The sequence below is a fragment of the Caretta caretta genome, chromosome 2 (assembly GCF_965140235.1).
Source record: "Caretta caretta isolate rCarCar2 chromosome 2, rCarCar1.hap1, whole genome shotgun sequence".
Lineage (NCBI taxonomy): Eukaryota > Metazoa > Chordata > Testudines > Cheloniidae > Caretta > Caretta caretta.
Window position 1 is genome coordinate 234,392,402 of NC_134207.1, and position 1,153,433 is coordinate 235,545,834.

Here is a 1,153,433-nt window from a genome sequence, read left to right on the forward strand (position 1 = left end):
TCACAGGCTTCCATTAATTTTTCTTTATTGCTTGTGACCTGTCCCTAACTTTTACTAAAAATATCCATGACAAAATCTTATCCTTAGCCATGGCTAATGGCTGGGCCACTATTGAAATAGAAGACAAAGCTTTTGCTAGAGCCATGTCCCTCTGTGACACCAGTCAAACATTTGCAAGTCAACAAATATCCTGGCCAATCAAAATGTCAGTAAATTTAATAGGAGATATTAACCTCCTTTCCTAAATTAAAGGGCCCGTTTTGGCCTCTTGAAAAATTTCTGTTGAGAAGGATGATTTTAACAACTCAAGTAATTAACAAAAATCTGTCTCCAGCCCTGATTTTCATCCGAATAAACATTTTACTTTGTTTGTAGCAAAGTGGAAATAAATCAGGATTGGGACCATGAGAAAGAAGTGTCATTCTGGGACACAACACAAAGTCACACATACACAAATCTTCTATTCATTTTTACTGTAAGGAATTTTGTTTTAGATTTAGATGTGGAAAATATATGTTCAATATGGAATACAGCCACATATGGTGAGAAATTAGACTGTACTGATAGGAGCTGGGATGTGATCCACAACTCTAACTGATTCGAGTAGTCAAAGTAGTACACTGAAGTCCATGGCTGCACATGTTCGTATGGGTTGCAGTGGTGCTGTTTGACTGTAAATTGTGAAATGTTGCTCCATGCTTACAAGTTCTTATGCTAGTGGAAAGGCCCATTAAAGTCAATGGTGTTCTCTGTGGGTAGTTCAAGGTTTTTCAGCTGTGGGATTGTGGCTCAGAGCCAGCTCTGGATTAGTTAACATTGTAATAATGCATTGGCATGGGAAATGCAGTCTTGGTAGCTGCTTATCACTGGATGCGGAACATTTGCACTTTGGATAGGCTGGCTTTTGGTGATGAATGTGATGTCTTTTGAAAGGTAATATGGCAATTGAATCCTCTGGTTTTTCCCTAGAGCAGGTGCAGAGAATGTACAATTTACTCCCAGCAGCAGTGCAAACAGGCCCACATGGGCCCACTGATATCTTTCACCCAGATCTGGAGAAACATTCAGGATAACTGATGTGTGTTTTATCTTTGTGTGACCAGGGAACAGCTGCTATACAAATGATAGAGTTAACACTTTTCAAGTAGTCTCTAATTCAGGGGTGGGCAAACTTTTTGGGCTGAGGGCCACATCTGGGTAGGAAAATTGTATGCAGGGCTGGGGCAGGGGGTTGGGGTGCGGGAGGGAGGGAGTGCAGGGTGTGGGAGGGGGTGTGGTGTGCAGGAACGGGCTCAGGGCAAGGGATTGGGGCAGAGGAGGGGTGCGGGGTTTATGAGGGGGCTCAGGGCAGGGAGTTGGGGTGCAGGAGAGGTGCAAGGGTTCAGGCAGGGAGTTGGCGGGCGGGGTGCAGGAGGGGTTCGGGCTCCAGGGTGGCAGCGGCATGCACGGGGCCAGGGCAGGCTTCCTGCCTGCCTGCCTGCCCTGGCCCCACTCTACGCTGCTCTGGGAAGCAGCTGGCACCACGTCCCTGTGCTGCCCCTGGGGGCAGGGGGGGCACAGGGCTCTACACGCTGCCCTTGCCACACCTCCAGGTACCTCCCCCAGAGCTCCCATTGGCCACGGTTCCCTGTTCCCGGCCAATGGGAGCTGGGGGCGGGGGCGGTGCCTGGAGGCAAGGGCAACGCACAGAGCCCTCTGCCCACCCTCCTCCCGAGGCCCCAGGGACATGGTGCCAGCTGCTTCTGAGAGCGGCACGGGCCTGTGGCACCACGGGGGGCAATCCCGCGGGCCAGATCCAAAGCCCTGAGGGGCCAGATCTGGCCCGCAGGCCATAGTTTGCCCACCCCTGCTCTAATCATAGGAGTAATAACATACTATGGCAATGACTGAAGTGTGACAATATGGCACTCTCCCAAGTTGTGTATTCACTTGCATCTCTTTATATTGCTGGTTATTGATACATCTAAAGAAGTCTCAGGCTTAAGATATTCCAGTTAATTTTATGTTCTTTTCCTTTTATTGCTCTAGTCCCTGTTCCCTCTACCCCGAAGAGATCTTTCTGAGTCTCTCTCAGACAGTAGCATATGTTTCAGCATGAGTGAATTCATCTAATCACAGTTCTCCACTCAGTCAGTACAGCAGGCATTCCATGTACCATACAAACACACTTGCACCGTTTTTATTTTTCTGATTTGTGACTCTAGCTCTTGACACTTCCAGGATTTCGTCTCTTCTTGCTGTTTTTATTGATGATGTAAGCTGAGTCAGGATGAGCTCCACCCTGACATCCGGTGGTGAGTTGTGGCAAGTTGTGGAAAAGAACTTCAGGGGCTGATCTCATTGGCATAGGCACACCCACCCCGCCTAGCATGAGCCCATAGCTGCCCAAATGGTTACTTTGGCTGCTGTGGGATCCCCAGTTTCTCTGTTATTGTGGCAGGAAGAATTAATTGTTATTATCCTGATTATGTGAATCAAGGACCATGGAACTGTACTTGGCCTTTTGTTATGATGGAGGGACTTGCCATCAACTAAGTAGCACTCGCTAGGCAAGGGACATGGGTTCTAAAACACAGTGAATTGAGAGAGGTTGGGGATAGGTATTACTATGTGGTGGTGGTGGTGGTGGTATGGACCTTTGGTGAGGGCCTTATATGCTAATTGCACCTCCTTCTTCCTCCACTGTAGAATGTCAGAGCTAATTTTGATTCCATTAGGAGTTTAGTTACAGGCTGCTGAGCTGAATTCACTTTAGGCCAATGGTGCACCAGCACTGAGGCTCCCCTATTACAAGCTGAACTCACAAAAGAGCTGGAAATCACTGAGTGCTGTGTTAGGTAGTGGGGGAGCCTGAAGATATATTGCAGAGCAGTTTGTGGGATGGCTGGAGCAGCTCATGCGTGGGGGCTGGTAGAGCAGAGCAATTTGTGGGACGGCTGGTAGAGTGGAGCGGAGCCCCATTGAGAGCTGGAGCAATCGGCTTTGGACCACATAAGGTGCCCCTTAACCCTCCCATTTCCACCCAAGTTGGGAGGTAAAACACTGCAGATAAATTTTCGAACTCTGGGGCTGCACTGACCAGGGACAGAGACTTTGGGTTGTTGGATTTTTGGAACTTTGTGTGACTTTTGGGTTGCTGGACTCAAGAACCAAAGGGAAAGGACATGGCCCAATTTGCTTGGGATGGGTTTTGCTCATGGGTTGTGGTATGAATCCTTTTGGTGGTGTTTCCCCAACATAATGCCACATTGTTTCTCTCTGTTATTAAAAGGCTTTTGCTACACTCAGAGTCCGTGCTTGCGAGAGGGGAAGTATTGCCTCTTAGAGGCGCCCAGCAGGGTGGTATATAGTTGTCCCAGGTCACTGGGTGGGGGCTTGAGCCAGTTTTGCATTGTATTATTGGAATGGAACCCCTAGATACTGAACCTGGCCCTTGTTGCTGCTAGCTCGGATGGGCAGAAGGGTTACAATACAAATACTCCAGGCATTATCAGCTCCCTCTGTTCCACTTTCTACACCCCTTGGATGGAGGTTAGGGAGCAGCTGCAAGGGAAGAGAGCCAAGGGATGCATGTCTCACACAGTAGCTGTGCTCCTAGTTGCGGGGGGAGGTGATCAGGAAGCACTGCAAAGGGTCTGTTTTATGCACAATTGCCTATAACCAACAAAAATTGAAGTAGTTTCTCCCTTTGGGCTCTGTGGCATCTACAAGCTGTGTGCCCAGAACTCCCTCGTCTTGTGGAGTGAATAAGGAGGCAACTTAGGGAGATGAACCAAATGGATTTCCCAGCATACTTTGATCCCTCCTATCACAGATTTTTCTGCAGGAAGATTATGCCCTGCCTGAGTAAGGAGTGTGTGGTGTTTGAATGGTGACGTGAACTCTCTCAGACTTGAAGGTCTTTCAAGTCGTACCATGTGTTATTGGACCATTAATTTTCCTAGGATTGCCCCTTAGATCCTGATTTGACCTACTGGTATAACCTCAGTGTTACTTAACTTGCCCATCTCAGCATACCCATGCCTTAGATGGGTACTTCTAGTAGTGCTGGGTATGAACTTTCTAGGATGGGTAGATAAATCTTTACCTTGACAAATAAAAGAAAAAAATTAGGGGGAATAAATGGTCCCCATAGAGGATCTTTGATCTCTCAAAGTCCCTGTTCATTCATACTCACTGTTAGTACATTTCTGAATAAGGGTTTGTCTCTCTAGAACAGGGGTTCTCAAACTTCATTGCACCACGACCCCCTTCTGACAGCAAAAATTATTCTATTAAAATTATTCCCAGGAGGGGGAACAGAAGCCTGAGCCCACCCAAGTCCTGCTGCTTCGGGGGGAGAGGCAAAGGGCTTCAGCTCCAGGCAGGGGGCCTGTAACCTGAGCCCTGCCATCCAGGGCTTCAGTTTTGGTCACAGGCAGTAGAGCTTGGGCTTGGGCTTCAGCCCTGGGCCCCAGCAAGTCTAAGCCAGCCCTGGAGACCCCATTAAAATGGGGTTGCGACCCAGTTTGAGAAGCGCTGCTCTATAGAACATGTTATGGTGTTTGACACCATTGCAATGAATTGAGTTGGCTGACACCATCCTGACTGGACAGCATAGACCAGGACAAATCACATTCAGCATTATATCTGCTAACTTGACTCTTCACAACTGTGTTCAGACATGATAATAGTTTCTAATGGAGCCAAGCCCTCTGAGAAAGAAGGCAGAATGTAAAGGCTGTTCCGATGGTCTCTTTTTTATAATTCCCTCAAGTAGACAAGGGGTGTGTGTGTTCTCCCCGTGTGCAGACCCTAAATGTCTTTTCTCACCAACTAAGGGCTAGGTCCCATGATGAAGTCTGTTGCAAGCAGGTTCTTGAATCTATGACAACTTCCTACATTCTGCAGCATTTTGCTGCAGTGGAGTGGAAATTTGGTGGCAACCTCATTTAAATGTAAAGAAGGAAGGATTTTATTTAAATGTGAATATTCACAGTCAATACAGTAGGCCCTGTGTTATTTCTTTTGCTATCAGTACAAGTTATCTTATGTTGAGACATATTTTTATTTTTCAATATGCCACTGATTTTTCTTTATTGACCATGCTATCTGCATTGTAGAAGTTTCTAGCAGGGTCATGAAGTCTGGCAGCTGGGTAGGGGACAGTTGGGGATTTTGACACCTGTGGGAGGCAGTTTGGGGATAGTGGGGGTAAAACATTGGCTGAATGTTTCTGATAAAATGTTCAGCAGAGAAACAGAGCTGGTAATAGTAAACAGAGCTGACATTTAAAATGGTCACCTTTCATCCTTAACAGCCCATGGAGGTTAATGGGCAGCTCGATCATAGAATATCAGGGTTGGACAGGACCTCATCTAGTCCAACCCTCTGCTCAAAGCAGGACCAATCCCCAATTTTTGCCCCAGATCCCTAAATGGCCCCCTCAAGGATTGAGCTCACAACCCTGGGTTTAGCAGGCTAATGCTCAAACCACTGAGCTATCCCTCCCCCCACATTCTACACCCCAGGGAGGTGGGGGGTCAGTTCACAGCTTCAGAGCTATTTTTCAGGCTGTCTGCAGTTTGTGAAAAAACACTGCACTCCTTTTACTTGGCTTATGATTTCAAGGGTATCTTCATAATCATGAGGACTTGTCAAGGTTCCTCCCCCACTCTGAACTCTAGGGTACAGATGTGGGGACCTGCATGAAAAACCTCCTAAGCTTATCTTTACCAGCTTAGGTCAAAACTTCCCCAAGGTACAAAATATTCCCCCCGTTGTCCTTGGACTGGCCGCTACCACCACCAAACTAATACTGGTTACTGGGGAAGAGCTGTTTGGACGCGTCTTTCCCCCCAAAATACTTCCCAAAACCTTGCACCCCACTTCCTGGGCAAGGTTTGGTAAAAAGCCTCACCAATTTGCCTAGGTGACTACAGACCCAGACCCTTGGATCTTAAGAACAATGAACAATCCTCCCAACACTTGCACACACCCCTTTCCTGGGAAATGTTGGATAAAAAGCCTCACCAATTTGCATAGGTGACCACAGACCCAAACCCTTGGATCTGAGAACAATGAAAAAGCATTCAGTTTTTTACAAGAAGACTTTTAATAAAAAATAGAAGTAAATAGAAATAAAGAAATCCCCCCTGTAAAATCAGGATGGTAGATATCTTACAGGGTAATTAGATTCAAAAACATAGAGAACCCCTCTAGGCAAAACCTTAAGTTACAAAAAAGATACACAGACAGAAATAGTTATTCTATTCAGCACAATTCTTTTCTCAGCCATTTAAAGAAATCATAATCTAACACATACCTAGCTAGATTACTTACTAAAAGTTCTAAGACTCCATTCCTGTTCTGTCCCTGGCAAGAGCAGCATACAGACAGACACAGACCCTTTGTTTCTCTCCCTCCTCCCAGCTTTTGAAAGTATCTTGTCTCCTCATTGGTCATTTTGGTCAGGTGCCAGCGAGGTTACCTTTAGCTTCTTAACCCTTTACAGGTGAGAGGAGCTTTCCCCTGGCCAGGAGGGATTTCAAAGGGGTTTACCCTTCCCTTTATATTTATGACAGGACTGGAAACAGTTTCTTTATTGAAAGATTTGATACTGGAGCACAGTTGTGCTGCAAGAAGGGGGATTCTGTGGCAAATTCCACAGCTGCAGCACTGGAGATGACATAAGGCCCTGCAAGCAATGGATTAGAAACAGGTAACAGGCATTTCACATTCAGTAACAGCTGTCACAAAAGAGTAGGGAACCAGACCAAAGTGACAGCCGCTGCTGAAGGTGAAATGTCACTGGTTTCTAGCCATGGGTAGTGGCAAAAAGGCAGTCTCAGACATAGTGTATGTACCCGTTAGAATTGCCCCTGAAAATGTGGGCAGTGAGACCTGATGTAATGTTTTTTGACAACTCGATTGAACTAGTAAAAAGATTCAATATTTTTCATTTTTTAAAAAAATCATTGTTAATCCCTCACTGCCAGGTGCTGAGATATCTTGGCATGAAATGCCACGCAGCTCCCCCATGCATTTCACCTAATGCAGCATGAAGTAAGTGTCACTGACACAAGCAATATGACAAACCTGAGCAAACCAAAACGTCAGAGGGAATGGAAAAGGGACAGGGTGCTGAAAACCACCGTTCCAAGACAACAGTTTTCAAGGAAGGATTTAAAAAATAAAAGTGATAACCATTAAGTTTTGCACGTAGCTGGACTATGTCACTAGATAATCTTACTGCCTCACTTGTCCACCCGCTCACTTTCCCTCCTATTGTGTATTTTGTTCTTTTGTTGCATGTTGTCTCCAGGGCCTCGGGTACTACTACTACCACTAATTATTATTATTAATAATAATATTAATAACGACATACTTTTATATAATGCTTTTCATCTTTAGATCTCGAAGTACTTTACGAAGGAGGTCAGGATCATCATCCCCATTGTACAGATGGCGAAACTGTTACCAGGTGACCTGCACTTTTAACCCCTCCTGGTCTTTTGATGTGCACCCTTTTCTAGGCCTCAGGTCTCAGGCTGTCCTTTCTCTTTCTGGGTGGAACCATGTGATTCTCCCACTCTCAGACCAAGCCCTGGGCTGCAGTCCCCTGTGATCACCTGTGGTTACTTAAGCAGGTCTGACTTAGGTGCAGCCCCTGCAATTCTAGGCAAAGACCATGGTAATAAGTGACCCAATAGCCTCCTTAAAGCAATGTATTATTTATTTAGAACAAAAGCATTACAGAGAGAACGTATTTTAAAAACAATAAAACAGACTGTACACGTATGTAGCTTTTCCCTAACATTTACCATTCCCTGGATCTGTGAAGGCCCAATTTATTTAGTCTCCCCTGGCAGAGTCTCTCACTCTCTCTGTCAGTCTGTCTCCCTAGAGAGCTTCTCACAGGTGAGCCCCATGCTCGCTCTGAGAAGCTCTTTTTAACTCTTTAGTGTACTTTTGATCTCCAGGCTCTTACCTTTAGCAAACCCAAGCTTGTATGTTTCTTGGAGACAGGATCCTTGAAGCTAACAGAAAAGGAGTACTTGTGGCACCTTAGAGACTAACCAATTTATTTGAGCATGAGCTTTCGTGAGCTACAGCTCACTTCATCTGATGAAGTGAGCTGTAGCTCACGAAAGCTCATGCTCAAATAAATTGGTTAGTCTCTAAGGTGCCACAAGTACTCCTTTTCTTTTTGCGAATACAGACTAACACGGCTGTTCCTCTGAAACTTGAAGCTAACAGTTTGTCCCATTGCCTTTCAACTGTGTGCTGGAGTGTCCTTATCTAGATCTATTGTGTTGCTTTTCTGTTTGTTTTTCCCACAACCCCCCACTAATTTAGATCAGATTTACCTCACTGACCTGGTCACATACAATATTCATAAAATAATTATACATCAGTATCCATAGATAAATACATAGCAATCCCACATCTTGGTTACTTGCAAAAGTTGCACTAATATAGTTATTAAACTGAGAGCACTGTACCAGCGTTGTGTGTTCACACTCCTATGGTTGCATCGGTTTAAACTGCTTCCCAGTTGAAGCCATGTTGTGTCCACACAGCCCAGTGCTGTATCAACTGAAGCAAGTTGCACTGTGGCTATGTATCCCAGAGTGCCTAGTGCTGCTTCTAGGCTCATGGCATTCTGGGCAGTTTTCATGGCTGATTATTGGATACCACCTAGAGCCTGGAGGAATTGTGGGAGTAGGGATCAAACTCCCATGTCCTCACCCCACAGAATGCCTGAATTCATTTTATGTCCTTTTGCCCATGCCATTTGAAAACTGCCTTCTGCCAGTACTGTCAGCATGGAGGAATTCCAGGAGACTGCTGCAATCTTGTCTATAACTGAGATTACTAGGATGACTGTATGGTTGAGATTGGAAGAGAGCGGGATGCTTCTGGTCCAGATGACCCTCGAACAGTAAAGTGCAGAAAATTAAAAGGCCAGTCACCTCTGAAGTGACAGATGCAGTGTGGGATAGGAGTGGGAGGACCAGCTGAACTGGTTTAGTTCAACTGGAAGGGGAACATGTCCACACTGTCAGTAAACTGATTTAACTGTGTCTGAGCTGTAGTTAATCCTAAAGTGTACTGCCTTGTGTCCACACACACATTGATTGAAGAGAAGAAATATATCAAAATAAAACAATACGTGTGTGGACACAAGGCAGTACTCACCAGTATGTCTTTGCCAGTAAAAAGCATAGACAAGGCCATATAATACTGTAAGCTTTTTGAGGCTGTGTCTCAAGGGGTTTCTCCACTCTGGGAAAAGGTGAAGGCTTCTACAATGGGTTTAAGTCACAGATTTCTAACTAACACATTTGAAGTGCCAATTAGCACATAATGTGGACAAAGACATGTAGTGCAGTGTAGACACAAACATTTAAACACGTCAGCTAGCCATGGTTTGCCCTAAGGACTTTAGGATTAACCACAATCAGCAAACATATTTTGCCATGACCAGTTAACTTGTTTTTAAATGTCTTTATCTACACTAGATGCTGTTGTGTTTAGACGTGTGTTAAATAAAACAATGTGCTCCCTCTCTACCGTTGCCCTTCTGCACTCTACCCCCTCTTTGCTATACTTTCTTCATTGCCCAAATATGCTGGGCTTCTTTATTTCACCTTCACCTTTATTAAACATAAGCAGCAGAGGATTTTTTTAAAATATGACAAGTCAACTTTAATAACTGTAGCTGAGCATAACCCCAGATATAAGTTTTAGGCTTTAATGACAATGTTTACTTTTACTTTATTATTGCTATATTTGCAAATCTGTAAAGCTTCCCCTTGGTTATGGACTTTTTTTCTTCTGTGAGCAGATGTCCCATGGGTTTTGTTGGTAACATTAAAACCACACTACTCAGTGCTGAAGCCTGCAATCAGCTAAGTGGGTCAGGTATGCACATCTCCAAAATATAAGAATACTGAAAAAGAAACCCTTCCGTAAGTGCAGAATTTGGAGTGGGGAACATATTGGTCCATTGTTAGTGCTAGTTGCTGAGAGCCCAAATAAATTGGCTTAGAAGCATTTCATCAGTTATTTGCTTTTAAATCAGTTAGCTGGGATGGTAGTGGTGTTTTTATAAGTGTTCAAAGAACAGCTGTGGATTCCTGGATCTTCTCAGACATCCTACTTGCATCCTACTTGCACTGTTACATTGCCAGAGATTAGGTTTCAACACATAATGGTAACATCTCATTCACCATAGACTGCCCTGGATTCTGCAGTATGTTCACACTGCAATCAAACACCATGACTGGCCATTGTCAGCTGACTTGGGTTCACAGGGCTTGAGCTGAGGAGATATAAAATTGCAGTGTAGACAGTCAGGTTCGGCCTGGAGCCCAAAGCCCTGGACCACAAGGGATGGGAGGGTCCCAGAGCTTGAGCTCCAGCATGAGCCCGAATGCCTATACTGCAGTTTTACAGCCCCACAGCCCAAGCCCTGCAAGGCTGAGTCAGGTGACATGGGCCAGCTCTGGGTGTTTTAGTGTAAAGTAAACATACCCTGAGGGTACATCTACACTGCGGGGGGCAGAAATCCAGCAGCGATTCTCAGAGCCGTGGGCTTGTGGGGCTTGTGCTATGGGACTAAAATTAGCAGTGTAGACGTTCCTGTTTGGGCTGTCACCTGAAACCTGGCAAGGACGGTGAGTCTTGGAGCCCAGGCTCTGGGCTGAGTGGAAATGCCTACACTGCTATTTTAGCCCACTACCGTGAGCCCTAGTCAGTTGACCCGGGATCTGAGACTCACTGTCAGGGGTTTTTTGTTGCAGTGAACACATACTCTAAGTTACCACCAGTAGGCATGTGCAAAGCTGCCTACGTCCTGATGCCTCCTCACAGCTAACAGAGCCACTAAGCATCTATGTGCATCTTTAAGGACCTAAATATCTGTAAAAATCTGGCCCTTAGTGCCTTTGTTGCCTTTTCCAGAGGCTGATCTGTCCCCGATTTTGTTTCAAGTATTATCTGTCTGCTAAACTTGATACATTAGCATGGCAATAGTTGTGTGGCTACTTCAAACCTGACCACAAATTGAATATGAGGTAGCAATTCTCAGCCCTGTGTGCAGGTAAAGTACAAATAACACTAAATGCAGCCTAGTCAAAGCTGAAATATTGTGAGGAGAAATTTCCAGTAATAGCTGCTTTGTTGGTGAAGCTGATCCCTTCAGAGCCAAATTTCAAAGTCATAAAATTGCAGTGATTTGCTCAGAGAATGCTCGAAGCTTGCTGCTTTTGTTACATACATAAAACATCACAAATCTGGGGCAGTTTATTATCAGTTTAGAACTTTTACTGTTCCCAAGTTGTGAGCAGACTCTGTCTGTGTCTATTCTGATGTCTGATACGACAATGTTATTGAACTTACCGAAGAACATAAGAATGGCCATACTGGGTCAAACCAATGGTCCATCTAGTCTAGTAGCCTGTCTTCCAACAGTGGCTGATACCAGATACTTCAGAGGAAATGAACAGAACAGGGCAATTATCGAGTGATTCATCCCCTGTCATCCAGTCCCAGCTTCTGGCAGTCAGAGGCTTAGGGACACTCAGAGCATGGGGATACGTCACTGACCACCTTGGCCAATAGCCATTGATAGACCTATCCTCCATGAACTTATCTAATTCATTTTTGAACCCAGTTATATATTTGGCCTTCACAACATCCCCTGGCAATGAATTCCACAAGTTGACTGTACGCTGTGTGAATAAGTACTTCCTTATGTTTGTTTTAAACCTGCTGCCTACTAATTTCATTGGGTGACCCCTAGTTCATGTGTTATGTAAAGGGATAAATAACACTTCCTTATTAACCATTCATGATTTTATAGACCTCTATCATATCTCCTCTCAGTCATCTCTTTTCCAAACCGAACAGTCCCAGTCTTTTTAATCCCTCCTCTTATGGAAACTCTTCCATACCCCTCATCATTTTTGTTGCCCTTCTCTGTACTTTTTCCAATTCTAATATATCGTTTTTGAAATGGGCAACCAGAACTGCACACAGTATTCAAGGTGTGGGCATACCATGGATTTAAATAGTGGCATTATGATATTTTCTGTTTTATTATCTATCCCTTTCCTAACGGTTCCTAATATTCTTTTAGCTTTTTTTTTCTTGACTGCTGGTGCACATTGAGCAGGTGTTTTCCAAGAACTATCCACAATGACTCCAAGATCTCTTTCTTGAGTGGTAACAACTAATTTACACCCCATAATTTTTTATGTATAATTGGAATTGTGTTTTCCAATGTGCATTACTTTGCTTTTATCAACATTGAATTGTGTCTGCCGTTTTGTTGCTTAGTCACCCAATTTTGTGAGGTACTTTTGTAATTCTTTGCAGTCTACTTTGTACTTAACTATCTTGAGTAGTTTTGTATCATCTGCAAACTTTCCCACCTCACTGTTTACCCCTTATTCCAGATCATTTATTAATATGTTGAACAGCACAGGTCCCCATACATATCCTTGGGGATCTTGCTATTTACCTCTCTCTGTTATGAAAACTGATAATTTATTCCTAACCTTTGTTTCCTATCTTTTACCCACTTACTGATCCATGAGAGGGCTGTCCCTCTTAGCGCATGACTGCCTACTTTTCTTGAGAGCCTCTGTTAAGGAACCTTGTCAAAGGCTTTCTGAAAGTCCAAGTACACTATATCCACTGAATCACCCTTGTCCACATGTTTGTTGACCTCCCCTTAAAGCATTCTAATAGATTGGTGAGGTATGATTTCCCTTTACAAAAGCCGTGTTCACTCTTCCCCAACAAATCTTGTTCATATATGTGTGTGATAATTTTGTTCTTTAGTATAGTTTCAACTATTTTACCTGGTACTGAAGTTAGGCTTACCAGCCTGTAATTCCCAGGATCGCCTCTGGAGTCTTTTTACAAAATCCGCATCACATTAGCTATCCACCAGTCATCTGTTACAGAGGCTGATTTAAGTGATAGGTTACATGCCACAGTTAGTAACTTAACACTGGGTAGGCTGGACCATGCCTTTGTTTTACACTATTGATACATCTATACTGCAAAAAACAAACAAAAAAACAACTATGGCAGCAAGCCTCAGAGCCCAGGTCACTTGACTCAGGCACATGGGACTTGTGCTATGGGGCTAAAAATAGCAGTGTAGATGTTTGGACTTGGGCTGGAGCCTGGGCTCTGAAACTGGTGACGTGGGTGGGCTCAGAGCTGGGCTCCCCCCGGAGCCCAAATGTCTATATTGTTATTTTTAGCTCCATAGTACAAGCTTAAGTCAGGTGACCTAGGCTCTGAGACTCGTTGCTGTGGGTCTTTTTTTGCAGTTCAGACGTAACAACTCTTTTTCTGATGTGCCATAATGAACAACGTAGCAATATATGTTGGCATTTTTCTCTCCAGCAGCTGTTCTATTAATAACTGTATGGCTTTGAAGAATAAGTTCTGTGCTAATGGCATTCCACTGTTTTAAGCCCTGATCCTGCAAACACTTTCTGCCCTTCCTTTATACAGCAAACATTTATGAAACCAATGCTGATATGCAAACTCTTCTTTGAAAAGGCTTCAAAAGTGAAACCTACACATATGACTTGACCCTGCAACCCTTCATATGAGGAGTCCCTACATGCATAACTAACCCCACAGTGTTCAGAGGGAGTGCTTGCATGGAGCTAGATTGAAAGTTTACGCACAGCCCTGCACTTCCCCAGGACTGTGTCTGGAAAGGAACTGTAACTCAGAAACACACTTCTGGAGCTCCAGATTACCTGGGATGAGGGTGAAGAGTCTGCTGTATTAGATGCAGCATACTCCCCCCATCATATTAGCCAGTTCTTTTGTCTGGGGTAGGGTGATGCAGTGCTCAGAGCCATGGCTCTGTCTTTGCCTCACTTCTCCTGGAGTCCACCCTGCCTACTTGATTGTGGGGTATCAGGCATGCAACCCCTACTTTTCCCTACACTGTGCCCATCCTCAAGCTCCAAGTCAGTCCTGTGTGACCCAAGAAGGGGACTTCATATCCCCTTATTCCCCTGTACAGCAGCATAGACTGCAATCACAGCTCATGATGAGCAAGGGTGAGCTTTGAAAAATCAAGCCCTTAAAGTACCACACACTATCAATGTATGGTATTTGAGTGGGGAAGTGCCCTGTCCTTTATGGCATCAGGGAACCAAACATTCTGAGGTGTTTATAGTCCATCTGGTTTTCATAATGGTAACTAGATCTGAGGAAATGTAACAAAAAATATCTACAAATATTTATTAGAACCTTAACATGAATTCTCTTTGGTTGCATTTACTCTTCTATTTGTTTGTATGAACTTTACAGGCAGGAATGTTCACAGACTCATCATGGATATTAGAGAATATTTGTGGAAGGCAAATTTCAAATTTGTAATCATAAGAATTTGCACCCAAAACCTGAGTCTAACGGTAACATTCATCCAGTCATGGAACAGAAACCATGTGACCTTTCTGCCCAGTTAAAACAGCTGACATTTTGAATATAGAATGCTGATACTCTCAAGAAATTGCTTGTGAGTGACCTAAGCACCAAGAATTATAGTGAAAGCTGAAACCACTACTCCAGGAACCAACAAAAACCAGATTTGCCTGTGGACAATTTGTAAACAGAAAAAGAGAAATTAAATAAATAAATGATTCATTAGGAATCATTCATTATTTCCCCAGCTTTAATAGTTACCATCCAACTATCTAACTTACCAAGTATCCTATTCAAAACGCCTGAATTCTTACTCAGGCAAAACCCCCATTAAATTCAATATGCAAAATCCTGCCCAAGTCCACACGAGAGCTTCATAGTGTGACTGCTGTGCAAGAGAGGAAAAAAGGATTTTTTGAGTATGTGTGGGGAATCTGCAGGATGCTGGGGTACAGACTCCAGCAACATGGGGGCTCCCCCATGGCCCAGTCTAAGGGGGCAGACCCAGAAGATCTGTCACTACTGCAGACCCAGAGGAGGATTCTTGTCTCCAGTGCTGGTGGTGAGAAGACTGAGGCTGTAAGGAATTTGGAATGCTGAATCAAGCCCTTAAGTGTTACTTTTTACTCTTGTAGCTTAACCTCTTCAGCTGTATCAGCTTTTTAATAAGGGAATCCCCCATGGATAGTAAGGACAAACAATTAGATTAAATATTCATATAAATCTTAATGCACTCACAGCTATTAAAATATCAAATGCAAATCAGAAGCGGAAATCATTACTAAAACATTATAACTGCTGTTTGATCAAGTATTGCCAGTACCAAGTGATTTAAAATTACCCTTTCAAATGTCACTGTGGGCTTGAGCAATAAATGCCCCTCTCAACTTTCTACCCACCTCCCAAATCAGAACATACCAGTGCAAACCAAATACCAGAGTAACATTAATGGATAGCTTTGAACACGGATAATAAATCAGCAGCAATATGCATGTGCCTGTTTTAGTGGGATGGGGCTTTTTTTTTTTTTTTATTGTGGGAGGAGGCCCAGAGGTTTGGAGGGTTTGAGAACAGCAGGATTTTTGTCCTGCCTGCCTGGAAATGCTCCACAAAAATGCCATCCTCCATCTCTTGGACCCATTGTACAGAGAAAGGGAATATTACATCAGTCATATGGCAGTATATGTGATTAGCAATTAACTAGTTATACATATAGAAACAAAGAGCAGCAGTGGCAGGACTGCCCGGGGCGGCACAAAAGGGGCAGTTGGCCCCAGGCCTCCTATTTGTGAAAGCCCCCAAATTGAGTGGCATTGCTACCTGGCGTACGGGTCTGCAGTGCCACTCAGATTTGGCCTGCAGGTGCATCTGGACCAAACCTGAGAGGCACAGTGATCCCATGCGCCAGATCCCAATGTCCAGAGCAGGGAACCAGGCCCACTAGCATGGGACAAGAGCTGCCCCTCTGGAGTGAGTGTGGGGTAGGCTCACTCAGCAGCCTCCCCTCAGTGGTAATTTTTTTGTAAGAGCCGGAGGCCTCAGGTTCAGATTTTGTCCCAGGCCCCTCAAACCTCTGTGCACCCCTAAGCAGTAGAGCCAGCTATGTGGAGCCCTGCTTCTGAGGAATTCCTGCCAGCCAGAAAAGAGAGGTTCTATAATCATGGAAATCAATCTATCAATGGGAGAACAATTTTCCTCTGACTGGTGTGTGAAACATGACATATACCAGCTCCTAAATCATTTATATTTTACTTGTTTATGGTGCAATTGTGAATTAGCTCTTTCTGCATTTGTAATTAGAGGCTGGAACAGATGGCCATGGCTCAGTTCAGGGTGATAAAGCCATTAAAATAACTTACAGGAAGCTATGGCTTCCACCACTGCTGCTGAGGGATTGATCATTCAAACACGTTGTTCAGGGGTTGTGTTTTGGTGGTAGGAGGCCTTTCAAAACGGCTCACTGCCATAGCGTACAAGGAACAGACTTATACAGTGTGCGAGAGGAGTTGCACAGACATTTTGGAAACTCATTACCTATCATCAGCGTTGTTTATCTGACCTACATTGAGTAATGTGTGTGGTAGTGTTTTATCACAATGGGACAAACTCTGGCCTCAGATCCTGGTGCAGGGCAGCACTACTCACGTTAATGCACAGATCTGACAATCTGTCCCAATGTCTTTTTTTAAAATGGTGGTTAGGCTGAGATTGGTTTGTGCTGTTTATGATTAGCAAAAAGGGCTATTAAGCCACTAGTCATCTATTTTTTTCACTAATCTTTTTCTTAAATAAAGACAGAGCAAAACCAAAACAAAACAGAGTACCTCCTTCACTTGAATGGATGTCTTTGGCTAAGCCAAACCGACCTATTGCACAAGTTAACCTCAAAACATTTGGTGGGTCAGTTTCTGTTTGTTTCTGAACTGCCTAAAGCTCCTGATGCTACAGAGCTAGAATTGGTAATCTGGTGAGAATAGGCTTTGTTGGGATTTCTGCCAGGCCCTTTGTCATGATGTTTCAGCACTTTTACTTCTCATCCCAGCTAAAACCCAGGACAAAGATGCATAAAAATGATTTCAACAGCCGGCTGAAGCCACTTCCAGCAGTGGCATTCAATGAGTGAATGTGGCCATGTATCATTTTTATACCAGACCATTGTTACCTGTCATCATACAGCCAATTATCAGGTGATCGCGTTATCTTGACACTGTTCCAGGGTCTGGAATCCAAATAGAGCTGAGTTCTATGGGTGGCAAGGGAAGGTTTCTAGCTGAAGATGACATGGAGGTCCTAAGGAGGTCTTGCATATGGATACCATGGATTTCTGAGAGAGCAGTGGAGCTCCATGCCAGAGTCAGATACATCCAGCAAAGTGTGTATATTTGTGCCCCTTTCCTCAGGCACCTGGGACAAACCAAAATTGCAGTTACATATGACAGGCCCAATTCTGCAAGCGAACTCCCCACATGGAGGACTTACAGAAATGGGATGCCTCATATTTTAGTCACAGGTATTTTTAGTAAAAGTCATGAACAGGTCATGGGCAGTAAACAAAAATTCACAGCCTGTGACCTGTCTATGACTTGTATTATACCCCTGACTAAATCTTGGCAGGGGGACAGCCCAGGGGCACCACAGGTGCTGGGGAGGGGCAGCCTGGGACCCCTTCTGGTGCTGGGGGGGGGGGGCGGCAGCACCCGGCCCAGGACCCCCGTTGGCACTGGGGGGGCAGGTTCCCTACCTGGCTCCACGCCTCCCCAGAAGTGGCAACATCCCCCTCCCTCAGCTCCTAGGTGGAGGCACAGTCAGGCATCTCTGCATGCTGCCTCTGCCCTGAGCGCCAGCTCCGCAGCTCCCATTGTCCAGGAATCACAGTGAATGGGAGCACTGGGGGCGGTGTCTGCAGGTGGAAGCAGTGTGCAGAGCTGCCTGGCCATGCCTCCACCTAGGAGCTGAGGGAGGGGGATGTCGCCACTTCTGGGGAGGCCCCCTGAGGTAAGCACCTCCCAAAGCGCTCATCCCCTCCCGTGCCCCAACCCCCAGCCCTGAGCACCGTCCCTCACCCAAACTCCTGCTGCTGCTGCAGGAGGGGGGCGCAGAGGCCCAAAACCACCCCAGCAGCGGCTGGTGTGGCTGGCCCGGGGACTGCCCGAGCTGCTCAGGTGGCCCCCGGACCAGCCATACTGGCTGCTGCAGAAATCACAGAGATCCCAGAAAGTGCTGGAATCCATGATAAACTCGCAGTCTTAAACATGTGGAATAATATGACAAAAACATCACCAGAAACAAGGGTGCTGGAATAATTTTTATAATTGGGGTGCTGATCATGGAAACCATGTATTTGATGTTTGCTATTTCTACTTCAGCACCTCTAGTTCCAGCACCACTGACCAGAAAAATAATATATAATATCACATACACATGATTGTATAGAGAGAATTTCAAAATATTTAATGTCTGCTAACAATAAAAAGCTTTATCAACCAGCTGCCTAAACAGCAGTTTTTAAAGGGTTAATTTTGTTTCTGCATGTCACATCTGCTTGGCTGACTGCTCAGTATCTGCCAGCGTAGGCATTATGTGATGCTCTGCTTGTCTCCAGAGCTGTCATTCAAGACAGAAGCTGAGCTGAGAAATGGTTAGAGCAGGAACAAATATTAGCAAAATAATCTGGACCGTGACCATATCCCTCCTACTCTCTACCTCATCCACCTACACACATGCTGCTGCCACAACACAGACACTGCAGGGCCAGCCGATGAGCTGCTTTCCCAACCCCCTATTTAATAAGACGTTGTGCTTTTGCTGAATGACCCTTCTCTGAATGCAGATTGTACGACTCCCATGCGCTGAAGTCTGATGTCACTTCCACCACAATGTAGTTGGACTGTAATCCTGGGAGAATTTACTTTACAATTAAGATAATGTAGTGAGGGGAGACTCCCTTCAGCTTCAGGAAAAGTAAGAGGAAAATTAAGTAACAACCTGATAGGCTTTTATGACAGTCTGCAGGGAGAAATGCAGTCCTGCTCGCTGCCTAGCTTGGTGTGGGCTGTACCTGGGGGAGGCACTATTGCAAAGCAGACAGGGACAATGATGCTGTTTTAGAGCACTGAAGAGCTAAGCGATTTTGTTTTCAAGCTGAGGAAGGCAGGTCACTATGAACTTCACTGGGCTTTGGATCAGGCCCTTCTTGAAAAATTATGGCCAATAGAACAAACAGATTTGATTCGCCACTGTCTTGCACCTTTTTGATTGTTTGCACACGTGCAAAGAGAGTCCAAAATGGGTGTAAAATGCTTCCATTTTGCTTTGGTTGCATTTCACACCTACTTGGCTCTGGTGTGAATGACTATGTACATGCAGGGCACTGGAGTACTGAGTATGGAGTGTGGAAAATGGCTGTTGAGGTGAAATGGACTTGGCAGTATTACCAATGTGTGTATTTTAATCAAACAATGGTTTGGCAGCAAACGTTCTGTCAAATAAAGAGAATTACCAGCTCAGGACTGAGGGGGCCTAGCTTTTTCTCATTCAGTATAGCCATCTGCTGCTCACATGCTGGACTGGACTCCTCCTCTAGAGCATGGTGCATACAGTAAAGTGGTTGATCCACCCTGTTTAATTTCTCTCTGCCTGTAAATTGTGGCATTTCTGAATAGCTGAAATGCAACAAAGACATTGGGCTGTAGAGAGGCTACTGGCAGTTCATTTTTTATTGAATTTGTGATTTAAAAACACACCAGTTAAATCAATGTAGATTACTTTAAAATGCATGTCTCAGAACTAATCACCTTTTTTTTAATCCTTTCTTATTTCCAGGATCCTTCAGGGGGTATTCCACTAATTAGTTATACAACCTTGGGGACACCTCTTGCTTGAGTATGAGGCCAATACCACAATGGAAATGCCTAATTTACATGATAGGGTTAGGGGCTGGGAGCAAAGACCAGGGGAGGGGAGGAGTGAGGTTGTGCTGGGTTCTGTACTGTCAGCTCTGTGCCATGCACCAGAACAGAGGAATATCAGATTAGCTATCCTAGTTCCAGTGCAGGTCAGTGGCTGGCTAGCTGCTTACAACCCCTTACCAGATTGCTGCTAAATTATAGTTACAGTGCATACCTGCCCTTACACAGGCATACAATAGGAGGGTGGAAAGATCCTCCTTCACCTTTCACCTCCTTACAAGGACTGGGCACAGTTTCAGTCCTTATTCTCAATTGCAAGCACTGCTCCCAGCTAGTGCCCACAGATGGTGCTAGCATTTCCAAAGGGGATTAAAGCCATATTGCCCAGCAGTGTGGACCTCCCACTGGAGGAATTCTTTTTCCTGGAGAGTCCAAGGCACAATGTCTCCAGGAGCTCCTGCTGGGGTAACATGGCTCCACCCCACCATATCTTACTATACACTAAATGAGCCCTTAATTAACAGTGTGGTACCATAGAGTGCTGCAAATCATCACATGCAATCATTAACCAGTCTTAGTGCTGGCCCTCTTTCAGTGCAGGGTTACATGAATTTTGTAATCTAATCTTGAAACCAATTAATTGGTCTGATAATGTGGTGTGTTGAATGCCCTCAATTTCCACTGGATTTATCACCCCGCAGGATGAGGATCAGTTTGGTGTAAAGGTTATTTGTGTCAAGAAGGCTGGACATATAGCAGTAGTTTATGTACAGAATTAATCTTTTCATTGTAAGATGTAGAATTGGTAAGGCCAAATGCTATTTTACTAACAAATCTTCCTAATGACCGCTCTTATTAAACATATTTATCTCTGGTTTATTTATTATTCAATGCAATAAAAATAGTTATTTCCATTACATTCAGTAACAATAAACAAGTACCAAATCAGAAACAGAGTGCTGAAATGTTGACAAAAGTAATCTAGTATGGTTTAATGACTCATTTATAGGACCGTCTTTTTAAAACAAGAGGCCCAAACTGTACAAGCCAAAATACATGCACTATGGTGTAGATATATTTATCTGCAGTTGTGAATGCAAATCAAACAAATGTGTGTGCAAATAGCCAGTTAGGTGTCCAAATAGCTCTTTGCATATGCAGTTGTACAACCAGTACTCACAACTGTGCATGCAAAATTAGGAGCACCACAATATACACGTTTTTGCATGCAGATACTGGGCATGCCTTATTTAAAAAGTGATCCATAAAGTCTGCAAATAAATGATTTGACAAGGAATTTTTCCTTGACCAAATAAACATATTTTGTATATTTTTATGGCTAGAGTGATTATTCAATTTTAAATTGATCTTTTTTTTGTCTCTTAATAAGAAGTGATTAAAATCTGTCAGACTTGTCTTTTTATGGTCTATTCTGTGCACTGCTAATTTTAGTGCAATTCTTAATGGAATGCAGATCAGACTTTTATGTTTTCATATTGAGATGGAGGATAGTTAGGAGATTTGTCAGGCCACAACGGCCTTCTCTATCCTTGGCCCTCCTCACTGATATGTACATGAGATGAGAGGTCATTCACTGGCAAACCCTTCACCCCATTACAACTAGCCTTTAAAATCTTTGGGTTGGTTACCACAAAATGCTGGCTCTTTCATCTACTAGTTTGGAAACCAGAGTATCTTAATAAGGCTTCTTATTTTTTAACACACTCGTCAGACCTTGCAGATCCAATTCCAATATCACTGTCCCTCTGAAGCCAATGGGAGCTGAGCTCATGTATCTGAGGACAGAACTGAGCCTGATTTTATAGGGACAGTCCTGATTTTTGGGTCTTTTTCTTATATAGGCTCCTATTACCCCCCACCCCCTGTCCCAATTTTTCACATTTGCTGTCTGGTCACCCTAGCCTGATATGAGTGTAGCAGTAATCCTCCTGCTCCACACAGAACCTTCAGCTGTTTTAATTTGTCAAGCATTTAAGTGATAGGACTAGCTGAGAATCCCCTTTTTACTACTCTAAGGCTAATGCATATATGCACTGTATGGATGATTAAGTCTATTTCAATTTTTGCACAAAAAATTCAGCTTCAGTCTTCAGCACAAATCTTGTTATAAGAATTTGACAAACTGGGCCTCTTTGGGGCAGGCTGCCAGTCTTAGCTCAATAAAATCATCCCCATTAGAGAAAAATCATATGATCTTTGTTGGTCTGAATATCGGTCACGACTGTAATTTGTTTTTATTTTACACTTTGATCTAATAATAGTGTCATCTGTTGTTTGAAATTACAATGGCCCACAACTCCATGGAAATTGAATATTGTTCTAATACATATGTTGCTAAGGATTTCTCCTTTTTGGGGAGAACACTTCTCAGATCAAGGGGAAAGAGAGCCTTGTGACTTGAGAAACAAGTGTGAACAGCCACAATCAGGGGCTTGAACTGGAATTGAAAGCAGAGGTGCAGGTGGCTTTGAGAATCCAGGTCTTAGAGAGCAAGGCCTCTTGCACCCGAAGCAAAATACAATGTCAAAGCACAAGGTCACACTCTGTTCTAATTACAGCAGCATAAATCTACAGCATCAATCTATTACACCAGTTTAAACAGAAGCAGATTTTGAATCACAGCCTGTATAGATGATAGAGAAAGGATTATGGATATGCTGTGCTCTACCACATTTCTTACCTACACCCAAGGAAGCACGGGATGGCTGGGAACAAGACACGGCTTCAAGAATCCTTCCCATAACTAATTTAAATTTTAAGGCAATTGACAACCAAAGAAAATATTGGTTACAAGTGCATGCTACTTGTATTGGACACATATGCATACTCTCAATTTGTGTCCACAGGACTGTATAGCTAGAGTGGATGGAACGCATATGACAGAACTGACATTAGGCATATGATCGTACCCAGGAGATTAGTGACCACTGTAAAAATCAGAGGCTACTAAAAATCCTGCTTAGCCAAGTGTGTTTGATGTAGCTGTATGTTTATTAAAACTCACTTTGCAATCAAGAAACAGGAGTTTGTTTCTTAAAGGAAAATATCATACTGAGGAAAATAAAGAAATAGCTTTTACATTGTATAGGTGGCCAAATTACATACTAAGCAGGTGTCCCAGAATTACTTTCAGCCCAAGTACATGTGGTTTTATGGATGATTTTTCTGTAGCAATAATACTACCTAGCACTCATGTAACGTTTTTATCTGTGGCTATTAAAGCACTTGACCCAAAAGCTTAAGGATCATTATCCCCATTTTACAGATCGGGAAACTGAAACGGAAAGAAGTTAAATGATTTGCCCAAGGCCTAAGTCAGAATGACACTCAGTGGGGCAGATTCACCAGAGGGTCCACAGCAGCCTATTCTAGGAGAAGGGGGTGCAATAGTAAAAAGCATCCGCAGTCCCTTCTCTTCAAGAGGTCCCAGAGGAGACCAGTACTCCTTGACACCAAAGGCTACAGTGATTTATCCCAGCTGAGGCTCTGGACCCAGATACTTGGAGGCACCATTTGTTAGTACACTGGCCTTTCACCTCTTTCATAACTTGTTTCAAATCCAGCTCAGGTGGCTAGTTACAATGAGTCTCACCTCAAAATGATCTCTACTGGATGTTTTCTTCACAAAACCATGGAATGACTGGCAGTTGCTACTTAGAAATAGCTCATAACTGCAACAGCAGGAGATGAGGTGTTTCAGGCCAAGAATGAAGCAGCATTTGGCATAGCAATATGAGGAAGCTTTCCATTTAAAAAAAAAACACACATGAATCTGTAGAACAGTTAATGATTTTTGACCCATCCACCCATCCATGTAAATCACTGTAAACTTGAATTGCAAGAAGCACCGTAGCATGGGTGAATACAAATATATAATCTCCTGCCACTTTTAATGCCACTTTTTGTGGTCTCTCTTTGGAATATTGTCTTAGATGCTTGAAAATATAATTTCTTTCATTACTGATTTTGTCCATTTCCATTTGACAAACATGGATTCCTTCTAGCCACTCAGCCCTTTTTTCTAATGAAACAGAAGATAATTTGGTTCTGTTTGGCTTAGCACATGCCAGATGATGTCAGCAAGGGCATACACAGCTCTGGGGATGAGGTTTGTTAGTTAATTTCATTTGCACAGCCAGAAGAGAAACCACTAAACATTTAGCTTAGTGTCCACTTGGAAAACTTGTCTGTAGGTCATACAAACACAGCAACCATCTTTTCTCAAATTCTTCAATAGTTATTTATTGTACAAAGGAAAAACACACCAACAATTACAATGAAATAAAAGGAAATACAAAGATATGTGCCAAGTTTATAATGTCCTCAATATTTTACATTTGTTCACGCTGTATGTTGTAAGAAAACTGAGAGTGAGCCAAAGCACAGAGGATGGAGAAAGAAAGCAAAGGAAATGAGAGAAGGTTGGCTTATAGGTCATAGTATATCAGACATTTGAACCATGCAATCTGGAAACTGTCATAATACAACAATAACATCAGTTTATGGCCCTGATCCTGCATTAAGCTCTATGTGCCATGTGGTGTCTCACTGAAGCTCTGCTTAGATTCAGAGGTCCACTGACAGAATTCAATGCAAAAATCAGAACTTGTATCGCCAGCACTGTTCCCAGTACACACATATTCTTTCATTATCTGTCAGGCAAACATTCTGAAAAGAAAGACGAAGTATCATCCTATTTGTGAGGTTCTTCTTTTCGATACCGTAGGATTTTTTAACACTAGCTGGACTATTTCAGTTCTAGAGGACAACAGACAATAGCCTCACCTGGAAGGGTGCCTCAGACAGATGTTCTATGAGCAGTAGATTGGAAGGACATTCTGGAGTTTTGGCATGCAGTAGAGAAGACTGATTTTGATGAGGTTTTAAAAAACTCCTCTGAGATCATTCTGAAAATCAGCTTATTAAAAATAACTGTTTCTAAACAATGCCTCTTCCTTTGTTCTGTATAACACACTAAGGATATAGCTGGCCATGCAATCTTTAGCACATCGGAAACTCCAATTAGAGAATGCTGTAGTGTCTATCCTCAGCAACACAAGCTACCACAAGCATATCAAACCTGTCCTCTGTTTGCTTCACTGGCTTCCCATAGCATTTCAAATCAAGTTAAAGGTCATGGTCTTTATCTTCAAGGCACCCCAGGACCTGAGCCCAGGCTATCTAAGACTGCCTAAAGCTCCAGGATGAAGACTGGTCAATGATTTTGCTCCTTTGGCACAAGGAACTCTCTATGATAAAGGTAAACTTGACTGTGCAGGAGACAGAACATTTTATGGACCAGTCCGAGAATGTGGAAAGGACTCTCCCAGGAACCAGGGACCATCACAAACCTCACCACCTTTCACTCCAAGTGAAAGGTGCATTTCTTTGACCTTGCCTTCTGTAACATAAAAAAAAAAAATCCAAACCCTATCAAATAGGACATTCCATTGTACATGCTTCTCCCCCGGGGGAGTGGAAGAGAGAACTACATGTAACAGATGTGTTAATGTACTAGTAGAAGGCACTCAGGGATTTGCTTCAGCTGTGCCACTATAGTGCTTCAGCATAGACACTATACATGCTGATTTGAGGGGTTGTGTAGATAATCCACCTCCCTGTGAGGCAGTAGCTAAATTAACAGAAGAATTCTTCCATCGACCTAGTGTTGTCTACACTGAAGGTTAGGTCAGTTTATCTAGTTCACTGAGAGGCCAAAACTGAGAGACACTGAGGTCTGCATTAGTGGGTCTGGGTGAGGCCAATGCCCAAAGCCCCATCCACCTTGGAAGCAGGTTTAACATAACACAGACAATTAATCAGGAGAAGAATGGCCTGGGCTGAATTGTGCCTCCCGTTCCCCCCCAGGTGGCCCCAGCAATTTCACTGAAGCTGCGTGGGAAGAAAGGGCAGACTGTGGCCTGCACATATTGTTCTAAAGAGGGACCCTCAAGCCAAAGTCCAAGAGTAGAAGCAGTACCTGCCTGTCCAGCCTCTGTGCCTCATCACTGCAACCTGGGTCTCAGAGGTGTGCTAAAGTGGCCATGCTGCACTGAACAGACTTTCTGATTTGGGCCTACAGCCTGAGCTGTGTTCACACTGGAAAATGACAAAGCTTAGACCCAAGTCAAAGTAGGACTCAGGCTCTGACTCACCCCCCTAGCAGGGCCCTTATCCCCAGATCCTGAGTGCTTACTCGTCTGAGTCAGACTGATTTGCCTGTGGATGGAAAGAGGACTTGGGCTCAAACCTGAGTGAGCTCCTGGGATTGGGGTGCAGCCAGCTACCACAGCACTAAGACACCCCCAGCTGGCCCCTATCCGCTGACTCCCTGCCCGGCTCTAATTTTATCCTGTAGACGCTTCCCGTGGTGGTTGGGCTCTAGGACCCTCCCCGGGTCTCTGGGCGGCTGCAGGTATCTAGTGCCGTGGAGCCAGGCAGACCCAGCGCTGTCCCCAGCGCGCTCCGTGCAGGAGGCTCCGCGGAGCTGCCCTGGGGTGGGCACCGCCCTTTGCGCGGCTGCTGGCCGGGCTGGCGGGCGCGCTCCGAGGCCAGCCCGGGCTGAGTGGCGGCTCGCCGGCTCCCGGACCGTTTGTCTGCGCTCGCTCGGCCCCTTTGCACGATGGCCCGGCTGCTCCGAGGGCTCCCCCCGCTGGTGCTGGGGACCCCGGGAGCGGCCGGCGGGCCGGGGCTGCTCACACGGACAGAGGTAGCTGCTGCGGAGCTCGGGGGAAGGCCTGGCGGGGCTCAGGCTGCTCTCGGGGCCGGGCCCGCTCCTCCTGGCTCTCTGCCCCTGCCCTGCCGGCTCCCCCGGGCACAGGCTTCCGTGCAGCTGAGCGCCCGGGCGAGCCCCCCTTAGCTGTGCCCGGGACGGGGCCGCCCGCTCCCTGCCCAGGACGCTGCACCCGCCGGCGCCTGCCCTGAGCGCGGGGGCTGTTCGGTGGTGGCGCCACGTTCCGCCTGCCGGGGGGCTGCTGCTGGGCGCCGCCTTCCCGCCCGCGCGCGGGCCGCCGCGTGCGCTAGGGGGTGCTCAGCGTCCCGTGCCTGGGAGCGGGTCCAGGGGCTTGGCTGAGGGCAAAGGAGTTTCCCCGCTGGAAACTTCTGCTGTCTCCTGTGCCCAGCTGGGCGGGGCTCCAGGGAACTGCTCGAAGCGTTGGAGCCTGGGAGGTGGAACTTCGGCTGGAGCTGACCGCGTGGGCCCCGCCGGCGCTCAGCACCCAGAGCGCCTGGTCAGGCGGTGTCTGGAGGCAGCAGGGAAAATACATGCTCCAGCTTAAGGAACCACAGAAACCTTTCCCGCCGTTCTGCTGCCCGCCCATGTGTCCCTTTAGGCTCTGGGCAGGGCACTCCTGGCCTGTGTTGATCCTGGCCTGCAGGAGATCATTTAGCTCACTGAGTGCCAACAAGGGTGCCATGCGAAATGGTGTTTGTGCTGAACACTCATCTGCCCTGTATCCCATTCCTCGGAGCCTCCTATCTCAAGTCTTTTGAATGACTCTAAAGGCTTTTTTGATGGGTGAATTGCTTGCTAGATCAGGAATCGCTCGGTAAAAGTTAATAGACAATCAATTAAACCTGTGGAGCATGCAATTATGACTATGGCAATGGTCTGTTTTTTCTCATCCCTTATCTGCCCCTGTGTACACTCCTCTTCACCTTAGCTTAGCTTATTGCTGAATTAGTTGGAGAGACATAGTTATCAGGGATGTTCTGAGGTCACTGTTGAACACATAACATCCCTCCCCAAACAATTCATTGCTATCTCATAATATTCTTCATTACTATGGGGCCTCATTGTGATAGGCATTGTACAAATACAGACTAGCAGACAGTCCCTGCCCCAAGGAGTTTACAATCTATCTATCCCACCCCCCTGACCCACTAGAAAGTGAAGAGGGGAAGGGTGACATTTCTGAGATTGCTGCTCCACTAGTCTGTGAATTTTTCAGATCCTAGTTAGTAGTTGTTTAAAATAAAACACAGATTATACACCTGGTACCAAATAGGCTAATATTTGCAATTCTATAACTATAACAGCTTCACTTTGTGAGCAGCTGTGTTAATAACCTATTACTCCCTACCACCAGCATGCGTAGGAGTACTGGTAGTTCAGGCTTTTGTGACTTGGTACTCTGGGCTCCCTGTCCATATCATAGAATCATAGAATATCAGGGTTGGAAGGGACCCCTGAAGGTCATCTAGTCCAACCCCCTGCTCGAAGCAGGACCAATTCCCAGTTAAATCATCCCAGCCAGGGCTTTGTCAAGCCTGACCTTAAAAACCTCTAAGGAAGGAGATTCTACCACCTCCCTAGGTAACGCATTCCAGTGTTTCACCACCCTCTTAGTGAAAAAGTTTTTCCTAATATCCAATCTAAACCTCCCCCACTGCAACTTGAGACCATTACTCCTCGTTCTGTCATCTGCTACCATTGAGAACAGTCTAGAGCCATCCTCTTTGGAACCCCCTTTCAGGTAGTTGAAAGCAGCTATCAAATCCCCCCTCATTCTTCTCTTCTGCAGGCTAAACAATCCCAGCTCCCTCAGCGTCTCCTCATAAGTCATGTGTTCTAGACCCCTAATCATTTTTGTTGCCCTTCGCTGGACTCTCTCCAATTTATCCACATCCTTCTTGTAGTGTGGGGCCCAAAACTGGACACAGTACTCCAGATGAGGCCTCACCAATGTCGAATAGAGGGGAACGATCACGTCCCTCGATCTGCTCGCTATGCCCCTACTTATACATCCCAAAATGCCATTGGCCTTCTTGGCAACAAGGGCACACTGCTGACTCATATCCAGCTTCTCGTCCACTGTCACCCCTAGGTCCTTTTCCGCAGAACTGCTGCCTAGCCATTCGGTCCCTAGTCTGTAGCGGTGCATTGGATTCTTCCATCCTAAGTGCAGGACCCTGCACTTATCCTTATTGAACCTCATCAGATTTCTTTTGGCCCAATCCTCCAATTTGTCTAGGTCCTTCTGTATCCTATCTCTCCCCTCCAGCGTATCTACCACTCCTCCCAGTTTAGTATCATCCGCAAATTTGCTGAGAGTGCAATCCACACCATCCTCCAGATCATTTATGAAGATATTGAACAAAACCGGCCCCAGGACCGACCCTTGGGGCACTCCACTTGATACCGGCTGCCAACTAGACATGGAGCCATTGATCACTACCCGTTGAGCCCGACAATCTAGCCAGCTTTCTACCCACCTTATAGTGCATTCATCCAGCCCATACTTCCTTAACTTGCTGACAAGAATACTGTGGGAGACCGTGTCAAAAGCTTTGCTAAAGTCAAGAAACATATCAATGATGAACCCATGCTCTGATTTCTGCTATCCCTCTCCCATTCATTTGTGTGTGTTCTAGCCTATGGATGAGCTCGGGTAGCCACTCCATACATTGTGTGGGATATTTCACCACCATTGCTGACAATGTATCTGTGAGTTCCTCTAGTTCAGTGGTTCTCAACCTATTTACCATTGTGGGCTGCATATATAGCTTTCTATGTGTTATGTTGGCTGCACCCACAGGGCTGGAGCACCCACAGTGAAAAATTAGTGAGTGCTCTGCACCCACTGACAGCCAAGCTCCCGGCCTCACCACCTCCTCCTCCCCAAGCACGCCGCGTCCCCGCTCCTCTGCCTACCTCCTAGCGTTTCCCCCGGCCGTCGCCAAACAGCTGTTTGGTGGTGTGCTGGGAGGGAGAGGGAGGAGCTGGGGAAGAGGCGCAGCCGGAGCAGGGATTTGGGGAAGGGGTTGGAATAGGGACAGGGAGGGGGCAGAGACTTTGGGGAAGGGGTTGGAATGGGGGCTTGGCAGGGCTGGGAAGAGGCGGGGCAGGGCTGCATGGAAGGGGTGGAGTGGGGGCGGGCCCGGGGGCAGAGCGGGAGGTCAAGGACCCAGGGGAAAGCGGGGAAGTCGGTGCCTATGGGCCATGTACGCTGATTGGGCCACAAGTGGCCCACGGTTTGAGAACCATTACTCTAGTCTTTGATGGTCTGTAAATGAGGATAACATCTCTGTTAGCTTTGGCTCTGACTTCTAAGGGTCAAATTATGCCAAACCCTGCATGAACAAATTATGCCAAACCCTGCACCTGGGTGAAGAAGGTGCACCAGCAGAGCAGTGACTAAGGGGCCTCTGTGCTGATCCCAGCCTGAATGGAGGGCCAAGCTTGGGGAGTTCCAGGACAGGGGCTGTGTTACACAGCTCCAGTATCTTTAACGTAAGTGGTGTGTAGGGACTGCAGTCACGGTTCCAGCCCATAGCATAGAGAGCAGGTGTGGAATTTTGCACTGCAACAGCATGCCCTGCTCCTCTGTTGGGTGTGGCAATATTCAGCTCCCAGCCCCACCTTCCTCACCTATATATTACCCACATAAACCTCAAGTTCAGTTGTTTGTGGGCAAAGTGAATTTTCAGCCTGATGTTGAAGTGGACAGTGGCCAACAGATTGTGTTTCAAGATGAGAAAAGCACATATTTTAAATTATATACTCTTTTCTTTTTCCAGTTAAAGATGTGGGGTCTCTGACTAGATATGATGAAACAGCTGTCACCACTGATTGGCAAAAGAAATTGACTCCGAAACAGTTCTATATCATGAGAGAAAAAGGAACTGAAGTGGTAAGCACGAGGTCTGATGCCTGTCAAGGAGACGGTACTGGAAATATATCTCATTTTGTTCACGTTTCTGGGCTTAATCCATCCTTTAGCTATTGGGGGTTGGGGAGAAACTTTCTCTGGGGGCTCTTTATCCCCATCTATTGCAGGATTTCTTTCCTCTGAGGCCTCTGGTGCTGGCCTAGATGGGCAACTGGTCTGATCCAATGTGGCAGTTCCTGTGTGCTTGTAAGCTGGTGTGCAGACTTAGCCCTTTCTTTAGGGATTGTTTGAGTTCCAAAAACAAAGCTCAAAACCAAAACAAATAAACTCAAATTACCGGGGAATAATTGCTGGGCCCTTTCCAGCTCCAACCAGAATACACCTTTCCCCTGCGGTTGCCTCCTTTGCACCAGCTTCCTCTTTCCTTTTATAACCCCACCCACAACAGCCATGTAATAGGCTGGAACTGAGTAACCCTTTACATGCCAGACCATGTTCATACCTTGTCACCCTGCTATATTTCATTCTCTAACTGAAAGGCCATATGGTTTAGTTCTATGTCACTAACTTGCCATGTGCCCTTGGACCAAATCATGTAACCTGCGTCTGTTTCCTTAGTTGTAAAATAAGGATAACAATTCTCTACCTCCCAGAGGGGCTATGAGGATTAGTTAGTTGTAGAGTACTTTGAAGTTGTTGAACTCTATATAAGTGACTTGATCTGTGAGGTGCTGCACACTTCATGAGCTTAGAAGGTCGTGACACTGGCTCCACTACCTGGATGATTTACACATTTGATGTTAGACTGTATTCTGGAAGCTTTTGAAGGCAGGGGCAATCTTCACTGTTAATCCAAAGGCATATTCCCCTCGATTTTGTGTGCGTGTTTGTTGTTTGTTCCTCAAAGGCCTCCTGTGAAGCCGTCTGTTTTTTCCCCCTGTTTCAAATCTGACCCTCTACATGTTTGTTCCAGATGTTGAACCTTGAAAGTAGTATGTTAATACTACGTTGGTTTTTAGCCATTTACCGGAATCTATCTGAATAACAGAGATCCAGGAATGTACCATCGTGTATACTGCAATGCCCCATTGTTCAGGTAAGATCTTCAAAATTCCAGCATATATGGCTGTCCTAAGAGCTTCTTAGTATGACAGGCAGTGCAATATATTCTTAACGGGGGGAAAAAATCATAGCCCAGACTATCGAAAAATCCTTTGATGCTAGCATACGAAAAACTGCATGAGATTTCCAAGATGCTGGCAGGGACATGGGTATATATTGGGCCCTGTTCTTAAACACATGAAGATCCCTAATGTCACCTATTATTTACTTGTTTGCTAACAGTGGGCCTGGTACATTACAAGGAAGTAAGAAAACATGATGACCTTCTAAGATGCTTGTGGTGTAATTCAAAACAAACTGGACACACACAGCACCTGGCCCACTGGGGAGAGTTGGAGTTGATGTAACAGGTTGCAGCACATGCAGGGTCGAGCAAAAGCAGTCTGGGCCCAGCCCCTAGGCATATCATAATGCTGTGTGGTCCTTCCCCATCACTTGGAATGGTTGAAACAGAAGGACCTCCTCACTTCATAGAGGCAGGTGCAGTGGCATGGGGCCCATTTCTTCCCCTCCTAGAGGCAGAAGCAGGATCCCTCCTCCTCTTAAGAATGCAGAAAGGGTTCCCTCTGGAGAGAGCAGACACCTCCCACCCACCTCTGTACTTTTCCCGGGGTGTATCTGCTTGAGTGACAGAGCTAGGGCTTCTGCACTCTTCCTCTGCTGCACAGAGGCCTCTGTTGGTTGATATGGGCTGAGCCCTAAAGCAGCAGGTCTTGGAGCTAATACTCCATTGAGATTAATGGAGCAGATCACACCTCTGAGCTATTGTTTTAGGATGTCTGAAGATTCAGGAAGACATGACTTCATTGATTACACTTGTGTCACGTTTTCAACCAGGAGGGCTAGAAACCTACTTTTTTTTTTTAAAAAAAACGGAGGGTCTGATATAGTCACATGACTCCAGAAGCTGGGACCTAGGCATGTCCTATTCTGTTTGTCCTCATCCAGCTCTGAGCATCGGTCATTTTGAAAGGCTTTGCAGAAGTGTGTTTTAAGGAGGGATTTAAATGAAGAGTGAGAAATTATTGGGATAAAACTACAAGGAAAGAAAAATAAATGGGGATCAGTCACTTCTCTGAATAATGGGAGAAGACTGGGACTTGACGCATGGAATTTTATGTTGGAAGAGTTTTAACTTTAGAAAAGATTAATTAGGGCCTTCAATGCAGCCATTGAAGATTCCATCCTACCACAAACACTCATGGATATTTTAATTTCTTTCATATTAAATCCCAAAAAAAGTGACTGGATGATCCTTGTTTTTTAATTTTATTTGTAAGACTGTCAGAGTTATGGATAAACAAATAGAATATATTCTCCCAGAGTGAGCCAAGCTGGTGTTGCTATTGACAACTATTCTAGCTTTGACATGTCTTCACAGGTTTACAGACAAATTGCAGTTCTGATTCTAGATGCTGGAAAGGCATTCAGTAAAGTGAACTGAGAATGTACATTACAGCTGGGAAGAAAGGCAGGTATTATTATTAAAGCCAAACTCTTATATTGCACTTTTCATCAGTAGATCTCACAGCATTTCATAAAGGTTACTATCTTTATCACCATATCCCAGTTGGGGAAACTGAGGCACAGAGCAAGGAAGTGACTTGCCCAGGGTCACGCAGCAGGAAAATAGAAAAGCCAGAAATAGAAACCAGGTCTTCTGAATCCCCACCCAGTGCTATATCCACTAAGCAACACTACCACTGACTTTAGAGCTAGGCAGGGCTGTTGTGCCCAGGCATAGTTGCTTCTGAGTCTGTGTAGAAGAGGTTCAGGGATGGACAACAAGAATGATTAGAGGCATAGAAAAACATTTGTATGAAGAGAGAGTGAAAAGATTGGATCTGCTTACCTTTGAAAGGAGACAATGATAATGTATGGTAGAGAGAAGGTAGAGGCATATTCACCCTGTCCCATACTAGAAAAACAAAGGGACAATCAGTGAAATTGAAAGGTGGCAGATTTAAAGGAAAAGGAAATGGAAATATTAGTTTGCGCCATTAGCCTGGGGAATTCATTGCCCTAGAAGATATTGAGGCCAAGACCTTATCAGGATTCAAAAAGGAATTGGACATTTACATGGATGACAAAAATATCCAGAGTTATAATAGTAAAACACACCCAAGAGTTTGGGGAGGAATATAAATCCTCATGTTCCATGGCATAAGCTAACCTCTAACTCATGGAAGTAAAGAAGAAACTCTCCTTGGGGGCAGGTTATTTCATAACTGCCCACTGCAGGGTTTTGCACCATCTTTTGAAGCAGCAGTTGCTGACCACTCTTGGAGACAGAACACTGCACCAAATAGGCCACTGGTTTGATCCAGCATGATGGTTCCCCCTTATCTCAGATGTTTATTGTCCACAGAGGCACTCACCAAGGATTTCCATCGTCCCTCCTACTTTCAGGTTAGCCAAAGCGTCTTGACAGCTGCAGAATTACCAGGGGCACTAAGGGCTTGATCCTGAAAGGAAAAGTGGTCATTAGACTGCTTAGCCCTGAGAAGTACTTACTGGCCTGCTGAGTAGTCCTTCTCCAGACCCTGTTCTTCTGGAGGCAGTGCATCACCTTTACTCTGCCGTAGAGCAGTAGTCTTGGTTTTCTATTAAAATTGTTACTGTACACCTACTTTTATATAGTGAGGATGGTTGCTGCCAACCCACTGTGTCTGAGCACCATAATATCTGCCCCCAGGCCTCCCTCCTTTCCCCCTTATCAGATCTTCAGGGGCACAAGTGCCTAGGAAATGTGGCATGGGAATCTGTCTACTATTCTCTGCATACCCTTGACATTACTGGCCTGTGAGGGGCAGATTTTCTAAGATAATTAGGTGCCTTTAAGAAGCAGACAGGCATCTAGTTGGATGTTCAAAGGCACTTAAGCAGGTTAGGTGCCGAACTCCTGCTAAGCAAATGGCAGTTAGGTGTCTAACCTACTCCCACTACATGGAATTTTCAAATACCTTTGAAAATCTGGCCCTGAGTGTCTATGCTTTTCCTCTCCATACTCCCCTTATCAGCACTACACACTCGGCAAGATCATCAACATCTAAGTTTGTCAATAGGGTGTCTAGGAATGTTATATACAGATGGCTCTACTGTCTGTAACTGAGCCAGAAAAGATGGTTCCTCATATTTTGGACCTAGGTAATTGCCTTGTATATTTCCAACTAAGAGTTACATTGGGATAAGGCTGAAATCATACCAATTTCTATAAATGTTTTAAAACATACATTTCAGACTAGAACTTCAGTGGGAACCTGAGGAACTGCTATAAAATAAAACAATGTAAAGGCCATAGTAAAAATGAAGCAGGACCCAGCAATAAATGGTGATAAAACTAGATCGTGGTAATTGGGAATGGACTAAATTCACCTTTGGGTGAGCATGGAAATATATTAATACCAATGAATTAATACCAATGAATACCACTGCTTAAACTTTTGTAGCTTTTTAGATCATTGCCCATAAACACTTTTAAAAATCAATGTTCAGAAACTAGTAAGATGTTGCAAAACTCTGTGGAGACAAGGTAAAAAGCCTGCAATAGGCTAGAAAAGTGATACCTTCCAGCAGATCCGGGAGATTTTAAATTCCCAAATTGCAAAAACAATTGCTGTTCCTTTACATTAAAGCATCCTTTATATTGAATGTTAAATAAAGAAGGATGCATGAAGATGGGTCAGTATTGAAGAGAATTGTGTCAGTTGCTTTCATTTGTACTAAACTTCTAGTCTTATTGCAATAAAAAAAAACACACACAGACACACACACACCAATCTTGTAACACACTGCTCTAGAAAAGCATGGCTAGAGTTGTCAAATAAATTGGACTTTGATCCATTGCTACAGGGGAAAAAAAAAAAATCACATTCTGCAACAGCCTATCCTTTAAGATTGGAAACAGGAAAATTCATAGAAAAGGAAAATTTCCATGATTCAATTTTTTAAGAAGGATCTACACAATGCTAATAGAAAAACTAGTATTTGAAAAGAGAATCATTCATCCTAGTTTAGCTGAGCTGTACACACAAAGAACTTCACAATAAAAAAATCCGTATTTTTTTAAAATGCATCGGAGTCTTAGCCAAGGATAAACAAAAAGTTCTCTCTCCATATGGTAGCAGAGAGTAATAAGTATATAGATATATCTACTCAGTGGAAAAGGTTCAGAATACATGGAACAAAGACCTCAACCGTCATAGATAGCGAATTATGGAGTTTAAATGAAACCTCAAATCTTCAGTAACCACACAGCTGAGACTTCTACTGCAAAAAGCATTTTTAGAATTATCAGGACTCCATCGAGGTGGCTAAAGTAGAAATCAAAGCAAATGACATGTGCTGGAGATATAGTATGGTGAAGGCTAATCTAATGCATATGTTTTGGGAAAGTCCAGTTATCCATAAATTCTGCGATTAAGTACTTCAAAGGACAAATATGATCTTGAACAGGGGTATTTTTGTGGCTACTTAAATGTTTCTGTTAGAGGATATAAGTGATATACCTACTAGTAAACCACACAGGGACAATTTCTGTTTGAAAGCTGGTTTAATAGCTCAGAAGACTGATCCTTTGAAAATGGAAAACCTCTCCAGTAAGGTTTAAACATTGTAAAACTGGTGTAGAAGACTAAATGAACTAGCAAATTTAGGGACAGATCCAAAACCGATTGAGGTTGTAGTGGAAAAATTTCCATTGACTTCACTAGGTTTCAGATAGGGCCCTTACAGAGTATCATTCATTTAAATGAACAGAAGGATAAATGTAAGGAAATGTGGTTGTTTCTTGACAATTTATCAATATTCTGTTGTAATTTTCATGTACTATGTGTGGAGTGATGGCAGGGAGTTAGTGTATGAACATGTAGAGCTTATTCTTGTGTTCTGGAAATAAAACTATTAAAACAGACAAAAAGAAGCAGAAGTAGATTAAGTTTTAACCAGATGACGGTATTGGCTCAGGCCATGCCTTAGGAAGCTGCATGTGGCTCTTCCCCTGCCCATATGTGTTGGGGCAAAGCTGTCCCAGATGCTGCAGAGAGCCTTGCATAGCTGGAGTGGGGAAGGGACATTATGTGGTCCCCAGTCCTGCACCAACCCATATGGGGAATCTGCAAGCTCTGTTAACTTTCCTGCCATGAGCCTCTGTAGTACTGTCCAATACCCCCATGAGGTGAGGGGGCATGTCATCAGCAGATGACAGCTGGAGGAGCCCCTGGAGAACTGGTTCAGTTGAAGCCATGCAGTACAGTGAAGATGGACCAGGTCTCTCTGTATGATAATCTGTCCTGGCTTCTAGCAGACCCCTGAGATCCCTAGGTGTTGGGGGCCAAACTCTGTACATCTTTTGCAAACCTGTAGCTGAGCATTTTCAATAATACTTTGTGCCTTTGCATAATAGATGGAACAGTAGCCCTTAGAAGAGTGATCCTCCAGTCATTCCTTCACTACATTCTCTCATACTTGCAAAGATTATATTGCTTGTAAAATATTTACAAATTATGTGCCAGATGTACATTGCTACTTTTGACTTGAATTAAAGTGAACATTGGCCATTTTAGAAACATTAAATGTTATGCTCAAATAAATTGGTTAGTCTCTAAGGTGCCACTAGTACTCCTTTTCTTTTTAGATATTAATATGTCTTTCTGAAAGGCACAGAAATAAGATTGTCAGTGTTTCATCATGCCCCACCATAACATGCGTATTTATCTTAATTAAATGTTTCACTTTAGAGCATTTGTGATACAGGACTCTCTTCTGCTACTGGAAACTCTTCAATGGTGGCACCACTAGGTGCCACTGTAAGCACTGATTTTTGGGGAGCATTGAGAAAGCTGGCCCTGGAATAAGGGAATGAAAACCTGAGTGGAGACCTTCAGGATTTGTTCTTCAGTATATTTAGCATAGTAGTGCAATCAGTCTTGATTTGTTGCAATGATTTACAAATCTTTTATCCATAGAAATGAACAATTCTGAATTACTGTCATTAATAAATCCTACTTTATAATAGATTTTAAGATGAATGTGGAACTAGTTCTGTATTGGTAATAATCCCATAGATTAACTGTAGTGTTCTCTCTTTTTAAATGTCTGCTTAGAGAATTAAAATGGATGTAAAAAGGAACCCTTAAGGCAAATAACCTGAAATTGTTTCATTCTTGAATACCATTTATTTTTCATGCCATGCTGTTCTGTGATTTTACATCAATCTTCAGGTTTTGTATTGATTAGCTATATTGATTTGCATTATCTTTGACTTTATTTTTCCTCCCAACAGAATTTTGAATTGTACCTTCTGAGCAAAGGTTGGCTCAAGGATTCCCCACCCCCAGTCTCTTATCTTTTTCAGCATATTTTTTTCCAGTTCCTGTTTAACCACAAGTAGTAGTTGTCTCTAATGCTAATTGTCACCTCTTGGGGGCAATAGATCATTGTATTCTAGAAAGCTCCATTGACTTGTGTAGAGTTGATCTGCTGGACTTTTTTTAGTAACAGCTTGTCGCTTTTGCTGAGGTATGAACCTTGTCTGGAAGGTTAAACTAATGAGACTCCAAAACTTATTGTAATTTTCAACTTTGATTTTTTAAAAATAATGTATTTGGAAGCATAAAGTTTTGAACTGTGGCCTTTGGAGCTCTATGGAAAGTGCCTAGTGTGGTTAGCTATTTGGAAAGCCATTTTCAAACACTGTAGAAGGCTGGACCACCACTGATGAGACAGAAGCTTGTACTCTAGAAAGAACAAGAAATCTAATAGGTGAAAAGGTTCTGGAACAGTGATGTGCAGTGAAAAAGATGCTTACTGAGCCAAATGCTATTTAAAAAACCCAAACACAAAAAAAAAAACCAAAGGTGAAGGAGACAAGTATCAGGGGGTAGCTGTGTTAGTCTGTATCCACAAAAAACAACAAGGAGTCTGGTGGCACCTTAAAAACGAACAGATTTATTTGGGCATAAGCTTTCGTGGGTAAAAAACCACTTCTTCAGATGCATGGAGTGAAAATTACAGATGCATGTATTAACATACAAAAGCCAGTAGGAGAACACTTCAATCTTCCTGGACATTCTATAACAGATTTAAAAGTAGTTATACTTGAACAAAAAAACTTCAGAAATGGACTTCAAAGAGAAACAGCAGAACTAAAATTCATTTGCAAATTTAACACCATTAATTTGGGCTTGAATAGGGACTGGGCGTGGCTGGCTCATCACAAAAGCAGCTTTGCCTCTCCTGGAATTGACACCTCCTCATCTATTATTGGGAATGGACTACATCCACCCGGATCGAATTGGCCCTGTCAACGCTGGTTCTCCACTTGTGAGGTAACTCCCTTCTCTTCATGTGTCATTATATAATGCCTACATCTGTAATTTTCACTCCATGCATCTGAAGAAGTGGTTTTTTACCCACGAAAGCTTATGCCCAAATAAATCTGTTAGTCTTTAAGGTGCCAAAGGTGAAGGAGAGAGTAGAAGGAAAAGCCAATTTTTCCTATTGAAAACAAAAAAGGTCTGATTAACATCTATATTCTTGATTAATAACAAGATCTGCTGTCCTCAGTAGGACAGAGAAGAAATACAATTCTGGCACTGGATGGCCTTCATTTTCAGAAGCTTTTGGTGCATGTGGTACAGATGAATGCAATGCCAATATCCTGAGGCGTCCAGATACCTCATTGGGATCAACCAGCACAGAAGTCATTTGCAAACAGGTACATTTATCTTGAAGGTGGTACGGAAGGACTTTATGGTGTTTTCTTCTTCCCTCATCTTTCTTTCATTGTCTGCATAGTTTGCCATAGAATAATATCTAGAGATTGGTCCCTTTTCGCCTTGGAATCTATCACTGTGATCATCTAGTCTGACCTCCTTCATAACACAGGCCATAGAACTTCACCAGTGTAATTCTTAGAGAATATCTTTAGGAAAACACCCAGTCTTGGATTTAAAAATTGTCAGTGGTGGAGAATCGACTATAAACCTTAGTAAATTGTTCCAATGGTTAGTAACCCTTACTGTCAAAAATGTACACTTTATTTACAGTCTGAATTGTCTAGCTTCAACTACCAGCCACTGGATTATTATACCTTTCTGTACTAGATTGAAGAACCCATTATTAAATATATGTTCCCCATAAAATACTTATAGACTGTATTCAAGTCATCCCTTAGCAGCCTTTGTTAAACTAAATAGATTGAGCTCTTTGAGTCTTTCACTATAAGGAATGTTTTCTAACCCTTTAATCATTCTTGTGGCTCTCTGAACTCTCTCCAATTTATCAATCTCCTTCTTAAATTGTGGGCACCAGAACTGGACAACGTATTCTAGCAATGAGTGCATCAGTGCCAAATACAGAGGTAAAATAACCTCTCTACTCCTACTCAAAATTCCCCCGTTTGTGCATTCCAGGATCAAATTAGTTCTCTTGGTCACAACATCACATTGGGAGCTCATGTTTAGCCGATTATCCGCCTCGACCCCCAAGGGTAAAACTTTCAAAATGTCTAAGTGACTTTGGCGTCTAAGCCCCATTGAAAGTAAATGGGACTTAAATTTCTAAGTCACTCAGGTGCTTTTGAAAATGTTATTTGGTGTGTGAATTTATATAAAGTCTTTGTGGATATGTTTTGTTTGCATCCATGCAGTTAGCAAATTAGTCTGTCCGGAAGTATTATGATACCACTGAAAAATTTTATTTCTCATCCCTTGGGATTCAGATATGTGAGTCAAGATCAAAGCAGTATCAGCTATAAAAATCCATTTTTGTTTGAGGGAACAATCTGGCAGATAAGATGAGCATCTTTTTAAGTACACTCAGGTTGGAATTTAGGAACAAAATCTATTACCAATTCACTAGAGATTATTTCATGTGACCAACTGTTACAAACATGTCTGTGGTGTTTGGCCACACTTTGTAGGACCTGATGCCTCAGAGTGTACCAGAGGAGTGAAGATAGGATTGACAAAGTATTCCATAGAGGTTAGCAAGAATTTTGTGTGCATAAGACCTGCAGAACCAGGTCATATCTTGCCTGCAGCAGGGCCAGGTTCTGTAGTGAGTACATCTTATTGTGTATTACTGCTAACCTGGAAAGACTGGGATCTCTTAGAACAACTCATAACCTCACATTCCTTTGGATGTCTTTACAGCTTGTGAACTTGCTGTTAGCTTTGTGCTGATCCCACTCCTCATGCTGTGAGTGTAGAAAATCTTTTCTTAAAGAAATGTCTGAGTAGCCTGTAGGGTTTTTTTCCCCCTGAGTTGTCACTCTTAACTAAGTTGTGGAATAGTACTGCACTGCAGAACATGGAGTCCTGTCTGATATTCTACCTTGAAGAGATTTGTGTTCACTTAACTAATCATTGTTTTTCTGTTGCAGTGTGATGTTGGTCATGTGTTTGATGATGGTCCCAGACCTTCTGGACAAAAGGTTCTGTATCAACAGTGTTTCGTTAACGTAAGAACGGCCTTACTGGGTCAGACCAAAGGTCCATCCAGCCCAGTATCCTGTCTGCTGACAGTGGCCAATGCCAGGTGCCCCAGAGGGAGTGAACCTAACAGATAATGATCAAGTGATCGCTCTCCTGCCATCCATCTCCACCCTCTGACAAACAGAGGCTGGGGACACCATTCCTTAACCATCCTGGCTAATAGCCATTAATGGATTTAACCTCCATTAATTTATTTAGTTCTCTTTTAAACCCTGTTATAGTCCTAGCCTTCACAACTTCCTCAGGCAAGGAGTTCCACAGGTTGACTGTATGCTGTGTGAAGAACTTCCTTTTATTTGTTTTAAACCTCCTGCCCATTAATTTCATTTGGTGGCCCCTAGTTCTTATATTATGGGAACAAGTAAATAACTTTTCCTTACTCACTTACTCCACACCACTCATGATTTTATATACCTCTATCATATCCCCCCTTAGTCTCCTCTTTTCCAAGATGAAAAGTCCTAGCCTTTTTAATCTCTCCTCATATGGGACCTGTTCCAAACCCCTAATCATTTTAGTTGCACTTCTCTGAACCTTTTCTAATGCCAGTATACCTTTTTTGAGATGAGGAGACCACATCTGTATTCAGTATTCAAGATGTGGGCTTACCATGGATTTATATAAGGGCAACAAGATATTCTCAGTCTTATTCTCTATCCCTTTAAACCAAGCTTAGACTAGTAAGAGAAGGATCTTTTGTAGCTTTCACAATACTTCACTTTAGTACCAAACATGAATTCACTACCAGATCCTTTGTGCTGCTGGAGTTTTGCTTTTTTGCTGTTGAGAAAATGTTGGTAAAAATATATTTATTGTAATTTCTAGCCTAATATTTGTGTTCATTTGAATTTGGTTTTAAGAATGTGTACAATGTATTAGTTTTGACTATAATGTTTAAGTTTCTATGAAATAATGCAAAATGTTTATGGAATTGAACATTGATGTGTTCCTCGATCTTGTAGATGTTGAAATAAAATGTTCCTCAGAATGATTGCCTTGTACTTAACTTAAACTTCTACATTAACTTTGAAAAGTAAATCCAAGTCATAGTGGCCTGTAAGTTTCAGTGTTAAAATGTTTGCTTTTATGTTGGGCTCATCAAGTACTGATTAAAAAGCAAATAATGCACATCTGCAAATTCGTATTTTTCCAGGTCTGAGAGACATTTCATTGAAGCAGCGACTTGTGAGAGCAACTGACCTCAGAAATTCAAAGCTCTGCAGTGGGGCAATGTAAGTCCAAAGTATTAACACTTTCTCCCAGCCCCAGTCTGAGACAACAGAATCAAAGGGGGCTTTGAATTGCTGCAATTCCCACCGAGATTCAATTCTGACAAATTTATTCTTCTTCCAGAACTGAATTGGGTTGGGATTGCAAGTGGAGACCTCACAAGGGTATGCTCCCCATTTTAGCTTGAATGAGGTGTGAGGGTCGTTAATCTTACCACTATCACCCCAGCAGTATTTAGGGATAAGTAAAGTATTTAAAGACCACTGATTTTGTCTCTTACTTCTCCCACCTTCCAAATGAGATCTTAGCTTGTTTAGCTAAAGGATGTCATATCCTGGATGCCATCAGAAAGTAACTCTAGACTTTGAGACTCTTATTACAAGGTTAGCAGATCTACTCACTTGGTGCATTGCCTTGCATGACCAGTATGTATGATAACCCTTGTGTTCCCCGATTTCTTCCAGCAGACCAGACCTACCCCCAAGGAAGCTAGATTTCACCACTTCTTGAGATCCATTTCCAGAAACCTATTTTCAGAGCATGGTTACCTTAGCCCTCGGCTCTTCCAGCAACGCGAGAGGAAGGCCTTTTCACACTACAGCGAACAGTGCAGAAGTAAACATAATTCAAAAATGGGATGAAATTATTTTTTGGAATTTCATTTAGATTGTCGTCGTTTCAGTGAAGAAGCCTTCCGATTGGGAAGACCTGTAACTAGACAGCCAGGGCACACTTTGTTCTTGCCCAATAGCTTCTTTGTGCTGGCTGTGCTACGTCAAAACAAAGGAGCCGTACCGTAGGTTCAAATTCCTTAAACTCCCAGTGAATCTCAGCCGGCACAGGGAACCTGTTTTGTAGGCACCAGTCTGTCTCTGTACTCTTCAGCCCTCACCCCTGCCCTTAGGAGCCCCCAGCACTGAGAGGGCAGGAGGATGGCTGGCTGGGACAGCCTCTAAATCGGGAAGACACAAGCCACTTCCATTGTGTCCCTGACACGAGTGGTACTATTGGCACAGAGTGGAACTCAGCTCCTAGACGCCAGTTATGTTTGTAAATGTAAGGGGACTGTTGCCCCCTTACTAACACTCAGTGCGGGTGTTTTAGTTGCTAGCTCCAAGTACTAAAAAGGGGGAAGGGTCGATGGGGAATCAGGACCCTGAGACTGACAGCCCTCAGGAACAATGGGGAGAGGCCAATGCTCCAGGTCAGCCTGAATGACAGGGCGGGCAGGCCAATCAGGGAGTCAGGAGGCCAGGGAGGTCCCATCCTCCGTGTGAGCTGGATTTGCCTGGGTCAGACAGAGTGGGGCCGAGCTGAGGAGAAAGCAGGGGCCCAAGCTAAGCTGGGGAGCAGAGCTGCGCCAGATCCAGAGGGACCAGAAAAGCAGCCCAGAGAGAGCAGACCCTGTCCTGGGAGAGAGCTGCAGCAACCAGAGCCAGAGGGGCCAGAAAAGCAGCCCAGAGACAGAAGACCCTGTCCTGGGAGCAGAGCTGCAGCCCCAAAGCCAGAGGTACAGACCAGTAGAGCAGACTTGCCCTGGGAGAGAGCTGCAGCAACCAGAGCCAGAGGGGCCAGAAAAGCAGCCCACGAAGTAGGTCAGCGCTGGGAGAAGTCACAGAAGCAGCCTGCAGAACAGACCTGTCCTGGGAGCAGAGCTGCAGCAACCAGAGGCAGAAGGGCCAAAGAAGCAGCCCAGGGAGCTGGAGGCAGAGCAGCAGCAGTGCAGAGACAGAGTGGTGGAGCTGGGGCTGGAGCAGTCCGGAGCTGGGTGCGGTGAGCAGTGGGGAGACCCTGGGCAGCAGGCCCAGCACAGGGAGACACCTCAGCCAAGAGCCTCTGCAGGCCAGGCTTGGATCATAACCCTGACAGGGCGGGGGTGACACTGGGAAGAAGGGTCCTACCACTTAGAGCCTGAGAGCATGTGGCCACCACCAGAGCAAGTGTCCAACCTACAGCACAGCCAGGGCCTGAGAAGAAGGCCTGGGACTTACAAGGAACAGACTGTGAACTGCCCTGACATTCCAGAGACACTGTTTGTGATGTTCCCTGTCACAGAGCGGGTTGATGTGTTTCCTTTAACCTTTTCCATTTTTCCTTATTCTTTTTAAAATTAATTGTTGATTAAATAACTTGCATTTGCTTTACATTGTATGTAATGGTTAGTGGGTCAAGGAAGTGCCCAGTGCAGAGAGAGTACCCCAGAGTGGGGACACCCTAGCCCCTGTCCTAGGTGACCACAGCAGGGTTGGGGGTTGAGTCCCCCAGGAATCCTGGGCCCAGCCTTGTTGGGGTTACGAGGACTCTGCCAGACAGGAGAGCGGAAGGGGAGCCCTCAAGGGCAGGGAGGCCACTGGGTAAAGGAAGTGGAAGTGAGGAAGTGAGAGCCTTTCGCTCGCCCACTTCACCAGGGTAGTAAAGAAGCCAGGTAAGTTCCCCACAATAGCAGGACTATTCCCCCGCTTACATAAGGAAATGATGCACTGAAGCAGGGATAAACAAGCTAGGTGTTTTACACAAACATCACCACTTTTTCATTCTACCATGACTTTAAACACTGTTAACAGAGGAAATCTTCTTAAGTGGACTTAGTTGGAAGTAAAAAGAAAAGGAGTACTTGTGGCACCTTAGAGACTAACCAATTTATTTGAGCATGAGCTTTCGTGAGCTACAGCTCACTTCATCAGATGCATACCGTGGAAACTGCAGCAGACTTTATATATACACAGAGAATATGAAACAATACCTCCTCCCACCCCACTGTCCTGCTGGTAATAGCTTATCTAAAGTGATCAACAAGTGGGCCATTTCTAGCACAAATCCAGGTTCTCTCACCCTCCACCCCCACACACAAATTCACTCTCCTGCTGGTGCTAGCCCATCCAAAGTGACAACTCTTTACATAATCAAGTCGGGCTATTTCCTGCATAAATCCAGGTTTTCTCACATCCCCTCCACCCCCATACACACACAAACTCACTCTCCTGCTGGTAATAGCTCATCTAAACTGACCACTCTCCTGGTGAGAAAACCTGGATTTGTGCTGGAAATGGCCCACCTGTTGATCACTTTAGATAAGCTATTACCAGCAGGACAGTGGGGTGGGAGGAGGTATTGTTTCATATTCTCTGTGTATATAAAGTCTGCTGCAGTTTCCACGGTATGCATCTGATGAAGTGAGCTGTAGCTCACGAAAGCTCATGCTCAAATAAATTGGTTAGTCTCTAAGGTGCCACAAGTACTCCTTTTCTTTTTGCGAATACAGACTAACACGGCTGTTCCTCTGAAACCTGTGTTAGTTGGAAGTGGTTTTTTAAACTCCAAACCTCAACCATATTTAAAACCATTCAAGGAAACATGGTTCAGATGCAAGAGCAGCTCACTTCCTCCTTCAAACAATGCCCTTGTGCCTGTGCCATTAGCAGACATGGGCAAACTGTTTCACTCTAGATACTCCCTGATGCAAAAATAGCATCAGAACTAAGCCTTGTCCACTCACTGTAAGGATCTACAGAGGCATTTGACTTGCTATCTTTTTACACATTTCAGAGATTTGATGACAATGGGCGCAAAGGCTTCTGTGCAAAAAATATTTTCAGTCATTTGTTTGTCAAACACATGTCTGTATAAGTTTGTACATACCTTTGTGCGGTTCCTAAGCACTTACATAAAAGGAAAGAATCATAGCTGTGCTGCACAGAGCTTTCCTACCTTCAGATTGTCACTCATCTATAACCTCTATAATGCTAATCTAGCTGGCTTTATACTGTTCCCTGCTGAGAGTTACTAGGCAACATCTCATTCAGTACTACCTGTAACAGGTGCTTCTGTTTTCCCTTTCTTGGCTGCCTAAGTAATAGGGGTGTGCTAATTTATTTAGAGCTTTGCTGTCTGGTATAATTCTAAAGACTTGAAACATTTTAGTAAAATTTCAGTTCATGTAATAAGCAGTGCTGCATTCATCTGGAGCTGTGCACGGAGTTTCATTTGTCATCTAAATCTTTTGAAGCATAGAATTCCTTATAACTGTTATAGTGATCACGGACATAGGGTAACTCACCCCTACATCATCTGTCAGCTCTAGAATCAGCCTTTCTGAAAAATGACTAGTGACAACACACAGAACACACATAATTCTTCCAGCTAAACTAAAATAGAGCTCTGCACAAAGGACAGCAGAGCCATAAAACTGCATGAGGAGTCAGCGATGCTACTACTGAGCTCCTGGCTTGCTGTCCTCGGAGCAAAGAGCCAAATTATGTCAGACTTGCTTATTAACAGGACTAATGTGTCATTTGTGTCATATACTGTTGTCCACTTCCTGCCCACCTACTCTGGCCAGGGAATGTTGCAGTGTTGCTTATTCCTGTACACCCAGACTTGAAGTCCAGGTACTCTGCACAGGGATGGAAAGGAATCTCATGCCTCCTTACGCACCTATGTGAACATATAAGCCAAGAGACTACTAAGACCTCAAATATGCTTTCATTGGTTTTCTTCTTGGGATCTACTGCTCCACTATCAAAGGGTCTGTTAGGGCCCAGTTCAGCACTGCTCATTCAGGGAGAGTTTTGTCTGAACAAGTGACTAGAGATTATCAAAGGAAACTGTGGTTAGCCGGCCATGTTTAGTATGTATAGACAGACAGCACAGTGTGACTCTGTATGTACATGATCAGATATTTCACTTGCAAAGTCCCCAAATTAAAATGCTCACAACACCCACCAATCCAGCTCAAAGTAGAGTGGAATGTGGCCTGTACTGTGATAGTTCTGTCAGATCCACCTGCAGACTTGCACCAAAATAACTAGCTTGGTTTTAATTCACACCTGGAGTTCTTTTGGTGCAAGTCTGTTTGTGTGCACTCAGTGTGGCGTACAAGTGTTTTATTTCAATGTAGCTTCAACACAGACCAGCAAAAATTGAAACAGGACACTGGGTTTCCTGCTGCTCAGCACCATAATATTGCAGAATATTCCACATCAAAGTGACACTCTGAATCCAAGATAAGAGTGTCAACACACAAAAAGAACGAGGAGGACTTGTGGCTCAAATAAATTGGTTAGTCTCTAAGGTGCCACAAGTCCTCCTCGTTCTTTTTGCTGATACAGACTAACACGGCTGCCACTCTGAAATCTGTCAACACACGAACTTGCACTGAAATAACGTGTGGATTACAACCAATTTAATTAGTTTGGTGCAAATTTTTGCATAGACCAGCCCTTAGTGAATTGGCAAGTTGGTGACTAGGCCAAACAGTGAGGGCTGCCTGCGCAGAGATGGAGTGTTTCTTCTGTAATCGTAGGTGGTGTTGTATCCAACCAGAGGCTTGACTGAGGTGAGAAACAGCTGGTGACCACCCACATGTGCTGCAGAATGACCTGAGGGGAAAACTCAAATAAGGATCAGGTTAGCTTGCGAGGCTCTTGTTTATAAAAAAAGAAAAAGTATTTACAAAGCTGTCATAGGCTGCACAGAATCAGAGAAATATAGGGCTGGAAGGGACCTTGCTTGCATGTCCAGACCCCTGCACTGAGGCAGGATCAAGTAAATCTAGACCATTTCTGCAACATGTTCATCCAACCTGTTCTTAAAAACCTTCAGCAATGGGGATTCCGCAACACCCCTTGGAAGCCTATTCACTGTCCTTATTGTTGCAACGTTTTTCCTACTTGCTAACCTAAATCGCCCTTGCTGCAGATTAAGCCCATTACTGTTTGTTCTACCATCAGCGGACATGGAGAACAAGCTAACTGCTTCCAGTCTTCTTTATAACAGCCCTTACTGTAGTTGAACACCCCCAGTCTTCTTTTCTCAAAACTAAACAGGCACAGTTTGTTTAACCTTTCCTTAGAGGGCAGGGTTGCTAAACCTTTTATCATTTTTGTTTTCCTCCAGACTCGCTCCAATTTAGCCACATTGTTCCTAAAGTGTAGCTCTCTCCCCCCTCGTCTTAGACACAGTACTCCAGCTGAGGCCTCACCAGTGCCGAGTTAACCAGGCCTATTACCTCCCACGTCTTATGTATGACGCGCCTTTTAATACATCCCCCAGAATATTAGTCTTTTTCACAACTGCATCAAATTGTTGACGCATTCAATTTGTGATCCACTATATCCCCTGCCGATTCTTTTAATCAGCACTATCATTTAGCCCATTATTCCCTATTCTGTAGTTGTGTATTTGCTTTTTCCTTCCTTAATGACGTACTTTGCACTTTACTGAAGTTCATTTGGTTGATGTCAGACCTATTCTCAAATTTGTCAAGGTTCGTTTGAATCCTAATCCTGTCCTCCAAAGTGCTTACATTCCCACCCAGCTTGGTGTCATCTGCAAATTTTATAAGCATCGTCTCCACTCCATTATCCAAGTCATTAATGAAAATATTGATTAACACCAGATCAAGGACTGACTGCTGCAAGATACCCCTCCACTAGGTACATCCTCCCAGTTTGACAGTGAACCATTGGTAACTCTGTTAGTATGGTCTTTCAATCAATTGTGCAGCCACCTTATAGTAATTTCATCAGACCATATTTCCCTGTTTTGCTTCAATGAATGTCATATGGGACCATGTTTTATTTTAAAAAAAACCTTACTAAAAATCAAGATATATCAAGTCTACTTCCCTGCCCTCCACTCTCCCCCCACTTCACTAGGCCTGTAACCCTGTCAAAGAAGGAAATTAAGTTGGTTTTTGGCATGATTTGTTCTGGCTGGCTCGTCTTTATAATCTTATCTTCTAGGTGCTTACAAACTGATTGTTTAATCATTTGTTCCGATATCTTTCCAGGTATCAAAAAGTTAGGGTGACTGGTTTATAATATCCTGGGTCCTCTTTGTTTTACCCTCTTTAAAGCTAGGTACTACATTTGGCCTTCTCCAGTCCGCTGGACCTCACCTGTCCTCCATGACTTCTTGGTGATAATTGCTAATAGTTCTCAGATTGCTTCAACTAGCTCCTTAAGTACCCTAGGAAGAATTTCATCAGGTCTGGCTGACTTGAATACAACTGATTTGTCTAAATATTTTTAGCCTGTTCTTTCCCTCTGTTGGCTTGTGTTCCTTCCCCCTTGATGTTAATATTAACTGTGTTGAGTATCTGGTCACCATTAACCTTTTTTAGTGATGATTGAAGCATAACAGGCATTTAACGCCTCAGGTGTCATCAATTATTAGCTCTCCTTCCCCACTAAGTAGAGGCCCTACACTTTCCTACAACTTTCTCTTGCTCCTAATGTCTACATATGAGTGTACCATATGATAGTACATTTGATTGTCTCGCCTTCTTATGCGGCTCATCTTGTTGGAGTGTGAGCCCTTTGGGACAAGAGCCATGTCTACCTCTGTTTGTGCAAGTGTCAAGCACAATTGGTCCCTGAGCCTAACCAGCTCTCTGGAGCTACTGTGATGTAAATAATGGTAATAAATAGCATGCTATGAAATCTGGAGATGGGAGGTTCAAAGGTTTCTTACTCTTTGTTTTGGCCACATCATCTCCCTTTGTATCCTTCCACTGGCTCTTCCTCCACTGCATCAAATACATTTACGTGTATTCATTTTTAAGAGCTTTGGCCCCACCCTTTGTGTATAATCTCATAGCCTTTAAAGGCCAGAAGGGCCATCATAATCACATGGTCTGACTTCTTGCACATACCAGGCCACAGAACCTCACCTACCCACTCCTGTAGTAGGCCCAAAACCTCTGGCTGAGTTACTGAAGTCCTCAAATCTTAATTTAAAGACTTTGTTACTGAGAATTCACTCTAGTTCAAACCAGCAGGTGACCCATGCTGCAGAGGAAGGCAAAAAATCTCAGGGTCTCTGCCAATCTGATCTGGTAGAAAATTCCTTCCTTACCCCAAATATGGTGATCAGTTAGACCCTGAGCATGTGGGCAAGGCCCAGCAGCCAGACACCTGGGAACAGGTGTAGTAACTCAGAGCCCTGCCCAGCTAGGGTCGGCCATTGGAACTATTTAGTAATAGGAGTCACAGATTGGCTACAATGGAATATGGCCTATCTCATCACTCCACAAACATATCAAGCACAGTCTTAAAACAAGTTAGGTTTTGAAGGCTGTTCCAGAACTTAACTCCTCCGATAGTTAGAAACCTTCATCTACTTTCAAGCCTAAACGTATTGATGGTCAGTTTATATTCATTTGTTCTTGTGCCACCATTGGCCCTTAAATTAAATAACTCCTCTCCCACTGTTTATGTCTGATATATTTATAGAGAGGAATCCTATCTCCCCTCATCCTTTCTTTGGTTAGGCTAACCTAGCCAAGCTACTTAAATCTCCTCTTGTAAGGTAGGTTCTCCATTCCTCTGATCATCCTAGTAGCCCTTCTCTTCATCTGTTGCAGTTTGAATTAATCTTTCTTAAGCATGGGAGACCAGAATTGCACACAGTAGTCCAGATGTGGTCTCACCAGTGTCTTGTATAATGGTACTAACACTTCCCTTTCTCTACAGGAAATACCTTGTCTGATACTGGCATTAGCCTTTCCAGGGCCGGCTCCAGGTTTTTTGCCGCCCCAAGCAAAAAATGTTCCACCCCAAGCTCCGAGCACAACTTCCCAAGCAAAAAAAAAAAAAAAAAAAGGGGGTGGCTGGAATGCCGCCCCTGGAATTATGCCACCCCAAGCATGTGCTTGCTTTGCTGGTGCCTAGAGCCAGTCCTGAGCCTTTCTCATGGCCGCATAATGTTGGTAGCTAATACTCATCTTGTGATTGACCAGTATACCCAGGCCTTTTTCCTCCTCTGACGCTTCCAACGGATACATTCCCAGCTTATAGCAAAAAATTTTCCTGTTAGTACTGAAAAGCATGACTTTGTACTATTGAATTTCATCCCATATCTATTACACCAGTTTTTAAGATCATCCAAATCTTCTTGTATGATAGTTTGGTCCTCCTCCATATTGGCAACACCTCCCAACTCTGTGTCGTCTGCAAATTTTATTAGCACAAGCCTACTTGTGCCAAGGTCAGGAATGAAAATCTTAACTAAGATTGGTCTCAGGACCAGTCCTTGAGGAACTCTACTAGTGATCTCCCTCCATCTTTCAGTATGACCCGTTGTAGTTTCCCCTTTAACCAGTTCCTTACCCACCTATCGCTTATATACTATCAAGACATTGGCCTGTGCTCCACCAGCAATGCAATCCATCAGCCCAGTTTTTCCTCAAACGTCTTTGTGCTTTCTCCTCTGCTGCCTAGCATAGAAACAGACATGGCTAGGGCAGAAGCAAGCCAGAGCTGGAGCAGGAGCAAGGAAATGCTCCCAGCCAAATAAATGTTGAGCAGACTAGAAACTGCTTCCCTTAGGAACCTATATATCTGCCTTGGGATCACCTGGGTGTATCCTCCCCTGTGGACTGGCTGAACCCTGGTTGAATGGTGTGGGGGGCCTGTCACAAGACCTGCAGGTAATTGCTTCTGGTGACTTATTACACTCTCCAGCTCAGGAATGACTCATCAGGCTTCAGCAGGCTCGGGCTCAGCAGTGTCACATTATGCATGGGACAATCTCCCCTTAAAAATCTGCAAAACCACTTCACTATCCTCTTTCTTCAGGTCTCTGCTTAAATCTTATATCTGTCACGATGCCTACACAGCACTCCACAATGGCTAGGCAGCTGGCATGCTCTGACTGCTGCTTGTTACATCAATCGTAGTCACCTTGTGCTCCCCCACATCTGTTAGGTGCATCCATGTGGTGTCTCATCATAGACTTAGACCCTGTAAACTCATAGACTCATAGACATTAAGGTCAGAAGGGACCATTATGATCATCTAGTCTGACCTCCTGCAAAATACAGACCACAGAATCTCACCCACCCACTCCTGCAATAAACCTCTCACCTATGTCTGAGCTATTGAAGTCCTCAAATCATGGTTTAAAGACTTCAAGGTGCAGAGAATTCTCCAGCAAGTGACCCATGCCCCATGCTGCAGAGGAAGGCAAAAAAACCCAGGGCCTCTTCCAATCTGCCCTGGAGGAAAATTCCTTCCCGACCCCAAATATGATGATCAGCTAAACCCTGAGCATGTGGGCAAGATTCACCAGCCAGATACCCAGGAAAGAATTCTCTGTAGTAACTCAGATCCCACCGCATCACAGGCCATTCGGCCTATTTACCATGAATAGTTAAAGACCAATTAATTGCCAAAATCATGTTATCCCATCATACCATCTCCTCCATAAACTTATCGAGCTTAACCTTGAAGCCAGATAGGTCTTTTGCCCCCACTGCTTCCCTTGGAAGGCTGTTCCAGAACTTCACTCCTCTGATGGTTAGAAACCTTCATCTAATTTCAGGTCTAAACCTCCTGATGGCCAGTTTATATCCATTTGTTCTTGTGTCCACATTAGTACTGAACTTAAATAATTCCTCTCCCTCCCTGGTATTTATCCCTCTGATATATTTATAGAGAGCAAACATATCTCCCCTCAGCCTTCTTTTGGTTAGGCTAAACAAGCCAAGCTCCTTGAGTCTCCTTTCATAAGACAGGTTTTCCATTCCTCGGCTCATCCTAGTAGCCCTTCTCTGTACCTGTTCCAGTTTGAATTCATCCTTCTTAAACATGGGAGACCAGAACTGCACACAGTATTCCAGATGAGGTCTCACCAGTGCCTTATATAATGGTACTAACACCGCCTTATCTCTACTGGAAATACCTCGCCTGATGCATCCCAAGATCGCATTAGTTTTTTTCACAGCCATATCATGCATGACCTTACGCTTCTCATTATTAAATTTCATCCTATTACTATTACTCCAGTTTACAAGGTCATCCAGATCTTCCTGTATGATAACCCAGTCCTTCTCTGAATTGGCAATATCTCCCAGCTTCGTGTCATCCGCAGACTTTATTAGCGCACTCCCACTTTTTGTGCTGAGGTCAGTAATAAAAAGATTAAATAGGATTGGTCCCAAAACCGATCCCTGAGGAACTCCACTGGTAACCTCCCTCCAGGCTGACAGTTCACCTTTCAGTATGACCCGCTGTAGTCTCCCCTTTAACTAATTCCTTATCCACCTTTCAATTTTCATATTGATCCCCATCCTTTCCAATTTAACTAATAATTCCCATGTGGCACCATATCAAATACCTTACTGAAATGTAGGTAAATTAGATCCACTGCGTTTCCTTTGTCTAAAAAAATCTGTTACTTTCTCAAAGAAGGAGATCAGGTTGGTTTGGCATGATCTACCTTTTGTAAAACCATGTTATATTTTGTCCCATTTACCATTGACCTCAATGTCCTTAACTACTTTCTCCTTCAAATTTTTTTCCAAGACCTTGCACACTACAGATGTCGAACTAACAGGCCTGTAGTTACCCAGATCACTTTTTTTCCCTTTCTTAAAAATAGGAACTATGTTAGCAATTCTCCAGTCATATGGTACAACCCCTGAGTTTACAGATTCATTAAAAATTCTTGCTAATGGGCTTGCAATTTCATGTGCCAATTCCTTTAATGTTCTCGGATGAAGATTATCTGGGCTTCCCGATTTAGTCCCATTAAACTGTTGAAGTTTTGCTTCTACCTCGGATAAGGTAATCCATATCCTCATTTCCATTTGTCATGCTACCATTATCCCTAAGCTCCTCATTAGCCTCATTAAAGACTGAGGCAAAGTATTTGTTTATATATTGGGCCATGCCTAGATTATCCTTAACCTCCACTCCATTCTCAGTGTTTAGCGGTCCCACTTCTTTCTTTGTTTTCTTCTTATTTATATGGCTATAGAAGCTTTTACTATTGGTTTTAATTCCCTTTGCAAGGTCCAACTCTACTTGACGTTTAGCCTTTCTCCCTTTATCCCTCCATGTTCTGGCCTCAATAAGGTAGCTTTCCTTGTTAATCCCTCCCATCTTCCACTCCCTGTATGTTTTCTGCTTTTTCTTAATCACCTCTCCGAGATGCTTGCTCATCCAGCTTGGTCTACAACTCCTGCCTATGAATTCCCTTTCTTGGGATGCAGGCTTCTCATAGCTTCTGCAGCTTTGATTTAAAGTAATCCCAGGCCTCCTCTGCCTTTAGATCCATAAGTGCTTCAGTCCAATCTGCTTCCCTAACTAATTTCCTTAATTTTTGAAAGTCAGCCCTTTTGAAATAAAAAACCCTAGTTGCAGATTTATTTTTGTTTATCCTTCCATTCAGTTTGAACTGAATTAGCTCATGATCACTCGAGCCAAGGTTGCCCCCTACAACCATTTCCCTTGATACGTTCCAGCGAGAATCTAACGGTATCATTTGTTCCCACATGAAGGACGATCAGTGGATTCTTTCCCGCTCCCTTTAGGATCCTCTTCAACCTCGGGTCCACATCCCATATCTTAGCACCAGGCAGACAGCATACCCTTCTATTCTCTGGATCAGCTCTGGTTACAGGCCTGTCCATTCTTCTCAGTAAAGAGTCCCCGATCACATAGACCTGCCTTTTCCTGGGGATGGTGCGATTCTGTCGTCTATCCCCTGTTCCGTCTGGCTGCAAGTCCTTTCCATTCTTATTCTCCCTTGTAATTCTCTTTAACCCATCCTGTATCCTCCTGGGGCTCATATTTGGTGTTGTCTCCATTGACTCTTCCCCTTTTCCTATAGGACTAGCTGCTCTTCTCTTCTTCCTTGCCCTTCCACCTTCAGTGACCACCTGCTGTGCCCCTTCTTCATTTTCCAACTCTGCATACCTGTTCTTGAGCTCTATTTCTCCTTCACTAGCCCATCTTTTCCTCTGCCTGGTTCTTTTAGTCACATGCTTCCACTGTCCATTTTCTTCACCCAGCAGTCTCCCCTCAGAGTTCTTCGGTCCTGCTTCCATCTGCAAGTCTGAGCTTTTCCCTTCAGCCATCTCGTGTCTTTGCTCCATAATCTGCTCAAACCCCCTTCTGAACTCAACCAGACTTTGCACCTGCATCTCCAAACCTTGGATCTTTTCTTCCATCAGCTCTATCAGGCAGCACTTCATGCAGACGAAACTCTTTCCAGGTACCCGCTCCAGGATCATGTACATATCGCAGCTTCCACACCCAGTCATCTTCATTGTGTCTTCCACTACATGGGTCATTACCACTGCTGCCTCTGTATCTGTCATAGCCTTCCCACCTAGATCCTGTTAGTCTGGGAAACAAACTACACCAAAACACCACCACCCACAGCACAAACAAACCCCAAACGAGCACCGCAATACAAACTCCTCCAACAGAGCTCCAGCTCAAACTCCCCTCTTTACAGCTCTGTTTGCTGGCTCCTGTGCCGCTGCAGCTGTCCGTGCCGCTGCCTGACTGGCTGGCTACCTTTATACGACCCCTACTTACACACAGGCATAACTCCTTGCACATGAATGGCCCTATTGATCTCAGTGGGACCACTTGTGTATACAGTTAAGCATGTGTGTATGTTTTTGCGGGGAAAGGCCCTTTGATTGTAAGCGCCTTGGGGCAGGGAGCATCTTTTTACTATCTGTGTGTACAGGGCCCAGTAGGACTCGGATCCTGATTGAAGCCTCTAATTGAATACATAATAATTAATAATAATAATTAATAAATGGAAGGTGCTATTGAAGTGCAATGTGTTATGTATTACAGTGTGGGGGTTGTCACAGAACCTGCACCTGCTTTGTTCCTGAGTATCAGATAAAGGGCAGCTGCACAGCTGAACTGGAAACACTCCGCCATTTTACCAGAACTTGATGTTGCTCCATTTGCCTGTGAAGATAAAATACTTCTAAAACTACTTTTTCATAAGTTATTTGTTTGTAACAATAGTGCATTGTTTTTCTCTCCCCAAATTTTGAAATAAAGTGATTTTATTCTATTTTTTTTCCTACTTCAATACTACTTAAATATTTTAGCATACTAAATGTAACACCTCAAAGCACTTTTAAATCTTAACTAATTAATCTTTACAGCACCCCTGCAGGGCAGGTAGGTGTTACCCATTTTACTGAAGGGAAAATTGAGGCAGAGAAGTTAACTGGCTTGTTCAAGGCCACAAGTGAAGCCAGTAGCAGAGTCAGGATTGGAACTCAGGCATGCCTGGCTCCAGGTTTGTGCTCAGACCCTGCCTCTCCCTCTTACACCTGATTTGTACTTATTTATTATGAGTTCAAATGACAAGAAGAAAAAGTAAAATTAGAACACATTTACTTTAGTAGCTACAATATTCAAACAAAGTTAAGCAAACTCGGCCAAATGTTTGTGCACATAGAATAATACTTACTTGTCCTGTTCTTTGGCGCAAAGGAGGTACAGGCTTGGTTGTGAAATAGGCAGCTACATGGGGGTCCCTCAGAGCATTATAGGGAGGAATTCTACAGCCCAAATTTGGCAGCAAACATCACTTTCCTTGGCACAACCCTCCGTACAGGACACTCCAGTACAGCACATTGCCAAAACGGAGAACATTAGTGACATTTGAACATGCCCAGGGATTTTTTTAGGCAGTGCAGCCGCAAATGGGATTGAAACAGAAAAGTGCAGAGCGAGGCTTGCCAATACGGACCTTTATTTTGGATTTTTCTATGCATCTAGGAATATTATTTTCTCTTTTGCAGTCTGGGACTGTGAGGTCTGGTAAAGACCAAGGTGTGAGTCATCCCGCAGCAATCCCAGCTCTTGGCCCCAGCCAGGAGGACCCAAAGGTAGGCTTTGCCATGCCAGAGCTGATCCAGAGCATACTTAGGCCAGGATTCAGCTCTGGAGGTGACTGTATGTGACACAGTACCAGATGGTAAAAACAGCCCACTTTTGCTCATGGCAGTTTGTGGACTATGCTGGGAGTGCTCAGTTTGTGCCCCTAAGCACGTTTACATTTGCCTGTCATCAAACTTCAGTATCAGCCGTGGGCCTCCCCTGCAGGACCTGAGAGTCCTGCCACCAATCTGCAGGCTGGCCCTTAGTCTGTGCACTTCGATAACTTATTTCTGGGGGGCCAGAGTTGCAGGAATCCTTAGGTGGCAATCGAGCCGGAGCAACTTTCTGTTTCCTGGATTCTGGCTGCAGTTGTTGCCAATGGAAGGTCATCTAACCGCAACTGAGAAGGGAATCCTTTTATTTGTACCTGGTATTGTTTTGAAATGGCACAAGTCTGGGGCACTGAAGTGTTTTAGAAACGTGTTCCTGTGATTGTGCCACCTCTTACTTTACACAAATGATGAGCTAGAACAATGACTATGGGCCTAATGAACTCGGGCTCCGATCACCACACGGAGGCAGGAACTTGCCCAAGGTGTCACAGCAAGTCTGGGACATGAGACATTTATAGTTAAAGAAGGGTCTCTCAAACCACGAGCTGCCTTCTATTTTCCATCTCCTCTCTCCTCTTTTGCCATCCCCTCAGAGCTTCCCCTCCCTCGCTCTGTGCCAAATGTATTCATTCCTCACTCTCATCCACTCGGAGACCTTTATCTCGCCCCTTGGTCCTCTGAGCTCCGCCATCTCCAATACCCAAGGTGTGGTGCAGGGGAGGTGGGCATCCATGCAGCTACTCCCCTCAGTCTAAAGAAAAAGAGGACTTGTGGCACCTTGGAGACTAACAAATTTATTAGAGCATAAGCTTTCGTGAGCTACAGCTCATGTCATCAGATGCATACTGTGGAAAATATAGTGGGGAGATTTTATATACACAGAGAACATGAAACAATGGGTGTTACCATACACACTGTAACAAGAGTGATCAGGAAAGGAGAGCTATTACCAGTAGGAGAGCGGGGGGGGGGGGGGGGGACCTTTTGTAGTGATAATCAAGGTGGGCCATTTCCAGCACTTTACAAGAACAGTAGGAGGGGAAATAAACATGGGGAAATAGTTTTACTTTGCGTAATGACCCATTCACTCCCAGTCTTTATTCAAGCCTAAGTTAATTGTATCCAGTTTGCAAATTAATTCCAATTCAGCAGTGTCTCTTTGGGAGTCTGTTTTTGAAGTTTTTTTGTTGAAGAATTGCCACTTTTAAGTCTGTAATCGAGTGACCAAAGAGATTGAAGTGTTCTCCAACTGGTTTATGAATGTTATAATTCTTGACGTCTGATTTGTGTCCATTTATTCTTTTACGTAGAGACTGTCCAGTTTGGCCAATGTACATGGCAGAGGGGCATTGCTGGCACATGATGGCATATATTACATTGGTAGATGAGCAGGTGAACAAGCCTCTGATAGTGTGGCTGCTGTGATTAGGCCCTATGATGGTGGGTGCCCCTGAATAGATATGTGAACACAGTTGGCAACGGGCTTTGTTGCAAGGATAGGTTCCTGGGTTAGTGTTTTTGTTGTGTGGCTGCTGGTGAGTATTTGCTTCAGGTTGGGGGGCTGTCTGTAAGCAAGGACTGGCCTGTCTCCCAAGGTCTGGGAGAGTGATGGGTCGTCCTTCAGGATAGGTTGTAGATCCTTGATGATGCGATGGAGAGGTTTTAGTTGGGGGCTGAAGGTGATGGCTAGTGGCGTTCTGTTATTTTCTTTGTTGGGCCTGTCCTGTAGTAGGTGACTTCTGGGTACTCTTCTGGCTCTGTCAATCTGTTTCTTCACTTCAGCAGGTGGGTATTGTAGTTGTAAGAATGCTTGATAGAGATCTTGTAGGTGTTTGTCTCTGTCTGAGGGGTTGGAGCAAATTCAGTTGTATCGTAGAGCTTGGCTGTAGACAGTGGATCGTGTGGTGTGGTCTGGATGAAAGCTGGAGGCACGTAGGTAAGTATAGCGGTCAGTAGGTTTCCGGTATAGGGTGGTGTTTATGTGACCATCGCTTATTAGCACCATAGTGTCCAGGAAGTGGATCTCTTGTGTGGACTGGTCCAGGCTGAGGTTGATGGTGGGATGGAAATTGTTGAAATCATGGTGGAATTCCTTAAGGGCTTCTTTGGGTGCTGGAAACGGCCCACCTTGATTATCACTACAAAAAGTTCTCTCCCCTCCCCTGCTCTCCTGCTGGTAATAGCTCTCCTTTCCTGATCACTCTGGTTACAGTCTGTATGGTAACATCCATTGTTTCATGTTCTCTGTGTATATAAAATCTCCCCACTATATTTTCCACTGTATGCATCCAATGAAGTGAGCGTAGCTCACGAAAGCTTATGCTCTAATAAATTTGTTAGTCTCTAACTTTGTTAGTGCCACAAGTCCTCCTTTCCTTTTTACAGATACAGATTAACACGGCTGCTACTCTGAATCCCCTCAGTCTGGGTCAGTAGCTGCTGCATGTAGTGGGAGTGCAGCTGGGTTGCCTAGAGGGCTCATCACCTGCAGCAGTGCTGGACCTCAGATTCCACATGAATCTGACTTTGTGTCAGGAGCTCCAGGCTTCGTGAAGGGCAGGGTGGCAGCATGACAGAGGGTTGATCTCTGAGGTGCAGCTATGCTCACCTAGCTGGCTGTCAGTTTTACCAATTCCTTCAGGCACCCAGTCTGCTGGGCTTTACAAAACAAGGACAAACACTGTTTACTGTAAAACTGAGAGGCGTAGCCCCTGAAAACAGGAATATTCCCGGTTTTCAGGGACACATGGGTGTCCCATCTCTCACTAGAAACAGCCTGTGCTGGTCACTCCCATTAACCTAGTGTGAAGTGTAGGTAAGAGTCAGTACATCTTTCTTTCTCTGGAAGACGGGGACAGGAATCACTACTACGTTGGTGGGGCTGGGAGGGGAGACTGGGTGGGGATCGCAAAACATTTTGTCTGCATGGCAGAAAATAGACCCAAGCAAGTCCTGAGGTGAGGGACAGAATCAGAGAGGGAAATGGGAGACAGAACTTTCTCTCCAGAAGGGGACTTGGAATGAAGCATTCAGTATTGGGAAGTTATTGTGCAGCCAGGAGCTGGCACATGGAAAACATCTAGGAAGATGGGATACAGGGATCAGAATGAGCCAGGGGAGTACAGGAGTTGAGGTCTATTTACACTGATGTGACAGAGACTCTTGGGGACATTTATGACACTAGAGTGTCAAGGTTCCTCCCCCACTCTGAACTCTAGGGTACAGATGTGGGGACCTGCATGAAAAACCTCCTAAGCTTATCTTTACCAGCTTAGGTCAAAACTTCCCCAAGGTACAAAATATTCCACCCTTTGTCCTTGGATTGGCCGCTACCACCACCAAACTAATACTGGTTACTGGGGAAGAGCTGTTTGGACGTGTCTTTCCCCCCAAAATACTTCCCAAAACCTTGCACCCCACTTCCTGGGCAAGGTTTGGTAAAAAGCCTCACCAATTTGCCTAGGTGACTACAGACCCAGACCCTTGGATCTTAAGAACAATGAACAATCCTCCCAACACTTGCACCCCCCCTTTCCTGGGAAATGTTGGATAAAAAGCCTCACCAATTTGCATAGGTGACCACAGACCCAAACCCTTGGATCTGAGAACAATGAAAAAGCATCTTGTCTCCTCATTGGTCATTTTGGTCAGGTGCCAGCGAGGTTACTTTTAGCTTCTTAACCCTTTACAGGTGAGAGGAGCTTTCCCCTGGCCAGGAGGGATTTCAAAGGGGTTTACCCTTCCCTTTATATTTATGACAAGAGCTGTAGCTGGAGCATATATTTTCCTGGAGTACTGAGGGAACAGGCCCTTTACTAAACTAATTTAAGCTAGAGGCAGGTGTTTGTGCTTGGGAAGATTACGGACTTGACCAGGCTATCTATGACATTCTCTGTTAATCAGTACACCAGGTGCAGAGTGAACCCTTACACATCCATGCCCCAGCAATGACCCTCATCCCAATCCAGAAGAATTTCATTCCATGTTTTTGGCTTTACATAATATCTTAGTCCTGGGCCTCTCCTGAATGCATTCATGCTTGGGGTCCATTATGAGCAAAGGTCATTCAACCCTTTTCACATACGATATGTCTAGCAGAGTGTGCATGAGTTTACGTGGGCCCCAAAGAAGGAGAATGGGGCCTTCATGACACTTCACTTTGGCAATATTCCAAAGAGTCTCTGACTATGGCTTTGCTCGGTAGGACCCTAACAAGGGGATTTTCCAAAAATTGATCACATGTAACTTTCTATGACCTTGGATCCCTTGCCTTATTTTAATGAATGAGCCTCTATTAAGAGCAGGGGGTAAATGTTTTCCCTTTGTTCCTCTTTCAGTTTACAAATTTGTCTTCTTCCATAGCTGTCTGTTAAAAGATTGGTTCTGCCCCTGCTTTCACCTTTGCAGTTTTATTGCTAAGACATAAAACTGAGATCCTGACCACTTGGTGTTAAAGATCCAGGGCTCTTTTTGTGAGGGTGGGCAGGCCAGTTTCCAGATTCCAAACTACTGCCCTGTCTTGCTGTTTCAGTTCGATATGACGTTCTTTGTTTTGCACCCTAAACTGTTGTGTGCTGTTGCTGCACACTGTCAAAAAGCTTCAGCGTTCTGCTGAGTAGTGTGTGAAAGGGACAGCATCTGTTCCTACCTCAGAAGCATGGTTGTGAGGCTTAAGTAGTTGATGTTTGTAAAGTGTTCGATGTTCCTGGATGAAAGGTGCTGTAGAAATGAATGTATTATTATTTCCCGTTGTTGCTCCCTATACTCTGCTCCTCTATTAAAGCTGGATCTCCTTCCTGACATGGTTTCTTTGTTGCAAGGTTTCACCTTCATGCTCTGCAGCTTATGGTCAATTGGGTCTAATATAGCTGAAAAGTATGGGCCAATAAGGATTATGGCCTAACACTCCTTCTTGGCTCTCGCTATTTTAAGACACACCGTGTTCAAGTAAGAGTCGAGCTCCCTGGTGGGCTTTCTTAGAGCACAAAACTCATCAAGGTCAAAGTGTTCACCGCATCGCTGAAGCTCATAATAAGGTGCAATGTTTTATGGTTAATGTCTGGGAAACTTCTAGTGAGAGTCTGTTGTATTTTTTAAATGACTTTGGGCCTGATCTTGTTTCCATTGCTTCAATGGAAACTTTGCCCGAGCAACTGGGGGTCGTGGGAGGAAGGGTAGGAAATCCTCATCTTTGGATCCACAAGAAAAAAAAATATTTAAAAATTTGTTTTGTTCATTGGCACTTTTCTTTAGAACACAGTAAGCAATATACCTCTAATAAATGGCAAACTCTAGGCAATTGGTGTTCATTCAATGTATTCTCTTTTTCCTCGACTAGTAGTAAGGACCAATTTCCAATAACAAATATAACATGCAGTAGATTGTTTTAGGGAGACTTTGATACTGTGAAAAGATAACCCAGTCCTTTCCCTGTAGTTTTTAATAGTTATCTTGGGCCAATTTTTTAAAGTGGGACTTCTGTTTTGCAGGTGCAATCCAGTATTTAGTTGTCTAAATGCTAGCATTTACTAATGATGCAATTTTGTTCTTTCGCTTAATTTTGTCCCCCAAATGAGAGGTCCTTTGTTTATTGAGAGAAAAAAGACAAGTATTGAAAAAAAATCAAAGAAAACACAGTACAAAACAAGGAAAAAAGCAGTGTTCATATTTACCATGTTGTTTGGTTTCAAACTGGACACTGATTATTTAAGGTAATCTGAAAATGCCCTTTTAAAAATCTTATTTAACATTTCAGAATAATCTGGCAATTAATTCATCCCATAAGACAAGACAGAACATAAGACCGCTCTGCCTCTAGGCTTTCAGACCTCCAGTGATATTTATAATGCAGAAGCAGTAGCTTCTCCCTACGGAACGTTGTAATCAGTTTTCTGTTATAAGCCTGGATCTTATTCCTTTCAAAAACCCACAGTAAAGGTCCTTTCCCCACCTAATGTCATACATAGAGCCTGCTCCTCACAGGTGCAGATCATCTGCAATTCTCTGCAGCTTCAGAGAAAGTTGCAGGTACTCAACATGGGCCAGCTCCAACACTCATTGGAGTAAATGAAAGCAGTTCCTTCGACCTCAGTGGGACCGGAGCGAGCCCCACCTCTCAGGAACAGGCCAATAGACAATGCTAGTCCCTTAAACAAACTTTAGTCTCTCCTGTGTCCCTTATACAAATGTTATGGCCTTTCTTCAACCAGGTTTTATCCAACCGTATTCCCTTTGAGGCACCTGTTGCCAAGCCCCTCATTGCTAGACCCCGTTAACCTGACACCATTTCTCTTCATACCTTTTCTGATGAACTATGATGCGGGAAAAAAATACAGCCACCCAAAAGAACTTGAGACCTGACCCTGCTAACCTGTGTGAGTAGCATTCATCCATGCGTATTATGCCACTGACTGCAGTAGGACTAGTCATGTGAGTAAGGGGTTGGAGGATTGGGCCTTGAAATAGGAACTGGATGAAAATGAAACAAAAAGAAAATGAATGCAAACCACTTGACAGCAGAAGGTCATCAGGAAGCCAAGATGGAAACAGGTGGCCCAGACCAAAGAAAGATCAGGCCTGTTTTTTTTAAATGCAGATGAAGTCTCCAGGCTAAAGAATTCTCATAAACTTCAGGGCAAAATTATTCAAAAAAGCAGGACAAAAATTTGTAGTAGGAAATTGAAAATAAAATTGGTACAGCCCTACTTACAGTCACTGGGATGAAATCCTAGTATCTCGTGTCCTTAAAGATAGTCCTTATGCATTCATTTGCTAACAATTGAACTTCAGGGTGGAGATTAGAGCAATAGCAGGTGACAGTGTAATTGCTATCAATCTTATATCTGAATCCTCATTTGTCATCTAAACTCACTACAGCTGGCTCTCAACTCTGATTATCTTCATTGCTATTAACTACAGATTCAAAGGAGGTATGGATTTTAGGTCTCTCATTTGCATGCTACCCAAATCCAAAGCAGCCCGTGTGATTTGGAATATGGCAGCAGAGTATACGGGTGCCAGGTTCAGAAGACTAGAGCATGAGGTGAACTATGTAGGATACAGAACTAAGTACCCTTTTCATTCTATTCACAGGAAATCATTCACTGTGCAACTTAGTATTCATTATCTTATCTAGCTAGCTGGTACGAACTTGATTCATCAAGCTAAGAATGACTGAAGGGAGGAATAATACAGACTAAGGAAAATCCATCATCAGGTCTGGTATGGAGCCAGAAAGCAGCAAAAAACTGAGAAGGCAGCCAGGCATTGGAAAACACCAAGCTGGCTTTATTTTTCCATCAGCAAGAATAATAAAGCAAATGAAAACTAATTTCAGAGTCCATTTCAGTGATATTAGTAATAGTGCCTGTTTCAGGGAGTTTTTTATCACAGTGATAAGAGATGCTTTTTTATTATACCCTTGAGACCAGCTTGAAGAACCGAAGTTATTTCTTTCTCAGTATTTCCAGGAGAGGCCTTCAGAGCTAACCCAAACCTGTTTTCTTCCAAACCTGTTTTCTTCATTGGCTTCTGAAGATAGGATTGCTGAGAAAGGAAAACCACGGCTATTCTGTAACTAGGAATATATTCTGAGTCTGTTTAAATGTACTGCACCTTTGAGTGGAAGGGGATTCCCTGTCTTTCTGCTGAGGGAGATGAGTATGTGGCTTCAGGTGTGTGAACCTGCCACAGGCTGGAATCACAAAGAGGTTCACCTGGCTGCATTCCAGCATTTAAACAGGAAGGTGCCAACCAATCAAGATGACTCCACAGCAGTAGAGAGCACATAGGTACCGAGACAGGCTGTCACAGGTGTGAAGCTATGCAGTGTGGGACAGCAGCAGGAGGAATGCCAGAAGCAGTGATATTCCTGAGATACATTAATGATCTCTTCATACTCTGGACAGATGACCTGAACTCCTTCATCGATTTTCACCACAACTTTAGCAACCACCGTCCCTCAGTCAAACTTTCTCTAGGGCTCTCCCACACCCACATCAAATTCCTGGATACCACGATCAGTTTCAACAATGGACTCCTACAAACAACTATATACAAGGAACCCAGGGATCATGACACCAACCTTTGCAGATCCAGTATCCAGACCAGACACACCAAGAAATCTATTATCTATAGGCAGGCACTGAGATAACACAAAATATGCTCCCAGGAGAAAATCTGGGATACACACCTTAAGACGCTTAAAATCACCTTCATAGAATCATAGAATATCAGGGTTGGAAGGGACCTCAGGAGGTCATCTAGTCCAATCGCCTGCTCAAAGTAGGACCAATCCCCAACTAAATCATCCCAGCCAGGGCTTTGTCAAGCCTGACCTTAAAAACCTCTAAGGAAGGAGATTCCACCACCTCCCTAGGTAACCCATTCCAGTGCTTCACCACCCTCCAAGTGAAAAAGTTTTTCCTAATATCCAACCTAAACCTCCCCCACTGCAACATGAGACCATTGCTCCTTGTTCTGTCATCTGCTACCACTGAGAACAGTCTAGATCCATCCTCTTTGGAACCCTCTCTCAGGTAGTTGAAAGCAGCTATCAAATCCCCCCTCATTTTTCTCTTCTGCAGACTAAATAATCCCAGTTCCCTCAGCCTCGCCTCATAAATCATGTGCTCGAGCCCCCTAATCATTTTTGTTGCCCTTTGCTGGACTCTTTCCAAGTTTTGCACATTCTTCTTATAGTGTGGGGCCTAAAACTGGCCACAGTACTCCAGGTGAGGCCTCACCAACAGGGGTGGCAGGTTTGTAGAAATTTTGGTGGTGCCCAGAACCCGCCCCTGCCAAATTCCACCCACCCAAACTCTGCCCCCCACCTGCCTAAGGCTCTGGGAGGGAGTTTGGGTGGGGGGAGGAGGTCTGAGGTGCAGGTCCTGGGCTGGGGTAGGGGATTGGGGTGCAGGAGGGGTGCAGGGTTCAGGCTCTGGGAGGGAGTTTTGGTGCAAAAGGGATGAGAGGTTGGGCTCTGGGAGGGAGTTTGGGTGGGGGTGCAGGCTCTGGGATGGAGTTTGGGTGCTGGGTGCAGGCTTCGGGCTGAGGCAGGGGGTGATGGTGCAGGCTCTGGGAGCGATTTTGGGGGCAGGAGAGGATGTGTGGGAAGGGGGTGGGGGTGCAGGCTCTGGGACAGAGTTTGGGTACAGGCTCTGGGCTGGGGCAGGGGGTGGTTGTGCAGGAGGGGGTGAGGTCTGCAGGCTCTGGGATGGAGTTTGGGTGCAGGCCCTGGGCTGGGGTGGGGATGCAGGAGAGGGTGAGGGGTGCAGGCTCTGGGAGGGAGTTTGGGGGTTGGAGGGGGTGCAGGCTCTGAGAGGGAGTTTGGGGGCAGGAGGGGGTGCGGAGGTGAGGGCTGTGGGGTGGGGCTGGTGATGCGGGCTAGAGCAGAGGGTTGGGGTGAGAGCTGTGGGGTGGGACTGGGGGGTTCACAATGCAGGAAGGGACTCAGGGCTGGGGCAGAGAGTTAGGGTGCGGGGGGGTGAGGGTGCTGGCTGGAGCTGGGGATGAGGGGTTTGGGGTGTTGGAGAGGCTCAGGACTAGGGCAGAGGGTTGGGGTGCAGGGGGGATGAGGGCTCTGGCTGGGGGTGCAGGCTCTGGGGTGGGGCAGGGCTGGGGATGAGTTTGGGGTGAAGGCAGGCTGCCCGGGAGCTGGGGCCAGAGAGGAGGACTCCCCCTGCCCTCTCCCCACGGGCAGCAGTGAGCTCTGGGGGAGGGGCCTACATCATGCTTACCATAACATGTGGTGTACCTCATCCAGTGCACTGAATACCTCAATAACACCTTTGTGGGTGAAACTTGACAATCATAATGCTCTTGAATGAACACAGAAAAATGATAAAAAACAAAAACACTCTATCATCCATGAATGGACACTTTTCACACAATAATCACTCCATGTCTGACCTCTCAAACGAAATCTACACAACACCTTCAAAAGACGAGTCTGGGAGTTTAAATTCATTACTTCGCTAGACACTAAAATCCATGGACTCAGTAGAGACACTTATGTTTTGTTACAACAATCTGTAACCCACTAACCCTATGTCCTATGACTGCAAAAGTATGAATTGCCTCCTTCATCTTGGATGGTCTCTTCCAACCTGTGTTAACTCCTTATGCTAAACAATCTGTTCCACCTTGTATTTAGCTGTCACCCTCCGAGTATCTTGCCAGACCTGAAAAGCTCTGTGTAGCTCAAAAGCTTGTCTCTTTCATGAACAGAAGTTGGTCCAATAAAAGATATTACCTCACCCCCACTCGTCTCTCTCATATCCTGGGACCAACCCTGCTACAACAACACTGCAAAGAAGCAGAATAGTTCAAATGAAATATAGATGCAGCCACACAAATCTTAGCTTAAAAATACTCATTCCAGAATAAAGTTGTTTCACTTTGACAGCGTGTTGATTAATGCAGGCCAGACAATCCAAAAATGAACTTTTGTGTGTGGATGGCAGGCAACATAGCCCCAAAACTATTACTCAAAAAACTGTCCTGTATAGAGAAGGCTTTAGACCCTGCACCTGCTATCCTTACTCACAAGGACAGTCCCAGTAAAGTCAGAGGGATAATTTGTGTGAGTAGAGACCACAGATCTGAATAAAAGTTACAGGATGAAGCCCTTAAACAGTAAAAGCAAATTAGTTTTCTTTAACATATATCTTGTTAAAAATCAAACTCAGCTCTGTGTAGCAGGTCTGGCTGTATGCGCCCCACCAATCCGAAGATCTCCTTTCATGCATTCCTCTTCCCAAAGGCTTCCACCAGTTGCTGTACCCCAAATTGTTTGCTAATTCAGCAATTAGTTAGTCAGAACTGCCAGAACTTATACACCATATAAGTCACGTCATTCCTTTCGGACAAACTCTTCAAAACAATATTCCCATGGAGATCAACCAAGACTCCCTGCTATTCCAGAATATACATCTAGTACTATGCTGAACAAGGACCAGGCTCTGCTGGGGCTATGTCAGCCCAGTGGTTCCCCCAATGAAGAACCAGGCATACTGGGAAGGCATTGACATGCTATTTAACATTATAGCAGACCAGTGGAATGAAACAGCCTTGTGCAGCCTATATACCATAGCACAAGTGTTGGAAGAAGGAAGAGGTGAGTGGTGTGGTAATTCCAGGGTAACTCACAAGATGGAGCCAAAGAACTTGTTCAGAGTTTGCTTTTTGAGGCCACTTTTGTATGTTCTGTTTCTGTATTTGATAAAGAGGCAAATGACAACAAATCAGTTATAAGCACAGTTTCCCTTTGCTTTTGAAGATGCCATGCTGTCATTCTAGCATGTTGTAGTCTGATAAGAATACAGTGTTCGTATCGCATAGCTAAACCCATCTATGTTCCCTTCCTTACTTTATTTTACATTGTCATTTACAAGCAATATTTTTTTCCAAAAACAAACCAGCAGGGGAGATGTGAGATGAAGGTATTTAAATCAGGGGAGAACACTTAAGAAAGCTGAAATTTTGGATGAAATGTTCCGTCTGCCTCCAATGTATCAGATACGTTTATAAAATTCAATTCTTTCCCCTAGTTAGGTTTTTTCCAGCATGCCTAAAACTATTTTAAACTGAGCGGTCAGTCTCTACAGTTGCACACACATCCCCTCCAGCCATCACAGCTGACCCAACCCAGGCTATATAGACTCTGGACATATTTTAATGTAAGCTATTGCTTCCTTTACTTAGGCTGAAGAGGATCGTCCTCCCCAGACAGTCCCACTGAAGTCATATACTAACTCATGGAGTAAGGTACTATTTGATGTGAGTGAGAGGGACAGAATATGGCCCATAGTGTCCATCAGCCCAAAGTACTTTACAAACTGTGGGGCAAGTCCTGCCCAACTCCTCGCACCTTACACACACACGCTCCTGTTTACATGGACAGCCAAGGCTAAAAAGCAGTGGAATGGTCATGATTGTATTGCAGGGGGGAACATGAAATGGAAAGGTTATACAGGGAGAGTTCACATAGCCCTGTGAGCCAGGGCACCTCTCTCCACAGCCGTGTGAGAGGTCTGGGGGAAGTCAGGTGGGTCTTGAGCTATGCGGAATCAGTGTCCGAAACCCTGCTTGGGGGCCTTATAATGGCCTGCCACTGCTACCGTAGCCTAGACACTGCACTAGCAACAGCAAAGCGACTGTGTGGCTGCTCTGCTCCTTGGTTCCAGGTTGAGGAGAAAGATTTGATTCCCCTGTGTAACACCCAGTGACCTGTGAAAAGAATTTGGCTGTCACTGAATCTAGCAGCCCTGAGGTGCAGCCACCTCTGTGATGGAGGCCAGCCTGAGAAGTTTTGGCTAAGGACACTAAGGCAAAGCTTGTGCTTATGAAAACTGACCCGCTGCTTGTCAGAGGGTGGGGATGGATGGCAGGAGAGAGATCACTTGATCATCACCTGTTAGGTTCACTCCCTCTGGGGCACCTGGCATTGGCCACCGTCGGTAGACAGGATACTGGGCTCGATGGACCTTTGGTCTGACCCAGAAAGGCCATTCTTACGTTCTTATGACATGGAATCTTTAACATCCAAGTGGATCAGAGAGATGGCCTCAGAATTTAAGGTTTCTTCTGATAGATCCCAACATGGTCAATTTATCTCTAGGAGGTCTCAGTTACCACTGCCTAGATTTGAACCTGTGGTCACTGAGTCATCCCTGCTAAGATATAATAATGTGTTTACACAGTTTCTTGCATCCAAAAGTGTTACAAACTTTAATTGCTCCACTGGGACAGTACCAACTGTGCTCAGGCATCGCTTCACCCACTGCTGAAATGCATCCTCCTCTGGACCAAAATACAGTTCTTTAGCAATGCACAGCAACACAACATACCAGTGTCTGGCAGGCGGGAAGATACTGTCAGCACCCTCGTATCTAACCAGGCTACATACTGATATGTTACAAAGTGATTGCTTCATTTGAGGTGTGAACTGGTAATTTGTAATGCTTCAGCCAAGCAATAAGGTGGTGTGGCTGGAACAAATTCATTTTTTAAACAAAATTCTTCTCCACCCCCCAAATGACAATACGCCGCAAACATACTAACCGTGTCACAGACCCTCCAGAAGACAAAGCATGGGCCTTCATAGAATCCTGCACAAGCTGCAAAATCTTGGCTGCAGTTTTGGATTCATTTCCATGAACTGAATTGAATCAAAGGGCTATTTCTAAAGCTCTCCAAGCCTAATTTTACATGGCATGAGCCCATTTGACAATTGCCTAGGAGGTCCCAGTGTGCTTTTCAAATTCAGAGCAAAAAAGAAAAAAAAATCTTTGGGAGTAGCCCCAAGAGTCTGTCCTGGGACAGACCACATTCAATATGGCAACTGTAAGGAGGTGGGGCGGGGTAGTGACAAAGATCCCTTTGGAACCATGATTTCAAAATGCCAGTGTGGTGGCTAACCTCTTGGCCAACATGCTGGATATTGAATTGGGACCACCACAGCTAGAAGTATCTGATCAGCTTCTACAGCTTGAGGTAAACAGTCAAGGCTCTGTAGTTGGGGACTACAACAATTCATATCCCCTGCAGATTGTCAAAGAGGGGGACTGTAACACACGAAGCAGTGGGTTACAACAGCACTGGATGAAGCCAGGGAATACTAGATACAATCAAATTCTTATGAAATTATTTATTGAGCTCATTTTCAACTAACAAACTAGTGGATAGGTTTGGAAAATCTCTCTTATTCTAGTTAAGGTTGCCCAACACTTTCAACTGTAAGACCTTCTTTCAGCTGCTTATAGATTTGCCTAACTGTAATTGTTCAGGATGAAGTTTTCCATAGTAGGCGTCTGTCTGGGCAAGCAGGCAGATGTTCGGTAAGAGATTGGACTGGGATAGGCTGGAATGATGGGCAAGAAGGCTCTGGAGCCACTAGAACACTCTCCCTTCCAGAATTTGGAATGAAGCCCAAGAGTGAGTCCCACCATTCCTCTCCTATCAGAAAATAGCCGTGAAACCGACTGGCAAAAAGCGTCTGTCTCATCCCCTTCTGGCAGCTGGCCCACAAAGAGGACAGTCTATTACTGGTGCCAGTTACTGCCTTAGCTGAAATGGCAGAGGTCTGTGTGATGGAGCTAAAGGTTCCAACCCTGCTGATGAACCCTGTGGAAGTCATTATGACTCCACATGATGGAATTTCTATTTTTTCAGTTTGTTTATTTAAAAACCTAGGGAAGTTACACAGGCCACTTTAATTTTAGTATTCCTTAACTTTGGAGTGCTTAACTTTGCAACCTTAACCTTCTTTTAACATCCTTTTTTGTGTGTAATTGTTGATAAGTTGGATACAAATCATAGCTAAAACATTTAACAGGGTTCAGGATCACACAACTTTCCTAAAGGAAAAACCTAGTGAATGAGTCCACTGTACAACAGACCTCATTGCAAAAAGTGTGAGTATGTTTGTTGGGGGGGAGGGGCTAATGGTTTGGGCAAGGAACTTTGGGACACAAGGTGAGTGCCTTTGGGTTAAAAGAGCCCTAAATGTCAATATTTAGTTCTTGAAGGATGGTAGTTTATTATTGCTTTGATAAGTAAAACAAGATAAAGTGTACACACAGAAACAAAGCAAAATATTTGGCTTTGAGAGTCAGGCTTCCTTCAGCTGTCAAGTTTGGCAGCTTTGTGGCCTGTATCAAAGACCTTCTTTCCCCTCAACAGCTAGGGAGAGGGAGTTGCAGCAACAGCATTGTTTCTGTCTGTACTTTCACATGGCCACTTAGTGACAGGGTGTTCAGCCTATTGCAGTACGATGGAAACAGATGACTTTTATAACACACAGTACAGAATGGTCAGCATGCCTTGCTCTTAAAGTCAACCGAGAAGCTTTCTCTGAAAACAATACGGTGTTTAAAATATTCAAGATTCAAAAATCAGTTGCAGAATATTTGTGCAGCTGTCAAAGGGATACCAAAACCTACATTTTAAAACCAGTTTGAAATAATTTCCTGCTATTTTAACTAGCAAAGATTGGATGAGTTCAAAGTTCTGTTTTCCCTGCAATAGCTGAAGGCATTATACCTAACACAAATCTGGGAAACTGCTGTGGATTAGGTGTTAGCAATGTCACTTACCATTACAAGGAACACTGCACCCTGCAGTTCATGTCTTCACCGGAGGAAAGCTTCCTGGGTCATTGGCACTTTGGCCAAAAATGTTCAACCCTGGGTGCCTAAAGTTAGGCCCTTAAATCCACCTAAATATGGAATTAAATATTTAAAATCCACCTACATATAACAGTGGCCTGACCTTCGAAGGGCCTGAACACCTGCGGCTCCCACTGAGTTTAGAAACTATTCTGAAGAAGAAAGAATGGCCAGAAGTGACAGAAAATAACTAGAAGGCTGTAGGAAACTGTTAGATTTGCATTTTAAAACTACAGTTGCATCTGGAAAATGTAGACCATCTGAGAAGTCAGGATTATCTCTTACAAGATGTAAGTTATGGATCCCCAGGGGTGGAAGGAAGGATTTCATGCCAGTCAAGGTTGATCATTAATTCCAATTGAATTTCACATTACTTGAAGAAAAAGATGCCTGCATTGCCCTTGATGAGAAAAGAAGCAGGGTGTAAACTCTGCAGGGTCTGTTTCCTTGAGGCCTCTGGCTTAATCACTCAAAGATCCACCCTGTAATCTATCCATTCAGGCTGCAATGGAAAATATGTCCTTGACATCACTCTTTACAATTGAGTGAACAGTCTCCTAAATCTGACCAACTGAGAGGGAGGAGAGCAGTCCAAAGCCTAAGGGGAGATCATTATCAGGATGCTTATGCCACACATGTAGCAAGAACACTAGGAAGGAAATTCATAAACCCTGAACTCCCAGTGCAATAAGCATGCTTAAGATGCTGTACTTTGACCTCTGGAGAAGGGCCATGGTACAGAAATGCCTCAGAGACATGGCATTGGGAACTGGATCCTCTGATATCTCTTTACCGGTCCAAACCATCATTCTGGACCTCAACACTGCTGAGCTTTGTGGACAGTTCAGATCCAGCTCTAATTATCATGATTTCTGATTATAATAGGGGTGGAGTAGAACCCGGAATCCAAACTCCCTTGAGCTTTGATGGAATGGCAGACTCTGAGCTGGATCTAGACCTGAATTTTGTGGCTGGACCCGCTTTCTTTAATAGGGCTTAATGAAAATCCTGGATCTGAACCACCGTGATCTTTCCAAATTTTGTGGCTCAGACCCATCTCTACTTATATACCACTTCAAAGCACTGTAGATACGTTAATTAATTAACTCATTAGCTTTTGATAGTGAGAAAGAGCTGGCAGTACCAGAGATTCATCACCCAAAAATATGCCTCCAGATACATTACTGTCAGGTGACAGTTATTTAGTCCTAGACAATTATAAACACATAACTGAAGAGATGCCAAGCATCTGAAATATGGGGAGCCAACATCACCACCGTTCAAAGAAGAAAGGAAAACACAGTGTGTGAAATCCCAGGCAGAGACACTAGGAATGCAGGCTATGAGCTGTAAAGACCTGCAGAGGATTTGGAATGAATTTTGGCACCCTATAAAGGGGACACTGGAGTCACACTCATTCCCCCCAAGACTTCATATACCGACACGGAGGGCCAGCTATAGCTGCCCCAGCCACCCAGCCCTAATGATAGCGTCCTCATTCACAATGAGCCGGTACAGTCCCACCCAGACAACATTAGGGGACAAAAGAACAAAATAAGGGTTAATTTTCGTACGGTACATCATCATGGTGACCAGGAACAGGTGGCATGGGATAATTCTGCTGCCATCCCTGAGGCTTGTGTGATAAAATACTGTAGCTCATTTTGATGCAATTATTATTTCATAACCGCTTGTGGCAAGCTGAACGAGGTGCAGATTAAGGCAAATATAGTGCATGTTACTAGTAGAGGAATTACTCCTGTAAATTCTTGTGTGATACAACTCACAAATTATGGATCAGCTAGAGGAAACCATAACTTACCCATTTCTCCCATCTTCACCAATCATATTCAGTTTTCTGTTTATTTATAATAAATATCAAAGTTCTTGGCTTTTAGATGAGAACGAGCCTTCTCTGTCTAAGCTTACACTCTTCTGTGTGGCATGTCTGCATAACCTTTGAGATGCAGAAGGGAGAAATGGCCACAAGCAGAACTCGGATACCCCACAGGGATCTTGATCTCCTGCAAGGAGTGCAGCTTTCAATTATTTAAAAATCCATCGTGATAATACTGATATTTGTAAATAGGCCAGACACCTTCCATGTGCCCCTTCATGGGCTAGGGTCACGCTACAGGCAGCCTGCCTCAGCTTCCCTTCTCGGACTCTTCAAATAAAAACTTCATCCAAGTAATTTCTTGGTCAAAAATACCCCTTTTGGAGGCTGGGTTTATTAATATAAATAAACCTCAAAATCCCAAACAAAGTCCATCCAAAGCTCAGCCAAAACAAGGGTTTCTCTTCCTCCTTCCAGGCATTCCTGCTGGGGCCTTTCCTGCTTTGCCAGGCCACTCTTAGGCTCTATCTGGCTGGAGTCTAAGGCCTAGCCTACACTAGGAAATTAGGTCAGAGCTGTAAAACATCCACACCCCTGAACCACACAGTTAAACCAACCTAATCCCTGGCGTAAACAGCACTAGGCTGATGGGTGAATTTGCCTTTTGACCTAGCTACTGCCTCTCAGGGAGATGGGGTATGTACTCCAGCTGGAGAACCTCTCTCGTTGGCATAGGTAGTGTCTTCACAGAAGCACAGCGTTTTACATGTAGACAAGCCCTAAGTCCTAACTCCCAGGACGTTCAACTGGAGCCTGCTCACTCCTAGCAGGCTCTGATCCCTAAGCATCCCATCCTTACTGCAGCCTCCCCTGCTCTTTACAGACCAATCACCTGACCTTTCCCGGATGTGGCTCCTTTGTAAGCAGGGTTGGCTCCACCTGCCCTAGGTGGGGACATGGGCTGGGGGGGCTGCTTGGGCCCCCCCACACCGTGGGCAGATGGAGGGTCCGCTGCAGCTCCCCACAGTTGCCACCCAGCACTTATAATGGCCGGGCTGCGGCTCCAAGGCCCCACCGGCTGGCCGGAGCCAGGTCAGAGAGAAATGTGCAGGCAGCTGTGGGGGGCCTGGGTCCTTCCACCTTCCATGGGCAGGGGACTGCTGCTTTTGCCTCCACCTTGGGAATGGGCCCCCAGTTTCCCCACTTTGGGGAGGGCTCTGGCACCTTTGCTCTGGGCTGGGGCTTGGGCTAGTGGGGGCCAGCCTGCAGTCAGGGAGTCCGAGCAGCTGGAGCTGATGCTTGCGCTGCCCGCCCACCTGGCGCTCAGGGGCTGGGAGCACTGGGGTCCGCGCTGCCTGCCCGTCCAGCTCTGGGCTCTGGCTGGGGAAGGGGCCCCGGGCAGAAGGGGCAGGCCAGCTGGAAGCTAGCCTCCCCAAGCCCACCGTTCACCCGCCGCCCATGTTCTCAGGAAAATCTTCCTAACTGTAAGAACAGTTGGACAATGGAACAGACTGCCTAGGGAGGTTATGGAAGCTCCTTCACTGGAGGTTTTCAAAGGAGGCTGGATAGCCATCTGTCTTGGCTGGTTTAGACACAGCAAATCCCGCATCTTGGCAGGGGGAGTAGACTAGATGACCCTTGCGGTCCCTTCTAACCCTATTGTTTTATGATTCTACAGCTACTTTCACTCTTGGGAACTTGTACTGCTTTAACTACTTAAATAGAGCAGTGAGACCTTTGTGTGTAGACAAACCCTAATTGCAACATGTGTATATGCAGCACCGGTTTGTCATCATGTCCCTGATTTATTTAATAGCTGATCACAAATATGGAGGGCTCAGTCCTTCAAGCCCTTACTCACTCTACATGAATAGTACTGTTGAAGCAGAGGGTTGCACTTGCCTGAATATGGGTTTGCAAGATTGGGATCATATTCTTTTATGGCCCAACTCTCCCACCTTACTCATGCTGAGTAGTACCTAGTATTTGCAGTGGAACTACTCACCGCATAAGGGATTACTCAATGTAAAGGTGTCAGAGTTGGGCCCATAATTATTAGGGAATGTAACAGAAGTATGGTAGCAGTTAAAAACAAAAAATTAAAATCAAAGGCACACAAGCCCCTTTCCAGCTGATGCCCTTCTTTTTGTCTGTCCATTTGATGTCTCATTTTTTAAAATGTTCAGCACGTGTTTACATTGTTTCAATTAATGTTGCCTACCTTGTTTTCTGTATTTTTTTCTGCTCTTATCACAATGATCTTTTTCATTTTTTAAAATCCTTCCTAATTTGTGATCAACTGGAACAGGACTGAGTTAATATTTCTGAGGCTCTACCATGGAGTGACCATCCTCCCCAACAGTGCTTTGGGGATATCTTTAAGGAAAGGACTCCTTATTAAAATATGCCATTTACGAAATGGTTTCTTTGTGGTCTTGGCGGCTCAAAAGAGTAGGGGATCTGGCAGAATGGCTTACGTGTATTTAAAGCAATTTCATGCTGCTAGCATTTACTAATGCTAAGTTTAGCATTAATGGTAGGGAGAACTAACTGGAAAGGTACATTTTCAGCCTCTGTTGCTGGAACAACTGTCCTGGTTATACGACCTTAAGATTCAAGGGAAACACCCACTTGCTTCCAAGCCTGTTGGTGTCTGTAGGCACTGACTATGCTGTATAAACGCTGGTACCTTTCCCGAAGCTGGTTACATTTCCCTTGTGCGCCCTCTAAAGAAAGCTCGCTTTCCAAGTTCTTGCTTGTTGCCGCACTTCCTTCCTCTGTACCCTGAGGAAGATGAAGGCAGACGCCGGGGAAAACAGATGGGAAAACAATCGACCTGCCTCTGACGCCGGACAGACATTTTAGAGCTGTTACATTAAAGTCTGTTTTGGAGCGTGTCTCTCGGTCTCTCTATTTTGTAGGGAGCACAGTGGCTGTGTCTTCTTCAGCCGTATTCTAGGGGGTCGGATGCAGCCCCCACAAAAGATTCTCCCAGCCAGGACAGATCAACTCACCCGCCCGGTTCCATTCACGATCTCAAAAGACCAAGAGACGTGCGGTTCGCGCCTCCGTAGCCAGACCGTTTCACACCATTAACGGAGAGGCAAAGAGAGACTCGCACGCAGCACCCTCCAGGCTGGGAGACGCGCGTTTTCCTCGTCCGTTCTGTGCAAAGGCTCTTTGATTAGGCAATTCTCCCCCCACCCCCAATAGCTTGACATCCTGCTACTAAAAAGGACTCCTATGCAAGCAGCCCCCTCTGATCCGCATCTTGCTGTGGTGGCCGGTCCCCAGCTCACTCCTTCACTCCGCTTCCCGCAGGAAGCAAGGAAAGCCCGAGCCATCGTCCTCCTGCCCTCGGCAGTTTTAGCGAGAGAGACAGACCGAGCTTCCCCCACCCCGAGGTGCCCTGCCCTGTCTGTGCAGCTTGTCAGCCCTGTGCAGCTGCGGCTGTCGGCGCCCCGTTACCTCCCTCGCGGCGAGCGGAAGGGCGTAGAGGGCTAGCGACAAATCCCACTGTTTGCCCCCCGCACGCTGTCTCTTGCCACCGCTCCTTGAACTAAGCTATTCCGGTTGATTTAAATGATATTAGCTTTTAGCCCGGGCATTGTTAGACCCATTTAGAAGCCGAGAGCCCAGTAAATTGTTTATGGAAAAGCAGGCAACTTTCTGCTCTGCCAAGCAGGTGTCTGACGTTTTTAGCCCACGATTGGTAAATGTACCAGGAGACCGAAAATCAGCCCCCCCCTCCCCCCCGCGTGCTATTGTGGAAAGCAGCCGCTAACAAAAGCCAAAGTGGCTATTCAACGCGCAGCCTTTCAGCGTGTGGCATTGCTCCGTGGGTTTTCAAGCACGCTGGAACACTCCGCAGATACCTGTTGGAGGTTGAAAACACATGGAAATCGTCGGGGAGCGACCATATAATTTGATTTGCCAGGCACTCTGCGGAGCGATTGCACATCATTTATAATGGTCATTGAGCATTTTGCTTAATTGTGTCTCTTTTTGTAAAGGCGGCCCAGCCCCCTCCTGGCGGCGAGGCGCACAAGTGGTGAGATTCCCATGGACTGCTCCGTCCTGCAGCTTTGCAGGCAGACAAACGCGGGCCTGGGGCTGGTTTGTTCCCAAGCCCTGTGAGCGGGGCGCTAATGGCTCGCGGCTGAGAAAAGGGCCCAGGTACGAGCTCGCTGCTTGAATCCCTTCCATTCACAACCGGCAGCTCTTGCAGGTGCTGCCTTTTGAAACTCCCATTAGGCCGGCGCTGTTCACTTCTGGGGGTGGGTTTTTTTTGTGCATGGAAGAATAGGTCTGATTATTCGGGGGCGGGGGGGGGGGGCACCACGCCGCACCCGGGCTGGCTGGTTTACTGCGGCCACTAACGAGGCGTTTAATGAACTCCGGGTTGCACTATAGTCTGCGCTGCCAGGCGCACCCGAAGCCCGCGGCGCGCAGGTGAGGCCGTGCCCCGGGCGCTCCGAGAGGTGGCGCCCTTCTCCCCGCGAAGCGCAGGACGTGGTCGCGCGGCTGCCCTGGCGTCCGAGCGGCTGGACTGCGGGGCGGGGGCGCGGAGCAGAGGCTCGTGCCCCCCACCGGGGGGGGCTGGGCAGCCCGAGTCAGCTGGGGGTTCTCCGAGCTCTGGCTAGTCTCTGTGCCCGGGGTAGTTTGCAACAGCCCGACACGCTCGTGCATTTCCCTCCAAAGCAGCTCTGCAGCCTGCCCGCCGCCACCCCAGGCCGGCGCTACCAGGGGGCGCGCTAGGCTTGTTCTCTGGGGGCCCGCCCGCCCGTGGGTGGGCGGAAGGGAAGGCGCTGGGCGCAGCCCTGCAACGCGCCCCTCAGCCCCGGCTCGTGCCGCCGCAGAGCCCCGGGCTCACCCCCGCCCAGGCCCCTCGTTTGCAGGGAGGCGGTGGCGCGGCTGGGGTGAGGCCTCCTGCCCTGCGCTTTGCACGCCCGGACCGGCCGCCATCGTGACCACGAGCTCCCGCCCGGGGAACGCTGCTGCAGGGCCTGCCCTGCATACACCAGCGGGGCCCCCCCGGGCCCAATGCGCTGCCCGGCGCGGGCTCGGGGGGCTGCCGGCTGGGGCATCCCTGTGCACCGGGCCACTGACGTGCCTCGGCGCCCGCGGATCGATGGCTCCATCTGTCACGGGGCCGGGGCGAGGCGGCGCGGGCGCCCCCCTCCCGCGAGCACAAGTGTTGGGATTCCCATGCGCGGGGCCCGGTCTGGGGGTGGGGGCTGGCAGGCGCCGTGACCTCCGCGCTCTGCGCCTGAAAGCGCCGGACAAGAGGCTGTTTACGGCGCATTGCCGGCCCCGAGGCCAGGTACCAGCTCCCCGGCTCGCTGCTCTTGTGGCGTTATTTATTGCCCGGGGGGGTTGTGTCCCGATCGCCCCGGCCCTGTCCCAGTAGCGGGGGCATCGCTCGCCCCATTATTTATGGGCTTCACGCGTTGGCCCATAGAGAACGGGACTGGGAGGTGGGGGATCCAGGCTCCCAACCTGCTTCTCCTCTGGCTCACCGCCCTGTCAATCAGGAGCGGCCCCGCTGAAGCCAGGGGCCTGACAAGGTGTAAAACGGGTGTAAAGAAGCGGAGAATGGGCCCCCTGCTTCGCTTGCACCTTATCGCTGGGCTGCAGCCACCTCACGGCTGGAAACTGCCCCCAAATCTCGCCGTTTCCAGCGCGTCTCTGTCCTGAGAGGAGAGTGTAGTCAGAGCACCTGGGCGAGCCCCCGCAGTGACTCCAGATCAGATGTGCTCTGTCCTCGGGTCACAAGGGGACAATTCCAGGCACAAGTCACCGCTGGTCTAAGAGGAGGGGGCTGCAGGAGCTGACCCTGCGGTGCAGCACCTGGCCGGTTTTTTTTTTTTTTTATTTAACCGCCTGCCCTGCAAGAGACACAAATGGAGTCTAAAGACCCAGCCCTGTTCCTCTTGCCCCCCATTTAATAACCATTCTGAAAGCTACCTTGGCTGGCACAGCTTATGATGATGCAGGGGCCGAACAGATTCCAGCTCGTTCTGCCATAGCAGCATAGTCTCTGGAGCATTAGCAACCCGAACCACTTGGTGGGGTCAATAAAGTCAACAGTGCTCTTGGGGGGGGGGGGGGAGAGGTGTAACTTTCCTTTTTGACTTCTATGGTGATCACTTACACCCATAGCCTTCTCTAGCTCATGTAAGCACTGTACTTCTGAGCACCAAGCAGAAGGTTTCTGGGTGCAAAGTGATAGCCACAGAAGTCTAGAACAGAGGTTCTCAACCAGGGGTACCCCTAGGTGTAGGCAGAGGTCTTCAAGGGGTACATCAACTCATCTAGATACTTGCCTAGTTTTACAACAGGCTACATAAAAACATTAGCGAAGTCAGTACAAACTAAAATTTCATACAATGACTTGTTTATACTGCTCTCTCCCATTCCCAGCTTCTGGCAAACAGAGCCTAGGAACACCATCCCTGCCCATCCTGGCTAATAGCCATTGATGGATCTATCCTCCATGAATTTATTTAGTTTCTTTTTTGAAGCCTGTTATAGTCTTGGCCTTCACAACACCCTCTGGCAAAGAGTTCCATAGGTTGACTGTGTTGTGTGAAGAAATGTTTCCTTTTGTTTGTTTTAAACTTGCTGCCTATTAATTTCATTTGGTGACCCCTAGTTCTTGCGTTATGAGAAGGAGTAAATAACACTTCTTTACTTTCTCCGCACAGTCATAATTTTATAGACCTGCATCATATCCCCCTTTAGTCGTCTTTTTTCCAAGCTGAAAAGTCCCAATTTTATTAATCTCTCATCATACGGAAGCCATTTCATACCTTTAATCATTTTTGTTGTCCTTTTCTGAACCTTTTCCAATCGCAATATATCTTTTTTGAGATGGGGCAACCACATCTGCACACAGTGATCAAGATGTGGGCATACCATGGATTTATACAGAGCAATATGATATTTTCTGTCTTATTATCTCTCCCTTTCTTCATGATGCCCAACATTCTGTTTGCTTTTTTGCCTGCCACTGCACACTGAGTGGACGTTTTCAGAGAACTATCCACAATGACTCCAAGATCTCATTCTTGAGTGTTAACAGCTAATTTAGACCCCATCATTTTATACATATAGTTGGGATTATGTTTCCCAATGTGCATTACTTTGCATTTATCAACACTGAATTTAATCTGCCATTTTATTGCCCAGTCACCTAGTTTTGAGAGATCCTTTTGTAGCTCTTCGCAGTCTTTCTGGGACTTAACTGTCTTGAATAGTTTTGTATCGTCTGCAAATTTTACCACCTCACTGTTACCCCCTTTTTCCAGATCATTTATGAATATGTTGAATAGGACTGGTACCAGTACGAACCCATGGGGGAACACCACTGTTTACCTCTTTCTATTCTGAAAACTGACCATTTATTCCTACCCCTTGTTTCCTATCTTTTAACCAGTTACCAGTCCATGAGATGACCTTTCCTCTTATCCCATGACAGCTTAATTTGCTTAAGAGCCTTTCGTGAGGGACCTTGTCAAAGGCTTTCTGAAAATCTAAGTATGCTATATTCACTGCCCCCCTCCTGTCCACATGCTTATTGACCCCCCTCAAAGAATTCTAGTAGATTGGTGAGGCATGTTTTCCCTTTACAAAAACCATGTTGACTCTTCCCCCAACAAATTTGGTTCATCTATGTGTCTGACAATTTTGTTCTTTACTATAGTTTCGACCAGTTTGCCCAGTACTGAAGTCAGGCTTACCGGCCTGTGATGCTGGGATCACCTCTGGAACCCTTTTGTATTTGTATGTCTGATTTTGTAAGCAAGCAGTTTTTAAGCAAGGTGAAGCTTGGGGGTATGCAAGACAAATCAGACTCCTGAAAGGGGTACAGTCATCTGGAAAGGTTCAGAACCACTGGTCTAGAAGAAGCCCCAGCCCTCGCTCTCCCATGTGCAGCACTGTACAGTTATGCACTATGGGTTGCTCTGGGGAAACCCACAGCGTTGCAGTACATTCTTTATCTGAACAGAAAGTGGAAGCACTTGATGTAACCAAGTTACCTAGTTAAAAAATAGATGTTCTTGGATATTTCGTGTTCTAATCATAAGTTTAACTGAAAAGATGCTATCCAGTTTCAAACGAGCGAGGGTGGGGTTTGGAATGGGGGTGTGCTAGCATACTTGCTGTAGACTTTATGGATGCCTCTGCCTATCTGCTAACATAGATATACTGGGCCAAATTCACTACTGTGGGCCAATTTTCAGAAGACCTCAGCTGCCATTTAGGCACCACAATAACTTTTCAAAAGAGTTCAGCACCTCAGTTGTCACAGTGAGAGTTGCTGGGTTCTAAGGTCTTGTGAAAATCTGGACCTTTATTATTCTGTTTTTGCATCAGTGTGGGTGTGACTTTATTGATCTCACACCCTCCAGCGTAAGTAGATGCAACTCCACAAAAGTCAATAGATTTTTAATCATTTCTACAGGTCAAAATGTGTCCCATAGTTCAGGAAAGCTTGGGAACAAATTATTTCTTCGTAGATCTGCACTACAAGTCTCAGAAAATTAGAAAAAGTCTCCATGCTGAGAGTGTCTCTCTTCCAACCTGTCCGTTTCCCCTGTGTGTGATGGTGGACCATCTAGAAGTGCAGTGTTTTACACGAAGTCATGAAGATCTCAGTAGGCTAGCGCCAGCTATAACAGGAGGATCTCAAGATCATTTCATGATCTTAAGTTAGCAACAATTTCAACTGGAATAATGTATGCATAAGAAACTATTTAGGAGATTAATTCCCGAAGTCAATGGAAATTTTGAATGAGACAGGACTGCAGGATCAGCTCCTACGTTTGTATCCAGCAGTAAATTATCTGAGTTCATGAGGTTTTACACACAGCTTTCAACATTCAGGAACTTCACATGGATTTGGGGAGACTTTGGGTCCATAAACCAATGAATGGATATGCATTTTTTTCTGCTGTTTCAGCTATGGATATGATTAATAATTTTAGTATGTATGGATAGTCATTTAATTCCAAGTAACATTCAGTACAAATTATTAATACAAGTTAAAGTATTCTTCATTTTATTTATCTATTTTGGAACACAGCAAAATGGACATTTTACTGCTAAGATATATGACTATAATGTTCTGGGACAATATGAAACGAAGGCAATTATGATGTGCTGTGTGGTGCCTTTAATGCGCAGGCCTACGCTAGGGGGCAGTGTCTAGCCGTACCTCCCCGGGGGACATGCTAGGCCAGCTGCTTTTTGTACCACCCACTAAAAGAGTACAGAGTGCAGTGCAGAGTATACTTCCTCCTGCTTATCTGGCCAGCTCCCCTGGCTAATATTTAAATATTGAGAGGGTGGTATAGCTCTGCTTCTTCCACTATCTGCCACTTTTGGGATAGCTAGCAGTGTACTCCAGCGGGGGCTAGAAGGAAACAGAACTGTTACCTGACTCCTCTTTGTGTGTGTGGGGGGGGGGGGGCGGGGGAGGTACAAGGAAGGGAGGAAAAGCACTTTGGGTTCTCCCCACCTACCTTTTGCACCTGCAAAGGGCCAGGCACAGTCCTGGCTATATGCATTGCAGTTCTGAGTCAACCTGGCAGCTCCCGCAAAAGATTATTCATTGCTTATATAAGGATAACTATGGTGATGTAGTTTATGTCTGGGAAAGAGGTCGTTTTGGAAGCTCATTTTGGATTGGAGAGCTGGAGTAAGTAGCACTGTAAACACAAAAACCCTGGAATCCCTATATGGGGATATAGATAGGCTAGACACTAATTATATTCGGCAGAAGAATGGATATAAAAACCTTGTCCGCAACCAGACCAGCAAACACAGACCCATGAAAATCAAACGGCTGAGGATGGCACACATTCTGCTGACCTTTGAGGACCTTGCTGCCCTTTGACATCGTCCATGTTTCCTTTATTTTTGTGCAGCTCCCGGTTCAGGTTGGAGCACTTTAAAACCAGTGATCCAGGGAATTATTTCCTTTTACACTTTGCAAAGTGAGAGCGGAGTATGGCCTTTGAAGTGTAGGCGAGGCGGGTGTTTGGAGTCATTCCCATGCTGTAGTGATGGGTCTGGTCTGCCCTTTGCCTTGGAAGTCCAGCTAGTTAAGGACGTGTAACTTGTTTATTATAATAGGCTTCTGGCTGATACTTTATAAACAAGTTTGCAGCGGTTAAGTGTGGAGCGAGCCTCAACTCTGACCGGGAAAGCTGTTTCACGCCGCTCTGCTTGGCCTAGGGGATTTCATTCCCCTGGCACAGAGGCACTGCACCTGTTCATGTGTTGAACCCTAACGCTGTGACGCAGTGCCAGGGCAGAGGGGAGCGAGTCCTCCTCAGAGCAGCGCAAAGGGAGGCGAGAGAGGGGAAACTACGACAAGAAAAACAGAAAAGGGGCCTCGGGCGGGGCGGGGATCCGCCCTGCCAGACCCTCTGGAGACATGAGCGGCCGCGCTGCGTGGGGAGGATGGAGGAGTCAGCTCACCAGTCTGTGCCATGGCCAGTGAGGCTGGGCACGTGCGCAGGGCATGTCCCTGTGGCAGAGAGACAGGGATTGCTTCAATATGGTTTGAAGTGGCCATGGGACCCACCCAAAATCTGCACCTGAACCCAGGTTTTGCTCGGGGCCGCTTGGCTCCAGTGGGCTGCACCAAAAGGCGCAGGTGCCACCGAGCCCTGAACTTCTTGGAGGTGATTGAAAACTGGAGCTGAACCGTGCAGCTTGGGCCACCTCTCGTTTTAAACCAGCTCGAGCAGCGCTTCGTGCCGGCCTGGTGCACGAGCGCCGCCTCTCCTCCCAGCAAGCCGGGCGCTTTCAGGCGACCGAGGTTAGCTGTGGGGAGCGGGGCTCTGGGCCACCGCAGAGACGGCACGTCAGAGGCCGCGCTGCGCTCCGCGCTCTGGAGAGGAGCGCGCTCCCCAGCCGCCAGCGGGCTCCGGTTTGGCTGGGGAGCCGGCGGTGCAAGCGGCCGGGCAGGCAGAGATTGTGAAAGACAAGTAAGGCCGGAAAATGGGACAACGAAGCTTAACAGTCAGGTGAGAGGGAGTCAGCACGACAGAGCTCCTCGCGGGGCACACGCGGGGTGCAGTAAACGGGCCCACAGAAGACAGGGAATCTTGTGCCCGGTGGGATCCTTTCTGTCTCTGCACTGACTGACCGCTCCAGTCTGGAGGTCAGCCAGAGAGCGCAGCTCCTCTGGGCTGCTGCCCTCCCCAGTGGCTTTCTGCTCCCTGAGTTCGGCTACCCCCGGCTTCATCGACCATTGGGGAACTTTCTGGGCATGCTCAGTGGAGACTCACCCACCCTCCAAGCCAGTCCTAGGAAGCCAATTGCCAGAGTGGGCAGGATGAAGCCAGGACCTGTAATGAAGCCAGGGCCGGTTCAAAATGCTAATTCAGTTTCCAATGGTAGGAAGGCAGGAGTTTTCCACCTCAGGCCTAGGGTTTTGTGCAGTGCAGCCCAGGGTACCTGTAGAGCTCCCAGGGGCCAATAGCTGAGAGGAGACTTTCTGTTGGCTCAGGCTCTAAAACAGTGTGGTCGATCTTGCCATTGGGCCAATGTTTCTCAACAGTGGGTCCTGGCCTGCAGGGGGATCAGGAAAGGCAATGGGGCATGTAGGGGTTGCTAGGCATTGAACATTTTATTAGTCTAAAGCAAAGAAAATCTAGCTCCCCATTCCCAACACACTCTTATCCTTCATGGTCAGGTATTCTCTGCCAACCTCTCAAGACACACAAAGTTATGTAGGTTTCTCATTGTGATCACTGATACATTTTTCACTCTTATTTCCATAGTGCATGTGGGGGGGGTCACAACATTTTTTGACTGTGGTTAAGGGGTTGCCAACCTGAGAAGGTTGAGAAACACTGCTATAGGTCCTTCATTAGCTCTAGGATAAGGAGGGCTTGTAGTTGCATGTTTGAAATCATGCTATGCAGCAGAAAGCTGAAAATAAAAAACAATACCCTACCGTGCACCCATTGTCTTATAATTTCTTCAGCAATTGCTGATCACAAAACAGTGCTGCCTTGGTAGGCCCCCAGGAATGGATATGGTGACAAGTTGGAATAGTTCTTTGGCCCTCAATAAATGCAGCTCTCAAAGCTCCAAGCCTGTCACCAATCTGGGCCACAGGGGATATCGCCTAATTTAAACACAGTAAATGCTTGTATTTCCATGATGACATTGTTTCAGGATTACTGTAGCCATGGAGCAAATATTAGGCCTCATTTTGTTCTCCATTCAAATCACCTGTTGACTTGGAAGGGACTAGAATTGGGCCCTTACTATGACTAATGCATCAAACCTCCACTTGTTCCTGGATTCTCAGGGGCATGTAGTTTATATACAACATTTTTGGATTTAGAGCAGAATATTTACTTTGCTGAAAGTGGTCACTCCAGGGTGTGGGACTTGCCCGCAGGGGTTCATACTGCCGGGTTTGCAGTCCTTCCTCACAGCTCCCTCTCCAAACAGTTGGAGTGTGGTTTGCCAGTGAATAAGACACTAAACTATAAGATAAAATGCCCAACTAATTCAAATATTGAAACAGCCACGTTTGCAACAGACAGGACTTGCCCAGGGGAATTCCAATGTTTAAGACTGCGGTGTTGCTTGTTCACTGCTTTAAAAAGTTACACTTGCACCATATCTGGAGCAATCTGAGATATGTGCTAGGGTCACGTGTCCCCACCTGTCTAAGATTGCTCCCTAAATCCTAAAGTGGATAGGTTAATTTTATTCATCTTCAAATGTAAATGAAAAATGACGGAATGCTTTGCCTATAAAACATCACTGAATTAGTCCCTTCCCCAGTTATCTTCAGCATAATGACTGGCATCAGTCACACTGTACAAAAAAATCATAATTGCGTCCGCGGCATCATACTTGATTCAAAGACCCCTGGGATCTGATTTGATGTCAAAAAATCTCACGCACTGTTTCAAGCAATCACATCTTCTCATCTTTGATATACAGGAGCTATAGTGACATAATCTAACGGGGGAGTATTTTAAATTCCAGTGTCACGTTTAAATTGAGGGTTCTCCTACAGGATGAGCCTAAGCACACCCGGTACCCCTATCACTTCGACTGCTCTTCGCATTTCGGACATGCCCGGTACTCTACTAATTCCAATATTTCCAAGCCCTGCGGAGCATTCAGTTTCCGAAGTGTCCGCAGTGCCTTTCCCCCTCTCTCATCTCCGCAGCAGTTCTGCTGTCCCGCTGACCGACATACCTTGTGCACACTTACTGCTGCGTCCTGCAAGCCCTGACACTCACTGTGCCCCTATGCCTCCCCACCCCGTTAGCCCCAGTCCCCACGGCTCATTTCCAGCGCTGTCAGACTTTGCCACGCGTCCAGCCCCCCCTTCCCCGCCCAGGTGCAGAACAGCCTGGCACACTGCAGACCGTGAACACTTCCGAGGAATACATGGACGTTTCAGCAGCTAGGTGGCTACGGGGAGACACGAACCTGCCGGAGCGCCGCAGCTCCCACCACAGAAGGAGGAATAGAGAGAGGAGAATGAGGCGAGGGCTTTTCGCCCGCTGATGTAGCCAATCCAAAATGCCAGGCAGAGTAGTGGCGCCTCTCTCCGAGCACCGATAGGCTGAGCATTTCGCTGCTGCCGGGGCCACGGCAATGTCAGAACTTCAATCAAATGCTACAGGCGCCCAAGCGCTAACAAACACGAGGCCATGGTACGATGCTGTTCCAAAGCCTAGCCTAAAACGGGGTATTTGGGAGGAGTCCGGACAGGGCACATAGACTTTGAGTCCCCCCGGAGTCTCTCAGCCATTGGTCAGAATTAGTCTGACCAGACAACATGGTTCCTATTTCAGCCTTTCACATCTCCGTGGCTGAAGTTTTGGTGCTTAGCTGTAGCGCAAATATCTCACCTATAAACTCCTGCGCATTAAGGCGAGAGACTCCAGGAGGACATACCGTGTCAGAGGTTTCTGGGTGAAGTGTCTTTGTCTTTGGGTGGACTTGCTGATTTTCAGGTCTTGAGACCATCCATACTGGGTCCTACCAAAGGTCCATCTAGCCAGTATCCTGACTTCCATAGTGGCCAATGCCAGGAGCCCCAGAGGGAATGAACAGAACAGGTAATCATCAAGTGATCCATCCCCTGTTGCCCATTCACAGCTTCTGGCAAACAGAGCCTAGGGGCACCATCCCTGCCCAGCCTGGCTAATCACCATTGATGGACCTATCCTCCATGAACTTATCTAGTTCTTTTTTGAACTCTGTTATTGTCTTGGCCTTCACAACATCCTCTGGCAAGGAGTTCCACAGATTGACCATGTTTTGTGTGAGGAAGTATTTCCTTTTGCTTGTTTTAAACCTGCTGCCTATTAATTTCATTGGGTGACCCCTAGTTCTTGGTCTTGCTAGATCTTTCTACAAGGACTGACCCTGCATCTGGCCATACTGCAGTGAGTTCAGGACCTGAGCACCTAGAGGTAGCAAAGGTCATGCTAGGTCACTTGTATGTCACCTTGATCTGGGGCCCAGACAGCATTTGCCCCTTCTGACTCCTGTACCTTGTGAAGCTAAGTTTGTAACACCAACCAGGCAAACGGTATTTTACAGATAACAGGGGGAAAAAACGTATTCTAGCAATCAGTAGGGCTCTTCTTGTCAATGGGCCGGTACTTGTTCACTGCCATTGTATTTTCGTTATTCCTGAATGAGGCCACGAAGTACAAGTCTGATTATAATAATTTATTATGTTTACTTTTCAGGAGTTCAAACAACTTTCATAGTTGCACAAGTGAAGGACATCGCACTAAACCTTTGGCTTTCTATCTGATGAACCTTGGAATGACAGGGCACAGTTTCTTATGAATAATTATACCGCCATGAGTCTTTCCATTAGCCAACAGTTGTAAATGGGAAGGCAAGAGATAATTGAATAGTACCTATAAAGCAACTCGGATGAAGGTAAGATTATAAAGCGATCTCCCTTTCATTCAGCTGGTAGAACCAGTAATTAATTATAGTGAGCTAATCAGCACAGAGACTTCCCTTTTCCAAGCAAGGAATTAGGCCTGCATTTGATACTGCTAGGAAATCACTTTGCAGGAGGCTGTCACTGTATCTTATAGCCTCTCATATTCCTTAATCGTGACATCTTTTCTTCGGTCTCTTCCACAGCGGCATCCACCTGGTGATCTTGAAACGGCCAGCAAAGATTATTTGAGAACATTTCATAAATGTATTTATTTAGGGCCAGATGAAACCCTCTAGAATTTCTTCCCACTACCTGGCTGCTGCCAAAGCCAATACACTTGACACGAAAACAAGGTGCAGTAGTGAAAAAATCAGAACCCTCTCTTTATCCCAGAATCATGTCTCTCGGCAATTCATCAGCAATCCGGGCACTAGGAGGTAACATCCCAGGGCCTGGGTGCTCTTGCATATTACAGCGTGATTTCAGAGACTGGGAACAATTGCTGCACCTTTATCTCTCGGGCTCAGTGGCTCTTACTGCACCAGATTTCCAACGATTCAGCAAATTCATTAATATTTCTCAATGGCTTAGGGTTCTAGCTGAGCATGTCTTGTGTGGCGGCGCTGGGGCCTTGTCTACACTGGCGCCTTACAGCGCTGAAACTTGCAGCACTCAGGGGGGTGTTTTTTCACACCCCCTGAGCGAGAAAGTTGCAGCGCTGTAAATTGCCGGTGTAGACAAGCTCTGAGATGTAAAATCACCTCTCCTGCAGTAATTGTGCCGGCAGGCCTGTGCACCTCGCGTTTTATTAGCACTAGGAACATTGAGAAGGCAGAAAAGTGTCTATTTTGTCCTTCTCCGGGCAGAGGCGGAGGGTGAAAGCCTGGCCCCACTGAAGTCAAGGGGCGTTTTGCCCCATTGGGTTTTCATCCTGTTTCCCACCCCTCGCGCACTGTGAACACGAAGACTAACAACATAACACTTAATTAAATGAATGAGGACGAACCCTGCAGTGTCATGCTGGCTGGGATTTGGCACCTCTTTGCCACTCACCCCGTGCAGCTTCCAGCAAGGTCCCAAAGTTTCCTTTATAACGCCAGGAAGCCTGACCACCAGACAGCCGGGCGAGCTCCCTCCCCGGTGTTCCGAGCAGGGGCCCAGCCAGGTCATGAGAACTGGGGGACGCTGCTGTTCTTTGGAGGTTGGCTGGGGAGAGACGCCTCTGCTGATCACGGCGTGACCCTTGGGGCGGCTGGGCGGCTGCCAGAGAAACTGATTGACCGGAGGGCTGTCGCTGATTGATGAAGATCCCGCTGCTTTTAGCTCTTCGATCCTGGCAGTACCGCTGCATTCACTAGGGCCACTGCTTTACAAAGGAGGAAGGGTTTTCTAAATCTAACGGGCCAGGCTGGGTTTAGGGCTCTCTCTTCTCCCCAAGCAGTTAATTCGAGGTCATATTTGTAGGACAAGGTCACATGCAAGTGTGCTGCAGAAGGTGTGCTCCTGTTAACGCTGCTCGCCTACCTCTGCCTTGCAGCTTTCCTTTCGTCCGAGGCAGCCATTCCAGCGTGCATAGGGTTATGTTTTACTCATCGTGGTCTTAATCCTCCTGTCCATGAGCTTCTTCCCTCTTCCCCCGCAAAGAGCCAGGAGGAGGAACAGTTACTATAGGAAACTCCCTTCTAACTGCTATTGTATGAGTATTAATTCTTCTCTGAAAGTACATAATTCCTGCCTACTAGAGCCACTGGGGTAAAGCTAGTCTGAGCTGTTTTTAATATAATATAAAGCTTTATATGTTTTTACATTTCATACGGAATGAAAACAAATCTATGGGCAAAATACGTCTCAAATAGTTTCAAGTTTCAACCTTTATCTGGTGAGAGGAATCCCTCTGAAGGGACTCTTTCTACGTGGATCGAAAAATAGACCCAAATCTTCCCAGTTCCTTCGAGCGGGGCTTCCCCCAGCACTCTACTGCCTGCCCCTCAGCATAACAAATGGGGGTTATTTTCAGCGTCCCACAGGGGCTGTTTCATTCCTGTTCATGTTTCTGAATAAAACCTACCGAACTAAAACGTGGATCTTATTCTTTTCTTTTACACGTCGGCGTGGTTAGTCCAAAAACAGGACTTCCCAAGAAATAGCTCTGACAAAGGCCTTTGTTCACTACTATGAGACACATTTTACTCTTATGTTATCCAAATTTTGTTAAATGCTTTGAAGTCCAGTCATTTATTATTTTTCCTGTCTTGCTTTGCTGATATAGGAAGGATATGTTTCCATTTTTGTTTTGATCTGTGCAAATGCTCAGTAATACATTGGAAAGTGAATTTCGATAAACCTCAACAGACTCTGCTGAGCAAAATATTGCAGTGTTAATCACAGAGATAATCTTTCCCTAATCTGATGTGTAATCCATTTTACCCCAGTGAGAATTTTTAACACTGTAATCAATTAGAGTCAGCTAGAGAATTATTAACAGAACCTCGGCAAAACGAGTGCTTTCTGAGTCAGAGGAGCAGTGGAGTGGGGAGGGGGGAAGTAAAATCCGATATGTTTAAAATCGATACACAGCCAAACGCAAGAAGTTGATGTAATTTATTTTGATGTTAGAGCGTCTTAATTTCAAACGCCAATAAAATAATAAAATAGCACTCGAGGAATCCATCAACCATATGCCTGCTTTTAAAATAACTCTTAAAACGGCTTAAACTCACAGATTTTCTGAATAAATGGTGTTACCACTTAAATACACGGTGGAAAAATATTTAAGTGACTAGACAAAGACAGCAAGTATCAAGGAATGAAATATACCCCTTTGGAAGGCATACTTCGCGTCTGTAGATTTTGCGAATGTGATCTGTGTAAGTTAATGCTCCATTTCAAAAGTGTTTGATAAAGAAATAAAGATACTTAGGGATGGCATCCACCTGCTGTTCAGCACCTTGTGTAGTTAAAAAGTCTCCAGCGAAGCAGATACTGTTCAAAATCTAGAATGACATGGTCACATTCTATAACAGAAGAAATGGAAAGACATTGCTTTAATTAACTTTCCAAGAGCACCCTAAAGAAAGACAGCAGCAAAATGCTTTGTGACAGTCCCAGGGGATGTAAATATCGAAACTCTCAGTCTGAGCAGAGGCTGAGCGCATAGTGCCTTAGGCTTCGTGCTCTCTAGGGCAGGTATAATCACCTTCCTCATCAGAGACTGAAGAATTGTATCTTGCTAAGTGGCGCTCATCAAAGCCATGTTAGGGTCCACGATCTCTAAGACGGGGGGAATCTACAGCGTGGCGACAAACCAGCCTTGCTGTTTCCCTTTCAGGTTGCTGAGTGTTGCGTTATAGGTAAATAGCACAGAGACTGGAAGGGCCACCAAGGGTGTCCTGCCCACAGCCCCGGTGATCTGGGGCAGATAAAATCACCCAGAGCTGCTACTGCATTTCATCACCTCTTCCCCAACTCGGCCTGCATGCGCCCTGAGCAGGGGTGAGGGCAAACACCTGAAGGTGCCATAGCAGCGCCAGGTAGAGCTGGGGCAGCAGCTGGGGCAGCAGCTGGGGCAGCGCCCCGCCACCCCCGAGCCTGGCCCGGGCCCCGCCTCTCCCCTCTTCGCTCAGGAGCTTTCTAGGTGTATGCGCCCTCCCCGCGCCCGAGTCTCTCCCTCGCCGGCTCGCTCTGATTGGCTGGCGCTGTTGGTTAATGGCACGCGCCTGTGGATGTAGTTATAAGAATCCTCGCGTGCCAGCCCTCAGCTCCAGCAAGTCCCCAGCCGCCTCCCCAGAGAGAGGCAGAGGCGCCGGGGCAGGGCAGCGCCCGCAGCCGCAGTTGCAGGGACGGGGGCTGCAGCAGCGGAGGGCGGCTCGCCGGGAGCAGCAGGGGCGAGTGGCTCAGGAGCAGCAGGAGGCTCCTCGCGGCTGGGTCCCCGGGCGGCAGCGGGCTGCAGCCGCCCCAGCGTGCCCGGGCCGGGGCGCAGCATGGAGACTGTGCTGCTGGAGCATTTCCCCGGGGGCCTGGACTCCTTCTCCTCGCCCCCCTACTTCGACGAGGAGGATTTCTTCACGGACCAGTCCTCCCGCGACCCCCTGGAGGCGGACGAGTTCCTGGAGCAGGACGTGGACTTCCTGAGCCACCAGCTCCAGGAGTATTACCGGGACGGGGGGCAGGGCCAGGGGGGCTACTGCTGCGAGGCGGCGGCCGCCGCGGCCAACTTCTCCTCCTCCTCCTCCCCGTCCTCGCCCAGCGTCCCCTACGAGTGCTGCGGGGCAGCGGCCTCCGAGCTGCTGTCCGCGGGGGGCAGGCTCCAGGCGCTGAGCTCCGCCAAGCGGCGCCGGCGGGTGCGCTCCGAGGCCGAGCTGCAGCAGCTGAGGCAGGCGGCCAACGTGCGGGAGCGCCGGAGGATGCAGTCCATCAACGACGCCTTCGAGGGGCTGAGGTCCCACATCCCCACGCTGCCCTACGAGAAGCGGCTCTCCAAGGTGGACACCCTGCGCCTGGCCATTGGCTACATCAACTTCCTGAGCGAGCTGGTGCAGTCGGACCTGCCCCTGCGGAGCGCCAGCAGCGAGAGCCCCAGCCAGCCCAAGAAAGTCATCATCTGCCACAGGGGCACAAGTAAGTGGGCAGCACAGACACAGGCGCCCAGGGCCAAACTGCTCCCTGGCGTAACTCCACTGGCTTCCCTGGAGTTACCCCAGGGCTGGGTTTACACCTCCCCAGACACACACAAAGACAGGCTCTCAGAGGCGCGCACACAGCGCGTTCTCCTTTGAGCCGTTGGTCTGAAGGAATGTGCACCTTGCCTGATGTCACTACTTCTCTCCGAGCGCAAGACTGCAGCTTGGATAGAGAGGGGCACCTTGTAGAGGGTTTGAGACCCTCCACAGAGAGGCTGATCGGTAGAAGAGGGAGGAACCTGGTATTTTCTAAGCATGTCACACGGTCCTGTAATGCTTATACATGTAGCTGGGTTACCTGCATCACTGAAAAGGCCAAGAGCAAAGAGAAGGGGACTGGTTCCCACTGGTATATAGCAAAATATTTATTTTCCTACTGCTCTCTTTTTCCAGGATCACCTTCTCCAAGCGACCCTGATTACGGACTGCCTCCTCTTGCTGGGCACTCTCTGTCATGGACTGATGAAAAGCAACTTAAGGAACAAAACATAATTAGAACAGCTAAAGTGTGGACCCCTGAAGATCCCAGAAAACTAAACAACAAATCTTCTCTAAACAACATAGAAAACGAACCTCCATTTGATTTTGTATCATAAATCGTGAATATTTTGACTGTAAATGCAAACATGACACCAGTGTATATTTGTATGTAAAAACCTATATTTTAAACGTAATTTAAAATTCAAAATCTAATGGCAATCAATGCTTTTATTTATCTATTTATTATCAAGTAGAGTTAATTCGGTGGTATTGTCTATTTGTATGTATAATTTATATAATTTATCCTGATTTTAAAATATGCAATAGTTTTATTCCACCAGCACCTTTCTATAAAACTGTTCGGGAAACACTTCCAGAATATGAAAATAATTTATTACCACATGTGGACTATTTCTATGTTTGTTAATAATAAACCCTGATTAAACATTCTAAGGCAGTTTATTTTGTGGGACTTTGATGCTAAAACTATCAGACAATATAACAGTGAACTCAAAGAATAAAAAGTTGGAAGTTTCAGCTACATCACCGTCAAGTTACCTTGTAGAAGCCAAATAAGAGCTGTGGTGTTTAAAGGGGCACTTCCTAAAAAGAGGGATTTAGAGTTCAGGAATAGTTCCAGGCTGGTTACTTGGTTCAAACAATGGCAGCATTATATTGTATCCGTACCATTGCCCCTGCACCAGGGATGACTAGCGTTCAGCATAAGGAGCGTTTCTGAGGGCTGATCTTACATCGGTGGAAGGCATCATCTTCCTTTTCACTCCACCCTCTTTAGACATGCCCTCCTTAAGTGTTTTAAAGTCATGGCTTTGTCCAGTTCCATTCCCCTCTGCTTTTTTACAATGACACGGATCTGGTTGTGGTTTCCACCACCAAGAACGAGGCTGCTAGTGCAACACCAGCTTCTCACGAATCACTTTAAACTAAACTGAGTTCAGAACTAATCCACCGACAGCCACCTGACAGCATTTCAGATAACTTCTGGGAAACAACCTGGTTAGGCTGCACTTAGCTCAGCACAGCTCCAACGCTGCTGGTCTCAGCAAAATGCATTTGGCACCTCTTCAACAAACAAAGCCCCAAGAAGGAAGAGGACAAGGGAGCAGCCCTATTGCTTTACCGCAGCAGCCTAGCCAAGCTGGGTTGCAAACCAGCGGCATTTCCTAGCCATGTGAGCCCAGTGCCGGTGCTGCGTCCAGGGCACCAGGGCCAGAGAACACAGTGACTCGGCGACACTCCCAGCTCCTATAATCCGGGACTAGGCGGCGCAGGGTGGGGCTCAGGCACTCACAAGGGGACAGGAGTATTGTACGGGGCTGCGCGCGGTCCGCGGACCAGGCTGTCTTCCAGCAAAAGCCTGAGGCCAAGAAGCAGAGGAACACCGGCGCCCCGGCCCCGTGGGTGCGTCATGTGAGCGAGGAGCTGCTCTGTGGCTAGGAATAAATGGCCGGACCTTGCAGCCCTTACGCAGGTAAAGCGCCCCTTGACTTCAAAGCCCGAGCAAGGGCTGCGGGAGCTGAGATCCTTCGCTAGCAGCCCCTTGGCCCCCAGCTGGACTGGGACGAGCCTCGGAGGATGCAACTAGCTCGCCCCTTGGCCACTCCTCCTGGCAGAGGAAAGTAGCCGCGAGCGCCTGGGGCCGGCGCGCAAAGTGTTAATGTGTTGCTGGGGGGCAGGAGGCGGCGGTGTGTGTGTGTGGGGGGGGTGTTGCAGAGCCAGAGCTCGAACCTGGCTGGGGCGGGGGGAGCGTGGGCTGCAGGCCTGGTGCTGCTGCTGGCCAGCGCTGCAGGTGCTGATTTTCCCGTGGTACCCGCCGCTCCTCAGGCTCAGCCACCGACGTCACTGCTCCCGGGAGAGCCCCAGATGCCCACCCCAGCCCTGCAAGCGGAGTCCAGAGCAGACCTGAGCAAACGAGGTGCCCAGGCGGATGGGAACGGCGCTGGCCAGCCAAGGTATAATTATTACTCCTCATATACTGGACTCTTTTTTTAGAGCTCACAAACTGGGAGCAATATGTTGCATGCCTGCTAATTGCATTAACCTAGTTAAGCGCATTTAGTTCCCCTTGTGCTAGCGCGGATGGCATGGACCCCTTCCAACAGCAATTAGAAGAGCAACTTGCCCATACAAACACTACAGAGCTGGGGCTTCAGGGTTTTTTTAATTCTTTTTTTTTTAAAAAAGCTCAAAAATCTGTGTTGGTGTCAGAGTGCAAACCCCCTCCCCCCATTCTGCAACGGGAGGGAGAAGTTTGCACCGATGTAATTGAACTTAACTGTGCTCTTTGAGAGAGAAAAAGAGTCAAACTATAATTCGATTTTGTCCTGTATTAGGACCTCATTAAACACAGAAAGTCGCTTTTGCACAAATGCTTCCATCAGGCATGTAATCTCATTACACTCATTAGAAAGTCAAATGTTAGTCGGACTTCAGTTTAATTATAAGTTATGGAAGTGTTGTACCGTTTTCTTCTGTTGTAGAGACCCCTCCGTTCCGATTGGATTTGGTAATGGGGTACTCCACAATTCAAACACTACCATCATTGTTGTGTGCCACCTTTTCTCTGGCGTGCCACTTTTTTTTTGTGATTCAATGCTTCAACACATCCTTTAGTATGATGCAGATCAAGCGGAAGAGCCGGGCTTCGCCTGTAAAACACCAGGGTCTCTATCTTGTCACTCTCCTGTCTTGACTTGGCAAGTCCCTTTAAACGCAACCTTCAAAGAGACTGACAGCTTCTTTTTACTTACTCATAATCCATTCATTCTAATGCAGCAGTTCTGCAAAAACAGTCCTGCCGCAAAAGGCAGAAGGAAAGGATCATTCCAGGTCTTCCTGTCCAAAAGGCGAGCAGAGCTCCACGGCTGAAACCGACACAGGCGTTGTTGTCTCAGGAGCAAACTCTGAGATTTGCCGTAGCTTTAGGGGTTTTGCTGGTCCGGAATATTGCTTGGCACTGTAAGGACCAGCGTGTGGGCAGGCATGACTGACAGCTATTCAGGCCTCCTCTTAATCAGCCTGCCCCTTTTCTCCCAACCACACTGAAAACGACAATTGTAGCAATAACAATATGTACAAACTAGCCCCTTTCCCCTAGGCATTTACTTTCGCTAAAATAAATGATGCCCCTCTTTAAAACTGATTTCGTCAGTCAAAAGACCCGGTGCCTGATCAAACCTCGGGTCATATTTTAAAAGCTGCTTTGATATTTAGTACTACCTTAAAACCAAACTGCCGAGACTTCCGTGCCAGAGGCTACAGATTGTGTTTGTTTGAGTTAAAAATCTCCCTGTTCCCAAAGTCAGTTCACATCGGCTCTAAAGTGGATGTATCTCACGTCAGTGGTACGAGGGAAGTCATGGCTAATATGCAGCTATGAAAATAATGCAGTGACCTAGCCTCTGGTTTTCCCCTTTGGTGGTTTCTCATTCTCAGTGCAGGCTGCTTAAGGAGGTGACTAATTATAGGCCATACCCCCTCCCATTTCCAACGTGAGAAACACCCACGGCCAGCCCAGAGATCTCTGATTTATGTTAAAAACAAAAAGAAAAGAAATATCACAAAGGCTGCCTGTATTTTTAAAAGAGGCTTCGAGCCATGTAACTTCTCACAGCCTTTCGAGAAGGGGGATCGGTGCTTATTAATGTACATGGCGACAGTGTCCTCTTGAGACCAATAACATTCGTGATGCCCCTTAAAGCCCATTGAAAAGACAATTTAATTGTAAAAAAGACCCCATAAAAACCTGAAAGCATCAATCTCTTTGCCCTAAAATACAGAAAAGGTATGGGAAAGAGAGCAAGCCTCCTCCGGCAAAGCAGTGCGCATAAAGAGGCTCTCACTGGCACTGTGAAATTGTCCCACTGTGATTCCCATGGCCTCTAATCTGCCAATATTCGGATTAACGCCCTATACTGTATGGGGTGTGAAGCCTTTTAAATCCATGAACTCATCCCATTTTCATTAATGTATCTTTCGGTGGCATCGAGTACCAGCTGCGAGGTTGAACAAACACCAGTTGAGTGCTCCCTGGTAAATCTCCCTCTTTCCAAAGCATTCTGCAGCCTGTGGGAATGGTCCGAAATAATTCCACAACAAATCGCATTTCAGAGATCTGGAATCATTGGTCGGCAACGATTCCCACGACGGGCTGTGAGGTCTGGCCAACAGGTGTTCGAATTTGGCTGAGGGAGATAGGGAAACCCAGGGAGGGAAAGCTTTGCTGCCAGCAAGCAGGCTGCTCAGGCGCCTCTTGCTTTACATGGCGTGGAAGCCGCAGACAATCGAAATGATATCTTTATTGCTAGGTTCATGTCCTAGGCTATAACATATCAATCCCTGTCGTGGTTCTCTAGGATGCACCTGGTATTTCAAACTTGTTCTTTTTGTGCTTCTGGGTCCTGGACTGCAGCTGCCTAAAACAAGCAAAGAGAGAGGCCCTTACAATGTCTCCAAGACGTGTTGGCATGGTTTGCTTGTCTTTAATGTACCATTAACTATTGTCTTTACACAATATGGGAACTGTAAAGCATGACATGTGTTATAATAAAACACATTTTCAATGATACACTTGGACTTGAAGCTGGGATGCAAGCAAACAAACAGGCCCAAATCTTGTTTTGTCTCCCTTGCTAAGCCTACTGGCAATTAAACTTAAGACCACTGCTTTCCCCCTGATCAGCCAATTAAATTTTATGTCTCCTAATTTTTCACATAGAAAAAAAGTCTCAGGGCTGGCCCCTAAAGACATTGATTTTCTTGCTATCACCTGGCGTTCAGGCCTTAGTTCCATTTATCAAGAAGGGAAACGTCAGGCGTTACATACAGTGACTCTGTTACCATAAGGCTCTCACCATCCTGGCCTATTGTTTTCCCTTGTTAATAACTCATTACCAGGATTTAACAAATCAACCATTACATATGTTTTGTGTCTCCATATTTTGATCCGTACGATTAAGCAGATGTTACGATTGAAAATTGAAAAGTCCAAGGCTACTCTAGGCTGAAAGAAAGAGGGCAGCCTCAAACAACGAGCTAACAATGAGATTCAGAAGATCTTCAGAAAAACATTTACGACCAATAAACAGACTCCAACCTGCTCCATTTCAACCATTGTGTGCCTTGGGGGAATAATTAAGTTTAATAGGAATGGGTCTGAAGGGTTTTCAATGCCAAGACCACAGGTGCGGGGTGGCATGATGAATGATTTGCCTGATTTTTGCCAAGCTCAAGGGCCCTTCTCTTGGACTTTCAAGCAGACGGAAAATATTGTCATTTCTTTTAATTCACAGCATTACTTTCAAGGCGAACAAAGGGGAGGGGGGATGAATGGCCCAGGCTGTAAATGAAGCGCGCCCGGGCGGAGGTGGCCTCGCTGGAGAGAGGCCTCCATGGCCGAGCGCGCTGCTGCGTTTGTGCGCAAGTGTCTCCCCGTGCCACACAAAGACCTCTCTCCTCCCACCCCCCGCCGCCTCCCACCCCCAGCCCACCCCGAGCCGCAGGCTGGGAGCCCCACGGGGCCTCAGCCCGGCTCCCCAGCGACTTGAGCCAGGCGTCCGAGCGCCCGCTGCCTCCCTGGCAAACTTGGCCAAACTCTCCCCAAACTCTGCAGCCAGCGGCTGTAGAGGGACCCCGGCCGGAGGCGCGCATGCGCCCCGCCTCTCCCCGCTGCTCCCAGATCCCCGGGGAACCGGAGAGGAGCCGGGCGAGGCGGCCCCGGGGAGGAGGCAGCTCCCAGCTCCAGACTGAGCCGGTGCCCGGGTGCCGTCGGTGGCCCCTCGAGCCGGGAACGGGCCGCAGGCGCAGGCTCTCCGACTGGCCTGGCCACTTTGCGCATGGAGGTCTCCAAGAGGGGCCCCGGGAAGGCAGGGCTGAGCCGGGGCGCAGGAGGCGCTGGGGAGGCTCGGGGGCAGCGGCTGGGGCACCCCCGAAGGATCTGCCAGGGCACCGACCATCCCTCCCGGGGTAAGGAGCCCCCCACACGGCTGCCGGGGGGGCAGAGCAGGGTCCCCCTCCCGCGGGGGCGGCGGCGGCAGAGCTCGCTGGAGGCCGTGATGCCAGCGGCACAGCTCCCCGGCCAGAGGCGCTCGGGCTGCTTGGCCAGCGGCGCTGTGAGCCTTGGGGCGCCGGCGTGGCGGGCCTGCCCCCTGCACAGCATCAGCACCGCGGGCCGGCTCCCCAGGGCGGCTGGGCCTTTGCCTTCAGCGCCAACTCATCCCCCTTCCCCGCCAGTGCACCTGCTCCGGGCAACCTGTTGCACGGAGCGGCTTGGAGGGCGAGAGAGAGGCGCGTTCACTGCCAAAGCCTCCCCTGGGGCAGGGCAGGACGTGCCATCGCCAGCCCGGGAGCTGGGAGCACAAAGCGAACAGCCCTTCTCGGGGAGAGCGATTTGTTCCGTCTTCTTTACCTTAGGCGACAGCAGAGCTACAAGAATTAGAGGAACTTCGGCGCTAAGTGCTCCCCCGGCTGGCTCTCCTCGCCTGTATCCCGAGAGCCGGGCTCACTCAGCCATGCCGCCCGCGCACTGCTCCCCCCGCCCCCCCCCCAGAAGAATAAATCCGGAGGGTCCCGTCCTATCGTAAGCAATAACGCGACACCTGTGGTATGTGGTACCCACGCACTCTGGAGCGGAGCAATGCGTGTGTCTCCTGCAGGAGCAGGGGCTGAGCCATGATGTGAACCACAAAACAGCCCCTAAAACGTATCCCAGTGAAATGACTTTGCAGACCTGCAGCTCTAGCCACCCAACCCACACCCCGGTCTACGCGCACAGAACGAGGAGTCCACTTGGAAATGCAACCTGAATTGTTCCGCTCATGAGGTTCCCGTCCCAACTAAAGCGATAGCTTGGGGCTCCCCGGCTAGCCGGGGCGGGAGTCAAACCCGGCCTGAAAAATTAGATGGGCGGCAGGGAGTTTTGCGTTTTAAAATGCTGGCAATGGAAGAGATGGGACAAGTTTGCTCTTGCGGAACTGCTCCCTGCCTCTGTGCAGTGCAAATAAAACTAAAAACGACACGAGCCACTTATACATGAACTGTGGTGGGCTACGGCCCCCGTGCGGTGCCTCAGCTTACAAGGAAATCTCTGGGTTAAACAAGGGGTCCTTCAGTTAACACAACCGTATTAAAGTTTCGTGCAATTCCTAGGAAGTTTCTCAAACATGTAACACGCAGACTGGAAGCCCCTTCGATAGGCGCCCGGTAGGCACCCGCAAGGAGTTGCAAAGCTTCCCCCTTCCCAGCGTTTGCCCTGCTCCCGGTGCTGCCAGCGAGGGCTTGCACTGGGCGGGCAAAGTTTGGGAAAAGAAGCAGCAGAAGCGTTGGCGAGGCGTGGAGCCCGCGCAGGTGTAGGGCGTGTCTAGCAGCCACGCCGTGTGTGCTCCCCAGTGGCGAGGGTCTGACAGGGACAGCTGGCTCCGTGTGCGCTGTGAAAACACCCCCTCGGGTGGACCATACACAACGACACTGACCTTTCTGCAGGGGAACCAGGGATGTGCCTTTGACTGAATTAGCCACAAAGACGCCTTGCTATGACTTTTGTTCCCCCGCCAAAGCAAAGAAATATTGCGTTTAATATGAGAAGGGGTGTGCACAGCTTTTCCGTGCCCCTAAAAGAAATATGACGGTGCTGATTTCCGTGGCTGGCTCCTGGGGCGCTCTCCCCGCAGGCTTGGGGCTGAGGAGGCGCATGCCTGGTTCCAAAGCGCCCGGGCTGTGCAGCCGCGAATTTATCAATCTTTTCACCGGGCAATACTTGGAAATACATCATTGTCACCGGGGTGGGGTGATAGATTATCTAGAGCACAGAGCCCCTTCCCAAGGTCAAGTTGAAGATTCTTGTTTGCTGTTTAACTGGAGTTTGTTAAAACGCCGAACAATGCCTGCCTGTTCCCTTTCCTCTTGAGCGAGTGGGGCATTGGAAAGGGGCTTTTCCTATTGCACAGACCTGTAATCCGCCTGTTTTAGCGAGTTTTTGCAAACAAGGTTTGTTAGTGTAACAAGAAATACCGAAATCAGCAAGGCTGTGAAGAGGGGGAAGGCATTGCATGGTCTGTATGTGGCCTCAGAGAATGTAGCGTTTCGTTGCCCTCTACAAGGTGTGAGCCTGTCTCTGCACAATAACAGCCAAAAATCTGTTTTCCTGGGTCCTGAAGTAAGTTTGGGGAGTTGTACTTCTCCGACAAGGAGAAGCCATCCGCTTTGCTGGTTAGCTCTTTGACGGAAGCTGTTGCCAATCGTCTTATTAGCATTTAACCTGCTGTCGGAGGGGCTCATTGAAATAAACTTGTGAATGTTACGGATAAAAGTTTTATTTCGCATGGAGCAGACGTTTGAGGTCTGCCTTAAACAGTTTCCTCTTCCCTCCCCCCCCCCCCCGATGATTGATATTTTTTATTCAGACAACTTTTATTTACCTTGCAAAAATGTTCGGGACAAATGTGATAAATTACAGATATGCAAATTTCTTTGAATGGTGTTGTAAGTGTGTCTAGCTGGAGCTGAATAACTCCTTGCAAGTCGGTCTGTGCGCACTCAGGACCCCAGGGAGCTGATCAAAGCACCCATTCTCTTTCATCCCCAGTATTCTCCTCCAAACTATTTCGATACAATATGTTTCCATGATGCACTTAATGTGCTAGGGACATAGAACTCATTACAACCTAGCTAGTTCTGCCGACCCCTTTGTTCAGCAGCATAAAGTTAAAAGGGGAGGAGGGGGGCTCTGCCAGTTGCCAGCTTTCTGAAATGCTAAAGCATGCGTCATTTTTCACCAGGTCTCGTCTTGATATACTCAAAAGACAAACTATGAAACCGGCCTCAGCCCTTTCTGGCATTAATTACATTGCTGTCCAGCCGATCTGTTTTTCCTATTATATGCATTTCTCAGCAGGGATTTTTTTTTGCAAGCCTAATGCAGCTGCGTGTTAAACTATGAATGCATTTTTATCAGTATGGAAAGATAAGTGAAAAGACTGCAAAATGTGCAGCTCTGTGTTTAAGGTTTTCCTTGTTCCTACCATATTTTGTGGCAATGGATTTTGGGAGTGTTCTGCAATATTCTAGATCTTAAGTTATTGCTATTGTCTCACATTATGATCAGTTTAAAACATATTGTTACTGATAAGGATCCTTTATTGTTGGAGCCAGTTTTCATATGTCCTGAATTCTGATTTGACCAACAAGTACATTCTTGCATCACATGGAACATTTAAAGTATTCTTAATATCTGGGTATTAAACCCAAATTCAGAGCTATCAGTTTCAACCACGCTGCGAAGTTGTCGCTGTTTGAGGAAATTATTCCAGCAGGATGACAGTAAGAATATAAACCCGATTTCACTTGGTAGGGCATTTGTTTATGGGGTTGATTGGTTGACGGAAATGGCTGGCAGCCAGTTCTGGGAAAGATTCCAGACCTGACTCCGATTAACCCTCTCTGGTGAAACTCTGCTGGAAACCAACTCACCAGCAATTGCCATTAATCTACTTACTAATTAAGCCAATTCATTTCTAAAGGAGAAAAATTCCTTTCTTTGGCCAATGTGATGGGAGGAAATTTGAAAGAAGCGCCAAACTGTGTAACTGTAATTCAGCCAAGGACTGCTAAAACAAGGTGTTGATATATAGCAGAAGATTTAAAACACGTTTCTAGGGCAACAATCCTTTGGAGACGGTGGTATATAGTGTATAGTAGATGAAGCTCGAATAATGGTGGACTGCAGTGTGCCACTATATGGCCATGAGATGGAAATAAGGCTGGGTTTCCCAATTAAACCTTTTAAGTCTTTTACTCATCTACTCAATTATCCACCCAGGGTTAAACATTTCAAGCTCTACAGGACACCGAAAAGGAACATATTTCCTGGGACTTAATGAATAACTAGTTTTGCGAAGTATTATCAAAGTTTTGCCCAGCATAAATGATGAACATCGTAACGTTGTTCCTGTAGGAGAAGTTGAATCAAACGGCAAAACAGATAAACAGAAATGAAAATTGTGTACTGAACGCAGTCAATTATTAATGACACTAGCAAGCATTTCTTAGTTTGCTTTGGGAGTCGTCAAAAGAAATGTATGACGAATAGCTTTTCACAATCGATCAAGCAACACTTTAGGAAATTAGCGCTTTTACATTTATTGGTCAGTATTTTACAACACAATATCAGATATTTATACAAACACCTTAAATACACATCTATGATACACACACAAATATGCTTGAACTATTGGCTGATAACTTGTAATTTCCCAAACTACCAGTTCATGGTAACTATGGAAATGTTTAAATTTGTATAATTTAAGTCTCTTTTGGATAGCGTTGAAAATAGAGATGTCAATGAATAAGAAAAAAAATATGACTCAATAGCCCATAAAACATCAATGCCACTAAACTCACTCATGCTACTGGTCTAGGCAGAATCGAAGGGTCAAATCATGCAGTCTTTCTTCTCTCTGTAAGTTTTATTAAAGTCAGTGGAGCTACTGACGTAATAACAGGCTTCAAGATCGGGCTCCGTTTATGGTTCAAAAGCTAGCAATCAAAGCCTTGTACTTCCAACCGTTCATGCTTGCTCAGCCTAAGGACAAGCTCTAAATCAAACTATCAGTTAAAGCAAGGTACTTAACATTCACGTGGTGTAATTTAAGGGTTTCTAGACAAGGCTGGTGGTATATTTGATTGAAGTTCACTCTTTACTCAAAACTTTGCTCTTAAAGAAAAAGTAGAACTACGAATCAGGCCATGCATGGAACTAATATGGAACCAAGATGGACATTTCATCGGGTACACGTTCATATCCCCATTCTGATAATCACCCAGAACTTCAAGAAAGGAAAGCGTGCAGGTGGGAGAGTTGCGTCTGTAAATTCCTGTCATTAACTTCAAATATACACTACGTTACTTTAGAGAATCAAAGTATTCACAGCTTCCTAAGGAGGCAACACGCAGAAACATTTCCGGGACCAGAGGAAGACCTCTGGGCATTTATTTCCTCACAATCCTGCTCTCTTTCTCTACCACAGAAGGCACTGCTCCTACCGTCAAGTTAACGTGGACGGAGGTGAAGGAAAAGGAGGACCCCCAACAAATTCTTCATCCCCAGAAACTAAAAGAGAAAAGATATAGAAGACATGAACCATCAGGGCACAAATCATGCAGGAAACATGTCAGAACAAAGTTACCCATGCTGAGGCTCAACCTTGCTCGACTTGTTGCATTATTTCAGATCACTTCCTAAACAGAATGAATGTGTTTGAGAGTTTGTTTTGTGCGTTCCCCTGATACACACTAGGTGACACCAGGAGTTTGGGGTTTCCTGTGAACAGCAGTGTAAAGCATATAGCCTGAAAGACAGTGAAAGTGACAGCATAACCGAGCCTTCTGCCTGCACACCCATACAGCCTGCTCTGCCTCCAAGTTATGCTGGACACTTGTACTATCTCATACAGCAACGCAGTTAAATGTGCAATACAGCCACCAGTGCCCCCTATTCACTACAAACCTGAAGCTCAGCTTTAACTTTGCCATTCGTTCTCTCCACTAGTTTTGACTAGTTTGGGTCATCGTTATGATCCAAGTCTCTCTTTGGTTTACCACGTAGTAGTAGCCTTGAGCCCTTAGCAATCTGCCAGCCTTTCTACAATAGCCTATAGAGAGCAGGTGAACTTGTAAAACAAAACAGCTTTTGCTTTTCCTATTGTTTTTCGGATTTAGGTTCATTTTATTCTACATTTAATGCTGATTTGCTCTACTTCTCCCATTTCTAATGAGTACATCATGATTTTCTATTTTTAAAGAGCAGCTACTGTTGGATGGGGGTCAGCACTGGGGGGGGGGGGGGTTATTATGTAGACATTGCTCACTTCTGAATTGTGGGTCTAGAAGGAGAAGTGCTTAGCCATCACGCCGAGCAGTGATTTTCTGGGCCCAGGCGTTGATGCCGGAGGCAGATTTCCATTCGGAGCGATCCAAAGTGGGGATGGGGGTGCGGGGGGTACAGAATACCGTATATCTGGGTCTCCTACTCAGCACTACCGACTAAAGAGCGGGCACTCTCAGTTCAGATGCTAACCTACATGCAAATGTGCTGCAATACAATTTCTGTGCAAAATTGCTATTTGAAATTCAACACTGTTGATCACGTGTAAAGGAAAAGAAACGCCTATGCCATCTCATCAAGTAAGAGCTTATTATGAATTAAAGAAATGCTGCCATTTATCCCATTACGAACGCTTTGTTTTCTGAAAGTTGAAGAAACTCAACGGTCACCCACAGAACCCTGTCTAGGAAACCCAAAAGGTATCAAACGTCCCTTTTCATCTGATGAGAGCAGCACATTTCCAACTCTTTGGGGAAGGGAGTGATTTCTGCCAGACTAACGTCCTCCTGAAAGCCACTGGCTAACACAAAAGGACCTGCTTTCCGCGCTTTCTGCACAACCGCCAACACAACACTCCCGAATAACCCCAGCCGCTCAGCCTTGGCATCACTAGAAGACGCTAGGTACACAGAAGATTCAGGTGTCGATTTTTTCAGAGAAGAGAGGGTGTACGCCTTTTCCGGGAACCACCAGTGCCGCACAGAGACTTTATACCTTCCCTTTGTGCGCTGGAGATCTACTAGATAGAACTTCAGTGTAAACAGAAAGCTACAGACCATACACTCAATATTATACATTTAAAATATGTACATCCCATCTTGTGTTACTTTTGGGAGGTAGATTGTGGTGTGCGCCGGGGGAAGTAGCTAGTTAAATGGAAACGAATTAAGTACGTAATGAATACATCTATGGACAAGCAATCAAAGGGCAACACACCTAACACGAAAAGGAAGAATGTTCTTATGTTGAACTTTACATAAACTCTCTAGTGCAATGACACAACGATAGTATTTTCCAAAGTGAGGAAAATTTATGCATCACCCAAGATCCTCAAACGGTAGTTGTGACAGTGGCTCCAAAACTATAAACAGAATTTGAAAAAGAATCGGGAAAGATCGTCCCCCAAATATTTGATACCAAACCTGAACACAAGACAATAACTAGGACAATATTCATTAATATCACAATCCAATACAGAATTTCTTCATTTTAAGCCTCTTTTAGATAGTAAAAAATAGGATGTAAATATCCTAAAAAGACTAATGACATTTCACAGGTAATGCAATTTAGAAAGAAACACTTCCATGTTTTCTTTTCCAACAATGTGCATTTTTGTAAACTGGTATAAATTGCAATTCAAAAGCACTGATCTCGCCATCCCCAATCATTTTTTATACTGATCAAATGAATGCAGATACTCCCATTTGGGAGGGGCGACATGACATTTCACTTGGCAGTTCTAAACAGGTCACAGACCTTTCACAGACCCTAAGGCAGTGGGAGGGAGCTCTTTACGAAACCGTGTAACCAAATCAAACCAATGGTTACCCCTTTTCAATACCATTGGAAAGGTTTTCACAATGCCATTCACATAGCAGCAGAGAAACTGAAAGGATGGTCATCCAATGGAAATTTCTTTTCCTTTGTTTAAACTTACAGAGCTTAAAAATACTAGAAAACAATTACATTTTGTAGGACAAAAAGGTAAACAGTACTGTACATACATGCAGACTTGTAGGTTATAGGCCTTGGCGTGGCTAGGTGCTTATATGTATATATGCACACATATGAATTTGTATATGTACATTTATTGGAGATGTTGCTTTGTGTGAAGCCATAGGCACAAAGACACAACATGGCTGCCCTGGAGATGACCTATTGCTTTCAAGTTGCTTGAACACATCAGAATTTCTATTGTTAAGGTTGATTAATTGAAACTGATAAGTTACCATGAATAAAGATTGTTTTTCTGTTTAATGTGGTGGGCCTGATTTGGTAAATGCTTCATTCATGTAGCCTTGCAGTGCAGCATATGGGCAAGATTCATTCAGTATCACAAACATACACAATTTATTATGCTTGTATGGTCACAACCAAAAGGTCTTTCTATTTTAATGACAAAGTTTGAATGAAAAATTCTATTTAAAGAGTCACTAACATTAAATGTGATTTTGTAATTTTTTTTTTGTTCTTGGCACCCCATGAATTAAAATAATTTGAAAAGTATAGTTGTTAGATTCAGTAAAACAAATACATGTGCTAACAGCATTTCAGAGATCTTTAAAAGTAAGCAAACAGTTTATCTAAAATGTTTGTAGACCTATATGAAGACAGGACGTTATGGTCTGGTGCCATCTTGTGTCACATACCACTGATAAAGTTATCACTATAATGTTTCAATGAGATACTGTCAATATTGGTCTGAGTTCCACATTCCCATGGTTTATATTGGAAGAGGCACAGGAGACTATTTAGTGAATAAACAAGCCAACTTTCCAACCTTGTCCTTTTCATGAGTAAAATTAGCCGCCACAGTTCCATAAATCTTTCAGCCTCAATGCTGTCAAGAATATGTCATGTCCTACTCACATTTTGCAGTAATTTTATTAGAACATTTACAAATTAAGCTAAGTGTCTAACGTATATTTGCATTATTACAGCAGAAACACATTACATCATAAAATAGAACATCAAACAATCATTTATGGCAAACCTATTGTTTCCCTGCTTTTGTGTGTCCTGATACACAGAATATTTAAAAATATTTCCAAACAGCAATGGCTTTTTTTTTTTTAAACCACACACACACCCTCTCCCCACCCCCCGATATCTGGTATGGTGATCTCCCACTGACTTCAATAGGGCCAGGATTTCATCCATAGGGTGAAAAGAGAAAGAAACCTCCCTCAAGCTCCCTTCTGAGGTACCCTTGGGGAAGAGTCTCCAATAGGAGACGAGTCAGCAAAATCTGCTACTACAACTCCTTTCCTGAAGCCCGGGACGTGTTGGAGCAGGGCAGGGGGAGTGGCCGGAGTGCGATGAGCTTTGGCAATAGCCAGCTGGTCACTACAAGACCCCACCACACCCACCAACTGATGGCGTTTACTGCATCCCCCAGGCTGCTCTATCCTGTGTCTAGGGAGCATGACCAGGGACTTGGAGAACTATAACTGACTTCTTGACAGCCCCATCTCACTGCTGCATCCAGTACTATTTAGATGCAGCAGAGAACTTGGTCCACAGTCTTCAAGCTGAGTCTCTTATGGTTGTGACAATTATTTCTGTACTTGGGCCTAGGGGCTGATCTGGAGTGTGGTGTGCCTTCAATGCTAACTAAAGACAATGGGAACGGAGGATGTTCAGCACCTAGCCTGGTCAAGACTTATAAACACTTATAAAAGACAAACTTGGTGCTCTTCTGTGCACCGTACAGGTAGCAACACAACTCTCAGACAGGAATTGGACATTTTGAGCACAAGGGGCCAAAGTGATCCCTGCTGTTATTCTACTGGAGTGCTATCAGGAATTCCTTTGGCTGTAGATGTGTAACCAAATAGAGTGCCCGCTCCAAGATATATGCAAGTTCATTACATTAGATTGGTGATCTGTAGATGATAAACTTTTGTTATAACTTGTATATCTTTAATACTCAAACCTACGGGGCGCGGTACCCATGACTGAGCCCGTTTTAAAACCACTACCAATCAATTAAAAGCTCCCTTCTGCTCTTGCTATGTCCAAGTTAAACTCAGAGCCTGTCTGAAAAGGAAGACTGTTTTCCTTCTGGGACAAATAGTCCTTAGTCAGAAACAAGACCTAATGCCATTGGTAGGGTAATGCAAAGCAGCTTCTGGCACCTTTTCTGACCACAATAACGTTTCCTCTCAGACACTCTAGATTCCATAGTCATATTGTTCCTTTGTCACATATTTTGTTTAGTTCTTTTAATTAAGTCAAGTATCCTACCCTATAGTACTGGATGATATGGAAAAAAGGTCCCTGCTCAACTCTATGGAAAGGAAATTAAGTTTCTTTTATTTAAGCTAAATCCTATAGATTTATTTTAAATGTTGTCTGTACAGGTTTTATTTTTCAGAAATCTACATCTGTCTAGGTTTCCCAGTGCTGTAGCATCTGTACCACTTTGTCCAGCTGCAGGGTGATACGGATGATATCAAGACATTAGCTGCAAATGTTCTTGGAATCTTTTTTAGTCAATAGTTCCCAGTGAATCATTCTATAATGAAAACATAATTTGTTTTATGGAGACTACATTTCGGGTGACAGTGTGTTCAATATCAAGACCAACATGCAATGCACCTTGGTAAAGGGAGGCAATACAGTGCCATTGATAATCAAAAGACGGAGAATATGGCTCTGCCATTGACTTCCTGTGACCATGGGCAAATCACTAAACCTCTCTGCACATTAGTTTCCTTATCTAGGGAATAGGGGTATTGCTATTTACTTTCTTTTTAAAGGTAGTATGATATCTATGGATGAAATTGTTGAGTTATATAAGGAATACACATGTGGCACTCACTAGGTGTGTCAGTGGCTCTGAAGCTGGGATACAGTTAATACACCAAAGAATATACTAACCTATGAGCTGTAGTCCATGAGAAAATGGAGCTAACTGTAGGGCAATATATTGCTATCTCTGGCCTTGACTAAATTCTGAGGGGTGGGCAGCCTGATTTATGTTTAGGAATGGAGTCAGCACAGACAGAGTTCACGCTGCACATTTGGAACGTCACTGCACAACTCCAAAGTTTATCATGGTGCACTGAAAACTGCCAGAAGAACCAACGGGGAGGGAGGGGGGGTGGCGGGGGGGGGGGGGAGAGAAGGGAGCACAAAATCAGGAAACAAAGGGTATCTCTTTACATGAACTGCTCAAGAATGTGTTTATAAATCAGTAAGAGCCAACTGTTGAAGGTGTTCAGCATCTTCAACTGCCAATGGGTTGAATCCAACACTTGTTTAAGTCAATAGGAGAGCTGCCAATCATTGCAGTAGGTGAAGGATCAAGCCCATCAATTTCAATGGGAGTTCAGAGCACTCAAAAAAAATTTCTCAACATGCTAAAGAAGCTCTTACGATCTGATCCTTTCTGTATATGGGAGGAATGTTGGTACTCAAGCAACAGTCATGCAGCTGCTGAGGCCAATGGGAGTTTTAATCCAGTATTTTTAAAGTTTCCTATAAAAAAACCCACTAAAACTACCTACAGTTTTTGGCAATTATTACAATATTAAAAGGGACATTAACAAGCATAATAAGATAGGTGTAAGGAAAGAGTGCCAGGGTTGGAGTCTGTTTTCAAAGTTCATGTAATTTTCTATGTCCCCCCCCCCCCCCCCCCAGGGAAAACAAAACCAAACCCAAAACAAAAAACAAAGACTTTTTTTTAAAAAAACCCAAAATCAGTTCCAGGAATGCAACATTTACTGGAGACCTTCAACAGCAAACCAGTATATCTGGTTTTAATTCAGCACATAAGGGTTTGATCCTGCTTCTATTAACATTAATGGGAGTTTTCCCACTGACTATAGTAGAAGTCTCTTAATTAGATAAGAAACTTTATTTGGTTTGTGCATCTAAGGCATTATAAATTAGTGAAATATGGATTTTGAATTTATGAAAAAATTCTTTGACAGTGTCCTTTCAAGCACTTTTAGACTGACCTCTTAACCTCCTCTTCCTGGATTGACAGAGTAATTTGAAACAAACAAACAATGTAATCTATCAGAATAATTTGTGTTACCTCTGTGCATCAGATATTTATGTTTGAGCTTTCTCTTACTGACAACCCACGTAAAGAGTCACTGTTACTTTGCATTTTTATCTCTGAGATTCGTGTCTTTTCTACTCATTAAGAATGTGTCTAGAGATTACAAAGTCAATAGTACCCACATACTGGACTGTGAGAAAAGTCTTCTAGAGTACATAAAATCAACTGCAGTGCGTGTCATACAATAGAAGGCTTAGATGTTCTTAGCTACCCAAATTTATCACTGTTACACAGAAACAGAATAAAAATTGTTGCAAATTTTTCATTCTAAAACACATATTACACCTGTTTATACCAATTTAAAAAACATTGGAAGGTACACATTCATCCTTTGACTATACTAACTACTTCTTATATCACAGGCTTATTTATCAATTCCCTTTATACATAATTTCTGTATCTTACAGTATATTTACCAGTTTTGAAACATTTTTTTCCCCCCAATGCATCGGTTTCTTTTGGCTGAAAGCATATTATTGTTCAGAATAAATCAACATCTTACCTTTAGATTAAAATCTTCCATCAAACATCAGTGTTTCAGAAAAGTCAAGATACTGATTTAACTGAAGCGCTAGTTATGAAACCAAATACAATGCAGTGTAAGAGGTCACAATAATGTCACAATTATCTTGATGGATCATCCTCATTCCTCAAAGATGAGAGCTGAGGCTTGGTTTACACTGCCAAGTTTTGGGGGCACAGGTATGTTGGCAAAGAGGGTGTGACCTTTTTTTGAAAAAAAAAAAGGTCACACCCCCTTTGCTGACATAACTATGATGGCCAACCCCTTGTGGATGCAACTAAACCAACAAAAGAGTGCTTTTGCTGGTATAGCTAATGCTTTTCAGAGAGGTGGTTTAGCTATTCTGGGACAACTCTTTTTGCCAACTTATGCTGCATCTCCACTAGGAGGCTTTGCTGGCACAGATATACCGGCAGAAGCCCTGTAGTACAGATAAACCCTAATTTATTCTTTATGGGCCCCGATTAAAACTCATTGAAGTCTATGGAGACTTATTTTTATTTAAATCTTTGGATCAGGCCCTATGGACCTTGGTCATGCTGAGCAGTACTAAAAATGGAACTATTTGCATAAGTAAATAGAACTCAGTGAGAGTAAGATTGCAGAACAGGGCCCCCATTTGAGTACAGACGCTTGGGGATTTAGGATGTTCGTTTGTGAAATATTGTCTTCATTTTTAAAAAATTATAACATTTATAAAATATAATCTTTGTTAAACATTGAAACCTTTACCCTCTTTCTCTGTGTTATATTTCCTGTATGCTCCCAATGTGTTCAGTTATAAAAGGAAAGAGACTGAAGTTAAAACAAAAACAATCATGCCCAATCTACATGAAAGGGCCTTTAGATATGGGCAGTCCCAAATGTACAGTTAGATAAATATTACAAATATATTTTTTGCTAAGATTTGTTTGAACCACCTTTTTAATTTACTTTCTACAAACATTCTTCTCAGTGATTTATCTGAAAGAGTATTTGCAGAAAGTGAAAATTTCAGAAATATTCATGTGAATATAGGCTCACATAACGTTCATGCTGGAAGAGTTAGCACAGTCATCTTGAAATCTCTATGATTTTACTACTAATTCCACTAATCTAGTCAGGAAACAGAAACACCACCCTGTGAATTAGGTGTCCAGTTGTACAATTCAAATAGTCATAGTAATAGTAAACAAGCTATAGGTTGATATATATTTGCACAAAATATCTGAGAAATTCTAAATAATTTACACATGCTTAAAATAAGTATTTACAGATAACCTTCACACTGAAAAAGGGCTAAAATTGTTAATCATCAGTCTTACCTGAATACAATGCTCCCTCTGATCGTTACACTTAAGTCAAATGTATTAGAAGATACTTATTTTTTGGGATTTGTTTGATTTTTGCAAAAAGAAAAAAAGATTTATTCTAAATAAATAAGATAAATGGTACCAAGAGATCTAAGTCTTCTGAACTAAACAAGCCACAGCTCCCTGGAAGATTAACAAAAGGCCACCACTAACTATGAATAATATTGACTGACCATAATTTCTGTTCAGAATTGGCTTTAGAAAATATGTGGTTACAAAACAAAGTAGATTTCTGACTAGGAAAGTGCACTTTGCTGAAAGAATGTGTGAACAGTGCAGAGTGTCCATGGTGCTGAAAGGCTAGAGTTAAATATGGTTTGGAAAGAGGTGGAAAGGGATACAGAACAAGGGCTGGATTGTGCACCATTGGGGTCAATGGAAGCTTTGGCTTTGGGACTTCAATGCAGGATCAGAACACACTTTCACAGATAGAGTAAGGTGAGTTAGGGAACAAACAGGAGTGAATATGTAATTTTATAAGAATGATTCTCTTTCTTCTTGAAGTTCCTTACTCACTGAAAATCAGTTGTTTTAGTGAACCATCCCCTTTAGAACGTTCTGCATATTGTTCTGAAAGTATAATTGGAAAGAAAAAGAAAGGTATTTCATACAATAATGCATAACAAGTTTGTGCGTGCTATTGGAAAGTATCCAATTATCTATGATAAAAGGACAGTTAAGGGCTTGTCCACACAGAGACTTCTTAGTGTGTGGCAAGGTAGAGTGTAAAACTACTGTGTACTAGATTGGCCTGCACTGAGTCACCATGTGGACTGTGCTACCATGCACTAAAAGTTCCATAGCACACTCCAAAACTTTTAGTACACAGTAGCAGGGTTCACATGTGACTTAGTGTGCTGTAGATTTACACCCCAGCTTGTCACCCATTTAGTCTGTGTGGACAAGCCCTAAGCTTTGGACATAGTTGGAGTTTCTCAAAGATGCCTGGGTTTAACACCTTCTTTTATTTTGATGAAGCAATTCATTTTCATAACAGTAACATGAAATGTCAGATAGGATATTTCTAGTTGATAGCTGGCCTTAGGGACATTTAAAGTTAATGTCTTATGCCTGATGCTTTGCAGCTGAAACATGATTTAATTGTTCTGAAATTCTCCACCTGCTGGATTGCTTAATTTCTCATTTGCTATACATGGTGTTATATGGTGCCTTTCAGCAGACTGTAAAGTATATACAAATGGATAACCTCACCCCAAATTTAAATACAGCTACCTCCAGAGTGCAGTGGAACTTAACAGCTATAACAGTTGTGGCAAGGCACCCCTTCTGCCTTGCCGGGCTAAGTGCTCCCTCCTCTGGCAGGGACAGGGCCTGGGGTAAATCAGCCCCCACTCTGGAGCATCTGTCTTCTCTCTTTGGGGTTTGTTTCTCAGAGCCTTTCTGGTAGGCCTCAGGGCAGGCCCGAGGAGTGCTCCTCTGCCAAACAAAGGGGAACAAGTCTATAAAGCACCAAAACAAAAGGGGAATCCCTTTCCCTGGGGCAAGTGTTGTCTTCTCGCTGGCCCCTGGGGCATCAGCTCTTCCCCTACACAGGCACTGGGTTTTGGGCATCTCCCCTATGGGGAGGACCGCAGTCTCTCATGCTGGAAAAAGAAAAGGAGTACTTGTGGCACCTTTAAATTTTAGTCTCTAAGGTGCCACAAGTACTCCTTTTCTTTTTGCGAATACAGACTAACACGGCTGCTACTCTGAAACCTATCTCTCTGCTGCCTCTAGCCTTGAAGCAATTTGTCTTCCCGCCCATCTGTCTCACCAAGAGAGATTTTAACAGGTTTCAGGCAACCCTTAATTGGACTCAGGTGTCCCTAATTGACCTGAAGTAACCCATTGCCAGCTTGTAGGAAAAAGGGCCTTTAGCATTCTAGGGCCAACATACCTGTTTTCCCAGACCCTCTTGCAGCCACCTGGCCTGACTTTGTCACACAGTGCATAGCAACAGAACAAAATAGTGGACAGAAGTGCAAATACTGTATCTAATTGAAAAAAAAAAAGGGGGGGGGGAATTTAGGTAGGCAGGCGGCTACCTGAGCAGGAATTTGTCTAGAGCAGTGGTTCTCAACCAGGAGTATGTGTACCTCTGGTGGGTACACAGAGGTCTTCCAAGGGGTACATCAACTCTTCTAGATATTGCCTAGTTAACAGGCTACATTAAAAGCACTAGTGAAGTCAGTAAAAATTAAAATTTCATCCAGACAATGACTTGTTTATACTGCTCTATATGCTACACACTGAAATGTAAGTAGAATATTTATATTCCAATTGATTATATGGGAAAAATTAGAAAGGAAGCAATTATTCAGTAATAGTGTGCTGGGACACTTGTCTTTTTATGTCTGATTTTGTAAGCAAGTAGTTTAAGTGAGGTGAAACTTGGGGGTACACAAGACAAATCAGACTCCTGAAAGGAGTACAGTAGTCTGGAAAGATTGAGAATCACTGGTCTAGAGCACCAGGGTTAACACCCATATTTATCAATAATCTGATTGTGTTATGCAGGAAGTCAGACTAGATGATAATTGTCCCTTCTGGACTTAATTTATTAAGCTATGAAAGCAAAGCATTACAAAGCTTTGATTTTAAAATCAAAATTACTTTCATATGCAAGTAATGCAAGGCAGTACTTAATTATGTTGCAAATACTACTGTATGCTTAGGTGGATGTCTACTTTGCATGGGCAGAGACAACTGGGGACTTGTGGGTACTTTAGTCCTTCCCCCCCCACCCTACCCCACCAAAAAAAATCAGATATTGCATTAACAAATAAAGGAAAGACTGAATCTTGAACAGGAGCTCAATTGTCTCACATTATCAAGAGGACACAAATTTAGTCATGATAAAAAACTACTCAATAAAGCATTACTTTTTTTAAACAGAAGTAAAAAGAATGCCTTGCATAACTGAAAAAGTTCCAGACAATGATCTTTACCCTAGGCTTCTTGAAATTAATTCTTCTGCAGTTATTGAAAGCTACAAGTCAGTAGTTTTCTCCTTGTATACAGGTAAAATCATACACCAGTTGAGCTATGAGTCTTACACTGTGGATCAAAGCAGTGTTTTAATACTAAGTAGAGCACTGAAACTATTCTTACTTAGAACATTTGTAGCTGGTACCACCAAAATAATTTTTATCAACTTCACCACTTCTGAAAACAGCTAATGTTTGGCTTGGCTGGGTGAACAGATATATTTCTGAACTGACTTCAACAATCCCTCTGGAAGATGAAAGCTTATTTGAAACAGATGAAGCTGAATAATCCAGTCAATCCTGGCTGATTTCAGAACCACATCAAGACATGCTTCAGGGATCTCACATTTCTGTCATATTTGGCCAGGTTGTGAGAACTTCAAGATTTTGAATGATTTTGTAGCCTGTTTGAGTTTTGATTGAATTCTAGACAATGTAAAAAAAAAATCAGTTACTTCAAAGCAGAAGTACTTATAAAATTCCTTTACTGAATTTGGGTAGCTGGGTTCACCTGTCTCTATTTACATTTTCTTGGTAATTTTTCTCTTCCTTGAAAGCTCAGGCATTCTGGACTTTCTCCAAATTAAAACTTTTCTGGGGGATTTGCTCCCAGAATGAATTATCACTTTCTTCTGATCTGATGGACTGAAGTGAATTAGTCATTTTCATATAAGACTGTCCTTCTGTTGCTGAAAAGTCCAACCCTTGCAGAGTTTTGGTCAGATTGTCTACCATGTTTAGGACTTTTTGTCATAGTTCAATACCAAAAAGGAAGTTAAACTGCTCTGTTTGAGCTACTGTGCCACCAATTCAAACTCTTATTTCAGGATCTTTTGTTGCATCCTTCACAACTTCTCAAGTTGTACAAGGTAAGGTAGTTCTTCGAAATTGTAACCAATACTGCTTCTTGGAGAGTCCATCTTGTTGGACAGAGGACACTGATACCTGGTGATGTCCTTAACACTACATATTTAATGTCCTGAACTTATTTGGGTAATTACAAAAAAACCTGCTAAATTAATTTTAAAAACAGTTACAAGAGTATCTTAGAATAGTATTATTTTCAATAGCATCCTGTTATACCAAATTCAAAGCATACCCATTCCAATGAGTAGACATAATTTGTGGTTCCTCATGTTGCCATCTGATTGTTACACCTGATACTAAGAGAGAAGGGATCAAAAGTCCTTATGCAGAGGGGGAGGGGTGACACGAAAAACTTTATTCACCAAACACATTAAAAACTACTGAAAATGTTATAATATTACCATATTTACACAGAGAGAGATGAGTGAAATAAAATGAAACCACCTTAACCATGAATCACTAAAGCATCATCATCACCACTAAGTTCACTCTAATATTGTTAACACATCAAATCAACCAAAAGTTATCCAGGTTACAAGTAATTTATAAAAGGTGTAATTGATCTGCAGCTGGGCCACAATCCGCGTGTGGAACAGCCCTAGCACATCACTGTCTTCTACCCTGGCTATTCAGTTCTAGAGAGATTTTAGAATGGCCAATTTTTGCCCGACTCAGAAAAAAGTTAGCCAGGAATGAAACCTGCTGAATGTGAGCACTGTATCTCGCTCCCAGAACAAAGAGAAGAAAACCATTCCCAGACCGTTGAAAAGCTGCTGAAAAACAAAAACGAGAGGAATCAAATGGGGGCAATGAAGGAAAAAATGAACCACCATGTCTGAGGCTAAACAGAAAGTGCACTGCACAGACACATCAGGACTGATATAGTCACAAAATGTTTGGTTGCTATGATGCTGTGCAGGACCCTCCAATGCAAGTCACCAGAACACTTAGAATGAGGAAGCTTCTACAGCATCCTTCAAGCTGAGGACATAAAGTCACCCAGGGACAGAGCCATCCTCTGGGTTGTATCAGGGAGATCAGAGAGGGTGGCATAATGCCACACATACCACAGAGCTGCTTCGTGATCATGGCTACAAAAACATTTACCAGACCCTTCCAGGACAAGAATCTCATCCACAGAAGAGAAGAAAACCAGTGAGGGGAACAGAGGGTTCCCCCACTTGAAGGACAGTTCCTGCAAAAACTTTCTGCAAATGCTGAGTAGCCCATTTAAGGAGTGCCACATGGAATTCAGCAAGAACCTTATCCAAAAAACACACAGACTGGTTTCTGGTCTGAGCAGCAAAAGCTGCTGCTGATTTCCAGTGTGACAAACAAGGAACAATCAGGTGGGGCAGCTTGTCAGTCCAGCCTGAGTAAAGGCAGAAAACGGGCTCCTGGCAGAAAGACCTTCAGAAAATAAAAATGGGCTGAAAAACAGTGTCTCTTAAGACCACAGGCTAAAAATGCCTGGTCAGGCTGGGCACTGCAGAGAAGTCACCAGGCATTAAAAAGGCCATTACAGAATGGAGGCAAATCTAAACTTTGTAATCAACCAGATGCCAACAAGAAAATGTGAAGGTCAAAGCCCATCCCCCAACATGATGGAGGACAGAGAGGGCAAGGGTCTTCCAGGCCAGCAGGGAGTCAGAGTACAGCAACAGTTGAACAGACTGGATGCAAAAGGCCGCCACCCTCCTGACCAGGCCAATAAGCCCCAGCCACCTTCATCTAATGGCAACAGCAGCAAAGCAGGGTGCAACCAGTGGTAACGGTTTAATCAAAAAAAATTTTTTTTGGTGGATGTGCTGAATCTGGTCCTGGAGGCCCGGAGGAGGATCCAGACACACCAGCTGGTGCTACAACACTGAGGCCACATGTTGCTAGCAATCAAAACCCATCCCTGAAAAGATCATCCAAAAAGGAGCCAGTGCCATCTCTTCTGGCAGCCCTGCACGCTCTCTTCAGTCCCCGTACAGTTCCTTAACTTGTATTGTTCAGATACGAAAAATAGCCCTACCTCCTTAATTCCAGAGGTGCCGCACCGTAATTGTTGAGGCACCAAGGGGCGTGCGGCACCGCAAAGGGCCCAATAAGATCTAATTATTCTTAGCCTAGTTAATTCGGGCAGAGGATACTTGTTCATATAGTTGTAAACAGACACAAAGTGCCCACACTTCACCTTCAGTCATGACAAAAACTGAGATTTCATCAGCATAGGTTGACAGACAACCTGGGAAAGTGTCTGGCTCTCCTGACCCAGGTAAGCCAGTCAAATAGCTTTTTAAACAAGCACAGGAATGGCTCCAGACTCAGGGCATATAACATCCCAGACAAAGGGCACCCCAACGTATGCCCCTGTGGACTGGGTAGCAGCAGCTAATACCCCCATTAATCTTTAAGAAACTAAAAACGTTATGGTACAATAAAGAAATATATGAAGTGCATTGACCCAATCCCAAAAGCTTCTCACACTTCTAAACGATAACTATGATTAACTCTATCAAAGGCCTTCTTCTGACCCATTTAAATAAGCCCCACATCCAGATTAAAAAGTTTACTAACAGTAAAAACACCACAAATTACGAATAAATTATCAAAAATACAGGAGCTAGAAACAGAATGTTTGATCAGGATGAATCAAAGTGCCCAAACGATCCTTCAGCTGGTTGGCTAAGTCCCTGGATAAAATCTTATAACTGAAGCAGAGAAAGAAAATATGTTTACAATTCTGAAAAATCACAGAGATCTCCTTTTTTGTGCAGCAGGGTAATCACTGCACCAACAGCAGCAAAGGGGTGGCTCTTGCTCCTTGATACACTCCAACATCATTAGAAATAAGTCAGGACCAATAAGATGTCAGAAATGTTTCTAGTATCGGGGGTAGCCATGTTAGTCTGTATCCACAAAAACAACAAGGAGTCCGGTGGCACCTGTCAAGGTTCCTTCCCCACTCTGAACTCTAGGTACAGATGTGGGGACCTGCATGAAAACCCCCTAAGCTTATTTTTACCAGCTTAGGTTAAAACTTCCCCAAGGTACAAACTATTTTACCTTTTGCCCTTGGGACTTTATTGCTGCCACCACCAAGTGTCTAACAAATATATAACCGGGAAAGAGCCCGCTTGGAAAACATCTTTCCCCCCAAAATCCTCCCCAAACCCTACACCCCCTTTCCTGGGGAAGGCTTGATAAAAATCCTCACCAATTTGCATAGGTGAACCCAGACCCAAACCCTTGGATCTTAAGAACAATGAAAAAAGCAATCAGGTTCTTAAAAGAAGAATTTTAATTGAAGAAAAAAAGTAAAAGGATCACCTCTGTAAAATCAGGATGGTAAATACCTTACAGGGTAATCAGATTCAAAACACAGAATCCCTCTAGGCAAAACCTTAAGTTACAAAAAGACACAAAAACAGGAATATCCATTCCATTCAGCACAACTTATTTTATCAGCCATTTAAACAAAACAGAATCTAACACATATCTAGCTAGATTACTTACTAAGTTACTTACTTACTAGTTCTGCTGTTTCTCTTTGAAGTCCATTTCTGAAGTTTTTTTGTTCAAGTATAGCTACTTTTAAATCTGTTACAGAATGTCCAGGAAGATTGAAGTGTTCTCCTACTGGCTTTTGTATGTTACCGTTCCTGATGTCCAATTTGTGTCCATTTATTCTTTTACGTAGGGACTGTCTGGTTTGGCCAATGTACATGGCAGAGGGGCATTGCTGGCACATGATGGCATACGTAACATTAGTAGACATGCAGGTAAATGAGCCTCTGATGGTGTGGCTGATGTGGTTGGGGCCTCTGATGGTGTCACTAGAGTAGATATGGGGACAGAGTAGGCAACGAGGTTGCTACAGGGATTGGTTCCTGAGTTAGTGTTTCTGTGGTGTGGTGTGTAGTTGTGGGTGAGTATTGGTTTCAGGTTGTGGGGCTGTCTGTAAGTGAGGACTAGCCTGCCTCCCAAGGTCTGTGAGAGTGAGGGATCATTTTCCAGGATAGGTTGTAGATAGTTGATAATGTGCTAGAGAGGTTTTAGCTGGGGGCTGTATGTGATTGCCCCTGATGTTCTGTTATTTTCCTTGTTGGGCCTGTCCTACAGTAGGTGACTTCTGGGTACCCATCTCACTCTGTCAATCTGTTTCCTCACTTCCCCAGGTGGGTATTGTAGTTTTAAAAATGCTTGATAAAGATTTTGTAGGTGTGTGTCTCAGTCTGAGGGATTGGAGCAAATTTGGTTGTATCTTAGGCCTTGGCAGTAGACAATGGATCATGTGAGGTGTCCTGGATGGAAGCTGAAGGCATGGAGGTAAGTATAGCGGTCATTAGGGTTCCGGTATAGGGTGGTGTTTATGTGACCATCCCTTATTTGCATTGTAGTGTCCAGAAAGTGTCTCTCTTGTGTGGACTGGTCCAGGCTGAGGTTGATGGTGGGGTGGAAATTTTTGAAATCCAGGTGGAATTCTTCAAGGGCCTCCTTCTTGTGGGTCCATATGATGATGATGTCATCCACGTAGTGCAAGTAGAGGAGGGGGGCTAGGGAATGAGAGCTGAGGAAGTGTTGTTCTAAGTCAGCCATCAAAATGTTGGCATACTGTGGGGCCATGCGGGTACCCATAGCAGTGCCACTGACTTGAAGGTATAAGTTGTCCCCAAATCTGAAATGGGGGTGGGTGAGGACAAAGTCACAAAGCTCAGCCACCAGGTGTGCCGTGGCCTCATCTTATAGTCCATCCTCATGTGGAATATTGGTGTAAAGAGCTTCTACATCCATGGTGGCCAGGATGGTGTTTTCAGGAAGATCATCGATGGATTGTAGTTTTTTCAGGAACTTGGTGGTGTCTCGAAGATCACTGGGAGTGCTGGTAGCATAGGATCTGAGGAGAGTCCAAATAGTCAGATAATCCTGTTGTAAGAGTGCTGATGCCTGAGATGATGGGGCATCCAGGTTTATGGAATGTTTGTAGAATTCAGATGGCAGCCCATCAGTACAGGGGGCATTGCCCGTAGAGAGCTGCTGGACTGCAACAGAGCTCCTGTAATGACAGCATGGCATCTAGGCACCACTGCACATCACCAGTTAGACAGGGTAAGCCCTAGTGCAGCTCTGCCATTGCCAGCATATCACAGGATTCAGACAAATACACAGTACTGTCAAAAGGAAAGAGCTGCTTTCCAGATCTCAGCTAGCTCAGTCATCAAATAACCATTTGGCAGCTGGAGACAAGAGACCTGCTGACAGTCTGCAGTCTTCTTCTCCAACCCCACAAAAAACCTTGTGGGAGTATCAAGGCCATGCAGCTGGATACAAAGGGCCTGAACCAGGGCATCCTTCACCTTCTCTTCCAGCAAGCATCTCAGGAGTCAGTACTTCTCAGTTGAGTTTGGTGAGTCTGCACTGGGTTCCCCACATGAAGGTCCAAGATATCTCATGCCAGGGCATACATGGCCTGATGCAAGGACCATGTGGTAGCCTGGGTATACCACTGGCAAAACAGTTTGATCTAGACTTTCATGACACATCACCACTCTCTCAATGACTCATAAAGGGGCTTCTTCTGCCGCCAGCCCTCCCAAAGCACAGTGAATATCTGGGTGAAATTCAAGTCCTGTAACAATTTGGTATTAAAGTGCCAATGGGAAGAACAGACAGGAAGAAGGAGACACACACTGACAGACATAATGATGATCAGACAAGTGAGTGGGAGACATGGAGGACTGAACAAACGTATTCACGCTGGCCTTCATGGTATAAACGCGATCCAATCTAGCCCCTGAGATGTGGCTGGGAGTAGCTTTCAGCCAAAAGTACTGCCTAACAGTGGGTTGGAGAACTTCCAAACATCTACTAGCCCAAACGTCTATAGGAGACTATACAATTCCCTGGATGATTGAGGGTGTAGCTCCTCATGGTTCCTGTCTAAAACAAACATAAAACAGTGAAAATGAAATCCCCTTCCAAGTCAGGTCACAGTCAAACATGGCATGTGCAAGTGTTTGCAAAAAGGAGACACTGTCTTGCTGCAGTGTGGGTGTATACACAGTAAAAAGATTAAAAACAGTGCCAACATGCGTCTCCGCTTTGAGGAGCTGGCCCTGCACAATCTCCTTCACAGAGAGGATCTGTGTCCCCACACCCTGGTAAAAGGAACAGCGACGCCAGCAATGACATTGGAGCCATGGCTCAAGAAAGCTTCCCCTTCTTATTCCTTCAGTTCTCCTGATTATCGGGGTCTGAGCACGTCTCTTGCAAAAGGACATCAGCCCATTTTTGTCTGAGAAATTGAAAGAGTTGTGCCCTTTTATGACCATCCCAGCATCCATTAATATTTGCAGAGCCAAAAGTTGAGCAGCACCACAGAGACTAGAAGGAGAGCGCCAAGGAGCAGAGAAACAACGGAAAGCAGAAGTACTTGAGGAAAAAAAAAAAAAAAAAGAGAGCCAATGGGAGGCATGCTTCCTCAAAATACTCAGCAACTTTTTGAGATGGAAATGTTTCCCATGATCACCCAAGGTATCACTTAACACAAGAGTAGCTGAGTGAACAAGTGCTGTAAGTCAGGAAAACAGGCCTTGACCTCAACTCCCCACTTCCCTTTAGTACTATACAAGAAGTCACTAATCTTCTGCACACTGTAGTCACCCTTCCTATCTAGTGATGGGCTGGGATATCAGGAATCAGTGAGGAGTCAGAGAGAGATCATCATCATCCACTCCACCTCTCTCAGACTCTGCCAGCTTAGGAGAACATTGAACTGCTTTGTGAAAAATGAGAATGTTACACAAGAAGAGAGATTCAGTGGAAGAAGCTGGCATATCTATTTTCCCAACAGTGATAGGCAGCACAGCCCCAGGCTGGGACCTGTTGTCATCACTATAGCATGCAGGATGGGGGCTTGAGGGCTCACCATGCCAGGGGAAGGCAGCACCCCACTGGGAGCTCTAGTCATGGATCCACCACCCACAGCAAAGCAATTCTTCTTAGGGCACACAGCTTCATCCTGAGCCACGGCCAGAAGCTCAGGGGCCTCCAAATTCCTAGCCCTTTTACAAATAGTCCCGCATAAATCTATTTTATTGATCTGTTCTTCACCCGCATCTCTATAATGTGTGACTGCTTGCTCTGTAAGGAGAAGCGCCACAACTTCCAGGCTATCTTCTGTCCAGGCATAAGTGATAGAGTCATAACAGAGGGTTTCTCTGGGAAGTGCTGCTCCTTGAACAATGGCAGACCACATGGGCAGAGGGAATAGTCTGGCCATGCAGATGCAGGCTCTGTCTCCTGCTGGTCCCTTGGTGTCCCAACCCCTCAACACTATCCTGGGGTCCCATATTCTCACCAGGGAATCCAGAGCCAGTTGTACATGAGCAGTAACCCCTCAATTGACCAGGGTCACCACACAAGAAACATTTCAGCTTTTCAGAGATAGCAAACACTATATACTCGACCCCATCTATATGCACCTTTAAAAACAGGTTGAAGAGCTGTTCAGGTTATTTAAGCCTGGGGCTGGAATGACATAACATGTTTCACATTTGGGTTCTTGCAATCCAACAGAATAATCCTAACAGCAGAAACAATGAGAGAGAGATCAGATACTAGGGTCTCATTGTGAATGAAGGGGGAAGGGGCGCATTGGAAAAAAAAAAACTATTTTAGTAGCAGGAATAAATAAGGAAAACACTGGAACAAAAGATTCCTTGACCCAAAATCCCTCCTGTACGAAATGATTCACAAACTGCTGTTGGTCAGGAAAATCACTTCAAATTTTATATTAACAGGGAGTCTGGTGGCACCAGATTTTATATTAACACAGCCAATAGTCTTACCTACACACAGCAAACTCCACAGTGTAGGAGACAGCAGGTACACACTGAACCCCATGCTCGGGGGTCAAGCCACTAAACCCATCTGAAGTTGACCCCCATGGAGAACCCCCCCCTCCAAAGAAAAAAAGGGTGGGAACACAACAGCCCTAAAACAAAGGGACAGCAACAAACAAAAAACACACAAAGACTAACAGAAAACCAGCTAGTGCACATAGCACATACCAAACACAGTCTCACGCTCAGAAACTTCCACAACCCCAAGAGAGATAATCAGTAGTTTTTGTGGAGAAGGAGGGAACAGCTAGCCTGGCTGCAGAAAGAGTGGGAGAAGCACAGACAGGTGAGCCTTACACAGGCCCACAGAATTCCCCTTCACAAGAACAGGAGACCCTGCTTGCTAAGCCACTTCCCAAACAGAGAAGAAAGGAACCAGGGCCTGCTGCAGGACATACCTAAAACCTGGCCTCAGCTACCAAGAGCCAGCTGACAAAGAGACCATCAGCAGCTGAGACCATCAGACAACAGTACCCCCATCTGGGCTGATTAGAACAAACGGAGTTATCAGGAGACTGTTGTTGCTTCAGTAATTAGATAGTGTAACACAATATTCAACTGCTATTTTTTTTTTAACTCCAGCTCCCTCAAATAAAAATAGTTGTCTAGACTTTAAATAGACTTTAAAGCAGGAGCATAGTGTGTTTTATTCAGGTTCATAATTGTTTCTTTGCATCTTCTGCCCAGGGATAAGAATTCATAGATATTAAGGTCAGAAGGGACCATTATGATCATCTAGTCTGACCTCCTGCACAACGTAGGCCACAGAATCTCATCCACCCACTCCTGCGAGAAACCTCTCACCTATGTCTGAGCTATTGAAGTCCTCAAATCGTGGTTTAAAGACTTCAAGGAGCAGAGAATCCTCCAGCAAGTGAGCCGTGCCCCATGCTACAGAGGAAGGCGAAAAACCTCCAGGGCCTCTTCCAATCTGCCCTGGAGGAAAATTCCTTCCCGACCCCAAATATGGCAATCAGCTGAACCCTGAGCATATGGGCAAGATTCACTAGCCAGATACCCAGGAAAGAAAAGAATTGATTCCTTTTGGGATAACCACCTTTGATCTTAAAACTTCAGGATGGTGAATCTACTTTTCCCAAGAGGAATAAAAACAGAACTGATTCAAGGAGTCAGCTCCTGATCGGAGACCTCTAAATGTAGCAGATCCAAGTAATTGTGAATGTGGCATTTATTTATTTATTTAGGAGTCTGGGACTTTTACCCTCTCTTTTTGTGGAAAGACTTATAGATAGCGACACTGAAAATTGTGCCCATGTAGATCAGAAGCCATGAAGAAAGAAGTTAGCTATGTGATTGTTTAGTTCCTAGGCTCAACAAACAGCAGTGTCTGAGTGGAAGTGTCAGGGCTCTGGTTGGCCTGCCATCAGAGTACACTAGTATAGTTGTCTCGGTCAGTGGCTGCCAATACTACTATCATTTTGGTAAATAACATGGGAGCAAAGGTCAAACAGCAAGGTAGATTAAAGGTCCTAATGACAGGATTAGAAACCTATGACAACAATGGGCAAATACATATGGGTATTTTGCAGGTCCTCTGAAGCAATGAAGTTCCCAGAGTTAACTGCCAACGTTACTGACATGGAGGACTCCATTTTGAAATGCTACTTCTATATTCCTGACTTGACAAGCTTCACTTCCAAAACCTGATGTAGGTTTTGCTTGAACTTGTGCGAATAAGAGAAAGAACTGGAGGAGAGTTATGGAAGTGGGATAAACAGCAGAACAATGCCAAATGTAAAAGTTTTAACAGATTTTGCTACTTGTCAATCTAACCAAAGAGACAGAGAATACTTAAATAGCATTCAAGCATCCAGAGTGATGTATCTATACTTACAAAAGGCAGGAATGGTAGCTAGTTTCAATGTTAGTACTATTAGTGGAAAGTATGCATACTAAAGCCTTGATCCAGCAAAACGCTTAAAGCATGTGCTTAACTTTAAGCATGTGGATAATTCATTGAAGTCCAAGAACCACTCACATGCTTAAAGTTAAGCATGTACTTAAGTGCTTTGTTGGATCAGAGCCCATGAGATCTGATTGACAAACTGCATACCAGACAAAATGAATGCTTAATGCTCCGAACTTTTATAAGAGAAGTAGTTAATTGTATTTTGCTTCTTGTCAAACTGCTGCATTGCATTTAAAATATATTTGTAGCACAGTCCATACTCACCAGTATGGCACCTCCTGCTGGTCGTCTTGGGAATTAGCTCTTGTCCAGCCCAGAGCACCCTCTGCAGGCCCCCGGCTCACCTGCCTCAGGCCCCCAGCTCCCTCCCGGACCCCGGTGCCTCTTTTACATCAGAGTGCTGCTGGGGCAGAACCCCCACATGCTGGGTCTCCCCTCCCAGTGGAGCCCCCAACCCTCTAAACCCACCTTGCCTCAGTGGCTACTGCCAGTCATCATCTAGCCTCTGCTCACTGGGGCAGACTGCAGTCTGTAATGACCACTCATCATTGGAAAGGGGTTAGGACCTGCTGTCTTTGCCTATTTCCAGGCTGTATTTCTGAAGCCCCAATACCTCTGTAGGCCTTCAACAAGGCCTGCAGCCTGGGGTTTTACCAGGCTGGAGTGCCTCAGCTCCTCTTGCCCTTCCCTAGCACTGTTCTACTTCAGGTATCTTGCTCCCAGGCAGCTAGCCCTTCCCTCTCCAGGGCTGGAGAGAGATGCCTCCAGCCCTCTTATAAGGGCCAGCTGGGCCCTGATTGAGCTGATCAAGCTTCCCCAATCAGCCTAGCTTGGCTGCTTTTAACTCCTTTTGGGTCCCCAGGGATGTTTTAACCCCTTCAGGGCCAGAGCACACAGTGACCACCCTGCTACAATATTATTTCCTGTTTCATAACAAACAATAATAATTTAATTGAAGTTCTTATAAAGCCCTACTTAGTTTTTATGTAAACATTCTCAGGGCAGCGTGAACGGAATTGAAGGAACAGGATTCCTATCAGTCTGTTTTCCCATAAAATTATGAAGTATATTATTTTTCCTAAAAAATGTCATACTTACCATCTTCATACAAAGAGCACATTTCTGTTCCGGTTGGAATTTTTACAATATTAAGATCTGTTTCTTCCATCTCTGCAGTAGACTGGGAAGGTATCTGGGGCTAGTATGGAACATTTTTTCATTAAGACTGATTAAAAGTTATTGGTTGATTAAATAACAAGAAACTTGTTAAGTTACATTTAAGGTTATTGTGTGAAATTCAAGCAAAGACATAAAAGCATCTGTAAAACCATCAAATACTATAAAAAGTGGAAATCGGAAGTCACATAAACAATTCTGACACCAGCCAGGTCTCACAGTTTCTTTGTATTTCCTTGTTTGTGTAGATCAACCTGCTGTGTCTTGTTTTATACTTAGATTGTAAGCTATTTGGTGTAGGGACCATCTTTTTGTTCTGTGTATGTACAGCACCTAGCACACTGGGGGTCTTGGTCTATGACTACAGTTTCTAGGCTCTATAATAACTACAACATGTTGCAAACAAATACTGAAATATTCTCAATGAGCAGCATTTAAATAACCATAACTCTGTCCTAGTTTTTGTGTTACCATTTTTTGGCCTGATTCAACTTCCACAGAAATAGTGTTAATACTTCTTTTGATTTTTTTAGAAGGGGAATGGTCTCTTACAGACCTTTTTAACATTTGTGACAGGGTCAGGCCAGATGGTTACAAGAGAGTGCTGGAAGGCAGGTATATTAGCCCCAGGATAAGCAGGGAGGAACCCTGCTCAGGCAAGGTATGGACAGCAAGCCCAGGAGCATGGGGGAATTCTGAGGTTGAGAGGAATACCCTGGCCCACTGCTATGTGGAAGCACAGAACCCTCCAAGGCAGAGAAAGAGCTCTGTCACAACTGGTGTCAGTGGTGGGATTGTGTGACTGTGCAGCAGACTAAGCCAAAAAAAGAGAAAAAGGGGATTTTCTTGTCCTCACCACAATGGACAATGTGGTGAGGGCACTAGTACAGGCCACAGTGACCCAGCAGGAGGTCACCTAATCCCAGACGACAGCCCAGCAGGAATCGATGGGGTTGCAGCACAAGACCAACCAATTGTTGACGAATCAGGCTGCCCAGGACTGAGCCCTCCAGTGAGAGTTGATGGACCAGCTGAAAGCCCTGACCACCATAGCCCATGGGCCCAACGGGATGCGAGCCCACAAGGCCACCACTTACCTACCAAAGATGACTGCGGAAGACTATGTGGAAGCGTACCTCCTTACCTTTGAAAGGACTGCATTGTGTAAGGCCTGGCCCAAGGACCAGGCTGACATCCTCACCTCCTTTTCGTGTGGGGAGGCCCAGAAGGCTTACCATGATATGCCTGTAAAAGTGGCGTCTGACTACCCCCAATTGAAAGCGGAGATCCTGGCCCATTCGGGGGTGATGGCAGCGGTGCAGGCCCAGAGGTATTACAAGTGGAGGTACCAACAGACCAAGCCTCCAAGGTCCCAACTATTTGACCTCACCCACCTTGCACGGAAGTGGCTGCAACCCAAGGCCAATAGTCCCGAGGAGATTCTGGTCATAGACCAGTACATGAGGGGACTGCCACCAGACCTTCATGCAAGGGTGGGCCAGAATGACCCCTCCTCCTATGATGAGGTGGTTGCACTAGTGGAGAGATGGATAATGGCCAGGGAACTTTCACGACCACCTAGGGAAGATTCATTCTGAATCAAACGATCGCCCCGATCCCAGGAATTCGGACGACCCAGCACCTGGGAAGGTCTAGGTGGGAGAAGAGGGGAGCAGAGGACCAGCCAGGGGCCATGAAGGGATGGAGTGACCTGGGCAAAGAGGACTGTGGGGCCAGTCCCCCTAGCCCAAAGGACAGGGGGTGACTAGGGCCATGTATAGATGTTATGCATGCAGAGAGTTGGGGCACATAGCAGCCCGGTGTCCCAAAGCTGAGGAGCCCATGCAGTGTAACCTGGGGAACTGGGAAGACCAGCTAATCCACACATCGGCCTTGTATATTTATGTGGCATTACCGCAATCTTTGTGGGGATTGCGGTAATGCCACATAAATATACAAGGCCGATGAAACTGAATGGGATAGAGACCATGGCGCTTGTGGACTCCGGGAGCGCTAACCTCCTCATCTCAGGGAAGCTAGTGAAATGCAGTCAGCTGATGCAGGCCAAATGTACAGGGGTAACATGTGTCCATGGGGCGGTTAGTTATTACCCCACCATCCCGGTAAAGATTGAGATCCAGGGGAACATTACCGGGGTTCCCATACCTTAAACTCCCATACTCTACTCACGGAGAGATTTCCCAGGGTTTGGAAGCTTGCTCCCACCAGAGGGGTTGGAGGAAGGAGAGCATCCTGAAGTTAATGAGTCATCCACAGCAGAATGCCACCCCCTGATTTTCTCTGACATATCTCAGGATCTGTTCCCCATTCCCAGGAGGGTCAGGAATTCCAAACAGGGAGGAAGGGAGGGCAGCTAAGGCATTGGGAACCTGGATTCTGATCCAGGGCCAGAAGGCCGCACTCATAGGCATGCAGACATGGGCAGCGGATATGGAGTCCGCTCCAGCGGGAAAGGGACCCGAGGCTGGTCCCAACCATGACGCCACCAAGATGACAGAGGGGGCAGAGCCAGGCCCCCTGGAGCTCAGGCAGGTTAGTTCTGATAGAGAGAATTTTGGGCTTGACTAGGCAGAAGACCTAAGATATGATATCATCAGGAAGGAGGTGGCTAAGATAGATGGGATATCCATAGACAAAAAGGCCCGGGGACCAGGACCCTACTTCATGATCAAGAAGGATCTCCTGTACCGAGTCATACAGATGCAGGGGCAGGAAGTACATCAGCTCCTGGTGCCATGAAACCATCTGAGGGTGGTGTTAATCCTTGCCCAAAGTCACCTTTTTGGAGGGCACCTAGGGGCAGAGAAGACCCTGACACGATTCCTACGAAGGTTCTTCTGGACAGGAATACACGAAGAAGTCCAGCAGTATTGCGCTTCTTGCCCTGAGTGTCAGCAACACAGTCCCCGCCCCCACTTGAGGGCACCTTTAGTGCCTCTGCCAATCATAGAGGTCCTGTTTGAGCGGAAAGCCATGGACTTGGTGGGCCCCCTGAAGAAGACGACCTGAGGCCACCAGCATGTGCTTGTCATCCTGGATTATGCCACCCAGTACCCGAAAGCCATTCCCCATGGAACACGGCCTCCAAGTCGATAGCAAAGGAGCTAGTGAAGATCTTTGCCCTTGTAGGGGTACCAAAGGAGATACTGGCCGACCAAGGGACCCCTTTCATGTCAAAATTGATGAAGGACCTATGTGCTCTACTCCATGTCTACTACCTGCACACTGATGGTCTCGTGGTAAGGTTCAACATGACCCTCAAGGCCATGATAAGGAAGGTGGTAAGTCAGGATGAAAAAGATTGGGACACACTATTGCCTTATCTCATGTTTGCCATCCAGGAAGTTCCTCAGGCTTCCACTGGGTTTTCCCCCTTCGAGCTATTATACGGACGCCACCCCGTGGCGTATTAGACGTAGCCAGGGAGATCTGGGAGGAAGAACCCAACGCGGCAAGAAACATAACTGAGCATGTGCTACAAATGAGAGACCGGATAGCCTGAGTCACTCCCATCATATGGGAGCACTTGGAGAAAGCACAGGAGGCCCAATGAGACCACTACAACCTCCAAGCAAAGGTTTGACGGTTCCAACCTGGAGACTGGGTGAAGGTATTGGTACCCACGGCAGAGAGTAAGCTTTTGGCCCAGTGGCAAGGGCCCTACCAAGTGGTCAGACCTGTGGGAGAGGTGAACTACAAGGTGTGACAGCTGGGATGCCTAAAACAAGAGTAGGTCTACCATGTCAACCTCCTGAAGTCTTGGCATGCCCGAGAGACATGTGTAGTCACCCAAGACACCTGGCCCCAGGAAAGCAGCCACCCCGAGCAGGTGAGGATATCCCCAGAGTTGACGCCAGATCAAAAGACCGAGGCATCCAAGATGGTCAACTGGAACCAGGATGCATTCTCAATGAGACCAGGCTGGATGACCGAGGCATATCACCACATCCTCACAAACCCCGGGGAAAAGGTGACGATACGGGTCCTAGTGGCCAAAAGGGAGGATGTCAAGGCCAAAGTGAAGAGAATGTTGGAATTAGGAGTCATCGAGGAATCTCACAGTCAGTGGTCCAGCCTGATCATGCTGGTGCCCAAACTCGACGGCACCACAAGGTTCTGCAATGACTTTTGCCAGCTGAAAGAGGTATCCCAGTTTGATGCATACCTTATACCCTGCATAGACGTGTTAGTTGACCGATTGGGCAACGTCAGGTTCCTGACCACCCTGGATTTGACAAAGGGGTATTGGCAGATTCCTCTAGCCCAGGGATCAGCAACCTTTGGCACGTGGCCTGTAGCGTCCACAGGTTCGGCCGATTGCAGCTCCCACTGGCTGCGGTTCGCCGTTCCAGGCCAATGGGGGCTGCGGGAAGTGGCGCGGGCCAAGAATTACCTGGACTACGTGATTATCCATGCCTCAGACTAGGAGACCCACCTGGAAAAGGTAGAAGCGGAGCTGAATACCCTAAGGCGTGCTGGTCTCACAGCCAATCCTGCCCATTGTGCCATAGGGCTAGTGGAGGCTAAATACCTAGGATACATTGTAGGGAGAGGCATGGTAAAGCCCCAACTAAATAAGCTGGAAGCAATCCAAAATTGGCCCCAGCCAAACCAGAAAAAACAAATCTGAGCATTCCTGACTTAGTAGTGGGGTACTACCGGTGATTTATCCCCCACTTCGCCACGAAGGCAAGTTCCCTGAAGGACCTGACAAGGCCCGGGGACCTGACATGGTGAGATGGACCGATGTGGCAGAGGGGGCATTCACAGACCTGCGGACAGCCTACTGCAGCAACTCTGTACTCATAGCCCCAGACTTTAGTAAAGAATTCATTTTACAGATAGAGGCATACAAAGTGGGGTTGTGGGCTGTCCTGTCACAGATGGTCAGAGAAGACAAACACCCAATCCTTTACCTTAGCAGAAAACTCCTTCTGAGGGAACAGAAATATGCAGCAGTAGAGATGGAGTGCCTCACCATTAAGTGGGCCATGGAAACTCTACAATATTACCTGCTAGGCCGGCGATTTGTCCTCATGACCGACCATGCCCCCCTCCAGTGGATGCAACAGAACAAAAAGAAGATGGTTCTTGTCCCTCCAACACACAGCCGGAAGCCGCCATGGCGATGCGGATGGCTTGTCCTGGGTATACTGTCTAGCGCCCCAAGTTGCCCAACCCCATGGTGCTGAGCAGGGGGGAGGGATATGTGACAGGGTCAGGCCAGATGGCTACAGGAGAGCGCTGGAAGGCAGGTATATTAGCCCCTGGATAAGCAGATCCCTTTTCCCTTGGTAACTGAACAGAGGTTGCTCTAGGTTAATTAGGACACCTGGGGCCAATCAAGGGTCTGCCAGAACCTGTTAAAAGCCTCCCCTCCAGCCAGATAGGGGTGTGTGATAGGAGTTGTGGGAGGAAAGCTTGCTACTAGAGAACTGGGTGATGCAGATGCTGACAAACACCAGGGGGGAAAACTCCACAGGTACAGAGGCGAAGGGCAAGGGAAACCCTACCCAATAGGGTGAACAGCCCTTCTGGGCTGTGGAGGTCTGAGGGAAGAGACTGAACTAGGTGTCTGGTTTGTTGCCACCATGCCCGGAGGGGCTACCAGAGACTAAGAGGCTCCCCTCTGCCTCCCCTGTCAGGGAGGAACCCTGCTCAGGCAAGGCATGGACAACAAGCTTAGGGGTGTGGGAAAATTCTGAGGTAGAGGGGAATACCCTGGCCCACCGCTAAGTGGAAGCGCAGAACCCACTGAGGCAGAGAAGGAGCTCTGTCACACATTATAAATAAAAAATTGAGTATTTTGTGTATATTCTTCTATAGTAACAAGTGTGGTGGCTTACTATCACATTAACAGGTTTTTTTTAAAGGTAATAGGGAAAGTTTTATTATCTGGTTTAAGGATTATGTTTCGTCTATTCAGTACCTTACTCTCTAATTACAGTTGTCTAATTAGGGGTATAGTGAACTATTTTTCTCAGTAAGAAAAGACTGCTATTTGACATACCTATATACTAAGTCATTGAATACCTAGTAAGTCATTTAATACCTATTTGCTATTTGAGATACAGTACCTATACACTGTTATTTAAATTTTCGTATACAGTTTTGAGAGAGCTACATGATAAAGGGATAAGGTTCATTAAGAGTTTGTTGCTGTTGCTAATGTCTTGTTAAAAGGGTAGAGCTAAGGTTGTTTAGATGCCTGCCATTGAGAATCATTCTTTTAAAATTTTTGGTCTGTATTAACTGAATGTTAAGATGGAAGACTAGAACTGTTTTTGTAACCTTATTATGTCTTTTCTTGAATTACGCATAGCAATCTTAACAGTAAATTATTTGTTATTCAATTTTCTAATTTTAAAAAAGGACATACAAATTTTATTGTTAAATGTTATTCAATTTAGTGTTGGCCTTAGATATTCTATAGATCTTCTATCATAAATTATTATTCAATATAGACCGTTTGTCTAAGTTCTGAAAAAGTAAAAGTTAATGTAAATTACAACATTCACAACTACATGTTAAAATGTACACATGTATAGTGAATTTTCTGATATATGCAATAAACAATTGTCAGATATAAGTGGTCAAAAGAATCACTAGAATTTTTTTCATTGTGAAAATCACAGATTTTTTGCTGACTCCTTGCTATGTAAAAATTTTACTTTTCAAAATTGTCAGAAAATTCTACTATACACTTGTAGTATTCACAAAAAATTTTTAAACAGTTACATTTAATGAAAAAAGAAGTTACATACCAATGGTGAAAAAGGTAAATATAAAGCACCCCTTCGTTCATTTATTTGGCTTGCACCAGTTTCAATATAGAGAGGAACAGCAAGCTGTAAAACAACAAAAACATGTTAAGCATATTTCAAGAAAACATAACTTAAGACCATGTATGCTCACAAACAACGAAGCTTCAATAATAAAATACTGAAATAGCATGCAATGTTTTTTTCATCTGACTAAATGGGGAGGTTGCATACAGTAATGACACACAAAAGCCAGTTCAAATATTGCTAAAGTAAAAAAACAGCTCTTTTACATGTAGAATCGAATATGTTCACAGCTGGACTTTGTATGTGACCTTATGCAATAAACAATATGTATCAGTACAAAAACACAATATATGTGCAAACTATTATAATTGAATTTTTAATTGCATCAATGTCAAGAAGTTGAACATTTGGTTTGCACTAGGGCTGTTGATTAATCACAGTTAGCTCATGCGATTAACTAAAAAAATTAATTGCGATTAAAAAAATTCATCATGATTAATCACACTGTTAAACAATAGAATCTCAGTTGAAATTTATTAAATATTTTTGGATGTTTTTCTACATTTTAAAATATATTGACTTCAATTACAACACAGAATACAAAGTGTACAGTGCTCATTTTATATTATATTTATTACAAATATTTGCACTGTAAAAACGACAAAAGAAATAGTATTTTTCAATTCACCTTATGTAAGTATTGTAGTGCAATCTCTCTGTCGTGAAAGTGCAATTTACAAATGTAGATTATTTTGTTGTTACGTAACTGCACTCAAAAACAAAATGTAAAACTTTAGAGCCTACGAGCACAGCTGCCAACTTTTGTGTGTTAAATAAGCACCCTGACTTTCACAATAAGCCAGAAATCAAGCTAATCCCATTTAAAAAGAAGGCCAAAACAAGCCAATCCCTAAGAACCCCAACACTCTATGAGACTAGATCCCCCTGGCATGCAGTCTGGGACTGTGGTGGGCCCGCTGTGCACCCCGACTCTCTCCTCCACTTGCCCCTGCTTCCCGGGAACCGATCCAAAAAAAAAATTAAAAAAAAAGCAGCAACAAGCTACAAGCCAAAAAGCAACTCACAAGCCAATTAAGCCAAAAACAAGCCCATTTTCTGTGGGTTCCCCCCCCCCATGAGTTTGGCATGTCTGCCTACAAGTCCTCTCAGTCCTACTTCTTGTTCAGCCAACTGCCAAGACAAACAAGTTTGTTTACATTTATGGGAGAAATTACTGCCTGCTTTTTATTTACAATGTCACCTGAAAGTGAGAACAGATGTTCACTTGGGATTTTTGTACCCAGCATTGCAAGGTATTTACGTGCCAGATATGCTAAACATTTGTATGCCCCTTCATTCTTCAGCCACCATTCCAGAGGACATACTTCCATGCTGATGATGCTCATTAAAAAAATAATGCATTAATTAAATTTGTGACTGAACTCCTTGGGGGGAGGATTGTATGTCTCCTGTTCTGTTTTACCCACATTCTGCCATATATTTCACGGTATAGCAGTCTCAGATGATGATCCAGGACATGTTGTTCATTTTAAGAACACTCTCACTTTAGGTCTGACAAAATGCAAAGAAGGTACCAATATGAGATTTCTAAAGATAGAACCAGCACTCTACCCAAGGTATAAGAATTTGAAGTGCCTTCCAAAATCTGAGAGGGACAAGGAATGGAGCTTGCTTTCAGATGTCTTAAAAGAGCAACACTCCGATGTGGAAACTACATCACCTGAGCCACCAAAAAAGAAAATTAATCTTCTGCTGGTGGCATCTGACTCAGATGATGAAAATGAACATGCATTGGTCAGCACTGTTTTGGATCGTTTTCGAGCGGAACCCATCATCATCATGGACACATCCTCTGGAATGGTGGTTGAAGGATGAAGGGACATAAGAATCTTTAGCACATCTGGCACATAAATATCTTGCAATACTGGTGCCATGCGAATGCTTGTTCTCACTTTCAGTTGACATAAACAAGAAGCAGGCAACATTATCTCCTGAAAATGTAAACAGATTTGTTTGTAATTGGCTGAACATGAAGTAGGACTGAGTGGCTTTAAAGTTTTACACTGTTTTATTTTTGAATGAAGTTTTTTGGTATATAATTCTACATTTGTAAATTCAAATTTCATGATAAAGAGATTGCACTACAGTACTTGTAATGGGGGAATTGAAAAATACGATTTATTTTGTTTTTTACAGTGCAAATATTTGTATTAAAAATAAATCTAATGAACATTTTGTATTCTGTGTTGTAACTGAAATCAATATATTTGAAAATGTAGAAAAAAAATCAAAAAAATATTTAAATAGATGATATTCTATTATTGTTTAACAGTGTGATTAATTGAGATTAATTTTTTTAATCGCTTGACAGCCCTAGTTTTCACAGCAACTGTAACTCATCTACTCTGCATGTTCGCATTAAGGTTCTTATTCAGCAAAGCACTTAATCTTCTAATTCCATCCCCACTCTGCAAAGCATTTTATAACTATCATGGAAAGTGGCTAGGGGTGGGGAGGAGACAGCCAACCTAATTGGTGGCAAGTTCTGGTGACCAATGCAGGTACTCGCTCTTGTTAGGGGGCTTATTCCTTCACCCACTTACTTCCCTGGTCCTTCTCGCATGAACAGAGAGCAACAATACCTGAAGTCCAAAGGTGCAAACAATTCAATGTTTATTGGGGTGAACTTCCAGCAAGCATGATTCCAGTTTCCTTCCTTAGTGTCCCCCTTCCCAGCTCTGACCCCACAGAGCCTTACACCTGTGTCCCTGTTCCCATTTCCCCCTTTAGCAAAACATGATTCCAATTTCCCCACCCTCATTCCCTGTTCCCATTTCCCCCACACACACACCCACCCACTTCCTGATTGACTGCAGACTTATATAGTAAAACTTGAGTTCTGCTTAGCTATACCTTAACCAATCATTTTCCTAAAATTTAACTAACCAATCCTAACATGATTATGTAACCAATTATATCCCACCACCTTAATTTGTTTACACCCAGCAAAATTAATTATACAGCAGACAGAAACAATCACAGAACCAGACAGAGATTATACAGACAAACAATGGGGAAATGGGGACTACAGTGATAGAACAAACACAGAAATTGATAAGTGAGTTCTTGCCAGACAGGATGTTATCAAACTAAATTTCCTTTTACATCTTCAAGGCACTTCCCTTTCTTTGGAGGCGATAGGCATTATCAGGACAGGATTGTATTCTTAACAGCCCAATAAAAATTATTTCACCTTATTTCAATGTGACTAGTTTGGAATGTGAGGATGTGACCGGTCACTTCCCAGCTTATGGCTGCCTCTGCTGCTTAGCCAAAGGCCTTAGCCTAAGAACAGGGCCTCAGACTGTCACAGTAAGAGAAGGACCTTACACTGGCAGACAGTGATTTTGATTCTTTCTTTTATACCTCTAACTAGCCAAGTGATAAGAATACACCTAAATTCTTAGCGTATAGGCCTTTACAGACAGGCCTGTATATCTATATCCTAACAGCTCTATAGGGGGTTTGGTTCCCTGATAAAACAGAATTGGAAGTGGACTTAGGAAAAGGCATCTCCTGAAGAAGCTGGGGAATGGGGTAGGAGCTTCCAACGTCTGATATAACAAGGAGACAACCCCCTTTACACAGCACCTTAGCCCTCATATGAGTTAAGGTCAGTGGGGTCCCAGCAATGGGGTGAGAATCAGGTGTGGAGGGGTGGGGTGGGGTGGTGGGGCTGATGGCAGTCTTCAAACAGGTGGAAATCATTAAGGAAAGAATGATGACTTCACTGTATGACCTATTGCCAGATAGTTCCCATATGAATTAAATAATTACAGTTGTGGCCTAATTATCCACATCCCTTGCATCTTGTCTTTCTCCCTGCATGTCCAGGACAATGCATGTATGCATTAAGGTTCTGATTCAGCAAAGCAATTAAGAATGTGAATAATTCCATCCCTATTCTGTAAAGCACTTAAGTACGTGTTTAGATTTAAGTGTGCGAGTAGTTCCACTAATGGAAATTCTCCCTTGCATGTACAGATATGTAACAGCTATATCATTGCCTGACTGACCTCAGCAGGGTTGATTTTACTATCTTTATGTTTGAACTATAATGTAGGGAAATATACAGACATTTTCTGACTTTATCCATTTCCTTTGAGTTGATAGTGACTATAGAAGTACTTCCCCATCCATTAGGATGGACAGCTGTAGTTAAAATGAGTCTGGCTCCAACAGAGGCATTCCTTGATGTATTCTTTGAATTTATTCACCAACTGAAGGATTTTCAAACTTATAGTGCCAAGTACTGTTGTCTGAGTGTTAAGACTTCTAGTTCTATTGGGAAAGTCCACTGGAGATGAGAGCTATGGCTGATTACAGATCTGACCAAGCTGAATGACCAGGTCATCAGACTCATCCCCTTTACATTGCCAGAGCAGCACAAATTGGACAGAGCATACACACAACTTTTTGTGAAGGAAATAAATGTTTTTCCCTTTGTATACGTTCAGTTGCCAAGCAATAAGTGAATTTTAAACAATAAACCTTCCATTTCTATTTTGCCAAGCACTTTCTCTTAGGTCCTTCTTTGAATAGTGTGCATGTGTGTGTCACATTCCTTAGGGCTACATTGTAAGAACACAGTCTGTCCCAAGTAAGGGACAGCACGTAGTTGCATTGCCTCAGGAGCAGATTAGGGAATAAACTGTGACTCAGAGTCACAATTCAATCCCTCATTCCAGAGAGGAAGCAATTTGTGCCAGGTCTTTCCCTGATGCAGATTATTATTTCCTCTTTGAGCCAGCTCAACTCAGCTGGGTTGGCTAATGTTTTGGGGGAGGAGGGAGAGCAAGAGACAAAACTTGTCTAATTCCCCACTGCTACCCACCGACTCCCCACCTACATGTATGGGAGAGAAATTAGTGGCCCTTTGGAATCACAATGTGACCCACAATGGGAATAGCCCACACATGGGAATAACAATCTTACAGACCCTTACTCTCCAATGGTGGGGTATAATAAACAAGCTGTGATCTTGCTTTCAGTCTCCAGATCAACTCTTGAGTATTTCATAATGATATTGGTTGTGGTACATAAGCCATTGTGGTGATTTGGCATACCCTGCACCCCAGCAAAGGTGATCTCATTTTCATCCACAACATGCACATACAAATTAGGTACACAGAACTGTGTGCATGCAATAAAACCGTATTTGAAAATCTGCTTCAATCATTAGAACATAAGAATGACCATGTTGGGTCAGACCAATGGTCCATCTACCCCAGTATCCTGTCTTCCAACAGTGGATAGTACCAGATGCTTCAGAGGGAATGACCAGGACACGGCAATTATCAAGTGATCCATCCCGTTGTTCAGTCCCACCTTCTGGCAGTCAGACATTTAGGGACACCCAGAGCATAGGACTGCATCCCTGACCATCTTGGCTAATGGTCAGTGATGGACCTATTATCCATGAACTTATCTAATTCTGTTTTGTACTCAGATACACTTTTGGCCTTCACAACATCACCTGGCAATGAGTTCCACTGGTTGTGCGTTGTGTGAAGAAGTACTTCCTTATGCTTGTTTTAGACCTGCTGCCTATTAATTTCATTGGCTGACCAGTAGTTCATGTGTTATGTGGAGGCGTAAATAACGCTCTTATTCACTTTCTCACACCATTCATGATTTTATAGCCCTCTATCATATTCCCCTTACTCATCTCTTTTTTAAGATAATAGTCCCAGTCTTTTTAATCTTTCCTCATATGGATACTGTTCCTTACCCCTAATCATTATTGTTGCCATTCTGTTTTTGTTTCCTGTTCTAAGATATTGTTTTTGAGATGGGGCAACCAGAACTGCATGCAGTATTCAAGGCATGGGCATATCATGGATTTATATAGTGGCATTAGGATATTTTCTGGCTTATCTATTCCTTTCCTAATGGTTCCTAACATTTTGTTAGTTTTTTTGATTGCCACTACACTCTGAGCAGATGTTTTCAGAGATTATCCATGATGACTTCAAGATCTTTATTTTGAGTGGTAACAGCTAATTTAGACCCCATCATTTTGTATGAATAGTTCAGATTCTTTTTTGCAATATGCATTACTTTGCATTTATCAACATTGAATTTCATTTGTCATTTTGTTGCCCAGTTACCCAGTTTTGTGAAATCCCTTCGTAACTCTTCGCAGTCTGCTTTGGACTTAACTATCTTGAGTAATTTTGTATCATCTGCAAACTTTGCCACTTCACTCTTTACCCCTTTTTCCAGATCATTTATGAATATCTTGAACAGCACTGGTCCTAGTACAGATCCCTGAAGGACCTTTCTATTTACTTCTCTCCATTCTGAAAACTGACCATTCATTCCTACCCTTTGTTTCCTGTCTTTTCAGCAGTTATTGATCCATGAGAGGACCTTCCCTCTTATCCTAAGACTGCTTAGTTTGCTTAAGAGCCTTTAGTGAGGGAACTTGTCAAAGGCTTTTTGAAAGTCCAAGTATACTATATTGACTGGATCACCCTTGTCCACATTTGTTGACCCCCTCAAGATATCTGATAGATTGGTGAGACATGATTTCCATTTACAAAAGACTCTTCCCAAACAAATCATGTTAATCAATTTGTCTCATAACTCTGTTCTTTATTATAATTTCAACGAATTTTCCTGATATGGAAGATAGGCTTACTGGGTGCCAGGATCACTCCTGGAGCCTTTAAAAAAACAAAAAAAAAAAACCCAAAAAAACCAACCCCAAAAAAACAAAAAAACCCCCAACAACCCATCATCAGTGTTACGTTAGCTGTCTTCCAGTCATCTGGCACTGATATGTTACATACCACAGTTGGAAGTTCTGCAATTTCATATTTGAGTTTCTTCAAAACTCTTGGGTGAAAGCATTAGGTCCTGGTCACTCACTACTGTGTAAAAATTTATTTATTTGTTCCAAAACCCCCTCTACTAACACCTCAATTTGGGACAATTCCTCAGATTTGTCACTTAAAAAAATGGCTCAGGTGTGGGAATCTCCCTCATACTCTCTCTGTAGTGAATCACTTTTGTATCTTTCTAATTCTTGCTTTTGGATTTGCTTGGCTTCATAATCTAAGACTATTACTAGGCTTTTGCAGCGTTAGAAGGTCCAAATACCTTCCAATAAAAACAAAACATTAAAAAACAATCGCATAGTTGTTTTTACATACCGTTTGATTGAGGGATGCCTGGTTAAATGATGCTGCCTGACGGTACAAAGCATGTCTAAGAAACATCTCATCCTTAATGGCATGCAGGCTGAAAAAAAGGGTGTTAAATTCAAAATGTAAACATATATATGTTATAGTGTAGGATGTCATTGCGGATAATTAGGATTGATGAATTCGTTAAAATATATCTCTATATATCTTGCATTAGAAACTTTCCATTTCCCTTTAGATTACACACGGCGCTGTGAAGAATCCTATGATACTATATGTTAAGGTATTTTAATGTATTTTAATTATGCAAATAAGTACATTTGTGAATATGGTAGCTCTCTTTGGCAAGACTTGAGGACCTTAACATATACAACAAAAAACAAGCAAGCAAAATAAAAGCTATGATTAAGGGCTTGTCTCCATAGAGAATTAGTGTGTGGCAATCCACTGTGTGCATCTACAGTGTATGAACATGCTGTGCAATAGCTTGCTATGGAGACAAGCCCTAAACATCCTGCCCTCCCATAAGATGATCAGAGCCAACACAGAGTACAGAAAATACTTTAAAAAAATGAAAACAGAGAGAGAAAAGAAAAGATAGAGTTAAAAATGGAAAAATGTAAAGAAAAACTTTTGTGCATCTTCTATTTTTTAAAATATGGTACTTCTTTTTAATACAATAGAAGGAATATGAAGACATATCTTACTTAAATGACTATATGACTTATGATGTTTGCTGTACTTGCAGAGAGAACTGAAATAATGGGATGTGACATTCTGCTAACCCCTCTCACATGCTATGACAAATACATCTTTTTACTGACCATCAAAAAAGAATTCTCATGAGTGTTCCTTTTACAAGCCTCAGGCTTAACAATAAAGCAAGCACGCAGAAGAGAATGAGAGCAAAAAGTCAATAAATATTCAGCAATCAGTTGTGCGTATTGCTAGATATATACATTAAATGTATTGATACAATACCATACCCTGTGGAGTTGAAAAATCCGTGAGGAACAGAACATATCCACAGCTTTAAAATATCAGCCATTTATAAATCTATTGTAATTTTATCTCGTAGCCTCTCCCAAGGCTATTTAAGGGCAGTGCCCCCTCTGTCTCTTCCCCACCCCACCTCTTCCTGCCCCCTTTGCCCCATCCCTTGAGCATGCCCCGCCCTCTCCCTCCTCCCGCCCGCAAAGCACCTCCTGCACATGACTGAATAGCTAATCTGCGGTGGGTGGGAGATGCTGGGAGGGTTGGGGAGGAGCTGATCAGTGAGGCTGCTGGTGGGTGGGAGGCACTGGGGGAGAAGGGGAGGAGCTGATCCACAGGGCTGCTGAGCACCCACTATGTTTTTTCCGTGGGTGCTCCAGCCCCAGAGCACCCACAGAGACAACACCTATGTGTAGAAGTGAGGGAGCCTGTCCCCAAATGGAGGAGACATGGTTGGGAAGTTTACAACTGGAATGCTGCCCTTGATAGGAGAGTCAAATTGTCTGCTTGCCTAAAGCTGATGGATGACATGCTGGCTGGTGAACCAGATGGCCTTCTCCTCTGTGATTTGTGTCCCTTCCTAGAGAAGTCTTGCTGTCTAGCAGGATAAGATGCTGAAAGTACCACTGGGAGAGGTATTTCTGCTGCTGTTGCAGACTTCTATAATGGTGCCTCTTTAGTGCTGAGTTATAAGCCCCCAGTGAATTTAAAGTAGTTTGAGTCCTGTGACAGGGTTGGGACTCACCACCGCAGTGCCTCCTGCTGGCACGTCTGGGAATTAGCTCCGTCCTCTGCAGGGCACCCTCTGCTGGTGGTGTCCCATCTGTCTCTCGCCCTGCTGGCGTCTGGACCCACGATGCTCCTCACTCGGCAGCGTCCTCTTCAGGACACTGCCCTCCAGCAGTGCCCACTGCTCTGGTCTAACCCGCTTCCGGGGATTTGGTGTTATCAGCAGTCCACCATCTGCACCTGCCATAGTGGCCGGCTGCAGCCTCTGAGTCTAGCCCCTTCATCGCAGGGGCCAGCCACAGCCGGGATCAGGCCATGCTCCTCTTCAGCCAGGCGTAGTACAAGGGAGAAGGGGGAGACCCAGGCCTACTCGCTACTCTGGGTCCTGAACCAGGGACCCTCTAGTGGCAGCTTCTCTGCCCTCCTTCTCTCCCCTTACCCTGCTATTGTCCTTGGGCCGCTTCCCCTTCAGCCCTATACACTTGCCCGGCCCTTGGTAGCTAGGCCGGCAGCCTGGGGTTTTCCTTGGCCAGAGCTTCCCAGCTCTTTCTACCCTTCCACAGCACTGCTCTGTCCAAGGTGCTACCTTTCAGCTTAAAGAAAAGGAGTACTTGTGGCACCTTAGAGACTAACCAATTTATTTGAGCATAAGCTTTCGTGAGCTACAGCTCACTTCAGCTCACGAAAGCTTATGCTCAAATAAATTGGTTAGTCTCTAAGGTGCCACAAGTACTCCTTTTCTTTTTGCGAATACAGACTAACACGGCTGTTACTCTGAAACCTTTCAGCTTAGGAGCCAGTCCTCCTCCCTTGACCACCAGGGAGAGACTACCCTGCTCTTTGCTAGGCAGCTTTTATATAGGGCCTATGCTGGCCCCGATTGGCTGCCTCTCCCCATGCCCTGATTGGCTCTCCTCAGGCCTTCTCTGATTGGCTGCTGCGGGTCTGCACAGCCTCTCTGGCCTGGTTCAGCCCTTCTTTTCAGGGGGTGGGGCACCACCGCACCACAAGTCCTTAAAATAATGTGATGTCTCAAGAGTTTTTTTCAGAAAACAAAAACTGATCATCAAAAGGTAAGTCCTGTATGCTTTGTTGGACTTCAGGAGCTACACCAGATTTCCGTAACCACAAAGCTCTTCTTATTGTTACAGCTAAGGCCATAATCTTGCAGGAGACATCCACTATGTCCAGTGCTGATTACAGTGATGTCTTTGCCACTAGATGGCCTTCTGCAATGAAAGCCTTAAAACTGTTCCCTGAAGGATTCTGACAACTCATGTGTAAATTTGGGCATAGGCTCCCAATTTACAAAGTCATATTTTGATAACAGCACCTGCTAATTAGCAATGTGAATTTGTAAAGACAAAATTGAATAAATTTTCCTTTCCATTAAATGTAACATTTTAGACTTCTTGTCTTTAGGTGTTTACTTCTATCTCCCCGCATGTAACCGCTCAACTGTCACCATTATGACAAGAGAGGGTTAGGGGCTGAATGTGAGTAGATACACTCATAACCCTGCAGAGGGTTCATACTACCACTTTTCAGTATGCTGTACTATTGACAGTAAGGAAGCTGGTATATACCACAAAACCTTTGTGGGTTCCAAAAGCACTTCATTCCTAGGGAGAGCTTCCCTCCCAGGAGTCAATGACTGGACACTGTCTACCAAAGCTGTAGCCACTAACCTCAGGAGATCTTGATATGACTTAAAGTCCTCAGACACAGGAGAAGATGAATCCAATATACTGGAATCATCTGATGAAGAAGGAAGCCGGTCCAATGGAATTTGCTGTGACTTGCTAATGCAGTAAAGGCTCAGACTGTATCAGCTCAGGAGGACCAATATCAGTATGCATCTCCAGCCTCAGTGGGTTGGGAAATAGGAAGGTTGTGTGACCGTGCTCTGGAATAAGCCCAGAATTCAGACCTTGAAGATCAAGGAACATCCTAAGTGTTCCATGAAGACCACTGGGGGAAATGATATGGCACTGGTGGCTGGTAGGTACTGGGGAACCCTTATCTCTACTGCAAGAATGGTGCTGGTCCTGATACTGATGGTTAAAGCAAATACAAATTTTGTATCCACGCAGGGGTCTGCAGCACACACTCATCTGAATGGAGCGGCTGTCACCCCGCCCTCAGACTCCAGCTTGGCTCTCTGAATCATGCAGCAGTGGGCTGTGATATGTGACAAAAGCCCGCTGGGCATTCTGGGAGTTGTCCCAAGCTTGCTCAGACAGAGGTAAACTACAATTCCCAGAAGGGAGTGTGACTTTTGCACCTGATACCTGGATGGAGAAGGAAAGGCAGAGGATGACTCTGAGCTAGGAGACACGGCACTTCCCACATAGTCCAATGCAAATGGAGGAGGCACCCCTCGTGGAGGCATCACATGTCCCAGCTCATCTGAAGCCCAGTACGGGGGCCACACTGGTATTTACAGATGCATTACAGCCAGTGCTTTGACTACGAGTAGTGCCATTGAGGGAGAACTAACACTTGGTGCTGGAAAAGGCGTTGGTATCGAAGTAGGGGACGGTACTGCCTCTGCAGATCTGGTCCATACCGGGCCTGTAGACACTGAAATTGTCTCTGGTGCCAAAGAAGGAAACAGTACCAACAACAGACCCCTTGGTGCTGATACGGATTCTGGGGCCACAGACAATACCAGCACAGTCGAGGACTCAAAGGCGAGTCTGGAACAGAGAAGCAGAGTAAATCTGCTGCTACTTGAAAAGCTTGTAGGGTCAATATGGTGAGTGCTGAGACTGACTATGTCGGTATCAGATTCAATGGCCACCACACAGACAGTACAGGAGTCAATGGTACAGTGCTGGAATGATCCCATCTTGGTACTGGAGACTGGATAGACAGCCCCACTCTACCTTGAGCACTCGAGGAATCCTGGTGCTGCCCAGTACTCCTCTTAGGTGAGGAAGACTCTTTTCAAGCTTTGGTCAGTCAGTGTTATGAGTCCTCTTTCTCAGGGAAGGAAATCAAGAAGAACAGTTTCTTCCCCTCGGAGAAGAGTCAAAGTCTGGCTGCATAACAGCAACGTGTGGCAGCACCAAAGCCCTCTGAGGAGGCCGGTGATTTGAGGAGGATCCTGACACTGATGTGGGCTTCACAGTTTGCTCTATAAGGTGCTGCTTGAGGCATAATTCTCTAGCCATCTGCATTCTCTTTTTGAAGGATTTACAAATGGAGCACTTTTCCTTAATATGCCCCTATCCCAAGCACAACAAGCACCAAGTATGGGGACCGCTTTTCGGGATAGCTACCCCAAGAGGGACAGTGTTTGAAACCTGGCGAAGGCATAATGCCAGGGAAAATCTTTCTATTAAAATGACTAAACTAATCAACTACTAAGAGTACTGCTAACTCTAATTAGTTAACTATATTAAAAAAAAAAAGAGATGGAAACCTCAGACAACAAAAGCATGAGGTAAGATATCATACAGAATGCTCTGACTCCAGCTGCATGCAGTGGAAAGGAACTGAGGGGGGTCAGAGTGGTGCTGCCCTTAAATAGCCGGGAGAGGGGTTACAAGGGCATGTGCACCTGCTAGACAAAGTTCTCTGGCTCCGGCATGCTGGGCATGCACACACCTGAGTGGAATATATGTCTGCAACCACCTGAAGAACTACTAGCTAATTTCTCAAGGTCCAGTTTAAATGAGGTAAGCTGAACAGCCACAATATTTTTCCATTTTCTTTAAAAAGAAGGAAAATATGCTATAGACGAGCCTACTGATGAAGGGAGGCCTAAAAGAGATGAAAAATGGTAGTTTAAGAGAACAGAACTTCATATAAGGGTAATTACTTCCTCTGCATTCTGTCTTTCTATGTCTGTCTCTTTGATTGCAAGCACTTTGGACCAGGGATGGTCTTGATTTTTTGTTGATTTATGCAGTGCTGAGCACATTTTCAGCTCTTCGCAATTAATAATACAACAACAACAATACAACATCTTGAGAAAGTTATTGACAAATGATAGTAGTCTTAACTCAAAAGGTAAATGCTATTTTTATTTAGATATAAATCTTCCATATCCCTCATTATTTAAGAATCAGTGTGTCACAGGGATGGGAAAGGAATACTAGTTTGTCTGGAATCTTAGGAAAAGAGACTTTTTCAAGCTTTTCAGGCTGAGGTTCTCAAATACGTGCTTGTCAAAGATGGGCATTTGCTTCCTGACCACTGTTCTCTGTTTGATCTGATGCAAGGATTTTCACATGCCAGCTGTAATGTTAACAGGACCTCTCATTACAGAAAACTTTTCACAAGACATTTAGACAAAATGCCCAAGATAATAAGAGCTTTGGCTGATCAAAAAATTTAACTCTAGAAACAGTCATATCAATTAATGCAAATATAACCCCCCCCCACCTTCTGGGTGTGGTGTTCTGTCCCACCTAGTGGTACCGAGACCACATAAGGCTTTGTCTACACTACACAGCTTTTAGCGACATGGCTGTCACCACAACCATGCCGCTAAAAGTCGTGCAGTGTAGCGGCTATTTGTCAGCTCTCCTGCCGTCAAAAAATTTCCACCCCCAAAGAGCAGCTTTTGTGCTGTCGGCAGGAGAGAGCTCCTGTCGACAACACACTGTTCACATTGGAACTTGTTGCAGCAAAACTTTTGTCTTGGGGGGGTTAACAACTCTGAAAGACAAAAGTTCCGTCATTCAATTGCCGGTGGAGGGTGGGGGAAGGGAGGGAGAGAGCTTTTAGCTCAAGCAGTAGAGGCTCATGCATTTAGCTCCATAGGTCCCAGGTTCGATCACATTTACTGACGACCGGGGTCTGTCGGTTTTACAAGTGGGGGCTTGTCCTGGCTTTCAGCTCGGAAGTCTCTGAAGCTCGGGATGCGCTTCCTCAGCTAGGGGAAGTTTGTAACCCACACACCTCCTGGATGTGGTGCATTGTCCCCTCTAGTGGTAGTCCCCTTTAGAGATTAATGAGTCTACTTTACAGCCTTAGCTAACAGCCATATAGCTTTTAGCTTATGCACAAGAGGCTCATGCACAAAGCTCCACAGGTTCCAGATTTGATCCTGTCCGCCAACGACCGGGATCTGTCGACGTTACACAAAGAATCCTAGAAGCAATGCATATGGAAAGGCTCACGGATATGTCTACACTGCAATGTAAGCCCAGGGTTTCAACTCAGGTTCAACCCTAACCTCCCCTATCTGTATGTATACACATTATGCTAAGTCAAGGCTCAGAACCACGATCCCCCAGGGGTGGAGGATCTGAGCCTGAGTCAAGCCAGGACCCACGGTTCAAGTTCTATTACTTTGCAGTGTAGACGCAGCACAACTGGACTCGTACTCTGGAGGTCTTCCAAAAGTATTGCACAATTCAATGGGCTGACTTTCTTTGTCCTCTGGACAATCACATTTGGTGGACAGTCAAGTTTTCCCATACTGTACCACAAACAAAGGGCTAGAGTGGCCACATTTAGGGAGGGTGTTAGGAAATCTGGGATATGGGGGTTTGGACTCAGGCCCCCGTAGTGCAGCGTAGACTCTAGAGCCCCAGGTTGGGACCCAGGGTTCAACAATTCCTGGGGTTACAATGAGTGTAGATGCTCAAGTCCTAGGTTAACAAAAACAGAGTCTGCTAACTGAAGTTCTACTAACCATGGGGTTACATTGCAGTGTAGATATATCCAATTAGACCAAGCACCAGAACCACAATTCAAGGTGGTTAGAATGACTGTTAATTACACTGTAAACTTGGCATCTTTAAGGAGTCCATGGTCTTTCCAGATGTGTTTACGAACTTGCTAAAAAGGTAGCACCTGTTTTGCTAATTTGAGGCGCTTATGTCAATTTCCACAGAGCATTATTAAAGGTAACAATTCCAAACTAGATAACAGGTGGCACCATTGGAAGCTTTTGGTCACAGATTAATTTAGAATTACCAGCTTTTTATTGGCTTTCTTTTTAGAACTGTGGAAATCTTCAGGCAGAATTTCACAGCTGCTAAAATATTTGATTTCCACCATATCAGGAATCAAATCCAGTTAGACGTGGTCCCTCATATCTGACCAGTTCTGGAGTTTGACTGAACAGATAACTGCCATTATTAGCAGAAGGAGAAATGTAAATATTGTCTCATCCATTATGAGGGCATGGTATATCTATAAGAACAGTAATGTTAAATGAGCAAATTAAACAAGACACAAGCAGTGCTAACTTGATCACTTTTTGCTAAGATTTATAAAACCACAAATAGGAACTCTGAATTATGGCAGAGTGAGATGGTTCAAGTTAGCCATAAATTGTGTCTTGTCTCATTTAACTATTTAAATATTTAACCTTTTCTGAATATAAAGTAACTAGTTGTTTGTTTGTTTGTTTTTCTGATGTTTCAAATTACAAGTTTAGATTATTAAAATTACCCAGTAGTTTAATTTGTCTTTTCTTGTATGTGAAATGTTTTGGTTTAGATCTTTTTTTTTTGCACGGTATGTCTTAGGTGATTAGTAATGGGATATAGGGCTAGACTCGCAAAGGAGATAGGCACCTGCCACTTTAGGCAAGTAAATCCCAGAATCAGGCACCACTGATATACACAAATACCTGCTCAGCTGCTGCTGAATCCTGCAGGAACCTAAATTTTTGCAGTAAAAAAGTTTCCCAGTTGCCTATGTTCCTCCCTCTGGGCATACACAGTGCTGCTTCAGTCTAGATATCCAGACAGCTAAGGCCAAGTGTGATGCAAGAACCAGGGGAAGATAGCATTCCTCTGCTCAACTCGCCTGTGGGGCTCAGTCCAGTAGCTAAGCTCTAATCAAGCTTATTGGATTGGGCCCTGCACACAAATGGTTGGGGGTTTGAGGGGAGAAGGACCTCCCACATAACTTTTAGCCCAGTGGTTAGGGCACTCAGCTGGGATGTGGCAGACTCCTGGTTAAGTCCCCCCTTTGCCTGAAGGGGAGAAGGGATTTGTTACTTCTCAGGTGAGTGCCCTAACCACTGGGCCATGGGATATTCTGATATGGGGCTCCCTCAATATCTCCTGTTGAAACTGTTCTACTGTGTATACATATTTAAAGAGTCATTGGGGGGAGAGAGAGACAAACAAACAGACAAACAAACATGAGAATGGCCCTCACCCAGGATGTAGGAGACCCAGGTTCCAACCCCCTAATGATTCTCATTATTTATCCACAGTGGAGCAGATTCACCAGGAGAGATTGAAGGAACTCAGTGGTTAGAGCATTCACCTCAGAGATGGCAGATTCCTGTTCAAATCCCTTCTTCTCAGGCAGAGGAGAGACTGGATCCAGGGGTCTCCCACATCTCCTGTGAGTGCCCTGATTGCTGGGCTAAAAGTTATGACTGAGCTCCTCCGTACCTCCCTCCCTCCCCAGCCCCAGCAGCATCTGACTTCAGGAGAGAGTTCACAGCTGAGAATTCCAAGCAGTAGGCACCAAGCTCCCTGAGATGGGTGTGGCTGAGGGCAAACCCCTCTGCTTAGCATCTCCCATTAGTTAGTTTAGATGGCTCTCCATCTAGCATGCTGGTTTTTGTGAATCCCTCCCTTCCATTGTATGGGCAGCCTGAGTACCTAACTCAGTCTTTGTGACCCACAGTGATATTCTAGGGGCCTAAGTCCCTTTGACAATCTAGCCCATACAGTCATCTGTTCCAAAATCACCAGTCAGATTCTAGCCCCAGGTCAATAGTGGCTGAAAGACAATTCTATCTAATAGCTATTTGATAGCCTATAGGAAATAAATTGTTAGTCTTAGTAGAATTCCTAGCGTACAAGTGTCCACATCACAAAAAACACCATCACAATTGATGCTAACTGGCACCTTTCATGGCAATCTTAGAAGAAAGGCCAAAAGTGTGAGTTTGCCTTGCTGTCCTCTATTTATGTCTGTAAATGAACAGAGGACATCAATCTCCTGTACTCTCAAAGTGGTAACTTTCATGAGCACTAAAGTCACTTAAAAAGGAAAAGTGCTAACAATTAATTTTTAATTAAATTGATGGAAAAAGTTGAAAAAATAGAATAAAAAATATAAATTTAAAAGGGCTTACACGCAATACATTCTAAATATTTGGCAGGCACTTTATCCATGGGGCCACACAGTCTGACCAATATCTATAAAATTGACAGATATTATTTTCGCCACAAGAGGGCTCTCATATTTTACATTTATATGCAGTAGAAACATGAGAATAATAAAAAAAATATAATTTATAAAAATAACTTAAATGCAAACTCAAGCTTGTGTGCTCTTCAGGTAGTCACTACAGCTGGTCGGAAATTTCATAATGAATCTGTTTTTTTCAAAAACTGACAGTTTGTCAAAATTGAAACTATCAGTTTTGACTTAAAAAAATATCAAGAAAAAAGTTCCTAAACTGTCAAAATGAAAAAATCTGGTTTCTGGTTCTAAACAAACTTTTTGTTTTGAAATTTAAGCTAATTAAACCGAATAAAAGTTTTTCAAATAAGTCAAAATCAAAATGAAAAGTTCTGAAATTATTGAAATGAAAGGTTTTAACTACCCTCCCACCCCCACAAAAGAATTGGTTTTCTATTTCACATGTATTTTCAAGATTTCAAATTTTGATCCAGATTCAAGGTGGGAAAAACTTTGAACTCTTGAAAATATTAATGTGATGGGTAAACCATTTCCTGCCATACTCTAGTAGTCAAATTTTCATGGAAAAAAACCCAGTTTATTATGCACAGTGCTTCCATAATATATTGGAAAAAAATCAGGAAAAACAAGAATTTTTCTGTATTCTGGTTACATACCTCTCTGTAAACAGAATATCTGTCAAAATTAATCTATTTTTATGGTGTTACCGTGATTAGATATGTACAAAACCACACATTCACCTCTAACTTTAGCAGGCTCAACTTTTAAAAGCACTTAGTGTTACTATTAAGAGAATACATTACATTTTTCATCAAGTTAGATCTCCTATAGTTTATAATGATGCTCGTACTTTTTTTCTAATATGGTTCATATATTACAGTAATGGGGGGCCATATAAGTAGCTAAGCTCACGAAAGCTTATGCTCAAATAAACTGGTTAGTCTCTAAGGTGCCACAAGTACTCCTTTTCTTTTTGTGAATACAAACTAACACGGCTGTTACTCTGAAACATATAATTGTGACTGCCACTCATTGGAGCAATGAAATGCAATGCAAGAAGTCTTCCCAAACATGTTTAGTCAGGTTTGGTTTTTTGTGCGTCTTTATCTGATGATACTATCAGATGTGCGTACAAGGATAACCACCCACACCTTACGCTAGGCAACTCTGTACACTTCACTACATGGCAGCACCAGAAGGTCCAGTATGGAGGATACTAACATGAGACTTTTGCAGTTGCAGAGGTGGCAGAGTGAAGGGAAGAGAGAAGCTTCGAGAAGACGGGTAGAACAGAGGAGAAGATTGGCTGAGGGAAAGAGATGCAGAAGGACTGGGAAGGAGTAAAAGGATCAAAAGGAAAAGACAAGGAAAAAAGAGGAAGAATATGATCCTTGAAGGAGAGAGAAAAAGTAGTGAAGGATAATGATCTAAGAGGACTGAAGGGAGATGAGAATGAAGGAAGAAAACTGGAAAAGAAGAACAGTAGAGAGGGGAGAGAAAAGAAACAGAAAAAGGAGAAAAGGAGTACTTGTGGCACCTTAGAGACTAACCAATTTATTTGAGCATAAGCTTTCGTGAGCTACAGCTCACTTCATCGGATGCATATTGTGGAAACTGCAGAAGACATTATATACACAGAGACCATGAAACAATACCTCCTCATGGTCTTCTGCAGTTTCCACAGTATGCATCCGATGAAGTGAGCTGTAGCTCAAGAAAGCTTATGCTCAAATAAATTGGTTAGTCTCTAAGGTGCCACAAGTACTCCTTTTCTTTTTGCGAATACAGACTAACACGGCTGTTACTCTGAGAAAAAGGAGAAAAATATGAATAATATAGGGGCCTATTGTAGCATGATATAAAAGGACTTTAACAAAAAAACACTCACCAACCCTCTGTGTAAAGGAGTTTGGATCAGAGGATCAATGTGCTGAAGTGAATGGCATGTGAACATAGGAAGAATTCTTAAAATAGTGTATACTCAAATTTGCTACTGACAAAATAATGATAATCTTTACATGCAATTTTAAAATTACTTCTGTGACATGCATAATGAATTTATTATATAATATTCTGTTTATACGTAATCTTATGAATACTGGAAAGCTGAAAAAATAGTAGTTTCCGTCAGTGAAAAAAACAAACAGCATTAGTTAATATGGGTATGATTACTAGGCACACTCACTTAATTGGGATGAACAGCCACCAGTTTCATGTGATGTATTTAATAGGCTTAAAACAAATCGGAATTCTTGAGTTCATTCTGAGATCCTCTGCCAGATAACAGATAGGTGGTAAACTGGTAAATATCTACTTTTGAACGATTTTTTTCAATTACACCACAGTGACTACACATACACAGCATCTAGTGTATTCATTATGCATATCATAGAGGTATATTTTTCAAAACTGTACATTAAAAGCATGACCCTCAGTTGTGTCATTAAGAGATTTGTGTGTGAATCATTTTGAATTTTTTCTCCATATTATATGCTATTCGCTTTCTTTACACTGGTATCATTTCACTGGGACATTTAAAATTCAGCAGCATTTATTTATACTTAGAATAGAAAATAACATTTTTAATAAAGTAGTGGGGGAACCGGTGGTAAATGTTGGGATTTTAATGGCAACAACTTTAAAGATAGAAAAAAAGATATATTATTACATTTTCAAGGTTCTTTCCACAGTCTTGATAAATGTTAAACTAATCATAAAATTGTGCCTGCCTCTGAAGAGTGTATTAGTACTACAACCAGATCAACAGTATACTATCCAACCAGTGACTCATTTCTTATGATCAGATTCTGCTCATTTCATACTACACCAAGCTAGGGAAATGTTTGAGTCATTGCACTATGTAGTAATATTGTATCTAGAAAATATCTATACCCTTAATATTTCCTTATATAGTTTGCAAAATTATAGACATGATTTATTTCTATGAATATGGTCAATATTATACTACCACTATACCTTTTCTTTAGAATTTGGAATTTCTTTGCCCAGCTTCGGTTAATTTGTTCAACTTCGTTTTTAAGACTGAAATAAAAAAACCCACAAAATGTTAAAATATTTATAGAGTTAAATGAATGTCTTAAAAATTCTGGCCGATACCTTTGTATGTGTTGCTTCTCTTGACCTTCCAATACCTTCAGCTTCTCAATTTCAGCAAGTAATGCTCTTTTTTCTGCTTCCTTCTCAGGTGCAAAATATATTGCAAAAAGTTAAGTAATGTATTATTTATTTTCTATGCTTAATGTACAAAAAAATACAAAGTTTTACTGTTGGTATTGACACTTCTAGTTTTGGCTGTTACGGTATGGAAACTAGGTGTTTAAAGGAATTAATAACCATAGTACAAAACTTTCTAACTCTAGTCATTGTTTCAAAGCCAATCCAGGTCTGGAGTGACTGAGAATCATTACAATTTCACAGCTTTTTGGAGGGCTATCTAATAAAGATGGCAGCACAGACAAGTAAAGCATAACTTTTGTCATGCATATCATATTTGTCTAAGGCCAATCCTACTGATATCAATGGCAAAATTTCTATTGCCTTGAATGGAAGCAGGATCAAGACCTTTGATTATAAATTCTTATGGGCAAGGACCATCCATGCCTTTTGGCAGAGAGCATACAGTCTAGTGATTAGAACATAGAACTGAATTCATGGTTCTCAGCTCTGTTACTGATTCTTTGTGTAACTTGGACCTTAGCCCTTCTGTGCCTCATTTTTTCCATCTGTAGTACAAATATAATCATACTTCTCTCACAGGAGATTAATGAATGTCTGTAAAGTGGTGCAAAATCCTTGAATGAAAGTCACTATAGAAATGAAAATTATTATTTTTACCATAGTAACTAAAAGTTTAACAAGCAATGGTTCTGAATAGTCCATAGACTGGTATCAAAGGACAAGAAATCTACATAAAATATTTACAGAGAACTTGTTGGATTTTAATAATAAAAACAACACCTTGTAACTAGGACTCTTCTTCTGTTGCTGCTTGTGATATCCCTTTTGTGATTCTCTGCTCTCATAAGGCACTGTAATTTCACTTCCACTTTTCACTTTCTCCTTCATTTTTTTTGTATCTTTTTCTTGCAATGATGGAATCTGACAATCAAAGAATCAGTGGTGATTATGTACACTAGGAAAAACAGTTTTACTCTTATGGTCATTTTAATCCATAGGAGTTAAGAAAACAAGTTAGGAAAATGACATTGTAGCATAATAATTACTTCAGCTACTGTACTTCAAATAAGGACAATACCACCGGGTGTTTCAAAATAATAAAATATGCCCAAATTAAGTTACCTCAGTGATTCCACTCTCACACACACTTAGCAAAATTTCATATTTATTAGTATTATATCTGCAAATTAAACATTTTACTAAGTGTAAATCTGGCAAAACAAAGGTGATATTGTTTTAAAAAAATTCTAAGGGCTAAATTCATCCCTGTTATATCTCTATTGAAGTCTACACTAGAGATGAATCTGGTCCACTGACTATATTATCTGTCCTATTTCAACTGAACTTTCAACTTTGCTGAAGCATATTGTATTGAATGCTGGCCCTCTCCACTTAAAGCCAGCCATTTGTTTTTTCAGCTGCTGACACATTCCACTTTCTCTGGAGGACACATGCTGATCTCTATGTGGCCAGTTCACTGATAGGGGAAAACACCAGACAGTTAAAGGATAGTTGGAGGTGAAGATACATTGCCGTATCAGACCTTTTTAAATAAAGACAAGCAGTTTAATCCACATCCTGTGAAAACTGCAAATTAAATTCATTGTAAAGATTAATTATAATATTATAAAAATGACAGCATACCAGTCACAGGTCCTAATTCTCTCCCACATTGATTTTACACTGGTGTAACTCCCTTAATTTCAATGAAGCTGCACTGGGGAAAATGAGAAATCTGTGACAGGAGAATCGGGCTTACCCTAACTTTATACACATTGGGCCAGATCTTGGGACATGCTATAGTGGTGTAAGGCAGTTATAAAGCCATTAGATTTGCTCCCCCTCCCCAGAGGTTTTCTACAGATGAATCCTCATCATTTGGAGTAAAGCCATTGTAAAAGTTCCTACAGCAATTCCCTTCCCAGCCGCTGCACTAGGAAGGCATGGCTGGGAAAAAAAGGGGCATAGCCAGAGAATCTCCATATCCTGATAATCTCCAGTTACCAGAAGGGCACCTTGAGGAACTGGTGGGCATTGTAGAATTCCAGCTCATTATGGCACTCAAAGAACTGAAGCACACCAACAACTATCATGGGGGGAAAGAAAGGCAAAAACATAGATAAAGTTTACATGCAGTACCAAAGAACACGACTTGCTAGGAAATTCTGACCTTATAAATTACTCGAACTTCTCACAGTTCTCTTTTAAAGTGATCTATTCCCTTCTTTCCCATATTTTAATTCATAACCACCTATCTTATGTGGTCATCTATCCCTTCTGGTGTTTTGATGTTATCTCTCCTGATTAGAGCTGGCAGACATGTGGGATTTTCGGTTCAGAGGAAATTTCACTTTTTTGAAATTTAGTTTTGTTCTGAATCAGAATTAATCAAAACAAATTTAAAAATTTCCTGTGACCTGGAAATCCTGAAAAATATCTTTTCGGAAACAATGACACATGGTCTTTCCAATAGGAAGTCTGTTCCCTGCACCTAGGGTGACCAGATAGCAAGGGTAATAGGCACCTATATAAGAAAAAGCCACAAATATCGGGACTGTCCCTATAAAATCAGGACATCTGGTCACCCTACCTGCACCTGCTGAGTAAAACTGATATTATTGTCAGTTTCATGGCTGCTTGCCCAAGAGTTGGAAGCCCTGGACTTCTTGCCCAGGGCAGTCCGCAAAGCAGGGATGCCTGGGAACTACAGATCCTGGGAGCTTATTCCAGGACTTCCAGGGTCCTAGATTCATGGCAGGAAGCATGTAAGTCCTTAGATCCCCAGATTAACTTGGGCTCTCGCACTTCCTGACTCCCTTTTGCAGGGTTGGGAGCTGAGTCCATCTTAAAGTCGGAGCTCCCATGCCTCCCAAGTTCCATGGCATGGAGTCTGGAAGCTCTGGCGTGGCTGCCTGCTACAGAGTTGCAGACCCTGGAAGACTGGGATTTCTGGCCTTTAGGCTGCCTCAGAGCCACAGATCCTGGAAGATCTAGCAGCTTGATGAGCTGGCAGGGTTTCATGAAGGTTCCATCATAACCCAGCCTTTGATTCACCAAAAATTCATCAAACCCAAGATGCTATTGCAAAACATTTTGAGTTCAACAAACTGGCATTTTCCAATGATACTCTGTTTCATCGAAAAATTTATGACCAACTCTACTCCTGACCTTATTTGTCCACTTAAGTCTTTACCTTCAAATCTCTGCATCATAGCCACTCGCCTTTTGGCCAAAGATGATTGCAGTGAACCTCTCTGAAACATGTGAAAACCAATACTAAACTGGTCAGAAGTATGAGTTTTGAATGGTGTGTGAAATCCGTTCCCCTCTCCAAGGATCCCTCTGGATGACTAAAGAATAATGGTAACTCTGGAAGGGTTGGGCCAAAATCCAGCTGGACCAAAAAGGTGATGATTGCATTGTTGGAACTCAAGGGTATAGACTGCTGCTTGGAAAATTCAAACTGTATTTAACAACATTTAACTTTAAATACATCTGACAGAAATAAGAAAGAAATTATGTTGCATTACAGACAAGACTGACAATTATTCTAAGAAGCATTGGCATTTAATGCAACCATTTGCAGTATTATTGCCTTCTCATTTAGTTTCCCAAAAGTCATAAATTTATAATTATTTATTATTGTCAGACACATCCCTCATTCCAAAAAGACTAGCTAAACGTTATGCACACCTTAGTGAGGCTGAAACTAATACAAGTTTCTGCTCCCCTACTGATAGATTCAACTAAACATTGGCTAGCAGTTTGAAAGTTCTAAATGACCATCTTGCCATTATCTTCTTCATTCTACTCAGTTAGTGTGGCCCAAAAGCTCTCAGGTGCCTTCAAGATGTTGTTTTTTGTTTGTTTTTTATTAATGCTCAGAGAAGGATTAGTGATGGCATATCCCTTAACCATAAGTCATTTGAATATTCTTCACTGGGAGCTCTCAACAACCACACTTGGCACACATCTGGTCTTTGGACAGCCTAGGCACATGACCATCTTATGATAACATGATACTTGCTCACAAGTGGGTCAGACCCTTGCTTGAGGGCATTAGGATCCAGGCAATATAGGTTTATATGAACAGCACAAGGGCCATATGTTTTATGGGAAATCCTTTCTCTGTATCAACAGAGAAGTATTGGAAACACATACCTCTATACATTTGTCTATTTATACAAACCTTTATGTAGTTAGAATTGTGAGGCCATATTGCTTCACATGTATAAAACTGTTTTCAGAAATACCAGATTTTATTAAAACATGTTTATTTTGATAGCTGTTTTCCATCTGTGCTCCCTCAGTATTTAGCGGAGAAAGTCATTCATAGCTATCAGTTTAGCATTGTTACAATATCTCAGTACTGTAGGCAACATATGGAGACACTGAACCTTCCTCTAAAGCTTGCTAATAAAGTCTATCTTCTCCTGGAAATCTAAATGCCCACTGACAAGGGTCACAAGATTTAACTCCAATAAGGGAATTTGACTTATCGGGAACAAAAAACAAAAAAAAAATTCCTGCTCTTCCACAACAGGACGGTATAAGAACACTGCATATCAACCTGCTGGTTACTATCACACTCCTGTTTCAGGAAAGAAATTTCATATATTTCAGGTAAATAGTCACAAACCCCACAACCTTTAGCAACTGAAGTGTGACCAAAGGTATTGCAAGGTTCAGTAATTGAAGTTTTACACAGACAGAGAGACAGACAGACATCACTCTTGTTCTACTTATTGCAGCAATAAACCTAGCTTTTAGGTGTTAGATGTAACCTACAAGAAGGTGAGAAGAAGAAAAGACAAGAAAGAGCATGCTGCAACCCGAGTTTTCTTGTAACACAAAAGAAACTATTATTATTAATAACTCTTTGAATTATTGTAGCACTAAGGAACCCTAGTCTTGACCAGCACTCTATTGTGCTAGGTGCTGTACAAACACTGAACAACAAGACAGTCTCTGCCCCAAAGGGCTTACAAAACTTGGATTATTTTCCTCCTAAAAAAGGAAGGCTTTAAACATGACTTGCTCTGTCTACACTAGTTGCAAAGTCCTGTTTAAAACTGTTGGTTAAAAAATATTAGCTTTTAAAACATGACCAGTTTTCAGTCTAGAGAAGCTCTCCAATCCTTTAAAAGATTCAAGGATTCACTTGAACTGCTGCCTGAACAGCCACCAGGGCTAGAAGATAGTTGGCAGTGTCTTCAACTATATCCTGTATGTCAGAGAGCTTTAGAGGAACAGGTCTACTTTTTAACTTACATAGAATAGTACCATAAATACCAGCAATAGTGATCTGGGTTGGAGTCTCCCCATTTTGAGAATTTCAGAAATGACTCCCTTCCCCCCAATAGAGTCTTTTCTCATGACAGCCTTGAAGAATATTATGCTTATTCTGACCAACATTTTTAAACCTGGGTTCCTAAAATTTAGAAACTTAAATGTGGATTTAGGAGCCTAATGCAGTCATGGAGTTTAAGGCCACAAGGGACCATCAGATCATCTAGTCTGACCTTCTGCATATTGCAGGCCACCCACACCACCTAGCACCCACACATTAGCCCAACAACTAAAATTAAACCGAAGTCTGACAGCCCACAGAAGACTAGACTATTATGTGCCACAAACAGAGAATAGAAAGGACTGAGGTACAACAATGTCCAAGGCCCCTACAAATGGCAGGGAAATAATTAAGTGAGATATACCCCAATAATTCTGGCAAAGGACCAACACCTGTCATAATAAAAGTGGCCCGATCTTCAGGCATGTTATGTACCGACAGCTTCAACTGACTTCCAATATGATAGGTATCAAAAATGGCTCTGTGACAAATTCAGGTGAGATCACACATAGAATACCACATTCATTTCTTGTCTCTTTAGGATCAGCAAGATCTGACGAACATGAGGGAATCCAGCAAATAGAAACAAAAAAAAAAGTATGAAGGAGGTAGTGAGGGAAATAATTTATCAGGAAGGATTAAAAGCTAAAAATTACATGACTACAGCGCTATAGGATACTAGTGTACAATACTTGAAGCGTACAAACATGAAGGAGGTCGGGCAACTATTCAGGGCAGTATTAGGGTGTAATTAGGAGTTATGGGATGAAAAGGAAAATGTTGGGTGAATAGAAGGAAATTTTACTGAGAGTGAGAAGCATTAGGCATTGAAATAGTCTCTCAGGGGAATAGGAGGAAGCCCCATTGCTGGAGACATTTATTCTACTCTGTTCAGTTTCTTGTATCACACCCATCACCATATTTCTGAGTATGAGTTCTGTCCTAAATGGACAAAACATTAGAAAATATTCTGTAGGGAATAATCTTGCATTAGCAAGGAAGATGAATGATCTAATAAGTCTTTCCATCTCTGACTTATGCTTCCATAATAATGCTATTCCTTATATTCATTACCAGTCAGTGCAGTACATGATTTTCAGTAAAAGTAATTAGCCTAGAAGGTATCACTGTAACACAGGTATCCTATTATTTTCAGTATCTTCCTCAATAACAAAGCAGATTTTCTTGTGTAAATATAATCCCTCTATATACACACATAAATCTTTAGAAAACCTCTTAAATGAATGCAGGTGTCCAGTGCTCTATCTACAGAACAAATTATTCATCTAAATCGGTGTTACAATATAAACACTGAGCAAAATGTGAGCTAATATTGTGTGTGTTTAACATTAATTGTAGTCTGTTTTCTTTAAATTTATTGAATGTACTATAGTGTATAGCCTACACCCCACCTCAAAAACTAACCAAACAGAAAACCTCAGATACTGCTGCTTACTGTTTTATTCATGAAAGGGCAGACTGCATCTTGAATGCAGTGACCTGGGAGCAGTTAAGAGCCTCTCTTATATATGAGGCCAGTGAGGAGGGGTCAGGGCCATGGACCTGCCTTCTTCTTGGCCTATAGGCTTGTTCAGTGAAGTGCAGAGACGGTAACTGCCCAGCCCTTGTGTGGAGTATATGGGGGTGGAGAATTCATGCATCCTCCCTTCTCTTATACAAAAAGAAAAGGAGTACTTGTGGCACCTTAGAGACTAACCAATTTATTTGAGCATGAACTTTCGTGAGCTACAGCTCACTTCATCGGATCATCCGATGAAGTGAGCTGTAGCTCACGAAAGCTCACGCTCAAATAAATTGGTTAGTCTCTAAGGTGCCACAAGTACTCCTTTTCTTTTTGCGAATACTGACTAACACGGCTGTTACTCTGAAACTTCTCTTATACAGTTACTCAAGGGTCACTTACAATACAGCCCTAAGGGGGGTCAATTTTTAATTCAGTAAATTAAAATTTGGGGTTCTTACTCTGTTCTGAATGATAGCCAGATGAAGGGCTACAGGAATTCATTAATATGGAATCAGCAGGAGTAAAGCCTGAGAACTAATGGAAACATGGTGGAATGACAACTACTATGAATATAACTCTAGAACAGCGGCGGCTCCATCCTCTTCCTGGTGAGGGGGCTGAGGTGGGCTAGTCAGAAAATTGCAGGGATGGGCTGCGGTATACATCTTGTGGGCACACATGCTTTTTTACCCCCAAACGATACGCACTTAAATGTGTGTTTTATCTATGTTATCCTCAAAAGGAGAATAAAAATATATACTGACAGATCGGTTTTAAACTTCATCTATGGTAACACACTGGGGCAACATTTATTCACAGAAAATCAATAGGAAAAAAACCTAAGCCAATAAATAAATAAACAAACTTATAATGCTAATAATAACAATAATAACAATAAATAAATACAGACTTCTGGAAATAAATAAAATAATAACTATAATAATAATACAAGTGTGTGTAACAGAAAGTATGTGTGTTGGGGGGAGTGTGAGGGAGAATGCGTGCGTGTGTGTGTGTTGGGGAGTGTGTGAGGAAGACTGTGCGTGTATGACACAGACTGTGTGTGTGGGAGTGTGTGTGTGTGTTTCGGGGAGTCTGTGAAAGAGAAGTGTGGGTGTTGGGGCAAGTATGTGAGAGAGACTGTGTTTGTGTATGAGAGTGTGTGTGTGTTAGGGGTGTGTATGGGATACAGTGTGTGTGTATGTGAGAGAGAGTGTGCCTGTTGGGGGAATGTGTGTGTGAGACTGTGTGTTGGGAGAATGTGCGTGTGAGGCAGTGTGTGTGTGTATGTGTGACAGAACGTGTGTGTATTGGGGGAGTGTGTGTATAAGACTGTGTGTGTACTGTGCCTGAGTGTGTCAGCGTGACGTCTCTGTAAGCTGAGCACTCAGGAGCCTGAACACTTGATCAGTACAGCAGGAGCTGCAGCTCCCACTCCTGAATCAGAGGCACCAGCATAGACAGGCTCCATGTCCCCCACGCCAGCTGAGACTCACTTGGACACAGCCACCTCAAGCATCAGGCAAGCTCCCCCCGTGCCCTGCCAGCCATGGATCAACTTCCCAAAGTAGGGGAGACTGATTCGGCGGCAGGAGCTGGGTGGCAAGAGAGCAGCAGCTGCTGGCCGGGTGCCCAGATCTGGGAGGGGTGGCTACAGAGGGGCTAAGACAAATTTTGGAGTGGCTACAACCACCGCAAGCCCTGCCCCTGCTCTAGAAATAAAGCAAATAGTAGATGAGGTGGTGGAACAGCATTGTATTTGTCAACAACACACAACCAAGGATAAAAGAAGGCAGAGCAGAAACAAGGAGAGACAAAACACTAAGTATACAACTAGAAAGAACAGATAGAACAAAGGACTCCTTGGTAGAGGCTGCTGCAGCCCACCAAACCTGGGCAAAGAGTAATGAAAATAGGCCTGATGGTACTAGGGGAATGATTGTAATAATGAGCTCTTTCAACTATCTTGACATAGGCTGGATATTCACACACAGTAGGGTCTTAGCAATGATTCCATAGATAATGCTTTTTCAAACACAAAAATGAACAGGAAAATTCAGAACAAACTTAACTTTAGTGAACTATGAGAAAATACTAAATGAACTGAGAGAAAACTACACACTTCAGAGGACCACTGATGACAACAGAATAGTTGACATTATATGGGACTAAAGGGAAACTGAAATGGTCATTTTAAAAGGTTCTAATTTTAACAGGATGAAAGATGAAATCTTAAAGTACAGTTCTATTCACCAATGTCACTTTTCATAAAAGTGAAGATTACGGTGAGCAAGTAGAAAGTCTTGATTTTTTTTAAATATTATTTTTAAACATTTTAGACCCCCCTCGCCACAACTGGCCATCTTTTTTTTTTTTTTTTCCAGCCTGAAGCCCGGCCCCTGCTCAGACAAGCCTGGACGATACTGGAAAAGGTTTGCTGGTATAGCTATACCAATATACTGACAAATCCTCCTAGTGTAGCTACAGCTTACATTGGCAAACGAGTGCTTTTATTGATAGAGCTTAAAGCAGTTCCCCGATAAAGATACGCTGTTCTGGCAGAAGCACTTGTTTGTCAGTATAATTATCAACGGTAGGGCTTCTGGCAATACAGAACTGTCCCACACACAAAAACCCCCCACAATACTACTACACCAGCAAAGCTTCTCATGTAGGCCTGGCCTTAGATTTGTACATCATCATCAGGACACAAGTTCAGCAGAGGCTGGAAGCTTGGTCAGTCTGGGGAATAGAGGGAGAAATGCTCCCATCCCAAAAATATGGTGTAGGAGAGGGGAAAGAAGGGGAGTGTGCTGGAGAGTTTAGCAGGCCTATTACTACGAACCTAGACCTGAGTGATGAGCTTTCTACTGTCACTCACAGTTGTCTGTAGAGCTAAGTGTCCTCCACTGTGATCCCCTCTAGCAGCCTTTCGATCTTCCTCTATGGCCTTATCTACACTGCGGGGGGAGATCGATCTAAGTTACGCAACGTCAGCTACATGAATAACGTAGCTGAAGTCAACGTACTTAGATCTACTTACTGTGGGGTCCACACTATGCTATGTCAAAGGGAGATGCTCTCCCGTCGACTCCCCTTGCACCTCTCATTCAGGTGGAGTACATGAGTTGACAGGAGAGCGATCTGCGGTCTATTTAGAGGGTCTTCACTAGGCCTGCTAAATTGACCACCAATGCATCGATTGCCACACATAGATCCACTGATAAGTGTAGAGAAGCCCTAAGAGGGAGGAGAGAGGAGACAAGGTCAATAAATCCCCATGTCCAGAGCAGGAAATTTACTCACTCCATCCTGGAAAGAGAAGTCCTAGGCAAGAGAACTCACAGATCATACTATACATAAAAAGAAAAGGAGTACTTGTGGCACCTTAGAGACTAACACATTTATTTGAGCATAAGCTTTCGTGAGCTACAGCTCACTTGCATCCGATGAAGTGAGCTGTAGCTCATGAAAGCTTATGCTCAATTAAATTTGTTAGTCTCTAAGGTGCCACAAGTACTCCTTTTCTTTTTGCAGATACAGACTAACACAGCTGCTACTCTGAAACATACTATACGTGATGCTTCTGAACACAGGCCTGCAAAGGGCCAGATACTGCATTCATAGCACATGCAAAATTCCCACTTACTTCAACCCTCAGTGATTTCAGTGGTAGTTTTGAATTCACAAGGAATGCAGTATCAGATTCAAAGTTTTTTTCAAGATGGCAGCAATGATTTTGTGGGAAAGTATAAAAGGATACTCTTAGGCATAGTTGGCCAGACTTCGGATGTGATTTTTGCATTGCTATTGGAAATTAGGTGTTGGATTTTAAACCTATGGCATGGCTGACCATTACCTCCAGTACGTTGGGGCTCATCTCCCATATCAGGATGAGAAACTTCTTTTAATGGTCCACCCCTGGAGATTAATGGAACTAGAAAAGTTCCAGAGAGCTCCGAGGAAAAAATCTTGCTGCTCCAACAGAACATGCTCTTGATGACGTGGTAGGCATTATAATAATCTTTTTCCCTCCACCATTGGTGGGGTGGTCCTTTGGCATCATTCTCACAGGTCACCATGAGTTTACAGATGACAAATGAAGTGAAAGGAAAGATGGCTGGAGCACTTGGGGTGGCTAGGCTGTGGCTGACTGGTTGCAGCATAAAGATTTTTAAATGTCTACTTTGACTCTGTGTGGGGGGGGGAGGGGTGCGGCAAAGAAAAAGTTTCTTCCTCTAACATAGCATCTGTAAAATCTCAGTCAGCAGGTTTGCTTTGGGTGATCGACAGTATGGTACATCCAAACTGTTTTAGCTTCTTAGTAGCTGGTCTGAAGCCCTCCTCCTGAGAGGAAATTGCTTGTTATTTGTGGACGAGATTGATCAGATTAGGGTTGGGGTGTCTGCTTCCATGGTGGCAGAGCAAGTGTTGATGGAGCAAGGGCCTCATCTCCTCTGCTTGACTTTCAGCAACTGATGCTCATTGAAGTTATGGAAGGGTTGAGAGAACTTTGTTCCATAACCTATGTTTTGGATCCATCTCCTTGCTGGCTGGTGAAGGCCAGTGAGGAAGTACTTGATTGTGGAGATTGTCAACACCTCTCTTGGAGAGAGCAGACTGCCTACTGCTTTGAAGGAAGCATTAGTGCAGCATTTGCTCAAGAAGTCATTGCCTGACAATGGCAATCTATTTAATTATTAACCAGTATGAAATCTTTCCTTCTTGAGTAAGATTATGGAGAAGGCTGTCATGAGACAACTCTTATAGCATCTAGATGCCTTTGATCTCCTTGAACATTGTCAGTCTGAGTCTAGACATGGCTTTGTCACAGAGATTGCACTGAATGACAACCTTCTCCTGGCAATGGATGAAAATCAGATGTTCATTATTATCAGTCATCTTCGATACAGTTGACTGTGTGGTGTTGTTGATTAATCTGTGGACTTGGTGGGAGGGAACAGGGCTACTCTTCAGTGGCTTCATTCCTTCCTCTTGGAAAGATCTCAATGGCTAGTTGCTCCTCTTCCCAAAGAGCTCTCAAGCACAGGATCCTACAGAATATCATTCTGTCTCCTCTCCTGTTCAACATGTATATGAGGCAGTTAGGAGGATTAGCAAGGAACCATGGGGTTTGGTGCTTTCAGTATGCTGATGGCACCTTATTGTATGTATCTATCTGATCCCACTTGGACAATATAGGTCAGCACCTCAGCTAATTTCTAAATGAATCTGAATCATGGATGAAAGAGAGCTGGGTGAAGCTTAACTCACACAAGACTGAGGTGATAATGGTGGGTTGGGGGAAAAAGCCAGAGGAGATGGCAAAGGTTATATGACTCCCTTGGATTGAGGGATTATGTTGGCCTTTAGTTAGATGGATTTGCAATTTAGGAGTAATTTTAGACCCCTAGCTGTTGTTTTATGATCATACCACAGCAATAATATAGTCAGCTTTTTGCCATCTGCATCTGGCTAGGAGGCTGATGTCACAGTTAGAGGGCTAGTTGCTAGACCCCTCTGGTCTCTCTGAACACACCAGGTGTTAGGACTCATAACTCTACTTCTCCTGGAGTGGAATCATATGATTCTCCCACTCTTAGAAAGGGCCCTGGGTTTCAAACTGTGGATCCAGTGTGGTTACCTTAGCAGGTCTGACTGATTTTGGCACCTTTGGGAGTTTATGTCCAATGGTATGTACAGTGAGCAGCCAGCCTTCTCAATCCAAACAATTGTTTACACTAAACAGTAGGACCAAAGCAAAAAAGGATTTTAAACACAAACAGTCTATATGCACATCTATCTTATCTTAAGGCTTACCACCCCCCCATGTTGGAAGTCTATGAAAGCCTAACTTTTTCAGACCATCTGGCGTGTGCATGTTCAACCTTTCTTTCTGGATGTGGACCATGTTGTTATTCATGCTTTTGTTACCTCACGATTAAACAATTGCATGATGCACTACATGGGGCTGTGCTTTAATACTATTTGGGACTGAAGCTGGTACAAAATGCAATGGCTTGCTTACTGTGTGAGGCATCATGCTGGGTGCACATGACTCCAGTGCGCCAGGATCTGCCCTGGTTTCCCATTGGGCTTTCTGCATAGAATTTATGGTGTTAGTTACAATCCATAAAATCCTAAAGGGCTTGGGACTAGCCCACCTGAGGGATCAACTTTCTGCCCATGTCATATTGCCACAGTTGTGGTCACTACCTGCATTTGAGCTGGATCCCTCTCATTATAAAAGAAAAGGAGTAGCCAACGGGGCATTCTCTGTAGGCTCCAGGACACTGAATCTTGCTCCCCCTTGGTCTGAAATAGTCCAGATTTGGTGACCTTCCGAGCATGCTGCAAAAAACATCTATTTGATCAGATTTTCTGAGAGGGCTGAGGGTAGGCTTCTCAGAATGAAAAGGTGGAAAGGAGTTTTTGTAAGTGGCAGGTTGGCTGAGTACCTGTTGAAACAATTACTGTAATGCTACTGGGGTTTCATTGTATGATTAACGGTGTATTAGGGCACCAAGAACTTTGAATAGGTGTCTTATTATTATAGAAATCTAAATAATAATTAAAGAAATACTTGAATAAAGGCATTCTGTCACTGCAACTCGCTCCTGACCTGATATACCTCCATGCTTGTAATGTTTTATTTGAGATATACTTAAAGATAGCAAACACCAAACTCAACAATATACTGTATTTTATGTATTAATAGCAACAAATCCTGCTTTGAAGTATTTTATAAACTTCAGTTTGCTGGTAATGTTTCTGTCCTTCCTTTCAGACCTGCCTCAACTTCAGTTTATCTCACCATGTGTGCTGTTCCCACCAAATGCCATGGATTTCCAAATATAAAGTATGATTAATAAGTTACACCAAATAACTGTTGTAAGAAATACAGCTTCGAAAAAGTTAAGGTGATTAATACATCGATTTAGACATTAACTTCTAAGCACTTGCTTGCTATGTGCTATTATTTGAAGTTTTAGGAAGATCAAGAATTACAGCAAACTTTAGTCAAACAAAACCTTTGTCTATCCTAAATTCAGTATGTCTTTAGACATGATGAAACAAAAGATAAATCTTTTGTTCATTAAGAGGTGTCTAGTTTTTTTCTTGCAGATATTAAACAAAGTTCTCTGAAACATTAAGGAAGACCACAAGTGGAAGAATTTTGTTTGGCTGAAACAAAAAGACATTTTTTTCTAAAAAAACAAAACTTTGAATAACAGTATTATTCATTTACAGTCCAAAAGGCCAAACAAGTTAGCATGAGTCTCACTATACAGTCAGACTCACTATACACTCTTTGGTGAAGAGCGGAAATGAGTGAGATGTACAGAAGATGGTTCAAAAACATCAACTTTAAACATAGTTACTTTCAGATTTCTTCTGTTAGATTAGGTTCTTTGTTTCCTCCCTACAGTTAGGTTGAATAGTTCAAATTACTAATCTTAGCAGGTTATGGAGTCATACTTGCCAACCATCCCTATTTAGGAGAGACAGTCAATTTTTAGAAAAATATTAACCATTTTTCACTAAAAAACCCCTCTTAAAATAACATATTAATAGAGCCAGAAGATATGTGTATTTCTTTCTCAGTATGTACCTCTATTTATAACAAGTATGATGTGGGATTTATTATAATGGCCAGCCTGGAAATAGTGAACAAGACTTATGTATGAGATACCATACCTTCCCTCTCTACATTCACCTAGCTATAATTACACAGGAAGGTGTCTACCTCATGGAAAGAGGAAGAAAAACGAAGGGAGCCAGCCAATGATCAGGCCTGAGATCGCAGTTCATTTCATGCAGACTACCAGGGAGTCATCAGAGAGTAACTGCTTTCAGTAACTATGCTGACATGAACCAAATTAAAACTGGTGACCCGAAAGGTGGGTGGTACCATATCCCTATAGTAAATCCCCGAGCCATACAGTCCCTCAGTGAGGACTGGTAATGTGCTGATGATTTAATAGTTTCACAGAAATCTTTGATTACATTTTAGTTTTATTAATAAAGCAGGCTTGAATTTTATTTTTGTAAGGTTGGTTGGGAATCTGGATGCATAAAGTGAATGAGGATTTTTTTCTGGAGAAATGTTGGCATTGGCTCAACAAAAAGAGGGAGAAGGGTATGCTGAATATAACAGCCTGAACATCAAGAAGATTAGATAACAATTTAATTTTCTCACATCACATGCTCATTACACCTTCGTGTAAACAGGTGGAGTCCTCATCTCATTCCAAATAAAAACTACACATGCAAAAGGTTACAAAAAAAAATCATTCTTTGCAAGGACTGCAAAGTTTAAGGGTTCTGGCAGCCATCACATTTACTTGACAATGGGCCAGGTTTTTCAAGGTATTTAGAAACATAAAGATGCAGATAGTGAGATTTTTAATAGACCTAGGTGCCTAATTTTTGGTGTGCTTTTGAAAATCCCACTGCCTGCATGTTTAGGTGCCTAAATATCTTGAAAAATCTGCCCATATATTCTTAGCCTCCCTCCCCCCTCCCCCCCCATAAACACAAAAAACCCTCACATTGGTCAGTATTTTCCTCTTCGGTCAATAAATCCTAATATTCACCTCAAGAGAGTCAACAGTTACTTAATTTTTTAACATATGCTTTGAGTACAGATAGGTCCACTGTAGTAAGATTAGTTAATATATTTTAACTGTTGATTAACAGATTTATCTCAGATTTATAGATTTATTTTACAAGATGGACATTGTTATTGTTTGAAAGTTGGGAACAAATGCTATGCGCAAATTTGAAACTGTCATAGAGCCATAAAATTTAAGGCCAGAGGGGACAATCAGATCATCAAGTCTGACCTCCTGTATATCACAGGTCACCAACACCACTCAGCACTCAAACACTAAACTCAACAATTGAAATTAGATCTGGGTATTACAGCCCACAGGAGACTAAACTACTATGTGCCACAGGCAGAGAATAGGGGAGACAGATGTAATCATTAATGTTGCATATTCCTATTAGTATAAAGAAAATTTGGAGTATACCCATAATAAAAAAGAAATCTCATTATTTAGATTCTTTCAGTTATTTTTAAAGTGCCTATTTACACAGCAATTTACTGCGTGGCAAACCAAGGTATGAATCTACAGCACACCAGTTTGCACACATAGTAATGTCCCATGTGGAAACTGCTCAAGCACACTGAGGGTACATCTACACTGTGATAAAAGACCCACAGCACAGCTGCAGCTGGTCTGAGTCAGCTGACCCAGCCTCTGAGACTTGGTGCTGTAGGTTTTTTATCACAATTTAGACATACCCTAAAAGTCCTGGAATATGGTTTAGCTTACAACTACCTGCCACCCAGTAACCTGCAGCGTAGAAAGGCCCTGTAAGTGTTAGACAGGGTGATAGGCCCAAATTAGGAACATAAGAACATAAGAATGGCCATATTGGGTCAGACCATCTAGTCCAGTATCCTGTCTTCCGACAGTGGCCAATGCCTGGTGCCCGAGAGGAAATGAACAGAACAGGTAATCATCAAGTGATCCATTTCCTGTTGCCCATTCCCAGCTTCGGGCAAACACAAGCTAGGAACACTCTTCTTGCCCATCTTGGCTAATAGCCATTGATGGACCTACCCTCCATGAATTTATCTAGTTCTTTTTTGAATCCTGTTATAGTCTTGGCCTTCACTACATCCTCTGGCAAAGAGTTCCACAGGTTGACTGTGTGTTGTGTGAAAAAATACTTCCTTTTGTTTGTTTTCAACCTGCTGCCTATTAATTTCATTTGGTGACCCCTAGTTCTTGTGTTATGAGGCATAAATAACACTTCCTTATTTACTTTCTCCACACCAGTCATGATTTTATAGACCTCAATCATATCCCCCCTTAGTCACCTCTTTTCCAAGCTGAAAAGTCCCAGTCTTATTAATTTCTCATCATACGGAAGTCATTCCATACCCCTAATAATTTTTGTTGCCCTTTTCTGAACCTTTTCCAATTCCAGTATATCTTTTTTGAGCTGGGGTGACCATATCTGCACACCGTATTCAAGATGATATTCTGTGATTCTATGACACTGTTATTCTATGTGGGCGTACCATGGATTTATATAGAGCAATATGATATTTTCTGTCTTATTATCTATCCCTTTCTTAATGATGCCCAACATTCTGTTTGCTTTTTTGACTGCCGCTGCACACTGAGTAGATGTTTTCAGAGAAGTACCCACAATGACTCCAAGATCTCCTTCTTGCGTGGCAACAGCTAATTTAGATCCCATCATTTTATACATATAGTTGGGATTATGTTTCCCAATGGGCATTACTTTGCATTTATCAACACTGAATTTCATCTGCAATTTTGTTGTCCAGTCATCCAGTTTTGAGAGATCGTTTTGTAGCTCTTCACAGTCTGCCTGGGACTTAACTATCTTGAGTAGTTTTGCATATTGAGTAGTTTTCTGATGTTCTTACGTTCAGATTGCTTTATTAGGGCTGCCACATTTCAGCTGGACAACAACTGAACTATGCTTAGTTGCGAGTTCTTCCTACCAAACCTCACTACCATGACTAAGAATAGTGTGAGTCCATATTCATTACAAAGGGAGAGTGAGTAGAAGAGAGGACTGAGTCAATTAGATATGTTATCTACAGCCATGTGGATGACAAGCAGAAAGTAACAAAGAGAGGAGAGTTAAACAAAATGGTATTAGTTTAGTTATCAGTGAAGTGTAGGGAAAGTAACCACTGGAGGTAGAAAAAGTCTGATAAGGCAAATATATTACAGGTACAGTGTATATGGTGTATTTCATAGTATCATATAATTAACTGAAGTATATGCTCCATCTAGGAAGTAAAATGAACGTACCTTTTTCTGTGGTTCAGTTAACTTCTTTTCCACTTCTGTCTCAGTGTCTTTTTGTTCTTTGAGCTGTTAAAATGAATGACAAAAAAGCTGAGCAAAAGTACAGACACAAACATTTATAAAATGTAATACAGAGAGGATGAGGGAGACATTATTAATTTAATATTGTACTTCTTTGAACAATGACAATTAAAGTTCTGACATTTCCAGAAATATTGCAAAAATATACATCTTTTATAAGTAATTACTAATTCTTTAAAAAATGAAATGCAGCTTTATCCAGGTTCAAAGCAAAATGTATTGGTGCTTTGATCTATTACACTGAAAATTTGTTTTCATAGTTTACTGCCTTTGAATAGGACTATATGGGAGACTTAATTATTGCTCACAATTTTTCTTGGAAAGATATGCTTGATATAAACTCTGACTGGTCAAAAGATTTCAGAACAGCAGCAGCTACTTGACTTACACTGAACAATAGCAAAAAACAATAGTTTTAGTATTGTTGCATGGTATTTCTTATAAAATTGCATGACTAAATAAGAGGAAAACAAATTTATATTTATAAATGATGGAACCAAACTGAATACTGGTATAATTGTCAAATTGGAAGAAAGTAAAGAAGGACATTTAAATTAGTACTTTCCACTTGAAATTATTTCCAGAACTTTGCAACTGATTCAGTTTTGTATACTAGCTTCTTTTCAGTATTAAATCTGTCAGTATTTACCACAGTAGGAAAAGTTAGTTTATACTGTATTTCTCAACTTTTTGTTATTAGTTATAATAAAAAGGCCAAAAGATGTAAAATCCAGAAATTACTATATTTATCTATGTCATAATCTTCATGTAATTATTTTACAATAATTTTAGTAGAGCTTATAGCAGAAATTATTTGAAAGTATAAAAGCTTTAAAGAACTTATGTCCAGTGTTCTGCTGTATCATTCATTTCTCCAGGACTGATCTTTAGTTACTAATCACATTTACATTCAATATTCAAAACATCCCCTCCCAAAAAGACACTATATAATTTGAGGATTTCTGCCTTTCCACACACACATACACACACACACACCCCACCACTTTAATTTCCTCCCTCTCAATCAGTCACATTGTTGACATCTTCTTTCTACCCAAAGAAGACTGGACCAACAGGGCATGTAACTTCTGGCTGATGGGAGGTTCTACCCCTGCGCTTTCACTTTCCCTTTCCCAAAGGATCAACATCTGCTTTTCTGTGTGTTCCCACTCCAAGGAGAAAGAGAGTGGGAGAATGGTAATCAAACTTAATGTCTCCTACTTGGCAGAGTTGAAAACTAGTTTAGCCCAAAGGTGTACATCTCATGCAATTGTCTTTGTACAAGTAAACGCTTCCGCCCTTTCACAATAATAAAATTCCACTTTTGATGTTATGTCATGCTACTGAAATGACCTACAGTATTGTTTATAGGTTTCTGTAAAGGTGTGGGCCATCTGCATGTACCCCCTTACAGCCTGGTTTGCAGATGCACCCCACCTTAAATTTCCCCCAGTTGGGGCAGCAATTTTTTTTGCTTTAACAGCCTGGGTCAAGGAGAAGCCAACACACATTACCAAATACCAAGTCCCCTTTTAATAAGGTTTGAAGACAGGAATAATTCAGGACCATGGTTCAGAGCTCTAGAACTTAGAAAGTCCACAAAAGCGAAAGTTACTCACCTTGCAGTAACTGAGGTTCTTCGAAATGTGCATCCCTGTGGGTTCTCCACTCCAGGTGACGGTGCGTCCTGGTGCCACTGATCGAAGATCTTTGGTAGCAGTGCCTGGTCGGGAGGCACGCACTCAGTTGCTGTCTCACAGCATCATTAGGGTCTGCCTGAGCGCACGCGTCCCGGACCCCCCTCATTTCTTTCTCCAACGTAGAGTTGTCTGATTAGTACTCCAAAGTAGAGGGGAGGAGGGTGGGGAGTGGAGCACCCACAGGGACACACATCTTGAAGAACCTCAGTTACTGCAAGGTGAGTAACTTTCTCTTCTTCGAGTGCTGTCCCTGTGGGTGCTCCACTCCAGGTAAATGTGAAGCAGTACCCACTATGGTTGGTGGGATTTTGGAGTTGCGGCAGGGATAACGGTAGACAGTACCATATGGCCGACTATGGCGTCTACCATGGTATCTCGTGTGATAGCATAATGATTGGCGAATGTGTGGTCAGATGTCCATGTGGCCGCCTTGCATATGTCTGTAATAGGTACGTTGTGAAGGAAGGCAACCGATGTTGACATTGCTCTAGTAGAATGAGTTATGACATTCTCTGGTGGTTGAACACTGGATCTGGTAGCAGGATCTGATGCAGTCCAAGATCCACTTGGAGAGTCTTTGCTTAGAGATAGCATCACCCTTTGATCTCTCGGTAGCAGAAACAAATAGCCTAGGGGATTTACGAAATGGTTTAGTTCTGTCAAGATAGAATGCAAGAGCCTGTCAGATGTTGAGGGTATGTAACACCACTTCCTGTGGAGTCATGTGAGGCTTGGGATAGAATACAGGTAAATGTATTGGCTTGTAAAGGTGGAAGGTAGACTGCACCTTGGGGAGGAATTTGGGGTGGGGTCACATAGTATCCTTGTCTTTGGATAAAATGGTGTAGGGAGGGTAGGCCATCAGGGCATTTATTTCACCAACCCTTCTCGTTGATGTTATGGCAACCAAGAAAGCCACTTTCATGGACATGTGGAGCAGGGATGAGGTACCAGGGGTTGGAAAGGAGGTTTCATGAGACGGTAATGAACTAGGTTTAGATTCCAGTAGGCTACTGGTGAATGAATCTCAAGTTAGAGATTCTGCAGGCCTGTGAGGAAGCATTTCATGGCGGGGTGTGCAAAAAGTGAATAACCATCCAGAGTGTCATGGAAGGTGGTAAGGGCCACAAGGTGTACTCTGATAGAACTGAGCAAAAGCCCGTCCTGTTTTAGTTCGAAAAGGTAGTTTAAGATATCAGGGAGGGTTGCAGTCTGGGGTGTCAGGCATCTGTGGAAGTACCAGATGGAGAAGCATTTCCACTTTTGCAGGTAAGTCTTATAAGTGGAGTCCCTTCTACTGTGCAGGAGGATATATTGGACCTGTTCCGAGCAGGCTGATTTGTGGGATTGAAACCATGAAGGAACCACACCGTCAGATGGAGTTTCCGGAGCTGCGGATGGAGAAGCCGACCGCAGTTCTGGGACAGCAGATCTGACCTGTCAGGGAGAGTCCTTGGAGGATGGATGGACATGAGTAGCAGGTAAAGATACCATGTCTGTCTGGGCCAAGCTGGGGCAATAAGTATGACCCGGGCCCTGTCCTCTGTGATCTTGCGTAGAACCCTGTATATCGGTGGAAAAGCATATGTCAGGGAGATGTTCCAAGGAATGAGGAACGCAACCTCTAGAGATGTATTCCTGAGTCCCGCTCTGGAGCGAAATAGATGGCATTTGCAGTTTTGAGGAGTGACAAATAGGTCTATCGATGGAGTGCCCCAGTGGAAGAAGAGCTGTCGGAGTATTGCGGGATGCAATTCCCATTCGTGTTCTTTGGAGAAGTATCTGTTGAGTGTGTCGGCAATAGTGTTGTGACACCCAGGCAGGTAGAAAGCAGTGATTTCTATGTGATGTTTTATGCACCAATTCCATAATCGGATGGTTTCTGTTCATAGGGAATGCGATCATGCTCCCTCCTGCCTGTTGATATAGAACATACATGCTATATTGTCCATCAGAACTTGAATGGACTTGTTCTTTATGGTGGGAAGAAAGTGAAGCCAAGCGTACTGATGGCTCTGAGTTCTAGAAGATTGATGTGCAGATGCGTCTCTGATAGGGACCAGAGGCCCTGTACCTTGTGGTTGCCTAGGTGCACTCCCCAACCTATCAGGGATGCGTCCTTGCTGAGCCTGAGTACTGGGGAGTGTGGATGGAAGGAAACACCCGCATAGGTTCTCTGGTTTTGTCCACCAATGTAGGGAGGCCAATATGTTCGCTGGCGGAGTCATGTTATGCAGAAACTGTGTCTGCTGGGTTTGTAGTTGGAATTGAGCCAACCCTGAAGGCATCTCATGTGCAGCCTTGCGTATTTGACCATGAAGGTGGTGGCTGCCATATAACCAAGAAGCTGTAGGCAGGTCTGTCCCTGTATTCTAGGGAGAACAGAGATTGTGCGTATGAGATGCGTAATAGTGAGGAATCTGGTGTGTGGAAGTGAGGCTCTGGTTCTAATTGAGTCCAGGTGAGCTCCAATGAACTCTATCTGCTGTGTAGGTATCAGGGTGGATTTTTGGAAATTTATTTGCAAGCTTAGACTGTGGAAGAGGGAGATGGTAAAGTTTGTCGCTTTTAACGTCTCGTTGTAGGAGCTGGCTTTGATAAGGCAGTCATCTAAGTAGGGGAAAGGTATAATCCCATGTTTGCGGAGGTGGGCTACAACTACAGCTAGGATCTTGGAGAATATCCTCGGTGCTGTGGAGAGACTGAATGGAAGTACACTGTATTGAAAGTGATTGTGTATGAGTGTGAATCGCAGGAAGCGTCTGTGTGCTGGATGAATGGATATATGGAAATAGGTGTCTTGTAGGTAGAGGGCTGTGAACCAGTCCCCTTGTTCCAGGGCGGGTATTATTGTGCCTAATGTGACCATCTTGAATTTTTGTACATGTACAAATGTGTTCAGTTGGCATAGGTCCAGTATAGGTCTCCATCCCCCTCCCTTCTTTTGGGTCAGAAAGTAGTGGGAGTAGAACCCTTCTCCCCAATGTTGCGTTGGTACATGTTCCACTGCACCTAGGTGGAGAAGATGAGCCATCTCTACAGGGAGGAGGTGCTTGTGAGAGGGGTCCCTGAAGAGGGACAGGGAAGGGTGGGCGGGGAAGATAGGAAAGGGATGGAGTAACCTGACTGATTTCCAGGACTCAGTGGTCCTGTGTGACCTGTTGCCAGACATGTTGGAAAGCCTGGAGGCGGTGGCCAAATGGGCAAATAGGCAGCAGAGTCAAGGGATGGTCACGCAGACCCCCGAACAGCACTTCCAAATTGTTGTTTGTTTCCCGATGAGTAGGAAGTAGTTGGTTGCGCATGGTTTTGCCTGCGCCTAGGAGGTCTGTTGCGGTTTCTCCCAGTATCATACGGTCTGGACTGGGCTCGGTGATATTATTGTGCCCTGGGTCTCTGATAAGGTTGATACCATTGTCTCCTGGGGAGGGATGGTTATATGCCCAGTGTGCGCAAAGTGGCCCATGAGTCTTTCATAGTGTGAAGGACTTCATCGGTTTTTTTTTGGAAAAGAGTTTGTCTTTGTCAAAGGGAAGATTCTCCACTTTGGTTTGCAGATCTTTGGGGATACCAGATGTAGACAGCCAGGAAAACTGGCGCATCACCACTGCAGTGGCACTGGTTCCCGCTGCTGTGTCCGCCATGCCCATGGAGACTTGTAGTGCCATCCTAGACACCAACTGACCTTCGATGAGGACTGACTTAAAGTCTGTTCTCCTGTCCTCTGGGATATTGGAGGCAAAATCAAAGAGCTTGTTGTAGTTGTCATAGTCATAGCTTGCGAGGAGGGTGGAATAATTTGCAATTCTAAATTGTAGAGTGGAAGAGGTATAAACCTTGCGGACCAGGAGGTCAAGGCATTTGAGGTCCTTGTCTTGTGGAGTGGGCCGGTATTGTGGCTGCTTTGTTCTATGTGTTGCTGCCTCCACCACAAGAGAATTGGTTTGTGGATGGGAAAATAAGAAATCAACGTCCTTCACGGGCATGGGGTATTTAAGTTCAGCTTTCTTTCATGTTCATGGGATGGAGACAGGGGTCTGCCAGAGAGTATCAGCTGGTTCTAGAAGGGCTTCGTTTATGGGTAGTGAAATCTTTGAGGTTGCAGAGGGTTGGAGGAGTTTGAGGAGTCTGTGTTATGTCTCCTGGACTTCCTCCAAAGGGATGTCCTGGCTGAGTGCCACCCTCTTGAAAAGTTCCTGGAATTGCTTAAAGTCGTCCACGTTTTGTGGAGATGGAGGTAGGAGGGCATCCTCCACAGCTGATGGTGAGGCAGGAGCCGGTAAATCCAGGAAGGGTTCATAGCCCACCTCTTAAAGGGGGGTTCAGGAGCTCTAGATATCAGAGCTGGGGATATAGGTGCAGGACGAGCTTGCGATCTGGTAGAAGGGGTGCAAGGAGGAGCGGTGGCAGGAGCCGACTGTGGGTACCACTGAGGCCAGGGTACCGGGTAGGAAAACTGGGGTCCCACCCACTGGGGAACAAAGTAAAGAAACTGAGGCTGGTTCTTATGATGTGCCATGTCTTGAGATATGTATGGTTCCAGTGGAGGGGGAGAATCAGGCGGGGAGAACTCTGCCTGCCGTTGTATGTCGTTCTCACAGGCAGTGAAAGTAGCCAGGTCAGGTGGTGAGAGCTGCTGTTCAAACAGTGAGCACTCCGTGTCTAGGAATGGAGAGTCAAGCTCAGGGGCCACGGAGATATCCTCCTGGTGCAAAAATTGTTGCTGCTCCCTAAGCTAGTGTGCTGCAGTGCATGGAGTGTGAGTGGCAGCCCGGAGTGATTTTTGCTTGGCTTTAGTACAGATGGGCAAACTATGGCCCGTGGGCCACATCCAGCCCACGGGACTGTCCTGCCCGGCCCCTGAGCTCCCGGCCGGGAAGGCTAGCCCCCGGCCCCTCCCCCATTGTTCCCCATCCCCCACAGCCTCAGTGCGCCACCAGCGCTCTGGCCTGCTGCTCCTGCCAGATGGCGCGGGCGGTATGGCTGGCTCCGGCCAGACAGTGGGGCTGCGAGCTCCGGCTGCTCTGAGCAGCATGGTAAGGGGGCTGGTGAGAATGCAGGGGCTGGATAAGGGGCAGGGGGTTCTGGGGGGCAGTCAGGGGACAGGGAATGGGGGGGGTTGGATAGACATGGGAGTCCCAGGGGGTCAGTCAGGGGTCGGGAGTGTGGATAGGGGTCAGGGCAGTCAGGGGACAGGCAGCAAGGGGGGTTGGATAGGGAGTGGGGTCCCAGGGTCGGGGGGTCTTGGGAGGGGGTGGTCAGGGGACAAGGAGCAGCGGGGGGTTGGATGGGTCAGGGGTTCAGAGGGGGGCAGTCAGAGGGTGGGAAGTGGGAGGGGGAAGATAGGTGGAGGGGGCCAGGCCATTTGGGGAGGCACAGCCTTCCCTACCCAGCCCTCCATAGAGTTTCACAACACCAATGTGGCCCTCGGGCCAAAAAGTTTGCCCACCCCTGCTTTAGTAGGAGCCGCGGAATGTTTGTAAGAGCCCCAAAGGGGTTCCAAATCTGCTCCAGGGATGGCGGGCAGGCTCGGTGCCAATGTTCTTGTTGACACCGGGGTGGAACTCCCTGCTGGCACAGGGTCCATCATCGTTGTTGGCGGGGCTGGTGCTGAGGAGAGCTTCCCGCTGCGGTCCTTGGTCCTTGGCTTTGCACCCTGCGTGAGTGCTGCGCTGGTCAGAGGTGCCTGCTCTCAGTGCTGTCAGCACCAAGGGTAAAGGCATTGCGGAAGATCCTTTATCCTTTTGAGTGTCTCTGAGAGGAGACATTAGGGCTTCCTGCCTCTTTGCGTGAGAGCAGGGCTGGTGCAAGGATGTTTTGCACCCTAGGCAAAACTTCCACCTTGCACCCCCCCCCGCCATGAGGCGCCCCCCCGTGGCAGCTCCCTGCCCCCCCCCACTCTGAAGCCCCCCCTCCCCCCCGTGGCAGCTCCCCTTCGCCCTGAGGCGCCCCCCCTGCGGCAGCTCCCCGCAACTCCCTCTCCCCTCGGCCTGGGGAGTCGTGCGGCAACTCCCCCCCCCAGCTCACCTCTGCTCTGCCTCCTCCCCAAGCACGCCGCCGCTTCTCCCGCCTCCCAGGCTTGCAGCACCAATCAGCTGTTTGGCACGCAAGCCTGGGAGGGAGAGAAGCAGAGCGGGGCGGTGCACTCAGAGGAGGAGGCAGAGCAGAGGTGAGCTGGGACGGGGAGCGGTTCCCCTGTGCGCCCAGCCCCCCCCCCCATTACTTGCTGCAGGCGCCCCTCCCCGTGCCCCTCTGCCCCACCTCACCTCCACTCCACTGCCTCCCCGGAGCGCGCTTTTGGCCGCCCCCAACCACTTGGCGCCCTAGGCGACTGCCTAGTTCATCTAGTGATTGCACCAGCCCTGCGTGAGAGGGTGAAGCCGCACTCCCGGTCGGTTCTGACTTGGCAGGGGAGTGCGAGGGAGATGGTTTACTGCCCTTCTCCACAGGTGGCTGCAGAGCTTTCTCCATGAGAAGCCTTTGTAGCCGCAAGTCTCTGTCACAGTGAGCTCTAGTTTTTAAGTTGGTACAATGGAGACACTTCGCAGGGACTTGTGTCTCGCCAAGGCATTTGACGCAGAGTGAGTGCCCATCAGACCGCAGCACAGACTCCTTGCAGGAGCCACATTTCTTAAAGCCTGGAGACCCCGGCATCATGAAAATATAAGCAGCCAGGGACGTCTCAACGAGAAACTAACTTGAGTAAAAAAAATTTTTTTTTAAACTAACAATCTATGCTAAAGGAAAGGGAGAACTGGGAAATGTCTACCTAACTATTTCTATTGTTCTCTACTTATTTCCTACAGTAACCAGGGAAGAGATGAGCACTGCCCCAAGTCCTGTCTTCAGCCAAGGATGGTTGAGTAGGAACTGGGGGAGGGTCGCGCATGCTCAGGCAGACCCTAACAACACCGCAAGTCAGCAGCTGAATGCGTGCGTCCCGACCAGGCATTGCTACCAAAGATCTCCGATCAATGGCGCAGGGACGCACCATCACCTGGAGTGAAGCACCCACAGGGACATCACTCCAAGGAGACCCTGCCCCACCCTAGGGTAGGGCTGTTTAAACAGGAAGCTGAAGCCGAGCAGGAGAGAAGGGAGTAGAAACCATGCAAGCTGTCATGGCTGGTGGTTTCTCTCTGACTCAAGGAGTCTAAACTAACCTGACTCAGAGAGCTGGTTCTTCTACATTACACCCCAGGCTGTCCTTGCATCAGCTGCAGCCTGCCCCTTAAAGGGATAGTGCACTCCTTCACAGTCTCCTATACATTTAATGTTGTTTTGTTGGGTAATATACTGTGAAAAAATATGGCTAAAAAGCCATGTATGTTAATAATATTAGAGGGTTCCACAGGTGCTCAAGACTTGCCAGGATTCCTTCACCACATCTCAGAGGCAACCAGATATCTATTCTCTGTATCTTTACTATCTTTACTAAACAATAGGGTGACCAGACGTCCTGATTTTATAAGGACAATCCCGATATTTGGGGCTTTTTCTTATATAGGCACCTATTACCCCCCCCACCTTCTGTCCCAATTTTTCACACTTTCTATCTGGTCACCCTACTAAAGGACCTGAGTTCAGAACTTTGCACCTAGCCAAACAGAGGTACATTCCATGAGTTTGGTACCAGATGTTCTATAACTCAATGGGGAGTGGAAGAAGAGTAAAGAAAGAGGCTGAGATTAACAGAAAAGCCTGGAGGCTCATATACTGATTTCTTTTGCATCCTTATACTAATACATCTGCAAAAAGGCAGGGTGAGCCTTAGTTTTTGTAATTTCTCCAAGAAGACACCCAAAGAAGCGTTTCCGGGTGAGCGGAGTGCGTTTGGAGTAGTACTATTCTAGAAGTACACTTGGTTAAGGACCAGCATTTATTGGTATTAAAAAGAGAATTCACTTTAAAGCTTGTTTTCCTGAATATATTTTCAAGATTTTCCTCTTCTGCCCTCTCTATATACATACAGTTAGGGCCGTATTATGTCCGGTTTGCATATAGGGATGGAAGGGAGGAAGCTCAAGGAGCTTTTCTCCTCACCCCTTTTGCACCTCTGTGCAGGGACTAGCTGTAACTGCAATCTTTATTTGGTTCTGAAGGATGGAGAGAGGGAAGAGAAGAGGTGGGGCTTTGCCTCCCCACATCTGACCTCAGCTAGCAGAGCTGGCCAGTTGGAGGGAGGCACATGCTGCACCCTCTTAAGGGAAAGCTCACAGCAGATGCAGGCTAGGGAGCTCTAGGAAGTATACTATCTCCTTGCCTGCACTGAAATAATTCTACACTGCCCCTATATCGGGGTGTATCCTAAAGGCATAATATGGCCCTAAATATGTATGTGCAGTATTTCCATTCATGTTGCAGGGTCTTCTGTTTTTTTATATGCATTTTAATGAATAGTTTTTTATGTTAGAAGAACTTACAATGAATTTGAATGATCACCTCCACTTTTGCTGTGCCTTGTCTTAGGTAACAGTAAATTGAAAAAAGAGGCTCAGCCTTTGAAACACATGCTACTATAAAAGAATAGAGAGGTAATGCAGACAATCCTTTAGCGTGGTTCTGTTCTGAGGAGTGTCTCAGTAAAAGTGACATTACGTGACTGCACGTTTATTGTACCTCAGTGATTTCTGTATCTAATGAGCTCAGTTTACAAGTAAAAATGTCTTTTCTAGCTGCCAGCCCAGCAGTCTTCAACCTGGGATCTGAAGGTCATTCTGGATTCTTTCCATCTCACACATCATCTTCAGTGATAAAGGTTCAATGGGGACAAATAAGACCTTAATTATACCTATTCAACTCCAATGCCTTCAAATTATGTCCTTGGTGAAACCTGTGCAAACCCACTGGTTGAGATTTTCAAAGCCAACTAGGAAATCTACACAGACAGATTTCAGAGTAGCAGCCGTGTTAGTCTATATTCACAAAAAGAAAAGGAGTACTTGTGGCACCTTAGAGACTAACAAATTTATTTGAGCATAAGCTTTCGTAGCTCACGAAAGCTTATGCTCAAATAAATTTGTTAGTCTCTAAGGTGCCACAAGTACTAGCTCACGAAAGCTTATGTTCAAATAAATTTGTTAGTCTTTAAGGTGCCACAAGTACTCCTTTTCTTTTTGCACAGACAGACAGGGCTGTCCTTAGGATTGATGGGGCCCAATGCAGTATTATTAAACTGCTGCCCCTATACCCGATGGCAGCCTGGGCTCACATGTGTATTTTAGATAAGGGTGGTCTTTTGAAGGATTTATTTAAAAAACTATATGTCTGAAGATCCAAGCATTTAAGGCTAAAGATGAATATTCAGATTTCAGAGTAACAGCCGTGTTAGTCTGTATTCGCAAAAAGAAAAGGAGTACTTGTGGCACCTTAGAGACTAACCAATTTATTTGAACATAAGCTTTCGTGAGCTACAGCTCACTTCATCGGATGCATACTGTGGAAAGTATAGAAGATCTTTTTATACACACAAAGCATGAAAAAATGGGTGTTTACCGCTACAAAAGGTTTTCTCTCCCCCCACCCCACTCTCCTGCTGGTAATAGCTTATCTAAAGTGATCACTCTCCTTACAATGTGTATGATAATCAACGTGGGCCATTTCCAGCACAAATCCAGGGTTTAACAAGAACGTCTGGGGGGAAGGGGGAGGTAGGAAAAAACAAGGGGAAATAGGTTACCTTGCATAATGACTTAGCCACTCCCAGTCTCTATTCAAGCCTAAGTTAATTGTATCCAATTTGCAAATGAATTCCAATTCAACAGTCTCTCGCTGGAGTCTGATTTTGAAGTTTTTTTGTTGTAATATCGCAACTTTCATGTCTGTAATCGCGTGACCAGAGAGATTGAAGTGTTCTCCAACTGGTTTATGAATGTTTTAATTCTTGACATCTGATTTGTGTCCATTTATTCTTTTACGTAGAGACTGTCCAGTTTGACCAGTGTACATGGCAGAGGGGCATTGCTGGCACATGATGGCATATATCACATTGGTGGATGTGCAGGTGAACGAGCCTTTGATAGTGTGGCTGATGTTATTAGGCCCTGTGAGGTGTCCCCTGAATAGATATGTGGGCACAGTTGGCAAGGATAGGTTGTTGCAAGGATAGGTTCCTGGGTTAGTGGTTCTGTTGTGTGGTATGTGGTTGCTGGTGAGTATTTGCTTCAGGTTGGGGGGCTGTCTGTAGACAAGGACTGGCCTGTCTCCCAAGATTTGTGAGAGTGTTGGGTCATCCTTCAGGATAAGTTGTATAGGCTGCAGCTCACGAAAGCTTATGCTCAAATAAATTGGTTAGTCTCTAAGGTGCCACAAGTACTCCTTTTCTTTTTGCGAATACTCAGATTGTTCATCAAAAAAATGTATGCAAGGATTTTTAGAGATGTGATTTTATAATCTTCAGTAACACACTAATGAAATATTTTTGAAGCAAATTTTAAACTAAGGTCCTGTAGACTAACATGTTCTGAGTAAATATTACAGTAATGCACAACTGTTTTTGTCAGTAAATTCAGAAACTGAGTATATACCTGGGGGGTTGGCAAATGCCTGTTAAATGGCTTCATTACCACTTGAATAGCTCTTTAACAGTTTCAATGTTGAGCTAATAGGCCTATCAGGCTGGAAGGCTTTTTCACTTTTAAGTACTCGATCCCCTCCAGAAGAAGACTCACCAGGCTGCAGCAGCCAGCTGTGGTGGGAGCCTGCAGGAAGGGTCAGAACAGGGATAGGAAGACACTAAGGATGGTGGACACTAAGATGCAGGGATGCCCCAAATTTTCGGGTGCCCTATGCAGCCGTGTATGCTGCATATGGCTAATGACAGCCCTGCAGACAGATGCTTATGATAACACAGATCCTTTTGAAAGGCCAAAGCCTATACATGAATTTCGGGTCTGAACTTTAGGCAACCAAGTTTAAAAATATTAATTGTGTGCACTCAGAATCCCTGACTCCAAGAAAATCATATTTTTCAGGTTAAAAGAAAAAAATGTAAAATGTGTTCTCAAGACTAATGTGTTTGTTAAAAAAAGAGGTCTATAGATCAACTTATTCTTACTTTTCAGCCTTTAAAAACTGGTTTCAAAGAAGGCTTCCTTTATAATCTTGAAATTCTGTTTTTCATCCATTTCTAAAGACTCAATCCGGCAGTACTTACTCAGGCAAAAGTCCCATTGAAGTCAAAGACTGAGTAAGGACTTGCAGGATTTGGCCCTATGTCAAGATAGCCCAACACACACTGTGCTAAGATTAACAAAACAAAGTAAGTAAAAGCAGCGATGACTTGGCACAAAGTTTGACAAGCTGAAAAAAAGCAAATGTTTAAGTAACTGAAGTGGTACTGATTTTCTATTCACAACCTTTTCTCTTCTAAACAGTATCATATTCTTTTCTAGCACATTTATATTGCAAATCAAGCTGTGTTTTATTTTTTATTATAATAAGCCCAGTCAGTATACTGTAACAAAGACATACTAGTGGTGACCAGTATGAAAACCACTGCGAGACCAAGTTAGAAAAAAGGTCAAATGATAAAATAAACAATCAGCCATCTGGAAAGTTCTTGAAACACGTAAAAAGAAAATAAAAGGCAGTATTCTTATGAGACTAATACAGAATACAAAAATATTTAAGATAGGGCTCCCTCTATCATTGTCTATGACATTTTGTAATCAGTAGCAGCAAACCTTTCCACATAATGTTAAATGTTTTCCAAGTTCTTCTGTGCCAAACAATATTTAAGTTCTTTTTTAAAAAATCTTTAAAAATCATTTTATATGTATGTTTCTTCCATTAATAGAGTAAAATTTAGGCTTCTGCTGAACTGATTATCCAAAAACCTCTTTAAAAATCATTTTTCTAAAAAAAAAAATCAAACAGTACATATAAGCTGCATATGATACTTAGAACAAACTGAATATTTAAATAAAATAAAGAATATATATATATATATATATATATGAAAACAACCATTTTTATGAAGTTTGAAACACATGGCAGCTCATAAAAATAATTTAAGCATAAGAATCTTACCATACTTTGATTTAATGACCTCTCCTTTTCAAGTTCCATCTTTATTTTTTCTTGAGCTTCGATTAACTAAAAATAAAAGCATAAAAAGTAATATTGCATTTTAGATTATAGGCAAGTAGAATTCTTCCAAAATCCTTTCTAAATATAGTTTACCAAAGAAAATACAGCATATATATAACCTAATGAATGATAGACAGAAAGGCATCTTGGCACATACCTTGATACCTAGAAACAAACCTGACAGTGCACTCGGAATGCCACATGCACAATGTGCAATTCACACACCAAACATTCACACTTTCATTTTGTGTTGAACACACCCTGAACGTGCATACAAAATACACAAGATCAGATCTCTAAAGAGCTGCAGGTTAAAATGAAGGGCACTCTGAAAAACAGCTTTCTGATACAAATCCTTTGGCCCAAATAAGAACTGCATGAAGTTCTGAACACAGTCAAACTAATGATGCTCCATTGCTTAGGTGGAGGGAGTCTGACTAGAAAATCTGTACAACCTGCAAAGCATAAAGAATGGGTATAGGGAGCCCCTCCCATGGAGGGAAGTATTCAGAATGAGGATTACACTGATCCAACATCAAACCACACACCTCTAACGGGGGTGTTTGGAGAGCATTCACAAGGGCTGATGCAGTCACGATGCAGTGGCAGTTTTGGAGTAGTTCAACTGCTGCTTGGTGGCTTTCTGGGGAGGGCAAAGATGTTCTTTTTTCTTTGACCCTTGAAGTCATCTTCAGTATACATAACCTGTTTACTTAGCCTTTTTAATGGGGGCATGTCAGACACCTATTGTCATTGAGGACTAAATCCGTGCATGTATAAATTTTAAAAAATTAACCCAATTTTAAAGTTATCCGAGTGCAAAAATTCTAGATATCAAGCCAAAAACAATTTTCAGCGGATTGCCCAGTGAAAAAACTTCCCGACAGTGAGATGCATTAGGCTGTGGAACAATCTCCAAAGAAGCGTCAGAAATCCCATGGATTAGGATTTGCAAATTAAACTAGACAAACTGTAGGCTGTAAACTCTTTGGCGCAGGGATTGTTTCATCTATATATAATTTGTATCGAACCTAGCACAATGGGACCCCAATCTTGTTGGAGCCTTTGGGCAGTTCAACAATCTAAATAATACACTAGAAAATGTACTGTAGGGAACAATCCACCCCTGGCTGGTAGATGTACTGGATGGACCAATAGGAGTTTTCCATATCTAATCTTAGGATTCATCTGTAGCTTCCATTTCTAATTTTAGGGTTCATCAAAAGGATCTCAAAGGTTTACAAACATTAAAAAATTTAGCCTTCCAATACCCCTCTGAGATAGGTTGGTATTATCCCCATTTAACAGAGGGGAAAGCAAGGTGTGAGAAGTGACATCTTTAAGTTTGCAAGGAAAGTCTATGGAAGAGGTGGGAATAGAACCCAGATCTCCTGACTTTCATTCCTGTGCCTCAACAAAACAGAATTCTTCCTCTCCCTGGGCAGTGAAAACAACTTGTTAATATGAAGATTTTTTAGCATTTAAAGGGTCATTACTTCCCAGAGATTTCACCACAAAGATGAAAATACCTTAATGAAAAGGGTAAGACCGTGCTAAACTGAAGTTCTTCAAAAAGGGATATAGAACACATTGAAAAATGTTTCATGGAAAGAGTCCACTTTCTACAGTGAGAAGTTCTTTGATTTCTCTTTCATTTTTAGAAAGGGAATAATGCACTGTAGAAAAGAAAACCACTTGGCATGATATCTAGGCATGTTATCTAACTAGATCTCAATGTCTTCCCAACTCTCAAGGAGGTGTTTTTGCTTTTTTAGAACTTCCCTATGCCAAGAAGCATTAATTTGTATTTACTATGTCTTGTTCAACTACTGCCTTGTACTGATAGCACATAAATAATATTGAAGACAAACTAATAACATTATCCAGAAATACAGAAAATACACAGCAAACTACAGGTTATCAAGAATAAGACTTTTCTTGCCCAGAATTAGAGATATTTCCATATTTGATCCTTGTTACTCTTCCTCTAAAAATATACATGTGCCCTTCTTTTTAATGAAAGTACTCCACCCAACTCCAATAAAGTTTGCTGAGGTTCAGAAGTGAGCAAGTGTCTAATTTAAAAGTGTTAAAATACAGCAAAAATAATGCTGACATGACAGAAGGACGACAATCTGAACCACCACCTTCTGCATAGGCAGGAATACCAGCTCATTTGTACTCATCACTGAGTTATACAAACATAAAACAAAACCTGAAACAATTGAAATGATATTGACTATTTTTCAGCTTTCTCATATTATTTGGAATACACTTTGCGAATAACCCAAGCCTGCTGCTTTTCTGCTTAGAGAGACGTCCATCACTGTCAAAACCGTACAGTACCTTTTGAACAGTCTTCTCATCTTTTTCCATTTTTAATTGCATACCTCGAACCTCCTTATCTGAAAACAAATAGGGAGAAAGGTAGAGCATGAAATTACAAGCCTACATCAATGAATTTATATTGTATGCTTCAGGTCAGTCTAAGCCTAGTGGAATGCACAGTGGATGAAAGTCCTAGCAGAACTCTGACCTTCACAACTGCCCTTGACATTCATAGCCTTCTTCCTGCTGTTCAGCCGGCTGGTCAGATAGAGATTAAGAAGTAAGTTCAAGAGCCAAGTGTGGCTGAGTGCCCACAGCTTTTCATTAATACTAGTTCTGGACATCCTTGCTGTTAGTCACAGCCAATACAAAGTGCTTTAGCAGGTGGTTCTTTATTGCCCAAACAAAACTATGAAAAGATGAGAGGCGCCATTAAATCAGATGATAAACAGCAATAAAGAATCCTGTTTATGTCAATTCATCTTTCTGCTATAAAAGGTACTACTATTTCTAATCTATTTGGATGTACAAAAAAGTCAGAAGCCAGATTTTCCACACAAATTCTGTTCTAATGCCATAGATTTTTAGCTTTCCATAAGGGCTTTCTAACACTGACAATATACTAGCGGTAACTTGAAAGTAAGGACTGAACTTATTAATTGTTCTTATAACCTGAATGGTGTGTATGTGTGTTTATATATATACACACATACTCTCAATTACAGAATAAGACAAAATGATTTTTTTAAAAAAAATGTTGTAAAGTAACTGTACTGAAAACAGTGTTGATAACTTGAAAAATAAATTCATTTTTGTGGACTTCTACACAAACATATCATTCATATTTTTCCCAGAAAGTGTATGTTAATACATATGTATAAGCACAGAAACCTATTCTATATACAGTGTCCATTTTACCTCCTCCTCTTAAGGCAACTAAATTAAAACTAACAATATATTTCATCATTTACAAACATAAATATTTACATAACACTTTTCTCAGATTTTAGTAATTTTGTAGACTACAAAATAACAGTGTTATATTTTATGAACTCCAGCAACTCTGTTAACCAACATAAGAAGTCTCAACTTCCATATAAACAAATATTCTTTTATTATGAGTAAAAAAGTAAATAGACATATTCAAAAAAGTTTAGAATAATTAAAAAGCACAAAATAAGCTGATAGAAAGTCCAAGAATAACTTACCACATTTTTGGACCATACTAGATTTGCATTTTGGTTTTAACATTTAATTCATACTCTATTTAAATGTCAACTTGACCTAACATCACATGAAAATTTTACCTAATTTATTATTTTCTTTTTCACTGCGTTTCAGAGATTCTTCAAGATGTGAAATCCTATCAAGTAGTTTAGAAACCTCTCCTCTGAAATCCTCATTTTCTTTTTTGAGTATTTTTTTTTCATTGTCATCATCGCTGCCAAAAATAATCTGAAAGATTGAGAACCCTTGTATTTCTAAGTAAAGAATCAAGGATTTAAATATGCTGCACAAATATAATAATTATACAACACAGCTATCATATACTTTTCTGAATTCTATTACACAGTTATAATCTGAACACAAAAAAGTCAAGAGACTAAATAGGATCTTGCTGGAAGAAAGACTGCAGTACATTATATACAAAGCCATAACACATGGGGACATTTTATTGACAGGAATAATGCATATCATACTGTTTGTGTGCCCTCATCATTCAGGTCAATTTATTATGGAGGCTGTGTCCAGGAAGGCAGCTGGGGCCTATCCACCCACACTTCCCTCTGTGTTTATGAAGTGCCGTTGGTAACTAGGCAGGCAGGAGAGATTGCGGACAGGCAACACCAGGGGGTTGCAAAGTGCATGGCTAAGGAGGGGGGCTTGTTGCCTTTGTGCCATTTCTCAGTGACAGTGCTGCCAGTGTCATGAGGAGCACATCACATGTCAAAGTGGTGAAGTTTGCAGGCTGGGAGCCGCATGGAGTCCATCAGGCCTTCTGATACCAACACAGTTGGTTTTCTACTTGGTGTCGGAGCCACCCAGAGGCAATTCATATTCTGAACATTAACATGGCTTTGCATGCCTGTCACACATAGACCGTGCAGGGGTTTAATGCTATTGAAGACTATGGTTTAAATCTCTATGCAAACAGTGATTACCTTGTAAGAAGGTTCCAGGATAACATACAACAAAAGACTTTAAAGTTATAGTTTTAGTAAAGCAAACTCATTTACATTTTTATTATGCGTGTCCTTTGTTTAAATCTTGCCACATCCATTATGGAAAAGACTTCTTATGCAACTGAAGCTTATTGGGACAGCTACTCTTTTTTTCTTGTCTGTTTCAAAGCTATTGAAAACATTTGAATATATTGTCTTATGGCTGTCCAGATTTTACTGCCACATATTTCTTTTAAAATTACAGAAAAGCTTTCGGAAGCTGGAACAAAACTTTAGAGTAATACCAGGCTATCAGACTGAATTCTGAAAGCCTTAAAAATATTAAAAACAAAGAACAGGTTATTAATTACTTTGCTTACTAAATAAAATTTAAGATATTTGTTTCACATGGCAAAAATAAGCATGTGAAAGTAGGGCCTCCTTTTCCAGGTTACTTAATGATAAAAAGTAAGAATCTGGTACCTAGAACTTGGGAAGTAAAATTCTGAGTTTTTAAGAAAACATGTAAACCTGAACTCAGAAGCAAAATATATTTATGGCAAACTTTCTCTCCTGCACAACTATTTCGAATGTTTTTCTCAAAAAACAAAACAAAACAAAATAACCACCTCTCAGTCCCTTGTGCTCACTCAAACTTTTGGGAATAAACCTTCAAAGTGTTACATAGAGTTCTGGCCACAGGACTCTCAATGATTTTACTGGGCATCAGGTGGATAAAATTCCATAGTGTTTCAAAAATTCAACCTCAAAATTAGTTTGTAGCTCCCCTTTTTTGCTAACTAAGAAGTAGCAATTTCCAGAAAGGTCAAATATTAGTTAATGAAATTATGTTAAGTTTTTATGTTAAGATTTTCAAACTAACAAAACAGCTTTTTAGTTATTCTTATTAGTTAGTTACTAGACTAGGATTAATTTTTACAAGAACTCTTTCCAGAAACTTGGAAATCCTATAGGAAGTCTCTAACAAGCTGCAGAGGGGTTGTTAATAAAACAGCCAATAAAATATTTGAGTGATTATTTATCATTATCCTCTAACATTGTTCAACTCTAAACCATTACAGAACAAACTTACAAATTCAAAAGACCTTTTAAATAACTGTTTCAGAACTTAATAGGCTTAGGCATGAGTTCCTTTGCCCAGGCAGAATTTGAGCATCAACAGCTGAAAGCATGAGGATCACCATCATCATAAATGAAACTAGAAATGTTTGACTTAGTCATGTGAATCAAACTGTAAAATTTTTAAGCGATGTTTTAAAATCAAAATATAGTCTTTTTATCTCTTACTGTTTTAATGCATCAATTCAGGAAAACATAGCAGGCTTATTTTATTCACAGATCAATTTATGGTTTGTGCTTTGCAGGGATAACCTTTAGCTCTAGCTCCACCATCTGTTATAAACAAGAACTGCAAATAATTAACTATTCAGTCTCATGCTGCAATGAGGACACTCATTAGCAAAATGAACAAAGGGACAGTTTTCTGTAGCTACAGTCATCTGTTACACTTTGAGTGGCAGGTTTTGTGGTAGTGTTCTCTCTACCATCTGTCCACAGCAGTAGTTTTGGCTTGCTTAAACCAAAGGGACTTGGACTCAAGGACGTAAGCAAAAAAGGGCTAGAAAGTGGTTGGCAATCATAAGGTTTTAAACTCTCTCACTTTATATATAAAATTACTGATTTGTTACTTTCAATCTACAATTTACCCATTAATAATTTTTAAATATCAAAACTGTTTTTTATTTAGTTTTAATTAATGCAAAAATACACAGTTGCTAAAGGTATGAACTTTTATTAAATTTCCAATAGAAAACTAGGTAAATATGAATACATTATTTTGAAATATGATGAATTTAGGGCCAGATTCTACCTTACTTCATGCTGAATAGTACCTTAGACATAAGAACGGCCATACTAGGTCAGACCAAAGGTCCATCAACCCAGTATCCCATTTTCCAACAACAGCCAACGCCAGATGTGTCAGAGGATATGAACAGAACAGGGCAACTTATTAGTGATACATCCCATCATCTACTCCCAGCTTCTGACAAATAGAGACTTAGCACAGTGAGAGAATGGGGTTGCATCCCTGACCATCTTGGCTAATAGCCATTGACGGACCTAGCATCGTTGAACTTATCTAATTATTTTTTGAACCCAGTTACACTTTTGGACTTCACAACATGCCCTGGCAATGAGGTCCACAGGATGACTTTCTCTACATCATTCATGATTTTATAGACCTCTATCATATCCTCCCTTAGTCTTCTCTTTCCAAGATGAAAAGTCCCAGTCTTTTAAATCTCCCCTCACACAGATGCTGTTTCATACTCTTAATCATTGTTGTTGCCCTGCTCTGTATTTTTTTTCCCATTTCTAATATATCTTATTTTAAATGGAGTGACAAGAACTACACACTGCATTCAAGGCATGGGTATACAATGGATTTATATAGTGGCATTATGATATTTACTGTCTTATTATCTATTCCTTTCCTAATGGCTACTAACATTCTGTTAGCTTTTCTGACTGCCGCTGCACATTGAGCATATGTTTTCAGAGAACTAGCCACAATGATTCCGAGATGTCTTTCTTCAGTGGTGACAACTAAATTATACCTCCTCGTTTTGTATGTATAGTTGGAATGTTTTCCAATGTGCATTACTTTGCATTTAGCAACAATGAATTTCATCTGCCATTTTGTTGCCCAGTCACCCAGTTTTATGAGATCCCTTTGTAACTCTTCACAGTCTGTTTTGGAGTTAACTATCTCGGGTAATTTTGTGTCAACTGCAAATGTTGACACCTCACTGTTTACCCCTTTTTCCAGATCATTTATGAATATGTTGAACAGCCTGGTCACAGTACAGATCCCTGAGGTACACCACTATTTACCATTCTCCATTCTGAAAACGGACCATTTATTTTTACCCTTTGTTTCTTGTCTTTTCAGCAGTTATTGATCCAGGAGAGGACCTTCCCTCTTATCCCATGATTGCTTACTTTGCGTAAGAGTCTTTGATGAGGGACCTTGTCAAAGGCTTTCTGAAAGTCCAAGTATATTATATCCACTGCATCACCCTTGTCCACATTTATCTCCTCAAAGAATTTTAGTTGATTGGTGAGACATGATTTCCCTTTACAAAAGACATGTTGACTCAAAACATCATGTTCATCTATGTGTCTACAGTAAAGAACAGAATTATCAGTTTCAACCAATTTGCCTGGTACTGAAGTTAGTCCTACTGACCCCTAATTTTCAAGATCACCTGTGGAGCCTATTTAAAAAAATCGGTGTCACCAGATTAGCTATCCTCCAGTCATCTGGTACAGAAGTTGATTTAAGTGATAGGTTACATACCACAGTTAGTATTTTTGCAGTTTCATATTTGAGTTTCTCCAGAACACTTGGATGAATACCATCTGGTTCTGGTGACTTATTACTGTTTAATAAATCAATTTGTTTCAAAAAATCTAGTCTGAGTAGTCCCACTGATTTCAGCAATTGTAAGTGTGGAAGAATATAGTCTTTTATATATCCAGGTGCAGGAATCTGTATTTCTCATACTTATGTATCAGGGTGTATTCTAATATACCCTTGAAAAATAAGCAAACAGCACTTTTAGGATTAGTTATAATTATTTTTGTAAACATATCAGAGTTAAAGTTATGTATAATATCAGTAAACCAATTACAGTATAAAATACTAAAGTATTTGTACATAATTTGGTTAAAAGAGTCAAACAGAAGATTTCTCAATTCTTTTGTTGCTATTGTGTGTTTGTCCTGAAAAAAAAATCATTCTTAGATTTTGTCATCCAGATTATTATGCACCTTTTCCTTTTTAAGATATATTTTAAGCACTTGTGTCTGCATTACTTATACCACAAGATGGGGCAATTGTACAATGTATTGTCCAGCCTCTGTGTAGGGACTGCACTAGATAACTGATCAAGGTCCCTTCCAGTCCTACATTTCTATGAAAAGCAAACTTTCATTTACTATACTTTAGTTAGTAGCTATTACAAGAGAAAGATACACTTTTCCATTTATTTGTAAAATAGTTATTCAACCTTATGATGTTCCAGTGGTTTATTTACCATTTCAGCTTTTTTACAGTGAATACATTTACATATTTCATAGATTCATAAAGTTTAAAGCCAGAAAGGATCATCGGATCATCTAGTTTTAGTTTAACCTCCTATATATTGCAGGACATTAAATTTCAGTTACTCCTTTTATTGAACCCAATAACTTATGTTTAACGAAAGCATATCTTCCAGAAAGGAATACAATCTTGATTTGAAGACGTCAGTGTGTGAGAATGCATTACTTTCCTTGATGGTTACTTTTACTATAAAAATGTGTGCCTTAGTTCCAACTGGAATTTGTCTGGTTTCAGTTTCCTGCCACGATTCTTGTTATCCCTCTCTCTGCTAGAGTAAAGAGCCCTTTACTACCTGGCTCTTTGATAAACTAAACACAGTGAGCTCTTTAAAGACATGTCGGCACTACAGCTAAAAACTCGCAGCTGGTCAGTGCCAGCTGACCCAGGCTCGTGGGGCTTAGGCTAAGGGGCCGTTTAATTGCGGTGTACACACTCAGGCTCAGGCTGCAGCCTGAATTCTAGGCCCCTGCAAGGTGGAAGGGTCCCAGAGCTCATCTACATTGCAATTAAACAGCCCCTTAGCCAAAGCCACATGGCATGGGCCAGCCATGGGTGTCTAATTGCAGTGTAGATATACCCTAAGACTATCACTGTAAAGGCATTTACTTCAGCCCTCAGATAATTTTGTGGCTCTTTTCTACACCTCTCCAATTTTTCCAATATCACTTTTAAAATGTGGACACTGGAATGCAGTATACTAGTATTTGTCTCACCAGTACCTTACCCAGAGGCAAAATCATCTCCCTACTCCTACTCACCTGTTTACATTCAAGGATCACATTAGCTCATTTTGCCACAGTTTTGCACTGGGAGCTCACATTGAATTGCTTTCCAGTATGACCCCTTAATTCTCTTCAGAGTCACTGCTTTCCAGGATACGGTCCTCCATTCTGTAGGTATGGCATTTCTTATTCCTAGATGTATAACTTCTTTTTTGTCTGTATTAAAATACTTTTGTTTGAATGTGCCCAGCTTACCAAGTGATCCAAATCACTCTGTATGACCTATCTGTCCTCATTATTTATCACTCTGCCAATCTTTGTGCCATCTATACATTTTATCAGAAGTAATTTTAGATGTACTTCCAGACCATGATGAAAATGTTGAATTGTGTCAGGCTTAGTACCAAACCCCAGTAGAAACACCATGATTTAATGTTGATTTTCCATTGATGACTGATTTTTGAGATTTGTCTGTTCATCAGTTTTTAATCCATTTAACGTGTGCTTTTTTGATATTGTATATGGCCAATTTTATAATCAGAATGTCATGCTGTACATAGTCAAACAAAAGTCTATTACATCTATCTACTCAGTTACTTTTAACAACCAAACTTGTAATCTCCTCAAAGAATAAAATCAGGTTTGCTTGACAAGACCTATTTTCCATAAAACCATGTTGACAGGCACTCATCATATTCCTATCTTTTAATTATTTATTAATTGAATCCCATCTCTACTTTTCCATTATTTTGCCCAGGGCTGATGTCACGCTAACCTGCCTGTAGTTAGCTGGGTGACTGGGTCATCCCACTTGCCCCTTTTGAATATTGGCACAATATTAGCACTTTTCCAGTCTTCTAGGATTTCCCCAGTATTCCAAAATTTATTAGAAATTAACATCAATGGGCTAGAGACCTCCTCAGCCAGCTCTTTTGGGACTTCTGAGTACCAGTTACTTGGGCCTACTGATTTAGACACATCTAACCCTAGCAGATGTTGTTTAAGATCTAACTTGGTTAATATTGGACTGGAAAGAACTTTATCACCCTTTTCTGATACAAGCACATCATCCTGCAGAACAGAAATACTGATTGATTACTTTTGCCTTTTCTGCATCGTTATTAACAGTTTTATCATTTACACCTAGTAACAGGCCAGCTGTCCCACTGCTAGTATTTCTTTTGTTGGAACTATACTTAAAAATACCTTCCTTATTGTCCTTAGCCCTGGTAACCATGGATTTTTCTCTGGTATCTTTCGTTTCCCTTTTCAATTTTCTAGACTTCAAAACATCTAATGTACATTAATAGATATCTATCTATTCTTTTTCCATTTTTTTTTATTTCTAATTGATGCCTTCACCTCACCACTGAACCAGGATCAGCTTTTAGCTATAGTTGTCCTCTTTCTTGGCTGATGAACTGTGGTTTTTTGGCCATCTCATATATTCCTCTTAAAGAACTCTAATTTTCATTTACCCTTTTCTATTTAAATTTTTCCTCCCAGTCAATTTCACTCATGTTTCCTCAGCTTTGGGAAATTAGCCCTTTTGATGCATTAAATATATATAAAACTGGTTGGGACGGTTCTTTGTTTGCCTATATTGAATGCAATCAGGTCATGATTACTGGTCTCATCTTGTAGCTTATCCTGTTCTCTAGTGAGATTTGGTGGTCTGTAACGGACCTCCACCAGTACCTCCTCCTGGGCTTTGTCCGCACATTGATCCATATGCATTCAAGATTCTGTGGTTCTAAGTTATCAATAATTCTAAAACAAACAAGGGGTCTTTAATGGAGTGTTCTCCCCTACCACCATTTTTAACCACTCTATCCTTCTTAAATATAAACCAGTGGTTTTAACATTCCAGTCATGCAATTCATCCCACCAGATTTCAGTAATGCCAATTATATCAAATTTCTTTGCATCAATGAGAATTTTCCAATACCTTTTGCTTGATACTCAGATTCCATTGATACAGAAGCAGTTGAAAAATGTCTTCTCTTAAAATCCTTTGCCACTTCAGTTCAATTTGTTTGTGACACAATGTGTTTGAGTTTGTACCACACTGGCCTTCTTAGCATTCTTCCTTTGCACTGCTAGTTAATGTCATCCTGGATGCCCCAGCTAGTCTCCAAATGAGATTATTAGCCCCCCATTATAGTACAGGCCATCCTGGCTTGCCCCCTGGCTGTCAGGCACGGCACCGCAGGTGAGCCCTGCCTTGATTTCCCCTCACTTGGGATATAAACATGACAAAGCAGGCATTCAGGTACTGAAGAGCACCCTCTTTAAAAAATAAATGAGACTGAAATCTGAAAAATCTGAAAAGGTACAACACTAAACATAAGCAAACCTCCACCCCAGCATCTTAGCTGGGAGACAGGGTCATTATGAGGCTCTCTTTTCCCACCTCAGTCCACTGCTGACCTCTGTCCAGGCCCTTTACCTGCAGGGCTCTCTTGACTCAAGTGTCTGCCCCCTGGAGTCAAGTCCCGTGCCTCTACCTGGGTAGAGTCCTTCCCCAGAGTCAGGGGTCCACAGAGAACTGTCAGCTACAGCTCTTCCCCGGGACAGCACACAGTTCCTGGCAGGCTGTTTGGAGTATCTCCACTGTTTGGAGAATCCTTTTGCTGAGCCTTTCCCCAAGCCTTCCTAAATGCCTGCCTTCTGCAGATCTCCATTTAGGAACTTCTTATCTCTCCGAGCACCACCTAGGCTCCCTGCTCTGGTGGTCCCACAAGGGAGTTCCCTGTCTCCAAGAATGCTCCCTCTAGGCTCCTTGCTTTGGGGAACTCCCCCGAGAACTCCTCTCCTAAGGAGCTTCCTGTCTCTTTGGGAATGCCTTTTCTAACTAGTCTTGGATAACCTTTGCATTAGGGTCCTGGTGCTTGTTTACTACTTAACCATTAAGCAGACAGTTGGGCAGTCAATTACCCCTAGGCAGTCACAGACAGACTGGGCCCTCACTTCTCTTAAAGGTCCAATCACACCGTAACACCCCCTATCTGTGAGAGACAGGCCATCCTGCTCATATAGCTCCCTCTTCCACTGGAAAGTGGTCCACTGTTCCACAAAATGAAAACCATCAGCTTCACACTAGTTGTGCAGCCCATTGTTCACTTCCAATACTTTCTGGCTTTTGCCTTCTGTCGTTGCTTGTGTGACTGGACCTCTGAAAAGATCATTTGGCCTTTTCTCTTCTTTAGCTCTCCTCCAAGATTTCTGAAGTCTTCTGTAATTTGCATAGTACCATATGATGCTGTATCACTGGTTCCAACATGTACCACCACCAGTGAAAACTTGCGGGTACATCTCATATTTTTGCTCTAGGGAGACATCACACTGTCCTATTATCCTTATGCCCTTTGCTGAATTATCTGTCCACTCTTCTTAATATGGAGTCACTTATGACTAAGGCTCAGATTTTATTAGGGATATTTTTAGTAAAAATCATGGACAGGTCACGGGCAGTGAACAAATATTCATGGAAGCCTGTGACCTGTTTGTGATCTTTACTAAAAATATCCCTGACAAAATGGGGAGGGAGGAGGGTCCAGCACCCATAGCAGCTGTGGGTGTTGGGGTCCCCTTGTCCTCCCCCCAGTAGCTGGGAGCTGTGGAGGGTCCACACTGCGGCTGAGCAGTGGTGGGGTCCCCTTGCCACTAGCTGGGGCTAAGCAGGGGGGCCCCCAGCCGGGCAGCTGGGGGGGGCGGAGGGGAAGTCCTGCCAATGCTGGGCTGCTGCGGGAGGATCCCCGCGCCACCTGCTGCAACTGGGCAGCTGCAGGGGCCCCCACCACCCACAGGGACTGGAAGCTCTGGGATCCCCTCACTGCCTGCAGCAGCTGGAGCTGTGGGGTGCCCCCCCGCCGCCCTCAGTGACTGGGAGCTGTGGGGTCCCCCTGCTGCAAAGGGGCTAGGAGGTACTGGGGGCCCGCCACCAGCAGCAGCTGAGAGCTGCGTGGCCTACTAGCTGACAGCTCTAGCCTGGGGCATAAAATGTCACAGAGGTCAGGTAATGCCTGGGAGGGGCAAGAAGGGTCACATGCCCCTTCCCAGACACCTGCAGGGGCATTCAGCAGGGAACCACAGTGGTGAAAGGAGCAGAATGTGAGGCCGCTGCTCCCAGGAGCCAGCGCCCCATGCAGACAGCTCTTCTAGCGCGGCTGTACTGGTACCATCCCCAGTCCCGTCCTCCAGAGGGGCTGTACAGACCTCACCCCAGACAGGAGGTGCAGCTGCGTGGAAGGGCTAGGGGCAGTATAGCTGCACCAGAGGAGCTGCTGGCATGCGGCCACCTAGCGGCCCCATATTCTGCTCCTTTTGTCGCTGCGGTTCCCGGCACAGCAGGAGGACAGAGTCCCCTCCAGGTAACGTGGGATGGGGAGAGCGCAGAGCTCCCGGGCTGGGGGCAGGGTGTGGAGGAATCACGTGGGGGCTTACATGGGGAGGTCACATGTCCCCCTTTAGCTGGTGCCCTCCTTTGTGTCTCTCCCATGAGTCACCCATTCCTATTATGGCTGAAGAACCTCTCTTGGTAGCAGCCTCCTTCAGAATGCAAAGACACCCACCAGGTATGTCCCCTGCAGCTTTCTGTTTCATTTTTCCAGAGACAGGTCCCTTGGTCCCTGACTCACTGGGTATCTCAAACCAATTCAATACTTCTACCCAAGTTGAATGCTTCCCGTTTCTCTTTCCCCTATTTGTGACAAATCACCCATCTGCTTCTTCATCTTCTACTCTCTCTAGTTCCCTTATCAATGAGCCTTCCCTTTGTGGTGTCTGTGGCATCAATTTCAGAATCTGGCTGTTCAAGAAATCTTTATTTTCTAAGATGCTATGCAGTGCTGAAATGTCCACTTCCAGACCATGTTATTTTCTCCTCCTGCACTTCATGCACCAGAAACTTCTTCAGTCTTTAAGCAGAAAGGGAGACATCGTACATCCAAAGCAGGTCATAACTTTTGTTCCCCTGTCGTCCATTCCACTACCTGGTATAGAGCTGGACCTGGGAACCCACTCCCTCCTGCAAACTCCTCTGTTTGATACTCTTGTTTGCCTCCTGAGGAATTCAGTTGGCAACTGACATATACTAAATCCTGCTGCTTCACTCCACTCCCTCAGTGACAGAGAAGGATTAATCACTCAGAGACTACAAAGAAAACATAAACAGGCCTCTCCCATCTGGGCTGTTCGGGGCCCAAAACCCCAGCCACAGGTAATAGTAATGGGGGATTTGATCATTAGAAATATATATAGCTGGGTCTGTGATGACTGGGAGAACAGCATGGTGAATTGCCTGCCAGGTGTGAAAGTTGGAGCTCTCTCAAGAGATCTAGACAGGCTTATGTGCAGTGCTGTGAGGAGCCAGTGGTCGCAGTGCATGTAGATACCAGTGACATAGGGAAAGGTAGGAGAGAGGTCCTGGAGGCCAAATTTAGACTGCTAGGAAGACACTGAAGTCCAGGACCTCCATGGGAACGTTCTCTGAAAAGCTTCCAGTTCCACACAGGGCCAGTTAGACAGGCAAAACTGGAGGGTCTCAATATGTGGATGAGGCAAGGTTGTAGGGAGGAGGGATTTAGGTTTTTTAGGAACTAGGGAACCTTTTGGGAAATGGGGAGCCTATAAAGGAAAGATGGGCTCCACCTAAACCAAAACAGGACCAGATTGCTGGCATGTAAAATTAAAAAGGTTGAGGAGGAGTTTTTAGACTAAAGGCTGGGGGGAAGCCGAGAGGTGCGGAGAACATTCAGTTCAGACAAACATCCTGTAGGGAAGAAGCTATTAACAAGGATTCTCTATATTCCAGTGGTTCCCAAACTTTCACAACCTGTGAACCCCTTTCACTAAAATGTCAAGTCTTGCAAACCCCCTCCTAAAAATGAATAGTTCCAGGGATTTTCTCCTTTACCTGAATATATATTATAAAAGCAGTGATCTTGGAAATATAAAATTTGTTTAGGACATGCTTATTACACACTATTTATTATTAATTATTATTTATCATTACAGTACATTATGAAAACGTCAACACTCTTTGTAGCTTGTATCACTTTGAATAAGCCTGTTATAAGACAAGGCTCCTATGTTTCATCAAGGAGTATCAGATGTGAAACAGCATGAAGGTATTTAAGAAGCCAACTCAAAGAGTTTCTCCTACACAGGCATTCAGGTCTTGAGCAGTCCAGGCAAACAATGTACATTACAACAAAGCTTAAACTTTGTTTAAATTATTTATTTATTATTAATAATTAAAAAACAATACTAGCTGCCTATTTAATTTTAAAAACAGCAAAAAATATCCATCTCCCTTTCCATTTCTTATAAGGAGTCTTGAAGTTTAAATCTCCTCAGTGTGATAGATATGCTTGCTTTGATCTGCTTAGCTCTTGGAAGTCCTGGGGCTCCGGGCTGCTGGCCCTGTGCTGCCCGGAGTCCCTAGGGACAGCTCTGTCCGCCATTAGGGAATTTTTTCCAGAGAACCCCCTGTAACATTTCGCGAACCCCCAGGGATTCATGAACCCCAGTTTGGGAACCACTGCTATATCCTAATAAGGAGGTAAGGATGGAAGTTGATAAAGTAGAGGTAGGAACTGATGAAAAACAGTGAAATGAAAAGAAAAAAAAAGAATCCAATTCAATTACATCACAAAATGGTAGACATCTGAAAAGAGACAAATTTTATAAGTGCTTAGATACAAATGCTAGAAGTCTAAATACTAAGATGAGTGAACTTCAGTGCCTAGTATTAAATGAGGATATTGATATGATAGGCATTACAGAAACTTGGCGGAATGATGATAATCAATGGAACATGGTAATAACAAGGGTAGAAAATATATAGGAATGACAGAGTAGATCATGTTAGTGGAGTAGTGGCACTACATAAGAGCAAAAGCATAGAGTCAAATACAGTAAAAATCTTACATTAATCAAACTGTACCACAGAATCTCTATGCATAGAAATGCCATCCTTGAATAATAAGAATATAGAAGTAGGGCTATACTACAGACCACCTGACCAGGATGGTGACTGTGGAATGCTCAGGGAGATTAAAAAACCTATAAAAATAGAAAACTCAATAATAATGGGGGATTTCAACTATCCCTATATTGACTGGGTACATGTCACCTCTGGAAGGGATGCAGAGATGAAATTTCTAGACACCATAAATGACTAGTTCTTGGAGCAGCCAGTTCTGGATCAAGGGGTGACACAATTCTTGATTTAGTCCTAAGTGGAGCACAGGAGCTGGTCCAAGATGTAAAAATAACTGCACCACTCGGTGGGGGACGCATCAAAGAAGCCGACCACAGTGGAATTTAACTTCAGAAAGTGGAACTAAACAAAAATGAAGAAGCTAGTTAAAGGGAAATTAAAAGGTACAATCACAAAAGTGAAATGCCTACAAGCTACATGGAAACTTTTAAAAAACACCATAATAGAGACCCAAATTAAAAAAAATACAGTAAAGTGATCAAAAAAGCGTCACTATGGTTAAACACAAAGTAAAAGAAGCTGTTAGAAGCAAAAGAGCATCCTTTATAAATTGGAAGTCAAATCCTACTGAGAAAAATAGAAAGGAGCATAAACTCTGGCAAGTTAAGTGTAAAAGTATAATCAGGCAGACCAAAAAAGAATTTGAAGACCAATTAGCCAAACATTCAAAAACTAACAGCAAAAAATGTTTACGTACATCAGAAGCAGTAAGCCTGCAAACAATCTGTGGGGCCACTGGACGATCGAGGTACTAACGGAGCACTCAAGGAAGACAAAATCACTGAAGAGAAGCTAGATGAGTTTTTTGCATCAGTCTTCACTGCAGAGGATGGAGTGAGGTTCCCACACCTGAGACATTCTATTTAGATGACAAATCTGAGGAACTGTCCCAGATTGAGGTGTCAATAGAGGTGGTTTGGGAACAAATTGGTAAACTAAACAGTAATAAGTCACCAGGACATGATGGTATTCACCCAAGAGTTCTGAAGGAACTCAATTATGAAACTGCAGAACTACTAATTGTGGTATGTAATGTATCATTTAAATCAGCTTCTTTACCAGATGATTGGAGGATAGCTAATGTGACACCAATTTTTAAAAAAGGCAATTAGAGGCCAGTAAACCTAACTTTAGTAGCAAACAGACTGATTGAAACTATAGTAAGAACAAAATTATCAGACACATAGATGAACATGTCTTGTTGGGAAGAGTTAACACATCTTTTGTAAAGAGAAATCATGCCCCAATCTATCAGAATTCTTTGGGGAGGTCAGTAAATGTGGACAAGGGTGATCCAGTGAATACAGTGTACTTGGACGTTCAGAAAGCCTTTGATGAGGTCCCTCACCAGAGGCTCTTTAGCTAAGTAAACTGTCATAGTATAAGTAACTGCTGAAAAGACAAGAAACAACTGGTAGAAATAAATGGCCAGTCTTCATAATGGAGAGAAGTAAATAGTGGTGTCCCCCAGGGTTCTGTACTGGTACCAGTAGTCGCAAAAAGAAAAGGAGTACTTGTGGCACCTTAGAGACTAACAAATTTATTTGAGCATAAGCTTTCGTGAGCTACAGCTCACTTCATTGGATGCATTCAATAGTGTCTGATATATTCATAAATGATCTGGAAAAAGCGGTAAAGAGTGAGATGGCAAAATTTGCAGATGATACAAAATTACTCAAGATAGTTAAATCCAAAACAGACTGCAAAGAGTTACAAAAGGATCTCACAAAACTGGGTGAGTGGGCAACAAAATGGCAGATGAAATTCAATGATGATAAATGCAAAATAATGCACATTGGAAAACATAATCCTAACTATACATACAAAACGAGGGGGCCTAAATTAGCTGTTACCACTCAAGAAAGACATACTGGAGTTCTTGTAGATAGTTCTCTGAAAATATCTGCCCAATCTGCAGCAGTAGTCAAAAAAGCTAACAATGTTTGAAACTATTAGGAAAGGGATAGATAAGACAGTAAATATCATAATCCCATTATATAAATCCCTGGTACACTCACACCTTGAATACTGTGTGTAGTTCTCGTTGCCCCATTTCCAGGATAGGCAGTCAAGGTATTCCCTGAGAATGGCTCACTGAGAAGAGTTCATAAACATGCAAAGATCTGTATACAGTCAAATTATAACTCAACAGTTGTGCACAAATGAAAATTACATTTTGAGGATTTGTTCCCAAGGTGGTTCTAATTGCAAAAGTTTAAAAAATCAACATAACTTAAGTAACTACTTCACACTAGATTAACATTATTCTTGGTTACAACCCTAATGTTACTCTCATATAGGATGTGTGTGTAAAAACTATTTTGGGGATACGATGTACATGCCAGTGTGTCTGTGAATTATGAAGCTTCACAGTTTGTAGGTAGCACTTTTGTTTGAATGTCTGATTCTATATGACTATTCCTAGGTGCATCTAAGTCAGTGGTTTTCAAACTTTTTTTTTCTGGCGACCCAGTTGAAGAAAATTGTTGATGCCCGCAACCCAACGGAGCTGGGGATGAGGGGTTTGAGGTGTGGGAGAGGCTCAGGGCTGGGGCAGAGGGTTGGGGTGCAGGGGAGAGGGCTGCAGGGTGGGGCTGGGAATGAATGGGTTCAGGGTGTGGGAGGGGGCAGGGGGTGTAGACTCTGGGGTGGGGCTGGGCATGAGGAGTTTGGGGTGCACGAGGGGGCTCCGGTTTTCGGTGAGGCTCAGCCAGGAGACTGGGGCACTGGCTTACCTTGGGTGGCTCCTGGTCAGCGTCGCAGCAGGGGTGCTAACGCAGTCTTCCAGCCTGTCCTGGCACCGTGAACGGCGCTGAGCTCCAGAAGCAGCCAGCAGCTGGTCCACCTCCAAGGGGGAGGCATGCAAGCAGCTTTCGCCCGCAGGCACACCCCCCCCCAGCTCCGATTGGCCAGTTCCCAGCCAATAGGAGCACAGAGCCGGTGCTCGGGGCAGGGGCAGTGCTTGGAGCCCTGTGGCCCCCGCGCCTAGGATGCAGACCTGCTGCTGGCTGCCTCTGGAGCACAGTGCGGTGTCAGAACAGGTAGGAACTAGCCTGCCTTAGCCAGGCAGCACCGCCGATGGGACTTTCAACGGCCTGGTCGGCAGTGCTGACCAGAGCCGCCATGACTCAGTGCCTTACATTTTGTGATCCAGTACTGGGTCATGACCTGCAGTTTGAAAACCACTGATCTAGGTTTCCCAGAGCCTTGAAGCATACGTCTACACCGTGATAGGAGACACGTGGCACAAATGTCTACACTGCAATTTTATAGCCCTGCAGCTTAGCCTGACCTGAGTCAGCTGACCTGAACTCTGAGCCTCTGTGCCACAGGGTTTTTATTGCAGTGTATACATACCCAAAGAAGTGCATTTAGGAAATGGGACCAGTGGATAAAGTGTGTGGATGCTAAGTGTGGGTGATATATAAATAACATTGCCTTTCTTTCCCTTGCTAGTGCAAGCTGTTCCTCAGTACCTCCTTAGTGCAGCTTATTCTCTACTGCCGACCATATTTTGTAGGTCAAATTTTTAAAATTCTCACATTCCAAACCTGTAAATAATGTGACCTGATCTGCAAGGCTACTACTCTTTCCCCCTTCAAGTCCCTTTTCAAGGCCCACTTCTGCCACAATTCCTGTATGAAATCATCCATCACTGACGGCTAGACAGGAACTTGGGGAAAGTTGATACTGATTTACATATTTGCGTAAAAACAGCACATTGTATACCTGTTAAAAAGCATATACAAATTATATCCAATTGTCTCCCTACTTCCCCTTGTATGTTGCCCGTCTTCTTAAATTGTAAGATCTTTGGAACAGGAACCTTTGCTTTTCCCTAGACCTAGCACAGTGGAGTCCTGATTCTGACTAAGTGTTATTGTAATTGAAAATATGAAACAACAACTTCCACTAATGTACACCCATGGGGTCACTTCCAATAGTCTATTACACCACAGTGTTTGTTTTTCCGAGAAAGTTCATTTTTCAGGGCGTGCCTGTGCACCAATAAGTCTGGAGCAGTGGTCTTTTCTTTTGTAGAATAATGAAGTTTACTCAGTCTTATTTCTTAAATTTCTGATCACTTGATGAGAAACTTAACGTTTAATCATCATTGAGGCAACGACTTCTTTCTTTAAATACTTAATTCATATGAGGCAAGACTCTCTCTTTTGGTAGGTTATTCTCCTTGATGCAGCTTTTATCAGTTTTAAATTAAATCTGGAAAAATCAGGTTAGGGGTATTTTTATTTCCTCCAGCAGTTTCAGTGGCTTGTTCTGACCAGAGACCTCCTTTCAGAAATTATTATTATTATAGGTTTTATATTGCAAATGCACTCAGGGGCCTCACTGATCTAGGGACTGCACAAAAACCAGACAAATATACTGTTTCTTCCCTGAAAATGATTTTCCAGTGAACTAATTTATGGCAGAATGTAATGTTAAGCTATAGGAGAAGCCCAGGTTCTTTGAGGTGTGCTGAACCAAACTTGCAGGCAGAGAGAGATACACAAGTGGCAGTAGGAAAATGAGAAAGATGGTCCCAGAGGGACCTTTTTCAGCCAAATTGAGATAAGAAATATCATAGGAAGAGAGGGACAGCTGAGTAGGAACAAGGGGGAAAAAGGTCAAGCGGATAGAGATTTTATTTAGAGTAGTATTTCTTCCCCCTACTAAGAACCCAGAAGCACCCAGCTGGCTGGTCATCCCCAGTCCAGTTGGAAGCTGTATATTGATGCCAGAACTCTGGCACCTCCCCAAACCCTTCCCTTGTTGTTATGTTGATGCCAAATGTTTGGTCAGTCCTTTTTGGGGCATAGAGAAGCTCACAGAAACACTCCTGAATCCACCCACTAGCCTTATTTACTCAGTTCATTTCTTTGAGGCACTGATATCTGTCTGTGGCAACCAGGAAAGAGCATAAAAGATCAGACATCCCAATAAAATGCATAACTTGCACTTATTTCAGTACATGAAATTTCATATATACACTCACTGGTGAAGGTTCACAGTTGGTTATATTAATAAAACTTGGATATAAAATAATGAACTACACCTAACCAGTATGTGACTAACACCTAACTTCTTTTCTTCAAAAATGGCATTTTTCCTCACAGTGGATTAATTACACAGCATATATGAAGTTTTGAGGTGGTGTTGTGTTCTCCCTTTTCACTGGGCTGTGGTTGAGTATGGTTAATTTGCTAAGGAAATGGACAAGGTTGTACCTCTGGGTGCTGACATGTACGTACATGGCTGTACGCTGTATTTCCAGTTTGTGAACATCATGATTGTTCTTTAGCAGCCGTAACTAGTTTTCACAAAGCATTTTTAGTTTGAAAAGGCTTACACCTGAAAAAGCCCACCAGTGCCTACTGATGGTTATACCCAAAAAATGATTACACCGTTTAAACTTTACTGCAGGAATTAATAAAAACAATTAAAAAGGAAGTGTCTCAAGTGATTTTAGTAGCTGAAGTACTGATGAGTTGATTTTACTGATCTCCATAATCTTAAAGAAAAAACCCAAAGAGACATGCTAAGTATTTATCTGAGTTGGGATTATTTAACAAGTCATAGATACACATAGACAATTTAAACTAAGTAAGAGTGGGTACTAACAGAATATAGCTGGAATTTCCTTACCTGAGGAGTTCATATTTGGAATAAACAGCTAAAAGTAATAATAAGAGCAACTACTGTTAGACAAAAACAACAAGGAGTCCGGTGGCACCTTAAAGACTAACAGATTTATTAGTCTTTATTTATTTATTTATTTATTATTAATCTTTAAGGCGCCACTGGACTCCTTGTTGTTTTTGTGGATACAGATTAATGCGACTACCCCCTGATACTGTTAGACAAGAATTTGAAGGGGGAAAATAGTATGGGGTATAATTGCCAGCGCTGGGCCCGAACCTCAGCAGCTGTAGCTTCAGTGTAGTTGGCGTTACATCAATTTACACCAGCTAAGAATGTGGCCCCCTAAGTGCAAGAAAAGTCCTGAACCGGTTTTCTAGCTAGTTTCCTATACCCTTATAATGAGATTAGAAAATGCTACTACAGTAAGAAAACATGTTCAAAGAATAAATTCATGATTTAAAAAAAAAACAAAAAAAACCTACCGTTTGTGTATCTTCATGTTCTGGATAGTCTTGTAATTCTGCTTCTAATTTTTGAATTTTAGATTCTTTCTCCTGGAGCGTCTTAATCAAAACCTGCCAATTCACTGCTAATGAGGAATCTGCGTCTTCCTGTATGCAATAATTTTTCTGTTACAAAAGAAGATCCCCAGTGAGATATGCTAGTTATATAAATCACACAGCACCTTTTCTTAAAGTTACAGAATTCCAGGATACTTTTCTTGTAACTTAACAACACTATTATTAAACATTAAATTCTGTAATCCTGTTGAATGTGATTACCTTTTCATTAGAATAACATTTAACTGCATGTCAAGTACAGAAACGAAATGGTATTTACAGAATAATCACACAAGAAAATGCATATAAAGTAAAACATACAGAAAAAGAATAGAAAAGATGGATGGGACACTGGCAGATCAGGTGCAAACTCATGCCAAGGCCAATGGGCCTCACTGGACACTGACAAATGCATAGCTGGAAACCAGTCTGGTTTGCCTGTGTGTTAGCATTGTTAAAATAGATATTAGAGTTATAAGAATGTGTTTAGACTTTATGGAATGCTTGTAGGATGCTGCATGTATTAATCATACTTATAATATTTGTATGCCATGTTACAAGGTAGTGTTTAAGTGTTTGCTCTGTAACTGTAAAAATGTTTAAGACTATAAGCCCTGACAGTCAAGGAAGAAATATTTCACGCATGGTAATGCTAGTTTACCAAAAGAGGTGGTATCTCCTCCCCAACAAAAGAAGGCCTATAGACACCAGACAAGCTGTTGTGGGACAGCAGTGGATAAAAGACTCAGTTGATTGCTTTCCCCACACCTCTGAAGAGGGTACATGCATAAGCCCTTGTCCCATCATAGCCTGATTGCTGGGGGAAAGTAATAAAAATCCCTGTTAAAGAAAAATTATTATCCTTATGCTGCTTGAATTCTGAGAGGCGATGATTTCTAAGCATAAGCAAAGGGTCCCCAGTGGTTTAGCATGGGTTAGCCCTAAAGGACATATAAAGCTTGCATATTAAAGCAGCTATCATCATATTTTGGAACATAAGACAGTATCGTGTCTTTAACTTTGTAAATAACATTTCTTCTTCCTAGTTAATAAATCTTGAATTAGTGTTATAGGGTTGGCTACAAGCATTGTCTTTGGTTTGTGATCTGAGGTACAATTGACCTGGGGTATGTGAATAGTCCTCTGGGACTGGGAATAACATGAATATTGTTGTGATTTTTGGCAAAGGGGATCATATATCACAAAGGTAGGTTTGCCTAGGAGGCAAGACAGAACAGAGTACCCAAGGGGACTATTATTCCATATTAAGACTGTTATAGTTCTTTAAGAGTTCACGCTTATTAATTGGTTGGTGAAATCTAATTATAGAACATACAAGAAGTTTGGGGTTTATGCCCTGTTCCTTGACAGTCTGTCCTGAGGCTGGCACTCATGCTCATGAGCCACTCCAGACAGTTTGACAATGGACACAATGAATATACCTTATATATTTTTAATATATCTCTAACATGAAAAATTTACAGTTAATGTGACATTCAGTTTAATTTTGCACTGTCACAATATCATAAGACTGGAAGGGAGCTTGACAGCTGATTTAGTCCAGTCCCCTGCACTCATGGCAGGACTAAGTACTCTCTAGACCAATGGTTTTCAAACTGCGGGTCACGACCCAAATGTAAGGCACTGGGTCACAGCGGCTCTGGTCAGCACCACCAACCAGGCCATTAAAAGTCCCATTGGCAGTGCTGCCCAGCTAAGGTAGGTTAGTCCCTACCTGTTCTGACATTGCGCTGTGCCCTGGAAGCGGCCAGCAGCAGGTCCGGCTCCTAGGTGGGGGAGCATGGGGTTCCACACACTGCCCCCACCCTGAGCACCAGCTCTGCACTCCCATACCGGCCAATGAGAGTCGGAGGCGGGGTGCAGTGCCTGTGGCCGAACACTGCACAGAGCCGTTGTGTGCCTCCGCCTAGGAGCCAGACCTGCTGCTGGCCACTTCCAGGGCACAGTGCAGTCCACGGTGTCAGGACAGGTGTTAGGATATAGATATTCAGGCCTGTCTGTAAAGGCCTATACTCTAAGAATTTAGGTGTATTCTTATCACTTAGCTAGTTATAGAGGTATAAAAGAAAGAATCAAAATCACTGTCTGCCAGTGTAAGGTCCTTCTCTTACTGTGACAGTGTGAGGCCCTGTTCTTAGGCTAAGATCTTTGGCTAAGCAGCAGAGGCAGCCATAAGCTGGGAAGCGACTGGTCACATCCTCACATTCCAACCTAGTCCCATTGAAATAAGGTGCTACTGGGCTGTTAGGAATACAATCCTGTCCTGATAATGCCTATCGCCTCCAGAGAAAGGGAAGTGCCTAGAAGATGTAAAAGGAAACTTAGTTTGATAGCATCCTGTCTGGCAAGAACTCACTTATCAATAGCTGGGATGTGAAATCCTCATTTCTGTGTTTGTTCTATCACTGTAGTCCCCATTTCCCTATTGTTTGTCTGTATAATCTCTGTCTGGTTCTGTGATTGTTTCTGTCTGCTGTATAATTAATTTTGCTGGGTGTAAACAAATTAAGGTGGTGGGATATAATTGGTTACATAATAATGTTACAATATGTTAGGATTGGTTAGTTAAATTTCAGAAAAATGATTGATTAAGGTATAGCTAAGCAGAACTTAAGTTTTACTATATAGTCTGCAGTCAATCAGGAAGTGAGTGGGTGAGTGGATGGGTGGGGGAAATGGGAACAGGGAATGGGGGTGGGGAAATTGGAATCATGTTTGGCTAAGGGCAGGATTGGGAACAGGGACACAGGTGTAAGGCTCTGTGGGGTCAGAGCTGGGAAGGGAGACACTAAGGAAGGAAACTGGAATCATGCTTGCTGGAAGTTCACCCCAATAAACATCAAATTGTTTGCACCTTTGGACTTAGGGTATTGTTGCTCTCTGTTCATGTGAGAAGGACCAGGGAAGTAAGTGGGTGAAGGAATAAGCCCCTTAACAACAGGCAGGAAGCCTGCCTTAGCACCCCTGCTGCGCTACTTACTGGGAGCCACCTGATGTAAGCCTGTGCCCCAACCCCGCCCCCCAATCCTCTGCCCCAGCCCTGAGCCCCCCAAACCCAGAGCGCCCTCCTGCACCCAAAACCCCTCATCCTCAGCCCCACCCCAGAGCCTGCACCTCCAGCCCAGAGCCCTGACCCCCTCCTGCACTCAAACCCCTTGCCCCAACCCAGAGCCCCCTCCCACACCCTGAACCCCTCATTCCCAGGCCCATCCCACAGCCCTCACCCCAACCCTCTGCCCCAGCCCTGAGCCCATCCCACACCCCAAACCCCTCTGCCCCAGCTCTGCTGGGTCGTGGGCATCAACAATTTTCTTCAGCTGGGTCGCCAGAAAAAAAGTTTGAAAACCACTGATCTAGAGCACCCCTGACAGGTGTTTGTCTAACCTACTTTTAAAAATCTCCAATGATGGAGACTCCACAACCTTTCTAGGCAACTTGTTCCACTGCTTAACTACCCTGACAGTTAGGAACTTTTTCCTAATGTCCAATTTAAACCCCTTTGCTGCAATTTAAGCCCATTGCTTCTTGTCCTGTCCTCAGAGGTTAAGGAGAACAATTTTTCTTCCTCTTCCCCTTAACAACCTTTTATGTACTTGAAAACTGTTATGTCCCCTCTCAGTCTTTTCTTTTCCAGACTAAACGTATCCAATCTTTTCAAACTTCCCTCACAGGGCATGTTTTCTGGACCTTTAATCATTTTTGTTACTCACTGCATTAACAAGCCTCTAACTGCCAGAAAGCCCTGAGAGGAAGACGGGGTGGATCACTCCAACTGCCCTATTCCATACTCACTGCCCCTACTGTTTGGATACTGGCTACTGTCCAAGACAGGATAGAGGGATAGATGGACCATTGGTCTGACCCAGTATTGCAGTGCTTATGTTCTTAATTTTTCACATTGAATTTAAGAGGAGGAAAGGGCAAAAAAAGAATCTCAACTAATATGCTTTAATCTGTTCTATAAACTTAAAGCGGAATTTAACAACAACAACAAAATAATAATATTTATTATTAAGGCTGCGTGTTTGTCACGGAATCCGTGACTTCCAGGACCTCTGTGACTTCTGCAGCAGCACGGGGTTGGGGTGCAGGGTGGGGCAGCACTTACCTGGGGAGCTTCCTGGCTCCCACTGACATGTCCCTGCAGCTCCTAGGTGGAGGGGCCGGGGGCTCCACACGCTGCCTGCACCTGCTGCCCCTGCAGCTCCCATTAGTTCCTGGCCAATGGGAGCTTCAGAGCTGGCGCTTGCGGCAGGAGCAGTGCGTGGATCCCCCCGGCTGTCCCTCCCACTAGGAACTACAGGTACACATGGAGCCAGGTAGGTAGCCTGCCAGCTATGCCACACACTCCCCTGGGAGTCCCAGGCTGCCCGCCACCACACGTCCCCTCCACAGCACCAGCGGGGGTCCCGGGCTCAGCGCCACTGTCTCCCACCCCCTGCCTAGCACCAGTGGGGGTCCTGGTCTGAGCGTTGCTGCCCCCCCCCAACACGGGTCCTGGGCCAAGCACTACCGTCCCTCTCCCCCAGCACCAGCAGGGGTCCCGGGACAAGCGCCACCACCTGCCCCCAGCAACAGCGGGGGTCCCAGGCCGAGCGCTGCCACTCACCTCTCCCCCAGCAGCAGCAGGGGTCCTGGGCCACCCCCCAGCACCCAGGCCACCCCCGGACCATCCCCCCCAGAGCACCCACAGCCCCTCCAGCCCAAGTTTTAGTTAGGTGTATATAGTAAAAGTCATGGACAAGTCACGGGCCGTGAATTTTTGTTTACTGCCCGTGACCTGTCCATGACTTTTATTAAAAATACCCGTGACTAAAACACAGCCTTATTCATTATATGTGATTCAGCAGTAGTTCTACAAGCTGTAGAGTCTGAAGTGCTATTATAGGAAAGGTAGTTATTTTTATTTCTTTAAGAAATTTAAAAGTTATTTTTAAAAAGTTTTGTCTTGCTGTATATACTGGATGATTTGTTCTAAAGAGAGATTTTAATGCAATGTATGGGTCAAGTGTAGGGGGTAGTGCCTGAAGTCCAGTAATTTAGAATATATTTTATTTTTTAAATAACAAGTTTGTTTCCAGGTTTTCTTGGGAACATATACTCCTGTTTAATTTCTTTGGGTCCAGAGAAAATAGTTTAAAAAATTAGGCTAATAGCGGCACATCTCCCTCCAGAAGTTGTAGATGAAAGGACAAAGCTCCTTGTAAATGTATGCATTCCTTCTAAGGCCTGTTTCATTTCATCTTGGAATAGAGTTGCAATATCTTTTTGCCACATTTTCTTATCTATAAAATCACGGTTTCTTTTTTCAAAATATTATACCATTGCGTGACAAACTGTACCAAATTTTTTTATGGGATGTAATTGGGATATAATGATAAAGGATTAGAATTATTAAATGGGTGTTTAACAACAACAAATATTCGAGCTGGTTGGGAATTCTACATCTGAATGGTTGTCCAATGGAAAAAGCATTTTCTGTAAAAATGAAATTTTCTACAGGAAAATTTTGATTTTGCCCTAAATTTACAATTTTCCATCAGGAAAACTGAAATATATTTCATTGTCTCAATTTGTCCCAAACTGGAATATTTTTATTTGTGGAAATGAACTAAAATGCTTTATTTCAAGTCACTTCAACTCGGATAAGTATCCTAGCATGTGCACATTTTCATATGGGAGCTGTTGTTCCAGCCCTTATTGCCTCCTATGGGCCAGGCTCCCTAGCCTGATTACATTTTTCATAATGCACCCAGTCATATGACTCCCATGATACAACATGCAGCCCAATCCCAGCCTTGCATAATGGGAGATGTAGTCTTGCCAAGGAGACTGACCCATAGGGCAGGACGGGGGCTGGAACTACAACTCCCTTAAGGCAATGTGCACATCCTAGGGAAATGTAGATTAATATGAAATTACTCAAAATGAAAAATTTTGGGTCATTTCAAACAAACCAAAATAAAACATTTCAATTTTGGAATACTGAAATATTTTGTTTTGATGAAAAATATCAAAACAAAATATTCTGACATTTCCAAAGTGAATATTTTTTAAATTTCTATTCTGCAGATAATTTCAAAATTTTGACTTTGCCCCAATTTGGGACTAATACAAAGTTTGTAATGTTGGAATTTCCTGCAGGAGAAGAAATTCCATTTTCTGACCAGCTCTAATAAATACCTTAGCTTGTACACAATAAAAAGTTCCGTAGTTTGGAATTTTGTTCCTTTATTTAAAAAAAAAATCTAAAATGTAAATATTTTGCTCCTGATTTTAAAAAGCCATTATATTGCAGTATATATTTGATTGCCTATTTTTTCTAGATGGAATTGATTCCTAGTGAAGACTATGGAATATCCAAAAGAGGAAAGAGACAGGATATTTTACACTGGCTGAAATCTTAGCCTTTACTGAAGACAATGGCAAAATTCCCATTAAATGCAATGGGGCACAGATGTCACCCACTGTATTTTACATTTGTTTTATTTCTTCACTGTGTATTTGTATTCCCTGGCATCGGAGGGCATGTACACACCCTCTTAGGTATCTGGTCTGTTTTGCAAAATAAGGACTATGGATGAAATCCTGCTCTCACTGACGTTAACGAGAAAACTCTCCTTGACTTCAATATGGGCAGGAATTCACCACTGATCTGCCAGTTGACAGCATGCAAGGGGATTGCTTGCCCACACAGAGCCCCAGCAGTACTGGGGCCTGAAAGATTTCCCAAACAGAAGTAACCTGTGAATTACTGTTCATTTTTGTTCCAACTTGATTTCAACCTCCAACTATACAGGCGGGAAGGTACTCCTTCTGAGAAAGCCAAAAATATATTTTTGGCTCGGACAAATTAAGCCCTCTTTTGTTTTGTGGAAGTGTCAAATTTCATAAGAACTTCTTTCTGTTGCCACAAAATAAACAAAAAAAAAAATCTTAAAATAGGCAAAAGTTTAATTAAGCTTGTTAAAGACTAGAGGTTGGAATTTCTATGGAAACATTTGTGTGAGGTGTAAAGAATATTCAGATTGGAGAATATTTTATTCCAAAATGTTATATCCTAATTGAGTACCTATGCCCTGTTCCCTACAGAATAGCTTCTTTGTCAACATTAACCATGGCATACTTTTCAATCACTGATAACTTCAGTAATATTCTACCAATTTTTTGTTTTCTAATTGGATTATTGACACGCTCTTCAATGAGGATTATTAAAGATTCAAGCTGCAAAATTCAGCCATTTAAAATTTAAGTATTTGTATGGGAAAAATATTTTTCTTATCCTCAAAAGCATATGAAAAAAAAATGATTCACCTTTGACCAGAGACCAAGGAGGAAAGATATCAATCCAGAAAATAATTTTTTTTCAGAAAATTCTGAGATGTGAAGACAATGATTTATCATCAAAACTGTTCTGCAAACTTCACTATAGAATTTACTACCAAATACTATAATATTTTAATCACAAGTGCTTGATTAATACATTAATCCTGAACTTTCTGTTTCTAATTGTGAACACTGAATCTCACTAAGATAACAATAAGCTTAGATGAAAGTAAATCTGATCAGTTAATCATGAAGAGAAATTATACATCTTCACATCTCACTAATTAAGGGAAAAATGCAAATTAATATGTTTTGCAAACTTGAATGGCAGTAACCAGACTATGTACATTGTACAAATACTAAAGACTTTCAGCTTTGAATTGATTTTAGGTGTGTAATCAAGCAATCAAAGTAACAGAAAGCAACAAAAACAACATGAGTCAGAGATCTGGGAAAATGTCAGCTAGTCAGAAAAATGAAGGCTAAGGGAGGCAAAAAATGCAAAAAGTTTCATACCTGATAACATCCCACAGGTTTGAATTTTGTCTAGAATTGCTCAGAAATGTAATTTCTCTTGCTTTAAAGTTTAAATATAAGAAGAACTAAGAATATAATTACTACAAAATAATGTGTGTGTTTTTCTTTCAAGACACCACCAGCAAATGGAACATGCCCAGACACCAAAACAAAGATTTAAAGGCATGGATGCTCTGGCAATACTCCAAAAATAACCTAGTTGTGCCAATTAAACCTGTTCTGAAGTTGAGTGGGGGGGATTTTTAAAGGAAATCAGTAAGGTAGTGCTAACAACCTGTGAAATTAAAATTATAGGATCACATTTTTGCCATTGTTACTGATAATTCAAATCATAGAACCATAGAATATAAGGGTTGGAAGGGACCCCAGAAGGTCATCTAGTCCAACCCCCTGCTCGAAGCATATTGAAATATTGAAATCAACACTTAAAACTTCTAAATGTACAACTATTTTTAATGCTAACTGTGCAATAAATGTCATTTTATGAAGAATGCTCAATGGTAGCTGTTGGCCAACATTTCGTGGGACACTAACTCATGTTAGCTGTGCATTTGCTCATTTTAATCTCAGTCCTATGGCGAGAACTTCCTCTGTATACTTCATGGCTAACAAAATCTTGTCATGCTTCTTTTCTGATAGCCTGTGTAATACCATTTTAACATGCTGGATTGTCACATGACAACATGAGGGACAATTAAATTATTTCTAGGGTTGTCAATTAATCGCAGTTAACTCATGCGATTAACTCAAAAAATTAATTGTGATTAAAACTGATTGTGATTAATTTTTTTAATCACACTGTTAAATAAAAAATTATTAAATATTGTGGATGTTTTTCTACATTTTCATCTATATTGTATTTGTGTTGGAATTGAAATCAAAGTATATATTTTTATTACAAATATTTGCACTGTAAAAATGATAAACAGAAGAAATATTTTTCAGTTCACCTCATACAAGTACTGTAGTGCAATCTCTTTATCATGAAAGTGCAATTTACAAATGTAGAGGTTTGTTACATAACTGCACTCAAAACCAAAACAATGTAAAACTTCAGGGCCTACAAGTCCACTAAGTCCTACTTCTTGTTCAGCCAATCGCTAAGACAAACAAATTTGTTTACAGCTACAGGAGATAATGCTGCCCTCTTCTTATTTACAACGTCACCAGAAAGCGAGAACAGGCATTTGCACTTTTGTAGCCAGCACTGCAAGGTATTTATGTGCCAGATATGCTAAACATTCATGTGCCCCTACTTGCTTCGGCCACCATTCTAGAGGACGTGCTTCTATGCTGAGGGCGCTCATTAAAAAAAAAGTGTTAATTAAACTTGTGACTGAACTTCTTGGGGGAGAATTGTATGTCCCCTGTTCTGTTTTACCCATATTCTGCCATATATTTCATGTTATAGCAGTGGAATGGTGGTTGAAGCATGAAGGGACATGAATCTTTAGCGTATCTGGCACATAAATATCTTGCGACGCTGGCTACAACAGTGCCATGAGAATATGCCTGTTCTCACTTTCAGGTGACATTGTAAACAAGAAGCAGGCAGCATTATCTCCTGCAAATGTAAACAAACTTGTTTGTCTGAGCGATTGACTGAATAAAAAGTAGGACTGAGTGGACTTTCAGACTCTACAATTTTACATTGTTTTATTTTTGAATGCAGTTTTTTTGTCCATAATTCTACATTTGTAAGTTCAACTTTCATGATAAAAAGATTGCACTACAGTACTTGTATTAGCTGAATTGAAAAATACTTTCTTTTGTTTTTTACAGTGCAAATTCTTGTAATCAAAAATATAAAGTGAGCATTGTACACTTTGTATTGTATAATAATTGAAATTAATATATTTGAAAAATGTAGAAAACATCCAAAATATTTAAATTGTATTATATTATCATTTAATAGTGCAATTAATCACGATTCTTTTTTTTAATTGCTTGACAGCCCTAATTATTACCCAATAGGCGGTAGTTAAATGTAAGTAATTGCTCTTTGACATCAAATTCCAAAGGGAAATCTATGAAGAAAAATACTGATTTGCATTAACTTCTTACAGTGCCACCACTTAAAACACAACTGACCCATGCTTTGTTTCATCAAAGATTCTTGTGGCCATCATCTCTTTGAAACATATTTTCAGAGAGCACAACTGGTGGTACATCATATTAAGGATTTTTTTAAAAGAAATATTTCAGCACAGAGGTAAATATGTTCAAAATACAGATTTCCCTGACAGCAGGATTGTCTGGCTATGTAGACTCCCTCCTCAGGCCCTACGCTACCAGCACTCCCAGCTACCTTCGAGACACCACTGACTTCCTGAGGAAACTACAATCCATCGGTGATCTTCCTGATGACACCATCCTGGCCACTATGGATGTAGAAGCCCTCTACACCAACATTCCTCACAAAGATGGACTACAAGCCGTCAAGAACACTATCCCCGATAATGTCACGGCTAACCTGGTGGCTGAACTTTGTGACTTTGTCCTTACCCATAACTATTTTACATTTGGGGACAATGTATACCTTCAAATCAGCAGCACTGCTATGGGTATCCGCATGGCCCCACAGTATGCCAACATTTTTATGGCTGACTTAGAACAACGCTTCCTCAGCTCTCGTCCCCTAACGCCCCTACTCTACTTGCGCTATATTGATGACATCTTCATCATCTGGACCCATGGAAAAGAAACCCTTGAGGAATTCCACCATGATTTCAACAATTTCCATCCCACCATCAACCTCAGCCTGATCCAGTCCACACAAGAGATCCATTTCCTGGACACAACAGTGCTAATAAACGATGGTCACATAAACACCACCCTATACCGGAAACCTACTGACCGCTATTCCTACCTACATGCCTCCAGCTTTCACCCTGACCACACCACACGATCCATCGTCTACAGCCAAGCTTTGCGATACAACCGCATTTGCTCCAACCCCTCAGACAGAGACCAAACACCTACAAGAGCTCTATCAAGCATTCTTACAACTACAATACCCACCTGCGGAAGTGAAGAAACAGATTGATAGAGCCAGAAGAGTTCCCAGAAGTCTCCTACTACAGGAGAGGCCTAACAAAGAAAATAACAGAACGCCACTAGCCGTCACCTTCAGCCCCCAACTAAAACCCCTCCAATGCATTAGCAAGGATCTACAACCTATCCTGAAGGATGACCCAACACTCTCACAAATCTTGGGAGACAGGCCAGTCCTTGCCTACAGACAGCCCCCTAACCTGAAGCAAATACTCACCAGCAACCACATACCGCACAACAGAACCACTAACCCAGGAACCTATCCTTGCAACAAAGCCCGTTGCCAACTGTGCCCACATATCTGTTCAGGGGACACCATCACAGGGCCTAATAACATCAGCCACACTATCAAAGGCTTGTTCACCTGCACATCCACCAATGTGATATATGCTATCATGTGCCAGCAATGCCCCTCTGCCATGTACATTGGGCAAATTGGACAGTCTCTGCGTAAAAGAATAAATGGACACAAATCAGATGTCAAGAATTATAACATTCAAAAACCAGTCGGAGAACACTTCAATCTCTCTGGTCACTCGATTTCTGATCTCAAAGTGACTATCCTTCAACAAAAGAACTTCGAAAACAGACTCCAAGGAGAGACTGCTGAATTGGAATTAATTTGCAAATTGGATACAATTAACTTAGGCTTGAATAGAGACTCTGAGTGGCTAAGTCATTATGCAAGGTAACCTATTTCCCCTTGTTTATTCCTCCTCCCCTCCCCCACTGTTCCTCAGACATTCTTGTTAAACCCTGGATTTGTGCTGGAAATGGCCCACCTTGATTATCATACACATTGTAAGGAGAGTGATCACTTTAGACAAGCTATTACCAGCAGGAAAGTAGGGTGGGGGGAGAGAAAACCTTTTGTAGTGATAAACACCCTTTTTTTCATGGTTTGTGTGCATAAAAACATCTGTATTTTCCACAGTATGCATCCGATGAAGTGAGCTGTAGCTCACGAAAGCTTATGCGCAAATGAATTGGTTAGTCTCTAAGGTGCCACAAGTACTCCTTTTCTTTTTGCGAATATAGACTAACACAGCTGTTACTCTGAAAGATTTCACACAGAAAACTAAGTATTGCTATGGACACACTCTCTCAGAAGGAACAATTCCCAAAGAATAGCGATGAGTGTATTTCACTAGAGGCTTTTTCAAAATGGAGATTTTTCTTCAAAACTCTATTCATAGTCCATAAAAATATAGTACTTTTAAAGAAGATGCCTCTTTTCAAGCACCTCTAGAAGGAAAGGTTGGAACTGCTTACAACTGCCATGTTGAAATCACCATTAGGGAGGATTTTGTGACTCTTTCAGAAACTTAAAATATTTTGTACTTGACTCTGTAGCAGTTTCATTTTTCAGATGGCACTTCATGTTATTGTCCAGAAATGGTGCAGAAGAGACATGAACGGTCTCTGTCTCTACTCCACCTTAAAATATCCAGGCTGTTGCTAAATTGTGTCACTTCTCTCTCTTCAACAGCTATCTTTTTCCCGCTGCTAAAAATTCCACTAACATAGCTTCCTCCTTCCTGGATCCCTGATTCTCCCCTTGCTTCCCTTTAGGGTATACAACCCATTGATGCAAACATCATCTTCTCCTGCCACTTGGATCATGTCCCAAGTTCATGTCTCCTTTCACATCATATTCAGATGCCTCATTCTCAGCATTCTGGATCTCCACTTCTCTTTATGACTGCTCTCCTTTCCTCCTCTTCACCTTCCTCTGTCCTACTCTGTAAACTCCACTTCCTAAATGACTTTATTTCATTCGCAACTGCACAGTTTTCCATGTCCCTCTATATATGCCTAGAAGAGTCTTCATCCTCTTGTAACTATACATTCTTCCTTCTCCCCTTTAAATATCTCCCAAAATTTGCATTTTCCAGCTTGTTTTCCATTACTGTTTCCTACGATGCTCCCTGTGCTATGCTGTACACTTGCTGCTATCCACTTGCTAGTATACACCTGCACCTGACTATGCTATTTTATGCATAAATATGTACTAATATATAAAATAAACAATTATAGTTAAAAATATTGTCCTGTGTTCTACCCACATCAGAAATAAAGCAATCAAAAAAGAATGTGAAAATACTGACATTGTTTTCTGTAATGATGCAAAATCATATTTAAATTTTTTTTTATCTGCAAATCAAAGTTCAATAACTTCCTGGCAAGAATTATTCTTACTGGTAAAATGACATCTAGAAATTTGTGAAATGAGAATTTGTGTGATCACTTAGATCTTTAACTACAGTCTCTAGAGGGCAGAAGAATGTCATTTAGGTCAATGTCTCCCAACCTTTCCAGATTACTGTACCCCTTTCAGGAGTCTGATTTGTCCCGCATACCCCCAAGTTTCATCTCACTTAAAAACTACTTGCTTACAAAATCAGACATAAAAATACAAAAACGTTACGGTACACTATTACTGAAAAATTGCTTACTTTCTCATTTTTACTATGACAGGTTTCAGAGTAACAGCCGTGTTAGTCTGTATTCGCAAAAAGAAAAGGAATACTTGTGGCACCTTAGAGACTAACCAATTTATTTGAGCATAAGCTTTCGTGAGCTACAGCTCACTTCATCGAATGCATACCATGGAAAGTGTAGAAGATCTTTTTATATACATACAAAGCATGAAAAAATACCTCCTCCCACCCCACTCTCCTGCTGGTAACAGCGTATCTAAAGTGACCACTCTCCTTACAATGTGTATGATAATCAAGGTGGGCCATTTCCAGCACAAATCCAGGGTTTAACAGGAACGTCTGGGGGGGAGGGTGGGAGGAAAAAACAAGGGGAAATAGGTTACCTTGCATAATGACTTAGCCACTCCCAGTCTCTATTCAAGCCTAAGTTAATTGTAACCAATTTGCAAATTAATTCCAATTCAATAGTTTCTCGCTGGAGTCTGGATTTGAGTTTTTTTGTTGTAATATCACAACTTTCATGTCTGTAATCGCGTGACCAGAGAGATTGAAGTGTTCTCCGACTGGTTTATGAATGTTATAATTCTTGACATCTGATTTGTGTCCATTTATTCTTTTACATAGAGACTGTCCAGTTTGACCAATGTACATGGCAGAGGGGCATTGTTGGCATGTGATGGCATATCACATTGGTGGATGTGCAGGTGAACGAGCCTTTGATAGTGTGGCTGATGTTATTAGGCCCTGTGATGGTGTCCCCTGAATAGATATGTGGGCACAGTTGGCAACGGGCTTTGTTGCAAGGATAGGTTTCTGGGTTAGTGGTTCTGTTGTGTGGTATGTGGTTGCTGGTGAGTATTTGCTTCAGGTTAGGGGGCTGTCTGTAGGCAAGGACTGGCCTGTCTCCCAAGATTTGTGAGAGTGTTGGGTCATCCTTCAGGATAGGTTGTAGATCCTTGCTAATGCATTGGAGGGGTTTTAGTTGGGGGCTGAAGGTGACGGCTAGTGGCGTTCTGTTATTTTCTTTGTTAGGCCTCTCCTGTAGTAGGAGACTTCTGGGAACTCTTCTGGCTCTATCAATCTGTTTCTTCACTTCCGCAGGTGGGTATTGTAGTTGTAAGAATGCTTGATAGAGCTCTTGTAGGTGTTTGGTCTCTGTCTGAGGGGTTGGAGCAAATGCGGTTGTATCGCAGAGCTTGGCTGTAGACGATGGATCGTGTGGTGTGGTCAGGGTGAAAGCTGGAGGCATGTAGGTAGGAATAGCGGTCAGTAGGTTTCCGGTATAGGGTGGTGTTTATGTGACCATCGTTTATTAGCACTGTTGTGTCCAGGAAATGGATCTCTTGTGTGGACTGGACCAGGCTGAGGTTGATGGTGGGATGGAAATTGTTGAAATCATGGTGGAATTCCTCAAGGGTTTCTTTTCCATGGGTCCAGATGATGAAGATGTCATCAATATAGCGCAAGTAGAGTAGGGGCGTTAGGGGACGAGAGCTGAGGAAGCGTTGTTCTAAGTCAGCCATAAAAATGTTGGCATACTGTGGGGCCATGCGGATACCCATAGCAGTGCTGCTGATTTGAAGGTATACATTGTCCCCAAATGTAAAATAGTTATGGGTAAGGACAAAGTCACAAAGTTCAGCCACCAGGTTAGCCGTGACATTATCGGGGATAGTGTTCTTGACGGCTTGTAGTCCATCTTTGTGAGGAATGTTGGTGTAGAGGGCTTCTACATCCATAGTGGCCAGGATGGTGTCATCAGGAAGATCACCGATGGATTGTAGTTTCCTCAGGAAGTCAGTGGTGTCTCGAAGGTAGCTGGGAGTGCTGGTAGCGTAGGGCCTGAGGAGGGAGTCTACATAGCCAGACAATCCTGCTGTCAGAGTGCCAATGCCTGAGATGATGGGGCGCCCAGGATTTCCAGGTTTATGGATCTTGGATAGTAAATAGAATATCCCAGGTCGGGGTTCCAGGGGTGTGTCTGTGCGGATTTGATCTTGTGCTTTTTCAGGGATTTTCTTGAGCAAATGCTGTAGTTTCTTTTGGTAACTCTCAGTGGGATCAGAGGGTAATGGCTTGTAGAAAGTGGTGTTGGAGAGCTGCCGAGCAGCCTCTTGTTCATATTCTGACCTATTCATGATGACAACAGCACCTCCTTTGTCAGCCTTGAGGAAAGTATCTATATGAGCTGATGTACCCCCTGGAAGATCTCTGCGTACCTCCAGAGGTACATATATCCCTGCTTAAGAACCACTGATTTAGGTTACTTATGGTCAGTCACCACTTTGTCTGCAATGACAGTTTGAGAGTGGAATTGCAAAATGCACCAAAAGAGACAACATGGGTGAGGTAATACCTTTTATTGGAGCAACTTTGTTGGTGAAAGAGACAAGCTTTCTAACTTTATAGAGTCTTATTCAGGTCTGGGAAAGGTACTCAGAAGATCATAATTAAATACAAGGTGGAATACATTGTTTAGCACAAGTAGTTAACACATATTTGTAAGAAACCATTCAATGTGAAGTGGCCTGTTACACCTCTGCAGTAATAGGACAAAATAAAAGATATTACCTCACTCACCTTGTCTCTGTAATGTTTTGGGACCAACACAGCTACTACACTGCAAAATGCACCAAGAAGCTTTTCTTTTACCTGCTGCACCACATACATAATACAAGTGTGATAATCAGAGAAAATATTGGAACAGAGCTGGTCATATGAGTGGAGTTTTCTTTTCTGATCTGTGGTTACAATTCCAATTTAATAGGCTGTAAAAATGGAAGAATCTGAACTTTCTTTATTGGAAGATGCAATATGTTAAAGATGTGAATAATTTCAATTATTAAGATATATTCATTTTGTGAATTAAAGCTAAAGTTGGTTTTCCAAAGATTCCATCTTTTAAGAGGCTACGCTGATTTTCTCAGACCTCTTTCTTCAATCCTCAGAAGCCTGCAGGATTAAGCTCTAAGCAACTATTTGGACCCAATCCTGTATTACTTGTGTACCCTGAAGTCGATGCAGGCTTTTCAGTAGCAGAGGAACTAATTGTTGTTGCTTAAAGTTATTAAAATATTTTTACAGTATGTTCATTTTTGCTATTTCTATTCAATATATTGTTTTTGGAATGCTTAATCTTAATATGACAAATTCACCAAGCAGCTCTATCATATCCTATTTTTTTCAGCTTTGACAATGCTCCTGTACTCACAATGCTGCAGCCTGTAAATAATGTTATATCACTCTTCAAATCAATGTTATACTGAAAAAATAATTATAGTTAAAACCCACCTCATAATCTACTCTGAGAACAGCAAGTGCATCACATAGCTGCTGTTGGTAGCTTTGTCGAATTTTGACTTCTTTCTGCAATTCAAATTTTTAATGGGTTACTGAAACAATTATAATGGACTTTAAGAAAAACATTAGTTCTTATTGTTTTTCCACTGAACAAAAACCAAAATGTTGTCCAAATCCTCTGTTCTGGAAAAAAAGTTAATGAGCCAGTGCCCCTTTAAAACTTTTCTGTCCCTTTGTTGTTTATATCACTGGTATATAAGGATCTCTCATTTCCACATTTGGCTAAATAATTGTACTGTATACACTTCTATATAAATGGGTTCCATGCTGTTGAAAAGAAACAACGACTACTAAATCTTTCCAAAGGAAATACTCGAAATGCAACCAGTATATTTAAAAATATGCACATATGTACAAGGACTGTAAATCTGAAAATGTTTAAAAAGGGAACTCCATAAATTTCTCAATTTAAAATATGTTTTATTATTTATTGTTCATACTGATATCTTGGAAGCTTAAAACTAAACCCCCTTCCTTTACTGCTGTCTTCCCACTCATAAGCATGCACTGGACAGTTACTGTACGGTTCTCCATGAGCACTAGGACATTGGCAATTAGTTTGGTTGGTTAACAAAAAGAGTGTTAAAGCACTTATTTTGGAAGATAATACATAAAGAACTGCCTGGACTTTATAAACACATAAGAAAAGAGGTAGATTAAATCTTAGACCTATCAACTTTAATGTCCTTTTAATTTAAAGTTCTCACTATTCTAGCATGTTTCTTACTAAAGCTTAAGATGTTTTTGTAAACATTTTTACAAATGTTTATATGTAGATGTTTTCCATATAACTACCCACTACTTTTTAAAATGCAAATCTTTGGAAATCCACATTCATATTAATCAACATATTTGTGGATTAATTTTATTTTATACTATTGCATATCAATAATCTGCCCAAATATAGATGGTAGATGAATGAGAAATTGACATTTTAAATAGGTTACTCTGTACCTGTTTATGAAAAGCTTCAATGTCTCTCAGTCTGTCATTTATCTGTCTACAGAGATTTGAAGCTTGCTCTTGTATTTTTTCCTCATACCGTGCTTGAAGGACATTTTTATAGATCATAAAATCTTGCTGGATGGAGTCAGTGAACTAAAAATGTAAAGACTGATATTACATATACACTATAAAGGACATTTTTTCTATATAATCTTCTCTGCTGATACAAAATAAACTAATCAGAAAGTATTTGTGCTTTAATGATTCTGTTTATGTAAGACATTGGATGAGTGGCAATTTTGTTGACTGAAATACCTTGGCATCCTTCTAAACAGAGGACTACAAAATACTCTATCAGAAAACTTACTGACAAAAACCAAACAACTTAGTTACATAAAGCAAACTGTAATTGTCTCTGTAGGGTGAAACACAAATTATAAACAGTTATGAAAACAAATTATGTATTGTATTCTCAATGTCACCACTGACAATCTCGGTCACATGCTTTATCTTGAATATAATCATTGCATCATATGATCATTACTGTGGGATGTTAAAAAGTGAAGACTGGCATCAACAATACTGCAAGCACCTCATGGTATGGAAGAATCAGATTCATAATAGTGAAGTTATATGTCTGCCACTTTGGGTGGAATTAGGCGTGCTCTGAGAACGCCTACTGGCAAGATAGGTAGGGCAATGCCTACCTTCACCTGTTAGAGGATAGCACTGAGGGTTAGAAATGACAGGTATCTGGGTGCATGTCCTGGAGCAGAAACGTAGGCTCCTGGGACTTTTACAGAAAAAAAAGTTAGGCATTCAGGAATTTTAGGCACCTCCAGAGTCAGAGAGCAGCTGAACAGGGGTTTTAAGGATCTCAGCGGCACTTAAATTTTGGACTTAGGCGCCTAAGTTAGAAATGCAAGTCTTTTTGTGGATCTGGGCCCTAATGATAATCATATATCCTACCTATACTAGTATAACTGCAGATACAACATTATTAACATTTATTTTGTCATAGTGCCTAAAAGTCACAGCCAGGCTGGGTCCTATAGTGGTAGGTAGGCACAACATATTAAACAACAGCTCCTGCCTCAAATTGCTTCCAGTCTAAAAGACAAGCTATAATAAAGGAATGAAACAATGAGAAGGCCACAATAGGTGGTGGGGGAGACAGGGTAACAAATATAATAAGATGTATGCCATTTTTAGCCATTTCATAGCTGTGGTCAAAACTTGCCACTGCTTAGACATATTAGGTTGCAGTTTTCTGCATGCCCTATGGCAGAGATGAGTTTTGAGGAGGGATTTAGAGTATAGGAAGGATAAGACTAAATTGTCAACTGTTTTGAAAGTAAGGACAAGAAATTAGCATTATGGATCCAATGAAAAGGAATTAAAGGGCATGGGGGGGGATGATACAGTCAGAGCAATGAGCCAAGTTGAATGGACTTGAGAGGGCTGAGGTTGTAGACTTAGAGGCCAGAGAGGAGAAGACTGCAGTAGTCAAGGTGCTACATGATCAACGCTTGGAAAAGAATGTTGTCAGTATAGGCAGGAAGAAAAGTCAGATCTTATACATACTGTGCAAGAAGAAGCTGTAAGATGTAGAAGTGGCCTGGATGTGTGTGGGAGGAGTGGTGGAGGTGAAAGCTCACTGTCAATGGTGGGGCAGAGGGATAGAAGTGGGATTAAGGGTAGATACTGAGACTCTGTGGGGGATGGGAGTGGGCAGCGAGTTCCAGGCAGGGAAGGGGGTCCCAGCTGCTCCTTCCTGCTCTCCAGCCCAATCCTAGGCACTGAGGTGGCCACTTCAACCCCTCCAGGTCCCACTCTCACACCGACCCCTTCACACATGCATGTTTTTTACCCCTTCAATATTGCCACTGCAGAAGCACTAGCTCCCACTCCCCCTCCCATTTCTGCCCCCCCTACTGTAAGGATCAAAGGAAAAGGCCTGAGTCAAAGCAAAAGCCAATAAATTAAGGGCTTGAACAACAGGGAATATAGTGGTGTTGTCTTATGTGAAAGAGAAAGGAGTGAGTGGAGAGGGCTCTGGAGGAAAGATCAGGAGCTCAGTTTTGGCCATGTTATGTTTCATTCGATAGCTGGACACACACTAGGAGATGTCAGAAAGACAGGCTAAGAGTTTAGCTTGGATGAAAGGAGATAAATTTGGAGTAGGGAGTTGTATTTGTGAGTCATTAGCATGAAGATGGTAGTCAAAGCCCAGCTGGCAGCTGAGGTCACACAAACAGAGTGAAAGGAAGAGGGGGCCAAGAATGGAGTCCTAAGGGGCTTGAACAGAAAGAAAGAGAGGAAAGGAAAGAAGGAAGTTCCACTAAACGAGACTCTCAAGGAATGTCCAAAATTTGGGAGAATTAAGAGAGAACAGAGTCACAAAAGCCAAGGATGACAGCGAGTAATTAATGTGAACCTCCTTTGAAAATGAGCAAACACTCAGGTATCAAATCATTTGTATTTAATACAGTGTAACAGAACTTCTACGCTCCTTGATAATTGTCCTGTTCATCCCCTGAAGCACCTGGCGCCAGCCACTGTCAAAAGACAGGATAATGGGCTAGATGGATCATTGATCTGACCCAATATGGCCATTCTTATGTTCTTACATTTTAAGCACTGTAAGAAGGCATGATTGTGATAATTCAATTGACTGACTAAAGAACACTACTACTTGATAAGAAAATTTAATATTTTGAATGACGGAAGAACCCAGTGAAGAATCAGGAGAATAAGAGGGTTACAACTAAAGGTTGTGGCAGTGGTATTATAAAGACAGTCACATACTATGCACCTTAGAGTTCATGTAAGATAGAAATTGTTGATTTCAATCAAACATGAACAGACTTGATCAAAATAAGAGCAAAGCACTGTTTAATAATTATATAAAATCATTTTAAAACTTACTGAGCTATTTGGTGCAATAGTCTGCAGCAATAATCACAGCAGGTTAATGCACTATATTATAAATAAGGCTATGTTTTAGTCATGGGAATTTTTAGTGAAAGTCATAAACAGGTCATGGGCAGTAAACAAAAATTCATGGCCCATGACCTGTCTATGACTTTCACTAAAAATACCCCTGACTAAAACTTGGGTGTTCTGGGGGCGGGAGTGCCCCAGGTGCTCTGGGTGGGGGGTGGGCGGCAGTGGGCAGCCTGGGACCCACGCGGCTGTTGGGGGTGAGTGGGGGGAGAGAGGCAGCAGCACATGGCCCGGTCTGCTGCTGGAGGGCCGGGCGGTGGGGCACAGCCCAGGACCCCCACTGCTGCTTGCGGGGAGGAAGGACACAGCAGCCAGAGACCCCCACTGCTGCTGCTGGGGGTGTGTGCACACAATGGCCTGAGACTGACCCAGCAGCCTCAGGGTGGCTGGACCCCAGGCCAGCTGCACCTGCCACTGCACGGAGGTCCCGGAAAGTCATAGAATCCATGACTTCCATGACAGACTCGCAGCCTTAATTATAAAGTATCTCCTTCCCTCAGTTTTCCATTTGTAGCATTTTAAAGGAATGAAAAATGTAAAAAATAAATAGTGATATCTCATACTATTTTGTAATATGGGTTTGTTAGACATGAATTTGTTAGAGATGGGCTTGTTTTAATCCAATAGTAAACGTTTTTATCCAAATCTTTTATTTTTAAGCCTCTCAGTGCTTCTGCCAAAATCAGAGTAGTAAAGTGAAAGAAGACCTTAGTTACAACAAACCTTTCGCTACCCAGTTGATTTGAATATTACATTCCTATTTAATTCATCACATAATTGTTTTATTCATAATCTTTTTAAAGTAAGGGTATTACACAAGCTACTTTCTGGCATATACATACATAGCCAATTCACAGCTAGTATTAATGGAGCTGGGCCTATTTATTCCAGTGCTAAACTTCTCTTCTAGAGTCCTGGGCGTTAATATAAAAGGTTTACCATTTAAGTCTAAAAGTCTTCCCTTATGTTCATTCTCTGCTCACCATGTTTAAACTTTTTCTTTTTTTATATGCTTGATCAATCTTCTCATAGATATAATATGTACTCTGATAAGGGTAAACAAACTGTCTAGACTTTTATTCAGCTATTCCTATTTAATATAAATGTGAGTTATTGGCATATTTTAATGGAGAACTGAGATTTATGTAAGCTTAAATGAAACCACCATAACAGGACCAAAAAAAAGTTAGACTAGGCCCCCACCCCTCAACAACATAAAAGGTAAAGATGACTTTGACAGAAGATCTGTCCTACAACATGGTGAAGAATATCCTGAGACATATCCAAGAAGCTCTCTTACCTGTACTAGGGCTTGTGTAGTAGTAGTCAGCTCCTTTAGTTCTACTATTTCTTTGATATCTGTTTGAGTGGCATGATCTGTGATAAAATAGCCTACTTTTAAGTCATCTGAAATGGAAGGCCTAAAAAAAAACCAAAGTTTTTTTCATTTAAGAAAGATTACTAAATTAAGTAGTCAGTTAAGGCAATTTAACTTTAAGAACTGAAATTCAAAACAGTAGTGATCCTCCAAAGCACATATTTCTTATTGTTTTACTTACCTATCTAAGATAACAATTGGGTATCATTTGGGAGAATGGAGTAAGAAGTGTACTTACAATCTGTTTTCCCTTGTAATGTTTGTTTCATAAAGAAAAGTGTTTTTGATTAGACATCCAGACAAAAACTTCAGAACAAACTTAACGTTATTTTAAACGCTATAGAAAGAGAATGCAGAGAGGAAAGAATGTATTTTAGGACAATTCTTCTATACACAACACTAATAATTTTTCATACAGTTCAGGAGATCATACTTAATTTTAGAGTTGTGTGGGAACTAGATTTTCTGTTTCCGGGAAAATCATTTTTCTATTTTGGGACAAAACAAAAATGTTGAGATTTCCCACAAAACAAAATTCTGAAAAAAAAATTCATTTCAGGTCAAAAGTGTTTTGTTTAGATGTTTTATTCCGATTCTGGCATTTTAAATCTTATTTAGAATATTTAAAAAAACCTCAAACTTGTTTTGAAACAAAATACCTAAATATTCTGTTCTGAAAATGTCAAAATATGTTTCAACATTATTGGGACAACAGGCTAGGACAAATTCTGTTGTCAAGCATCCCGAGAAAGCCAAAAACAGTTTAGCCACGTGAAATGTAATCGCTGCCTTGTTCACAACCTGCCAACCTACACTTCAAAATATTGTTGGATGCACTGACTGATTCCTATGTCCAACCTGAGGATGAACCAACAATTTCCTTGTAAATGTCACTGAACGACATAAGTAGATTATACTTGCCTGCCTCAACTGCTTTGCTAAATCCCTCCCCTGGTGCCATTTAGCCAGTTGAGCCTCAAACTACTCTTCAGGAACAGTGCATGTGGCTAATTATGCTAGAGAAAAAACTAATTATATTCTTGAGGGACAATCAAATTGAACATTCAGGTTAGTCTTGGACAAGTCACTTTAAAGATATTAAGGGGCTGGGGAAGGAAGATTTGCTAGCCTGAGTACAAAGAATCTGTCAGTTAAAACTCTAAGGGAGAGGACCAAGTCTACTCATGTTCATGCAATACCTAACAAAGCGGTTTGGATCGAACTTTTTCTCTCTCCTTCATAAAGGGTAATAGAACAACATTCTTCCAGAAAGTGTTCCAAATGAGATCCTCTTTACAATGCTATGATTACAAATGTCAGCTTGTCAGGCACTTTGACCCACCAACCATAACGTGCCAAGGTCATGGCTAGTACTATTAATATGTTCAACAGACAAACTCTAGGGCTAATCCCAGTTCTGTCCCGGATTCATTATTTGGCCTCTGACAACTCATATCTCTGTCTCATATTCCCCATGGGACTGAGAGTCAAGAATTCTAGTTCTAATCCTGACTTTGACACTGACTACCCCAAGACAAGACACTTAACCCTTCTGGGTCTCATTTTCCACAGTTTAGAAAATGACTACTCATTGTCATCTTAATAATATTCTATGATTAGAAGAAAATGCCAAGTTTTGACTAGTAAGCTCTAGCTAGAAATGTAGCAAGTCCTTTGTCTGATAGACTGTTGAAGAAACTTCTGTTCTTCAACAATTTCCATGAGAGATAATGGAAAACAGAGTTATATGTAGTCAAGTAGTCCACAGGAGTCAGGAACATCCCAGAGGACAGAAGCTGAAAAGCAAAAGCTATGATCAAGAGTCTACCACAAAACTCTGTAGAAGATATCCAGTTTTATGATGTGACAATATTTTTAGTTTTAAATTGATTAGGTTTAGCTACCTATCCCTTAATTGGAAAGGTGCTTAAGATGATCAGTGTAGATTAGAGAAAAGGCTATGTTCAAATTACCTAATTCATAAAGAAAGAGCCTCAGAACAGGTTTGAAAGCATTCAGAGAGAACCATTTTGTGACCCTTAAAACATTTTGTTTACAAGCACAGAACACAATAACCTTGAAGTATTAAAGTGACACAAAAATGAATGATGTGAATAATTGAATTTTATTTGTTTAGCTGATTACCCCTTTTTTGCTTTCTGGCATTTTTCTTATAATTCCAATAAACCTAGATACATAAACAGATTCTCAGTGACATACTCATCCCCTCATCTAGAATTTAGAGTAACAGATTCGTCACTAGTCCTGGTCAATATATAAACAAGGATATAAGCGGCTAAAATATCAGTTTTATATTTGAAAGACTGCACCAAACTCATCAGCAGAATGCCCACTAGCATCTTAATGGGGTTCAGAATCAGGACTAAAGCATGGTGAAAGAGTATCATGCACACTACTCCCACGTGCACCACTACTCAGGTGGCTGGATGCATATTATAGGATTTTTGTCTCCTGTCATAAATATAAAGGGAAGGGTAAACCCCTTTGAAATCCCTCCTGGCCAGGGGAAAGCTCCTCTCACCTGTAAAGGGTTAAGAAGCTAAAGGTAACCTCGCTGGCACCTGACCAAAATGACCAATGAGGAGACAAGATACTTTCAAAAGCTGGGAGGAGGGAGAGAAACAAAGGGTCTGTGTGTCTGTCTATATGTTTTTTTTTCTGCTGGGGATAAACCAGGAATGGAGTCTTAGAACTTTTAGTAAGTAATCTAGCTAGGTATGTGTTAGATTATGATTTCTTTAAATGGCTGAGAAAAGAATTGTGCTGAATAGAATAACTATTTCTGTCTGTGTATCTTTTTTGTAACTTAAGGTTTTGCCTAGAGGGGTTCTCTATGTTTTTGAATCTAATTACCCTGTAAGATATCTACCATCCTGATTTTACAGGGGGGATTTCTTTATTTCTATTTACTTCTATTTTTATTAAAAGTCTTCTTGTAAGAAAACTGAATGCTTTTTCATTGTTCTCAGATCCAAGGGTTTGGGTCTGTGGTCACCTATGCAAATTGGTGAGGCTTTTTATCCAACATTTCCCAGGAAAGGGGGGGTGCAAGTGTTGAGAGGATTGTTCATTGTTCTTAAGATCCAAGGGTCTGGGTCTGTAGTCACCTAGGCAAATTGGTGAGGCTTTTTACCAAACCTTGTCCAGGAAGTGGGGTGCAAGGTTTTGGGAAGTATTTTGGGGGGAAAGACGCGTCCAAACAGCTCTTCCCCAGTAACCAGTATTAGTTTGGTGGTGGTAGCGGCCAATCCAAGGACGACGGGTGGAATATTTTGTACCTTGGGGAAGTTTTGACCTAAGCTGGTAAAGATAAGCTTAGGAGGTTTTCATGCAGGTCCCCACATCTGTACCCTAGAGTTCAGAGTGGGGGAGGAACCTTGACATCTCCTAAAAACAAACTATTATTTTAGCCACTGCTGGAGGCAGATGGAAATACTCAGCTTCCTACTGAATCACTGGGCAACACATCCTATCACACATGTTCTTTAACTGTTGCTGAGTCAGATCCTACTTATCTTTTGACATTTAAAAGGATCATAACATAAGGATGGGGATAGTGGAGGGTTAAAATGTTCATTTTCTTTGAGAAAAAAAAAGATATTGTATTTATCTCACACACAGGTCTTTAGTCATACCAAAATAATGCTACATTGAGGAACATTGCACAACAGATGTCAAGCAATAGTAGGCACAACTCCTTGTAATCTTTAAAATCTTACACAAATATAAATAAAGCATTTTGAAACAGAGTTGTAAGAATAAGGTCATGTACTGCCAAGCACTGATTTAAAAGCTATTTTCGGATTATTAACAGTACATAGGGGCGATTTAATATAATTTAATCTTCCGCCGTCATTTTAGAAGAATAGGTCTATGAGGGTGAATTGGTATTGCTTACAAATAGCTAGTTGGTATTTTTAATTTGAAAGGATTTCTCACAACGACCGAGAGCAGATGTACAATCCTCTGGCTTGAAACTCCCATGAAACAAGTTAGTGCATACCTTGAAGGAGCTCTTCAAAAAGGCCTTTGGAAAAAGGAGCATTACAAAAAACAACCACCACCAAGCAGTTCTTGTGTTATAAAAAAACCTTTAATGCTAATTCTCAGAGTTTCACAACTGTTTTTTAAGCATAGACAGTAAAAATATTGCTAGTGTCAAGGTGCCCTATGTCCTCTACTCAGTTGGAGGGAGTAAGGCTAGGTACAGCAAGGCAGCAGTTCCACCAAACAAGGTACCAGCTCACGCTGTTCCCACCACAATGAAGAGCCAGATGTTCTCCTCCTGTATCCCTGGCATTCGTTGGTCCCCAAGTCCTCTCCACTCACTCACCAGCTCCCCCGCCTCCCTCAGATACCCTGCCCACCTCCTCCCCTCCCAGCTCCCCCGCCTCCCTCAGCTGCCCCGCCACCTCCACCCCTCCCAGCTCCCCCGCCTCCCTCAGCTGCCCCGCCACCTCCTCCCCTCCCAGCTCCCCCGCCTCCCTCAGCTGCCCCGCCACCTCCTCCCCTCCCAGCTCCCCCGCCTCCCTCAGCTGCCCCGCCACCTCCTCCCCTCCCAGCTCCCCCGCCTCCCTCAGCTGCCCCGCCACCTCCTCCCCTCCCAGCTCCCCCGCCTCCCTCAGCTGCCCCGCCACCTCCTCCCCTCCCAGCTCCCCCGCCTCCCTCAGCTGCCCCGCCACCTCCTCCCCTCCCAGCTCCCCCGCCTCCCTCAGCTGCCCCGCCACCTCCACCCCTCCCAGCTCCCCCGCCTCCCTCAGCTGCCTCGCCACCTCCACCCCTCCCAGCTCCCCCGCCTCCCTCAGCTGCCCCGCCACCTCCTCCCCTCCCAGCTCCCCCGCCTCCCTCAGCTGCCTGCCACCTCCTCCCCTCCCAGCTCCCCCGCCTCCCTCAGCTGCCCCGCCACCTCCTCCCCTCCCAGCTCCCCCGCCTCCCTCAGCTGCCCGCCACCTCCTCCCCTCCCAGCTCCCCCGCCTCCCTCAGCTGCCCCGCCACCTCCACCCCTCCCAGCTCCCCCGCCTCCCTCAGCTGCCCCGCCACCTCCACCCCTCCCAGCTCCCCCGCCTCCCTCAGCTGCCCCGCCACCTCCTCCCCTCCCAGCTCCCCCGCCTCCCTCAGCTGCCCCGCCACCTCCTCCCCTCCCAGCTCCCCCGCCTCCCTCAGCTGCCCGCCACCTCCTCCCCTCCCAGCTCCCCCGCCTCCCTCAGCTGCCCCGCCACCTCCACCCCTCCCAGCTCCCCCGCCTCCCTCAGCTGCCCCGCCACCTCCACCCCTCCCAGCTCCCCCGCCTCCCTCAGCTGCCCGCCACCTCCTCCCCTCCCAGCTCCCCCGCCTCCCTCAGCTGCCCCGCCACCTCCACCCCTCCCAGCTCCCCCGCCTCCCTCAGCTGCCCCGCCACCTCCTCCCCTCCCAGCTCCCCCGCCTCCCTCAGCTGCCCGCCACCTCCACCCCTCCCAGCTCCCCCGCCTCCCTCAGCTGCCCCGCCACCTCCACCCCTCCCAGCTCCCCCGCCTCCCTCAGCTGCCCGCCACCTCCTCCCCTCCCAGCTCCCCCGCCTCCCTCAGCTGCCCGCCACCTCCACCCCTCCCAGCTCCCCCGCCTCCCTCAGCTGCCCCGCCACCTCCACCCCTCCCAGCTCCCCCGCCTCCCTCAGCTGCCCCGCCACCTCCTCCCCTCCCAGCTCCCCCGCCTCCCTCAGCTGCCCGCCACCTCCTCCCCTCCCAGCTCCCCCGCCTCCCTCAGCTGCCCCGCCACCTCCTCCCCTCCCAGCTCCCCCGCCTCCCTCAGCTGCCCCTCAGCTCCCCCTTCTACCTCGGCTCCTCCCTCAGCTCCTCCCCCTCCAGGTCTGCGTGTTCACCCCACCGAGGTGCCAGCCCCGCCCCGGGATTCTCTTACCGGCAGTCGGCCTCCAGCTCCTCCAGGCAACAGGGCAGCGCCAGGAGCTCTAGGATGTGCGGAGACAGGCTGAGCTTCCGCCCGACCGAGATGCTGCTCATGGCTGGGCGCGGAGGCTCCGGCCGCGTCTCCGCTAGAGGGTCCGGGAGCGCCGCAAGAAAGGGGTCAAGCGTCCGATACCATGGCAACTAGCGCCCCGCCTCACCTCCCGGACACATTATTAATTGGAGGACAGAGAAGTGACGCCACTTCCGCTGACAAATAGGGGAGAGTGGAGAAGGGGCGTCTGAGGACGTCAGACTCTGAGCTGCGGTGACGCAATCTCTGGAAGCCCCCTTCTAGCTATTAAATTCCCGCACTTCACCTCACAGAGTTACTCCCCCACCCCTCTCCGGGACACTCGCAATAACCCCCACCCCACACGCGTCCACCAGCCCTCCCGTTTAACCTCAGTGACATCAGGCCACGCAGGACACCTGCCAACATATTTCCACACCAACCATATTCCAGCTCCTTCTCCTGCAGTGACACCACTCCCATCTATCTGCCTCCACTTTCCAGTGACCTCTTCATACCTGCCAGCCCTCCCTCCGAGGAGCACTCCACCCATCTAACCTCCCTCTACTAGTGCCAACCCTACAACTAACTACAGCTCTGCCTCTCACCAACTTTGCTACCTATCCTCCTCTCACCCTGTGATCGATACCCACCAGTCTAGGAAGTTCTAGGAAGAGCTGCCGTCTCTCCTTCAAGAGCAGGAGGCCTTGCTGTAATTGGTAATGGGGTGCAGCAACAAAGCATCAAATAAAAAAGAAAAATTTGACATAATTGTGCTTGTGATGTGTGGGTATGTGGTTTTTTTGAGGGGTTTGGTTTTAAATCAGTTTTCTTAATCCTATATTTAGTTTGGTTGCCAACTTCATTAAGGAATTTAGTGTACTAATAAGTATGTAACATAAGTGCTTCGAATATGTGCCAATATGGATTCTGCTGTAGGTGTGCATGTACCTAATGCACACAAGCTCAGAATGTTTTGAATACTAGCGTCTGGCAGAGCTGTGCATAAAGGGTGGCGTGGTCTTGACCCTCCCTCAGTTCCTACTTATCACTTGTGACAGGGAGATGGAATCTGGACTGTCTGACCTGTTCCTGAACTTCAGATCTCTGTTTTGTTGAAGAAACCATCTTTAATTCTTTGCATTAAATACTTTTATTAGACTTTTAGACATTCCCCCTCCCCCAACAAAGAAACCAAGTGGGATGAGACTGTTTGGACCAACTGCTAACTATGGTGAACTTGAACCCCACTGGGTGTAAATCCTGTCCTTCTTTTGATGCCTAAATGCCCTGAATAGATGGACACTGCAGATGCCTGGTCTGTGTCAGGGAGGGTCACATCCCCAACTAGTGTTCCTTCTGCCACTCATTTTCTTCCTGCATCAAAAATCCCAAGATTTGAGGCTCAAGATACATCTCTTGGAGCAATCCATGAACGTAGCATCCGATCTAAGAGCAGAGATACTCTCCCTCCCAGAACCAATAAGACTGTCTTCGTCAAGTGCCCCAACCACTGGGCACTGCACCTCAGTTTGAGCAGGGAGAAGAAGCCAAAAAGGCACCTAGACTATTGGGACCAGAACCAATATCCCTGATGCTGATCATGCCAACCTCGGAACACAGAGAGAAGGGCACTCCCACACCAAGCACAAACACAGCATGGAACAGTCAGTGCAACCATCCTGCAGAGAGGACTCAAAGCTCAGAGAGAAGCCCCTGAAGTCCTCAGCATTGACAAGGGATAGCGCCAAGGCACTAGCAGCAAAAAAGACCCAAGAGATGGTTACACCAGTCCTGACATCAACACCAAGATTTATGCCAGTATCAACCCTAGAACTGGAACACTTCCCAGCATAGGTACCCACTTTCTAACATGCCCGGTGGGTGCTCCCACCAAACTCTGCCCCAGACCCTGCCCCCACTACACCCCTTATCCCAAGGCACCACCCCCACTCTGCCTCTTCCTACACCCACCCCACCACTTCCTGCCTCGTTCCACCCCCCCCCCGAGCACGCCCCACCCTTGCTGCTCCCCCTCCCACCCAGTGCCTCCTGCATGGGGTGGAACAGCTGATCACGGCAGGCGAGAGGCACTGGAGAGGAAGGGAAGGTGCTGATAGGGGGGCTGCCAGTGGGTACTAAGCATCCACCATTTTCTCCATGGGTTCCCCAGCCCTGAAGCACCCATGGACTCGGCGCCTGTGCTTCCCAGTACTGAGATATGTCTTCAGGGAGCCCCCCTTACCTCTTCTCTTGGCACTGTAATACTCGCAGTGGTAGTGCCAGAGCTTAAGTACTAACCTAAGGGCAGACTATTAAAAAAAACCAGGGCACAAACCCCAAATTGGTTGTGAGTTCTTAGATTTCACTAACCAACTGCATCAAGTGCAAACTCCTCAGGTATATTAAAAGCCTTAAACAGAGTCACAGACGAAGTCCCCTTGGATACTCCACTCTGTTTTGCCACCCAGGTGAGTTCATCTCTGTGACAGGTGGCCTTCAAGACCAATATTCACAGCAATGTTCAGGTTACTTTTAGTCGTGAAGGATCAGTCAATTGCTCCTTCGATCTCACACCAAGAGACATTGCTTGTTGCAAATCCTATAATAAACTTTATGAAGATTTACTAAAAGGGAAAGGAAACTAGATAGTTATTTACAGGGTTAAAGCAAGCAACAACAAAAAAGACATGAATGAGTTGCAGTTTTAGGTTTTAATAGGTAATAGAGGCATCTATAATCAACAAGCTCTATTTGTCCTTTAGGGTTAACCCAAACTAAGCAGCAGACGATCTCTTGCTTATACTCAGGAAACACCTTACCTCTCCAGAATCCCAGCAACATAGAAAGCCTTAGTTTCTTTTGTTTGGGGTTTGCATCCCCCTCCTGCCACGTGCTCTCAGATGATGGGAGGAGTCCATTTGCATGACTCCTCTTTCCTGGGGAGTAGGAAAAAACCCAGAGTTTTTAGTCTTTTTGTTGATGATTCCTCAATCCAGATATAGGGAGTTTTCAGCTGTAAGATCCAACCCTAGCCTGTGTGATATCAATGGGACTCCTTTTTCAGGAGCGGCATAACAATTTTTGTAGAAGAGCAGCTCGTCACATGTCCCTCTCCTGTATGGTGAGTCATACAGACCCAGAAGCTCACACTACACCCACTCAAATACTACATTATAGTTGTAATGTAAATACAGATGGAATACAAATATTACAAGAAAGATTAATGCATGCAGCAACTCACAAGCATTCAATAGACTCAAAACAGACATTTTCTTATCATTCTAATACCTGTCCTATCAATATTAATCCACAAGTGATCCAGACAGATTTCAGCTATGTATCTGTCAATGTTCATTTGAGACATGGAGACCTTGGCATGAGCTGGCACCTGCTCTGCCAGCATCACAAGCTCCACCAACATCAGCACCAGAACCACATCCATTACTACCACCTTTTTCAGACAGCTATTTCTTCTCCCCTGCTTTGAGCAGGGAACCATTGCCCGGGACACAAGAAGAGTACTGCAGGGATATTTCAGGGGCTTCTGGTATCAAGCTCCAATAAAGGACTGGCAATGGATGAGCCTCCCATAGTCTGGCCACTACCAACACAACCTGTTGCCATGGCTGTACTGGCCTTAAGGAACCCACCTTCCCACAGATTCTGGGCCACTTCCCATGTCTTGGGAGAAAGGAGGAAATCTCTTTCACTGCCAGCATCACTGGCTAGAGTGCCATCACCAGAACCAAAGGGACCTCCTTGGGAGGTGACAGAGGTAGCTTAGGAGACACCCAGCTATCCTCCCTGCCTAACAAAAAATCCTCCTCCTCCCCATATGAAGCAGTCATAGTGGCCCTGACAATGGTTGTAGGTGACTTCCGAGCTTCCCAGAAGTTGCTCTCAATGTAGCAGACACATGGGACATTGAAACAATGCTGATCCAAGAGGATGCCCATAAATTGTTCAACCTCCTCAGCTCCTCTGCACTCACAAGAATTGTCCTTCCAATCAATGATGACATTCTTGACCCAGCAAAGGGTCTGTGGACTAAGCCAGCCTCACTCCCTACAATTTTGAAACTAGTAGAAAAGCACTATCAGGTCCCACCAAAGGGCTTCAAGCTCTTGTATGTGTACGCAACTCTGGGGTCACTCATTTCTGCAGTCTAAAGAACACCAGTTCTACTAGGGGACTCTGAAAGACAATGACCCCAAGAAGTTGAATACAATAAGCTTTATTGCTCAAAGATAAACAATTAAGTGATGTTAACAAAGTACAAATTCCTGATCTGGGTGAGAGTGACCCCCTTCCTCTCTCAGCTTCTGGTCCTTGCAGCAGCTCAGACCTGGGCTCTAGCCTGAGTCTGAATGTCTGCACTGCAATTTTATAGCCCCACAGCTCAAGCCCAAGTCAGCTGGCACAGGGTAGCCACAGGCGTTTTATTCCAATGTTGGCATACCCCGTGTAGGATAAATATGAATGTAACCCCCAAGGAGATTACCTAGATTCCTGGGGCTCTGTCTGCTGACAGTTTAGGGAAAGGCACACTGTCCCTGGTAGGGAGGGGGAGCTAAGGCAGACTCAGAGTCTGCCTGGCAACCAATAGGGAGTGAGATGCCCTTCACAGGGAGCTCAGGAAAGGGGAGAAGCCATTTTTTGAGACAGTCTGGAGCCAGTCAGGGCAAGGGCAGGACTTTCTGTGTGGGGAGCTCGTGAGTCCCATGCCTGCAGGCAGGGTTCCCCCTGAGAACTGGCCTCTAGGGACCTGAAAGCAAGATCCCTCAGCTGGGCTTTTCCCTCTCCACTGATGGCTCCCAGTTTGTACAGTTTTTCTGGGAAACTTCCCCAGCCAGGGTGCATTAGCCCTCCAGCTCCCTAGGTGAGACCAGTCAGCACATGGTCAGCTCTACTCTGAATGCTAGTCCAGGGTTGCTACCTGCGGTGAGTGTGTCTGGACGCTGTGGTAGGAGACTACAGTTTGGATTTTAGTATAAGTATGTAATCTGCACCTTGAGCCCTGCACCCTTTGTGGTAAGGGGAAATCCTGGGACCAGGAGCAGCCTGACTCCTACCTGAAGAGGATCCCTGCCAGCAGAGATCAGCCCCTCTGCAGTGACTGAGGAGTCCAGAGTCATCTCTGAAGCTGAGGATCATTCATGGAGTTTGTGAGTGCGCCATCTTTTAGTCAGTAAGGGAATTTGTTTTGGGGACCCCCTACTCCCTGAAATGTGTCCTCAAGCCAGGGAGTAAGGGTTTGGGGATTTTATAGCCTGCTGTATATTAAACCTGTGGAGGGACTTACCACCTCCTCCCACTTGTGAGTCCTTTGGGCTGTACTGAACCCAGTCAGCAACACTGCTAAAACACTGCAGAGAAGATATCGTCATCGGTCATCAAGGGCCCCAACAAAGTATGCAAACCAACGGGACACTAATCTTACATTTGCTACATCAGGTTCCATGACTGGAGAAAGTCACAGGTATTATCAGCATGGGCACCAGTGACCCTAAGAATAGTGTTTTACCCTGTTATGTTATATTTGTCTCCTGTTTAATACAGGTTTCAGAGGAACAGCCGTGTTAGTCTGTATTCGCAAAAAGAAAAGGAGTACTTGTGGCACCTTAGAGACTAACCAATTTATTTGAGCATGAGCTTTTGTGAGCTACAGCTCACTTCATCAGATGTTATACCGTGGAAACTGCAGCAGACTTTATATACACACAGAGAATATGAAACAATACCTCCTCCCACCCCACTGTCCTGCTGGTAATAGCTTATCTAAAGTGATCAACAGGTGGGCCATTTCCAGCACAAATCCAGGTTTTCTCACCCCCCACCCCCCCACACAAATTCACTCTCCTGCTGGTGCTAGCCCATCCAAAGTGACAACTCTTTACATAATCAAGTCGGGCTATTTCCTGCATAGATCCAGGTTTTCTCACATCCCCCCCATCCCCATACACACACAAACTCACTCTCCTGCTGGTAATAGCTCATCTAAACTGACCACTCTCCAAGTTTAAATCCAAGTTAAACCAGAACATCTGGGGGGGGGGGTAGGAAAAAACAAGAGGAAACAGGCTACCTTGCATAATGACTTAGCCACTCCCAGTCTCTATTTAAGCCTAAATTAATAGTATCCAATTTGCAAATGAATTCCAATTCAGCAGTTTCTCGCTGGAGTCTGGATTTGAAGTTTTTTTGTTTTAAGATAGCGACCTTCATGTCTGTGATTGCGTGACCAGAGAGATTGAAGTGTTCTCCGACTGGTTTATGAATGTTATAATTCTTGACATCTGATTTGTGTCCATTTATTCTTTTACGTAGAGACTGTCCAGTTTGACCAATGTACATGGCAGAGGGGCATTGCTGGCACACGATGGCATATATCACATTGGTGGATGTGCAGGTGAACGAGCCTCTGATAGTGTGGCTGATGTTATTAGGCCCTGTGATGGTGTCCCCTGAATAGATATGTGGGCACAATTGGCAACGGGCTTTGTTGCAAGGATAAGTTCCTGGGTTAGTGGTTCTGTTGTGTGGTATGTGGTTGTTGGTGAGTATTTGCTTCAGGTTGCGGGGCTGTCTGTAGGCAAGGACTGGCCTGTCTCCCAAGACTTGTGAGAGTGTTGGGTCATCCTTTAGGATAGGTTGTAGATCCTTAATAATGCGTTGGAGGGGTTTTAGTTGGGGGCTGAAGGTGACCGCTAGTGGCGTTCTGTTATTTTCTTTGTTAGGCCTGTCCTGTAGTAGGTAACTTCTGGGAACTCTTCTGGCTCTATCAATCTGTTTCTTTACTTCTGCAGGTGGGTATTGTAGTTGTAAGAAAGCTTGACAGAGATCTTGTAGGTGTTTGTCTCTGTCTGAGGGGTTGGAGCAAATGCGGTTGTATCGCAGAGCTTGGCTGTGGACGATGGATCGTGTGGTGTGGTCAGGGTGAAAGCTGGAGGCATGCAGGTAGGAATAGCGGTCAGTAGGTTTCCGGTATAGGGTGGTGTTTATGTGGCCATTGTTTATTAGCACTGTAGTGTCCAGGAAGTGGATCTCTTGTGTGGACTGGACCAGGCTGAGGTTGGTGGTGGGATGGAAATTGTTGAAATCATGGTGGAATTCCTCAAGGGCTTCTTTTCCATGGGTCCAGATGATGAAGATGTCATCAATATAGCGCAAGTAGAGTAGGGGCTTTAGGGGACGAGAGCTGAGGAAGCGTTGTTCTAAATCAGCCATAAAAATGTTGGCATACTGTGGGGCCATGCGGGTACCCATAGCAGTGCCGCTGATCTGAAGGTATACATTGTCCCCAAATGTGAAATAGTTATGGGTAAGGACAAAGTCACAAAGTTCAGCCACCAGGTTAGCCGTGACATTATCGGGGATAGTGTTCTTGACGGCTTGTAATCCATCTTTGTGTGGAATGTTGGTGTAGAGGGCTTCTACATCCATAGTAGCCAGGATGGTGTTATCAGGAAGATCACCGATGGATTGAAGTTTCCTCAGGAAGTCAGTGGTGTCTCGAAGGTAGCTGGGAGTGCTGGTAGCGTAGGGCCTGAGGAGGGAGTCGACATAGCCAGACAATCCTGCTGTCAGGGTGCCAATGCCTGAGATGATGGGGCGCCCAGGATTTCCAGGTTTATGGATCTTGGGTAGTAGATAGAATATCCCAGGTCGGGGTTCCAGGGGTGTGTCTGTGCGGATTTGATCTTGTGCTTTTTCAGGAAGTTTCTTGAGCAAATGCTGTAGTTGCTTTTGGTAACTCTCAGTGGGATCATAGGGTAATGGCTTGTAGAAACTCGTGTTGGAGAGCTGCCGAGCAGCCTCTTGTTCATATTCCGACCTATTCATGATGACAACAGCACCTCCTTTGTCAGCCTTTTTGATTATGATGTCAGAGTTGTTTCTGAGGCTGTGGATGGCATTGCGTTCCGCATGGCTGAGGTTATGGGGCAAGTGATGCTGCTTTTCCACAATTTCAGCCCGTGCACGTCGGCGGAAGCACTCTATGTAGAAGTCCAGTCTGCTGTTTCGACCTTCAGGAGGAGTCCATCTAGAATCCCTCTTTCTGTAGTGTTGGCAGGGAGACCTCTGTGGATTAGTATGTTGTTCAGAGGTATTTTGGAAATATTCCTTGAGACGGAGACGTCAAAAATAGGATTCTAGGTCACCACAGAACTGTATCATGTTCGTGGGGGTGGAGGGGCAGAAGGAGAGGCCCCGAGATAGAACAGCTGCTTCTGCTGGGCTGAGAGTATAGTTGGATAGGTTAACAATATTGCTAGGTGGGGTGAGGGAACCATTGCTGTGGCCCCTTGTAGCATGTAGTAGTTTAGAAAGTTTAGTGTCCTTTTTCTTTTGTAGAGAAGCAAAGTGTGCGTTGTAAATGGCTTGTCTAGTTTTAGTAAAATCCAGCCACGAGGAAGTTTGTGTGGAAGGTTGGTTCTTTATGAGAGTATCCATTTTTGAGAGCTCATTCTTAATCTTTCCCTGTTTGCTGTAGAAAGGATCTTGATCAGGTGATTCCGCAGTTTCTTTGAGAGCGTGAGGCACAAGCTGTCAGCATAGTCTGTGTGGTATGTAGATTGTAATGGATTTTTTACCTTCAGTCCTTTTGAATACATTGTATGTATTTGTTTTATTTCTTGGGAGTCTCCAACTATCTGGCTAGTAAGTGGGGGTTACTTTGTGGTTAGAATTTTCCTCCCAAGCTGCCCTGGTGACCCTGCCAGGAAGGAGCAAGTGGGGGGGTGGTGGAGGCTCCGCCAAATAAATTCATAGGGAAAAATACAGAGGATAGACGCTGCTGAGTGGGTGGCAGGATGCAGAAGAACCCAGACCTGTCCCATAAAACCTGTAAGCAGACTGGCATTAAAGAAGGTAATCGGGTAGAGAAGGGGCACTACATGAAATTCAGGAATTAGGGTTATCTTAAGTTTGGTTAAGGAAATATGAGTTGTAAAGAAAAGTCCTGACCAGCAAGTAGAGGGAAAGCCTTGAAAATAATGAATTAAAAGGCCAGAAGGCATGAAGTAGGGAGATGTCTGGTTCAAAGAATAACTAATGAAATAACAGAAGGTTTCTAAAAAGAAGGCTTCCGACCAATATGGGTGATTGCAAATGGTTTTAAATAAGACAGAGGATCTGTGTTAAAATGAGCCAATATGGCTCTTCCAACTACACATGTCAGAGTTATCTCAAAATTAGGGCCTATGTGAACCCAGATACAGAAGAAAAAGTGTTGGTCAGCAAGAAAGAGTGGAAGAGATAGTAAGGCAAGACCTTGGGAAGAAAGCAGGCTGTAAGCCCCCCTCGATTTAGTCCATTTGTAAGGACTTGATCAAATGCTTACAACTGTTGTGTTACTGTTTGGACATAGTAAATTGCTTATTATGTAGACTTTTTAGGCATGTTTAGAGTAATAGTATTAATACCTTTTGGCCTTTGAATTTAATAAAGAAATGTATGGTTAATGTTGTGGTAATAACCTGCATAAAATAATAATAATTCCAACACCCTGACAAGCCTCAATTGTGCCCTCTCCTTGTTCACCTGGCTGGGCCTCCTGGTGAAGTATGAAAAATCATCTCTCTCACCCCATCCCTGATGATAAGAGTTCATAAGGGCTATGATAGGTCCCACCACAGGAAAGGCTTACTTACCTCAAGACAGATTCCTCACTCCCCAGTTATGACTGAATACAGTGATTTTATACCTGGCTATACCAGGATGGAATTGCCTTATGTTATTAGCCCATATGTCCATGTGTATATATGTGACCCTGTTTGCCAGACCTTGCCTGATGCTCCTACAACTCTGGCTCAGGTTGGTCTACTTTTCTGCAAAGTATCAGATAAGCAAGACCACTTTAATTCCATTCCATGTACTTGAAACACTGACCTGGTGGCTGCATTACAACAGAAAGGGGGCATTTGTGGCCTCTTCACCATCCAGCGCATTACTCATGGAGGTGTCTGGGATGGGCTTGGTAGCCCACCTGGATCATCTTCAAATACAAGGGACAAGGTCTCTAGAGGAAGTGAAACTATACATAAAGGTCTTAGAGTTCAGAGCCATCAGAGTGAAGTGCATGGAGTTCCTCCAGGTCCTACGACACTCTGTAGTACAGATACTGACAGACAATATGTCTCAATGCACTACATAAACAAGGGGGTGCCGGCTCTTCGCCCCATCCCCAGCCTCTCTACAAGGAAGCGATTATGCTATGGAACTAGTGTTCCCTGCAAGGCATAACCCTGTTAGCCTTACACCTCCGGGAGCTAATAATGACTTGGCAGACTTCCTATCTACCACGAACCAGGAGTGGTCTTTGCTGAAAGACATCACCAACTATGGATCCCATGACCCATGCTTCATTCCCTGCTTTGAGAGTCCTCATTTACCATGGGCTTCAAACTGCAAGGGAACTAAGGGAGGATTGGGGCCCCTCCACCCTTTATGCCCTTGTATGGGAACACAAGGAGGCTCAGAGTGATGCATGGCCCCGACAGACATTGCTGTTTCTAAGCTCATGCACTTGAGGTGCATGTGTACCTATGGTGGGATCCACACTGACTACAAAATCTTGAAAAACCAGTTACTGTAAAGTAAATAACCATTCTTTTCAGGTCTACTAACACTGAGGATAGAGACCTACAGCACTTTGCTTAAGATGCCTTTCATAACATCTCATGCAGTCTCACTTGTGATTACAGGATAGTCTTTATTATTCTAACTACTACATTTGGATTAAATAAGATGATTGTTGTTTAGCACCAAATTACCGACTGCAGTCATAGTAATATGGTCTGTTTAGAACTTGTTTTGCAGTATGGCCTGGGGAAAATTCAGGTCAGGTTTGCTACTGAATTTATGAGAGTAGTCATGCACCGTTTTTATTGGTCAATGTAACAGCGCCAGACTCACCACAGAGGCACCTCCAGCTGGTTGGTTAGGGAATTAGCTCTTTCAGCAGCACACCTTCACTAGTAGTGTCTCAACCTCCATTACTTTCTCGGTCTCCACCATCCTCACTGTCGGAGCCCCATCACATACCTCTGGACACTGCCCTCCAGCTGTGCCTGCTCCGCTGCCTCTCCCCCACTTCCGGGGGATCAGCAGCTTCTGGTTCTATCATGTGGCTCACTGCAGTCCTCAGTCTAGCCCCTTCCTCCAAGGGCAAACCTCAGTCTGGCTTAGCCACTGATCACTGGCAAGTGGGAGGGAAAGGGGGAAGCCCAGGCTCACCCACTACTCTGGGCCCTGAGCCAGGGACCCTCTAGTGGCAGCCACTTACTGCCCTCCTCCAATTCTCCTCTACTGCCTGCTTCCCTGGGCCACTTTCCCATAGCCCCAGCACCTTCTCTGCCCCTTTGTGTCAGGTCCCAGTCTGGCATTTGTTGGCCTGGCTCTAAGAGCCAGTTCTTCTCTTTGCCCTCCAAAGAGAGACTCAGCTCCTCTCTGCCCTGCAGCCTTCTTATAGGGCCCAGCCTGGCCCTGATGGAGGCTTGAAAGCAGCCTCCATTTGATTGGCTCTCAGTAAGTCCTTCCAGGATTGGCTGGGGTTCTGCACAGTGTCTCTGGCTTGCTTTAACCCCTTCTATGCCAGAGTTGGGGCAGCTGCCCCACTACACTCAGGTTATATGGAATTGCACCTTGTTAGATTTTTAGTCTAGTTATTAACTCCTGAAAACAGGGATTTAGATCGGAATTACTAACACATTCTGAATGCTTGTATAAATGGCACAACAAAAAAGCATATCATTGTACACGTTGAGAATTGAAGCTGATTGTATCCTCTCAAAATGAAACATGATTACCTGGTGTGCTTGTTTTGGTGCTTCAAGGGAAATGCAATAAAACTCTTTATTGCAGTACACTGAGAATCATTACATGGAGAACCATTTGGTACCTGACTTGAGGTTGTCACAACTAAGAGCTGTAGTTGTGATTAAGCCAAGTCAGAAAAAGGGCATTATTCTTCCTATCTATACAGGATTGAGATCCTGATCATGAAATCTTTGCACACTTCAATACTCCATAGAAATTTCAGTGTGTTTTGGGTGTATATGGAATGCAGGATTTGTGAAACTTGTGTGTCTTGCACAGACCTAATCACTCTAACTGAACATCCACAAAGTCTTTTACATAGTGGTCCTATTTATGAATAAATTATTCTTCATATTTTATTTCTATTGAAGAAAAAATTTGCAGTAAAATTAAGTCCATGAAATCTGGTATGCACATAGATTTTGGTCTGAGTTAGAGAACACACTTTGAGCCCAGTTCTACAATGTGCTGACACAGTCAGCTTCCTCCAAAGCCAATGGGACTTTGAGGGTCTGGGCACCCACGAGGATGAACTCACTTGTGTGTGCTCCGCAGGTCTTAGTTGCGGTTTTTGATTACTGCTTTCTTTATTCTTCTAAATATACTTCTGTGGTATTAATGGAATACCTGTTTCCTTCTTTGATTAATTTAGGACTTATTCCTATGGGGTTGCACGGAGGACTTCAGTACAGTGGAAAAACCCTTACATTTAGATGTTACTACAGTCCAATCCTGTATGGGATCTAGTTATTTTGGAAAAATGCTATTCCCCCCCACCCCAATATCAAATCAAACTATATTTTCTATAGATTCATCATTCAAAATTACTCTGGATTAATAATCCTTAAGATCATCAATTAAGTAAAAAAAAATACACAGTTTAAGTTTCATAAAACTTTGCCTGGATAAGAATCCAAGTGTGAACTAGGAATATACTTTATTTTATAATCCTTATTCAAGCATTTTGTGCTTATCTAGTTATTTCTTAATCACTTTTAATGCTTCAGTTGTATTATTGAACAAATATGAAGGCTCTAGTTGCCAGAATATTACTTCCAAATTCCCATGGATATTGTTAATCAACAAATTGTTGGCAACACTGCTTCATATTCCATAGATTCCATAGAATATCAGGGTTGGAAGGGACCTCAGGAGATCATCTAGTCCAACCCCCTGCTCAAAGCAGGACCAATCCCCAATTAAATCATCCCAGTCAGGGCTTTGTCAAGCCTGACCTTAAAAACAAGCCCAGTTCCCTCAGCCTCTCCTCATAAGTCACGAGTTCCAGACCCCTAATCATTTTTGTTGCCCTTCAATGGACTCTCTCCAACTTATCCACATCCTTCTTGTGGTGTGGGGCCCAAAACTGGACACAGTACTCCAGATGAGGCCTCACCAATGTCGAATAGAGGGGAACGATCACGTCCCTCGATCTGCTCGCTATGCCCCTACTTATACATCCCAAAATGCCACTGGCTTTCTTGGCAACAAGGGCACACTGTTGACTCATATCCAGCTTCTCGTCCACTGTCGCCCCTAGGTCCTTTTCCGCAGAACTGCTGCCTAGCCATTCGGACCCTGCACTTATCCTTATTGAACCTCATCAGATTTCTTTTGGCCCAATCCTCCAATTTGTCTAGGTCCCTCTGTATCCTATCCCTGCCCTCCAGCGTATCTACCACTCCTCCCAGTTTAGTATCATCCACAAATTTGCTGAGAGTGCAATCCACACCATCCTCCAGATCATTTATGAAGATATTGAACAAAACCGGCCCCAGGACCGACCCCGGTGCACTCCACTTGACACAGGCTGCCAACTAGACATGGAGCCATTGATCATTACTCGCTGAACCCGACAATCTATTGATTGGGCATGAAAGTTTTACATTAGTGTAAATCCAGTGACTTCAGTGTACTTCCTCCCGATTTATGCCACTGTGAGATCAGAATTGGGCCCATTGAGTTTACAGCCTCTTAGTTATATTTCTAAAAAAATTCTGGAAGTATTATCTTTTTTAAAAATCAATGCTCTTATAGTTATTGTTACAAAAAACTAGCATAAATGGACAGAATAAGACCCTGCTACGGTTAAGTTGTCGTCATTCCTTCCACTCCTCCAATGGCTCTTCTGACACTATCTTTAAATAGTGGAGTTAACTACAGTTATGCTCTGACTCTGTAATAACACAGGTCTTTCCTCTGCCGATGGCAACAGTTCAAGTTATAATTGTAAATGGACTGTGTGCCTTCCCTGACCTTTAATGCTTCCAGAGCATAATTTGCTTACTTGGTAACTCTTTGGCCCTATCCACACAGGCAAGCCTAAACTGTGGAATAGCATAGTAGTTGTAATTACTATGCTACTCTGTGCTTATGAATCTGAAACCATGAACTGTAAGGATGTAGCTCTCTGCTGCAACCATCCCTCTGTGTTGTGATAATGCCTTGGTTGTTAGTTGGTGGAGAAAAAGTATGTGGGATTGTGTTACTAAAGATCTAGGACAGAGGTTCTCAAACTGTGGTCTGCAGAGCACCAGTGATCTGTGAGCTGCATTCAGGTAGTCCGTGGATAGTTTCCTCTAAGGTGCGCACCTCAGTGGCTGCACAAAAGAGAATGAAGGGCCACCCATCTAATTAGTGGAGCCATGCCTGCATGGCTCCACTAATTAGGTGCCTGGACCCTGCAGAAGATGCACATGTAAGGTGAGTTGTGGCCTTGGGGAGAATAGGGGGTAGGTGGGAGGGGGCAGTGCGGTGAGAAGAGAGGGTGGGGGGAATTTGGGACATGCTGGGCTGTGGCGGCCAGAGAAAGAGGCAACTTTCCCCAGCTCTAGGGCTGCGGCTGCCAGGGAGAGATGGCCCTCCTCCCCAGCCTCACCTCTCTGGTCAGGGAGAGACCCCCCTGTCCTTCCGAGCCCCAGCTCAGGAGCTGCTGCGGTGGGGGAGAGAGGGAGACCCTGCTCCTTCCCAGCCTCAGCTCATAGGCTGCCATGGCAGGGGAGAGAGGGAGAGACCCTCCTCCTTCCCAGCCCCAGCTTGGGGACTGCCGTGGCGGGGGAGAGATGGCACATCCATCACATGAGAAAGGTAAGACTACGGATATTAATGTGAGTTATGTGCCTTTATTTGTAGAACAAAAATCTTTATTATTTAGCGCTTTTATCCAAAGTGCTTTACAATAGTTAGCAATAGTACAAACAACATTTGGAAAGATCATTAATTGGTCCGCTGCGACCTTCAGCAATTTTCAAGTGGTCCACAAAAAAAGAAAAGTTTGAGAACCACTGATCTAGGATTTCCCAGGATAAAGATGGACAAGACCTTCCCTTGAAGTCATTCTCAAATATATTTCCTGAAAATATTGCAAGACAGTTCAAAGTGCTGTGTTCCCAGTTGTGTATATCACTTGAGAAGCATGCAGACTTGCACCCCTTTTTTTCCCCCTCATGCAGTAACTTTATACTTGCAAATTCTATCAAGATGCTCTAGTAATGGGATTTCATCTCTAACTGTATGTACTGATTTATTGCCTCAGTTACTTCCCTCTTTCCTCACAATCTGCAGGTATTGACCAACAATAATGCTACCTTGAAAGTACCACTTTCAGACAAACATACAGTAAGAGGGAGAGAGACTGGCTACCTTAACTTGGATAATATATTAAATGTAGCTATTTCATATATTTTTACAGTCTGTAAGGAACTTTAAACTATTTCCTGAAACAGACTATTTTCCCCCAATTTATAGGTCTTATAAAGCTTATTTACAGCCACATTTATACTTTGCTTTTAGGGAAAGTAAAATCATCATTATTAATCACTTATGTTATGGTAGTACTTAAAGGGCCCCATTCTTGAGAGAGGCCTAATTATGTTTGACACTGCACAAACACAGAAGTCCACTCATCTTTTTGTGTGCAGCTAAACAAAAAACAAAAAAACTTAGCCTGTTTGATTTATGTGTACTTGCTCACTTATCAAGAATGGGCATCTCTGAATGATGAGCTAACATCTATGTTTATCACCATTCATCAGCATTTGGCCAGGCCATGTGGAAATGAGGTCATAGTGTGGATTACATCTATGATGACTAATGCAGGCATACAGTAAACAGTATTTTTACATGACACTGTAGCAGAATTGAAGCATGTGGTAAAAAGTTCCCTTAAACATTATTCTGACATGCAACTTCTCTTGAACATTAAGATTTTTCCTTAAGATAAATTGTTGCGGTTCAAATACAAGACAGCACAGAGCTTTTAGCAAGCAAGCGAGCTGGTCTGCCAACCGACTTCTGCCTGTCAGCTTTCCACCTTCCCCTTTATTCTTTCTCTCCCCTCGCGCATTACATTCTCCAACAGATAAAAGGAATACACTGGCTTTGTTTAACATTCTTATTTACCAATTTCTATCTACCGCATTCCTTGCTCTCGGGCCTTGAGCCCAGTCCTAGGAGGCTTCCCACGGTTCATGTCATCTGGGCGAGATTCCAAGGTTCATGCCCTTGAGAAGAGCTGTGTGTGCACAGCTCCTATACAACACTCCAGGTGTGCCCTGAATGTTGCCAAGCACATGAACCTTGTATGAATCCTACAATAAATAATAAATGTTTCTGTAAATATTATGTTCAGACCTTTGTGCAATAGAAGTATTAAGTGAATTGGAAAATCATCTTTAGTTCGCTAGGGCCACAACCAGGTTTGTTCTGTTATCACCAACAGCGTACAATTCCATTCCACCCATTGCCTTATTGTAGAATACTTAACCTCATACTTATACCTCATTGACAAGAATCTTTTAAAAGTTTGGGCTAGCGGCATACACTTCCTTACTCTTCTGACAGACATGACATCGATAAAGCCAGAGAGAAGATTAACAGTGGGCTTTTTTTAAAAGGTTGGAAAAATGAAGGGTGGTGTTACAAGTGCCTAGATTTATCCTTTTCCCACCCAGAAGCAATCAGAAGAACCACCATTTAGGAGAAACTGGATATGTACTATGGATTCATTAGCATTCTGGCAGCAATACTCTTATCCTGACTTAGAGTGTTGATTTCTTTTCCTTTTAACTATATAGTATAAATATGAAGAATACTGTGGAGCAAGATATAAACATTAAGCCAAATTGTGTGATTGAGGTATAATGTTGGACAAAAATCAAAAAGAACATATATCATTGCATGCACAGAGACACAGAAGCTTGAACTTCCAGACAGAAACTCCACCTGGACTGCTCATTCAGAACTCTGGGTGTTTGAATGTGACAGCTGGCTCCTGGAGAGGAGGAGGAGTGGGAAAGATCACTCGTTGGCTCCTGAGAAGGATTGTTGGCTGGCTCCTGGGAGGAGAAAGAGCAGGATCACAGAGGGAGCTGGAGAGCTAGACTGTGGTCATGAAGGCAAGCACTGCTGGGCCCTTATAAAGATTAGGCTTTCCCTGTAGGAGTAAGCCGTAGGAAGGTTACTGAGCGTTACTGTTTTGTTTGTTATGTTTACTTGGGTTAAAAAGTTTAGTGGCTTGTCAAACCCAGAAGCTGGAGATTTAGTCAATCAGTGGGTTTTGCAGAGACCCGCAGGGCCCACAAAACAGAGTTAGGAAAAGCAGCCAAGATCATCCAATATTTACAGGCGAGAGTCCTGAGAAGATTAGAAGGGTGAAAAGGCTGAGCCAATGATGCAGTGACACCGGTGTTCAAGGTGTGTGCCCAGAAAGGGGCAGGTCATGACAGAAATTTATTGGAATCTGTCTTATCTCCCTTTAAGTTGTATCCAGAAAATGTTCCATTGAAGCAAATTTCAAACCATATTGCACCCAGTTCTCATTGCATACATCCAGTTTTTATACCCCGCAAGCAGACTGAGGCTTCTGTGGCGAATTACAGTAACAAAGCATACACCCATACTGCATGCATCTGATGAAGTGAGCTGTAGCTCACGAAAGCTTATGCTCAAATAAATTTGTTAGTCTCTAAGGTGCCACAAATACTCCTTTTCTTTTTGTGAATACAGATGAACACGGCTGCTACTCTGAAACCTGTCATTATGACAGGCACTGAATTTAGCTGTATGGAGTGGAAATCTATCAACTTCATGAAAAAACTTGTACAGATACAGACAGACATCTTCCTTTCCAAATGCAAACAGATGGACATCATACCAAAAGGACTGAAGGTAAAAAATCCATTACTATCTACATACCACACAGACTATGCTGACAAATTGTGCCACACTCTCAAAGAAACTGCGGAACCACCTGATCAACATCCTATACAGCAAATAGGGAAAGATTAAGAATGAGGTCTCAAAACTGGATACTCATAAAAAAACAACCTTCCACATAAACTTCCTCGTGGCTGGACTTTACAAAAAGTAAACACACACTTTGCTTCTCTACAAAAGAAAGAGGACACTAAACTATCTAAACTACTACATGCCACAAGGGGCCACCACAGTGGTTCCCTTAACCCACCCAGCAGTATTGTTAATCTATCCAGCTATACTCTTAGCACAGCAGAAGAATCTGTCCTATCTCTGGGCCTCTCCTTCTGCCCCTCCATCCCCACGAACATGATACAGTTCTGTGGTGACCTAGAATCCTATTCAACATCTCCAACTCAAAGAATATTTCCAACACACCTCTGAACAGACTAACCCACAGAGACCTTCCTACCAACACTACAAAAAGAAGGATTCTGGGTCTAAACAGACTGGACTTCTACATAGAGTGTTTCCGCAGACATGCACGGGCTGAAATTGTGGAAAAGCAGCATCACTTGCCCCATAACCTCAGCCGTGAAGAACACAATGCCACCCACAGCCTCAGAAACAACTCTGACATCATAATCCAAAAGGCTGACAAAGGAGGTGCTGTCGTCATCATGACTAGGTCGGAATATGAACAAGAGGCTGCTAGGCAGCTCTCCAACACCACATTTTACAAGCCATTACCCTCTGATCCCACTGAGGGTTACCAAAAGAAACTATACCGTCTGCTCAAGAAACTCCCTGAAAAAGCACAAGAATAAATCTGCACAGACACACCCCTAGAATACCCCTGCTTGGAGTTCTGCTACCCAATCTCCATAAACCTGGAAATCCTGGATGTCCCATCATCTCAGGTATTGGCACCCTGACAGCAGGATTGTCTGGCTATGTAGACTCCCTCCTCAGGCCCTATGCTACCAGCACTCCCAGCTATCTTCGAGACACCACTGACTTCCTGAGGAAATGACAATCCATCAGTGATCTTCCTGAAAACACCATCTGAGCCACTATGGATGTAGAAGCCCTCTACACCAACATTCCACACAAAGATGGACTACAAGCCATCAGGAACAGTATCCCCCATAATGTCACGGCGAACCTGGTGGCTGAACTTTGTGACTTTGTCCTCACTCATAACTATTTCACATTTGGGGACAATGTATACCTTCAAATCAGTGGCACTGCTATGGGTACCCGCATGGCCCCACAGTATGCCAACATTTTTATGGCTGACTTAGAACAACGCTTCCTCAGCTCTCGTCCCCTAACGCCCCTACTCTACTTGCGCTATATTGATGACATCTTCATCATCTGGACCCATGGAAAAGAAACCCTTGAGGAATTCCACCATGATTTCAACAATTTCCATCCCACCATCAACCTCAGCCTGGACCAGTCCACACAAGAGATCCACTTCCTGGACACTACGGTGCTAATAAGCGATGGTCACAAACACCACCCTATACAGGAAACCTACTGACTGCTATACTTATCTACATGCCTCCAGCTTTCATCCAAACCACACCACACGATCCATTATCTACAGCCACACTCTATGATACAACCGCATTTGCTCCAACCCCTCAGACAGAGACAAACACCTACAAGATCTCTATCAAGCATTCTTACAACTACAATACCCACCTGCTGAAGCGAAGAAACAGATTGACAGAGCCAGAAGAGTACCCAGAAGTTACCTACTACAGAACAGGCCCAACAAAGAAAATAACAGAACGCCACTAGCCATCACTTTCAGCCCCAACTAAAACCTCTCCAATGCATCAAGGATCTACAACCTATCCTGAAGGATGACCCATCACTCACAGATCTTGGAAGACAGGCCAGTCCTTGCTTACAGACAACCCCCCAGCCTGAAGCAAATACTCGCCAGCAACCACACAAAACACTAACCCAGGAACCTATCCTTGCAACAAAGCCCATTGCCAACTGTGTCACATATCTATTCAGGGGACACCATCATAGGCCTAATCACATCAGCCACACTATCAAAGGCTCATTCACCTGCACATCTACCAATGTGATATATGCCATCATGTGCCAGCAATGCCCCTCTGCCATGTACATTGGCCAAACTGGACAGTCTCTCCGTAAAAGAATAAATGGACACAAATCAGACGTCAAGAATTATAACATTCAAAAACCAGTTGGAGAACACTTCAATCTCTGGTCACTTGATTACAGACCTAAAAAGTAGCAATTCAACAAAAAAACTTCAAAAACAGGCACCAGTGAGAAACTGCTGAATTGGAATTAATTTGCAAACTGGACACTATTAACTTAGTCTTGAATAAAGACTGGGAGTCGATGTGTCATTACACAAAATAAAACTATTTCCCCATGTTTATTTCTCCTCCCTCCCACCCCCCACTGTTCCTCACATGTTCTTGTCAACTGCTGGAAATGGCCCACCTTGATTATCACTGCAAAAAGTTTTTTCCTCTCCTGCTGGTAATAGCTCACCTTATCCGATTACTCTCATTACAGTGTGTATGGTAACGCCTATTGTTTCATGTTCTCTGTGTATATAAAATCTCCCCACTGCATTTTCCACTGCATGCATCCAATGAAGTGAGCTGTAGCTCATGAAAGCTTACGCTCAATTCGTTAGTCTCTAAGGTGCCACAAGTACTCCTTTTCTTAGTACCAAAGCTGTTACTGAATCCTAACTCACACTGAAGTGAGGAAAGGGAGTGAAGAAGAGATGTCAACAGAAACAGCTGCATTTCCTGGATGTTTGGAATCCCAAATATGGCAAGTACAATATGGAAGATTTAGAAGTCCTCCCCACACAGTCTTTAAAACAGATAAAACCTAGAAGTATTTTAATGAGAGACTGTGATTCCCCACTGTTTGTCTCCAATTTTCAATTATTTGCCAGTTTTCCTACTTGCCAAGTCACATGATGCATTGCTTTTCTTCTGTTCATGCATAAATAATTTCTTTAGGCAGAAACTGCTGTCAAAGTCACAGCAGAAGCTGTATCCACATATTACTACTATCGATACTCTTTTTGCTCTCCCTATTATTTCTCTCTTTCTCCTACCTTTCCCTTTACAGTTGTTTCTTCCCCAGCCCCACAGATGTATGCTTCCCCACTGTGGAACCACTGAGTGGTCCTAATCAATTTAGCTCTGTTCTGCTATTGCCATTGGGGAAAGGCAAAAATTTTCCACAGACATGGAAAAAATGGGATTACCAAATTCTTATGTCCAATTTAAACCTCTGCTGGACCCTACAAGAAATTGCTACATGGTAAATGGAAATCTGCAGGAATCTATAATGTACCACATCTCTTAGCTTCAAGCATATTTACCACTCTGAAGCAGTTAGCCCCTTCCCAAGCAACTGCTGCAGTTTTCCATAGTCCTACCTTATATTCGCTAGCTGTTCCCCGCCCCCATCTGCCTTCTTCTACATATCCCATAAAGAGTGCCACTTATAAAAATTTACAGAGGAAAAAACACCACTGTCATGACATGAATATTTTTCCCACTCTGATATTGCTACTTCCCTTCTAACTTTCCCTTGTTGCCACAAAAGAGCAAGAGGCAAATATATTGTGTCCTCATCTTTAAGGACCTTGACAACTTAGCTCTCACGTTTTCTACACTTTTATGTTAGCACACCCTCTGAGCTCCATCAACATATTTTCATACTCTGTTCCATGTTACTCTTTGTGTGTGAAGCCACTATCCTCTCTTCCTACAAGTCCCTCCTTAAGACCCACTGTGATGCTGGCATGAGTGGCTCTTGACCGTGAGTGCCATCCTTAGGGCAGATAGCCAAAAACCTGGGCAGAACCTCCAGATTGGTTGTATGTTCTATGTAACGGAGCGCCAACTCACCACAGCAGCGCCTCCTGCTGTGTTTAGTTCTGTCCAGTTGTGGAGTGCCCTCTGCAGGTGGTGTCTGACCTGTTGTCTGATCTGCTGTGCTGTCTGGAACCCACGTTGCTCCCTGGCTTGCAGCATCCTCTTCTGGACACAGCCCTCCAGTTCTGCCCCACTCAGTTCTCTCCCCTTCCGGGGTATCAGCAGTCCTCAGGCTGCACCTGCGCTCATAGCCAACTGCAGCCCCAAAGTGTATCTCCTTGCCACAGGGGCAATAGTCTGTATTGGGTCATGCTCCTCCATAGCCAGGTGCAGTGTGAGGGGGATGGGGGGGAACCCAGGCCCACCCACTACTCTGGGTCCCAGCCCAGGGACCCTCTGGTGGCAGCCATGTCCTGCCCTCCTTCTCTCCCCTCTACTGCTCACACTCCCTGCGCCACTTCCCTTCAGTCCTGCACCTTCTTGGCCCTTTCCATCAGGGGCCTCTGCCTGGCAGGTATGAGGCTGGAGCTTTTCCTCTGCTCCCCTGAGCCTGGCCAGCCCTGCTCTATCCAAGGTGCTATCCCTGGGAGCCAGCCCTCCTCCCTTGCTTGTCAAGGAGAGATTCCTGTGTAGTCGGCTCTGCAGCCTTTATATAGGGCCCAGCCTGGTCCTGATTGGCTGCTTCCAAGCCTTCTCTGATTGGCCGGGTTCTGAGCAGCTACTCCAAGGGCTGCTATTAACCCTTTGTCTGCCAAAGTGGGGCAACTGCTCCCCTACATTCTATAATTAGATTTCACCAGGCATTACATAAAGTCTAAACACATTCTTATAACACTAATATCTATTTAAACTATACTAATCCACAGGTAAGATAGACTGGTTTCCAGTTATGCACTTGCCAGTGTTCAATGAGGGCCTGGGCCGTTGGCATGAGTTGGCACCTAGTCTGCCAGCATCACACCTACTTCTGCTGTGATCCATGCCTATAATAAATTGCCAGCTGATAATGGATAAACAGGTGGCCAGCTGGGATAACTGATATCATTATCTTATTTATTAATACTTTAAAAATACCCTGCAAATTATGTCCATAGTTCATCTATGCAATCATGTGTTCATGTTACTTGTGTTCTCCATTCCCTCCATCTGTTTCTTCTATCCTCTTGTTATGTTTGTCTTAATCTAAACTGTAAACTCTTTGAGGCAGGACCTGTTTCTTACTGTGTATCTGTACAATGCTCAGAACCACAGGGCCTTGATCTCATTTGGACCTTGGGATGCAACTATAATACAAATAATAAATGGAAAAAATTGATATCAAACCCATTGTTTTGGTTGTTTTAGACACCATACTTTCCTAAATGTTCTTAAACTTCAGAAACAACTCAGCAAAATTTCTTAGCAGTAGTAAATATAGAGCATACAACTGTCAGAAAAACATTGGCAGATATAACCAGTAAGTTTGTTACGAATTAAATTCTGTCAAGCGGCAGTGTGTATTTCTCCTCTGTAGGAAGGTCTTGAATTTCTTTATATACTCTTCTATGGAATTTTAACTTGTAGTCCCAGGTATGCTGGTTCAACATATTAAGCAGTAATAAATTAAATACTGTGTTTCACAACTGTTGGCATTATCCAGCTAAATCTAAATAGTCTGTCAAATATTCCAAGCATAAATAGCCTTTTATGAAGAATTTTAAGGTAAATAGAAGAACAACAAGTTGGGGCAATACTTGTTCAGATGATCATTTAAACTATTATCTAAGCTCTTTCCCCTCCTTCCTTTCTTCACTTGTCAGTGTTCCAGCTGGCATATTTAATGTGTTGTTTATGTGTCAGTTATATATCCAGTACTTGTTAAAGTTAAAAGTGGCTCATACTCCAGCATCCAGTTTAGCATCAGTGAATGCCAGTGTTGTTCCACAATTGTCTGTATGACTCTGGTTAGCCTTCTGTACTATCTGAAAACTTCCTGGAATGTGCAGGGTAATCACTGATAACAATTATGTCAGTGGAAACTTTAGCTGTGGGAGATGTTTTCTTTTTATTACCACAAACATATCTTTAAGGTATGCTCTACAATAACAAATGGCCATGTGCTCCACTGTGCTGAATGGTGCAGAGGAGAGTGCACTCACGTAAATCCATGGAAAATGGGTGAAGAGAGTTGCTAGGAAGGGAAAAATAGCTGGTTTAACAGTATATCCTGCTCACTCTGTACAACTCTCTAGCCCTTCTGTGGCCACAACATGCATGCTGAGCTCTACATGAATGGGGGATGAGAGAGAGTGCATGGAAAACCTGATTTGGGAAGATTTAGGGAATAGTCAATCCATATGTCCTGGTCTCTCCAGAGCCAATAAGTTACACTGAAAAATAAAACATAGCCTACTCTGTTCCAGGAATTAATAATTCTCAATAATCTACAGCTTGTAATCACCATAGAGAATGCATGTCTGCTGCTAGCGCAGGCCCCAGTCAAAGGCATAATTATGTGGCCATTGCTTTGTGGGTGGTATGAATGGGGGGAACACACTCTTCCTAAGAATCTGTTTTTCACAAGATTTGGCAGTCACACCACCTGGCAATCCCACTCTACCATTTGTTCTTCCTTTAGCAGGGGAGGATATAGTAAAACACAGACTTAGGCCAACGTTTTCAAACATGGGTGCCTAAAGATAGGCACCTAAATAAGTGGTCTGATTTTTCGGAGATGCTGAGCTCCCATAACTCCAATTGTGAGTACTGAAAACTAAGGGTAGGAGCCAGGATTTCACCCCAGGTCACTTATTGTAGCTGACTAACTGTAGGCACCTGTGTTTGGAAAATGTTGATCTTACTAAATTGTCAGCATTTAAATAATAATAACAAAGGTGACATATTTCAAGATGAAACCCCTCCTTCCATTTATTTTATGTAGGAAGAAGAAAATATTGGTACAATATACTAATGCAAAGAGATTGGTAAAAATTCTTTGGTCAGATCACAGTTGCATAACAAATAGATCTACTGTATATTGTGTGTTCTAATTTTGTTAGCGTGTTTACTATGTATATTTTAAAAATAAAAACTACTGTACTGGTAGTAAATTTATAGCATATTATAGAGCTATTAGATGAGGAAAGAGCAAGGGAACAGTAATTTTGCTAACATTACCAACAACTGTTTTAACATTTGTCAAATATATTAAAATGCTCCCTGGCATTTTTATGTTTTGATGATGAATTACATACCTTTTTTCCAGAATGTGTTGTACTCTTATTTATTTAGCTATATGCAAATTGCTGAGTTCTGGGCATAATAATACTTATATTACATAAATACATAATACTAAAATTCACAACACCTGTACATACATAACACACATCTGCCCCTTCATCTCAAATGGCAAACCCCCAAATTTACACCTCATATAGTAACAATCATAAATTAATAATAAGTCTACCATACATCAGCACACCACCTTTCCAAACAATTGGTTGGTTGGGGGACAGAATGGTCTGCTGGCCCCTCTGCCAGCAGGCTGGAGGTTCTCTACAAACTCACACCATCATTCCTGACTGGTCATTAGAATACAACAAATTGATTGACTGTGTCTTTTTTCTGTCCTCAGGACTGAGCTGCCTTTCTCTGTCTAACTCAACCAAACAATTTTTCTCCAGCTGTTCATACTTCATTTTCTCCTATCTCTGTCTTCATTATTCCTTTTCCCAAAAAGAGTCTTGAGACTTTTTTCTCTGTCCTTTTCCTTCTACAGTTCTTGCTTTTACTGCTGTTGGCACTTATGCAATCCGCACTGTTACAGATCACATATATGCTACCACTCTATATGTCACAGTTCAGGGCAACTTCACCTGTGTAACTGCACCAGCCCCCAGTGGTTCAACAAAGGCACATATTGTCAGCTTCCGTCTCCCCAAACTGTTGCCTTTCTGGGTAGAGACCTGTACCTCTCTCCCTTTTGACCAGGTTATTTCCAGACTGTCCAGTTTCCTGCCTTCATTGTGTCATTCTCCGTACAGATTGTTGCCCATGGATGCCTGCTTGCTTTCTCTTTAGAGATGGTTAACAGGTGTAATTGCTATACTTATAAGGTACCACACAGCACTTGCTGTGCAAGTCTACTTTATTCTTAAGATAAAAAGCATTACAGAGAGATATATTAAAAACAAAAAAAGAATCTACACACATGCTAATAAGCTTGCCAGAGTTCACCCAAACATGGATTCTGGCAGGAGCGATCCTTCAGCCCCTCATCCAAGATGATTCCTTATTGTTACAAGTTCATCAGAGTTTAAAATCAGGCTATTTAGACAAATTCCCTTTGTCTGTTGGTCTGCGGATAATCCGGTTTCAGCTAGTATATGCACACTTTTCCAAAGAGGTGGCTTCTCTGGAGATGTTACAACTTGATTGAAATTGCCTAATCATCCCTTGCTTTTCTCCCATTTTACCTTTCCCATGGATCTACATACAATCAGAAGCGGATTAAGACTTTTTGGGCACAAAAAATATTTAGGCTTCCCCCACACATCCCTGCCATGGGGCTCCGCCCCCTGCTCCTCCCCTTCCACCCAAGGCCCTACCTCCTGGCCTGGCTGGAAGCTGGTAAAAGCTAACCAGGGAGCCCTGGCCACCATGGGGAGCCCTGGACTCTCTTCCTTCTCTGAGCAGTGTGCCCTGGGTAGGCAGGGACACAGGCTGAGGCCTGCTTTTGTGCATCCCAGCCCCCCGCCCAGGGTAGGTGGAGGATCTGCGGCTCCCCACAGCTACCCGGGCTCCCTGGACAGCTCTTACTACAGCCTAGGGTGACTATACATCCCATTTTAGCTGGGACAGTCCCTTTTCTAAGCCCTGACCCAGACATCTTTGGCAAAACTGGCCATTTGTCCTATTTGCTAATGCCCAGTTTTGCCAAAAAGGGTCTCGGGGTGGGGGGAAGGATGAGCGGCAGGGCAAGCAGGGGGGCAGAGGGGCTCTGGCCAGCTCTGCGGAGGGGGAGGGGGGAGAGGCTCGTGCAAGCTGTGTGCAGGGGGAGGGGGGCAGAGGGGCTCAGGACAGCTCTGTGTGGGGGGAGCGGGAGGCCACAGGAGCTCAGCCCAGCTCTGTGTGGGAGGATGGGGGGTGCATAGGGGCTCAGGCCAGCTCTGTGCAGGGGGGAGTGAGGAAACGAGTAAGAAGTGATGAAGAAACTCTGAGATGCTTCATACTAATGGAAATGTAGCTATTTATTGCCCTCTGACTGGGAAAATTCTTAATATGTAATCATTAATTTGTCCAGGTCTAAAGAGTCTTAGCTGCTGGTCTCACTAACTATATTTGAAGGGAAGTTCAGAACATTCTGAAATACAAAAGTCATTCTCTAACTTTCAGAGAAGCTGTAATACTCTATGCCCTTGTGGTAGGTTGCTAGCAATGCTCCTGGCTTACTGTGACATCACCATTCATTCTAAAAGTATCAACTTTCTGGGCATGCCAGGTCAAGCAAATCATTTGGACATTAACTAGTGCCTAGTATTCCTTTTATATTTTAAATTCTGAAGTGGTAACTGTGGGAACATATTGGCCTTGTAATTTTTCACTGTAAAAGGTCCCCAGTACTACAGTGAATTCCCCAAACTTGTTGACACGTTAATGTTCTCCAAAATTAAAGATTCTGTGATAAATGGTGACAAGTTTCGGGACAACTGTCTCTCTTAAATACCTAATATTTTTAAAGCATCACAACTTTTAACAATTTTTTTCAGCCTCTCCTCTTATCTTTGTACAAAGTCAGCTAGGAAATGCTGAGTCTAGTGTCAAAGTGTATCCTTTCTTGAAATACCTAATGAAATGCTATGTTGTACTATTCCAGTAGCTATGACCTCAGCTGCAGAGCATGGGAATAAAGGAAACGGTTCCCTGAAACTAAGCCAATTGATAACTAAAGAAAAAGTTGCTGTTTTTGATGAAGTAGTGATAAATTAACTCCGCTAGCTGAATCTTCTTTAATTTTTAGAGTATAAGAAAGCTAAAAGAGGAAAAAGAGGTCACTAGTACGATTTAAATCTTAGTGTTTTAAAGTTTTTAGGGGTTTGTCCCAATCAGATTATTGAAACTCTTCAGGAGGCATTTGATTTGTGGGATGAATTCTGGAGAAAATTTTAGAAATTTATAACAAAGTTATGAAGTATCTGTTCAAGGTAACTGGTGTATACCAGTTCCCAATTTTTATTCAGCAACTGATAAGACTAAATGTTGGTGAAAAAATTGGATCTTAGAGTAAGTAGGTGATACTTGGCAATGTGTCTGTCAGAGCATAATCAGTGGAGTGTACAGACACTGTGTCACTGTATGTGGATGGAGAGGTAGGTATGTGTTTTATAATGCCTAGGCTGAAGTAAATTGGGGCAACTTGATACCAAGACATTACGGGCATAGATAAAGCACCACAAATCATTTTGGGGACCTAAGTTTTCAGATCACATTGTTTCCACTCCTATTATTTGATGACTTCTAGTTTCGTCTTGTAGGGGTCCTCTTTGGAGACAAAGCAGTATGTGTATAGGGAGACGTATAGAACTAATAGTTGGATTTATAACAGCATATACAGATTAACATGTGGAAATCCAATTTTGTGTGTGTATTTTCTACTTAGATTTACCAGAGGGAACTAAAAATGGGTTATACACAGAAGTCTGTCGAAGTTGATGTGTTTGAACTACAGGATTGGGCCTCTGGCGGGATTAAGGGGAAAAAACAAGGGAGGCCAGAAAAAGAAAAAACAGAAAATTATGTTTAAAATAAGGGAATAATTAAAACCGTTTTTAAAGTGGTAATAACATGTTGATCAAAGATGGAGTTTGGAATCTGAGAGACAGAGCAGTACATAATGAAGATGTTTTTTACATATAGAAGTTATGCAGGTACAGGTAAATCAGTACAATTATTGAGTATGTTTACAGTGTTGTGCTTGCACTCCTGCAACCCTGGGCAGTGAAGTGCAGAAAGGTTACTTGACAGGTCAATTCATGGAGCAATGTGGGATACTAGCAGAAAACTACTTGCACTGTCACAGAGCTGCCCTTTTTATTTATTTTATCTTATTTTAAGCATAGCAAATATATGGATTTAACTATGAAAATCTATTGATGGGAGACAGATGTGTGGATGCACGCCTGCTCCCACTGAAATAAGCAGCTATATCACAGTATAATTGTTGTGTGTAGATCAGGTCTAGGTAAAGACACTGACTGAGGCAATGAATGGAGGAATTGAGTTAGAGCTGGAGGTAATGAGGAAGTTATAGAAAGGAAACAAAAGTCAGAGGAATCATGGAACTTGAAATCACCCATGGCAACATTAATGGAATGGAATAAATGGAAGAGTGAGAGCCAGGCAACTGCCAAGAGGAGCCAAAAGGACAATAGATGACAGCCACACACTGGGAACAGGGAGAGAAGAGAGAGATTAAAGCCTTATCTAAACACATTTGTTAAACCAGGACCAACACCTGTGTGGGCTAAAGTTGCCACCTGTCTGGGTTTTACTTGGACAGTCCGTTTTTTGGCTTCTATGTCCAGGTGCCATTTAGGGGTGCCAGGTGCCCGGTTTTTGACCAGAAAGTCCAGTTGAAAAGGGGACCTAGCTACCCTAAACAATGGCATCCAAACCAAAAGTCTGGTTACTGCAGGGCCAGAAGAGGCGCCAGGTCAATAACCTGTGTCAGCCCCTGCTCAGCTGGGGCTATCTCCTACCTGCAGGCAGGCTCCTGGAGAGGATCCAGCGAGCAACAGGAGTAGGCAGGGAAAGGCGTGAGTGACAAGGATGGACCTTGGGGGAAGGGAATGGAGCCTCCTGGAGGGGGTGGAGCCTCTGGGAGGAGGCAGAGCCGAGGGTGGGGTCTTAGGGGCCTAGAAAGGTGGCAACCTTAGTGTGGGCACTCTTATTTCAGGTGGAGAGTGTGGTTTATTTTGGTTTAGCTTAAATAAATCCTTAACATATTTAAAATAAACTGAAATATGCCTGGTTTAAACTGAAATTGTCCACACAGTCTCTTGCACCAGTTTAACGGTATGAGTTTAAAATAACAGTAGGGAGGAGCTAGAAATAGGAGACAGGTCCACAAAAAAGAAGGCAGAAAGGGCAAGTCTAAGGGATAGAGACAGGTTTTTCTTAGAACAGGGAGGTAAAGGGACATGACAGAGGTTTTGGATCAAGGTCAGCTTCTAAGATCTGAAAGGGGAGCTGCAGAGTAGCAGTGGAGATGGGAGAACAGGAAATGGGGAAAGAGGTGCCTATTTTGGCCACGCCTACTTTCCACCCCCCTCTTCCCTTTTTCAAATGTCACTGTGCTTAGCTTTCTCCCCAGATAGATTAACAAACCTGAACTCCATTGATATTTGTGTAGGGTCTTCACCACTCCAACAAGGGCCAAATTATATGCTAGGATTTGAAGAGCCCAGGGGCACATGCGCTCCACCCAAGGCATGGGTGAAAACTTAGGAAAAAATATTCCTTGTCTGCCTTTTCTCCTCGTTCCGTGTGTTTCCCTGAAGCTAGAGAGGCGCTGTCACTTCCAAACCATGCCATTTTGCCGGAATCAGGGGCTTGTTTTTACCACTAACGGGGGAGGAGGGGAATGTACTTTTGACACAGCACACGTGGTGGTTGGCGGTCACTGCTCGCAGGGCGGTGGGGCCCGGCCGAGCCTGGGACTCCTGTGGTGAGACACACACACGCGCACGCACGCACGCGCGCGCGCCCTGGAAAGCCTCCCCCACTGCCAATGCGCAGCCCTGGAGCAGCAGCCGGGCACCCTCACGGCTCCGGGGGGAGGGGGCAAACCTTCCTTTCCGCGGCGGCGGGGCGGCGCTCGGTGACGTCACAGAGGGGACGCCACCAGGCCCCGCCCTCCACATTCCAACGTGCCGGGGGAGTGAGGTAAACAAGGCCCCGCAGCCCCGCCCGGCGCGGCCCAGCAGCTTCCAGAAGGGCCGCGCGCCGGGTAGCGAGGCGGGTCCGCCCACAGCAGTGGCGCAGCAGGAATTGCCGCCCTCCCGCCGCAGTGCGGGAGGGGTGATGCCCCTGTTTATTTTTGCCCGGGCGGCTCATCCTCTCCGGCTGCCCGACCGCGGCCGCTCCCCGCCCTGGCCCCGGCCCCGGCCCCGCCTATAAAAGGCCGCCTGCGGGGGGCTGAGGATGCAGCTTTACAGCTCCGTGATCACCCACTACCCGGCAGCGGGGGGAACGGCGGCAGGCGGGGCGGGCGTTTTCAAAGTCTCCCTGCCGGCCGTGCCCCCCTCTCCGGACGCAGCGGGCCAAAGCCCGGCCGCCGAGAGCCCCGCTAAGGAGAGTCTGGTGCCTGGAGGCAGCGGAGCCGCCATGACTGCCTTCTCCTCCTGCCTAGAGCTGATGCCCGGCGGGCCCGCGGCGGGCCCGGGCGGCAGGCAGGCGGCGGCCCCGCAGTACAGCTCTAGCGCGCAGATCACCGTGAGCCGCAGGAGGCCGCTGGAGAGGATCGTGCCCATCCGCATCGTGCAGCGCCCCGAGCCCCCCGTCGAGCTGGCCCCGGCCTCTCCGCAGAGCCGAGCCTGGCTCGAGGGTATCCTGGAGAGCATGAGACAGGCCGGCGGGGAGGCGGAGGCCGCCGCAGCCCCGCACCGCCCGGAGGAGCCCAGCAACCACAGCCTCCGCCTCAGCGAGCACTGCCAGGCTCTGCAGGCGGCGGCCAGCGTCCAGCCCGGCCCGGCCGCCACCTGCGGCGGCGAGGAGAGCAGCGGCCAGGCCCTGCCCCTGCCCTGCTCCCCGCTAGCGGAGGAGGAGGGCCCCAGCCCGAGGAGGACGCCGGAGCGGAGTGAGAAGCTGGCTCTGTACCTGGCCGAGGTGGAGAAGCAGGACAAATACCTGCGGCACAAGGGCCGATTCCGCTTCCACATCATCCCTGATGGAAACTGCTTGTACCGCGCCGTCTGCAAGGCGGTGTACGGGGACCAGCGGCTGCACAGCGAGCTCCGCGAGCAGACTGTGCACTACATCGCGGACCACCTGCACCATTTCAGCCCCATCATCGAGGGCGATGTGGGCGAGTTTCTCATCGGCGCCGCCCAGGACGGCGCCTGGGCCGGCTACCCTGAGCTCTTGGCCATGGGGCAGATGCTGAACGTAAACATTCATCTCACCACGGGCGGCAGGCCAGAGAGCCCCACCGTCTCCACCATGGCCCACTACCTGGGCCCTGAGGACCCGGCCCGGCCCAGCATCTGGCTGAGCTGGCTCAGCAACGGGCACTACGACGCTGTGCTGGACTGTGTGTGTCCCAACCCGGAGTACGAGGCCTGGTGCAGGCAGACTCAGGTGCAGCGGAGGCGGGACGAAGAGCTTGCCAAATCCATGGCCATGTCACTGTCTAAGATGTACATCGAACAGAACACCTGCTCCTGAGACTGCCTAGTTTAGGGGCTCAGAGCCCTACTCCAGGTCAAGAGAGACAGTTTGCATCGGCCATGGTGATGATGCCTTAATCCTTCATAAAGCGGCGGTGCCGGAGACTGAGGAGCCTCCCTACAATATTAAACTGGGGTGGGGGGAGCGAGAAATCCAAACTTGTATTTGTAATATTCTCTTGCATAAAGTTAGCCCTGGATTGTTTGGAAGCGGTTTCTCCATGTATATTTGTGGGGTTTTTTTTTCCAGTTCTCTATTTTCTAGAAGAATGTATTTTTTGCACATTATTTTTTTAAACTGTTACCTCCATCTCCTACATCTCATGTTGGCATCTGGTTTTCAGCTGTGCAGCCAAAAAAGTTTGTAAGAGGTTTATTTTGTAAATAAGGTTTATGATATAACAGTTGTCTTTGTGTTTTGCTGTGATTTGACCCATACAACTTAAGCAACCTAATGAAATTGGTGTCGGCCAGTTTGAGTAGTAGCTGTACCGACTTCACTTGATCGATGGAAAGTAAATAAACTTTAGCTTAAACCATGGTTTGCATAAAAGTTCAGAAAACTTTTTAAATAGCTACTTCAAAAAGTTTTTGATTGCCTCAAGCACAGAACAAGTCTTATAAGCCAGTTGGAATGTAGCTATTCATGAATGGTACAGGGAGCAATTGTGACTCTTCTGTATTTAATTACTGCTTAGAGTAAATTGGCCTCTGGTTGCTTGGGTGACTCAACCGTTGTTCCATTTATTTTTATTCAATTGTAATAATAGAAATTTAATATAGAATGTTGTGATAAGATAATAGTTTGTAGCTTTGGCAAGAATTGGCTGTATCTCAGTATTTGGGTTTCTGAGGGTTTTTTGTTAAATGCCTTTTCTTTGCCCCTTGGCACTTGCATTGGATCAGCAGGCTGTTATCACAACATTTTACTCCTTTTGATGGTTTTTTTTTTCTTCTAATCAAGAATATAATGCACTGTCCTATGTTATGTAAAAAGTATTTAAACCGAGACTTGTATGGTTTGCTGGGTCAAACATTAAATGTTTCCAACCTGAGAGCTATCTTCTTTAATCTCCTGTTAACTTTAATTTGTTAGACATATTTATTAAGTAATGCAGTTTGTACTTTTTTATTTTGTAATATTTTGTGATTTTTTTTGAATTACTACTGTACTTGTATAATAGGAATATTGTTAGCTAAAATTGAATGAATAAAGTGTATAATTTTATTTGGTTTTTCTTTACATTCTTGTTAAGAGTTGCATAGTGCTGTTTGTTTATGTCTACAGAGGAATATTTTGTCTCCTGCACAGTCACATGTGGTGGGAGGGAACAAAAAATGACTACAAAGATTCTGGTTTGGGGAGGGGAATATAAAAATACTGTATCTGCAGGTTTAATAAAACTTGGTTTTTGCATAAATAGCTTAAGCTTTACAAACTTAAGTAATTGAGGTATGCTACAATATATCTTATTAGCCAGATTTTTTGTATGCTATGCTGATAGTTCAGTGCTTAGCCAATAATGCTAGAAGACCATTCTTAGGCAGACACTTGTCTTTTGATATGCAACACAGTTACTAAGACTAGAATTGAGATATGAAATGGTTCAAGTCAGAACAACAGCTGCAGGATCAGTAGCAAGTAACATTGTGTATGTCTACACTGCAATAAAACACCATCTGCAGTTGGTCCGGGTCAGCTGACTTGGGCTCATAGGGCTATAAAATTGCAGTGTAGACCTTTTGGGTTCTGGAACTCTCCTCTTAACAGCAACTCAGAACCTGGGCTCTGGCCTAAGCCTGAACGGCTACACTACAGTTTTATAGCCTGAGCTCTGTGGAGCCGGAGTCAGCTGAGCCAGGCTAGCCACAGGTGTTTTATTGCAGTGTAGACCATACCCACTGGGTTCTTATTCTCTACTCTACAATTCCATGGCGCTTGTCTTTTACAACTGTGACACTATAGACTAACTTCCTTCTGTCTTTAGTCAGCTGATGAACAAAGATTAGAATTCTACCAGTTGATGCCAGTCCTCTTGTGTTTGATCATAGACTTTAATGAATCTCCTGCAAGGAAATAAAATTCTGAGCTAAGTAAGCTCAAGGCAAAAATGTATGCACACATTATATTTAAAAGAAACAATAAAACATTAAACTGTAAGAATGATTACTAGGAACAACTAGATAAGATGGTAGACTTTAAGAATGCAGACTAACACGGCTGCTACTCTGAAATATTGAGTAGTTCATTACCAGTATCTAAATGATTTTTTAAAATTATGATAAACAGCAGCTGATGGTCACACAAAGAATGATCAGCTATTGGTGTATAGTGAGTTAGAGTGCAATATACTGAATAACATATCTAACAAAGCTACTGGAAGCATTCCATGCCTAAACAATTTATAAAATCCTCAGTTTCCTTTTAGGGCCTTTAAAATCCAGAAGTTGTCAGTTTCAGCTCTGCTGTGATATAGCAATTGCAGCTAACTTGGAAGTCTCTAAAGGAGTAGAGGGGTACGTAAGCTAATAAAGGGGAACTTACTGTGTATTGTGCATTTTTGGAATAATTTCTATTAAAATACAAATTGTATACCACTCAATTTGTGGTATACTAACTGAACAGTACATTATTGATTCCCCTAGGGACCAGTTCCAACCATTCCTTACTGCTGTAGTTCTGATGTCACAACAGAGTGCATGCTGGAGTGTCTAATTTTAGGAGATGTGAAGTTGGGGAGGTTCACTTTCAGACTTGGCTATTTTAAAAACTAGTTTGCAATGACATTTTGCATATATTGCTGAGGTAAACTGAACTTTGATGTTTATATTTGCAATTCATATTAAGTGTGCATCTACTATAAAAGAGGTATTTGAGTTGACTGTGAAGACTGAACCCCCACAAATTAGAGACAAAAACATTTTTACCTCCAGTGTTTCAAATTCAACCTGGACAGTGAGACCTCTACGCTTGGAGTTCTTTGCCACTGTAGCTCTGCCAGTATCCTGCACCAGCAAAGTGCTTCTGGGGACAAAAAAGTGCAGTTTTGCTGATACAGTAGAATCTCAGTTACGGAGGCCTCAGGAATGGAGGTTGTCTGTAACTCTTAAATGTTTGGTTTCAGAGTACCAGCAGGAGAGTGGGTTTGTGTGTGTGTGTTGGGGGGGGGGGGAGGTGAGAGAACCTGGATTTGTGCTGGAAATGGCCCAACTTGATTATCATACACACTGTAAGGAGAGTGATCACTTTAGATAAGCTATTACCAGCAGGAGAGTGGGGTGGGGGGAGGTAGTTTTTCATGTTTTGTGTGTATAAAAAGATCTTCTACACTTTCCACAGTATGCATCCGATGAAGTGAGCTGTAGCTCACGAAAGCTTATGCTCAAATAAATTGGTTAGTCTCTAAGGTGCCACAAGTACTCCTTTTTTCTTAAACGTTTGTAAATCTGAACAAAGTGCAATTCAGGCTCCAGATCCAGCAGCTGATGCTCCAGGCCAGGTTTCAGCAGCTGAGCTCACTACTCAATGCCTACATGAGGCTGGCAGCCCCAGCAACTTGCTGTCAGTGGCTGCTCCTGCATGGGGGCCGGGACGGGGAAGAGGCAGCCCAGAGGTACCTATCTTTAAGATGTAATACAGGCACAGTACAGTATTTGGGTTTTTTTGGTTTTGGTGTCTGCTTCTGCCTTATTGGTTACTTCAGGTTTCACTTGCGGTCAGTCCGTAACTCTGGTGTTCATATCTGTGAGGTTCTGTTGTATAGCTATATCTACACTAGGGGCTTTTACCACCTCATTATGTCAGTCAGGGATCACACCCCTGACAGACACAAGTGTATAATGTTAAAGCTGTCCTGAGTCAACTAATTATCATTCTCATTTCCCTCTCCCACCTTTATGTAACATCCCTAGTAATTTAGGGAGGACAAATGCCTTCGATCGCACCTGTGTTTTTCTGTTGTCTTCAGTTATACCTTCAGTTAACTATTAGTGCAACCCAGTTAATCTGCAGTTAATCCATACTACAGTCTGCATCTCCTGTCTGGAAGTGTGCATGCCACTTGCACCCACAAGCATGACCAGGGAGAGCTGCTGGTGAGCCTCATGCCCATCCCAGTTGACCGGCTGGGGGCATACAGTCATGCTAAAGTTGTTGCCTGGGCCTGGCGCTGGCTCCTGCGACCAGCGGCCCAAAATGCTGCTGCTTTCGCTGCTGTAGTTCCTGGTAGAGCCCTGCAGCTCCACCCATATCCGCTTTAAATCCATGCATATACATTTTGTATCCACGCAGAGCTCCAGCAGTATATTATTTCTTGTTTGTACTTTTCTGTGCCCTGAGCATGTTTAACAATTACAAGTGTTTGTGATTAGTATGTTGGTAATGAGAGCACAAAAGGAGGCATTGGATCAACTTTGGCATTGGGGATCACCAGTGAGTGGCATTTTTAATAGCTACCGAAGTGATTAGTGAGCAAAAGGTGTGTGGGTGTTAGAATATTTAAAAGGACAACAGTTTTGTCAGATGTAATGTAGTCAGAATATTGTATCTCCAAAATATCTTTGAGATGGGACTTAAGTTGTGAACAATTAAAAGAAGAGAAACTTCTCAGTTCCGGCATTTTAGTAATACTTTAATGTGTTTCATAAAATGTAGAGTATATATGTAGTACATGAATGAAAGAGCATAAAAGTGGCTTTTCAGGACCTGGTTCACTTCTAATTTGTAGTCTGTTTTTAAAATAAGCATAGCATATCTGCTGAAAGAAGACCGTATTTACATCACATAGTATACACTGCAAATTCTATGATTCACTACTCCTGGGGAAATTTTGTGCTACTGTAGCACAGCAGAAAAATGCCCCCCACACCCCAGATTTTCTTTGCTTCCTGCAGAAAATGGTTTCTGTGGGGAAGCTGCACCAGCACCCAATCACCCCTCCCTGGCAGCTCAGACCCCTCTGTTTGGTGGGGAGGAGAGGTAAATTACTGGGGGGAGGTGGGTCTCGGCATTAGTCCCAGCTGGCAGGGGGAAGAGAACAGAGACAGAGTTCCCCCTTCCCTGCATGGAACAGCTGGGGCTGGGTCAGATCAAGCCCCAGAAATTTCCCCTGGCTGCAGGAAACTGCATTTTGCAGGGAGCCGAGGGTGAGACTCAGTGGGGGTTGGGCAGACACGAGGAGCCGCTTCCTGTACAGTGATCCCTCCCCCACCTGTGCACCCAGAACCCCCTCCACCCAGCCCCCTCCGCATCAGGAGCCACCTGCACCCAGACCTCCCCCCTCCCCCACCACCAAGCCACCCAAACCCTCACCCCCTGCATCAGGAGCCCCCCGTACCTGGACCCCCACCCCATTGAGCCCCAACCAGCTGTACCCTGACCCCCCCCAAGCCCTTCTCCTCCACCTCACTGAGCTCTCACCACCTTCACCTGGACTCCCCTGCAGAGTCCCATTCCCCCTGCACCCAGAACCCCTCACTGAGCTCCTTTACATCCAGATTCCCCACTGCACCCAAACCCCCTGCAAGCTGCCTGCACCCAGAGTGTGCCACACAGAACCCTGGTACTCTTGAGGGAATTCTGCACCAAACAATTTAACATTCTGCAAAGTTCTGCATATTTTATTTGTCAAAAATAACACAATATAATCACACCATTTTCAGTTATTTGCTGACAAGTATTTTGAAATAAATTACCAAAATAATTGAAAATGGTGTGATTATATTGTGTTATTTTGACAAATAAAATATGCAGAATTTTAAATTATGTGCAGATTTTTTAATTTTTTGGTGCAGAATTCACTCAGGATTATATGATGTACAGCTATGCCAGCTTCCTTATCTTGCATCATCAGTAGGGCTTTGGACCTAAACCTTCAATGTTGCCATATAGCAGGGGTTCTCACACTAGGGGTCGGGACACCTCGGGGGGGTCGCGAGGTTATTACATGGGGCATCACAAGCTGTCAGCTTCCACCACAAACCCTGCTTTGCCTCCAGCATCTATAATGATGTTAAATATATGAAAAAGTGTTTTTAATTTACAAGGGTGGGGGGGGTCACACTCAGAGGTTTGCTATGTGAAAGGGGTTACTAGTACAAAAGTTTGAGAACCACAGCCGTACAGCATGAGCTACATTAGTTGGGAACAAGAGAAGGCTGTTATGCCAGAGTTGGGGATGGGCAACTGGGGCTATATGCTGGATCTGGGGGTGGGAAGTGCAGCTCTCTCTCTCCCACCCATTCCTGGAGGTAAGGGCACTTCTGCATCATGTGGTGATGGGGACATCATGTGCTGCGGCTAAGGCTACTTTGGTGTGGTGTAGGCCCAGCTCATTAAACTGTTTGTGTTCAGTTGTTATTTTAGCATGCTGTCAACTTTCCTGATTAACGCATTTGACAGAAGGGAAATGGTGAATTAACACTTATCTCTCACCAAAAACTTCATATGTGGTGGCGGTGCTTCACTTGAATCAGTTTTGGCTTCTTTGTTTTTCACTTGAGGTTTGTTTTTTCTTCTTTTGCATGAATGAGCCAACCATCCATTGTAATAAGAGCAAAAGCAAAACCGCGATTGTGGCGTACGCTTATAATTAAATGTGCACACTGCATTGTAGCAAACAGATTAATGTACAGATGGCAACGACTTTGTATAATGCTGTGCAATCTTAGAAATCTGTCAAAATGCACAGCGCCAGCTGAGGACCTGGTATGTCTGGAGGAATCCACTTTGCTGGTTATTTATTGCTGTGGGTAAAATGTGCACGGTAAGTTTTTTTCCCTAAAGCTTCTCACACCCTGCCCCCGCCCCCAAACATTCTGTTCCTCCCAGTTTGAGAACCTCTGCTCTAGACCATGGAGCCCACCCTGCTGACTATCAAAGGCATCTTGCAAAGACTGGTAGTGTGAGAGCTGCTTGAAAAAAGTGTGAGGTAACCTAGATACAGGGTTGCTATAAGCTCCTTGTGTAACTTTGAAAAGGTCATTAATTATGAGTACTGGTGGTGTGTTGCTTAAGAAACAGTCAGTTAGGCACAGGTGAGTTGCTTTAGGAACTAAAGCTAACGCAAGTCCAGTGCCGCACAGTGTGCAAGCTTACTCTCTGTGGAAAATATTTCAATACCTTTTCACTCTTATTTTTCTTGTACCTTGAATTTAACACTTCTGACCCGTAATTGCAGAATAGACTCTCTCTCATGACTTACAATAGAGACAGAGTGTATATGATATCTGGGAGAGGGGAGGAGTGTGTGTGCATATATGCATGTATTCCTGAAGATGGATTTTTGTAACAAAATGACCTGTACTTTAATATTGGCTAGCAATAATTTAGGGTGGGATTTTAAAAACTCTGATTTGGGAGCACAAATCCCATTGAAAATACCCTGCTCTAGTGCATAGCTTACCCAGCAGGTTGTGGCAACACAGGGCACAGTAAAGACAAATGTTGAAACAGTTAATTTTTTCCACTTTACTTTTAGGGTAGGAGAAATGTTGTTTACATCAAATTATGTGATGTGCCTGCTTCACTCAATAAAAATAATGTACATGGATTAGATTAAAAAAGTACTATTGTAATTTATGGCTGCTCTAATAAATTAGGAGATTTGAAATGTTTTAAACTTTTCTTCATTTAATGCTTTTAACTTAGGACTACCAGCCAACTTCATCCAAATACGTCATTACTGGCAGCATCTTCTTTCTACATACACAAAGGGTCAGATACTATTCTTGGGCAGGTTTGTTCTTTTTTGCTGCATGTACTTCTCTTCATTTTTCAGCTTTACGCTTAACCAGTAATGTAGGACAGCCAAATGCCTGGGTTCAGATGCCTGCTCTGGATGGGGTTTAGAATTTACTATGCTTTGCCTACTTAGTATGGCCAAGAGTAGCCCTTAACTTTCACTTTTACATAGGAGTGTTTGGAACTAATGCACAATTATCTCTGGAACGCCAACAGATATTACTTTGTATATAAATGTATAAAAAGGATCAAAAAACTTTATAAATGTTGTGTTCTATATAATGATTAAAAGATAACCAATTCATGTGTTTACATGAATTGTTCACCTTTCTTTTAAATTTATACTGCACTGAATTAGGGTACATCCAGGAGGAACTTCCTGTTCCTACATTTTATACCTCAAGCTAGGATTGAAAGAAAAACTCTGTCAAACTGGTCATCCTACCAAATTCCATATAGGACTCTTAATCATTTAAATGTTTGCTAAGTTAAATTAACCATCTCATATAATTTAGAAGTTGACAGAGCTGTTGTGCAGCTTACCATGGGGGGTGAGGGTGGGGTAGAGGCGTTGCCCAAAATAGGGCAATTACAGAAGGAGTTGTTTTGTTTTGGAAAAGAGTTACATCAGTATATGTAACACGAGAACTGCCAATCTGAAGGAATTAGTGAAGTTCTATGTTTATTGTTATAATGCAAGTGATTCTTGCACACTGAATTATTATGAGCCATATTGCTACTTGTAGAGATTGGGTCAGGGTCAAGAGGACTAAGCCTGATAATTTGGTGGAGAATGAAGAAGTCTGCTGATTGCCATCTTACTTCTTTCTCCACTCTGGCTAAAGATCCCTAACAGCAAAAATCACTTGCAGAAATGTTAATTCAGATAATGGATGTTAGGATTTATCCTGGATTTGTACTGGTGTAATGGAAAACAGCATTTGACTCAATTCAGGTAGAGTAAGACCTTCCCCCGCCCCTCCCTTTAACTGTAGGTTCATAACCAACAAAGCACTACAACTGCATCCTTTCAAAACAAGAGGAGACGCTCACTGGGGCAAAGGACTCTTTATGCGTGGCATCTAGCACAACTGAACTTCAATCCTGATTGTGGTTTCAAGACACAACAGTAATACAAATAAGATTAATAATATATATTTAGTTGGTTTGAGACTTCCAGATATCTCTAGGTTACCATTTCTGAGTACATTAGATGAAAAGCAAAAATATATTCAAACTGTTTCTTTCTGGTACTGGTTCTTATAAAGAGTGATTTCTTTGGTACAAACTCATCCCAAGAGTAATCATAATTCCTAATGGTCTTCTGTGACTGCACAATCCCAATTGGCAGAAGGAGTTGTGGCAAGTGTAGTACCTGAAAATACTTCCAATGTATTTTTTTTTGAAGTTGACTAAACTTAAGTTAACTTTGTACTGTAAGCTAAACCCTTTCAGTTGAATCCTATGAGAGCTTCAGAGTGACTACATTAAAGTATGTCTGATTACCACAAATATCATTTCTCTTAGCAGATTGTACCTGGTACTAAGAGATGTAGGTGACTGTGCGGGTCATTACTATTTACAAAAAATTGAATCATAGAATCATAGAATATCGGGGTTGGAAGGGACCTCAGGAGGTCATCTAGTCCAACCCCCTGCTCAAAGCAGGACCAATTCCCAATTAAATCATCCCAGCCAGGGCTTTGTCAAGCCGGACCTTAAAAACTTCTAAGGAAGGAGATTCTACCACCTCCCTAGGTAATGCATTCCAGTGTTTCACCACCCTCCTAGTGAAGAATTTTTTCCTAATATCCAACCTAAACCTCCCCCACTGCAACTTGAGACCATTACTCCTTGTCCTGTCCTCTTCTACCACTGAGAATAGTCTAGAACCATGCTCTCTGGAACCACCTCTCAGGTAGTTGAAAGCAGCTATCAAATCCCCTCTCATTCTTCTCTTCTGCAGACTCTACAATCCCAGTTCCCTCAGCCTCTCCTCATAAGTCATGTGTTCCAGACCCCTAATCATTTTTGTTGCCCTTCGCTGGACTCTCTCCAATTTATCCACATCCTTCTTGTAGCGTGGGGCCCAAAACTGGACACAGTACTCCAGATGAGGCCTCACCAATGTCGAATAGAGGGGAACGATCACGTCCCTTGATCTGCTCACTATGCCCCTACTTATACATCCCAAAATGCCATTGGCCTTCTTGGCAACAAGGGCACACTGCTGACTCATATCCAGCTTCTCGTCCACTGTCACCCCTAGGTCCTTTTCCGCAGAACTGCTGCCTAGCCATTCGGTCCCTAGTCTGTAGCTGTGCATTGGGTTCTTCCGTCCTAAGTGCAGGACCCTGCACTTATCCTTATTGAACCTCATCAGATTTCTTTTGGCCCAATCCTCCAATTTGTCTAGGTCCCTCTGTATCCTATCCCTGCCCTCCAGCATATCAACCACTCCTCCCAGTTTAGTATCATCCGCAAATTTGCTGAGAGTGCAATCCACACCATCCTCCAGATCATTTATGAAGATATTGAACAAAACCGGCCCCAGGACCAACCCCTGGGGCACTCCACTTGACACCGGCTGCCAACTAGACATGGAGCCATTTATCACTACCCGTTGAGCCCGACAATCTAGCCAACTTTCTACCCACCTTATAGTGCATTCATCCAGCCCGTACTTCTTTAACTTGCTGACAAGAATACTGTGGGACACCGTGTCAAAAGCTTTGCTAAAGTCAAGAAACAATACATCCACTGCTTTCCCTTCATCCACAGAACCAGTAATCTCATCATAGAAGGCAATTAGATTAGTCAGGCATGACCTTCCCTTGGTGAATCCATGCTGACTGTTCCTGATCACTTTCCTCTCATGTAAATGCTTCAGGATTGATTCCTTGAGGACCTGCTCCATGATTTTTCCGGGGACTGAGGTGAGGCTGACTGGCCTGTAGTTCCCAGGATCCTCCTTCTTCCCTTTTTTAAAGATTGACACTACATTAGCCTTTTTCCAGTCATCTGGGACTTCCCCCGTTCGCTACGAGTTTTCAAAGATAATGGCCCTGCAATCACAGCCGCCAATTCCTTTAGCACTCTCGGATGCAACTCGTCCGGCCCCATGGATTTGTGCACGTCCAGCTTTTCTAAATAGTCCCTAACCACCTCTTTCTCCACAGAGGGCTGGCCATCTACTCCCCATGTTGTGATGCCCAGCGCAGCAGTCTGGGAGCTGTCCTTGTTAGTGAAGACAGAGGCAAAAAAAGCATTGAGCACATTAGCTTTTTCCACATCCTCTGTCACTAGGTTACCTCCCTCATTCAGTAAGAGGCCCACACTTTCCTTGGCTTTCTTCTTGTTGCCAACATACCTGAAGAAACCCTTCTTGTTACTCTTGACATCTCTTGCTAGCTGCAGCTCCAGGTGCGATTTGGCCCTCCTGATTTCATTCCTACATGCCCGAGCAATATTTTTATACTCTTCCCTGATCTTATGTCCAACCTTCCACTTCTTGTGAGCTTCTTTTTTATGTTTAAGATCCGCTAGGATTTCACCGTTAAGCCAAGCTGGTCGCCTGCCATATTTACTATTCTTTCGACTCATCGGGATGGTTTGTCCCTGTAACCTCAACAGGGATTCCTTGAAATACAGCCAGCTCTCCTGGACTCCTTTCCCCTTCATGTTAGTCCCCCAGGGGATCCTACCCATCCGTTCTCTGAGGGAGTCGAAGTCTGCTTTCCTGAAGTCCAGGGTCCGTATCCTGCTGCTTACCTTTCTTCCCTGTGTCAGGATCCTGAACTCAACCAACTCATGGTCACTGCCTCCCAGATTCCCATCCACTTTTGCTTCCCCCACTAATTCTTCCCTGTTCGTGAGCAGCAGGTCAAGAAAAGCTCCCCCCCCCCCCCCCAGTTGGTTCCTCTAGCACTTGTACCAGGAAATTGTCCCCTATGCTTTCCAAAAACTTCCTGGATTGTCTATGCACCGCTGTATTGCTCTCCCAGCAGATATCAGGAAGATTAAAGTCACCCATGAGAACCAGGGTGTGCGATCTAGTAGCTTCTGCAAGTTGCCGGAAGAAAGCCTCATCCACCTCATCCCCCTGGTCCGGTGGTCTATAGCAGACTCCCACACTACATCACTCTTGTTGCTCACACTTCTAAACTTAATCCAGAGACACTCAGGTTTTTCTGCAGTTTTGTACTGGAGCTCTGAGCAGTCATACTGCTCCCTTACATACAGTGCTACTCCCCCACCTTTTCTGCCCTGCCTGTCCTTCCTGAACAGTTTATAACCATCCATGACAGTACTCCAGTCATGTGAGTTATCCCACCAAGTCTCTGTTATTCCAATCATGTCATAATTCCTTGACATCACCAGGACCTCCAGTTCTCCCTGCTTGTTTCCAAGGCTTTGTGCATTCGTATATAAGCACTTGAGATAACCTGCTGATCGCCCTTCATTCTCAGTATGAGGCAGGAGCCCTCCCCTCCCAGACGTTCCTGCCTGTGCTTCCACCCGGTATCCCGCTTTCCCACTTACCTCAGGGCTTTGGTCTCCTTCCCCCGGTGAACCTAGTTTAAAGCCCTCCTCACTAGTTAGCCAGCCTGCTGGCAAAGATGCTCTTCCCTCTCTTCGTAAGATGGAGCCCGTCTCTGCCCAGCACTCCTCCTTCATGGAAGACCATCCCATGGTCAAAGAATCCAAAGCCTTCTCTCTGACACCACCTGCGTAGCCATTCGTTGACTTCCATGATTTGACGGTCCCTGCCCCAGCCTTTTCCTTCCACGGGGAGGATGGACGAGAACACCACTTGCGCCTCAAACTCCATTATCCTTCTTCCCAGAGCCACGTAGTCCGCAGTGATCCGCTCAAGGTCATTCTTGCCAGTATCATTGGTGCCCACGTGGAGAAGCAGGAAGAGGTAGCGATCCGAGGGCTTGATGAGTCTCGGCAGTCTCTCCGTCACATTGCGAATCTTAGCCCCTGGCAAGCAGCAGACTTCTCGGTTTTCCCGGTCAGGGTGGCAGATAGATGACTCAGTCCCCCGGAGGAGAGAGTCCCCGACCACCACCACCCGCCTCCTTCTCTTGGGAGTGGTGGTCGTGGAACCCCTCATCTCAGGACAGTGCATCTCATGCCTTCCAAGCAGCGGAGTCCCCTTCTGCTTTCTCCCCCCAGACATATCATCTGGTCCACTCTCCGCAAAGGTGCCTGTGGAGAGAACATGAAAGCGGTTAGTTACTTGTGTCCGCGTTGCTGGAACCCGGACATTCCCCCTTCTTCTTCTGGAGGTCACATGTTGCCAAGCTTCTTCACTGGCCTCTTGGCTCCGCTGTGCAACCTGCTCTAAATCTTTAGAGCTTTGTGCCTGTAGAAGCATAGAACTATTGATATAAAATAGGGAAGGTACAGTAAAATAAAGGGTATTAAAAGTTAGGTAACATGAAGATTATAAAAACATTTATAGCTCATGCATAATGTTTTAGCTGACAAATTCCCCTTTGTCTCTTTTTTTTCTCTTATCATATTTTATAATTTGCCTGAAAACAGAACGTTTGAGCGAATCTTTTCCTGTTAATTGTTCCTCAGCTAAAGCCATTTTATTTAAACTTGTTAAATTCCTAGATTAACGGTTGGAATATATACAAAAAAGGAAAATGACAATCAATATATTTGAACACATCCCTATGACTGAATGTTACAATACATTTAATTGGATAATACTTAGACTTTTATCTGGTCATTATCACTAACAAAGTGAATGGCAGAGTCTAAGATCCCTCAGAGGAAATTGTTCAGCACCCCAACTGTTTGTTTTTTTTTAAATACCAAATGGTCTCAGTTTGATCAGCTGCCACAGTGTGAATGGTAGGAGAGTGACTCTTTCATAGGGCCACCAACCCTTAAGTTTTATGCATCAAAACTACACCCTAAATTCTACTTTGAAACTAACTGGCAGCTGGAGCAGTGTGTGGTGCACTGATGTGATGTGCTGTCTGCATGACTTGTTAGTAGTAAGTGGGCATTTGCTTCCTGTATCAGAACATTTCTGACTGATCTTAATCTGCATCCTCACATACTGTATTGCATTCGTCCAGGGGTTCTAAAACTGGGGGTTGTGATCCCTAAGGGGGTCACAAGGTTATTACTTGGGGGGGTGTTACGAGCTGTCAGCCTCCATCCCAAACCCTGCTTCGCCTCCAGCATTTATAATAGTATTTAAATATTTAAAAATGTGGTTTTAATTTATAAGGGGGGGGGTCACACTCATAGGCTTACTGTGTGAAACGGGTCACCAATACAAAAGTTTGAGAGCCACTGCATTAGTCTGATCTTCAGGTGATAAAGATCTGGATGACAGCAGCAAGGTTTGTATCTGAAAGGAGCAGTTTCATCCTCCTTTCCAAGTGTTGATACTAAAATGTGTCTTGGCAACAGCTTTTACCTGAACACCTAGAAGCAGTTATTCTTTTAACTAGACTTCTGGGTTATGAAGCTGAGTAACTAATGGTGGGTGGATGAACACACTACTTCAGTCAAGTGGATTGAGATAATCTCTGCTAATTCTTTTGGTTGCTTCCTCTAACCTTTGGGCATTATCTCCGTCTTCTCTGGACTGAGCTGTAACCAGCCTTGTCACACACTAATCTCATTCAGACACTAGGTTCTGACAGATGAGCTGGACATAAAAACTGGGTATTGTCAATAGACCGAGGTTATTGTACCCCATGCCTCCTTCCTGGTTTTCTTAAGGACATAGTATAAATGTTTAATATGAAGGGTGATAACATGCTATTTGTGAAAGCTCTGAGTCCAGTGGTCCCCAAATTTTTCAGGTTGTGCCTCCCTTACCCCTGTTCATGTCCCCACCCCGAGCCAGGGCCAGGTTGCAGCTCTGGGGAGGGGGAGGCGGACAGGGTAACAGGCAGTGCTGGGAGTGGAACCCTGGCTGCAGGCCGGGAGCCAGGGCCCCAAGTGCAGGGCTAGGAGTGGGATTGGGTGATGCTCCCGCTCTGCGCGTCTTGGGGTTTGGCCTGGGCCCCAGATGTACCCCCTAAATGGTCCTCTGTTCCCCCCAGGAGGGTGCATCCCACCATTTGGGGGCCTCTGCCTTAGAGATATGAACAATTACCCATCATCTTGGGATCTCTCAGACAAAAATGTTCAAAGCTGCTTTGCTAGTCCAGGCTATGGACTGCAGATATGTTGCCATTATCTTATGCTAACCAGCATTTGACAAATCTGAAAATACCATGGATGCTTGAGATCATTAACCAATGCAATTAATGCAGTTTTTTTACCAAACCCAGGCCTGAACTCAGATTTAATGATATCAAGGAAATCTTGAGTATTCCAGACATTTGTTTCTATCTTAAGTACTTATATGTCCCCTGTTACCACAGTATCAGCCCACCTTAATCTTTTTTAATATCTTTTGTGGCAAATTGCCAGTACAATTATGATGGGTCCTGCACTTCCTCTTCTGGGGCCGGGGGGGAGGTTTCAGGGAGGTTCAGGTTGCCCCTGAACTAGTGTATTTACTGTCCCACTAGTAACCCAGAGAAGGGTAGTGGAGAGGGAGGGACCCAGGCCCGCCCTCTACTCCGGGTCCCAGCCCAGGGGCCCTAGGGATAGTGGTAAACCACTTGAACTAGTGCTTCCTTCCCCTGGGCTACTTCCCTCTCCTGCTCTTCAGCTTGTGGGGCTTCCTGTGCATGCATGCGCGCGCGCTCTCCCTCTCCCCCCCGCTGTCTCTTTACCTAGAGTCTTGGTCTTCTAGCCAGCCACAGCACTTCTCCAAACTGCATTCTGCTCCAAGTCCAAACTACTCTACTCCAACTCCTTCCCCTGGCTGATTGAAGCAGGGGTTTTTTATGGGGTGACTAGCTTCAAATGCTCGAATTGGCTTCAGGTGCTTTTAATTAATCTCTACAGGGAATAAGGCTTCTCCTCATCCTGAGACTTACATATCTCTCCTATATTGCTCCCCTGCTGCCTTCTGGCTATGCTGTATCACACTTTTTAATTGATTTTCATAAAGAAACAAACAATGAAAAATACAAAATGGTAAATTACGTACAGCTTGGATATGTTTCCAAATACTGCATACTTCACTGGATCTCCAAGAGAATTAGTAAATTGTAAAAGACCACACAGTACAAAACTAGACAATACTACAGAGATATAATAGTTAGGTGGGGATAACAGTAATACAGTAGGAGAAGACCTATATGAATAGGAAGAGGAGGGAAACCTGGGCAGAGGGAGGGAAAAAGAGGAGGGATTAGGTGAATTGAGGTCTGGCATTTTTTGATCCTTCTCAAGCTTTTTTTATCCAAATGTGTCTAGAATTGGTCTCCAAATTTCTTTGAATTCATATAATTGCTGTCCAGTGGCAGAGCATATTATGTAATATTAAAAAGTCTTCTGTGGATCTCAGGTAGTGCTTGATACAACAAAAGATTTTATATAGGATGCCACAGAGGTTGTACAAGATAAAGGCATCCTCTGCTTGTTGGCATTGTAAGAAAGAAAAAAAAGACCCCTGATGCATATGCTATGAGACTGTCCAACAGTCAGGCAGCTGTGGAAAGAGATGGACACAGGAATTAAAATAGTGCTCTTTTTTAGAAGCCAAATCTCAGCTGAAAATTATATGTAGGTTATTTACCTGCTAAGAGGGGTTTAACTCTGCCACAAAGACTTTTTGGTTTGTTGACAGCATCAATGATCACCAAGTTCATGAGTTGACAAATATGGAAGAGTACACTTATGCCCAGAATACAGTAGAGGTATTTGGGCCTGTCTGAGTTAGCAGTTAAAGAAAGAATACAAACATAAGAAGGCTATACTGGGTCAGACCAAAGGTCCATCTAGCCCAGTATCCTGTCTTCCCACAGTGGCCAATGCCCAGTGCCCCAGAGGGAATGAACAGAACAGGTAATTATCAAGTGATCCATTCCCTGTTGCTCATTCCAGCTTCTGGCAGAGGATAGGGACACCATCCCTTCCCTCTTGGCTAATAGCCATTGATTGACTGATTCTCCATGAATTTATCTTGTTCTTTTTTGAACTCTGTTATAGTCTTGGTCTTTACAACATCCTCTGGCAAAGAGTTCCACAGGTTGACTCTGCACTGTGTGAAGAAATACTTTCTTTTGCTTGTTTTAAACCTGCTGCCTATTAATTTCATTGAGTGACCGTTAGTTCTTGTGTTATGAGGAGTAAATAATGCTTCCTTATTTACTTTCTCCACACCAGTCATGATTTTATAGACCTCTATCATATCCCCCTGGGTTGTCTCTTTTCTAAGATGAAAAGTTCCAGTCTTATTAATCTCTCCTCATACAGAAGCTGTTCCATACCCCTAATCATTTTTGTTGCCCTTTTCTGAACCTTTTCCAGTTCCAATATATCTTTTTTGAGATATGTCAACCACACCTTCACAGAGTATTCAAGATGTGGGTGTACCGTGGATTTATATAGAGGCAATATGATATTTTCTGTCTTATTTTCTATCCCTTTCTTCATGATGCCCAACATTCTGTTTGCTTTTTTAACTGCCGCTGCACATTGAGTGAATGTTTTCAGAGAACTATCCATAATGATTCCAAGATCTTTTTCCTGAGTGGTAACAACTAATTTAGACCCCATCATTTTATATGTATAGTTGGCATTATGTTTTCCAATGTGCATTACTTTGCATTATCAACATGGAATTTCATCTGTCTTTTTGTTGCCCAGTCATCCATAATCTCATAATATTACCTCATAATCTTCAATGTTTTCAGTCTCACAACATGCCAGTGAGGTAGTGGAGGCATTGTTTCCTAGTGCACAGAGCACTGATCTGGTGCTCAGGAGTCCTAGGTTCTGTTCCTGCCTCAGTCACTGGCATGCTGGGTGAACATGGGCAAGTCATTTCACTGCTGTCTGCCTGAGTTTTCCCATCTGAAAATGGGGATAATGATATTTTCTTTCTTTGTAAAGCATTTTGATAACTACTGATGAAAAGTGCTACATAAGAGCAAGGTATTTTGTATTACAATTTCCAGTGCTGCGGGAGGCAGCCTGATATGGCGGAGCAGATAGAGGTCTGGAATGTGGAAGACCTGTGCTCTATTCCAGGCTCTGCCCTCGATCTGCTAGGTGACCTTGGGCAGGACATTTAACCTCTCTATGCCTGTGTTGGGCAGGTAGGCTCATCAGCCATGGCAGGCAGTCCACTTAGGAGAGGGGAAACTCTGATTTCAAACCAGGCGCATCAGATCTGGCGAGCTGTAAAAGTAGTGCCAATTGCACATGTTCTGTGAGTCTACACTGCTAACCCTGCTAACAAGGCAAAGGCAGGACTATTTCCAGTACTCTTTCATCACAATTTCACTTTTCAAAAAGAGGAGTTTTGAAGGGAGATTGATTGGGTCAAGAACTGCACTTTTATTTTAGCAGAGATCTAATATGTTCTTCATTAAAATAAGGGGGAACTCTGTGCTCCTGAAAGGAGGAACCACCACAACTGGTCCCCTCTCCGGACCTCCATATTCCTAGCTTCTGCTGATGGTCCATCCCCTTAACAACCCCAAGGTGTTCATCAAAGGGAACTAGCTGCTGTAGCGACCAGAGTGGTGACTTCGAGAATGGGCTGCAAAAGGTGACTTAATAATATATCCATTCTTAAATTAGAACTGTGCAACCCCATCCTCAAAAATATATATATTGGGTGTCATTGTTTCCAGACCAACCAAGAGAGAATATAGGAGAGGAAATGGCCAGGTGGGGAATAAATAGCAAGAACAGATCAGTTTGTACAGAAAGATTCATTTTCCATGCAAACATCCTTAGTGATAGTGGAGGACAGAGAAATGGAAAAACATATGACATATTATTTACTTGTGTTAACACAATAGTTAAGCTTGAGAAAGCATTTGCATCCAAAATCTCATTCCACGTCCCCTCACCACCAACTGTAATCCTTTCAGGCTGAATTTTTCCACATTTGGTCTTAGCTCTGTTAAGTTTGATGAAAACATAGGTGTGTATGTAACATTTTCTAAACATTATGTCAACATTATGTTACCAAATAATGAAAACAATGCATATATGGAAAAGGTGGAAGTGTAGTTGCTGAAGGAACCTTAACTTTGAGGTCCCTGGCTTTAGTGGGTTTGACATCGCAGTCATAACTGTATTTTCATTTTTTTTTATTAAGTAACTTTAGTCACAGTTCTCCATAAGGCATCATCCCCTTTTTTCACAAGTGAGAATGTTACTGGCCATCTTTGTTTGAGTCAGTCCCCAAACAAGTTTTAGAAACATTACCAATGTGAAAAGTTCTATTTCTGAGTTTTTAATGCATGTGCTTATTATCTTCAACTACACAAAAATGATGCAAATCAAGCACCCAAATCGGACAATTCAAAGGTTAGTTTCTAATGCAGCATTAATTCAGCCTCTGTATATTTTCCGGTAAACATTAACAGGAGTATTACAATTTATATTTAGCAAAGCAATCCTGAATGGAAAGTACTATGTGAGTACCTTGTAGACAAACCACTTTAACTTTTAAAAATGTCTTGATTCTTGAATACCTGATTTCATGTTTCCACATTTAATTAAACTATGAAAGAAAAAACGGGTGTGTTGGGCCTCTGAAAGCAAGGGTTCACTGACAAAGTTTGCAGATCCTGTTGGTTCTGCACAAGGAGCTAGTTTCTTTCAAGGATGCTGAGTGAGCTCTCCCACCATAGTCATTCTCTTGTTGGCCTTCCTGACTGCATCTGTACAGAACAGACTCTCACCCTTAGATGCAGAGCTGAAGTCAATGCATTGATTTCTACACCTATTTTTCAATGGTAAATCCACAGGATCTTGGAAGGGGGCATGTTGCAGATAGCAAATCAAATATTCCAAATCTTGTGATGCCCTGACCACGTGGAAAAGCTGTATGTGTCTACTTCTGCAGTATTTGGGGCTTTATGCCCACCTTTTCCCCCTTCAACCTTACCCATGAAAAGGGAGCATCTGGGCCTTGTGATGAGGTAGGGAAATGACTCCAGTTTTTCTGGGTTGTTGTTTTTCTGAATTATTGGGGTTTTGTGATGGTGAAATAGAAATATTTTTAAATAAGGGTTTTTTTTTTGTTTTAGTTGTTTCTTTGTCTAAATCTTTAGCATAATCTGCAGCTGCAGAAGTTCAGAATACTAGTGGCCATGAGCATGAATACTGCTGAACCAACTATTCCTTTAAAACAAACAAACAAAACCTGTCTGCCAAGTCAACTCTCCTCTATTGTTGAGTGCTCTGTTCTTGTAAGGAGTTTACAAATCCACTACTAGGCTCTTCCTACACTTTCTTGGCTATGCTGCATCAGTATGAAAGAGGAAGAAGACTCTCTGTGGAAAGAAGCAACTAAGATCCCTAGCTGCAGTCTTCTCTGTGCAGGGTAGCACTGGTCTGCACACATAGGGCCCCCTTGATTTTGGGGCTCGGTATGGACACAGGGATTCATCTGCACAGAACAACTTGCCAGATAGGAGCCTAACACATTACTATGGAACCAGCATTGCCCAGTCCTTGCTGTCTTAGGCATGTAGCTAAAAATCTAAGAATATTGAAATGTAGTAATTTTATTAACACGATGTGTGACCTGGTCAGTTTGGTGAAGTTATTGTATATTGGGTTACGGCTTCCTGTATGAATGTATAGTTCTAGCTTCATAGGGACCTGTGGGAAGAGGAAACAGAAAAACAACACAATAGGTATAGATAAGCAACCTTTTAGCAAACATTTGGGGGACAGTTGGGCAATGACATATTTCCAGTGCCCGAGGCTGAAGTCACACAGCTCTGTATATATATGTTCTGCCACTGCCGGGAATTAACAGATCAAAGCACTTATAAACAGTTAAAAAGCCCTTCTCAGGAGAGAAGTGGGAGGTCAATGGCCAGGAGCTGTCCAGGGAGAGAGGTGTATATAATAACTTCGTTCTCCTACAGTATGCTGATGATCTGGCCCTTTTGGCTGACATCAAAGAGGAATTGGTAAATATAGTAGCAGAGTGTTTGAAGGTAAACACAAAGAAAACTGAAGTTACGCAAGTAGAGAAGGTGGAAGAAGAACTGTTTGAAATTTCAGGAGAGAAGCTGAATCAGAAGAACAGATCTGTGTATTTGGGAATACACTTAGTGCTGCTGGAGAGAGAACTGAAAAGAAGAGCCCAGTTTGCATGGATGGCAGTGAACAAGATAGCAGAAGTACTGTGGGACTGGCAATTAAGACACAAACGGAAAGGAAAGGTGTATGCTGTGACAAAGTCAGTCCTGACAGATATAAGAGAGCGGTGGAGGGCAGATATATCAGCCCAAGAACGGTGAAGGCCCTGTTCCCTATGAGCTGAACACCTCCCTATGAGGTGTTCCCTGGAGACACCTGAGGCCAGATAAGGGCTGCCAGTGACCTTTAAAAACCCTTCTTCTGTTGAGAGAGAGGGAGAAGGGGAGAGAGGCTGCAGTAGGGGTAGTGACAGCAGGAAGGAATGGCTGCCATTGGATGGACGGCTCTCCCCTCCCTAAAGGGAAACAAACTAAGTTTCTGCTTGGGGAAGAACTGGCAATTAGGAGGCAGTGTAGTAAGGTAATGCCTTGGAGAAGGGGCAGGGAAAAGTGTTTCTGTTGTGAGTTTGGGTTTTTGCTTTGTTTTGTTTTGCTTAAGGGAATTTCTTGGGCTTACCCTGAGGCCCACCATTTAAATAGGAAAAAATTAAACCAGACTGAAAAGAAAAATCCTCTGGAGTCAGTCTAATTTACTCCAGGCCCTTAGGGAGAAACACTGAGGCTAATGAGGCAAAGAAGGTACCCTGCCACAATGCTGAGTGTGTTTGCTTATACTATGGCTTAGAAATGGTGGGTCATACAGAGATGGAAGAAAAGAAGATACAGGAAGTAGAAAATAATATACTAAACAGAATGGCTGGCAAGTGGAGGGTAGACAGAGTGTACATGGAAGAAATTAGAGGGAAGATAAACTTGGTAGTCTCAATGATAGTTAGGCAGCAGAGCATATGTTTGAAGTGGGCTAGACGTGATAAGAATGGGAGAACAACAACCAGCAAAGAAAGCATGGCAGGAAGAGGACAGCAAAAAAGGATGTGGAAGACAGAGGATTGATGGACAGACTCTGTCAAGAGAAGTTTGTAGAGAAAAAGACTACAACTCCAAGATCTATGAACCCATGCCATGGACTAGAAGGAGTGGTAAAGAATTGTAGACACCTCCAACCCCGTGTAAATGGGAAAAGGAGTCAAGATGTGAATTGAAGTGATCTTTGTCTTCCTAAGCAATGTTTAAATGAATGACCTTTAACAAAAATGTCTTTGGAAACAGAGAGGGGAAAGTGAATTACACTGAGTGCCTCCTGACTTTCAGTTCTGTCATGCAAATACATACTTATGTATCTGTACTGAAATACTCCAGGCTGTATTGTTCTATTGATTTTTAACTGGAACACTCCACTAGGGATGGTCCTCTATTAATAGATGGCACAATATATTAATAAATTAATATATAAATGACTAAATATATTGTAACTTTCATGACTACTTATCCAATATTCAGCCCTCTTGATTCTCTTACAGTATTCAGTCTTTAAATAAATGTGTTAGAAATATACATACATTGAATTGGGACTTGTTACATTTATTGTGTTTTGTGAATGTGTTTGGTGTTTCATTACTCTTCTTGCCCTGCAGAAATCTAGCTCAATTTTCAAAGCAGTGTGCGCAGAGTGTACAACTGGTTATGTACCAAATTGCCCTTTCCTTTTCATTAACTATCTTTTGGTTAGGGCGGTAGAGAAGCTCGTTGGTTTTAAGAAAGAATGGTTTCTGAAGTTAGTATCAATGCCACTACTAACAGATGCTTATGATGAAAGAATTCAAAGCTTCTTAAGGAGATGAATAGTACTGTCTGTACATTTAATGTAAAGGGTTAGAAGCCTCTTTTAACCACTGAGATTTAAAGTGATAAAAATCCAGTGTATCTGTTCCACTACTCAATTCCCTAAGATATATATTTGTGTGTGTGCTAACCTATGTAAAAGACATCTTTTGTCACTCAGGAAGGCATGTTTGAAGTCAGAACTCTTCAACACATACCACACATGCTAATGATAGTGTATGTGTGTGTGTGTGTGTGTGTGTGTGTGTTTAAGGTTAGCTTCAGAGCATATAAGCAAATGATGCTATCATAAAGCTATTTTAAAAGTACAATGTTTATTCCAACAAAACTTTAAATGGGTTGCAGTAATACATATCTAAAAGCAGTAAGCTCTATTACATATTTTTTAATTATGGGATGTAATAGTGTTTTAGTTAACACAGATGTTCCTAATGCCATCATACGTCTGTCATATTTTTTGTAATAGTCACATAACTGTTTAAGGCCATATAATTAAAGGGATTTTCTGCTAGTAAAATGGATGGTTTTAATCTTGTCATGTATTTAACTAGGGCTGTACAGATCGGGATCATCCCCAGAGTCAATGCACAAACACACATGAGTAATGTTGACTTCAGTGAGACAACAGAGGCAAGTAAAATACATGCATTTGCAGTATTTACCCCGAAGTAGTTATTGTGTTTTATATGTTTCAGTTTTAATTTGTATTTAGTGTCAGTAACAAAGATTTAAGTGATATTAAATCTACACATAGCTAAGTGTAGCAGAAGTCAGTGGCTACAAGGATAAGATAATTGGGTAAGTAGGCCAGTCAGTAATTATGCTCAGAAGGTAAGGATAATTGATAGCTGCAGTAAATGGCTGAAGTTAGAATAACTTTTGATTTCTTTGTTCTCCATTTTTGTTGTTGTTTTAGTGGATTTTTTTTACATCTAGATTTAGTTATTGGTGGAAACAAGACAATATTTATTAATGCTGTTACACTCCTGGCAATTAGTGTTAAAGGACAATGAGAGAAAACACAACTATATTTTGTTGTTCACTAGTCAAAGCGGAGGAGGATTATATTACAAGTTTTAGGACAGTGGAAGATTTTAAATTAGGATACCTATTAAATGGACACCATTAAGTAGTTCAGGCTCAATTAGGTTTATATAATTGGCTAAACAATGCAGAAGCAGCAATACATGCAAAATAAAAATGAAACTTGATTGCTATGAGTCACTCAAATGGATTTCTGGCAAGTGAAGCTATGTTTTATTCTTCTTTAGAGCTGTTTGGTTGTTAGTAACTATCTAAATGTTAGTAAAGAAATGCAAGTTGTTGCCTGATCTATCCCTTATCTATTCATTCCCAGTTAGCATTCTGTAGTTTTGGCAGGGTTCTGCCTTGTGACCAGATCCAGAAATATTAATATTATTAGGAAGACCCTGGTGTGCACAAAGGAGGTAATTACATTTAGGAAAGGCATTCTGCCCTTGTAATATTTTTATTACCACCATTAGCAAAATCAGACACTCCAACCCAGCAAAGTAGACATATAATTTATAATGGTCAAAACATCCCATGTCTAAGCATCCATATACTCTCACCCTCCTTTGCAGAATAACCCGAAGTGTTAGTTATCATCCTCACCATCATCATCACCACCACCAGTGGTAGTCATTCTGGCATCTCCCAAGACCCATAGGCCGGGATACAACTTTTATAATATGTTATGCTGACTCCCACTATGCCTAATGCATATTCAGGAGGGGTTTCATCCCCTTTTCCTTATCTGAATTTCCTCTCCCTAATAAGGTTGGGATGCCCTTTTCCTATAAAAAGAAAAGGAGTACTTGTGGCACCTTAGAGACTAACCAATTTATTTGAGCATAAGCTTTCGTGAGCTACAGCTCACTTCATCAGATGCATACTGTGGAAAGTGTGGAAGATCTTTTTATATACACACAAAGCATGAAAAAATACGTCCTCCCACCCCACTCTCCTGCTGGTAATAGCTTATCTAAAGTGATCACTCTCCTTACAATGTGTATGATAATCAAGTTGGGCCATTTCCAGCACAAAAGATGCTCAGCCGGAGCCTGAACCCCAACATAGTGCACCAGTGGAAAGTGGTTCACAGTCAATGGAAACAGCCCCAGCCCCTACATCGCTTCCAGAGGGACCAAACATAGGTCCACAATCTAATGAGGAACTGATGTCTCCAGCATCAAGGGAACAGTTCCAGACCGAACAGGAAGCACAGAAAAGCCTCCAGAGAGCTTGGACGGCAGCACGGAGCAACCCACCGCCTCTCAGCTCTTCTAATTGATCCAGGTTTGTTGTAGAAAGAGGACTTTTATACAAGGAAACTCTTTCTGGTGGACACCAGGAAGACTGACATCTTCAGAGACAGTTGGTAGTTCCAACTAAATACCGGGCCAAGCTCTTGAGCTTAGCCCATGATCACCCTAGTGGCCATGCTGGGGTGAACAGGACCAAAGACCGTTTGGGGGGGTCATTCCACTGGGAGGAAATGGGCAAGGATGTTTCTACCTATGTCCGGTCTTGTGAAGTATGCCAAAGAGTGGGAAAACCCCAAAACCAGGTCAAAGCCCCTCTCCAGCCACTCCCCATCATTGAAGTTCCATTTCAGCGAGTAGCTGTGGATATTCTGGGTCCTTTTCCGAAAAAGACACCCAGAGGAAAGCAGTACATACTGACTTTCATGGATTTTGCCACCCGATGGCTGGAAGCAGTAGCTCTAAGCAACACCAGGGCTAAAAGTGTGTGCCAGGCACTAGCAGACATTTTTGCAAGGGTAGGTTGGCCCTCTGACATCCTCACAGATGCAGGGACTAACTATGGAAAACCTTTGGGAAGCTCATGGGGTAAGTCACTTGGTTGCCACTCCTTACCACCATCAAACAAATGGCATGGTGGAGAAGTTTAATGGAACTTTGGGGGCCTGATACGTAAATTCGTAAATGAGCACTCCAATGATTGGGACCTAGTGTTGCAGCAGTTGCTCTTTGCCTACAGAGCTGTACCACATCCCAGTTTAGGGTTTTCCCCATTTGAACTTGTATATGGCCGTGAGGTTAAGGGGCCATTACAGTTGGTGAAGCAGCAATGGGAGGGATTTAAACCTTCTCCAGGAACTAACATTCTGGACTTTGTAACCAACCTACAAAACACCCTCCGAACCTCTTTAGCCCTTACTAAAGAAAACTTACAGGATGCTCAAAAAGAGCAAAAAGCTTGGTATGATAAATCAAAGTAGGGGACCAGGTCATGGTCTTAAAGGCGCTCCAGGCCCATAAAATGGAAGCATCGTGGGAAGGGCCATTCACGGTCCAGGAGCGCCTGGGAGCTGTTAATTATCTCATAGCATTCCCCACCTCCAACCGAAAGCCTAAGGTGTACCATAACCGCATTTGCTCCAACCCCTCAGACAAACACCTACAAGATCTCTATCAAGCATTCTTACAACTACAATACCCACCTGCGGAAGTGAAGAAACAGATTGATAGAGCCAGAAGAGTTCCCAGAAGTCACCTACTACAGGACAGGCCTAACACAGAAAATAACAGAACACCACTAGCCGTCACCTTCAGCCCCCAACTAAAACCCCTCCAATGCATTATTAAGGATCTACAACCTATCCTGAAGGATGACCCAACACTCTCACAAATCTTGAGAGACAGGCCAGTCCTTGCCTACAGACAGCCCCCTAGCCTGATGCAAATACTCACCAGCAACCACATACCACACAACAGAACCACTAACCCAGGAACCTATCCTTGCAACAAAGCCCGTTGCCAATTGTGCCCACATATCTTTTCAGGGGACACCATCACAGGGCCTAATAACATCAGCCACACTATCAGAGGCTCGTTCACCTGCACATCCACCAATGTGATATATGCCATCATGTGCCAGCAATGCCCCTCTGCCATGTACATTGGGCAAACTGGACAGTCTCTACGTAAAAGAATAAATGGACACAAATCAGATGTCAAGAATTATAACATTCATTAACCGGTCGGAGAACACTTCAGTCTGCCTGGTCACGTGATTACAGACATGAAAGTTGCTATATTACAACAAAAAAACTTCAAATCCAGACTCCAGCGAGAAACTGTTGAATTGGAATTTGTTTGCAAATTGGATACAATTAACTTAGGCTTGAATAGAGACTGGGAGTGGCTAAGTCATTATGCAAGGTAACCTATTTCCCCTTGTTTTTTCCTACCCTGTCCCCCAGACGTTCTTGTTAAACCCTGGATTTGTGCTGGAAATGGCCCACCTTGATTATCATACACATTGTAAGGAGAGTGGTCACTTTAGATAAGCTATTACCAGAAGGAGAGTGGGGTGGGAGGAGGTATTTTTTCATGCTTTGTGTGTATATAAAAAGATCTTCTACACTTTCCACAGTATGCATCCAATGAAGTGAGCTGTAGCTCACGAAAGCTTATGCTCAAATAAATTGGTTAGTCTCTAAGGTGCCACAAGTACTCCTTTTCTTTTTGTGAATACAGACTAACATGGCTATTACTCTGAAACCTTCTCCTATAGGTTACTAGGCCTTTTACCTCAAGTTTATTCACATATATATCAATTAGTTACCCTGGTATGCTTGTGATTAGACATCTGCTGAAGTTCCTAACTTAATATATCTAAAGCTGATATCATCTGGCATCTTGTGGTTCACGTGTCAGCATTTTAGTCATGCTTGTTTATTACAGTATTCTATGTTTGATATCTTTTTATATCTAGGGTTACTCCTGGTTAGCTGCTTATGCTAAGGCTTTTGGAGCCTTAGGCCTTGATTAGTTTTGCTAAGCTATTGTCTTACATGCCTTGAGGCTTGTAGGCTAATTGTGTTACTGCCTTAACTTATACCCATACCTTTGCCTAGCAAATACCTATATCTGTAGGCTACAATGTGATTATCAGTTGGTTCAATATGCAGTTATTACTGTAGTACAGTGAGCTCAGCACCACAGACGCAGAAGAAGGCATGGTCTGCAAATGAAGGCTCTTGCAACATAAATCAGAAAAATAAAAAATATTTAGTGAAAAACTTGAATTTATTTTCACATCTGCCCCTTCTTACCCTCTGCCCCTTTAATCTTTACCTATTTATAAAATCTCAGTCAACTCTTAGGATATATTCTGCTCCTTACTCTGCTTTCCTAGCCCTGGGCTACACTAGGAGTTGAGGTCGAATTTAGCAGCGTTAAATCGATTTAACCTTGCACCCGTCCACACGACAAAGCCCTTTTTTTTTTTACTTAAAGGGCTCTTAAAATCCATTTCCTTACTCCACCCCCGGCAAGGGGATTAGCACTGAAATTGGCCTTGCTGGGTCGAATTTGGGGTACTGTGGACAAAATTAGATGGTATTGGCCTCAGTGAGCTATCCCAGAGTGCTCCATTGTGACCGCAAGGGACAGCACTCTCGACACAGATGCACTGGCCAGGTAGACAGGAAAAGGCCCGCGAACTTTTGAATTTCAATTTCCTGTTTGGCCAGCGTGGCAAGCTGCAGGTGACCATGCAGAGCTCATCAGCAGAGGTGACCATGCAGAGCTCATCAGCAGAGGTGACCATAATGGAGTCCCAGAATCGCAAAAGAGCTCCAGCATGGACCGAACGGGAGGTACAGGATCTGATCGCTATATGGGGAGAGGAATCCATGCTGTCAGAACTCCGTTCCAGTTTTCAAAATGCCAAAACATTTGCCAAAATCTCCCAGGGCATGAAGGACAGAGGCCTTAACAGGGACCCGAAGTAGTGCCGCAAGAAACTTAAGGAGCAGAGGCAAGCCTACCAGAAAACCAGAGAGGCGAACGGCCGCTCCGGGTCAGAGCCCAAATCATGCCGCTTCTCTGATGAGCTGCATGCCATTTTAGGGGGTTCCCCTAAACTACTCCAGCCATGTTGTTTGACTCCTTCAATGCAGATGGAGGCAACATGGAACCAGGTTTTGGGGATGAGGAAGATGATGATGATGAGGTTGTAGATAGCTCACAGCAAGGAAGCGGAGAAACTGGTTTTCCCGACAGCCAAGAACTGTTTCCCACGCTGGACCTGGAGCCAGTACCCCCCGAACCCACCCAAGGCTGCCTCCTGGACCCGCCAGGCGGAGAAGGTACCTCTGGTGAGTGTACCTTTTAAAATACTATACATGGTTTAAAAGCAAGCATGTTTAATGGTTCATTTGCCCAGGCATTCGCGGCTCTCCTGGATGTATTCCCAAACCCTTTGCAAAAGGTTTCTGGGGAGGGCAGCCTTATTCCATCCACCATGGAAGGACACTTTACCACTCCAGGCCAGTAGCATGTACTCGGGAATCATTGTAGAACAAAGCATTGCAGTGTATGTTTGCTGGCATTCAAACAACATCCGTTCTTTATCTCTCTGTATTATCCTCAGGAGAGTGATATCATTCATGGTCACCTGGTTGAAATAGGGTGCTTTTCTTAAGGGGACATTCAGAGGTGCCCGTTCCTGCTCGACTGTTTGCCTGTGGCTGAACAGATATGTTCCCTGCTGTTAGGCATGGGGAGGGGGAAAGAGGAAGGGGCTAGCCACTCGCTGGGGGGAGGCAAAATGCGACCTTGGAACGAAAGCACAAGTGCTATGTATGTAATGTTAACAGCAAGGTTTACCGTGAAAGAGTGTACCCATTGTTCTAGAAAATGTGTCTTTTTAAATACCACTGTACCTTTTTTTTTCTCCACCAGCTGCATGTGTTTCAAGGATCACAGGATCTTCTCCTTCCCAGAGGTTAGCGAAGATCAGAAGGCGAAAAAAACACACTCGCGATGAAATGTTCTCTGAGCTCACGCTGTCCTCCCACACTGACAGAGCACAGGCGAATGCATGGAGGCAGACAATGTCAGAGTGCAGGAAAGCACAAAATGACCGGGAGGAGAGGTGGCGGGCTGAAGAGAGGGCTGAACCTGAAAGATGGCGGCAGCATGATGAGAGGAGGCAGGACTCAATGCCGAGCCTGCTGGAGGAGCAAACCAATATGCTCCAGCATATGGTTGAGCTGCAGGAAAGGCAGCAGGAGCACAGACTGCCGCTACAGCCCCTATGTAACCAACCAACCACCCTCCTCCCCAGGTTCCATAGCTTCCTCACCCAGACGCCCAAGAACAAGGTGGGGGGGCCTCCAGCCACTCCACCCGAGAGGATTGCCCAAGCAATAGAAGGCTGGGATTCAATAAGTTTTAAAGTTTTAAACTTTTAAAGTGCTGTGTGGTCTTGTCCTTCCCTCCTCCACCACCCCTCCTGGTGCTTCTCTCCTCCACCACCCCTCCTGGTGCTTCTCTCCTCCACCACCCCTCCTGGGCTACCTTGGTAGTTATCCCCCTATTTGTGTGATGAATTAATAAAGAATGCATGAATGTCAAGCAACCATGACTTTATTGCCTCTGCAAGTGGTGATCGAAGGGAGGAGGGGAGGATGGTTAGCTTACAGGGAAGTAGAGTGAACCAAGGGGCGGGGGGGTTTCGTCAAGGAGAAACAAACAGATCTTTCACACCGTAGCCTAGCCAGTCATGAAACTGGTTTTCAAAGCTTCTCTGATGCGCACCGCGCCCTCCTGTGCTCTTCTAACCACCCTGGTGTCTGGCTGTGCGTAACCAGCAGCCAGACGATTTGCCTCAACCTCCCACCCCGCCATAAACGTCTCCCCCTTACTCTCACAGATATTGTGGAGCACACAGCAAGCAGTAATAACAATGCGAATATTGGTTTCGCTGAGGTCTAACCGAGTCAGTAAACTGCACCAGCGTGCTTTTAAATGTCCAAATGCACATTCTACCACCATTCTGCACTTGCTCAGCCTGTAGTTGAACAGCTCCTGACTACTGTCCAGGCTGCCTGTGTACGGCTTCATGAGCCATGGCATTAAGGGGTAGGCTGGGTCCCAAGGATAACTATAGGCATTTCAACATCCCCAACGGTTATTTTCTGGTCTGGGAATAAAGTCCCTTCCTGCAGCTTTTGAAACAGACCAGAGTTCCTGAAGATGCGAGCGTCATGTACCTTTCCTGGCCATCCCACGTTGATGTTGGTGAAACGTCCCTTGTGATCCACAAGTGCTTGCAGCACTATTGAAAAGTACCCCTTGCGGTTTATGTACTTGCCGGCTTCGTGCTCCAATGCCAAGATAAGGAGTACTTGTGGCACCTTAGAGACTAACCAATTTATTTGAGCATGAGCTCAAATGAGTGCCAAGATAGGGATATGGGTTCCGTCTATGGCCCCACCACAGTTAGGGAATCCCATTGCAGCAAAGCCATCCACTATGACCTGCACATTTCCCAGGGTCACTACCCTTGATATCAGCAGATCTTTGATTGCGTTGGCTACTTGAATCACAGCAGCCCCCACAGTAGATTTGCCCATTCCAAATTGATTCCCGACTGACCGGTAGCTGTCTGGCATTGCAAGCTTCCACAGGGTTATTGCCACTCGCTTCTCAACTGTGAGGGTTGCTCTCATCTTGGTATTATTGCGCTTCAGGGCAGGGGAAAGCAAGTCACAAAGTTCCATGAAAGTGCCCTTACACATGCGAAAGTTTCGCAGCCACTGGGAATCGTCCCAGACCTGCAACACTATGCGGTCCCACCAGTCTGTGCTTGTTTCCCGGGTCCAGAATCAGTGTTCCACCGCATGAACCTGCCCCATTAGCACCATGATGCCCACATTGCCGGGGCCCGTGCTTTGAGAGAAGTCTGTGTCCATGTCCTCATCACTCTTGTCACCGCGCTGAAGTCGCCTACTCGCCCGGTTTCGCTTTGCCAGGTTCTGGTGCTGCATATACTGCTGGATAATGCGTGTGGTGTTTAATGTGCTCCTAATTGCCAAAGTGATCTGAGTGGGCTCCATGCTTGCCGTGGTATGGTGTCTGCACAGAAAAAAAGCACGGAATGATTGTCTGCCGTTTCCCTGACGGAGGGGGGGGTGACTGACGACATGGCTTACAGGGTTGGCTTACAGGGAAATAAAATCAACAAGGGGGTGGCTTTGCGAGAAACTGAATGGCCCCCTCAAGGATAGAACTCAAAACCTCAAGGATAGAACTCAAAACTGGGTTTAGCAGGCCGTTGATTTCACAGAGAGAGGGAGGAGAAAATGAATACAAAACAAATCTGGTCTATTTCTTGTTTTGAGCCACTTCATCTATCTTTAGATGGGGGGGATAAACATGGGGAAATAGTTTTACTTTGTGTAATGACTCATCCACTCCCAGTCTCTATTCAAGCCTAAGTTAATTGTATCCAGTTTGCAAATTAATTCCAATTCAAGAGTCTCTCATTGGAGTCTGTTTTTGAAATTTTTTTGTTGAAGTATTGCCACTTTTAGGTCTGTAATCGAGTGACCAGAGATTGAAGTGTTCTCCAACTGGTTTTTGAATGTTATAATTCTTGACTTCTGATTTGTGTCCATTTATTCTGTTACGTAGAGACTGTCCAGTTTGACCAATGTACATGGCAGAGGGGCATTGCTGGCACATGATGGCATATATCACATTGGTAGATGTGCTGGTGAATGAGCCTCTGATGGTGTGGCTGATGTGATTAGGCCCTATGATGGTGTCCCCTGAATAGATATGTGGACACAGTTGGCAACGGGCTTTGAATAGAGACTGGGAGTGGATGGGTATTACACAAAGTAAAACTATTTCCCTATGTTTATCCCCACCCCTCACCCCTTACTGTTCCTCAGACGTTCTTGTCAACTGCTGGAAATGGCCCATCTTGATTATCACTACAAAAGGTTCCCCCCCCCCGCTCTCCTGCTGGTAATAGCTCACCTTAAGTGATCACTCTGGTTACAGTGGGTATGTAACACTCATTGTTTCATGTTCTCTATGTATATAAATCTCCCCACTGTATTTTCCACTAAATGCATCCGATGAAGTGAGCTGTAGCTCATGAAAGCTTATGCTCAAATAAATTTGTTAGTCTCTAAGGTGCCACAAGTACTCCTTTTCTTTTTGCGAATACAGACTAACACAGCTGCTACTCTGAAAATAGTCTGATGAAAGTTTGTCAGTCTTTGCTTTCAGTTGTTCCAATAAAAGGTGTCACTCACGCATTTCTGCTATATTTTATCTTAAAAGATAAGGAATACACTGTTCAATACCTATCCTCATTTTGTAACTATTTCCATGTTGCATTTCTCAGTAGCTCATTGCTGCTTATGCCCTAAAATTACACTCTGAATCACGCCACGTGTGTACAGTATTTCTAAAATATGACCTAAAATGAAGTGTTGTGCAAGAGATTTCTTAAAATTGCTGAAGTGCACAATAATTTCCCTTTCTAAACAATCATCAGTGTCAACTTTAGAGACATAGAAGCCAAAATGAGGCTCTGCAGCAGTAAGCCCGGAAAGAGCTATTAAAACATCTAGTGACTATTTTACAGTTTTTAGGGGGAAGTAAAAAAACTGAGAAATTCTGTGACCATAGAGCCCGTCAGTGCCTACTGGCAAAGGGTTCAATGTAATGTAACAGCACTTCCTATCAAGCCTGACAAACTCACTGTACCTAACGCTTTGGTATGATGATACCTAGCTATAAAGAATGTCATATAAGATATCAGATGAAAGCTGGTGACACACTGCTCATTAATGTCACTGTGAAATGTATATATTAATACTATGTAAGGAATTAAGGATACTTTATACTTTAAAGTCTGTAACCAAACAAAGGGAGAAACAGGTTTTCTTCCAGACAAGAGGGAGGATAGTTATCTCCCTATCTCTGATGTAAATTGAGCACAGTGATGCCAGAGATAATGGACAGTTCATTTGCATAGGAGGTAAACACGAGGACCAAATGAACATGAGGATGTGAATCAGCATGGGAAGACACTGGGGGCTGAACCTCAAGGGTTCATACTGATACTGGTGTCAAACACAATAAACTTTGGGGAATATAAGGAGAAGCAAAAAGACATTTTGGTTATCTATCACTGAGGAAACAAAGAAAGCTCTTTGCATTCCATGAACCATGAATCCCTAACAGTGTGGAGTGGGTGATGCTGAAAGGTTGCTTTAGGTAATAAACTTATCTTAGTCAAGGATTGTGGCCTGTGGAGTTAAGTTTTAATCACTAGGAAGCATGATTATACTTTTGTTTTATTTGTAACCATTTTTTGTTTCCATTATCTCTGCTTAGTGTCACTTAAATTTCTAAAAAAGAAAAGGAGTACTTGTGGCACCTTAGAGACTAACCAATTTATTTGAGCATGAGCTTTCGTGAGCTACAGCTCACTTCATCGGATGCATACTGTGGAAACTGCAGCAGACTTTATATATACACAGAGAATATGAAACAATACCTCCTCCCACCCCACTGTCCTGCTGGTAATAGCTTATCTAAAGTGATCATCAGGTGGGCCATTTCCAGCACAAATCCAGGTTTTCTCACCCTCCACCCCCCCACACAAATTCACTCTCCTGCTGGTGCTAGCCCATCCAAAGTGACAACTCTTTACATAATCAAGTCGGGCTATTTCCTGCACAAATCCAGGTTTTCTCACATCCCCCCCACCCCCATACACACACAAACTCACTCTCCTGCTGGTAATAGCTCATCCAAACTGACCACTCTCCAAGTTTAAATCCAAGTTAAACCAGAACATCTGGGGGGGGGGTAGGAAAAAACAAGAGGAAACAGGCTACCTTGCATAATGACTTAGCCACTCCCAGTCTCTATTTAAGCCTAAATTAATAGTATCCAATTTGCAAATGAATTCCAATTCAGCAGTTTCTCACTGGAGTCTGGATTTGAAGTTTTTTTGTTTTAAGATAGCGACCTTCATGTCTGTGATTGCGTGACCAGAGAGATTGAAGTGTTCTCCGACTGGTTTATGAATGTTATAATTCTTGACATCTGATTTGTGTCCATTTATTCTTTTACGTAGAGACTGTCCAGTTTGACCAATGTACATGGCAGAGGGGCATTGCTGGCACATGATGGCATATATCACATTGGTGGATGTGCAGGTGAACGGCCTCTGATAGTGTGGCTGATGTTATTAGGCCCTGTGATGGTGTCCCCTGAATAGATATGTGGGCACAATTGGCAACGGGCTTTGCTGCAAGGATAAGTTCCTGGGTTAGTGGTTCTGTTGTGTGGTATGTGGTTGTTGGTGAGTATTTGCTTCAGGTTGCGGGGCTGTCTGTAGGCAAGGACTGGCTTGTCTCCCAAGACTTGTGAGAGTGTTGGGTCATCCTTTAGGATAGGTTGTAGATCCTTAATAATGCGTTGGAGGGGTTTTAGTTGGGGGCTGAAAGTGACCGCTAGTGGCGTTCTGTTGTTTTCTTTGTTAGGCCTGTCCTGTAGTAGGTAACTTCTGGGAACTCTTCTGGCTCTATCAATCTGTTTCTTTACTTCTGCAGGTGGGTATTGTAGTTGTAAGAAAGCTTGACAGAGATCTTGTAGGTGTTTGTCTCTGTCTGAAGGGTTGGAGCAAATGTGGTTGTATCGCAGAGCTTGGCTGGAGACGATGGATCGTGTGGTGTGGTCAGGGTGAAAGCTGGAGGCATGTAGGTAGGAATAGCGGTCAGTAGGTTTCCGGTATAGGGTGGTGTTTATGTGACCATTGTTTAATAGCACTGTAGTGTCCAGGAAGTGGATCTCTTGTGTGGACTGGACCAGGCTGAGGTTGGTGGTGGGATGGAAATTGTTGAAATCATGGTGGAATTCCTCAAGGGCTTCTTTTCCATGGGTCCAGATGATGAAGATGTCATCAATATAGCGCAAGTAGAGTAGGGGCTTTAGGGGACGAGAGCTGAGGAAGCGTTGTTCTAAATCAGCCATAAAAATGTTGGCATACTGTGGGGCCATGCGGGTACCCATAGCAGTGCCGCTGATCTGAAGGTATACATTGTCCCCAAATGTGAAATAGTTATGGGTAAGGACAAAGTCACAAAGTTCAGCCACCAGGTTAGCCGTGACATTATCGGGGATAGTGTTCTTGACGGCTTGTAGTCCATCTTTGTGTGGAATGTTGGTGTAGAGGGCTTCTACATCCATAGTAGCCAGGATGGTGTTATCAGGAAGATCACCGATGGATTGAAGTTTCCTCAGGAAGTCAGTGGTGTCTCGAAGGTAGCTGGGAGTGCTGGTAGCGTAGGGCCTGAGGAGGGAGTCGACATAGCCAGACAATCCTGCTGTCAGGGTGCCAATGCCTGAGATGATGGGGCGCCCAGGATTTCCAGGTTTATGGATCTTGGGTAGTAGATAGAATATCCCAGGTCGGGGTTCCAGGGGTGTGTCTGTGCGGATTTGATCTTGTGCTTTTTCAGGAAGTTTCTTGAGCAAATGCTGTAGTTGCTTTTGGTAACTCTCAGTGGGATCAGAGGGTAATGGCTTGTAGAAACTCGTGTTGGAGAGCTGCCGAGCAGCCTCTTGTTCATATTCCGACCTATTCATGATGACAACAGCACCTCCTTTGTCAGCCTTTTTGATTATGATGTCAGAGTTGTTTCTGAGGCTGTGGATGGCATTGCGTTCCGCATGGCTGAGGTTATGGGGCAAGTGATGCTGCTTTTCCACAATTTCAGCCCGTGCACGTCGGCAGAAGCACTCTCTGTAGAAGTCCACTCTGCTGTTTCGACCTTCAGGAGGAGTCCATCTAGAATCCCTCTTTCTGTAGTGTTGGTAGGGAGACCTCTGTGGATTAGTATGTTGTTCAGAGGTATTTTGGAAATATTCCTTGAGTCGGAGACGTCGAAAATAGGATTCTAGGTCACCACAGAACTGTATCATGTTCGTGGGGGTGGAGGGGCAGAAGGAGAGGCCCCGAGATAGAACAGCTGCTTCTGCTGGGCTGAGAGTATAGTTGGATAGGTTAACAATATTGCTAGGTGGGTTGAGGGAACCATTGCTGTGGCCCCTTGTAGCATGTAGTAGTTTAGAAAGTTTAGTGTCCTTTTTCTTTTGTAGAGAAGCAAAGTGTGCGTTGTAAATGGCTTGTCTAGTTTTAGTAAAATCCAGCCACGAGGAAGTTTGTGTGGAAGGTTGGTTTTTTATGAGAGTATCCATTTTTGAGAGCTCATTCTTAATCTTTCCCTGTTTGCTGTAGAGGATGTTGATCAGGTGATTCCGCAGTTTCTTTGAGAGCGTGTGGCACAAGCTGTCATCATAGTCTGTGTGGTATGTAGATTGTAATGGATTTTTTACCTTCAGTCCTTTTGGTACGATGTCCATCTGTTTGCATTTGGAAAGGAAGATGATGTCTGTCTGTATCTGTACAAGTTTTTTCATGCAGTTGATAGATTTCCACTCCATACAGCTAAATGCAGTGCCTTGCATAATGACAGGTTTCAGAGTAACAGCCGTGTTAGTCTGTATTCGCAAAAAGAAAAGGAGTACTTGTGGCACCTTAGCGACTAACCAATTTATTTGAGCATGAGCTTTCGTGAGCTACAGCTCACTTCATCGGATGCATACCGTGGAAACTGCAGCAGACTTTATATATACACAGAGAATATGAAACAATACCTCCTCCCACCCCACATGCTCAAATAAATTGGTTAGTCTCTAAGGTGCCACAAGTACTCCTTTTCTTTTTGCGAATACAGACTAACACGGCTGTTACTCTGAAACTTAAATCTCTGTTCTTTTTTAATACATTTATTCTTGTTTTATTATAAATTCATCTCAGTGAGGTGTGCATCCCCAAATGAGCCACCAGACTGGGGTGTTTAGAGACAGTGTCTCTTCAGAGACACTGGTCTTGGTAATTTCTGTGAAAGTCCAGTGATGGAATGGATGCTGCAGGGAGATGCTTCTGGAGAGTTAAGGAACTGAAGTATGCCAAGGGTTATCCTGCAAGGCAAATTTAGGACTGGCAGAATAGAGTTGTTTGGCTGGCTAACAGACTGGGGAGGCAGGGAGCTGTCACACAGTTTAGCACCAACAAATCCCTCTTTTGCTAAGTCTGAGGTGTAACAGGGTGACTTACAGTTCTGGATGCTCCAAGCCAGTATTGCATAGATGGAGGTAAAAAAAAATATTGAGAAATTCCCCATGATAAAGGGGAATGTAACCATTTCACTGAGGAGATGTGAAATGGTCACACATAGCCTCAACCCAGCTCACACTCACCCATGGGTTTGAGGATCTTCCACTCATGAATCTCAGCCCCCAGGCTTGAAAAAGTTCACCCTCTTCTTAGCTTCATTGTCTTCAGGGAGGCCTAGACACTTTCCCACCTTCTGCTCTTTACTGTGTGGGGATAGGTGGTCCCTTATTCACCTCTTGGATATTCGAGGAGGCATTGGCTCACACCACAGAGGCTGTGAGGGTGGGAAGGCACCCTATATCTGGTCCACTGTTCCTCCATCCCCCCAATTCTTAATGGATCTTCTGGGGGAGGGGAAAAATGCACTGTATCCCAGTAATGCAGGGGGAATGCTACCAGCTGGCTTTGCTAACCTGAGCCTGAGGGGAACCCCCATAATCCCAGTGCAGGAGCTAGGTAGTTACCTTGCAATCCCATGCTAGAGATTGAGGGATCTTGCCTAGCATGATCTTTGTAAGATACCTCTAGTGTTTCCGTAGCTACTGCACTAAAGCTAATGGTGCCATCTGTAAGTGATAGTTAGGAGAACCAGCAGTGGGAGCAGGAGCATGTTCCTACTCTCCTGCTGCATTACTTTGTGTGAGGGGGAACATCTTTCTCCCCCTCCCCTTTGATTGGGGAATGTAGCAACCCCATATTGAGCAATCCTCTGAACTCGGTGCTGGGAAGAGCAGTCCATGGGAGGGCCCAGAAGGAAGGAACAAGAAAGTCAGGCCCCTAGCTTCCTTTTCCCTGGAAAACAACTAAGGTAAGAAGGGGATCCCAGAGCTTGCTGGGAGTTGGATGGGGTTGGCAGTGAGTGATTTCCCTTGAGAGACAGAGATTGTTGAACTTGAACCTCAAAGCTGAACCTGGATGTGTTGATTTGCTTCCGTCCCAAGAACCCTCCAAAAACCAGCCGCTGTAGCATTCACACAAGTTCTCAAAGGAATAACATTTCCAATTGTAGAATTCTTTTAACCATTACTTTTAGCTGAATACCTTTTCGTCTATAAGTGAACCTTGTTCTCTCAGGTGGAACAAATGCAATATCAGCAGGTATACTACATCTACTAGAGGAGATTGATCCCCAAACAGTGTCTAAGAGCACACACTCCCACACTTCTGACTTAGTTACACAATCCCCCGCAGTGTACACCTTGAAATTGATTCTGCATATACACAACTTCAGATTACACGGACACATTCATGTTTCTACATATCTATGCTATTTACTAATTATTAGGGCTGTCAAGAGATTAAAAATTAATTGTGTGATTAATCACACTGATAAACAATAATAGAATATCATTTATTTAAATATTTTTGGAAATTCTCTACATTTTCAAATATATTGATTTCAATTACAACACAGAATACAAAGTGTACAGTGCTCACTTTATATTTATTTTTGATTACAGGTATTTGCAAATTGTTTTTCAATTCATCTAATACAAGTACTCTAGTATAATCTCATTATAATGAAAGTTGGATTTACAAATGTAGATTTATGTACAAAAATACTGCATTCAAAAATAAAACAATGTAAAATTTTAGAGCCTGAAAGTCTACTCAGTCCTACTTCTTGTTCAGCTACCCGCTTCTTGTTTACAATGTCACCTGAAAGTAAGAACAGGCATTCTCATGGCACTGTTGTAGCCGGCATCGCAAGATATTCACGTGCCAGATGCGCAAAAGATTTATATGTCCCTTCATGCTTCAACCACCATTCCAGGGGACATGCATCCATGCTGATGACGGGTTCTGCTCGATAACAATCCAAAGCAGTATGGACCAACACATGTTCATTTTCATTATCTGAGTCAGATGTCACCAGCAGAAGGTTGATTTTCTTTTTTGGTGGTTCATGTTCTGTAGTTTCCACTTCAGAGTGTTGGTCTTTTAAGACTTCTGAAAGCATGCTCCACACCTCATCCCTCTCAGATTTTGGAAGGCACTTCAGATTCTTAAACTTTGGGCCGAGTGCTGTAGCTATCTTTAGATTTCTCACATTGGTACATTCTTTGCATTTTGTCAAATCTGTCAAACCCCTGATTGAGAATCACATCGCTGCTACCATTTGGAATTACAAACTGTGACTCACATATATTTTACCTGCTTTAACATCTCAATAATGCTCATTTCCTTTTCTTAGCTAATAAACCTTTACTTAGTTTACTATAGAATGGGCTATCAGCATTGTCTTTGGTGTAAGATCTAGAAAACCATCTGGGGTAAGTCACTGGTCTCTTGGGACTGGGAGCAACCTGCTGTGGTGTGATTTTTGGTTTAAGTGACCTTTTATCGCAAAGTTCTGTTTGTCTGGGTTGCAAGATTGACAGGACAGTCTAAGGGGACTGTCTGTGGCAAGACCTGGTATAGTGATCCGGGAGCTCATCTTTTTTTACTGACTTGGTAAAATCTAATTATAGAACATACCACCAGCGTGGGATGTCTGCCCTTTTTGGGACAGTCTGCCCTAAGGTAGGCACTCACAGTTGTGAGCCATTCCAGATAGCATGAGAAGTGCCTAGAAGGCCCAGTCAAGGATTGTGCTAGGCACTGTACAGACAAGTAACAAAGAAGTCAGTCCCTGTCTCAGAGAGGTTACATAGATGCCAGATAAGTTGTAACAGAGGAACAAAACAGACAAATGGTGCTTGGGTGGATTTAGAGGATGTTTTAACAATAAAATTAATAGCTATCTCAGCTTGTGCTGGGGTATGTTTGGTACACACTTAGACATCCCCCCCTTTCAAAATTGGATCCTTTATAGACATCAGATCAGCTTGGACCAACATGTCACCATAGGTCAATATACCTTTGAGAAGATGATTACATGTTCCAAAATCAAAATTCAGTGATTTTTATCTTAATAGATCCACAAACATCCTGAAATAAAAGCTTCAAATGAGCTCTCCTCTGAACCAGGTTGGACAGTCTTCTACAGTCTATTGTTAGAAATCCGCCAGTGCCTGCTGCCTTCTACATCCCACACAATTACTAAATAATGATCCTCCCTCCCGCCTGGGAAAGAAAAAATTGAATAGTACAGCATATTTGTACTCAGTTTATTACTTTTGGAAGAGCTCACACAGAGACTGATGGCAGCACACAAGCATGCGTTTTAACAAGGATTGCAGACTGGTAACCCCTTCTGTAGTTGGGGCAGCCCACAAAGGTTCTTGTGGTATCAACCACCAGTGCCCTAGTCAAAACTGGATCCCTGCTACTTCTGTATTGGGCCCCTGTGTGGTGCTTCCCTTTTGAACTCTGGCACAGACAAATAATCTTTTTACAAGAAAAAGTTAGGGAATTATCTGCTGAGATTGTATATATAGAATGCTGCCAGTCATCTGTGTTGAAAAGGCAAAATTAAAGGTTGCATCTTTGACTGCAATATTAAACAGCCTAGAAGGAGAATCCCAAATGGCACGAGAACACTGATGAGGTATGGTAACTCATCAGCATGAGCATTGCCACTTTTTCTTGTCCGGAATCTCCTTCAAGATCCTACTTGTTGGATGATACATGTATCACTAAGCAAACAAAAACATCATAGTAAGAATTTTGTTTATCATGTGATGATTTTTCCTTTGCAAAAAAATCTCTAAGCAATGTCTAAGTAATAGTATACTTGCATTTAAAATGCTACTGGAAGGGCAAAACTAGCCTACAATTGAGAAGATTATATGAAATCAGAGCTTATTGATGTATTAGGTTGTTTAAAAGGTATTTTTAAAGCTTTAGTGGTTTAATATCTTCAGTGAAGATAGAGAAACATAACTTAAGATTTCATAATATCCTGAATGATGGCAAAAACTGACAGGATTTTGATTATAAGAGTACTGTAGAGGAAAACTGAATTTGATAGCTTGTTGAATTTTAAAAACTTTTTAAAGTGGATTTTTAGTGCAAATAAAATCAGAAAAAAGAATCAGGGGAAATATGATAACTAAAGGTTAGATGACAAAACTATAAATTACAACCCGTGCTGCTTGCTATGCAATCTTGTGTTGACCTGGGACAGCCAAATGTCACCAAAAGGCACCCAAACAACCATATCTCTGCTCTGACTCAAGCCTCCCTTGCTTTCTTCTTTTCTTACTTGAGGTTCAATCCTGAAAACTCTTACTCATTTTGTTAAGGCTTTAAGAAGTTCAGACAATGCTTGTGTGTTTTAAGTAGATCCTACTTGGCTGCTTTTTCCCACACATGTAGATGAGATGGTCTGTGTTTATCTCTGAAGAAGTGAAAAGAAAAGATATGTAAGTGTTAGATGGGTAGATAGAGGGGTGCTGGAACAATTTGTACAGTGGGGTGCTGAGAGCCGTTGAACCAAACTGTAAACACTGTATATGATGGAAACTACTTCAAGCCAGGGGTATGACAGCATCCCCAGCACCCCTAGTTCCAGCACCTATGAGTAAATGTTAGAAAATAAGCTAGCAGAAAGCAAGTACTAATTAAAAGATCCAAGAGGGAAGAGTATACCATGGACTGTTGTTGGAGAATATGTCATATGCCACTGAAAGGAATCAAGACCAAGGGATAGACAGGGGTTAAATGGTGACAGGGAGAATGATGTGTGTTGTGAGGGGGTGGTGTCAGTGATGACAAGAAAAAGAATTGAAACCAACAGCATATAGATAGCAGAGTGCATGTGAGAACTTACTGAATGGAAGAGAAATTGGCAGAAAGGAAATGGTGGAATCCAAGTGGATAAAATAAGTTTAGTTTCAGGTATTTTTCTTTTTGCTTTTCATTTTGGAAACCCTACTTCAGGACCTAGACCATGGAAATCCATGCTCATTGGAAGTGAAATTGGGCACTATATTTATATTGCAAATTTTAATCAAGTTTGTAAGCAGTTTGTAACATGGTTTGCTTTAAAAATGTGTCTACACCCAACATGGTGCTCCTCAATAATAGTGGTAGCCCACGGTGTATTGCCCTGGACACCAGCCTAGGCTGGCACATTATTGTCTTCTGATAACCTGCTCACAGAACTGCTTTTTATTTATTTATTTGTTTGTTTGTTTGTTTTTGCTTTGCAGATTGAACCCCCCTGCTGTGCATGTGCAATCAGTTTGACTGATCTGGCTTCCTCACTCTGTGCATGTCCTCCTTGCCCTCTATATCCCTTGAGAGGCAGGATGAAAAATCTGTCCAGAATGCACCAGTACAAACAGTTATGCAGTGTGCTAGGTGTGGATCCAGAAATGTAGCTGACATATGGTTGTATTTTGAAGAAGCTGCTACAGGGGCACAACTCAAACACAACTGTTGTAACTGGGTCAGATGAGTGACACAGACTGGTTACACAAACATGGCTGTATGTGTAGTGTGGGCAAACACTGTCGACCTATAAAGGTCTCCACTTGTTTTCTGAAGAAGTTGGCCAACTGTCTCCCCATCACACCTAAATGAATGGCTGGGTATTGCCTGCATTGACTACGACAGTGGTTGCCAACCAGAGGGATGAGACTTGCATCTTTGTGGAGAGCAGGCTGGGCATGTTTCCCATTTTGTAATACAAAATAAGCTGTGTAAGGAGAAAAATTAATGTAATCTGGTTTTAACTTTGAGCTGCATTAAAACATAATAACCAACAAAATCTTCAGAGTGAGAGAGATCTCATATGGAAGTCTGAAGAGTAAAGCAAAAAATAACGGAAAACAAAATACACTCCTAGAGAGATTCAAGTACTGCCATGAGAAAAGGAGTACTTGTGGCACCTTAGAGACAAACCAATTTATTTGAGCATAAGCTTTCGTGAACTACAGCTCACTTCATCGGATGCATCCGATGAAGTGAGCTGTAGCTCACGAAAGCTTATGCTCAAATAAATTGGTTAGTCTCTAAGGTGCCACAAGTACTCCTTTTCTTTTTGCGAATACAGACTAACACGGCTGTTACTCTGAAGTACTGCCATGGTTAAAGTAGATTTAAACAGGAGAGGGAGCTCTTGCTTCACCAGCCAAAAGCTTAAGAGGAGGAAAAGCTGTAGGCCTGAGCTACAGAGAGGCAGGGAAACTGCAATCCCTCTGCCCCCATCTTATTTAGCCCCCTGAGCACAACTTAATTAAAATGTTTTTGTAAGCAGTGCTTGTTTTCTTTCAAGGCTGGTTCTCCTCCTCTTACTTTTTTGTTCCCTTTCTTTCCCTCTCCCTCCACTCATCCGTCACTATGTGAACTCTTCCTGCTTTCCCCTGTTGTCCAGAGAACACATGCCTGAGTAGGGAAACTCCATGTCCAGGGGGTGCTTTTCAAGTTCCACTGACTTGAAAGATTCTACTGATTATGATGGAATACCCCATTATGATGATATTCCCTATCACAGTAAAAATAAAAGGAGTACTTGTGGCACCTTAGAGACTAACACATTTATTTGAGCATAAGCTTTCGTGAGCAAAAGCTTATGCTCAAATAAATGTGTTAGTCTCTAAGGTGCGACAAGTACTCCTTTTCTTTTTGCTGATACAGACTAACACGGCTGCTACTCTGAAACCTATCACAGTAAGTGGACCTTTAAGTGCATGCACTGTAATACAGGCAAGCAAGGGAGAACAGAGAAGAGAAAAAGGAAAGTAAGAAGTACAAACGAAAGACCTAGCAATTTAGTCCAGAGAAAACATCCTGCTTAAAATTATATTACTTCTCTTTCTCCTCTGTGCCACTCTTTCTCCATGATTCAAGTGGGCACCGAGGAACCAGTTACAAAGAGCATGATTCAGTAAATAAACAAAACCTTGTATCAAGATTGAAAAGATCAACAGATTCCAAAAGTAGGGCATGTGGGGTAAAGCTATAATAATGTAGATGTATTTGTAAATGAATGTTGCTTTTCTTACCAGTTTAGGGAAAGGCTTATCACAGCAGACCAGTGGATTAGGATTTCTTTCATTATCACATAGAATTAGCTTACAGTCAAAGCAGAATAATTGCCATTTTTTAATTTTCTTACTCTGAGTGATGAAGGGGAGACTGACTCTGAGGGGATAAATAAGTCCTCAGAATGTCCATTTAATTTAGAGGAATGGTACGCTAATGTCAAGAACACAAAACCTGAACATATTTAACTTCTACAGGTTGAGAATGCATCTGCTCAAAAGGTTATTTAACTCATTATCATCACCATATTTTGAGTAATAACAACAGTACATTTGTCTTGCATATATAAAGTGCTAGCTGGAAACTGCTGTTGCTATGAGTCAATGTGGAAATGAAGCAGGTTTGTTTTTTATGTGGTTACATGTTCATATAAACAAAAATGTAGAACCATAAATGCCAGAATTAACCTTTGACTTAAAGGTCTCTAGTGGCTCAGAGGGAATGTCAGATAACACAGAAGTTGAACTGAAGCAGAATGACAATTCTTCATAAAATGGCTTTTATGTTTGGTTGATGTAAAAGTCCTACAGTTTAAGTCCATACCAGCATGCTATGGATAAATCCATATTATCTTTAAAGGTCTTCCTAATTGTGTTGTTTGAACAAAAGGCCACATGTAGACAAAATGTTGCATAATGAATTAGCATTAGAAAATCGTTGTCTGTCTTGAGGAGTCCATTAATTGCTACCCCTTTAAAACAAAAACATTCAACAACAGAAATAAATCAGAAAATCGGGGCTCAAATTTAGGAGGATATGGGAAGAAACACAATTTCTCTTGTTAAAATAAGCAGTTCAGTATAGTAGAGGATAAGAGAGAAGGAAAGTTATTGTATTTTTGTTAGTTTTGTAAGCACTCAAATGATGTGCGCGCTTTAGTCTTAGAAATTTTCACTGCGGTACATCCTTAGTTGCTTAGCGTAAACATTCATAGAATCACAAAGCTGTTATTTGACTGCATTCCTTTAATGGAAATCAGAAGGCCTTCTAAAGTTATGGCCTCTTAAGACAACCTGAAGTTTTCTTTAACAGGGTATCACACTGTGTGACTGTCTATTGTGGCTAATAAATGTATTTCTTCAAAGGTTTGGATAGTGTAATTGGAAACTTGTTTTGTTAAGCGGGAGACAGGGGGAAATGTCAATCATAGTAAGTAATACTTTCAGTTTTCATATGTCACTTTACAAAATCACTTATAGGGATATGCTGGGTACTACCTAATATCTTAATTGGAACTGACAGAAAAAGCCATGGCATTATCAAACATTCTGAATGTTTAGATTGAGAGAAAGGCATTTGTCTTGAATCTTCACAAACATGCATAACACGAGAGCATTAGAACAATATTTGTTCATAAAGCCATTTTAAAGTTAACGATTCTTAATCTCTGCAGTTGGCTAGGAGTTGACTTGTATTAAACCCATGTATGTGTTTCATGCCTGCTTGTAACAAAGAAATTACATTCAAATTTCAAAAATTCAGGAATCCTTATTAAACTGTAGAAGTTGCCCTCTTTGGAGAATAAAAAAAAAATCCTTATTTTTCCTTCAGCTTTAAATTGTTCAGATTGGCAGTACTGAGACTGAGATGCGGAAATATAGATGACCACCTATTACCCTCACTTCCCATGGGCTGTGCCTACGCTAGCAAATGTAATATTTGTAGTTCATCATTGGTGGTAGAAATAGTGTAGGCAATAGTGTAGACAACACTCAGATGTTTAAGATTTTAGAGGACCTAGGCCCTGATCCTGCAAATACTCACATGTGAAGTTACTCATGTGCATAAATATTAGCAGGATTGAGGCCATGCTGGTAAAATGCCTGAGCACTATCCACACTACAGCTTCTGCTGTTGCTGCCACCAGTTGTCTTGCACTGATGGTGAATTACAGCTATAGGGATGGCTAGTGTAGAAAACAATTATATATTCAGTGGGAAAAAAAGATGAAAGAATAAAATGCTTCTTGGTTTACTTGTTTAAAGTAAGATAAGTGAGCAAGAAGTAAAGTAGCTTATTTTTCTAGACTGTGACAGGGTCGGGCCAGATGGCTATAGGAGAGTAATAGAAGGCAGATATATTAGCCCCAGGCTAAGTAGGTCCCTTTTCCCTGGGTAAGGTAACAGGGAAGGTTCCAGAACAATCAGGAACATTCTGGAGACAATTAAGACAGGCTGATTAGAACATCTGCAGCCAATCAAGAAGCTGCTAGAATCAATTAAGGCAGGCTAATCAGGGCACCTGGGTTTTAAAAAGGAGCTCACTTCAGTTTGTGGTGTGCATTTGAGGAGCTGGGAGCAAGAGGCACTAGGAGCTGAGAGTGAGAACGCGGACTGTTGGAGGACTGAGGAGTACAAGCATTATCAGACACCAGGAGGAAGGTCCTATGGTGAGGATAAAGAAGGTGTTGGGAGGAGGCCATGGGGAAGTAGCCCAGGGAGTTGTAGCTGTCGCACAGCTGTTCCAGGAGGCACTCTAGACAGCTGCATTCCACAGGGCCCTGGGCTGGAACCCGGAGTAGAGGGTGGGCCTGGGTTCCCCCCAGATCCTCCCAACTCCTGGTCAGACACAGGAGGAGTCGACCTGGACTATGAATTCAGAAAAACGGCCAAGCTGAGGGCTGCCGTGAAGCTCCAAGGCGAGCAAATCCGCCAATAAGCGCAAGACCCACCAAGGTAGAGCAGGAACTTTGTCACAAGACTTAATAGAAAAAGTAGTGATTACTAGGGTCTGTCCATGTGGATCCCACTCTTGGTGTGCATGCATCCATCCCATGTGCATGAGATCAGAATCTTAACCAGCAGTGTTTGTTAGGGCTATTGCGTGCCCTTGTGCTTCCCTTTCCTTGCCTCCCCCAGAGGGCATAATGGTTAGACTGACCCCAACCACCACTCATTTCCTTCTTACTGCCCTGTGGCAGCGAGACAGAACCTCAGTATCCATCAACTTTCTCTGTAGCAGATTGTTGCATAGTTTAGCATAATTAGTTGTGGTTGTTGTTACTAACCACTGGAACAATTTAACAAAGATTGTGATGGATTCCCCATCACTGATTCATTTTAAATTAAAATGATGGGGACGCTCTATGGCTTGTGTTACAGACTAGATGGTCCTTTCTGCCCTTGTGATGCGTATGAATCTGTGAACAATGGTGCTAGCAGAGGAACTGGCAGCATTTCATTATGACTATATTTATACAGTCCTGAGTGCTGCAACCTACTCTTGCAAATAGTCCCACTGAAATTAGTGGAATTGCCTGTGTGTGATGGTTAGAGGATCAAGCCCATAGTCATGTCACTTTGAGCCTCTTCCAGACAGCACTGATACTATATACTGGTTTATATAAGAAGCTGACTAGAAGGACTCCCACATGAATTATTATTTATTAATATACATGTACTGCTAAGTCATGTGCAAGAATATATTTCTCTTCCATAATAATTCCAGTAAATACCTTTCACCATGACACTTAAATGCCAGGGATAGTCTTGAATTCCATGACAAAGCTTAATATTCTAAGGTAGTATATATTCTATAGATTATTTTAATTTGACATATGTCCAATTATATATTCTATGGAAGAACTCTTATCAAAAACTTGATACTTGCTTTGAAGGCCATTTTACCATTCTGGATGCAAGGAATGTCAGAGGCAGAGACATGATTGGGGCCTTTTCTATTGCTTAAACAAAAGTTTACTTAGATAGGAAAGCTTAATATCTTTGTAATGCTAAGAGTGTTGGTGGTATCTGCTTATTCTAGCCTTTTGCCTTAAAGCTTTGGCATTTATACCTTATTTACAGATCTCAACAGGCCTTGTCTTGCCAAATATTTTAAAAACACTAGCTGAGCAATATCTCTTTGTCTACTAGGATGCATTGCTGCTTTGTGCTTTAGTGTGTGTAATATGCTCACCTCACTCATTTTTTCAATGAGGATCTAGCAAAATTAAATTGGTCTTTGGTATTTTTTTGAAACTGCCAACAAGGGTTCTGTCTGTGATAGTGGATTTTGTAATGGGGACAAGTGTCCACTAGAAACTGAACTGTGACCAACTCATTTCAATAAATCACCAAGCAGCCATTAGCTGGTGATAACTCTTTTTAGATTGTAAGGCCAGAAGAGACCATTATGATTTTGTCTGACCTACAAAACCCAGGCCATAGATTCCCCTTTCTCCCCCCAGTAATAACTGCAACAAGCCCATAACATCTTGTTGAGCTAGAGCATTTAGAAAGACTTCCAATCTTGATGTAATGACCTGGAGTGATGGAGAATTCTCCACTTGATCACTGGTCAACTAGCCTACATTCAAACAGAAGTGAAGTAATTGGGTCGTATTTTGAAAATATATTGATAGTAAAGATGTGCAAAATGTTTCATCAAATGATAAATCTACTCATGGGAAGGAGGCTGTATATGTCAGTAATAATTGAAACACAAACCCCATTTAAAAAAAAACAAACCTCACACTTTGTTAATTGTTTGCTCCAAAATAGCCCTTTCACCCCTGGGTAATGAACCCAGTTCTGACCAAAATGGACCTATTCCAAGTAAACTTCTGGTTTCTGAAGCTAGCTTTTGAAATTATACCTTTTTGTAGGTGTATGTTGTGGAAACAGTAATTATGCTGAATTTCACAGAGAAGTGAAACTTGATGGGCATAAAATTGTTTGCAAACAGTGGTAAAAAAATGGCATGCAAATTTTCCTAAAGTATTTTAACCATATTCTCCACTATAGTTATTAGCCCACTGTATGTCTGGCTGCTCTGCTAAAAGGTATTGAAAAATGCCTAGTTACAGGTGTTCATGGATCTCTGAGATGTCATTAAGGGACAGAATCACAATTCCAGCAGCCAAGTCTGAGTCGAAGGTGGGTTAATGTTCTGAATGACTTTCTTTGATACTCCAATTTGATTAAATGGAGTATCCAAACCATTCCTATTTATGGACAGGCTTTCCAGTCCAAGTTTGATGGGTTTCCTCCCAGGCATCTGGTGGTATGCTTCAGTTGGTTCACTGGTACACCTCTACCCCGATATAACGCAGTCCTTGAGAGCCAAAAAATCTTACCACTTTATAGGTGAAACCGTATTATATCAAACTTCCTTTGGCCTCAAGCATTTCCATTATTAATAGTCAGCAAATCATTTTTGTTAGAACTAACACGGTGTATGCAGTAAATATCTGTTCTACAATCATTAAATTGTATCTCCTTTCTTTAATTACAACAATTATTTTATAAGTTTACTTACAAGATACAGTGTATTAACACAGGTACTAAACACTGCCAAATGCAACCATGTGGGCTAGGTTTCATCATACATCAATCATTTGATCTGCATGTAATGCTTAGGGAAAATGCAAAATTCACACAATATCAGAAAATGCTTTTAATTACACATCCTTACAAATTGTTGTAAAAGAGGATTTTGGTATTTTAGGAAATAGGAGCATGGGCCACTTTGCCAACTATGTTATACATAGATTGTTAAGTGATAAAGTACTGTAATATGATCTGTTAACTATTAAATACACTGTAGTTTGAAACCATTTTAGAGATGGGAGTTTTTACTTATAGAAAAGGTTAAAAGGTAAAGTAATCAAGTTTTAGAGACATTGATACCTTTTTGGGGGATACAAGATGCTTTCTTATTTAAGATGCACCCCTTAACATTTTTTTAATTTAAAAAAAACTTCATGTTACTGCAAGCCTTCTTTGCCAGGTCAGTTATGGATTTTTAACTGCAGTATTTGCAGTCTAGCCACATCCTGGCTTTCTAGCCACTTAAGACCAATCTCTAACCCTACAACCGCATGAGCAGCTTTGGGCAGTGGCTCTGAGGGTTCTTCGTCACTATCCTCAGGTTTAGACACATTTTCTGAGGCACCAGGTGGTTGAGAGGCAACATTATGAATTATATCTACATCCGTAAGTCGTTCATAGGTTGGACACATAGCATCCACCTCCATCCACTTGAATATCTGCTATCCCAGTTTGAGCCATAAGTTCCCTGTAGACTCCTTCTGCCTCCATGCCCTCTTCTTACCACTTTATAGGTGAAACCGTATTATATCAAACTTCCTTTGGCCTCAAGCATTTCCATTATTAATAGTCAGCAAATCATTTTTGTTAGAACTAACACGGTGTATGCAGTAAATATCTGTTCTACAATCATTAAATTGTATCTCCTTTCTTTAATTACAACAATTATTTTATAAGCTTACTTACAAGATACAGTGTATTAACACAGGTACTAAACACTGCCAAATGCAACCATGTGGGCTAGGTTTCATCATACATCAATCATTTGATCTGCATGTAATGCTTAGGGAAAATGCAAAATTCACACAATATTCACACAATTCACAAAATTCACACAAAATTCACACAAAAGGGAAAGCAGTGGATGTATTGTTTCTTGACTTTAGCAAAGCTTTTGACAAGGTCTCCCACAGTATTCTTGTCAGCAAGTTAAGGAAGTATGGGCTGGATGAATGCACTATAAGATGGGTAGAAAGCTGGCTAGATTGTCGGGATCAACGGGTAGTGATCAATGGCTCCATGTCTAGTTGGCAGCCGGTATCAAGTGGAGTGCCCCAAGGGTCGGTTTTGTTCAGTATCTTCATAAATGATCTGGAGGATGGTGTGGATTGCACTCTCAGCAAATTTGCGGATGATACTAAACTGGGAGGAGTGGTAGATACGCTGGAGGGGAGGGATAGGATACAGAAGGACCTAGACAAATTGGAGGATTGGGCCAAAAGAAATCTGATGAGGTTCAATAAGGATAAGTGCAGGGTCCTGCACTTAGGACGGAAGAACCCAATGCACAGCTACAGACTAGGGACCGACTGGCTAGGCAGCAGTTCTGCGGAAAAGGACCTAGGGGTGACAGTGGACGAGAAGCTGGATATGAGTCAGCAGTGTGCCCTTGTTGCCAAGAAGGCCAATGGCATTTTGGGATGTATAAGTAGGGGCATAGCGAGCAGATCGAGGGACGTGATCGTTCCCCTCTATTCGACATTGGTGAGGCCTCATCTGGAGTACTGTGTCCAGTTTTGGGCCCCACACTACAAGAAGGATGTGGATAAATTGGAGAGAGTCCAGCGAAGGGCAACAAAAATGATTAGGGGTCTAGAACACATGACTTATGAGGAGACGCTGAGGGAGCTGGGATTGTTTAGCCTGCAGAAGAGAAGAATGAGGGGGGATTTGATAGCTGCTTTCAACTACCTGAAAGGGGGTTCCAAAGAGGATGTCTCTAGACTGTTCTCAATGGTAGCAGATGACAGAACGAGGAGTAATGGTCTCAAGTTGCAGTGGGGGAGGTTTAGATTGGATATTAGGAAAAACTTTTTCACTAAGAGGGTGGTGAAACACTGGAATGCGTTACCTAGGGAGGTGGTAGAATCTCCTTCCTTAGAGGTTTTTAAGGTCAGGCTTGACAAAGCCCTGGCTGGGATGATTTAACTGGGAATTGGTCCTGCTTCGAGCAGGGGGTTGGACTAGATGACCTTCAGGGGTCCCTTCCAACCCTGATATTCTATGATTCTATGAAACATTGCAACTCTGCGCTGACATTTTCTAAACAAATAAAAAAACCTGTTATCATTAATACAGAATTAAAATACCCTACCTAATGTAGGGGTGGGCAAATTTTTTGGCCCGAGGGCCACATTGGGGTTCAAAATTGTGTGGAGGGCCAGGTAGGGAAGGCTGTGCCTCCCGAAACAGCCTGGCTCCTCCCCCATCAAACTCCCACCTACTTTCTGCCCCCTGACTGACCCCTCAGAACTCCTGACCCATCCAACCCCCCCCCAGCTCCTTGTCCTCTGAAGACCCCACCCCCTATCTAAGCCCCCTCCAGAGACCTCCCTGTCCCCTGACTGCCCCCCAACACCCTTTGCCCTTTATCCAACTCCCCGGCCCAGCACCCTTAACACGCCGCTCAGAGCAGCTTGTCAGAGCCAGACACACTGATGCGCTAATCCGCTGGAGCGTTCAGCCTCGCCCCACAGAGTGCTTCTTTACCATGTTATATAGGGTTGCATTATATCAGGGTAGAGGTGTATGTTGGTCAGAAAACCAGCTGGGAGGAAAAGAATCTGAAACCTAGATACTGTGTTGATTATGTTGGGTTTTTGTACTGGATAGTTAAAGCCCCTGGTAGAGTGAAACTCAAAGTATTCTATTAAGAAGAAAATGCTAAAATTGCCACTACAGACATTTCAACAGTTGCTGTAAATATCTATTTTTTACGTTGGAAATTGCTAATTGTAACAGCATTGGCACCTGCCTCTTGTGAACGCCCCTTTCTGACTGGGTGTGAGCCTGCTTTTCTTTCAGTTCCTACAGTGGGGTGGCACTCATCTCTCAAGCACCACCCCACCCCTCCAGGCCCAGTGGTGGTTCAGCAGGTCTTCAGTGACCCAGCCCTCTGGCCGAGTCTCTCATACAGTCCCTGCTTCCGGGGTATACAGTCTCTCGTTCTTACGGCCCTCGTATGGGGCCATACCACCAAGGCTTCCTTCCTGGAGGCACTGCCTACTTTAACAACCCAATTGGGGCCCCTCTCAGTACCCTCAGCTGGTATGGCCTTTTTTGCAGCCCACTCTGGGCTCAGTCTTCAACCAGACCAGTCTGGCCCTTCACAGCACCCTTGCCCGGTCTGGCTAGGTTCTGGGCTCAGTCCCTTGGGCTCAGCCTGCCTACAGAGCTGCTTGAAGTCCTGCTGCTCTTCCAGCCAGCCAGGAACCCAGTTCTCCCTCTTCAAGCTCCAGGCAGCAACTGGCTGCTCTGCCTCTGCTGCTTCCTTGTATATTACCCTTCTGGCCCTTGATGGGCTGCTGCAGCAGCCCATCGATTGGTGGCTTCTCTGTAGCCATCTTGGCCTCCTGGAAGACTTCTCTGCTCTTTCCTGGAGCAGGGTGAGCCAGGGCCTTTGAACCCAATCCACCCTGTCACACCAATGAATCAATGTTTTGTTATCTTCTTCTTGATGACTAACTGTAAAATAAACCTTAGTTTTCATTTCAAACTCGTGCAGGTTTTTAATGCAAGTTAGAGAGAACAAACAAAATCCATTCTACCTTTTGCCATGGTGAACCTGATGAAGAGAGATCTCAATTCCATTTAAGTTAATGAGAGTTATGCACATGGAACATAATTTAGAAGCCAGGCCCTAAATGTGGAACAAATAGTGTAGTAACCTATTTTCATGCTGCTATTGGAGAAGAGTTTTGTATATATTGGCATGTACCAAAAAAAAAATCAGAATGTGATCAGCAATAGAATCTGTGTTAAGTCACTTTCTTCCAGCACAGTAGGATAAAACTTTACACACAGGAAACTGTAGTAGGGATTTTAAATCCTGGGATTAGGGAAGTGTTTGCAGAATTGTGAGCATGCTGTCATACACTTACTATTAGATATAGTACTTATTGCTGTGAGTAGCACCACTCAGTTCCTGAGACTATTCCTGATAATCAGTGAATGTGGTAGTGTTGATTTCAGGATTAATCCCTAAAAATGTTCTGAAGTTAAAATAGTTCCCTTTAGATCCATGAACAACAACTAAGTTTAGATACAGTTGATTATACTATAATTCCTTACAGCCTGAATCTCCACCATGTTTAGCCACTTACGCCTGTTTAAGGTGCATGTAAAATGCTACCAATGAAAACAGTGTTTTACAGTCAGTTTGCAGATGTAAATTACTACACTAACTGCAAGACAGCAGAGAATCAAACCTTTAGTTCTTACTACTCAGATTTTTTTTTACTATGTGGGTAAAATCATGGCCCCATTGAATTCAGTGGGAAAACTCCCATTGACTGCAGTGGGAGCAGGATTTCACACAGTGATTTACCAGCAAACTGTTTTGCTATATAGCTTGTAAGGGCCTGACCCAGCTCTCAGTGACATTATTTCTGCATGATTGTTCTCATATGGTTTATTCCTACTGACTTCAATCTATTTAGAGAATGTAAACAAGTCTAAGGTAGTTAATATCCTTTTACTTTTTACTTTTACTTACATGAGAGGAAAGTGATCAGGAACAGTCAGCATGGATTCACCAAGGGAAGGTCATGCCTGACTAATCTAATCGCCTTCCATGATGAGATTACTGGTTCTGTGGATGAAGGGAAAGCAGTGGATGTATTGTTTCTTGACTTTAGCAAAGCTTTTGACACTGTCTCCCACAGTATTCTTGTCAGCAAGTTAAAGAAGTATGGGCTGGATGAATGCACTATAAGATGGGTAGAAAGCTGGCTAGATTGTCGGGCTCAACGGGTAGTGATCAATGGCTCCATGTCTAGTTGGCAGCCGGTGTCAAGTGGAGTGCCCCAGGGGTCGGTCCTGGGGCCGGTTTTGTTCAATATCTTCATAAATGATCTGGAGGATGGTGTGGATTGCACTCTCAGCAAATTTGCGGATGATACTAAACTAGGAGGAGTGGTAGATACGTTGGAGGGCAGGGATAGGATACAGAGGGACCTAGACAAATTGGAGGATTGGGCCAAAAGAAATCTGATGAGGTTCAATAAGGATAAGTGCAGGGTCCTGCACTTAGGACGGAAGAACCCAATGCACAGCTACAGACTAGGGACCGAATGGCTAGGCAGCAGTTCTGCGGAAAAGGACCTAGGGGTGACAGTGGACGAGAAGCTGGATATGAGTCAGCAGTGTGCCCTTGTTGCCAAGAAGGCCAATGGCATTTTGGGATGTATAAGTAGGGGCATAGCGAGCAGATCGAGGGACGTGATCGTTCCCCTCTATTCGACATTGGTGAGGCCTCATCTGGAGTACTGTGTCCAGTTTTGGGCCCCACACTTCAAGAAGGATGTGGATAAATTGGAGAGAGTCCAGCGAAGGGCAACAAAAATGATTAGGGGTCTGGAACACATGACTTATGAGGAGAGGCTGAGGGAACTGGGATTGTTTAGTCTGCAGAAGAGAAGAATGAGGTGGGATTTGATAGCTGCTTTCAACTACCTGAGAGGTGGTTCCAGAGAGGATGGTTCTAGACTATTCTCAGTGGTAGAAGAGGACAGGACAAGGAGTAATGGTCTCAAGTTGCAGTGGGGGAGGTTTAGGTTGGATATTAGGAAAAACTTTTTCACTAAGAGGGTGGTGAAACACTGGAATGCTTTACCTAGGGAGGTGGTGGAATCTCCTTCCTTAGAAGTTTTTAAGGTCAGGCTTGACAAAGCCCTGGCTGGGATGATTTAATTGGGGATTGGTCCTGCTTTGAGCAGGGGGTTGGACTAGATGACCTCCTGAGGTCCCTTCCAACCCTGATATTCTATGATTCTAAGACAGAATTTTAATAACTGCCAGTGTTCCTGGGTGCATGTGGTGTTGGCGCAGGGGGGGAAAGAGAAGAAAAGTAATGTTGCTTGCTCAGACATTTAACATTTCCAGGATATGTTTAATATGTAAAGTGGAACTTTGTTTAGCTTAGAAAATATCAGTTAAATTGTAAATAGTCTCATGACAAAGTGTCCCTTTAAAGAAATGGATTAGCATGAAGAAATATATTTCAGACCCTTTTTGTAGACAACTTGCCACAACTAGTTACCCATCAAAACAACTAGTATTATTATACTCAAACTGATCATAAAACTTACTAGTACAGAGCATAAATACATTAAATGAACCATCTTGTTACATATATTCTGTTCTTTACACTAGTAATTATATTGTTATAGTTGTAATGAACATGTTTCAGTCACAATTGTTTAACACATCAATTTCTTTAACACAGGTTACATTTTCTCTAAAGTTATCTTTATTGTCTAATTCTTTTGACATAAGGACCTCTTCAGTAATGACTGTATGTTGGCATCTGGGTGTATTTCAACATCCATTCAAATCCATGGCTGCCACTCAGTACGCTGGCTGTCCTGAAGCGCACTTCCTGAGATTTCTCTAGGTGTTTTTGAAGGAAAAGTGCTTCTCTTTTGAGAAATCCCCTACCCAAGCTTTCAAAACAAACAATAACATCCAAAAAACTCTTCCTTGTGAGTCAGGGATGTGATGATTGACATAGCAACATATGTAGCATTTACAAGACTTAAAAATACACACTTCAGAGCTGAAGAGCTTAAAGTCATAGACGAAGAGAAATTTAGAAAATAAACATAACTCTTGTTTCACTTTGCCAGTAAGTGACCAATGTCAACCTTTCAAAAAATAAAAACAAATGAGGATGAAATAGGACAGGCAAGAACTGAAGACAGACAGTCCAAAACTATGGAAACTAGCTGCCAGAGGAAATAAGAATATTGAATATTGGTGTGAATAGGGTACTAATGCAGGAAGTTGGGATGAAAAGGTGGATTTTGCATTTGGTTCTGAATGCAGTGTGGTTAGTGACATTCTCATGTTGCATTTAAGCTTTTTGTGAATTCTCTGTGGGGCTGGCAGAGAATGTGTATACATGTACACATGACCTCCCCACACATATATCCCCAGCTCTGACATGTGGTACAGAGACAGCACTGAGGGGAATACACTGAAGGTGGCAGATATCCCCTTTGTGTGGAAATGGGGAGAACTGCAGAGGGCATGACTGGTGCAAAATATAGATCCTTTCCTGACTTCTTTCACTTCTTGCCTCCCACCACCCAAATCTCAAATTCACTAGGAATTTTACACAGATCAATGGTAGGATATAGCTTGACTAAGTCAGCAAATAACAAACCCACCTTTCTAAAGTTCTAAAAGAAAATGTCTCTTCTACTTTATTTGACCTGGAAAGAGCAAAGCCAACTGGTTTGACTGATTGCAGACATAGGCTAGCCTCTGGGGACAGAAGTATCTATAAGGTACTTCAAGTAAAGACTGTTTTGATTTGCAAGATCTGTCCCACATCTAAGGCATAAATAAATGTAAGTACTGAGAAACAAAATAGGTTAGCTGTATAAATGATTTGCTGAAGTAAACTAAAATATAATGCAGTACTGAGACTGCTGTTCGGGTGCAACAAAGCATCCTGTTAGGTAGTGACTTCACATGGAGAGCAATTGATTTTGTTTGACATTCATTTCTGTCTGACCATCTGCCCCATATACTTCTTTGAGACAGACTGTGCTTGTTTAAGATTGTTTGACAGCTCTGCCCTCTCAAGAGATTATAGTTACTTCTAAATCTTTGTATTTACTATTAATACAAATATGAGAAGTAGTATCAATCTTTAAACTGTGTATTTTGATCATATATTGAGAAATGTATTTCAGCTGTTTGATTTTGAGCCACCTAGTGGTAATATATAAAATAAACTCAGGAGTAGTTGAACATTTCTCAACTATGTACAGTTTAATGGGACCAAGCTCAGTAAAGTGAATCAAAATTGGTGTATGCTGCAAGGTTCCCATTCTAATATTGAACTTTGTTATAAGAACTGGGGTATTATACATTGAACTATATATTTTAACCCTTCATTTTTTCCCCTCAAAGACAGCTTTGTCAGAAACATAGTAAAGCTTTCATGCTACTTAACAAACAGGCAGAATGCTTACCTCAGATCAGTTCATGTAAAGCATCCTCCAGAATTGAGCTCCCTGGCCTGCACTGAAAGGTCATTAGCCATCTCTGTGGTACTCCACTCCCTGCTTGTGAACCTTGGGAGGGGGATGCAGAGAGGGGTGCAAATAAATCCATTTCTGTATCCAGCCCTACAAAGAGAACCCTGAAGTGAATACAGGCAAAGTAATACAGCCTCATGCTTTATAGCTTTTGTGTAGAGCTCCCTCCTTAAAGGTTAGGGGTCTGAAAAGTAGCCACTCATGAGATTCCTTTGTAGCTCACCTACACTAGAGCTATGCTGCCTGGAGCTGGAATGGGCTGAAGGCCTTGACATTGATGTGGTGGCACAGGGCTTTGTCACAGATGTCACCAGGGCTCAGTGGTGTGTTTTCTCCCCCAAAAGCATTTTGATACACTGTAAATGTGAATAAGCTGCTAACACAAGTATCTTTAAAAAGGAGTATTTTGCAAAGTGTGAATGTGACAGCTAGAAATAGCAGCAAGCATTATATATTCACGACAGAGCTGCATTTTTCCAATCCTGTTGTCTAGATGATCAATCACATGTCCTTGTGCACTCAAAACAGCAAAGTTAATTACAGACCTGCTCAGTGGTGTATGAGATACATTCAGTACCAAAAATATACTGTAGCTAATTTTAGGTTTCTTTAAATGGGAACCATAGATCAAAGTATCTTCCATTGTGTCCATGTTACAGATAATAATAATCTCAAGAGCAACCAGATCACTAAATCCTTGTTGCTAATCTTGCATATTAGAAGCCACAGTCACCTTCATACTCTGCTAACTTCTCACACTTTCTTTTTGGTCATTAGCTAACTAGACTACTGAAGGTTAAGATTGGTCAAAATAGCACTGGAGGAGTTAGCACAGAAACCCTTCTGTTTAATTAAAGATTTTCCCCTACTTCCTTAGCCATTTTAGTTGTTACATGATTTCTCAAACTTCTGACATGGCCAACTTCTGTTTCAGGTTTTTTCCCCCTTCTGAATACAATACTGTCTACATAATATTAAGTAGAAAGGTAACTACTGCCAAGTCATAATGGCGGGTGCATCAGGTTCATTACAACCAAGCTAACAGTGATGTGCATATTCTGCTCAGAATAGGTAGAAGCACCATCTGCTCATGCATAGTGTTAGTAGTTGGAAAGTCTGTGTAGAAGCTGCAGGCCTAGGTATGCCAACACAAGCCAGCATTCTGGTAGAGGCACTGCAGCAAATAGAGGACTACCTGAGGCTAAGCCACCAGAGGGCATCAGCAGAGTTCCAACCAAGAGCTGAGGGACAGTCAGTGGAACAGAAGAGGAACCATCAGAGTAAAATGAAGGGAACTGGAAACTGCAAAGGAGGAACCAAAAAAGTACAAAAACATTCAAGCAGACTCTACAGGGCAGCTACCAGCCCTTCTGACTCTTTCATTTTATGGTGAACAGAAGCACCTATAAAAATTCTGTCCCTTCGTGGACTATGGCTTTGCAGAGATGCTAGAAAGGATGATAGCATCTGGCCTAGTGAACTTGGAGTGCAGGAGTTTAAACATTTAGTGCAGGAAATCTTAGTCGGAACAGAGCTATTTCAGGTAGCAGAACCCATTCAGATCACCTGTGTTCAGCATGATGCCTGGACAGATACTTCTAGGGAATTACAGAAGAGGTAAGGGATCAGATATGTTGACACCAGATGAGAGCGTGACCCACTCATAACCCTGTCAGATCACTCTGGGGAGAGACTTTCATGGTCTTTCAGCTTCAAGGTGTTGAGGGGGTCATGAAACATCCTTGTTAACATAGAAGAGGAAACATGTATCTGGGGAAACAAGAACCAGAGGGAACAAGAAACTTTTGAAATTGAGTGTAAAAAGGGGTTGAGCAGAGTAGGACAAAAAAGGAGTGAGGGCAGGCCCAGGGCATTGCTATAGGGGGAGATGTAGGTAACAGAAGACTCTGTAAAGGAAAGCAAGATTCTTCTGAAGTAATCATGAATGGCAGGTGCTTGAACCTTTCAGTAAGATGCAGGATAATTGCTGAATCATGATAACAGGGTGATATCTCTTAACTCCAAAAGAGCCACAGTATCTCTCACAGCATGCCTAGAGGCAGAAAAGAGGCCGTATCATTCCATAAACAGAGTCAACATCACCTCTTCACTTCTGTTCAATAACCCCAGTTTGTCCATCCAAGGATCATGGTAGCTCTTTATACTACTGCATCTCACAGGGAGTTTGGTTGATCATCAAATGTCCCCTATGTCCTTTTCAGAGTCATTGCTTTCCAGGATGCCAGATGGCAGACTGCAAGTACAGCTTACCTTTTTTTTTGTTCCTAGATGTATGACCTTGCATTTGACTGTATTAAAGAGCATATTTGATTGTACCTACCTTATCAAGTGACCTACATCACTCTGTATTAGTGGCTTGTTCTCACTTACCACTCCACCAGTCTTTGTCCTTTGCAAATGTTATCAGCAGTGATTTTATATATTTTTTTCCAGATCATTGATCAAAAAGGAGTCCAGCAGCCTTCTTGACCAGAGGAAACTTGTAGTGATGGAGAGCTTACTTAGGGATAAGGTAAGGAATTATACAAGGATAAAATAGGCTATTATAAAATGTCAAGTGAGCAGGGAAGATTTGGATTCCCCCTTGAACTATTTCATTCAGAATTTAATGGCCAATACAGTTTCCATTTTTGGCAAGGAACCTGTCAGACCACTTTTTAAAGTATGGGCCACTGGCCACCCATTGGAGTACAGCTATTTAACCAAACTCATGCTGAGTTGCATTCTCAATAATAGTTCAATAACACTGCTCACTTATTTCTTCCCCTTTCATGTAACTTATTTTTTCATAGCTACATTTCAGCTCAGCTCTTGTTCAGGGAAAAATGAGTGAGTTGTGTTATCCAACAGAGTCCAGCAGGCTAGAATGATTAGAAATATAGCTGCTACTAGAAGAAATATTGGTTTGGTAAAAGGAGCTGATGGCATTCCAAGCTGCATCCTGAAAACACTGAGAAAATCAAATCTATAATTCCAGCTGTAATTCTTGTACTGTGCAGCACAAAGTTTGAATGTAACAAGCCATTGCTTCAGAAGTTATTCAGGTCTCTAATGCTGATCAGAATGGCGTGCTCAGCACTATAGTGAAATGCTGGCTTGAACAGCATCTATATGCAGGTGACCCCTCTCCTTTCTCCACCAGTCTTGATGCTGTCAGCTCCCTGCCTACACCAGAGTTTCCTGTTAGTGAAGATGCTGGACTATGCTCCTCCTGATGGAAAAGTTCCTTTTTGTTTCCTGAGTCCACTCATTTTTTCTTAAACCAGATTTTTACTTTAACTTTAGTCCCAAGGCAGACGTTTTGGAGTCCGCTCTGTGGGCCTCCTTCCCCCCTCCCTCTCTGACCTGTCTGAAATTCTGCTAGTCATGTGTAGAACTTTGCCAGTCTTCATCCCTGCTTTGATTCTACTTAGGCTGAAATCTTTAATCATGTCTTAATCACTATATGTCTTGACTATTGCAGTTCTCTTTTGTTTACAGTTTTTGCATAATGCAGCATCCAGGCTACTCTTGAAATAGGTCACACAACCTCCAGCACTGTCAATGGCTTCTGACACATTTCTGAATCTGATTTTAAAACTTATTCCCTCCTGGTTTTCAGACCCCCACCCACTCCCCATTGCTCCCCTTCCTACAGCTTTCCTTAGCTGGGAAATTGCTCTTATATGTGCTGCCCCAATGACATGTTAAACTCTTCTTCTTGTGAGCTACTAGTAACTTAGTCTCTCCTTAAATCTCCCCTGATAAGGTCTCTTTCTTGTCCCTGACCATGAACTGTTGGTAGTCCTCTATCTATGAGGGACTGTATTTTTTAAATGTTTTATACACTTCATACCTTCAATAAGGGAATGGATCTTTCTTCTGTACTGTATATATTTTCTAAAAATAACAGACCACATTATTTGACTGTCTATAGCTTAGAGATTGAGTGGGTTCTCTATTTTAAGAATTTTACCATATATCTGAAAACATGCTACATAGTTAAATAGCAAAGAGACAGAAATGGAGAGGCATAGACAAGGAAGTAGTAAAATATATATATTATGTATTTATATTTTAAAAGAAATGGCAACATTGGTGCTAAAGCCTCCTCCACTGCAGCTCTTGCATTTGGAGCAGTCCACAGCTGAAGCTAGGAGAGACTGAAGAAATAAGAAAAGCCCAGTATCAGATGGGTGGGGAGAAGCGGGGAGTTAGAGGCAAGGTCCAAGTTGTGGTATTCTGTATGCAGAATGACATCCCATTTTCTGTTTGTATGTATCTAATGAAGTAGGGAAATCATATGAGCAAACTGAAGTTTGCACATGGAATGTAAGAATGGACCCTCTGAGGGTTTACGAACATGAACTGTGATGGGGCAAGGCCAGATGGCTATAGAAAAATAGTGGGAGATATATTAGCTCCAGGCTAAACAAATCCCTGGTACCAGGATAAGTGAAATGGTAGCTGCTCCTGGTCAATTAAGACACCTGGGGCCAATTAAGAACTTTCCAGAAGGCACCTGAAGCCAATCAGGGGCTGGTTGAAACTAGTTAAAAGCCTCCCAGTTAGTCAGGTGGGGGTCCATGTCAGGAGCTGTGGAAGGAAGTTGTGCTGTTGGAGAGGCTGAGTAGTACACACCATATCAGGCATAAGGAAGGTGGCACTGAGGTAAGGGTGAAGTGGAGCTTGAGGAAGTGAGGGCTGCTGTGGGGGAAGTAGCACAGGGAATTGTACATGTCATGTTTCTAAAAGGTCTGCTACCATAACTGATACTATTAGGGTCCCTGGGCTGGAGCCCAGAGTAGAGGGTGGGCCTGGGCTTCCCCCCTTTAGCCCCCTGATTAATCACTGAGACTGGGAGACAACAGACTGTGCAAGGAAGGATAACTTCTCCTCACCTCCCTCACTGGCTTATGATGAAAACAGCTCAGCAGACTGTGACCCTTGTCTCTAGAGAGAAGGGTTACATGGAGGGTCACAGTGAGCCTCTGAGGCTAGCAAAATCTGCCAGGAAACATGGGACCCACAGAGGCAAGGACAGAGCTTTGTCACAGAACAAAAAGTTAGCATGAAACTCACTTTTAATCTCAAACTAATTTTTTTTAGCATATGGAGTTCATTAAAAGAGTATAAAACTTGTCAGTGGAGGCTTACTATGCTTTATTTTTAAAAAAAAAAGATGGGATTGCTGTAATAGCAACTGCAGCTAACTTTCACCTCTAACAACAAGCGTAAATCTAGTTTAGTGCTTCATTTAATAAATCCTCAGCTGCTAGCATTTCACAGCCTGCACAAACACTGTGTGGCAGAATCTGTCTTCTAAAGCTAATATGTAATCACTGTTTTGTGCTAGAAAATGTGAAGGTCAGTAGAACTTACCTAATTTATATATTTCATGAAACAGACTATTACTGGATATCTAAATCTGCATAATGTGGGATGCTTTTAAAATCACTGGTAGCAGCATAGCATGATTCTAATAACCTATAGGGCCATTAGCCTTCAGATAAAACCACCCCACTTCCCTTGAAGTAAATGGGAATTGTGTGCTGAAAATGGTCACCCTTAATCTTTGCAATTGTAATAGATTACTTCAAACACTAAGAATTTTAGTTTTTCTAGGTATTTCCCATAGCCTAAGGAATACAGCAGACATGGTAGCATTTGTCTAGCTGTCCAAGACAATTACTGGAAAATTTAAATGTGGTGATGATATGTGGGCAGAATTTGGCCCTATGGATTTAATTATATACCAGCTGAAGCTGTCTACATTTAAAACACCACTAGAGCATTTTAGTGTAGACCCTTACAACAGTGACAGGAGGGTTCTGTCATTGCTGTGTGGAATCCATCTCCCTGAGAGGCAGTAGCTAGGGTGACAAAAGAATTCTTCCATTGACGTAGCGCTGTCTACACTGGGGTTAGGTCAGCTGACCTACGTGTCTCAGGAGTGTGGATTTTTCACTCCCTTCAGAGACGTAGCTATGCTGATCTAACTTTTCAATGTAGATCAGCCCTAAGACTAGGAAGAGTAAAAGACCAGAATAGAGGCCTACATAGACAGTGTTGTCCTTGGGTGACTAAGCACATCTGACGTATCCTTTTAAGCTTTGTGCCATTCCCCTGCCTATTGAGGAAGCACAGTGTATCTTGATTCTTATTTTGTTTAGCAAAAACTGCACATGCTTAGCTTGTGACTTCTCCTATAAATAGACATCAAATCAGGAACAATATGAGAGACTCCTTTAAATTGACATACATAAAGAATTCTTAATGCCTTTTGAACCAGAACATAAAATATTACTAAATGGAAAAAACATAAACAGTAATGAGCTGTATAGGCAATCCCCCCTTTTAATCCAGCAACAAGATGAACAGGATTATATCCTAGAAGAAAGGTGAAATAAAGAACTTGTGGTGGTGGGGGCATGGGAAATGCTTCTAATATGCAGAATAGTCTTAAAGTTCCATATCGGGAGTGTTAGGGAAAACTCCGATGTTAAATGAATAATGACTGTAGAATATGAAAATGGATTCTCTTCTGGCTTTCCTGAGTATGGATTATAAAGCAGATGTACATTCCGGTGAAACAAGGCCTCTTTCATTTCCGGGGCAAGAATGGTTGGTTGCATGTTAGAAAAATAATATGCTAAAGTGACTCTGTAACTCACCAGAAAAGGCAGAGGAACACCACGGGAGGGGGCACTAAAGGAGAAGGGGGAAGCAATGATAGTTTTCAAGAATGGAGGGAAGACACTCCCCTAACTGGGAATAGATTGGATTTGTCTAGATGGGGGAGAGAATCCATACTTCAAAGATAAACGTGAGCACAACTATTATCACAGCTATCATTAATAACAAAGTTCAAGGGTAGACATCCATTTACTACTATGGGAGTCACTATCCATATTCTGTAACATAATGCCAGTATAAGATGGCTATGATAATGAATGTATTAAGTCTCTGAAAATGCCCAGTTTGAAGTAGATGTTTCTAGTAGCCTGAGAAGCTAGACTTAGCTGAGTGTTTTTGTACTTAGAAAATGATGTGCCTTCTCTCCCGTATACTTACTAAGCATTAAAAATGCAGCCACTAAGTGAAAAGAATGGGCAACAAGAAGTCAATTGCATTAGTGCACAGACTATTTTAAAACAATGGTTGGAAAAAGAGAGCATGACTTCAAAACACTTTTTTTTTTTTTTTTTAGAATTTTAGAGAAAACAAATGCAATAGTTTCTAGCATCTATTTAAGCAGAGCAGGCCAAATCCCATAGTCACTTCTTTTGACCACAATTAATAAGGGCACAGGCCCAGATCCACAAAGCTAGTTAGGCTCCTAACTTCCACTGACTCCCTAAATAGCTTTGTGGATATGGGCCACAGTACTCCAAATTCTTACTCATGGGAGTGGTTCTTACCCTCAAGCTTAGTCCCATTGTTTTAAGTAGGACTATTACTATGTGTGTGCAGGTATAGTAGATATTATAATTCCTTGAAGTATGCTTTAGTCAATTCTACTATTCCAGTACTGCTATGCTATATGAACCTATTCTTTTAAGTACTAACAGTATGGTAGGCACCATAATTTTTTATTTTATTTCACTTCTTGTGGGCAGCCTGGAGAAAGTGAGTCTTAAGGAGGAACTGGAAGATGAAGAGTGCTGTCTTGATGAACTGGGATAAGAAGGCAATTCCAAGTATGCATTGAATTTAAGTTACTCAGGGCCACTAGTACTAATATTTTCCTTTTTAATCTCACATTATAAATTCTTAAGAAGAATTAGATTCAAGATGCCTTCTCTACTGATTCTATATTCTCACTTTAGAGAACATAAGTGGACTGTATTAAGAGGTGCTCAGGAGATGAGTGCTCCCCAGAAACTAGATGTGATACAGCAGTCTTTTCTCAGCCCTGGTGCCCACTGCAGGTTGCCAGTCAACCTTGGTGGGTCTTCAGTGGCTTGGCATTCTGACCAAGTCACAAAGTCTGAGTGAACCCCTTCTGGATATTCAAGTCCAATAACTAAATAGTCTATTTGCCTTTGCCTTTGTCTTTAGCCTCACCTCTGGGCCCTTTAAAATCAGTCCTTTATTCAGACTTTCAAATAAGCCCGGTCCCCTTCTTGGGGTTTATGCCACTTTACCTGTGGCTAGTAGGGGAACCCAGGTCCACCTACTACTTCAGATTCCACTTCCCTCAATCTGTCACTACTATTTCCTGTGGCCTTTTCCTAGGGGGCCTTGTATCTCAAGCCTTACCTGACAGCCAGCATCCTCAGGTTGTTCTTTCTGTAATCTCTGTTCAGCCCACCATAAACACTGAGTGTCTGACTCCTTTGGTCAGAGCAGAGTACCCTTCCTCACCCCTCTGGTCCAAGCCAGGAACTGACCTGTGAAGGCCTGCTGCACTCTGACTGGCTGTCGCTAGCCCTTGGAGGACCAGGTCTCTCTGGCTTCCAAGATGGCTGTCAGTGTCTGGTACAGTTTACAGCTGAGAGTGCCAATCTCAGGTCAGACTGTCAGAAAACTGGGCAGGCACCCCCAAACTGGTAGTGTATTCTATTAGTAAATTTCACCAAACCAGCAACAAGTGTGACCTCCTGGATCACTATTAGTCTTACCATGGAGCCAAAGACAGTCCCCCTTAGGCTCTCCAGCCCCTACTTTACTATCCAGTTTGACTTTATGATGAAAGGTTAATAAAACCAAAATTCACCACTCATTAGGTTACTCCCAACCCCAAGGTCAGTGGATACTCTTGATCTCACCAAAGACAATGCTGTAGCCAATTTCTCTAGTAAACTAACTAAAGATGTATTAGCTAAGAAAAAGAAATAAGTTATTGAGAGGCTAAAGCAGGAAAAATACATTACAGGTGAGTCTAAGTCTGCTGTCCAAATGACAGCAGAGATGTAATATCTGCTAGTTTTCCATAAGTCATTCAGGGTTACCCAAAATGGTTTTGGGGAACTATCTGTCCAGAGATGCCGGATCATTCCCTTAAGCTAGTGTGTGTGTGTGTGTGTGTAGGTCATGCTCCCAGAAGACAAACTCTCAGGTCCCCTAACCCATGTTGATCCTTTATTTAAGGAAGAATAAGCAATGCAGACAGTCTGAATTCCCACTGTTGCTTAATGGCCCTTGCTTTGAAGTTAACAACCTCCTGCATTTACATTCACAAGGTTTCTTTGAGGAGCAACAGCAAACAATCTTTCATTAGTTTTCATGAAGCTTCCACATCAAGTAAATTCTCACTAGCATACACTTTTGATCTAGATTACATTATGTATACCCCATACTTAATTAAATGTGATAGTAAACAGGTTTATAGATAAGTGAAGACAATGCCATTAACATTTCACTAGTTTTCATTAATTTACTGAAAATGTATTTACCAGGGCATAGGCCATATAAATGTAATGTGATAACATCCCCCTTGTTCCAGTCTGACAAGTGAATTGGCTTGAACACACAATGACCTTTTTAGCATTTCTTACACACACACACACACTAGCATCACAATGGTGTTTCCAGTGAGGCCTCTCTAAGCAGGCCTGGATAACCCATCTTTGTTCTTTTCCTCCCATCTCACTGCTGTCTGGGGCAGGGCATAGCAGAGCACCTGGGTCTCCAGTAGAGGTCCACAAAGGGCTGATACACCCCATCACATAGACCCTTTGTATAGGAAATCTCTGAGTTGAAACATGGTTGGATGCAATTGTTACCTAACAAGGTAGCTAATCCTCAGTTTCACAATAATTAGTCCCAGGACACTTTCATTCTTCTGATATTCCCATCCTGGAGGCTGACTGCACATTTGCATTATAGTTTATCCTTTGCTTTTATTTCTTCCTGCATCCTTATCCAAAAATTGTACAAATGGTTTAAACAGTCATTTCTCAGAATGTGATAAACCGAGGTTATCTTGCATTTGCTGGGTATCAGGACCCATGTGGCCATCACTTTGTCAGATGCTGATTTTGATTCTCAAACTGCTAACCGCTGTCAACAAAAGATCCCAGCACCAGGAGGGAGCAGGTGGGGGAAATCTGTAGGTAGGTAGACTGTGATGACAGAACCAGGAGGGAAAGAAGGAATATAGGGAGGGAGCAGACCGAGACCTAAAATGATGGCCATGTAAATCTGAGACGCATTTAAAGAAATGAGAATCCATTCAGGATGTTACAAATACACACAGATGTGTCTATTGGCTGAAGTGTCTTGTAGTGCAATAATCAAAGCATGTTGTTGCTGAATGGACCATTCTAGTACAAGACAATAGTACATATGAACTATTTATTACACATATAATACTGTAAAAAGAACATTATTAAGCTTGCAAAGTAAAGCATGCAATAATTAGGAAATGCAAGAATAAAGGTTGCCTGTCTGATTCTTTGTTTACCCATTTCCATTCACCACTCAGGCTTCTAAGACTAGTCAGTCTCTTTGCTCAACCTAACCTAGTTTCCTGCTCTGGTCCCATTGTCTGTCTGAGTCCTAATCTCCCTCTCCGCTTCCAGTTTTCCCCCTTACCCCATCCAGTCCTAACACCCCCACTCCCACCCCAATTCCTTGTCCCCAGTCTTTTTGCCCAGCCAGTCCCAACTCCCCCTTCCCAGCTCATCTGATCTCCCTTTCTCCCCTTCCTTCCTCACATCCTCTGTGGTTCCTTGTCCCAGTCCCTCCCCGGTCCAACTTTTGTCCCCTCTGCAGACTGCTTCCTCCTCTACACTGTCTAGGTGCCCGCAGAGTGGTCACTTAGGGTACATCTACACTGTGACTAACATATCCACAGCACTGAGTCTCAGAGCCTGGGTCAGCTGACTTGGGCTTGCAGGGCTTGTGCTGCAGGGCTAAAAATAGCACTGTAGACATTTGGTCTTGGGCTGGAGCCTGGGCTTTGAGATCCTCCCCCTTGCAGGGTCGCAGAGCCCAGGCTCCAGCCCAAACCTGAACATCTACACTGCAGTTTTATAGAGCCACAGCCCAAGCCCTGCAAGCCCAAGTCAGCTGACACAGGCTACTCCTGGGTCTTTTATTACACTGTTGAGATACCCTGAGAGCATAGGAGAGGCATGTTCTCTACTCTCAGTTCCAGCATCTCGTCCCACCCTGGCCTAGAACAGCCAAAATAGGGAAAGTCCAACTTCAACCTGTAACTCTTGGCTGGAGCATGCTCACTTGCTCTGTGGTGATCGCATGTGTACAGTCCTGTCACATGTAGGAGCTGTGAGAGAACCAATCATACTCAGTTGCTCTGTAGGGATGAAGTGTACACAGTCTCATCAGCACTAGAAGCTGTCAGAGGCTCAAGCATGCTCAATACAGATGGAATCTTTGGAGATATTAGCTACTAAAAATTGAAGTCTCTGCTAAGAATTTGCAAACTGTCAGAATTTGTAAGCTGTCATGGGATAAGAGGGAAGGTCCTCTCATGGATTGGTAACTGGTTAAAAGACAGGAAGCAAAAGGTAGGAATAAATGGTCAGTTTTCAGAATGGAGAGAGCTAAATAGTTGGTATCCCCCAGTGATCTGTACTGGGACCAGTCCTATTCAACATATTCATAAATGAATCTGGAAACGGGGTAAACAGTGAAGTGGCAAAATTTTCAGATGATACAAAACTACTCAGATAGTTAAGTCCCAGGCAGACTGGGAAAGCCTACAAGGTGTCTCACAAAACTGCATGACTGGGCAACAAAATGGCAGATGAAATTCAATGTTGCTAAATGCAAAGTAATGCACTGGAAAAGTGGGTTGGGGAGGAGGGAGAAAACCTGGATTTGTGCTGGAAATGGCCCACTTTGATTATTATACACATTGTAAGGAGAGTGATCACTTTAGATAAGCTATGACCAGCAGGAGAGTGGGGTGGGGGGAGGTATTTTTTCATGCTTTGTGTGTATAAAAGATCTTCTACACTTTCCACAGTATGCATCCGATGAAGTAAGCTGTAGCTCACGAAAGCTTATGCTCAAATAAATTGTTAGTCTCTAAGGTGCCACAAGTACTCCTTTTCTTTTTGCACTGGAAAACATAATCCCAACTATACATATAGGATGATGGGTAATAAATTAGCTGGTACCACTCAAGAAAGACATCTTGGAGTATTTGTGGATAGTTCTCTAAAAACATCCATTCCATGTGCAGCAGCAGCAAAAAAAGCTAACAATGTTGGGAATTGTTAAAGAGCTAGATAATAAGACAGAAAATATCATATTTCCTCTATATAAATCCATGGTACACCCACATCTTGAATACTGCATGCAGATGTGGTCTTCCTAATCTCAAAAAATATATAGTGGAAAAGGTTCAGAAAAGGGCAACAAATTATTAGGGATATAGAACAGCTTCCGTATGAGGAGAGAATAAATAATAAGATTGGCACTTTTCATCTTGGAAAAGAGATGACTAGAGGGAGAATATGATTGAGGTCTATAAAATCATGACTGGTGTAGAGAAAGTAAATAAGTGTTATTTACTCCTCATAACACAAGAACTAGGGGTCACCCAATGAAATTAATAGGCAGCAGCTTTAAAACACACAAAAGGAAGTACTTCTTCACACAACACAGTCAACCTGTGGAACTCTTTGCCAGAGGGTGGTGTGAAGACCAAGTCTATAACAGGGTTCAAAAAAGAACTAGATGAATTTAATGGAGGACCATTCCATCAATGCCTGTTAGCCAAGATGGGCAGGGACAGTGTCAGGAGCCTCTCTTTGCAGAATCTTGGAATGGGCGACAGGAGATGGATCACTTGATGATTACCTAGGGTGACCAGATTGCAAGAGTGAAATATCAGGACACATTGGGCGTGCGGGGGGGGAAGAGACAGACACAAGTGCACGGCCCCAAACAGAGCCAGAGGCACACTGGTCCGCCTGGCCCTGTACTACCAGCATGCCCCTTCCTGTTGGGGGTGGGCCCATGCTGTGCCACACAGCTCCCCTGCGCAGGGCCCCCTGGATCCACTATGCCCAGAGCCCCCCTCCAGCCCTTCCACCACAAATGCACAGTGCTGTGCACACACACCCAGCGCTCCACAGCCCCACCACAGCTGCCCAGCACCCACACAGAACCCCCCCCCCGCTAGTTTCCCAATACGCAGATTGCCCCTCCCTCCCAGTGCCCTTCCCCACAGCCCCACCACCACAACTACACAATGCCCCTCACAGGCCCCCAGTGCCCTGACACACACAGATCTCCCCCACTTCCCAGCACCCCTCAACAGGCCCCCCATTGTCTAGCACCCCAAAACACACAAACATCCCCCACTGCCCAGCACCCCCACACACCTCTCAGACACTCACCATCACACCCTGCCCCCTTCCCTGGCCGCACTCACCAGCCCTGCTGGGAGATCTCTGGCTCCTAGGGTCAGAGCGGCGAGGGGAGTCTCCAGACTCTCCACGTGCTGCACCCGCCACAAGTGCGAGCTCTGTGGCTCCCCTTGGCCGGGAAAAGAGCCAGTGGGAACTGCTGGAGCCACGGAGCGAGGCTTGCAGGCGCCAGCAGCACACAGAGCACCCCCCACCCTAAGAGCCAGAGGGACCTGCCAGGGGGCGAGGTGGGGAGTCCTGGCAGGGCTTACCTGGGGCTGCTCCCGTCCCGGGAAGCATCCAGCAGGCAGGTCCCTCTGGCTCCTAGGGTCGGGTCTGGTGGGGGGGGACAGAGGGCTCTCTACCCGCTCCCAGCTCCTGCGGGCTCCACCCCTGCAGCACACGGCACTCCTGCCGGCTGGCGGGGGCCAGGAGCTGCCCCAGGAAGTGATGAGCAGCGGTGCCGCGGCTGCAGTCTGATCGGTCCCAATAGCGGGACAAAGGGTGTCCCGACCGATGTAAGGTCAGGACATGGGACAAGTCCCCTAAAATCGGGACGTCTGGTTACCCTATGATTACCTGTCTTGTTCATGCCTTCTGTGACACCTGGCATTGGCCACTATGGGAAGGCAGGATACTGGGCTAGATAGACCTTTGGTCTGACCCAGTATGGCGGTTCTTATGTAAACTGCTATTTTCAAAGGTTTATAAATTGGTCAAATTTGGGATTTTCATGGGGACAAAAAAAGGCATGATGCTTCTGCCAAATTTTGAGTCCCAGCTTGCAAGTAGGGGGTCAGCAGGCCTTTTAAAAGAAAAGGTTGCTGGAAAATTTTAATATGGGCAAAACAAATTATTTTTCCCCTAGCCTCATTCTTTTCTGCTAATGGCTACACAATTTTGGCTGAAACGTTCCAAAAACAAAGCTTGAGGCAGACATCTATCATGGAAAAGTTCAGCCCAAAAGGCTAACGTTTGGCAAAATTATAAGCCAACTGCAAAACAGTGTCTTATAATGGGAAGTGTCAGACTACCAGACCCGCCCATAATACAAAGCTCTTATAGTATCGATAATATGGGCTAGCATGGTCGCTCCGATTTTAAACTGAGTAGTCCACACTATGCCAATACTGTATGTGAAATTATAGTACTGGCTGTGGACTCCCACATCATCCTGTACTTGGTTAGTTGCAATTAATCTCACTATCCCTGTCAAGGTTCCTCCCCCACTCTGAACTCTAGGGTACAGATGTGGGGACCTGCATGAAAAACCTCCTAAGCTTATCTTTACCAGCTTAGGTCAAAACTTCCCCAAGGTACAAAATATTCCACCCGTCATCCTTGGATTGGCCGCTACCACCAAACTAATACTGGTTACTGGGGAAGAGCTGTTTGGACGCATCTTTCCCCCCAAAATACTTCCCAAAACCTTGCACCCCACTTCCTGGACAAGGTTTGGTAAAAAGCCTCACCAATTTGCCTAGGTGACTACAGACCCAGTCCCTTGGATCTTAAGAACAATGAACAATCCTCTCAACACTTGCACCCCCCCTTTCCTGGGAAATGTTGGATAAAAAGCCTCACCAATTTGCATAGGTGACCACAGACCCAAATCCTTGGATCTGAGAACAATGAAAAAGCATTCAGTTTCCTTACAAGAAGGCTTTTAATAAAAATAGAAGTAAATAGAAATAAAGAAATCCCCCCTGTAAAATCAGGATGGTAGATATCTTACAGGGTAATTAGATTCAAAAACATAGAGAACCCCTCTAGGCAAAACCTTAAGTTACAAAAAAGATACACAGACAGAAATAGTTATTCTATTCAGCACAATTCTTTTCTCAGCCATTTAAAAAAATCATAATCTAACACATACCTAGCTAGATTACTTACTAAAAGTTCTAAGACTCCATTCCTGGTCTATCCCCTGCAGAAACCAGCATAGACAGACAGACACACAGACCCTTTGTTTCTCTCCCTCCTCCCGGCTTTTGAAAGTATCTTGTCTCCTCATTGGTCATTTTGGTCAGGTGCCAGCAAGGTTACCTTTAGCTTCTTAACCCTTTACAGGTGAGAGGAGCTTTCCCCTGGCCAGGAGGGATTTCAAAGGGGTTTACCCTTCCCTTTATATTTATGACACGCTCCCCAAATCTCAGCTAGGGTGAAACACTGGCTGGGATTTCTTCCTGGAGCTCTAGGAAAAACAGAGTTAATAAGACACATGCATCTCTAAATATACTACCAAGTACATAAAGACTAACAATATTTTCCACATCTCAAGGACGATTTTAACCAGTTGATTCTGGGAAACTTTCACGAGAGAGTGCATCAGCCACTTTGTTAGAAGCTCCTGAGATGTGTTGGATGTTGAAATCAAAATCTTGGAAAGCTAAACTCCACCGAAGAAGTTTTTTGTTAGTTTCTTTGACGGTGTGAAGCCACTTCAGTGCAGCATGGTCGGTTTGCAGGTGGAAACGCCGTCCCCAAACATATGGGCGTAGCTTTTCCAGAGCGCAGACAATGGCGTAACATTCTTTTTCAGTGACTGACCAGTTGCTTTCCCTCTCAGACAGTTTTTTGCTGAGAAACACTACAGGGTGGAATTCTTGATCAGGTCCTTTCTGCATTAAAACTGCTCCCACACCATGCTCGGACGCATCTGTGATTACTAGGAACGGTTTGTCAAAGTCTGGGGCCCTTAGTACAGGGTCAGACATGAGCGTCGCTTTAAGCTTGTTAAAGGCCTTCTGACACTTTCCGGTCCACTGAACAGCATTTGGCCGTTTCTTTTTGGTTAGGTCTGTCAGTGGGGCAGCGATTTGGCTGTAGTGCAGTACAAATAGTCTGTAATAACCGGCCAAGCCTAAGAAGGATTGAACCTGTTTCTTTGACTTTGGGACAGGCCACTTTTGGATAGCATCCACTTTGGCCTGTAGGGGGCTGATAGTTCCTTGACCCACCTGGTGTCCAAGGTAAGTCACTCTGTTTAGGCCTATTTGACACTTCTTAGCCTTAACAGTTAGTCCTGCCTGCCTTATGCGCTCAAGGACTTTTTGTAGATGTTCCAGGTGGTCTGCCCAGGAATCCGAAAATATGGCCACATTGTCAAGGTAGGCGACTGCATATTCTCCTAATCCCGCTAGGAGACCATCTACAAGTCTTTGGAAAGTGGCGGGTGCATTTCGCAGCCCGAAAGGGAGTACATTAAATTCATACAGCCCGAGATGTGTGATGAAGGCTGACCTTTCCTTGGCAGATTCATCTAGCGGTACCTGCCAGTACCCCTTGGTTAAGTCCAAGGTAGAGATGAACTGGGCCCGTCCCAGTTTCTCTAATAGTTCATCTGTGCGTGGCATTAGATAGTTGTCTGGGCGAGTTACAGCATTTAGCTTACGGTAGTCCACGCAAAAACTTATTTCCCCATCTGGTTTGGGAACTAGAACCACTGGAGATGCCCATGCACTTTCAGAGGGGCGGATTACACCCATCTGTAACATATCCTGGATCTCCCGTTCTATAGCAGTTTTAGCTTGAGGAGACACTCGGTAAGGTTGGACCCTAATTGGGTGAGCATTACCTGTGTCAATGGAGTGGTATGCCCGTTCAGTCAGTCCTGGGGTGGCTGAGAACATTGGCGCGTAGCTAGTGCACAGCTCCTGGATCTGCTGTCGCTGCATACGCCCAAGGGTCATGGAGAGGTTCACCTCTTCCACACCACCACCACCACATTTCCCTTCGTAGTAGACACCTTCGGGCCACTCAGTGTCATCTCCTCCGTGGGCTGTAAACTGACAAACCTTTAATTCTCTGGAATAAAAGGGCTTTAGAGAATTAATATGGTACACCTTAGGCTTTCGGTTGGAGGTGGGGAATGCTATGAGATAATTAACAGCTCCCAGGCGCTCCTGGACCGTGAATGGCCCTTCCCACGATGCTTCCATTTTATGGGCCTGGAGCGCCTTTAAGGCCATGACCTGGTCTCCTACTTTGAAGGAACACTCTCTGGCATGTTTATCATACCAGGCTTTTTGCTCTTTTTGAGCATCCTATAAGTTTTCTCTAGCAAGGGCTAAAGAGGTTCGGAGGGTGTTTTGTAGGTTGGTTACAAAGTCCAGAATGTTAGTTCCTGGAGAAGGTGTAAATCCCTCCCATTGCTGCTTCACCAACTGCAATGGCCCCTTAACCTCACGGCCATATACAAGTTCAAATGGGGAAAACCCTAAACTGGGGTGTGGTACAGCTCTGTAGGCAAAGAGCAACTGCTGCAACACTAGGTTCCAATCATTGGAGTGCTCATTTACGAATTTACATATCATGGCCCCCAAAGTTCCATTAAACTTCTCCACCATGCCATTTGTTTGATGGTGGTAAGGAGTGGCAACCAAGTGATTTACCCCATGAGCTTCCCAAAGGTTTTTCATAGTTCCTGCCAGGAAATTAGTCCCTGCATCTGTGAGGATGTCGGAGGGCCAACCTACCCTGGCAAAAATGTCTGCTAGTGCCTGGCACACACTTTTAGCCCTGGTGTTGCTTAGAGCTACTGCTTCCAGCCATCGGGTGGCAAAATCCATGAAAGTCAGTATGTACTGCTTTCCTCTGGGTGTCTTTTTCGGAAAAGGACCCAGAATATCCACAGCTACTCGCTGAAATGGAACTTCAATGATGGGGAGTGGCTGGAGAGGGGCTTTGACCTGGTCTTGGGGTTTTCCCACTCTTTGGCACACCTCACAAGACTGGACATAGGTAGAAACATCCTTGCCCATTCCCTCCCAGTGGAATGACCCCCCTAAACGGTCTTTGGTCCTGTTCACCCCAGCATGGCCACTAGGGTGATCGTGGGCTAAGCTCAAGAGCTTGGCCCGGTATTTAGTTGGAACTACCAACTGTCTCTGAGGATGCCAGTCTTCCTGGTGTCCACCAGAAAGAGTTTCCTTGTATAAAAGTCCTCTTTCTACAACAAACCTGGATCGATTAGAAGAGCTGAGAGGCGGTGGGTTGCTCCGTGCCGCCGTCCAAGCTCTCTGGAGGCTTTTCTGTGCTTCCTGTTCGGTCTGGAACTGTTCCCTTGATGCTGGAGACATCAGTCCCTCATTGGATTGTGGACCTAGGCTTGGTCCCTCTGGAAGCGATATAGGGGATGGAGCCGTTTCTGTTGACTGTGAACCGCTCTCCGCTGGTGCACTATGTTGGGATTCAGGCTCCAGCAGAGCCTCTTGTGTAGGGTTATTGGCTGCTGCCAGTTCAGGTTCGGTGGGGCCCTCTGGTGTTGAGGTTGCAAGTACTGGATTCAGTGCTGACACGGGGTCTGGTGTTGGTTGTTCGGCTGGTTCCGGTTCTGGGACTGGTTCCGTCTGGGTCTCTGGGACTGGATCCACTACTGCTGTTGCAGACATTGGACCCGGACCCCAGGCCATCACCTCTGACCGGGTCCTGATAGAAGTTTCCGGAACAGAGCTAGGCCTCACGGCTTGTTTAGCCTGGCTGCGGGTGACCGTTCCCACCCTCTTGGCCTGCTTCACATGATTGGCCAAGTCTTCCCCCAACAGCATGGGGATGGGATAATCATCATAGACTGCAAAAGTCCACATTCCTGACCAGCCCTTGTACTGGACAGGCAACTTGGCTGTAGGCAAATTGAAAGAGTTGGACTTGAAGGGTTGAATCGTCACTTGGATCTCTGGGTTGATTAAATTGGGGTCCACTAAGGAAGCATGGATAGCTGACACTTGTGCTCCGGTGTCCCTCCACGCGGTGACCTTCTTCCCGCCCACACTCACAGTTTCCCTCCGCTCCAAGGGTATCTGGGAGGTATCTGGGCCTGTGGACCTCTGGTGTGATTCCGGTGCAATGAACTGTAATCTGTTGGGGTTCTTGGGGCAGTTGGCCTTTACATGCCCCAGCTCGTTACACTTAAAACATCGTCCAGCTGACGGGTCACTGGGGCGAGGAGGGTTGCTGGAGAATGGGGTGGTGGGACGATAAGGGGTCTGGAGGGTTCTTTGGGAGGTAGGTGGGGCTTTGGGCGGCCCCCGGTAATAGGGTGTGGTCTGGGGTGGTCCCTTCTGGTCTCCGCTCCAACTGCGGCCAGTTTTCTTCTTCTCTGCCACCTCCATCCATCTGGCTCCAATCTCTCCTGCCTCCATTACAATTTTGGGTTTCCCATCTAGGATGTATCTTTCTATTTCCTCAGGAACACCCTCTAAGAATTGTTCCATTTGCATTAGGAAGGGCAAATTTTCTGGATATTCAACACTTGCTCCTGATATCCAGGCATCCCAATGTTTCACAATGTGGTAGGCATGTCGGGTAAATGACATGTCTGGTTTCCACCTTAGGGCTCTGAACCTCCGACGAGACTGCTCGGGTGTTATCCCCATTCTGACTCTCGCCTTGGATTTAAACAGTTCATACTTGTTCATGTGTTCTTTAGGCATTTCAGCTGCCACCTCAGCTAAGGGTCCACTGAGCTGCGGCCTCAGCTCTACCATGTATTGGTCAGTACAGATGTTGTACCCAAGGCAGGCCCTTTCGAAGTTTTCTAAGAAGGCTTCACTATCATCACCTGCCTTGTAGGTGGGGAACTTTCTGGGATGGGAAGTGGTACCTGGAGAAGGATTGCTAGGGTTTGTTGGTATATTCTGCTGGGCCTTTATCCTCTCCACCTCCTCCACATGCTTCCTCTCTTTTTCCTTCACCTCCGCCACATGCTTCCTTGCCTCCATTTCCCTCTTGTGGGCAGCCTCCTGTACCTCCTTCTCCAGCCGCATGAGTTCTATCTGTCTTTCATGTTCCCTTTGTTTTTCCTCAGCCTGAAATTTGGCTAATTCCAGCTGTAGTCGAGCTGCGGATTTGGTCATTCTAACCTCTCTGTTTTTAACTAACTTTACACCCGAGGTTTAGAAATAAACAAACAAAACTTGGCTGTAAAATTTTGCTGTGCTGGAATAGAATACCTATTCTCTGATAGTGATTGTCAGCCTACAGAAAAAGACAATTCCCTTGTCTCTGCTCTGGGCCCAAATTAAAGCAAAAAACCTCCAACTACTTGGAAACCTGCTTACCCAGCCCAAAGAAAAAGCAAATGGGTAGAACACACACCCCCTATTTACTTTTAGGAAGAAAAGAAAAAAAAAAAACTCTGGGTTGGAAGACTGAATTTCCCTGCAGGAGTTAAGTACCCTGCCTCCAGGCAAAGAAAACCTGCAATTCACAAAGATAATCCCCTTTTGTCTCTGCTTGGCCACAAAGCAGAGAAAAAACAAGCTGCTTTCAGTTTCAGCTGCTTTCTGGACTTCCTTTCCAAAGGAAAAAAAATTTCCTTTTTAAAATCTGTATTTCTAGTTCAAAAAATCTCAACTGGATCTCAAAATGATTTCAGGTTAATCCCACCACTATGCCACCATGTCAAGGTTCCTCGCCCACTCTGAACTCTAGGGTACAGATGTGGGGACCTGCATGAAAAATCTCCTAAGCTTATCTTTACCAGCTTAGGTCAAAACTTCCCCAAGGTACAAAATATTCCACCCGTCGTCCTTGGATTGGCCGCTACCACCACCAAACTAATACTGGGGAAGAGCTGTTTGGATGCGTCTTTCCCCCCAAAATACTTTCCAAACCTTGCACCCCACTTCCTGGACAAGGTTTGGTAAAAAGCCTCACCAATTTGCCTAGGTGACTACAGACCCAGACCCTTGGATCTTAAGAACTATGAACAATCCTCCCAACACTTGCACCCCCCCTTTCCTGGGAAATGTTGGATAAAAAGCCTCACCAATTTGCATAGGTGACCACAGACCCAAACCCTTGGATCTGAGAACAATGAAAAAGCATTCAGTTTTCATACAAGAAGACTTTTAATAAAAATAGAAGTAAATAGAAATAAAGAAATCCCCCCTGTAAAATCAGGATGGTAGATATCTTACAGGGTAATTAGATTCAAAAACATAGAGAACCCCTCTAGGCAAAACCTTAAGTTACAAAAAAGATACACAGACAGAAATAGTTATTCTATTCAGCACAATTCTTTTCTCAGCCATTTAAAGAAATCATAATCTAACACATACCTAGCTAGATTACTTACTAAAAGTTCTAAGACTCCATTCCTGGTCTATCCCCTGCAGAAACCAGCATACAGACAGACACACAGACCCTTTGTTTCTCTCCCTCCACCCAGCTTTTGAAAGTATCTTGTCTCCTCATTGGTCATTTTGGTCAGGTGCCAGCAAGGTTACCTTTAGCTTCTTAACCCTTTACAGGTGAGAGGAGCTTTCCCCTGGCCAGGAGGGATTTCAAAGGGGTTTACCCTTCCCTTTATATTTATGACAATCCCGGTTAGGCATTAGGGCAGCCCAGTGCAATTTAAATGATTGATTAGCATATTTTGACAATCATTTCGATTAGGTCCATTGGTTTCACATATAATTATTTGTTATATCTCTGCAGCAACAAAAGTTATTGCACATTACTGAAATTATTTTTTTCAAAATAAAGATTTAGTAAAATGTGGATATATTTTTGTAATTTCCAACCAACAATTTTCACAAGACACGAGCTACAGTATAAGTACTTCTAAATGATATATAACTCTAGGTAATTGATTGCAATAAAACAGGTGGAGTTTCTTTAAAACTACATATTCAAAATCCAGAAGGCACGAGACTACAACACATTTAAGGTAAATAGATCATAATTGTTGACCAGGTTGGGATGGGTGCAGGGGAAGTATTGGACTGGCTCACAGTTCTCTACTTCTATCCAAAATGAACCGCTAAGGACACTGAGAAACAAATAATGTGAACCTACACTGCTGACACCAGTGTATTGCAACTAATAATTCGACCTGTGGCCTACTGGTAAGTTTAGCTCTTCAGTCACTTGCTAAGTTTTGATATTGCATATTTTGGTCAGCAGTACTGCTTAATGAATCTCCGTTTTGGTGAGTTAATGATGATCACATTCTGCTTTTAAAATTATTTTAAAGAGGTGAAATGTGATTTCCTTCCCCCACCCCGCCTGATGGAGAAAGGATGTCTTTTTGGCAGGATCAGCTGTTAGCTATGCACAATCACTTTAAAATGTTTGCAATGTAAAATAGTTAATTAAATGTTGAGGGTCTTATTTAGGATAACAGAACCTGCGAATTCTATGCCTCATATATATGGTCCACATACATAGCATTAATAAGGTTTTTTGTTTTTGTTTTTTTAAATTCTAGTTTTAGATGACATGAAGTGCAAGTTTGTCTCACACTTCAATTGATTAAGTGTAGTTCACTTCTGCAGCTAGATTTGATTTTACAGCAGGTATGAGCGTGGGCGAGTAATTAAGACTTTCATTCTCATTCTGCATCTCCAGTTCCATATTTAGATTATTAGCAGAACCCTTCAGAGTTTTTTATTTATTTTTTACAAGATGTCACAGATTTACATTTGTTTGGCAGCAGACACAGAAGAATGTGCATTTATAAAACACCTTGAGCCCTTAATAATTAAGAGACTTCTCAGGATCAGTGACCTCCATATTTTTTTTTTTTTTTTAGTTTATCTGTAGATACAGGCAGAAGTAGTTTTGGGAGAAGTGAATCAAAGGCAGTTAAGCGGTTTAGACAGCAGCATTAATGCTGACTTTGATTACTTCTTAAATGTGTTCATAGTCTGCCATTCAAAACTGGCAGATGGCCAATAAAGCATTCAGTGAAGTTTATATCTGTCCATCCATTATTTGCATGCAGATTGTACGGTTTTTGTCTTGGACTATTATACATCTGTCTCACAGGAACATATGTGAGGTACCAAGTTCTGCACTGTACACTAACATCATAGTAATCAGACAAATGAAGAAAGTGATACTCTTTTTGTGATCTGAATAATACAATTCATTAATATACACCTTTGCTTTATACTGAGCAGTTCACTAATTAGCATCCAGTTATCCACTTATAAATATGTGATTTAAGAGAATACTTGTTCCTGCTAATATAGCTGTTCATAAAACTTCAATCTCTGTCACTTGTTTTGAATGCAAATGATTACTTTTATCAAGTACAGAGTTGAACTACCCTACTGGACTTTTTCCTCACTGCCATACTATGAAATCAAGTCTGAGCCTGACATAAAGATTAAGTAATACTTCCCCTCTTTTTCTTTTGCAAGTAATACCATTCATCATCTTCTAACTGAAAACCAGTGTAAAACAGCAGCAGCCAGGCAAACTATGTTTATATGGCTTAGTGCTGAATAAATTTCAAACTTTAGTTGAATTCAGATCTGAATCTCAGTGGAACTTATGCAAATGTCTCTGCTCTAAATGTTGGCATTGGACCCCAGCTTTCTTTCAAGAATTCTGGTGCTGCTTGATTCGGGCAGGGTCAGAAATAACACAAGAATAGCTTTTCTCGAGGTGTTTTGGTACTTCTCCTTCCAGCTGGAAGAAGAAGTGCAAAAGGCACTTAAAACATAAATCTATCTGAATTTTTTTTAAACCCTGAACAATCTGGTTTAAGCTTTGAGTAAAGCTTCTGGTCAGTTCTTGTTTCATCTCAACCTGTTCACCTATTCCTAAGAATGGATTTCATCCCTATTCCTTGCCCATTCCAGGTCAGAAGGGTGTTTTAGTTTACTGCTTGTTTGTATTTTGGCAATATTGAGGTTGCCTTAATGCACACTTGTACATAGTATGTTGATCTATAATGTAATTTCAGTTTATTCCCTTTGAGTTCCATACCAGGTCAAGAATCCTATAGAGAGGAGAGATTATTTTATCTTGGTAATGTGATACATGAGAAGCAAAAAATCGGTGTGTGTAAAATGCACCATATTCCTGTAGGTTGTGAATTGAAAATTCAAGCCATAAAAACAGACAAAACAGGATGGCCTGATTCTCACCTGCTTTTCATCTTGCATAGTAATTTGCACCTGTGCCAGCAAAGCATATGTCAAGCACCACTATTCTGATCTAGTAACATTTTCACTCTGCACAATGTAAATGATTATACGCAGGCCTGCCAACAGGAGGGGGGCAAAGGGGGCAATCTCCTGGGTGGGCCACAGGGCTCCTAGGCACACGCAGGGCGGTGCCAGCAGCGGCAAAGGCAGCCGGGCGGGCATATGGAAGCCCGGGCTGTGCCGGAAGAGCATGCCCAGAAGCGCAGCTGGCAGCAGCTTGCTGGGCACCAGCCAGAGCAGGCACAGCACTGTGCGTGAACACACAATTCAGTGAATGCCATTGTGACTTCACATATTTGTATCTTAAAAAAATATCTAGCAATATTCAGGAAGGCATCTTTGGAAATGATGTTTTCAGGCAGTTCAGTATATCACTCTCGATAACATTGGTCTCTGTCCAGAGATACAAAGCCCCACATTCAGCACATAGATAGAAATGACTTTTCCTCTCAAGATCAGATAAAGTCCAATATTTTTCCTAGCAATGACAATTTGTGTTGTATGTTTTATTTCAACTTCCTCTGCCATAGCATATGTACTGTATGTGATCCTTCATGTCCTATAAGGAATTAATTTCATACTAGGTAGTTGAAGGCTGCTTTCAAATTTCCTCCCTGGCCCCCATTCTTCTCTGCTGCAGACTAAATTAGTGGTTTTCAAACTTTTTTCTGATGACCCAGTTGAAGAAAATTGATGCCCATGACCCAAAGGAGCTGGGGATGAGGCGTTTGGGGTATGGAAGGGGCTCAGGGCTGGGGCAGGGAGTTGGGGTGGGGCTGGGAATGAGGGGTTCAGTGTGTGGGAGAGGGATCTGGGCTGGGGCAGGGGGTTGGCATGCAGGAGGGGGGTCAGGGCTCTGGGGTGGGGCTGGAGAAGAGAGGTTTGGGGTGCAGGAAGGGGCTCTGGGTTTTGGAGGAGCTCAGGGCTGGGGCAAGGGGTTGGGGTGCAGGAGGGAGTCAGGGCTCTGGGCTGGGGTACAGGCTCTGGAGTGGGGCTGGGGAGGAGGGGTTTGGGGTGGGGCTCAGGGCAGGGGATTGCGGTTGGGGCGGGGGCTTACCTTGGGAGCTCCCAGTCAGCGGTGGTGCTAAGGCAGGCTTCCTGCGTTTCCTGGTACCGTGAACCGTGCTGCACCCCAGAAGCGGCCTGCTGCAGGTCCAGCTCCTAGATGGAGGCGTGCAAGTAGCTCCACGTAGCTCCCTCCCCCCCAGCTCCCATTGGCCGGGAACCAGTCAATGGGAGTGCAGAGCCAGTGCTCAGGACTGGGGTAGTGCGCAGAGCCCTGTGCCCCCCCCCCCCCCCCCAGCCAAGGAACCGGACCTGCTGCTGTCAGCTTCCAGGGCACAAGCATGGTATCAGAACAGATAAGGACTAGCCTGTCTTAGCTGGGCAGCACTGCCGACAGGACTTTTAATGGCCCGGTCAGTGGTTCTGACTAGAGCCGCTGTGACGCAGTGCCTTACATTCTGCGACCCAAAGTTTTAAAACCACTGGACTAAATAAGCCCAGTTCCCTCGGCCTCTCCTTATAAGTCATGTGCCACAGCCCCCTAATAATTTTGTTGCCCTCCACTGGACTCTCTCCAATTTCATTCCATAATGTATTTATTTAATTTAATTTAAAATAACAAATTCTGCATCTTATATTTAGGCTCACAATTTGTTTAATGCTGGTGCTGTAACTGAAAAAAGAAATTAACTACATCAAGCAACGCCACAACTTATGTATAGTGGGTTCTAATGTGTAATCAATAGGATAAAAAGTAGTGTTGTAAACCTCAGTCATCCCTTTCTAGGGGGCCCATTGACTATTCTGCCCTGGGGCCCAGAATTGCTGTCAGCAGGCCTGATTATACAAAGTACAAGATGGGAGAATCAGGCTGAGTGATTTTGGTTTTGCCCAATACAAAATCATTTAAGTGATAGTGATGTACTATTGCACTGAAAAAGCTCTCATGTGTTGTGCATCAGGTTATCATGTGTTCTATTCCATAAAGAAAAGACTGTGTTTTCACTCAATTCCTATACTACGCTGCTGCATGAATGAGTAACCCACACGGTTTTGTCTTCCAAATCCAGTGTAGGCAGCACAACCGTAATTCTCATAAAATATTTTATCATCAAACAAAATTTGAATGCGTGCATGCCTGCTGTGACCCCTACCCTGCCCTTCTTTCCTCTTTCTGGCTCTGAACAACTGGAACAATAATTGCTGTAATCTTTAACAATACGATTCTTTATGTGTTTGCTTATTTTGAATGGTAGGATATGAGGGGAGATCAGCTGTCTGCTTAACTTTTTGTCAGTGCAATCCAAATGTCAGACTTATAAAAATGTCTAAGCAGAATCAAATGTTCATTAGCATTCTGAGTGCCCACTTTAATCACAGAAAACTCCTATTTTGTATGCCTCACTGGAGGAATGCAAACTAAAATCAGAATATGAATGAGGCTATATTTCATAATAACTTAATATGACAATCTTTTTCTACTAGCAAATGGCCCAGTAAGGGTCACAGTTTAACACTAATTAGCAAAGGAAAGTGCAGGTTCAAAAAATGCATCATAGTCTGCAAATTGTTTTCAGTTATCTGGCAGAGGTGTGTGGTTTGGGTTTTTTGGTTGTTTTTTAAAGAACTGACAGATGCAGATATTTAAATATACAAACAGCTCAGCATACTGGTGTTTCTGAACCATTGGTTTAATTGCCAAAATTCTTAAATCCTTCTTGAGAGGTTCACAAAGACCATAACAAGAAGCTCTAATACCGTATATAAATTAACACTGTATTCCTAATTGGGCTGGTGATTAGGTGCTATGGTGACAACTAGAGAGAGTCTGTTCTAAGTATTATCTATACAGTCTTTTTGTCTATCAATATATTCTTTAAATAGGCACCTATTTCATTCTGATGTGGATGATCAGATTTTATTTAATTAGTACTGACAACATGTTCCGTGTTGTCCAATAAACCTACAGACATGTCATGCACTGAGGAGTTTACCATTTAAGGAATAGATTATGGCTTTGGCCGAAGCCTTTGCAAGGGGCAGCATGTAGTTGTACTGGCCAAGGAACAGAGACCCAGAATGAGGAACAGTCTGGTTCCTGGTTCTCTCCTTGCTCTGGGGGGGGAGTGAGGGGGAAATGCAGATTATTAATTTTTACATTTTTGTTAGAAAATGGTGAATGATGCATTTCTTATTTACTAGATGATTTTTTTCTCATGAAGTGCATCAAACTGAATTTGGATGGAAATTGGAATTCAATTAAAATGCCCCAGAACAGCATTTTGAAGTTGTTTTTTATTAGTTAAATGAAACTGCTTTAAATGTGCTGGATACTTAAGAAAAACGTTTATCACAACATGTTTTGCATATAGAACTGAAAGATTTATTAAACAAAGGAAGTATTAATGGTAGTTAGTAAATTAATGGATTGTTTCTGGTAATCATGGGCTGGGATTTTATTGTCTAAGATTCAGATAGGTGCCCAATGAGATTTTCAAAAATGCCTGAAGTTAGGTGCTTAACTGCCATTGACTTCAATGGGGGTTAGGCAAGTAGCCTGCTTAGGTGCTTTTGAAAATCCCACTAAGCCTCCTGGCCAATGGGAGCTGCAGAGCCAGTGCTCAGGGCAGGGCAGAGTGGAGCAGGGGCAGCACACAGAGCCCCTGTGGCCATTCCTCCTCCTAGGAGCAGCAGGGACATGTCGCCGCTTCCAGGGAGCCATGCAGAGCCAGGTAGGGAGCCTGCCAGCCCCATGCCAACCGTACTTTTAATGGAGATATCAGAAATGCTGGTTTCTAGAGCTTTATGGTTGGTAGAGTGCTGGATAACCCAGCTTTTACTGTACCAGCATTCACTCCACTGAAAAGACTGAAAATAATATATACTTAATGAAGTATGTGACGCTGACATATTTATAAAGCTTGAGTTGACTTCAAAAATTAAAGATGTTTTTTTCCCCTGATTCTGTAGGTAATAAAAATGCAGCACCCTTTCCTTAAAATGTGTCGAGGGCTCATTGATGCAGCATATTTTTAAAAATTATTTTTTATTTACATGATTTTAATAGACTCTAGTAAGGTTAGGCCTCAACATAGGTTGTCAGTTTCAAACAGGTTTATTCTAAAAAGAAATATTTAATTTAAATTAAAAATGTGATTCAAATAAAATCCAGGTTTAAAAATCGATGTTTACCCACCCTATTGTAAATGAAACCTGCGATTTGGGTGCCAGGCTGGGATCTCTTTTCCTTGTTCATAATCAATGGCACTAAGAGCTCTATTAGAGTCCAAGCTTTCTGTTGGATTCCAGTGCTCTCAGTGAGCTAAGCTGTCTTTAGAAGTAAATTGCCCTAGGGTTTTATTTTAATCATATGTTTTAAAATTGATTTCTAGACAATTAAACCCCAGAAAGGCATTATATATGTCACCTTTGCTCCCCTCCACTGCCCCTCCTCTCCTCAACTATTCCAAGCAGAGCTCAGAAGCAGCCTAGTATCTAGCCCTGTGTCTATTGAGAATCAATGGGGGTGATCTTGGCAAGAAGAGGAATATGATCCAATATTCTCTCACCATAGTTGCAAAGTGTGAAGTATATTTGCTTAATGGGTAATAAGGGAGGATTCTTTTTCCAATCCTGCTTACGTGGAAAACAATCCTGCAATGACTGAGGGCCACTAGAATGAACTCCCTTAAACGTTTATTCATCAAGAGTTGACCAAAAAGAAGAACAATTTGATAGAAAGTGCAGCTGGCACATTTGCAAGGCAACTGGGATCTCAGAGATGATTGCTTGTCTGAAGCATCAGGTATAGGGAGGTCTCTGCCATTCACAAAGATGCAGTTTGGTAGCATGCGAATTTGTATGTGTAAGCATGAATGAACTCTCCCCTGACATCTAGTGGTGAGCCTTGGAAAAAGTCTTCAGGAGCTGATCTAGTTTGCTTGGACATAACCACCCTGCCAATGACAGTTGTTGGAACAGTGGTCTCTTGTTCACAAGTGCTCCACTACTCCCTAGCTACTGTACTTATCTCTGTTACCCTATTGTTAGTTAAGTGTTAGTTATCTGTTATCTTTAGTGTTGAGTATAGTCATTGACGCTTGAAGGGGTTTCATTTCCCCTTCAATGAGTGCCCTCCGGGGCATGCTGTCCCAGGGCTTCAAACCTTGCAACTCCTGCAGCAAGCCTATGCCCACAGGCAACCCCCACGACTCCTGTCTTTGGTGTCTGGGAGAGGCCCATCAGACAGATAAGTACAGGATTTTCAAAGCATTTAAACCTCTCACTAGAAAGGAGAGGGACATTAGACTCAAACAACTCCTCATGGAGTCTGCTCTCTGTCCACCACAACACTTGGCCGCGAGCACCTCGGTGCGGAGCACTCCTCCAGCGGTGCCATCTACAGCATCGAAAAAGGACTCTGCATGCCCCTCTAGGGCCTGGCGGTCTCCCAGGGCCCAAAAGCGCTCTCCCTGGCACTGTTCTCACTCCCCGGCCACCCGTAAGAAGCAGGCCATGGAGAAGCCCCCACAAAGGCCCAAGGCGGTAGTCGCACCCCAGACAGGACACGGTGTGGACCAGGGACATAAGGCCAACAGACCTTCCAGTAGGCCTCGTCGTCCATGAGCCGATGCCTTCCCAGGAAGCCCTGTACCGCCGGACTCCCTGCAGCTGCAGGAGGTCACGCTGCCTTCCACACGTAACACCTTTTGAGGCTGCCAGAGGGCTCATGGAGATGATGGCATCCAAGTCTCCGGTCTCAAGGCCTAAACCATCTTGAGCCCCGGTACTGTCAAGAGGCAACCCGGCAATCTTTGGGCCATCTTCCCCCAGACCAGCATCGCCACGCCACTCTGAGTCCCGGCACCACACCCATACTCTGTGACGATCGGACTCGCGGCGCCGGTCCCACTCACAGCACTGGTCTCACAGCCCCAATCCTCGAAGCCGCTGCCACTCAAGGTGGTCATCGGCTGACAGGTCGTGGTCCCACTCAAGGTCTAGGTCAAGGTCCGAGACCTCACGGTACCGCTTGAACTGAGACTGTTCCACGCAGCAGCACCTCTGCCCATCGCGGCACCGCACCTCTTTGTGAAACCACTCTCCATTGTGGCACTGCTCTCCATCGTGGCCCATTCACCGGCATGGCACCATTCCCCAACACTGGTCACGGTCGCACGCCCGTGGCCGCTCTCCACCGAAGTGAAGTCCAACATCTCAGTGCCGGTTGATCTCCCCGTACTGCTCTCCACAATGGCACCGCCGATCACAGTCTGGATCTCGCCACTCCGCCCGGTACCCATTCCACCTGTCAGGGGACACGGAACCTCCCCTAGCACAGCGTACTGCCCCTCCGTGACCGTCCCGCTCCCAGTCATGCTCCCTTGGGTCGGGTAGGGCATTGGGAGCATTGGAGGCACCCTGATTAGGTCCAGGCAGTCTTGGACGGGATGCTTCAATGCCCCAGTGGCAGTTCTGGACTCCTTGGGCATACCACCAAGCCCAGGGCGCCCCTCCAGGCATCCCCCAGCCATCACGTTCTGGGTCCTATATTCCTGAGGCAACTATCAATCATCCTCCTCCAGACCCCGCACAAACCCTGGATCCAGCCCCACCCCCGGTGGAGGCTATACCCAGTGCCCAGGAGGAACCAGAACCAGTGGACCAAGAGGCTATCTCGGACCCAATCCTGCCGGTTGCCTCCTTCTCGTCTTCTCCTGATGAGGCGGTGGCGGGTACATCTGCATCCGGCCCCCAAACCATGGACTATCAGGCCCTACAGGAATTCCTACGGCAAGTGGCCTTAAACGTGACTCTCCAGGTGGAGAAGGTCGTAGAAGAAGAGGATCCCATTGTGGACATTCTGACACCAGAAGGGCCCTCTAGGGTGGCGCTGCCCATTATAAAGACCATTCAGTCGAATGCCAAAACAATCTGGCAAACTCCGGCCTCCATTCCCCCCATGGCCAAAGGGGCCAAAAGAAAGTACTTTGTCCCCACTAAGGAGTACGAATACCCCCCCCCCCCCCCCCAGCCCCATGCTCCCTGGTGGTGGATGTGGTAAACGAGAAAGAAAGACAGGGTCAGCAGGGGCCTGCCCCTAAATCAAAAGACACAAAACGTCTGGACCTCTTTGGGAGAAAGGTTTATTCTACCTGTGGCCTCTACCTACGGATCACTAATCTGCTTGCGATCCTTAGCAGATACAGCTATAATTCCTGGTCTGCTATTCAAAAGTTCAAGGAGCTCCTCCCATCTGATTCTTGGCAGGAACTGGGAGCCATTGCTGAGGAGGACAGACTAGTGGCCTGGACTGCTCTTTAAGGCTCCCTGGATGCCGCGGACATGGTGGCGCATACACTGGCATCTGGTATCGTCATTTGGCCGAACGCCTGACTTCAGTCGTTTGGTCTTCCGCTGGAAGTTCAGCAAACTATCCAAGACCTTCCGTTCGACAGTCAGGGGCTCTTCGCTGAACAGACCAACTCTAGGTTGCGTAGCCTGAAAGATTCAAGGAACACAATTAAGTCTCTAGGCACGCATACCCCAGCAACTCAAAGAAAGCTGTTTAAGCCCCAGCCCACCCAGCAGCGGCCTTTCCCCACTAGGCCCAGGCAGGACTTCTCCCACAGGAGTAGTAGATACACCAGGCGCAGACCATAGCATCCTCCCTCTGGACAGGGCCAGGGACGGTTCAAGCCCCCTCCGGGCCCTAAGCACCCATTTTGAAGATGTGCACGAGAAGAGATTTCCAGTTCATATCCCGGCCAGTCATGCTCTCTTCCTGAACCATCTATCCCGCTTCTACCGTGCATGGTCCTTTATTACATCGGACCAGTGGGTCTTCTGCAGAGTAGAGGCGGGCTACTCTATCCACTTCTGCTCCTTCCCGCCCTCCCAGCCCCCTTGCCCATCCCTCTTCAGAGACCCCTCTCACAAGCAACTCCTGATTCAGGAGATCCAGTCCCCCCTCACTCTAGGAGCAGTGGAGGAGGTACCTCAGGAGCTCAGAGGCAAGGGTTTCTACTCGTGCTACTTCCTTGTTCTCAAGGCAAAGGGGGGTCTATAGCCCATTCTGGACCTAAGGGAACTCAACAAGCACATTGTCAACTCAAAGTTCTGCATGGTCTCCTTGAGCACGATCATCCCCTCCCTGGATTCGGGAGACTGATACGCCACCCTCGATATGAAGGACGCTTATTTTCACATTTCAATCAACCTGTTTTCTCCATTTCATAGTAGACAAAAGGCATTATCAGTTCACGGCTCTCCCATTCGGCCTGTGCATGGCTCCCAGCGTCTTCACCAAATGCATGGCAGTCGTGGCAGCCTTTCTTCATCACCATCATGTGCACGTTTACCCGTACCTAGACGACTGGCTCATACGAGGCCGGTCTCGCCAGTAGGTAGAATCACAGGTACAATTGGTCAGGGACACGTTCAACCGCTTAGGCATTATTCTGAATGTCAACAAGTCTGTTCTCACCCTAATATGAACAATAGAGTTCATTGGGTCAGTCCTGGATGCAAACCAGACCAGAGCGTTTCTCCCAGAGGCCCATTGTCTAGCCCTTATGCATGTAATCACTGTCCTTTGCAACCTTCCCACCACCACAGTGAGACAGTGCCTCAAGCTGCTGGGCCACATGGTGTCCTGCACCGACGTGGTGCAACATGCCAGGTTGCTGCTCAAGCCCCTGCAGGCGTGGCTTGCGTCCATGTATCACCTGGGTCGCGACAGTCTAAACGTGGTGCTGACCGTTCCAGGACATACCCTTGACTCCCTGCAATGGTGGCTGGACCCCCACATGGTAAGCGCCAGGGTACCGTTCCACCCCCCCCCAGCCCACTCTGACATTGGTAACAAATGTGTCGGCGCTCGGCTGGGGAGCACATCTTGGGAGCATGATGACTCAGGGCCTATGGCAAGTAGAGGAACTGGCTCTGCATATCAACATCAAAGAGCTCAGGACAATCTGCCTCATGTGCCAGGCGTTCCTGTCCCGCTTGCAGGGCCACTGTGTAGTGGTGCTGATGGACAATACCATGGCCATGTTTTACATAAACAAGCAAGGCGGAGCCCGGTCGTCTCCTCTCTGCCAGGAAGCTCTCCTTCTTTGGGAATTTTGTTTAGCCCACTCCATCCTTCTCCAAGCCTCATACCTGCCTCAAAACATACTGGTGGACAGCTTGAGGAAGCAGTTCCTCACACACAAATGGCTGATTCAGCCGGACATCATCCACTCCATCTTCCTGAGCTGGGGGTTTCCCCGAATCGACCTGTTCACCACGCGAGCCAACAGGAAGTGCCCAACCTTTTGCTCTTTCCGGGGTCACAGCCCGGGCTCGATTGCAGATGCCTCCCTGATTCCATGGTCCGGTCAACTACTATACGCCTTCCCGCCGTTTCCTCTCATCCACAAGGTGCTTCTCAAGGTCCGCAGGGACAAGGCGGACATCATCCTGGTGGCCCCAGCTTGGGCTCGCCAGTGCTGGTACCCCACCCTCGTGGACCTATCAATCAGGTCACCGATCCGTCTACCTCTCACTTCCAACCTTATCTTGCAGAATCACAGTCACCTCCTCCACCTGGACCTTCAGTCACTTCACCTCATGGCCTGGAGGATCCGTGGTTGAACCAAGCAGAGCTCGCCTGTTTGGACCCGGTAAGTCAGGTGCTCCTGGAAAGCTTCAAGACTTCTACCAGAACTGCTTACAAAGCAAAGTGGAAAAGGTTTTCTATCTGGTATGCCCAACGGCAGGTGCTCCCACTCCAGGCTTCAATCCCATGCATCCTGGACTATTTGATGCACCTGAAAAATCAGCACCTGATTCACCTTGCAGCTATTTCGGCATTTCACCCAGGCATTTCCTAAAAGGACTAGAAAAGATCCATCCCCCAATGAAGCCCCCTGTCCCTGCCTGGGATCTCAATTTAGTCCTGTCTCATCTCATGGGTCCTCCCTTTGAGCCACTAGCTTCATGCTTGCTCCTCTACCTCTCCTGGAAGTTTGCCTTCCTAGTGGCCATCACTTCAGCACAACGGGTTTCTGAACTATGAGCCCTTACATGTGAGCCCCCGTACATCATCTTTCATAAGGACAAGGTGCAGCTTAGGCCTCACCCTGCCTTCCTACCAAAAGTCGTGCCCCGCTTCCATGTCAGCCAGGATGTTTTCCTGCTGGCTTTCTATCCAAAGCCTCATGCCACCCTCCGTGAGCAGCAGCTGCATTCGCTGGATGTTAGAAGGGCACCCGCCTTCTACATAGACCGAACAAAGCCATTCCACAAAACAACTCAGTAGTTCATCGCTCTAGCAGAGCGGATGAAAGGTTTGCTGGTTTCTTCCCAGTTTGCCGGTCTCTTTCCTCCTGGATCACGGCGTGTATTTATACTTGTTATGACTTAGCAAAGGTCTCTCCACCTGTTGTCACGGCTCACTCCATGAGGGCTCAGGCCTCGTCAGCAGCCTTCTTGGCACATGTACCCCTCCAGGAAATCTGCAGGGCTGCCACATGGGCTTCGGTGCACACGTTCACATCGCACTACGCCATCGTCCACCAATCACGTGACGATGCAGCCTTTGGCAGGGCGATTCTCCAGCCTGCAATTTCTTGACTCTGACCCCACCTCCAAGGTAAGGCTTGGGAGTCACCTAACTGGAATTGATATGAGCAAGCACTCAAAGAAAAATGGTTCCTCACCTTCTTGTAACTGTTGTTCTTTGAGATGTGTTGCTCATATCTATTCTATTCCCTTCTACCTTTCCCTCTGTCAGAGTAGCCGGCAAGAAGGAACTGAATGTGGGTCGGGCCAGCAGGGTCATATATAGAGCACCATATTGGCGCCACTCCAGGGAGCTCCACAGCTGGCCCGACAGGTAGCTGCTAGGGGAAAAGTTTCCGACATCCGTGCGCGCATGCGCACCTAACTGGAATAGATATGAGCAACACATCTCGAAGAACAACAGTTACAAAAAGGTGAGTAACTGTTTTTTTTTGGCTAGATCCTCAATGTGTTTCGCCAATGCAAGCTGACATGGGCATGACATCATTAGCCAAGTTTCAGGCCCACTGACCTTATCACCATGGCTTAATCTGCTCGGGTCTGTCTTCCCTAATAGTGTTGTTGAGAATTCCTTTATCAAATTTGTTGCTGGCCCACCAGCTACATGGTGATGGCGTGAGATCTGAGTTTGTGGAACCGAGTTAATGAAAAATATGCACTCACGAGTTACTGTATGTCTGTAAACTTCTAAAGCCAATAAGAAGAGTTTTGGTAATTGGTTTCAGAAGTGTAACTTTAACTCTGCATTTCCTTAGTTGCTAATATTTAGGGTTAGTTTTTTTAATTCTGACGTTCTTGAAAAGTATTAGGCACTCAAACCCCTGGGATATTGTGGCAACCTTAAGTTTATTATGGGAATTTGACATTTTGATTCAGAAACTAATAATTTGCATATCCATGCCTTTTATCCAAAACTTTCACACCATTTTACACACCTGACTACTTTGATTTAATTAAAAGATGCATAAGGATCACTTCAGCTTCCATTAGAAATGATGCTACTTCTGGAATGGAATGCAGCAACATTACACATAGGTTTAGAAGGCAACAATAAGGATCCTCTAGCTAACAGGGGCAATTAAGTAGACAGAACTACCTGAGCTGGAATATGGGAAAGACACCAGGGTTAACCAGGTTTTACTCTTGCAAAGTTTGCCATATGAAATTCAGTGGTCAGGACCTTGTTTTTATATTTTATCTCAAAGATGGCATCTCTAGCAGCACAATGCCGTAGCACCTGCCTAGTGAGTTTAGTGCTGCTGAAATATATCCAGCCAACTACACTGGAAACTCTAGTGCTGAGTTGGAGGGAAAAGCACACTCTGGTAGACCACCAGTATTTTACACATGTTGCATACATACAATTCCCTTGGGCATCACGGGGAGTCCTACATGTTGAACCACCACAGGCTATGCCAATTAACTTGTACATTTCCTCAAACACCAACTTTGGAAAGAGAACCGTATTCTAGTCAATTTACTCATGAAGGTAGCCCTAAAATAAGCAGAAATTGGCCCATACAGTGTATGGTAAAGGACTATTTTTATTGCACTGATTTCTGTCTACTGTATGATACTGTAATGTGTCTAGCACTGTAGTATGAAAGCACCAGTTAAAAATACCCCAAACCTAAATTAAACACCTGGTTTTGATTACTCTTTATACATGTTTTAATTTTCATGCTTTGCAACATGTTAAATGCCTAATCCATAAACTTTATGGTTCACAATTATTCTTAAACACCATATTTATTTATGTGGACATTGAAACAATGAGACAGACACAATGGTGTGGTGCCCTCTGCATTTAACAAGTTTATTTAAAACTATTAACTAACTGGAGTAACCACTCCAACTACCCAGCAGGGTTGTTCCAGTGTGGCTCCAACTGGCATCAAATGGCCTCTGGTGTACTATAAACCTCTATGAGGCCATGCCTCCTCTATACCCTCAGGCCTCCCCAGAAAGCTTAATTGGAAGCCATAGTCCTGACCTGTTCACCTCCTCTTAGCCAGACAGAGAAGAGCTAAGATGATGGCAGCTGCAAGCTGAGCAAGACGTAGAAACCATCTCTCTCACCATGCTAGGCTGTGGCCAAGACCAATGCCAGGCAGTCCACTGGACCCTGTCGAAGTTGTGACAGTTGTAATTTAATCCCCTAATACTTTACAGATGTCAGGTGAAATAATTCACACAGCAGTTTGCCAGTTTTGCCATATGGGAGAAATCATTTCAGACCCCCAAACTGGAGATCAGATAAGCCCCTGGCATCATCAGAGATCCAGTACCAGAATTATGGTGGGAAGGGTGTGGCTGAAACGGGAAATCCACAATAGTCGTCCTAACTAGGCAGTGAACTGTAACAATCTCCCTCACACTATACTCCCACAAATGGGAGTCAGTCACCCACCCCACCACCCAATGGTGGCAGAAATGGGTGGGATGCGTCCAGAGCCTGGGCCTAAATGCAGCATGTGACCCCATCGCCTTCCTCCACCATCCTGCAGCATGAAGCAGTGGGAAAAGAGGGGGAAAAATAGGCCCCACAAACTGAAGGGGTTGTGGGGAGAGGGAGAATGCAGAACACTGTCTCAGCAGCTCCCAGTTGAGATCCCTTCCCAAGCAGAAGATGTCTCCTCTGCTTCCTGCCCTAGCAAAGCTAGCAAGATGAGCATTTCTGCTACATAAAAGGTATGTTTTTATGTGCTTTAAAGCTGTTTTATAGTATGCTGCACTATATGAAGCTTAAGCATCTGATAACTAGGCCTATTTTCCTCCTAAAGTGCTTATTTTGAATGTTCATAGAACTATTTAATTGCAATTGGACTTCCAATGCCATAAAATATTAAGTCAAAATACTGTCAATAAATTGGAAATGAAGGTGTCAGTGTTTTGCTTGTACTATCTTGAGGATATCTTTTGGCCTTATTACAATTTGAGGGAAGATGATGATGTACTGTTGTTTTTGCAACATTTCAAATTTATTTCACAAAATAAATCACAAAGGCTGTTGTAATGGTCCCAATAGCAGGAAAAAGGAATTGTTACAGCCACACTTCAGTGACCAGTGAAATAGCTAACAATTTGTTAAATAACCCATGAGTGGATTAAACAGGCATATGATTAGTTATGTGACTGCCAAACCACATCAAAAACCAATTAGAATCCACCAAAAAGAATTCCAATGAAAATGGATGCATCTATCAAAACCTAATTAGATTTATAGAAAGAAGCAAACATCCACTGAGACATTATATAACCAGTGAGGTTCTTTGTAAGCATTCTGTAGTATAAGGGATGGCTGATAAATGTAAGGCTGTATTATTCTGTCATGTTTGCAGAGTGTTGAATGTTTTTTAGCATTTTAATATTCCTCCTGTAATAGTTTCAGGACAATTACTTCAGAGGAATTGAATTAGTCAGTTTTAGATTAAATGACATGGAGTTATCCAGTAAATTGTAACTATTAATTTTTTTCATGGGCAGTCTTGCAAAAAAAAACCCCGACACATTCTTAAGTACGTCATGCATTTAAACTGAACAGAGAGATGCTGTATAGATAGAAAAACTTTGTAAGGTCTGATTTTTACAACAAACTAAAAACATAGAATAATGTTGGTTTTTTGTTTGTTCAGTGCTGTCGAGGAGTTACTGTTCCACAATTCTGATGCATAATATGTTTTTTGTTTTGGGTTTTTTTGTAGTAATGTTTGAGATGCTGGGGAAGAAAAGGCACAAATACTGATAAATGCCTCTAGCCGAACACAAGCACCAATCTGAAATACTATTGGCTTACTCAACAACAAAACCCAAAAGGCAAAAAAGGCAAGATCTATCCAAGTCAGATTCTTCAGCGACAGTAAATAGACTTGCCCCCTTTAGAGCATAGATCCTATACAGTTATTCTTACTGAGCTAGACCAAGGGATTTGCCTCAAACATTTTTGTTGATAGTCCTACTGTAGCAATGTCAGGATACATTTTTTTAAAACATGCCCCTTATACTTCAGTCGTTTCTCAGATTCCTGGGTTGTTGACTTACCCATGAAACTGTTGTGTGCCATGAACTGTAACCTGACTTCTTCAGCTATAGTTCACAATCTTTCACAGTGTATAGTGCTTTCATGCAGCATGTGTGGTGTGTGATCACTATACCGAAGGTACATCTGTATGCTGCTTTGACTTTTTTCCCCTAACAGAGAAATGAATAACAGAGGAAAAAGGTTAAACATTCTTTCCCTCTTTGTCGGTGCCTCTCTTGGTGCTAGGCCAATTTTGGACCCAGTATTCTCTCCCCATCAAACCAGCAACTCAACAATTAGTTCCCCCATCTCCTATTGCCTTCTTCCGGAATTGAAGATGAGAGAAAATGAACTCTTCAAAAATAGTAACCATATTTCCTCCAGACAGAAGAATCTGTTTAATTTCAGATTGGATAACAGAAAAGATGTTTCTTTTAAGGTACAGAAGGGTAGGGGAAAATGAAAAAATAAAGTGTTTTAAACACAGTTCCTAACTGTCAGACAATGTTTGATATTAGCAGAATTCTTCAGTTAATGATGCCTGAATTGCCAAGGCGAAATATAAAAGATTACCATGTTCTTCTCTGTCTGGCTCATGTTAGTGTGTCTCATTTCAGAGATGCACAGTGGAAAGACACACTCACTTACCTGTACCACACAACAAAAACACTAACCCAGGAACCTATCCTTGCAACAAAGCCCATTGCCAACTGTGTCACATATCTATTCAGGGGACACCATCATAGGGCCTAATAACATCAGCCACACTATCAGAGGCTCGTTCACCTGCACATCCACCAATGTGATATATGCCATCATGTGCCAGCAATGCCCCTCTGCCGTGTACATTGGCCAAACTGGACAGTCTCTACGTAAAAGAATAAATGGACACAAATCAGATGTCAAGAATTATAACATTCAAAAACCAGTCGGAGAACACTTCAATCTCCCTGGTCACTCAGTTACAGACCTAAAAGTGGCAATACTACAACAAAAAAACTTCAAAAACAGACTCCAACGAGAAACTGCTGAATTGGAATTAATTTGCAAACTGGACACCATTAAATTAGGCTTGAATAAAGACTGGGAGTGGATAGGTCATTACACAAAGTAAAACTATTTCCCCATACTTATGTTTTCCCCCTACTGTTACTCACACCTTCTTGTCAACTGTTGGAAATGGGCCATCCTGATTATTGCTACAAAAGGTTTTCTTGTTTTTTCCCCCTCCTGCGGATAATAGCTCACCTTAACTGATCACTCTCATTATAGTGGGCATGGCAACACGCATTTTTTCATGTTCTCTGTGTAGATATATATCTTCCTACTGTATTTTCCACTGCATGCATCTGATAAAGTGGGTTTAGCCCACAAAAGCTTATGCTCAAATAAATTTGTTAGTCTCTAAGATGCCACAAGTACTAGTCATCTCCTTTTCTGTGGGTCAGTTATGGCCAAGTCCTGGAGATTTTGAGAATATACAAAGAGCAACGTCTCAGCTCCTGATGGAATATTCTACTGTCCTTTTAAAATGCTTCTTCCTATTTCAAACCTTCCATTAAGTTTTTTCTTTCAGTGTCAAACTGTATCCTTCTAACATGTGTATCACATGGATTTTTATAATGTCTTATCTCTGCTTATAAGATCCACAAAAGCAGTTATCAGAGACTTCATGTAAAATAATCCCCCAATGGATATGATGGCAAAGGGGACTGATCTGGACAATATCAAACTATGCTGGTCTGGGTTTCTTGAGCAATGTTCTTTTAGTCAATGACTATGTATAATTCCTCCAGTCCCTGGCAGTAGTCACTGCTAAACTAATAGCCAGATAGGTCATTTAGACCAGAGGTTCTCAAACTGTGGTCCACGGACCACCAGGGTCCGCGAGCTGCATGCAGGTGGTCCGCGGATAGTTCCCTCTAAGGTGCGCACCTGGGTGGCCGCACATAAGAGAATGAAGACCCACCCACCTAATTAGTGGAGCCGCACAGGTGTGGATCCACTAATTAGGTGCCTGGACCCTGGAGAAGACGCACATGTAAGGTGAGGTGGTGGCCTGGGGGGGAATAGGTGGGAGGGGGCAGTGGGGTGAGAAGAGGGGGTGGGGGGAATTTGGGACATGCAGGGGTGCCACGGCCAGAGAAAGAGGTGACTTTCCCCAGCTCCAGGGCTGCAGCTGCCGGGGAGAGAGAGCCCTCCTTCCCAGCCCCAGCTCAGGGGCTGCCGTGGCAGGGGAGAGAAGGCACATCTATCGCATGAGAAAGGTAAGTCTACGGATATTAAAATATGAGTTGTGTGCTTTTATTTGTAGAACAAAAAACATTTATTATTAAGGGTTTTTTTTTTTGTACAGCGCTTTTGTCCAAAGTGCTTTACAATAGTTAGCTAACAGTACAGACAACGTTTGGAAAGATCACTAAGTGATCCTCAGCAATTTTCAAGTGGTCTGCGGGGAAAAAAAAAAGGGTTGAGTTAGACTCACTGCGTTACATACGCTGACTCTGCCATATAGGGCTGGGTGAAGGCACAACATCTGTAGTAAAAATATGAAATGAAAATGTCAACAGATTAATTAGGAAGGCTATAACACGGCACAGAAGACATTGGTCTTTATATAGGTATTGGCCCATAGTGACTTTAGGTTGATTTGTTTGTTTTTAGTTCGGCACTTTGGGACATTTTTTTTTCTTAAAAGATCACAGACAAAAAATAGCGCCCCAGATTGTTGCTGTAAGCGACTGTCTATGACAGGTGTGTGCAGAAGGTTTGCTTGCTAGCGGTAGCTGTCACAAGCAAACTAACTGTATATTAATACACACACACGCTGCAGGAGCTTATGGTGTTTCCCCCTGTATATTAAATGTTACTGTTTTTTAATCTTTGCTACATGTCTAGCGCAGAAATCTGAATTAAGAGCTACACAATCAACTAATTCCTCTTTACAGCATGGGTGCAAGATGAGTTTACAAAATTAAAAGATCTTATTAAAATAAATTAACGTTAACCTAAAATCACACTGTATTCCTGAACAATCACACCACCTGTTCCAGAGGCGTTAATGTTGTCCCTAATAACCTCAACTTAACGACTCCATGAGGGAACAAGTTAAACAACAGTATCTATAATTCAAAGCAAAGTGGCAGTTCCAAATATTTGCTTGGCTTTAAGGCTCAAGTTAGACGCTCTCTCTGGTATTTACATGACACCAGTTACCACAGTATTTGAGCCCCTCATGCTCTTCAATGTATTTATCTTCACAACATCCTGTGAAGTAGGAAAGTGCTATTATCCCCATCTTTGCAGAGGAAAAATGGAAGCACAGCCTGATTAAGTGACTTGCCCAGAGTTACACAGGAAGGCTGAGGCAGAGCAAGGGATCTCCTCGGTCCTAGGGTAGTACCCATCCTTCCCCTCTCTGTATTAAATGCCTAGGCCCCCTGTCATTAACTGTTGGAGAAGCTTAAAAAACTTTTTAAACTTGCTCCACTTCTACTAGCTACCTTTTCAAATTGATTACAATAGCTATCTACATATAAATGGCTATGTAGCTGTTTGATTCTCTCTGCATATAATGTTAGCATCCATGCAGGTAGCTATTGCAACACCCACACTGAAATACATAGCCAGAACAGAAGATACAAAATGTGAATCTTTCATTCTACACATGACAGGCTCTAACTTTGAAGTCCAACATATAAAGTGTATTTTACACGATTTTTTTGTTTAATGCTTGTATCATTTTTAAGCCTTCACATTCAAAACCATCCACTAATGAATTACACTTTCGACTTATCTCCAGTTAAGTTTTGCTTGTTAAAGTGCTGTAGATATGTTGCTTTGTATAATGAAGATCTTTTCAGTATTAATGTTGTTTGATTAATTGTTAGTATATGTGGCCTTAATGACATTGCAGTGGAGAATCTGGCTTTGGCAGGGTTAGTAAGTCATTGAGCATCTTTTCTTTTCCAGCCCCGCTCTTCTGCTTTGACTCTTTACTTTTGCTGCCTTTTCATTTGTATTTTGAACTAGTTTCTGTTGCTTGCATATTTTGTTTGGAATATCTTTCTGAGATCTCAACTGGATTTAATGTGGTGTTCCACACCGTCTCATCTTCATTCACTTATTCCTGTTCTTTATTGCTGTTGTCTTCAGTTACTCTTCTCCTGCCAATGCATAGCAGGTTGATTTATTTTGTAAATATTACTGAGCCTTTCCAAGTTAAGCCCAACCATTATTTCCTTCAGGAGGAGACAAATTTTTGCTCCAAACAGTGAATTGGCATTTCTATTTCCACCCACAAAAGAAAATCAGCATTGATTTCTTATGAAGAACAGTATTTTATGTAATTGACTCTGAACTGCAAATGTTAGAAACCCAGGACATGTAGAGTTAAGGTTGCCTTTTAAAAACGCAGAACCCGAACTTAAACTCTGCCTCCAAGGATACGCTAGCCTACCATTTTCCTTTGTTTGCATGCTGAGTGTTGAAAATGTGTATCACAGCACATAGATTTTGTATTTTTTGTTTTATGTGCTAGTCTGATATTAAATGTGGTGATTTTTCATCTACTTAACAATTAAATGTGTGATCTTGGTATATGAAGTGTACATATGGAGACATGCTAGCTCTTTGGAGAATTGGCTGTCACATAGAATCATAGGGACTTAACCTGTGAGGTGCTGTAAACCTCTGAGGTGCTGATAGCCAGATTTGTAAAGGTATTTAGGTGCCTAAATTTGAAATCAATGGAAGTTAGTGCCTAAAATACTTTTAAAAATCTGTCCCTGAGTGCCTTTGGCACCTTGCAGGATTGGGCTCTTAATGAAGATTGTGTGTGTGTGTGTGAACGATTGCCTTTAGTATGTTATTTTTCTCATAAGGAATCTCAAATTATTGTATGTGTACTGTATACGACTCTAAAGCAGACCATCCACTCTATGGTTATGAGTGAGACATTCTAGTTTGTGTGATTAAAATTAAACTGGTTTCAGAGTAACAGCCGTGTTAGTCTGTATTCGCAAAAAGAAAAAGAGTACTTGTGGCACCTTAGAGACAAGCCAATTTATTTGAGCATAAGCTTTCGTGAGCTACAGCTCACTTCATCGGATGCATACTGTGGAAAGTGTAGAAGATCTTATTATGTACACACAAAGCATGAAAAAATACCTCCTCCCACCCCACTCTCCTGCTGGTAATAGCTTATCTAAAGTGATCACTCTCCTTACAATGTGTATGATAATCAAGGTGGGCCATTTCCAACACAAATCCAGGTTTTCTCACCCCCCCCCCCCCACAAACAAACTCACTCTGCTGCTGGTAATAGCTTATCCAAAGTGACCACTCTCCTTACATTGTGTGTGATAATCAAGGTGGGCCATTTCCAGCACATATCCAGGGTTTAACAAGAACGTCTGGGGGGGGAGGGTTGTAGGAAAAAACAAGGGGAAATAGGCTACCTTGCATAATGACTAAGCCACTCCCAGTCTCTATTCAAGCCTAAGTTAATTGTATCCAATTTGCAAATGAATTCCAATTCAGCAGTTTCTCTCTGGAGTTGGATTTGAAGTTTTTTTGTTGTAAAATAGCGACTTTCATGTCTGTAATTGCGTGACCAGAGAGATTGAAGTGTTCTCCGACTGGTTTATGAATGTTATAATTCTTGACATCTGATTTGTGTCCATTTACTCTTTTACGTTTGACCAATGTACATGGCAGAGGGGCATTGCTGGCACATGATGGCATATATCACATTGGTGGATGTGCAGGTGAACGAGCCTCTGATAGTGTGGCTGATGTTATTAGGCCCTGTGATGGTGTCCCCTGAATAGATATGTGGGCACAGTTGGCAACAGGCTTTGTTGCAAGGATAGGTTCCTGGGTTAGTGGTTCTGTTGTGTGGTATGTGGTTGTTGGTGAGTATTTGCTTCAGGTTGGGGGGCTGTCTGTAGGCAAGGACTGGCCTGTCTCCCAAGATTTGTGAGAGTGTTGGGTCATCCTTCAGGATAGGTTGTAGATCCTTAATAATGCATTGGAAGGGTTTTAGCTGGGGGCTGAAGGTGACGGCTAGTGGCGTTCTGTTATTTTCTTTGTTAGGCCTGTCCTGTAGTAGGTGACTTCTGGGAACTCTTCTGGCTCTATCAATCTGTTTCTTCACTTCCGCAGGTGGGTATTGTAGTTTGTAAGAATGCTTGATAGAGATCTTGTAGGTGTCTGTCTCTGTCTGAGGGGCTGGAGCAAATGCGGTTGTATCACAGAGCTTGGCTGTAGACGATGGAACGTGTGGTGTGGTCAGGGTGAAAGCTGGAGGCATGTAGGTAGGAATAGCGGTCAGTAGGTTTCCGGTATAGCGTGGTGTTTATGTGACCATCGTTTATTAGCACTGTAGTGTCCAGGAAGTGGATCTCTTGTGTGGACTGGACCAGGCTGAATGTGCAAAGTGTTACTCTGTGATGACAGTGCAGTACTAGGGGAGTGGAATTAAGGTCTGTTGTGTGCCTTTTTAAAATGCACCCTTGACTCTCACTTTACTGGGGTTCTAATATTTACTTCTTTTAGCTCTAATGTTCTTGAAAGAAATATGCTCTCAAGCCGTGGATATGCCTTTACAACTTTCAACTTTCCTTTGAAGTGATTTGTGTAGAAATTTCCTTTGCTTTACAAAATTGTCATAATATGGTACTGGGGAGTGAAGATGGTTAGGGTGGTGGGCAAGGTGCTTCCCACACTCTAAATTTTTGACTTCCTTAGATCTGGAAGAAGGGAGCTCATCTCCTGAAGACGTGAGCAGATGAAAAAGAATAGAGCTATATCTGGGTAAGTGCATCAACCCCATGAGAAGTCTTATGAAAGATATCGGGTTACACAATTCCCTACTACCTGTAGTGGCTTGTCATCCTCTGTAGGCCTTATGCTAATGGGACACTCTGAGCAATATCACTTCTCTGTCTTCTCCGTCCAGTTTATCAGAGAGAAGTCCCACTGGTACAAGCCACAGAAGACCTCAAGAGGTCCACAAGCAGGATGACTAGGTTAGAACTGGGGTGGGGGCATAGAGCACTCCCCTCCTTCCTGTAGATTGTATCAAATCTGCAAGAGATGCAAACCCCCAGCAAGACTTGAAAGGCTTGTTGACTCATCACACGAGCCTTAAGACATTAGTTAAATCCACCCACCTACCTTCATGAATCTTAGGAGCCTTCGGCTTCCTCCAAAGGGCCTTTTACAGGAAAAATCATCTCTCATTTATTAACTAATCCTCCCAAATGATTGGCCTATACTAAGCTCACTTGCTGTCTCTCTGCAAGAAGAGGGGCTAGAGATTCACTCTTTTGGAATAAAAATATAGGTATGCAGCAGTCATTTTGCTATCTTATGCTAAGTTCACCAGAATGGAGGTTCTCTGGTGTCAGGCCACCAGGTCAAAGGCAGTCATGCCTAGTGGTTGGAGTCCAAATGCCAAGCCTACAAGGTCAAAGTGGAGTCAGAGCCAGGGACCAGAGCCAGAGGTCAGAACTGAAGTAAGGGTCTGAATGCCAGAGTCAAGGGTCAAAACAGATTCAGAACCTAGAAATAGTTAATAAATATCAGAAAAATCTCAGACCTTCAAGTTATGATAGACTGGAAAATGTGAAACAACTTTTACACAAGAACTTAGAACTGTTTATTTAAGTCTTCTTTCTTTTCTTTATTCTCCTGCATCCTCAGGTGCATAAGGCATCCATCAGTTTCTGCCATTTATTTTAGTCTTGTGTTGGTCTCTTCAGGCTTCCAAGTGTCATGTTGATGGATTTGGCTTCTTTCTCTATTGTTCTTCATAATGTTTCTCTAGGTTGCTTTCTTTTTCTCTCCCTGCTTGGTGTCCATATTATCACTTGGTGTAGAAATCATGTTGGCAGTATGTTAAAAGCAGTATAAATATGTCTATTGTTATTGCCTTACAATGTTTGAGGCTTTAGGTTGGTTTGCTGTACTTAGAATTTTTGACGTAGCAAGAAACTCTTTCCCAATGGACTCTAAAGATCTTTCATAGGGCTTTACTTTGCAATGAATGAGTTTTTTGTTTATTTAATAGAACAGCTTAAAGATAAAAACATCTAGATCTCAATAATTTTCAGTGTGTATCACATTTTAATACAGAGACTTTCTTGTGGATTACCTTCCTTCACATTCGCAGTTGCATGGACCACCTTCTCCAATTGGCAATTGCTGAAAGAGATGGTAGAGATTATATCTGCCCCTAAGATTGGGGACACTCAATGACCATTGACAACCAAGTTTATAACCTGGGGTCTGGCTTAGGGTGACCAGACAGCAAGTGTGAAAAATTGGGACAGGGGGTGGGCGATAATAAGAGCCTATATAAGAAAGAGCCCCAAATAGGGACATCTGGTCACCCTAGTCTGAAGCATCTGTGATCAAGCAAGTGTTTGGTCAGCTACATCTGATCTGACTGCCTTATCTTTCAGATGCAGATCTTGTTACCATCATCCATGCCTTCAAGACTTGACTATTGTAATACACTCTGCATGGGGCTACAATTTATTTTAAACAAATATTTTATTTTAGGTAATTTCTTGTTTGTCTTTAAAGATTGTTATAATATTATTTGCAAAGTTTAAATGAATGATTTTATGTAGGATTCTAGAACTTACGTCAAATGACAATTTTCAAAGTCTTATTACCCAGGAGAAAATTATTGCTTTACTATTCCTTTTTGGTACTGATATGAAACTATTGTTGCCTAATACAGGTCTTGATTAATTTGCCAGACAAGCTCTCTAGCAATCAAAAAGGTTATGGGACTTTCAATGATAGTTAAACCAAAAGTAATTCTAAAGTTAGAAATGTAGACATTTAAACAGTAACTAAATTAAATCTTGAAATATCAGTTGAATTAAAAATTGCCTTCTGAGACCATGATAATTCATAGCCAACTCTTTTTCTGAAGTATGTCCTTAATGAGTCATTGTTACTTTAATCAAATGTTAAAACAATGTAAACTCATGAATTAATGAGCTGAGTTAATGAATACTCCTGCCTCTTGACTGAGATGCTGTCAGCTTTATATGACATCACAAACTGTATTTTTATGCTGCAAGGTGTTAATGGCTGCCATCAGTCACAGACCTGATTAAAGTTGATGGGTGTACTAATCATCCTTCACTCAATCAGGCTAAATAGAAGGGGCATTTAATTGCCCTTTATGTAGTGATAGCTGAAACACAAGCCACTGTCCAAGTCACTGGGCCTCAGAGATTCTAAGGGTATGTCTACACTACGGAATAAGGTCGAATTTATAGAAGTCGGTTTTTTAGAAATCGGTTTTATAAATTCGAGTGTGTGTGTCCCCACAGAAAATGCTCTAAGTGCATTAAGTGCATTAACTCGGCGGAGCGCTTCCACAGTACCGAGGCAAGCGTCGACTTCCGGAGCGTTGCACTGTGGGTAGCTATCCCACAGTTCCCGCAGTCTTCGCTGCCCATTGGAATTCTGGATTGAGATCCCAATGCCTGATGGGGCTAAAACATTGTCGCGGGTGGTTCTGGGTACATATCGTCAGCCCCCCGTTCCCTCCCTCCCCCCGTGAAAGCAAGGGCAGACAATCATTTCGCGCCTTTTTTCCTGAGTTACCTGTGCAGACGCCATACCATGGCAAGCATGGAGCCCGCTCAGGTAACCGTCACCCTATGTCTCCTGGGTGCTGGCAGACGCGGTACGGCATTGCTACACAGTAGCAGCAACCCCTTGCCTTGTGGCAGCAGACGGTACAGTACGACTGGTAGCCGTCATCGTCATGTCTGAGGTGCTCCTGGTCGCCTCTGTGAGGTCGATCAGGAGCGCCTGGGCAGACATGGGCACAGGGACTAAATTTGGAGTGACTTGACCAGGTCATTCTCTTTAGTCCTGCAGTCAGTCCTATTGAACCGTCTTATGGTGAGCGGGCAGGCGATACAGACTGCTAGCAGTCGTACTGTACCATCTTCTGCCAGGCAGGCAAGAGATGAGGATTGCTAGCAGTCGTATTGCACCATCTTCTGCCAGGCAGGCAAGAGATGGGGATGGCTAGCAGTCGTACTGTACCATCTTCTGCCGAGCAGCCATGAGATGTGGATGGCATGCAGTCCTTCTGCACCGTCTGCTGCCAGCCAAAGATGTAAAAGATAGATGGAGTGGGTCAAAACAAGAAATAGACCAGATTTGTTTTGTACTCATTTGCCTCCTCCCCTGTCTAGGGGACTCATTCCTCTAGGTCACACTGCAGTCACTCACAGAGAAGGTGCAGCGAGGTAAATCTAGCCATGTATCAATCAGAGGCCAGGCTAACCTCCTTGTTCCAATAACAACGATAACTTAGGTGCACCATTTCTTATTGGAACCCTCCGTGCAGTCCTGCCTGAAATACTCCTTGATGTACAGGCACCCCCTTTGTTGATTTTAGCTCCCTGAAGCCAACCCTGTAAGCCGTGTCGTCAGTCGCCCCTCCCTCCGTCAGAGCAACGGCAGACAATCGTTCCGCGCCTTTTTTCTGTGCGGACGCCATACCACGGCAAGCATGGAGCCCGCTCAGCTCACTTTGGCAATTAGGAGCACATTAACCACCACACGCATTATTCAGCAGTATATGCAGCACCAGAACATGGCAACGCGATACCGGGCGAGGAGGCGACGTCAGCGCGGTCCCGTGAGTGATCAGGACATGGACACAGATTTCTCTGAAAGCATGGGCCCTGACAATGCATGCATCATGGTGCTAATGGGGCAGGTTCATGCTGTGGAACGCCGATTCTGGGCTCGGGAAACAAGCACAGACTGGTGGGACTGCATAGTGTTGCAGGTCTGGGACGATTCCCAGTGGCTACGAAACTTTCGCATGCGTAAGGGCACTTTCATGGAACTTTGTGACTTGCTTTCCCCTGCCCTGAAGCGCATGAATACCAAGATGAGAGCAGCCCTCACAGTTGAGAAGCGAGTGGCGATAGCCCTGTGGAAGCTTGCAACGCCAGACAGCTACCGGTCAGTTGGGAATCAATTTGGAGTGGGCAAATCTACTGTGGGGGCTGCTGTGATGCAAGTAGCCCACGCAATCAAAGATCTGCTGATATCAAGGGTAGTGACCCTGGGAAATGTGCAGGTCATAGTGGATGGCTTTGCTGCAATGGGATTCCCTAACTGTGGTGGGGCTATAGACGGAACCCATATCCCTATCTTGGCACCGGAGCACCAAGCCGCCGAGTACATAAACCGCAAGGGGTACTTTTCGATAGTGCTGCAAGCTCTGGTGGATCACAAGGGACGTTTCACCAACATCAACGTGGGATGGCCGGGAAAGGTGCATGATGCTCACATCTTCAGGAACTCTGGTCTGTTTCAAAAGCTGCAGGAAGGGACTTTATTCCCAGACCAGAAAATAACTGTTGGGGATGTTGAAATGCCTATATGTATCCTTGGGGACCCAGCCTACCCCTTAATGCCATGGCTCATGAAGCCATACACAGGCAGCCTGGACAGTGGTCAGGAGCTGTTCAACTACAGGCTGAGCAAGTGTAGAATGGTGGTAGAATGTGCATTTGGACGTTTAAAGGCGCGCTGGCGCAGTTTACTGACTCGCTTAGACCTCAGCGAAACCAATATTCCCACTGTTATTACTGCTTGCTGTGTGCTCCACAATATCTGTGAGAGTAAGGGGGAGACATTTATGGCAGGGTGGGAGGTTGAGGCAAATCGCCTGGCTGCTGGTTACGCGCAGCCAGACACCAGGGCGGTTAGAAGAGCACAGGAGGGCGCGGTACGCATCAGAGAAGCTTTGAAAAACAGTTTCATGACTGGCCAGGCTACGGTGTGAAAGTTCTGTTTGTTTCTCCTTGATGAACCCCCCCGCCCCTTGGTTCACTCTACTTCCCTGTAAGCTAACCACCCTCCCCTCCTCCCTTTAATCATTGCTTGCAGAGCCAATAAAGTCATTGTTGCTTCACATTCATGCATTCGTTATTCATTCATCACACAAATAGGGGGATGACTACCAAGGTATCCCAGGAGGGGTGGTGGAGGAGGGAAGGAAAATGCCACACAGCACTTTAAGCACAGCACTTTAAAAGTTTACAACTTTAAAATTTATTGAATGACAGCCTTCTTTTTTTTGGGCAATCCTCTGTGGTGGAGTGGCTGGTTGGCCGGAGGCCCCCCCCACCGCGTTCTTGGGCGTCTGGGTGTGGAGGCTATGGAACTTGGGGAGGAGGGCGGTTGGTTACAGAGGGGCTGCAGTGGCAGTCTGTGCTCCAGCTGCCTTTGCTGCAGCTCAACCATACACTGGAGCATACTGGTTTGGTCCTGCAGCAGCCTCAGCATTGAATCCTGCCTCCTCTCATCACGCTGCCGCCACCTTTGAGCTTCAGCCCTGTCTTCAGCCCGCCACTTACTCTCTTCAGCCCTCCACCTCTCCTCCCGGTCATTTTGTGCTTTCCTGCACTCTGACATTATTTGCCTCCACGCATTCGTCTGTGCTCTGTCAGTGTGGGAGGACAGCATGAGCTCGGAGAACATTTCATCGCGAGTGTGTTTTTTTTTCTTTCTAAGCTTCACTAGCCTCTGGGAAGGAGAAGATCCTGTGATCATTGAAACACATGCAGCTGGTGGAGAAAAAAAAAGGGACAGCGGTATTTAAAAAGACACATTTTATAAAACAGTCGCTACACTCTTTCAGGGTAAACCTTGCTGTTAACATTACATACATAGCACATGTGCTTTCATTACAAGGTCGCATTTTGCCTCCTCCCACCGCGTGAACGGATTTTGGTTGAATGCCAGCAAACATACACTGCAATGCTTTGTTCTACAGTGATTCCCCAGTACGTGTTGCTGGCCTGGAGTGGTAAAGTGTCCTACCATGAAGGACGAAATAAGGCTGCCCTCCCCAGAAACCTTTTGCAAAGGCAGAACCGCAAATGCCAGGGCAAAGTAATCCTTTCACATGCTTGCTTTTAAACCATGTATAGCATTTTAAAAGGTACACTCACCAGAGGTCCCTTCTCCGCCTGCTGAGTCCAGGAGGCAGACTTGGGTGGGTTCGGGGGGTACTGGCTCCAGGTCTAGGGTGAGAAACAGTTCCTGGCTGTCGGGAAAACCGGTTTCTCCGCTTGCTTGCTGTGAGCTATCTACAACCTCCTCCTCATCATCTTCTTCGTCCCCAAAACCTACTTCCGTATTGCCTCCATCTCCATTGAAGGAGTCAAACAACACGGCTGGGGTAGTGGTGGCTGAACCCCCTAAAATGGCATGCAGCTCATCATAGAAGCGGCATGTTTGGGGCTCTGACCCAGAGCGGCTGTTCGCCTCTCTGGTTTTCTGGTAGGCTTGCCTCAGCTCCTTCAGTTTCACGCGGCACTGCTTCGGGTCCCTGTTATGGCCTCTGTCCTTCATGCCCTGGGAGATTTTCACAAAGGTTTTGGCATTTCGAAAACTGGAACGGAGTTCTGATAGCACGGATTCCTCTCCCCAAACAGCGATCAGATCCCGTACCTCCCGTTCGGTCCATGCTGGAGCTCTTTTGCGATTCTGGGACTCCATCATGGTCACCTGTGCTGATGAGCTCTGCATGGTCACCTGCAGCTTGCCACGCTGGCCAAACAGGAAATGAGATTCAAAAGTTCGCGGTTCTTTTCCTGTCTACCTGGCCAGTGCATCTGAGTTGAGAGCGCTGTCCAGAGCGGTCAGAATGGAGCACTCTGGGATAGCTCCCGGAGGCCAATACCATCGAATTGTGTCCACAGTACCCCAAATTCGAGCCGGCAACGTCGATTTAAGCGCTAATCCACTTGTCAGGGGTGGAGTAAGGAAATCGATTTTAAGAGCCCTTTAAGTCGAAATAAAGGGCTTCATTGTGTGGACGGGTGCAGGTTTAAATCGATTTAACGCTGCTAAATTCGACCTAAAGTCCTAGTGTAGACCAGGGCTAAGGCCAGAGGGGACCTTTGTAATCATTGAGTCTGACCGCCTGTATAGCACAGGCCATAGAACTTCCCCCAAATAATTCGTGGAGCAGGTCATTTAGAAGGACATCCAATCTTGACTTTAAAATTGTCATGGAGAATCCACCACAACCCTTGGTAAATTGATCCAATGGTTAACTACTCTCACCATAGAAAAAATTACGCTTTATTTCCAGTTTAAAATGATAAGACCTGAGCAAGAACTTATCTAGGGAGAATAAGAGGGGTTTCCTTGTGATGAGTTGCAAAATGCAGTGGTTAGGGGATTGGCTGTAGTTGTGTGAGGCAGAAAGCAAGAGAAGCAGTGGTATGTGGCCCTGGGAGAAAGCTGAGACGCATCTTTTGGGGACGTTACTCTCTGGAAAGGAAGACTTAGATGTTTGTTGGTTTTTCTTTTATGTTCATGAAGCAGAACTTTCTGCACAGGCTTTGTAAAGGAACAGGGTTGCACCAAAGAAATACCTGACTTGCATAATCAATTTCTCTTCCTACAGGAAACAACCTGGCAAGGCCCCTAATATTGGCTGACTGCTTGGTCCAAAGTGACAATGATGATATCTGAAAGTTCTCTAGTTGCTCCATGAATGCTTTCTTTTGTGCTGTATCTAAACAGTTTCCTATTAAAGTAGTGCCCTGATGAACTAGCATAATGAATTTTCCCATCTCAGAATTTAACCACTTACTGACTCAATTATTTCTAGACCGCTGAGGTGAAACTTACTAGTGAAACAAGCACACATCAAGCATGTAAATCAATGGCGTCCAACCCGTGGCCCAGGGCCCACTTGTGACCCCCAACTTGTGTTATGAAGAAAATTTCTATTTGATTACAAATAGAAGTTTTTTGAGGCATGCCCTGCAATTTGTAAATGGAATATTTGAACAAGCCCAATCATTATGGCCATGTCTACACTACAAACTTTGGCTAACACAAAGTATGTCACATAAAGATGTCGCAGCTAGTGTATCGCTCTTGTGCATGCATACTTGGCCCCTTGTTTTGGCACTGCACATGCTCACCAGGAGTGCCTGTGTCACTGCACAGTGCAGTGCATCGTGGATCGCTATTCCAGTGTGGAATTCACCACCATCCGGTGGACTGTTTTTGAGAAGTATTGGTAGTACATGGTGGGGCAGAAACAAGTCCCTCAGGGCTGGGAGCAAGGGGTCAACTTAATGCAACCTTCTCCATCCTATAATGTCATCCATATCCGATAATTTTTGTGCCTGTTTTAAAAATCCCATGTACCTGCCCAGCCCTCCTTTCTGTCTCCCATCACTCAGCGAAGCATGGAACCTGCACAGCTCTGCACTACTGTCATGAGCATTTCAAGCATAGGATACACAATCCTCCAGTACTGGCAGAGCAGCAAGAAGAACCAGGTCAGTGGGGAACATGACACTGTTGTGGAGTACAGATTTCTATGACATAGTGAAAACCAATTCAAGGTCATTGGTGGCATTCACAGAGCAACTGCAGATGGTGGAGCACCACTTCTGGTCCTGAGAAACGAGCACTGCCTGCTTGGATCATACTGTAATGCAGGCTTGGGATGATGAGCAGTCGCAGCAGAACTTTCAGATGTGAAAGGCCACGTTCCTGGATCTGTGTGCTGAGCTCACCCCAGCCCTCCAGTGCAGGGATACCAGAATGAGAGCTGCACTGACAGTGGAGAAGTGAGTGATGATCGCAGTTATACTTGCAAGGCTGGATTGCTACCGGTCAGTGGGCAATCATCTTGGAGTTGGAAAATCCACTGTGGGGGCCATTGTCATGCAAGTGTGCAGGGCCATGAATTGTCTTCTGCTACACAGGACTGTGACTCCTGGCAATGTGCAGGACATAATAGATGGATTTGCAGTAATAGGGTTCCCAAACTGCCATGAAGCAATAGATGGCATGTACATCCCTATTATGGGACTGGCCCACCTTGCCCCAAAGTATATAAAAAGAAAGCACTGCTTTCCTATGATTATGCAAACATTGGTGGGACACTAGAGATGCTTCACTGACTTCAATGTTGGCTGGTCAGGTCTTTCAGAAAGCTGAAAGCAGAGACATTCTTTCCCAACTAGCAGATTACTACTGGCAATATTGAAATGTCAGTAATGGTTCTAGGGGACCCAGCCTACCCCTTGCCCATGAAGCCAGATGCTGGCCACCCCGAGAGCACCAAGAGAATATTCTACTACCAGCTCAGCAGGTGCACAATGATAGTTCGAAGAGACAATGGCATTAATTACTCACAAGAGTGGATCTCTGTGAGAAAAATATTCCAATGGTTATAGCTGCCTGCTGTAATAATAATATGCCTCCAGGATAATATCTGCGAGGTAAAGGGGGGAAAATTTCAGCCAGGGTGAAGGTGGAGTGGCTGGCTACTGGGTTTGAACAGCCAGACACAAGGGCTATTAGAAGAGCTGAGTGCAGAGCTATAGAGCGCATGGAGGCCTTGAAAGAGCACTTTAAGAGTGAGCCACAGTAATGCAATGTGGTGGACTGTGCTCTATCTGGCTGTCACGGGTCATGCACACCTGTCCCCTTTTGGGATGGGGCACAGGTTGTTATAGGCCCCCAGTTTGTGTGACCCCTCTGGGTCTCGGAGTAATGTGGCATAACAGCCAAAGGCAATCTACTCGCCTTCTCTATCAGGCCGGGGTGGTCTAACAGTCAGAGTCCCTCTCGCCGCCATCTCTCTCACAACTGTGTGGCCTAGCAGCCAGAGTCAGTAGAGTTGCCCTCACAATCAGGGCTGTGTGGCCTAGCAGCCAGAGTCAATAGAGCTGGTGAAATGGGCCACCACCCTATGATGGACAGCGGCCAGGATATGGGGACCTGGGCCCTCCCTCTCTACCAGGTCCCAAACCATGGATGGCCCTATCAGTGGTGGGGTTGCCCACCACCAGCTCATCAAGGATCCGGCCAAACCACGTCAAGCTAGTCTCTTGTTCTCCCACCACCTCCCCAGATTACTTCCTACCTGCTTCTCCGCAGCTTGTGTTCTCATGGTTCCCCCATTCTCTCCTCCCTCTATGGTGTCCAGAGCCTGGGGGTCATGGGTTGCTGTCATCTGGCTGGCCTCCACATCGTGAAGTGCTGGCAGTCCTTCTGCAGGAGCCTGCAGCACACCTCCTTCCTCTCCGGTGGTCAGCCCCAAATGAACTGGGCTGCTCCCTTTTATACCTGGCCTCCAGCCAGAGCACACCCAGCAGGGTCAAGGGGACGTGTCCTCCTCGGCCCAAAGAAAGGAATTGACCTCTGTCGTCCCAGTGCGGGGCATGCACACCCCATCACACTGACCCTGCAGTTTTGGGGCCTGTTAGAAATTGTGTGGTGCTTCGTGTACATATGAATATCACACTGTCAATGTACCTATCAATTTTATGGTGCTTGCTGTACATTTATGATCATTACACTATTTGCCACTGATCCTATAGGTTTTGTTTCACACTGTATGGTAACAAGTGGGAGCCTTCAGTACTACTGTACACTCTGCAGCATATGTAGGGAACTAATACAGGTGAGTTATTTTCCAAAGAATTGAATTTTATTGACTAACAAAACCAGTGCAAAGAAAATTCTGTGCAATTTAAAAGAAAATATATTAAAAACTTAATAGAACCGAACTTAACAAGGGGAAGGAACATTCATGTCCATTTTGGTTCCACATACACTGACCTGTGGAAGGCCACAGTTGCTGTATGCGAAGCTGTGGTTGCCCTTACTGTCCCCTGGGGTGGAGTAATAAGGATAGGGATGTGGCCTCTGATGCTGTGTGGAATATTGAGAATGGGTGTCGGGAGGTGCTAAAATGGAGTTCTCTGTGTACTGCAAAGGGAGATGAGCTTGGGATTGTTGAATCTGTAGGTCCACAAGAGTCTGCGGAGTCTGTATATGCTGCTAGAGAAGCCCATTATGTCCTGAAGTGTCTCCCTCTCCTTTTTCTGCTGGGACTTTCTCCTGTCTGGTCTTTCCTTCTCCATACAATCTGCAGTATTCACCCTCCAGGCCATCTGCTTGTGGTCCGATGCAGCACTGGCTTGCAGAATCTTGCTGAACATTTCGTCCCAAGTCCTTTTCTTTCTCCTTATGTAGCTCAGGCATTCCATGGGTGTGGACGGGGAACGCCTCAAGGCTGCAACCGCAGCAGCTGCAGATAAAACAAACAGACGTACCATGTCAATATAGTCTGTCAGGGGCTTTGCTCCACTCTCTGCGCAGTGACACCTCCTTGTGCTCCTCTGGGGAATCAGCTTGCCATTGTCTGCGCCCTGTCTAGTGGTCACTCAGCCCATTACCTCAGTCACTCATCCTGTGGCCCCTCTCTCGCTGGTCTAGAACTGCAGCACCTCTACTTTGTGGCTTAGCCCACTGGCCAAGTCACCATTGTCCTTACCTTCTGGGGTATCAAAGTCTCTCAGGACCCACTGTCCCAAGCAGTCTTTCCTCTCACTGCCCCCAAACTGCACCACTGTCCAGTGACTGGTAGGGGAACCCAGACCTGCCTCACACTGGGTTCCAGCCCAGGGCCCCTACAACAAGGAGTCAAGGTCTGCACAGTTCTATCCCTTACTGCTGTATCACCGAGCTACTTTCTACCTTGCCTGCTGTCACCCTAACAGTGACTGTAGCCTCTTTCTCTGCAGCCCCCCTCTACTCTCAGCTAATAGGCTTTATACAGGCCCCTCCGGGTCCTGTCCAGCTGAGCCTCATCTCTAATTAGTCCTCACTCCCTGGCTTCTCCTTCAGGTGCAGTTTAGGTGGATAATTGGCCCACCTACCCACCTTAATTCCTTCAGGCCTTGTGTTGGGTGGGACACCCTCATCATATCGTCACAACAGGAAGTGAAAGTTAAGGTTCACAGCTTTGTTCCTCTGAAGTTTTACACAAGGTCCTTGCTCACAGCATCAATGGATCCCTGGCTGCATGTCTCCCATCCTCCTCATCACTGTTCACACCAGTGATTTGTGTCTTGGGCTTCGGTGGTATTGACTGTGGTCTGCAGGGTGGTGGTGGGGTCTCTGCCAAGTATGGCATGTAGTTCTTTGTAAAAGTGGCAGGTCTGAAGCTTGGCACTGGTGTGTCAACACCCTGACCTTCTGGTATGCCTCCCACAGTTCCTTTGCCTTCACATAGCACTGCTGCTGGTCCCTGTTGTACCCCTTCTCTTGCATCCTCCATGCAATCTGCTCACAGATGTCCATATTTCTGTGGCTGATCTGGAGCTGTGCCTGCACGGCCTCTTCTCCTCACAGTCCCAGGAGATCCAATATTTATTGTCTCCTCCAAACCAGAGTGCATCTAAATCATGTAGCTGGCTTGGTCAGCTGGGCAATTGCACACAACAGTGGACAGCTGCTAGGTATGCTCACCAAGCTGAACAATCAGGAAAAGGCATTTCAAAAATTTGCAGGGTTTTAAAGGTGGTAGAGGTGGGGTTTCTGTTCCTATGAGCCCTGGACAGTGGAGTTCACAATTGTGAGCAGAGTGATCAGTGTCAGGCATTGTGGGACAGCTTCTGGAGGACTGTTAGGGTCGACATAGGTCACACAGTGTCTACAATTGTGCCTCATCTATCTGAGTACATCAGTCATGGCTCAACATTGCACAGGAAGGTGGTGTTACTGCGTTGCTGTAATGGAGCACTTACATCAGTGGGAGACAAATTTAAGTTTAGACCCTTGCACAACAAAGCCAATGCAAGGCATCTAATTTTGTAGTGTAGACCAGGTCTAAAGGGAAGGGTACATGACAATGCATCCCTAGCAGCAGCTCTGCTGTCCTTTCCCTACTGTAGCTTCTCATCAACTGTCCTGTCAGTCACCATCTATATAGCAACGGAGGGACAAGAGATTAACTTTGGCTGCTACTATGTCTCCCTTCTGGTTTGTGGAAGTCCCAAGAAGAGCAGGGTAGGAGTTTGACTCCCTCAGTGTTGCCTGTTCCAGCTGTTTCACTTTGTATGAAATACTTAATGATCAGTGGGTCAGGGAAAGCATGAGAATAACCCTATAGCCCAGGAGTAAGGGCACTCACCTGGGAGGGGGCAAACCTGAGTTCAGATCCCTGCACCACATCAAGCAGAGGAGGATTTGGCAGTGAGTCACTTAAATCCCTTCATGGATCTAGCCCTAAATCTTTAAAGGAAGGCACAGATATCTGCAATAATGAATTTTTCAATGAAAGTTTCCAAGGGAAATTTAAGTTCAGAATTGATATGATTTGTATTTTAGATCCTCGTGATGGGGCATCTGCCCCACACTGGCCCATAAGAGATAATCGAGCCCTAGGGAGGCTGTACAGGAGGCAGCCAGTTCGAGAGGGGCTGTGAGCAGCCAGTCAGGCCTGGGCAGGCCCATATAAGAAGGACTGCAGGGCAGAGCGGCTTCTGGAGCTCAAGGAGGGAAGAACAGGCTCCTAGCAGGAAGAAGGAGCACCAGAACCCTGGACAGAGCAATGTTGCCAGCAGGGACCGGGAAAGCTAGAGAGAGCTCCTGGCTGGCTGCTAAGACTGGCATGCTGAGGCCCTGAGATAAAGGTGAAGAAGGTACTAGGGCTGCGGGGAAGTGGCCCAGGAAAGTAGACTGAGGGGTTCGAGGGGACACAGCACGTGGCTGCCATCTACAGGGTCCCTGGCCTGGGTCCCCCCCACACCACTCGCCATTGAGGAAGTGGCTGGACCATTGGACTGCAATACTGTGAGTCCAGAATGTGGCACAGCCAGAGGGTGGTGTCCTGAAGAGGATACCGAGGTTCTTGGAGTGACATGGGTCCAGGGGCAGAAGTGATGGCGGGCGAGACACCACCAAGAGTTGACATACTGACCTGTGGAGCTGATCCGCAAGATGACCAGGAGGAGGTGCTAGCGTGGTGAGTCGAACCCCATCACAACCCCATTAACTAATTGTTAGTAAACTAATTATTTTTCTGCTGCATTCAGAGCTGCTGAATAGGTAACAGGATCATGGAAATTCCTACTTTTCCTTAAAACATTTCCCATTACAATCATAAATCTGAATCTCCAGGCTATCTTTAGGAATATCACCTTGAAAAGTCCAGGGGCTAGATTCTGTGCTTTGCCTCCTGGAAAGTGCAGCTGCAGAAGGAGAAAAAATATGGCTTAAAGATACCTTTGCATCATCTAGGTTGTGTCTGCACAGGGGAGAGTGCAGAGCAGTAAATAAAGGCCCCAAATTTGGCCCCAGATACTTTGCAGGTGACTTAGTGATAAATGCTACCTGTAGCTCTCACAAATCTCTAACCAGTAAGCCCAGTTTTTGATAGTTCTGATAGGAATTGCAATTTACACTTTTAAAATGTCTATTCACAAAAATAAGCAAGAGCAGTTTGCTACATCTAAGGCTTACTAGTTGTGCTGGTAGTTACTAGCTGACTAGTAATTCTTTGCAAAATCACCCTGATGGAGGCAGTGTGTTGCAGTTTGTAAAGGCTTGTAACATGCAGCCTTTAAAGGGCACTTTTTGAGAATCAGAACCTTGTGGAGAAAGTCAAGTTTAAAAAGGTAAATCACTGTGTATAAATACTGCTGAGAATTGTGTGATTATGGGAGACTTTAATTTCCCAGGTATAGACTGGAGGACGAATGCTACTAATACTAGTAGCACCAAGATATTTCTAGATGTGATAGCTGACCGATTTTATCTACAAATAGTCACCGAACCCAGAGGAGGTGATGCCATTTTAGATTTAATACTGGTAAGCAGTGAGGACCTCATAGAAGAACTGGTTATAGAGGACAAACTTGATTCAAGCGATCATGAGTTAATTCAATTTAAACTAAATGGAAGGATAAACCAAAAGATGTCTGTGAATAGGATCCTTGATTTTAAAAGTGCAGACTTTAAAAAATTAAGGAAATTAGGGAAGAGGATTGAACTGAAGAACCCAAGGATTTGAATCTGGAGGAGGTTTGGAATTGCCTCAGTTTTTAATAAAGGTAATGAGGAGCTTGGGGGAAGTGGCAGGATGGCTAATGGGAACAAGAATACAGAAGCTGAAATTATCACATCCAAGGTGGAAGCCAAACTCAAATAGCTTAATGTGACCAAATCAAGGGGCCTGAATAATCTCCCATCCAAGACCATTAAAGGAACTGGCACATGAAATTGTAAGCCCAATAGCAAGGTGTGACCGGGGTCCCAGTGGGGGCCAGCTGAGGTCACTCAATTAGGGTGAAAAGAATGGGGCAGATAATCCCCAAAGCTGGTGGATATTTTCAATACTTAGATTTACCAAGACAGCATAAAACAGCTTCTTTATTACCTCACTAGTTGCCCAGAAGCCAACAATAAAGTTCTCTTGAAGTAATCCAGCCTCAGGCCTCCATCCAGGTACCCCAGTCAAATATGATGAAGATTTCTGAAAATCTTATTTCATTATATAAAAGAAAAGGTTCTACCAATACCAAAGGATCGGACACATTACCTCCCAGGTTAATGAATATTCCAGATCTTACCCAAATACATGCTACAGCCAGTTCATATTAACTAAACTAAAATTTATTAAAAAAGAAAAGAGAGAGTATGGTTAAAAGATCAGTATGCATACAGACATGAGTTCAGTTCTTGAGGTGCAGATACATAGCAGAGATGTATGTAGTTGCAAAGAGTTCTTTCAGAAATAGTCAATAGATTATTGTCCAATGGTTATATTTCAGGGCAGTCCAGTCAGAACTGGGGATCTCAGTCCTTGTGGCTTAGGCTTCCCCTGTATGAAACCTCAAACAGATGTGAGATTTAAAAGGATCAGGACCCAAGAATCTTTTATACAATTTCAGGTCTTCTTTGACAAGTTGGAGTCCCTCGGGGAACAAAAGGCTCTTATTTCCTAAACATCATTGTTAATTATTCACACAGATTAACATAAAGCAGTCTATCACCGGTACTTAGCTATATGAATTAACATAAGACAATTGCCTGTTCCTCCACCATTCACCGATGACTTGCTGTACATTTCAAAGAGAGATGAATACAGTGATTTCCCGTGTTTACAATTCATTTAAATGCTAGGATGTACTTTTGATCTCTGAATGATCACAGGTTTCAGAGTAACAGCCGTGTTAGTCTGTAATCGCAAAAAGAAAAGGAGTACTTGTGGCACCTTAGAGACTAACCAATTTATTTGAGCATAAGCTTTCGTGAACTTGCAACCGATGAAGTGAGCTGTAGCTCACGAAAGCTTATGCTCAAATAAATTGGCTAGTCTCTAAGGTGCCACAAGTACTCCTTTTCTTTTTGTGAATGATCACAATACAGCATAGACAGGGACTGTTGATTACATTGTTGACCACTACTCCTATAAATGTAAATACACAGAAACACAAACATTATCTCCCCATATGCCTTTAAGGGTTGAATTTGAGTCATTTATTTTGCAGGATGCTTAACCCTTTCTGGCCATGCATCACACAAGGATTTTTTAATGAAACCATGAACTTGGCAGGTCATACCCGATGACTGGAGAACTGAAAATATAGTAGTAGCCCCATCATTTTTATTTATTCATCTTTATTTGTCACATAATATGTCCCCAGCACATTCATCTCTTTATTCATTTGCATCCTGGATTGGAGACTTAAAATCACATTTTTGTCTTCGAGCCAAAATGCAAAAACTTCCTGTGTAGAAATTGCCTAGATTTTTGATAACCACCCAGTCCTCTTTATAATTATATTAAAAGAATTGGTAATAATGTACAGTGCCTGTCAACTCTAGGGCACTGGCTCAAATTCAGTCCAAGTTAGTAGGGTCAAAAAGTCTTTACCACCTGGAAGTTGTCTGGTAATCCACATGAAACCACTGCCACATTTACTGTTAATTGGTACCTGGAGGGAAATTTGCGAGGATCTATACTGAAGAAATTTGACCAATAAGTGGAGTTTCAGATATGTAGCCTCAGATGTAGTACTGAACTGGAAACACCTTAGAGACTAACCCATTTATTTAGGCATAAGCTTTTATGGGCTAAAACCCACTCATCAGATGCATGGAATGAAAAATACAGTAAGCAGTATATATATTACAGCACATGAAAAGATGGGAATTGCCTTACCAAGTGGGGGGTCAGTGCTAACGAGGACAATTCAATAAAGGTGGAAGTGGCCTATTCTCAACAGTTGACAAGAAGGGGTGAATATCAGAGGGAAAACTACTTTTTGTGGTGACCCATCCACTCCCAGTCTTTATTCAGGCCTCTTTTGATGGTGTCCAGGTTTCAAATTAATTCCAGTTCTGCAGTTTCTCATTGAAATCTGGTTTTGATGTTTTTTCGGTTGAAGAATTGCCACTTTTAAGTCTGTTATTCAGTGTCCAGGGAGACTGAAGTGTTCTCCTACTGGTTTTTGAATGTTACAATTCTTGATGTCTGATTTGTGTCCATTTATTCTTTTGCACAGAGACTGTCTGGTTGGCCAAGGTACATGGCAGAGGGGCATTGCTGGCACATGATGGCATATATCACATTGCTAGATGTGCAGGTGAACGAGTCCCTGATGGTGCGGCTGATGTGATTAGGTCCTATGATGATGTCCCTTGAATAGATATGCGGACAGAGTTGGCAATGCGGTTTGTTGCAGGGATTGGTTCCTGGGTTAGTGTTTTTGTTGTGTGGTGTGTGGTTGCTGGTGAGTATTTGCTTCAGGTTGGGGGGCTGTCTGTAAGCGAGGACTGGCCTGTCTCCCAAGGTCTGTGAGAATGTGGGATTGTCCTTCAGAATAGGTTGTAGATCCTTGATGATGCATTGGAGAGGTTTTAGTTAGGGGCTGTAAGTGATGGCTAGTGGCATTCTGTTCCTTTCTTTGTTGGGCTTGTTCTGTAGTAGGTGACTTCTGGGTACCCTTCTGGCTCTGTCAATCTGTTTCTTTGCTTCAGCAGGTGGGTACTGTAGTTTTAAGAATGCTTGAAAGAGATCCTGTAGGTGTTTGTCTCTGCCTGAGGGATTGGAGCAAATGTGGTTGTATCTTAGAGCTTGGCTGTAGACAATGGATTGTGTGATGTGTCCTGGATGGAAGCTGGAGGCAAGTAGGTAAGTATAGTGGTCAGTAGGGTTCTGGTATAGGGTGGTGTTTATGTAACCATTGCTTATTTGCACAGTAGTGTCCAGGAAGTGGATCTCTTGTGTGGACTGGTCCAGGCTGTGGTTGATGGTGGGATGGAAATTTTTGAAATCCTGGTGGAATTCCTCAATGGCCTCCTTCCCGTGGGTCCATGTGATGAAGATGTCATCAATGTAGCGCAAATAGAGGAGAGGCACTAGGGGATGACAGCTGAGGAAGCATTGTTCTAAGTCATCCATAAAAATGTTGGCATACTATGGGGCCATGCAGGTACCCATAGCAGTGCCACTCATTTGAAGGTATAAATTGTCCCCAAATCTAAATTAGTTGTGGGTGAGGACAAAGTCACAAAGTTCAGCCACCAGGTTTGCCATGACATTATTGGGGATATTGTTCCTGATGGCTTGTAGTCCATCTTTGTGTGGAATATTGGTGTAGAGAGTTTCTACATCCATAGTGGCTCGGATGGTGTTTTCAGGAAGATCACCAATGGATTGTAGGTTTCAGAGCAGCAGCCATATTAGTCTGTATCCGCAAAAAGAAAAGGAGGACTTGTGGCACCTTAGAGATTAACAAATTTATCTGAGCACAAGCTTTCGTGAGCTACACCTCACTTTATGAAGTGAGCTGTAGCTCATGAAAGCTTGTGCTGAAATACATTTGTTAGTCTCTAAGGTGCCACAAGTCCTCCTTTTTCTTTTTTCAGTGGATTGTAGTGATGTCTCAAAGATAGCTGGTAGCCTAGGGCCTGAGGAGAGAGTCCACATAGCCAGACAATCCTGCTGTCAGGGTGCCAATGCCTGAGATGATGGGGCATCCAGGATTCCCAGGTTTATGGATCTTGGTCACAGATAGAATACCCCTGGTCAGGGCTCTAGGGGTGTGCCTGTGTAGATTTGTTCCTGTGCTTCTTCAGGGAGTTTCTTGAGCAGATGGTGCAGTCTCTTTTGGTAACCCTCAGTGGGATCATAGGGTAATAGCTTGTAGAATGTGGTGTCAGAGTTGCCTAGCAGCCTCTCGTTCATATTCCTGCTGGTGGGTGTGGAGCTAATTTTTCCCTGTTGGTGCTGCAGGGCTGCAGCACCCACGGAGTCAGCACTTATGAGGATACATCAGTAAATGCACACACGGAAGAATATTTACCAGAAGTAGCAGTAAAATCTATAACAAACTGAAAAGAAATTCAAAAGTCTAGTACGCAGCTTGGTCACAGACAATGTGGCAAATGTATCCAAGATGAAGAGATTATTTAGAAGAGAGTCCCAAGCTAATAGCATACGACTGCAGTGCTCATTTGATGCACCTCCTAGCCAAAGACTTCAGTGTTCCAGAAATAAAGGCTAATGCTATTGAAACTGCAAAATACTTCCCGTAACAACCACTTTGCAGCAGCTGCTCTGAAAAAAGTGGGAGGAACCAAGCTAACTCTCCCACAAGACGTGCAATGGAACTCAGTAGTGGACTGTTTTGAGCACGATATCGAGAACTGGCCTAATCTGATGACAGTTTGTGAACAAAATTATGAAAAAATGTATGGCACTGTCACAGCCAAAGTTCTCAACACTGGGCATAAGAGAAATGCTGAACACATGCTGAGTACCCTGAACCCCATTTCTGAAGCCTTGAACAAAATGCAGGGAAACAGCTGTTTTATTGCTGACGCTGTTGAAATTTGGAAGGAACTGAGTGAGATCTTAAAAAGAGAAATATGCAATGACAGAGTTAAATTACAAGCATTAAAAAAATGAATGGAACAAGCACTATTTCCAGCTAATTTTCTTGCAAATATTCTCAATACTCGGTACTGGGGTCAAACCTTCACTGCTGAAGAAGAGGAGTTGGCTATGACATGGACAACCAGCAATCATCCCTCCATAATGCCAACTATAATAAACTTCAGAGCTAAGTTTTCAGAGTAGCAGCCATGTTAGTCTGTATTAGCAAAAAAAAAAGTACTTGTGGCACCTTAGAGACTAACCAATTTATTTGAGCAGAGTGAGCTGTAGCTCACGAAAGCTCATGCTCAAATAAATTGGTTAGTCTCTAAGGTGCCACAAGTCCTCCTTGTCTTTCTTCAGAGCTAAGGGTGAACCATTCAAGAAATAAATGTTTGCTGATGATGTTTTAAAGAAAGTCACACCAGTGAACTGGTGGAAGTCACTTAAGCACTTGGATTCAGAGACTGCTGACGTGATGATCTCACTTTTAACAGCAATAGCTTCTTCTGCCAGTGTAGAAAGAATATTTTCTTCCTTTGGACTAATTCATTCCAAATTGAAAAACTGTTTTGGACCTGAAAAAGCAGGAAAGCTTGTTTTTTTCTTTTCCAGATTATGAACAAACAGGAAAATGAAGGTGAAGACGACTGAGTTAGTTGCAGAAGCCAATATTTTAAGTTTCTCTTGTTGACCTGGCTGACACAGTCGATTTAATTTTTGGTGGTTTTTAAAAATATTTCATTTAACTATTTCAGTTAAAAACAATTTTAACAAAAAGAAACCTGATTTTAAAAAACTTGAATGTTGAACTAAATTAAAAAATTCATATGCTTGTTTTATAAAAATATTATGTTTGCTGTTGAAGAAAAAAACCCAGAGTACATAACGTGGTTTTAATTACATAAAATAATTTAAATGTCTGTCTGATGATGATCACCTCCTAATACAGCATGGCAAGAAAATCCTCCAAATGATTAACCTGTTGAATTGGAGATAGTTCACCTCCCAAAGACGTCATAAATATCTGCTTCAATTACCTTTGGTAAATAAAATAACCAAACAATCATTCATTTTCTGATATATCTGTCTTAAGGTTATAACAACTAACAAGAATGCACTTTTATGTAGAAATCCATGATTAACAGAGTCTTTCTGACTAGTGATTTAAATCAATTTGATTTAAATCAAATCCACCCTGTGTTCAACCATGCTGTTTGTTTTATCTATCTTGTGTCCACATCAGAAGTATCATCTGATATAATTCCCCAATAAAAGTGCATGTTTAGTTATGCTATGATGAGTGGCTTTACACCCCCAGGACTAGAGGGACTCTGCATTTGGAAGTCCTGTTGACTCAGTGAGAGCTCTACACGCAGAATAGGTATAGGCTGGGACCAGAGTGTGTGAACAGCTTGGTTTGTTTTTTTAAGAATCTCATTTCATGCAGTATTATGTGGGTTGATTTTTTTTTTTTCAGTGCCAGGAGGGATAATGCTGAGAAATCGCCACTACAGTGGATTTTGGACATTTAATAGATGGCAAAATTCTAAAGGAATGGGGAGTTTAAATGATGATTGGTATTCCCTTAAGGATATTTGGCTATATCATTGAATTTGTGGTATGCTAATGAGATTTGAGAATGTCCAGAGAACCTTAAAAGCACCCTACTTTGGATAACGGGAGGCGAGTTTGTAATCAGTTCACTTTACTTAAGCTTTGCAAGTTGAACTCTATTCTTAGTTTTAAAAAGGTCATAAACCAACAAAACAGAACTAAGCAGATAGAAATAGCGGTTTTCTTTTCCTCTCTTTTCCTTTGTATTAAAGATATGTAGTAACTCAAGAAATACCCTGTGGCAAATCATGATTGATGTATGTAAACAATGAATTTCTATCCAGTGCACAAGAGAACTTCGACAATGCTATGTACTTGCTGGTATATTCTGTTCTGTATTGTGCTCTTTACTTTGTTATTTGCAGGCCTTGGGCACAACCAAAATAGTTTATCCTGACTATAAACTTCAAGCAAAACAGGCAATTTTAGTATTTTTTTTCTTTTTCTTTTTCTACTCTTCAAGCTCAGTTTTTCCTCTGTAGGCAGCCAGACAGCTGGAATCCTTGGAGGAGTACACTACAGACGTAACCAATTCAGAGAACCTAAAACCAGTGTATAATGGAGAATATTTTACACTCTGACTCAAATGTATATTACAATGGAAAATGTGGGAGTTTTTTAAAGAATTCTTTCCTCTGCCCATAATGAAATACTCTTAGCATATTTTGTAATAGTTATTCTTATTACGTGTATGCAATATTCTTTCATAGAGTTCTGGCATATTCCAATAATTGTACAGACTTAGCAGATAAAAGGTGCTTTTAAAAAGCCTTTATGCTAACAAGATACAGGAATGACAATGCTAATATATTTACTATAATATTAAGATATAATATTTACCAAAATATTTATCAAAATTATAATAGTTATCAAAATAATGTTTACTTTTTCAAATGCTTTTATTTTCCTCTCTAGATTTTCCAGCTCAAATTGCTCCTCTGCAAAAGAATGCCCTGACTGTTTGCAAAGGCTTGGTCTGCACTATCCTTCTTTGGGAAGTCTACCACCATTTCACTAGCACTGGTGCAGCTGCATTGATCATAGCAACAGTTGGAGAGTTAGCGTTCTCTGGGTACCAGTGTTTTTACCACACTGTCTAGGTGCCAGGTTTATGTAACAGTGGTTAAAAACATTAGTGCTACTGCCATTGGTACCATCAGGGAGGTGAAGTAATGGGAGGTTTTCCAAAAGCGGCTGGAGTAGACAAGGCCAGAATTTGCTTCTGCTTGATCACCTACTGAATCCGTTGATGTTCGTACGAATCCTTAGAATGGAAATGCTAGTGGTTCACATATATAATCTAAAACTTGCCTCTGAAGGTTCTGAAACAGACCTGGGGATTGGAAATGAATATGGATTATTACATATCTAGGTCACCATTGTTATTACTGACCTGGAGTAGATTCACAAATACATTATTCTCTGATGGTCATTCAGTGGTCTTTATGATATGAGTTGATCTCAGTGCATTCTGCTCTAGCTCAATCAGAAGTTATGGGCTTTATGCAGGAATTATTGGGTGAGGTGCTCTGGATTATGCAGGAGGTCAGAGTAGGTGATCATTAATGATACCTTCTAGCCTTAAAATCTCCGGAAAGTTGTCCACACTACAAAAAAAAAATCACTATTTTTACAAGAACTAATTGGTGTACTTGGCACTATTAGACAGATGAAGCATTCAGTAGTCATGGTAACTGGACTATGTTATCAGTCCTAAATGTAACCTCTCCAGGTCAGGGCTGAGGCACTCACTGGGCCATATTTGGGGAGCTCTTATTGCTCCAAATGTGCAGTATCTCTTCTGTGGATGGAAAGTGACAGCTCTGGACACTGAAAATCTGGCACCTTTCACAGGTACTAAATTATATAAAATTAAACATGCCTCCAAATAAATTCTTGCACTGCTTCAGCTGTTTGGGGTGATAATTTATCATGTCCATGTCATGATACCATGTAAGGAGCCTTTTCCATAAAGGGAAAGCAGGCAGTCATCTACAGCAACAAAATATTAGGGACAGCAAAATATTTAGTGACTGCTTATACCGACAGTGGAATATTTTAATTCTGGGGCAGCTACATTAAACTATTAAGGGGCTATACTAGATTAAAAATAAAACAAAAAATTATCTGGGGGGAATATCCAGTTTCATAAGCCATAGTTTGCTTAACTCAGGGGCTACAAGGAACAGACATCTTCCAATTTGTCTAGGATAGCAAAGTATGTAGAATCCACTAGTTTCAAAATAGGACACTGGTTTGTGGGCGATGAGTGATTTGAAGATAGAGGAATTAGTAGTTGAACACTTTAATAAAGTCCTTAAGTCACTATTTAACATATTTAGTTTGAATTGGCAAATCATCTTTTAAAAGTACCTTATGTGATGGTTGAATTACATTGACTTTCATAACCACTGTTTGGGGTGGGGAGGAGGAGAGGGGATGGAAAGGAAGGAAGGCATTTGTGCATCAGTCCAGGAAAATACAACAAATCTGTGGACTAATCGCTGTTCACCTGAACTGAATTGAACTGAATTGTCTGCATCCTTTTTGGAGAGATTCTCCCTTGTAGTTTAGTTTTGGATTAGAGAAATTAGTGCTTGGCACTAAGGGCAAATTCATTCTGTGGGTGATGCAGAGAGGTTACTTGAGGTAAAAGGAAGATGTACGTTGCATTTTATTTCTCACTGTAGGGATGGGACAATAAAATTTGTATCTATTATTTTAATCGTAAACTTTGAGACTTGGGATCTGAAATACTAAGTCAGAGGTTCACAAACATCTCCACAGCACACAGAAGGGCTCTTAAACACTTTGAGAGGTCCCAGCAAAGCTTAGCTTTTCCTTGTATAACTTGTCCATTCGCATTAATGGATTTCAACGAATGCAGCAGGCATGTAACTTACTTTCAAGACTTATAAAATGGGCCCTTGGTTTCACAATATTAACTCTGAATTACAATTTTTAAAACTGGATTGTTGAAGTTAGATACCTAAATCCATATTTAGGCACCTAAAACAAACCTGTCGTCTGACTTAAAAAAAAAAATTCCAGAGCACTTGCAGCTCTCATTGCCTTAAGAGTATGTCTGTAGCTGTGTGCTGCACCTCTGAAAATCAGGCCTTTTTAAAAACAGGCACATAAATGTGGATTTAGGTTCCTAGCTGTCACCATCCACGTTTGGCCACTGTTCCTTCAAGAAATCTGGTAGCACGATGACTGAGAGAGATCACTGTGAAGTACTGAGTAGTATTTGTGTGTGGGTGGTGGGAAAAGATGCTCTATTTTGTATTGTTCTTCTTGAGCCCGTCTTACATGGCTGTTCAGCCATTCTCCGTTTCTGGGCAAGTTATATTAGAAAACAAACACTTTCCTCTTTTTCTGTCACCTTGTCCACATTACAGAATGCTATTTGGCCTACAGCTGCTGTTAAATAACGTTCAGCATTGGCTCACTTATGCACATTGACAGCAATGGGTATTTTTAGTAGTACTGTATAGACAAGGATATGGCATCAAGTTGCCCCTAAAGAGTAGGTGATAACTGCAATCTTTAAATGGCTTGCTAAATAAATCTGATTGACTAAAGAAGTCCTCTTGCTACTCTTCCCATTTCAGTTATACATTATGGACTTAATTCCACTTTTTTTGTAGACAATGGTAGTCTTATTTAAATTGAGCTTGGAACAGAATTTCAGGATATTGGGTTAGTGATTCCATTTCAGAATTAACTGGCAAGCTAAACCATTTCCATTTTCCACCCTAAAGGGTAACAAAAAGCTTTGGCTTTCTACGCTTTCAGCAATAATTAAATGGACATTGTGAAGTATGTTTGCAGTGTCATAGCTGTGTTGATACCAGCATATTAGAGCAACAAGGTGGGCAAAAGGCAATATATTTTTCACCACCAGAAGTTGGTACAATGAGAGAAACTTTAGAGCCTCGTGGACCTGAAGAAGAGCTCTGTGTAACCCAAAAGCTGGTCTCGTTCACCAATAGAAGTTGGCCCAATAAAAGATATTACCCCTCACCCATCTTGTCTCTTATTGTGAAGTATGGTAGTTCAGACCAAAAATATTAGTCTTGTGTAAAAAAAAAAAATTAAGAATTTTCATAATTCAAAACCAAAACATTTTTAAAGCGTCAAGGCTATCTTGCAGATGAAAACCCAGCCACTCCAACAGTGAGTTGACCGTGTGTGAGAACCAGAAAGTTAAACTGTAAATAAGGTGAAATGACCTCTTTGGGGAAGGAATTGGCTTTTCTATATGCAGTACTTGGCAGAATTAACATTACTGTAATGCAATAACAATCTGCTTGGGTTTTTCATTAATCCAGTTGCATTACAGGTATAAATGAATTACATTATAGGTATAAACTGAAACTGGATTGAAAGGGAAAGTAATTTTTTTCAGACTATCTAAAATTGGTTTTGCCAAACAGTTAGAAAAAGAATTTTTGTTCCCCTCCTATCAATTGGAGCAAGGAAAGTTCCCAATCCACGTCTCTGGATCCTTAAAGGAGACCTCTATAAAGCCAGGAAAGAAAAGAGACAACATTCATGGTATTCCTAAAGTTTATAAAAGGCAGAAAAACCTCCCAGTTCTTCTTTAAATCCTAATGAAGCAAAACACAAATCTATTTTAGTTCCCTTTATAGGTCACCCTTAACAGATCACTAATTTTCTTGTCCAACCATGGTAAAACAGAAAAAGATAAATACCATAAACTCTGAAGTTGGATTATTTTTTAAATTATTTCAGTTTTAATAATCCGTGGTGTTATACATGTAAAGAAATGTGTTATTCTTAATTTGTGACAGTTTTCCTTTACATTTATTATAGAGAGAATTTTGCATTCTTATGGTATTATTTCCATCAGAGATTAGATACTATGATGATGGGGGATATTATAAACCCGAGATAAATATTTACATATATGCCATTTTTAATTACATTATTTTCCTCTGATAGTAGTTTTAGTGAAGGGTTGTGTTCTGAAAGGAGAGAGACTGTTGCTAGGATGAACTGTAGTTTGTTGCAGTACTCCTTTCTTCTCCCTCCACTGCAGACATTAATTGCGGAATTACTGAAGGACAGTTTTTCTGCAATTTTTCCTCACTGTGGAGATCTGAAGTTAAGTCCAACAAAATACAAAAGGATATATCTATGGGAGAAATTCAAAAGGAAGAAACAAAACATCCCCCTCTCTGCCTCCCAAAATGTCTACGACCAGAGAAAACTTTGAGCGCTAAACTAATTTTCCATTGACTGCAAAACTAGGATGACTTACACCAGGGGATAAATTTGGCTCAGAGTCTGAATTCCAAGCTCCCTGACCTCCACAGGGTTTTTGTTCTGTTGCAGTGGCTCTGCGTTGCTGTAAATGGTGCTTTCTGGGAACAGTGCCTTTGCTAAGTAATTCTGCAGCAGTGCAATACTATACTTAATCAATTCAGGTGACTTACAAATTCTTCATTGCACAGAACGATCAGTACTGCACAATTGCAGAAACAGAGTAAACGTGTGTTCTGGTCCTGATTCACAAAAAATAGCATTACTGTAACAGCAAATCCTTTGGGACAGCAGGAGGTGGAAAGTCAGCTTTTTGCCAGAAGCTGCAAATGGGCGACAGGGGATGGATCACTTGATGATTACCTGTTCTGTTTGTTCCCTCTGGGGCGCCTGGCATTGGCCACTGTCGGAAGACAGGATACTGGGCTAGATGGACCTTTGGTCTGACCCAGTATGGCCGTTCTTATGTGAGGGGAGTCTTCCATCATATTATTTCTAAACTGTTCTTAAATGGTCAAAGTGTGGAAAGTTTAACTTTTGGTAGTACTCATCTACACTCCCCATCACTTCCTCTTCTCCCACAGTGCAAAAGGGTTCCTTTGGGCATGTCTTCCAAATGCTGAATGATTTAAGTTGCTTCCAATGCAGTGCAAACTTAATTAAAGCAAAAGCAGAGCCATTAAATCAGCAGTCCAGATACAGAAGTTTTATGGACAGTATATCTAAATAGTTTCCTCCATTTCTACATTTGATCATTGAGAATCAGAAATGGTTCATAAATGGAAAATTTTAATGTAGCACAAACCTCAAAAAGTAGGGGCATATCACATCTAAAAAGCATTTTTAAAAACATTGATCTTTAGGTGAGTACCGGTATCCAATCCTCTTAACTTATTGCTTACTGTGCTCTCCTTGAGAATAGCTATATATCAATATAGAATCTTGCTGTCCATAACAGATGTACAAGTTTATATAGAGCTTCTTTCTCTAACAAAGGCTGTATCGAATACAGACATGCTTTTCAAGAAGAAGATTCCTTTTGAAGAATTCCATGTCAACAGAGCAGAAGTATTGCTTAACTCCTTTGCAAGGACTCCAATCCTGCTTTCAGTAAATTCACTGGAAGCTTTGACATTTACTTCAATAGAAGTAGGAGCAGGTCCCAGTTTAGAGCTTGTCTACACATAGAATTGCACCATTTTAATGTAAGGGGTTATTTTGACCAGATTAGTTAAGGCAAAAGGCTGGGTGGACACTTACTCGGTTCAGCTTAAAATGATTAGGAACAGATTTAAGCTAAACTAAAATGAGTGCCTGCACATGATTTTGGAGTGGTTTAACTAAGATGGTGCAAGTATGTGTATTTACAATGCCCCGGTCCTGCATGATGATCCACACACACACAGCGCTTCCTGTAAGGTTCAAGGAGACTTCGACTCTGAAATCAATGGGAGTAGAGGTCACTCAGCAGCTGGGGAGTAGCTACAGAAGTTCTTTGCTAGAGTATTAAGTCTTTATGGTAGCTAACACTGTATTTAGATCTGAGAAGATGTTTCCATTATAGTGTCCTGGTTTCACTCACTCACTTACTTTCCTTCTAGGAAGAATCTTCCAGGCTTGGTCTCAGCCACACCCTGTATCATTTTAAAAAAAAGATGGAATCATTTCTCATCAGCTGTTTCCACATGTAGATTTTTTATATATACATAACCCCCTGTATCTTCTTAAATATGAAAACAGAAGACATTTGTCTCCATTTAATTTACTGTTTATATTTCATGTTTTTATTCATTGTAAAAATACCTTACAAGGGTACCTCTGTTCAGATTCACCTCAATCTTGATATTGGGATAAAACTGCTCTGCACTGTAGGCCAATTTCATCAGTATAATGATTGCTCATGACGCATCTGCTCATTTGAATGGAGCTATGTCCCTGCAAGCATTACAAACTTAACAAAAGCAAAACAGATACTCTTGAGAATTATATTTAAAGTGAATTCAAATTAAGAACTATAGCACAAATTAAACATTTATAACTAGTGCAGCTGTTGTCACTTCCAGAGTACAAGTTATACAAATATATATAAAGATTTTTATTTTAAGTTAAATGGCCTGTCTGGTTCTGGTCATCCAAATATTATTCCTTTTATAAGTATCTACAGTACAGTTTTACTAACTTGTACCAATGTCTGGGACGCTCATTGTAAATTAATGAATTTTGCAAGTCAGCAACTACGGGACAAATCTAGGTACCACACAAGTACTTTGCAAAACTCCATTGGGATCAGAATTTGGGCTCCATCATGCAAGATGTCAAACACCTGCATATTCCATTAACATCAGTGGCAGTTCAGTATGTTTAGCATCTCCCAAGAAGAGAGTAAAACATCACAAATGTAGGCACTAAGAAAATGAAATACTGCATCATAAACTGTACTTTGTACATGTAATTTTCTTAATTGTTGTTTTGTTTGTTGGTTTGTGTTTAGAGACCCTGCAGACTATTTAATAGGGCTCTACACTGGGAGTCAGGGGACTTGGGTTCTGCCACTGACCTGTGTGACCTTGGACAAGTTACTTCACTTATCTGTGCTTCTGTTTCCCCTCTAACTCTTTGTCTGTCTAGCTCTTCAGGCAGGAATTCTCTTACTGTGTGTATGTACAGTGCCAGCACAATGGAGTCTCAAGCTCAGTTTCACTCTCTAGGCATTACTATAGCAGAAATAATAGAATACTTCTTGGCATAGTACTAAATGCAGTGTATCATACTTTGCAAAAATGAACTGCTCGTAATGGGATTGGTCCCTAAAATATCTGATATGTCTGAGTGGAGGGCAAACATCACATTTTTTGGGGATTATTAAATGTGCAGTTTAGCAAAATATAGATTAACAATGTTCTGGTGTAGTTCTAAACTCTTGTTTAAACATAATTTATTCAATTTCATAGATTTTACTTTTTTGGCATAGTCATAAACTATATAAACAAATTAGCTACATATTATAAAAGGCTAGAGTGTCCAGTCTGTTGAGAGATATTTGTTGGTAGGGAACAGAGGGTGCCAATTACAATGGAAGGCAAGGTTTCTAGCTGTCCACATTTTAGAACATGAGCTGTGTCTGTAAATTTTTAAAAGAACCTGCCACTCTTATATTAGGGATTTTAAATATTTCCTGTCTTCTCTCCACCCACCACTGCCACTTCATCCCTCAGAGCTCCATTAGTACTTACAAAATTTTTAGCTCCTGTAGGAGATATTGCTGGTTTTGAAAAAATCTATATTCAATATGGTACTGTGTGGGCCATGGGCAATGTCAAGGGGCTTTTAAAAAACAAAAAGTAATGGGGAGAATTTACTTCACCCCTTAACATTCAGTTTTTCCAGGTAAGGGTAAACATGGATTTTTTTAAAAACAGAGTAAACAAATTTATGTTTGCAGTATTTTCTATAGGATTATGCAGTTAAAATTAATCCAGGATGCTATACTATTCCAGCACTCCTTGTTTAGTGTGATTCCTGCTTAAGGTGTTTTTCAGAACTTTACTTACTCGTAGAGGTTTTTAATCCTGCAAACATTTATGTATATGCTTCATTTTACTTCTGTGAGTTGGTCCATGGAAGAAAATGGCCATGTCTACACTGGGAAAATACAGCCTGTAAGAAACCACAGCCTGTAAGAAACCACATTAACTAACTGGTTCAAATTAATGTGATGCTATTCCGCCCTTAGTGTAGACAAGGACAGTAATATTTAAAAATGTTATCAAAAGTGCAGTCAGGGACAGATTTACTTAAACACGTTAGCTTGTCATGGTGATCAAGAATTGTGCCTATCTGCAAAAGATGAAAAATGATTTAATATTTCTGTTAAAAAAAATGTGTTCTAACATGATATATTTACCAGTGCAGACACTGCCAATGGAATTAAGATTAAACATGTGTCTAACTGTTTGAGGGATCTAGGCCATAAAACTGACATGCCTGAAGTACTCAGTGTAGCTTTATTTAGTTCACATGAGATTTAAGAAATTATTTTTTTATATTTTAAAGATTAGTTGAGTGATTTACAAAACAGTGGGGGCAATTAAAGTATTGGTAGGCAGCAGCAGCACACAAGGAAACCAGCAAGAACTTTTTTCAGGAAAATTCAGGGGGGCTTTTAGGTGACTGCAGAGCTTGTAATTGAGGAAGGAAATTGACAGGCTGCTTCTGCTCTGATGCTGCATATTTTTAGGACTCAAATGAGCCTCCTTTACCTTTCTATCATTAACTTGCCCACAGAATTAACACATGTTCCCAGGCTATAAGGAAGGGCAAAGTTCAGCAACTACTGAAAGATGAGAGGCAGAGAAGACGAGAATGTTAGAAAAATGGGAACTGAGATATTACCTGATCCTGCATTCCCCACTTAGCCACCTCGCCCTTTGCAGCCAGGGTGACTTAGCTTCCGAGGACTCTGCACGTGGCATCACAAGACTGTTCTGAAACAACAAGGGAAAAAAAGGGGAGTGCCAAGTGCCAACTTTAATTGCCCAAGTGCCTTCCACATCAGCACAGTCAGGCCTTTCGAATACTGCCCAGCGCGGGCATCCCGAAAGGGCTTGGTTTTGTTTTGGAAGGAATCTCCGAGAGGAACTCTTAGCTATGTAAACGCACATGCACTAAACCCCTCAAACCAACCCAGTGCACTGCGTCACACGAGAAGGTTAACAGAATGGAAAATGCAAACAGTGGCCACTCGGCGAGGGGGCAGGAAGGAGAAGGTTTGTCTTCTCCCCAAAACAGACAAACCTCAGACCAAACAAGCCCCCCCCTCCCCTCTGTATCTGTTCACAACGGGAAGCGAAGGCCGAGCCTCTTTACGGCCCTTTAAACTTCTACCCCTTAAAGTACGTATCTGCTCAGACTGTCTTTTCAGGGTGAAAGCTAGTGCTGTCAGCGGCTCCACGGCTGGGAGATTTTCCACGAGCTACTGGCTGCCCCCGGTCACCCGGCCCCTGTGGGAGCCAAACGTTTGAACTGTTCTGGGCTTTGTCTGTTCCCAGAGAACCTGGTAGGACCCCGCGGGGGCCGATCCTGCGAGGGCTGAACAAGAGCCCGGCGTCTGAGAGCGCGGAGCAGGGCCCCGGGTACTCGCCGCGGCTGCGAACGATCTCATCACACCTGAGATTTCGGGGGCAGCCGCTGACCCGGGGGCAGCCCCTTGCGCCGGCTGCGCGTCCCGAGACGCACCTCGGAGGGAACGAGCCCCGGCTCCCCACCCGCGCGCGAAGCGGGTCCTGCACGGGGCATCAGCCCCCCTACGCAGCGCTCCCCTGACGGGGGCTCGGCATCCCCACACCAAGGCCAGAGCCCGCGGCCCCCGCCAGCCTTTACCCCGGCACAGCTCCCCCAGCGGGAGTCCCCCCCGAGCCAGCACCCCGGCTCCCGCAGCGGCAGCTCCCCCCGCGGTGAGGGTGGGGATGGCGGTGACGCAATGACTGCAGTCCCGGGGAGAGCTGCGGAGCGGCCCGGGCGAGCGGAGTGCGCGCCCCGGCAAGCGAGAGGGAAAGAAGGAGGGGCGGCCGGGGCTACCTCCAGCCGGGGCGCTCGCCACTCGGCCCCTCCCGCCGCGCCGCCTGCCGGGAGGGCTCCGCGCCGCTCCCGCCCGGCCCGCCTGCAGGTGAATTGAAAGTCGTCGGTCGGCGGGGAGGGAAGGACGCGGGCTGCCGGGCTCGCTGCAGACCTGGCACCGGCTGGGGCAGGCGGAGCGCGCAGCCCGCTCCCAGCAGGGCGCTCCCCGCCGCCCCCGCCCCCTACAGTGGCGCACCCTGAGCCGGAGCCGCTCCGCTGCCCTGGGCATGTCTGCCGCGCAGGGAGTCCCGCTAGCTGGAGTGCAGCCGCCGCCCGCCCAGAGGCTCGCCAGCGCGGAAGGGGGAGGCAGCCGCGAGCCGCCAAGTAAGTGGCACCGAAAGTTTGCGCTTGGTCCCCCTCCCCGTTCCTCATATCGCCGGGGCTGGCGGGTCGGGAGCAGGGGCACAGCGGGAGGGGGAAGAGCATCCCCCGCCCGGGCAGAGCGCGGTGTGAGAGGCTCGTGAGGAGCGTGTCCCCTCCGCCGGACCCAGCAGTGAGGGGAGTCCCTAGGGCGGGTGACCTTGGGGTGCTCCGAGCCTGGGGCAGGCGAGCCCCGCAGGGGCGTCTCCTCCGCCGAGCTCGCTGGGTTGGCGTGGCGCGTGTGCGGGAGTCCGCTCAGCCTGGGGCTGGGCTGCTGACTTTGGCCAAGCCCTTTAGCAGTGGCTCGAACCCCAGAGACTCCCCGCTGTGTCCCAGGCGGCGAGATTTCAGCCTCTGCCTGCGGCTTAGTGGTGCTGCTAAGTTGACCAAACTTCTGAGGGGAAAACTTCAAAGCTCGTGTGCTCGCTCCTTGGCTCCTGCTGCAGTGAGCGCTGCTGCTTGCCCGACGGATAAGTGCTGAGATCCGCAGGGGATCCAGCTGAAGCCGCAGGGGGCTAGGGTAATCTGCTTTCCCCAACTGGCTCCCTGACTGAGGAAGGGGACCAGTGAGTGTGGTAGGAAATGTAGCCTTTAGTTATAACTAGGCTTTTTGAGAAAGAGTTAATTGGTTACCCTTGAGAATTGAAAACGATTTAGTCATTGTGGTCAGGCTTTCAGGCTGTTCCTGAGAACTGAATAGTTAGGCTGCTTTTTACATGCACGCAAGGTTAAATGGCTTTCCTCCTTTGTAAAAGTAGATTGTTGCAAAAATGACAATAATTTTCCAGCTACATGTATAGAAGAAGGTTGTATTGCCTACACTGACCATCGTTGAAAGGCTTTGTAATCCTAACTTCTGCCTTTTTATAAAATATTTTTTCATATATACATAAGGAACAAACTTCATTTTGAAATTCAGAGGAGCTCTCAGAATAGTGAGCAAGGCTTTTTTCAATAACCCTAGGATTTGATGGCATCAAGCCTTGACTAGATGGTTGTTTGGTATTTAGTTTCTCTGAGTGAGGAAAAGTCTTTAGGGTGGTGTGCAGATTTATGAGTGGCTGTCTCTCTGTATAGGCAGAGGTAGGTTCTTCTACTACTGACTGTTAACATTGAACTGAATTTTCTGCTGCTTCCATTGAAGTTAATGAAAGTTTTGCCATTAACATGAATGGAAGCAGAATTGGGCCCTTCCTTGTGTGGTACAGTTTATCTAGGATTCATAGTCATGGGTATGGGTGGTGCTACGTAATATTAAAATTTACTTTTCATAGTTTAAATTTCATGTTCTCAACTTTGTCTTTGTATGGTGTGTGAGCATTTTAAGAATCAACTCTTGTTTTCTTGCACTTTTTCCTTCATAGTTCAACACACACACTCCAAAAATACTACTGGTTTTGAATGCTATACAAAAACACTACATATTATGCAGATTATTTACTGGATGGTTACTCTCATATCTGAGGACATTCAAGAGGTTCACTTTTTCCTGACCTCAGGTATACTTACATAGTATTCATATTTTCATTAGCAAAAGTGTAGTGAGAATAGTAGTTAAAATAAAAACATTGAACAATATGAGACATCTAGGGACAAGAATCAAAACCACATTATTTGTCATTCTTCTGACCTCATGAACCTAGTAAAATAAAATACAGTGACTGTTATTCTACCACATAGAATTGGGTATTAGTTTGACCAGAGAACAAAGATATGTCTTTAAGAGCCACATTTTTATATCCAGTGACTAAGCTAGGGAAGTCATTGGCTAAATACTGTAACTTTTTATACTTAATCAAAAATACTTACAGATTTAGTTTACCTCCATTTTCTGGTCTTTGAGTAAATATAGTCCTCAAGAGGATTCCTAATAAAGGCCCTGATCCTGCAAAAACTGTACTCCTGAAACTAGTGTCATTGTACCTGTGACAGGTTTCAGAGTAACAGCCGTGTTAGTCTGTATTCGCAAAAAGAAAAGGAGTACTTGTGGCACCTTAGAGAAAACCAATTTATTTGAGCATAAGCTTTCATGAGCTACAGCTCACTTCATCGGATGCATACTGTGGAAAGTGTAGATCTTTTTATACACACAAAGCATGAAAAAATACCTCCCCCCACCCCACTCTCCTGCTGGTAATAGCTTATCTAAAGTGAACACTCTCCTTATAATGTGTATGATAATCATGGTGGGCCATAAACAGCACAAATCCAGGGTTTAACAAGTACTCCTTTTCTTATTGAACCTGTGCTTAATGATTAATGTTTAGCACCTGTATAAGTCTCTTCAGGACTGGGACATGTTGGGTCTGATCCTGCATTCTGTGCATACTGGGAGTGGGCCCAAAGTTTGTATACATTATGTTGGATCACTGTTAAAGTTCCTGGTTTTCAGCCAAACTTTACCAGCAGATCATTACCAATTATAGGATTAGGCGTGCCACTGAGTATTTTTAATGCTACTATGCCTGAAAATATGTCCTGACTTTGCACTGCTGATGAATTATTTAAAAACTGTTTTGCTAATTTGCTGTACATTAAACTTGCTACATGTTCTAGATGATTTCAAATTACAATTGAGACAGCCTTCAAGAAAAAGTAGTAGATGTTAGAATTTTTTCAGTTTTCCAGCAAATGTCAGTGGGCCTTTGCCATTATATGTATTATGCATTTCTCTTAATCCTTGTCTCTTCGTAAAATAGGTCTTTTTCTGAAAAGCAAGCTTGCTTTTAGGGTGTCCCTCACCTGAAATCATAACATTCTGTTTATGACTTTACAATGTTTATTATGTCACAAACGTGACTAATTATGACTTTAGGATTAAGCAGTAGGAAGAGATGACTTCAGGAAAAATAAAAAATCTATTTTCATGAAAAGATTCCTGAGCAATTAAAGAAAACTTAATATATGACATAAGTAGAATTGTTTCTACATAGAACAACTTAATTTATTTTAGTGTGAATTTAATGCTCCTGGAATGTCCCATTTTGCCAGCCCTGGAGACTGAAGTCTTCTGTCCACATAACAGGCAAAGCATGGGCAATGGCATTGCTGGGGGTGGGAATACCTAGGTTGCTGTTGATGGTGCTTGGGCCTTTGCAAACATACTCTGCTGGGAGCTAGCTCTCTCCTCTGCTGAGCACCTAATGAGGCCTCTGGTTGCAAGAAAAGGGGTCTGTTCTCTGTTGTGAAGAAGCAGTGTGGTTCAGTGGACTAAGCATAAAATTGAGAGCAAAAGGCTCTACTTGCTCTACTTCTAGTTCTGACCCTGAGTCTGGTTATCCTTGGTTAAGTCACTACCTTTCTTCTTATTTACGGTACATTGGGGCCCCAGTTTTCTGGGCAGTATGTGCACATGCAAGGCTGTTATGGGGATAAATACATAAGTTTGTGAAGTGCTCTGAGATCTTCTGATGACAAGCACTATATCAAATTATTATTATTTATTATAATACAAACATAGAAAGAAAGAGTGCTTTTCTTGAAGAGTTTATGATCTAGATTGATTTTCCTGTCGTAAAACAGGGATAAAACTTGCTTATTTGGTAGGTGTTATGTTGATTAATTAGTTTCGAAAACATTATATAATTTAAAAATTATCAGTTATTAGTGATGGGGAAGACAATGAGGAGACCACAGAATGCACATGGAAGCAAATAGTACCAAAAGAGTATAATACAATGAACAAAAGATGCAGGGGACCAGAACAATTGAGGAGAAAGGGCTTAGAGCAAATGTAATGGGGGAAGAGGCCAGTGGAATGGAATACATGTTTGGGAAAGAATGAAAGGAAAGGAGAGAGAGCTTGTTGAAGGAGGAAGGAGAGAGAGAGAGGACAGACTGTTTTCTTTGATTTTGTAGACATAAATTAGAAAAAATATGGTACGGAAATGTACATAATGGGTCAGACATAAGAGAAGGGACTAAGCAAGAAAATGAACAATTTTAGGTTAGTTAATTTAATCTAATTTGATTTGTGCTGTCATATTGTGTACTTCTCTACCAGATGTCCTTTATCTTTGCAAATGTTGGGGAATGAAATGGAAGGCTATTTTGAACATCTGTTTATATTTACCTGGAAATATTAATCTGAATTCTGTGGTTAAAAAATTGGAGAAAAAGATAGAAAATAATTTAAAGTTCACAAGAATTGGGGGGAAAAAAATTAAGCTGGAAGATGCGTAGACCCCAGCTCTGGCTGCCAGCTCCATTACTACATCCATGAATGCTAGTGATATCCCAAAGATGATAGGATAGCCCTCTTTTACATAAAATAAAGTGAGTTAACTTGTTTGAGGGTGAAAGAATCATCTTACTGACCCTCCCCAATGCAGGTTCTGCAAACAGTTCTGTGTTCTTGGTGGACAGGACTTCAAGCTTGGGGAGACAAATTGTATTACAGGCCCACCTCAAATTTAGCTCCAGTGAAAAGATAGTTCCTTCTTTGCTAAGACTGTTCAGAAGAGTGATAGCCATACCTGTTTCTTGGAAACTGAACTGAAATCACCCAAGTCATTTCACCTAGGCTTTCAGACAGCCATGAGACAGTAACTGTTTTCGCTTATTAACAGCCTGGGATGAATCTGAATCCCTAACCTAGAGATGAAAGCCTCTTTAACCCACTACAATCCTTTGAGCCATCCACTCTCCTTAAACAGAATATTTTCAGTTTTCCAAGAGGCATCAGTGGTTCTTTAATTATGCAGAAAATAAATTGCCTTTCCTTAAATGTGTTGTACTTTGATAACAGGAAATGGTGTGCTGGTGATTTCAGCAACTATGAACATCCCTCTAACCGAACAAAAACGTTAGTATCTTAGGTCTTGATTCTATATAGACTTACAAAACGTGCTTAAGTTTAAGCATATGTGTAAGTCTTTGCAGGATCTGGGTCTTAGGGCTCAATTGACTGGAAGAGTTATGCTCTTTTTAGGTAGAAAGAACAGGAGTACTTGTGGCACCTTAGAGACGAACAAATTTATTAGAGCATAAGCTTTCGTGGGCTACAGCCCACTTCATCGGGTGCATAGAATGGAACATATAGTAAGAATGAATATATATATGTTCATATACAGAGAAGGTGGAAGTAAGGCTAATTAGTTAAGATGAGCTATTATCAGCAGGAGAAAAAAACTTTTGTAGTGATAATCAAGATGGCCCATTTAGACAGTTGACAAGAAGGTGTGAGGACACTTAACATGGGGAAATAGATTCAATATGTGTAATGACCCAGCCACTCCCAGTCTCTATTCAAACCCAAGTTAGTGGTATCTAGTTTCCATATTAATTCAAGCTCAGCAGTTTCTCATTGGAGTCTGTTTTTGAAAATTTTCTGTTGCAAAATTGCCACCCTTAAATCTTTTACTGAGTGACCAGAGAGGTTGAAGTGTTTTCCTACCGGTTTTTGAATGTAGTGATTCCTGATGTCAGATTTGTGCTATAGAATCATAGAATATCAGGGTTGGAAGGGACCTCAGAAGGTCATCTAGTCCAACCCCCTCCTCAAAGCAGGACCAATCCCCAACTAAATCATCCCAGCCAGGGCTTTGTCAAGCCTGACCTTAAAAACTTCTAAGGAAGGAGATTCCATCACCTCCCTAGGTAACGCATTCCAGTGTTTCACCACCCTCCTAGTAAAAATGTTTTTCCTAATATCCAACCTAAACCTTCCCCACTGCAACTTGAGACCATTACTCCTTGTTCTGTCATCAGCTACCACTGAAAACAGTCTAGAGCCATCCTCTTTGGAACCCCCTTTCAGGTAGTTGAAAGCAGCTATCAAATCCCCCCTCATTCTTCTCTTCCGCAGGCTAAACAATCCCAGTTCCCTCAGCCTCTCCTGATAAGTCATGTGTTCCAGTCCCCTAGTAATTTTTGTTGCCCTCCGCTGGACGCTTTCCAATTTTTCCACATCCTTCTTGTAGTGTGGGGCCCAAAACTGGACACAGTACTCCAGATGAGGCCTCACCAATGTCGAATAGAGGGGAACGATCACGTCCCTCCATCTGCTGGCAATGCCCCTACATATACATCCCAAAATGCCATTGGCCTTCTCGGCAACAAGGGCACACTGTTGACTCATATCCAGCTTCTCGTCCACTGTAACCCCTAGGTCCTTTTCTGCAGAACTGCTGCCTAGCTGCTTGGTCCCTAGTCTGTAGCGGTGCATGGGATTCTTCCATCCTAAGTGCAGGACTCTGCACTTGTCCTTGTTGAACCTCATCAGATTTATTTTGGCCCAATCCTCTAATTTGTCTAGGTCCCTCTGTATCCTATCCCTACCCTCCAGTGTATGTACCTCTCCTCCCAGTTTAGTGTCATCTGCAAACTTGCTGAGGGTGCAATCCACACCATCCTCCAGATCATTTATGAAGATATTGAACAAAACCGGCCCGAGGACTGACCCTTGGGGCACTCCACTTGTTACCAACTAGACATGGAGCCATTGATCACTACCTATTGAGCCCGACAATCTAGCCAGCATTCTATCCATTATATAGTCCATTCATATAGTCCATTCATCCAGCCCATACTTGTTTAACTTGCTGGCAAGAATACTGTGGGAGACCATGTCAAAAGCTTTGCTAAAGTCAAAAAACAACACGTCCACTGCTTTCCCCTCATCCACAGAGCCAGTTATCTCTTCATAGAAGGCAATTAGATTAGTCAAGCATGACTTGCCCTTGGTGAATCCATGCTGACTGCTCCTGATCACTTTCCTCTCCTCTAAGTGCTTCAGAATTGATTCCTTGAGGACCTGCTCCATGATTTTTCCAGGGACTGAGGTGAGGCTGACTGGCCTGTAGTTCCCAGGAACTTCCTTCTTCCGTTTTTTAAAGATGGGCCATTTGTTCTTTTGCGTAGAGACTGTCTGGTTTGGCCAATGTACATGGCAGAGGGGCATTGCTGGTACATGATAGCATATATCGCATTGGTAGATGTACAGATGAACGAGCCCCTGATGGCGTGGCTAATGTGATTAGGTCCTATGATGGTGTCACTTGAATAAATATGTGGACAGAGTTGGCATCAGGCTTTGTTGCAAGGATAGATTCCTGGGTTAGTGTTTTTGTTGTGTGGTTACTGGAGAGTATTTGCTTCAGGTTGGGGGGCCGTCTGTAAGCGAGGACTGGTCTGTCTCCCAAGATCTGTGAAAGTGAGGGATCATTTTTTAGGATAGGTTGTAAATCTTTGATGATGCACTGGAGAGGTTTCAGTTGGGGGCTGAAGGTGACAGCTAGTGGCGTTCTGTTGTTGTTTTCTTTGTTGGGCCTGTCTTGTAGTAGGTGACTTCTGGGTACTCTTCTGGCTCTGTCCATCTGTTTCTTCACTTCAGCAGGTAGATATTGTAGTTGTAAGAACGTTTGATAGGGATCTTGTAGGTGTTTGTCTCTGTCTGAGGTGTTGGAGCAAATGCGGTTGTATCTTAGAGCTTGGCTGTAGACAATGGATCGTGTGGTGTGTCCTGGATGGAAGCTGGAGGCATATAAGTAAGTATAGCGGTCAGCAGGTTTCCGGTATAGGGTGGTGGTTATGTGTCCATCGCTTATTAGCACAGTAGTGTCCAGTAAATGGACCGCTTGTGTGGATTGGTCTAGGCTGAGGTTGATGGTGGGATGGAAATTGTTGAAATCATGGTGGAATTCCTCAAGGGCTGCTTTTCCATGGGTCCAGATGGTGAAGATGTCATCAATGTAGCGCAAGTAGAGTAGGGGCGTTAGGGGATGAGGGCTAAGGAAGCGTTGTTCTAAGTCAGAGTTATACTAGTTTTAATATTTAATTGTTCCTGAGAATGTGGATACAACCACTATATCAACAGTATTCTGTTGTCTGAGACCTATTACTATATGATATACTGTGCAACTCCATTTTCTAATTATTACAAGTTGGACTTGGTATTAACTTCTCTTCCAGTATTTTTTCTGGGAATTTACTCACACTGTAATTAATTTAACTACCCTCTATTGAAAAACCACCAAATAAGCATATAAAGATTAGGAAAAGCCTTGATACCTTTGCTGTTAAATCTGGGATCTGTTCTCTCTAATGAAGCTTTTTTATGTTTTTCTAAAATCATATTCTCTGTTGTGTTTATTTACCTAGAGCCAGAAACTAGCTGGAGCTGGAACTCCCACTGATGTAAATACAAGTGGTACAGCATACAGATTCAGGGCAATGTGTAGTTCTCACTGATTTTAGGGCCAGCTGTTACTTTTCCCAGGCTCCTAATCTGAGATCCATATGTCAGTCTTCCCCTTCTGTACACAAGGGGTGAAATCCTGGCCCAGTGAAGTCGATGAGAGTGTTGCTATTGACTTTGGGGTGGGCGGGGCATAATTTCACCCAAGGGGTAGCTGCCTCCATGGCACTGTCCCCTATCTCCTGGGACCCTGTACAGGTCATGTGAAGGTTGTGGATCTGTGTGGAACAGGTCGGGAGGGGCAACATGATACATGTATTATCTTCCTACTAACCATGTGGAGAATATGCTTAAAATGTAATGCAGCTTGAATTGTGTATCAGTTTTAAGCAAAACCCCCTCACTCTGAGGAACCTCCCTACTTATAGAGATTCTAGGAGAGAATTATGGGTTACAAGAATGTCAGCACAGCTCCACAGGAACCTTGCTGACACAGCATGCAGACAGGAGCCATTGGAAACACACGGGGCCGCCCCATATATGGTGAGCATGAGAGGGATGAATAATTATATAATATATATAAATTCACAAAGTACTATATGGAAGGTAAGGATGTGTGTTGCAGTGTGATCACATTTTTATATGAGCATTGGGGTGACAGTACTGTTGAATTAATTGAACATGTTAAAGAGAGTATCATGATGGCAGTGGGATAAGGTGTGGGGGTTGGTATTGTGTTGAGTGTGAATGTTGCTTAAATTTGTGATGTCTTTGTTTTTTAGCATGCATGTGTGTCTGAGGGGGGAGAGAGAGAGATGAAATACACTTCAGCAATTTTAACACTAAGCTAACAAAGGTTTTATAACATTTATAATGTGGGTTTTATAATGTTGGAATTTACAGGAGTTCATGCAAACTTGATCAATAGGGACCTGTGTATAATGGGTGATGCAACACCATAAATGGCCACATAATTTATCTTTTTGTTAAGATGCCATCTAAAGCTGTGTTGCATAAATTTACACAAGTTGACATTTTCCTGCCACTTTTCCTCTGCTCGCCTTGTCTGCCCACTACTTTGCCTTTTGCATTTCTGGTTTTTCTATGTTTCCCCACATAGGGGAACTCAGTGAGTTTCCTGTGTCTATTTCCATGCTACTGCCCTTTAAAGGACAGTGCAAGAGGACAGCCAGAGGGAGATTCTTTCTGACACAGGGAAACAAAGATGAACTCAACTGGTCTAATGGCTCTTTTCTAATTGGAAAGCAGGCACAAAGAAGTGAAGCACTCTTGTGGGGCTTAGATGCTCTAAACGGCAACCACCGTTCTTCACTGTGTACCTGTGAAGGAGTGAAGCCTTGCTCTTATTGTGTATAGCTTTGGATAGTGCAGCATAGGAGCCCCTTGCTCTGCAAAAATCATGCTCTGATCTTATGTAGCTCAGAGCTCTGGAAAGTAGCGCCTCTTTCAAGCCTTCCTTTCCAGACACATTATTGCAGCCCTTCTGACTCTAATGCTGATGCCTGCTCCACCTTCCCATTGCTGAACATGCAATTAAAACGGGCTCCTCTCCTATGGAACTCCTGATCCAGGGATCAGAGGTATTCCTCTGCTATAGTGCAAATAAATAACATACATTAATTTATTTTTCAATTTGTGATGCATTTTTAGAATTTCAGTAACATTGAAGGTTATTGAATAAGTTAATGCTTGATTAACATGGCCACATAATTCCCTATTTGCCCTAGAATTCATTGGAGTTGTGCTGCATAAATCAAGAGCCTTGCTGCATAATTTAGGTCTAATGTGCAGAATAGTACAGCACTTATTAATTGCTCTAGAAACTAATGAATTGTGCACAACATCTGGGTCGAACAGTGCTCTTAATAGTGAAATGCAGTAGAGCAGGGTTTTCTCATTGATACAGTAACTACTTCCTGATTTTAAAAGCATTTGCCTATGTGTTACACAAAATAGCAAAAGCATTTATCCTTCAGAAATACAACTGAACCTTGTACAAATATTTTGAAGTTTGGCATTATGCTGGCATTGGGTACTTTTCTGTGGGGGAAAAAAATTCTAAATTTCTACATGGTTTCCTTGAGACCACATAAAGCAGAAAACAAGCAGGCTGTCAGCTAAGATTAAATGTAATATCACTTCAGTAAGTGTTGTACCTTCTTTTGGAAGACCTGTGTTCTGTCTGGCAAGAGAATGACTCTGATTTAATAGGTCTTTTCCGTCTTTAACAAGTATAAAACCTGTTTGGGTATTACTTACAGTATGTTGTGAAAGGTCATGCAGAATTAGCTATCCCATTATGTCAGAATCAGCAGAGATGGATTATATGTATACTTTAGTCCAGTGGTATATAATTACTATTTTGGTTGTAGCTATAGTTGGGAAAAAATGGTTTGTTTAGAGTAAAAACAAAAAGCTGTAGTTTAATATGTAATAGTAATATTGATTACAGTTATAATATATTTTAGTCATAGAAATGTAGGGCTGGAAGAGACTTCGATAGGTCATCAAGACCAAGTCCCTGCACTGTGACAGGATCAAGTAAATCCATCCTAGACCATGCCTAGGAAGTGTTTGTCCAACCTGTTCTTAAAACCTCCAGTGCTGGGGATTCCACAACCTCCCTTGGAGGCCCATTCCAGAGTGTAACTACCCTTGTAGTTAGAAAGTTCTTCCTAATGTCTAACCTAAATCTCCCTTGCTGCAGATTAAGTCCATTGCTTCTTGTCCTGCTTTCAGTGGACATGGAGAACAATTGATAGGCTATATTAGTCATACAGTATCTTGTTACTTTGAAAGAGTTCACTTTTTTTTAGGATAATTATAGTATGTTATTAAAATACCACTGTATCAAAAGTTGGAGAACGCCCCCAAGAATCATTAATTATTTGCATTTGTTTTAATGAAAGTTTTATTCATGGTGAGGTCATCAGGAACAACTGTCTCTGCAAGATTCATGTATGGTGGCAAGGTCAACAAGGAGACATAATTGGCTAAGAGCTATATTTTCTTTCCACTCTGCTCTTGCCAATAGGGCAAGGTCCTGGCCAAATCTTTCAAGAGGATACAAAAATCAGCAGGGGCCAAGAACAGCAGATATAAATAGCTGATATGGAACTTAAGTTCAGCTGTTATGTAGTAGATATTTAGGTAAAGGCAACATTGTTTCCATACTTCTGAGGCTTGCAAAGAATCACAATCTTTTCATTTAGCAAAGTTAATGTTTAACACAAAACAACAAATTGAGTCTAGGGTTTTGTGGCTTTGCACAGAGCTGTAATTTTGCAAATACTTATGCTTGTTATGTCCACTAAACATTTTTGTGGCCTGTGATCTGGTAGCTGTCCAGTAGAATCTGTTCAGTAGTTTGTTTGGGGTTAGACAAAGGTTTGGTGAAGACAAAGAGTATTTTACAGTGTGCCAGGTTAGTTTCCAAGCTTTACTAACCTCCTTTTCAGTTTTCATTTCATACAAAGCAATAAAGTGTTAACGGAATATAGCTACATGCCAATATGATATTCACTTTTAAAGTTATTTAGGTTACCCCCTACCTCCAACAACGATACACGTTATGGTACAACTTGAAACTTCAATTTTTTTCTTTAAAGTTTCCATAATTGTTCATGGAGTCAACCTTTTATTATTATTTATTTAATTATAACATAGTAGCTCACATATGCCTTAATTGAGCTCAGGACCCCCTGTGCTCTTGGGTGGGAGGGATAGCTCAGTGGTTTGAGCATTGGCCTGCTAAGCTAGGGTTGTGAGTTCAGTCATTAAGGGGGCCACTTGAGGGGGCTATTTAGGGATCTGGGGCAAAAATTGGGTATTGGTAAGCAGGGTGTTGGACTAGATGACCTCCTGAGGTCCCTTCCAACCCTGATATTCTATATTTCTGTGAAATTGGAGACATAATCCCTGGCTCTTAGGCTGTGTCTTAGGGTTGCCAGGCGTCTGGTTATTGACCAGAGTGCCCGGTCGAAAAGCGACCCTGGCGGCTCTGATCAGCACAGCTCACTGGGCCGTTAAAAGTCTGGTCGGCGACGCAGCAGGGCTAAGGCAGGCTCTCTGCCTGCCGTGGCTCTGTGTGGCCCTGAAGCAGCATCATGTCCTCCCTCCAGCTAGGTGTAGAGGCAGCCAGGGGGCTCTGTGCCCCAAGTGCCAGTTTCACAGCTCCTATTGCCAATGGGAGCTGCCAGGGTTGCGCTTGCAGATGGGGCAGTGTGCAGAGCTGCCTGGCCAAGCCTCCGTCTAGGAGCCAGAGAGGGGACATGCCACTGCTTGCGGGAGCCGCCTGAGGTAAATGCTGTCCAGAGCCCTCACCCCGTCCTCTTGGCCCCAACCAGAGCCCACACCCCCAGCCAGAGCCCTCAGCCCCCCATGCCCCAAACTCCTGCCCCAGCCTGGAGTCCCTGGAGTCCCAACACTCCAAACCCCTTGGGCCTCACCCCATAGCCCCTTCCTGCATCCCAAACCCCTCATCCCTGGCACCACCCCAGAGCCTGCACCCAGCCGGAGCCCTCACCCCCTGCCTCACCCTAACCCTCTGCCCCAGCCCAGTGAAAATGAGCAAGTGAGCGAGGGTGGCGGAGAGTGAGGCATGGGGCCTAGGGGCAGGGAAAGGATATTCGGTTTTCTGCAGTCAGAAAGTTGGCAATCCTGCTGTGTCTACATTAGAATTTCTCTGAATTTCCCACTGTTGCTACCACTGGTGAAGCTTCACTAGTAGTAGTAAGAGTGTGAACAGTAGTATACCTGCACAAAGCAGGTAGATGACATGGCTTTTAAAATGCCAGTGATCGCCGGCTGACTTTCTATGCTAGTTTTCCTGCTATTGCTACTAATGGTGGGAGATTTTAAGACAAAGTCTGAGAGTCAGAGTCTCTTCGTACATCTTTTACTCCTGGGGGAATTCTGCACCAAAACATTAAAAATTCTGTGCACAATTATTTTAAAATTCTACAAAATTCTACATATTTTATTTATTAAAATAACACAATATAATCACCCTGGTTTCAATTATTTCAGTAATTTATTTAAACTACAATACAATGGATGAAGAATGGGAGTGGGAAGCATTACAGAAAATCCCCAACCCCTCTTCTAATAGTAATGTAGCTAGTATTGACCCTTTACTTCTAGTTATTAGTCAACAAATATATGCAGCCATATGCTCGGGGTTATATCCTAGGTAACAGAAGAGCAAGCAAGGGGCTGGGGACTCAAAGTCACAATTTATATTGGTTACTGACCATCCCCAGAAAGATCATTTGCAAACAGTTCATGGAGCACATTTTGATAGGAGATATTTTCAGTCCAAAAATTTAGACCAGTTCTAATCACAAAAGCACCATAAGCGTTTATAAAGCCACACTGTCCTTTACAATAAGGCTCCTTTACACCACTCTGGCAAAGTAAAGGAGCCTTAAAATTTTTACGCCTGTTCTATACTCCTGGGGGAATTCACTAAGAACAATGGGGACAATTCACTAAGCAGGTAGGCTGCTACATTCTGCTCTGCCTGAGGGGACAAAACCTGCCCCACGCCTGCCTCCCCAGAAACACCCCAAAGCCCTGCCCCTCCACACCAAGTGTGCTGCAGTAGCAAGGGAGAGGGACTGTGTGTGTGTGTCTCTCACTCTCTCACACACATGACTGCCCAGCCATTCCATCTCAGCAGTGATTTACGTCTCTACCTGTCTATGGCTGCTATGGGCACCCAAAGTGACCTGCCTGCACTGCCTCGGAGGGGGGTGTGGCCACTCTTGAGGCTTCCCTTTGCTTCTCCATCAGAAGTCATTTTTCTGTGGGGAAGCAAAGAAATCTTTGGGGGTCATGAATTCTGCTCACATGCAGTGACGCAGGATTTCTCCAGGAGTAGTGTGTTTATAGCATCTACCAATGGAGTCTCAGTCTGGACTGGATCCTCTGGATGCTGCTGTAATATTATTAATATTTTTATAATTTACACTATAGTCTGTGAAATAACATACTAGGTTTATAAGTATATTGTCTGAAACCTTATATTTAGTTAAGATGTTTCATATCGTACAATGAATGTGTCAAGCTCAAGTGGTCTTCTGATTTTTTTTTTTTTTTGTGTGTGTGTGTGTGATGTCCTCATTTAATTTAAAACGGAGGCAATGCAGACTTGTTTCTTCTTGGTTTGCTTTGGTTCAAGGTTATTGCGCTTTTCCTGTGTTCCTGGTAGTTCTGTTTCTCCTTTTTTCAAGAGTTCTAGCCATTGTGCCTCAAGCTATTGGTTAGTATATACCAATTATTGTAGTAAGTTTTTACCATGTGTAGAATATCTTAAGGCTTCCACTGATATTTTCCAACAAACATTCTGGGACTTGCTAGCCTATGATTTCATAATTGCCTGGTTAGGTGGTTGCAATTGATTGTAACTGATTGCTTTATAGAATGTTGCACTAATTCTCCTAATGATATTTACTTAGCATAAAACTAGGCCTTGACTGTTCAGTGGAAACAAGACCTCTGAAGACTACATGTCATTCTTAATAGTGCAGGCCATTCACTGGCTTCTAGTGAGACAGTGGATTGATTCAAATTCTTTTGCTCATGCAGGGGACAAATCCTGCTCCCATCCATCATCTGTGTGCATAGAAGGCCAGATAGGGAGTGGAACTAGTTGAGTTCTGTTTTGGAGGAAAATTGCAGGAGCCTGTGGACGAGATCCACAACCACTTGCTAAAGATGAGCTGTGCTCCCTTAGCGTACACAGTGTTGAATGCAGAGGCGATGGAGGGGGGAATTCATGACATTGTAGTTCCATTGGCCTCAAACCTTCTCCAACCTTGTGAAGGGGCCCAACAAAGTCAGAGGCTACTGCAACCCTGAGGCTTCAGTAGTGGGAGCAGAATGAGTACTTACCCTTAGAGGTATAGGGTAGGCATTCCATCCCATCCCTCACAGGCCTCCCCTGTGTATGTCCTGTTTACTTGGGCTGCGTGCAGGAAGCAGGATTTGGCCTTTACAGAACACTGTGTGGCTTTCACTCCTATTTATGAGACTGTTTCTCAGTGATCTGAGCTCAACATTGTTTTCTGCATTCAAGGGAATTTTAAAGGCTACTTGGAGCAGGACCACTATGTTCGAGGCAGGAACAGCAGTCTCTTTCTTGCACTGCCTGACAACATGTATTAGGGCTGAATAGTTGCTAGCAACTTTTAATGAACGACCGTCTAATTTTTCTAGTTTTACTGTTACAGGCATTTTTATGGCTTTCATTTTAAAATTTCTGAACAGATACCTGTGAAGGGCATTGATTGAGTTTAAGATGGTTTAGAATCAGATATGTAAATGTGATTATGTGAATATTAAAACAGTAATACCATTTATCCTTTCTTTCTCCTCCATTGGTTGTGATATTTTCCATGTTAGCAGGAGATAATCCTGAAGGAAGACATATTTTTGATGAAATTTTCCTTTGAATGGAAAAACTAGATTGTCCAATTTTTTAACTTTCTGTATGATTTCATATAAAAGATAAAGGTAGTAACTTAATTCATGAAGGTGGCCTTTTATTAAAAAACAATTTAAAGAAAGTCTATTATAGGTATAAAATACTTCAGTAAGAATTGCAAGTTAATGTTTTTATATTTTATATAAAAGAAGGGATGGTTACAGTATTGTCAAATGGTATTTTACTGTTGAAAGTAACCCAAGGCAGATCGTCATTCCTTCCTAATCATTTCCACCTGTTTGAATGCTGCTATCAACCCCCTCTCCCACCCTCACCCCTTTGCACTTGGTCCCAAGCCTGTTGCTGGGACCTCACTGTCCTCCCCTTGTATGAGGGTTAAAGGGCTGGGGAAAAGGGGTTATCTCCTCACTGTACCAGACATTAGAAACCCCAACCTCTTTCCCCAGCTTCTTAAAGGGATGCCTTCCCTTGAGTACACTTCCAATTCTAGTTTATCTGGGAATCAGACCCCCCTGGGGGACACCTGACTCCTAAATTAAACTGTTTGAACTGTACCTACTGACCTACCCCATCAGATCCCTGAGCTGCTGTGGGGAAAATCCACTCCACCCTGGCCAATTTGGTATTGAGGGAAAAATTCCTTCGCAGTCCCCAAAAAGGTCACTAATGCAGTGCCCACAGTGGACCAAACAACCTGGTTCCATTCTAATCCCAGGGTTGGGAGCTATAAATTTCAGGAGGGGAGTGGCCAGAGGGACAGGCTTATATACCCTCCCCTAGCTGTTCTGGGGCCAGTACCTTACCTGAGCCCCACCAGTAGGATCACAATATCAGGTGATGAGTCCTCCTCCCACCATAGCCACCTGGGGTTGGGGGAGAGACCCTTAAATTACACCATTCTCACTCTGGTCCAGACAAAACAAAGATCTCATGCCTTCGAGGTTGGCGATGGTGATTCAATCTTCCTCTTTAGGAGCCTTGTTGAGAATTTTTAAAATGTTTGTGCACTTGATGGAGTATGAGAAGGGACACATGCTGCATTGCCCAACAGTAAATATATAGGGAAATTCACAACACTTTGAGAAGCCGGTGTTCTGAGGTGCAAAAGGAAGCTTAAAAATTTAGAATTGAATTTCATTTGATTATCGCTCTCATTTCTTTATTAAAGGACTTTAATTTCTGACTTGGGCTCTCCACCTCATTTTTTGTTTCACATAAAGCGTACACTGGGGAAGATTCCTTTAAGAGGATGAACACATACTGCGAAGCCTTGATAGTCACAAAGGAAGGTGCTCCTGGAGAAGAAGTCCCGCCTTTCTGAGAGACAAAGGATTTGATTACAAGATCTGCTTTTAAAACATTATCATGAGCCTTAATGATTTTAAGATAGTTATATTTTTGTTTTCCTCTTACAGTCTGTTTGTATAAGGGAAACTGGAACACTCTTTGGCCATCATCCGCTTATTGTGTTTAAAATTAACTGCACCTGCATCATACAAATGTATACCTAATTTCAGTCAATTATATGAGGTAAATATCTACATAGTTACTAGGACCTCTGTGACATGGCAAAATGCTGATACGGGATTTAGTTAAGAAAAAAGTAGTAATCTGTTGATTAGGGTTTGAGAAGAAAAAGGATAAGTAAATATTAAATAAATTGGAAGTTGAATACATTAGAGAGGAGTCAGATGTAGAATGGAAAATTTACAGTATAAAGTGAGGGAGGCTTATGTTGGACAATTTCTTTTTAGACATCACTGTCTGCAAGTTGATCTAAATCTAGGGAGAGGGCAATAGATGGTCATTTGTTTTTGTAGTAGCATAATTGATTTAAAGTCTAAAGATTACAATCTAGAGACCCAGATTTATATCGTGATAGCTTAGTATTGTCATCTCTCATGGTTTTATCACGTCTCACATAATATTTGGGGTTTTAACTAAAGTGTCAGGTGATTACATGAGAATCTCCACTTTCATTTTTTTAATTTTTAAGTTTTTTAGATCTCATGATAACAAAGGAAAGCTTGAAAATATGATTTGAATGTATACCCTAAGGGCTCAGAAACCAAAAGGCAAATTAAAAAATCAAAATGTATTTTAAAATGTCTTTTTTTTTTTTTTTTAAAACAAGCTCATGATTTTGAATGCATGGGATTGGTGATGCTGAATGCTGCTCCCATAAAAAGGTGAAAGAGCACTGTTAACTGCTGCTACTAATTGAAGTTCTGTGAATATCACAGTTTTACTGTAAACATTATTAGGGTTGTCAGCTTCCCAGTTCGGTATTATGTTTAATCTATGAACTAATTTTTAAAAACAGAAAAATAGGGTCTGGAATTGGGATATGGTCATGTGATAAAATATACTGGGGAATTAGCCAGGCTGCGTCAGTGAGTGCCCTTGGAGAATCTTGACATGATACATGATGGGTTGTCACAGAGGAGCAGGAGCCAGCTGACATGACATTATAGGCCTTTGAAAACTTATTGGGGTTTCATGTGAAGTGCGTTTCTGTATACAATTTTTTTGTATGAGCAGCTCACCTGAAGGGCAGTTTTCAAAACTAGCAGAGAAATTCTGAGCTGTCATATTTTCGTTATCCAAGATTCTTATTCATAATGAGACTCTGCAGGAAAGTCCCCAAATCAGGTCATCCTTAATGCTGGAGGTTTAATTCATAAGCACACATGGTTATATTTGTGTTATGTTTTTCAAACCTTTAGAAACTTTATCTGATTATCATAGACTCCATTCGTTATAAGGTTTGTGAACAGAGAAACAGACAAGGCATTTTTTTCTGACAAAACCAAAATTGGAATTTCTGTTATAAATTACGCTTTAACTCCAGATCCTTTTCTGTGATTAAAAGCTTGCTTGATATTTTAACTGTCCCTGTGAGGTATGTATGCATGAGAATGAATTTTAAAAAAAGTAAACATGTTATTATGAAGTATTCCTAAGGTATTTAAACTCTTTAGGAACTAGATTCTTTTGTTTCTGACAGCACTCTCTGACTTCAAGTTTTCTTCTCAGCTTTATTATTAGTACTTATATTTCATTGGCGCCTAGAGGCCCTGGTAAAGAGATTTAGGCCCCATTGTGCTAGGCACTGTTACGCACACGCGCACACTCTGATATATACTGAGACATACATATAGTTACATTTATATCTATATAATTACTGACACTTTTACATTGAATTATATATTTAAGAGTTTCGGTAATTATGTAAGTGGGAGGCTCATGATGTTGGCAAAAAAACAAGTATATTATGGACAGATTGGCCCAAGTTCTGTACTCACTTATATTTTATACACTATTCAATCCCATGGATTTCATTGAGGTTGCAGATGGTTTAAAACAGTACAGTATTGGTCCAAACTACATTAACTTTTCATACAGCTTCCCCTGGGCTCCTTCATTTTGAAACACCTTTCCGTTCCAGACCTGGCCTTTTCTGTACTTTGAAAAGTAGTGTGGTATTTTTGTGAGGTTAGGTAGAGAGTAAATGGAGACTAGTAAACTTGCTCTGCCATTGCTTGTATATTTGACCTCCTGTCTTTTGAGATTAAAGGCTACTGCATAAACCCCACTGCACCAAAGCAAAAGGTTGATTCGCTTCATTAAATACATAACCATTTCTGCTTTTTTAAGTTCAAACTAAGTTCATGGTTGTCCCCTTGCAATCGTGTCATTTCTAAAACAAGAAATAATTAGGTTAGTAGTACACAAAATAAACACACAGCTTTTTTTCAGATAAGTTAAAAATAATTTAGGATAATCAATGGAAGTAATAGTAAGCTAGTTGCTTTGGTAATATATTTAGAAAAATGTTTTTAATGCAGGCCTTGTTTATTCACTAAACTTTTGTTGTACTAGAACTACTAGCATTTTACTTTGAACACTTGGGGTTATGTCTGGTATTTATTGAAAGCTGTTGCTTTTTCAGGAGCAGCATGCAAACACAAAACCAAAATCAGTAGCAGCTGTTTGCTACTACGACATGACCATAGATAACCTTATCCCTCTGTGCTTAAATTTACATAAATAACCATCTGTAAAAAATTTAAGTTAATGGGGAACAAAGATAATCTTTGTTAGTGTTAATATGCTAACATTACTGGAAAGCATACTACTGATATTGCACTTGTTACTTCAAAATAAAGTACTTCCTTTTTGTGTAAAAATCATACCACTTGCCTTTTTTTTTTTAAAGGCATTTCCCCCTCTCCATCACATGTTTCTATAGTTAATTCAATTTTCAGGTTCCCCTTGTAGGTCACTTTCAAAGTTTAATAGGTACCATTATGAGTTCTCAACAAGAAGAGTAAGTTTGTTTGTATCCACGTAATATATTATGCAGGTGGTAGTCAAATCTAAATTCCAGTTTTCACTGCAAAGGGGATTTAGCCTTTGTTTTTTATGAAAAAATATAGCATGTCTGCCTCAAATTTACAGCATTACTCTTTGAGTACAGAATGATCTTTTTTTTGGAGAATTTACCGGAACAATAGATTCTGCTTATTAGTAACCCCTCAGTTGACGGCAAAAAGTTGCTGTTGTCTGGCTGTTGCTAATAAGCGGAAGGCAGGTTTGTGAGGCAGCAGCCAGGGAAGGAAGCACTGGGATGTTTCTTCTCTGGCTGCAGCCCTACAGATGTGCCTACGGGGAGGGGGAACTGCAGCCCAGGGGCTGGAGCTTTCTACACAGAGCAGAAGCGCAGGGACCCCTTGTGGCTGCACCATACCCTCTCACTATGCTCTCTGATTGTTGGGGCTAAGTGTGCCCCATTACTTTCTTCCCTGCAGTCCAGGGAGCAGTACCGTGCAGCTCTGGCTTCTGGGCTGCAGCCCCAGTTCCCACTACCACCTTGCTCACAGAATCCCCTTCTCTCCCCTCCCAGCCCACAGCTCTGACCTCCTGTGCGGTCCTTGTGCACAGTGACAGGCAGGTTTCTGTTGTTTTGTTTTGTTCTGTTGTTTTGTTGTTGTTCTGTTTTGTTCAATATCTTCATAAATGATCTGGAGGATGGTGTGGATTGCACTCTCAGCAAATTTGCGGATGATAGTAAACTAGGAGGAGTGGTAGATACGCTGGAGGGGAGGGATAGGATACAGAAGGACCTAGACAAATTGGAGGATTGGGCCAAAAGAAATCTGATGAGGTTCAATAAGGATAAGTGCAGGGTCCTGCACTTAGGACGGAAGAACCCAATGCACAGCTACAGACTAGGGACCGAATGGCTAGGCAGCAGTTCTGCGGAAAAGGACCTAGGGGTGACAGTGGACGAGAAGCTGGATATGAGTCAGCAGTGTGCCCTTGTTGCCAAGAAGGCCAATGGCATTTTGGGATGTATAAGTAGGGGCATAGCGAGCAGATCGAGGGACGTGATCATTCCCCTCTATTTGACATTGGTGAGGCCTCATCTGGAGTACTGTGTCCAGTTTTGGGCCCCACACTACAAGAAGGATGTGGATAAATTGGAGAGAGTCCAGCGAAGGGCAACAAAAATGATTAGGGGTCTAGAACACATGACTTATGAGGAGAGGCTGAGGGAGCTGGGATTGTTTAGCCTGCAGAAGAGAAGAATGAGGGGGGATTTGATAGCTGCTTTCAACTACCTGAAAGGGGGTTCCAAAGAGGATGTCTCTAGACTGTTCTCAATGGTAGCAGATGACAGAACGAGGAGTAATGGTCTCAAGTTGCAGTGGGGGAGGTTTAGATTGGATATTAGGAAAAACTTTTTCACTAAGAGGGTGGTGAAACACTGGAATGCGTTGCCTAGGGAGGTGGTAGAATCTCCTTCCTTAGAGGTTTTTAAGGTCAGGCTTGACAAAGCCCTGGCTGGGATGATTTAACTGGGAATTGGTCCTGCTTCAAGCAGGGGGTTGGACTAGATGACCTTCAGGGGTCCCTTCCAACCCTGATATTCTATGATTCTGGGACTGCAGGCAGGGAAGACAGATCTCAGCATTTCTTTCCCTGTCTGCAACCTTGCAAACCGGCCTGCATGTAGGGGGTGAAGGGGTGTGTGTGTCTCACTTCCTTATTTTCAAAAGGGAAATCTCACTCCTAAGTGCCTAAACCTCTTAGGCTTTGTGACACTCAGGCTATGTCTACACTACAGCCTGGATATGAGATCGATCCACCTGCAGTTGATTTAGCGGGTCTGGTGAAGACCCGCCAAATCAACAGCAGATGGCTCTCCAGTTGACCCCTGTACTCTACCCCCGACGAGAAGAGTAAGGGAAGTCAACGGGAGAGTTTCTCCTGTTGACCCCCTGCTGTAACTCAACCTAAGGAACATCAACTCCAGCTACTTTATTCACGTAGCTGGAGTTGCATAGTGTAGGTCGACTTACCATGGTGTAGACATTGCCTGAGTTCAGCAATGGCTAAACAGCTTTCAAAATCTGGGCCTCAGAGACTGGGATCTCCCTGTCCCCTTCTCTCCCCAGTCACGTAGTGGCAATCTCACAAACAGCTCTCTAAACCAATCAGTCAATTGCAAATTAAAGGTCCAATTCGCCACTGTGCTTCAGCTTCTTTCCACTACTCTGGCAGTTCAAAGCAGCTGTAAACCCAGATTAACTGGTACACTCTGGCTACTTTTCATTGATTTTGGTGTACTGATGAATCTGCTCTTTTATTAAATTTAAACTTTTGAGGTTGATACTTCATATTTTCAAATAATTGAAAATATCACATGGTAGTATTCTTGGGTTTCTTGTTTAGTGTTCATGAATGAAATTAATAATAACTTAAAAAAGGATGAAAACTGATGAATTCTCTGTAGCTTGAAGTCTTTAAACCATGATTTGAGAACTTCAGTAATTCAGTCAGAGGTTAGGAGTCTATTACAGGAGTGGGCGGGTGAGGTTCTGTGGCCTGCATTGTGCAGGAGGTCAGACTAGATGATCACAATGCTCCCTTCTGACCTTAAAGTCTATGGCCATGTCTACACTTCCCGCCGGATCAGTGGGTAGTGATCAATCTATCTGGGATTGATTTATTGTGTCTAGTGTAGACGCGATAAATCAATCCCTGATCGCTCTGCTGTCAACTCCGGAACTCCACCAGGGCGAGAGGCAGAAGCGGAGTTGACGGGGGAACAGCGGCCGTCGATCCCGCACCGCGAGGATGCAAAGTAAGTGATTCTAAGTTGATCTAAGATACGTCGACTTCAGCTGCACTATTCTCATAGCTGAAGTTGCGTATCTTAGGCCTGGTCTGCGTTGGGGGGGAGCGATCTAAGAGTCTAAATTCCCTGACAAAAATCCATAAAATTGGAGTTAAGGTTGGAAGCACATACCAGCAATTTAGAGGTGAAAAATATAGCGATGTTGAAATTATCCCAGAACCAAGCATTGCAAACACTGGAAATTCAGAGTTAAAATTAGGGCTGTTGATTAATCACAGTTAATGCACGCGATTAACTCAAAAATTAATCATGATTAAAAAATTAATCAGCAACTTACAAATGTAGATTTTTTTTGTTAAAATAACTGTACTCAAAAACAAAACAATGTAAATCTTTAGAGCCTACAAATCCATTCAGTCCTACTTCTTGTTTAGCCAATTGCTAAAACAAGCAGGTTTGTTTACATTTACGGGAGATAATGCTGCTGCTTCTTTACAATGTCACCTGAAAGTGAGAACAGGCATTCACATGGCACTTTTTTAGCCGGCATTGCAAGGTATTTACGTGCTAGATATGCTAAACATTTGTATGCCCCTTCTTGCTTCAGCCACCATTTCAGAGGACATGCTTCCATACTGATGATGCTCATTTAAAATATGTGTTCATAAAATTTGAGACTGAACTCCTTGGGGGAGAATTATATGTCTGCTGCTCTGCTTTACCCATATTCTGCCATGTATTTCATGTTATAGTAGTCTCAGATGATGACCCGACATATGTTGTTTGTTTTAAGAACACTTTCACTGTGGATTTGACAAAATGCAAAGAAGGTACCAATGTGTGATTTCTAAAGATAGCTACAGCACTCGACCCAAGATTTAAGAATCTGAAGTGCCATCCAAAATCTGAGAGGGACGAGGTGTGGTGCATGCTTTCAGAAGTGTTAAAAGAGCAACGCTCGGATGCGGAAACTACGGAATCTGAATCAGCCAAAAAGAAATCAACCTTTTGCTGGTGGCACCTGACTCAGATGATGATGAAAATGAACGTGCGTTGGTTCGCACTGCTTTTGATTGTTATGGAGCAGAACCAGTCATCAGCATGGACACATGTCCTCTGGAATGGTGGTTGAAGCATGAAGGGACATATGAATCTTTAGTGCATCAGGCACGTAAATATCTTGCAAGGCAGGCTGCAACAGTGCCATGTGAACACCTGTTCTCACTTTCAGGTGACGTAAACAAGAAGAGGGCAGCATTATCTCCTGCAAATGTAAACAAATTTGTTTATCTGAGCAGTTGGTTCGTTGTTTTATTTTTGATGCAGTTATTTTTTGTACATAATTCTACATTTGTACGTTCAACTTTCATGGTAAAGAGATTGCACTACAGTACTTGTATTAGGTGAATTGAAAAATACTATTTCTTTTGGGGTTTTTTTCAGTGCAAATATCTGTAATAAAAAATAAAGTGAGCACTGTACACTTTGTCTTCTGTTGTAATTTAAATCAATATATTTAAAAATGTAGAAAACATCCAAAATATTTAAATAAATGGTATTCTATTGTTTAATATCTTGATTGATTGGAATTCATTTTTTAATTTTGTTATTAATCACAATTAATTTTTTTATCATTTGACAGCCCTAGTTAAAATTACACTTAAAAAATCCAAACATGTTAAGGTGCCTAAGCAGCCTTAATTCTGCCCAGTAGTGAAACAATGAGGAGAAAAAAAAATCTTTAAAAAAAAAAAAAAAAGTTTAATGTAAGTACTGAACAAATACCAAAGTGCCTTAATCATAATGCATAGTTATTTCAGGATATCACTAATGGGTTTATAATGTTTGGTTTGGGAAATATTACAACATTCCGGTAATGTTTTTCACCGTTAAATTGTTGACATGTACTTCCAATATTAACATAGCTTTTTTTTTTTTGGTTGGACAGAAATAAATAAAAAATTGTTAGTGGAACTTGATTATTGTTAACCTATGATGTTTTAAAATGTGGTGGTAAAACTGTGTGAAAAGCTCTAAACACCAATTGTAAGAGGGGCATTCTGCAATTTGACTCTAAACTCAGTTTTCCCTGTTGTAGGTCTCATGAAGTCACACTTAGCCAGCAACTGGTCTGTTCTGATACCAAAGCATGCCCCATGCTGTGATGTCAGAACTACTAGGCAATCCTACTGGAGAATGGAATTCTCCTATAGGGAATTGGGTAAGTGTACAACCTTGCCATAAATGTGAAAAACCCAACTTACCTAACCATTCTGCAGGCTAGGTTTATAAGCCTGGTAGCTGAGGCAAAAGAGCATGGTACATGTTGGGTTGTCACAGAGGAGCAGGGGACAGCTGGAACTTCAGAGAACTTGTGGTGGGGGTTGGAAGGAAAATTTATAAAACTTTGTGCTTTTTTTGCTCTTACTTTGCTTTGGGTTATTCAGCACATAATTTTAGATGATTGCATTACAAATTATTATCATTTATCAAATGTATGTGATCTGAGGGCTTTTTCATGATTTCTAGCAATTTTCATATATATTGTTTTTCCTATGATAGCAGAGAGTGCAAATGTGTCTGTTTGCTTATGTTGGGGCTAGGTTTAATGCCTTTGGTTTTGTTTTAAAAATTTTGGGCTACTCTGAAGATGAGATTAAAAAAAATTCAGTGCAGGAATTTGAAGCAGAAGTTTACAATATGGGAAAATGACCAAAGCAGGTCCATGCCCAATAGTGTTCCTTTAATGCTGCCCTTTCATGGCATTTTTATTTTGAGTGTGATAACATTTTCAGCTCCTTTGAAATACAATCACATCCTGGATTCACTGGATCCAGTTTGACTTCAGTAGAAGTTTCTTACATAGTACTTGCTTTTCTCCTCTTTTTTTTTCTTTTTTCATGTTACCTTTCTATTCTTGAAGCTCTCTAGAGAGTGTTTGGACCAGGCCTGCAGCTCCAAAGTACAAAAGAACAATTGGATATGAATGCCCAACAACCACACTTGTGGTAAGAAATACTCTGCATTGGAAAAATGCTCATGCAGTTTAAGAGTTTCAGTAGTGTGCAAACTGAAATACTTCTGAGAGTCAGATGATATATTTTCCTAACAAGTCAGCCTTGGTTATTTGGGACTGCATCTGGCTTGAATATAATTTTTAGCCTAAGGAAAAATGACAGACAGCTAAGGCATTTTTCAGTGTGTACATTGTAAAATGAATGATAGATCACAGAATTGTAAATAGATGGTTAACTAGAAAGAAAATGGGAGTGAGAGCAGGAAGTTTAGTCATGGACATGGACTGGACTAAAAAGAGTGAATTAAAAACATCTGCATCAATTATTCTGAGAAAACAAGAAGCAAAGAGTACTTGTGCAGCAAAACTGAAGAATCTTTCCCTGTCCCTCCCTTTTTCCTTTCCTTGAGACAGTCACTTTATTGAAAATAAAACTGGAGCCTACAAAGAGTTCGTAGTAAATGACGAAAAAGGTCAGTGATTAAATGCTCCATAACAGATTCCAAATGTGGCTGATGTAGGGTATACATTTTTGTAGTATTTGTCTCTTGCTTTTTGGAATCCTTATCTCTGGGAGCATATGACATATTTTCATTGACATAGAATGCGTGTGCAGTATTTCAGGCACAATAGCATATTGGTGAAACTGATGTTAGTGGATATGTATGCAACACTTATTAACTGTTAAGAATTTAATGGAACTGTTATTAGTGGTTGACTATGAAATATTTTCACTCATGCAAAGTGAATCTACGAGATACAACTTGGGAGTCTGGTGCTGTGCTAATTGGAGGGCTGTTTGGGAAGGTTGTCTCTTTTTACTCCGAAAATGTCTCCTATTACTGTTAGGAATGAAAGTCCTTAAAACATTCCTAGTATTTTTTGAGAATTTTGTTTATTAATACAAATCTGCCACTTAAAAAAGGGTATTAAAAATAAAGTATATGGACATAGGCATTGCCATGCTGAAGCATACTAATGGTTAATTTCTCCTGAAATCTTATGTCTAAGAGTCTCTGGCAAATGTTGGGAAAATAACTCAGGCTTACACTGCCACCTGAAGTATTAAAAACTCATGAATCAGGTCCCTCAAAGTCGTGAAACTTAAAATTCATAAGATATTTTTAAAATGTTGAGTTCTCTTTACTACTGCCTTTTGAGTCTTTGAGGTTCCAAAAGCTTGGCTTGTTTAACCTAGCAAAAAAGGCAGCTGGGAGGGGTTACAGAATCATAGAATATCAGAGTTGGAAGGGACCTCAGGAGGTCATCTAGTCCAACCCCCTGCTCAAAGCAGGACCAATCCCCAATCTTTTTTGCCCCAGATCCCTAAATGGTCCCCTCAAGGATTGAACTCACAACCCTGTGTGCAAAAAGGGTGAGTCTTGGAACATGCCTGGCAGCTTAACAAATTCAGGCACTGGCAGACTAAGGCGGAAATGCATTCCAGGACTAGCAGCCCTCACAGAAAACTCCCTATTGACAGCTCCCCATGTTGTTGATGGTGCTCCAGCCTGAATTCTATTGCAGACAGCAATTATGACAGTCTTGAATGAGGAGTGAAGCAGTCCTTTGAGTAACCCTGACCCAAACCATTTAGGGTTTTAAAGGTCAAAAATCAACAACTTGAATTCCATCCGGAGGCCCACAGACAGCCATTGCAGTTCCCAGAGAAACAATGTTAATATGCTTCCAATGAAAAGTGCACTTACCAGATGGGTAGCCACACGCAGTTTTAATATCGATTTATGAATGGTCCCAAAAGTGTGGTTCTATGTAGAGCATAGATCGTTAACCTTGAGGTGACAAATCATGGATAAGCATAGCAAGGACCACATTCAAAACAAAATGTCGCACTTGGTGCCCCAATGTACACATTTAAAAATGCACTCTTCACAACATCCAGCAGCAGCCCAGGTCTAGAAAGACCTGTCAATTACAAACCTGATTAATAAATAAAGACAGCTCACCATCAGTTAATGGTGCTGGTATAATTCTGGCCAAATCTTCTCACTGCTTCTCCCTACTTATAAATATTCTCTGTGTTAGATTGAGCCAGTTGGCCTTCATTCAAGCCTCAGTTTCTGTAACAGACCACAGGCCATTCATCCCACTGCATCGGATGGACTGGCCGTAATGGATATGTAAAACTTAGTATTGTCTGCTTACTGTCCCCTTATTAAACTTCCTAGAGGCTAAAAGTAGACATTAAGTGTGAGTACGGACAGAGTAGAAGCCTGCAGCACTCCATAAAAGTGTTTTAGAGGTGGGCAAATGTTCACTCGAAATCACCCTCTGTATCCTCCCATATGCAGAGGAGAAAAGCCACTTCAAAGCAGTTCCATCCTCTCCGTCTAAAGCCTACAGCCTTTTCAACAACATCTCATGATCAACTCTATCAGAGACAGCTGGCAGATCTAACAATCATCATGGACACATCCACATCATTAGCCAGGAGATCATCAGCTAACACCTTTAGTCTAGTTTCTGTCCCATAATTGGGTTCAAAGCCAGATCGACTAGGAAATCTGAAGACTGCAAATATTGCTATAGCTGCTTGGCCACTTCCCGGTAATCTTTCCCAAAAGTGAGGTAGTCAGTAATAGTATATAACCAGCAAGGTCATTAACTTCAAATGACAGTTGCTTGAGTAAGGACTTCTCTAGTGCTTTCTTTCAACATTCATGAGCTGAATCACTGGCTGAATCAAATCACTGGCTGAAATTCAGAGAAAACATTGGATTTGTTCCCTAGAGACACTGCATTGCAGCTCTGGATGCAGGAAGCAACATTCAAACATGAACAATTTTATCCCCAAAATAAATAAACAAATTCCTCTCAGCACAGGTGCAAGCAGCTTGGATTAAAGCTATTCTTACCTGGGACCGTGTGCTGTTTGTGATTTTGCAAACTCTGTGGTGGAGGCAACAAAACCTTTATCTCCTGCACAAACACAACATAAGCTTTTAAAGAATTCTTGGTATCTCCATTAACTATTATTGTGCCATTGATTATATAAAGCTGTCCCTGAGAAAAGGATGTGATTGGCTGACCCCATAATTATCACTTTTGCTGAGTTACTTCACTAATTTACAGACCTATAATAAATATTTCAGAGGATGGCACAAAATCTGCTGCATGATTCTATGTCTATAGGGAAGCTCCTTCCTGAGTCACGGGAAGCCTAGCTACATAATAATTGCCGATACTGTGATGTCTAAGCCTTCTGTGGTCCCTTCTAAAATATGGTCTTGAGTATAGGTGTTAAATTCCACAGCTTAATATGTTGTGCATTTTAAAAAAAAACTTTAATTTCATAATGGCCATTGCTGTAAATTGGGAGTGCTCAATGGTCCTTCACTATACAATGTGTATTTTATATGCTATTTTTATATCTTCACTTTATTCTTTTCCTTTATGAACTAAATAATCCTGGTAATTTTATTCTTTGTGTGGAAGCCCCTCCAGAGCTGTCACAATTCCTCTATTTTTATTGTCCTTCTCTGGACCTTTTTTTTTTTTTTTTTTGCTGTTTAAATAGAAATTACTTCAAAATATTAACTTTGAATTTCTTAATTACTCAAGTTAAGTTGGTCACTTTGTACTTTGAAAGTGGTGAAGTGAGCTCTGAGCAGGAGTGGTCTTGGAACAGCATACGGTCATATGTGTTGCAACATTTAGGCACAATAGTGAGTTCATTTCAGAATGGTAACCTTGATGTTGATTTTGCTTTTATTGGGCTTCTATCCCAGTAGTTCTCACAAGGACTGAAAGCTAAGGAGGAGACACAAACTAGTAGCCTTTATGAGAGTCTGTACTTGGTGACACTTTGCTGAGATGTGTTCTTTGTAGAAGACCAGCAGAAATTTATGTCTAAATCTTAATTTCAATACATTTAAAGTGCTACCTGTCTCACTTACAGCCCTACTTTATCATTTCAACATTATATTTTTATTTAAATATTCAGTGTTGACTAAGATTAACCTTGAGCGTCTTTGTGTCTCTTACTTATTCAGAGCTGACCTAGCCATCTCTTTCTCAGTGGAGTTCTTTAATCCTTTATGAGGGGCACAATAGTTCATTCTGTGCAGATTAGTGACTATTGCTCTTGTGATGCCCAACTTCCTGTTGATAAGGTGGTGATTTTTTTGGGAGGGGAGAGGCGATAACACTAGTGTTGGTCTGGTTGCTGCACAAGAACAACAGCTTTCTGTCAGGCAGTGCCTCCAATAATCAGGCCTAGTGGTTGGAGCATGGGTCACAGTTAGGCGTAGGATTGGGTCTGAGCCAAAGGTGGTCCTGGAATTGAGATCTGGGGACAGGCCAGGGTCAACAGTGAGATCAGTGTCCGTAGTCAAACCAAGATCAGAACCACAGCCAGAGTCCAGGTGCAGGCCAGAGGTTGAAGCCAAAGTGTCCAAAGTCCAAGAGTCCAAAGACAAGCCAAGTTGGGACTGAAGCCAGGGTCCAGATACCTGCCAAAGGGAGAAAACTGGATAGTCAGTCTGAGGGTTTAGGGGGCATCCAGAGGGAAAGCTGGAGGAGGTCAGTGACAAGGCTGGAGTGAGGCTAGTGCAGGGCAAGGACAGAGCTCAGGCGAGGTTGGGCCAAGGAGCAGCCTGGGAGTCACTGGAGGCTGGTGCACTGAGAGGCAGCAGCAAGGGGTCTTGGCTGGGTAGCACTGTTGCACATATTGATCTGCAGCTCTGTTGGGGTTGTGGGAATACCTGAGTCTGGGGTGATCTGATCCACACTCTGTTCAGTGATAGGTTGCTGCTTCAAGCCTGAGAGCTGACTCATTGCAGGCTCTGCTGAGTACTGACTCATTGCAGCGGCTGAGTGAGCAGCTCTGGTTTGGCTGTGAGTTTGCCTCACAGTTCCAGCATCCTCAGTGGAGACTTTGTCTTCACAGATGAAACAAACATATTAGCTATCCTTCTGTAAAATCCTGGTGGAGACAAGATACTGTAGTTTTACCATGAGGTAAAACTAAGGGCAAGTCTCAAATAAATTTGTTAGTCTCTAAGGCGCCACAAGTACTCCTTTTCTTTTTGCGAATACAGACTAACACGGCTGCTACTCTGAAACACTACAAAATTAAGCTGACCTAAGTTACATCGATGTGTACAGCCACTGCAGTAATTGAATTGGTTTTACACGTCCACGCTACGCTTCTTGTGTCACAGGTGCACATCCTCACCAGGAGCACTTGCACCGATTTAACTGCCAGTGTGGGGCATTGTGGGACAGTTTCTGAAGGGTAGCAACAGTCAGTATAAGCAACGCAGTGTCTACACTGACATTGTGTCAACCTAACTACATCGACTTAACTCCACCTCGGTGAGAGGTGTAATGCTTAATTCAGTGTAGTGGGCGAGTTACATTGGTGGGAGCTGCATTTTAGTGTAGATGCTTACAGAGTCAGGTCGACATAAACTAACTCTATAGTTTTCAGAGTAACAGCCGTGTTAGTCTGTATTCGCAAAAAGAAAAGGAGTACTTGTGGCACCTTAGAGACTAACCAATTTATTTGAGCATGAGCTTTCGTGAGCTACAGCTCACTTCATCGGATGCATACCGTGGAAACTGCAGCAGACTTTATATACACACAGAGAATATGAAACAATACCTCCTCCCAGCCCACTGTCCTGCTGGTAATAGCTTATCTAAAGTGATCATCAGGTTGGGCCATTTCCAGCACAAATCCAGGTTTTCTCACCCTCCACCCCCCCACACAAATTCACTCTCCTGCTGGTGATAGCCCATCCAAAGTGACAACTCTTTACACAATGTGCATGATAATCAAGTTGGGCCATTTCTTGCACAAATCCAGGTTCTCTCACCCCCTCACTCCCCTCCCAAAAACCACACACACAAACTCACTCTCCTGCTGGTAATAGCTCATCCAAAACGACCACTCTCCAAGTTTAAATCCAAGTTAAACCAGAACATCTGGGGGGGGGGGGGGTAGGAAAAAACAAGGGGAAATAGGCTACCTTGCATAATGACTTAGCCACTCCCAGTCTCTGTTTAAGCCTAAATTAATAGTATCCAATTTGCAAATGAATTCCAATTCAGCAGTCTCTCGCTGGAGTCTGGATTTGAAGTTTTTTTGTTTTAAGATAGCGACCTTCATGTCTGTGATTGCGTGACCAGAGAGATTGAAGTGTTCTCCGACTGGTTTATGAATGTTATAATTCTTGACATCTGATTTGTGTCCATTTATTCTTTTCCGTAGAGACTGTCCAGTTTGACCAATGTACATGGCAGAGGGGCATTGCTGGCACATGATGGCATATATCACATTGGTGGATGTGCAGGTGAACGAGCCTCTGATAGTGTGGCTGATGTTATTAGGCCCTATGATGGTGTCCCCTGAATAGATATGTGGGCACAATTGGCAACGGGCTTTGTTGCAAGGATAAGTTCCTGGGTTAGTGGTTCTGTTGTGTGGTATGTGGTTGTTGGTGAGTATTTGCTTCAGGTTGCGGGGCTGTCTGTAGGCAAGGACTGGCCTGTCTCCCAAGACTTGTGAGAGTGTTGGGTCATCCTTCAGGATAGGTTGTAGATCCTTGCTAATGCATTGGAGGGGTTTTAGTTGGGGGCTGAAGGTGACGGCTAGTGGCGTTCTGTTATTTTCTTTGTTAGGCCTGTCCTATAGTAGGAGACTTCTGGGAACTCTTCTGGCTCTATCAATCTGTTTCTTTACTTCCGCAGGTGGGTATTGTAGTTGTAAGAAAGCTTGACAGAGATCTTGTAGGTGTTTGTCTCTGTCTGAGGGGTTGGAGCAAATGCGGTTGTATCGCAGAGCTTGGCTGTAGACGATGGATCGTGTGGTGTGGTCAGGGTGAAAGCTGGAGGCATGCAGGTAGGAATAGCGGTCAGTAGGTTTCCGGTATAGGGTGGTGTTTATGTGACCATTGTTTATTAGCACTGTAGTGTCCAGGAAGTGGATCTCTTGTGTGGACTGGACCAGGCTGAGGTTGGTGGTGGGATGGAAATTGTTGAAATCATGGTGGAATTCCTCAAGGGCTTCTTTTCCATGGGTCCAGATGATGAAGATGTCATCAATATAGCGCAAGTAGAGTAGGGGCTTTAGGGGACGAGAGCTGAGGAAGCGTTGTTCTAAATCAGCCGTAAAAATGTTGGCATACTGTGGGGCCATGCGGGTACCCATAGCAGTGCCGCTGATCTGAAGGTATACATTGTCCCCAAATGTGAAATAGTTATGGGTAAGGACAAAGTCACAAAGTTCAGCCACCAGGTTAGCCGTGACATTATCGGGGATAGTGTTCCTGACGGCTTGTAGTCCATCTTTGTGTGGAATGTTGGTGTAGAGGGCTTCTATATCCATAGTGGCCAGGATGGTGTTATCAGGAAGATCACCGATGGATTGAAGTTGGTGATGGCCACCGCATCACAGACACGCAATCACAGACATGAAGGTCGCTATCTTAAAACAAAAAAACTTCAAATCCAGACTCCAGCGAGAGACTGCTGAATTGGAATTCATTTGCAAATTGGATACTATTAATTTAGGCTTAAATAGAGACTGGGAGTGGCTAAGTCATTATGCAAGGTAGCCTATTTCCCCTTGTTTTTTCCTACACCCCCCCCCCCCCCAGATGTTCTGGTTTAACTTGGATTTAAACTTGGAGAGTGGTCGTTTTGGATGAGCTATTACCAGCAGGAGAGTGAGTTTGTGTGTGTGGTTTTTGGGAGGGGAGTGAGGGGGTGAGAGAACCTGGATTTGTGCAAGAAATGGCCCAACTTGATTATCATGCACATTGTGTAAAGAGTTGTCACTTTGGATGGGCTATCACCAGCAGGAGAGTGAATTTGTGTGGGGGGGTGGAGGGTGAGAAAACCTGGATTTGTGCTGGAAATGGCCCAACCTGATGATCACTTTAGATAAGCTATTACCAGCAGGACAGTGGGCTGGGAGGAGGTATTGTTTCATATTCTCTGTGTGTATATAAAGTCTGCTGCAGTTTCCACGGTATGCATCCGATGAAGTGAGCTGTAGCTCACGAAAGCTCATGCTCAAATAAATTGGTTAGTCTCTAAGGTGCCACAAGTACTCCTTTTCTTTTAACTCTATAGTGTAGACCAGGCCTAAGTAAGGCCAACCATTGGTGAGAGTATAGTGTTGAACTGACCTAGCTACTTCATGGTAGAATGCCACATCTCTGGGGCAAGTGTGGGGTAGATTTCCAATGTGGTGCATGGAGAGTACATCCTAAAAATAGCCATTTAGTTTTGTGTGTGTATTCTATATTTGAAAAGTTATTTCCAGGTCTTTGTTAGCCCAGCGTGTAAGTCAAAAATTTCCTTCAGGAGATTGGATTTCCTATGTTGTCTCTATGTCACTAAGCTAGTTTAGTTAAGTTAGAACATATTTTCCTTATCAACAATAAGAGTATGCTATGAGTGTCAGTAATAATTTATTAAGGGCTAGCAGTTTCAAAAAGCTAAATGGATTTTGCATTTGTGTGTGTCTAGTAGAGTATTCATGTTCAGACTAATTTATCAAAAAGTTTTAACCTGACTCCCTTTATGTATTCTTTTAGACCTCTCTAGGGTGTGTCTGCCAGAGATCCTTTTTGTATTGTCTTAAAAATATGAATGAAAAATCTGGGCTTCTGTAGAAAGGAAAACTGAGGTTTATGATCTTGGGACAGAAAGAGTGGAGGAGGAAATAATGGGGAGAAACTTACAGGCATCTTTCATAAATGTAATTCTTATAACAAGTCACTGTAAATTTCTTGAAAGAATTGGTTGCATGCAAAATTAATACTGAGCAAGAGTTTGTAAAATTTGTTTTTGGGGAGATGGGCATGCTTTTGGAAAGGTGCTGTTAAAATAGAGGTACTTCCGGGGATTCAAGGTCTATACAGCACCACAGTGCTTGTTTAATATAATAAACATTTTGAGAGATGGAATTAGCAAACTCTTTATTGTGTCAATGGTCTTTGGCGTAGTTCAGAGTAAACGGAACCGTAATTTTAAAAAAGTGGCCAAGGTTTTAAAAAATGGGGGATTGAAGTTCCCCCATCTGTAAAATGTGGATGACACTGACCTTTGTAAAGCACTTGGAGACCTAATGATGTAAAATGGTATGTAAGAGCTAGGTAGTGGTGGTGGTGTTAATTAGATAAATAAAATATTACTATTAAAGTATTGTAATATTACATATCGGACTTGTTTTATAAAGATGAAGATAAATGTTTGCTACATGAATATTTTGACTACCTTAGAAGATTCTTTGAAGGTTGTTAGGAGCCTGCTTCTTTAATGTTTGCTCATATTGAGTAATCTTTTATTGTTGTTCATTGCAAGTAAGGATTGCAGAGTTAGGCCTTCTATCTGAAATGCTGCAGGCTAAATTGCAATGGAAGGAAAGGGAAGAAGCAGCTATCCCCCACAACCTCTTGAGAAGCCAGCATAAAGGCTGCTTCTGAGTTGCTCCTCCGTTGGGAGCAATTTACTGAAAAGGGAGTGGAGAGTGACGTGATCAGTGATCACTGAGTGCTTGAGGTGCTTGTGTTGCCAGCCTCCTGAAAGGTCAAGGTTTTACTAACCACATGTAAAAAATAGCCTAAAAATGACAGATTGCTTCAAAAAACCTGAATTTTCGCCGTTTCAAAAGAAGTTGCTGAAGGTGGCAATGCTGTACTGCAGCTACAGTCACTCACTTGTGGGCTGCTTCTGGGATTATACCCTGCCACTCCACTGGCTGCCTCTCTGCCTGATCGGATACATCCCGTGGCCAACAGGAAGCCTCACTATGCTGCGGCCAGTGGGGCTTTCCTTCCAACAGCACATGTGCCACATGGCTTCTGCTTAGGGTTGCCAATTTTGGTTGGACATGTTCCTGGAGATTTCATCACATGACATAATCTTTAATTAAAGATTAATTTTTAATTCCTGGAAACTCCAGGCCAATCCTGGAGGATTGGCAACCCTGAATCAGGGTAGACGGATGTGGTCCTGTTGCACGTGTGCGTTGGTGGCTGCTCATTTGAAAGGCCACCTTAGGGTGACCAGGTGTCCAGTTTTTGACCAGAACACCCAGTTAAAAAGGGATTCTTGTGGCTCCGGTCAGCACCGCTGACTGGGCTGTTGACTGTCCAGTTGGCGGCACCGTGCAGTGGGGCCGGCAGGCTCCCTGCTAGACTCCGCACTGCATGGGCCCAGGACGCAGCCAGCATGTCCCGCCTCCAGCTCCTATGCATAGGGGCAGCCAGGGGCTCCAGATGCTGCCCCTGCCCCAAGCGCCGCCCTCGTAGTTCCCATTGGCTGGGAACCATGGCCAATGAGAGCTGCGGGGACAGCACCTGTGGACAGGTCAGTGCACAGAGCTGCCTGGCCGCGCCTCCACGTTGGAGCCAGAGAGGGGACATGGTCCTGCTTCCGGGAGCTGTTTGAGGTAAGCGCTGCCCGGAGCCTGCCCCCCACCCAGTGCCCCAGCCCTGATCCCCCTCCAGCCTTCCGAACCCCTCAATCCCAGCCCAGTGCACCCTCCTGCACACCAAACCCCTCATCCCCACCCCAGAGTCTGCACCCCCAGCTGGAGCCCTCACCCCTGTGCCCCAACTCCCTGCCCCAGCCCTGATCCCCCTTCCACTCTCCAAACCCCTCAGTCCCAGCCCGGAGCACCCTCCTACCCCCAAACCCCTCATCCCCACCCCAGAGTCTGCACCCCCAGCCAGAGCCCTCACGCACCCCCAGTGACCCCTCTTGCACTCTGAACTCCCCCTCAGCCCTAGCCCGGAGCCCCCTCCTGCACCCCAAATCCCTCATCCCCAGCCCCACATCAGAGCCCACGTCCCCAGCTGGAGCCCTCACTCCCCCACACCTCAACTCCCTGCCCCAGGCCGGAGCCCCCTCCTGCACCCTGAACTCCTCATTTCGGGCCCCACCCTGGAAACCACACCCCTGCCTCAGCCTGGAGCCCCCTCCAATATTCTGAACCCCTCAGCTCCACTCCCCAGCCTGGAGCCCCTTCCCGCACTCTGAACTCCTCTTTTCTGGCCCCAGCCTCCTGAGCCAGCCCGGTGAAAATAATCGAGTGAGAGTGGAGAGAGTAAGTGACAGAGGGAGGGGGGATGGAATGAGTGGGAGTGGGGTCTCAGAGAAAGGGTGGGGCCTGGGCAGGGCATCAGAGGAGGGGTGGGACAAGGGTTTTCGGTTTTGTGTGAGTAGAAAGTTGGCAACCCTAGGCCACCTGCTGGCAGCAAATCAACAGGTACAGGGGAGCAGTCGGGCTCCAAGAAGAATCACCCCAGTTTTGCCACAGGAAAGTAATTTGTAGCCCCAAAGGTTACCTGTTGCTGGTTAAACATTTTTGTTGTTGGTGCCATCAAGGCCTTTCAAAAGTATCCAAAATCACTAAGATTGGCAACAGCTCTGCTGTATGCTGTGTAGTCCCAACTGTCTGCATAACAGCAAGAGCTGCACAGCGTCCTGCCCAGACTGTCTGTCTGGGAATCTCAGCTCCTAATGGCACAGAGGCTAATACCACAGAGAATAGGTAGAGCTGCAGCTTTCCCTCCCCCACATGCTAGCCAAACTCCTGTCCCTTCTGAAGGCTGTAGAGAATTACTCCTTTCTCCCTCCCCAGCACAGCTGGGGAACTCCAAGGGGAGTTATGAGGCCGAATGCCATCCAAAACTCTCCTGGCAGTGCACCTCATGGCTGTGCTAAATGTGTTCTGCCCAGCATGTTAAATACCGCAGTCTGGTATGGTGGGAGTGACAGGAATATAAGCTATGCCCACTCAGTGTAGCACTCTGTCTCCCTCTAGTGGTGGCGAGGCCAACTAGAGATTGATGAGCCTGCTACAGCCCTGGCTAAGGGTATGTCTAAGTTGCACATGCCTTATGGCTGCATGTAGAGTACATATGTTGCACGCCTCCCCCTCCGTATGAGTATAATTAGTATCATAAATGGTGATGCACTGATTAGGCAAGAAAAGACACTGCTGAACCTTTATCTACCCTACATGGCTCTCCACATGCCCAAACAGTCCCTCCCCCCATCTACTCTGCTGTTTTTAGCAGTGTAGTGTCCCAATGCCAGAGCCTTTCCCCACATCAGGGAGAGGCTCTGGCAGTGGGGAAAGACTCTGGCAGCAGAGGGGCAGCGGGAACAGGCTCTGCCAGCAAGAAGGTAGCAGGGCAAAGCTCCGACAGTGGGGAGCTGCCGGAATCTTTCCTTGCTGCCTCCCCCTGCCAGAGCCTTTCACTGCTGTGTGTAGCTATACGTCACCACAGCATGGACGCAGCCTGCTTTTCACTGCAGCATGTAGCTGCGCTACACATATCTTATGTGCCACTGCGAGTGTAGACAAGAAAGATGGGCCTTCAAGCATAGGCAGTAGAGGCTCATGTATTAAGAGATTCCAAGGTTCAGTCCCTGCTACTGACAGCGCACCCGGGCATGTCAGTGTTACCGAAGAGGCTTTCGTTTTTTGGGTTTTTAAAAAAAGCTAATCTGTTTAGCCTATTAATGCTGACATATCTTTTTTGATCTGAGAAATAGGGTTTACTGTAGTCTCTGTAACTCAAATCAGCAAAAGAAATTATTTTTTAGCTTCAAAAGTGTAGTTTATAAATTGCTTTGAATTTTATACTATGTTTTCACTAACCATTCTATGAAAACTGCAAAAGAGCTTCTGAGTTAGAAATCTCAAATCAAAGTATTGATAAAGCTGAAATGTTTTAACAATAACAATGTAGTACAGCATTTAATTTCTTTGACAGATTCTGTAAAGTCAGAGGCACCCTCTACTTAGAAAGGAGCCCCCCACCAAAACGTCACAATTGGTTATCTCTCACGTGTCTCCTCAAGGGTTGCTAGGACATATCTGTGGGTCTGCTGAGAAGCCATTCTACTGGGACTCCCTTTCATATGTGCAGACAAATATTCAGGGTGCAACTTTTACCACTTCTGCCCATCTAATACCAACTGTTTTGTTTGTCTGTTGAAGAGGTTCAAATCCACAGGAGCAGGTATGTGGGAGAATAAGGTATGTGTACAGGATGAGAGTACGTGTGGAGAGATTTGAAGTCTTCCTGTTAAACCAAAGGGCTGGAGAAGCCTGTGAGTACCCTAGCTAGGACTGCAATGACAGACAAAAAGGATCCCGGTTTCCCAAAGGCTCAAGTTATCCCCATGGAGCTCAGTCTGCATGAATCAGCTCATGGGCCACACCAGTCATACCACTGCATGAGCAGAAAATATCACACTAGCCATTTGTCACTGGTGGTGGGGGGGCCCTGTTCAGCTGCAAGTTTGACAGCGCTGTATCCTGATCCTTACACCAAGCATTATGGTGGCACTTGCTAGGAAGCACAGAGGCAAAAGTACTGAAGTTGGGACAATATATATATGAACTAGCCTGCCCATTCCCACCCTATTCTGTTTGCTGCCTTCATTGCAGATGCATGTATTGCATGCCCGTTTCTTAGCATCTTCTAATTTTCTTGATTAATCAGCTTTGTCTTTTTACCTTCTTCCAGTTGCACCCAGAAGAAGAATGAAAGAAGATAGCAGGGAATAACAAGAGTTGTAGACACAACCATGAGGGCTAGAAAACTACTTTTTAAAATTATTATATTTATATGTATAATGTATATGAATGTAAAACTAGCCCCACTCACTACTAGGCACCCCCTCCTGGCCAGGTATGGTATTGCAGAGCTAGTGCCCCCTGGTGATGGTCACTCTGGTGCAGTGGGGGTTTCTCTGCCAGTATCTCATCCAGTGACCCAGGCAGTGACTCAGCCCTCCAGCTAGGTCACAGTCTTTAGACCACCCCTTTTGGGATCACAGCTGTCCAAATAAAAAGTCCCAAAAGTGTCTTAATGCAAAACAGATCCTTGTGCTCTCTCTGGGGCTGTTCCTCAGCCTGTTGTCAAAGTTCAGCCTGCAGCTCCCTTTACTGGCTCTGGTAGAAAAACCTAGTCCCACCCTCAGTTCTGGGTTCCAGCCTAGAGTCCTGTACGGAAACAGCTAGGACTTTATCCATCCTCTTTACCTGTGCTGCAGTTTACCCTGAGACCTTCCTGTCTCAGTGCTTCTTGCACCCCTTCTGGATCTCCCAGTCTCTTCCCTGTTTAGTCAGGATCCTCCAAGGCCTTCCTGTCTGGACAGCTTTCCTCCCTGCTGTGAGCTTCTTTTCCTGCTCTGACAACTCCTCACTCAGGAGTCTTTTTACTCCCTCCAGCTCAGCCCTGTTAGCATAGAATCCTGGCTCCTTTTGTACAGGAATCACTTGATTACAGCAGGAGCCCCAACTGTGAGTAATCAGGGTTGGTTTAGCCCTAAACTCTCCAGCCCAAGGGCAAGCCACCCTGACCTTACAATGAAGCTTTATGTGATTCTCTCATATTCACAGTGCTCCAGAAGTTTGGGGCTTTAAGAAACACACCACATATCCCAAGGCTCATGATAAAATTGCAAGAATTGCCATCACTGAGTGAATGAAAGGGGGGAGAGACAGAAAGGAGAGAGGGAAGGAGTGAGGATAATTGGATTAGATTTAAAGTGAAAGAGTGAACAAGCAAAGTGAATAAATACTGTGTGAATGGGGAAGGGAGGTGAAGGAACAGTGTTTATAAGTATTAGACTTTTGCGAAGCCTGACTGTCATTCTACAAAAAGGGGTGGGGGGAAATTGAAGGATCATTGCTATATATTCCCCCCTCCAAACACTCAATGGCCTAAGATGTGAGGCAAAATAAAATATTTAGGAACTGATTGTTTTCTTGTTTTTGATCTTTCACACTAATAGTTGCAACATCCTATATTGCTCAAAAATATTTTCCAAAAACAAAAATTTGTCATCTGTGATACTGTGGTGAGTTCACTGCTAAGTGAAAGACTAGTCTAAAGAAAAAAGGATGGATGTTTGCGTTTTTTATCAGAAAGACTGCTGTTTTGACTCCCTCAAGCAGAGCAACATGCGTTGTTTATAAAATAAAAGTGTATTAAATGTCAAGAAACTAATTATTTTATAATCCCTGAAGAAATGTGCACTTCAGTTTAGAAGTTTTTGATTTTTTTGAGATTACATTTGTTTTAAAATATAAGGAATCCTTAGACTAAAAGGTTACCCTTCTTTTGTGCTCTTTGATTTTCCTGGGAGTCCCTGATACGATTTTTTTAAAAATCAGGTTCTTCCTTGGTTGTGTTTCATTAAGGGCTAATATTAAAAATACCCAAACAAACAAACAAGAAAACCCAAACAAAAAAGAGACACATGTTTAAAATAAACTTATTTTAAACATTCTTAAACAGCTTGTTTATTTAAAACTAATCTATGGCCTTATTTAGCAAACACTACTAAGTGTAGTTGTGTTAAATTCAATAGAACTAAGGATACATCTGCACTGGAACAGGGGTGTGATTGCAGCTCACGTAGACTTATTTGTGCTAGCTTTATTCTAGTGGTGCTGGCTTCAGCAAAGGCTGCACAAGCCCGCCTGCCCCCACCAGGTATATACTCACTTGTGTGGCCTGTACCATGGCCTGTGTAGCTGTGTCCTCCTTGCTATTTTTAGCAATCTACCTAGAGTACAGCTAACATGGATACCTTAACACAAGCTGCAAATCACACCCTTGGTTGCAGTGTAGATGTAGCCAAAATGTAGAAAAAACTGTATTTCCAGTAGTGTTTGTGATATTGGGCGCAATATGTGAGCAGTTGTACAATAATCTTGACTCTAAGGAGAACATATATTTTTGATATAAAGTCACAATTACAGTTAAAAATATTTTCAATTACCATCTCACTACTATGCCGTACACTGTCAAGCCACTTAATATTTTAAGGTCCAATTAGGGTTAGCCAATAATTTACATTTCTTACTTTACTGAAGGTTTGCAGACTCTTATAAGTGGAATGGCATGGAAAATGTTACTTTTAAACTAAGTTATTCAGTCAGAGGCTCTTTAATTAGAAACAATTTCATCAGTCAACTGCTTTACAGGAGGCTTGAATCTGAGGACAGATTTAAAGCCCTCTACCTTAGCAGGATGCTGGACACTTCACAGGAGAGTTTTCCATGCTAGTCCAAAAAGAAAAAAAAAAAGGAATAATTACTAGTTGTACAAGTCATTAGGGGCCCCATGTGGTAGCCAAAGAATGTTGAAATAGCTGGCATAAAACAGCTCTTGTCCATTTCTGGCTGCTAAAAGATTTCTAAAAGATAATCCTAAATAAAATCTGCAGGAAGAAAGGATTTTGAAATTCACATGATAATTTTTAAGATTATGTTGTCAAAGAAATACGCTACGCTACACTACACTTCATTTTTGACCACATTATATCAAAACCGTAAAAGAACAATGTGTAAATGTATTTTTAAAGAATTTATAGGACTAAACAGTTTTGTACTTTAATAAAATGGCTAACAGTAATTTCCATTATTTTATTGTAAAACTAGAAAATGAAGGAAGCAGTATATTTTGTATATTTTAAATTTCACACTAGCTGGTAATCAGAATATTACCTGCAACTTCTTTCATTTTACTTAAAGTGCATTACTGGGCAACACATCACATTCCAAAGCTTCTCCAAGAGCAATCAGTATGCATGCAGGGAAATGCATTTCTAGGCAAATTATTCAGGTGTTAACTTAGTGCTGGCCAGCATGTGCGTGGGGAAGCAACGCTTTGTACCCTTCTGGAAGGTAAGTATATTGTTTTTCAAATACACAAAATATTGTAGCAATATTTTCAGATTTTGATGTGTGATAGAGTGGCACTACTTGTAAGAGTAAGACTTGTAAGAAATAAGGCTTTGGCAATGAATCTGAGGTTCTAGACTGACCATACCAAATACTGAACCTTCATTCTGTTTGGGTTTTTTTATCCCTGTTTACCCAGATAATTAAATTAATACTGAAGTTCAAAAAATCACCTTAAGTGCCCTGTTAGTAGTAAAATTTATAGCTAAAATATATGAAAGTTCTTGTTTGCAGTGTTATAGCCATGAGACACAAGGTGGGTGAGGTAAAATGTATTACCTCATCTACCTTGTGTTATGAAAATTCTTGTTCTCACTTTTTTTTTTTTTTAAATTGAAGAAAAGCACATTAGATGAAAGCCCAGGTTCACCACTCTCCCATGCTAATTTTACTGTGGTGTGTGTCTTGGAGAAGTTTTTCAGACAAATGCATTATTTGCCCCAAAATGCAGTTTCAGGTCAACTGAAACTATTCGTGTTGAGTTCACCAAGTCAAAAGTCATTGGTGACAAATGAAAGGAAATGAAAAATTTGATTTTGAATTTTAGGCTCTTTTACAAAAGCAAGCAAAGGATTTACAAAATGACTCGAGGAGGACCCACTACCTCCCCTTATAAGCTTTAGCTTAGTAGTTAGGGCACTTTACCTGGGTATTAGGAGATGTGGGTTCAGTTCCCCCTCTGTCTAATGGAGAGAAGGGATTGGAACTTGGAGTATCACTCTGCTTATGGTGAATTTTCATGCTACAATTGCTGACTGGGGATAAATGCTACATTCCAAGAGAGTCAGTTTGTCACCCTTTCCCCGTCATCCTTAACTTAGCTGTAGCAAAGGTAAGAGAACAGAAGGCTTAGTGGAATGGAGTATGTGCAGAGGTTTGCTATTGTACGAGGAGCTGACCTGTTCTTTGAGGCTTCTGGACAGCAAAGTAAAGTGCAGTTGCTATTATGTTGCTGCTTCTGGGGGCAATAGTAGACCCCTTTGCAATTGATGTAGAGGAGGAGGTAGACCCCTCCAATGCTGGTGGTGGGGTGGAGATGGAGTGAAAAGGAGTCCTAGAGTGTCCCTGCATGCTAATGTTGCCAATTGTCATGATTTTATGATTCGTCTTATAATATTTTGAGTTTTTTCTAAAGCCCCAGCTTCTGGAGTCCTGTGATTATGTAAGGATCTCAGCTTTGATTTAAAAACTAGTCAATCTCTAGCCTTCATGGTTTTGAAGAAAAGCTTGAAAACATGAACCCTAAAGCTCAAACACTGCAAGCAAAAAAACAAAACAAAAAAAAACACCTGACATTTATTTTCTAAAAATCTCATGGTTTTTGAATGTTTGAAGTTGGCAGTATGCTATAAAAGCTGTGAGCTACATGAGCCTGTTATAAAAGCTGTATTTATGCATCTTAAAAATGTGTAATGATGTATTGGAGATCATCCCTCTTTAATTTTCAGTGAATTAAGACACTTATTTTCATGACAAAACTGTGTAATGGGAATAAATTGTCTCTTTTGAAGTGCTTTTTTCCTCCCTGTTCATAGCAGTAAGCATGCTGGCAGAAACTGTCCAGTGCAATTTATTTTAGATTTACAACGTTGATTACATCTATACTCCTGGGGGAATTCTGTACACAATATTTTAAAACTCTGCATATTTTATTTGTCAAAATAACACTATAATCATGCCAGTTTCAAGAAGTACTCCTTTTCAATTATTTTGGTAATTTATTTCAAAATACCTGTCAGTAACTTTGTCTGTAACAATACAGACAACAAAAAAGATTCCCCCAGGAGTAGAGATTTAACCCCCTATGACAACCCAGTTCTTGTTTGTCTGCCTGCTCTCCCCCAGAGCCCAGCTGGGGGGCCAGATACCTACACCCCTCCTCCCAGAACCCAGCTGCAGGGCACCCCCCAGCCCAGACAGTCACAATTCCTTCCCCCAGAGTCCAGCCATGGGACCTCCTGGCTCAGACACTTGCACCTCCTCTCCCCCAGAACCCAGCCATGGGACCACCCCCAGCCTAGACACTTGCACCCCTTCACCCCCAGAGCCCAGACACCCATACCCCTTTGCCCGTAGAGCCCAGGGTTCCAGAGGGAGAATCAGTCTGATGCTGGGTTCTGGGCTTGTATGGAATTTCCTGCTTCCTTCAGGGCATGCCGGGACTGCATGTGCCTGGAACCCTCCAGCTCCATACCCCTCCCCCTGTCAGTGCCTTCTACTTGAGAGATGGAGAGCTGGGCTCTGCTGGGTCCAGCAGCCCCTAGTGGCGACCATCAGCTCTGCAGTCCATTTCTACAAGAGAAAAAGGAAATTCTGCACAGATTTTCTGCAAATTAATTTTCTGCAAATTCTGCATTGTGCCATGGCGCAGAATTCCCCCAGGAGTAACATCTAGTAAGGATCTCAGATACTGAGGGGATACTCCTGATATGGGAATCTGATTAGAATAAACTGTTCATCTACTGTAATTTATTGTAAAGCATTATGAAAAATCTTTCTTTATATACAGTATGTCAGTTTTGTAATCCTGCTTCCTGAAAAATACCAAATGTAGTTCTGGTCTACTAAACTAACTGTTTTCTTATATTGTTCTGATATTTGTTTTCATTTCAAAATTTTAATCAAATATGTTCTAATATTTATGGCATGACCAAAAGCTTATTCCAATAAGGTTAATATATAAAGCACTTCTCAGTTCATGCTGAAGAAAGGCCTGCTGATCTGGGGTTTGAAGGGGATGAGAAATTAAAACAAAATTGCTTTTACTGGAAGTTGTTTTGGGAAGTTACTGTAAGTGAAGCACAAGGAAAATGTTGTGCAATTCTGGGAACATTGGGTGATTCTGATTAACTCCTGTAAGGGTTTATTTTCCTCCTAGAGAAAAAATCATTATAGCAGAGTTGTTTTCTCCTTTAAAAAAAATTAGGATGTGTGATTGCTTGCTTGCTGTGTGCCTGCTTGATTGAAGTTTATAGGTGGTCCATTTGGGGACCTATGTTGTGAGCCTAGTGGCCTGCTAGGCAAGGCTGAGAGCTTCCTAATGAGGCTGAAGGATGCCATCCTTTGATCCCTAATCCCTTTAGGATCCCTTGATGAGGGGTGGGGTTAACTCAGGATGAACAGAGGTTTAAAAAGCCAGCTCATAAGCAACCAGCGGAGCTAGAGAACAGGAGAAACAAAGAGGGGAGTTTTGCAAGGCAATTCTCCAAGTGAAGGAGGGGTGACTACATGACCCTTGGGATAAGTTTGTTGTCTGTTAGTTTGGGGGGGGGGGTGTGTGCGTGTGCGTGCCACCCCCGTGATGCTGCAGGCCCCGTGCTGCTCCAGGAAGTGGCCGGCACCACGTCCCTATGGCCCCTTGGGGAGAGGGGGCAGAGAGCTCCGTGCGCTGCTCTTGCCTGTGGGTACCTCCCCCGAAGTTCCCATTGGCTGGGAACAGGGAACCGCAGCCTTCCTTGGCCCCGGTAGATGCTGCTGCCATGCCGGAGCCCACACCCCGAACTCCTCCTGTACCCCACACCCCAACCCCCTGCTGCACCCCAACCCCCTACTCTGAGCAACCTGCTATACCCTGTATCCCTCCAGCCCTGAGCCCCCAACGCACCCCTCCTGCACCCCAAGCCCCTTCCCTGAGCCCCTTCCTGCACCCCACACTCCCTCCCGCAACCCAATCACCTGTCCCGGCCCTGCATGCAATTTCCCCACCCAGATGTGGCCCTTGGGTCAAAAAGTTTGCCCACCCCTGCTCTAGAATGCCGTCCTTTGATCTCTAATCCCTTTAGGATACCTTGATTAAGGGGCAGGGTTAACTCAAGGAGAACAGGGGTGTAAAAAGCCAGCTCATAAGCAACCAGGAGCTAGCAAACAGGGGAGTTTTGTGAGGGAGTTGAGAGAGGGATCATGAGAGCCAGATACACCTAATAAACCATTCTCTAAATTTAGGCCAATACCACCCCCCTTCCAAAGAACCCCACCCCCCACAGAATAAACAAACAACCAAAAACAATGCAAGAGTAAAAGAAAAATGCAGGCAAAATTCCAGCAGCAGAGTGGGCGCTAGCAAATTTATTGCACTGAAAGCCACATTTCTGACTATCTGCCTTGCGGGCAGGTGGCATATATATATGCATTTGGTGCAAGCAACTCCTTGTTCTCAGAGACCGAGTATGGGCTCTTGAGACCAGAGTGCCTGAACTGGAGGAGCTAAGGGAGATCAGGAGCAGAGGTGAAAGGAAGCCGGTATGCCCCGGTACGGCGTACAGGCAAGAGCCGGTGCGCCGTACTGGGACAAACCGGCTTCCCCAGGGGGCAGTTTGAAGGGCCTGGGGCTCCCAGCAGTGGCTGGAGCCCCAGGCCCTTTAGATTGCCTCCAGAGACCCGCTGCTGGAGCCCTGGGGTAGCAGCTGTGGGGCTCCGGTGGCTATTTAAAGGGCCCGGGGCTCCCCTGCTTCTACTGCCCCGACCCTTTAAATAGCTGCTGGAGCCCTGCCGCCACTACTGCAGGGCTCTGGGGGCTATTTAAAGGACCAGGGTGGTAGAAGCGGGGGAGCCAGAGGCCCTTTTAAATAGCCCCCAGAGCCCTGGGGTAGCGGGGGCTCCAGGGGCTATTTAAAAGGCTGGGGCTCCAGCTGCCTCTACTGCCCCAGTCCTTTAAATAGCCGCTGGAGCCCTGCCGCTCCCCAAAGGCTCCAGTGGCTAATTAAAGGACCGGGGCAGTAGAAGCAGGAGAGTCCCGGGCCCTTTAAATAACCCCCGGAGCCCCAAGATGCTGCTACTGCTACCCCGGTTAGGCGGGGGAAGAAGAGAAGGCGGGGGCACTTACCTTACAGGGTGGGCTGGGGCTGGCTGTGACCCCCCTCAGCCCCACCCCTTCCAGGGGCCAGAGCTGGCCCCAGCATACCAGTAAGTCACTCGACTTACTTTTACCCCTTACCAGGAGGTACATAGACAAGACTTTCTGGGACACAGTAAAACAGTCCCTCCTCCAGTCTGACAGCCTCTGTGCTGATAAGGAGGATGAAAGTCTCAGGGAAGGAGACTATCAAACTGGAGCAGAGGAAAATGATCCCATAATTGGGACCCTCATTCCAGATGATAGGTTTCAGAGTAACAGCCATGTTAGTCTGTAATCGCAAAAAGAAAAGGAGTACTTGTGGCACTTTAGAGACTAACCAATTTATTTGAGCATAAGCTTTCGTGAGCTACAGCTCACTTCATCGGATGCATACTGTGGAAAATACAGAAGATGTTTTTATACACACAGACCATGAAAAAACGGGTGTTTATCACTACAAAAGGTTTTCTCCCCCCCCCCCCCCACTATTCCTCAGACGTTCTTGTTAAACCCTGGATTTGTGCTGGAAATGGCCCGCCTTGATTATCATACATGTTGTAAGGAGAGTGATCACTTTAGATAAGCTATTACCAACAGGAGAGTGGTTTTGTGGGGGGGGGGGGGGGGAAGAAAACCTTTTGTAGTGATAAACACCCATTTTTCATGGTCTGTGTGTATAAAAACATCTTCTGTATTTTCCACAATATGCATCTGATGAAGTGAGCTGTCGCTCACGAAAGCTTATGCTCAAATAAATTGGTTAGTCTCTAAGGTGCCACAAGTACTCCTTTTCTTTATTCCAGATGATGTCATTGTATCTTCTTGCACTGACAATACCCCTCTGTGGCAGGGAACCCTAGTTGTTAGGAAGAGACAGGTAATAGTAATGGGGGATTTGATTATTAGAAATATATATTGCTGGGTTTGTGATGACTGGGAGAACCAGAGGTGAATTTGTCTGTTGGGTGAGAAGGTTGTGGCCCTCTTGAGACATCTAGATAGACTCATGTGCAGTGCTGAGGAGGAGCCAGTGATTGTGGTACATGTAGGTACCAATGACATAAGGGAAGGTAGCAGAGGTCCTGGAGGCCAAATTTAGGCTGCTGGGAAAGAGCTTAAAGTCCAGGACCTCCATGGTAGCATTCTTTGAAATGCTTCCAGTTCCACACACAGGGCCAGTTGGACAGGCAGAACAGCAGGGTCTCAATGTGTGGATGAGGTAATGGTGTTCGGTGGAGGGATTTAGGTTTATTAGGAACTGGGGAACCTTTTGGGAAAGGAGGAGCATCTACAGGAAGAATGGTCTTCACCTAAACCAAAACAGAACCAGATTGGCATGTAAACTTAAAAAGGTTGTAGAAAAGTTTTTAGACTAAGGGCTGGGGGATAGGGAGCCATAGATGCGGAGGAGCACACAATTCACACAGACACATGCCTTAGGAGAAGATTTATTAAGAGAATACTCTATATCTCAGTAAAGAGGAGAGGATAGAAGTTGATAAAGTACATGTAGGAACTGGAGAGAAACAGTCAAATGAAAAAGAGTTCCGTTCAGTTACATCACATGCAGGCAGACAACTAAATACTGAAAAATTTTATATGTCCTTGGATACAAATGCTAGAAATCTAAATACTAAGATGGTTGACTGAGTTCATATTGACTGAATTCTTGTCACCTCAGGACGGGATGCGGGCATAAAATTCTAGGCACCATCAATTTCTGCTTCTTGGAAGAGCTAGTCTTGGAACCCATAAGGAGGGAGGCAATTCTTGATTTAGTCCTAGTTGGAGCACAGGATCTGGTCCAAGAGGTGAATATACCTGAATTGCTTAGTAATAGTGACCATAACGTAATTAAATTTAAACATCCTTGCAGTAAGCAAAATTGCAAGGAAACCCACTACAGTAGCATTTAACTTCAAAAAGGGGAACTACACAAAAACGAGGAAGCTAGTTAAATGGAAATTAAAAGGAACAGTCAGAAGAATGAAATGCCTCCAAACCTCATGGAAACTTTTAAAAATCACCATAATAGAGCCTCAAATTAAAAGTATACCCAAAATTAAAAAAAAGAAAAACAGTAAGAGGAGCAAAAAACCACCACTATGGTTAAATAACAGAGTAAAAGAGGACATTAAAGACAAAAAGACTTCCAATTTTTAAAGGGCTACTGAGGAATATAGAAAGGAGCATAAATTCTGGCAAGTCAAGTGTAAAAGTATAATTAGGTAGACCAAAAAAGAATTTGAAGAGCAACTAGAAAAAGACACAAACTAACAGCAAACATTTTTTTTAAGTTTATCAGAAACAGGAAGACTGCCAAACAATGAGTGGGGCCTCTGAACAATTGAGGTGCTAAAGAAGACATGGCCATTGTGAAGTAGCTACATGAATTCTTTGTGTCGGTCTGCACTGCAGAGGATGTGAGGGAGATTCCCACATCTAACCCATTCTTTTTAGCTGAAAAATCTGAGGAACTATGCAGATTGATATGTCAATAGAGGAAGTTTTGGAACAGTAATAAGTAAGGCTAAGAGATTTTGTCACGCATACTTTTCATTAAAGTCACAGACAGGTAACGGGCTTCCATGAATTTTTCTTTATTACCAGTGACCTATCTGACTTTTACTAAAAAATATGCATGATAAACTGGGGAGCTGCAGGTCCCCACATTGCCTGCAGGTGGCCCTGGCTTGGAGCTGTGGGACACGCACCTTCCTCCCGACCCGTGGTGGCTGAGAGCTGTGGGGCACACTCCACCCTATGGCCAGGAGCTGCAGGGCACACCCCACCCTACCAGGTGGGCGGGTACTCTGCAGTTTCAAGCCATCATGGGTGGGGGACCCTGCAGCTCACAGGTGCATGGGCTGAACTGTCAGAGGTCTCCAGAAGTCACAGATTCTGTGACTTGCACAGCCTCCATGACAAAATCATAGCCTTAGGGACCAGATGGTGTTCACACAAGAGTTCTTGGAAATTCCGGAACTACTAACTCTGGTATGAAACCTATTGCTTAAATCAGCCTCTGTACCAGATAACAGAGGATAGCTAACATGCTGCAGATTTTTAAAAAAGGCTCCAGAGGCGATCCTTGCAATTACAGGCTGGTAAGCTTAACTTCAGTACCAGGCAAATTTATTGAAACTATAGTAAAGAACAGATTTATCAGACACCTAGATGAACGCAATTTGTTGGGGAAGAGTCAACATGGCTTTTTGTGAAGAGAAATCAAGCCTCACCAATATATTAGATTTTTTGAGGGGGTCAAGAAACACGTCGACAAGGGTGATCCAGTGGACATAGTGTATGTGGAATTTCAGAAAACTTTGACAAAGTCTCTCACCAAAGGCTCTTAGGCAAAATAAGAAGTCATGTGATAAGGGGGATGCTCCTCGCATGAATCAGTAACTGGTTAAAAGGTAGGAAACAAAGGGTAAGAATAAACAGTCAGCTTTCACAATGGAGGGAGGTATATTGTGGGGTTCCTCTAGGATCTGTACTGGGAATTGTTTTGTTCAACATATTCATAAATGATCTGGAGAAAGGGGTAAACAGTGAGGTGGTAAGGTTTGCAAATAATACTAAATCACTCAAGATAGGTCCCAAGCTGCCAGCAGCGTTACAAAGGGATCTCACAAAACTGAGAGACGGGGCAATAAAATGGCAGATGAAATTCAATGTTGATAAATGCAAAGTAATGTACATTGGAAAACATAATCCCATCTATGCATACAAAATGATGGAGTCTAAATTAGGTATTACCACTCAAGAAAGAGATCTTGGGGTCTTTGTGAACAGTTCTCTGAAAACATCCGCCCAGTGAGTAGTGGCAGTCAAAAATGCTAACAGACTGCTATGATCCATTAGGAAAAGGATAGATAATAAAACAGAAAATATCATGATGCCACTATATAAATCCATGGTACACTCATACCTTGAATACTGCATGTAGTTCTGATCACTCTATCTCAAAAGATACATTATTGTTGAAAAGGGTACAGAGATGGGCAACAAAAATGAATAGGGGTATCGAATAACTTCTATATAAGGAGAGATTAAAAAGACTTTGACTGTTCTTTGAAAAGAAATGACTAAGGGGTGATATGATAGACCTATCTATAAAATTATGAGTGGAGTGGAGAAAGTGAATAAAAAGTATTATTTACTGCATCACATAACACACAAAGCAGGGGTCACCCAATGGAATTAAAAGGTAATAGGTTTAAAACAAAGATAAGGAAGTAATTCTTCACACAACACATGGTCAGCCTGTGGAACTTATTGCCAAGGGATGTTGTGAATGCCAAAAATATAACTGGGTTCATAAAATAATTAGATAAATTAATGGAAGATGGCATGAGCCATTAGCCAAGGTGGTCATGCATGCAACCCAGGCTCTGGGTGTCCTTAAAACTCTGATTGCTAGAAATTGGGACTGGACAACAGAGGATGGATCACTAGATAACTTATTCTGTTCTGTTCACTTGCTCTGAAGCATCTGGCAAAGGCCAGATTGGAAGACAGGATACTGGGATAGAGGGACCATTGGTTTGACCCAGTATGGCTATTCTTATGTCTTACTGCGTTTTCTGAGCAGCAATTTAATTCTTACTGGCAGGGGTAGCTAAGAGATTCCTCTGGTTTCCAGCACATATACCAAAACACAGCTACACTTTCTTCTTTCACACATACTAGTCATGTGGTGGCACATCGTAAGAGACACCCTCTGATAGTATGTATATATGTATGTATAAAATGTTAGCATATTCTTCAGTATTTTCCCTTCTTTTCTCTTGTAATCAGTTGGCCGATGATGTAAGGAATGTTCTGTTTTCTTAGATCAGGGATTTTAGTAACCCATTAAGTACACACCACTCCTTGTGGGCTAAATTTAGCTATGATATTCATGAACATGTTTTCAGTAAAGCCAGTTGTGCCCTCTTGAATCAGGGATCAATTCAGCACAGTGTCCCACTAAGTCGCCAATACATATAATATGGATGACCAAACTCTAAACTTTAATTTGTGCAGTTACAAACCAAAATTCAGCTGTGCAATCCATTTCAGCAGAATCCAGGTCTTTTATTGCAGAGTTTACCGTCTGATTGATGAAAGTGAGTATCTAGGGGTGCTCTTAAAAATGAATCTATGTAACAAGAAATAGTCTGTTGGCATAAAGAAACACTACACGTTCTTTCCTGGATGTACATTTACTAATACATTAATTTGTTATAAGATTAATAATTTCTATGACAAGTTATTTCTTTGATTTATAGAATGGAATTCTTTTACTTCATTGGTTTTAGAGAGGTGTCTTCTGGTATATTATATGTTCTCTACTTTATCCTTAAAATACTTTTGCATTCTCATGATGCTAACTTCTATAACCATAAAACATAATTATCCCTAGGACACATCTGATAATGTTGAGAGGTAATTGTGAAGCAAAATGACTTTTATATACCTGAATGACAAACTCAAATGGTTTTTCCTAAAATTAAAGGGCAGGTCATGTTCAAAAAAGAATTAAATATTAAATGGGGGAATTACTTTGGAACAGTGCCCAGATTCTAAAAGTAAATTGTTGAAAACTATAACCTGGCTTCCTCTGTGAGTATTAGTCTAAATCATATATACTGGACCCTTGCTAGAATGTGGGATTTGGGATCCATGCCAAGTACCGCGTTATAGCGGGGACCGCGTTAAAATGAAATGACTGCATACAGTAAATGTCACATCAGTAAAGTATAGAAAACCTTAGAAAATAAACTCCTACTTGAAGGAAACAATAAACGAGAAAAAAGTGTTGCTTTAGTAGAGATTTAAAGTAAACATTACAATAATCTAGTCTAGTTTTTCTTAAAGTTGGCGAGTTGCTTTTGCTTCTTGCTGCTGTGCCACTTCTGCTTAGCAAACTGCAGAAGACTATGTAGCTGCATAACTTCTATAGGCTCAATGTCTTGCATCTCAAACCATCTCAAAGCAGTCTCTAAGCCAGCTACGGTCGCAGTTGACGTTGGAATGATGTCCACTTCATCTTCCTCTTCTTCTTCCACTGTGAAGGCCAATGCTTCTGGAATGTTGTTTGGTCGTACTGCCTGAAGAATGTGGTCATCCGTTAGACTTTCAACAACGGGACAAAATTCTTCTGCTTCATCATCGCCTCTTGTCCAGGACTCGACATTTTGTGGCAGAACAGTTACCCCAAGCCTGGACAGTTGCTGGCACAGCTCCTGCATCCATTCCATGTCTGTTCTTCCAACTTCCTCCTCTGTAAATCCCTCCAAGTCGAATTCCTAGTCAGACTGTGATCTGCTTTCTTCATTTTCTTCCAGGAGCGGGTGGCCAAATGACTCTCTCAGTCCCACCATCCAAGAGTGGTTTATTGTTTCAGCGCGTAATAATTGCCGCCAATGTAAAAGAAGTCTTTTATAGTCAACTTCTTCAGAAAATCGGTGAGAGACAACTCGCTTTGTATCATTTGTTGTACCAAGTTCCGTTGATAGTGCCGCTTAAAAATGGCAATAACACTCTGATCAAGTGGTTGGATTTTGGAAGTCGTGTTTTTAGGTAAGGATTCAACCTGTATTTTACCATCACGGGTTCTGAGTCTTTTGGCCGGAGGATGTGCTGGACAGTTGTCTAGCAAAAGAACAACCTTTTCTTCTGAGTGTTTTGCCTGCAAATGCTTTCGCACAGAAGGGACAAATTAGTAAAGAACCATTGTTCAAAAATCTCTCTTGTCATCCAGGAATTTTTGTTGTTCTTGTACAAAAACGGCAGGCAATTCACATTTACGTGATGAAAGCATCAAGGCATGCAAGACTTTCCAATACACAATGCTTGTCTGTTGCATTCACACACAACAATAAAGTAAGGCAATCTTTTGCCTGTTTATATCCTCCTTTCTTATGTCATCTCCTTTGATAGCCAGTGTTTTATCGGGCAACATTTTATAATAAATTCCTGTTTCGTCTGCATTGTAAACCTGTTCCTCCGAGTAACCCTCTGCCTGTAAAATTTCCCTCAGCTTCGCAGGGTACGATTGCTTGGCATTGGTGTCAGTTGAGCGTTTTTCTTCCGAAACTGCTATCTGAGAGATTCCGTGTCTTTTCTGAAATCGCCATAGCCAACCCGAACTCGCCTTAAAATTGTTGAATTTGCCATTAAGTTCCCAGTCGAATTTTTCCATTTGCATGGCTATAAGCGGATCAGAGATCGGAATGCCTTTCTGCTGTTCTTGCACAAACCATGTGTACACCGCAGAATCAAGATCAGCATCATTCGCTAAATGGGCTCATTTTCTTTGAAGGCGATGCTCTTCATTCAGGTTATGAATATGATTTCCGAGCTTGTCAGCATTCTTTAGCCACCCAGGAAAGGTGGACTCGTTAATACCAATATTGCGGCTAATCTTTGCCTGGGTTTTGCCATTTCTAAGTCGTTCGATAGCGTCCAACTTCTTCTGCACTGAGTAAGTCTTCCTTTTGCCCGACATTTTTGACATCTTCCTAAGGATAAATACTGTACCTGTAAATTTTTATTACATTACATTTATATGGTGTTCTAGGCCTTAGAGCTTGTCTACACTACTGCGTGGGGGGTCAATCTAAGATACGCACCTTCAGCTATGTGAATAGCTGACGGTCTCCCATCGACTGCGCTTGCGCTCCTCGTTCTGGTGGAGTACTAGAGTCGACAGGAGAGTGCTCAGCAGTCGATTTATCGCGTCTATACTAAAAAAAAAAATTGTACTGTACAGTACTTAAATTTGGGATCCATGGCCGCCACCGCGTTATATCCGAATTCGCGTTATATAGACACGCGTTCTAGCAAGGGTCCAGTGTATAGCAGATATGGCAGTAATAGTTAAGATGAGGATCAGGAGTCCAATTTCCTTAGCATCTTTCCTAAGAAATACAAGACCCAGTGTTGTTAGCAACGGACTGAGGTATAGAGATATCTATACTCTAAAATATATAGTGCTCTGAGGAGAATTAGATGTCTTGATGAGATTGATAGTGAGGAAATGATATTATTTTCTTTTAGGGCACTAGTTTAAATTCACTCCATGACTGAAGTGACTGAAGACCATTATCAGAAAAAAACTAGTTAGAGGTCTGAAAAATGAACTATTGATCTCAGTCCAGTTTCTAGTGGACATGTGTCCACATTATAAAAAAATTGCCATATTTGACATCCCTGCTGGAATTCTCAGTAGACATCACAGATTTAAATGGGCATGGAGATTGCACTGCCATTTTGGGCCTAATGTGGTGGTTTAGGTTAGAGTTGGGGCACTCTTATATTACCATGGCTTATGTTGTTCTTGTTCTGTTGCTAAATAGAGGACTCCAGTGTTATCAGTCCATCCTTTTTTACCATAATGCATTAAGAACTTCCGATTTCTAAGCTCTAGAACAGGGGTGGGCAAACTTTTTGGCCCGAGGGCCACATCGGGGTGTGAAACAGTATGGAGGGCTGAGTGGGGAAGGCTGTGCCCCCCAAACAGCCTGGCCCCCAGTCCCTCTCCGCCCCCTCCCACTTCCCGCCCCCTGACTGCCTCCCTCAGAACCCCTGACCCATCCAATCCCCCTGCTCCTGGTACCTTGACCGCCCTACCCCAAACCGTGCCCCTACCTCCTATCCAACCCCTGCTGTCCCCTGACTGCCCTCCGGCCCCTATCCACCTCCCCCACCAACAGGCCCCCTGGGACTCCCATACCCTGTCCAACCCCCCCCATTTCCTGATCGCCCCAGAACCTCCTCCCCATCCAACTGCTCCCTGTCCCCTGACTGCCCCCAGGGACTCCCTACCCAACCCCCCTGTGCGCCACTGCCGCCCTCTTACCATGCCACTCAGGGTACAGAGGGGGAGGGGACGGGGGCTCGCCTCCCCAGCCAGGAGTTCAAGGGCCAGGCAGGATGGTCCCGTGGGCCAGATGTGGCCCGCGGGCCGTAGTTTGCCCACCTCTGCTCTAGAAGAACCAGTCTCACATGGGTAGCTTTGTGATGCGTTTTCATGTCTCTTAGTATGCTAGAACTAATGAGCCCACTCACAAACACCTTTTCTCACATTGGTTAGCATCTCATTGGTTAAGTAGTCCCATTGCCACAACTTCTCAACTTAAGGTCTGAGAAGTTGTGGCAATGAGATTACTTTATATTAATACCAGCTTAATAAGAGGGGGCTCCAGGCTGGTACCGAGGGGTTCAGAGGGTGGGAGGCGGGTTTGGGGTAGGGGTGTGAGGGCTCTGGCTGGGGGTGCAGACTCTGGGGTAGGGCTGGGGATCAGGGGTACAAGAGAGGGGCTTTCGGCTGGGATCCAGGGGTTCAGAGGGTGGGCGGGAGGGAGATCAGGGCTGTGGCAGGGGATTAGGTTGCAGGGGGAGGCTCAGAGGTGCAGGTTCCGGGCGGTGCTTACCGCAAGCAGCTCCCGGAAGCATGTCCTCCCTCCAGCTCTGAGGCGCAGCCCGGCGGCTCTGTGTGCTGCCCCATCCGCAGGCACCACCCCTGCAGCTCCCATTGGCTGGGAACCGCGGCCAAAGGGAGCTGTGGGCAGGGCCAGCTCTAGGTTTTTGCCACCCAAAAAAAAAAAAAGAGGGGGGGGGGGATGGCCAGAATGCTGCCCCTGGAATTGTGCTACCCCAAGCACATGCTTGCTTTGCTGGTGCCTAGAGCTGGTCCTGGCTGCGGGGGTGTCGCCTGCGGACAGGGCAGCACGCAGAGCCGCCTGGCCACACCTCCGCGTCCTACGTAGGAGCCAGAGGGGGGTCGAGCTGGAGGAGGGTAGGGTGGCCAGATAGCAAGGGTGAAAAATCGGGAAGGGGGTGGGGGGTAATTGGCACCTGTATAAAACAAAGCCCCAAATATTGGGACTGTCCCTATAAAATTGGGACATCTGCTCACCCTAGAGAGGGGTCATGCCGGCTGCTTCATGGGAGCCACGTGGAGCAGGGCAAGCCCCCGACCCTGCTCCCCAGCTGGAGCACCAGAGCAGGGCAACCCCCTGACCCTGCTCCCTGGCAGGAGCTGAGGGCCATATTAAATGGTCTGATGGAACAGATGCGGCCCATGGGCCATAGTTTGCCCAACCCTGAATTAGGGCAGCAACCTCTCAAAAATTTGAATAGTAGTCCACTGTAACCAAGCACTGCTTTCCATAAAAGGAAAATAAGTTTGCTCCTACCTTTCCCTATGGATGGGTGGGCAGCTCATGTGGTAAACAAAGTCTCTTTCTGCTGGCAGTTATCACATGACCAGCAGGTGACCTCCCCCCCTTGCCCTCTGCACCTTCTATTAAGCAATGGAGTCATGTGTTTATTCCTGGACAGTAAACACAACTTGAGCGCATATAAGACAGTTGTCAATGCCCATGTGTGAAGCATGTATTTTTTACATGACATCCCTATGTAACAAGGTGGAGACAGCAGCTCTCTGTCCTTGAAATATGATTCCATCCTGTACACTCAGCTCATCTTTAAGTTGAAAATATGGTTCTGTTCCTACTGATACGTAGCATTTGTCTTCTGGGTGCTCTCCAGTATTGCTTTCTTGACTGCCTGTAATTGGATGTCCTCTTCTGTACCCTCTTTGGTTTCCATCAGCTTTGCTGTTGAAACTGGGAGATTGAATCCATTAACATGCTGTACTGTGTCCTGCTCCCCTTCCCTGAAGTCACCGATGCTGTATATGCCCTGCTCAGTGTGTCAGCTAACATTAGGAATCATCTGGACAATATCTGATTTCTACCTGGTCATGCAATACCAAAACAGGAGCGCTCCCACATGTGTACAGCTATTAGGCAGCAAAAAGATACTTTAAATAAAATAAAAATCTCTCTACCCTCACGTTTCCCAAAGCTGGCCACCTGAGCCCTCCCCAGATGCCAGCTGAAAAAGCTGAATTTTGCAGTGTGCCCTGAAGATAAACAGATTTGGGTTATTTTGGACCACTGTGGTGCATGAATTCCAAAGACAAAGGGCCCATGGAAAATGCCCTGTCAGCGGCCTCCTCCTTCTCTCTCCTGTACATAGGGAGCTCCAGCTTGTGTGTCTCCAGAGCTTTTTCCAAGGGACAGATTCTGCTACCCGTTCATTGAGTAATACCTTACTTTACAAAATTGAAAGCAAAGGGACTGTTTGCACAGGTAAGGTATTACTCGTCAGGGGTAAGGGTGGCCGAATCTGGCCTTAAATTATGAACTTAACAGATATGCAAGGCTCTACTACACCACATGATGGGGGCTGGGGAAGAAGGACATAGGTTACACAAATAAGATTGTATTGTTACTCAGTTTATGAAGGCATATGCCCTGGAGGTTCAAATGCTACTGTTGTTTAATTAAAGTGTGACTATTTATTTTTAATAAGTAATTCTACTGTGAGCTTTTTTTAGGAGTAATTGTAATAAGATGTAACGGGAGGATTGGTTAATAGATTTTTGGAAGGGCATTCCTAGCATAAGAGGCACCATGGATATGTATGAAGAGAAGGAGAGGAAAGCGATAACAAGGCTGGCATCATTGCCAGCATAGGGAGGATCAGAGTACCTTGTCAGAGCAGTAAGTGGGAGCTGCTTGATATAAAGTTTTTAAAGCAAAGATGAGTTTGAACTTGATACTTGGCACAGTGGGCAGCAGGTGAGTAGGGTGATATGGTCAGAGTGACAAGAGAGGTGATTTTGTCAGGTGTTTTCAGTGGCCTGTAGTGGAGCCAGGTGAATATAAACTATTTTAATACTAGCTGGGTGTTAAGACATTTATGTAGTGACTTTCACCCTCTGAAAGATATTTATTGCAAATAAGCCTATCCAGCCACTAAAGTTCAGTCACCTTCAGGGTAGAATATGGATGGCATTTTGCATCTGCACAAGGCACAACAACTGCAATTTATTGCAGCTGAGCTTAGTTTAGGATTATTTTTTCTTTCACAAGGAGTGAGACTGATGCTACCCAAACTGTTTTCATATAGCTTCCCTTTCAGAGTCGTATTGCAGAGGGGAAAGGTGAGTTACTCACTGAACTGCCAACACTTAATGCAGTTAATTCTTTAAAAAATGAAATTTAAATACTTGATCTCTAGACAATGCATAAAATGGCCTCTGGAAAAGTAATTATGTTAAAGGGACTCTGTCAAATACTTTGGTTGCATTCTGTATGTCATCTGTCTTTAAAACTGATTATTTTTAATAAAGCAAATGACCTCTTAGTTCAATACTACAACTGACCTCTTTGGCTGTGAGCAATAAAGTAATAATAAAACACCCTCTGACACGGCTCTGAGAGTAATTCTAAAACACAAACAAAGTAGTTATCAAATCTGCTCCTATGGAGTTGGTAGTCAGCTTTGTTTCTGTGCAGCCTCAACTATGAGAGAATTTTTATTAATTTATTAGGGCAATATTTACTAAATGATGATGCAAATGTGAAGTGATGTGCTATATGGCGTAAAAAGTACAAGACTACATGGTATTGTGTTTTTTTTTTTAAATCCTAGGAAAAAGTCAAATGTTCAGTTATTTATTCTTACATAATACTGTATATGCTTTTTCAGGTTAAGAAATAGTCCTAATGTATATGATTACTGAAAGCTGTAATTAAACGTTAGGAAAATTATATGGAGTGCTATAGAATCTACTTGGGCTTTGAATCAAATTCTCAGAATCTTTTTCTGTTTGTATCAGAATATGAATCTGTGATGTCCTTTTTCATTTACTTATAAGTCATTTTTAATTACAAAAACTCCATATACTTGAGTTTTGCCCTTCTGTTTCCCTCTGTGTCTGAGCCTTTTCTGCATGCTATTCTACATCTTTGTGGTTCATGGTGTGGGAAAAACAATACCTATCATGTGCATTTGTTTGTACTAACATTTAGTTTACAGCATCTTGTTCTGTCATCATTGTTACACTAGTGACTCAGGTTTATACACCTGAGTCTATGTAAGCTTTGATATACTACTTCCATACTCATATTTAGCCCTTGCTATTTGGAATTACTATTTTATCTTAATTTGAGCAGTATCTTCTATCCAGGATCTGGGAGGGATTGTAAAATGCTACCTGTGTTACACTCACAACATCCCATTTCCTGCTGATGCTTCTGCTTTCACTTTCTTCCTATCTTGTTGGCTGCTGTCCTTCCTTTTCCCTTTCTCTTCTCACTGGATAGCTCCCTTCAGTTCTCCTTTCTTCTTTGTTGGTGACTACTAACTGTCTCCTATGCTTCCTTGACATAGGTGTTTGTCTCTGCTCTTTTCCCTTCTTTTGTGGCAGCTTCTCCCTTCCCCCCTTCCCTGTTTGATCTCTGCATTACAATGAGGAGTAAATGAAATGAAAGAAAAGAAAATTATGTTGTGGATGGGAAATGAGGAAGAACTTTTAAATGGTGAGATGTCTGGTAGGTTGTGGAATTGTTTCATAAGGCATGTAGAAGGCTAATTGCTTGGGCCATTATACTGCATTGGCCAAAACACTGAAACCTGGTCTATATGAAAAGGTGAGGTTGACCCAGCTACGTCACTCAGGGGAGTGAAAAATTTCATACTCCCTGAGTGACACAGTTAATCTAGTCTAACTTCCAGTGTAGACAGAGTTAGGTTGACAGAAGTGGTTCTTCCATTGGCATAGGTAGTGTTTACACGGAAGCTCTACAGCTGTACAGCTGAAGCAGTGCATCAAGTATGGACAAGCCCTGAGAGTAGAAGCCAATCCTTCAGCGATTCCAAGAGTTGTAGAGAACCATCCATGGCAGGTCAACCTATTTGGCTGAAAGGTTAGACTTCCATCAATGATGTCTCCTCCTGTTGGTATCCTTCAGAAATAATCACTCTCAAATAATTGCTCACAGCTGCAGAGCTGGCTGAAAGATAGGAAGTTAATTTAAATGAGATCCTCTCCTGCACCTTCCACTAGGGCTGTTATAATTTTCTCTGCATAGCTGTGGGGGACTTCAAGATTGTTTATTAAAAAGAAAATGCATTTTCTGAACGTGTATGGGACTTCTGTTCCTGAGCCTCACTGTTAAACTCTTGCAGAGGTTGTTTCCACCTGGTTGCATAAGTGGTCTTTCACCTTGATATTTTGTGTGTGTGACAGACAGATAGAAACACTACCTCCTCAATAGCTTGAGATTCATTGAGGACCTTTCTCGCTTCACTATACCTTTCCTCCTGAAAACAGATTTTGTTTTATAGTTCAGATGTAAGCTTTGGGACACGTACACTTTTTCTCTGTCTCCCTTGTTCTTTTAGAACAGAACCGTCGTCAAAGGATAATTTGGTAACTGTGCGTCACGCTGAACATAATTTACTATGGAATAATTTGAATTCCCTCCCCCCGCCTTAGGACTTGATTCAAATGCCTTCTAAATATATATCCTTAAAGTGTTTTTCTGCTCTGAAAATTGATTAAAAAATGACATTGTAGGATTTCATGCTTACTGTGTCTGAATGCTTTCCATTTGAAATTTTGCTCAGGTTAGAAATAAAATTGTGTGTTTATGACATCCAGCCCTGCAAACGCAATCTATGATTTGAGAGTCAAGCTGGGTTTTTGCTTTGTTACTTATATAATTTCACCTGCAGAATCTTTATTACTGATTATGTACTCATTGACATCTATGTAATAATCCCAGTCACTTAATATTATGCCCTTTGCAATATCTGTGCAAACCAACTGAAGCCAATGGCATTACATAAGAATAAGTGATTGGAACTTGATCAGCTCTGATGATGAGGTGCAAGAAAATATCAAATGTAGCTCTCGCTCTCATGGCTGTTAGCAGTGCAGTGCTAATAGTTGTGAGAATCAGTAAAAACTTATTTTGTCACTGAAGTTTACTGATATGACTGGTTGCATAAGAATAAGAAGATACTATGTCTTCATAGTATCTGTTTCAAAGGAGATCTCCACTTCAAATACAAAGTAATACTGAACTGATCAACTCCTAGTCTCTCAGTTTTGTTGGACTATTACTATAATGTAATTATATTACTATAATGTAATATACTGTAAAAGTATAATCTAGTTTTGTATTCTGAAAAATGCCTTGCTGTATTAGTATATTTCCTGGTGATCATTTCATTTCCTCTTTTGAAAAAAATCAAAATTTATATGCTCAGTCCTTTAATGCATTGAATAATTGTTCCTACTTTTGCACTCTAGGAGGAGCTGTTTGTACACTTTTTCAGGTTTAGATTAACATTTCTTAAGTTGTAGAGACATAATTTTCTTTTAAACTAACTATGTATTTTGGGTTTTGCAACCCAAATTCTGGTGAGGTAAGTTAAACAATCTGAGGTAATAGTTTAGTGACGATACAAAATAACATATCCTACTGTAGTATATTGGCATCTAGTGGAGATTTGATGTATTAGTAATTTAAGGTCAAGAAATTGAACGATGTTAGATGGGGTGGGATCTGAGTTACTACAGAGAATTCTTTCCTGGGTATCTAGCTGGTGAATCTTGCCCATATGCTCAGGGTTCAGCTGATTGCCATATTTGGGGTCGGGAAGGAATTTTCCTCCAGGGCAGATTGGAAGAGGCCCTGGAGGTTTTTCGCCTTCCTCTGTAGCATGGGGCTTGGCTCACTTGCTGGAGGATTCTCTGCTCCTTGATGTCTTTAAACCACGATTTGAGGATTTCAATAGCTCAGACATAGGTGAGAGGTTTTTCGCAGGAGTGGGTGGGTTAAATTCTGTGGCCTGCGTTGTGCAGGAGGTCAGACTAGATGATCACAATGGTCCCTTCTGACCTTAATATCTATGAATCTATGAAAACATCTTTAGCATTCTTTGAGGTGAGATGTTGAATCTGCCTTAATCTGTAATGTTTATTGTATTATACCTTAATAAAGGCAGTGTAGAGACTTCAGGTTAAATGGTACCTTAAGAACACAACAGACTATGTGTATAATGTCAGTAGGAGGTTCATAATTTTAAAGGTAGGGAGTCTATCAATGAACTTCTACAATTATATTAAATTGATTCCAAATAGCCAAATGCAAAAAGAGTGGGAAGAAAAAAAATGATGACTACTCTATGCTAAAATATATACTCCAGTCATTTGTTTCAGTAATAATAATCAATTCTGTGGAATCCTCTACAGATACACAGTATTTACATTCCATATGTTACAGATATATATTTCATATAAATCATGTGACCACTATTTTATAACACATGGGAATGAATTTTCAAATGGAGTTTTATTATTTGTATGTTCTAGTGTGCAAATTAGGGGCTTGTTTGGGGCAACTTTGGAATTTAAGCCTAGTATATTTAAGCGTTGTCACTTTTAAAACTGGTAGTTGCCAACAGGCTGCATTACAATTCCTCACAAAAATGTTTTAGCAAGTTATTTCTCATCAGCAACTGTAAAATTGGTATGACAAGTTACATATTCAGATGACTATCTCATTTCCATAAACTAATCTTTGGATTTTTGGAATTCTGCTTGAAGAAAAGGGTAAGTACTTTAAACCATACAGACAGTACATGTTCTTCTTAATTAAATGTGGCTGCTACTTTAGCAGTCATTGTCATTTATGCAATTTAATCCTGAGGGCATTCTGCACCAAAAAATTAAAAGTTCTGCACACAATATTTTAAAATTCTTCAAAGCTCCAGCATGGCATTGGGGAGCACAGGCCACTGGCTGCACAGAGGTGGGAGATCACTGTGCAGCTCCCCTCAGGGACACGGACTCAGCTGTGAGGCTACACCCAACCCTGACAGTGCAAGGACCAGGCCTGCCCCAGAAACATCCCAGGGCCCTGCCTCTCCATGCCAGGTATACCAGGTGTGAGCAGGCAGGCTCAGCAAGGCAGGATCCAAGTGTGGGGGGATCCAGGTGTGGGCTGAGAGGGTGTGGGTGGCTCAGTGGGGGATCCAGGTGCGGGAGGGATCTGGATGCACAGGGGCTTGTTGGAGGGTTCTGGGTGCAACAGTAATGGAACTCTGCAGGGCTTGCCAGGTGAAGGTGGCTGGGGCTCAGCGGGTGGGCCTGAGTGTGGTGGGGATAGAGCTCGGAAAGGGGGTCTAGGTGTGAGGGGGCTCAGTGGGGGGGTCCAGATGCTGGCAGAGTGGGGCTCAGTAGCGTGGGGGATCCAGGTGCAGGTGGTTGGGGATCGGTAGGGTGGGGATCCGGGTGCGGGTGGCTCATTGAGGTGGTCCAGGTGCAGGGGGAGTGGGACTCATGGGGGGGGTTATGGGTGCGGGGGGTTGGGTGGGAGGGTCTGGGTGCGGGGGGATTGGGTGGATGGGAGGTCAGCTCCCTGTACAGTGATCCCTCCCCCTGCATCTGAGGAGTGATGGGTGAAGGTAGTGTTGGGAGGGGAGTTTGCAGAGCTTCCTACAGCTAGGGGAGAAATCTGGGGGTGGGTCTGACACAGCCCCAGATGCTGTGTAGGGGAAGAGAAAGTCCCATCCTCCTCAACTCAGCCGGGACTAGCAGCTGAGCCCGGCACAGGGTAGAAGCCACCAGCTGGGTCTTCCCCTGTCCCGCCCCTTGATCCAGAGTGATTTACCTCTCTGACGGCTGCCTTGGGCACCTGAAACATATTGCTGGGGAGGGACACATTGTGACAGCTTTATGTTACTAACCTACCAGAGGCATCAGGTGATTAGGCTGAGGCCTCAGGATTGTTAGGGGAGGAGATGAAGGAGCACACCAAGTGACTAAGTTTTAAAGTTTTATTAATAAAATAATAGCGGCGAGTGCTGGGGCTTCCCATGTTACTCAGGGGAAGAAAGAAAGTGTTAGTGCCCGTGCCCTAACTTACTTTTATACTTACACAAACACAACCTGAGGCTGGTCAAGCCTGGGTGTAACGCTAGAGGAAGAGGGGGAAGGGTGGACAAGAGTTTTGTTTTGTGCACAGGCTGTTTAGGGTTTGCTGTTGATTTTTGATTTGCTTTAGCTTTTGGGAGGGTTTTAAGTTTTGGGGTTTTTGGGGGGCATTTTGTTTAGAGACTTGTTTTTTTGTACTTTTTGTACTAGTTTAAACTGGCCTTTTGTGGCTTTTTTAGCTTTTTTCAAACACACCAGCTTTAGGGACATGACACTGTGGGTTTTGTGTTTTTTTTTTTTTTTTGCTGGCTTTTATTGTTTTATTAGTTTTTTCAGCTTTTGCAGTTTTGTTTAGCTGATTTTTTTTTTAATGGCTGGTTGGGGTTGGAATTTAGGCCCCCATTTTTTTTTGGCAGGCAGCCGAGAGTTGGTTGTGTGCTGTGTTCTTGGGCTGGAGTTAGTGTTTTATTTTTGGACCTAGTTGGAGCATCGAGTTAACCCAGTCCCTTCTCCTTTCCTCCCTCTGTGGCCTCTTGTAACCTTCAAAGGAACCTTTCACTCTACACTCACACCTGCAACCCTTCCCACAATACATTTTACCACATATACAAGCGCTAGCAACATGCAAATGCTAAACTGCTTACCCAGGAGTCCCCATGGGGGTGGAGTTATATTGTGACATTCCCCCCCTTGACCCCAAATTAACCTTTTCTTGTGCGGGGTCACCATTTAGGTTTTTTGTTTTGTTTTGTTTTTATGGTGGCTAGTGTTACTGTTGGTTTTATAGCACAAATAAATTTTTAGGGTGGCAATAATTGCATACATTAGCCAGTAATGGCTTTTAGCTTTATTAGTAACATAGCATAGCACATTTTTTTGTTGACATAGATGCCCCATTTGGATGGCTGTGGCAAAGGCAGCTTTTTTAGATTAAATGTGTGTTGCAATACTATAAAGGAGGAGGCATTTGTTTGGAACATGGTTAGTTGTTTTTGGGTGTGCGTTAATGGAAGAAACATATTGGGCATAATTTATGAAAAATTAAACACAGTATAGTTAGAAATATTATATTTTGCATAACTGCAGTCCAATGCACCGAAAAATTTTGCGCTTGAGAGTGCAACAGCAAATTAAGGGGCACCCTGGGGTAGGTGGTCCTCTAAACACACACGGAGGTGTTGGTGAGCACGTATACTTTAGTGGGGGTGTATTTTGATGCCTTTTTTTGTTTAGCAGATGTGTTGATTTATTTTATAAAAGCGGCCTGTCATTGTTTTATTTTTATATATATAAAATTTGGGGGGGCTTTATAGGCAGTAGTTGCCAGGTGTTGCTTTTTGCAATTTATATGTGCTGGTAGTTGGAGGATGTAGTCAGCACATACCACTTAGCTGTGTTATTGGGGGGAGCCATTTTTTATACGTTGCGATGGACCACCCAGTTCCAGAGGCAGCCTTTTTAAAGACCTGGTTGAATTTTTATAGCCAGGGCCCCCACTTTTTTTATGGGGCCAAAGGCTGTAAAGGAGCAGGCAATGCTTGTGCACTTTTAGTTTGTGAGCCTTTAGGAGTAGCGAAAAGGCCATTGCTCCTGGGGCATTTCTGAGTGGAAATGAATTTTTTCAGGCCAGGCTTCATGGAGCACATCCTTTTGGATGCTACGTTCTTGTGGCTTCCCTTTGCTTCCCCATCAAAAGTCATTTTCCTGCGGGGAAGCAAAGAAATCTACAGGGGACATGAATTCTGTGGGGGACACACATTCTGGGGGACTTCATGCACCGTGGTGCAGAATTCCCCCAGGAATAAGAATTGACATTTGAGGTAGCTGAAGTATGCTGAAGGTTGCTTCATTATGCCACATTAGATCAGTGCCTTGGCATGATAATTTTTATTTAGAAAGAGTGAACATTTTCTTATTGAAAAATTAATTCACTTGAACTTTAGACCACTCCCTTTCCGTCAGTTGAAAAAATTAAAAACATTGACCGAATGCTAAGATATACTTTTATGATGCATAACTAAGACTGTGGAAAAAATATTGTTAGAGAACAACTGAACCTCTAAACCAGAAAGGGGGCTGTATGGTATGTAAAACAACTTGAAACAAAATTATATCTAAGAACTTCGGAATTCTAGCTGGGAAAAAATCCTACACAAGTGGTGGATAATGTAGGAAACTCCTGCTCCTCTGGATCTGGATAGCAAGGTTGATCCTGTGTCAAAATGTTTTGTTTCAGAAGGTAGAAAAAACCCTAAAGGGGTGTATGTAAAACTGTTGCAGATTTAACGTCATGGTCACTCTTTTGATTCCAGAGACAGGGAAATAATTTTAGTGTTGTATCCTGTTTTTCTAAATCAAATAATTTACAACTCGTCATCAATTTTTCCTTGTTTGAATACTGAAACTAAAGCAGGAAAATATTTAATACGTTTTTTTAAGCATCTATGAACAACATTTTTCTTGTTTCCAGCCAATATGAGAGAAATGTACAAGACTTTTCTGTTTTGATGTGTGTTCTCTGCACAGGAACTTCAGGAGAAAATGAATGTTAGAGAAAAGGGTGCTAAGCACAGATTCTGAAATAGTTTCATCTTCACCAGATGGCTCCAACTGACTCCCTTTATCTCTGTCTGCACTGTCTTGTGTGGAAGTAAAACATTGTATAAGTATAACGTTGTATAAGGGGACATGCTGGATACATTGTATATGAGAGGGCATGCCAAAACATGTTACAAAGTATCTGAGGGAGCACAGTAGGGACAGTTAGCTTTTGAATGGAGAAGCAATTAAGATAGAGCCAGCACGTCTAAGAAGCAGGCATCAGAATGGAAGGTGTGAAGGGCAATTAGTTAAGTTAACTGGAAGCTGTTAAAGGAGATTGTTAAGGGTGGCAGGTAATTGAAGATACGTGACTGGTCTCAGGGATCTTGAAGGGTGGTGACTAAAATCTTTTTCTTCCTTTGTCTGTAACTTCTCTGTAACTTGTTCTCCAAAAAACTGTATAAATTAAAAGACACAAGCCCCACTCGGGGGGCTCACTTCTAAATGTATTAGCAGAGCAGCTCTGCTAATAAAACAGAGTGGTCTGATAAATTGTGAGTCTGAGTCAAACTTTGACACTTGGAACTGGCATTGTTATAAGCTTTTTCTTTTTCTTTCCTCTGTTTATAATTGCAACTTGTTTCCCTTGACTTGTTCACCTCTTTCCTCACAAAAGATGGACGGACATTATCACCCTTTGAATTTCATAAATGTTGCTTTTCATAGTGCTGTGGATACTTTATTTGTTTTATTTTATTTACTTTCTTCTGTGATGTAGAGAATAGAACAGAGAGCTTTTTCCAAATAGGACTAACTTTTTTTTTTGGTACGTAATGATTATTTGCTTTTTTTCCTGAGGAAGTAGATGGTACAGCTGTATTTAGGTGGGGTGTTTTGACTCTGATCATAATCTTACCAGCCTTTTTTCACCGAGCATCATTCTGCACCTTTCCAGTTCCTTCAAACCATATTTAAAACTTTACATTTTGGGCTGCTTTAAATAGTTATGCTTGATGTGTACGTATTGTAACACTCAAACTTGTAACTGTATTTTCAGCATCACACAACCACATGCTACTCCATATTTGGGGCTAGATTGCAATCTCGTATGTGGTATCTACCGAGATGTGTCAAAAAGTCCAATAGTGCATTTACACATATGCATGCCATACCAGATTTGTCAAGATACAGAGCAATTTAGGCTCAGTGGGCTTATAAATTTCAAAATGTAATGCATTCAGGTATTGCAAGGTAATTTCTTCTTCAGAGATGGTGGTGGTGGTTCATTTTACAGGCTGACAGAGAACTATATTTTTTAACCTAAAAGAAAAGGAGTACTTGTGGCACTTTAGAGACTAACCAATTTATTTGAGCATAAGCTTTTGTGAGCTACAGCTCACTTCATCGGATGCATACTGTGGAAAGTTTAGAAGATCTTATTATATACACACAAAGCATGAAAAAAATACCTCCTCCCACCCCACTCTCCTGCTGGTAATAGCTTATCTAAAGTGACCACTCTCCTTACAATGTGTATGATAATCAAGGTGGCCCATTTCCAGCACAAATCCAGGACACCATCACAGGGCCTAATAACATCAGCCACACTATCAGAGGCTCGTTCACCTGCACATCCACCAATGTGATATATGCCATCATGTGCCAGCAATGCCCCTCTGCCATGTACATTGGTCAAACTGGACAGTCTCTACGTAAGAGAGTAAATGGACATAAATCAGATGTCAAGAATTATAACATTCATAAACCAGTCGGAGAACACTTCAATCTCTCTGGTCACGCGATTACAGACATGAAAGTCGCTATTTTACAACAAAAAAACTTCAAATCCAGACTCCAGCGAGAAACTGCTGAATTGGAATTCATTTGCAAATTGGATACAATTAACTTAGGCTTGAATAGAGACTGGGAACGGCTTAGTCATTATGCAAGGTAGCCTATTTCCCCTTGTTTTTTCCTTCCTCTCCCCCCCCCCCCCCCCACGTTCTTGTTAAACCCTGGATTTGTGCTGGAAATGGCCCACCTTGATTATCATACACATTGTAAGGAGAGTGATCACTTTAGATAAGCTATTACCAGCAGGAGAGTGGGGTGGGGGGAGGTATTTTTTCATGATTTGTGTGTATATAATAAGATCTTCTACACTTTCCACAGTATGCATCCGATGAAGTGAGCTGTAGCTCACGAAAGCTTATGCTCAAATAAATTGGTTAGTCTCTAAGGTGCCACAAGTACTCCTTTTCTTTTTGCGAATACAGACTAACACGGCTGTTACTCTGAAACCTGTCATTTTTTAACCTGTGAAGGAATTTTGCTATCTGTATATTTTAAAAGTTGCACTTACCCTTATCAGTTTCATTTGAGCACTTATTAATGAGCTAAAGTGCTCTCACTTGTATTTTCCAAGTTGCCTCTCTGAGATATTCATATGGATTTATGGGGCATTTTATTGTGGATTTCAAACAATTGTTTCTGAAATTGATTTTGGGGGTTTTACTAATACAGTGACTCCATTCAGTCATGCTGTTTTCTTGTAGAAGCATACTCCAGTCACACACAACACTCCTGGCAACACTGTTTGTACCCATAATCTGCGCATTCTGGGATATCAAAGTAGCTGTCTCATAGTGCCTCCTTAGCTGGTGCTTGACCAATGGATTTTAGGAAATGTTAGTATGGCTGCCTCTACATTGCAAGAGGATTCTGGGAAGTGTGTTAAATGCTAGGAGAGTGTGATGAGTAGGAATTCAGGGACCACTAAACCACCAATGTATTACCTCCATGGAAAGGCTGTTTCACTAACTAGCTACCTTTGTACACATTGAGGTGATGAGATAAAGTACCTGGCTGTTTGTAGATGGAGAGAGGAGAGGTGGAGATTTAGGAGTGGATTCTAAAATATGTAATCTCTCTGAATTGAAATACCCAAATGGCCTATTAATGCTCAGTGCTGGTGACAAGTTTTGATGATTGAAAATACGATGTGTGTGCATGCCTAGAAATATATAGCATTTTCTCCACATATTTTTGGGGTTGCACAAGCTGTGAATGCATAAATATATAGTAAAAACTAATACTGAAGATTTTGTTTCTTGTACCTCTAATTTTCAACCACTTAAAAAAGGCAAACCGTTATCTTGTTCCCTGTGTTTACCATTCCTTTGTGAAGCAGAAAGTGCTTCATACTTTTTTTTTATAAAACAAAAATGTTATACTAAAATGCTTAACATAGTCTATCATTGTACTGTAAACTTAGCCCACTACATGTTTCAAGGATGATTAGTTACAAAACTGTCAGCATCAGTCAGTGGTTCTGTGGTACACAGAGGTAGTTGACCCCAATGATGGGTAAGACTCCAATGCTTCATCATTATATCAACTGCCCTTGTTTCTTTAATCATGTCTGATACTTGTTCTGAAGCCAGTCAGTCTGGGCAGAAACACACAGGAAGGTTAAAGATTAGATTGCTTTACCAGATAGGTCTATTTATAGAAACAGGTACTGCTGCTGTTAGGCTTGTTCAGAATAGATTACTTGCTGGATAACCCTGACTTGGCAAAACAAATTTGTGGAAGGTCACAATGGATGTGAGTGATTCTCTGTAAATAGAGAATGAAGGTGATTTATGTTGTCCGATTCTTTTGATATTTTTTCTGCATATGTAACAGCTTTGTTCATACCTAGTGATTTGATTGCCTACAATAGCTGGGGGCTGTACTTGAGTTCAGTACAATAACAGTTCTGTGAGTTCTATTTGCAGGTATCTTCTCTACAGGAGAAAGAAGCTTAGGGACTTCTATATAGGACTGTGTAGGCAGTTGAAATGAATTTATTGTTAAAGCATGGTTCTTTTGTACATTTGACACCTATGCCTTGTTTAGGACTGAGCAGATATTCATTTCACTTATTGCTGACTTATTGCATTCAAATTTATGGTTTTCATGCGACTTTTTTCCCCTCAGAATTTCTCTTTATTAGTAGTAAATATTTATATTATGGTAGCATTCAAAGTACTAGTAAGGAGGAGGACACATGGTTCTTGGCTCTTGACGTGAAGGATGCGTATTTTTTATATAGACATCCTCCCACTCCACAGGAGGTTCCTCTTCAATAAAGAGCATTGCCAATTCAGAGTCTTTCCTTTCAGTCCAGCTACAGCACCTAGGGTCTTTATAAAAGTTTTTCAGTAGTGGCAGCTGGGATGAAAAGTAAGGGAAGACTATAAATTCCTCTTTGATAATTGGTTTGGAATGGGCAGTTGCTATAAGGAAGTCCAGTGGGCAACCAGTGTTCTGCTCAGGCTTCTGCCTTCCCTCAGCGTCTCTGTTAATCACCAAAAAAAAAATCCATGTTGACCCCCATGAGATTCATAAATTTGATAGGGGTGATGCGTTACCTAGGGACGTGGTGGAATCTCCTTCCTTAGAAGTTTTTAAGGTCAGGCTTGACAGAGCCCTGGCTGGGATGATTAAGTTGGGGATTGGTCCTGCTTTGAGCAGGGGGTTGGACTAGATGACCTCCTGAGGTCCCTTCCAACCCTGATATTCTATGATTCTATGATGTTGGACTTGACTACAGCAAGAGTTTGTCTACCTCTTGAGAAGCTTTGGGCTATGCGCGCTGTCATACATCAGGTCACTATCAGACCCAGGACATCAGTCAGAACTTGTCTTCCCCTCTGTGGCCATATGGCCTCATACATACGTGGTGCCATTCTCCTGGCTTCACCTTTGCTGCCCACAAGCCTGACTTCTCTCAGTGTACTCGCCTGAAAAGAATAACATGAATGGCAAGGTGACAATTTTGCTCAAAGTTTTAGACTCTCTCAGCTGGCGGACATAACCGGAGGAGGTTTGGGTGAGGACCCTTCTCACAGCAACTCCTGAGGCAGCCGTCATTTCTGACACCTCCCTCTTGGGGTGCTCACATGAACGATCATATGGCCCAAGGCGTCTAGAATCATAGAATATAAGGGTTGGAAGGGACCCCAGAAGGTCATCTAGTCCAACCCCCTGCTCGAAGCAGGACCAAATCCCAGTTAAATCACCCTATGGGAGTCCAGAATGCACATCAATTTACTAGAACTCCAGGCAGTCCATTGAATCTGGTACACCTTCCTCTCACTCATCGGATCCAGACATATCCAAACCGTGTCAGACAACATGACGACGGTATTTTATATAACAAGCAAGAGGGAGTGAAATCTCTCCCTCTCTGCATAGAGGCAGTCACTCTCGGGAATTGGTGCATCAGCCAGCACATAACTCCATCAGCAGCATATTTCACCTCACGGGAGAACAGGAAACTTCCCTAGTAGTGCTCCAGGGTAGATGGGAGATGCCCTACTGGTGTCATGAAAGGGTTGCCTAAGATATGTCTTCCCTCTTATCCCATTGATACCACAAGTTCTATGGAAAATCTGCAAAGACAGAGCTTGAGTCATCCTGATTGTGCACAACTGGCCGAAACAGGTCTGATTAATGGGTCCGCTGAAACTCTCTGTTCGCCCACCCGTGAACATCCCCACATTGGCACACTTTCTAATGCAGCACAAGGGCAGGTTCAAACACCCCAATCAGGACCACTGCAATTTAGGGCCTGGCATTTGGCTGAGATGTACTCCTCTTAGAGATATATAGGGCAGCTACTTGGAGCTCTTTGCATATCTTCATGGGACATTATGCTCTGGTCCAGTTGTCAACTGTGGGGACAGCAGCACTACAGTCATCTATCACTTCTGTGACCTTGCACCCACCTCCTGTCTGACTTCTGCTTGTTAATCTATCACATGGAATACACATAGGGACCATAACTCAAAGAAAAAATGGAGGTTACTTATGTGTAACTGAAAGTTCTTTTGTGGTCCCTATCTGTATTCCACTATCCTCCCTCCATCCCTTTGGAACTGTGTTAAGATTGAGAAACTGGAGAGGCATTGGCCCACCACCTTTTATGCCCCTGGTTCAGAATGCAAGGAGAGCTACAGCGCATGTGTGGGCCAATGGATGCTGCTTGCAAAAAAATTCTAGACTCAGACACATAGTGCACATGCCTATTCCATGTGTGGAGTACATATAGGGACCACAAGAACCTCCAGTTACAGGTAAATTAACTCCATAGTGAAAATACAAATTTATATTCCCCTTTGCTGAGGGGAAAAGAAATTAATTGTTATATTACTGATTCTCTATTCAATAATAATGCTTTGTGTAACTCTTACTGCAAATGTATCCTCTTTATTCTTAAACACGTTGTAAAATTATTAAATGAAAAGTTTTGCTGATTAGGGCTGAGTCGATATTTAATTTTCCAGACTGGTCCCTAAAGTCCTAAAAATACCAGTTAAAATGTGACCCTGCTCTGAAAAGTTTTAATAAAAATGATACAATGAGGTTTCATGTTAATTGTCTGCCAATGACTGTCAGATCAAATTTGGCCAGTTTACAAGTTAAAAAAGGGTTTTCCCCCGTTAAATGCCAGCCCTGCCAGTTCAGTCCTAAGATTTCAGAGTCAAGTTGTGCTAGATTAATTTCTGCAAGAGCAACAATAACTTTTTCCAATAGTAAACGTCTCTCTGGACAAATTTTTCTCTGTTATACCTGTGGAAACTCACTATTTTCAGTGTGTAACTGAGGACAGGATTTGGCCCAGTACTGAGCCAAATTCCACTCTGGGACATCAGTTTAAATGTGTAGTAATGTATCAAATTCACTGAGTTAATTCCAAAGTTACAGTGATGCTCTTGAAAGCAAAATTGTGACGTTGGTTCAATCTGTGATGTAGGAGCTAGATTAGCTCTCTTTTTGCTGTGTTGGTTCTGCAGTGCTGACAGGGTTACAAAGCAGTAAAAACATTTTGCCATTAAAGTGAGCTGATGCACACAGGAAGCAGGCAGGTTGAATGAAAAGATGCCATAGAACCAGAGTTGTTGGTAATGGTAAGTCATTTTGAGTGACATTCATATTAGGGCCAGTTTAAACCCCATGGTCTGAGTGTTCTGGGAGAATCATGGGAAGTGGTAGTCTTGCAGCAGAGACTTCAACAGCCCCTGCATGCTACAAGGTGTGCTGCGTAGGCCAGGATGGAGGTTAGTGCTGGGCAAGGTTTGGGTCGCAAGATTCACAATGCTGACTCAATAATTGCGACAGCCTGAACAAGTGGTACCGAGGAGCTATGTCAGCTTTTCTAATACATAGGCTGGGGCAGTTGTTGTAGGGGGCAGGTGGATTTCTCCCAAGAATGACCATGCACTTTGTCTTCATAGTCTCATTACACAGCTATGATGTGGGTGTGGAGAATTTAACTCTTTATGATCATGTGTTACTACTAAAGTAAAAAGTGCAGAAATTATTTTAAAATGATTATTTACATAGATGAACAGACTGGAACACTTATAACTCAGTGTCCTCCAGAACACTTTATCTATTAATTAGAGCCAGTGTTTGAGCCCCAAACTATAGTTTGATTGACTAAAAATCCTGGAAATTTACACATTATGGATGTTATTTCATGCATCAAGTAGTTCTGAAAATAGATCTTAATCAGTTAAACTAAGTTCTGGCTCACAGGATAAATTCCACTTTGTTGTTTTGAAATAAATACACAAATTAAGGCAAATAAAAGATAGTCCTTTTAAAAAGTAATAATTTTATACTGTACACATTGGAAGAATAATCAACATTTTGATCAGCCTGCAAAAAAGATTTGTCCTTCAGGATTTTAACTTACTTAGTAATTTTTAGGCACCAATTCTCTTTTTTAACACCAAGAAGCTCGGAAAAATTCTGCATTTCATATTTGAAGAGAAGAAAAGCCGTACTGCTGTTCTAAGTTCTGTACTGTTAGCAAGATAGTGGTGTATATAGTGCCTGTCATTTTTAATATGTTAGTGTTGTATAGAGGGAAATACAAAAAAATCAAACAAACCCACACAAACAAAAGAAAACTGGAGTCAACTCTTGTAACCTTGTGAGAGATTATTCTATAATCAGTTTGATAAAATGTCATGTTTTTGGTTTCTCAACTGCTGTGGGAGTTAGTTGCTTTTCTTTTCTAAAATATTTTGAAGCTAAGTTAAAGTAAAGAGATGAAGAGAAAATAATTATGTAAGGCAGGAACCAAAACTCATAATAGCCGTGTTTAAGAAATTCTTCATAACATGTTCAGGAAAAATATTTATCATCTTAAGATGAATAGTGGATAATTTGAATGTAAACAAAAGATATTAGTCTTTATTTTATTTTACCAATAAAGGGATGGAGGTTTGAGGAGGTGGATCACTTCCTTTAAATTACAAATGAGATTAACTGGAAAAGATAAAAAATATAAAAGCGACAATCACCGCTCTCACCTTCCCAAATTAATACTAAGCAGCCAATGTACAACCTAAATCCAGAAATGCCAAGGGGACTGCTTTGGCTACCATTTTAAAAAAGCTTATTTAGCTTCAGAGAGATCCCTGAAGGCTTGTAAAGAGTCAGCAGAATGCCAGTATTTAAGAAACAGCCCCAGGACGCATCAGGAAATTACAGGCGTTCAACTGTATGCAAACTATTAAAAACTGTTTTAATAGATCACATAGGAGAACACTTAGGAAACCACAGCTTCATTAAGAGTAGTCAACATAATTTTAGGAAAAGCAGTATTGATTTGGGTTGGAGTTGAAGGGGAAGAATTAATAGGGTAGGAGTTGAATTTCAGAAGTACTTTTGTAGCAGATGTGCACTGCGTCTTCAGAAATGTTCTGTGACTGTGGTATATAGCAGAATAGTCTCCTGATTCCTGCAATGGTCCTGTCGTTTTCTTAGTAAATTATACATTTGGAAATTGTCAGACAGCTGCACTGCAGAGTATGGTGTGCACTTATTTGGCCATAGGATAACCATTCACATTTATCTTCCTCAAGCAGACGTGCGGACTATATAAGACAAGTCCAGTTTTACTGACTGGTTAAACTTTGAGGCTGTTATTGCTTGGGAAGCTGGAATGCTGTGTCTGCTTCATATACTGTGGTTGGCAAAAACTATTTTATAAATGTCCACATAAGAGGTTAGTAATATTTAATGTAGGGATGTTTACCAAAATGAACATATGTCTAAACTAGAACTCTGTGATGAAAAGGATGTTGAATGTTTGTGTGGATTCACAGTTCAGGACGAGTTGTTTAGAAAAGATGCTGACAGTACTTGTAATTGCTCTAGGGGAATGGTGGATAATATTTAAAGGGATACAATGAAGTGCAAATGTAACTATTCTCAAAAAAATTAGTTTAAAAAGTACTTTTGGGTACTAAATGTGCCTCTGAGATCAGCTGCTTATTTTTGTTGGTTTATAATAATTTTTCCTGTTTTTTTACAAATGTTTTTCTCATCCTGTTGCTGTGTGGAAGAACCACACCAACAATAGGAGGAAATTTAATTACTGAGGAGGGTGAACAGTGAAACTGACTATATACAAATGCCAAGTCAAATGCACAGAGTACTCAAACAGGAAAAAAGGTTTAAAATCTGTTCAGGAAACCCCAACAGTCAAAATGTGATTTTACAAGATGATTTCATATCGTGGTGAGACTGTCAGCTCTTTGCAATTATGGTTGCCCATGCAATTGTGGATGCAAATGTAGGATCCATTATTAGCCCAATTTTTTTATCTTCTGATTTTAAAAAAGGAAAGATACATTTTAGTTGAAAATTTGGATAATTAATTAGATGGTGGACTATATTTTTTCTATTAATTAATGTTTTTTTAAAGTTATGACTTGTTATATGTTACCCTTTTTGCACACTAGAAATAAACATGTTTTTGAGTCGCTGTGACTTCAAAATGTGCATAGAAGTAGCTATAGTGAAACACTCATACATATATTAATTTTTATTGTCACGAAAGTCTTTGTCATAGTCAACAGTCTTGTGCACTTAAAGCTTTTTGTTTCATTAACATATACAGCACATGTAATATGCTGCACAGTGCCGGAATTTGCAGATACACGATAAAACATATATTCATATTACTGTATTTCTGCTCCTTGTAGTAATCTAAATTGTGAAAACTGTACTCATGCTGGTCATCCCAGAAATCTGACATTTCAGAAGTTATGCTAAGTACATTTAAGTAAACTTGAGTATATTCATGCTGAGGTGTTTTTTTTTCCTCTTGAAATGTCAGAATGCTGTGCTGAAGAAATTAAGTCCTGTTCCTTCTAAAATATCTTGAAAAATGTGGGAGTACGTTTATTTACTGCATACCCTAAAATGCTATAACTTGTTAAACAAAAATAGAGCTTTCTGAGTGCTCTAACTCCCTATAATGCTTCTGAGTAATAGTAATATGTGGAGTAAGGAGATTTATATTACCAGAAAGTGGTGCATCTACATACCTGCCATGAATTGAAATCTCTAAAATAGAAAACACACCACCTACCTCCATTGAAATACATGGGGGTAAGAGTTTTATGGAGGGATAGTAAATGAAAAATAGGAATTGGCCCTCCTAAATAGGGACAGTTGACATGTATGCAGTAGCACATGTATCTGGATATATTGGTTTAATGTGAAGAAGTGTCCACAGAACCCATAATTGTTACTTCCATGGTAATTTATAATTTTTGAAACTTCAGGGTGATAAAGATCTACATTTTTGTTTGATGGATAAGATGTGTTGAATAAAACAAATTATGGTTATCTTTGAGTCTGTCACATAAATTTTGGATGACATTACCCTCGCCTCATCCGCTCATCCCCAAGCTTGTATAGACTGTTCATAAAGCATACAGTTTTGTTCATACTAGGGGCTGTAAATTGGTGGGTTGTGTTTTTGGCAGTTCATTTGAAAGTAGTGGTTCATCCTTTTGGCTTGTTTTGTTCTAGAAAAACATTTCAAAAACTTTGACAGAGAAACAGTGGTGGATCATGCCCTATTTTGAAGGGGTTGGGAAGATTTGCCAGACTTCCCTCTGCAAAGGGTGATCATAATGATGCCAGATGGCTTAGGCAGTTTAGCCCAACTCAAATGCAGGAGGTTATGAATGAACTAAGAGAATTAGGAAATATACATGTTTTACATGTGTGTTGAAGTAGAAAATAAAGTGCTAAAAGAGGCACTTGGAATTATACAATAAACAGTATGCAACCGCTTTATTCCTAGAAATTGCCATGGATATGGCTTTGGAGGGCATGATCATAACTCAGCCAGAGGTTAAGGGTCTATTACAGGAGTGGGTGGGTGAGGTTCTGTGGCCTGCAATGTGCAGGTCAGACTAGATGATCCTGATGGTCCCTTCTGGCCTTAAAGTCTATGAATTTGTGATTGTCCAAAAACTTTTCACCCTGGCTAGTGGGCTGAGTCTTCATGCAGATAGGTAGTGGACAAAGCTGGTCAAAAGTGTTCTGGTGGAACATTGTTCCAAAATTTTTCAATGGTTTTGTTAAATCCAAAAAACTTACTGTAGGAACTGGTTGATTTTGACAGCATTCCATTGGGGGGGGTTTAAAGCATTTTGATAATGTCAGAATGTTCCATTTCAACTTTTAAAGATAGAACATTTACATTTTTTGTATCAAAATTACTGTTTCAAAAGTTATTTTATATTGCATAAAAATACAGCAGATTTTAAAATATCAAAATTGAAATGAAATGTTTGATTGAGCTGAAATTAATATGTTTTTCAAAATGGTTTTGTGAGAAATTTCTAAGTTCTTTATTTTCATTCTGATTTGTAACAAAAATTTCAAAACTGCAGAATTTCCCATGAAATGGAAATTTTGGTTCCTGGTCTAGTACTGAGTACATTTTTCAATCTTGATCTATGTAAGTGGTCTGTTGTCATAGGTGCTTGTGTTTCTTGGTTTTCCAGGTTTCTGGAAGCAAGGTACCAAAATATAAAAAATCGTACTACAACACTACATTCCCAAAACCCCCACATTTGAATCAATGTAGTGGAGTGCAGTTTTTCCATGGTGTGATGTTCTGATGCACTGTGGCGATGTGCCAAAATATTGTGTATTGTAACTGCATGAAGCCACAGTGTTCCTGAGTTTATCTCATTAGACACACGTTCACAAGTGTCAATCCTAAGTGTGCATGAGCAGAACTCATTGTTAGATTGAGTGCACAGGCACTAGTGAGGATTTTGTAGTTCATATAATTCTGTATAAAATGGCTGGATATTACGAGGATTAGCAATATTGCTAGTCCTGTCCTGTAAACGCTATTTAAGTCTTCATAGTTTAGCTAGTGAATCCTTCTATATATCCTTCCAGATTCACAGACTCTGAAGCAGGGAGGTGCACAGTGCCTCTTTGTGTCAACAAGCCCCAATGATGCTGATTGAGGAGAATTTAAATCTCTGCTTGGACTTCCATTGGAAGCTGGCCAAAGGAAAATGCAGTAGTGATGTGCTGAATTAGCACATTCCTTGACTGCTCGAGGATGCCAGTTTCCTGGGCAGTGCTACCTTATTCTGTGTCTCTGTTGGTTTTCTGTGGATCCCCTGGCTGTCAAGAATATGAGTGTCTGAAGCTTCTAAACTCTCCCTTTCCCTGCCATGCAAACTTTTTATCTTGAGGTTTTTTCTGCTGCAGTCTGTGTTGGCTTCTGCCTGTATAGACCCTGGAGTGAATGGGGGGTGGGGAACGTGGTGTGTAACTAAAACTTCCAGTTTAGGTATAAGTAGACAGATATTGATAGAAGCTTACTGAAACAGAGTTCCAGTTCTAAGGGTCTTGAGTTGAGAAAAACAGGTCTTAATCATTGCACCCTTGGCCATCAGTTTCATGGTGCTTTTTGGAAGTTTTGTGCTGAAGAGCAGCATGAAGCTGATGGCCAATGACAAGTTCTGCTCACGCTCACAGATCAGCACACAATGCAGTGCTGGAAAAATCCCTGGAGACTTTAATGATCAGCTTTGTAAAAGAGAGGCCAACAATACCCTCTGATTTTTCTGGCGAGGGAGTTCTGACAACTGGAAACCCGGCTTGCAGTGTAGCTTGTTATTGAATTGTGAAAATAAGCAATACGTTGCCATGTTTAAGAAAATGTTTTCAAATGGACCAGTGGATTGGTCATGAATTATGAGTTTTAGTAAATTTGTAAATTTTAGAGAACAAAAAAAAGCCTTGAGGCTCTCAGCACCTGTGACAAGTAACATCTTCAATTGAAGATGAGGGCACATAGTCTTGCACAATCAGGCCCCAAATTTGGCCCCCAAAACACATTTCAAATGTTTGCATAGTTCATGTGGCTCTTGACATAGTTTCTTTTCAAAGTGAATATGTCAGTGCTCTTAAAACATTATTCATACCAGCAGCTCAGTACTCATGACCAAAACCACTGTGCTTCCAAGCCAGCGTACAAGCACAAATGGAGGAATAAAAAACTCATGTTAAACAGATTTAGGGCTAAAGCCTGTAAAACTTTGCTCATGTAAGAAATCCCATGGAAATCAGTAGGGTTAATCACATGAGCAGGAACTATTCACACATATAGCTGTCCAGGTGAGAAGAGTATTGCCAAGATCAATTTTCTAAATAAGCTAGAGGTCTGAAAGCTGGCAGGGGTTATGTTCAATTCTGGATGGATTTTATGTAGAGAAAAAATAAAAGTTTGCCTCACATCCATGGCTGATTTTCAAATCAATGCTTGAAAAGTGTTGGTCCTCTCTATCCCCATGGCTTCTACCTTTTGCCACCTGCACCTATGACTTACCATATACCCTGAAATTTCCCCTGACTCTGTCCCATTCTAGTATTTTGGCTACTTCCCCCTTTCTGCTTCCTTCTCCTAAACCCCTCTCCTTTGTGGCTGCTTTTCTCTCCCTCATGTGTTTTGGCTGTCTTTCCAGCTCTTTCTTCCCTCCTTACTGCCTGTCTTCACATGACAGACGTAACCATCCAAAGGCTGATCTTTGTATCCCATACACACTCCTCTCCCAGAAGTGGTTCAGTGGTCTCCTTCCCTTCTCTCTGCTAGCTGTCTTTCTCCTTTTATCCCAGAGGTGGGCAAACTACGGGCCACGTCTGGCCCACGGGACCATTCTGCCTGGCCCCTGAGCTCCTGGTCCGGGAGGCTAGCCCCCGGCCCCTCCCCTGCTGTTCCCCCTCCCCCGCAGCCTCAGCTTACTGCGCTGCCAGCGCAATGCTCTGGGCGGAGGGGCTGTGAGCTCCTGGGGCAGCACAGCTGAAGAGCCCGGCCTGACCTGGTGCCCTGTGCTGTGCGGTGCGTGGCTCGCTCTAGCTGGGCGGCACCACCAGTGCTCCAGGCAGCACGGTAAGGGGGCAGGGAGTGGGGGAGCTCGGGGTGGTGGTCAGGGGGTGGGGGTGTGGATAGGGGTTGAGGCAGTCAGAGGGTGGGGAACAGGGGGGTTGAATAGGGGCAGGGGTTCCAGGGTCATCAGGGAGAAGGGGTGGTTGGATGGGCGGGGTCCCGGGCAGTCAGGAAGGAGAGGGGGAGTTGGGTGGGGTGGCAGGGGGCAGTCGGGGCGGGGGTCCTGTGGGCAGTCAGGGAGCAGGGGTCCCGGAGAGGCAATCAGGAAGGAGAGGGGGGTTGGATGGGGCGCCGGGGGGCAGTTGGGGCGGGTTCAGGGGGTGGTCAGGGGACAGAGAGCAGGGGGGGTGGATAGGGCAGGGGTCCCGGGGGGGGGCCGTCAGGGGGTGAGAAGCATGAGGGGTCAGATAGGGAGCAGGGGCAGGGCCACGCCTGGCTGTTCGGGGAGGCACAGCCTCCCCTAACCAGCCCTCCATACAATTTTTGAAACCCGATGCAGACCTCAGGCCAAAAAGTTTGCTCGCCCCTGTTCTATCCCCTAGGAGAAACTTAGAATAATTTCAGGACTGCTTTAACATACATTGGCTGATATGGCTCATAAAGGGCCGTGCCAGTGTTTGGGGATCACTGCAGCACAGTAGTGCTCCAGCTACCCCACTGAAATAGCCCCTACACTGTGGCCAGGAACGTGATGGCACAGAGCTGGCTATAGCCGTACACTACTTAGATTCTCCTATGCGGGGAGAATCCCCAGTCAGTTGGTTATGTTGGCTTTCCACCAGGATTTAACCTTAATTTCATGCTCTTATATTGCCATTCTAATGTCTTATGTTCATTTATGTGATAGAGAGTTAGTGTTCTAACAGATTTATCCTTCATTGCAGCCTTTGTGTACATCTATCAGTTTGGTTATTCACAAATACCTAGAAGATCTGAGATCTGAGGGCACTAACTGGATGAACTAATGACCATTCATGACTAGCATTCTTGGCCCTCACTTGGATGCCAATATGTCCTCTCTTCAACCCATTGCCTTAGGGACAAAAAATACATCAGATTATGTGAAGAAATCTATCAGCCTTCTAAGATTCCACTGATTCCAGTGCTTAAACCTTTTGATTAAATCATCCAAGTTGTGAATTTTCTGACTACTACTCTTTGACATTGACAGGAGAACAAAATGGTGTTTGACTGACACAGCCCTAATGCTGTTGATTAGGAAGAGAAAAAATTGGCCCTGTCACTCTTCCTCTTGCTTTTGGGAATCTCTCGGTAATAACTCATGTAGCAAGTTAAGCTGTACCTCAGATAAGCTTTTGTCTTTATACACTTTTTAATGATTTGCCTTTTTATGATCAGCAATTTTCTGTTTGTTTACTTGTTTGTGAGACCTGTTTGAAAATGCCAAATCACTGGATTTTATTTAAAAAAGGCAAATATCTAAACAAGAAAAATAATGGGGGAGCTGTTCCTGAGGAGGCTTGGGTCTATTCCTACTTCTGGTATTTTGGTTAGTTAAAAATCATTATTATGTTCCAAATGAGCTGCTACTTAGTATTCGTAGTTTGCATTTATTAACTATGTTATGAAGATTTGTATGGAGATGAACCTGCGTCATGGAGGATTTGGGATGGAACAGGGATTCTGAGGAGTCTATGCAAAAATACATCTATGAGCCAGATGGGGAGTTATACTGGCATTAGCTGTTGTTTACCATCTGTTTAATCCTCAGAAAGATATAGGGAAAGAGCTAAGAGTGGGGCAGAGGATGAAAAAACAGTGATAATATGGTAACCTTCATAGGATGCCCTGGATGTTGTTTACCCCCTGTAGTTAGTGTAAAACATCTTTTCCTGCCTCTGACTGTTGATACCAAAATATTCAAAGCTTCTACAGTTGTACTTGAAAATTTTCTGTCTGTTCCCCTAGCATGTTGTTCTGAGGAAGGAGGACGAGTAGTCCCTTGTGATGGGAAATATTCTTTTGATGTGTGCACTTAGCGTGGTACATAGCAGGTTATATTTACAAAACAAACAAAAAAAAACCCACTCCAAAACAATCCAAAAATCCCCTCCCCACAGCACATACCTTAGAATGAAAAGAGATGAGTAGCCCTGGAAAAAATGATGTCAATTAGTCCATCTCTTCGGTAGGGCAGGATTGTTCCAGTGTGTTTTGTAATGCATTTTCCAGTCTAAATGTTTGAAGTTATGGAAAGGTAAATTCAGAAACAGCAATTGCAAAAATCTGGTGCTGACACATTTTTCATGTTTTATTGTGAAGTTGAGGATTTAAAAAAAAATTAGGCGAGACTAAAAACTGAAATTAAAATGACTCAATATATGGGCATTTGAACTTTTATTTAATTTTCAACTTGCTCACTAGAGAGCAGCAGCAGAAAGATAAAGCTAGCATAGCTTGCTTTCTGTGGTATGACTAATTTCACTAGCTAACTAAATATAAACAAACCGGATGTCCTTCAAGTACCTTGTTAAAACTTGGCGACAGAGCAATAAACTCACGTTCAAAGGTATACCCACACCATGAAGCTATACCCGCACCATAAAGCTCAAGGACATTCTTAACATGCTGCATTGGTATAAATTAAATCATTGTAGTGTTTTATTATTTTGTTTAAAAATACTATGTGTGTATGTATGCACACACATAGTTGATAAATTAATGGTGGTGTAAAGTTCTGATCAGCATGAGTTCAGAATGGTTGTATTATGCATAGGTGGCAGTCTTAAAGTTTGTTTATGCAGGTAATCCCATAAGACTGCCATGGTTCTGGAAAGATATTGCTATTCAGGACAGCAGTTAAGTACAAAAAATATCACAAACAACACAACCAAAACAAAACGCTACACTGCATACACATTTCTTCCCCGTGGGGAGGATGAGAGAGCACAAATCACACATGACACGTTGCTTAATGCACTGTTGGAAGGCACTTGGATACTATTGTGATGAAGGCAGTAGAAGAACCTATATAGGATTTCTCCTGAGGGAATTCTGCGACAAAAAAAAAAAAAAAAAATTCTGTGCACAATATTTTAAAAGTCTGCAAATTTTATTTGTCAATCAATAAATGTGAATGCTCCAGCATGGCAGTGGGGAGCATGGTCCACTGGCTGCATAGAGGTGGGAGATCATCCCACAGCTCCTAGCCCTTCCAGGACTGGGATTCGTCGGTGAGGCTGCACCCAACCCAGACACAGTGCAAGGGCCAGACCTGCCCCAGAAACACCATGGGGCCCTGCCTCTCTGTGCTAGGTGCACTAGGTGTGAGCAGGCAGGCTCAGCCCTGCAGGATCTAAGTGTGGAGGGGCTTAGTGCGGGGAGATCCAGATGTGGGTGAGAGGGTTCTGTGTGGAGCAATCTGGGCGTGGGCAACTCAGTGGGGGATGTGGATGAACAGGGGCTCATTTGGAGTTTCCAGGTGCAGTGGAAATGGGACTCTGTAGAGGGTTCCAGGTAAAGGTGGTTAGGGCTCAGCAGGGGGGGCCAGGCATGGAAGGAAGGGGCTCAGAGGGGGGAATCTGGGTATGGAGGGGTCAGCGCAGGGTCAAGGTGGTGGGGGAGTGGGGCTTTGGTGGGTGGGGATCCACGTGCAGCTGGTTGAGGCTCAGTGGGGTGGGGGGTCCGGTGTGGGTGGGGGGGTCATTGGGGTGGTCCAGGTGCAGGAGGATGCGGCTCAGGCTGGGGGTTTGATGGACCTGCTTAACAGGGGAGTCCCAGCTGCTGCTGCTGAAGGAATGCTGCATGCAAGGCTCGTACTTCCCCTCCTATTCTCCATCTCCTTCTCTTTCCCTTCCCCACTGCCTCTTCCCAATGGCCCCTTCAGTCCCTACCCCTTCCCCCTTGCCCTGCCCCACCCCACCATGGTCCCTCACCATTGTAAAGAAAACAGGGTGCCCGGCACACACAGATGAGGAAGCTGAGTGGCTCTAGGACCCAGGAGGCCGCATCCAGCTGCAGAGTCAGTGAGCCAGGGCTGCCAGGTAGCTCTGTGCTTGCAGAAATTGGGGGAGGGGCAGTGGCACATGGCCCCACATGCTCCTCTATACCTCGCCTCTGTTGGGGAGCAATGCTCCCTCCAACTATGCCCATAGGCATCCCCAGCTGCCTCCCCCCCCCCCCCCCCCGTCCCCGCTGTGATTTACGTCTCCGCTGGCTGCTCCAGGCACCAGAAATGAGGCACCCGAGCTGCTGGGGAGGGGTGACTGACCACTCTTATGACTTCCCCTTGCTTCCCCATAATTTTCTGCGGGGAAGCAAGGAAATCTGTGGAGGGACTTGAATTCTTTGTGCGCGCAGTGGCACAGAATTCACCCAGGAGCAATAGGATAGACTATTCAGTTAAGCCTACACTAAAGTGCTTACCTGAACTGGGATAGAATTATCAAGGCGTTTAAGTTGAATACAGGCTGTGACAGGGGGTGGGGTGCTCGCCACTAGGTGTGCCACCTCCTGCTGTTCTAGGGATTAACTCCTTTCAGGATTGATACCTCTCCTGGTGGTCTCTCCCTCCTGTTGTGTCTCTTTGTGTGGCCCCTCTCTCACTCCAGGCTCTGTAGCCTCTTCATGGCTGGGCCTTCTGGCCAGGTCACCATACACATATTCCTCTTCCAGGGTATCAAAGTCTTTCCTTGCCAGCAGTCCCAAGCAGTCTTCAAGTTCACTTGCCCCATGGTGCCACATCCTCCGTGGCTGGCAGGGGAACCCAGGCCCACCCTTTATTCTGGGTTCCAGCTCAGGAACCCTCTAGTCACCAGCCAAGGTCTGTTCTTTCCTGGACCTTATTGCCTTTCCCTGAGCCGTTTCCTTACCTTCTGGCTCTCCCCCCGGCTCTGGGTTTGTCAGCCTCTCAACTCCCGCATCCCAGGGTGTAACTGTAGGCTACTTGTCTCTGTAGCCCCAAACACACCTCCCTCATCCCGGGGAGTGACTGTAGCTTACTTCCTTGCAGCCCCATTGCTGCCAGTTTCTTGTCTTCATAAACCCAGTTCAGCTGGATTCCTTCTCAACTGGGCTCCCTCATTGAGTCACTGGATTGCTTAGCCACCTGATTTCTCTCAGCTGTGGCCTGGCTGGTTAATTGTCCCCCTCTTTGGTGTACATTAACCCTTTGAGAGCAAGTGTGGGGTGAACACCCCATTACACAGGCCTATACCACAGCACACCAACTTGTATTCTTTGTAAATAATATTTTACAGAAAAAACTGTTTCAGAAATGTTTTAGGATTTTTAAATCTTTTATTGAAATTTGTTTTGTGTCCTTCGGCCTGCAAGGAATCTCTGTAACTTCTACTCATTTGTGCATACTCCTGAATTAGTGAGCCCCTTTTGCTACTGATGCCCATCTAAAAATAACAACAGAAACATAAGCAATAAAATTAATGTGTAGATATTGGTTGACTCTGGAATCAAAGACAAAAATGTAGTGATCACACAGGTGATTTTATCTTTGTATTTAATGGCAGATCAGATGTTCTCATGAGCAGTGGAGAGAATGTGTTTTTGAGTTAACATAGATGCATTGAGAAATATGTAACAGATTGAAAACTTCATCATGTAATAACTCTTTTCCATGCAAATACTCTTTTCACAATATTAATCCCCATTTTCCTGCTTTTTCCTGTACTTTATCTCTCTCAATCTTCTGCTCTTTATATTTCCCCTTCTCCCATCTTTTTTTTCTTTCTTACCCCTGTATCGGTTTCTCTTCTGTCTTTTCTTGTTAATTTTTCAGTAGTGAGAGTGTTTCGAAAGAGCATAATTATGGCTGATCTGTACTCATATTGTTAAAAAACCCCCCAGCAATAATAGTCAACTACTCATGTCCTTTTGGATGTATACAGCTCCAAAGGAATATCATGAGCAGTATCTCAGAAAGTTGGCTAAAGTATGTAACATCTCTTCTAATGTCCAAAAATGTCATCCTAAGGCAAAAAATGTTTTTCATTACAATGTACAGGCCCTATCTTCTGGGCGAGAAGATTTTAAATAGATAGCCTGCAAATAAATGTGTTTTTATGTTTAAAAGAAGAGAAACTTTAATATTAACTGGATAAGGCCGACATTGTTATTGAGTGCTTTAGTGCACATTCTTTATTAAAAATAATTCTCACTGTGGTTTGATGATACGTGAAAACATCAGTATAAAGTGGTTCTTTGTTTTTATGTGACTTTATATTAGCTTGGATAATGAAAGGCTTGTTTGAGATTCTTTTCCCCAACATTGGTTATCTGTAATGTCTCTTACTGCTTACACAGTAATAAAATGATCATTTCAATAAGCAGTGGGGCTATTTTTGTCAACAAGGGAATCTATCAGGAGTATTGTTGAGTTTTAAAAGTACATCTTGAAAATCTAAGTGAGTCATCTTTTGTTACGATTTTTCTGTTTGCCTGGGGAGCAAGAGTCCTGTTTGCAAGTGACTGTTGGGCTCCCTCATAACAACACACACACACACATATGCATGCACATGTGTGCACTGGAACAGCCTTTAAATTAGTCATTCATAAACATGTGCATAACTTGTCTGCTTGCGTTCTCCTGGGAAACAATAATACTCCCGCTGACAAAGCACAATGGGATAAATGGACTGTATACTGACAAATATATTGAAAATAATTACGAAGTATTTAAATAAGACTTCTCAGGTAAAACTGATAGTTCCTCAAGGACTCTGTGATTAAAAGAGAGGATCAATGAATACTTTGCCTATTTAATGTAACTGAATGAGCAGTGCAAAAGAAAAAGTAACTTTGTTTACTGTAGGGGATTTTCTGGTGAGACCATAACATGCTGCTCGTGTTACCCTTCCAAGGGTTTCACTATGCAAGTGTGGTCTCAGGAATTCCCCAAGGACATGGCACCTCCATCTGATAAGTGGTTGACACACACAGTTCAAACACACAAAGCCTTTTATTAACACAAAAATCCTTATTGCCATAAGTTAGAAGCACGTGGAATCGCAATTACATACGATCAGAGGTAATGCTGAATGGACAGTGTCCAGCTTCCAATGGCCAGACATCGACAGATTGTCTGGGGGGAATGATTTGTGACAGCAGCTCTTGTTAGCAGTTCTTAAGCAGCATCTTCTCTCTCTCCATCGTTTCCTTGCTCTTGTTTATCTTTATAGTTAAGACTTTGTACATGCACCATCATTGTGGTTAAGCATTTGCTGCTGCATTCAATGTCATAACCTGCTGTCTTACCCCATCTGTCATTTTTTGCAGAAATTGTTGTTTTTCTGCCCCCAACTTGATGTCTACGTGATCTGTCCACTTTCAATTAATAGTAGTACAGGTTTCAGAATTGAGTAACCCTTGTTTTCCACTATCACTGGGGGGTGTGCGTGTTAGTGTTCGTGTGCATGTGTGCACATGCATGTTTTAAAGGTTTCAAACATCCTAGCTATAGTTAGACTCACTTTTGTGTTTTTCACCTTAATTATTCATCACTCAGAATAAACAGAAAATTCCCTGAAACCATGCTACTTCAATGTTTTAGATAGTGATTTTATTTCATTTAACACTGGAAAACTTAATTTAAATATTTAAATAGAAATTCACTTTGCAGACTGTATATATGTGTTTTTTCCATCAAACTGTATTGTCACCTTCAATCTTCATGTTGTCTGGAGGCTTCAATAGCTTATTTTTTCAGTGCAGCAGACAGATGTCCTGCTGATGGCTGCTGTTGTATTGTTTCACTTGTGTGGTGGATCACGTCTGCCTTGTTTTTTATCTTAGTTTTAATGTACATTTTGGACATTGATTCATAATAGAGAGTGTAAATAATGTAAAAGGTACCTCTTTCTGACTTGCTCCAGTGAAATGGTGCCATTGGTGGTCTTGGAGACAAATGGATAAAGTCTAGATGGATATCTTCTTCTCTTCAGAGCTAGAATGGAAAAAGCTGCAAGCTCAGCTAAATTTTCATTTTTCAGAAAGTTTGTCATTTTGTTTTTATTAAAGACACACAAATCTTTATTTTTAAAAGGTGAGTTCCTAAAAAATTGTAGCTTTCAATAATCCAGATAGTTATTGTCCTTGCTGTCCATCAAACCAAAACCATGAATAGGAATTCAGGGAATTTCATTCCACCCTATCACTAATGATTGATCATGAAAGCTTTAGAAAATTCTGCTGTGATGTCAATGATATTCAGACATGAATAAATGGATTTATTTTCAACAATTAATTAGTTCATTCTCCATCAGCTACTTACTGCTCTGTTTTGACTCTATTATAAGAGGTTCTCATCTGCTTTTTCCTGTGTAATTCTAAACACCAGGAGGATTATTCCTCATTTTTCTGTACATAATAGAAATGTATTGAAGAATGTTAGTGTATCTGGCTCCAGATTGGCTTCACAAAGAACGCACCAGGGAGTCTCGGCTTTCTCTTTATGTGTAGAGAATGTTCATGCAAACAGCTATGTTACTTTCAACAAAGCACACTCCCCAGCCTTTCTGACATAAACATGGTTATGATGCTTGCATAGTAAGTAACCTGTTGGAGAGTCCTCATATTGAAAGAGATGCAGCAGAAGTATAAATTTTTGATTCACCATTGGCAACTCTTCCTCAGCCAATCTCTAAGTAGGCATGTACAGTATGAAATTAGAATAAATATTTCACTGTTGGCATTTGGACCAATGCAGATCTCTCCTTGAAATCTACTTCTGCCTTGACGCCTACAAGAAATTAGACAGCTAATACTCACTAGATAGAAAAGCAGTTTGATAGTTTATGCATATACAAATCAACCCCCCAGCTGCCCGCAAACACCAAAACACTGGAAATAATAATGTGTGCCAGGCATCACTCTGACTGCTCTGCTTCTGTGGTATATCCTTGTCCTACCCCATCATCATCCACTTTTTTTATTGCTCAAAATGTTTTTAATTGGGGATTGTCTCTCCCTATATCTTTAGAGAGTGCCTAGCACAATGTGGGTGATAGCAAAATATAAATAATAGTAATATAATAATAAATGAAATGAGCATATGAACTGTGATGGATTCCCCCTGGGGTGCCACCCGGAACTGGGATATCACTGAGCCCCCTGATCCACCAGCCTGGGCTCTCTCTCACACTGTACTACTGTGACAAGCTGCAAAGCCCTCCAGTCTGCACTTTCACTAACATACATACAGGTAGGGATACACCCAGCTGCAGTTACATGCAGGCTCTCTGATCAGCCCCTGCATAGGAAGGCTACAGCTAAGGCCAACTCCCAGCTCCTCAGGCACACACCCCCTCTGAAGTATAAACCCAAAATTATACCGTCTTGTGCAGCACAGGGAATTGTGCAGCATAAGCTCATAAAATTTGTCCCCTCCCTCAATGTGGAGAGGAATATGCAACAGCCTTCTGCCCCTGAGCTAAGATTCCCATACACTTCACTCCAGCTCACTGGTTTAGATAAAGCAAAAACAAATTTAGTAACTACAAAACAGATTTTGAGTGATAAGTGATAGCAAACAGATCAAAGGAGATTACCTAGCAAATAAACAAAAAACGCAAACTAAGCTTAATATACTAAATAGATTGGCTATGAATTAGCAGAGTCTCACCCTAAGAGATGATACAAGCCAGCTACAGATTCTTAAGGGGCAAGCTGCACTTGCTTTACAGCTTGGAATCCCCAGGGGTTCCATTCACAGACTAGAAATCCCTTTAGCCTGGGTCCAGCACTTCCCCCAGTTCAGTCTTTTTTCCTTAGGTGTTTCCAGGAGTTGTCTTGGGTGGGGAGTGAAGAACACCAAGTGATGTCACTCCTTGCCTTATATAGTTTTTGCTTATGGTGGGCGCTTATGTTCCCAAAGCTTGGTTCCCAGACCAGTCTGTGGAAAAATACTGACATCTCAAGATGGAAGCTAGAGACAGATGGTCTCATCACATGTCCTTGTAGAATCATAGTAGCCATTACTCGGAGGTTGTCTGTAGTGTTCTCAGGAAGGCTCCCCAGGTGGGAGATAAGCTTCTCCTAAGGCCTACTGTTTTTTTTCTAAGGCCCCATTGCCCTGAATAGGCCCTTCCCCCCCACTATCTAGACTGAAAGCATCTTGTCTAGTGGGCGTTACCCAGGTGTAACTACATTTGAAATAGCGATACATAGTCAATATTCATAACTTCAGATACAAAAATGATACATTCATACAAATAGGATAATCATATTCAGAAAATCATAACTTCCAATGACACCTCACCTGACTTATCATGCATAAAATGCATCATAATTATGCTATAACCATATCTCATTAATATCACTGTGAAGAATATGGGGTGTAGTGTCACATGAATGTCCAATAATACAAGATCCTTGGACATTTCATGGTACTGCCTATGTATGAGAAGATACATAATAGAAAACAATGATACACACATTCATATTACATTCATGTGCCTGATATAATACAAACTGGTAGGTTACACTTTTAACTAATTGGCCATGACCGCATCCAATTAAAAAAAATCTACGAATGGTAATTCTTTTGGACTCATCCTTCAGGAAGATACTGGAAATAATAATTTGAAATGGATAAAAGAACATGTAAAGATGTAAGGTTTAACTAAGGACTAGATTTGTGGAAGAGAGGTTGCAGTGATCCAAGCGTGAAGTGCTCTGAAAGCAGAACTTTGTAAATATCACTTTATTTTTTTCTATGCAAGAACAGAGTACACAGGCCATGCAGAAAATGTGCATGCATGTATGTTATAATAGAGAAACATTCCACTGGGTTTATCATAGAGTCAAAATCAGTGCCATTATAACTTTTTCCTCTGTAGAGTCGTTAAATGTAGGTCAGATACTTGGCTTAATGATGTTCCTTACATGGTCTTTTCAGAAATAGCTATTTACCAAACCTTCTCTCTAACATGTTAGTAATCTTGAGTAGGTGAACACTACATGTACATGTAATTCCTTTATGTATTCTTCTTCTAGTATATCTATTTTCCCTTGATGCAAAAGAGATGATAGAGAATCTCCTTGAAGTCCTTTCTTCAATATATGTATGATATGGAAACTGGCAAATTTGCATGCTGTTTTAGCCTCTTCCTAGGAAACAGGGATAGGAGAAGGATTGAGACAGCTTTTTGAATAGTTTTGTATCTACTCCAATAATCTTTTGTGTACTATACTACATAGACTCCAAAGTTGATCTGTACTACTAGGACTAATCCACTCTCAGGGTGTCTGGTTTCTATTGCTGAGATCCATCAATCCAGTTGCAGGTACACTCTTTTTGTTTTTTTTCCCCTTTGAAAGCTGTGCTTTGTCAACTTTCTCTAGGGCAAAGAATGTTCACCTGAGAGGGTGTTTTGAGAGGGAGCTGGTATTTGATACAGGTATAATGACAAATTCTTACATGTCTCTTGTCCTGCTTACTGTTTTGATGTGGGGCAGGAAATCTCTCAGCATTGGATTGGTGGATCTTATTTACAGATAAGAAATTAAGAGCCTAGGGGTGGGATTTTCCAAAGCACTCAACGTTGGCCTAACTCTCCCTTGCCACTGAAACCAATGGAGCTTTACCATTGACTTCCGTGGGAGCAGTGTTAAGCTGACTCTGCAAAAACCCAACCTAAATGTATTATGTTTAATTATTGTATTATGAATTATCTTTTTCTCAATGCAGTTATTTATACATATATGGGTTTTTATCCTAATCAACCAGTATGTTTGTTCTCTTTTAAATCAAATTGATGGGGTCTTTATGTAGCCACATTGTGTGTGTGTGTGTGTGTGTGTGTAACTTTTGAAGAATTTATATTGTGGCAGTTTTCACCTTTGCCAGTATTTCAATTGTTGCTATGGGAGTGCAAGAAAACAGTGGTTGCTCACGTTTTATTGAACAGGCTCACTTAAATTCCAGCTCTACACATAGGATATGTTCTTTTATTGCAAACAGAGTTGTTTCTCTTTGCTTGTAATTGGTTCTCGTACACCACAACATGCTTAGTACAAGCCACTGCATGCTAGTATCAATCTGTGGGATTGTGTTTGATCAGAAGATCAAGAAATATACGCAACTTGCAAGAGAAATAGATCCACAGGAGAAGTGCTTGATTCCTAAGCAAGGAGAGTATAGAGTGCTTTGTAATTTGTATCCTAGCTAGTCCTGTATCTGAAGGAAACTGGTTCGTTAGGGCAAAGGTGTGTGTGTGTGTGTGTCTGTGTGTGTCTGTGTGTGCGTGTGCACATGTTCTCATTTAGATTGAGCTACATTCTTCTGTGGGCAAGTCACTTGCCCTGTCTCTGTTCAATATATTCATAAATGACCTGGAAAAAGGGGATAAACAGTGAAGCTGCACAGTTTGCAGATGATACAAAATGACTCGAGATAGTTAAGCCCAAAGCAGACTGGGAAGAGTTACAAAGGGATCTCACAAAAATGGGTGACTGAGCAACAAAATGGCAGATGAAAGTAGGTGTGCCTACTGAAAATCAGACTCATTATAATGTGCTGTGCTACTGACTCTCTTTTGTGGGGGAGGGGGAAACATGACATCTTAAAATAGTATAACTGGCATGTTATGGATGAATACTGTAGTATTGTTTTACAGGTATCTTCAGAGTGTAAGGTCTTTGGGGCAGGTGTCGCGCTCTTTTACATGTGTGTCCAGCACCTTGAAAATTATGAGCCAAATAGTCCATTATATATAAATAATATCAGGTCACTTCAATTTCATCAGGCTTTACGTTAACTATTAATAACAGAAAGGATGGAAAATATATTAAGTCTTTTTCTTTCTGTCCCCAACGTATGTTCTTGGTTAAGAATAAACTTGGGGATTTAAATTCAGTAGGTGGTTGACTGAATAAACAAGACGCTGGAATGCATAGTGTGCCTAGTGAAGGAAAGTCTCTGATAACCTCATTTCCCAATAGACAGAAAACACTCTGGAAGTCATACTGCTGTCTTGCATCTCTAACCTATGAGAAATGTAAGGGTGACTTGATCTCAGTCTGTAACTACATACATGGGGAATAATTATTTCATAATGGGCTCTTCAGTCTAGCAGACAAAAGTGTCAAATGATGCAATGGGTAGAAGTTGAAGCTAAACAAATTCAGACTCTGAATAAGGCATACATTTTTAACAGTGAGAGTAATTAACCATTGGAACAATTCATTAAGGGTCATGGTGGATTCTCCATCACTGGCAATTTTTAAATCAAGACTGGATGTTTTTCTGAAAGATATGCTCTAGGAATTATTTTGGGGAAGTTCTATGACCTGTGTGATGCAGGAGGTCAGCCTAGATGATTACAATGGTCCCTTCCAGCCTTGGAATCTATGAACCATATTTGGAATATCTGCATCCAGATGTTTCTGAATATTTTTGCCACTATTATGGGTGTTGTTAGCTTGACCCATACTGGGGGGTGACAGCAGCTTCACTCACAAGGTGCCTGGAAGTATAGTTCTTCTAGGTGTCAGGGGGCTGTAAAGAAGGGAAGATCCATTGCTATGTCTGTTCAACTAGTGCAGCTAGCACTCTCCACAGCACAGCCTTTTTAGTGTCCTACCCTAACTTCATCCAGAAATGCCCTCACTGGAGCCACTAGCCACCAGAGGTGTAGCCACGGGTGGGCTTAGATGGGGCGTGGCCCACCTACTTAGCATCCAGGCCCAACGCCGGCTCTGCCTTGGACACATTGCTTGCCCCACTCCGCCCACCTGCCCAACACTCCTGCTGGGAAGCGGGGTCGGGGCACAGAGGCTTGACCTGCTTCGTCCGCCCACCTGGTGCTCCTGCCGGGGAGCGGGGTTGGGGCGCAGGTGCTTGCCCCACTCTGTCCGCACACCTGGAACTCCTGCCAGGGAGCAGGGTTGGGGCATGGGGGCTTGCCCTGCTCCACCGTCCTGGTGCTCCAGACGGGAAGTGGGTTCAGGGCGCAGGGGAGCAGGGTCAGGGCATGGGGGCTTGCTGTGCTCTGCTCGCCTGACGCTCCTGCGGACAGGTGGAGTGGGACAAGCCCCTGTGCCCCAACCCCGCTCCTGTGGGCGGAGCTGGTGGGGGCATGGGAGTGCCCATTTTCCAGGGCCCCAAGTTAGCCCAGTGGCAAATCTGCCGCCGTGAAGAGGGTGAGCAAGCAGGCAGCCAGCGGCGGTAGAGGAGGTCTTTAAAAAATAAATTAATAAAAGGGTAGGCCTGCTGCCTGGCTGAGCCAGGCCCGGTGTGGGGCAGTGGGACCTGGAAAGAAGTCGGGAGCACGCTGGAGGGCAGTGTCTCCTGGAGCTGGGTCTGTGCCTGGGGCCCTTGGGAGCCCCCTGGCCAGAGGGTCCATCTGTCATCCCCTGCAGACAAGGCCAGCTGCAGGGGGTGAGGGGAGGCGGGCCTCCATCCCTCCCACCCTTCCAGCCCACCCCGTAATTGCTCACCCACCTGAAGTTGGGGCCCACCCAAATATCCCATGCTGGCCATGCCACTGCTAGCCACTCTCCAACACTAGAAGCCAGTGTTCTGGCCTGGAAGGGTGGAGGTGGGAGAGAATTCCTGTACCCTTTTAATCTCTTCTACACATCTGCATGTGTGGAGATATAATTTAGTTCATTGTATGTGCTGATGTTGGCAATGAAAAGCTATCATCTTGTGGTATGAAAAAGCACAGTAAATGCCAATTCCTGAAGTGTCAGGCTGAGTGGATGCCAAAATTAACTGAGCAAATCCCACTTTGAATGTGAAAATTGGCCATTAAAAGTGTTTAGTTACCTGATTTTTCTCAACCAAGTCCCCATTTTCTATGCACAAATGCAGGATTGGTGCATATAAGTTGCTTCCTTTTGAAAGTTACACAACAGTTTGCTAGTTCATAGCTACTTTCTGTTGACTTTATCCAAGATGTCTCAGTGCTAATGCCCAGACAAAGGAATCAGCAATCATGTTTACTGTTTCTGCTTTATAAAAACAGCAAAATAAAGCTGTTGTCAAACAGAGGTTAAATCTCTGCATTTTCAAGCTTGTTTATTAACAACCATTGTCTGACTCAGTCTCCTTTTAATACCTTTACTATTTGATGAGTAATTCATCTGGGGCGCCATAGTTTTCTGGTTAACATTCCATCTTCTGAAGTGTTAACATGTAACTACTTGCCTTCCTAAGAAATTTCTTTTTAATATCTCAAAATGAAGCAAAGTTTATGTTAATAATTAATTTTTGTCTGAATGTTACCAAAGGAGGCCCTCAGATTCACTTGTTTTAATGAATATATTTGTCTCTTAAGTTTGATTCTAGAAACATTACATATGTTATGGCTGGGAATGTTCAGAGGAGCCAAGAATTAGGCAGCCAAATTTCATTGAAATTCAGTAGAGTTTGGGCTGCTAATTTCTTTATGCTCGTTTAAAAATTTAACCAGAATACTACTCGTTGTCATCTATACCATTGTTCTGTTTTCCAAAGATGTGCTAAGCAGACTTGGTAGTTGATATATAATTAATTTACACAAAATACATAATCCCATGTATCCTTTGGGATACACATGTGCAATATATTCTGGCTATTAACTAGGAAACTTTAATAGTTTCATCACTTTTTTTTCTTTTTATAAATCTTTTTCTTTTTAATGGAAAAGTCTCCCCCCTCACACACACATATTTTCCTGTAGGTTTCTTAAAGTAATTAGGGGCTTGTTTTGTTTATTTTGCTCTGAGCTTCTCACTAGAGAACTATTATAGTTTCAGTCACTTAACAGATTGGTTGGCACACCTCTTTTTGAAGTGGGTTTCTCTGCTAGAGCCCAACTTTTATACGGTTAGCAGCAGGCTAGGGCACAATGAGGAGTGGAAATAGGAATAAACATTGCAGGGCAGACTGCATTAAAAATGCAATGTTTTGATGCATGCTTTGGATGTCCCCTACACATATGAGTGCTAGAAGCTGGGACTGGATGTCAAAGATAAAACACTCAATAAGTTGCCCTGGCCTGGCCTCTCCCTCTGAAGCATCTGGGACTGGCCATTATTGGAAGACAGGATACTGAGCTAGATGGACCATTCGTCTGACCCAGTATGGCTGTTCTTATAAGTCATCCAAACAATAAGTATAATTTTTGTTGGAATTTTTCTTTTGTTAATAAACACTAATAAACATACTTATGTTTGAAGGAAATGAAAGTTTAACATTATTAGAGTATGTCTGGAATCACCTATATCCAGTTTTTAAAAGTGAGGGTTTGTGGATAAGTAACCAATATTGTTGTTTTTAAAAAATATGTATATTTAAAAACAACAACAACAATGAGAAGTCCTTGTGGCACCTTAGAAACTAACAAATGTATCTGGGCATAAGCTTTAGTGGGCTAAAACCCACTTCATCAGACGCATGGAGTAGAAGATACAGTAGGCAGGTATAAATACACAGCCCATGAAACGATGGAAGTTGCCTTACCAAGTGCGGGGTCAGTGCTAACTTGGTAAGGTAACTCCCATCTTTTCATGCCATAAACCCAGTGTCTTTATTAGACCATGATTGTTAAATTCATAACTTTGCTAGACACTAAACTCCCAGGCTTGTCTTCTGGAAGTGTTGGGCAGGTTTCCTTTGAGGATGAAGACTGATCGGTCAGGTACAGAGTAATTGCTTTGTGAAAAGTGTTCATCCTCAGGTGATATGGTGTCTTTGTCTTTTATTATTTTCCCATGTGAATTGATTCAAGAGCACTGTGTTTTTCTGGTTTTACCCACACAGTTATTGGAGCATTTAGTGCACTGGCTAAGGGACACCACATGTTTTAATAGGCATGTGTAGGACCCATGGATCTCGAAAGGTTATTGTGGGGGTATTGATTATTGTAACAGTGGAGATATATCTGGAGGCTTTGCATCTATTGTTCTGGCAGTCTGATGCTGCTTTGAGTTGGTGTGTCCTGGTCTGTGGGGACCTTGCTTCTGATGATGAGGTTGGGGGATTGTTTGAAGGCAAGAAGAGAAGGTTCAGGAAAGTTTTATTCTTTTTCGAGGAGTGTCCCTGTGGGTGCTCCACTTTAGGTGAATCTGCGTGTGTGCACCTGTGATCGGAGAATTTCAGTAGTAGTACCTGGTTGGGTCAAACATGCACTGTCACCATTTCACGCTGCCTCTGGTGGTTACATAGTGCTGTGTGCCAAAACCCCCACCCCGGTTGCATTTCTACCTCAAAGTGTTTAGCATGAACTCCAAAGTAAAGAGTAGTGGAGCACCACAGGAACAACCATCTCGAAGAACCTCAGTTACTGCACAGGGTAAGTAACTTTTCTTCTTCTTCGAGGAGTGTCCCTGGGGGCGCTCCATTTTAGGTGACTGTAGAGGAGTGCCCCTCCGTGGAAGGAAGGGGCTTTGGAATTGCAGTTGTGGCAGATGATAAAACTGTAAGTCCAAGTAGAGCATCTGATGACAAGTGGTGCTCTCTGGCGTAATGCTCTGTGAACATGTGGGCTGACACACAGGTTGATGCTTTGCAGATGTCTATAATGGGCATAATTGTTGCACATATCGATATAGAGAGTGCTCAGGTGGAATGTGTGCAGGTTCCCGCTGAGGGTTGTAGTTGTTGATGGCACCCACAGGGACAACCATCCAGAAGAACCTTAGTTACTGCACATGGTAAGTAATCTTTTTCAGGATGGGTCCCCAACAAGTATGGGTTGTAATTGTTTGATGATTTGCCATATGGATTCCAGTGTGGGGTGGTAGATGACAACAAGGGGTGTTTTATTTCTGTATTGCAGCAGGTTCTCTCAGGGTATTTGGGTGGCCTGTTCCATGAGGAGAGCTACTTCTCTGGTGGAGTGTCCTTGTTTGGTGAAGGTGGTTTTGAGTGTGTTTAAGTGTGTACTGCAGACTTCCTCCTGAGAGCATATCTGTGGTATCTGAGTGCCTACTGTAAAAAAAAAAATTCTTGATGTGTTTGGGGTGATTATTGGATCTGTGAAGGTAGGTGTGGTGATCAGTGGGTTTCTTGCCTATAATTGTCTGTAGGGTTCCATTGTTGAAGCTGATCCTGGTGTCCAGGAAGTTGATGCTAGTGTGGGAGAATTCTTGTGAGAGTTTAATGGATAGATGCTGATCATTGAAGTTGTGCCTATCATATGTGATGTACCTCACACAATACACTAAATATGTGTGAAACCAGACATTATACTTTCGAAGGAACCTATAAATTTGCTAGACACTAAATCTCTTGGTCTTAATAAAGACACCGAATTTGTGGCTTATTACAACAGTCTGTAACCCACTAACCCCTCTTCATGCCCTATGACTACAAGGTTGTTAACTGGCCACTTCTCCTTGAATGGTCCTTTAGAATATGTGCTAACTACTTAAGTTTAATGACAGGTTTCAGAGTAGCAGCCGTGTTAGTCTATATTCGTATCCGATGAAGTGAGCTGTAGCTCACGAAAGCTTATGCTCAAATAAATTGGTTAGTCTCCAAGGTGCCACTAGTACTCCTTTTCTTTTTACTTAAGTGTAACTATCTGTTTTGGCTTTGTATTTAGCTGTGACACATTGAGTGCCTTTGCCAGACCTGAGGAGGAGTTCTGTGTAGCTCAAAAGCTTGTCTCTTTCACCAACAGAAGCTGGTCCAATGAAAGATACTGCCTTGCCCACCTTGTTTCTCCAATTAAACTGTCATATTCAGTTTAGTGAAATAGATTCTGTTTCAGTATTTTGGAGATGGGTCTGTCCAGTTTTCAGGCTTCCTGTGTGGATCTTCATCTTTCTTATTTATTTCCATGGAAATCCTTATGTTTAAACTTGTAAGCATTTAATACCATCATGAAGCATAGGTTGGCTTTGACGCTCAATTTATTTTTTCTTTCCCAGATGAAGGATGCAGAACTTTGCACCTAAATGTGTCAATAAAGTATAAGTGTTTTGATGTCTTCTAAAATTACTAGGGCTGTCGATTTAATCACAATTAACTCAAGCGGTTAACTCAAAAAAATTAACTGTGATTAAAAAAAATTAATTGCAATTAATTGCACTGTTAAAAAATAGAATACCAACTGAAATTTATTAAATATTTTTGGATGTTTTTCTACATTTTCAAGTATATTGATTTCTATTACAACATGGAATTCAGAGTGTACAGTGCTCACTTTACATTATTATTTTTGATTACAAATATTTGCACTGTAAAATGATTAACAAAAGAAATAGTATTTTTCAATTCACCTCATACAAGTACTGTAGAGCAATCTATCGTGAAAGTGTAACTTATAAATGTAGATTTTTTTTGTTCCATAACTGCGCTCAAAAACAAAACAATGTAAAACTTTAGAGCCTACAAGTCCACTCAGTCCTACTTCTTGTTCAGCCAATTGCTAAGACAAACCAGTTTGTTTACATTTACGAGAGATACTGCTGACTGCTTCTTATTTACAATGTCAAATGAATGTGAGAAAAGGCATTTGCATGGCACTTTTGTAGCTGGTGTGGCAAAGTATTTATGTGCCAGATATACTAAACATTCATATGCCCCTTCGTGCTTCAGCCACCATTAAAGAGGACATGCTGCTGATGCTCCTTAAAAAATAATGCATTAATTAAATTTGTGACTGAACATCTTGGGGGAGAATTGTATGTCTCCTGCTCTGTTTTACCTGCATTGTGCCATATATTTCATGTTATAGCAGTCTCGGATGATGACCCAGCACATGTTCGTTTTAAGAACACTTTCACAGCAGATTTGACAAAACATACAGAAGGTACCAATGTGAGATTTCTAAGGATAGATACAGCACTTGACCCAAGGTTTAAGAATCTGAAGTGCCTTCCAAAATCTTAGAGGGACGAGGTGTGGAGAATTCTTTCAGAAGTCTTAAAAGAGCAACACTCCAATGCGGAAACTACAGAACCCAAACCACCAAAAAAAAAAAAAATCAGCCTTCTGCTGGTGGCATCTAACTCAGATGACGAAAATGAACATGTGTCGGTCTGTTCTGCTTTAGATTGTTATCGATCAGAACCTGTCATCAGCATGGAAGCACAACTTCTGGAATGGTGGTTGAAGCATGAAGGGACATATGAATCTTTAGCGCATCTCGCAAGTAAATATCTTGTGATGCTGGCTACAACAGTGCCATGAGAATGCCTGTTCTCACTTTCAGGTGACACTGTAAACAAGATGTGGGCAGCATTATCTCCTGCAAATTGTAACCAAACTTGTTTGTCTGAGTGATTGGCTTAAGTAGGACTGAGTGGACTTGTAGGTTCTAAAGTTTTACATTGTTTTATTTTTGAATGCGGTTATTTTTTGTACATAATTCTACATTTGTAAGTTCAACTTTCATTATAAAGAGATTGTACTACAGTACTTGTATTAGGTGAATTGAAATATACTATTTCTTTTGTTTTTTACAGTGCAAATATTTGTAATCAAAAATAAATATAAAATGAGCACTGTACACTTTGTATTCTGTGTTTGTAATTGAAATCAATATATTTGAAAATGTAGACGACATCCAAAATATTTAAATAAATGGTATTCTATTATTGTTTAACAGTGCAATTAAATGCGTGATTAATCACGATTAATTTTTTTAATCGCTTGACAGCCCTAAAAATTACATCAGTATTTTCTGTACTTTGGATTAGGCTGGTGTGAAACAAATACTTATTGTGTCTGTAGATATTGAAAGCAATTCAAAACTCACAGAATTCTGGCTGACATCAGTTATTTTACATTTTGAGGAGGAAAAAGCTCTGATGGTCAGTACTTCAGATAAGTTTTCTAATAAGCTTTTACAATGCCAAAGTGAGAACAAGCTACTTAGCACAATTTTGAAAGCATTTGATCAGATAATTTGATTACCTTTTTATATACAGACTGGTGTATAGGTTTTGGCTGCTTAAAAATAATAAGTACTGAAATAATATGAGCAATATTGCTATGACACCAGAGTCCAGTGAACATTCTCAGTATTCTTGTTAAAATTGATATGCTGACATATGGTATGGAGTCCTATTCATAAAGAGAGTTGTAAGTTGCCTTTTTATTGTCCGTCCATGAAGTGCTCTTTGATTTTTTTTTAAAGTGTTCTTTGATTTTTAAAAAAATCAAAGAACACTTCATGAATGGGTTCATGTTGTTGTTAATGAGCTAATTTCAATACAGCTACCGGCTATTCATCTTTACTTATTACAGGCTTGATGTTGCACAAAAATAATGCAGGAAATAGTCATTTTGTAAAGAGAAAAATAAAGTCCTTTATGTGCTTTACATACCATACATACGTAAGTAAGATTATGGCAACAGTACACCCCAGACACTATGCAAGTTGTCATTCTCATCTCCATGGTAGTGAAAAATATCCTCTGATATTAGGTGAAAAAGATGGACCATGAGGCTTCGTGAATCCCAATCTCATGCAAAAAGTATAATTAAAGAACCAGAAAAATATCACAGCATTTTCAAATAGACTTCAGTTGCCCAGTTTTGAACACAGTAAAGAACTGGAGAAAATAAAACTAAAAAAGTGCTTAGGGCAAATTCTGCTCCTCTTGAAGTCAATGAGAGTTTTGCTATTGACTTTAATGTGACCAATTTTTGGCATTTATACCCTGATTCAGTAATTAAGTACATGCATACCGTAAGCATGTGAAGAGCTGAAGCGAAGTCAGTGGGACTACCCACACTTAAAGTTAGGCATATGCTTAGATACCTTGCTGAATCAGCGTCTTTGGCAGTTTTATTAAGTTGACAGAGCCTTATAGCTTAGTATTTCCCTTCAGCTTCCTATTTACAAAGTTTTGTGATATGTATTTATGTGTATCATACAGAATATAAAGTGATTAAGCTCTCCGTTAGATAGCACAGTGAAGAATGCATTAGAAATGCATGTAAAGAGGTATTGAAATAAACTCCAGAAAAATAGAAATCTTTCTCAGCATGGATTGATATGGTAACATTGGATAAACACATCCAGAGCATAACGATTAGTCCTGTAAAGTGCACATAATTATCTGGTCCTGATCCAGCAAAATTCTGCCAAGTATGTGAGTAGTCCCGTTGAAGTCAATGCTGCATGATAGAAGAAGAATAAGTTACTAAGAGCGCTCGCATACTTAAAGCATGCTTAAGTGTTTTGCTGGATCAGGGACAGACTGCTCAGGACCTTGCAGGATTCAGCCCTTATGCCTAATCCTGTACCACTGAAGTCAATGGAAGTTTTGCTGTTGATTCCAAAGTCAGGCCATTACTGAGCGCATGAATCTCCAAGTGTATGACTACACTGAGATAAAAGACTCACAGCATAGCCGTGGCTGTCCTGGGTCAGCTGACTTGGGTTCTTGGTGCTTGGACTGTGGGACTATAAAATTGCAGTGTAGATATTCAGGTTCCTGCTTGAGCCCAAGCTCCAGGACCCTGCGAGTTGGGAGGGTCTGAGCCCAGGCTCCTGCTTGAGCCCAAATGTCTACACTGCAATTTTTAGACCCTCAGCCCGAGCCCCGTGAGCCCAAGTCAGTTGACCCAGACTCTGAGATTTGGTGCAATGGATTTTCCATGGCACTGTAGATGTGCCCTGAGTGACCTGTGTAAGCAGAGGTTCTGGGTGTTCATCACCACTCAGAATCTGGCTCATTCTCATCCTCTTCAGGAATGTGGTGTTTTAACAATACATGTGGATAATTTCTGGGGAAGATCAAACATTATTGGTGTCATAAATAGGATTTACTGTGCCTGCACACTCAACAGGAATGAGTAGTTTGACATCCTTATGGCTCAGTATTAATAATAAATGTAGTATTTTTCAATGTATTGGGAATTCTAGATAATGAGCTTTGTTGTAAAAAGCTGACTCAGTGGGAATATGATCTCCAAAGGCAGATGCGAGGTGTAATTTGACATCTACCAAGTCAAACTGTATGGAAGATCCTCCGATGGTGTTAAACTGGCATAGTTCCATTAACTTAAATGGAGCTATGCTGATTTATGCCAGCTGAGGATCTGGCCCAGTGTCCATTTTCATTTATACATAGACAGGTAGATATAGATATGTATTTGTCTATATGAAGTGTGAAATTAGTACTTTATATTGTTAACAGAATATATGAACTGTAAGAGTAGCAGCGTATATATTTAAATTACCTTAAGTGGTCACTTCCATCCTTTTAGTGCTTAGCTTTTAGTTGTGGTGTTCTTATGTGTTTTATAAAGGCACTATACTACTTACTCTAGCAATGTTCTTTGTGATTCAGCAACAATTGAGTGTGAAAAAATGTTTAAAAATAAAATAAAGATAAAGATTTGAAAAATGGGCTACAATAGAAAATACGTAGACAGGACATGGAAAGATTTCAATAGCTTGAGCTGCCTTCAAATGCTTTGCATTGAGATGCTTATGGGATGGTGCCTCATCAGTGCAGTACCTGAGCTCCACTGGGGTATTTAATTATATGATTCAGCCGCTGTGGCTCTATGTGCTGTATACCGTGCCAAATAGGATGTAGTACTCGGTAAACAAGGGAGATGAAGCTAGAACTCAAGTTGACTGTGAAAGGCTAGGTGTGTCTGTAGTTGTAGCAGCTTTGTTTAATAAAAACCTCCTTTTTAAGAAGGTCTGTGACTCCATTTATCAGGACAGACCAGGAACCTTTCTTCTGAACAGCTTGGATTTCCATAGAGCAGGCACCGTGTTCTGCAAGTCTCTCCTGCTTCTCTTCCCGCATGATCTTTTGGGAAATAGCTGATGATAGAGTTTTGGCTTAAAAAAATTTAAGCATAGCATTTCATGTAGAAAATGTTATAATTTTGTTTTCCCTTTTCCACCTTCTGAGTTTCTAAAGGAACCTCTGGTGAACAGAGACTTCATTTAATTTACTTACCTTATCCATAAACCAGTAGGATTATTCATGCATGAGTTTGTAGGATGGGGGTCTAATTTTGTTTTATATTGTGGGATAAATAGAATATGAATGATGAATAATCTCTAATAACTTTGTTTTAAAACTTTTTAAAAATAAGAGTACTCTTTGCATGAGACTTTAAAAAAAATCTACATATATCAAGGCCTAAAAAAATCACTTGTAAACAGGTCTGAAAAGGGCACGACCTTCAGTTCTAAATTTTCATAAAGGAGTCTTTTTCAAGTCCTTCAGATTACTCTGTATTTCCTTTAGCCTTCCAGCAATTTTACAGCAAAATAATGACCATGCGTATGCAAGCACCCTAAAGTGCGTATGTGAGTAAGCTGCTGGCCTACAGGTAAGAAGGAAGCTTGCATGTGTGCTGTCTGTCTTGAAGCAATCATGCAGAGGACTTTCAATTTATAGTATGGATAGTGTCCAATCAGTGCAGTGTATAGGGTGTCTGTAACATGAGGGTTTTTAATATTGTTTTCTTTTAAAAATGCAAACCCATTTACCTTAATCACTTTTTTTTCCAGTTGATCACTTTGCAAGATGCTTTGAGGTTTCAGACTTTAATGTGGGTTGCTTATTTTAAAAGACTCAATTGTTCAGGGATTGAGTCATATATGATAAACAGTTTGTGGTTGGCTGACATGCAAAGAGGTTATTAATTATCTAATTTATACTCGGTAGAGAAATTGGTTTGTGTGTGTGTGTGTGTGGGGGGACTAGCTCAGGCTATGATTGAAGCAACATTGCTTTCAGTAGATGACCCATGTCATTGAGCAGGGAGAATATGGAGAACTTTGGAGATGGTTTTTTTCCATCTTTTCCCAACAAAGTGACATAAAATCCCATATTCAAACTGCATATTTAAATTCAACAGTGGAAAAGAAAAAAACTGTTATTTTAAGTGACTTCAGTTTTTCTGTTTCTTCAACTCTCATACAGCTGATTTCCATAAGTAAAAGGTAGTGGCTTTTATTTTTTATTTTTTTTGAATGAAAAGTTGGAAGAAAACAATTAGATTTTTCTTCTGATTGCAGCATAGTGTAGTAAAAGGTAGTACTTTTTAACAACAGTCTAGGAACTTCAGGTTCAAAGTATTAGAATAACTAAGCATACATTTAAAATAATGCATTGGAAAAGCAGACATTCTGAAATCTGTAGTGAAAATTTACTCTGCATGTTTGTGGGATTCAAAATTAATATGTTCAATGACCTTCAAAAGAATTAAAGTAGTAACTTATTTTTATGTCAGTATGTCTCTTTTGTGGCTACTGTAGTTCTGAGGCTTGCACTTTTGCACTATATTTAATAATAAAAAGTTAAATGGATATTCTTTGATTTCTCCACGGGACTGTTATGATATAGTATACATTAAAGTTATTTGTGAGCAGGGATAAATAAGAATAACATCTGTTCCGAAAGCATATCGTGGCGTAATTGTAGTGACTAAACTCTCATGCAAATGCACAGTAAGAAACTGGATATTATGATTCCAATCACTTTGAGGTTGCTTTGCCCTTCTAAAACTTTAGGGTTCTCAGTGGAACCTTTTGTGAGCTGACATGTCACTCCCTTTCCTCACCCACAAGCAGTAATCTGGTAATCACTCACCCCAGCTTTACTAGCATCCAGCACGACTGATGATAGCCTCAGAGAGCAACTTGTTTCAAAATATATTAACTGTAGCAGTCTCTGATGGTTTTCTTAAATAACATAGGAGTCTTCCTTTCTGAGTTGACTTCCATGTTCTGTACCAGGAAGGATCAAACCAGGGACATCCTGAAGGCCTTTCTGAAGCCCAAGATGCCCTTGGACAGATCAGATGACACCTTCAGGGGAACGGATCCTCTTTTGTTCTCTTCCAAGTATCAAGGAAAGGCCTCAGTGTATCCACATACATCACGCCGAAAGGGGTCAAATCTGTTATCCCAGAGGCTTACAGTGCTACAGAAGTTCCCAGTCCAATAAGACTTACTGTCTGCTCCACTAAATCTACAGCCACCTCTTGAGCCAGAGAGAGAAGTGTCAGCGGACAGGCCTTGCAAAGCTGTTGTGCAGTATTCCCTAGGTTAGGCACTATCGGCTGAATGTGCAGATACCTGAGGATACAGCCCTTAACTGCAAGGTTCTTAAAAATGGACTTCTGTGAGAAGCTCTCCCTTCAGAGAAGTAGGAGAAGGGATCAAAAGTTCCCATTTGCCTCCTTCCCCTTCAGTTGCTCTCAGGCTCCATGCACTTGCTCTCCTGCCTGTGGTGGGAGAGCACTGTTATGCATAGCCCAATGTCTGTTCTGCTTCAGGTCAAATCACAGAAAGCCAAATTGTATTCCTCACTCATTAGAGAGAAGGTGGGTGAGGTAATATCTTTTATTGGACCAACTTCTGAAGAAGAGCTCTGTGTAAGCACAGAAGCTTGACTCTTTCACGAACAGAAGTTGGTACAATAAAAGATTATTACCTCACCCACCCTGTCTCTCTAATATCCTGGGACCAGCATGAAACTGCAAACAACATTCCTCATTTATTGACTAATTTGCTGTCTGTGGTGAGTGCAGTCTCTCACCCTAGCAGGCTTTCCAAACACAGGTTATGAAAGAACTCTTCTCCTTAGTTAGAGAAGTAGAGGAGGCTGACAGAGTTCTTTCAGATAGCAAGGAATCAAACCAGAGGCGGGAGCCCTAGATAGAGGGAGTCACTGAGCAGTGGTCGATTATTATCTACACTGTGCTGACTGAGCAAATATTACTGGTTAGTGAAAATATAATTTTACTTTCTGCTAGAGAGGAGGTAACAAAAAGTTGCCTTCCAGTAGAAAAGGGCGCTCATGAAGAATTCTCATAGATTGATGCCTGCAGACATCAAAACAAACATCAAAGAGAAAAATGAATACAATGTATCTGCCTTTCTGTTTGTTCAAGAACCAATGCTAAATTTAGTATGAGTATTTCAAAACTATTTACTTTCTGGTTCACTGAAACAAAAACGTAGTTTGTTTGTTGTAGGTAATGTTACTTGTTATGAAATAACCATTTCTTTAGTCTAGCATAAGAGAATATAAAGCACTGAATATAAATAGTAGAGGAAGAAATCCTGATTGCCAGATTTTCAAATAGTGTCTAGAGCATGTGCAGAATTCCACTCGCCTTTATTGATAACTTCTCCAATTGTCACATTGGATGCTGATAGATCACTCTGGAACTGTGTGTTTCTGTACTCGTGTCTGCTAACAATGTTCTGAAGCGGTGCATTTGCTGCAGTGGCAACAGTAAACTACATCATCATTACCCAAATATCATAGAAATTGCTTCCGCTCATAGGATTATCCTTGCAAGTTGCATGCTTTTCCTGTGTGTGGCCTGTAAGTAAAGACTTTGTCCTTTAAATACAATGTGAGTCCCTCCATTTAAATATATTTTATTAGGAGACTAATAGTTTCTAAGCCAAGCTAGGCTCTCGCTTACCAAAAACTTTTCAGTCAGGGCCCATACACTTGGCCAAGGTTACTCTGGTAAGCCACTACTCTCACCAGACATATCACAGAATCACTAATGTTCATGGAGAGAACATGGAATGTTGGTTCCTAAGACCTGATCTGAAGGATCATTAGGCAGTTCAAACAATCATGCTGTACAATAGATTAGGTTCCAGTCTTGTCTTCTTTTGTTTGGTTGGTTTTAAATTGTCTTCCTTTTTAGTGGAGTGTTATTAAAATGTTTCAGTGAGTTTTAAGGAGAAGTGTGAATTAAGAAGAGGTGGTAGATTGGTTAAAAAAAAGAAAAGGAATGGGTGGGAGTTCCCAGGGAGTGGCATGGATATACAAGGGAGGCCCGGGAAGGGCTTATCTAGGTGGAGGCACGACACATCAAATATTTGGGGGAGCGAGAATGGATGGAGAGAGAGAGCATGGTAGTTACCAGTTTTCTATACTAGGTTTAAAACCTTGCATAAAGAAAAAAATGTATATAACTGTCCTGTAGACTAAATGGCCCTTTCCTGGTATTTAAAAAACTTGCTGAAAAATATCTGCAGTGACTTACAAAATGCCAAATATTTGCACTCAGGAACTATATAAGGCCCACAAGAAGGATTCATGGAGTTGTGCATATGAAGGGTGTATGAGATCTACTTTTCATCGTACAGTCCTACAAGAAGTATATGTAGGATTGACTGTTTGATTTAGTGATAACCATCATGTGCTATACTGGCCCCCTGCATGAAGGTATGATTGTGTGGAGTAGTGAAGACCTACATTGTGTCATAAAAAAACTTCCAAGGGTAATGCATGTAGGACTGATTCGTGGTAAAACAAATGCAAATTACAGTATCCAATTCAGCGCAGTTAGTCATTCAGGCTGCCATTTCAATATATTATACTAAAAATACTAAAGCAAAGCAGAAACAGCAAAAAAAGGTTCAGTAAATGGTAAGTATGATTACATTAATACTCTGAAATTCTAGCTGGACACTTTCAACAGTAGCATGCTAGGAATCACTTTTTTGGACAAACTCCTTTGGTATTTAAAAATGATCATTAAGGTCCAGTTTCTCCTTATATACATTACAAACAGCCAGATGATTCAGGCACTCTTTTTCCACAAGAGAGATGTTTTTGACCTGCGCAGACAGGGGACCCTAGTCTTTGTTTGCCAGAAACTGGGAATGGGCGACAGGATGGATCACTTGATGGTCACCGGTTCTGTTCATTCCCTCTGAAGCATCTGGCACTAGTGACCGTCGGAGACAGGATACTGGGCTGAATGGACCATTGGTCCTCTGACCCAGTATGGCCGTTCTTATGTTCTTAAATAGATAAATTTGTTGCCCAATTGCAAAATGCATCCTCATCCTTATCCATTCTATCAGTACTGCAGTTTGTATCTAAAGCTTCCATTACTTCTGTTGTCATGCAGTGCGCATGCTGCATTATATAGTGCACAAATAATATCAGGTGCTGCTTCCTGGTGCTTTCTGGTTGTGCACTACTGTCCACCTAGCATGCTGCTGGTTCTGTAGTGGATTTTTCTTCTAAGCTTTTCTTAAGGCAAATTTACACAAAAAAGCAGATCACACACTGTATCTGCTACTTCTGTAATACTGCCCGATTATGACTAAAACGTTAAGACCCTTCAAAAACTGATGCTGCTATTTGCCACAGAATGAAAAAAACAAACGAATATTAAATGGAAGAAAATCCCAGAAAAGAATAAACATCAGGAGCAGAAAGTAGAATCAATTAACCACCCCGTCCCCCCAAGCGCAGCCCTCTTCAAAGATTTTATTTCTCCCCAACCACAGGCTACTTTGAAGCAAAAGAAACTTCATTCATTACAATGCAGGGTAGTCAGGACGGAATCCTTTATGCCAAGCTGGCCAGGATTTGGCAGTTTATATGAGCAATGGACCTTCTCAAAAGCAGGTAGTGAGACAAGAAACCTTGTCTAAAATGTTGGCAAGGCAGGTGGGGGAATGACCTGTTCACCTCCCTCTATCGGTGTGCCTGTTGTTGGAAGGGGAAGTAGGGGAAATGAGAGTAAGCAGCTGGACTTGTGCGGAGAAGCACAAATTTAATACAGAAGGTGAGAGAAGTCAGTGGTGGTATTCAAAGAGGGGCACAGCATGATCATACTGATGTGACAGGAAAATGATTACAGCAGCAATGTTTTGTATAGATTGGAGGTGTGTGTGTGTTGAGATGAAAGGTGTAATTTGAGGCTGAGAACGAATGAGGTGCGGAAAAGAGTTTTTTAGCTGTCAGCTTGGAGAAGAATTGTAGAGCAAGAATTGTAGGCTGTCTGGGGCAGAGATGGGCAAACTTTTTGGCCTGAGGGCCAACTCGGGTTTCTGAAATTGTATGGAGGACCAGTTAGGGGAGGCTGTGCCTCCCCAAACAGCCAGGCGTGGCCTGGCCCCTGACCCCACCCCCCACTTCTTGCCCCCTGATGGCCCCCCCAGGATTCCTGCCCCATCCAACCCCCACTATTCCTTGTCCCCTGACGGCCCCCCAGGACCTCCCGCCCCTGACTGCCCCCCCCACCCTATCCAACCCCTCCTCTCATTCCTGACTGCCCCCCTGGACCATTGCACCATCCAACCCCTCTTTTTCCCTGACCGCCCCTGGACCCCTTGCCCCTGACTGCCCCCCGCCGCCCCATCCAACCCCCCCCTCCTTCCTGACTGCCCCCCAGGACCTCTGTCCCCATTCAACCCCCCTGTTTCCCGCCCTCTGACCACCCTGACCTCTATCCACACCCCCGCCCCCAACCACCACCCTGAACTCCCCTGCTTCCTGCCCCCTTACTGCGCTGCCTGGCAATGCTACAGCCACGCTGCCCAGAGCACCAGGACAGGCAGCCATGCCACCCGGCTGGAGCCAGCCACGCCACCGTGCAGCACAGAGCCCCGAGTCAGGCCGGGCTCTGCAGCCGTGCTGCCCCAGGAGCTCGCAGCTCGTGGCCCCGCCGCCCAGAGCGTTGTGCCTGTGGTGCAGTGAGCTGAGGCTGTGGGGGAGTGGGGAGCAGCAGGGGAGGGGCCGGGGGCTAGCCTCCTGGGCCAGGAACTCAGGTGCCGGGCAGGAGGGTACCGTGGGCCGGATGTGCCCCACCTCTGGTCTGGACCCTACAGTGCCCCCAGACCAATATAGTTTTACTAAATTAATTTTGTTTTTAAATGTATACTTTGCTTTTTTAAAAAATCCAATCTCGTTGTTTTGTGTAAAAGTTCCTCTTTCCCTTGACTGATGTTCTCTTTCTGTAACTTGTTACTGCTAGTTAGATTGAAAGTTCTTTGCAGCAGGGACAATCTTCTCTCGCTCTCGCTCTCTCTCTCTCTCTGAAAAGTGTAATTCACACCCAATAATCAGGGAGATTATTTGTCCCTTCTGGGAATACTTTCCTCATATTCAGCCAGTGTATGTGACTGCATTCCAATCCAGCTGTATGTGCATTTATCTGATAGTCAATAAACTGACTGTTACAGTTGTGTATAGTATATTATTTAAAAATGCATCTTCTAAACTTTATAACTGGATTAATTATATAACTGTAAAGTGTATACATCAATTTGAGGTCAACTCTAGAGTAACGTTTGGGCCTAGCCTCACTAGACAAGGACTACTGTTAATATAATGTATAGCATATGCTTTATGTTTTACATGACAGGAAAAATTATGCAGGAGGGACTTGGGATATTCCTCGAGGAGAGCTGGTGGTTTGCTTTGTTAGGCAGGAACAGTTTTCTGTGAAATGATGGATGAGGATATTGAAGGGAAAATGTGGCCTGTCGTGAAACTACAAGAGGTTGAAGCCACATATTTTCATATGTGGTTCCTGACTTGGCCTGGTGAGCTTTGCTGTGTGTACCAACCCTGAAAGCAGTTGTGTGGGGTTGGGGAGATGATAAGATCTTTATGCAAAATTTTTCCACTTCTAGGTATGTCATGGATGGGTAATTTCTTACTATTCCATTCTTTTTTCCCCAGCTATATATATAATATAAAGGGTTATCTGATGAAAAGGGGTATCTGATGAAATGATCAAAAACATCTGATGTGTACAAAAGACTGTTAGGGCTTGATTCTGCACCACTGAAGTCAATGCAAGCATTGACATTCACTCCAATGGGCAGGATCAGAGCCTAATAGTAAGGTGTGTTTGTTGTGGAGACCTAACATGCAAGTTTCCAAAAGGTCAGCAAATGAAATGGCCAAATGAAGGGAAACAAACAACCACAAAACCAATTTACTCTTCCTTTGGGCTTTAAATAGATAAATAAATAAACAAATAAAACAAAACCAAAAAAAAGCTACCACAGGTTTTTTGATCCAGGAGGAAGAGACTTGTTCTTTGTAATTATCACAATGGTCCCTTTATGAAGTGTGTAATCATTTAAATATAAGAATTAACTTATGTGCACTTATTGGATGTTGTCATAAATATAAAGGGAAGGGGTTAAGAAACTCTGATACAGTACTATAAAATCCTCTTACTTGTAAAGGGTTAAGAAGCTCAAGTAACCTGGCTGGCACCTGACCAAAATGACCAATAAGGGGACAATATACTTTCAAATCTGGGGGGTGGGAAGGCTTTGTCTCTGTCTGTCTGTCTGTGATGCCTCTGCCGGGGACAGATCAAGAAAGCAAGCAATCCAACTCCTATAGAGTTAGTAAGTAATCTAGCTAGAAAATGTGTTAGATTTTCTTTTGTTTTTAGCTTGTGAAATTCGCTGTGCTGGAGGGAATGTGTATTCCTGTTTTTGTGTCTTTTTGTAACTTAAGGTTTTGCCTAGAGGGATCTCTATGTTTTGAATCTGACTGCCTGTGAGATTATCTTCCATTCTAATCTTGCAGAGTTGTTCTTTTATCTTTGTTTTGTTCTTCTAATAAAGTTCTGTTTTTTACGAATCTGATTGGGTTTTTAGGGTCCTAAAAACCCAAAGCTGGTCTGCGCTCATCTTATTTATTCTCACACCTCCCCAGGAAAGGGGGTGTAAGGCTTGGGGGGATATTTTGGGGGAAGACATCTCCAAGTGGTCTCTTCCCTGATTCTTTGTTAAATCGCTTGGTGGTGGCAGCATACTGAATCCCAGATACGAGGAATTTTGTGTTTTGGGGAAGTTTTAATCTAAGCTGGTAGAAATAAGCTTAGGGAGTCTTTCATGTGGGTCCCCACATCTGTACCCCAGAGTTCAGAGTGAGGAAGGAACCCTGACAGATGTGCTGTTGTGGTATTTATAAATCAGCTAGGGAGCATGAGATCCAGTGGGAAAGAGGAGCCAGGGATTAATTATGGGACCCTGTTTTAAACCAGTTCGAAGAGGTTTTGAGATGTTTGGGAGCTTACAGCTCTGCTGGAGTCCCTGTGAACCTATCGTGTTTCAAATCTCCTAATATCCTGTGGTCTCAGTGCATTCTGGGGTGCAAAGTGTCAGAGCCCAGGAAATTTGAGATATGGGGACACCAGATTAATGCTACATTAGCCAGGTTTTGGACTGAGCCAATCTTGAATGATCTTTATGAACAATCAGAAAGAACAGTTCACAAGCACATCCTGTAACTCTGCTTATGTATACAGAAGCGTCATTAGAGTGAGCTCTATCAATTCCAATACAGTAAAAATTTAACTCAATTTAAGTTTGTTCAGTCTTGTTGATATTGTTTCATCCCCATATAATTTTGTTTGGTGGGAGTCTACTTTTTTGTAAAGGAATTAGTAAAATTCATGACCAAAAGGTGATAGAGGCAAGTTAACACTCTTCATTGTGAGTGTACTCATATAGTCACATATTCAAGTGACTTTCTTTTCCAGTTTTGTGAAGGAAACATAGAAAATGGAGGACAGATCCTCCTGACTGTGTCACATTTTAAACTGGTTCTTCCACTATTTGCACATCCGCTTCTATGCATTCTCACTTCATGCATGCCAATTTACTGTCACCTCTACATTCAAATTCCTCCTTAAAACTTGCTGCTTTCATTATATGTTTCCATGATATTGAATGCACTTGATCATTTGGAGTTAGATATTCCAGCCTGCTACAGGACTTCTGAAGGACTGTATTTGCTATCTCACATTTTGGAGGATGGAACAGAAAGTCTTCATGAAAGCTAAAATATGTGCCTTCAGTACAGGACCAAGCCAGGACTTACACAAGATGAGTATGAATGACTGTCTTCCCTTTGCACTCAAGTTTTTAGAAGGCCAATCACATTCGTCTTGCAGTATGTTTAATCTTCATTGACCTTGGAAATTCCCCAGTGCAGACAGAGGAGCATTTTTAAAACCTAAATGCTCTTTGAACTATATAAAAAAATGGTTCCTATTCTTGGAGAAGGTTTAGATAGGATCTAATATTTGGGCAGAGGAACCTTATCTTGGTTTTGCCGAGGTTTATCAGAAACATTCCAAAGATGGTTCTTCTTTGTTTTAAGTCTAATGAAAAATAAAGTTGTTGTGTGCTATATGAAGGTGATTGTTTTGAGGTGGATTCATTTTAATGGAATTGAAAACAAGAAACATAAGGATTATGTAACAGGAAGCCTGATAGCAAGGGAGCTCTGTAGTACATGAGGATAGCAATTGCCTACCGTGTTTATCTTTGGTAAATAAACAATTACACTCTTTGGAGTTTGCAGCTGAGTTAGAGGAACAAAGCCTATAGAACTAGTTTTTATTCACTATTCTGTTAATTAGCTGATGTTTCAAGCTGTATTTTACCTTTTGGAAATATTTATGCATTTAATTTATGAAAAGACTTAGGGACTTTGACACATGTGTTGTGGATTTATTTCTCTGATAGTGATTATTTTACTTATACAGTGCAAAATTGCAGATACACAAATTCAGCTATCTAGGTAAAATTGTAGCTGTAAATTGGAGAATTAAGCAAACACAATTTTGGTTCTCTGGAGACTTTATTTTTATAAAATTGAATAAAAGATTACTTAGTGAAAAACAACATCTGAAATTCATTTATTTTTTGATAATGCAAATAGGCTTTTAAAATGTTGACATGGCTTGAAATATATTATATTTCAACTCTAGCATCACAGAAGAATGATTGATTGAATTATAACTTAAATTTTGATTGAAACCTTAAACTTTTAGTTTTCAAGGAGTCATCACTTAGTGTTCAGGGAATACAATGAAAATGCGTGCACACAAGCACGCACACACACACACACACACCGAGAGAGTGAGAGAGACTGCTTATCATCACCTCTTTGTTTGAGAAATTAGCCTAGAAATCTTGAGATAAAGTTCTTGATTTCAGTATTCAGATTGAAATCACATTTTCTGTGTGTGTCTTTTTGGATGGAGACAATAGGCTATGGGTAGCCATATTGAATTCTATATATTTGCATGGTTGTAGACCTCCTTGTGTTTTTTTTAGTTCAGATTTTTATAGATTATTTTGGGGATGAATCTTTTGTCCCCCATACTTCATCATAAACATTTTTAAACTTAATTTAAATTATGTCATTTATAGCCTCTTAACTTTGATCTTCCCCTTCCCCCACCTCCCCAGCCAAGTTCTTCACACTGAGCTTTGCTTCATGTCTTTTTTTCCTTCTCCTGGCCTTCCCATTCAGAATGTGGGCTCTGCTGATCATCATGTGTTTAACAGTGAGTCTGATCAAATGTATTAAAAGCAGCAGTTGGAATTTACCAATTGACTTTCAGCTCCTTTTCCTCTGGGGTGACACAAATTTTGTTTTCACTCAGTAAAATGCACTAGCCACAAATATAATATGCCCCAGATGGTAAGAGGTTGCTAGTGGCATACTGTTCGTTTTAGGAATTTCTGTTGAGAAAACTCTTCTTTAGAGCTGTGTGAACCATGCAGTGTTTGGTTTTCAAAGGTGTTTGGAAGCTAAAACCTGTAGTTTTGGTTCATGAGGATCTGGCAGCAGCCCAGACCCTACATGTTTGCTTGGAGGTTTGAGGTCAAAGACATCCAGGAGGTTATCCTACCCACTCTTTGCTCCTCTTTATCATCCATGTGAAACCACAAGGTCTATCTATTTACTATTGCTGTCTTTGTGAGTGGGTGGGATGGGCTTGCGGACAGCTAGACATGTTTGCTCTCTCAGGGCTAATAAACAACCTTATACATAATAACAGGAGAAGGAACCCCTCCCTCTCTTGCTGCATCTGACTGCATGAAGTCACAGGGCAAGCTGTCATACCACAAGATCTAGTACAGTAGCTCGAGACCTTTCAAGGTTTTCCTAGCAACCATACACTAGTAATTAAGGAGCTTCACTTCTCAATGAATGGTGGCTCTGTAGCCCTGGAGGGTCTCCTATGCTTAGCACTAGGTCTTGTAGGGTTTGCCCCTACAGGTTAGTGAGGAGCCAATGAAGTGGGACAGGAAGGGTTTCCAAAGTCATATGGTTGGGGAGAGGGACTAGGCTTCCTGCCCTCCCAGCTTATTTTTGGAATTGACGTAAAATGGGAGACCAGAGTTCTGATACCTTCTCTCCACCATGCTTCCAAAAGACCCATTGGTTGAGCCACCAAGCCCAGGAGACAAAAATAGCAAATAGTAGTTGTGGTGTTTGGGAATAGGAAGACATGGAGCTTCTGGCAATGAAGGGAGGCCAATTTGGGTGATGGGGGTGGGGGGGTGAGGAGGAAGACTGGCTGGCTGGGGGTCGGATATTCCAGTGGGGTTCATAAATCTTCTAGTTATGTGAACTCTTAAGGTTTGAAAACTAGGAACCCAGACAACCCACATTGTAATAGTTTTTTAATTAGATTAGAAGCTTTAATTTATATTATTTGTCATCCAGACGTTAATGCCATGCACATCATTGCTGTTTTTGAGTGCCTGACAAAATATGAGTATTTCACGATGTTCTGCTTTAGATTTTTTTCCTTTTAGTTGAGGGAGCTTGAAGATAAACATGAAAACAACATTTCCATTAAGGGTCCAGTTCTGCAACCCCTACTAATGTTGAATAGTCTTTTGAGCTACTGTAAACTCATCAGGAATACTTGTCTAAATAAGTACTACTCGGTCTGACTAAGGGTTCCCAAATCTGTGCCCAAGGGAAAGATCCAATCCATTCAGCTACAAGAAACAGTGTGTTCTGAGGAACAGTTCAGACAAATTCAGAAGATTATAGCTGTTTTATGTGCCTAGGTTAACAGATGGCAGATGCAGTGCAATACAGATTAATGTAGAATAAATAATGAATCTTAAAGAAAAGAATAAAAGAGGAAACATCTGCTAAATTGAAACGTGATGCATCATATTGACCAGGGACGAGATGGATAAGTTATTGTGGAAAAAATTATCAAAACCTTCAGGCAAACATGGAGACACAAAGAAGACAAATGTCACACTGAGTTCTTTTTGTTAGAAGAATGCTCTGCATGCATGTGTGAATACCCACATTATCTATCTCAAGGGAGGTATCTTTGCTACATTAGAACTAATATTTTACTTTACTATTTCAAAAAGCTTCCACCACTCTTCTGACATGGAATTGAAAAGCAGGGTTATTATTCCTTATTTATTCATTTGTATTGCATTATCACCTGGATCCTAGCCAGGGACTGGGGCCCCACTTTCCTAGTCAATGTTCATGTGCAGAATAAAAAGATGGTGCCTGTCCCAAAGAGTTTTCAGTCTAACTATGAATTCTTTCTGTCTTTCTTTCTCACTTTGCTGCTGAATCCTACCTGATATATGTAATGTTTTTCATTTGCATAGCTTCTTTCACCTGAGAATGTCAGTGATTCATAAATCCCTCTATTCCAGGTACCTATCACAATGGTATTGAAACATCAGTGGCTTAGTTGTGTAAGGTAGGTAATTATTATTACTATTAAGATTTCACTGATTGGGAGACTGAGCCACAGAGCAGTTACGTGACTTGTCCAAGGACAGAAAAGGGGGGAGCGATAGCTCAGTGGTTTGAGCATTGGCCTGCTAAATCCAGGGTTGTGAGTTCAATCCTTGAGGGGGCCATTTGGGATCTGGGGCAAAAATTGGGGATTGGACCTGCTTTGAGCAGGGGGTTGGACTAGATGACCTCCTGATATTCTATGATTCTAATGAGCCCATAGCAGAATCAGTGACAGAACCCCATCTCCTGACAGGCTGCTCCTTTCTCCAACTACTAGACAGGTTGCATCCCATTTAAACTCTGACTATAAAAACGGTTAGCGCACTCTTTTCAGTTTCATAATTCCATCCAGCATTCTTAGCACAGTGATTATGATTTCTGTAATGCTTCCTTCTCCTTCCTGATAACTGGACTAGACTGGTTAAATGCAGTGTGATAATGGCCACCATCAGGTTTGAGGAGGAGCTGGAAAGATACAAAGCTGAATATCTACTAATCTGTTATTACCCCCAACCTGTGTACTACCCCATCATGTCTGTATATGGTGTTTCCCTCAAGTGTATACCATTTATGCAGTCATGTGGGACTCCAAACATCTGGGAGACTTGTAACTGCATAACTGACCAGGAAGTGACTGGGTGTCATAGCCTATATAGGTCATGGTCAGCCTTAAAATTTTGGAAAGGGATGGATGTGATTCCTTGAGGTCCCTAATTAAACTGCAACTTAGCTATTTTAAATTAAAAAAGGTGGGATCTGTGCATAGTTGCAGTATTTTAATTTTTCTTCCAATGAGACTTCCCCAGTTAAGCTGTGGGTTTAAGGTCCATCAGGCCTCTATCTGCTATGGGGTTTGGGGCAGTATTAAGCTAATTTAATAATGGATTCCCACAAAAGTGTTCCCCTTTACCTTCTGCTAAATTCCATGTTGCAGGGCTGCATGTGCTGCAGGAAGGAGGTGTGTGGGGGAGGGGACGCTTTGTCTTCCCATTCAAACAAAAATACTTCCTAATAACAATAACCAAGGCAAGATGCAATTCCAATTGACAAACCATACTTATACTAAGTGCAATTTCTGGAAAAGTTTATACTTATTTCCTGAATAGTGCACTGAGCATGTTGTAAGCATGGCATAACACTGAATTTGAAGAAGGTGGTTGTGGAGGCTAAGACCCTGTGGGCAAGTCAAGGGGAAACTTTTTTTGAAAATATTTGCTACCTGACTCAATCTAATATATTCCAAAGGCAAGAAATTTGCTCTACTGAAGTATTTTTCATGAGCCTTAGGGTTAAGTCATTTCTGGCAAGGATGACCGCACAGCTACAGACTAGGGACCGAATGGCTAGGCAGCAGTTCTGCGGAAAAGGACCTAGGGGTGACAGTGGACGAGAAGCTGGATATGAGTCAGCAGTGTGCCCTTGTTGCCAAGAAGGCCAATGGCATTTTGGGATGTATAAGTAGGGGCATAGCGAGCAGATCGAGGGACGTGATCATCCCCCTCTATTCGACATTGGTGAGGCCTCATCTGGAGTACTGTGTCCAGTTTTGGGCCCCACACTTCAAGAAGGATGTGGATAAATTGGAGACAGTCCAGTGAAGGGCAACAAAAATGATTAGGGGTCTGGAACACATGAGTTATGAGGAGAGGCTGAGGGAACTGGGATTGTTTAGTCTGCGGAAGAGAAGAATGAGGGGGGATTTGGTAGCTGCTTTCAACTACCTGAGAGGTGGTTCCAAAGAGGATGATTCTAGACTATTCTCAGTGGTAGAAGAGGACAGGACAAGGAGTAATGGTCTCAAGTTGCAGTGGGGGAGGTTTAGGTTGGATATTAGGAAAAGCTTTTTCACTAGGAGGGTGGTGAAACACTGGAATGCGTTACCTAGGGTGGTGGTAGAATCTCCTTCCTTAGAAGTTTTTAAGGTCAGGCTTGACAAAGCCCTGGCTGGGATGATTTAATTGGGGATTGGTCCTGCTTTGAGCAGGGAGTTGGGCTAGATGACCTCCTGAGGTCCCTTCCAACCCTGATATTCTATGATTCTATGACCGCAATAACCAGAGAGGGGTTGATTCCATCTGAGCCAAGGAAATCACTCCAACTTTTAATTTGGTGGCAGATTTTTCAACAAAGAAGTCCGCCAAGCCCCTGCAAGCCTTCTCCATCAGATCATTGGTTTTGTATGTATTCTGGTGTATTTTTCTGTTTTTTCCCCTCCAATTTTAAACTATAGAATGCAGAGTGGTCACAATATTAATTAATACAAGTGCTATTCTATCCCTTCCTCCTTGCTTTGACCTCTATTCTTACTTTCATCCTTATTGTTTCTTTAAGTATCAGCACTACTTTTGGCTCTATATCAGATTTCAAAGAAGACTCAGTTCCTGCCCCAAGGCACTACAATCTCATAATCAAGATACCTGGTAGAATTCACAGGTTAGACTAAAATCTGTTTCTTTTGTTTTAACCAGTACCATTGGAGAAATATGCAAGTTTTAATAAAATTCCTTGTAGTCAAGCCCCGTAGGAAAGAACAGAATTTGTAAATGGCTTTACAGAACCTATACGTCAGTGGTGAAATTAATATGTAAAGAGTTTTTATAGGTTTCAGAAACATTTTCTACCTCCTGTTTCATATTTGTGACAAAACCTGAGACATAATTTATTTCTGTACTGTACCTACAATCAAGGTTAATCCATATTTACATGTTAAATTACCCCATAATCAGTGAGAGACAGTGGCATATGTATTGCATATATTTTCTAAAGCTACACTAAATGAGGATTTCTGGAATGCATAACTGAATCACCTAGTTCACAGTGTAACCCATAATTCTCCTCTAATATTAACATATGCTAACCACTGAATCTTCTGGAGTATAATTTTCTTATTATATTATCAAATATCCACAAATCCTTAATCTATTAAGAATTATATGGTATGCAGAACAAAACAATATTTGTTGCCTAGGGTACTACAAGGAAAATATAATTAGAGAGGTATGAATGAGATAAATACAAAAATTCCTTCAGCACAGGAAGTTGCAACTGCCCCCCACAACATTTAAAATTTGTTTTAAATTTTCTTATTTCTTACCCTATAGGATATAAAATAGTCAGGAAACTCTTAAAATGAACACCACCATCTCCAGCAACACAATATTGGAAAAACAGGATTTACTCTCATTGTTTATCATCCTCTGTCCCTATCACATAATTTTAACCCAGAGAACATGGCAAACAGGTGAGACACATTAATCTGTATTGCACTGCATCTGTTTGTATACCAGCATATACCAGTTTACATACCATAATATAAATCACAGCAGTGGCGTCTTTAGGCTTTCATAGATGTATGGTTGGTTCACTCTTTGTGGTGTCCTGTCTATGCTTGCGCACACTGTGAATGTTGCAGAACTGACCTGTTCTTCTCCCCGTTTGGTAAATCTATCTGCATCTCTACCGTCTGCCTTCCCAGAATATGTGAGGGTATTACAGAAAGCCACTGGGTGGCTAGGTCTACACTAAAAAGTTAGGTTGACCCAGTTACATCCCTGAACGGTGTGAATAATCCACACCCCTGAGTGATGTAGTTATAACTACTTAACCCCCAGTGTAGACAGCACTAGATTGATGGAAGAATTCTTCTGAAGACCTAGCTATCACCTCTTGGGAGGTGGATGAACTACAGGCAGGGGGGAAACTTTCTGTCTCTACCGTGAGCGTCTGCACTGAAGTGCTAAGTGGTGGCGCAGCTGTCTCTAGGTTTTTATCAAGTCACCCAGCAATGTGGTATCTGAGCGTCATCTATGAAAAGTAAATGCACTCCAAAAAACAAAACTATATAAAAATCTCTTACAAACTTACAGCTGCTTGCTCCTTCCATGATGGTGACATCAGTAACAGATAACTGAGAAATGAAGGTTGGGTCTAAAAATGGCAAATACAATATAAAAATAAGTAGTGAACATAACTTTAAAACAGCTCCTTAGTTGATGCGTCTTATTTATTATTCATCTATAAAATATTCTTCTAAAAACAAAGCCTGGAATGCTGTACATAGTGAATGCAAATTAAATCAAACTGGATTTAATGTCCAGTCACTTCACAATGTTGTGTACAATGAGAAAAAAGTAAAACTGGTGAAAAAAGGGTTATCGCAGTAATTCAAACTTTGCTTGGTGAAAGCATCTAGGACTAACAGGTTAAAATAGAGTATTATAACTTTAGAAGGTTATAATGCATTATGAACTCTATCACACTGAAATTATACTCTGACAAGTATTAGAATTCAGAAGATTTTTATAGATACTCTTGAGAATTATGGAATTTTCATTGGAAATCATTATCTGAAATTCCTTAGAATATATTAAAGATAGGAATTTTCATGGGTCACTACGGACTTCAGCAGAATCCTATAAAATACAGTTTCTGTAAAATTCTGTGTTCTATTTTAGACTATTTATCTGTGTGTCTTGGCAGCTGTAACATAACAATTATGCCACCTTTAGTTTATATAACTTTTTAATAGTTCTCACCAGATGTAAATCTTAATATTCATTTACCTCATGTGGCCTTTTTCACCTCTTTTTTTTTCAGCCCAGTTAACAAGAAAAATATTTAAATTGGCATTAAGCAATATTCCCATAAAGCATTAAAACAGTTGCAGATAGCAGTATGTACTGAAGGGCTGACCAACAAAGAGAAGTTAGAGAAACTCTAAACATGAAGGTCATGCAGCACAAAATAAGATTTTTCGTTTTTAAAACATAATAGTAGATAACTAGTAATTCTGGTGAACGCATGGATAGAACCATGCATATTTTGTTAAAATCTGACCTGCTTTTGAAGTGTGTGTGTGTGTGTGTGTACACACGCATAGATAACATGCAGAACATGGGCTGTATATTTATTATGCACCTTTGGCAACCTCAGTTGCACTCTGTGTACTACTCCATCTCCATTGCATATACTTGTTACATTCCAGACCTCTGAGCAGCTTAAATCACCATTTCATTAAAAAAAAATCTACTCGCTGGGACAAATTCTCCTCACCCCTCTCCCCCCGCCCCGGCCAATATAGAACTTTTTTACCAGTAGATCAGTCCTTAGTTTAAATGAAATAAAGTCCCAGAAGTTTTTTTTTTACTGTTTCTTGCATTCTGGCCTTGTTTTCTCTGGGATGGTGCAGCTTTTTGGGGAAGGGGAATCAAAATGACACTCTCAAGGTGTTTCACAAACAAGATGCTGAATGCCTCAGTGAAGTGGATAAGTATCATCTCCATTTGCCAGATGGGAAATGCAGGCACCATGAAGAAGAGGCATGTGTGGGGGGAGCATGCAGGGTCACATGCCCCTTCCCCCCAAGATTTCTGCCAGGGTTTATATTTTTATTTCTTGTGGGGAGTGGGTTCAAAATAAGTGCCCCCACCGTCAAAAGTTACAGTGGAGTTCAGACACTTGTCACAGGACATACACTGAATCAGTAGTAGAGCTAGGAATAAAACCCAGGGGTTCCAATTCTCAGTCCTGTGCTCTGAGCACTAAACAATTTGGCCTAAATACAATAGAAAAATCAAAAAGTCCTGAGATGACAGTTTTCTCTTTCATTATGAGACTCAATACCCTTTGTGAAAATGGAAAGGAGTTAATTGTATCTGGTTAAGGAGCTGGGGAGTTGTTAGCAAATGAAATAGCTGAAGCGTAGGTATGATGTCTTTCAAGCCGCTGTTTTATTGCTGCTGTGCTGAAATACAGCCAGTTAGGGTGCACTTAAATTTGAAAAATGCTCAGCATGTGGCTTCCATTTGCACAAGGAAAAAGGATATTTGTTTTGTGTGTGTGTGTTTGTTTGTTTTCATCTACTAAGTGCATTTCCACAGTCACCTATGTAATGACTCTGGCTATAATTCCTCTTTGTATTTTACAGTCAGCTCCTCCTCAGTGCCTCACAAGATCACACCTTTAGCAGATAAATTTACACTTCTTTTCCTGTTGGGCATTCAAGGAAAAAATGTACATGACATTTCTACAAAGGTACAAGACAGAGAAGAATACTTTTAGAAAGGATCAAAAGTACTACATATAAATATAGTTTGTTAGTGTTATGCTTACTGTGACTTTCATCCACATAGTGATTAAATCAGTGAGAGGAACATGTTAAACTGAACGAGGAGTACTTGTGGCACCTTGGAGACTAATAAATGTATTTGAGCATAAGCTTTCGTGGGCTAAAACCCACTTGATCGGATGCATGCAGTGGAAAATACAACAGGAAGATATATATACACACAGAACATGAAAAAATGGGTGTTGCCGTACCCACTATAACGAGAGTGATCAGTTAAGGTGAGCTGCTATCAACAGGAGAAAAAAAACCTTTTGTAGTGATAATCAGGATGGCCCATTTCCAAGTGGTGACAAGAAGGTGTGAGTAACAGTAGGGGGGAAAATAAGCCTGGGGAAATAGTTTTACTTTGTGTAATGACCCATCCACTCCCAGTCTTTATTCAAGCCTAAGTTAATGGTGTCCAGTTTGCAAATTAATTCCAATTCAGCAGTTTCTCATTGGAGTCTGTTTTTGAAGTTTTTTTTTTCTAGTATTGGGACTTTTAGGTCTGTAACTGAGTGACCAGGGAGATTGAAATGTTCTCTGACTGGTTTTTGAATGTTATAATTCTTGACATCTGATTTGTGTCCATTTATTCTTTTATGTAGAGACTGTCCGGTTTGGCCAATGTACATGGCAGAGGGGCATTGCTGGCACATGATGGCATATATCACATTGGTAGATGTGCAGGTAAATGAGCCTCTGATAGTGTGGCTGATGTGATTAGGCCCTATGATGGTGTCCCCTGAATAGATATGTGGGCAGAGTTGGCAACAGGCTTTGTTGCAAGGATAGGTTCCTGGGTTAGTGTTTTTGTTGTGTGGTGTGTGGTTGCTGATGAGTATTTGCTTCAGGTTGGGGGGCTGTCTGTAAGCAAGGACTGGCCTGTCTCCCAAGATCTGTGAGAGTGAGGGGTTGTCCTTCAGAATAGGTTGTAGATCCTTGATGATGCGCTGGAGAGGTTTTAGTTGGGGGCTGAGGGTGATGCCTAGTGGCATTCTGTTACTTTCTTTGTTGGGCCTGTCCTATAGTAGGTGACTTCTGGTTACTCTTCTGGCTCTGTCAATCTGTTTCTTCACTTCAGCAGGTGGGTATTGTAGTTGTAAGAACGCTTGATAGAGACCTTGTAGGTGTTTCTCTCTGTCGGAGAGGTTGGAGCAAATGTGGTTGTATCTTAGAGCTTGGCTGTAGACCATGGATCGTGTGATGTGGTCTGGATGAAAGCTGGAGGCATGTAAGTATAGCGTAGCAGTCAGTAGGTTTCTGGTATAGGGTGGTGTTTGTGACCATGGTTTATTAGCACTGTAGTGTCCAGGAAGTGGATCTCTTGTGTGGACTGGTCCAGGCTGAGGTTGATGGTGGGATGGAAATTGTTGTAATCATGGTGGAATTCCTCAAGGGCTTCTTTTCCATGGGTCCAGATGATGAAGATGTCATCAATGTAGCGCAAATAGAGTAGGGGCGTTAGGGGACGAGAGCTGAGGAAGTGTTGTTCTAAGTCAGCCATAAAAATGTTGGCATACTGTGGGGCCATGCGGATACCCCATAGCAGTGCCGCTGACTTGAAGGTATGCATTGTCCCCAAATGAGAAATAATTGTGGGTGAGGACAAAGTCACAAAGTTCAGCCACCAGGTTTGCCGTGACATTATTGGGGATACTGTTCCTGTCTGCTTGTAGTCCATCTTTGTGAGGAATGTTGGTGTAAAGGGCTTCTACATCCGTAGTGGCCAGGATGGTGTTTTCAGGATTTTCACCAATGGATTGTAGTTTCCTCAGGAAGTCAGTGGTGTCTCGAAGATAGGGAGAAGTGCTGGTAGTGTAGGGCCTGAGGAGGGAGTCTACATATCCAGACAATCCTGCTGTCAGGGTGCCAATGCCTGAAATGATGGGGCGCCCAGGGTTTCCAGGTTATGGATCTTGGGTAGCAGATAGAATACCGTTGGTCGGGGTTCTAAACTGAAACAGTTTTGGAAATGTATGTATATCTGTATAAATAATATGCTCCATATATTAATAGAGTCAAAGTGATCAAGTGGACATGGCCCCTAAACTGGGACTCAGGATATTTGCGTTCAATTGCTGGCTTTGGCACTGACCTGCTGTGGGACTGTCAGACCTCTCTGTGTGTTTCCCTTCTCACACATCATCTATTCTGTCTTTTTAGACTGTAAATTCTTCATGACAGGGATTCTTTCTTATCATGTGTTTGTACAGTACCTCAGACAATCTGTTCCCAATCTTGGCTGGGGCCTTTGTGCAAAACCTCTCTGACTTCCTCTCAGGAAGGCTCTCCTGTCACAGAACTCGGGGACTCTGATCCATCCCAATGCCTCCACCTTGAACCCAAGAGCATGGTTCCAAGATGGTTCTCAAGTATGGAGCTAACTTGTTTGGATAAGGTCCAGTCAGTTCTCCTATCTAGTAAGAAACATATTACTCGCAAAACTTACCTTCAGAAGTGGAAACACTTCTGCTCCTGGTGTTCTCTTCTCTTCCCAAGCCTCAGAATTTCTGCTTTCCGAATCTTGGACTACCTGTTGGATTTAAAGATGCAAGATTTATCCGTGAACTCAGAGTACATTTGGTGCCATCACAGCCCTCCACTCACCCATTTGAGGGCTTCTCAGTTTTTGTCAACCCTACCACAGTTAGATTCCTTAAGGATTTACACAACTTGTTCTCCCCCCCCCACACACACACACACCCCATATGGAATCTAGACTGCCAGTGGGACCTCAATGGCTTGAAGAAATCCCTTTTTGAACCATTGGCTACCTCTTCTCCACCTCTGCCTCAAGACTGACCTGCCAAATATCACCTTTTATAAAGACAAAGTTAGATTGCATCCCCATCCTCGCTTTCTTCTGAAGGTCTGTTCAGAATACCATATTAATCAAGAGATTCACCTGCTGGTATCCTACCCAAAACATCATGCCTCCAGAGAGGAGACCAGCTTACGTGCACTAGATGTCAGAAGGGCTCTCGCCTTCAGCCATGGCAGGACTCAGAGCTTCCAGGCCTCACTTAGGCTATTTGCATAATTTGTGGAGAGGATGAATGATCAACCTGTTTCCACTCTAAAGACTGTCAAAGTGGGTTTCAGGTTGCATTTTAACCTGTTTGTTATTCCACAGGGATGCAGCCCATTGTGTTTGAGGTCAGTCCACATCTATAGAAAGAATCTTGCCCATATGCTCAGGGTTTAGCTGACTGCCATATTTGGGGTCGGGAAGGAATTTTCCTCCAGGGCAGATTGGAAGAGGCCCTGGAGGTTTTTCACCTTCCTCTGTAGCATGGGGCACGGGTCACTTGCTGGAGGATTCTCTGCTCCTTGAAGTCTTTAAACCACGATTTGAGGACTTCAATAGCTCAGACATAGGTGAGAGGTTTTCCGCAGGAGAGGGTGGGTGAGATTCTGTGGCCTGCGTTGTGCAGGAGGTCGGACTAGATGATCATAATGGTCCCTTCTGACCTTAGTATCTATGAATCTATAGCTCTAGTGAAGGACGTTCCCCTAACAGAAAGGTATAAGTCTGCAACTTGGTCTTCCATTCATACCTTTGTCAAGAATTATGCCATCTTGCCTGCTTCCAGGGATGGTACTGCTTTGGTGATGCAGTCCTCTGAACTGTCTTGGACTTGCCTCCTTAGCGCCACCTTCTTATTGAGTTACTGCTTAGGAGTCTTCTACAGCAGAGCACCCATAGGAACTTACACTTCAAGAGGGACAGATTACTTACCTTACAGTAACTTGAGTTCTTGAAGATGTTTTGTCTCTATGAGCTCTCCACCTCCTGCTCACCTTCCCCTGGGCTGTGGAAGCTGTATTTCGCAGTCAAGAAGGAACAGAGTGGCGGTGGGTCCACCCCTTCTCAGATGCCCTTCTTTGAAGGCAGGAGGCATTGCTCTGCACAGGTATGGGCCTACAGACACTGCATTGCATTTTTGGTCGAGGATGCATGGGTGTGTGCACATGCTATGGTGGAGCATCCACAGGCACAAAATATCTCTAAGAACTCAAGTTCATGTAAGGTAGCTAACTTCTCCTTTTATCAGTGTTGCAGCTCTTGGTTTGAAGAAGTTGGTCAAGTTTTTGGAATAAAGACATTTTAAAATGTTTAGGTTAGATTCAATTTTGAGCTTAAGTGAACCTTAATGGTGTCCCATTCAGACAGTGGGTAAAGGAAAGCAGTGCCTTAGAAGTTGTCATAGGATTAAGCAGAGAGAGAAGAGCTGGTTGTACTCCAGAACTGCTTGGCTTCAGGCATAGTTTAAAATTCATTGTGCACATCCCAAGTAAGTCAAGCATATTTTAAAAAGTTCACAACATACCATTGCTGTTGCTATATGTGTTTTGAAGGCCAATTGTAAAGATTGCCAAATATTGTATTACATGAGGATAGGTTTTTTTTAAATTAATCCATATGACACAATTCATTTTCTTGTAACTTGATATTCCTTTGTAGCCCATAAAATAGTTAGGGTAGAAGAGTCTGCAAGTTAATTTTTGTAATTTAAAAAAAAAATGTAAGTTCACATATATTTGGATTTTTGACACACATCCCAAGTTTTAATATTCTACATTTCTTTTTCTCTTAGAGGTATACAATTATGTTTAAATTTGTTCCATTGTACTGTGTGTGTGTGTGTGTGTGTGTAAAATGTCTCTGCAGCATGCTATTTGGAATTAAATATAGTGATTCAGCTCTGTCAATTCAGCTACATTGTGGGAGTGAGACTTATATCTTTGCCTTAACCAGTCTCACATGAAAACCTTTATACTGCCAATATGCATGTGTGTGGTAGGGAGAGCGTGGAGGGAGAGATCTAGGGTATGGACCCTCCATTAGACAGACTCAAGAGAATAGTAATCCTGCTCATACAGAGGATTGTTCACCTTCCAAACCTAGAGAGAAAAGAAAACAAGACATGCTAACACCAGTAGCGAGAATGTGTGTTTGTGAGTGAGAAATCTTGTCTTGTGCCTCCCACAGTAGGCTGCAGTAACTACTGAGTGATTATCTCTTTGTAGCACTGCCAACCCCTGATTTAAGAGATGAGAAACTTAATTGGAGCTGCAAAGTGTGAGACAGCCTTAAGATAAAAGAGGGAGTGTACACAGGGATAGGTTCCTCCTCCCCCAGCTGCTCCGCTGCCCATTGGTGAGCCAGAGAAATGTGAGACGATTTATTTATTCCCACAATCATTTATTTAAACCTTGGCCTGGGGCTTCTCGGGCCTCTTGTCCATTTTTAGCTGAACCCACCCTCCCTGCCTACAGTTATATAGTATAGGAATTGTGGTTTTTGTTTGCTGTGTATCTGACTGATCATGCTTTAAGGGGCTAGGAAGGAATTTTTCTCACTAATGACAAATTGGCAATGGGCTTGTGGATTTTTTGCCTTCCTGGTAGCATCATGGAGACACATTTAGGCTAAACAGGTATAGGATTTAGGAATGTTATGTTAGGAATTGAATGAACCTTACTTCTCTGCAACTTGCAGTTGATGTCCAGTGCAGATAAAAGGCCAGAGAATCAGGTGGGATTTCTCTGGTAGACCTCAAATCTATGGGAAAGGGGAGACCTGAAGTACTTGCAGACAGGAACTGCTTTTTGGTACCTTTTGTCTGCTTTGCAGGGGGAAAAGTGAGAGGATTCAGCAGAGCACTCTAAATCTTAGGGGTAGGCAGTAGAGTGTCTGCCCTGAGTAATGAGCTATGTGACAGATCTCTGTAAACCCCACACTGGATCCATCTAAATGCCTGGTATGGGGAGATGGGCACATAGTGCCCTTCTCTGCAGTTAAATTTTAATAAAGTTTTGGCCTGCCACTTAAAATCCATGTCGGTGTCTGTCCTCCAGATCGTAAAAGTTGGTTCATGCGGCCCATGCAAGTCTTTTCCTATAGTGAAACACTTTAGTTGCTGCAGGTGGACAGGAAGAACTGGATTTGCTGAGGGAAGTGAGAATAAGCAGAAGGGAGAACAGAGAGAAAAGAAATACAGAGTTAAGAAAGAGGTTAGGAGAGTACAGAAAACATGAGGGATCTGTAGGAGAAGGAAAAAAGACTGTGTCAGTGGGGAAGCATGAAGAGTGTGTAGAGAAAGAGAGAGAGGAGAATCAAAGATTCAATTGGGGTGATGGGGAAAGGAGGAAGGAGAGGCTCAGTCCACCGTGGAGAGGATGGAAGTTTCATGCAAGGATTAAGTACATGGCCTATGGATCCTTCACAGTGCAGACCAACTAGTCAAACCTCTCTGCATATGGTAGAGTATAGCTAGGATTTCTGCCCTTTAAGCTTTGCAGAATTTCACTGTATAGAGCCTATTTATCTGTGCTGTGTGTAGGGAGCAGAATGGAAACACAGGTCCTAATTCTTCAAAGGGATCCACAAGCATGGATTCTTATTTCTGCCCAGAGTCCTGTTAGTGTGAGCAGGGCTCTGTTTTTAGAATAAGGGTTTAAGCTTGCAGTTCCTGTTGCAGAATTGATGTCTTGAAATCTACGATGTCTACGCTACGAAACTGGGTCAAATTTATAGAAGTCGATTTTTTAGAAAGCGATTTTATACAGTCAGTTGTGTATGTCCCCACTAAGTGCATTAAGTCGGCAGAGTGCATCCACAGAACCGAGACTAGTGTCGACTTTCGGAGCGCTGCACTGTGGGTAGCTATCCCACAGTTCCCGCAGTCTCCGCCACCCATTGGAATTCTGGGTTGAGCTCCCAATGCCTGATGGGGCAAAAACATTGTCGTGGGTAGTTTTAGGTACATGTCACCAGTTGCCCCACCCTCCATGAAAGCAACGGCAGACAATCGTTTCACACCTTTTTTTCCGTGCGGGTGCCATACTGCTTTCAGCAGACGGTGCAGTAGGGCTGCAAACCATTGTCATTGAACGACTGCTTCTGCTGCCACTCTGCTCGCCTGGTGCTATGAGGAGCTGCAGGTCTCTCTGCTCACTGCAACTCTGCTCTCCTGGTGGTCTCGCAGGTCCTCTATATGACTGTCGTCATCCGCCGCTTCTGCTGCAACTCTGCTTGGCTGCTCTTCTCTCGCCATACCACGGCAAGCGTGCAGCACGCTCAGCTGTTGTGTCCTGGCAGCAGATGGTGCAGTAGGTCTGCAAAACTGGTTATCCAACCACCGCTTCCCCTGCAACTCTGTTCTCCTGCAGACGCCATACCATGGCAAGCATGGAGCCCGCTCAGATCACCACGGCAGTTATGAGCACATAAACACCTCGTGCATTGTCATGCAGTATGTGCAGGACCAGAGCCTGCAAAAGCAGGTGAGGAGGCGGCGGCAGCACGGTGACGAGAGTGATGCGGACATGGACACAGACTTCTCTCAAAACACGGGCCCCGGCAATTTGGCCATCCTGGTGGCAATGGGGCAGGCTCGTGCCATGGAACGCTGATTCTGGGCCCGGAAACAAGCACAGACAGGTGGGACCACATAGTGTTGCAGGTCTGGGACAATTCCCAGTGGCTGCGAAACTTTTGCATGCGTAAGGGCACTTTCATGGAACTTTGTGACTTGCTTTCCCCTGCCCTGAAGCGCAAGAATACCAAGATGAGAGCAGCCCTCACAGTTCACAAGCGAGTGGTGATAGCCCTGTGGAAGCTTGCAACGCCAGACAGGTACCAGTCAGTCGGGAATCAATTTGGAGTGGGCAAATCCAATGTGGGGGCTGCTGTGATCCAAGTAGCCAACGCAATCACTGAGCTGCTGCTATCAAGGGTAGTGACTCTGGGAAATGTGCAGGTCATAGTGGATGGCTTTGCTGCAATGGGATTTCCTAACTGTGGTGGGGCGACAGACGAAACGCATATCCCTATCTTGGCACCGGAGCATCAAGGCAGCCAGTACATAAACCGAAAGGGGTATTTTTCAATGGTGCTGCAAGCACTGGTGGGTCACAAGGGATACATGATGCTCGCATCTTCAGGAACTCTGGTCTGTATGAACAGCTGCAGCAAGGGACTTACTTTCCAGACCAGAAAATTACTGTTGGGGATGTTGAAATGCCGATAGTTATCCTTGGGGACCCAGCCTACCCCTTAATGCCATGGCTCATGAAGCCATACACAGGCAGCCTGGACAGTAGTCAGGAGCTGTTCAGCTACAGGCTGAGCAAGTGCAGAATGGTGGTAGAATGTGCAATTGGACGTTTAAAAGCTCGCTGGTACAGTTTACTGACTTTGTTAGACCTCTGCGAAACCAATATTCCCATTGCCATTACTGCTTGCTGTGTGCTCCACAATACCTGTGAGAGTAAGGGGGAGATGTTTATGGCAGGGTGGGAAGTTGAGGCAAATCGCCTGGTCGCTGATTATGTGCTGCGAGACACCAGGGCAATTAGAAGAGCACACAGTCCATGCTGTGCATCAGAGAAGCTTTGAAAACCAGTTTCATGGCTGACCAGGTTACGGTGTGACAGTTCTGTTTGTTTCTCCTTGATGAAAACCCGCCCCCCTTGGTTCATTCTACTTCCCTGTAAGCCAGCCGCCCTCCCCTCCCACCTTCAAGCACCGCTTGCACAGGCAGTAAAGTCATTGTTGTTTCAAAATCATGCATTCTTTATTAATTCATCACACAAATAGGGGGATAACTGCCAAGGTAGCCCGGGAGGGGTTGGGGAGGAGGGAAGCATCGGGTGGGGTGGGATGGGGGAGGAGGGAAGGACAAGGCCACACTACACTTCAAAACTTATTGAATGCCAGCTTTCTTTTGCTTGGGCAGTCCTCTGGGGTGGAGTGGTTGGGTGCCCGGAGGCCCCGCGTTGGGTACCCCCCCCACCGCATTCTTGGGCATCTGGGCGAGGAGGCTATGGAACTTGGGGAGGAGGGCAGATGGTTACACAGGGCTGCAGTGGTGGTCTGTGCCTTTTCTGCACCTCGGCCGTACACCGGAGTATATCAGTTTTGTCCTCCAGTAGCCTCAGCATTGCATCCTGCCTCTTCTCATCATGCTGCTGCCACCTCTCCTGTTGCTCCAGCCATCTATCCTCTCGTGCATCCCTCCTGTCCTTGCGTTCATTTTGTGCTTTCCTGGACTCTGACATTGTCTCCCTCCACGCATTCTGCTGGGCTCTTTCAGTGCAGGAGGACTGCATGAGCTCAGAGAACATTTCATCGTGAGTGTGTTTTTTTTCGCCGCCTTATCTGTGCTAGCCTCTGGGATGGTTATGCTAGTGGCAGAATTGAAACATTTGCAGCTGCGGGAGGAAAAAAGGGAGAGTAAAATTGAAAAAGACACATTGGCCATTTAAAAAGAGGGGCTGATGTTTTCGGGTTAATGTGCAGCACAATCCCAGCTAACCCCCCCCTCCCACCACACACACACCCAATTCTCTGGGATGATCGCTTCACCCCTCCCCCCACCGTGTGGCTAACAGCGGGGATGATTTCTTTTCAGCCACAGGCAAACAGCCCAGCAGGAATGGCCACCTCTGAATGTCCCCTTAATAAAATTCTCCTATTTCAACCAGGTGACCATGATTGATATTACTCTCCTGAGGATAACACAGAGAGCTAAAGAACGGATGTTGCTTGAATGCCAGCAAACACCGGGACCACACTGCTGCCATGCTTTCTTATGCAATGATTCCAGACTATGTGCTACTGGCCTGGTGTGGTAAAGGAGGACGCAATAAGGCTGCCCTCCCCAGAAACCTTTTGCAAAGGCTTTGGGAGTACCTCCAGGAGAGCTTCATTGAGATGTCCCTGGAGGATTTCCGCTCCATCCCCAGACATGTTAACAGACTTTTCCAGTAGCTGTACTGGCTGCAAATGCATCCCAAGTCTTCAGGGCAAATTAATCATTAAACATGCTTGCTTTTAACCTGTGTATTATATTTACAAAGGTACACTCACCATAGGTGCCTTCTCTGCCTTCAAGGTCTGGGAGCCTGGTTTGGGAGGGTATTGGCTCCAGGGTGATAAACCGTTCCTGGCTGTCGGGGAGAACGGCTTCTCCACTTGCCTGGTGTATGCTATCTTCAACCTCTCCCTCCTCCTCATCTTCCTCATCCCCAAAATCCTCATCCCTGTTGCGTGAGACTCTCTTGCAGGAGTCCACGTACAGGTGTGGGGTAGTTGTAAGGTCACCCCCTAGAATTGCATGCAGCTCATCATAGAAGCGGCATATCTGGGGCTCTGACCCGGAGTGGCCATTTGCCTCTTTGGTTTTTTGGTAGGCTTGCCTGAGCTCCTTAAGTTTCACGCGGCACTGTTGCGGGTCCCTGTTATAGCCCCTGTCCTTCATGCCCTTGGAGATTTTTTCAAATATTTTGGCATTTCATCTTTTGGAACAGAGTTCTGATAGCACGGATTCTTCTCCCCATACAGCAATCAGATCCAGTACCTCCTGTTCGGTCCACGCTGGAGCTCTTTTGTGATTCTGGGACTGAGTGGTCACCTCTGCTGATGAGATCTGCATGGACACCTGTGCAGATCAGCTTGCCACAGTGGCCAAACAGGAAATGAAATTCAAAATTTTGCGGGGGTTTTCCTGTCTACCTGCCCAGTGCATCCGAGTTGAGAGTGCTGTCCAGAGCAGCCACAATGGAAAACTCTGGGATAGCTCCTGGAGGCCAATACCGTCGAATTGCGTCCACACTACCCCAAATTCGACCCGGTGATGTCGATTTCAGCACTAATCCCCTCATCGGGGAGGAGTACAGAAATTGATTTTAAGAGCCCATTAAGTTGACAAAAATGGCTTCATTGTGTGGACAGGTGCAGAGTTAAATCGATCTAACACTGCTAAATTCGACCTAAACTCATAGTGTAGACCAGGGCTAAATGAGAGAAAAAATAAGTGTATCAGTATGAGTAACATATACATTCTACTAATATTTATACAGCTGTAAGGACCTGCTCTGCTGAAAATTTTCAGTAATCCTAATCTGCAAAGATCTTCAACAGACTTGTGAAAAATATCCTAAAGGTCTAGCGATTTTGCCCCCAAAACTATATAGCAGTGGTTGTATTTTTGAAATATCTGAGCTTCAAGTCCTTATCATATTTTTAATATCTTATTTCCATGTTTTGCAATGGCTCATTTTTCTATTGCTGCTTGGAATTTTAGTTTATAGGTAATATATTAAGCAACTAAATAGCATTCATCTGGTTGCTGAAAAATAGAGGCATGTTAGTGCTGCAGAGATGTTAGCAAAGTTTTTGACTATAAATGTCCAATATAATTTCTACAGTGATCAAGGTCATATAGTGAATGTTTGTCATCTGCCATAGATATGTACTTTTCACTTAAGAGTCATAAAATAGAAGTCTTAAAACAAGTCTTAGAAACACAGTGGAAGAGAACTAGTTGTTTTCAGGTATCACTTCATTTTGTGGGCATTGAAATAGACTCATCTGTGTATGAATTCAATCTTGGGAAAAGGGAAAGTGTGTGGTCAGCATAGACTAATGTGTTTTTACGAGGGAAGGTTTTTATTCCATTAGTACGGTAGATTGTTGATGTAATAAAATATGTTCTCTTCACCTCTTATTTTCATTTCCTGATGTATTATAGTTTGAACTGCTGTTGAGTAAAAATATGTAGTGAATGTTCTTCATTGGCATAGTTCACACTCCATTAACATTCTGATAGAGAGGAGGACATTACTCAATTACTTATTTTCCTGTTCCTCTGGGATGATTTTGGTACATTATAATGTGACAGTAGATGCATGCAGAATATAGCACAGGTTCTAGATGAGGTCTGTGTGCTGGACATATTCTACTCTGCTACACACATGTAACTCCATTAAAGTCGGTGATCATGTTATAAAGTCCCGTAGAGTTTTATATGTGACAGCAGAATTTGTCCTCCTGTGTTTATGCTTTTCCTCAGAACTTATGCTATGTATGCGATTGACAGGCTGGTAGTTATTTGGAATTACGCTTATCCATTTGTCCAGTGATGAGCTGCCAAAATCTTAACAATGGGTTCGCTCCTCACCCCCCAAGGGGGTCGTTGCCCACCCCTGTCCCATCCACCCCCCTCCCCTGACTGCCCCCAGAACCAGGAAAGAGGGTCTTGTGGTCCACCATGGTGGGTGCCCGCCCCGCCCCTAAGAGCCAGAGGCACCTGCCGGGGGGCGAGGTGGGGAGTCCCGGAGGTGCTTACCTGGTGCAGCTCCCAGGAAGCATCTGGCAGGTCCCTCTGGCTCCTAGGGGTGGGGGAGCGTAGCTGGGGGGGAGCAGGGGGAGCGGCCGCTCCCCCACTGATCACATCAAAAGAGGCGCTTTAGGCGCCGACTTCCTGGGTGCTCCGGGGCTGGAGCACCCACAGGGAAAATTTGGCAGATCCCCTACCCCACGCCCGGCCCCAGATCACCTCACCTCAGCTCCACCTGCTCCGCTAAACGCGCTGCCCTGCTCTGCTTCTCCGCGCCCCCCCAGCTTCCTGTGAATCAGCTTTTCGGTGGGAAGCCTGGGAGGGCTGAGAAGCAGGCCGCGGCTTCCCACTCAGGCTGAGGGTGGCAGAGGTGAGCTGGGGCGGGGAGTGGTTCCCCTGCACGCCCCCCCACCCCGGGTTACCTGCTGTGGCGCAGGCGGCCCTTCTCGCAGCCCCCCCACCCCAGCTCACCTCTGCCTTCCTGGGCCTGAGCGGGAAGGCGTGGGCTGCTCCGGCTTCCTGCATGAACAGCTGTTTCTCGGGAAGCCTGGGGGGGGCGGAGAAGCGGGGGGGGGCGGCGTGTTCAGGGGAGGAGGCAGAGGCGAGCTGGGGCTGGGGAGCTGCCAGTGAGTGCTCTGAACCCACCAAATTTTCCCCTTGGGTGTTCCAGGGCTGGAGCACCCATGGAGTCAGCGTCTAAGGTGCCACTTTTGGCCAGTTAAATTTAGAAGCCCTTTTAGAACCGGTTGTCCCTCACGGAACAACCGGTTTTAAAAGGGCTTCTAAATTTAATAACCAGTTTTAGCGAACTGGTGCGAACTGGCTCCGGCTCACCACTGCATTTGTCCATTTCAGACTAAGTATTTTGCAGAATAGGAACATCCCCACCCTATAATGTTAAAATATAAATATATTTTCTGTTCAAATATCAATTCTTCTTCTTCCTATTTCAGGTTATTATTGTTTGTCATGAATGTGCTGCTTCTGTTGATTATTCATTAAGGAACTCATTATCTCATGCAGTAATCTTTACAATCATTTCCTCAGTAGCAGATTATTTAAGGGGCAGTGTTTATGGTGAAGGAGTTGTAAACATCAGATAGTCAACAAGATAAAAATAGACTTACTAAAACCACAGTATAAACAAAGAAATAGTTATGACATGAAAAAGTACGAGTACAAAAAATGACTGACAAAGGATAAGGGTCTAAAAACAAGGGATTGAGTGTGTGACGAAAAGAGTAAAGGAACTGGACACAAGATAGTTTTAATAAACCAAAATTTTCATACTTGGTTGCTTAAATTTAGGTACCTAAATCCACGTATAGGTCCTGCACTAAGAAGTGCTAAGCACTCTTAATGGAAATAAAAGCTTTTCCTGAACCTTGCAGGACTGGGTACTTAGGCACTTCTAAATATGTGACCTGACTGGCTAATGTGATAAGAATGTGCAGCTTCCATTGAGCCAGAGTTTTGATTGCTCAGCATCTTTGAAAATCTTATCTAAGTGCCTGTGGAAGGGTGATACATATCATAGAATCATAGAATCATAGAATATAAGGGTTGGAAGGGACCCCAGAAGGTCATCTAGTCCAACCCCTTGCTCGAAGCAGGACCAATTCCCAGTTATATCGGTCCTGGTGAAGTGAGGAATGGGTTAACTAACCCTATTCTCTACTAAAGACCCACAGCTGCCTACACTTATTGCAGGGATCCCCAAGGGAGTTAGATGGGGTCAGTCATGGGGCATCCATGAGTCTTTCCAGTCACTGTCAAAGTGGAACAGAGAGATAGGGAGGATGCTTCTCAACTAGAACAATTCCTAGTGCTATCAGGAAGGCTAAGATAAACCTAGCTCATTTTCCCCCCTACATGTGTGGAAGACTTGGTTACTTGGCTTAGTCCTTTAACGGGCAGGATGCTATTTTTGAAGGGAAGGGTCTTGGTACCAGTTGTAACCCAGCCCTGAAGTATGGTGTTAGCCCTCTACCTTTTCTCCTCAGGTGTATTGGTCAGCTAGACGGGCACTTGGTGCCTCCATCTAAGGAAACCTCTTAGCTATCACAATTCCCAGAGTAATAAAACAGTAATGAGGCTTTATTAGGTATAGGGGACAATGGAAAAAAGGGATTAGGATAATAAAACACAAGACAACAATACATAAACTTTACTCCTTCCAACATTAACAACCAGTACAAACCATCCTGTGCTCCTTCCCTGAATCTTTTAAGACAAATATTGAGTTTAGGTTCAGTCTTTGATGGGTGGTGCAGCGCTGAAATCAGTGACTGGCTTAGAACACAATATCAAAATAAATAAACAGGGATGTTTTTACATGAATGGTCAGATTGTCCTCGTGGTTCTCTGGTCTGTGCAGTTAAGCCGCTCTTGGTAGCCACATCTTGAGTTTATAGAATCATAGAATCATAGAATATCAGGGTTGGAAGGGACCTCAGGAGGTCATCTAGTCCAACCCCCTGCTCAAAAGCAGGACCCATACCCAATTAAATCATCCCAGCCAGGGCTTTGTCAAGCCTGACTTTAAAAACTTCTAAGGAATGAGATTCCACCACCTCCCTAGGCAACGCATTCCAGTGTTTCACCACCCTCCTAGTGAAAAAGTTTTTCCTAATATCCAACCTAAACCTCCCCCACTGCAACTTGAGACCATTACTCCTTGTCCTGTCCTCTTCCACCACTGAGAATAGTCTAGAACCATGCTCTCTGGAACCACCTCTCAGGTAGTTGAAAGCAGCTATCAAATCCCCCCTCATTCTTCGCTTCTGCAGACTAAACAATCCCAGTTCCCTCAGCCTCTCCTCATAAGTCATGTGTTCCAGACCCCTAATCATTTTTGTTGCCCTTCACTGGACTGTCTCCAATTTATCCACATCCTTCTTGTAGTGTGGGGCCCAAAACTGGACACAGTACTCCAGATGAGGCCTCACCAATGTCGAATAGAGGGGAACGATCACATCCCTCCATCTGCTCTCTATGCCCCTACTTATACATCCCAAAATGCCATTGGCCTTCTTGGCAACAAGGGCACACTGCTGACTCATATCCAGCTTCTCGTCCACTGTCACCCCTAGGTCCTTTTCCGCAGAGCTGCTGCCTAGCCATTCGGTCCCTAGTCTGTAGCGGTGTATTGGATTCTTCCGTCCTAAGTGCAGGACCCTGCACTTATCCTTATTGAACCTCATCAGATTTCTTTTGGCCCAATCCTCCAATTTGTCTAGGTCCCTCTGTATCCTATCCCTGCCCTCCAGCATATCTACCACTCCTCCCAGTTTGGTATCATCCGCAAATTTGCTGAGAGTGCAATCCACACCATCCTCCAGATCATTTATGAAGATATTGAACAAAACCAGCCCCAGGACCGACCCCTGGGGCACTCCACTTGACACCGACTGCCAACTAGACATGGAGCCATTGATCACTACCCGTTGAGCCCGACAATCTAGCCAACTTTCTACCCACCTTATAGTGCATTCATCCAGCCCATACTTCCTTAACTTGCTGACAAGAATACTGTGGGAGACCGTGTCAAAAGCTTTGCTAAAGTCAAGAAACAATACATCCACTGCTTTCCCTTCATCCACAGAAGCAGTAATCTCATCATAGAAGGCGATTAGATTAGTCAGGCATGACTTTCCCTTGGTGAATCCATGCTGACTGTTCCTGATCACTTTCCTCTCATGTAAGTGCTTCAGGATTGATTCTTTGAGGATCTGCTCCATGATTTTTCCGGGGACTGAAGTGAGGCTTACTGGCCTGTAGTTCCCAGGATCCTCCTCCTTCCCTCAGCTTCCTGGGTTTCTGGTTTCTACAGAGATGACACTGTTAGATGTTTCAGAAATCTCAAAAGGGCTCGGAGTCTTTCCTGGGCAGGAATGCGGAGGGTAGAAAGGTTCTCCTTGGCTATGATGCTTCTCTCTGTGCTACACGTCAAACACAGCCAAAATGGAAAGTAAAACCAAATCCTTTTTCTCTGAGTTGTGGCCTATGAATGGTTTTGATAGTGTTGGTTGCCAGTATTCTCTCTGTCGTGGACCCTGGGTAATCTGGGAAATGGACTCTTGAACCATTGCTACTGTAGTCCATGTGTCGCCTTAGCCCTGCGGCTGTGGACACCTTAAATACTGCATATTTTGGGGTATAGTCTATGGTAGATAGCATTGTACAGGATGCTACTGTGAGGGGAATAGCTTGTATGGTATACAAACCTTTATATAAATTTTAAATGTTATATTTCAAAGGGGTTTCATCTTGATATGCTTTTAAAGAAACTTTTCTGTATGAAGATGAAGATTCTAGAAGATAAGCTGTTTGACTTATAGCCCAGTTTCAAAATAGAAAGATTATTGTAAATGCCTTGTTTTCAAGAATAGTAATAAACAGAGATGATTAAACTAATTATAAGTTTGAACTTATTTTTAATTTTGCTGAGTGACTGGTTATTGCTTGGGTTTGTTTTTCAATCTTTTTTTTTTTAGGTTTTTTTATGCTGAACTTTCTGTAAATCATTGACATAATGTCATCTAAAGACCTTTTAGCCAGATTAGACTATGCCAGTTTCCTCGAAAGTGGTCTCATGTATCTGGATTATTTTGGAAGTCACAGACACCAGTGTGTGATATGCATACCCCCAAATATTTTTTACATTGCTGATTTAAATGGGACTTTTCCAAATTGATGCTTGTTAAGAATGACCTAATTCAAAGCTGATTGGATCAAGCTGCATAACAGAAAGTTAAGGTTCACACTTGAATTGTCTGGCGACTTGGGAGGGAAGCGCTATAAGGCTAAAATATTTAAATTCACAAACTGTAAGAATCAAGAAGCCTTCCCTTTCAGGTTAACGAGCTGTCATAAACATTCAGCTAAGGGTAGCATAAAATACCTCCTTTACCTGTAAAGGGTTAAGCTCAAATAACCTGGTTGGCACCTGACCAAAAGGACCAATAAAGGGAGAAGATACTTTCAAATCTCTGGGGGAAGGTTTTGGCTTTGTCTCATTGTGTGGGTTCTCTCGGAGCCAGAGAGGGACCAGGGGCAGGAAAAACCATCTCTTAAAACCCTGCCTGAAATAAGATCTAGGATTACAAAAATTGTAAGTAAAGCAAGGAAAGGTGTTAGATTATCTTTTGTTTAGCTTGTGAAATTTCCCTGTGCTAAGAGGGAGGTTTATACCTGTGTTTTGTAACTTTAGAGTTTTGCCTAGAGGGGAATCCTCTGTGTTTTGAATCTGATTACCCTGTAAAGTTACCTTCCATCCTGATTTTACAGAGGTGCTTCTTTTACTTTTGTTTTCTTAAAAATAAAGTTCTGTTTTTTAAATCTGGTTTACCTATTTGGTTGGTATATTATTCTCAAGCCTCCCCAGGAAAGAGGGAGAAGGGGTTTGGGGGAATATTTTAGGGACACAGGAACTCCAAGTGGTCCTTTTCCTGAATCTTTGTCTAACTCACTTGGTGGTGGCAGCAGTACCCATCCAAGGACAAGGAAGGATTTGTGCCTTGGGGAAGTTTTTAACCTAAGCTGGTAGAAATAAGCTTAGGGGGTCTTTCATGCGGGTCCCCACATCTGTACTCTAGAGTTCAGAGTGGGGAGGGAACCTTGACACAAGCCAACAGAGGGAAGGCTGAATTTTCAGAACCTCCGAGATTGATCTCTTGGAGTGGTACCCAATGGTTCTGTCAGGGAGTTCAATGCTGGGACTCCTTTCAGTGGTTCCGGTGTGCGGGATCCCCCGAACGCTAGACCTTCAGATGACCTGGCCCCACCAGTTCCTTCTTCAGTGGGTCCCCAAATACCAGGGAGGACCAAAGCATTTACTTTGCTGGAGGATATCTTCGCTCTGCCCTACCCACAATCTCCCCTTTTATTGGGATCAGCTCTTCTTCGAGACATCACCCGGCCCAAGAAAACCACCTTGAGGAGAAGAGTGTCCTCGCCTACTGCATCTACAACCTAGAACATCCTACTGATGGCACTGCTGGTAGAACAGAAACTTCATTTCATCGTGCAGATCTGCATCTCATCATGCAGATCTGCGGCTTTCCCTTCAAGGGAAGCAAGCCTGGTTGGAGACCATGGAAGGTATTGGAACCGTCCTCCTCCTTCCAATACAGATAATCAGGGGGTCACTGGTACCTGATGCCTGGGATACTCCATCACCACTTGTCAATCCTTAATGGGACCTGATGGATCCATACAGCAGATGATCTGGATCTGTGTGGGAATCACACTGGCCCTCCTCTCCCAGCTGATACCAGACCACCCTCAGACCTTGGGCTCCAGTCAGGACCTGTCTTTCACTCCTAGGCCACGTAGCCGTGGTGAGCTGGAGCCAGTTTGCACTGGTTCGCTAGAACCAGTTATTAAATTTAGAAGCCCATTTAGAACCGGTTGTTCTGCGAGGGACAACCGGTTCTAAAACGGCTTCTAAATTTAACTGGCCAAAAGTGGCACCTTAGGCGCTAACTTCATGGGTGCTCCAGTCCTGGAACACCCAAGGGGAAAATTTGGTGGGTGCAGAGCACCCATCGGCAGCTCCCCACCCCCAGCCCTAGCTCACCTCCGGTCAGCCTCCGCCTCCTCCCCTGAACGCACCGCCCCGCTTGCTTCTCCGCCCCCCCAGGTTTCCCGTGAATCAGCTGTTCGTGCGGGAAGCTGGGGCAGGCTGAGAAGCAGGCCTCAGCTTCCCGCTCAGGCCCAGGAAGGCGGAGGTGAGCTGGGGCAGGGGAGCGTGATGAAGGCCGCCCACGCCGCAGCAGGTAACCCGGGTGGGAGGCGCGCAGGGGAACTGCTCCCCACCTCAGATAACCTCCGCCACCCTCAGCCTGAGCGGGAAGCTGGGGCCTGCTTCTCAGCCCTCCCAGGCTTCCCGCCGAACAGCTCATTCATGGTAAGCTGTGGGAGGGGGTGGAGAAGCAGAGCGGGGCGGTGAGTTCAGGGGAGGAGGCGGAGGCAGAGCAGAGATGAGGTGAGCTGGGGCGGGGAGCTGCCAGTGGGTGCTCTGCACCCTCAAATTTTCCCCGTGGGAGCACCCAGGGAGTCGGCGCCTAAGGCGCCACTTTTGATGTCATCAGTGGGGGAGCGGCCGCTCTCCCGATAGCTACGCTCCCCCACCCCTAGGAGCTAGAGGGACCTGCCAGATGCTTCCTGGGAGCTGCCCCAGGTAAGCACCACCAGGACTCCCCACCTCACCCCTCGGCAGGTGCCTCTGGCTCTTAGGGGTGGGGTGGGCACACACTACAGTGGCTCACGAGACCTTCCTGCCCGGTTTTGGGGGCAGTCAGGGGACAGGGGAGGGGGTTGGATGGGGCAGGGATCCTGGGGGGGTGTCAAGGAACGTGGGGGGGTTGGATGGGGCAGGAGTCCTGGGGAGTGGGGGTGGGTAACGACCCCCTTGTGGGGTGAGGAGGGAACCCGTTGTTAAGATTTTGGCAACTCATCATTGCACGTAGCCTCATGCACTCATGTAATACCATTCACCAGGCTTCGCCTCTGGTGCCTACAAACCTACTCACCATAAAAAATATCATAGAATCATAGAATATCAGGGTTGGAAGGGACCTCAGGAGGTCATCTAGTCCAACCCCCTGCTCAAAGCAGGACCAATTAAATCATCCCAGCCAGGGCTTTGTCAAGCCTTCTAAGGAAGGAGATTCTACCACCTCCCTAGGTAACGCATTCCAGTGTTTCACCACCCTCCTAGTGAAAAAGCTTTTCCTAATATCCAACCTAAACCTCCCCCACTGCAACTTGAGACCATTACTCCTTGTCATGTCCTCTTCCACCACTGAGAATAGTCTAGAACCATCCTCTTTGGAACCACCTCTCAGGTAGTTGAAAGCAGCTATCAAATCCCCTCTCATTCTCCTCTTCTGCAGACTAAACAATCCCAGTTCCCTCAGCCTCTCCTCATAAGTCATGTGTTCCAGTCCCCTAATCATTTTTGTTGCACTTCTCTGGACTCTCTCCAATTTTTCCACATCCTTCTTGTAGTGTGGGGCCCAAAACTGGACACAGTACTCCAGATGAGGCCTCACCAATGTCGAATAGAGGGGAACGATCACATCCCTCCATCTGCTGGCTATGCTCCTACTTATACATCCCAAAATGCCATTGGCCTTCTTGGCAACAAGGGCACACTATTGACTCATATCCAGCTTCTCGTCCACTGTCACCCCTAGGTCCTTTTCCGCAGAACTGCTGCCTAGCCATTCGGTCCCTAGTCTGTAGCGGTGTATTGGATTCTTCCATCCTAAGTGCAGGACCCTGCACTTATCCTTGTTGAACCTCATCAGATTTCTTTTGGCCCAATCCTCCAATTTGTCTAGGTCCCTCTGTATCCTATCCCTACCTGCCACCGTATCTACCACTCCTCCTAGTTTAGGATCATCTGCAAATTTGCTGAGAGTACAATCCACACCATCCTCCAGATCATTTATGAAGATATTGAACAAAACCGGCCCCAGGACTGACCCTTGGGACACTCCACTTGATACCGGCTGCCATCTAGACATGGAGCCATTGATCACTACCTGTTGAGCCCGACAATCTAGCCAACTTTCTACCCACCTTATAGTGCATTCATCCAGCCCATACTTCTTTAACTTGCTGACAAGAATACTGTGGGAGACCGTGTCAAAAGCTTTGCTAAAGTCAAGAAACAATACATCCACTGCTTTCCCTTCATCCACAGAACCAGTAATCTCATCATAGATTATCAGTTCCAAAGTAATGCTCCCAACCAAAATTTTGGCCTCTTTTGCCTAATGGACAGAGCCAGAGAAAGTCTGGGTGAGAATTTCTTTCCTGACACTTACACCCGAAGTGACTATAATAACAGATGCCTTCTTTTTAGGTTGAGGACCTCATATGGACAATCCCACTGCATAAGGCATCTGGATCCCTTAGGAGCCCAGGATGCATATCAACTTACTGGAATAAAGGGTGGTCCATTGGGCTTGCAACACATTCCTTCCACTCAACCTGGATATGCCTGAATCAGATATGTCAGACAATTTCTACATAAACCAGTGGGGGTACAAGATCCTTCCCTCTGTGTGTAGACACAGTCAACCTCTGGAACTGGTGTATCAGAAATCACATAACCCTCTCAGCAGTTTATCTATCATGCACACAGTGCTTGCTAGAAGGCACACAGTCTCTACAGATCACAAATGTGTGATTCACGATTCTGTTCTCAATGAGAACTTTAATTAGAAGGGAACACCATCCTGGTATCTCTTGTAAGAACCTGTCGGACTAGAACCTGGGTGGTCCAGGCCGCCGACACTTCCACATTGCCGCTGGAAGATCAGCCAGGTTTCCACTGGGGGAGCCTGTGAAGCTAGATACTGCAGGCAGTACTGCCCGGAGCCCCTGATTTGCTCATGCTGGTATATAAACTGGGAAGTTATCCCAGGGAGCTCTCTGAGCAGCGATGCAGACTGTATGCTTGTTTCCATGCAGACCTTGCCTTGTGACTCCAGACTCTGGCTCCATATCTGAGTCAACCCGGACTCTGAGACTTGCCTCTTGTGTACAAGTCAGCACCTGATCTTGATCTCCTGGCATCTTGACCCAGCTTAACTCTTTTGCTGCAATTCCTGTTTTGAACACAACTTGGTAACTGACCTGTTGGTGCAGGATAACCACAGACCAGTACTGATATCTCTTTGCCTTGCTAGGGAACAAAAAATTCCCCTCTACTGCTCCAGAGTGGCTCTGCGCCAAGGCACAAAGGGCAACACCTTTCTGTTAAGTTGGATGGACCACCTCAAGTATGCCTTCCCTGCCATTCCATTGATATCACAAATTCTGAGAAAGATCCATCATGACAGGGCTCCGGTCATCCTCATTATGCCTAACTGGTCAAGACATTTCTGTCTCTTGGACTTTCTGAGAAGGAAGTCTGCCTGTTGACATCCAACCATTTCTGCATCTGTGATACAATGGCATGATCAGGCATCCCAACCCAGGGCCACTACGACTCAAGCCCCCCTGGCATTTGGATGGGCATACGATGTAGAGCACTCAGCTTTAATCACTATTGACCATATCTTCAGCCAGAACAGGAAGGATTCCACCAAGAGATGCCATTCAGCCAAATGGAAGCAACAAAACCAGTTATCTCCAGAGTCCACTGGGATCTCGGCTTCCTAGATTACTTGCTTAATACATCAGGTCACTCTATCAGTTCCCTGTGGGTCCATTTGGCAGCAATTAGTGCTTTTCATCCTCTTCTTTCTCACTCTCCATTGATGTTTATCAATATGTTGCCTTTCCTCTAACTAAAGTTATTCCGTCTTTATCTGGTTCTGTGTTTTCACTGAACTTTGAGTTAAGCTAGCCATATGTATACTGAGTTACATATCAGACCTCATGCTTTGAGCACTAGACGGGCACTGAGGGTACCTGGGTTCTGTTCCTGATTTGGCCACTGATCTGCTGGGTGACCTTAGAAGTCACTTCACCTCTTCATGCTTCGGTTTCCCCATCTGTAAAATGGGAATAATAATACCCACCTTCTTTGTAAAACTCTTTGAGATTTACTGGTGAAAACTGCTATATAATATGTAGGTACAGTATTATTATTATTAATAATAATACTTAACATTACTGCTCCAGATCCCTATCCATAGGTGATTGCCAGAGACAGGCATATTGAAAAGCTGATGAAAGCACTAACTTCTCACATTATAGTTTCCTAGAGCAAATTCCTCGTCTGGGGCCCAATCCTGTATGGTGCCATTCACCTTCAATTCCTATTCTCTACCAACAGAAACTACTCAGGGTAGTGAGAATGTATGGTTGAAAGTTTTATATATATATATATATATATATAGACCATTTAATAAATATTGTTTAATAACAGTCATATCACAATTTCCTTTTTTCTCCATGTTTGTAGAATATGTTCTAAATTTTATTTTGACTCCATTAGAATTTCTGAACTATACCAAGCATCTGGTATGGTCTAGATGTGACCAGCAGCAGGCATGCAGCCATGACACTCGCACGCATCTGTTGAGGCTTTCAAATTATGGGCCTGATCCTGTGAGGTGCTGCTTGTCTCATGGAAGGAGCTTATCTCCTTGCAGTTTCAGGCTTTGTGGTCTTCCCTTTCATAATCCCCAAAATGATTTAGCTCATTTTTCCCTTTCAATAAAGATAAACTTCTCCAAAAGGCATTTACTTGATTGAAAGCTGCTGTCTGTCATGGAGATCAGCAGTCTGTTACCTGAACTGTAGCCGCAAGTCTTTTTCATTCTAGAGTCTGTGTTATGATTCATACATTAAAAACAGTACCAAAGAAACATAGCCCAGCCTCATACGAGCCACTTCAGTCAACACAGAATATATTAAAATGGCACAGTTTCCTTTGTACCATTCAGGTTTGAACATACTGTCTGAGTAGAGTTAGTGTTTATTAGTTTTGCCCAAACTGTACATCACTTGTCTGTCCAAACTTCCCATATGGTATCAATTGTGTAACAGGACCCAACTGACCACCTGAGATGATATTGAGCAGCTACATGGAGTGTGCATGAGTCCAGGAGAATGACTATCTTTCATGAGATTAATAATGCTGAGAAAGAAAGGGCAGCCTGTGTGATTGAAGACAGATGTTTAGCTGGGAAACATAATCTGTATGGCAGTCTTCAGCCATCCGATCTTGCTCTGACTTGATACTATAGATCTTTATGGCACTGACGCTGCATTCTTATCTGTAGTCTTTTTATTTAGTTAGTTTAGGGTCATCTGCTTTTTTTAATAACAACATTAATCCTAGTAGTGTGGATAAAAGTGTTAGAATATAAGTGAAATAACAAGAGATGATTGTACAGTATGCCATTATAATTACAACATTGTAAAATCCTTAAACACTACGGGACAGATTGTGCAGATCTCTGCCTCCAGTCATGGAGAGGAGAATCAGCCTCTGTGGCAGCGTCCTTGGCCTGCTCCCTGCTCCAGGATTCTGTGGAAAGCTCTTCAGGTTTTTGGACTCGTGATTGGGGGAAGGGTTGGGGAATGGGAGGAAATGTAAATCTTTCTCCCACAAACCCTGTGAAGTCTCCCCAGGAAACTGAATTAATCTGCAGTCTTGTAAAACCTCTAAATTTCCTTCAGATGTAACCCAGTCATTAATTGGTCATACTGCATCCATTATCAATAATGGGAGTCATGCTCATATGCTGGGAGGAAAACATAATCCTCTATGCTATATCCTTAGGGTCTTGATCCTGCTCTTAGATTTACCAGCAAGTACCATCGGGTATTTTGTGAAGCTGGCTAATCCACATGCAACATGGGCAAACCCAATGGGACACTTGTATCTGTAATATACAGGATGATACTAGATTTTAAAAAAAAGTTTTTAGCTAAAGATCAAATACTAGAATCAAAATTCTGCAGGCACATTTTTCTCAACAGCAACTTGGACCCAAATTCTGTGACGCTCCATTTAAGTTAAAACATGGACATTTTAATTTTAACCATGTATGAAAATGAATAAGTACAGTAGCCCTAATGTTGTTTATTTTGCTATTAAATTAATTTTATTTTATGCAGTCCCCAAATAGTTGGTCACTTTTCAATTTGCTGCAGATTAAAATTGTTAGGAGGCAAAGGTTTTGGTACCTATATAGTATGAACTAATGTGATTTCAGTACGTGGGAAGGCAGTTTGAGATTGACATAAAATTAGCAGCAATTAAATAATTATAGGATATAATTTGTCAACATGTGTATCTATCATTAGGTTTCAGAATGAACAGCCTACTAAGAAGATCTGAGCTTCTCTGAGCTATTGTTTCATGTTGTCTATAGACTCAGGAAGGCAACACTGGATTGACTTACATACTAGTTCACATTTTAAAGACATCTTTACAACCAGGGAGACAAGAAATGTAATTTTTTGAGTGCAGCACAATTCTGGAGCACAGTTTTACAACAAGAGATGGATCCTGCAGCAAATTCCATGGTAGTAGAATTACAAAATATATGTGATGTTCACAGTGGGTTTTGATATAGGAATCAGATTCTCACTTTTTGATTGATTTTTGTCAAAGGCAGAAGATAATCATATTTTGACCATATCTTTTAATATTGCCTCTCACTCTCACACACACTTACCCTCTCTCACATACAAAGTATGAAAACTTCCATTAGTTAGCTCAACAAAATATTTAGAGAGTGCAGAATCCAATCACTGAACACAAGAAGTTACAAAGTTTTTCCCTTTAATTGAACTTCTGTGCTGCAAGCAAAAATTATGACTTCTGTTTCATTATTATTTTACACAGATGAATCTCTTTATGTGGATTTAATTTAAACTAGTATTCCTTGTAGGAAAAAACCTACACAGTCTCTTCAGCTTTGAGTTCAGTTAGTCAGCATGTGGATGCATATGTGTGTTTCAGAATAATCCACAAATTTCAGGAAGACGTCTCAATGAGACAAAATCCCAAACTAACAAATATTTCTCAGACTTGAAGGATGATGGGTAACTAGGAGCTCAGAGCAGCCCAGATGTATCAGCAGCCTAAAAATACAACACATTCAGAGAGTGCTTCACAGCCACAAACACAGCTTCAAAATGTGGGAAGAAATTATCTTCTGTTGTTTGGTATCTGATCCTGTTCTAGGAGAAGTGGTGTTAAAACTAAAAGAAAAGCATTATTTTTTAAATCTATTTGAAGATGTTTTTCATTAAAATGAATGTAAACAGGCTCTCAACTACAACTGAAGAAGAATAAAAATACTGTTTAAAAGAAAAGTATAGGGAAGTTTAAAACTATTTTAAAATGTATGGTTTTTTTATTCCAAACATAACACTGTTTTAAAAAATGACAACCTTAATAGGCTCTTTGTAGTTAAGTGAGAATCCTTTAACTGCAATGTTGTAGCCATGTCGTTCCCAGGATATTATAGAGACAAGGTGTCAAGGTTCCTTCCTCACTCTGAACTCTAGGGTACAGATGGGGGGACCTGCATGAAAGACCCCCTAAGCTTATTCTTACCAGCTTAGGTTAAAAGCTGCCACCACAAAGTGTTACACAAAGAACAGGGGAAGTACCCACTTGGAAACGTCTCCCCCCAAAAATCCCCCCAAGCACTACACCCCCTTTCCTGGGGAAGGCTTGATAAAAATCCTCACCAATTTGCATAGGTGAACACAGACCCAAACCCTTGGATCTTAAGAACAATGAAAAAGCAATCAGGTTCTTAAAAGAGAATTTTAATTAAAGAAAAAGTAAAAGAATCACCTCTGTAAAATCAGGATGGTAAATACCTTACAGGGAAATCAGATTCAAAACATAGAGAATGCCTCTAGGCAAAACCTTAAGTTACAAAAAGACACAAAAACAGGAATATACATTCCACTCAGCACAACTTATTTTATTAGCCATTTAAACAAAACAGAATCTAACGCATATCTAACTAGATTGCTTACTAACTCTTTACAGGAGTTCTGACCTGCATTCCTGCTCTGGTCCCGGCAAAAGCATCACACAGACAGAGAAGACCCTTTGTTTTCCCACCCCCCTCCAGCTTTGAAGTATCTTGTCTCCTCATTGGTCGTTCTGGTCAGGTGCCAGTGAGGTTATCTTAGCTTCTTAACCCTTTACAGGTGAAAGGGTTTTTCCTCTGGCCAGGAAAAAAATTATATTTATGACACAGGGTGAGTGAGGTGATATCTTTTATTGGACCAACTTCTGTTGGTGAGAGAGACAAGCTTTCGAGCTTACACAGAGCTCTTCTTCTTCAGGTCTGAGAAACTTACTCAGAGTGTCTCAGCTGTTTCCCAGAACTGAAGAAGTGCTCTGTGTAAACTTGAAAGCTTGTCTTTCTCATCATCAGAAGTTGGTCCAATAAATTGATGCAGCGGGTGTCGATTTAACGGGTCTAGTGAAGACCCACTAAATTGACGGCAGAGTGCTGTCTGCTTGACCCCACTACTCCATCTGTCCTAGAAAAGTAAGGTAAGTCAGCCAGAGAGCATCTCCCGTTAACGCAGCGCAGTGAAGACACCGGGTAAGTCGACCTAAGCTATGTCGACTCCAGCTATGTAGCATAATTTAGGTCAGTTTACCCCAGTAGTGAAGACAAGCCTTAAGAAAGCATCCGTACGTAAATGCAAAAATCTTATCTATGGCTGAAGTCTCTTCATCTAAGATAATTAAGGCTAAAGTCACTCCTTCACTAGGAGGGTGGTGAAGCACTGGAATGGGTTACCTACGGAGGTGGTGGAATCTCCATCCTTCACTGTTTTTAAGGCCCAGGTTGGCAAAGCCCTGGCTGGGATGGTTTAGTTGGGGTTGGTCCTGCTTTGAGTAGGGGGTTGGACTAGATGACTACCTGAGGTCTCTTCCAGCCCTAATCTTCTATGATTCTATGATTCATCTCCACTTCTGTTCTATCTCATAAAGCGTCTGTAAATATCATGGGTCTTCAAATTAACCAGTTCAGAGAGTTTTGCCTTTTACTAGACTTTACTACACTAGACTTCTCTAACACTAACACAAACCTTTAGGGAGCAGAATCGATGATAAAAGGCTTTTTATTTATTTTAATTCACTGTCTAAAGTGGGCTTTGTATAGTTTGTTTTGGGGATATAAGAATTTGTGCCTAATTTTTCTACCACATATACTACAGTTCAAAAGATTCAGAGGCAGGGCCTAGAACTATTTCTGAAAATCATGACACACAACATAGAATAAAGAGTTGGTCCTGGTCAATAGCTTTCCTCTTTTGTTTGATAACTGTAGGTTTTGTGCCTTATCTTTGTACATATTTCTAAACAGTCAGTGCATATTTGTCATACTTCATTGCTCTTTTTTTAAGAGTCTGATGTGCACTGTGAGTTAGCTTGAGAGCTGCTGCAAGGTTTTAAAAACTGTAGTTTATATAGATTCAATTAAAAATTAAACAGATTATTTTCCACCTTTTATTTGCTCGATCTTTGATTTGTGTGTTGCTATGATGTAGGAATGATATATAAAGATGGATGTCTTTAATGAAACAAAGAATGTGCTTAGCTTCTGTCACTGTTAGCTGTCAACAATAGTGTCGCCAAAGATTCACCACTGTTTCTTACTACACTTGAAGTTAATTAAAAGTAAGCCAATAGTAATTAAGGAAAGAAAAAACTGAATACTCTTTATCCAAATGTCTGAATTTCATTTGGTGAATAACAGCAATCAATAAATATAAACCTATTGGTCTGTCTTTTACACTAATTGCTACATTGTGCATATAATAGGAATTGGATTTCCCCCCTCCAGTTAAGAACACATTGTTTTTTAGGATCTAATCAACAGTTCTTTGAATTCTACACCCAGCACAATTAAAGTTCTCACATAATAAATCAACTTTTTTAATTCCTTGTACGCAACCTAAACTATGCAGACATACATTTAACTGACAGCCTACTGTTAACTAGCAGAAGAAAAGTCAATCTGCTGAGTAAAGTACATTGCACCTATTGTTGCTGAACAAAAAGAAAAGGCCCTAATATACAGTCACCACAGGATGCACTTTCACTCGTGCTTATCAGGAATATTACTGGGAAAGTTTTTCTCCTCAACACTGAGCATTAATTAGACTTCACGTGACAGTGTACTTAGATATATATTCATCATAGTAACATAGTCATGGGTACAAATATCTGTCACTCATACTCCGTTTCATTAATGAATAGAATTAATTAACTACAAAGAAATGTGCCTTTAAAATTGGTTTCAAAATGTATAAAATATTGCAAGGCCAAATTTGTCTGGTGTGTGCAGACTGGGCATACACTTGCTAATACAGGTCTCAACTTGGTTATTTCATAATAACCAAAATTAAAAGCTCAGTCAGTTGGCAACATTCTATGACCAACCACCTGATTCTGGGCTGCAGCCAAGTAGTCTTCACTGGAGAGAGAGGGGTGTGCGTGTGTGTGTACATGTACATGCGTAAAGGTACCTTTTAAACCACCACTATGCTCCCTTGATTCTGGGCTGGTCCTTAGAAATTAATTAGAGCATCTTGGGGGCTACTCTACACCATACATACTGTCAAATCCGTTGGTGCAGCCCAGGATCACAGGGGTAGAGGGAAGCCTGGGTTGCACCCTTTTTGTCCTTCATCTTGATGCTAGGCATGTGGAGGGGAAAAAGTGTAGGAACTGCTAAACCAGCACAACACTCCCAGAGAAATCCCCCACCCTGCAGCAAGCCTCTTGTGTTTGACTACCTTGGCTTTCAGGGCTATGTTGTGTTGGTGGTGGGATACACAGCTGCTTGGATGCAGCTGAGAATTGGAGCCAAAACTAAGCCAAATAAAAATCTCTCAAATAGCCACAAAATATATTTCTCTAATAATTTCTGGAGCTCCCAGACTGAATAATACAGAGCCTCCTACTTAAAAAAAAAAAATCTGGTTATTTTATATAACGTGTGTGTGTGTGTGTGTGTTAAATCTTGCCCCACATCCTTTTATCTTCATCCCTAACCTCTTCTATTTTCTGGCTTTCTCCTTCTTCTTCTTCTTTCCTTCCTAAACCAGCTGTTCCTGTCCCCATTACAGCACCTGTTGAAGCGCTACCCCAGGGAACCTGTCTGAAATCAGCACTCCTGTCTGAAGTGTCACTGTTGGCTGATGTCATCAATGTATTTAACACAGTACAATTAGATGCATCATAAAATAGATAGGGAAGTGCAAGTGAAAGAATGTCCCTAACTGTAGAGAGTCCAATGACTCTGATAGAGAAGGGACCAAGATTAGAGAAGCATAATGGGCAGACAACTGAGATTGTTAAACATACCCTTGCAAGAAGTGCTATTGTAGAGTTGTTAAGTCCTGACTCCCATCCAGATTCTGATTTGCATAATTAAATTCTGTCCACCCAAAATTCCCTGTGTAATTTCATTTGGAATAAGGTATTATGAATGAGTGAATTAATCACTGGACTGGAGGTTCGTGGTTTCCTAAGGATGAGTGATCATGATCTGATAACGTTCAGTGTGAACAGAGGACAGTCCCAACCAAGTATATATACTTGCTGCTTCAAAAGGGCAAATTTCCCAAAGGTAAGGGAAATTATGAGCAAAATTGAGTAGGAGGAAAAATTTAGACAAAAATGTGAATGAAAATTGGGAATTCTTTAAGAAGAGTGTATTAGATGACAAAAAAACCCACCACGATTTCCAATCTTTTTTGTTTAAGTCTCCCTTATAATTGATTTGTGGTCAGGTGTCCACTACCCGCACACTATGGTTTCACACGGTTATTGTCCTCTTTCCCATTTTCTGCCTTCTCCCCCAACCTTTTCTGTTCTCTTTTGTCCTCCTAGTCATGCATACTTTTCTGATTTACTTTGTATAGCAATCATACAAAGCTTCATAGCCTATTTTACTTGCATCTCCCAATTTTGGTTTAATCATATACTGAAAGGTCAATTAACTGGGGTTGTCTAGGAAATTAAAATCTTAAATTAAAATTAAAATCAAAATCTGCACTATCTTCATTAGCAGTTTGAGCTACTGTATGTCCAAATACTACAGGCACACAGCCTCTCCTTTCTTCTAGTGTCATTCCCAGTTTTATCCTCTTCTCACAAATGGATATTTAATTCCCTTTCTAAAGACATTTAGTGTGTACATATTTCAGTCAGTACGGTGACCAGTTAGGTTTTCCTTGCAAAAAATAGTTATCAATACAGTATTTTATATATCCTTGTCTTTTAGTATTAGCTGCTATCAGTTGCTTTATCTAATTTTAGCTCTTATGAATATCATGCTTTCTTTGCTGCATTGCTAGTTAGTTTGTGTTCCCTCCCCATCAAGGACTAGACATAACCAGTGGCAAAGCCTCAAGCAGCCACCAAAGTTATCTAGATGCCAACCCAAGTTGATATCATAGCCAGCCAGAAAGTTAGCAATTCCTGTATTATTCTATGCTGCGGCCTTATCAGGCTTAAACTCTGGTAATCAGGACATCTGCTGTCATTTTATGTAAATAAAGTAATGTGTATTCATCAATTATGCAAATTATGACATTAAGTAATCTGCATAGTATCTATAGGTTTCTGAACTTTCAGTCTTTACGAGTATGAGTAGTGTGAAAATAAGAAATATGTTTCCAGATGGCTGATGCTCATGAAGACTTAGATTGGTTGGTCTTTAAAAGATTTGTGCTAATCTTAACTGGACTGTCATGAACATTTTTTTGTTTACTTTTGATTAACCATCTTTATTGCAGTGTGCGCTAAGATGCTCAGACAGAAGGGATCAAACAGCCAACTATTTATAGATGCTTAATTCATTACCAATCCATCACACTCAGTACTATAGGACAGTAAGATGCTAATAGTATCCTACCCAAGAGAACGTATCTAGTCTAGCATCAGTTATCTTACAAGACAGTCTGGAGCATAATATGTCTTGCATTAAGTTAAGCAACATAGTATAAAGAATAAAATCAATTTGTAAAATGACTACACCAATCTTAAATAGGAATAAGTGAAAAAAAACATAAGTTCTGTTGCTCTGAAAGATGGAAGTCCAAAGAAACCAAAGCATAACTTTTGGACAAACACATCAGACTATTTTACCAAGATGTTGGTACTTTTAAATTTCAGTCACATGCAAACTTTTTATGGGTGGGTGGGTAGCTAAGTCTTAGCTGTGGAATTTAAGCTTCCTCTTTGTTTGTTTTGTTTCCCTTGTGGCTGCAAAGAAAACCACCTGAATATGAATTAATGAGGTGTTCTGTTCCTGAATCTGCTGGCCATTTAAATACCTCTGCTGCTGTTAATCACTTTTTTGAAAGAAACAGCAGAATGAAATTGACAAGACTCTGGCCTGGATTGTTGCCCTAACACCTGTCTATGAAGAGTCCTGTGCACGGGGTGTGCATGTTGTGTGTGAAGGGTTTACCTAAAGCCAAAGACTGTGCCACAGAAGAGGTGGACGCTGGGATAAGCTGGAGGATGAGCTGGGAGTGGGGCCAGGAAGTCTTTATTCTTCCTAGGGGAGAATCCTGAAAGGGAGATGGTACTTCCTCAGGCTGTGATAACTTTTCTATGTAGCTTGTTCCCTACACTTCTCTTGATGGCAACTACTGCTGAGGATGTCCTTTTTAGTGCAGCTCCACTGGAATTACACTGCCAGGGAGCTGGTGTTAGGGGAACCTGGCATCCTTCACCTATCCTCTGGGATCTGCATGGAGTTTGCATTCCTGAGTATCTGCCAGATTTGGAGCCAAGCCCTATAGCCATATCCATGGAAAGGAAAAACTCCACTTTTCCCACCACCAAGATGGTGAATCTTCATGGCTATTTTCTTTCACCACAGAGGTGGAATATTTGTCCCAATGTGAGGCACCATTACACAGAGCTGACATGAATGTGAACTGGCACAAAACAAGATCAAACTAGCTAGGGACATAAAGGGTAACAAGAAAACATTCACAACAAATACATTAAAAGCAAGAGGAAGACCAAGGACAGAGTAGGCCCATTACTCAATGAAGGGGAAAGACAATACAGAAATTGTGGAAATGACAGAGGTGCTTCATGACTTTTTTGTCATCTAGGAAATACAACCTAGATGGACCTACTATAAGGTGGATGCATAACTGGAAAATTGTTCCCACAGAGTAATCATCAGTGGTTAACAGTCATGCTGGTAGGGCATAGCAAGTGGGGTCCCTCAGGGATCGGTTCTGTTCAATATGTTCATCAATGATTTAGATAATGGCATAGAGAGTACACTTATAAAGTCTGCGGACAATACCAAGCTGGGCGGGGTTGCAAGTGCTTTGAAGGATAGGATTAAAATTCAAAATGATCTGGACAAACTGGAGAAATGGTCTGAAGTAAATAGGATGAATTTCAATATGGACAAATGCAACGTACTCCACTTAGGAAGGAACAATTAGTTGCACACATACAAAATGGGAATGATTGCCTAGGAAGGAGTACTGTGGAAAGGGATCTGGGGGTCATAGTGGATCACTAAATATGAGTCAACAGTGTAATGTTGTTGCAAAAAATGCAAACATCATCATGTATTAGCAGGAGTATTGTAAGCAAGACACAAGAAGTAATTCTTCCGCTCTACTCCGCTCTGATTAAACCTCAGCTGGAGTATTGTGTCTACTTCTGGGCGCCACATTTCAGGAAAGATGTGGACAAATTGGAGAAAGTCTAAAGAAGAGCAACAAAAATGATTAAAGGTCTAGAAAACGTGACCTATGAGGGAAGATTGAAAAAATTGCGTTTGTTTTGTCTGGAGAAGAGAAGACTCAGAGGGTACATAACAGTTTTCAAGTATATAAAAGGTTGTTACAAGGAGGAGGGAGAAAAATTGTTCTTAACCTCTGGGAATAGGACAAGAAGCAATGGGCTTAAACTGCAGCAAGGGCGGTTCAGTTTGGACATTAGAAAAAACTTCCTGACTGTCAGAGTGGTTAAGCACTGGAATAAATTGCCTCAGGAGCTTATGGAATCTCCATCATTGGGGATTTTTAACAGCAGGTTGGACAGACACCTGTCAGGGATGGTCTAGATCAGGGGTTCCCAAACTTGGTTCGCAGGCTGTTCAGAGTAAGCCCCTGGCGGGCCGCGAGACAGTTTGTTTACCTGAGCGTCCGCAGGTATGGCCGCTCACAGCTCACAGCGGCTGTGGTTTGCCATTCAAGGCCAACGGGAGCCGCAGGAAGTGGCGCAGGCCAGGCCACCACTTCCCGCAGCTCCCATTGGCCAGGACCGGCAAACTGTGGCCACTGGGAGCTGGGAGCGGCCGTGCCTGCAGATGCTCAGGTGTAAACAAAGCATCTCGCGGCCCGCCAGGGGCTTACCTTGAACAAGCTGTGAACCAAGTTTAGGAACCCCTGGTTAGATAGTACTTAATCCTGCCTTGACTGCCGGGGACTGAACTAGATGATCTCTAGGTCCCTTCCAGTTCTATGATTCTATGGAAGACTTAATTAGCCAGTGACTGTATTAAGTATTAATACTCCTGTGCTTTGATTTCTTTGCTTTTTTTGGTAAAAATCTGGAAAAGGCATGGCAAGTTCTTCTTTCTGATGGAGACTTCACACAGTTAAATGTAGAGCACATCTTACAAGGGGTCCTATGGAAATATAGAAGTGTGTCTTTCTTTTTGTGTATACCTATATGCATCTGCATACCTAATAGTTATGACACATGTGCCAAAGCAGCAGAGCAAAAACTCACAGCTGTTATGAAATAGAAATTTCAGGATTAGTTGACAATGTTTCTTACAGCTTATTTTTCACTTGAGTGTCTCCTGAGGTGACGTAGATGAGAGATGTGTGTCATGCTGAGGGCTAAGTTTACACTGGCGATGCTAAAGTGCTTTAACATGGTTTGTGTGGTCATGGCAGAGCAACTAGGAAAGAGGTCTCCCAGCGCTCTAAAAAACCCACCTCCATGAGGGGCATAGCTACCAGTTCTGGGAGCCTGGATCCCAGGGCTGGTGCACTGTCTACACTGGCAATTTACAGTGCTGAAACTTGCTGTGCTCAGGGGGGGTGTTTTTTCACACCCCATAGCGAGAAGGTTGCAGTGCTGTAAATTGCCAGTATAGACAAGCTCTAAGCCAGGGCTAGGTTTGCTGAGCTTGGTACATTGTAACTCATAATCCTATTAGATGAAATAGACTGAGCTGTGTTGTGCTTCAGGCTGATGGGATAGCAAGAACACTGGGTTCAATGTAAGTCATGAGGCAATGAGCAGCTGGCTGTCAGAGACACTATTTCATGGGAACCATCAAAAGCATATCTGTGGCTGGCCCTTATAACAGGGTCTATTTCACTTATTCCCCTAACTTAGCTCTTCTGCCCATATGGGTAAAGCAGAGCACCAGGGTAAAACAGGAGCATACTGAAACAGTGAAAATGGCCCGAGTGCATCATTTGCATGGACAGAATTGCACTTGAGCCACTTTATCAGCCATGCTTTGTCTCTCTTTCTTGGCAAATCCAATCCTTCCCCTAGCGCACTCTCAACAGTCTTTCCAGTCCAGGTGTAGAGATTTCTTTGTGTTGCTGAGTACTGCGATTGTTTCTCCAAGGCATGTTCATTTCCATAAAGCTGTCCGGTCTTTCACACTGTAGCAATGGTATGTTAGAAATCTTCCCAGGGTTAGGTTTTATTTTTTTATTGAAGAGTGGTGGTTTGAAAATGATGTGGGAGAAGAACTATGGGAAGCCACAGCCACACTAAAAGACTGACTTTTGAAAGCAATATTTTTCTTTACTAACATCTGTGCAGCTTTTCTTGTGGTTCCTCTCCCTCCCCCTTTCAAGTTCCCAATGGCATTAAGGACTAATAACCCATGAAATAGCATTGGAAAAGTTTAGACATATTCTATTTTATATAATTTCAGAAAATATATGAAACTATCAGTTTTCTTTTTTATTAAAAATTTAAATTCAATTTTTGTTTTTCAGATTCCTCAGGTGAGGCGCACCATAAGCATACAAAGTAATGTTGTTTATACTATTTACTATTATTTAATCACTAGTGACTTAGTAACTCATAGTTGTCACTAGTTAATTTTAATACCCTTATAGGGATCTGTGATAAACTTCCTTCATTTAATTTGATCAAAACCTCGATTAACAAATAATTTATACTAAAATTTTTGCCATTTCAACACTTTTACTCTCATTTCAATGCCATGTAACGGCTAACACAGCAAAAAGTGCAAATATTCTCCCAAGCACAGTTTTTAAGAGATTGGTAAATAAAGTTGAGAAACAAACTGGTGAATTTTTCAGTGTGATTGTGGGCAGTTTACAAAGAGAGTAAGGTCAGATTGCTCAAACTATTCATTATGAATTGCGTGCTCAGCTATTGTAGTGGCTTTTACCATTTGATGGCCCTTGTGAACTTATTTAGTGATTTGTCTAGTTACCATTAAATGGGTAGTACCATCACAAAAACTCCTATCACAGTTGGCATTAACTGAAAATCTTACTAGCAATCTTGCCAAAGAGGTCACATATAGTAGGCTTTGTCTGTGCACAAAAGTTGTATTGCCTTAACTATGCTGGTATGGCTAAAGTGGTACAGTCCCTCTAATGTGTACGCAGTTATACCGATATAAATGTGCTTATAATGGTATAGCTGTAGGAAGGGGAATAAGCTATATCAATATAAATGTATTGCGGGGAAAAATCGCACTCCTAATGGAAATAGCTATACTGGTACAAAAACTGTAGACCAGGCCAAAGAGGCTGAGTATTGAGACAAGTCTACAGTGTTACCTTCTAGATGTAATATTTCAGGTCAAAGTTAAGATTGAAACTTGGTGGTGGGTTAATAAAGAGTAATTGGTACTGCCACTTCCACTACTGTACCAATTTTTGCACAGAATTCAGGGTTGTAAGTCTTGTACTTCTGGCAAGCATTAAGTTAACTTTTATTTAATTTTCTGAACGTTCAAAAAATAAATCAAATTAAGAAAAAAAATCTTTGTTTTAATTTTTTTTTTTTTTTTAGTCTTGAATCTGAAATTGAATTTTTACGGCTAAGTAATAAATCTCTGAAAATAGGGTTTTCTGATAGAAATGGCAACTGAGATTTAATTATTGTTGCCTCTTCAAGGCAAATATTATATTACAGCAGAACTCCAAACAAAATTTTGCTAGAAAAAATGAAAGAGAACTTGTTTGCCCTTATTAGGGCTTTTGTTTTGTTGTGGGGTAGGGTGGAGGAGTTGTGATGTCACAGAATGACTGTCTGGCTTTTGTATGGGTTATTTTCCTCAGAAAAATATCTGAGTTTGTGTGTGAAATGTTTTAAAATGAGCCATAATATATGGAACATTATAGACCTTATGTATTATGTATAATATACAACCATTTCTGTAATCATATAGGGAAAAATAAAGCACTTCCACATAGTTTTAAGAGAGCTTCAACATCTGCAAAAGTTACTTGTCACTAATTTTACATCGCTTCAGTTACCAGAAAATGTATCTTTTTGAAACACTAAAGCTTTTTGTTACACCTATTTGTGATTTACATCTGAAATTATTTTCATCATAGATCTTGTTCTTTCTGAACATATACATTTATTTCTCATTTCTGATTGAAAATGCTATGTCATCTGGTTATTTACTTAATTCTGTGTGGACAAGACTTCATTTACATAGGGCCTATTCTTCTGAGCACCTGCAATATTTAGTTCAGTAGCAATTGCAGTCTGTCACTGCCTCCTAGGATCAGGTCATTATTTTGAAAAATATATTCAGAGACAGTAATGTCGTATGTGTGCTTGTGTCACTTCTTCAGATAGATGCATCTCAAAGTATTGGCTGGGGTTTGGAGAGGAGAGAGGAGAAGGAGGGTCATTTTTGCATAGTCTATTTCCTAGAGAACCAGAAAATGCCAGATAATAGACTTTGCCGCTGGGTTCAGCTACATTTTTCTGATTCAGACTGAACTATTCCCCCTACACACACACCCCCCCCCCCTTATGTTCTAATATAAACTGAATCTTTGAGTATCCAAAAAAGGAAACTTTGCAAATTCTTTGTTTTGATTAATAGCATCTGCAGTAGTGTTTCTTCTAAGCCAGGGGGCACAAACGCGTACGTAAGTTAATGGGGCTATAATAACCTATTTAATATGCTATGGTAAAAATGCCTTCTGTTAGCTAACTTGTAGCAAATTCTTGTTGTCATATTTCAGAAGTAATTTATTTTCTAGGCAGGAAAGAAGAGTTGCATTTTGAAACTAATAGAACATTGTTTTAAGCAGTATATGGAAAGTACATTGTATTCTAAAAATACTACTTGTTTATATGCATTTGGTTATTGGAAGGAAAAGGCTGCATTGGTAATCCTCTGTCATTAGTTCTGCTGTGTTTGTAAAGCAATGACAGAGCTTATTCACTGACCTAAAGCAATAGAAAACTTCCCACAATACTTCACGTAAACCTGACAATCTGGACTACTTTGTTGCTTAATGGTATGTTACATCAATATGATGTATACCTCATAAATAGCTTGCATTAGAACTCTAAGGTCTAAGGGAAACATTTCGGGACGGCGGTTGTTTTGTTTTTAGGAGTTCAAGAAAAAAAACGTGGGCTTTAAAAGACTGAGAGAGCTGATGAAAGAAGATTAATGCCTGGGGAGATTCATTAGACCCTGTAGTGAGAAAGAGAGGGTTCTGAGAAAAGGTGAGTTTGACAGGGCTGGAAAGGAACACTCATCTCCTTAGAGAAATTGGTCATTGAATGAAAGAAATGGGGAGAAGGAAATGACTCTGGGCCACACACTCTCAAATGCTTTCTTGGCGCATTAATGAGATGAGAGAGCTTTATTTAAGGGTTTCAGCTTGTCCAATATATAAAGATGTCAGCTGATGAGCCTACAATTTTTTTGAAAGGCTGAAATGAGAGAGACATTAATGGGTAGCTGGGACTACCAGCTACATATTTGAGAAAAGTGAGGGTCAGAGTTAATGTAAGTGACATATCTTGATCTCTGAAAAAATATTAGATCTTTACAGAACATTGTCCCACTCCCCTCCTGGAGGGGAGAAAAGGGAAAAGAGTCATCCATTGGGGAGGAGGAACGGAACTCTCCCCAGCTCCTTCCCAGTCATGGGCTAGCTGGAGTAAGGGACAGAAGTGAAGCCACTCCCACCATAGGTAGAAAGCCGGTGTGTGCTCATAAAGTGCTACTGGAGATCAAGGCAGAAGTGTGGGGAATCTCTGTATCAGACTGTCTGGGCCAGATATTTTACTCCCAATGGGAGTTAGATACCTAGGTACGCTAGAAAATCCCAAAAGCCTCCTATCTGCACCTTTAAGTGCCTAAATAGCTTAAAAGATCTATCCCTCAGCGACTGAAATATTCAGCATATCCTGAAGTGCCCTGTAGAGAATGAACATACAGACACTTGCTGCAGTGGCCCTAAGCAAAGTATCCAATTTGTACTTGGCAATATTGGTTGCTCAGCTTTGGACCAAAGAGCTTGTTTTATTTTGAGATGGCATGTTGGTCAGGACGTTGTGCTATCTTACTTTTTCAAAAGTGCCATGTCCTCTTTGAGATTTGCATGGACAGCAACTAGAGACCTCACTTTTAATATCCTGAGCTCATCCCCAACTCTCATCATTACAATACTGCTGTATCCTCACTGGGTATAAACCTAGCTCCTGGTGGAAGATTAGAATACAGGACTTTCTCACTTTGTTTTGAAATTACCTGTAACCTAAAAAGAATTTAACATGAGGGCTGCTTAGATCTAAGCTTTGTAAATGTGTGTTGCTGAAATACTGTATTTTTGTGGAAAACATGTCTATATTATCTAATGAATCTTAAGTGTATGCAGTAACCAATATTAATCTAAATAGATGTTCATATTTTCAGCATTAATTATTTCCAGAATCAAAGCACTATCATTTATGTTGACAGAACTGGATTTCAGACTGCATGTGCCCTATGGTTGGGAAGATAAACACAGTATAATTTATAGAAGACAGGAATATTTAACAATCATTCTTAAACATTGAATATTTGATTTTTGTAAAGCTTGTTGCAAGCTTTAGTGGAAGACTTTTCAAGGAATTGCACTTGCAAAACAGGCTAGAATACTGAGTGATCATGAAAAGGTAATATTTAGTCATAGTCCTTATAGACGTCTTCCACAGAAAACAGAGGTAAGATTGTGTTTGCTGTTTAATGCTAACCAACTCTAATCAGGTATAAATAATATTGTGCTTTTAATATCTCTTACATGCAGAGATCCATCCATTGTTAAAACAAAACCGTGCACAGTGCTAGAGAGTCATTAAAAGCATTTTCCAAGCCCTGTACAATTTAGCTCCCATGCACCTCTCAGTTCTCTGCTTTTTGCTACCTGCCATCCTCTTCACTTACTCTAGTCATTCTCTGACTTCATTTCTGTGGGGTTTTTGGTTTTTTTGGTTCTTACATATGAACCACCATGCTTGGAAACCCCACTCTGACCCAACCGCCATACTTCATACATCTTTTCCTTCAAATCCATGCTCGGAAATGTCATCTTTCACCAGGTCTTTACATCCTAGTCTTCCCACTCCCTTATTGTTTCACCTGTATTAACGAAAGTGCATGTGTATTTATACATATATAAATACATATACATACATACTTGTGTAAACCAACAAATTACAACGATCAAGATACGTGCTACACATTGCGATTTAATCAGTCACTCTTGATGTGGCCCAGCTATCTTCCCACATCTATGCATTGCCTGTTTAGGTTGTGAGCTCTTCAGGGCTGGGGGACCTTGCTTGCCTGCCTGTATATATAAAGTGCTTCATGCAAGTTTGGTCAGGCCTGCGGACAGCAATTCTGGGCCCCAGGGCAGAACAGTCAATGGGGTCCCCTAGAAAGGGATGGCTGAGGTTTAGGACACTACTTTTTATCCTATGGATAACACATTGGAACCCACTGTGCATAAGTTGTGGTGTTAACTGCTAGTTAACTTTTTTTTCCAGTTACAGCACCAGTATTAAACAAATTGTGACCCTAAATATAAGATGTAGAATTTATTTTGAATTTTATATTTAAATTAAATAAATACATTATAGAATGAAATTAATTAATATATAAAACACTTAAAGAAGCACAAAGTAAGAAAACACCTAAAGTATCAAGTAGGCTAATTAAACACCTAATTGTGATTCATGTGTAATCTAAAGACAAGTCAAAACGGATATACAAGAGGTAACTGAATATGATCCAGCAAAGTTAAAATATACAGTGCTTGTGCTGCTGGTGTTGTGGGACACCAACACCCAGAGCAATGAGGAGGTGGAAGGCATGGTGCGCCACATCTACCGGAAGATCTCCGAGGAGGCAACCAGGGGCGAAGGTGGAGGGAAAACCTGAACCTTGTTCCCTGTCTAAGCAGTGGAGGTGGCCCTGCGCTTGTGATAGCAGCTCGTCAGCCAGTGCTAGCAGCCGCAAAAGGGTGTGGGGGACTAGATCCAGCTGCCTCTCGGCAAACTTAGAGAGGCTCAATTGGGTGGCTGAAATTGCTGGCTTGTGTTTGGCGAGGGGCTGCAGCCCTGGGGGAGGAAATCTTGGTAGTGCAGAGGGAGCTTGTTCCTCTTTAAAGTCTCCCTGTCCTCAGCCCCGCAGCTGGAGAACCAGCATGGCAGGCCCAGCGGCTCCGGAGCAGCCAGAGGAGTCAGCAGGCTCCGCGGTTCCCAGGCTGCTGTTGCTGAGGCTCTGCCAGACAGCTCTCTGGCAAACTGTTACTGTCACAGTGAGGGACCGCGCTTTGTACAGAGTGGCAGGAAACCAGATTTTTCTTTTTTAAAATCTTAATTTTTATTAATAAAAATGTACCTAACTCATCCATTTTAAATCACCGGTCCCCTGGGCAATTGACCCCTTTACCCCTCCCATCGACGGGCCTGAGTTTGGTGCTGAGAAATAATAATGTTTCACTGAGGAGGCATAAATGCCCCTTTACTGTGGGAATTGACAATTTTCTTTCCTTTTTAAAAAATGATTCAGGAAATTTCTATGCAAAAAAATTACCACCACATTAAGGCTGCACTGCTAAATTCCCAGAAAGTCAGAATATACAGATGTTAAGTTTCCTCCAGCAACAATAATTTAGTCACATTTCATACTCAGTTTTTTTTTCCTATTACTGTTTTATTTTTACTAGTTAAATATTTACTCTACACTAATACTTACGCAGTGCAGCATGAGGGGAGATAATGTTGGTTTTAGTTGTGTAATAATATGGTCCACAGTTCTCTTGTTCCTGATGAGGTAGAATATTATTGGCTTTCTTTGTGGCACTGAAGAAAAGATTTTCAGATGTAGCTTGTAGATTTTATTGTAGCTCTAGTAGTACAGCTGTGGTGACCTCTCTGGTTGATAAGGTTTTACAGTTATTGAGGAGTGCTGGGAAAATTACATTATGCTTACGTTTTGAGTACAATTTTCTGCTCATCTGACCACACACATTCTGAGCCTTGCCACCAATCACATATACAGAATGTGCCGAGGACATTTATATAGATTTTCCCGTGGCAGTCTCAAAGGGGAACATCCAGCATTTGAGGTTTGAAATAACTTCGCTTGAGGTCATAAAATGATTTCTGTGGGGAGGAAAGGAGGAAAATGGTTATCCTGAGTGTTGAAGAGGTCACATTTTTGAGGGGGTGTGTGTGGGTATGCGTGTATATATATTAACTCAATGAAGGAATTCCATTCATTGCAGTTTCTATGTGATGGTATTGACATTACTGTACCAAATAATCACTGTGAGCATTAGTTTGTTAATAATAAGGGACCCAGAGCATACTCAAATGTAAGATGATATTCGGTATCAGTTCCTCTTTTACTTTGTTGAATTAGTCGATATGATGGTAGGAAGATATACATCTTTTAATCCAGTTCAAGCTTCTATCATGCTTAACGGCAGGAGAAATAAGTATTCTTGACATTGAACAGTTATTGTATAGTGCTTAAACAGTCAGCTATTGGTATACAATAGAGAAATGTGCTAAACCCAGGAAGTATTTGTTTGAAGTTAACATCTGGAAATAGAATGCAGTAACACACTTCACTGAAATATAAACCACACGTTTGGATTATTTTCTGTTATTTTACCTGTGTAGGTGGGGCATTCTTGTTCCACTGTAATGCTGCTCAGTGTCTAGTCTACATGCCAGGAGCTTTTTACAGTCCATGACAGAGCATCTGTTCTTCACTACTACTTTGAGAATTCACCACTGGAGAACAGTCATCAGTTCTATCCTAACACACATTTGCCATTCCACAGGTTTGGTAAATTGTCTGTGTGACCACACAAATGCCTTTTGTTTAAAACTGATCAAATTGGCAGCACATCATTTTAAAGCCGGGAGCACAGCATACAGTAACTCCAGAGTCTGCCTGCTGAGAAGTAAAGCTGAAAAGGATTTTTAGAATTTGCTCTTGGAGCAGGTAGTATTTCTGCATATTCAAAATGTCCAAACCCTCTCGCACAGCTAGACTGTTATCAGTTAATACGTCATCTAAATTGCTTTCATCTAGAAAAGAAGACTTTAACAGTAGATTGAGAAAAATTAGTTTAGGTGAAAAGATTTTGAGGGCCGGCAGTGAAGGAAACCTGGTTCAGCAGCGGCAGCAGCAGCAGGTGCAAACCAAAGAAGTGCTTGTTCATCGGAGGTCTTCCATTCTGAAAGGTAATAATTTATTCCTTCTTCTAAATAAATGACCCTGCAGTTATAGTCATTAAAAAACACCCACATACTAGTTATTTCACAACACCACTGTACGTGCGCATGCGCAAAATAATATAGTTCTGAATTACAGATTCTTCAGTCATGTTTAACAGTTCATAAACTAAAAAAACTCACAGTAAGTTTATTTTTTTGTTCATCTGTAACTGTTACTAAATGCAATCTAAAAATAAATAACAAACATATTCTTAAACACTTCTCAAAGGCTAGTAAATCATTGAATGTTTTCTACAGCCTAGATGTACCTTTATATTTTTGTGACTCTTTAATATAAAGCTTCATCTTGAAGTAATGATGTCAACAAGGACCAGAATTATAAAATAATATCGGAAAATTTGAAGTAGTTTGATTGTTTCCTTGCAGGAATGCGTCATTTGACATAGTAGGTAAAATTCCAGTTTATAGGTCGCAGCAAGTCAGTCTGAGATGGCTTCTTGGCACAGAAGGATTCATTTTCAAAAATGAATGCTTTCACAGGTAAAGAAATAATTATTCAGAGGACAATAGCAATATTGCTGATAAGGCTATGATATTTTTCATTGGCCTATTAAGCAATATGCTTAAGAAATGTTACTATGATGTCTTTATAACTAAGTTTTTACTATATTAATCTTTATAATTGTGTGGAAAAGTACACATTTAATCTTTATTTTGATAACCAGTGATGAATTTACAAATGTACTAGGAAACAAACACATTATCATAATTTAATGTGTATAGACTATAGAATCCCCTTCACTTCATAATGGAAATTGCTGCTCTTTCCATTATAAAACCTGTAGAAAGAAAGTAAATCCACAGACTATTGTAACTTGAAACTGTAGTGTTTCACTTCACACGGCATCAAAGGCACTTCACATGGCATCAAACTATTGTTCTTGCCTGAGTAAGGTTTAAAAGATTTTTTTTCTGCAACATGACTTTTATTATTATTAGGGCTGTCAAGCGATTAAAAAATTAATTGTGATTAATCGCACGATTAATCGTGTGATTAATTGCACTGTTAAAGAATAATAGAACAACATTTAAATATTTTTGGACGTTTTCTATATTTTCAAAGATATTGATTTCAATTACAACACAATACAAAGTGTACAGTGCTCACTTTATATTTATTTTGATTACAAATATTTGCACTGTAAAAAACAAAAGAAATTGTATATTTCAGTTCACCTAATACAAGTACTGTAGTGCAATTTCTTTATAATGAAAGTTGAACTTACAGATGTAGAATTATGTACAAAAAATAAATGCATTCAAAAATAAAACAATGTAAAACTTTAGAACCTACAAGTCCACTCAGTCCTACTTCAGCCAATCACTCAGACAAACAAGTTTGGTTACAATTTGCAGGAGTTAATTCTGCCCAAGTCTTGTTTACAATGTCACCTGAAAGTGAGAATAGGCGTTCGCATGGCACTGTTGAAGCTCTCATTGCAAGATATTTATGTGCCAGTTGCGCTAAAGATTCATATGTCCCTTCATACTTCAACACCCATTCCAGAAGACATGCTTCCATACTGATGATGAGTTCTGCTTGATAACAATCCAAAGCAGAGTGGAACAGTGCATGTTTATTTTCATCATCTGAGTCAGATGCCACCACAGATGGTTGATTTTCTTTTTTGGTGGTTTAGGTTCTGTAGTTTCCTCATCGGAGTGTTGCTCTTTTAAGACTTCTGAAAGCATTCTCCATGCCTCGTCCCTCTCAGATTTTGAAAGGGACTTCAAATTCTTAAACCTTGAGTCGAGTGCTGTATCTATCCTTAGAAATCTCACATTGGTACCTTCTGTATGTTTTGTCAAATCTGCTGTGAAAGCGTTCTTAAAACGAACGTGTGCTGGGTCATCATTTGAGACTGCTATAACATGAAATATATGGCACAATGCGGGTAAAACAGAATAGGAGACATACAGTTCTCCCCCAAGGAGTTCAGTCACAAATTTAAAATTAATGCATTATTTTTTTAAGGAACATCATCAGCATGGAAGCATGTCCTCTGGAATGGTGACCGAAGCATGAAGGGGCATATATCTGGCACATAAATACCTTGCAAAACCATCTACAAAAGTGCCATGCGAACACCTGTTCTAACTTTCAGGTGACATTGTAAATAAGAAGCAGTCAATAGTATCTCCCATAAATGTAAACAAACTTGTTTGTCTTAGCAATTGGCTGAATAAGAAGTAGGACTGAGTGGACTTGTAGGCTCTAAAGCAGGGATGGGCAAACATTTTGGCTTGAGAGCCACATCTGGGTATGGAAATTGTATGGCGGGCCTTGAATGTATGGGGGTTGCGGTGCGGGAGGGGTTGAGGGCTCTGGCTGGGGGTGGGACCAGAAATTAGGAGTTCAGGGTATGGGAGGGGGTTCCTGTCTGGGACAGGGGGTTAGGTGCAGGAGGGGAGGGCTCCGGCTAGGGGTGCAGGCTCTGGGGTGGAGCTGAGGATGAGAGGTTTGGGGTGCCAGAGGGTGCTCCAGGCTGGGACTGAGGGGTTTGGATGGCAGGAGGGGGATCAGGGCTGGGGCAGGGGGTTGGGGCACAGGGCATCAGGGGTGCAGGCTCTGGGTGGCGGTTACCTCAAGCAGCTCCCAGAAGCAGTGGCATGTCCCCACTCCAGCTCTTATGTGGAGCTGCGGCCAGGTAGCTCTGCCCACTGCCCTGTCCACAGGCACTGCCCCCGCAGCTCCCATTGGCTGCGGTTCCCCCTGGCTGCCCCATGCGTAGGAGCTAGAGGGGGGCATGCCACTGCTTCTGTGAGCTGCACAGAGTGGGGCAAGCCCTCTACCTCACTCCCCAGCTGGGGAGCCAGAGCGGGACAAGACCCAGACTCTGCTCCCCGGTGGGAGCTCGAGGGCCGGATTAAAACATCTGGAGGGCCGTAGTTTGCCCACCTCTGCTCTATAGTTTTACACTGTTTTGTATTTGAGTGCAGTTATGTAACAAAAAAAAATCTACATTTGTAAGTTACACTTTCACAATAAAGTGATTGCACTACAGTACTTGTATGAGGTGAATTTGTTTATCATTTTTACAGTACAAATATTTGTAATAAAAATATTAAGTGAGCACTGTACACTTTGTATTCTGTATTGTAATAAAAATCAATATATTTGAACATGTAGAAAAACATACAAAATATTTAATAAATTTCAATTGGTATTCTATTGTTTAACAGTGCGATAAATCACGATTAATTTTTTAATCGTAATTAATATTTTTGAGTTAATCGTGTGAGTTACCTGTGATAGCCCTAATTATTACACAATGAAAAAAGAGGCGAGGACACTTCATCTTATCCAGTGAGATGGGTGATCTGTTCGTCTGTAGAAAGGACATTGGGTTTGAAGCACTTGATAAAAGACAGAAATAGCAAATGTAACAGCTGTGTCTGGGGGGGGCTTAAACTCCTGGTTTCACTTGTAGACCATCTTGTGTATTTGGGTGCATAATGAGGAAAGTCTTCTCTGATCTTCTGATGTATGTAAGAAGCTAAAACCTTTATTTAAGGTGCGGGGGGGGGGCAATATTTTCTGCTTAAACTGGCTGTACATTGGCTCTACAGTAGATGATACAATATGCGCCCTGTATTTCCCAACAAAGTTTTATAAAGTTTAAAAACTACACCAGATGTCCTATGTAACTGTGAGGTTACAGCTTTTGCCTGTTTTTAAAGTCAGTGCTGCAAACAGAAACACAGTTAGGGTTTTTTAAACAGTAGTCTGTCCCCTTTGTTCATCATTTATTTGGTGCCTTGAGAAAGGAAGTTATACAGACTTAACAGCATATTAACTAGATCCTTTTAAGGGTTGTGACTTTTATGAAGCTCTTGGGGCATGTTTGTACCTGTTTTATTGAAATGTTTGTGGGGCTACATAATGCTCTGCAATAATAATGGCTGCACACGCTGGTTAGTATTTTAGATGTGATTTCTATAAAAGACAAACCTAGTAGAAATCTTGTAAGTGCTTTCAGTATTTATAGCACTCCGCTTGCTGTTTTCTGGAGCATGAATTAATCCCTGTTAAGTAATGGATTTATGAATTTTTATTATGTGGTTAAATTAAGCAAAATGTTTCTGTGAATTATTTTTTATAAAACATATTGAATAACAATGCCTTTTACTCATACTTATGAAAGAGCCCAGTGTTTGGTACATGGAACTGCGTGGTATGCTCATTTTCTCTGACTATATGGTTGGTGTTGTTCAAGGCTGTGTTAGCCAATAGGCTATGGAGTTTGGACCATAGTGATTTGGAAGATGATGTTCTCCAAGTATTCTATGTGGGTTTGTGCGCCCTGCACACCAGAGCCAGAAAACTTTGCCTAGCATTACCCATAGGGGTGGCACTCCCGCTCTGCGGCCTAGCCCATCTCCATGCCGTAAAAATGTGGCACCTCCCTGACCACCTCAATTCCTTCTCACCATCCATGGCCTAGAGTCAGAGTTCTGTGTGGTGTCTTCACCTCACACATTTGTCTCAGTTCCCGAAAACTCCTTCTTGAATATAGTAATAGTAGAACCTTAGGTCTAGTTAAGTGTTAGGTTAGGTTAGCTAGAGTAGTTGGCTGCCCTGTGTGATGGTCTTATGATGGTTCAGGTATTCTGTCGTGTAGGGAGCTGTCCCCAACAGCAACCCTCACATGAGATGCTTGTTGTGTCTCAGCAAGGGACACATTAAAGACAGGTGCTCCATCTGAAAGTTGTTGGCGAGAGACTTGTGGTTGAAGCTGCATCTTCTGGAGCAGGCCACGAGGCCCACTTTGGCACCAAGACCCTCGTCTGATCCATGGTCACCTTGGGACCCAACAAATGTTGCTGCTCATGTTTGGGCTCTGGCATTTTCCACAGATCCTCTGGTACGGCGAGGAAAAGGTCCCATAAAATGACCCAGGATCATTTGAGGACTTGGAGAGACTCCTCCGCCTCTTCTAAGAGGAGCGCTGACTGGCACCATACTCCTTCTGGCACACGGCATGGAGCAAATCCATCCAAACTGCTTCCAGGAAGCACCAAGTGCCTGTATGGTTGACTCCAGTTCCAGCCATTGGGCGTCCGTTGAGTCCAGTACTGATGATGATGGCACCAGCATTGACCATCTCCTTGCCAGTGGCATACCAGGCAGCATCAGACCTACTTTGCCTCTCAGTTCTGGGCTTGCCACCATTTCAGGAGTTTTCTAGTGCTATGGTGTCTACCAGCTCATCCTATGTTGTGCCCTTGGCATCTTCTGTCTGTGTCTCAGAGCTGCCAGGTCCACTGGCACAGCAGCTCACACTGCCTGGGCTGCAGACTATGGAGTTAAGACCAGGCCTGGCACCGACAGCCCCCTCAATGCTGGGACATCCTTCGGCACTACCATTTTCTTGGTGTCAGATCCCATTATCAAGTTTGGAACCGGCCTTGGAGCTGACACCTTCCTCAGCACTATGTGGAAGCATGTCTCATTTGGTGCCGCCAGAGCCAGTTCCCCAGTCCTCTTCAGCAGTGATGCCACCTCCTATTGTTCTCCAGATGAATCTGACCGGTTGTTTACCCCATCAAGGCTTGCTCCCCCGTTGTCATCAAAGAACCTCCAGGATTCTTTAAGAGTCACTTTGGGGTTGTCCTCCCACTCCTCGCCAGACAAGCGCTAGAGGTCATCCTTGGATCACTATCAATACTGAGATCAAAATCTGTCCCGCAGTTGGTACAGAGGCTCTTGGCATTGGTGGCCAGTGGGCTCCAGGCCTTATCTATATGCCTAGTGGCCTCCTTGGAATCCCTGAGATGTGTCTCCCTGAGGTCCTGCTCCAGAACATGATCACTGATTCTGATGGTGGCTCCCAAGTCTGTTCCCTCTGGTGCTACGCAGATCTTCTGACTGGATGCAGTGGTACAAGAACAGGATCCATCACTGATGCAGCAGACTGCCTCCTCGTCCTTCCTGGAGCATTCTACTCTGCTGGAATCTTCCTCTCCCTTGGTACCCAAGGATTTTAAGGCGAATCAAGACCTCTTGAGGCATATGTCTGCTACCTTGGCTATCCAAGCAGAATTCCTCCAGGAGAATATGCATAAGCTCCTGAATATACTCCAACCATCAGCTCCAGAGAGAGTAGGATTCCCCTGAGGGAGCAGATGGTGTGCTTAAAAGCAATAGGAGGGAACCAGTCCAAGTACAGAATTGCAAAATCCCAAGAACCATTAGGAAAGAGAGAGATAAAACAGAAAATATCATTATGCCTCTATATAAATCCATGGTTCACCCACACATTGAATAGTGCGTGTAGTTCTGGTCGCCCCATCTCAGAAAAGATGTATTAGAATTGGAAAAAGTACAGAGAAGGGCAACAAAATTATTGGGGTTATGGAATAGCTCCTCTATGAGGAGAGAGTAAAAAGACTGGGACTCTTCAGCTTGGAAAAGAGATGGCTGAGGGGGGACATGACAGAGGACTATAAAATTATGACTGTTGGGGAGAAAGTGAATAAGGACGTGTTATTTACACCTTCACATAACACGCACAAGCCAGGGGTCACCCAATGAAATTAATAGGCAGCAAGTTAAATCAAACATAAGGAAGTACTTCTTCATACAATGCACAGTCAACCTCTGGAACTTGTTGCGAGGGGATGTTGTGAGGGCCAAAAGTATAACGGGGATCAAAAAAGAATTAGATAAGTTCACGGAGGACAGGTCCATCAATGACTATTAGCCAAGATGATCAGGGATGCAACCCTATACTTTGGGTGTCCCTAAACCTCTAACTGCTAGAAGCTGGAACTGGATGACAGGGGATGGATCACTCGATAATTCCCCAGTTCTGTTAATTCCCTGTGAAGCATCTAGTATCATTGTTGGAAGACAGATACTGGACTAGATGGACCACTGGTCTCACCCAGTGTGGCTGTTCTTAAGAAAGTGGGTCTGGAACAAGACACGTAGAAGGGTGGAGGCAGGACTGGAACAGAGACATGTTGGAGTGTCTAGAGGCAGAATGGATTGAGTTTCAGGAAAATGGGGGCAAATGGGTCTGCGACCACTAGAGCACACTGCCATCCACCACTTAGAGTAGAACCCAAGAGTCTCACCATTCCTCTGCTGTCAGCAAATAGCGGAGAAATCCACTGGCAAAGTGTGTCTCTCATCCCACTAGTGCCAATCCACACAGAGAACAACCACCTATGACTGTGATCTCTTACCTTTTTAGCACATGTGGCAGAGGTCTGTATGGTGGATATAAGGTTCCAACCCTGCTGGTGAACCTTGTGGATGTTAATAGATGCCACATGATGGAGAGGTTTTTTGGGATTTCTTTTTTATTTGTTTGTTTTTAAACTAGGAAATTACACACAAAACCCCCTGTGTTAAAGGAATTTTAGGGTTGCAAAGTCAAGCATTCAGAATTCTGTTTTGCAGAATTAAGGTTGCTTATGCAACCTTAATGTGCCCCTTCATTGTGTGTATGCATTTTGATACTGTTTTTAATTACATGATCACATACTGCTTTTTCCACAGCCCCCTGGCCTTCTTCAGTGTGCGGGATGGGCCTGCTCTGGGGATTAATCTGGTTTGTATAGTGAAGTAGGCTGTGGTCTGTAGGATTTTTTATTTAAGTCCACTGGATTAGGTATACCACATGTTGTGATAGGCATGTGTAGGACCCTTGGATCTTGAAGTTGTATTGTGTATGTGTGGGGTGGTTGATCATTGTAGCTGTGGAGATATGTATGCAGGTTTTGCACCTGTTGTTCTGGCAGGGTCTGCTGTCACTTTGAATTGGTGTATCCTGGTCTGTGGGGAGTTTGCTTCTGATAATGAGTTTGGAGAGGGGGGTGTTTGAAGGCCAGAAGAGGGGGTTCAAGGAAGATTTCTTCCAAGATGTGGTCCCCATCAAGTATGGGTTGAAATTGTTTAATGATATCCTGTATGGTTCCATTGTGGGGTGTGCAGTTGGAGGGTTTTCTTTCCATATGGAAGTAGGTTCTCTTGTGGTATTTGGATGGCCTGTTCCATGATGCAATCTACTTCTCTGAGGGAGTGTCATTATTTGGTGAAGGAGTTTTGGGTATGTTAAGGTACATATACTGGACTTTGTACTCAGAGTATATTCTGTGATATCTGAGCACCTGGGTGTAGAGAACAGATTTCTTAGCATGTCTGGAGTGGGTACTAGATCTGTGAATGTAGGTGTGGTGATCCGTGGGTTTCTTGTATATAGTTGAATGTAGGGTTCCATTGCTGAAGCTGATTGTGGTGTCCAGTGTGGGAATATCTAGAGAGTTTTAATGGGCAGGTGGTGGTTGCTGAAGTTGTCATGGAAATCTGTGAGCGTGTTTAGGTCATCTGTCCAGAGGATGAAAACCTCATCAATGTATCTCAGGTATATCCTTGGTCGATTTGTCCAGAAATTCTTCCTCAAGGTGGCCCATGAAGATTTTGGCATTTTGGGAGCCATCCTAGTCCTCATGGCTGTTCTCATGGTTTAGACAAAATGTTTGTTGTATTTAGCTGTGACACTCTGAGTACAGTTCCCAGACCTGAAGAATAGCTCTGTGGCAGCTCAAAAGCTTGTCTCTCTCACCAACAGAGGTTGGTGTGATAAAAGATATTATCTCACCCATGTTGTCTCTCTCTCTAGTATCCTGGGACCAACATGGCTACAACAACACTGCTACAACAGTTACAATTTTGTGACATTCCTGTACAATTTATCACCTGCTTCTCCAGTGTGTGTGTGAGAGAGAGAGAAAAGACAAATGTTAAACATTGCATTAAAACCAAATAATGTCTAGCTCGTGTTCTGGACCTTCCATCTAGTCATGATTACTAGCATTAAGGGGTTGTGTTTAAAAAAAAAAGGTTTTGCAGAATTTTTATGGCTTGTGGTGTGTAACTTTAATATCAGTGAAGTGAAAGGCATGCCACAGCTGGAAAGGCACTTAAACTACACAAAGTTAGCTCACATAAAACACTGGAAAACATTTTTTTTCTCTTATTGTTTTCACTAAAAGTCCTATTGGAAAAAAATAACCCTATTTGAATATCCAGTTACTCTTTATTCCATAGTCTCTATATTTTTTTATTTGCTCTCTACTCCTTTTTTTACCCTAGGTTTTTTTTTTTATCATATTCTCATTTTCTCCTCTGCATCTTGTTTTGTAATCTGTACTAACTGGAATGCAAATCCAGTAACATCAGAGTAAAACTCCTGGATCCACATGTTCAAGTGGGTCCACATTTAGACAAAACCAGTTTGCCCATCTCTGATTCTGAGTCTAAACCAAAGGAGCCTAGGGAGGGTCACACTGTTGGTACAAAACTATCATTTACATCTTCTGCGAGAAATTGAACAAGTTACTGACTACACTTTTTTTCTTCTCTGGTACATTTTTATAGGATGCAAAATAAGAGTGTCAGTTAGTGCATGTGCATTAGCAATTAACCATCCCCTTTCTACCATTTTTATAAAGAAATTCTAAATCCTGGCCTAGATTAGAAAATTACCCTTTCTGATGTACAGGTAACATCTGTGGAAATTTTTAAGGCCAAGTTCTACATCTGTCAGGAATTTCTATTTCACGCTATTTTATGACAGAGATATACCTACAAATACAGAACACATGTAAGATTATAGGGTAGCCTTCAGAGGAAGTTCATTACAAAAAGAATAAGGGAGCAACAATTTTTATGTTTAGCCTACAGTATTTTTGTTTCTCTGACACTGTTTAATATTAATCAAGCTACTGTATGCAGATAATCCTCTAATAAGCACTTGTCTAGACACACATTCAGGAGTTCCCAAACTTCATCTTAGCTCTCCTCTCATTTTATTGCCATTATGTACTATTTTATTCATAAACTTCTATCCTGGGAATTTTGTACAGAGATCTTTAAAAAGTAAGCTATTATGAGACATTATTATATAAGATTTGGTAATATTTTAAGAACCAGTGAGAAAACTAGGAGTTGTACCCTATAAACAAACATGATTATTATTTGTATTACTGTAGCACCTGCCAGCTCCAGGCTTGGACCAGGACCCCATTCTGCTAGGTGCTGCACAAACACAGAACACAAAGACAGTTGCAGTTTAAGTGTTAAAGGTTTCTTGCTCAAGACACAATTGCATATTTTGCACAACCATATCAGTAATTTTATTTGAGAAAGATTAACGTTGGAAGAGGATCAAATGGTCTATATGATATTTGATTATCTAAATATAAAGACCATTAGATAAAAGCATTTCCGACTGTTGAACTGGGGAAGAGTCTTATTAAAATGACTTAAGGAACGTCCAATCGCATAGTTAAGACAGTTATCATAAAGCAGCTGTTGAAGCAGAATGCATTCTTTTATCTACAATATAAATTTATTTGTATATCTATTGATGCATGGATTTAAATGTGGAGTAAGCGGAGAAGTGGGGAAAGGAGAACATATTTCTCTTTGAGATTATACATACATTTCTTAAATTGAGTTCAGCACTTCTGAGAAGAAATTAGGTTGCAGATTTAGATGCCTAACTTTAGGCACTGAAGTTTAAAATTGTTGTCCTTAGTTACCAGGGGTCTGGCTGTGTAAGACTCGGGGGAGACACAAAAGCATCCACTCTTACTTTAACCATAAACATATATCCACTTTGTAATCTTTTCTCTTGGGACCTCCTAGAACTACAAGGAGAGTGCCATGCATCCCATTGGGAAACTAGCAGTCTCCCTTCCTAATGATATAAAGCACCCATTTCTGGTTCTATAACGTCCCATGGTGCTGGATTTACAAGCCTTAATCCTTTTAATGTAGAAGAGCAGTTGCTACCTCACAACTTGATCAGGCAGAGGTAATTTTGGAGGGGTAAGAGATGGAAATGCCACATTTGGGGGGAGAAGAAAGTAACATTCTTCTGGTAGGTTGGTTATCTTAAAAATGTGGCGGTTTGAAATGTTAGAATAATTATGGACAGATGAGTAGGTGGGCAGAGTGCAGGTGAGGTATTTAAAGGTGTGTGTTAAATTTACCACATGGTCCTACAATTTAGCTTATGGATATCACTTCCACACATGTAATGTGCGTATAATTTCTGTACAGAGTTTTCAACATTTTTATGTATAATTTTATAGTAATTTTGTATATTGTGTAGGTGCATCCCCTTTTGCCAGGGCTGAATTGGGTCCACTGTATTTTAGTATTAGGGTATATAGTAAAAATCAGTCAAACACCACCTTAATGTGGATTACTTTTAAAATAAATTTTGGGTTTGAGACACTAAATCTGAGCCCAAACTGGCAGAAATCTCATAAACTCAGATGTTTTCTCTGAGAGTTCAGCCTCCTTCCAGACTTGAACCTGAATCTAGGCCCTTCCTAATTTTGGTTCTGTCCTGGTACCAAAACCACAGGGTCCAGTTTGGATCTGGAGATTTGAATCCTCTCTCCTCCCTCCCCTATATGAGTTTCAGGTTTGCTCAATGTTAAGTGCTTTGTAAACCTTAACTGGATATTGAAGTGGACCCCGAATTGGGAATGGATTTTTAAGTATCACTTGTCAAGTTCATTTTGGATAATTTTACTTGTGTAGTGTTGAAAAGCTGTGAACCTCTCAAACAAGGTGTTATGCAGTGGACAGGTTTTCTTTAACCCACATTGGCTGTTTATTAGGCAACCTTGGCTATTTATTAGGAAGTATGCTCCTATGTTTGATGAGGGAAGAAAGGGCAGCGTGCCGGAATAATAATATAATAATAAAAAACAACAACCCACAACACCTTTAACAATTAAACTGGAAAATGTTTCTTTGTATGTTCCCTTATCTGGTAGAATTGCTAATGGCCACCTTCTATATATATACGTCTGCTCTCTTTGGATTTTTTTCATTCTCTCTAAATATAATTCTTTGATTCTAATCCCTTCAACTATTTTTTTAAATCCTAATTCCCAAGAGCATTTGCAGCCCTACTGCATGGACTTGAAAATATAAATCTCAAATCATCATACAAAAGGAAGCCTTTTCTCAAACTACTGTGTGTGGAAGGAACTGAATATCTGAGCAGTGCGGGGCATCTGAATTTGTGCTGTTATGATAAATATTAACTGTCCATGTAACAGTAACAAACTTGAGTAGACATTCGCAAAAAGAAAAGGAGTACTTGTGGCACCTTAGAGACTAACCAATTTATTTGAGCATGAGCTTTCGTGAGCTACAGCTCACTTCATCAGATGTTTACCGTGGAAACTGCAGCAGACTTTATATACACACAGAGAATATGAAACAATACCTCCTCCCACCCCACTGTCCTGCTGGTAATAGCTTATCTAAAGTGATCAACAGGTGGGCCATTTCCAGCACAAATCCAGGTTTTCTCACCCTCCACCCCCCACACAAATTCACTCTCCTGCTGGTGCTAGCCCATCCAAAGTGACAACTCTTTACATAATCAAGTCGGGCTATTTCCTGCATAGATCAAGGTTTTCTCACATCCCCCCCACCCCCATACACACACAAACTCACTCTCCTGCTGGTAATAGCTCATCCAAACTGACCACTCTCCAAGTTTAAATCCAAGTTAAACCAGAACATCTGGGGGGGGGGGGGGGTAGGAAAAAACAAGAAGAAACAGGCTACCTTGCATAATGACTTAGCCAGTCCCAGTCTCTATTTAAGCCTAAATTAATAGTATCCAATTTGCAAATGAATTCCAATTCAGCAGTTTCTCGCTGGAGTCTGGATTTGAAGTTTTTTTGTTTTAAGATAGCGACCTTCATGTCTGTGATTGCGTGACCAGAGAGATTGAAGTGTTCTCCGACTGGTTTATGAATGTTATAATTCTTGACATCTGATTTGTGTCCATTTATTCTTTTACGTAGAGACTGTCCAGTTTGACCAATGTACATGGCAGAGGGGCATTGCTGGCACATGATGGCATATATCACATTGGTGGATGTGCAGGTGAAGAGCCTCTGATAGTGTGGCTGATGTTATTAGGCCCTGTGATGGTGTCCCCTGAATAGATATGTGGGCACAATTGGCAACGGGCTTTGTTGCAAGGATAAGTTCCTGGGTTAGTGGTTCTGTTGTGTGGTATGTGGTTGTTGGTGAGTATTTGCTTCAGGTTGCGGGGCTGTCTGTAGGCAAGGACTGGCCTGTCTCCCAAGATTTGTGAGAGTGTTGGGTCATCCTTTAGGATAGGTTGTAGATCCTTAATAATGCGTTGGAGGGGTTTTAGTTGGGGGCTGAAGGTGACCGCTAGTGGCGTTCTGTTATTTTCTTTGTTAGGCCTGTCCTGTAGTAGGTAACTTCTGGGAACTCTTCTGGCTCTATCAATCTGTTTCTTTACTTCTGCAGGTGGGTATTGTAGTTGTAAGAAAGCTTGACAGAGATCTTGTAGGTGTTTGTCTCTGTCTGAGGGGTTGGAGCAAATGCGGTTGTATCGCAGAGCTTGGCTGTAGACGATAGATCGTGTGGTGTGGTCAGGGTGAAAGCTGGAGGCATGCAGGTAGGAATAGCGGTCAGTAGGTTTCCGGTATAGGGTGGTGTTTATGTGACCATTGTTTATTAGCACTGTAGTGTCCAGGAAGTGGATCTCTTGTGTGGACTGGACCAGGCTGAGGTTGGTGGTGGGATGGAAATTGTTGAAATCGTGGTGGAATTCCTCAAGGGCTTCTTATTTTAAGGCTTCTTGATAGCAAATGGTACTAATAAGTAGGATTGGGTTGGGAGGGAAAAGAGATGGTAAGAAACCAGACCAGCTAAGAAGGAATTTGGGAAATATAAAAAATAAGTAATAATCACTTTTTTGCGGGGGGAGGGGGGGAGGTATTTATTCTCTGAAAATATACGGTAGATACCCAACAAAAAACAATACTCCTGCACCATAGTTATTAGGAATCATCGAATTGTGCATAGCTAACCTGTGTAACTAAGGTAATTGGATGACTCGGTTTACTGGGCTTGCCCTGGTTGGAGGGACTGTTAGTCAGTTGGGTTAAGATAAACAGGAACAAGGCACTCTTGTTTCAGAATAAGTGTCCTCACATGGAGTTGTTCAAGAATAGCTGTTCCTGAAGAACTTCATGCAGAGTTAAGCCCTTGGTGAATCTGAGTGTGTGTACTGGTTTCACTAAAACCCTAGGACATCTGGTCATCTCTTAACACTCAGTACCAGAGAGAGGAGACAGGAAGCAGAGCAGCTCAAGGCTGCTGCTCCTTTAAATAGAAGGAGGGGGGAGCATCATTTTTTCTTGGTAGTTTCTCAGCTGAGTACTGACCATACTTGTTAAATCTCACAAGCTGGATCAGGACAGCAGCCCGCTGTGGTATAGCTGTAGGCAAAGTTTGCCATAGGAGTTTCTGAAGTATTGCTAACCTTAAGAATACAAAAAATCATGTATCAGGCCCCCCCAAATCATGAGATTGACTTAAAAATCATGAGATTTGAAAAATAAAACATTTTCGGTTCTTAATATTTGCCTTCTGTTTTTTTAATCTTTGGGATGCACTTGGGTCATGTTTTCAAGTGTTTCTATGTAGCCATGTGGGTTAGAAACTTTTTTTTAAAATGGAAGTGGAGATTCTTATGTGTTCACATGACTCCTGGAGCTAGGGCTTTATGAAAACCACCAAATATCATGAGACTTGTGATAAAATCACAAGGGTTGGTAGCACTTCTTCTGCCACCGCTCATACCATGTGGTGTCACGTCTTTACTTTTTATTACCTACACAACAGCTCCTTTTTGGTCTTTTATAACCTTGATCACTGGGATAAATGACATCCCATCATTCGTCGTTAGCATTACAGTTTTCTGTGCCATTAAATTGTTGTTTAGACAGATAGTAACCCAGTAACACTGAGCTGAAAGGTAGCAGCAGCAGCGGAGATAGTAAAGTCTACTGTAATTTAGATTAAATTGTTGAACATGTACTAAATGCAGCCACGTGCAGCTTGAAATAAGCAGATGCAACTCCCATGGAAGTCTCTGGGACAAATTCAGCAATGATGTAAACTCTGGTGTAAGTTTCCTGTTGGTGTAAGTAAGTCAGGAGAAGGCTGTAAGTAGAAAAATAGTACAATAACTGACTGATTTACCATTAAGTGAGCGTGCAAAATGAGCATAATTTACAAGTGAAGTGGGTTTAGAAGACCCAGCCACTGACAGAAATGTGTATGATAAAGCAAGCCCTCTGCTTTAGCTTAAACTACACTATTTCCAGCACTCTTAGGCCAAATCCAGCCCTATTGCCTATATTTAGAGGTGCACCTGCTTCACCAGGGACTGAGTTTAGGCTTTTTCCCTAGAAAACTAAAAAGGTGTAAATTTAAACTGGTTTTGCACAACCACTGAATGCAAAATTATTTTGTTACATACCTTAACCTCTTACACTCATTCTAACCAATTTACCCCAGTTTTAAGTCACTACTCTCACTGACTCTGGGAATGTGAAAACCAGAGGACTAAACAGTCCATGATTAAACCCGCTATTAACTTTCTGTGTATTGATTTCCTTCTCCCTTTCAAGAATATGCCTGAAATTTGTTTCATGCTTATTCCCTATGGCAATGAAATGAAGAAGTCAGCCATAGGACACTAGTGAGGGCTGTTCTAAAACTAAGCTGTTTGATATTAAAGCTTTGTCATTACATATTATATTTTTTATAGTCAATCTCAAATTTGATGACTGAAAGAGAAATCCAGAAAGGTTAATATTTCCTCCTTGGATGTTTGTCAAATCACGCATTGTTAAGAAAAAAAATCACATGAGTAGATGTTCACCAGGCATAGTTCAGAGTTAGGTTAAGAATGACTCATTACTTTGTAACTTCACCTGAAAAAAGCACCTGGTTTTTTATACTGCCTGAAACAGAAAAATTTTTCTAACGAATTTTTTTCTTAACTCTATAGAGGCAGACTCATAGGCCATGTTTACACTAGCACTTATGTTGGCAAAACATTTGTCGTTAAGGGATGTGAAAAAAACACACCCCTGGGCAACATAAGTTTTGCTACCTGGATCTTGGGATTGTCCCGCAAGGTCCCTCACACTGCCAGCTGCATAGACCCACTGTTGTCCACTGAGGAGTTACTTCTCCCTAACCTCCTCGCTGCTTTTGGGACCACCAGTCACCTCTGTCTTCTCTTCTCCAGTGGATGAACCCTTACTGCTTCTGCTGGAGCCCCTGATGGTACCAATGGCTCTGTCATTCCTGGCACCATCCTCCAAGTCTGAGCATTTCTTGGAACCGGAGACCTTTTTCTCCCAGGCCCCCCACCACAGTCAGGACTCATGACACCGACCTCCTCACCCCTTGGCTTATGACCCTGCCGCAGACCTGTGGTACCACTACCCACACGGCCCTCTGGCGCTGGCAACCCTTACCATTGGCCGCCTTAGGACCCTTAGTGGACCTGCCCCACTCAATCTGTGCCTTTCTATCACCTGTCCCCCAAGTGCCCTCCAGTGCCATCAATGTATGAGGAGAAGGAAGGAGAAGTGGAACCGGAACCGCCAGTGCTGCAGGTTCCCATGGCAGCCTTTTCCTCCCCAGATGAGGCGACATCCCAACTTCCCTCTCCCTGTCTGATGACCACCGCCAATACCAAGAGCTTCTACAGTGCATGGTGATGGACCTTGCACTCCTGTTAGAGGACGTCCAGGACTCCCAACACCAATTGCTGCACATCTTCCAATGCCATGGACCCTCGAGAACTACTCTTGCCATCAACAAGGTTATCTTGCAGCTGGCTCAAACGGTATGGCACACCTCAGCCTCCCATATCCCCACTCCTAAATAGGCTGAGAGACATACTTTGCCCCTGCCAAGGATGAAGAATTTCTCTTTAGTTTCCCTCCCACAAACTCCCTCGTGATCCATGCCACAGAATAGCAAGCCTGACAACACCCTCAAAAATCCACCCTCGTGGATGAAAGAGCTGAAAAGATGGACCTGTACAGCCACAAGGCCTACTCCTTTGTGGGCCCCCAGTTCAGGGTGGCCAATTAGCAAGCTCTCCTGGCAAAATATTAGTATTTCAAGAATTATACTAAACTCATGGAGTTTAAAGATTGCTTCCCACTGAACCAACAGTGGCTGTTCCAGGCACTCCACAATGAGGCCCACCAAGGTGAGACATCAGGCTGCCGTGGCCTCCTGCTTACTTGCTACTAGAGTGGAGTTGCAGAGGGACTCCTGGATTTCATCCTGTGCATTCCCCAAAGAGGTCCAGACCACCATAAAGGACCTGCCCTTTGATGCCCAAAAGCTGTTTAGTGCACAGACTGAGGAGTTCTTGTACTCTCTCAAGGACTCCCGCACCAAGCTCCTGTCTCTGGGGACCACCTTGCCCTATTCATCCACAACTGGAGCAAGATCATCACAGATAGTTGGGTATTGGAGGTCATTTGCCATGGATACTCCATAGAATTCCTGCCATTTCCATACCACCAGCCCCAACCCCAGATGTCCCCCAGATGCCCCTCCAAAAGGAAGTCAATGTTCTCCTCCATGGTGCCATACAACCAGTCCCACCTCCCTACAGGGACTGAGGGTTCTACTTCCCCTACTGCCTCACCCTGAAGAAGGGCAGAGGGCACCATCCCATTCTGGACCTCAGAGGGCTTTATTTGGAAGTCCAAATTCCATATGGTGATGCTCTCATTGATTATCCCATCCCATCCCCGCACAGCCTGGTTCGCAGCTCTCGACATGTAAGATGCCTATTTCCATATCGATATTCACCTGACCCACTGAACGTTTCTCCAGTTCTGAGTTGGAGCCAGCCACTACCAGTTCAGGGTCCTGCCTTTCGGCATAGCGATGGCTCCACGACTCTTCACCAAAGTCTTTGTCATTGTTGCCAAACACATGCACCATCTTGGCTATGCTATCTTCCCTTATCCTTGTCACATGTTTCTGTCAAAATCTCCTCACCACCTCCTCACACTCTGCACTCTCCTAGCCTCTCTTGGCATTTGTATCAACAAGGAGAAATCGGTCCTTGTACCTACCTAGACCATTGCCTTCGTTGGGGCATGGCTGGTTTCTGTTGCTGCATGAGCTTTCCTTCCAATGGACTGCTTTGCCACCCTCACGACCCTAACTGTGGACCTGCACCACAAGCTCCGAGCCACCGTCTGCCACTGTCTCTCCCTTGCTGGCAACATGGTGGTGTGTACCTTAGTTACACCACACATTTGCCTCCACACATGTTGCCTGCAACTTTGGCTCCTCTCCTTCCACCGACCAAACACAGACCAGCTAAACAACAAAGTCCTGATCCACAGCAGGTGTTGACATCCTTTAACTGGTCGATTGACCCTTCAAAGGTCCTAATCGGTGTCCTTTTCCCTTCTCCCACACCATGAGACATGATCACAACAGCTGCCTCCCTCACAGGTTGGGGAGCTCACCTGGATTGTCACACAGCAGATGGCGTATGGATGCCTCAATCGGCCCGGATGCGCATATATGTCCTGGAGGTGAGGGCAATCTGCCTTGCCTGCCAGGCACTCCTCTTCCTCATCTGAGTGAAGCACATCCAATTACTCTTTGACAACATTGCAACAGTGGTTTATATTAACAAACAGGGAGATGCCAGATCTCCATCCCTTTATTCAGAGTTCATCCACATGTGGAACTGGTGTATTAAATACCAGGTCACGCTGCAAGCTACATACATCTTGGGCACCCAAAACTCCCTCGCAGATGCGCTCAGCAGGATTCTTTATATGAACCACAAATGGGAATTGCATGACACCATACTCCAATGTCTCTTGCGCGAGTGGGACACCCTACATTGGGACCTTTTTGCCGCCTGCAAGAACCACAAACTTTATTGCTCCAGAGGGGCAGTGGGAGAAGACTCCCAGTGTGATAGCCTTCTCATCCCCTGGATTTTCCTGTTTTCCCCTCCTCTCGCAAGTCCTCCGCAAGATTAGTCAGGATCAAGTGAGGGTGATCTCATAGCCCCGTTATGGCCACATTCATGGACCTCCTGAATCAGTCCGCCCGTATACCGCTCCATCTCCACACACAAGACCGGGGCTTTCTCTGGCATTCCAATCCCGTCTCTCTTCACCTCAGCTTGGTTTTTGAATGGAGCTCAAGCATAGACAGGACCTGCTCCACCCCAATGCAATGCATCCTTACCCAAAGCAGAAGGTCATACACCATAGCCTGCTACCAAGCAAAATGAAAGTGCTTTATTTCCTGGGCTCTCCACCACCAATACCCACCAATGACAATATCCATATCAATCGTCCTGGACTAACTTGTTGAACTCAAGACTTCGGGCCTAGCCTTCAGCTCCATATAGGTCCACCTGGCAGCATTCAGTGCCTTCCTCCTCCCTCTCCCCCCTTCCCCAACAATGGATGGCCCTTCCATGTTCACACACCCTACCATAGTACCTACTAAAGGCCTGCTCCACATCTTCCTGCAAGTCCAAAAATCTCATGAGACTTTAATCTCATTCTCACCACTCTGTTGAAACCACCCTTTGAACCCATGGTGATATTCTCTCTTTCACATCTCTCCATGAAGGTAATATTCTTAGTGACCATTACCTCAGCTAGATGGGTCAGTGAACTGGCATCCATGATGGCTGAGCCCCCGTACACCATATTTCACAAAGACAAAGATCCTTGCATCTACACCCTAAATTTCTTCCTGAGGTGGTGTCCGAGTTCCACCTCCCAGTTTTCTGCCCCAAACCCCACGTCTCTACTGCAAACAGACTCCTCGACTCCCCAGATCTCTGACTTGTGCTGGCATTTCTGTCTGCAACGAATCCGCAATTTCCACACCTCAACCCAACTCTTTCTAGTGATTGCCGAATGATGCAAGGACTACGCCCTCTCCTCAGAACTCATTTCTAAATGGTCTTTGGTTGCACACTCAGCAACGTGAGGCCACCTAATGTCATCATGGAGCACTCTACCCAGGCTCAAGTAGCCATGTCAGCCTGCCTCACTGATGTCTCCTGGCAGGACATCTGTTGCATTTCAACTGGCATTCTGTACACACCCTCACCTCTCATTATGCCATCGCCCACTCATTGGCAGTGGACACAACAGTGGGCTGAGCTGTACCGCAGACAGCACTTTCAACCATATCCTCACACCCACATCCATGTTGATCACTGCTTGCTACTCACCCACATTTTGGAATCCAGATAGGGACCATCACTCGAAGAAGAAGAAGAAGAAGAAGAGGTTACTTACCTGTAACTGGAGGTTCTTCGAGGTGTGTGGTCCCTATTTGGATTCCAATACCCACCCTCCATCCCCTCTGCTCTGGACTGGTCTCTTCAGTGGTAAGAGGGGCACTGGAGAGGTGTTGACTTACGTGGCCTAATATAACGTTGGACAGGAGCATGAGATGAAGCACAGTGCAAGCGGGTCAACGGACACTGCTATAAAACCTACTGGCTCTGGCACATGGTGTGTATGCACACCCATGTTTGGAATCCAAATAGGAACCACAGAGCTTGAAAAAAAAACCCAGTTACAGGTAAGTAACCTCCTCTCACATTAGAACACAACTCCGAGGAGTCTTGAAAGCTATCCCAATGCTAAGCACGACTGTGTAGTCAATGTAGACAGGGAAAAGTTATGCTTAATATTGTTAGCTGCTTGTGGTTAACCTTTTGGTTCCAGTGGGGCTTACCCAGCACCGGCTGAGTCAGTGTTAGACACAATGGTCGCCTTCTGTTTAGCATTGTGGGTTTTTTGTTTTTGTTTTTTTACAGGAGCAAAACAACTTTATGGGTACTCAGTAGTTCTGGAAATGAGCCAGTTTTATTTAAATGCCTTGAAGTAGATTTAGGAGTCTAACTTTAGGCACCAAGGTTTGAAATTGTTGTTCATTAGTTTTCTTCTTAGTTTAATAGTTCCTGTTCAGTATTCCATAACTACTGTAAATTTTACATAATTTAATATGGATTATATTTTTCAGTCAAATAACCTCTGGAAAAACAATAGATCATCTTTCACCCCCCAGAGAAAGACAGAAGTTGTCTCCAGCTCACAGCTGAAGACTTTAAAAAGAGAAGTGTGGGAAATTTCACACCACTTCTCTAGCATGTGTTATGAATCATTATTCCATCAAAGGTAACTAACAAAGATTCATAGAGGTGAGCTAGTTTAATAGTTTGTTAAAGGTTTTTTCATTTGCCTCTTCAAACAAACAGTAGATATTTAAAGAGAGCTGGAGGAAAGTTATATCCCTCAAATATCAGATAATAAATTCTAATTGAAAGCATGAGTGGGAATTTATACATGTGAGAGTCTCTCTTCTTTCTCCCTCTCTGTCTGTAAGCACAGATGTCCCAGATGCAGTACACAGGTTTGACCTCAGACTAACGTTTTTGGGAGAACATTTTTGTAGGAGTCCCTTCTTAAAATATTGGCAGCCTGTGATAGCGGCAACCTTAACTTTGGCACTGATTATTGAGTGCTTAACCATGCAATCTTAATGTTCCTTAACTTAATTTTTTTTTGTATGGAAAATCACTTTAACCTGCAGATGCTTAGGGTGTTAGAGTTTTAGACATTCTATAGCTCTAATCTAATTTAGCTCTAATGTGGCCCCCAATCTTTTCAATAGTTGTTTAGTGGCTGTAAAGTATAATTATATATCACGCCTGTGACAATCTGAGTTGTTCTGCGCTGCTCCGAAGAGTATTAATTAACTCTGATACAATGATGTAATTTGTTAAACTCAAGCCTACTTATTGGAAAGTCAATAGTGAAAAGTTATGATCATTTTAAATCCGTACAGAAAGTCTGTGCACCCCACAGCACTTGTCTGTTGAATAACTTCTCTGGTGTTGATCTAGCGTGATACCAAATAAAGTTTGCTGGGCTACCTTGTCTTTTGCCAGGAGGTGCATTATGTCTAACTACAGTAAGGGAACAACACAATCTGAAAGTGCACAAATGGAATTGGACGCACTTGCACTTTGAAGAAGCTGATTTATGGGCTGAAGGGTCCCTTAGGTCAGGACAGAGATTTCTAACTGTGGTCTCAGAGTAGCAGCCGTGTTAGTCTGTACTCACAAAAAGAAAAGGAGTACTAGTGGCACCTTAGAGACTAACCAAACATTGGTTAGTCTCTAAGGTGCCACTAGTACTCCTTTTATTTTAACTGTGGTCTGTGAGCTGCAGAGAGCTGGTGCTTGTTCTCCTTATTTCCAGCACCTAAATTGCATTAAAAGTAGCCAGATTCATTTTAAGGTTTTTTTGTTAGTTTCATATAAACAACTGCTGTAGTTGCTACTGAGATGTTATGTGAGTGTGAATGGGAGGGGAGTTTAGCCACAAGATAATCTCTTGGGTACAGCCTAGACATAGAGAGGAGTTCCTTAGGAAGATGCAGGGCTCTTGAATCATCTTTGAGAGATGATATATGTGGAAAGGAAAAGGAAAAGGCATTAGGAGACCTGGTTGATGCTTGACTCACTGACTTGTGTGAGTTGAGGCAAGTTGCTTATCTTCTGTGCCTGAGTTTTCCCCATCACTAGTATGGGGATAATGATCTTTTACCCTCCTTGTAAAGTGTTTTGAGATCCTGGTATAAAAGGTGATATATGTGGACAATATTACTATTTTTTAATGGAGGAAATATAAACAGATAGCTTCAATAATGCTAGGATGGAAGTATCCCAAAAGTGCAAAGAAAGTTGTTTGTGTAGGATGTGTTGAAAATACTGTAATGTCTCTCTTAATGGATATTGCAACATTATTCATGCAAAAGATCAATACAAATACATTTTAAAAATGCCGATAGTGACTTTTGAATCTTTCTGAAGGTGGGTTGAGTATTAATATGAATGGGATTGTTATCTTGCCAAATTATAGATGCATTCTGATGCTCCTAGGGAACAACAGCCAAAAATGGTCCTATTGCCTTTACGCAGGACTATTTCATTTTTATTATTAATTAAACTGGGTAAAATATATTGGGAAAAAATGTACTGCCTGATTTGTTTGCTAGTGAATCAGGGTAATTGGGGAATAAAATACTTTAGGGGTAAGTCAATGTAGTGTTGCTGCACCCAGCAAATCATGCATGAAATATGTGTTAGAACGTTAACATTTAGGGCTGGATCAGTAGTATTGTGCAATTAGTGTATCCAGCACCCAAAGCACACACAGAATCTGTCTGGAATAATTTTTAAAGATCTGATTTGATTCCACCTTCACCCCTCCCAGAAGAGGTGTTTGTTTTCATGTGTGTGCCGTGTATTTGAATCCAGACTCATTCAATAATAGATCTACAATATGTTTCTAAATATGTTAGCTTTGTTGTTCTAAGTAATGAGAAAAGACAAATATTTATTTTCTACAAAGACTGCAAGAAATATGTGTAAGCCCTGGGCTTTCCTCTTTCACAGACTTCTCAGTTCATTGGGTCAAGTGTTTTTTAAATAGACAAAAAACTCAATCATCCTCACAACCACCTTCTTCAGAATAAAACTATTTTTTATTATGTGGTCTTTGCTCAGAAAGCCCTTAAGAATCACCCTTGTGTTAAGAATCTAGAGAGCATGGTGACCTAGGGAACGTGTTTGAAAGATGATGGATGTTGCTAAGAATGGGATACTGTGAAGTTGTTACACCCATTCCCAACCTTTAAAAACTAATCTTATTTGTCAGATGACACTGATATCCACTTTAAACAGGGCTTTTTTCCTTTTGGTACTAAAGCTTAATCCCTCATAGGAAGTTGTTTATTGTAGATGATGGTTATGGATTTTACAGCACCCAAAAGTGTGCTGGGCACTTTATAGTACAATTAAACAGTAACAGTCCCTGCTTTAAAGATCTCAGAATCTTATTTTTGGTGTGATGGAGAGTTGGGACAGGAAACTGAACGATAGGGAAGAATATGTTACAGCAGTATATTCCCATGTTACTCAGATGAGGTTTAGTCAAACACAAGTTATTGGGCTCAGTAGAGAGGTAACTGGGTGAAATTCTATGGCCTGTGATATACAGAAGGCCTGATTATATCATCTATTGAATGGTCCCTTCTGGGGCCATGAGGTATGTGCACTTCTTGATGGTTGAATTAAGATTTAAAAAATAATAATTGCTAAAATGCTTCTCCCAATATACATAACTTTCCGAACAACGTCCCTTTATGCTTCTCCCTTTCCTCTCAATCTCATCTGCCTCATGGAGCCTGGGAAGCTCTTTATTTGTCTTTAGTAGGATGCCTAAGTGCCTGATTGTCTTGTATAATTAATACTGTTATAATGCTGCTATTAGGTTAGCAGCCAGGGAGTGCTTCTGTATGAAGCAGCTAACTCCTGAGGACTGCACACATCAATTCCTCTGGCTGAGGAATGAAAGAACCGAAAGGCTTGTCGTAGATAGCATCCCTTGGGCAGCGATGAATTATGTTTGCATCCTCAGCGCTGCCTGCGGGAACCCAAGCAACTGATGAGCTCTAAGAGGAACTACGGTGAGAACACTAACACTTACGTGTGTGTGTCTGTCTAAGAGATATCTACTTAATGATAGTAAATAATGTTGACCGTCAAAGTATCAACATGCTCAAGGTGTCAAAATAATTTAAAACTTTCTGGTTTAAGGTATATTTATTGTCTCTAACATTAGTTTAAAAATGTGTGGCTTGGTGAATCTAACCATAGAACTGTATGTTATGTAAGATTCCCTCTTAATGTGGTATTGTGAATATTACCTTTTAAAAGACTGTGTGTTATTCCTCTCATGTTTTTTCCCAATGCAGTAGGCTCCAAAGAAAATCTTTTGAACTCTTTCTGTGTTACACTATTTTAAAGGAACACTGCCAATCTATGTAGTCCAGATGTGCCATTTCTTAAAGGAAGGCAAATCCAGTGGAGTATCCCTGGAGGGATAATCTCTGTTTTTTAAACACAGTTGTAGTGAAATAACAAATACCGGTTTTCTGCCACCCAAACATTGTTAAAGGAATGTGATTACACTGACATTAAAATAACCATGCACTTCATGGGAACGTGTTCTTGTCTGGTTATATGCCTGAGAACTAATGCAGAAGTACATGGTGCTGGGACCACTGGTCCATGCTGCATGAGAAAAAGAGAGAGAGACACAAAATAATCTTCTGTGAACCACTTTGCAGTCTGAGACCTGAAAACTGCCATTCCCCTCAGAAATCTCTCCAGATAGGAGAGTTGGGCCAGCCTGCTACTCTCCAGACAGCTTTCTCCCTGTAAAAACAGCTCCTGCTTGGGAAAGTGCTGTAGGTTCCTCAAGTCTGCTCCTAGGTCTGGGATGCATTAACTCATTGAATGGAGAGGGTCAAATTCCATTTTTAGTTATGGTCTGTGGGCCACAGGATAAATTTTGGACTCTGTGCCCTGCTTCACCCACAGCAGAGTTTCCACTGATGATAAGAGGTTTGCACATAGATCAAGGGTAGAGTCTGGCTCTAATATAGTGACTGTCTAGTTAGTATTCATTATTAAGTACTTTATTGTCACATTCAAAATCATTCAGTGGGAAAATATGCTCCACTCCCACCCCCACATAGGGCCACCACTATTCTTGTACTTCGTTTCTCTTTCGTCCTTGTACTCTTTTATACATTTCTCTCCATCTTCCCTGTGTATGTCCATCCATTTGTCCATCCCCTCTGTTCTTCCATTTCCTTCCCTGCACCAGTTCTTCCTGCACCACCCTCCTGGACATCTCTCCCATTTTTCATTCCATCCGCTAAAATGATCATCAATGCAATAGTTAATGTTGACATTCATTTGTCATCATTTGAGTTGACTGTCCAATGAGATTAACTGGGAATGAAGGAGTTCACACCTCTCTGAGCTAGTTCAGGCTGCCTGCAGACTCAACAAGGCAACATTGCATCAGTTTACTCTGGCTGAATTTTGAAAGTTTTCTTTGCATCTATGAAGAGTAGAAGCTTACTCCTTTCAAACATTACATCAAAAAACTTCATTAAAAGGACATGAAGGTTGACAAGCAAAGCACTCAAAATTTCGGAAATGCCATTATTAAGGTTGCTTGTGCTTGCGACTCAGGAATTTTGGATTCTGTTCCAGGATCAGAGGTGAGTGAACTTGAACAGTTAAAGTCCCCAGGCCTCTTCAGTCTGTCCTCATCCCAGTCTCATTCTCTCCACTTGGCAACTCATTTCAGTCCCAGGTTCTGCCTCACTCAGCTTCACATTCCAGTCCCAGCATCCTACTGGTGCCAATGGGAGTTGGACACTGAGTGATTGAGAGAACAAGATTGACAGTCGCCCCGCTGTCATGTCTCAAGTCCAGTGCCACAGTGGCCCCTGACTGCTGGGGGAACAACTGCAGGGAAATTTTCCCTGCAGCCCTGCGATGGAGCATGGTTAGTGCAGACAGAATCTTTGGAGGATTTAGCTCCCATATTCTAACATCTCAACTGAGCATGTGCCAACCACCATTTTCAGAGGTTCATAACATGGCCAAATTTGGGTGGATTTTCATAGGGACAGCTAAAGACACATCCCTGACACAGGGCGTCTCTACCAAATTTTAAGTCCTATTTCCAAAGCAAGGAGGTATGAGAACTTCTCAAACAAAAGGTTTTTAACATGGATAAAATAGTGTATTTTTCTGCAGCCTTGTTCTGAGAAACACCTGAAGTACTTTTTCTAGGAGAAAAAAAACCCCACACGTAAAAAAAATCAGCCTTAGGCAGATACCCACTCCAGAAAATTTCAGCCCAAGTTGTTAGTGTGACAAAGTTATAAGCAAGCTGAAAGCAGAATCTTATATTGGTAAGAGTCAGGCAACCGTAACTATATGCATCGCTATCCATGCCACCTATAATGAAAGCTGTTTATCTGCACCACCTGAATATTATGTGGGCCACAAAAAAATATATCAGGAAGGCCAGGTCCAGCCTATGGGCTGAATATTTGTCACCACTATCCTAGGATAAAAGAGTGGGATCCAGCACTTCTTCTGAACCATATTCCTGGGATGCAGTGAAGAGGAAACAAGCTTCCTTGCAACATTGCTTTTTGGATAGTGGAAGGGCATCTGATCGATTCACTTGCCACTCTAAGACAACTTCTGCTGTGGTGGATTGGCTTGTGTTGGGATGGGAGGGGAGCAGTGGCCACATCCCTCATGAAAGATGCTAATGTGGAATTAATGGAATACAGGGTTGATTGGGACTTGCTGGAAGGTATTTTGTAGCCATTAGGAAGCCGAGCGGTTGGGAAAGAACCAGGACCTACCAGGTGGCTGGGAGATGAGATGATATATCCAGAAGTAGTGCTGACTCGCCATGTCATGTCTGCGTTATCTTTAATAAAATGATTCGTTTGGAACCACACACGTCTCTCTCTGTGTCTGCCAGCACCCACAGCATGACATGATAGGAGCAATGTTGGGATCCCATCTTCAAAGAAAGCAGAGGACAAAGGGAATGCCATAAAGGAAGATGGACTAAGTGAGACTTCTCTGCAGTGTGAAAGAAGGGTTTACGACCCTCATCCCAAGCCCCTGAACACATTGCACTGCCAGAGGACAGCACGAGCAGATAAAGATACGATATGGGCTGAGAGGGCAAGATAGACTTGAGCCCTGAATGGGTTTTATTAGATGGCAAAAATCAGCCTGAAGCCATGGTGATTATAAAAGAGGAGCAGAGGGAAGACCAAAGTTATTGGCTGGGTCTATGCGGTGGTGGTGTTTTTTTTTTTTTTTTTTAAATGAAAATAATTCGTAAACACTAAAATGTAATATGTTGAAAAAGAAATGTTTGTGTCATATTCCCATCTCTGGATATCAGCAATTCAGGTGCATCAAATACTGTTTTAGGGAATAAAAGGGCCAGCATAGGCTTCCAGATCAGTGCATGGTGTGATGCTGATGTCACCATGCTGGTGCATGCAAACAGATTCCAGGAGCTATGTATTAAATACCGTAATTATCAGAAAATTTAGTACAAAAGAAGTTGCCTTAAAATTAGAGGACAACTTTAATTTGAAAAATTTTAAAGTTAAGTTACTGAAATGTAACTAGCTATAAATCAAGAAAGAAAATAGGAAACAAGATTGCCTCAAATAATATTTATGTAAATAGAATGACCATATCCATTTAAATTGAGAAATGAATGTGTTCAGAGAGAGGAGGAAGGGGAAGAGCAAAAAGGATGGGGAGATAAATGCTGTATATTTCTCATCCCTCAAAGAAAAATAAATATAAATAATTGCATTTTGAGTACTGCTCTGCATTTTAGTTGGAGAGTCTCTTCACAATGTGAGGTATGTTAATTTGCAGATATTTTTTGCTGAAACAAAACTAAAATCTTTTAAAATTTCTAAACATTTTATGGCTTCATTCATCAAATGACTATTATTTGTCACAAGTGATTTTGACAGTATACATCTGGAAAAAAAACACACTGGAGCTGGTATTATGTTAAATTTTTCATATAAAATCTTGGCTGTGTGCCAAATGTGACCACATCTTGCAATATGTTTGCAACAGCAATTACTTTTTATGTTAGGTATCTGAAGCAAAATACATTTTCTTGCAACTTACGGGGAACATAAACTTTACTGCTGTCCTATTAGCATCTAGAAAAAAAACAGAGCAAAGGAATAGCATCTTTTATAAATCTTTCTATGAATGATATGATGAGCTGAGCTGATTATTTTTATAACATGATTTAAAAAAAATAAGGGAATCAATGGGTTTAGTGCAGTGCTATATAATGTAATCCCTTTCATGGCAACAATGTATGGAGCAAATGAGGATGAAGGGACACTGTTGGAAATGACTTTTGGTCTAGCTCAGTAATGCAATCTTTTCTTCAATGCACGTAAAAAATATCTGCAGCCCCAGGCTGTATTTTGTAATGCCATTTTTGCTATGCAGTTTTTTGGATTTTCTTTTTCAGCTTTAAGGAGTTAAGTCCCATTGATCTGGAAAAGACCAATATCTAAAATAGCTCAAATTGTTTTTTGATTTGTGAAACGTAGAAGTCAGAACTGTGAGTGAAAGGAACAGCTTTAACTTTGATGGCATTGTGGTGTGCTTTTCCTCCTAGAATGTCTGTCCTTTGCTGCTGATAGGGTAGAAAGCCTCTGTGGAAGAAGATAAAGACATACTTTTTTCCCCAGGAGTACAATGTTATTTGGTTAATTTTTTTTAATTCAGTTCATTTTAGGTAAATGATGGCAATTTACACAGCCTTGAGTGATTTTAGTGAATTAGAGTGTCACTGTTATGCATAGTTTTGTTTGAGGGCTAGGGCATTTTAGCAAAGCTATTTTCATCTTTTTTTACTGCAGAATGATTCCCACTAGAGTGTAATATTTATAACTGATTGCATGGGATATCAGCCAGCTGTGCATCTCCTCTTCTTGGATTATTCTGTTTTTATGCTAGCGTTTTCTTTGCAAGTGAATTGTCCTGTTCTACATACATAGGCATCACTCTGAACTTGGGTACATCAGTGCAACTGCATTTGCTTCAGATGAGTTATTCCAGGCTTACAGCAGTGTAACTGAGATCAGAATTTGATCTATAATATACTACTGGAAGTCCTGGGAAGGACTGGACAGAAATCCACAGCAAATTGCCTAGGTCACTAACTCTGATCAGATTAGCATTAACACTCTACAGAAGGGGTAGCAATAGCCAATGTCAGAAAATGACCATGCCAGTGAAGATGTATGTATATAGGTTTGAGATGATGTTTCATTCGTCTTTAGATGGGTCACAAACTGTGGGAGGGATTCAAAGGTTCAAATTTTGTAAAACAGTCTCCTTATCTTCTCCTTTGTTTTTCTTACATTTGTCTTCACTTCTGCTTTGTTCTTTCTTTTGTGTTCCTAACTCTTTTCGCCCTCTTTACTCTTTTCCATTCAGCTTTCTGCATCTTTCTTTTTTGTTTCTCAGCCATTTTAACTTCTCCTTTTTCCTCATTTTTCCCAGATTGTATCTGATTCTCCTTCTCTCTTCCTCGTTACCTCCTTTTTCACATATTTTCTATCCTGTATGTTTTCTGTAGACCACCCTCCTTTAATTGTATGTATTAGAAAGGAATATATGGTAGATGGGGTGCATAACAGTTCTTGAACAGCTAATTCAGCAACTATAAGTAAGGCTGCGAGTTTGTCACAGAAGTCCGTGACCTCCGTGACTTTTGCAGCGGACGGTGCGCCTGGCTCGGGGCAGCTCAGGCTACTAAAGGGACATGCAGGTCAGAGCCGGGAAGGGAGCCTGCCAGCCCCGCCAACCCTCCCCTCCTCCAGCACCAGCGGGGGTCTCGGGCCACCCCTCCCCCCACAGCACCTGTTGCCGCCCCTAGCCCTCCCCCTCCCGAGCACCTGCGGTCCCCTGGCCCAAGTTTTAGTTAGGGGTATATAGAAAAAGTCATGGACAGGTCATGGGTCATGAATTGTTTTTTTACCACCCGTGACCTGTCCATGACTTTTACTAAAAATACCCGTGAGTAAAACATAGCCTTATTGATAATCATTTGAACATGAGTTCCCAGTGCGCTGCTGTGTTCAAAAGGGCTAATGTGATCCTTAGGGTGCATAAATAGGGGAATTTCAAGTAGGAATAGAGACGTTATAGTACCTCTGTATTTGGCACTGGTGTAACCACTGCTGGAATCCTGTGTCCAGTTCTGGTGTCCACAGTTCATAAAGAATATTGATAAATTGGAGAGGATTCAGAGAAGAGTCATGAGAATGATTATAGGATTAGAAAACATAGACTCAAAGAGCTCAATCTATTTAGCTTAACAAAGAGAAGGATATGGGTGACTTGATTAGGATTTAAAAGTATCTACATGGGGAACAAATATTTGATAATGGGCTCTTCAGTCTAGCAGAGAAAGCCATAACCTGATCCAATGGCTGGAGGTTGAAACTAGACAATTTCAGACTGGAAATAAGACATAAATTTTTAACTGTGAGGGTAATTGACCATTGGAACAATTTACCGAGGTTCATGGTAGACTCTCCATCACTGACAATTTTTTAATCAGGATTGGATGTTTTTCTAAAAAATCTGCTCTAGAAATTATTTTAGGGAAGTTCTATGGCCTGTGCTACACAGGAGGTTGGATTAGATGATAGCCATGAAAACTATGAATCTACAAGAGAGACAAAAAGAAAAAGAGTACTTGTGGCACCTTAGAGACGAACCAATTTATTTGAGCATAAGCTTTCGTTAGCTACAGCTCACTTCATCGGATGCATACTGTGGAAACTGCAGAAGACATTATATACACAGAGACCATGAAACAATACCTCCTCCCACCCCACTCTCCTGCTGGTAATAGCTTATCTAAAGTGATCACTCTCCTTACAATGTGTATGATAATCAAGTTGGGCCATTTCCAGCACAAATCCAGGTTTTCTCACCCTCCGCCCCCCCCAACTCACTCTCCTGCTGGTAATAGCCCATCCAAAGTGACCACTCTCTTTACAATGTGTATGATAATCAAGGTAGGCCATTTCCAGCACAAATCCAGGTTTTCTCACCCACCCCCCTTCCAAAAACTACACACACAAACTCACTCTCCTGCTGGTAATAGCTTATCCAAAGTGACCACTCTCCCTACAATGTGCATGATAATCAAGGTGGGCCATTTCCAGCACAAATCCAGGTTTTCTCACCCCCCCCCCCTTTTTTTTTTTATTTACATTTTATATTTGGGGACAATGTATACCTTCAGATCAGCGGCACTGCTATGGGTACCCGCATGGCCCCACAGTATGCCAACATTTTTATGGCTGAATTAGAACAACGCTTCCTCAGCTCTCGTCCCCTAACGCCCCTACTCTACTTGCGCTATATTGATGACATCTTCATCATCTGGACCCATGGAAAAGAAGCCCTTGAGGAATTCCACCATGATTTCAACAATTTCCATCCTACCATCAACCTCAGCCTGGTCCAGTCCACACAAGAGATCCACTTCCTGGATACTACAGTGCTAATAAACAATGGTCACGTAAACACCACCCTATACTGGAAACCTACTGACTGCTATTCCTACCTGCATGCCTCCAGCTTTCACCCTGACCACACCACACGATCCATCGTCTACAGCCAAGCTCTGCGATACAACCGCATTTGCTCCAACCCCTCAGACAGAGACAAACACCTACAAGATCTCTATCAAGCATTCTTACAACTACAATACCCACCTGCGGAAGTGAAGAAACAGATTGATAGAGCCAGAAGAGTTCCCAGAAGTCACCTACTACAGGACAGGCCTAACAAAGAAAATAACAGAACGCCACTAGCGGTCACCTTCAGCCCCCAACTAAAACCCCTCCAACGCATTATTAAGGATCTACAACCTATCCTGAAGGATGACCCAACACTCTCACAAATCTTGGGAGACAGGCCAGTCCTTGCCTACAGACAGCCCCGCAACCTGAAGCAAATACTCACCAACAACCACATACCACACAACAGAACCACTAACCCAGGAACCTAGCCTTGCAACAAAGCCCGTTGCCAATTGTGCCCACATATCTATTCAGGGGACACCATCACAGGGCCTAATAACATCAGCCACACTGTCAGAGGCTCGTTCACCTGCACATCCACCAATGTGATATATGCCATCATGTGCCAGCAATGCCCCTCTGCCATGTACATTGGTCAAACTGGACAGTCTCTACGTAAAAGAATAAATGGACACAAATCAGATATCAAGAATTATAACATTCATAAACCAGTCGGAGAACACTTCAATCTCTCTGGTCACGCAATTACAGACATGAAGGTCGCTATCTTAAAACAAAAAAACTTCAAATCCAGACTCCAGCGAGAAACTGCTGAATTGGAATTCATTTGCAAATTGGATACTATTAATTTAGGCTTAAATAGAGACTGGGACTGGCTAAGTCATTATGCAAGGTAGCCTGTTTCCTCTTGTTTTTTCCTACCCCCCCCCCCCCAGATGTTCTGGTTTAACTTGGATTTAAACTTGGAGAGTGGTCAGTTTAGATGAGCTATTACCAGCAGGAGAGTGAGTTTGTGTGTGTATGGGGGTGGGGGGGATGTGAGAAAACCTGGATCTATGCAGGAAATAGCCCGACTTGACTATGTAAAGAGTTGTCACTTTGGATGGGCTAGCACCAGCAGGAGAGTGAATTTGTGTGGGGGGGTGGAGGGTGAGAAAACCTGGGTTTGTGCTGGAAATGGCCCACCTGTTGATCACTTTAGATAAGCTATTACCAGCAGGACAGTGGGGTGGGAGGAGGTATTGTTTCATATTCTCTGTGTGTATATAAAGTCTGCTGCAGTTTCCACGGTATAACATCTGATTAAGTGAGCTGTAGCTCACGAAAGCTCATGCTCAAATAAATTGGTTAGTCTCTAAGGTGCCACAAGTACTCCTTTTCTTTTTGCGAATACAGACTAACACGGCTGTTCCTCTGAAACTTATCTAAAGTGATCACTCTCCTTACAATGTGTATGATAATCAAGTTGGGCCATTTCCAGCAGAAATCCAGGTTCTCTCACACACACACACCTCTATTTTTTCCCCAAAAACCACACACACAAACTCACTCTCCTGCTGGTAATAGCTTATCCAAAGTGACCACTCTCCTCACAATGTGTATGAAAGTCAAGGTGGGCCATTTCCAGCACAAATCCAGGTTTTCTCACCCCCCCCCCACACACACAGACTCACTCTCCTGCTGGTAATAGCTCATCCAAACTGACCACTCTCCTTACAATGTGTATGATAATCAAGGTGGGCCATTTCCAGCATAAATCCAAGTTTAACCAGAATGTCTGGTGGGGGTAGAAAAAACAAGGGGAAATTGTAGTTGTAAGAATGCTTGATAGAGATCTTGTAGGTGTTTGTCTCTGTCTGAGGGGTTGGAGCAAATGCGGTTGTATCGCAGAGCTTGGCTGTAGACGATGGATCGTGTGGTGTGGTCAGGGTGAAAGCTGGAGGCATGCAGGTAGGAATAGCAGTCAGTAGGTTTCCAGTATAGGGTGGTGTTTATGTGACCATTGTTTATTAGCACTGTAGTATCCAGGAAGTGGATCTCTTGTGTGGACTGGACCAGGCTGAGGTTGATGGTAGGATGGAAATTGTTGAAATCATGGTGGAATTCCTCAAGGGCTTCTTTTCCATGGGTCCAGATGATGAAGATGTCATCAATATAGCGCAAGTAGAGTAGGGGCGTTAGGGGACGAGAGCTGAGGAAGCGTTGTTCTAATTCAGCCATAAAAATGTTGGCATACTGTGGGGCCATGCGGGTACCCATAGCAGTGCCGCTGATCTGAAGGTATACATTGTCCCCAAATGTGAAATAGTTATGGGTAAGGACAAAGTCACAAAGTTCAGCCACCAGGTTAGCCGTGACATTATCGGGGATAGTGTTCTTGACGGCTTGTAGTCCATCTTTGTGTGGAATGTTGGTGTAGAGGGCTTCTACATCCATAGTGGCCAGGATGGTGTTATCAGGAAGATCACCGATGGATTGAAGTTTCCTCAGGAAGTCAGTGGTGTCTCGAAGGTAGCTGGGAGTGCTGGTAGCGTAGGGCCTGAGGAGGGAGTCTACATAGCCAGACAAGCCTGCTGTCAGGGTGCCAATGCCTGAGATGATGGGGTGCCCAGGATTTCCAGGTTTATGGATCTTGGGTAGTAGATAGAATATCCCAGGTCGGGGTTCCAGGGGTGTGTCTGTGCGGATTTGATCTTGTGCTTTTTCAGGAAGTTTCTTGAGCAAATGCTGTAGTTGCTTTTGGTAACTCTCAGTGGGATCATAGGGTAATGGCTTGTAGAAACTCGTGTTGGAGAGCTGCCGAGCAGCCTCTTGTTCATATTCCGACCTATTCATGATGACAACAGCACCTCCTTTGTCAGCCTTTTTGATTATGATGTCAGAGTTGTTTCTGAGGCTGTGGATGGCATTGCGTTCCGCATGGCTGAGGTTATGGGGCAAGTGATGCTGCTTTTCCACAATTTCAGCCCGTGCACGTCGGCGGAAGCACTCTATGTAGAAGTCCAGTCTGCTGTTTCGACCTTCAGGAGGAGTCCATCTAGAATCCCTCTTTCTGTAGTGTTGGCAGGGAGACCTCTGTGGATTAGTATGTTGTTCAGAGGTATTTTGGAAATATTCCTTGAGACGGAGACGTCGAAAATAGGATTCTAGGTCACCACAGAACTGTATCGTGTTCGTGGGGGTGGAGGGGCAGAAGGAGAGGCCCCGAGATAGAACAGCTGCTTCTGCTGGGCTGAGAGTATAGTTGGATAGGTTAACAATATTGCTAGGTGGGGTGAGGGAACCAACTTTCTAAACTACTACATGCTACAAGGGGCAGGAGAGTGGGGTGGGAGGAGGTGTTGTTTCATGGTCTCTGTGTATATAATGTCTTCTGCAGTTTCCACAGTATGCATCCGATGAAGTGAGCTGTAGCTCATGAAAGCTTATGCTCAAATAAATTGGTTAGTCTCTAAGGTGCCACAAGTACTCCTTTTCTTTTTGCGAATACAGACTAACACGGCTGTTACTGTGAAAAGAGAGACAAAATAGCCCCTTTTGGAATTGGAGTGCTGATCCCTCTGTGGAAGTTGGTTCCATTTTTCCACATCATGAAGTTATGGGATGCACCAGGTTTGAGTTTAACATAGTTTAAGACCTTGTGTAAGGAGAGGGTTTTTTTTCTTCCTGACTCATAGTAGTATTTAATTTACCTATGAGTTTTTTGATGGTGGCTGGTTTTTGGAGATGGGGCAGGGCAGAGATAAAAACCAAACACTTCCAGTCTCTAATATGTTGAACAGTCCTATATTTCCGCTCTATTCAAAACACAAAAGGACAACAGTGTTTACCATTTGAAAATGGGACAAGGAAAGCGGTAGGGATTTTTTTTTCAAATGCCTAACTAGAATTACAAAGAATAGAGAGTGAAAGAACCCAGTTTAAAAATCATTAAAAATGTGACAGTACCTTTCAGAAGCTTATTTTCTTTAAGGAGTTGTTCTATTTACTTTTCTGCATGTTTATCTAGATCAATGAGCTCAACCATACTACTGTTACTTTGGCAGATAAAGTATCCCTGGACTATGATTGTGTAGCTTTCGTTTTGTACGGATGTTAGGTGCTCCTCTATGCCAAAGTGGCCAGTGGCTTCGGTTCATAAATAGAAATGTAGTCTCTAGAAGCAAAAACGTATTTGTGAAGGGAGAAAAAATACATTAATCCTTTCATGATTTAATTTTCCAGACTATGCTTTTACAAGGTACTGTGTATGTAACCTGAGGCTGCTTATCTTAGCTAAGGAGGCGGAGGCAGGGAGGTCGGGGGAGAGGAAGAAAGAAACACATGGCTATGCTCAGCATCTGCATGCAACACATATATACATTTCTTTTGCTCTTATGAGTTTAAATGGGATCTTAAAAATAAAAATCCACTTGCCATTAGCGACATTAGAAGACAGAGGAAGCTAATTCTTTATTTTTCCCCAGTTATCCATATTTGTTATGAGCATTTTTTAAGGATGGGGGTGGTATTAAAAGTTACCTGAAGAGCAATAGTAATCAACTCATCCATTCATTGCTAGACACGGTACTGTGGATACAAGCAGACAGAGAGCCTTAACAAGTGAATTTCACACCCCCTTGAATTTGTGCCTCAGTGGGGAGTCCACAGCAAGAAATCCTCCACATGTTTTTCTTTAACACATACAACTTCAGAGGCCTGTTTCGTTTTGCTCCAAATGTCCACACGGTGCTGTAACATAACACGAGTTGGGTGACTATAAATGTCACTAGGAATACAAGGTAACTGTTCAAAAGGGCACTGTGATTCTGCTGGGTTAAATATTCATCCTTACGATAAGTTTGTTTAAAAAAAATCCAGTGCTTTCACAAAGTGTTAGTGTTAAAACTGTGGCATGATGAGAAACATAATGTGAAGAAGTCCAAAAAGATTCCACACACCTGAGGAGCAAAGCACAAAAATTCTCAAACTCTTTACATTTATTTACTAACTGGAAATTCTGCATTATTTTAACAACAAAATTGCAAGTAAGTAGATTGTCTTTGAGTTTTCATTACTGTAAATGAAATGGGGAATTAATCTTACAGTGCAGCAAAAATCTGTTTTGTAAATTAGTGAGTTTAAATGTAGTTTGTATGTTGTAAATTGAAATAGAATTTATAATTCACCACCAAAACCTATTTATAAGTACATATACATATAGGTATTTTTTATTTTAAAAAATGTGTTTTGGTAAGTGCTGGTTTTCTGTATGTATCAACTTTTTAGACTGCCTTTTTTTAATCTAGTATTTATTACACTTTTTAAATAAGTCTATTTTTTGCCTTATCTTTTAAAAATATAGCTAGATGCTTTCTGTTTCACTAAGAAACAAAATAATGAAAAAACTTATGTTCCATCAAAAATGAAAACATTGTTAATATGTTATTTAGTGAAAACTCAGTCCCCTCAAGATTCTGCATCAAATTTTGCTTTCAGTTCCTTTCATGCAACCCAAATTGTCTTTAGTGTTCTTAAAGTTTTGATGCATTTAGTTTTCAGTATCTGGTTGTGGCTTGCTCTGCTGAGCACTAACCAGCAACTGGCTCACTGCAACCTCTTAAAAATCAGTAAAGATGCTGCTAGCTGCCATCAGGCTGGCCCAAAAACTGTGGTTTTGGTCCATCTTGGTGTATTGGAAAGTTAAACTAAAGTGCTAATCAAGGTGTTATGGCTTTTACAGTCACTCAAAGAAAATGCACATTTTTATTGCTTTCTCTTTCACAAACGTCAGTATAAAGAGAACTTTCTGATACTGAGCCCCTTGTGGTTTTTAGCATGAGTCTTGCAAAATGTGTTGGTTTTCTTAAAGCCCCCATTCCTAGAGTCATGTGAATACATGAGAATCACAGCTTTCATTTAAAAATAAAAGTAAGTTGCTAGCCCCTCATGGTTGCAGAGAAGAGCTTGAAAATGTGACCTGACTATAGCCTAAAGGCTCAGAAACCAAAAAGCAAATACAATTTTTAATGTTTATTCTCATATTTTTGGGGGCCCAGACTCATAATTTATGAACACTTGTGTTAGTCACTACTGTAGCACTTTGCAGTAGATTCCAGTCCCACACCAGGACATAGATTTATAGTTAGAGAGCTGCAAAACTGGCAAAAAAAAACAAGCAAACAAACCCCAAATCCCAGAAAACCCAAATCCTGTTGTGTGTGTGGGGGGTCTCCCTAGACCCCTCCCCCAAGGTCCTATTTTCCATCATTTATGCTCTCTTCTACCCCATGTGGTAACACTCGGGGAGCTCTCTGAGGCAACTGCACCCAGGCAGAGGGCTGATTCTTCTTCCTCCTTTCCCCTTGCAAGAGATGTGGATCCGGCTAGAACAAGGGCCAGTCTCTCAGACAGCCCTGTTTGTTTAGCTTTACAGGCTTAGGGCTTTATAGGCTTACTCTACAAAATTAAGTTGAGTTAAGTTAGGTCAACCTACAGCCATCACAGTAATTAAATTGGCTCTTCGTGTCCACACTACACTCCTTCTGTCGGCGGTGCGCATCCTCACCAGGAGCGCTTGTACTGACTTATGCAGGGTATTATGGGGCACTGTCAACCCAAGTCCTGCCCCCTATCCCCTCCCTGGGCTTACAGCCCAAGCAACACTGACCAGCTCTGGGGCAGTGGGACTTGGGCTGTCAAAGGCAGCAACAGGCGATGTAAGCAATGCAGTGTCTACATGGGCACTATAATTAACTGAAGTACAACACCTTTCGTGGAGGTGAAGTTATTAGATCAGTGTAGTGGATGACTTACATTGGCAGGAGCAACATTATAGTGTAGACACATAGAGTTAGGTTGACATAAGGCAGCTAACTCTGTAGTGTAAGACCTAACTCTGTCGTGTAGACCAGGCATTAGTCTCTCAAAGTTTATTGCCCCTTTGTGGGGTTTACATTCTACTCCTCCTCCTGGGGCATATTGCATTGCTGTCAGCCAGGACGGCTCCAACAGTGGTGTATCCCACAGCTGTCTCCTCCACAGGACTGCCTCAATTACCCTCAATCTCTAGGTGGAGCAGCCTTCTTCTCGTTCACCACCATTTCCTGTGGTAAGTTTCCCCTTTTAAGCTCCTACTACTACTGAACAGGCCTTGCAGATGCATCTCGTTAGGGTAGCACAGGCCCAGAAGAGCTCATTAGCCTCCTCCTGACCAGTGTGATGGTGTGCCCCTTCACACTTCTTTGGATTCACAAAAAGTGAAAAACCTGGTATTTTGTCGTCATGGTTTTTAGCTCTTGCAAAGGCAGTTTTGTTCTTTTACCGTCACAAAACCACACCTCTCCTGGCAAAAAACCTTCATTAGGTCTGGGTCTGAAGAAAATAAGAGAAAACAAGTCTTTTTGTGGGGGTGGTATGGGGGGAAGGTTAAGTTTACCCCTTCAGCCACTCACTTTGCCTGTTTAGCAGCTTTCCTTTGTATTTTCATTTGTGTAGTGGTGGGCCTTGCATAGTTCTTCTGACACTTGGGGACTGAGGTAGTGGACTGTCAAATTCAAAATTGTCAAGAAATCCCTGTTATTGCCAAGCAAAGTTTTGCAATGCAACAGTATTCTGGTACTGTGGTGATGTGTGGTATTATGTAGGCTCCAGAGTAAAGACTGAATTGAGTAGTTTAAATACCTCCTTAGCCCTGGTCTACACTAGGACTTTAGGTCGAATTTAGCAGCGTTAAATCGATGTAAACCTGCACCCGTCCACACAATGAAGCCCTTTATTTCGACTTAAAGGGCTCTTAAAATCGATTTCCTTACTCCACCCCTGACAAGTGGATTAGCGCTTAAATCGACGTTGCCGGCTCGAATTTGGGGTACTGTGGACACAATTCGATGGTATTGGCCTCCGGGAGCTATCCCAGAGTGCTCCATTATGACCGCTCTGGACAGCACTCTCAACTCAGATGCACTGGCCAGGTAGACAGGAAAAGAACCGCGAACTTTTGAATCTCATTTCCTGTTTGGCCAGCGTGGCAAGCTGCAGGTGACCATGCAGAGCTCATCAGCACAGGTGACCATGATGGAGTCCCAGAATCGCAAAAGAGCTCCAGCATGGACCGAACGGGAGGTACGGGATCTGATCGCTGTTTGGGGAGAGGAATCCGTGCTATCAGAACTCCGTTCCAGTTTTCGAAATGCCAAAACCTTTCTGAAAATCTCCCAGGGCATGAAGGACAGAGGCCATAACAGGGACCCGAAGCAGTGCCGTGTGAAACTGAAGGAGCTGAGGCAAGCCTACCAGAAAACCAGAGAGGCGAACAGCCGCTCTGGGTCAGAGCCCCAAACATGCCGCTTCTATGATGAGCTGCATGCCATTTTAGGGGGTTCAGCCACCACTACCCCAGCCGTGTTGTTTGACTCCTTCAATGGAGATGGAGGCAATACGGAAGCAGGTTTTGGGGACGAAGAAGATGATGATGAGGAGGAGGTTGTAGATAGCTCACAGCAAGCAAGCGGAGAAACCGGTTTTCCCGACAGCCAGGAACTGTTTCTCACCCTAGACCTGGAGCCAGTACCCCCCGAACCCACCCAAGGCTGCCTCCTGGACCCAGCAGGCGGAGAAGGGACCTCTGGTGAGTGTACCTTTTAAAATACTATACATGGTTTAAAAGCAAGCATGTGAAAGGATTACTTTGCCCTGGCATTTGCGGTTCTCCTAGATGTAGTCCTAAAGCCTTTGCAAAAGGTTTCTGGGGAGGGCAGCCTTATTGCGTCCTTCATGGTAGGACACTTTACCACTCCAGGCCAGTAACACGTACTCGGGAAACATTGTAGAACAAAGCATTGCAGTGTATGTTTGCTGGCATTCAAACAACATCCGTTCTTTATCTCTCTGTGTTATCCTCAGGAGAGTGAGATATAATTCATGGTCACCTGGTTGAAATAGAGTGCTTTTCTTCAGGGGACACTCAGAGGAGCCCATTCCTGCTGGGCTGTTTGCCTGTGGCTAAACAGAAATGTTCCCCGCTGTTAGCCACAGGGAGGGGGGAAGGTTGAGGGGGTAGTCACGCGGTGGGAGGAGGCAAAATGCGACCTTGTAATGAAAGCACATGTGCTATGTATGTAATGTTAACAGCAAGGTTTACCCTGAAAGAGTGTAGCCACTGTTTTATAAAATGTGTCTTTTTAAATACCGCTGTCCCTTTTTTTTTCTCCACCAGCTGCATGTGTTTCAATGATCACAGGATCTTCTCCTTCCCAGAGGCTAGTGAAGCTTAGAAAGAAAAAAAAACGCACTCGCGATGAAATGTTCTCCGAGCTCATGCTGTCCTCCCACACTGACAGAGCACAGACGAATGCGTGGAGGCAAATAATGTCAGAGTGCAGGAAAGCACAAAATGACCGGGAGGAGAGGTGGCGGGCTGAAGAGAGTAAGTGGCGGGCTGAAGAGAGTAAGTGGCGGGCTGAAGAGAGGGCTGAAGCTCAAATGTGGCAGCAGCGTGATGAGAGGAGGCAGGATTCAATGCTGAGGCTGCTGCAGGACCAAACCAGTATGCTCCAGTGTATGGTTGAGCTGCAGCAAAGGCAGCTGGAGCACAGACTGCCACTGCTGCCCCTCTGTAACCAACCGCCCTCCTCCCCAAGTTCCATAGCCTCCACACCCAGACGCCCAAGAACGCGGTGGGGGGGCCTCCGGCCAACCAGCCACTCCACCACAGAGTATTGCCCAAAAAAAAGAAGGCTGTCATTCAATAAATTTTAAAGTTGTAAACTTTTAAAGTGCTGTGCTTAAAGTGCTGTGTGGCATTTTCCTTCCCTCCTCCACCACCCCTCCTGGGCTACCTTGGTAGTCATCCCCCTGTTTGTGTGATGAATGAATAAAGAATGCATGAATGTGAAGCAACAATGACTTTATTGCCTCTGCAAGCGGTGATTGAAGGGAGGAGGGGCGGGTGGTTAGCTTACAGGGAAGTAGAGTGAACCAAGGGGCAGGGGGTTTCATCAAGGAGAAACAAACAGAACTTTCACACCGTAGCCTGGCCAGTCATGAAACTGGTTTTCAAAGCTTCTCTGATGCGTACCGCGCCCTCCTGTGCTCTTCTAACTGCCCTGGTGTCTGGCTGCGCGTAACCAGCAGCCAGGCGATTTGCCTCAACCTCCCACCCCGCCATAAACGTCTCCCCCTTACTCTCACAGATATTGTGGAGCACACAGCAAGCAGTAATAACAGTGGGAATATTGGTTTCGCTGAGGTCTAAGCGAGTCAGTAAACTGCGCCAGCGCGCCTTTAAACGTCCAAATGCACATTCTACCACCATTCTGCGCTTGCTCAGCCTGTAGTTGAACAGCTCCTGACTACTGTCCAGGCTGCCTGTGTACGGCTTCATGAGCCATGGCATTAAGGGGTAGGCTGGGTCCCCAAGGATACATATAGGCATTTCAACATCCCCAACAGTTATTTTCTGGTCTGGGAATGAAGTCCCTTCCTGCAGCTTTTGAAACAGACCAGAGTTCCTGAAGATGCGAGCATCATGCACCTTTCCCGGCCATCCCACGTTGATGTTGGTGAAACGTCCCTTGTGATCCACCAGAGCTTGCAGCACTATCGAAAAGTACCCCTTGCGGTTTATGTACTCGGCGGCTTGGTGCTCCGGTGCCAAGATAGGGATATGGGTTCCGTCTATAGCCCCACCACAGTTAGGGAATCCCATTGCAGCAAAGCCATCCACTATGACCTGCACATTTCCCAGGGTCACTACCCTTGATATCAGCAGATCTTTGATTGCGTGGGCTACTTGCATCACAGCAGCCCCCACGGTAGATTTGCCCACTCCAAATTGATTCCCGACTGACTGGTAGCTGTCTGGCGTTGCAAGCTTCCACAGGGCTATCGCCTCTCGCTTCTCAACTGTGAGGGCTGCTCTCATCTTGGTATTCATGCACTTCAGGGCAGGGGAAAGCAAGTCAGAAAGTTCCATGAAAGTGCCCTTACGCATGCGAAAGTTTCGCAGCCACTGGGAATCGTCCCAGACCTGCAACACTATGCGGTCCCACCAGTCTGTGCTTGTTTCCCGAGCCCAGAATCGGCGTTCCACAGCATGAACCTGCCCCATTAGCACCATGATGCATGCATTGGCAGGGCCCATGCTTTCAGAGAAATCTGTGTCCATGTCCTGATCACTCACGTGACCGCGCTGACGTCGCCTCCTCACCCGGTATCGCTTTGCCAGGTTCTGGTGCTGCATATACTGCTGGATAATGCGTGTGGTGTTTAATGTGCTCCTAATTGCCAAAGTGAGCTGAGCGGCCTCCATGCTTGCCTTGGTATGGCGTCCGCACAGAAAAAAGGCGCGGAACGATTGTCTGCCGTTGCTCTGACGGAGGGAGGGGCAACTGACGACACGGCTTACAGGGTTGGCTTCAGGGAGCTAAAATCAACAAAGGGGGTGCCTGTACATCAAGGAGTATTTCAGGCAGGACTGCACGGAGGGTTCCAATAAGAAATGGTGCACCTAAGTTATCGTTGTTATTGGAACAAGGAGGTTAGCCTGGCCTCTGATTGATACATGGCTAGATTTACCTCGCTGCACCTTCTCTGTGAGTGACTGCAGTGTGACCTAGAGGAATGAGTCCCCTAGACAGGGGAGGAGGCAAATGAGTACAAAACAAATCTGGTCTATTTCTTGTTCTGACCCACTCCATCTATCTTTTACATCTTTGGCTGGCAGCAGACGGTGCAGAAGGACTGCATGCCATCCACATCTCATGGCTGCTCGGCAGAAGATGGTACAGTACGACTGCTAGTCATCTTCATCTCTTGCCTGCCTGGCAGAAGATGGTACAATACGACTGCTAGCAATCCTCATCTCTTGCCTGCCTGGCAGAAGATGGTACAGTACGACTGCTAGCAGTCTGTATCGCCTGCCCGCTCACCATAAGACGGTTCAATAGGACTGACTGCAGGACTAAAGAGAATGACCTGGTCAAGTCACTCCAAATTTAGTCCCTGCGCCCATGTCTGTCCAGGCGCTCCCAGCCGACGTGGCCAGGAGCACCTCGGACACGACGAGGACGACTACCAGTCGTATTGCACCGTCTGCTGCCAGAAGGCAATGGGTTGCTGCTACTGTGCAGCAAAGCCGTACCGCGTCTGCCAGCACCCAGGAGACATAGGGTGATGGTTACCTGAGCGGGCTCCATGCTTGCCGTGGTATGGCGTCTGCACAGGTAACTCAGGAAAAAAGGCGCGAAATGATTGTCTGCCCTTGCTTTCACGGAGGGAGGGAGGGAACAGGGGCCTGACGATACGTACCCAGAACCACCCGCGACAATGTTTTAGCCCCATCAGAGTGCTCCATTGTGACTGCTCTGGACAGCACTCTCAGATGCCCTATTGTTTGCCGTTGCTCTGACGCCGGGAGGGGCGCTTACAGGGTTGGCTTCAGGGAGCTAAAATCAACAAAGGGGGTGGCTTTACATCAAGGAGTATTTCAGGCAGGACTTCACGGAGGGTTCCAATAAGAAATGGTGCACCTAAGTTATTGTCCATATTGGAACAAGAAGGTTAGCCTGGCCTCTGATTGATACATGGCTAGATTTACCTCGCTGCACCTTCTCTGTGAGTGACTGCAGTGTGATCTAGAAGAATGAGTCCCCTAGACAGGGAAGAGGGGAAGCAAATGAGTACAAAACAAATCTGGTCTATTTCTTGTTTTGATCCACTCCATCTATCTTTTACATCTTTGGCTGGCAGCAGACGGTGCAGAAGGACTGCATGCCATCCACATCTCATGGCTGTTCGGCAGAAGATGGTACAGTACGACTGCTAGCAGTCCGTATCGCCTGCCCGTTCACCATAAGACGGTTCAATAGGACTGACTGCAGGACTAAAGAGAATGACCTGGTCAAGTCACTCCAAATTTAGTCCCTGCGCCCATGTCTGCCCAGGCGCTCCCAGCCGACGTGGCCCGGAGCACCTCAGACATGACGATGACGGCTACCAGTCGTACTGTACCGTCTGCTGCCACAAGGCAAGGGGTTGCTGCTACTGTGTAGCAATGCCGTACCGCGTCTGCCAGCACCCAGGAGACATAGGGTGACGGTTACCTGAGCAGGCTCCATGCTTGCCGTGGTATGGCGTCTGCACAGGTAACTCAGGAAAAAAGGCGCGAAACGATTGTCTGCCCTTGCTTTCACGGAGGGAGGGAGGGAACGGGGGCCTGACGATATGTACCCAGAACCACCCGCGACAATGTTTTAGCCCCATCAGGCATTGGGATCTCAACCCAGAATTCCAATGGGCAGCGGAGACTGCGGGAACTGTGGGATAGCTACCCACAGTGCAACGCTCCGGAAGTCGACTCTAGCCTCGGTACTGTGGAAGCGCTCCGCCGAGTTAATGCACTTAATGCCCTTAGAGCATTTTCTGTGGGGACACACACACTCGAATACATAAAACCGATTTCTAAAAAACCGACTTCTATAAATTCGACCTTATTCCGTAGTGTAGACATACCCTTAGATACTGGCATTGCACATTGAGGGGTGTGCTGTGGTGTGGAAGACACTGCCCTTCACATTAAATTGTGATAACTTTTTGCCTACATCCAGGTGAACATTTCAGGCCCAATATTTTAAACAGGACCTTTCTGTTTCACACCTATCAATGATTACAATTGTGGCACCAGAAAATTGGATATTCCAGGGACTCTCATTTACAGCCACAGTTATTAGAAGGTACAAAAAAAAGGCCAATTTAAGGCACATTTATAAATGAGGCTTTTGAGGAAAGAGTTAGGCATATCCTCAGACTCAATCAAACTGACTAACAACCAAGGCTCTTTGTGGCCTACTGCTGAAAACACAATGGCTACTGCATTAACCTACAGAGTCACTGTTCTGATTGAATTTGCTGCTAGGTTAAGCATTGATTATGAGAAGTGCAGTCAAAGAGTGAAACTTGCACCATACTCGAAGTGTGGGATCTTGTCAAGATTGGAGCAGGGAATGAATTTTTGCCCCATTCTTCAGGCAGGCTGTGAGGTAGCAAAACCTGTTTACAGCCTCCTGTTTAAAACCAACAGATTAGAATAGCAGTCATCACCATTCCAGAGCTTGTGTGTGGAAGTTTTGTGGATCCAGGAGCCCTGCCCCTGCCAGTCCCAACACCCTCCTTAGACGCTAGCCAGCTCTAAGAGTCCCCTGCGCAGCCTTTCTGCCTGCACCCTCCCCAGAGGTGTGAAGGCCCTCTCATGCTACAAAATCAGCTTCTATTCTGTGCATATTTCTGTGATGCACCTCTCAAGGTGTAGTAGCATAATTTGTGATGATATCTGTCACATACGGAATATTTTACAAAATATTCTGTCTGTAGTATAAAAATATGCAAAACAGCACCATTATCCTGCCTCTGAATTGTAGAAATGAAAATATAAGCTGAAAGGTGGAGTTTATTGCCTCCACTAAGGTTTATAGCACATTGCCAATATGAGATGTTAACCCTAAGACCTCTCTGGAAGCAACTGATTTACTATAGGGAAATGCTGAAATAAAATCCACGGGTTCATAAAAATGTAATGTAAATTTTTTGGCAGCTGTTGCCAATGGTTATTTTTAAAGTCTTACATTAAATATTTTAGTTTAGATCTCAAACACAAATCATTACAAAAATAAATCTGCGTGTGTGTTGTCTTCCATTCTGTGTTTTGATTGAGGCAGAGTCAGTTGTTAGCTGCATGATCTGAGCACAGACGCTGAGTCCTGTTATTTTCTTAGTTAAGAATTGCTGTTACAAACACTTGACAGTGGTTTATAATGGCAATAATCCCTTTTGAAAGTAGTTGTTATTATAGTTCATAAGCAGTTTGCCAGGACATTAACCCCAACTTCACCTCTGATGGCTAAGAAAAGAATCTGGTCAATAGCCAGAGGTCATGTTTAATAATTTTAGAGGATTATCACATGAGTGACAATGTGCATAAGAATGCATTTTTTTTTAAAGTTTTCTTTAACATTGCTTTGGCGAGAAGGAAGATGTTGACTGCGGAAAATATTTGAATTCTTATCAGTCAGAATTTAGAACAGTTGCTTACTAAGAGTGCTGACTTAAAAATTCTTGTGCTTCTTTTGTTGATCTTGCATGCTGATGCACACGACCTACTAATGTGATGCTCGGCGTTCCATACAAAGCCATTCATCCATGTTATATGTGAAAGAAGCTTCCTGGTCTGTACATGTGCTATGTCACATTCCTCTGGTTTTCTAACAAAGCTTTTAATTGGTATGCTGTGACTAATGAGCATGAAGTCCCAGAGGAAATGGAGCAGAATTTTCTATTATCCACTAGGATGAGCTTCAAGCACATTGATTATCAGGACTTGAACTCCAGGATGAGCCAGGGTCAGAGGCTCCAAATAGGGCCTAATAGTAGAATTTTTTGCTTCCATATATTGCACTTTTTTTTAGCTAACCTGTGTTGTACATTCAATAGTATTGCTTTAACTACAGTTGCCTTTTGTGTCAGACTTAAACAGAGTCCCTCACCACTCCTCATTAAAGTTCCCATGGTACTTTAATGCTGGTTTCCTAGCCTAATTCCAGTCTGGGTAATTACATGGTTGCATACAGTGTGTGTGTGTGTGTGTGTGTGTGTGTGTGAGAGAGCGCGAATAAATCCCCCTGTGGTTTCACATGGCTGCTCTGCCTCTGGTCTGCTAGGTGACCTTGGGCAAGTCACTTCACTTCACTTTGCCTCTTTAACATGGGGATAATGATAATGAACCGCTTTGTAAAGTGCATTGAGCTCTACTAATGAAAAGTGCTATATAACAATTATTTATTATTATTATTAATTTCCCGTCCTAAAAACCTGTGTACAGTGAATCTAGCACAGAACAGTGGCCACATTGCAACCCAGAGGTCACGGCATTTCTGTGGGGCGTATTCAGAAAAAAATTGTGAGTATTGTGTCCAGTTTCGGGATGTGGACAATTTGGAGAGAGTCCAGCGGAGGGCAATGAAAATGACTAGGGGGCTGGGGCACATGACTTACGAGGAGAGGCTGAGGGAACTCGGGTTATTTAGTCTGCAGAAGAGAAGAGTGAGGGGAGATTTGATAGCAGCTTTCAGTTACCAGAAGGGGGGTTCCAAAGAGGATGGAGCTAGGCTGTTCTCAGTGGTGGCAGATGACAGAACAAGAAGCAATGGTCTCAAGTTGCAGTGGGGGAGGTCTAGGTTGGATATTAGAAAGTGCTAGTTTACTAGGAGGGTGGTGAAGCACTGGGATGGGTTATCTAGGGAGGTGGTGGAATCTCCTTCCTTAGAGGTTTTTAAGGCCTGGCTTGACAACGCCTTGGCTGGGATGATTTAGTTGGTGTTGGTCCTGCTTTGAGCAGGGGATTGGACTAGATGACCTCCTGAGGTCTCTTCCAACCCAAATATGCTATGATTCTATGAAAAGCATAGGATATTATACATGTTTTAGATTGCTTCTAGTTGAAAATGACATACAAATATAGCGTTCTGTACTTATCATTATTATTACAATGTTTGACAATTTCTAGTTTGAAGTCTTCAGGGGGTTGGGCACTTCCTAATGCTAGGGAATAGTAAACACTTAGTTTGAATTGAGATTAAATGTTTTCTGTATTCTGTATTTACAGTTAGAAAGTAATGGGAAACAATAGGAAGACATTATCACTGACGTATACAGTAATCCTGAGCTCACTGGTCTAGGATTTTCTCTTGGACCAGTTTGTTAGGAAAGTGTGACCATAAAAGTGGACTTTATGTTGATATATTTCAAACTGATGTATTTTGGCATGTGAACAGACCTTTTCAAACATATCTCTTCCAAGGACCAGGGGTGGACCAAGTAAGATGACTGTGTATTGGACAGGATGGAGATGACATGGGCTATGTGAGTTAAGCCTGGATGATTTCTAACATTAATGAAAACGAGTCCACCTAGTCCTTCAATACTGACTGCCAATTTGGGAAGGTTGTGCTCCTGCCTTTGGGCCTGAATACCACTAAATCAACATAGACAGGAGACAAGATGGGACAGATTAAATGTAAACTGTCAAAAATGCACTGTCTGCATACCTGAGTCAGGACTGTTGTGTCAGATCCTTTGCATTTTATTTATTTATTTATTTATTTATTTATTTATTAATAAAACAGCTAGTAAAGAACCAAGCATTTCAGAGTACAAACTGACAGTAAAATATAAAATAAAAAAAAATCCCTATAATGGCATGAGCTGAGTAGTAATAAATAAAAATGTGCTGGAAATTGTTAATTTAGATGTCCTAATCATCAATCCCTGTCTTACCATCTTCCCTGTTCAACAGACCAAAGTAATTGAGAAATGAATACAGATAGGTTTACTTTATGTTAACGTTTTCAAATTCATAAGCCAGGGAGAACTGTACATACTGGCCAAGTGTCCCAGCCCTCCAGCTCTACCTAAAGGAAAGCAGAGGTAAATCCATAGTTGTATTGGGTTTTTGCTGCCGGCCATCACTGCTGCACACTGAATGCATGCTTATGTGTATTATTGCAGGAAAGCTCAAACATTAACTCTAGAGCTTTTCGTAGTGTCTCCTCCAGGGGCAACATCAAATAACACTTACATTGAACTGCTCTAACTCAAAGCAGATTAATAGTGCCACAAACCCAAAAGAGCAGGAAAATGATTGCTTAATTTTCTGATATAATATATAGAAATATATTTTCTCAAATTTATCATTTCAGAGTTTTCCAAAGGAATTTGTGATTAAACCTTTCTCTCCCTCCCTCCCTCCCTATTACTAAAACATCAAGCTGAGCTACAGAATCCTTGCAGGCTTATGCTCTCCAAGTTGACAATTTTCAGTGAAGGAAGCCTCACTTTGCTCAATGCGGCTGACATGGGTTGGGTGCCTGCTGCAGTGCCAGCTGCTACAGCCCTCAGAGCAACTTAAGGCAGCCTTGGGACTGCTCTAAGTTTTGCCTGGTTATTTTGATCCTCAAATGGCCATTCCACCATTAGGAATTGTGGTCTGGCCATGCCCCCACTTTGTTTGGCCTAAACCTCAACATGCCCCTTCTCCCCAGGGTCTGCATCAAGGACTACTTACCCTGCACCAACTGAGGAGTCTTGTACGCTAAAGGAATCCTTAGGAAAGGTGGGAGAGGCTATGGCCTGCGGAGGGGAGCTATGGTTTACGGAGGGGCCTGCTAACTTTATGGCCTGCAGAGGGGCTGCGGAGCTATGGTTTACGGAGGGGCCTGCTAACTTCTTCCTACCTGTGGAATGTGGGAGGAACAGACATGAGGCCTGAGGTGGTAGGTCCATTTCTTGAACATCTTCCCATTGAAAATTATGACAAAACTCTAATTTCATTGGGAGCAGTTTCAGTCAAAGTGCTCTGAACTGTTGCCAGATAGATAGTGGGCTTTCTATCAGCAAAGGCAGGAGGGAACGTGGAGTTGGATTTTTCTATTTATTATTTATCTTCCTCCTTGAAATGTACTCTGACTACATCCCAGCATGATCATCTGAAAATGCAGGTGTTTCCACTAGGGCTGTCAAGCGATTAAAAAAATTAATCGTGATTAATCGCACTGTTAAAGAAAAATAGAACACCATTTATTTAACTATTTTGGATGAAAAGAAATAGTATTTTTCAATTCACCTAATACAAATAATATAGTGTGATCTCTTTATCATAAAAGTGGAACTTACAAATGTAGAATTGGCAAAAAGAAAAGGAGTACTTGTGGCACCTTAGAGACTAACCAATTTATTTGAGCATAAGCTTTCGTGAGCTACAGCTCACTTCATCGGATACATCTGAAACCTGTCAAATGTAGAATTATGTACAAAAAAATAACTGCACTCAAAAAGAAAACAATGTAAAACTTTAGTGCCTGCAAGTCCACTCAGTCTTACTTATTGTTCAAGCAATTGCTCAGACAAACAAGTTTGTTTACATTTGCAGGAGACAGTGCTGTCCACTTCTTGTTTACAATGTCATCTGGAAGTGACAATGGGTGTTTGCATGTCATTGTTGGGTGCCAGATGCGCTAAAGATTCATATGTTCCTTCGTGCTTCAACCACCTTTCCGAGGACGTGCGTCCATGCCAATGACAGGTTCTGCTCGGTAACTGAGCTGAGTCAGATGCCACCATCTGGTTGTTTTTCTTTTTTGGTGGTTCGGGTTCTGTAGTTTCCACATCGGAGTGTTGCTCTTTTAAGACTTCTGAAAACATGCTCCACACCTCATCCCTCTCAGATTTTGGACGGCACTTCAGATTCTTATACCTTGGGTCGAGTGCTGTAGCTACCTTTAGAAATCTCACATTGGTACCTTCTTTGCGTTTTGTCAGATCTGCAGTGAAAGTGTTCTTAAAATGAACAACATGTGCTGGGTCATCATCTGAGATTGCTATAACATGAAATATATGGCAGAATGAGGGTAAAACAGAGCAGGAGACACAGAATTCTTCACCAAGGAATTCAGTCACAAATGTAATTAACACTTTTTTTTTTTAATGAGCATCATCAGTATGGAAGCATGTCCTCTGGAATGGTGGCCAAAGCATGAGGGAACATACAAATGTTTAGCATATCTGGCACGTAAATACCTTGTAATGCCGGATACAAAAGTGTCATGCAAATGCCTGTTCTCAGTTTCAGGTGACATTGTAAATAAGAAGAGGGCAGCATTATTTCCCATAAATGTAAGCAAACTTGTTTGTCTGAGCGATTGGCTGAACAAGTAGTAGGACTGAGTGGACTCGTAGACTGTGAAGTTTTATATTTTTTTTTGTTTTTTGAGTGCAGTTAGGTAACAAAAAAATCTACATTTGTAAGTTGCACTTTAACAATAAAGAAATTGCACTTCAGTACTTGTATGAGGTGACTTGAAAAATACTATTTTTGTTTATCATTTTACAGTGCAAGTATTTGTAATAAAAATAATAATACAAAGTGAGGACTTACACATTGCATTCTGTGTTGTAATTGAAATCAATATATTTGAAAATGTAAAAAAAATCCAAAAATAATTAATAAATTTCAATTGGTATTCTATTATTTAACAGTGCAATTAAAAGTGTGATTAATCGTGATTAATTTTTTGAGTTAATCACTTGAGTTAACTGCGATTAATCTACAGCCCTAGTTTCCACAATTGGTTAAAAACATTTTAGAAAAAGCAAGGTTTCAGGTAATGTCTAATACACACACACGCAGTCACTGAATGTGAAGTGTATGAGTTGTGATGGACAACGAAAAGTAATGATACTTGGTGCGGATCATCTGTACATCTCAAAATATATCACAATGCAGGGTAAAGGATAATTACCTTCTTTTTACAGATAGGGAAACTGAGAGACAGTGAGTTGAAGTGAATTGCTGAGGGTAGTGTAGCTAGGAATAAAGCATAGGTCCCTTGACTCTCTGGTCCAGTACTCTATCCACTGGACCACACTGTCTGCACTGGGAGTTTGCAGAGTTGCCTGGGTCCCATTTATTTCCAGCAGATGAGTCATGTGAACCCACAAATGACCTAGCCCCAACATCCCCATGAGGTCGAACTACTACTTAATAGAAAATTGCAGAAAAGTCTGTAAAGAGCCCACCAAGCAGTGCCAGGGATCTCACAAACTGCACTGCAGCAGAGATCCTACAGTATTTAGTTGTTGGCACTTTTATCTCTCATAAAATGTAAAAAAAAAAAAAAAAAGTATATATTTTTTGCATGTTTAACTTGGCAGCGGCTTATAAATGGTTTCTTTCCAGTTGGTAATTTAGGTGCTTACAAATGTGTGTGTTTGGAGCAACATTGGCTCTAAGAGGAAAATAAATGCTAATAGAAGTTAAATTCTTAATGCTTTCAAATTTATATTGTTTTCAATCTTTCCATTTAAAAGCCCTATACTTTTTTCAACAAACAAATTTAAAATTACATTTTGAAGGAAATGTAGCACTGTATCACTAAGATCCCTGTCTAAGTCATCTGCTCTTTATACTATTTAACAAAGCTGTGAGATCAAGACAGGTTAAATATTTATAATAGGATCTCACCTCCATTCATGTCCATGTGGGTGTAAAGAAAGAAAAGGTGTGGAGATGTGAAGAACTGCCGCTTAACTAAATTAATGTAAAAGTCAAGCTCTTTAAAGAGCGGCAAATATTTGTTTCTAACGTGTGTGTGTGTGTGTGTAACTGGTTGTCTGATGCTACATTTTAATGCTTTCATGGTTGGTTGAAAAGACCAAAAGTGCAACTGTTACTGAGTTTTGTAAATTCACAAAGAGAAGAGCAATTTAACATGTAACTGACCTTTTACAGTGTGAAATGAAAAAATGTACTGTTAGGGTTACCAGAGTGTGGCAGGATGTTTAATCAGCTTCTTTGCTTTAAGGAACAGTAGGAAGGAGATGATGTATTAAAGATGATGACTTCTTCTAGACCTTCACTTGTAATGCCAGGATCTGAACACAATAGCAGATCAAATCTCTCCACAGGAACTTCCTACTGGACCCTCTATTTTTAGATTTTTGTGGTTCCTTTTTCCTTAGTGCCTGACTACTTGCCTTTTGCTCCTCCTAGGGCTCTGAATTTGTTTCTTCTCTTTGTTATTCTTCTAAAACCCTGATGATAAATTATTGCCCAGTATGGAAGTACATTATCAATATTGTAGAGCACACAAAAAAAGGGAAAAAGACAACGTGATCAGACCCATATGTTTTCAGAGTTAATGTTAGTGGTCTCACAAGATATTAGATTAATAGTACTGGAGGTTAACTGTCACAGAACCATTATCACACTGGCAGCAACAGTGCAAACTTTCCACACTTTTGTGCCGCTGTGCTTCACCAGGGGATTACTTTTCCAGCAGAGTAGAGAAGATCGTTTAGGCATGTTGCCAATTCAGTTTGTAGACCTTCATCTGAAACTGCAAAGAAGAGTGCCTGTCACTGCATATTATGAAGGCATGGGGGTTTAGAGAGAATTTTACTGTAGGAGACTAAATTCTAATCTCCAACATGCCTAGTATATCTGAGAATATAATATGGTATTTTAATTACTACTAGACTCATTCTTCTCTTTCTTTAGAACATAAGAATGGCCATTCTGGGTCAGACCAATGGTCCATCTAGCCCAATATCCTCTCTTCCAGCAGTGGCCAGTGCCAGATGCTTGAGCATGGGTGAACAGGGCAATTTATCAAGTGATGAATCCTCTGTCATCTAGTCCCAGCTTCTAGCAGTCAAAGGTTTAGGGACACCCAGAGCACAGGGTTGCATCCATGACCATCTTGGCCAATAGCCATTGATGGACCTATCCTCCATAAAATTATCTAATTCTTTTTTGAACCCAGTTATGCTTTTGGCTGTCACAGCATCCCCTGGCAACGAGTTCAACATGTTGACTGTGCTGTGTGAAGAAGTACTTCCTTATGTTTGTTTTAAACCTGCTGCCTATTAATTTAATTGGCTGACCCCTAGTTCTTGTGTTATGTGAAGTGGTAAATAACACTTCCTTATTTACTTTCTCCACACCATTCAAGATTTTATAGACCTCTATCATCTCTTTTTCCAAGCTAAACAACCCCAGTCTTTTTAATCTCTCTTTATATGGAAGCCGTTTCATATCCCTAATAATTTTTGTTGCCCTTCTCTGTCAGTATTCAAGGTGTGGGCGTACCATAGATTTATATAGTGGTATTATGTTATGTTCTGTCTTATCTATCCCTTTCCAAATGGTTCCTGGGATTTTTAAGTTCTCTACTTAGACTCATTGCCTCCTGCTGCTCCAGACACAGCTTCTGCTCCCTCAGGGGCTGTGCCTGCTCCTTTTCCACTTTGCTAGTGTGCCTCAAGAATCCAGGGTCCCCTACTTTTTTCATCCTATACCTGCATGACTTATATCTACTCTTAAAATGACAGTGATAATTTCTACACCTACAGCTCACAGGTGATCAGCCTTTTACCACTAACTCCCCCTCCCACTCCTGCCTGTCTTTGTTCCTTTCAAACCTTTAATATAATATATATTATGTTAAAATACTCATATTATTTAAAATATTCTCCCAACAATTTGTGTACATCACAGAGGCATACTTCTTTGTTACACTTTCACTGTAACTCTCTTCTACTGTGACTTCTTTCCTTTTTTCCATCCTCTTCCTGCTCCCTCCCCTCTCCCCCTAGCACACATTTTTTTGCCCATCCTCAGTGTCCTCAGTTTAAATTAGTCCTTGATCGCGCTCTCTTTGAAGTCAATGGAAAAACTTCCATTTACTACAGTAGGAGCAGGCCCTAATATTGATTGTAAGCTTCTCTGGGCTGGGGCCTGTCACTTTACTTTGTCCATAAAATGCTATGCAGATCCATTGTGCTATAGAATAAATAGTAGCAATGGGATGAGGAAGTGAGGTTCAGATTCATAATAGGTTAAGGATAGGTTTGGGGGTCTGAGCCCAAATCAGGTTGTACAGCTCCTGTGAAATTTTGGCACTAAATAATGGACACCTTGGGAGATTTTGGCTATCTTCTATGGCTCCCTCATCACATGGAACATCCTTGTGAACATCTGTGTTGAACCGCTTTTCTTCTGCATTCAAGTCCTGCCTGAAGACCCATTTCTACTGTGCCTCCTACAGGTAGCTAACTGGTTGATTTCACTGAGGTTGTTGGATACTCGGGGAGAAATATATATAAAATAATCTTCATATTAAAATGATACATTGTTTATTATTAGAACATGGCAAGTCCCTAACTGACCATGTTACTTTTATGTTTTTCTCATTTCTCTATCGCTTGCTCTGTTTTGATTTTTTGTACTGTCAGCTTTTCAGCGCAGCAGATGTACCTCCTTCTGTGTTTGTAAGATGTCTAAAGCATTGTGGGCACTGCTAGAAACAAATGGCAATTATTATACAAAGCATTATCAAAAATGAACCCTCTCAGATTTTGAATCCATCATAAAACCGAAACAGTACAGTCGGGGTCAGATTAGGGAATTCATGAAGCTTCACCCCAAATTTGAAGAAGTCTGGATTGGAAACTCCATTTGTGGTGCAGTTCTAATTGTGACCTAAGCTTTATGTTTATCTTCAGGACATCTTCCTTTCCCATCAATTAGATCATGTCACTGCCCACCCAGAATCCCTCCATTGACTCCTCCATCCACTGTTCTCTATGTTTCTTGTTACTGCCTTCAAAGCTCTACAAGTCTCAGCTCTTTTCTCTTTAACCTCCCTTGTCAAGCTTTACATCATTCTCCCCCTCACTGGTCTGCCCATGTTCTCAGGCTTGTCCTCCCCTTTGTCAGTTTCGCCCATGCGCTCTCTTTTGCAAGGTAGCTCCTTGAACTCATCTGCCTGAAAGGGCTGTATTTTGTCTACATTTAAGCAATCCCTTTTAAAGACCCATTGCTGCTATTCAATTTGCAATGAATTGAGTTGATGTGTGTAAAACTTTCCTGTTGTTCCCTTCCACCTTCCTCTGTCTGGTATGAGACAGGAGCTCTTTGGAGCAGACACCATCCCTTCTTGAATGTATAGAAAGCACATTGTGAGTGTTGCCATAAACAAATAGCAAATAATAATAATGAGTATGTATACTTAGCCAGGATAATGACCCTTGCGATTGGCATCATAAAGATTGTAGAATACTGAATCCTTATCTGTGCACTCAGTATGTATGTCCTCTGGTTCACAGTCAAAATCTAAGTACTGCTTGTGTTATGCTATAAAATATGTAAGCACATGTTGTCTAAAATATAGATTTTGGTGCTGTATAAATATACTGCTGTGCATGTTGTAAGGAGGATGGAAACCAGAAGTGTAAAAAATGAACTGCTATCAGAAGATTAACATTTAGGTAAGAAAAGAATTAATTGAAATGTACTGAAATAGATGTAGGTCGTTACGATGATACTTACACATTTCCTGTACAGTACATGAATCTGCACAGGATACTTGTGAAAGTGTTTGAGGTTTCTTGTAGACTGCAGAATTACTTCTTCAAAGAATAATTCCATATCAGGGTATAGTAACTCCTTCTCTTTCCCGCGCCCCTCTCCCTCTGCTTCCTAGATAAACAACTGGTAAACTTTCTGACAGAGAAAGTAGCAGTCTGTCTTCCATTAGGTAAGAATTCTATTCTGTTTACCTCACTGGCTAAAAAAGCATTGTAAATACTATAAAATAGGTTTTCTTGGCCATTGGCCCTTTTATCTTTTTTGCTGTTTTTCTTGTTCTTTATCTAAGTGTGTCTTTAATACTATGAGACTTCAGTGAATATTTCTTATTGACAGCAGAAAACCCCATATTATACTAAATGGGTCTGTTTAAGTTTCTGGTAACTTGCTAAGAACACATCTCCTTTATTTATTTATGACTTTTATTAATAAATAAATACATAAATCCTTTGATGTACCTTAATGGCACAGTTCAGAAGATTGGTAGAGCCAGGGTCTAGTAAAGGACATAATTGAAATATATTGTCACTGCTTTAAATTGCAGTTTTTATATAGGATTTTAGGTGCAGCCTATATCTTAGATTTAGATGTGTTGGCATTTATCACAATATTTAGAAAATCCTTGATTTTAGTATGGAAATCAAATTAGCCCGAGGTGTAACCTCTTTTTCTCAGATGAAATAACAGTCATAATCTGAATTCATGTGTACCATATTTTATTGAGATTATGAGAGATACAAGTGTTGCCAATGTTAAATAAAGTACAATCAAGTATCAGCCCAGGATAAGGCTTCAGTGTATCGTGAATGTTTGTACTTTGAGTCCCTTTGGTAGTAACATTCATGCAAAACAGATAGCTGGTTGTCACACATTGTCAAGTCATTTCTGCTGTCTCTTTGTTTTGTCCTAGAAGTATGCTCAGTTTTATTTCCTTGCTCTTTAGTGGAAGATTTCTTATTTTGCCAGATAATTTGAGGAAGAATCTTTCCTGTATTTCTTCATATTTTCCCCAATGGTGTAAAAAGTAACTTTTAATTGCAACTCTCTCTCCTTCGTCACATTGATGATAATGCCGTTCTTTCTGGGTTGCCTGTATATCTTGTTTCTCTACGTTTCTGTTTCTAGTTTATCGCTGCCTCTGTGCTTGGTGAGCATCTGCCTATATACTCTGCATTTTTCCATTTTAAGAAGTAATTGTTAGAATGAAGCTTTGATTCAGGGATCAACTTCAATTTAGCTTGTTCTCAAAGTATCTTAGAGTTCAGTGGGTCAAACTGTCACAGATCTATATATGGAGAGTTGTCTTCGCAGGTGGTGCCCTCCTTCTCCCCATGGATTCCTTACTGCTGTGGCACTTCATCTGCCCTCCCATCTCCTGGGTGCCCCTCTATGTTTCTCAGGTCCATGCCCATAGGGAAGAGATGAAAAAGATAGAGGTAGCAGGGGGAGTGCTCAGGCCAGAGGGGGATAAACACTGCAGAAAATCCCTGGGGAAAAAAGGTATTATTGGTCCATATAGGCTGGGCCTGATTCCCTCATAGCACAGCTCTAGTGGAGCTGGAAAAGGCGAATACCAGGGCAGAGATACAGAGCCTCTCCACAAATGACCATGGTCTCCCCCATCTCCTGGGTTACACCAGATTTGCAAATGTGCCCTGTGGCTCTCTCTGCTAGGGAACAAGAGAAGTTACCATATAATGTGGGGGCATCTCCATTAGAAGATCCTCATGGACATTTGTTCCTACAGAGCTCCCTTCATCTTTTAACACAGGAGAGGATTTAGAGGAATGGGGCAAGAGAGAATAAAATGCTGATCATTATGTGCATTGCTTGTAGGGGGACACCACTATTTTTCTGTTACTAGACACAATGAATTGCCAGTTCATGTGAAATGTTAAACGTTTTCCTGTAGAGCTGGACAGTTGTGTATGCTCAGACATAAAGATGGATATTGCCCACAGTAAAGAGTCCAGTAGATTGTTTAGAGATTGACTGGGTTTCCACATCACTGCATTCTTAAAATCAAGGCTACTCTCGACTGTGTAGTTCAGATTTTAAAGCCAGCTGTTAATAGGGTTGTGGAATATATTTTCCTGCTTTGCCCTGCAGTGAGACCTTCTTTGAGCAGGGTTAGTACACAGAGGTAAAAACACCCGAGTCCTTTGTTTATTAACCACTGTTACTCATACAATAGTGGGAGGCTTTAGCTGACAGAGTGTAGATGCAGCTATTTTGGCTTAATTTAATGTTTAATTAACATTCTGGAGGTGAGGCAATCTCTCCCTTATTACCCTCCATAAACTGTTGCTGGATTATTTATCAGGAATGATTTATAAGAGTGCAGTTGTATGCATCCACAGATCAGGGAAGACTGACTTCCTTATTAAAACTGATCTCAACAAAGACCTTTTCTGGACCTGAGCGGAAAGAAGAGTGAGCACTATGCCATAACTTCATGCTTCTGCAGTTGTAAAGTGTTTTGGAAACTGTTTGTTCAAAGCTCAGAGATCTTCTTTCTTAAGTTCTGTTGCTATGCTGACTTGTAAAGAAGCTGCAGCCAAAAACGTACGTGTGTGTGTATCGTTCCTGCCTGTGGATGAGTGTAGGGTTGAAACTAGCTTCCTGTTGCTGTTGAAGGCTAACTTGAAAAGGAAGAGTTATTGAAGTCCATGTCAAGAATAGTCTAAAAAGGAGGAAATTCACTTTTTCTTGCTGATAGCTGGGGGAGAAGGATTTGTTCGAGAAGGATGATAGTTAAGTAAATTAACAGTTCAGTATGTAGCTTTTGATTCTGTGCAGCTTGATTTTATCTGCAAATTAAGCAGCCTGAGCTGTAAATCTAAAATGATTTATCTGCTTTCTTGGGGGACAAGGGTGTGACAAATCCTGTGTATAATTACAGTGAACTCAGTAGAAAAACAGTTTGGGGATCTGCGAATGGTGTAACATTTTATGAAAAAATACACCTATTGCACATGAACTGCATTTTTTAATGTAAAACATCAAGACAGGCTGCCTAGGTGCTTGGCTGAGACATCTGGAATATGCTTCAGCATCCAGGAGCCAGGATGAAAGGAGACCGGTAATATCACTACTCTGCACCTAGAACATCCACATTCTTCTTAGATTGTTCAGATTCTTTTTGGGTGCCTGGGTGAGTCAGATGGTTCTGTTCAAATATCTGTTAAAGAATTAGTGCAGTATACCCATCCCTCTAAGCAAGCCCAGGATAACTGATTGGATGAGACCTTATTAAAGTTAGTGTTCACATAGCTATACTTTTCTCTTAGCTTAATTGAAAACTAGCAAGATGATAAATGAATAAATAATTGTTGACCTTATTCAGAAATATCTGTCCTAATGGCATAAGCAATTTGTACTGTTTTCAGTGTGAGCAGGTAAACAGCTTTGGTAAAAATCAGAACAGGTCTAAAATCCCATGCAGTCAGTTCTGCATTCCTCCTTGCCTGTCAGTATGACATTTTCTTTCATCCCTGTGGCTTTGTCATTAAGTTTTCTCTTTCTCTCTCTCTTTTACACACAAATGGACATGCACACGCACACACACACACAGTCTGCCACAAAGAGTTTAAACTCTGGGAGGTATAAGTTCGCTGCAATTTTGAAGGTGCCAAGGTTTTGTGAGTGTGAGGATCTTTTTGTCTTTTCTGGTTGCAGCAGAATAAATAAATAAGAAAAAGTGAGATTGAAAAAACAAACTAGGCCAGGTAATTTATCAAAACATCCTCTGACATTGTCTTCAAGCTGCCAGTGTTTATTTTACACATTGAAGCTGCTCTTATGTGCCAGTGTGCTGCCCTCTGACATTTATCACTGTTCGCATGTGTTAGCCAGCAAATGGAGTTCTCTCTTCTCCCCTCCCCCCACAAAGTAAACTAAAACCAAGCATGACTGACAAGACTTTTTTTTAATCTTGCACATCAAACAGCTGCTTTGAAAGGCTGCTGTAGCATGTGTGCCAATGTCAGTGACTATTTGTGCTATATTTATTAGACAGATACAGGTTCATTCATGTGGACATTGAACAAGATTTATGACGGAATTTCTTTAGATGGGAACCAATCATTTTACTAAGAAGGGATTATTATACTTCATTGCTATATGAATGCTTCTCAAATGCAGCCACCGTGGCCGCATGTGGCCACCAGGGGCTTTTCTTGCAGCCACAGCCTCCTGGGCTGTGATTGTGGAAAGGGGGTAAAGTAGCGGCCCCTCCCCTCCTGTTGCTCCTGGATGCACTGCCCCACCCCCACTCCTCTGGAGACACCTGGGGAACAACACTGGAGGAGCAGGAAGCCCATGATTTCCCCATCTTCCCAGGGGCGGTGGGGTTCAGGCTTTGGGGTTCAGCCTTGGGGTGGCAAGGTGGCAGGCTCTGGCCATGGGGCTTCAGGCTCCACCCTCAGGCTCCAGCTGCATGGTGATAGGTTCCAGGCTCCAGCAACATGGCTTTGGGCTCCATCCCCAGGCCCCATCTCCTGGCCATGGGGCTTCAAGCTCCAGTCCCCTGCTGCTTCCCTAGTTCCCCACCCACCCATCCTCATCGTCCCTGGCCTCTACTGCCTCCCCCAATCCCCCATACGGAGCTTAATTTGTCCCTAGGCTTGCCAGGGCTGAGTAAGTCTGCTGTGAAAAGTGATACTTGTATTTTTGTTAATACCACTTTTCACAATGGACTTACTAGCCAGCAATAAATAAATTACGATTTGGACATGTGTATGTGCATATTTATTTGTTTTTCCTAAAGCTAATTTAGTGTTTTAGGAAAAAGTGCAAGAGCGGCCACCAGCAAGAATTGGTGGCCGCTCTTGGAGGCCACCAAAAAATTTGTCCTGAGAACCCCTGCATATATTCACAGATTCCAAGGCCAGAAAGGTCCATTCTGATCATCTAAAAGAAAAGGAGTACTTGTGGCACCTTAGAGACTAACCAATTTATTTGAGCATGAGCTTTTGTGAGCTACAGCTCACTTCATTGGATGCGTACCGTGGAAACTGCAGCAGACTTTATATACACACAGAGAATATGAAACAATACCTCCTCCCACCCCACTGTCCTGCTGGTAATAGCTTATCTAAAGTGATCATCAGGTTGGGCCATTTCCAGCACAAATCCAGGTTTTCTCACCCTCCACCCCCCCACACAAATTCACTCTCCTGCTGGTGATAGCCCATCCAAAGTGACAACTCTTTACACAATGTGCATGATAATCAAGTTGGGCCATTTCCTGCACAAATCCAGGTTCTCTCACCCCCCTCCCAAAAACCACACACACAAACTCACTATCCTGCTGGTAATAGCTCATCCAAAGTGACCACTCTCCCTACAATGTGCATGAGAATCAAGGTGGGCCATTTCCAGCACAAATCCAGGTTTTCTCACACCCCCCCCGACCCCCATACACACACAAACTCACTCTCCTGCTGGTAATAGCTCATCCAAACTGACCACTCTCCAAGTTTAAATCCAAGTTAAACCAGAACATCGGGGGGGGGGGGGTAGGAAAAAACAAGGGGAAATAGGTTACCTTGCATAATGACTTAGCCACTCCCAGTCTCTATTTAAGCCTAAATTAATAGTATCCAATTTGCAAATGAATTCCAATTCAGCAGTTTCTCGCTGGAGTCTGGATTTGAAGTTTTTTTGTTTTAAGATAGCGACCTTCATGTCTGTAATTGTGTGACCAGAGAGATTGAAGTGTTCTCCGACTGGTTTATGAATGTTATAATTCTTGACATCTGATTTGTGTCCATTTATTCTTTTACGTAGAGACTGTCCAGTTTGACCAATGTACATGGCAGAGGGGCATTGCTGGCACATGATGGCATATATCACATTGGTGGATGTGCAGGTGAACGAGCCTCTGATAGTGTGGCTGATGTTATTAGGCCCTGTGATGGTGTCCCCTGAATAGATATGTGGGCACAATTGGCAACGGGCTTTGTTGCAAGGATAAGTTCCTGGGTTAGTGGTTCTGTTGTGTGGTATGTGGTTGTTGGTGAGTATTTGCTTCAGGTTGCGGGGCTGTCTGTAGGCAAGGACTGGCCTGTCTCCCAAGATTTGTGAGAGTGTTGGGTCATCCTTCAGGATAGGTTGTAGATCCTTAATAATGCGTTGGAGGGGTTTTAGTTGGGGGAGTTTTGGGAGGGGGGTGAGGGGGTGAGAGAACCTGGATTTGTGCAGGAAATGGCCCAACTTGATTATCATGCACATTGTGTAAAGAGTTGTCACTTTGGATGGGCTATCACCAGCAGGAGAGTGAATTTGTGTGGGGGGGTGGAGGGTGAGAAAACCTGGATTTGTGCTGGAAATGGCCCAACCTGATGATCACTTTAGATAAGCTATTACCAGCAGGACAGTGGGGTGGGAGGAGGTATTGTTTCATATTCTCTGTGTGTATATAAAGTCTGCTGCAGTTTCCACGGTATGCATCCGATGAAGTGAGCTGTAGCTCACGAAAGCTCATGCTCAAATAAATTGGTTAGTCTCTAAGGTGCCACAAGTACTCCTTTTCTTTTTGCGAATACAGACTAACACGGCTGTTACTCTGAAATCTGATCATCTAGTGTGACCTCCTGTATAACGAAGGCTATAGAACTTCCCCTAAATAATTCCTAGAGCATGTCATTTGGAAAAACATCCAATCTTGATTTGAAAATTGCCAGTGATAGAGAATCCACCAGGACTCTTGGTTCCAATGGTTATTTACTCTCACTGTTAAAAATTTACACCATATTTCCAGTCTGTATTTGTCTAGCTTCCACTTCCAGTCATAAGCTCTTATTAGACTTTTGTCTGCTAGACAGGAGCCCATTATCAAATATTTGTTCCCCATGTAGATATTTATAGATTGATCAGGTCACTCCTTAACCTTCTCTTTGTTAAGCTTCCCTTTTATTCTCCAAGATTGGTGCTGTTTGGACTTACACACCTGAACTAACACCAGAGTTTGTCTGCAAAATACTTCTACCTCTCTATACAGGGTTGCAAGTGTAACACTGACAGACCCCAGTTGTTGGCAGGTGGGATCGAACCATGGGCCTCTGGAGCCAACTGGCTCTTAGCCAAGGCTATAGAGGAGACTCATTTAACTTTCTCTAAGTGGTCTCGATGCCACTAGGTGGGAAAGAACACCACACCCATTGCGGGTTACACAACCACCTAGCATCAGGATGACTGAAGTGTACTTTCCAAAACCTGCCATCCTATTATAGGTGGGTGTAAAACAAGGTTACTGCACCAACAGTTTTATCATCTAAAATAAGTTTGCTGTGATTTTAAAAATACTTAGTAATGTTTTAATTTCATTTGTACTGCTGTTTCAAAACTGGGATGCATTAGAGCGGAAGCTTGCACACTGAAGTTTGTGGAGGATTTGCTGGATGTCCGTGGAGAACAGGCTGGTCCCATGTGCTGGTCCCATGTGCTGGCTCATTCCCCTTTTTTCCAACTGAGTGCACCAGAAAAGATGGAAAAATGGAGATGAAACAAATAATGAATTAAAGACCACTTAAAATATATCCAGTATTTTCCTAATGTTACTTTTCCATATAAGTAATTGCTGTAATTCTACAGGGATGTTATGAGATTGCAAATAGGTAGCCAGACGTACTCTTTCTCACTCTATTAAGATATTGTTGATGTTATGGGAGGTTTGAGAACTTCTACATTAGAACTCTTGTTTAGATTTCATAATCTTGCAGAAAATGTTTATTATTTTAACATTAAGGAGACACAATCCAACAGTGATGCTGTAATTATAGTTATTAGCCAGCCTTTTTATTTTGACCTTCTAAATGGAAAGAACATCTTTTCTTTTCTTTTTGTTTAGGCTCAAAAAACAATTAAAAAATAGAGTTAAATTGGACATGCTATTTCCCAATTATGAGACTTTGAAAAGTTGGTGTTTTTCACCTTCTGAAAATTGTTCTAACATTAAGTTGTCCATTTACAACTCAAAAATGACTTTAAAAAAATGTCAAATCTGTTCCGTATTTTAATCCTCAATGAGAACTAACACATAGGATTGATTCTACCATAGCAAAAGGTTTCCAATAATTTCCAGCATTAGAGGTGTTGATGTAGACAGTGGCAAATGAAAACAAACAGAGGGATGGATTTTAAGGGGCAGGCCACAAATTTATTAAACTTAACACAGGGGAGGAGTGCTACGTCCCCATCACCCAGAGACTCAAGTACCAGGCATTTTAATTGGTTCAACTACACAGGTTACGGGGCTCCTACCATAAATATAACTGGAGGGGACTCTATTTAACTTACCCGTAGGACTCGGCTCATTCTTCTGAGTCCTACCACTCACAAATCCCATGGGGGGGACAGAGGGTACTAAAAGGAGGGACCTCAACCTGTGAAGACCACAAGGTCTTCTCCTATCCCATGAGCACAAGGAGCATCATTAAAATCTCAAGTCTTTTACTTCTGGAGCCATGGCTTTTAACTGCATTGGAAACCAGCTGCAAGTTGTGACAAACTAACATCCTTACCAAGTACTATCACTAATTATTAAATGCTGTGAGGATGGCAAAAACCTGTGCAGGCCTGCACCAATTTGGCCCCTATGGGAAACAAAAATTCCTTCCTGACCCCAAAACAGGCGACTGGTGAGACGTGCAGCATCTCCAGAACGCAGTCTGAGGCTATTCGTACAAGGTGGGGCTGCTGGAATGGAGCAAAAAGAGGCCCCACATGGCCTGGGCTAGGGCTTAAATTAATGAAAGAGGGGGACTTCCTTACTCCTCAAGCCAGCGAATGAGTTGCTAGACCCTGAGGCTGTCCCAGTTGCTATCGGGCCCATCAAGTTTCCCACCCATTGAGGCAGGTGCATGGCAATTTCTACGTGTGTGCTCACTTCAGTGAAAGGTCTGGTGAATCTCTCTGCTTTTAAAAGAAAAGGAGTACTTATGGCACCTTAGAGATTAACAAATTTATTTGACCATAAGTTTTCGTGAGCTACAGCTCACTTCATCGGATGCATTCAGTGGAAAATATAGTGGGGAGATTTATATACACAGAGAACATGAAACAATGGGTGTTACCATACACACTGTAACAAGAGTGATCAGGTAAGGTGAGCTATTGCCAGCAGGAGACCAGGTGTGTGGGGGGAAAACCTTTTGTAGTGATAATTAAGGTGGGTCATTTCCAGCAGTTGACATGGTGAGGAATAAACATGGGGAAATAGTTTTACTTTGTGTAATGACACATCCACTCCCAGTCTTTATTCAAGCCTAAGTTAATTGTATCCAGTTTGCAAATTAATTCCAATTCAGCAGTATCTCGTTGGAGTCTGTTTTTGAAGCTTTTTGTTGAAGAATTGCCACTTTTAGGTCTGTAATCGAGTGACCAAAGAGATTGAAATGTTCTCCGACTGGTTTTTGAATGTTACAATGCTTGACGTCTGATTTGTGTCCATTTATTCTTTTATGTAGAGACTGTCCGGTTTGGCCAATGTACATGGCAGAGGGGCATTGCTAGCACATTGATGGCATATATCACATAGATAGATGTGCAGGTGAACGAGCCTCTGATAGTGTGGCTGATGTGATTAGGCCCTATGGTGGTGTCCCCTGAATAGATACGTGCACACTGTTGGCAACAGGTTTTGTTGCAAGGATAGGTTCCTGGGTTAGTGGTTTTGTTGTGTGGTGTGTGGTTGCTGGTGAGTATTTGCTTCAGGTTGGGGGGCTGTCTGTAAGCAAGGCCTGGCCTGTCTCCCAAGGTCTGTGAGAGTGATGGGTCATCCTTCAGGATAGGTTGTAGATCCTTGATGATGCGTTGGAGAGGTTTTAGTTGGGGGCTGAAGGTGATGGCTAGTGGCTTTCTGTTATTTTCTTTGTTGGGCCTGTCCTGTAGTAGGTCACTTCTGGGTACTCTTCTGGCTCTGTCAATCTGTTTCTTCACTTCGCAGGTGGGTACTGTAGTTGTAAGAACGCTTGATAGAGATCTTGTAGGTGTTTGTCTCTGTCTGAGGGGTTGGAGCAAATGCGGTGGTATTGTAGAGCTTGGCTGTAGACAATAGATCGTGTGGTGTGGTCTAGATGAAAGCTGGAGGCATGTAGGTAAGAATAGCGGTCAGTAGGTTTCCGGTTTATGTGACCATCACTTATTAGCACCGTAGTGTCCAGGAAGTGGATCTCTTATGTGGACTGGACCAGGCTGAGGTTGATGGTGGGATGGAAATTGTTGAAATCATGGTGGAATTCCTCAAGGGCTTCTTTTCCATGGGTCCAGATGATGAAGCTTACAAGAAGTGGAAGATTGGACAAATGACCAGGGAAGAGTATAAAAATATTGCTCGGGCATGTAGGAATGAAATCAGGAGGGCCAAATCACACCTGGAGCTGCAGCTAGCAAGAGATGTTAAGAGTAACAAGAAGGGTTTCTTCAGGTATGTTGGCAACAAGAAGAAAGCCAAGGAAAGTGTGGGCCCCTTAGTGAATGAGGGAGGCAACCTAGTGACAGAGGATGTGGAAAAAGCTAATGTACTCAATGCTTTCTTTGCCTCTGTCTTCACGAACAAGGTCAGCTCCCAGACTGCTGCGCTGGGCAACACAGCATGGGGAGTAGGTGGCCAGCCCTCTGTGGAGAAAGAGGTGGTTAGGGACTATTTAGAAAAGCTGGACGTGCACAAGTCCATGGGGCCGGATGCATTGCATCCGAGAGTGCTAAAGGAATTGGCGGCTCTGATTGCAGAGCCATTGGTCATTATCTTTGAAAACTCATGGCGAATGGGGGAAGTCCTGGATGACTGGAAAAAGGCTAATGTAGTGCCAATCTTTAAAAAAAGGAAGAAGGAGGATTCTGGGAACTACAGGCCAGTCAGCCTCACCTCAGTCCCCGGAAAAATCATGGAGCAGGTCCTCACGGAATCTATCCTGAAGCACTTACATGAGAGGAAAGTGATCAGGAACAGTCAGCATGGATTCACCAAGGGAAGGTCATGCCTGACTAATCTAATCGCCTTCTATGATGAGATTACTGGTTCTGTGGATGAAGGGAAAGCAGTGGATGTATTGTTTCTTGACTTTAGCAAAGCTTTTGACACGGTCTCCCACAGTATTCTTGTCAGCAAGTTAAAGAAGTGTGGGCTGGATGAATGCACTATAAGGTGGGTAGAAAGTTGGCTAGATTGTCGGGCTCACTCGGTAGTGATCAATGGCTCCATGTCTAGTTGGCAGCCGGTGTCAAGTGGAGTGCCCCAAGGGTCGGTCCTGGGGCTGGTTTTGTTCAATATCTTCATAAACGATCTGGAGGATGGTGTGGATTGTACTTTCAGTAAATTTGCGGATGATCCTAAACTAGGAGGAGTGGTAGATACGGTGGCAGGTAGGGATAGGATACAGAGGGACCTAGACAAATTGGAGGATTGGGCCAAAAGAAATCTGATGAGGTTCAACAAGGATAAGTGCAGGGTTCTGCACTTAGGACGGAAGAATCCAATGCACCGCTACAGACTAGGGACCGAATGGCTAGGCAGCAGTTCTGTGGAAAAGGACCTAGGGGTGACAGTGGATGAGAAGCTGGATATGAATCAACAGTGTGCCCTTGTTGCCAAGAAAGCCAATGGCATTTTGGGTTGTATAAGTAGGGGCATAGCCAGCAGATCGAGGGATGTGATCGTTCCCCTCTATTCAACATTGGTGAGGCCTCATCTGGAGTACTGTGTCCAGTTTTGGGCCCCACACTACAAGAAAAATGTGGAAAAATTGGAAAACGTCCAGCGGAGGGCAACAAAAATGATTAGGGGTCTGGAACACATGACTTATGAGGAGAGGCTGAGGGAACTGGGATTGTTTAGTCTGCAGAAGAGAAGAATGAGGGGGGATTTGATAGCTGCTTTCAACTACCTGAGAGGTGGTTCCAAAGAGGTTTGTTCTAGACCATTCTCAGTGGTAGAAGAGGACAGGACAAGGAGTAATGGTCTCAAGTTGCAGTGGGGGAGGTTTAGGTTGGATATTAGGAAAAACTTTTTCACTAGGAGGGTGGTGAAACACTGGAATGCGTTACCTAGGGAGGTGGTAGAATCTCCTTCCTTAGAAGTTTTTAAGGTCAGGCTTGACAAAGCCCTGGCTGGGATGATTTAAGTGGGGATTGGTCCTGCTTTGAGCAGGGGGTTGGACTAGATGACGTCCTGAGGTTCCTTCCAACCCTGATATTCTTTGATTCTATGATCAATGTAGTGCAAGTAGAATAGGGGCATTAGGAGACGAGAGCTGAGGAAGCATTGTTCTAAGTGAGCCATAAAAATGTTGGCATACTGTGGGGCCATGCGGGTACCCATAGCAGTTCTGCTGATTTGAAGATATACATTGTCCCCAAATGTGAAATAGTTATGGGTGAGGACAAAGTCACAAAGTTCAGCCACCAGGTTTGCTGTGACATTATCAGGGATACTGTGCCTGTCTGCTTGTAGTCCATCTTTGCGTGGAATGTTGGTGTAGAGGGCTTCTACATCCGTAGTGGCCAGGATGGTGTTTTCTGGAAGATCACCAATGGTTTGTAGTTTCCTCAGGAAGTCAGTGGTGTCTCGAAGATAGCTGGGAGTGCTTGTAGCATAGGGCCTGAGGAGGGAGTCTACATAGCCAGACAATCCTGCTGTCAGGGTGCCAATGCCTGAGATGATGGGACGTCCAGGATTTCCAGGTTTATGGATCTTGGGTAGCAGATAGAATACTCCTGGTCGGGGTTCTAGGGGTGTGTCTGTGTGGATTTGTTCTTGTGCTTTTACATCTAACCTAAGATTTCATTAAAAATATGAAAGCCTCTGGCTCTTTCAATTTAAAAAAATAGCTTAAAACCCCTCTGCTTGCCACGGTTGGGTGTCCATCGTGGTGATTTTTCCTACCCCTAAAATTATTCACAGTGATTTTTAAATGAAAAATCTCAGCATTTTCCCTCCTACTTCATTAGTCACTGGGCAGAACAAACAAAATAAATGTAGCTGAAAGAGCTACCTTAGACCCTAGAGAGAGATTATGCCATCTCCTAAGTGTGCGGTATATGGATACAACAAAATGGATGTGGAACAGAGCTATATTGAAGTCGGACAGCAATATCAAAAGCCATTAAGGTCCAACAGATGGATGGTAAGTAAATTATACAGATAGAGGGTTGAGGGAGGCAAGATCAGCATAAGCAGTGCTATTTTAGCATTTAAATACATTTCTAGGATTAATTAAAAAAAATGATTTTCTTCACTAGGTGAATGTTACAAGAATCATATTGCTGATGAACTATAATGGCTCTTCAGGAGACAGTATGGTCTACCATATGGATAATAGGTAGTCCAATGGTTCAAAATTCACATTTATAAAAATATATTTGAAATAAAAAGCTATTTATTTTACATTATTTTAGAGTACAAGCCAAAAAATGCATAGTTTAGTATCTAGCCTCTATTGTGTATTCAAAGATGGGGCACCATCTACCCAGCTACATAAAATTTTGCCTTGATTGTGGATATTTGACCTGAACTATTAATTTATCTGGTTACAGTAAAACTCTTAGCAACATTTTAATGTTGTAGTTTTGAAGTGAATTCTAATGTACTTTCAGCAACTTTTGAGTGGTGAAAAAATCACCTAATTCCTATAAAAATATATTTAATTAAATTCACGCATTGTATGAAGCTCTATAAAAATGTGGTTTTGATAAGTATCTAAATGTGTGACAGACTTTTCAATCTTTTGAAAAATCAAAATGGCTTTTCTAGTCACTTCTTCATTTCCTGATAAATTTAAAAATGTGGGAATGAAAAATGACTATCAAACGATTCCACATCAATGGCTGGATTTTAACAATAGTTCCTTAGGAAAAGACCATGTAAATAGCAAAACACACCCGTATAACTTTGCAAAGTGGTACCATATGTTGGTTGATTAACAAGTTGTTGGGATATTAGAAGATCTTGGCTGCTAGGAAGAAGGAGCATCTGTTTTCTAAGTCCTTTATCTAATATGTCTGAAGACTTTGCGAGGTTTAAGCTTTTTCTGTTTATCGGATATAAATTCCTTGAGTATTTTTCCTTCCGTAGGCAACTCTACTGTGCTCTTGGGATTTAAACTTATCCACATCTCTGAAAAGCAAATGGAGTAAGGTTAAAACATGATATGAAATATATAAGGAATAACTCATGTGCAATTCAAAATTGTTTTTGCATTATGTTGTATCTGCCATTATATTTGATGCTTGATTAAAAACTTTTACCCTCAACCAGTGGGAAATGACAGTATCCAAAGAAAGTAATAAAAATAGCTGAATGTCTCTTTAAAGGTTGATCTTCGTAGTTCATATTGAGGGCATTACGGGTGGTGTTTGAAAATGAAATATGCATCATAAATGGGAATATGAGAACTATTCCTGGGGGAATTCTGCACCAAACAATTAAAAATTCTGCACATAGTATTTTAAAATTCTGCAAATTTATCATAATAACACTATATAATCACACCAGTCTCAATTATTTTGGTAATTTATTTCAAAATACTTATCAGCAAGTATCGCTGTAACAATAAAGACACACACAAAATCCCCCAGGTATAGAGAGTTAATGAAATCCCTATGACAATTCAGTTCCTGCTTCTCTGCCCCCTCCCCTCCAGAGCCCAGGGCCAGATACTCACTCTCCCTACCCCCCAGAGGCCAGCTGCACGCGCCACCCCCCACCCCCAGACACTTAGAGACCCTGTCATCCTAGAGCCCAGAGGTTCAGAGAGAGAAATTGCTGGGTCCTGGGTTTGCATGGAGTTTCCTGCGCACTGCTACTTCCTTCCTTCAGGGCATGCTGGGAATTGCAGCTGCTGGGAACCCTCCAGTTCCCTCCCCCCCTCCCTGGCCTTGCCTTCTATTTGTGAGCTGGGCTCTGCTGGGTCCAGCGGCCCCTAGTGGTGGCCAACATCTCTGCAGTCCATTTCTGGGGGTGGGGGAGGGAAGGAAACTCTGCTTGCCCAACATTAATTTCTGCAAAATTCTGCATTATGCCGTGGCGCAGAATTCCCTCAGGAGTAAAGAACAAATAAGTGTCTGCTGTAATAGAGTGACATTCACCCCTGTACAGAAGCCAGACACAAGGCCTTAATCACATAACCAAGTAACTAAGATCACTGGACATAAGTGGTTCATAGGTCTTGTGCTGGCCTTCAGCACAGGGGTGAATTCTACCCTTCGTGCCTAGCCACAGTTGGAAGTTGGATGAGGTTGAGCTAGCTGAGGCTGAAACCTGAGAAGATACAGAGGATTCTAGGGAACAGGGAGGGGAGGTATTCTAAAGTTGTGTCATGCCCCCCTTATTAGAGAAGTTTTGACATTTCTTTGCTCAAGAAGATGACAATTGGAGGGTGAGCTATTGTATTCCACATCCATATCAGTTATCCCAGAGTGGCCATGCCTAGGAGTCATCCAAGTCTGATAAAAAAATTGAGAACTTTTAATTTTTTTCTGATCAGGATCTTGCCTTAACATTCAAAGCCTCTGTGACTTCAAGACTAGATCATTGCAATGCATTTTATTTGGGGCTGTCTCCAAAGGCCATTGGGAAACTAGGGCTGGAACAGAATTTGGTTGGCTGTTAGATGGTGTGGGAAACAAGGAATATATCACAGTAGCTCTCTAGGAATTGCACTAACTCACTGTTTGCTAAATCAAAATGTTGACTTTGATTGATAAAGCACCACATGTGGTTGGCTACCTGAGTGACTGCTTCTGTCCCCATGCACCGCAGTAGCAGCTGAAGGTGTAGAGTTAACAGGTCCTAGATTTAAATATCAGGAAACTGGCTTTCTCTGGAATTCATCTCCCCTACTGGTCTGACAGAACTTGAGCTTGTTCTGAATGAAGACTGAATGAAGTGCAAGGCTGCTGTTGTTGGGTTTTTTTCCATACAGCATACAAACTGAAAAACAGAAAGAAAAGTTTTCTGAGCATGTGTTAGTGTGGGAGGGTCAGGTTTGTGGGGATGGTTTATTTTGGGAGAATATTTTTCCTGTTGGTTCCTGATGAATTTTTTTTTATTGGATTGTGGATATTCTCAGAGACATGATAGGAAAGCTCAGTTTACAAATACAGGCAGTGAAACGGCTCTAGGACACTGGCTATTGGCGCTCAACATGTCTCTGTCTCTCTTTGTTGGAACCAACTCTTTTTCTGTCTGCTTTGATGTACCTTGAGACACCCCCGGTCTTGTGTAACTCTGCAATAATGTCATCTGTGATCATAATTTCAGGAGATCTGTTTTTATTGCTGAATAACTCAATTAGAGGAACTATTGACTTGTCATTCAGTCTAAACAATCTAAGCTCTTTGAAGTGAGGACTCTGTCTTCACTTGATTTTGTAAAATGCCATGAACTTCTATGACATTATCTCAGTAATAAATAATAACCTCTCTGCAAAGCCCATTTATGTGGAGGGGGGCAGATGTTTCCAGCCCCAAGAGGAAACTGCTAAACATTCCTATGAAGCTGAGATGTATTCCATCCAGTAGAGGGCAGCATTACACAAGTTGACAAGCCATGGTGCTGAGTTTCTAGAAGGTATTCAGTGATACAGTTCACAGCCCATCTTTCTACATCGTTCATAGCCAGAGGGGGAAATGGTAGAATATACTTTAGTTTTATGTAAGCTTTCTTTTGTGTTTTTGGAGATGAGAAATATTCATCAAAAAGATTCTTGGTCTTGAAACAACTCTGTGGGTTTTGAGTATTATTGTTATGGCTGAAATCTGACATCTTTGTTCAGCTGATTTTCCCCTTATTTCCATTAGAGTGCTGTAAATTGAAGCTGCAAAGGAAGCTTTAAAGCAGACAATGGGTGGAGGCCAATGTGTTTTCTCTGAGTGCTTTGGGACTTTCCAGGATAGGAGATTTTTGTTTGTTTTTGTAAAAGAAGTGTATTTTATTGGTAGGAACTAAAGAGTGATACCATCAGGATTAGTACACAGCAAAAGAGAAGGGATCAATATTAAACCAAATAAAATGTGAATTAATTCCCTTTGCTCCTTGTATGGTACTTACACCATTTTCTGCTTAAACTGCAGTTGCTTGTGATAGGTGGTGGGTTTTATTGTGTGTCATGGAAAGTCATTTTGACAGTCTGCTGCTTTCAGGTTTTTCAGTATTTTATATTTTCAAGATCTAAGGTAGAGACTAGATATATCCTTTTGTCCTCAAAGCAGGAGAGAACTGTATCGATCTGTTAAGTGTCAGCCTTGGGGAAATGGCATGGAGTTAGTGTCAAAGTAGACATAGTTGTGAAAAATAGTATGGGGAAAATGGTGAAATGGCTAGCCTGAAGGCTTGGCAGGAGCATGCAGACAGCAGATGTGGACCCCAAGGTATGTCTTCAATGCAAAAAGTGGAGTTTTTTTTATTAAATCAGCTTAGCTAAACTGAATTAGCTAACGCTGGTTAAAATAGCCATGAAGACATGACAATTCGGCTTTTAATCTGAGTGAGCAGCTTGCGTTAAAGCCTATAAGGGAGCCTACGGTTGAGTTCAAGCTGCTCACTGGAGTTAAAAGCTGGGTTGCTGTGTCTTTACAGCTATTTTAACCAGTATTTGCTAATTCAGTTTAGCTAACCTGAGTCAAAAAACAAAAGAAAACATCTTTTTTTGCAGAGAGAAGCTGGCTTTCCCAGACTTATGACCTAACCGGCTTGTCTTCACAGCAACATTTGGGGTGAGTTAATACACTTGAACTAGCCAAACAACAGTCAAGCTACATGGAGTGATTGGATCAGCAGCTGAAGAGTTGTACTCACTCAAGTCTGCAGCCTGCAGCTGCGTTCCCAGTGCACTATGAGCTCAAGAGTCAGCAGCACTGGAGCTTCAATCCACGCCCCCTGACAGGCCAGCTCGCTCATGTTTAAAGCACCAATGTTTCACTCAAGCTAGAGATTTTTGTGTGCGGAGCGGAGTCAGTTTGGGACAGCATTTGAGTTATACCTTGAACTAATACTGCAGTGAAGACAAGCCCTAAGGCCCAAACCAACTTCCCCCACACCTGTGACCACCTCCTCCTCTTCATTTATCTACAAATGTCCATGGAACCCCTGGCCACTTCTTATCTTTCATCATCTCTTCAGTTATGTGTAAAGCACTGTAGCTTCTGGTGACCCACTTTCATACAGGAGCTGGAAGGTGTCTGAGGAAGAAGGCAGTGTCAGCAGCAAAATACATTTTAGAAAATGAACGGAGAGATGAGAAGAGAACCAACTCACGAGCTGGCGGGAAGAGGTGGGGGGTTGGGTGTGGTTATCTGGATGAGCAGTGCCCTCTCTGATTCCATATGCTGTATAGGCCAAAGGGCTCTGCTGTGCTCGGGGGGAAAGTACAGGGATCCGTCTGAATGAAGTAGCTTGTGGAATCAGGGTCTAAGGGCATATCTACAATGCCCTGCAGTCTGGACTAAGCGGGTATGATTAGCAGTGTGCACTCAGGACCTCTAAATTCATGCCTCCAGCGTCCACATGGAGGAGTTACTAAACTCTGGGGCAGTGTAGACATGCCCTTAGTGTGGAAGGGAGTACTGTCTGCACCTCCTTTATGTACGTGGGGGAATAGTCTCGCTATTGTGGGGAACTTTCCTGGCTTCTGCACTACCCTGGTGAAGTGGGCTAGCGAAAGGATCTGAGTCCTCGCTCCCACTTCCTTTACCCAGTGTCCTCCCTGCCCTTGAGGACTCCCCTTCCACTCTCCTATCTGGCAGAGTTCTCATAACCCCAGCAAGGCTGGGCCCAGGATTCCTGGGGGGCTCGACCCCCAACCCTGCTGTGGTCACCTAGGACGGGCTAGGGTGTCCCCACTCTGGGGTACTCTCTCTGCACTGGGCACTTCCTTGACCCACTAACCATTACATACAAGTTAAAGCAAATGCAAGTTATTTAATCAACAATTAATTTTAACAAGAATAAGGAAAAATGGGAAAGGTTAAAGGAAACACATCAACCTGCTCTGTGACAGGGAACATCACAAACAGTGTCTCTGGAATGTCAGGGCAGTTCACAGTCTGTTCCTTGTAAGTCCCAGGCCTTCTTCTCAGGCCCTGGCTGTGCTGTAGGTTGGACACTTGCTCTGGTGGTGGCCACATGCTCTCAGGCTCTAAGTGGTAGGACCCTTCTTCCCAGTGTCACCCCCGCCCTGTCGGGGTTACAATCCAAGCTTGGCCTGCAGAGGCTCTTGGCTGAGGCGTCTCCCTGTGCTGGGCCTGCTGCCCAGGGTCCCCCTTGCTCTCCCCAGCTGCTCACCACACCCAGCTCCAGACTGCTCCAGCCCCAGCTCCACCACTCTGTCTCTGCACTACTGCTGCTCTGCCTCCAGCTCCCTGGGCTGCTTCTTTGGCCCCTCTGGCTCTGGTTGCTGCAGCTCTGCTCCCAGGACAGGTCTGCTCTGGAGGCTGCTTCTGTGACTCTGCTCCCAGCACTGACCTGCTTCGTGGGCTGCTTTTCTGGCCCCTTTGGCTCTGGTTGCTGCAGCTCTGCTCCCAGGACAAGTCTGCTCTCTCTGGGCTGTGCCTCTAGCTTTGGGGCTGCAGCTCTGCTCCCAGGACAGGGTCTTCTCTCTCTGGGCTGCTTTTCTGGTCCCTCTGGATCTGGCACAGCTCTGCTCCCCAGCTTAGCTTGGGCCCCTGCTTTCTCCTTCGGTTGGCCCCACTCTGTCTGACCCAGGCAAATCCAGCTCACACGGAGGATGGGACCTCCCTGGCCTCCTGACTCTCTGATTAGCCTGCCTGCCCTGTCATTCAGGCTGACCTGGAGCATTGGCCTCTCCCCATTGATACTCAGGGTCCTGATTTCCCATAGACCCTTCCCCTTTTAGTACTGGGAGCTAGCCAACCAAAACACCCCCACTGAATGTTAGTAAGGGGACAATAGTCCCCTTACATTTAGCACAGCCCTGACTGTGAGTTTCTGAAGTGCTACACACAGAAGTTTGAGTGGGTTTCATGCTCCATTTTTTAAAGTCATGAGAGTAAAACTTGAAACGCTGCAGCTCCATCTGCTATTGGATTGGAAACAGAAATCTATTCTAATGAGGTGAAGGTCCTACAGTCCTTGTAAATTCTCTGCTTTATGGCATCCCTGGCATATGCTCTGGGTTGGATAGCTACACAGAGGATGGCTGGGGGCTCCTCCTCCTAGAAAGAAGCATATTTTAAAAAAAGAATTAAGTTGATTTGTGTCTATTTGTTGCAAAGCAAATTGGTATTAAAGCAGTGAAATGCAATGGAAGTTGCAAAGCATGATACAGTAAATAGTAAAAAGAAAAGGAGTACTTGTGGCACCTTAGAGACTAACCAATTTATTTGAGCATGAGCTTTCGTGAGCTACAGCTCACTTCATCACTTCAGTAAATAGTGTGACCCTAGAAATGCAGGTCTTTTCAGGGTCAAATGTATACATGGTTCTTTAGGAAGATGATCTATGCTGGAATCAGCAAACGTATCATATTGCAGTCTAAAAATACAGGGAAATGTTTCTGGTGTCTGGTGGAGGGCAAAATAACATTTTAAATATTTGTTTTAATATTCTACCCTAAAACATGAAGAAGCCTTTATACCGCCCAGAAACTGTCCACCTCCCCACCCTTGTGGAAAGTTTTGAGGAGGACAAGGGGCAGTACATTGCCCAATTGAGGGGTAAGTGATCTGATCTACCTTCCTGTCCCTTCAGAATTAAATAGTGCCTTAACTCTTAGGGGTAAGGGGGGAAGATGTTTCTGAGCATAAGTTTTTCCAGCCAGCCCTTATGGGGATGTTAGCTCTCTAATTTTCTTCATATCTGCACTGTCCGTACTGCAGACAACGAGTAAACTGCTTTGGCGAGACCTCCCCTTTTTCCTGCAACCACATCCCCTGGTTCAGATCTGTGTTCAGATGCAGTGACCTCCAGCAGAGTGCAGGTTTGGCTGCTCTGAAAATTACATGGTTGTCGGTTGCACCCGTTTGGCGCTTTTAGATATTCCAGCGAACAGTCCCAAAAACACTTCTTCAGTTTCAGATAATAAAGAAATGGTGCTGTGGAGATACTTGGTCACATAAAATGATGTGATACGCACTGCATTTTGGAAACCAATCTTTAGTCACACTGATAAATGGATTGCAAATGTTCTTATCCCAGTAGATCCCATATTTCCCTAGTTTGAGGAAACCATTATTCATAGAATCATAGAATATCAGGGTTGGAAGGGACCTCAGGAGGTCATCTAGTCCAATCCCCTGCTCAAAAGCAGGACCAATCCCCAATTAAATCATCCCAGCCAGGGCTTTGTCAAGCCTGACCTTAAAAACTTCTAAGGAAGGAGATTCTACCACCTCCCTAGGTAACGCATTCCAGTGTTTCACCACCCTCCTAGTGAAAAAGTTTTTCCTAATATCCAACCTAAACCTCCCCCACTGCAACTTGAGACCATTACTCCTTGTCCTGTCCTCTTCTACCACTGAGAATAGTCTAGAACCATCCTCTTTGGAACCACCTCTCAGGTAGTTGAAAGCAGCTATCAAATCCCCCCTCATTCTTCTCTTCTGCAGGCTAAACAATCCCAGCTCCCTCAGCCTCTCCTCATAAGTCATGTGTTTCAGACCCCTAATAATTTTTGTTGCCCTTCGCTGGACTCTTTCCAGTTTCTCCACATCCTTCTTGTAGTGTGGGGCCCAAAACTGGACACAGTACTCCAGATGAGGCCTCACCAATGTCGAATAGAGGGGGACGATCATGTCCCTCTATCTGCTCGCTATGCCCCTACTTATACATCCCAAAATGCCATTGGCCTTCTTGGCAACAAGGGCACACTGCTGACTCATATCCAGCTTCTCGTCCACTGTCACCCCTAGGTCCTTTTCCGCAGAACTGCTGCCTAGCCATTCGGTCCCTAGTCTGTAGCGGTGCATTGGATTCTTCCGTCCTAAGTGCAGGACCCTGCACTTATCCTTGTTGAACCTCATCAGATTTCTTTTGGCCCAATCCTCCAATTTGTCTAGGTCCCTCTGTATCCTATCCCTACCTGCCACCGTATCTACCACTCCTCCTAGTTTAGGATCATCCGCAAATTTGCTGAGAGTGTAATCCACACCATCCTCCAGATCATTTATGAAGATATTGAACAAAACCAGCCCCAGGACCGACCCCTGGGGCACTCCACTTGACACCAGCTGCCAACTAGACATGGAGCCATTGATCACTACCTGTTGAGCCCGACAATCTAGCCAACTTTCTACCCACCTTATAGTGCATTCATCCAGCCCATAATTCTTTAACTTGCTGACAAGAATACTGTGGGAGACCGTGTCAAAAGCTTTGCTAAAGTCAAGAAACAATATATCTACTGCTTTCCCTTCATCCACAGAACCAGTAATCTCATCATAGAAGGCAATTAGATTAGTCAGGCATGACCTTCCCTTGGTGAATCCATGCTGACTGTTCCTGATCACTTTCCTCTCATGTAAGTGCTTCAGGATTGATTCTTTGAGGATCTGCTCCATGGTTTTTCCAGGGACTGAGGTGAGGCTGACTGGCCTGTAGTTCCCAGGATCCTCCTTCTTCCCTTTTTTTAAGATTGGCACTACATTAGCCTTTTTCCAGTCATCTGGGACTTCCCCCGTTCGCCACGAGTTTTCAAAGATAATGGCCAATGGCTCTGCAATCACAGCCGCCAATTCCTTTAGCACTCTCGGATGCAACTCGTCCGGCCCCATGGACTTGTGCACGTCCAGCTTTTCTAAATAGTCCCTAACCACCTCTTTCTCCACAGAGGGCTGGCCATCTATTCCCCATGTTGTGATGCCCAGCGCAGCAGTCTGGGAGCTGACCTTGTTAGTGAAGACAGAGGCAAAAAAAGCATTGAGTACATTAGCTTTTTCCACCTCCTCTGTCACTAGGTTGCCTCCCTCATTCATTAAGGGGCCCACACTTTTTTTGGCTTTCTTCTTGTTGCCAACATACCTGAAGAAACCCTTCTTGTTACTCTTAACATCTCTCGCTAGCTGCAGCTCCAGGTGCGATTTGGCCCTCCTGATATCATTCCTACATGCCCGAGCAATATTTTTATACTCTTCCCTGGTCATATGTCCAACCTTCCACTTCTTTTAAGCTTCTTTTTTATGTTTAAGATCCGCTAGGATTTCACTGTTAAGCCAAGCTGGTCTTTTCAACATAAAGATGTCTATGGTGACAATAGGTTCCCCCTCCCCGCCCCAATGTTCCATATTGGTCTGATCGCCTTCCATATTAAGGTGGAAGTACATTACATAATCTCCGATATTAAACTCCCATCAGCTTCCTGCACGTCTGATAATTCAGTGTAAAGGGTTTTCTAAAGAACTTGAAAATCTGATGCCAATATTCTGGATAGGCCTCTTTCAAGTCAGTCAGTCATAACATTTATTGAAAATTGTTAGTAAAAGTTTCTTTACTGTGCATAGTTGCTTAATAAAATATGATTATTCTTTGCCCTTCCACAACCTCTAGATTAACAAAAACTTTCTTGAAAAGGGAAGGGGGGAGTAAGTTAGAAACCCTGATAATGTAGCCTAGTTAATGGATTGATGTATTGATTATTGATTAATCTCTTAGACCCTAGTGGTCAATAAAAGTTCAGTCTCCTGAGGGCTACAGCATCAGGAATATTATTAAAAAGAAAAGGAGTACTTGTGGCACCTTAGAGACTAACAAATTTATTTGAGCATAAGCTTTCGTGAGAAGCTTATGCTCAAATAAATTTGTTAGTCTCTAAGGTGCCACAAGTACTCCTTTTCTTTTTGTGAATACAGACTAACATGGCTGCTACTCTGAAACCAGGAATATTATTATTGCTATCATCACAATGAGAGGCCCTAGAAGCACAGGAGAAACAATTGCAATTGATCACAAATCCACTAAGCAGATAGACTAGACAATGCCATAAAAACTGAAATACAATAACATACAGAGAGCTGGTGCAAAGTGTTTAGCCCTATGACTAGCATCACTCATATCTCCTACTGGGGAACCCCAGAGTGTCAGTCAATCCTCTTCCTCTTCATTTTCATCATCGTTGTCATCAGCACCTAGGGTTCTCATTCTGGTGTCTCCCTGTGCATTGCCCCCCAGCACACAGGCTGGGCAACACCTTATATCCAGAGTTATCCTTACCTCCACTCAGACTCAAGCGTAAGGGTTCCAGCCCCTTTTTCCTTATCCGTACTTTTACAGCCCACTAATTTTGGGTTGCCTTGTTTTTCCTAGGCTACCTCATTAGTTATGTTTTTACTCATTGTCATTTACATCAAACAGTTACCATAACAAATTGTCAAGTTAAAATTCCTCAAGATGTTACTACCAATCATCTTGCGATATTAACTGAGACACTGCAACATATTGGCCGAAACATCACAGTTAACACATCTTTTACTGGAATTTTGCAATTTTTGGATACAGGGTTATTGCTCAGTGAACTACACGTCAGCCTGTTTTGGACCTAAGGCCTTATGTGGCTAAGCTGAATATCTTATAGGCCTGAGGCCTGTAGGCCCTGTGTTACAACTTTAATTAATGCTTATATTTCATCTCTATATCCTAAATATATTTGAGATATTTTATCCTTGGCTACAATAAGCTGAGGAAATAGGAAGGCAAATTAATTCGTGGGGGAATTTCAGGGACAAAACATATGGTGTTTCAAGAGTAAGAGCATGCATCTTAGTTGTGTGTTCATGGTGGAACAAGAAATAAAAAGAGGAGGCTAGAACAGAGTTTTCAACAAGCAATGCAAATTTAAGAAACTCTGTGTGTGTACACATTATACTCCCAATTATCCAAATAGCATGAGGGACACAGATTTTACTCAGTAAAAACAACAAGATATTTATTCTTGTAAGGGAGTTCAGATAATCGAGAGGGCAGGAGCCATTCAGCAGTGGGTTGGCCTCCCCTATGACTTGGGGCTTTTTTCTATCTGGGTCATTCACTCCTGTGACCGCAGGACTGCGGAATGCTCCCTGCACTGCCTCAGGGCCTGTGATACCCAGTCCTGCAAGGGCAAGGTGTGAGGCAGAGCAGAGATCCCTGGCCAGGACTTGGCTCTGCCCCACCAGGACCGCAGACTTCTCTGCACCCTGTGCCTACAGGGATCAGAAGTCCTCTGCAGTTCCTCTGTCATGACCCTGCTTCCCTCACTCCCCTGACAGCGGGGCTGCGGAGGGCTCCCTTTGCTGCCAGGAGCCATTCAGCAATGGGGTGGCCTCCCCCATAGCTGGGGGCTACTTATCATCCTCAGAGTCCTGGCCAGGGTCTCTGCTGTATTATCTGAACTGCACATTATCCGAATCTCTTTCTTATCCCCCAGCATGAGATACGTGACAGACAAGGAAGGGATTCAGATAATGCAGAGGTTTGGATAACAGCGTTTTGGATAAACAAGAGTATTCTCTGTGTGTGTGTGTGTATTTACTCTATCTCTGCTGAACAGTACCTATGGTAAACTGCTTTAGATTTGCAGTTTTTGTTTGAAGTGCTTTTTAAGCTAGTTGGGTTTCCTTATCACCTTAATTTACAAACAAAGTACACCACATGCAAGTGAGTGGTTAGGAGTATGCTGTCACACACATGCTAGTGTTTACAGGTACAATCTTGTGTGTGGTGACAGCATTTCCACAAAGCCATTTGAGTTTGTATGCCTGCAGGAGACTGAGAACATGTTTGTTTAAAAGAACTACCATTTTATTTTTAAAGTTGGGGTTTTTATTTTATTTTATCAGTTTAATTTCCCTTCTGCCTGACTTACTTTGGCAGGGTTGGTGGGAAAGCAGAAATGCAGATTTGGTCACCTTTAAAGAGGCTTATCTAAATTGCCAACTTTTTGGAACATGGAGTATTGCTCTGTGATGAAAGGGTTATGAATGTACTACCACACCCGGTACCTACCAGGCTGAAGCCTTTTAATGATTTTATGATTTGAATGACTGAAGTGAAAGACCTGGAAGCCCTATTGCCAATCAATCCCCAGAATAGTCCAATCCCTGTGATTAAAAGTTTGAGTTGGGGAGGAGAAGTTACCTTTAGGCACCTTTTCTGAGTGGATGAGATTTCTCAAATAAGAGTTGACTATTTGAATCATCAGTGAGTGAACACGTTACCTTCCCAGGTACATTCCTCAAGACTGGGTTCTAGTCTATTCTGTATAGTTCTTATATTGACCACCATCAGTGCACTATCTTTCAGTAGTGCATTAAGTGACATGGCTAACATCTGTCATAAGTAGTTCATTCTCTCTCTCATATCCTCTCCCCGGGGGAGAATTGTGTGTGCAATGGTAGTGTTTTGTTTGGGTTTTGAGTTGTTGTTTTTTTAAATGTATGTGCTCCTATATGCTGATATTAGAGAAGGCAGGGTCAGAGAACAATGAGCGTTAGAGCTTCGGCTCTGTCCCATATCGAATAAGAAATGGGAGAGTTTGCACTTTAAATTCTCCTGCTACCTTGGTGACCCCATGGAATTGCTTGTTCCAAGTACTCCCAAGGGCAGCACTGCATTAAGGTTTTGTCACTTTTTATCTGACGCAATGTGCTATGTAGAAATAACACAAATAGGATTAATTGTATTTATTATCTTACACTGACCCCTTCCACTTGTATCAGGCTTCACTTGTCCACCTGCAATGTGCTAACGGCCCCGTTGTGGATTATCACATACTGCTTTCTGGAGTCAGGAAGAAGTGTTTACAGTTCCTATTTTAGCTCCTTCAAGAAAAAACATGAGTTATAAGTGGCGGCGCCTGTGTGGGTAAATTGGTGGTTTATTGAAAGCTGTGTCCGAGCTCACATGATTAGAAAATAAGATAATGGCTGATTTTAAAAAATCAGCTGTTAGCTGCAGCTGCAGCTTTCAAAAGCTTTCCACCCCGTGTGGCTGCCTCACTTTTTTTTTTATACGACTTTCTTTTATTAAAAAAGAAGCTGAATTGCAAGAACATTGAACATCCCATGATTTAGCTTTTTTAATACATAAGCAATTTAAACTTTAAAATGACATGGCTATTAGCACAGGCATTAACAAAGATACATTATCGCAGAAGCAAGAAGCAGGACAGAGGATAAAAAATAAATGAAAATTTAAAAATACACTCTTAGTTTAAATGTGTATCCATATATTGCACACTTTAAAAATAGATGGTGAATGGAAGGCTCTTAAATTGTCTGTAAGTAGATGAACTTTATGCTTTTGGTTTATTGAGATGTCACCTCCTCAATGAATTAATAGCCTTAAAATTCACAGTTATTCATGTTGGGCTTAAAAGGATTAGATTATCAGTAAAAGACAATTAAATGTTGATTTGACCATACTCTCACAAATTGATGAAAAATATTTCAATCAATAATAATTGAAGTTTACAGATAGGCAAGGTAAGAAAAATCCTACTTTAAAGCTTAGTTTGATTAAAGAATATTTATTTGGTATATTTTGGCATGGTGTTGAAATTTTTGAAAGTATTCACCGTGTACCTATTCTGTTGCCCACTGCTGACCCACATCCTGGGAGATCCTCTGTGCTCCTCGTGGAACTCTGTGGATCCCTCTAAATTTCCCGCTCCTCCCCTTTTATCCTATTGCCCTTCCACAAAAGCCCTATACAATAGGAACCTTCCTTCCAATGGAGGAAAAATGGAAAGTGGCATTTTCTAAGCCTGGTCAGAGCAGCTTAGTGCTGATGGATGGGCCCATGACCACCTGGTATGAAGTATGCTTCCTATTCCCCAAGTGGCCAAGGGTGCTTCCTCCACAGTACTTCCTGTCCCAGCTGGTGAGGGAGTAGGATTCTGAGCTTGGGACCTGAGTTTATTTTCCCCATGTAGCACTATACTGCACTCTTGGAAGACCACCCAGCTAGCCCTGCTGTATGCCAATGTTTTCAGAGGTAATTCCTGGTAATTTAGTCATTCATGTTGATATATTGAATTGGAAAATAAGGATTGTGACCATTCTAAATACTGAACTGTTTTGGTATGTCTGGGCTGACTAGTTAAAATAGGTGGGTATCCCTAAAGATCAGAGATAGTAGCATTTAAACAGAATATGAGTCCCTCTATTGTCAGCTGTGATTGCTTTCCCACTGATCAGCTAGTTTAATGATGGCATCATTATACAGTGGGAAGGTTCAAAGGGCAATTTTTTTCTTTTGGAAGTTTACTGAAGGTGCAGAATGTGGGAGAAGCCATCAGTTATGTGTATTTACAAGTAGGAAGGAGGTGCAGTAGCATTCTGTCCTTAGATGGAGTTCATGCACTATAAAGAATACAAAGGGAACTTTTATAAATGAAAGCCTGTGGGGCTGCATCTGTTTATATGAGGCCAGAATCTACCCCTGTCACATTCCAAACTAGGTTAGAATCGGATCCTTATGGAATCAGATCTGTAAGGACATGTTCTCCTAGTTTTTAATCTCCTTTCAAAAGTTTTATCTTCTTTTTCTATCATTTGCAATGTATCATTCCGAGTAGGAATGAGAGAGAAATTACAATAAAGACCACTTAAAATAAACGTCTAACTTACTGCCATTAAATCTAGCACAGTGTTGCTGAGTCTCATGATATTTTCATGAGTCTCACAATATTTAATAATTTTACTTAAAGTCACAGCTCCTGGAGTCAAATGATTGCATGAGGATCTCAGCTTTTATTTAAAAACAAAGTATATTTCTAGCCCTCCTGGTTGTGGTGAAAAGCTTGAAAATGTAGACCTAGTGCTTAGAAAGCAGAAGGCAGATAAAACATGGAAGCATATTAGCACAGTAGTGAGAACATGACTGATCTCTGTTTTGTTATTTTTGTATTTCTTTTTTAAAAAAAGATCCAAGGGCCATCAGAATACACTTTATATTTTATTAATTCAAGAGATATTCTTCAGGCTGTGCCTGAAGAGAAATGCCATCTTCTGACGATCTCATAACCTCCATGTGCTGTTCGTAAGAGCTGCATTAAACAGTCTGTCATGATTTTTTACAAATATAATTGTAATTTATAGAGATGGACTCACTACCTTTGATCACTAGAGCATGTCTGCAAGTACATTTGCAAACAGATCTTGCTGACATCAGTAAAGCCAGAATTAGCCTGTGTTTCAGAAATTGCCTGTTGTTCTAGCATTATCCAAAAGCTGAACCTTTAGAGCTCACCACAGCCTTGCAGTTCTTCCAAAAGGGAATGTTTCAAAACCAAAATGCTTTTACATTGGGGGAAAATAGAATTTGAAGATACAGCAGATGGATTTTAAAGTGACCTTCCCTTCCCCTGCCTTAAATGTGCAAGTTGAAAAATAGATAAAACACTTTGCAAATGCTAGAAGTTCCGTTTCCCTGCTTCCCCCAAGAACAACCCCACGCTGTGTTCCCTCCCACCCAGGGACAGCTTTTTATTTGATTAAACTGTACTTATTGCAACTGCCAAGAACAAAAGGTCATTTTATTTCTACAGCCATTTGTTGGTGTCTACAAAAGCAGGAGTTAACACTTGTTCTGAATTGTGTATAGTAGAACATCAGAGTTACAAACACCAGAGTTACAAACTGACCAGTTAACCACACACCTCATTTGGAACCAGAAGTATACAATCAGGCAGCAGTAGAGAGGGGGGAAAATAAAAAAAGCAAATAGAGTACAGTACTGTGTTAAACATAAACTACTAAAAAAGAAAAGCGAAAGCAGCATTTTTCTGCATAGTGAAGTTTCAAAGCTGTATTAAATCAATGTTCAGATTTAAACTTTTGAAAGAACCACCAAAATGTTTTGTCCAGAGTTGTGAACATTTCAGAGTTATGAACAACCTCCATTCCCGAGGCATTTGTAACTCTGAGGTTCTGCCGTATTTTTAAACTGAACTAGAGAAAATTCAGTTAAGCTGATGGGTGGGGAAAGATTGGAGAAATTGCAGCTCTCTCGCGTTTTGAGTACAGTGTTGTCCTGGTGGTGGCAGCAATGCAGCAATATAATCCTAGTTCAGAGTCATAAAAGTACGTGAAGACAAGACCAAATTAAGGGTAGCCTTATGCTACAAAGATATTAATGTAATTTAATTATCTTACTTTATCTTTGTTCTATTTTACCGTAAAAACAAAAGCCTTATTACAGTGCTTCAAAGTTTAGCTTTGTTGATGTTGTCCAGGCTTATTGAGGGAGATAAGGCTAAGTAGGAAATAGAACATTTGTTATACTATGAGTTGTGTTAATTTTTGTTCGGGTCAAGTAGTAACGCTGATTCCTGATGACCGAAACCTTTTCTGTGACTAAACAAACAGCATGCACAAGTGTTTACTGTTTTTAAGGCTGCATCATTTTATTCAAACCCATGAGGGTTGACATGTGGGTTGAAAAAAATCTGCCTCACGGTCTCATACAAAAGTATTTGGGGGTCTTAGTTTACTCCCTAGCGGTTTCAGGTGTTCGTCCATAAAAGCCCCTCACACAATTTGGCGCACATCCTGAAATTCAGACACGAAAAAACATAGGCTGAATATCAAGAAAATCTTCCTCATTGTGAGGAGTATCGACTTGTGCAATATCTTCCAAGGGAATTGAAGGAAGCCCCATTGGCAAGGAACTGAAGGAAGCTCCAAGTTTGCCTGGGGAGGGCACTATGACTTGCAGTCCTGTTTTGGCAAGGAGATGGATTAGAACCACTCAATTCTCGGTACTGGAGGAAGATCACCAAATCATTCCACTTAGGACACCAAACAGTACAGATAACAACTTACATAGGCTTTATTTGAACGGACAATATAAAATCAAATCTTGAACCACCTAGACACTCTTTTTAATAGTAGCTGTAATACTGGACACACACCCCTGCACTGTCCCTTCCCCCAAGCCCCTGTCCTCATGTCTCCCCTTCTCCCAAGGTGCCGCTCCCACGGGTACCCTTCCCCAGAAGCCCGGTCCCACACCGCCTCTTCCCCCAAGACACCCTCCTCCCACCCATCACTTGCCCTTATGGCCAGTAAAAAGTGGGAGGGCCATGGCTCCCTGGCCCTCCCTGTTCCGACACCCCTGCAGTGCACATTTGTGAGTAAGGGAGCCAGGGTGCAAGGGTTTCCTATTCAGTGAAGTGGATTTCACCTAGAGCTTAACCATATTTGCACCCACATATAGCCTCTTCATGAACTTGTACTAAGACATAACCATCTTGTGAACCTGCTGAGCTCCACAAAATGATCTGTGGGATCAAGGCCTTAGTGAATCAACTATGGTTGCCTACAGATCCAGTGTCACACATGATCATGGGAAAAAACTGATCGATCTTCCTTTCATTTTCTCCTGCCTTAGCAGGAAGATAAGTTGAATGATCTCATTGCCAATAACAGTGCATGTTACAATTGCGTAAAAATCAGAGAATGTTCTGTGCAGAAATGTTGCAGTGCAGTATCTCTTTATGCACTCTGTTTTTGGATTAGAGCCTGGTTTAGCAGGGAGCTGGATTCAGTGCTCCAGTATATCTTTCTATAACTAACTTCTGTGATTTTTAAGAACTATCTTATAATTTGGCACAACTGACAGCCTCTAATCTGCTCTAAAGAAACTAAATTCTGGAGGAGTAGTGGGTCATGATTTAGATCCATTGCAGAACCGTGCAGAGAAGCTCATACTGGATGCTTATTTTTTTGAATTCTTTTATTTTAGTTTTCAGCTGCAATATTATCAGTCCCTCAGTAAATACTAATATTTCCAAAAAAATTGTTGGTTCTTCATATGGTTCCGTTCATGTGGTACACAAATGTATTCAGATAGCCCCATGACACTGGCGCAAAAACGGGAAGGTTTGGCACTATCGAATATTGGCTTCAAAAGTATTATTGAACTGTTACACAACCTTTTTGTAACTGACCTCTCAGAGTAGGGTTCTTGTGTTATAATTTGAAATACATCTGAGGGCCTGCCTGTCCCCAAACCACTGATCAAGATTTAGTAATGGCTTATCACAGTGGTGGTATAATTTACTTGGCAGATGAGAGCTGGGGTGTGTTGCACTATGATTAAAGGTTATTTAGTGATAGATAAAATAACACATTTGGTTGTCAAAAATAACAGAACAGGGATTTTATTTAAACTGGAACAAATGGAACTGGAATCCACCTACCTATGATAACATTAAATATACAAAGAATATATATAATTAAAAAAATTCGAATCCACACACACTGTAAAACTACACACAATCCTCTAAAAAAATCTGTATCTCTTTATGTACAGGAAATTATCTTATAGATTATTATTATTAGTTCAAGTTTCCTCTTTCCCCAAGCATCACACTGGGTTCTATCTGATGCCCAAGTCAGTCTTTGAGCCTCGAGCCCCAATCGTGACTTCCTGAAGAGGTGACCTCGACTCTGGTGATGCCTGTTTGTGCGGGTGCACATTAAACCAGACCCACTGGATCTGAAGGCGTTTGGTTCTCCTGTTTCGGATCTCTGGGACCACATGGATCAATGACAGGAGACGTCTGGAACCAATGGTGAGGAACAAACAGGAATAGATGCTCAGGAACATGCCATGAAACACAGACTGACTTGACCAGTGAGCTTTAAACTGAAAGAACTCTCTTGTGATCGTCAGTCTGTCCTACTCAGTTGCAGTCTCTCCACTTACTCTCAGTTTCTCTCAGTCCCGGTTTCCCTCCAGCTGTCCTGTCACCCACTCCCTCGTTTTCACTGTTTACTCACAGACTCTGGTGCTCTGGGTGTCTCTTTCTCAGGCTCCCCGCTGCCTGCCTCTGTCCCTCAACTCTTCTCCTCTACTCCTCCAATTGTCATTCCCCCTCCCTCTAAGGGGAGGGGTCACCTCCTCCCACTTTCTCAGAGGGAGGGGTGACTTCCTCTCCATAAAACAATGACAGTGCATTCATCTTGAACACACCCTAAATTATATATCCCCATACCGGGTCAGGTTCCTTTACCATATTTACATTAGAGCACTCAGCACTGTATGTAATTTAAAGACAGAGTCTCTGACCCAAAGATTTTAGATTCAACATTACATAGGCAGTATTGATAGAACATATAACCAATCTGGCCAAAACCGGCTACAAATCATATGGGCTTAAAGGGGAAGTGAAAGCAGCAATAAAATATATAATGTGGTAAAAATTGGTCAAAAAGAAAAATTGATCACAATGAATACAAATTAGACAAAAGCTGTAGAAAATTGATAAGGGACACAAGGAGAAATCGATGGCTGGCTGAGCTAAGTACAGTAAGGAGGATATTAGGAACAAAAGGAACCCTAATAATGGGATTAATGCATTATTAGATCGAAATTCTAGAATTGTCAATAATATAATGCAGAAAGACCAAAGTGTTAAATATTTCTGGTTTGTATCTGGGAAAAAGCCAAGTGATCTATTTATATGGTGATTGATGATGATGAAATACTTTCTATTCCAAAATTAACTCAGGAGGATGTTAAAATACTACTACTAAAGTCTGATGTTTTAAAATCTGTGGGTCTAGATAACTTGCATCCAAGAGTTTTTAAAGAGCAGTCCAAGGACCTCTCTGGACTTTTAATGTTGATTTTTTTAAGATAACTCTTTGGACACTGGTGAAGTCCTAGGGGATTGAAAACACTAATGCTGTGCCATTTTAAAAGGGTAAATGGATGTCCCAAGTAATTATAAATCTGGCATTTGTGTTGGCACTGTATGACATTTTGATTAAGAAACTAGCATGTTAAAAAAATTAACATGACACATATTATGGATTAAAAGCTGGCTAACTGACAGATCTCAAAATGTAATTGTAAATAAGAAATCATCATAGAGTTGGGTGTGTTTCTAGTCGGGTCCTGGAGGCATCGGTTCTTGTCCCTACTATATTTAATATATTTATGAATGCTATGGAAGAAAACATTGTCATTCCTGATAAAATTAGCAGATTACACAAAGATTGGGGGAATGATAAATAATTAAGAGGACATATCCCTGATAGAGATCTGGATTGCTTGGTAAGGTGGTTGCAAGCAAACAATACGTGTTTCAGTATGGCCAAAAATAAAGTCAAACATCTAGGAACAAAGAATGTAGGCCACACATACAGAATGCAGGACTCTGTGACTCTGAAAAAGATTTGGGGGTCATAGTGGATAATCAGCTGAAAATGAGCTCCCAGTGTAACGCTGTTGCCAAAAAAAGCTAGTGTGGTCCTTGGATGTAGTAATGGTGAATATCCAGGGGGGGTTATATTATCTCAGTATCTGGCACTGGAATACTGTTGTCCAGTTCTCATGTCCTCTCATCAAGAAGGATGTTGAAAAATTGGAGAGGGTCCAGAAAAGAGCCACAAGAATGATTAAAGGATTGGAAAACTTGCCTTATAGTGAAATATTCAAGGAGCTCAATCTATTTAGTTTATCAAAGAGAAGGTTAAGGGGTGATTTCATCACAGTCTGTAAGTACCTACATCGGGAACAAAATTTGATAACAGAGGACTCTTCAGTCTAGCAGACAAAGGCATAACACAATTCAATAGCTGGAAGTTGAACCTAGATATATTCAGACTAGAAGTAATGTGTAGATTTTTAACAGACATGGCAATTGATTATTAGAACAACATACCAAGGGTTGTGGTGAATTCTCCATTACTGTGAATTTTAAAATCAAGATTGGATTTTTTTTTCTTTTTAAATATATGCACTAGCTCAAGCACACCTACTGGAATTAGAAGCAGGAATTAATTCAGGAAAGTCTTATGGCCAGTTTTATGCAGAAGGTCAGACTAAATGATCACAGTGATCTCTTCTGGCCTTAAAATCTGTTAATCTGTAATAAACCTCAAAACCAGAAATGGTTCAATCTAAAACAGTAGCAAAAAAAAGCAATTTTCCTTTGCAATACTGTTGGTGAACTAACGTCAATAGACTTTACTGACTTTGTTTTTGTTTTTGTTTTGTTTTGCTTGTGTGAGCTAATTCCCATAACTTTAGCATTGGACACTACTTGAACACAGTCATTTTTTTTAGGAATGAATTAGGTCCAGACAGTGTTGGCCACTGAAGTTCATTCCCGAACCATAGAGTATGTACCACAGCATATGAACATCTGCATGTTGCTTGTCAATGTGCCTCAGCACTGAGCAGGCAAGATAACCTCTAGGAATATGTGATCAGTTTACTCTCAAGCCTATTCAGCCCCAGGCACTTCTGCAGAGATTATTAATAAAGGTAGAAATTAGCGCTAACATGTGCATTGTTTTTGCAGAATGATTCTATAATTAGTCCAGTTTATTATAGTTACTGAAAGTTGTTTTCTCTCGTATTTAATCTAATCTACCAAATCTGTCTGGTAAGAATGACTTTTGTTTACTACCAAGAATGACTAGATTTCTATCAGTCCCCTAGAGTTGAAGGGTTCAGTATCCAATTGTATCTCTCTTCAGCTATTCAACTCCTCAAGGTTATGTAGAAACAACTGCTGACTGTTTAACGGCCTAGACGAACACTGCAGCAAGGGTCTGATCTTGCAAAGTGACTGGCCTCATCTCCCACAGACTTCTCACAGATTCAGGCCTTACCAAATTTAATTTGTGTCTTTGAAATAAATAACATGTGAAAGGCACTTTTCAAACCCAAATACTGTGTATGTTTTAGTTTGCCTGAATGTTGAGTTTAAATGTATGTTACTTGTATGTTGTACAAAAGGGGTAAAAGAACAGGATTTCTCAAATTTAGTGGTGAATTACCCAGAAAGGTATACTGTTGATTGGGTTTCTCTAGTGCAGATTATGCTACGTTGTACTAGTTAATTTTGAGTAATTATACGATATATTTGTCAAGAGTTACATGATTTCACTCAAATTGAGGTGTCTCTGTGATGTCAACATATCTTGTGATATAGCTATTGATAGTTAACTCTCCAGTTTTTTGAAGTAACCACTTCAACCAATGTTGCATAAGATACATTTTACTAATTGAGCTCATCAGCATTTGTTGTTGTTACTTTTATGTTCATGCTAAAATAGAAGTATTTTATGTAAAGAAGTTCTGGACTGCTAAATATAAATATAATTAAAGATGAATATTCTGTTTTCCTAATTAGGCCCATGCTTTGTTTTTTATAATGATAGCCCCAGATTGGAATACAGTAATTTAAAAGAATTGCTTTTTATTGTAGGTCCTATAGATAAACAAAGTTTGTTTGCATGATGTGAACTGATGAATCAGGATTATTTTGTCTATGATTAGTGATCATCCTAGTGGGGAGTTTATTTAAGTTACACTATCAAAACTCTGAAGAAGTGGGTTTTTTACCCACGAAAGCTTATGCCCAAATAAATCTGTTAGTCTTTAAGGTGCCACCGAACTCCTTGTTGTTTTTGTGGATACAGACTAACACAGCTACCCCCAATACTTGACTATCAAAAATAGTAATTGGATACGTCAAAAATGTTTAAACATGACCACAAAATCATTATCTGCCATTATGGTTTTATCTCATAGCTCTCTTTACTCGTAGATAACACATGGTTTGTACTTAACAGTTTGAGGGGTACATTTTCAGCATGCTATTGTATTTGGAGGCTTAATAATAGCAGATACACATTTAACAGGAATGGTGTGTTTAATGCCACACATGCTATATTAAAAGTTTACCACACCTGCTAACCTGAAAATTTATCATTGCATGTTCAGATTTTACATGTTATCCACATCTTATTCTTTGAAATCCAGGAAAAATCAAATGTATCCTTTTCTTAGATTTTTGGCAGAATTGGGTGGAATTTTAAGCACAACTAAGGCCATGTCTATATGTGTAGTGCTGCAGTGGCTGCTGCAATGTTCCACTGCGGCACGTCTGGTGAAGACATTCTATGGGAGAGAGCTGTCCCGTCAGCATAAAAAAAAATACCTCTGCGAGCGGCAGAAGCTGTGTCGGTGGGAGAAGCTCTCCCGCCGTCATAGCGCTGTGCACACAAGTGCTTATGTCGGTGTAACTTATGTTGCTCAAGGGGTGGAATATTCCCCTTGACAACAGTTTTGCTGACATAGACTGTAGTGTAGACATAGGTAATTTAGGGCTTTGGATGGAAGTCATTTGAAAGCTGCAGGCTTCACATTGTTTTAGTTTGAAAGGCAAAAGCTTGGCAGTTTAGAATGAGTTTGAATTTGTGACTCAATCCAGACTCAAAACAAAACTCTGGTGCTGGAAACGCATGTGAATTAAAACTCAAAAAGAGATGCATAAATCCCTGTGCCCCAAAACCACCAAATTCCCGTGGGTCTAGTCCAGACACCACTAACCTCAGCCAAGTGGTCTCTGTCTGGTCAGCTTTCTGGAACAGCTCTATAAAAATTGCCAATTCTACATCTTCTCCAGCTACCTTGGTATCCTCCTAATATCATCAGAAGTTTGCAGGGCTGCAGGTTTTATTTCTGACACAGTGCCCGAAACTCTGCTTCCACATGGAGCATCTATATTTGCTGTAGAATATTAGCGAACAAGAACACAGAGATGGATACTGGCTTGGCTGAGTGTTACATAAATGAAAATTTCAAATACGAGTGAAGGGTACCTTGTTTTGCCTACATGTGGAAATGATGAATGTATTAATTTGTGCTCTGCATTTTACATTGTGCTCAGTAAAGAACATTTTGCACAGGAATTTATTTGTTTGAGAGCGGCTCATTGTGTATAACAATCTGTGCAGTCCATGGTAATGGTCTTTATGCTGCTGGTTTTGATATTTTATAAGCTGCATGCTGAGAGGTGACTCGTAGGTGTAACATTGAAATTGTTACATGCCAATGTGAAGAAATCAGTGTAAATATGCAGACAAAAGAACAAATGGTGAAGGTTATTCTTAGTATTACAAGCTTCTCTGTGGTAATTGAGTTTTGAGGACTGATCCCAAAAAGCAGATATTGGCTGGAAAAAGTTCCTGTAGCGTTTCACTGCACTGGGGTTCTGAGGAGGAAGACGTCAAGGTTCCTTCCCCACTCTGAACTCTAGGGTACAGATGAGGGGACCTGCATGAAAAACCCCCTAAGCTTATTTTTACCAGCTTAAGCTAAAACTTCCCCAAGATACAAACTATTTTACCTTTTGTCCCTGGACTTTATTGCTGCCACCACCAAGCGTCTAACAAAATATAACCGGGAAAGAGCCCACTTGGAAACGTCTTTCCCCCTCAAATCCCCCCAAGCCCTACACCCCCTTTCCTGGGGAAGGCTTGATAAAAATCCTCACCAATTTGCACAGGTGAACACAGACCCAAACCCTTGGATCTTAAGAACAATGAAAAAGCAATCAGGTTCTTAGAAGAATAATTTTAATTGAAGAAAAAGTAAAAGAATCGCCTCTGTAAAATCAGGATGGTAAATACCTTACAGGGTAATCAGATTCAAAACATAGAGAATCCCCTCTAGGCAAAACCTTAAGTTATAAAAAGACACAAAAACCGGAATATACATTCCATTCAGCACAACTTATTTTATCAGCCATTTAAACAAAACAGAATCTAACTCATATCTAACTAGATTGCTTATTAACCCTTTACAGGAGTTCTGACCTGCCTTCCTGCTCTGGTCCCGGCAAAGGCAACACATGGACAGAGAGAACCCTTCGTTTCCCCCTCCTCCCTCCAGCTTTGAAAGCATCTTGTCTCCTCATTGGTCATTTTGGTCAGGTGCCAGCCAGGTTATCTTTAGGTTCTTAACCCTTTACAGGTGAAAGGGTTTTTTCCTCTGGCCAGGAGGGATTTAAAGGTGGTTAGCCTTCCCTTTATATTTATGACAATGACTTTGTGGGGATGCATTCAAAAATTGTGGAGCTGAACTTTATGGTATTGATTACAATGTATATATTTGTTTAAAAGAAAATTAGAACAAGACTACATGCATCTCCAAAGCTGAAGGAAAGTCTGTTGTTTGTACCTAGAACATGGCAGGATTGTTTAAAAACAAAACAAAACAGCTCATCCTTATATGTAGATTGCCAGGTAATGCTGCTGCAAAGTCAGTGAGACCTTGGCTTATTTGCTGTGTAGGTCCAACTCTGCATATTAATGTTGTCAAGGGGCCAATTTAACTTGCTGGAAGATTCATCTTGCTAACTTGAAGTTTAGATCAATGCTCTTAAAGTTTTCCATTCTCTGTGTGTGGAACTTGCCTGCTTTGATTAATTCTTCCCTCTTGCCCACATTATCTGCCTCTTTTGGACTTCTGTTATCTTCTCCTTGTGTACAGAAGGTGTACCCTCAATATGTGATTTAAAAACACAGTTACTTAGGACAGCCATAACTTTTGGGCCTAACTTACGCAAAAATCAGAGTAGGCGGAGTATAACTTGGAGTCAATAAAAATACTACAGTAGATATACTGTACATCCCACTAAATGTTTTCTTTAAATTGCTGGGCTGCTATAGAATAATTTTATTCAGAGTAATTAGTATGCTATGTTGGAAATCTTAAATAGCAGCACAAACATTTAGATTGCTTTCCCCATCTTTTCTTTATGGACATTTTGTGTGCCACTTTGAGTTTCTGGGAACTTTGCCAGTTTCCAAGACTGAGTAAAAATTATTGGTAAGGAACAAAATAAATATTTGTAGGTAGTTTTAATAAGAGAATATGTGTGTCTGATCTAATCCAGAGCATATAAAGAACAGTGGTTTTGATTATTTTTCAGTTGTTAATAGTAATGGACTCAAAGGATTTGGAGTTTCTCTTACTATGATTGGGACCATTGGATACGGGGAGTGGAGAAGTTGTGTTCTTTTAATTTCTGTTTCAAAAAATTAAAAATTTTCAGTGTACAAAAATCCAAATTGAGAGCTCAACCATTTCACCCAGATACACATACAGAAGAGAACCTCCAGAAGCAAATCTCTTCTGGTTTGAGGGATGTAGAGATGTCAGTCTCCTTCACATCACCTTCCTCAGACTTTGCAGAAGGTTCTCTAGTTGGGTCTATGTGTCCTGTCTGGGAAATCTACATACAGTAAGGAATCACCTTTAAGAGGGCGTTCCAGAGGAAGCTGTCCTGTGAGAGATACTTTAAAAATTCATCTCCCAGTGGGTGATAGGAGGGGATGCAGAGGGATGCAGGGCCAGTGTAGATCAGCCTGTAATTCGGCCAGGTGCCCAAGATCTGTTGGGTTTGGGAACAGGATTCTCTGTTTTTCAGTAGGAATGGGACAATTCGTTTTCCATACATGACTGACGTTTACCCTGTTCACACAGTAGAAACAAACATTTTTAATCTGAATCAGAGCAGTGATCCATCTATTCCATTGTTCTCTGACAGGGACTAGTAGTAGCTGCCTAGAGGAAGGTGCAACAGATCCTGAAGTGGGCTATTCAGGAAGAACTTGCCCGTCTAATGTAACTGTGGGTTGGTTTTCTAGTTATCCATATCTAGGGTGACCACATTTTCCTATGCTGAATATGGGACACCTGGTAAAATTATTCATATTCAAGTGAGTTCAATGACAATCCATCAGAACTTTGCAGTGCAAATGTTCAAATTAACATCAAGTTGTCTGAGCCCCTGTTAAAAAGAAGTACTGCGTAGTTTGATTCTTTTTATTTACCTTCTTATCTTTAAGGCTTTAGGGTTCACACAGAGAGAGGTGACACAAACACACACTCATGTACACCTTTCTCACACAGGGGGTGACCGACCAACCCGATCCTCCCTGCCTGGCGCTCCTCCCTCCATGCCTGACTGGGCCCCCAGGATGGAGCCACCTCTCCTGGTATCTGGCGCCACATCTTCCCGAGGCAACACTTGGCAGGGGAGGGCACGCAGGGTCACATTCCCCCCCTCCCCCCCCCACGCTTCCCAGATTTCTGCCCAGAGCTACTTCCAGGCGCAGGGGAAGAGGAGGGAGAGAAGGGATGACATGGCCCGTGTCTTTGCAGAACTCATCTCTTCCCGCCACAAGTCCAGTGTGGCTGGAAGCAGCTTGTCCCTTCCTGCCCACACAGTGTTGAAAGGCAGCTTCAGGGTTCCCTCCCCACTCTGAACTCTAGGGTACAGATGTGGGGACTCACATGAAAGACCCCTAAGCTTATTTCTACCAGCTTAGGTTAAAAACTTCCCCAAGGCACAAATCCTTCCTTGTCCTTGGATGGGTACTGCTGCCACCATCAAGTGAGTTAGACGAAGATTCAGGAGAAGAACCACTTGGAATTCCTGTTTCCCTAAAATATCCCCCCAAGCCCTACACCCCCTTTCCTGAGGAGGCTTGAGAATAATCTTCCAAACAAATAGGTAAACCAGATTCTTAAAAAACAGAACTTCATTATAAAGAAAAAAAAGCAAAAGAAGCACCCCTGTAAAATCAGGATGGAAGGTAACTTTACAGGGTAATCAGATTCAAAACAGAGGATTCCCCTCTAGGCAAAACTTCAAAGTTACAAAAAAACAGGGATAAACCTCCCTCTTAGCACAGGGAAAATTCACAATCTAAAAACAAAAGATAATCTAACATGCCTTGCCTTATTTACTTACTCTTTTTGCAATATTGAGACTCATTTTAGGATGATTTTAGGAGAAGGAGTTTTCTGACCTGATGCTTCTCTGCTTCCCCAGGGAACACATAAACAAAGCCTTCCCCCCAACCCAGATTTGAAAGTATCTTCTTTCCCCATTGGTCCTTTTGGTCAGGTGCCAACCAGGTTATTTGAGCTTCTTAACCCCATACAGGTAAGGAGGAATTCTAGGCTACCCTTAGCTCTATGGTTCTGAGCAGCTAACACCTCCAGGCTGCTGCTGGCCACCAACATAAGCCAGCCGCCTCTGGCTACAATGCAGGCAGGAAGGGGTTAAGCCCTAAGGCAGCATGGTGCACCAAGGCCCAGGGCACCTGACTGCAGGGCCTTCAGCAAACCCAGACAGAGAGGTGGCTCAGCAGGGGAGGGTGTCTGGAGGACAGAGTAGCCCCGTGCTCCCTGGGGGCAGGACCCGGGGGTTGGGGTGGGATGAAGAGGGTGTTAAGCCCCTGCTGCTGTGGAGCATGCACATTTGGGGTGTGAATAGGTTGGAAATTGCTTCCCCCCTCCCACTCCAGAGCTTAGTTGAGGAGTGGAGAAGCTTCCCCATGCCAGTGCTGTGCAGGGTTTTGGCTCATTCAGGACTTGGCTTCTCCTGGCCAGCACCCCAGGCCAGAGGGTATTGGGCTTTCCCGGGGTGGTGGCCCAGCCAGAGGCAGTGCAGGAAGGAAGGGGCCTGCTAGCCAGGCTGTTGGTGAGCTGAGTGCTCTGACCAGCGGCTGGTTCTTCACACAATGCTGAGAGTGGCATGCGTCCCACCAGGGGGGATATGGAGGAGCAGTGGGGCTCTGGGGGATGAAGGGGCAAAGCAGGGAGAGGACAGTGAGAGGGGGAGCACGTAAAGGGCTGATGGGTGGGCAGCAGAGGCAACACGTAACCGGCCGCCGCCTGGCACCTGCCCACACTCACCAGCCACCACAGCTCAGAGCGCGCAGCCAGTGCGGGCCAGAAACGGGACGGGGACGGGGCCCTGCTGGCTGAGAGCCGGCACGTATTGGGGCTGTGCTGACAGATCACTGGGGGAGTGGCCAGCCCCGCATGCTGCATCTTCGCCCCACCCCAGCTTTGCCCACCCACCCACCCCCATTGTCAGCCACTGGAGCCCTCCATTCACCGCTGGTGGGCGGGTGGCTGGCGAGCAGGGATCCGGCCAGCAGCAGGACCCACCAGTACTGACTGGGGGGAGACGGAAAATACGGGACAATTTGCCCATATTTAAGAAAAAGTCAGAACACCTGCAGGAGGGCTTAAATACAAGACTGTCCCTTTAAAAATGAGACGTCTGGTCACTCTATCCATATCAGTGTTCAGTCCTTTTCTCAATCCTGTGAAACTGTTGGTCTCAATGATGTATTGTGGCAATGTTCCCCAGGGTTTTTATTTAAGAATTCCTTTTTTATTATTATTACATTTTTGTCTTTCCATTTCATCGACTTAAAGCCTATTGAAATCAATGGGAGTTTTCCCATTTATTTTATGGGCTTTGCCTTTATACCTCCTCAAAAGACAGTAGACTGGACCCCCTGATTGACCTTCTGTGTTCTATTAATTCTTTTGCATATCTTTATCCCATCCTTTTATTTGTCTCCTCTGTGAACTGAATAGGCCCAGTCTTTTCAATCTATTTTCATGAAGAAGTTTTTCCATATCTCTCATAATTTTCATCACCCATCTCAGAACCACCTCAATTTCTTCTCTAAACTTTCTGAGATGAGGTGTCTAGAAATCAGTCCTAGATATCTCCAACATTAACTAGCCTCTGTTTTTCCAGGACAGTATCTGAGTTTGAGAGATTGTATTTCATTAGCACCTCAGCCCCCCATTCATTCTTAAATTCCTTCAGAACTCTTGGACAGATTTCCCATCTGATCCTGTTGACTGCTTGTGCCTTAATTTATCAGTTTGTTCCAGCACCTTGTCTTTTCACATCTCAATATCTGACAACACCTCTGTTTTATTACCTTAAAAGAGTAGGTTCAGGTTTGGTATGCTCCCAAAAATTAACTGTGGTGGAGACTGATGCAACATCTTTATCTTCCTCAATAACTGCCTCATGACACAGTGTGTCTACTGTATCTCATACAGACTTCTAATTTCTGAACTACTGAAAAATAATCACTTGATATTTATTTGTATATCTTTGACTTTCCTCTTCAAATTCTATCTAAGCCAGATTTCCATCTTATATATTGCTCTCTGTGGTTTACACTCAGTTCTATTGGTTTCACTAATGTAGGATTTATATGTCTTAATTACATTCTGCTTGGTTCCTGAGCAGCTTGAAAGTATTCCACAGATAAAAATCCCTCAGTTTTTACATAATGAATTACTTTTAAACGGCACATTAAAAAAAGACACCGGAGCATTTATCAGGATGTTTGTGGGCTCAGTGGTTATGTGTTTAAAAAATATTCTGTGGAATGGCTTTGTCCCATGACAGAGATTTAGAAAGCTAAGGATTCAGATTCCAGCTGAGATTCAGGCCTATAATCTTGTTTGAAATGTTCCCTTTCATAATACTACTTGGCTGCAGTATATCTGTAGTTGGGAGCAGTGGAAAACAAGCCGGCTAGAGTCCTTCCCGCAGAAAAGACCATCACCTGTTGGGGCCCTCACTGAGAAGTGTTCAGGGACTATTCCAGCAGCAACAGCAGCAAAAGCAGCAGCCTCTGAAAGTACTGCCCACCATTCCATAACGGATACTTGTACTTCTGGAATGCACTTCATTTTTTAAATGAACTTTGTACTGTAGAGAAGGCTAGTTTTCTTTCTTTTCTCCTGGAGGCTGCTTCTGGTAGTTTTTAAACCTGCAGTTTAAAAGTTTTCAAGGAAAGCTTGTGAAGTAGGCAGGGACAATGGAGGAAAATGAAAGCCAGAAATCTGAGCTGTGCCTGGCTTGTTCAACAGACAGCAGACAGATGAAGGGTAAGTAACAGAATCAGTCAAAGATGGAGTTACATTTAAACACGTCCCTCATTGCTGCTTTTTATAACTAGAAGTAGAGGGAATAAAAAGTGTGCTTCTTGTGCATGTGACTTTTGAAGGCTTGCCTGATACTTTGGGGATTTTTATGTTTAACTTTCTCTTTGGAGAGATTTTTATTTAAGAGCTAAAGCAGAGTGTATATTGATGTCACATTTTGTGACACACTAAGCAGTGTGATATGGAGTGTGATCCTTCCCTAGGGAAGGATAAATACTATCAGCTACCTTTTAAATTCTCTATACTCCAACAGCAGAAGCAGAGAAACACTTCATTTTATAGAAGCAGTACTGAGATTACAGTTTTTTTTCGATTCCTATTTTAGAACACACAGATCTACAGTAGATTGTCATGAGATGAATTTACTTTGTGTGGAACAAGGTGGGTTGATTTTGGAATGAAGCCAAGAAATTACGAGCATGGTTTTCATGTAAGGTCAGCTGTGGTGCATTTGTACAATTACCATTGCACTGTATTTTGTCTGAAACCTAATGCAAACAGTTTCCTGATGAATTTTTATGTAGGGTATTCCACTCTGTACAAACATTCAGGTGGCATGACAGATATCTAATCTAAATTTATCTCTTATAAGTATTTATAGAACACCAATCATGGTAGCTTTTTGAACACTTCCAATACACATGCATGTTGTATTGTGTTTCTCATGCAGATTTCAGTGAAACGTATATGCTCCTGTGTTTGTATAAAATAAACATAATATGTTTGGGTATAAATGGCAATTGAAAATATATTTTGGTATTTCACAGTATTAAAAGTCAGTAATATCTGTGAATATGTAGCATACTCGGAAAAAGCATATAATAAACAAAACTCCAATGTGGTCATTAGTACTGTTTGACATTCTGCCAGATCATAGCGAATATGTGAGCAATGGGTAACTCATAGTCCATCCATATCGTTCGGGTGTGTGTATTCACGCACCTTTGTGTGTATGGAGAACAAAACGTTCACTAAAATGTGTTCCTGAATTGCAAAAAGAAATAACATGCTTTTACCATACTATCCATGCAAAATATACTGATATTCATGTGATGGTAGAAAGCCGAAGTAAGTCTGGACTAGCTCCTGAAACTGGAAGATCCAGGTCACAACAATTAATCCAAAAGATTATCATGATGGATTATCATGGACATACCACTTGTAGGCCAAAAATTAAGTTAAATTAATTTTTCCTGTAAGTTTTCTCCATTAAATTATATTTCCTGTAGTGATGGATGAATCTCAGAAAATTTTGAATTTGGGTTTAATTCAGATAAGCACCCAGTTCAGATTTTCAAGCCTTTTGAGCACTATCCCAGTCCCCACAAAGCCTTTATCCAGTCATACAACACATCCCATTCGTCCTCCCTCCATCCACCATGATAGCAGACCTTCTTAAAGAGGAAGGTCCAGCAACCCACTAATTTTTCAAGTAAAAGGTCTCCTCTTCAAGAGCATGATAGGCTTATCATATTCGTACCTCTGGCATCCTCAGAACATTCTCTCTCACCTACCCCTTTTTAAGGGGTGATACATTTATCCTCCTCCTGCCTACAACCCATGCAGTCTTCTAGGGACAATCAGATGATCCTTTACCCATTAGAAAGTTTTCTGGGAGGATGGTTGTTAAACTGACACTTTCCTCAATGCCCTCTCATTCCATATGTATTTTCTAAGGTGTGGAAAGCCTGCCCATTCTGCTACTTAGTAGTAGCAGGATCCAGAAACTTGCTGTTGGATTCCGCTGCTTCTGATACTGTGATCTTCACATGCACCTGGAGCTAAAATGCCCCAGTGTGCATTGTAGTATTTCACAGTCCCTTCTCTTGCCTTCCCCCAAGGTGACCTGCCACCAGGTAAGAAGTGCAAGGGAAGTACATTTAGGAGGAGATTTGAGAAGGGGCTCTGTAATGCAGACATTCCAGAGCTTCAGAAAGGGTTAGAGTTCAGTTTGGTCAGTTTCAGGCGGGGGTGGGGGGTGGGGGGGTTATTTTATCCAAATTAGTTTGCTGGATTCTTAATCAATGTAAATTGTGCACCAAAAGAAAGCAGTAGGGACTGCAGTGTTTTGTAGTATGTTACATGTCTGTCGATGCCATGAAAAGAATGTGTCATGTAACATATGTATTAATAACATAACCTAGACATGGCAAAGGTAACAATTAGTTTGCATTTGTTTCTTTTCAGTTATGTGTGGGAAAAACTGTTACATTTTGGATAATTTTAGGAATTCAGTGTTCTTCTCTTACATGCAGTGCTAAAGGCTAAAAAAAGGCTAACATAGCACCATGTCTTTTGGTTCCTTCTTGAAGTCTTCATATATAACAAATAATGATAAAACACTTTGGTTTGGTGTTTCTGAGTCTCTTCATGCTAATAGATGAATCTTTAGATATCTCTTAAGAACTCAGGTGCGGAGCATGGATAGGTTTTGCATGAGATGTAGAGCAGGATTACAAAATTAATGAACTTTCTGTTGTGTTTTGTGTTGTACACGTTAAGGTAGATCTACACTCATGGCAGTGTGTAGAGTACAGATGCCGCACACCTGGATAGCATCGGTATAAATAACAGTGTAGACAGTGAGGGACAGCTTAGGTGAGTAGAGTGCCCTACGTGCCTGAACCCTAGGGTGTGTATGAAACACAGCTCTCTACATGCCCAAGCAGTGCCTCCCATGTCTGTACTTCTGTTTTTGGCAGTGTAGTCTCTCACTGTCTGCCTGCAGCCACAGCCTTTCCCCACTGCAGTGAAAGGTTCTGTAAGCAAGGAAAGGCTCTGGCCTGGGAGAGGCAACAGGTGGGGAGCTGCCGGAGTCTTTACTACCGGAGCTTTTCCCTGCTGCCAGAGCTTTCACTGCTGCATGTAGTTACACACCACAGTGGCAAGTGTGAACGCAGCCTGCTTTTCACTGTGGCATGTAGCTACACGTGCCCTACATGCCACAGCAAATGTAGAAAAGGCCTGTATTGTATCCTCAAGGAAGTGCTCACAGCTGCTATTGTGACCCTTACATTAGGGGGTTTGTGTGTGAGGGGTATATACGTAGCCATGCTTATGCCTAATACTCAGACATCTGAGATGGCCCCTATTCAACCAGAAATACAGAACGTCTTTTTGCCTGGCACTTCCATTTCAACAAGTTCAGAAATATAATATCTGTATTTGGAGTGTGATGGATTAAAAATGCCAGATTATTCCTCTTACTGGAGATCCACTGATGTGGGTGCACAGCCTACAAAAACCTTTTGAACCATTGATGCATTTGGGATAGGCACATTTCTTTATTACAAACAAAATACTCATTTTTACCACTTCTTTCCAACAAATCTCAGTGCATCTGGTGGTAGGATTTCTCCCTGAGTTTTCAGAAAGCATCATCACAAAGTTATTGAGGTTGGGAGTTTTTGTAATTAAGTTACACATGGAAAATTTGCGTTGTCCAATAGATCTCAACATGTGTAGCTGCAGCTCTGATGTTCTGACGTTGGAGACACTTTAGGAATGCTGGCTTGCTCAAAATCAGCTAAAGATTTAAAAACTGCATTGATTGTGTGTTTTTGGTTTTGCACATATTTAAAGGAACACATTAAGGAGGCAAATTTAGTATGAAAGTCTAGCTTTGAACTCTAGGGCTTCCTACGGAAGAAGTGTATTGCCAGTTCCCAACATGTATGCAAGACAGGTAAAAAAAAATGTTTATCACTATGAAGGAGTGTGATGTTCTGAGTCTGCAGCACATTATCTTTCTGTAGCTTTTATGTAGTGTTTCTCTTTACGAGAAAGTTTGAATTTGGATGCAGATCTAAACTTCTCCAGGGTTAGGAATATTAAGAACATAAGAATAGCTGTGCTGGGTCAGACCCGTGATCCATTTAGCCCACTATCCTGTCTTCTGACAGTGGCCAATGTCAGGTGTGTCAGAGGGAATGAACGGAACAGACAATCATCGAGAGATCCATCTCCTGTCATCCACTCCCAGCTTCTGGCAAACAGAGGCTAGGGACACACAGAGTATGGTGATGGGTGTGGAGCTGTTTGGGTTCAAGATTTAGGTTCAGCCTGTCACAGAGAGAGCAGCCAAATTCATACTTCTCAAAGTTTGGATTTGGGCTTTTATTTCAGGCCTATCTCTACTATAATAGGTATAATGATCTATAAGTAGAGAACACTGTTATTACTATAGTGTCCACAAGTGTGCTAAATCAGTGGTTCTTCTTTGAGTGCTTGCTCATGTCGATTCCAAGTAGGTGTGTGTGCGTGTGTGCCACATGCACAGTCATTGGAAGGTTTCCCCTCAGCAGTACCCATCGGGTCAGCTGTGGCGCTCCCTGGAGTCGCGCCTTCATGGCAGTGTATATAGGGTCCCTGCCTACCCACCACCTCCGCACTTCTGTCTTACCGCCAGTGACGGTCGTTGGAACAGCTCTTCTCTTGCTACAGCAAGCGATCTCCTAGTGGACTTTTCTTGTTGTACCTGTAAATAGTTTGACAACTTAGTATTAGTTAGTTCTAATAGTTCATAGTTAGTTTAGATACATTTTAGTTGGGGGTTCCCCCCCCCCCATGTTTTCTGACCAGGGTATGCGGGTCCTGTCAGAAGCCTATGCCAAAGGGAGACCCACATGACTCCTGCTTAAAGTGTTTGGAGGAAGCACATCAGACTGAGAAGTGCCAAATCTGTAGAGGCTTCTGCCCAAGGACTAAGGCCATGTCTACACTTATCAGGGATCGATGTTCCTGTGATCAATGCAGTGAGGGTCAATTTTGCAGGTCCAGTGAAGAGTGGTCTCTGGTAGACTCTGGTACTCCACCGGAATGAGAGGAGTAAGATAAGTCAACGGGAGAGCGTAATGTAGACACTGCAGTAAATTGACCTAAGCTACATCGACTCCAGCTAACTTAGGTCGACTTACTGCAGTAGTGTAGACAAGGTTTAAGAAGGAGAGGGACTTTAGGCTGAAAGTGTTCCTCGTGGAGTCAGCCCCAGCCAGCACAGGAGCTGGGAGCTGTGGAGCGCACCAGTCTCACTAAGGGTATGTCTACACTACGAAATTAGGTCAATATTATAGAAATCAATTTTTAGAAATCGATGTTGTACAGTCGATTGCGTATGTCCATACTAAGCGTATTAAGTCGGCGGAGTGCGTCCTCACTACCGTGACTAGCATCGACTTACGGAGAGGTGCACTGTGGGTAGCTATCCCACAGTTCCTGCAGTCTCCGACGCCCATTGGAATTCTGGGTTAAGAGCCGAGTGCCTGACGGGGAAAAACATTGTCATGGGTGGTTTTGGGTACATGTCGTCAGTCGCCCCTCCCTCCGTGAAAAGCAATGGCAGACAATCGTTTCACACCTTTTTTTCCATGCGGACGCCATACTGCTTTCGGCAGACTGTGCAGTAGGACTGCTAACCGTCATCATCCACCACTTCTGCTGCAACTCTGCTCTGCTGCTATTGTCTCAATAGCGATTTCTTCATATTGTCTGTCATGGGCTCCCGGGTACGTGTGTTCTTCCTTGGGAAATGTGCGCGGTACTAACCATCGTCCTCCACCACTTCCGCTGCAACTCTGCTCTCCTGCTCTTATGAATCCACCTTGCAGTTCCTCTCGTCATTCTGTGTAAATATCTATTCTTGTGACATCTGTCGTCAACCACCGCTTCTGCTACAACTCTGCTCTCCTGCAGACACCATACCATGGCAAGCATGGAGCCCACTCAGATCACCGCAGCAGTTACGAGCATTGTAAACACCTCGCGCATTATCCTGCAATATGTGCAGAAGCAGAACCTGCAAAAGCAGGCGAGGAGGCGACAGCAGAGAGAGTGAGGCGGACATCCGGGGAAGTCCCGGATGACTGGAAAAAGGCTAATGTAGTGCCAATCTTTAAAAAAGGGAAGAAGGAGGATCCTGGGAACTACAGGCCAGTCAGCCTCACTTCAGTCCCTGGAAAAATCATGGAGCAGGTCCTCAAAGAATCAATCCTGAAGCACTTGCATGAGAGGAAAGTGATCAGGAACAGCCAGCATGGATTCACCAAGGGAAGGTCATGCCTGACTAATCTAATCGCCTTCTATGATGAGATTACTGGTTCTGTGGATGAAGGGAAAGCAGTGGATGTATTGTTTCTTGACTTTAGCAAAGCTTTTGACACGGTCTCCCACAGTATTCTTGTCAGCAAGTTAAGGAAGTATGGGCTGGATGAATGCACTACAAGGTGGGTAGAACGCTGGCTAGATTGTCGGGCTCAACGGGTAGTGATCAATGGCTCCATGTCTAGTTGGCAGCCGGTATCAAGTGGAGTGCCCCAAGGGTCGGTCCTGGGGCCGGTTTTGTTCAATATCTTCATAAATGATCTGGAGGATGGTGTGGATTGCACTCTCAGCAAATTTGCGGATGATACTAAACTGGGAGGAGTGGTAGATACGCTGGAGGGGAGGGATAGGATACAGAAGGACCTAGACAAATTGGAGGATTGGGCCAAAAGAAATCTGATGAGGTTCAATAAGGATAAGTGCAGGGTCCTGCACTTAGGACGGAAGAACCCAATGCACAGCTACAGACTAGGGACCGAATGGCTAGGCAGCAGTTCTGCGGAAAAGGACCTAGGGGTGACAGTGGACGAGAAGCTGGATATGAGTCAGCAGTGTGCCCTTGTTGCCAAGAAGGCCAATGGCATTTTGGGATGTATAAGTAGGGGCATAGCGAGCAGATCGAGGGACGTGATCGTTCCCCTCTATTTGACATTGGTGAGGCCTCATCTGGAGTACTGTGTCCAGTTTTGGGCCCCACACTTCAAGAAGGATGTGGATAAATTGGAGAGAGTCCAGCGAAGGGCAACAAAAATGATTAGGGGTCTGGAACACATGAGTTATGAGGAGAGGCTGAGGGAGCTGGGATTGTTTAGCCTGCAGAAGAGAAGAATGAGGGGGGATTTGATAGCTGTTTTCAACTACCTGAAAGGGGGTTCCAAAGAGGATGGCTCTAGACTGTTCTCAATGGTATCAGATGACAGAACGAGGAGTAATGGTCTCAAGCTGCAGTGGGGGAGGTTTAGATTGGATATTAGGAAAAACTTTTTCACTATGAGGGTGGTGAAACACTGGAATGCGTTACCTAGGGAGGTGGTAGAATCTCCTTCCTTAGAGGTTTTTAAGGTCAGGCTTGACAAAGCCCTGGCTGGGATGATTTAACTGGGAATTGGTCCTGCTTTGAGCAGGGGGTTGGACTAGATGACCTTCTGGGGTCCCTTCCAACCCTTATATTCTATGATTCTATGATTCTATGGACACAGACTTCTCTCAAAGCACGGGCCCCGGCAATTTAGACACCTTGGTGGCAATGGGGCAGGCTCATGCTGTGGAACGCCGGTCCTGGGCCCAGGAAACAAGCACAGACTGGTGGGACTGCATAGTGTTGCAGGTCTGGGATGATTCCCAGTGACTGTGAAACTTTTGCATGCATAAGGGCACTTTCATAAAACTTTGTGAGTTGCTTTCCCCTGCCCTGAAGCGCAAGAATACCAAGATGAGAGCAGCCCTCACAGTTCACAAGCGAGTGGCGATAGCCCTGTGGAAGCTTGCAACGCCAGACAGCTACCAGTCAGTCGGGAATCAATTTGGAGTGGGCAAATCCAATGTGGGGGCTGCTGTGATCCAAGTAGCCAACGCAATCACTGAGCTGCTGCTATCAAGGGTAGTGACTCTGGGAAATGTGCAGGTCATAGTGGATAGCTTTGCTGCAATGGGATTCCCTAACTGTGGTGGAGCGATAGATGGAACCCATATCCCTATCTTGGCACCAGACCACCTTGGCAGCCAGTATGTAAACCACAAGGGGTACTTCTCAATGGTGCTGCAAGCACTGGTGGATCACAAGGGACGTTTCAGCAACATCAATGTGGGATGGCCAGGAAAGGTACATGACATTCGCATCTTCAGGAACCTTGGTCTGTTTGAACAGCTGCAGGAAGGGACTTACTTCCCAGACCAGAAAATAATGGTTGGAGTTGAATTACCTATAGTTATCCTTGGGGACCCAGCCTACCCCTTAATGCCATGGCTCATGAAGCCGTACACAGGCACCCTGGACAGTAGTAAGGAGCTGTTCAACTACAGGCTGAGCAAGTGCAGAATGGTGGTAGAATGTGCATTTGGACGTTTAAAAGCACGCTGGCGCAGTTTACTGACTTGGTTAGACCTCAGTGAAACCAATATTCCCATTGTTATTGCTGCTTGCTGTGTGTTCCACAATATCTGTGAGAGTAAGGGGGAGACGTTTATGGCGGGGTGGGAGGTTGAGGCAAATCGCCTGGCCACTGATTAAGCGCAGCCAGATACCAGGGTGATTAGAAGAGCACAGCAGAGAAGCTTTGAAAACCAGTTTCATGACTGGCCAGGCTAGGGTGTGACAGTTCTGTTTGTTTCTCCTTGATAAAAACCTGCCCCCTTGGTTCACTCTACTTCCCCGTAAGCCAACCGCCCTCCCCGCTTCAATCATTGCTTGCAGAGGCAATAAAGTCATTGTTGTTTCAAAATCATGCATTCTTTATTAATTCATCACACAAATAGGGGGATAATAGCCAAGGTAGCCCGGGAGGGGTCGGGGAGGAGGGAAGTACCAGTGGGGTGGTGGATGAGGGGAGGAGGAAAGGACAAGGCCACACTGCACTTCAAAACTTATTGAATGCCAGCTTTCTGTTGCTTGGGCAGTCCTCTGGGGTGGAGTGGTTTGTTGCCCGGAGGGCCCTCTACCCCTGTGTTCTTGGGTGTCTGGGTGAGGAGGACATGGAACTTGGGGAGGAGAGCGGGCGGTTACACAGGAGTGCAGTGGCGATCTATGCTCCTGCTGCCTTTTCTGCAGCTCCACCAGATGCCGGAGCATATCTGTTTGATCCCCCAGTAGCCTCAGCATTGCATCCTGCCTCCTCTCATCACACCGCCGCCACCTCTCCTATTGCTCCCACAACCTCTCGTCTTGCTTGTCCCTCCTGTCCTCGTGTTCATTTTCTGCTTTCCTGGATTCTGCCATTGTTTGCCTCCACGCATTCTGCTGAGCTCTTTAAGTGCAGGAGGACTGCATGAGCTCAGAAAACATTTCATCGTGAGTGCATTTTTTTCACTGCCTTATCTGCGCTAGTCTCTGGGACAGAGATGATAGGGGGAGCGTTGAAACATTTGCAGCTGCGGGAGGAAAAAAAGGGAGAGTAGTGTTTAAAAAGACACATTTTAGAGAACAATAGGTAGACTCTTTCATGGTGAACCAAGCTGTTAACATTACATAGCACATGTGCTTTCGGTACAAGGTCGCATTTTGCCTCTTATATTGAGAACCTGCCAGTTTGGTGTGAGAGATCACACACGCAGGGCCGGGCAACAGAATTCAGCTTGCAGGCAGCCATGGTAAGCCACAGTCTTTCGGCTTCTTCAACCTTCATAACACGCGGGAATGGTTTCAAACAGCACCACCCTCCTTTTCCATACCATGCACCCGTTGGGTTGGCCATTTAAAAGGAGGGGCTGCGGTTTTCTGGTTAATGTGCAGCAGAAACTCAACTAACCCCCCTCCCCGCGCAATTCTCTGGGGTGATCACTTCACCCCTCCTCCCACCGCATGACTAGTATCAGGGAAGATCCTTGCCAGCCAAACGCGAACAGCTCAGCGTGAACGCCTACCCCCCCGCACTGCGTGGCTAAAAGCGGAGATGATTTCTTTTCAGCCACAGGAAAACAGCCCAGCAGGAATGGCCACCTCTGAATGTCCTCTTAATAATGTCCCTGGAGGATTTCCGCTCCATCCCCAGACACGTTAACAGACTTTTCCAGTAGCTGTACTGGCTGCGAATGCATCCCAAGTCTTCAGGGCAAATTAATCATTAAACATGCTTGCTTTTAAACCATGTATTATATTTACAAAGGTACACTCACCAGAGGTGCCTTCTCTGGCTTCATGGTCTGGGAGCCCTCCTTAGGAGGGTTGGAAGGATATTGGCTCCAGGGTGATAAATAGTTCCTGGCTATGAGAACAGTTTCTCTGCTTTCCTGTTGTGTGCTATCCTCCTCATCATCATCTTCCTCATCCCCAAAATCCTCATCCCTGTTTTGTGAGACTCCCCCCATTGCAGGGGTCCATGGACAGTGGTGGGGTAAGGGATAGGGGCACCCTCTAGAATTGCATGCAGCTCATCATAGAAGCGGCATGTCTGGGGCTCTGACCCGGAGCGGCCATTTGCCTCTTTGGTTTTTCGGTAGGCTTGCCTGAGCTCCTTAATTTTCATGCGGCACTGCTGCGGGTCCCTGTTATAGCCTCTGTCCTTCATGCCCTTGGAGATCTTTTCAAATATTTTGGCATTTTGTCTTTTGGAATGGAGTTCTGATAGCATGGATTCGTCTCCCCATACAGCGATCAGATCCAGTACCTCCTGTTGGGTCCATGCTGGACCTCTTTTGTGATTCTGGGACTGCATGGTCACCTGTGCTGATGAGCTCTGCATGGTCGCCTCTGCTGATGAGCTTGCTACGCTGGCCAAACAGGAAATGAAATTCAAAAGTTTCCGGTGCTTTTCCGGTGTACCTGGCTAGTGCATCGGAGTTGAAAGTGCTGTCCAGAGCGGTCACAATGGAGCACTCTGGGATAGCTCCCGGAGGCCAATACCGTCATATTGCGTCCACACTACCTCAAATTTGACCCGGAGATGTTGATTTCAGAACTAATCCCCTCATCGGGGAGGAGTACAGAAATCAATTTTAAGAGCCCTTTAAGTCGACAAAAATGGCTTCATCATGTGGACGGGTGCAGGGTTAAATCAGTCTAGTGCTGCTAAATTCGACCTAAACTCGTAGCGTAGACCAGGGCTAAGAGAGGCCATGGCGCTGAGAAAGGACTCTTACTCCAGAGACCCTCTGCACCATCATTCTCCAGCACCAAAGACCTCCTCCAGTGCAAGTGCCCGGCACCACTCCCATTCACCGGTCCCACACAAAAGACAGACTGACAGAGGTTGCTCTCCCACTAGAGCAGTGGAGCGAGGAGGCATCAGCGGGGTGTGTCCCATGCCAGGACACCCTGCTCCGGCTCTGACTCAGCCAGCACCGTCGACTCTGGACTCTCAGGGAAGTCCGTCGAGTCCAGTTCTAGTGGAATCCCTGATATGGGACTGTCAGGAGGACGACTTAGACCTTCCCTCTACACCGGACACCTTTGAGGCAGCTAGCAATAATTGCCTCATAGCAATAACGGCGCAGTCCCCCATACAGTCACCGGCTCCAACACCAACATCACAAAGGGGCACAGTGCCTTCTAAGGGCAAGCCAGTGATGATGCGACACTGCTCGCCCTCACCTCAGCTCTGCTCCCCATCACCATCTCGCTCCGCGCTGCCTTAGCACCAAGGTCGGAGTCCTCGTCATACTTGGAGGCAGTCATACGTCTCTATGCAAAGCCGGCACTATTCTCGGCATCGCTCCAGACAAGAGGAAGGGTAGCCATGGTCTATGATGCCATGGCCACCACAGTGGCAGGTGCTGACTCTATGGCCCTTCTGCACCCCATGGGTCTATCACCAAGCCCAAGGGTCGGGGTCCAGATTCTTGTCAGTGGTTTCGGAAGCCCGGGCCCCTCCATCATCATCGTCTTTAGTCTGGGAACTTCCACAAGGCAAAGAGATAGGTATGCAGGCTGGCATGTTTTGAGACCGCAGTGTGACCTGGCACCGGGGCCAGTACTGAGATGAGCATGGGCCTGGAAACCAGCACCGCTCCCAGCACTACGCAGGTCGTTCAGTGCAGAGGGGATCCCCGCGAGCCATAGGATCAGGAAGACCCAGTGCCACCACGGGCATCATCCTCCCCTGATGAAGCAGTGGTGGGCACATCAACCACGCTGCTGGCCCTGGACAACAGATCCCACCAGGAGTTGCTCAGAAGGGTGGTACAGAATTGGGGAATGCAGGCAGAGGAGGTGTCGGAGGAGACCGACCCCGTAGTTGACAGTCTCGTGCCTGAAGGTCCCTTGAGGGACCCCTCATTAAGACCATCCATAACACTACGAAAACGTAGCAAATGCCCACCTCTCTTCCCTCCCATTGCCAAATGGGTGTAGAGAAAGTACTTTGTGTCTTGAAAAGGGTATGACTATCTGTTCACTCATCCTCAGCCGGGCACTCTGGTGGTGGATGCTGCCAAACAAAGGGAAAGGCAAGGACAACCGGGATGAACTCCTAAGTCCAAGGAAGCAAAGAAGCTGGATCTCTTCGGTAGGAAGGTGTATTCTACCAAGGGGCTCCAGCTGTGCATTGCCAACCAGCAGGCAGTGCTTAGCTGGTACATTTTTAATGCTTTGAACATGTCCAAATTCAAGGAGTTACTGCTGGCAGACGCCGCTCTGCGTTTGCTGCTGTCCTTGAGGAAGGCAAGGTAGTTGCGAGGACCTCCTTACAGCCTCCCTAGATTTGGTGGACTCGGCAGCCTGTACTATGTCGACAGTCATTGCTATGAGAAGCAGTTCATGGCTTCAGGTGTTGGGATTCCTGCACGAAGTCCAGCAGACAATTCAGGACTTGCCTTTTGACTGTTTAGGGCTTTTCTTGGAGCAAACAGACTCTAGGCTCTACAGCCTGAAAGACTCATGGGAGACTCTGAAGTCTCTGGGGCTTCATATGCCAGTCCTACCCAGAGGAAGCATTTTACATCACAGCCTACCACTTGCTTCTACCCTGCTCCCCCTAGACAGGACTACAGCAGGAAGTGGGGCAGGAATAATAGATCGAGGACCTCTCAGACCAATGTGTCTTGAGCATGGTAGTATTGGGATATTCTCTCCAATTCTGTTCCCTCCTACCTTCCCACCCTCCTTCCCCATGCCTCTTCAAAGACTCTTCTCAGGTGCAATCATTGCTACTACTCAGGATGGTAAAGGAGGTCCCTCTAGAGTTCAGAGGTAGGGGTTTCTATTCCAAGTATTTCCTAATCCCGAAGGCCAAGGGTGGGCTCAGATTTATTTTAGACCAGCAGGAGAGTGGGGTGGGGGGAGAGAAAACCTTTTGTAGTGATAAACACCCATTTTTCATGATTTGTGTGTATAAAAACAAACATCTTCTGTATTTTCCACAGAACGCATCCGATGAAGTGAGCTGTAGCTCACAAGAGCTTATGCTCAAATAAATTGGTTAGTCTCTAAGGTGCCACAAGTACTCCTTTTCTTTTTGCGAATACAGACTGACATGGCTGTTACTCTGAAACCTGTCATTTTAGACCTGTGAAACCTCAGCAGATTCAGGAAGAAGATAAAGTTCCGCATGGTTTCCCTGGCTTCCACTGTCTCCTCCCTGGATCCAGGGGATTGGTACGACATCCAATCCCACCATGGGATCTCAACCTGGTGCTTTCAAGGCTGATGGGACCCTCCTTTTGAGTCCCTAGCAGCTCGCTCCTCTGTCTTTCCTGGAAAGTGGCATTCCTAGTGGCCATAACTTCTGCCAGGAGGGTGTCTGAGCTCAAGGCCTTGACGTCCAAGCCCCCTTGTACTGCTTTTTTTAAGGACAAGGTACAGTTGCTGTCGCATCTGGCCTTCCTCCCAAAGATAGTTTTGCAATTCCATGCAAATCAGGACATTTTCTTCCAGTGATCGTCCCTAAGCCACATGCTAGTTAAACCAAGAATGGATGCTCCACTCCTGGATGTCAGATGTGTGTTAGCTTTTTACATTGAAAGGATGAAGCCGTTTTGAAAGTCAACACAGCTCTTCATTGCAATTGCTAAGTGGATGAGGGGGCTCCTGGTGTCCTCCCAAATGATTTCATCATGGATCACGGCCTGTATCAGGGCATGCTACAATTTAGCAAAGATACCCGCCCCAGCATTGACAGCACACTCCACAAGGATGTGGGCATCCTCAGCGGCATTCCTGGCACAGCTCCCCATTCAGGGCATCTACAGGGCACCAACATGATCATCAGTCCACACCTTTATATCAACTACGCCATTACTCAGCAGGCTAGAGACGATGCAGCATTTGGCAGAACGGTGCTGCAGTCTGCGACTGGGTGAATTGCTTGGGAGTCACCGACTTGGAATCAACATGAGCAAGCACTTGAAGAAGGAAAAACGGTTACCTATCTTTTGTAACTGTTGTTCTTTGAGATGTGTTGCTCGTGTCCATTCCAAGACCCACCCGCCTTCCTTCTGTCAGAGCATTTTGGCAAGAAGGAACTGAGGAGTCAGCGGATCGGCAGGGACCTATATACATCACCATGAAAGCACGACTCCAGGGGCTCCGCAGCTGACCCGATGGGTACTGCTAGGGGAAAAACCTCCCAACCACTTTGCAATGCAGCATGCGCACACCTACTTAGAATGGACATGGAGCAACACATCTCGAAGAACAACAGTTATGAAAGGTAGGTAACCATTTTGTCTCAACTTTTCCAGAGTACTACCCCTTTCAGGAGACTGATTTTTCTTGCATACCCCCAAGTTTCACCTCACTTAAAAACTACTTGCTTACAAAATCAGACATAAAAATACAAAAGTGTCACAGCCACACTATTACTGAAACAATGCTTACTTTCTCAGTTTGCCTGTTTGAAATTTTAGATTGTACTGACTTTGTTAGTGCTTTTTATGTAACCTGTTGTAAAATTAGGCAAATATCTAAATGAGTGAATTGATGTACCCCCTGGTTGAGAACCACTGTGCTAGGTAGCTCACAGAAAAGTCCTTTCCTCTGAAGAACATGCAATCTAAGGTGAAATCAATGGGGGTCCACCAACATGTATCTTACTGCATGGTGAGGACCTAAATGGTGGATTTGTCAGACAAGTGGGAATGGTATCAGGAGCAACTGGGTGACCTGTGTGCAGGAGGTCATAAAACATAAAGTCCAATTCATTGATCTAATAGTTCCTTCTGTCCTTAATATTAATGAATCTATGAAAGTTGGGAGAATGTATCGATTCCCAAAATACAGTAACATGCAAAGGGATGTGTTTAGAGATCTACTGGGAGTGCTTTTAGTGAACTTTTAGTGAAATAACTTTTAGTGAAATAGCAGTATATAGAATAAATGAAGCAAGAAATTTAAAGGGATGAACATAAAGAGTTAATGTTAATAAGGACATTCAAGGGTGCATAAGGTTACAAATGGACTTAGGAGGCCTTTTCAATGATGCTGTTTGTTATTCCCCTTTGCTGACAAAAGAGAGGGGGATTTTTTCATAGGTATTAGGTAACAAACCTCCAACCTACACTTCTTCAGGCACCGGAGGTTTCATGTTACACAGTTACCTTCAGATAAGCTAACACTAATATACCCTCTGTGTCTAGCTGTCTTTTTGTGAAAGTATCCATGGCCATTGATGTCTTAAAGAAGACTTTAAAGTTGTAAAGTTTATCTGACTTTTTTCCTCTTTTATATCTCATAAAACTTGTTTTTATTTTATTTCTCGAGGAGTGGTTTATTGAAAAAGCGATGCTGTATTTTCCAATCTGCTGTCTCAGAGAGGTATAAAATCGAAGCGAGATCCATGACATTTAAAACCTGGCTACAGTCAGAAAACAGAAACAAATCCCAAGTGCTTCTCTTACTATTTCATAGGCATTTCCGAGCATGTGGAAAACATACTTTGAAAAGATTAAGGATTTCAAATCTGCTTTGTCAATGGAATTTTATCAGTTGGTATCCCTAAGGAGACTAGTTACAGGCTCATTAGATGTACTGGAACATACTGAAGAAAACTGTTTCTTCTTGTGGAAAGCATCCTTTAGTTTTTAAAGGTTAGGGAGTAAAGGCTTTGCCTTATCTTCTTTTTACTTCAGACAATAGTGAAAATAGTATAAAGGGACATCTTTCTTAAATGATCAGTTTTCTGTGAGGCATTAAGTACTGTATAATACAGCTGCTATAAGCAATTCTGTCTGTGTATTTTATTAAAGCTTAATAACACGTCTTTCCCCATCAGTGGTGTAGAACAGGATATTGTATACTACTGTATTTTTTTAATTGACCTCACTATATTTTTTCCTTATAAATGTGACTGTTGGGGTTATGTTCTTATTATACTCTTTATTTTTTTCAGACCAGGGAAAAAACAATTTGCATGTAACATCATTAGACGATGCAGAATGTCTTCCATCTAAAGAACTCCTTGCAACTGGAAACAATAATACATCCAATCCAAAGCCTACTCGCAACATCCCTCGCAGACATACTGTAGGTGGACCTCGCAGTTCCAAAGAAATACTGGGAATGCAGACATCAGAAATGGACAGAAAGAGAGAGGCTTTTCTGGAACATCTGAAGCAGAAATATCCCCATCACGCTACAGCAATAATGGGACACCAAGAAAGGCTGAGAGATCAGGTATGAAAACAAAGTAATTTATTGGTTTTTGTTTAAAAAAACAAAACATATTTCTAACTTTTATAAAATTCAATGTTAAATGGTTAGAAAAAATGGGAATGTAGCAGACCCTAAACAAATGTAATTGGGTTGGCTTTGTTGTTTTGTTTTTTAGATTTTTTTAAAGGGAAGAGTATGACTATTTGATGCCATTTTTGTGCCATTCACTGAAATGAATAATTTTCTGAAGAGTTTATATATTAGAGTCTAGCAGGACAAAAATGAAACCAGAATAGTCAAAGAGAACATTTATCTCCTCTTCAGGTGATAGATAGCTAACCATCTTGCCTAAAAATGTGGGACTAGCTGTTCGCTTTAGCTACATTTTCAACCTGGGAAGCCACGCTTAGCAGAAAAGAAAACATTTGTCGACAGTGTAGGTTTACCTCAGCTGGAGCTGTTACCGGGGGCTCTGGAACAATTTTTATAGTGGGGGTGCTGAGAGTCACTGAACCAAACTGTAAACCCTGTAAATGATGGAAACCACTTCAAGCTAAGGGGTGCGGCAGCACCTCTAGTTCCGGCATCTATGGCTGTTACCCACTTATTTGCTGCCTTTTCTGCTTTTGAATCCACTAACACGAACGGGGTGGATTCATCCTCAAGTATCTGCATTCTCCAGACTATCTTGACGGCAGGTACTGGTCTCTAAGAAATGTGCCTCACACTGCTTTGTTTCTTGGCTGCATGCAGTGACTGTTCAGCAGGGAGAAGCAGATTTTAGAAATAAAGAAATCCCCCCTGTAAAATCAGGATGGTAGATATCTTACAGGGTAATTAGATTCAAAAACATAGAGAACCCCTCTAGGCAAAACCTTAAGTTACAAAAAAGATGCACAGACAGAAATAGTTATTCTATTCAGCACAATGCTTTTCTCAGCCATTTAAAGGAATCATAATCTAACACATACCTAGCTAGATTACTTACTAAAAGTTCTAAGACTCCATTCCTGTTCTGTCTCTGGCCAAGACGACTACAGACAGACACAGACTCTTTGTTCCTCTCCCTCCTCCCAGCTTTTGAAAGTATCTTGTCTCCTCATTGGTCATTTTGGTCAGGTGCCAGCGAGGTTACCTTTAGCTTCTTAACCCTTTACAGGTGAGAGGAGCTTTCCCCTGGCCAGGAGGGATTTCAAAGGGGTTTACCCTTCCCTTTATATTTATGACAGTTGCCATGCTGACCTTTGAACACAGAGAATGTAGTGAATGAAACTGTTCAGGACATAGTGGTGTGCTCTGTTGCTGAGTACAGCATTCAACTTTGTAAATAAAGCAGAAAAATAAACATTTTGGTCCATAATTAATTTTTCACTACATGATTTAATTAAAAAAAACAACAAAAACCCAACTCTGTATTTATGGTCCAAGTAGTTAAATGCCAAGTAAGCTGAAAAATTCAGAAGCTGGCAAACCTGGAGAAAGGGTACTGTTCAGTGGGGAAAAAAACATTGTGTCCAATTTCAGAGTAACAGCCGTGTTAGTCTGCATTCGCAAAAAGAAAAGGAGTACTTGTGGCACCTTAGAGACTAACCAATTTATCTGAGCATAAGGTGCACAAGTACTCCTTTTCTTATTGTGTCCAATGTGCTCAATCTGACAAATGATGGGAGGCCACCTTTTTTAAAGGTTTTTTTCTTAGTGCTTGTAGGTTTTCCAGCACTAGCTACCAGCAAATCAAGAGTAAAAATCAAAGTAATTTAGCAGCATATTTGTAGTCCTTGTGATTCGACTTCCCATGGATTCATATGCTTGTCCGTGTTTTATATAGAGACATTTCTTATTTCACATCTGTGAATACTTCTTCCTCAAAGGCCCCTCATATTGTATGCCTGTGATGAGGAAGGTACTTATTATATAAGCCACCTCTTCTTTATTAGCTTAGGGTGTTAATGTATCTGAGATTCTTGCTCAACATTTTCAAAGTCCTACCATTTTGGAGGTTTTCCCTTAGGTCAGCACATTGTGTTGAAAATTGAGGCCTCCTCTCTCTCTCTCTCTCTCTCTCTGATCCTTCCCCCCTCCCCCATCTATTCCAAGGAATCTAGGATCATAGTCTTCCAGTGCTTCAAAATAAAATTGTGGGTAAAAGAAAAGAAAATGAGCTCAGATTTATCTATGTCCTCAGCATTAACTGGTATGATTTATGCCCTATTTTTATACAGGCCTCTTCCTTCCTTTGAAAGTCTTGGATTTTTTTCAGTGATGATACTTTTTATCTCTTTCATGAACTTTCATGGTTGTGTGGAATGTGCTGGGTGTTAGATAAAGATAGCATACAAATTAAATAAAGGGGGAGGGGGAGACCGAAGATAAGATCTTTTGAGTCATGTAAATATTTAGTTCCAGTGGTGCAGACACTGCAAACCTAGGTTTGAACAGCCTACACAGCAGGACACCCTACACAATTTGTAACTTGATCTCTCTCTGAAGCCCACACGTTTCAGAAGGAATGCAGTAACCATTCTCACTGTTTGTTTAAAATGTGTCATATCTGATAATTTATTGGGGAATGAAATCTATGTGAATATAGCCTGATTCTATTTTTTTGATGATTAGACATACGTACTATCTGTAATGAGGGTAAACTTTAAAACAAAATTATCTTGAAATTACTATCAAAGGATCAGGCCACATTTATTGGGTGCTTTCAGGAATGGGGATCTCATCCATTCGTCATTCGTTTTTTTAAACATCCATAAACCAAACAAAGAACCACATTAAAACATGCAAAAATAAGTATCTATTTGGTAGTAAGCGCCTTTTTAATAGAAATGTGTCAGAACAGTCTGTTATAATCTCAGACACACAATTCAGAGCTAATTGTTATTCCTTACCATTTGTTTGTGTATGCACGCGGGCATGTAATGGGAATATGTTAGCAGCTCCATAGTGAAGGTTGTAATGCAATTTTGTCTTTATATATGTGTGTATATATTATAATTTTAAAAAATTCAGTGTGTGTGTACCATGTGTGTTTACAAGGTACATACACATATGTGCACACATGCTATATAAGAGCTAAGTACTATATACACACACATAGATTATATATACAAAATACCAACATGGGTTATTACACCTATGCAGACTTTGAACGTTTACATGATCCAACTTGACTCCTGTTGCACTCCAATGTGTGTGGGGAGTCCCTTACAGTCTTAGCCAGATACTATACCACCAGGTTCCTGGCAACCCCAATCTCAAAGTGATATGGTTAGGCTATATTACACTCCAGATATTCCCAGTCGGTAGGTGATCTGTTGGGGACCATTATCAGATGGCAGAGTTTGGAGCAGCTCCTAGTTTGCTCTAATCTCTACCAGGGTGATGACCAACATAAAACTGGTCAGATAATCAAGAGGCTTTAATTGGCTCTCTTCTGGGCCTTCTCTCTCGCTCTTCACTGCAGCCAGGCGATGTGTACAATAGAGAATTTGGCCTCTAGTTTATGGTGAAACATTAGAGGTGAAAATGAGTTTTGATGATCGTGTCATGTTGTTCCCTCGACTTTGCGAATGATACCAGCCTTGGCTGATCATCTGCTTTTTCCACAGTGTCTTAATGCTTTCGTCCATGCTGGCTTTATGCATAGAAAGCCCTCTCTGAAGCAGTTTTTAAAGCCACTGCTCTGCTTTTGTAAATTCTTCCATAATGTCTACAGGAAAATACCACCTGAAAATGGCTAAGTAAAAAGCTAGAGGGGTTGCTGATCTATTGTTCATTATAATTTGTCATTGTATAATTATCATTATAATTGTATCTTATAATTTTTAATTACTTGAAAACTCCCAGCTATGCACATAGTCTTTGTAACTGTGTATTCCTCTCTCTCTTATCATCCCATTTGTTGTGTCTTGTCTTGAAACAGAAAGCTCACCAAGACGGGCTGCCTGTCTTTGTTTGTACAGTGCCTAGCACAAGGGCCTCTGGGCTCTGCTGTAATAGAAATAACAAATAATAGTGAGTGGTCTCATTCTAATTGTTTGCATGGTTAGCCATGTAAGAGCTAGATACTACTTTTATTAATAGTCTCAAGAATAGTACAGTAGCCAGGATTTGTTGCAGCTCAGGATTTATGTATATTAACCAGAGCAAAGAGGTGAAGTGGAAACTTCTTCAATACCTACATGTATCATGCCTTTGTCGAGACCATATTACATGCTCATAAGAGTGAGGGACTAAAAAGGTCCACAACAAGGTTGGAAAGGAGAGGACCGGACCGGACCTTCTCCAGCTCTGGAGTGACATGTGTTTATCCTCCAACGAGAGTGCGGTGCCAAACATATGACACTGGAGTACTCACTCTCTATATGAGCCCATTGAGTTACGTTGCTGCCTGCTTTGGGGGGAGTGACTGTGGTTAGTAGGGGCCAGGAAAAAGTATATAAACAAGGACAATGGCTCTGAGGATGAAAAAGTATTTGCAGTTAAAAGGTTAAAAATGCTAAACTTCTTTCAAAGGGGAGGAGGGAAAAAAATCCCTGAGGTGAACCTGTTTTACAAGTTATACCAGTAAAAAGTTTTTTAAAGAGAGAGAAAGAAAATGAACCTGTAGAAGCCATATCAGTTGAAGCTTTTCAAAAGCTGAGTTTTTCGTGTAACTTTAGAGTACAATCTGAGACACATGTGGCACTGTAGGATTTTTCTTTAACTAATCACGTACATTGTTAGTCAGGGAGGGGCAGATAGCAATGCCTAGCATTTCAATTAGTGTTTTCTGAAGAATGATTTAATCCATTTGCAAATGAAGTTAGATTTCTATTAATTTTTAAAAAAACCCTGTTGGTGTGAAATTCAGAATAACTACAAAATGGGGTTGCTTCTTTTAAAAAAATGTACAGTTGAAGCAAAGTGGTAGGTCTGAACCTGACAGGTAACTTTGGCAGCATGCAGGCAGGTGGGGTTAAGGTAACTATGGAGATTTATGATGTCATGCTTGCAAGAGCATGTCAGGACAGCTAATTTAACATGTAGTTGTTCAAAAACTCTTATAGGCTAGACGTAGGTTTTATGCAAATGACTGAGTTTTGCTGCAAAAGGGCAAAAGAAAACACGGCAGAGACATGGAGGGCATTTTACCTGACAACCGTAAAGGATTACAACAGAATTCATTCTAAACTAAAACTTTTGGGACTAAAGGAAAAGGATTCCATAACTTATCTCCTGCCTCACCTGTGGAATTCTAGGTTTAGGTAAATATAACTCTTTTTTTTCCCTTTGCACTTATTGTAAAAACATTTTTGAAATGCCGAAGTCTGCTTTACTGCATTGTTCCTCTTGGCAGCAGATCTGAATCAATAAACTGAGCTTTCTGGCATGGCATCTTTTATTTTCTTTTTTCTTTTCTTTTCTTTTCTTTTCTTTTCTTTTCTTTTCTTTTCTTAAAACAAGCTCTTTTTTGAATGAAGTGAGAATTCTGAATAATTTGAAAGGCAATGTAATGCATTATGCTGATTACATGAATAATGCTGCAAAAATGTTCTAGGTAGTGTTTTGGAGGAGAAACCAAGAACGGAGACACTGTATTTATTTGTAGATCATTGCCAGATGTGTCTCCTTTAACTGCTAAAACAAGACATTAAAATTATAACTACATTTATTCCAGCATTTCAGATCTGCAGAATGCAGAAGCATTTATTTTAGTAGATTATAGAATCAGTCAATGAAATACTTTTTATAAATATATGCACTGATAATTGCAACATAATTTGTGAGAGTGATTTTTAAAAAAAGGCTTGTCTTGGATAAACGCAGATCTGGTAGGAAGTAGACAACAGTGTTTGGGGCGGAAATCCAACAGCACAAGTAAACTCTACTTTATCTCTGTGGTTTTGGGGATAAAACCAGGGTGTTGGATTTTCAATGTTTGTTTTAAGAAAGAAAAAAAATCTCTTTGTGCTTAGCTGTAACTGCTGTTGCGTTTACATCAATCAGCAAGTTACACCAAGTAAACAATTATAATCAGGGAAAGGTTCCCTCATTGACACTGCTGTAATAAAATTACTCGAAGCAGCCTTACATCTACAAGATTAGCTAAAAGGTAGGGAAGGGTGCGGTTTGAGTAATTAGTGTCCAAGCATAGATATTTGAAACCAGAAAGATCATAGGTTCAGTCTAAAAACACCTGTGAAATGTAAACTCAGGCTAGAAACTTGATCAGTTCAATGTAAACCCTCAGTAGGATTTAGCAAATGAGCAGGCTGCACAATGTTTTAAACACTTTATCTAATTCCAGCTGAAAAACCAGTGTATAAGAACGTTTGACGTTCTGCATTACTTGATCATGCAAGTTAAAATAAACTTGCTGTTAACAAATATTGATTACCAAAGTAAGTAGGGATGAGTCTGAGAGGAGTAAAAAGTGAAGAGGTATCTTTAACTGCATGTATACATATATACATTAGTTCATTACACAGCTGTTTTGTTTTTCATTCAGTAAAATCTTTAGAAATAGTTATTAAGGGGATACACATTTTTTAACCTCTGGTGTTAGTTTTTAATATTAAAATATGTACTATTGAACAATAGGTTTCAGAGTAACAGCCGTGTTAGTCTGTATTCGCAAAAAGAAAAGGAGTACTTGTGGCACCTTGTGGCTGATGTTATTAGGCCCTGTGATGGTGTCCCCTAAATAGATATGTGGGCACAGTTGGCAACGGGCTTTGTTGCAAGGATAGGTCCCTGGGTTAGTGGTTCTGTTGTGTGGTATGTAATAATAACGTAATAATAATATAATAATGTGCCTAATAACATCAGCCACACTATCAGAGGCTAGTTCACCTGCACATCCACCAATGTGATATATGCCATCATGTGCCAGCAATGCCCCTCTGCCATGTACATTGGTCAAACTGGACAGTCTCTACGTAAAAGAATAAATGGACACAAATCAGATGTCAAGAATTATAACATTCATAAACCAGTCGGAGAACACTTCAATCTCTCTGGTCACGCGATTACAGACATGAAAGTTGCAATATTACAACAAAAAATTTCAAATCCAGACTCCAGCAAGAAACTGGAATTGAATTGGAATTCATTTGCAAATTAAATACAATTAATTTAGGCTTGAATAGAGACTGGGAGTGGCTAAGTCATTATGCAAGATAACCTATTTCCCCTTGTTTTTTCCTACCCCTCCCCCCCCCAGACGTTCTTGTTAAACCCTGGATTTGTGCTGGAAATGGCCCACCTTGATTATCATACACATTGTAAGGAGAGTGATCACTTTAGATAAGCTATTACCAGCAGGAGAGTGGGGTGGGGGGAGGTATTTTTTCATGCTTTGTGTGTATAAAAAGATCTTCTACACTTTCCACAGTATGCATCCGATGAAGTGAGCTGTAGCTCGCAAAAGCTTATGCTCAAATAAATTGGTTAGTCTCTAAGGTGCCACAAGTACTCCTTTTTTTTTTTAATTGAACTATGTGTCAAATGAACTAGCATATTTGCATTAGTTACACCGATGCTGGTTGATGATGTGGAAAGGGTATGGGGAAAAAATGATTCAGTGCTGCTCATGCTATGTAAGTAGATTTTTGGGTCTGAACTGATATGTAGAAAAGCAGCATTTGATTATAACGTAAATATTGTGTGTTAAGAATAAATGTTTTTAATTGGGGTGTATATAACTGCTGCATTTTCTAGCATTTTTTTCTTGTCTGACAGATTTTGATTTAGCGGATTATTATTTTTTGTTTAACCAAAAAAAGCCTACTAATTTATATCTTAGTTATAGTTGCACAGTTTTGGTCTTTTCAGGCTTGCCCAGCATGGAGTACATACTGTGGTAAGGAAGTCTGACAGTTTGATCCCTCTTAGGGTATATCTACACTGCACACTAAGCCTGGGGTCTGACTCAGATTTTAGACTAAGTCCCCCTTCTGTCCACACACACATCAGTCTGACTTGGGTCAGCAAGCACTCAGGACCCGAGTCCTAGAACTCTGCAAGGCAAGGGGAGGGGGGGCGAGAGCCTGAGTCCCACTGTGAATTGAGACCAATGCCTGTCATTTTGCAGTGTGGCTGCAGCTCAGGTCACAGGCTCAAGTTAGAAGGTCTGTGTAGTGCAGTATGGACATGTTAGCACATCTGTGAGATCTGGGTCCAGCAATTGTAAGCCCAGGTTTACAGTGTAATGTGGATGCTTAAGTGCAGGCTAGTAAATACCCAGTCCATAATCCTGGGTTCCACAGACCTGGGTCTACAAAGCAGTGTAGACATTAGAGGCTGGGCTGTCATGAGATCTCCACCAATGCCTACCTTCTAACACCACCTTGAGATGTGGGTGGAGCACTTTCCAAAGCATCGAGGTTGTTTCCACTCTCATATTTCTGAGAGGAGCAGCATTATGTTGCACAGTACATTTCCACACACTAAATGGGATAATGCAGAGATCAGTCAGTCCTACCCCCTCTGGCCTCTGCATGACCCTATGAACTCACAGAGCCACAAACTTGTGGAGGGAGCTTCCACTCTTTTCAGGAGAAAAGATGGAATCCATGCTGCTTCTGCACATCTGCCTTTGTCCTATATGTATAAATCATTAATATGAACAAAGCATTATTTTCTTCGTGTCATGAAGTGGATTTACTGTGTATTGATGGGTTAAAATGTTGAATATGATGCACGAGTGGAAAGTGTTTTAATTTCACTCATACTGTAAAAGTAAGAGACTGAAGTAGTGAGCAAATGTACACTGCTCTATAACATGTTAAACTATTAGCAATAAAAGCATGAATGGTATAAGTGGAGTTTAACTGATGTAGAAATAGCTTCTGCTGCATAATATTTACATCATGTGGTTTCTTCATTTATATTTATCAGTTGAAAGTGATAAAGTAACTGTTCCTTTTTTTAAAGCAGGAAAAAGTATGAATAAAGCTATTTCCCCTCAAAATAAATCATACTGAAAAACAGTTCAATTTCTCTTTAGGTTTGTATGTGAAACAAGAAGTAGCCCTGAAAAGAATAAAAAGAGCTATAACAGGAAGGACTTTTTATGCTAGAAGCATTCAACTTCACTATGAGCTACCTGTTCAACTATCAGCCTCAGCTATTTAAAAGGAGGCTGTTTTATGTTTTGCATTTGCAATGAACCTTTAAAAAAACCAAACTCTTGTTCTTTACCTATCTAGAACAGCCGTTCACAACCTGTGTTCTGTGGACCCCGTCTAAGGGGTCTGCGAAAGTCTTAGGCTGAAAACTGTCTGAACAGAATTCAACTGTATATTCAGACAAGTGATTTGTAGGGGTCTGCAAATGGAAAAAGGTTGAGAACCACTGATCTAGAACATGGCAGCCAACACTGTACAGCTTTTAATACAGGCATATATGGGGGAAAATAGGGAACCCCCTTTAAATTAAATTGAAATGAATGGGATACAAAACCTTTTTGAGCTAGTAGGTGGAAAGTTGACTATATAGAAAAAGGTAAAGTAAAGGTAAAGGTAATGGTACTGATTAGTACCATTGTCTGTATCTTTGATTCTGATCCTGCAAACACTTATGCATGTGCGTAACTTGCACACGAGTAGTCCCATTAGCCTTACACTGGGGACGTTTTTGTTAATGCTCTTCTCATATGATCACATGGGAGTGGGACATGTATTCGTGTCAGTCATTAGCAAAGTAAACATACCTCACACATCTTCTGACTATTATTGTATAACAACATTTTTCATTTGTTTTTCTAAACAAAGGCAGGTTGAGTTGGACTCCCCGGAGCAGCAAGCTCAATTTTACCCTAATCCCTGTGATGTAAAAAACCTTTTCAGAGCTGTGTTTAGGATAGCGAAAGTAAACAACTCAAGCAAATCTCATATGAAAGAGCATTTTCAGTTTCCTTTCTCTTCTCATGAATAGGCTAGCTGAAACAACACTACTGTTAAACATTGCATTCATCAGCCACTGGGGCAATCGTAGCCTCTCCAGTACTGTGTGTTCTAGCATTTACTCTCTCAGATTTAAGAGCATGGCTTGACTGATTGCACCAATACAGAATTGGAAATGAAGTGAGTTTTTGCATCTTAGCACACCAAACAAACAAGGGCATTGTGCTTTGATGTGGGTGCTCTTTGAGGGGAGGTAGTGATACCGTTTGTTTGCACCATTGGGCAAGTACCTTCCATACCTCTGCATTTTGTGTGGTCTCCCTCCTGAAAGACCTGAGGGACCCCATTCAGTCACCAAAAACCTATTCTCCTAGTAATCACTGAGCAAACACACATTAGTTAACTGTAGTTTGAAAGGTTTTCACTGCTTGGCTGATGTACTGCCACTGAGTCTTCAAGGTTTGGGGGTTTGTTTTAAACAATCTTTTAAAGAATTCTTGAACACAGGAATTGCCATATTGGATCCAATCCAAGATCCATTTAGCCCAGTGTTCTGTATGTGACAGTGGCTAGTACCAGGTGCTTCAGAGGAAGCCATGAGAACACCAGAATAGGCAGATGGATTAATCTCCCCCACATTAGTTGTTATCATGATCTCTCATAGTCAGGGGTGGCTCTACCAATTTTGCCGCCCCAAGCAGTCTCCGCCAAATTGCCGCCGCCCCCGAATTGCCGCCGTGGGACACGGACTGCCGCCCCATTCTGAATGTCGCCCCAAGCATCTGCTTGGAAAGCTAGTGCTTGGAGCCAGGCCTGCTCATAGTTAGAAACTGGCTTAAACCCCGAAGCCATAAAGTTTAATATCCCTTCCAAAAATGTATCATTATTCATTATGACAACTCTGGATTTTCTTGGTTCACATATAAATGTCCAATCCCTTTTTGAATCTTGTTCAGTTCTTCACCTCAACAACTTCCTATGGCAGCAAGTTCCATAGTATTATTACATGCTGAGTGTAAAAGTATTCCCTTTAATAGTTTTGAATTTCTCACATTTTAATTTGACTGTCCCCTTGTTCATGTGCTATTAGACAGGGAGAATAGAAGTTCTTGATCTATCTTCTCTATATCACTCATTATTTTATATACTTCTATCTTGTCCCCTCTTATGCATCTCTTTTCTAAAGTAAACTGTCCCAGTCTTTTCAATCTCTCTTCATACGAGCATTTTTCCCACCGTTGATCATTCTTGTTGCTCTTTTCAGAAACCCCTCTAGCTCTGCAATATCCTTGTGGAGATTGGGTGACCAGTACTGCACACACTATTCCTGATGAGGCCGCACCACTGATTTATATAAGCGCATAATATTAGTTTCTGTAGTATTCTCTATCGTATCTTTTATGCATCCTAACATCTTGTTAGTCTTTAAGACTGTAACTGTACATTGAGCAGAAGTCTGTATTGAGCTGTTTACAGTAAGCCAGGTTCTTCTTCGAGTGCTTGTTCACTTCCATTCCACATTAGGTGTGCACGCGCTGCATGTACAAGTGTCGGAAACTTTTTCCCTTCGTGGCTCCCGGCGGGCTCCCCAAGTGGTGCCACTGTGGCCCGCATATATACCCCTGCTGGCCCGACCCCCTCCAGTTCCTTCTTTCCGTCCGCGGCGGCATTGGAACAACCTCTCTCCGTGGGGCATGCCGCAGGCCCACGGCTTCAAGGCTTGCGCTATGTGCTGCAAACCTATGCCAGTTAGTGACCCCCATGACTTGTGTCTACGTTGCCTGGGGGACAGAGAAGGGTGTAGGATTTGCAAGGCATTCAAGCCAAGGACAAGGAAAGAAAGAGACTTTTGCCTAAAGCAACTGTTGATGGAGGCCGCATTGCAGCTGCCGGGCCCAGAGTGCCCGACGCCGGCTCAGGTTTCCTCGGTGCGTAGTGCCCCGGAGCCGTCGGGAGACCTGGCACCAGTGAAGTACCATAAACTGTCAGCCCCAGAGTGCCAGGCTAGGCCCCGGCACCGATCGTCCTCCCCGGTGCGGCCCCCGGCGCAGCCTAAAGGAAGGCGCGGTCGTTCCCCGCACAGGAGGCTGGCGCCTTCCAAGGCACCGAGCACCGACAAGAGTGGGAAGGCCACGGTACCGGTGCTGACACAGGCGGTCCTGGCGGCACAAGCCCCACCGAGCCCAGACCTAAGTGAGCTCAGTGCGGACGATGGGCTTGAGGGCATAACGGATCAGCCTTCTGCGCCTGGCACCTTTGAGACTACAAAGGACCTCATCGAGCTGTTGGCGGTGAGCCCCCTTCTGTATGGGGAGAACCCTCCGGCACCCATGCCTCGGGTGCCGTCGAGGGGTAAGCCAGCAATGGTGTGCCGCTCAAAGACACCATCCCGGCACCGCTCCTGGAGTTGGTCCCGGTCGAGCTCTGACTCCGCAGACTCGCACTTGCCAGCGGCCCAGAAGGAGGTTGCGGCACCGGCAGCGGGTCGACATGAAGAAGCACTAGGAAGGGCACACTGCTTTCTGGCACCTCCCAGAGACCGGCACCGGGAGGAGTTGAGACAGCCCTCACCAGAGGTCTACCACAGACGGTCCCGGTCCAGGGAATGCCGGCACCGGTCCCGGTCCCAGGGGTTCCGGTACCACTCCCAGTCCTGCTCAGCCAGGAGCCGCTCATTCTCCTGCCAGCGCAGATTGTTGGCACTGCCATGGTCTTCACAATCGGTGTCGCCGCAGTCTGGTGCCGGCTCCGGCTGCTATAGCTACCCGCACCGGGGCCCAGACAGCAGGGACCCTCAGGGGAGCTGGCAACCTCAATGGGGGCTGCCAGGCCATTGGCCCTTCTGGGCCCCCTGGGCCTATCAGGAGTGCCAAGGGGCTCCGTCCAGGGGAAGTTACTCGGTGCAGCGCTCCTGGTCCCTGCACCGACGCCAGACGGTGCCGGAGGCAACAGTATCCAGGCCTCGAGCATCCCCCCAGCTTAGACCGGAGAGTCTGGCACCGAGCCCAGTGCTGTCCCATGGACTCCTGCCCCCGCCACGGGAGATGGGGAGCAGGAGAACCAACCAGAGGGGGTCGAGCAGCAGCTAACCTCCTCGTCTTCCCCCAATGAGGCGATGGCAGGTACAGAGGTATCCGGCCATCCGCCAATAGACCATAGAGCCCACAAGGAAGTGCTGCGCAGAGTTGCCCAAAATTTGGGGTTGCAGGCCGAGGAGATGGTTGAGCAGGAGGACCCCATGGTGGACATTTTGAGCCCTGAAGGGCCATCCAGAATAGTGCTCCTGCTCATTAAGACCATTCAGCCTAACTATAAGGCTATATGGCAGACCCCGGCCTCCAGCACGCCAACAGCTAAAGGAGTGGAGCATAAATACTTTGTTCCATCTAAGGGCTATGAGTTCCTATTCTGCCACCTGAGTCCATGCTCCCTAGTGGTTTCGGCGGTGAACGAAAGGGAGCGCCATGGACAGCAGGCCCTGGCCCCTAAGACCAAGGAGGCGAAACGCCTGGACCTTTTTGGTAGAAAGGTGTACTCATCTGGGGGCCTTCAGTTGAGGATTGCTACCCAGCAGACCATCCTCAACAGGCACAATTTCAACTCCTGGGCGGCAGTGGGGAAGTTTTAAGGACAACCTCGCGCAAGGTTCCCTACAGGAGTTCACGGCCCTGGTGGATGAGGGAAAGGCAGTAGCCAAGACCTCTCTCCAGGCCTCCCTGGATTCGGCAGACACGGCGGCCAGAACAATCGTGTCTGGAGTGGTCATGGGGTGCTCAGCGTGGCTCCAGGAGTCAGGCCTGCCCCCAAGGTCCAGAATATGCTCCAGGACCTCCCCTTTGAAGGGTCCAGGCTCTTCTTGGATCAGACAGACGCGAGGCTGCATAGCCTCAAGGACTCGCGGGCTACGCTCAAGTTGCTGGGTATACACACCCCGGTGACACAGAGGAAGCCCTTTAAGCCACAGCCTCCCCCTCAACGCCAGTACCAGCCTCACCAAAGGCATAAGCCTTACCGTAGGCGAGGCAGGGATAACAGGCGACGGCGCAACAAAAATAATAACAATGCGCCAGGCCAGAACCAAGGCCAGCACAAACCCCAGCAGGGCACTAAGCCAGGCTTTTGAAGGTGCGCTTGAGGACAGCGTACCAGACCAGTCACCGGATCCATCCCTTTGTTTCCTGAACTGCCTGTCCCGTTTCTCCCGTGCGTGGTCTACCATTACTTCGGACCGTTGGGTCTTACGCATGGTGCGGAACGGGTACTTGCTGCAGTTCGCCTCCCTCCCCCCCCCCTTCCCCGTCCCTCTTCAGGGACCCCTCTCATGAGCATCTCCTAGAGGAGGAAGTCCGCTCTCTGCTATGGGCGGGGGCGGTAGAGGCAGTGCCTCATGGCCTAAGGGGAAAAGGGTTCTACTCCCAGTACTTCCTTATTCCCAAGGCCAAAGGGGGCCTTCTCCCAATCCTAGACCTGCGTGGGCTCAACAAATTCCTGGTCAAGGCCCAGTTCCAAATGGTCTCTCTGGGCACCATCATCCCTTCCCTGGATCCAGGGGACTGGTATGTCGCCCTCGACATGAAGGACGCGTCCTTTCATATCACCATTTTCCAAGCATATCGGTGGTTCCTACGCTTCACCATGGGCCGAGAACATTATCAGTTTGTGGTTCTCCTGTTTGGTCTAGCTGCGGCCCCAAGGGTGTTCACGAAGTGCATGGCAGTGGTGGCGGCCTTCTTACAGAGAATCCGGGTGTACCCGTACCTCGATGACTGGCTCTTGGCGGGCTGATCCGAGGTGGAGATGTGGGGCCATGTGCAGGTGGACCTGAAATTGTTCCGCGAGCTGGGGCTCCTGGTCAACATCCCCAAGTCCACGCTCATACCCACGCAGAGAGTGGAATTCATAGGGGCGGTCCTGGACATGGTGCAGGCCAGGGCAAGCCTTCCGGTATCCTGATTCCGGGCTAACCAGCAAGCAGTGGCCTCCCTGTGCCAGTTTCTAACAACAACGGCCAGGTGCTGCCTGCGGCTGCTGGGCCACATGGCAGCATGCACGCACGTGGTCAGGCATGCCAGACTGAGACTCAGGACTCTGCAGGCATGGCTCACTCGGGTGTACCGCCCAGGCAGGGACCCCCTGGACTTGGTAGTGACAGCCCCAAGGGATGTGCTGGACTCCCTGCTGTGGTGGCAGTCCCAGTCTGTCATTTGCGAAGGCATCCCCTTTGCCGCCCCACTTCCGGACCTGACGCTGGTGACGGACGTGTCAGACCATGGATGGGGGGCTCACCTGTGGGACCTCATGACGCAGGGGTTGTGGTCCGAAGCAGAGCGGTCGGTCCATATCAACGTGAAGGAGCTCAGGGCGGTTCGTCTCGCCTGCCAGACCTTTCACGCTACTCTGAGTGGTCACAGCATGACAGTTTTGACAGACAACACTACTGCCATGTTTTATATAAACAAGCAGGGTGGAGCTCGTTCCTTGCCACTCTGTCGCGAGGCTCTCCTCCTCTGGGACCTTTGCATAGCCCATGCGATTCACCTCGAGGCGTCCTATCTCCCGGGGGTGCGGAACGAGCTGGCAGACTCCCTCAGCAGGTCGTACCACATGCACAAGTGGACACTCAGGGCGGATGTCATGCTTTCACTCTTCCGCAGGTGGGGGTTTCCCCAGGTAGATCTGTTTGTCACCAGGGCAAATGCCCAGTGCCCGCCATTCTGCTTGTTCCAGGGCCACAGCCCGGGCTCACTCGTGGATACATTTGCGATCTCATGGAGAGGGGGCTTGATGTATGCCTTCTCCCCGTTCCCCTTGGTGCACAAGGTCCTGCTCAAGGTGCTCAGGGACAGGGCGGTGGTGATCCTCATCACCCCAGCCTGGGCCCGCCAACACTGGTACACATCGCTCCTAGAGCTGTCGGTGGACGCCCCAGTAGTCCTGCCCCTACACCGGGACCTCATTACACAGGATGGCGGGCGGCTTCTCCACCCCGACCTGCAGTCACTGCACCTGACAGCGTGGAGGCTCTGTGGCTAAATGCCCTGGAGAGCCAGTGCTCCCTTCCTGTGCAGCAGATTCTGCTTGGCAGTAGAAAGCCCTCTACCAGGGTGGCCTAAATGGCCAGGTGGAAAAGGTTCTCGTGTTGGTGTGAACCCCGACAGGTGCGGCCAGGCCAGGCCCCGGTGCAGGCCATTCTGGAGTACCTCCTGCACCTCAAGCAGCAAGAGCTAGCCCCGTCCTCACTCAGAGTGCACCTGACGGCCATCTCCGCCTTCCATCCGGGGTTCTCGGGGGGCTCGGTGTTTTCCCACCCCATGGTGGGGCGGTTCCTTAAAGGGTTGGAGAGGGTGTTCCCATACTCCCGCCCCCCAGTCCCTCCATGGAACCTTAACCTGGTCCTTTCTAAACTCATAGGACCCCCTTTCGAGCACCTCGCTACCTGTTCTCTCCTCCGCCTTTCCTGGAAGGTGGTGTTTCTGATTGCCATTACCTCGGCCAGAAGGGTGTCCGAACTGAGGGCCCTCACCTCTGAGCCACCATACACATATTTCACAAGGACAAGGTGCAGCTCTGGCCGCACCCCAAGTTCCTCCCTAAGGTGGTATCCCAATTCCATCTGGGCCAGGACATTTGTCTGCCGGTGTTCTTCCCGAAACCCTATATGGACCTTGGATGGGCGTGGAGCGCTGGCGTTCTATTTGGAGTGCACCGAGCTCTTTCGCAAATCCACGCAACTGTTTGTGGCTGTGGCCGAGAGGTTAAAAGGCCTCCCAGTGTCGGCGCAGCGGATTTCGTCTTGGATTAGAAGGTGCATCTGGGCGTGCTATGAGCTTGCAGGTGTTCCGGCCCCGGCGGTCACGGCCCACTCAACCAGGGCGCAGGTGACTTCCACGGCGTTCCTGGCACACGTCCCGATCCAGGAGATCTCCAGAGCAGCCACCTGGTCCTCTGTGCACACCTTCACGACCCACTATGCGGTCAACCATCAGGCCAGAGAGGATGTATGTGGCAGTTGGCAGAGCGGTCCTCTGAGCAGTTGTTCCATGACTCCTACCCTCCTCCTGAGGTAAGCTTGTAATTCACCTAAAGTGGAATGGACATGAACAAGCACTTGAAGACAAAAAAACGGTTACTTACTTTCTCGTAACTGTTGTTCTTCGAGATGTGTTGTTCACATCCATTCCACCTCCTACCTCTCTGTCGGAGTCGCCGGCAAGAAGGAACTGGAGGGGGTCAGGCCGGTGGGGGTATATATGCGGGGCGCAGTGGAGTCACTCAGGGGGCCTGCCGGCCCGACGGAAACCACTAAGGGAAAAAGTTTCTGAGGCTCGTGCATGCTGCGCGCACACCTAATGTGGAATGGATGTGAACAACACATCTCGAAGAACAACAGTTATGAGAAAGTAAGCAACCGTTTTTTCCTTTCTTGACTTGAAACAGTTAATTTAGAACCCTGTAAGGTCCATAAGTAATTTAAATATTTCTCTTAGATGTTCATAACTTTGCTTTTATCTATGCTGAATTTCTTTTGCAATTTTGTTGCCCATTCACTTAGGTTGGTTAGGTGTCTCTGAAGTTCCTCGGAGTCCTCTCTGATCATAACTAAGCACAATAACTTTCAGAGTAGCAGCCGTGTTACCTGTATTCGCAAAAAGAAAAGGAGTACTTGTGGCACCTTAGAGACTAACCAATTTATTTGAGCATAAGCTTTCGTGAGCTACAGCTCACTTCATCGGATGCATTCAGTGGAAAATACAGTGAGGAGATTTATATACACACAGAACATGAAAAAATGGGTGTTTATCATGCACACTGTAAACACCCATTTTTTCATGTTCTTTTCATGTTCTGTGTGTATATAAATCTCCTCACTGTATTTTCCACTGAATGCATCCGATGAAGTGAGCTGTAGCTCACGAAAGCTTATGCTCAAATAAATTAGTTAGTCTCTAAGGTGCCACAAGTACTCCTTTTCTTTTCACAATAACTTTGTCACTTGCAAATTTTGCTTTCCTATTCACCATTTCCAGATAATTAATAAAGATATTAAACCATATGGGACCTAGTACAGAACCTTGAAGGACCCCACTGCGAACCTTTTGCCATAATGAAAATTGGCCATTTCATCCTATTCTTTGCTTTCAGTCTCCTAGCCGTTTCTTATTCTTGAGCATTCAAGAGTCCTTCTATTATGTTAGATATAATTTGTATGTGTTTATCAGTACCATGAGACCTGATTCTTTAGAATTTGAAATTACTTGCCTATCTCATTTTTTATGTTCATATTTAGATTAAATAATCTAAATCTCTAGGGCGGGGGTGGGCAAACTTTTTGGCCCGAGGGCCACATCTGGGAATAGACATGTATGGCTGGCCATGAATGCTAACGAAATTGGGGGATGGTGTGCAGGAGGGGGTGAGGGCTCTGGGGTGGGTCCAGAAATGAGGAGCTCAGTGTGCAGTAAGGGGCTCTGGGCTGGGGCAGGGGGTTGGGCTGTGGGGCAGGGTGAGGGCTCTGGCTGGGGGTGCGGTCTCTGGGGTGGGGCTGAGGATGAGGGTTTGTGGTGCAGGAGGGGGCTCTGGGCTGGGACAAAGGGGTTCGGAGGGCATGAGGGGGATCAGGGCTGGAGCAGAGGTAGGGGCATGGGAGGGGTTCAGGGGTGCAGGCTCCTGGCTGTGCTTACCTCAAGCAGCTCCCAGAAGCAGCGGCATGTCCCCCCTTCAGCTCCTTACGTGGAGGTGTGGCCAGGCAGCTCTGTACGCTGCCTCGTCTGCAGGTGCCGCCCCTGCAGCTCCCATTGGCTGTGGTTCCCGGCCAATGGGGGCTGCGGGGTCAGAGCTTGGGGTGGGGGCAGTGCGCGGAGTCCCTTGGCTGCCCCTACATGTAGGAGCTGGAGGGGGGACATGCCGCTGCTTCCAGGAGCCGCGTGGAGCCACGGTACACGTGGAGCAGGGCAAGCACTGGCTATCTTCCCCGGAGGGAGCTCGAGGGCCGGATTAAAATGTCTGAAGGGCCGGATGCAGCCCCTGGGCCATAGTTTGCCCACCCCTGCTCTAGGGTATGGCACCTGTGCTGCAAGTGGTATGTAGTGATTTAATAGAAGGGAAAATGTTTTCTCTTTTCATCCCAACTTCTTACTTAAAATATTACTTCATTCCACTTGGTAGCATTTAAACATGGGGCTTGTCCACATGGTCACTTAGTGCACAGCCAGCTAGGCTCTAAATGTACAACACACTCCTCTGCTGCTGTTTGCAACAGCAATAGTCAAACTTCTAGTGCATAGTAGCATTCTTCTCATGGTAACGTAGGCCTGGTCTACACTGGGGGGGGGGGAATCGATCTAAGATATGCAACTTCAGCTACGAGAATAGCGTAGCTGAAGTCGACGTATCTTGCCGCACACTGTCTGACCATGTAGACAAGCCCATGGAGCGAGCCACAAAAGAGAGTGTGAAAAGAAAGTAACTGGGAGAAGCACAGAACTATTGAGGAAAAACAAGTCAGAAGAGGCAAGTCTGGAAGCACATGTTGGGGCGCTAGCTCATGGGTAATGACCATATAAAGCTTTTAATCTCTCCACTGCTAGCTCAAGTACAGCCTAAATTGGAAATGAAAGTTATTGCTGTGCATCTGATGGCTATTTGGTTGTCTATTTTATGGGAAATGAGTAGAGATGGTCAAATATGGCAGTTAATTCCTGTGAAAAATTTAAAAGGAAACAAAAACATTTTGTTTCCTTCAACATTTTTCACAGTATTTTTGTTTAAAAAATATTTTTTTTTCATTTTGATTCAGTTCAGAATATAAATGCTAATTTTGATTCACTTTAATTCCAATCAAAATGAAAATATTTCACTTTGGAAGTCCTCTCCTTTCCTCTCATTTTGTCACTAGAAAGGGGGAAAATAAGAAGAGGATAGAGGGACAACAAAGCAATACAATTGTCAATTTGAATAGAAACAAATGTTTTGTTTTTTTGATAAAATACTGGAAAATTTTGAATAATAAAAAAATGTCCACATAGTTTGAAAAGCCATTTGATGCCCAAAATAAAAATACACTTCCTGACAAACATTTTGATCAGCTCTAGAAATTAGTTGGGTAGTGAGCGGTCCGCATCGCTCAAAGGCAATGTCCATAAGCAATGGGGCAAGGAAAAGCCCTGCTGAGGCTCCCTGCCCACACTGAAGGCCAAGCCTAGTAAGGATGCCCCCTCCTGCAAAGGGTCTTCTTCCAGGGCACCAAGCCTTCTTTCCAGCCCAAGCAGAGGAGAATCTCCTGGCATTGGAGCTATCCTCTAGGAATAGCAGAGACTTTTTTGAGGAACATCTGAAAGGAACAACACTAGTAGGACAGAAAGGCTCAGCGGAGGTTTCTTGCTCCCTTCTCCTGATCTTCATGATCCCTGGACACCTGAGATGTCAGCAGACAAATGTAACCAATTTATGTGAACAGGGGTGTGTGTGGGGTTTCTCTGTAAAATTTCCTGGAGAGGCTACGCTCACTAGTATGAAGGCTGTTTCCACTGTCTAGTCTATTGAATCTAGTACTGGACTTATCCTCCTGGAGAGACGCCATGAGGTTCCAGTGGACTTTTTTCTATCACTTAAAGCCTAAGGACTAATTAATCCTCATTAGTATAGTGGTAAGTATTCCCACCTGTCACGTGGGAGACCGGGGTTCAATTCCCTGACGGGGAGGCCACAACATTTAGGGGGGAGGGATAGCTCAGTGGTTTGAGCATTGGTCTGCTAAACCCAGGGTTGTGAGTTCAATCCCTGAGGGGGCCATTTAGGGATCTGGGGCAAAAAATGGGGGATTGGTCCGGCTTTGAGCAGGGGGTTGGACTAGATGACCTCCTGAGGTCCCTTCCAACCCTGATATTCTATGATTCTATGACTGCTACTCAGAAGACTGTACCCCTGCTTAGAGTTAAGTGGGTGGAATCCCTGTGAAGGAGGCATCTATGTACCTGTCATACTTGTAACATGTCAGTCACCATAGCATCTAGGTGCTGATAATAAAATGGCTGAAGCTCAGTATTTGAAGGAAATGATGACTTGACTGAAATTCAATGGCTTTCTTCATGTACTTCCTGCCAACTAATAACCAGAATGTTCTTCCAGCTCACAGCTATTTTGTGGACATGCTGGTGCTAGTGTGTAAAGTCTAACAATATACCGTGAGGGTTGGGCACGTGTGCACGCGCCCTGAGGTTTTTTTTTTTCTCGGTCCTTGCAAGCATTATTTTTCAACTCCATTTATTCTTGCCTACCCCTGTTTTTTTTATTCTACATAATGTCATACATCAGTCTGTTGTAATTAGTAATAAATTACTTGCAGAAGGAGCAAATATTTGACTTTGATTAGAATAAGTAAAAATAAGTGCCACTTATGTTCCATGGACTGAATAAATACATAATTGGATGACATAAGAAGATTGATTTAAATAACACCCAGTTTGTATTGTTCAATTCCTTAGCTGGAATGTGAAGAAATGACATGTTTAAAAATATATAATTTAAACACCTCCATTAAGGAGTGTGTAACTGTAGCACAAAGACAGAGGTAACGTTTACTGTAGATCTTAAAAATCTGTTGTCTTAAAAAATAAATAAATCCCCATTTCAGCAAATCTTTGCAGTACATGTTGTGAGGTACGTTGTGCCCTTTAAAGAATCAACTTAACACAAATCATCTGTGCATTTCTTTAATTTTCATGCTTTCATTGTGCAGTCTTTTATGAAAAAGGCCCATTTCACATTAATTATGCATGAGCTTTCCCAGTACAATCATCTTTTTACAGTGATAGCCATTAAAAAGCCAACATTATTTCAACAATTACTATCCAGTGATATGAGAGCATGACATTGTTCCCCCACAGTTAGAAGAGGGAATTATTGTAGTATCTCTGATATCATGATGTGGAAGTAACTGTTGGCAAATTACTTTTAATGGAGTACATCCTTGTTTTCTCAGTTTTTCAGCTGTGCACAGAAATTGCCATTTTTTTACCCATCACAAAACCCGACAGCCTGGAGTATAGGCTGGAGGGACCCTCCGCCAGTCTGATTGCCCCTGTGTGAGAGAGCAGGAATAAGAAGGATGTATATTCTGTCTAATTTATCTATCTTGTCTGTTTTACCATAGGTCTTTATAATTTGCCTATTACCATAGTATCTAAGTGCAAATGCTTAGTGCAGCGTACCAACCAATAATATGACCGCAACTTTTATTTAAAATATATATTAAAATCTGAAGAATTTTTCTAAAACAAACAAACAGCAGCAAAAGGGCTTCTGGAAGTCAGTATAGTGCTCAGGTCTTTGGGAATGTTAGAAGCTGAAAATTAGGAGAGGCAGGTCAAGTCGCAAGGTCCTTTTAGTGCTAATCGTGCTCCCACTGAAGTCAATAGCAGTACTCTCATTGACTTCAGTAAGGCAGGATCAGGCCCCTGATAGATGGTCTGACAGGCTCCATTCCTCTGATGTCAGACATAGCATTTTAAACCTGGCTCGTGTACTTTCCTTTTATTTTATTTTTATCCTGTAAATCCTATACGCACCGGATGTTGTGACCTACACTTTGTCTTTTCATTTCCTTCACACACCTGCTGCTGCTGCTGTCAGTCACTAAGGAGCCTTACTCCTCTCCAATCCTTTCTTCAGCTGCTAGATGCTGCTGAGAAGGATGATTTCACAGGGATACTTTTCTAATCCAGTAATTGGACAACTGGGTTAATCTCATCCAGAGGCTGGGATTTTAGTGTAGTATAGGGGTAGGCTTTCTTGATACCAGTGTGTAACTTCCATTAATGTTAATGTAGTTATGGGCAGGAGTATTGAGAAGATAATGTATGACGCTTGGTTGTAACTGAGGAAACATAAGCTTAAATACATTGCATTTGTGACCGGGGTATTAACTGCGTTATTCTGATCCCACTTTTTTCATAGCCCTTTAGCTGTTCAGATTTGAAAGCTACTATTCATTGCTGAATGGTACCCCACTTTTATATATTTCAGAAATGAATCCTGGCACAAAAGGACAAGTTCCCCTTTGCTTGTACCTAATATGTGAATCAGTATTCATTTAAACCCCACCCACATGTAAGTATGCACCCATGAAAAACTGGTCTTTTTTTATTTATGAATCACACCCTGATTTGCAAGAGCTTTTACATCTAGATCTACACCAGCGTCCCTGTATGTACTGAATAGACATGCAGTTGGAAAATCTTCACAGGGGAGAAACAGTGACTCAGCTGCACTAGTGGGTTTGAGAAAATTTTAATAGCAAGGGTAAAGACTTTGACATGGAGCAGCCCATTAATTCTCCACTAGCAGAAACAAGAAGTTTGTTGTTCCTGGGGTGCATCTCAGATAAACCAGGTACATATATGATAGAAAGCAAGAGTCTATTTTCCCTTCAATTATGTAGGTGGAACTAATGGATACCTGAGACAGATTAGTTTATCCAAAAAGGTTTTTCCCACAAAGGGTGAATGTTTGAAATAAAAACCAAAAGCATTGAATGTTTCTAGACTTTTTTTTAAAATATGAGATGAACCTTTGGCTGTTACAGTATTTAACATACATTCTCGATAGAGAGCGAGGTTGGTAGTCTGGAATGGAAAACTTCTCTTGAACATATTACATTATGATTCAGTTTCATCTCATGGTTCTGAGAATCTGTCATTTTTTTATTTAAAAAAACAAACAAAAAAACCAAACCAAAGGCACATTGTTCTTTTCATTATAGAAAACATTCCCATGAAAGGTGTACACCATTTATTGGAAATCTTCCATAACTGAAATAATTGGTAGTTTGCGGGTTCTTCTGAATTGAAGATATCATTAAAACGGTTAGAAAATTGTAGTCTTCTACTCTTAAATCACTTAGACATTGAAGCTTGATATTTTTATATATATAACTTTCTTTTTTGCTGTTGCTACTGCTATAATATTTTGACTTGGAAGATTTTTCCTCCTTCTGCCGTACCAGCAGATATCACTTTATATTAAAAGGAACTGTGAACTGACATGTTGAATCTTGTTTCTGCATTAATTAACCCAGCCACACAGGAGATGTTAGTTTGCCAAGAATTACCATGCATCCAGTATGTCTGGAAGATGTGTTTTTGTGACTGTTATAGATTGGCAAACCCAGCTTGAAATTTAGGCAACTCCTTTGTAGTCTATAGAGGAAGAAAAAGGGGATTATGACTAAAAGTTCACAAATACTCAAAAAAAAATTGTGAGAGACATTTGTTTTGTTAAATATTTTGGGGGTAGATTCTCCTGCCTTAACTCCAGTTGATATTGCTGAGTTACACTTGTAGAAGGAGAATTAGGCCCTTTTGATTTATCACAGTGGCACAAGTTTCAGTTGTACAAAGTGAAAAAATAATTCAATCCTTTTAAATTAAACTACTACAAATGTAGTTTGAAAGAAAGAGAGTTACCATTTTAATCTGTACCAGGGTCATTGTGAAGATTATTTTTCCAAGGCATACACAGCATTTTGATTTAGGTTGTGGTGTTGAGCTGCACTTTCAGTGTGTCAAACTAAAGCTACTGCAGGTTGTAACTAATGAGAAATGTTCACCTGCAGGTTTACTGGCAATTGCCACCTGGCAGTCTGAGTTCGGTTTAGACAATCATTCAATAACTTGTGTAGTAGCACAATAAACATTATCTTTCTCTTTCAGCACAGAGCTTTTAGCTCTGCCTCTGCAATAAAGGAATTAAATGCATTCTGGTTTTGTTCTGTGCTTTCAGCTACCACCTGTCCAGTGTTTTTTAGAATGTTGTATTTGGTGTCAAGAGCACGACAACATTTGTCTGTGGTGTTTCTTGTTTAGCAATTTACAAGAACTATCAAGCCTTTAAAGAGCTACTTATCTAGCCACTTTTGCTTTGCTTTTGGCTTATCTTTCCTAGGGCTTTAAAGGCATCTTGAATATCTAGATTTTGTGGTTTTCAAAGAGTTCTTTTAAAAAAACCTATTCATCATTCTCCTCTTCAAAATAATAATAACTGAGGCAATACAAGTACAGGGTGATACTCTATTATTATTTTACCATTTATTTTAATATATGCCAAAACCTTAGGCTCATGTACATATTTAAATATACAGTACAATAAAAATTAAAACAGCCAGCCCAAACCAGTTTGATTTCGCTCCTCCAAACCACTTAAATTAAGTGGTCAAAAATGAAAATGCCAGTCGGTCAAAAATGAAAATGCCCTACCTTCTCCAAAGGCCACAGTCATCCCTTGCCTCTCTACCCTCCCACTAAACCCTGGAAAATAGATGCATCTTGTAATGTGCTCTTAAAATTCATCTATTCCATGCCAAATGTGGGGAGTGAATCCTTAAATCAGGGACTAGACATGGAAAATACCTTGCCTTTTAAACTGGCATCTGATAGCTTGAGAGAGTCTTCTGCTTGCAACTATGGCAGTGTCACATAGGCGCAGAGACAGTCTCTGAAATAGCCAAGTGTCAGACCATTTTAAGTCTTTATAATCAATACCAGCATAAAAATTTCCACCTGAAAACTAACAGGTTACAGAGCTGTGGTGTAATGTACTGTTAGTGCAATATGCCTGTCAACAAGTGGGCTTCTATATTGCACACCAGCTTACTTGTCCAAATTGTCTTATGAGTCAGCCCCATATATAGTGCCATGCCGTCACCCAATTTCAAGGTGACAAATGCTCCTTAGTTTGCAAAATAAAGGAAAATCACTTGCCTAAAAACTGATGGTAATAAGCACTCTTCCACAACTGCCGTCTGATCACCTGATAGAAGCTGAGGATATAGATAGCAAACATGCTCCCACTCAGTCCGGTAGGCTGAGGTAATGTCTGCCATATCTTCTGATTAGCTCACTCAAGCTACAAATATCACTTTGGTCTTGTCTGGATGAGCCTCAGCCAGCTTGTTCCCATCCAGGCTTCAGTCTCAACCATCCACTAGGTAAGATGTTCAAATGCCTCAAGATGGAAACACAGAGCTGGATATCAACAACGTAATGAAGTCACCACAATCCCATGTTTCCTCACTAATTTTCCTAAGAGCCCCCATATAAACATTGAACAAGAGGGTGGCACGATGCTGGGCTCAAAAAAAGAGCTCTTGAGGCATAAGATTAACCACCTAACACTATTCTTTGGGAGGTCTCAAAAAGAAGGGAACACATGAACACAACATTGACCTCATTAATTCTTTCTAGGCCTCACTAGTGAGTTAATAATGTCTCATGATAAATGGTATCAAATGCCACTGATATAACTATCAGTATGGATGCTGATTTTCATCCATTGCCAGGAAGAAAACATTGGCTATCGTTACAGGTGTGGTTTGCTTACCATACCCAGGCCTGAACCCAGAATGACTAGAGGCAAGGCAATGCTGAGGCATCTAGATATTGTGAGAAGTTATGTTGCCATGTTCTTTGCAATCTTACCCAAAAAGAGAAGATTGAAACAAGTTAATAATTGGCCATATTGCAAAGATCAAGATAGGGTTTCTTGAGCAAAGGGTGTGCTGGTACCAGTGCTTCCTAAAGGACAGCAGCCACCATGTCCTCTTTGAAGGAGGGATAGCAAAGGTTGCACCAGGCAGGAAGGATGTGGAACAGTTTTCCTCTCAGCAACTTGAAAATCAAGAAAAGAGAACTTCACATTTGTGCCTTTGGCATAGTGCTATGCTACTTCAGGTACAGACAATTCAGTCCTACTCCAAGCAGCTTGAATTAATCAGACTTTCCTTTGCCATTTGCACAGCCACAGAATAGGAGTTTAAAAAAATCTTATGACACAATTGGTTGGCTTCATCATGGGATTTCTGCTAATGTGTCATAGTTGTCTTCCCTGTTGTATTATCTACCACTAGTCACCTGAAAACCATGGCAACCTGTGAAGACAAACTGGTGGAAGCAGCTGCCTTGGGACCACTGTATTGATAGTTGATTATAATATTCTAGTAAATTATCAGACAAGCAATCTGTCAGAGGGATAAAATTCCTTCCCCAAAAGCCCTCTAGAAGGGCTTGGGATAAATTAACCTTCAAGGGTGGACCATCTAAACAAGTCCAATGCCTCATATACACAAAATGGTAATCATTGGTCAATGACGTGAGTGTAATTTCCATTTCCCCATCCTCCAATTCCACCATGAATAATGAACCAAGAGTGTGGGAGAACATAGGCCCCAAAGAGAGACTTTCAAATGTATGGCTCCTTCAGGAGCTGTTATGTCAAGGGGTGGGTGGGGGATGATCAGGGAGCTTAACACAGGGTCTGACACCTTCTGGGATCAAAGCTTAGTTTATCAGTGGAATCTGAGGTTGTGTGGCATTTGGAGAGTGCAGAGGTAGCTCCATAAGGTGATACTCAAGAGTTCCTAATGTTGAAGGGAAAGTCCCATATTATTTAATTGAGGGGAAGGGGGGAAATGACTTACCTGGACAATGACCCCAACTGGAAGAGCTTAGTTTCTGGAATCCAGTAATGGATTTATTTTCACTAAAGAGCTAAGGTCCATCTGCTAATATAAAAAAAAGTATGATGTGTGACTGTCTGTCAGCCTAACAATTAAACAAACTAGTGCATGCAGGCAGTGATGGGAGATAGTATATATGCCCTGGTTTGTTTATTTTTAGGCTGTCAGATCATTGCAGGTTTTGATCCCTGTTCTTTTGTTTTTGTTTTTGGTTGGTTGGAGCATAGATTGATTTGGTGGAAAATAAATACATCCAGAAGTTGTAAGATTCAATATTCCATTACCAATTCCATGTTTAAAAATGTGTTTAAGATTTTTTTTAAAGGAACTGCAACCACACAAATAAATACATTTTAAGTTAATGGTCCAACAATCCACAAAAACTTGAGGGTTCAGAGGTCTAGAAATCTGGAAGAGCAATCTGTGCTTGAACCACTTCACTGAGCTAAGGAATTGTAGCAATTTCTGTATGTAGCCTATATTGGTACTGTAACACATTTCAGACATTCAGAGAACTTGTTACAGCTTTAACTTTACTTTCTCCTCCCTGTGATGATTGGCTGTTTGCTCCAGTCCCCCCACCTTCACAGTTTCTATACCTCCACTTCACTCATCTGCCCTTCTTACCATCTTCTTCTCTGCCCTGTTCCCCTCCCCCTTCCCTTCCCTTCCCTTTCCATTGAGCTGATCCCCTCCTAACTTCCCCCTCCCGCAAATTATGGATTTAATATGATTTTTTGCTGCTATATTGTTCACTTTGCTTGTGTGCTATATCCATTCCCCCACCCTCTGTCTGTCTTGTCTGTTTAGATTGTAAGCTCTTCAGGGCAGGGAACATCTACTACTCTGCATTTGTACGGTGCCTAACACAATGGAGCCCTGTTCTTCATTGGCCCATAGGCACAGGCTAGGAATCTTGCCTTGTAAAGAATATCACAATAATTAATTTAATACTTACCATAAAATAGGTTGAAACTACAGTTCTAGGTGTGGCTGAGGTTTGCAATTGTTAATATGAAACCATAGCTCTAGCTGCTTAATTACCATTTTATTAATATAAAGTAACAAAACCAGTTAATAGCCATGAACGTGCTGTATTTGGACCTTTGGTAAGCATTAATACAACAAATACAGACCAAAATTTTCCAGTATTAGGTGCCTATACGGAACCAGCTATATCCATATTTAAGCACCTAATAAAAGTGGCAATTTTTGTTTTTTTTTAAAAGTGTGTGTATTAGGATCTAAGCTTAGTATATACGGAGCTATGAAGAAAATGAGCTACCTGAGAAAGAATTGCCTTAACGCTTCGAAACAGAGATTAATTTTAAATTTGGGGGTAGGATAAGGTGTGACTGGTGGACTGCCAAAATTAAAACTAATTTGTTTTATTTCATTATTATTATTTATTTTTAATTAATTTATTTATTTATTTTGTTGTTGTTTTGTTATTTGTATTGTAGCAGTGCCTCCAGGTCTCAGTCAGGAATTGGGGCCCATTGTGCTAGGCATTATAAACACACAAAGACTACATAATTCCCGCCCCAAATAATTTTCAGTGTGAGTACACTGTTAGTACAGTGAAACCTCATTCTTGATCCAGATCCTTAAATCCTTACTCAATCTGTTCTTGAGCAAAATCCCCATTGACTTTAATGAGAGCTTTGCCAAACTAAGGATTTTAGGATTTGCCCCATTCTGGAATTCTATTTATGTAAGGTAGCATTAAAGTTCCTCGTTGTTTCAGTGCACAGTAGTGTGAAAAATACAGACATGGTTATACAGAACCTCTCTTTATGTGACCAAATCCTGATTCCTTTGAGGTCACTAGAAAATTGCCATGGACTTCAGAGATCAGGATTTAGCCCATAGTGAAGTTATTCTGGGGAAAAGTGTCACTTAAAGAAGGTTCTGATGTGTATCAATGAGGTCCTGAAGATGGAATATGTAGTAAATTGATAGTGATCTACTGATATTACAAAACTGGGAAGGGATGTCAGGGTGAAGAAGGAGGGCAATAGAATTCAGAACAACTCAGGCAGAGAAAGAGCTAGGAAAGATAAGTGGCTTATGCAGTTCAGTGATGAGGAATATTGGTTACAGAGAGGGCCAGAAACAAGAAAAGGGAAACACTGCGCTTACCACGGAGAGGCTGCAAGTCCTGGACAGAAGATAATTATAGTTTCAGAAAAGTATGTAAAATAGTAATGAAAACAAGTGGACAGGACAACACAGGGTAACCGCAATGATCTATACTTAATCTCACCATGTTCTTTTACTAGAAGAAGAGGGGATCTCACAGAGGTATTTGTAGTTTTGAAAGGGAATAAAGAGAAGTACTTCTCAAAATTGCCCTAGTGAATATAAGAATAAGGTGATACTAGGCTTGGGCTAGGAAAGGATCAAGTTGTTATGTGAGAGACTATATTGCACGTAGTGTGAAACCCACCCACTAGTGTAGATGCAACAGAGGGCCTCCACTTCTGAGGAAACATAGTTCTGCTGCACAGGATGGGTAACTGTGGAACTGTGTTCAGAGTGTTCCACATCTCTTGTATGTGGTGAAATTGGGCTCTGTTTAGCCGCGCATGGAGATGTGTGGGGGTAGGGGCATGACTTTCTCCCTTACTGTGAAGGGGAAATATTTTTTGATGATTATTCCAGAGTGAATCAAAAAAGTTTGTTTACAAAATGCATTTAATCCTAACTAAATGTGTGCTGATATTTTTTATCATAAAGCATGCTTTATTGAAACCATCCAACACACATTAATTTTTTTATGAACTGTGCATTCAGATTATGTGAAGGAAGAGTTTGATATAGTCCGTTCTAAATTTACTGGTTAAGTATACCACCTTCTTCCAAGGTTTCTCTTTTTTTCTCCATTCTCTTTTTCTTTATCTGTCTTGGCATTCATTTCAAATTAACCCCAGATTGGTAATGACCAGATTTTGGTAGCACATGAAGGCTTCTTGTTGATCTATGTAAAATGAATTTAGTGGACTCAGTCTAGGTCTCATTGGATAGATGTCCATATCACAACCACAGTTATCGTACTAACTATTAGTCTTAGCAGAGGGGCCATGCATGAATGGCCTCTCTCCCAGGGTTTGGTCTTTCCATGATCCAGCTGGGTACCTTAGAGAAGCTTACACTCCCATGGCCAGTATTGTATTCACTCTGTGAATGAGCAGAGAGAGGGTTGGTCTCCAGGTTTCTCAGTTCAGGACCTTTCACAGAGGTGTGTGTGTTGAGGGAAATATTAATTTAAAAATCTGGAATCTCACCCGTAGGAATTTAGAGAAAGTTTTCTTCTCCAATTTCTGTTATGGCTGAGTGAACCAGTTCACTTGGAATAAGAGCCAATGCAAAGTTTGCCCCAAACTCAGGCTGAACCTGTTTTAATGTTCAAAGAATGTGATTAACTTCTGTTTGTTTTTGTTAATTTTTACTTTAATTTGCTTCCTGGTTTTGGAAGTAGAAGTTCTGAAATGCTGTGAGATAATGTATTCTGAGATATATCAGAGGGGTAGCCATGTTAGTCTGTATCCACAAAAACAACGAGGAGTCCGGTGGCATCTTAAAGACTAACAGATTTATTTGCGCATAAGCTTTCGTAAGTAAAAAAACCCCACTTCTTCAGATTCATTCTGTTATAGTATTCTCATCCTAGCCAAAGGCAGGAATACCAGAATTCTTGCAAATGAGTCTGGTCTTGAAAAATATCCAATTGAATTTCTAGGCCACAAAGACAAAGATAAGCTTTAGGTGAAAAAAATCCACATTTTTTCCTTCTGAATCCTGAACTAAACCTGTGAACCTGTTGAGGATAATCCACTGAAACTGTTATTCCTCAGTAGGCCTGTGAGGAGAACTGGGTCTTTCCATTTTCTATTATCCGTTGGCATTTCATTTGCTGCTGATCTAGCATTCAATAAAAATGTTTGCTAACTTGGAGTCCTAAAGAGAAGATACTTTGAATCACAATTATCTGAATTTGCAGGGACATATCCATATTATATACAAAAAAAAGACGCTTTAAATCACTTTTATCTGGAAAAGAAGAGGTATATTTTGCTGTATTTATATGTCCTTCCAATTACAGGAATATATTGCTCTTCTTTTCAAGATAAAAGTGATTTAAAGTGTCTTCTTTTTGTACATAATATTTATATGTCCCTGCAACTTCCTTTTCAATCAGCCATTCTATCATACTTACAAAGAATTAAGGAAACTGATTTTCATCAAATTTGCAAGAACTGTGCAAGTATCGGTTCACTTTAAAAGTATTATAGCTTCCCACCTTTTGTGAAAGATATAATTACAAGAAAAACAGAGCGTCTTGGGAAGAGGCTAATTAGTAAACTGTATGCTTCATGTATACTACACTCTCTGCTGGGGTTGAATGCTTTTCTGCATAGACTTTTTTAGCTGCACTAACAGCAATTACAGGGCAGTCAGATAAAAATAAATCTACATGATATGGATGATGGAATCAACTACTAAATTATTTAAGAAATAAATCAAGATGACATCATGCCATCAGTCAGGGAGTTCTGTATTTCTCTCCCTACACTCATTGTATTGTATGCGTTTCTAATGCATTTATAGCACTATAGAAATGTTAATAATAATATTATGCTGATGGAATACCTTTAAAAATTACATTGTGCACTGCAGTCTGCCATAGAATTTGGGGGGGTGTAACAAAACCCCCAACAAAACTGCCTTTTAGTCAGGTGGGAGATGGAAAGGGAGTGGAAAGGGAAAAGGAAATGACCACATGAAACTCCTTGGAAAAAGTTTCAGAGTAACAGCCGTGTTAGTCTGTATTCGCAAAAAGAAAAGGAGTACTTGTGGCACCTTAGAGACTAACCAATTTATTTGAGCATGAGCTTTCGTGAACTACAGCTCACTTCATCGGATGCATACTGTGGAAACTGCAGAAGACATTATATGCACATAAAACAATACCTCCTCCCACCCCACTCTCCTGCTGGTAATAGCTTATCTAAAGTGATCATCAAGTTGGGCCATTTCCAGCCAGAAGAGTTCCCAGAAGTTACCTACTACAGGACAGGCCTAACAAAGAAAATAACAGAACTCCACTAGCCGTCACCTTCAGCCCCCAACTAAAACCCCTCCAACGCATTATTAAGGATCTACAACCTATCCTGAAGGATGACCCAACACTCTCACAAATCTTGGGAGACAGGCCAGTCCTTGCCTACAGACAGCCCCCCAACCTGAAGCAAATACTCACCAACAACCACATACCACACAACAGAACCACTAACCCAGGAACCTATCCTTGCAACAAAGTCCGTTGCCAACTGTGCCCACATATCTATTCAGGGGACACCATCAAAGGGCCTAATAACATCAGGCACACTATCAGAGGCTCGTTCACCTGCACATCCACCAATGTGATATATGCCATCATGTGCCAGCAATGCCCCTCTGCCATGTACATTGGTCAAACTGGACAGTCTCTACGTAAAAGAATAAATGGACACAAATCAGATATCAAGAATTATAACATTCATAAACCAGTCGGAGAACACTTCAATCTCTCTGGTCACGCAATCACAGACATGAAGGTGGCTATCTTACAACAAAAAAACTTCAAATCCAGACTCCAGCGAGAAACTGCTGAATTGGAATTCATTTGCAAATTGGATACTATTAATTTAGGCTTAAATAGAGACTGGGAGTGGCTAAGTCATTATGCAAGGTAGCCTATTTCCCCTTGTTTTTTTCTAAACCCCCCCCCACCGATGTTCTGGTTAAACTTGGATTTATGCTGGAAATGGCCCACCTTGATTATCATGCACATTATAAGGAGAGTGGTCAGTTTGGATGAGCTATTGCCAGCAGGAGAGTGAGTTTGGGGGGGGTGGTGAGAGAACCTGGATTTGTGCTGGAAATGCCCACCTTGATTATCATGCACATTGTAAGGAGAGTGGTCACTTTGGATGAGCTATTACCAGCAGGAGAGTGAGTTTGTGTGTGTATGGGGGTGGGGGGGGGTGAGAAAAACTGGATTTGCGCTGGAAATGGCCCACCTTGATTATCATGCACATTGTAGGGAGAGTGGTCGCTTTGGATAAGCTATTACCAGCAGGAGAGTGAGTTTGTGTGTGTGTGTGTTTTTTTGAAAAAAAAGGGGGGGGGAGGGGTTGAGGGGGGTGAGAAGACCTGTATTTGTGCTGGAAATGGCCCACCTTGATTTTCATGCACATTGTGAGGAGAGTGGTCACTTTGGATAAGCTATTACCAGCAGGAGAGTGAGTTTGTGTGTGTGGTTTTTGGAGGGGGGGGGGGGTGAGAAAACCTGGATTTGTGCTGGAAATGGCCCACCTTGATTATCATACACATTTTAAAGAGAGTGGTCACTTTGGATGGGCTATTACCAGCAGCAGAGTGAGTTTGTGTGGGGGGTGGGGCGGAGGGTGAGAAAACCTGGATTTGTGCTGGAAATGGCCCAACTTGATGATCACTTTAGATAAGCTATTACCAGCAGGAGAGTGGGGTGGGAGGAGGTATTGTTTTATGGTCTCTGTGCATATAATGTCTTCTGCAGTTTCCACAGTATGCATCCGATGAAGTGAGCTGTAGCTCACGAAAGCTCATGCTCAAATAAATTGGTTAGTCTCTAAGGTGCCACAAGTACTGCTTTTCTTTTTTCCTTGGAAAAAGCATGTTGAAGACGCACTAGAATGAGAAGCTAGTGTTTTCTCCCTGCTCTTGAAGATCTTACCTTTGCAGAACCTTCACAATCTCTCCTTTTACCTCTTTCTATTCTCAAAGCACCACACTGCAGTCAGCATCCCCCTAACTGGAGACTGAACAGGACTATCTCTGGCATCAGTTAACACAACTTCTTAGCTGTGATTCCTTCATCCCACTAAGTAATGCAAGGCTTTCCTTCCCTCGCAGGAGCTCTCTGTGTCTCAGTGCTTGCAGTGCTCCATGCCCCTGGCAGAGCAAGAGGCTAAAGCTGACATTTATTTAATATATGTCGCTGAACTTACCAATGAAATGCAAGTATCTCCATGCAAAAACGAAGCTACTTTTCTAAGCTCCTTTAAAAATACTAATGGGGAATTGCTGCCCCCCAAATCCCACCATGTAGAAGCCCCTGAACTCAGTGGAACCAGCATTTGTCTGCTGAGCAGTGAGTCCTCTCTAGTGTGTCTGAACTCCCTGAATAAAATGGAGCTGTGTTGTGTGGAAACTCTCTGTGAGCGGCGGTTGGCTGGAGGAAGAAAGGGGTGCAAATCACAGGGTCGCTGCTGCTCTTCTGAGTTCTTGTGGCAGGATCTCTTCCACTGAATCCTTGTGAAATTCTCCTATGTTAGCGGTGTGCACAGGGGGCAGGATTTTGACCTGTCAGTTTTAGTCATGTAGTACACAAATGAGGAAGCTGCCAGAATTCACAAACCATTTTGCTATTGGAGTAATAAAGGCATATATTAAAAGGTTGAGAAATGCTGAGATTATACATGTTTAGGGTTTGTATAACATTATTAAATACTAAACTAATTATCTGAAAGAATGTCTGTCTGCTCTGGTGTTGCAATAACTAAACAACAAAAAATTTTATTTGTGACCTCAAAAATATTTTCATCTTTCTAATAAGACTGAAATAAAGCAGGAAAGTAGTAGGCAAAATGAACTGTTCAAGAACTTTACCATATTAAGCTAACTTCACAGACCATGATTGTACCTGGAGTGAGTGGCCTTTATTATACTAAAAACATAAAGATGGGAAATCATACTTATTATAGGAAACAAACTTTAGAAAGTGTTTACTTTGTATTGTTTACTTCATTGCAAGCTAAGGAAACACAGCAGCATAACCCTCAATTAAACTAAACTGCATGAAAATCTCTGTGTGTGTGAGATATATACACACACACATCTAGCACAGAAGTTGAGCTGTCTGTCTAGTGAGCATCAGTGTAACAAATGTTTTTTCTTTATATTTACAGCTTCCATGGTTCTTGAAGCTAATTGGATTTTAATCCATACACTTTCCTTAATGAGCCAGATTTTGCTCTAATTTACAACCCATGCAAATCCAAAACAATGAGGTATTTATATGGGGTATAAATCACAGGGAATTTGACAGGGAATCATTTGAGGATTTTAATAGCTTTTGTGTGTCACTTAAAAAGTGGTAACTAACTTTATACAATCTTCTAGTGTTCCGTATGTAGAAAGAGCCACATATATTGCAGCTATTAATGTAAGTTTTGTTGGCTGTGAGGTCAATGGAATTAGTATTAATGTTCTTTCGGCTGATAAATCTCAGTATGATAGCCTTCTGTGAAATAATAGCATAAATAGAACAGATTCTTAGCAGTGGATGATGTCCGCCTTCTTTTGTCTACCAAGCTAACATTAGTAAAATGAAAGGATGATACGCCTACAGAGAGCTATGGAATTCTGCATGGGTGGGAAAAGGACTTCCATATGCGGCCAATTGTAACCGCAAGGTTTCCTGTCAGATAGGAGAGAGTTTTGTCTCAGCTTTTCACCTAGGATCAGTAGAAAACCTGTAAAGTGTGTGCAGCACTGTTGAGATGATATTTCAGAGCCCTGTACAAACAGTCCTATGTGTGATAAGCACTGGGGGCCCGATACTGGCCCACTGCTGTAGCAATGACAATAAGGTCTAAAGCTGCTTTGATGAGGCAGCAGAAATTCCCCTGGTATATAGAGCCAGTGCAGCCAACTCTACACCATTTCCTCCTGGCTCTCCCACCAGCATAGGGAGTGTATTGGAGTATGCCCAGCGAGGGAGGGATTCTGGCTGGAGTGCTACTGTGCTCCAGCAATCCCTGGACTGTCCCTTATGGTCTGTTACTAGCTAATATAAGTTACAGCAACCCCCACACTGAGCTGACTTGTGCCAGAGGCTAAACTGGTCCCTAGCAGAAGAGTGTATTGGGGAGCAAAGAGGGGCTCCTTCCCCACTCATGTCTTGTGATGAATACAGTTTGGCCAGACATGTGGATTGTGTCCTGTAAGTGTTGTCATTCCCATTTTACAGACTGGAAAGCTGAGGCACAGAGGTTAAATTTTTAAGGCATGATGAAGACAATGACCATATAAAAACCTTGGAACAGTAGTTCTGAAAATACCTTGCAGGGTTTCAACTAGCGACAGGCAAAACCAGGGGCTGTTTTACTTTTTAAAAAACAAAAGTGGAATGGCTGAGATCTGAGCCCCCCTTATCTGAAGCACCAGTTTTTTAGTTTGTTTTTCATTTTGGGGGTGGAGGTGGAATTGGGTTCATGACTTCTGTTTTGGCCTCCCGTTTCTACACGCACTTCTTATTTGAAATGATTGTTCCTTCCTTTCTTCATTTGTGGTGATGTTGCCACAGGTGCATGATGTACTCCTGGTCCCTGATTTTGGGAAAAGATTTTCTTGATTTGAACAGTGTTTTCTGAGTTCACTGAACTGTCCTGTGTTTTAATGATCTGAGGTAGTTGTGCCTGCTGATGTAGTTAAGTGTGTATATATGCTGCAGTGTGGGATCTCTCACGTCTGAGATAGCTTAAGAAGATGGAACTCAGTACTTTCGGATAACTGTATTTTTGTTGGTAGGAGGAGGGAAAATCACAAAATGAAGCATGAAATTGATTTTATGTCATGCTTGGTAGCACAGGGTAAAGAATGGTGTGGGGGAAGCATAAAGTAAAGCTTGTAATTATTTTCAAGCATCTCTTCAGAATTCACAGCACTTTGATTATCCCGCTGTAGTGGGATGACAGAGTCATTTTAGCCAATTGAAGTTTTAGCTAAACAGAGGGAATTTTTAATGTAATTTAATCAGTGTTTATTAGCATGGTTTCCTTTGTAAGGAGAGTTTTGTTGAACTGTTAATAATTTTCCTGTTGCCCTGTGATTGTCTTTCTTTACTGATGGGGCGTAGCACTAGAAAAATTTCTCTGTATTGCTTCCCTCCCCCCCCCCCCCAGTCAAACTAGTTTAGAAAAACAATTTGTTCTTATTCAGTCTGTTCTACTTTGTGCTTTTATACTTTGCAATATGTATGTCTGCCTACTTCTCTCACAGACACATTTTTACTTTCTTATACACAACCTTTTAGGAATGGGACTCCCTGCTTGGATTAATCTGTGGGTACTGTCACTCTGTCTAAAGTGGCCCAGGACCATGAGTGCCAAACTCAGAGCAAACTGTCAAAGAGGAGGACAGAAACCCCAAACTGATTGTATGGTCTGTATTTAGACTTCACCAACCTAGTAACATCTAAAGCACTATAACAGTCTTACCGTGGAGTGTCACACACTCTCCATGGGCATTGCAGTCTATCTTGCCACCCAGGCAAGCTGGAATATGTGATACATAGTCACTTTATACCAAAAATCACAACAAAATTCAGGTTACTCCCATTCCCAAAGGACCAGTCACTTACCCCAAATCTCAAATCAATGAGGCCTGTAGTTAGTTTATTACAGGATTGGCATAAGATTTATTAACTTAGAAAAGAAATAAGAAAATTATTTACAAGGTTCAAACAGGAAATAATACACCCAAATGAGTTAGTCTCAGATTTAAAAAGGTAACAAACTTCTATAATAAGCAGCTCTGTATGTCCTTTAGAGCTGACCCATGCCAAGCAGCATGGGGATTTCTTGTTATGTTTAGAAATCTTTGCCCCTCAGAGTCCGACACAAAGAGACCAAATTTCTCCTGTCATGGATTTTTATCCCCCTTTACCCCAGAATCCAAGCTGATGGGATGAGTTCATTCACAGGCCTCCTCTTCCTAGAGAGGATGAGGAATGCAGTTAACAAGTTCTCTGTCCTTTGATGCTAAACAATGCCTCATTTGCCTTCAATGGGCCATCTTGCATGCAGGACAGAGACTTTACCTTACTTAATGATTCTTTTCCTCTTTGGAGAGTTACAGGATTACAAAGGTTTATGATGCAAACACTCAATATGACTTTATACCATGGGATACAAATACTGTAAGTAGGATTAATACATGCAGCATCCTACAAGCATTCTGTAAAGTCTGAACACTAAACACATTCTTATAACACTAATAGCTGTTTTAACTATACTAAGCCCCAGGTAAGGTAGACTGGTTTCCAGCTATACATTTGTCAGTGTTCAGCAATGCCCTGGGCCTTGGCATGACCTGGCACTGGGTCTGCCAGCATCACAGGCGTGTCTATACTGTAGCCTAAGATGTAATTTTCAGCTCAGGTAGACTGACCCACGCAAGCTAGCATGCTACAAATAGCAGGACAGCATCACAGGCTAGCCGCCTGACCCTCTAGGTGGGCACTCACATGCCTAGCCGGTGCTACCACCTGCACAGCTGTAACCACGCTACTATCTTTAGCATGTTAGCTTGATCAAAATTAGCATTGGTATGTCTACCCAAGATGGAAATTGCACCCCGGGCTGCAGTGTACGCTCTCCTGCTCCAATCCATCCTCAAGATCTACTTCAACCATGGGGCCCTCATGAACTAATAGTGGCCAGTTGGAGATAGTTGCCATCTATTTGGGAGGGAGGGAAACAACAACCCAAAAACCCTTTGGTTGTATGATTTATCCCTCTTCGTCATCATTCATTTGTTGCTTTTCTTCAACAATGAGCTATTTGGGGCAGGGACTGTCTTACTATTTGTTTGGCCAGCACCTAACAAATTGTGGAATGTAGCTATAATATAAATTAATTACAGATGTAATAATTTCTAATATGGGTTGAGCCCCCCCAAAGCTACATGTATTCCAGGGTTACGTTAGGTCTACAGAAATTGAGCTGAGAATTCCAAACTCTTACTAGTTCCAATGACCCAAGTCATATTTCTGTCCTGTGTAATTGACAAAATACTGAAGCACCAGCCAGTCTTTTTAGATAAATTATAGATTTAGGAAAAGCAGCCCTCAGTCAGACACCTAATAGAAGGTGTGAACCACTATGGTATGACATGTTTCTTTTATGTAGTAACACCCATTGCGACAGTAGTTCAAAAACAAGTAGGACAAGGAAACAAAATATGGCTTGGTTAGTTAAATAGGAAGATATGTAAAACTTCACACAGGACATAGAATTAAGTGGTAGCTGGGAAGTCTGCCAAGAAGATCTAAGGTTTCAGTTCCACAGTGCCTTTAGTTACATGCTACTTTTCTTCAGCGAGAAAATACCATTTCTCTCCTACAACATTTCCTTCAAGGGCTTCTCCTGTGGCTGTTTATTAATAAACAGCTGTTTGCAATGAAAGACAATCTCTTTATAGGAATCATGGTTTCCGGTAGATGTGTTTGGTGTTTACTGAGGACTATTTACACTTATATTTGTTTTAATAGGATCCAGATAAGGGTATGTACATATGTGAAACTACAGCTATGAATTATACCATTCAAAAGGTGGCATATTAATGAATGGACATATGTTTTTCATAGGTGGCTTAGGTCAAGACCAACTTACAAACCCAGTTACATATTGAATATTGTATGTTTAGAAATTCTTATAGTAAAATACCCCCTTTAAGAGTTCTGAATGCATGTAATAGTGTAAAAGTTTTAATATATAATCAACCTTCATAATAAACTCATTTATTAAGATCTCATTATGTAATAGAGAGATAAGGCTGTCATTAAATGTAATAAACTTATTACATTGATATTTAAGTACAACAATAAGTATCATTGTTAAATTCCTCTTCTTAAACACATTTCCTGGAGATTAATTCTATTACAGAATCTTACCTCTTACAAAAGTGAAAGTAGAGCAATTCTGAGGCTACTTTGCTTTACCCTGGGGACTAGCCCACCATGAAAGATGATCCCAGGATTGGGGGAAAGGCTACAAAAAGGACATAAGGAAACCTTTAACTTTGCCACCTCAATCTTGCACCATCCACAACTCAGGAAGGTCAGAAAATCTGGTGCTCTCTATTCGAAACCTCAGCTATACTGTGTTTCTTTTCTTTTCACAAACACTATTCTAACTAGCTCTCCTCTACAAAAAAAATTCCAATCCCATGCTATCCCTTTCCCATCATACAAGCTGCCTTTTGCATTAGGTATTGACAAAAAGAAAAGGAGTACTAGTGGCACCTTAGAGACTAACCAATTTATTTGAGCATAAGCTTTCGTGAGCTACAGCTCACTTCATCGGATGCATAAAAGTGGAAAGTGCAGTGAGGATGTTTTTATACACACAGATCATGAAAAAATGGGTGTTTATCACTTGAATTACCAGCAGGAAAGTGGGGTGAGGGGAGAGAAAACCTTTTGAAGTGATAAACACCCATTTTTTCATGATCTGTGTGTATAAAAACATCCTCACTGCACTTTCCACTTTTATGCATCCGATGAAGTGAGCTGTAGCTCTCGAAAGCTTATGCTCAAATAAATTGGTTAGTCTCTAAGGTGCCACAAGTACTTCTTTTGCTTGAATTCAGCAGTCCCCTTTCCTAAACGTGAGACTCTGGGGTATAAGTGAATAGAAGAGAGTATTTAAAAAGCATAATTTAAATTTACTTCCAGTGCCCTTACTCAGTATGTAAGTCACACTAACTTAGAGGAGCATAGTTGGAGGGGGTATGTTAAAGTTGGCCATCCTATTACACATTTTTTATCATACATAGATGCTGCTGCACTTTAAGGGACACTGTTAACTAAGAAATTATACTTCTTTCTGAGGGGGCATGCCTAGTGTTACAACTACATGTGAGATTATCAAACTAAAAGAGATTAGAGAAAATATTTTTCTACTTTTCCATTTATTTACTTTCTGCATTTGATATCTTCACTGTTTCCCTTGTGCAGTTAGTCAGTTCCTCTTTTATTTGTGTGGCTCTTTCATACAGCAGTAAGGAGAGAAAATTATTTTTCTTTACATAGGAAATATGATAATAAAACCAAAGAAATTGGCAGGGCAACCCACGGGTAGGTATTATACCTAAAACTACTTTTCTCACATTTTACTGAAATCTCTGTCAGAAGAGAGAGGGTTCCTGATTTAGATTGAGTGCCTGTATAGAGATAATTGATAAGTAGGTCAATTTATAATAATTGGTTTGTACTAATTCATCTGTGTAGTTTTTAATGCTAAAGAGACTATATGAGTTGACAGTTCTTTCTTATCTGATTTTAGAATGGAAATGTATGCCAGTAGGATTTCTCTTTTAAAGTATCTCTCTCTCCTCACAAACTGCAACTATTTAATCAAATCTATATTAAAGCCTGTTGGGTGAAGTGATGCGTGCCTGTAATCCCAGCTATTTTTGAGAGTCTGAGGCTGGCGGATCACAGAGGGGTTCTGGGCTGCTGTGCGCTATGCCAATCAGGTGTCCAGTGCCACGGACTGCCTGGCCAGCGGGTAAACTGAAGGACTGGTTAGAACAACATGAATGTGATCAGTATTGTGATCAGTGCCCTCTCTGTGAGGGGTAATGGATCGATTGATCAAGGTGATATCAAAGCCTAAGAAATGTAAATGAAATACACCTTTTAAAAAGATCTTGGTGTGCAGAATATACCCAGTTGCCTTTATAGCATGTCAGAGAAATTTGTGTCACCAGATAGGTGGATTTTCAGCACTTACTTTGTACTTGCAAGTTTCTTTTAAAATAGGGCCATTATTTTGGTCACAGAAGGTCAAGCATCTCAGGAAACAAAATAACGGGCAAAAGACTGAAGTATCATCTCTCTTTTCCTTTATTATGTCTGAATTGTGTCTTCCTTTGAGATACTTTATTTAATGTTCCACAAAGAACACTGGTAGCTGGATAACTCTGTCAGCTGGGATGCCTAGCAATTCCTTTAAAAATCTTAGTCAAAGAGCATGAAGTCTGTGTGTGTTGTGGCTTGCTTATTTGTGAGTGACTTTGTCTGAGATTCTGCTGATTTGCAGATCAAGAAATGTGTGCGTTTGAATTGCAGTTGCACTTCTGTGAGCAAGTTCCTCACTGGTTTATATTACTGCCAAAGGGGTTGCTCAGAGGTCAGTGGGGAGTAAGCATAGGATTTGGCTCTTGAAGACTAAAAACGTTGTGTCAAACCTTAAGTAAGATAGAATATGTTAAACTGACAGTAGGCTGATATATGGTTCAACTTTAGTTGAAACATGTCTTCTATACTTTTAGCAGTATGTAATCATATACAGAAGTTGACTGGTGGAATTCAGCTATGTCTGCACAATAAAAGTAGCAAGCTATATACAAGAACGTTGGTATTCAAGGGTGTATAAAGAGCTGCACTTGGTTTCCTGGAGGTCCAACTTGAAAACAGATTATGTAGCTTGGTGTCCTTATTATGCTTTTTTGTCTTCCCTTTTTGATGATCTTGAATGATGCCCTCTCACATAAGAACGGCTATGCTGGGTCAGACCAATTGTCCCTCTAGCCCAGCATCCTCTCTTCTGACAGTGGCAGGTGCCAGATGCTTCAGAGGGAATGAACAGAACAGGGCAATTTTTCAAGGGACCATCCCCTGCCATCCAGTCCCAGCTTCTAAAAGTCAGAGGATTAGGGACACCCAGAGCATGGGGTTGCATCCCTGGCCATCTTGGCTAATAGCCATTGATGGACCTATTCTCCATGAACTTATCTAAATCTTTTTTGAACACAGTTATACTTTTCAGATACTCACTCTGCAAAGCAACTTGCCTTTGCTAGGGATGTTTTACAAGAGATGCTTTGATAAGGTTTCACTAAGGTTCACAGAAGAGGTCCAAGAGAACAATGTGAATGAAAAAGAACTTGTGTAATTTTGTAATATGAAAAGAATTAACTCCCATATCAGATCTTGGGAAATCCCAGCAGCTCTGTAGATTAGCTCTTGCATCAATGTAAATGTAGCTTTTTAATAGTGCATTTAATGCAGTAACCACCCATTTATATAGCATCTCATTTCCAGGACTACTTCACTGGGGACACTATAGCTTGGACCTCATTGCTGGAAGAAACAGCAAAAAATCTTTATGGCCATTGTATCAGATTAAAAGAAACGGGGAATAACTACGTTTCATACCTACCCCCATTAACATCATGGCCACAGGAATTTTGCTTTTTAAAAATACCCTCCTCTCCCAAACCCATTCCTGTCCTTCCCTTGAGTTGTGAGACCTTTTGAAGCATTGGGAAACTGCTGCTTCCCTTCCCAGCCTGGCTGCAACTTTTAGCAGCACTCCTGTAGGTAACAGGGCTTCATTTAAATGAAAACACCTCTCGCACTACATAAACAATAACACATACAGTACAGAGCTGATTTAAGTTCAGCAATTTCAGTTGCTTGAAGTGGGAACTATTTTAGATGGAAAGGGAGGGAGGGGGCTGCTGGAGAGGAAAAAAATGTCTCATTTAAAGCTGCTTCTTCCACTTATTCCAGGAACCAGGGCTTCTCTGTCAGCCACAGTTTGTGGACCAAAGACTGGAGGGAGGAGAGGGTCTCCCAAAAAGAGACATTTAAATAATTAATATATCAGTAAACATATTCAAAATAGTAGTGAGAAGTGTTTATAAATGTTTCCCTATTGTTTCCTCTTGTCTGCCCACTAGCAAATACTGTCCTTAATAGAAGAATGCAGTGGGTGAATTTAAAACGACATTTTACTGCACCATGGTCTTCCCTGCCCAATGGGAAATACCACAAACACAGAACTGACAAGTGTAACCACCGTCCATGGTAAATGTACAGCAAGTACCATTTAAAACGGAAATTTGTATCCTCAGATAAAATTTGTGATAGAAAGTGCTTTTAACAAATATATATAGAGAGAATTCCTTTTATAGTAGTAATAAGCCCACAGTAGAATCTGCATCATGTAGGTCATTGGTGCACTCCTCAAGCAGTTGAAGGCCTTGTTGTCTTTGGCCTCATGCCCCACAATGCACCCAAGCTGTTGCCTTCAAATGCACACCTTGCTTAGTGCTCTGTTTGTAAACACGTATCCCCAGGAATTTGTGGCTGCTTATCCCGTTTCTGAGCAGGTGCCCTGCATGCTGTAAGGCTTAAGTATGGAGGCCAAAGGTCTGTTTCTCTTTCAAAGACTTGGAACTATTTACATTTGCTGCCCTGGCCCAGGGGTGACACCAGTAAGCCTGGCTACTGACATTTAAAGGCAGTAACTTCAAGATGGGAGCCAGAAGGCCACTCAGAAGCTGTGTTACACATCCACTCCTTCCTGCTGGCTGCTTCTGTTACACTCCTAATAGGCAGGTTATTAAACTGTACCCTGCATGTACAGTCTTCACTTCTGATTTGTAAAAGTGCTCAACTGTATTGCAGGCCTCTGCTCCCACATCCAGGCATGCACACTCCTGTTCTTCCTGCTTTGAAGTACTCGCCAGAACAGTTGTGAGCCATCCTGGAATGCGCCTTCATCAGGAAGGCCTCAGACACCAAAGTGAAGATTACATGAAGATTATCTGATGTAGGTGGGAAGGTGTTGGGTTGGAACAGAGATCTGGATGGACTGAGTCTTATGATAGGCAACTTAGCCCGCCCCTGCTCTTCAAGAAGCTTATCCAGTGTTGCAGAAAGCTCTGATAGAGGACCATGAATGCTGCATTTGTCTGTCTGATCTATCTAAGCACCTATCCTGTGTTTGTGGCTGATATATGATGGCTTGTGGTATGCTGAAGCACAAGCCTTGTGGCAGCCTTAACTGCACATCCCTTGGACTTTGTTGCTTTCTGACCCAGCCATGCATTTTGGGGTTTCATATAAAATCTGTATTGCTTTCTACAGCATTAACATTCTCATGCTACAGACCTTGGTCCAGTCTCCTTTTGCTGACTTAAAGCTGTCCCAAAGGGGCTGATGAGGATCCCCCTTGCATGGGAGAGTCCACAGGAGATGGAAAGCCTATGTAACATGCTCTAAGTGACTTGCGCTTGGGCCCCATCTTTCCCCAGCATATGGGAGGTTCTGGTGATCCTTGCCAACTTGGCTGCTCTAATTTTTACCCTGTGAGAGGGTGAGCTGGGCCTTTAACAAGAGTGCCAGTCAAGGCACCAACCTGTGTTGTGTTTGTTTGCTCATTATGAGACTCTCTGGGGAAGGATCATATTACTGAGTGTGTGACCAAGAGCCAGACAAACTGGGGAATATTTCAGAGGCAGTTATTCAGGTTTGGAGAGACTAGTGTCAAGGCACACTTGGGCAGAGTGTTGGGAAGGAAGTGGCCTGGGAATGGTTCCATGAGGGTTTAGGAGAGAGACCTGAGAACAAAGCCAGTAAGCGGGGACTCTTGTGTGGTCCCTGGTACAAGGGTAGAAGAAAGCACGTACACAGAGGGGGAAAGGACTGTGAAGTCCTGGGGACAGACCAGAAGAACTGCTGAGCTTTGGGGACTGGTGAAAGACTGTTGTTGGACAAGAGTTTGTGTGTTTGAATGATAAGCCTGTGTGTGTGTGTGTGTGTGTGTGTGAGAGTGTGAGATTGATTCTTAAGGAGAAAGTGAGGCATTGTAATACACCCAGATGATGAAGAAATTGTAACTGTGCTCAGATACTACCTTGATGAGTGTGGTTTAAGTAACTATATAAAATAGAATGCAACATGCCCCCATGACTGGGAGGGGAGCCAGAAGGGAAAATGTAACAATGCTGCCTTTATCCCCTCTTCCAGGTGTACCAAGTATGGCACTGGCCCACTGCAGGATCAAGCCCTGGTGTTAAAAGCAAGTTGTTCTTACCAGGATGTGGAAATGAGAATTGGAATGCTGTAAGAGGAAGATACGGGTTATAGGAGAACCTGAAAAAATGCAGGGCTCCAATGTCCATTCAGAATGTTGCTTTTAGTCATTGAAGTAAATCTGTGTGAGGGGAATGCTGATAAGCCTTTCACTTTCAAGTGATCACCTAACCCTTGAAATATTCATCAAGTGAGCAGAGCTACCTTTTCTCTGTATTAAAATTAGATACAGTGCCCTAAATATAAGCTGAGTCTTCCCCTCCTCAGTGAACTAGAGCCAATGCCCTAGGAGTGTGTTGGATAGCTACAATACATGAGATAACTAATCCTGATCCTCACAAGAATCTCATGAGGGAGGGAGATGAGTGATGATCTGTGTTTCAGAGACTGAGAAACTGGGGCTAAGGATGTGTCTACACTGTATAAATAAATAAATGCAGCAATGAGTCTTAGAACTGGGGACAACTGACTCGGGCTCACAGTACGAGGCCAACACTAGCAGTGTAGATGTTCTCGCTAGGGTCAGAGCTTGGGCTCTGAAACCTGGTGAGGGGGGAGGATCTCAGAGCCCAAGTAGGAACAGCTACACTGCTATTTTTTAGCCCTATATCCGTGATCTCAGTGAACCCAAGTCAGTTGACCAGGGCTGAGATTTGCTGCTGCAGGATTTTTTTTTTCAGCGTAGATGTGTCCTAAGAGTTTGAGATTTGCCCAAGGCCACAAAGTAAGTCAGTGACAAATGCAGGAGACCTGACTCCCAGACCTCTTTCTACTATACCATGCCTCTTTCTCATTTACTTTGGTATATACCTGGAGAGAATTCTAGACCACCTGAGGTTAACATCACTTTTCTTACTGGGTATCCTCTCTAGAGGATTTTCTTGCCATTTCCTCCCCTTCAGAAACCTTTCATCCCATGAACACCACTTCTAGGCTTGCTTTAGAGACAGATCACTGCCTCTAATGGCCTGTCTGTCTAGCTGGCTGGCTCACAGAGTGAGAGATCAGGCCCAGAAATCAAACTGGGATGCTGCACCTGGTACAGCAGAGTGCTAGTTCAGGGGCCAGGCAGTAGGCCCTGTAATACTACTTTAAATCTGAAACAAAAGGATTATAATTACATTAATTCTACCATAATGTGTGAAAACCAAGTTCATGCTCTTGTATTTTAATAGTCCAGATATTCTGCTTTCCTGGTGTAGTGTGGATTGTGTGAGTCGAAAGAGATCTTGCTCATCTGAAGGCTTAGACCCAGCAAATAATTGCTTTAAGTACAGAAAATAATCAAACTGCTTTATGTGCAATTAAAGACATACTCTTTTTAGATTTCAGAGTAGCAGCTATGTTAGTCTGTTTTCTCAAAAAGAAAAGGAGGATTTGTGGCACCTTGAGACTAACAAATTTATTTGAGCATAAGCTTTCGTGAGCTACAGCTCACTTCATCGGATGCATACTGTGGAAAATACAGTGGGGAGATTTATATACACACAGACCATGAAAAATGGGTGTTTATCATACACATTGTAAGGAGAGTGATCACTTAAGATGAGCTATTACCAGCAGGAGAGCGGGGGTGGGGGGAGGGCGAACCTTTTGTAGTGGTAATCAAGGTAGGACATTTCCAGCAGTTGACAAGAACGGCTGAGGAACAGTGGGGGGTGAAGAGGGAGAATAAACATGGGGAAATAGTTTTACTTTGTGTAATGACCCATCCACTCCCAGTCTTTATTCAAGCCTAAGTTAATTGTATCCAGTTTGCAAATGAATTCCAATTCAGCAGTATCTCGTTGGAGTCTGTTTTTGAAGTTTTTTTGTTGAAGAATTGCAACTTTTAGGTCTGTAATCGAGTGACCAAAGAGATTGAAGTGTTCTCTGACTGGTTTTTGAATGTTATAATGCTTGATGTCTGATTTGTGTCCATTTATTCTTTTACGTAGAGACTGTCCAGTTTGACTAATGTACATGGCAGAGGGGCATTGCTAGCACATGATGGCATATATCACACTGATAGATGTGCAGGTGAACGAGCCTCTGATAGTGTGACTGAAGTGATTAGGCCCTATGATGGTGTCTCCTGAATAGATACGTGCATACAGTTGGCAACGGGCTGTGTTGCAAGGATAGGTTCCTGGGTTAGTGGTTCTGTTGTGTGGTTGCTGGTGAGTATTTGCTTCAAGTTGGGGGGGCTGTCTGTAAGCAAGGACTGGCCTGTCTCCCAAGATCTATGAGAGTGATGGGTCATCCTTCAGGATAGGTTGTAGATCCTTGATGATGCGCTGAAGAGGTTTTAGTTGGGGGCTGAAGGTGATGGCTAGTGGAGTTCTGTTATTTTCTTTGTTGGGCCTGTCCTGTAGTAGGTGACTTCTGGGTACTCTTCTGGTTCTGTCAATCTATTTCTTCACTTCAGCAGATGGATATTGTAAGAAAGCTTGATAGAGATCTTGAAGGTGTTTGTCTCTGTCTGAGGGGTTGGAGCAAATGCGGTTGTATCGCAGAGCTTGGCTGTAGACAATGGATCGTGTGGTGTGATCTGGATGAAAGCTGGAGGCATGTAGGTAGGAATAGCAGTCAGTAGGTTTCCGGTATAGGGTGGTGTTTATGTGACCATCGCTTATTAGCACCATAGTGTCCAGGAAGTGGATCTCTTGTGTGGACTGGTCCAGGCTGAGGTTGATGGTGGGATGGAAATTGTTGAAATCATGGTGGAATTCCTCAAGGGCTTCTTTTCCATGGGTCCAGATAATGAAGATGTCATCAATGTAGTGCAAGTAGAGTAGGGGCATTAGGGGACGAAAGCTGAGGAAGCGTTGTTCTAAGTCAGCCATAAAAATGTTGGCATACTGATGGGCCCATGCGGGTACCCATAGCAGTGCCGCTGATTTGAAGGTATACATTGTCCCCAAATGTGAAATAGTTATGGGTGAGGACAAAGTCACAAAGTTCAGCCATCAGGTTGCAGTGACATTATCGGGGATACTGTTCCTGACAGCTTGTAGTCCATCTTTGTGAGGAATGTTGGTGTAGAGGGCTTCTACATCCATAGTGGCCAGGATGGTGTTTTCAGGATTTTCACCGATGGATTGTAGTTTCCTCAGGAAGTCAGTGGTGTCTTGAAGATAGCTGGGAGTGGATGGGTCATTGCACAAAGTAAAACTATTTCCCCATGTTTATTCCCCCTCCACTCCCCACTGTTCCTCAGACGTTCTTGTCAACTGCTGGAAATGGCCCACCTTGGTTATCACTACGAAAGGTTTTCCCCCTGCCCCTGTTCTCCTGCTGGTAATAGCTCACCTTAAGTGATCACTCTTGTTACAGTGTGTATGGTAACACCCATTGTTTCATGTTCTCTATGTATATAAATCTCCCCACTGTATTTTCCACTGAATGCATCCGATGAAGTGAGCTGTAGCTCACAAAAGCTTATGCTCAAATAAATTTGTTAGTCTCTACGGTGCCACAAGTACTCTTTTTAGAGACATTTTTGTATTTTTTTCCAAAACCAGTTATCAAAAATATGAGGCTCCTTCATGCTTACACTGCAACTTAGCCTTTCATTTAAATTAATTTTTAAATAAGGAAACTTTCTATATGTTTAATGAGACTTATGAAGCTATTTTGCCTTGATCTAAATAGCTGATTAGTAGGTCATGTTAGAACTGTTGGTTAGTGCTAATGAACATGTGTAACTTCTTTTATGCTACAATTTATATGATCAAATAGCTATTTATTTAGCATGTAGATGTACAAAATTACACCAGAATTTTTAAAAACAGGTCAATGTGTTTTTATTAGGGATGTCAAGTGATTAAGAAAATTAATCGTGATTAATTGCACTAACGAATAATAGAATACCATTTATTTAAATATTTTGGGATGTTTTCTACATTTTCAAATATATTGATTTCAATTACCATACAGAATACAAAGTGTACAGTGCTCACTTTATATTATTATTTTTATTACCAGTATTTGCACAATAAAAAACAAAAGGAATAGTATTTTTCAATTCACATAATACAAGCACTGTAGTGCAATTGCTTTATTATGAAAGTTGAACTTTCAAATGTAGAATTATGTACCATTAAAAAAAACTGCACTCAAAAATAAAACAATGTAAAACTTTAGAACCTTCAAATCCACTCAGTCCTAGTTCTTGTTCAGCCAATCACTAAAAGAAACAAGTTTGTTTACATTTTCAGGAGATAATGCTGCTGCTTCTTGTTTACATCACATGAAAGTGACAAAAGGTGTTTGCATGGCACTGTTGTCGTCAGCGTTGCAAGATATTTATGTGTCAGATGTGCTGAAGAGTCATATGTCCCTTCATGCTTCAAGCACTCTTCCAGAGGACATGCGTCTGTAACCTTTGGGTGGGCAAGAGTTCACTTCATTGCCCTTCTCCAGTTCCAAACCCTCCCCAACTTCCATAGAAAAGTAGCTGAGACCCACAGTTCAGTCTCTAAGGATTTTCAGCAAGGATTGCCCCACATTCAAGTCCCAAAAGGAACTAAAGAAATGAATTTAATTAAATAACTTTATAAAATCTTATGATAAAGTAACAAATCTAATTTTTACAGCATAACATGGCTATGTTATAGTCCACGGACATTATCGTCACAATTATACATAAACATAAAGAAAACAAATTAAAATCTGAGTAGTTCAGTCCCCACAGAAGCACAGTGAGAAAAACTGAGTTCCCAAAACCTTAGGTTTAGTTCACCTAAGTCTCAATTAGTCTTTGATCACCAAATCTATATAATCTGCTAATCTGGGGTCTCAAACTCAATTTACCTTAGGGCCAGTGCCAGTCCTCAAATCCTCCTAGCGGGCCAATAATGTCACTGAAGATGGTGTTCACACCACCTCCCAGCCCGTTTCCCACCCTTTTCCCTCACGCCCTTGGCCTCATGCTGCTCTGCCCAGTGACAACTGATGCTGCCTCCATGACTGACTCTGCCTGGCAACTAATGATGCTGCCTCCATGGCTGACTCTGCCCGGCAACTAGTTATGGTATCTCTATCCCTCCCCCCCAGCCAATGAGAGCTGCGGGGGTCAGCGCCTGTAGCAGACGGCCAGCAGCATGGCTGCGTGGGTCTCTCCTCTGTGGCTCCACCGGCAACAGCAGGGCTAGGGAACCGCTTGCAGGGAGCGGAGCTGACCAAGGTGAATGACACGTTGCTGAGTGCAACCCCTGGAAGGGTCCCAGGAGCAGCAAGATGGAGCAATGTTGGTGGGGCATGTGAATCTCTCCTGCCTGCTTCCCTCCCGCCCCTTGCCCTCAGCTGGCAGCCATGAGGGCTGGATGAAAGAACTTTTAAAAAAGTTTCTGTGGGCCACAGTGGGGAGGTTCTCGGGCTGCAGATGGCCCATGGGCTGGGACTTTGAGACCCCTGGTCTAAAACATCTTTCCTCCACTTGCTTGTAGGAATCTTCAGTTGAAATCCATGCAGACTCTTCCTCTTCTGAAATCACTGCTAGCAAGTCGTCAGCTAGCTAATTAACCAATCACTCAGTTAAGTCACAAGTGTATAGATTTAAAGAAAACACAAATCTGAGAACAACAAAATATAAATGACTCTTTCCCCATTACTATATTTAAAGAAAAGTTGGTGAATCATATTAGTTGAGACAATTTAACTATCACAGTTCAGCTAAAATCAAAACAACATTCAAAGCATACAATTAAAACAGAAGTTATTTTTCCCTCCCCATTTCTCCTTGCTATAATTAACATTGCCCATGCTTCCCTGTTAGAGAGTTAACAATATCACTAACCTGCTGCAAAATGCTTCAGAGTTAGGGATAACAGCTTGCTCTGCTCCTGGGCTCAGCTTCTCTCAACTCACGAAGGGTACATGGCCCATAGTAAAGCAGCTGCCCTGACTGCTTGCCCTCATGGAGTCTGACTCCTGCAACAGGGAACCTATTGGAACAGACCCAAAACTACCACACCCAATTTGAGAAGTTTCTGGATGGGGAGTGCTAAATCTGCCTAGCACTATAAAAACTGGTTCAGCGTCTGACACACTGTCGTAGGTTGTCCTACAACACAGCCTCTAACAAGACCAGGCTGTTCCAGACACCAGGTACCAGGATTGTTTACCTTTACACTAAGAAAGTTTGCAAGGCACCAAAGTCTGCATGTGGTGTGTGTCCAGGAAGACTTCGCGATGTTCGTGCGGTGAGCCCTAAAGTCCTTATGGGGTTGTCAAAAACAAAGAAGCATGTTAGCAGAGCCTGTGGCAGTTCCATGTGTGCTAAATGTGTCCGTGACAGAATCAAATGAGCTTTCCTTATTGAGGAGCAGAAGATTGTTGTGAAAGTGTTGAAGTCACAAACACAGTCAGAAATCTAAGTGAATCTCTTTGTATTGTCTGCCTAATAAATTAAAATTCAACTTAAAAAAAAACCAAAAAACCCCCACAATGATCCCAGACACAACTCTCTCCTACCTCCCCCCAATGAGTCTCTTAAAGAGATATCTCCCTATTAGAAACATGGGTTACACATCCATGCTGATGACGGGTTCTGCTTGATAATGATCCAAAGCAGTGTGGACTGACACGTTCATTTTCATCATCGGAGTCAGATGCTACCAGCAGAAGGTTGTTTTTCTTTTTTGGTGTAGTTTCCACATCAGAGTGTTGCTCTTTTAAGACACCTGAAAGCATGCACCATACCTCATCCCTCTCAGATTTTGGAAGGCACTTCAGATTCTTAACCCTTGGGTTGAGTGCTGTAGCTATCTTTAGAAATCTCACATTGGTACCTTCTTTTTGTTTTATCAAATCTGCTTAAAATGTACATGTGCTGGGTCATCATCTGAGATTGGTATATGAAATATATGGCAGAATGCAGGTAAAACAGAGCAGGAGACATACAGTTCTCCCTCAAGGAGCACAGTCACAAATTTAATTAAAGCATTTTTTTTTTAAATGAGCATCATCAGCATGGAAGCATGTCCTCTGGCTAAAGTACGAAGGAGCATACAAATGCTTAGCATATCTAGCGCATAAATACCTTGCAAAGCCGGCTACAAAATGCTATGCAAATGCCTGTTCTCACTTTCCAGTGACATTGTCAATAAGAAGCGAGCAGCATTATGTCCCGTAAATGTAAACAAACTTGTTTGTCTTAGCGATTGGCTGAACAAGTAGTAGGACTGAGTGGATTTGTAGGCTCTAAAGTTTTACACTGTTTTGTTTTTGAGTGCAGTTATGTAAGAAAAAATATCTTCTTATGTAAGTTGCACTTTCACGATAAAGTACTTGTATGAGGTGAATTGAAAAATATTATTTGTTTTTACAGTGCGAATAGTTGTAATAATAATATAAATTGATCACTGTACACTTTGTATTCTGTGTTGTAATTGAAATCAATCTATTTGAAAATGTAGAAAAATGTCCAAAAATATTTAATAAATTTCAGTTGGTATTCTATTGTATAACAGTGCAATTAAAAGTGTGATTAATTTTTTAATCACGATTAATATTTGAGTTAATTGCAATTAATCAACAGCCTTAGTTTTTATGTCAATATTTAATCAAAATGATATATAGCCCTGGACACATTTTATATGGAAGTTACCACTGCCATACCAAAATTTAACCTACTCTAAAGTATTATATCTTAAACTGCTCCAAGGCTTGTTAAGCTCATGGAAAGACCTCTCTGGACTATAGTGGGTTTTGAATCATGCCTATAGTTCCTTCCTTCTTGAAAGATCCCATGGGGCAAAGATGCACAGAAATCACTTCATCCACCAGAGAAAAGCATTCACTGAGTTGGAACATTGTAGCTGTTCAAAATTTCACAGCAACACTTTACAACATTTAGGGGAGGAGGTAAAGAATACCTTATCCAAATGAAACTGTAGGGGGGGATTTAGAATATAATTATTTGTGTTTCAATTTGGTCAAGACACCAGCTTGTGAAAAGTGCCATAGGCTCATTAGTAGCCACAAATGGTTGTTACCTGGTTTTACACAGGGCTTGCAAAATCTCCCGAAGTGATGAGTAGGAAACTCTCTCTGGCAAGTGTGGCATGACTTTCTGCAGAATTTGTCACTTTAAAAAAGTTTCTAACCCTTATGGTTACAAAGATAACTTTTCAAATGTAAGCTGACACAGTGATATCTTCCTGAGTAAACAGACACACAGCTCCACTGCCAGGACTGCTCTTCATAGCTTCCCAAGTTCCAAAAGTGTGAAATTAGCAAACTTGGTTAGTTTCACTATTGCACTCCAAAATTCTTCAAGCAGCAGTGAAACAGGTAGGAATCATGTCAGTTTCGCCCTTTTGTTACTTAGGAAAGTTCTAAACAGCAGCAGAAGCAAGCACTGAAGTTTTTCATGGGGGAAAGATAAAGTATGGGAGACCTGTCCTCTCCAAGTCTCCTGACTGTTACAAGTACTGTAATAGGAAGAAGAGAAAAAGCTCCTCAGAGCACTTTATGCGTATCCGGCACCCGTGAGTCAGAGGCTGAAACTAATGAAGTTTCCAGGAAAAATTACCACATTCTCCTTCTTCCCAGCAGCTTGGTGGGTGAGGTAGACTTCCAATCAGGGCACTGACCCAGACCTCACTGATGGGGAGAAGAATGCCCTCTCTCCTTGTCTTTTCTATCTACCTCTGGCCCAGAGGTGGGCAAACTAAGGCCCGCGGGCCACATCCGATCCACGGGACTGTCCTGCCCGGCCCTTGAGCTCCCTGCCGGAGAGGCTACCCCGGCCCCTCCCCTGTTGTCCCCCCTTCCCCACAGCCATGCTGTGGCATGGGCAGCGCTCTGGGCGGCGGGGCCGCACACTCCTGCAGGGCAGTACGTCTGGCTCTGGCCAGGCGGTGTGGCTGCCCGACATGCTGCTCTGAGCGGCATGGTAAGGGGACTGGGGAGTCCTGGGGGGCAGTCAGGGGACAGGGAGCGGTTGGATAGGTGTGGAAGTCCTGGGGGGCCTGTCAGGGGGTGGTTGGATGGGGCAGAGGTTCTGGGGGGGCGGGTCAGGGGACGGGGAATGGGGGGAGTTGGATAGGCGTGGGAGTCCCAGGGGGCCTGTTCGGGGGGCAGGGATGTGGATAGAGGTTGGGGCAGTCAGGGGATGGGGGGGTTGGATAAGGGTGGGGGGCCCTGGAAGGGGGCAGTCAGGGGACAGGGAGCAAGGGGGTTGGATAGGGGGTAGGGTCCCAGGGGGCAGTTAGAGGTGGGGGGCCCCAGGTGGGGGGAAGTCAGGGGACAGGGAGCAGGGGGGGTTGGATAGGGGCAGGGGGTCCTGGGAGGGGGCGGTCAAGGGACAAGGAGCAGAGGGGTTGGATGGGTGGGGGGGATTCTGAGGGGGACAGTCAGGGGCTGGGAAGTGGGAGGGGTCGGATAGAGGGTGGGGTCAGGCTGTTTTGGGAGGCACAGCCCTCCCTACCCAGCCCTCCATACAGTTTTGCAACCCCAATATGGCCCTCAGGCCAAAGAGTTTGCCCACCCCTGCTCTGGCCAATGGATTTAGTGTCCTTGCTAGTTGATGTCTGGTAGCATTTTCTAACTCTGGTTTATGTCTCATTTGAAGAGAGCACCTCAGGGAGAATAGGGCATCCAAATGTCAGGGGCATTTGTTCCATACTAGCAGAGAGGAAGGGTTCCACGTAGTGTGATAGTCAGTACCACTTCCCAAAGAAATTCAAGAGTTGTTAACGTCTGCTAAATTCTAATCGGGTGCAATCCTGCTTAGTTTGTAGAATCTGACTGGATCCCTGGAGGTGTGTGGCTGGAGGCCATTATAATTATCATAGTTTTATTTAGGCTTCCTTCTGCATTCTATGGTTGTCCAAAACCAGATCTGCAAATGAGATAAAATTTGCATTACTGTGCTGTAGGAGCCTACAATGAGAGAGCCAAGGTATCTGGCTTCTCTGTGACTGCAGACACATATATACTTCTGACACAAGTGTGAGTCACGCTGCTGCTCTGCAGCGCTTCTTCAATAGTAGAATTTCCATCTTTCAGTCCTCTGCCTCTGAATGCCTCATAAGAACAGAACAATCACAATGCGTGGTGTGAGGAGCACAGATATTTACAGACCTCCAGGAACATGCCATAGATAAGTCTCATTCTGAAATTATAGACCCCTTTAAAAATGTCAAAAATTTCTGCCAGTGTATTAGCAAACCAGATCTGGTGTCGAGTGGGCCCAGTCATATTTTACATATGCAAAGTATTTTCAGGAGCACTTAGTTGCCTGAGGAAATACTTTGTGCTACAAATTTGTACACATAAAAATAAGCAAGAAGGGTCATTAACAAAATATTTTGAGGCATTTGCATTGAGTCCTCCATCAACTTTAAATGAACAAATTTTATTATTGTGTTTGGACATTTGATATTTTTACTTTAAGCAATATAAAATAGTTATATATATATATATATATATATGCAGAAATAAAAACGCTGCAACACAGAGCTTAACCCTGTTACATCAAGGATCAAATGAATGCAGTCATTCTGCTTTTCAGAATAAATAAACTTCCAAATCCATTCTCCATTTCAGCTCTGTTTCTCTGTGTGCACACAGACAAATGCACACTCTGAGGAAGTTAAAAAAAATTAATACAACCATGTGTGCAAAAATCCCCCCACCCCCAGGAGGAAAATGTTAGGGCCATGAAGAAAATCACACACTCAAAATTCTGAATGTAGAATTGCCTGAGCCATCTGTACCATTGGCTTCTGCCATAACACCTGAGATATTTGATTCTCCTTATCTTATCATTCGCATTGGTCACCATTAAAAACTTGTAGGCAAGTAATTTTTTTCAGTTTTTACAATACTTATTGTAAGGAATACCCTGAATACTAAGGGCACTATTATCCAATTAAGAAAGTAAAAATTGGAAAGCTTTCAAGGCTAACCGTTGTATAAATATGGTTGCTAAGGGAGGAAGGATGGCACAAGACTGGAAGTCATGAAATCTGGGTTCTGTTCCCAGCTCTAACTTGTACTTCCTCTGTGATGATGGGCAAGTCACTTAATCACTCTGGCCAAGATCCTGCGTTGGTGTCAGCTTAGTCCCCTAGCCTTCAATGGAGCTCCATTGGATTACACCAGCTTAGGATCTCGCCCTCTGTGCCTTAGTTTCTCCATCTATCTTGGGAGACAAAACATATGAATATTTATAACACACTTTGAAATCCCTAGTTTGAAAGTGCAAAGCATCTTTGTTCAGACATAAAATCCAACCGTCCAATTCCATCCTCAGATACACCTAAGTAGTTCTCATTGAAGTAAATGGGAACTGTGCATCCATAACTAAAGGCAGAGGCCAGTATACAGTAGTGCAGTTCCACATCTGCATTACATTGTTAGCTGCAGTTCATGGGAGCTTAATACTAGTCCTCAAGGCATTTTGATACATTTGACTCAGACTTCAAAAATTAAACATGAGGCAACAAGTCCAGTGACATGCTGTGTACCAAACTATAGTCATTATAAATCCCATACTGAGATCTCAGAAAAGAGAGACATAACAAAATATGGTTTAAACATTTAGAGTGTAATCCTAGCTCCATTAATAGTAATGGCAAAATTCCCACTAACTTCAGTGGGGATGCACTTTCTCCCTCAATGTACTTAGTACCATTTACTTACTTGTCAAGTAATGAGTACAGGATTCCATGTTTGGGACTTGTCACAGGGCTGATACACCCCCTCACCCCGTGGGGGCAGGGGAGAGGTGCAGCACAGCCCCATGGTCAAGTTGGAAGGGCTGCACTGCATCTCAGGGCAGCACAGCTTCTTGGCCTTAGTCCTTACTATGACCCTTGCTCTCAGGGCAGTGTGGCCTAATGGTCAGAGTCAATACTACAGCCCTTGCTGTCGGGGTAGAGCAGCCCAATGGCCAGAGTCAGCGATACAGCCCTTGCTCTCAGGGCAGTGTGGCCTAGCAGCCAGAGTCCATAATAATGGTGAGTGGGGCCACCACCTCGGGGTGGGTGGTGGCCAGGATAGGGGGACCTGGGCCCGCCCTCTCCACTAGGTCCCAATCGGTGGTGGGGTTGCCTGCTACCAGCTCACCAGGGCTCCAATCAAAACACACCAAGCCTTGGTCTGGTTCTGTAACTGTTTCCTCACAAAACTTCCTGAGTTATTTCTTACCCAAGTCTCTGGGATTCTCTGGTCTCTCCCCTCTCGGTAACGTCCCATGCCAGTATGTTGGGGTCTGTTTCCGACTGGCTGGCCTCCATGTCTTGGAATGCAGGCAGTCCTCCCTCAGGAGCTAGCGACACACCTCCTTCCCCGCCGGCAGTCAGGGGTGTGTGGCCTCCTCAGCTAAGAGAGAACTGTTGGTGCTGTGGCAAACTCCTGGGACAGTGCAGGTCATGTCCAATCTGATGTCACTCTACGTGTGACTGTTCCCCTTTTGCTCCCCTTCCCCTGTTATCCCTCCTGTTATGTTTGGAATGTGCCACAAGTCTCTATTCATGTATCTTTCTGTGTTCTGGTTTATTTTGATTTTTTTTTTTACTTCAGTATTGTTTCATGTGATTTCATCTCCTTCTCTTGTACAAGAGGAACATTGACAAATGTCATAAAGTAATTGCTTCCGTTAATAAGCATTCATTTTCGAGGTCTGCATTGTTTGTGGTTCCAGAAGAATGGGAATAATTGATTTACTATGTTTAATGTACTTTAAGGGACATACTGTTTTCAATACAGATGTGAATTTCATTAATGCTAGCTAACTGGAGTTATATATACCGGTTAAGGGGAAATGGACACATTAATGTTCATAAGCTAAAGAATAATTATTTATGATTACTGTATAGAGATTTAATGATTTAATTTAGCAGATATATTCCTTTCAAAATGCATTTCTATTCCATTTTTATGTATTTCAAATGGGAGTTCATTTAGTGTCCTTTGGGACATAAAATAATATGAAAACCTGTATAAAACTGCAATATAGTTTTGAAAAGAAAAGGGCAGACTTTGCCTCAAGTGTTGTCATCTGAGAGCAGAATATCCTGTTCTACACAACGCTCCATTACAGTTCATCTTCTCCCTTACTCCCCATTTTGTCTTAGTCCTACCTAAGGCTCTGATTCTGCAGGCACTTGCACATGTACTTACCTTTAAGCAAGAGTAGCACTATCGGCCTCAGTGGGACTACCGCTTAAAAGTTAAGCGCCTGTGTAAGTGTCGACAGGAGCAAGCTAAGTGGATTAACCAAGAGCTTGTCTTCACTATTATCCTACATCGGTGCAACATAATTGATGTAATCCCGTCAATGTAATTACTCCACCTCAACGAGAGGCGGAAGCTATGTCAGCGGGAGAGCATCTCCCACTGACATAGCACGATGTAGACACCTCTTTAAGTTGATGTAATTTAGGTCACTGAGGAGTGTGGTTTTTTCACACCCATGAGCAACGATAGTTACATCGACTTTAGCGTTAATGTAGACAAGTCCCAAGTGTGTTAAAGGGGGAGCAATATTCATTATTAGACACTTGGATGCAATGGCTGTAGTATAGTTATGCTAGATGGCTATATGACCACAGGTTGAAGAGGTGAGGAGAGTTGATAATTAGCATTGGTTATCTTCGTAAGCAACGTTCTTGTTTTTTTAATGTACCTGAACTTAGGATAAAAGAACAGAGGTTGCTTTTCAGACTCTGAATTAAATAAAATGGACAGTCAGAAGAGTCATGGTTATACAGATATACATTGATAAAAAGAAAATTAGGGCAAGCTGCAGTTCAGGGGGAGTCATTAGATAGTTATGTGATGCCTTCTCTAAACGTGAACATTCTGTCCCTGAGGTGCTCTTTCCTGCTCAGTGTTTCAATACCCATTGTATTTCAGACACAGAAAGCATAGACAATGAATACTGTACTCCACATCAATTGCTTCTGCCTGGAAGGTATTACGGAAATAGTTTCTGCGCTCCAGGAAGAGTAGCCACACCCCTGTTAGCCAATTACTGTATTGGTGTTCTGCCTCCTTGGTGTTCTAACAAGCAGTGGTAAATGTTAGTTGCTGCTGGCCAAGACGAACTGAGCTGTTTCAGAGCTACAGTATGTATTTCTTGTTAGAATCAAAGAAAATGAGAATTCTTGAAATAACAACACACTTGGTAATAATGAGGTGAGTCACCACCACATGATTAGTATCATCAGATTCTCTTTTATAATTATATTAGCATCTCTATGTTAAAGAGAAGAGTTGGGTAATTTTTTTTTTCTCTTTGAAGGAGAGACTTTCAAGTTTACTCTTATCAGATTTTTGGGAAAGCTGAAACGCTAATTGCAGACAAAAGGAGACCATATAACCAAACTTTGGTCCATCCAGTTTTCAGTCTGGCATTCATGCCCTGTAAACATTATTGTCTCTAATTGCTTGTCTAATTTTCTCTTAAATATCTTCACAGATTCACCTTCTGCTGCAGCTCATAACAGCCCCTTCCACATCAATGATACCTGCATAAAGGTATCTTGCTTGTATTTCCTTAATACCAGCCCCTTTCTTTACTTCAGTTCATCCTCTCTTAATTTTGACTCTGTTGGTTTTGTAACTTCCATTCCATTCTCTTCCATTCTTTATCACTCGTAATATATACACCTTAATCACGTTCCTTTTTAATCTCCCCTTTTCTAAATCAAAATGGGCCCAACCCTTGAAATTCAAATGCAGATTTTAAACCACTCCAAGTTTGGCAGTTGCTGAGACCCATTAAAGCAATGAGTCCCAGCAGTAAATTCAGATCTAGATATTAAGGCATTAAGTAAGTCTCAGACCATGACACCATTTCTTCTATTTCCCTGTGTATTCAGTCTCTTCTTAGATAATGTCCAACCTTTCCAGTTTTCTCATCAGCATAGTAGACTGTACCTTTGTTTCTAAAATATATAAAATTGTGTTTGATGTTCATATAACAAGGAGATTTTAAAATTATTGAATCTTCTCTACCTTTCATCTACAAGGATCCAATTAGCTCTACAAAGCACTTTGGATCAGGAACCATCTTTTACTCTGTGTTTACTCAGTGCCTATCATAGACTCTGTATCTCAGGTACCGTAGTACCTGAGCACCTCTCAATCTTTAATGTATTTATCCTCACAACATCCCTGTGAGATTGGAAATTATCCCTATTTTATAGGAGGAACTTAGGCACTGAGTCTAAGGGTCAGATTTTTAAAGGTATTTAGGCACCTTACCTCCACTGATGCAATACACATCCAGTTCCAAACACCCAGCAGCCTTATGTAAAGTTGCCAAATTTTGCGCATCTCCCTGTTCAGGGTAGGTGTATTGACCGTAAGCTAAAGTTTATGGTTATAGGCTAAATCATTGCAAATAACCATATATATGTTACAGGGATATATATATTTTATCTCACTGAAACTGCAGAGGGAATTCTAAATAGAAGAGATTGCAGCAAGTCTTCACTGAAGGTGTTTTCTTCATTTTTACTCCATTTTCATATGAACTCTGACTACAGAAGCTTGTCCTCAGGCTTTTGTGCATTGGCCAGCAAGTTTTCACTGAAAGCAGCTAGATATGTAAGGGCCCTTGCAGTAATATTGTGCTCACACGAGCATAGCCACAAAGCCATCTATTTGAAGGCTGTTGCTTTTTTTTTTTTTTTGGCAGTATTTCAAGCTTGGCAATACTTTCCGAGAATTGCATACTTAGCCTTTGTTGATGAAAAATCCATTTGACTTATTTTCTTAGAATGGCTCATCATTTAGGTGGATGTTATCTGTTCAGTGGTTCATCATCACATGTTCAGCTCTAAGAGTTCCTAATTCAATCCTGTTACAGTAGTGAACCTAGTATATTTAGTGTAGCACTTGGCAGTTGATGACAGTTTTGAAATGAATGTTTAAGTGGAGTCATTGAACATGTCAAACTGTCCCATAAAACAAAAATGAAGCATTTGAGCAAGGAGTCCTACATTTTATAAACATGGCTTCAATAAACGATTCTTCATGGATTATTGGAACACCATTGAACAGCTGCTCATATAAACAATCTTCCTTCCTTCCTGCCCAGTGCCCAGGGAGATCTTTTTAAAGTGCGTGTGACAGGATGTCAGGTTCCAGATCCCTGCATGGAGATACTGCTGTTCTGCTGACTTATCCACCACCCAGAATGGGTGGATTTCATTAGATCCCAGCTCAGGAGGATAAAAGATGAGGCATCTCTAATATGAGAAGAGAGGGTAGGGGGTGAGACGGGAGATTTTGCAGAGGGGACACTCTAGAAACAGTCTTGCTGGGAGAAAGCTGAGGTTAAGGTTAATTCCTTGTTAAGAATAAAAGAAAGGAAATTGCTAGGCAGAGGGATGAATTTTGGATATTGTAGACATGCATGCGTCCTCAGTGCATCATAGTATCGAGTAATGCTTTCCTCTTATCATCTAATGCACCCACTCACACAAACTCATTAATTAGAGTCCATACAACACAATCACTAAAAATCAAAGAAGTCACCCCTTAGGCAAAAACTAATATCTGTACAAGGGTCTGTGCACATGCCTTATCTCCCAGTCATCCTCCTGCGCAAACAGACTCAGACCGCTCAGCTCCCCAGCAAAAACTCCCTTTGAATTCCACAATCTAAGCATTCATAATACACACATCCAGTTCCTCATGATTGCATTCAGATGCACAGCCTGAATTCTGACCTCACAACTTTTTGGGTAGAAAACTCAAGTCTGTTTTATTAACATTTTTTAAAAAGTCTTAATGAATTAGTATGGGAGAAAAGGTGAACCCTTGCTTTAAGAATCAGAGCTCACTGAAGTCACTGGAAAGACTCCCATTGATTTCTGTGGGTTTTGAATCAGTCCCTTTGCACGCAGCAGCACAACCTTCACTCTGGAGCCACTTAAGGGTTCCATAATTACCTTTTCAAGTGACATTTAGTAGTGTTCAGTCCACTGTACAACAAAATCATACACACTGACATTGCTCTGGTATGTCTCCTCCATATTATGTTTGATTTGACAGGGTGGCTGTAACAAATGCTGAATAGCCCCAGGGTAGGACATTTGCATCGTCAAAAGCTTTTGAACTTCCTCCCACTTTTATCAGAAGCTCCTCATAAAAATCTGCAAAGACACTACATTATCCTCTTTCTAATCCTTCCTTAAAACTCACATCTGTCACAATGCCTACACAGCATTCAGCAGTGACTGTGCAGCTGGTTCACAGTGACTGCTGCTTGTTAAACCACTCATAATGGACTTGCTGATCACTTGTGCTCCCCACATCTGTCTCTTGTATCCATCTGTTTTCGCTTGTCATTTACTTTGACTGCAGGCTCTTTGGAGCAGAGACTGTGTGGACACTGTTTAGCACAACAGGGATCCTGATCCCTGACTGGAGCCTGTTGGTACTGATCCAGTACAAATAAATGATTTAACACATTCATTTTTCTCTAGTCCTCATTCAGAAAGGTTTCTTCGTTGTTAGAATTCCTGTTTGACTTACTGCGTTTTATCATGATTTTTTTGAGGTTTAACAAAGCAATTCCTGTTGGGGAAACACAAGTAAAAGGTTAAAGAAGTAGCCAATAAAACCTATACATATATGAATGGATTAGGGGATTGAATTCTGGCTTATCTCTATATGAAGTAAATGTACATTATAAAGTTAAGCATTAACTCAGAAGGACCATAGTTATAGTGGATAAACATGCATCTTAGTTTCATTGTGCAACATGAAATAAAGGCCTATCTTCTCTTTTTGTTGCTGCTGAAGTCATAAATGTGTAACATGACTGTGTGTTCCTTCATTCTTCACTTCAGCAGAAAAGGAACTGTTCTTTCTACTTGGTGTTATGTTTTGCAGTGGAAGATAAATGAGGCATCACTGAAGATTCATTTGGTGCTTGAGGTCTCCGGAATATATTGCCTTACTTGTTTACATCAAGTTCAGCCTCTGTGCTGAGGCAGGACCAAATAAACCTGTATAAATATGTAACGCAATAGGTTTTGAGCCAATTTGTCCCCTTTTGTTTGTTGATCTCCTCATGCTAAATTAATGCATCTTTTAAATGGATATGTAGAGTTTGGGATCTTTAGTTTAGGATTTGTATCGCTTAAGACCTGATCCACAGGCCACTGAAATCAATGAAAAGACTCCCACTGACTTCAGTGATCTTTTGAGTAGGCTCAGGAGTCCTGCTGGTCCTCAGCGCCTGGATACTCCAGGAAAAAAGAAAGAGGATTCAAAGATTACACCACATCTATGAAGCTGTATGATGGTTGTGTTGCCACTGTCCGCAGGGTGGACCGCGGATGGGGGAAGATAAGTGCTGCTCACTGCTGCTAGTACTTTTCCTGATGCAGTTCCTCCAAACTGTTCGTGTGTTTCTTGCTAAGTTTCCTGGATCTGAGATCTTTGTTTGTTTTTAGCCCTACCTTGCAGATTGTTTTTCATAAATCCCTAAGCTCTTGCCTCCATAAAGCAAAGTCATATTTTTAATATGTATTATATAGTAGGCAAGTGTAAAAAAATGGTTTTGGGGGGAAATTATAGGTAGTCATATAGCATTTAAAGCTGCTGTGAAATAATTAATTCCAGTCTAGACTGACAATACTTTTAAGAGCAGGATGGGGACTCTCACTCCCTGCTTCTCCATGCACCTTCTGTAACCATAGCACCCCTGACCTGCATCTGCATAGAATAAACGCTGGGTAAGACTGGCAGATTTAATATTGTCTCTGTTTTAAAGTGCTTTAACCTATAGTCTATTGTGTCTCAGTAGTGCATTATAGATTAAACTGCTATGTTTAAACAGGAAAGAAACAAATCTTTGACTATCCATAGGTCCAAACTATCAATCTTACTTTGGTCCTTTTAAGGCCCAAACTTCTCTTTATATGAGAGGATAATGATAAACTATGTGCAAATAAATCTTCAGTACTATTTGTGTGGGCAGGAAGAACATTCTTTCAGAATGCTACACTGACAGCCACAACACTTCTTTTTTACTCTGATGCCAAATTGTAGGAGCAACGGTCTTGGGGTTTTTTTAAGTTCACTTTTCACTGAGATAATACAGTGAGGTGTTTTGCAGACCGAGTAGTTTGGGAAATGTTTAACTATAAATAACTTCTGTCTGTTTGAAATAACTCCCTTTGATTACATATTGTTATTTTGCCATTTCAAACTCCATTTTGGAGATTGAACAAAAGCCCTGTCAGAAAAAAATATTATTATTGGGTCTTTCATTGGTAATTCGTGTGATGCAGTTTGGATATCCGGGGGAAATCAAGGTTGATGCTGTTTCCTACTTCCTTCTGGTTAAACTCTACAATAGTTCTTTCCCACTATATCGAGCAGCATTCCTACTGCTGGCAGTCAGGGACCAGTTTGGTCCCAGTTGCAAGTTAGAGCAGCCTCAGGGAGCATTCTAACTTGTGCTGGCTGGAATGGTCTGCTAAAGACTGCTCTGCCAGCTTACGTGGGCCACAACACACTTGAGTCTCCAACTGTCCTCAGAACGCCTCTACACTGTGTGGACCAGGAACAAATAACACCGAGAGAGTCTGATGTGTCAGCTTTATGCATGGGAATTCCAGCTAGCTCTTTAAGCCATCTTAACATCCCCTTTGGACTGGAGCAGCCAGTGAGGATGGAGCAGGAGCTGGGATTTGGCCTTGCAATAAAAGTTCCAATAGAATGCTGACATGGCTTTCTCTAGTGGACATTTTCAGTGAAATGACTGGGAATCACGAATAGATTGGATGCCTTTGTGGTTATGGGCCAGTGCTGTCCTCAATCCTCTTTGGCCTAAACAGAGTTTCAAACATGAAGCAGAGAGTCAGGGGTTCATGAATACTGGGTAAAGTAGAAAGAGGCATTTCATAGGGTTTTTTTTTTATCCCTTTAGCCTCTTCTTAGCAGGCAGTCTGTTGCATTATATTTTGGAGATTTCACTATTCAGTTCATAGAACAGATGAGTCAACTCCAGACTTTGTGTTTTTGACTGTCTTTTATGTAGAATCCTGGGCTGCTAGGGAAGACAAAAATCAGTATTTTGTATTTTATTAATTGGTTGCTTTTAGACATAGATATTTCTGGCTTAAAATAGTTCTGTTGTTTGCAGAATTATAAGGGTTGGGTTGTTTGGAGAGTAAATGCTCTGTTACAGCAGTTGCAGTGCAATACTGTGGGGGAGAACTCACTAAACTGACAACAAGGTACATCCACAGACCATTTCAACAGAATATGCATCATAGACACAAATGTTTGTGTGCTTTACTGTTCAAACTGTCTGAGTTTACCAGCCAATTTTGGCCTTTTGCTGTGAACTCAGTGTGAAGTCACTCTCACTCTTTTCATGCAGGATAACCTGCTGCAGAAATAAGATTAGTAGGAGACTATTATATCACTCCTTTTGCACATCACTGCAGAAATGATTTCATATTGTCTCTCTGGGCCAAATTCTGCCCTTAGCTGCACCTGTTCAATCCCACTGAAGTCAACAGGGTGACACGTGGAACTGAGAGCCAATTTTTGCCCTGTATGTCTGTTGCTTTTGTAAACCAAGTGATCTTGGAACATTAGAAGCTGGTTCTCTGGACAAATGTCTTTTCCCTCCTTAAAGTTTTATCTTCATAAATGTGCTTTGGTTAATGATTCTTGTGCTTTATTGACTGGTATTTACTTTAGTTATCCATTCATAGATTTCACAGTCCTTTTTTGTTGTTGGGGGTTGTTGGTTTTTTTGGATGGAGGGAGATCTAGGGTTTTTTCTATAAGTAATTAAGCCATATGAACAACAGAAAGATAACTTTATTCCTCAGCAGAAAGCTGTTAAAACACAGATAACTTCAAACCTCTGTTTTCAAAACAAATCCTTGCTGACCTGTTAGCTCCTGACCAATTCCTAATAAAGCCAAGCTGTAGACTGCCTTCAGCTCTGTTTACATAGAGGCCTATTTTCATGGTGCAAATGAAAAGAAAAACAGAGTGAGCAGGATACAAAGAGAAATAGTTGTTTAGCTCCACTTTGGCACTTCCAGCTCAGATTAAGCCTTGAAGTGATCTTACTTCACAGAACTTGATGCAAACCAAGAGAACATGGGGTAGCAAGAGCCTCCCATCTGCTGTAGAAACCCACAATAAATCCAGCTGGGTGAAGAATAACATAATTTAATTGCCATGAATCTGCAAAGTAGAACAGGTAAAAGTTTAGTGCCGATGTTGAGTTCTCCCTTTCTCCACAAATAGTCTTGTTGACCTCTCTTGGACAATTTCCCTGGTAAGGTAGTGTACAGTGTGAAGGGGGGTAGGTTGGAATCTGGCCCCAAATATTAGCTTTTTGTCACAAAAATCATGGTCATGACAAAAAAAAATAATTTAATACAAAGTTCTGGTCTTTGTCACTGTCTCCTCCATGAAAATATACTAAAGTGTCCTGATGTGTCCAGTGGAGTATCAAGCTTTTAAATAAGTAATTCAGCATTTTTAAGAGGCACTAAACAATTTTATTGTAAAATAAATAATTATTTGATTTTTCTCCATTTCCAGTGACAAACATAAATATTTTATTCCCTCATTTCCTTTTTAAAGATATATATTTTTCATCTTCTTGCCATGACAATCAGACTTAATAATGATAAATAAATAGTTGCCTGATCAGTCTTTAAATCTCTGTCTGATCAAAATGGGTGAGAGAGAATTGCTGTCCCCTTGTGGCCTGATTTTGCTGCACCGAATTCCTGAATCTTTACCGGGTGACCACTTCAGTCCCTTACTTCCATAAGTACAAATCTCACCTACAAAATATAAACTCATAGATTATAAGGCTCAAATAGACCATTATAATAATCTAGTCTGACTTCCTCCGGGCAGAAATCTCATCCGGCAATATCTGCATCAATACCATAATTTCTGGTTGAGTCTGAGCATACCTTTTAGAAACACGTTTGGTCTTCATTTAAAGACTTCAATTGGTGGAGACTTCATCACAGACCTAGGTAAGCTGTCCCAATGATTAATTACCCTCACTATTTTTTAAAAAAATTACGCTTTATTGCTAGTCTGAATTTGTCTAGTTTCAGCTTTCAGCATTGGTTCTCATTATGCCTTTTTTTGGTAGATTAAAGAGCCATCTATTATCAGGAATCTCTTCCCCATGTAGGTGCTTGTTGATGTGATTAAGTCACCTCTTATTCTTCTGTGGGATAAACTATATAAATTGAGCTTCTTAAGTCTCTCACTGTAAGACAGGTTTTCCAGATCTCAAATAATTCCTTTAGCTTTTTTCTGAACCCTTTCAAATTTTCAGCGTCCTTTTTGCTGGTGGGGGCACCAGAACTGGTCACAGTATTTCAGTAATGGTCTCACTAACCCCGTGTACAGAGCCAATGAAACATCCTCCTCCTATCTTCTATATCCTCTGCCTTCCTCACAGCACCTTGCCCTTGGGACCAGGTGAGGAGGTACAGGGTATGGGGTGGGATGGACAGAGTGGATCACAAGGTGCTGCTGGGGGTCTCTCAGACTGCGATTCAGAAAGGCTAGTGGGGGGAATAGACTGGGGTGGGGGTACAGGAGCTAGTGGGGTGTCAGCATTGAGCCAGGGGCTGAATGGGAATGGGGGTGCAGGGCCACATGGGGAGGAGGGGAGAGGGGTGCAGGGGCACATGGGGATGGGAAGGGGTGATGCAGGGACACATGGGACGGGGCAGATGTGCCTGACTGAATGAGAGTCGCTAGGGGTCAGCCAGGGTCTGCATGGGGGAGGCTCACCAACTCCTAATAATCACTCCCCCACAAAAAACAGCCTGTTCCATACTTCTGCCACCCACAGTCAGCATCCCTTCAGGTTCACTCCCAGGCTCCTTCCTAGCAATTACTTCTTTCTCCATTAGCTCCTCCATTCCCCTGACACCCCCAAGCCTTTGCACTGCTTCTGAGGGCTGCTAGAAATACATTTCTGTATTGTAGTTTAAATGAATTAGTACTCAAAGTTCTGTATTGATATGCCTAGTAAGTAATCTATTTGTCAAAAAACATTTCCTGAATCTTTTTTGGAGTCTGTATTGTTACGGACATAGTTGCTGACAGATATTTTGAAATAAATAACCAAGATAACTGAAACTGGCATGATTATATTGTGTTCTTTTTCACATATACAATGGCCAGAATTTTGCAGAATTTTCAAAGATTGTTCATGGAATTTTTAATTTTTCAGTGCAGAATTCCCCCAACATTATCTTATGTATCCAGGGGTCACACTTGCCCTTGTAGTTACAATGTTGCACTGAGAGCTCATGTTCAGCAGTCCTTTCCAGTGTTTATATATATAGATATAGATATATATAGTGACATGACCAACAGCAAGCCCTTCTAAACTCTCTAAACTTAAAGTTATGCTCAGAGGGTCCAAATTCTGAAGTCCTTATTCGGTTTTGTAATTTGTTCTTTGTAAGGTAAAATGTCCATTAGCTTTAATGAGTGTTTTGCCTATCTCGGTACTTATCCAGTCCTCATTGCCAGAGAACCTACGTGCCTCACAATCTTTAATGGATTTTTATCCTCACAACACCCCTGTATTATCCCCATTTTACAGATGGGGAACTGAGGCACAAAATAGATTAAGTGACTTGCCAAGGGTCACACAAGAAGTCTGCAGTTGAACCATAAATTGAGTCCCAGTCTATCCATTAGGCCAGTGTTTCTCAACAACCGGCGCTGGTCCCTGAGATCTCCCTATCACCATTTAGGAAGTTAGCAAGCTGGTCCCTGGTATGAAAAAGGTCAAGAAACACTGCACTAAACCATCTTTCTGATGAGGAGTAGAGACTTCATGTCTTATCCCCAATGAAATATCTTCAGCATGATCTCATTCTAAATATGGTTTTCTTTTAATAAGTGTGTGTATGTGGTGAGGCCCAGAATGGATTAGTGACTACAACAAACAGGAAGGAGGTGGAGCACTGAGCAGAACAACAGTATTTTGTGTGCTTCAAAGCAAAAGGAATCCTGTGAACATGAGTCAAATAGTGCAACAGAAGATCTGAATTCCTTGTCACAAATAACAGGATAGTGCTGTTGCTATACATGGCTAGTGTCTTCATAGTCCTATATTTCACCTTAAGTAGATGACTGATAAAAGGCATATGTTAGAGCTGTTTCTTGTTGTTTGTTTTTCTTTTCTTTTGTTTTTGTAGCATGACTAGTAATTAATGGTGAGGGAACATACTTTTATCAAGCAACAAATGTCCATGCAAGCGAACTGTGTGCTCATGAGAATCTCCCCAATTCTTCTGTTGCTCGCTGCAGTTCAGTCATGGCATTCCCTAGCTGTTGTCATGTTAGTGATGATTGCCACCCACCTCTTCAGTTTCTTGCCTCTTTCAGAATGATATAATACAGTAGGGGAGGTTTTTATTTCCTCTTTTATCCTTCTAACTGTTAAATGCCCTTTTGTCTAATCTTGCCCAATCCTATGCATCTAGTACATTTGGAAGGTCATTTTTAATGGAGGTTTCCCAAACTTCAACTAACCATGTTTTGCTTCTTTAGAAAATATCTGACCTAAATGTCTGTCTTTAGTCTAAGAAATGTGCCCAATTCAACAGCATGTCTCCATCCTTCAAAAATTCTAGTAATCAGTCATACAGTTAGGGCTAAATTCTGGGTTGTCCTGCACATGTGTTCTTCTTTCCTATCTCCCTTCAACAGTGTGTTCATGCAAAGCATAGGCACGAGTGCTAGCTAAGCACTGTTGTTCACTTATTGAAGCTTCATGCTGTAATGAATGTGTGGTTAGATGGGTTAGAGACATGGACCTGGTACAGTCCCTTCTGCATACTTGCCAGGATAAAGAGCCATTGCTAAAAACATATATGCAATCAGGTGCTCAGTGGGTTTCAAACCTGGAACCTTCAGCATCAAAAGCAAAATCTCACCTACTGTTGATGCTAAAGGACTAACTACTTTAGCTGTTGTTAAACAACAGGGTTATCCTCACTGGAAGTGGCGCAATGTTCATACATGCTACATGAGCATATTACTCTGGCTTCTGGCAGGCAGGCTGTGATGGAATATGGGCTACTTCTTTTGGCAGTAAATACAAGGAGTCTTCTGCAGTATGGATCCGTAAGTGTCCCAGTGGAATTCTGCCTTAGTGCGCCTCCATTACAATTTATCCCACCTGGTTTACTTCACTCTTTTCTCTCATTGTCCTGGACTTTGATGTATTATTTGTATTCCAGTAGTGCTCAAGTGCCCTGTTGTGATGGAAACTGTGCAAAAACAGAGAGAAACATTGTTGCTCCCCACAGAGTTTACAATTTAATTTAAGACAAGACTCAACAATGGATGTAGCAAGGGATCAAAGTGGATTGGGGGAGGATGAGGCTAACAATGATAAGAACATGTTTAGATCAGCTGGGTGGACAATAAATTAGTAGGTCTTTAAAAAAAATCATAAATACGTAAACAAGGATTATCAATGTCCATTTTTCTTAAAGCCACCAGACTAGTCATTATCAACTGATAGTTCTCATAGTAGAAGTCTGTCTTGAGGGACTTGAAAGGGGACGTGAGGTGTGGCTTTGTGGACTAGTTTGGTGAGGGTGTAACCCACACATCTGCTGGGTGTGGTGTTCTGTCCCATCCAGTGGCACCGAGACTACTTAGAGAGAGAGATATAAAATGAGTCTGCTCTACAGCCTTAGCTAACAGCCAGTAGGCTTTTAGCTCATGCTTTGAGGTTCCAGGTTTGACCCCGCCCACTGACTATGACTGTGGGTGGGGTGGGGTCTGTCAGCATTACAGGGGCATTCTACGTGGTAAGGGGAAGCAGAGAAGAAAGTTGGGAGTGGCTTGTAGGAGCAGTGGACAAACAAACAGTATCGGCAGAACAGAGGTTACTGGGAGGAAGGGAAAGGATAATGTGATAAAATCCAATAGCAAGTAGGCAACGAGAAGCTAAGTCATGAAGGCCCTTAATACTAATTTTACTAACAGTAAGTCATCTCTGAAACCCACCAACGAGACTGGACTACATAAAGAAATATAGCAGGCCAATTAACAGAAGTTTCCAGATCACAGGCCCTGGTTCTCATGGGGGACTTCAATCTCCCTGAAATCTCTCTGGGAGAGCAATACAGCAGTGCACAGACAATCCAGGACATTTTTGGAGAGTGTTGGGGACCACTTCCTGGTGCAAGTGCTGAAGGAACCAACTAGGGGCTGTGCTCCTCTTGACCTGCTGCTCACAAAAAGGGAAGAATTGGTAGGGGAAGTAGAAGTGGGTGGCAACCTGGGCAGCAGTGATCATGTGATGGTCAAGTTCAGGATCCTGACAAAAGAAAGAAAGGAGAGTAGCAGAATATGGACCCCGGACTTCAGAAAAGCAGACTTTGACTCCCTCAGGGAGCTGATGGGCATGATCCCCTGGGAGGCTAATTTGAGGGGGAAAGGAGTCCAGGAGAGCTGGCTGTATTTTAAAGAAGCCTTATTGAGGGTGCAGGAACAAACCATCCCAATATGCAGAAAGAATAGCAAATATGGGAGGCGACCAGTTTGGCTTTACAGAGAAATCTTCAGAGCTCTTAAACACAAAAAGGAAGCTTACAAGAAGTGGGAACTTGGACAGATGACTAGAGAGGAATATAAAAATATTGCTCAAGCATGCCGGGTGTAATCAGGAAGGCCAAAGCACAATTGGAGTTGCAGCTAGCAAGGGATGTCAAGGGTAACAAGAAAGGTTTCTACAGGTATGTTAGCAACAAGAAGAGGTCAGGGAAAGTGTGGGACCCTTACTGAATGGGGGAGGCAACCTAGTGACAGATTATGTGGAAAAAGCTGAAGTACTCAATGCTTTTTTTTCCTCGGTTTTCACAGACAAGGTTAGCTCCCAGACTGCTGCACAGGGCAGCACAGTATGGGGAGGAGGTGAGCAGCTCTCAGTTGTGAAAGAATAGGTTAAGGACTATTTAGAAAAGCTGGACATGCACAAGTCCATGGGGCTGGATGCAGTGCATCCAAGGGTGCTGAGGGAGTTGGCTGATATGATAGTGCAGCCATTGGCCAATATCTTTGAAAACCCGTGGCGATTTGGGGGAGGTTCCGTATGATATAAAAGACAAATATAGTGCCCATCTTTAAAAAAGGGAAGAAGGAGGATCCGGGGAACTACAGACCGGTCAGCCTCACCTCAGTCCCTAGAAAAATCATGGAGCAAGTCCTCAAGGAATCCATTTTGAAGCACTTGGAAGAGAGGAAAGTGATCAGGAATAGTCAATATGGATTCACCAAAGGCAAGTCATTCCTGACAAACCTGATTGCCTTCTATGATGAGATAACTGGCTCTATCGATATGGGGAAAGCAGTGGACGTGATATACCTTGACTTTAGCAAAGCTTTTGATACAATCTCCCACAGTATTCTCGCCAGCAAGTTAAAAATGTATGGATTGGATGAATGGACTATAAGGTGGATAGAAAGCTGGCTAGATCGTCGGACTCAGTGGGTAGTGATCAATGGCTCGATGTCTAGTTGGCAGCTGGTATCCAGCGAAGTGTCCCGGGGTCTGTCCTGGGGCCAGTTTTGTTCAACATCTTCATTAATGATCTGGATGATGGGATGGATTGCACCCTAAGCAAGTTCGCAGGTTACACTAAGATGGGGAGAGAGGTCGATGCACTGAAGGGTAGGGATAGGGTCCAGAGTGACCTAGACAAATTGGAGGATTGGGCCAAAAGAAATCTGATGAGATTCAACAAGGACAAAGGCAGAGTCCTGCACTTAGGACGGAAGAATCCCATGCACCGCTACAGGCTGGGGACCAACTGTCTAAGCGGTAGTTCTACAGAAAAGGACCTGGGGTTACAGTGGATGAGAAGTTGGATACAATCAACAGTGTGCCCTTGCTGCCAAGAAGGCTAACAGCATATTGGGCTGCATTAGTAGGAGCGTGGCCAGCAGATCGAGGGAAGTGATTATTCCCCTCTATTCAGCACTGGTGAGGCCACATCTGGAGTATTGCATCCAGTTTTGGGCCCCCCACTATAGAAAGGATTTGGACAAATTGGAGAGAGTCCAACAGAGGGCAACAAAAATGATTAGGGGGCTGAGGCACATGACTTATGAGGAGAGGCTGAGGGAACTGGCCTTATTTAGTCTGCAGAAAAGAAGAGTGAGGGGGGATTTGGTAACAGCCTTCAACTACCTATAGTGGGGTTCCAAAGAGGATGGAGCTAGGCTGTTCTCAGTGGTGGCAGATGACAGAACAAGGAGCAATGGTCTCAAGTTGTAGTGGAGGAGGTCTAGGTTGGATATTAGGAAAAACTATTTCACTGGGAGGGTGGTGAAGCACTGGAATGGGTTGCCTAGGGAGGTGGTGGAATCTCCATCCTTAGAGGTTTTTAAGACCCGTCTTGACAAAGCCTTGGCTGGTATTGATTTAGTTGCGGTTGGTCCTGCTTTGAGCAGGGAGTTGGACTAGATGACCTCCTGAGGTCTCTTCCAACTCTAATCTTTTATGATTCTAACATCCATTGAAGGGCACAGGTACTGAGTTCTCTTTATTTAAAACACAAACAATGAAGCTCTTTTCCCCCCCGATCCTCAGGAATTACTTTCTCTGAAGAACCCTGATTGTCCCCAGAGGTCTGGTGCCAAAGTCCAAACAAACTGATAGTCTTATAATAAAGTTCAAAGCAACCCATTTCCAGGGCATCTTTCTCCCAGGCATCACTGCTGGGCTTCCAAAGTCCTCTTGGGAATCTGGCAGTTACAGATGAATGTAAGCAGGGGGAGTTCTCCCAGTCACTGGAAGACATTGCTAGCACCTCCAGGTCCCTCCATGCTAAGCCTTGGACCTTTGGTGTAGCTCCATGTGTGACATTCTATGCAAATTATTTAATGGTTCATTTACATATTTTGAGTCATTTACATATAGCCATAAACATAAGCTTATGATCCGAATACCCTGCCCCCCACAGAGGGGGAGAAATAGGACATGATGCTACACAAAACTTGGCAGCTCTGGCTGGGTCAGATGTGCATGGGGAGGAGACTCTGAGTAGGAAATTGGGAGTAGTACTGGGATGGGGGATAGAGAACTCCTTTAGGGAGTAGGTGGGTTCTGGGGGAGATCAGGAACTGTTAGGGCTTCTGGAGTGCAGAGGACTCCTGGTTGGGAGGTAAATGGGTGTTGGGGTGCATGGACTCCTGGAGTGCAGGGGGCTGTTCAGATAGCAGAGGCTGGGTATTTGTTGGGGAGGTAGGGACCTGTGCCAGGGTATCGTGGATCTTTATCGGGCCCCTTACCTAGTGCTGCAGCCTAGCACTGCCATGGCCTCCCAGGGAGCTGTGATCCGATCCAGCAGGGGAAACAGAGGAGTTGTCTTACTGCCTATCTTTCTGGAGCATAAGCAGCCCCTAGTGACCACAAAGGAGGACTGCTACCTTCCCGCGGTCAGTTAGGTGCATGAGAATCTAGCTGAGATTTGGCAATGCGTGACTCTCACAAGAGATGGTGGGCACTTGGCAGCCCTGTGTAGAGTTCCCTCCCTCCAAGCTTATATTCTGCTTCTATTATCAGCATCCCCTCCTGGGAAGGTCTGCAAATCCAGAGCAGCCCCTAGGACTACATTTCGCAGGATCCCTTCTGGTTGAGAGAGAAGGAGCCGTGTTCTGTCCTGCCTCCAAGACTCTGGTGCTAATCTCTACACAGCATTAGAAGCCTGGGTTTTGTTTCAAACCACAAATTGCCATCCTTGGACCTCTTCCTCTCTCATTGGTCATTTCCTTTGTCCTACAGGTTTGTCTTTAAGATATACTCTCTGGAACAGGATAGTGTGGGCCCAGAGTCTTCCTTCCTGAATCCCAAGGATCCTCATTGCAAGGGATTATTAAAGAAAACTGTGGTTCAAATTTTGACTAGAAAGAGTAAATTTCTTTTTCCCATCTCTTCACATCCATTACCCATTAGTCTCATATTCCTTCTGCTTTTAACAGAGTTGTTTTAAGGCATCTTCAGTTAAAGTATTGTCTGAGCAGTTAAGATGTTGTGGAAGAGATGCTACTCACTGTGTGGCCCTTTTTTATTTTTAGTAACTGCCATGCTAAAATATCATTGTGCTGTGTTTGTTTTAAATGTCTGAAGTCCAGAGTTTGGCTAATATGTTAAGCTACAAGCATTGTGTAGTCTAGAAAATGTTAGAACTATAAATTATTATAAACAAAGTGCCTTTGGAGGAGTTTATATACCATAGTTATTTAAGTAGTCTTACAGATTTCTGTCTTAGTTCAGTGCTCAGAAATGTATACATGGTCAGAGAAATATCCCACAGGTTCCCTGAAGAACAGAAGATATATTTAACTGCTTTTCTACTGAATGTATGTTTTTAATTAGAACTTTAACTTACCAAAATAATTTCAACTTGCTTCATCTGCTTTCCATATGTAGCCATTTCAGCTAAAACATATCACTAAAGTTTAACCGAATCAATGTCATAGAATAAATACATAATACATGTGTATGTATATTTCTTGTTCTAATGGCTTCCAAAAAATATCTTAGTGACCATTAGAATAATTTAATGAGAGAAATAATTTAAAAAGCATTTTGAGACTTAAGTTCTTCCACATAAAATGTAACATCTTGGCATTAGTTTTCTTTGGTATTTTGTGGTTACTGGTCAATATTATTCTGTATATAATATTTTTTTAAGGCTGATCCATCTGTGCCAACTGGGCCTCAAATATGTAGTATATTATTCAGTCATGGAGGAGTACCTCACATGAAGCATATGATATTCTCAATGTATCCCTAAAATGTTTAGAGCTTTGGACTGAGAGCTTCACAATGCTGCACTTCCTTGGCATCTTTAGCCCTCATTGAATATTTTGCCAGAACAGATACAGTTCATGCCAAGTAAACTGCAGTAGTTTCCAACCACAGTCATGAGGAAAAAAATAAAGTAAGGCTTGGGTCTAAACTTTCTAGACAGCAGCAATAAAGCTTCTCTTTGTTGAGGTTTTAAGTGCTGCTTTGTTCTTGTATGTCCTGGTGAAAAAATGTCTCATTTAAAAATAAATTTTACAGACATTTAATCTTGGTTGTGTCTGATGCTTTCCAATGTTTCTAAAAATAATGCCAAATGGATGAGTTATGTATGTGTTTAACTTATTTTCCATCATGTCTTTTAATAGAGTCCACATCTCACCCATATCGTAGTGGCTTCCATGTTACGAACTGACACAATTTACTGTGTTAAATATCCACTTTTTCTATCTCTCTGATATGCACTTATGTTAGACCCAGGCTTTGTACTGTTCACACACTCATGTACTTTTAAGTCCATGCCATTGTCCTTCACATGTACATCAAGGATGTACTAAACATCTAAGACCCAATGTATTTCAGCACATCTGGAAACATTGCAACATGTATTCAAGCTGATATGTTTGGAAGTAAGTTGGAAGATATTCTAATTAAAAGATCTCAAATGGAGGAACATTCTAAGAGTTAGGCTTGAATTCTTTCTTAACTCTCTCCAGTCAGCCAACACTTTGCAGCACATGTAGAACATATCTTAATTCATTCAGCTGAGACTTTTGCAATATAGGAGTGGAGCACAATGAGGTGATGTGGAAAAGGAGTGACAGACTAAACTCTGAATTTTTCCTGCTTTTGTTACTTTAAATCTAACCCTTAATTATTGTTAGATTTGGATGAGATTCCAAATATATCAGGTGGGGGAAGAACACAGTATCGGGGCCAATAACTGGTTTTAAGCTTTAAACTGTTTTGAATTTTCACCACATATCCCTGATTTTCACATTCTGAAAGAGTGAAAGCTTCAGAAATTGAAACATATCATTCTGAACTCAAAATTCTTCTATAGAAAGTGTGAAGGAATCTGTAATTAAATATTTTTGCCTAGATAATAGTATTGGAAGAATAAATTTGGTGCCCATATCTCTATAAAATGGTTGAAAACCATAACTCAGCTATCTATGATTATCCATTCTATATAACAAATTGTAGCGCAACTGCTGATTACTTTCTCCTCAACCATTCATGTACAATTAAGAATTCAGATCTAACAGCTGGGAATGATTTTGAAATGTTGATTTGAAGCAGAAAGTTCCGTTCAGAAACTCTTAGCAGTTCCTTTAACTTCCCAGCTAATCTGTCTGGAGTAGGTTAAAAAAATAACGTTTGACCTGCTATGCAGTAAGACACATAGAAAAGGAGTCATTACAAAGTCATATATGGATTTATAATTAATGACCCATCTTCATGTCAGGCGGATCTTTTGATAACATCAACTTTTTGCAGGGAAGGGTAGAGAGAGGAGAACTGGCTGAACTTGCTTTGGTCAAATGAACTTTTCCTTTCAACATTTTGTGTCATTCTTAACTCATCTGGTAGACATTTTTCAAGGGTATGTTGTTAATAGTCATGGCAAAGAGACTAAGGTGTGAAATATGATCAAAATATCTGTCAAATTAAAGTTACGGATGATACACAAATGAAAAAATGCGACTTTGAGGGGGTTGATATTAATATCTTGACACTTGTCCAAAAACATAGATTGAATTCCCAGAAGAAGGCCTCTCAGTACTGCAATCAGATCAGCTAGAGCAGACCCCTGGACTCATGGATTTGGAATAGGGCCATTGGGAGGCAGGAATCAAAATTTAGCATTTCCAACTGCAGGATCAGGACCTTAAATTTATATTCCCTGTGAGTGAAATTCATCCAGCTGCAAAGGGATAGCAAAAGGCTTTCAGCATCCTGTAAGCCCTGCATTAATGGCTTAAATGGGACTTCAGTGGCATAGCGGAGCTCAAGTAGAGCCCTAGAACTGGGATTAATTGCAGCTGGTCTGTGATTCTGAAACACAACACTTATTCTTAATGAATAGTTGGGGGAACTTGGAACATTTTAGTTCAAAACTTTCAGCAGGGAATTGGTAATGGTTGTATACTCAGAAACACTTAATTTTAGGCGGTTCATTTTTAATTGAGGTAAAATCTTCATTATAAGATGATTGTACTGCTGAGGTGTTGACTGCAATCTATATATTGGCAAGTTTACAGTCCTTAACTAAAATGGACCATAAATTTATACTAAAAAATTGCTGGATTTAGGACTAAGAGCAATCACTGGCCTTCCCAAAAGTCCATTGGCTTGCAGAAACTTGCCAGCTTCCGTAAATAATCCTCTTGATACCCAGCTAATCTGAATGGACTGTGGGTGTGACATGTAGTGGATGCTTTCATACCACTGATGTGTCTTGTGTCCCAAAAAGTCTTAACATTGTACTAAACTAATATATATGCATACATGCATTCTTTATAGCAATGAGATTCTTGGGATCATTCCTTCATTTGTCTAATAAGGTCAGTAGGGTATCTTTATCCCTGTTGGTCTGATAAAAAATTGCTGTAGAGAGCCGTGTAAATTAATTAGTGTTTCATATGGAAATAGAAAAAAGAAGGGAGTTTATATATTGCTGCAGTACAGTTGTAAGGAGGGGAGCAGAGACCACTGTTAATGAACTCACATTTTAAGTCTATGCCAAAGACCTTCACGTATACATCAAAGACGTGCTAATCAGGCATCAAAACTAGCTGCTTTCTTTCCTCCATATACAGTATTTTCTTTACATGTCTTCATTGTTTTAATCTTGGAACCTGATTTTTCTTATTGAGTTGAACCAACAGCAAACATTTTTTAAAAGTGCGTGTTTTAGTATTTTGCTTCTAATTTGAGGCTAGAAGTGGTACCAGATTATTTGATCCTTATTGCTTCTGCCTATTTTGAGACATTTTTGGTACACACGCCACTGTATCAGCCAATCAAATATTTTTAAAGGCAACATTAAGCACATCTTTTGTTTCTTGGTTATTTTTATCCTCCTTCTTGCTGTTCTCTTTATTATTATTATTTATTTTTAATTATTATTTAAGCAGCAACAGTGTACTCCGGCTTCTACAAAACACAGAAAAATCTATTTTGTTCTATATCCATTTTGTTCTAGATCCTAACCATCACCATGGTATCTGAACATTTATATTGTCCCTGCCCCATCCAAACAGACAAAAACCATGCACACACAGAATGATGTCTAGATGTCTATAGACCTCTTACAGGATAAGTTGTTTGTTCGTTTTTATTTTATGGTAGGGTGGTGACAACAATTTTTTACGTAATTTTGATATGCCTCATGGAAGAAGCCCAAAGTTGAGAGTCAGAGGAGTGGACATTGTGCTTAGGATTGATATAATGTTTCAGAGAATTTGTCTGACCAGTATGTATATGAAGTTCCAATTAGCCGAACTCCATATAGCTCTCTGGACTATTAATATTGATTTTTAAGAGGTCTTGAAACACTGGGGAAGTTCCTGAAGACTTGAAGAAAGCTAGTGTTGTGCCAATATTCAAAAAAGACTAAACAGGATGACTGGGGTAATTATAGGCCTGTCAGCCTGATGTCGATCCTGGGCACAAAAAACAGATTGGCTGATAGTAGACTCAATTAATCAAGAATTAAAGGAGGGTAATATAAGTAATTCCCATCAACACAGTTTATGGAAAATAGATTTTGTCAAACTAACTGGATATCTTTTTTTAGTTAGATTTTGTGTTTGATTGATAAAAGTAATAGTGTTGATGTAGTATTCTTAAACTTCTATAGGACATTTGACTTGGTACCATACATCATTTTGATTAAGAAACTAGGATGATACAAAATCACCCTGGCATGTATTAAATGGATTAAAACTGGCTAACTGGTAGGTTTCACAATATAATTATAAATGGGGACTCATAATTGAGCATGTGTATTTCTAGCAGGGTTCTGCAGGGATCTGTTATTAGTCCTATGCAATTTAACATTTTTATCAGTGACCTGGAATAAAAAATCATTACTGAAAATATTTGCAGATGACCCAAAGAATTGAGAATGAGTAAATAATGAAGAGGACAGCTCAGTAATGCAGAGTGGATCACTTGGTAAACTGGGCGCAATCAAACTGTGCACTTTAAAATGGCCAAATGTAACACCAGACATCTAGCAAGAAAGAATGTAGTTCATACTGACAGGATTGGGGGTTCTTTCCTGGGTAGCAGTGACTCCGAAAAAAAACGTGAGGGTTGTGGTGGATAATCAGTTGAACATGACAGGGTGGCCAAAAGGGCAGTGGTTCTCAAACTTCTGTATTGGTGACCCCTTTCACACAGCAAGCCGATAAGTGTGACCCCCCCCATAAATGAAAAAACACCTTTTTTATATTTAGCACTATTATAAATGTTGGAGGCGAAGCAGGGTTTGGGGTGGAGGCTGACAGCTTGCGACCCCCCCCCCCAAGTAATAACCTTGCAACCCCTTGAAAGGTCATGACCCCCAGTTTGAGAACCCATAGAACACGATCTTTGGACATATATCTGTATCCAGTTCTGTTGTTTGCAGTTCAAGAAGGATGTTGAGAAATTGGAGAGGGTTTGGAGAAAGCTACAAGAATGATTAAAGGATTGGAAGACATGCCCTACAGTGAAAGGCACAAGGAGCTCAGTCTATTTAACTTATCAAAGAGAAAGTTAAGGGGGTGATTTGATCACAGTGTATAAGTACCTACATAGGGAACAGAAATAATAAAAGGCTCTTCAGTCTAGCAGACAGAGGTATAACAAGATGTAATGTTTGGAAGTTGACACTAGAGAAATTCAGACTCTGAATAAGGCTAACATTTTTAGCCATGAGGGTAAATAATCACTGGTACAATTTACCAGATGTTGAGGGAGATTCTTCATCACTGGAAATCTTTAAATCAAGATTAGATGTTTTTCTGAAAGATATGTTTTCCTTCAAACAGAAATTAATCTAGGAAGGTCCTATGGCCTGTGTTATGCTGGAGGTCAGACAAGATGATCACAGGCTTATAATCTATGCAATTTTTGTTTACAACTCTTGAAATTGATAGAAGTTATTGTAATACATTGCAGTATGTCAGTGGTACTGGACCTCCTGCTTTTATGACTGACACTTAAAGGTGAAAACCCTTCTGAGATTTATATATCAAAACATGGTGGTAATAGCGTACTAGGTTGATGATATTAGTCTCACTTGCAAGAAGCTAGCAAAGTTCAACATCCATATTTTAAAAAGAAAAGTGGAATTACTTCCCTTCTTAACAATGAATATAAAGAGCTATTTGCATTTTATTTACAGTCTCAGGTTTATAAAAGTAATTAGCAAAGGCAATCTTCAAACCTTACCTGAGAGTGCAGCTGCTGTGTGTCAGGCCTATATAGGAGATGAGGAGCTCAGAGAGAGCCTCACAACAGAACTAATGGTATTGAAATAATATATTTTATATTGTGAGAGGAAAGTGACTACTGAAAGGTTAGCACAGATTATTTATTCATAAATTTCCTAAGCTTTTAAACAAATCGCTTCACAAATCTTCATTGCCTCATCATTTCTTTTGACACACAAGGTGTCCAGATCCTCCACAGTGCAATAAATCATACATACCTCCAAAAATAGTCACCTTGTTTGGACTTGCAATTCCAAATGATCATATTATGACAACCGACTGCCTGAGTGGAGTTTGCTTTGAGCTGTGTGAATAGTTATACACACAGTTCTGTTATAGCTGGAAACTCTGGGAGAACCGTAACCCTTTCCTTTTTGAGTGCACCACTCTGGTTGCAAAACCAAATGCAATTAAGCTCATGCTGATTAGATCATTAGTGTCTGCAGTGAAATCTACTCTCTATTGTGCTTACACTTTCGCTTTGACTCCAAGTGAATAATTGTTTGGTATTTGACTTAGCTTTGAAATTTAGAACTGTCTCTTCGCCAAAGGAATATCTAGCTTTGACTAAATATACTGGGGTATATTTGTGGGGTAGAGAACAGGATAATCCAGCCATGCTAAAAGTCTGAAGTATTTCATTGGTATTTTTTATATAGTTTTCCATTTCTGCTTTTTTTCTCTCTCAAATTACAGTTTTTCCTTTCAAATATACATGAAAGAATCTGTCAGACAAGGACTAGATAGGTTATTTCCTTTCTTATGTAACTAATACAATAATGTTCCATAAAGCCATCCCTCCTCTTAATCTAGATCACTGGTTCTCAGCCCCCGGGCCGCTTGCAGCCCAATCAGCACAGAGCTGTGGCCCATGTGACTTCCTCAGGGCCATACAGGTAGTATATATATTGTGTGAATGTGCCCACGTAACGCACAGAGAGCTGCATATGCGGCCCACAATGGTAAATATGTGGCGAACTGCTGCTCTAGATGCTGCAAAATTAAGCTAAAATATTTTGGCCTGTATAAAATTTGTGGAGTGCTTCATCCAGCAGCTAGTGCGAATCCTGAAATAAAATGGTAGCTCTTGTTTGTTGGAACTGAGGCTCACTTTGCTACTGGTGGCTGTTTGCTGGTTCCTATGGCTAAAATCTCACTCTCAGTGCCCCTGCAGGGGCCCTCAGAACAATCTTGATTAGTTGTGGGTAGCAACAGCCACCTATAAAGCTGTGGAAAGCTTTTACTATTTGTGTTTTGGTAGCTATGTTGGGGACAGCGCCTGTCCCCAAGAACTTATCATTTAGGAAGACAATATATGAGGGAGAATAAAATAAGAGGTAAGTCTATATTTGAAGTCAAAATATACCATTAAAAATAAACAAACATCCACCCCTCCCAACTGCCCTTCTAACCTGGTCATAACTAGTTGGTTAATTGCTTATAGGCATCATAGAAGCCACCCTAATTTCATGGGGGAGCTGCACACCTCCTTTAGTAACACTGGAATAGTATTCCAGCTAGTCTGCATAGTGCTACCTTTATTGATTTCAATTATTTTACAATGAGTTTTTCTTTACAACAACAGTACTCTCTCTCTCTCTCTGAGAGATGGTTTGCAGTCAGAATGGTGGCTTTTAGTTGCCAGTATTCCATCTGGTTTATAATTTCACTGTGATAAAGTACTAATTAAAGAATTTCATATGGGAAAATATTTGAAGTTTTCTGTCTGGTGTAAGTTATGACTTCTACAGGGAACCTGAGCTTCGGGTTTATATTTATAGCAGGACCTGGAAGCAGGTGAAGCCTCGTGGGGAACGGAGGTGAGAAGCAATTGATTGGTACTAAAGTGAGCTTTATAATGGAAGGAGAGAAGAGGACTTTAAAAAACTAGTTTCCACTCTTATCAAAGCTGTTCTTGCAGGTTGGTCCTTGAAAGCTACACAAGACTGGCATTTCATGAAAGTAAGCAATGGAATAAACCTTGACTCTTGTCGTACCACCGCTTGCATGTGCTAAAAGCTCTGCTGACCAAGTTATTCAGTCTTTCCACAGATACAGCTCCCATTGACTGTAATGAGTCCTCAGATATATGTGAGGACTGTGGAATCAGGCCTTATGGGTTGAGGTAATAATATAGCTATCAGGTGTGCGCACGGGTGGTGCTGACAAGTAGGGGCATGGACCTCCCCAGGAATTGGCGGGGACACAGAGCTCCTCCAGCCTTGGGACTGTGGTGTGGAGAGCAAGTTCCTCTGGACCCCAGGGCCTCAGCAGGGAGAGCGAGCACCTTTGGACCCAGGGGTGTGGCTGGGGCACAGAATATGCCTCTACAAAAGCCATCACATTTTTATTCCTGTGCACAGCCCTGATAGCTATTGTTATTTTCTGTATTTAATTACAGTAGTGGTGTTTGTTTTTTCAGTGAAGGGATTTCAGCAAGTTGTTGACTTGTTTGCATACATTAACTCTAGGAGAAACTTGTGCCCTGCTGCATGTGCAAAACTGCATGGACATATTCTGTGTGAATAATCACAGTAATTGACCAATTTTTAGCCCGAGTCCTGCAGTGGGATCCACCACATGGCTTACCCATAGAGAATCCTGTCCAATACAATGGGATTCTGTGAGCATAAAATAATTATGCATCTTGATTCCTTCTCAGGATCTTCCTGTGTGGGTGTAGTTTTGAAGCTTTGGGCCCTGGCCTTTCATATTACTCCTTAGGGCCCCTTTTTAGGGATGCATGTCTCAAAAATATCGTAAAATGCAAACAATAACATGTGAAGAAAATGATTCATATTATGGACTAATTACCATTAGGTCAAATGTTTATTAAACATGTGCTTAAATATGGATGTATACAATATATCATGCTGGATTCAAAGGAGCCATCCTGGTCAACAGGATATATACTATTTGAGGCTATACTCTACCACCCTTATTCATGTTGAGCAGTACCACTGAAATCAGTCAGATTACTGAAGGAATTAAGTGCTACTCACCATGAGTAGGGGTGGCAGGATCTGCCTCTGCAAATACTTTAGACCCAAAAATATATATTTATTCTAGAGACCATAAACAACATCAGAATCTGGCCCCCAGGCTAGTAAATAATACACAAGTTTCTTTTTAAGATCTGTGCATGTATTGACAGATTAGGGAAGCATAGGGGTTGCAGACAAGAGACAGTTGGTCACTGATCCCTGCAATAAGATCCATTCACTGACCTTATAAATGAAATAAAAGGAAATTAATACAAACAACTTTGTTTGAAAAAGCTCAGGGTCTGAATAAAATGACCAGTGTGCAGAAAAACCAAGTTATGGCTGACAGTATTTTGGGTATGCATTATTTTGCTCTCAGTGGTAGAGGAGAAAGAATGAATAATCAGAGCAAACTTGAAAGTTTCTGGGTTTTGTTGGTTTCAGGACCCAGACCCTTAAAGCTACATTATTTTAAAGCTTCCTTGTATTTGTTTAAAGTTTATACAAGTATAACATTAGTGCTTTAGGTTTTATATCAGCTCTTTCACTACATTCAACTATATGCATCTTCCTTCCAGCAAAATGTCTACTTTACAGAATGCATTTGTGTGTGTTTTTCTGAACCCCTTAAGTTAATATATGAAAAGCAAAAAACACAAACAAAAAAATGTACACTCTGACACTATATTGGTAAATGTTGCATACTTTATTTTTGAAAACAACATGTATTTTAAAGCCAGTAGGTTTACCAAAATCCAAGTCTTCCAAATTACAATGCTTTTATATGTTACTAAAACTATGATACGTGTTATAGATATTATGTTTATTAACCAGAAAATAACATTTTAAAATGAGGTGTAAAGCATGTTCTGTTGCATTAGATGTTGTTCCTTCAATTTGCTAATTTTGAGAAGTCTAAAAGGATTTTATCCAATCTCTTGCCCCTAGCCTTCCCAATAATACCCCCTAAAAATGTTTATTGTGATGCTTCTATTTTTCCAATAGGGAGTGGAAAACTAAATTGCCTGATTGATTAAGCCTGGCCCTGAAAGCCTGCATATAAGAAAGAGAGACAATTCGGAACTGTGGTGGTGGTGTTGTTAACATGGAAACAGCCAGGGTGGTTTAAATTGGCACTAAGTTTTCAGCAGACTGATACATTATGATTTTAACACGTTGAGGTGGCAGAGCGTGACTTCATCTGCAGCAATTTGCATAGCATTTTCTGTAATGTCGCCTCATTTTCCTTTTATCATTGCTCTTTCATTTCGGCAGTTTTAGTAATCAAAGGGAAGACCCCTTTTTCTGGCAAAGAAAAGAGCTGCTTTTATTATGCAGTCCCGAGGAAGGGGGAGAGAGACCCATGCACATGCATGCATACACTGAGTATTCTACATGAACTATAACTATGAACTAATAAGACGTTTAAGATGACAATGACTGACGTGACAAAGATTCGAGAGGCACCAGAGCCTCAGTTTATAAATAACTCCCATTGACTTCAAAAGTGTTACTTATTTACAGGGGTCTACATAAGCCACAGAGAAATCACACTTTTTTTGTGGGCTGATCACAGCATAAATAGCAAATCTAGTGGATGTGTAACACATCTGTGAAAACTGCTATTTATGCTATGACCAACCCACGAAAGATGTGCGATTTCTCCGCAGTGTTTCTCAAACCAGGGGTCTTGACCCAAAAGTGGGTCGCATGCCTATTGTAGGGGGCGGTCTGAACACTGCTACCCTTGCTTCTGCGCTGCTGCTGGTGGCAGCGTTGACTTCAGAGCTGGGCGCCTGGACAGCAGCTGCCGCTCTTCGCTCTGCCTTGAGAGCTGGCGTCCGGAGACCAGATTTCACAATCCATGACATGATTTTCATGGCTGCTAATTTGGAAGACCCACTACTGGCATGTTATGTGAGGAGAACAGGCCCCAGGAATATTGCTTCTGTGCCATAATGCTTTGTGATTGCACTTTTAAACTACTACTTCATTATTCCTTGTAGCAAGAAAGACAAATATTCAAAACTCTAGAGAAATTTCACATAATGTATTAAGTTCAGATGAAGAATATGCATATGTTCTTTAACTATGATCCATGGAGCACTTGGTGGTAATATGGAGAATCCTGGCTCTTCATATTTCCAGGTGCAAAATTTCATTAAAAGAAGCTAAAAATCATCACTGTCCTTTTATTACTTTTCCATCTAAGCAATTACTCAAGTTACTACAAGGATTTTGTGTGATTGCAAATGGGAGAGGAAATGGGGGAAATGATTGTGAAGGGGAAGGCAGGTGATTCACAGTGCAAAGGTCTAGATCCTGTCTCCCCAGCTAGTTTGCCCACCTCTGGCTGTGGCACAAAGCAGCCAGAAAGCCAGCAGGAGTGGCCACCTGAGGATTTCCCTATTGTAAGAGGAATGCCCCAGTAGACTACAGCCAGTATAATGGCTCTACACACCCCATCCCCATCTCGTAGCCCCTTGCATAGAAGGTGTGTGTGGTCTCTGGCTGGAGAAGGGTTGTGGCTGTGGTGTTGCTGCACTCTGGTGATCTCTGGAAATGCTTCTTGAGCGTTGCCGCCAGGTGCAGCTTGGGGCAGCTCAGAGCCTTCTCTAAATTGTTAGGGCACCAACTGGCCCCTTACCAGCCTCAGGACCAGGAGTCTGGGGGCACGTAAAACTGACATACAGCCACCTTTATTCCATTTCCCCTTCTGCAGGCTGAGGATCCTGGCCCATTCCCTCTAGTAAGATGTGGTCCAAACTATTACAAAGTTTGAGAACCCCGGTTCTAAACTGCAGTTGATAAACCTTGGAGTTCAACATTTTGATGACCCTCTTAGTGTCTTTTATTAGGTTTGAGGAAGTAGTTGAAGTTTGCCAACTATTTTTCCTGTTATTTAAACCCATGTTCTCTCCTTACACACTTCCCTCTACCCACATACAAACACTCTAATTATTGTTACAGCAGTTCATAGCCTAATATTTTCTGCTCCCCCTCCAGCCAGGGTGTGAATATAATGCAGGTAAAAGCTTTCAGAGGGTCAGTACCACCTTTAGGTGTCTAGATTTTAGATAGGCACGATCCATTTTAAGCCATACTTCGTTATTCAGCAGGTATTTTAAAAGGTATAAACAGAGAGATGCCACTTTCAGGTTTGTTTGTCTTCCAAGTTTCCATTAAATGTCTTATGTAAACAAAATACAAAGGTTTTATTACCTAGATTGAAAGGCTTTGTAACATGAGACAGCAACATTCCAAATTAGCATTATGTTTTTAAGTGACCAGTGGCTGTTCTACTTTTATGCTACGGAAACTTCTTTTCATTTTCATTAGCTTGTAGCTGAAAAGCATATTGGTTCTCATTAATCTAGAGGAATAATTCTCTGAATATGCTTCAGTTATTGAAAGGACTAAAATCAGGTTTGGATTTGTCAGCATTTAGTTTAAATTTCGTCTGCTTCATCATGTATATGATGATGTCATCTTCTAGAATCAACTGCCATTGTAATCAATGTTGGGACCAATAAAAACAGTGTTTCCAATTCATATTATTTCATGCAGTAATATTAGAGTTCTCTGCATTGCAAAATAACCTAAATTGATTTCTTGCTCCCTCCCATTTTTCTCCATGGTTATTCTTTGCCTTCTTCTCACTCATGTTGTCGGAACCTTTTTGATTTCCCTCATTAATACACAGAATTTACTTTCTGTGGATCTTTACAGTCCTACTCACTGCTGCTGCAGAGATACCTCTGAGTTTCCTAATCTAATTTTTGGTACAGCACAACATAGCTTCTGGACTGGGAGAACTAAGTTTATCATTCAAACATTATTTTAAATGGTTCATTTGTGGGTCATGGATTTTTATGGCTGGATCAGCCTGCCATTTTCTTGGTCCAGTACAGCACAAACCATTGTCTCATTTGGCTTGAAAAAAAAATGTGACACCTCATAATTTTCTCTTGAAAAAAGGATTATGTGCTGGATTACGTATTGAAATGACCCAGTGACATTTTCAGAAATGACCCAATTTCAGTCCAGAGCAGATACCTGCTTTTCAAGGTTAAATTAACTAGTATTTGGGAAAATTGAGACTAGTTAGTTGTTAGGTGCTGATCTAAAAGTTGTGGTGTATCTTCAGCTTCTCATTGAGAGACAATGGAAGTCCATATCTTAATGTGGATGCCAGAAAGGATTAATGGCAATACACTTTATGAACATGATCTTATGTTTATAATATAGTGCCTGTTATCCAGAAGAATCCCAAAGCACTTTACAAAATGTATACAGTACAGGAATAATTTTAACCATCAGTGAGGTACGAAAACTCCCAGGACTTGAACAGTTTATACAACTAACAGTTTCCATGGCCAAGTAATAGAATCTACGATAACATATTATAAACAGTAACTTCTCGAGATAAGAGATAGCAAACCTTATTTCTCTATTATCTGCAAGAATCCCTGGGGTGCATTCCAGACTGCAGACACTCCATTTCTGAACTTCAACAGGTGTTGTCTTAATGCCGAGGAGTATTATTTATTGTCCAAAACTACTGTAGAAGAATTTCCCTAGGGGCTAAACCTTTTACATTCTTCTCCAAATCTCTCTTCTCCAGAACTCCCAGTTCTAAGTAAAATATTTTCAGACACTTGGAAGAAAACTGCTCCCTCTCTTTTTATAAACAAATAAATAATCTCTCTATTTGCATCCCAAGCTCTACTATGATTATAATAGAAAGAAAATTTTTCCTCCACTACATCAATAGACTCTGAGGTGCATTTTGGTACTTGCTGCTACCAAAATGTTAGTCGTGCCCTTCTATTTTCACGACTATTTTCACTAGACCTTTCTGATGCAAAACAACCAAATACCATGAGATTATTAATACTGTAGGAAAATATCAAGCAAGTAGTTTTTTTCTGAATTTTGCATTCAGGCAAAATATTGCACAAATTAAGACTAGCTAGACATAATTTTGTTCTATTCAACAGCAATTTAGAACTGGTCTGGGATGCAATTCCCTTTTCAGATATTTTCAAAATAACTAACCATTTATTAAATTCCAGATTTAAGTGGAAACTGAAAGCTCAATCAATGGACAGCAGATCTGGTAGGGTAGTATATTAGTTTTTTTCAGTTTGGCTTTCTTACACTAGCTAACTTGAGGTGAACTCTTTTTAGCTTCTGCCTTTACAGAACTGTTCTTAATAACTTCACTTAAGTTAAGTGAATGTGGATGGGCTGCTCAAAAAAACATAACTCTTGTGCTACAGGATGCTAACAGTCAGTGGCAGTCTCCTAAAAGTATGAGCTTTCCATAGGAGATTCACCATGGGGCTGCAGTACCTATGAGGGCATGTTTACACAGCAGCCATGAGCATGCCTCCCAGTCTGGGTAGGCAGACATGTGTTATCTCCAAGCTACTGTGAAGACACCCCCTGAGAGATCTGCACTATTTCCCCCGCACCCCCAGCCTATGAAAAGTTCCTTTGGGGTAATTACACTGTTATGTGACTACCCATTCCACCAAGGTATATCCTGGTGCTCCTTTGAGATCAATGAGGCAACAAAGCTTTTGGCATGTAAGGTTACCATCTCTCTACAGACATATAAATTAATGTATTTACTGAAAATGAAAAATCATGCAGATTTGTACATCTTCACTACTACTAGATTCTTTGTACTTCTATAGCTTCATCTATCCAAGGATCTCAAAGTGCTTTGCAAACATTAATGAGTTGGGCCTCACAACAACCCTGCAGTGTATTCTTATCTCTATTTTATGGATGTGTAAAATGAAGCACAGAAAGGTTAAGAGACTTGCCAAGCATCACATAGTGAGTGAGTGGTGCAGCTGGGAGCAGAAGTTAGCTTTCCTCACTTCTGTCCCCTGGTCAAGCTCACCAGTTTTTGGATTCAAGCATTACCTCTTTGTTAACAGCAATTTATGGCCCTCCTTCTTCAGCAAGTTACTATTTTTACAGCGGAAGAAATTAAAATTCTGATGGGAATTTCTGTAATCAGTGAATGACTGACTGTAATCAAAGAACATATTTAATGGGGGTTGGGGGGAAGACCTCTATGAGCCACTAAAAGTGTGAAATATTTTCTTGTCTTTGTAAAGAGCTACATAGCTCCTCTCATAGATCTTAGTTTCTTCCCAAAACTGGAGGAGCGCCTCAGTATTAGAATATTATTATTTTAAAACCTTGATGGTCAGAGAGAGAACCTCAAGATCTCTCCAGAAGACTCCAGCTATTTCTCCCTGCCTCTTTTGTGGTGGTATCTAGGTTAAAATCTTCAACAAGATGGTAACTCTCTGGAATCTCTCCTTGCCTGAATGACAGTGATATCCATATACTGAAGATAGTCAATCCAGAGAACATTCTTGAGTCCAAATATAGCTGTTCCAAGTTGTTTCATCAATCTTTGCAGTGAACAAAATATCTAACACCATAGCACTTTGAAGATAGCCTAGGGGGCTCATCTGTCTTGATCGGAACTGACAATTTGGCTACTTCTTATTACTTAAGCATGTAAGAAGACATGCATTCCAGGACACTGAAGGAAAACAAAGCAATATACTTATGGAATGAATGCTTAGCTACTGTAAATTTCAAGTACAGAATTCTCGCCACTCGCAATTAGAGCAGCGGGGTGGAGATCTGTCTGTTTGGGAAATGGGGGAGGTACATTTTGCTGTAACTTCCTGCATTCTAGCCAATAAAATTAGGTGGATTAATTTTGAGAACTAGGTACAAAAGAAATGGATGTAATTTCTGCCCCAACGCCAGAAGACAAGAAATAGTCTTTCCTTCCAGTTTCCGAGACACCTTTCTTACCGAATTAGTAAAAACTCCTGCAAAAATATCACTATTATATTTGCAAGGGCTGTGGCCATTCTCTTCATAAAAGTTAGACACCTCAGTCTATATTTAGACACCTAAATAGGTGGCCAATACAGCTATTAGTGTGTTCTCTCTTAAAAGTGATTAAGTATTACAACTAATTTCAATAGAACAACAGCTGTTGGGAAATAAATTACTGTGAGAAACTTCCCTGTGGGAAACAATATGTTGGAATACAATTTTTTTACTCCATATAGAATCTTTCAAATTCCCACTTTAAGGAATTCCAATAATGGAAAATAAGACTGTGTGGATGAAATCCTGGAACCATTGAAGTGAAAGGCAAAACTCCCATTGACTTCAGTGCACCAGGATTTCTTCCTGTCATGCAGAGAAACCAAGCAAACAGATAAGTGCAAAGAATAAAACCTTCTTCATGTTCTGGCTATGAACTTTGTCAAGTAGTAAGAACTGTGCCTTGCTGGCTAGGAGACTGACGCAGCACAGTCTTTCCATATATTATTTTTATATGCTTTCCCTGCTCCAATAAATACAGACATCTTTTTGTTGACTGGGCAGAGAGATTAAAGAATATGGGGTGCTCCAGTGTAGACGGGGAATAATTTGGGGGGTGGGGTATGCAGAAGAGGCTAATGTGTGTTCATCTGGTGGTGTGTATAAAATATTCATGTCACTTTAGGGATTTTTTTTAACCTTTATGTTTGTAATGTTTCGGTATTTCTAAGGCCACCTCTGGTTAATATGCTAAAACAGCAGTACGTCAGCTGAGAGAGAATGAAAGGGATATTGAGGCATATGTGATCTTTTTACTGTTCATCGGAAAACCACATACCAGTCTGCTTCATACCGACTGACACTGCTGAAAGCTGATTTGTTTGGTAGACTGCTAGTCCATATAAATTTTGTTAGCTCTGGTGGTGCCACCAGTGAAAGTGGGGAAGGATGAGACTTTTGAAAATCAAAGTTGTTAAAAAGCAGATGGTCCCCATTCAAGAAACATCTTCAATTCTGAAGGGAAGAAATAGCAACAGGAGCAGAAAAGAAAGAGATTTTTTAAAAGACATATTTCATAGTTGCACTTGCATTCCTTTGTACCTAAAATGTGCATGGGGGAACTGTATAGCAAGTTATTATCCATTGGCAAAGGTGCTGGAAGCCTTATAAGTTGAAACTGCTTTATATGCTGCAGATTCTTTTTGGTTTTATAGTCCTGACTTGGCTGCTGAACAATTATGACATCAACTCCTGAATTTCAAGTCTAGCTCTCTGCCCCTGCTTTATATGTTTTATGAAGCCAGTAGCATCCCTGTAGTGTTTCTGGCTGGAGAACATTTGAACTAACGTTTCTGTTGAAGTAGCTAGAATGTGATTTTATTACTATTATTTGTTTGTTTATTTATTTATTAGCTAATCATTGTATTCCAAAAAATGTTTTTGTTATGTATCTTGATAGTGCATAGTATGTGATGCACCATTTTGCAATACTCGTCTATGCTGATATATAACATTTGAAACAACAGTACATTTTGAAATGGCATTGAAATTAGTAATAATAATTAATAATTCACTGTAGCAATTGGAATGGCAGAGGCAACAGAACTGTTTCTTGAAAAGAAAACATAAGGAAGAATGGTCCATACCAGTAAACATCTGATTATTTTAAAAGGAGCTATTTTGTATATGTGCTTTGTTTTCCCTGGTGATATAGTCTGAATTTAAATGAATAGATTATAAAGTCAGAAGGGACCATTGTGATCATCTAATCTGACCTCCTGCCGGACACAAGCCATAAGACATCCTTGAATTAATTCCTGTTTTAACTGAAATATATCTTTTACAAAACCATCCATTTTTGATTTAAAGATTTCCAGTGATGAAGAATCTAACTCAACCCTCTGTAAGTTTTTCCAATGGTTTATTAGTCTCACTGTTAACTATTTAGGCCTTATTTTGAGTCTGAATTTGTCTAGCTTCAACTTCAAGCCATTGGCTCTCATTATACTTTTATCTCCTAGATTGAAGAGCCCTTCATCAAATTTATCAAATTTCTGTTCCCTGTGTAGGTTCTTATAGACTTAATCTTCTCTTTGATGTACTGAGCTCCTTGCATCTCTCACTATCAGGCATGTTTTCCAGTCCTTTGATCATTCTTGTGGATCTTCTCTGAACCTCACCGATTTTTCAATATCCTTCCTCAATTGTGGGCACCAGAACTAGGCACAGTATTCCAGTAGCAGTTGCTCCAAATACAAAGATAGTATAACCTCCCTACTCCTACTCAGTATTCCCCTGTCTATACAGCCAATGATCACCTTAACCATTTTGGCCACATTGTTGCACTTGGACCTCATGTTCAGCTGATAATCCACCAGGAACCCCAAGTCTTTTTCAGAGTCAGTGCCTCCCAAGATAGGGTCCTCCATTCTGTGAGAATGGCATACAATATTTTTTCTAAGACATTACATTTGGCAATATTGTAACTCATATTGTTTTCTTGTGCCCAGTTTACTGGGTGATTCAGATTGCTCTGTATCAGTGACCTGTTCTCTTCATTATTTACCACTCTGCTAATCTTTGTGTCATCTGTTAAATTTATCGGTAATGACTTTTGTGTTATCTTTCAGGTTATTGATAAAAATGTTAATCAGCATAGGGCCAAGAACTGATCCCTGCAGGACCCCATTAGAAACACAGACCCTCAGTGTTGATTCCTGGATTGCAGTTACATTTTGAGACCTATCAGTGAGCCAGTTTTTAATCCAGTTAGTATGTGTCAAGTTGGTTTTGTATTGTCCTAGTTTCTTAATCAAAATGTTGTGTGGTACCAATTCAAATTCCTTATACAAGTCTAAGTATGTTACATCAGCATTATTATCTTTACTTACCAAAATTATAATCATATCAAAATTATGTCAAGTTAATTTGACATGATCTGTCTTTCATAAATCCATGTTGTTTGGCATTAATTAGCTCTGGTGCTGTCTTTAACAGGAGTTGAAGGCCCTCAGGATATGTCTACACTGCAGCTGGTAGTGAGCATCCCAGCCTGCGTAGACAGACTTGCCGTGGCGGAGCTCCAGTTAGCACACTAAATGTAGACATTGTGGCTTTGGTTGCAATTTGGGCTCTCAAACCAATACGGCTGGGTGGGCTTGAGAGCCGGAGCTGCAGCATCTACACTGCTATTTTTAGTGCTCTGGCCTGAGCCCCAAAAGGATGAGTCTGTGTTCGTGGTCTGGGAGCCTTGCTCTGAGCTGCAGTATAGACATACCCTCAGAGTCTCCAGGATTTGCTCAGTATCTTGCAAAATCACAGTCTATTTACATATACTGTCATTGCGCTTAAAATATTTAACTCATTGCTTTAAGATAGAATGATTTATAAACTGAATTCCACTCTACCTTCTGTATTTTCTAGACAAGTATAATCTAGTATATGCTGTACAATGGCATTTGCTAATGTAATTGTTTGGATGGCATGTACTTGTTAAAGGAAGAGAAGAATGCAATCAAATATTTGAATACTAAGGCAGACTTAGAGGCCTTTTCAATTTGATGTTTTAGTTCAAAATTGTTATTTTTTCCCTTGGAGAAAAACATGAGACTTTGATATAAAACTTACCATAGCAGGACAACTGTGATACTTAAAACAAGCTTAATATGACACAATAAAAATCAGTTTTTATATAGCAGTTTTTATCTTCAGAGAGCTAGAAAGCAATAACTAATTCATCTTTAAAGAACTCCTCTGAGCTAGGTAGATATCATTCACTATGTTTTACTTTGAGATAGGGCAACAGAAGCAGAGTGTCTTAATCAAGGCCTGGTATTGGGATTCAGGACTTCCAGATTCCCAATCTGTAGAACTCTATGCCTAGATTTCTTTGTAGAGCTGATTAAACAGAGTTTTTGGAGCAGATTGGAATGCTGTCAGAAGAAGGATATTTTGCATGCTTTAATGTGAGCAAGCAGGCTTATTAGTTCATTGCTCTATGATATAGGGGATTCTGAATAACAATGCTTGTATGAGAGCTCATTAGCATATGAAGATGTGATAGCTAGAAAAACAGCCACCTAAGAAAAGAGTTAACCCTTTGGGCCCCAATCCTGCACTGGGTTCCTTGCAAGTCAACCTCTGTTCCCAGACAGAACCCTCCTGACTTCATCAGGGCTCTGCATGGGTGCAGGGATCAGCCTACCAAATCATGTTAAATGGGAAACCAGTAGGGCTATATTGGGCCTTTCTAGAGCCAGTTTTTCAGAAGAGCTCAACCTCCGTTTAGTCGTCTGAAGTGGCCAGATTTCCATACAAGTTTAGCGCTCTGTAGATGCCATTATTTGGAGTTGCTGGGCTCTTTTGAAAATCTGACCGTTAGCATTCCTAAAGCCACACATGGGAGACCAGAATAAAGGTGGAACCATGTTACAGTGTATAGTCAGGGGTCTCTCTGCATTTCTTTCTGAATAATTACCTCATAGTCATTCCCTCTTTTGTTACAACTGCAGGAACATGGTACAATTTGAATTGCAAGTAACCCAATCTTCACATTTATTTCCATCACTTTGAATAGCTTTTATCAGATTTATCTGAATGAGCTGTTCACAGACAAGAAAATAATGGCCATTTAATTAACAGTGCAGGTAAGAAAGAAGTCTAAGGAGAAAGAACTCATGGAAGATCAATCACAAATAGATATAACTAATGGAAAATGACAAGGCATGTGTTCAATATTTCAGAAGATGGTGTTCACATTAGGCCATAAGTTGTCACTATGTACTCTGTAATGTGCCATATACCACTGATTGTCATATGAATAACCAGATCAGCCAATTGTCGATGTAATGTTGAGAGGGAAGCACCAGAGGAAAATGAAAGGGATGAATTGTATATTGAAAACGTGCGTGTGTGTGGAGAGACAGAGAGAGAGATTATTTGTTTTATTCCTCTTCCCTATATTTTTATACTACTGGGGACATTTCCATGAAATCATTATCTTTGTTTCTTTACGGCTTATCTCTGCATGCTTCTTTCTTCCCATAAACCATAATCTTCTTATGGGGAATCACAATGGTTTTCTCAGTAATAAATTGTGATGTTAGAGAGGATAATAACTTCAGGTAGGGAATCAACAACATGAACAGATGGACTCTTAAAAACAAAGAATCTATGTTTGTGCAAGCATCCCAGCTATTAAAACAAAAGTGGAAGAGAAATACAGGAAATCAGGACAGAACATTCTCCAAAGAGATTTGCTAACATTTTCAAACTTGCTAATGTTAGGGCCATAAATCCATGTTTAGGCAGCTGAACATTTTATATAAATCAAGTTTATAAATAAAAGAATCTGATTTTTCAGTTGCCATGCACCCAACAACTCGTATTAAAATTAATGAGAGCAATGGTGCTTGGCCCCTCTTAAAATCAGGCTGTTTAATTAGGTGCCTGAATGTGGATTTACATGACTCACTTTAGGCATCCATGTTTGACATTTTTAGACAGTGTTTTTTCAAAATTTTCCATGCCATATTATATGTCTATAATTTGCAAGCTTTCTTGTGTGCAGAATTTTCCTGCACAAGAGAGCTCCTTGAACTGGATTTACATTAGTCTCGAGGAACTATACCCAATCAGTTTGTTCCAGCATGGCACAAAGAATTTGGTTTGGCCTGTTACATTGTTCAAGATGGTGCTTGAATAACTGTAGAGAAGACAATCATGTAAGAATGTAAGATACACTTCTCACTTCATTGAACCTCTGTCATCTTTTATGGTTATAAAAAGGTGGTCGGGGAAGGGGCTGGCTAGGACTCAATCGAGCAGGGATATAGGGCTCAGTTCTACAAGGTGCTGAGCATTCTGGTCTCACTCCAGCCAAGAAATTAAGCATGTGCCTAACTTCAAGTATGTTAGTAGTCCCAGTGATTTCTTAAAGATATGCATATACTTAAGTGCTTGGCAGGATCAGGCCAGAGCACTCAGCACTTTGAAGGATCAAAGAGAAGGCTGGGGAGCATTTCTAAGGGGAATTGGAAACTCTCTTCCCTCATCCCAGATACATAATCAATAGTGTATATCCATTAGCTTATTTCTATTACAGACAAAACAAGGGGGTATAGTGATAGTGAAAGATGAAGGAATATATGGTCCTGGGGAACATGTTGGATCCCTTCACTTTTCGTTTCCAGACTGTTTAACACAGGGGTCCCCAAACTGTTGGCACGCCCTCCTAGTGGGGCATGGAGGAATGTTGTGGGGGAGGGGTATGGCTGGGGCCCAGGCCAGATGGGGAAGGAGCTGCCACCCAGCTCTGCTCCTGGCCATAACTGTTGGCTCCAACTGCCAGCCTGCACCTGTGGCCCTGGCTGCTGGCCCCACCCGCCGGAGTCTGCATCTGGTGTGTCAGCTGCCTGCCTCAGCCCCTGGCCGAGGCTCCAGCCCCGCCCCCAGCTGTGGCCCAGCTTCGGCCTCCTTACCCCATCTGTCCCACCCCTCCAGTCCCGTCCCCCCCACAGCTACGGCTCCGCTCCCGGCCCCAACTGGGGGGTGGAATGGATGCTGTAAGAGGGGGCGCAAGGTAAAAAGTTTGGAGACCACTGGTTTAACATTTCTTTTAAAATTTAATTTTTAAATAAATTACACACACACACACACAGACAGCTAATGCCCCCTAATACCACCTATATATGTATATATAAAAAATATTAGGGGGCATTCGCTGAATTCCATTGAGAAGCACTTTCAGATTTAGCTCTTTCTAGTTACTTTCTTTATAATAAAGAATTGTTGACAATACAAGTTATTTTTACATATATATTGAGAGAGCAATAACTTTGAGAGAGAAGAGGAGAATTTAACTCTTTCATGTTGCTTTTTGTTTGGTAATTAGGTAAAAGTTGTTTCTGCTAAGGTAGCATATATACATAGTTCTCATCTGTGATTTTTTAAATAAGCAAACAGCCAAAGAACATATGCATTTTGTATGATGCTGTACAGGTAAAAACATGCTGAAATTCTGAATCTGAATGTTTCATGTAGTATTCTTGCTTTGTTCTCTCCCTCTGTCTACATTTTTGATCTACATTTGCTGACTTTATTGTCTCTATGATTACTTTCAAACCACTTGTCATTGCCCATCCCTGTTTCATCATAAGCTGCCCAAATGGCTATCTTGCATACCGCTTGCAATTCATCCGAGATCACCTTTTCTGCCCTGATATGTGTGTTAAGTAAGTTATTTTCCTTGTCTGACAAATTTCTGCTGTTTTTAAATTATTACTAGAACAGCTTCTCTGGCTCAAACCCAGCTATGCTGCCATCCTTACTTTTTCCCATCCTGGCTTGCTCACATACTTCCAACAAAATCCTTGTCTGCAGGAAATAGATATTTGATCCCTATTTCCTTCCTTCAGTTCTAAGCTCTTTAAGAGGACATATGAGTCAGTGACCCTCCCAGTAATATATTATCATCCACATAGTCATATCCAGCCATTTGCTTTCCCGTTACTGTTTCCTTCCAGTATTGACTTTATGACATGATTCTGCATGATCATGAAAAGGGTAGTTGGTAAGAGATTGTAAGCACATTCAATTTCCATGATTGCTTTATAGCACTCCAGCCTTCTTGCTAGCATGTCTTTGCTTCACACTTAGTAGTATATTCTAGACCTGGCCTTAGAAATCTCTTGTAAAACATCTGAGCAGCCTTGTAATTTTCCTAGGTGACCGGTATAAATTCAGCTTGTTCTCTTTGTAAGGACTTGCTTCCTTTCTGAAATTTACCAAAACCATAAAACAAGGACCTAAATTTGAGGTGGATTGAAAATGCTGGAAACCCTAACATTCTGCGTGATTTCTCAGTTATCCTGTGATCTGGGGAACTGAGGTTAACACCCACTCTCTAGTGAAAAGCTCCACCCAGATTTTAATGACCACAGCCAGTAAGAAAAGCAGTGGTACTTTTCCTCCAAAAACCCTCTAACTGTACCGTGCATTCCTGACACCATTCTGCAGCATTGCTTCAGACTAATCTGGAAGGAAGGAGGCCTCCTACTGAATCACCAACAGCAGCATCTGAAGTACTTGGATTTTTCTTTGGAGGTCTAGAATCTGAGTGCTCAAAAGGCCTGATCCTGCTTAGTATAGTGAATACTTTCCCTTGGGCTACTAAGCAAGCTGATCCCACAAGCTAGTCTTACACTTCATTCAGTCTCTTTTCTCAGGCATTGGGATAATTACTAATACATTCAGCACTAAATTATTTAACTTTTTTCTCCCTAAGTTACTGCATGCTGATCGTTTGGATACTACTTTGCCAATTGCATGCATTAGATGTTTTTCAGGACTCCAGTTAACGAGTGTCAGCACATTCCTGGCATCTTTGCTTTCCTCCTTTGAGTCTCAGCTTTCTACACCTTTTCAAGGCCACTGCTGTCTCCATTTCTGTTTACAGTTCAAAACCAGCATGTTTTACAGCTGCTTCCTTTGTTCCTATTACCTTTCTCATCATAGTAAAGACTGGCTCCTGAAATCAGTTTTTCTCCATGTAATAGTAAATCCTTCTCATACTTGCCTGTTAGTGTGTCTTGATATGTCTACAGCCATGGCTTTTCCAAACTTGATTCTACTGACTATATATTCAGTATCTCACACTGCTCCTTTCTCTGTTCCTTCTTTACAGATTCCACATTTTCCCATTAGAAATTGTTTTCCTTCTGCAGCTTTTTCTACTGCCTCCTTATAGCTTGTGTTCAGTTATCCCTTTCTATGCTAATCCAGCATTGGCAGGACATAGCACTTTATATTATATATTTGTGGGTTATTTACTTTCTCAGCTCCTAGAGACACAGTACTTTTCAACAGAAGCTACTCTCCTTTGAGGGTCTAGGGCGATAGAGCGTGTGTTATTCCTTGTAGTCACATATAAATTCTTTAAACTCACTGGGCCAGATCCTCACCTAGTATAGATCAGTGTATTGCCATTGAAGTCAATGGAGCCAGGCTGATGTACATCAGCTGAGGCTCTGTCCCATTATATATAGGAATGAAGCTGCAGGCCCTGAAAAAGCTCCCAGCTGGTACAAAACACAGCAGCTCATCTGCTTGCTAATACAGGTTGCTATGAGCACATCATCCCAGTGCTTTATTCTCTATACTGGCTCTCCATTAAATAGAGAGTCCGGTTCAAGATCTCTCTTCTGATAGGTAAATTTTCCATGGGATTCTCCCTAACTACCTGAGAGGCTGCTTCTTTCTCCATGGCCATGATGTCCCATGACAGCTACATTCCAGTGTGGGCCAATTAAATGGTCAACCAGTGGAGGAGGTGTGTGAGAGAGAGAACTTTCACAGATGCTGACCCTACATTATTAAACTTCTTCCTGTAGCAGAAAAGAAGGATTACAGTCCTCATTGCATTGAGAACTATAATATGAAGCTCATCTCTTCAACTTAGCTTTCCCTCTGTATGGTCTGTGTACATTCACACACATACTGTACCTACACATGAAAAATAAAATAAAAATCAAGCTGTTTCTCCTACAGGCTGGGAGGAAGGGAACAGATTAGTACTGTTCTATATTTTAAAATATTTCTGAGGTACTCGGGATGCTATGGTGATGAGTTAGGGAGCAGAGGGCATATAAATACCTAAGAAATATTTAGGTTAATATTAGTGATGGGTCCAAGCCTCAAAGTTTGGATTCCGACCTGAATTTCTTCAAAATCTGTTCTAGGCTCACCTCTAGTGAGGCCCTGATTTGGGATCACAGCATTTAAAGGTAGTTTTAGTAATATTCTTCTCATATTACCTTGTCCAACTATTCTCCTGATACTGAAGTCTGATATGATCTGAAGTCTTCTCTGCAACAGACTGTGGAGTCTTCACTTGCCTTTATAGCACTAACTTGTCTACTATATTGGGAGACTTCCTATATCATATGACTGTCCACGTTGTGATTTTGTGTGGGGGTTTTTCCCTGTCAGATTATGTTTACTCAAAGACTTCTAGCTCCAATCCTTGGTGCACATGCTACGACATGTGATACTGAGGGGCAGAGAATATGTCCTCGTACTAAGAGGAGAGGATTTTTTAGATGTCCATGAAATTGATTGATCGCTTTTAACTGTATTCTGACCTGCCTACCTGCTGTAGAATTTACATAACAATTTGATTATTTTTAAAAGAGTAATTTAATAACAGAGAAATTCCCCCCCTAAAAAGATACACTATTCAAGTGGCTTCCTAACTTTAATAATGAGACACACTTTAGAGTTAAATGCGGCCCCTTCCTTTGTGATGTGGAAGGCTCCAGAGGCAGTAACACCAGTTTCGTTTCACTGTGTGGGGTGACAGGATTTGAGGAACCCATTGGGCATGGAGCTCAACTCCACCCTGTTCCGTGGAGCTTGGGTAAGAGCTGGAGGTCAGAGTGTGAGCAGAGCTGGTGAATCTGCCAGTATGTGGATCATTGCACTCTACACAATTAGGGTCTCGTGCATGATGAGAGCTACAGAAACCTCAGGGAAGCTCTGCAGCATGGGAGAAATTCCTTCCCATAGAAAGCCCTGCACACAATCCAGCTACTTTGCCTTGTGAGATTTAGCACTTGATGTAAAAAAATGAAGTAATGTGATGGATTTTTCTATCTGAATGATTTTTCAATTAAAAATAAAGTAAAACCTTTTGGAGTGTGTGTGTGTTAGGGAGGGTGACTTCAGAAACAAATGCAAAAGCTGACATGATTTCAATAGTGCAGAGACCATGGCAACTGACCGTGTTGTCTGTGCCTTTGTGCTGGGATTAGGATTGGAATTTATCCAGTTGGTGCTTCAAGGTTGCAGTTAGTATGTATTTGTGTTTGCACAAATAACTTACTTGTAAAAATCCTATTTTACTTGAACAATATTTGTCGTCGGGGGGAAGTGTTCTATTGTTTTCTTTTAAAAAGAGGTATAACTCCCCCACACACACACACAAACACACAAAAACATTATCTAGTTGACTAAATCTTGAAGAAATATAGAATATTTTTGTACTAATAGGCTTGCCCCTGGAATCAAATATCATACAATCATGTCTGTCATGGGTTTTGTGTACAAGAATTGAAAGATTCTTTGAATTACTGTCTTAATTATAGTGTTGGCACTATATGATGTGTTCACTTGCTCAATAAGATATTTGTTGTAGTTAATAGTTATCCATTCAGCTTAGTTTCTCACTTTGGCTCATACTAATAGCAGAAAGTATAGAATAGGCAATAGCGGGGTCATTACAGTTGCGTTGCTTAATTTGTAATGAAAGAGGTGCTGGGGCTCAAGCATTTTTTTTACATTCATAACTGATGCGGCAAGCCCAGGGGTGCCAGGGATATGAACTGTCAAGCCTAGAGGTGCCGGGGCAAGCCCTGGCACAAACTAAGCACTGTAACAGTTGTAATAGCAGTTTGACACAGGCTGAAAGGAGAGAAGATTTAGAAATACAGTAAAATGCTTTTCTTTTCTTAGAAACAAACGAAAGATTAAATTACATTTAAATTACATGTAGCATTACATTTACAACTCCAAGTGTTCAAAAATAATGTCAGGCCCCCTAAAATCATGAGCTGTTAACAATACTACATTTGGGGTTCTTTTTATTGTATCGTGGGTCTTAAACCTCCTATTTTCAAGATTTTCTCCACAACTGTGAAGGCTAGGAACTTGTTTTTAAATGAAAGTCATAATCCTATGACTCTGGAAGCTGGAGCTTTATGCAAAACTCCAGCTATTGTGAGACTCGCAGTAAATTCACGAGATCAGGCAACGCTTTTCGTAGTGTGATCAAGAAGCGCTATGCCATCATGTTAGCCTGTCACTCCCCACCAATGACGCTGGCCGCTATGGGGAGTGACAGGCTAACAAGATGGCATAGTCTTCATTTAAACTGGGGTTATGGTAAGATCACTGTCAACATTCACAACTCACCAGTTCCTAGTGCACCTTCTGAGTTCAATGCTGTAGAACTGCTTCTTGGAATACTGAAGTGAAACTGTGTTACTGATTGATAAGACTATATTGCTCACTGTGTACATGCTGCCTTTTGTTCTATATATTTTTTCAATATATATCTCATCTTTCCTTTCCGCTGCTGGTATGCTGCAGTACAGTTTCATTATGCACAGGCCATTCTCTTTTTGTTTTGTTTTGATTTATTTTTCCTTTAAACAGTTTTCTCTTTCTGTCTCTTTCTTTGATCCACAGGCTCTGCAGTGTATGTTGGTCTCCCTTCATTCAGAACTTGACATTCAAAGGTACTTGATGAAAATTGAATCCTCTCAGAGAGTTAGTACTGTACTTTCTTTTTCTGCACTCTGCCTTGGATTGAGCCTGTTACCTTTTAACTGTGTGTGGTTTGCCTCACAACTAGTGTCAGTGTTCTTCAGTAAATCTGGACATGCATGCTTTTCCCTTTGTATTCCACCGTGATGAAGTATGGATCACATCAAGCGAAATGGGTACAGCAATCTGATGCATGTGCATCCTTTGACATTGTTTTTATTTCCGAGTTTGCCTCTAATGGTATTTTATTTCCGAGTTTGCCTCTAAATGTCCACGCTCTTGTCTTGGTTAGATGCACCCAACTCCTTCAACTCAGTGGGAGTTGAGTGCATGTTGTTGAGGGACGAATGTGGCCCCAATACATTAATAACCACCTTAAAATGTGCTGAATTCTCTCTATATATAGCATTATATATTTGAAGGATTTTTCTGTTTTTGAATTAATTGAGAGATCAAACAGCTGCAGCAAAGTTGACCTGTGGAAATGAGGATGCTTATCATGTAGTTTGCTCTTTCTTGTGGTTTTGAAAGTTACAGGGATGTCCCTTAATAGGGCATTAGATTTTTGTGCCCCTTGGAGGGACTTCCTTATGGAGCATACCAATTGGGTGGCGTATAGAGAGGGATACAGGAAATGGGAACATATACTTATTATCTTTTCCAGTGGTTTCCAGCCCAATTTCCAGACTGGATTTTCACATTCATCTGTTTTATTCAGTCCTCCTCACACTTGTGCCACTTCATAGTCCCTTGTTACATCATAGAGACATAGAAATCTAGGGCTTGAAGGGACCTTGAAAACTCCTGAAGTCCTGCCCTGTGTGCAAGCAAACCTGCACTATCCCTGACAGGTGTTTTTCCAACCTCTTCTTAAAAACCTCCAATGATGGGGATTCCACAACCTCCCTTGGAAGCCTCCAGAGTTTAACTACCCTCATAGTTAGAAAGTTTTTCCTAATATCTAGCCTAAATTTCTCTCACTGCAGATTAACCCCATTACTTCTTGTCCTAAATCAGTGGACATGGAGAATAGTTGATCACCGTCTTCTTTGTAATAGCCCTTAACATATTTTGAAGACTGTTATCGGGTCCCCCCTCAGTTGTCTTTTCGCAAGACTAAACATGTCCAGTTTTTTTAACCTTTCCTAATAGGTCAGTTTTCTAAACCTTTTATCATTTTTATTGCTTTCCTCTGGGGACTCTCCAATTTGTCCACATCTTTCTTAAAGTGTGCCACCCAGAACTGGACACAGAACTCCAGCTGAGGCCTCACCAGTGCCAAGTAGAGTGAGACAGTTCCCTCCCATGTCTTATATACAATACTTCTGTTCATACACCCAAGAATGATATTAGCCTTTTCCACAAGTGCATCACATTGTTGGCTCTCATTCAATTTTTGATTCACTATAATCACTGATCTCTTTCAGCAGTTTCACCACCTAGCTAGTTATTCCCCATTTTGTAGTTGTGCAAATGATTTTTCCTTCCCAAGTGAAGTGCTTTGCACTTGTCTTTATTGAACTTCATTTTGCTGACTTCAGACCAATTCTCTAATTTGTCACGGTTGGTTTGAATTCTAATCCTGTCCTCCAAAGTGCTTGCAAACCCTCTCCCCGCCCCAGTTTAGTGTCATTTGCAAATTGTATAAGTATAATCTCCACTGCATTATCCAAGTTATTAATGAAAATATTCAATAGTACTAGACCCAGCACTAACCTCTATGGAACCCCACTAGATATGTCCTCCCAGTTTGACAGCAAACTATTGATAACTACTCTTTGAGTATGGTCTTTCCACCAGTTGTGAACCCGCTTTATAGTAATTTCATCCAGACCACATTTCTCTAGTTTGTTTATGGGACTGTCACGTGAGACTGTGTCAAAACCCTTACTAAAATCAAGATATATCTCATCTGTTGCTTCCCCACATTCACTAGGCCAGTAACCCTGTCAAAGAAGGAGATTAGGTTGGTTTGGCATGATTTGTTGTTGACAAATCTATACTTCCTATTCTTTATAACGCTATTATTCTCTAGGTGCTTAGAAATTGATTGTTTAATAGTTTGTTCCAGGATCTTTCCAGGAATCGAAGTTAGGCTCTCTGGTCTATAATTCCCTGGATCCTCTTTGTTCCACATTTTAAAGATCGATACTATGTTTGCCCTTCTCTAGTCCTCAGGGGCTTCACCCATCTTCCATGAATTTTCAAAGATAATTGCTAATAGTTCCGAAATTGCTTCAATTAGTTCCTTAAGTGCCCTAGGGTGAATTTCATCAGGCCCTGGTGACTTGAATACATCTATTTTATCTAATTATTCTTTAATCTGTTCTTTCCCTATTTTGGCTTGTGTCCCTTCCCCTTTGTTACTGTTAATTGTGTTAAGTATCTGGTCACCATTCAGATGTCTAGTGAAGACTGAAGCAAAATAGGCATTAAACACCTCAGTCTTCTTGGTGTCATCTATTATTAGCTCTCCTTCACTGCTAAGTAGAGAACCTACACTTTTCTTCATCTTTCTCTTGCTCCAAGTGTATTTAAAGAGCTGCCTCTTATCGCCTTTATGTCCTTTGCTAGATATAACTCATTCTGTGCTTTAGCCTTTTTGATTTTGTCGCTGCTTGTGAGTGCTTACTCTTTTGTACTCCTCGGCAATTTGTCCAAGTTTTCACTATTTGTAGGACTCCTTTTTGATTTTTCAGGTCATTAAAGAGATCCTAATGGAGCAATATTGGCCTCTTACTATTCTTCCTATATTTCCTTCACACTGAGATAGTTTTCAGTTGTGCCTTTAATATTGTCTCCTTAAGAAACAACCAACTCTCCTGAGTTCCTTTTCCCCCTAGATTTTCTTCCCATGGGACCTTAGCTACTATTTTTCCGAGTTTGGTTTTTGAAATCCATTGTTCTTATTCTGCTGCTCTCACTCCTTCCTTTCCTTGGAATCATGAAATCTCTCTTTTCATGATCACTTTCATCAAAATTTTAATCTTTTAGATCCTATGGATTTAGAAACATGTATGTTTATGTATCCCTGAAATTGCTAGTGAGAAATATAAGATATTCGCAAGAGTACCCTGAGATGACTAAACCATGGCCTTCACAATCACACACACACAAAAGATTCACACTTAGAAAGTTAACCCTACATTTCTGTGCCCTCCATTGAGCTCTTCCTCCACTTTGTATATGACATATATAATTATGGGTGTCTCAACTGCATCTTCATAGTTTATTTTGCCAGCATATTTTGTCTAGTTTATAAATGAATGCAGATTTAAAGGGTGTCCCAGAATGCTTTATGCTGCAGTCAAATGTATAATGCCTCAATCCCATAAATATCACCCTCCATGGGTAAGAGACAAAACATTTTGAGAGTGATCATACTCTGTGTTCTTTTTTACAGGGATAAGAACAGGGATATTATGCATATTTTTTTCTCTGTGTACAGTTCATGATAGCCTTGTTGGTCTGTTTGTCCCTGATATTATGCCATTTGCTGACTCATTTTATTTCCACCAATAGGACTTAAGTATGCAAATAAATCAAGGAAGCAGACCGAAAGGAAAAGGGGGAGAAGCAAAAGGGCAGAGGATGATAAAGAGAGGGGCAGCCTACTTCTCATTCAACAATGAGATGCCCATAGAACAGCAGGAGAGGGAAAGGGGTGGGGAGGAAGGGGGGGAGGAAGAGTGACAAATCGCATGAGAGGAGAAAGGGAGCTGCTGTAATATAGGGTGAACAAATAGCAAGTGTGAGAAATCGGGACAGGGAGGTGGGGGGCAATAGATGCCTATATAAGACAAAGCTCAGAATATCAGAACTGTCCCTATAAAATCGGGACATCTGGTCACTCTACTGTAATATCAAAATTTCGCCAGCCCAGTAATTTTTCATAGGTGCTCTGATAAATATTTCAAATGTAGGTTTCAGAGTAGCAGCAGTGTTAGTCTGTATTCGCAATAAGAAAAGGAGTACTAGTGGCACCTTAGAGACTAACCAATTTATTTGAGCGTAAGCTTTCGTGAGCTACAGCTCACTTCATCGGATGCATCCTATGAAGTGAGCTGTAGCTCACGAAAGCTTATGCTCAAATAAATTGGTTAGTCTCTAAGGTGCCACTAGTACTCCTTTTCTTATTTCAAGTGTAACATTTCAGAGGCCCTTAACAATGCACGTCTATTTGCATGGGGTGGGAGGAATCTCAAATAAGGAGACAGATGTAAGTGAAGTGCTGCCTAAGACCCTACGCAATGCTCTTTGTTATGCTTCTTTTCCCCATCTATTTATTTATTTCCTGGTAGTGCCCACCAGATGCTAGTCTCTTTCCAAACACAGAAGGCCACGGCTCACACCCTGCCCTGAAGAGCTCGCCAACCTACAAGGCAACTTAGTGTTGGTGATTGTTGTCTCACCTCCCCCCCCCCCCAAAAAAAACCAAACTATTTAGCACATGGAAAAATTCTTTCCAGCCATTTAGAACCCACTGAAATAGGTCTGACAAGTACAGCTTTGGACTCTGCATAGCTTGTTCATTAGCTCTAGTGGGCAAACACCAAAGGTGTGGAAACTCCTTTTATTTTCCTTGGGTGTGCGCATGGGAGAGGGGGTGAGACTGTAATCTGTCACTTGGTTCAGAACACATTATCCCCAAGGTGCACTTAGGCATCTGTTTATATATTTAAGTATTTCTTTTTGCTTGTGGTTTTATGGCTACTTGAGTGGGTGAGGATCTTTTCCCTTTAGTAAGTGTAACGTCAGCTTTTATTTAAATTATCCCTTTCATCCTTAGAGTTCCCACAGCACTTTCCAGATTGTGTAGATGGGAATTGCAGCCACCTCTGGGATGGAACATGGGTCATTCTGCACCATGAATACACCTCAGCATGTATTTTTTGAGGAAAATAAATAAGTTCCAACTGAAACTATGGTGAGAATTTAGATAATACCTGTGTAAATATCCAAGTTGGAAATTGTGGACACCTTTAATAAATAGAAGAATAGTAATCCTGAGTCCACCTGGGATGAGATGACGAAGACTGTAAAACTTATCTGCCATGAGCAAATGTGGTAGGATCCCAGAATTCTTCACTGGGTAGAATAGCAAGGTAGACCATTGCTCTGTATTTTTACAGCCACCACATTTAAAATATTACCTATAGAATTTGTTCTAGTTTTGTGTATTACCTCCCCAAATCCCAGTGTGTCCTTTGTGGCAATAGAAAACCTTGGGTTACACATACATGGATTAAGAGCTATTATTAAAGTTTAATATGTATATGTTCGAATATCTCTTTTTTAAGCTCTCCATCCTATTGTTCTCAATAGGAATTTCTTTGGGGGGATAGTAGGGGAGGAGGGAAAGTGTGCCATTTCAATTAAACTGAGGCACCATCCACCCATCATGCACTTTTTGGAGGAAGCTTAAAATTGAGGATTCCTTGATTGCTTGAGGATTTGTTTAAATATTTATAAGTATGTTGCATATTTCAGCCCTGACCTGTCTGTTGTGATGAAAACTGCTGATAGGCCTGTTGCCAAGTTCCCTAGGACAACATTTTTAAACTTCAGTGTCTCCAATTAGACCTAGATAAGAGCCTGGTGGTAATAAGTGCTGAGCATCCACAGCTCCCATCGACTTCAAAAGTGTGTTAATTCCAGGCACTCAACAGCCCTGAAAATCTGGCTTCATTTATTTAGGTGCCTAACTTTAGGCACCCAGGTTTGAACTGACCAAACAGATTTATATAGGAACCTCAAAAGAAGTTTCACTTGTAACTATGAAGATCACCCCTGATAAGTCTGTGGTGATGAGAAGGGAGAGTAGGAATAACTAACCTGCATATTTCAAGCTCATTTCTTCACAGCAGTCGAATTACAAGATATATTTTTGGCTGGTTACAACAAAGCCAGTCATGAGTAGGAGCTCTGAAGGCTGATGGAAAATTCTGCAGCTTTTTAGGATGATCTGAATATAATTCCACCCTAAAAATGTAAATGATAAATTGTGGGATCTGAGTAAACATATTGTCTAGGCCAGATGAAAAAAGTTGGGGTCAGCAATAGTAAGTATGCAGTTAGTGTTAATAGACCTTCAACAAGCAGAGAATAGTTTCACCCTCAAATAGATTTGCAGAGATGCATAAAATAATTACTCCATGCAGGATCCTGACATTTCCTTCATGACATTGCATTAGTAATGGGTGGTGACATGACATTGTGAGTGAACATTATCAAGTTTTAATGCAACATCATCCTATGACAATTTGACATCATTGCATAAGTTCATGTTCCCATCCTGGTTACTAAATGGGAAGAGAGTCACCCTTCTTACCTAAGTGGGAAATTCCTGTGGCTTAGTTTTCTCTCTTCCTTGGAGCATGAAAAGATCTGCATGGCTTCTGTGTTGCAGGTCCAGTTACACTGCATTCTGTGCTTTATTTAATTACTCATATCTCAGGTAACATGGGGGTGTTGCTGTGATTTGCATTCCTCATATTTTGCCTGAGACTCAGGAAGCACTGACTGAGCACCAGTCAGACAGGACAATCTGACCCAAGTAATGTTTAGGGCCACAGAACCAGCATGTCTCTCAAGCTATTAGCTGATCGTTACTGATGTAAATTTGTATAATTTTTACTGAATATACATAATATGTAAGGCTTAGTTATATAGGAGCACGGTTCTGGTTGGGCTCTGGAAGCTTCTAAAACACAGAACACAATGATCTCCACTAGAGGGCTCGCAAGCTATTTAAAGGGATACTAGCCCATTCTTATATACTGCCTAAAGTATTTAGGTAACTTGTAAATACATTTTGACTGGGGGTGGGGGGTTTGCAAACAGAAACCTTTGTAGTGTCATTTCTATACAGATTTCTCAGATATACAGATATAGTCTGCTATAGACCACCGGACCAGGGGGATGAGGTAGATGAGGCTTTCTTCCGGCAGCTCACGGAAGCTACTAGATCGCATGCCCTGATTCTCATGGGTGACTTTAGTTTTCCTGATATCTGCTGGGAGAGCAATACAGCGGTGCATAGACAATCCAGGAAGTTTTTGGAAAGCATAGGGGACAATTTCCTGGCGCAAGTGCTAGAGGAGCCAACTAGGGGGGGCGCTTTTCTTGACCTGCTGCTCACAAACCGGGTAGAATTAGTGGGGGAAGCAAAAGTGGATGGGAATCTGGGAGGCAGTGACCATGAGTTGGTTGAGTTCAGGATCCTGACGCAGGGAAGAAAGGTAAGCAGCAGGATACGGACCCTGGACTTCAGGAAAGCAGACTTCGACTCCCTCAGGGAACGGATGGCCAGGATCCCCTGGGGGACTAACTTGAAGGGGAAAGGAGTCCAGGAGAGCTGGCTGTATTTCAAGGAATCCCTGTTGAGGTTACAGGGACAAACCATCCCAATGAGTCGAAAGAATAGTAAATATGGCAGGCGACCAGCTTGGCTTAATGGTGAAATCCTAGCGGATCTTAAACATAAAAAAGAAGCTTACAAGAAGTGGAAGGTTGGACATATGACCAGGGAAGAGTATAAAAATATTGCTCGGGCATGTAGGAATGAAATCAGGAGGGCCAAATTGCACCTGGAGCTGCAGCTAGCGAGAGATGTCAAGAGTAACAAGAAGGGTTTTTTCAGGTATGTTGGCAACAAGAAGAAAGCCAAGGAAAGTGTGGGCCCCTTACTGAATGAGGGAGGCAACCTAGTGACAGAGGATGTGGAAAAAGCTAATGTACTCAATGCTTTCTTTGCCTCTGTCTTCACTAACAAGGTAAGCTCCCAGACTGCTGCGGTGGGCATCACAAAATGGGGAAGAGATGGCCAGCCCTCTGTGGAGATAGAGGTGATTAGGGACTATTTAGAAAAGCTGGACGTGCACAAGTCCATGGGGCCGGACAAGTTGCATCCGAGAGTGCTGAAGGAATTGGCGGCTGTGATTGCAGAGCCATTGGCCATTATCTTTGAAAACTCGTGGCGAACCGGGGAAGTCCAGGATGCCTGGAAAAAGGCTAATGTAGTGCCAATCTTTAAAAAAGGGAAGAAGGAGGATCCTGGGAACTACAGGCCAGTCAGCCTCACCTCAGTCCCTGGAAAAATCATGGAGCAGGTCCTCAAAGAATCAATCCTGAAGCACTTGCATGAGAGGAAAGTGATCAGGAACAGCCAGCATGGATTCACCAAGGGAAGGTCATGCCTGACTAATCTAATCGCCTTCTATGATGAGATTACTGGTTCTGTGGATGAAGGGAAAGCAGTGGATGTATTGTTTCTTGACTTTAGCAAAGCTTTTGACACGGTCTCCCACAGTATTCTTGTCAGCAAGTTAAGGAAGTATGGGCTGGATGAATGCACTATAAGGTGGGTAGAAAGCTGGCTAGATTGTCGGGCTCAACGGGTAGTGATCAATGGCTCCATGTCTAGTTGGCAGCCAGTATCAAGTGGAGTGCCCCAAGGGTCGGTCCTGGGGCCGGTTTTGTTCAATATTTTCATAAATGATCTGGAGGATGGTGTGGATTGCACTCTCAGCAAATTTGCGGATGATACTAAACTGGGAGGAGTGGTAGATATGCTGGAGGGGAGGGATAGGATACAGAAGGACCTAGACAAATTGGAGGATTGGGCCAAAAGAAATCTGATGAGGTTCAATAAGGATAAGTGCAGGGTCCTGCACTTAGGACGGAAGAATCCAATGCACCGCTACAGACTAGGGACCGAATGGCTAGGCAGCAGTTCTGCGGAAAAGGACTTAGGGGTGACAGTGGGCGAGAAGCTGGATATGAGTCAGCAGTGTGCCCTTGTTGCCAAGAAGGCCAATGGCATTTTGGGATGTATAAGTAGGGGCATAGCGAGCAGATCGAGGGACGTGATCGTTCCCCTCTATTCGACATTGGTGAGGCCTCATCTGGAGTACTGTGTCCAGTTTTGGGCCCCACACTACAAGAAGGATGTGGATAAATTGGAGAGGGTCCAGCGAAGGGCAACAAAAATGATTAGGGGTCTAGAACACATGAGTTATGAGGAGAGGCTGAGGGAGCTGGGATTGTTTAGCCTGCAGAAGAGAAGAATGAGGGGGGATTTGATAGCTGCTTTCAACTACCTGAAAGGGGGTTCCAAAGAGGATGGCTCTAGACTGTTCTCAATGGTAGCAGATGACAGAACGAGGAGTAATGGTCTCAAGTTGCAGTGGGGGAGGTTTAGATTGGATATTAGGGAAAACTTTTTCACTAAGAGGGTGGTGAAACACTGGAATGCGTTACCTAGGGAGGTGGTAGAATCTCCTTCCTTAGAGGTTTTTAAGGTCAGGCTTGACAAAGCCCTGGCTGGGATGATTTAACTGGGAATTGGTCCTGCTTCGAGCAGGGGGTTGGACTAGATGACCTTCAGGGGTCCCTTCCAACCCTGATATTCTATGATTCTATGATTCTCTGTCATCTCAGTTACTACGTGCTTACCTTTCTTCAGTCTGGCAACAACATGCCTACTGGTGACACCTGGACTGAAATACTACTGCCAGTTTCCCCACTGCCTTCCCCAGCTATCTTCACAATGGGTCTAGTAGTTTATGGCTCCATAGACATGGAAAGTGTCATTTTTTTTCTTTTTCCCTTGCGGGGAAATTTTTCTAGGAAGCAATTCAGATACCTGATATGTCCAGAAACTTGCTCTGACTGTCACTGTAATATCCAACCTGATGCTTGCTCACCATTGGCAAAAAGAAAACTGCACCCCAGTCCTTATATGCACTGATATCTCAGAACTATTTGGATGGCCACCATTCCCTAGTGATAGTTCTTTTTATCTGTTTAAAATTAAAACTATTACATTAGTCGAGTGCCACAAATGGCCCGAGGCTTTCTACAGGGCATATAGCTGTACTTTCTACAGTGCATATAGCCTGATTCACTTCTCACTGCTGCTGGTTTTACATTTGTGTAACTCCATCGACCTCAGTGGAGCCCCTCCAGACTTACTTTAGTGCATGTAAAAGGAGAATCAGGCTTCTTGTTTTTACAGAATCTACTGTATGAGTCACCCTTGCTTAATTAGTCTTTGTAAGCCTCTTAGCATTGCAGTGATTTCATTAAGCAATGCTAGCTACTGTGTGTGAGTCACTGTGAAGTTGGCATTAATCCTGAGGGGGATCTGAGTCGTTTTATATTAAATGCTAAAGGATTGTTCAAAACAAGAATATAACTTAACAGATATTGGTAACCGCACAGATACAACTTCATCATCCTGCTTGTCTTAAGAGCGATGGAACAAAATGTAACAGGAGGAAACATGAAGCAAAATTAGTTTATCAAAATTATTTTTTTCAAAAAGCAAACTTAAACCATGAAGTGTTTCTACCGGATTATCTTGATTCATTTATATTGCACCTTGCTTTATATTTTCTTTATGGTTTTTCTATTAACAGAATAATAAACTGAGCTTCATAATGTGCGTTAGTCCCCTTTATTGTTCAATGAGTTAAGTTACACTGACATTACTTGGTAACACCCTCTAACAAGCATACCTATGTAACTAAAATATTTTAGCAATGATGGTTGCCAAGCGACATTTCAGATAACTGAATGAAAGAAGAACTGATTTCTTGAAATCCTTCATGTATGCAGTTCGCTTGTTACTTCTATAAACTCTCAGGCAGTATTGTACATGCACCAGTCTCTGTGTTTACAACGTTGTAGACTAGAGCTGATCATGTCAGAGGCATTTCAAAGCATGCCTTGGTTTGCTAGGGATAAATGTTGTTAGCTTTAATTCCTGGAAAAATTCAATGCTTCAAAATCATTTCATTGCAGGACATTGGATAATAGCTAACCTTTCATAAGTGCAAAGCTCCAGAGAATTTAGCTTTCTCATTAGATATTTCTAACTTCTTATAATATGTGAGCAACTGGACAGGCTGGCAGCAGAGAAGGCTGGGGATGTAGAGCAGTCTAATGAAAATCTCATAAAAGTTAAGAGTTGTTGCTTACATTCAAGGTCATGGGGAATATTACATGATCTATGCCATTGCTGCAACGAGCTCTCTCCATCTCACACGAGAAACTGCTGAAAGAGCCACATGTCAGCAAAATGTGTTGTTTTGGCCTTTTCTTTTCTTTTTTTTTTTTTTTTGAACTTGTCTTTAATTTGACTGATTTTTCAAACCCAGTGTGGGAGTTGTTTTTAGCCTAACTATAGGGTATTTTTAATATAAGTATCTCACCTTTAAATGAGAGAGGAAAGAAAGGCAGCTATGATATGTGGCATTTTATGCCTGGGTATATAAACTGACAAGTCTTTAGGCCTTTATTTTTAAAAAGTTTATATTTCCACTGAAGGTTCTGGGGGGGAAACCTTTCTTGTTTTGCATTGCTGTACTTAGAGTAGATATATTATTTGTTTTGGATGTTACATTTGCTTGAGAAATTATGGAAAATTACTACCCTACCAAGTTCAGTCTGAGTTACAGTGGCAGAAGTTTATGTTGTTCTCTGCAACAGACAAAACGGAACCCTTATACATTTATCAATGCAACTTCCCTTATAAGTTGTAAAATGTATAAATATATTCTTTCACAAAACACTAAGCCCTTTTTGAAGTCAACGATGAAAATGTTCAGGGCATTGTATTTCCTACTGAGTGTATTTTTGTTATCCAGAAATTCCAATAATAGGAGCAAATATAAAACCCTGGATTGGTACCAGCAGAGATGGTTAGGTAGACTTATCTTTAACATACAGTATCTAGCAGTTAACGGAAGTTACAGTTAATTGTATGCAGCTAAATTCTGTTTGCTGTTATACACTGGAAATTACAAGTAATTCAGTTAATCAGTGGAGTTTTTCCACATTTTATGCTGATATAAATGAAAGCAGAGTTTAACTCATAATTTTTTAGTATGTTGGATAAAAATTTTAGACTGCTATTGTGGCCTTGCTAACCCTTACTCTTCACGGCATATGTAGCTGCAGTTCTGATACTGAGTTCTGACAGCTTTACTGCTAAATTTATTTTCAGGACATTTTTCTCAACAGACTTCTCAAGGTAAGTGCAACATTTTAGAGATTTTAATTATTAATAATAGCATTTCAGTTATCAAAAATGTAAATACTTCTATGCTACTCAGCTGCCAGTTTCCTCAGAACTCACTCGCTGGTTTTGAGAGCAGATCTAAGAAAACCTATTGGATGAATTTCTAATCCTACAGGTTGAGGCTCTCTGTGTGTGGTGCACCTTTGTTGTCACAACCAATGTTAACAGTTGTCTGAGCAACAGGGGAATGGAATTGCCATACATTCACCCTATAATATGTCAGCCTCAGGTCATTGTTAGAAATGAAATTTGTACAATAGATGTACAGCAATAAAAACCTTAATGGAATATCCAGGGACAGTATATTTTAAAATAACTTACACAGAAGTCACCTTGAGCACACAAGGCCTTGCAGAATGCTGCATTTAGAGGCTGAATTAATTCTTTTTCATTGTTTTTTTTCCAAACAGTTGGATCTTGATGTTCCTAGTGACATCTGCAATATAATAATGATATATTTATTTTATTTTTACAGACAAGGAGCCCAAAGCTGTCTCAAAGCCCACAGCCCAATTTAGGAGACCAGGCAGAACATCTGTCCGAAGCATCTGCCGATTCTTTAGAAGCCATGTCTGAGGGAGATTCTCCAACTCCTTTTTCCAGAGGCAGCCGTACACGAGCAAGCCTTCCAGTGGTGAGGTCAGCGAACCAAACAAAGGAGAGATCACTAGGTAAAATATCTTCCAGGATCCTTCAGTGCTCTGCTCTTTGCCTATAAATTTGACATTGTGTTCTCTGCAAATAAAATTTTGTCTTTACAGTGTTTTGGGGTTAACAAAATATGGACATTTGCAGCACCTTATTGTTACTGCGTGTCACAAGGAGACTGGATCCTTTAAGGGGCGATGGGGGCAAGCTGTATGTGTGCCATAATTTTTATTATCTGCTTCCCAGTCTGAGGGGGTGGGATGAAGTAGGGTCACTTGGTAGTTAATGGACACCTGGGCCTTAAAGAGGGCTGACAAAGTTCAGTTTGGAAAGTGGTACCACAGAAAGTGGAAGGCTCTCAGCCAGGGTCTGCAGGAGGCAGGGTACTCCAGGGGAACCAGCCCAGGGCCCCAGTGCTCTATACTGGAGCAGGGAAGGACATAAGGAACATATCCCAGAAGGGGTTGAGAACTGTACTTCAGGGAAACCACCCTGGGGGCTGAGTGCTCTATCCAAGAGCCAGAAAGACTCTTAAAGGTAGCCCAGAAATCCGACTGAAGGAAAGCCCCCAAAGGGCAAAAGAGCCTCTCTGTTTGTTGGGACTTTTTAGTTTGGACTCTTGCTACCCTGTGTTAGGTTTGTATGTATCTTGGCCAGAGGGCTAAGCCACCTCTCCAGCATAGACTGGTGTGTGGAGAGCCAAGGAGACCCGCCTTGGGGAAGAAGGGAGACAAGGAGCACCAGCAGCGCCACACTTAGCCAGCAGGAGGTGCTACAGGACAGGCACTCCTCTGCAAGTTTATTCTTTTCAGATTAGTTCAGTGTGGAGTACTGGATGGCCCAGGGAATTGGTAGTGAGAGTATTACTGCAGTCTCCAAAAGCATGCTAGACACCTGACAGACAGACAGACAGATGTGGACCCTGCCCTGAAGAGTCTATTAACAAGCTCAGCCCAATACTGCAAATACATATTACCAAGTATTATTCTTCCTACATGGTAGTAAACACTGCACTAAGTGATGAGTTTTTACAAGATGGGACCTTAATTTTAGACATGAGATACAGAGCCCTTTGTCTGTATATTACATGTTCAAATCCAGCCCGATTTGTAATAAGCAAAAATGATTAATGTCTGATGGTTGATTGGTGGTGGCCCAATTCCTATTGAAAAGGGATGGTATTCACATTACCTCTGGAATCTTTTATGGCAGCCTTTGTAAAGAGAATAGGGATTTGAATGGATATGGTGATTGAACTACTCTACTTTTCCCAGGAAGTACCTTCAGATTTGAGTTGAGGCACAATCAACAGCAATTCCACCCTTCACCCCTAGGGGCTCTTCTCAGGGGAAGCTGCTCCTCCTGTCACTGCAATTTGAATTCCCCTACACCTGAAGGTTGAATTTAGCCCAATTTGTCCACAAAATTAATTTTAAACTAAAATTGGTTTTCCAATACATTTTACTTTCTTAGAGAGATTCTCTTCTCAACAGATGGATGGCACAGGTAGAAACTAGTTTTTTTAAGAATAATGCCATAGGGCAGGTAGACTGCTGTTGGAAGACAGCATAACTTGCATGCAGATTGATGAAGAAGGCATGTTTCTCAAGGGTAATAAACTGAAATGTTGCTTCTTTTCTGTAGGATCTCATTCCCCTACATGCAGAATGACATAAACCAAAGGCTGCACCATACATCACAGAGAGCTCATAAACTGATCACAGGAGTTTATTTATTCCTCAGTGATCCAAGGCAATTTCTGTCAAGAGTGTTTTGATATCTGATAAACAGAACAAATTAAAAAAAAATAGAAAACAGAACTAAAAAGGGTTCTCCAAGCCAGCAGGCACTAGCAGTGCTAAAAAGGGCAGCACACAAATCTGAGGATGTGGGAGAGAGTGGCTCACATCACTCCTCAGTGGGCCACTCTGGCCAAAGCCAGGAGATGGACTCCATGGGAAGCTTCATCCACCTCAGCTGGAAGGGACAGGTTGGTCTGATGCAGGACACTTTGAAGGGAGAGCCTGAACTTTCCACCCAAACTTACATGTTTTTAAACAAAACCTACATATTAATCCTAAACTACTGAACACTGTTCTTTTAAGACACAGGAAAAATGGTCATTTTGATGGGTTTAAGTCTAATAAACTTTACAGTGTTCTTTTAAAAATCTTATTGTCATAGACATTCATATTTTTCCAAGTCTAGTTGAGTCAGGTTGTTTTTCAAATTACAGACTGAATAAAGGTCTGTTCGGAGGTGGAGTGAATGAGAGTCGTGGCAATACATTTTGGCTACCCGGGCATCACGTTTTTGTCAGTCAGTGATGAATGATTAAGGCTGTGTGTCGGTCACGTGACTTCTGCAGTGGCTGGTGCTGGCTCAAGGGCTGCCTGAGCCGGGGAGCCAGTGGGCCAGCAGCAGCAGTTTAGGTGTGTGGGAGGAAGCTAGGGACATGGGGTTGGGGTGCGGGGCAGTGCTTATCTCGAGGTGGGGGGCTCCCTGTTTCCCACCAGCATGTCCCTGCAGCTCCTAGGTGGAGGGGCCAAGGGGCTCTGCATGCTGCCCGCGCCCACAGGCCCTGCCCCCACAGCTCCCATTGGCTGCAGTTCCCAGCCAATGGGAGCTGTGGAGCCGACGCTTGTGGCAGGAGCAGCGTGTGGAGCCACCCTGGGCTTCCCTCCCCCTAGGAGCTGCAGGAACACGTGGAGCTGGGTAGGGAGCCTGCCAGCCCACACCCACCCCCCAACACCAGCACCAACGGGGGTCCCAGGCTGCACACCGCTCCCCTCCCCTCCCTTCCCCCCACAGCACCAGCAGGAGTCCCAGGCCACACACACACCCCAGCAACTGCAGTGCCACTGGACTGCCCTCCCAGAGCACCCGCAGCCCCCTGCCCAAGTTTTAGTTAGAGGTATATAGTAAAAGTCATGGACAGGTCACAGGCCATGAATTTTTGTTTACTGCCCATGACCTGTCCATGACTTTTACCAAAAATACCCGTGACTAAAATGTAGCCTTACTAATGATGACTGTGGGTCATTATGACATGCCAGGCTCCAATTCACGCCGTGGTGAGCCAGCGCATGTGACATTCTAGGTCTGTATCCATTTTAAACTTTGACCATGGTTCTTGAAATTAAGGTCTTTCTTGACAAAAGGGTCTATCAGAATCAGCACATTTCTCATCAGTATGCCACCTGAGGACAAAGTGTAACATTAAAATGAATTAATCCTCCATGAGGTACAAAATAAAATATATTTTAAAATATGTATTTGAAAGCTGGGATTTCTTCCAGCTTGATAACTGTGGGGGGGAAAATTCTAGGAAAACTGTCAGAACAAGAATCATCTTAAACCTGGACAGAGCTCCAAAGCTCTCACCAAAGTCACTTGCAATTTGCCTAAAGGAAATAAAAATTGACAAGTACACAATTATATTATGCAACCTGTCAAAAACAGCAGTATGTGCATGTATGTGCTGGATCGCACTGATGTCATTGTTTTAATGCTTCTCAAAAGACATGCAGACTGACAAATGTTTGTGGTTTGCAAACAGTGAGATGTGACTCTGTCAGGTGCCAAGCACTTTCAATCCTCTTTGACTTCCGGGGCAGCGGAGGATGCTAGGCACTTCACAGAATCAGGCTGAACAGGCCTATTTCTGAGAAGTGCTATGTGTTTGCCACCTTCTACTGAAGACAATGGGAGTTGCAGGTTCTCAGTGTTTCTCAGGATTGGGCACTATAAACAGGGTTGGATTAAGGCAGAATCCATAGCTCTGGATACCAGACTGGGAAGGGGGTACATGGACACACAAAGGCTTGGATCTGAGGAGCCATTGGAGGAGAGCACTGACAAAGAGTGTTGGGGTCTGCCATGGGGACTTGGGAGCAGGAGAGAGTGGTAACTGAAGAGGGGGGTCAAGAACACCAGTGCATAGCTGGCTCCTGGCCTTACTCCTACCTGACGGTATCTCCACTGAGTGCTGGCTGCAGTCTGTAGGCACTCAAAAGAGGGGGCAACTTCACACACCCCATCTCCCTCTCTGCCCAGCCCAGTGGACTCTCCCACTCACTTCTGTTGGGCAGCCATGCCACAACAGATAGACCCAGCATGGGATCTGATTGATTCTTATTTACCCTTGGGGACAAGGTTATGCTGGGATCTGAGAGAAGAAGGACAACCAGCAGCCAGCCTGCCTGCTTGGAAAGCTGGTATACAATAGCTGGTGGTATTCATGGCTCCCTGCTTTGGGAGAAGGAGCCAGAGCAGCTGAAGTGGACCATTCAGAGAAGTTTCTTCCCTGAAATGTCTTTTAAAAATCCACTGGTCCTTATATTTGGGTCCTTGTTCTGCAAACACATAAGCACATTGCATAACTTATTTAAATAAACATAAAAGGACTTGACCCTGTGTGCGGTTATATCATTTGGGGGAAGTGGATGTTCAGAATGAATGCATACTTTTATGGACAGCGGTTAGCCCATCCCTCTGAGAAACTTATAGGAGGTGGTCCTGACCTTCAATGGGAGGGGAAGTGACAGCTGGAGGGGAGGAGGGGGAAGGTTGAGGGACAGAGGCATGTTGGGGAAGCCAGTGAAAGAGAGAGAGAGAGAGAAACAGAGTCTGTAAGTAAACTGAGAGAAACAGGCAGAGGATGAGAGGGCAGCCAGAGGGAAATCAGGGCTGAGAGAAACCAAGAGTAAGTGGAGAGAATTAGACTGAGCAGGACAAACAGATGTGCAGAAGAGGGTCCCTTTCATTTAAAGCTGGTTGGTTAAGTCAGTCCATGTCTGATGGTGTGTTCCTGACCATTGGTTCCGGTCATCTATCACTGATCCATGTGGTTCCCTAGATCCAGAACAGGAGACCCAAGGGCCTTGAGATCTAGTGGGTCTGATTTGATTTGCACTGCTGCAAGCGTCACTGGAGTTAAGGCTATATCTTCAGGAAGTCACAAGAAGTATGTGAGACTCAAAGATTGACCGGGGTGTCAGACAGCATCCAGTGTGGTAGCTGAGGAATGGGGAACCTTGAACTAGAAAAAAAATAACCTATAAGATACTAGCCTGTGCATATAGAGATATAGATATATTTCTGTATTTAGAGGTTATATTTAGCTAAGTACACTCAGTAGTAAGTTACTCTGTGTGTGTGTGTGTGTGTGTATTTTTATATATATATATATCTCCAAACCATTATATATTTTTATGATATATATAGTCTTAATCTATTTGATCTATTGTAGGTAGGTAGAATCCAGTTCTGTTTGCTCTGGTTTAAATAGAGTCCCTACTATGTTATTTTTTGACAGCTAGTTGTATTATCTTGGCTACCATTAAATAACCCTTTATTATGGTGTAACATACCCCCAGCTCTCACCTGCTGAGTAGATTAAACCACCACTGTAACGGACCATTACTAAATCTTGATCGATGGTTTTGGGATGCAGTGACCCTTGGATGTATTTCAAATGTAACACTATAATCCTACACTGAGAGGTCTGTTTACATCTGTTTGGCATCACAAACAGATGAGGTCAGTTTAGTGTAGGGGACCAGAGTTGAGTATTGTAGTAATTTTATCTCTGGACTGGTGAATGGTATCTCTGAGTCAACAGAATGCATCATGGAGGGGCTACAGGCACAGTTTAAAGCACTATAGACCTTATTGACTGAGCAAGAGCTCAGAATTACAGGGCAAATGTCCACTCTGCCCGAGGCATTGAGGTTGTTAAGGACCACCTGAAAGGACAAGCCAGAGACACTGTAAAGTACCTTATTCCTCTGGAGAAGAGAGCACAGAGAACATTTTCAAGTTGCTGATTCGTGTGTATGGGGACAAGGCTCCTGTTGGAAATCGCTCATGAGAATTTCATGAGAGAAAGCAGGAAGAGGGTGAAACAGGAATTTTGCCTACAATCTACAGGAGAGACTCTCCAAAGTGCGGAATCAAGATAAGAGCCAAGTGACAGACCCAGATGCCATCCAGAAGGATCAACTAGTGATAGGACTGAGGGATGATGAGTTAAGACATGAAATGAAGAAGAGATTCAAGGAGCAGCATACACTGCCTTTTCCTGACCTGTTAAGGGCAACCATTGAGTGGTCTGAGGAGGATGAAAAGAATTTGGAAGGAGTTGCAAATAAAAGTAGTTATAGAGGAAAAAATGAAGTAGCCAACTGAATCTTCATGGCTGTTTTGGAGAATACCCCTACTGTCTTGGAGAGTTTGAAGAAAGCAGTACAAAGATTTAGTGATCAATAAGAAGAGCTTTTTAACAGTGCATCAACCAAACCTTTCACTTGGACCAAAGCAAACAGTGCTTTCTGAGGGGCAGAAAATTGCAAGAGGTCTCCATTACAAGATGGATAGGTCAACCTGGTTTGCTATGGATGCCGTGAGTCCAGTCACATCTGGAGAGAATGACCACGTAACTGAAAAGATCAAGAAAGAATTTCCTCTCTTGATAGAGAGACAGTTGAAGTGTGAAACTCAAGTCAGGGCAGAAGACACTCTTGAAAGGGGGATGAGACACCCAATATTTCACCTAGAATGGGTTTATATATGGCAGGTCTACGGATAGAAAAACAGAGGGCCAGAGCTTTTGGAGCCAGCCCCATTGTGGAAGTGGAGATCGGAGACATGAAGACACATTTTATTTACTTGACCTTGGGTTTAAAGTCACCACTCAGATGGCAAGTTACTTTTATAAGAACTTTGAGAGACCTAATGCTGTGGCGGATGCCAGCTGGGTAAAATTGAGGCAGCTAATAGATATTCTGGTAATTGGATGTTTGGAGGCAGATATTTGGTGTTTAGGGCAAGTATTGTCTCAGAAGTGTGTTTTCATTGTGCAGGATGATTATTTGAGTCCAGAAGACAGTGTGATTGGAGTTCCCAGGATTCTGGCCTGGAGCATCCTGAAGGATTTAGATGGCCTTTTTGGACCCTATTGCAGCTTTCAGGAGGACTGTACCACAAGGAGAGGGTCACACATCTGGGCGAGAGTAAATGCTCAGTGTCAGAAGGTTTGGTGGCCAGGGAAGATTGGACATGTGCAAGTAGCTGGGATTAAAATGTCACAATTCCACTTATGAGTGAGTGGTGCAAGGTCATTGTTTTCACCCAGAGGGACTATCCTCAAGGCAAGTTCTAATCACTCCAACTATGATGACAAGCTTACCAGAGAGGTTGTCTTAGCTCATATGCAGTGCAAAATCTCAGGAAGGAGTGGTGCCAGTCTGATTGTTGAATGCTAGTGTCTGAGCAGCCTGGTTATCTCCCTGGACCTGGGGGGCTGAGATCATATGACCAGTCAGGATAGAGCCTCCAGAAATCTTGGAGTATAGACAAGAAGGAGCTGTAGTGAGGGTTCAAGAGGCTCAGGAAAAGAGAAAGAGAGACCATCACAAAAAGCAGAAGCCAGAAACTGTTCCCATGAAAGTAGATTGGGAACTGTTGAGTCCTACTGAGAAACAATATTTAAGAGAGCTACTCCAGAAACATAAAGATGTGTTTCCAAATCTGATAGTGGTCTCGGGTATATTGAAGTAGTGGTGCATTATATACCCATTGGAAATGCAGTACCCATAAAGCACAGACATAGAAGAGTTTCTCCGTATGTGTACAAGGAATTCAAGAACCATGTACAACAATTAGTGTCTCAAGGAATTCTCAGAAAAAGTTCCTTGGGCTTCTCCTTCTGTGATCATCAGAAATGTGGATGGGTGCGTACAGTTCTGCTGTGATTACAGAAATTTGAACATGGTGACAAGGAAGGATGTCTATCCATTGCCAAGGATAGAGGAATCACTAGATGCATTGGGACAAGCCATTCTGTTCTCTGCCCTTGATTTAATGGCTGGATATTTCCAGGTGGCTATGGGGCCTGCAGATTTTGGGGAAATGGCCATGACTACCCCATTTGGACTGTTTTAGTGTATTCACATGCCCCTTGGTTTATGTAATGCTCCATCCACCTTACAAAGATTGGTGGAGACACTATGAAGAGATCAGCTGTTTAAGATTCTCCTAATTTATTTAGACAATATACTCGTGTTCTCACAGAATTTTAACAAACACTTGGAGTGATTAGATTTGGTTCTGATCATGTTGGTCAAACACGAACTAAAGTTAAAACCTACTAAATGTAAATTACTCAGTATCGAAGTTAAATTTCTGGGACATGTGGTGTTGGCTCAGGGAATTGCTGTTAGTCCAGAGATGAAGGCACTCGAAAATTGGCCAACACCACAGAGTCTGACTGAAGTTAGGAAAATGCTCAGTTTTATGAGTAACTACTGAAGTTTCACAGATCCCCTGTCCTTTGCATTAGCTAGTGGGGAAGCCCAAAAAGAAGGGCTAGGATAGTACCTTTTAAGTGGACACCAGAGTGTCAATGGGTTTTTGAAGAGTTGGAAAGGAGACTTATGACTGCTTCTATTCTGGCATGTCCAGATGTCAAGCTGCCTTTTCTACTGACTACCAATGCTAGTTTACATGTCTTAAGAGCTATATTGAGTTATACCACCACGGTGACAGATCATTACTAAATCTTGGTCAGTGGTTTTGGGACAGGGTGACCTTTGGATGTATTTTGACTTATAATACAATAACCCTACTGTGAGAGGTGTTTTCGCCTGCTCACCTAAGTAGTCAATTGACTTTGTCAGCAGTGATTTTAACCGGAAACTGCCTGATCCTGCCAGTAGTTAAGCTTCAGTTTGCTTCAGTGGGACTTCTCATAAGAGTAGCATTACACACATGCTTAAGTAATGGCACAGTGGGGGGACTGGACTTTTAAAATCTTCCCTAATGTTTTATCTCATGACTCTCTACTTCAGTACGGACAGACAGATTTCAGTGGTTTGAGTAAAGATTTCACTGCCACATAATTCAGACATCATCATCATCATAAATATTTAGCTCTATAATAACTAATTGAATAACACCTAGCCCTTGCAGCCAATAGTGCATTTCATCAATAGATTATGTGACAGACCCAGACCAGTGGGGTACAGGAGTCTGGTAGAATTAAAATTTACTGGTCACTGGATGAATAGTTTTCTGTTCCCTGAGTGACCAGAGCAGGGGCTGCCCTAGAGCAATCAGGGACCTGCTATAACCAATTAAGACAGGCAAGCTAATTAAGACACCTGGAGCCAATTAAGAACTTACTAGAATCAATTATGGTAGGCAGGCTAATCAGGACACCTGGTTTAAAAAGGACCTCCCATCAGTTAGTGGAGGGCGTGCAAGGATCAGGGAGTGAGAAGGCGTGCTGCTGGAAGACTGAGGAGTACAAGCAGGATCAGGCCTCAGGAGGAAGATCCTGTGGTGAGGATAAAGAAGGTGCTGGGGGGAGGCCATGGGGAAGTAGCCCAGGGAGTTGCAGCTGTAGCTGTCATGCAGCTGTTACAGGAGACATAGACATAGGGCCCTGGGCTGGAACCCGGTGTAGAGGGGGGGCCCGGGTTCCCCCATCCCCTGATCAGACACAGAAGGGGTTGACCCGGTCTGTGAGCAACACCAGAAGGGAAGGTCTAATTTGGAAAGGGATCTGGCCTGTCCCCGACCCACTTGGTGGGACGAGAGACTGTGGAGATTGTTCTCCATTTCCCCCATGCTGGCCAGTGATGAGGTTAGCTGAGTGAATGGCAGGTTTGAGCCTCTAGCAGAAGCGGCCAAACTGCAGGCTGCCGTTAACCTCTGAGGTGACCAAATCCGCCAAAAAGCGCAGGACCCACCAAGGCAGAGGAGGAACTTTGCCACAATGTCAAAGCTTTTTTACAAAGCAGGTCAGTATCATTATCCCCATTTTACAGATGGGGAAACTGGAGCAGAGAGGCGGAAGTGACTTGCCTGAAGTATCCCAGAAGGCCAGTGGTGTAGCTGGGAATAGACCCCAGGTCTCCTGATTCTGTGTAGTGCTCCATCCTATGTGATTAACTGGGATTATGTACTTTTATGTTTGGGATTAGCTTTGTGTGTGTATGCATGCAATGTATGTTGTCAGGTTTCTATAAAATTTTAAAATCTGGGGAGGAGGCCCTTGATTTGTTTTTGAGGTTTTTCTGCTAAGATTGGATCCAGCCCTATTTAGGATCTGACTCAAATCCCAATGATTTACTGGGTTTTGGATTAGGCCTCTAGGTTTAATCCACCACTGCCTTTAGGCCATATATCATACAGCTGGTGAACCATAGGGAGGAACTCTCCTGGAAGACATTGGGAATTGCATCTCAAATTAAGGACTGTGTATGGCTTTAATGTAGTTATTCCTCTCAAATCATTTTCCCCTGTCCTGTCTATTGACTCTGTAATGCATGAAAAGCACATCAACATGCAAAAATGAACATGTACTTATTTGCTATCGTAGTCAGAAAAATTAGAGTTGGCTGGCAGTTCTGCAGGAAAAACAGCCTGAAACAACCAGTTTCAATTATGGGGTTGAAACAGGAATCCTAGGAAATGAAAATATCCTAAGGTAACTCTAGTTTTTCTGGTCAGTTCTTTCTAGACTTCATCTCCTTCCTTGATTTAAAATCATGACCGACGTTTATTGGGCTTCAAAAGAAATATTTTATCTTACTTGAAACATTTTGCAGCAGAAAAAACAAAGCGAGGTAAACAACCATACCAGTATATGCTAGTCCATAAAAGCTTTCATGCTCTATTTACTGTACTTACACATTTTCTTGGACTATACCCAGGGGAAGAGTGAAATGTACACCTTCCCAAGAGAAGCTGGGTAATCACATGTGGTGTTTATTTAATCTATTCTTCCTTTATGTGTGAGCGGATATCTCTTGTGTGCACCTGAGGAATGAAAAAGTTGTTCCAGGGAGCCAGAATTCTTTCTAGCATTGCAGCCTCGGCACATACACATTGTGCTGAAAACCATTATATGATAGGCTTAGTGTATACTGTGGGTCAAATGATATGGGGCCTGAATCTCCTCTTTGGTACAACAGTTTGTGTCAAGTGTAAGTCTGAAATGGCTTCAGTGCAGTTGCAGTGGTGTAAAACAGCTGAAATGGAGGGGAGAATCAGGCCCCCGAGTCAGAGCACGCCTTCAGAGACAGGTTTAGCTTGAAATGTAGCTACATAGGCACATTTCTGGGACTGTTTATTTCCCCTGCTGTTTTTCTTGAGCAAGACTTTTTTCATTATTGTTATTTATTTGTATTACAGTAGTACCAAAGGATCCCGACCCAAAATCCGGGCCTCGTTGTGCTAGGTAATATATGAACATGTAGTGAGAGACAATTGCTGCTCTGAAGAGCTTGTGATCTAAACAAACAACACCAAAATGCCTGGTGAGAGGAGGGAAGGTGGAAACACAGGCACAGAGACAATGGAGTGACTGGTACTAGGTTGAACTGCTGGTCGGTAGCAGAGCCTGAATTAGAACCCAGGTCTTCTGACTTCCAGTCCAGTGCTCTATCCACATCTGTACACTAAAATTGGCAAATTATTTATGGATAACCACTGAAAAACAATAAAAACAGGCCAAATCCTACCTTCCACCGTACATGCAAATCCCCCTTTCATGTTTAATATCAAGTGGCAAGTCTAGCACAGTGGTCCAAAGGTATTAATGTGGAAAAGTTGGAGCTTACCATGACAGAGAGAGCCCCTTGGTTATTGAACTCCCTACTGCTCCTTATCCCCAAGCAATACCTGTTGCAAGCCCCTAAGAATTTTGGTCTGAGGGACCATCAGCTTTAATGTCCCTGCCCATAGCTGTTTCTGCAGTAAAATGCAGAGTGAAGGATGGTCTCTCACTGGTATCCAGACCACTTACTAGAGCATAAAGTGTTTTAAAAATTAGTTAACAAGTCCTTGAATCATATCTGGCATCACGGACCCATTGTAATATGCTTAGCCCCTGTGTAATACGCTCTTGTTAATCTGTCACATTCAGAAGGTGGGCTGCTGAATGCTGAACTGGTTGAAACCTACACGTGGCTTTCCCAGTCAGTCCCAGCTAAACTGCATTGCGGTTGTGCAGCCCAGTCCCATGCCAGGTCTTATGGGTCAGCAGCTCCTTATCACTAATGGTGCTGAAGTCTGCCATGAGATCTGAAAGTATGAACATGGATATTTGTCCTTTATAGTGATAAGCAGAACCTTCTGTATTCCTTGATACTGTAGAATTTGCTGAGTAAACTGAAGCAGTGGTGTCCAAAATCTGACAGCCTGAAACAATGGTTTTGAGAAGCATGAACTGCCCCATTCATCTAACTGAGTTGTGAACTTTGCCATATAAAAAGATGACAGTTTAAGCATCATAGGTTTTAGTTGTGACCACCTGGATTCTCTTCCGTTCTTCTCTAAGCAAAAGTACTAGTATTTTATTTAAATTTTTTTCCTGTGATCCAGGCTGAACTCATCCATTTGCAGTAGGCACACGTAAAACTCTACAATCTTTCCTATTTGAGTGGTGTGTGGAATACACATCCCAACTTCATGGGATACACTGATAGAAATAATATATAACCCTAGCATTCTCTGTGTATTCTTTTTGTGATAAAACAGACCTATTACAGCTAGTCTCAGTAAATAGCAGGTTATGGACAGATTAGCAGTATGTAGATTTAAGGAACTAAACCCGACATTTTTTCTATCTTTACTGAAAAACCCGACCAGACAGCTGAAGAACCTTGAACAAAACTATTCAGGCTATTCTGGTAGAAAGAAAATTAAATTAAACATATACTTTTAGATTTATTTCATGCCACAGATTGTGCCCATTGATTCTGTGAAGGTAGCTAAGAATATTAAGAGACCCCTTTTTAAATGTAGAGGATTGATATTATCAGCAGAGAGTAGCTAAAGGAAATAGTACTAGAGCTTCAGGCTAGAAATACCACAAGGATGGTGGCAATGACCTCAGAATAGTTCTGAAAGAATGTGTTGTATAGCTGGAAAGGCTAGTGTTGAGCATGGGGATAGTAACAACTGCATACTAAGGAATTTCTTCTCCATTACAAGAAGTGTTGCTGTAGCAAAGTTATGTGTGTGTCTGCAGAATTCACTGATAAGGACACCAATGTGTGTTATCTCTATTTGTCTGATACATGTCTAAGAAGAACAATATGGGTTTTGACCTCTGTTACACCCTTAAATACTATACTATATTTGTCTCAGATAACATTCATGGTGAAATCTGATCTGTTTGTTGGGGAACATTAGTACCAATATTCCAATATTCACTTTGGGCCAGATTCTGACACCCTTATTGATATTAAATAGTTGTTACATTGATGTCAATGAGACCACTTGTGGAGTAAGCTGCTGCTCAACATCAGTAGGGGTGTCAGAAATGTAGCCTTAGAAAGTGTCCGACTACACAGTGATTTAGTGAGACAGGCAGAGATGTGATTTAGTGGAAACAGGAATTCCTGAGTTCCAGTTTTAGCTGTGGCTCCCTCTGTAGTGTTGGTTAACCCTTCTGCGTCAATTTCCCCTTCTGTATAATGGGGATAATAGTACTTACCGACTTGAAATGAATATTGTGAGGATTATCTAATGTTTGTGAAGTGCTTTGAAGTTGACATTACTTATTATGATTATTTATTCTTAATTATTAATTATTCTTAAACGGTTTATCAAGTATTTTAACTTGTTTTTCTCCACTACTTCAGAGATGCGTAGACTCCAAGGCCAGAAGGGACCATTGTGATCACCTGACCTCCTGTGTAACACAGGCCATACACCTCCCTCAAAATAATTCCTAGACCATGTCTTTTAGAAAAACATCCAATCTTGATTTGAAAATTATCAATGATGGAGAATCCACCACAACCCGTGGTAAATTGTTCCAATGGTTAATTATCTTCACAGTAAAAAATCTACACCTTATTTCCATTCGGAATTTGTCTAGATTCAATTGTGTGCATATTTTCTCTCTCTGTGTGTGTGAGAGAGAGAGAGAGATTTGGAAGCCTGATGATGCATGGTCTATTCACAAAGTTGTGCTGGTTTAAGTAAAGTTGTGGTGTTAAATTGATTTACAACTTTGTTAGTGGATACCCTTACACTGGTTTAAACCTGGTTTAGATCTGTTTATCTTGCATATAAGAATGGCCTCACACTGAAGCCTCATCTAACGCTGGTTTAATAAAACCAGTTTGATGGCACATCTTAAGTTAAACTGGTGAAAATTTGTGTTTAGACCAACCCTGAGACGGAGGATGAACTTTTTGAAAACCTTTTTCTAACTGAACCTTCTTAGAAGGAAAAGCAGAATTAGGATCTCATTTATTGTAGAGATCTATATGTAGAGAAAGGAGAGTCTTATGGTTAGACCATAGGGCAATCGGGGAGACCTGGTTTCTACTTCTAGCTTTTCCATAGCTGTTCTTTGTGTCCTTGGACAAATCACTTCATCTCCTTGTTCTTCATTTTTTCATCTGTAAACTGCACTTTCCTACCTCACAGGAATGTTGTTAATGAAGCTTTAATGAAATAATGTTTGTAAAATGCTTTAAGAAACCTAAGGCCTTCTCTATGCTTAAAAGTTTTGCTAGCATATTCTATGTTTAGGGGCATGATTTTTTGCTGACATAGCTGAGGCAGCAAAAGCCCTACTGTAATCACAGTTAAACTGGCAAAAAAAGGCCTTTTGCCAGCATGGCTTTATTTCACTTGGGAAACTGGTATAAGCTTTACTGGCAAAAGGACTTTTTTGCTACAATAAGCTACATCTGCACTAGGAGGGTTTGCCAGTATAGTTTGTTTATAAATGTAGACAAGTTCTAAAACTGAAGGTGCTATAGACATGCCTAGAATTAGCAGCAGTAGCATGGTTTGACTCAAGTTAAAAGAAAAGGAGTACTTGTGGCACCTTAGAGACTAACCAGTTTATTTGAGCATAAGCTTTCGTGAGCTATGAAAGCTTATGCTCAAATAAATTGGTTAGTCTCTAAGGTGCCACAAGTACTCCTTTTCTTTCTGCGAATACAGACTAACACGGCTGTTACTCTGAAACCTGACTCAAGTTACTACTTTCAGATGTGCTATATAGTATAGCCTTCATTATTCACATAAATGTTACCTGTCCTCCTGAAGTTAAGCCTATTACATGCTGCATTATTGTCTTGTTTGTTTTGTGTTTGTAAAAACTCAGCACAATCTTAATCTTTCTGGCAAATCTGTTGTGACAGAAGAGTAAGTGCAGAAAGAGCATTAGGATGCATGAAAACATTAGCATTTGTTTCCTTTGGCTCCCTCTCCATCGGCTTTGCTGGCAGCTATGCTGTTGTCCTAATGAGAGCTGCACCAGGGTTAGACACTATTTCCTCTTGCTTTAGTTTTAATATGAGTAATTTATTAGTTGACAATAAGAAATGATTGTAGGGGTGCAGCTGCTTCCCTCAAGCTGGGCATTAGGGTGTTGCCAGCTGTCCCAGTTTCAGCCTGACGAGATGTGTGTATGGAACAATGTGAATGATTTAAAATAATGGATCTGAAAGTCCCTTTTTCTTCTATCATGCCGAAAGGAGGATTTTTCGGAATGAACAGCTAGTTTTCTCAAACAGGAAATACCCTAAAGTACTGCTGTCATAAATATAAAGGGAAGGGTAAGCACCTTTAAATCCCTCCTGGCCAGAGGAAAAACCCTTTCACCTGTAAAGGATTAAGAAGCTAAGATAACCTCGCTGGCACCTGACCAAAATGACCAATGAGGAGACAAGATACTTTCAAAGCTGGAGGCGGGGGCGGGGGGGGGGAACAAAGGGTCTCTCTCGGTCTGTGTGATGCTTTTGCCAGGACCAGAGCAGGAATGCAGGTCAGAACTCCTGTAAAGAGTTAGTAAGCTATCTAGTTAGATATGCGTTAGATTCTGTTTTGTTTAAATGGCTGATGAAATAAGTTGTGCTGAGTGGAATGTATATTCCTGTTTTTGTGTCTTTTTGTAACTTAAGGTTTTGCCTAGAGGGATTCTCTATGTTTTGAATCTGATTACCCTGTAAGGTATTTACCATCCTAATTTTACAGAGGTGATTCTTTTATTCTTTCTTCAATTAAAATTCTCTTTTAAGAACCTGATTGCTTTTTCATTGGTCTTAAGATCCAAGGGTTTGGGTCTGGGTTCACCTATGCAAATTGGTGAAGATTTTTATCAAGCCTTCCCCAGGAAAGGGGGTGTAGTGCTTGGGGGAATATTTTTTGGGGGGAAAGACGTTTCCAAGTGGGCACTTCCCCTGTTCTTTGTGTGACACTTTGGTGGTGATAGCATTTAACCTAAGCTGGTAAGAATAAGCTTAGGGGGTGTCAAGGTTCCTCCCCCACTCTGAACTCTAGGGTACAGATGTGGGGACCTGCATGAAAAACCTCCTAAGCTTATCTTTACCAGCTTAGGTCAAAACTTCCCCAAGGTACAAAATATCCCACCCGTTGTCCTTGGATTGGCCACTACCACCACCAAACTAATACTGGTTACTGGGGAAGAGCTGTTTGGACGCGTCTTTCCCCCCAAAATACTTCCCAAAACCTTGCACCCCACTTCCTGGACAAGGTTTGGTAAAAAGCCTCACCAATTTGCATAGGTGACCACAGACCCAAACCCTTGGATCTGAGAACAATGAAAAAGCATTCAGTTTTCTTACAAGAAGACTTTTAATAAAAATAGAAGTAAATAGAAATAAAGAAATTCCCCCTGTAAAATCAGGATCGTAGATATCTTACAGGGTAATTAGATTCAGAAACATAGAGAACCCCTCTAGGCAAAACCTTAAGTTACACAAAAGATACACAGACAGAAATAGTTATTCTATTCAGCACAATTCTTTTCTCAGCCATTTAAAGAAATCATAATCTAACACATACCTAGCTAGATTACTTACTAAAAGTTCTAAGACTCCATTCCTGGTCTATCCCCGGCAGAAACCAGCATATAGACAGACACACAGACCCTTTGTTTCTCTCCCTCCTCCCAGCTTTTGAAAGTATCTTGTCTCCTCATTGGTCATTTTGGTCAGGTGCCAGCGAGGTTACCTTTAGCTTCTTAACCCTTTACAGGTGAGAGGAGCTTTCCCCTGGCCAGGAGGGATTTCAAAGGGGTTTACCCTTCCCTTTATATTTATGACAGGGGGTCTTTCATGCAGGTCCCCACATCTGTACCCGAGAGTTCAGAGTGGGGAAGGAACCTTAACAACTGCTATATAATGACACGGATCAGGCAACTCAATGGAAAAGGCAGTGGCTTTTTAAAAGTATGTAATATAAGGGAGAATAGGAGAAGGAGAATTTACCATAATACCTTTGAAAATGTTCTTTCCCATGCTAATAAGTTTATGGACCAAAGGTCTCTGTGATTTCTAAATAAAACCTCTATATTGTTAAGGAACAATCATTCCAGACTAGATACAAGTTTATTTGGAAAATCTACATTAAAACAACTGTAAGTGAGTTTCTGATATATAGGTTGAGGGTGTGTGAGGAAGGGCAGAGTTAAGGCTGTTTGGGAATGTTCCAAACCCTTTAAGCCCTAAAGGGTTTTTTTTGTTTTGTTTTAAACTAACATTTCTTGATATTCATACGTACTTAGTAGCAAACTTAGTTTAAAGTTAACAACATTTTTGTTTGTGTACTGAGTTCTTTAAATATATGGTATCGATATATCACTTTTAAAGTGTCATTTTAAGCATTTTTTGTCAACTGAAAAATATTTTGAACAACACCTTCAAAGAAAAATTCTCGTATACTCTTGAAGTAATCACACGCAAAAACTTTGTTTGCTTAAGAACAGTGAATACAGGGGTTAGATATAGTCATTAAAATGTTGATTAATTACAGCTTATTTTCTTCAAATATATCTACTACATGAGTTCTCAAGGATGTTTAACAAAAAAATCATAATTTCAATTCAGAGTAAAGAAAATTAACTTAACAGTTTTTGAGGTATAGGCCATTTTAAAAAAAAAATAAACTTTCGGAAAAATTCTCCTAAACCTTTGGAGTAAATCTGGCAATTTTCAGGTCAATCTAGTTTTGCCTGCCAAAGTAAAAGGTTAAAAATAGAGTTTGTAATGAAACCTGAGTGCAACCTTAGTGACACAGGATGATATTGTTACACCTTTTTGACCCGAGCAGCTAGTCGATTCAGGACCCTGGGGATGTTTCAGCTGGAAGTAGAAACTGATGATGGAGTCTGGTATTTTCTTGGATGCAATCTTATTCATTTACAAGGAATGTATAATGTCCTGCTTCTCCAAACACAGGAGGAACCAGAAACAAAAGGAGTCATTTCTTAGTTTACAGGCCCAATCTTCCCTCATCCAGCAACCCTGACCCAGAACCTTTTGCTAGGCTTTTTTCAGGGTCATGCTGTGGTTACAGGCTACTGCTTGGCTTTCTTGCTGCCTTTGGGTTTCTCTGTTTCTTGACTGTCCCCTCCAGCTAGACTTTTTCCCCACATGCCAGTGGTGCTGGAACAATTTGTATACTGGGGATGCTGAGAGCCATTGAATCAAACTGTAAACCTTGTATATGATGGAAACCACTTCAAGCCAGGGGATGCTGCAGCACCTTCTTCTATGCCACCCCCGCTCCCCTAGTTCCAGCACCTATGCCACAAGCGCATCTGGCCAGAACAATGTCCAATGGAGCTCTGCAGCCATGTGTTGCTAGTTACTGGGCAGACTAGGTTACGTCAATGTTTTAGGTATGGCCCCTTAACTGTGTCTTACACCTATCTTAATTGAAGGGCATGTTCACACCTCATTTTCAATGAGGCTGTAATTCAACCCATAACAAGGTTTAACCCAGCTCGTAACAATATCATCCATTCATAATAGTATAGAAAAGGTACTGACAGTGTCATTTTAAAAGCAGCCTAATATTAAATAATGGTTAGCTGGTGTTGAGGAGTCTGATTAGTATGCATAAAAATTAACATGTTCTGCCTTCTCTTGCTCCAGGTACAATTATCTACTCACTGATTGTGGGAACAGCTGCCAAAATGTGCATTCACTCATTTATAGCAATTATGGGCAACATAGTGAGAAAAATACGAAGAGCTGAGTATAAAGAAAACTCATCTTAGATTAATATGTCTTCTATATTTTTCAGTAAATGGCTTCATGTCCCAGGACTTCAGCACAAACTTTTAGTTACTGGTGGTAGCTCATGAATATATAAAATAAAAACCCTTCCACCACCCCATCATTGGTGGTATAACCAATTTTGACCTTAAACCAAGCTATCACTACCTAAATAGGTTTTGTAATTTGTGCTGTAGCCCCATAGACTGCATGATCATCAGTAGGGATATTATTTAGGCATTTCTGTTCCCTTACAAAAAAAAAACAGGTGACTTAAAGGAGAAAATGAGTTGCTAGTATTGTGGCTTATATCTTCTGAGGACTAACCAAGAAAGAGCAACATAGTCACATTTGAGCAGATCTGTCATTCTCTTCAAGTACCTTTGTGCCCTCCTGATTCAGGGGGCTGAAGAGGCCACTGGTGTAACTTAGGTAGCCCCTCAGGGCTCTCTAACATCATATCAGCCTGTCCTCAGATGCCTATAGACAGGCTGTGGCCCCACCCCCAACATGTCCTTCCTACCCCTGGCATGGCCCAGATGTCAGGTCTTGCAGGATAGTCTGTGGCTGTCTTCCTCAGCTCCTACACTGGGGGAATTCTCCCCTGGCCAGCCTCTCCAAGGCTTTTTATGCCCTTTTATGTCACTCTGTCAAAAGGGGATGGTGTTGGAGTGAGAATCTCACCCCTAGTGAGCAAGGTCCAGTGGGAGAAAATAGGAGACTCCACAAGGGGAGGACTGCCTCTGTGTCTCCATTTGCCCATCTGTAAAATGAATATATTACAATACTTGCCTACCTCAGGGGAATATTGTTGGACACAATTAATTAAAGTCTGTTTGTTTTGAGATCCTTTGATGAAAGGCACTGCAGTATATAATTGCAAAATATTGACATTTACTTTTGATGAGAAAAAAGTAGGTCTGGAAACCATGCCTAGTACTGAGAGACTTACGAAGCTCAATCTATTTAGTTTATCCAGGAGAAATTTAAGAGGTGACTTGATCATGGTCCCCAAGTATGTACATAGGAAAAGAGATTTCTGATAGTAGACGGCTCTTTAATATAATAGAAAAAGACCTAACAAAATCCAGTCTTTGGAAACTGAAGCTAGACAAAGTGAGACTAGAAATAAAGTGCAAAATATTAACCGTGATGGTAAATAACTGTTGGAACAACTTACCTACGTATGATGGTTCTCCATCACTTGAAATGTTTAAATCAAGACTAGATGCCTTTCTGAAAGATGTACTCAAGCTCAACCAAAAGTTATAGGCTTAATGCAGAAATTGCTAAGGGAGGTTTGTTGGTCTGTGTTATGCAGAAAGCCAAACTAGATTATCAGAATTATCCTTTTTGGCTTTAAAATCTATAAATCTATCGATATGTGACTCAGATTCTTTCTTTCCGCCCCCCTCTACTATACTATAACATAATGTGTTAGAGGTTACTGTTAAGGTTGCAAACCATGTCACACAGAAACACTAAAAATTAAAGTGGGTGATATTCAGGCTAGATGTGCTTTTTAGTGACTTCAGCTTTGTTCTTACTATGAATTTCACCTATAATTTTATAAATAAATAAATTGCTGATAAATCAGTTGTGGGCACAAAATTATGCTTGAAAAAATGGGGAGCTGGTTTTGAAAATCAAACCCACTGTTGAGTAAGTGTGAAGTTAAAACAAAGAATTTATGCTTAAAAGAACCTAAGTGATACAAGGATTAATTTTTCCCTCAGCTGACAGAAAATTTCCCATGAGTTACCTGCATCTTCCTTCTGGTATGGGTTCATTTTAGTATTATTTTTAAATTAACTCTTTTAATGTAAACTTTTGATCTAACTAAAGAACAGTAAAAATAGATTCCTTGCAATAACATGCTGCTCTGGGAAAACTCTGTGGTATAGAAACAAATAATCAATATCCATAAGACTGTTTTTATTCTTCATTCCAGTATTGTAGTGAAAAGATACGCTGTGTGTGAGACAGAGACATCTAGCTTTGCTTAGTCTAGTATAGATTTAAATATTTGATGTGTTTTTCTATGTGGACTTTGGAGTCTAGGTTTATTCCATGCATTTTTTTTTTAAAAATCTTCAATTGTATTTTGCTTTTAGGAGTTTTATATCTTCAGTATGGAGATGAAACAAAACAGTTAAGGATGCCGAATGAAATTACAAGCACAGACACAATTCGTGCCCTCTTTGTAAGTGCCTTCCCCCAGCAGCTGACAATGAAAATGCTGGAGTCTCCCAGTGTTGCAATTTACATCAAGGACGAGAGCAGAAACATATACTATGAACTAAATGATGTAAGGTAGGTAAACATGGAACTACGGTTGGTTTGGTTTTTTTCTGCAGTGCATCAATAGCATGAAAAAGAGTAAAGCTGATAAATATCTAACAAATATCAGGTCTGACACATTGAGGCAAGTTCAGTGGTGTCTGAGTAATTTGGGGTTTTCACAGTTTGACACATGCCTTTAGCTATATGTACCACATCTGTTGCACAAGCCGTATATGTATGATATACTTTATTTAAATATTCATTCAGTACAGATAAGTTTGGTTAGCTTTTACAATTAATATTTTATTGTGTTTTTACCAAAACATGTATATTTGAAATATTAAACATAAAATAAACCTATAGGCCAAATTCACAAAGTGGCCTTAAAACAGATCCCTGTCTCCACTGACAGAAAGTCTGATGTGAGGGGTAGTGGGGAAGTGTCATGGGTGTTTTGGGACACAGTGTGGGCTGGAGGGAGTGTCATGGAGCAGAGCTCCACTATTTATGATCTACCACCAGTGTACAGTCCGTTATGCCAGTGGCAGAGGCTGGAGTGCACCCACTGCTGCTCTAGTTTCCATCAGGACTGGGCAACTGAATACCTGCCGCTGGTCCTAGATGCTACATTAATACAAATAATTAATAATAATAATTAAAAATACTTCTGAACTCAGCCAATACTGCAGACAAAGAATATTGTAAAGACCTGGTTTGTATGTATGTATGTATGTGTCCTCTGTTGGATGGAATCAGAGCTGCTCAACCATGTTTCTTAAGCCCTGAACTTCTGACACCAGTTGGTATCTGTGCTTTTGGAGCAGAAGGATCAGAATGTTAACCCATAACCACCAAGAAGTTCCCAATGGCCAACTTGCCCAGCAGTTACAACCATGTGGCTGACCACAGATTTGTTATGGTGTGAAAAATAGTTCGGGATATGTGGCATATATTTATACCAGACTGTTCGTAAGATAGTGTATGATAAATTCCAGAACAGACACAAAATGACAAGAGCAAAGCAGAAGAGAAGGAGGGACAGAAGGAAAAGTGTTCAGCTCTAACACCGTCAAATAGTGAATGCAAAACAGATGTGCAAATAAAAAAATACACAAATGTGTACCTGTTATCAGAAAAGTTTCAGGTGGAGTGGAATGGAGTTATGGTGCAAATACAATTCAATTCAGAGATCAAATGCACTCTCTTTTACTACTTTACTTCAAGCTGTCATATTTCTACAAGATAGCTATGGAGATTATTTTTAAACAAAACTTGACATTAGTTGAGTAACCTCTCTCAACCATCATTTTTGAGATAGAAAAGAGAGTAGATTAAGTTTGGTCCAATTAAAGATATTACCTCACCCACCTTGCCTCTGTATATGCCATCATCATTTGTGAGCTAAGAATGAACTGGAAAATGAGAGAACTTTCCTTGCATTGAAAAATACATTAACCAAGAATCATTCCATGTCCATATGGAGAGCAGAATTCTGTAGTTTAGAGTCTTCATGCAGATCTCTGAGCAGAATTTTGTCCTTACCTTATATGTAACATCTGCACTGTTGGCACTGAATATTATTTAATTTACAGACCATAAACATTGTTCCCAAATTATTCACTAACTAAACGTAGACCTGTCACCTTTTTTTAGATATTGATATTATCTTAAATTCCATATTAGTAAGACAGAAAAGAGTTTATGCTGCCATAAATAAACTAAGAACATAAATTTGCTACAGGGTAGGTATTTTCTTGTACATTCTACATGTAGTTAACTCTCATCAACTCTAAACTTCTCATTAACCATACATTTCTTAAACAGATGGGACTGATCTGTCTGTACAGCTATGTGTTTTTTTAATAGACTACTTGAAGTCTACAGCAGCAGTGCAAGTTCTGACTAGTTACAGATTCAAAGCAATCGCTGACTGTAATATGACTTTAAAAGAAAGAAATTAGACCAGCCCAAGAATGCTTCACTTCAGTTTTTTAAAATGATAATCCCAATGAGTAAGATCAGTCCACTAAACTTGTAGCTGTACCTGGAGGAAAGGAATTCAGTCTTCTGTGCAAATTCTCTTGAAATCACTACTGTGAAATGAAAGGAATCACAGTTTTGAAAGGACATTAGTGTGTTTAGATTGTTGCCGTTAATTAGATTGTTGCTGATTAGTCCTGAACAAGAAATCAGCAGGACTCAGTGCAGATTTCTAATCTATGAAATTATTGTAAGGTAGGTTTTGAGACTAATGTAAAACATCTGTTGTCTGATTGTTGTCTGAATGAGTCAGTTTATAAAAAGACGTATGAATGACAAGGCTCTTTGTGCTAATCTTAAAAATCTTTTTGTTTTCTCTTCCAACAATTTGCATCAAATTCTGTAGTTGCTTTTATCAAAGCTGTGCTTTTTTTTATTTAAAAAAAAAGCTTTATGAAAGATTGGAGGCTTGAAAGTTTGGTTTTACATTTGCTGATGTGTTCTTAATCGCTATGGAATGTTTTCAGTTTTGTGAACAAACTAAGTTACATTTGCCTCAAGAATAATTTCAAAAGTATTTTTCTTTTGATTTGTGCTCATTAGAATAGCAGAAATTCATGTGTTTGTGTAGAGTACACAATAAAGTATTTAAATATTAACTTAAACCTTTTTGGGTGCATTGTAAATATTGCAGCTTTATTATCTTACAAAGTGTTTTCACTCCGTGGGGGGGATCTTGAAAGAAACTCAGTACCACCTGGTTTTTATGGGTGTGGAGCTGTGCTGAAAGAATGATACTTTCCATGGGAAAGAGAACTGAAGTAGGTTTTGTTATTTGTGTGTCTATTTTATAGCAGTAGGGTTTTTTTATTGGTCAGTTGCAGCAATGTCTTGATGGTGGTTGATGTCTGTTGCCTGAATCCTTAGGGCAAGCAAAGGAAATGTCTAAAATAAAACTCCTTTCATCTATTATCGTTCTCGATGTTTTTGATTCCAGGAACATTCAGGACAGATCTTTCCTTAAAGTTTATAACAAAGATCCTGCACAAGCATTTAATCATACATCCAGAACTGTAAATGGAGATTTAAGGGTAAGTGCCAGAGTTGATTTATATTAGTTTTTATTTGATCTTCTGTTTTCTATGTGAAATGTTTACATTAACGTATATAGTGTGAATACACACATGCTGCAAGGGGAATACACTGATCCATGCTGCTAACTCATTTATTGATTTATTACAGGGGTAGGCAACCTATGGCACATGTGCCAAAGGTGGCACACAAGCTGATTTTCAGTGGCACTCACACTGCCCAGGCCCTGGCCACCAGTCCGGGGGGCTCTGCATTTTAATTTAATTTTAAATGAAGCTTCTTAAGCCAATTTAACTTTTAAAAACCTTTTTTACTTTAAACATTTTAAAAACCTTATTTACTTTACATACAACAATAGTTTGGTTACATATTATAGACTTATAGAAAGAGACCTTCTAAAAATGTTAAAATGTAATATTGGCACACGAAACCTTAAATTCGAGTGAATAAACGAAGATTCGGCACAACACTTCTGAAAGGTTGCTGACCCCTGATCTATTACTTCATTCCTTGTCACTATTTACTTTAACACTCTCTGATCCCTTATTCATTCACAGTAAAGAACTGAAATCACAGCACAACTTTTTTAGTAATTTGTTTCAGATTTCAATTTGAAGTCTCATTCATTAGTGGGCACCAAACTCTTCTTTTCAACAAAGCAGAGTATGGTTTAACTTTTACTCTATTAGTAGTGCAACTCGCAACACCATTTTCAAAAGCTTTCCAGTTGAGCTCCATGTCTCCTGATGTGCTTCATAAATGACTATCTCAGACTCAAAATACTAATAAATGCTTTGCAGTTTTGAAAAGAGCATCAATTTTTGTGTCTGTCAAAAATACCATATATATAGTAACCTTTGTTAAGTTGAAATCTTTGCTTTTGAATTTGCCAAAAAAGCTTCTGAAATTTACTCCCTTTGTTTCTTTTTTGTTTAAATATAATATATAGGAAATAATAAAATCATATTAAGCCTTCAAGAAGGATACAGTTATTAACAAGTGTGCTGCTTGTTTTTTAGTAACTTACACATGCTCCAAAGCGGATGTCAAATGTTCTGAGGAACTCCTGTAAAAATATTAGTTTATAATTGTGCCTCTGGTTCTTGGTTTCACAATTTCTTTTGCATCTGCCACAGATCTTTGCTTTTTTGGTTTAATTATATTTAAGTACTTTTGCAGTTGTAATGGTGTAGGGCATTGTTGTTTCAGTGCAATTGTGGCAGTCATTCAGTTTCCTGCGGTATTTTCAACCACCTCTCCTGTAATTATTTCATTTAAATATTTGAATTTTAAAACATCATAAAACAATCTCTCTGATGGGTCATAAAATCCAATTATCTTATTATTCACCTCACTGCATGTTAAAAATCTGTATATAGAGTGATAGCAGCTCATTTAGGGGCCCATCTGATAAATTGCTATGTGTCTCCTGCAAGGTGCTGAGAATCCTGAAATATTATTGACTTCTGTGGAGCAGTAACCGGATGTATCTGAAATATATCCTTAATATCTTAGGGCAGGGCACATTTTTGGTACCTATAGTAATGTTAACCATTGTAATAATAATGTGTTGACATTGCATCATTAGGTCTAAATTGTTGTTGTCCCACTTGAAAGGGGGGCTAAATGTAACTTTTTTGTGTGCTGGACTGGTATTCAGACTTATTTTGCTAATGTGTACACAAAATCAAAATATCAGCAATCTGGATTACTTCTTTGGCCCTGTGTCAGATATTTACTGTCTAATAAAGTTGTTTCAAATACAAATGTCTCTCTGTAAAAACAGTGGTTAAAATTTGTATTATTCACATTAAAATATAAAACTGTGAAACTGAGATTATGCCCACAGATACATATTGAGTATGGCGAAACTCCCTCCCTCGGACCAAAGTGGGATAATTCAAAAATAAAGGTGGCTGGCTCCCTCTGTACCAGCACAGGAGGCTGGATTAGGGGACATCTTAAGGTCTCTTCTAGCCCAACGTTTCTACAATTCTGTGATTATTTTACCATATTACACTCTACTCTCTGAGGTGGTTCTGTGTGTGTCTTACCAGAGGTGGCATTTCAAAATCCTCACATCTCCCAAGAATAGTTATTTCCTGGTCTGTAGCCAGCTCACCTGGAGATGTGCTTTTGTTAGCTCTCACAAGCTCAGCAGAGTTGGGTTTGGTCAGCTCTTGGATGGGTGACTTAACTACCTTTTCAATTTGAGAGGTAGTCCCTGCAAGTCAGAGTTCAGGACACTGGTGAGTCAGCATGGAGAAGCCTAAAAAGAAGCACCTGATTTTTTGTTTTGTTGCTTATATATGTGATCACATGAATATATATGGTGGACAGGGAGAACCCAAGAGTAAGAACGCATTCGTTCTGCAGCTGCATTGAGGCAGGCAGATGTAGGATATGGAAGAAGTTGGATGGTGGGAAAGAGATCACTCCAGTCTTCCTTCCCATGGTGCTTAGATAAATTGAAACTAACTATACTAAAATGAGAGGGGAGGAAGGAATAATTACTGTAAACACAGTGCTTTGCATTAGCATCTGTTTCAGTAAATCTAGGGATAAAGCGATTATTGCCTGTCCTGTTTTAAGGAGATTACTTTTGAAATGTGAATCAACACCTTATGAAGGCAGATCTTGTCACACATCTTTTGTGTTATACTTAGGGCTGGCAGAATTTGATGTTTATTTTTTATAATGTTGATAGATAATACTGATGTTTGTTTTAAAGTTTTTTTCCTATTTTTATTATTTAAATTTTCGGTTATGGGAAATTATGGAGGGGATCAGACAATAATTATTAAATGACAGTAGACATTGAGACTCAAAAAGTTAAAGCTTTATAGCCATTAAAACTTAAATTGCCAACATCACATATCCAAATATACAAAGTTAGTATCCTTGAATCAAAGTCTAATAGGTTCTCAAGCTACGTTTTTCTTACTTTGCCTATCAGTAGATTTAAATAGTCTCCATGCAGTTTGCAGGCATTTCACCCTTGTGACTGTTCCTTTTAATTTTTGTTTAACTAGCTTCCTCATTTTTGTGTAGCTCCCCTTTTTGAAGTTAACTGCTACTGTGGTGGGCTTCTTTGGCATTCGTCCCCATACAAGGGTGTTAAATTTAATTACATTATGGTCGCTATTACCAAGTGGTTCAGCTATATTGATATCCTGGACCAAATGCTGTGCTGCACTGAGGACTAACTCAAGAATTGCCTCTCCCTTGTGAGTTCCAGGACAAGCTGCTCCAAGAGGCAGTCATTTATGGTGTCAAGAAATTTTATCTCTTCATCCTGTCCTGAGGTGACATGTACCCCGTCAACATGGGCATAGTTGAAATCCCCCATTATTACAGCATTTTCTCTCTTTGCAGACTCTCTAATCTCCCTGAGTATTTCACAATCACAGTCACCATCCTGGTCAGGTGGTCCTTAATACATTCCTACTGCTGTACCGTTTGTTGTTCAAGAATGGAATTTCTATCTATAGAGATTCTATGGCACAGTTTGATTTGAGATTTTTATTTAATTTGACTCCATGCTTTCTTTCACATATAGTGGCACTCCCCCATCAGTGCAACCTACTATGTTATTCCGTGGTATTACTCATCCCACTGGTTATCCTCATTCCCCCAAGTTTCTGTGATGTCTATTATGTCAATATCCTCATTTAATGACAGTCACTGTAGTTCTCCCATTAGTATTTAGACTTGTATATTTTGTCAATATTCAGTTGCTTTCCTTCATGTAAAAGTATCTCATTTAAATATGACTGTTCCTCTCTAGCTCCTAGGTGTACTTTACCAACTTCTTTCCTATCCTCTTTGTGAGAACATAGAGTTCCTTCTTTAATAACTTAATCCCTATGAGATGTGTCTGCCTGCATTGTGTGCTCATCTGCATCTGTCAGCTTTCCCCTAGTCCTTAGTTTAAAAAAACCCTCTACAACCTTTTTAAGAAAGACACAGAGATAATAAATGCAAGATCATCCTTTTGAGTTCTTCGGATACTTTAAACAAAGGCTTCCAGATTATGGGAGATTCCTAGCGGTGTTTCATTGGATTGTGTTCAAGTTAAAAATCTTCAGGTCATTAAATGCAAAAAGTAAAAATACAAGTATTGCCAAAATTGACCACTTGCTGATTTTTTGTAACAGTCTTACGGTATGTCTATACTGCAGTCACAAGGTATATAGACATATTGAGCTAGCTCTAATCTAGCTAGCTCAGGTACCAGAATGATTGCACCATACCATTTAGGGCAGGGAGAGGGATTTGTCTGGCTGACCGAAAGTAGGGAATAATGCTTTATGGCTGGGGGAAGCTGAAGGGGAGAGGTCAAACTACTGCAAAAGGGGACAAGGGGCCAGCATGGTGACACTGACACATCCCCTGGGAACCTGACAGGTGGGAGAGTTTAAAAGGGGCAACTGTGTGCGTGAAGCCACCTTCTACTCGGAGCAGGCTGAGGCAGCACAGGTACCAGAACAGTCAAGCTGTGGCAGCTTGTGCTCCAGAGTGCACTAGACTTGCGAGAGATTCCTGGGCACTTGTACAGCCACGCTGAAGTGCACGCTGCTTCAGCTTCCGTGCTCCAGGACCTGAGCTAGCTAAATGAAAGCTAGTCTGGGTATGTTTACTTGAACTGTAATCACACCCTCTGACTGCAATAAGCATCCGCTTAGAGTGTAGCTCCTAAAACTGAGAGCAAATATTTAAACAAGTAGTTGTTTGAATGCATGATAATGCTAGGAACACCCATAGTAAGTTTATAAGGTGCCAAACACTGCCTTCCGGATCCCTCTACCATAAAACTTTTTCTTTAGGAAAAAAACTAATATATGTATATCTGATACAGAACTTCTAAATGATACAAATATCATCTTTCCTGCTGTTTTGCTGCCTGCTTTTTCTAGTGCTCTTGTTGTCATTGAGAGGTTATGACAACATGAGCCATATTGTATTTATAAACATCATGTGTTTCCTTGATATGACTTGCAGTGTCTGCCAAGCAGAACACATGGAAGAAACATTTCTCATTAGCTCAGCATTGGTTTTGGTTATACTGATTTCCGGGACAGGAAAAATGCCTTTCTTGCTCAGACTTAACTTTCGGACAGTGGAAGCAAAGCCTGTGAATATCCATGAAATCTCTTGAACAGAGAGGCTGCTGCTGTTTTAATCCACATGTTTTGTCTCAGAGCTTCTTCTAGCAAAACAAAAGCAAAGAAGTTTAGTTTTAAGACAATGTAAAGACAAGCTTAGCTGAAAGTACTTTTGTGTTCTAATACCTGCCAGATGCTTCTAGAAAAGGAGTTCACCAAAAGATGTAAGGTAAGATGCCTATTCGTAGTGAATATGGAATTCCTTTTTCTTTTTGGCTAAAGGATATTTTTAGATTAACTGGGGATTTAAACCAGAGATCAAAACTAGATTTTTTTAAAATCTTCCAGAAGAAGAAATGTTTTATTCCCCTGTTGACTACCAAAACTAGTCTTTTTATGTCTAGTTTAAAATCTGTGTATTGAAAGTAATAATTTGATTACTTTCTAACTTGTCATTTGAAATCTGGTTGAGAGTTCAACATAATATATAAATATAGTATCTGATGCTCTGGAATTGTTTCTGTGACATGAGTTTTACTATTTTTAATGAATGAGCTATTACTAAGCTGCCAATTATTTATGCTGCTGTAGGGAAGAAGACATTGAGAGGTAGCTGTATCTAATCAAACTGTTATGAAATATAATAAATGTACCTGTGCTCTTTCATTCATGTGTCTTTCATATCCTATAAAAATTACCCCATAAATGATCTAGATTATTGAGAAGGTGGCTAGAAGATTAAGAATTAGTTAATTTTTATTTTTAGCTATGAATAAAACAAAATATAAACCTCAAGTATCGCACATATAACGATCTGTTTAAATGTACAGATCCTAAGCTATATTTGGATAGAGATCTCATTGTGGCTTTTTAAATAATTAAGTGGTAATGTGCTATTGTTGAATTATATTTATTTTGACAAAATATCATTCATGTTCTATGTAATCATATAGATTCTGTAATATAGTAACAATCTAAAAGTAGCATTTTTAAAAGTTGCCAAAGAATAAAATGGGTCTGTTAAAACCAAGTTCTACTTACTTATTTTCAAGTTAAATGATATCAAACTTGATCTGAAAAAAAGTATTTTTGCTAACATCGACTAGTCTAGGAATATGAGTATGCCCCACCCACTCTGCAAATACCAGAAGTCTTCCAGTTATATATTACTCTCTTTTTAGATTAAGATATCACAGGCCTGTCATCTGGAAATCCCCAGTAACTTTTTCTGTGAAAAAATAGATCCATGCTCCCACCATGATACACTCACTTTAATAGTGTTTTTATTTCCTTCTAATGGCCTCTCCTTCTGGCTGAGGGTTGCAAGCAGCTTGCTCTGGAGCGTGTCAGTACACCTCCTGGGTCATCCAGATCGAATTATTTAACAGCAACTCAAGTTTTCTGTTGGCCTGTGACTGAGTCTGGAGGTCAAGCCTCTAACACAAAGTGTGATTGTGAAGTTTGCCTTCTTGACAAAAGTCCCATTGGCTTCAATGGGAGTTTTCCCTGAATAAGGACATTTGGGTCCATTTTTAGTATTTGTTAGTTGCTTCTTTTATTCTTAATCCACATACTTTTACAGAAAGTTTCCTGGTTCCTATTCCTTGGATGTTTTACTCTTTCACAGCCCTTGTGTTTGACAAATCAATTTGCAATAGTCTGGCTATTTACCTCCATTTCCTAAGTATTTGGCAGAGTCAGACATTGCTACTCACAGCTGTGTCTACCATTGTCAGAAACCAGTCTTCCCTTGTAAATAAGGAAGCATAAGAGAATTCAGAAGACCTCGTAAGCTCTGAGATAGCACTCGAACCAAAGATGAGTTTCAGTCTTCCATACAGCTTTGTACATCGGCTCTTACCTCAACAGAGATTAAAAATCACCTTGCTGAGATTAATGTAGTCTGTTGTGCTCTCTCTGTGACATCAGCCTGGTTGGAAGGAACAGTTCTTCTTTCTTTAAGCCTGACATTGCTTTATTTAATCAGGACTTTACTTTAGCCTTCCCTAGCGTCCTTCCGTATTACATTATCCGGAAGTACAACTCTTTGTACAGGATCTGAGTTCCCTGCTCACAGCTGAGTCCTCAGTTCTTTGTTCAACCAATTGCTTTCCTCTAGGCAAATATAGCAGCCAAAGGGCCAGATTCCATAAGGGAGATAAGGCCTACTTTGTCTTCATCCTCTTTTTTCTATAGAAGCAGAAAAGAGATCTAATTCCTGATCTTTTTGGAGAATCCACACACACAGCTGTGGTCTTTGATTAGATGGTGTCAGTTCTAATCTGGAGTCAAGAAAACTGATCAGACTCCTGAAAATATGAGCAGTACGAACAGCCCTCCTTGGATACACATAAGATCTAAGGTAAAAATAATCTGAGTTGGCATAAACAAGACAGCTGCAAAAATCAGTTGGCAAAAGGGCACCGTGAAAAAGTATATGGTATTGGAATCCTGTCTCTTTCTTTCATGTACAGAAACATATCTTTAGGCTTGAGGACAATTTGCATGTGATTGAAGTTTAACATGCAAATTAAGTGGCTGAACAGGCCAAAAAGTTTGTTGGATAACTTTGGTTCCTCAACCACTTAGTTTTAATCACAGTGGATAACTTCTACCCTGAGGATCCCTACTTTTAACCTTAGTTATTTACTTCAGCCAAATAAGCAGTTTTGCATCCAGTCAGCTAAACTGCAGTCTGTTCTTGGTGGATGTATGTCTCATTCCTCCAACACACCCCATTTTATTCATCCATTATGGCAAACATAATCCAGGAAGCCCAAACAGTCCTCTTATTAATAGCCTCTGATTGGATCCTGTGGTCTAGACTGTTTACACAACATGATTTCAGACAGTGGCAGGAAGGACCTTTGGGAATCAAACCTCACAAGTACAGGTTTTTTTGTCAAAAATGGCTCTCTCCTTAGGCCAGTGACAACAGCTCATTCTGTATACAATGAAACCTCTCTTAAGTCACCACTCAATGAACTACCAAAACTGTGTAGACTGGAAGAGTTTGTCTCTAACTAAAGTATCCCAAGGTTTCAAATACAATTTTGTTCAGTCTTCAAATTGATTGCAGGTTACAGGTGGCCTTTACTTCAGGTTTCCCTGTATTTACAGGTAACTCTAACAAGCTTAAGACACTCAGCAAGTTAGTTGAGCCCTGAGACCCCCACGTCTCATTATATTACTTCTCTGTCCTGGTACACTGATCACTAGATTGTCTTTGCATTTGTCAAATGTTGAACAGAAGGAAGTAAAGTTGAAAGAGAATAAATGTTCACAGAACAGAACAACTACTCTTGAGACTGTGATAGCAATTATGTTAATGTGGTAAAAGAGGTGTTAATGCAAATACTCCCGCTGGCCTCCTCTATAGGAGTGGAAGATTCAGCCCACAAGGAAGCAAACCAGTTCTGCAGCAGGTTCACAGTAGCATGTGCCACAAAGCCCAGTTGTATGGGATGAGGAAAGGGGCTAGTGGATCCATTGTTATACTCATCCACTGACCTTTCCTTCCTACAGATGAGGACTGCAAATAGTGCTGGGTGCAAAACTTATGACATAATATTTTCCTTCTTATCTGCTGCGTTCTTATTTAGCGGTAACAGTGGGTTACAGGTGTAAATATGCGTAGGATTCAAACGACCAACTATATTGTATACTGTTTCTTTACTATTTATATCCTAACATATTCCATATTCCTGTAATAGAAAACATGTTTTGATTCAGTCATTTGATAATTCCAGATGAGACTAAAGGTTATGTTTTTCCTTATTCTTGTTTAATCATAAGAAGTTGTTCAATTCTATTTGGCTTTGGCACAGTAGGAAAAGCTACAAATATGGAACAGAAATAAAAGCTGAATAGTAGATCAGAGAGTCAAGGAGCCATGCATTTATTTTGATTTATGAGATCAGTTACTCACAGGACTCCTTTTTTTTTTAAAGAGTAGAAATCTGATATACAGCATATTTAAACCAAATAAAAATGCTGATCTGTACCAGAGCTATATATGCTTGAAACTATTCCTTTTTTGGGAAAAAAATGGATGAATCCATCAGTTCAGCAGTGCCCCAAGGAGGTGCTGGAATCCAGAATGGTTTTAAGGATTTGGCTTTCAAGGCTGATAGCAACTGTATGCATTTTCTTGACAATGCATTTGATCTCTTAAGGGGAAAGGGAAGGAAATGTTTGTTACATCTGCACAAAGCAGGCAACTTTTGTTTATGTGCTTAAAATCCTATCTAAAAGCAACAGTACAAAAGTAAATCAAACAAACAGAGCTATTTGTTTGTAACACTAATTCCCAGCCATTTCAAGGGCCCCTACCTTAATTCTACAAAAATCAGTGACAACTTTTATATGTTCAGTTCAAAAAGAATAAAAGCTTTTGGTTTGGGTGTGCCAAAGTATGCTGGTCAGTTAAATGTGGATATTGGCAAACCAATGATATAATTATGTAAAACCAACCTTTTCAGGATAGAAATGTGTTATGTTTCAATGTGTTTGTATTTTTTTCATTCACAATGACACCCTGACATATCTTGGCTGAAATGCACTCGCTATCATCTAAGCTATTTTGTCTGGAAAGTGCACTAAGGAAGAAAATGAGAGCTTTGTTAACTTCCTTCTGTTAAATTTGGTAGTTTAAAATGGGGTGGTTTTTTTTTTCTTTTTACTTTCACATTCTGTTTATTTGTGAAAAAAAGAAAACAGCTCCATGAAACATGCTCATAAACACTCAGAAATGAACTCATGCTAAGCTGGCTGATCTGGATGTTTGCTTTTGTGATTGGAGTAGAATTATGCAGTCTGGTACCAGGGAGATAGCTTGTGCAGCAAAATTAAGGTTGGTGATGAGAGAAAAACCCCACACAGGCAGACTTTGATTTCAGGCATGCTTGTGTGTGGTTATGTTGATGCAGAATGTTCTGGATCTCACACATGCATCCGTGTCTTTGGAACATGATGTTCCATTTGTCTTAAGCATGGCTAGACCAGAAGCTCCTACTGGAGTGTCTTAGATGGATGCTAAAAGCGACAGAAGAATTCATCCTCATTCCTCTCTCCCACCTTAAATAGTACTCCACAAGCCTACCAAGAAAGCTATTTCATTGAAAACTAATCTACATTAACTGAGAGCTAAGGATGTGAAAATGGGTTCAGGGAAAATATGAACAGCCTTGTGGAAATTTAGAGCCCTCATTTCTACCTGTATCTGGACCAATATACCTTCCAAGCTGAACTCAATTTAGGTAAGAAATTAAATGTATTAGCATCATTATTATTGTTATCCATTGCTTTAAATGTTCCTGCAACCCAGCTGCATTTCCCTCCCCTGTAGATTGGATTCCTGTTTTACCCTGAGGAAACAACTGTATTCCCAGGAATCTGGTCTACAGGAGTGGGAGAGACAATTGGGTGGGACGATGGACAAGGACAAGCTGCCACAAGTGCCGTTGAGACAGTGATCATATGTATGTGTCGTCTGGAATTGGATTGTATTTTGGGAGTGGCATGGGACAGAGCCATTTTTGCAAAAGATGGGGACTTGCCACTCCTCACACACACACAGAGTTTGTTAGAGCTTATCCTGCCATTGTATAACCTTGGAACCTTTTGAAGTCCTCCATGAATAATCAGAGTTGAATTAGCAGTTGCGTATTCACTTAACCACAAGTGCCTGTACACATGCTGGAACATCTGTTTCAGCATTTCCAGTTGGGAACCATTCCCACTGCACCCAGATGTAAAGTCTCTGGGCTACTGCACTGAAATACAACTTGTAGAACATCACCATTTTCTGTCGTTTCGCAAGGGGAGCATGTCTCTTTCCCCCTCAAGCCTCCTCACCAATAGAACTGGACAAGCTCGTTATGCTCAGTTTGGAGGCCATTTGTAGCTTTGAAAGCGCAACTCAAACACTGTTGTTCTGGTTTACAGAAGTGTGAAGGGACAGAGGGGGCTAGAGCGTTGCTCAGACTGCAGCAGAGAGTGTTGGTGTATCCTGCTCCCCACACCCTCACTCTCTCAGGCCAGGAAGAGCCTGAAGCATTTTCCCCCCCATAGGCTGGGTTAAACACACTGGCTTAAATTGGACACACACTTTCTCTCTTCCTCTCCTTCCGCCTGCCCATTATTTTCTGCTGGGTAGGTACAATCTAATTGATTGTGATTGCTGTCAATAAACCAAAATCTCGTAGCTTTCAAGAACATTTTTGTGCATTCTTGCTTTTTCCCCTCCTTCAGTTTCTCCATTCTCGCCTTCCATTTTGTCATTGTAACCTTCTGACTTTGTTGTTTTCCCCAGAATCTCTCTCTCATACTTCGTTCTCTTCTCTTCCTCTGACTCTTACTGTTTCTCTCTCCAAGGCCTAATCTTATTTTTGTACCTCTGTCCTCACAATCTGTTAACCCTTTCCTGACTTGCCCATTAGGCTCTCTTTACCCCAAGATTCTCTCTTTCTCTTTCTGTCTCTCACCTCCCATCTCTCTCACAGTCTACCTACAATGTTTCTTTCTCTTTTCCTTTCATAGTCTCCCAGCCTCACTTCCCTACTTCCCACCCCGCATTTCCTTTCACTCTTCCTTCCCCACTATCATGGTTTATGGATTATTTAGATTTTACTTTGCACTCCATGGCTGCTGCTGTATTTTAAGCTTCTTTAGCTTTCTGATAACCACACGTAACATTTACCCTCCTGCTTTAATTACTAACCCTGCAGTAAAAATTGCATGTTACTGAAACAGTTGTTTTTCCTTAATGATGGAAATGATACTGATGATATAACAATCAGAACTTTCTCAGTTTATTTACAGTGTTGGGAGTTTTGGCAAGTCCAGCACAAGCAGACAAACATGGGTAAAAGAGAAGACAGGAGAAGGGAAACAGGAAAATAGGTGAATTTTTAGGGGGGAGGGATAGCTCAGTGGTTTGAGCATTGGCCTGCTAAACCCAGGGTTGTGAGTTCAATCCTTGAGGGGGCCACTTAGGGATCTGGGGCAAAAATTGGGGATTGGTCCTGCTTTGAGCAGGGGGTTGGACTAGACGACCTCCTGAGGTCCCTTCCAACCTTGATATTCTATGATCTATGAATCTTTTCTGGTCTGCTGGTGTCTGGGTGATGGTGGTTGTTAGCTACAGAAGAGAGGTATAGTTCTTTACCTGGGCAAGCAGAGACCTTATGCCAGGTTGGAAGGTGGATCAAGGTAAAGTTCAGCTAGTGGACAGGTTGTGTCTACAGTTAACAGTGGTATGTAGAGTACATGCACTGCATGCCCCTAACATGGGTATAAATAGCAGTGTAAACGGTGAGGCACTGCTGTGGGGAGTAAAGACACATCAGAACCTTAGGGAATGTACTTTTCATAGCTCTCTTCATGCCCCCCCCCCATCTATACTGCTGTTTTTATCAGCATAGTGTTCTGCCTCTCTGCTGCCAGAGTCTTTCCGCACTGCAGTGTAAAGCTCTGGCAGCAGAGAAGGGCTTTGGCGAGGGGAGGCAGCAGAGAAAGGCTGCCCCTCTTTTCGCTGCCATTTGTAACTACACAGCACGGTATGGGTACAGCCTGCTTTTCACTGTGGCATGTGGCTACGTGTTCCCTACACACTGCTGCCAGAGTGGACAAGACTTCAGTGTCTGGAACCAGTGGGCTGGCATCAAATGAGAAGGCAGCAATCAAATCCAGGACTGGCTCTGGTGTGCTGAGAAAATCCCCAAAGCACCATGGGCTGAGGTGTAGTAGGCATGATTTAGTCCCAGTTTAGTCCCATGACTTGGAAGAATAAGGAAACACATGAAAACGACAGACACAAAGCAAACAGACAAAAAGCAGAGCAGACCTGAGCTCTAGGTTTTACACTTCTCAGTCCATGGAAAACTACCAGGCTCTTCACAGCTGGCCTTCCAGAGCTTTCCAGTAGCTCCTATAACCCAAACAAACTTAACTTGCAAACAAGAAAATATTGAGCAATTTCAAAACATGCCTGTTTTAGCAGTCCTAGTTCATGTCAACAAAAGTTCAACTCTCCAACAGGGTTCTGCAAGGATCCAACAGGCATTGGGTGCTTTCTACTGCAACCCCAGGTAAAAGGTTTAAAACCTTTCCCTATAGTTCCCTAGAGTCCATAGGCCTTAAACCTGTTAGTCTCTCTCCTATAGGTAGGTTAGGTCATTTAGACTCATTGTCACCCCTTTAAGTGTTATGTTTTCCTTCCTCATGCCCTCTCTCCTGCGACCTCTGAGCTCTGGATGTGCCAGCCACAGGAGCCCCTCCCTGCCCCTGGCCTGCTGCTGCCGACCTTCCTCTTCCCTTATTGTCTTGCTGTCTCTCCCAGGGCTGGCTAGTGTATGATGGGGTCAAGGTCTTGTCTAGGAAAGAGGGAGGAAGCATGGGATTCAAAAATGAGGTGGGATAGCTAATAAGGAAGGCAGAAGGAGCTGCGAGTATCCCATTCTGGTTATATCATCTCGGTTCGAGTCTTGGGGCAGAGGAAAAACACAATGGAAAAAAAGATGAAAACGGAGCAGAGAGTAGATTGAGTGAGAATCCTATATATAGAGATGTAACAGGTAGGGAAGAAGAGAAAAATGCCAATGAAATCAGCACAATTGTAGATGTGTATAGTTTAGCACAGCCACTGGTGCCAGCCTAGCTTTTGGGGGGGCTTTTTCATACATATACGTGTGTACCAATGACTTCCTTTTAGCTAGAAAAACATGTTTGTTTATATTGAATCACCTCTGGGAGAAAATGTGAGGTTTAAATTACACGGGAGTGGGAGGATTGCAGCTTGAAATAACAGCCGATCCCATAGTCCCTGGCTCATGCAGCTTCAGAAAAGGGCTTGTTTTATTGACCCTAATTTTGTGATCCCAGAAATAATTGGAAAGGCTTGCAGAATCTTCATCCCCCACAAGATTCACCCACCCCTACTTGCCTGTATTTCATTTCTGATAAATGTTTCATCATGTGAAATTCTTGATTCTGCCGAAATGCTGCCACCACCAAAGGACTGAGCACACAATTTAAGCTACAATATTAAAACATTTAAAATATATATTCTGCAAAAAAAATGCTGGCTTGGGGCTCAGGTGCCCGGGGGTCAGTGGGTTCAGACACAGCTTGCCTAATGTTGTAAGAGCCATCTCTTCTTCAGGAAGTCCTTCTGTGCCAGTACTGAAGCACAAGTACTACAGAGCTCTTTACAGTGGTTCACACTAGTTGATATTTAAGTGATTTTAAAAAAGAAATAGGAAGTTTGGAATGAATATAAGGTGATGGAACTTTACAGCACCTGTGTTTACCACAGGACATACTCTGCTTTAGCAAGTGCCTTAGGAATCTGTGAAGACCCTGTTAAGAGGTAATACAAATCAGAAGGTACGCTAAGAGCGTAGAAGCTAAATCATCTGTGGCTGTCACAACTCTAATGGTATGTCTGAACTACTCGCCGGATCGGCAGGCAGCAATCAATCCAGTGAGAGTCGATTTATCGCGTCTAGTTTAGACGCGATAAATCGACCCCCGAGCTCTCTCCCGTTGACTCCTGTACTCCACTGCTGCGAGAGGGGGCAGGCAGAGTCGACGGGGGAGCAGCAGCAGTTGACTCACTGCAGTGATGACACCGTGGTGAGTAGGTCTAAGTACGTCAACTTCAGGTATGTGAATAATGTAGCTGAAGTTGCGTAACTTAGATCGGACCCCTCCTCCCCCCCTCCCCCCCCCCCGTTGTAGACCAGGCTTAAGCCTCCTTACACTGCTAGAACTAGTCTCTTATCTCCCCATGCACCTGAATCTGCCATCAGAATTCAAATAAGAATTCTGACAGGTCCATTTTTCGATCTTTTTGGAGATGCCACAGAAATCTATGTGGCTATAAATATAGATGTTTAGCTGGAGGGCTGCTTTAGAAAATTTGAGACTAATTTTAAAGTTTGTTCCAATTTATGAGAAATAATTCACAGGATACAGTAGCATAAAGATAGCACTGGCTTGATCCACTCTGCCAGCTGCATATAAACTTGAGTACCAGCTGCCTGTGCTTACCCTTCACTGTCCCTTGTTTTTCACTGGACGGAGAAAAGGTGATGTGCGGTGTCAGGATGGGCCATTAGCACTTCTCTTCCCTCTTCTACGGAGGAATGGAAGGGTACAGATCTGGGGAACAGTTCCTCTTAGAACAAGGAGCAGATGGCCTTACTTATAGGCTCCCAGTGCTCCACTAAGCTGAGAAAGATGGGTGCTACAGATCCCCTTGGCAGTCCTCATGGACCTTAACCCACAACTTGAGAGCCCCTGATCTAAATGTTATAACAGGATTTTGTCATCTGTAACTTCTAATTTCTTGGATCAGGATTAGACTCTACGCTAGCTAGTATGTGGTGGAGCTTTTGGTATTCACATGAGGACCTCAGTGGCAAAAACAGCAGAAATCAACAGTTTCCTTGGTATTTATCTGTGAAAACATCTCTGACAAATTACCTTAGTTTTTGGGTTTTGTGGGACTGTATTAGTTAGTCATGTTCAAGCAAAACTCCCATTGACTCCATACTCTGGCAAAGTTTGTCCTGGAGTGCAGGTTCAGGCTCTAAATTAGTAATAAACATTCTAGTGGGTAAGTCAGCTTGTCTGTGTTTTTTCAAGGAAACAGTTATTTATAGAAATGAAAACAAGAGACTAGCTATGTAACTATTTCCAGCTATAAAAATATTAAAAGAAAAGGAATAATTGTCAGAATGGTCAGATGATAAAATGGAACCACCCTTGTGTCACACACACACTGAAATAGGTCTTTTAAAAAAAAATCTTGTCCAACTTTATAAATGGTATTTTTTTCCCTGGTGTCTGTAACATTTTTGCAACTAATAAAAAAGAGAGATAAATTAATGGGAAGGGAAAATAGCTGCGACGCTCCAAAAGACTAATGAAGTTATCAGTGTTTTAGAAGAAATGAGGGAGAGTGGTGCAGTTAAGTGCCCAATGGTGACTTCAGCCTTTCACTAACATGGATTTTAGAGCAATAAATAGCCCAGAATTTTGTGCCTGATCCTGATGAAGCCTGGAGCTCGGTACCTCTCAGGATCATGCCCTTTTGTGTACTGTTTGTTGAGCTGAAAAAGAAACCTCATACGGAACATTATAAACAAGTAAATAGCTACCAAGTAAAAGCAGGGTAAGGCATGGCAAGATAGACAAGCCTTGAGGGCTCTGATAAAGTAATTAAAATGGAGAGTGATGCTTGAGTGGTTTGTATGTATTATAAGAACCCAGAGATTGAATTGCAGCCTGGGTAATGACATGTCCATGCATTATTTATAAATTTGTTCTATGACATATTTTCAAATTAAAAGAGGCTTCATTCCTTAAGTAATAAAAGCCTTCCTGTGCATCAGACATACTTGAAGCTTATTGTATATTGCGTTTGATGCCCAGGAGCCCAGTCACAGTATATCTGGTGTTCTGGGGTATACTTTATTATGCTAGAGTCCAGTTATGGAAAATGAAGCTGGGATTGGACAACAGGGGATGGATCACTCAATGACTGCCCGTTCTGTCTATTCCCTCTGAAGCACCTGGTGTTAGTCCCTGTCGGAAGACAGGATACTGTGCTAGATGGACCCAATATGGTGTGACCCAATATGGCTGTTCTTATGTACGTCCTACCAGTTTGTAATTCATTGCAGATCAACTACAGTAAGACATAGTGAGCCCCCTATATACTCCATATTATAACAATATTAATGGGATTTCTTACTGCGGGGTTGTTAAACTTTTTTTAAAAGGCTATTGGTAGAATGTACACGGCACTTGTTAGGAAGCGCCTGTGTTATCAATATGTATTAAACAATTGGTCTGTTTTCCACTTTTGGTGTTTCTGGGGTCCAGTTGGTCAGCATTTCTGACTTTAGTTATAACTAAATCAAGCATCCAAATCCCCATTTTAAAAAAGTGAGTGCTTGATGGGCTAGCTAAAGCTGCCCAATGTAAACCAGATGCCTCAATGGTAGAGAATGTTTTGCTTCCTGTAGCCACAAGAAACAACAAACCCTGACTGATTAAATTCAAAATACAAATAAATTGATTTAATGGTCTTTTTATGCCATGACATTCTGTTAATATATTTCTAGTGCAAATATTTAATCAAGATATTTTTAAAAAATATAAGTATGTTGTGTGAAAATACTGTGAAATTCTAATCAAAACCAGTGGTGATGTTTTGTACTTTTAAAAAAAAAAAATGGTGCATGTGTCACAACATACCAGAGCTGTCTCTAATGTGAAAGAGTTCTTCCATCTGCTTATTGAAACAGAAATTATATCTACTGATTAGAGCATGAGACTGTGAGTCCAAAATCCTGGACTCTGTTCCTAGATTTGCCACTGACCTTAGTCAAGTCACTTAACCACTCTGTGCCTCAGTTTGCCCATCTGTGAAACAGTTGTAATAATACCTTTCTCACTGAAGTGTTGTGAAGCTAAATTAATTTTTGCAAAGTTCTTTGGGGAAAGCACGATGGAATAGAAAAGTATTATTCCAATCACAATTCATCATGGATGACCCCCCACTAATACACATACACACAGAGTCATAAGAACAGTCATACTGGGTCACACCAAAGGTCCATCTAGTCCACTATCCTGTCTTCCAACAGTGGCCAATGCCGTGTGCTTCAGAGAGAACGAACAGAACAGGCAGTCTTTGAGTGATCCATTCCATTGTCCTCTCCCAGCTTCTGGCAGACAGAGGCTAGGGATACACAGAGCATGGTGTTGTATCCTTGCCCATCCTGGCTAATAGCCATTGGTGGACCTATCCTCCATGAACTTATCTAAATCTTTTTTTGAACTCTGTTATAGTTTTGACCTTCACAATATCCCCTGGCAACTAGATCCACTGGTTGATTGTGTGTTGTGTGGAGAAGTACTTCCTTTTGTTTGCTTTAAGCCTCTGCCTATTAATTTCATTAGTTCTTGGGTTGTGTGAAAGAGTAAATAACACTTCCTTATTCACTTTCTCCACACCAGTCAAGATTTATAGACCTCTGTCATATACCCCTTTTAGTCATCCCTTTTCCAAGCTGAAAAGTCCCTGTCTTTTTAATCTTTCCTCTTATGGAAGTTGTTCTATACTCCTAATGGTTATTGTTGCCCTTCCCTATACCTTTTCCAATTCCAGTATATCTTTTTTGAGATTGGGCACGAGAACTGCATGCTGTATTCAAGATGTGAGCATACCATGGATTTTTATAAAGACATTATGATATTTTCGGTCTTATTCTCTATCCCTTTTCTAATGGTTCCTAGCATTCTGTTAGTTTTTTTGACTGCCGCTGCACATTGAGTAGATGTCAGTCATATAACCCCATACATGTAAGCCAGCAAATTTCCCTATGCTAGTACAGCTCTCACTTTCTTCCCTTTCTCATCAAGAACACTATGCCTTTCCTCCAGCTGAAAAAACCCACAGGGCTAGGACCACAAAAAAGGGGACTTGTATTCAGTGTTGCAAGGCTTAATGCTTGGGGCTGTCTATGTATTAAGTAACATATTAAGGGGGTGCATGGGTGGGTCCTTAAGTTTGTGCATTTGTTTCACTGTTACCAAGCATTACAAGGGGTGTGAGGGTCTTGAAAATCACCAAAACCTGTGTGTTGTCTTTTATGGACAGCTCCTTTAGGTGCTGTGCCACCTACTGTAATCCACAGCCCTGAGTTCAGTGCCCAGGCTCCTATGCAATGTATGGGGAGAGATAGGCACCTAATAATGAGATCCACAAAAGCCAGCATACTAAGTGGGGAGCTGCCTAAGCCAGCCAATAAGAAATGCCAAGGAGAGGGAGTTGAGGTGCCTAAGTCTAGGCTGGAGGGAGGTGTCTTCTGCTCAGGCATCGCCGTTGTGAACTCCCTCTAAATTCCCCTTCTGCCTGCTTTGAACCCAGGTCTCTCACCTCTCAGGTAAGTGCCCTAACCACTGGGCTATAGGGTGTTCTGGGGTGGGGCTTTTTCACTCTCCTGCTGAAGCTGTTCCACTTTGTTTAAAATACTTAACAGTCACTGGGCCAGGGCAAGTGTAAGAGAAACTCTATAGCCCTGTGGTTAGGACACTGAGCTAGCATGTGGGAAAGACAGGCCCCAATCCCTGTTCCAATGACTAATTGTTTATATAAAGTGGAACAGCTTCAGCAGGACAGATTGAGAGAGATTTCTGACCCCCGAGTACCCCATACCCCTGTGATTAGGGGCACTCTTTGAAGGGGAGACCTAGATTCAAATCCCTGCTCCACATTAGACACAGGAGTGATTTGAACCTGGGTCATCCTGCATGGGTGCTCTAGCCACAGGGCAAAAGTTATAAAGGGGCCAGCACCACCACTATCTTCTCATCCTCTTCCAGCTGTGTTTTGTCCAAGGCCCAATGCAGTAGGCGTGCTCAGAGCATGCCTACCAGATTGGGGCCCGCGGGCAAGATAGGCAGGAGGACACCTAGTTTGTGAATTCCATTGAGGCTTAGGGGACTTGGCGTCAGGGCTTAGGCAGCTGTGCACATGCCCCCTGGCAGAAATTCAGGCAGCTAGGGGATTTCACCGCTGGAAACTTAGGCACCTACAGGGTTAGGTGGCAGTTGAGCAGGGATTTGAGATTTTGGCTTTGGGCACCGAAAGTGGCAGCTAAGCATCTAAATCCCTTTTAGATCTAGCCCACAAATGCCCACTATAATGACACAGGTGGCATTTTTAAAAAATAAACATGCAGCAGATAACTGCAGTGCTGTAAAGTGCTTATGTTTTGTGTTTTCCCTGTGTCATTTCAGTTCCATCTCTCCGACCTGAGTGAGTATTGCATTTTTAAAAACGTATTTCCAACATTATTGGATATTTTGGGTATGGGGGTCGGAGGGAAGGTCGTTTTCCTGTAATCATTCTAAATAAATAATCGACAGTTGCTTTTTTAACTGTCTCTTTTTTCAACTGTCTCTTTTTTCCAAAAGTGATCTTAATTGCGTGTACAATGTTCTAATGAGATAACAATGAAATTGATTTACAATGGTCCCAAAGTTCAGCTTGGTAAAGCTGCTAAGGTAACTGGTTAATTAGTAGACAGCCTCCTGTTTTGCTCAGGTGCTGTATCTTAGGGAGAGTTTCACATTTCATTCCCCTAAATGTCTCTACCAATCTGATTACTTTAAAGGTTGCTCAGATCAATGCGTTCTGTGTTTTTCCTAAGTTTTCTGCAATGCTGAGTTTACTGAGTTCTTACTGAATAATTAACATGTGTATTTCATATTGTTTTCTTTTAGAATAAGCCTTTCTCCCTCAATAAAGGTTACCTGCTGTTTTATTTATGGTTCACTCCTTTGCAAGACTCTGTATTGCTTCATTGTTTAATGTTAGTCTCTTCTTTATGTTTTATACACACACATTAAAGAAATTGTTCAGTGATTGAATTACATAGCAGTAGGATGCACAGTTTGTGGCTGGGTGACATGCCACAAAGGTTATTTAGTGACTAATTTCTAAGGGGAGGGGAAATTGCAGACTTATTCTGTGGAAAAGTACTTAAGTCTCTTGAAGCAGCACTATTTGGATGATCCAGTAAAACAAAATGGCCCATACTTGTTGCGAGCAGAGGGAATGAGGAGCCTTTTTAAGGTTTAAAATCTTTTTCCAAGAACTCTGGATGCCTAAAATGTCCTATTCTAGACTGAGGATTCAGATTCAAGGCTGTAAACAAAAGAACTGTATTTTATGAAGTGGAACCAAATGCTCTTCTTACTGCTATATCCATGCAGGTGATTTCCCTAAGTAAAAGTAAGTGGTTTTAATTATTTCAGAATAAAAACCTTTAGCAAGGATATTTTTATTTGTCTTTGAGTTGCAATGTTGTCTAGTTAAAAAAAATAGTATTGTTTTTAATGGCAGTCTCGGAACAGTAGGCACAAATACACGGATTAGAGGTAGAGTACTTAAGCATATTTTTTAAATTTGTGCCTGAAAGAACAGACAGTCTAAAATATGTCCTGAAAATCTTCGCCACATGTTTATAGATGCCATGGTTAATGTACACATTGACTATAGATGAGTTTAAGCAGTCAGCCATTATTTTTGCTCTTAAGTTTCTTTTGTGGCTAGCTTGGAGTTTTATAGATTTGCTCTATATTCAATAAAAAGTTAAATGGGTATTCTTTGCTTCCCCATAGGACTTTTAGGATACTGTGTGAATTAAACTTATGTGTAAGCAGGGATCCGTAAGGGCAACATCTGAGCCAAACATGTAAAATACCATGAGATAAACATTTGTATAGCTGTAGAGGCTAGGCTTATGTGCAGGTGTACATGAAAGAACTGGGTATAATCAAGAAAAATGTTAAGTATGTGCTTGATCCTGTGCCATACGGAAGGAGAGATGGTGTACCAGCTAAGCTGCACACACCACCTCAGCCAGCAAGCAAGCAGCAACCATACAGTACATTGAAAAAGTGCACTATGCTTCTCATGGCTAGCCAGTACTTGTGCCCATACCCCTTTTCATATGGATGCATAGCACCGAAGAAGGTCTGTGTTGGGCCATGGGGATTGAATGTTGCCTATGGTACACCACAGTATGAAGGTGAGGGTGATCGGCAGCCACTGTCCAGGAAAACAAGTTGTCCTGCTAGTAGAAGGATTATAGCTTATGCACCATAACACCTCCCTCAATGTTTCCAGAGTAGTGAACAGCTCAACACTTAGTTGAGCAGCTCCCATTAGTTCCTATGACCCACCCACTTCACCCCCATTTAGAAGTGAGCCCTACATAGGGTTTGTGAGCACAGAGCAGGAGAGTTGGAAGACTACCTCATTTACAATAAATTGGAGCATCCAAAGTACTGATTAACATTGGCAGACTGCAGGGTTGGTGATTTAAAGAAGAATGGAAACATGGAATGGTAGCATGGGCAGAGGACGAGAAACCACTACTTTGAAATCTACAGCGACCAGTCGATTAGGTACTCTAATGGTGGGTTGTCACTGGAGCCAGTAAATTAATACTTTTTATAGGCGCTAGTGACATGTTTGGTTGTGCTTAGAGGCCACTGGTGTTTTTCAAACCATTTACCAACTCTGTAATTTTCAGAGGTACTGTTTCTTATTTCAGATTAAATTATTTCAGCCAGTGCAGAACTATATTGACATTTATTTGCAAAATTTAGTAAAGTTGACTTATTCTTTCAGCAGTGCAAAGCCAGAATGGAAGGTCAGTAACTCAGCTATAGAAACTCTGTTATAATGCAACTACTACAACTAAGATTTCAGGTTAATTAGGACAGTTTGGTTCTAATTTTATTCTGATGAAGGAATAAATTAACTAATTCATTTGTCTTTTTTAAATTAAATATTTCACTTGATTAAAAAAGTAATAAGATATTTTTTCTAGTGGAATGATTACAGAACCTATTCATTAAAAATTATTTACATATAAATATATTAATCATTTTTGTAATAATAATTAGCACTTTCCATAGCATCTTCATTCAAAAATCTCAAAGCCCTGGAAAAGTATTGGTTATAATTAAATCCAGTTTACAGTTGAGTAAACCAAGTCACGGAGAGGTGATGTGATTTGCCTAAGGACACAGTGAGTTGATAGAGCAAGGAACAGAGTTCAGAGTATCAGTCCTTTGTTTTAACATTTCCTTCTTACGTGTATGCAAGGGAAAAATACAAAAGATGTGGGCTAGATAGTGCCATTTAGGTACAGCTTAGTGTAAGGGGCAGCATGGCAGAGCAGTCTCAACTGGAGCACTGGAAGGCAAAATGCATCTTGAAACATGCCATACCTACTACTGCACCCTTTACTGAATTGCAGCTTGTCCTCTGCTGCCCATGAGGCCTCCATCCTCTCCTCTGGGGTGCCACGTGATTCAGGGACATAGGGATGGACCAGGCCCTGCACTCCACGGATTACAGAGACTGCAGTTCCGCACAGCCCATACATGCATTATGCAAGGAAGAGTAAAGGCTCTTTTATGGCTTCCATTCCATAACATGCAACTGTGTGAGAGCCAGGCAGATTGTGGTGGTGCTTTTTCTTATATAGGCACCTGTTACCCTCTACCCTGTCCTGATTTTTCACACTTGCTATCTAGTCACCCTAGTGTGACTGCAGTTGTGAAGCATGGGACATTACATTACAGCTCATTAGGAGCATTGCTACCTCACCCTTACTGCAGGCTGGCTGTGGCAGGAGATCACTTATATTGGCTCGGGCCAGCTCAGTCTCCTCTTTACTTTGTTCCTGAGGCATTTGCCTTTCACACCAGAACAGGAGGCCCAGTGTATGCCAGTAGTGTATGGGAAGAGGGGGGCAGAAGGAGGATGGATAAAGGAGAGAGCAAAAAAGAATTAAAGAGAGAGAGAGTAGAAACTCACAAAAGTTAGAACAGAGATGAGAAGGAAAAAAAGAGACCATTGTATGCAGTTCTAAAGTACTCATGGGCAAAAAACCTGGGTACTTGGAACAGAGACAGAACAACAGGAGAGAAAGAAACTGGACAGGTGAAAGCAGAAGCTATAATCCAAACACATAAAAATTGTATGACTCCCATTCATCAAGCTGTACATGTATCCCGTCTACATAACCCTGTGTCCTGTCACTGTTACCCATGCTCTCCCTCCTTCTCTTTCCACCCCTGCCGTTCCCTTCTTCTGATTGTTACACCCACTTTTTGTGTCATGTCTTCAATTACATTATAAACTTTTCAGGACAGAGACAGTGTCTTTCTATGTGTTAGTGCCATGCCCAAAACAATGGGGCCCCAGTCGGGCCCCAGTCTTGACTGAGAACTCTGTGTGCTATTGTAGTACAAATAGGGAATAAATATTAATAAATGTGCCAGTACTTGGCACAAATGGATATGGGGCAAGGACTGTAAATGCCAGGTACTGGCCAGTCCTATTTTGAACAATGTTAGGGGGCTTATTCCTTCACCCACTTACTTCCCTGGTCCTTCTCGCATGAACAGAGAGCAACAATACCCGAAGTCCAAAGGTGCAAACAATTCGATGTTTATTGGGGTGAAGTTCCAGCAAGCATGATTCCAGTTTCCTTCCTTAGTATCCTCCTTCCCAGCTCTGACACCACAGAGCCTTACACCTGTGTCCCTGTTCCCATTCCTACCCTTAGCCAAACATGATTCCAACTTCCTTACTCCCATTCCCTGTGCCCATTTCCCCCTTTAGCAAAACATGATTCCAATTTTCTTACCCCCATTCCCTGTTCCCATCTCCCTTACCCACATGCCCATGCCCACACCCCCTCACTTCCTCATTGACTACAGATTATATAGTAAAACTTGAGTTCCGCTTAGCTATACCTTAACCAATCATTTTCCTGAAATTTAACTAACCAATCCTAACATATTGTAACATGATTATGTAACCAATTATATCCCACCACCTTAATTAGTTTACACCCAGCAAAATTAATTATACAGCAGACAGGAACAATCACAGAACCAGACAGAGATTATACAGACAAACAATAGCAAAGTGGGAACTATAATGACAAAACAATACAGAAGTGAGGATTTCACATCCCAGTATTGATAAGTGAGTTCTTGCCAGACAGGATGCTGTTTCCTTTTACATTTTCTAGGCCCTTCCCTTTCTCTGGAGGCGATAGGCATTATCAGGACAGGATTGTATTCCTAACAGCCCAATAGCACCTTCTTTCAATGTGACTAGTTTGGAATGTGAGGATGTGACCAGTCGCTTCCTAGCTTATGGCTGCCTCTGCTGCTTAGCCAAAGGCCTTAGCCTAAGAACAGGGCCTCAGACTGTCACAGTAAGAGAAGGCCCTTACACCAGCAGACAGTGATTTTGATTCTTTCTTTTATACCTCTAGAACTAGCCAAGTGATAAGAATACCCCTAAATTCTTAAAGTACAGGCCTTTGCAGACAGGCCTGAATATCTTTATCCTAACAAACAATACTCCATTTCTGTGTGAATTCTTCATTTATGTCTTCATGCAGCCAAACAGGAATTTTGTGCTGAATGAGTCCTCTGCCTCAGGAGAAATGAGTGACCATTCAGCATGAGTGTTGGATTGATTAGGGGATATTAGACCTGTCACTGTTAATTCTGGGCTTTTCAAGTTTCCTATTGACACTTTTCTCCTCTCGGCCTCATATTATCAAATTTCTCGTGTGTGTGCCTGCCTGGGAATCCCAGCATCTATTATTTCTTCACCTTAGAAGACTGTTATTGTGCACAATGATTATAGACTTTGGTCTCAGTCCTGCTGTCACAGTCACAGGCACCCATTGCCACATGTCCGATTTACACTTGGGGAGCCTGATCCAAAGCCCACTGTAGTCAGCAGGAGTCTTTCCATTAACTTCAATGAGCTTTGGATCAGGCCTGTGCATAGCATCTGGCTTCAGAAGACACAGCACAGTGTGTGGCTGTCTCTCTCAACAGGGCTGGCCTTAGGGAAAATGGCGCTATGGGCATATTCGTATTTTGGCACCCTTTCTTTGAGGTTAAGTACGGATACACAGTATGGTCACACACCTTAAGTTTACTGGAGAAGCTTTTAAGTTACGTTAAGGACTGTGTGCACCTACAGCAGAGACCCCTGCAAACAGCCTGGGCAGCCTGTACACTCAGCACTGGCTCGCTATAGCACTCGAGCCTCTGGCAGCTGCGGCGAGAACACCGGGTTGGCAACCGTGCAAAGTGCTGGAAGAATGGGAGTGCAGCAAAGCACAAACTGAAGACTAGCACAGCACACACCCAGCACAGGGTCTGTTTCCCCGAGCAGCTGGGAACCTGCCCAGGGAGCCCCGCCCCCTCCACTCCTCAGCACTGCCCAACTTTGGACAGACACCGTTGTGCAGGAGCTCTTGTCACCAGCCCGGACGCGCCCCATCCACCCCTGCTTCACAGGCATTTGGGGGCAAGTGAGCAGCTACCCTGGTGGGCGGGCTGCGCCAGGCAGCCTGGAGTGAGAGCAGGAGACGATTGGCAGAAGCAGCTCTCCCCACAGTCCAGCACAGACTGGTGCATGGTATCGCCCCAGGGGCAAGGCCAGCCCTGGCCCCTGCCCGTCCTGCAGGGCACTTCCCCAGGCCCAGTAGCGCTCCTGCAGCTCACCCCAGGGCAGACCCTCCCAAGCCACAAGTTGAAACAACCCTCTCTGCCTCCTGCAACTTTAGTCCCTCCCCCAGCTGGGAGCCAGCCCGACCTTCCTGCCCCTTCTGCCAAGCCGGAACACCACGCCAGCAACAAAGCCACTCACAAGTGGAGAGCAGAGCCCAGGTGATGAGCGCTAGCCTCTTACCTTGCAGCATCCCCCTGACCACGGTGCCCACCTGTAAGGCTAACCCTGTCTCTCAAAGCAGGACAGACAGCTGTGTATGTAGAATGTTAGTCATCTCATTTTATCATTTATTCAGTAGGGATTGTGCATATTAAATTTTATTGTACAGTGTTTTTATTTAAAATCCTAAATTATATTAATTCACTGAACAAATGATAAAATTGTCCATGTCTCTCCTTGTGGCTGAAACAGTCTGGCTTGGAGTTTGTTGTTGTTTTCACGGTCCGTCCTTGTGCTCTTCTTTGTTCTGTTTTATTTATTTCTGTATTTTTGCTGCTGCTGCCAGGTTATCTCCTCTCCTTCCTTTTTGTTGATGCCTGGTGTTGCAAATCCCTGAACTCCAGTCCTAGGGCGAGTCATTTGTAATTCCGAAGTGTGGCATCTGCTGTGAGAGGAACAGTTTTGCTGTGTATACAGGCATGGCAATTTCCTTAACAATGGAAAAACTTGTGGGTGGGATAGGGAGAGAATGTAACCCGTTGCTTCCCTAGCTGGCATGCATTGTGATTGCTGCAAAATCCAGCCACATTATCATAATATGAAGGAGTAAACGTTGGACAAGGATTTCAAACAGACGGTGCGTAGCAAGGCACGTAGGTCGCATGTTGCTAAACAAGTTAAGGTAGCGATCCTTCTAGTTTGGTGATGAATTTGGTTTTTTGCTGGAATCCCATGTAAATGGTGGGGTGCGATGTCAACATGTCTACACAGCGTCTTGGAGCAAGCCTCCCAGCCTGGTTCCTCAAACTTGTGGTAGCAGGGCTCGTGCAAGTGCACTAAAAATGGCTGTGTAGTTGCTGCTTTGATATTGCAGCTCAGTCTCTCAAGCTCCCCACCCCGCCCCAGGCTTCGGAGCCCAAGCTCCAGCCCAAGCCACAACGTCTACCTAGCTATTTTTAGAGCACTAGCGTGAGTCTGTGGACCTGGGCTGGGAGGCTGACCCCACATGCAGTGTAGACGTACCCATATTGAGTGGACGACACATTTTAAAGCAAAGCAAAGATTTTTTTCCTTTGGAAATGAGGTCCTCTGCATCTTTGATGGATCCCAGCTGATCCTCAACCTCCCCTACTTATCATTCAAGACTCATCACAGGCATTAATTAAGCTTCGTTTCTGATACATAAGTAAAAGCACCAGCAAATTGTTGATGGCCCCTGACAAAATTTAGAATCAATCATTCATAGCTGTATTTTTATTTCAGACAGATATATAAGGTCTTCAAGGCAGGGACTGTTGTCATTATGTGCATGTCCAGCAGCTAGCAAAATGAGGCCGAGATCTCAGTTCAGGCCTCTCCATGCTACTGTAGTCCAAATAATCAGTGAGAATGCTCATAATATATTTCTTGTATTAGTAAATGAATTTAGAAAATTCTCTAATATTCTATTAACGTGGGCCAGTTTTCCTGCCTTCTGCAGATCATATTTTCTTTAGGAGCTGCAGTCTCAAAAGAGTTTATTTTATTTAAATATATGATAAAGAAATTTAAGTTAAATTCTTTTCACTGTAGTTGATGTCTAAGCAGCAGCTAATGTGGTGTGTAGGCTAATGAGTAAAAATGTGTCTCATATGGTTTTCCTTTATTTCAGATGCAGAGAGAAATTGCTTACATAGGCCGAGACGGCCCAAATGCTCCCCGGCCAGGATCTGCTACACATCCTTCTCATGCAATTCCAAGCTCATCTCCCATTACACCTGTGCCCCACTCTATGCCCCCGTCTCCATCCAGAATTCCTTATGGTGGGGCCAGGCCCGTGGGCATGCCAGGCAATGCAACAATTCCCAGAGACAGGCTCTCAAGTGTGTCAGCATCAAGATCCATATCACCAAGCCCTAGTGCCATTTTGGAAAGAAGGGACGTGAAACCAGATGAGGACCTGAGTAACAAAAACCTTGCACTGTTTCGAAATGAAGGCCTGTATGCCGACCCTTACCTGTATCACGAGGGGAGGATGAGTGTTGCTGCTCCCCATACTGGACACCCTCTTGACGTTCCTGATCACATTGTTGCTTATCATCGCAGTGCAATGAGGTCTTCAAACACTTACTGTAGCCCTTCTCTGCAACCTGAAATGATGGAGCAATCATTGTACAGACAAAAACCAAGAAAATATCCTGACAGCCATTTGCCAACTCTTGGTCCTAAAACTCCTCCTGCCTCTCCTCACAGAGTCGCTGACATGAGACTGATCGATATTCATACTCAGCATAACACTCATGTGCCCCCTCATGTTGTCCAGCCAGACAGATCTTCTCCTAGTCGCCAGTCCTTTAAAAAAGAACCAGGAGCACCGATGTTTGTGGAAACTAAAGCACGGAATGCTATGGGTTCACCTGGCATGGTCGAGGTAGTTCCGTCTGCGGCTGACAAACAGGTTTTTGGCTATGGATCCGCTGCGGTGCCCAAAGACAAAGAGACAAGGTAAGACAGAGCAAGAATGTAAGGTATGTAAATGAGAGAGAGTCCTGATCTGTGTGCATAACCTCATTTAATACACTGGAGCCCAATATATTGGGGTGTGGTCCTTAGGGAACTGTTAGGGCAGTAAGTAATTTAAAGGAGGTGATGTACCAAAAGAACCAAATTTACTTCCAAAAAAGTGTTGCCTCCTAATGGTGATCCAGGATCATATTAATTAGTGGTACATTTCAGTCATTTGAAAAAATAAAATGATTAACGGATTTTTTTTTTCAGACAAGTAAATCATGTTACAAGAACAAATGTTATACTGCTAGTGCTATTAAGGGAATATATTTCACACCTGTTAAGAATGACACTCTGATATTACAATTTCTATTCTTTACGGAGTGGAGTTTTTCTCATCTAGTGTGAGGAAATGGAAGAATTTATCACTGGCTGTCTTATCTGTTGTAAAAAATGGATTTGCATAAAAGTAGAATAGTTTGTTTTTAATATACTCTTTGGGGAGCATTGCTGAGATCAGCAAGCCCATCCTGTTGAAGAAACTGAAACAAGAATCAGAGTAGCAGCCGTGTTAGTCTGTATTTGCAAAAAGAAAAGGAGGATTTGTGGCACCTTAGAGACTAACCAATTTATTTGAGCATGAGCTTTCGTGAGCTACAGCTCACAGCATCCGATGATGTAGCTCACGAAAGTTTATGCTCAAATAAATTGGTTAGTCTCTAAGGTGCCACAAGTCCTCCTTTCCTTTTTGTGAAACAAGAATGTTCTTTCTGCTGATTTTTTCTAGCAGAACAAATGGTTAATTGATGACCTACCTGTTAGTTATCACCTGACGGTGATCTCTCCTGTCTTCTTAAGGGTCAGATTTGCACAAAGGTCTTATGATGACTTCTGCTGGCATAGACCCTACCCTAGGGCAGAAAGATGATTATATTGGCAATTGGCTAAGATATACCAGTACAGTTGTACTAATGATAGGCTATTGACTGTGCTGCTAACTTTTACAGAACTCTTTAGGGAATTGAAGGAGGCTAGCTGGACAATGCTAGGCTCTCAAATGCTAAAGGCTGTGAAAGGTAACTAATGACTCAGCGCTGGGGGAGAAGTAGTGCCTCACATCTCTCTTAAGTGCCCCCACTACGTAGAGTTTTGCAGCCCAATGGGAACCCAACAGAACCCAACTAGAGTGTCAAGTGTGAATCTGGTCTGACAGCAACCCGACCTGCTCAGGTTGTCTCTGATCACCTCCTCCTGCCTGTGGGGTTGGTGCAGTGGCGGCTACGTGTCCCAACTGCTGCTGGCCACTGCCACCTTACTGCGCTGTGTATGCTACAGAGTGAGCGTTCTGATGAGTTGCAGAGCACATATTCATGGGGTGTGAGGAGCAGGAATTCCTTGTGTGAGGAAAGCAGGGATGAGTCGGCAGCAGTGGTGTTGACACAAGCTCAGGGGGAAATATCGGGTCTGAAAACAACTCAACACTCTCCAGTCTGGTTTGGGTCCAGTTTGGGCTTTAAAATTAGGCCTGAGCAGACTTCTACCACACATCTGATTGACAGGCTCAGAATGAGTCTCCTCCAACTGTAATTAGCTAGAGAGAGGATCAACGCGGCATGAGACTTAAGGATACCTCCAAGTGTAATCCCATGCATGCCCACACATGCATGTGTGCACACGCACACATACACACTAGTGAATTTACAAATAATTCTGCACCAGCAATCTGAGTATTGTCCCTAAAGTGCATTTAAAATTATGAATACAATATTTGCATAATAGCACTTCTAAATATATACATGTATTTAAAATTCAACCCACTATTTATTAACAAAATTACACTGGAAAGTGCTCGTGTTTTATTTTGTTTCTTGAAACCTTGAGTGTCTGGGCTATTTTAAAAAATCATACTAAATACCAAAAGCAATCAGTGCAAATTAGTCTATTGTCTAACCTCTGAAATGTTACTTTAGGAAATGTTTTTGAGTTATACAACTATGAAGAGCCTTAAGACTTATTGAAATAATCCTTTCATAATTTCATAAACAGTAAAACCAATTTTTATTGCAATTGTATTAAATGAAATAAATAATACAAAGTGCCTCCTGGCTGAGGATGCTGAATTCTGTTTCAGCTTAAGCTGAATTTTTACAGCTCAATTATAAACAGCTGACAGGCAATAATTATAATGGAAGCGATGAAGCATCTTTATATCTGGCAATGGGAGGTGGCACAGCTATCGTCTAATCAGAAGGTGTCTAAGCCCCACTTGTTTTATCAGCAGCACAGGTACTATCAAATGAGAAAATAAAATAACAGGCCTGATACTTCAGCCCTTAGGGTATGTCTACACTTACCTCCTTAGCAATCAATCCAGCGGGGGTCGATTTATCGCATCTAGTGAAGATGCGATAAATCGACCGCTGAGCGCTCTCCCGTCGACTCCGGTACTCCACCGAAACGAGAAATATAGGTGGAGTTGACGGGGGAGCATCAGCAGTTGACCTACTGCAGTGAAGACACCGGGGTAAGTAACTCTAAGTGCGTCGACTTCAGCTACGCGATTTTCGTAGCTGAAGTTGCGTAACTTAGACCGACTTAGCTTTTCCCCCCCGCCCCCCATGTAGACCAGGCCTGAGTCATGTGGCAAAATTCACAGGCTTACACAGTGCTTAAGTTCTACATAAGCCCTTTGGTGAGGGTTTATGTGGGACTTAAGTGATGCACAGGTCTCATGCCAGCCCTATGCATGGGACTGACTTTCACCCATATAAGCAAGAACAATTGAAGTCAGCTGGACTTAAGGTTGCTAGGTGTCCAGTTTTGACCGGAACACCTAGTCAAAAAGGGACCCTGGTGGCTCTGGTCAGCACAGCTGACTGGGTCACTAGAAGTCCAGGTGGCCGCAGCGGCATGCTCCACGCAGCTCCTGGAAGCGGCCAGCATGTTCCGCTGGCTCCTAAGCGCTGGGGTGGCCAGGGGTCTCCATGCGCAGCCCCTGCCTGTGGCACAGGCACCACCCTGAGCGCCGGCTCTGCAGCTCCCATTGGCTGGGAACCGCAGCCAATGGGAGCTGCGGGGGAGATGGCTGCAGACAGGGCCAGTTCATGGAGACCCCTGGCTGCCCCTGCACCTAGGAGCCAGAGGGACATGTTGCCACTTCCGGGAGCTGCCTGAGGTAAGCGCTGGCTGAAGCCCACATCACGAACCCGCTCCCAACCCCTGCCCCAGCCCTGAGCCCCCCCCAAACTCACTGAAGCCCACACCCCAACCTCCTGTCCCCCTCCTGCATTCTGCATCCTGTGGCCCCAGCCCAGAGCCCCTTCCTGTGCCCCAAACCCCTCATCCCCAGCCCCACCCCAGAGCCCACACCCCCCACAGTCTAACTCCCTACTCCAGCCTGGAGCCTCCTCCCACACTCTGAACCCCTTGGCCCCAGCCTGGAGCCTCCTCCTGCACCCCAAATCCCTTATCCTCAGCCCCACCCCAGAGCCTGCACCACCAGCCAGAACCCTTATCTCCTCACACACCCCAACCCCCTGCCCCAGCCCAGTGAAAATGAGCAAGTGAGCGAGGGTGGGTGTGGGGAGATGGAGAAAGTAGGGGGCGGGGCAGGGGTGTTCGGTTTTCTTCAATCAGAAAGTTGGCAACCCTAACTTCAGTGGTTGGGGACCTGAGGACTGAATCCATCTGGAGGATCAGATTCTGCACTGCCATGTACCTTGTGTGCTCATTGACCCCTGTGCAAGCCTTGCCACATCAGAATGGTAGCGTTTTACATTCATTTTGTACATATATAAACAGTTCCTAAGGGGCCAGGCAGTGGAGGCCTCAGTGGTCTCGTCATTTTTTATGTAGATATTCTGTAGTTAACAGACCCCTTTAAAATGACTAGAAGTGGTCTGAGGCCTCTGAAAACCTCAAACCGGCTATCTAAGAGCTGCTATTAATACTGTACAATCTAACTTGCTTTAAAAAGAAAAAAAGTGTGATTTGCACTGCCTATTCTTAGAACTTACCTTGAAGTAATATTATCCTAAGCTCTTTCTTGGCCACATAAAATGTATTGATTAAGCATAAATGCAGAGAAGAAATTTACGTGGATAGAATTTTGACTAATTCTCTCTTTCCCCTGCAATTCTCCTTGAATTATTCTGTTTCCTGGGATGAAATGAGCAGGTAGAAAGAAACTGGTGCTACACTAGCATGTTTGGAAGTTGTGTGTGTTTGACCTCTAATAACCATATCCTGCTTTTGCTGAAGACAATGGGGCGTTTGCTTTTGGGACTTTGATGTCAGCAGGGATGGAACTGGGGCCAAGAAAAGGTATTCAAAGATATTTCCCATCTTCCCCCTTTGGAGTTTCCCATGTTGATTATATGCTGTGGAAATCAATCTCCTAACTAACAAGTCTGTCAAGGTTAATGTTCGGGGTTTAATGTTTGGCTTGCTGTAGATAATTCTTTCTTCTATTTATTTTATCTCTGCTATTTCCAAGGGTATATAAAGGGAAGGGTAACCACCTTTCTGTATACAGAACTATAAAATCCCTCCTGGCCAGAGGCAAAACCCTTTCACCTGTAAAGGGGTAAGAAGCTAAGATAACCTTGCTGACACCTGACCAAAATGGCCAATGAGGAGACAAGATACTTTCAAAGCTGGATTGGGGGGGAAACAAAGGGTCTGTCTGTCTGTCTGTGTGACGCTTTTGCTGGGAACAGAACAGGAATGGAGTATTAGAATTTGTTAGTAAGTAATCTAGCTAGAAATGCGTTAGATTTCCTTTTGTTTAAATGGCTGGTAAATAAGCTGTGCTGAATGGAATGTATATACCTGTTTTCGTGTCTTTTTGTAACTTAAGGTTTTGCCTAGAGGGATTCTCTATGTTTTGAATCTGATTACCCTGTAAGGTATTTACCATCCTGATTTTACAGAGGTGATTCTTTTACTTTTTCTTCAATTAAAAGTCGTCTTTTAAGATCCTGATTGCTTTTTCATTGTTCTTAAGATCCAAGGGTTTGGGTCTGTGTTCACCTATGCAAATTGATGAGGGTTTTTATCAAGCCTTCCCCAGGAAAGGGGGTGTAGGGCTTGGGGGGATATTTTGGGGGGAAGATGTCTCCAAGTGGGCTCTTTCCCTGTTCTTTGTTTAACACACTTGGTGGTGGCAGTATAGGGTTCAAGGACAAGGCAAAGTTTGTCCCTTGAGGAAGTTTTTAACCCAAGCTGGTAAGAATAAGCTTAGGTGGTCTTTTATGCAGGTCCCCACATCTGTATCCTAGAGTTCAGAGTGGGGAAGGAACCTTGACATGGTGGCAGAGCATTGGGATCATTTTAAGACTTTTTTTAGATAATTTTGTGATTTTTTTTTTAGATCATTTTGAAGCAGAAGCACAGTAGGATTTTAAAAGGACATTTTTTTTCCTTTGGTCTGCTTGGAAGCAGGTTTTAAGCTAAAAGCAGTTAGAGTTTTTTTGTCTCTGCCTGGGGGCCAAAGCAGCAAGTGTAGCAAAGGGATTTGTCTTTTTTGAGCTGGAGTTTTCTCTACCTCAAGGCAGGGTAGTTAACCTCCTGCAGGGAAATTCATAAGTTTTCACAGACCTGAAAAGTTTTTTTTTTTTTAAGCTAAGAGTAACTAGAGGGTTTTTCTGTCTATTTGCCTGGAGACAAAGGATTTTTCTGTAGGCTCAGAATAGCTATCAGAGAACATAGGTATCACATTACAGCACACACAAAGAATTTACAAGCCAGTTTTTTTTTTTTTTTTTTTTACTCTCGGGTGTAAAGTTAGTTAAAAACAGAGAGGCTAAGATGACAGAACCCAAGGCAAAAAAGCCAAAGAGGCTGCCCACAGGAGAGAAATGGAGGTAAAGGAAAAAGGATGGAAGCATGCTGAGGAGGAAAAAGAGGCTGCCCACAGGAGAGAAATGGAGGCAAAGGAAAAAGAGTGGAAGCATGCATTGGAGATGGAGAAGGCAAAGGCTCCGCAGAATAGCAATCCTTCTCCAGTTACCGCTTCACATCCCAGGAAGTTCCCCACCTACAAGGCAGGCGATGATATCGAGGTCCTCTTAGAAAACTTCGAGATATTGGGGGGGAGACGTCTCCAAGTGGGCTGTTTCCCTGTTCTTTGTTTAACACGCTTGGTGGTGGCAACATTGGGTTCAAGGACAAGGTAAAGTTTATACCTTGAGGAAGTTTTTAACCTAAGCTGGTAAGAATAAGCTTAGGTGGTCTTTCATGCAGGTCCCCACATCTGTACCCTAGAGTTCAGAGTGGGGAAGGAACCACACAAGGCATCTCCTTCCATGGTACCTGAGCACCTAATTCATTCTTGGACTAATTCATTTGTCAAAACAATTGTGTGACAAACTCTGCTTTACAATGATGCAAAAAAGGTTCAAGTGTCATCTGGAAGTTAAAATAATTAAAATGTCTGAACTTTCTTATGCAAAAGAGATATTAAAAGTCTCCTACCATGTTGATTGTAATGGAAACAGTGTAACAGATTGAGCTGTTTTATCTTTAAGGAATCATGAGCCCTTAAATCTGAGGCTCAGAAGAAGAAGAAGTGACTTTGTTAGTGAGTGGCCATGTGCAATTTTAAAGATGATTTGCTTCATATTTTTTTGGATGGCACATTTGTCTGGCTCATGGTGGCTAACTCTGGAGGTTACTGTAGGCAGTGCAGATCTACGAATCCTGAGAGATTGGAAGTAAAGTTGATTTTTTTCAAGTTAGTCTGAATTAACTTGATTAAATGGCATTATTATTTATTTACATTGCTTATAAAACAACACTTAAGTGTTGTAAAATTCCAGTATATTTAGTATTACTATATAAATACTCAGTGCTGTTACTCAACTATCATCAGATACTGAAATGTCAATTTAATTGTGCAACACATTCTCCCTGCAATAAAAATACAGTTTTCTGAGATTTATTAAACTTTTTCTGAACTCACAACTTTTGCCTTTGCCTTTTTATGCCACCTAAGAATCCTGATGGATGTTAAGGTCAAATGGGAAAAAAAAAAAGCAGCAGCTAGTGGTTCTCTTAGTTAATGCAGTCACATTTCACACCTTGACGCTTGTGTTTAGATAGTAAGCTAAGTATGATGGCCTTATCCAAGGCCATATTGGATGTTATTCCCATCATAAAACCACTGTTTTGGATGACACAACTGCGTATGGGCAGCCCCAGCAGTGAACCAGAAAAGCTGTTTATCTAATTTGTCCTCAGCACAGTTGTGGACGGTGGGAGCCCCATCACTAATGCAATAAGTAATGCATTTATGAGGAAGTATTACAGTGATGTGGCCTAAAGATCTTGCAAACTCGCCCCATCCCCCAGCCCTTTAGCCAGATGACTCTCTAGCTACTGGATAACTTTGGACAAAATCGACCTGAGATAATTGACCAGTCCGATATACATCCTGGGGGTCTTTCCTTGTCTTACACTTTGCAATCAAATGTAGTAGAGTATCTAATTATAAGCAAGCTTTTACTGGTGCTAAGAGTATTTTCTGATTAGGCTTCCACTTTTGGCTCCCGCACGCAAAAGGCTATGATAGGTGGCTCCTGCTTGTGGTTGGCTCTGACCCGGTGTGATAGAAAGTCTCTGAGAAGTTTTCTCCCTACCTTAGGCTCCTGCGCAGGGACTGTAGGGTGGGGAGGAGAGCTGCTACTCCATGCTATTGCCACTTGTTAGCACCAGCCTCTCCAAAAAGAGTGGGGTGGTGTAATGGCCACAGCCCTGTCCCCATACCTGCCAGTAGAGTTGGCTAACTACAGAAGGCAGTGCAGGCTGCACCCATTTAAAAGGCATGTGCTAATTTGTATCCTGGGTTGCTCCAGAAAGAATGCTAGCAGTGATATCTCTCTGTGTTTGGGCAGAATCACATATAGTTTCTCTGCATGCAGTTCATCCAGTGAAAGCCAAGCCAAGTGGCTGAACCCATATGATTTGTACAGGGGAATGGCACCTGCACTTTGGCATCCTGCTAGTTGAGGAATATGACCAAGATAAGACATTCCACTTCCTATAGCTGATGTGGGATAATTGCTCATGTATAAGGATTGGCAAAGATTATTGCACTCAGTAACGTTTAAAAGTGTTACTCTTAATTTACCGTGCAGGTGAGAGAGTTTGATTCTGGTTTTATTATAAGATGATTGAGATGTATGATAATGTACGCCGGAAATCAAACATCTCTTTAATTGTGCTCATCCTTTTACTTGGGGACAGCAAGCAGAGTATTCCCATTACACTTCACTTTACACCTTCCTGGAGTTCCTGCATCCAGCCACCTTGCCTGCTGAAGAGGGTTCAGGTGAGGTCTGTCAGTACCACTCCTATTTGGGAATTGAGAAATGCAAAGCTCTCCCACTGCATAGAAGCAGTTCATACAAAAATTACCAGCCTATTTTTATGATGTTAACATTTTTAACATATGCTCTTCTCCCATGGTTAAACAGGAGAAAATATGTCTATGCCTGTTCCTGGTGAATCATATAGAATCTGTACCTTGGTTTAAACATAAAATGTCATCACATTGAAAAAGCCTGCTCTGGGATAACATGCTAAGTAGCTCCTGGGGTGGTATCTGAAGAGCCATTTGAATACGAGTATTCAAAGTGGTGTGCACACATAGCCTAGGGTAGGTGATGAACATAAATGAACGATTGCATGATTGAATTTCTAGTTTGTGCCTGTACCGGGCATGAAGCAGCTCCTCTATAGTGTGAACATAAAAGATACCCCCAGGAAAGGGAAGGAACATGCAAGTAATGCTTGGAAATTTCCCAGTGGGAAAAGAATATCACTGTGGCAGAGTGTAGTGCCCAGCACAGAACAACCCCCAACCAGTTACAATACAGGTGATGACTTGTTCCACACAAAGATCAACTGAATCGCAAGAAATAAACCTAATGATAGAATCTAAAGCCTCAGAGCTGTCAGCGATTGGGCTCCAGAAAGACACGGTTTTGGTTTAGTTGTGCTTCTCTCAGAGAGTGAGATTGGTGTGACAGTCTTGTTTTCTGAACAACTGGCTAGGAAGAGAATTATAAACTGCTTGCCTGAAGAATGAAACTGAGGAGTTTCTCCAGCAGTACTTTGTTTTGCTGAGGCACCATGCTGCTTGTGCAGGAGGTGCCAAGTATGATTGAGAAAGCTGTTGGAACCGGGTGTACGTTCAGTCTTTGCCCTGCCCTTCTCCTCACACAACAACTGGCTCTCCCCGTGTTCCTGTGAAAATCATACCAAACAATGTAAGCAAGTTCCTTTCTATTCCTGTACAGTCAAAATGTGCAGTTGCTTTGGTAACACTGAAAAACAAGCAACCCTCCCCTTTCCCCTTGCTGCGGGGGAGATGGAGGCTAATCTTGGGACATGGGGTGATGAGGGCACATTCTTTCTTCATGCTAAGATGGTTGGAGGGGTCCTCAGGAAGGCTGCGGCAGCACATTCTTCTCCTTCCTGCTCCCGTGCAACACATTCTTCTTTCCTCCTCTCCTGGGGTTTTTTTGCATCCCATCCTGCCACTGGGGTCTCAATAGCACATTATTTCTAACCCCCCTCTGACTCAGGGAGGAAAGCTTGCCAGCACATTCCCTCTGTAGGAGACAGGAGGGGGAGAGGATACCAAAGCATATTCTTCTTCTCCAGACCGTAGCTGGTTTTACAGTCACAGGCATCACTGGCTATAGATCATCTGGTCTGTTTAGACCCAGCTGTCATAATGTTTATGTACAATCCTGTGACCGGGTCTGATGGCAATCTTTTATTCCGAAAATTTAATGATTAAAGGAAAAATTATCAAACTCTGGCACTTCATATTCAGCACCATAATAAAAGTAGTCTGATCTTCAAAGGTCCTGTAGCTTTCATTGACTTCACTGGGACCTGTGAGTTCTCTGAAAATCAGGCTAATTTTATTGTGTTGACTAAATATCAGTTTAGAGGCTTAATTTTAGGCCACCTACTTAAGCCATTTTTGGCTTAGATGATCATAATAAATACATGGACATAAGAATGGAACCATTTAAAAAAATCCTGCCTGGTCTTTTGCAAAATAAAGAATTCTGGACTGTATGTAGCGTTCTTTAGCATCCTTAATGTTCTTACCATGTGACAATAACGTGGGCTATGGGTTTGATCGCACAAGTTGATTCCTCATCATCTTCTACTTCTCAGCCTGCCCCCCCCATAAAAATATATTTTCCTAACCTTTCGTTATCAGTTTTGTATTGCCATAATTTAATTTGAACAATAAAATTGTTTCCAGATTGTCAAGTGTGAGATGGAAAGACAGTGTTATTTATATGTTAGTAAAGCAGATAGTCTTCTTCCAGTTCAGTTTGGATCCAGAAAGGTTTTTTGGTGATAAACCTGAAAACTGCTTTCATTATTAAGTGACAGGAACACTGCATTAAAGTTTGTTAGAATGGTTTTACTTCAGACATGTAGTGCTTGCTCTTTGTTCCACTAGATGGTTTCAAAGGTTACTGTGGTCCAAAGCACTTTTCTTAGTTCTGAGGTCAATAATGGTGGAAACAGAAAATGATGCAACATATTTCTCAATTTAAAATAAATTAGGTCAGATTCGTTAACATTTTAGGGCGCTCTTAAAGTGGCCTTTCTGCTTGAAAACGAAAGGGGTGTGTGTGTGTGTGTGGGTTAAAGCAATGATCGGACACACCAGAGTTTATCCCTTGATGCCAGCTGACTCAGCCCTCTCCTTCTTTGTGTCTCCTCTGCCTTCAGTAAGGATCTTCTCTGTCACAGATGTTTCTGGTGTCCTGTTTCCTTGACATCATCTTATGGAGGCTTCAGAGATGCAGAATCTCTCTCAGCTCCCCACAGCTCATTGCTTCCCAACAAAGTGGAATTTCATGTCCAGAGTAGGTGTGAGGCGACCCCTGGTGACTAGTTGCAGAGGTGGTGGCATCCTTTCAATCATTTCATGTAGCTTCAGCCATTTATTGACACCCATGCTTGATTTTCCCATACCAACTAGTATTCTTTATGGAACCAACCTGAAGCTGGTACTGGGACCTGATACTGGGAGCAGGCACTGCTATATGCCTAGCTCACTTGTAAGATGGCATGTGGATGTGGTAATGTAGTAAAAACCTAACTCTGAATGTGTCCCCCTGACCATTTAGTTTACAATGGCCCAGAGTATGAACGTCCCAATTTCTCTTGTGCACATCTTCTGCAAAGTAGTATGATTGCTACTGCTGTATCAGGCCACTCATCGTTTGGAAGTGGTTGTTCCTGGCCATCTTGTTTTTCGGATGATTCTTAGCATGTTCTGGAATGGCATTAGTCTGATTTCCCACTGATTTCTCAAGGGAAGTAAAGATAAAAATATAGCGTCATGCCACATTTTATACATGTGTAAAACATTAAATGTATTAAATATTTAGGGCCAAATTTTCAGAAAGGCACACTTGAGGCATTACACTGTTATGTATCTACAGGCCAGCAGTTACCATGATGACATGTGAAAATCAAGGAACTCTGTGTGCAAATGGCTATTTTGGAACCTATTGAGCTGGTCTCATGGGCATTTACCTGATTTTTATGTACACTTCTGTTAAATACACGTGCAAATATAGATACACAATTGTGTGTGGACCTCCAGCTTCCCTGTCCAAAAATGTGGTCCTTGTTGTTTAATACAGACCGGCACCTCAAGAAAAATATTGACAATAGCCCTTATGTACCATATTTGTTCTCTATTTCTTTTCATCTACTTTTTTTAATTAGTTAGGACATTTGCATGACAATGGGATCTCTTTATTTTAGAGTTAATGTCTTCTTGCTTTACCTGAAGTCCTATGCCTGTGATTGTGACATTGCAATCATTTTCACAGCAGATAGCTATGATGTCAAATGCAAAGAATTCTGATTTTGGGTGGGAAGCAGGCAGCTGGAGCAAATTAAATGCTTCTGAAGCAAAGATTCTGGTTTTGCGCATAGTTAAAATACTAACAACAAGGAGCCTGAAGTCCTTCATCGTATAGTCCTTATACTCAGGTAAAACTCTAGTCCAATGGAGATTAAAAAAACACAAGAAAATGTATGTATAGCTGCAGAATTGTTTCTGGGGAGGATGATTTTCAATAGTTTCCAGGAGTTATTAGCTGACGAGCTAAGTGCCTTTTTCGTGAGATCACTATATTAAATCTATACTTTTTATCATCTGTTTTTTATCCCATGCAGATGTCTTTGTATTGTCTGTTTGTTATCATACGACACTTTGTCTAAAACCAGGATGTGGCCAGCCTTTTTAACAAGGTGTATGCAAATTGATACCCATGAGCCTTTGCACAAACATCTTTCCAATCCTGTGATAATCATTCATCTAGAAAAATGAGTCTGAAAGCAAATATATCTGGCTTTAACAAACGATTCTCTTGTCTTACAGAGAGAGGATGCAAGCCATGGAGAAACAGATTGCCAGTTTAACTGGTCTTGTTCAGTCTGCGCTTTTTAAAGGGCCAAATACAAGTAATAGCAAAGATGCTTCTAGGTAAAAAAAAGAATTCATTAAATCTGTTTCTCTGTAATTATTGTTAATGATCAATCAGCAAAATTAAACATTTAATGTAATAACAGAAGACTGAATGCTCAACATTTAAAAACTTTTTTATCACTTTTGATAAGAGCTGGATTGTTAGGCAGAGTGGGAAAAGTATTCCAGCCAATGAATGGAGATTTAACTGCATTGTTCTTGTTGATGTTAATAGGAATAATATGGTTAAATCTCTGTGCTTAGTGCTGGAAATGTACCCCTTTGCTTAACCTGTATTTAAAAGCTTATTTTGAAAAACAAACAAACAAAAAACCCACAAATCTACAATCCACCAGCAACTTAAATGAAAAAAACAAAACAAAAAAATCCTGACAACAACAACAAAAACCCAGTTTGTATGGTCAGCAGGGTAATTTTTATTTAGTTATGATAAACCTCACTGCAAATCTACAGTAAAGCTAGTCCTTGAAAGTTGCTTAAATAGCTATTTGCAAGAAAAATTCCGTTTTGGAAATTTTAAAGCTGACTTTTCTTTTCTTTCTTTCTTTAGTGAGAAGATGGTGAAAACCATGTCCAGTAAAAGCAATATTGACAGTGCAGGTAAGACCATTCTTTTTTAATTGTACAGAATACACAAATCTACACTGTAACTCAGAGTCCTGTAGATATTAACATCTTATGGGAATGCTAATGCAACTGTAATTATAGTGTCAGAAGCAAGGCTATAGGCAAAGGATATGAGAACCAATCAGTTCCTTGTTACCAGTGGTTACTAGAAAGGGACAGTATATGCACACCTGTGCAGGGAGCCAGCACAAGGTTTAGGTAAGGCATAGCCCTTGTGCTGGTTCTCAGAAAAGGGGTGAATTTCACTGCATATGCATATCTCCTATAATGCATATTCCCAATCCGGACTTGTATTGGGGGATGTCAAGGTTCCTCCCCCACTCTGAACTCTAGGGTACAGATGTGGGGACCTGCATGAAAAACCTCCTAAGCTTATCTTTACCAGCTTAGGTCAAAACTTCCCCAAGGTACAAAATATTCCACCCGTTGTCCTTGGACTGGCCGCTACCACCACCAAACTAATACTGGTTACTGGGGAAGAGCTGTTTGGACGCGTCCTTCCCCCCAAAATACTTCCCAAAACCTTGCACCCCACTTCCTGGACAAGGTTTGGTAAAAAGCCTCACCAATTTGCCTAGGTGACTACAGACCCAGACCCTTGGATCTTAAGAACAATGAACAATCCTCCCAACACTTGCACCCCCCCTTTCCTGGGAAATGTTGGATAAAAAAAGCCTCACCAATTTGCACAGGTGACCACAGACCCAAACCCTTGGATCTGAGAACAATAAAAAAGCATTCAGTTTCTTACAAGAAGACTTTTAATAAAAATAGAAGTAAATAGAAATGAAGAAATCCCCCCTGTAAAATCAGGATGGTAGATATCTTACAGGGTAATTAGATTCAAAAAACATAGAGAACCCCTCTAGGCAAAACCTTAAGTTACAAAAAAGATACACAGACAGAAATAGTTATTCTATTCAGCACAATTCTTTTCTCAGCCATTTAAAGAAATCATAATCTAACACATATCTAGCTAGATTACTTACTAAAAGTTCTAAGACTCCATTCCTGGTCTATCCACGACAAAGACCAGCATATAGACAGACACACAGACCCTTTGTTTCTCTCCCTCCTCCCAGCTTTTGAAAGTATCTTGTCTCCTCATTGGTCATTTTGGTCAGGTGCCAGCGAGGTTACCTTTAGTTTCTTATCCCTTTACAGGTGAGAGGAGCTTTCCCCTGGCCAGGAGGGATTTCAAAGGGGTTTACCCTTCCCTTTATATTTATGACAGGGGAAAAAAATAGTGGTATCCTCACAAACTCCACCCAAGACAAGCTCTTCCTATGTGAGGTACCAAAATCCCATAGCGCTCACAGCAGACTGTGCAGATATTAAGAATATGATCGCATGTGCTCTGCTGGGCCCTCCCTCTGCAGAGTTTAGATACAGCTATAGGCAAGGCAGGTTTAAGACATAGGAACTTGCCTATGACTATACCTCTGAGTCATATGAGGGTATTAGCATCTTGGTTACATTATTTTTAAAAATTGCTTCTGTCCCTTATGGTTGGAAAGGAACTTGAAAATGTGACCCAAATGTAACCAATGCAGTGATGTGGGCTTGAGTGTGCAGACCAGCTCCTGCAGAGAGAGGTGCAGCAGCCAGTAGAATCAGTGAGGAGACTCTATGATCCCACATTCAGCTCCAGAGCAGACCAGGCTCTCGTTGCTTGCATTGTTACTAAAACTCTATTTATGCATATTGAGATGGTTTAAAATATTATTGAATACCTTTTTACCTATCCAAATTGTCAACTAGTAAGAGAAAAAATGGTTTTTATCCATTGTGGAAATGTCCTATATAATTTAGTAGAGAATTACAACCTTTCTGTAGGATGTTTAAACATTCCTGTAGAATTAAATAGATAATTCTAGCCCTGATGTAGAATTGTATTGGTGGTATTTAAAGCAAACAAACCAGCCCTACAGACAAGGTGTAATTCTAAATTAAATTCTGTAGATTTTTAGTCACTCGCTACAGACCCCTATTACATTTCTAAAGAAACCTATAGATTTCATCTCTATTAAATTCTGTAGGATTTTTCTGTAAGGGTAGTTTGGCAATAAGATGCTGTAGATATAATGATGCTAAGAAACATAGCAGTCAGCAAGATAGCATTTTCTCTTATTAAGCCACATTGATCTGTTACTAACTATTGGCATCCTCCTACAATGTGTTGGATAGTCATCAGTTACTATGAAACCAATAAAGTTTGAGGTTCCTCAGCATATGTCAGGATTAGGTCATATTTAGAGTCACAGTTCTGGGCAATTTTGAGGGGCGGGATAAGGATATTACAAAAGAACATGCCAGCTAACATAAGCACCCATGCAACTACAGTTCTTTAAATTATTTGCAGAAGTGTCAGTTGCTCTGGCAGTCTTCAGCAGCATTTGTTAATTTGTCTCTTTCTGGGCCTGTGTGTGTCTATTGCAGTGGATTGAATGCAAGCAGAAGCAGTTCTGTAATTGCTAGCAACTGTTCCAACTAAGAGGACTCTGGTCTGGCATGAAATACAGGTTGCCAACCTTGCAGTTTATTAGCAAATCTATTGTACCACTCACCAGCCATTCCAGTGGTGATGTTAATTCAGCTCCAAGAATTCCGTTTCCCTAGAATAGCAGTGTGACCTCAGATTGAACATGGCCAATAGAGAAACAGACCAGAACTAAAAAATATTGAACATATGCAGCAGAGAACAATTTAAGAGCCTGATACTAGAACTGGATCCCTCCAATTGAACCCTTGAGACTGCATGGAACCCCACTGAAGTCAGGATCTCACCCTAAATAGGTAGGACAGTGTTCTTTGGTATAAAAACAGTACAGTTTGTAAAGAAAAAATGGCTGTTCAATACTTTCAGGCAATTTGGAGAAAAATAATCTGTCTTTCTAGGAACTGCAATAGGATCATATTCAATAACATTCCTATTATCTTCCCCAGTTCATTGTCATTACATGATAAAAATAGATAATATTTTGCAGTCACATAGATCCTGTCAAATACAAAGCACTGTAACAACAATAACTAAGTAACCTTCACAATGCCCATACTAGGTAGCCATGGCAAGTATTATTTATTCTCTTTTCCCTGATGGTGAAACTGATGTAGGGAGATGTTCCCAAGACCACATAAACCAGTCTTATGACTGAATCTCTCCTGGCAGCCAATACTGTGCCCATTCCCACTAGACTGATATATCCTATATTTTGAACAATTTGAAAGGTTTCTGTTTCTGATATTATAGCACATGCACATTAAAAAAGCATTTATAATAACTGGAAACTTGAAATCTACCCATCTTTGTATTTCACTTGTTGTAATGGCACTGTGTACCTTTTAGGCCTTCTGGCTGTCCCTGTGCCTTTACTAACTCACACAAACCTTTTTTGCAGCACTGTTTAGGGATGGAGATCATGACTCATGCCATGGCTGAGACCTTGTATTCATGCAGCTAAGTTCCCCCTAGGTCACTAAGTCACTAAGTTCCCCCTAGGTCAGGTTTATGCATGTCACCCACAAGTGAGGGTTGCTACATAAGCCCAAGTTCCAACTCCTATTATCTTAAATAAAACCAGATTTTACTCGCATAGGGTAGTAATAAAGGGGGGGACACCCCTTAAATAAAAGGGTATGTAAAATACACTCTACAAGAAAAAGCTCTGCTTAGTTACTGAGTTATAAATTATGTTTATATATATGAAAACTTCACATAGTACAATAATCTTTCGTCTGACAAAGCAAGGACTGCCGGTGTTGAAGGCATTACATGTTCCAAGGTATGTGGATAATTCGAGCTCCTATTTCCTTTATAGCTCTGCTCAGCTTGTCAGCGTATGCTAAATAATGCCTTTATTTTTCTCCAAACATATTTGAATTTTAACATACCTTCACCCTCCAAAGTCAGTTTTGTTGACTCTCATTTGGTTTTGACCGATCCCTGACATGGATTAGGTATGGCCATTAGGCAATAGTCTCTTAAAATACACACTTTCACTTAACTACAGCATACATAGCCATCATCTTTAGTAATTTCAAATAACACTTTAAAACAGAGCTATAGAAAAACATTGATTGAGCAATCCCTTCTAGAGCACTGGTAAGCAGAAATGGGAATTGCTTCCCATCCTTAACAAAGAAACAGCTGTGGAAGATAAAAAGTGACTCAGAAATATAGTACAACATTATATTGTACATCACATATCCTGATGATAGGAGACTTTGATCAGACAGAAATAATATGGGAAAGGCTCATTGGAAACAAACTCAAACCTTCTAAATTGTATATACAGGTACCTGTCCGTGCTTTAATATTGTTATCTCGAATATGGTATTTCATGAAAACCAAAAAGCAGTATCCTTTTAGTTTGCCAACATTTTGGGTCCTTTAGCTTGAAATATTAAATAAATAAAATGAGACACTTACGGTCATAAAGTTTGCTTATCATGTTTTTTTCCTTTAGACTCAACTCTGTTTTTTTCACAGAACTCTGTTACACACATCACAGAAATAATAATAAACTGCACAACAGGGTTAAAAAAACAGTGATCTTCCACAAATTTAGTTATGCAACTGCCACTGACGTGAATGGGAATCCTATAACTATGTCCCTATAAACTACTTCAGCCCCCAAAAGCTAAGAGAAATTAGAATATTAGAAATATTCTGTCTATTGATTTATATCTCTCCCAGACATACGCACACCAACAAACACCCACCAACCCTCACTCTTTTCCACCCTATTTTTCTTTTCAAGTGGCCAGGATAGAGAAGGCACATAAGACGATGTGCTCTTTAGAGAACCTTTCAAAATCTGGGAACCACAGCTTGTTAGTGGTGAAGTTGCAGCTTTAACTTTGAATGTTCTTATTTTGTTTAGTGGACTCTATTCCAGTATTTGTGAGATTCAAATGATTGTGACACTGTATTCCCTAGTGATATTTGAATACAAGAGGGCTATTTTTAACGAGTGGATGGGCAACCCAGTTCAAAAAATCTTTGTATTTGGCCTTATCTTTCTCTTCAGCCAAGCCTGGATCAAACCCAAACCTCCTTTAGCGGCCTGGATAGATAAATAAAGGTGTTCTGAAGGATAGTAAAATGGAAGGAGAATGATGGTCTTGTGACTATAGCAAAGGACTGTGAGTTAGAAAGTCTGGGTCCTATTCCGTGCCCAGCCACAGACTACCTGTCTGGTCCTGAACATGTTACAGATACTTCACCTCTCTGTGCCTCTGTTTAAAAATGGGGCTTCTGTTCAGCTTTGTTCACTAACTTTTGTAAAATACTTGGATGTTTTCAATACAAAACACTATAAAAGTGCAAAGTATATTTTGTATTAAATGTCTTTTCGCTCTTGCGTAGCTGGCCTTCTAATCACCAGTCTATAGCCTAGGCCTGCTTCCAAGAGAGAGAACTACACTCCCCATACCAACTATCTTCTCACTCAGCTGTCTTGTTCTTCCTTTCTGATGAAATGCCAATCTGTGGAAACCAACTACTGATCACCAGAGCACTTGCACGCTTGCTGAGAGCCTGCCCTATACTAATATTTCATATTCCAAGTGCTTCCCCGTAGTGCTTGAGAAAGCAATGGATACAGGGGTGAAAGTAAGTTAGAGGACTTACCGGTGCGCCGGAGTCCTGAGCAGGGGGCATGGCCTGAACTGGAAGAGGCTTGGCCTGAACCGGAAGAGGCTTGGCCTTAAATCCCCGGGCCCTTTAAATCTTGATTTAAAGGGCCCGGGGCTCCAGCTGCGGTAGTGGTGGCTGGGAGCCCTGGGCCCTTTAAATCACTGAGGAGCCCCGGGGCCTCCTGACTGCCACCGTTACCCCGGGGCTCTGGGCTCTGGCAGAGCTTTAAAGGGCCTGGGGCTCCACTGTGGTAGCATCTGCCGGAGCCCCGAGCCCTTTTAAATCCCCGCCAGAGCCCCGCCGCTGCTACCCCAGGGCTTTAAATTGCCATCTGGGAAAGCCGGTCCCAGTACGGCACACCGGCTCTTACTGGTACGCCGTACCAGGGCATACCGGCTTACTTTCACCTCTGAATGGATACCGTGGCTAACAGGTGGCTAGTGCAGGCTCATGGCAGTGGTTGGAGTGGCACACCAGAGAACAAGAAAAAGACCTACCTGTGAGAGGGAGTGGCAGGAAGGGAGATTAGGTTGGGCAGGGGGTGGGCACTTGTCTTTTCGGGAAGTGGATCACAATCCAGCTCTAGTTACAAGGAGGACAGGCAAGTGTGGGAGGTATATGTACTGGTTAGGGGCCAGATTTTCGTGAGTGCTTATGGGTACGAGGCATACGCCTGCCTGTCTGATCACTGGTTTGGTGATTGAACTGTGGGAGCTATTGCCTGGGGCAGGGATTAAAAGGGTAGGCTTTTTAAAAAAATAAAAAGCCCAGAATTGTAGCTAAGAATCTGAACTGTTAAAGAACAGCTTTCAGAACTTTTTGGGAATCCTGTCTGTATTGTCTGTGAATTTAATATTCTTCTTTTAAAAAAATGCAAAAAAAATGGTGCATATGGGATGGAGAAAGTGAGATGTCCCTACAAAGAAAGCTGCATCATACATATTGGCAGATGCATAGATAAGTATTGATGTATATTAGACTGCAGTGTGAAATGTGCACAGGATAGCAATAAACACAAAGGCTGCTTGTTTCTCAAGCATTGCATTTTGTAAAGGAGCTCCTTAGAAGGTAAGCGAGTATTGAATGATGCTGAAGTGTAGCAAAAATATGTGATAGCTTGCTCAGCAATGAAATGAAGATGGTGTTGTTTAAGTTATTTAAGATCTAACTGGAGTGTGTTTAAGTAAGGTATAGCATTACAGCTTCAAGCCGTGGGTTAGAACAGCCTTTTGTCTCTTCATGTATCAGGAAGTCGATGGTATGGTACAGCAGTGTACTGCGTGGGTGCAATCCATCATGCATATGCTTTTATGGACAGGACTTGCTCCTTTGTTTCCTGATTTTACATACTTAAATAAACCAGTGAAGACGATTTTTACAAATCCCCCAGCCTCTTTTTAAATGGAAACAAAGACACACATCAGAAAATGGACAGTTTGCCTTTTTTTCAAACATCTTCCATGTGGGAAGGATTTGAGGAAATAACATGATAAGGCACATACACCTGTTGCCAAAAGAACAACATGTTTGCAGCAGGCTGTGCTTTATCTTTGTATGCTTTGCTAGTTGACTCAACCAACTAATGATTAGTGGACTGGGTGTAAATATAAGTCCACAGGATTCATTTTCATGCAGTGGGTGTGGTGTGCAGAGTGTCCCTCTCTACACTGAGGATTTATCCTTAACAAGCAAAGAAAAGCTTGCAATTCTAGCTTTAGCTTTGATTTCATTAAACTTGTCATAGAGCGGGGCATGGGTGAAGCAAATAGTGACCTAAGCTACTATGCACAGGAAGGATTCCCATCTTCATTGACAAGTTGCTTTCAGTTTATGCAGGCTGTACGTTTTTCCTGAGAGTGGAGGAGGTGGTTGGAGTGAGGAGGAATGGGAGTGACAGATGTATGACAGACAGGGAACCCTGCAGACATACTGTCCTCTTACTCTGTGCACCAGGGACTGACTTGCCATTGTGACCAGCAGGGTGTGCAAGGCAACATAATACTGTGGAGTTATTCAAAAAATGAGGCAGGTCCTGCTTACAGTCTCTGTCTGCCTGTTTCGGGGGGAAAAACACACTAAGACGACAATTAAAAATGAGAAATGTCAAAATGCAGATGTAATGTGGATACTGGCTGCTGATTTCAGATTTGATTGTATTACATGAAGAAAACTACTATGCACGTAAAAAGAACTGGCCTAACTATGATGGCTTGATCAAGGAATAATGTTTTGTTAAGAACATAGTTTCACAGCTTTTTGTGATTGTTTTAAAAATCATGTGTAGAGTCCTGCACAACCAGTGCTGGTTTTAAATGCAGTTCTGTGTACAGATGGCAATCGAAGATGAGGGGATGGGCAGATTAGTGGGGGCAGCATACAGTTGGATAGTGTCTGTTGTGCCATCATTTTATTTCTGGTTTGGGAATATGGTGGTTACTCTTTTTATACTTTTTAAGAATAAGCCTGTGGAGTTGCTAGCTGGGAACATGTAACTGGTAATTGAGTAGCCGACTAGGATGTTTTCCTGTGCTTGTTTTCCACACACCTGTGTGCCTGGTTAAATCTCTTTCCCATGCCAATCAGTCAACAAATAGGTAGTGTAGGATCTTTATGTGTACTGATCAAGTCAGTCTCAGATGGCCCCTACATAGGGTGGGCATTGCCACATCTCCGGAATGCTAGATACTCCGATACTTCCAGGAATTGCATGGGTCCCCCACCCCCATCAGCATGACCTTGCATGCACGGTCACGCTGCATGAAGGATGCCATTTTGAAGACTGTGCTGCCTCATCCCTGGCAGCATAACCTCACGTGGTCATACTGGAGCGCAGAGCAGCGAGCTCTTCAAAATGGCACTGTCCATTCATGATACTACACAAAACCATGTCCAGTTTTATTTTTGTACTAGACAGAGGACAAAATTATATTTTTTTAAAAAAGGACTATCTGGCTTAAATTGAACAAATAGCCTGCCTAACCCTACACTACAATTTTAGCCATGTTGGGAGGGCCCAGTTAGAGCATAGCTATCTCCAAACCTAGATCCAGCACAGTTCTGTTTGGTAGGGAATGGTCGAGTGGGTGGTCAGCATGACTTGCAGTTACAGTTAATCTCCCATCCATACTGTAAAATGGAACCATGTGGTAACCAGATCCTCTGACATGGCTGAAGTGGCAACACAGTTAGGCCCTCAGATATCTCACTGCAAAGTTGTGTATTGGTTGTGGAAATCACAGCCACTGGACAGATAATGAGCACTGAAGTCTGCAATTAGCTATCTTCATCCATTTAAGATACAAGCTGAATCTGCTGTGCCCGCAGTGGGGAGGAAAATGCAGCTGGACCTTCACTTTTCGTAATCTAAAGAGTTTTGCTGGCATTACTTGCAGGAGCTGCTCACGTGTCTGGTGGAAAGAATTCATTAGCAACTATTGACTCACCTACCATCATCAATCACCCTGCACCCGTTGGCTCCCCAGCAATGCAAGTCAGCCTACATGATATGAGATGCAATGTGTCTGACCTTCGGCTGCAGCTGCGTCAGATGAAGCAGCTACAGGTATGGTCACATCCCTTCATTTGCATGAGCACATGTCCTGTTTTTGAAAGCCTTTTCCTGTGGATTAGAGTGTAAGACATTTTTGCCTTTCAGTGCCTTTTCTTTTTTTTTGCTGCTTGTGTAAATGTTGTTTTAAGTACTACAGCTATAGAGAAAAAGGAAAAGCAAAAGGCAAAAAGACACAGGTACAAACTGTTATAACGTATGCATCTTTCAGAAGAAAAGTATCTCACTTTATAGTATTGGTTAGAGCCAGAAAAATAACTTCCTGCCTATTATTATTAGTTATTAATTCAATATTTATAATACAGTAGTGTTAAAAGTCTCCAGGTAGATCAGGACCCCATTGTGCCATACATAAACTTGTATGAAGACACAGTCTCTGCCCTGCTAAAGATCTTATCATCTAGCAGTTTTCACCCTCCTGAATGAACACTTCAGATGTGAGGAAGCCAAATAATAATTTTGGGTCTGTGAATGAGCTGTGCAATTTTTAGGGCCTTTGATTTTCAGAGACCAAAAGAAGTAGGCAACCTCCTCTAGGACAAAAAGAAAAAGAATAATGTAGTCAGAGCTGAAAAGACTCTTTCTGTTATAGTATATCTGTATTTTACCAATGCTTTCATGACCTACACAGTGTCAGCACTTCAGAGGCGATGGGAGATTCTCAAATGTTACTGATGACTGCAGATTTCAGTTCAGAAGTCCTAGCAGGCTATATGACACATACACACACATTGTACAGTATGTAAATTCATATTGCTCACCCCAAACGCTGTAGAAATATTTGTACAATTCTTCAGTCCTTTGCCTAACTGAAAATTGAAGGACAAATGCGGCATATATATATTAGATAAATACTTCATCACAGGAAATGTAAAATTTATTCTTGTAAATCAATCTGGATAGAGGAACAACCAGTTAACATTCCGCCATGCAGGACACCCCGCCTTGAAAGTGACCTCAAGCCTTTTGCAATTCTGGTTTATTATTATGGAACAGAGTGATACTAGCACAGATTAGAATACATAGTATGCTTTGCCTTTTGCCCTCTTACCTAGACGGGAAGTGTAGTACTGGTTACTACTAGCTGAGGAGGGGACAGGAGAGTCCGATTAATAATAGTAAAGAGAGTGCGCCTGTTAATGAAGAGGTGGTCATATATCCTTTGCTCCGCTTGCTGGAGAGGAGGAGATGGGATCAGGCAGGTGATCTTGTGGATGCTGCTATATCCATGTACTTACTCTTTCATTTAGGCTTGAATAAATCCCTGGAATACAAATGCATTTTAATATATTTTTTAGTAGTGTTGCCCACCTATATCCAGATATCAACCTATTTGGTATGCCCACCTGGACTTTGTGTTGCACTTCACAGTCTCTCTCCCAGGAAGTAAATTTGCATTATTCTAGCAACTATGTACCTTCCAGGGCAGCCTCTGAGAAAGGTTTCTAGGAGTCCGCAGCCACTTATGACAAGTTACCCCCTCCATTTATTTCAGTGATGGCGCACCTGCAGTTCTCTTGGTGGTCACTCCAGTAGCGACTGGGCATATTAACAATCCTGGGAGACCCTGTGTTTGAGATGCACTCTATGTTGTTCACACAGACTATTTTAAAATTACTATAATGAGAGATTCTCTGTCCTAAGTTCACTCAATGCATCAGTTTTTTTCCTTCATGTTCTTTAAACAGGGCTAACAGGTTTAACGCAAAGAGGCACCCTCTGTTTACAAATCACAATTCTGCCTGAAAAGACATCAAAGGAAAAAAGTATTTTTCTCTTTTTCTCCAATTTGTTTAGTTCATACATTTGACAGCACTTTGTGTTTTATCAGTTTCACTATTTCTGTTGTACAGTCAGTCAATTTCTTCTGTTGTTTCTGAGTCTTTCACATAGCAACATAAAAATAAATACTTCTGAAGGATTAGAAAAAATAACATTTATTTGTATTACCAGAGCACCTAGGAGCCCCAGTCATGACCAGGATCCCATTGTGCGAGGCACTGTACAAACAGAGAACAAAAAGACAGTCCCTGCTCCCAAGAGCTTACCATCTCACAAGCACAAAAATTGGCATGTTGACTCAGGGACAGATGCAGTACTTGGTGTACCAATTTTTTAAAAATATTGGTACACCACCATCAACTCAGCATCTAGTCTTCAAGGTACCATTAATTAACATAATGGAATCCTAGAGATCGGAGATGAAAAAGACCCATTAGTTCACACAAGGCTTGTGTAATGGGGTCTACAAACCCCATACTGAACATAGGCAGCGTGGTAGAATCATAGAATATCAGGGTTGGAAGGGACCTCAGGAGGTCATCTAGTCCAACCCCCTGCTCAAAGCAGGACCAATCCCCAATTAAATCATCCCAGCCAGGGCTTTGTCAAGCCTGACCTTAAAAACTTCTAAGGAAGGAGATTCTACCACCTCCCTAGGTAACGCATTCCAGTGTTTCACCACCCCCCTAGTGAAAAAGTTTTTCCTAATATCCAACCTAAACCTCCCCCACTGCAACTTGAGACCATTACTCCTTGTTCTGTCATCTTCTACCACTGAGAATAGTCTAGAACCATCCTCTTTGGAACCACCTCTCAGGTAGTTGAAAGCAGCTATCAAATCCCCCCTCATTCTTCTCTTCCGCAGACTAAACAATCCCAGTTCCCTCAGCCTCTCCTCATAAGTCATGTGTTCCAGACCCCTAATCATTTTTATTGCCCTTCACTGGACTCTCTCCAGTTTCTCCACATCCTTCTTGTAGTGTGGGGCCCAAAACTGGACACAGTACTCCAGATGAGGCCTCACCAATGTTGAATAGAGGGGAACGATCACGTCCCTCGATCTGCTGGCTATGCCCCTACTTATACATCCCAAAATGTCATTGGCCTTCTTGGCAACAAGGGCACACTGTTGACTCATATCCAGCTTCTCGTCCGCTGTCACCCCTAGGTCCTTTTCCACAGAACTGCTGCCTAGCCATTCGGTCCCTAGTCTGTAGCGGTGCATTGGATTCTTCCGTCCTAAGTGCAGGACCCTGCACTTATCCTTGTTGAACTTCATCAGATTTCTTTTGGCCCAATCCTCCAGTTTGTCTAGGTCCCTCTGTATCCTATCCCTACCTGCCACTGTATCCTAGTTTAGTATCATCCGCAAATTTGCTGAGAGTGCAATCCACACCATCCTCCAGATCATTTATGAAGATATTGAACAAAACCGGCCCCAGGACCGACCCTTGGGGCACTCCACTTGATACTGGCTGCCATCTAGACATGGAGCCATTGATCACTACCCGTTGAGCCCGACAATCTAGCCAACTTTCTGCCCACCTTATAGTGCATTCATCCAGCCCATATTTCTTTAACTTGCTGACAAGAATACTGTGGGAAACCGTGTCGAAAGCTTTGCTAAAGTCAAGAAACAATACATCCACTGCTTTCCCTTCATCCACAGAACCAGTAATCTCATCATAGAAGGCGATTAGATTAGTCAGGCATGACCTTCCCTTGGTGAATCCATGCTGACTGTTTCTGATCACTTTCCTCTCGTGTAAGTGCTTCAGGATAGATTCCTTGAGGACCTGATCCATGATTTTTCCGGGGACTGAAGTGAGGCTGACTGGCCTATAGTTCCCAGGATCCTCCTTCTTCCCTTTTTTAAAGATTGGCACTACATTAGCCTTTTTCCAGTCATCCAGGACTTCCCCCGTTTGCCACGAGTTTTCAAAGATAATGGCCAATGGCTCTGCAATCACAGCCGCCAAGTCCTTTAGCACTCTCGGATGCAACGCATCCGGCCCCATGGACTTGTGCACGTCCAGCTTTTCTAAATAGTCCCTAACCACCTCTTTCTCCACAGAGGGCTGGCCACCTCCTCCCCATGCTGTGTTGCCCAGCGCAGCAGTCTGGGAGCTGACCTTGTTCGTGAAGACAGAGGCAAAGAAAGCATTGAGTACATTAGCTTTTTCCACATCCTCTGTCACTAGGTTGCCTCCCTCATTCACTAAGGGGCCCACACTTTCCTTGGCTTTCTTCTTGTTGCCAACATACCTGAAGAAACCCTTCTTGTTACTCTTAACATCTCTTGTTAGCTGCAGCTCCAGGTGTGATTTGGCCCTCCTGATTTCGTTCCTACATGCCCGAGCAATATTTTTATACTCTGCCCTGGTCATCTGTCCAATCTTCCACTTCCTGTAAGCTTCTTTTTTATGTTTAAGATCCGCAAGGATTTCACCATTAAGCCAATCTGGTCTCCCGCCATATTTACTACTCTTTCAACACATCGGGATGGTTTGTCCCTGTAACCTCAATAGGGATTCCTTGAAATACAGCCAGCTCTCCTAGACTCCTTTCTCCCTCATGTTATTCCCCCAGGGGATCCTACCCATCAGTTCCCTGAGGGAGTCGAAGTCTGCTTTCCTGAAGTCCAGGGTCCATATTCTGCTACTTACCTTTCTTCCCTGTGTCAGGATCCTGAACTCGACCAACTCATGGTCACTGCCTCCCAGATTCCCATCCACTTTTGCTTCCCCTACTAATTCTTCCCGGTTTGTGAGCAGCAGGTCAAGAAAAGCTCCTCCCCAGTTGGCTCCTCCAGCACTTGCACCAGGAAATTGTCCCCTACATTTTCCAAAAACTTCCTGGATTGTCTATGCACCGCTGTAGTGCTCTCCCAGCAGATATCAGGATGATTAAAGTCGCCCATGAGAACCAGGGCGTGCGATCTAGTAGCTTCTGTGAGTTGCCGGAAGAAAGCCTCATCCACCTCATCCCCCTGGTCCGGTGGTCTATAGCAGACTCCCACCACTACATCACTCTTGTTGCTCACACTTCTAAACTTAATCCAGAGACACTCAGGTTTTTCTACAGTTTCGTACCGGAGCTCTGAGCAGTCATACTGCTCCCTTACATACAGTGCTACTCCCCCACCTTTTCTGCCCTGCCTGTCCTTCCTGAACAGTTTATAACCATCCATGACAGTACTCCAGTCATGTGAGTTATCCCACCAAGTCTCTGTTATTCCAATCACGTCATAATTCCTTGACATCACTAGGACCTCCAGTTCACCCTGCTTGTTTCCAAGGCTTTGTGCATAGGCACTTGAGATAACCTGCTGATTGCCCCTCATTCTCAGTATGAGGTAGGAGCCCTCCCCTCACAGATGTTCCTAGTGAGGAAAGTCTGTCCTATTTACAAGCAAGCAGCTTGATCACAACTCCATGCAGCTGCCAGAGCTGCCAATCATGGAGGCAGGCCTCCACAGCTGCGACTGATAGAGGAAACAAGGCCTGCTGTAAAGGGAGAGCACAGAGAAGGAAAAGGAGCAGAAAGTTGGTAACAGCTCTGTACCAGACCGTCTTCAGGAAGACAGCCAGGAGACTGCAAGCCCAAAAAGTGAAGGCCAAGCAGACTTAATTGAAGGTGAGAGTCCAGGTACTGACCTGAGTGAGAGCAGACTAAGGAGGGTGAGTCAGGAGAAGCTGAGACCACCCAAGAGATGGCGACACCTTGTCTATGCTGGAAGAACTATCCAATTCTAACAGTGACTGTGAGTAACTGGTTCAGAACCTGGTTTAGCAGCAAGTATAGCCACAGGCAAACTGAGGTCAGGGCTGTGTCAGCCCACTGATTAGGGATTAACTATCATAAATGAAATGGTGATTTTTGTATCAAAGGTTGACTAAAGTTAGATATTTTTCCTACTACTGCCGTATCTTCTTCCACTAAGGGACTGATTTTTCAGAACTGCTCAGCAACTTCAATTCCAATAGATGTCCAAGGGTCTGCAGCCACTCAGTGCCCCTGAAAATCAGGCTCTATTCTGCAAGTAGTTACCACTATTTTAACAATAGTTCAGTGTTAGAGGAACAGCAGGATTTCTATTGTCAATGCGAGGAAATGAACTATAACCACAGCCTGGATCCTATTGTAATTGTTGCCTCAATGACTCGAACAACAAACAACCATATAATTATATAAAGTAGTTCATTCTGCTCTCCTAGAATAGTGGCACTGATGATAATCAGAACATTTATAGAACAGGTCTAAAAAGTACTTTAGACTATGGCAGGCCAGCTTGTTCATTACAGTATAAAGCATTGTTGGCTCATTTGTATGTTGTGATCTCTTCCTCCCACCCCCATGCCTGCCTTCAGAGAATTTCTTTCATGTATCCTGTTTAAAAAGAAAAACATTACTAAGCTACAGGGAGTGTGTGTCTGTGTGTATTTTCCTTCAGTAAATTTGTTACATGCAGGGAGTCCTTCAAAAAAGTTCAATGACACTAGTGTTGTTATAGTGGTATATGGTACTCACTAGAATAGTATCACAAGTATAAAATTGAATTACAAATTCAAATATGCTTTCAGCTGTGTTATAAAAGTGGCAAAACTGTGTGAAATCTGTGCTTGGCAGCAAACTACAGTAGTTAGATAATTAAATCATATGAAAGTCCCAAGCTGTAGCCAAATCCTATTTGTGGATGTGCCTTTCATTTTTGGAGCTGATGTGCTGAAATATACTTCAACATAGATGCAGCCTGGGGTGGATCCAGGGGCTGTTTCAGTAGAAGGCTGCAGTTATCCCATGTGGGTTCTCCTCCTGCTAATGCCTAGCGCATTGGCAGCCTGGGGTACAAAGAAAGCCTGGGCTAGCAGCAGAAACTCTCCAGCAAGAGCCAAGAGCGGCAGCAGTGCAGGGGCTGAGGCCTGGCTGGTCCTCTTGGTCCAGATGCTGGCAGGGAGGACCTATCCCACCTGGACAAAAGGCCTCAGCAGCCTCTCGAACTGTGAGGGATGGAGGAGGAAGAGCAGCATGAGTAGGGGAAGGGCCCATACTTGGGAACAGCCACAGCAACCACCATGTTCCTGGGGATGTCAAACTGTACACCTGTAATTTGACGCGTGGCCTTTATTTTTTTATTATTATTATTTTTACAAACTGGTGGTTTGTTCCAACCCCCATTTTCTATCACAGACCTTCTGCCACCAGACCTGTTCTCTTCAAGCTCCATGCTCCTCTCCATCCTTCCCTCCCACTTCCCCTTCTCCTCAGAGTCTGTTGTCTTCTTCCTTCTCTCGGGATCCTTTGAATCTAACTCATCCCCTCCAGCCATTCCCCTCACCCCACCTCTGCCCTCCACGCTAGTTAAAAACGATACAAAACCTGTGTCATGTAATCCAAAGAGCTATATTAAAAGAACATGAAGTTTGTGAAATCAAGAGTTAGGAAGTGCCAGAATCCAGGTCCCCCATGCAGCCTTAATGTTCTTTTAACATGGGGGTTTTTTTTAATGTAATTTCCAAAGTTGTTGGGGTTTTTTTTAAAGCAAACTTGAAATACAGGAATTCTTTCATGTGGACCCATATTGACCCCCAGCCTGGGGCATCAGGAGGATTCAGAACCACACCATAGACCTCTACCGCTTGAGCTAATGGAGTACCTGTTAGAGCCAACCACTAGAGCGGGATGAGACATATACTTTGCCAGTGGGTTTCACAGCTGTTTGCTGACAGCAGAGGAATGTGGAGACTTGGGACATATGCGTTCAGTTCCAGGTTTTGGAGGGGAGAGTGCTGTAGTGGCTATAAGCTATTCTGCTCCCGTGCCCATAGCCTGTCTCTGTCCCACTCTGCTCCTAGCCATAGAGCCCTGCGCGGATTCAAAATTTGTGCCTGCGGATATAAATCAGTATCCATGGAGTTTCAGCGCTCTACCAGGAGCTGCAGCTGCGAAAGCAGCAGCCTGTCGGGCCACCGTTCCCAGGAGCCAGCACCCCGCACTGGCAGCTCCTCTGGTGTGGCTGTACTGCCCCCAGCCGCACCCACTGGGGCGGGCACCAGCCCCACCAGCAGTGCAGTGGGAGGGGTTGGGGCAGTACAGCCACACCAGAGGAGCTGCCAGCACGGGGTGCTGGCTCCTGGGAGTGGCGGCCCGACTGTCCTGCGGCTCCGCGGATACTGATTAATATCTGCAACTATCTGCATCCATGGATATAAATTTTATACCCACGCAGGGCTCTGCCTATCCAACCCCCCATTCCTTGGCTTGTGTCCTTTTCTTCTTTGCACCTATCAACTCCTTCCCCTTCTGCATGTATGTATTCACTCCATCTCCTGGTTCCTACCCTCCCACCCCGGTGCCTATCTATCCCCCTACACTCCAGCTTCTGCTCCTCATTCCTTCTGCTCAGTTCCTTCCTCCCTTCCCGTTTGCTCCAACACCCTGTCCTCTGGCTCCTGCAACCTCCGCACCTCCCCCCATCCCCATTTATTCCTTTCTTACTCCTCTGCATTCAGCTCAGATGTTTCTTCCTTCTCCTCTTCGCTGCCTGGGCACCAGCCATGGGAACATTGAGAGCACAGAGGAGAGGCTCTCAGTTTCTGTGTGCAGTGCCCTTGCTGTCCCTAGCAACCAGGATGAGCAATTGCAGAGAAAGTCTTGGGGCAAGTCTACATTACAAAATTAATTTGAGCTAAGTTACGTTGACTTACAGCCACTGCAGTAATTGAATCGGTTTTATAGGTCCACACGACACCCCTTGTGTCGGCGGTGCACATCCTCACTAGGAGCACTTGCACTGATTTAACGGTCAGTGTGGAGCATCGTGGGACGGTTTCTGAAAGGCAGCCACAGTCAGTGGAAGAAACACAGTGTCTACAACGACACTGCATTGACCTAACTTACATCGAACTAAGCACTATGCCTCTTGTGGAGGTGGAGTTAAGTCGATGTAGTGGGCGAGTTACATCGGTGGGAACTACATTTCAGTGTAGACGCTTACAGAGTTAGGTCACCATAAGCTACCTTACTTTGTAATGTAGACCATGCCTCGATCAGCCTCTGCAGCTCTGGGAAGGAGCGTGCTCAGAGCAGACTCTAACAAGTTTCTACTGTGCGTGACCTGAGATTTTTCAGTGGTTTATTACTTGGTCAAATTTTAGATAGTTAAAGACACATCGGTGGCACCAGGGTGTCCCCTCTGGCCAAATTTAAAGACCCTGGCCCAAAACATAAAGGTGCTAGAGCATCTCAACAAAACAGCTGTAAGAATTTTTGTTTAAGAAGGTCAAAATAATTTATTTTCTCTAATCTTGTTCTCAAAAATGGCTGCACTATTTTAGCTGGAACTTTCCATTAAATAAATAAATTAATAGATTCAGCCTGAGTCAGACATCCAGCATGGGAAACTATAGCCCCAGTGGTAAAAGACTGTCAGAGTTATAAGCAACTGAAAACAGGATCTTATAATGGGAAGTGTTGGGCAGCCTTAACAAACCGCGTCACTACCTGTGTCACCTGTAATGATAATAAAAAATATGAAACCTAACATAACATGCACCTTCCGTTTCCCTCATTGTTTTGCTTTTATCATTGAGGCAATGTGATCTAGTGGAGAGAACACTGGACTTTGACTCCAGAGACATGGATTCTATTCCTGACTTTGCCACTGGCCTGCTGGGTGACCTTGGGCATGTCAGATCACCTCTGTGCTTCAGTTTCTCCATCTGTAAGATGATAGCTATCTCTTTTGTTAAGTTCTTTGAGACCTATAGTAAAAAGTGCTATAAAAGAGGTATTATATATAGGCTATATATATTTATGTATTTATTTATGTTCCCCTTCCTCTGCGCCGACCTCAGGGTTCAGCTATGTATGTGTATATGAGCTATGAATACAGAGACAAGCGCCCAAGTCCGATGCCTTGCACCACAGCATATTTGTGTGTCTCAAATCGCCATGCTGGCCTACACTAATGTAAATCAAAACACTGATCCCACACTGAGTGATTACATATACAAAATGCCTTTTAAATGATTTGGTATGGAATTTAGCAGCTGCAAACTTTTAGAATTCCATACAATTAAAAAAGAAAAAAAGGAACACTTCCCTGCTTTTCTGTTTAACCTTGCAGCTGTTGCATTCGGCTCTGTTTTTCCTCCAATAGTGCTTAGTGCCTATCACAGCCTAAACACACTGGACACCCAGAGCCTTATCACGAAAGAGCTGACTTTCCTCTCAGTGTGCATCCCACTCATGTTAATGGGGAAGTAGGAGTGCACAGCAGAGGACAGATTAGATCATACAAATCTGGAAAGCCAGAAGCGATGTATTGACTTGTCTATTTAGTTCCTTCACGGACTGGAAAGATGAACAGTGACATAATAGGCCTTTTCTATCTCTGATTTCTATTTTCCTCTTACAATCTTCCTAAATCAGCCTCTGAGGTGGTTTTGTTGTCTTGAAAATCCACTTGCATCTTTACCAACTTTGCAAGACTGGGTGACTATTCCCAGGCCTTTCAGGCAGCAGCATTTCTTTTCAAGTCATATTGTTAACGCTCTTATGAAAACTTCTATGTTTTTTGTTCAGTAAGGTGGAAATCCAGATAAGGTTTGGGAAAACAGTGGCAAGTGCGTAAGTCGCTCGGCTCCTAAGACACTTAGGCACTTTTGAAAACATTACCCTGTATCTAGAACATTGCTACGATCACAGAATCATTCTCATGCCCACACAGATCCTAAATGTGCTAACTGGACAGAGCCTCACTTACTACTTTGTATGTTATGACCTCAGTAAAACTGAAAGTAGGAGACCCTAGCCATGGAAAGTTGGTAATATCAGGCCTTCCAGGGGGCAGTTACAGCAGGAATTCTATTTGTAATAGTGTTGAGAAATGTTTACTGCCGAGACAGAAGATAATGCCCCAGTGTTGAACCTAAAAATAGATACTTCGTCTCCTCTCTCCAGCACTCCATGCCCAATGAAGAGTGGTTGGAATTTCATAAACATACTTGTGAAAGAGCATATAAAAAGTGTTCACCTCACTGGGAATATAGGAGGAACTTGCTCAGTGCCTATATACGAGTCACCCACGGCCTTGTAATTTGCAACATCTTCTAACAGAAGATTTTTACTTGTAGTGTGGAAAATTACATCTTAAAGAGCAGCTCTACTCTAAAAGATGCTCTCTCTTTAAAGGAATAAGTGATAGGTTTGCAAGTACAGTAAAAAGATGGTTTTTTTAACTGCCAGCCCTGCAAGCTCATCCTGTGCAGTACAGCCAAGGTGGGTTCTTTCCTTTTCCACGAATGAAGATTCTCCAGGCCAAAGTAGGTATTTAATAATATCTGTGCACCCTGATTACCTTCTGATTATGATCTCAGTGACACCTGTGGATTCCCAGTGCCTTCAAACCATTTTGTACAAGGGTAACTGATTGGCCCTGTAGATAAAATTCAGTGCACAATTGATGCACGAGTAGAAGTATGCTCCAGTTCACTCTCTCCTAACTGTTTTGGCTCTGCAAGGTTAATGGGAATAAAAGGTATTACAACTTACATTGCCCACTAAAGTGAGAAGGTCTGTGGCTGAGTATGCATAGATAGCAGATCTCTGGAGAAAGGAGGTCTCCTTTTTAAAAAGTCACTTTTTAGAGGAAAAACACATTTTAAAAGTCTTTGTTGTTGATGTATATTGCAAATTAGTTGTACGTCTTTCATTCCATCACATTGGGTGGTGTATCCACTGCTTGTAACACTGAAAAGTGACCCTCAAAGAATGGCAATATGTTTCAGCTTTCGTGATATTTTCAAATGATGGTCCAGCAAGTTCAGTGAAGGACTAGTAAGAGGCATATACAGAAGGGAATCATGCCCTTTAGTGTGACAGCTCCTGGAGGAGCGGCTGCACTCTTATTACACGGCACAAGGCAGGAAGCTCAGCATTGATATTTTACACAACACCTTCTAATGTCACATTGAATGGTGGAGAAAGGTTTCAGTCCCTGCAGAAGTATGTGGTGAAATTGGTGGCAGACATAGTACATTATAATGAAGTCTACACATTCTGTCAGCTTGCTGCTGTACGTCAGCCACACGCTTTAGAAGTTAATGGAATTTGTGCTCTTTCCCCCTTCTCCTTGAAATAACGTTTATGGATAAAGTGAAGGGGTGGGGGGAGTATGTTCATTCAGCTGTAGGGCTGTTTATCCAAACCTATTTCTGAGTGCTGCAATGTGTTCAGTTGCCAGGGATGTTAGTCAGGCAGGAAAATTGAAGTTGATTTCTTTTGTGCAACAGCTGCAGAACCAGGAGATGCTGAGGGCAATGATGAAGAAAGCTGAGCTGGAAATCAATGGCAAAGTGATTGAAACAATGAAGAGGCTGGAGGATCCTGTGCAGCGACAGCGCATCCTGGTGGAGCAAGAAAGGCAGAAATATCTTCACGAAGAGGAAAAGATTGTGAAGAAGTTATGGTGGGTGGGAAAACCTCTCCTAGTGCTTTGAGCTGGTGTGTTGTTCATGCTTGGCTTTTCCCTTGATAGAATATTGACTTCACTGTGGGACTGCTCATGTGGGTAAGTGCTACTTAGCCTGCACACTGTTTTCTCCTTTACATAATTCCATGCCCTCTCATAGGCTGAAAGAGAGCAGGGAGCGTCCGATTATGGTTGTCGAATTATATCTAAGTACTGCTGGGCAAAGAACAGAGTTTTTGGTTTGCTGGCACTACTGAACAAGCCGGGGGAGGGGGAGTAGGGGGCAGGGGGCGGTTCATTTGGGACAAACCAAAACCCTATTTATTTATTTATTTATTTTTGAAATTTTCAAAAAATCAGAAGTCAGAAAAAAAATGTTTGGGGTTGAATTAAATATTTCATTTAGATTTCAAGCATTTTAAACCATTTGGTTGTTTTTTTCAATAAAATTTCAAGGAAATTTTGAAACTATTCATTTTGAACCAAAAATCAGAATATTTCATTTTTAAAATGTCAAAGCAAACCATTTCAATTTTTGTTGCCTTTTTTTAACTGAAATAATTTGGTAATATCAACATAAATTTCACAAAAAACGTTGGTGTCACCAAATCTTCATAAAAAAAAAAAAAAAATTAAACCGGCGTACATTGTGTAAATCAGTGGTTTCTAATTGGGTGATGGTTCTTAGTTAAGTGATGATGGTTAGATTCTGTCTTCAGAACTCCCCATCCATATACCCACAACAAACATGACCCCTCAATTTCAGATACTGTCTATGGCCTCCATATACCCAGATATCAAATAAGGTGTAATTGTAAAAGAAAAGAATAGGACGGACTAAATTTTCTTTGAGAGAAAGAGGTGCAGTGGGAGATAATATTCTTAGCATTAAGTACTGTATAGAGACAGTGTTCCATAGTGCATGCTAGGTATCTCATGGAATGGGCACTGATGATGTGGGAGACTCGAAAAGGAAAAATAAAGGTTAATTAAAATAAATTATGTCAGTTACATTAGTTCAGGGAAATCCTATGGCCTGTGTTATACAGGAGGTCAGACTAGATGATCTTAATGACCCCTTCTAGCCTTGGAATCTATAAGTGTTCCTCTAGCCATTTTGTGCTGGGATCTTCCATGCACACCCCTATATTTGTAAGAGTATTTGCAAGATGCCATAAGTGAAGACTGTAGAAAAGGCTTCTTTCTCAATTCTTTGGCTTACTGAGATTGACGATGGCCAGTGATTTAGTGCAGCCCTGATTTTGAAAATGTGATGTAATTAGGTCTCGCTCAAACTAAAATCAGTAAATGGTCTAAATAATTCTAACACCAAGATATTGTAAACTACTATTTAATTAATTAGTTTTTATTGCTAATCCAAATTTATATCTGACCACATCTGAAAAATTGCTCCTTTATGTACAGAGAAACTTTATAATCAGCTTCTCACTGCAAACAGTAATCATGGTACTCTACCATACTAGCAGTTCTGATATTTATAAACAAAGAGGGAAAGCAATCTTCTATGTTAATATATGTGTTGTTAAATGAGTCAGATTTACTACAAAAGTATCACACCTGTGATTATAAAGAATAATATTAATCTAGGAATTTGTGTTTTCTCTGCAAGATGGTGAATTTACAGTGTTATATACTGATGGATATTGCTATAAACTAACTCACAATCCTAATTGAGCTACAGACAGTGCTGTCCCCCACCACTGTCCTGTTCATCAGTTTATTCGCACACTTTGTATTAGCTAAGACTGTGTACACTCTAGGGCTGGAGTTCTCTTTGCATCAGGGGCAGCAGGTTTGTATAATTTTTGTTGGTGCCCAGAATGGATTCAAGCCCCCCTCCCCCCCCCACCACACACCTGCCTAAGGCTCTGGGAGGGAGTTTGGGTGCTCGGTGTGGGCTCTGGGCTGGGACGGGGTCGGGGTGCAGGACGAGGTGGGGGGTGCAGGATCTGGGAGGGAGTTTGGGTGCAGGATGGGGTTTGGGGTGCGGGCTCTGGGCTGGAGAAGGGGGTTGGGGTGTGGGAAAGGGTGAGGGGCGTGGTGCTTACCTCAGGTGGCTCACGAAAGCGACCTGCACACCCCTCTGGCAGCAGCTTCTAGGCGGGAGGTCTCCACGCACTGCTGCCTGCAGGCACCGCCCCTGCAGCTCCCATTGGCTGCAGTTCCCGGCCAATGGGAGCTGTGGAGTCGGCACTTGGGATGGGGGCAGTGCGGGGAGACACCCCCCACCCCTGGGGCCATAGGGTCGTTCTGGCTGCTTCTGGGAGTGGCAGGGAGCAAGGCTGGGCAGGAAGCCACCTTAGCCCTGCTGCAGTGCTGGTGGTGGCGGCAGCATCCAGGGGTCCCTGGGCCCTTTTAAATTGTGCGGGGGTGGCAGAAGGGGCTGGAAGACGCTCCGGGGGAGGCGCATGGGGGAGGCAAACATTGGCAGAGCTGGGCCCTGGGCCCTGAATATTCCTCGAGCACGGGCACCACGGGCCCATATAACTCGCCGCCTGTGCTTCCAGTGTATCTACACAGCAATTAGACACCCATGGCTGCCCATGCCAACTTACTCAGGCTCCCCAGGGCTTAGGCTAAGGGGTTGTTTAATTGCAGTGTAAACATTCAGGCTCGGGACCCTCCCACGTCACAGGGTTCTAGAGCCTGGGCTCCAGACTGAGCCTGAATATCTACACCGCTGTTAAGTAGCCCCTTAGACTGAGCCCCGTGAGCCCAAGACAGCTGGCACAGGCCGGCCGCAGTTTCTAAATTGCAGTGTAGAGATACCTTTTGTGTTCTTGGTCATAACAGATGCACATCCGACGAGGTGGGTATTCATCCATGAAAGCTTACGCTTCAATACGTCTGTTAGTCTATAAGGTGCCACAGGACTCTTTGCCGCTTTTACAGATCCAGACTAACACGGCTACCCCTCTGATACTCAGAGAATAGAGATATCCAGTGAAGTCCAAGGAGCACTCTTAGACAGTCTGCCTTGAAGGCATGCAGAAAGCGCACTCCATGTAAATCAAGTCATTTTGCATGCCTAATGATTGTACTTTCAGGCAGAAGTTTTTAGTAAATTCTATTGGATCTAAGCCAAAGATGTGATACAATACCTTTTTTGGATGTCAGTTACCAAATACCAGCCTCAAAGTTTGCTACATACCAAAGGCAAATTGGGATAATATGATATGTCAGTCACACTTTAAGTGAAAGTTACATTTATAAGTAGGTTATGAAAAGCTAATATAAGATTAATAGAGGTGATAAGCATACTACAGATATGAGTCGTATGTTTTATAGATGGTTAGAGGCACATGAATAGAAGGTGTTGTAGTTGGTTATAAACCATACTTATAAGCAACCTATTTATAAATTGTGATAGCCACAATGCACAGATGTATCCAGTAAAAATGTATTAGTTACCAATGCTTTACATGGTAAAACTACAATGCATGGTATGCGGTACATATTGTACAAAGTTCTCTCTCAGAGTTAGAACACGAAGTATAGATGAAAACTGACAGCACTTCTAATAACAGTAAAATAGAATAATCATTCCCCTTCTGGAACATTTCAAACAGACATAAAAATAAAACGCTCAGATTATTTTTTTAAAGTAAGATTTCAGAATCAGAATTAAATACTAGTATTTATGATTTTACAATAATTTTAAAGAACGCTAACAATTCTGCATTTCTAGGAGCATCCTGCATCTGTAATTGGAGAAGGTGTTATCAGCATTGCTGAATAGCCTCTTGGAATCTCTACCTTCAGTAAGCAGGTTTTCTAGGGAAAAAAAAAATATTTGCATAATCAGGACATCTGGTTTCCATCAGCCTGCAAGGTGGCAATCCTTAGCATTACGAGTGCTGACGAAATGTCCTCTTCTCCACATTCTCATTAACTGTAGATTGAGAATCAGTATTTTCTCCCAGCGTTCCACACACTTGCCAAATTTGGTCATAGGTGCTGGAAGTAGGGGTGCTGCTGCATCCCCCTGGCTTGAAGTGATTTCCATCATATACAGGGTTTGTGTGGCTTGTTTGGTTCAATGAATATCAGCACCCCCACTATAAAAATTGTTCCAGCATCCCCACATTTGGTATGAATATATTATTTCAACCCAGATATAACAATATATTTAAAATATATTCTAAATTTCCCTGTTATGTTCAAATGTTTATTATAGTGTGTAATTGTCTCCTAATGCAGTTAGAAAAAACTTTTATATGTTACTGTCTGGGAACCCACGTTTTCTTATCAAAGTCTGGAAAGAACTCTCTCTTTATGAACAAAAGTGGGACAGACACCATCCCCTGCTATTTAGATGTCTGTCTCCTATCCCTACCTATGTGACAGTGTCCCTTACATGCCAAAAGATGATTATCCTGCTCCATGCCTCCTACTGTCTCCCCATTCAGGCCAGGAGCCAATTCAAAGTTCTGGTCCTAATTTTGAGGTCTCCAGCAGCATAGCGCCCAGATTCCAGAGAAGCTGCTTTTCTGTTCCTGACTCACAGAGACAGCTGGGTGTATCAGGGCCATTGAAGCCATTGTTCTCCAAGATGAAGTTCACAGGTGCTTGTTGTGGTCCTTGGTTGTGGAGCAATGGTCCAATTGTCCTTGGTTGTGGAGCAACCTCCTCCCAGAGGGTATGGTCTCACAGCAACATTTTCTGGGCTTGACGATGGAAAGCTGAGGGTTTTTTGCAAAATCCTTCCTGTGTTGGCTCTGTTCTTCAGATGATATCCTGATGTTTGTGTCGTCTTTATTGTGAAGGCAAATGTAGGAGAAGTAGATATGTGCAGAGGTGAAAGTAAGCCGGTGTGCCGCATCGGGACCGGCTTTCCCAGATGGCAATTTAAAGCCCTGGGGTAGCGGCGACAGGGCTCTGGCAGGGATTTAAAGGGCCGGGGCGGTAGTGGTGGCTGGAGCCCCGGGGCCCTTTAAATCCCTGATGGAGCCCGGCTGCCGCTATCCCAGGGCTCAGGCAGCAGGGCTCAGGCGTGGATTTAAAGGGCTTGGGGCTCTGGCAGACGCTACCACAGTGGAGCCCCAGGCCCTTTAAAGCTCTGCCAGAGCCCCAGGGTAGCGGTGGCAGCTGGAAGCCCCCAGGACTCCTCAGTGATTTAAAGGGCCCGGGGCTCCATGGTGGTAGCGGCAGCTGAAGCCCTGGGCCCTTTAAATCACCCCCGGGGCTCCCAGCCACCTCTGCAGCTGGTATCTCGGGGGTGATTTAAAGGGCCTGGGGCTCCCAGCCGCCACTACTGCAGCTGGAACCCCGGGCCCTTTAAATCAAGATTTAAAGGGCCTGGGGATGTAAGACCCTGCCTGTTCTGGTGGAGGCCACGCCTCTTCCAGTTCAGGCCACGCCCCCTGCTCAGGACTCCAGCGTACAAGTAAGTCCTTTAACTTACTTTCACCCCGGGATATGTGTGATAGCGATTTTAAATGTGACTGCCTCGTTCCCTGTAAAAGCAGAAGAATATCGTTCAGTTGGTGCCACCTAGTGTCCCCTTTTGTGATTTCTCCTCTCTGTGTTAATAAGCAAGATGTTTTCTCTCATCTGCATTTGTATTGGGAGACCTTCCAGGCTGGTGGTCCTAAAGTGAGATCACTCAGCTTAGGTGTGCCTTATTCACATCTGCTCCATTCTGGTGTGTAGGCAGATTGCAATAACACAAATCCTTCTCGCCAGATCTTTGTAAACAGCGTTTTTGTACATTTCAGATGATGCCTGCTCACAAGGAGCAAGTAAACCCTTTTTAGGGATAATGAGTTCTAGTTAGCTCTCCGCATCTAAAATGTGACTAAAGCACAGCGCTGCCCCTAATGTAGAATCCAAAGAGCATGCAACTGGTGGGAGAAACAAGAGGGGTGAGGTAATATCTTGTATTGGCTGACTTCAGTTGGTGAAAGAGACAAGCTTTCGAGCTACACAGGGCTCTCTTCTTCAGGTCGCTACAGCAGCAATGCAAACAACTGGTGGGAGGCATTCATCAGTGTTAGCTATATAACAACGGTTGGGTGCTGACCGGATGGAAGTTAAGAGGAGCACTGCTAAGTTCACACTCGTGATAGTCTGCCCCAAGGATTAGTCCTTAGTGTAGAGACATTGTGGAGCAAAGACATGCATTGAAAGGGCAGAGTGCAGGACACAGGTATTGGAGTCCCAAAAAGCTGCTATTCGTTGTTTGCCTTTCCATAATTAATTAGTTGTGTTGCTTATGCCTTTTTCAATCTGTTGGCAATTTCCTTACCCTTTTCTTGACAACTGAACAGTGTAATATGACTCTCTTATATCTATCTAGGTTTTTATATCATGCCCATCACTGTGATATCTGAGTGCCTGGCTGTCGCATACAATCACTGATTGTTGTTGTTATTACCTAGCTCTTAAATAGCACTTGTCATCCATAGATCTCAAAGTGATTTACAAAATAGGTAAGTATCATTAGCCTCATTTTACAAATGGAGAAACTGAGGCATGAATAGATGAATGCTGAATTCAACACATCTGTGTCCACTCCTGTTTCTGAATTGTCCAAGAGCAGCTTATGATTTTCTCAGATACATTTGGTATTTGCAGTTTTCTGACAAATAGTTTGTACAAATAGCCTTGGTCTGTGGCTTGTTAGTGAACTGTTTGTTGCATGTATTTGATAGTCAAGCTCTGGTGTCAGTTTTAAGTGGACATGTAAGTCACATGCTGTTGTTTCTGCTCGCTGAATGGATGCGTGAAACTCTTAGGCCTGGGCTACACTAGGGGGGGTTCAAACTAAGATATACAACTTCAGCTATGCTATTCACGTAGCTGAAGTCAAAGTAACTTAGTTCGACTTACCTGGCCGTCCTCCCGGCAGCGAGTTGACCACAGCAGCTCCCCCATCGACTCCGCTTACGCCTCCTGCCGAGGTGGAGTACAGGCGTAGATTCGGGGATCGATTTATCGTGTCTAGATGAGACACGATAAATCGATCGCTGATAGATCAATCACTACCTGCCAATCCGGCGGGTAGCGAAGACGTACCCTTAGACTCAGGAGTCAGGTGTGATTACTTACATTTATCAGTTCATTGTATTCAGGATATTCTCTAGTATTAACATAACATTTGCAGTTTCTGAGAATATTCCTGCTAGTAAACCCATTAGCTAAAATATTCACTGAAAGTGGTCACGAAGTGGGTATGAATGAAGGCAGGTTTTTATTAGAACAAATATTCATGACGTGTTGTGTGTTTGTTCTGAGGTAGTTACACAGTGCTACGGCTTATGTTTGTCATTTTTGCCCCCTGGTGTCAGGGCAGCTTATTCACATGGTGGCCTGTTCCTTGCAAAACCTCCCGTAACATGTGCTGCCTCGGTGTATTTTATTATCTTCAGCATATTCCAGACCCCCAGTGTGCTGAGAGGAAGACGCCCTGCTGGGAAGCTGGAGTTCTAGCTCTCTCACACAACCTTCTTTTAAGCACTCATTGTTATTTTCAGTATCAAGCTAGTAAAGGGTCAGTAGCAGTTTTTAAGGTGCTATGATATTTTTGGTCCAGATTTGTCCGTTCGATTCCAACTATTTTCATAAAACAAAACTCTAATATGGAAGTTCAGTTCAAGTTCTGTTTCTGCTTGTTTTTTTAAACAGTGAGCTAGAAGCTTTTGTTGAAGAGCTGAAGAAGGACTCTACTGCCACCAACAAGATAGTGACATTGAAAGATGTTGAAGATGGGGCTTTTCTTCTGCGGCAAGTAGGAGAAGCTGTCGCCACCCTCAAAGGTGTAGTTTCCCTTTTATTTTTGGTTTGGTTGTTCAAACACTTGGGAGTGATGTAGGTTTGCATCTTGATCTGAGACTTGATCTTTGCCTTCTTCAAAAAACCAATTAAAGGTCTTGGGGATTTAAGTGTGTGATCTCTGTGTGCATCTCTCATGCGTATATCCAACTCTTTTTTTAAAAAAAAATAGCATTTGTCGCTTTCTCTTGAACTTGGTGGTTCTTGTTTTCGCAGGCGAGTTTCCAACATTGCAGAATAAAATGCGGGCAATCCTCCGCATTGAAGTGGAAGCCGTGAGGTTTCTGAAGGAGGAGCCCCATAAACTAGACAGCTTGCTGAAACGAGTCCGCAGCATGACCGATATCCTTACCACGTTGAGGAGGTGAATTGTTTTTCAGAACTCTGAACAGTTCCATTAAGGAGTGCTGCAATGCCTTTTCCATTCAGAGCCAAAAGGTTTTCAGAGCCATGACTTGTTTATAGGGTTGTATGTGTAGCCCCTCCCCTGAGGCATAGCTTTTGTCTCCCTTGTGCTTGATATCACCAATACCTGGAACAGCTTTTCCCCACTCTTTGCATGCATTCAGTCCTGGGTTCTTTTCTGGCCCCTGGTGGCTCCTCAGTGTGCCAATACACAGGGTGCTGTCCCTTGAGAAGGAAGAGAAAGCAGTGTAAAAGCCCTGTACGTAGGGGATAATAAGATAAATAAAAACAAACCCCATCAAAGAAATAACAGACCAAAAATAACAGCATAACAAAGGGGGGGCCTTACTGGGAACAGGAAAATAGGGAAGGAAAGAGTTATGGTTAACTAATACATTTATGAATAAGCCAGTTCTCCATTTCCTAACACTCAGCAACCTCTGCCACCCTCCTAGGCACCTCATTGATGCAGATGGTAGCGCTGACGTTGAATGTCCTGAGACTGAGTGTTGCCATGCTGTGGCATTTGTCAGCTTAGACTGAAGTCCCCTGGGTGGGCAGAGTCCTCTCCTGACTCCAGTTGGACTTGCTGTACCCTGGTCTGGAATCCTCCTGGGGTCTTGGCTGGCTCTCGTAGCCAGTGCCAGGTTGTGTATCTCTCACTCTGCTGGATGCTGGTCACTTCAGTGCTGGAACTGCCTGCTCCATGCAGTTAAAGTCTTATAGCAGTGCAAAATCTCCCCTAGTGAGGAGTGAGAGTTTAGCATAAAGTCCCTGAGCTGTGCTGACTCTCTCAGCTTCCAAACTAAAACTGAGACTAAACTCGGTTCATTGGTGCAGAGTCAGGCCACCCCCTCACTGGGGGCTATATAGCTCTGGCTTGTTGTTGATCCAGTGAACTTCTTGTCCAGACTGCACCAACAAGGCTTTCTAATTCCTTCTGTCCCAACCCCTAACTTCAAGCACGCTGGGAAATGAGGTTAGAGGATCTTGCTAGCCATTATTGTTGTAGGTTTCACAGTAACAGCCGTGTTAGTCTGTATTTGCAAAAAGAAAAGGAGTACTTGTGGCACCTTAGAGACTAACCAATTTATTTGAGCATAAGCTTTCGTGAGCTACAGCTCACTTCATCGGATGCATACTGTGGAAACTGCAGAAGACATTATATACACAGAAACCATGAAACAATACCTCCTACCACCCCAGTCTCCTGCTGGTAATAGCTTATCTAAAGTGATCACTCTCCTTACAATGTGTATGATGATAAAGTTGGGCCATTTCCAGCACAAATCCAGGTTTTCTCACCCTCCCCCCCTGCCCCCCAACTCACTCTCCTGCTGGTAATAGCCCATCCAAAGTGACCACTCTCTTTACAATGTGAATGATAATCAAGGTGGGCCATTTCCAGCACAAATCCAGGTTTTCTCACACACACACACCCCCCCACACACACACAAACTCACTCTCCTGCTGGTAATAGTTCATCCAAATTGACCACTCTCCTTACAATGTGTATGCTAATCAAGGTGGGCCATTTCCAGCATAAATCCAAGTTTAACCAGAACGTCGGGGGGGGGTAGGAAAAAACAAGGGGAAATAGGCTACCTTGCATAATGACTTAGCCACTCCCAGTCTCTATTTAAACCTAAATTAATAGTATCCAATTTGCAAATGAATTCCAATTCAGCAGTTTCTCGCTGGAGTCTGGATTTGAAGTTTTTTTGTTGTAAGATAGCGACCTTCATGTCTGTAATTGCGTGATCAGAGAGATTGAAGTGTTCTCCGACTGGTTTATGAATGTTATAATTCTTGATATCTGATTTGTGTCCATTTATTCTTTTACGTAGAGACTGTCCAGTTTGACCAATGTACATGGCAGAGGGGCATTGCTGGCACATGATGGCATATATCACATTGGTGGATGTGCAGGTGAACGAGCCTCTGATAGTGTGGCTGATGTTATTAGGCCCTTTGATGGTGTCCCCTGAATAGATATGTGGGCACAGTTGGCAACGGGCTTTGTTGCAAGGATAGGTTCCTGGGTTAGTGGTTCTGTTGTGTGGTATGTGGTTGTTGGTGAGTATTTGCTTCAGGTTGGGGGGCTGTCTGTAGGCAAGGACTGGCCTGTCTCTCAAGATTTGTGAGAGTGTTGGGTCATCCTTCAGGATAGGTTGTAGATCCTTAATAATGCATTGGAGGGGTTTTAGTTGTGGGCTGAAGGTGACAGCTAGTGGCGTTCTGTTATTTTCTTTGTTAGGCCTGTCCTGTAGTAGGTGACTTCTGGGAACTCTTCTGGCTCTATCAATCTGTTTCTTCACTTCCGCAGGTGGGTATTGTAGTTGTAAGAATGCTTGATAGAGATCTTGTAGGTGTTTGTCTCTGTCTGAGGGGTTGGAGCAAATGCGGTTGTATCGCAGAGCTTGGCTGTAGACGATGGATCGTGTGGTGTGGTCAGGGTTAAAGCTGGAGGCATGTAGGTAGGAATAGCGGTCAGTAGGTTTCCGGTATAGGGTGGTGTTTATGTGAACATTGTTTATTAGCACTGTAGTGTCCAGGAAGTGGATCTCTTGTGTGGACTGGATCAGGCTGAGGTTGATGGTGGGATGGAAATTGTTGAAATCATGGTGGAATTCCTCAAGGGCTTCTTTTCCATGGGTCCAGATGATGAAGATGTCATCAATATAGCGCAAGTAGAGTAGGGGCGTTAGGGGACGAGAGCTGAGGAAGCGTTGTTCTAAATCAGCCATAAAAATGTTGGCATACTGTGGGGTCATGCGGGTACCCATAGCAGTGCCGCTGATCTGAAGGTATACATTGTCCCCAAATGTAAAATAGTTATGGGTAAGGACAAAGTCACAAAGTTCAGCCACCAGGTTAGCCGTGACATTATCGGGGATAGTGTTCTTGACGGCTTGTAGTCCATCTTTGTGTGGAATGTTGGTGTAGAGGGCTTCTACATCCATAGTGGCCAGGATGGTGTCATCAGGAAGATCACCGATGGATTGTAGTTTCCTCAGGAAGTCAGTGGTGTCTCGAAGGTAGCTGGGAGTGCTGGTAGCGTAGGGCCTGAGGAGGGAGTCTACATAGCCAGACAATCCTGCTGTCAGGGTGCCAGTGCCTGAGATGATGGGGCATCCAGGATTTCCAGGTTTATGGATCTTGGGTAGTAGATAGAATATCCCAGGTTGGGGCTCCAGGGGTGTGTCTGTGCGGATTTGATCTTGTGCTTTTTCAGGAAGTTTCTTGAGCAAATGCTGTAGTTGCTTTTGGTAGCTCTCAGTGGGATCAGAGGGTAATGGCTTGTAGAAAGTGGTGTTGGAGAGCTGCCGAGCAGCCTCTTGTTCATATTCCGACCTATTCATGATGACAACAGCACCTCCTTTGTCAGCCTTTTTGATTATGATGTCAGAGTTGTTTCTGAGGCTGTGGATGGCATTGTGTTCTGCATGGCTGAGGTGATGGGGCAAGTGATGCTGCTTTTCCACAATTTCAGCCCATGCACGTCGGCGGAAGCACTCTATGTAGAAGTCCAGTCTGCTGTTTCGACCTTCAGGAGGAGTCCACCTAGAATCCTTCTTTTTGTAATGTTGATAGGGAGGCCTCTGTGGATTAGTATGTTGTTCAGAGGTATTTTGGAAATATTCCTTGAGTCAGAGACGTCGAAAATAGGATTCTAGGTCACCACAGAACTGTATCATGTTCATGGGGGTGGAGGGGCAGAAGGAGAGGCCCTGAGATAGGACAGCTGCTTCTGCTGCATTGAGAGTATAGTTGGATAGGTTAACAATATTGCTGGGTGGGTTGAGGGAACCATTGCTGTGGCCCCTTGTAGCATGTAGTAGTTTAGAAAGTTTAGTTGTAGTCCTTCTGTAAGGGCTCCTAGAGGTTCAGTCTGGAGTGCCAGGAGCTGGGGGTTACATGTGGGTTCCTCTTAGAACTTCCTAACCGCATACTGAAAATCATGATTCCAATTGTTCCATGTAGAGTCTCTGTCTAAAGCAGCTACAATAGTCTATTAGACCCTAACTGGGGATGGGTTGAATCCAAACCCCTTGACCAAGACACCCCTCAATGTTGGGGACATTTGGCTCAGGAGCCATACAATGTGTGTTTGTGCCCATCTCTAACCCAATCTGCTGTAGACAAATTTTCAACAGTCAGTGTTAGATCAGGCACACTTTGAGTGCATAGCATGAATCTCCCAAAACATAACACTAAGAAATAACATTTCTTGGAATGCCAGGAAATGCCATAACTCCTTGAACACCAAAGCATCACTAACATGATGTTAGCATCACTAACAAGTTTTGGTTTTTACTAGAGAATGGGAAACAAATTGCAAATATTTTTGGGTATGCCAGTGGTTTCATGGAGTTCTTTACTCTGGGCTTTGGAAATGAGGGATGTGACAGAAACATATAAGCCATACTTGAAATTTTTCAACCACTAAGTACTCCCATTATCCATGTTTGTCAGAAAACATGAACAGCAAACAAATGCTAATTTTGTGAAGTAATGAGAAACGAATTTTCTTGCCAATGGACACCCTGAAATAGCAAGCACCAAGGGATCAAAGTATATTATTTTAGTAACTTTCAGCTGAACACCTAGGCTATAGCAAAATCCAAGTTAAACATTTACCTTGTGTGTGTGAGAGAGAGAGAGAGAGAGAGATGACTTTAAGGCTTAAGATTTGCATCTTTATTCTAGAAAATGTCTTAGAAGAGATATTCCTGTATTGGCAGAGGGATGCACTAGCTCATCTAACTTGTCTTTTCTATTCTAATTTCTCTGATTCTATTAATTTATTCTGCCATGCTTACATCAGAAAATACCTATTGCGATGGGTTCAGTCACAGAGACCCCCTTGGGACTGTCACCTGATGTGCTAAAACTACGTCTGAACCCATTTTCTTTGTCAGCTTGGGACTCCAGAACCCTGTCTTGCTGAGCCAGACATGCTAGTTTGCTGCAATAAAGACCCAGGGTCTGAACCACACCCCCAAAGCTGCAGACTTTAACCAAAAATTATTCAGCAAGTCACCTATCTCCAACATGCAGACGCTAGTTCCCAATAGGATCCAAACCCCAGATAAATCTGTTTTACTCTGTATAAAGCTTATACAGGGTAAATTCATAAATTGACTGCCCTCTGTAATACTGATAGAGAGATATGCACAGCTGTTTGCTCCCCCAGGTGTTAATTAATAAACAAAAGTGATTTTATTAAGTATAAAAAGGAGGATTTAAGTGGTTTCAAGTAATAACAGACAGAACAAAGTAAGTTACCAAGCAAACTAAAACAAAACACGCCAGTCTAAGCCTAATACATTTAAGAAACTGAATACAGGTAAATCTCACCCTCAGAGACGTTCCAGTAAGCTTCTTTCACAGACTAGACTCCTTCTTAGTCTGGGCCCAATCCTTTCCCCTGGTACAGTTCTTTTAGTTCCAGCTCAGGTGGTATCTAGGGGATTTCTCATGACTGACAGCCCCATTTTTTCTGTTCCACCCCTTTTATAGCTTTGGCACAATGCGGGAATCTTTTGTCTCTCTGGGTCCCCACCCTTCCTTCTAAATGGAAAAGCACCAGGTTTAAGATGGATTCCAGTACCAGGTGACATGGTCACATGTCTTGTGAGACCCCAAGCCTCCATTCTTCCCGGCCTGACTTACACGAACACAGGAAGGCTTATAAGTAAACAGAGCCACTTACAACAAATTGTCCTGGTTAATGGGAGCCATCAAGATTCCAAGCCATTATTAATGGCCCACACTTTGCATAGTTACAATAGGACTTTAGAGTAATACTTCATATTTCTAGCTTTAGACACAAGAATGATACTTACATACAAATAGGATGAACACACTCAGTAGGTTATAAGATTTGTAATGATACTTTACAGGAGACCTTTTGCATGAAGCATATTCCAGTTACATTATATTCACACTCATTAGCATATTTCCATAAAACTTATGGAGTGCAACGTCACACCTATAACCTTTTAATGTCTAGTTTCCTTTCACTTGAAAATTGCCAAATTGATTTCTGTTTCCAGCTGGGTGGGGAAAATGAGTTTTTGCCAAAAGTATATTTTGTATCCAGATTACAGCCAATAAAGTTAATATATAGCACATGGCTGGACTAATTATATGCTAATTTAATAAATAATGAATGATGATGTGTTTGATTTTGTTTTGATAGACATGTTACAGAAGGTCTGCTGAAGGGCGCGGATCCTTCTCAAGCTGTGCAGTACACTGCCATGGAAAAGGCAACAGCAATCGAAGTTCAGAAAAATCAAGAAGAACTAATACGTGTCCATGGATACCCACAGCAAAACACAGCTGGAGTTACAGCAGAGTTGCAAGGGTCCTCAGTCAAGTCAGAAGTTCTACCCTTTTCTACAATGACAGTTCATCATGTACAGAGCTCTCCTGTAGTCATACATCAATCTCAGCACTCTTCAGCACTGGTCAACCATACCCAAAATTCACCTTTGGTCACCAGCCATTCTGTAGGTTTGTCAGCAACAAGCCATCACACCCCCACTATGCCAGTGACTGTACTGGAGTCCACAGCAGCAACCCAGCAATCCCAGACTTCTCAGTCAACGCAGGTCAATGGTTCCATTATGCAAAGCCTTTTTATTGAAGAAATTCACAGTGCAAGTACCAGGAACCGAGCTGTATCAATTGAGGTACAGTGTATTCTCTTTAACCAGGGATATTGTCTTTGGGCATGAGCTTGACTTTACTGGGATCTGCCAGCATGCATCTGAGACCTTAGATAGGATTTTCAAAATACCAGTGGAGATAGGTGTCTGATATCCAAAGAAAAGTCCATGGGATTTGGGTCCATAACTTCCATAGGCACTTCTGAAAATCTTACCCCTTATTTTGAACCAAGGCAAAATGTAGTGCCATGTTTAAAAAAAGCCCGAGGTGCCATTTCTGAGTGCTCTGCTGACACTGAAGAAATGATTACTAGAGCCAGATGATTACTTTCTTTTAAATCTCAAACTAAAAATCATGTTAACCAGGAGTGAAACCTATAAATCCCCATCTATTCCTATTGGGCAGGTTTTAAGAGATTAAAGTTGGATTTTTTTCAGGAGTGGGGGATTTAACATCAGCCTGGAAATGCCTCGGTAAGATTTTATATATATATTAAAAAGTATGGAAATGTTTAGTAAGGTCACCCAAACAACTGGAATTTTGTGAAGTTGGGGAACTCTATAGTACACGGCTCTGGCCCTTTGCATTTTTGTGATACACAGGTATGATTTCCCACACCATCCTGTGCTCCAGGTGTGTAATCTCCCTAATTTGAATCCAGCCCTTAACATGTTAAAAGTATTTGTCTGTTAAGTCTCATGGTAACATGGCAGGCAGCTCATTGTAGCCACACTTCTTAATTTGAAATCCTGTATACTTTTGGGGTTGGGGGATGTCTTGACCAATCTTCCAGAATGTGGTCTTTTGATGAAGATCTTTAAAGGCCTCTCCTTTTCCTTTCACTGCATTTGGTTTTAAAGATGGCTGGAGTATTTTGCTGTCGCTCCATAACAACACTTTCCATAAAATGCTACAGGTGTGCCTGATCAGTCCATCAACCTGAGTAAGGAATCCCAGTTAGGTCGCCTCTCAGTTTTGCGTCACTGATGGGAAGATGATACACAGCGTGTCTAGGACTTCCTTGTGGAAGTTATTATGGTGGCTCTGGGTTGGGAAGAAACAGGAGCAGAGTTAAAGATGTTTGGGTGACCTTAGCGCTGCATATTTCCGGACTTTCTAATGATTAATTATTTTTCTGTGTCACTTTAACATGGAATTTCCATTTGGGGCTGTTGGAGAAAAGAACAAAATGCTGTTAAGGGCTTTCTCCTTAAGCAGTGGCTAAATATTTAGGACCCTACCTGTAGGTCAGTATCTGCTGTGTATTGTTATAAGAAGTCACAAGAGATACTTACATAAGCTACAGTGCAGGTAGGTAACTTTTTGATGCAATGAGTAAAGTATGTGTAGCCTCCATTACAAGTCAGGTGAAACAAAAATAAACAGAGAACTAAGTAAATTAATCTAAAGCCAGAGCATTTTTCAGCAGTTTTTTTTAAAAAAACAATTATTGTTCATGAATGGAGTTTTCTCAACACTTTTTGTTTGTGATTGTACCTAGCAACATGTTACCCCAAAAGCTTACACCAAGATGGGCACAATGATAACTGTAGTGTGTGTTTTAAAAACAATGTGTAACAGGCATTGTCTGTTTTTAAACATAAAATACTGTTTTGCATGGCTATAGCATTTTTTGTCTGTGCATCTCAAAGTGCATTACACATATTATTAATAAGCCCACCATATACCCTTGTGAAGTGGTGGGTATTATTATCCCCGTTTTACAGATGAGGAAACTGAGGCATGGAGATTTCCCCAGAATTATCCAGCAAATGTGTGGCAGAATGCAAATCTCCTGACTCCCAGTTCTGTACTTTAATCACTGGACTGCAAATGGACAATACATTAAGCTACTTATGTTATTTATTTAATTTGCCCTTGCTCCTTTACATTTTAATCTCTTTGAGGCTGTATTTTTTTTTTTGGTTTATACAGTGCCTAGCACAATGAAGTCCTGGTCCATGACTAGGACTCCCTAGGCACTACGATTATACGACAAATAAATAATAGCTTTCCTTCAATTTTTCAGTAAATGTTTTGTGTCTACAGTAGTTCAGAAAGAAACCTGTAGAAGGTAATGCAGAATGTAAGTTTTCTCAGGCTGATTTGACTTGGAAGGAGTGCTCTGTAGGAAACGATGGTGCTAGCTGAGTTCTGGAGGCCAGAGCAGCAGATGGTTGTAGTATGTTAAAGTGTGCTGAACAGTAAGCAGTGAATATTTGATGTGAAATATTGCTCACTAGGAACCAACAGAAATCAGAAACTTCTGTTGCCTCACTACAGACCAATGCTGAGAAAATCTAACTAGTTTTGATTCTTAATGTTTATGTTTGGACGTTTAGAAGTAACAGAGTAGAGACCAATGAAATCAGAACGCTAACTGAATGCTGTACTTCTCTTTAGAAAGCAGAAAAGAAATGGGAAGAGAAAAGACAGAATCTTGATCACTATAACGGAAAGGAGTTTGAAAAACTCTTAGAAGAGGCACAGGCCAATATCATGAAATCAATCCCTAATTTAGAGATGCCTCCGCAGTCCACAGCCTTGCCAAAATTGGAGGTAGTGGATAAATTAGAGGTTTCAGGTAAGGTTTGCAGTTTTGAACTGAGGGTTTGTGTCTTTGAGAAAATTAAATGAGAAGGTTTTTTTATTAAAATGATTATTTAAGTTTATATATTTACTTAGCACCTTTATCAATATCCTACCCTTCCCTATGAGACAGAATGGGGGAGTATGTCCTGGGAAGCAGGGACTCTGTAGAGGATGCAGCGGTCATGCTGGTTCACCAGCTAAACCTGAGCTCCTGGGGAGATGCTGTAGCGAAGAGGGCGAATGCGAGCAATGTTCCCTGTAAACTGCGCGGTGATGCAGCAGTCTTGTGTATATGGCGCAGGTCAGAATCCCTGCTGCTCACGTCTCCTTAGTGCGGCCCCAGAAGGGATATGGCGTGACCCTTTATGAACCTGTTTTTCTTGGTCCCGCTGCCCTCTGACAGGGCATGTGTGCCCCCCTCACCTCCTCGCTCTGGGGGAGTTGGGAGCATTTCCAGATGGGGATGAGCTCAACTGGGGAGCGGTGGTGGCTCCAGGATGCGCCTGTGCAAGAGTTCAGGTGAGGGGCCTGGACGGGCTCTGCCATGTCAGCCCAGGGCAGTGCAGGCTGCAGAGCTGTAGCCCAGTCAGGCCAACATACCGATGCCCCAGCCCACCCACACACCTGGCAGTTGTTTCCAGGGTCACAGTGGGAAGTGGGAGCAGAGGGAGCTGCAGCCAGTGCCCCTTCCTGGGTGTTCCTGGGGTGGTGATGGGTGGTCTGAAACCCCCAGCCACAGGGAAGTGCAGTCTGACATCACCCCAACCCCCCCCCCCTCCTGCCCAAGACCCCTGGCTAGGCTCCTCAGGCAGCTGCTGCAGAGCAAATCACCACCCTCTGGGATCCTGCCAATGATGGGGACAGGGACTAGTGTGTGATGCACACACATCTGCACCCCACCCACCCATACACAACTCCCCTGTATGCTCCTCGGCCTTCCTGCAGACACCCTTCATACTCCTCACCACAAATCCATACCCTGCCCCATCTATATACCTCTCACCACGCACCACCTTCTACCCTTAAATTCTCTGAATTGGAATATACAACAGAGTATGAGCTTCGGGTGAGTCCACAGAAAGACCCACACCATTAAGTGGCCTGTGTGCCATTCAAGTTCCACATAATCCCACGTATCTGGGGCGGGGTGTGTGTGTGTGATTTACCTAGTAAGGATGTCTCTCAGCAGCAGCACATGGATTTGTTATAGATAGTACATTACAATAGGCAAAGCTGCAAAATACAAATCCACATCTAAGCTTCTCCAAAGTTTTGAGAGAGTTGTCTCATCCAAGATTTTGATACATCCCATATCTGGAAATGGATCAGGTGCAAAATTCTGATTCAGATATTTATATAAACTTTCACAGAATTATGGAGACGTGTTTTCAGAGCCAGCATTTTGTTTCAGTCTCTAACACTAAATAGTTTGTAGCAGTAGTTGTTCTTGGGCATTTATTAACATGAGAGTTTAATACTTATGTTGAAAAATCATTTTAGAATTCTTGTACACAGTTCAGTGAGATGACTGGCTTCTAACAGCATTAGCTTTTGTAGTGAATGGCACAGCACAGAAAGAATCAGAGAAAATAAATATTATATGGGTGCACTGAACTGTGACAATGTCTGAGAAAGTGCAAAAGACAATAATAAAGAGGAGCTTTTGTTAGTCACATATTTAGCTTATCCATTTCTAGAATAAGAATTTGCGTGGTGTCCAGCTAACCGATTTATGAAGAAATTTGATGAAACGATAGGACATCTGCCTTCTGTTTTGCATAATGAATCTTATAATCATCACATAACTTAAAGGAATAACAAAGCTTTTCCTTAATTCTGATTAAACATTTCACATACCACCCAAATCTTCCACAGTTCAGAAAGAAAGTTTCAACATGCTCCTGCCTACTTTAGGCTAGAAAAATGAGTGATTTATGGGAAGGCAGACCATCTACTTTACTAATACAGGTTTCAGAGTAGCAGCCATGTTAGTCTGTATTCGCAAAAAGAAAAGGAGTACTTGTGGCACCTTAGAGACTAACCTGTCATTATGCAAGGCACTGAATTTAGCTGTATGGAGTGGAAATCTATCAACTTCATGAAAAAAATGTGTTAGTCTCTAAGGTGCCACAAGTACTCCTTTTCTTTTTACTAATACAGTACACAGAGTATGTTAGCAACCAATTAACAGAGTGCTTTGTTTGCTCTTATACAGAGCACAGATGGATCACGTTGCTAGAAAACATGGTTTCGATTGCTCTCCATCCAGAACAGATTAAGAAATTGAAATATTTATTCCTGGAAAATTAAGGCTAACTTTTAAAAAAATGAGTGCTCGAAGTCAGGTTTTTACGTCCAATTAGTGCACCTGAATAAGTGGCCTAATTTTTGAAAGTGCTGAGCAAACAGCAGCTTACACTGGAGTAAATTCCTTGCATGGGTGTCTAAATTTGGAGATGGGCTTGATTTTAGTCATCTGTTTTTAAAATCTTGGCTCTATGTATTTTTGAGATTCTTATTCAGCATTTCTTTGAAACAGTTGTCTCTAATTTTTCCAGTGGCGGTATAAAGCGAAATCATCAGTCAGTTCCAGTCTTTCATCTGTTGCTATACCTGATGGGAAAGAATTGACACAAAAGGTGCCAAGATCATTAAAATGACTTGTGATTTTGGGTGCCCAACGTGGGATGCCCTCGAGGGGCCTGATTTTTCACAAAGTGCTGAGCATCTGCCTTCTGAAAATCATGACCTGTTAAAGTGTCTCAAACCCAAAATTACTGGTCACTCTTAATAACCTTAGCCAAATTGAATTATACTTGTTTTTCGTTATTCTCCTCTGCACTCTAGCAGCATGACTCAGCAGGGGAAAAAATGCTTGAGCAAAGCTGTTTCCTCAAAGGTTTATAACATAAAAATAAAATAACTTCAATAGAGAAAAGAGAAGAACACCCGGCAGTGGGTTCTACCTAGTTTTATGCTCTATTACAGCTTCTCCCATGCAAAGACAGGTGTGGAAGCTGATCTGACATTAACCCCTTGTTCATCCTGTCACATTTACCACCTCAATTTTTCCTCCTCCTGGTTCCCTCTTTCCTTTTTATTTTCCAGTTTTAAAGATAGGGAAGGCACTGGTGTGGGTTACACAGTAGAAATCAATCTGCCTCCTTTCCCTCAATGCCTCCTATTCTTTCATCATTCTTATTTTCAGTAACTGCAGGGAAAATTGTGGGCGCTCTAGCGGTTAGGATTGCTGCATTTGTAAGACTGGCAGATTGGACAAGCCACAGGACCTACCACCCCTTAGTTGTAAGCGTCTGTGAAGCCAAACGGCTGTGTGTCATGTGTAAGGGATAAGAGAATGACTCTAATTCCTTTAGCCTGGAATTCAAGAAAATCTCCTAGTTGCCCTGGTAGAAGTATACACAGATTTCATTACAAGCATACTTCTTAATGGTAGCTCTGATAAGAGAAAAGCTCTAATGTAAAACATATCTGGAAGTTCACTTTTGTTGTAACCCTATGAGACAGTGCCAGATAACTAGGGAGGGACAGGGTGACTTACATAATACAATAGAACATTTCTTTGTTTAACCTTTTCTGAAGAACATTTGAGCTAACAAGAGAACAAAGACAAGGCTATTCACATTAGAAAAATAGGAACTACTACTGTGGATTAGACCAACCTCTTCTCTAGTCCTGTATCCTGTCTCTGACAGTGGTCAGTATCAGATGCCTCAGAGGGAGGCATTGAATCTCCATAATTGACAGTTATGCAATATCCTGTCCATGGGGAAAGTTCCTTCTTGACCCCAAGCAGCTAGTAGTCCTGAACACAAGGTTTTAACTCCCTTGTACATGTCTATCCGATCTATTTATGTAACAGCCATCTCTTTTCTTGAAAATGAAGCTTGTAAATAAGAAGGAAAGAAAAAAAAAACCGCGAGTGCATGTTTCTTGCTGCAGTGTGTGTCCTGCTTGACTTGCATACAAACATACACCTTCACATAGGAATGAATTATGGGGTAGCAGTTTGTAAGGGGTGGTGGTGTCTGGTTGGGGAAACTGGTGTCCCCTTCAGAACACTCAGGAGCCCCCATCACAATGCAGGGGTTGCACATCTGAGCTATTGGATTATGCTTTAATCCGCCATGAGTTGGAAACTCTTTCTTGGTGGCATAGCATTCGCATTAGAGCCAGTGTGTTATAATTTCAGGGCAAACCTGTGTGTTACTGAAACATTTAATTGTAACTAAAATTAAAAATGAAAGCTTGCATTGCTGGGGAGAGGGTATAGTTGGTGAGCTGGACTTCCCCGGCCCTCCCCTTGCTAATAGGACTCAGTGTACTAAATGAATTGGAGAGGTGGTGCCTATTTGCTCCTGGAGCAGAGTACTCTCTTTTTATTTTCCTGGGTGCCTTTGCTGTCCAAGCTTAACCCAATGTTTACTGAGTTGTAACAGTGGCATTCAAATCCCTTTCTAGCTCAATGCAGAAAGCACCCCTCTGATAGAGCAGGATTATGTGCTGATTTTTAACTTGCCATGTGCTGGAAGAATAAAAGGAGGCAGGGCTCAGATCTCTCACTGGTTTTCAAAGGAGGGCACAAAGAGAGGCAGGGTAATGGCAAAAATACCCCCCTGAACACACAGTTTGTGCTTGTGTAAGCAGACATGTACTTACAAAATGTGCCAGCTAGAAGTGCACCTACGTACGTCATGCAGCTTAACCTGTGCACCTCCTGTGAAATCCTGGCCCTGTTGACTTTAATGGGAGCAGGATATCACTGCAAGGTTCCACGTGGAGTGACCTGATTTCTCTGTGCAAATGCAGGTGTTTTCAGCGTTGTGGAGTACCACCTTTTAAAGCTAGACTCCCGAATGTGCTAATGGTCACACAGTTCATAGCAGCAAGACTCTTTCTCTAATGTGGAGTAGAGAGTGCAAAAAACTAAGCCATTCCCTGTCAGCAATGATCATTCTGTGATGCCATGTTACTTTGCAGAAGATGCTCCTGATGCAGAGCAGGAAGCTGACAAGCTGGTGAAGTCGCCACCCCCTCCACCGCCACGTCGCAGCTACCTGCCGGGATCTGGCCTCACCACAACGAGATCAGGAGATGTCATCTATGCAGTCAGAAAAGAGAGCACCATTGTCAAGGTTTGATGATTCACGCAATAGCTAACAGACTTAGTGACTAATGGCTGGCACATGAAACATTCTCAGACTTCAGCTGTTTGTCTAAACCATAGAAAAAGTTGAGACAGGGCCATGGCCCAGAGAGGTGACCAATAGGTCACCAGGAAATTCTATTAATCAGAAAAAGCAACCAATAGGATTTGTCCAGTCCTGTTTTCATGAGTCTTATCCTTTCACTTATCTCTGTAACAATGTAAGATGCAAATCACAAGTGGCTTTCATCCAATGTGTCATAAGATGATTAAAAATAAAAAGCCCATTTTACGCAGATGGGGAAGATCAGCTCAGAGAGTCAAGAGTTTCCACAGAAACATTTAAGAGTTTCTTGTTGCTTACTTTACCCACCTGTTACATTTGAAGTGATAAAAAAGGAAGGAAGCAGTATGGGGATGCCTCTCTGTCTCATACACATTATATCAATAGTATCAGGATTATATTGATCTAGCACCATATTTTTTGGTTTTAAGTTGATAAAAAAGTGAGCTCCTAAGACATGACATTAAACAAGCAAACAAATAACTCCGCCCCTCCGGAAATCCTGCAATAGGGGGAGTTGCATTATTATTGACTTTACTGTGTTTGCTTTGCACTAGCATGGTTTATATATGTAACTTTAGCGCCCTCATGGCCAAGATGGAATCTGCTCCTGCAGGCAGCTCCAAGAGAAGGCATGCGCAGGAATGCAGCAGGAAAAATCCCTTCCACCCCAGGGGCACCTGTTCCAAACCCCTGGAGTGAACACACACACACCGGAAAAGTACAATGGATATAAGAAAGGGAAATATTTATTTACAGAGGGATGAGAGGAGAAAAACAACAAGGGAAATGTAGCGGGAGCAGTAGAACATGGTTACATCCAAACCAAGGCCCCACAGGCCCAGTGGTAGCACAGTCTGAAAGGGCAGACACCCAGCAATGTGTCTGCACACAGAGTTCAGGAGGCCTGAGCAAAGTTCCAGTCCAGTGCTGAGTCTTGGGTGCTCCTGGTCGTCTTTGGCGCCAGTAAACTTTCCCCAACAAACCCCTCCGGTGCCCTCTTCTGCCGCTCTCTGCAAAGCCACACAGAGCAACCACCTCCCCACTTAACTAGCTAGCAGCCTCCCTCCTTATTCCCAATGCAGAGTCACAAGCCCCAGTACTCACAGCCCCATGCAACCCTGGGCAGCAGTGATACTGGGTCCAGCTCTGGCCTGTCCTTCTTGGGTGATTCCCCCCGGCACAGTGCTGCTCCTGGCTCCTGTCCTGGCGTGTCCCCGATCGGCTGCCCTGTCCTTCCCAGGCTTCAGGCAGGGTCTCTGCTGCTTCACTTTGCTTCACTTCACTTCACTTCACTCTCTCTCTCTCCAGCTCTAGCACCCCACCTGGAGTTTCCCTGTTTCTCTCACTCTCCCCCTCCCCCCGCTTAGGAAAAAGATTTAAAGGAGCCATGCTCTCTAAACCCCAAGGGGTTACATATATATTGGCTCTCTATGATTCTTCACCCTTTCAGGAAGGCAGCGAAGATGCTGGGCAAACAGCACAGTCCAAAGTACCTAAAGAAGATCCAGCCTCATCCCGGGCACCACTGCCTGTCACAGCATCTGCCACAAAGGATGAGGAGGAAGAGGAAGGAGACAGAATAATGGCAGAATTGCAGGTATGCACATTGAGATGCACATGGATATACGTATACAATCTCACTCTCTTCTACAGACCTTGCTTCTGTTCTTAGCTAAGATCACAAAGGAAAATAAATGTGGTGGTCTCACCCAACTCCCCTTTTTAAATATATATTCACATAACACCACCACCACACTGTTCTGGCCTGGAAAAGCAGGGTTTCTGTGGCTCATTATTCAGGGGTATTGGCTCTGCTGGTGGACAAATCCTCCACGACAGATACACAAATAGGTTTGTTGTGCTGTACATATTCAATGTGTTCAGCATTGACCTGAATTTGTTATGTATGGCCCAGGCCTGCATGGTGCCCTCCGCTCTTGTGGAAGTTCATAGGAACAGAGGATACTAGGCCCCTTACAGGGTTGATTGGGCTCATACACATTAGACCTTGGTCCCCTTTCTAGACTCATTTTTATATATGTCTAAGGTCTTGAAGCGTCACAAAATTTAGCTTTCCATCATGGGATGCATCATTCTGGCAGCAGTTTCTGAGAAGAGATGCTCACTCCATGGTCTTTTGTTTTGCAGTAGGTGGAACTGTTTTAGATCACTGACAATGACACTGTAGTAAAAAACCAAACATTAAAACTGCAGTCAGTGAGTTTCCAGTGGTTCCGAGCTGTATACTCTATATCAGTGGTCACCAACCCATCGATCACGATCAGCTGGTCGATCCTGGAGCCTCGTCCAGTCAATCGTGATATCTGGGCCGCTAAAAGTCCAGTGGGGCTCAGAGGCTGCCTGCCTGCCATGGTCCCATGCCGCTCCTGGAAGCGGCTGGCTGCTGGCATGTCTCTGCGGCCCCTGGGGGAAGGGAAGGGAGGGGGAGGTGAGGCGGCTCTGAATGCTGCCCCCACCCCTACCACTGTCCCTGCAGCTCCCATTGGCCAGGAACCGGCCAATGGGAGCTGTGGGGGTGGTGCTTGCAGGCATGGGCAGCGCACAGAGCTGCCTCACACCCCCCTTTCTCCCAGGGGCCGCGCAAAGAGATGTGCCAGCAGCCAGCCGCTTCTGGGAGCCGCCTGTGGTAAGCGCCTCCCGGACAGAGCCTGCACCTTACACCCCATCCTGCACCCCAGCCCAGAGCTCCCTCCCAGACCCCGAACCTCCTCCCACACCCCAATCCCCTGCACCAGCCCGGAGCCCCCTCCTGCTCCAAATTCCCTCCCAGAGTTTGCACCCCTCACCGCATCCCCCTGTCCCAAGCTCAGCCAATGCACACCTCACAGTTGAGAATGTTACACTGATTTGTGACAATCCCTGAAGGATTTTGGATCTATAAACCACAAATGACACTAATAAAAAGTAAAACTCATGAAATGTCCAGTAGATTCTATGAGATTAGGTGCAGTGTGACCATATGATGCCTGCACCCAAAACTCCCTCCCAGAGTTTACACCCATCACTCCTGCACCCCAACCCCCCTCCTCAGGCTCAGCCTGGAGCCCCCTCCCACACTCAGAACCCCTTGGCCCCAGCCCAGAGCCTGGACCCACACCCCAGCCCACTGCCCCAGCCTGGTGAAAGTGAGTGAGGGTGGGGAAAGCGAGTGACGGAGGGAGGGGGGAATGGAGAGAGTGGGGCGGGGCCTTGGGGAAGGGGTGAGTTAGATCCTGGATTGATCTTAAGTTCAAAAAGTGATCTTGTGCATAAAAAGGTTGGAGACCACTGCTCTATATGATACTGTCTCCATACTATGGTAGGAGAAACAGGTTGAGCAATGGGGGTTTGGATTAGAGTTAGGACAGACTGGGGTTATGTAACAATACACAGGCTCTATGGAGCACATCAGGTATTCAAAAACACTATAGCACTGGGTATAGTATGTCCGTAAAATCCTTCTAATACATGAGACAGGCCTGCCAGTTGATAGGCATCTTGTGTGACCCTCACATAACCTGCCTCTCCACACCTCTCAGGCATCAGCCACTGGCATCTTAGATAGCTACAGCTGCAGGTAGAGATCATTTTTTCCCCTGCTCTGTGTCCTTCTGGCTGCCTCTCCTCCTCGTCATGTCTCTCTTTAGGCAGCCCAGCTGCCACACTGCTCTTCCTCTGATAGGCTGTGAATGGGAGGGTTAATGGGGACATGGGTAATATGGGGGTTGGAAGGAGGGTGTGAAGGAAAGTCAGAGTAAGGGTACTGAAGGAGAGGATGTCAGACAATATCTGCTAGGGGTAAACATTTTTAAATCAGGTTCAGATAATTTGCACCCAAGAGTCCTGAGAGTTGGCTGAGGTGATCTCTATTCCACTGATGTTAATTTGTAATAAATCTTGGAGTCCTGGGGAAATTCAGAGGCCTGGAAAAATGCTAATGTTGCACCAATGCTCAGAAAGGGCAAATGGGATTACCCAGCCTGTTAGTGTGATAACAATCCTGGACAAAACAATGGAAAAGCTGTTATGGGATTCAATTAAAAGAATTAAAGGATAGGAATACAATTAATGACAATCCATGTGTTTTTATGGACAATAGGTCTAGTCAAACCCGATTTCATTCTTTGAAGAGATTACACATTAGATTGATAAAACTGTATACAGTTAGACTTTTTTACAGGCATTTGGTTTATTACTGCACGACATTCGGATTTAAGACACTGGCACTATATGGTATCAAGAGAGCATACGTTAAATGGATTAATAAATACAAAATGAAAACAAAGTTTGAACTCGAAAGTTGCAGTGAAACAGAATTGGTGTCCTCCACACAGCTCTCTTAACAACAAGCCAACTGACAGATCTCAGAAAATAGTTGTCAAAAGGATACCATCATCAAGTTGGGGGTGTTTTTACTTGGGTTCTTTAGGGATTCATACATTTTCATTAATAATCTGGAAGTAAATATAAAATCAGGCCGATAAAATTTGTGGATGACATAAAGGTTGAGTGGCAAATAATGATGAGGCCCTGGCAATCATGCAGTGTGATCTGGATCACTTGATGGTATGTCTGTTCAAACAAAACATGTTTTAATACAGCTAAATGCAATGTTTTACATCTAGGAACAAGACCTGAAGGCCATACCTACAGAATGGGCAACTGTATTTTGGATAGCCATGACTCTAAAAAAGGATTTGGGGGTCCAAGTGGATAAGCAAACAGAACATGAGCTCCCAGGGCGATGCTGTGGCAAAAAGGGCTAATGCAAGCCTTGATTGTATAAAGAGGGGAGTGCTGAATAGGAGTAGGGAGGTGGTTCCGCCTCTGTAAAAGGCATTGGTGAGGCTAGTACTGGAATAATGCAGTCAGTTTTGGTGTTCATATTTATAAAAGAATGTTGAAAAATTGGAGAGCGAGTGCAGAAAAGAGCCAAAAAATTACTTGAGGCTGGAGTAAATGTCTTAGTAAGAAACTTAAAAGAGCTCAATCTGTTTAGTTTATCAGGGAGATGACTGAAAGGTAATGTGATTACAGTGTATAAGTACCTGCATGGGGAGAAAGAGCTCTTTAATCTAGCAGAGAAAAGCAGAACTGGAAGCTTGCCACACCAATATCACTTTCTTACCTGCAATGGTGTAATTAATTCTCATTGCCACTCTCTCCCTGGCATGCACCTTTCCTCCACAGCACTCCTGACTTACCTTACTGATAACCCAGCCTGCAAGTGCACGTCAGCAGAACTCATCTAGTGTGCTACACCAGGACTTGCTGTCGGCATTGTGCACCTGCACGTTGTACAGCTACTGGCACTCATGGCCTTTAGCCCCCCCCTTGAACTAGGAGCTAGTGTGAGAGCTGGGCTGGACCCCCAAGGAATTAGTGAGAAGCCAGCTATGCCCAGTAAGGTGGAGGTCTTGAGAGCCCCCACTCTGCGGTGCAGTAGGAGGAGGACTTAATAGAAGACCCATGCTCCTAGGACTTGACTTGTACCAGAGCATTGCTACAGGAGGAAAATATAGGGTCCATAGGCCCTGAAGAACCTGAACTCCTTAGTCCTCACCACCTTGCAGTATGGTTGCTGTAGTGTGGCTGATACCAGCCTGAAGGGTAGGCCAGGCCCTGGAGTGCTGGAGGCAGATGACCAGGGACAGTGAGGGGGAGAGAAACAAATTTGGGGGCACTGAGGACAGTGCCAGGGTGCAGGTTTTAGAGTTTTGTGGCAGTGGAAATGCTGTTAGCTAGGCCATGTATTGGGTCCTGAAGGAATGAGTGGAAAATGAAAGCTCCGGGGTGTGTATGTGGAATTTTATACTCTGGACCACAGCAGACTAGAAAGATGATGGTAGTTCAGGAGGGAAAGAAACCGGGGATATGAGGAAACAGAGAGAGAGAATAGCAACAAGGAGTTGCCCCATGGGGGCAGAAGTTTGGTGCTGCCGGTTCCTGCTGCAGCAGGACAGGCTCTGTCATCAGCCAAGCTCCTCCCCGGCCTCTTTCCCAGCGTGCTACATTCCCCTCCACCCTCTGGGCCAAGGATCAACTGTTTGCTGGCCAGAGAGAGGTGGAAGAGCAAAGCCTCAGAGAAGGGGCCTTGGGGAAGGGGCTGGAATCGGGGCATACCTGTGAGCATGCCCGAGCCCCCTGCCCTGACTCCTGCACCCCCACACACACACCCCCAACCCCCTGCACCCCCTTCACACCTCCCCATACTCCTGCACCCCCCTCACCCCTGCCCTGACTCCTGCACCACCCCCCACACCCCATGCCCTAACTCCTGAAACCGCCCCACATCCTGAGCACCAAACAGGAGCTCCTGCACCCCACCCCCATTCCCACCAATGAAGCTGAGCACAGGGCCGGGGGGCCCCACTAACTCTAAATCCATCAGTGGCTGTCACCTGGGCTGGGGATACTGTGTCAGCTGATCCCCACAGTCTCCAACCTACCTGGGAAGTACAGCAGACATGGCCCTGACCATTAGCTCCTCTCCACTCCCGAGCACACTCACCTCTTGCTTCCCACCGCTTAAGGCTTAGCCCTCTCACTTTTAAAAATGATTGCTTGCCCCTGCCCCCCCCCAGCTTTTCTGGCACCCCTGTTGCCAGGTATCCAGTTTTAGACTGGAAACTCCAGTAGAAAAGGGGACCTGGTGTCCGGTTAGCCATGCTGACTGGAAACTAACAGTCTGGTTAATCACATTAGCCTCCGCTCCTCCCATTCCCAACACCCACCCCAGAGGGCTGGAAGAGAACCTGCCCTGCTGCTGCTGGATGTCACGGAGTGCGGGAGATCAGGGTCCTGCATCCCCCACTTCCTGCGATTCACCATGACTCTCAACCAAACAGAAGGTTTATTAGGCGACAGGAACACAGTCAAAGCAGAGCTTGTAGATATGGAAAACAGGACCCCTCAGTCAGGTCCGTCTTGTGGGGTAGGGAGCTCAGACACCAGTGCTGGACCTCCCTCTGTTTCCCCAGCCAGCTCCAAACTGCAACCCCCTCCAGCCCCTCCTCTTTCCTGGGCCAGGAGGCTGCCTGATCTCTTTGTTCTCCAACGCCATCAGTTGCCAGGAGACAGGGTGTTGGTCATTCTCTGTACACACCTGCCTAAGGCTCTGTGACAATCACACACCCTTATCCCACCACCTAGAGACGTGGGCAAAACAGCCGGCCCGCAGGACCCTCCTGCCCGCCCCCTGAGCTCCTGGCCCGGGAGGCTAGCCCTGGGCCCCTCCCCTGCTGTCCCCCTCAGCCTCAGCTCACTGCGCCGCTGGCACAATGCTCTGGGCGGCGGGATGGCAAGCTCTTGCCGGGCAGCACGGCTGCAGAGCCCGGCCTGACTCGGGGCTCTGTGCTGCGCGGTGGCGTGGCTGGCTCCAGCCGGGTGGCATGGCTGCCTGTCCTGGTGCTCTGGGCGGCATGGCTATAGCGCCGCCAGCCACCGGTGCTCCAGGCAGCGCAGTAAGGGGGCAGGAAGCAGGGGAGTTTGGGGTGGTGGTCAGGGGGCGTGGATAGGGGTCAGGGCGGTCAGAGGGCAGGGAACAGGGGGGTTGAATGGGGGCAGGAGTCCCGTGGAGGGCAGTCAGGAAGGAGGGGGGGGGTTGGATGGGGCGGCAGGGGGCAGTCAGGGGCAAGGGTTCCGGGGGCGGTAAGGGAGAAGGGGGGATTGGATGGGGCAGGAGTCCGGGGGGCGGGGGGGGCGAGAAGCGGGGGCGGGGGGGAAGGGCAGATGGGGAGGGGACGGGCCACAGCCCACTGTGCTTTTGCCCCTGGCCCTTTTTACAATCATTCCCCAGGGGAGCCCACAAATATGTTTGGAGCAAAGCACACAAAAAGTTAATCCAGCCCTGCCTAGTGCTCGAAAAATAGCTGTACAGACAGTGTGGCTCAGGCTGGAACTTGGGCTCTCAAGGCCCCTCCCCTCCCGGCTTCAGCGCCTGAGCCACAAGGCCTACAGATCTAGCACGAGCCCTGAGAGCATGGGTCTGTGGACCCAGGGTGGAAGGTCTGTTCTCTGATGCAGTGTAGCCATGTCCTTAAGCATCTTTCTTTGCATGGGGCCTTTTTAGTTGAAAGCTTAGTTTTGTGTCAGACGCTACAGGTTTAGGCTTAAGCATTCAAGTTAAAGACAGGGGTGCTGAGAAATGAAGTCGTTTCATTAAGGACAGTCTTGTGGTTATGACATGGGTTTGGGAGCTGTGATTTTTGTTCCCAGATCTACCATGGTCTTCCTGTTTAACCTCGGGCAACTCCTTTCACCGCCGTGTGCCACAGAGTCCCCATCTGTAAAATGGGAATCAGGAGACTGTTTAACAAATTCATTATTTGTTATGCAGCTTGAGCTTGATAGCTAGGAGATGCTACCTAATCTGAAAATAACATTTCACTCAGACGTTCAGGGCAGTAGCAGGAATAAATTAAACCTCGGTTTTTGTTTTGCTGATCTAAATCTTATGCTTTACAAACAAATATCCTCTTTGAAGCAGAACTCCTTTGGGAGTGTCTGTAAAAAGCCAACTGGGTGTCCTGCTAACTTGCAGTATTTTAATTCCTTAGGCTTTTCAGAAGTGCTCTTTTATGGATGTAAATTCAAACAGTCATGCTGAACAGTCCAGAAATGACACACACATTAAAGACACAAGGCCTGGAGCTCTAATACACCACAAGGACAAGAAGGTAACAAGTGGCACTTACAAACATGCCACCCACTCTTTGCATAACCTTCTTTCCTTGCTTCAAGACTAATTTTGTGTCATGTGTGTCCTTTCCCCTCTAACACAGTCTCAGGGGCTTATTTGCTTTTACCCCCAACGCTGGCAGACAGGAGTTATATTTGTGCACGTGCCCAAGTTGGGGGTCAGCTCATCTTCAACATTTACATAAGAATTCTGGTTGAGGAGAGCTTGACAGACTCATTTTATAATACACCACCACTGCCCAGTGGAGTGGCGAGGCCTAAGGATTAAAACCCACATCCCAGCTGGCAGCTTAGAGCATTTTCACTAAGTCAGGGTGCCAGTCACCTGGGTTTCAAAGGTGCCATTTAAATCAGTGGAAGCTAGAGGTGAGCACCTCTGAAAACCGGCTATGAAGGCCCAGTTTTGCCCACAGCACTGTTTCTCTCTTTGGTCCCAGCTCATGAACCTGCAGCAGCAGGTAGTGTAATACAAATTTTACATCACATGACAAGTGAGGTGAGCTTTGCAATATCTAGAAACAACATTGAAGCTCAAGGGGAGCTTTTCAACCTGGCCTTTGGCTTTCTCCATTGCATGGATAAATCCTGAGATTAAGTGTGACAGGACTTTGGGAGAAATTTTGTCAGATTTCTTTGACGGTGTAAATTCAGTGTTGAAAAGGCCAGATGATTGTACTGTCAGTCAGCACTCAGCTATTGCACATTTTCTCAAGTATAGTGCAAACATTTTTTTCCAAAGAACTGACTCAAAAATACTGTTCAGTGTAATAATGGTTGTGACAACTGCAAACTCCCAGCAATTAACTTTAATTGAGCTTACATCTTGCATGACATTCACTGGCACCTTTCAACCCAACTGGTATACAAACTATACAAGTATCACTTCATTTCCCAGAGGAGTGCAACTATTTCTGGGGTGAAGTGCATAGCTGTTTAATAATGCCTACAGACACTATACCAAAGTTTGGAACAGGCAGTGTAGAATGGAAAAACTGAAAATCCAGGGGAATGGAGGTAGGTAGAATGTAATCACTTGATGTGAAATGCAGCCAGAGCCCCAGCTGTAACCTCCCCACTCTTACAAAAAGTGCCATTAAATATATTGGGCCCCAGTTCTGAGAGCCCTTTATTGTAATGGGAGCTGAAGGCCCTCAGCAACTTGCAGGTCTGGGCCCTTACGTGTTCATTAAGAGCTGACCTGTTATTTCTGACACACAAACCATTATGTGAAATGTGGCTGGAGCATCACACTGAACTTTAATTCCTCTCTGGCTTTGGTGGTTTTGCATGATAATTCCTCCCTCTTCAAACCGTTCAGTAGTTTCAGTGTCCTCAATGCATAATCTCTGTTAGTGCTAACAAACTGTGAGCATGCTGAGTAAAGACTTTGAACTATGAACCTAGCCCCCTGCTAGCTGACTTTCTTCTTTCTGAGCTTTATATATAATACTGAGAAGCATGCACTAAGAGACAGTGTGCACTTGAAGTCCATTAAATGATTTAACTTAAGTTATTGTACCTTTATTCTAATGCATTCTCTGTGTTGGAGACTGAATTTCATGACTGATAGTTCGCAGCTTGGATCTAGCAGTTGTTGCTAGTATAAATGTATTTGAACCATGTTTTTTATTCACACTTTTGTCCTGTCAATACTTTTACTAGAAATCTGATTGTAGAATGGTTATTTTACATCAGATATAATCAAGTTGCCTCTTCACCCCCAGTGTCCACAGCAAAAACCATAAGTAACAACAAATCAATGATGAAGGGCGAGCCTTCTCACAGGGATTTGTCACTCTGCTGGAATAGAAATATCTGCTCTTTAAAAAAAAAAGCTTCCTTGCCCTGCTGCTTACTGCTCTGAAGTATTGTCTGCAAGGTTCCTCACTTTGGAGCCTCCCTGGGAATGTGCCTATATAAACTGGCCAGTTAAAAGAATCATTTTAAGACCTGCATTGCTGGTAGCAATTAACATTTAAGGAAGGCAAAGAAGTACTGGATGAAATCACCATGTGCCTATAGGACTGGTTTCTTTAGACAAATAGGTTTAATTTTATTTTCTGGGGTTTTCGTGGTGCTAACTATTTCACTTATTTAGCCTTAAGCACCATTTTTATCTGCAGTAGTCACCTGTAGAATGACTTTGATATGCCCAGACAACAGTTACATTAACACACATCATCTCTTAGCCAGGAGGAATATTAGAGGCAGTTAGAAAACAGCTGTTTACATTTCAAAGCTTATTTTCAAGGTGATCCAAACTGTATCATAGTGACACTGAGAAGGGAGCAGGGATCAGCAACGTGTAATTTTTAAAAAAATTGAGTGACTGAATGACACAACCCCTCAATGTTGGTCACTAAGTACAGTAATTTTTTCAAGTGTCCATGGTGCAACGTGGTGGTGCCAACCCCTGGAAGGGAGGTGTAACTGAAACAGTCCCAGTGAGCCTACAGGCTGGAGGGACTGTCAATATTCACAGTTACAAATCAGTCCCTTTGGTTTCGTAGTCAGCCTCCCTCACTTATGGTTTGATTTGTTCCTGACAGATCTTAGTCAAATACTCTATCTAGTTCAAGCTTCAGTCTTATGCAAACTAAGGAATTTTTGAAATCTGGTGTCTAAACAGGTCAAGGTAAAACAATGTTGGAGATAGAGAACTTATGCTTTTGCACAGCACATTCTGGAGACCTTATAAAAAGGGACAGTCTGGTTAGAGTTCATGTTGAGCACATGCATAGTTTTGGTCAGTAATATATTGCACCCTGTCCTACCAGAATTTGGAATTTTCCTATGAAGAGGTACAGAAATCAGAAGACTATTATAGACACGGCTGTGCAGCAATGTACAGAGCAGTGAGTTCACAAGGTCTTCACTTCATCTGAGGATATGGTGATTAATTGGAGAAAAAAATCTTTACAAATAACAACTCTGATTAACTAAATAATCCAACTTTCCCCCTTAGGTATATGGGGATACAACAGGATCTCCAAAAGATAGTGACCACCCTAAGGAGAAGAGGGAAGGGAAAACTGAAGACCAGATGAGTTCTGATGCTTCCAGCATATCTGAAAATAAAAGTAGCTTTTCAATGAATGAAAATTCTGTGTTCAGTAAAGATTTGTTTGTAGGGAATAAAGACTATTCCAACAAGAACCCCCATAATATCAGCACAAACTTCTCTAGGGTAAGCTTGCCAGAAAATGACGGAAGAAAAGGGGGTCAAGATGTCTTAGGAGTGCATTATCCAACTATTGAAACTGGAAAACAAAAGCTGACTTATGGAATATTGCGACACACTGATTATGACATGCCTCAGAACAAACCACTAGAGTGTACAGGCAAATGTGTCCCAATCAGCAACGTTTCACCTCTTGTCAGGCAAACAGAGTTGCAAACTCAGGAAGCTTTCAGATCACCAGAGGAGAAAGAAATGCCTGTCATTAACTACAGTCAGGTTGTGCTAAGGCCTAAAGTATCTAGAAATATCAATGTAAACTATATGGAGGAGACAGAGTCTCCAGCTAGCTCTCCTAGTGAAGAAAACCCACCAACAGACAACATTGCTTTTATGATTACCAAGACAACTGTCCAGGTTCTGTCGACTGGAGAAGTTCACGATATAGTAAGCAGGAAGGGGGGAGATGTACAAACAGTTAATATAGATGCCAAAAAGGACAAGACATCCCAACAAGGTGTGTTAGAGAGTACAGAGAATGAACCACCAGTAGTTTGTCTGGACAAAAAACCAGTCATCATAATCTTTGAAGAACCAATGGATATTAGGTCAGCTTATAAAAGACTTTCAACCATATTTGAGGAGTGTGAGGAGGAGTTAGAGAAAATGATGACAGAGGAGAAGATAGAGGAAGAGGAGGAAGAAAATGAAATATCTGAAACCCCTGTGATACAGAATGAAGCACTGCAGACAATTAATAATGGAAGGGCTACTGCAGATTATTTAGCAAATCATGGGCTTGAGCAACAATATGAATTTAAACTTCAGTCTCATTCTGACTCTACAGAAACAAAAACTCCTGAGGAACAAGAAATTGCAAAGACCGGTTTTAACAAATTTCGTCAAATTTATGGTCTAACTTCAGAAGTGAAGCTGGACTCTCCTGATCAGTTTGGAAGCAGGCAGGATGCTAAGAAAAAATTTAAATTTAAGTTCCCTAAAAAGCAGCTGGCTGCTCTGACTCAAGCAATACGTACAGGGACCAAAACTGGAAAGAAGACCTTGCAGGTGGTGGTTTATGAAGAGGAGGAGGAGGAAGATGGGACTCTAAAGCAACACAAGGAGGCCAAAAGATTTGAAATCACAGGGTCTCAGCTTGAGGATGTTACCAAAGATGGTTCTGGGAAGGAAGATCCCATTCCTGAGATGTCAGCACAGAGTTCTAGGACTGATGAAATTCGAAAGAATACGTACAGGACTCTGGACAGCCTTGAGCAGACCATTAAACAGCTGGAGAATACCATCAGTGAGATGAGTCCAAGATCTGTCCCTGAACCTGCATGTGCCTCTGTAAGAAGCAGTGCCTCCTATTCTTCCCATATAACACAAGAGGCTGCACCCAGAGAACCTGTAGTATTGGATGAGAGCCATGGTGGTGCAGAATCCCCTTCGTCAAGCCTATCTGCTTCACGTAAGGTACCTTAGTAGGAGAAATCAAGCTCCAGCTGCTTTCTAAAATCTGCAATAATCACCATTAAGCAAGAGGTGTCTTATGATTTGTTTGCTTCCTTTCAGGTGGCTTGTTTGGTCTCCCCACTAGGTGTCTAACAGCTAATAGATTATTTTACCTCTGCTGCTGTTTGGTGACGGGCAATGCAGGGAAGCTGGGTCAATAATCCGCTGTGTGAAATGAGAAATGACACTGACATTAAATCCAGTTTGATCAGTAGTTGAGCAGATGCCTCCATTTGATTCTTGAACTTAACAAGAGTGGTGTGGTTCATGACGTGAATCTCTGATGTTCCCCCTGCATGTAATATTTTGGCTTCTCACACAAAGCTTCTTTGCGCATGGTGTGTGATTCCCCTCTTTAAATGCACTCCTATTTACCACTGTGATTTCCTTGTCTCCCCCGTGCCCCTACAATCCTTTTAACAGGGCTCAAGCACCACTTCACAGACCAGCAGGATGCCAATACCCCTGGCTACAAAAAGTAGACAACAAGGAAGCCTGGATAAAGCAGGCAGACAGCACAAGCTACAGGATCCACGCCAATACAGACAGGTAGTTTTACCCTAAACCAAATCTTTGGATGGACATTTAAAGCTGTTTAAAAAAAATGTAAATCAAGTCACTGGTATAGATTATACCAAATAATGGATTTGTTCTTTCAAATGAGATCTAACTAGGCATCCTGGATCTTGGGGGAATGAAAATCTCTTTATGATCCTTATTACACTTTCACCATACTTTGCATGCCTGCAATGAAACATCTGCTTTTTACTCCAGTGTTCAGCTTAAGATGCCATACCTGTTTACTTCCCTTTGGTAAATGTGATTCATCAGGACAGCTAGGAAATCCTCTGTTCAAAGAGTTTTAAAGGAAGTGACGGATACTAATCTGTGTTTTAATGCAGCAGTTCTCTAACTTCATTGCACCGCAACCCCCTTCTGACAACAAAAATTACTACATGGCCCCAGGAGGGGGACTGAAGCCTGAGCTTGCAGCCCTGGGTTGGGGGCCCCAAAGCCCCACTGCCCCAGGCGGGGGGGAAAGGGAGGGGGAGAGGAGGGAGAAGGGGGCAAAGCTGAAGTCCAAGGGCTTCAGTCCTGGGTAGGGGGCATGTAACCCGAGCCCTGAAGCACTTGGGCTTAGGCTTTGTCCCCAGGCAGTGGGTCTCAGGCTTCGGCTTCAGCCCCAGGCAGTGGGGTCTCAGGCTTCAGCTCCGGGCCCCACCAAGTCTAACACCAGCCCTGGCCACCCCATAAAATGGGGTTGCGACCCACTTTGGGGTCCCGACCCACAGTTTTTGAGAACCTCTGGTTTAATGGGTTGCATTAGATCCACATTAAGGCTCCATCCATCCTCACGTTAACAATCTCAAAGCATGACCAAGGTAGTGAATAGTCCGTAGGTTGATGTGACTTCTCGCACAAGCTTTGTTCTCTCTCTTTGCACTCTATGCATTCTTTGTTGTGCACTTTGGGGATTGTACCAGGTCCAGTCCACAGCTGCAAGACTTAGCTCAGGCCTTGAACAGTTCATTCTTATTTTCTGCAGGGCTGTTTTCCCAGGCCCTGTTTACTTATGTTACTGGCTCTCTGACAAACTGTCTCCTGCCATCTTTATTTACAGGCTAATGGAAGTGCTAAGAAAGCTGGTGGGGACTATAAAGCTACTTCCCCTACCCTACCTGCTTCTAAGATCCCAGCTTTTTCTCCCACCTCTGGGAAAAACAGCTCTGTGCCTGCTTCTAGTGGTGACAGTTCTAACCCTCTTAATCCACCTACTAAAACATCCATTCCTTCCTTTAACCTTCTGAGTCCTCAAACAGGTCGCACTGCCCACTCTACCTCCCTAATTCCTTCTGTCTCTAATGGCTCCTTAAAGTTTCAGAACCCCGCTTACACAGGTAAAGGTCACCATCTTTCATTCTCACTACAGACTCAAAATGGCCGGCCATCCCCCCCTTCCTCCTCCTCTTCCCCCCCTTCGTCTACCTCTCCCACTTCACTGAACCAAGGCCTGAAGAGCATCAGGACAATCCATACACCTAGCTTCACCAGCTACAAGTCACAGAATGGAAACGCCAGCAAACTCACCTCCTCAGCCAAGGAGACCGCTTAAAGGCTAAACACTAGTGTGTGCAACATCACCACGGCTTCTATTAGTAATGAATCTGCAACCAATATTTTAGCAAGGGAATGTATCATTTTGTTTTATTATTTGAGACTTAATACTAAACATGTGCTAAGTACTGGATTAATACAATAGACTAGAGTGAACCTGTTTTGTAAAACTTTGTTGCTGTTAATGACGATAGAGCATTTTCTTTCTGTATCTAGCACCTGTTACAAAAAGTGCAGAAGGTGTGTGAGAGTGAACGTGTGTGGGTGTGTGTGCACAGAAACGTTAAGAGCATGGAAAAACCAATATATGGTTCCAGAAATTTTAGTAAGTTCTTTTGTATAAAGCTATTTTCATTATGGGGACTACAAATGAACAGAGATATACTGAACTGTGATTATACACAAATGTAAAACTGAAATGAAAATATTTTTTCTTTTCTTTTACTGTTATTTAGCTTTGTTGCAGATTTCTATTTTTGTCAACAAAACATCATGGTTCCTTTCAAGATCTTTTTGCCAAAACATTTTGATACTATTATAATGTACATTATAATGTGTTATGCTGGACAGTAAACCTCTACACAAGAAACAGAATAAGACTGGTATTTGTGTGTATGAGGTAACTTAACATATTGCACTGCCATTCAAATTATATTTAATAATTTGCCAATCCAACAAAAATAAATTTTGTTTTTACATATAAGTATTTGCTGATTACTTTTATTCTTAGCTAAATCCACCATTTTTCTTTTGTTTTATTGAGACCTGGTAACTTGTATTGCAGTGTGGATTTTAAGATGTACACTTCTGTACTGTTATGTATACTGGCAACCTTTTGTACATAGCTATAAATATATATATATAAACAAATACTGTATGTGGCTGGGCACATAGAGTAGTTTTACTACACCAAAATTAATTTTTATGCATGCTTTAAAAATATATATATGGGGAGAGGTGAATATTGAGCAAATGTAAAAGAGCAAAATGTTTGCATAACGAGTGTTTTTGTAAATAAATTTCTTTGTTTAACACCATAATGTAATATACAGAACTATGCTAAGCAAAGAACTTTACAAAAATAAAGGGCTGCATGCTATGGTTTTGTATTTTGTCACTAATAACTTCTACAATGGTTCCAACACAAATGGTTGTTCAAAATCTTCACTTTTAATGTAAAGTCTGACATAATGAGCAAAATTGTAATTCTTTGAGATTTGGACTCTTACCTTCTAATGCCATTGAAGAGTTACCTGGCCAAACAGTGGAAGAGGAAACCACCCGTCTCTTTCTATTTGGTTTATGTGTATTATTTTTTTTCAACAACAGAATTTTAACCCCGCCCACACACACACACAAAGTTGCTGTTACTCGAGGGTGAAGGCCCTGATCCCTTACAGAAAGATAGGTTCATGGAGTCCCTTGCAGCAGTAATATTGTCAGTAGAAGCCTTAGACTTCAGCAATCACATCAGTATCGATGTAAATACCTGAACCAACTCTGGCTCAAGTAGAGCTGCTCTGGATTAGAATTGAGACAGCAGCAAGGCTTGTCAATATGATGGTTAATCAGAGCTGCCTTGTGTAAGGTTACGCTGCAGGCAAGGACATAAGCAACTTGGGTACTGTCCCCTGCCTTTTTTTGCTAATTTGTCTCCTCTAAGACAATAGTGTTAATCAATTGATGCTTCCCTCCCCTTGTTTTCTTGAGGCACTCTCTAACATGAAGTGGATTTATTCTTTGTATGCAGCCTTAGAAACTTCTGCTCAAGACAGCACAAAGTCATTATCCACCCTTTTATTAAGACTGCTGCTATAACATTTTACGCTGTCACTTGCAAACAGTGCTCTTGCTGTCAAAGCATTTCTATTCCCAAAATTATGGCCTAATTTTCTGGTCTTAAACTAATTTACAGAATGTCACATTTGTTTCTGGCTGTCAGTCAGAGCAGGAAGAGAGCTTGTCTGGGTGGGAGTTAGGTCAATGTTTAAAAGATCTCCACATACAAATAAGTTACATGATCTTCATTAACATACTGGTCAGGCTTTTGGTAAAGACACTTATGAAAAGGGGTTGATGGTATTTTCACTGTCACCTAATAACACACACCAGTGAATCCATGTTTCCAGCATTGACACTCCATTTGCTTGTAAGAGAAACTTGGTATAAGCTAAGCAAGAGCCCACATCTACACAGAGGCTTGACGATTTGTTGCTAGCATGAATACACGAACAGAACACCAGATGTACTCAAATCTTCTCCAAGATGGGACACTTTATCCAAACAGAGCTTGGTTATGTTTTACAAAACATGTCAACCCCCCGCACACCTCATATTTTGAAAATGATTGATTGTGCAAACCTAAGAAAGTAGCTAGTTAGTTAATTGTGGTTTTTAGATATGGCTGTTTTCCCTCAGACTATATATTCATGTATAAAATACTAAACCTAAAACTGAGACTATCCTAACCTTACCTCTACTTCTATGTAACATCTATGACTGCATACACCTTAATGCACTGACAAATGTACTTTTATGCTGGACTACCATGGGTCACATTCAGTCATCCATTGCCCCTGGTGCCTCATCTCTCCTGCAGGGCTACAGCCATGACCATGCATTCCCTACCCACTAGGTGCCACTGCAGCTAATCTCCATGCTTTCTGTGTCCCTGCATTACCCCCACCCCCTCCTTGCTCAGTTTGAGCCAGACACAGCAGTACTAGCCCCAGCAGCCCTCTAGTAACCATGTGTGTATCCTGTGCCCAGCCCCTATCACTGTGTGGTGCAGAGGAAAAATGAATTCTATTGCTAAAGGCTACTTACTTAGTCACCTCGCCACCTAGTTGTCTATAGGGTTACACTAGTGTAAGTGATAGGAGACGCTCAGCCAATGTGTCCTTTTAACTGCGCTCCATGTGCTGAGCACTGAAAATGAAGGCTGTATATACAAGACCCACTTGTCTTTTAAACAAAATTTATCATTCACAAATACATACAAAATGGACACAGCATCTCTTGGGGAACTGATGAGCGTTTCCAAACACAAAACGCTCATGCCACCAAAAAAAAAAAAAAAAATCATGGACTACACATGAGGCAAACTGGAACTACCTTTTCTTGGTTCAAAAAAAGAACACCATTATGCATGTTTCTCTGATCAAGGGCACCAAGGACCTGGAGTGCAGTGGCTGTACCGCATAAAGTGGGGCTTTTTCTATTAAGCAACAGGCCACCCTTTCTGGGACTCACTTCCTGGCAAAAGGAATTCCTGAGCAAACAGTATCTCAACTGCCAGCAGGTGCTTTCTATAGGGAAGAGGTCTCCTACCTGCCCTGCCAACTTTGGAATCTCTCCTCATGAGGTGGGTTTGGTTTTTGGGTTTTTTTGGGTAAACTTGACACATTTATTTTAATTTACCACCATGCCCCATTCCCCAGTTGCCCCCCATTTCCCTTGGAGCTGGGGAAGGATTTCCGCCCATCTACTGCCCTGGAATATTAACCTACTCCAAAATTTTGCAGCAGGACCGCTCCCTTCATCCTCACCAGTGTACCTGCCCACCACCTCCACCAAAGGAACAGGGGGCTACTACTAATCCCAACCCCTCACTGAAATGGGCTGTGGTGCATGGAGAGGGGAATAAAGGGAGGATGGAAAATGATATTAGGGTAAGGAGGTGTATTTGGCTTCCTTTTCTTATTGCAGAGGGATCAGCTTCCTAAAGTCTGGGAACCAGTAGCCTCCAGCCTTCCCTGCAGCAGTGAGGCTGTCCTTACAAGGGTCATGAACCTGAGCTTGTTTTCTGTGGGACTGAAGCCAGGGTTACCATATTTGAACATTCAAAAAAGAGTACACTCCACTGCAGCGGGGGGGGGGGGGGATTTGCTCATGCACCCCCTTCCCTGCCAGCCACGCAAAACAGCTGTTTTGCGGCACAAGCGCTGGCAGAAAAAGCAGGCACGCTCTCGCCTGCTCAACTCTTCTTTGGGGGAAAAATAATGGAAAATCCCAGCTGTTTTTAGTTATTCCTCCCAGACAGCCATTCAAGAACCAAAACGCCGGACATATCCGGGCAAATATGGACGTATGGTAACCCTACTGCAGCCAGGTTGCCCTTAAAAAGATTGTGGCACATGGCGGTTGGGGAACAGGTGGTTAAACCCTATGAGGCTGAAGGGAGCCAGAGACACATGGCACTCAGGAGACTGAATGAGAGAGATGATTATACATAGGGGCAGAGTTGCTGGGGGCAGCAACATTGAAGGAACAACACAAACAGGATGGGGGGTGTAGGAAAGAGGGCCTTTCACAGCAGCATGTGGTGTAGGAGGCTACCATCTCACTTACAGGGAAATGGGTGGGGTTAGGGGAAAGATGTGACAAAGCAATCTGGCATGCAGGAGAATATGGACAACAGAGGAAGGGTATTAAGGAGGAAAGTGAATATAAAAGCATGGGGGAGAGCTTGGATAGAAATTCTGAATGAAGGAGGAGACCGCACCTGTTTTCCTAAGGGTTGAAGGGAGACAGCCCCCCACCCTCCTCAACAGGCATTTTTGCACAGTGGATTTTGAACCTGAAATGCACTCTCCTTTTGGCCTTGGGCAGCTTCCCCCCTACGATAAAAAAATCAAAGCAAAGTTAAGTGTGAGGTATGGATCCCGCAAGATAAAAAAATAACCCTGAGATTTTAATATAGGCCCATGATGCTTGAACATTACTCTATATTGGGCAAAGGGAACAGAGGGGCTGTCACTATGCTACAGACGGAGGCTCCATCTCCAGCTGGACCCACAAGGGTGCCCCTCTCTCACTCTACCTTCTAAATGACCAAGACACAGAGGAATCGCATCATCTAAGGGCAACTGCAGTTCCACAGGATGGTCAGCAACAAGGGAGTCCTATTGGCAGCCCTTGCCTTCTTCCCTGCCTCAGGGTGAGAGAGAAAAGCAGAAAGGTGGTTGAAGCTTGGTTCCATTTTCGTAGTGCTCATTGTAAATGTCACAGAAGGTCCTGCTCAAAATCAACATTCAAGAGTAGTTTAATTTAAAAGGTTGGAAGGAAAGGTGTGCGGTTGCTCTCAAACCAAACTGTGCCCCCCCCTCCCCCCACCCCATTTAAAGGGGAACATTGCTTTGGAGATGTCAAAATTACAGGCCCTAAAATGCACTATTCATCTTTTCACACCTATCCAAGGAATGTCCATTTTTTCTTTATTTCCCATTGAGAGAGTAGTCCTCTTTCCATTTGATCACTGCTGAATCAATTCAAGTATCTATTTAGGAAGTACAAATTGTGGAAGGTCTCCCATGTTCCACAGGTATTAGAACGCACTTTGCTTGTTAGAGAATCTGCTTCACCCGTGAAAAGATGTCTAAAGGGCACTTGCACTCCATTCATATTTTCAGGTACTTTTATTATGTGAATATCAGAGCAACATAGTATCCATGGTGTTGAAGTCCCTTGCTGAAATGCACTTTAAAAAGGAGACTTTTGGTCTTGACTGAAGAGTGAAATTAAACTGCCAACAAACTACTGACTTTGAGAAGCTAGCAAAGATTGATTTTTCCTTATATTTCAAATGGAGATGCTACTTATGCACCAGCATCACAGTATATCTGGAAAAGGTGTAGTTAAAAGTTGTTAGAGGGACAATAAGAACAGAAATAATTTTTATTTCAATTGCTCCTGGGCACAGACATATACACAAAACTTCAGTAAAGAGAATTTTCATGGAACATTATCAAACAAGGTACTGTTCCTTGTGAAGAAACAACCATAAACATTTATTTCCATTGTGAAAAGGTAGGTAGATATAAAGTACAGAACTATTACAGCCATTTTGAACAAAACGAAAAAGGCTCTATATGGAACCAAGCCTGCCTACACATCGCGCTTTGTTAGTACTGAGAACATGTGCATGAAAACAAAATTTTTGTTGCACAGAGTTTTTGTGCTCCTGCTGCTCATTCCCCGCTTATGAGTGACACAGGATTATTGTTACCCTCTTTAGAGCAATTAACTTTCATGTCACCAACAGAGGATTGTGACTTAGAGGGCAAATACCTAGCAGTGGACAAAGTAAGGAACAAATATGCTAGGCAATAAAAGAGGAGAAACCAAGTATAACATGTAGATAGAATTGTTTGCATCCGATGAAGTGAGCTGTAGCTCACGAAAGCTTATGCTCAAATAAATTGGTTAGTCTCTAAGGTGCCACACGTACTCCTTTTCTGTTTGTAAATAGAAATTTTTCTGAGTTTTCACAATCCATCAGCTGGTCTTTACAATGAATTATGAAAGAGAGCACTGGTTTGGCTGGTGGTATGGAAAACACCAGAGATTAAGGGTTAAGATATTCAGCATTCTGTGATTCTGAAGGATTATTGATATTTTCATGTTTTCCTGAGTACCGCAGAAACGGCACATTGAAGGAAGACCACCTAACCAAATAAACTTCATTTGGTGTATGATATAGGGCCAGATTATAAATGGAGTTTAAAAATCAAAATTAAGAAATTTACACATCTGAACCTTTCTGTCACATGCTATACTTGCGGGACTGTTCCACAGACAGAAGATTTGAAAACCTTAGAGTCCTTTACCTATGAATAACTCACACATTTGTAATAGTAGCTTCTTTACACTCTCAACCCAAAACCTTTGAATTGCCTCTTTCCACACAGAGACGGTCATTCATTCCAGACAATAATTGCAGGTTTTCTGATATTGGGTGCAGTTGCGGATTGCAACTTGTAAGCAATCATTTTAGAACTATTCATTAGAATGAAATTCAGGCCATTCAAGGAGTCACAAAAACAATTTTATTTCCAGTGTTTAAGTAGATGCACACAGGCATGATACAAGTTTGAATTCATTAAGTCTTCATGCAGAATTATATTCTTCTCAATAAAAGAAACCAGTTCCATCCAGGATCCACTATCTACACGCCTATGTTACAACATTTATATCAAATCTGGTATCTGAAGAAAAGATACACATGTAATATGTACATTTAAGTTACTTATTTTACAGAAAGATTAAAAATTCAAGTCACATAAAACACAAACTGTATTAAAATTGGAATATAAAACTCAGAGATCCAACTGGAATGCCTAAAGAATGGAAGCTCTGTATCCACCTGTGTTAAAATCTGTAAAATGTAATGAAATTTGTTAACAATAAAATGCGTTCGTTCGTTTGTTTGTAGTATGTTTCTCTAATTTAACAATTAACAATATGGCACCCTAACAAACCAAATGAATTTATGATGAGGCACTTGTTCGTGACTAACCCAAAAGAACAATTTTTCTGCATACTAATGCCAGACCAACTTTCAGTCATAAAACCATATACACACTACATAGCATGTTGCATCAGATGCTTTGTTCAACATTTGTATGCAGCCATCAAATATACTTTTTCTTAAAATAGATATATACTTTTAACTTTTTTTAAAATGTTCTTCTGGCTGTAGTAATGCACTGTGAAAGACTTTCCACAGTGCATATGGATGAAACCAGCCCAAATGAAGGCTGCATAAAGACAACAGTACAGGAAAATATATACAGAGTTATTGGGAAGTGTAACAGTAAGCTGTAGTGGACCTTTCCCCATTTCAAAGATACTGGTAAAATCGAGATCTAACCACCTGGGTCCCAGAGAGTTTATGAGGATGGGCATCAACTGCTGCACTGAAGCTGCTTTTGTTCATGCTCTGATAAGTTTCACCATTTACCTGGTCAGGAGGCTGGAGTGGTCCTGACAGAGGGGGTGTTCTATTGATCGAAGTCAAGCTGCTAGAAGAACTGCCTTCATCTGCCTGCATCTCTGCAGATAAAGGCAGATCTGCCTTTGATACATCTGTTAAGCTAGTGTTCTCAAGTTTGGGCTCTCCAGTTTCACCCGTATTAAGGTCAGTTGTGCTAGTGCGTAAACGTTCCCGTGCAAGCCACTCTGAAATTGAGAGGTCCTGGGCTGGACATTTTGGCTTCAACCGATTCACAGCTGAAAGCTCAGATTCTCTCTCTCTACTTTGACCCTGCTCTTGAGCTTTCCATGCGTTCAAAACACTTATTTCCGCAAAATCCCTCTGCCCTCCAAGTGTATGCCTTCGCCTGATATTTTTTCTCTTTGAGGTCTCTGCAGAGCTAGATTTTTGATTTCCTATACCAAACATATCATCTGCAGATGCTTTGAGACGCAGTTTTAATCTGTCTGTTATTTTAAGTCTCCACGTAGGTTCTTGTTTTTCAGTTTCACTTCTAGTTGATGTAGTTAAACTGCTTGTTGATCTTCCTTTTTTCATTATATCAAACATTCTGGTCATTGCAGGCGACTCCTTCTCATTCTTGGCATCCCCTGATCCTTCGCTATCTGTTTTGTGCCGGGCAGACTTTCTTCTAGATAGCGTATCACATTCAATAAGTTTATGAGAGCTAAACAGTCTGCGGCTGTCTAACTTTGGTGTTGAACTTCCCTCAGTACAACTTACTTCGCTTTCTTCGGAGTTCCTCCGATTTGTTTTTGGCACTTCTTGCATTTTCCCCCTGAATATCCTTTCAGCAGCAGAACTTGTAGCAAAGACGGGGAAATCACTTTCACTGTCCGTTTCCATAGGACGGCCTTCACTGATCAATTCACTTCTTTCATCATCAGCCTCATCCCCCTTGCTTTCTGTCACCGATTGCACTTCAGGGCTCAGCATATTAGACTCTAAGCCAGTTACATATGTAGTAGATGAAGTGGTTGAGTAATCTGAGGTGATAGAACTGACATCAGCAGCTAAAAATTCAATGCATTTAATTTCAGGGCTGGCTAATTTTTTGCCTGAAAATCTGTGCAGGGAAGCCTGGGATGAAGTGCTAAGCATAGTGCCAGAGTCAGACACTGTCTCTTCAACCTGGGATGAGGCTTGTGAAATAGGCATTTTAGGACTATCGTTCCCTACCGTTAACCGGTGGCTGAGATTCGGTGACTTTGTATATTTTTGTTGGTAAGGTGGTGAAGGCTCCTCTAAATGGATGCTCTCTTTCCTCAATGATTTCTTTTCATCCTTTGCAACAATCATGTCTTTTTTAGTGCTGTTCTCTTTTTCTTTCAGAACCAACATCCTTTGTTTTCTTTCTGCCGTCTCTCTCTCACATTCCTCTTTTGTTACATCACCATGAGATTGTTCAGCAAGCTCCTTCTTAAAAAATACATTATCCAGCTCATCTTCTGAGCTGCTTGGTTGTGGTTTTTCTTTTGTTTTTTTCCGCTTGCGACTAGCTGCTGCAAAGATGGAGGACACAAGCAGTTCCCTGCTATACTGATCCTTTCCAGATCCCCAAGAACCCTGTTTTGAACAAAAATCAAGGAACACAGTTAGCAGTTAAAACATGTACCAGCATGCCATTGGTTTGAGATTTTATGTGGGTATTCTGGTCTCCAAAGCCATAGTGCTCACTCCTGTTTCTTCAGGGAATACTGCTCTGCTCTGTGTGTGTGGCCTGAACTGCCACACTAGGCACCCTACATCCTCCCTTTCCCTACTTTGCAGCAGAGTCCCTCTGTCTGCCACAGTCCAACTGTAATTATTAACTGGGTGCTATATTAAGTAGTTAAGGAGACTCCAGGGAGCCTAAAAAGACCCTCTTCAACATCAGAATCTAGTGTGATCTGTTTGACAGAGAACATTCTGCGCGGCTCAAACTTCAGTCCCTCCCTCTTCCCACTTTACACCCTTTCTTTGAATGATCTCATACAACTTCAGCTACCATCTCCAGCCTGAAGACTTACATATACCTTTCCACTCCTGACTTGTTTCCATCCATCCAATCCCAGATCTAGGCACATCTTTCTGACATTGCCTCCTGGATGTATCATCATCAATTTAAGCTTAACATAGGGAAGATCAGTTTTGGCCATGAAGCATTCTCTGCTCTCCACGTTCTCAGTCACTAATAACACCACCACAAATCTCCCCGTTATTCAGCTGTGAGATGGTCATCTGACTCTTCCTTTCCCCTTGCTCTGTATTACCTAAGCCCTGCTCAAATTCTGCTGCTGCTTTCAAGGCACTCAAGAGATCCAACTTTTCTTTCCTTCTCTCTAGCTAAAGCTCTTGCTTATGCCCTCATCTTCTGTTTAGATTCGTGTGACCTCTTCTCGGGCCTCCCTCACCAGTTACTCCCCTCTACGGGATAGTTAAGATAGTTTCCTTGCCTGTTCATCTGTCCATGGTACCCCTTCTAGGAATCCTTTCACTGGTTCCCCCTCCTCCTCTGCATCAAATTCAAGCCACTTGTGCTTGCGTTCAAGGTCCTGTATAGCTCTGCCTCTATATCTTTTTGTGTCGCCCTTCCATCTGACTCCAATCCCACTGACCTCATGGGCTGCTTATGGCAAGGTGGGTGGTGAGGTACTTCAGGACAATGTTTTGTTTGGTTGGTTTTCATCATCACTACAATTATAGGTGCTCCCCAGAAGATTTTCCTTAAAATTTTTTACACCCTTTTTGGTTTTGTTTCTTAGTAAAAGGCAGACTGAAAGTTTTAGGTGGTACATGTTTGGTTTTTTAAGTGACTTTTCTGCTTAATTATCTTAAGCCTTGTCCACATTAGACAGTTGTTCCGCAGTTCTATCAGTATAAAGGTGCTTTATACGGGTATAGCAATTTCTGTACAAGAAGGGGAATAACTATACCAATATAAGTCACTTTTATTCCAGTCTCACTGGTATAAACTGGTATCCACACTATAATGTTTACTGGTATAACTATTTTGGCTTATAAAAGAAAATCACATCCCTAACCCAAAGTTATACCAGTAAAATTTTCAAATGTAGACCAGATCTTAGGGAAAAAAAAATGCCAAGTTCAGTCTTCTTTGGTTTTGCCGAAGAGCCACTGGTGGAGGTTTCTGAGAATTTTTACTATGAATAAATCAACTGAAGGGGTAATGTTTGATTATTTAATAAAGTCTTCCTTTGTTCCAAATGTTAACTGGTTGATGTAGATAACAAAAACCTGTCCGACTCACAATTCCTCTCCCTCTGAACTACCCAGCTCACACTCTTACAAACTCTGATTGTGTCTAGACTGGAAAACTCAGGAGTGGAGAAGCAATACAATGCTAACATCACAATAGCAAATGTAAAAAATAGGCACAAATTTAAGTCTGCCTTTGTACATCACAAAGCAGAAAGGAAAAAAAAGGGCAGGTGGTGGGAGATCCTAATTATTTGTCCTCCTTTTTAGGACACCTTAAGAATAAGAAAACATTTTCAATAATTGTCATCATTACCAGGTCACTTTTCTTATAAGTATCCTTTCCCCCACTCATATTCTCTATTTGTTCAATATTTATAGATCATAAATTCTTTGGGGCAAGGGCCAAGCCCCTCCTATGTGTGACCATGGTCTAGCACACTGTAGGCATTACCATAACATCATCAAAAAAATGACTACATAAATAAGGTAAGTCAGTTGCTTACATCAGTCAGGGAAGCTTTAAAATAGCAAGACTCTGAAGTTTGCAGGTTGGCATTTCCAGGGCTGAGCAGTCTGCTCCTAACAAGACCTTTAGGTGCCATTTATTTGCATTTAACTATCCATATTTCTAGTCTCTCTCCCCCGCAACATGCTATAAAAACTCCACAGCCCAGCTGTGCCACAACTGTTTTTATGCATATAAAAGCCAGGGCCAGCACTAAGGGGTAGCAAGCAGGGCAACTGTCTGGAGCCCCGTCCCACAGGGGGCACCGGGAAGCTAAGTTGCTCAGGCTTCGGCTTCAGCCCCGGGTGATGGGGCTTGGGGCCCTGGGCTGCAGTCCTGTGCTGAGGGGCTTTGGCTTTCTGCCCTGGGCCCTAGCAAGTCTAATGCCAGCCATGCTTGGAGAACCCCCTGAAACCTGCCCACAGCCCCCCAGGGGGCCCCGGATCTCTCGGTAAGAACCACTGATATAGGGTATGTCTACATTGCAGTTAGACATCCATGGCTGGTCCCTGCAAGCTAACTTGGGCTTGCAAAGCTCAGGCTAAGGGGCTGTTTAATGGCAGGGTAGATGTTCGGAACGCTCCCATCTCACAGGGTCCTAATGGCTGGCTCCAGCCTGAACCAGGATGTCTACACTGCAATTAAACAGCCCCACAGCCTGGGCAAGCTGCAGGTTTTAACTGCAATGTAGACATACCTATAAAAAGTCGGTGGCTCAGCCTGCAATTGGATCGAAGCTCCTGAGTCCCAGTCCTGTATCATACCCATAAGACCATCCCCTCCCTACCTCAAAAGTGCTTTCTAATGGGTTTTAGAAGAGAAATCTTTGGCTATACCAGTTGGCTTCTTATGGAGCTAGGATCCATGACCGTCAGCAGAAGCTGCCCTTGTATTCTACACATACTTTACAGACTGAAATAGAGACAGACATGCAAAAGTTGTTACACTAGTCTGAGTATCAACAACAGGCAAGCAATGGAGAGGAACATACTATATAACCTGAACATGATGTATAAATAAATAGTAGTTTATAGTATATAGACCCTAATTGTAACAAACATTGCTTCAGAGTTTGCAGCTTCCCTTCATGAGAGTCAATCTTTACAACTGAGTGACTTTTTCCACTTTCATGCTCCAAAATTAATTGGAGAAGGAATATTGAATATAACATCACGTGTTTAAAATAAAATCTTAAATAATGCCATATGTATCCATGTATAAACAACCAATGCAAAAAAATGCAAAGATCTAAAGTAGATTAGAAGTTTAGTCTTTATAATTTCACAAAAGATTTACCTTAGATTTTGCTGAGTCACTAGTAGCGGAGTCTGTGGAAAAAATCAGTTACAATATGGTCAGTTCTGTGCAAAATTTGTTTTTGCTACAGACAATGCTGGACTTATGGGGGGGAAAAAAAACAAGCACAGACCAAAATGTGAGAGCAAATAAAAACCAGAACAGAGTGGATAATCAGAGCTCACAAAGATGCAAGCTGCACCACAGAAAGCCACCGCCATGAAAGGATGCTGTGAATTGTAGGCAGAACCAGCTCAATGACAGGAATGGCAAAGGAGCCCTGTTCTTCTAAATAAAAAACAGAAATGCTAATGTTTATCCATGTTTTAAGTGTACAGCCCTGCAAAACTGCAGCTGAGAGACCTTTTCAGGATTGTCCTGGGTACTCTCCTGTGACTGATGTGATACACAATGCAAAACTGAACATCTTAATGTTGTTGGCTGCCCTAGCTGCAAATGGAGGTTCGTACGGTTGCATTCATTTTGTCAAACAGTTATTTGACATAAGGAGTAGCATTTTAACATTGTGCTGTGTTTTTTAAACCCCAATTTTACATCTGTATTCTCCTCTGAGTAACATATTGGTGAAATTTTACTTTTACCTAGCTAGAGTACAGCAGCTACCAGTTTTGTATTTCTCTATAACAAGCGTTATTATGAAATGAAAAATGAACACCATAATTTTATTGTCTAGCAAAAACGGAGGTTATACAGTTATAAAGGGGGTAGGAAAGGGCTAGCACAATGACCAGAACATGTTTTCTTTGACATTTTCCAACTTTTGTGGGACTTTTTCCCCAGAGTTAAAGAGCTGAGCCCCATGCCACACCCCTTTTTGACACATGGCTAATGCTTTATGACTAGAAAAACTGGTGGACCATACCATGCTATTCCTCCTCAGGGTCTGCTTCAGAAATAACAAGAAACAGCAGAAAGACTTTTAAAAAGTAGCATTGATCTGTTTAAAATACTCTTAAAAGAAAATTTACAGCACAGATCAATCTGTTGCATTTACAAGAAACGGGGGTTTCTGCAGACAAGGCAGCTACAATGTGGGCAACAGTCCTCCTTCTTCCTACAGTTCCAGCTGTCCATCAGTGACATCACAGAATCCACTAGTGACATCACCGTGTGATAGACTCCTCCCACTTCACCTGTTTCAACGTCAGTATAGAGTGACTGTTTCAGTAGGTGCTGAACAACCCTTGAAAAACTAAAAGAAATGCTAGAGACAAAGGGATACCTTTTTGTGGGAAACAACATGCTGGGTTAGTGCAACAGTACAGTGGGGGTAAAAGAGTCACCAAGAACAAGCCTACAATGCTAGTACTTAGCCAAACCGACAGGATGGCAATTGATAAACAGAAGGAAATAAGCTTTAATATAAAAATATTGCCGTATACTTATGAAAATGTCATCTGTTGACAAGCAAAGTAACAAGTTTTAACTGCATTCCTAACTTTGGGATGAAGATCTATTTAGAACCGTGTAGAAGGTAAAACTTTCTGCCATCACAGCAACCACTTATACAGCAGCACATATCTATTTGACCCTGTGATGATTATTCCATGGAGAATTGTGAATAAATAAAACAGTGCCTGCATGCTTGTTGGCCCTCAGTCTTTCAATGATTACACTTATAGATTGGAAAGCTTTGCTGACCAACAGATCATACAACTCTGTGTAAGCTCAAAAGCTGGTCTCTCTCACCAACAGAGGTTGGTCCAATAAAAGATATTACCTCACCCACCTTGCCCTTGTAATATCCTGGAACCAACACAGCGACAACCCCACTGCATACAAACACCACTATAGACACTTAAAAATACTCATGATTGTTTAGAAGAAGAAGAAAAACCAAATTATTAGTAAAAGAATATAGAAAATTACAGTGAATTAATAGAGTAGGTTATTCTAGCCTACGGACTAACACTGTCCAGGCAAGAGTTACCTGATACGTCTCCAGGAGATACTCCCGTCCTTCCAATGTTGGTGAGTAAATGATCTATGTTTGGCACTGGCTGAGATTCTACAGTGTTTTCCTCCTGAACTGTTGTCTACAGTTAATAAACAAAGATCTCTTCATCATCGTTTCACAATTAGTTCATTATGATTCAACAGCATTTAGAAAACAGCACTATTTCACCTGAGGACACAGTTTCCTCATGAGCTCTAATTTTTCCATATTTCTTTATTGCTTTTAACAAAAACACACGGAACGTCTTATTAGTTCTTTCATTACTGCAGAGACTGGAGAGCTAGAAAGGTGTTTCTGAAGAGCAAAGCATACAACGGTGCAGCAAGAAATATTATGCATTCTAAGGATATCTGGACTGTGTTCTAAACTAAAATGAATTAGAACACAAATATTTAAGGAACAATACTTACAAGAGGCTCCTCGGCACCATCTTCTGTGAAAAACCAGTCATGCTACAATTTAAAATAAAAAAAGTGAAAACCCTGCAGGAAGTGAAACAATCAAATGTGGACAGCACTAAAAAGGACAGTTTTGAGAAAACAACTCCAGGGACAAAACTCAGAGCCAAACTTGTGCAATATGTGAAAGCAGATCTGTCCATGTAAAAAAAAAATTTTTTTTAAATAATGAAATGAATTCACTTACTTTTTGGATAAGCGTTTCTACAATTTTGTACTGGTCTGGCATGTGAGTAACCATGTGCGTCATGTTGTCTTCAGATGTCCTCACGAGGGTTGGACCAAACACTATAGCCAGGTTTCTTGGTTCCATCTAATAAGTAATGGAAGTAGATCTGCATTACAGATTTATAATAGGGATATACAATAAATACCCATTACAATAAAATACATTAAGCACCACTGAGGCTTCCTAATTAACTTACTCTTAATTTGTGCAATGCATAACAACCAGTCTATAGCTATTACTGCTGTTGTTTCTGAAGCCAGTTAAACTAATGACATTCAAAAGATTTTCAGTAGTGCTCATATCATCATCCTCGGAAGTCTGATACATCACTTTTTCACATTAAACCTTTTATAAATGTACATTTCAGATAAAAAGGCGAAGATGCCTCTATACAAAACCTGGTCGAGTTCTGTACAGTGGAACATATACTCCTTTATTGCCGTTCAGAACCCAAACTGTTGTATATAACCAGGGAAAAGCTAAATTAAAAAGGACTCTCTCATATCTTCCACCTGCGTTACTGATTTTACATAAAAACTAGATTATGTAAAAATACTAACTCTGTAAACACACAGTGCCTTCTAATTAAGATATTTAAGCATCTTCTAGACACCCTGGAGTACTGGGAAACTTCCAAACTATAACTTTTATTCGACCAGGGAAGAATTTCAGCTACTAATCAAACACTTCTCTCAAAAGGTATGGAAATCTCCACTGTCCATGCACACCCTAGCCTGTGATGCACAGAACCCATTCCACTCCCATTCACCCCTGGAGAAGGCAGCAAACATTTTGGATCTTATGTGGATCTATCATACTTAAGCACCCAAATGTATTAGATAATCTCCTCAGCACACAAACCACTGATTCTATAGATCATCTGCTTTTTAAACTGCACTTTATGACAAAAACCATAAGCAAGTGTGCAGGTCACTGCAGACTACATGGCTCTGGGAAGAAGGATAAAGAAGTCCGAGGCACAAGTCACATTCTTGTCCATCAGCACTGGTGTGTCCAGTTTTGGGCCCCCCACTACAGAAAGGATGTGGACAAATGGGAGAGAGTCCAGCGGAGGGCAACGAAAATGGTTAGGGGGCCGGGGCACATGACTTATGAGGAGAGGCTGAGGGAACTGGGCTTATTTAGTCTGCAGAAAAGAAGAGTGGGGGGGGGGATTTGATAGCAGCCTTCAACTAACTGAAGGGGGGTTCCAAAGAGGATGGAGCTAGGCTGTTCTCAGTGGTGGCAGATGACAGAACGAGGACCAATGATTTCAAGTTGCAGTGGGGGAGGTCTAGGTTGGAAATTCGGAAAAAACTATTTCACTAGGAGGGTGGTGAAGCACTGGGATGGGTTACCTAGAGAGGTGGTGGAATCTCCATCCTCAGAGGTTTTTAAGACCCGGCTTGACAAAGCTCTGGCTGGGACGATTTAGTTGGGGTTGGTCCTGCTTTGAGCAGGGGGGGTTGGACAAGATCTCCTGAGGTCTCTTCCAACCCTAATCTTCTATGATTCTAAGTAGAAGCACAGCACTTCTACTATGCTTTATTATATATTGTGGCTTACAGTTTATCTTCTCATGCTCATGACATGGAATAAACTCATAATAAATGGGAGGTAACGTGGTCCACAAGAATGAGAACAAGACTGCAAGTCAGGATGTCTTGAGTCCTAATCCTAGGTTTGACTCAGTGTGTTGCCTTGGGCAAGTCAGATCACTGCTCTGTAAAACTGGGATACCACCACACTACTTCCCTATGCTATGAGGATTGATTAGCTGAAATTTTTTTTATAAAGTCTAATTATCATAAGGTCTAATTATTATCAGACAACACCCTGAACAGTGCTCTAGGCATTGTACAGAAATTTATATTACAGTTTGTGCTATCATCATTTCTTACAGGTTTGCTTTTATTTACCCACAAAATCTGATAATTATTTGTAACAAACAATCATACATAATTAGGCAGAGGGTAAAATTTTCAAAATCATTTCAGTGATTTAGGAAATTAACTCCAATTTTCAAGTGACATAGGTGCTTGGGAGCCTAAGTCTCACTGAAAGTTAACTAGACTTAGGCACTTGGCACCAAAATGACATTTGACTATAGAACTTAGGCAATTTTTAAGTTTTACCCAGAGTCTTTTATTCTGAAGGATCCTAAAGCACTATACAAAGTATTGGCCCAATCTTGAGAACTGCAGAACATTGAAATCAAGTACAGCATAACATACTATACAGCAGTGGGAGAACGAGACATTTTTTAAATGAAATAATGGCAGACCCCTATTTTTGTGAGATCTTTAATGTTAATTATCCGACAGTAAACAGACTGTGCAGACTTCTCAGGTCTACACAGAAAACGTGTACCCTTTTAACGGAAATTGGTTTCGAACTGTTCAGTTCAACTAGTTGAAATCTTGCATGGGCACACGTAAATCAGTTTACAACTGGCTTATGTTGAAGTTACAGAATTAAACAATATGTATATAAAGCCAATTGTAAACCAACTTAATTGTGCCCACACAGGTGGTTTGTACCCAGTTTTAAGTAAATAAAAATGAATTTTAGTTACATCAGTACACACTTTGTAGACAGACAAGTCTCATCCAAAAGCTCCTCAACACAACAAAAGGCCTTATGTTGACTTTACCGACCTTAACCAATAAAATGCTGGGTAGACACAGATGGGTTTATCACCTGAAATAATCCTACACAACGAAATTTGTTTAAATAAGTAAAATGGAGCAAAAAGTCTTGTATATTTGGTTTGATACCTTGTTCTTTTCTGAATTCTCTGCTACTGTCTTCAGATGTGCAGAAAGAAACTTGAGTGTTTCATAATGATGTTCAGGTAAATCATGAATCTGAAACAAAAAATCTTAGTATGGAGTTTAAAGTATTTTAGTGCTAAATTGTACTGCATTTAAAATGTATTCATCGTCAGCATACCAGCCTCTTAAGTGTTTTCAGCCGCTCAATAGGATCTTCTTTTCTATTGGCATCTATGAAATCTGCATATTTGTCTGACAAAAGAAAAAAAATCTGTTTTACTGCATGTGAGAGAGAAGTTTTATAGAAAACATAAGTGAACCTGTTTCAACTTTTACATAATATGTCAAGCAGCTGTAACTGAAAAATAGCTCAAAGAATTTATGTCAAATTAAATTGATAAATTCTAATAATTTGATTGGGAATCTCACTGGATTGCGGTTATAAAAATTAACCTACTACTAATTTAAACAGAATTTTTTAAAACCCCCACTATTTATATTCAACCTATAAAGTTTAAACCTATAAAGAATAAAAATATGCTCCATCTGCAGTTAAAGTCAACAAATTCCATGCCCACAGCTGTGCTACCAAGTTGAATAGTGGTTACACACATATCCAGACATGCACAGTTACATTATTTCAAACTACTTCAGAAGCATGAGGAAATCAGGGACGCGAGGAGGAAGGAAAATGGGTTAGGTTAGTTTGGAAGAGGTCTAAAATTATAGGATACTAACTATATACTAACCTACTACATACAATGCAATGTAGACATGAACAAAGTATGTTCCTGTTTTGAGACCATTTACAGTGATTCCTGGGCAGTTAGAGAAAAATTTACTGTCAGCTCACACATGTAAGCCATTTTAATCATAATCATTAGCCTTTTTAATAAAGAAATGTGGAAGTTTATTACTTCATTAGGTTGTTTTCACTTAATATTTTCTCTCAATCATTTGAAGGCCCAAATGAGGATTAATATTTGACGAAAAAATTCCTAACACAAGCTCAAAAGGGAAGACAACTCACCATTAGTAAAAAGTGGTTCTGGGAGCTTTCTGAAGAAGGATTTCAGTAAACTGCTTATCACATTCAAGTCTCGCCATTTCTGTGTATTCAAAAGAGAGACAAAGACTCTGTATTGCTATAATCATAATAAACTTTCTAGAAGAGATTATTGTAAATGGAAATATAGCAAACACCAACTTACATCATCATGAACATCGATGTCAGTCATTCCTTTATTGAGTTCCTCTTGCATACTTGAGATAGCAGCATTGTTTCCAGGGACTCTGTATATACCTGTGTATTCAAGGCCTCGTTCTTCAACCAGTTTGCAGCATATGTCGACTATTAGTGGAATATACTGGGGGGGGGCAGGAGAAGATTGTTGGTTTTGTTTCAAAATGTCTCACACACAAGTAAGAACATACACGTATTTTCAAACTGAAGTGAAAAGAAAAATTGTACTTTCATACTTTATTGGTGTGAGCTGGGGGACAGTCATCAAGCTTAACGCCAAAGGTTCCTAAAGCAGATGGCTTCTTCTCAAATGTCTTTCTCATGATGTTTGGAATGCCTTTTCGCCATGTTCCCTTGTCTTTTGGTGGGCTTGTCTCGTCTTTTTTAAAGCAAGTGGGGAGAAAATGGAAATGTTAAAGTCATACAGTCAAAACCAATTCTGATTAAAGGCAACAAAAATCACAAGCACAAAATTATTGTGTCTTTGAAAGCGTGGACATTTAACAACTGTTGTATTTCCTACTCTCCCTCTTCCCTCTAGCAGTCCCACTGGTTTCCATTACTGAAAGCAGCTTCCCATTCAGCTTGCGCATTACCACTGTGAATAGTGATTTTAGATTCTGAAGCTACTACTCTTTGCAGCATGCACCATTTCAGGAAAAAGGCAGCAGAAGGGAGTAGTATACCGCTCAATAGGATTCACCACCATGTATTCTAGGGCACCTCAAAATAGAGCAATGAGTAAGATCTCATTTGATTCTCTGACATGTCAACAGGCTTTGTTAGAAACAATCTCTGTCTTCATTAAAAGGGCACTCACTATCGTCAATTTTTATTTTCCCACCACCTGTCAAACCAAAAAGGCCAACCACTTAGTCTTTCATGATTTGCTGCATTTTCACCACTTTCATTGTCCAAACTCCCTGCAGACACACTCAGTAAATATGCAGAGTTTCTCAGACAAAACCTGGCCTCCACTGAAAGGGTGTGACTGGATTTTGCTAGCCTCCATTAGGCTATATAAAAACCACACACTTCTGTCTCTTCACATGACTTGAAAAAAAAACCTAACAAACAGTTACCTACCTTTTCGTATCTCTTGTTCTTCGAGATGTGTTGCTCATGTCCCTTCCATTCTAGGTGTGCGCGAGCCCACATGCACGGTCACCAGAGATTTTTGCCTTTAAGCGGTATCCGTAGGGTTGGCTGTGGCGCCCTCTTAAGTGCCGCACTTATGCGTCGGTATATCAGGCGCCACTGGCCCTATGCCCTCTCAGTTCCTTCTTGCCAGCAACTCTGACAGAAAGGCAGGAGGTTGGGTAATGGAATGGACATGAGCAACACCTCTTGAAGAACAATAGTTACAAAAAGGAAGGTAACAGTTTTCTTCTTTGAGTGCTTGTTCATGTTGATTCCATTCTAAGTGATTCACAAGCAGTGTCCATGGAGGTGAGGTCGGAGTTCACGGTCGTGCAGCTTGCAGCACTGCTCTGACAAAGCCACCATCGTCTCGAGCTTGCTGGGTAAGTGCCTAATGAGATGCGAATGTGTGGACAGACAACCAGGTAGTGGCCCTATAGATCTCTTGGACTGGAACCTGTGCCCTAGTCAAGTGTGCTGTCACAATTGCCGGCGGAGGCATGTTTGCCAGCTCATTGCATTAGAAGATGCAGGCAGTAATACAGAACAAAAACCTCTGAACAGAGACACTGGGCAACCCTTTCTTTTATCTGCCACAGCAATGAACAACTGCACTGACTTACAGAACAGCTTTGTCCTATCTATGTAGAAGGCCAGCGCCCTCCTGACGTCCAGGGCATGCAGCCTGCATTCCTCCTCTGACGCATGAGGCTTTGGAAAGACGACAATAAGTATATGTCCCGGCCAGTTTGTAACTGGGAAACTACCTTGGGCAGAAACGCCGGGTGCGGTCACAGCTGGACCTTATCCTTGTAGAATATCTTATAGGGCGGTTCTGAAATAAACACCCTGATCTCAGACATGCTGTGGGACGACGTTATCACAACTAAGAACGAAACCTTCCAGGGGAAAGCAGGAAGCCAGAGGCTTGAAGGGAGGCCCCAGGAGCCTCAATAACACGAGATTCAGGTCCCAGGGAGGGGCAGGATCCCAGATGTGTGGGTAGAGATGCTCCAGACCTTTCAAAAACCGGGCCATCACGTCATGAGCAATGACTGACCTGCCTTGGAACGAAGGGTGGAAAGCCGAAATAGTGGCCAGGTGGATCCTGATCGATAACAGGGACAAATCTTGGAGTTTGAGGTGCAGAAGGTAATCCAGAATCTCCTGCAGCAAGGCCTGCTTGGCCCAGATACGCTGCTCCGAGGACCAGCACGTGAGCATTTTTCACTTGGCCAGGTAAGTCACTCTGGTGGAGGGTTTCCTACTACCCCGCAAGACCTGCTGAACCTAGGCTGAGCATTCCTGTTCGTCCGCATTTAGCCATGCAGTAGCCATGCTGTCAAGTGTAGCGCCACCAGGTTTGGATACAGAAGGCTGCAGTGGTTCTGGGACAGCAAATCCAGCCAGAGGGGTAGCTATCGAAAGGTCCAGCAGCATGCCACACCAGTGCTGGCGAGGCAACACGGGGGCTATTAGGATAACCTTCGCCCTGTTCTGTTTGATCTTCAGGAGGACTCTGTAAATCAACAGCACTGCCGGGAAGGTGTGCATCAGAGCCCCCTACCACGAGATGAGAAATGCGTCTGACAGGGAGCTCCTGTCCATCCCCTGGATCGAACAGAACACATGGCACTTCCTGTTCTGCCTGGACGTGAAGAGGTCCACCTGAGGAGTCCCCCACCTCTGGAAGATTGTGCTGACTACCTCTGGATGGAGCGACCACTCATGATGAGACGAGAAGGTCCTGCTGAGGTGATCTGCTAATACGTTCCTGGTCCCGGGCAGATGCGCGGCTACCAGATCAATGGTATGCAGCACACAAGTCCCACAGGCAGAGAGCTTCTTGGCAAAGGGCCAAAGACCTGGCTCCGCCCTGCCTGTTGATGTAATACACTGTCTGAAAGGTCCTGCACCACCTTGTCCTTCAGGGGGGGCAAGAAAGCCTGGCAGGCCAGGTGAACTGCTCTGACGTCCCTGACCTTGATGTGGAGGGTCAGATCGTCCTGTAACCAGCGGCGCAGCATACTGAACTCGCCCAGGTGGGCTCCCCAGTCCAGGTCCGAAGCATCGGAGACCAGAATCAGCAACAGGGATGGGGCCAAGAAGGGAACTCCCTCCAACATCGACCTGGGGTCCAACCACCAATTCAGCGACGACCAGATACGATCTGGCACCCCAAATACCCAGTCTAGGTCGTGTCTGTTGGGAATGTAGACGGATGCCAGACATGTTTGCAGAGGCCAGAGATGGAGCCAGGCGTGACTGACCACATATGTGCATGCGGCCATGTGGTCCAACCACCACAGGCAGGTGCGAGCCGTGGTGATCAGGTGATTTTTCACATGGGAGATCAGGTCTGACATAGCCTGAAAATGTACCCCCGGAAGGAAGGCTCTGGCCCGCATGGAGTTGAAAATCATTCCAATGAACTCCGTTGCACAGGCCTTAAGGTAGATTTTTTGTTGTTTAACAACACGCTCAGGTTGTGGCACGTGGAGCGCACCAGAACGAGGCTCCTCTGCACTTGTTCCAGAGATCTGCCCTGGATGAGCAAATCGAGATACGGGAAGACCTGGACCCGTCAGCATCACAAGTAAGCAGCCACTGGTGCCATACATTTTTGTTATCACCCTCTGGCCAGATGAGAGGCCAAAGGGCAGCACTGTAAACTGGAAATGGCTTCCGCCCACCATGAAACAGAGGAAGCGTCTGTGACTGAAATATGGAAATAAGCGTCCTTCAAATCGAGGGTGCCGTACCAGTCTCCTGGATCTGAGGAGGGGAGGATGGAGGGTGGGGAGACTATGAGAAAAAGACAGTTATCTCAAACACCACCACTTATGGAAAAGGTGTGTTGCTCATGTCCATTCCATATTAGATGTGTGTGCTCGCCACATGCACTGGTGCCAGAAGTTTTTCCCTCAGCAGTATCCGTAGGGGACTGGCTCCGGCACCCCCTGGAGTGGCGCCCGCATGGAGCGGTATAAGTGGCACAGCTGGCTCCCCACACACTCAGTTCCTTCTTATCGGAAACTCTGACAGTGGGGAAAGAGGGCGGGTCATGGAATGGACATGAGCAACACATCTCGAAGAACACCAGTTATGGAAAAAGTAACTCTTTTCTTCGAGTGCTTACTCACATCCACTCCATATTAGGTGACGCCCAAGCAGTACCCCTGGAGGGTAGAAGTTCACGGTCACGTAGATTGCAACACAGCTTTGCCGAACCCAGTGTCGTCCCTGGCCTGCTAAGTGATGGCATTATGAGCACTAAACATGTGGACAAAGAACCACATTGTGGCTCTACAGATGTCCTGGATAGGGATGTGCACCAGGAAGGCTGCTGAAGATGCCTGAGCTGTCATCGAGTAGGCTCTGACAACTGGCAGTGGCTGAACCTCCGCCAAGTCGTAACAGGTCCTTATGCATGAGATGATCCAATTGGAAATCCTCTGTGAGGACACCAGATGACCCTTCATCCCATCCGCTGTAGTGATGAAGAGTTGAGTCGATTTACGGAAAGGCTTTGAACGCTCTAAGTAAAAAGCCAAGGCCCTCCCGATGTCCAGGGCGTGAAGACGCCTGTCTTCACTGGTGTTGTCCAGTTTGGGACAGAACACCGGGAGGAAGATGTCCTGGTTCATATGGAAAGTGGAGACCACCTTTGGCAGGAAGGCCGGGTGGGGACTCAACTGAACCTTATCTTTGTAGAAGACCATGTACGGCGGTTCTGAGGTCAAGGCTTTAATTTCCGAGACCCGTCTCGCCGACATCACCACCATCAGGAATGAGAACTTCCATGACAGATGGGAAAGGCAGCAGGAACCCAGTGGTTCAAAGGGCAGGCCAGTGAGCCTACAGATGACCGAGCTAAGATCCCACTGCAGGACGGGAGCCCACACCTGTGGGAAGAGTTTCTCCAACCCTCTCAAGAATCTGACCGTCATGTCATGGGAGAACACAATCTGTCCTTGGATTGGCGGGTGAAAAGTGGAGATGGCCGCAAGATGCACTCTAATGGAAGTGTGCACCAGGCCCTGGTTCCTCAAACAGAGCAGGTAGTCCAGGAAAAGCCTGTATGGAGGAAAGCAAGGGAGAGATACCCCATTCGGACACCCAGGGGGAAAACTTCAGCCAGGTAAGTCAGTGTAGTTGAGGGCTTTCTACTTTCCAGGAGGACCTGTTGGACTCCTTCCGAACAGGTCCACTCCTCGGGGTTCAGCCACACAGCATCCATGCCAAGAGGTGGAGGGACCTGAGGTTGGGGTGTAAGAGCTGACCGCTGAGCCTGCCTCTCCAGTCCTTAGGCAGGACTGCTTCGGGCAGGCGAATGCTGGCAGGACATCCCTCTCGATGGGGATTGGTACCGCTGAGGTGGAGACATACGCACAGGTCCCAACACTGGTTTTCCCTGAGACCGAGGTACCGCGGGAGCGTCAGGATTTCTTGAGCTGCTTGAAGAGCTTCAGGTGTCGATGGCATCTGAAGTTGGCTAGGGTCTGCACCGCTTTCTGGGGTCACAGGCCATTTGAAGAGATCCCTTGTTGCCACCGTACCCTCCTCCACCAAGATGCATAATTCTGGGGCCTAATCTTGGGGGAGGGACTCTGAACTTTCAGAGGGAGTCCCATAAGTTAAAATTGTAACTGCCCAAAAGAGCCTTGTGGTTCGCCACCTGGAATTGCATGCTGGCTGTCGAATAAATTTCCCTCCCGAAAAGGTCCAGTCTTTTGGCCTCTATTCTTGGGGTTGACCTGGTGTGCCCCTGCTTGTCCTGTCATTGGCCACAGAAATGATCAGTGAGCCTGGAGGTGGATGGGTATAAAAAGGTACTCAAACCCTTTGGCCAGGACAAAGCACACTTTTTCCGCTGTTTTGGAGGTGGGAGGGATGAACGACAGGGTTTGCCAGAGGGCCTTGGCAATTTTGAGGACCCTGTCATGCACTGGTAGTGTGGCAGTGATAGAGACTGAGGACGTTGAACAAGGTGTCCACCTGCTTGGCCATCTCCTCCACCTCTAGGCCCAAGTTCTCGGCCACTCATCGAAGCAGGGCCATAAGTGCAGGTCTTCTTTAAAATTGTCCAGCGGGCTGGCCCTCGAGGATCCTGTGACTGCCTCATCTGTGGATGAGGACAACGACTGAAACACCGGGGGGCATCATCCCCCATGGGGGAAGCGCGTTTTGGGGTGGACACTGGCTACTCTAACTTGACCTCTGAGCCTGGTGCTGCCGGTGCCGTCAACACTGCTCTGAGGTGGTGGCCGATGAGTGGCGTGAAGGGTGTATTGCCATCACAGGCATGCCCCAGGAACTCCAATAGGGCCACTGTGCTGGCCACTGGCCGTGCTGCCAAGGTGGCGGTGTAGAAGTCAATGCAGCCTCCGGTGCCCAATTGCGCCGGTGATGCCTTGGTGAGGAGCTAATCTACCCTTCCATGCCGGAGGAAGCCCTTTCTGGTGACCACGGTGGAGCCGTTGATGCCTGCATTTGTCAGCTGACCATTGTCGCTGGAGACCGGTGCTGGGGCCCCGGGGACCAGTACCATGACGGAGATCGTTCCCATAGAGCAGGTGATGGGGACCCGTACCAAGACGACAACCGGCGGGAGGGTGAATGGTGCCGGTAACATGGAGGCTGGCGCCTCTCCCTAGGTGACCCGCATTGCACTAGATCACTCAATGCCTGTGATCTAGTGCAAGCCCCTGAAGATCTGAGCTGCAAAGCCAGAGATCTGCGGCACAAAGTCGGAGAGCGCTGCCTTGGCTCAGGACATCAGCAGCGTTCAACTGCCTCTGGGGGGTCTTGGCAGCTGGCTCGCCCTCGTAGGGGGCACACGTGGTACCAGCAGCTCTTGTAAAGGCCTCTGTTCTCTAGGTGCCAGGAAGGCATCAATCCTGGGAAGGCATCAATCCTGCCACAAGACTGGTTCCCCTACTGCTTCTGGGATTCAGCGGTAGATCCTTTGGGGGACTAAGGGCACCGACTAGGGAGGCATGTCCATGTGGCTCCGGTGTGGATGGGTGGCCCGAACTGGGTCCTTTGCCCAATACCCCATAGCCTTTCTTGCCTGGTGCCAGGGAACCATGTTTCTTGGTCTGCTTTCTGGGGACTGGTGAAGGAGAATGGTGCCAGGCAGAGACCGGTGCTGGGGGTATGCTATGCACTGAGACCAACGTACTAGGAGTAGAGTCCAGCCGGGATGGCTCAGAAGCCAGGTGGAGAGCAGCCTCCATGAGGAGGGCCCTCAAACGGATGTTGCACTCTTTCTGGGTTGAAAGTTTTTACACATGACACTTGTCTTTCACATGTGATTCCCCAAAGGCCTTGAGGCAACTACAGTGGGGGGGTCACTAACAGGGATAGGCCCATTGCAGTCCAAGCTGGGTTTAAACACCTGAGACAGGGGCATTCCCTGCCTGGGGCGAAGTCCCCATTGGGACTCTAACTTCTAACTACACTTGACAAGTGCTTAACACTAACTACTATAAACAAACTATTTACAAGGCCCTAAGGCTCAGTCAGGAGAGACGAAACCGCTAGCCCTTGCTGTGTAAGGAAAAGGCACTCTGGCTAACCACCACAGGCGGTAAGAAGGAACTGAGAGCACGTAGGGCTGGCAGCGCCTGATATACCAACGCATGAGTGTGGAACTCAAGGGGGCATCACAGCCGATGCTATGGATACCACTAAGGCAAAAATATCCAATGACTCTGCATGTGGGAATACGCACATCTAGAATGGAATCGTCATGAGCAAGCACTCGAAGAACCACCACTTTTCTAGTCTTAGGGCTAGAAACAGCTGAAGAGGTGTGGCTTGCACTATGTGACTTAATTATGCTAATGGCAAAGTTTTCAAAAGCGTCCAAGTCTCATTTTCAGAAATGACTTAGGAGCCCAAGTCTCACTGAAAATCAATGGAACTCAGGCTTCTAAGTGCTTAAGTCACTTTTGAAAATGGGACTTGGATGCTTTTGAAAAATTTTACCCTTAGACAGATGCAGTATCAATTGCTAAAACTCAGTCATATGCACAGTGTTTGGTTCCCCTCAAAGATACAGGTAAGTGAGGCTGTACCAGCTCTGTAATTCTCCTGATGTAATCCTGTCCTCTTATTCAGAGGTTTCTGGAGAAATAATGCTGTGTAAGATCCTGAAGGTTACTCATCCCTATCTCTCCAGAAAAATGCTACTGCAGTTTTAGTATATAATACTGTCTGAGAACGATAGCCCGTATAAAGGGAAACTTGTCTGGGGAACAAAACGGAATTCCTTCTCGGAGTTCAGGCACACACATTCAAACCTGAGTGCTCAGTCACTTAAATCAGCGGCCTGACTGTCAGCAGTGCTGTGCACCAACAACTCCCTTTAAAAACGTTGGCCTGAGACTTTACCAGTTGGAGATCAATTATTGATATACGCTTACAGTTGCAGCTCACTCATCTGTGAAATTTAATACGTTGGCACCTCAGAAAGAGCTCAGCAGAGTTTAATTTCTTGCTCTGGGAAAAATAATACCTTTTCCCACCCAAAATAATGCGTTTTCCTTTCGGTACTTTAAATCCATGGGGCAAGAAAATCCTCTAACATTATAAAAGGTTTTACAGAAAAATTTTGTTTTCTTAACAATAGTTTAAAAATGGTTCTACCTAGTCATTTGCAGATCAACCGGGGAGGGAAAGACTAGTGCTAGATAAGAATCTTCTGAAGCAAGGCATAAGCTTAGTAGAGCTTAGCTGTGAGAAGCACAACACTGGTGTAGTCTATTGCTGCTGTCACTACAGACAGTTGCAGGAAAAGAGCCAAGACTTACCTCAAAGAAGACTTCAATACAGATCTTCAAGGGCCTGAAAAAACCACCCCCGAGTGACATAAGTTACATCGACTTAAAGCAGTGTCTACACTGCACTATGTTGGCAGGAGATCCTCTCCCATCAACAGAACATGTCTTGACCAGATGTGCTACATCAGCGCAGCTGCGCTGATGTAACATGGTAGTGAAGACAAGCCCACAGACGGTCAGTGATTCTAAATACAGCTCAAAAAAAATAGTTAATGCTTGTTTGCATCTGTATGTTCACGTATCCGAAGAAAGGGGCTAAAGCAACTCTTATGTCCTGAACATTTGGCCTTCTACAATGTTAATTTTTTATAGGTTTAGCCAACAATAATGTATGTAGTATACACACCTTTAGTGAGCAGCTTCCTTTCTGACTCCTCCTTGGGAGAGTGAGGACTTTGGGTCCTTTGTTCTGTTTTAGTGCCAAGAAATGTTTGCCTGATACTGAGACTCTGGCGAGGTGTTTTGGGGGAGGGCTCTGTTTTGCTGCTGGAAGAACTGAAATAAGGCATTACTTGGTACAGAGAAGCTAGGAACCAGGCAAAAAAAAAACCTGCCAGCTGCATATAGACTGCTTACCTCATCATTGTGCTATATTCTTTAATCCTCCGGCTAATTAGGTCCCTACTAGTGACACCAGTATCCTGTAAAATCAATCAAGATCTACTTCATAATCCTAGTTTTGATAATACCATTGCAAAAGCTTGTCTAACCACCTTTAGAATACACACAACTATTCCCATAATCAGATAACATACACTGGGTAGTTGTCAAGTTCAATTCCAGTACAGCTAAAATGTAATGGATATTCTTAGGAATAGACACAATATTCAAATATATTTCAAAAGAAAAAATAAAGACATTGTTTGAAAGATTAAAGAAAAGCTGTGGTGATCAGTTATAAGTAACTGCTATGATAGGTGTTTTCAAAGAAGTGCAGAGGATTTAGCCACAGATTTTCAATAAGCTGCCATTTTAATAGAAGATGTGTGACTCTATTCCGGACACTGTTCTGAAAATCTCAATCTATACACATACAATACCTCCATACCCACATATGTGGCACTGAAAGTTCTACAATTTATCACATGGCTGGCTACTTAACAAATGCTTTTAACCACCTCACCAAAATTCTGCTTATAATCCACCTTCCCTAGGCAAACTATTCTAAAACGGAATAGAATGGAATTACAAACAGCTGTAATTAAAAAGCATCATGGAAGCACTTTTTTTCCCCAGAACAAAAATGTAAACCTATCAAAAATACATATAAAAAATGTTTTACAAATTCAATATGTATAGAAACAGATATCAACATTTATATAGAATATGCATGTGTGCATATGCATACAACATGCTCTGTCTTCTAATATGTTTATTGTAATTTATTTAAATGAATATGAAAGTTACAAAACAGTTTTTTGAAATACCTGTCATTGTTTCACTATGTAACTATTTAATGGTGCAAAGTATCTAAGTGAAAACTGTTCCTTTCTGTTAGTCTTTAAGGAACCACTGGACTCCTTTTTGTTTTTGTGGATACAGACTAACACGGCTACCCCCCGATACTTGCTCCTAAACTGCTACTTCCCAACAGGAGTCTGCTGGGACAGAATAGGCCAGAAATTACTGCTTCCATCTGATTACATTGGATTTTAACAGGTATTGTACAGTGTAACTTAAAATATATTTGTAGTTAAATTAACAGTGATTTTTAAACAACAACTTTTTAATGGGCAAAACTTATTTTACGACTTCTAAAGTTAAGTATAGATTAACTAAACAGCAGATTATTAAAATGCCAGCTTTTTACTAGCTCAATTACTTTATGGGATATTTAAACTTCAAAGACAGATTAAGAATTTATTCTTCTATGTAAATAGATGTAGTTATATGGGTATCTAATTTCACTGCAGTTTTCCATTTACTCCCTAATGCATATTTCAATTTAGCGTCAACCAGAAACAGAAAAATATATTTGTCCTATTATATATAAAAAAGTCTAATGATTAAAAGAAAATACAACAGAAGAAAACAGCATGTAAGATAGTACATCAGATATTATATAGCTACCTTATCATTGAGGTTGCTATTGTCTTGTATAGCCTTAATCCATGCTAACATGTCATCTCGGTCTTCAGCCTGAAACAGATACTCGCAGTCTGATGTGGTAAGCCGAAATACATTTTTCCTCTTGGTTTCACTGTATGAGATATCTATCAAACACGCATTGATACTGATAGGTTGTTCTTCTTCAGATGGAGTTGTCTGCTCTTTTTTATCCTTGTATAAATAAAGTGAATGACCTCGAAGAACAACATACATTTGTTTCCATGGCCGAATGCTGCCACCAACTCGCTGGAAAATATGAACCAGTTTGTTTGTTTGTGCGTATAGCCCGTTATTGTTACCTAGTTATAAGCCACATATAAAACTTTTAGAACACAAAGATTGAACACAGGGTGGCACAGAACACTCAACTTTTGTATAATAAATGTACTAGTCACTGACCGCTTTGCATCAAGGGAAAGGGCAAATGTCTCAACTGTCCCTCCTGCCTGAACGTATAATAATGTGTGTGTGTGCAAATGTGACAGTAGCAAAAGGATCAGAAATTTTAAGGGATGGTTACAGAATTAGCAGGCATTATAACCAAGATTTTCAAGTGACTGGGTGCCCCATTTATGTCACCTTCGAAAGGCTTGATTGTAAGAAGCGCTGAGCCACCTCCCTTCCCCTCTGAACATCAGGCTCTTTCATCTTTGAAAATCTTGGCCTATGAATTTCCAGCAGGTCCATGAGGTTTGTTCAACTTCAAAATGATGTAAATACAAATCTGTCCCCCTGTTAGCATAAGAAAAATCTGCACTCCCAGCTTTCCAGCAGTTGATTATTTGCACTAAATAACTAGGTCTGAGATGTGAAATTACTCACTATTGCTCTGAATTTAAACCAACAGAAATGAAGGCAGCTATGAATATAATCTATGAAAGAACATGTAGAAGTTGCTCGATTAAAGCTAAATGTTTAATGTCACTTTTGCTAGTGCCCATTACATAATGTTTTACTGCATACAAGGAACATCTCTTGCCTACAGCTTGACTTTTCTTACCCTCAGTTGTGGCAGTTGTATTTTTTATATTTATCTTTTATATATGTTAGAAAGCACAATACCTTTCCCTTGTCTGAAACAAGCTGTCGAAAATAGAGCCATCCTTCCTTGGAGGCATCACCAAAGACCTCTGAAGAGGAATCTTTTCTGGATCCAGAGTCTTCTGAAGATTTTTGGCTGTCTGGGACCTAAAGAAAAATAAGAGTCAGAATATCAAGAGGTCCTCTAAATAGATTTTTCAGTAGAAGTCTATATTTAGGTAATTTCCCCCTCTTTTCTCCACCCTCCCCCATCTCTGTGTGAAGGTTTCCTCAGTGTATGGTGCAAGGAAATACTTATCAGGCTATGAAGGTTTCTACTATTCCATTAGTACAAAATGATCAACTGTGAATTCACACACTATGTAATTCTTGAGACATTTCACCTTTATTTATTTTTTGATATTTTTGTCTTTGCGTGCATCATATATTATTGCTCAGATGTGAGATGCTGCAGAAAATGAAAAAAAGCCTTTTGTTCAGCTATAAAACAAGTCTAATGCATTTTAAAGTACCTTTAAAAAAAAACAGAGAAACTGAAGAGGAGCAGTTCACATTTACTAACTTATCACAGTATGGTGCCTTTTAGGAAAAAATATATCTGGCATCAAAGAGTCATTTTAGAATGATCTGATAGGTAAACAAATTGCCATGAATTTCACATGTGATCCAGCACAAAAACTCATATTAGCAAACATAACTCTTATAATATTGTTAAATATGTTACTAACCTTGATTCCCTTTAAACTAGATACATGTTTAATAGACCTGTTGGGAGAGAGAAGTAGGTATTATCAATGAACAGTCTGTATACTTTTTAATAGAAAAAGTGCACATGCCTGTTCGCGCTCACACAGATTTGTTCAGGACTTACAATTTCCCGTCTTCTCTATAGTCATCCAATCCTTCATCATAAGACTTGGATCTCTCAGTTTTTGCAGGAGATTGACCATCCAATATAGTAGGCCTGATAGATTCTGCAAGTCAATCAAAATGATCAAACACTAATCAGCTTCAATGACATTTTATGTTTTGACTGTTTGAAGCAATAAAACATTATAAGCTGCCATATCTTCCCTGCAAAGAAAACAAAATTTTAAAAGAAAAAAGTTTTGTTTAAAAACAAAACAAAAAAAACTTACCATGGTCATGGGATAGCTGACGTCGAATTAAAGGAACTGAAGATGTGGGACTGGGAGGAACTGTTGTTATAGTGGGAGCTTGAGAGGCAGATGCAGAAATGACAGCAGAAGCAGGAATGTGTGCAATATCATGGTCAATACTAGGGCTACTTGGCTCATCTACAAGGCAATATATAATATATTAGAATGTTAAACGCTTTAGTAAAAAGCTCAGACTAAATAGCAGGCTGAACTTGCCTCTTCATTAGAATATCAGAAACTAATATCTTAAACATCCAGCCTTTCAAACATTATGAATCCAGTTAATTCACATGGTTAAAACAAACATTTTTATTAAGGAAATTTGGTGCCATACCCCATGGACATACTAACATTAGTTACATATTTGGTATAAGTCTAAAGAATGTTCATACAACTGTCACAATAGAATTTCTATGTTTAAATGGTATGCTGTTTAAACAGCATGCTGTTGGTCAGAAAACTATACTTCTAAATTCAGTTGCTGATATGTAAGACGGCTATACGCAAGAGAAATGGAATACAATATTCACTGCATTAAACTGTATGCATAAAACCTCAATAAATAGTTATTAATCTTTAAACAAAAATCACAAAAAAAGCTCAAACAGCAATGTTTGAAATGGCAACATACTTAAAAGATAGCCAAACCCCCATTTAAAAAAAACTGGAAGGAATTAAGCAATTGCTCATACATCATAAGCTGCTAGTACTACCTACCAATTATACCTTCCACTAATTGCTCATATAAACAATTGCCGTCTGTACGTGTCTAACTCCTCACAGTCTCAAAAGCAATGAGGGTCATCACGCAGTAATCCAAAAAAGCTGAAGCATTTCCATGATTTTTATATATTACTTACAAGATGAAAAGTGTTGAAAAATCAACCACAACAGATTTTTCAAAGTGACAGAATATAAACATCTCCTAAAATACACTAGGAACACTAGAAAAATACTTATTATAGTACAGAAGTACAGGAGAAAGATGGAGAACCAGATCATGCACATGTTGCTGAACTGTACTGCTATAATTAATATGTATGTATTCTATGTGCCGTGAATTTTAATATGCAGAGCTTCTGAAAAGCCTGTTGAAATCAGTGAACATTCATAAACAGAGGTTTATTCTTTGCTTTGTGTGAACACAACTGCCTGCATTGCGCTTTTCAAATGGTCACTAACAGTTCTGTTCAAAACTGTCAGCTTGTACCATCACAGTTTGGTTGCACACTTACATTTTTTAAATGGTAGAAAAGTCTATTACAAGTTTTGTAATTTTATACAGCCCTCTGCTCTATGTCACCAATGGTATGTCAGATGAAAACTGAAGCAATGTCTTAAACTAAAAGGCTGACGTCCATTGTAACAAGCTGTTCTGTTCTACTAAGGTGAAAGGCAGCAGCAGAACTTGCCAATGCAATCTAAAATTCTGTAATTACAACACATTTTGAAGTAAAAGATATTCTCCTTAAAAGTAATATTTATCTAACTAATTTCAAAGTTCTACCTACTTCCACAGCAGCAATTAGAGATATTAATAAATTACTTCTCTATTGTAGTTGTGGGGGGGGGAACCTAGTAATTACATTTTTATTTTCAGAACTACAGCAGTCCCTCATGGTCCTATTTTCTTCTCTTTCACTGTTCTTTGATCAACCTTTTCAACAGCAAATCCTGAAAAATCCCATACTCTAATTTGGACTAAAGGATACACACACTTTGAAATGAACAATTCCAACACTGCTTCATTTAACTGGTTCTTAACATGTAAATTGGGAGTGCTCAGTTTGCAGCTTTTTTTATTTTTATGCCACAGACTTCAGCCAGAATGCAATAATCCCTGTTACAACAGGCTAGAAATGCTGGCATTTGGAATAAATCCACACAAGCTGCAAATACTGGAGTGTTACTTGATATTCAGGATGATACATGATTTCCCACAGTATGTGCTATTTAACCCATGACCTAGGTTGAAGAGAAACACTTCACAAGCCACAAAGCCCTTGAGATGGCAGCAAAGACTCATACTTCTCTGATTTTCATACTAATTCAACTTTCTTTACAATTTACTTTTTTACTATCCTTAAAAGGCTCAAACACCCAATTCAAGGGGCGACGAAATACTACCACGAGAAATAATTTTACGTTATTTTATAAAAATAAATCTTAAAAACTAAAACTAAGCAACAGAATTTTTAAAAATGGGAACATCTGTAATCTTTGGAAGTGCAGTGTGAAGCAATCAGTTGATCCACTCAGCCTCCAATGAAAGTATTACTAATTTAGTCCAAGATGTTCACAGCAGAATTCTTGCACTTGTTTTTACTGTGGCTACTTTATAAAGTTGTGGCTGATGAAGTCAATAGATGGAGTGGTGGCAGAAAGGGCAAAATACGTGAAGAGAACGAAGAAAGGAAATTTTTCAAATACAAAATTACCATTTGTTTACCTACTTTTTCAGGATTCATGGAAATTTTGCAATTATATAAATACAGGGTATACGATATAAAGCTGTCCTCTCCACTGGTCTAAGAACAATCTTATGGGATATCTGACTGCATTCTACTTGTTACTTACAGTACTAAACAATACTGCTGGCATTTATTTTACCACTGTAGTATTTCTGTATGTCACTTCACACAGAGTAGTGACACATTCTTGGGAGATTTTTGTGGTGTTATTAAATGCATCTGCATGCCCCTATGCACAAAGTGAGAAAACAATAGGGGGGAATCATAGAACAATAGGGTCAGGAGGGATCGGAAGGGCATCTAGTCTAACTCATGCCAAGATGCAGGATTTGTTGTATCTAAACCATCCAAGACAGATGGCTATCCAGCCTCTTTTTGAAAAATGTCAGTGAAGGAGCTTCCACAACCTCCCTAAGGCAGTCTGTTCCTTTGTCCTTCTGTTCTTACAAGTTAGGAGGTTTAATCTAAATCTACCACGCTGTAGTTTGAACCCAATGCTTCTTGTTCTGCCCTGTGGCAAGAGAATAATTTTTCTCCATCTTTCTTATGACAGCCTTTCAAATATTTGAAGACTGCTATCATGTCCCCCCTTAATTGCCTCTTTTCCAAACAATTTCTTCAGCCTTTGCTCATATGGCTTGCATTCCCTCTCTTTGATCATTGTTGTCGCTCGCTTCTAGATCCATTTTCTCTACATCCTTTTTATACAGTGGTGACCAAAACTGGACACCGTAACCCAGCTGAGCCTAGCTAGCACCGAAATGAGTGGTACCATCACCTCTTGTGACTTGCGTGCTATGCCTCTGTTAATGCAACCTAAAAATGCATTTTTTTTATTATTTTGTTTTGCAACAGCATTGCACTGTTGACTCATGCAGAGGTTGTGATCCACCACCACCCAGATCCTTTTCAGCAGTGCTGTTGCCAAACCTTTTCTTCCAAGTGTAGCACCTTACATTTGTCTTTGTTGAATTTTATGTTTTCTATAGCCCAGTTCTCCAATTTATCAAGATCCCTTTGAATTTCAGCTCTAACCTCCAAAGTGTTTGCAATACCCCCTTAGCTTTGTGTCATCTGCAAATCTGATCAATATGCTCTGTATTCCTACATTCAGTGCATTAGTAACAATGCTGACCACCACCCAGCCAGAACAGATCCCTGTGGAATCCCACCTGAGACCTCCCTCCAATCTGACATCATTCAATCGAACTCTTTGTTTGTGTTGTTTAAGGAGATCTGAAGAAACTCACAAACCTCAATTGTTTGACAAAAATCATTTTACTGTATGTTTGGAAGGTGTTGCTATAGTCTCATGCAGTGTTTCTCAACCCTTCCCAACTACTGTACCCCTTTCACAAGTCTGAAGCCCAAGCCCCGCCACCTGGGGCTGAAGCATATAACTCAGCTTTGTGGGGCCCCCTGTGTCCCTAGGCAATTGCCTTGCTTGCCATCCGGAGCACTGAAGCAAGGGAGTAGAGGGGTGTAATGCACCTCTTTAATCCCTGGCACCATTGTGCAGTACCACTGCTTCCTGTGGGGGGGGGGGCAGGAAGTAGGCTCCACAGAGCTGTTAAGTCTCCACCTTGTGCAGACAGGTTGGGCCCGGGAGAAGGGAAAGCACTGCTTCTGCCTCCACAACGTGCCTGGGGCCATAATTACACCAGTATGGTCAGATCTGTTTCAGTTTACTCTCTCCCAGGAGAAACAAGGAGACTTTGGGACAGAGATTTGTGTTGTTGTTAGGTATGTGTACAGTGCCTTGCATAACAGGCCCTGATTGGGACTTCTAGATGCTACCACAATACAAAAACAAATTCCTAACATGGTGGAGGGAGGGACATTTTATAATTAGTCTTTTTTTCTTATGATGGTTTAACTCTTTCCCCATGGGGGCTTACAAGTGGGGAAGACACGTGGGAAGAAGGAAAACAGGGTTGTAGTACAGCTAGGGTCACACCAATGATCCATCTAGCTCAGTATCCCATCTTCCGAAAATGACCAATACCAGGTACTTCATAGGGAATGAACAGAACAGACAATCATTGAGTAATCCATCTTCTACTGTCCACTCACAGCTTCTGGCAAACATTGCATGATGTTGTATCCCTGCCCATCCTGGCTAATAGCCATTGATGGCCCTATCCTCCATGAGTTTTGGCCTTCACAACATCCCCTGGCAACGAGTTCCACAGGGTGACTATGCATTGAGAGGGGAAGTACTTTCTTTCATTTGTTTTAAACCTCCTGCCTATTAATTTCATTCAGTGACCCCCTACTTCTTGTGTTATGTGAAGGAGTAAATAATATTTCCTTATTCACTTTCTCCACACCAGTCAAGATTTTATAGACCTCTATCATATCCCCTCCTAGTCGTCTCTTTTCCCAACGGAGAAGTTCCAGTGTTTTTAATCCTTCCTCATATGGAAGCTGTTCCATACCCTTAAATCATTTTTGTTGCTCTTCTTTCTACCTTTTCCAATTCTAAAATATCTTTTTCGAGATGGGGTGACCAGATCTCCGCGCAGTATTCAAAGTGCAGGCATACTATGGATTTATATAGAGGAATTCTGGTATTTTCTGTCTTATTTATCCCTTTCCTAATGGTTCCTAACATTGTTAGATTTTTTGACTGCCACTGCACACTGAGTGGCTGTTTTCAGAGAACTATCCATGACTCCAAGATCTCTTTCTTGAGTGGCAACAGCTAATTTAGACCCCATCGTTTGGTATGTAGTATAGTTGGAATTATGCTTTCCCAACATGCATTACTTTCCATTTATCAGCATTGAATTTCATCTGCCATTTTGTTGCCCAATCATCCAGTTTTGTGAGATTCCCTTGTAATTCTTCGTAGTCTACTTTGGACTTCTTTCTCTTGAATAGTTTTGCATCATCCGCAAATTTTGCCACCTCATTGTTTACCCCTTTTTCCAGATCATATAAATATGTTGAACAGTACCGGTCCCTGTACAGACCACAGGGGGACACCACTATTTACCTCTCTCCATTCTGAAAACAAACCATTTATTCCTACTCTTTGTTTGCTTTCCTTCAACCAATTACTGACCCATGAGAGGACTTTCCGTTTTATCCCATGATTGCTTACTTTGTTTAAGAGCCTTTGGTGAGGGACCTTGTCAAAAACTTTCTGAAAGTCTAAGTAGATTACATTCAGTGGATCCTCCTTGTCCACAAGTTTGCTGACCCCCTCAAAGAATTTTAATAAATTGGTGAGGTATGATTTCCCTTTACAAAAGCCATGTTTGACTCTTCCCTAACAAATGATCTCTGTAACATGATGTACTACCATATCCTGCAGAAAATGTAAAAAAAGGAACAACAAAATAACTAAGAAAAACGAAGATTTGATAAAGATCCTGGTGTCCGTCATGACATTTGGGGGTGAAGTACATAGCTACAATATTGTCAGCTTGGAGATCAGAATAAAAATGGTCTGAACTCTTCTCCACAAGAGTGACATTCCCATTCTCGAATGAGGGAAAAGGGAAGCAAACTATACCTTTCTGGTTAAACAAAAACATATTACTAGATCAGGGCATGAAAAGAATGACAGCTTTATTGAGAGGAGTAAAATATTGATTCCTTTCTTGCAGCAATTATCTGGCACCACTCAAATGAAATGGGGAAGGGTAATTAGGAGAAATATTTATTTTTAAAAAGCAATGTTTTTGTTTCAAAAACTTCATTAAAAAGTTGTTTATAGGAAACAAGAAAATCTGTAATATGCAAACTCTTGTCTCTTTAAAAATAATGGTGCGAACATTACTCATTTATTCCAACATCTAATCAAAATGGCCTTCCTTACTTCCCGACCAAAGCTAAAAATGGCATCACTTATTCAAATGCTGTGTACTGTCCATTCATCTTGTTTTCTAAGACAGACAAAATTAAACTACTTTTAGACATTTACAGTACTTAAGTAATCTCATTTGTAGCAAACTGTGTATAGCCCTAATTACTTTATCGTATTTTAAAGTTTATCCCCAAGGCAAACAGGCTTTTAAGTCAGCCTATATCAAAATCTTCCCATTGTTATGAAGTTGTCAGGTAACCATTCTCTCTTTTGTCTTTTCTTTTAAGCTACAGTGAAGTGACAGTCTAGCTTAATACCTTAATGTAGATTTTATCTAAACCCCACAAACTGTTTTTAAGTAAAAAAGGATGTAGAGTAGGAAAAAAATCTCAAATAAGTTGATAGTGACAATCTTGTTAACATTAATTAATTTTAAAGCTTTCCTGTCCCCCCAGTCCCCCACACCCTCACCTCCAGCCCCTCTTTTGGTAAAGGATCAGAAGGCTGGGGAAAAATAGGCACAAAATGTTTTCCCTCCTTTAACAAAGTGCTTTTCTTCTTATCTTTTTATCTTTATAAGTATTTTTCTCAGACCTGAAATCACCCCCACCACACATACTCCTATTTTTCTCTCTGTGCACAGAGCTACCCCTTCAGTTTCAGCTTTGCTACAGCTGTTACTGGTAAGCAGCTCCTTGCAGAGCCTGTGGAAGGGTGTGCATCATCAGCATAACCATGAAAATGCCTGCACAAAGTGCTGTCAAATGCACAAAGCAAACAAACGTGAGTAATTAAAAAAAAATCTTCTCTCTTTCAGTTACAGTAATGTCAGTGGTTACTTATAACAGTAAGTACAAATGGGATTTCCATTTGACAGTATCCTTTTAAGCACTTACAGATAACTGGTCAAACCTACCTGATTAAAAAATTAAAACCAGTCTCCTTATTTAAAAACAAAATATGACTAAAGTCTATTTTACGTTACTGTCTGCCCAGTGACATAAAAGAGGTAAGACTGAGAAAATGAATCAGCAAGCAAACTAGACTACAATGATTGACAAGCTGTATGTTGAAACAGCAGCTATTCTTGTTAAACATGTTTCAACAAGAAACATGACAAGCATATTTGATTTTTTAAAATAAAATTGCACTGTCTTACATTACAAAAACCTTTATACAAAGGAAAGGTGCTCTGTAAGTGTTGTGTACATACACACGGGTGCAATACAATTTAAACCAGAGATTCAAAACCTACAAAAGGTCAGAACAATTATACTTGTCCAATTCAATTAACTGTCTCGGTACCCAGTGTTAATTAACAAATGATTATTTATATTACAATAGCACCTGGAAACTCAACTGAGATCAGGGACCTGTTGTGCGAGGCAATGGACATACAAAAAGTAAATGACAGTACCTGCCAAAGAGCTGACAGCCTCAAGGACTGACCCTGTAAAGATTTACATGTGAGTTTAACTTTATACACAGATGAGACAAAGGGTGGTAGAAAGGGAGTATAATTATCTCCATGTTACAGATGGGGAACTGATGCACAGATTTTAATTGATTTGCCCAAGATTACACAAGCATCATTTGGCAGAGCCAGGAACTGAACTCAGATTCTCTAAAAACTCTGACTGAGGTTAGCAAAAATTCTAGTCTGAGAGTATGTCTACACTGCAGTTAAAAACCAACAGCTGGCCTATGCCAGATGACTCAGGCTAAGGGGCTGTTTTTAATTGATGTGAAGACTTCAGGCTCAGGCTGCAGCCCGAGCTGTGTGACCCTCCCACCTTGCAGGATTCTAGAGTCTGGACTTCAGCCTGAGAGCAAACGTCTACATGACAATTAGACAGCCCCTTAACCTGAGCCTGAGTCGGGCAGCACAGGCCTGCTGTGCAATGTAGACATACCCATAAAGGGCTGTCTGTGACCACCCCTGCACAAGTAAACATGGTGGAGATAGCCTTGCTCCCTAACACTCCCTAACTGGCTTTCCCCGGGGGGAAGTAGGGAAGGCTACCGTCACGCACAGGCACATGATGTTAGGAGGACTGGGCCATTGTGAGGCAGCAGCAAGAAGCCATTCACCCTATGAGAGAGTAGAGTAGGGTCAACTCTGGCTTGCGCAACCCTGCTGCATCTGGAGAGTGTGTGCCTGAGTCAGGCACACTTCCAAGAAACTCCTGCTGGGAAAATACAGCTCTATCATTCTCGCCCCACCCCCACAACAATCAGCAAAGCTAACTCTTGCAATTTTATCGTGATTCCTGGAAAATTTGGAGTTAATATTTAACACCCCAGCTGTCCAGAGTTCATTTTACAGTGTGAGAATCTCAGCCTCCATTAAAAGAGAAAGGCTATATCTACACTACAGCGTATGTCAGAATAAATCACTCTCCTGAGCGATATAAGTTACATCGACATAAGCGTCGGCGGGGACATCGCTATGTCGGCAGGAGACCTTCTCCTGCTGACATTGCTTCTGCCACTCACAGGGGCTTGATTACTTAAGCCAATGGGAGAGCTCTCTGCCATCAGCTTAGAGCAGCTACATTAGAGAGCTTACAGTGGGACAGCTGTATCAGTGCAGCTGCACTGCTCTAAACCCTCTGTTGTAGCTGTGCCCAAAGTCTCTAGCCCTCATGGTTGCAAAGAAAAGCTCCAAAGCACGAACCCTAATACCAGACAGCAAATTAAAAGAACCCCACTATTATTATTTTTAGCAATTTCATGCCAATCATTTTTGCAGCCTGGTTTATGATTTGAGCACTTGGAGTTGGCAATATGAGATGCACTGTCCTAGGGATGGGGGTTCCACAACCACTGCTCCCAAGAGGAGGAGGCAGGTGGTGGTGGTCGGGGACTCTCTCCTCAGGGGGACCGAGTCATCTATCTGCTTCCCCGAGCCGGGAAAACTGAGAAGTCTGCTGCTTGCCAGGAGCTAGGATTCACAATGTGACAGAGAGACTGCAGAGACTCATATAGCTCTCGGATAGCTACCCCTTCCTGTTTCTCCATGTGGGCACCAATGATACTGTGAAGAATGACCTTGAGCGGATCACTGCGGACTATTTGGCTCTGGGAAGGAGGATAAAGGAGTTTAAGGCACAAGTGGTGCTCTCCATCCTCCCTGTGGAAGGAAATGGCCTGGGTAGAGACCGTCAAATTGTGGAAGTCAACGAATGGCTATGCAGGTGGTGTCGGAGAGAAGGCTTTGGATTCTTTGTCCATGGGATGGTGTTCCAAGAAGAAGGAGTGCTAGGCAGATATGGGCTCCACCTAACGAAGAGACGGAAGAGCATCTTCGCAAGCAGGCTGGCTAACTTAGTGAAGAGGGCTTTAAACTAGGTTCACCAGAGGAAGGAGGAGACCAAAGCCCTGAGGACGTGGGATACGAGGAAGCACGAGCAGGAGAGCGTGAAAGGGGAGGGTTCCTGCCTCATAGTAAGAAAGCAGGACAAACAGCAAGTTATCTCAAGTGCCTATATACAAATGGAAGAAGCCTGGGAAACAAGCAGGGAGAAGTGAAAGTCCTGGCACAGTCAAGGAATTATGATGTGATTGGAATAACAGAGACTTGGTGGGATAACTCACATGACTGGAGTACTGTCATGGATGGATATAAACTGTTCAGGAAGGATAGGCAGGGCAGAAAAGGTGGGGGAGTTGCACTGTATGTAAGAGAGCAGTATGACTGCTCAGAGCTCTGGTATGAAATTGCAGAAAAACCTGAGTGTCTCTGGATTAAGTTTAGAAGTGTGAGCAACAAGGGTGATGTCCTGGTGGGAGTCTGCTCTAGACCACCAGACCAGGGGGATAAGGTGGACAAGGCTTTCTTCTAGCAACTAAGGGAAGTTACTAGATCACAGGCCCAGGTTCTTATGGGAGACTTCAATCACCCTGATATCTGCTGGGAGAGCAATACAGCGGTGCACAGACAATCCAGGAAGTTTTTGGAAAGGGTAGGGGACAATTTCCTGGTGCAAGTGCTGGAGGAACCAACTAGGGGCAGAGCTCTTCTTGACATGTTGCTCACAAATAGGGAAAAATTAGTAGGGGAAGCAAAAGTGGATGGGAACCTGGGAGGCAGTGACCATGAGATGGTCGAGTTCAGGATCCTGACACAGGGAAGAAAGAGCAGCAGAATATGGACCCTGGACTTCAGAAAAGCAGACTTTGACAACCTCAGCGAACTGATGGGCAGGATCCCCTGGGAGGCTAATTTGAGGGGGAAAGGAGTCCAGGAGAGCTGGCTGTATTTTAAAGAATCCTTATTGAGGTTATAGGGACAAACCATCCTGATGTGTAGAAAGAATAGTAAATATGGCAGGCGACCAGCTTGGCTTAACAGTGAAATCCTTGCTGATCTTAAACAAAAAAAAGATGCTTACAAGAAGTGGAAGCTTGGACAAATGACCAGGGAAGAGTATAAAAATATTGCTCGGGCATGCAGGAGTGAAATCAGGAAGGCCAAATCACACCTGGAGTTGCAGCTAGGAAGAGATGTTAAGAGTAACAAAAAGGATTTCTTCAGGTATGTTAGCAACAAGAAGAAAGTCAAGGAAAGTGTGGGTCCCTTACTGAATGTGGGAGGCAACCTAGTGACACAGGATGTGGAAAAAGCTAATGTACTCAATGCTTTTTTTGCCTCTGTCTTCACGAACAAGGTTAGCTCCCAGACTGCTGCATTGGGCAGCACAGCATGGGGAGGAGGTGAGCAGCCTTCTGTGAAGAAAGAAGTGGTACGGGACTATTTAGAAAAGCTGGACGAGCACAAGTCCATGGGGCCGGATGCGCTGCGTCCGAGAGTGCTAAAGGAGTTGGCGGATGTGATCGCAGAGCCATTAGCCATTATCTTTGAAAACTCATGGAGATTGGGGGAGGTCCCGGACGACTAGAAAAAGGCGAATATAGTGTCCATCTTTAAAAAAGAGAAGGAGGAGGATCCTGGGAACTACAGGCCAGTCAGCCTCACCTCAGTCCCTGGAAAAATCATAGAGCAGGTCCTCAAGGAATCAATTCTGAAGCACTTAGAGGAGAGGAAAGTGATCGGGAATAGTCAGCATGGATTCACCAAGGGCAAGTCATGCCTGACTAATCTAATTGCCTTCTATGAAGAGATAACTGGCTCTGTGGATGAGGGGAAAGCAGTGGACGTGTTGTTCCTTGACTTTAGCAAAGCTTTTGACACCGTCTCCCACAGTATTCTTGCCAGCAAGTTAAAGTAGTATGGGCTGGATGAATGGACTATAGGGTGGATAGAAAGCTAGCTAGATTGTCGGGCTCAACAGGTAGTGATCAATGGCTCTGTGTCTAGTTGGCAGCCGGTATCAAGTGGAGTGCCCCAAGGGTCGGTCCTCGGGCCCGTTTTGTTCAATATCTTCATTAAATGATCGGGAGGATGGTGGATTGAACCCTCAGCAAGTTTGCAGATGACACTAAACTGGGAGGAGAGGTAGATACGCTGGAGGGTAGGGATAGGATTCAGAGGGACCTAGACAAATTAGAGGATTGGGCCAAAAGAAATCTGATGAGGTTCAACAAGGACAAGTGCAGAGTCCTGCACTTAGGATGGAAGAATCCCATGCACCACTACAGACTGGAGACCGAATGGCTCGGCAGCAGTTCTGCAGAAAAGGACCGTGAGGTTACAATGGACGAGAAGCTGGATATGAGTCAACAGTGTGCCCTTGTTGCCAAGAAGGCCAATGGCATTTTGGGATGTATAAGTAGGGGCATTGCCAGCAGATCGAGGGACGTGATCGTTCCCCTCTCTTTGACATTGGTGAGGCCTCTTCTGGAGTACTGTATCCAGTTTTGGGCCTCACACTACAAGAAGGATGTGGAAAAATTGGAAAACGTCCAGCGGAGAGCAACAAAAATGATTAGGGGACTGGAACATATGACTTATGAGGAGAGGCTGAGGGAACTGGGATTGTTTAGTCTGCGGAAGAGAAGAATGAGGGGGGATTTGATAGCTGCTTTCAACTATCTGAAAGGGGGTTCCAAAGAGGATGGATCTAGACTGTTCTCAGCGGTAGCAGATGACGGAATGAGGAGTAATGGTCTGAAGTTGTAGTGGGGGAGGTTTAGGTTGGATATTAGGAAAAACTTTTTCACTAGGAGGGTGGTGAAACACTGGAATGCATTACCTAGGGAGGTGGTGCAATCTCCTTCCTCAGAAGTTTTTAAGGTCAGGCTTGACAAAGCCCTGGCTGGGATGATTTAGTTGGGGATTGGTCCTGCTTTGAGGAGGGGGTTGGACTAGATGACCTCCTGAGGTCCCTTCCAACCCTGATATTCTCTGATTCTATGAATATTGCAATCAGTATCTCAATACTACAAAATTCATCCATAAATATTATTAAATAATGCAGCTCCATCTCAATGCATTATAAAGCATGTTATTTTTATAACATTTATTAGGGATAATAATTTAATATATGGTCATGAAGCATATTCTAACAAGTATATAATTTAAACAAGGCCTATTACATGATTTAAAGCTTTAAAATATGCCATATTTTCTTTAATGAGGTATTTGTGTATACATGGACCTTTGGGATTGCTGGGTTCTACGAACGGCTCTGTTGCTGACTCCTCCACTGCAGGAGAACATACCACCACACAAGCACAATATAGATGGGTTTTGGGAGATTAAATGGATCATTGAAAAGCATTTTGAGATCCCCAGATGAAAGGTGTTTCAGAAATTCAGCAAAAGAAGTATTACTGCAATTACTTTACTTTATAAAGAAATCAGGGGCAGGAAACTAGGAAAGGAATCAAAATGGGTGCAAGGGGGAAAATGAGCCAGAATTAATTAGCCACCACAACAGAAACAAGTCAACCATAGCTGTGATGTAACAAAAGATCAAAAATATTTTTGTTTAACATCATAAAGTAAAAAGTGTACAGACAAATAGGTCATAAAGGGATCATGCAAAAACTCAAAGATAAATATTTGATAAAACGCTCCTAAAATCAGGCAAACTGATTTACAATCCCGCTTTGGAACTTGTGTAACAGTGGCTGGCATCAATGAACAGCAGAATACATTTTAAGGGAAAGAATAATGAGTAACAGCTAGACAGAGTAAATACTGAAAAAATACAAATAAAATAAGGATGATGATTCAGATGCCAAAAACTTGGAATCCTACTGAAGCATGTTTTATTAACCACTTACGTACACACTTAACAGCATTCTGGTTTGGAGTCACTTGGGCAGACGTGCATTTAATTACAGTTTGCTATGGCCAAGGGTTTTTTTTAGTGAAAAGAATTTAGCTGAACAGACAGGAGAGACCTGAACTAGAGACCAAAAACATTGAACATATTTTTGACTCCTATTAACCTTCTGGACTACCAATGTTCTGTATCTGTAAACAAAGAAAATAAAGGAAGCTATTGTACATTTGGTCAAGTTTCTCTAAATTATACACAACTACAGTACCACATATATTGGTAATGGACTTAAATGATGCCACTTCCTGGGAGACTGACACATTATCAGTCTTAATATATTAAAAATACTGGCATGCCTTTGACAGAAAGATTGAAATTTTACAAGTAATTTGCTGCTTATTGTATACATGAAAGAAATGCACTCAAGAGCAGGGCAGGTAAAAATTGATGATCTTATAAGAATTGGGCTTTATTTACACCCGATTTTTAAATTTAAATTAAATACCTTTTTCTTTTTGAAAATCTAATTAAAATTAAATTTGAAATTATGAAATTAAATTTGAAATTAAATCCTAACGTTACTATCATCTACTCAAATAATTTACATTAAATAAATACATTAAATATATTCATGTAGTACAGGGTTGCTGCTGAAGTTATTAAATAAATACATTAAATATATTCATGTAGTACAGGGTTGCTGCTGAAGTTTTAAAGAAAGTCAAACCGCTAAACTGGTGGAAATCGCTCCCTGTCTAACCATCTGATGCCAGAATTTGTTGAAGTGCTCATCAGGCTTTTGACCGTAGTAGCCTCTTTTGCAGGTGTTGAAAATATTTTCTTAATATCAGTTTATTTAACTAGTTCAGTTCCTCATTCATTCAGCGCTTGAGAAACCATCTGGGATTGCAAAAGCAGGAAATGCTCGAGATAAAGCTTGAGAAACTGATTAGGATAAAAAAAGAGGTGGGAGGATGAAATCTACTGGTTTTAAAATCTTGAAGGACATGGTGACCAGGAACAATTAGTTCAATTGACTAACTACTGATAGCACTTCTTTGTTTTATAAATCAGTTTTAAATGCAGATCATGTTTTGATAAGCTTATTTTTTCCTCTTATGTATTCTGAACATATAAGGTAGCTTTATTTAACCAATAAAAATGTAAAAGGCTGTTTCTGCGCATTTTCAATTAAATTCCAATTTCCATCCAAATGCAGCTGGATACAAATCACAAATAAAAAAAATCAATTATCTAGTATATAAAAAAAAGCATTCACCATTTAACACAATACACACTATACAAATTAAGAATCTGAATAAAATTATGTTAAGCTATATACTTGTTTAAATAAACATGTGCAGATATAGTGCATATATGCCAAATTATACCAACCAATAAGAATCAACTTATTGGTTGGTATAATTCTTAGGAAAATTACTAAAGAGGACAAATGGAAAGCAAGATTAAAATAGGTTATTTAAAGCAATGTATCTTTCTTACTGATTCAAATCAGTTATTAAACCACCTTCCTCAAGAGGCCAATTTTATGAAAGGAATACTTTTAAGAGGCATGCGATAGCTGAACATCCCTAGGTGTAGCAAGAAACTGGAAGGCATTAGTCTGAAGGAAAGTTTGGTTGGATTTCTGTGAAGGATGCAAAACAGTAAGATGCGATCCCACAGAGTACCCTGAAAACAACCCTTTCTCCCTGCCTGCTGGCTAATAGTACTTTGCTCCTGGTCAAATCCTCCCCCATCTTCACCAAAATCTAAACAAGTCATCTAGAACAACTGGATCATGTTTATTTTGTTTTAGGAACAGAAAAGTAATAATAATAAAAGGAGCAAAATCTGTCTATTTAAAACGTCAACTCTACATAACATCAGCAAGTTTTTATTCCCTAGGCATTTAAGTCTGGATAATACACCTAGATAGTCTGGAACCCAGTTCCACTGTACTAACAAGATCAGTATTTTATACCAAGTGGATACCAGTGTACATACTTCTGCAGATAAAGCCATGAGGAAGCAGTTTGCCAATACCAGGATAAAATTTTACACAAAATCAATATTCTTCTCTCTTCCACCGTATAGTAAATAGAAAATCCCTTAGATTTTCCAAGTAACTTTTACTCAAAAGGCTTAAAAAATGCTTAACCAATTATATTCAGAATATAACAAGGGAACTCTTCATCCATTGAAATATAGTCACCATTGGGGCCAAATGTAGCAACACCACACAATGGTTTAAAACAGAAGTGAAGAATACTGTACCCACCTACAACTTCAAGGGTTGACAGAATGTTAATTATTCAAGGCACATTATTAGTAACTAATACCGCTCTACTCTTTTAAAAAGTGCCATTTGATCTTTAATGAACACAAGTAGCTGGAGCCTCAGTAAAAAATCATCTCCAAAAGACTGCATTTAAAGCAGCATATGGATTCCTAGTATCATGAGTAATAATTAGGTGACTCAAGGGTGTACCCCTACTGAATCAATAGCATCACTTCCTTATGTTCTTTGGAGGTCTCACATCCAAGAGACAGCTGCATAGCTTATGAAAACTTCACAGGATCACACGGTGTTGAGACAGCAGACAAAAAAAAAACAAAACTATCTACTCTTTCTTGTACCTTGCAGAGAGCCATTACCAAAATTAAATACCTCTGTCATAATTGAAAGCTCCTTTGGATTTTAATCTTCATACCTGTTTAAAATCTGGAAGTAAGCCACATTTGTCACAAGTTCTTGGGAAATCTTTTTTGTTTAAATTAAACCCAACCCTTTTTACACAATCTTTTATTGTAATGTGGCATTATTTGACTGTTACAGTATGACATTTAAATTGTATGTGGTTAGAGAATTCTTAACCACTCAAACAAGATATATATAATCTATGCATGAAACCATACAGAACCTCTTAATATACCTAAGTCAGACTTCATGTAAAACTTGCATATGTGACAAACTAAGACCTTTAACAGTGGAAGAGCACTAAGCTTTTGAGATACAAAATATACTCCCCCCGCACACAATAAATGTTTATTGGTTACATGCCTTGCTGTCTTATGCTAATGCACTAAGAAGAAACGTGGGCTTGTGTAATAATTAATGGTGAGGATGTACCAATCAATCAAACAAACAACTTATATGCTTTCTATACCAACTTGACAGTATGAAAAACCACCTGTCCATTCACAGAGAAAGTTCCTCTGTTAAAGCTAAAGAAGAAAATAATATGCATTCTCTGAGAGACCTTTGCCCTCCAATACACAAAAATTCTCTTCACTATTTCATGTTAGATATCATGAAGTGACTCCCAGCTTGGTTGGGAAGTTTACCTATTAGTTCTAGACAAAAACGGTTGCCATGGACCCATGACCCAAGAGGGCTGCATGACAATACATCTGGTACTCCCTTGCATCACTCAACCTTTCAAGCAATGTCAATTAATTAATCTGCACCTAAATTAACCTGGGAAGCGAAGCTTGATATTTACTACATGGAAAATACTGTGCATGTTTACATTCAAGATGATGCAGCCAGATGCAAATCAGCATGTGTGGGAAAAGGTCTGCAGAGCCTAGGTTTCCAATGGATTAAAGAATAAGCATAACTACCACAACTCAGATGATATGGTGATGAGTGCAACTTAACCTGAATACAACAGAAACACATCTCACCCTTGATACTGAAATGTCCTCTTCTCTGTAACTCGCTCTGTGCCTTCTCATCTACCCAGAACACTGCAAAGCTCTTTACTTGCTGCTTCTTAAGTCCCTTGTGGGCGTCCTTTTCCCTTCCACACCAACGTCATGCTTCTTATTCTCACCTTCTTGGCTCTGTACAACTCTGTCCCCATTTATGTCTCTGCCCATGACAACCTTCATGACCTTCCATTCATCCTGCTCTTACTCAGTCCTATTAATTGTTCCCTGCTTGCAGATTTGCACCATCTTTTGTTCCACCGCTTACACCTGGAACAGCTCCTCCCTCCCCAAGTCCTGGCAATGAACAGCTTCCCCCTACTTAGAAATCAAATCCCTTAAGACCAGGTTTTTTTCACAAATCGTTATTACAATTATCCTCACCCATATCACCACACCACTAATCATTTTCTAAGAAAGACTAACGGTCCTTGGGGCAGCAACCTTATATTTTACAGTGTTTTGAAAAGCATTATAAGCACTGATTCTGCTGAATTATTTCTAATGAATAAAAAATGATCACATGCACAATGCTCCACTGCAAATAAGATCAGATCAGATCGTGGAGTAAAAACCAGAAAAAGGTATATAATTTTGGGAGTTGTGGAAGAAATTGAAGAAAATTCTAGAGAAACATTTTGAATCACAATGGGTTTTCCTAGACATACTATACAGCACACAACGAATGAAATATTTTTCCTCTTCTGAAAAATACTCCAGTGTTTACCATCCTAAATGTCTATTTGGTTAAGTAGTGTTGGAAAAAATCCACACAGAGGGAAGGTTTAAATGACTTCTAATTAGCCACCTGAATGTTGTTCTCTTGATTTAAACCCTATAAATTAGAGACAAAGTAGTAAAACAATATACTTTATACATATTACACTGATACAATTAATCTGTTTAGCTCACCTATAAATGGAATGGATGCCAAGGAATCACCAGGTGGGCTGGAACCTGATGCTTTCCTTTCTTCAATTCTTTTTATATGCACCTCTCTACGTGCATCATTAGGTAACCAACAGGTAGTGTCTGAGACAGCCTCCTGGTCATTTACTGCTAGGATGTAGGATTGTTGTCTCAAAGGCTGTGGAGTCTGGTGACCAGAAGGAGATTTTTCCCGGAAGACAACTGTTTCTGTGTCATTTTCCGGAACATCTGGTTGCTGAATTTCAGGCTCTTGTGCATTTTCCCTTTCAAAATGTTGAATTTTTTGTCTAAAGGAAACATCTAAGTTATCAGAGGTAGCTGAGCTCTCGCTCATCTGTTGGACAAGTCTGGCTGAAGCTGCAGTTGAAGTGAGGGGTTGGATGCTCTTGCCAATTTCTGTTTTGTGGTCTGGGGCATCTTCTCCTCGGATCCTTGATTGCTGATTTAACAGATCACTCTGATGCAAGTGATTTACTGCTCTTTGGTCTTTGGCCACAATATCCAGGCTCTGATTAATGGGAAGTGAAGATTTTTCTGCATAGGGAACAGAGGTCTTCAAAGAGTTACTTTTAGAACTTCTGTCTGTCACAAGAGACAGTCTCTCTTGTGAGGTGGTTGTAGGCTTTGAAATGCCACCAGCTATTTGAAAATCCCTAGTCGGCTGCAGTGTTTTTACATCTGATGGAACTTTCTGGAACTGAGAAGCAGACACAGAGGCTCTATTGCTTTTTCGCCTGTCTGAATTATAAGCACCTGGAGCCACAGAAAAATGGGGACCTCGAAGGGACATATGAAATGCGTGCTGTCTAGATCTTTCATAAATACCTCGCCGATCATCTTGCTCAGTAAATCCAGTCCACTTGTAAGTCTTTTTTCTGTCTTCATTTGAATCTGCAACAAGATTCTCAGCACAAAAATTTTCTGTTTCACCCTGCTTGCCAAGGTAATCCCACGACTGAGTTCTGTGGCTCCTAGAACTAATAGATGGCGAAGTTAATGCATCTTGTGAAGCACTTCTTGGCCACTCTTTCATCAACACAGGATCTTCAAGTCTTTCCTGGGACACGCTCCGTTGTCGGATCTGAACAGACTGTGGAACCCTATCATGAGAGGTGCTTCTGCGTCGTACCTGTGAAATAGTGCGATTTGGCACCACATAATCAGTTGCGTTTTGAGAGGCCGCTCTCAAACTATCCAATCTTTCCTGTATTGTTCGGCAGCCGTACATGTGCAAACGTCTGTTATCAATGTACTCTTTGTAGGTTTTGTAGTTTTTCCAGTCTATGTGCTGGTGGGAGTTTGGAGAAGTATAGTGATTAGTAGAGGTTGGGGGAGAACCTGCAGGTGGTCTAGTGCTTGAGATCCCTTCTGGGTGTCCTCCATAATTTCCAGATTTACTTGTCATTCCAGTGGGATCTACTGGCCTTGTAAGTGGAGTCTGAGGAAGTACAACGGCAGTGGACACTGAAGATGGTGGTGATGTGGTCCATGCTTTTGTTTTTAAAGTGGTTTGATCCTTTAAGCCATACCTCACTTCCTCCGTCCTGTGTGATGGACCAGCATGATTGGTTCTACACGATGGCAAATCTACAGCCTTCTCAGAAGGCACAACAACAGTCCTTATGGTTTCATTGCAAACACACACAGCTGTATTTGATTTTGCAATGTCTGTTGGTGATGGAGGCACTTGTATTTCCATTCTATAGGCCCTGTCTGGTTGCATCAATGTTCGTACTGGTCTAGTGGCTTGCTGCTTGCCCAATGAAGAGTCAGAAGGCGGTATGTCTACAGACTGTGCCATGACAGAAGCTGTGGATGTTAGTCGAGGATAACATATTGGTGGTGGTTCAGGAATGTTGTGAGCATTGCCACTATAGGCTTCATTGCCTTTCAGGTAGGCATCTTGGGAATACGCCTGTGGATGGACGATTTAAAAAAGTGTTAATTCACAGAAAACAGAGATGGAAAGATCACCACACTGAGTCCATTCTCCTGCAACGGCAGGATAAAGTCCCTAGAGAGAAGACAGCTTGGATATTAAATTCATACTACACTTGATCTTAAATAACAGCACAGTTTAAAAATGTATAAAAATAGTACATTTCTTCCCTTAATGCTTCCTTGCTGTTTGGAAATGTAACATGTGAAGTCACTACAGAAAAGAAAAAAACAAAAAACTCACTTTAGAAACCAAATGAATTACAAATTTCTAAAAATCAATGCAGGTAGATGAGACATTTCCCAAGATTTGTGAGCACAAACTAAAGGATTAATCCCCACCACCACCCAATTTCTTCCAACCATACTACTTCAAATATTCCTCCCTTTTAAGCCTCTTGATGCTGAGAGCCAGGATTTCACAGCAATCGACAGGTTAAATGACTGCATAATAAATTTAACCAGCACTAGAATATTCTCTGTTGTCTTGCCATTTAAAAGATTGTATACAAATGCTATCTACTTCTTCCTGTAATATAGATTCTCATATGTAAAAGGCACTGTTGCTAAATGTAAAATGAATAAATTAGAGTGACTGATAACATCTTTGTTGCCAGCCAACACCCACCACCCTTTAAACAATCTTACATGTTATAGAAGACATTCAATAAATGACACTATTATAAAATTAGTTGCTTAAATTGACAGATATAAATTTGAAAATACATGCGTACCTACTATTGTCTATACACCATTACCGTAAAATGCAAACTAAAATTTCGAATTAATTTGCTGTGTATGTTTAATAATTCACATCTTACCTTGTGTTTAAGAGCCTGACTCCTAAGAAAAATGGTTAGATTACATTTTGCACGTTTCATCAGTCTCCCTTTTGCATCAAGAGACATTTCTGTAATCATTGCAAAACCAACAGCATATACACAAAATCAAAGTCAAATAACATTTAAAAACTACTACGTTATTTTAAAACTTTAGCATTACTTGGTTTAATTAAAATGTGATGAAATAGAGAGCTGACAATTCCAATCTTGCCAATACAGCAAATGACTAAAATGATTTCCCAGATCTTTTATATAGTTTAGGTGTGGTATCATATTACAGCATTTCCTGCTCAAATCATAACATGCTCAATTCAGACAATCAACATGACTTGTCTTAGCATTAGACAGGTTGTAAAAGCCATAGTGCAGCCATAAACATAAGACTGAGAGCAAAGTACTGAGGGGGAGGGCGAGGCACTTAAAACACTGCTGCAAAAAACATTATGTTGAGCATTAGTTAAGTGCAGAATATTAAAGCAAACTGAAAAGAAATCAACCAAGTAACACAGGCATACTCTACAAATTAACAGGGTTATACGCTATGAAGGGAATTTAGCTGATCAGCATATCGAGCTCACTTCCAGCATCTCGCAGGTTTTAATATTCTGGCTTCTTATAAATCTTAAGAAAAACATGCCTTACAAAAATCTGAGAAATTGCTACTGTGTACATTTCTTACCAGTGCTGTGACATCCTTTGTAAACTGCAGCTGGCAGAAAATAGGAAAATATAGTAAAAGCTGCTTACAGATGTAAAGACAGAATTATGTTGTCATACTGATTCTGGATACAGCAAGCTAAAAATACATCTAATACCAATTTCTCTGGAAGGTACCAACAGAGGTAAAGGGCAGTGGAGTATAAAAAAATAACTTCAGGTTCTTTGTGGACATGTCCATCTCCTGCTTCTTGCGTTTATTCTCTACCCGCTCCGGAAAGCAAAATACATTTGTGCCATGTTGTCTTGGTGCATCTTTACTGCTGCATGCAGAGTGCTCTGGTTATGTGTAACAAGGCTTCCCTTCCACTAGAGCAACATTACTGTCTCATCTCCCCTGAGCTGCTACCATCCCTGCTTCCAGATGACGAAATGAGGTCTTCATTATGCATTTGAAACAGTGCACCCCTTCCCCACATGTATCTGAACATAACCACAAGCTGTCAGCTGACTGCAGCTGCTTTCACACTATATATCTGAAATTAGAGGGATGATTCTGCAGAAACATCCTCCCCATGTGATTGGTTTCATTTTTTTCCACCCCTCACAAAACAGGAACAAGCTGTGTTTCCATTACATGTTGCACCCTAATAGTTTTTTTATCTATATGTTTTTCCCTATAGCAGAATATAAAAACTATTTTTATACTTTTATATAAGTGGATATATGTGATCTTGACAGGCTCCCAATAAAATTTAAAAAGAAATGAGAAGGAAGGAAAGACACCCAGAAACATGCAAATGAAATAACAGACTATTATCATGCAAAATAATTAAGACCAGGCAGAATTTTGCCCGTTTGTAAGGCAAAAAACCAAAATAGTTCTCCTTCCTGGACTAAGCTAATGTTAACGTTCTCCATCAGACTTAAGTTATAAACTGTGTTGGAGTTTGCATCTTTGTAAAATATGTCCACCATCAACAATGCTTCATGAACTTTGAAGAAAAAAAAATGCTAAGATCTAAACTGACAAGATCTGGAGATGCCTCAAACTACAAGAGACTGGAAATGTAATAATTATGTACTGACAGAAACCTGGATGTTGAACTATTAACATGCTTCAGAAGATAACTAACTGTCTGACGATGCTCAAAATAGGGCTGATACTTTTTTTAAACATATTATGTACACAAAGGTATATGCATTTATGATCACAGCTGCTTAATATCTGTACAGAGAAGGCTCACTATTGTGAAGAAACGAGAGTTGGTTAAAAAGGGCTCTGAGGGATTGGGAGAATTCCCTAATGAGCTAATTCAGTCCAAGCTTCATTTTCAGTGGAGAAAAAACAGAGTGAGGAGTTTCCACACTTGTATTAATTAAATCCTTCCTTTTATAATCCCAGTTACGGGCCTGCACAGAAATACTGTAACATTTAAGGAAGTGAAAGCACTGAGTTTTATTACTGTCCCAATAATACTATAAGCGGAGGAAATGAATGATGAGATACTGGTAATATTATTATTTAGTCTGAAAAATTTTAACAGCTTTAATCAGCCAGTCAATGATGAATTTTAAAAATAGGTTCAAGAATCTTACGTGCATCAATATACATTTTCTGGCATTCATATCTCTATTTGCATATAGTTGAAAATATATTGGGGGAAAATTTGCATATTCTTTTCAGTCTTTTAGTTCCTCTTAATAGTTTAATATGTGAAAGACTAATATAGTGTCTCAAACCTGTTGCACTAAAAGATGTGTTTACAAAAATTAGCCACTGTGGTTTGGCTTAAATTACAGTAGTGACCTTTTGATTTTTTAAAAGCGCTACCCCATTTAAGGCCCTGATGACAAGAGTTGCCAAACACATAGGAATGCATTGAGAGTTTTGGAAGCACAGCACTCACAAAATTTCTCTTTTTAATGATCCAAAAGAACTGCATCTTTGTATACATTCCTACTTCCCATAAAAATATGATTCAGTTCTATGAAAGCATGCTGTAGAACTATAATTATACTTCCCCTGTAAATCTGTTGCTCTGCTTCAGCTAGGGTGACCAGATGTCCTGATTTTACAGGGACAGTCCCAACACTTGGGGCTTTGTGTTATATAGGCGCCTGACATCCCGCACCCCCATCCCGATTTTTCACACTTGCTGTCTGGTCACCCTAACTTCAGAGGTTCTCAAACTGTGGGTCGGGACTCCAAAGTGGGTCGCAACCCCATTTTAATGGGGTCGCCAGGGCTGGCTTAGACTTGCTGGGGCCCAGGGTCAAAGCCTGAGCCCTACCATGAAGGGCTGAAGCCCAAGTGCTTCAGTCCTGGGCAGTGGGGATCAGGTTACAGGCCCCCTGTGTGGGGCTGAAGCCCTTGGGCTTTGGTCCCCCCACACCCGGGGTAATGGGGCTTGGGCAGTCTCAGGCTTTGGTCCCTCCTCCTGGGGTCATGTAGTAATTTTTGGGGGTGGGGGGTGTGTCCAAAAGAGGGTTGCGGTGCAATGAACTTTGAGAAACCGTGCTCTACTTATAAGCTAAAGGGAAATGCAGCCATTATTTAGAAGAAAACCCTGTTTTTAATCAAGTTGAGTAAGAATAATCTACATCATAAAAAACACTATAATTCTATCCCTCTCCCTCATCCTCTGCCTGTCTTTGTTTGTATATTTGTATGCAGAACTTTTCAGCAAAGAGACTATTTGTACAGCACCTAACACAATGGATCTCTAATAAGAAAATTTCATCCTATTTTAAGTAAATAAATGTTTTATCAACTCATATTACATTAAATAATGAACATAAGATGTTCATTCATTTTTGTAATTTTCACTACTTTTTTATACCATTTGGCACTAGAACTACGAAAATGCAAAGCCAGTTTTTCTTTTTCTTTCCAGGGTTATTACCTGAAACCACCACACTTGGTCAAATTTTAATTAAAAACACACAGTTCCATTTCAGAAACATCTAAAACAACATGCTGGGATAAGCGATTTCAAAGATCATCATGGTAAACTTTGTAACCTGAGAATTTGCGCCCATTGGCCCCAATCCACAGACACATTTGAGCACATACTTAACTTTAAGCACATAAAAAGTCTGAATTATTTCAATGGGACCACCTGCACACTTTAAGATAAGCACATGTTTAAGTACTTTACTTGTTCAGGTACCCCCTTGGAGAACTGAGCCATTGGCATGGCTTCTTCCCTCCCCAGCCAGTTGCATTTTCTTAAGATTTCATTTCTTTACTAATCCATTTAATTGTGCTCTTGCCTATTCCTGCCCTTCACTATTCTGCATGAACAGGGGAGCACTAGATCAGACAGTTCTCTTTTAAAAGAGGGATGCATCTTGTCACTCATCTTGCAGCATCACTGTTTAGTTTATTTGTGCCAAGATCACATTTGTGCCAAGAATACAACTCAACGGGGTTCATTTAAATGAAAAAGCCCCAACATATTACTGATGTTTTCATAGGATATTAAATGTCTCTTTAAATTGGTCATTTATGTGATGGAAATGATATTTTCTAAATATCATTCCTTAATGCCATAAAACAGGATTTACTGAGCAGGTTAATACTATATATTTCTATCCTCTTCATCTCCCTATTCCTTGGGCATAATACCTGCAACATCTCCCATCCCCAACTGTTTACTGGTAAAGCTTTACATTAACTTCTGTGGGCAATAAATGTTTGCTTTAATTCAAAAGCTAAAAGCCTCAATTAACCAAACACCCCAAGAGTACAGTCAAAATACAACTTCTGTTGAAATATACTTGATTACAAAATATTTCATAGTTTGAAAGGATAATAAAATGTCATGGAAGATCAATATGGACCCATTAGTTTGAGGGAAGCTACATGATTCAGGTAATTAGTAAAGGGACACAGACTTTTAGCACCAGGTGGGTAGTGACTGAAGACCAGTTACGATCCAATAATAGCTAGATGTCTATATGAAATAAATTGACAGATTAGGTTCACTTCCTTGTGGACTTGTCTGCACCACAAAAAACACCATCGCAGTTTGAAATTATTGATTTCTTTGTTGGCCCTCTCTCAAGGACATTGACAGCCTCCAGGGTCATCTGATACCCTAGTGCTCCTCTTCCACAACCCCAAAATTTTCCTTAGATTTGACGCTGTTACTGTAGCTACAGCCTCAGTAAAAGCAGGTTGGAGAAGTGGAAATCTTCCCTCAGTTTCACATAACCAATGTATTCTTGGGGGGGGGTTTTTGGTTTTTTTTTAAAGTCTCCTTCCTCTGAAGCATCACAGATAGAAACAGCTGGTAATGGAACACTGGACAGTGCATTCTAAAGCTCTGAGGTGGCACCAAGCATTCTCTCTCCGGTGCTTGGCTGACTGGTTCTTGCTCACATGCCCAGGGTCTAAATCACCGTATGTGGTATTGTGAAGGAATTTCCCACAGGTCAGATTGGCAGAGACACCTTGGGATTTTTTTTCCCCGCACTTTCCTCTGCATCACAGCATGCAGGTGACTTGCTAGTATTATCTGGGTCTCTCTAATTAATGCCCTGGCATTGATGCACCTTGATCCTGCCTACTCTCTGCCCACAGCACGTTACAGTTTAACCTCCTATGGACTGTAATTTTGGTTGTTGGGTTTAGTTGCGGGAACTGGGTGGCACTGGTGGCCAGTGATATAAAGGAGGTCAGACTAGATTACCTCCATTTTGGCCTTAAACTCTACGACTAGGAGAGTAACAGGTGGGAGTCGGCCCACCACCAGCAGAAGAGAAAGCAGCAGCAGAATTGTTATTTTGGGGAGTCCTTATTCCCACCCCTTGTTGACAATCAGGAAGTGAGTGCCAGTTCGTTAAAAGAGAAATCTGATCTCAAAACATGAGAGAATTAAAAAGAAAAAAGGGTATGTTCAAGGGACTTTGAATTTTGAAAGCTGTTTTGGGGCTGAGAGCAATACTTTATTTCTTCTTGGTATAATTAAGTATGTAAAGCTAGATGTATATTTTTAAGATCTGGATACATTCAGCTGGCAATTACTTGGTTTTCTCCTTCCCAGACTACATACAGGACCATTTGGAACAATAGTTAGCTTGACAAAAGAAGCACCTCTGCTCACCATGACCCATGTCCGAAATACCAAAATTCAAATTCAAAATCCCTCAATTTTCAGTTTCGGGAAGGATTAAATTGCACGTCATCAGAACATAAGAACGGCCATACTGTGTCAGACCAATGGTCCATCTAGCCCAGTATCCTGTCTTTGGACAGTGGTCAATGCCAGGTGCTTCAGAAGGAATGAACAGAACAGGCAGTCATCAAGTGATACATCAGCTGTTGTCAACCCCCAGCTTTTAGCAGTCATAGGTTAGGGATGCCCAGACCATGAGGTTGCAACCCTAAGCATTAACGGACCTGTCATCCATGAATTTACCTAATTCTTTTTTGCACCCCGTTGTACTTTTGGCCTTCACAACATCCCCAGGCAATGAGTTCCACAGGTTGACAGTGTTGTGTGAAGTAGTACTTCCTTACGTTTGTTTTAAACCTGCTGCCTAGTGGGTGTGAAATTATGTGAACGAATAAATAACATCTCCTCCAAATATTCATAATTTTATAGACCTCTGTCATGTCCTCCATCATGGTGTGGGCATCCCATACATTTATACAGTGGCATTATGATATTTTCTGGCTTATCTGTCCCTTTCCTAATGGTTCCCAACATGGTTAGCTTTTTGACCACCACTGCACATTGAGCAGATTTTTTCAGAGAACCATTCACAATGATTCCACAATCTCTTTCTTGAGTGGTAACAGCTACTTTAGATCCATCATTTTGTATGTATAGTTGGGATTGTTTTCTCCAATGTGCATTACTCTGCATTTATCAACACTGAATTTCATCATCCAGTCACCCAGTTTTCAGAGATCCCTTCATAACTCTTCGCAGTCTACTTTGGACTTAACTCTCTTGAGTAATTTTATATAGTCTGTAAATTTTGCCATCTCACTGTTTACCCTTTTGTCCAGATCATTTATAAATATGTTGAACAGCACTGGTCCCAGTACAGATCTCTGGGGGACACCACTATCTACCATTCTGGAAACTGACCATTTATTCGTATCCTTTTTTTTAATCTTTTAAACCAGTTACTGATCCATGAGAGGACCTTCCCTCTTCTCCCATGACAGCTTACTTTGCTTAAGAATCTTTGGTGAGGCACAGTGTCTAATGCTTTCTGAAAGTCCACATCCTTTAATTTAAAAAAGAAAACAAGATTAACCCACATTACAAATAAATAAATTGCTCTTCTCTCAAAAAGTACAATGCAGTCAGTTTTGTAAGGAACAGCAAATTGTAACATGCTGTCATTTATTTCAAATGCTCAAATACGTTGCCATTGATGGGACACCAAATGAAAAATAGCTTAATGATCTTTTCCTGAATCCAACCTCAGTGGTTTTATTTAAACATAAAGTAGAATACCCTTCTGACAAAGTTACAGTCAGTAGCTCTTGGACACTTCAAAGATGACATCTACAAGTTGCCAAAGTAATCCACAAGGACGCATTTATGTTCCCTTTTGGGCTAGTTTCCAAGAGGAGATGACTGTTTTGAATCTTTCAAAGTAAGGTAGTTGGAGGTGTGATGCAACCAAAATAGATGACCTTTTGAGTTCTGCAGCTGATGATGGAATCTCTAGAGAATGAAAAATGGGAGTCCCTAAACTCTCTCAAGCCCCGGTAAGGAGTGAAACTTTCACTGTGAAGAAAGAAAAGGAGTACTTGTGGCACCTTAGAGACTAACTAGAGAGAGCATGCTTTGTGTGTATAAAAAGGTCTTCTACACTTTCCACAGTATGCATCCGATGAAGTGAGCTGTAGCTCACGAAAGCTTATGCTCAAATAAATTGGTTAGTCTCTAAGATGCCACAAGTACTCCTTTTCTTTTTGCGAATACAGACTAACACAGCTGTTACTCTGAAACTGTGAAGAAAGTCTGAGAATCTGGGTAATAGTTAAAAGGGCTGGATTACATGAGACATCTATGTCTAAGCATGAAGTGTTTGTCTTCTGCTATTACTGCATTTAGAGTCGATTTAGGGTAGTATTTGTGGCTCTGTTTGTGCTATTATGTTTAAATCAATATATTGCTACTGTGCTCTTTATATATTAGTGTTCCAGCACAGAAGGGGAAAACTAATAATGGAACTAAAGCACCATGGGAGTGGTGAAGCAATTTATAAACTGTATACATCTCATCAAAAGGAGGGCTAACCGTGTTAGAGGAGTAAACGGATGGAACCAGCATGAGAACAACACACACAAAACTTAACTGCCACTAACTTTCCTGAAGGTATCCTCATAAAACAGAATGATTAGCCCCTTTAAGAAAAAGCCACTGCCATTAAGTATCACTGGATTTAAAAGTTAACATATTACTGGTTCCCTGGAAGATATTTAGATTACATCCAATCAAATTTTTTTTTTACACTCCTATCATTCAAAAAAAAGCTGAATGGGTCATTCAGGAAACTGAGGTTTTATTTTATTTTTTAAAGAAAGGGGTAGAAGTCCTTGCATCTCTTCACATGAGAAATGTTGTGAGTGCTACAGCCATAACACCCAAAATACATGAAGAGTGCCTCATGACAGAAAATAACTACCCATGGTTGAGAAATGATACACACAGACAGGAAGATGGCTGCTACAATAAGATTTTAAAGGCTGGAGAGAATATAATATGGAGATCCTTAGGGCTCCAAGATGGATACAAGCCTGCCACCACCTTCCCTCCCACAGAAAAAATAAAACATGGTCTTTGGGGGAAAAAAGTGCCAATTCGGCAGTTATACAACACCATACAAAACTGGTCAATTCTGGGAAAAAGTCCAGATCTATGGGAAGAGAGTACGTCTGTGTCTTTTGGCAATAAGTGCAGATTTCAGAGTCAACTCTCAGGGAGCAGCAGCTCTTGAAAAATGCAGCAGCTGCAGCCATGTATGGAGCTTTCCTTTTAAAAAGGAATTTCACAGTAAGACTATTACATGTATTAACACCTAGACCCTCCCATACCCACCTTTTTCCGGCAAGCTAAGTGCAAAAGGTTGTATATTTTTTCCAACAGTCTACTTTCTGCTCTTGCTAGAAAATTATCTCCAGTGTTATACACAATAGCTTCCAACCATAGCTGTTTGAGGGCAACATTAAATGAGTTTAAATATTTCATTTCGTAACAAGGCAGAATGATGAGTTATGTAAAAAAACTCAATGGGCCATCTAAACTCTGTTTGACTCCATTGACATCACTTTGAATGTACGGTGTTAAATTATATACATCTTTATAAATATAGCTTTGTTTCACAGTGCACTTGATTGATTATTGTTACATCAGTTGAAAGTTACAAATTATTCTAAAAAGCTTCTTTTAGTAAAGAAAATAGCAACACACAATTGTGCTTCTGTCCTTTAAACTTTTAGGGTAAGGAAAAATAGATTTCTGATTACATGGAGTATCGCTAAACTCTGATATTTCATGCCAGATACTCACTCACTGAGTAGCTTTTCTGTTCTAGCCTCAGTTCAGCATCTGTCTTGCCTGGAATCTGCTCTAAAATTCAATGCAACTGTACAAGATTCCTGTTTCTAGATATTTTAACAATGCTCCATCCTAGTTTTCAAAAGATTTAATTCCTTCCTCTTAATAAAATAATTGTCAATTGTGCCAATTGCTGAAACTGAATATCATGGTTAGGGACACTGCTACGGGACGAAGTGAGATGCATACCTGGGCAATTTTTACGGGCAAAGGGCTGAAGGGGCCCAGATCTGGCAGCGCCTCCATCAGAGGCTTTGTTCTGATCCCACTTCCTCTAGATGCTGCTGAGTTGTTACACAGAAGCCACCAGCCAGAACTACAGCTGGCTTCATTGCTGCTTTCAGGGAAGCGGATTTCTCCCTGTACAGTTACATATCCTCTTCCGATCTTTGCTAGGCCTTCCTCCCCTCCAATGCCCACAGAAGCACCTCTATTTGGGCCTCTGGTTCTCCTCTTTATCTATCCAACAGAACAGCTCCTTTTTAGAGACATGTAATAGTTTGCAATATTTTTGTCATCTTTGTATAATTACACGTTTTTCATTGTTGTGACACTTGTCCACTTAAATAAAATTCAGTCAGACTTGTGCTCCTAATTCCTTTAGATGCCACTGAAAATCCCACATATAGGCTATTTTAAAAAAAGAATTAATTGTATTTAAGGAATGCATTGTTATATTTTATTCCGCAGACTTTTGCTATATATTTTCTTTTCAACATGTTGCAGTCTTCCTCTGGAGGAAATTAACTGTTAAATTAACTTAGCTCCAAAATTAAGTGGCCTGTATGGGAGAGCAACTTTTGACTGCTACTCTCTGTTCCAGTATATTGTGTAAGAATGATTTACTGTGCTGCATGTGAACAGGTACCTGAAGCCTATTGCAAGGATGAAGAGCTGAGGTTGCAAGTGAAACCTCAACATTGTCACTTCCTGACTGTTTAGTGCTGAACTTTGCAACCTTGCTATTCTCTCTCTATATGTACTTTTTTTTAAAAAATAGAATTTCCTAGGATACTTTAGAAAACCCAAATACAAGAAAACGTCCCATCTATAAAATTAAAAAAAATACAACCTTAAATTGAATCATCATATTTAATTAAAGAGGAGGCAACAGTATAATGAAGCTGTGGAACTATTTAGACAAAAAACACCTGTGCTATGCACACTGAGGTCCACAAGGGGGATCTCTTCACTTGTATCCCATAGGAAGTTCACACGAGAACCCCTCTTCCACAAGCCTTATGAGCAGTGCATCTTATACTTTGTAAGATGTGAATAGGTGGCAGAACTTTTTATAAAGCCTTATCTCATTCACTACACATTTACCGTATTTTACACTACACAGGTAATTTGTTATTCATGCCTAAATTATATTTTTCCCTTTGCCTCATGTTTTTAAATCCTAAAAATACACACCAATAGTACTAAGTGTACAGAATGATTTTTCAAAGGCTCACAGCTAAATCCAAAAAAATAATGTTCCCTAGAACACTCAAAAGTTCTTTTCAATAAGAACTATTTCTATGCTACATTTTAGCTTTCTCACCAAGCAATTTTGATAGAGGGTTTTTTTAGTTACAAAAGATACTTGTTTATTTTTAAACAATGGGGCAAGACTTTTTACTAAAAAAGATCAACCAGTTTTGCTAAAACATGCCAAAAATAAATAAATTAGATCATCATGGGACCAATCTAGAAAATTACAAGTCTGGAACAGTTAATAAATTTTAAGTGACTAAAAACAAGGATTAGAATGTGTCATATGCTCTATTTTCTATTTAATAAACTGTACAGAACGTAATTTACTAGGTTTCTCTTGCTTTAGCTATACCTTCTTTCCCATATCTAACCAAGGTTTATATTTTCCTTCTTTGTTTTCTGTATCTTTCTTTTTTCCCCCTCCACCCCATAGAGTATATGCCCTTTTCTAGGTGTACATTACATGTTTTACCTCCTCTTCTATGTTTTCAGTCTTTCCCAGTTCTTCCCCCAGAACAAAACACTCATACCTCTCCCTCGCTTCTCTTTTCTAACAAATTCCGCCTCTCACCACTCTCCCACATATATTTTCATACTCAAATCACCTAACTCCTACCCATCTCACTTCCCTCATTCATAAGCCAGAAAGGTCTTCCAAAGACAGAGGATTCTACCAGAAGACTAAACATAAGCATTTGCCCTCAATCTTTCCTTCAGTTATTAATTTTGATGCAGCCTGAAAAGAGCTACCAGCAACAGGCAAGGCCTTGGAAGCTGTCTGCAAACTAAGGCAAACAAATTTCAGCAATTTTCATTCAGTTCAAATTATAACCATAGAGACTAGAAATCTTGCCCCTCTTGAAATCAATGAGCTGATCAGGAATAATTTGACCAAAAAAAAAATTTTTTTTTTGAGACAATGCTAATTTGTCAAAACCAAATTTGTTCATGTGAAAGGGCTGTTTTGTTTTTTGTTTTTTGTTTTTTGTTTTTTTTGACAAATCTCATTTCAAAAACTTTAGGGGAAAAAAGTTTTGAAATTGTGGAAAGGTCCCATCTCAACTTTGTTTTTTAAATCAGATTTTTGGTTCAAAACAATTGTTTCAAAATTTAAGCTTGTAAAAGAACAGTCAAAATCAAAGAGAAATGTTTAAAATTATCAAAACATTTTGACTGACTCAAATAAATTGTTTTGGGATTGTCCGTTTGTAAAAGTTTGAGATTTTGAATTCTGTCCCGAATGGGAACAGTTTTTTAAAATCTTGAAAATTTTTGTAGGTTTCTGTGATGAGGTTCACCCCACGCTTGCCCTGAAGGGGCTAATGTAGATTGAGAAGAGTGCTAAATAACCCAGCAGGCCACAGCTAAGGGAAATCAGGTGACTAAGCAATCTCAACTCAGTGAGGGAACCCAGCTGAGGAGGAACAAGCTGGGCCAGATTTACGAAGCTAGGAAATTGGCAGCATCGGAGTCTGCTGAGAAACAGGCTGCAGTCACTCCCTGTGAGAAGGGAGGAGTGTTTGGAGGCTGCAGAGGCAGGTAGCCTACACTTACTCCCTAGGAGGAGTGAGTTGGGAAAGCTGGCAAACCCAGAGAGGGGGAGTGCCAGATGGTAAGGAAAGGGTACGGGGAAAGGCACCAAGACCTTGAAGGGAATGGACCTTGGCTGCTGACTAGAGGGTCCCTGAGCCAGAACCCAGAGTTGAGGGCGGGCCCGGGCTCCCCTACTACCTGCTGAGGGAGTAGCACCATGAGAGAGTGAAAGGGAAAACTGCTTAAGACTGCTGAGCAAAAACTTTGAAAGACTACCCCAGAAGGCGAAAATATATAGAGTGACCTGGCCAGATGGCCAAGTGACAAAGAGGCTGTAGCTCATGGAGTGAGAGAGGGGCTGCAGCGTGGGAGAGAGAGATGGTTTGCAACCACAGGAAGGGGCGTCAACTTCATGAGCTATTCCTCGGAGTGACCAGGAGGTGGTGCCATCCTAGAAGTGAGCTGAGCACCCTGTCACAGATGGGAAAAACTGTTTCCTGTTCACTCCTAGTCAATGAAAGTTTTGTCATGGACTACACGAAGGCCAGACTTTCACCCTTAATTCCCTTTTTAAATAAGGAAAGCAAAACATGCCACAGAAACTGAACACTTGCTTTGGAAATCTTCTTAATTGCTACTGGTGAATGGATTATTCAAAGTCCTGTTTTCAGGAAATAAATTTAATGAAAAAAATATCTATATTCACACACTACTATGGACATTTCTGAAGACTTAAAACAATGTTTATCAAATAGTATTCAAACAACAGAAGAACAATGATACATTATTCAAATACTTATCCCAGTAACCGTCATCGGCACACTGATGAGACTACCAAGCACCCTAATGTTTACCACAACCAACATTATTTTCAGAATATAATTAATCCATTCTTTCTTTTTACAGCTAGACAATGAACCTTTTATCAGCTTACCACCATCAACCATTAACTCTGAAGTTTCCTACAAAATAGACCTGTGTTTAATTACAAAAGTTTACAAATTCTGAGGTTGAACTTTACTTTTTATTTTAACCATAAAGGCTTATTTGCCACAACTTAAAGAAATAGGTTACTTAACATCATCAAATACAATTCTTAGAAGTTGGAAAGGCGATGCAGATTCTCAACTCAAAAAACCATTCAGAGATTGTCTCCCCATAGACAAAATGAAAGGAAGTTCCATTTTGTTCTGTTATTCTGAAGAAGACTATGCTCTAATCCCCAGAGTGCATTGCTCTGCGAAATGGGGAGGAAGGTCCTTCACTGAACCTGGGAGCTGGGACAAAAGAACATCTCTAAGAAACACAAAAAAAATATCTAAATCGCTGATGTTATAGGAACCTAATTCAAAGAAGGCTGAAGTTACATCAACTAAACTTCCTGAAATTAATAACTAATCATTTTATTACTAACCTTCATTCAAGAGATTGTTTTCCCGCCACACACAGACATGTATATTAAAAATTTAAAAAAAATTGTGAAGTACAAAAAGACCAACCCATTTCTGGCATAGCACAATCATTTTTTAGTATCTGCACAGAAATTCTTTCAACAAAGCTATAACATTATGTCCCACTGAAGTTTTCATTCAGATAAATTAAGGTCATAGTGGAAATATTTACCACGATCTGACGTTTCTGATTGGTTAGCAAACTCCTCCTACTAGCAGTTTCTTTCAGTAGCCCAGCCTGGTGCTCAGCGATAGCACAACAAGCTCAGCCTTGGAGCACTTGGAGAAATGGAAAAGGAAGCTTCTCTAGTAAGACCTCTGGTAAATGATGTCCAGTACTGACAGTCCTGGAGATCCAAGCCCTCTTTTATCGACCAAACAGAGGTAACATTGCCAATGGAAGGATAGAACAATCAGACCATAAACATGCTTCAACCCTGACGTGGAAGGAACTGACTTTAGGGGGCAAGAGGATATTTTAGACTCCATGGCCTAAGCAATTCTTGGCATCTCTGCTGAGCCTGCCAACATCCAATGGTATAGATTCAAACTCTGTCATGATGACTGCCTGGGAGATCTACAAAGGTAATGCTGCACACCTTAAGTGTCAGGGTGAGGAGAACAAGAAAAAGACAGACAGGGACCTAACATCTGAGCTGTTGATGGATTTGAAAAAAGCCTCGCTCTGCTCTCCTACCCTGACAGGACGGCTGGCCCAAGAGGTTTAGGAGATCACCGTAAAGACCTAGGGAATAACAGAGATTCTCAGATAGTCACACTGGGCTTCCAGAGAGAACTAAACAAAAGTTCACATAATCCTTAACACTTGACAAAAAAAAATTCAAACTCAGAACACTAAATGGGCTGGGTTTGTGTGTCACACAAAGAAATCCGTCCAAGAATCAAGGTAACTTCCTACGTTTTATAATCTATATTACACTTGTTGCCAGTCATGACCCTAGGCACCCTGTATTCACATCTTACACACTGCTGCAATAATATCTGTACAAAATATGGTTTGGGAGGTATATGAAAGCTAACACGCTGGTTATTAATATTGTAAAGTGCATGTGTTAATGTTATATGAGAAGTTACAAATTCTCTCTGTATGATGTTATTATAGCATGTTTAAGACAAGACAGCCAAAGAAAAGTGGGTTTACCTCTATTTACATATTAACAGTAAACCAAGCTATCAAGCTAAACCAGTGAGGGTTATCCTGCTCCTGAACCTGAGACACAGAGATTTAAAGGTGGCTCCTGCACCCCAGAAACACACAGGAGACAATCCCCAGGAGACCTTTCTGATCTGTAAGACAAAGGCAATCCCTTTGGGAATATAAGAAACAGAGACTTCGAGTTTATCCTTCACTTTAAGGAAATCAAATTGGTTGGTTGCTTTATCTCCTTGATGGGTCCAAGCCACTAAAAAACTGGAAAGAAAACTTGGGTAAAAGAAATTATCTTGAACAAAGACTGTCTTGCTAGGCTAAGTTTTATACTTTCGGATGGATATTTTTCACTTTTACTTGCTTGTAACCATCCTTTATCTCTCACTTGGTACCATTTCTTAGTCCTTGCTCTTTTGTTAATAAACTTGTTTTATTTCTACTATAAACCAATTCAGTTCTGAGTTAGAAGGGAAGGTCATATTTACCCCAGTTAAATTAATAAGCCGAGATGTACCGACTCTTTAACAGAGCAGCAAACTTAATATCTTCTGCGAATGTACAGTGGTAGAGGATGTGCATTGCAGAGAAATGTCTGAGGCGCTCACGATTGGAGTTCTCAGATTGTTACCTGCTAGGCAAGATTTGTGCCAGGAAAGCATTGAGAAGTATGCTGGTGAGGAAGACAGACTGGTGTGGCCAGGAGCTGATACATGATCTAATCACCAGCAACTCTCACTCTTACTGAGGCAGAGAGGTAATAGTAGCTCACAGCTGTGGGCATCCCCAGCAGCATGTTACACAAGTCTCTGTTAATCACAGATATTTTTGATAATTGTATAAAAAAAGTTAACTGATAAATTATTACAGAATACAGTGATCAGGGACATAGTTAGAAATTAAGCCTCAAGTAACTAAGAAAAATGGACACTAGCAGAACACTTAAATCTGGGAGATTAAACACTTATTTAAATATTTTTTTAATTTAAAAGAAAACTCTCAAATAGCAACAATGAAGTCAAATTTCATTACAATAGTGCAGGATGTGTTACAACAAAGGGTTTTAAAACTGAAACATCATCTTTAACTAGTGCAAGATTTATATTATGCTATGAAGTATCCTCTGGTTTGAAACTTAGCATTCAACATTTCAGTTTAATGAAATCTTAATGTAACTTTATATTTGACAAATTTTGGAAAGATTTCATTTGTCCATTCTTGCACTAGCAAATGTAAAATGAAATTAAATGGACAACATGAGTTATGGATAGTATTTAAGTTACCTAAAACATTTTTTTTTTTAAAAAGTAAGTTGAATTCTGTAGGATGTGTCTGTGGTGTGAACCATCCATTCTTGTTATTTTGAGTGTCTCAGCTTGGCATCTGTTCACAGATGTCCAGTTTTTGCCCTATGTTGAGTTTAACTTAACAGCTGAACTCTTCATTGCACCTCTCCCCCATTTCCAACTTCTCTCTATTACTATGGACACCGCCACCATTCTCCGAGTCATCCAGGACATAACCTGGGCATCATATGCTCATTTAGGCCATTTTTAAATCTTGCCACTATTCCCACATAATCCCGAAAATCCATCTTTTTCTCTCAGTCCACAAAGCCAAAACTCCCATCCATATCCATCATCTAATGTCTTCACTATTGAAGTCTCCTCTTTCCTGGCCTTGACTACTGTAGCCTTACTCCCCCCTCAAGTCTATTCAAAACACTGCTCCTAAAATGATCTTCTTGACTCGTTGCTCTGACCACATGAAGCACCCTTCAAATTTAGATTTCCTTATGGTGTGATGCCTACAAAAGCCCTGCTGCTGTCAATAGCTAAGTCTTTTCTGACCTTTTGCCTTTTCCTAATCCCTAGTTAACACAAACTCCAATACACATAGTTTACAAGGCTGTGCCAATTCTTCACCAGGCTCATTCACATGTGTTTTACCCACAGCTCTTGGGTGTTCAGACTGTAAGCCCTCTGGGACAGGGATCAACGCCTCTGTTTAACAGTCCCCAGCACAGTGGGGCCTCAATCTCCATTTTGATCCATCCTAAAAATATTTACAACAGTTTGAGTAAAAAGGTTTTGGAAAACTATTTGGTTTAGAAAATAAGCAACTGTATATACAGTATTGTCTGGGGCAAACTTTACAAGTTTGAGGAAAGATGCGCAGCACTATACATACAGTAACATTTTCAAAACCATATAGTTCTCCTTGTTCAAATTATATGCAACTGTTACATTTTGTCATGGAAATTTTCACGGTTTTGTTTCAGGTGACACTGCATCCTTTACACGGTGCAACATTATACTTCTCTTCAAATCTGGAAGTACCTCTGACTTGGAACTGAATTCTGTATCGAGTGCAAGTAAGTTCTTTCTGTTTAAAAAAAATTTCACAAAATCTAGCAATTTTCTTAAAATAGCCCTTTCTCAAGTTCTAATGTTAAGAAACCTACATTAAATAAAGTCAGACAACCGTAAGTGTCAGAGTTGTGCTTTCTAAAATACCTCTTTAATATAGCTTCAGTATTTTACTAATATAGTGGAAAATGTTATGAATGGAGGTATTTTTCTCCTGTCCTAAAAACTACTACTGGTGCTTTCACATTCTGAAATTTCAAAGATAATGAGCAAGTAGAGTGGGAGTTAAGGAGTAACAGAAAAATAAATGTTGAAATTCCAACTACTTCCTAACAGCAAATGTTCAAAGATTTAAAGTATTCAGAAAGCAGCATACACTGTTCAAATATTTTCAGCAAATCAATGGGTTTTTTCAATAGTATATCTTATTTTCATTTTCAGAAACACAACGTACCAGTTGAAGGATGTCTTCATCTTTAGGCATAACACTAAGTTCCAGTATGCAGTCACTGAAACACAACAGAATATATTACTCACGATTTTGAAAAGGGGATTTTTATGTTCAGTTAATATAAGGAGAATGACACTGGTTAAGATACGGTCTGCTTGCTTCCCCATGTCAGAACTTGTCAAGCACTCACCATTTAAAAGTTAAAACATGCTTAGCCTTTCAAATAAGTCTCTTCACTAGAGATGAAATCATAATGGCAATCATAGCATGACCAATAAACTCCTTTTTTCCCCCCTTTACACACTGAATTTTACTTACCAAGGTTTGTTTATATATGCAATATGTTAAACATAAGAGATATGTTAGACCATGCAGATTCAACAGAATTAAATATTCCTGCTTCAATATTACATTACACAATGCAATATCTTTAATAAAATAAACTTCTCTTATTAAGGAAATTGGAGCAAGGATGGTAGGGCCCTCACAATATCACACGACTCAAGTTTTTCTTTTGCATTCAAAAGTAACCTTTTATAAACAACCATAGCTTGAGAGCTAAACGATCTGGCCACCTTCTGGATGGTAAGGCAGAGTATCTGCTATCATAGCTTACTTGGCGAGCAGGTAAGAGTGGTCATATGCACCGCAACTTGCCACCAATGAGTGTTTCTAAGGTACCTATGCTATCTTTTAAAAAAAAATAAAATAAAATAAAAATCTGCTTTTTGTGGGATATCTATGAACTACGGTATCTGCCTCGGATATCTTGGGCAAAAATTAAAGTTGCAAATATGTGAATACAAGTACAACTACCCCCCCTCCACTGTCTTAAGAAAGTTAATTTAGGGGTCTTGAAAACTGGCAGAGAAGACAGTACAGGCAGTAGCAAGGCAAGCATCCCCATCCAATCTCATGATCATGCTTCAACATCATCCTGGAGGAATCAGCTAAAACTTGTACAGTCATTCAGAAGAGACATATGACAATGGGTGAACTGCCAGCTATTTATTGGCATCTCATGTCAAGCTATGGTCTTTATATCTGAATTACTAAACCCACAGGAAGAACATACATAAAGAAGTCTCAAGTAACTGACCACCAGTTTCAGAAAGCGTAGGTACATATATGGGTCTGGAATGCACACTGAAAATTGATTAAAGATGGGTCAGACAGAGCCAGAAATGATAAGTATAATCCATGCAGCTAGTCCAAAACTAATGTTCAGAAGTTACCTGGCGAGAAACAGTTATCTCACATTCCCCAAACAAAGGCAAATCCTATGAACGTGTTATTCTGGAAACAATGCCAATGAGCTCCATCAAAAACTAAGGCAATTCAAGAACCATGAATATCTCTACACCGCAAAAAGAGATCCGTAGCAGCAAGTCTCAGAATCCAGGGCTACTGACTAGGGCCCGCACTGCAGGGCAAAGAAGTAGCAGTGTAGACATTCGGGCTTGGGTTGGAGCCCGGGTTCTGAGACCCTCCCCCCAGCACATTTTAGAGACTGGGCTCCACCCTGAGTTAAGAGTGTCTACATTGCTATTTTAGCACAAGCCCAAATCAGTGGTCCTGAGCTCAGAATCACTGCTGTGGTGTTTTGTTTTATTTTGCTGGGTAGAGGTACCCTAAGAGTCTCCATTGCATTTCCTGGTGTGCACAGATCTTGATACAAATCCTTATCTTGGCATCAGAGAAGGCACTCTACACTAAAACAACAGGCTGAATGGATTCCAAGTCAGTTTTATAGTGTGTCTTGACTCTTTTATGCAATGATATTAGAGCTGATCTACAACCTACCTTATGTGACTTAACTATGGCTGATGAACATTTACTGGAAAAATTGCTGTTTACTGCATTGAAATGGAATGTCAACAAACATTAAAAGTGACACGGCAACTTTAAAGGCATTAGAAATAAATGCCATGCACCTTGTTTTGGAAAATGGAGAAACCTAAGATTTCACCATTGTCAAAAGAAAATAAAAGGTCCTTGCAGAGAATGAGAGTCTCTCTGAGACTTTCAGATCCAGAGCACAGAAGATCCAGTCTGTTCAAGTTTCAACAGAAGGTCAGAACTCAGTTTAATAAAATGTATTTTCCCACAAAAGCAAAGCCTTATTCTTGAAAGAACAACATATGTTTAGGTATTCTTTACATATGAAAGATGCTTCTGTTCTGTAGTTCATTTATCCATTTGCTACTGACTACAGACAAAAAGTTAGGACTTCAAAATAGGATAATGTGGGAAATTAGATTTCAAAAGCTTTTTTCCTAAAATATTCATTTGAAAATGTACAGTACACTATGCCAAATGGCACAGTTTCTTTAACTTTTAAAACCAATTTTATTATCAGAAGCAGATTGATATAAACTGAAAGAAAAAGTGTGTAAACTACCATAAAAATAAGTCTTCAAAAATAAGTTTCAAAGACTTTTTAGAACACAAGTTTAACAGGTACATGACTATTCACACATTAAAATACAAATTTTCAACAATTCCCATTTTAGCTGATAATATAAGCAGTAAAGTTATAAACTAATCTTTAAAAACAACAGTGTTAATGATACTCTGTTGTACTGTTTGAAGATGACTCCCCCCCAACTCTAAAGTAACAGCTGGAAAAGGAGGAAGGGAGCGAGGTACTGTAGTTTTACATTATTGCTCCTGAAAATATAGATTTCAGTACTGGCACTGACCTTAGGACTCATGCAGAGTCCCATGCGGCAAATTATGCAAGGGTTCACACCTATGCAAGGATTCGTCTATTCAACTTCAACATCAGGACCTTAGAGTCTATATCAGAAAGCCACGCAGCTCATAATGCAAAGTTCCCACCCACGTAGCTCCTATAGAGGATAGGGGAGCTTCTTACATAGAGCAGAATATCAAGCCACTCTCCTACTCTCGCCAACCAATATTTGAGCTACGTAAAGGGATTTTTCTTCTATTCTAATAAAATTTAAACACAGATTTCCAATGAGTCACCAAAAGAAAACAAACATTTGTAAACTAAAATGTCACTGAAGGCTTCACTCAAAATAGTTGATCTAAGTGTGATTGTTTATTTATATGAACCTTGTGGCAGAGGGGTTTGAGACCTCCCAATCTTCATAGTTTGTGAAATATACCTGTAAGTCTCAAAATCTTCACTCCAGGTGTCGAGATATTGAGGAAATCTTTAAAACTGTTTTCTTCATTTTCTTAACACTCATGAAAGTGTAAGTAAGATTATCACTTGTATAATGCTGATCGGAAGCATCACACTCAAAGGAAGTGACAGTTTGAACAAAATATTAGGTACAACATTATTAATTCTTAGAGATGTCTATGGAAAGCACTGATCAAGCAAATAACCTCATTTTTATGTCATATATGCTGTTCTTAATCAAATTTTAAAAATTCTTGACTCTGCATCAGAAGAGGCATCAAAACAAAAGCACTAAGAACCTAGACCAGCGTGAAGACGCACATTTTATGGACTTTTTTTTTGTGACTACTGTTAATCTTGTGTATAGTTCTGAAGGTTTTAGCAATATATTTAGGTTATGAAAAATTTAAAAGGAAACAGAATCCAAGGATGGGGTTGTGGCTCTTCCAACCCCCAAATGACTTTTAAAAAAAAATCATTACTGTGAATCAGCATACTGATCTCCTGTTTCTTGGTCTATTTTCAACAATAACTAGTAAAATAATTTGTCTTTTACAGGTTTTTACATTAGTGCCCATCATGTCTTTAAGTTGCTTGTATGCAAGTGAATAAAGATAAAATTTTGCTGGCCCAATCAAATAGGTTGGCAAATTCTGGTAAACGGTGCAAGACTAGATTCAAGAGCAATCTCAGGACTTGTGTCATTTGGAACAATTCACTCTGGGAATTCTGCAGTGCAATTCTCTCATCCTTCAGAAAGGATATATCGTATAAATCAAACTTTTTCTCAGTTTCTGGTAAGAGATGGTAGAGGGCTACATGTCCCCAAAGCCATTAGAGAAGTCAACTGCATTCATCTAAGTCAAAAGGCATGTGGATTAAACCAATTGATGTCAATGGGGAATCTTTCCACTGACATCAACAAGCATTAGTTTGGGCCCTATATTAAGGAAAAGTCACACTACTGAAGTCCATAGCATTCAGTAACAAGGACAGGCATCAACATTGCAAAACTCAGTTTACATCTTTTCTGGAAATAAAGATGAGGTACTATGAGAGATTGAGGTGCCACGAGAAGGGGTGTTGGGATAATTTAAAAAGCAATAAACCACAAAGCCCAGATTGTTTACATTCAAGACTTCTAAAGGAGCTTAAATATGAAGTAGCTGAGCTGATAGCAAAATATGCTGTGTGTCATTAAAAACAGCTAATATACCACAGAACAGCAAATTATTTATATTTAAAACTATTTCTAAGGGTGATTGGGGGAATTACAGACCAGTACACTTTCCATTTAGATCTGCTAAATTGGGTTGAAATTATAATTAAAATCAGGGTATTGACATTTCTGGGAAGTCATACTATGCTAGGGTATAACCAACACAGTTTGTGAAAAGAAAAGTAATTTTGCACTAATCTGTAAGATTTTTTTTCAACGTGTCAGTAAAGTAGTAGATGAAGGAGAACCGGCTGACGTAATTTAATTTTCAAAAGTCCTATGACCAAGTCTCTCACAAGAAGCTACTAAAGAAACTAAGCAGTCGCTGCAGAGAGAAGTACTGTCTTGTGTCAAACAAACTAGCTAAGAGACAGGAAACACAGAATAGAAATAAATGGTTGGTTTTCAGCATGGCAAAAAGGTAACATGACAGTTATTTAGGTTAGTCTAGTGCAGAGAAGACTGAGTAACTTTGGAGGGACCTAACCAAACTACATGAATCAACAGTACAATAGAAAACTAAGTTCAACGTTAATAAATGCCAAGTAAAGCACACCAGAGGGAAAAATCTCAATTACTCAGACATCTCATAGGGCTCTAAATTAACTATCAACTCAAAAAAGGTACAGCGTATCTGGAATCAAAATTAGAAAGGGAGCGGGACTAGAATGAATAAAGGCACGGGAAAACCTCTCCATAAAGAGTCTGAAAAGACAGGGACTGTACTTTACAAGGGAAACAAAAAAGAGGAGACATGGAAAGTATATAAAATAATGTATGGAATAGAATCGGTAGATCAAGAGCTTTCTTTCTCCCTGCCTAACACCACAAGAATAAGACGACATGCAATGAAAATAAAAGGTGGCACTTTCAATACTGATAAATAAAATCCATTTCCAAAACCGCTCGACTGTGGAACTCATTGCCACAGAATATAATTGAGGCCAAGAATTTAATAAGATTCAAAAAAGGATTAGAGACACAAGGTGGGTGAGGTAGTATCTTTTATTTGACGAGCTTCTGTTGGTGAGAGATAAGCTTTTGATCTTACACAGAGCTATTCTTCAGACCAAAGATACTACCTCACCCACCCTGTCTCTAATATTCTGGGACCAACAAAGCTACAACAGCACTGTATACAATAAAATCCAGAATTATAACAGTTAATCCTAACAAAAATTTTGAAGGGATATAAAACCTCATGCTTCGTTTTTTAAATCAATCTCCAAATATTAGGGATTAGAATGAGACCTTCATGGAGGAGAAGATTATTACACTATTATTCCGTTATTCTTCTTTTGAAGCATCTGGTGTAGTCCACTATTAAAGACAAATACTAGCTTAGATGGACCATGCTCTAATACAGTACAACAATTCCTATAAGTACAATACTGTTTGCGGAGGTGGGAGGGATTTTTTTTATATATATATATATATATAATATTATATATAGAATATAAAAATCCCTCCCACCTCTGCAAGCAGTGTGTGTGTATATACACACACGCATGCACACAAACATGCACACCCAGTGGTTGACACACACACTTTTGCAGAATAATGCAACAGTCATCCCTCCCTATGCTCCAATTTATCAAGCTGGCACTCACTCAAAAGGGACTAATTTACAAATATCTTACCTGTTCTGAATTAAAGCAATTACTTGGGAATATGTCTTCCCAATAACACTCTCTCCATTGACTTTTACAATTCTGTCACCTATGGGAAAAAAATAAATAAAAAGTTAAACATACAGCATATTTGTTTCTATTCCAGTTCTTTGGATTCTTCTCCATTCATTTTAAAAGGATGGTTCAGTACTTTACAATAATCAGGATCACTAACATAATGAATTTAAGTTTAGCTTGCTTTAAAAACAAACTACAAGCATATTCTTTGCTACTTAAAAATATTTCTTTGTGTGTAGATATAGTGCGTATATTAAAAACAAAAATTAAAATTTTCCGGCCAAATATTCAGATCTGGTACTTAATTCTATGCTCCCAAATTACACCCCTTAAACAACTCATTTGCTCATACAAATGTTCTTTTGAACACACAAGCAGGCACAAACAATAGAAAAGGCTAGTTTAAAAAATTGGCCTCCAAAACAACTTTTGAGGAATACTTCTCTATATTGAAATATGTTGATTTTTTAAAAAAAAATATTTACAAATAAACTTTTGTTTAGAGATTTTAAAAAATTGGTAATTTTGGATTCAGAACACCTCCAGCAGTAGCACATGTCTTTCCAACAGGCACTGCAATACTCTTTTGTTCTAAAATGTAGTAGTTATAGCAATCAGGAGAGAAGGTTTCTAAAGCTGCTCCAATTCCTTCTTTTCCTTAAAAGGCTAGTGTTACTTGTATGATGCTTTTAGCTTTTCGATGTCCAATCTATCTATCCATATGGTGTAGTGGTCTAATTCTCTGCCACCTAGATCAAATTTAGAATTGAACTGCAGTTTCTTTGAGCTTCTCTAGATAGTTTTGTTGTGTCCTACTGATTATAATCTTCTCTCACTCTTCAACCACGGATAGATGGCAACTTAACATAAAGGAAACATGACAGATCTGTGTACTGTGGGCTCCTTTTTGGTTTTGAAACAGAAACTAACCTCATGACTATCACAACAGAGCTAAAAGAGGCTGTACCCCCTACACAATACAGGAATTATAAAGTAATCGTGCACATCCTGGTCTTCTCTCAGAAGAAGAAAAGAAAGAAATAGAAAATGTTTAAGGACGGACAACAACATATAAGAGGCTTTGAAACAGAAGAAAAGACGACTTGAACTCTAACACAGAGAGGAAGAACTCTTATTTTTCTTAGATAGAATCTTCTCTATACAAATACCCTGTAGAAGAGGTTAACCAATTATAGATATATACTGGAGACTCTTTGGAATACATGACTGCTGAACACTCTTGAGCGATCACCTCTCCTGCTTCCTGGCATTATGCAGAACTTTGTCCTCAGTTGGAAGATCTAACCCAGCTGAGTTCCATATCCAGAAACTGACTTAATGGTTCCTCTTTTTACTGGTTTAGACTGTACATATGATTTTCAACACATGATGAATAAAGGATCACACATTGGAGGTTTACAAATGTAACCTTTTGAACAGTGCATTTGGGTCCTTGTTTCAGCTGATTGTTTTGCTGAACTGGTATTGCTGGCTAAAGTAGTTTCCCAAAGGTGAGCAAGAATAATAAGCAACACTACAGAAGAGAATTTGATGCCAAACATCCTGGCGGCTGATAATCCACATGAACGATGAGTAATCTTGGCTGGTAGAAAGTCAAACTCCAGATAAGTAGGTAGATCACTGTGAATTCCCTACCTAATTTCACTGAAGTGTTGGATTTTTCTGAAGCCACAGTTTAGTCTGGAATGCTTGAATCATTCTCAAACTACAAAAAAAAAATTTACAGATAAAATTTGTCATAATTTAGGCCAAGAGCTACATACTTAGAAGTTTTAAATCCTGTTCTAAGAAGTTCAGCCATATTGTAGGGCTTCTTCCAAATACCATCAGAGCCTTCCCTCTTGCCACTGAAAATAGGAACGGATTTTTTTTTTTTTTTTTTAAATTATAGCTTCAAACCTTGCCCAATTATTTGGTACTTCTTGTTTTCACATAGGAATATTGAGTAATGATGAACATCCTTATATTGCCTCATATCACCTGTCTTCCTGTGGAGTTTTTGGTTCCAGCCTGCTCTCCCATGATTTTCAATTCAGCTCTCAGACTCGGAACCAGAAGAAGTGATGTGGGTCAGCCTGGATCAAGTGCCCAATGACTCAGAAAAGGAATTGCCTAGAAGTTTAAGTGGCACCGAAGACAGAATCAGCCTCAGGAATGGAGTGATTGAACGAAGATTATAAGGTGGAAGGGGCTTTGCTCTGTCATAGGTAGACAGAAGGAGAGAATGTACTTATTGTGGGAAGAAGTAAGTGAAAGTTGTTCTTACAGTTATCCAATGATTAAACCCACCTCAATACTTTTTGGCAACATTGTGACTCAATCTGAACACACTGGTACCAATTCTCCTCTGCCTTGTATGTTGTAGAGTCATTTACACTTGCGCTGAGTACATGCAAAATGCTGTCCTGACAGTATCTTATACCCACTTTGCATAGGTGTACATAATCGGGCCCATTATAGTTATAGATATTGTAATTGCTTTCTACCATGTTTGGGATTCTCAGACGTGATCTCTGAGGTAAAATGCTTTGAGTGTCAAACATGGGAACTATGGACCTGCTCAGCAACAACCCAATTAGACTTATGAATACAAAACTACATAGAACTATGAAAAATGTTTAAACTAAACCATTCTGCAGTTAGGATATCCTTTCATTCAAGTTTACAAGATTATCACAAGTCTCTATATTACAGCATGCCACATTTAGCTTTTCCAGGCAACTGATCCACTTGCAAACTGGGTGTTTCTGTCCAATCAAACTGTGAATGAGACATTCAATAATACAAAATAAGTTCCTTGCAGCAATGAAATATAAACTGACAAAAATAATGAAACGTAACTACTTAAGTTCATATTCGATTTCAAAATCTTTTAACCCCTTTAGTGTAACCATAAAATGAAATAAAACCATATACTGCAACGGAACAACCCAAGAAAAGTTGGTTCCACAAAATGAGATACCCACTATATACAAAGTGATTGTGTCAGAAGCCGAGCCGTCTAACTGGCTGACCGTTCTCTGAGTGCTTTATAATGTGATTTCCAAGACACAGCCATAATACTACATGTTAATCTACAGTTTTTAACAGAAATAGCAACATGACCTAATTAGATATTATGACTATCAGTAGTCTCCTTAAAAGGACACGTGGGCAATTTAAAAAAAAAAATTATAATTTATTCTCTACCTTTTTATAAGTCTGAAAATAAAATATTCTCTGTACTGATTTTATCCTTTTCAGTATGGCAAATATTGAATTTCATCTTCGGTCAGAAAAGTAACATGCTCCTTTTGTACAACTTCAGCGTATGTTGCACTTTATCAAGCCAAAACGTCTCTCTCTATACACCAGCATCAAATGATGCCATGGTTGCTCAGAGAATGCTTGCTACTGTAAAACTATATCAGAGAGAGAAGAAAAAAAATAGGATGTACTGCAGAGCCTGGAAAGTCAGTGCTGTGATTTTTAATTTTCTAAATGCCCTAGAGTTTTCATATTTCTTTTGAAAAAAATTACCCTAGTCCAAGCAATTAATACATGTATACATTTAAAAAAAAAAAAATCAAATCTCAACAGCCAGGTCAGGAGTGTTCTCTGACTCACATGCATTGCTTTTGTGTAGTATAGTGTTTGCCATGCTTTTAAGGATAGAAATTCTCATTTACAATGGTATCCAGCTACCTAATCTGTAGTTGTATAATTTGTACGATTGTTCCTTCTAAAAACTTTTCTTGAAGAATTTAAATAAAGAACCACAAATTATTACAAAACTTAGGCTAAGTCTATACCAGACTTGTGCCAGCATAGTGGTGCGAAGAGGTGAGAGCCTGATCAACTTAGGCATTCAGGCAGAATTCTGTAGCGCAGACAAGAGTTATATCCTGGTATAGCTTGTTTTGCTTGTGGGGACTAGCGGGTATTTACCACATCAGTATAAAGTGCAACTTTGGCTGCATCCAGACCAGGAGTGTTTTGCCAGCATAGTATACTGGTATACCTAGGGGTAAATGCTCTTAGTGCAGACCTTGCCTTTGTAATGCACTTTAAATGGTGCTTTACAAACAGATGGATTCTCTGTTTCAAAGATTTTTTGGACTAAATCAGACAAAACAAGCAAAATAATGGTTAGGTAGAGGGCCAAATGGGGACTGCTCATATTTACTTGCTTTAAAATAGGTTGGGGGAGTGGGAAGGTGGAGGGTTAAATGATTTGGAACCATCAAGTTATGCACATAACCTATGTAACCACATGTAAAGTCCTGTCCTTCCTCAACCCTTCCTCTTGTTTGTCACACTCACTTGTCCCTTGTCTTATCTTAAATTATAAGCTCTTCACATCTTCCTTTATGTTTGTATAGCACCTATTACAATATGGCCCCAGTCTTGATTGTGGGTTTGGGGCATTAATACAAATAAATAATACAAAAAACACATAAAAAATACAGGACAACCATTCAGGAAAAGGAGGGTGAGGGGATTATAGGAGAACTGAAGAAGAGCAGGACTGCTTGAAGTGTTAGGTTTGATGTAGAGGTCTGATGGAAGAGAGGGCACTTAGAGCAGTGTTTTTCAAACTGTGGGTCAAGACGCAGTACTGGGTCCCAGCATGTCGGGCACTGGGTCACCTTACTCCGGTCAGCACTGCTGACAGGGATTTAAGAGTCCGATCGGCAGTGCTGCCCAGCAAAGGCAGGCTAGTGCAGGGGTGGACAAACTATGGCCCACGGGATTGCCCCCCATGGTGCCGCAGGTCCCACACCAATCTCAGAAGTGGCTGGCACCACATCCTTGAGGCCCCGTGGGGGGGGGAGGAGGGAGGTTCCATGCATTGCCCTTGCCTCCAGGCACTGCCCCCCACCAGCTCCCATTGGGCAGGAATGGGGAACCGTGGCCAATAGGAGCTTCAGGGAAATCCTGGAGGCGTGGCAAGTGCAGCACATGGAGCCCTGTGCCCTCCCCTCCCGCAGGGGCCGCGCAGAGACATGGTGCCAACCACTTCCTGGAGCGGCACAGCATGGGGCCAGGGCAGGCATGCAGGGAGCCTGCCCTGGCCCCAGGGCGCGCTGCTGCCACCCCGGAGCCGCTTTAGGTAAGCGGCGCAAGGCCGGAGCCAGAATCCCTCCTACACTCCGCCCCCCAACCCCCTGCCCTGAGCCCCCTGCCACACCCCTCGTGCACCCCAACCCCCAGCTCCCTCCTGCAGTCCGCACCCCTCCTCCTCCCCAATCCCTTGCCCTGAGCCTATTCCTGCACACTGCACCCTCTCCCACACCCGTACTTCCTTCTGCACCCCAACCCCCTGCCCTGTGTACAATTTCCCCAGGTGTGGCCCTCGGCCCAAAAAATTTGCCCACCCCATGGCTAGTGCCTACCTTTTCCGACACTGCAGCCAGCAGAAGGTCCGGCTTCTAGGCAGGGGGGCCACAAGGCTCCACACACTGCCCGAGCCCCCAATCCCCTGCCCCAGCCCTGAAGCTCCCCCCAAACCTTGAACCCCTTCCTGCACCCCAAATCCCTCATCCCTGGCCCCAGAAGAGCTTGCTCCCCCAGCCCAGACCCCCTCCCACACCACAATCCCCTGCCCCAGCCCTGAGCCCACATCCCAAATCCCCTCATCCCCAGCTCCTTTGGGTCTTCAGCTTCAATTTTCTTCAACTGGGTCCCCAGAAATAGAAAGTTGGAAAACCACTAACTTAGAGGATAAATCTGGTGACAATGCTCAAAGTATGGATAGGTGGAGAGGTAGCATGATTGACAGCATAAAAGAAAAGATTGTGAAAAAAGTAAAGAAGGAGCAAACAGAGAACTGAAGAGCTGACCGTGGGAGAGGAAGCAATATAAAACGGGAGCCAGGATTAAGGTGGGGGCAAGTTTATGTAACACTTTATAGGCAAGGAAAAGGAGCATGAGTTTGTGGTGCGGAGACAGGAAGACATTGAAAAATAATCAAAGGGGTGGACTTGCGTGATCAGAGTGGTAGGACCTAGAGAAGACTATAGTAGCAGTGTTTGGGGCAGTCCACAGAGGGAGAGGTGAGAGTAAGAGAGTCCAGAAAGTGCAATAATCAAGATGACAAGACTGCAGAAAAGTTATAGCTTTTTTTATATTAAATTAGCACTATAAAAGAACAGCACCTGTGCATAATCCAGCTTCAAAAGCAGGTCCACCTTCTTTAACCTGTTTAACAAATATGGTATCCATCGGTTCCAGTCTGTTTCTTTGCTTCCCTAAAGAAAAGCACATGTTTGGAAAGGTATTTTATTAAGCTGTATTATGATGCTGAATTGTAAAAAACATTCTGAAAAAACTTAATCATGCCATATTCATCTTCATATTAAATATTAGGATCCAAATTATTTCTTAATTCATTTGGCAAACAGAGCATTAACATCCGTTCTATTTGAAACCATTTGCTTTCTTTTGGCTAGACTGAAGATCTTTGACCTGTCTGTAAAACTGTAGTTGCAAAATTGTAGCACATGAATATATCAGAAGTCTGACACTTTTCAGCTTTATTTTTTCATCTCATCAGTATTCCATCCTCAGACTGGTGACCATGGCTTTCAATAAGGGCCATCCCTTGTTTCTCAGATTCCCATCTGGCAGGTTTATGAAACCACACTAACTGAAATCACAATCAGAATTACAGTACTATAACTTGAAAAAAAATGAGGCATTTCTCCAAAAGAGGGTCTAGACTTTGTAGTATCCTGAGATCACCATAAAAAACCCAAAACTACTGACTCTAACAGCAACTCTCAGATCCTTGAGCCAAGCTGACCAAAGGTCTTTGAAAATTTGTTTTTGATGGAAGTTCAAAAAGCAAGGTGCATATCAAGGTTAATCATAGTGATTGTGTATAACGTTCACAGACTGAGTGAGACAGTCACAGGTTTGTTTCAGGGAGTCTAAACTGGTGAAATTTATAACCTTCTTGCCTCCTCACTGTGCACACTCACAAACATGAATATCTCACCTCCTTCCCCTCTTACACATCACATTTGCATTTGGTCCTCCAAATCTAAGTCAGTCTAAGAAGCAATAGCCATACTAGGTCCAGAAGGGTGCAGCAGGAAACACTGCCTAGCATTTATAAATCAAAATAAGGAGATGGAGTGTACGACAAGTTACATCTATAAGATGCAAGTCAGAGTCCATTTATGTCTTAACTGTAACATATCAAGAGAGCCGGAGTAAAACATAGTAAATTACATCATCTTAGACTTGCATCTGAATTTGGCCCACAGAATAACAAACAAACAAGTCCTAACTGTCCAATTTTGCAAACTGCTGAGCACCCTGAACTCCCAATGAAAAGCAACAACAACTATAAGTGATAACAGAACCACAAATAAAACCTTAAGTTGCCATAGAACAATCAAGGAAGTTGGCTCTATGAAAGGAGATCACTTTATATATAAAGTGATTATGTCAGAAGTCGAGCAGTCCAACTTGCTGATCATTCCTGGAGTGCTTTATAATGTGATTTGCAAGATACAGCTATAATACATTTCATTCTAAAGTTCTGACAAGAAAGAGTCTTCATGGAGAAATACCTACTACATCTGGCATTTTCTACCTCCTCCTTAAAATACAGACATTAAAACATTGCTAAACCTTTTATGGCCATTCAGAGACACCAATACTTCAATTTTGGACATGGTCAAAATGCAAGGCGAAGACTGACTTGCTCAAGCTCAGGACATGAACAAGTTGTTCCAGCTACTTATAGGGGCCAGCACCTATAAATGGGTGATCTTTTGTAGGGTCAGATCCCATGACCACTAGTATTGCCATTTTCCTCCCTTCTCCATTATGGGATCATGTGACTTGGGGTAAGGAAAAGAAAGAACAAATGATGGAAACAACATACACTCAAAGAAAATAAACCAGAGAGATACTTACTACCAATATAGTACATTCAGTTTACAACCACCCCTTCAGGTGAATATAACACCAACACAGCCAATAGCGCAGACCTGAAATTCATATTATGTGATGAAAGATCAGTAGTCAACAGATCTGACCTCCACTCCTTTTATCAGACAAGGCTCCCATCTTGTCCTTTTTTACCAGTTCCTGGTTAGTTGGCAGCAGAGGCCCAATGCTGGCTCACCCCATCCTCCCTATACATTGTCCCTATCCGAATACACAAAACAAGTGGCCAACCAGCCATGTTACTCCCATTCAGCATCAAATGCAGAGAAGGATCCCTTGGAAAAACAGAATCCTTTGCATGTATCCACCATATCTGTAAATCAGTGGAGATAATTACATACTAATCTTCAGAGCACATAAATTGTAGGTTTCCCTGAAGAGCGGGCGTTTGACTGACAATAGTGGAGTCCCCAAAGCTCATCATGACAGGGGACTAACATCTACACTGACAATAAAAAAAAAACACGCCTCTTCTACACACAAGCACTCTACTTTGGGCTACACAGGTATTCTTGGGATCAATTCACAAAGTTGGTCTCACACTGGACTAATTCTTTGGCCTAGAAATGGAAATAGGAAATATTAGGAACTCACCCCTTTTCCCAGGAAGGTCACCACCTCCTTCAAACCAAGATCAATCTGAAGGCACACAAGTTGGAAGAAGGGACTGTCACTATGGTCTGCCCCTGTAAATTTATGGTCCCAGATAAATTCCAGAGCATCTTCAATAAAATCCATATACAACCGAAGAGCCAAAGACTGTAAGACCAAGTAAGATGCTACAGACCTGATTCTTATTTACACTAAAGCTGCTTTACATTGCTAGAGCAATGTAAAATGGATTTAATGTAAATAAGACTAGGACAACTTGGAGCATGCATGAGCCATTGCCAGACCGACAAACACTGGCACCTTCAGACCCTTAAATCTCTTTAGTTCTCAGATACTGATGTCAGATGACACAGGAGGGAAGGAAACAAATGGCAATACTTGAAAACCTGATCAGAAGCTGGAAACTCCAAAACAAGGTTTTCTAGAATCCTAGGCTATGGCTGTAGCTGAGACTAAAATCTCTCTTCTCTTCTGCCACTGCAGCAGCTAAATCCTGCACTGCAGAATTTTAATGGTCTGTGAATGACTGTCTCAGTTCAGACTGCATCCACACAAACTCAGAAGCCAGCTCCACTCCATATGAATAACTATCGACAAGCTTCTCAGAGAAGATCAAATAAATCCCACATGCCCTCTCCAGACAGCAGCAGTCACATGCTAAGACAGAACCTCCCCTCTTTACAGCATTCAGTATTTTCCCTGAGCAAGACACTAGAGTGCTGGAAGAAATCTACACCACTACCAGTGATTCACACTATAACAGAGTGGCACGCACCTCTTGCGAGTGCCCCCTGGCCAAGTGCATGTGCCTCCACTCAGTCTCTGTAATTGTGCTAGGTCTTCTGTAACTCAGCCCTCCAGCCAAGTCGCACACAGTCTACATATGGAACACAAACAAAACAAACCCCTTCCGGGATAAAGAGCCCAACATAGGCCTCTCAGTATCCCTCGGGTGGAACGGCTCTTCCTGTATACCTCCCTGGGCTCAGTCTTTAAACAGTCCTGGCCCTGGTATGGGTCTGTGCCCTCAGGGCTCCCTCCCTGGAGACATCTTCACCCTCTCTGGGCCCTTCTCTGACCCCAGTTCTCCAGCTGGGTCGCTAAACAGTTCAGGTCCCCTTCTGGGGATGTACCAAAGTCCCTAAAGTCCAATATCACTGACCCTCTTCAAGGTCTTCAATCCCTTCTCTGGGGATCAGTTCAACTCCCTCCTCAAGGATTTAGCCCCTCCGCCACTGTGGCTGGTGGGAACCTGGGCCTGCCCACCATTCCTGGGTCCCAGCCCAGGGACCCTACAAATATCAGCCACCCGCTGCATCCCTTTGACTAGTCACGATGCTGCTACAATTTCTTGGGCCACTTCTCCATGACCCCTTCATCCTTACCTTAGGGCTTCAGCTACCAAGTTCCAGCAACCAGCCAGGAGCTCCTCCTTGCTCCCCCGGTCCCTGACAGCAACTGATCTGTTTGAGGTTCTGCAGTCCTTTCAGCCAGACAGGAACACCATCCTTGCTCCTATGGCTCCAAGCAGAAACTGCCTCCTGTTCTCTACCGCAGTTCCTTTTGTATGGGCCTTCTGGACCTGGACTGGCTGCGTCCTGCAGCCTCCCTCTGATTTGCTGCTTCCCACGTAGCCTCTCTAGGCCACTTGGAGGATAGTTCCACTGCTCCTTTTTGGGGACAGGGTGTGGTAGGACCCTGAGGCCTGCAGCAGGGGGCCTCTGAGCCTGGTACACCCATCACACAGACCCATGATCACTGTGGCTGTGGAAAGATGCATCTGGCACCTTTACTGGTAAAAATCATCAAATGCCACCTTTAATGAGGGCACCTTTGATTAGAGCATGTCTTAATGCCACATATTTTTAAACCTTCTCTTGACTCAGGCCTTATCAATTACCATCCCAGCATCCAAATTCCCATTCTTGATCAAGATAATTGAGAAACTAGCTGAGTAGTAATCTCCCTCGGTACCTACATTAATCAAGAAGTAACGATGAAAGCGGTCATCCTTAAGAGTGAAGGATGTAAGAAGAGAGGACAGGACTCGTAGGAAGAGGGCAAAAGCTTTGAAGCTTACTACCTAATAGAGTAACCAGAAATCAGATCTCTTTCAGAAAAGTGTAAAACTCTCTTCTTCATCTTAGCTCTTCCATATTCCCAACAGCAAAGAAGAGAGGAATCAGAACTAGAGAAAAAAGAAAAGAAGAAAAAAGAGAAAGGGGACACAGAGTAGGAGGAGAGCAAAGAGGGGATAAAGCAATAAAATTAGGCCATGTAGCATTTGCATGTTTGGTTTTTAACTCTTTGGGAGGTTGTTGGAAACTACAGTGATGGGTGCCTTTAGAAAACCTGGATAAATAGCAAGGGTAGAGGACAATTCTCAAATAATAAACTCATTGTCTGCCCCTGCAGGACATTTAGAAACTTAAAAAAAACAAAAAAAACAAAAATTAAAAAAAAACTGATCAACTCCTTCCGCCAACTGAGATCACGGGAGGGTCTGTACCCTTCCACAATGCATGAACCGACTTTTCCCTTAGAGACACTGGCACTCTCAGCCAGTTAATTCAACTAGCTCCACCATCTCACTACTTAAAAAGTATCAATTACACAAAAGCAGACTTTCCATTTTCAATGAATTTCCACTGAAAACACAAAAGGTCCATTTTCAAGACAAGTCATTTAAAATGCAAGCATGCAATTCCCATCCAGTAACGAGTGGGCATATTCCCTCTACTAGTGCATTTCAATACTTCTCAGTGGGGGGGGGGGCCAGGGGGGGATTAGAATTTGCATAAAAAGACCTTTTGATTGACACTGGTCAGCTCTGAAGGGAATACCATCCACTCCTTTACCAGAGGCTGGAAGTTGAAATGTGTCGTTTTGACTGGATTGGTGGTAGGCATGGAGAGATCCCAGTGATGAGAAAAGAAAAATCTTCCAGTGAAACTGTGACTCAAAGGTCTGAAGAATATAATGAATCAAACCTAATAAATACAGTATGAAATCTAAACTCTATAAATGGACTCCAAAAGAACAACAGACTATTTGACTGAGCGCCATGAGAGTCAGAACTAAAAGAATTTTCACCAAGCAAATTAGCAGTTCATATCTAAAAGTCCACATCTCATTTGATACCAGAAACCCAAGTAATTCTCAAGCAGTCCTTAGCAGATTTAACTTGGGTGGTAAGTTAACTAGGCAAGACCACACTGGGTTACCAAAGTCATGCCCTTTGAGAACTTGGAAATTTGTAACAAAACACTTCTTTATCATTTAGCATGGATTAAGAAGCATTCACCTTGTAATGGTCTATGAATGGCTAACATAGTAAAAGGAAATCCCACATTCTTTTCTATTAATGGTCAGGTACCGACCTGAGTATTCCTTGATCAGTGGAATTTGCTGCAGAAATTCACCACAGAAACTCAACTTCCATTTTCAAAAGAGTTTCCTTTGGTTTATATTGGTTTGCATTTCTGGCCGGTTTGCTTCAACCAAAAGAAACTTTTTTAAAAGAACCCAAAACACCTCTCATCTACAGAGAACCTAAAACAATAGCTCTGAGAGGTGCGACTTGGCCCATTCATTTCAAACCAGGGCTTATGGATGCTATAATTACATGCCAGCATTAGCCAGCTTTTTCCCCAAGATGCCACAGAATTCAGTACTTCTGCCACAGAATCCACCAGCCATGTGCCCAACATTTTGGTTTCTAGCTCCCTGCTGTGCTGGGACCTGCCTTCAGCTGATGCTTGCTCTGCAGGTTTCCTTGTGGGGAGGGTGGGGAATGTGTTGGGCTACAGTCCATTCTATATGCATTATTCCATGGAGTGAGGCAGTAGGACACTGGGGAGTGGGAACTGAAGTTCAGCTTGTAATTAGGGAGTAGAAGAGATAAGTATAGAGATAAGTATAGGCTGGCCACCTCAGTCACCTGAAGAAGAGTCTATCAGTCAAGGCCTGCGTATAGAAGGTGCTGAAGCCAGCTATAAGCTCCTCCCTTCCCTGGAATACATGAGGAGAAGGAGGTTCTGAGCTGGACAGCCTCAAGAGTGGAACTATGCTGCTTGAAGTCCATAACAAAAAACATATCCTTTTGAACAGTCATGGTGAAGACACGGACCATGAAATCTTATGTCAACAAGACATAGCTGTCTATTTTTGTAGACATGGAAATGAGGGATATTTTGCTGCAAACAAATAAGTTAATATTGCCATTGAGAAAATTGGTCCCACTGTGTCAAGGAGTATTCGGGGCTCCGGCTATGAAATGAGAGTCTAATGACAATATTAAAATTGAAGGTTAAAATATAACAAGCAGATCAAATGTCGGAGACATTAGTGGCAGAAGTTATGGAAAGAGCAATGAAAACCTATACCATAAACTCAACACTTGCAAGAGAACTGCATTAAATAAATTGCATTTAACTGAAATTGTAAGGCAAACATAGACCAGGTTGAAGCATAAACTTGACACCAAAAGGTACACTGGCTCCCAGTTTCCAAAAGCCACCACCAAATCTGCACCCAAGACAGAGGTCAGGATAAGAGTCCTCCAGAAATGAGACTCAACGAATTGCAACAAGTTACTGGAACTTGTAAAATGTGCCCATATATTAAGTGGGAGAGTCTCAACAGGTTATGCTGCAAAGAATAAAACTGTCCTGATGTTCTAAGCTATCCACAATATGAATTCTTTTCCATAAAAACACAAAATAGTAGAGATTGTGATACTAAATCCAATGGCACAAGTAACTATTTCACATCTCATGCAGCTCTAACACAACAAGATTCAGTAAAAGACTACCCAAATCACAATAGGGGTGCTTTCAGACATTGAATTAAAGTAACAACAGACTGGAGGGGTGGGGAGAGGAAGGGCAGGGAGGGAGAACACAAACATGGAAATATCCGTGGCTTTTTGTGTTTGGGGAAAAAATAATTTAAATAAAGCCAATTACAAGGCACCACCAGAAAGTTCCCTGAAGTGAAGACATACTGAATAATGCATAACAACAAGACAGAGGATCACAGAACCTCAGAATCCAAACAAGACCAAAAGATCACACAGGGAAAAAAAGTGTATGTTCCACTAGAGACCCAAAGTTACTCTGTATTCTGCTTTAAGTAAGAATTTAGCAAGACTAAATATCAGGATATCACAGATGAACAAGCTATTTACAGCATTCTACAAGGCATGGGGGGGAGCTAATTGTCTAGGTAATGTTACCACTAAATAGGGGTTCTCACAAATTTTTGGTGGCCTCAGAGTGCGGCCACCAACTCTTGCTGGTGGCTGCTCTGACAATTTTTCCTAAAATGTTTAATTAACTTTAGGAAAAACAAATATGCACATATACATGTCCAAATCATTGTAATTTATTTATGTAGGGGATGGGGTTTTTTTTCAGACTCAACAAAAATAACGTACACTTCGTCTCTGTTCTTTACTGGACAGAATAGAAACACAAATACGATGCTTTGCACGTTCTTGTCTTTTGTTCTAGTTGTTTCTTTTGCTTTTTGGGTTGCTTTTTATTTCATTTTATTTTTTTAAACTTGCTGGCTAGTAAGTCTGCTACTGTGAAAAGTGATGCTTGTATGTTAATATTACTTTTCACAGCCTCCCAGCTAGCTACTAAGTCTGCTGTGAAAGTGATATTAACAAACACACAAATATCACTTTTCACAGCAGACTTGGGAGACAAATTAAACCCTGATGGGGAGGCGGATAGGGAGACAGCAGGGCCAAGGATGATGGAGGAATGGATGGCAGGCTAGGAAATGCAACAGGGACCATCGGGGTGGCGGGAGAAGGTGAGGCCAGGGATGAAGCCCACTGCCGCGCAGCCCCACAGGCTGGAGCCTGCCGCTGGGTGGCTGAGCAACAGAGCCCAAAGCCCTGCACCCAGGGCCCAGAGATGGAGCCTGAAGCCCCACAGCTGAAGCCTGCCACTCACCACCCTGTGGCTGAAGCCCAAGCCCACCGCCCCGGGAAGGTGGGGAACTCACTGCCTGCCTGCTCCCCCAGCGTGTGCGCCTCCAGCGGGAGCAAGGCCCAAACCCTTGCTGGTGGCCCTGGGGGAAGGGACACTGCTGTCCACCCCTCTGCCCCATTCACCACCCAGGAAGCTGTGGCCTCAAGAAAAGCCCCTGGTGGCCTCGTGCAGCCACGGTGGCCACATTTGAGAAACACTGAAGGATAGGGTTGCCAACCTTCCAGGATTGGCCCGGAGTCTCCAGGAATTAATCTTTAATTAAAGATTATGTCTTGTGATGCTCTCCAGGAATACATCCAACCAAAATTGGCAATCCTACTGAAAATTTACAAAAATCTATCTTAATTTTTGTAAATATATTATTATGTTTAATATATGCAGTAGCTTTATACACAGGACACTTAGCAGGAATACACAGCTTTATTTATTAGAGACGAAAGAATGTTGTACATTTTCTAGGCTTACACTGGGAAATGCATACTTTTCAGTTCTCTTTAGTCTGCTATACGTTTGGACACAAACGAAAACTGCTTCCCATTAATAACAGACATGAGCTTTGCAGGAAGTGTATGCCTCAAAATACTGTATGTTTGCATTTTAAATTACAACCCTAACAAAGTTAGAAATACAGAATTTCTTTTTTAAGAAATAGCTGGAGATACAATCCTAACTCACCAAATCAAATGAAAGGGATTATATTAAGTATCTTTTTAAACTATAAAAATGTGAAAGCACTTAGTGTTATAAACCAAATTACAGGTTTGTGTTTACACTGTCCATTTAGGCTGAACTAGGCAAGTAACTTCTTGTTAAGTAATTCAACTACAGGACTTGTAGTAAGTACTACTGACCCTTTTCAAGTGAACATTAAGATATCAAAGCACAAAAAAGAAAGCCCTGAATTTCACAATTGACCCACTGTCTTGAAAGGTTTGCAAATATAATTCACACTATGTAATGCAGCACACAGAATTTCTCAGTATATTAGATGCAAGGATTTTCTAGCATGAGCTCCATCTGCCCTCCCTCGCCCACAAATTAAGAACAATCTGTCCTGTAGCAAAGACTAAAGCAAACTCTCTTACAATTTTTCAAACTGGCACTAGGTACATTGATTATTGTCACATGAACGAAAGACTATTAACCTGTTATTGGAGTTGTCTGAGTGTACTGCCTCTACACATTCACACTTACACAACATCCTTCCCCACTTTTGCCAAGACCTCACATAAATAGTAAAAAGGAACCGAGGACAGTTGGAGTCATTGTCCCTTACAAGTCTCCACAAAGAACACTCAAACCTGCAAGAGAGTGAGAGTACTTGTGAGTCACTGTTTTCTAGATGGTTCCAACCCCTCAGCATGAACCATATTTTTAAACATGTGGGTCATTTGGAAACTGTTCATTTGATAAATTGTTCAGCCTCAATGTATCATGGGTTATAAAAATACAGAAGTAAAAAGGAACTGAGCTTGGCTGGACAAATGTGTACATTTCTCTTTTGAATACGACAACTATTTTTCCCTTACCACATTTGCCTTTGCATTGCTTTGATATGCAAAAATCCTCCAAACAATTATATTTATGGTCCCAATGTTGAGTTTGGCCACAAATTATCACAAAAGCAGAGCAAGCAAATGCACTAGAAGGCTCCTGCCCCTTCATGATTTGGGAAGGTCAATTAAACTATGTGGAAATTGGCTTTTAAAGTTAGCCTTATTTAAATAGTTTGAATAAAATTGCTTGCAAGAGGTGAGTCAGCTGAGTGGAAAGTATTTTTCTGAACTTTTATAGAGCAGTAATTAAATCAGATGAAAGCCTTGCACAGTGAAGACCGACAAACAATAGCTTCAATTTAAGATAACCTTAAAAGATAATGTACAAACATACATCAAGAGACCTTCATGGAAAGTACTGGTTACCCAAATCCAAATAATTGTTTTTACTGTTTGCCAAGGTTAATTTAGGTATCAGACATTTAAATTCCAGTTCCTTCACGTGCTGCCCTTCCTCATTTTTCATTAAAAAAAGTGACGTGCCTAACATAGGTAAATTGATACTGTTTTTTTTCCCCACACATACAGTTATGTTAGGTCATCTAAAAGAGACTTCCTGTACCATAGATCAAAGTTCTCTGCTCTTTTTGTTTGAAGTTTAAAGTCACTCAGTTATCCATAAACAAGATAATCAAAGTTTCAATACATCTTACATGAATGGCAATTGTTTTCCTTTATTTAACTCCTATTCCCAGAGCAAAAAAAAATTACATCTTTTTCCAAGTGTCACATGCACAGTTTTGGGACTCTGCATTTCACAGTAGTGAAACTGCAGTGCACTTGAAAAGCTGGTAGTTTATAAAGAACATGCAGACAAATAAAAAATCAGTTTCTTTAGAGAAATAAAAAATTAGCTTAAAGAGGGCATTCACTGATCTCAAACTTACTTACTCATAGTTAGATCTGCTCTTTGCACCAGCATCACAATGGACGTATCTTATACAACCCCTCATCTTCCCTGAGTTCAGACACCCTCTGCTGGAGTGTGACAGCAGCATGACCCCAGTTTACCCTGACTCCCTCTGAGCACACAACTTTTAGCTCTCTGCTCTTCATGACAGAGCCTTAAAGTTAGATCTTCTTACAAACTACTGACAACTTAAAATGAATTGGATTTCAGTCATCATAATTGGATGGATTCTCTTTTAGGGTGGTCTAAGGATTGTGTGTGTTGAATCTGCATTCCCTCTGGCTCAGTCAGGGCTCACCTTCATGGCAGCATTAGCGTGTGGATTAATTCAAGCATTGCCCCCAACCCAACTCTGGCCACACACAAATCTCCAGCTCAAGTTAAATGGCGCTTTAAATTGGACCCAACTGGCCCATCAGATAGTGTAGGTTGTAGCCTGAGTGCTGCTGACACTTGAGCAAATACAGCAGTGAGAACTCATGTTTCTTATGCTGCTAATACGTAACACTCTGCACTGCTCAAGTTTTGTTTTGCATTGTGACTGCCCTCACTAAACTCCAGAGGAGTTAACTGAGTGTAGATAACAAGCTGACAGTGCATGAAGAGGAGCCCTTACGGAGGAAAAATCATTCTACAATGCTGTCATTCTAATGACAGGTTTAAATGCCACCAGGAATAAAATCCAAGAAAACAGTCACAGGTATTCAACAAGGATTCTTTTGCTTAATAAGTATAGTATTGATTCCCATAACATTAGGGGAGTCACTTTAAAAAAAACACATTAAATTACCAGAGCTGGGAAAAGAAACCTAAGGAAACACAAGGAATAAAGTCTGTAACAAAGACTGGGACAGATAACACAGAAAAACAGCTTATGTTGAGAAGCGAGAGGATCCACTTAGTCCTTTCTAGGAAAAGCTGTGAAGTTCTCTCTTGTAATTTTACACAAAAATCTTGTAACAGTCTAACTGGGAATCTTCAGTCTCATAAGATTTGCTAGTGCCTTCCCTAAATTACAGTGAGGCCACAGTTAAAGGAATAACCATGAGATTTTTGTATCTCCTGAATTAGTCAGCCACCTTGGTTTGGATGAGGGCCAACTAAGATTAGGTCGGAAGTTTCTTTTAAACAATATTTCCTGTAACCCTACCTGATCTAACAGCTTCATATATTATCTATGAGCTGATCAGCTGAGGCTACCAGCAATCACTTCCTTCACCACCAGACAACAGACAATAAATTTCTCACATTGCTCTGTCACAACCCTGACAACAAGGATAATCTTTCTTGGTACACTGTTTGGGACAGGGCCATCTTTTGAGATGCCAGATGTAAAGCAGGATCAACCATATGTTGTGCTATTGCTGTCATCCGATTCACAGAGTTGCCTTGTAATTAGTCTCTAATAAGTTTATTTCCAGCCAGAGAAAAAGTATCACAAAGGTAAACTACCGGCAAGAGAACCGAGGATTTTAAAGGTTTATAAGCAACATCTGGAATGACCTTCAATTGGGACCAGTTTGGCATAGGGCCAAATACATAGAGCCTACTTAAGTCCCATAGCTAAATTAGCCTACCTGGGCTTTTATGCACAAAATCCTCTGACTCAGGGAGAGCCATTTAAAAAACAAAAATCTATGCAAATGGACCCTCCAGTTTCACTTCCTCCCCAAGCATACTGCCAAGCAGATGTATAAAAATCTGGGCTCTATAAAAAAATCTATGCAGCTTGCACCCCATACAATCCGGCATTGCAGAGTGCACTGGCTCTTGGGAAGCTGCGTTTTATCCAATGAGTGGAGGGCCATAGAGTCCTCCAGTTATGCATGTTTTACAGTTATTGATCTCTTGATGTTTGCAATCATATACAAAACTGCTTACTTGGCAAATGAAGAGTAATAGTAAACTGTTCAGTAAATGGTTCCTACACTGCAGTCTGAGGACCAGCAGTGTCTATGGGTGCACTTGCTGGTGGTCTGCAGAGGGATATCAAGTGAGTATTCCTTATTTTTCAAGAAGTAGATTACATTTAAAAAGCTAAAAATAGATTGTAGACACTTGTAATATTACTTTTCTATCTAAGCAATTTCTGCAGTTGCCATAGGAATGTTATTTCATCACCAGTGGAAAAAGAAGATTATTCTTGGTTTATTTATACACCAGTGATGTACTGGCACGCATGCCTAACACCATATCCAAGGACATTCATTTTTAGTGCCTCATACCCAGCAATGTACACTTTTGGTAAGAGCCTATTCTCTTTTCAGTAAGACAATCCAGACAGATCAGAACGCTTGGATTGTAATCTGTGCACACATTCTAATCAGGCCACTGGAGACTGGAAAAATGGGGAGAGCCCCGTAGATACAAAAATTTGGATCCACATCCACAACACTTAATTTGTAACCGACCCGCCATCTGCACTCCACCTCTGAAATGTATCCACACCCGCACCCTCTAGAGCAGCAGTTCTCAACCAGGCATCTGCAAGCCGGTTTCAGGGGACCCGCCAGACAGAAGCCCGTAGCCCCAAGCCCTGGCGCCACCTGCTAAATAACCTCTAAGGGATAGGCCCCTAAAATAGGAAGATAAGTGAAGATATCATAGGTTAAAAAAAGCATTTAAATGATTCTGAAGGAAAACATTTTATGCCAATTCCGTGACAGACAAAGTGAATATATTCTATTATGATTCAAGCCAGATTTGGAGTTTTGAATATTTTCGGTATGAAGTTTAAAAAATTAAGAGCTTGATTTTTTGTTACAGATCTTCCCTTCTGCTACCATGCTGCTAGATAGCATACCTAACAGACTTCCCCCACACACTCCCCAAAAATCTTTTTTCACATTAAAGTGGCAACTGTATGGCATTGGTCTTTTGATTTTTCAACAAAAATTGCTTGTGTTCCACACTTTGAGCTCTTAAATACAGATATTCTCTCTAAACCATACATTTATTTTCCCTTGTTGGATAAAGTGTACATGTTACAATTATGACAGAGGGTTTGTCTACATAAACATTTAGTTTGTGGCAAGCATGGTAGGGTGGGAATCTACCCCACACTAGCTGTTAGTGAGCATCAGCAGGGTCCACATGGTCTGGTCTGGGATAAGGTCGTGATCATTCTCTCTCATCTTCCCCCTTTCCTAGGCTCCAAGTTCCTTTTCATCCAGAAGGGGCACTCCCTCACTTACTCACTCCCACATAATGAATTCTTCCTCAGCGTTCTGTCCCCTACATTCACCACTATTGTCTTTTGTTCATGCACAGTATACAATGGGTTAACTTTTAAAAGCATTCTATCAGTGCAAAACCACAAAGTTTGGGGGTGGAATTCAGTGGCAGTTCTTGTTCTGAATGAAGTTAAGTCAACTTTCTATATCTGCAGAAGAAAACACAGGAAACGATACAGAAGACTAATATTCCCAACAAGAAAGAGCGCTTGACTTTCTCTAGTTTATCATACCAGAACCTGCCCAAAGCCAAAACACAGGCTTAAAATATCAAGTTAGAATTTTTATAGCTTAAATACCTTAAATGTAGACACCTAAAATCAATAATTAGGTTCTTAAGTAAGTAGCTTGATTTTTAGGGTACTAAGCACCCACAGATCCCAAGGAAATCAAAGACATGAAGTCTTATAGTAGCTAGTCAGTCTGTGTTCCCTTACAAGAGAGTAAACTGAGCAGTTCGCATATTACAGGTAGCATTCACTGTTAGGAAAAGATGAGAAATTGAAATGATGGTAGTTGCTATGGATACTGCTACACAAAAATAGGAAAGAAAATGGAATACCAAAAATATAATATATAATACCAAAAATATCTTGTAGGAATTAAATTTCCAACCTCAATTTTTTTTTGTGCCATAATATAACGAAATAAGTTTTTTCAATTCTCAGGCTAAAGGAGGAATTCAGTAGAAAGACCAATCACGTATCACTATTTACTTATAATTTATGAGCCAATCATCTCAAAATAGTATTATTTTAGGTCAAAGAAAGAAAACCAAATGCTGAATAGCTTTAGTGGAATATATCAAATGAAATATCCTAAGTATCCATGCATTGACACTTTACACTGTTCCCTCGTCAACTACAGCTTCTATTAGCATTAGTCCAAGACAACAAATCTGACCTTTCCAAAATTAAAGTGAGAAAATCAAAATGCTCATTCTGTCCTGTTGGTAGAGATATCAGAACATAACCTCTGTTTCTCCAAACTTAATACATCCAGCAATTGCAATATAGTGCGTATAGCTGATGTACATCTTATAGTATATATAGCAATAATAATTCAAAAAGTGTTACAATCCTGTTTAGAAACATTTATGGATTAATGCAACCCAGGGGAGTAATTTTTGAGTACAAACAGACAATGAGTATTCTGTAAACTGTCCAAGGAATTCTTGTGTGAATTAAACATGTGAAATTTGTGCTCAAACACTTCTGTTGTGAATGAACAAGGATAATATAAATATTTGCTAGTCATTCCTGTCACACACAGCAGTTACTGCACTAAATCATTTCAGTCACAGTGTGAATTCAGGATAGAATCATTTTAATCATTTTCTAATGAACAGCATATGAAAAAAGGTTGTAAGAAGCACTGAACATATGACTCCCAGACACTAATAGAGCTGCCACCAAGTATATTAAATTGTATTTCTATTTCATACATACACACCCACACACCCCTGCCATCACATAAAGTTGTGTCTATTTGTAGACAGAAAATTAAATATCAGAAGTTTTTGAAAAATAACCACTCTCCCTAGTCCCCCACACAATAAGGTGCTTACAGATCCCATCAAAATATAGAAAAATAAAAGCTAAGGCTGACATCAGGGGTACATTTACACTGCAGCTGGGAGCATACTTTCCAGCCCAGGCACACAAAGTGCTAGCTTTGGTCAAGTAAGCGCACTAAAAGTAGTGTGGCCACTGCGGTAAGGACATATACCCAGGGAGTCAGGCAGGCTCGTGCTTGGGTGGCTAGTCCAGTGGGTCTCAACCTTTCTAGACTATTTTACCCCTTTCAGGAGTCTGATTTGTCTTGCAAACCCCCAAGTTTCACCTCACTGAAAAACTCGGACATAAAAATACAAAAAAGTGTCATAGCACACTATTACTGAAAAATTGCTTACTTTCTCATTTTTACCTTATAATTATAAAATAAATCAATTGGAATATAAATATTGTACTTACATTTCAGTGTATAGTATATAGAGCAATATAAGTCATTGTATGAAATTTTAGTTTGTACTGACTTCGCTAGTGCTTTTTTATGTAGCCTGTTGTAAAACGGGGCAAATATCTAGATGAGCTGATGTACCCCCGGAAGACCTCTGCACATCCCTGGCGGAGTACCACTGGGCTAGCCTGTACTGCCACCCATGCTACATCCACGCTGCTACTTTTAGCATACTAACTTGACCAGTTAGTGCATGTCTGTCCACGCAGACTGGTAGGCATGCTCCCAGCTGCAGTGTATACATACCCCAGCACTCCAGGGATATCAACAGAGTAGCGTTCCACTTGCTAAACTCCTTGTTTACTGATTTTAACTATATCCATAGTAAAAACACACAATGACATTACTTAAGAGTGGATAGAACCATGGCTAATCAACATGGGATGGCAAACGCCAAATAATCAGCAACTTTCTCAAAGATATAAAAAGATGACAACACTTATCTGAGGTTCTTATAGTATGGATTAGCACTGTGATTTCCAAACTTTTGAAAGGTGACTTCGTCCCACACTATTCAGGAAAATGAAAACTAATGCCTATTAACATCCAATCCCATAGCATGTTGTTAAAGTCTTACATATCTTGATTCACAGTATATCTTCCACCCTTTCCCTGCCCCATGCAACAGCGAGCTCTTTTAGAGGGGTCAGTCCACAATGTGATGCTGACAGGCCAGATGCCAGCACGTGCCAGAGTTTCAGGACAATTCACTTGTATGGGAATATCAAAGAAGTGTTAGTATACATTCAAACTAATTCACTCGTATGCTGATAAAGATCAAAGATGATGTTGACTGTATTGTTTTCATCTGTAGTTTGCTATTACAATACTTCTACATTATGTGTACCCTGTAATTAATTAACCCTAGGTCAAAAGTGTGTGTTAGTACTAAAATGAGACTTTACTTGATGTGTGAACTTCATGAAGACTAATGAAGGATTGTTGTGTGCTATTACATTAAAATTTGTATCATGTATACCTCTGTAATTACACTTACCCATCAAATGTGACTGAAGCCTTGGAAATGTAAATGATGGTGGTGGCTAGCCTCAGAGCAAGGATCATTGTGTTCAACAATATGAAATCACAGACTCAGTCTGCATTTCCTATTTATCAAAACCCACGCGTGAGAAGACACTGTTTAGATTTTCTGGAGAAGCTATAAAATGGATTTCACGGAATGATCCTGTACCTCTGAACTATTTGCGCACACAGATCCTGAAAGTTATTTTGCTTAATCCTGAGAGATTTATGGAGCAGATTACTACTTCTTTGCTACCACTCTGGATTTTCACACTTGTTGTGCCAGTATTTAAAAAGAGCAAATCAGGTGACCCGGGTAACTGTAGGCATGTTAGTCTGACATCAATCCTGGGTAAGAAAATGGAATGTCTTATAAAGGGACTTGAAGCGGGAGTCAACCTCTACTTTTTGTTTAAAAAAATAAAACCCAAAGAACACACATTGTATCTGCCCCAAATTTTCAGCACATTCTCTGAGCAAAGCTTGAATTTTCTGAGGATTTTCAAGGAAAACAGTTATTTCTGTTCTGTATTTGGAAAGAAGCAGGATGATGTACTCATAATGAGGATGATGAACCACTGTGCACTCCATTACTGACTAAAGAGGACATTAAACTACATTAATTGTGGATAAGACTTTTTTATGTCAGCAGCCCTGCATAGCTTCCACCCAAGACTCAAAGGTGGCTCAGGAGATCTCTGGTCCAGTGAAAACATTTTTTAAAAAAAGTTGGAATACGAGGGAAATTCCAGAATATTGGACAAGTATTAATGTTGTGCCAATATTCAAAGAGAGAAAGAGGGATGACCTGGGTAATTATAAACTCATTAGTCTGACATCAATATGGTTTTGTTGAAAGTCAGTCTTGTCCAACACACTTGATTTCACTTTTTGATGCAATTAGATGTTTGGTTGATTAAAGGAACTACATAAATGTAATATACTTAATTTTGTAAGGCACTTGGCTTAATATTACACAATGTTCTGATTTTAAAAAATTGGTGCTATAGAATACTATAAAAACACATTAAATGGATTAAGAATGAATGTGAAATGAATAATTTTGAAACCATAAAAGCCACCTGAAAACAAACCTGTTGTCCTCCAGACACCTCTATTAAGAAATAGATACTGGATAGATGTGAAAAAGCACTTGTCAATGGGGAATCATCATAGAATGCGGCTTTTCTAGTGGGGTTCCACAAGGATCAGTGTTAGCCCCAGCATTATTCAACATTTTCATCAATGATCAGGAAGTCACTGCTGACAAGATTTGCAGATGAAAGCAAATGAAGAGGACAGGTTGCTGATACAGCAATCTGGATCATTTGGTAAACTGGGCCTATTCAAACAAAATGAATTTTAATACACCCAAATGCAAAGTTATAAATCTAGAAACAAAGTATGCAGGCCATACCTAGACAATACGGGATGGCATACTGGAAATCAGTGACCCTGAAAAGCGTTAAGAGGTATACCAGACAAGCAACTAAGCATGAGGTCCCAGTGCAAAACTGTGGCAAAAGTGGATAATGCAATCCTTGGATGTATAAATAAAAGAGTAGGGAGGGCTGTAAACAAATGCCTTACACTGAGATTTAAAGAGCTCAATCAACAAGAAGACTGATGTGATTGTATTATATTGCACTTATAGTTCACAGGAAGAAATACCAGGTACTTAACAGGCTCTTTAATCTAGTTGAGAAAGGCATAATTTTGACACCATGGCTAGAAATTAAAGTCCAACAAATTCATATTAGAAATAAGGCACGCATTTTTAGTAGTGAAGATGATTAATGACTGGAACAAACTTTGAAGGGAAGTGACAGTCTCCATCTCTTGATATCTTCAAAATTAAGACTGGTTACCTTTCTAGAAAACAGGCTTTAGCCAAACATAAGTTACTGGGCACTCTGGAGGGGGAAAATTGTATGTCCTGTGTTATACAGGTTCAGATTAGATAATCTAATGGTCCTTTTTGTCTTTAAAAAAAATCTATAAATTCTTATGCACAATCATTAGCCAACGGACAGTATAGTTTATGATGACTACTTCTGTTTTCTAGTGGGGTACGTGGAAGGCTTTTTGAGATGAATACGTTCACAGGAATGTTCCCTCCATTTGAAATAGAGGCCTAACATGGGGAATGGATTTGGCATTTCGGGGACATTTGTGTTGTAATGGGTAACATCTTTAAGAATGGAATGGTAATTTTGTGAAAGTCCAAAGTTATCCTGAACCAAACAAAGCATTTCTTCAAAAAGAAAAGGAGTACTTGTGGCACCTTAGAGACTAACAAAATTTATTTGAGCATAAGCTTTCATGGGCTACAGCTCATTTCATCCGATGCTACAAGAGTGATCAGGTAAGGTAAGCTATTACCAGCAGGAGAGGGGGGGGGAGGAGGGAGGGGAGGAGGAGAGAAGAAAACCTTTTGTAGTGATAATCAAGGTGGGCCATTTCCAGCAGTTAACAAGAACATCTGAAGAACCGTGGGGGGGGGAATAAATATAGGGAAATAGTTTTACTTTGTGTAATGACCCATCCACTCCCAGTCTTTATTTAAGCCTAAATTAATTGTATCCAGTTTGCAAATTAATTCCAATTCAGCAGTCTCTCATTGGAGTCTGTTCTTGAAGAAGATTTGCCACGTTTAGATCTGTAATCGAGTAATTAAAGAGATTCAAATGTTCTCCGACTGGTTTTTGAATGTTATAATTCTGGACATCTGATTTGTGTCCATTTATTCTTTTACGTAGAGACTGTCCAGTTTGGCCAATGTACATGGCAGAGGGGCATTGCTGGCACATGATGGCATATATCACATTGGCAGATGTGCGGGTGAGTGAGCCTCTGATAGCGTGGCTGATGTGATTAGGCCCTATGATGGTGTCCCCTGAATAGATATGTGGACACAGTTGGCAACGGGCTTTGTTGCAAGGATAGGTTCTTGTCAACTGCTGGAAATGGCCCACCTTGATTATCACTACAAAAGGTCTCTCCCCCTCCCACCCCCCCGGCTCTCCTGCTGGTAATAGCTCACCTTACCTGATCACTCTTGTTACAGTGTGTATGGTAACACCCATCGTTTCATGTTCTTTGTGTATATAAATCTCCCCACTGTATTTTCCACTGCATGCATCCGATGAAGTGAGCTGTAGCTCACAAAAGCTTATGCTCAAATACATTTGTTAGTCTCTAAAATGCCACAAGTACTCCTTTTCTTTTTGCAGATACAGACTAACACGACTGCTACTCTGAAAAGAATTTCTTGAAGACCAGGGCATGATCTGACACAGTAGCTGCCATTCTGTCTCATCCTATCTCTATCCTCAACAAAACGTGTTGCTAACTAAACAATGGCAATCACCAGATGTGTATTAGAGCCCTAACCAAATTATTTGACAGAATTACTGGCTTAATGGATGGGGGAAAAGCAGAAGATGTGATGTACCTTGATTTTAGTAAGGCTTTTGACCGAGTCCCACATGAGCACCTCATAAGAAAATTAGGGAAATGTGTAGTTGAAAAGGTGGGTGCACAACTGGTTGGAAGATGGTACTCAAAGTCAAACTGGGAGGGCATATCTAGTGGGAAGTCCTGGGTCTGGTACAATTCAGTATTTTCATTAATTATTTGGATTTTAGAGAGGAGAATATGCTTATAATCTGCAGATGACAAAAAACTGGGAGGGGTTGCTAACACTTTAGAAGACAGATTAGAACTCAAAATTACCTTGACAAATTGGAGAATTGGTTTGAAATCAACAAGATGAAATTCAATAAAGATAAGCACAAAATACTTCACTGAAAAGGATCTGGGAGGTAACAGTGGATGATAAATTGAATATGAGCAAACAATTTAAGTGTTTTTTGCAACGGCCTAATATTCTTGTGTGTATTAATAGAAGTGTGGTATGTAAGACATGGGAAATAATTGTCCTGATCTATTAAGCCCTGGTGAGGCCTCAGCTCTAGTATTATGTCCAATTCTGAGTGCCACACTTTAGAAAAGATGTGGAAAAACTAGAGAATGTCCAAAGGAGAGCAACAGAAATGACAAACATCTTAGAAAACCTGACTGATGAGGAAAGATTAAAAAATTGGACACATTTTGTCTTGAGAAAAGATGACAGAGAGGGCACATGGTAACAGTCTTCAAATATGTTAAGGGGTGTTATGAAGAGGACAGCTGTCCACTCAAACTAGGACTAGAAGGAATGGGCTTAATCTGCAGCCAGGGAGATTAGGCACATATTTGGAAAAGCTATAGCAGTAGTTAAGCACAGCAAGAGGCTTCCAAGGGAGGTTATGGAAGCCCCATCATTGGAGGTTTTTAAGAATTGGTTAGACAAACGCCTCTCAGGGATGGTCAAGGTTTACTTGGTCCTGCCACAAAGCAGGGGGCTGGAGTTGACTTCTCAAAGTCCCGTCCAGCCCTAAATTTCTACTATTCTGAGGTTCCCAATAAGTCATCTGTGTATTCTGAGGTTCCCAATACGTCATCTGTATCAGGAAGGTGAAGTTATTTTATTTATAAAAAGATGATGGGACCTGACAATAGAGAAAAAATGTGAATAACTGGAGGACCTCCATTCAAAAAAATATTCCACCAATCAATGTGACAGTTTTGCACGGTGCCCATCCACTTCGCATAAGTGAAACAAAAGCTACTAAAGGGGGTCCCTGGTATAAGTCTCCCCTTAACCCGTCGTTTTGCATCTCCTTCACTCATCAATAGGGGAACATGTTCCGATTTATGTCAGTCCCGATCTGCATATCCATTGCTTCACCTTTTGCGTGACTTTTCTGTGGGTGCTTAGGTGACGTGATGGATATGTGGATCGGGACCGATGTGAATCGGAACACGTTCTCCTATTGAGGAGTGATGGATACGCGAAACGACAGATAAGGGGGAAGACGTATACCAGGGACCCCATGTATCCATTGCCCTTTTCAAGAACGCAACCCCGATGTATACTGCGGACCCCCTATATAGCATTAGGTTAATTTTTGATCAAGTTAAGCTTCAAGTGAAAATGCTACCTGAATGCTTCAAAAAAAGTTCATATTTACAATTAACCCTTTAAATTAAGAAAACTACAAGTCAAATCTTTATGCAGAAAATATTTAACCCTAATCAATTTCAGTTTTAAAAAGATTTCTCTCCAAATCAGTGATACTGTACTCTATCTACATAACCTCTGCACTAAGTTTTTGTACTAACTTTTCCTGTCCCCACCCCAACCAAAAAAAGTGTTAATTACGCTGCTCCCCTAATCCCTTTCGAGTCTTTGATGATACTCATGAAACCTAAAAACACCAATTCTGGAAAAAGTATTTTATAAATTACTCTGCTAACTTATCTTGCCAAGCAATCTAAACATGCTAAAGGAAAAATAAGCAAGCATGTTACTGCAAAGTCATAAGTGATACTGCCTTAATATAAAACAAAAAAACCCTTCCTTAAGCTTAAACCTATTTAATGAAGTTGCCACTAGATGGCTCCTTTGTGTTACATCTTTCCCAATAACTCTGTTCCATAAAACAACAAATCTGAGTGATCCCCAGATGGGATAGCCTACCACCATTCAGACATACGTCAATTTGCACGTGCAAAAGCAACTTCTGGTAACTTCCCACGTTCAATTACCTGCTTTCTTAGGTAGGCCATTTATTTACGATGACAAAGGCCTATGTAAGCACACCTTCATTTCGGCACATCATAATTTTACTAAACTAACATGAGTTTCGTGCTTAAAGCTTGCCTAACAGAAACTTGCTACTAATTTCTACTTTAAGACATTAAATGAAACTGTTTAATTCATTCAATTACAAACAGTGTATGGGTGTAGGCGTCCTGATTTGGGCCCCTGCATGCTAGGTCTTCTCCTATTTTGGGAACAGGTAACATAAAATTGAAACTGCTTCGGCACCACTGCAGAAGCCTTTTTCGCTCTGGCAACTGCACCCACCTGCTTGTCCACCTCCAGGCTGCCTTGAGTTTTCTTGCAGCAAGACTTCAGAGCACCCTGGGTGAAAGCAGATCCAACATCTTAACCTCAACTATCCCATCCAAAAAAACCCAAATACAATCGAGGATGATCTCTAAAATGTGCTGTGCCTTTTGCTTTTCTTGAAGTCTAAGGTCATATCAGTGTAGAATATGCTGAAATAGTAACAACACTTCTGCTGTTTGGACCAAGTGTCCTGCCTTATACTGTTTAGGGTACTAAAGGATGTTCTAGCAACACTGTATGAACATGAACACTATCACATATTAAGATAAAATACCAAGCAAGCCTGGCTATTCACCTTAACTTTATCTTCAGCTAATACTGCCCCTCCTCTAATCTTTCCACATCTGTGTTCTTCTCCCCGCCCCGCCCACCACTTATATTGAAGGATATGATTTCGTCACAGAGGTCATGGATTCCGTGACTTTAATGTACCTCCGTAACTTCCTTGCCTTGAGCTGTCAGACTGCCCTGCAGTGGCAGGGCTCCAGGTTGTCAGCGCCCCTCCACCCCCACCCCAGGCAGCAAAGCTCTGGGCTATAAGCACATACACACCTATCCCTACAAGCAGTGAGACTCAGGCTTCAGCCTCCTGCCAGGCGGTCAGCCCCACCATGGACAGGTTGTGGGCTTCCTTGGATTTTTGTTTATTGCCTACAATCTGCCTGACTTTTGCTAAAAAATAACCGTGACCTCAAACAATCATATTTAATGCCACGCACTCTGCCCGTACTGCTTCTGTGATCATCAAATCACCATTCATGACCTATTTTCACTTCCCTTCCTCACTTCTGACTCTGTAGTCAAATCCCTCCCCTTCAGTTTTGATTCCTTTGCCGTTCTCTCCCAAAGGCCATCCCACTGATCTTGAACCTTTGTTTTGGTTCACCCCAAGTATTTGATTCCTCGTTTTCTGCACTGCTGAATGCTTCTTGAGAAAATTCCATGAGTACACAGGCTTCTTCCACTACACATCTTCTCTCAAAAGCACTGTTCCCCCCCACCCACCCACTCTTAATAAAAGCTATGCACATAATTTATGGATCTTCATCAAGGCCTCCCCTTTACCCCATACATCCAGACAGTCCAGATCTTGCCATTGCTTCTTCCACTAATTCTTTATAACCAACCTTTTATTTCAGTTCAAACTTCTTGTGCATGCTTTCATTGTTTTCCTTCTTCATTACTGTATCCACCCACTCTGATTCCCACATCACCACCCTATAATCCATGCAAAGTGGATAGCTAAGAACACACGCTTTTGCCAGTTGATCTGATCATGTCAATAACGTCCCACAGTCCTTCCAATCTTGTCTTTATTTTACTAGTCTCTACAATGCCAGCTCCAATATCCAATCCATCCAGTTGTCACACAAAACCATTTCCCAAAAAAGCCATGGTCCCTGGCTACATAGAACCTCCCTGAGCGTCTCTATAAAGCCACTTCCCTATCCTGATTCAAGTCCTTTCTTAGGGGCCCATTTCATCCATGCAGTTGACAAGAAATTACCCAGTGAGACCTGCAGGTGTTTTTTATTCCTTACACACACACAAATCTTCACTATGCTGTACGCTGGTTCTTGTGAGGAACCATGTTATCTTACTGATGCTAACCCTTTTCTTCTCTATCAACTCCATCTTACTACTCCTTGTTACACTCTCTCTAATATTACATATCTTCCCAATGCAGGGTTCATGTCTTTGATGTGTATTGCAAGGCACCTAGTACATATTAAGTTGCTGTAATAAATAATCTGATGACTTTAGTGTAAACTGTTAACCAATCCTTTCAGGAAACGAATCTTGTCCCCACCTTGTACCACATTATACAATGGGCTGAGTAAATTTTGGGACTGTTGCCTTCCCTCTGAAGCATTAGGTACAGGCCACTGAGAAACAGATCTCAGGAGACTATTTGGATGAACAAAATTTGAGGTAAATAAATATTGATCTAAGCCTGTAGCTGATCAGGTTATCCCTATGACCACATGGGGGAGTGCTGCAGCACCTTGTCAATAACAAATGCATTTAGTTTCAGGGTGGTGGTTCATTTGTTATTGTATATTCTGTACTTGTTCCATGCACAGGACTGACTCCTTTCAGCACCAAAGGCAAGGATGTTCCTTGCTGTGTACGCCTGTGCCAAGGGAGTAATGGGGTGGTACTCTCCTCTGCAGGCTGTATCCTAGCACAGATGAGAAAACACAGTCTCCATATGGCTGTTACTTCCTTTCTGGCACTGGTTGGCACGGAATAGATGCTCAGAGACTGAGCACAGGCTTGGCTCCAGCCCATAACATGTTAGCCAATGCAGCTGAGCTGGCGGGGGGTAAGGGGGTGGACGAAGGAAATAATCTTCTCGACCAGTAGAAGAAAAGGAGATCCAAGGAGATTCACAGTTCCTTCCCTAGTCTGCTCCTGAGGCACCACAGACACACATCAAACACACAAAATACCAATTTGAGATCATGTCTTTTTAACTCTCTTTAAAAAAAGCATGCTTCTCTCCAGAGAGATCAGTATTGGAATGTGCCCATCTTCAGAGAGCCGCATTTGTACATTAAACTCAATGCTGATCCAAACACTTGATGTTATGTTCAGTCACTTGCTTTGGGCCCAATCAAATATTTTGCATTCCCTAAAATCCCTCAGTAATCAATTGGAGTTATAGGTAAGCAAAGAAAGCCTGATTGGGCCCCCTTAATTTGCAAGCCAAATTCTTCACACAGATCAAAACCACTTATCACTGTAAGGAAGAAAAAAGAAAACAGAGGAAGAAGGGAGCAGGGAATAGACAACAGTAAGTGCCAAAGGGAAAATTAAATTAAGCAGGATGTTGCTCTGGTTTCTAAAATAAGTTAATATTTGCAATTAAATAAAGGGGGAGCAAAAAATTATACACAAGGCTGGAAAAAATGGAAACTGGCAGAAAAACAAATGGATAAAAGGTTTTTTCCTCTAAATTAAGTGCAGTGTACAATCTTTTACATATACATTTATTTTCTTGAATCTCTCTAAACTATGTTCAACAGGTCTTATTTCAGAGGGAATGAAAAATGAGACTGGCAGAATACTAGAGCTGATGAGAAGACAAATTAATACTGTTAAAATTCTGAGGGGCATATAGTTAGGTTTATAGGCAGCTATTTTTCTAAAATTTACATGCCACATTTGTGGGTATGTTTCAGCTTATTTCAATTCCAGCCAATGTTATGCACTGGGTTTATATTCTGACTTCTCCAAGTGCTGGCTTGCTTTCACCAGAACAAACTGATCAGAAACCATAAAGTTATTACTTGCCCACAATATACAGAGAAAATGGTTTGTATACAGAATCAGGCTCCAGTCCTGCATTGTGATTTGTATACTGTACCTCCGTGGAGTGCTACTGAAGTCAACAGGACTGCATCTGTGTGGATCATAATGAAGGATCATGGCCTAAGCATTAAAAAGCTAAGCCAGTTGGTTTCTCACATAGTACTCATATGAGAGCTACAGTATTACAGTTATTCCATGAAGATTATATAGTGTACTTCATAGCATTGCCACTATACTTACATAATACACTGCTTTTCAAGTTAAAAAGAGTTAGGGGTGATAGAATACATCGCCTCTTGTGCTTAATGGACTTCTGCTCCAAAGCCGTGTGAGGATCAATAAAAACACTTGCACTGTCTCACACTTAATTTTTAAGTCAGAGATCTTAAATAGCCATTACAACGCACACCTGTTACATTGATGAATGATAAATAAGGAATACTAAAATAAAAAAATGAAAATGCATACCTCCTCTATTTCCATTTTCTTCATCCTGCCAAACAAAAACAAAATACAATTAAAATGTAAAATTTACCAAATGGAAGAAAACACGTATGGACAAGGTTTTAAAAAAATGAGTGCCATGTTAGGCTCACAAACCCATACTTAGGCACCTAAATAAGTGGTCTGATGTTCATGGTGGCTGGATGTTTAGCACTTTTTAAAATTAGACAATTACTGAAAACCTTGGTAAGGTGTATATTTAAACAAACAAATCTCATCTTACTTCCTTGATAAGTCACATAGCAGCAGTCACATGGCATTATTTGATTCAAGAAAATATACCAAAAAGGAAAGCTGTACAGCAAAAGTGCAATTCATCTAAAATTGGAGAGGTTCCACATTTTTTGTCTATCAATGATTCATCGTAAAATTAGTTCACTTTAAGTCTTAAGTATTTCCTAACCGCATATCCTGCAAACTCCACCTGAAATCTAAATCAAGCTTTGTCGATCTGTAATATGATCAATAAGTTTCTACACTTAGAATAGCTTAGGTAACAAATTGGATGATGATGATGCTCCTTCTCTCATACTTGCGTTGACTTTTCAATATTAACTAAAAATAGAGTTGCGTCAGTGAAGTACGCAGCTATAACTTGAAAATATGAAGGAGAAGTTGAATAAGTAGTTCCCTTTTTTACATAGTCAATTTTCTGTCTAGAATCACGTTATAAAGTCAATATGGAGATTCAGTAGCAACTCCACAGTTAAGGTCAACCTCCTATTCTATATTAAGGCTGATTTTATCTACTCCATGACTTCACCAAACTTCTACCAATTTGGAATCTAACATGGGCTTACATGTCATGAAGTAGAACTTTTCTGGAAAATTTAAGGCAAAAAGACATTAAGAAATACGAGGAGTCTCTTCCCAGCCTGCCAAAGAAAATTAAAGAAAAAAACAAATCCCGTTCCAACCCCTTCAAAAGTCTATTAACTTTCTCTCTCTTTTTTTTTTTTAAAGCAGCTTGGCTTAGGAATTTACTTTGCTTGGCTGACATGGCCTCATTCAGAATGAGGTGAACTAGTGAAGGCAAAGCTAAAAGTTATTTGGTAATCTTACCTGTGTAATATGTTTAAGTGGAGCCTTAGTTCCAAATTTCCAGGCTGCTTCCATTAAAAACAAAAAAAATACATCTTTCTTCTATTAATTTTGTTTTCCTGGAATGACAGCTTTTCATCCCAAACTTTACTCCAAATTAATGATTTTTTTTGCCTGAAAGTTTATAATATGCAGTGGTACAATATAGACCAGGGAAAGGTCCCTCTAGCTACAACACACCTCATTGTGGTGCAGATTATACAGAAATGCTGTATCACAATACATTGTCATTACAGCACAGAAGTTACCAATGAGTCTGTGGAAGCTTTAAAAACCTCAACACAAAAATTTAATTTTAAAAAGGATTGAGCTAGTAAGGATCACATGTCTATCTCTAAAAAGCAGATATACTATAACAATTGTATCAATTAGGCTAATTTTGAGAATAGCCAAGTGTATACCTTTGCTTTTTTGTACAATACAGACTGTTCAGTATTTCAGCAAAAACACTGTCCCAGAGAACAACTAGTGTTAAAAGTCATTATTACAGCACTCGCTTCCTGTAACAGTTCAACATGTTTTGAACTGTGATCACCCAAAAGGACTGCAGCATAAAATTGCGTAATGGCAATCTGTATTTATCTAGTTTCTACCCAATTCACTGAACAAAAAAAATGTTTGAGACTTTAAATATTTGGATTCTCGTTTTCCAAGGCTATAAAAGTATGGGTCCAAACTATGAGAGGGACCAGTTTAATATAGGATATAGTAAACACAATACTGATAGATTACCAATTGTAAAATTGGTATCAATTTGTGAAGAACTGGAAATCCCTCATGTGGCATGTACAGCTGAGTCATAAAACAGCTGGAAAAGATTAATATTAAATTGATTTTGTATGATATCAAGGCAATGATCTCAATCCTTAAAAAAAAAAAATGTACAAGTGCTTCTCAATTTTTAAAAGCATTTTTACGTTCACCATACATGCTGCAACATTTTTTAGCGTGTACTGTTTCAGTTGTATTACATCATTCATAACAATACAGACATGCAGAAAGTACTACACTTCTAAAAGTAAGTTTCTGTTGCTACTTAGCACTAGTAAAAATGAAAGATTAGAATGTTCATTATACTCTTCTCTGCTTCATCATTCACCTTGGCACCTTTACAATGATACCAGCCTTGCCTGCCCATTTGTCAGCTTCTTACATCTCCTCTCACACTGCCCCTTAACGCGCGGAATGCCCTTGCTGAACTGATCCATAAGGCTACCACACACTTCCTCAAGACTAGTCATTGCCATGATGCAAATAAGAAACCAGCCAATAAATAAAGGCAAGTTGGGAAGCAGATGAGGACAGCTGATGCCCAATCTCTCCAACAATATATTAGGGAGAGAGAAGTATATAAAATGTTGTGTTGGATTTATCTGCCTCCCACTTGTTTTACATGTCACCTGCCTTCTCAGATTAAAAGCTCTTTTGGGAAAGGACCATGTCTTTATGTGTATTTGTACAGCACTAGCACAACGGGACCCTGATCCTGACTGGGGCCTCTGGTACAACTTTAACATATATGTAAAATGACAGTAATACTCCATAAATACTACTGATCCATTACTGTTCACATTCAGGTATTACAACATTATATTCAATAAAATGGAACAAAAATAGAGACAGTGTAGTGAATTGTAATTAATAAATGATGGCTCTCCCCACATCCTCCCCAACCATCACCACCACGTTTTCAGCTGACTAGAAAGCTTTAACAGATCTTTGTGGATGCAGACAGCTGCCAAAGTGACCCATGCGTTTGTCACCTTTTCACTAAATTACCACTCTGTGTTCTAGTTCTACTTGCGGCTACACTTCTCATTTACTGAAACCCAAACTAATACAGTTGCCAGCTTATTTCATGTGTTCCACAGAGCATTATACCTGTGCTCCACTCTGCAAAGGTTCACATTTGGTTTTCAGTGCAATTCAGGCTGTTTGTTCTGAGCTATGCCAGTTTTGGTTAGGGTCTTGGTTACCTTAGAAACTGCCTTAATTGCTTTCTTTATCTGATAAGGGAGGTCAATGGAGGCACTTGAACTGGCTGACCCTAGAGTTGTACGACTAAGACCTGAAAGAATGAATAATATTTTTAGTGGGGAACCCCCAACTCTGGAGCTCACTTCCATCACTGATCCAACCCAAATCTCTTGGCTTTTATGGTACATTGCAAATCTCATCCATTTTCTCAGGCTATTCCAGATTGGGGTACGTTAGAAAGTTTTGCTTGCTTTTGGGAAAGTTTAGTAGGAACAAATAAATAATGGAAGGTCACATTTTGGTTCTATCGTATCTTTCTCCATGTATTGGCTATGTGCTAGGACAAAAGAGCCTTTGTCACAGTTATTACTGAGCAGTGCTGGTTTTTTATACTGTAACTAAGAGACACTCTACTTGGGTGGCATTGACTATCAGCTTAATGCAGTGTTTCTCAACCTTGGAGCCGTGACGCCCAGAGGGGGTGCCTCGGTCAGCTTCAGCCCCCTACCTTTTGAAGCTTTGGGGGAGGGGTCACGATTTTTTCTTCTTAAGACCAAAGGAGGTCCCCAGCATAAAAAGTTTGAGAAACACTGACTTAATCTAACCACTTAATCTCTGTGCTCTCTGGCAATCCCAACCCATATCCTATGCCTAGTTTCCCCATTTCTGTTAAGACTTCAAAACATCTGAATGCTGGAGAAACTGAACTGAATTTGGTGCCCTGAAACTGCTGGATCGCAGCAGCGTGGGTCTAAACAGAATGAGCTTATCTGACTTGATGATAAACACCCAGCACACGTTAGTAGGTGCACTATTTAGGACGTGCCTAACTTCTCAAATCTATTACAATAGAAAATGTCACAATATCAGTCTGCCTTTCAGTTTTCCTTACTGCACAACTTGGCTAGTATGGACACCCTGGAAAATATTCAAGTAAAACTGGCTCCTTACATTGGCAAGGGTAAGCAAGAGAATTATCTGCCTTTAGATCACTCAACCCTTGCACATGTGATGGTGTTTTCAAGGTACCTTGCCAACTTCATTTCCAACATCCTGTCTGGATTCCTGCAGCTACTACATTTAAACCAACAACTTTTTGAAAAAACAACGACACTCTTAGCATCATTTGTAATCTGGGATGTGGTGAAGCCATCGCAGACCCAGACTGTTCCTTGCTCCCAGCCTCCTTTCACAGCTTTCTAGATTTTATTTTATAGAGATCAGGATGGAAGAGGCAAGGACTCACTGCCCAAAAAAGCTGCCCACAAACAAGTCCTAAGCTAGGATACCAGAGTCCACGTCTGCTGCAATATCAGAGGTAGGGAATGTGGTGGTTCAACAATTAAGGTTGGATGTGACTAGGCAAGAAATGTCAAACAGTGCAACTCTTGACTGGAAAGCTTCTTTGTGGAGAGTTCATTCACTGGGGTGGACCAGCATGTGGCTGAACCAGGCAGAATGGTTGTTGAAAGAACTAAGGAGATGAAAGGAATCCTTAAGGATCTTTATTTCCTCTCTGCTCAGTAATGGAAGATCATCTCCCTTAGGAAGTGACTCTTGGTTTTCCCCAACGGTTTATGAAAGCAGCTTCTACAGAGTAGACCAATCTGATCAGGACATGCTGACTTGCTGGAAGGTTCAGGGATATCAGGACATGTCTAACTGCTTTGAGTTCTAGCAAGTCAATGTGAAATCTCTCCTCTTCCCAAGGAACAACTCCTCCTTCACTAATCTAAAAGGGAAGTGGGTGCTCACCAGTTCAGGTTGCCACTGGTGATAATGGAAAGATTGAGGGGCACCTACAGAAGGGAATACTTTAGGGAACTGGATCAATGTAGCTACCAGGTCAGCGACGCCTTTATTGCCAAGTGAACCTGTAGCTTGCTTTCAGCACTCCCCCAAGGGTCTGAAGAAGGAATACGGAACTGACACGATTTAACAGAGCATGGAACCGGATCATGACAAGATTGGCAGCCTCTAGTAACTCTCTATTTGCAGGTCAGGTAGCTTCCAGCTTTTCTATCCTTTCTGTGGATGTTCATGTTTTTGCCTCCTTCCTGTCTATGACTGTACGCAAAAGGATCAGCCTCTGGTATTGGGATTGTGAGCTTTTATGCAGGTTTAACACAAATCCCAGGGTTTTGAACATGACCTGAGGAGATCTGGATACTGCTTGTTATTACTATATATTTGTATTACGATGGCCTCTAGGAGCTGCATTCATGGACCAGAACCTCATTGTGACAGACATTGTACAAACAGAACAAAGACATGGTCCTGACCACAAGGGGCCTGGATGGTCTTTTGGAGGGACTGGGCTTGAATGACTCAGTTATCCAGGTATGGGATCATAAAGAAGCCTTCCAGTGTGAGAGCAGCCGAAATTACCACCATGATCTCCGTGAGGGTTTAGGCAGGGGATGTTGATAAGATGGACTGGCAGAGGGATATTTTGGAAGTGAAAGTGACCCACTAAGAACCTTATAAATCTCTAGTGGGATAGGGAGACACAGAGGTGTATGAGAAGTCTTGGGTCTCCAGAAAAGACGATGTATGAGATTTTAAAGACTTATTCCTCTTCCTTCTGCCACTTCACCAAAACCAGAATGAAAGAAGAAACCATGATATTGGCTCCTACTCAGAGTCCTGAGGCAGGTCATTTAGGCTGTTGACTGCCAAAAGCCAGCATGAGAGATTCTTGTAGATCAATTTGTGAGTTTGTCTGACTGAAGTTCAGTCAACAACTGAATGGCCACTATGAATGAAGAGGATAAGCAGGCAGCCATAAATATGTAAGTGCTCCCTAATCCCATAATTTCCTGTTTGAAGCAAGAGTCATAATGGAATGGAGAAACCATTTCCAACATTTCAGAGACAGAAAAGGATTAAGGAAGATGAGCGCCTAACAGCCCTGCTGCAGGAACATGGGGATCCTAGCATCTCAACTCAGGCCTCAAACTCCACTGAAAAAATATTTAAAGCCTTAGATGTGAGGCACCAGAATGGCTCATTCCAGTGGGGACACACTCCTTTGGCTCTCCGAAAAGCTGTCAGAAGCAAAGGCAGAAGGAGCTGAAGACATACAACTAGAGTGGGATAAAAGTAGATCTGTCCACTTCCCCTTCCTCTGGGATTTCCCTGGAAGCATATGTTTAATAACCCAAGAGAACCCAAAAGAGCCTCTGGAGAAGACTGGAGAGCTGGATAAGTGAAGAGAAGTGACCTGCTGAGGTTTCTTGTTGGAGACTACAAAAATGGTCTCTGTCAGGAGGAAGCAACAAGGCTGCATAAACCTTGTTCAGCACGGACAAAACTTCCTCACTCCCTTCTACCTCTGCTTCAAACTGGAATCCATCCAGAGAAATCTCTTGGCTGACCCCCTGCTGATCATTCTGTACTGCAGAACAGGGAAACATGTTATGATCACCTGATTCCGACTAGCTAGCAATTTCTGCTGCTGGCTGGCTTCAACAAGTCTGTCAGTGGAAGGGCTCAGGCACAGAATGCAAACCACAACAGACTGCTATAGTGATTTGGAGCAAAAGTGGCAAAGCTTTCCTGCCCAGTTTCTTCTACTCCATAAGGAGTCTGGTAGCCACCCAAGGCACGCAGATACAAAAGAAAGCTTCAGCCAGGAAACTCCAGCTACCTTTGTGCAGGGAGGCAGGAAACAACTGGGGAGCAGAGTCTAGGAAGAGCCAAACAGAGAACTGGGAGCCAAAACTTTTTTTGTTCTTGCCTGGCTCCTTGCCTGGCAGACAGGGCCAGGAGGAACACCCAATGGTTGCATGCACTATGTGAAACCATATCCTTGGAAGAGTAACAAAAATGTTATTTTATGAATAAAGTAATGCTAACTAGATCACCAAAATTGTCTCACTGTTTTCTATCAGTAAAATACACACTTTTTTTTACCCATTGAATACAACTGAACACTTAGAATGTTACAGCAATAGACAGTAATTCATGTCATTTGAGAAAAACCAACGTACTATATAGACAGGTTTCAGAGTAAACAGCCGTGTTAGTCTGTATTCGCAAAAACAAAAGGAGTACTTGTGGCACCTTAGAGACTAACCAATTTATTTGAGCATAAGCTTTCGTGAGCTACAGCTCACTTCATTGGATGCATACTGTGGAAAGTGTAGGAGATCTTTTTATATACACACGAAGCATGAAAAAATACCTCCTCCCATCCCACTCTCCTGCTGCTAATAGCTTATCTAAAGTGATCGCTCTCCTTACAATGTGTATGATAATCAAGTTGGGTCATTTCCAGCACAAATCCAGGTTCTCTCACACACACCCCCCACATACACACACACAAACCCACTCTCCTGCTGGTTTGTCGGGGGGGAAGGGGGGGTGAGACATGGATCATTTTTCCTAATTGCCACACATCCCTAAGGAGTAAAAAAGAAAAAGAAAAAAAGAAAACAAAAACCCAACAAAGCATCATAATGCTCTGTTTCTGAAATATGGAGGTGTTTTGAAAAATATCACTCATTCATTTCACTTACTTTAAAAGAAAAGTGAACAGCAGACTCGGGAGGGTAGACAATGAAGTGTCTTAAGGTAAAACCAAAACCCTGAGACGTCCTCCTTAACACAACTGTTTTTGGACCAGGCCAAGAGAATGTTTCTTCTTCCTCCAATGGCGATACAACTTCACTCTGCTCTTTTCCATCTTTATGTTTTGACACCTAAAATAGATTAGAAAAAAGTGCTATATTAAAAAATACAGAATTTGCAATTTTGTTTTTCTTAAGAGACAATCCATCTACAAGAAACAAAATTTACAAGACAAAATACACAAACAGGATCATCATATCATCAAGCTGTAAATTTGCCTAATACACTAAGACTTGTTCCAGCAAAGATTAAATCTCAGGTTATATCGTGAATATAGCTATTTTTAAATTGTAAGTGAAGCTGTACGTATGTCAGAAAGTCATTGTACAAAAAAAAAAATAATCAAGTGCTCGAGTTTAATACTGTGTACTGAACTAATCTAGGGAGATCCACACAGATTGCAAATCTTGTCTGACTCAATTTACTCATGTACAAATACTGAGCTGCTTCCTGGGTCTCTGCTGGGATTCCATTTCAGATATTTACCCAGCACAAACCCATACATATACTGTACATATAGACCATTCTGTCCTGGCCTGTAATTCGCATAAGAATGGCCTAACAGGGTCAGACCAATGGTATCCTATCATCTGAGAGTGGCCGGTGCCAGATACTTCAGAGGCAATGAACTGAATAGGGCAATTTATTGAGTGATCCATCCCATCGACCAGTCCCAGCTTCTAGCAATCAGAGGCTCAGGGAAACCCAAAGCATGCAGTTGTCCCCCTGACCATCTTGGCTAATAGCCATTGATGGGCCTAACCTCCATGAACTTATCTAATTTTTTTTTTCTAGCCGACCTATATTTTTGGCCTTCACAATGTCCCCTGGCAACAAGTTCCACAGGTTGGCTGTGCATTGTGTGAAGAAGTATTTCTTTATATTTGTTTTAAACCGATGCCTGTTAATTTCATTGGGTGACCCCTGGTTCTTGGGTTATGCAAAGGAGTAAATAATACTTCCCTATTCACTTTCTTCATAACATTCGTGATTTTATAGACCTCTAATATCTCCCTCCTCTCAGTCGTCTCTTTTCTAAGCTGAACAGTTCAAGTCTTTTTAATCTCTCCTTGCATGGAAGTTGTTCCATACCCCTAATCATTTTTGGTGCCCTTCTCTGTACCTTTCCCAATTCTAATATATCTTGTTTGAGATGGGGTGGCTAGACCTGCATGCAGTATTCAAGGTGTGGCATACCAAGGATTTATATAGCAACAGCATATTTTCTGTCTTATTAACTAGCCCTTTCCTAATGGTTCCTAACATTGTTAGCTTTGTGCACTTCCACTGCACATTGGGCATATGTTTTCAGAGAACCATCTGCAATAACTACAAGATCTTTCTTGAATGGTAACAGCTAATTTAGACACCACCATTTTATATGTATATTTGGGATTCCGCTTGCCAGCATGCATTATTCTGAATTTATCAACAATGAATTTCATCTGCCATTTTGTTCCTCAGTCACCCAATTTTGTAAGATTCCCTTTGTCAGTTTTCACAGTCAGCTTTGGATTTAACTATAATTTTATATTGTCTGCAAACTTTGCCACCTCACTGATGTGTTTTTTCCAGATCATTTATGAATATGTTGAACAACTGGCCCCAGTACAGATCCTTGGGGGATGCCGCTACTTACCCCTCTACACTGTGAAAACTGACCATTTATTCCTACCTTTTATTTCCCATCTTTTAACCAGGTACTGATTCATGAGAGGACCTACCCTCTTATCTCACGACTGCTTGCTTTGCTTAAAAATCTTTGATGAGGGATCTTGTCAAAGGCTTTCTGAAAGTCCAAGTACAGTATATCCCCTGGATCACCCTTGCCCACATGCTTGCTGATCCCCTCAAAGATTTCTAAATGACTGAGGAGGCATTATTTCCACTTACGAAAGCCATACTAACTCTTCCCCAACATATTGTGTGCATCTTTCTGTCTGACAATTCTGTTCTTTACTATATAGTGCGCTCAGAACTGGTATTCTGAGAGCAGCAGCTGATGAACCAGATCAGTTTTTACTTTTTAACCTCTTTACTTTGCTCCAACAATCACCTTCCATCTGACAAAACTGACACATACAGTAAAGGCTCAGCCATAATTGGTTCACAAGTTAAATGTTCTGTCCCTGAAAAGGAACTACACAAGGTATAGACAAAAAGTAAATCCAACTTCTACTTTACAACAACATTTAGAGCAATGTGACAATGGAAATGAGAAAGGCATTTCATTTCTTAGGCTTCTTGATAGAGGCTTAATCCTTTGCTATTCAAGAAAATACTGACTCAACCTCTTTGTTTTTGAGTTCATTCCTAGAGAGTGATTCACCCCCAAGATGTTTCAGTATGCCAATGTCACCCAAAATTATACAAGTAGCAAAGTCAAAATTCCATCTTGTTACACCCCATTCTCCCAAGCATAAACAAAAGCATGTATTTAAGAAGAACCCCAAATATTTATGTAGATTTCATATAACTATAGCTCAAATTATAAAGTTTTAATAAATTGTATATCTTATCCCTTTATCCAGCTGCATATTCAGGCATTGTGATTTTCCAAGCCAATGCCACTTCATGCTTATCTACCTCAAAGCTAAAGTCAAAATAGATTAAAAAAAAAAATACCATGTGAAAACCTATGAGGCCCTCCAAATCGGATCCAGTGTTCTGTGTCTGCTTTGGGTATTTGACCTAGTAATCACTCCGATGTTTTTTCAGTTAGCACGAACAGTCCCACAACTTTAGTGGAAAAAATAGTTACCTACCTTTTGTAACTGTTCAAGATGTGTTGCTCATGTCCATTCCATTCTAGGTGTGCACGCATGCACATGCACGGAGATTTTTGCCTTAGCGGTATCCATATAGCTGGCAGTGGCGTCCCCTCGAGTTGATGATTACCTGTTAGGTTCACTCCCTCTGGGGCACCTGGCATTGGCCACTGTTGGCAGACAGGATATTGGGTTGGATGGACCTTTGGTTTGACCCAGTATGGCCGTTCTTATGCCGCACTCATACGCCAGTATATCAGGCATGGCCAACCCTATGTCCTCTCAGTTCGTGCTTGCTGGCAACTCTGACAAAGGGGCACGAGGGCAGGTAATGGAATGGACAGGAGCAACATCTCAAAGAACAACAGTTACAAAAGGTAGGTAACCAGTTTTAATTCTTTGAGTGCTTGCTCATGTGAGTCACCTAGAATGGAACTGACAAGCAGTTTTCATGGAGGTGGGCTCAGAGTTCACGGTTATGCAGCTTGCAATAGTGCTCTACCAAAGCCAGCATTGTCTCGGGCCTGCTGAGTAAGTGCGTAATGCGATGTAAATGTGTGGAGAGACGACTAGGTGGCCTCTCTTCAGATCTCTTGGATTGGCATCTGAGCCAAGAAGGTTGCTGATGATGCTTGTGCTCTAGTCAAGCATGCTTTGACTATCGCCAGTGGAGTCACACTCACCTGCTCATAACAGTATTGGATGCAAGCTGAGAGCCAGGACGAGATCCTCTGAGCAGACACTCGGCAACCTTTTATCCTGTCTGCCTCCGCAACAAACAGCTGCGCTGACTTACAGAAAAGCCATGTCCTGTCAATACAGAAGGCCACCGCGCTCCGGACATCCAGGGCACGCAACCTGCACTCCTCTTCAGAATCATGGGGCTTTGGAAAGACGACCGGTAAGAAAATATCTTGGCCAGTATGAAACTGGGAGACTACCGTGGGCTGGGTGCGGCCACAACCAGACCTCGTCCTTGTAGAATACCATATAAGGTGGTTCTAATACAAGTTACCTGATCTCAGACACACTGTGGGTGGATGCAATCGCCACCAGGGACGCAACCTTCCAGGAGAGAAGGAGGAGAGAGCAGGAAGCAAGAGGCTTGAAGGGAGGCCCCACGAGCCTCAATAGCACAAAATTTAAATCCCAGGGAGGGTCAGGATCCCAGACGTGAGGGTAAACACGATCCAGACCTTTCAAGAACCGGGCCGTCAGTTTGTGAGCAAAAACTGACCTGCCTTAGAATGGAAAGCCGAAATAGCAGCCAGGCAGACCCTAACTGACGACAGGGACAAGCCCGGAAGTTTGAGGTGCAGAAGATAGTCCAAGGTCACTTACAAGAGGCCTGCTCAGCCCTGACGCACCGATCTGAGGCCCAGCACATGAATCTTTTCCATTTTGCCTGATAGGTCACTCTGGTGGAGGGTTTTCTGCTACCCAGCAAGACCTGTTGCACCCAGGTCGAACATTCTTGCTCTTCTGCATTTAGCCAAGCAGCAGCCACACTGTCAAGTTAAACGCTTCCAGGATCGGGTGCAGGAGACTGCTGTGGTTCGGGGACAACGGGTCCTGCCAGAGAGGGAGTTGCAGCGGCGCTGCTACTGAAAGATACAGCAGCGTGCCGAACCAGTGCAAGCAAGGCCACTCGGGGGCTATAAGGCTAACCCTCGCCCTGTCCTGTTTGATCTTCTCAAGGATTCTGTGGATCAATGGCACAGACAGAAAAGGCGTACATCAGGGCTACCGACCACAGAAGAAGGAAAGCATCTGACAGGGAACCCCTGTCCATCCCCCGGAGCGAACAGAACACGTGGCATTTCCTGTTCTGGCAGGAGACGAACAAGTCCATCTGGGGAGTTCCCCTCTTTCAGAAGATCATACTGGCCACCTCCGGATGGAGGATGGGAAGGTCCTGCTGAGGCGATCTGCTAGCACATTCTTGGGCCTGGACAGGTGCACGACCACCACATGAATGGCATGCCACACACAGAAGTCCCAAAGGCGGAGAGCTTCTTGGCAAAGGGCTGACAACCTGGTTCCGCCATGTCTGTTGATGTAATACATCGCTGTGGTATTGTCCATGAGGACCTGCACCACTGTGCCCCTCAGGTGGGGTAAGAAAGCCTGGCAGGCCAGATGACCCACTCTGAGCTCCCTGACGATGTGGTGGGCCAGACTGTCCCGCAATGGGTCAGCCCTAGGTGCTTACCTCGCCCAGGTTCAGTGCCTCCTCCACCGCTCCCTAGCCCAGGTCCAAAGTGTTGTAGACCAGGGTCACCAATAGGGATGAGATCACAAAGGGGACTCTTGCCAACACCGACCCAGCGTCCAACCGAGGGGTGACAGGATGTTATCTGGCACCCTGACCACCCAGTCTAGCTCGCGTCTGTTGGGGGTGTAAACCAATGCCAGCCATGCTTGCAGAGGCCAGAAGTATAGCCTGACATGACTGTCCACGTATATACAGGCGGCCATGTGGCCCAGCAACTCCAGGCAGGTGAGCCATAGTGAGCAGGTGGTTCTTCACAAGGGAGATCAGGTCCGACATGGCCGGAAAAAAACTCAGCTCTGGGAGGAAGGCTCTGGCTAGCGTGGAGTCGAGAACCACCCCTATGAACTCTATGCATTGAACTGGCCTTAAGGTGGATTTTTTTCTCATCTATCAACAGACCTAGGTCATGGCAGGTGGAACGAACCAAATGGAGGCTCCTCTGCACTTGGTCCCAAGACCTGTCCTTGATGAGCCAGTCATCGAGACACGGGAAGACCTGGACCCCTTGACATCGGAGATAAGCAGCCACTGGCGCCATACATGTTGTGAAGACCCTTGGAGGCAATGAGAGGCCAAAGGGGAATGCAATAAATTGGAAATGGCATTCGCCCACTATAAAACGGAGGAAATGTCTATGACCTTGGAATATGGAGATATAGAAATAGACATTCTTCAAGTTGAGGGTGGCATACCAGTCTCCCAGATCCAGGGAGGGCATGATGGAAGCCCGGGAGACCATGCAAAACTTCAACTTTTTGAGAGACTTGTTGAGATGTCGCAGGTCTAGAATGGGTCTGAGGCCCCCTTTTGCTTTTGGGATTAGGAAGTAGTGGGAGCAGAAGCCCTTTCCCTTCATGTCCCAAGGGACCACCTCCACCATTCCCAGGCGCAGGAGGTTCTCAGCCTCTTGACATAGGAGTTGCTCGTGAGAAGGACAGGAAGGAGAGGGAGTGGGAGGGAGGGGCAGCCAAAAACTGCATGGTGTGACTTTGAGACATTATGTATAGCACCCCAGTCCGAGGTGACTTGGGACCAGGTCGAACGGAAGGGATGAAGACGGGTGAGGAAAGACCAGGGTGGATCCTGGGAGGTGACTGGGAAAGTGTCACTCTCGACTGCACCCTCAAAACAAGCACTTCTGGCCCCCAGGATGTTTTGCCAGGGAGGGCTGCGGGGGTAAGCAGGAGGAGGAAGGGTGAGGCCAGCTGAAATTAGCGTTTCTGTTTCTTCTTGCAGATCCCAGAAGAGACTGCCAAGGCCCAGGCAGCGTTGGCGGCCGGAACTGCTTTCTCACAGGCTGTATGCATGCCCAGCGAACGAAGGGTGGCCCTGGTGTCCTTTAGCTCATGCACCCTCACAGCCGTCTGGTCAGAAAGAGACCACTCCCATCGAATGGGAGATCCTGGATCGAGGTCTGCATTTCTTGGGAGAGACCTGAAGTCTGAAGCCAGGAACTGCACCTCATTACAACCGCTGACACAACCACCCGTTGCCAAGTCCACCGCAACCCACGTCATCTGGAGGGATCACCTGGCAGCCATAGAGCTCTCCACCAGGGTGCCAAATTCCTGGACCAAACCCTGTGGAAGGGACCCCTTGAACTTATGGAGGGAGTCCCATAAGTTAAAGTTGTGGTTTGCCACCCGGAACTGCAAACTGGCCGACGAATACATTTTTCTTCCAAACAGATCCAATCATTTGGCCTCTTTAGTTTTGGGGGTTGCGCTGGTATGCCCGTTTGTCTCTTTCATTAGCCACAGAGACCGCTACCAAGTCTGGGGGAGGGTGGGTGTAGAGGTATTCAAATCCCTTGGCCGGGACAAAGTATTTCTTTTCAGCCCTTTTTGAGGAGGGAGGAATGGAGGAAAGTTTGCCAGAGGCTTGGCAATCTTAAGGACACTGTCATGCACCGGTAGTGCAACACAGGTTGGGGTAGAGGCTAACAGGACATTAAACAAGGTGTCTGCCTGCTCAGCCATTTCCTCCACCTCCAGGCCGAAGTTCTCAGCCACCTGACTCAGCAGGGCCTGCTGTATTTTTAAATTGTCCGGCCAGCTGACCCTCAAGTGTCCCGCAACCACCTCATCCAGGGATGAAGATGATGATTGAACATCTGGGGGAGGCTCTGGACATCTTTCCACACAGGAGAGGGAGGCTCAGGGGTGGGCGCAATTCCCTGTGACTCTACCACTGAGCATGCCTCGTGCACTGAGCCTGGTTCCATCGGTGCTACCAGCTGTCACTACGAGGCAGCAGCCAATGAGCGATGTGAAGGGGGCATTGCCATAACCAATGTTCCCCACACGCACCAATAAGGCCACTGTGCTGGCCGTGCTACCAAATCAGCACCATAGACGTCGATGCAGCCTCGGGTGCCCATTCGCGCCAGTGCAGTCTAAGTGAGGGACTGAACTGGGCTTCTGTGCTGGAGGAATCATCTTCCGGTGACCACAGTGGGGCCATGAACGGCTGGGTTTCTTTGCTGACCATTGCTGTCGGAGACCGGTGCCCAGATGTCATCGGTGCCAGTATCGAGGGGACCAGAGACACGACGGGAGCACTTCCACGAGGCAGGCAACTGGGACCCGCTCTGAAATGACAACCAGCAGGAAGGCGAGTGGCGTCAGTAATACGGAGACCTGCGTCTTGCTCTGGGCGATCCGTGTAAGACTGCAGCGATTGAGGGTAAGCCCCAGAGGGTCAGGGCTGTGACTCCAGCAATCAGCAGCAGAGATGGAGAGCACTGCTTCATCTTGTGGGAATGGCGGCACCCCACTGCCCCGAGGGGTTTTAGTGGCTGGCTTGCCCTCACGGGGGGCCTTTGTCAGTTCCTGAGGCACATGCTGCATCGGTGGTGAGGGCAGAGACCTGTGCTCTCTCAGCACCAGAGAGTCTGTGACGGCGTCAGTACCATCAGGTTTTTTGGTCCCATGCCACTCCTGGGAGTCGGTGGTGGACCTTTCACAAGGCTAAAGACCTGACTGGGGAGGCATGAGTGCATGGCCCAGTGACCATGGCCTGTTTTGCCCAGTGCTGGGGATCCATTATTTTTGGTCTTTTTGGGCACTGGGGAATGGTGCCAGGCGGAGCCCAAGGCCTGGGGCACACTACGCAGTGAGGCCGAGGAACTTGGTAAGTCCTGATGGGCTGCACAGAGGCCGGATGCAGGGCGGACTCCATGAGGAAAACCCTGTCAAGGTTCCTTCCCCACTCTGAACTCTATGGTACAGATGCGGGGACCTGCATGAAAAACCCCCTAAGCTTATTTTTACCAGCTTCGGTTAAAACTTCCCCAAGGTACAAACTATTTTACCTTTTGCCCCTGGACTTTATTGCTGTCACCACCAAGTGTCTAATAAATATATAACCGGGAAAGAGCCCGCTTGGAAATGTCTTTCCCCCCAAAAAATCCTCCCAAACTCTACACCCCCTTTCCTGGGGAAGGCTTGATAAAAATCCTCACCAATTTGCATATGTGAACACAGACGCAAACCCTTGGATCTTAAGAACAATGAAAAAGCAATCAGGTTCTTAAAAGAAGAATTTTAATTGAAGAAAAAGTAAAAGAATCACCTCTGTAAAATCAGGATGGTAAATACCTTACAAGGTAATCAGATTCAAAACATAGAGAATCCCTCTAGGCAAAACCTTAAGTTACAAAAAGACACAAAAACCAGAATATACATTCCATTCAGCACAACTTATTTTATCAGCCATTTAAACAAAACAGAATCTAACGCATATTTAACTAGATTGCTTATTACCCCTTTACAGGAGTTCTAACCTGCATTCCTGCTCTGGTCCGGACAAAAACACACAGAGAGAACCCTTTGCTCCCCTCCATACGCTCCAGCTTTGAAAGTATCTTGTCTCCTCATTGGTCATTTTGGTCTAGTGCCAGCAAGGTTATCTCTAGCTTCTTAACCCTTTACAAGTGAAAGGTTTTTTCCTCTGGCCAGGAGGGATTTAAAAGTGGTTAGCCTTCCCTCTATATTTATGAGAGACCCATAGCCAAATATCCCATTCCTTTTGCCTGCGGGGCCGGAAGTTTTTACAAATTCGGCACTTGTCCCTAACTTGTGACTCCCCTAAGCACTTGAGGCAGCTGCTATGGGGGTCACTTATAGGCATAGGCCTGTTGCACTCTGCGCAGGGCTTAAACCTGGGAGACCGGGGCATGTCCCGCCTGGGACAAAGTCCCCACTGGGACCCTAGCTGCTAACTACTAACTACACTTAACACTAAATACTATACACAAGCTATTTACAAGAGTCTAAATCAGTAGGCGAAAAATCACTAGCCCTTGCAATGCAAGGGAAGGCACTCTGACTAACCACCCCGGGCGGTAAGAAGGAACTGAGAGGGTGTAGGGTCGGTGTCGCCTCATATATCAGCGCATGAGAACAGCACTCAAGGGGGAACCACTGCCAACCCTACAAATACCATTAAGGCAAAATCTCCGACGACCGCGCATATAAGCGCGCGCACACCTGTAATGGAATCAACATGAGCAAGCACACAAAGAAGAAAATTAAAGCTTTACCTTTTAGATTAAAAGTGGGCTAGGTCTCCAATAGAATACTTTTCTCTACAATTTTTTTAATCTATAAGAATGAGAGAGATTAGAATTAATTTGAATCAGAGAAGAAAGGCAACTATCCAGGGAAAGAAGGCTTCTGCATAGGCTATTTCCCCAAGAGACGTGAATGATAGCAGTATTCATCACTCTTCATCTGTGGGTAAATCGACTGTGGGAAATTAAACATGAAAATCCTGCATATTGTGGGCCTAATCCAATGCCCACTGAAGCCAGTAGAATTGGACTGAAGCCAAAGGGAGAATCCCATAAAAGCCCGAAGCACATGTTGAAGTTATTTGTATATTATTATTTGTACAGTATTTATTATTCTAACAGTAGCAGTACCTACAGACATCACAGAAAACATAGGTTTTAAGGAGAATTTAAGAGACTCAGGTGGTCATTTGTGAACTTTAGTAAGAAGCTCTCTTCCCAAACATAAAGGGAGTCATGGCAGAATGCGAGAGATGCTTGTTGGAAAAGTGGTTGATCAAGGCCAATGTCACCAGCAGAGTGAAAGAGGGTGATAAAATGTCATAAGAAGTTATCCTGGCAACTTGAAGCCTAAAGGGTGGAGGGCACTGAAAGCGAGGATAGGAAACCCGTGCTTGGTGTGGTGGAAATGGACAATCTAGGAGTGGGGATGAGGTGATGAGACAGGCCAAGAAATTTATAGACTTAACTAAACCTTAATTCAACCTTTAAGCACAGCTATCAAGTTATCTATTTAAGCGCTTCACACCACTACCTTACTATGCAGTTTCTGTGCAATTTTTTCCCCTCAGTTCAATAAACTGAATCTTGTAAACAATGTTGATAAATGCTTTAAATTGTAACCCTCAGACTGCCTTGTATTTAAGGGTGTATCCTCTCAAAAAGTCTCTTACATGCTCATGAGAAAACAGAGAACCAATCCAAGAAGGACAGAGCTGGTTTGATCCCATTAACTGGGCAAACAGGACAGTACTTGAACCACTGTCCTCAGAACTCTTCATTGCTAAATTTTTCAAGCCAAAGTGCAGGGGATTCAGTTTAAGTCCCATGTAGTAGTGTAGAGATAAATGTCAAGTTTGTACAGAATAGGTGGTACATTTGAAAAGTTTTGCCCAAGACAAATGATAGAAATAAGAAAAAAAATCACATTAGATGTGAATGTTACACATTGAAGTGTAAGATAAATATTTAGATAGGTCATGCATATTCCAATGTTTTTCAAAAGTTTAAATTAATACCGTTTATTACAAGAGTGTCACACACACCGTTAATTTACGTAGATAGCAATGGCCTAGTTAATCAAATAGAAATTTCAGAATGAATTTACTAGGGATCACTGAAGTTAATTCTTCTGAAACTGAAATCTGATAGATAAAAAAAAAAACCCTGTAAGACCTGAAGTAGCATCATAACATAGCAATCTGAGTGACCTAAGATTATACTGTCCCTGGAGTTAAGAGACAAGGTGAGGGAGGTAGTATCTTTTATTGGACCAACTTCTGTTGGTGAGAGAGACAAGCTTTTGATCCACACTGAGTTAAAAGTTAAAATTGTAAAGGAATTAACTTACATTTATGTCAAAATTTAGCTGATGAGATTGCCTATAATGGCATGTGGCCCATTGGCAACTGCCAGTAACAAAAGTCCCCAACTGCTGGAGATGAGACATTAGATGGGGAGGACTCTCAATTACTAGAGAGAATTCTCTCCCTGGTAGGTCTTGCCCACATGCTCAGGGTCTGATTGGCATATTTGGGGTCAGGAAGGAATTTTCCCCCAGGTCAACTTGGCAGAGACCCTGGGGGGGTTTCACCTTCCTCTGCACCATGAGGCATAGATCACTTGCAAGTTTAAACTAGTGTAAATGGTGAATTCTGTGTAACTTAAAAAAGTCTTCAAATCATGATCTGAGAACTGCAGTAACTCAGCCAGAGTTTAGGGGTCTATTTCAGGAGCGGGTGAGGTTCTGTGGCCTACAATGTGCAGGAGGTCACACTAGATGATCACGATGGTCCCTTCTGACTTTAAAGTCTATGAAAGATGTTAGATTGACATTTTATTCACAGAGCACGTACAGGGAAGTTAATTCTCCATCTTCAATCTTTAGCTCTCTGAGACTGCCAACAAGGGGTCTGAAAGTATTAATTATAATGACAGCAGCAGTCATGTCACAAAATACAATTTGTTTAATGTCACCCAATGAATAGCCATCAGATGGCAGCAATTTTCAGCCACTGCTGTGACCAGAGAAGGATCTGAATTAGTTACAAGTTAAAAACTCCATGTCATGTTACCAGTCCCATGAACCATCCAGACAAACACCCAAAATTACACCCTATCCACCAAAACCTCCCTCTTTAAAAAAAATTTTTTGGAAGAAAAAGAAGAAGTTTTCCAATATAAATGAAGCTGTATGATTTACAAGAAAAAAAATATGCACAGGAAAAATGTTGATTTCTATAGACAAGAATGACTTACTGAGGGCAGAGCTTCTACACACTTTTACTTGTGAACTGAATATGATAGTCACGTAAAAGAATACACATTTCCTAAATTTACTTCTCTCTAAAGAGCCTTCACTTGCATTTCATCAGCATGAAAAATGTAAAAAGAAAAGGAGTACTAGTGGTACCTTAGAGACTAACCAATTTATGAGCTGTAGCTCACGAAAGCTTATGCTCAAATAAATTGGTTAGTCTCTAAGGTGCCACTAGTACTCCTTTTCTTTTTGCGAATACAGACTAATATGGCTGCTACTCTGAAACATGAAAAATGTAGTTAGTTACATAATGAATGATTTATCTTCATTAAACTAAGTTCTGACAAACTAGACTATTTTGTAACATACATCTTAGTAAAGATGTGTGTCTCCGTTTCATTTTAAACAGAAGATAAATCCCTGAATCTCTGTGGATTATCAGATCACACAGTCAGAAACTGAATCACCAAATTAGACAGGAGCTGAACAATCCAAGTTTAAGTACACTTTACCTAAAAAGAGTTCAAGAAACAGTTCTAGAAGTCCTGAGGGAAAGGAGGTTTTTTTCAAATCTCAAAACACCATTTCCTGTTCTGTGTAGTTACCATAATACAGTAACTCCTCACTTAACGTCGTAGCTATGTTCCTGAAAAATGCGACTAAGTGAAACGATGTTAAGCAAATCCAGTTTCCCTATAAGAATTAATGTAAATGGGGGGAAATTCCAGGGAAAGGTTCCAGGGAAATTTTCTTTTTTGCCAGACAAATGGCATTATATACATTTCAAACAATTTTAAACAAGCAATAATATACTACAATCATCATTTCTGAGTATGAAGCTTAGTTGAGGTGATGGAGTCAGAGAGTCCTCCCCCTTTACTTCGCATGCTGCATCCTCACTCCCCCCCCTCCCCTCCCTTCCTTTCCCTTCTAAATGCCGCAAGCCAGCTGATTGCTGCAGGCAGGAGGCAGGGGAGGGAGGGGGGAGGCGCGCTGAGTCCTCACTCTGCCCCGGGCAGGAGGGAGGGGGGAGATCAGCTGGCTTGCCGGGTTAGGGAGGGAGGGGGCGCCTGCGCGCCAAGTCCTCGCTCTTCCCCCCTCCCTCCAAAACACCGCAAGCCGGCTGATTGCCCTGGGTAGGAGGGAGGGGGGGAGGAGCAAGGACTCAGCACACCTCCCCCATCCTTCCCCTGCCTCCAGCAATCAGCTGGCTTGAGGCGTTTTGGAGGCAGGAGGGAGAGGGAAGAAGCGAGGACTTTGCCCCAGGCAGGAGGCAGAGGGAGGGGGAGCCTGTGCGCCATCAGCTGGCTTGCGGTGTTCCGGAGGCAGGGGACGGAGGGGGAGCCTGCACACCAAGTCCTCGCTCCTTCCCCCTCCCTCCAAAATGCCACAAGCCAGCTGATTGCTGCAGGCAGGAGGTGGGGGGGAGAAGAGAGAAGGCGCTGAGCTGCGGGGTCTGCCAGCAGGCAGGAGGTGCTATGGGGAGGAGGGTGGCGGCGTGTAGGGAGGCTGCCAGCTGTGGAGAAAGCAGGCAGCCTAACAACGTAAGAGTGGAGCATTGCACAACTTTACATTGCTGCTCAATTAGGGAGCATGTTCGTTTAACGATGAAACAACCTTAATCAGGACGACTTTAAGTGACGAGTTACTGTACATATGAGATGCTGAAATTTACAGTAAATACTTTGCCTTGAATATTGCATTTAATAATAAACACTGTTTTCTGAACTGTGAAGTAATCCACAGACTGCAGGATAGACTCTTGAGCTGAATTTAACAATAAGTTAGCATCCTGACAGCCTTCCAACAAGCTGCCCAACTAAACTAAGTAAGATTAGTAGGCATTCTTGATGTTTTTAAATAAAATATTTTTCACATAAAAAGATAAATATACAACTTTTCAGACCATCTTCATACAACAAAAAGTGGACCAAATAAAGTTCACAAATCCAAACCAATATTTTACAAATCATTAGCAGGTTATCTTTAAGCTTCTGTGTGCTTCGTATGGGTAGCCCCGTGCAACAAAATAGTCCGGCCTGGAGGTGACAAAGGCATGGATAACTGCAACAAAAAATCCTAAATTCTGAGAAATCTTCCAGTTGGCTTCCTTCCCATACTCACAATATACCTCTCTCTCTCTCTCTATGTAGAACTCTAACACTGTCTGGTCAGCTGACCACCACTAAACAAATAAACAGTTGCCTTAAAAATATCCAACATATTTTACATTCAAGGATGAACATTAACCAATTAATCCTCAAAACAACCCTGCAAGTCAAGTATACAGCTGCTAGTATAAAAGTTTAAATACCATGGAGAAATCTTCAGTCATTTGTGGCAAATTTTGTGACTCCCATTGAGGTTTGAGGGAGTCACTTAGGCTGTGAGTCTACCAAGTCAACAAACTCAAGTCAACAAATTGTAGCATACTGTGTGATGGGCAGTTCACAACCCTGACTGCATTTTGGTTTATGTAATAAACAGTAAAATGTTACAGGGGACTACTTACAGTGTAAATACAGTACCAGAAAATCCAAAGTTATATTCCCTATTTTTTATGTGCATGTCTGGTCTATTACATACATACACAGGAGAAGATTTTTAAAAGGCACAAACAGGAGGTAGGTGCCCAACTTCCATTTACTTTCTATGGAAGCTGAGCTCCAAGTGTCCTTTGTGCCTTTCAAAATCGCCCCCAAAATTAAGTTGAAACATTTAATAGAGTTTATTACTGACAGCAATAGCCTTAACTATGTCTTCAATGCAGTTCATCTGGGTGATTGGCACCCAGATCTGAGCATCTGGGTTAGCCTAGCTTGGGGAAAAGAAGCAAAGCTATTCTTGAGTTAGTCTCCTCACTGGCACCTGACTCAACCATGTGTGTTGCTAGGATTTCTAGAAGCACATCACATGGCTCTTAGCCCTGCAGAAAGTTGAGCCACTCTGATTCTTTCCCAGTAAATTGTGGGAGAACTTGTCTGTCCTCCTGGGCACATGGGGGAAAGTGAGCAAGCATTGAAGAACTAAGCATTTAAATTGTTTATCTTATGCCCCCACTGCAAAGTGGGTGGGTTACCAGCACAAGTGAAAGCAGCACTCAGGTTTGGCTAATCCCAAAACAGCTAGCTAGATTGGGTTGAAATCACCACCAAAACTTAAATGAGATGTTTTGGGCGTGGACAGAAGCCAAATTAGGGGTAACATCCAAATAATCTTGGTTAACTCTGCAATAAAGACACACTTTAAGTTAACTACGTTAGGTGTTTTCCTAAATGTCTCCCCTCTAAGCACTTTGTTACTGCTCATTTGTATTAAGATAAAGATTATAAATAGGCTTGGAAAGATTAGATTTTTAATCAGCAAATGTCAAGTTCACTACGTACCCACAAGCCAATGAAAAAATATTTCTATCGATAATAATCAAAACGTACAGATGGCAAAGAAAAACTATGCTTGAGAACTTACAGTCTGATTTAATGATATTTACTCTGTATATTTTAATATGTGATGTTGACAATTTAACTGTTATAAAGCTTTAACTTTTTGAATTTCAATGTCTGTCATTAAATAATTACAGTCTCACCCCTGTTGTCTGATCTTTTCATAATTTCCCACAACTGAAAATTTTTTAAAAAGATAGAATTCTAAAGAATGCTTACAAACAAACAGATCTATCAAAATTATAAAAAAATAAAAATTGAATTCTGGTAAGCCTAATTATAAATGTTTAAAGAGCACGTGGGAGTCGGGTGTGTGTACAGAGAAGGCAGTATTTTTTATCAGCTGTAGAATCATGCTCCCCCGTCTGTCTCCACTCAGGCATCTGGAAATATCTAGCTCACACTGAGCATGCTCAAAAGCATAAAATCTGCAGATTAACATCACATCATCTTATTTACACTGTTGTTCCAGCACAAGCAACTCGATACCTAACCTCATTAGCAAGGTATTTTAAATGACAGAAGAATTGGAAATTGGAATTGCCCTCTTCCTTGTTCTGGACCCAAAAATCAGATGTGTAACTAAGACCAGAGGTGGCAACTAGCTACTTCTACCTGTGCTATGCTGCTCGACTCTAATATATCCAGAGCATAGAAACTTGTTACAGCGCAACAGGGAATAATGTTGGAATAGCCAAATGAGTCAGCCTCCCACTATTACAAAGGTTCGGTCATTAATTGCCAACTCACTGACTGCAGTGTACAAAAAAAATTAACAAGTCACGAAAAAAAACCAATGCAATAAGATCCAAACCTCTGTTTCAGTTTCTTCCATGAAATTTCAGGAGAGAACCGTGATTGTGCCGGGGGGGTGGCGTGTGTCACTTGCATGCTAGTAAGTTTTCCACTGTGAATGGGGATTATTTAATTAGTATATTATTCCTGCCTTCACCATCTTCACTAGAACTTATGGTCACTAAAACTTTTGTCACTCAGGGGTGTGAAAAACAATGCTGAAACTTGCAGCTGAAAAACAGCACTGAAATCTACAGCGCTGAAACTTGTAGCGCATAGGCGTTTATTTTTTTTTACACCCCTGAGCAAGAAAGTAGCTGCGGTGTAACGTGGCAGTGTAGACAAGTCCTTACAGTGACTTCTGACAACCTGTAGGATTTTGTCCAATGACTGTAGAGGTGTTAACAGGGCACTCCACCTTGCATGGTCCCTTAGAATATGTGCTAACTACCTATGCTAAATAATCTGTTCCACCTTGTATTTAGCTTTCAGGTTCAGAGTACCTTTCCCAGATCTGAAGAAGAGCTCTGTGTAGCTCGAAAGTCTGTTGGTGTGAGACAAAAGATTGTCCAATAGAAGTTATTACCTCACCAATCTTGTCTTTCTAATCTGTAGGGGGGTAATCTCAGGAAACGCCAGGAGTTTTGTTTCATCTCTAAACGTTTCTTAATACCAGAAAAGGATATTGACATATCCCTTTTCATTTATGGATCTCCCTCTCCACAGGAGATTAAAGAAAAAAGTTGTTTTTTTATTATTTTTTCAGTAGCAAATTAGGCCTGGTTGACACATACAAGTTGAATCAATTTAACTAAAATCAGTTTAAAGAGTTATTTATACTAAATTTATTTAAAATCAGTGCAACTTTGATCAGGCCCTATACTTCAAACAACAGAAGATTTCAGGGAACACTGCTTTTAAAAAAAAAAAAAAAATCACACACAGGGGGAAGCATGGGAGAACAGGATATCCCAACACATGAGAACGCCCATACTGAATCAGGCCAATGATCCATCTATCCCAGCATACTGCCATCAGACAGTGGCCAGTGCCAGATGCTTCAGAAGGAATTAACAGAACAGGGCAATTTACCAAGTGATCCATCCCCTGGAGTCCAGTCCCAGCTTCCGGCAGTTAGAGATTTAGAGACACCCACCGCATGGAGTTGCACCCCTGACCATCTTGGCAATTGCCATTGATGGACCTATCCTCCATAACAAAATATCTTTTGCAGTTTTTCTGTTTATGTCTGGTCATTAATGTGTCCCTTTACAGACCGATGCCAGATCACAATACTAAAAATATAAAAATTCCATCTAATTCTGGTCAGAAAAAATTCAAAACAAAAAAATTAAGGGCTTCCTTGTTTTATTATAGCTTAATTAACAGAGGCCTCCATTCTTTAACAGCTACATCCTCTTCAAATTGGAAAGAAAGGAAACATCTGTAGGGCTGGTAGCATATCAACAGCAAAATTTGTCAGATGTGAGCTTAAGTTGGTTAAATACCTTCTTCATTAGTGAAGGCTGAGCTGTTACAAACAGGTAACATCACTGCATGATGGAGATTCTTAGTGCCAAAAAAGAGGTTTCCAGCAACAAGATTTGGAAGGGGAGAAGGAAAAGGAATAAAACCCTCAGAAGAGGAGCTAAAAAAAGCTTTCCCAGTGGCTCGACAGAAATAACGACAAATGATTTGCCTAGAGGGCTGCCAATCACTGCCTTGCCAGCTCTTTCTTCCAGTGCCAGAGAGACAGCTAGAGGATCCACATTCTCCCACATAGCTCTTCCGTGCACCACTCCACTTCCTAAGTGCTGAAAAAGACTTATTAATTCTCCTAGGTGAGATGGCTGCTGAGAAGGTATGAAGGAGATAGACAGGCTCCCTTCTTGAAATGACCAGGTCTTTGAGAATGGGGCCAAGCCATCCATTACGTTCCGATTCTCACTATACTCTCAAAGCCCATTAAAGTACACTGCTACACACCTGAGATGGGTTTGCACAACCACAAGCTACAAATCAGAAGTAATGTACAGCATAACATCTGGCCTTCAGGAAAGTAACTCCACTTCATTAACCACAGGCAGAAGCACCTTCAGACTAAATAGCAAGTGATGTCATCAGTACAAGCACCGTTTCTGTGCATGCCAGTCTCATCATCATAGCTTGAGGCTATGTCTTGCCACAATGATTTACACTGAGCCAGCAGTAGAGCCCAGATGTCTCCCAACTGGCTGCATTGCCAGAAGTAGACCATGCCTCACCACAACTCCTTACCCAAAAAGAGGCAGCATCCTTAACCTAGGACTTTATTTCTAATGTAATTCATTGCACAGTTAGAACACTGAGCAGAAGTTCTACTCTGCTTTCAGCAACAGCACAGATGGACTCTGCATCTGGTTTCCTCTACAAAACTATAAATAGTTGTGGATATTTTTCTACCTACCTATAGTAGGAACTCATGTTGGCCCCCATTTCTGTAGCACTGAGCGTCTCACAATCTTTAATGTATTTACCCACACACCAACTGTGAGGCAAGGAAGTATTTTTATTCCCATTTTACAAATAGGAAATTGACATACCACACACACATTAAGGGTTTGTATACACAAATAAATTGCACTTGGTAAATTAAACATGCAAAGTTGCAACAATTTAGTTAAACCAGCATATAGACCAGTCCTTAGTGACTTGTCTGAGGTCACAAAGTCTGTGATGGAGCAGGGAACAGAACCTGTGTCTCAAGTCCAAGTTACCACCCTAACCATGAGACCATCTTGGATTGCTACTTTGAGCCATTCTTTCAGCTTTTTAGATTCCACGGTCAAAAGATTTACCTGGCCCCTAAAGAGAGAGAGCTTTCAGAACAAACTACATAACAGCTTTTATAGAAAGGTTTTCCATTTCAAACCTAAACATTCCAGGAAAAGGTAATTCATTCGCCAAATGTTGAGAACATAATGTTCGAGACCACAAGAAAGCTAAGGGAATAAGACTAACACCTAACCCCCCTCGCCCTCCGCCAAAAAAAGCCAGCCTATTAAAGCTTGTTTTTAATCAACAACACTGTAAACCTAATTACTTTAAATCATGACTGGATGTTTTCCTAAAAGATATGCTGTAGGAATTATTTTGGGTCCTAGATGATCACAGTGGTCCCTTCTGGCCTTGGAATCTATGAATTGTACTGTACTCAAACATGGAGGTGTAAGAAACTGGAGACATAAAACTCTTTAAGGGTTACATTTTTAAAACAAATTTTTCTGTCATCAATGTACAATGCAATAGGAAAGTTTCCAGATTACACATTAAGAGGTTGAAGAACTCCACACATACAAAACACAAAATTAGGGTATATCCCACAAAAACAGGCATTTTGTGCTCGCCAAGTAGGCTCTCCGTTACAAGCTGATGTGGTATACAAAGACTAAGTTAAAACAAGCTCACACAATGCTAAAACACAGCCATCCTAACTTCTCTACATAGAGAATGGAGAAACAAACAACTTTTGCCAGTTTTTTGTCCTTCCAGAATATTGCAAACAAAATCGGAGGCCACAAAAACAAAAGTATATTACCTAAGGCAGTGGTTCCCAAACTGGGGAATTAATAGCAGCCAACGCAGTGACAGCTAAACCTACACTTGGGACGCCGGCCAGGAAAGACTGTCTATTGTAACAGAAAACTGTATTAATAAAATATATTTAACATATATAAATTAAGTCTACTCGTATTTGCATGGCTATCACTTTTTTTAACTGCTTACTGCTGCCAAGTTATTTTCCAGTATTTACAAACATCAAATAATACTTTTTGTATCAGGTACATCCATCAACAGGGAATTCAATCATCAACTGTTTCCTTTAATGAATAATTTTATGCCTTTTTAAAAAAATTCTTAAACAACAAAAATCCCTCACAACTAATGAAAGAGGAAAATGCATTATGCATAGTTTTTCTGGGGAAGAGAAGGGAGGTAGAATGCAAAAATATGAATACTGTATGAAAATATCCAATGCAAAATGTAAAAATTGCAAAATAGCCATCAACCTGCAGTCATTCCCAAAAGGAATTTAACCATCCTTGTTATTTTGTTATCCTTTAGATTAACTGAGAAATGATTAATTTGGTAAAGCTTTTTTAATGTTAACAGACTCTCCTAAAGAAGAGTATCCCTGCAGTGCAGCAATCTCTGCAGCATTTCTACATTCTGAAGCTTGTATGCAATGTGATAGCTAGGCTACTGCACTGTTTATTCTCTTTCCCCAAAATTACTTTACAAGTTTTGGAAGCAGAGGGAACTGCAGTACTTTATATGAAAAGAAAGCCCATGAAAATGAACAGAACTATTATATTGTTAATCTGTTTTACACTAAAAAGCCACAACAGTCTATGCATTAGTACAACCTATAACATGAGCATAACACGCCTCCTTTATTTACCTACTTCTGCATATACTGTACTAGAAAGACCCCTACTCCACCCATTCAAATAGTCAGGCCTATTCTTTACAATGAAGCCATGTGATTAGCTACAGTGAAAAATTCCAAAAGGATGGAAACAACATTCAGAAGCTCTGCTCCTCAATAAATTATTTAAAGCTATTATATAGGGAGACTCATGGCCTAGTGGGGGCTGTGTTCTTCACTGCTGTGGGATTCAATTCCTGGTCTCTTGAATGTTTGTGAAGGGAGCGAGGAAAAACAACAGAGCCTTACTTTACTCAAAACAACCCCTGTGATCAACTATAGAAAAGGTATTGATCAACTCACAAATACTTGGTCTATGCAGTTCACCTTTACCAGAAAGTGGATAGAATCACCTTCAAGAATATGTATGCATGTGTCTTAAAGGCTGCGGAAATTATGTATCCTCAAAGCTCCATAAAAAGCCATAGAGGAAGAATTCCTCCACCTCCATGTTAAAGAAAGAACCAAGTCAGGTTGCTGAGTAAAGGTACAGTTTGTACTGTTATTTTCCATATATTTGTCAAAAGAAAGAGCTTCTTTAGGTCACACTTCACTCTACTGATTTTTGTTTCTGAGACTTCAAGTCTATGTACACCAACTCCTTACAACACTCTCAGTTCATTGTGAATTTTAAAATAATTTTCAAAAGAGAAAGCTAAATCCTCAAAAAACAGACTGAGAATTATTAGTCCTGCCAGAAAGACTCGAAGCTGTTAACATTGGGATTAATAATCTATTATACTGATGGAACAATTTGGAGATGCATACAACACAAACAGGCGTGCATGGAAATCTGTTTCTAGAAGACAATTCTCCCACATGATATGAGCTTGCCATCTGCTACCCCCTCTTAACTAATCCTTAAATTTTGCAATCATGTGGAAGTTTTAAGCAGTCTGTGCATCTCCCACTGTTGAAACTACCCATCTCCCTGGAGATGGATGCAGTCAGACATGATGCAAGAAAGGAGCAGCAGGAGATCTCAGCACACAGTGAGAAATGAGGTGATTTTAAGAAAGGATGGGGGAGAAGCCAAAATGTGGCCCAATAAAGAAGAAAAAAGTGAAAGAAAAAATGCTTGTTTTGGCCTAATCTTACATTAAATTAAAAATGAGATGTGACAGCTTTCAAGTGAAGATACAGGTGGCACCCTGTGAAACACAATGTTGTCGTCATTCCACAGGGCTTGCAGTGAAAACCTTAACCCACTGAAGTCAGAGGGACAACACGGATTTATATCAGTGAAGGATTTGTCCCTATAGGTTTACATTAGCGTCAAACATTACATAAATTTAAAATGTAACTTTTTAACACATACATTATGTAATCAGAATACACAACCTAACAAAAGTAAAAACAATTACAGATCCACATAAGACCCAGCAGTTCCCAGTTACACTAACTTTCATTTTTGATAAGACCATAAGGCTTGTTCTTAAAATCTTAGACACCCACCAAGGCAGAAAATATCCCTGGCCTCTCTCATATTAGCGTACCTTCCTGTCTTGGGGAGGGACACGACACAACACACACTCACTCTGGGTGTTGTAATAGAAAAAAGGCCCCTCCAGGGGTCAGATGTCTCTTCCATTACATTAATGAGTATTTGCATATAACTTACTACTAACCTAGCAAGCTTCTTTTTCTATCGACGATATATTAAGTGGCTATTCAGAACAAAAATATTATTTTTCCCTAGAAGGTGCAAACCTACAGCCAACACACAGCTTATGTCATTAGGAACTGCTCTGGAGTTCTACTGGGGTCAGGGGCATTGGAATCACACTAGGCTGCAGAACTGTTCATGGAGGCTACAGTAGCCCAAACTAGTGCTGTGCTCGCCATTCACAGGGTGTGGGAGGAATAGCTGGTAGATACATGCAGCCACAGTCCAGAAGACTAATCCTGCCCCCATCCTTCTTCTTTCCCATCTGCATCCTCCTTAAACATTATGAAGTAGGGAGCTTGAACAGAGCTTGGCTCCACAATGTACAGGGGGTGTAGGTACCTGTCTGAGGCCGTCCAAGCATCCACCACACATACTGTTTAGCATTAGCTGTAGTTGGGACCATCCAAATCCATAGGAAAAAAGACTATTTACCCATAAACAAACATGAAGGCCCAGAGAAAAGCTGTTAAACAAGTGCTCACTAGAATGCGCCATTGACAAAGGGATTTTAATTTTACTTATGGGAAAAGCTATGCAGCATTCCTCCATATTTTTTTTTAAAATAAAGTTAGCAAGATAAGGCATTTCAGCAGTATTTCTCAATTAAATACATTAGTTATGCTTAATTAATAAAAGCATCTAACTTCAAATTTCAAAATAAAGGCCTAATTTGCTTTAGAAAAATATTGTAAAATAGGGCTATAAATTAAAATTAATCTGATTCTAGCTTTGTGTCAGCTATGTGAATCCCTCCTTGCTTTATTCTGTTTACTTTTCTCTATTGTCAGTCATAAAAACTAATCCCCACACAGCTTGTACACATTAAGATCAACCTATGATTTAGTCAGAATGTTTAAATAAACCATGAGACACAATCCCACCCCTTTTCTTTACTCTTCTTGGTTTCTGGAATACAAGTAGCAGTTGTCAGCTTTGATTTTGTGTTTCATACTGAACTCTAAGCAGGTGATTTCTGGCCACCTCTAAGCAAACTAGATTAGAAATCAAAACAGATTCAGAAATGTAATGAGACACTGTAGGGAATATAATGAGAACCAAAGAGAAGAGAGGTCCATTTATGTGTATATTTTAACTTACTAGAAACATTTGTCATTTCTTGTCACTTTGAGCACCTAGAATCCATTACTACCATAATGTAAACAGTTTTTTTGCTCGAGAGTCTTTGAAACCATAAGGCTTGAAGTTTCCCCACAATATGAAGGGCAATCTCCCGAGAAAACTCAGTGTCCTGGCAAAAAGCCCAGCTATGACGCAGCTTCTTTAAATAAATAAATAAAACAACTAGTAAAAAAGGTACTATTGGAGAGGTAGAAGAGCAAGCAACAAAGTTACATTTTCGACTGCAAATTACTAGACAATCAGAGCAACTAATCAAGCTAATTGCAAATATTAAAAGCTTTCAAAAATTGGACTTTAAAAATACATTAGCACAGAGATGGAGATGTTGACAGCTATTGCACAAATCTGTATCAGTTAAAAAAAGTAAGTGATTTAATTAACATGCAACAATATATTTGCTTAATTAAACAGTATATCTGTATAAATAAGGTGTTCAAGACCGTTTATAGTTTTAAAAGAGGAGCTGAAAGGGGCTAGTGAAGCCTGAGAGTTATTTCTGAACCAAAAAGGTAACTAGAAAGTTAAGTAAAAGGTTTATACAAATAAATAGCAATTATTTTCCCCACATTATACAGGAATGATCGTGAAATATGTGCATTACCTGAAGTCCTATTTTCAGTGGCTTGCATGAAGTCTGCCGGGAATAATCAAAGTAAAATATAGACTGCTCTGAAAATATTATGACAGCTGGCTAGCAGTATTTTAAATAAAGAAAAATTGCACTCGATATATAAACAAACATATCTTCTAAAACTCAATCTATGGCTTCTCCTCAGTTCTGCCATAAAGAACACTATTAGGCTCCATGCTGTCCCTATTAAAAACCAGACAGTCTCCTGGTGAAGTTCATTTATTTTAGCTTATGTGCTTTTAAAACATAGTTATGTGTATCTGAACTTCATCTTGCAATGACAGGCACTTCTATCCCAAACAAACAAACAGAAGAGAGCAGCGTTTCCCTTTATCAAAATAGTCAAGGAAGTTGAGAGTCATGTTAGACTAGTAAATTAAAGAGAGAGAGTGTTTTTAAGAATGTTTTTTGGTGGGGGTGCGTTTGTTTTTGTTTTGTATTTCCTCTCTTTCTTGAGCTATCCTTTACATGCTGTATTCTTTCCTGCAATTTACAAAGTTAACCTTCAAAACTGAAGCCTCTGCAGGGACAGTTTACAGTCAGTACTTTAAGAATTTAAAAAAAAAAAAAATCAAGCAATTATAGTGAAAGCATATGCAATACACAACAATTTACCATTTACAAAGGATTACTCTATGGTAAGATGTTTCTAACAGGATTCTTGGGGGATGAGGAGGGGAAGGTTGTTTGGAGCTTTTTCTTTTTGACAAAATTATAATAAAATCCTCTCTTCATAAATAGTTAAATATAGTGAATAGACAAACCTGACCGCTCCAAGCACAATACAGGTTACATATCAAACTCCAGTTGTGGTTGATCATGCAGTCTAAAATCCTGAACTGGGCCATGCCTGCCTATAGCGCAGATTGCTTCTCTGCTCTGACTCAGCTTTTGTCCGTATGGTACTGAACAGCATCAGAGCTATGCAGTGATGAGATTCAGGAACAAGGACTTTCCCCTCCCTCCCCCATCTGTCAAGTCAGCAAGATAGCAAATTGGCAGAACTGTTTAGTATACTTAATATATATTCTGGTACATCTAAATTATACATTCTTAGAAAAAAGGAATGGGGTGGCAGAAACAAGATAATTTTAAGAAATCTCACTAGAATAAATCCTGAGAGGTTCTCTCATTTGTTCGTTTTGTCTACTAAAAAAAGTCTGAATGTATCAGCCTTCTGGCTATGACAAATCATATCTAATTTAACAACATGTATGTATTCAAACATTTTTTAAAATTCAAACAATAGTGACAAGCTTTTTGTGAGCTCAGGGAACCTTAAATTCCAATACTGTTGTTTTAAACCTAGCAGAATAGTCACCAACCTTAGAAACTCAAAATATACTCAGTTTTAAAAAAATCCTTTTACTTATCCCAGATTTCTCCTTCATACAGTTGAATAGCAGCCTCCCTAGTAAATCATCAAGTGGTACTCACTGGCTCCAAAGGGTACCCAAGTTCTCCATAGCTAGAAGGATGGTGGCTGCCATGTTGCCAGAGAATGAGAAAATCTCAGAGTTTTGATAAATTGAAAGATATGGAAAAAGGAAATTGTTAAATGCAGCTGTAGCAACCAAGCAGACTGATGATAACCACAATTGTTGGGCAACTACCACAGGCAACCATGCATCTTTACTGTTCCTTTTATGCTTTTAAAGAAAGTCGACCCTGCATCTACTCTTCTCCCTTCAAGTTTGAAAATGGAAAAAAAGAGAACACATCCAATTAGTTCTCTACAGAAACTTTAGCTTTTGAAAGATTTTTATCTGAATAGGTTGAAAGGGTTTTGAAACAACCAAAATATTTTCGCAGAGATTTAAACAGCACCGGTAAAGACCAACAGGTTTTAAGTAAAGAACTAGGAGGAAATGAAAAGACACAGATTATTAAACTCAATCAACAGTGGCTCAAGAAACCTTAAAACCAAAATGCTGAATGTGCATTTCAGTTTCCCAATATGCCTACGAAGAGGGCATGTAAAAAACCTATTTGAAGCTGGTAAGCCAAGAAAACATGAAGAGTCAGTCTTGTAGAAATGGCGTCCTCTGTTCAGGCCACATTTAGTTGTCTCCAACCCCAGTTCTTCCCTCATTAGGAAAGCATATGAAGAGATCGGGGTCAACATTCTCTTATAGCTCCATTGCATTGTCTTAAGGAAGAATCCCTGTGCCTGGCCGAGGACTGCTTTATCTAAATATTAAACATGAAGAGCTGCAGGGACAGATTCACCCTGTGGTTTAGCAGAAGCCATAGCTATGAGAAAGAGAACCAATGGGATCAAAGCAGGGTCCATGAAAATATATGTCAAGAAGAGATTTATGCTTCAGAGCCAAGAAAAAAAAGCTTAGCTGAATGGTAGCTGGCACTTTGTACACAAGATTATAGATGTGGCCTTACTTAGTACACTAAAATACTCCATTCTGATTTCTAAACTTGAGAGCATTGGTAGGCAACACCTGAGTTCAGGCAAGCACCCGTTCATCACTTTTTCAGAAGCACCAAGATTACCATGGCTGAGGTCTTTCTGACAGAAGTCTGTCCAGATCTATGACAGGAAGCATATGGGGCATAGATTATATAGCACCCTGAAAATTGCTGGGTATGAAATGTTTTTAGCACTAAAAAACCCAGCCATGTGTACTAGACTGCAGGATGGCATGGCACTACAAGAATTACAGCCCCTTACTGCTATCTTTTTAGGTTTTGGTGCACATTGGTGTTTTTTGTCAAAGCCATCATAAGTGCTTCTGGGAAAAGTATAGAGGAAGAGGAGGAAAAAGCTAAAGGTTTGGGTGCATAAGTTCTTTAGAAACCTTCTGTATCTATTTAACAGCCTATGCAGACAGGAGGCTAGAAACAATGTCCCACTTAGCAACTATTGCTAGGTGGGACAAGTTTACATTTCCAGATGACAGACATCATAGCCAGTCCAAGTTCTGAGAAAACCTGGAGGAAGATTTTGGGAAGGTCCTTCTAGAAGTGAAGTTACTGCAAAAAGAAGCCAAGAGCGAAGGAGGCAGGACAGTTAGGGAATAAATGCTGAAGTGAGAAAGAAATTAGAATTTTAAAATAGTGACAAAGAGGGATGCTAGCAGGGGGAAAACTTACTGCAGCTGTTAAAAATCTTTGCTGAAATATGGCCTATTGCACATAATGAATACTGCAGGGAAAATGCTATCAATTTAGATTTTCTGGGTGCCTGGGGGACTTGATGTTTTCTTTTTTCCTCCCCCCAGATTACTTTGTACAATATTTTCTTTTGTTTTTTGCTGTCATTAGTCTCCTCGTTATCGCTTTATGGTTTCCTCTTTTAAATTGCACCTTTTATTTTAAATTTCATAGGCTACTTATCATCTAGGCCCTTGGGTTTTCCCCCAGTCCTCCACATTCCTCCCCACTTTCCCCTTATTTGGATCTGCCCTCCTACTTTCATATCAAATCTTGTTGAATACTCAAGCACTGTATAACATGAAAAAGTTTAGTTCAAGGGTTAGACTTGTCCCAACTGCATTGGCGAACTCCGAAAACTAGATAAATAACTCTCCTTAACTTATCACTCTTTGGCATCTCTTTTGAAATCTGTTTTCAACTCAATTGAAAATTGAACTATCAGATTCCTATGCAGCATTGATACCTAGACACTTCAGTTATTTCTCCAAGAGGTTCTTAAATACAGTGAATTTAACTCAATGTCAATATATAGCTGTAGGGTGAAACTTACAAAAGAAATGAGAATTGGCCTATTTAAGCTCCCATTGAAGTCAATGCTAAAACTCCAATTTACTTCAACAGGAGAGGAGTTAGGACAGGGGTGGCCAACCTGTGGCTCTGGAGCCACATGCAGCTCTTCAGAAGTTAATATGCGGCTCCTTGTATAGGCACCGACTCCAGGGCTGGAGCTACAGGCGCCAACTTTCCAATGTGCCAGAGGGTGCTCACTGCTCAACCCCTGGCTCTGCCCCCACTCCACCCCTTCCCGCCCCCTCCCCTGAGCATGCCGTGCCCTCGCTCCTCCCACTCTGAGCCTCCTGCATGCCACAAAACAGCTGATTGAGAGGTGTGGGGAGGGAGGGGGAAGCACTGATTAGCAGGGCTGCCAGTGGGTGGGAGGTGCTGGGAGCGGGATGGGAGAGCTGATGGGGGGCTGCTGACTTATTACTGTGGCTCTTTAGCAAGGTACATTGGTAAATTCTGGCTCCTTCTCAGGCTCAGGTTGGCCACCCCTGAGTTAGGACAACACAGAGCTTTTGTGAGTCCCATCCATAACATGCTGAAGTCCAGGTGGGAGGTAAGGAACTACAGTGATAGATAGATCTAAACAGACAGTAAGTTATATTAACTGCTTCAAACTCAAAACAAAACAACTTTCCCCCACTGCCATATCCTAAAAAAATAAATAAAAAAACACATCAGTTAAATGTGTGGGAAAAAAAATCAGCCTGCGTTTCGTAAGCCCTTGCTGGCCACCTCTAACTCACCAATACTTGTTTTCTTCACCTTGTCCCCAACAGATTGAGAGTCATTCACAAGATACAGGTGAACTGAAACTAACCAGTATGTAGTTCCCTGATTCTTATCTCCGTCTTTTTTCAAATACACATGTAATGTCTCACCAAACCTTGTACCTCTGGAAAGATGGGTTTTTTTTAATTTTTTCTATCTGTAGTTCCTATTGGCATGGCAACTACTCACACAGAATAAATTAACAAAGCCACCTTTAAATGATCGCTCATATACTGGAGTGTCACTCTCTCACTTTAACAGATCAAGAGTTAATCCTGCCCTGAAAAAGTTATCAATACAAAAACAAATCAAACCTGAGTGATCTGCATTGTGAACTAATTTTAATTTTTAAAATGTGCAGAATTTTTGATTGGGTGGAGAGAGAATTTTGGGTATAAAGTCCTAGGTCAACATGATCTAGGAAGAATTCACATTGCTATAGACTGACCCGTTCAGATGACACAAGGATCAACACTGTTATGCTCCAGAGGGCAGAATATCTAACACTCCTTGCCCAAAGAGAGGGAAGATGATATTCGAGTGCCCAGACTCCAGCAGGAGTTTTAAAGAGGACTTCTCTGCTGAGTAGAAGGGTGTGAACTTAAAAGAAAGTTGGGTAATAGAAGGTCACTTATGACACACAGGAGAAACCACTGTTTGATTATGTTCTTAGGTCCAAATCCTGCATTTTACAAAAAGTTGTGGGTAAACACTTGCACAAGTGCAGAGACCCACTCACTTCTAGGGGCTCTCCATGCAGATTCAGAGATCTGTCCATGTGTTATAAATTGCAGGCTTGCGGCCTAATTGTTCTGAGGGGAGTAAATGTAAATACAGAAATAAATAAAATCAATCAAGGTAAATTCTGTTTCCTGAAACTTAGGATTCAAGGACTTCAGCAGTGGTAGTCTATTCTAGATCAAAAGCATAAGCTATCAATAATATCTAAAAACTGACGAACAAAGGATAGTATCAGCCTTAGGTCTAGACTCCAGGAGGTTAAAAAGGACAGCAAAGATTAGGCAGGATTTTCCTAAGAGAACCTTTCACAGTATGCCTATCACTTATCTAACCTTTCATCGGAACTTCTATAAATGGTAATACTAGTCTTATATTTACAGAAAGAGGGTCTTGTGACACTTCTTGGGGCACCCGAGGCTGAAAGTTATCTTGTTACCATCTGTCTCCCCCATGAGGCAGTCTTTGCTGTGCTAGCTGGATGTTAGCTCCCCACCACAACAACCTTGTTACCCACTCCAATAAGCTCTTCTGGTTTACACCAGTCCGGTCTTTGGCCTGATCTACACTGCTGCTTAAGTCAATGTAAGTTATGTTGCTTAGAGGTGTGAAAAAAATCACCCCCTGAACAACGTAGCTTACATCAACCTAACAGTGTCTACACCGTGCTATGTTGGCCGGAGAGGGAGGTGGAGTACTGAAGTCAACAGAAGAGTGCTCTCCCATCGACTCATCGCATCTTCACCAGACCCACTAAATTGACACGGCTGCACTGAACGCAGCAGCGCCAACTTAGCGTGCAGTATAGACAAGCCCTGTCTCGCCCAGGTCAACAACAGATGCACTCCCGCCCCAAGTCCCTTCAAAGTGTCCCCCGTGGTATCCAGCCCCATCATCACTGACTGTCCACAGAAATCCCAGATCCTCTGTTCCCAAAGGAACAGTGTACAAACACTTTACCAAATTTTACCTTTTACCACCATTCCTGTATTACGAACTGCACCCAAGTTAAATTTTCTTTTGTTTTATAACTGAAGAAAGAACAGAGATGCAAATAAAAACCAGTGGGAGATGGGAACAAATGGTTGCAAATAAAACAAAATAAAAATATGCTTTCCTGAGAATAAACTTATCTACAGTAGAACCTAAAAGATACAAACACCAGAGTTACAGAATTACCGGTCAACCAGAGATTAGGCAGCAGCAAAGACCAACCCCTCCCCCCCCCCGCCACACACACAGCAAGGACTGTACTGCTTCAGGGCTTCAGTCACAGGGGGTTGGAGCTGCAGCCATGGGGGAGGTCAGGGTTCCGGGCCAGAGTGGGGGTTGTATGGGGCTTCTGACCCTTAGGAGCACCAGGACTCAGGGTTTTAGACCCAGTGGGAGTGCTGGGGCTTGGGGCTTCAGCCCCGCGACTCTGCTGGAATGCCAGGGCTCAGGACTTTAGCTATGAGGGGAGTGCTTGTTTCAGCCCAAGCGCTCCCCCCGTAGCTAAAGCCCCGAGCCCCAGTGAGCCCCTACCCCTGCTGAAACCAGGAGCAGAGCCATGGGGAGCCGCAAGCCCCCCACGGGGCAGAACCCAGGAACAGAGCTGCAGGGCTGAAGCCCCAGCGCTCCCCCCGGGTCTAAAGTCCAGTGCTCCTGCAGGGCAGAAGCCCTGTGCCCCAAGAGTCAGAACCCACACACACACCCCTATGGCCGAAGTCTAACATCTTGTTCAGAATTACAGAACATTTCAGAGTTACGAACAACCTCCATTCCTGAAGTGTCCATAACTCAGAGGTTCTATTGTAACAAATTATATCCTTCTTTAGACAGGACGATCTCTCAAACATTCTTCCCAGCATTTTCAACCAAGTCTGGCTGAGATCCCTTTTTCATGAAGCAAACCCACTAGGTTATACCCCTTAAAGTTCATTATCCTTACTTATAAGCAAGGTTCTCACCTGCTTGTTAACTTCTTCCTGTAAATTTCCTCTGAAGATTTCACACTCCTTCATTAGCATTCAGCTCAGACTGTAAAGGGATGCCCATTGTGAACTATAAATACTTAGCTGACATGTAAATAGACATTTCTTGCCTGAAGAAAACCAGCTTTTTATCTTTCTAGTGACCAGTCCCAAGTCTCAGACATTAAGAACAGTTTTCAGTAACACACACACACTCCTTACACAACATCCGTACCTGGCATGCAACATTTGGATGACACATGTGACACAGGCTTTCATTAGAGACCTTATACAACATCCACTGGGCTCACCCAAAGGATCCCTGTAGCCCCATCTACCCCTGTGCCCTCTGCCAGTTGGCATCCAGAGGTCTGTGTGTCACAGGATGTTCATCCTGAAGGATTTCAAAACAGATGTACATATTCTACACAGGGATCAATTCAGCCAGCCACATGGAGTGAAATGTGGCAATTGGAGTGAATAATACAGTTTCCAAATGGAAACTGCTGGGGAAGGTTAGGTAGGAAAAATGTAATTGACGTTGGAACTACCCAGAACATCAGTGTCAACCATCCCTACTTCTACAAAAGATGTCACTGGATCACTAATTGACCAAACCGTCAGGATCAGCAGTAACTCAGAGACAAGTAGCACCTATTAAATAATACGTAGCCTTCATAGAATGCTTCCACTCAGAGACCTCTGCTACAGCTAAACCTGGCAGCACACACCTACCACCTTAGATTATCTTATTTATGGAGTGATTGGTTAACTGGCAACAACTGAATGGTCAGATCTGGGCAACCAATTATCTCCCCTACACCTTTTAGCTCATAAACAGGAGGGTTTGAGAAATATTCAACTAATACTGCTGATGTAAACCAGACTCTGTACTACTGTCCTGTTTTGCTGAATCTATTTGGAGATGCACTCTTGTTCTGGTTTGAAGACCTCCTAGTCAAAGTTGCAGTGTATATGCAATTTTGAAGTGAGGCTGAATGAGCCATTCTGATAGCACACTGGGGAAAGGGAAGGCCTACCTGTCACTTTTCATGGTAAAGCATGCCAGGGAAGGGGAGAAATGTGAGGCCTTTATAATACAGGCTCCTCTTTCTCAGGCAATTGTAGGGAAGACAGCCCCAAGTGAGGAAGTGGTGTCTGCTTGTGTGTGCGCGCGCCCTAAAAGGCAAAATCCCTGGACAGGCTCATCTATTTTTACAGCTTTGGGACTCTGACTTTACTTCTATATTGGGAATGTTCTTGGGATATCACTTTGAGGAACTGGCCTCTATGTTAGTCATGGTTGAGTCTTATGGTGTAATCAACATATTGATTTTAAGAAAAACATCTGCATGGTTCTGTGGTTGGCAGGGGCATCCCAAAACGGAACTTTTGCCATTGAAGTGGAATTGCAGAATATTGATGAGTTTGGTCCCGTAACTGGGTTTTGTATGTCATCGTCTCAATACATAGTAAACAAACAAAAAATAGCCACAATAATATACAGTACTTTAGTCCCTATTCTAGACCTCCAACATTAGTTTCCATCAGGAGCAGTCTGTTAAACCCACACCTAACAACTAAGGGAGGGGAACAGGGCGGAAATCTGATTATACCATAAAAACAGCTGAAAGAAGACAACTTGAAAAGGAAGTTGAAACCTTCTTCTACATTAATTTTATGATAAATTAAAACTAATGTTAACAATTTAAAGAAATAAATGAAGCACTTCCCCCGGGTGTACTCCCCCAGCCAGATTTTAAAACTTACAGGTCTACTACTGTATACTGCATGTAAAAAAAGAGACAGAACTAAAGGAAGAGTAAAAAAAATTGACACTGTCACCAACATTAATGAAAGATGATTGGTCAAAATGAGAACCAACCAGATAATGGCTACAAGTGCCCAAACTGGGAAAAGAACATTTATACTTTAATGTTATTCATTCCACACTTAAAAAGAAGACTTAAGAATTGTGTGTCAGTTTCCCAAGATGCCATTCAACAGTGCCAAGTGTAATATGACAAAGATGGCCCCTTGTCATTTGCTCATACAATGAAAATAAAATGAAAAGACTGGTCCTTTCCCAAGATGCACTCATTATAAGCTTCTGACTTAAGTGTTCAGGACACTCAACTTTAGTTCTCTCTCAATAACTTTTAGAACCATCATAAAGCACACTGTGAAAGTTCAAAAAAATTTCTGCACTAGCCATCAGCCTCATGGTTGCCTGGCTTAAAGAGGTCTGATGCCTGAACTTCCCTAATGACACTCAGTACTCTCAGGCACATTCTCCAATTGCATCTAACTACCATTAGTATATTGAAATATGAACGGAGCACAAGGACAACTTTAATTTAAAAGCAAAAACCTCACACAAAAAAGGACTTTAGAGAGGAATTAAACCTACAAAAGCAACTAAAGAAGATTTTGGAGGTACTTGACAAGACAGAGGCTGATAATGCTACTATCATAGTCTCCGTGGAAATCTGTCTGAATTAAAGAGAAAGCTAGACTCACATAAGAACAAAACAGAAAAATGATCCAGAGAAACTATGAAATCCAATCCCCCCAGAAAAGTTCATATAAGTTGAATATAGTACAGGAAGAAGAGGCTGAAATATGGACTGATGGAATGTAATTCTGACTTTCTTCCCTCTAGCACAGAAATTTTGATCTACAAGCTTCAGCCACAAATCAATGTATCTGAAGGAAATTAAGTGACAGCTTGTTATATAAAATGGTGGGAAACTGTGGAATCAAGTCACATATGGCAGGCAAGTTAAATTCAGAATTTAACTTATTTTTTAAGACACACACAACCCTGTATTCTTGACCATCCAGCTCAGCAACTTTTGAGCCTGTTTGTAGCTTGATCCAAACTTTGTAATTGGCGGAGTACTGAAAAAAGGAAATCAGGTAATAAAGATTGCTCAGTTTCTAACATCTGATGGAAGAGTGGTACTGCTCACTAGTTAGAGTGGGGTCTCCATTCTTGCAGTTCTGTAAGTAAGGTTCTCATTTTACACAATGTGTGTACCTTTTTATGTTTGAGAAATAAATATGCTTATGCAGTGAATCACTTGGTATGCATTTTGTGTTGAACTTCATAAAAGCTTGCACTTTTTTTTTTAAAACCACAATTTCTGCATTATCCTATAAACAGAGCTATCATCAATAGCTATTTGAAAGGTAAAATTTGGGCAAAATGAGGCTACCCATGTGCTTGCCACCATTAGCCCTCAGCGATTATGTTACACCCATTCTCAGACTGCTTCAATGGCTCATTATTTGCTTTGATGAAGAATTCAGGATATTGAAATTAATCTGTAAAGGCTTACGGCTTGGATCCTGGCTAAGGAAATACCTCTCCCAATGTACTGTCAAAACATGCGGTCAGCTGAAGTATTGCTAACCATCTCTAGATTTTAACCTCAGAGGGCTGGTTGGTTGCAGTCTGTTCACAGTGAAAGGTTCTTGAGTTTCCTGCTCCATTCGTCAGACATTTTTGAGTCTACTGACTTCAGACAGTAGTCTGAGAAAAGAGGAGTGTTTTACATAATACCTGAAGTGTGGCTGGGTGATGGGTTCGTTTAGTTTATGTCATGGAAGAAAAGGGACAGGCAAAGAGAAGAGTCAGCTTTTTGCTGACTATCATGGAAAAGCATGATATGGATGCATTTTATAAAATAAAAAAGTTAACAATACATGTTAAGTGCAAGGAGGTCTCATAAAAAACACAGGATTCTGCAATGTGTAAACCCTTGTAAGTGAGCTTGCAAAATAGCATTATGGTTGCTATGAAAACCCCACCTAAATTTCCTAACCAACTTGTGCTTAAATACATTAAAAAGCAAGGAAATTGGGGGGGAAATGCAATCATTGATATTTTAAAGCAAAACAATAAGAATAAGCAAAACTCAAAATGATTATTGCCAGCATACATAAGTCTAACTGTACTACAGTATTTCAATTTAAAATAAATCATATTAAAACTGGTAAGTGGGTTACCCTGTGTGTTTATTAGATCTCACACTCTTAAGATTTCATACACTCTGGGGGGTTTTGTGACCTGCCATACTACAACACTGAAAATTTTGAATGGGGACCACCCTTGAAAAGCAGCTAAACCGATTGAGCCCCTCCTGATGCCAGCTGGAGGGAAGAAAAGTTGAGTTTTTAAAAATAAATCAAGGTATCGGGCCACAAAAAGTAATTCAGGTTTTTTAAACTAGTGAAAAGTGCCCTTTCCTTTCTCCCCACCCCCCAAATGTTGGACAGCCTACTGAGTGGCAGGAAGATGACACAATGAATGAAGAGCACATTGTCAAGCCTTACAGGTAAACTGCAAAAACCAAAAGGTGGTCGTCTAGTCTTAAACTACAAGAAACATTTTTCTCTTTTTTACTTGAATGCCTGGCAAGACCCTGTTTACCTCCCCTCCCCCCCAGCCCCATGTCACACTTTGCATCACCACTAACATCTATTGAAGTATATCAAGCACAACTCCCTACTCTGCTTTAGGCATTAACAATAGCACAAGAAAAGCAAAGACCTAAACTTGGGTCCTGGCAGTATTAAAAAAGCTATCAGTCAATTTTTTAACCTTATAATTTCAGAAAAGCAGGTTTTTTCCCCAATGTGTGTGGGGGTGTTTTTAAAGAAAAAACACAGATCATTATAAAAACACATGTTAAAATGAAATTGACCATCTGGAGGGTAAATTCATGTCTGTAATTTTATGAAATCTAAAATGGAGCCATCTGCACTATAGTTTTAACTATATATTTTAATATATATAGTAACTACGTTTCAAAATGTGTAAGTGTCAAAAATAACCTCAAGAGTGCCAAAGACATCAGTCACAAATTCAGAGCACAATTATATAAGAATATGGAATGCTTAAAGAAATGTACATGTACAAAACAGCAAAAACTAGACCAGATTTGGAGATGTGACTATTATTCATTCAATATGCTGAAAAACAGAATACACTGTAAAGCCAGTTAATTCCCCTCTCTCTTGCTCACTCAGCTTCAGTCACTGTTTTCTGTCTGTGCCAAAATCTGCCCTGCAGCTTATATACCTATGTATCGGGACTGAACCATGTTCTAAACTGCAGTCACTTTCATCTATAAACAATTTTTTTAAGAAAACACTTGTAATTTTATTCTCTTTTAAAATAGCATTTAAATATAATAAGAAAACCAGAATAAAAAATTGTTTAAGTTGAAAAATGTAAATCAGCTATTGCTCATCAGTAAAAGGGTTACAACAAGGTCATTTTCCAATTTTAACATAACTGAAGAGGAGAACGTCTAGAAGTAAGGCAATTTGGATGTCAAGCTTTTTTAAATGATTTTTACTTTTCTGCTCATAAACCAATGACAGTAGTGCTATTTTCCTTTTTGGACTCCTATAAATGACCCCTACAAAATATTACTTTAACACAGAGCTCATTTTGACTCCTGCAGCTCCTCCAACAATCCGCAGCAAGAAAGAATTAAAGAAACAGCCTGAACAACTGCATTCCACTGCTGTAATCCTGACTCCAATTTTCATTTCAAGGAAAACAAAAAGGTATTCATAATTTTCCCCACTATGTTCCCATTCCTATACTGATGCGCACATGCACACCCACCAACCCACCCCAGGGCCAGGAATTAAAATAAGCAGTAAACAAAATACTCTCTAGCTCTTCAAAATTTTTCTAATAAGATTTAAGAATCAAAAAGTGTGAATTTTCTTTAAGTTTACTTCTTGAAATGCAGAATAAAAAGTCTGTGTGTGTGTGTACCATAGAAGTTCTTGCATAAAGAAATGAAATGGTACATTATATAGAGCCCATAAGCATACTACCTGAACATGCACACTGCTGTAAGCTTCTTTTTTAGCAATAGCTATGAGCTATCTCACAGCTAACTGTGTTTTTGAATGCAGTCACATTCAATCATGAGACTCCCAGGAATGCTAAACATTCTCTTTGAACCATCTGACCAATGCTGCAAGAGATCTCAAAGCACTGCTTCATTTAAGTCTTTGGAACTGCATTCTACATTCCCTACCTGTAATCTCATAAATTAAGGCATGAACAGCACTTCAGCATTTTTGATGTTATTTAACTCCTACAGAGAGCATTATTAGCATTGCATTACTCATTACAGTTTGAACACTTCACTTAAAAAAATAATTTGCTCCAAGGTTCATGTTTCAAGCAAAATAAAATAGTTTTAAAAGTCACATTTGGAAATCACTATGAACAAATCAAAAGAGGTCATTGTTTAAGAACCTTGTGCATTTTTAAAGTTACCCAAATAGGGAACCCAAATGCCAGAGCATCATTTTTCTCACATTTTTTGTTCTGTACAGAATTCCTTGTTCACAAGAAAACATACAAAACCAGACCTTAAGCTACTCCTTAACAATGACATCCTTTGATACAGTTCACTTCCACATTGTAATTTCTACTTTGTTGGGGAGGTATGGGCTGGGTTTCTCAACAGGGTGCAGAAGAGGTAAGTAAAATACAAGAACAGTCTGGTAACTAGTCAGGCCTACCATTGCTTTGTACTGGTCCTTTTTGATGAAATTTACCAATTTGCTTGTTTTCTTGACAACTAGACTAGTGGAGTTTTGATCAAACCAATCAAAATGTACTAACCCCCTGCTTTTAAAAAACAAAAGAAAACCCAAAACAATACACTGCCCTCTTCACAAGTACAGATTTAGGATTGAAATCTGGATCTTTAATCTTCACTGGGAAAAGGAGAAATTGAAGATTACATTCTACCAGCTTCTCCCTTCTGTTCTGGGATCTGATGCCCTTTCTATCTGGATGTAGTCAGCTGATTAAGCAACTGAAAGATTCTACAATTTCCCTCAATTCCTTTTTCTATTTTTGTCCTTCTGTGATTTCAGTTCTTTGTTCCAAATTAGCTCAAGCCAGATTTCCAATGAGACTGCACAGTATCGTCATCCTGTAGTCCTTTCCCTCCACAACTTTCCTCATTCAGTTGTTACTGTAAATATAGTGCTACTCTGTTGCACAGAATGTGCGCTGTTTTAGTCAAAGCCTTCTTCCTCTGAGCAAGTTTCTGCTCTTCCACTAAATATTCATTCAGAGGCATTTTAAAAAGGTTTTTAAAAAAAAACCCACAAAGAAAGCAGTTTTCTACACTTTTGAGAGAAGCATGAATCCTTGTATAAGGTAAATTCATAGATGTTTGATAATCACTGAAAACTAATTAGCGGTTTACTTGTTGATCAGCAACTTTATATTTCCTCCAGTTAGCACAAGACCGCCTAGTATATTCAATACTGTGAAGGTATAAGGCAAGCTAGCTAACTATATAGAACCACACACAATGTGGTTCCCCTTGCAGAAATCACTAGATTCCAACAATCCAACCCCTCCCCCTCAATAGTCATGCCAACTGCCCTTTCTCCAATACTCAATAACAGTTATTCCAGCTAGACACACCCTTCTTTCCAAGCATTAACTCCACCCACTCCCCTTTCTCTCTAGGCTTCTACATAATTCTGTAATTATTGTTTCCAGATATACATAAGAACCTTGATGCTTTCCTTTAACTTTTCAAAAGAGTTTAAACTGAAATTAGTGCCTAGTGTTTCTAGTAGTAGTAATAAAAAAAAAAAAAAATCTTTCGAGCATGATACGGTCATGTAAATCTGCCAAAGAGAAACAGAATTTCAAGGGGGGGGAATTCCCATGGCAATTTTGGAAAGAGGAGAGACTAAGACCCTAATCTTGAAAATAAAATTATTGGGGAAGGTGTCTACCCATACAGTTCTCTTTGAAGAGCTCCAGGTTTTCTGACCAACACTTTCACAGCACAGTAAATTCTAATATTTAAGTGTTGCTGTTTATTTTATTGTCTGCAGAGAGGAGATTTTCAAAGTCACAAATGGCAGTTAGGTGCTTAACTTTCAAATGGGAGCTGAGCATAAAACTGCTACTGGGGCCTTTGAAAGTGCACCCCAAAGCTACTGCATTGCTACCAGTATTTCCTTCATTAATTTAATTTGTTATAGAGCATTTTGAAAGCGTGTATGAAAGACACTCTGTAAAACAAAATTCTACTCTAGTCTGGCTCTGAATGATCAAAAACCTAGAAACTGCTATACATATAGTTCCAGGTGGCTAAATTTATCATTATATAATAGGCAATTATCTGAAGCATGAAAGAGACTCCACATGATACTGAATGCTTGTATTGTACCAGAATTTTAAAAAGTCTCTTGTATTTTCTCACCATGGGATGACAGACAAGCATTTTGTGAGAGCAAAAAAACCCATGCAAGATACAAACAAAGCTATGGGTAAACTAAAGACCGGCCTTTTCATCTACTAAAAGCACTGCCACATTACAGTTCCAGGCGTCGTCATCTGGCTTAAGAAAAAAAATATCTTCCTCAAGATTTCTATTACACTCTGAAGCCAAGATAATGTTCAGTGGTTTGTGCTAAGAAATATCGTCTTGGCTCCAATTGCAAAAAGCCCACAGAAGTCAACAGACTCGGTACCTCAGGGCAGTGTGTACCCCTGATAGCTCATCATAATATTTTTTATGACGCTCAGAATTATATTTTTTAATTCTCAATTTAACTGTTAACGTAATATTCAACAGCTTCTATTTAACACTTCTGGCTTTAAACAAAAAATATCAGCAACTCTTCAGAAGTAATCAAAATAGAATCATGTCTACATTTCCAATTCAACAATATAAGGCTACATTTTGAGACACTATACTAGAGCTTGTGCTACCAATAAGATACTTACAAACAGACTGCTTTACATGCACTTTTGAAAAACAGTTTTCAGCAGAAGCCTAAATAACTCATAATTGACATAAAACAATGTAAAAGAACAGGCTTTTTCTTTTTGTCAGATGACTACCTAAGTCTACAATAAAAACCCAGACTAAAGGGCATATGACATCAGTGGCTCTCAACCTTTCCAGACTACTGTAACCCCTTTCCAGGAGTCTGATTTGTGTAGCATACCCCAAGTTTCCCCTCTTACAAATTACTTGCTTACAAAAATCAGACATAAAAATACAAAAGTGTCACAACACATTATTGAATAATTGCTTATTTCATAATTATATGGTAAAAATGAGAAAGTAAATCAACTGGAATATAAATATTATACTTACATTTAATGTATAGTACATAGAGCAGCATAAACAAGTATGAAGTTTTAGTTTGCGCTGACTTTGCTAGTGCTTTTTATATAGTCTGTTGTAAAACTAGGCAAATATCTAGATGAGTTGATGTACCCCCAGAAGTCCTCTGCGTAGCTCCAGGGGTACACATTCCCCTGGCCGAGAACCACTGTCTTACATCATAGATGGAACTCATTCATAAATTAGGAGTACTCCCACCACACCACCGTACATAAAAGTGCTATTTAAGGCCTTGATCTCGCAAATACTTATGCAGGTGCGTAACTTTACTACCCCAAATAGTGCCATGGATTTCAGCAGAACTACTCAGGCTCCAGTCCCACAAACACTTCCGCACATGCTTAACTTTACCACCCTACGTCAAAGTCAGATACTACAGACGACAGATCTTTTCATAATTATTAAAAAGATGAATCTGAGAAGTCTATATTTTCATCTTACTTTCCCTCTCTTCATATTTTTCGTTCTCTTGAGAGAAACGAAAGAATGACGACTGGCCTCCAAGTTTATGTACAATAAAATGTTACAATGTAGGATTGGGGTATTCACTATCTGGAGCCTCCCAAAAGATGATCTGAAGTACAACTCCCACAAAACTCCCAACACTAATGGAGAAGCCATGTCAAGAGAACATGTTATACTTTTGTTTTTTTAAATCTACAGCCATACCTGATTAGACTTTCTACAGTTAGCACTAATGAGCACAACTAGCATTGCTCCATTTTGGCAAAAATCATGATGGAGAAGCTCAATGACAAAGCTTCAGAACAATTTCCTACCAATGCGCCTCATCATATTTCAGTGGTAGTCCTTTAAAGCTATGGGGGGGGGGGAGGGAGAACAATATGACCTAATCTTTTCCCAGAATACCCAAACTAAAACTCAGACTGGACCAGGACCACCACCATGAAAATGTACCTCCCTTCTCTGCAACCCTTGCACTGGACTAAGATATTAAAATGGGGGTCAGAGTACCCATCCCACACAGATGTTTTCTCGACAGGAACTATAACTTAAATATACTTTATCCGTGAAGGACCTCAGCTTTTATCAGGCTTTCCCCACTCTAGACCAAAATAGCCCAAGGCTACCAACCTTCAGCGCACACTGCACAACTTCTATTTACACAGGCCAGTGTGGAGATGGGCCTTTGAGAAAAATCAAATGTTTGAGGGAGGGGACAGTCTGGTGTTCTGCAGATATAATTTTGTTTTCATAATTTATGGAAAGGGCTCCCGGAGCTTGCATAGGTGCCCTTTTTGGGGAAACAGAAAAGCAGCTAAAAACAGGCACACACTGACCCACTAACCGTAGCTAAAGCATCTGTTAGGGTGGAACAACTGATAGCAAATTTAGAAAAAGTGCACAACAGCCATAGGTTATATGATCTTCTTGTAAACCTCCCCTGTTTTAGCCATATTGGCTGCACTGTTTGTCTCAATTAGTTGCTTACAATCAAAAGATTGGGGGGGGGGGGAAAGAGTGTGTATATATTATACACACACACAAAATAGTCAAATGTGGACATCTAAAAGGCATCTTGCTTGTCACGCAAGTCAACAGGCTCCACCCTGCAGATCATATAATAGGTTTGTTGTGAACATCATGTCACCCTTCTATACTTGCACACAAAAGACAGTTTCTAAAAGAACATTTAGTCTTTTTTAATCCACTTAATCGGGGAGAGGTCCAGCCACTGTAAACCCCAGTAGAGTAGGGTAATCTGTCAAAGAATTTCAGATTTCTTGACTTGCAAAAGTTCAGCGTATCAGAAGGCAGAGTCAGTTGTAAATACAGCATGAGCTATTTACTTAGGACCTTTGTATTTCTGACTTTGTTGTTCTCACAACAGGACACTGGACATCCTGGGACTTGTCTTTTTTGGTGTCAAACATTAAGTGTAGGACTTTATAGAAAAAAAAATACATAAAATTTGAAGTTCTTCTAACAAGTTTTATAATATAGTTTTCTACATCCTTGTTAACAACATGGCTAGAAGGCTACAAAATGAGAAGCATTTAAACTAGCAACTAAAACAAAAAAAACTAGTTAAAATTAATCACAAAAATTTTATCCACCCTACTAGATAGTAATAAAGACCCAACGTGTGGTGCTGCGGCAAACATGCAACTATGTAGTACCAATGCTGAGAGCTGAATGAGTCACCAGAACCAACTGCAAGCAAACCACGCTTTGCAGGTGCATCTGTCTACTATGCAAAAGGTACTACCTTTTAAACTCACCCCATAACAACAAACATGCTGTTTCAATGAAGAAATCTGCAGAGCAAGTGGACTTGAATTACCAGATGGCCAAATGAAGAACAAGACAGGACTTCATATTTGTGAACTGCAGATGAAAATTGAGTGCATTATCGTGCAGATCATTTGTCACTGATGCCAGCATTGACTTCTATGAAGTTGGGGATGAGAGCAACTAAAGACGGCCAAGAACTAAGATCTAGGACATGGACAAACTGAATGAGCCAGATGCTAGGAAAAAATACAAAGAAGTTGGGGAGAGGGAGAGGGGGGGAAAAAAAAACATGTCTAGTGAAAGATGCGAACACTGAAGAGACATGGAACAGTGTGGGGGAAAAATGGTATTATGAGAGAGTTGCTGAACAAGCGCTGGGCTACAAGGCCAAAAAGAAGAAACCAAGGTGGATAACAGATGAAGTGCTGCAGGTGAGTGACAGAGGAAACTTAAGGAAAATAAAATGGAAAAATCAAGTCTAAGAGCTGAGTATAATAGGTTAACCAGAGAGATAAAACAGAAAGCGAATAGAGAAACTATGTAAAGAAACAGAAAAATACCCATGGAGAAAGATGACAGGGGCTGTACTGCAAAATAAGATAAAATGAGAGGGACACATGAGTTGATATCAGCGATGAGACAAGCAAGGGCAAATAAGGGCATACAAGTAAAGAGTAAGTAATGGAAAAAATATTTGGAAGAGAACACAACAGATGAAATGATTCTGAAGAAGTTCCCCCATACATACGAAAGAACAGGTACCAGAATTCTTAGAAATACTAGTAAAGATCTTGATAGAAAGTTTCGGAGAGAGAAAGAAAGAGTGAGAAATTACAACATCCTCACTTGTTTGCAGCATCTCAGTGGGTAACACACAGTAAAGGGTATGCACAAGCTATTTGACAAGATTCACCAACAGAAGCCAGCACCAAGTGAACAGAGGAAAACCAATAATAGTGCCAATCTGTATATTTAAAAAAAAAAAAAAAGCAAGTACTACAGAAAAATCAGCTTAGTGAGTGTGCCAGGAAGAATATTCACCAGGACACTGAAGAGGAGAATTAAGAGGTAGGCAGACGCTGTGCTTGCAAAGGAACAAGCCAGGTTTACACCCAAAGTAGAACCGATCAGCTATTTATAGTAAGAGATATCAAAGTAGTACACAGAACACAACCAAACCCATTACAACTTTATAGACTTCAAACAGACATTTGATAGTAGTTGGCAAAAAGGGTTATGGCAAGTCTTGAGAATCTACGGCATCCCCAAGAAATTGATCAAACTGATAGAAAACATCTATAGCAAGTCAATGAACGCTGTGAGAGTAGACAAGAAGCCAAAAGAATGGTTTAGAACCACCACAGGAGTGAGACAAGTGTGTATATATTTATTTTATTGCCAGATTTGTTCCACTTGTTACTGGAAGCAGTAATGGCTATAACAGAGATTAAATGAGAGGAGTCATGTTATGTGAGAAGACAGACAATATTGACCTCACAGCACTGACCAAGGAGGACTTGGAGAATAAACTGACAAGGTATACCTAGAAAGCAGGAAATTCGAACTGAAAAATCAGCATGGAAAAGACAAAAGTTATGGCAATTGGAAGACAAGCAGAATAATAACTTCAGAGACAAAGAACTAGAAGAAGTGGGAAAAAAATGTGTACCTTAGAGGCCTACTGAACAATTTGAATTGTGAAGAGGACAAAAAGAAGCATCAGACTAGCAGCTATTACAATTTTCCAAATCAAAGATCTGGAAGGCTAAAGACATTTATAAAAATGAAAGATCAGCATATATGAAAACTGTTATGACGATACTGCTGTACCAGTCGGAATCTTGAAGTATGAGGAAAGCCGACAAATGAAAGATATTGACTGCAGAAATGAACTGAGGGGAATACTGACCGTTTCAAAAACTACAGAAAATAAAAAATGAAGTAACAAGAAAACAAAGAACGGTGACTGCATTAGTTTGGACATGTGCCAAGAATGGACCAGGAAAGAATACCACACTTGGCAATACATACCAGAGTGCAAGGAAATAGAAATAGAGGAAGACTGAGGCAGCATTGGATAGACAAGTGAAGAGTGACATAGAACAAAAAGGTTTAAAGATGAACAAAGCCACAAACCTCATACAAAACAGGAAATGTTGGAAAGAATTCATTCAACTTTATTATCACTACTGAGCTGACAGACAGGAATCAAAAGATAACTAGACAGTGAGATCAGCCAGCAAGAAAAAAAAATGCCTAGATACTACCATGATTGACAAGCTATAAATATGAGCCAAAGCAGAACCCAAAGTGCATGAGCATAATATATATTTTATATATATATATATATATATATACACACACACACACACACACACACACACAGTTCCAGATAACGTTTTGTTTGGAGGAGGAAAATTATGCCCCACACCCCAGCTGATTTCCTGACTTTGTAAGTAGCTCAAACCAAACTATTCCAAAAAGAAACAGTTTCAAATAGGCTCTATATGCCTGAAGATTAAAATTAATGCTTCTGTGAAGGTTTGATGAGATTTACCATTCTAACACATCTCAGGTTTAACCACCAAGTCCAAAAGCAAACATGTCAAATTCAGGACATAAGCCATGGATTCAGTCAACATGTAATGACTGAGAGAAGGAATCTTTGCTCATCTGTTTTAACCAGATTTTAAAATGTGTACATATTGCATCATATATTTAAACACAAAGTAAACCAGAAACACACACTTACTAAAAATGGTCTGTGCAGAGTCTTATCGTTTTCCAAAGCTTCTCTCTAATATTCTGAAAAATGTTATTTTATGCATTCATTTTCAAACGAAGCTGGAAAGCCTATTCTGGATTACATTTCCTGTGGAGAATTCCATCTCTTTACTCAATTATGTTTTTCCATATTTCTTCATTTTCCCATACCCTCAGCTGCATAGGGAATCCACCAGTTCCTGCCATTTATTTCTGTCTCATGCTGGTTTGTATGGGCTTCTGAAAGTCATGTTCATGGAGTGGCTTCTTTCTCTCTTGTTCTGCATACTGTTTCTCTACGTCACCCTTTCTCTTCCAAAGTGGGTCCATGTTCTCACTGGACATGGAAGTCGTCTTGGTGACATTCTTGAAGCACGTCCTAAATATGTTCATCAGCATCCTCTTACCATGTTTGAGATTGGTTTGCTCCCCTCAGAATCTCACATATTGCAAGGAACGCTTTCCAATGAGCTATGAAGATCTTTCACACAGGCATTCACTTTGGAACGAGTTGATCATCTTACCAATTTCTTTTGTAGATTTCCATGACTCTGCTCCATAGAGGTGAACAGACGTGACACCAGTATTAAAAATTCATATTTGAATCAGTGCCAAACATGTTACTTCACCAAATCTTTTCCAGTTTATGAAAGCTATTTTTGCCGCTTTTGATATTTGTTGCCTGATATCTAGCATGGTGTCAGCATTTTCCCTCCTATTATACAGAATATCTACCCTGCCCCCCCAATCAAACTCCTTCTCTCTGAAGTTCAGTTATTTACTCTGTCTCAAATCACTTATTCAATAGGAGGAATAGCCATAGCAGACCAGATCTTAGTCTGGTATGCAGTCTCTGAAAGTAGGCCAGATGGTTCAAAGTACAAGAATTGCCACAATAGACGATTATGGAACAAACTATGGTGGACATTTCTTTCTAATCCTAGTCCTTTTCTACAATAGGAACATAGCTACCTGTTTTCACAGCACTACTTCAGCTACACCCATGTCACCAATAGTAGAAACCCTCGGTAGGCCAGGTCCAGACATTTTTACCACTGTATTATAACCCTGATTAAGACCCTGACTTGAGCAATCAGATGTCTTATTTGATTTGGCAGTTCTCATGTTCCTATTGGATAAATTATTTAAGGAACAGGAAATAAATGTTATTCAGACAAGATTCAGAGTAGCAGCCGTGTTAGTCTGTATTCACAAAAAGAAAAGGAGTACTTGTGGCATCTTAGAGACTAACAAATTTATTTGAGCTGTAGCTCACGAAAGCTTATGCTTGAATAAATTTGTTAGTCTCTAAGGTGCCACAAGTACTCCTTTTCTTCATTCAGACAAGAGAGTACTTTGGATTTATAGTGGCATGACAACCAAGTCTCATGGGATTCATGTGTGCTTTGTGGATACTTTATGACCTACAATACCAGGGCCCATACCCTTTCTTCTACCACCCCCATCTAATTCAACTGTGAAATGTTTTTTCATATAAGCATTGTACCCTTCTCTTAAGCTTCTGACTTAAATAACCACCCAAGGGACGCACTGAGAAGGCATAACTTGTGTAAATTGTATCTTCTAATCAGCTTTACAATTGTTGCCTTTAATTGGGTGTTCTCACCCCACCCAACAAGTCTTTTTGTGGAACTAACATGTCACTTGCTGCCATCACATTAAGTGGGGATATAACACAAGCAGAGCAAACACTTTCCACCACCCGGCATCTGTCTTGCCTATTTAATTGTAAGCTCTCTGGGGCAGGGACTGTTTGCTACCATGCATTTGCACATTATAGCACAGTGAGATTCCATTCTTTGTTGGCCCCAACCCCTTATCCAACCCCCATTTTAATGAAGTGTTTTGATGTCCCCAAAATGTCTGGGCTAAATAGGTCTGCACTATAAACAATCAGAAGGAGAAAGAAGCTCTCACTGCTGGCAGATACACAAACTCTTGTCAATGGCAAGTAGGAAATTGTCGAGACAGCTTGGGGAATGGAGGGTTAAATCATCAGTTTCTGCATAAATTAAGCTGTCCTTTTAACAACAGAAAGCTTTAATTTTTAAGTGAAGAAAACTTTCAACATCTAATCCTAACATAATGCTGTACCTCCCAAGTCCATCAGACATACAATGCTGTAACGCCTACAGATGTCCATGTTTTGCTGAGGATCTTTTTATGAATAGCCTCACTACCTGCTCTCTGATAATGTCGACAGCTTTGTCAAAAAGCAGCAATTGAGTGAAGTTAACACCAGTCTGATCAGTTTCATCACTGCTATTCCTGGCCTGCGGATGTGAAACCAACAAGAATCATATCCATTTCAGACAGCAGCTACTTCAGAAAAGGAGAAAAGACAGCAGAGGCAGTTGCTAGGGTTATTCAGCAAGAAGGCTCCCCACACACATAAAAATGGAAACTGGGGAAGAGTAGTGTAACAGACCACCTCCCCCTCAACGGCTGGGTGAAATCAATCCCCCTCCCATCCAAAAGGTAACGGTGTAGGTAAAGAAGAAACTACACCTGCCTTACAGCAACTAAAAGCACTGAAGTGTGAGCTTTCAATTTATCAGCCCAAAGCCAATATGAAAATGGAGTTCTTTCAGCAGACACACAAGATCCTAGGAGGAATCCTTGTACTCTCACTTCTCAGCAACAGGGAGGGGCAGGCTAGGTTTCTCAACAAACCATTAGCCTCATTTTACTACCTTCCCACTCACTACTATGTTTTCCATTGGCCTCAGAGCAATACATTTAGCATTCTGCCTAGCAGGTATCAAGTAAATTTCCCAAGTCATTCATATACTAAGGCACATCTACACTACATGAGACAGTGGTGCAGCAGCTATGCCACTGTAGCACAGACATTTGCTACAGCGAAGGAAGGGTTTTTTTCCTGTCTCTGTAGTAAATCTGCCCCCTTGATCAATGGAATAATTCTTCTGTCGATCTAGCACTGTCTATACCAGGTCTTAGGTTGGCTTAGCTACATCTCTCAGGAGTGTGAATTTTTTATACCCCTAAGAATCATAGCTAGATCAATCTATGTTTTAGGTGTAGCCCAGGTCATAGTTTCTAACTTCCTTTTCAGAACATTCCAGAAATGCAGGAATCTGTCAAGATAGCTATTCAAAAGGTTAAACTTCAATTATTTTAAAAAAAAAAAAAAAATCAAGACACTAGATGAATAGTGGTGGGCTTCCTCTTACCTGTGACTCTCAAGGCTTTATTTAATATCCTTAAGGTACAAGAATTACAGTTGCCAGTTAAGTTAGTGACTGTATATTGGAAACCTAGCTGTTAATTAAGGTGTGTGTATATTTCCAAAGCATCAAGCAAATCAAGAACTGCCTGCTAGTCTTTCTGCTCTTTTGTACATAGCTTTCACCTTTGATTTTATAAAGAAAGTGATGTTCTACAGAGGATCAGATATTCGGTGAATGGGGGAGGGGAGAAAAGGAGGAAGAGAGGATGCTTTCCCGAAAAAAGTTTCAAACTCGGCTTCAGATATATATAGTTCAAGAAAATTAGCGTTTAAAGTACCTCCATTTTACAATGCTTTGCTGTTGTGTTGTTGAGGTATTATAAAAAAAACACAATTATAAAGAAACCTTTTATGTACTAACATGGCATAATTAGAGAAATTAATAATCAGTGTACATACCTATGAAAAAAAACATTTTACAATAAAAAGGCTGGAAATATAGAGATTTTACAAAGTGGCTACACTTCAGAGGGGTTTTTGGAACAAACTGACAAATTAAACAGTCATAAGTCACCAGGACCAGATAGTGTTCACCCAAGAGCTGTCAAGGAACTCAAATAAGAAACTGCAGAACTACTAACTGCAGTATGTAAACTATCACTTAAATTCACTTTCTGTACTATATGACTGGAGGATAGCTAATGTGATGCCAATTTTTTTAAAAAGCTCCGGAGGTGATCTTGGCAATTACAGGGCAATAAGCCTAAACTTCAGTACCAGGCCAATGGGTTGAAATGATAGTAAAGAACAGAATTATCAGAGACACAGATGAAAACGATTTGTTGGGGAAAGAGTCAACATGGCTTTTGTTAAGGAAAATCATACCTCACCAACCTACAAGAATTCTCTGAGGGCGTTAACAAAAATGTGGACAAGAGCGATCTAGTTAATATATAGTGTACATGGACTTTCCAAAAACCTTTGACTAGGTCCCTCAAAGTCTCTTAAGCAAACTAAGCAACTATGTGATAAGAGGGAATATCCTCTTATGGATCAGTAACTGGTTAAAAGATAGGAAACAAAGGGTTAGTTTTCAGAACGGAGAGGGGTAAATAGTGGTGTCCCTCAGAGGTCTGTACTGTGACCAGTACTGTTCAACATCATCAAATTATCTGGAAAAGGGGATAAACTGAAAGGCGGCAAAGTTGGCAGATAATACAAAACCAGTCAAGACAGTTAAATCCAAAGCAGACTGGGAAGAGGTACAAAGGGAACTCACAAAACTGGGTGACTGGGCAACAAAACGGCAGATGAAATTCAATATTGATAAACAGAGAGTAATGCACACTGGAAAACATAATCCCAATCCCAACTATACATACACAATGCTGGATTTAAATTAGCCGTTACCACTCAAGAAAGAGATCTTGGAGTCATTGTGGATAGTTTTCTGAAAACATCCATTCTACGTGCAGCGGCAGTCAAAAGAGATAACTGAACATTAGGAACCATTAGGGAAGGGATCAATAGTAAGACAGTAAATATCTTAATGCCACTAAATACATCCATGCGATTTCCACACCTTGAATACTGCATGCAGACCTGGTCACCCAATCTCAAAAAAATGTATTAAAATTGGAAAAGGTACACGAGAATGACAACAAAAACAATGAAGGGTATGGAACAGCTTCCATCTGAGGAAAGATTTAAGAGACTGGGACTATTCATCTTGAAAAACAGATGGCTAAGGGGGGATATGATAGAGGTATATAAAATTATGACTTCTGTAGAGAAAAAGTGTTATTTACCCTTAACACAAGAACCAGGGGTCACCTGATGAAGTTAACAGGCAGCAGGTTTAAAAACAAACAAAAGGAAGTACTTCTTCACTCAACACAGTCAACCTGTGGAACTCATTGCCAGTGGATGTTATGGAGGCCAAAAGTATAAGTGGATTCAAAAAAGAATTTGATAAGTTCATGAAGGATAGGTCCACCAGTGGCCATTAGCCAAGATGGTCAGGGATGCAACCCCATGCTTTGGGTGTCATTAGCCTCTAACTGGCCAGATGTTTGAACTCAGGATACTGGAATAGATGGCCAATTGGCCTGATCAAGTATGAGCACAATACTGGTCATTGGGCACAAAACTGGCTTTATATCAACAAAAGCAGAGCGTGCGTAAGGTCATTATTGTGAGTTACGTACATTTTATTCTAGTAGCAAATGTAATGCTGACAAACTGTCTTGGGGCAGTTTCCCCTAAGGAATAAAGTCCAGATCCAAGAGCCCATTTAAGACAACAGAAAACCTGTTGAACTCAATGGGAGCCTTTGGGTCAAGGGACCTAGTTTCGGTATATTAATTTACAAAAAAGAGCCTAGATTTTATACAATTTTTCAAAGGACTTTAGAAAGCAATTCAAAATATTCATCCAATATTGAGAGTCATGTAATGTTAAAGATGGTCCCTCCCTGGTCGCAATTAAAAGATATACACTTATTCACATAGGCCATCTTGGAATAGAATATTTCTACATATTTATGTTCTCAGCAATGTCTGAAAGCTTCCATACTAAAGTCATTCCACTACAACAGGAGCCAAGAATTTTGAGCATCATAGACTGCAGCTGTTTTAATACATAAAGAGATTTAATGTAGCTGAATGTCAAAGTACAAATAGTGCAATAGTACCATACAGTCCCTCCAACAATATGATAGTGGTATGGAAAAAATACACTAACTAAAAATCAAGGTAAAATTAAAGACAAAAGTATAATCTAGGATTTTGAAAGAATACTAATTCCAGTTAAGATCTTCTTTTAAAAGAATAGTGCAGTATACAAGGATGCAGACATCTCTTTCAATTAATTCTAAAATGGAAAGAATTTGCTGTTTAAGCAGAGCATTTGTGGCATTAAATGTAAGAGGGCAGGGCCTAGGTTGCTGCTCAGTGACACTGCAGTCTTCTCAAGTAGAGATCTGTGATAGCAGGGGGAAAGAAATAAGGTATAAATGGATATACAGCACTTAGTCAAGCATGGCCACACTACTGACGGTGGTGCATGGCTATGTAACTTTCAGCCACATCACAAAAGGAAATCCAAGCTCTCAGGTGTCCCACGTTTCTCAGTACATTCCGCATTGCAGTGGATTCATGTTCTGATGTTCCACTACCCCACCAACTAAAGTGATGTTCTGAAGACAAGGAGCAACTACCTGGCAACCGTGAAAGAAAGAATAGACCGTCCTCCAGGAGCTCTAGGGAGCCTCTGCTCCTCTCTCCCCTGCAATTAGCATTGAGAACCCCTCTGAGGGAAGGAGCCATGCTGTTCAGGAGCCGATGGCTGTTTCTCGGCCCTGAGATGCTGTGCTCTAACACAGGTTGTAGGGTATTCTCACCCCTCTCCCCTCCGCGCACACACAAACCACCACTACCAGAAGGAAGTGGAAAAGAGGAGTAGGAGGCCTACCCCTAAGAAGCAGAAACTGAAGGACTTCTGGGCCCCAAGTGGGTAAAATGGGTAGAGGGCAGCAGCAGTAAGGGAGCCCTGGTAAAGTAGGGACAAGCTAAATTAGTTAAAGAGGGAGAAGGCAGCAGCGTTAATGAAAAGGAGGTCAACCTTGGGCTGGGATAGACCTCACTCCTCCCAAGCCCCCATTCTTAGTCCCCACACAAGATACTCAGACCGGGCACCTTATCCCCACTCCCAAGCAATCTGATCTCTCCCTCTGTCTGTAACAGACTGCAAAAATGGTTGTGGGACATAGTGACCCAATTTTTTTTTTTAAGTTAAAAACCCATCAATTATTGCACCACACAGAAGAACACCACAAATGTTCCACATTTCTGAGATTTTTACACCAACAGCTCATACCACCCACTGGCAGGTTTTAAGGCTGACAGATATGGACAGAGTTCAGTTTCCAACATTCACGTTCTCAGTTCAGAGGTGCCAAGAAGGCCGCAGATACAACACTGTCCACCATGGGAACATTTTATATTGGTCAAGGAGCCCTCTGACAGACAATCCAACTGGTATTTGATAGCTCCCAACGGGAGCTATGGTCACACTCTCCAAGTCCAGGAGATGGAGGAAAAGATTGATATGCCTAGAGGGGTCCTGGAGGACGGGAGTGTTTAAAAAAAAAAAAAAAAAAAAAAAACAACACACACACACACACACAATAAACCCACATCAGATAACAAAGGGTCTGAAAATACTGGCAGCTAGATCATGAGAGGCTTTAAAATATCAAATGTTAAAGTGAGCCCACAATAATTTATCAGGACTTATCTTAAAATTTGTAATAGAGGAAATGTAGAAATACACTACTCTATCAGTAGCAGAGGAATGAGAAATGTATTCTAAGCAATACATCTGCCTAGCGGGAATTATTTGTTTCTATTGTATACACCTTGTGTCATCTTACTCTGCCTCTCCTCCACTGCCCTACAAAACTTAGTATTATTGTCCTCATCAAGTCATGTGTCATTCAGAGCAGTGACTGTGTCTTTATGTTCCTGTGTGGCACCTAATATTTTTGGATACTGGTTTTTAAAAAATGGCCAAACAAGAGTAGTGTAAAGTATCAGTTCTTAACATTTTTGAATCCACCACCTGCATAAGACAGCAAAAAATCACTTTGCAACCCCCACAGTTATTTGAGTAATGGGATTATTTACGGGCATTTTGAGAGTTGCAGACCCAAGTAGTAGCAGGGGCAGGTTTCCCTCCCACCTTGGGGTCCCAGAACTCAGGCTCCAGAGCAAGCCCAAATGTCTGAGACAGCTGACACAGGCCAATCACAGGTGTTTAACTGCAGTATACATATACCCTTAAAGTGCTGCTTCCCTTTGTGATGAATCGGGGGTTCTGTCTGTACCATTTCTGAACTTTGCATGATTTTATGAAATTGTATCATGAAATTACATTGTCACGGAAAGCCTATGTGTACATGGATCCCCCATGAGGAAGAAAGGTGGTGTCATGTGTCTGCCAGGCCAGAGACAATGGTGAATGATCAGCACTCAAAGATAGTCTGGTCAAAATAACACCCCCTTGGACAATTGGTTCGCTCTACCTGGGAGAAGACACTTACTCTTGGCTGAAGAGAGGTAAGCTTGGGAGTAATGAAAGAAGACCAAAAGACAGAACAAGAGAAGCAGGTGACCCCAGCAGCAGCCGAAAAGGGATGGGGGGGGGGGGGGTGTCACTGAGGGAACTGTGGAAAAGAGACATTTTGAACCACATTAAGATGGGGATGGCTGCTGCAAGGACAGGGGTAGGTAAGCAGGCAGAGGACGATGCCTGCCTGCCTGACGGGACCGATCCCCCGCAAAAGAACTCCCAAGGGAGGGTGAGGTAGTGAGGGATAGTGTGTTTAGGATGTTTTATTGTTTTTGCGGGATCTGTACTTTACCTGTTAAGTAAAGAGCATAACATTAGATTGAACAAGGTGTGTGTGGGTGTTGACTTCTTCACAACTGCTGCGTGGCCCTGAGGGAGTTAAACTACATCCAGAAGTTTCACACTTTTTAGGGAGAGGTGCGTGTTTAAGTACAGGGGAGTCTGAAGGGTCAGCGTTGCAGCCAGAGGGGCTAGATGGCTGGACAGCAAGTTCCACCACTCAGAAGGGGGGGGAGGGAGTGCCAGAGAGAAGGTCTGTGCCATGAGTGTGCCTAGGGACCCCCAAAAATTGGGACAGTGGCAGAACTCCAGTCAGGCTCCAAAAGCTTAACACACCCCAGGAGATCCAGAGCAAAGAGGCTTGGATTCCTCTCACAAATGGGTGGCCAAGACAGGATGCTCATTAGGATCTGCGACACTCTTCCCCTGGAGTTCAGTCCTCTGGTATGGTAGTGTGGGCTGGGCTGGAGTAGAGGTACTAGAATAGAAGCAGAGGAGCTGCTCCAGAACAACTGTGAGAAGGACTCAGAAGCAGCAGCAGGATGAGCTGCTCTCACTAGGTCTTGATGTCTAGTGATTGTGTTGCCCTTATCAAGTGTGCTACCCAACAGCTGCAACTTTTGTAAAACTTGAAAATGAGGATAAGAGCATTAAGCAGTGGAGGGATATATAGTTTTTGATAAGTATGCATCTCCCAAGAGGGGCCAGGAAATTTAAATTTAGAATTCCCACACTGTAACTACGCCTTAACTCCAAAAAAAAATTACATTGCTAGTATTCTGCAGCTATCAGTGATTATACATATTTAACACACATTTATGAGGCTCTCACCGCAACAGTATCAGTGCACACTTTACATGTCTTAAGTTGGGTCATTAATATTTCCAAATACAAGGAGCAGAACACTGTGGCTTACAACTTTAAGACAGAAGAAAGGATTAGGATAATCAGCTAAGCATCCGGAATTCTGTAACCCAGTGTCAATAATCTGGATGAAAATGGCTCTTGTAACTCTACATGTGGCTAAATTCATGATTAAACATAATCAGAAGAATGCTCTGCCTACAGCTCCTGCAAACTTCACCTTTAGGAAGGGTTAGTGCCAATGTTTTAGATGAGCCACAGCTCTCAGAGAAGGTCAAAAGCGACAGAACAAATTGTCGATTTGGCACCAATGCTTTTTGGCCTTTGAAGAAAGTGAACAGCACCATAGTTTTCACCCAAAAGATTATGAGCAGCCAGCGCAGAGATAACAAAACAGATCTGACATGCTCTGGACAGCGCTCATTTCACTCTGAAGGAGAGTGTATGTGGAGCTTTTGAAGGGATTTCATAGAGTTTCCCCTACATCCATTGTTCTCAACCTATTTACCATTGTGGGACGCATATGCGGCTCTCTTTGTGTTAACATGGGACGTAGCCACACAATATATACACTACCTGTATGGCCCCAAGGATGTCACATGGGCCACAGATGTGTGCCGATTGGGCCACGAGTTGAGAACCACTGCCCTAGGCAGAGCTTACAATAGTCAAACTCAGATGTAATGAAGGCACTGATGGCCGAAAGGAGGTCTCCATCTGAAAACAATAGGTACCGCACATTGAAGAAAATGCGCTATGCATGTAATGATTAATAAATGCCAGTATTTCTTGCACCATACTGAGATTTAGATATACAAGCTATGTAACTAGTGAATTCAAGACTTAAAATCCACCTTTGTGGTCAGAGATAATTCAAAAGCAGTCAAGCAGACTTTCAGAATCTATGAACGCATTTAGGATGAGAAAAAACTTAAGAGTCGCCTAAAGGGTTATTTTTCTAGAGAAATCACAAGTGCCAGAAAAGAGGATCTGAGAATTAGAGTGCCTCTCCACAACTAAACATGAACATGGCTACTGGGATAGTATCACACTTAGCAATTCAGTAGCATATGCAGGGTGGATAAAAATCAATGATTTTAAAAAATAACCCAACCCCCAGCCCCCCCAAAAAATGGATTTTTTTTAAAAAGGTTTTTTGAGGGAAACAAACACCTATCTAAAGATAGTTTCAATTAAGATACATTATAGCTCAAAGATATCTCATCATGGAATAGGGATTATAAATTCTAATTCTATAGTATGAGACAATATATTCATGTAATGTTTACGAAAACTTTTGTAAACGAGTTCCAATAGTTCATAGATTAGGGACCCAATATTATGGGGTTCCAGGGGCTTCCGTATAGATTATTTAGGTTAATCTTTCTATCTATCCAATGGGACTCAGTATCTTCCAGACTTCAGAGTAACAGCCGTGTTAGTCTGTATTCGCAAAAAGAAAAGGAGTACTTGTGGCACCTGAGAGACTAACCAAGCTCAAATAAATTGGTTAGTCTCTAAGGTGCCACAAGTCCTCCTTTTCTTTTATCTTCCAGACTGAGCACTATCAGAGATGCTTAGTTTTTCAGTACTCAAACTGTGGATTTGGGTCTTCATAGATAACAAAAATGTTTTTAAATAAAATAATAGAGGTGAGAAATAACAGACCTCAAACCTATTGTCCCTCTGCAAATTTGTATACACAGAGTCAACCCCTTACCTCTCTATCAAAATGCAGTTTCAAAAAGTTCAATGAATAAAAGATTGTTGGGGGTGAAATAGATCTGGACAAGGAGAAGTGGAGATAAACGTGAGACGGGAGGGACAGGCAGTAGAAACAAAAGTGAAAATTGTTTGAGCAGCATATTCCAGAAGTCTTCAGCCCTTTCTGAGCATAGCCTTCATTGATTCGAGATCTACCATACCATTCTCTCACTAGAAGGGAAAACCATAAAAGAGACCCAGTTTGGGAATATTTTAATGAAGTTCCTCTACCTGTGGGTAAGACACGCATGCATGCAAAATGCAAACAGTGCAACAAAGAAATGCAAGGCCTGATTGCCCAAATGAATCATCATCAGGAGAAGTGTTCCTTCTCAGGAGGAAGCTGCGTTGAAGAGGATGAAAGGAACGTGTCTGAATATGCAGGATCTTCAGGCTGGTAAACTTTTGCAAGAAGTATGAAATAAAAAAGGACTGCCTGTCTTCCACCTGGACTATTCTTGAATTCTCATGTTTGAGCAAAAAAAATATAGTTGTTACTCTAGGGTACTGTCATTTGAGATGCAGTTGTGATAAAAAAAATAGCTGAAATAAGCAGATTTTCCTTTTACACAGTTTCACCTTTAAAATAGTACTCTCAGTGAATTCTAGGAGTAATACTAAATGAGCAGTAAGGTAATAATAATTAAACAACTGCATTGACTTATTTTGTTTAGGAGAATCCATCCTCAACATACAGGATTCTGAAGACTATCCACCTTCAAAGATCACCATCATTTTCTATAGTTTCAGAGATATCTGCCAGTGATAGTGTTTCAGTCACATCATGTATGTCACATAGCCACAGTATATCACCTGTAGCAAAATAAATAAATTTTTTAGAAAATTCCCCATCATCCAGAAACAACCATAGATAAGTTTGTGATAAGAACCAGCAGATTACAAAAAGCGGTAATTGATGAAAAAACTGCCAGGTTTGTTTATGCAAACTCTCTTCTCCGTATGATTGAGAATCCACATTTCATTAACATGGTTCAGTCATTAAGACCAGGATACAGCACACCCAACAGAGCAGATGTTGCAGGCAAATTGCTGGATAAAGTGTATGAAAGAGAAATTGAGCAGTGCGTAAAGGTCTAGAGGGTGAAATTGTTAACATGAGTCTTGATGAGTGGATCAATGTCCACAACAATCCTGCTGGTATGTGCTTATGTGACAACGGGGGGGGGGGAAAGAGTCTTCCTTACAGAAACAATTGATACATCAGGAAATGCACACACAGCAGAATACTTACAAGAAGTAGCAGTAAATGCTAACAAACTGAAAAAAAAAATGTCTAGTACGCAGCTTGGTCACAGACAATGTGGCAAATGTATCCAAGATGAGAAGAAATTTAGAAGAGAGTCCCAAGCTAATAGCATACGACTGCAGTGCTCATTTGATGCACCTCCTAGCCAAAGACTTCAGTGTTCCAGAAATAAAGGCTAATGCTATTGAAACTGCAAAATACTTCCCGTAACAACCACTTTGCAGCAGCTGCTCTGAAAGAAGTGGGAGGAACCAAGCTAACTCTCCCACAAGACGTGCAATGGAACTCAGTAGTGGACTGTTTTGAGCACGATATCGAGAACTGGCCTAATCTGATGTCAGTTTGTGAATAAAATTGTGAAAAAATGGATGGCACGGTCACAGCCAAAGTTCTCAACACTGGGCATAAGAGAAATGCTGAACACATGCCGAGTACCCTGAAGCCCATTTCTGAAGCCTTGAACGAAATGCAGGGAAATAGCTGTTTTATTGCTGACGCTGTTGAAATTTTGAAGGAACTGAGTGAGATCTTAAAAAGAGAAATATGCAATGACAGAGTTAAATTACAAGCATTAAAACAAAAAATGAATGGGATACTATCTGTAGCTCATTTTCTTGCAAAATATACTCAATACTTGGTACTGGGGTCAAACCTTAACGGCTGAAGAGGAAGAGTTGTCTATGACATGGACATCCAGCAATCATCCCTCCATAATGCCAACTATAATAAACTTCAGAGCTAAGGGTGAACCATTCAAGAAATATATGTTTGCTGATGAGGTTTTAAAGAAAGTCACACCAGTGAACTGGTGGAAGTCACTTAAGCACTTGGATTCAGAGACTGTTGAAGTGATGATCTCACTTTTAACAGCAGTAGCTTCTTCTGCCAGTGTAGAAAGAATATTTTCTTCCTTTGGACTAATTCATTCCAAATTGAGAAATCATTTGGGACCTGAAAAAGCAGGAAAACTTGTTTTCCTTTTCCATATTATGAACAGGAAAATGAAAGTGAAGATGACTGAGTTAGCTGCAGAAGCCAATATTTTACGTTTCTCATGTTGACCTGGCTGACAGTCTATTTAATTTTTTTTTGTTGTTTTTAAAATATTTCATTTCAAAATAATATTAAACAAAAACAAACCTTTAAAAACCTTAAACCTTTTGACTTTAAAAAACTTGAATGTTTAAATTCAAAAAGTCATATGCTTGTTTTGTTAAAAAATTATATGTTTGCTGTTGAAGAAAAAAAATCCAGAATACATAATGTTGTTTTAATTAAATAAAACAATTGAAACGTCTGTCTGGTGATGTTCTCCTCCTAATACAGCATGGCAAGAAAATCCTCCAAATATTAATGATTAACCTGTTGAATTGGAGATAGTTCACCTCCCAATGACTTCATAAATATCTACTTCAATTACCTTTGGTAAATGAAATAACCAGTCATTTCCTGATATAGCTGTAAAACTAATCTGAAAAGTTTTCAAAATAAATCCCTTTAAAAATGTATAGTGTGTAACTTCTAAAAATGAAACCTACATCTATCTCTGAGTTGTGAAGAATATGTATTAAGGTCATAACCAATAAGAATGGACTTGTATGTCGAAATCCATGATTAAATCGTCTTCTGACTAGTGATTTAAATCAAATCCTCCCTGAGCATATGTCTCGCTTTCAATTAAAAACACTGCCACTGAAGGTTTAACAGGCCTCCATTTTAATAAAATAAATTACATCAATTTGGTAGGAGAAAGAAGTGTTTACAATTAATGTAGAGTTGTCCTGGAATTAAATCAGCTATATTCAATGACAACATCTATGCATTTTCTTATCAGCATTTGTTCTGCTCATCGTTTGCTCTGCATATTGCTCAGTAAATATGTTGAACAAAAGTTCTCTGAAGCAAGGAACTACTTACAAGACAAGGAGAATATAGTTTTCCCAATCCTAACAATTAAATATAGCTAAGTTTAAGCACACTACAAACACTAATTAAAATAAAGTGTTGTTGCAAAGGCAAGAGTTTAACTAAGGAATTATTGAAGCACACTTTAACAAAAAAAGTTTTCATTCACCAGGTGTATTCTAAGAGCCAGCCACCTAAAAGGCCACTGGCCTCAGCTACTAAATAGTTAAAACAATGAAAGTATACATTACTCTGGGAAAGTTTAAAAATCAAGAAGAATTAGGGGGAAAAAAAAATACAAAATGCTAGGAGTATCAGACCTTCTGGAATCCAGAAACCAAAGCATTCAGCATTGCTCCTGATTCCCCAGTTACTATTTCTATTCCTGTAACAGTGACTACATGATGCTTGTTCAGACATCACATTGGAAAAAGGACAGTGATAGACAACAATGGTAACGTATGTTACCTGCCCAGACTAATCATAGTATATTATAAAACAAACAAACAATCTCATGGGAACGTTTTGTGAGGAAAATCTTAATGGCCACTAAAGGCTTTACCTGCTCTCCCAAACAGACGGTTCTTTTCCATTTGACTGTCCATTAATCCAATATCCATCATTCAACTGAAATTGAAGTTCATTCACACAACAACATTTTCAAAAAGGCAAAATGACTACATATTATGAATCATGACAACTGCAGAAAATGGAGTTGCTTGTTGACTAAGGCCATGTCAACACTACAAAGTTAAGTCAACTTAGTTACGTTGATGATCATCCTCTGCTGTAATTAAACCTCCTTTTGCACATCCACACAACTCTCCTTGTGATGGCGGAGCACATCCACAGTTGGCAATCTTGCATTGACAGAATTGTGATTGGTGGTGAACCCCTGGAAAAGGAGCATTTCCCACCTCTCCCAGACAGCCAGTCTTGATGTGGAGATTGAACATAGGACCAATTGTGCCAGCATATCCTTTGGAAAGTTGCTCCATCATGTCTTTATCAACAGAGATCTGCAGATGGAAATTAAGAACCTGGTCTACAATGCAGTCATTACCCCCACTCTTCTTTATGGTGTGAGACATGGAAGACATACTAAAGCCATTTTAAGCATCTGAAGTGGTATCAACAGCGCTGCCTTAGGAAGATTCTCCAGATCAGATAGGAAGACCATCGCACCAAAACCAATGTTTTCTCTGCAGCTAACATCACCAGTTTTGAGGCAAAGATTATGAAACATCAACTTTGTTGGGTGGTCATTGTGCACAGATGGCAGATATTCGTCTTCCGAAGCAAGTCACCATGGGTAAGTTGAGAAAAGAGAAGGGGACCTGCAAGGGACAGAGGAAACACTACAAGGACACAGTGAAAGTAACTCTTAAGAAGGGAGACCCCATGAACTGGAAGAGCTGGCTGGCAATAGACTGCAATGGCATCCCATCATACATCAAGACTCAGCCAATTTTGAAGAGAATCGCCTTGTTCAAGAGACTGAGAAGCGGTAGAGGAAGGAAGGAAAGGGTACAGCATCCTGTTCTTTCCAAGCAAGCACCTGTCACATGTAGAAAAACAAAAACAAATTGGACTCCTCAGCCATCTTAAGTCTCAGCAAGGACCTTTCCCCCAGCAGACAGCCTCATATCAAGGGATAGCCAATGACAACATCGACAGAGAAAGCAGTGCACCATGGGTACCTATCCCATTGTGCAACTCACCACCATCTGCCATTGGGTGTTCTGGGAAGGGTTCCCAGTGTCTCATGGGGGCAGGCTCATTGCCCCATAATGCAGTTCTCTGTCCCATCATTCCATGGGGTTCCAATTACATTTCATGCTGCTTTTCAACAGCCCCTGTAAACTGCACACCCACCACCTCTATCTCAAAGCATGCATCCTGCACTGCTCTCTAGGCTTGTGACAAGCGTTATGAATACAACGTGGCTGATCCTGTAGTATTTCATGAGCTACAAATTAAATGACACTGTGGTGTCTGCCCTGCTGTGCACCATGGAAAGAAACAATTCAAGATTGCTTTTGGCATTCATGGAGCAGCTGCTTTGTCGGTTCTGGGCACAAGAAACAAGCACTGAGTGGTGGGATTGCATCGTTATGCAGGTATGGGAAGACAAGGAGTGACTGCAAACTTTTGGATGTGTAAAAGCCACCTTCTTAGAACGGTATGCGGAGCTCGCCCCAGTACTGTGGCACAAAGACCACTAGAATGAGAACTTCCCTAACAGTGGAGAAGAAAGTGGCGATTGCTCCTGGAAGCTGGCAACTCCAGACTGTTCCCGTTCAGTGGCAAATCAGTTTGGAGTCGGGAAGTCCACTGTTGGGGTTGTAGTGAGGCAAGTGTACAGGGCCATTAATCACCTCCTGCTATGAAGGACTGGCACTTTGGGAAATGTGTGAGAAATAGTAGATGGCTTTGCAGCAATGGGATTCCCAAACTGCAGTGGAGCAATAGATGACGCACACATCCCCATTTTGGCCCCAGAGTACCTTGCAGAGGAGTACATCAACAGAAAGGGCTACTTGTTAATCGTATTGCAAGCTCTGGTAGATCACTGGGGTCATTTCACTGACATCAATGTGCAGTGGTCACGGAAGGTGCAGGACGCATGCATCTTCAAGAACACGGACCTGGAAAGCTGCAAGCAGGGACTCATTCCAGACCGAAGATTCCAATCAGGGATGCGGAGATGCCAATAGTGATCCTTGGAGGCCCCGTTTCCCTTTGCCCCTGTGGATCATGAAGCCTTACACCAGAAACCTTGACAGCAGCAAGGAGTGCTTCAACAGGCTCAGCAGGTGCAGAATGACTTTGGCCAATTAAAGGGTCATGGACCCTGCCTTTTTGGCAGGTTAGAACTCAATGAGGAAAATATCCTGATAGTCATAGCATCCTGCTGTGCTGTGCATAACATTTGTGAAGCTGGGGGATTTTTTCAAGGGTGGATAAGCTGGCTGCTGATTTTGAGCAGCCAGATACCAGAGCTGGCATGGAGCTCAATGGGGGGCTATCAGTGAGGTTTTGAAGGAGCAGTTTGACAATAGCCCCAGTAACATGTCTGTAGGTAATGCATTTACCTAGGTACTGTTTTCTTGCAGCGTAGTATGAACCCTGTAATGATTGGGGGGGTGGAGGAGGATGTTTGTTTTACAATGAAAATGCTCTGATTGCCCCTGTATATGAATTTCAGCAGCAACCACCATTTGTAGGAGACCCATAAAGATTCCTTAGCTTTCTATAAGTACATTTTTATTCAAACAGAGATACAAACATAACTACATTTTGAAAGGGACATGAAAATGAAGAACACATTTCCAAATGAGGCTCTCACAGTTGGGTATATGCCCAGCTTTCACTGTGATACATGTCCCTCAGAGTGAAGTGCATGGGGTACTGAGACGGCCCAGGAACATGCAAGGAACGCGGGGTGGATGGGAAGTGTGAGGAGGGCATGGAAGGCAGTTCTGCATGAGCTGCAGGGGGAGGCAAGCAAAGATGTGTTCCATCTGCAGTTCAGTCAGGAACCTCAAGATGTCTGTCTGGTCCTGAAGCAGCTGTATCCTGCCCATTTCCTCTCCTGGCTATCCATATGCAGTTTCTCCTTGATAGCCTCTCTGCTTACAATTAGAAGATTGCAGCACCTCCTGGAATAGGTCTTCCTTTAATCCTCCTGTTTCTTCTCCTTATCTGACAGAGGCGCTCAGTCTGTGTGCAAGAGGAGACCATTAAGGGCGCATCTGCAGAAGCTAAACAATAGACACAAACACTATTGAGCGTGCACGCACAGCCTTGATTCAAACAAGTTATAAAAACACCACTTTCTCACTTCCCCTTGGCAGGCACACAGCATGGTGCAAGCCCCAGCCACAGTGAGTTCAGCCCAGGGAGAGAGGGGGAAGATAAAACTAAGGGTGGAGGGGTTTCAGAGAGGTATCACTGCAAGCGCCTAGGGCAATTATTCTGAATAATGGCACCGTTTTCCACAAGTAAGGGTGATAGCAGCTGATCTCTCGCTCCTGTGGATAACCAAGGATGCAAGGGTGCAGTTCCTGCTTGTGCACGGCTGCAGACTGGGTCCATATGCTGCTCACTGTGTGCTTCTTTGGTACCTGCAGAAATAACTGCCAACTGGGGTGAAAAGTTTCCTACAGCAGGGGAAGACACAAGGCTGCTCTCCCGAGAGTAGCTCCAGGAAATTTTCCTAGAGATTTCTATGGAGAACTCCCAGGGCATCCACAAACTTTTCCACAGGGCCTCTTCTGCCCAGCTGCTTAGGGGAATGAGAAGCAGATACAAACAGTGCCTGCATTGGTTATTTAAATCCTTCTTCTACCCATAGATTTACCTCATGTCTCCCTGCAGCATCAAAGCTCAATGAGTACTTACCGGAGCTCCCCTCTTCTGCATCAGGCGTGCCACAGCATAAAACTGGCTGGACCTTTCAGGACTTAAGTAGAGTTCCTGGCTTGCCATGCCACCGCACATCCATGTCGCCTGTCCCCCATCCTTCAACTCCACATCCACATCCACCACGGTGTCCTCAGAATTCACTCCACCAGCCACTGTCTCCAGCCCTACTGAGGTAGCCACGGGCTCTTGGTGGTGAAGATGAGGTCACTGCCGAGGATGGCATGCAGCTCCTTGTAGAAGCAGCATGTCTTTGGCAACACACCAGACTGATGATTGGCCTCCCTTGCCTTCTGGTACAACTGCCTCAACTCCTTGATCTTGGCATGGCACTGCCCTTTCTCCTCCATGTCACGAGCAATCAGTTCTTGCAGCTGGAGCAGAGTTGAGACTGCACAGCCTCCTCTCCCCACAGACCCATCAGATCCAACAACTCCGATGTACTCCAGGCAAGAGTGCATATGCCGGGGGAGCCAGCATAATTAGCTAAACAGATGCAATGTGAGCTCTCCACAATGAGCAAACTGGAAGAGGAATTTCAAAAATTCCCAGGGCTTTAAAGGGGGAGGGGCGCATGCCTGTGTATCTGGCTGTAGGGCAGTAGAGCTCAAACTGGTGACCAAAGTGGTCATGATGGACACCTCCTGGAGGCCACTTAGGGAGACATAAGCTACTCAGTGACAACGCCAACACTGCATCACTAATTACATTGCCATAAACACCACGCTTCTTGTTGGAGGTGGTTTTACTATGTCAGAATAGCAGGTGAGTTAAATTGGTGGGAGGGGCATTGCAGTTGTATACCCTCACAGTTAAGTTGACATAAGGCAGTTTATGTCAGCCTAATGTGTAGCGTAGACAAGGCCTAATTCACTTAACTATGCTGTATAGTGGGATACAAGTTCATATTCTGTATAGTATATACTTTGAGCTTTTAATCACAATATAACCGACAAAAAAAAACTGAGTGCTATGGATTTAAAAAAAAAAAAAAAAAATCATGAACGACACCACCTACAAGTCAGTTACTATGGCTCACTACTTCACCAGTTGACCTGTATCATACATCCTCTCCCTTCAGCAGCCTCTGAAAGACCACCGGAACAAGTGAAAACACCCAGTAAATGCCCGACCCTATTCAGAGGAGATCAGTAAGGGAAAGTCTTGAATACGTGGAACAGAGTGAAAGGCTAGTAAATTTGTCATAAAAATTTACCAATCCAGGCACAAAGTTTACTTATCTGCCCTCTACCATGGTGAATGATGATGAAACAACAAAAACAAACAGCTGCAAGAGTAAACAAGCGGAATTTTGCAAGACTCAGTTGAGTGATGAAAAGCTTGTGTGGCTGCACAATGGAAATACTTGTCACTGGAATCATAATAGGTCCCTATTTATCAGGAAAGGGATTAAAGGGAGATGGAATGAACAGTAACCACAGGTAAAGAGAAAGGAAGTAATGTGACAAGACTGCTTTTCACCAGGAGATCCCTATCAAAAGGTGAACTCCTCCAAATGAGCCTTAACCAGTGCTAAAAGATAAGGGTAAAAGCAAGTGGAGCTACTGACTGACTGGTGAACATCTCCAAATCTGATCTTCCATTCCTCACCCAAAATTCTGAAAAGATTTTACACCTTTTTTTGTTTGTGTGCAAAGGGGAAATCCTTGGTGGCCACAGTGTTGCACCCCCTTTAGGTATATAATGAACTCTAGCCCTTTAAATCATAAAAAGATGAAGAAACAGCCAGGTTCAAATCAGGTCAACCTACATTGGACTACAAGTTGAATTAAGGAACAGTGTTTAAACATTGTTTCAGACAAACTTATTTAAGGTGCTAATTAAATTACCAACACAGCCATGTCTTAGCGTCCCAATACAAAGTTAAAACACAGTGCCCCCACAAGGTAAATGGTGCTTAACTATATGAAAGCCTTGAACACCAGCAGCATTGCTACAGATGGGCTTAGACCCATCTACCATGCAAGAGAACTACATTTCAACAAGGTGTAGGTTTCCATGTACTAATGCAAATGAATTATTATTGTAGATGGACTAACAGTTTGGCCGAACAGCATGGGTGTGTAAAAGCCTCATTAGAAATAATTTCAAAATATTTAGCCTAAGCCTTTATCTAAGCTATCACATTTTTAAAAACCATGTTCTAAGAAGGTTTGAACCCATCCATGCTGATCATGCTGACCCATCCAAACCAAATCAGAAGCCAGTTTAGCTGCAACAATGTATTACTGTGAATTTAAACATTATTCTTCAATTCAGTTCCCAGATCTGCGTAGGTGGCACCAAAAAGGAATAAAGGTTCCAATAGGAAAAAAGGTTCTGCCACGTTGCCAAATGTTGATCCTCATAAGAGGAAATAATTTCTCTACATGTATTTGACTATGTTCCTTTAAACAGGGAAAATTTCAAAGTTAATTTTTTTAATATACACACACCCACTATTTACTCTTTCTTCAGTAAGTCTCATGGACTGTTTAAGCTATTTGGATATACACAACTTCTATGCCCCAACTATTCCTAAGCAGCCCTCCCAAGGAGGCTACCTATTTTTATTTTTTAAAAAGACTGCCCATTCTCTCACATCCTTCCCGGATTCTTAATATAAAAAAAATCAGCACCCACTTTTTATTTCATCTGAATAAGGTTTCACGGAAATATTAAAGATTTAAATACAACCAGCAGTCAAGAAACAGGAAAGTGTGCATCCCTCAAAAAAAACCACCAACCAAAATTTTGATGGTTTGATTTGAGAAACCCAGCAACCAGAGAAAGGGCAACATGAAAGACACATGACTACAAACCAAAATGAACTAAGATACACTTAGGGCTGTTCTTTATTCTCATAGATGGACATACTTTAGGGCTGTTCTTTATTCTCATAGATGGACATACTTTAAGAAAAAAAGGTTTCTCTTGTATTCACCATGTACATTTATTATATAATAAACTAGCCCAGATCCTCCGCTGTGGCCAAGAAGCAATCTGCACAACGCTGGGTGTGTGAAGAGACCACAAGGGTGGCTTAAATTACTTCTGCACTCCTCCAGTCATACGGTTCTCTTCAGGGACCTTGGGTTAGCCCCCAAGGTAAAAGTTACTAATTACTCGGCTCTCATTTACACTGGCTGCCAATGGCCCTTCTGACAAGCTGGAATTACGGAACCCCAAACACTCTCACTTATCCCCACAACCCGACTAAACCAACATCTCCTCCATCCAAGGAAATCCTTGCACTACAGAGTGGTACAAGCTACCCAAAAAAGCACCACACCATTGTCTTTAGAGGACTTCGCTAGATTTTTTTAAAAAAAGACAATCATTAAAAAAAACCCTCACAATTCAACAAAATAAGAATATTTATGTTTAGTCTATTAAAGTGTGAATGAATATATACAAGTTTTTCTTCCAGTATCACTGGATCATATTACCATTTCAGTCAATGACTACAAAGTGAGAAAAGTACAAATGCAAGATTAATTTAGAAGCAGGGTCAAGGCTCTCCTTTCATTTCATTTAGGCAGATTGCAACTGTTTAACAGAAACCAATTAAGAGTTTCCCTCTGATAGGATTTAATGAGTTCTACTTGGTTTTTAAGAGTAAGATCTCACAGATATCAAAAAAATGAGAAAGATTAGAACACACAGTCCACCCCCAGATGCTAGTGCAGGATTATTCCCTACAGTACATTTTCTAGTGCTTTGTGCAAACCATACAGTATCCCCCCCAACACATTATGCAAATGATGTATATATAAAAGCAAATAGACTATCCATAATTAGTACCGGCCTCAGAGGAGACACCTCATTCACCCTCAGTGAAGCAGTAGCAGCTGGCAAAAGGGAATAAAGAAATTGGAAACAAAAATAGGTCCACTACCTATCCTCCCAAGGGTGTAAACTCATGACTGCAAGCAAGATTCAAAACCTAAACAGCTGTTCGTATTTTTCAGAATTAAAGAAGGGCACTGACATTGAAATGCATGTCTAGCACAAAGTATTTACTAACAGCGTGATCCATAACCGAGCTCCCCAAACTACAATGCCTATTCAGTCTAGTGACAGCCCACAATGCTTTGGGTAATGTAGTTTGTATAAGAGAGCTCACAGTACACAAGCTGTTATAACTAAAGACAGACAATGTAAGGCAAAAACAGAGTTTGCTTTCAGCTGAAAGCAATTCATTTATATCCCACTGACTAACCCAGAAAGAAGCAGTGGCACTATTTGTACAGTTCCTCTACCAAAAACTAAGGAACTGAAGAAGGAAGCTTTGACAGAGGGGACATGGATCTAAAAGGAAAAAAGGAAAGCTTAGCAATATACTCAAAACATAGATGCAGCACTGCTACTAAGAAAACATAGAAGCAACTTTCTAAACATCTTACTTTTGGAGAGAGCATTAATGTTGCATTTTACAATGCAAAAATAAAACTAATAGTTTTCTGACCTTAAGAACAAAGATGAAGTCACAACGCAAAGCATATTTCATTGACATAATGGCTAATGTAACCAAAGTGCACCCCCTCTCTGGGAAAAAGAGTGTATTTTGATGTGGTTTTATGGGTTTTGCACACATTTATTAAATATTTATATCAGCATGGAATTGGGAGCGAAGAAGGGATTCTCTGTTTAGACATATTCATGTACAAATGATGCACTGGCTACGTTTATATTAAAAGCCAAGTCTTGTTTAATGCTTACTTTGCTGTAACACCCATTGGCCCCAAACAAGATCACAGCCCATTGTACTGGGTGCTGAACAACCTCACACGAAGACATAGGTCCATTTCCAAAGAGCATAAGTTTTAAGAAGTGACCTGTGAAAAGGGCATGGAGGACGGAAGTAAGTAAATATATATTATTTTGGTTTTTATAAACAGACAAAGACAATTATCCCCATGGACCCTTCAATCTAGCCAAATAAATGAGGGCCACTACCTGTACAAGGTGAATAGCACACTGCCACCAAAGCAAGAACTAAGCTCAAAATATGGACTTAAAACCCCTGCATGGAAGTATACTGCATAGCTAGTAGCTCACATTAATAAGTCCTGCTATTGCTCTATTCAAAACAATGACAAGTTATTAACAGCTTAAATCCATTTTTATTCAAAAGTTTCCTAAAAAAATTTTTACCGGTAATTCTATTTCTAGCCTATATAAAATAGACATAAAAACTGTAGGGAAAAAAAGTCACTGAACAGTATCTATTAAACAAGCTTGTATCTTTTTCTGCCCCCTTCCAGCTCTTATCATTGGGGAAAAGAACCAGCAAAGGAGAACTGGGTTGTGTTGTCCAAATGGTTAGAAAATACGTGGGGCAGCTTTTACCTTTTCAAAGCCATTTCTGTTACCATTAAACTACAAGAAGTGTCTAACCACTGAGGATGTTTTACACATTTTAAAGAGTATGCCAAGTTCAAAAAAGCATAATCCTGAAATATATAAACCATTTCAGCAGAACAAGTTTTCCCTGTAATCACCTCAGTCATCTGTCAGAAAGAAAGGTAACTGGAACAAACAAAAAGTTATGGGGCAGAGATGGCAGTGAAATGTCATTTTAACATTAATTGGTAAATTTCAGATTAAATAATAGATTTACAAAAGTGAACATAAACCTATCCAGACTGGACCTCAAACTTTGTTTGCACCAAACCAGTTAAAAAAAACAGTAACTATTTAGACATCTCCTGCTGCAGTGTGTACAGGTGTATTATCTGTGCTCAATACACATTAGAAAAAACAGACCAAGTTATTTTGCATTCAGAGAGGTTAGTGATCTTGCAGAATGGATCCTAAGTGCCTCCTACAAAAGTGCTAAGTACTCTGCTTGGCCACTTGCATGGCGCAGGGTTCAAAATCCTTAAGGATAGCCATCAACTAGGCTTGGTGGAGGTGGGGATTGCCTAACCTGTTATCCATAGCTGTATTAGAAGGCTCTGCCTATACCTCATCTATATTAGCCCAAGATAGTACCAAAATAGAAATTCTTTAAATTTCCAAACAGGTAATGTTTTCTGCCATACGAAGAGAGTTCCAACTTCTACTCTATTTTCCCCCAGTATAGGTCAAAAATAACTCATTTGAAATCAGCGTCATTCTAGCATGACAGAGCAAAACTTGACCCAGCCATTTTGAAAGCTGGCCACCACCCTTTTTGGTAACTTTGGAATTTATATTATACATATTTATTCTCTGATTGAAACATGTACACAACTCCATATCACCACAAATTACACACACTTACTGAAAGGAGTACTAATCCTAAGAGACAAAGTTCTGTCCATGCATTCATAAACTTGTTATGAATCTATTTAATGTTTTTTTTACACACCGGCTAACCTTTACAGTCCCAGATTCAACGATGTCCTGAAGAGGTGGTGCTTTCAAAGTAATAAGTTTAAAGAAAGTTTAAAGGCTTGACCACAAATACATCCATAAAGTTTTAAATATTATGGAAACACACAGTCCTTAGCTTACTAAATATATATATACAGTATTTTGTGACTTGACACTTTGATTGGCTGTCAATTTTACCACTGTACTTCAGACTTCACAGACAGAAACCCTCCAGATACCTAGCCCTATTCAAGCATTTATTTCCCACTTAGAAAACTTTCGAAGGTTTCCAAGACAGCTATTCCTAACAATTTAGCTGGTAGTTAAACTGAACAGAAACTTATCTTTGAGACCTCTTATCTTTAGATTTTAGTGCAAACATTTCTAAGAAACATTATAACTAAGTAGTGCATTACTTGCTCTATATCTCCAGCATATCAAATCTTTAGCTAGCATAAGGGGAAAGGTAGTGGACAGATATTTTTAAAAAGGCCTGTGATAATATCGTTTGGAGTTCAGAGCTGTGCTTAATAGCTTTTACTTAAGCAAGAATACTAGTGGAATACAAGTTTGTTCTCCAATACGGAGCTTGTGGTGCATCAAAGAGCGTCTTTGCCTTTTACTTTCTATGCAGTAAACAAATTATAATCAGCACACACCTGTATTACATTTGATATAGAAGCAGTAAGGTTATTTAAAATAAACGAAGCTTTTTAAGCTATGAAAGTGGTGGTGTGGATGCTTTCTTCTCAGAGGAAATCCAAGATGGTAACCCCAGTGTGGATTATAATACAGTAGAACCTCAGTATTACTAACATACTAGTCAAACACACTCCTCATTTGGAGCCAGAATTATACAGTGAGGCAGTAGAGAGAAAAAAAGCCACATACTGTATACTGTGTTAAATGTAAACTACTAAAAAGTAAAGGGAAAGTTTAAAAGAAAAGATTGGACAAGGTAAGGAAACTGTTTCTGTGTGTGTTTCACTTAAAAGAAGACAATTTAAAGCAGCATTTTTCTTCTGCCTAGTAAAGTTTCAAAGCTGTATTAAGTCAATGGTCAACTGTAAACTTTTGAAAGAACCATAACGTTTTGTTCAGACTTACGAACATTTCAGAGTTACGAACAACCTCCATTCCGAAGGTGTTCATAACTCTGAAGTTTCTAGTGTACCATACCAGTTCCATTTTTAAACATGCTGTGTTCCCTTACATGCTCGGGGAAGGGGGGATGGAGAGGGCCTTAAAGTGAAGGATCAGTGGTGATAGAGAAAGCTCAGTGATCATTCCCCCAGTTTGAAATTCTGTTTCTACAATTTCAAGAAGAGTGGCGGGCTGCCCTTTCACTGAAATCGCTTCCCTTTTCTGCTAGCTCCCAGTACTGCTCTCCATAGGAGCAGCTTCCTTAAATTCTGGCAGAAGTCTAAAAGCCCAAGTTTCTGATCTCTGCTCTCACAGCAATCATTTCAGCAAGGGGAAGCAAAAGCAAAGAGGAAAAAGCCACCACACAATTAAAAACCAAGACAAGAAGAAAAACTGTTAAAGAACAGGAGAAAAATATGCAAAAAGAAAAGGAGTACTTTTTGCAAATACAGACTAACACGGCTGTTCCTCTGAGAAAAATATGGATACTTAAAAAATTAACAAATAATAGGAATTGTGCAGGGACATAGCAGAACAAGTGGAGCACCCAACTACCAACAAAGCAGGAGACTACTGGTACAGTATGTACCTGCTGAAACAGCCAAGATGCGTGTCCTCATTCTCCCACTTGTGTGTGCATGGATACAGAGACACAACCCTTCTCATGGGATATTTCTTCTCTTGCCATAACAATCAAATCATATTACCTTGCTTACAGAGGGCGAGGCCAAAGACTTGAAAGCAAGACTTGACAGTCACACAGGGTTTGGAACTGTATTATTAACTAGCTAGGAATTATATTCTTGTAATTTTTATTGCAACTCAAACTCAACTCCTCTCCCTATAGTGAGCACAAGCTATGCTTCAGGACTTCACATCATGCCAACATCATCTGCATGTAAATCAATTTGCAGCCAACTATTAAATGTACATGTGTAATACTGAACTGTGAAGAAAAATTGCACATGGGTAATGGTGTCCCAAACTGACACAGTGTTTGTCACCATCTAGTCCACATAACTGTCATGTTGTCTTGTGTCAAGATGACCACACTATGAAAGAGACCCACTGTTAGCTGCAATCTATAATATTTCTGCAAACTTAAAATACCTTTTATTACAGACATTAAGAAATTAATGAAATGCCTTAATATCCCAATGCAAATTATCAGTCTTGCAAATCAAACGGTAATTCACACTTTAAAGAGCTTAATTCCATTTATACCTAATAAATTCTGTACACAAACCTAATTCGACCAACCATATAAGGGAGGAGGTCCCAAACTAGAAACACTAATCGCTTTTGTGGCAGCCTTAGGTCAAAATTATATTTTGTAAAGTTAGAGCCTAGCAAAAAACTCCTACTTCTAGAATATCCAGCAGCATGTAAATGGCATTAACTTTTCAAGCTCTGACGGATCTGTTCAGCCATCACATATGCTATCCACAGTTGTACCACTGATGATTCAACTGCTGTAGTGGAGAATCTCAACTATAAATGCTTATTTTCAACAGATAATTTGCCTGTAAAATGTAGCTACTACAGACTATCATGTCTATAATTGAAGGATTAAAAATGTTTTCACATATAATTTAACCATAACAATTAGTTCATTTGGTAATAGTGTACATATTAAACAGTTACCAAGCGTCCTTAACATGATGGACTAACAACTCCAAAGGACTCATTATGGTTTTCCATGCTAATGATGGGTGGATTATATGTAAACCTCAGCGCCAAAGATCCAATAGAGTCAGTATGAGCTGAATTACTAAGTAGTTTCATTTGTGCATTAAAAAGCGTAGTTTCTTCTCTTCCCATAAAGTTAAGTGATGCATTTTCCAAGAATTCTCAAGCTTTCAGTAATGCAGATAACTTTTTTTTTAAATCATCAATGGAATTAACAACGTCACCACCCAGCACAAGCATCACAGTTTATCCACTAAGGTTATAAACTAACAAAACTAAAGTAAACATATTCTGAATTAAGACTAACACTTTGTCCCAACCTCTCAACCTGTTGTACTAAGATATCACAGGGGTCTCAACACTAGGATGATCTTACAATACCATGGGTGCTCCTGTTATATCAAGGCACTGGAGTGAGTCAAGGCCAGCAGCAGACTAGAAACAGTTGTATTAAAAAATAAAATAAATAAATGCAATGTAAAGATGTGGGATTTTATGTAACACTTCAGGTGACCTCAATGAAAAAAAGCATTCTTGATATTGCTGAAATTCAAAAGTAATTCTTCCTTAATATCAAGGACAGCCAGGGAAAAGAGGCTAGAATTTGTGCAGGCTGCAGTATAATAGATATACAGTATGTTGATTTTCTTATTGAACTCTGAATTAAGACAGTTCAACTGAAGCCATATACAAGAAGATCTGAATAAAGTCACTCTTGATGCCCAGTACTGATTAATTATGATGCACTGGGGGGCACTGAATGCTATAATACAGAGTTTCTGTGTTAGTCTGTATCCACAAAAAGAAAAGGAGGACTTGTGGCACCTTAGAGACTTAGTCTTAGAGACTTAGTTTCTAAGGTGCCACAAGTCCTCCTTTTCTTTTTGCATAATACAGAGTGTAGAATGAAGGGTTTGAGGTGGGGGCCCTTCAAGCCAGGACTACCACTCTGAAAAGGCAGTGCTACTGTAAGGCATTTAATACACAGTTTTTAAAACTAAATACATACAGGAACTCTCCACCAACAACCCTGGACTTATAAATACGCCCACACAGACATTTAAACCAGAGCTGAGGGCAGCAGGTTCGTGGGGCTTCAGGGACCAAGCTACCAGCATATCCAGGAGTTAAAGGCTATGCCTACAGACATTTCTCACTGGAAGGTGCTGGAGCTTGCCTGCGAAAGGAGAGGGGGGGTCCGCACACCAAGAGCGCTCCAAAGAAGCCGGCAGGCCAGGCTGTCCCAGCCACTGATAGCCCGGAGGAGGGTGGGAGTAATGGGGGGGCGGGCTCAGGCAGGCTAGGCTGCCCCTCACCCCGACAACACCCGAAACCTGGGGGAGAGGCCCGGCTGCCCCCACCCCAAGAGCGTGTGTTAGGGGCGGAAGGAGCCACTTAAACTTTGCGGCGATCCCCCCTAGAGGGGCGGCGGCGCCTCCCGCTGCCGGGGACCGCAGATCCTGGCTCCCAGCGTCCCATGCTGAGGCGGGCGGGCAGGAAGGAGAGAGGCAGGGAGGGGGCGGCCATTAAACCAGCTCCAGCTAAGCCATTCCCAGGGCTCAGCGCCAGCCGGCCTAGCGCGGCGCACCCAGCCTCCCCCCTCCGCCTGACGGGACCGCCCCCCCTCCCCGCGCACCCCGCCTCCCCCCTCCGCCTGACGGGACCGCCCCCCCTCCCCGCGCACCCCGCTTCTCCTACCTGGCGGCTGCTGCCTGCGGGCGCCTCGGTGCCTCCATCTGCCCCGGGCGGCCCCGCTGCCCATCGGGTCGCCATTATTTCATTCCCGGTTACAAAGGAGGAGCAAATCCTCTGGAGCCCTCATTGGAAAACACACGCTCGCCCGCCCAACGCCCCGCAGCAACCCGAGCCGGCCCCGCGCCGGGGACGTGGGGGAGGCTTCAGGGAGCTGCCATGGGGCAGGGCAGGGCGATCCCCCTGGACTTCAGCTGAACTCCCCGGCTTCCACCTTCATGGCTGGCGAGGGAGAGAGGGGAGATGTGTCAGTGCGGGGGTAAAGTCGCCGCTGCCGCCACCCGTCCCTTGTTAGGCTAATTGCACTGGCTCGTCATCTTCCTCTTCCTCCTCCTCCTCCGCCTCCTCTCCGGAGCCCCAGACACGGGGGGAGCGGGAAGCATCCACCGCCTCCGCTACACACAGTCGGCCGTGCCACTGGAGGGGGTGGGTACGTGACCCAGGGGTGTGGAAAGAAATCCCGCTGGCCACCGAGCCCCCCTCCCAGGCGCGGCGGGGCAGGAGCCCGCCGGGGGCAGCGCCCTTGGCCGAGCCGAGGCAGGAAAGTCACCAACTTTGAGCAACTTCGGAGAGAAGGAAAAACGTCTCGGCAAAGGCTGCTGCAGGGAGCTTTCCGGAGCCAGGGTGGGGTCGGGGGCCGCCAGGCCAGCTGCTGGCCGTCTGCAGAGTTGCAGGGTCCCCGCCACAACCCCTCCGCTGCCCCGAAGTGGGGGGGACCCCCCGCGTATTACAACGGGAGACGCCTAGCAAAGTCGGGGTTGTGATGGGGTGGCAGTTCGTATCAAACGCCCCCACGTTTTTCTGCATTAGCTGGAGCTATTCCTGATCACAGCCACGCGCACAGACGCCTCCCACCCGGCCGCTCCTGCCCCGAGCTGCCCGCGCACGCGGTTAGGTTGAACGCACACGCACAGTGCCTCGCAGGAGCCGGAGCCGCCTGAGCGACTCCCTCAGGGGAGACGGGTCTGTGCCGCCTGGCAAATGAAAGCCAAGCTCGCACTCAATTCCCGCATCGTGGTGCCTGGGGCAATCGCGCCGCTGGTGCCAGCTGCGCACAGATCGGCGCCAGCTGGGCGCTGCGTTCCCGGGCTGCCCGGGGGTGGGGGGAGGGTGCAGGAGGGTATTTTTCCAAGTTGGTTTATATTTTTAATAAGCGGTTTCTTGAAATTTACAACCGCTGCCTCGGGGACCGAGAGCTCCCCTGAGACCACCGACACATCCCCCTCCAGAGCGGCACGGCGTGCCCGGTGCGGACAAGTCACAGAACACGGTGTGACCCCCACCCCACAACCCCAGCTCCTCATTGGGTAACGAGAGCGGGACCTGCCCCCAAACCCGCCGCCCGCTGCTCGCAGCAGGGCTCCTGCACCCGGGCTGAAGCGGAAGGGGCCAGGCTCCTGCTCCCGCGCAAAATCGCCACTCCCCGGCTCGGGGAGGGGACCCTGAGCTCAGCCCAGGAGAACAACACACGGGCCCTTATAGCGTCAGAAAGTGCCTCCCTAACCCCTTCCACCCTCAGATCCTCTCCTAGCTTGGCTGAGCCAACAGAGGGAGCCGTGGAGAACTCTTCACGCCCAGGGCTGGCAACAGAAACCACCGTAGCCCCATGCTCCGGTCCCCTTCCTCCCGCACCAACTCGCTGTTATCCGCGGCCCAGTCCTACTGCTTGAGCTAGCAAAACACAGACACCCTTCTCCCGCAAATTTCCAGGCTCTTTCTCCGAGATCTGCCTGCCCTGGACAGACATTAAAAACGCAGCGTCTGACCTACCTCAAGTTCCCCTCCGGAGCCCTTGGCCGCCTTACCTGGGCTCACAATCCAGGGAACCAGCTTCTCTAAAGCCACTATCTACCTACTGAGCTGACACAGCAGTGGGGCCGGGGCCAGGGCCCTCTTTCACAGCTTGCTATCTACAAATTCCCATCACAGGTAACAATAAACCTCGTACTCCTCTCCCCGCGGTCCTGGAGAGATTCCAAAACCTCCTGCCCAGTATTCAAGAGCAGGTGAATTAATCCGGAAACAGTAACTACCCCAACTCCCTTTCCCTACTAATCACTCATCGCTCCTGGAAACAGACCTTCTGCCCCACAGCTGCACTATATTAGTGTATTAATCTCTGGCGGGAGGTGCTCCTCAAGTCCCATGTTATGGGGTTCTTTGTGATAGTGGGTCAATAGGACTCATAATTCTCCTAATAAAAGGCGTGAGGCCTTTGGTTTTACTTTTGTTTAAAGGTGAGAACACAGAAACTTTCTCCACTTCCAAAATCATTCAGTGTTGATTTCTTCTCTCTCTAGATCCACCTTTTCCTCACCTTCCTAAGCAAAGAAGGGTCTCCTTAGTTGAGTGTTTGTGCCCTACATAACGTTCTTCCTGCTCTGATCTAGGGGCCCCCAGAGAAGAGACAATTGTTCCTCTCCACCACACAATATCTGCTCCTCCTGATAATATATCCAGAATGCCAAGAAAGGTGTCTATACTATTCAGTCCAAACCCAGAGGAAAAGATTTCTAACTATCCAAATATTGACTCCTTTTGCATCTATGCAAATCTCCCCAAGAGGATTTTTCCCACTAATTAAGCAGAAGCCCCTTTCATATGGGTTGGTGGTGAGAACCACCACTGAAATACAGCCATCACCACCAACTAAACATGTTACACAACTGTAAGGAAATGGGAAATTCTGAAAAAGAGAACATGGATCAAACCTCCTCTCCTACAAAAAGTGGGATAGGATCTTTCATGTCCAGGTAGACCAGGCTTTGTTTAATTCAAAACTCAAATATTATAAGGGATGGTTGCACTCCTTGCAGTTAGGGTTAGATTGCAACATTGGGCTCTGATTATGCAACAATTCATACAGGTGCTCACCTTTATGTACTTCCCTTGACTTCAGCTGGACTACTTATGTGCATAAAGTTAAGCATTTGACTTTTTGCAAGGGTGAAAAAAAATACTTTTCCTGTTAAGATGCTGTTATCCTAAAACAAAATAAAGAAAAAAACAACTCTTTTATTTTAAGGTTACAAACTAATCACTTTGCTAATTTTCAAAACAATCTAATGTGTTTAAAAACCTCTCAGGTTTGTGCATATGCACTATAGTAACTTCTGCTACAGCAGCTACAATACTAAGTGCAAATCTAAATTATCATAGTATCTACACTGGAAGTTTTCAAACTATTTTAATAGGAAGATTTCAACACAAATGAACTCTAGGCCTGATTGCTAGTGCCTTGAAAGTCTCTTTTACATCAGTGAGCAACATCCACCAGTGGAGCAATATCAGTGTAGCTACACGGGTGCAGAAAAACACAGCATAGAAAAGACCTCAGTTTTTATTTTCTTTGTGTAGGTAAGTGTGATTGTAAATGCATGCACTCTAGCCTTAAGTTCTTTGTCGACAGAACATGTGTGGAATGGGCAATGGTATTGCAAGTTTCCACACACTACCCCGGCCCAAATTCTGTAGGAATCACTTCTAGAAGTAAGAGGATAGTTCATTCTCCACACCATTTCTATTTTTGTCACTTTACCAAAACTACTAACTGTGGTGCCAGTTACAGACCTGATTCTGCCACCATTATTCACAGGGAGAACTACTCAATTCTATTGAGGTTCTTATACCACACCCATCTCCATAGTATCTGAATAATCTCTTACTCACACAAGTAGTCCTATGAATTACTCATAAGAGTGGCAGGATCATGCACTATGACAATGATTTTTGTGTGTTGTATTGATTTTGAATTGGACTGAGACAACCAACCGATTTAACGTAAGCCACTGGGGTGGATACAGACAGGCAGCTTGGAGCCAAAAGGCTCTGTGTCTCTTTACCAATTCCCTGAACAATCCATCTAGTCCCCACCAGCTTAAAATATTTAACAATGTGTGTGTGTGAACCTTTACCAATACAAACTTCCTAAGGTGTACTCAATTTGTTCCATTTTGAGCAATAGAATGGAAGTTTCCTCATGCCTAAAGGCTTTCTAATTAAAAATATAATCAGATACATTAGACTAACCCAAGAAATCAAAAATAGATTACTTTTAAATTATTTATTCAAACATGAGAAATATATATTGAGTCACCATCCCTAGAGTTAGTCCACTGATTTCAATGAAGTCATTCCCTGGATGAATTTGGCCCATCATATTTGGTTGTATAATGAGATATATTTGCATTTAAAACGTTTCCAGAACCTTTTTCCTGTTGAGTACATACGGTTTGCTTCTATATAGTTACAATAACTACATAACAGTTCAAGGAGTTGTATTTTGGCAATCTGTTTGTTACAAGAAACCCTCTTTAAACCAGGGCTGTTAAGGTTTTATACTAAAATCAATCAGAACTCTTTTTTTAAACTACAAACTACAGCAGGTAATTTGGACAAATGTTTAAATCACTAGTGAAGCTGGTATAACTTTGAACCTTAAAAATAACCCTCAGCAAAAATTACTCTAGTTTTACATAAAACAAACAGGTGTGGTTAGGCAGTAATTACAGTTTTATCAAAAGTAGGGTTGGTTTTATGATAACTATAAAAAGGAGTTTGTCCTCACCAGCCTTTTTTACCCACATGGTCTAGCCAGAACAAACCCTCTACAGCTGGTATTTTATTTATTTTAATTGCAACAATTATTTGTTTGAGTGTTGCAGGGAACACAATGGAGTGCACTACTGCAAGACTTCAAACCTCATTATGTGAACATGTAGTTTGGCTTTCTAATCTTTCCCCAAGATGCACAATGTATAGGCCCAGTTAATGTGCACTTTTTCTGAAGTGTATGAAGCATGTTGAACTGTTAACAGGACTTACTCAGCCTGGGTTGGTTGCACAGTGTCAGTTAACTTCCTGAAGCAGCACAAGATGGGGATCACATATGTGCAACCCAACCGGGCACTGCTACCAAGAGTCTCCGAGTACAAGCAGAGGGGCACATGAACACCTAAAATGGAGCACCACAGAGACAGCACTCAAAGAAGAACTAACTGTTTTACACATAAAGTTATACTGCTATACTTCAGGGGTTTTTGCTACTTCATTATCTAGCCCCAAATGATGTCCTTTTGAAACAGACAGACAGCTTTCTCTCAAATGAATGAAAAGCATTCTGGTGCCTCCAATGGCAGTTTGAGAGGGATCCTCAGGGCCCAATTTGTCTCCGTCACTCACACTGAGTGGTACCTTATTCTTCACATATCCCACCGAAATCCACCCCAGAAGTGTCCATGTGAGACTACCCATCTGAGTAAAATTACATCAATACATACCTTTTACAAGAATGAGCCCCTACTGTTCATCCTAACTAGGACCATCCCTTCCATTCATGTTCTGGGCCTTTGCACAGAAGAGGCTGCTGAGTGTGCGAGATTACATGGGTTTTACGATATCAGTATTTGAGACCCAACAACGAGCTTGGTGCTCTACAAACAAATATGACATGATCCGTATCCAAAGGAGTTCACCACATAGACCAGCCACAGACAAAAACTCATATTACATGGTGTACTGGGGTGAGCTGGTTGCAGGATAACGTTCTAGCTAGCAATACTATGCACAAACTGGGACTAGAAAGTGCCCATCAGAACTAATTTTAATTTTGATTTGCATTTCTAGAGAGGAAAAGGAAAATTTACTGCTCCACTCTGTCACCATAAACAAAACTCTTACTTTTCATATTTTGTTGAAAGAAAACACAGTAAGATAAACAGGACATCATCAACATGAAAATAATACTTGTTTCTTACAGTGTCATAGTATTGTTAAAATAACTTCTTCAATTGCTAAAGCTGAAAGAAATTAGCAAGCAAAATTCAATTTCTCTGGGTTTTTTTTTTTTTTTTTGAGTCTGTTGTTTACTCTGTGTTTTTGACAGAATTTTATAGGGAAACAATGAAACTGAGTGTGTACAAAGACATCCATCAAGGAAGAAACTGATAAAAGGCCCCAATCATACATGTTGAAGCATGTCGGCAGATCTCCACCTGTGTGCACTCCCCATTCAATCAGTGGGGCTCCATATGCAAGGTGGGGTCTGTCCATGCTTTGTGACTTGCAGGCCTGGGGACCCACAGGACAATCTTTAAAACAGGGGAACAAAAATACTCTTCTTAGAGAGTTGTTTAAGGATTTTTTAAAAAAATCTTCAGAATATTCTATTTAAAGGATACTGACAAAAGAAAAAAAACTAGGTAGACAGTGTACATTTAGATAAAACATTTTTCAATGGACCTAGATGTTTGTACAAACTAGGGAATGCACATTATTTTATTTTTATAGCCTTTATATCCATCTCTTTGTAGTCATTATATTTCACTGTAATTCTCTTGGTTTCTAGTGCATTCACGTAACAGTAAGGAGCCCTCCACTGGCCAGTATAATATCTGTAAATTCCCTCCATTGTTTAATTAAAGAGGCTGTAGCCTAACAAATAAGTGAACAGCTTCAGTCCTGCTGAGGGTCTATTAACTTTTTTCAGTTAAATGATATGATATTCAGTTAAATGAGGATGAGTTTACTTTAGAAAACTAGTGAGACTTATCTGATGTAAAGCATTTTACATTTATTTACTCTTCAGAACTGGTTGTTTTTTTTTAATTCTCTTTAAAATCAGTCATGTTAGAAAAGGTTTAGGTGCTCAGATAGTGAAACAGGACAAACTGGGTTACCTTACTTCTCCCTCCTGAAGTAATAGCTCCCATGTGTGGATCTGTGACCTCTAGTGGGAATGAGCCTTGATGGTGAATTGTTTAATTTGATTATTTAAACAGCTAGCCCACTACTAGCATAACTTATCAAGGTCCTATCTACATAAATGGCAGCACTCTTCTTTTCTTATCTCAGATTTATTTTACATGCTTAAGTATCTATGTCCGTGACCCTACAATCAGATCCCTGAGAGAACACACATGAGACCAAATGCAGACCTATTTACTTCAGTAGGGCTTTGGATTGGCACATGGGGCTACCCTTCTCAATCAGTCTGTAGAATTGGGGGTCTAAGTTTTATAATGTACTCATCATCATAGCATAAGTAGTGTGTCTACCTAACTCACTACAGCCTCAGCCAGAATTTCCAGGACAAGTAGATGTAGGGTCCCCCAAATGTGGCAAGCCTACATGAGCTCTGTTCCCCTAAGTCCCTGCCTCAAAATCATGTTTAGCTCCAGTCCCCTCCTTGTCTCACTCATCTAGGTATTTTAATTTCTTTTTTGTTCTCTGCAGACCAATTTTTCTTTCATCCAGATATAAGGTACCAGGCAGAGCAGAATCAGGACCATTATTTTTAGTGATGCTATTTGGGATAATCCTCTTTTTCAAATACTTTTAAAGACTAATTTTGGGGAGCTCATATAATTAATAACCTAACAGGAATAGAATGTCTGGCATCAGGGGTTGACAGAGGCAACAGCAGGAATTAGGAGTACCAATATTTGGCAAGTTCGAAGTGGCTCATCTGCCTGTAAGAAAAAAGCATGTGTGGAAGCCCAGCTGTGCAGATCAGTGCATTTAATGAACAGAAATGTGGTTTTATTTTCATCTCTGAAAACTAGCTATACTGATTGCCAATGCAGATTGCAGTATATAAAGATGAAATGTGCTTTTGAACTGACAGAGATTAAAGCCTGGGCATAATGTGCTTATAATGTGACTAAATTAATTATTACCACTCTGCACCAGTTTATGTCAATATGCTATAGACTTTGAAATGCATGTTGATTAAAAAAAACCAGACCAACCCAGAAGTATGATCAGCAATCACATAACACTGACTGAGAAGAGGAAATGAGGATAGCGAACTGAGAAACAAAGCCACATTAACAAAATGTTTTCAGCAGTCTTCTGCTAAATGAGACAACCTTGGATGTTCTTTTGAACACTGCTTGTTCTTTGAAGAAAGCAGCAGCCAAAATGTTTTAACTCATTAAATAAATTGAATTATTTTGAGTACAATATCATAACATCTCAACTCCTAACTTAGATCCGTTTGGAGGAGCAGGACCTATGTGAGTGCAGGGGTCTGTCCACCCCAAGAGTTTATTGCAGGATCAAGGCCTTATTAAAGTATTAAAAGGGATGCAGGAGAAACAACTGAAGTTAACTTAACACTCAAGGCAGCCACTGATCATTAGCCTAAAAACTGTACAAAACTCTAAGCATGGATGGGCCCAAAGCATTTTTCTTCAACAGTCAAAAATAAGAATAAAATCTCAGTTCCTTGAGATAGAAAGAGTGGTCTTTGTTTTTAATGAGGTGTAGACAGACTGTTAGACTCCAGGAGCAAAGAACCGTCAGGATGGAGGCCAGAAATACTGTACACACTGTATAAAATTAAATTAATCCACATAATTAATATAAAACAGAAATCTGGAGGGAGTACCATACTCCTCACTGCATTCTCATCTGTACTCCTGTTCCGCTTGTTAAGGCACCAACCTCCTCATATTGCTCTCTGCCATCTGCAGGACTTTATTCCCCTTCCCATACCCCCAGAGTTCTCTAAAGTCAAGACTCCTCCTTTGCAGAAGATCACTAACTTTTAAAAATATCTTGATAAAAGCCAGAGAACACGTGACTCAAGATTTGTGTTAATCGTCATTTGTCAACCTGTTTTGTTCACCAAGACTGTTTTACTGTGTTGACAGCCTCTACGTTTATTTAATCTTCTTTCCTTTATTTGTGGCCTTTCTTTTAAGAGAAAGCAGTGGCTAAAACATTGCCAACACCACAATAAGAAACACTTTGTTAATATTTAATGATGTTGCCTTTTGAACTGTCACATGCCTCAGGAAAGCAAAAAGAATGAAAGAAAAGAAACAGAGATTACAGCAATATCTTCACAGTCTAAATACATTTGAAAACAGAGGTAAAAACAGATGTATGAGATTCAAGTGTTTTCAGCTCTTTTAGTGCCGGAGGGCCATTTCAGCTGCTAGGTTTTGGGGGGGAACCTGTATTGAACTGAGTGAAGCTCCACAGCATGCAACTATTCACTAGAAAGTCCAGTGCTGCAAGATGCTCTGTGACTTCAGCTCCAAGCACCTCGCAGGATCATACCCTTCTTGTCCATGGGTGATGCTACTTCACAGGCTAGAATATGTCAAATAATTAATCCATTTGAGAAGTTCACAAAACAAAAAAGAAACAAACACACACCTTTTATAGAAAATGAGTGCCCAAAAACCAGTGACAAAACTAGACCATAAAGGACCAGGTTCTCCAGACCCTTTGTGTTGCTCTGGTGGCAAAAGGGGCTACAAAGACAGCTCACCCAGCCTTCTACGGATTCTCCCAGTATAAGGGAATCTCCCTGTGGCAATAGTGCTGGTTATGCTGGCTCTCTGGTTAGCCTACCCACCCCTTGTAGTACCTTCCATAGGAGGTATGTAGGGTGCATGGCTAGGCAAATAGGGCATGGCTGGAGCACCACTCTTTGGGCTATAGGATGCTGGGTGCAATTTAGAGCATCACTAAAAATCGCTCTAAACTGTGTCAGGACGTTACCAGCCCATGGACTGGGGCAATGCAGAGATGGGGTTTCCACTCCCCGCTGACTCCACACAGGCTCACATTAAGTTGGCCAGAGCCTGCTTTCTCTTCTTTCTGCAGTACATGTGTAAAAAATGTTGTATGCAGATTTTTTTATTACTTAGGATTAGCTACTGCAGCATGTATGCACCACTGTACTAGACTATGTAGGAAAAGATACTTACACGATTGTCCTGTATAAACCATCACAGTGGTCTGTGGACAAGTAAATCTAAAAGGAATCCAGCAGTGGCTTTGCTGGGGGGGGGGGGTCTGTGTTGTCTAGCAGTTAGAGCACAACACAGAGTCAGGATTTTTGGGTTTTCCTCTTGCCTCTGACATTGAATCCTCTGTGGCCTCAAGCTGGGCACTTAGGCCCAAATTTTTAGAAGTGGCCTCTCATTTTTGGCATCTCAATTTTGAATTCAAAATTAAGGAAATCAATAGTAGAAGCCACTTTTGAAAATTTGAGACTCAATTTTCCCTTATGTAAAATGTAGGTCAGGATAGTTATCCACCACCCAGGTGCATAATGAGGCTAAATTCATTAACATCTGTTAAGTGTTTTGAGATCATCAGTTAAAAGGGGCAATCTATTAGAAGCATTGTCGCTGTCCTCGCACAGTCAAGGAACTATGATGTGATTGGAATAACAGAGACTTGGTGGAGTAACTCACATGACTGGAGCGCTGTCATGGATGGGTATAAACTGTTCAGGAAGGACAGGCGGGGAAGAAAAGGTGGAGGAGTTGCACTGTATGTAAGAGAGCAGTATGACTGCTCAGCGCTCCAGTATGAAACTGGAGAAAAGCCTGCTGAGAGTCTTTGGGTTAAGTTTAGAGGTGAGAGCAACAAGGGTGATGTCGTGGTGAGTGTCTGCTATGGACCATCAGACCATTGGCAGGGGAAGTAGAAGTGGGTGGCAACCTGGGCAGCAGTGACCATGAGATGGTCGAGTTCAGGATCCTGACAAAAGAAAGAAAGGAGAGCAGCAGTATATGGACCCAGAACTTCAGAAAAGCAGACTTTGACTCCCTCAGGGAACTGATGGGCAGAATCCCCTGGGAGGATAATATGGGGGGTGGGGGGAAAGTAGTCCAGGAGAGCTGGCTGTATTTTAAAGAAGCCTTATTGAAGGCTCAGGAACAAACCATCCCGATGTGCAGAAAGATTAGCAATACGGAAGGTGACCAGCTTGGCTCAACAGAGAAATCTTTGGTGAGTTTAAACACAAAAAGGAAGCTTACAAGTGGAAACTTGGACAGATGACTGGGGAGGAGTATAAATATATTGCTCGAGCATGCAGGGGTGTAATCAGGAAGGCCAAAGCACAATTGGAGTTGCAGCTAGCAAGAGATGTGAAGGGTAACAAGAAGAGTTCCTACAGGTATGTTAGCGACAAGAAGAAGGTCAGGGAAAGTGTGGGGCCCTTACTGAATGGTGGAGGCAACCTAGTGACCGATGATGTGGAAAAAGCTGAAGTACTCAATGCTTTTTTTGACTCAGTCTTCACAGACAAGGTCAGCTTCCAGACTGCTGCACAGGGCAGCACAGTATGGGGAGGAGGTGAGCAGCCTGCAGTGGTGAAAGAACAGGTTAAGGACTATTTAGAAAAGCTAGACATGCACCAGTCCATGGGGCCAGATCTATTGCATCCGAGGGTGTTGAGGGAGTTGGCTGAGGTGATTGCAGAGCCATTAGCCATTTTCTTTGAAAACTCGTGGTGATTGGCAGAGGTTCCGAATGATTGGAAAAAGGCAAATATAGTGCCCATCTTTTAAAAAGGGAAGAAGGAGAATCCGGGGAACTACAGACCGGTCAGCCTCACCTCAGTCCGTGGAAAAATCATGGAGCAGGTCTTCAAGGAATCCATCTTGAAGCACTTGAAGGAGAGGAAGGTGATCAGGAACAGTCAACATGGCTTCACCAAGAACAAGTCATGCCTGACTAACCTGATTGCCTTCTATGATGAGATAACTGGCTCTGTGGATATGAGGAAAGTGGTGGACGTGATATATCTTGACACTAGCAAAACTTTTGATACCATCTCCCAGAGTATTCTTGCCGGCAAGTTAAAAATATATGGATTGGATGAATGGACTATAAGGTGGATAGAAAGCTGGCTAGCTCATCAGCCTTAACGGGTAGTGATCAATGGCTCAAGGTCTAGTTGGCAGCTGGTATCAAGCAGAGTGCCCCAGGGGCTGGTCCTGGGGCCGGTTTTGTTCAACATCTTCATTAACAATCTGGATGATAGGATGGATTGCACCCTCAGCAAGTTTACGGATGACACTAAACTGGGGGGAGAGGTAGATATGCTGGAGGGTAGGGAGAGGGTCCAGAGTGACCTTGACAAATTGGAGGATTGGGCCAAAAGAAATCTGATGAGGTTCAACAAGGCCAAGTTCAGAGTCCTGCACTTAGGACGGAAGAATCTTTTGCACTGGTACAGGCTGGGGACCGACTGGCTAAGTGGCAGTTCTGCAGAAAAGCACCTGGAGATTACAGTGGACAAGAAGCTGGATATGAGTCAACAGTGTGCTCTTGTCGCCAAGAAGGCTAACGGCGTATTGGGCTGCATAGTAGGAATATTGCCAGGAGATCGTGGGAAGTGATTATTCCCCTCTATTCGGCACTGGTAAGGCCACATATGGAGTATTGCATCCAGTTTTGCGCCCCCCATTATAGAAAGGATGTGGACAAATTGGAGAGAGTCCAGCGGAGGGCAACAAAAATAATTAGGGGGCCGGGGCACATAACTTATGAGGCGAGGCTGAGGGAACTGGGCTTATTTAGTCTACAGAAGAGAGGAGTGAAGGGGGATTTGATAACAGCCTTCAACTACCTGAAGGGGGGTTCCAAAGAGGATGGAGCTAGACTGTTCTCAGTGGTGGCAGATGACAGAACAAGGAGCAATGGTCTCAAGTTGCAGTGGGGGAGATCTAGGTTGGATATTAGAAAAAACTATTTCACTAGAAGGGTGGTGAAGCACTGAAATGGGTTACCTAGGGAGGTGATGGAATCTCCATCCTTAGAAGCTTTTAAGGCCCTGCTTGACAAACTCCTGGCTGGGACGATTTAGTTGGGGTTGGTCCTGCTTTAAGCAGGGGGTTGGATTAGATGACCTCCTGAAGTCTCTTCCAACCCTAATCTTCTATTCTATGATTCTAAGTAAACCAAGTGTGCTCATCCAACTAACTACGTCAGATTTTCCACATATAAAACCCACAGCACTTAACTCTTTGACCTGTAAACCAACTTTGCTTCTACAACAGTAAGGATCAGATTCTGTGCTATACCTCTTAAGAGGCACAGGTCAAGATGGCTGCTCTAACTTTCATCTGGGGCTGCTCTAGTTTACAGCAGCCTTGCGTGGCTGCCTTTGGGCTATAAAATTGCAATGTAGATGTTCGGGCTTGGCTAGGGCTGGAGCCCAAACATCTACACTGCAATTTTATAGTCCTGCAGAATGATCTCTGTGACACCGTGTCAGATGACATGGGCCAGCTGTGGGTGTTTTATTGCAATGTAGACATTCCCAACATGGCTTAACATTCACTGAGTGCTTCAGCACTTAAAGTTATGCACAGAAGTCTAAGCGCTTCAGCACTAATCTGTCTGAGTTTTAAATTAATTTACCTCTACAAGCTGCTACAAACCTTAGAAGTTTGGCTGCAGTAAGAATATCCTCCTGCAGGTGTGACGGAGGGGAGCTCAGCAACACAAACTCCTGGAAGTCTGGGGACACACAAAAAATTTGGATGTAGAAAGCTGTGTGTGTCTGGTGCTTAATATATATTTTTTTACAAAACACCTAGTGTAGGACCCTGATGACATAGAAAGCCATGTGTGCTCAGCACAGAACTTTACTTTACACCAGGTCATATCCATTTTAGATACATTCATTTTTAATATAAGTCCCATACAGAGAATTCCTTTTCTTAGATTTCAGGTTGCTAGAGTAAATATAAACCTTATATAAAACATTGAATGTACCAAGAAAGTTATAATTCAGAAATGTAAGCCTTAAAGGGTATGGAAATACCCGGGGTAGTTTAAAGAAATATGCCTTATAATTCACAAATGTGAAAATTCATTTTACACATCCAACTATCAACCTTATCTCTAACCCACAAGACAAACTTACAACTCTTTCAATATATACGCCATTATGGCCCTAATCCTGCAAAGATTTATGCACGTGCTTAAGCTTACACACAGGGAGTAGTCCTATTGACTTCAGGGGACCACTCAGAGTGAGTAAAGTTAAGCACATCGGAGCCTTTGCAGGATGGAAACCTATACAGTTTACATCAGCTTTGCAAAACTCAAATGAAAATGTACTGGCCTGCTTACAAAATCTATTTGTCTGATGAAGGCTACAATTAAAGTAATACTTTAGCCCCCGCCAAGATATTACATACCGAGGGCGAGTGGAGGAGTACAATTTAGCAATGCTGCTTTATCTGAGCATAAGCTTTCGTGAGCTACAGCTCACTTTTTCCGATGAAGTAAGCTGTAGCTCACGAAAGCTTATGCTCAAATAAATTTGTTAGTCTCTAAGGTGCCACAAGTCCTCCTTTTCTTTTTGCGGATACAGACTAACACGGCTGCTACTCTGAAACCTGTCGCAATGCTGCTTGACATAATTGAACATCTATATATACATACTAAAACAGAAGCCATATATGCATCCGTGCCAAGAGCCCGAGACCATTGTGATATTAGAGGTATAATTCAACCAATCACCGCTGTTACTCTACAGCTAATTTGCATGTAAGAATTTCATTGCTTGTAAAGATTTCAGAGTAACAGCCGTGTTAGTCTGTCTTTGCAAAAAGAAAAGGAGTACTTGTGGCACCTTAGAGACTAACCAATTTATTTGAGCATGAGCTTTCGTGAGCTACAGCTCACTTCATCGGATGCATACCGTGGAAATGAAGTGAGCTGTAGCTCACGAAAGCTCATGCTCAAATAAATTGGTTAGTCTCTAAGGTGCCACAAGTACTCCTTTTCTTATTGCTTGTAAAGAATCAGTGATATGAGGGACACAGCACAGATAGTGGATTATTTGGTCCAACTGCAACGGTTCTTCAAAGGCTGATTCTGCCACCTGTACAACTCAACATAAACTCCCCAATGCAACTCACTCACAAACTAACACAGAAAACCCCAGCACAATCCCCCAGACACATCAACACAACCAGCGCACACAATAACCTCACAAACACACATAGCCCATCACAGTAGCACACACCCCCCCCAATAGCCACCTATACAATTCAATACAAATCTCCCGGCACAAACTAAACACTCACCCAAATCATCAGTTCATTGTTTCTTAGAGCCCCCTGCCTGGGGAGTGCAGCAGTCCCCTGCTGGTGGAGTCAGGTAGGCTGGTGAGTTGCCTGGGCACGGTGTCTAGAACTTTTTACTGCCACCATAAAACCATAAACATGAGCAGCAAGCCATGGATCATCACTAATATACATATATTAATGATGTCCATATAGAAAAATAACTGTTTTATGGGTTAGAGATAAGGCTGCCAGAATGTATACAATAAATTTTCTCTTGTTCTTATTGCCATTAACCAAATGTGTGAACTGTATTGGCTATTTAAATTACTGTAATGAGTTATTTCCATGCTTTAAGGCTCCAGAATTTTAAAAACTGTAATGTTCTTTTTGAGTGTTTTATATAAGGGTTCTATTTGCTGCAGCATTTGTAACTGTCTGTTAAGTTTTTTGCTGGGGGTAGTACTTGTAATGATCAAGATCCTCATAATGAATACTTCTCCAGTGCTTTAGAAAAAGAAAATATTGATTTTCAATATAGTCCCATTCATCACAGGTCAGAACTGTTTATGTGTTGCAGCTTTTGATTGCTACCAATGTGCCTGGTACATATGATTTTTATTGATTTCAGTGTACTGTCTATTCAATAGTAGTACAGAATTGGGCAGAGTTGTCCATCAGCTCTAAAGGTAATTAGAAAAACTTTTGTAGAGGACATATTAGTTGTCTGTGCACAAATCGAGATAAAATGAAATTATTGGAACCTGTGTATAAACTGACCTCCACTGAGGTGAATAGTAAGTGGTTATATCCAGTATATCATATATGCCAAATGTATTGAAACCAAATTTTTGTCTAATTATACTGTCTAATCTATGGGTCGTATGATAAGTTGTTTTGTGCATATTTCACTGGGCAATGGTAATCTGTTCTATACCTTTTAAATTGTAGATGGGTTCCTAATACTCCTTATTGAAGGTTACTTTTGCCCCATAGGCAGATAATTACCGGTAAGCAATACAGCTGCTCTCCAAACTACTCTACATTAAATTAGCAGGGCAGTTGTTTTGCATGATTCTTTAGATGGAGAATCTATCTCTGTCATAGGATTGTGCTCTGGAATCTATGTCTTCATTAAAAAGATAACTCTCTAGCCCTTAAGTCTGCAAAGGAAACCTAGTTCAGAATGTGACTTGAATTTAAATCAATGTAGTTGTTTTCCTGAGACTGCAAATAATGAGCATGAAACAATAGCTCTGTGATGTGTGAACCACCCCATTCAGCTCAGCTGGGGTGTTAATTCTGAAGCCTAATGTTAATTGTTGACCATTTTAACAGAACATCTATCAAATAAATGTATCCACCACTGTTGAATTCAATTGTGGGTAACACATGAGGGCCAAAGGGGCTTCTGGTTGCTGTCATAGGTGAAGGGGTCATTAACAGATTTTTAAATCTCAAGTTCACTCTCCTTTTGTGGGCAGGGGTGGAGGTAAGATACATCCTCCTCTCCATTCACAAAAGCCTCAAATTAGCATGGGTTCCAGGAAGCCAAACAGCCTCGACCCATTATTGAGTGCCCACTATGTCGTTATTAAAGCTCCAAACTTGTTCAGGACTACCTTGACAATTATGCATTCTCAATACAAAATCCTGCTGCACACTAGAAATTGAAAATTTATGGAAAGCGTTAACTGAAAGACATTCTAAAATGGAGATTTAGCATAAAATTAATCAATTATATTTAATTCTACAAAAATCCTTCTATTTAACTTATCTAAAGCTGCCACTGAAATTCCACTCTGCCACATGATTCAGCAATGCCATGCTGAAGATAACAGGGGGTCTTCCTATAGAATTTAGGTCCAATGTGCTGCAGAGTTTAGAGGCCCTAAGTATGACTTTCCTTCAAAACAAGTCCGTGGGAGGCACACCTTCCAACACCAAGTATATATATTGCTTGGAGCCTATCTACACACAAAGGTGATACCGCTTTCACTGCACCATTACTGTTAAAGCTGTACAATTCCCCTAGTGTGGATGCACGTATACTGATATAAAGGTGCTTTATGACAGCATAGCTATTTTTGTACAGGGAGGGCAATAAGCTATACTAGTATAAGGCACCTTTATACAAGTATAACTGCATTCAGACTAGGAATCCAGACTATGAATCCAAACTGTTCCTAATAATTTTATTTCTGTCTCTGTAGAAAATCCACACAATGGGAAGTAGGAGCTGAGTTATTCCTGTTCCACTTGTTCTGATCGTATACATAACCCTTAAAGTCACATCATTTGGTTTTAGTGACCATTCTTTGCAATTATATGGATCCAAATTTACTTTACACACTTGTAAGGAGAAGGGAGCATATGCCTCAGATATTTCAAACTAAAGACTTATAGTTGTTTAGCACTGAACCAGAAGAATATATTTTCCTGATATCTCCAAAGTAGTTCAATTACAAAGAGCTATTCCTAAAACTAGCTCATAGATATCACTTACAGACAGTTTGTAATGGGAAACATATGCCTTCTAGTTAGATTAATACATTTAAATAGATTAGTGATGAGATGCAGCTGTGGGGTGGAGATCTTTTAAAAGCTGCCCTTCTTATTGCCAAATATAATGATATAAGGACGATTTTCAGCTCACTTATTGTTGATCTTTATGTGAGGGAAATTTTTCAAAGTGAATATTTCATACTCAAACTGTACTGTGGAAAATCAAGAGGAACACAGAAGTTATGAAAACAAGATATGAGAAAATAGAAGACAAAATGATGAAGCAAAATGCAATTAACAAAATGTAAATTGAAGAAAAATTAAAAAGAAAGACCACCTGTGGAAATTAGAAAATTAAGGCAAATGTTAAAACTATTAAAAGGAATAGAAGAGAGAAGATGGAAGTAACAGGTAAAACAAGTGATGCCAGAAGTTAATGAGGCCATTCTTTGTTGGGGGAAAAAATAAACGAGGCTCTTGATATAACAGAATTAATTCTTCAACAAATAAACTGTGTAAAATTATACAAGTCAGAGGAAAGAAAGTTCATGGGACAGTTTTCTACCTGAAATGGAGACCAGTAGAGGTAACATGGGTAAAATAATTGACTTTCTGGCCACTCTCTACACCCTGCTGGTGTTTTGGGTAGTAACACTCACTCATCTACACTTATATCCACAGGTGTGTAAGAGGAGCAGACTCTCTGAATCACGCAAAGCAGTTCTCTTGCTTCTGAAGCCATTTGCTTTCCTCCTTTATGACAACCACAGTTTATTTATTATGCCTCTGGCTGCAAGACAGGCAACATTCAGTCCATGTGTCTGGCCAGTAAAATAATACCTCGTGAAAACTGCATGGTGTCAGTGCTGCTTGTCACCACACAAAGAGCCACTGTCCCTTCTTCCTCTTCTACAAACTGTGAAAGACCAAGAACTGTTCTAGAGATAACAAAGGTCAAATAACTTGTAGCAGTCACTAAGGGTTGCAGGAAATTTACCTGTATAATTTCAGAGAAAACAGATCCACAAAATGTGCTGCATAAGATTAGTATTCTATTTAATTTTCTGGCACTGCACAAATTTCCTCAGGATCTCAGCCTGGAAGAAGGAAATGTATTACTGTTAATTTCAGTTAATAGGGAATATGTCTGTGTACAGGAAATAAAACTCTATGGGCCAAAGATTCCTAATAAGAAGAGTTGAGTTTTTCACATAGCAAAAGCCTCAGAAAGTACAAACAGGCAAGAAAATCACATGGAATTGTTCACAGATTTCTAAACATTTGTCTCTATGTGCTCTCATTGTTATTGCCCTTTCATTTCGTGTATTTGCACATACCAAATAACAGAGCTGAAAAAATCCCATGCATAGCTGAACCATGGTGATTGCTAGAGAATGACACGGCGGGCAGGCATGCCCTGCTTCCTCAGCAGGCCCACACTGACAGCTTTCAACTTCAATCAGAGTCATTTTTGTGAAACAACAACCTTTGAGTCCCAACCCTGGCTGCATTGACTGCACTGAGAGTAGGCTTAGTGTATGTCTACACTACGAAATTAGGTCGAATTTATAGAAGTCGGTTTTGTAGAAAGTGTTTTTATACAGTCGATTGTGTGTGTCCCCACACAAATGCTCTAAGTGCATGTAGTCGGCGGAGAGTGTCCACAGTACCAAGGCAACCATCGACTTCTGGAGCATTGCACTGTGGATAGCTATCCCACAGTTCCCACAGTCTCCGCCACCCATCTGAATTCTGGGTAGAAATCCCAGTGCCTGATGGGGCTAAAACATTGTCGCAGGTGGTTCTGGGTACATATCGTCAGGCCCCCCTTCCCTCCCTCCTTCCGTGAAAGCAAGGGCAGACAATCGTTTCGCGCCTTTTTTCTTGAGTTACCTGTGCAGACGCCATACTACGGCAAGCATGGAGCCCGCTCAGCTAACTGTCACCGTATGTCTCCTGGGTGCTGGCAGACGCGGTACTGCATTGCTACACAGCAGCAGTTTATTGCCTTTTGGCAGCAGACAGTGCAGTATGACTGGTAGCCATCGTTGACGTAGTCCTGGGTGCTCTTTTAACCAACCTCGATGAGGTCAGGGGTGCCTGGGCGAACATGGGAGTGACTCAGCCAGGTTATTTCCCTTTTAAGTTTCGTCTCATGCTGATTGAGTCCTACCGGCAGTGCACTGTCTTTTAATCTGCTGCCAGCAGAAGACGATGGCCAGTAGTCATACTGCACCATCTTCTGCCGAGCACCCAGCAGATGACGATGGCTAGTGATCATACTGCACAGTCTGCTGCCAGCAAGATGTATAAAGATAGATGAAGTGGCTCAAAACAAGGAATAGACCACATTTGTTTTGAATTCATTTTCTCCTCCCTCCCTCCGTGAAATCAATGGCCTGCTAAACCCAGTTTTGAGTTCTATCCTTGAGGTTTTGAATTCTATCCTTGAGGGGGCCATTCAGTTTCTCGCAAAGCCACCCCCTTTGTTGATTTTAATTCCCTGTAAGCCAACCCTGTAAGCCATGTCGTCAGTCGGCCCTCCCTCCGTCAGGGCAATGGCAGACAATCGTTCTGTGCAGACGCCATACCACGGCAAGCATGGAGCCCGCTCAGATCACTTTGTCAATTAGGAGCGCATTAAACACCACACGCATTATCCAGCAGTATATGCAGCACCAGAACTTGGCAAAGCGAAACCAGGCGAGTAGGTGACGTCAGCGCGGTGACGAGAGTGATGAGGACATGGACACAGACTTCTCTCAAAGCATGGGCCCTGGCAATGTGGGCATCATGGTGCTAATGGGGCAGGTTCATGCTGTGAAATGCCGATTCTGGGCTCAGGAAACAAGCACAGACTGGTGGGACCGCATAGTGTTGCAGGTCTGGGACGATTCCCAGTGGCTGCAAAACTTTTGCATGCGTAAGGGCACTTTCATGGAACTTTCTGACTTGCTTTCCCCTGCCCTGAAGCGCATCAATATCAAGATGAGAGCAGCCCTCACAGTTGAGAAGCGAGTGGCAATAGCCCTGTGGAAGCTTGCAATGCCAGACAGCTACCAGTCAGTCGGGAATCAATTTGGAGTGGGCAAATCTACTGTGGGGGCTGCTGTGATGCAAGTAGCCCACGCAATCAAAGATCTGCTGATATCAAGGGTAGTGACCCTGGGAAATGTGCAGGTCATAGTGGATGGCTTTGCTGCAATGGGATTCCCTAACTGTGGTGGGGCCATAGATGGAACCCATATTCCTATCTTGGCACCGGAGCACCAAGCCGGCGAGTACATAAACTGCAAGGGGTACTTTTCAATAGTGCTGCAAGAACTGGTGGATCACAAGGGACGTTTCACCAACATCAACGTGGGATGGCCGGGAAAGGTACATGACGCTCGCATCTTCAGGAACTCTGGTCTGTTTCAAAAGCTGCAGGAAGGGACTTTATTCCCAGACCAGAAAATAACTGTTGGGGATGTTGAAATGCCTATAGTTATCCTTGGGGACCCAGCCTACCCCTTAATGCAATGGCTCATGAAGCCATACACAGGCAGCCTGGACAGTAGTCAGGAGCTGTTCAACTACAGGCTGAGCAAGTGCAGAATGGTGGTAGAATGTGCATTTGGACATTTAAAAGCACGCTGGCGCAGTTTACTGACTCACTTAGACCTCAGCGAAACCAATATTCCCATTGTTGTTACTGCTTGCTGTGTGCTCCACAATATCTGTGAGAGTAAGGGGGAGAGGTTTATGGTGGGGTGGGAGGTTGAGGCAAATCGCCTGGCTGCTGGTTACGCACAGCCAGACACCAGGGTGATTAGAAGAGCACAGGAGAGTGCGGTGCGCATCAGAGAAACTTTGAAAACCAGTTTCATGACTGGCCAGGCTACGGTGTGAAAGTTCTGTTTGTTTCTCCTTGATGAAACCCCCCGCCCCTTGGTTCACTCTACTTCCCTGTAAGCTAACCACCCTCCCCTTTTCCCTTCGATCACTGCTTGCAGAGGCAATAAAGTCATTGTTGCTTCACATTCATGCATTCTTTATTCATTCATCACACAAATAGGGGAATAACTACCAAGGTAGCCCAGGAGGGGTGGTGGAGGAGAGAAGCACCAGGAGGGGTGGTGGAGGAGGGAAGGACAAGGCTACACAGCACTTTAAAAGTTTAAAACTTTAAAACTTATTGAATGCCAGCCTTCTGTTGCTTGGGCAATCCTCTGGGGTGGAGTGGCTGGGTGGCGGGAGGCCCCCCCACCGCGTTCTCGGGCGTCTGGGTGAGGAAGCTATGGAACTTGGGGAGGAGGGCGGTTGGTTACACAGGGGCTGTGGCGGCAGTCTGTGCTCCTGCTGCCTTTCCTGCAGCTCAACCATACGCTGAAGCATATTACTTTGATCCTCCAGCAGCTTCAGCATTGAGTCCTGCCTCCTCTCATCACACTGCCGTCACCTTTCAGCTTCAGCCCTCTCTTCAACCCACCACTTACTCTCTTCAGCCCGCCACCTCTCCTCCCGGTCATTTCGTGCTTTCCTGCACTCTGACATTGTCTGCCTCCACGCATTCGTCTGTGCTCTGTCAATGTGGGAGGACAGCATGAGCTCAGAGAACATTTCATTGCGAGTGCGTTTTTTTCGCCTTCTAATCTTCGCTAGCCTCTGGGAAGGAGAAGATCCTGTGATCCTTGAAACACATGCAGGTGGTGGAGAAAAAAAAAAGGGACAGTGGTATTTAAAAAGACACATTTTATAGAACAGTGGGTACACTCTTTCACGGTAAACCTTGCTGTTAATATTACATACACAGCACATGTGCTTTCATTCCAAGGTTGCATTTTGCCGCCCCCTCCCTGTGGCTAACAATGGGGAAGATTTCTGTTCAGCCACAGGCAAACAGCCCAGCAGGAACGGGCACCTCTGAATGTCCCCTTAAGAAAAGCACCCTATTTCAACCAGGTGACTATGAATGATATCACTCTCCTGAGGATAACACAGAGAGATAAAGAACAGATGTTGTTTGAATGCCAGCAAACATACACTGCAATGCTTTGTTCTACAATGATTCCCGAGTATGTGCTACTGGCCTGGAGTGGTAAAGTGTCCTACCATGGTGGATGGAATAAGGCTGCCCTCCCCAGAAACCTTTTGAAAAAGGCTTTGGGAGTACGTCCAGGAGAGCCGCGAATGCCAGGGCAAATGAATCATTAAACATGCTTGCTTTTAAACCATGTATAGT

The 1,153,433-nt window shown here is 42.6% G+C and overlaps 7 protein-coding genes and 1 long non-coding RNA gene across 44 annotated transcripts; 5 read left to right on the forward strand and 3 right to left on the reverse strand.

Moving 5' to 3' along the window:
- The first annotated feature begins 27,297 nt into the window (after positions 1-27,297).
- On the forward strand, positions 27,298-41,997 carry MSRB2 (methionine sulfoxide reductase B2). The gene is given in 6 exon segments (XM_048836937.2): positions 27,298-27,328; positions 30,396-30,508; positions 31,507-31,583; positions 39,179-39,326; positions 40,995-41,042; positions 41,044-41,997. Coding segments are annotated over 6 exon segments (450 nt in total). The 3' UTR covers positions 41,077-41,997.
- A 50,848-nt stretch (positions 41,998-92,845) lies between these two features.
- PTF1A (pancreas associated transcription factor 1a) lies at positions 92,846-94,668 on the forward strand. The gene is made up of 2 exons (XM_048836964.2): positions 92,846-93,677; positions 94,133-94,668. The coding sequence occupies exons 1-2, from the start codon at positions 93,041-93,043 to the stop codon at positions 94,333-94,335; spliced, it is 840 nt and encodes a 279-aa protein (XP_048692921.1). The 5' UTR covers positions 92,846-93,040; the 3' UTR covers positions 94,336-94,668.
- A 9,681-nt stretch (positions 94,669-104,349) lies between these two features.
- C2H10orf67 (chromosome 2 C10orf67 homolog) lies at positions 104,350-240,970 on the reverse strand. Of its 12 annotated transcripts, none has more exons than XR_007354932.2 (16): positions 237,936-238,156; positions 231,942-232,062; positions 227,645-227,788; positions 226,622-226,696; positions 209,874-210,020; positions 190,977-191,124; positions 189,688-189,746; positions 187,282-187,347; positions 173,474-173,536; positions 156,514-156,654; positions 155,512-155,732; positions 142,687-142,774; positions 135,425-135,508; positions 128,562-128,661; positions 121,162-123,569; positions 104,350-105,344 (listed from the first exon to the last, which is right to left on the reverse strand). XR_007354932.2 is itself a non-coding variant. In XM_048837888.2 (16 exons), the coding sequence occupies exons 1-16, from the start codon at positions 238,034-238,036 to the stop codon at positions 105,280-105,282; spliced, it is 1,548 nt and encodes a 515-aa protein (XP_048693845.1). In that variant the 5' UTR covers positions 238,037-238,154; the 3' UTR covers positions 104,350-105,279. The 12 variants fall into 12 exon arrangements, 9 of the variants coding, with proteins under 9 accessions (XP_048693845.1, XP_048693849.1, XP_048693846.1 ...); XR_007354933.2 differs by having other exon boundaries at positions 121,158-123,569; XM_048837888.2 differs by lacking the exon at positions 121,162-123,569 and having other exon boundaries at positions 155,512-155,577; positions 155,653-155,732; positions 237,936-238,154.
- A 1,697-nt stretch (positions 240,971-242,667) lies between these two features.
- LOC125631351 (uncharacterized) lies at positions 242,668-399,426 on the forward strand. Of its 3 annotated transcripts, XR_012667260.1 has the most exons (4): positions 242,668-243,160; positions 331,064-331,142; positions 387,697-388,333; positions 396,785-399,426. XR_012667260.1 is itself a non-coding variant. In XM_048837899.2 (3 exons), exons 2-3 carry the CDS (start codon positions 298,996-298,998, stop codon positions 300,278-300,280), a joined length of 699 nt encoding a protein of 232 aa, XP_048693856.2. In that variant the 5' UTR covers positions 242,668-243,160; positions 298,985-298,995; the 3' UTR covers positions 300,281-300,443. The 3 variants fall into 3 exon arrangements, 1 of the variants encoding a protein (XP_048693856.2); XR_012667261.1 differs by lacking the exon at positions 396,785-399,426 and having other exon boundaries at positions 387,697-388,338; XM_048837899.2 differs by lacking the exons at positions 331,064-331,142; positions 387,697-388,333; positions 396,785-399,426 and adding exons at positions 298,985-299,182; positions 299,769-300,443.
- On the forward strand, positions 268,815-271,561 carry OTUD1 (OTU deubiquitinase 1). The gene has a single exon (XM_048837898.2). The coding sequence runs from the start codon at positions 269,090-269,092 to the stop codon at positions 270,329-270,331; it is 1,242 nt and encodes a 413-aa protein (XP_048693855.2). The 5' UTR covers positions 268,815-269,089; the 3' UTR covers positions 270,332-271,561.
- Positions 399,427-400,606: 1,180 nt separating the features above from the next.
- On the reverse strand, positions 400,607-406,940 carry LOC125631347 (uncharacterized). Of its 2 annotated transcripts, XR_007354931.2 has the most exons (5): positions 406,736-406,940; positions 405,551-405,642; positions 404,710-404,815; positions 402,975-403,109; positions 400,607-402,792 (listed from the first exon to the last, which is right to left on the reverse strand). It is a non-coding gene; the product is annotated as an uncharacterized LOC125631347 (long non-coding RNA). The 2 variants fall into 2 exon arrangements; XR_007354930.2 differs by lacking the exon at positions 402,975-403,109 and having other exon boundaries at positions 406,736-406,931.
- A 6-nt stretch (positions 406,941-406,946) lies between these two features.
- KIAA1217 (KIAA1217 ortholog) lies at positions 406,947-938,239 on the forward strand. Of its 19 annotated transcripts, XM_048837886.2 has the most exons (21): positions 406,947-407,098; positions 693,412-693,695; positions 810,815-811,010; positions 832,160-832,358; positions 835,306-835,399; positions 863,464-864,296; positions 876,733-876,837; positions 877,391-877,440; positions 886,498-886,667; positions 898,751-898,926; positions 906,577-906,707; positions 906,940-907,087; positions 913,334-913,829; positions 916,210-916,390; positions 921,400-921,554; positions 923,083-923,229; positions 930,191-930,310; positions 933,110-933,187; positions 933,298-934,986; positions 935,449-935,574; positions 936,647-938,239. In XM_048837886.2, exons 1-21 carry the CDS (start codon positions 407,002-407,004, stop codon positions 937,136-937,138), a joined length of 5,967 nt encoding a protein of 1,988 aa, XP_048693843.2. In that variant the 5' UTR covers positions 406,947-407,001; the 3' UTR covers positions 937,139-938,239. The 19 variants fall into 19 exon arrangements, 17 of the variants coding, with proteins under 17 accessions (XP_048693843.2, XP_048693832.2, XP_048693831.2 ...); XR_007354929.2 differs by lacking the exon at positions 933,110-933,187 and having other exon boundaries at positions 933,298-934,981; positions 936,956-937,042; XR_007354928.2 differs by lacking the exon at positions 933,110-933,187 and having other exon boundaries at positions 933,298-934,981; positions 936,647-936,775.
- Positions 938,240-943,953: 5,714 nt separating this feature from the next.
- On the reverse strand, positions 943,954-1,131,709 carry ARHGAP21 (Rho GTPase activating protein 21). 5 transcript variants are annotated; one of them, XM_048837865.2, is made up of 26 exons: positions 1,130,817-1,131,709; positions 1,124,649-1,124,764; positions 1,055,311-1,055,493; positions 1,047,677-1,047,701; positions 1,020,713-1,020,805; positions 1,014,507-1,014,585; positions 1,008,497-1,008,551; positions 991,474-991,503; positions 987,997-989,929; positions 969,875-970,033; positions 969,607-969,709; positions 969,464-969,500; positions 968,757-968,882; positions 967,656-967,940; positions 966,162-966,226; positions 965,932-966,080; positions 956,835-956,977; positions 956,567-956,722; positions 956,386-956,464; positions 955,534-955,607; positions 955,359-955,448; positions 952,540-952,665; positions 952,305-952,346; positions 951,868-951,973; positions 949,917-949,948; positions 943,954-946,480 (listed from the first exon to the last, which is right to left on the reverse strand). In XM_048837865.2, exons 1-26 carry the CDS (start codon positions 1,130,878-1,130,880, stop codon positions 944,762-944,764), a joined length of 6,069 nt encoding a protein of 2,022 aa, XP_048693822.1. In that variant the 5' UTR covers positions 1,130,881-1,131,709; the 3' UTR covers positions 943,954-944,761. The 5 variants fall into 5 exon arrangements, with proteins under 5 accessions (XP_048693822.1, XP_048693826.1, XP_048693823.1 ...); XM_048837869.2 differs by lacking the exon at positions 1,124,649-1,124,764; XM_048837866.2 differs by lacking the exon at positions 991,474-991,503.
- Between the last annotated feature and the right edge of the window lie 21,724 nt (positions 1,131,710-1,153,433).

Bases quoted from the DNA above. Each gene is read 5' to 3' on its own strand.
- PTF1A (XM_048836964.2), top strand. From the start codon at position 93,041: ATGGAGACTGTGCTGCTGGAGCATTTCCCCGGGGGCCTGGACTCCTTC. The intron at 93,678-94,132 runs GTAAGTGGGCAG...CTCTTTTTCCAG, and splicing joins CATCTGCCACAGGGGCACAA to GATCACCTTCTCCAAGCGAC.
- C2H10orf67 (XM_048837887.2), bottom strand. From the start codon at position 238,036: ATGAGCAGCATCTCGGTCGGGCGGAAGCTCAGCCTGTCTCCGCACATC. The intron at 191,125-209,873 runs GTAGGTTTTTTT...TCAATCTTTCAG, and splicing joins AACATGAAGATACACAAACG to ATTATTTTTGGCAGCGATGA. The intron at 156,655-173,473 runs GTACGTTCATTT...TTTGATTGTCAG, and splicing joins TAACTGAACCACAGAAAAAG to ATTCCATCATTGCAAGAAAA.
- OTUD1 (XM_048837898.2), top strand. From the start codon at position 269,090: ATGCAGCTTTACAGCTCCGTGATCACCCACTACCCGGCAGCGGGGGGA.
- LOC125631351 (XM_048837899.2), top strand. From the start codon at position 298,996: ATGGAACCAGGTTTTGGGGATGAGGAAGATGATGATGATGAGGTTGTA. The intron at 299,183-299,768 runs GTGAGTGTACCT...TTTCTCCACCAG, and splicing joins AGGCGGAGAAGGTACCTCTG to CTGCATGTGTTTCAAGGATC.
- KIAA1217 (XM_048837886.2), top strand. From the start codon at position 407,002: ATGTCTGCCGCGCAGGGAGTCCCGCTAGCTGGAGTGCAGCCGCCGCCC. The intron at 693,696-810,814 runs GTATGAAAACAA...TTATTTTTACAG, and splicing joins AAGAAAGGCTGAGAGATCAG to ACAAGGAGCCCAAAGCTGTC. The intron at 864,297-876,732 runs GTAAGACAGAGC...CTTGTCTTACAG, and splicing joins CCCAAAGACAAAGAGACAAG to AGAGAGGATGCAAGCCATGG.
- ARHGAP21 (XM_048837865.2), bottom strand. From the start codon at position 1,130,880: ATGGGCAGCGGGGCCGCCCGGGGCAGATGGAGGCACCGAGGCGCCCGC. The intron at 1,124,765-1,130,816 runs GTAGGAGAAGCG...CCCTTTTCACAG, and splicing joins CCGCAGGCAGCAGCCGCCAG to GTCACTTCTTAAAACTTATG. The intron at 1,020,806-1,047,676 runs GTATGCATTTTC...GCTTTTCTTTAG, and splicing joins AGAAAATGGAAATAGAGGAG to GGAAGCAAAGAAACAGACTG.